The sequence below is a fragment of the Equus przewalskii genome, chromosome 24 (assembly GCF_037783145.1).
Source record: "Equus przewalskii isolate Varuska chromosome 24, EquPr2, whole genome shotgun sequence".
Taxonomy (NCBI): Eukaryota; Metazoa; Chordata; class Mammalia; order Perissodactyla; family Equidae; genus Equus; species Equus przewalskii.
Window position 1 is genome coordinate 21,013,812 of NC_091854.1, and position 911,189 is coordinate 21,925,000.

Here is a 911,189-nt window from a genome sequence, read left to right on the forward strand (position 1 = left end):
GGTTCCAACACTTCTCCAACAGTTTTATATATATTAGCTCCTAAAATCCCCACAACAACCCCATGAGGTAGGTACTATTACTGTCCTCATTTCATAAATGGGTTGTTTCCAGTTTGGGGCTCTTATGAATAAAGTTACTAAGAACATTCTTGCCTTTTTGTAGATGTATGGTTTCATTTTTTCTTGTGTGAATACTTCAGAGTAGAATGGTTGGGTAAAATGTTAATGGTATGGTTAACTTTAAAAGAAATTGTCAAACTATTTTCCACAGTGGTTGTACCATTTTTTATTCCCACCAGCAGTGAATGAGAGTTCTAGTTGCTCCACATCCTTGTCAGCACTTGGTGTGGTCAATCTTTTTAATGTCTCTCACTTCTGTACAGTTTGCAAGAAGTTAGAAATCTTTGCTTTGCACCCAGGATCCTTCCTGTGTGTCCACCATTCCCTCATCTCCTGACCCTACACAGGAACCCTTCACACTAGCCGTAAGAGCTGTCCTTTGAAGTTGCAGTATTTGAGGTCAGTCAGTTGAGTCCTTCGACAAGCCCCTCTGTGTCCCACTCCTTCACATCTTAGCTTGTGTCCATCCACCAGCATCTGCCACTTTCTGACCCTGCAGTGGGACAGAGAGGCCCCTTCTTTCTGCTGCCATAGCTAGGTTAAGAGCACAAGCTTGGACTCACACAGGCCAGAGTTGGCCCAGCCTCTCACACTTAACTCTTGTGTGACAGAACAAGCCACCGATTGCTCTTCTCCGTTTCCTCATCTGTAACGGGCGGATAGTAAAACCTTTCTAACAGAGCGGTTGTGTTGAGAAAATATACTAATGTATGTAGTGTTCGCTACCGTTCTGATTATACAGATGGATCAAACAAAAGATATGTTTTTCATAGGGGACGGCCTGTTTGGTATAAAGAGAGGCACATTCACTCTCAAATATTTATTGGGTTTATAATAAAAATAAATGTTAAGATGCATTGTATGCCTGCTGTCAGGCATTGTGTAATTATAGGCAGTGGCTTATTTAATTGGTAATGACGTCATCTCCAATTTACCAAAAGAGAAACTAAGATTTAGAGATGTGAGGCCATTTGTCCAAGGTCACGTGGCTAGAAAGTGACAGAACCAAGACTTGACCAGATCTGTCTGGCTGCAGAACCTTGCCTCCCAACCTCCACATTCCACACTCCACAGCTTTCTAGATGCCCTTACTCCAGGCCACTCCCTCCGTGAGATGCTGGAGACTCCAAGAGGAGTAAGCACAGTCCTCACTGCAGGAGACAAACCAGTGAGCAGACAATTATAACCTAACGTGCTAAGTGTAAAAGTTGAGTTATAAATGAAAAATGAGAAGGGGCACAGAAGAGGGACATATGGCTATGTGAGAGTGGTTCAGGTACTATTTTTGGCAAAGGGGAAATGCTCAATTGGTTTTAAAGAATCACTAGAAACAGTCCAGGAGAAGGCCATTGTCCTGAAGCAGAGAAAACAGCATAAGCAAAGCCATGGAAACTCTTGGTAGGTTCTGGGAACAGACAAGGAGTTTTTGAGTGAGGCAGAGAGTTGTTAGAACCAGGGTGGTTCTGTACAGCTGTGCAGTGCACACGAATGCACACCTAAGTGGGCATCAGTCATCATAGAGATTGCAGATTTGTATTTTTTTTGGTCAATTTCCTTAAAAATAACCATCAAGCATCTTCCTCTACAGATATCATAATCTGACAACAATTTTCCACTAGATAGAAGTGAAGTGTTGTAAGTAACAGAAGCCTTTTAAGATTTGCGCAATAGTACTGTTTGGGCTAGGAGTAGACTGGTTAGAATTTCTTCCTAGGTGGATGTCTCCAGAGACAGTGAGGATAGATTTATGAGGAGAAAGACTGGAACCAGAGAAAGCTGCTAGGAGACTGTTGTGGAAAGGCAGGTGAGACATAAAGGCTTCAGCCAGAGCCATGTTGGTTGGGATGGATTCAAGAAATTCTTAGGCACGTATTACGTTATAATGACTAAAGTGGATCCAACCCTAACTCTGCAGAAGAGGATTTATAAATACAAAGCAGTGCTTTTCCCATGCAAAATAGTGTGTATAATTCTGGCCACATTTCAAAATGATGTAAAATAATAAAAATGGCTTACATCTTGTCTTAGTTTGGGTTCTCTCGAAAGTGTACCCCGGGATAAGGATCCATGTGCAAGTATTTCGTTGGCAGGTGAAGAAAACCCCACTGGGGCAAGTAGGGAAGTGACACAGAGGGAAAGCAGCCAATAAATGGTGTGTTATCAAACAAGTTACTGCTGGAGGCCCCAAAAGCTTAATCCTGCAGGGGAAATTCTGGCAGCCAGTGCACAACTCCGGCCTCGGTTATTCCACCCGAGGGCAGAAGGAGTCGTGGTATTTGTTTGGTTGAGGGCTGCTCTGGGCTGGGGTGGGGGCTGCTGATTCCCTGGCACAGATGGTCTGCTGCACAGGTGGCAAAGCAGGCGGGCTCTGGAGGCTGGAAACACCCCCGGGGAGACTCGCAGGTGCTGTAGCTGTAAGTCCGCAGTTCGCACTGAAGTGGCAAAGGCAGGGCATACGGGTGGGGCACCCACAGCATCTGCCACACGCGGAAATTGCTGTTTAGAGTTTTCAAAGGATTCAAATTCCTTATGTCATTTGAACCTCCCAATAACCTTGTGAGGCAGAAAAATGTGTGATTTCTGACCGAGGGTGGGCATCTCTTATTCGTGGTCAGTTCCTCCTGCCTCCACAGCTCCTATTCCAAATAGAGACATCTCCTGTCAAGGTCCCTCCCCTTTTCCTCACTAGTGATTTGTGTCCATCTCTGTCTCCTGATTCTAGATTGTGAGCAGCTGAATTTACAAGTTTCGTGTTACTCACCTTTGTCTTCTCAGAGCCTGGCAAACAGCAGGTGCTTCGTAAATGTGACTGAGTGGATGGATGAATGATTGTTGTCATCACTGGTTTCACTTTGTTAAAATTGGGACTGAGAGCGCTGGGCAGCTTACCCAAAGTCACACGACCAGTTAGCAGAGACAGGACTTGCCCTCGGCTCTTCTACCTTCCTCTCGAGAAATCTCGCAGCCACAACACAGCTCGGCAAAGGTGGACATAGCAAATCTTCGTTGGAGATTCATAAACTCCACAGACCTCTGAAGTTTGGGGTATTTGAGGGCAGGCTTACAACTATGAAGGAAGGCCAGGGAACTTCAGTAGAGGGAGATTGGCACGTTAGGAATTGATTTTTGTTTTATTATTTATAATATTACAAAGTAAAATGGGGAATGATAAATAGGGGCCCACATTGTGACTCCATAAAGGAAAACTTAATTTTCCTCCAAATATGAGCAATAAAGGATCCTCCCTGCAGAACCCAATGGAACAGTCTGGAAGCTGAGTGAAGATGTGCACAAAGCTCCCTGTGCTCCCGGCTAACCCAGGAAGTCACGGATGACAGCGACATGGAGGAAGGCGGGCCTTGTGATTCTGTCAGTGCAGCAGACAACATAAAGGGCAGCAGCTGCAAGAGGGGAAGCCAGTTAGAGAGTTTCCAAAATGCATTTAAAAGTGCATCTGGAGCGTCCTTGCGCTATTGCTGCTAATGTAAAAGGCATGATTGATTTGTACGCATGCTTCTCTTCCCACGCTAATTTATATCATTCTTGCGTCTTCTTCCTTTCGTTTGGAAGTGTTGCATATGCTGTTTAAAATAGCTGATTTTATTTAAACAGCATTGAAATGTGAAACTTTTAAAAAGTCAACAGTTAAAAAAATAAAAGTCAACGTGAACATTGCCTCCTCATTAAAAAACCTGAATTTGTGACTTTCAAATTTTTTTTTATCTGTGGAACCTACACTTCACCTCTGCGTCAAGTTAAGGGTATAGGCTGTCCTGTTGACTACATCTGTGTTTGGGTCCCAACTCTACTTCTTAGAGACCATGACCGTGAACCAGTTACGAAACCTCTCTAAGCCCCAGTTGTCACATGCCTCCACGGACCATGGTAATACCGCCCCACTCAGAGGGGCCATTTCAAGGATTAAATGAGATAATGATGAGCATATCTAATATATACGTAGCATTTTCTAAGTACTTAAACCTCATGACAACCCTGTCAGTCATGTACTCTTACTATGTCCCTTTTACAGATGAGGAAACTGAGGCATAGATAGGCAAAGTATCCTGCCCAAGACCACAGAGTTACCAAGTGGTGGCATCAATATTGGAATCCGCACACATAATGACTTCAAAAAGCTCCCCAAACTCTGGCAATTATTATTCTTGCTAAAATAAAATCTTACCTAGAAGCTCGCTTTATGACTTAAAATTGGAGCTGTTCTGGTTCATGTAGAAGTGGGAAGTCCAGATTTTTTCGTCCTGCCTGAGACAGCCAAGGAGGCACTTCTGTGGAAAAACGAGCATGACTTGGAAACCACTGGCCTTCCTAATGCTGGCAGAGAAAAACAAACATTAATAAAAAATGAGAACAAGCCGATGGATCCCTACACATGTTCTGCTTGTAGTACCTTATATGTCTTACTGGATACTTCAGAAGAAACTACCTCTCCTGTCATTCCTCCAATAAAAGCTGCATTTCCTAAGATGACAGACAAGACGAGAGCCATGACAACAGGTTTTGGGGCCTGTTTTTATGAGATTCAAACATGAGTATGTCAATGGCACACCCAGATGATTTTGCACTAAAATTTGTACTTAAGTAACAACTTAAATTGTTTGAAAAATGTTTATTCATTTGTGCATTCATTCACTCAGCAAATATTGATAGAATACAAATTATGTATCAGACATGGTTCTGGTATTTAGGGATTGCTGGTCGGGCTCAAGATACTGAAGCAGAAACCCAGCTACATACACTTACACCTCCTCCCCCAAAATCATCTCACTTGACCCCAGCAGGTGTCCCTGCCTGCCCATCCCCTCTGGTGTGCAGTCCTGATGACCCTTCTCTGTACACCCTCTCAATCCAGACACTGGCGTCCTTTCCCACATAGCCTTCTATGGTCTAAGCGCTTGTAGCTTCTCTTCCCCTCGAGGCATGGGTTATTTCACTCTCTATTTTCAGAACCTCCCTTCCACTTCCTTTCAAGCAGAGCTAACTTCTCATGTGAATTTATTTCCCTTTTCAAGTCAGATAGAAGGCAGGGATCTCCTCCTTCATGATGTCTCTGAAGGCACAGGGCTGCCATAGCGCAGAACCTGCAAGATTATCATGAAGCTTAACCTTTGTAGCTCTTTCAAAACGTGGCACAGGCTCTGGCACATAGGAAGCCCCCAGCTACACGTGATTTTCCCTCCTCTTTAAAATACGGTAGCCAAAATGATATACTGTGAGATCGCTTACAATTTATGCATTGTTATATATCAAGGGCTTAAATATATGGAGGTCATTTCTTCCTTTTGTAAGTTATCATCAAATAGAATTTATGAACCCTCAGATTCATGGGGTTGGGATGAATGCTATAAAATTGGGGCAATAAAGCTCCATTCCACACTTTTGCTCAGAACTTTTTTCACGCACATTTTTGTAGCCTATAATGATACTTGGCAGTCGTAAACACTTCTTTTCAACTCGGACATTGGCTACTATGGTTGGCATTGTTTCATGCTTACGTTAACTAGTCTTATGTACCAATGAGTTGAGTTTTAATTTTCCCTATATAAATTCTGTGCCTGGATTTATATATGTCATAAGTGGAAAGGCTAACTGAAAAGTGATGAGATTGAAATCTAAGTGACTTGACATGCAGAGGCTACTAGGACTAATTAATTAATTAATTGCTTCACCTATTAAACAATGATCGAGAGCCTATGCTGTGACATGCAGTGTGCAAGATGCAGATAACGCAAAGATGAAGAGGTTTCTCAGGAATCTCACAGTCTTGCAGCAGAGACAGTCCTATGAAGCATTGCAGTGTGGTGTCTAGAAAGTGCAATAATAGCAGCACGTCTATGGTATGGTGGTAGCAAGAAAGCAGGAGCAATCAACTCACCATGTTTTAAAATATGGGCTTTATTATTATTTCGGTATGATGAGGAGATCGGGAGATGATTGCCATTGAAAGACAGTTTATCATACTCAGAGATCTCAAGAGGAGAGGGCATGCCATACCACAGGGGGAAGCACCAGTGTTGGTCTGGAGCAGGGAGAGGAGGGGACGTCAGCAAGAGCCTTTCTTGTGGTTTAGCAAGTCAGAGTAAGCAAGTTTAGGATAGGCTAGTTGAATGATTTCAGTGGGTTCTGGGGCATAGGGGCTGTCCCCTGACCTTGGGGTGATTAGGGCAGGTGGATGACAGCTGATAAAGAAGACAGTTGAAAGTATGGGTTCTGGATTACTTAGTTTGCATGTGAAAGACATACTCCTAGGCTAGTTGTTTGTTATCTCTAGGAATTAGCCGATCCTTGGAGTGGTGGACCCTTCAGAGTCGGCAAGGCCCCGGATATCAGACATCAAAATATATAAAATAGAAAACATGATTAACACAACCATGAATTACATCCTGGGCAGCCAGGAGAACAGGCCTGAACCAAGAGAAGAGCCTTCTGGGCAGAAGGTTCAGTTTCTGTGTATGCCCAGGGAAATGGAAGAACATGTTTGTATTTCAATATGTTTGGAGTCTGGAGTGAGGAAGCAACATGAGCAGTAGGGCTGGGCAGGATGGCATAGGCAGGAGCCAGTTCAGGAAATAAATTAGCCTGGCTAAGGAATTGGACTTTATTTGAAAGGTAGTGAGGAATAACTGAAGGGTTTTAGATAGGAGGGTGACAGTGATTTCAGTTTACTTCTGTTTGGTGAAAATTTATGCTCCTAAATCTATGTTACTTAAAAATTAATGAGGTTTCACATTTCATCTTTGCAAGATAAACAACATGATATGTTTAGTACTTTCAATGGTTATGTAAAAAATGTTTACTCTTTCTCTCTTATGGATTATAAATCCTTGGTATTCTCTTTCCAGCACCCTCCAGGCAGGTAGGTAGTGTACCAGAGAGTACAGAGTGATAAGGCAGTAGCTGGAGGACCAGTGTCCTGGTTATTCCATTAGTTGAGTCACCGAACTTCTCCAAAGAGAGGCCCAGTGGTTAAGATCATCCACTGGAGCCAGACAGTGTGATTCCTGTCTCCGCCATTTACTGTGTGGCCTTGGGCAAGTTATTTAAGTTCTGTCTCAGTTTCCTCATATGTAAAATGGGAATAATAAGAATGCCTCTACCATAGGGTTGATAAGAGGATTTGGATTTAGTTGCTCCACCCATCATGCCCCTGCCAGCACCAGCTCTGTGCAAACCACTGCCTTATGCAGTATTATGATGGTCTATGCAGTGTTGGACCAAAGAAGGTACATCATAGCAGAATAAAGGACAGTGGGATGATGCTTATGGAAATTGTTGGTACTATCATATTCCTCAACCTTCCTCCACTTGAGCTATGCTTCTCAAGTGGAGGAATGGAATATTGAAGACTATTGCTCTTGGTTGAAGCCAATGTCTTGTAAAGTTAGTGTGATATCCTATAGGTTGCCATAAATTTGAAATCAGTACATGGCCTGTTTTCCTCCTCCTCCTCTCATGACCAAGATACAGACATCTGGGAACCAATAGCTAGAGGGGAGTGGTGCCTTGCATGATTACATCTACTGCCTCCTAGTAACATTTGTGCTTCCTGTTGTTATGACTCTAGGTTCTACTCCTACTAGGAGATACAGTAATTATTCCTGTGAATTGGAAGCTGCAAATGCTGCCTTGCCCTTTGAAGTTCTTCATGCCACTAGGCACCCACTCAAAAAGAGGTTGTAGTTCAGCTGAGCTGGTTGACTCTGAGTAGGAAGGCAAAATAGGGTTGCTGCTACCCAGTGAGAGTAGGGAGAAGTAAAGATGGAAAAAATAGATGTTGAATGGAATCTTAATGGAAGACTGTCACAACTCCACAGAGGCAAGTCTGCCAAAAGCTCAAATCCCTCAAGAATAAAAGTCTACATCAATGAACTGGACAAAGAACCCCAACAAATGAGTTGAAGGTTCAAAGCAAAAGAACACAGCATGTGTAGCCTTGAGCTGTATTTCTTTCCTTGCTATTCTGTAAAGATGATAGACAGATATGTGGATTAATGGATACATGCATGTGTACATGTATACATACATATTTATGTACATACACAGTAAAACCTCACCATAACGTGAAAATTGGAGCCGAAAACTTAAGAAAAAAAGTTTGTGCCATTATGAGGTTAGTAACAAACAATATTTAGAGTTGGTCTTTCAGTTACTCTGTAAAAGAAAAGGAAATGCCTTCAATTATTAGTTATGCAGGAAATAGACCAACTGTTACAAACAGAATATGTCCTATGCACAGACCTAGGACAGTTTCTAACAATTACAAGGCAGTCACTCTCTAATTTAACCTTTCTCCTAGCCCCTCTCAAGAAGATGAGAGTTTTAGCCCAGCCCAATTTTGCAATAGGAGCTGAGTGGAGGACAAGAGTCGATCAAATCACATTATATTACGTTGGCATAGTCTTCCTGTTGTGGGGGAGAGTGTGAGTACCTTCTTGGTTTGATACGATTTCATTATTTTACCTGATATATGTGTTCCTTGAATTAAGTCTTGAAAATTATAGAAATAAATTTTCTAGTTTCTTTGCTGCCCAGAATCCATTCTCCTTGGTTTTCTTTTAGGAAATTACCTCTCTTCCATTTGGGTCATTTAGATGGCATTCTCAGTCAAGAGGCCCTGCCCTTCTTAACCCATGAGAGAGTTCATGACCGGGCACACATGACCGGGCAGACAATTGGGCTTTCCCTCCAAGGACTTGAGAACTTGAGCAGAATGATACAAAGATGGAAAAAAATCTGGTTGAAGTGGATTCATATCCATGGTGGCAGCGCTCACGGTGGACTTCTTCCACCAGAATCTCTGGAGCTGTTCTGGTTCTTGCCCCTTCTGAGCCTGGTTCTTCTGATAGTCCTTCCATCTTTGAACCATTGTATATCTTTCCAACAAATTCATTTTGTCTTGTGTTAATCAGAGACTTGTAAGTTAATAACCCTGTCAAATAGAAAAGCTTTTAAAGCAGTTAGGAAGGGAAAAGACAGTTACTCTTGACATAGGGAAGATATGAGCAACATGATGATGGTTTCAAAGAGCATGATGAGTCTGGATAACCTCAAGTAGCTCAGAACAAAGTGTCAGTACAAAATTATTCTTGAAGGGGTTTTTATCCTTGCCTGGTGATTCCCACTATGTGGGCTATGGAGCTCTAGGGTATTTTACAGTCTCAGAAACAAAGTCTGTAAGAATCCATATGTAACCAAACCTTATCTGTAGATTGAATGAAAATCCATGGAACTACTATCGTGTGATATTCTGTGAAAAAATTTAAAATATGAGAGGCCTTACCATTGGAATGGTAGGGAACAACTGGTCTAAGCCAGCTGTCCTCAACTGTAGAGTGATTAACACTCCTGTCTATCATGGTGCAATTAGATACTAATATTAGTCGAAGTGTCAAGGTTTATAGGTGCATTGCTCCTTTTATAAATTAGAGCAGATTCAAGGCTGTCTTTCTATAAATCCATCTCGTCTACTTGCATTCTGGTTTGTTTTCTTGAATGGGAGAGAATGGAGTGGAATTCTAACGGCTGCTTCAAGATCTGTACACAAATCATTGTCTGTTCTGTCTCAGTCACAGAGCATGTGAGCCACTGGTACTGATGAGACATTGATGATTACAGAGGTGATGGATTGTTTTGGTGTTTGTGAGTTGTGGTTCCATCGTTACTTCCTTTTTATCTTTCATTTTACCCATGCGTATATTTGTTATTTATTTTGGAAAAATTCAAACACACAAAAGTTAACAGAATAGTACAACAAATTTCTGTATTCCCTTCACCCAGATTTCCCAATTGTTAACATTTTACTGCATTTACTCTATCTCCTCTCATCTCTCTTGTATGTATATAACAACCATTCATGTCTGTGGTATGCACAGAATGCACAGAAACTTGCAAAGAATGCATGCCTGAGTCTGGTCATGAGGAAACAGGGTGGACCCAGACTGTGCATTTAATTGTGCTCTTTAGTCTTCTTCAATGTGGAGGAGTTCTTCAAGCTTTCTCGGTCTTTCACATCCATGACAGTTTTAAACAATGCAGCATTTCATTCTGTAGAACAGTATTGAACAATGCATGAACCACGTGTATATTTTGAAATTTTCTAGGAGCCTTGTTAGAAAAAAATGAAAGGAAACAGGTGAAATTAATAGTAATAATATATTTACCTAATCCATTGTGTTCAAAATGTGATCATTTAAAAATGTAATCAGTATACAATTATATATTTGCATTCTTTTTTTCATGCAAAGTCTTTAAAATCCAGTGCATATACAGTGCATCTTGATTAGGACTGGTCACATTTCAAGTGTTTAGTAGCCGTGTATGGCCAGGTGGCTCTCACACTGGACGGTGCAGTGTTAGCACATCCCTTAGTCTGGGTCCATTTAGTGTTTCCCCATGACCAGCGAGGGCAGGCATTCTTTGTATGAATGAAGTTGTGCTCTTCGTAGTTCATCACATGAGAAGGCGTACACGGTTGACCTGACTCACCACTGTTGATGTTAATTGTGGTCACTTGGTCACCATGCTGTCTGTCTCCCAGGTTTCTCTACTGCACAGTTACCCTTTTTTCCTTTTGTAATTGATAAGCATTTGTCCTGTTCCTCCTCAAACTATCACCCATCAGCCTTTACTTCCAAGACAACTTCTGCCTAAATCAACTTCTGCCTAAATCAACTTCTACCAGGTGGTATTTTCTATTTCTATCATTCCTTATACACTTATTAATTGGCTTTCTATTGTAAGGAACAACTTTTCCTTCGTTCTTACTCATTCATTCATATCTGTGTGGACTCATGAATTTTTAGTTTATTCGATAGTAGACTTTAGTCTGTTACTATCAGTGTTTGTTTTCTTGCTTATAATGTCCCAGATGTGAGCCATGGAAGCCTCTACAAGCTGGCTCCTCTGTCCCTTGATGTATCTTTGTCATTCTTTGAGCGTTCCTTAAATTTTGGTTGAATAAGATATTCTGGGTTTGTCTCATATTTTCCCTGTCTCACCATTGGAATCAGTTATTGCCCCAAGAAGCCCTGGTTCATTCTACTCTAGGATAGTATTTAGAGAACAAGATTTCCATGTGTGATGTATTTATTTTCCCTGGGTCAGTGGACAGAGCTAAGATATATATAGATGCGTACGCATACATATATTTATATACACATACACCAATGTTTATTTATATATCTATTGAAAAAACCATGAGTTCACACTGATGCCTCAATTCTAATTCAACACTTTAGAGTTCTTTATAGTCTTTTTTATATTTTCAATCTGTTCTCTGACAGTGAGACACCTGGACCCCATTATTTTGAGGATATTGATTTATTTGTTCAGTCCCACTGCATGTCCCCAATCTTGAGATCATGCTGCCTGTCTCTTTGGTCCTCAGGCCCATTGCAGCTTCCTTGGCTTGCTCCTGCCTTCTTGGTCCCACAGCCACCTCCTCCTCACCACTGCCACCTCGGACCCCCAGCCTGTAGCTACCTCCTTGGCCCTGCTGCCTTTCAGCCCTGCTCCTTCCTTAGCCCCATTCATGCCTCTGTCTCCAAGACAAAGGGAAGGGCACGGAGGAGAGGGAAAAGCAAGAAGGAATCCTTCTTTCTATATATTAAGAAGTCAAGCATAGACTGAGAGTTTTGGGAGCATGACAGATTAGATATTTTGAAAAGCTCTTCCACTGACAAATGCCTAGTTGATGGATTAATTAAAATTAAAAGCCAGAAAGCTTTAAATACATTACTAAATGTGAAAGAAAGGGAGACAAATTTTCAAAGGCCAGTAATCCTCAACAACAACAGAAGAAATAAAGTAAAAAATTATAGTAATTAGGAGCTGAAACCAGAGTGGTAAGTGGGCACAGAAAGCTGGGCTGTCCTGGGTGGGGGAATGGAGAGAAATGCAGTTCCCTATAAGGTAGAACTTTGAGAACTGATGCCACATACAGGAATGAGGAACAAAAGGCCTGAGGCCTATGCACTGAGGGCAGCTGAAAGGGGCAATCCCACATGTGTTTGGGACACTATAGGGAGACACGCCCTCATTTAAAAGGCAGACTGGAAATTGACAGTGAAACTGGCCAATCTCTGACAAGTAGAAAAATAAAAGTATCTTCTGAGGATTTGCTACCATAGGCCTCCCCACGTGCCCAGGCAAATATCAAGCCAAGAGATTAAATTAAACTAGTTCTGGCATATGAAGCTTTTGCAAATCTTCCTTGAAGAAGACCTTCTTAAACCTAAGCTACTTAAATTTCCCAAGATTAAGTTCAGGAAATATGAGCTCATGATTAAAAACAAACAAACACACAAACTTCGCAAACATATGAGAAAAGAAGCCACCATGTTTGAAAATCAGCAGAAACAACCAACCAAAGATTTGGATTCAAGAAACTAGAGATTTGGATTTTACAAAACAGAATATAACATACCCATGTGTGAAATATCAAAGAAATGAAAAATAAAGCAAAGAACAAGAGTCTATAAAAAACAGAAACATTTAGGGAAAAAAATATAATTATTGAAATTATGAACAAATCAGAGGCATCCAGAACTCTGATGTACCACTGGTAAGAGGGTAGATTTGTACACATATTTGGGAAAACCAGTTGGGTCTGTTAAAAGCAACTATACAGCAAACCCTGTGATCTGGCAGCTCCCCTCTTAAGTACACAGCCAGCAGGTGGTGCGTCTGTGCACCAAAAACATGTCCTGGAATGTTTATGGCAGCACTGTTTGTAATAGCTCCTGACTGGAAACTCCCCACATGGCCACCAACAACGCAGTATAATGATAAATAAATTATGGTATATTCATACAGTGGAGAACTATATAGTAATGAGAACAAACTACAGCTGCACACACCAATATATACGAATCCCACAGACATCATATTGTGTGAAAGAAGTCACACACAAAGAGAATATACTTATGATTCCTTTAGATGAAGTTCAAAACCAGATAAAACTAATTTATGCCATAGAAGTCAAGGTAATAATTACCTTTGGGGGCTAGTGACTGAAAGTGAGCAGGAAGGGATCTGAGGAGTTGATCATGTTCCATGTTTTTGATCTGGGTGCAGGTTACACAAAAGTGTTCTGTTTATGAAACTTAACATGTTGCACATTTAGGATATGTAAGTGCACTCTTCTGAATGTATATTATACTTTAATAAAAAGTTTAAATATAAAAAATAATTCTAGGGCCAGCCCAGTGAGGTAGTGGTTAAGTTCGCACACTCTGCTTCAGTTGACCAGGGTTTGCAGGTTCGGATCCCAGGCTCAGACCTAGCACCGCTTGTCAAGAGACCCTGTGGTGGAATCCCACATAAAATAAAGGAAGATTGACACAGATGTTAACTTAGTGGCAATCTTCCTCAAGCAAAAAGAGGAAGATTACCAACGGATGTTAGCTCAGGGCCAGTCTTCATCATACACACACAAAAATAGTAATTCTAGCTTCAGAGATAGTGAGTACTACATCACAATTTATTTATTCATTTAAAAAATATATTTATGCACCTGTTCTTTTAGTTACTGAGAATACAGTGGTAAACAAGAAAGATCTTGCCCTTAGAGAGCTTATATTCTCCTAGTGGAGAGAGAAAATAAATTAAAAATCCGATAAATACATTATAAAATCTCAGGGAATGATAAATACAGTGAAGAAGAAATTAAGAAAATGCAATGAAGAGCGTAAAGGAATAGATAACGTTGACTGGGGGCCCTCAGGGAAGTCCTCCCTACGGAGATGGGAACAGAGCAGAAGATGGAAGAAGTGGCAGCAAACCATGTGAAGATTTGGGAAGGTGCAAAGGCCCTGAAGTAGGAAGAACCTTAGGGTTCTGGTGGAAAAAGTCAAAACTCCCCTTAACAATAAAGATGGTCAGTATTTAGCTATCTTTTTTTTCTCTTGAAATGAGATGTTTAGCCGGTTATATGTACATATGGTTTCTGACAAATATTTGTAATAGTCTTTGCTTTGCATCTCTACAAAATGTGGGGAGTGGGGTTTGGTCAACAATAGGTGGGTTCTTGCATCTAAATGATCTTTGTCCTGTATGTTGCAGTGGGACGCCATTGAGAGCAATTTTCTTGGCCATGAGAAGTCACTGAAGGGAATTAAGTAAAGGGATGACATGAGGAAATTTGTATTCTGGAAGGATTGTTCCAGCCACAATATGGAGGATCCAGAGGAAATAAAACACAGCCGGAGAATGTGTGACATAGGGAGAGCACAAGAGGGAGCCATTTTAGAATTGATAGCACAGAGCAAAAACAGCAACCTAAAGTAGTCTAAGTAGTAAAAGCACACTGTGACTGGCTTATTTCAGATCCTCATGGCATGTGTGATGCCTCTGGAAGGGTTAAGTGTTAGAGGTGTCTTTCCCTCGGGCTATGAGCTACTGCTAATGAGAGATTGTGCTGAAGGCACTAGTTTCCCAACTTAGTTTTCATTTAGTTGAGTGTGTTTTTACTTAAAGTGTACGGAGGGCTTGTTTTCTATTTTTTTGTTTCTAACTTGTATTTGAATCACCTTTGGGATCCAAACCAATTTAGTAATTCATTTCCAAATTCTTATAAATATTGAATAAAATGCTGGTTGACACCTTTTTGATTGCATCCTCTGCATCAAGCAAGAAAATATGTTGCTGAATTATTTAGATAATCCACTAAGAAAACAGACCAGTCTTAATGAACATTGCTTCTCTTCTTTATTCTAAATCAACCTGGGTCCAGGGAAGAAAGACTTCCCTCCTGTTTCCTATTCTCATGGTGTCTTCCCCCAGGAGGCTCAGGCAGAGAGGAAAGAAAGATTAGTCTTGGCTTCCCCACCACCTCCACCACCAGTGGCTTTTAATCTGCAGTGATGTGGTGAGAGAAAAGTGTCTGTTACTCTTCAATGTGAGTGATATTGATTTCTCTCCACTGAGTAAGTCCAGTTGGCCAGGCATACAAGAGATTTTCTTTCCTATGTGGACATGAGCTCTGGACCTCACCCTGGACCTGCCATGGACACTCACAGGTGCTGTTGTAGGCCCTCTGCATATATAAAGAGAAAGCGCTCTTTTGTGCCACCAGGTTAATTAAGAAGCACTTGTTGAGGGCCTACACATGTATTGGTTGGGCTTTTTAAGGAACCGATTCGTCCATATTACCTTTGATAATTGGATTTATCACAAGAATGCACAGGACAGTGGGTTATCATATTTTCAGTCTGTGAAAGAGACAGCTACCTGCCTCCCAGTGTCTTTCTCTCTTTTCTGTTGTTATAGAGCCCCCACTCAATCCTACCAAATTTTAGTGGGGCAGATAGCTAGAGCCAACTCAGCCAAAGGCAACATTTCCAGCTCTTCTGGCAACTAGCTATGACCCTATGACCAAGTTCTCCCAAAAGAGGACAAATAGAAGGGAAATATGCAACTTCCATGCCACTCTCCTTAAAGGAATTTACTTGCATTCTGTGTGCTCCCTTGTTGCTTCCTCACAGGCTGAAAATGGACATTGTGATGCTAAGATAGTTTTGATGATATGATCAGGACCACTCCCTAGCAGATGGCAGAACCCCTAAAGTTCAGAAGGCAGGGAGTTTGACATGTATGATTTCCTGCAAAGTTGATTTAAGTAGAGATCTCCACTCTAGAACATGACACAATATGTTCAACAATATGAAGGGTATTAGCACACGCAAATCATTGCCAGACTTCCAAAGAATAGTTTTGCAGTACGTTGAAGAGCATCAGTAATCTCCTTCTGAAGATTCCACTCACCCTGACTTTCCCGCTTCTTCCTTTCAGAGGGTGAGACAGGGCCAAAGCACTCAGCCAGGGCTGTCCTAACACACAGCGGGACAAGGTGGAGATGATGAAAGAGTCCATTGCTCAAAAGATACATATCTGTTGTGAATGTCTGAAACTGTTCACTAGAAATTCATCCCCTTGGTTTAAGGGAATGTTTTCTGATCCAAAATGAAACTATCTCTGGAATGTCAAGAACTGTGGGGAGTCTGAAATTTTGTTCACTCACAAGCTAACAAGTTAGCCTGACACAATTTCATATACGCTGGCAGGAGACATGAGACTCCTGGGTCAGAGACAAAAGACTTTATTATTGATGGCTTAGCAGGCTGCATGAGATTCATGTTCACATTAGTTCCCTTTGCCCCTAATCCCACAGGGGACCTAGGTGATGCTGTGCACACAGTGAGTTAGCATCACAGCTGAGGAAACCCTTATTTTTGAAAGGGTGATGCTAGTAAACCTGCCCAACATTGGGGTAATGTCTAGAAGGAGACATTATCTTTATTCTCCTGGGTCAGGAAACAAATGTGCTTTCTGTCCTGGAGAGAGATTATTTCTATCTTCAAGGCTGTCTGTTATACAAACATCCTTGAGAAGATAGTCTAGAACAAAAGCTGATAGAAGACATGCAGAAACACCATGGAAAATTTTCAATTAACGTGTGAGCAAAAGAGTATTAAGCCCTTGAAACTTTACACAGATGACCAAGTGTATCTAAGGACACTCTCTAAGGCTGGGCATCTGAAATGATTCTCCAACAAAAGAAAGGCAAGCACAATACATAGCTTCCAGGGTCTCAGTGGCCTGTTACAAGGAATGACACATCTGGATAAAATACTAAACTGGAGACCCTGGAGTAAGAATAAAGATGTCTCCTTCACATATAGTCATGATAGCTTAAGGATTGGGTTACATTCTGAAAGATACATCATTAGGTGATTTCATAATTGTGTAAACATCATGGGGTATACTTACACAAACCTAGATGTTATAGCCTACTACTCACCTAGGCTATATGATACTAATCTTATGGGACTACCTTCCATTATTGACCAAAGCATCATTATGTGGTGCATGACTGTACTGAACTTAGTTCGCTTAGCTACCTCTGCCTGGAGCACTATTCCCTTCCCCTCTGCAAGGATAGTTCCTTCACTTTTTCCTTTAAGACTGCTGAGGCATCTCCTCTTCTGAAAACCTGCCCTGAGCCCTTGCCTCCAACTCAGATAGGGGTTATACATCTGTGTTGCCACAGCATCCCATGCTTACTTCCCTCTGCAATAGCATTTGCCACACTATATCACAGCTTTATGCATATTGATAAGTTTCCCTTAATCAATCGTAACCTTCCTGCGGGCAAAACCTGCATATCTCTTAAACTCTCTGATTTGCAATGAAAGTTTGAAGAACTGAACTGAATCGGGGAGAATGTCAGTACCTAGATTTGACCTTGCATCTCTACCTGTCTTTAAATTCAACGTAAATTGTAAATTCAAACTAGATCATAGTTTCCTGCAGGCCTTTGAATTCTTTGATATTTCCCTAAGAGCGGCACTTCATAATAGGAGGAAAACAAATTAGATTCGATCCTCTCTTTTGGTAACTGTAGAGACTAAATGGACAAGAAATCAGTCAAGGTTAGGTTAGATGTCAAACCAGGCTGGACAATTGTTCTGGATTCCAAGAAGTCAACTATACAACTCAATCTTGGAAGCAGTAGTACTCAGAATGACTTTACAGTTGTGTGTTAGTCAGGGTACAAACTAAGCTGCTAGAACGGACAGATTCTAAAACATACTAGCTCGTGTACCAGTCCAGAGTTAGAGGGGAGACGGATGAGTGTGAGTAGTCAGTTTTCTCTAGAGACCAGAATTCCTTTTTAGTGGTTGTGTCACTTACGGTTGATTTTTCATCTTATCTCTTACTGTTTGGGATCTGGGAGCAGTCAGGTTTTCTCGTCTTGCAAGACCCCACATTTTTAGGCTCTCTGTTCACCTCATCTCTGCTTGAAATTGCCCAAGTTTTTCCTGAGGTATTATTTGTCTTGTAATATTGCCAAATGTGGCCAATAATAACAAACATAAAATTGAGTTTCTGTTCCTAGCTCTCCCTCTAAAGATGCCTGCTCAGTAGACATGTGATCTGCCTCCCTTGTTACCTCAGGAGATGGTTTTACCAAATGTGTTACATGGCCCTCCATCTCTCCATCTCTAGATAGCAGTCTTCTCAACACCTCACTGCTAGACCAATGCCATATATTATAGTTTTTGATTTGTTTTTGTTTTGTTATTTGATGACAGCTCACTTCTTCTGTTCTCTCTGTATGTATGAGTCAGGGAAAGGGAGTGTGGTAGAATGTATTATTGTTCCCAATTATTTGCTATCCCTTTCTGTGAAGGGATTATGGTTCCCTGCCCTGTTTTAGTAAGACTTGGCCATGTGACTTGCTTTGAGCAATGAAATGAGGACAGAAGTGTTGTGTGCCACTTCTGAACAGGAAGCTTTAAAGTCTTCATGTGGTTCCACCACCTTTCTTGCCTCTGCCATGAAAACAACAGCACTTCAGATAGGGGCTGCTTCTTCACCTTGAGTTCCTGGAAGGAAGACACATAAGGCAGAGACACAGCCAATCCACAACTACATCTAATGAGGGGACATCTAATGGTGTTCTAAGGCACTGACATTTTGTAGTTGTTCATTTTCACGGCTTAATTTAGTGAGAGCTAACTGATACAGCTAGACTATACTGCAGTAATAAATAAATCCTCAAATCTTAGAGGCTTAACATAAAAGAGTTTGATGCTCTCAGTTAGGGTGGGGTGGGAGTAGCTCCGTTTTCTTTGGGATGCAGCCTCCTTTTAGGCATCGCTAAGTAAACTGTCATGAACAACCATGGCTTTGAACTTATCTGAACAATTTCTCTTTGTATCACATATAACCAAATCCACTGAGATGGAACTTCATAAAGATCTGAAATATTATTTTTATTTTCTTGTACTTCAAATCCTCTTAGCTTGTTTATATAGTTTGATTCTTGCCATTTTGAGATTTTTTTTTTGATCTTGGATATACCATGCTTTAATCATTAAAAAGGATTAATTTGGTTGCTCTAAAATGAATTCCATTCTATTTCCAAAATTCAGTATTCTTTTGAACTTATTCCAGAAGCTGCAAAGGAGTATTGGTCTCATGACGTAGACAGCTTCTTGGGCCTCTGCGATCTCGTGTGAGGGGGAAGGTTGAGACTCAGTATTCTACCTTCTTGCTCTCAATCTCAAACCTCACACAGAATTTCTAAATGTGCCGAAGTGACCTGCTTATTTCTCTCTTATCGAAAGATGGTGATTAAAATTAGCTCAGTGCTGAAGCTCTAAAAGCCTTTGAACAGATTTCAGCTGCTCAGTCTATCTATGATTAGGATATGTTCATTTAGGTGTTCCAACTCTTTTAAAAACTCGTCAGTAAATTTCCAAGCCTCTTGTCTAACACAACTGACCGATTGCCTATCCGGCTCCCAGCCCTCCAGGAATCTAAAATCATTTCTCTGACATTCTCATTGACTAATTGGACTTTGATTGGTGTCAGCTGCTGCCAACTGTGATAAAACTGTTTTCAGTAAGCCTCGACATTCTGAAGGTGACATTAGGTCACTTCCTCACACTTATAAATAGGAAAGTTTTAGAATTGAGAGGGGAGTTGATGCTATGGATAATATTTCACTTAACAAACCTAAATTAAGAACTGATTTTGTGCCAGGTACTGTTAAAAACTTGCTCTCTCTTCCAAATTCCCACTGAAAAGAGCAAATTAATGTAATTGGAAATTGGAAAAGACGGTGAGTCCAGACCGAGGGAAGTGCTGTCCGGCTTTGGATCGCCTGGTGGGAGGAAGAGCCCCTGTGTGAGTAAAGAAGAAGAGATGCAGTGGAAGTCCACACAGCCTCTCACTTATCCAGCAGGGGTATGTGATGTGACAGAACAGTGCCACCAGGTCACTACTAGCATCCCCCCTATAGATGCAGAGAAGGATGCCCTCATAGTATGCTCACTGAGTGTGTAATTGGCTTAGATGATAAGTTAAGTTGTGCAGCCTCCTAATGAAGGCAGTTGTGCCAGATAGAGAAGGGAAGTAAGAGCCCCAGATAATTTCTATCTGCCACGACACATGTGGAAAAGACCCACTGGCACGGGAATGAGGTTCCCTGAAGGGACAGGCCTGGGGCTGTAGCTTTCTGCAGTTTCCCCAGGGGGCAGCCAGACTTCTAATCTTGCAAAGTAAAACTACAATAAATCTAAATCTTGTCCTTTCTATTTGTGTAGAGCCCATATTCCCTGAGGTGGAACCTGCCTGAACTCTTCTGCTGGGCAAATATATCTGTCCCTCTGCAGAATGGGCAAATGGAGAAAACTCACTGGATATATGAGAAGAAGCAGCAGCTCAAAAGACGGAGGGCACACCGATGAACCAGGGCAAATGTCCTTTAAGTGACGGGAAGAAGGAAAACTCTCAGATAATCTCTTACTTGTGTTTTAATAAGAGTCCATTGCATCTGTGACACAAAAGCAGGCATCTTGAGAAAGTAAGAGTGTGGAAGTCAAAAATATTTCCCAGAGATGAAGAACATCAACTCTGAACTCATGCAATGAAGGAAGCAGAGAGTGAATTGAATGCAGGAGAAAACGGAATTAATGAATGAGAAGTGAGCTTAATAAATTGTCCTAAGAAACCAAGGGAAAGGATAAAAGAATGGAAACAATGAGAGAAAAGAGACATGGGACGTGACCTAGGTGAGCTGATATGACAGAACCGAAATACCTTTAGGAGAGGATATAATAGATGGAGGGAAGTAACAATTGAAGAAATAGTAAAAGAAAACAATTTTTAAGTGGAGGAAAAACTTGAACCTTAGAGCTGAAATACTTAAAGTAATACTTTAGGGCAAAGTTTTTTTAATTCAATGATTTCTCAGTGCAACAAAATAGATTCATTATAAGGGAAAATAATCTAGTTGTCATCAGAATTCTTTTTAAAATGAACAAGGGCAGAAAACAATGGGGCATGATCAGCACAATTTTGAGGGTCAAAATATTGTGTTCACAGAATCCTAGCCTTAGCCACATTAGCCTTCATGTGGGAGGATGGGGGAAAACAATCTCCACTGCACAAGGCTTCAGCAAGCACACTGTTAGTGTACCTTTCCTGAAAAAATTATTGAAGAAGTGCTCCAGTGAACCAAGAAATTAATCATAATAAAAAATTTAGAAATCAGGAAGATTTATAAAAGAAAATGTAGTGAAAGATGGAACCAGTGAAATAGCATTAAATTTAGATTACTATTGCTAATGTAGTTATGAAACTTACTGCAAATGTCAAAAATGAAGAGAAAGAGAAGATACCTAATGTCAAAATGTATTAAAAAGATTGGGATCTAAAATCCTAGGTCATTTCAATAAAAACTGAATGGTAAGGGGGGTGGGGTGAGATTTCAAATTTTACAGGAAGGAGTACGCTGTTTCGTGCTTGATGTTGATAGAAATACATGTCTTCATATGAGTCTTTATAAAGTTTTAAAGATGAACCCCAATGTGGCATGTTAAAACCCTTTTGTTTTTAGCAGTTGAAATCCTCCTCTCTCCCATCCACACACCCACACAGCCAAATATAAAGAAGGTAACAGTGTAGTCTGCTCTGGTTGAGACAGAGCAGCAGACCCAGAGCTCTAACCCTTGGGATTGCCCTTCACATACATGAGGGCTCTGAGGCCGTGTAACAAAATCCTGCAGCTCATAGAACAAAACTGAAAAACCATGATACTAGTAGATAAAAATAAATAAAACTTCCATTTCAGTTAATCACAAGTTTTGCCAAGTGCTATGAATGGGGTTACAAGTGAACCATGACACCATGATCTTCTCTGACTGTGGGGTGGCTGAGCAGGCCTGGGGCTGCTGGGGTCCCATAGCCTTTGACCTGGAGCTGCCTCATCCAGGGCTCCTTGAAGCATGGACGGTCTCATCATGTGCCCCTCGGGCCCCACAGGCTGGCAATGTGTCTTCCCTCCTTTGCACTCTGCTCCACCACACTGTGCAGAGCGCAGGCAAGGAGTACTTCCACCACCTGGATATCTCTTTCAGCAGCTGGAGTTAACAAGATGTTGTTGGAGGAATACTGCACTGGCCCCAGGTGAGGTTGGTCCGATGTGGGGGCTTCCAGGTGGGTACAGCTCCCCATTTTTCCATACTTCTGAAACTTCTGTTCGTTGGTGGCACAGTGCCTCTTTAGTGACAACTTAGCTAACTTCAGGATGGCCTCTCTAAGAACATACGCTCATTCTGAAAATTAGAGCATTACCATTATTTTGAAATACTTAATATGAAAAATTTCAAAGGATTCAAAATCTATTAACATTATCACAAGAAGTTTCAATATTACTTTAATAGATAAAAGAAAAGAAAGAGCTTAGTTTCTTTAAATATAATTTAAACATGTACATTTTTGCGTAATTGTAAAAATGCTTTAAATTTTTTATCATCAACCTGTGCAAACAAAGTTTCTCATTGATGGTGTCTGCAAAGAATTTTAAAATATCATCATGAAAAATTCTTCACTAGGAACTTTGTGTAGTTACTTCAAGCATAAAATTTGATATAAATAGAGTATGGAAGCAAGCTCATTTTTATTAATCGTCTTGAGAATGTTTTATTGGGAAGATTTATACAAATTCAATATTTAACGTGTTCTTCAATTTTACTTTTTTACGATTTTATGTTTTAATCATAATTTTATTATATAAAGAAAATATATTTTGCACCAAGCCCTATGGAGAGTCCTCATATTTTCTCCAGTTTACTGCTCGTGCAACAAAGTATTATTTTCCATGTGTGTGTGCCATAATGTAAAAGAGGTGGCGAAGCACTGTCTTAGGGAAACAAATATGCAGAGAAGGTTTATTAATAACAAAAATAAAGGAGACTAAAAGAAGTCCACTTGAACCTTGGCCAACATGTATTAAGTGAAGGGGGAAAATTATGAAAAACTATGTGTGGTTTATTTTCACTTTTGCAAAGTAAAAATATTAAAAATACTACTAGTGGTTATCTGTGGCTCACCGTGATTCCTGTTCCCTTCTGGTTCTTGTTCCTTTTCAACCTGAACATGCAGGTACAATGGAAGCAGCCATATTGATACTCCACTGAACATGAGCATGGCCCTGTCCGTGGCTGATTGGATCAGGATGGGTTCTTTAAGGAATGCTATTCCCTTCCCAGGACCTTTGGGATTGTGACCAAGAATGTCCAGTCTCAGTCTGGCTGCTCACTTGAATAGAGGAGATTCAAACCAGGAGATGTTGGTACTTGCCATTTTCTGCCACAGGGTGAAGGAACAGAGTGAAGAGTGAAGAGAACAGATGTTTCCAATGCCCTGCCATGTTCGTCTATTTCCAACACTTGGCTGCATTCCTTCTTGTGAGTTCGGGGAGACATCCTATTATCTTTACTGCAAATTCCCCCTTTTGCATTAATTTCTTGAATTAGGTTTGCTTTGGTCCCATTTAATGAATACATTATCTATATATTAATTCATAGGGAAAGATGAAAGACAGGAACATCCACATTAAAATATTAGAAGCTTAACTCTGGATGGTAGACATGGATGAATTTTATTTTTCACTTAGCAAAACTTTTCCAAGAAGCATGTATTGCTCTTATGAAAAGAAAAAAAAATTAAAGAACATTTTTATCTAGGGGATAAGAAGTTGAGTAATTATGTTTAAGTCTAATTTTTACGTTTAAGCTCCTACTTTTGATCCTTATTATACCTGACATAAAAAGGAAGACTTGTCAAATAATTCTGAAAAGACTGGTCTTTATTATTATGACTATAATACCAAAATAAAAATCTAGCTATATATTCTCTAAATACATATAAAAGTAATTATATTTTCAATTTGCTTGCTAAGGGAGGAACTTACAAACTTTTTATTGGTATATAAGTTGTACTCCATTTAGAAAAATATTTTATAAAGAGAAGGATATTTGCCCTCAATTTTTTTTAAAGGCAAAGTGAACCACAGAAAAATTAACATATTCCCAATCCTGACCCTCATAGTGGTCTTCCACTCCCTGCAATGTCTGTAACATCAACTAAGTGAGAAGTTTGACCAATGTTATATCCTAGGCGGATGGCGGAAGATAAAGAAACATATTTGATTTTGGGAGCTGCCCACTGGCTAGTGGATTAATAGGAAAATGTGTTTTTAATGAAGCACAGAAGAAAAAAAGACTCAAAGTCTCTAATCTCAGACTGCTTTCAAAATATCGTGAAAATCTGAGCCACGGAAACCTTAGTTTTAACGTTAAGATTCTAAGGGGGCGGGAGTGAGAACTTCTTTCTGAATTGTCTCTTTCTGAGGGAGAATAAAACACTCAACACATTAATAATTTGGCAAAGTTAGCCATCTGACTCAAAAAGCTGAAATGCTGAAATAATTCATCCTGAAAACTGTGTGCTTTTGTGTTTAGCACAGATGGGTTCACCTGTGTGAATTTCTGTTCTTATTTAACGTTGTCGTCTTTAAGATGAGAAATGGGAGGCTGACATTTCCTGATACATTTTCATTGGCAAGTCTTGAGCAAAAATAATCACTAGCATGATTTGTCTGATGACAATACAATGGGGTAAAATAAATGATGACGGCCCTTGGCACCTGTACTTTGGGTGAGAAAGGAAGAGTTTGCCCTAGCAGAGAGGAGAAATATTTGATTAAAATAAAAAGCTGTTGGATGAGACAATGTTCAAATGTATGGATAACTCTGTTTTCTTCTTCAATACTTAACCCTAAAGGTTGCTTAGATCTTGTTCTTGAGTCTGACACAGACCTCAGCCCATCCCCAAATGTAGAACCCAGTGGCTTTGAATTTCAGTGTCAGTGCTTTCTGAGCCCAACCAAAGGTCATTTAGGGCTGACACTAATTCATTTCTCAGATTGCCTCATCAGGGGGAATCCAGACTTTGGATTCAGGTGACCTGATCTGAATCCCAGTTCATAGCAGCGAGACTTTTGAAAGGTAATCTAATCTCACTGAAAATTGTTTTTTCCTTCGTAGACGGGGTTAATAATACTCACCTCCCAAGTGCTTAGGGAGATTGTGTGATGAAAGTACCTGCCGCATTCCCTGACATAACACACACTCTCACAAAATATTTCCGCCCTTTATCTATATTACATCTAGAGATTTCATTTCAGCTCTAACCTTGTCTGCCTTGAAAACCTTCCACTACACAGCCTCCTTATCTTTTATGAATATGCTTTGTTCATTGCACCTGTATTCACATTTGTTCAGGATCACTTAGATATTTGCTATTTGAAGATTTTCTAGAATATTCTTCCAGGGACTCCTTCCTTTGTCCAAAGACTGAGATGCCATTCGTTGTAAGAATCCGGGGACTATCAAGTTAACAACTTGGAAATATGATTCACATCTGAGACTTAAACTATGAAACTCTCATGAAGTGGGGATTGGTTGTCCTTGTCTCATGTGGTTGTTGTGAGAACTGAATGAGATCATGTATAAAGCCCTTATCATGATGCCTAAACGTGGCTATGTGATGATGTGGATCGTGTGGGATAGGCCTGAGTGTGCCAGCCAGAACCATAACTTATAAGCAGTAATTATGTTGCAATTCTTTTCCAATTAGAGATTAGAGTATAGCTCTAGGATGGAGATTGCAAATAGGGGTTGACTCCTTCGCCCACGTGCTCTCTGGTATTCTGGGTTGAGAAGGATCCTGAAGCCGAATCTGAGCTAGGTGGGAAAAAGTGCCATGACTGATGGGAGGTTTCGGCTGTGGGAGCAGAGTAAGTGATGGATGACAGTTATTTAGCATTCTCCTTCCAGGTCAGTTTTTCTCCTTGTTTTTTGACTGCCACCTGCTTAGGTGGAGCAAAAGATTCCTTGATTCATCTATCTTACCCATTCCCACTTTCTAATGTAAAAAAATATACTCTATGGTAATAAAAAAATTGGAGGAGAATAAAAAAATGAATACTATACTCAAACTCTTTCCTGTTAGTTCTTGAAAAATTATAGGCCCTCCAAAAAGCCATTACCAGTTTTAGAGTTATTAACCCATAAAAACTTGGAGTAAAAATAATGAAGCTAAATTAATAGTAATTAAAAAGAAGCATAGCACCTGTTGAAAACCCTGGTCAATCAAGACACCACTAATAATATTCTAACAACAAGCTTCATTCACCTAAACAAGGGGAATACTAAGTATGCGTATGTCCACACAGGAGAAGGTTTCCAGTGTTGCCAAGCCTTGACAAGTGGTCAGATTTAATAGAATCCTAAATTAGAGGCTCTATAAATTCTGGTTAGACACTAATTTTAGTTGAATGTGACAAAGATTACTAATGGCCCCCAGTATCCCTGAATGGATACTGCGCATGATAATTGCATGTATTCGTAGGGTGTGTGGAGATTAAGTGAGATGCTGAATGGAACACAGAGGATATTGGCTGGCACATAGCACAAGCACAGAAAATGTTAGTATTGGTCCATGAAATCCTAGGAGTTCTAGTGAGATGCTGCTCACTCCTTAAATTCTTTTCTATCTTTTATGTGAGCCCCACTACACCATTTGAATGTACTTCCTTTCATTTAAGGCCTTGATTCATGTTTGAAGAAAAGCATATTGCCTTGGGAAGACTGACATTTTATTTCTTTATATGTTTAGCATATTTATAAGTGCCTGTATTATGTTATTATAAGTGACTCTGTGGGAAAGGGGGTCACTAAGATGAATGTCGTGGTCCCTGACTCCAAGGAACTGTCAGTCTCTCTGGGACATGTGTGGCTGCCTGGATTAATCTGATGACTTCTGTGATCTGGCCCAACCCACCTTTCCAAATAAATTTCCTATCACAGCTTGTTATACTGTGTCCACAGTGAATCATCGTGTTTCCTAAGCAATCCTTATAATTTCCGAACTCTGTGTCTTGTCACATTCTGTTTCTTCTAACTTTGATGCCCATCATCGCTTTTAGAAGAAATAGGTCAACTGTAGCCTCACCTGTGAAATCTTCCTTTATTATCACAGTTTGAAAGTGAGACTTCCTTCTTTGAATAGAATATTTTTGGTGAATGAATTGATGTATGGATGAGTAAATAATTTTGTATCTTACTCTAGTCCTAGGATGTGGGTAAAAGCATGTCTTAGTCATGCTGGTGAGTCTGCAGAAGAAGAAGGCAAGAGATTCTGAGGCGGACGTCAGAGGTTTGGCACTAAATGCATAGACACAGCAAGCTGTACTATGTACTGTGATATTCAAGGACACCAACTCTGGCATCAAATCCCAGTTCTACTACTCTGTCTTATGGCCTCAAGCAAGTTACTCAGTTTTCTCACCTGTAAAATGGAGCTAACAATAGCACCTACGTCACAGGGGCGTGAAGATTATTAATGAGATAATAATTATTAAGCTCTTGACATGATAAGAACTTGGCACATGGTAGGAATTCGATAAACATTAATCATTATCATTTGCTATTTTGTGAGCTTCTCATTGTCTATGTACCTATAAGACTAGACTCAATGCTGGTCTTGACTCTACCTCTTTTTTTTCTTTTTTTTAAAGATTGGCCCTGAGCTAACATCTGTTGCCAATTTTTTTTTCCTTCTTCTTCTTCACCCCAAAGCCCCCCCAGTATGTAGTTGTATATTCTAGTTGTAGGTCCTTCTAGTCTGCTATGTGGGATGCCGCCTCAGCATGGCTTGATGAGCGGTGCTAGGTCTGCACCCAGGATCTGAAGCAGCAAAACCCTGGGCCCCAAAAGTGGAGCGCATGAACTTAACCACTCGGCCATGGGGATGGCCCTGACTCTGGCTCTTCAGATCCATTTTCTTGACAGATAAACATTTTAATTTCTTATGTAAATATAAAACTGGAGACCATCAGGAGACTATCTGGAGCATCAGGAAATGTGGTTTGTGGAACTTATCTGTTTCAGATAAGCCAGTTCTTCAGTTGGAATAGTCCCTACTCTATTCTCTTTCAACTTCACATCTACTGCATTTGATGATCATCTCCTCTTATTAGCTGGCAATAGTTGAAACCAATTAAAGCGCAATTAATAAATGACACCTCCGGTGTAGAATGATGTTGGCTTGTGCCAGAGGTGTTCAGAGGCAAGCTACCCAGCAGGCCTGTCAGGTTGTCAGAATAAGCTGGAAATCCATTTAAAGGTTCTTTGCAAACAGCTGAAATGCTGTCCTCTGAGTGTCACCAATAAAGCACAAAAAGCATGCCAAAGAGCATCTTGATGTGGCGCTGTCTACAGCAAGTTTCCCTGATCCAGGACAAATACATCATTTGTGTGATATTTTATGTGTGTATATGTGTGTTAAGTAATGCACGCCATCCACTGTGACAGGAAATTGGGATGATATAATTTGGAAAGAAAAGTACAGATGAGAAGATTAGAGCCTTACCTGCAACACTGCAAAGGATGTAACACAGCATTTGAGGTCAATCAGAGTTTCTTTCAAATCATTTTTCATGAGATCTTTAAGCTACACTTCATTTGCGGTCTCACAGTTTCCACTCGGACTGGTAGGTTGGACGGTGGTTGGGTAAATCCCTCACAAAACAGAACTGAGAAACATTTGAACCAGGGATGAGACATGACGGGAAGCAACATCACGGGGGAGAGGAGCTAGAGAAAGAAATGGCATTTAGGAAAGTAGGACAGCCACAGTGGTTATCTACCCCAGGTTTTTCAGGAGAGTTCCAGTTTATACCTGCGTTCAGGCATCTTATCTATTTAGTGCCCCTTTTCACTCTCATGTTCTCTGTTTATGCAGTAAATTATGTATCCACCGGAGTTAAAACTGAAATGCTCAATTTCACTCTCATAAGCCAGGAGAAAGTAGCGTGGGCCAAAATCTGCTACTGGCTGCTGAAGTTCCAATTTGTCTAATAGGGATTTAGAAGGAAAAGCAAGAGGCTGCATGCTGAAAAGCCTGAGCACATTCACTTGGTTACTTCGGTAATAAAGATGACACATCTGGGGCTGGCAAGATAATCAAGTGTGTTAGTAGCGGATGCAAATTTGGTCCCCTGGGGAATTGATAATCCGTTCACCTGGGATCTCCTTCTGTTCACCTTGTGGCAGAGATGTTGCCTCATTTTTCAAGGTTGTTGAAGTGAGAGAACATAGACAAATGTTATGGCTGCTTATGAAACCAAGATTTCATTGAAGGAGGTGGGCTGGAGGGAGGTATGGTCAAAGGGATGATTCTAGTCCGAGGGCTGGAACTTGTTGCCTTGGAAACAGTCTCTCTCTCCTCCGAAAGCAGAGCCCACCTGGGCACTCATCTCCTTGGGTCCCTGCATGTCTACGCATGAGGGGCCCACTGCCACCTGGGAGAGCAGAATTTAGCTGTGTCTCCCTTTGGCAGCACATATAATAAGAACGGAAGGATATTAGCATGACTCTCATGCAAGCAGGTTATTGATCTATTCCAATTTTTTGAAGCCAAGTGTTATGACTTTTATTCATTATTGTACTGGAGGCTCTAGCCATTGGAGTAAGGCAAGAAAAAGAAATAAAAGTTGTCCTGATTGGAAAGAAAGAAACAAAATTGATTTTTCAGAGATGACATGAAAATTGTCTGAATAGAAAACCTGATTTATGTACATGTGCATACACACACATTAGGAGAGTTTAACAAGATCGCTAGATGTAAGATCATTTTTTAAAAGCTAATTACATAGCCATCCAATAGCTAACAATATTTATAAAGTATTAATTTAAGTAAAATACACTTTAAAATAGAAATAAAAATATGATACCGAGGAATAAATTTAACAAAAGATGTCTGTTTTTTATGTAGAAAAGCAGACAATTTAACTGAAAGACATTAAAGAAGACCTAGAGAAATGGAGACATGACATCTTCCTAGACAAGCTGGTCAGGTCTTCCATAGTTGCTTTGTTAAAATGTCAATTGAATTCTTGATGAAACTTGATAGATGGCATCTAAAGTGTATGCGAAAGAGGAAAAGGCAAACAAACAGCTAAGGACAGCTTGAAAAAAGAAAACTGTGGGGGAAGTTGACCTACCAGCCATAAAAATTTCTTGTAAAGCTTCATGTTAGCACAACTCATGGGTTCATAAAGAGATCACCTAAACAGAATAGAGCCGGAAACAGACTCACCCATATATAGAAGCCTGGCATATTCAGAGCTCGCATTGCAGTCCAAGGGGGAACACGGGACTATGCAATCAGTGGGGTTGGGACGATTGGCTATCTCTGTGGAAACAAACAAAATTGGATCTCTGTCTCATATTCTAAACAAGTCTAGCTCAAATGAATTAAAAGTTTAAAAATGAGAAGAAATCTATAAAGCTCCTAAATGAGAATATAGGGTAAAATTTTACCTCAAGTAGGGACATATTTTTAAACAATTCTCACAAAATATACACCATAAATGAAAAGCAATAAATGTGGTCATGTTAACATAAAAATTTTACGTTTATCAGACGACAAAAAGAAAATCTGAAAGAAAAATGGTCAAAAATGAAAAAGACATTTCACAGAACAAGAACCCCTAATAATAGTAAGTACATGATGAATACACTCAACCTAATTGGTAACCAGGGAAATTCAAATTAAAACTACAATGAATTAGTGTCTTACACCCGTCAGACTGGCAAAGTTGGACAACACTAGTCTCAATGAGAATGTGAGACACTTAGACCTTGAAGCGTAAATTGGTACAACCACTTTGAAAATTATTTGCCATTATTTTTTAAACTTGCAGAAAATGTATCATTACTTAGTAATTTTATTCTTAGGCCTATCCTGTGGAGACATTCTCATGTACAGAATGTATAAAAATATTCACACTGTGTTTACACAAACGTCCATCCAAATATCTATAGAGAGGAGAATGGGTCACTGATTTGCATGCTAGACAGTTGTGAAGATGATTGAATGCAACTGCTTGCTTCAGCATGGATGAGAATCAAAAACATAATGTGGAGTGAAGAAAGAAAACCACAAAAGAATACCCAGATTACGATTCCACTTAATAAAGTTCAAATGTCCAAAAATGAGTAGCATATATTTCTAGGTTATATGCATATATAATAAAACTATTTTTAAAAGCCGTAATCTTTGGTGGGGAGGGAGAGAAATAAGAAAAACTAATGGGGAAGGATATGAGGGCCTTTGCCAGAATTAGTAATTTTCTATTTCTTAAACTGGCTGTGGGCGCATGAATATTCACTTAATCATTCTTTGTTCCTTAGCTATTCACCAGACATACTTTTTTGAATGTATGAAATATTTCTTGAAAAATAAATTTTTAAAAAGCTTCCAGCTGGCCGCAAATGCCCATCAACTGATGCAGGCAGTCCAATTATTTCCTTATTTACAGCTGGATTTATACTTTTAACTTTGGCTCATCCCTGAACAAATTTACCGAACATGGTCTGGTGATTAGATTAGCAGCCCTCCATAACATTGTAGCCAATCCCAACCTCAGCATATGCATAACACAACTTTAATGACCCAGAACAACATATTTAGTCCTCGAGTATAGGCAGATTCCCCATTAGCAATTGCAGTGGAAATCCCCCAGTATGTAATTTCTATTAGTGTCTTTATTATGAAGTTCCATCGCTGCCTGCTGGGGGCTATCCCAGGAACCAGATTTGATGATCCCAACAAATGTTACTTCCTCAGTGAAGCCTTTCCTAATGCCTGAAGGCAGGATTTGTTACTCCCTTCTGCTCATCCAAATAGCATTTCCTTGCTTGCAAAATGGAGAGTACCGACTTATACCTTATAGGTTGCCACAAGGAATAAACAAGATGATGCATTTAGATCTCACAGCAAGCACTCAGCAAATATTAGCTATGCTTATGTTTGTGTTTCTATTTGTATTTCTATTTATAATCTTCTTATGACTTTATTGGAATGCATGGCACAATGTGACATGCACCAGCTAATTATGTATAGCTTTGTGTCCCTCCATCGTTTATAAACCCATTGAGAGTGGGAAGTGCATGTCTTCTCATCTATGTGTCCCTGGTGCCTAGCATTGTTTCTGGTGTGTAGTAGGCAAGCAATACCTATTTCTTGAATTTAGTTATAATTGTTTCTGTGGTTTCAAATTCTTCTTTTAAAAATTTAGGACTTCCAGACCTATTTCAGGCTCTAGTCTCCTGAAAGCCTCTGAAATTTGTGTCCCAACTCTGTGCCTAGGGGATGTCAGTTGTATTTGCATTTGTCCCTCGCTGGCTGTAATTAGTGCTTTGGCAGGACTGTGGCAGGGCTCCTATAAACACTTCCTAAGAGAATGAGAAGTGTCCACTGTTGGTTGGGCAGTTTGCTATTATGGGAAAAAATTTCTTAAAAACACTGTTCATTACCACCTGGCTTGGTCAGAAACTGTAGGACCCAAATATGAATAAAACCCTCTTTTCCTAAGTCAAATTGGTCTCTTGAAAAGATCTATTTTAGAAAGAAGGCAAAGAACTCAGCATTATTCGTCATGAAGCTGTAATAGTTTTCTTAGGTGAATATAATTTTCTGCTGAATATAATCCAATGAACATTTAGAGCTGGGTCCTGATTCACTGGCTGTAGACTTTGCTATCCCATATGGAGCAATCTGAGAAGTGATAGTGACATGACACACGGTGAGGTGAGAGACAGAGAATACAGATATTTAAGACACACAGCTAGTCCGTTCCTCCAAAGACCTTAGATTCTAATCTTGATCTGTGACTAATTCTAGTTGTATAGTCATACACTAAAAGTGTTTAAGAACTTCTCTGTTTGAGAGGCAAAATAGTGTGATGTCAAGTGTAATGTATATCACTGTGAAATTTTATTGGGAATTTTGTTTAATTAGTAAGCATATAAACATATTTGGTCAGAGGGTTTATAAAGATATAATTATGTGGTTACACGTACTTGGAAATAATTTGTGTTATATTAATAGAAATAGAATATACTAAATTAGTGGATTTAGGGGAATAGATTTTTAGATAACAAGCTATTTTAAGGCACTATCAAGACTGAGAGGAGTCTGTGAGGAGCTACATTTTTGTGACCATAGCAATGGTGAGAGCTAAGGACAGCAGTCTCACAAAGTGGGTCAGAAATCTTGGATAAGAACGAAGTTGGCAAGCATTCCTCTTGGTGGTCCAGGTACTGACTCCCTCTTCGTCTCAAGATACTAGGATGAGCAAAACTCCATGCAAAAGAAGTAAGAGGTCATCAAGGAAGAGCAGAAAGAATCTTGTCCCGCAGCCCTTGGAGTAGGGGTTGGAGTAAAGCAATGGTTGGAGTAGATGAAAAAGTGTGAGATCAAGTGAGCAAGGGTTTTCATGATAAATAAAAGATGTGCAAGCTTTCGCTCTCAAGAGCCTGGGATGCTCAGCTTTTACCAGTCATTTCGTCCTTTGGAGTGGCCATGATGTGGGTCAATAAACCAAGGTTCAGAAACCAGTGCTACCTCCCTTGTCCTGTCACATTAGTTGCAGGGAAGGAAACCATAGATGCAGCAGATAGGGGAGCCCACATAGTAGAAAGAGTGTGACTTTGGAGTCAGGAAACCCTTTCTTTAAGTCCAGCCTTTGCCACTCACAGGACCTGAGAGCTTCTGTAAGCAACTTAGTATTTCTGAGGCTGTTTCCTATTTTTCATAAAATGGGATGGAAGCAGTTCTTCTTAAGTGTACTTTTATTGGTTTTTGTTTTGAATGTTAGTTAAGGATTAGAGATTACATCTATCGAGCTCTCGGTACATTTGCAGGTGCTTCAAATTCTCCTTTACTGCTGAACATTGATTGACGGTAGCTCCACTCAGGCCTGTGCTGGAATCTGGGAAAGATGAATGAGACACCGTTTTGTTTCTTTTGTTTTTCTTCAAAGAACTTACCATCTGGTAGAGAAGACAGGTAGACAAGTGTGGAAACCATTTTAAAAGAAGGAGTAGAAGAAACTGCTAGATGCCTTCTAGCATCTATTTGTTCTTCTTTGTTACAAATAAGAACCTCAAATTTTTGTTGGGATCATTGCCGTTCAGCTAAAGTACTATCTTACAAACTCCATCTTACAGGTAGGTGTATCTTTGCAATGAAGTTACAGCCCATGGGAGATAAGCAGAAGTTATGTGTGCAACATCTGGGATGTTTCCTGAAGGAAAGGGATATTCCTTTATTGTCTCATTTTCTTTCTGTGCTGTCTGGAGTGTGGTAGCTGGAGCTTGAGCAGCCATCCTGACATGCGGTGGAGGTCACGCAGGGAGAGAACAGTGCAGCACTCAAGCAGATCTGTCACTGAGTCTAGATCCCCGGTGATCAGGAGCCCAGCCTCCAGCTTTGTTTGGGCTTCTCATCTTCAAGTTTCCTCTACATGAGAGAAGAATAAACACATCTTTTGTTTAGGCCACTGCTCTTTTGAGTTTTCTGCAACTTGCAGCCTAACTTAATTGAATTAGTGCAATGTGATACATTGAGGGACACTAAGGAGGGACTGATGACTTTTTTTATGTGGGGACCAGGAAGGGCTTCTCATAGGAGGTGATGGTTAAGCAGGTTGGGAGGATGAGCAGGGGGCTGCCACCTGGTATGAGGCCCAGATGATAGGAGTTTGATACTGTGTCTATTTGTAGATATTGTTGGCATTACCTAGACAAGCTTATTAGAAGGAGGGTTTGAGAGCTCTTATATAAATTTATCTGCCATTTCCAAAATAAGAGAGGGCTGGAGAGTTTCACTGCGAGGCTGAAACAGCTAGATGGGTATTTTTTAATTTACTCATGTGCGTGGGTGTGCGTGTGTTATGTTGCATCGGAAATGCTAACAGTTGTTTTTTCCTCATAGTTCCTTTTGTTTCTTCACCTTTTCCCATGTTTTAACAAACTAAACTAGTCTGTGTTCACTGGCTCAGAAGAAGAAAGTGGCTACGTAGAGCAGAGAAAAGGGAATTATTTTCTTCATTTTTGAGTTTCAAAGCACAGACTCTGAGAAGAGTGTCAGGCTGTCCAATGAAGACTGGAAAAAAATTCTGTCACTAGAGATAGGAAATAGTCAGACAAGAAGCACCAAAGAGTCCCTAAGAAAGAAATTCTGTGTTCCTTGCTCTCTGAGACCAGCCCCAGGCCAGGAGGTGAGGCTACTGGAAAACCCAGATGGGTTTGCGGGATCTGAAAGGAGAGGGTCTCTTAGCCCCTTCCTAGGTAGAGTCCTGGGTAAGTGACAAGGCTCCAGAAGAGAAATGAGTGTGTTGTGTCTGGACAGAAGGGACTTTAGATCCTCAGAATTCTCCTGAATTCCAGTAGGGCATGGGAGCTGCAAAATGATTCCTGTGTGTCCAGGAGTGGCCCAGAAGTAGCAGAGAGAGAGCGAGACACTAAACCCAAAGAAGTTTAAGGGAGTAGGAGGAATGATTCAGAGGCTACTAGAGGGCATAAAATCTCTGGTGTAAGCATGGAAAGATGACTGTGAGGATGCGGTGCCAACCCCCCAACATCTTGACGCTGTGTAAGGCCCTAGACGTTAGGTGTGGTGGATGACCCCTCCATAGAAAAATGGAGCTGAGTCCCACACAGCTAATCTGGTGAAGGGCAGCTCAATTCAGTTATAGAAAAATAAAGAAAATGATTGTTCTTGCAGACCTGAGTGTGAGGCTAGGGATTAGGATCGCTGCGTATTCATTCATTCAACCATAATTAACTGAATGCCTACGAAGTGGCTGGCACTGCTCTAGGCATGTGGGATACTGCAGCTAACAAAACCAGTGGAATTCCTGCCCTGGTGTAGCTTACATACTAGTTAGGGAGACAGGCGATATATAGAAAACACACAAATGTTGTTATGTTATTCAGTTAGGTAGTCATGAGGATTAGATAGAAAAATAAAGCAGGATCAAGAATAACTTACCTGTACTAGAAGGTGAATATTCATACATCAATGAGGAGTCTGAATAGAACTCCTTCTCTTATTACCAATCATGTTGTGTGGTGTATTGATCTTGTGTAACTGATGAGAGCACACAATCATTGGTCACTCTCAAGGTGGGGGATGCCAACATGATGATGAACTAGGAAAACTGTCTATCACACTTTCCAAAGATCAGGCCCAGGTTGAAGCCGAGTACCAGATTTTGGCTAAAGCCCGGGGCAGAAGCTGAACGTTCGCGCAAGCCTCATATATTGTCTCTTTTAACCCTTTCACCCACCTCACTGGGTAAATATCTGTACTCAGTGTTATAGATGAAAGCACTGACCCTTAGAGAGGTTAGTTAACTGGGCCAAGGTTACACCACAATTCAAGTCCGTTACTATGAATTCAAGGCCCTCAATCGGCACTAAACTGGGTAAAACACTTCAGTAGTTTCCATGGGCTGCACCCATGGACTCTTTCTAGCTTTGCCACCAATTTAGGGGTTTCAAACAGAAGGACAGGCCTGAGAAAGCCTCTGTACCCTAGAGGACTCTCTCTCGGCCCGGTAAGTCTCAGAAAGTCATAGCACTGCCATTCAGGAGGGAGGGTGGAGTGGCAGAGGAGGGGCAGAAATGGTTTACACTGAGGCTCAGAAGTCTAGATTCTTCTACAGAAAACCTCCGTGGATTAGATTAATCTCTAATCAATCTGCAGCCCTTGGCAGAGACATATGTTCCTAAACCAGAGGATTAGGAAATTTGAAGGGAATGTGGGGGTCATCTAGTCTCATCCTCCCCTGACCTATGAGTTTTCTCAATAGGATGTCTGACTTGGAGACAACTCACCTCTTTTTTCTTCCCGTCTCTTGTTGTAACAGAGAAGTTCTAACCTAACTGAGCAAAATGCCTGAGTTCAAAAACGTCTTTCTGTTCTAGAGGTGAGCAAAGGTACTGACCAGAGACCAGCCCTGAGCTGTCTGAAAGGGACATCTAAGGACAAAACTCAAGGGTCTCTGCCCAAATTCCAGTACACTCACTGAGAACAGCAGAAGAAAATCAGAGCTGATTGTATCATAGTGGGGCCCATGGATCTCAATTTCACGGCCTTCCTTAATATAGATATCAATGATTTGGCAGAGTTATTGGCCAATTGACTCACAGAATAAGCATTAATAAAAGAATTCAACCTGAACAATGTGCTGCTTTATGGCTAGTACACGTAGGCTCACCTGTATGAATTTACTGTGCTTATTTAATATCCTCTTTAAGATGAAAAATGATGCCAGCTCAGTGTTAATAGCATCTTTTGACACTGAGAAAGTGTTCCTGTGGATTGAATGGCAGTCGCTCCTTCCTCAGATAGAGATTGAAGACTTTACCTTGAATGACTTGCACTGGTGATGGCATCCCGTGCAAACACCAGCCACGGAGCACACGCTGATGGAACAGTGCGTTACTGCAGGTGCCTTGACTCTGCGGGCTCACTGGTCAAGGATGTCCTCTTTCAGAGAGCCTTTGTCAGTTGCCATAAAGCTAGTATAAAGGAAACTGCGAACTCACTCATATTTCAATTTATAGGTTAGCTCTTGAGATATCCTTCATCGGATGTCATATTTTGCTTTTTCATTATTCTCTATCTTACTACTCTTTGAGTCTTAAAATCCTATCATCAGGAAAAATGATAGATTTATGGAGACACTTTGGGTATGAAATTATTCGAAGTTCCCTTAGAGATCCTGAAAGTGATGGAAAAAACGCTATGGAAATACTTCAGGAAATACGGAGAGTACAATTCATTGATCTTTTCTGGGGCTCAGGTTCCCTGCCTATAAACATAGCGGGAGTCTGAAAGTAACTTCTAGCCCTAATAGCTCAAAAGTCTATTATTTCTCCCTTGCTTTTAGGAACGGATTCTTATAAAAGTCTTCCTATTCGGGCACACAGGACTTTATTTCTCATTATTTTCTGTACAAGATAGTGTAAATTGAGTAAGGTGTTAGGCAGAAAATAACATTGGATTAGGACTCAGGAAACCAGTTTTGGTCAATGAAAGCTGCATGGCCTTGAGTAAATCCCTTAACTTCTCTAAATTTTGGTTCATTCATTTATAAAATGAAAGAGCTGGATTAAACTCTATGATTTCTTTTTTAGTCCTAAAAATTTAAGTCTCGTAGACCATTGGGGTTTTGTAATATGCAATAGGTTATAAAAACAAATGATAATATATAATTGTTATTTTTACTTCTTTCTAATAAGATCAAATTTCTTTAAATAGAGAGAGCTAGCCTGTTGGGGTCTTATGTTATGGAGTTGGGGTGGAACACTGGAGAAACCAAAGCTTTTTGCACCAGTGTCCATGGACCCCTGAGAGGCCGTGAATGTATTTTCAGAGATCTGCAAGTTCCTAAGTCTGAGAAACATTGGTGTGGAGATACTAAACTGACAGTACCTAGAATTAGAAGTGGGTGGGTGGTAGGAGGGCGTATTGGCCAGGGTCTTGGCAGCAAATAGAAGGACATTTAAATTGGGTCATTTGAGGAAGAGTTTACTAAACAGAGTCCAAAGGTAGACAGGGTTCAGGCAAACCATAAAGGGAAGTGCAGTGTCCAGACACCATTAACACCCCTAAGTTAGCAAAAGGGGAGAAAGGAGGGATCCCCAGAAGAGAAACAGAGAAGAAACTGTGACCTTCAGCTGAGACACACAGCCAGCCCACAGGAGGGGCTGGGAGAATACCCCAACTTCACCCTCCCTCCCACTTTCATTCTCCTGCGAGTCTCCACATTCACTGAACTCAGCAGGGCGTGGGAGGCCACTGATGTAGCCAGACAGATCTGCCTCTGGGGGACAGAGAACACTATGGCAAGGCGGGGAGATGGATCTGTGGAAGGAAAATGAAGACAACCAACACAGCAGGTAGAGAAAAGAGATGGTCAAGTCCTTTTAAAAGAATGACTTAAATGTTGAGCACCATCTATACTGAAGGCAGGCTTTACTTAATGTGACTCTATTTCATCAAGTCCTGTAAATTAACATGCTTCTGTGTTTCCTCTCTCCTTACGGACACATGAGAGGCTCAACAAAGAGGTGTTGATTTGATTAGATGGATGCTTAATAATGCTCTAAATTTGGAGGTAAAATCTAGAGGAACACGATAATTTCTCAAAATTCACTTTCCCCTACAAATTGAGAGAAAGAGAAATAAAAATATTCTGGATTTGGGGTTAAGAGGAAATGAAATAAACAGAAAGGATGTCAGGATTTTATTTTAATAATTAACTATTATTAAGGATGCCATTTTGTTTTACAATGCCATTTCGAGGTTACTGTCTGAATCTGGTCTTTCAAACAAGCCTTTGAGCTCTTTTTTTACTCCACTTTATAGATGAAGAGAATGAGGCCCGAGGAGGTTGAGCAATTTGCCCAAGGTCACAGTGCTAGTAAATAGCGCTGATTCCAATGATGATTCCATCACACTGCTCATGACTTTAAAAAGACATAATGCAAGATTCCCTAGGATGCGGGGGAGGGGACGTTAGACTACCAATTTATTCATCTCCTACCTTTTCTTTTTGTAAGTGGAAAATATGACAATTTTATTTGCAACCTAATGGACGATTTTTTTGAGCGAATGGAATTTAAATGATATCATCAATCACCTAGCCAGATGATGTATGGCTTCAGGAAACATAATTAAAAGAGTTAAAGCAGTTAAGCATATATTTTATTTCTCTTTTGCATTTTTAACAGAACCAGAATACAGTACATTCACCAACACCTGTTTGTTATTTGCAAAATACTATATTTAACTTGGTCTTTTCTTTAATTAAGCGAGATTTCATGTCAAATTCAGATTCTGCAGATGGACTGTTTAGAAATAAAACGTCAAATTTCTGTTCACACATCTAATTTCTTTTTGACCTCAGAGAATTCCCCAAATCTAATGAAACTGCTAGGTAGAAGAACCAGGGGGGTCTGGCTCTTCTCAGGCCGTTTTCTTCCTCTTTATGTATTTTTATGGTATCTATCTTGCAATTACTAGACGGTAGTCTCAGGGATACCCATCTGTCATGCCTAATTAGGAAGGATAAATGGGTCTTCAGCAAATATTTCATTAAAAGTGAGATTTCCAAGTAATAGAAAAATATTGCACCCAAGCTATAAAGGTAAGTACCTTACAAAAATATCAAGGAGAAATAGGGGAAATGAATAATATACTATATTATCCCAAGTTTAATTAGATTCATAGAATGTTAATATGAGAAGAGAGCCCACAGGGAAAGTGGCTGGGAGGCAGAGAACTAAACATCCATTTAAATAAATATGCTTCATTTAATACTCACAACATCACTAGAAAGTTGGGATAATTATTGTCATTTTATGTACAAGGAAATGGGGCTCAGAGAAGCTTTGTAATTTGCCCAATATCACACAGCTAGGAAATGGCAAAGCCAGGATTCAAACCTGGGTTTATTTGGATCCATTGCCCAAACTCATACCAATGAGTCAGTTACATTAATAAGACCAGAACCAGATTTTCTGACTCGTGGTCCAGTGCTCTTCCAACTTACTGTGATGCCTCCAACCTCGGATGGACCTGGACCCTGAGAATGAAGCCTGAGGCTCTGACTGTTTTTTTTTTCCCCTCCTAGTAATTGTCCCATATCCTCATAACATCACAGATAAGAACATTTATTTATGTTTAATGTCACCCATTGAACATGTATCAAGGAGGAAGAGCTAAAGAGATATCCACATCTAGTCTCTCTTCTTTATTATAATTAACTTGTTTCTTATAATACTCACAGTTTATCAAGGACTGCAGTGGTTTAGTAAATACTGTATAAAGTCATGTATCTGAATGGGTATCATTGGATTTGGGAGCTGGAAGAGTCATTGGAGATGATGAAATCTTTCCTCCTATATTACCATATGGAAATTAAGTCCCAGAGAACTTCAAGGACTGATCAAAAGTCATCCATTTACATCAAGTTCTGTAATGGCAGGCCCTCCAGAACCAGTTCAACTGATCCCGTCTTATCAACAAAGTAATTAAGAAATTGTCTTTCAGAAAATTTGCAAAGTCACATAGCCAGAGCATGCGCAGAAGAGGAAATCTTGATTTGAAATGACCGAGGAACCAAAGATTCTCCTCCCCATGGAGCCAAAGGACTGGAACGTGACCAGAACTTAAAAGTCGGACTCTTATCAGAAGCCAGGGGTCGGTCATTCAGGAAGGTCCAGAGTTAACATTCCTTCCCCGCCTCTTCATAAATCTTTAGAATCTTACCATGAATGCTGAAGCGCATCAATCAAAATTTGTCCCACCAGCGTTCCCGAGTGCCGTCTGTTCTTGCTAACCTGTTAAATTTTGCCCCAAATCCTGAATTGGGGAGACAGATCTGAGGGCACAAGCTCTCTGTCTTCCTGCATATTGTTGCAGAACAAAGCTGAATTCTTTCCCCCAAAGCTGATGCCATAAGTAATTGGCTTGTTTATGCCCACTGGGTGGGAGAATCCTATTTTGTGCAGTAACAGTTCTAGAACCTAGGTCTTCTGATCTCCAGGAAAATGTGTTGCCCCTCACATCAGTTTGTTCCAGAAACAACAGCAACAAAAGGATATAAAAAATAACCTCAAGGCATGGTCTGCTGAAGCAACAAACCTCAAGGAAAATAGAAAAGAGTCCTATTGGGGCCGGCCCTGTGGCCGAGTGGTTAAGTTCGCACGATCCACTTTGGTGGCCCAGGGTTTCGCCGGCTTGGATCCTGGGTGCGGACATAGCTCATCAGGCCGTGCTAAGGTGGTGTCCCACATAGCACAACCAGAGGCACTCACAACTAGAATATACAACTATGTACTGGGAGGCTTTGGGGAGAAGAAGCAGCAAAAATAAAAAAGGATGGGAAGTGCTCCCACCTTAAAAAAAAAAAAAGAGTCCTATCTAGGTAAAAAGAACAAATGACATTCAGGAAGGAAAAATCAGAGTGGCCTCAAAGTTTGCAGATACTGAAACAATACATTTAGTGGTCTGAAAAGAGAGAATAAAAGGTAACCCAAGAATTTTTATTAAGCCAAGTTGTTTATTAATAGAAATAAGAGAAATATATTTTCAAACATTTGAGCCATAATTGATAAAGAAGTCAAGCCAACCATGAGAATCAATTGAAGAGCCCTGGCATTAGCAGAAGAGACTAATAAACTACGAGAATCAAGGTTGCAGACCAAAATGTAAATATTGTTATACTTGACAAAGGAAAGGTAATAATACAATTGATAAAACCCAAAATGGGTGGTGGGGTGAGGTTGGAGAGGAACGAGGAAAAGTGTGTGTGAACAAACGTCTTCAACTTTCATATTGGAGACTCATTGTTAAATGAAGTGGGAACACGTGCATTTTATATAGTTCCAGAAGCAACACCAGACGAGCTAAAAGCAGATCAGAAATGAAAATTTACAAAACAAAATAAACCCCAAATACAGACCATCTAGCCAAAGATTGAAAAGGCATGAAAATGTGCATGATTTTCTGATCTCATTTATGTAAAAAATCAATGCATATAAAAATGTTTATACACCTTCACCCACCCACCCACACCACCCACTCATAATGATGACGTTTGGATTGAAATGGGAAGGAAAGGGGAAAACTATAACTTTTTACCGTTAGTATTTTTTTCTACAGTACGTAAGTATTCACTTGATAACATATAAACCTGATCAAATACTTTCACCATTAAACAAATAAATGAAAGATGAACCCCTAGTAGAGATTACCTTAAAATTTTAGCAACGATTCAGACCAAAAAAATACTGGGAGATGTGATTTATTACCTACCATACAACTGACTATTAAAATGCTGTCACCTCAATGTCCCAGACAACTGAGTTGTATGTTAGAATACAAGTCAGGCTACTGCTGCTGCTGCCATCATAGGCTTGAAGTCACTAGCACTTTCCTACACCCAGATTGGGTCAACACAGTTCTATTAAATTGTGTGAGAACCCAAATTTCATATTCAATCCAGTTGTTTTGGCCCATTTACATAGGAAATTATTTTGATAAAAATTAGAATTTTTATTATCTGATAAATAGCGCAAGCAGAACTTTCTGTTCTTTCTCTCTTCAGGTAAGCAGAGTGAGTTAGGAAGAGAATTTGTCAAAAAGCAGGTAGTTAATTCCCCACATTTTAGGAAGGATGCTATTATGCATAACACCTAATCTCATCAAGAACGCTTTTTAGCCCCCTTCCAGTTTCATCTTTGGTGTATGACCTTGCAGCTAGCACTACATATATTTTAACAAAATTTATATTTCCATTTTTCTGAATATATGAAAAGAAATTCTTTTTACAATATGAACCACATTTTCAACTTTACTGGCGTGTTGCAGTTGAGCACCCATGAAAACATTAAGCCTGAAGTACTGAAGGACAACAAGTAACTTATTTTTTGTGCGTGAAAAAAGTCTAATTCTCTATGAAATGCTATTTTTCTCCAAGACAATTTACTGAGAGTAGAAGTTTAGTAACCACTCCTTGATAATGATATTGTTGTGTTATTATGATTTTATAAATTATTAATATACAATCTGGTTGTCCATAATGCAGAGAAAGTTGTGTGCTTTGGTATGTCTTTGAGTTAGGGGGTGTGTGTGTGTATGTTTGCAGTCACAATAACTTGGGACTGACAAAACATACTAAAGATGATCCTCGCACGCTCACCGTTTTACGTCCCCCTCAGGCTATCACATTGTGTGAGAACTCAAACTTCATATTCAATCCAGTTGTGTTGGCTCATCTACATAGGAAATTATCTTGATAAAAATTAGAGCCTGCATTAGAGCCAAGAAGGCAAGAATTCACATGAAGGTACAGAGCTGAGAGATAGTTTTGTTGTCAAATCAGCTCCCCCGGGGTTCAATCATTTATTCAACAAGTATTTATTAAGAATCTAATATGTGTCAGGCAGAACTAGGCACTGAGGATACGGCAGAGAAAAAAGTTATGATTTCAATGTCTTAGGGAATGTTTGCAGATTGGTTTCCCCAGGGAGCAGACTCTGAACTGGAGATTTATTGGGTTGTGTTTTGGATTCAATGTGTGGGGAAGGGAAGGGCAGGAAGAAGGAATGGACAGAGGGAGAGCGGGCTGTACATAATTTCAGTAGGTCGTAATCATTTTATTCTCACTGCCCAAATCCCTTTTCTCTGGAACTCCTTGTTCCTGAGATTCCTATCTTTCTCCTTTCAGGGCCTTGGCTAACCAGCCAAGCCATTGCTGTTATCCATGAGTCCACTTATACTCCTACCTTGAGCCACTTCTCTTTCAATACCAATTGGATGAGCCAGAAAAATGCCCAAAGCTCTTGCCCATTGGGAGGATTTCCACTCATTACTGATTATCAAGGACTGACAACCTCGAGTAAGGTTGTGTTGCTACCACTGTTCATTTTCAGCTTTCATTCCCATACTAAACTGACCTACCTATGAACCAAGCTTGGAGGTCTTTTCCTCATCCGTTAGTGGGTCATGAGGGATCTCCCAGGGGCCCTACCTGTTGAAGTGCAGGTGAGAGAGAAGTGCTGGTGCAGAAACAGTGGTGGATGACATGTGGATCTGTCCTACCTCCCCTGGTAGCTTGTTCGTGCACTCCAGAATTGCTCATACTGAATCTTGGCTGTACCACTTCCAATTTAAGATGGATTGCTGCTGGGCCCATCCACTTTTATGACTAGGTGAATCTGACAGAACTCAGGTCATGATGGACAGTTCTGGCTGCACGGGCATTTGATGTCCCGTGGTCTGTCTCTTCCCCAAAGCTCTAGGGCCAGACTGCAAATATGTATTACTGTCTGTTCAAGTGACTACAACTGTTTCTGATCCTCTTTTCTGATAGGGATGGAAAAGAATTCATTTGCCAGATCAATAGCTGAGTAGCATGAATTTGAGGTTGTGTTAATCCGCTCTAGCACAGATAATACATCTAACGTAGCAGCTGCAACTCGGGCTCTTACTTTCTGAGTTTGCGATAGCATACCACCATCCTCCAGGATCCATCTGTTTCTTTATAGGGGCCAAACTTATGAATTAAATGCCATTATGATGGGAATCACCATCCCTACCTCCTTTAGATGTAATAGTAGCACTAATTTCTGCCATTCTCTTTGAAATAGTAGCACTAATTTTTGACATTACTTTTGATTTCCTATCTTAGCTTAGAGTGTGATGCAATTTCAAAGACTCCCACTTGGACTTCCTCACTATGAGAGCTCTTGCCCCACAGGCCAAGCGCTCTCTGTGTCACAACCACTAGGTATGTTCAGACTAATTATACTTTGGGGACTTGGGAAATGAATACTGTATGGGTCCATGGACTCAGTGGACCCACTGTGACCTGAACTTGGTCAAGGGCTACATTTACTGCCTGGCTCTTCTACATCCTCATACTAATGGGGGACCATGATGTAACCTCCTGGTGTCAATGACAATTCAAACTCAGTGTCTAAGAGTCCTCTCAATGTTGACTAATCTTCCTTCTTCAGTGTACAGCTACTCAAGTAATTGGCTACAGGCTCTTTTGGGGGAATAATTATTAAGTACACTTGCGTGGTGTTAGGCCCTTCTTCCCAGGGCCTGCCATCTCTTTCAGTCGATGAATGCTGGGTCTGAAACCTGGCTCAGGCCTGGAAACTGGGCAAAGAATTGTGACCTTGCATTGGGATGACTGCCCTCTTCCTTGATTCTCATCTTTGCAAAGTATCACTTCATCTATCCTTGATATCTTTTGACTATATATATTGAATAGTACCCTTGTTGGCTGACCATTTATCCTCCACTCCCCGACCCAGGGATGCCACATATGATTAACCATCTACATAATCCTCTGTACTTCAGGCCCTTTGCCTGTACTTCTGACTCTGTCACTCACCATAATTGCCTTCTGACATGTGGCCTTTAATATTTCACGGTCTTATCACCCACCTGCTATTTGTGAGTTCAATACTATAAGAGAATCTCCAACTCTCAGCTCTATCTTGCAGAGGAGAGCCACCACTGAACTTTTTAGTGATACTGGCACCCATCTCACCAGGTCCTTCTTTATTACTTTGGGAATTGGCGTATCATTTGGGCCCTCCCATGGAACATAGTTCTCTAATTGGTTTTTCAGCCTTGTATAGTATATCCACTTTATCATGGCTCCCTTCTCTGAGTCTTTTATTCTTTTTTTTATTATGATTTACCATCTGTCATAGTTATTCTAGCTCATTTTGTGTGGGTCATTATTTTTACCACGCTTCTAGGTGTTATCTTAGTAGCATGTTCACATTATCTTCCAAAGTCCTTGTCAGGATGTTAAATCTTATATCCTGGGAAAGTGCTCCCTAATTGACATACTTTTCCTTACCAAACATTATGTTCAAATCCCTGATCAAGCATCCTCAGAATCCAGTCCCATGTGCATTATCCCAGCCCCTGCCATCTTAGCTAGTAACTCTTTTGGAGAATACCCCTTTCCTCTTTATCAAGTCCAGCATGTCCCTAGCTGGGTTATGTCTTGACTTTTCCCTAGTTGTTTGTCTAGTGAGCAGGAGAGGATGTGGGGACACAGCTGGAGGGGAACACAGTTTTGTCTTGTCACGGAGAGGCCCCTCCATTATCCTCTCACAAAGGATGGGTGCTAGTTCTTAGTAGACTGGGCTGCCTCTGCAGACTCAGTGTTCAGGGGAATCGGTATTCAATATTTTCAGGAGCATCAACCCAGATGTTCCTATCCCATGTATCAGGGTCACATTCTATTGGGTTTTTTTTTTAGTTTTATTGAGGTCATAATAGTTTATAACATTGTGAAATTTCAATTGTACATTATTATTTGTCACTCACCATATAAACATGTCCCTTTACCCCTTGTGACCACCTCCCAACCCCTTTCCACTCTGGTCACCACTAAACTGTTTTCTTTGTCCATATGTTTGTTTATCTTCCACGTATGAGTGAAATCACATGGGGTTTGTCTTTCTCTGTCGAGCTCATTTCACTTAACATAATACCATCAAAGTCCGTCTTTGTTGTTGCGAATGGAATAATTTTGTCTTTTTTATGGTTGAGTAGTATTCCATTGTACATATACCATAACTTTTTATCCGATCATCAGTTGATGAGCACTTGGGTTGCTTCTACTTCTTGGCTATAGTGAATAGTGCTTCAATGAACATAGGGGTGCATAAGTCTCTTCGAATTGTTGAGTATTTGGATAAATACTCAGTAGTGGGATAGCTGGGTCATATGGTATTTCTATTTTTAGTTTTTTGAGGAATCTCCATACTGTTTTCCATAGTGGCTGCACTGTTTGCATTATCACCAGCAGTGTATGAGGGCTCCCTTTTCTCCACATTCTCTCCAACATTTGTTATTTTTTGTCCTCATGATTATAGCCATTCTAATGGGTGTAAGGTGACAGCTTAGTATAGTTTTGATTTGCATTTTCCTGATGATTAGAGATATTGAACATCTTTTCATGTGCATATTGACCAACTGTATATATTCTTTGGAAAAATGTCTATTCATATTCTCTTCTCAGTTTTTTATTGGGATATTTTGTTGTTGTTGTTGTTGACTTGCGTGGGTTCTTTATATATTTTGGAGATTAACCCCTTGTGAGATATGTGATTTGCAAATACTTTCTCCCAGTTGGTGGGTTATATTTTCATTTTGTTCCTGGTTTCCTGGTTTCTTTTGCCTTGTAGAAGCTCTTTAGTCTGATCAAGTCCCACTTGTTTATTTTTTCTTTTGTTTCCCTTGTCCAAGTAGACATGGTATTTGAAAAAATCCTTCTAAGACCGATATCAGAGAGCATATTGCCTATATTTCCTTCTGAGAGTTTTATGGTTTCGCATCTTACCTTCAAGTCTTTAATCCATTTTGAGTTAATTTTTGTGTACGGCAAAAGATAATGGTCTACTTTCATTCCTTTGCATGTGGCTGTCCAGTTTCCCCAACATCATTTATTGAAGAGACTTTCCTTTCTCCATTTTATGTTCTTAGCTCCTTTGTTGAAGATTAGCTCTCTGTAGATGTGTGGTTCTATTTTTGGGCTTTCAATTCAATTCCACTGATCTGTGTGTCTATTTTGTACCAGTACCATGCCTTTTTGATTATTATTGCTTTGTAGTATATTTTGAAGTCAGTGATTTTGATGCCTCTAGCTTTGCTCTTTTTTCTCAGGATTGCTTTAGCTATTCAGGGTCTTTTGTTGCCCCATATGAATTTTAAGATTCTTTGTTCTATTTCCATTAAGAATGTCATTGGGATTCTGATTGGGATTGCATTGAATCTGTAGATTGCTTTGGGTAGCATGGACATTTTAACTATATTTATTCTTCCGATACATGTGCATGGAATATCTTTCCATTTCTTTATGTCATCATCAGTCTCTTTCAATAATATCTTATAGTTTTTATTGTATAGGCCTTTCACCTCCTTGGTTAAATTTATCCCTAGATATTTTATTCTTTTTGATGTGATTATAAATGGGATTGTATTCTTGAGTTCTCTTTCTATTAGTTCATTACTAGAGTGTAGAGATACAACTGATTTTTGTAAGTTAATTTTGTACCCTGCAACTTTGCTGTAGTTTTTGATTATTTCTAATAGTTTTGCAATGAATTCTTTGGGATTTTCTATATATAAAATCATGTCATCTGCAAACAGTGAGAGTTTCACTTCTTCATTATCTATTTGGATTTCTTTTATTTCTTTTTCTTGCCTAATTGCTCTGGCCAAAACCTCCAGTACTATGTTGAATAAGAGTGGTAAGAGTCAGCATCCTTGTCTTGTTCCTGTTCTAGAGGTAAAGCTTTCAGTTTTTCCCCAGTGAGTATGAGGTTGGCTGTGAATTTTTCATATATACCCTTTATTATGTTGAGATACTTTCCTTCTGTACCCATTTTATTGAGAATTTTTATCATAAATAGAAGTTGGATCTTGTCAAATGCTTTCTCAATATCTGTTGAGATGATCATGTGGTTTTTATTCCTCATTTTGTTAATGTGGTGTATGACATTGATTGATTTGCTGATGTTGAACCATCCCTGTGTCCCTGGTATAAATCCCACTTGATCATGGTGCATGATTTTTTTAATGTACTGCTGTATTTGATTTGCCAATATTTTGTTGAGAATTTTTGCATCTGTGTTCATCAGCGATATTGGCCTGTAATTTCCTTCTTTGTGTTGTCCTTGTCTGGCTTTGAGATCAGGGTGATGCTGGCCTCATAAAGTATGTTAGGAAATTTTCCATCTTCTTCAATTTTTTGGAATAGTTTTAGAAGGATAGATGTTAAATCTTCTTTGAATATTTAGTGGAATTCTTCAGAGAAGCCATCTGGTCTTGGACTTTTACTTTGGGGGAGTTTTTTGATTACGATTCAATGTCTTTTCTGTGATTGGTCTATTCAGATTCTCTATTTCTTCTTGATTCAATTTTGGGAGGTTGTATGAGTCTAAGGATTTATCCATTTCTTCTAGATTGTCCAATTTGTTGGCATATAGTTTTTCATAGTATTCTTTTATAATTCTTTATATTTCTGTGTATCCGTTGTAACTTCTCCTCTTTCACTTCTAATTTTACTTATTTGAGCCTTCTCTCTTTTTTTCTTGGTGAGGCTGTCTAAAGGTTTGTCAATTTTGTTAATCTTCTCAAAGAACCAACTCTTTGTTTCATTGATCCTTTCTACTGTTTTTTGTTGTTGTTGTTTCAATTTCATTTATTTCTGCTCTAATTTTTATAATTTCTGCTGACTTTGAGCTTTGTTTTTTCTTCTTTTTCTAATTCTGTTAGGTGTAGTTTAAGATCGCTTTTTTGAGATTTTTCTTGTTTGTTAAAGTTGGGCCTGTATTGCTATGAATTTCCCTCTTAGGACTGCTTTTGCTGCATTCCATATGAGTTGGTATGATGTATTTTCATTTTCATTTGTCTCTAGATATTTTTGATTTATCCTTTAATTTCTTAATGATCCATTGGTTATTCAATAGCATGTCATTTATTCTCCACATATTTGTGACTTCCCCAGCTTATTTCTTGTAGCTGGTCTCTAGTTTCGTAGCATTATGATTGGAAAACACACTTGATGTGATTTCAATCTTCTTAAATTTATTGAGGCTTGGCTTGTTTCCTGACATATGGTCTCTCCTTGAGAATGTTCTATGCATACTTGAGAAGAATGTATATTTTGCTGTCTTTGGATAGAGTTGTTCTATATATATCTATTAAGTCCATCTGGTCTAGATTTTCATTTAAATCCACTATTTCCTTGTTGATTTTCTGTCTCAATGATCTATCCTTTGATATAAGTGGGGTGTTAAGGCCCCCAGTATTATTGTGTTGTTGTTAATATCTCCTTTTAGGTTTGTTTTATAGTTGCTTTTTGTACTTCAGTGCTCCTGTGTTGGGTGCATCTATTTATAAGTGTTATGTCTTCTTGGTAGAGTGCCCCTTTTATCATTATCTACTGCCCCTTTGTCTCTCATTGTCTTTATCTTGAAGTCTACTTTGTCTGATATAAGTATTGCAACATCTGCTTTCTTTTGTTTGCCATTAGCTTAGAGTATTGTCTTCCATCCCTTCACTTTAGGCTGTGTTTGTCTTTAGAGCTGAGATGTGTTTCCTGGAGGCAGTGTATTGTTGGGTCTTGTTTTTTAATCCATCCCACCACTCTGTGTCTTTTCATTGGAGTATTCAGTCTCTTTACATTTAGAGTGATTATTGATATATGAGGGCTTAATGCTGCCATTTTATCACTCATTTTCTGATTATCCTGTAATTCCCTTGTTTCTTGTCTCATGTATTTCAGACTACCAATTCAGTTTGGTAGTTCTCTATGATGGTTTTCTCAGTTTTTTCTTTATTTATCATTTGTGTCTCTGTTCTGATTGTTTAGTGGTTACCTTCAGGTTTGTATAAAAAATCTTGTAGATGAGATGTTCTATTTTCTGATAGCCTCTTATTTCCTTAGTCTAAGCTGATTCCATCCATTTCCTCTTCCCCTTCTAAGTTGTTGTTGTGACAACTTATCTCATCTTGTGTTGTGAGTTTGTGTTTAAAATGATGAGATTATATTTATTTTTGATGTTTTTCTTCCCCTTATCTTTAATGCTATAATTAAGTGTTTGCTAACCTGTTCTGACAGAGAGCTGCAATTTTCTGATTTTGTCTGCCTATTTATCTCCTTGCTCAATGCTTTGTAAACCCTTTCTTTTTTTTTTTCAGGTATGAGGGCTTCTTGTTCATATCTTGTAGCAGGGTATCTTATGGTGATGAACTCCTCAGCTTTTGTTTATCTGGGAAAGTTTTTATTTCCCCATCTTATCTGAAGGATATTTTCACTGAATAGAGTATTCTTGGCTGAAAGTTTTTGTCTTCCAGAATTTTGAATATATAATTTCACTCTCTCCTAGCCTGTAAGTTTTTGTTTTTTTAAATATTCCCCTGCCCTGGCACTCCTCTTTTTTTTAATGTATACTTTTTGGTGAGGAAGATTGGCCATGGGATAACATCTGTCGACAACCTTCCTCTTTCCCCACCCCCCCCAAAGCCCCAGCACATAGTTGTATATCCTAGTTGCAAGTCATTTTAGCTCTTCTATATGTGATGCCACCACAGCATGGCTTAATGAGCAGTGCATAGGTCTGCCCAGGATCTGAACCAGCTAACCCTGGGCTGCCACAGCACAACACATGAACTTAACCTATCAGCCACGGGACTGGCCTGCACCTGTAACGTTTCTGATGAGAAATTCACTGAAAGCCTGATAGTGGTTCCTTTGTAAGTTATTTTCTTCTGCCTTGCTTCCCTTAACATTCTTTCTTTGTTATTGACTTTTGCCAGTTTACTACTATATGCCTTGGAGAACGTCTTTTTACGCTGATATAATTAGGAGTTATATTACCTTCTTTTACTTGTATTTCCAGCTCCTTGCCCAGATTTGGGAAGTTCTCAGCTATTATTCCTTTGAACAAGCTTTCTGCTCCATTCTCCCACACTTCTCCCTCTGGAATACCTATAATCCTTATGCTGCATTTCTTAATTGAGTCAGATATTTCTCAGAGAATTTCTTCATTTTTATTTCGTCTTAGTTCTCTCTCTTCCTCCTTCTGAAGCATTTCTATATTTCTGTCCTCTAGACTGCTAATTCTGTCCTCCATAATATCAGCTCTGTTATTCAGAGACTCCAGGTTTTTTTTAATCCCATCTATTGTATTTTTCATCTCCAACATTTCTGATTGGTTTTTCTTTATAGTTTCAATCTCTTTTGTGAAGAATTTCCTCTATTCATTAATTTTGTTCCTGAACTTTGTTCATTGAACTGTCTATCTGTATTTTCTTGCAACTCAATGAGGTCATTTTTGTGATAACTATTTTGAATTCTCTGTCATTTAGATTGTACATTTCTGTGCCTTCAGTGTTGATTTATGGGTGCTTGTCATTTTCCTTCAGTCTAGAATATTAATATATTTCTTCACACTATGTGATGGCATGTCTTCACATAGAGACAGTATCTCATTGCAGATTCCACCTTCTGCCACTGTGGGGGGTTAGGAGCTTCATATTCTGGATCTGCTGCAATTTTTCACAGCTGTGCCTGTCCTTTGGAATCTATGCTGATTGGGCCCATCTGCAATTGCCTGCTTCCTCACAGTTGCTGCTTTTCTAATATATGTGCAGTCACTCTGGCTGATTGGCTGAACTGGAGCACTGGGCAGCAGGAGGAGCACTTTCTTTCATGTGTGCCATCCCATCTCACTCTGCCCTCACTATCTGCTCTTCCTAGGGTGCTGGTTTGATGATGACACCCCAGCAAGAGCTTAGCCATCTCTGTGTGGGGCTTTTCCATGGGCTGTGAGGGAATTTGGAGAGTTAAGGTATTCCCATGGAGAGCCATCCCTCCCTTCTCTTTTTTCAGAGTCTTGCCCAGTCCCACAACCTGGGTTTGCTACCATTGGAAGAGGGAGAGGTGATCCCCTTACCTCTTTCCACTTCCTCCTGGGGAGCCCAGTACCTTCACCTTCAGAAGTATGGCTGTGTGGGTCTCTCAGACATCTTTTGTGTTGTGTGAATGTCCTCTGTTTATGAATGTCCTTTTCATTGTATCTTAGTGGGGAGATTCTAAGGGAAGATCTCACTCTGCCGTGATGCTGACGTCACTCCGGCTCACATTCTTTATCAACCAGGCTCCTGAGTTTGGCATAGCAGACCTTCTTTTGTTTGGAATTTGACTTTATTTGGAACTCTGCTACCCTTTCAATGAAGTCCTGGGTTTGGTCCTTTGCTTTCTCTGCCCTCCCACTGCAGAAGGTGAGAGCATCTTTACATGCTTTTAAAGAAGTGTCCTGGTTTTCACACTTAGCTTTTATTTGATATGTAAGCACTCCTAACTTCTTTTTCTTTTTCCAGAGGTCAATGGGCTTAGCAATAGCCACCCAATCTCATTGTACTTATAAGTACTATTTTCCATATATCTCAAAATATGACCAGCAAATGTGTTCTCTTCTACCGGTGTACCTTCTCAATTTACCAATGGTGAAACTTTTCAACATTGCACTGTGTGTCAGAGACTTTCTGTGCTCTACTTGCCACCAGCGAGTGGGTTCTCATTGCCAGCAAGCAGCAAGTAAGTCAGCTCCAAAATCCCACCCCAGCACCTGATTTCTCCACTCACTCCTAGTACCAACTGTTTCAGGTTTGGCTCTTGGGAAGCAGACTCTGAGATGGAGATTAATATGCACAATGTTTATTGGAGAGAGTTTTCAACTGTAGGAAGATGCCCAACTGGACAGAGAAAGAAGTTGAAGTGGGATACAGTCTCAGTGGATGTTGAGCTGACCCTAATGGGAGTTCCAAATCTGGAATAAACCTTCAGAGTTGTCCTGACTTGAGGTGAAGGGGCTGCACCTTCATATCAGTCGTGGGATACTTGCTGTTCCAGAAAGGGTCTGTGACGTGGGGCAAGGTGACTTTCTGCAGCCAAGCCTGTCCTTGTTGAAGCTGAAAGCTAAGAGCTTTCTGTGGGCAGCACTCTCCACTAGGGGGAGAAGTTCCTTTCTTCCTGAAGAGGAATCTGGATGGTGGTGCAACAGTTTCAAACTACAGTCTTAATAACGACAATCACCATTTCCCAGGGCTTTGTCTGTGCCAAGCATTGTGCTATGTGCATTATTGACATTATTTCATCTAATTTTCTTGAGTCCTATGGGATAAATACCATGGTTTTTTCCATTTTAAAATGAGAAAACTGAGGCTTGTAGAGGGTAAGCACCTTTTCTGAGGTGGTGGCTGGTGAGCAAAGGAGCTGGAATTTGAACTTAATCACTTGCGTTGAGGCACCTACATCTGGCCATCCTCATAATCTGAGTTAAAGGCATCCATGCATCAAAACACAGCCCAGCTGAATGGACTGGTGGCAGGTTGTTTGTTGCTATTCTATCCTCTTGGCTGGATATTCTCCATTCTTACTCCAGCATGCCGTTTGTCTATACTACACTTTTGTGCAAATTAGAGAAAGGTACTGTTCCCCACCTTTGGTGAGTGTCACAATTCCTTGGGCACATCGCTTTCCCAGCTAATAGCACCTTTTGGTGTAGAATAAAACATCATTTTCTTCAGGGACCTCAGATCTACTCCAGGGCACAAAGCTTGGCAAGCCAGACTCAGGCTGGATTTTTAGCCCCAACTTGTCCCCTTGGATCAATACCAGCGTTCATGGCATTTTGCCATACAAATGGTTTCAAGTGCTGCTCTCAAATACAGTTGGCTCCTAAATCCCCATTTTCAGCCTTCATCAGTGCCCTGAGCTTTGTGTGTGTTTAATCCATGAGCCACTAGATATCCTCATTTGTAATTCCTCCAAAAACTTAAAATTGACACTTAAAACTTGAAAACTTTGAAAGCATAATTCCTCATCTTCCTCCTCCATCCATACAAAAATCTGTTTTTTCTTCTATATTTTCTAACTTTGTCATTGGCACCGCCATCTCTCAGTTCCCCAGGTTTGAAACAAGAACTCAGTTAACATTTATTATGCACCTAGGATGTGTCTGACCCTGTGCTGATGAACAAGACAAGCAAGGTCTTTCTCCTCATTGAGTTTATGACCTGCTGAGAGAGACAGACAAAACCTAGTAAGCAGATATGTAAAATAAGCCCTGATTGAGATTGCCATTATGAAAAATATTAGCAGGGTGATGTGAAAGACATTAACTGGGGAAGGGTTTTATTTACTTTATTTATTGCTAAGGAAGATTCACCCTGAGCTAAAATCTATGCCAATCTTCCTCTATTTTTTAGTATGTGGGCCACTAGCACAGCAGGCTGCTAACAGAGTGGTATAGGTCTGCACCAGGGAAGAGAAGCCAGGCCGTTGAAGCGGAGTGTGCTGAACTTAACCACTAGGCCACCAAGGCTGGCCCATGGTTTTATTTTTAATAAGATGGTCAAGGAATGCTTCACTCTTGTATCCTGCACAACCCAGGTCTATGGCTTGTGTTTCCTAACCAGTTCATAAACCAGCCTCCTTTCTTCTGGTTCCCCTGTATGTTCTTGCATTTAGGACATCATGTTTCCTTGCCATAATTCCATGCATCCCAGCCACTGCTATGCCACTGTCATGGTCTTTTTCCATTCCAGCCTCCATATAAAGTCACAGATTTGACTACGTCATTGCCTTCCTTAAAATATGACCATTTCTTCTCTTCTTCTTGAGTATAAAACTCAAGTTTCCAGGCATGGAATACTAGACATTCCTACCTTGGATCCTGCCAGTGTCTCTAGACTCTCTCCCATAATTCCCTGTGGACATCCTGCCTTCTAGCCATATTGAATCACTTACAGTTCCCTTACCATGCACTCATCTGCCTCTGTTCCATGTATAGCTGTTTTTCTTGGAACACCTCACCACCTCCCCCAGAGCATATCAGCATGCTTGGTGTTTTAAGGATTGTGATTGACTCACTTCCTCCAAATCTTTCTTTGAGAATTGTCAGCTGTACCCTCATGATGGCACATTTCTGTGTCACACTTACTATCCTCCAGAAAATGTGGCTTGCTGGTTTTATTTATTTAATTTTCTCTTGCTCACATGTCAGTTTAAAACACTCTTGGTCAGGTTACTGAGTCTTCTTCCAAACATATTCTTCCCAGTTTTTGTAATATGTATTTCGTCTCTTGCCAGAAGTTACATCCAACATACCTATACACCTAACACCCTACGTAGTGCTATATGACTTGATATGCTCCTCTCTCTTCCAGAGACAGAAATTTTTATTGGGAAAAGGGATTAAAATGTCATGTAGACCCCAATGTCCTTCTCTTTCCTAATTTTAAACTCTCCAGGGATAAAATCCAGGTTTCTTTTGATTGTTTCATTGGCTTTGGGGCTCTTCTCATTACATCCAGTACTTATTAACTTATTCAAATATCATGTATTGAACACTTTAGTGGTTCTGAGCACACCTATGAAGTCAAACATATGTTGGTCCAATCCTATTCCACCACTTACCAACTCTTGGGCAAGTCATTTAAACTCTCTGAGTGCCAACGTCTTTATCTGGAAAGTGGGAATGAAGCCATTTTCATGTTACAATAATAATAATAATAATATTTATTCATTTACTGAGTACCTACTTTGTGCCAACATATGCTAACCTCATTACACATCTTGTTGCTAATTTTCAGTTATCCTGCAAGTGGATCTTACTAGCCTCTGTTTTATAGATGAGGAGGCTGAGGCTCCCAGATTAGAGGGCTTTTCCAGGATTACTCAGCTGAAAAGTGGTGGTCTAGGTCGATGTCCGTGTTACTACAAATCATGAACTCTTGCTGGTCCTTTGGCTGCTGAAAGAGAATTTATCTCACGACTTCATACGTCTCCCTTCTTTGGTGTTAGTAGGGATTCTGCTTCCAAATTTTCACTCCATAAACAGTCTCTTATACTTATTATAGCTCTAGTCATTTTATTTTCCCCTTATTTCAACTTTATTAAATTTGTTGAACTTGCCAATAGTTCAGGTGATTTTTTTGATAGCTTTTTTGTTTTATCTGACTAAATACGTACCTACTTACTGAAAAAAAAAGACAAAAAAGAATAGGGATGGGAATAAAGAACCCTCCAATTCCTACCTCCCAGGTCATTATTAGTGTTTGATTTTTATTTCTTTCTCCACATTTGTAATATTTTTTATCGCTCAACTCCTGGATAATTTATTCTATCTTATCTAAGAACCCATCATCCTAGCAATATAAAGCAATATAGAAGGCGGTCTGTAAGTCTTCTCATCTTAATTTGATCAGTTTGCATTTTTAACGCCCATAATTGGTGACCACATAAATAGGAAGTCAAACAAAATTCTTACCTTGAAAGCAAATGCCATAATTCCCTGAGGCCATTGGAGTCTTTGGAACACACAACTCCTCCTAAAAATGGCTGTCTTATTGGAGCCCTGGTTATATAAAGATCACTGGTTATAGATAAAAATTTTAACCTTGCTTGTTAGTCATCTCAATCTTCATGATCTCTTGACAATCTTCTAAAATATTGGTAGTAACTTACATGGATTAGAGCCAGCTGAATTGCCAAACTCTATTGATTTCAGGAAAAACAGCTACTCGTAGACCTTACTTTGACAAAGCTATATGCATCTTTAATATACAAGGGACTCACATAAATCTTTAAGAAAATGAACACTGCTCAATAGAAAAATGAGTATATAAACACATTTTATAAAAGAAGAAATATAAACAACAATAAAATATTCTAGTCAGCTCCCATTAGTAATCAAATAAATATAAATTTTAAAAAGACTATTATTAGTTATTAGAATATTAAAGATTTTAAAAATTGCTAAAAGTTAAAGCTGATGAGTATATGGTGAAATGAACTCATGCTGGCAGTGGAAAGCAATTTGGAAATATGTATTGAAAACTTTATTCTTCATATTCTTTGATGCAAAATCTCCCTTCCAAGCCAGCCCTGATGGCCTAGTGGTTAAAGTTCAAGTCTCTCGCTGCTTTGGCAGCCCAGGTTCGCTTCCTGGTCATGGAACCACACCGCCTTTCTGTCGGCCTGTCTGTCGGTAGCCGTGCTGTGGGAGCAGCTCACATAGAAGAACTAGAAGGACTTATGACTAGGATATACAACCATGCACCGGGGCTTTGAGAAGGAAAAACAGAAAACAAAGAGGAAGATTCCTAACAGATGTTAGCTCGGGACAAATCTTTTCCTACAAAGAAAAAAAAATCTCCCTTCCAGAATCTGGTGTAAGGAAATACCGATGTAATTTAGACAGACAAAAATACAAACAAAAACGTTTATTATAGTCTCATATAATAAAAAGAAAAAAGGGAGAATAGCTTCAAATGGGGCTCTGGTTAAGTAAAATATGTATATTTTTATAATGAAATACTATTTTGGCTATTAAAATTACGTTTATGAAGAATTTTTAATGACACAGAAAGATGATAATACTACAATATTTTATTAAAAAGAATACAAAATTGCATATTTAGATGCTAGCTGCATGAAAATATTCATATAAAATACTGGAAGTAAATATATCTGATTAAAAGTTAACAGAGGTTATTTCCGTAGATTATTTCTAGGTGGCACGGTTATTGGCTGATTTTTAACTGATGTCTTCCAACTTCTTACATTATGCTTTCTTTCAAATCCTCAGTAGTAAAATAATAAACATTTTTTGTAAAGCAGTATACCAGAGCATTATTCATAGTATTTATAACCACTTACAAGTTATTTTGGTCATATTGAACTTCTCGGAAAAATTGTCCTGATTTTGTTTCCTTCCTGTCCTTGTCTGAGATGAGGGACTGGAGTAGCAGGTCATCAATGAGCCATGACATTTACAGTCCTCAGAGTTCCTGCTCCTCCTGCTTTTGAAAGATCCCCAAATCCCAGTCTGCTCTTATTATTGCCCTCAGGACTGGGGTCGTCTTGCGATCCTAAGGAACTGTGCACTTTCCCTCCTGCTACTCTGCTAAGCAGGAAGAGTAGACTCTGTTTTCACCTGGAGGCTACCAACTCTTAGCTACAAATCAAAGTAATTGGCTGGAGTTGGTCAAAAATACAGAGAGGGCACATTCCTCAGAGATAAGAAAATGATGAGTTGGTCCCGTCTGTACTCATCTTCCTACCCTTTTGTTCTTGGTCTCTAACATTACATCCTTGATGACTTATGGGTTTCTGAAATGAGGAGAGTTGAATGAAGTCTGAGTTTTATCTGGCTCAAATCAGAACACTAGATTATAGAAATATTCAAGAGACATTAATAATCAAGATGAATTGTGCTTTTGAGTGGTTGCTATCAAGACAGCTAAGAAAATACTCAATTCCTGAGACTGTCAACTAAACCAAAATACAAGGACACAGACAGCGTGGTGCTGCGCACTCAGGGTGTGCTGGATATTTCCCATCATTTGCTATTTTATATTGATGGTGGGCAGCAATACTGCCCTTGTTCATTCCATAGCCGAGAAGATAATGATAAAAATACCCAACACTCAGTGATATTTTTTACAAAGTGCGCTCACATACACTGTCTCATTTAAGAGAGGAAGTCAGTATGGTAAAATGGAAGGAATTCTGGCTTTGGATTCAGACAGACCTGGACTTAAGTTCCACCTCTGCCATTTACTGCTTGTGAGATCTGTCTGCAAATTTGCAAATAATGCTTACTTTGCAGTTTTGATATGAAAATTATCAAGTACCAGGTTTGCTCATTTTTTTAATTCATTATTCAAAAGGCACTGTTTGTTCAACCTCAGTAATCAAAGAAATATGAATTAAAACAATATGCAGTATATAGGGAACCAAATTAGACATTATTCCTCTTTACATAGAACTTATAGTCTAGTGGGTTTAGATAACCATTAATCAAATAATAACAAATAAATTAAAAATTGCCACTGCAATAAATGCTATAAAGGATAGTTTCCTGATCCTACTCAAGTAAAAGCTTGTGCTTAAGCTGGGGTCTGAAGGATGTGCATGAGTTTCCCAGGGAAAGATGGGAAAGAGGAGCATTCTAGAAGAGGAACTAGGATGTGAAATGGCTGGGAAGTGTGGCAAGTAAGTGGCACAGACAGAGAACAAGGGACAGGGTGACAGGTGTGACTGGAAAGGTGAGTGAGGGCCACACTGTGATGGACTTTTGAATCACTGAGTTTGATTTTATCCCCAAAGCAATGGGACACCATAGGGGAACATGATCATATTTCATGTTGAAAATCATAAAAACTAGATGAGAGAGGGCCCAGAGAAGCTGTAGTTAGATCAGTTAAGAGACTAACATAGCAGTTCAGGAGAGAGACCATGGTAGCTTTGACTGGGTTGGTGATGATGGGAAATACAGAGAAGTGGATGAAATCCAGAGATGTTTAGGAGACAGAATACAACTTCGTTACGGAATGAATGTGTATACCAACAGGAATATCTACAAAGCCTACTCGGTTTCTGGATTCATAAATCAAAGTCATAAAAACAAGATTGACCGGCAAACATCAGGAGTTCCTTATCTGGACAAGTGGAGTCTGAGGTATCTTTAAGAGAACCAAAAGGAGAATTATATAGGCAGTTGGCACACGATCAGCTTTTAACAAAATGACATGTATTATTCATCATATTATGTAAAGATTTTGTACTCACAACATTACAAGAAACTGCCTATACACTGTCCTATGGACCAATACTTCCCGTACTGGTCAGGGTTCCTATTGTAGACAACTGACTCCACTCTAGCTCCTTGTAGCAGGGCAGTATTTATTAAAGAAAACAGGTTAACAAAAAATAAAATCTATAATAGACCCAGAGGACTAGCTTTGGATACTATATAATGATGAACAACACAGACAAGGGCAACATGACTCAGGACAAATATTCACCCCAAACCCTAGACTGTTTGGCACCTATTAAGCTTAAGGACAGGACCCCAGAACTCTGGCATCATCAGGAGAACAGACATCTCTGTCTATTGCCACCAGAAAAGCTGATATCGCCATGAGCATTGATTTGCCACCACACCTTGCTCACTTCTGCATCCAAACTTGGGGAGACTTCGTGTGATGGGTGTGAAGTAGATAATATGCCAACAGCTAGCTGCAAAAGAATATTGAAATCTAGTTCAGGAGAGGAGGTTAGGAGATGGCTGGATGGGTTTTGAGTGAGCCAACTTATAGTATCTGCCAGGCTTCCTTTTCGGCCCTTTTACCTTCAAGCACATCTCTCTTCCCAGCATCAGACTTCCAAACAATAGCCTGCTTCTGCCTGGATAGCACAGCAGTGGCTCACACAAGCAACCCACGCTCACCCTACCTCCAAGAGATGAAAAGGGTGGACAGAGGCAGAGGCAGCTTTTTGACTATCAAATATCTATTTTTCTCCTCTTCCTTTCTAAGCCTGATTTTGTCTGAGCTAACGGACCCAGTTTTTAAAAAATCACCATTTCTCAGGCTCTCTTGCAGATAAGGTGGGCCATGTGACACAGTTCTGAGCAGTGAAATGTGAATAAAATTGTGGGGTGGAAACTGGGGAATCTTTTAAAAAGGTGGGGACAGATACTGACCTGTTCCAATTTGTCTTAGAGCTTCCTTTTCCTTCCTGCCTGAAATGTAGAGGGGCTGGCAGATGCTTTGTGGCCATCTTGTGACCACCCCATGAGAAAAAGGCCCAGATAATCACAGCAGCCTCAGTCAAGACTATAAAAGCCTCTACCCCAGGTTGGGGTGCTCTTCCAGGCTTCCTCTTACGTAAGAGGAGAGTCTGCTCCTACTTCCGTAAGCCATTGTCCTCTGCAGTTTTCTATTACAAGCAACCAAATCCACATTTCTAACCAATAGAGCTTCCATTTGGGCTCTCATATCCCTTCTTGTCCCTTCAAATCCATTTTCTACACCATAGACAAATGATCCTTTAAAATGAACTTGATTATAGAATTTTCTTATCCAAAACCATTTCCCGTACTTGGAGAAACAATCTTTACATGATTTGGCCTCTGCCAACTCTCCAACTCCATCTTGAGAGACTTACCCTCTCTTTCACCAGGCTCTGGACACGCCAACTTTCCCGTCAAAGGCATTCTCAAATGCCTCCCCTTGGCAGAAGTGATCTCCCTCTGTCCTTGCCTCCTATGCATCCATTAGGTCTCAGCTTTAAATATTCTTTCCCCAACAGGCCTACTCTGACCTCACGATTTAACGTAAGCCTCCCCTGTTAATTTCTCTTGCTATTTCATGTTATTTTTCTTCCATAGCTCTTATATCAAATTGTATTTACATACAAGTTTATTTCTTTACTATGTTTCCCTCATTAAATCATAAACTCCATGAGGGCAAGGCCTTTATCTGCATTGTTCATACACTGAGCCCAGATCCTTGCACACAGTAAATGTTTAATAAATATTGGTTGAATGTTAAATGAATTAATCTATCAGACTCTGCCGTAGTGGACATGTTTGAGCAATCAAATCACAGAGTCAAATAGACTATGGGATTTTATTTAATAAAGGACCTTAGTTATCAACAGCCAAACACAAAGCTGGACATCAGAGAAATTAAATGAGTTTTGCAAGGGTCAAGCACTCCCTTGCCCCAAATGCTAAAAAGTTCTAGAATTAGCTAACTCACTTGTTGAGTAACTTTTATTCATTCAGTCATTTGACAAACATTTCTTGGGTGTTTATTATGTGCCAGGCTGTATGCTAGGAGGGAGGTGTTAGAGATGAAAACCACGTCCTGCCCTGGAAGAGTACATACATAATTCGATGTGGAGACAAGTGTCTCTGCAGAAGTAAGTGCAACATCCTCTGGGACCACAAAGTTGGGGCATCTAACCCATCCGAGGAGCCTAAGAGAAGCCTTCAACGAAATGATGACCTGTGCGTGAAGTCTTGAAAATAAACTGGAGTCCTACAGGCTGATGGACACGGAGGGGGACATTTCATCTGGAAGGAACAGCACATACAAAGACATGGACATTGAAACAGAAAGGCAAGAGCAAAGTGGGGGATTCATGAGAGACACCATCGACTCCTGACATTCGGTCAATATGGTAGGGAACTCTCTAGATCTGGCCTGCCAGGCCTCTCCTTATTGTAGAACGTACTGTGCTGTGTTGTGAGTTCTCATTTACTTCTCTGTCTCCCACACTAGACAGCACATAGAGCTATGTGATGAATACGCACTAAATGGATATTTTAGTTTGGGCAAAGACTGGATCGTGGAAGGCATGAGCAGGGGAGTGACGTCACTGAAATTTTATTTTTGACAGATTACCATTGTCTTGGGAATTGGGTGCGTGGGCAGGGGGAGGGCTGATTGAGAGGGGCGAAAAATGAAGGCAGCGCAAGTGCTAGAAGGGTACTGAAGTAGAGAAACTGTTTTGCAGATCCACTTTATACTTAAAGTAAAATCCTTTCTGGTAAACACCTTAAAAGATAATTAGCATTGAAAAAAAAACCTTGAAGTGGGTAACTATGAGCCAGCTGTATCCCATACATCGTGTATAATGTCAACCCAAAGCCTCATAAGGACTTCTTTAATGTGATATTAGAGTATAATAAACAATCTTGCCCTCTCCTATGGTTTGCCTTTGATTCCTAGGCCATCTCCCTCTTTCTCTCCTCTTCATCAGCAAACTTCTCGAAAAAAAGTCATCTGTTTTCTAAACTCAGCCCATTCTCAAACAATGGCCAATTGTGCTTTCCCTGCTTTTCTAAAACTTCTCACATTGCCTGAATGGTTCATTATGTTGATAGCTCTTGGGCTTCTAATACATTTTTTCTCTTCCTGCCTCCATCTTCATCCTGGCTCGACAATTGACTTGCTATAGTGAACTGCCTCTTAAATGCTAAAATTTTCTTCCTTTCTCTTACCAGTCAACATAGAACAATGTGATTGTCATTCACGTCCTAACCAGTACATTTGACTTTCAAATCAATATTCCCTAGCTTCTACTTCTTTCAAATGAGTGTATCATAGATCCCTCAAACTCAATATATCCAAATGTGAATGCGTTTTCTCCCTCCTCCCCATAAAGCCTTTTCTCCCCCCATATTCTTTGTCTTAGCTAATGAAATCATCATATACTCAATTAGCCAATGTGTATACCTCAGAGTAATTCCTGATTCCTCTTTTCCTGTCTCACACACTCCCCAAAATCCAATTAACTACCAAGTCTGATTCATTCTTTTTGTAAAATAACTTTTAGACTGTGGTGTAATGAGTAGAATTGTCCAAAAGTGACGCTGGAAGCTCACCCTCACTGTTTGAACAATGAGCAGCTGGATAGAGATTCTTCTCCCTGAGGGAGGGGCTGCACCCAAGCTCCGCTTCCCATGGGTCAAGAGGTTTCCTCCTTCCAGCAAGGTTAACCACATCATCTCATGGGCCAGAGCTTTCTAGGTTCTGAAGTACTCCTGTTCAATTCCCACACTCCTGGTACCTCAAATTCCATCTTTTGCTAGGCAGCCTATGTATTCCTCCAGTGGCAAGGCTGTTTTCTCAAGCTTGTTCTATAAGAAGAGCCATTGCTGAGTGGGGGGGCATCTTTCCACTGGAACGTAGACCCAAAATGCATGTCCAGCAGAGCTTAGGCCCAGCATGGCCCTCTGTGGAATAATGTTAGGGTCCAGAGATCCTCACTTTTTCTTGACTTCTTGATCCAACTTACAAGTTATCTTCTCCCCCAATAAATCCTATTCCTAAACCCTTGCCATATGCCCTTGTAAAATATGTCCCAAACCATCTGCGTATCAAGAGGTAAGCCACAAGGCACTTACCTCAACTGGAATGTCACGGTTCCTCTCTATCCTAAAGCAATACCTTTTGCTAAAATCCTTGTTACCTCTCAACTAGATTACTACCTGCTAACTGAACTGCTCAATCTTGCCCGTATTCATTTCACCCTTCACACACTGTCTGAGGGTGAATTTAAAATGAAAATCTGATTACCTACTCTCCCTTTTAAATCTTCAGTAGCAACATAGGGCTGATAATTGTGTTTTTCTTTTAAAGGGAAAAAATTCTTTTTGACTTCTAGCATTGACTTAAATTATTTATTATAATATTAACAAAATCTATAGACGCATAAGATTACATATAACAACTCTTTTTTATCATAGAAAATATAGAAATCTAAATCCAAAAATAAATATACAATTAAAGATAAACAAATCTGTAAAACCAATAAAATTCTAATTAACAACATTAATTTAATGTGAAAGATTAATAGCAGAAACATAAAGCTAAATCTTTCTATATTTCTATGTTCTATCTTTAATTTTTTTCTATACCTTAAATTTAAAAATACTAAGGAGGGCAATACTGTTTACTTAAGAACGCTGCACATAACAATATTAAGTAACCACAGTTTTGTTTGCTATTTTAGGATACTCAGACCACCTACTTATTCTAATTCTGCCTGTGGTATAATCATCAAATGCCAACTTTAATGAGCTGTCCCTTGGTCTCTATGAACCTATATTGGTAACTTGAAGATAAGGTTACCATTATGACACATTTAAACCTGCACTAAATGATTACCTAATCCAATTATTACTGGACTTGTGAATGGAAAAATAATATTTGCAGATATTTTTGTTTCTTGTAGTTGTTGAAAAAATATTCACGGCTGCAACACAAAGCCAGTGGAAAGATGTCAGTAAAAATGAGAAGTGACTTAGGGATGGAATGGTGGCGTAGTGGTTAAATTTGTGCACTCTGCTTCAGCGGCCCAGGGTTTGTTGCTATGGATCCTGCACATGGATCTACACACCACTCAACAAGCTGTGCTGTGGTGGTGTCCCACATATAAAGTAAAGGAAGATTGGCACAGATGTTAGCTCAACGGCAATGTTCCTCAAACAAAAAGAGGAAGATTGGCAACAGATGTTAGCTCAGGGCATTCTCCTCACCCAGAAAAACCCCACTAAAAACAGGAAGTGACTCATTCAGATCGTTCTGAAATGACTCGACCATAAATTGAATTTTCTATTGTTTTTTCCATTTTGTCCAAAATTTGGAAGAAAGCCTATTCAAACTAAAACAAAATCTCCTTTGCACAGTGCCCTATGATGCTATTTGGCCTTTATTTGACATAAACTAAGCACTGACAATAAATCTGTCTCTGATCATTTGTTATAAATCAGAATCACTTAAAGGGGACATCATTCCTTTGTGCAATGTTTTCATGATCTCACGTCAGAGTCTTAATTTATTGCCTAACTTAAGAAACAAAACTCATTTTCTAGGAAATGTGTTTTATTTCAATTATCAATGAGAAAGAAATATTTTTTCATGATAACTGGTAAAATAATTCAACATGAATACAACAAATTCAGTGTAGGAAAATTGTCATTCTTCCCAGGATATGTCGATGTAACCTCATACAATTGAATACACTAACACATTAAAAGTGCAAAACTGTCACTTTAGGTCAGCATTGCAAACTGGTGGTGCTGTGTTTTGTTTGGACTGCACAGAGTTCTTTCTTTAAAAGTCAGACTTGAATACTTCTTTAAGTGAGGCAAGCAATCTCTAATAGACCATGGGCCCTACCACTCTGGACTGGTTTATAGCCAGTGTGATCATTTATTTGCAAAATGGAATCTACTGAGTATTCAACTTCCACATTGGATCCAAGGTGACAATGTAATCATGGGCAAACAAATATGGCAGTAATCAAATGATCCAGAATATATCTGTATTCATTTTAGGACTTTTGTGTGTTTGCTTTTGTTTTATTTCGTTTACATTCTCATCAAAATGAAAAAAAAAAAGCTTTTCTGGGAGAACTTTCGCATCCCAAGAGTGCGCCCTCGCTTCCTCCACCCCAAGAGACCATCGCCTCCAGTTTGAGAAACACTGGCATATAGGATAAAACCAAATTCCTTAACTGAGTGTTTATGCTATTTTAGCACCAGCTTAATTGTTCAGCAGATCTTCCCTCCTCTGCTATCATATACTCTATATTCCAGCCACGTCAATCACTTCTCTTTCCTTAACCATTCCTTGAATGATAATGTCTTGGTGCCTACACACATTTTCTTCCTTCTGCCTGGAATGCCCATTCCACCTTATTAGCTGACCAATTCCCATTCATCCCTCAAGACTGTTTGTGACCCAGTTGAAGTGTCCTCTCCTTGGAGAAGGCTTTTCATGCTCTCCATGATCAAGTGAGTTGCTTCCTGTTCTCTGCTCTCCATAGCACTATTTTTAAAAACCTGTCATTGTAGCACCGATCCTTTGATATCCTAGTGAGCTCTTTGTGAGTCACTCATTAAGTCATTTACTCCATTTCCTTCCATAAGAGATGGGAGCTGCGTCATCACCATTCTTCTGAGGACTGGAGATATAAGAGGATTTTTCCAGTACAAATACAGATAAGAATAAATGAAGTGAAAGAAGAGTAAATGTCAAACAATGAAGAAGACTGGGATGAAGAGATCCAAGACTCTTCCAAACACAAAGAAAGAGTATACAATTTGGAGTTACAAACTTTCAGTTGAATTCCCCATTTCTGGAAAATTATCTACCATTGTCTTTTCAAATATTGCTCCCATTCCATGCTGTCTCTCCTCCCCTTCTTAGAATCTGATGCATCAAACAGTCTCACAATATCTTCTATGTATTTCACCTTTTCTCTTCTATATTCTGCATTTTGTTTCTTTGTGTTACATTCTGTACAATATCTTCCGACCTGTCTTTCAGTTCACCAATTCTCTCTTTTGCTGGGTTTAATGTGGTTTAAATATAACAGCTCAGTTTTTAATTTGTTATTGTCATTTAAGTTTTAGAAGTTCTGTTTAGTTCTTCTTCAAATCTGCTATGTAATTTTTTATAGTTTCTTATTACTTGTAGATATTTTACAGCATGGTTTTTTATTTCTTTAAACATGGTAAGTAAAATGTCTTATTTTATTGTCTATGTCTGATAATTCAAGAATATCAACTTTTTGTAAGCAGTGAAGATACTCTTGTTTACTCATGTTTCCTTACTGTTCTGTACTTGGAATTATATTTTTAAAAATTGGAGGCCTAAGATAAAGATACTTTTCTCTTAAGAGGATTTTTGTTGGCCTCTGCCAGGTGCTTGAGGAAATGCTAGTCTTGGACAACAGTACTCAAAGTTGAAGCTTCAAGTTGCCATGAACTTGGGCTGCAAGTCCAGAAAGATTTGGTTTACTTCTGGTTCACTTTTGAGACTATAGCCCTTTGGGGTCCATCTTAATATGGAGGGGTTGTTAGACTCCTGAGATGGGGCAGGTCCTGGGGTTTTATTTTCTGCCCTCTTCTTTCAAGGCCATCGGAACCACAACTTAGTTTTCCAGCTGTTTCTTCCAATTAGGCAAGTGTGCTCAGGGCAAAAGCAGCTTTGGGTGCTGGGCTTACTTCTCTGGATCCTCAGGATCCCCTAGACTGTGGCCAGTCATTCCTGGGGTCTTGTTAGTTCTTACACACTTTTAAGAAGATGCTTTTTATATTTATTCCCCACTCTTTGTTGTCTTGAGTGAGAGAGTTAATTCAAATTACTTAAATTGCCATCATTAGGAGAAACTTCTGGATAGTGGCCTCACTACACAACTTCTCTGAGCTCTAAGTTTGATCATCTCCAGCACCTAGAGCAGGGCAAGACACATGGTTGGTGCTGAACAAACGTTTGCTGTTGGAAGAATCTATAGAACAAGGGCAGCAACGTCTAACTTAAAGAACTGTATTAAGGAAAAAATGAGACAAGACATGTAAAAATACAAATTCAAGGTATTGTTGGTTGCATCCAGAGAGGTTTAGTGACTTTTCCAAGGTCCCAAAGCCGAGTGTGGGAAGAGCCAGAAGTGGAAACCAGAATTTCTGATTCGCACTCCAGGGTTCTATGAGAAATGATGCTTCGATGAATAATTGTGTTATAGTCTTAGGCGGATCTTCCTGAGAGTGATGGAGCTCATTGCCAATGGCCTCCTGTCAGGACAAAACTGTTTCAGTGCCACATGACTGCTTCTCAGGATCTCTCTGGTTGCACATAAATTGACCGTCTCAATTCACAGTCTGGTGATACTGCATTGCATGCACGCTCCGGTTAAGGAACAAACCAAATAAATGGAATATGCATAGCACTGTGAAAAAAGGAAAAAGAGGACAAGAATTTGGGAGAAAGGCAGTTTTTCTCTCGCTATTGTCTCTCCCTTTAAATTGAGCCTAGATCTGTGTTGAATCTGGCTGAGGCTACATAGTGGAATGCGAAAACAGGTTTGTTGTTGTAGCTTGAAACTTTAATCTATTCATCTTGTGCTTCGCTCATTAAGCATGGCTTAGCTGACATCCGCTCAGTTCAACCTCCCTCACAAAGTCTTTACTGAGGGCCTGCAATGCTTATTGTGCTAGGGGGTCTGAGGTCAGGAACATTAGTAAGACACACACAACCTTCTTTCAAAGATACTGTAATGGGTGTAGACAGACACAGGAACACAATTATTATGTCCCAAAGCACTTCACTATTGGTGTCTCCAAAGAATTATTTCTTTGGGATCAGAGTGTGGGGGTATTTCTGCAGGTGAGTTTTTCCAACAGTTTTGGTCATAGATTATGCATTATATCTTCAATCCACTGAAAGTTAACACCAGAGTAAACTCTGATCTCTGTATTAGCCTTCAATTGAACTCAAATGGTGCTGACTACAGACATACTTGCTATTTCTAAGAGCACATGTGTTTCCTTCAGCTGCGTGTCCTTCAGTTGAGAGTCCGTTCTATTTCCCCAGACCTGAATTTCTCCAACTGCCAGGAGGAGTGTTCCTAGTTCAAAATTCAGCCTTACAGAGAAGCTGGAGACTATGCAAATCTTCTGAAAAATCTGTTTCTTGCCAAATTATTCATTCACTTTTACAAATTCAAAAACTGGGATAAGTTTCAGGGAAAAAAAAAAAGAGGAAGAAATCTGATCAGATAAGCTTCCATGCTTCCTAGCTTTTGGGCACTAATTCCCTCTGAACTGATCCAGCTTTCACCATCTAATATTTCTGGATAAAGAATAGACAGTTTCTTGATTTACCGGTCAGGTAATGATGGGGAACGTGTATGCGTGTGTGTGTGTGTGTGTGTGTGTGTGTGTGGATTGTGAGGGTTATGGGAAAGACTGGGAATAAAACCTATCTTGAACAAAAATAATGCATATCCAAAGTGGATCTGGCATTTGACACTGAGCAGGATGAATTTTCTGCACAGTATTTGATATAAGTGTAAAAGGGAGGGAGGGGAATGGTGCTGTGTCAGCACGTGGATTGCAAATACAATAAAGATGGTATCTGAAACTCAGACAGGGAGACAGGAAACAGTTTAAAACACTCTGTGTAGGAAAAGAAAAGGCAGGGATAGTTGTTTCAGTGGACAAAAAGGAATGTGAACCAGAAAAGGAAGGAAGGGAGGGGGAAGGGGGAGGGAGGATTGGAAGGAAGGAGACAGAGAGAAAGGGGAGGGGAAAAGAGAGAAAGCACAGAGGGCCATTCTAGAAAGCCTTGGTCCATTCCTTAAAATGCTGTGAAACTGAAGACTGTGTCTTTTGAGAACCTTCCTCTTAAAGGCTTTTCTTTTGTCATACCCTTCATTTACTCAGTCACCAGGTCCCTTCTAGGATCCTGACTTTTCCTGTGAAGAAAGAAAGTTTTAACTTAGACCAGTTGAAGTGGTAAAATGAATTTTATAGAGAACATGGTAAAATACCGCGTTAATAGTAGAAATGTGGGATCCGGGGAGAGACATTTTGGGGAAGGAGAGTCTTCCTGGGAAACTTCAGATGCATCTCCCAGGTAACCACGAGCATCTCGCACCCAGGGCAGTTCTGAGAACAACAGAAACAACCCGAGGTCTGAAAGAGGTGGAGAGAAATACTGAGAGAAGCTGTGAGAAGTAGGTATAAGTAACAGAATATTCACTCATGGAGGTATATTTTCAGAAAGTCAGGAGGCTGGTCTCCAGCTGGCCTGGTAATGATCAGAGCAGACAAGACAGGAAATAAGTATCTGTTACCCCCGAGGTGCCATGTGTCTTGCCATCTGTTTTTAAATGGTTTGTCTCAGTTCTAACAATAGCCATATGAGGTAGCTCCTACTGCACCCGTTTTACAGGTGAGAAAATGAAGGCCCTGAAAGATTTAGAAATTTGCTTAAAGTAAAACTGATATCTAATTGCCATGAGTATTAATAAAGACGGTTATCAATTTTTGAGAGCTTATCATGTGCTAGGCACTGGGTTAAGCACTTTGCAAATATTATCCACTTTAATCTTTGTAATGACCTTTTGAAACAGGTATTAATTCCCCCAAATTACAGGAGAAGAAAATAACACGCAACTGGTAAGTGACAAAGATTGAATTTGACCCAGTTGTGTCTGACTCCAGACCTCACATGTGCGTGGTTTTCATCACGGACCCCACACTGCGATCCTCGTTGAGTGCTCCTGCTGAGTGCTCCTGCTGTGGGCATGCTCCCCTGGCAGTTGCTAATTTCCAGACCCCACTCTTTACAGTGACTCTTCTGTCGCCCTTAATTCTCTATGTGATGCTCCTACACCCTGACCTTGATCCCCCCTTTCCCAAGAAAGAAAGAAAAAGACGTGATCTGCAGTACACACTGTTCTGTACTCAACCAAATCTTTAAAACAACTCTGCAAAGTAGCCATTTTTATCACTACTTTACAGGTGAGGAAACTGAGGCTTGGGTGTTCAGCTGACTTGCCGAAGGTCGCTCAGCTAGAAAGTGATGGAGTTGGAATTTAGAATTAAATCTGTCTAACTCTGAGGCCTGTGTCCTTCCACTTCCCTGTGGGCCCCTCGAACATGTTCTGGAGAGTAATCCTGTGCTCACAGTGGGGCAGCGGATTAGAATTCTAACAAAGTGCTTTCTAATCATTTTACTGTCAGAGGCCTCCACTTTACTTAGTACCAAACTCCAATTTTTCTGGTGTGAAAGGAGGCCTTTGCAAAATAGAAAAAGTGCTTTTATTCCAGAGAGAGCCCTAGGAATAAAAAAAAAGGGATCTGCAAAGAAAAGCAGTAGGGGAGATAGCTAATACCACTAGTTTCGTTCTCACGAGGGAAAAAGAGACATTTGAGAAAAGATCTATTGCGTGAACTTGCAAACAAGAAGTAGGGTCAGAAGTGCTGTGGTGGAAGGACTGTGGAGGTAGTAGCCACTAGAATAATAGCCTTGATTGCAAGCCAGTGGTAATTAGGGTTGTGGGCCCGAAATGAGGAAAGAAGATGGAGTTCCTGCCATCAGTTCCCACATGACAGTTTTTTTATAATATGAAAAAATTATTTAATTTTCCTTCCATGTTGTCCTTTTGAATCCTCATGCTAATAAAATCAGTTACAGCGGAAATATCAGCAGCAAGAAATAGAAAACACTAATAGCAAGCATTTTTTCAAATGCCCACAAGAAGCAGCTAGGAAATCAACATCTAATTGCCAGGCATGTTTTATAGCTTTTCTCTTTGCCGTAGACCAGAGCTTATCTTTCTTACGGAGAATTTACAAGTTTCCTGATGCATCTGCTGAAGATAGCCAGGATCCAGCACAAGAAAGAGGCCTGCTGCATGCGTGCCTGGATCAATAAGAAGAAATAGGAAAGCAAGAGGAGCTTGAGCCAGTGGCGAGGTGGAGTAAGGCACTCAGGAGAAAAGAACGGGAGAGGGTCACTTCCCCTTGGTTACCCTCACTGTACCCTGCACTTCCAGTTCTTAATAGTCACTAACATTATTTGTTTAATATCTGTCTCCCCTGATAAACTAAAAAGCTCTGTGAGGTGGGGACTGTATCACTCAATCTCTGTGTAAGGCGTAGAAGGGTGGTGAAGAATTGGGCCCTGGAGCTGGCATTATTGCGTTCACATCCTCCCTTCAATACCCGTTAGCTTTGGAGCCTTGGGAAGGTTCAGTTTCCTGAGCCACGTAGAAGGGGAGAGAGTCCTCCCTCCCTCCCAGGGCTGTTTGAAAAACGACTTGATTTCATGTTTGTTACAACAGTGACTGGTACTGATACAAAGTAGATCAACTTTTGCTGCCATAATTATTCTTCACAGCTGCATCCCCAGCACCTAGCTAGGATAGTGCTCACACAGAGTAGCTTTTTTTAAAAAAAGGGTGAATGGATAAATAAGTGAATCAAATTTTATTTCTTTTTCCTTTTGGAAAGAAATATTTTCCTTAAGTGAATAAGAAGTCCAAATTTTCTAAACTACATTCATTTTGTTCCAAATGCTAAAATGAAATCAGGATAAATGCCCAAAGTGGCACATTGATTTTTTGTTGATGTAGCCACACTCCTGATGGTCTCAATAATATATATAACTTCTGGAGGAAGACGGGCATGGATGTTAGCTCAGGGCCAGTCTTCCTCAGCAAAAAGAGGAGGATTGGCAGTAGTTAGCTCAGGGCTAATCTTCCTTAAAGAAAAAAATATATATACATAACTTCTGTTTCATGATGGTTTACAAGGCAGTTGTGTCTGTGAAAGGCAATTCACATCCACCCTCGAATATGTTTTGGTTCTTTAGCTTTACCTCCAAATGGAATCAATGCAGACCCACTGGGAATTCTATAGAACAAAGAGCTTCTCTGTTTAGAACTTCCTTTGAAGCCAGTTTATTATTCTTATCGTGAATTTTAATATCTTTATCCATTTTCTCTTTCCCTCTTTCCTTAAAGTTACATTCCAAAAGGGTATGAAGGCTCTGAAGGATATAGCTGACCAAGGGGTGAATAATTCTTCCCTGATGGTAGTTAGTGCTGCAGATGGCTGAGCTGAGACTGGTGTTTACTCAGGGAAGTGGCATCATTTTATGGTTGGTATAATTGGAGATGAGGCTGAGAAATTTGGAATAATCTAGTATTTCTCTGTTCTTTCAGGATGGGCTCAAACACTTCCAAACGGCCTTAATAATCTTCGTTGAGCGGCTTTCTATTCAATGGACATTCTTTTAAAACTTTCTCTTCTCCTGCATTGAGACATCCTGAAGAGATGAAACAGAGTTATCTAGAGGAGCTGCCTGATGTTCATAATCTCTCTGAATCCAGACAACATAAACATTCTTGGTTATCTGCAGCACCAATGTCACCTCCATTGTGTGTGTCCCAGAACTGTGACTTCTTGCCCTTTTGGAAGGATGCTGTCAAAAAGCTTACAACAGGAAAAAATTTTGAAGAGTAAGCCTAATAATGAAAAATCAGGAATGGCATCCAAGATGAGGGTCCAGGCACAACCTCAAGTCAATCATGTGAGAGAATGGGGTTCATTTCAATATTTCAATGATTACTAATTTAGTATTTGGCTTCCTTTATTATTTATCTTAAATAATCGAAGTTAAACTTTAAATGTGTCCTTTTTAAATTTTTTTAAATTAAACTTTTTATTTTGAAATAATTGTAGACTCACATACAGTTGTAAGAAATAATATAGAGAGACCCTGTGTATCCTTTACCCAGTTTCCCCCAGTGAGCATCTCCTAAAACTCTAATACAATGTCATAACCAGGATGTTGGTATTGATGGATACAAGACATGGATCCATCACAAGGATCTTACCCTTCCTTGTCATAGCCACACCTACTTCCTCCTTTCTCCTTCATCTCTAACCCCTGGCAATCCCCAATCTTTTCACCATTTCTATAATTTCCTTATTTCAAGAACAGTGTGTAACTAGAGTCATACAGTAGATCCTTTATTTTTATCTTTAGGAGAAAGACTGTTGTGGCTGATGATGGGAATAAAAATTAAAATTTAAGATTTTTGCCTGGTGCTACTACTAACGGGTGCTGTGATCTCAGGAAAGTCACCTGACCTCATCCAGAAAATGAGAGAGTTAGATCTGGGGATCCAAAGGTCCCTTCCAATTCAAAATTGTTATGAATTCATGATTCAAAGGCTGTCGCATCTGAACTGCAACAAGAGGAGGGCAGAGCCATGGCTATGGGGATGAGAGCTGAGGTTCCAGGCTTCTCTCAGAGACAGTTTCCAGCAATGTTCTCATCTTTCCTAGCAGAGGGTCACTGCTGGATGCTCTCCTGCCGTGTAAAATCTCCCTTCATTTGCAGTTAGAGGAAGCAGTAGATTATTAGGGGATTTTTCTCCCTGCTCTTTCGTTAAGTAGGGTTATAGCAGCTCTGAAACTCACCTAAATAGGAAAAGCGTAACACCTTTATTTGAAACTCCATTTCCTCTTATTCTCCCTGTTTCCCACTGAAAGGACACTGGGGTGAGCCACCATAGAGGGGCATCTCCTTGCAATTAGGAGTCCACAGGCCAAGCAGACCCCAGGGCTGAAGCCGATGGGAGGGTAGGCTGTTTGACACTATTGCTTTGAATGCAAGTTGTGGTGGGATCAGGGCCGGTTTTGTAGTCCGACCTGTGCAGTTGTACAGGGCTCATGCCCCGAAGTCTGCTGTCACTGTCTTGAGATTCTTAATAATTTTATCTTTGAACTTATATTTTATAAGTACAGTCCAATAGGATGGTGGAGAAGTGTGTGAGCAGAGGAGGCATAGGCAATATGCGTGTTCGCCACTGTTTTTGCCACCTCATCTACATATGCCCTTTCCAGTGCCTCACGAGCATAGAATTCTGGTGATACACACTGTGTGGGAGCTCAGTGAGACTCAAATCCAGCATAAGGTAACCGTGGTACATCTACCACTGAGTAAACAGGGGTAGTGACAGCCCTGAGAGGCTGTGCTTTCCATTCTAACCAGAACGTGCTTTGACTGCAGAAAGAAGGCAATGATTTCTAAGAAACAGGAACGACCAAGGAATGTTATCATATCCTTTCTCACCTGTGTTGCTTCCCTGAAACTCATGCTGAAAATGACGTAAAGGGAAGGTTCCTATAATTCCTATTCCTTCTGGTCCTTTCTTACTCATCAGTCAGTTGAGGGTGGAATGTGCATGTACCAAGAAGAGAAATAAAAGGAGTTGGGTTAGTTTTGTGCAGTGTTCCCAGTGTTCTGGTAAGAACGAAATCTATGAGCTATGAAATATGATTTATGTAATTTTGGTAATTCTGCATATCAATTCAATGCTCTAATATTTGCATTTAAAATAGACATTGTACAATATAAACAGCAAAATTCATGATAATTTTTAATTAAATTTTTTTACTTAGAACAACATTAGATAAAAAAGAAATTCATGGCAAGTCTAGAGACAGACCACAGAGGAAAGGAAAAGCTTTATATCTTGGTACCTTTAATGACACTTTCCTCCTTTTTTGTATAAGGGGCCCCACATTTTTATTTTGCGCTGGGCCCGCAAATGAAGTAGCCAGCCCTGAAGGGTGGTGGTGGGGAGATGCTGAGCACACGTAAATGAGGAGAAGCCTCGTCCCTGCCCTGGTTGAATTTTTGGTTTAAAGAAAGCGAAATTAACTCAGCTACCCTAAAAACATTTTTGTCTTGTTCCCCTTTGTTTTGTTTGGGAAGGGTGTAGGGTACTGATGGAACTGAAGGAACAGCTGAGAAAACAAATTCAGAAAAAGCAGAAATCAGGAGATTTCCAGGAATCCAGGTACAGGAACCAAAGGACAGTCTTACGGGTATCGCGGCTGGAGTGAATCTGTTCCAACTGGTTGTCCATGCTGGTGAGCTCCAGTCAGCAATCTCAGCCTGGAGGGGAGCTGCGTTGGCCCACCTTGGCTTGTCATGTGGCTAGAAGAGGGCAGATCTCCTTCACTGCTAGTACTCCAGGATTGCACACAATGGGGAAGTAGTCATTCCTCAGATAGAAATTGGGGTGCTGTGCCACAGGAAGGGAGAATGCAAGCTGAGTTGCAAAATCACCAAATGCCCATTGCACGTGAGAGAGACATTCTGAAAAGCCTACCGAATGTCTGTGCCCCCAAAGTATTTGACTGAGTTTTTGTGCACACTGAAGCCTTGACTTCGAAGCCTTGAACTCCTTGACTGGAGTTTATAATCTAGGAGGACTAGGATGACAGCTAAAGGATTATTAAAGATTATGGGATGATAATGAATATGCATTTTTCAACACATCAACATTTGCAAATATACACACAAAGGACACACTGTTGGATCCGGATCCTGATGTCCCCATCCTTTCCTCTGAGTAGCTGATGGAAAGCTATAACCAGTGTCTGCCTTATTCATTTTTCAAACATCACCGTATTAGGCTCCATCTCTCTGGTATGGGTAACTCTTCTTTCAGATTCTGTGGGTCCTTTTCTATATTCCACATAGTGGTTGAAAGAATGGGTTCTTGAAACCCAGCTGTCTGGATTCAAAGTTGACTCCACCACTCATAGCTGTGTAAGCTTGGGCATATTACATAACCTTCCTGTTCCCTTCCGTAAAATGAAAATAATCCCCATCCCAACTGGGGTAGGTGCTTAATTAATGCTAAGCTCTTACTACCACCACCACTACTACTACCACCATATCTGAGTCTGCTTTGTGATGTCACCTTTTTTGGTCACACTCACTAAGTTCTAAGGAATTCTAGCCCCTCCTCCCTTCTCTCCATTGTCTAGATTTACAGTGCTGTTCATGAGAATCATCTGCAGTGATGGAAATGTTTTATATTTGTGCTGTCCAAAGAGTAGCCGCTAGTCACAAGTGGCTCTTGATCTCTTGAAATGTGGCTATTGTGACTGAGGACTTGAATTTTTAATTTTATTTCATCTAAATTAATTGAAATTCAAGTTTAAATAACCACATGTGGCTAGTGACTACATAGTGGGCAGTGCAAGTCTAGAGAAAGGAACTTTGATTGGATAAAGGACACCATAGAGTCCTCTAGTCACACACAGGGGGATTTCTCTGATAGGAAAATAACTGAGTTGGAGGAGAGAAGAGAGTTAAAGTTCTCTTTTCTTCTGTCTTTTCCTCTCTTTTGTTCTTCTTCCTTCCATCTCATATAGAATTGATGTTAAGGGACCCTTGGGTTATGAACCTCATCATCATTTGAGGAGTCAAAGGTGGGTCTCAAGGTGAAAATGGGAGCAAGTAGAACTCTCAGCCTCTGGCTTTGACCTTAGTCGGAAAAGTTAAAGTTTCCTTGCAGGTCTCACACATACCAACTCAGTTCACCAGTGTCGGAGACCTGAAAGAAAACGAGTAAAAGCCTAGCTAGTGACAAGGAATTTGCATGTTTCTAAGTTCTCTCTTGGGCCTCTCTATCCATTAGAAGCTTAGTTGGGGGCCAAGATTCTGGTACTTCAGATCTTGGCATGAAACTTTTGAGGGCTATCAACCTTTAAAACAACCTATTTATGGCTTGGATCTTGGTTCGCTTTAAGTACAATCTTTAGGAATAATGTTGCTAAGTTTTCTTTATCCATAAGACTTTGCAAAATGCTGGCCACCTGATTTTCATCAAGATAGTACATGAAAATAATATCAAGAAGTATATATTTTTGTCCTCAGCATTTCCTTGAAGATGAGTGACATATTCCTTAGACCGTTGGAGGCATCCACACTACCTTGAAAAGAATGAGAATTGTTGCATCATAAATGAAAGAGGAAAAGGAGTCAAGTTGAGAGTTTTTAAAATTTCCTCAATAGGCTATTGGAATCCACAGCAGAAATAAGTATTGAAAGGTGGAACTTTTGAGCGAGAAGAGATTAAGAAAGGAGAAGCTTTGAGAGTCACAAGGACAGTCTTTAAGCATGCAGAACCTGAAGATTAGGCCAGAATATCATCCTGGAAAGGGAAGCAAAAAGATCCAGATGATCTTGCTCCTGGGGGCTTGAAATGAGGATCACTGAGACTTGGAGGGAAGTAGAAAGTGGAATGGACTGTGGGCATAGAGAAGGAGCCGGGGGAGGCCCCCCACCTAAGGGAAACAAAGTGAGGGGAAAGGAGTCAGCAACAAAGATCGCTGACTCCCAGTGCAGTGGGATCTCATGGAAGCCAGACCCATCCTGCAGACCATCCTCCAGCATTCTGGAAGGTACTTCCCCTCATCTGTGCTAGGAATACACATTAACCCTTCATGTTGTCCCTGATGTCTGGTTGGGCCCTTTTAGGAATGGCTTCTAGCACACCTGTCCTTGGTGGGTTGTCCAACAGAACAAGTGAGGCTTTGCTGAATCCCATCTGAACTCTTCCAAGTGGACAATCCTCCATTTTTCAACACTTCTGGCACACTCACAAGCCCCCTTAATCAAATGATGAAGATCTTTGATTCTTTAGGCATGTCAGCAGTGCAGAAGGGAACATGGGTGGGCTGCATAGTGAAGCAACCCCTCCCAGTTATGTAGGGAATGCTTCACTGTCTTACTCTGCTTGGAGCTAAAGTTCGGTCTCTTTACAATCTGGATTCTTTAGGTCCTCTTTCTGGGTTTTGTCTTCCCGGTTATACTACAGTATAGAAGATATCATTTTGAACTTTACTGATAGCAAGGTAGCTTTGTGATTTTCTCCCTTTGGGGCAAAAGCATGGGCTCCATGTAGTAGTATTAAACATTCAACTCTGGTTCCAGTGTTTAACAGGGTATTCCCAAGCTCCAGTACCAATACTGATAATCTTGACGGCATGTTCAATTCAATTCAATTCAATACACCAAGCAAGTATTGAGCACCACCTCTAATCCAGACACCGTGGTACTTACTGGTGACATAAAGTTGAATAAGAAATGGTTATTGGTGCTCATAGTCTGGATACAGCTTAGTTCTGTGTAACTTCTTAGAGATGATGCTATTCATCTAGTATATACCTGTTGCCAGTGTCGGGCAACTGGTAAACACCGAGACATTCCAATAAATGAGCTTTGCGTTTTTTTCTATCGTGGCTGCAAACTATTACTGACTCATTCAGTGACTAATGTGTCCCTTAAAAAGGTAAAAGAAGGTATTCGGTGATTCCGCCTACTCCAGCCTGTCTGTTTGCTATTTCTTACCTTTGTTACTCAAACTTCTCAGCCCTAAAATTCTTTCCCACTCCATTACTCCCTCACTGTTCCACATCCCTGGCTCCAAGACTGGCTCCTGTTTGCTCTCAAACTGAATTCTTGTTTGCTTGGTTGTTTCCATTTAGCTCTTGAGGACAGCTGCTTGAGGGTGGCTGAGTGGGTAGCTGGAAGGTGTCCAGCTCCATGTGGCTTGTGATAATTTAGAAGGTTTTGTGACTTTCATTTGTTTCCCATTCTGGATTGAAAAATTTGGAAATTTGACTGCTGAGTGGGATAGAAAGGTAGCAGGTGGGTGAGGCTGAAAGAATGGGACCATGTGCATCATTCCTGCCACCTGTTAGGCTGAGAAATTTATTCCTTTCTCTTTTGTGCTTTGTCCCCACCATCCGCCAAATTATGTTAGGTCTCTTTGGTTACAAGTAACAGGAGCTAACTTGACCTCACTTAAGTAAAATACACATTTATTTTAAGGCTATGGGGCTCTTTCACAGAACCCAAGAACAGATGGACCTCAGGAAGGATCTGGAATGAGCACCTGGAAAGTCTTTGGCTTGCTCCCTTTTTCATTCCTTATTTCTGCTTCTTATGATTTACTGTCTGTCGATCTATCTGTCTGTCTCTCCATTTCTTTACAGACCCTCTTTCTAGGTTTCTCATCCAACAAGTGGAATGTGGCCACCCCACAGTTCCATTCACCTGCAGAGATGGACTAATACTTCTCAGTTCCAGTTCTGCCTTTAAATCTGATTGGTAAGTTTTGGTCTGGTGCTTATCCTTGATCCAATAAATCATGATAAGTGGGGTGGAGACACATAGTATAAAGTTGATGGAAAGATCTTGTGAACCAAGAGACAATTCCCAAATAAGTCTAGACAACTGGGAATATGGGCAGACTTGCTGTGTACCCATCTCTCTAGAGACATGCTTTATCATACACTTTTTTCCTTCTAGATCCTTCCAGTTCATTATTTATATACTTTTGCCATAAGAAAGATGTGATCACTGTAATTTTTCAAGGCTGTACCTCTGCATCCAGGTCAGATTCATATCGTGGCAGGCACTGTAATTCCAGTGGCTATGCACCTCTACATATTAACACCTTGGTCTCTAACTTCTCAAATAGTGGGTTTGTCATTAAGATGCTGAGACCTGAGTGTCTCTCTCTGCCCAAATAACAGCTGAGCATCCAATGACATCAGTAAAGGAGCAACAGCTTTTCAGATTTCTTGGGTCCTCAGTTCTCCTCCTACTCACCAAGAAAGAGCATGGTGATATGTGGAAGGTCAGAGTCCTTGAGTTAAAGCCTAGACTCTGCTGATCACCCACACAACAGTGTGATCGTTACCTCAGTTTCCTCATCATAGTATAATAATGTCCACCTCATTATCCAATTCAGGGGTTTATTAGGTGCCTACTGTGTCAAGCATTGTGCCAGGCTTGTGAGACAGAGGCTCTGCCCTCATATATTTTACAGTGTAATTTGAAGACCTTCATTAAGGAGAAAAAACATATTTTAATTATCATGAAATATATATTTTATAATTATCATAAAATATTTGGGACCTAGAAGGAACTATAAAGAATTATATAGTGAACACTTGTGTATTCATGATCAACTTAAGAAATAAAATATTCCCGTGGCAGTTGAAGTGCCTGTGAACTCCTTCCTGAATACCTATCCTTCCTTTTCCTCTGAAGTAACCACTTTCCTTAATTTAGCAGTTATCATTATCATGCACTTCTTTATATATTTACATTATGGGTTGAATTGTATCCCCCCAAATATGTTTAAGTCCTAAGCCACAGAGCCCGTGAATGTGACCTTGCTTGGAAGTAGGGTCTTTGCACACTATCAAGTTAAAAAGAGGTCGTTAGAGTGAGCCCTGATCTAATATAACCGTGTCTTTATGAAAAGGGGAAATTTGGACACAGAAACCGACAAGTACACAGGGTTAACATGTGAAGATGAAGGCAGAGATCAGGATGATGCATCCACAAGTGGAACGATAAAGATTGCCTACAAACCACCAGAAGCTATGAGTGAGGCTTGGAACAGATTCTTTCTCCCAGCCCTTAGAAGGAACTAACCCTGCCTACCCTTTGAGCTCAGATTTGTAGCTTCTAGACTGTGACACAAATTTTTGTTGTTTGTGCCGTCCAGTTTGTGAAATTTGTTACAGCAGCAAGAGCAGACTAATACAACTTACTATATCATATAGGTTCCCTAAAGAAGTAATAATTTGGTTTAGACATTTGTGACCTTTATATAAACTATATCATGCTGCAGATAGTCTTCTATGATTGACTTTTTCTCTCAGAATATGTTTATGAGATTCTTCCATTGGTACATGTAGCTTTAATGTCTCCATTTTTACTGTTGCATGGTAGTCCATTTTATGAATATACTTAAGTCGATACAATTTAATTACCCATTTTCCTGATGATGTACCTTACAAATAATACTGCTGTGTACATTCTCATCAGTATCTCCTTGTGCACTTATGAAATAGTATCTCTGGGGTTTATATCTAGGAGCTGAATTTCCATGTTATTACCTTTTGTGCAAATTTTCACTCCTACCAGTGGTGTTAAAAAGTTCTTGTTGCTGTACAATGTCACTAATACACGATATCGTCTGACTTACAGGTTGTTTTCAATCTGGTCAATGTGCCTGGAGCAGATATTTGGGGATGCATAAGAGAGATTCAAACTAACTTGAGTGGTGTGGTAGAGAAGGCTCCCTTCAGGAAGTACCATCTCAACTGAGCCTTGAGGCATAAATGGGCATCAGCCAGGTGAAGGGAGAACGGGAAGGGTGGTGGGGGTAAAGGGAGCAGAAAGTATAAATATGAGAATAAATACAGCACAGTTGAGCAGGAGGACAAGACTGCACATCCACGAATGCTAATATAGCCCTTTGATGATGATTCAGGTCGACTCTCTTCCTGGAGGAATGGCAATGAACAAAACATCTTTTTAAGCTCAGTTAATGACTCCAAGGCTAGGCCATATGCCTTGAAGATTGAATGAAGAAATATTGTTTTCTCAATATGGATTTATATCAGAGTTCAAAAACTAGGACCAGTGGGCTGACTTAAAGCCTCAAAAGTATTTTGTTTGAATGTCACAGTAATTGTTATATTTCATGACTTTAGTCTTTGTTGTGATGGTTAATTTTACACGTCAATTTGACTGGCCACGGGGAGTCCAGATTAGACATTATTTCTGGGTGTATCTGTGAGGGCGTCTCTGGATGAGACTAGTATTTTAACTGGTGGACTCAGTAAAGTAGGTTACACTCCCCAGTGTGGGTGAGCATCATCCAATCCATTGAGGGCCTGAATAGAACAAAAGGCTGAGGGAGGACGAATTCTCTCCTTTTTGCTTCCTGCCTGCCTGCTTGAGTTTAGACATCTCATCTCATCTTCCCCAGCCCTTAGATTAAGATTTAAACTATCAGTAACCCTGGTGCTCAGGCCTTTCGACTTGGACTAAATTACACCACCGACTTCCCTCTGTCTCCAGCTTGCAGACGGCAGATCATGGAACTTCTCAACATGAGCCAATTCCTCATAACAAATTTACAAATATAGGTAAATGTGTATATATATATATATACACACACACACACACATATATGGAAATATATATACATACATAAATTTATATATACATGTATATACACACATATAAGAAAATATATACACATATCCTACTGGTTCTGTTTCTCTGGAGAACACTGATTAATACAGTAGTGAACAACATTAAATGAATTCAGTCCTCAACATTCTCTACTGTCTTGTACCTAGACCACTTACCTGATTTCTTATCTCCCTGACCTCTGAAGTTATTTAAGTTTGAGACTCCTAGTTAAGACTATACTGGTGTGCATAGGGACAAATAACCTACCTTTGGGATAAACTGCCTAATTAACAGAGGCTCTAGTCAAAGTCACTGGTAGGACTGCAATTCCAGTGATGGGCTACAGGGAAGAAAACTCAGTTGGAGGATCCAGGATCACCCTTGCCCTGGGACTGGACCCGTATTCTATTCTCACCTGGCAAGTTAAGAAGCTGGGAAGGCTAACAGCATCACTCTCCATCTGGCTTACATAAATGGCTGCTTCTCAAGACTGCAGAAATCTCATTTGGAATATGGTGTTTGTGTGTGGGGGGAGGATCTGGGAGTGAGAAGGGTGGGGTTTTCCTGGAGAAGATGGAGATTTCTACTGAGAGATTTTAGAAATAAGGCCTTAGGCGGAAGAGCTTGCTATCATGTTGGAAAGGAGGCCTGGTAAGTAGCAGGGAACTATCCATGAGGGCTCCCTTCATTCTGAGGTTCAAGAAAGTCCAATTAGGTAGAACCTGCTGTTCTTTTCTAGGCTTGTAACTCCTTTCTGAAACTGCACTAGCCTTCCATTAAGTTTTCAATGTCTGATGCATCGGCAGATGCATTTGGGGAGACTGAGAGGTCAGAGAGCAGGGAAAGAGGGTGCTAATTCATCTTCTCTTAGACTCTAGCAGGAAGGGGCATCAGGCCCATTCACTGTGCTACAGCTCAGACTTACAATATCTTTGGGAGTTCAGAAGACAGGAGCATGGGGAATCTTGAAGGGCAGAAAAGGAATAGTACATAGTAGAAGAACAGATCTGAAAGGACACTAAACCCACATGCTATGGGTTAGTCTTACCTTGTTTCTCAACCTGGTTGCAAATTAGAACCACCTGGGAGCTTAAATGATCCCAGTATCACACAGCAGCCCAGAACTATTATAAATCAGAATCTCTGGGAAGGGAGGGTCCAGTCATCAGTGTTTTAAAAAAACTTCTTAGGTGATACCAATGTTCAGCCAAGATTGAGAACATTGGGTTAGAGGGTGCTGCCTTCTGAAAGGCATTGGGGGTGGGAGGGTGGGGGGGGAGGGTGGGGGGGCATGGCACAGCTGTCTTACATTTAGTCTCAATGACAAAATAAAGTGTATTTGAATAGAATTTCACCATCTCAGGGCTTCTATGTTGGTGTTAGAGTGATTTATTAGTGGAAACAACAGCAAAATGGGTGGCATTGGGATGGGAAAGAGAGAAATGTTTTTAGAAATAAAATGGTTTGATATTTTTATCTTTTCTTGTGAAAACTTTCAAAATATTGCAAACTTTGCCAAAACAAGGTTGGATTCACCGTATTTTATCTCTTGTAGCAATTCTAATTCCTGGCATCAAAACGCCCTTCTGCACCACCCCCTGGTTCATAGATCCCACAGAGGTTGCATATTCCATCTCCGAAATTCATTCTGCCTTGAACTTCCAACATGTTTCTGCTCTGAGGACATTCAGGAGGAAATGCTTAGAAAAAGCCCTGCAGGGCGCCTGTCCTAACGATGCAGTTTTAAAGAACACCCCAGACCACTTGTGGGGAAGCACTAACCTCCCTCCTGTGTTCTGTTTTCTCTCCTGATCGCCACGCTTTCTGCAGTCCTCTGGTTTGGTTTCCAAGGCAGAATTTATGATAGGTTCCTGCCTGAGGAACAATTGCATTTTATCCAACAGTCTTGTTGGGTTTCAATTTCTCACCAGGAGAACCAAGTAATATTTTCCCACAGTTTTTCCCAATATGTTCATCTTTATTTTGTTCCATGTTCTCCCTTAAGATGGCACAGAGAAGGGAGGGAGGCGAACTTGTGAGCCCTTGGCAAGCAGGTCGCAAGTGCAGATCTTTTTCCTCCTTTTTCTAAAGTAGGAAGCAGAAACTTGAGCTGTGTTTGTGTGTGTATGAACATGTGCGTGTGTGTGTGTGTGTGTGTGTGTGTGTACTTGAGTCCTGTGGGCTGTGGGAATAGGGAAGAAAATGGATCTTCTCCTCTGGCTTCAAATAGTGGCCAAAAGGGAGCTCAGGTTTATCTCATAGACACTGCTTGCTTGAGTTTCATGACACTCACGTCGCATTGGCATATCAATCTCTGATCTTCTGTTCAGCTAATCATTTCACCTGGCAAGCAGTTGTTTCACGTGGATAAGGGCCTATGTCTGGGATTTAGAGGCTATAATTGAAAGCCCTGGAAGTTTGCTTTCAAAGCCTCATTTTTAACCAGAGGATGCCAATTGCCTTTCATTACTAGATTGCATCGCCTTTTATGTGAACTCAGTTGAGTGGGTTTTCAAAACCAACCTCATGTTCTTCCCCCATCTGTTCTCAAATGTTTTATTCAATATTTGTTTCTCATCAAAATTTGGGTATCACTTCCCACATCTTCACATACCTGAGGCTAGTTTGCTTTTCAATTAAATGCCCCTGCTTGGCCATCCTTCTCCTCTGCACTACAATTGTTCATGTCTCCCCTTTCCATATCAGGCCTAAAACAGACTCCACAGGTGTTGTCAAATTTAGCATATTTTTCTTTCAGCTCTGGATGAAGACAGTGGCTCTGTGGTGTCTGATATGAGTCTATGGGCTAAATCGATAATGAGCCTGTCGAGACAAATAGACCAGCAATTGTTCTAGCCAGGCCAAAGGAGGCCAGCAAAATGCCACTTGCAGACTCAGTGGCGAACCAGCTGGGAGAGCAGAGGCAGTGCCGGATTAACGAAATCACATGGGCTTAGCTTGCACCAGGAACTAAAGCAGCTTTGGGAAAGGCATATGGCAAAAAATAAGCCAAAGTTAATCGCAAAGTCAGGCGTCCAACAAAGCAGCATCTGCTTGGAAGGGGAAGCGCATCAGCCCCTGCACAGTGGCTTCTCTCCTGCTCCAGTCAAGCAGGGGGTCTATGAGGAGTGGGATTAGCAGGCAACAAACCACAGCGTTGCTGCTGCCAGGGTGGCGGTGGCGCTCTAGCCCACATGGGCCTGGGGCCTGAGGCCCACCAAGCACTTGCCCAAGGCAGCCAGCTGTGGATCTGGTTATCGGCAGCAGCTGAGAGCAGCTCGGTGCTGGTTCCCCCCTCTCTTTTTCTTTCCTACTCATAAAACAGCCACCACCGTGCTCTATTGTTTCCTACCAATTCTTCCTGCACTGCCGGTTATCAGCAATAGTCTGTGCGCTCAAGTGCATGACCTCACTTAAAGAGCTTTGGCAGAATGTCAGCGTCAGGTTTTTCTCTCTGCCTTTAATAATGGCATCCCTTTTGGTTACTTGATTCTGAATCTGTCATAATTGCCACAAAGAGCTTCTATGTCCAGGACCTTGTAACACATTCTCCTCCCAAAGAGACAGGAAGAGGCCAGAGAGGTACAGACCGTCATAGGCTGGCTGCCTTGCCTAGAATTGTTTTCCTGTTTGTTACAGATGATGACCATGGTTTTAGCCTTGGGCAGTTCTCCTGCTTGAAATCCGCTTGCATTTTCTGAAGGGTAGTCCATGGAATATTATGGGATGTAAATGAATGTCACTTAAGGAAATAGCTGTCCCAGTCACCTAAATCTGAGAAACACTGGGTTTTACAAAGTTTTCCTGTTCTACGAAGTTTCTGTATTGTAGAGAGGCTCAACATTTTGGAGATGCTGATATGCCTTGTGGATGTAGACAGTAGATAGGGTTGGCAAAATTTCCCAATATTTTTAGCTTCAGAACCATTTTTTGGAAGAGTATTTGTTATGAGCTGAATTGTTTCATTCCCAATTTATATATTGACGTTCTCTCTTCCTGAGGGCTGCTGTAACAAAAATACCATAGACTGGGCAGCTTAAACAAGATTTATTTCTCACAATTTTTGAGTCTGGGAAGTCCAAGCTCAAGGTGTGGGCAGATTCAGTGTCTAGTGAGGGCCCATTTCCTACTTTATAGATGGTCATCTTCTCACTATGTCCTCAAATGGTGGAAGGGGCAAGGGAGCTCTCTGGGGTCTTTTATAAGGGCGCTACTCCCATTCATGAGGGCTCCACCCTCATGACTTAATCACCTTCCAAAGCCCCCACCTCCAAATACCAGCGCATTGGGGAAGAGGTTTCAACACACGAATTATGGGGGGGGACACAAACATTCAGTCTATAGCCAGCCCTCATTTGCGGTACCTCAGAATGTGAGCTTACCTGGAAATAGGGTCATTGCAGTTGCAATCAGTTTAAGATGAGATCATACTGGAGTAGGCTGGGCGCCCAATTCAATATGACTGGTGTCCTCATAAAAGGGGAAGATTGGGACTCAGAGACAGACACGTACAGAGGGAGAATGCCATGTGGATATTGGAGTTATGCTGCCACAAGCCAAGGAACTACCAGAAGCTAGGAGAGAGGCCTAGGAAAAATTCTTCCCTTATTGCCTTCAGAGGGAGTATGGCCCCAACGACACCTCAATGTTGGACTTCCAGTTTCCAGAACCGTGAGAGAATAGTATCAGTTGTTTAAACCGCTCCATTTGTGGTACTTTATTATGGCAGCCCCAGGAAACTAATATAGTGTTCAGGAGAATACTGTTCTGAAGAACTTATTTTGAAAAATGCTGCTTAACAGGCTTACCAGAATAGCAATTATAGCCATCTAAGAGCATATTTGCAGAAGTTTAAGATTTTAAGAAGTTTAAGCCTCAATTTAAGATATTCTATAGATTTGTGTGTAGAGTTAATTCTGACTGCATTGATGTTATTTCATATTTAAAAGAAAAATCTTGGTCAACCAAAGGAGATATCTTGTAAAGCAAATGGATGCTTTGTCCTCTTACATCCCCCAAATCCTCAGATTATAAAACCAGGTTCATTACTTAAGCTGATGGTCATCTTTCTGCCTTGCCCGAAGAACTGCCTTTAATTAGACGGGTGGTCAAAGCGTCCCCGGAGGTACACTAGCTTTCTTTATCATGTTCCCTTATCCCGCTGGCTGGAATGAAAATGGAACGTGCTACAGTGGCTGTCCGTGAGCTGCTGATGCAGCTCTTTTGTTGAAGGGATTTCTAACGTTGCCTAGTGAAACCCAAATTTGGGGGTTTCGTGGACCAGTAACTTTTAAGAATTAATTTGGGGACTGACATAGGTTTGTAAATTTTTTATTTTGTCAAGTAAAGATATTCAAACAACAACAAATGATAAAATGAAAAAGAATCAACGACCACAATGTGCCAGTGATGTCATTTAAACTTATTATTTTGCCAAGTAAGAATATTTAAATATACCCAAAAAAATACCCAAAGCAAAACCATCTATAACAAACATGTACTACTGATACTGCTTATAAAAGGAAAGGATATTTCTCAAACCCCAAAAAGGTAAGAAAAATAAAATGTCGTAATGATACCAGGGGGTTATGAGTTTTGAGTGCTATGTGCCAGGCATATTCTAAATGCTCCATATGCGTGAGCTCAATTAATCCTCACAAAAAATTGTAAGGTTGAACCTACTACCTTCCTTTTATAAGATGGGAAACTGAGGCACTGGGTTTAAAGTTGCCTTGGGTTATGTGCTGGAAGGTGGTGAGGCTGGGAGCTGAATCCAGAAGTCTGGCTGTAGGGTGTGATGTCGTGATCTTAAACATCATCAGATCTTGCATCTCTAACAAGGTCCTTTCCAAAAAAGAAGCCTCAGCAAATTGAGTGTGTGGGGATATTTTTATTCTGTTTTATCCCGTGTTGCTGCAGACCTGTGATAACGTCATCACAGAGCAGTCTGGGCTGGCATTTGAGAAGCCCTAGACAGCTGCTTGAGGCTGTGCGCCAGCGAGGGACCCAGAGCGGAAATGGACTGTGCTGCTTGTGGAGGGAATTCCTAAGGTAGAGTGGGGAAAGGGCTCATTTTCCTTTAATCAGTCATCTGCGTTTCGCGGTAGGGTTTGAGCAACCTTATCAAAGGTAAGTACGAATCCATCATTTCAGCTGACATTTTGAAAATACTGCAGGGTGGCAGAAAGTTAATGTATCAAAAGTCATTAAAGGTTTAAAACAACCAAACCAAAACTAATATACTTTAAACTTCACTTCAAAGTCTGGGCTGTGAGTCAATGCTGAGCTTGTGGGGGAAGGGGCAGTTTGTGCATGCGTGTGTGTGTGATAGGATTTGGATTCTACAGCCAAGAAGCTTGTGAAAACACACCACATAAGCCACTCAAAAGGGAATAACATCAAGTACTTAGCCTTCTGTTTCTGGAAATGACCACACAGGTATAGCTTTTCCAAGTGAAAAGCTTCTCAGGGTAGCATGATTTACCGAAAGTAGCACGTATAAACATGGTTCAAATTCCAGCTTTCATTCTTTGCTGTGTGATCTTGGAAAAGTCGCTTAGCCCTCCTGAGTCTATTTCATTTGTAAAATGGGAAGAATAAATCTATCATATAGTTTTTGAATGAGGATTAGGCTAATTCCTGTCCATTGGTTAACATTATTACTGACCAAAGAGAATCTTATTTTTAAACAAATATTTATACAGTGTTCATATTGCCAAACCCTGTTCTAAGTTATTCTACAAGTAGTCATAATAACCCCATGAGGGTAGGCATAATTATGATTTCCATTTTACAGTTGGGAAAAATGAGACATAAAGAGGTTAAGTAGCTTGCTCAAGGTCACCCTGCATGGTCTGGCCCAAGGCCAACCCTCTTGCCTCATTTTCTCTTACACCCCCCCACTCACCACCCTGCAGCTACACTGGCCTGCCTCCTGTTCTGCAGTGTCAGAAGGAGGGCTCCAAACCCAGGCATTCTGGTGCCGGAGACAATGCTCCTCGTCACTATTCTGTAATGTCCTGATAACTGACATTGAAATACTTTCAATTTTAAGTACTTATTTGTCAACTATACTTGAAAGATGTGCTTTACCAGAATCAGAAACAAAGGAATCGTTGCCTATGAACAGCATGTATATAGAATTAGCAGCGGCTGTGCACTGCTAAGTGCGTAGAGATTGTACAGTGTGGATTTTCTTCACCACCACTTTCTTCACACTAGGGGTTCGCACTAGTGTGGGGGCATCAGCTTCCCGGATGGCTCCTGTTCCTCTCTTGTCTCTTCCCACTTACCCTCTGAGTTTCTTCCGGCCTGACTGCCCTCTCCCAGGCCCCCAAGCTTCTGCCCTGGCCCTCACTGGGTGCAGGGCCTCTCAAACTCTTGCATGGGCCTCCTGCCTTTAATGACATCAGTGTGAGCTGCCACCCCAGCTGCTTCCCTTGTTCCGGGCAGCTTCCTCTCTGGACTCCTTTCCCTACCCTGCTCAGGCTCCCACTGGTACCCAGTCCTCTCACAATCCTCACAGGCTTTGCTTTCTTATTCTCAAGAGAAGTAGAGACCAGTGCACACAAGCTCCTGAGTCGGCCTTGTCCCCACCACATCTGCCTGTGCACGGCAGTGTGCAAACGGGTCCTTCCTTCTCTCCAAAGCTTCACTGTACTTGTGCGTCTGATCTCATTCTTTAGTCTGCAGGGCCTTTCTTTGTCCATGATTCTTCCTCTTTCTCTCCTGCGTCTTCCTTTTTGTCAAGTTTTCCCCGTCTCAAAACAAATCCTGTCTCAACTCTGCAATGCCATCAGGCTCCTGCCCGTTCTCCCTTCCTTCGTTGCACATCTTTAAAGAGAGTTTGTACATGCTGGCTGTCTCTCCCTTCTCTTGTGCAATCCACTTCTCAACTCCTGCAGTCTATTTGGCTTCTTTCCACAACACTTGACCGAATTGCTCTCACGGTGGTCATCAATGGTCTGTTAATTGTTGAATCCAATAGCATCTTCTCAGTCATTGCACTTGACCTCTCAGGGAGACCCTGCGTGGTCTGGCCCAAGGCCAACTCTCTTGCCTCATTTTCTGTTACACCCCCTTGCTCATCACACCGAAGCTACACTGGCCTGCCTATTGTTCTGCAGACAGCGAGCAGTGCTATTTCATTGCCTTTGCATGTGCCGGTGCCTTTGCTTCTAGAACACTATTCTCCCAGATATTTGCATGGCTCTCTCCTTATCTTCATTCAGATCCCTGTGTAGCTGTCACTTCTTAAAGAAGCCCTCCCTGTTACCTAAAATAGCACCCTTCCCTCATCACTTTTAATCCCCTTGCCAGTTTTAGATTTTTTCAAAGTGTGTATCACTACCTACCTGCTCCTTATTCATCTCCCCCAGAATACAGTTCCATGACGGCAGGGACTAGTCCTTTTTTTTTTGCAAGTTTATTTTTAGCACCTATGGTAGTGCCTGGCACATAGCAGATGTTCTATCAATGTTGGGTTGAACGAACAAATTTGAATGTCCCTCATCTCTTGGCTTCTGTGATGCCATGCTTTCTGGTTCTCCTATTGCCTCCCTGACCATGACTTCTCTCACTCTCACTTGATCTTCTTCACCCACCTCAGACACTAGAGTTTTGTCCTTGGCCCCTTTTCTTCCCTGCTATATATCCTGCTCTTGGGTGATGTCATCCATTTTGGTGACTTTATCCCTTATTTCCATGGTGATGTCTCCCAGGCCTGTATCTCCTGGAACTTTCTACCAAGAGGCAGATCCATATTTCCAAGAGCCCATTGTACACCTCCACCCAGAGGTACCTCACACCTAACATGGTCAAATAGAGGGATCATTATCCTCCCTCTAGATTTCTTTGTTCCATGTCTCAACTGATGGTACTGCTACCTACTCTGTTGCCTAAGCTTAAACCCTTCCTACTTTTCTCTTCCATTTCCAAGTTCTGGTGTGCCTACTTTAGAGGAAGTCCATTTCTTTTGCCATGCTTGAGGCCAGGCCCTCATCATCTCTTGCCTGGATTATTCCAACCGTGTGCTGTATGGTCTCCCTACATCCAGCCTCTCCTATCTCCAAGCCAATATATCTACGTGAACTGCTGCCAGAATTCTTTTTCTGAAAGAATTTGATCACTACTTTCCTCCTTGAAGAATCTCGATGGATACCCATTGCCTTGGGATTAAAATCCAAACTTCCTAGTATGACCCACAGGTCCTCATGACTGGTTCTAAGGAACTTCGAATCAATTCTGAGAGAACAAAGGATTTAATGTGAGCTGTAGCATGGGAGCACCTTTCCTTCTGGGCAAGAAGAAGAAAACCCAGGTGGACGTATGTCTCATACCACAGCCAAGCTCAGGTCGGGCAGGAACAGCCAAAGGCTTCTCAGTATGAGATGGGAGTTGGGTAGGAGAGTTAACCTAGGGAGCAAATCCAACACTGTGCCAACTGGCAAAATATCCTACGCTTCAAAGATATGGAACTTTTCCTCAGGAAGATTAATGAATATCTTTTTGAAGTGTGCTTACTTTACAGGTAATAATGATAATATTTACCATTTACTGTATACTAGCATCACTCTAAACACTTTATATGTATTAATTCATTTAATCATTAAACAAGCTTAGGTAGATACTATGATTCTCCCCATTTCACAGATGAAGAAACTGAGGCACAGAAAGGTTGAGTCACTGAAGGTCTTATGGACAGAAGTGGAACTGGGACTCAAACTCAGGTAAGTGACCTCAGTATTAGTAATGAAGTCAGGGGAACTGCAGATCTCCTTGAGAAGGAGATCAAATTGGAATTGGGGGAACCGTGCTCCTTCCTTCTTTCTCTGGGGACCTCAATGACTGGGCTGATAAGTATGCCATGAATGACTGAGGCAGGAACACATAGGAGGAAGTTTTATGGGGAGGAGCTTAGATTTTGTGAACAATAGTTTGGGTGATTGAACAGAGATATGAAGAAGTGCTATGGAGAAGAAAGGATGGGAGAGAGAGAAAGAGAATGAGAATTAGAGACGAATGAGAGTCTTTTGTGGCCTTCTTCCTGTTAGGCACTGAAAATCTAGAAAATTCTTGTTTGATGCAAGTATATAACTCAATTGATTAGAATATGGCCTTTAATTTCTCCTTTGCTGGCTCTGCTATCCCTCCAACAGGCCACAAGCTACTGCATCTTTAGGAGCATTTGGTCAGGTGAAGTAGATGGACAGAGTAGCCCAAAAGAAGGACTGATTAATCCCCTCTTGTGCTTTTTGGTGGAGAAGGGACTGAAGGTACTGGTATTTTGAAGGAATTAAACTTGGATCCTGGAGACACCAATGATCAGGGCAGCAGTTCAGATGATCCAGAGCTCCTGGGCAATAGTACTCAACTTATTATTGCCCCAGGTTGGCGTTCCAGGACAAAGCAAGGGCTGCCACAACCAGATGCACATGCTTCAACCACATCGAAAGACTCATTGCTGACTCATCAACCAGGACCTCCCCAGTATCTGGGAGATGTGTCTGTCAATGTGCTGCTCTGTCTCAAATAACCTTCTTTCTCCTCCCTTTTCCTCCACTCTTGTCACTTCCTTCAGTTCCTTCCCCTTTCAATGGAGGTCTTAAAGATCTCGAAGATGTGAGGTATATTTCTATTATCATATAAAGCACACTAAATTATGATTTTCTCACTACACTAAGCTCCTTTAAGAGCACACTTTGAATTCTCTTCTTGGTACTCCCATCAAGAAGCACAGAGCACATGGTAGGTGCTTAATAAATGTTTGATGAATATATAAATGAATGAATACCTGTAAAACATTTCACGGTGCTGCAGCTGTTGCTGCTGTCACTCCTTATGCATCTCAGTGGATTTTTTTTTTTTTTTTTTTTTGCATTGGCGCTCTGATCCCACTAAGTAAACAATCCCCTTTCCTCTTGGGAGATTCCAAGGCGTGTCATTTGTTATATGGCAATCCTTATGACATGTGAATAACCCTTTATCCATTGTGCTTTCTGTTTTTTAGTTAAAAAAAGAAAACTGCTGCGTCTTACAATCCTCCTCTGATAGAAAATTACACCAAAAAGACTAATTCTTGATAATGATTATGGACAATTTCACAGAAGGATTTATTTTACGCTGGCTACTTTGCCGGACACTGTCAACATATGTTCTCATTTAATTCTTAGAGTAATCCCCACTTGAAAAAGCATCATTTTCCATTTTAAAATGAAGCTACTGAGGCTTAGAGAAGTTGAATGACTTGCCGAGACCATCTTACTAATAGATGGAGAAGTCAGAATTCAAAACCAGATTCATCTGAATCCAAAACTCTGTGCAGAAGGCCCTCTGACTGCTGTGTGGAGGATGGATCTGAGGGCAACAGGTCCAGAGCTGGAGAGGCGCTTGCCATATGAGCACATGGCTGTGATTCCTGTGGGAGGTGGCTAGGACTTTAGCTGGAGTGACAGTGATAAGAACAGAGAGAAGCAGAGAGATTGAAAACATATTTAGGACACAAAATTTGAGAAATGTGATTGATTAGATGTAGGAGATTAGGTGGGGGAAGACTTGCTGGTGATGTTCTGGTTCCTGGTTGGTTGCCTGGGCATATGGAGACATCATTCACTGAGTAGGAAATGTTAGCAAGGGAACAGGGATTGGTAAGAAGATAATGTAATTCATTTGAGGGGTGTTGAGTGTTGTGTATTTGGGGGTTCCAAGCAGACTTCTTGAAGACTTTCATATATATGAGTCTGAAATTCAGAGGGAATGCCTTGCATCTTTTATATAGTTGTTTGTGTTCTGTGATCATTTGATTTAAAGCTCTTTTTAGTTACCAAAAGTTTTCCACTTAATAGTCAGCGGAAGTCAAGAGAGTGCCTATTAGTGAATTAGTGCCTCTTAGGGAAACCTGTTCCATATTATCGTGTTAAATGCTTGGGAAAGGTTTTCCCCTTTATTGCATATTTCCATTGCCTGAGATCATTCTACATCCTTAAATTTGTTGTGTTGAATTTTTCTCGTTGTCAGGAAACAAATAGCTGATTGTGTCAGCTCTATTTCTATGTCTCAAACTTCTTTTGGTTGTCAGATGAGCTAGCCACCTCTGTGAGTTATCGCCAAGTGTCTCTTTGAAAATACATTAGAATCATATGTACTTTTTCTTCCATACCATTTTAAAAGAATTTACTATTTTTAAAAGAATGACTATTTTTCCCTTTAGTTAAGCATTTGGCCCTTCAATATAGCCTTGCTTATAATCCCTGGCACAAATGAAAATACCATAATTAAATAAATCCTGGGAGTCTGAGCTCAGACTATCTCACCAAGGAGACTGCCAAATGCTCTGAGATAACAGGGAATACAGGATGCCAGCAAGTGATAAAAAGCATTATCTCATTGAACAAAGGAAAGAGTACATGCAAGGCAAAATGGGCTGACTACAGATCTCTTCCCCTTAAACTGGGTGTCCACTACAGCTTGCTCGATATTGTAGACTGTTGCAATAAATTTTGGCCTCCCAGCATCTGAATACCCTTTATATGTTTGTGAACCACTTTCCACCCTCAAATTATAAACAGCTAGATCCTACTCAAGAAACTGAAAACATCATGATCTTCTCCTAGACCCTTGAATTTATGGTGTAGGAACAGGATCCAGACCCCGGGAATGAGAGCTAGTCAACCAGACATGCAGCTCGATGCTTGTGACTTGGAGAGGCAGACACTGTGTGGACTCCACTCTGCTGAGAGGGGCAGCAGCAACAACCAGTTTTCAGAGACTGCAGAATGTGGTCTGGGGCCAGAACGCAGTGCCCACTATCCGTGGGTTGGTAGGACATGTCACGGAAGCTGTGTCCAGCTCTTGTGGCAGTGGTATCTTCATCAGACCAGTTCTATGGTATGTGATTTTGGATATTGCTTTTGTCTGCAAATCCTCCACTCCTGGCCCTCCTAGAGATTTTGTAAGCTACCCAATGCCCTTTTATTAAATCCATTTTATGCTCACATTAGCCAGGCCTGTTGTCTATTGCCTGCAGCTGATTGACGCATCCCATTCTCATGTAATATATTAAATTTTAAGGATTCCCAACACTGTTTTCCTATGGCTTAGCTCTCTTGGAATGTCTTTAGAATGAATTTCGCTTTGCCTTGTATTATAGTTATAAATATACTTTTTAAACCAGATTTTTGGGAAGCAGAGACTATATCTTAATCATCTTTGTATCCTTCTGCTAATGACCATCTCAAATGCCTTGCACAGACTAAAAATTATTTGTAAAATTGACTCGAGCAGGTTGTAAATACACCAGACCTTTATAGCTGCAAGGAAACAACACGGGCTAAGTCCACCTCTTAGAGTGGCCTGGGGAACTCTGAAAAACACCAGAGAGAATAGTCGAAGGGTATCCTTGCCTGGTCATGACTTAGGCAGTGAGTTGCTCCCTATAAGTCTGCCTGTTAATAGGTTCAGGCCATTGATCAGTAATAGCCAGAGTGATGGCGGTAATCCCTTCTCTAAGAATCTCCCATCAGAGTCTGTATTGAGCTAATAAGAGTCTGCATCTCAAAGCCTCATGGGTCTTCTTGTGAGTTGCTGTAGTGGACCCAATGCAATCCCTCTTTTCAGCAGGGAGGAGAGAAGCTTCTTTCCCTATTAAAAAAAAAAGTAGTCCCTATAATCAGCAGCACGTGTTCTAGATTATAGCCTTTATTTCTCAGGATCTTGCTTTACTTTTATGGGTATGAAAGAAAACCCTATGTGAAGTTGAATCTGTTTATTATATACACATGACTACCAGCCTAATTTTTTCATAAGGTTATTAGACACACACATAATATGGTCCCTGCAGTCACATTTCACTGCTATTTGGCATGACTCTAGCGTGCAAACCTTTACTAAGATGTGCTAATCAAACCTGAAATTGACCATCGATGTAGCTCATTTTAGCATGAAGATGAATTGAACTTCTTTCCCTTTTGCCCTATATCTGTGAAGCTAATTACAGGCATACCTCAGAGATATTGCAAGTTCGATTCCAGACCACTGTAATAAAGCGAATATTGCAATAAAGTGAGTCATGAATTTTTTGGTTTCCCAGTGCATATAAAAGTTATGTTTATGCTATATTGTAGTCTATTAAGTGTGCAATAACATTATGTCTAAAAAAACAATGTACATACTTTAATTAAAAAATACTTTATTGCTAAAAATTGCTAACCATCATCTGAGCCTTCAGCAAATCATAATCTTTTTGCTAGTGGAGGACCTTGCCTCAATGTTGATGGCTGCTGACTCATCAGGGTGGTGGCTGCTGAAGGTTGGAGTGGCTGTAGAAATGTCTTAAAATAAGACAACAATGGAATTTGCCACATCGATTGACTCTTCCTTTCACGAATGATATGCCTGTAGCATGCAATGCTGTTTGATAGCATTTTATCCATGGTAGAACTTCTTTTGAAATTGGAGTCAATCTTCTCACACCATGCCTCTGCTTTATCAACTAAGTTTATGTCATATTCTGAATCCTTTGTTGTTATTTTAACAGTCTTCGCAGCATCTTCACCAGGATTAGATTCCATCTCAAGAGACCAATTTCTCTGACCACCCATAAGAAACAACTCTTCATCCATTATAGTTTTCTCATGAGACCGCAGCAATTCAGCTGCATCTTCAGGCTCACTTCTAATTGTGGTTCTCTTTCTATTTCCACCACATCTGCAGTTCCTTCCACCACTGGAACCCGTCAAAGCCATCCATGAGGGTTGGAATCAACTTCTTCCAAGCTCCTGTTCATGTTAATATTTTGACCTTTTCCTGTGAATCGTAAATGTTCTTACTGGCATCTAGAACTGTGAATCCTTTCCGGAAAGTTTTTGATTTACATTGCTCAGATCCATGAGAGGAATCACTATCTATTGCAGCTATAGCTTTACAAAATGTATTTCTTAAATAGTAATACTTGGAAGTCAAAGTTACTCCTTGGTTCATGGGCTACAGAATGCATGTTGTCCTGGCAGGCATAAAAGCTGTACTAATGTTGTTGTTTATCTCCATTGGAGCTCTTGGGTAACTAGGTGCATTGCCAATGAGCAGTAATACTTTGAAAGGAGTTGTTTCCTTCTGAGCAGTAGGTCTCAACAGTGGATTTAAAATATTCAGTCAACCATGTTTTAAAAAGATATGCTATCATTCAGGTCTGTGGTTCCATTAACAGAGCACAGGCAGAGTAGCTTTAGCAGAATTCTTAAGGGCCCTGGGATTTTTGGAACGGTAAATGAGCGCTGGTTTCAACTTAAAGTCACCAGCTGCATTCACCCCTAACAAGGGAGTCAGCCTGTCATTTGAAGGCTTGAAGCCAGGCATTGGCTTCTCCTCTCCAGCTATGAAGGTCCTAGATGGCATCTTCTTTCAAAATGAGGTTGTTTAGCCTACATTGAAAATCTGTTATTTAGCGTAGCCGCCTTCATTAATTACCTTAGCTAGGTCTTCTGGGTAACTTGCTGCAGCTTCTGCATCAGCACTTGCTGCTTCCCTTTGTACTTTTATGTTATGGAGACGGCTTCTTTCCTTAAACCTCATGAACCAACCTCTGCTAGCTTCCAACTATTCTTCTGCAGCTTCCTCACCTCTCTCAGCCTTCAAAGAACTGAAGACAGTGAGGGCCTGGGTCTAGATTCAGCTTTGACTTAAGGGAATGTTGTGGCTGGTTTGATCTTCTGTCCAGACCGCTGAAACTTTCTCCATATCAGCAATAAGGCTGTTTCATGTTCTAGGCCTCTGTGTCTTCACTAGAGTGGCACTTTTAATTTCCCTCAAGAACTTTTCCTTTGCGTTCACAACTTGGCTAACTGTTTGGCACGTTAGGCCTAGCTTTCAGCCCATCTCGGTTTTCAACATGCCTCCTCACTAAGGTCGCTCATTTCTAGCTTTTGATTCAAAGAGAGACACTTGCGACTCTTCCTTTCACTTGAACACTTAGAGGCCATTGTAGGGTTATTAACTGGCTTAATTTCAATATTGTTGTTTATCAGAGAATAGGGAGAGGAGGAGAGGTAGGGGGAAAGGCTGGGCACTGGAGCAGTCAGAACAAATAACATTTATCCATTTAAATTTGCTGTCTTACAGGGGCACAGTTCGTGGTGCCCCAAAACAATTGCAATAGTAACATTAAAGATCACTGATCACAGGTCACCATAACAAATATAATAATAATGAAAAAGTCTGAAATATTGTGCAAGTTACCAAAATATGACACAGAGACCCGAAGTAAGCAAATGCTATTGGAAAAATGGCGCTGATAGACTTGCAGAGTTGCCACAAACATTCAATTGTAAAAAATGCAATGACTGCAAGGCACAAGAAAGTGAAGCACAATAAAATGAGGTATGCCAGTCTCGTTATCATCACATATTTGCTTTGCAGTTTCAGTTCTGGTCTTGATCCCTTTCCTATATTGTGGTCTTAAAGAAGCATGTGAATTCCATTCGTACCCCTCCTCTTACCTGTATGTTATGACATAATGCCAAAAGGCGTTATATAATATACTTGCCCTATACTCTAAAGAGAATGTCATTTCTTTTGGTTGAGAGAGGTCTTTCAAAGGATTACCAGAGTAGAGTATCTTATAAGCCACACATTCACATTTATCCTAAAAAACTATAAAAACAGGGGCCGGCGGTTAAGTTTGCACATTCCGCTTCAGCAGCCTGGGGTTCGCCAGTTTGGATCCTGGGTGCAGACATGACACCACTTGTCAAGCCATGTTGTGGCAGGTGTCCCACATATGAAAAAGTGGAGAAAGATGGGCATGGATGTTAGCTCAGGGCAAGTCTTCCTCAGCAAAAAGAGGAGGATTGGCAGCAGATGTTAGCTCAGGGCTAATCTTCTTCAACAAACAAACAAACAAAAAAACTATAAAAACTATTCTAGTTGCTCTCTCTCTCTCATAGCCTAATTGTTAAGTTTGAATTTGCCTTTATCTAGCTAGGGTCTTAAGTATGGGGCTTAAGAGTATAGCATAGCGTAGTAATTAAAAGTAAAGCCTCTGATATCAGGCCCCAGGGGATCAAATCCTAGCTCTTCCATTTAATAGTTTTGTACTATTAAAATAACCATAGCTTGACTCCTCATATTAAGAATGTGATAACCTGCCTCAGTGTTGTTGTAAGGGATAAGTTATTTTTTTTAAGGTGCACATCATTACATTTCAATTTCTGTGTAGATTACATCATGTTCACCACCCAGCGACTGATTACCATCTGTCGCCATACACACGTGCCCTTTTATGTGAAGAGAGTTAGAGTATGGTTCTAATGAGACTTCAACAAATGTAAGCTATTATTGTCAAATTTCCTTTTATTTATCTAATTTGGAACTGCAAAGACAAGGCCATTCCTTAGTGCTTCTAAAACTACAACCTTTGGAATTCGAAAGGAGCCAAAAATGGAATCATGACGTTTTAGACATTTTAAACTTGGAAGAGGACTTCGCTATTAGATGCTCTCATTTTATGCCTGAGAAGGAAACCCTGTTGCCCAAGGTCTCAGAATACTTAGGGGTTTCAAACCCAATAAGGCCCATATTTTGAGTAGCAGTAGGACTATCTGGAAGACAGTTGGCTCTTCTCTGACTGTAAGATTCTATTAATTTAGAGGACACACCCAAGTACAAAAATTTAGTCTACAAGGAAGCAGTATGTAGAAATAGACAAAAGTAGACTATTTTTAATAATTCTTACAAAGTAAAATTCTTAGCTAAGAGAATAAATTAAATGTTCGTATAACTGAATTTCGTAGGTAACTAACACTTTACTTTCTTAGATCTCACTGGACAGAATGAACATCTTATTCTATTCTCTTGCCAACTCACACGTTATCAGTGAATTCTCCTAACAGCTTTTTGGGGGACTTAGGGGAGTTTTTTTCTAACGTAATTCTCTACAACATTAACATTTAACAGTAAGGTCGTGATGTGATGAATGCACAAGGCCTTTTAGAAATCTACAAAGTACTTTTTCTTTACTTCAGACTCCTTGTAAAACAGTGATGTCTCATGGGGCTTCTTGAGGATTAAGAAATGTGCATTAGGTACAATGACTGGGATAGAGACTACTCAAAAAGTGTCTTTCCCACCCCTCTGCCCTATACACACACATATTCCCCTTTCCCAGTGGGCCACTTGCCGTTGGTGCAGAAGCATATGAGCATCCATAATGTCAAGGGACTTCATTGTCCCCAAATTTCTTAAAGCCAATTATCAACTGGAAATAAATATTTCTTTTAAAAAATATACATTCATTTTTTAACTAACACTTCAATCTGAAGAGTTTATTAATCTTATCATTCAGGTCTCAGGTCAAATGTCATCCCCTAAGAGAGGCCTTCCCGTTTTTACTGTCTCACTCTCTCAGGCTAGAAGGTAAATTCCAGAAGGGTGTACAGTATCTTGTTTAATATTGTATCTCTGTGTATTAGAACTCTGCCTGGCACACAAGTCTCTCAGTAAAACCACATTTGTTTGATTGAATGAATAAATGAAGGCCTTGATAAGTAAGTTTGATTTTATTCTGAGTACACCATAAGGGCAATCGAAGAATTTTGTGCAGCAGGATAACATGACCAGATTTACAGTTTAGAAAGACACTCTGGCAGCATTGTGTTCTTACCATTAGCAACCAGAAAATCAACTTTGCTTTTGGACTGAAATTGAGAATACTAGCAAATGTCATTTGAGGCAAAGAAAGCTATGAGACTTGAAGAAATCAGTGACTAGAAGAAGAAGAAAAAGAAAAAGAAAGAAACTTGAAAAGAAAATGTTTGTGGAAACCAAATGCCTAGGAAAATTAACTCCAGGCATCTGAACAGGTACCTCTCAGAGAGATAGAGTGACTCAGAGAGGCAGCGAAGCTTAAATAGACTAAAAGGATTCCCCAGCAGGAGCTCTGGGTTATGAAATGTTCGACCTCTAGAGAGTAAGTTGAGCCCTTCCAATGGTATTTTCAGAGTTGCTCTACTGTCTTCTCACCTACAGCTTTCATGATATGTTGTGCTGATACATGGACTCAATGGTCCAGGACTCTGCCTGTATCTCAGGAACTCTGTTTAGCCCTCCTGGGTCATACAGAAGCACCAAGCAAGCTGCTGGTGGGACTGAGTGTGGGGCTGCTGACGATCTGAGGTGACTTTCTGTGTCTTTCAATGTAATAGTGGTGGCTGTGGACCACAGCAAAGAGAAACAGGGCCTCTTAGAATGCTGGATCCAATTCGAGAATCCTGGGTGGTGAAAAGAAGAGGTCACATAATTAACTCTGACTTGATGGAAGGAGAATGGTGTCATGAATCACACAAACAGTAGATAATTTTAAAATTACGTATAAAACTGGGCTTTGGAATGGACTGAAGGACTTTTTTGGCAGAGGATTTATGTCTTATTTGCTTTGCTTAAGCTAATAGTAAAATGCGTTTGCATTCCATCTGCATTTGAAAGATGTTTGGCAGCAGGTGGTTTGGATGGAAGGAGAGTGGGAGAAAAGGAAGGAAAAGCATAGGAGGAGAGAAACAGCCTGGAAGCATGCTGGCTGGCTAGGAAGTCAGGCTGGGCAAGTGAAAACTTGCCAACTGGACCCACATGGTGCAAAACCTTTGAGTGCACAATGAAGAATGAACTATCTAATTGACTGATATAATTAAAAGCACCAGGCCTGATAAAATCAACATGCAATAAATGTTTGTTGAATGAATAAAAAGAATTTTTCTCTGATTTTGAAGAAATAGCATTTCATTGGAAATATGCAAAAGTTTTATTCAATGCTGTTTAATTTTTATTAGGTGGCGTCTTGGTAAGAAGGCACAGAAATGCTCTTCCTTTTTCTTCATCAGCCTGACCCCGGAATAATAGTATCAAAAGTTTTTAGGCCTTGGGTATCAAAGCAGCTGTTGCAACCAGAGCCTATATGTCAGCTTGAACTGTGGTACCAATGCTATTTTTGAGAAGCAATGTGTGATTGGCTTTTTTTTTTTTTTTTTAAAGATTGGCATCTGAGCTAACAACTGTTACCAATCCTTTTTTTTTATTCTTCTCCCCAGAACCCCCCAGTATATAGTTGTACATTCTAGTTGTGAGCACCTCTGGTTGTGTCGATTGGCTTTTGGGTTTATGTTTTTAAAAGACTGGAGGATTCATTACTTTAATCTGGGGGCTGCTTTTGACACCTGTCAATACAACATGTGCACACTTGGTCACTACTGATGAAACTAGAAACCTGATGTGCTATGCTACTTCTTAGGGTCAGAGCAACTCTCAGCTGGCCCTATCAGAGGAGGGTGCTATGGCCAACCCCCAGGAGAGCCTGAGGCAGCAGGACACTCGGCCAGGCCAATCTGCTGCTCTCGTACCAGTTGGGACCCACCAAAGATGCGATTCAGTTCTCAGAGTATCTGTGGCTATCAGAACAATGCCCACCAGCAGGTCACTCCACATGCTGCCTGGAGTGGTAAGAAACTTGAAGCCTTAATTTCTTCATTGGCAAGGATCCTCCATTCTCTTTTCCCCTGGATCTCAGCAGAAACAAGACATTAAAGTTTGCTGGTGTTTATATCCAGCTGGTGTGTATCTGTAACTCCATCTAAATAGACTAATCTCGAAGAGAATCTACTTTACATCCCCATCATCAGACTACCTAGGCATCTGTTCTAAGATACGACATCTCCAATATCTCACATATGCTATATGTAAGTGTACAGGCTCTGTGTGTCATGGCAGTAGAGCACGACACAAACAGGTGGAGACATGCAGGGAATAATTCTGACCAGACACCACCCGCGCCCCCCAGGGATGTCCAGGCAATTCCTAAAATTGTCATCTGGCAGCCACATCAACGGGCATTTTAAAGAACTCAATTTAGAACACCTATTGTCATAGATTATTCTTATTCACTGCTTCCAAATTGCTAACATAGTACAAAAAGAAAACCAAAACCCAGGCTGCTCTGTGACATTTGTCAATGTTCTTTTATGGCAAAGAATGCTGGCTGGTGTCTCTCATTGCTAATAAAACAAGGGCTGTGTATATATTGGTAATTCCATTTGGTTGCATATAACACAAGTTTGACCTCAGTGGTTTAACAGAAAAGGGTTTATTTTTCTTAACGTACTGAATTTTGGAGGTAGATATTCTAGTGCTGTAGGGTGGTTCCATGATGGCTTCAAGGACCCAGGCTTCACCTGCCACTGCTTTGACATCTACTGCTTAACTTTCTTTCTTATGCTCACAAGACAGCTTTTTCTCCTCTAGACATCACATCCAATTTGAGGAAGAGACAGGGGTGGGATAAGAGAGGGTAGATAAAAGGCAAAAGAGATAATGCTAGATGAGTCTGTCCCTTTTTATCAGGAAAGCAATAATTTTTCTAAAATCTTAACTAAGTAGATTGCTACTTCCACATCTTTGGTTAAAAGAAGACCCAACAACCACTCTTAACAGCAAAGGATGTTGGGAAACTTGAGTATTTTTTTGCTGTTTCAAACAAATTCAGGGTTCTTTTGGTAAGAAATATGGGGCATATTTTATCAATAAGGACATTGGTTAGACAACTTGTGTTTACCTCAAGCTATAACATGTGGGATACAATTTTTTTCTAAATCCATTAAAATATTTTGGTACTCCAAATGATTCATCAGAGAAGTTATTCTGGGCTTGTAATATAAGAAGCAAACAGATAACCAGATTCTGACAATCTTTTGCTGGAGCAGTGATGGTGTGCAAGTGAGACTTGGATCTCAAGGGCCTTGTTTATTTTTCTCCCCTACTGGACTGTCAGCTGTGGGGAGTGGCAGGGAAGGCAGAAGGGAGCACAGGGTGTATATTTTTCTCCTTCACTGTCTTTCTCCCCCAAGCATCTAATGCATCATATATATTAAGTGCTTCAAAGAGCTTGTTTACTGATGAGTGGATGTGTGAGTAAGAGTCAGTAGGTCCAGGATTTGGCACCGTCACTGATCAGCTATAAGATGTTGAGTATGTGGGGCCAGCTCCGTGCCCGAGTGGTTAAGTTCGCGCTCTTGGCTGCGGCGGCCCAGGGTTCGGATCCTGGGCGCGGACATGGCACCGCTCATCAGGCCATGTTGAGGCAGCATCCCACATCCCACAACTAGAAGGAACTGCAACTAAGATATACAACTATGTACAGGGGGGATTTGGGGAGATAAAGCAGGAAAAAAAAATTGGCAACAGTTGTTAGCCCAGGTGCCAATCCTTAAAAATAAGGAAGATTGGCAACAGTTGTTAGCCCAGGTGCCAATCTTTAAAAAAAAACAAAAAAGATGTTGAGTATGTGACTTGACCATTCCGTGTCTGCTTTTTCTCATCTCTGATGTGGTGACATTACATGTGCAAAAGTGCCTCATGGGGCTGTAGAGAAGGTCAAATGAGATAACACATGATGGACATTTCTTAAGCGGTGTGGGTATTCATAATTCAGAGTGCTTTCTGTTCCAGTGTCCCTCTTGCCTAGCGCTCCTAATCACCCTGCTCCACCTGTCCTGTGAGAGAGTGAGAACAACCACCACTGTGCCCACTTTTGATAGATTAAGAAATTTGGGCTAGGATGGCTTACCACTGGTCTAAGCTCAAATAAATTATGAGTGGTGAAGCTTGATGTTTAGGTTTGGAAAAAACCAGTATGCAATAAGCTTTCCTTATTTATAACCTACTTTTTCCCAAAAAGGATTTAAGGAGGTAGAGGATTGTTATCTCTTTAATCTGGTTACTCTGAGAAACACATACATTCAAGAGATTACAGATAGCATAATAAATAAGGTACCATTTAGCCTCCTGAAGAAAAGATTGAAAGCCCTCATGAAGGGTTTTCAAGAATATAAGGGACCCAAGGATATGGAACAAAAGGAGTTGAAGCTTGACAAAATTAGGATATTATTAAATAGTGAGGGTTTAAAACTCTAAAATGTGGGGCTGGCCCCGTGGCGAGTGGTTAAGTTCGCATGCTCCGCTGCAGGCGGCCCAGTGTTTCGTTAGTTCGAATCCTGGGCGCGGACATGGCACTGCTCATCAGACCACGCTGAGGCAGCGTCCCACATGCCACAACTAGAAGAACCCACAACGAAGAATACACAACTATGTACCGGGGGGCTTTGGGGAGAAAAAGGAAAAAATAAAATCTTTAAAAAAAAAAAACAAAAAAAACAAAAAAAAAAACTCTAAAATGTGTTAATAAGGTTACCTTCTCCAGGGGTATTTAAAAATAAGATTCTCATCTTGGGAGGTGGTTTAAGTGCCGTACACTAAGAACAGACCATGTGGTCGGCCTCCTTCAGTGTGCCTTTGAGTCCTATAATCTCTAAACTCTTAGAATTCATTATCACTTCTGCTTATTTACTTCAAAATAACAACTGACACTTCGCAATTTACAAAGTGCTTTCACACATAGCCTCTCATTTAATTCTCACAACAACCTTCTCATATATTATGCACATTTTCCAGAAGAAGTCAGTCACAAAACTGAAATTTGAACCAAGTTCTTAACCTAAATTTGATGCTCTTTTTTGAACATCTCATCTACCTCCCACTTCCACGTGGTCATGCTGTGGCAGGAGAACTGGTGAATTCACTGGCTTTTGCCCCAAACCAGCTGCTTCTCCTACAGTCCTGATCTTGGTTGATGGAACCGCTGTCTACCCAGTTATCTGAGTCTGAGACCTAGGACTCAAACTAGACTATTTACTCTTTTTCTCTCCCAATTCTGCTCAATCAAATCCTGTCGATTTTAGTTCCTAAAAATATCTCAAAAATTTGTCTTCTCTCCACCCCAGCATGACCTTTTTAAACGCATCACCACCATTTATCTGATTATGAAAGCAGTTTTCTTCCTAGATTTTCTCCTTTCAGCATCGCTTCACTAACTTCAACCTGGGACCAGGGCGAAGAACTTTAAGTAGGAGAGTAGAATGGGGAGACCCCCATGGAAATCCCTGGCCTAAAGCCCTTCAAAAGCTCCCTCTCTCTACTGTGGTGCTTCCTAGATTTCAGCCATGTTCACAGTCCTTTCAGATTGTTGCCGTATGTCTTCTCCCACTGAAAGTGATCTATGGTGTGCTGTTGGAAAGAGTACCTTGACATGCAGAATATTCGGTTTAGAAGAATCCATATGATGAACCCATATCACGCGCTCTTTCCAACCTCCCAGAGTTGTGAGAGAAATTTCAGCTCTTCAAGTTCTGAAACACTCACTCAAGAACACTGGGCCTGAGGACACTGGGTCCAGGCAGGATAGAGCACCAGAGCAATAATTATTTTAGTCCATTCAAGGCAGTAATATCTGTGAAATCGTGAGTTTGATATGCTAGCTGTTTTTTCCCAGTATACATTAATATATATAAATAACCATTAAAATTTTTAAAAAGCTTCTGTATTACCTAAAATCATCTCCTTAGTCCAGTGATAAACCTAATATAAGTTTGGAAACTTCTCAGTATGAAATAAATGACTCTTTATGATTTGGCCTCTATTACACTCTAGCCTTATGCATAGGGTGATTGTAGGGTGGCCACACAATTTATCATCCAAAGAAGGAGACTTTGGAGTGTGAAGTGATAGACACACTTAACTTAGTTGGAACAAAAGGCATAAAACTACAGCATCTCAGGAAAATCTGGGCATATGGTTACCCTATTTACCTGCTTATTCTCTAATTTCCACATTATGCACTTGAGCAATACTCAAGTATTTTCAGGGTTTTGTACCCACCATATGATTTCAATCCTCTGAGTTTTTGTCTCAATCTGTTCTTTTAGCCTGAAAATGGCTTCTCATTTTTCTTCTCTCTTTGTTTATCCATGTATAATTGACATACAATGTCCTATTAGCTTTAGGTGTACATCATACTGATTCGATGTTTATATACGGTAAGAAATGATGACCGTGACAGGTCTAGTTACCATCTGTCACCATACAAAGTTATTACAACATTATTGACTATATTCCCTATGCTGTTCCTCTTACTTTTCTTCTGATACCTAACTCTTGATGCCACATCTTCTGTGTACTTGAAAAAGTAGGTTATTAAGTCCCTAATGCCATCTCCTCCAGCCCCATGAACAGCCTGGTTCGTTAATCATTGTGCAATAATTAATTAATTGGTTAACCAAAGAGTGATTGCATGCCCATTAGATGACCAATGCTTGTCTGTGCTTCCGTTATGTGTTAGATGTGGTCATATGTACCACGGATAAAATGATGATAAAGTGTCTTGTTTGGGGGCTCGAGTGAGTCAGACAAAGCTTAAATTACATCAGCTCCGTAACTGTAACAGTCAGGTCCCTGACAAAGCTGTGCCCAGAAGCTGAGGGAGCATAGGGGAGTGGTAACTAATCCCTCATGGGAGTGGTGATGGCATGTCAATGAAGGCTTCTGTTCTGTTTCATGAAGGTTTTCTTCAGTAAGGGTTACTTGACATGGATGATCTGATCATGCAATGATGAATTTCACAGGGAAAGAGCAAGGGCCTTTTTTATTGGGTTCTTTGACCTCATTTTTCTTTTTTTTTTTTTAAAGATTTCAGTTTTTTCCTTTTTCTCCCCAAAGCCCCCCAGTACATAGTTGTATATTCTTCGTTGTGGGTCCTTCTAGTTGTGGCATGTGGGATGCTGCCTCAGAGTGGTTTGATGAGCAGTGCCATGTCCACGCCCAGGATTCAAACCAACGAAACACTGGGCTGCCTGCAGCGGAGTGCGCGAACTTAACCACTCGGCCACGGGGCCAGCCCCCATTTTTCTTTTTTTTTGTGAGAAAGATTGGACCTGAGCTAACATCTCTTGCCAATCTTTCTCTTTTTGCTTGAGGAGGATTGTTGCTGAGCTAACGTCTGTGCCAATCTTCTTCTATTTTATGTGGGATGCTGCCACAGCGTGGCTTGAAGACTGATGCTAGGTCTGCACCCGGGATGTGGAGCACGCGAACTTAACCACTACACCACTGGGCTGGCCTCATGTTTTAATGAAGCTGTGAGAGTGTTACAATTCTGTGCACACCTTTAGGGATTCAGCCCTGTCTCTCTTCAACACTGCACCCTTCTACTCCCCAATCCTCAATGCCGGGAATAGAGATAATTGAGTAGAGCAGGCTGGGAGGTAATTTAATTGATTTCTGCCGTGCTAGAAAAAAACACAAGTAGGAACCAATGGAGTGGAAGAAATCTGAGCTTAAGAGGCAACAAGAGGGAGAGAGAGAGAGACAGAGATAAGTTGTGATGACACCAAGGTTTCAGCCTGATGACCTGATGATGGTTAAGAGTATTAAGAGTTAGGGAATCATAGAAGAAGGAGGAGGAAGCTACAATGGAGCTTTATCCTATTTTCTATAGGATATAATTTTTAACAAGAGCTAATCTTTCTAACTGTAAATGACAATTGCCTTCTGTCCAATGTTTTCACATTTTCTTCAGGTTCCAAACAAAATGAATATGGCTAAACATGTCCTAGTACTACCTAAACGTACTTGGTACAGAGTAATTTTAAACAATGATTAGAAAGACAGTGCAATTCCAGTCCGTGTGCAGCTCCAGTCGAGCTCTGTCAATTGTTAGTTCATGATTTCCAACAACTCATTAGTGTTTTTTAATGTCTCTATAGACACATGTTTAAAAAACGACAGACATTAAAACTGTGGTGGCTGCTAACCAGTATTTGGCATGCTATCCTTGACCGGCTAGGTGGGATGTGCATCCTTAAAATGTTCTTTTAACAATCCCAGTGTTGGTTACTTAAAATAAACCTTGTCACAGTTGCATACAGTGCAAAGATCATGTCTAACAAAAGTGTTTCAGTTTGGAATAATTAGTAAAATGTCTGAACTGTGGGCCCTTTCAAAACAATTATAAACATCATTATGCTTACTCTGTATTGTGTCAGAAATTATGCCAACCAACGTGTTGCTGGACAGCTGTCCCGATCTAACACAGTAAGGAAAAATTATTTATAGCTATTAAGTTGAAGTATCAGCATAAGCATTATAAGCATTTAGATGATCACAAAGTTTGCATGGAAATGGGTGCTTCCAAAGTGTTTGAAAGCTTTGTTAAATCTTGCTTATACATTTTATTGTTCCGGCAGAACACCAGTTTTATCTCCATTAGTACAAAATTAAATCGCAGGGCATTTTCAATTTAATTTTATTGATTTCATTGTCAACAAATACTTCCTGAGGATCCACTTTATACCTAGGACTCTCCTAGGTCTAAGAGATGCAGCATGAACTATAAATCCCAAGTTCCTAACCTCTCGGAGCTTTCATTTATTTTGGTGTGTGGGGCTGGTGAGATAGAAGATTTATTGTAATAACACATTTTTATATCACTAAGTACTACAAACACACTAAACAGGGAGTTGGAATAGGGAGAGCCCAGGGGAATGGGAGCTACTTCAGTTAGAGTATTAGGGAAGATAAATCTGAGTTTATGTTACTAGATCTAAGATCTTAACGATCACAGGAAGACAGTCAAACTCATATGTGGGAGGAATGGGATGCCAGACAGAGAGGAGAAAATGTGCAAAGACCTTGAGACGTGATAGGAAATGATGCGGTCAAGGAGCAGAAAGAAGGCCTGCGTGGCTAGAATATAGAGGGAGGAGGAGATGAGGTCAGCAGGAGATTAAGCCTTCCCTGATGTCTTTACAATGGAAAGACAGTGGCGGGCGATGTGATTGAATGTAAACATTGAGCTAAGTCTGGCTGTGGTGTGGAGCATGGAATTTAGGAGACATAAAGGAAACAGAAAAACAATCAGGAGATGATGCCTTAGTCTAACCCAGAGCTAACGGAAGCTTTAGAAGCTGGAGATGGTGAGAAGCGCGTAGGTTGGGATGTACGGTGACAATCAGGCCCACAGTTCCTGCTGCAGGACTAAATGAAGGATATGTTGAAAAGAGAAAAATTAAAGATGGCAATTTTGGAGTTTTAGTTTGAACAACTTCCTGGATGTTGGTGCCATTTACTGAGTTGGGGAACACCGGGTAAAGAGCAGGTTTGGGGGATAAAATCAAGAGCTTAGTTTTAGATGTATTAAGTTTGGGTAGCTTTTTAGACCTCCAAATAGAGATGTCCCATAGGTAGTCATACATGTATGTCTGTAGCTCATGGCAGGGTCAGGATTGGAGACGTAGATTTGGAAATCACAAGAATAGTGAAGGTGGGGGGTCAGTAGGTTGATCATTCCTGTAGGGTCAGAAGAGAGTTGGACTGGGAGGACCAGAGTAGGAGAGCTGGAAGGGTGGAAGGAGTATTCAGAGAGTGGGATGAATTGAGAGGTTGCATTTGTTATTGGTGAAAATGGTGCCTAAATTAGGACCATGGGCTGGAGGTGCTAAAGTAGAGGGCAGAGTATAGAATGTCAGGGAATAGTGGTTGGTCCTCCCTGGGAATGTGGAAGTCACCTAGAATGAATGCAGGAACAGAGGTGGAGAGGAAGTCAGAGGCTTGGATGCTATAGCTGCCATGATTGAGGAGTAGGGCCCTTGATGTTGGTGTAGATGGCTGCAACCAGGAAGGAGGGTGGTACCAAATTTTGGTGACTTGCACTCTAAAGGTTCTGGGATAAAGGAGGATAATCAGTTTGAGAGCAGCAAGGTGGAGCAAGCAGGACATATCCTCCCCCTATTCCTGAGATATGAGTGGAGGGGAGACAGGAGGTGGGGAAACCGCCTTTGGGAGAGGTGCCAGGAAAGCAATATTCTCAAGGGGAATCCTACTTCCAGTTAGAGTATCGCAGTCCTCTGGGGGACTTGTTAAAACACAGACTTCTAGGCCCTGTCCCTAGAGTTTCTGATTCTGTAGGACTGGGATACCTGAAAATCTGCATTCCTGACACATTCCCAGGTGATGCTGATGCTGCTGGTCTACAGACCACAGTCTGAGAACCACTGAGTTAAAGCCAGAGAGTGAGGTCAAGTTTCCGAGAAGAGGTTAAGGGATGGGGAGATTGCTGATAAAGACTCAACACCAGAGGGTAACATGGAAACCAGAGAGGTGAGCCGTCCTGGGATTAGTCTTTGTTTTCTATAGAAGGAGAGTAATCAGTGTATCTTCCTGGTTTGAGTCACCAGCCAACTCCTCACTTCTATCCCTTAAGGTGGTGTGTAGACCTAGAGGTCAAGGGCTCCTCAGGGGCAGCTCAGCATCCAGGGCAGCTCAGCATCCGGGGCAGCTCAACATCCGGGGCAGCTCAACATCCGGGGCAGCTCTGCGAGAGCAGAGGCAGTGAAGGGGCATCTTACCAGGAGTAGGAGAAAATGTGACCTCCAGACCACTGCCCTCTCCCCTGCAAGGAGGGACTGACTTAGTAGGAGGACAAAGCTGGTTGACGAGTGCCAGGCAGTTGAGGTCGTGCGGCTCCGGGTATTGGCTCAGCTAGAGCTTTGAGCCATTTAAAACCTAGTTAGCTCAAAAGACATCAAGCACCTCTTTTGCATAATTAACAGTGGCAGGCACTCTGTGGCAGGGCAGGCTTTGCCACTAGGACCTCAAAATCCTGGAGGTGCAGGGAGGAGAGGAGCCTGTTCAATCAGGACTCTTTCTGTTGCCAATCACTGGGGTGAATGTTTTCAGGTACAACTGGATCTAGGTGCTCGAACCTTGTCATTTGGAATCTCTCTCTTTCAAAGATCTCAGCTGTGTTGGCTTCATTTCCAGAAAGGCTCTCTGTTTCTGGTGGCAATTAGCCACCCCACACTTGCATCTTACTGTTCAGAAAAGCCAGTGGAAAGAAACTTTCTCTTTCCCAATAGTCCCTCATAAACTGGGGTGACATACCAATCCTTGCGCTGATCACCGTGGCCCGTGGGACAGAGCTCTGGTTTGACCTGTCTTATGTCATATGCTCATCTCCAGAAAAGGAGGTGATGCATGGGGTTCTCCATCAGTTCCATCTGAGCCATGTGCACTGGAAGTGGAGGAAATTGGTTTCCTGAAGGAAAATTAAGATATGTTATGATAAAAAAGATACTAATAACAATGTTTATTGAGTACTTACTCTTCACAAGGCATGGTGTTGAGTGTTTTACATGCATTAGCTCATTTAATTTTCACAAAGCCTGAGGAGAACAGTACTGTTATTATTATCAGGGTACTGAGGCATTGAGAGGTTAAGTCATCCCCTAGGTTTAAATGGCTTGTGAGTGGCAGGGCAGGACCTGGAGTGGATACTGGACAAGAAGCAAGGACACAGCGCAGTGTGAGGACAGGGGACTGGAAGGGAGGTTCTGACCGAGGAGCCCAGGGAGAGCCACCTGGAGGCAGATGGAAGGAACGGGGCCCACAAGTGAGGCAGGACAGTGGCAGGTGCCCATGAGGGGAGGCACATTCTCAGTGCAGGGGCGGGCAGCATAAACAGTGACACATCATGCCGGAAAGCAAGGCTTTCCAGAGAGCAAAGACAGTGTCGAAAACGAAGTGCAATCCAACTCAGAAAACTTCAAATAAGTGACGATGGACTTAATGAGGCTTTACTGCCCTAGGCTGTTGCTGTCATGATCACTTACTCCGTCTGCAAACATCTTAAAGCTGAGGTGGCACAAACGTTAAAGGAGAGGGAATTTGGGTCACGTGGCTTATTGGTACCTCACTGACATGTTTGTGCAAATAATCATACATTTCCCATCTGCTTTCCTATTTCACTTCATGAATCTGGATCGTTTGTTTGCAGATCCAGCCCCCTTTCCCATAGGAAGAGCTGTGCATAATTATACTGAACTTGAGTGGGAAACATGTGATTATGAATCCAACTTCAGCCGTGAGAATGTTCATTTTGTTATCACACACAACGCTTTGAAGTAAGGTGATGGGAATGAGGAATTGCCAGGAAAATTTCAGCAATTGTGAAACTCCTGGAACCAAGCACTCTTTCCTTTGCTCGCGTCCAGATGGAAACCCTTGGTGAAAGAGTCTCCAGGAGCACATCATAATGGGTGAGATCAGGCCAACCCGATGGATTTCTACTGCCCTTGAGAGGATGCCTTCCTCTCCTCTGCGTAGGTTTCCCCTTCCTTATTTGCCTTCAATTGATCATAACAGCTGCAATAAAACCCGCTTCACCTTAATAAAAATGAATCAGAGAGGCTGATTCTCTATATTCCAACCTCTCTTGCCCGAGTGCTGATTATTGATCTGAAAACACGCTATGCTTTAGCCTGGCCACGTTTCGCTTTATTTTCTCCCTTCGAGTTCCAGCCACAGCCACCATTGCCTGCAATGGAATTGCCCTAGCAGAACGGTATCATAGTGACAGGTCAGAAAATCTACCTTGGGTCAACAATTTGTCATAAGGAAAATTGCAGAGGCCCAAGTGTGTTCACTGAACAGTCGGCAGCTCATGCTTTTCACCCCGCTCTAGCGGATGCGTCGGGCTTGCTGACTCTCATCGATAAATTCAATTTCTTCAGAATAGCCGATAATTACGGAATCGAACAATTGATTTTGTGTAACCACATAGCCAAAGCTGATGTGGCTGCCACTGCTGCAGAAATGACAGTGGTTGCCGCTGAATGGCAGGCACCTCTAAAGAACTGGTTATGGAAGGCAAAACTCAAAAGCTTCTCCTTCTTCTTTCCAGATGAGCCGTGTTGCCAGGTCCTCATTGTGAAGTGAGAAGTAGATATCTTGGAAGTGATAGCAAGATAATTCCAGGGCGGCGGCTGCCTTTACTTTCATTTCAGGATTTCCATCCTCTTCAAACCACGAAGTTTATAGGTTGATGAGGTCATTTTGCCAAGGGCAAGAACCTCAGAGCTGTTCCGAGATGGGAACATCAAGCTGTGTGTTCGGCCTCTCATTTTATTGTGAACAATAAACCTTGTAATATTCCGTTCCATTTGACGGAGGGTTATTGAGTGTCCCCAGGTCTCAAGCTCTCTGCGAGGGGCTGCAGGCCGGTGTGATTTGTATGCACCTTGTTTCCGTTTGCGTTTGAAAGTGCCACGGGGATGTTTCCTGGGGCAGGCATTTCACTGTCAGCCAGATTTCTGCTCAACTCCACGGCTGTCGTGGTGTGTTATTGTGTCACCTACGCTGTCACACAAACCACAGACGTAGGGGAGCAACTTAAATGGTTGAAATTGCAGGTGCCATAACCTGCAAGCAGGGCAGATGTGAGTGGCTCTGCAGAGGTGGGCTGGCCTGCACTTTCCACTGCTGGGCAGGCTCAGTGAAAATATCACGGAGTGAGATCTGGCCTGGTAATCCCATGCAAATGCATGATAATTGAAGAACATTTAGAAATTGTAGATATTATACAAAAGAAAAAGAAAGATGAAAACTGTTCATATCACCTAGGATAATCACTGTTAAGATCATTGCTACTTTATATTTACTCTGTACACACACACTCACACTTACAAAAATGCAGGTGTATTATTTTGTAGACTATTTTTCTCCCAATATAAAGATACTGTCAAGGTGCCCAGTGGTGTATCGGTTAGGTTCGCGTGCTCCACTTGGGCGGCCTGGGTTGGCGGGTTCAGATCCTGGGTGTGGACATGCCCACTGCCCATCAAGCCATGCTGTGGCAGGCATCCCACATATAGAGTAGAGGAAGATGGGCATGGATGTTAGCTCAGGGCCAATCTTCCACAGCAAAAAGAGGGGGATTGGTGGTAGATGTTAGCTTAGGGCTAATCTTCCTAAAAAAAAAATACTGTGAATGTATGTTCATTTATTCCAAGTTTTTTCATTAAGTACCTATTATGTGCCAGGCACTGTTCTGGGCATGGAGATTTGTGAGCAAGTGAGACAAATTCCAGATTTCATGGAGGACTCTTTACAGTGGGAGTGTAAAGAGAACAGAAAATAAATAAATGAGAAAATATGATGAAAACATCACAGGCTGTTGTTATGGATGGAGGTTGGGGCTGGTTTTGTTTGGATGGGCAGAGGGGGCTGCCTTTAGAAAATGGCATTAACCAGTGAATGGAATGACGAAAGGAACGGGCCATGGGATGATTGCAGAGATACTAGCTAGTGCAAGGGCTTACAGAGGGACCAGCTTGGCAGGCTGCAGGAACAAGGAGAAGGCCCTCATAGCTCAAGCAGATGAAGGAGGGAAAGATGAGTAAGAGATGGGGATAGGAAGGGAGGCAGGGACCGCCAGCTCTTTTCTACGTAGTTTTTCTATGTGCGATCGAAGCCATTGGAGGGTATTAAAGAGAGGAGTAACGTGAACTGATTTGTATTGAAACAAGCAAATGAAGAAAGAACCTCTAGCTGCTGTGTGAGAATGGATTGGAGGGGAGGAGTGTAACTAGGGATGCGACTAAGGAGGTCATTAAAGTGGGGCCAGAGAAAGATGAAAATGACTTGAACCCAGGAGTTCAAGCCATTACCCTAGAAAAAGTTTATTCCTATCATCTAGGGGTATTAACTTATTCTGAAGGTAGCTAAGGGATGTCAGAATCTAGCAATAGGCCCTTGGGAGGAAAAAACCCATGAGAATCTTAGGATATTTAATCGGGGACAAGAAAACTCTTTATTCTTGAGTGGCACTTGCAGGGTAACATCAGAAGAAGAGAGGGAGAGATGAAATGTGAGCAGAAAACAAGGGAGAAAAAAAGGAAAGTGCCAAGGGGAGAAATTAGAGAAACAGATACCAAGTGGTTGGAGTGGGGATGCCATTAAATATTTTCAATCATTGGCACCTGTGCCAAAAGTCATCTCCCTCCTCCAGCCTTGTGTTATTAGTAAAATTAGCTAATTGTGAGGAATTTGCAAAGAAGGATGGAGTCCAGTGGGTTATTCACAGCTATAAGCACTCAATTATCTGAACTGTGGTGGAGTCTTATTAAAATATGAAAATAAGCAGCACAGGGTCTTGGGCAGGAGCAGGTATGCAGAGTAACAAGATGTCATCTCAAAATCACTTTCCTGATAATTACACATAAAGGGCTTGGTCTAGGCTCTCTTTCACGCAGTTAACTCCCGATGGGAGCCAATTACAAGTAGAGAACCCGACATTCATGCTGTCTCATGGCTTCTTTCCACACTCTTTCTTCTAATCACTTCCTTTATCTGTTCTCGTAAGTTGTTGGCTAGTATCCCTCTCCACAGTGGATGCACGAGAAAGAGAGAGAGAAAGAATATGAGAGTGAGAGATCTACAATTTAAGTGACTACCTCTTCACTCAAACAAATGTCTTCCAGGCGGGGACTGTGTGGAAATCTTGTTTTGGCTGAAATATCTGGGCAGTAATTGGGAAAGCCTCACATTCACAGAATAATTGCTTAATGTAAGGAAGAACAGGAGTTGTGGAAAGACCAGCCCTTTGGTGCCAGATAGATAATGATTTGAATCCTGGGTCTGACAGCTGTTGTGTGACCTTGTCAATTTATGTGACCTCTCATGGGACCTTGATTTTGTCGCCTGCAAAATGGAGGCGGGATTACCTATCTTGCGGGGCATTGTGAAGAATATATATGATCATTGTGAAAATTGCCTCACACCCAAAAGTCACTTTCTGCCTTCACGGCTTTATATCAGTTGGGCTATACCCCACTCTAGCGTTCCTTCCTTGAAGCCTCTTTCCATGTGGACACATCTACATATGTAGACACCAAAACTCTTCCTTGCCTCTCTCTTAGTTGTCACCTGGCCTTCTGTCCACTAGTCCTGCTGCCACTCTTTGGTGGATGAAGCTTTGTGATTTCAAGCAGTTAGCTCATTGGGCGACTGTTTGGATCTGTCAACTTGTCTATGGACCACGTAGTATGTAAATAATGACACCTCTTAAGATATTTTTAATCTTTCATCTTGATGTATGGTATTATGCTTCACATTTGTCCTTTGAGAAAGGAGAAGGAAACTAATAGCGTCTTCATGTGACAGGGTAATTACACACCAAGAGCTACATTAGCACCAAGATTTTTGCTGAGATGTCTTACTAAAGGACAGACTTGTTGAAAATCCCAGCCCTCTTCCTGATGGTGCTAAGAGACGGTAGATGCACTTTTTTGTTGTTGTTTTGCTGACAATCATTTGTCCTGAGCTAACATCTGTGCCAGTCTTCCTCTATTTTTTTTGTTTTTTGTATGTGGGTCACCACCACAGCATAGCCTCTGACGAGCCATGTAAGCACATGCCTGGGATCTGAACCCACGCTGCTGAAGCAGAGCATGCCAAACTTAACCACTAGGCCATGGGACCAGCCCTAGATGCACTTTTATTTAGACTTAAATGCTGGATCATCAGGGAAAGCTGTTGCTGACCCGGCCCGTTTCTGAAGTGCCTAGAAGTAGAGTCAGGAGGAAATGCCTCGTTCTCAACACAAGGCTCAGCAATGGCGGTTTGATTGGCATTTGGAGATGAATTCATGCACCATGTGCCCAGAAAGTCACACAGCTAGAGGAGGAGATTCGATTCACGGTCTTGGTTCTATTTCCTTGTTTCTTCTTGGTGTAATCTGATCTTCAGTGAAAAGATTCTTAGCCTGCTCCACAGTAGCTGAGAAGTAGGTTGGCTGTAAAACACTCCACAAGAAGGACCCATCCAGGTCAATTGGATGAAGCAGTGGAGTGTAATAACAGCTAACATTTATTCAGCAGTACTATGTGTCAAGCACTTTACTTGCATGAATCCTCTCAATGAACCTGTGAGGTAGGCACTCTTAGTTTCCCCATTTCATAGATGAGAAACCGACGTATCAAATGGTTGAGTAATTTCTCCAGGTTTACATGGAGGCTGACTTGAAATTGAACCTAGCAGCCTACCTCCAAACTCTGTGCCTTTAGCCACAGGGCTATGTTGCCTGGTGTAGACTCAGACAGTAGAAGCCCAATAGACTCAGAGTCTGGAGATCTGGGCCTGAGGGCTGCCATGGGCTTGCTGTGTGCCCACAGGGAAATCCCTTACATTCTGTGACGTTTAGTTCTAAGGATGATAATACTGCTTTCCCAATCTCAGAGGACAAATAACTCTACAATTTATTAAGAATATACTAGGTTCCAGGCGTCTTACATACATTTTAAATATTCCTTTAAAGGTAGGAACTTCCTGAAAGGTAGGAATGATTATCTCCGGTTTGCGGCTAACGTTTCTAAATAACACGCCCAAGACCTGTTAGCCCAAAGCTCTCTGGATGCAGTCTGCACTCTTTCTAGGGTATGTAAATTTAAAGTTCAAACCTGAATACAAGACCTTGAAACTGACTGGGTCACGCTAGTCTGCATACACTCACTGTCCCTCTTGACCAGCCTGCCTGCTGCTCCGTGTCCGTCTCACCGTGCCTGGCCCTTCACCTTGCCTCTTCTCTTGTACCATTTAGTGGTTGCTCACTACATGCCAGAAACTAGGCAATGTGCCTTCCCTCCCTTTAATTCTCAAAATAACTCTATAAAGTAGGATTTTAGTGCTATTTTCTAGGTTGTTCTCCTGCGAATACAGAAAGGAAGGAACAACGTGAACAAGAAGTAGCATTTTATCGAACAGTTACTGTGCTCAGCAGTGTCCTGAGAATTTTATGTAGACGCTACCAGTCTTCCCTTTGTATAGACGAGAAACCGGAGGTCCAGGGAGATTCATACTAAGCCCGAGTCAGGCAGTCTGACTCCAGATCCGATAGTCTTAGTTAGCCACATGTCATCCTCACGGTGCCTCTTTGAGGTAGATAATTTAATTCTTGGTTACCAGTGAGGCAACTGAAGCTCAGAGACACTAAGCTGACTTAGGACACATACCTATCATGTGTCAGAGGTGTCGTTCGAACCTGGGTTCCCTGGCTTGTAAAGGCCATAATTTTTGTATTGCACCACGTTGCTTCACTTACTTGTCTTTCAGTCACTGAGGCCAGCGTTGTTTCCAGAATTTCAGTTTGAAAACCACTCTGTGACGCTTGGAGCCCCATTTCAATAAATCCTCAGAGTGTGACCCTAAGAGCCAGATGGCATTCCTTGGCCTTAGCACCATAATCAGCTCTATAACTCTCTATAACTTTGGAGGCAAAGGAAACTGCAAGATAAAGTAGCCCAGTGAGAATCAGACTGAAATTGAGCAGTAAGAGGCAGGACCCCTATTCCATTAGTACAAATGGTCCCCAAGACCTGTGTTATGCCTTAAATGAGGCATGGTCACCAATGACTGTGTGAGAGAGACTCTGACACATCCGTGAACAGATGAGCTCTTCCTGCTGCCAAGGAGACTTACCTCATCCTACGATGTCTCAAACAAAATACCTTTCTGAATTGATTATCTACCCCAAAACTTAGGGGCTTAAAACTACTATTTTATTTGGCTCACAGTTCTATTGGTCATTTTGGCAGTCTCAGTTAGGTGGTCTTCTGATCTGCATGGGACTTGCCTATTTTTAATTGGCCCCTTAAAATGTCTGCAGCCTCACCCAGGAGGGCTGGCACCCCTGGGGCCCTTCTCCACGGAGAAGTCTCTCATCCTCCAAATGGCTAGCCAAGCTTGTTCACATGGAGGTGGAAGGGTCCCCGGCATGAGAGCATAAGGTAGAAGGTCACCGGAGGCCTAGGCTGGAAACTTGCACAATGGCATTTCTGATATATTTTGATCATGAAAACAGGTTATAAAGTGAACTAGTGCTCACAGGGCAAGGAAGGAGATTCCACTTCTTGGTAGGAGAAGCTTCAACGACCACATGGCCATGTTTGCAATCTATCATACTTTCCATATTTGCTTCCTTCCATGTAGAAATTGGTTTTTTCTGCTCATCAGTTACCACAAATCTGGTCCATTTTAGGGATATGTTCCTGAGCTAACATCCTCTGCCAATCTTCCTCTTTTTGTATGTGAGCTGCCTCCATGGCATGGCCACTGACAGACAAGTGGTGTAGGTCTGTGCTGGGGAACTGAACTGGGGCCATCAAAGCTGAGCACACCAGACTTAACCACTGGGCCACTGGGGCTGGCTCTCAGGGACTCATTCTTACTTGAAGCCTTCCCAGTTACACAGACCATTTCTATTCCCTTTTGGCTATGGTAAATAATTTAAATCATAATGATATATTATCTTTTATAGTTCCTTAAATTGAATTATTTTGTTTGAAGTGAATATTGCTGCTCCTGCCTCCAGCTTTCTTCTCGCTGCCATTTACCTTATAGAGCTTTGTCCTTCCCTTTATTTTCAATGTTTCTGCATCATTTTATTTGAAGTATGTCTCTTGTAAATAGCACACACTGGGATTTGAGTTTCTTACCCAGTCTTAGAATCTTTTACTGGGAAATCTGATGCATTGGATTTATTATCTGTTCCTAGATTGTTTTTCTCTGTTCCCTTTGCTTTTTTCTCAGGAGTTTTGAAGTCATGTATCTCCTCTCTTTCGCTCTACGAATTAACTTTATGTTTTCTTACATACATTTAATCTCTATACACCTCCCTAGTCTAAACAAGACATTAGACGTGCTTTTACAACTCGTCTAGCTTCTCCCATGCCTTATTGAAATAGCTTGAGATTTTAGTTTTAGATAGATATTCATCCCCATTAGCCCTATATTCTCCTTAGAAGCCAATTCTTTAAATTTATCTTAATTTTCACCATACATTTATATGCAACATTAAGGAAAATTGATAAATGTAGACAAAAAAATTTTGCATATGGTACACTACTCAAAGTTAAAATTCCTATGGTTGGGAAATTTGCTATTTTAATATATTTTTCTTTGCATGTTTTGTCATTAATTTTATCAAGATATAGTTCACAAATAATAAAATTCACCAATTTTAAGTACAGTGCAATGAGCTTTGACAAATATAAATAGTTGTGTAACCACAACCAAAATCAATCTATAGAACATTTCCATCATGCCTGAAAGTTCCTTAGAAATGCTTTGCAGTCAGTCCTCTCCATCCAACCTCCACCTCCATATGGCACCTCTATGAGAAACCAAACTACCAAAAATGCATGGGCCTAATTCTGGACTTTATTCTGTTCCAATACCACACTACCTTGCTTAATCAGATAATATATATCCTCCAACTTTGTGTCTGGCCCCTGAAGTCTCTGTTCCATTAGCTTAGCAGTCAAACAATGATTGGATAGAGATTTCCTTAAACTCTTGGAACCAAGAAAGATTCCAGCCTTTGCTGAGGGACTCTATGTTTGTATGTTGGCACACCTTCAACACTTAGCCAGGCAGTTTACAACTCTGCCCTAGCCTTCACGTCCTGCTCTCACAGAGCCTCAAGGTCACCAGGAGATGAGCTCTCAGGGGCTTCTCAGGTCTTTCCTCAGCACACACAAATCCCTGAGCATGCACAGGGACTTCAAATTCCCATGAAAATGTTAGAGCTTTTCAATGCACTTACAGACAGCTCATTTCCTAGCCTTTCCTCTCAAGCTTTTTGGTTATTCTATTGTTTGCCCCAACTGTACCTTAGACGGCAGCAACTGAAACATTAGCCTGTAAATGTTTTCAACAAATGTACCCTGAGAAGCAGCTTTAGCACTGGACCAGGTGATAAAGAAAACACTTTGAGCCTGTCTTCCAAAGAGTCACCAGATAAATCAGAATAAGTAATTACAAGTCTTTGCAAATGAGGTCCCTCTGCTCCCTCTGGGATGGGGAATGAAGGCTGTTCCTTTCATGGCTACTGCTGAGCTGAGAAGCAGGGGCTGGGACTGGGGTAAGTTAAAATGTCACAAAGTTCTCTATTCTTACTGAGAATCAGCTATTTTTCTTGAATAAGTGCTCTTCAGATTACTACAAGCCTTCAGTTAATTTCCAGACTTCTGAAAAAGTTGATTCTGAAACTTTTTGCCAGTTTGTTCCTTGCTTTTATGGAGGGATGGAATTTGGATTTCCTGATGCCGCCATTTTTGCTGATGTCACTCCTCCAATTGATTTTTCTTTGGCTAGCGAGTTGTATGTTCCTGACTCTTTATAGGCCTCCTAATTTTTTATTAGAGCTTAGACATTGTGAATTTTATAATGTTGGGTGCAGGATTTTGCTGTATTCCTTTAAATATTATTGGGCTTTGTTCTGGGATGTAGTTAAATTACTTGGGATAAGTTTGATTCTTTCAAGGCTTACTTTTAAGCTTTGTGAAGGCGGGTCCAGAGCAGTCTTTAATCAGGGGCTATCTTGGCTCTCCTCCTGAGGTAACACCCTCCTGAGAACTCTTCCCAATGCCCTCTGTGTTAGGTGGGGTTTCCACTCTGGCTGGTTTGAACACAGACTCTCCCCAGCCCGGTGGGATCTCCAGGGAGTATTGCATCTACTCCCTTCCAGGGTTTCCTGTCTATATTTGGGAAATGCTTTCACACGCACATGCAGATTAGACAAAGACTTGAGTACCTTTCTGCAGATCCCTAGAATTGTATCTTTGAGCAGCTCCCTCGTCTCTGGTATTCTGCCCCATAAATTCTTGCCATTTGACATCTCTGAGTTATGAAATATTTCTCCTCAACTCAGCAAAACTGCTGCGATATTTGGCTTCTCCCTCCCTCCACGGAGGCCTGGAAATTCACCCCAAGCAGCAAACTGGGAAAATGGCAGGACTCAACTTGTTCTTTTTCTAATTTCAGGCAGCACTATCCTGTACTGCCTGTGACTGAAAACCAATGTTTCATATATTTTGGCAGGTTTTCCAGTTGTTTAAAGTAGGATTGTAATGCAGTCCCTGATCAAGGACAGAAGCAGAAGCATTCTAACACCTTAATTAATATAGATATAAACAGCTCTTTGTCGTTCTGGCCCTCTGGTCACCATTTTTTCTCACATCCCATGCTTTTCTTCTGCTTGGATTCATTTTTATTTTGCAGAAGTCTATTCTGGCAGAAGAGGTTCTTGGGTGGTATGTTTTCTGAACCTACCCGTGTATAAAACTACCTCCCTTCATTTCTTGGCTTGGCAAACAAATCTATGTTCAAAGTAGGTATAGCTTAAAGGCATTGCTCTATTGTTTTCCAGAATCGAAAGTTTCATATAAGATTTCTGATACCAACTTGTTGATAGTTTTTTTTTATTTCTTTAGAAGCATTTAGAATTTTATGTTTTTCCTGGCATTCAGCAATGCATGTGTGTCATGAAACAAAACTCAATTGCTTTGATGGGCGGAAGATACAAGAAGATGTTTAAAAAACCTGGCATTATAGAAAAAAACTATCAAAAACAGCTTTTCTCCCACAGATCTTTATGAGCCCCTAGTGATGCTTAGGCTCTCTCTGATGCCTCAGGCCTGCGTTCTTCCCCAGAATTCCTGTCTGCATCCTCGCTACTTTGAACTTCCTCATCCAGTCTGCCAATGGCACTTGCCTACTTTTGTAGGATTTTGTGTCCTGTGAACCAGGCCTGTGTTACTTGTTTAGTTAACAGTCATTTCTGGTATACATAGAAACATAGTCTGAAAGTTTTATTCTCCTTATAAAAAATTAAGCTCAGAAACTTATCTGCTATAATTTACAGGTTTTTACAGTTCAGTCTACAAATATTCTGAAATGAGATATATCAACTTTGCAGCTGGGTCTAAAAGAAAAATGTTTGAGGTAGAAACCCAAGTTCCAACTGAGGATGACATACACTTACGGGTAAATGTTATAGCCTATGAAAATTAATTCGAGGTTTAAATAGGCACAAAAGAATGATATTAGAGGTGATAATGTGTTAAGGAAGGCATTGCAATGCCCATTTTCATTTTGTGAATTGTTCTCAAATTATGTAACGTCATTAAAACTGAAGCCAGCCTATGGAAGGCCACAGCTGTTGATAAAAAGCAGTTGAAACACCTTTGCTTTTGTGTTTGTGTGTTTAACCTAGTATGTCGGCTGTTATACAGCATAAGAAATGGCTATCCCCTTCCAAAACATTCAGCAGAAAAGAGGAAAAAAAGACAGGCTATGATGTGAGGTAGATACTTTTCATAAGAATATGGTTTCTGAAATGCAAGTTTCAATATCATTCTGCTGTAGTGTATTCTGACAGACAGTTGACAGACACAGGGAAGGTGAGAAGAGGTAAGTTACCTTTTCCTGGGATTTCACATTTCACATTTGGATACTTTGATCAACATTTACTGGTGTTCCTCTCTATGGCTGCAGCATAAACTATTTTCAATGCCAAATATGTGTCGTTATGGCTGAAATAGTTTATTAGGGGTTTTGTTTCCTAGGGGGCTCTCGAGAAGTTGCAGAGTTTACCTGTATATTCTGGAGGGGGAGAAAAATGCAAAAAGAGGTTGGAAGAATAAAATAGAAGAAAATACGAGAGAATACACATTTAGGAGTTAACCTTAGAAAACGGTAAAATTACCTCCAAATTTCTGGTGTCAGTTTTGGTGTCTTCTCTATGCTCCCCCAAGCAGGTATGTGGACCCCCTGAAGAGTGTTTCTAGTGGGCCCGGGAATAGCGGATCAGAATACTGATGGATGGGGCTTCTACTGGATCAAAGAAGCTTAGACCTGGGCTTACGCAATGCATCATTGTTTGGGACTCTAACTTTCTTGTGCTTTGAAATGAGGATAGAAGAAAGCGACAATGGTAGGATATTAGTTTCCAGCAGCTCTTGCCCATATTGAAAGACTGGTAGAAAAAGAGAGCTCTTTTGAAAAGAAATGTTTTTTAAATTAAAAAAAAAGGATGGAATAGAAACAGAATATGCTGGAGGTGATGCAGAGAAAAAGTGAAGGTCCCAGATTTAGACAGAGCATACTGTGCAATGTAGAAAGCCCACTTGGGAGTGAAGATATTAAAAATATCTTCAAGAAACCACAGAGATATATTTGGACAAGGCAGGAATCCTGCACAACATGGATTCCTTATAACGAATGCCTGGTTAGAGCCGGTGTGAATTCCTGCCACCGCCTGTGGTAGAAATGAAGTGCCTGCATGGTCTGAGTTGTGCCAAATGAAAACTGTGGTGGCAATCAATCTAGTTGACGAAGAAACTTTGGACAAGCCAGATTCAGAGAAGTTTTGATTTTTCAAAAAGGAAGAAAAGCAAAGAGTCAAGAATTTCTATCTTGGGAGAAAGAATTTAGGATAGCAGAAATGATTAATCCCACAAATGTCGGCTGGTTACATTCAAATTGGCACTTTGGTACATTGCTGGTGACAATTGTAAACTAGTGTGATTCTCTTGAAAGCAATATGGCAACACGAAGCAAGAACTGTAGAGACAGTCATAGTCCTTAACCCAGGAATCTCACCCTGGGGAATGTGTCCTAAGGAAGCAATTCCACAGAATCAAAACATCTATATGCAAGAAAATGTTCATTGTAACAGCTTTATAATAACAACTATAACAACAAAAATGTCTCTGAGAAACGATATACATATAACATAATTGCGAAATGGTTCAGTAAATTATGGAACATTAAGTCTATAGAATATTATTCAGCCATGAAAATTATAATTATGAAGATCATGAATAACGAGGAAAAATGTTTACACTATAGTGTTAAGAGAAAAAAGTGGAATTAAAACACCTTGTACATGATGATTGCATCTGTTTAAAAATGTGCATGTGAGTGGAAAGAAAATGTGCAAAACAATACAGCTACATTAGTTTGGTGGACTTATGGATGATTTATTTTCTTTTTTGAAATTGTGTTTAATAAATGATAAGTATATTTAAATAAAATGCAGTGAAAATAGAACTGGTCAAGGGGGATAAAAATAGTAAATAATGGAGTAAAACTGGCAAAGAGGATATAAAAGGCAAGCTATCTGACAGTTATGGAAATTCTGTTGCTTTGGTTTGGCAGACAAAAATCACAGTAAGTATAAAAGGTGTGAATTACATTTTATAATAAAAATGGTCATACATGTGATGTGAGTCCAATGGAGCTGTTGTAAGCCTTGGTGTTGTACACAGTTTTCTTTCCATGATCATCAGTCACAGAAATGGAGGGTAAGCAGCATTGACTGAACTGCCAGCTTATTAGAAACAGATTTGCTGACTGCCAATTCCCCATTGCCAGTTACTACCACCACTGCCCATTCCCACCAAAATGTGTTTAATATATACAAGTGAATATGTTATATGTATGTTTCCTTGTGTCTGTATGTGTGTCTGTGTTTGCTTCTAATTTTTAAAAATTATGGACTATTTTTTATACACACGAAAAATGTATGGAACTTCTAAGTGCCACTTACTCAGTAATTGTGAAGTGAACCCTTGTCTAACCACCATCTAGACTGGGACCTGGAATGTTGCTAGCGGCTTAGGGACTCCTGGTCATGACCCCTTCTCTCACCCACCAGTGGTAGCCACGACAGAAAGCACTACCTTGATTTTTGGGGATAAACATTCTCTGGTTTTGCTTGCTTTTTCTCATGCATCCTAGGTGCACAGAATTATATTAGTCTTAATTCTTGGTTCATGGCACACTGTTATGATTGGTCTATGCATAAACTACCATTTTCATTCCATTTCATAATAATATGATGAAACATACGAAATCATCACCTAATGCAAGAACTAGGACATTGCCACTAATTACAGCAGCTTCCTACTTGCTCCTCAACTATCCCATTCCACTGCCTCCTTCCCAGAGGTACCCAGCATCCCGTATTATCCCTCTCTTGCTCTTTGTGAAATAGTTTTTACATCTGCATTTGTATCTTCAGACAATACGTATTTAATTTGGTCTGGTTTTGAATTTACACAGAGGGAATTATACAACATGTATTCTTCAGTGACTTGATTCTTTCACTAAAATTATCTTCATAAGATTCATCTCTGTTGATGTGTCTATCTCTAGTTTATTTTCACTTCTAAATAGCATTTGATAGTATGAATATACCACAATTTATGTATTCACTTAATGTTGATAGGCATTTGTGTTTCCCATTTTTAAAATTATGAAGAGTAGTGCTATGAACAATTTTGAAGACATCTCTGCATGCACACAAAGAAGAGATTCTCTAGGTTATATTCTGAATGTACATTTCACAGGGTGCTGAAATCAATACTCAACCAAAATTGAAGCCAAACATAAGTGCCATCCTAATAGAATCAATTCTATTATACAAGAATGAAACCTGAAATTTTGCATAAAATTATAATTATCATAATTTAAATATTAAAATTTTTGGTGATAAAATTTTAAACATTTGAAATGGCACGCTAATTTCTCAGTGCTGTCGATCACTATCAGTTTTGTTAGCAACACTACGGTCACCCTATTGCATTTTTGCATTAGGCACTTTGAATTAGGGTTAGGTGACAAATAAGGTACCATTTCTCCCATTCTGCCACTATAGGGCTCTCTGATGGGAAAGTTGGCACCAATTATTATTATGCATTTTTTTCTTTCTAGTGGTAGTGGGCTATTGTAAAGACTTAGCTTCACTTCTACTGAAGAACTTAAAAATTTGATCTATGGTGATGATGGGATTTTACTGAAGCAAGCTAAAAGCTTTGGATATTGCTTGAAGAAGATCATGTCTGACTACTTTCTGAAGTAGATTTAAGGCTTATTTCCTCACATATGTATTTTTTATTTTTAACATTTTTACCTTTAATACTTCCTATACCCATCAAATTGAGAAAAAACATTTTAATTGGATTTAGAAATGAGGCAACACAGTAATGTGACTAGCTTTCAGGATGAAAACAAAATGAGTCATGGAAATTTCCATCTGCATCTCAACTTTCACTGCATGTACAATAATTTCAAATTCTTCTTTTGAGTAGAATGATGGGAGAATTTATTTCAGCAGGTGTCAGGTAAGAAATACTTACATTTTCAAGGCACATGAGTTTGATTTGTTCTTCAGCAGTTTACGCAAATAAATTATTTTGTTGTGTGTGAGACCATTCTGCTTTATTGATATTGTTCACTGCAATATATGGTATTCAAGCTTTTGTTGTTTCTTTTGTTAACATGTAGTAGCTACTTTTCTGACTATTCAAGAACATCTTGCGTAAGTACAATACAAGGGTGTTCCAAAATCTTTTGTGCGTCATGTTGGTTGACTTTGGTTGGAGAAGAATGATGTAAGTGGTTCAACATATTCTGTTTATGACCAGCATTTTCGTAGCATTAATGTTGCAGATTAAACACACCACTGGAAGGTGTGAACAAAATGTCACATGTGCATGATTTCTAAACACTCACAGTCCTTGCCATATGGCTTCATCATTAATGACAAATACATCACACCTGTATTCATTGATTTTTCCCGAAGTTAAGCAACATGATTAATGGAATTCATGCAATGGACATGTGTAGACTTTGGATCCGACAACTATAGGAAATACTTTCAATTCAAACACATGCAAAATTTGAATATTTTCTGGTTCATAAAACAAATCTCAACAAGTATCTAAGGATTTGAATCACATATACATATCCTCTGACCACAATTTAATTAACATAGAAATCAATAATTTAAATAATATATATTTGGAAATTTAGAAATATACATTTGTAAAGTAAAAAAAAGTGCATCAAAAAAGAAATCACTTTGGAAACTGGAAAACATTTTGAACTGAACATTTCATTTGAATAGTGAAAATGCTGCATAGCAAATAGTGTGGAATTCAACAAAAGCTGAAGGAAAATGTATAGCCTTCTAGCATAAAAATGCTGACGTTTGAAAAGTAGGAAAACCAAAAAAAAATCAATAAAATAATTATGCAAGTTAGAATTAGAAAACAAGAGTGAAATAAACTCAAAGAAAAATAAAAGAAATAAAAATAAATATGAGTGACAATTAGTGAATACAATTAAAATTTATAATATAGAGAATTTAAAAAGACAAACTGTTCTTTGAAAAGACTAATTGAAAAAACTGTGGGTGAGAGTGAAGAAGCAAAAAAAAAAAAAAGACAAACTATGCGAAGAATGTAAATATGTAGCAGCTGCAGATGTAAAAAAGATAAAAAATTACTAATTTATAGGCAGTTTCACAGAAATAAATTAGAAAATATAGATGAAATAGGTTATATTCTATTAAAATATGACACAATATAAAAATGTAAATATAATAGATTGTGTTTTATGATAGGTTGTATTCACCTTTCCAATTCAAGAAGAAGCAGGAAAACTGATAGAGCTATAAACATTAAAGAAATTGAATTAGTAGTCAAAATTCTTTCTGCATTGCAAACTCAAGGACCAGATAGCTTCACTGGCAAGTTTCATCAAGCATTCAAGGAAAAGATACTCCAGTCCTAAACAAACAATTCAAGAGGTATGAAAAAGAAGGAATGCCCCCAAACTTGCTTTATGAGACTAGCTTAATCTTGATACTAAGAATTGAAAAGGATCATTCAAGAAAGGAAAAAAACAACAATATATAAGACAGATAATAATACATTATGGCCACTTTGGGTTTAATCCAAGAATCTAAGATTGATTTAGTGTTAGAAAAATTAACAAATGTAATTTATCTCATCATAAGATAAGATGAAAAAACTCACAATTATCTCCATAGATGCAGAAAAATTATTTGACAAGAATGAACGTCTATTTATGATTAAAACGCTAAGCAAACTAGGGAAGTTTCTTAACCCATGAAAGTGTTTACAACAATTTTGTTAAGCCTCATGTTTAAAGGGAAATGTTGAAGTTTTTGCATTTGAAATCAGTAAAAGCCAGGCTTGCATCTTCCCTTCCTTTAGCATTTGTTGGAGTTGCTATCCAGGACAATAAGACAAGAAAAAGAAATAAAAATATTATAAAGAAACTCAGCTGTCATTTTTTTAACTATGATAATGAGTATTATTAGAATTTATATTATTTTACACCATCTATAATTTTTTATCGGTTATTAAGACTCATCATTATTTTCAACTAAGAAAGAAAAAAATGATGCCAATTAAATTCTGACACTTCATTACCTATAGTCCTGCATACTGCACAAGTTAGTCTTTATTTGTACAGAGGTACTTGTCATTTTCTCCAGTCTTCCCAGAGTTTAGAGAAGTTCTGCCTTCAGTTTTATTGTTTGATGTACAATAATTATTTTGCACTTATTGCAGTAACAACCTACCGCACGACTTCATCTACTTGTGGACATTTTCCTTTCTTTTCTTTCTGGATAGCACTTGGTTATTTTTTTGCAAGTAAATATGGTATTTTGATTATTCCTCCCATAATGAATATTTACTACATTAAAATCTAGGTTATGCTCTGTTGCTCTGTTTCTGTGCCTTTTTGTGTACTTGATAACTTTTCTTTCCAAGGCTTAATAATAATGTAATTGTTTTAAAGAGATTTTAATTGACAGCTACATTTAGCACATGTGATGCTAACTACATGCACAATTCAATTGAAATGGTGACCAAGTTCACTCATTCAAGGCGATGATGCCTACTATCTAGAAAATAGTGATTATAAATTAAATTATAAGATTCATTGCACTCAGAGATGTTAACGTGTATTTAAAGATACACTTTAGAATTGCTTAAATATAAGACAATTTAACAGATGTGCAGGATACAAGATGAATATAGAAAGAGTGCATTTCTTTACCAGCAATAGAGAGAATACCCAGTTAGTTGGGTTGGAGTTGCTGGGTTTTTGCCCTATTTATGGCAATATACAGTGGAGGAAAGTACACTATAGGAAATTTTACCCAACCTCCCTGCTCCTCTTCCATTCTAGGTGCTTTCCCGTCCCCTTCCCACCCCAACATGCACACTGGGAGCCAACTACCTTCTGTTTCCCCAGGTTTTTTTTGCATTGCTTTTGCAATGTTTTGGCACCATGAATCTTTGTATGGCTTCTGGACCTCTCCAGGATTGGACTTGGAGAACGGAATCATATCTGGGTACGTTTTCCATCTAATAGAAAGATACAGTTTAGATTCTTCTAAACCTCTTTGAATCTCTCATATTTAACATATGCATATTTTTTTTCTTTTAAGAAACAAGAATGTGAGAGAGATTTAAGTCATTCAACGTTTCTATAGAGCAGGGAAAAAAATCACCATATGATTCCTTTCTCTGTTTTGCCATTCATCATCTTCATACATCTATATCCAAATAAGTACTTTTTACCAAACCTTGTAATTTAGAACCGTTAATTTAAATAAACGAGCACAGTGTTTGTTATTGGAGCTAACTCTCAAAGATCTGATAAAAGCTTTTGAGTGTACTAAGTAATTAGAGTGATGGATCTTACATGTATTTTCTTTAGTTGTGTCAATTCTTTGTGACATCTCAAGTCTAAAGAGAATTTGTGGAGAAAAGACACCCTTTTTTTTAAAATACTTTATACTCAATCCTTTCAGAACGCTTCCAAGAGTTGATCAGTCAATTTTAACTTGCACTAAATAAACCCTAATGATAAACACTTTATGATTAGCAAATCTTTTATGATTTCTATTTTTGGTAGCTGGCAATTTTCTAAAATATAGCGCCACCAAAAGATTACCTGCCTAATGTGACAGGTAAGAAACCTGTTTTCAGACATGTGAATGCTCATCTTTTCACTCTCTCTCCAATTACTCCTGCAGCCATTGTAGTCACTCTCCCTGGATGATTCCTCTGATTTCATCAGGTAATGTGCCTCTTTTCGTTAATCACACAATATGACTTTCTTATCTGCCCTACCTATGCTGTGCTTTTTTTTTTTTTCCATCTTCACCATTGTGTTGTGAGTAAAGGAGCAAAATAAGATACATTTACTTATTGCATTGGAAGAAAATGATTGTCAAAATAATACCATCTTACTCCATATATCTCTTTCCCAAGTGACACAGCTGACTCCTTTATTTACAACAACAAATGTTCACTTTTGGGAATGTTGCAAAGCCAATATAGTCAGGAAAGAGAAGAAGAAGTGTCATTCAGTTTTCATCATCAACAATCAAGTTATAGTTAAAGTCTTACTACAAAATTTGTATTACCAATATATGAAAGATGGGAACACCTGGACAATTTAATAGAGTTTTGGGGATGGATACAATTGTGTTAATATGTTGACTATTTTTTTCTTTTTACAAAAATTATTGGGACTAATAAACTATAAACCACTCTCACATTACTTTTACGTTTGTTTCCTTTAGTCTATTTTGTGAGCAGGCTTATTGTGGAGGAGAAGAATTCTGTCCTGGGTGTCTATTTTGTCCTGTAACCTTTGGCAAGTTGTTTTCCTGATCTGTATACCTAGAAAGGTGGCAGAATTCTCTAGAGTTATCTAACATTTACCGCTTCCTGAATACATCTAAGTTCTTCATTATTTATAACAGTACTTTATAATAATGTCGAGCAGAAGCTAAGAGTGTGGGCTCTGGACTCAGTAATTAGCTACATTTTTGTGCAAGTTACTTTCTCTCTCTCAGTCTCAGTTTCCTCATCTGTAAAGTGGCAGTAAGAAATGTACTTACCCCATAGAGGTTAAATGAGAAAATGTATATATTCCTATAATACAGAGACAGGATGAAAGTAAACACTCAATAAATGTTAGCTTTAATTGTTACTAACATCAGGAAAAATGAGCAGAGGGAGTGGATGTGTTGTTAATAGTGGTCATGGTATAAGGGAAAGAACTTGATCTGTACCACATTTGATATCACAAACCATGTTGTTGAAAAGGCTTCCTTTGTTCTTAATAAAAAACAAAAATTTACTCTAATTTGTAGAAGATCCTCAAAAGAACATAGAGCTGAAAAGACTTGGACAAAATTACAATGCTAACCCATTGGCTGTAAAAATTATTTCCTTCTTCTGAAGAGAAGGAAATAAAAGCTAATGCAATGAATGGAAGTGAAATAAAATAACCTTGAAAATGATGACTAACTGATGAATAGATGATTAGAAAACTCTTTAAAAATGAAAAGTGACCTAAATCAAAGCTTCTGGTTAATATTTGAGTAGTTAAGAAATAGTAGATGTCTTATAAAAGAATTTTCAGCCTTATAATGAAACCCTAAAGCAAACAAACAAAGCCAAACAAGTCAGGAGATGCTCCATTGTATACGGTGGGTAAGTTAAAATCTCTTAACCATTTCCCCATCTATCTTCATCAATGTAACTTCCCACAGTAACACAATCCAGTGCATCAGACAGAATAGGTGAGCCCAGACGCGAGGAGGATGTGACATATCCAGAAATGTCAAGCAATAAGGGGAAGACATTCACTTTATTACCAGGAGCATTGCAGACTGGGGGTTAACAATCCCATAACCTCTGACTGATGTATCTTTCATCTGATGAAAAAGCTCCACAAATTTAACATGATAAAAGATAAATCAGAGCTCTTGAAAAAACCATTAAGTCTTAAGTGTTAATTTCCTTAGTGAAATCTTCGCTCCATCACCTTGTTGTATATGAATCATGGTATTAAAGTCAGAAAGAAGTGCTCAGAGACATTGAGGGCTCAGCTTTATGTCTCCCAGCCTAGGTCAAGTCCTTAAACTTCTAGTAAGATCTACCAATATGTAAGAGCCTATTTAGAAGGTCTAAAAAAAGGAAGGGAAGGTCGTGGGGGCGATATCTGAACAAATAAAAAATGAAGACATATTTCACAGGGATCTCATTGACTTTTAGAAATACTTTGAACAACAGCCATGGCCACTGGGGTGCTGTAATGACATGCCCCATTATAAAATGTAACACTAAGTAAACGTAGGAGTGGAAATTTAACAATTGAACATTTAATGGCTGCAATTATGGCAAAAGAATAATGAACCTATTAGACAGGAGAGCTGGCAATTACTCTACAGCTTATTGGAATACAGCTGTGAAAAAGTAATACAGCAGCATGCTTAAGAATGGTTATTAAAAGAGGATAATGCATTCTGTTTACACTGACAGAGCAATTTTTCTTTTGAAATGAAATGGGCCTTTTTGGCTATCAGACATATGAACTCAGATATGATGAATCCTCGTCTTTAAAGGTAATGCATTTTCAGATATGCCTCTCTGCTGTAAATGATGCCTCCACTAAGATCGTAAGGGCGAGATATTTTTGGTGGAAGAAATGGAAGAAGACGTCAAAATGGACTTATAAACACTAAATAAATCACCTGGAGAAAAGTGGGCTAAATTTTAAATGATCCAAATCGCTGCGACAAATGAAACAGCTACAAGTTTAAAGATAAGGGTTGTCAGGAGAAGGTGTTCAGAACAATTACATATGTGATCTATGAAATCATCATTTTGGTGTCCAGGAGTGACTGATGTGTCCCATTAAATTTCCAAACGTATACTCTTCTAAGTACAACTTCTATGGGCCTCTCCACTTTCAGATCTACCCTTCCCAATGTAGTTCTCAGCCAAACTCCAGGCTGGCTGAAAACAACACTCTAGACAAAGGATCAGGCACTGAGGCGTAGAAGTGTCAGGGAAGTGTCCTACCTAAGTGCCTTTGACAGAACGCAGAGGGGGCTCAGCCCCTCAAGACCTCGACACCTGCCTGGAGACTGGTTTTGGAGGGGAAGACGCATTCTTGTAACAAGGCATCATTTCTGGCCATTTTCAAGGTAGATTGGAGGTACACAAAATAGAAGTCTCAACTTCACAGAATGCTGGAAATTCAGAGATCCTTGGGGGAAGTCCTCTGGTCTATTGCTCTGCCTGCTGGCAGGACCATATTTAAGCCATCTAAAACAGATGGAGACAATCTTCCATTTTGTTTCTCATTGAGGAAGATTCAGTGTTTATGATGAGAACAATTGTGTACCTCCCTCTCTGGTGAAAGTCTGCTTGAAACTCAAGCTTGGATCTCTTTTCCTATTCCCCTCTTAGAATTTCATAAGACAAGATTAAAGCATGGTGACCAGAACTTGAACCTCAACGTCCCTAGGGAACTGTGGTGTACAGATGCCTCACCCACTCTAGTATGCCTTTTGTAACAACCGGTCACACATCCGGAGCTTCAAGTCAGCTGTGCTCAGTACGCCTTAGATAATAAGCTTATGCACAAAGGGCTGTTTGTAATGGTGTATTCTGTCTGGTCTAGGACCATTTTGATGTCTGACACATGTAAAAAGAACAAAGTAAATTATCTTTTGATCAAGAAGGAAGTTGCTTAATGCAGAGAATGAATGTGAAGCTATAAAACAACAAAATATTTTTATAGTTTTAGGGTCACAGACCTGTTTTGAGGATCTAATAGAATCTGCTGGCAAAATGCACATACATACTAGTTTTGCATGAAATTTCAGAGCTAGAAATCTAGTAGGAAGTTTGCAACTTATCCACATCGAGACTTATGTATAAGAAGGGAGGAGTATCAACTCTGCAGCCCTTTATCCAGATAAATCTTATGCAACCATCAGTTATCAATCATTTGATTTAATGAGGCCAATGATAGTGGTGAAATTAAATCCATGTAATTTTAAAAAATGATTATAGCTAACTGGTTTTCTAGGCTTCATACCAAGTCAGATTCTAACAGGTTTGGATTTCACCCTCTCTTTCTTCCTATATTTATACTAGTGGAGGATCAATGGAGAATAAATGTCATCCAGTGGGTGGACAAAGAAAGAGGATTTTCAATGACCAGGTCGTGAGTAATGAAAGTTGACTGTTAGTCTCAAGATAGGGAAGAGATGAAATATTACAGGATGGTTTTGTCCATTTTTTCTACGAACTGTGGCTTTACCTCTGAACCAAACTTCTCCCCATCCAAGTTCAAGATGATGGGAAGGAGTGAGAACCCCTTCCTTCAGGGGGGCCAATCAAAATGGGCTGAAAAGGCCAGTCCCTTTGTGGAGTTGCCACGGTGGACTCCAGTGTCTCGCCTGCCTGGCTCTAAACTCAGTAGCCGCCCTCCTGCCCACACACCTTGGCCCTTTGTGCAGTTTTCTCCTTGGACACTGGATCTGGCCTCAAAATCAAAATAATGCTTATCTGTCTGCTTTCTTAACTTGGTTTACTCTCAGGTTTTGTTCCCTAAAAACAGTTGTTGGGGTTTCCTCAAGTTAACTCCTCTTTTTGGTTTGCAGCTCCCCAACTAGTTTCCACCTCCCAGACTCTGCAACTCCGAGAGAGGGCCTGAGAGTGGTCCTGATCTTGTGCTTGCTGAACCCACTACGCTCTGCCACCTCTGGGTACAGGCAACGGAAGAAGGGGAAAGAGAGCGGTTATTAAGCTGGAGCAGGTGGAGGGGAGGCAGGGGAGGGTACTTGGTTGGCATGTGCACAAGAGTGTTCAACTTTAAACTTCTGGCTTCTCTCATCTGATCACATAGACAAGGCAGAAAGAAGTTACAAACACAGGTTGGAAAGATGGCATCTTTATTACAATTTTAGGCTTGTGCACCATTTCAGATCACAGGGCCTATTGTGCAGAGAAATAATTCTTTAAAAATATCATAATTATCTTATAAATAGTGCAATTACATTTCTTTATATGTGTATTAAAATTGTCAGTTTATTAAATGAAAACATTTAGCATATGTATCCTCATTTGCCATTTTTTTATTTTCATATACTCAGAGCCTCAAAAACAAATTAAAAGAAGAGGAAATATCCCAGACCCCTATCTGTTTCTGAGAAGCCCTGGGAAAAGAAAGGAGAAGGGAAGGAGGGGACAAGAAAAATGGGAAAAGAGAAAACAAAGGATGGAACTTCCAGTTTAGGTGCAGAGGAGATTTAGTCGATCTTCCCTCATAATCCCCCTGCCATTCCCTCCAACTCTCCCCACAAAAATGGAAACACTCCTTTCCTTCTTGCTCTCTGTTGCCTGATTGTGTACTGATGAATATAAGCAAATTAAAATACACAGAGGACATGGTGTGGCTTCCGTGAGAATATCCTAAAGAGTTTTATTAGATGCTAAAGTACAAAGTGCCAAAATTCCCTGATTCTGTGACTTTGTGCAGTAGAGTCTCCATAAACGTTTCTCATACTGAATTCGAGTGAGTAAGTTTTGAGACTGGTGCATTTTTAAGTTCCTCTGCAAATGTCTGTAGCAAATCAATCAATAGCTACAGGTATCCCCACGGATCAATTGGGTAGTGAATTGGCGTCCATTCACTCATGACTTAGCTGGTCAACCCTGTGCACTATATGCACAAAAGAAATGTTTGACTATTTAAAAGACCTGAATTTCTAGCCCAAGCTCCGTCTTGAACTAGCTGCGTGATCTTGAGTAACTCATTTTACCCTTCTGAGCTGTTTCCCTCTCTAAAAATAAAGGCATTGAATTATGACAGTTTGAGAGACGTTTTCCACATCTAAATATAGATGATTCTGCGATTTTAATTATTGTTCAGTATGATGCTGTTTATGCTATATGACACAAAAACTCAATCCTGTTTATTTTGTTGTTTGAGTTCACTGTATCAACATTTCTAAAGGAAATTAATATTTCTATCCATGCATACAACTCTGGAGCCCTTGTTTTTCTGAATACATCAGCAGCTTATTTTCACTTGGCCCGTCAATGCAGAGGCAACAGGAACTTGGTCTGAGGCACAATTGAAGAGGTAAGGCTTGTGATGATTAAGGAACTTATACAGATTTCTTAACAGAACCTGGTCCTTTCCTAGATTGCCGTGATGAGATTTTTGCAAGTCTGCCGCCAGCCTTAGCCTACCTCTGGAGATTATGATTACATGTTTAGACACATTTTATCATATCACTGTGGGAGCTGGTTGAAAGCACCAACCAACTGTGCTTTCTTGCTCCAGAATTTTCAACCATGCAGTAATGGCACAAGCTATTTTCTTTAGGAAGCACATTTTGCTGATTAGAAAATACAGAAATAAAGCTAAAGTCTGCCAAACAAGGAGCTCAGAAAGGTAATTAAAAAGAAAGAGGAAATTATGCTGCAACAAGGTATCTTTATGAAGGTATACTCTCCGCAGCTAATATCTAGGCAAATATTTTGGATTTTGAATTGGCTCATAAATGCAGCTATGAGCAGAATGATAGTACAATAATTGTCAGAGAATACAAATATTGTTTAAAGAATAAATGTAGCTCTTTCTTAACAAGTAGAGAAGCTTAGGTGATTATTGACAGAAAAATTTAAAAAACAGTGAGAGAAAATTTTCAGAAGAAACCCTTCCATCCTGTGCCACTCTAGGTAAACTGTGTGTTACAGAAAAGAGAAGCAGAGAAGCTTGCTTTGTTAGTACGCAGCATCATCTTTTCACTATTTTCTTTGCTAGCATTCAGTGTTCATGGTGAAGACAGTGGCTGTGTTTCGTCTTTAGCAGATTTGGGGAAAAGAACATATTTGTTTTACAAATACAGTATAAAAATTCCTGCACTAGGAGTAGCTCAAATCTAACAAATTGATGCAAAGTCTTTATTTTTTTCTCATTTACTCTCCCTGTAGCATATCGCCGCATATATCACTACTGGTTTATTAATAATATTTAATGATAATTATGTTAGCGACTTTAATGAAGTATTTTAATTCTCTTTCCCAATTAAATCAATTCCCTTGTGCTAAAAAGAAATCATTAATAACTCCATATTGACTCACAAAATTTCCCAGGTATTTTAAGGCTGAATTTTCAGGTTTCCACAGTGAGGTGGTAAATAAATAAGGCCTTTGCATGGAACAGATCAAACCCTTTCATTTCAGCTTCTACATATGGCATTTTTGTGATCAGTCACAGGGAAAGGAAGAGCAAGCTTCTGAGAAGGGGCTGAGGATTTGCACTTTCATTTGCCAATTTCAGCAAGAGTCATCTTCAGTAATATACAAGTGAGATTGAGATTGTACTTTTTTCTTAGTTTCTTTTCAAATATTTTAATAAATCCTGTTTCTCTTTTACTGTTTTCCTTTGTTTTAATATATAGCACAGTCTATTGTATTTATAAAGATACTGCTCATTAAATAAAGGCCTAAGTCTCGTTGGGTTAATCAATCAATGTTTCCTTCTTACTCATGGCACAGTCCAATGTGGGTCATGCGGCAATCCTGCATGGCTCTCCTCCAAGCCATGACTTGGAGACCAGGCTATTTCCATCTTGCAACTCAGGAATCTCAGAATCCTTTGCTTCCAGCCTCTTGGCTGGAAGAGAGAAAGAGTGTGTATGTAGAAGGCACATCCACTCTTATCTGCCTCCCATTAGAAAGGATGAAGACTTCCTTTAATTTTCCACCAGCAGGAGTTAGTCACATGACCCCATCTAGCCACATGAGGGGAGAGAAATACAATGAAGCATATGGATACTTTATGAGTACCAGCACTCTCAGCCATATCTTAAGAAAAATTATAATTATTTCTATTGGGAAGAAGGAAAAGCAAAATTCAAGGTGTAGCTAAACAAAGCAAACAAATTACACTTTCTTCCAAGAGTGTGGAGGGCCTTGTGGATTAATCAGTTCTAGACATTCATAATGTCAATAATTCTGACATTAGTAATGCTGGGTATTTTCACTTTGGAAAGCACTTTTACAATACAGCATCCTCAGAATCTTTTATAGTTTTCTGACATAAAATAGTTGCTCAATAAATAGTTATTGAACCTAAGAATGCATGGCAATTCAATTCAATCCTTGTCTGCCATCACTGGCTGGCTGATGAGACCACTGGTAATGATGTAACTTTGGTCACAGACTCCTTTGCCACCGTCTATAAAGATCATTGAGAAGTAAATGAGCACAGTCTCCTCGTTCCTCCTTTGGCTCTGCCCAGCCAGCTGGAGTGTGTGGAACTGCTCCGAATCTGTTCTCTAGGGAGAAGAAAAAGACATACAATTGTAGCCTCATTCTCCCTCCTTTTATTTTTTCTTAAATAGTTTTCCTGGTATTGATTAGAGTGAACTGTTAATGGCTGTTACAGATAAACCCCAACAACTTTGAAGTATCTTGTCACTGAAGGTTAGTCCTTACTCATGGCATCCAGTGCAGGTGCTCTGGGTCAGGCAGGCTCTTTTGCAAGTTATGCTACAGCAACCAAGACTCCTTCCATCTTGAGGCTCTGCTGCCTTCCACTTGTGCCTCCCAGGTTACCCTGCAGGGTCATCTCCATTCAAGTCAGCTGGAGGGGGAATGTGCCGTAGAAGCTCTTAATTGGAAAGTTTTATAATAGGTTTTTTTTTATAAGCCTAGAAGTTATGTACTCATTTCCACCTATATGGCACTGGTTGAAATTCAGTCCAATGACCATATCCAGCTGCAATGGAAATTGGGAAATGTTTTTGAGCTATCCTTCTAGAAGGTGAAAAACAGACTGCCTCTGTCACAATAGTCAACACAGATTAAATAGACATGGTATTCATAAACTAGATGTGAATTCCCAGAAAATATAAGATACTTATATTAACGTGACTTGAAAATTTTACCCACACTGTACACAAATACATATTTTATCTATTAGCTGTTCACTCTTTCATAAGCTGCCACCCAATTTAGTGATACAACACCATAGAAGCCTTCTTATATGATATTATCATTATCAGTATTTGGTTGGTTACTTGAAAAAGCTTAGTAGGCAGGAAATCACAAAAAATAGATTCATAAATACATTAAGAATTTTAACTTAAAACATACAAATATACATTGTTTTGCCTAGCTTTTACTACAAATGCAGATTTTCATTTGTGTATGGATGTATTGATTAAAGTTCATCTTATTTTTCTTGTGTAAAACTATATCCGTTATTTGTTTCCGACAATTTTCAGTTTCGATTTTCTCAAAAAGGAGCAATTTTCCAACTTCCTCTATCTCTTACAGGTGTCTCTCCCCCACCTAATTTGGTAGTCATCTTTAAAATGATTTGTCTTTACCAAGATTTTCCAAGACACTCATTTTTTTTATTTTATGGCGAAATGCGTCAAAAAATCAAAATATATATTTACAATTTAAAAATATGCCTACTGTTACCAGACCAAACGTGGGTCCCTTCTTGGAAGTTAAATCAAACTGCACCAGAAGTAGTTGTTTCACAAAGTAGATTTTTTATTTACAGCATGCATCAAAGAAAGATGGGGACCATAGGGAATAATTTTACAAAGCTATGGCTGCCCAAACATGGGGAGGTGGGTATCTATGTGGGGTAATAGATGAATTTTCAAAGGGGAAGTTTCATCATCTCATGAGGGGTGGGCATAAGCTTGCATACACTTGGTTTACATACACCACATGACCTAAAAATGGCTGCTTTGCCCCTCCCAGAAGAGGGGGATTTGGGATGTTAATGAGGACATGTTACTTTAGTACAACTCTTGGCCTGTCTGTGCAGGTGCCAGTCTTGTGGTTGTGGTCTGGGCTGACCTGGTCCAGTTCAGCACTGCTGGGTCCATGGCCATTGTCACTTACAGCTTCTTCCTGGAATATAGCTGAAAACCACATAAGCTCAAGGCTCTGAGGTGTTAGATAAAGGAACACCTGCACCTTGCAAGAAGGCAAGAGAATTAGGTCAAACATAAAAGTTAACTTTCTAAGCAGGGCAAGAGAAGCTGGTTAGGGTTCATGTCTGGTGACACTAGCGCTCAGCTTTAGACATGGAATATTGCTTGTATTCTAGAAGCCCTGCTGTGTGCCCCTTCCCAACACACTACTCACTCTTCTCTTCCTTCGGGGGAAGCTCTATCTTGAATTTTACGTTAACCATTTCCTTAGTTTCTTATATTATTTTCCTAGGTGTGTATATACTCCTAAAAATATGTGTTGTTTTATTTTGCTCTTTTTTGCACTTTATATATATGTAATCATACAGAATATCAATGATTTTTCATTCAAAACCATATTTTTGAAAACCATCCATGTTAATGTATGCTTCTGTTGTTCACTCATTTTTTTAAATTGAGGTATGTTTGATATATAACATTATGTACGTTTAAGGTGTATAACTTGCTGATTTGATACATTTATATTGCAATGTGATGGCCATTGTAGCATTAGCTAACACCTCTGTCACGTCACCTAATTAGGATTTCTTCTAGTGTTGGGAACAATTAAGATTTAGCCTCTTAGTCAGTTTGATGTTTATGATACAGTTTTGTGGTCTATGATCACTGCACTGTGTATTAGGTCTCCATGACATTTATCCACTAGTTGCAAGTATGTACTCTTAAATAACATCTTTCCCATTCCCCCATCCCCAGGTGCTGGTAACCACCATTTTACTCTCTGCTTTTATGAGCTCAGTTTTTTTCCACATGTGAGAGATTGTGGTACTTGTCTTTCTCTGTCTGACTTATCTCACTCACCATATTATTCACTCATTTTAACTGCTGTATATAATTCCACATTTTGAGTGTGTCACAATTTATCCTTTCTAATGTTGCTGGAGAGTGTGTTGTTTCTAGATTTTGCTCCTATGAACATTCTTTACATGTCTTCTCACATGTATATACAAAATTTCCATTGGCTATGTCTAGGAATGAAAATACGGGTCATAGGTAATGCACATGTCCAAATTCACTATGAAATGCCAGTTTTCCAAAAAGCCTGTACCAATTTGCAATCCCGCCGGCTGTATATGAGAGTTCTCATTGTTCCACACCATCATCAGCACTTGATATTTTCCTACTGTTTATTTAGTACACTCATCCCTTGTTGGATAAATGCGGTAAGCATCTTTTTACCAGAATTTGGATTCTCGTGCCTCTCTTTGTTCTGTCTTTTAGTGAACAAGAGTTTAAAAAACTTACACGTAATAAACGTATTGTGTTTTAATTTACAAATTGAGTTTTTATGTCTTGTTTAAGAAATCTTTACTATTCCTGGGTCACAAGGAATGCTCCTATACTCTGTTACAAAAATTCTTTAATTTTCCTTTCACATGTAAGTATTTAAACTCTCTGGAATTGATTTTTGTGTCTGGCTTGAGGTAAGGGTCCAATTTCATTTTTTGCTCAGTGAAGAACCAATTGTCCCAGTGCCTTTTATTAAATAATCTGTCATTGTCCCACTAATGTGCAATACCAATTTTATCATATATCATGTTTCCATATTAAATGGGTTTGTTTCTAGAACTTTGCTGTTCTATTGGGTTATCTACCCCTGAGACAATACAAGCTGATAATTGCTATAGTTTTACGAATTTTTTCTTAATATCTTCAGGGGAACTTTCCCTAATTTCCCTTTGTGGAAAACAAGCAACTTTATGCTATTGAGTTCTCTTATCCACTATCATGGTACAGTTCTTGTCTCTTGATGTCTATTATTTACATATTTATTTACATACTTTAATACCTTTCAGAAAGAGTTTATAATTTTATCCTTGAAAGTCTTTTAGATGTTTTCTTACATTTACCATTGGACAGTATATATATTTCTTGATATTATAAGTGTATATTTAGTGTTATATTTTCTAATTAATTTTTGCTGATGTGAAGAAATGATAAACATATTACTTTAATGACCTAGTAGGATCTTTTGGGTTGTTTATCTACACAAAATCATAATTGTCAAATAATGATAATTTTGTTTCTTGCTTTGTTAAAATTCATCAAATGCTTTTCCGGTAGTGTTGAGATGATTGTATCATTTTTTCTTTCTTATCTGTCAACGTAGTGAATTACATTTATTGAGTTTTCAATGTTAAGCCAATCTTGAATTTCTAGGATAAAAGCAACTTAGTCATGAAAATATGATCTAACCATGTCTGAATTTGCTTGGCTATTAATTTGGCACTTCTATATTTGTGTTCATAAGAAACATTGGACTGTAACTTTTTCCTTTTGTACTATCACTGTCAGATTTTGGTATTCAGTTGAGTCAGCCTTAAAAAAAAGGGAATTCACTTTTTTTCCCTCTCCTCTGGGAATTGTATGTATAAGATTAAAATGATTTGTCTCTTGAATATTTGATAGAAATGCCAATAAAACCAGCAAAAAACAAATTAAATTCTGGTTTGGTTTCACAGGGTTACGTGACAAATCAGTTCTCTTATTTATTTTTAAGTCAGCTTTGGTAGGTTATAGTTGCCTAGGAATTTGCTACCTCATCTCAGTTTTCAGATGAAGTTGATCGTAATATTCTCATTTTATTTCTTAATCGTCACTCTATGTATAGTTACACCACCTGTTGTCTTTTTAAAATTATTCACTTGTGACTTTTTTCTCTGATCATTCTTCCCATAGTTTTGCCTATTTTGAAGAAACTTATCCTTCTTAAAGGATTTTGAATATTTGATTTGTTCACTCTTGATAGTAGCTTTCCCTCCCTTTATTTCATTGATTTCTACTCTTATCCCTAGTATTTCCTTCCTTCTGCCATTTTAAGGTTTACTTGATGTCCTGTTTAAGGTTTACTTGGTGTCAACGAACTAAATAGGTTGAATACTTCATTAATTTTCACACACAGAATGAAAATAAAAAAGAAGAGCAAAAGTCTGAGGATTGAGCCATGGGGCACTTCAGTGTTCATAGGCTAGGCAGGTGTGGAGGAACAGACAAAAATGATGGAAAAGAAGGGGCTGGCCCCGTGGCTGAGTGGTTAAGTCTGTGCGCTCCACTGCAGGCGGCCCAGTGTTTCGTTGGTTCGAATCCTGGGCACGGACATGGCACTGCTCATCAAACCACGCTGAGGCAGCGTCCCACATGCTGCAAATAGAAGGACCCACAACGAAGAATATACAACTATGTACTGGGGGGCTTTGGGGAGAAAAAGGAAAAAATAAAATTAAAAAAAAAATGATGGAAAAGAAGAAAGAACCTAGTGAAAAGGGAAATAAACCCAGAGAGAGTAATCTCCTGAAAGCCAAGGGAAGAAAGGTTTTCAAGGAGCAGGGACTGATTAACTGTGTCAAATGTCGCTGAATAGCCAAGTAAGACAGAGACTAAGAATTGAATGAACCCAAAGACTCTCAAAACTGTATATCTTGATTGCTGGGAGCAGAAGTCTATGCATGGGTGGTAGCATTCATACAGCTTTGATGTACTAGCTGCTCAAAGTCAAGGCAGTGGGGTCCTGTCTTTGCCATCAAGGAGCCAAGGGGAAGGGAGTCTGATAAGAACGTTCAAGCTCTCTTCTCGCTAACCTTGCTGCCCATCCACTTTCACTCTGATGAGGCTGCCCCCACTGTCAGGTAGGCTCCTGCAGGTGTCTGTAAAAAGAGTGGGGCAAGAGTCCTTGTGTCCTCAGAGTTCTGGTCCAGAATCCAAAGCCCTCCCTCAGCCTCCCAGGATGGAGCTCGCAGCACCAAGCTCTCATTGCCAACTCCTCCCCTTCCCCTGCTGGACTCCTGCCCACACTTCTTGTGGAAGGAAGGAACGGGGCTTTTTTCTTTGCCTACATTGTATTCTTTTACTCCTTTTCCACTCTCAATAGTAAAAAGAGGTATTTTCCTCTACACTGGTGGAGAAGCACATGGTGAACGCTGAGCTAAAGAAGTTTGGAAAGTGTTTAATGTTTGACAATGAGTGATCCATCATGTTTGGCCTGTAAGAAAGGTGAATTCCCCACCTGACTCTTCCCTCCCACACATGCGCACACACGCAAACTGGCTGTTGACTCTGGCTTGGAGGAAGATGGCTACAATAGATAGGCCTTTAGGGAGAGTAAAGCATAACAGTCGAATGAAGGAGCCATCTTATTGGAAGCTTTGGGAACATCAGCACAAAAAGTCCTCAGTTCTAACTGTCACAACTGTCCCTCGAAGGTTAGAGGACTCAAGATAACTGAACCAGAGCAAAGTGGAATCGGGGGAAGAACCGCCCTTAGAACTGGGTAAGCGGGACCTCTGCCCTGCATCCTGCACTTTAGGGGACCCAACTCTGGCCCTTCTCTGTCCGTGCCCCTCCTTCTGGGGGCAAAGGAACAAGCTCACTGGGAATGTACATCTCCTCCCACCCCAACTTCTAGGCCACATTCTGGGTACCCATGATCTCAAAGTCCATTACTAAGGCTTATGCAGAATTCTTCCCTGAATCTGTCCTCCCAAGAGGGGACCTTACTTCAGATAAACACTCCCCTATGCCCTGAGTGTGGCCATTGGGGGGGTGACTGTAGCAGTGGCGGGTATGATGGAGCTTGGCAAGTAGACAGAAGTGTCCAGATGTGTTTCAACACCCCACAGTGGGATGGAATTAGAGGTGGGAAGAGTGGGCAGTGTTTTGCTCTGGGTCCTTTAGATGTTAGGGATGGAGTGCAGGGGGTGGAAGGACTCTCTTAAGGCTGGTGTGTGTATAAAATAATGTCGCAAAATGATGCATGTGTATGTAAAATAAAAGTCATAACAAATAAGCGCAATAGGTGTTTTTTTTGGTAAGGCACAGCATCTTGCTGCACCCCTTCCCAACACAGGGCCCCAGCAGGACCCTGTCTGCCTTATCCACAGGGTGGTCTTGCTCATCAGGCTGGCTTCCTCATTCCGCTGCAATTTCCCTCCAAATGTAAAGCCACTTCCCTCCCTAGGCTGTGTGCCTTCCCACCTCCCTGTGTTTCTTTTCTCCTGTTGCTAAGCTGAAGTGTGCCATCTCACCAGCTCTTTTCTTCTCTGCAGATAGTAAAACCCTACTTGTCTTTCCAGGTCTAACACAAAGCCCAACCATGGGGATTTCTGATCATCGGTTTCTCTTTCAGTCTCTCCCAGTAGCATTTGAGCCCCTGAGGTCAGGGAGCATACCTGATTCATCTTTGTTTCTCCAGGCCTCCTCCGGGATCCTGCACACACAGGCATTCACTGAATGTGTTTAGGATAAATGAATAAATTCTCTCTGATTCTTATAGCATATGTATCTAGCATGATGGGTTCAGTCTTGGATGACATATTGAAAATATCAGCAGGAGGGCTGCTTCTCCTCTGTAGAGTCTGTCTTACCAACTGATTTAAAATTCTAAAAAGGAGACTGTAGTTATCTTTCTATGAATCTTTCAGAGTAACTAGCATGGTTGTGAGATCACAGTTGGTTCCTGATAATATCTTGTTAAGTTGCTCAGAGAAGAAAGGATGGGAAGGAAATGATTCAGGATGAAAATGGACACGGGTACTTCTAAAACGATGGTAAAGGATGTCCTGTGTCAGCAGAGGTATTTTGGTAAGGGGGAAGGCAGGGAAAAATTGAAGATTAGAAATTATCTCAAGATCTTGCAGTAAGAATTCTAGTTCTATTTTTTCTTCCCTATCACCGTCCTTATTTTTAGGATTCAAAGTGATCTTTGAGGTGATCTCCACTGTCACTACACCCTTCCCTCTTAGTACAGGCTGTCACACTGCTTGACAGTTGCATATTTCCATCTAGTTTATACAACTTGCAAATATCTTCCTAAATATCATTCTGTCTTGAAAAAATAATGCGAGCAGTTTTGACTCTGTATCATCCCCTAGGCCAATAATAGAGCTTTAAAACCCTCCTCCTAATTCACATTGGTCTTTGGAATAATTTTTCTGAACATTAGCACAGCAGTGAATTAATTTCATTATGGCTTTAATTAAATTTTTTTGAAAAAACCATAATCACAGATAATATGTTTGAGATGGCTGAAGAGTCTCTATCAAGCCAAAAGCTCCACTACGATTAGGCAATATATCAGGACAACACCTTTTCTCACCATTCAAGTCAAATAAAAATGAAGAATAGAGAATGAGGCGGCTGCTGAGACAAGAAAATCCCCTGCACTCATGGCCCTTTCACAACAGTGGGGAGGGCCAGGGCTGAGCTTGAGGAAGCCGGAAACAGATGGCGTGCAAAGCAGAGCTGGTAGGGAGTGAGTGATTGGATGGGCATGCATTTTTTAGTCAGAAAGAACTGGGTGCAAATTCCACTTACCAAGACCTCGGGCAGCTTAACCTCTCTGAGCCTCAATTTCTTTACGTTTTATTAAACGATAAGTGAAACCAAGACTAATGGGCAATATTTGGGGTAGCAGTAGATCTCAATTGGTTGCAGTAAATAGGCTCAGTCTTGAAAGAAATTTAATAAGGAAACAAAGTTACACTCCTATGATTAAAACAAAGTTAAAATATCACCAAACACACAAATGAAGTAATAATTACATATGCACCAAGAATGGGACCAACAGAACTTGTAAAAGGAAAAAGTATGTCGGCTTTTAACTGTCACACACAAAAACTTTACAGAGATATGGCATATGAATTAAATCTTGGAGAACAAATTTGAAACCCCAGGAGAAGATTTTGGCCATAGACAGAGTAAAAATTCTTATTACTCCAGAGGGCTCAATGGGTAGAAATATTAGAGAGGAAGACTGGGTCACTGGAAGACACATCTAACCACCAGAAAGGACAAGAATAAAGTAGGCTGTTTGGGGGGCCAGTGACTCGCCATACCGGAAGTAATCACAGAAAAGCTGCACTGGAGGCAGTATAGCATGATGGGTAAGCACACCTTCTGGAGACAGATTGCCTGGGTTGAAATCCTGGCCCCGCCTCTTACAAGCTGTGCGTTTTGTGCCTCATTGTAAAATGGAGATGCCTACTCAGTGTAAAAACAATACTTACCCTTGGGGCTGGCCCCGTGGCCGAGTGGTTAAGTTCGCGCGCTCCGCTGCAGGCGGTCCAGTGTTTCGTTGGTTCGAATCCTGGGCGCGGACATGGCACTGCTCGTCAGACCACGCTGAGGCAGCGTCCCACATGCCACAACTAGAAGAACCCACAACGAAGAATACACAACTATGTACCGGGGGGCTTTGGGGAGAAAAAGGGAAAAAAAAATAAAATCTTTAAAAAAAAAAAAAACAAAAAAAAAAAAAAAAAAACAATACTTACCTCATATGGATATTGTGAGGATTAAATAATTAGCAAATGTAAAGCACATTACTGCTAGGTAAGTTTCAGATATTATTAGTGGTAGTATTTCCTGGGAGGGTTGTTGCAGAAGGAGTTCGTGCTTTGGAGGAGTTTGGTTGGACAATCAATAAGGCATCAGGGTCCTCTGAGATCCCACGATCCTATGTTTCTTTATTCCCTGTCTTTAATGGATGAAAATTGCCAATCATCTGAGCACTGGCTGAGGAATTTTTGAATAACAAAACAACAAAAAGCCACATATCTCTTTTTAAAAAAAAGTTTGACCATCGTTTTTTAAATAGTAATGAATAGCATATTTTAATAGTTTAAATTTAAATAATTTAATATTTAATAAGTATTATTTATTTAATATTTAATATTAATATTTAAATAATTTAATACTTAATAAATATTAATTAAGTAATATTTAATATTTTAAATGGTAATAAACAGCATAATCATTTTATAACTCCCAAAAGAAAACACCTCCCCCTAAACCAGCACTTGGGCACCTGGGAGCATCAGGGATAGAGGTGGAAAGGGGAGGGAGTGGGAATCAAAATCAAATTCCTTTCAGAAGAGACCAGTTGATAATTATGACTTTATGGAGTGTTGCATACAAAAATGAAGGATGGCTGCTTTTGCCATGGGGAATACATCCCTTTGCCGTCAATATTGAGCTTTGTCAGGGGTCAGGATGGCAGCCTCAATGGGCGTCCTCACCTTGAGCTAATGCAATAATCCCCAATATATTGCAAACAGCTTCCTCACTGCTCTTACTACCTTAGTCTTCCCTGTCGCTGATTCGTTTGTGTACTGCTGGTGAGCGTTCCTTCTAAAATGCTAATTCACCCGTGCCTACCACCTCTCAAGGGCTTCCCACACGTCTTCAGTTTGACACTATACTCTTAGTCTAATGACTCATCATCACGGCTCCACCCAGAGGTACTGGATCAGAGTCTGCAGCCGGACCCAGAGGTTAAGAAACTCAACCGGACTGTCCACCCACATTTGGTCTGGCTGCCACCACAGAGCAGTCTGTTTTCATTACAATTTAAACGGAGTGATGCTTGGCCCCAGCCCTCACGTCCACCTCCCCATCAACAGCAGCAGCAGCGGCAACAACGCTTAACAAAGCTCTGATGGAGGCAAATAGCCCGAGACGACTTAACCCTCTTCTCCGGCACTGTCTTCAGCTGAACCAGAGATATGATTCACGGCAGCAAACCTGAAATTGGAACTCTTGACAGATTAATTCCATAACAAAAATCAATCATGGCACTTGTTGCCGGCATACATAATATTTTGAGTTTCCTGTTTAGCACCACCGAGAAGCAGACCTCCTTGACCTTGACTACACTAAGCGAATGCACCGACACACGAATGTAATCAGCCGATCACTGCGTGCACCATCACCCCCGGTCTGCTTAACGCGGAGCAGCACTGAGCTCTCGTTTCTTGTGGCGCCTCCTAACCTAACCAAATTGCCATCCTTACTCCTAGCAAGAATGTTTCTTCCACAAAAACAGTAGCTGTAGCAACATCCTGAGAAGGTCTTGTTTTTCGACTGGTCACCCCAGGCGATGAATCAGCTGATTTGCCCGCTAGCTTTTCCCTGAGCAAATATCTGCTAGCCCAGAAAAAAAAAAGCTCACACTGGAAATCCCAGTTTGACCGCAGATTAAACATCCTCCGGTTCAGAAAACACCCTGCTCACTCCGCGGACCAAAGAGGCTGAACAGAAGGGGAAACAGGCACAGGCGGGGGCTGAGCCCAGCCCTGGGGAAGGAACCAGCAAACTGCGGAGGCTGGAGCCCTGGCGTGATGAGGTGGATGCAGTGGAAAGAAGAAAAGTAACTTTGTACGATTAAAGTTGGGGGACTAGATTACTCCTGGTAATGTGTCTTACATTTGAGGCAGAAGAACCCTCTGGAAAAGGGCTAGTAACTTTTCTACCTGAATTGCTCAACGTAGTATAGCCCAAGATGGGTGCAGACTTCTGCTGTCGGTGCCCTTTGAGAGAGGAAGCTTCTAAGTAGCCTGGAAGGAACTTCACTGGTCCCAGAAACCAGGACAGCTCTTGCTGATCTGCCTCCGTTGATTATTTACAGATAAAACAAGTGATATTTGGGCTGCTCAGGAAGAATAGCTAATGTGACCACCCTCCCCAGTGAGCAATGCCTGTAGAGAAGCCTCGTGTCTCATGTCCCATCAGAAGTGCCCCTGCCTGAATACTTCAATTAGACAGTGAGGGCTAGGGGACACATCTGGGCTTAGATACCTGCGTGCCAAATGGAGATGTCTCTTTTTCAAAGCTCTTAATTTACCATTTTATAAAATGATCCTGTGGCAAAAGGAAAGAGCTAATTAAGCATTTCATTATCTGACTGATATAACAAAGCACAGAGTGACAGTGAAAAAAACATCAGCATTGGGAAACATCTGTCCCATTCTAACACTGAGCATTGCACAGCCTAGGACAGCCTCTGCAGACAGAGGTTTTTAAAAATTGAAATAGAAGAATCTTCAAATAGCATGCAATAGAAATACCTCTGGGGAATAAACTTCAGGTAAAGTTTGCTCTTCAAACCTGTACATAGAGTTTACTGTTCTTAGAAATGATAGCGCACCCTCTGTACATAGGACTTCATGTTCAAGCTGGCAGTGATTTAATGAATACAAGGAAATTAAACTGGAGTTTACTGTGTATTGTCTGTCTCATGCTCGAGGGTTTCTAAAGTGTCTGACGAACAAGCAATGAAAATGCTGAGAGGTCAGGGACGGTGGGCAGTGGTAGGCGTCTGCTCTTATCTCAGTAGCTTGCAGATTGCCTGAAATATCTCCATGGTTGCTGGAGGAATGTTGACTGCTGATGTGCTAGCTGTCCCTGCAGTCGTTTGAACAGGCAATGAGATCTGGGATTCTCTCTAGTTAGTGGAATTTAAGAGAGAAGCCATTCGCAGACTCTTCCGTCTATAGTTATAACCAGTATGCACGTCGGGCCATGCGTGTGTCCTGGGCATGTGATGCCCAAATACAGACCACTCGAAAGCACATAAGCAAATAAAGCACTCAGCTCAATTATTTTTATTATAAAATTAATAGATGACTGGCGTCGAAATACAGAAAACACAGATAAGCAAAAAGAAGAAATAAAGCAATTTACGATCTCAGCCTGGCGAGAGTGAACTGGCACAATGCTTGGTACATAGTAGGCACTTCAGTAATATTTGTTAAATACCTATTTCTTTCCAGTCTTTTTAAATGCAAATACGTACGTTGTTTACATAAAAATCGGATCACATTGTACCTGCTTTTGTGAAACCTGATCGTAAAAATTTTAGTACTAGATCATAAATAGCTTTCCAATCAGTAGATAGTCTACCCGTTCACATGACTGCTTGCTCTTACATTTGGGTACACATCTGAGTAAAACTTGGACATTCAATAATATTCTCATTCTTTCATCCATTCAATAAACGTTTTTTGAACACTTCCTATGTGCAAGACCCTATTCTAGACACTTGGACTTCATCAAGGGCGAGACAAAATTCCGCCTTAAATTGTGTTGAGGGGGACAGACAACCAATGAGGCTGTTCTAATAACTGAATCTTTGAAGATGAGAAGCACTGTGCCAGAGAATAAAGCTGGAGAAAGGGATGGAGACTATCAGGGAGGAGTAGACATTTTAAAAGATGAAATGACACATTGTCTTGAAGGAGGAGAAGAATTTAGTCACCTAGATATTTTGGGAAAAGTGTTTCTGGCAGAAGAAACAGCCAGTGCAACAGCCCTAAGGTGGGAATACAACTGGCATGTTCAAGGACCAGCCAGGCGGCTGGAGCAGGTACAGCAGAAGCAGAGTAGTAAGACATGGTTTGCAGAAGCAAAGAGGGAAGATGAAGAGTTTGGGCTTTTTCTCATGGGAGGCCCTGGAGTGTTTTACCAGAGGAGTGACGCAGTCTGACTTCTATTTTCACAGGTCTGCCTGAGTGCTGTGTTAAGAATAGAATGTCGGGGCAAAGGTGCGAGAGGAGAATAGTTAGGAGGCTCCTGCGGTGAAGCATGCAACAGTGATAATGGCCGCCCGCAGGGCAAGATAGTGAAGGTGCTAAGAAGCTCAAGTCTAGGTGGATTTTGAAGGTAGTGTCAACAGTATGTGCTGATGGACGCGGGGTAGGGTGCAGGGGAAGAGAAGTGTGAAAAGTAACTCAAGGTGTTGGTGCTAAGTAACTGGAAGGGGTGAGCTGCCTGGTGCTAAGATGGGAAGACTGTGGGTGGAGCAGATTTCAGCAGGCAGAGCTCAGGATTCAGCTCGGGGCATGCTAAGTTGGAGGTGTCTCTTAAATATCCAATTGGAGATGCTGAAGATGCAGTTGGGTTTAAGAGCTTGGAATTCAGGGAGAGTGTGGGAAATATGAGTCTGGGCTGGAGATATAATTTTGGAAGTCACAGACATAAAGATAGCCTTAAAGTCGAGGGACTGGATGAAATCACTTATGTATAAGAGTGAAAACATAAAAGAATCAAAAGTGCTGAGGCATTCCAACATTACCATATCTGCTAGGAGAAGATGAGGGACTAGTGACAGAGATTGACAGGAGCAGCCAGTGAAGGGAAGAAAACCACCTGTGTGGGTCCTAGAAGCCAGGTAAAGAACGTGTGTTAAGGAGGAAGGCGTGATTAACTGTGTCAGCTGCTGCTAATCAGATCACTGCTACTAGTCAAGATAGTGCCTTCTGGAAGCACATCTGGGAGATGTGCTCTTGCAAACCTGCAGCTCAGCAAGTGTGGCGTGGACTTACTCCCCACCCATCCCCTTTTCCAAGAGACTTGGGCAGGCCCAACCTGCGGAACTGTACATGGCAACCCTCACTACTGATGGGTAAGATAAAGACCAAGAACGGATCACTGAATATAGCAACATGGATGCCATGAATGACTTTGACAGGAGGAGTAATGAGTAAGGGAGGAATGGTGGTCACAAAAACATGAATGTTAAGGGTTTAAGAGAGCATGAGAACAGAGGAATTGGAGACAGGAATCTTCTCTTTGGGGAAGATTTGCTGCAAAGAGGAGCAGAGAAGTGAGACAGTAGCTAGTGGGGGCCATGGGGTCAAGCAAAATGGAAGAAATAGGAGTATATTTGTGTGCTAACGGGAGCGATGCACAGCATCATGCTTTCCAACCTTGACCACTCAGGGGCTTTCTTGTTGTCTTTTTACATTCACTCTTGCATCCTACAGTCTTTCCTCTAAATATCCCAAGTGTGATCCTCTTAAATCATAAACCAAATAGCATCATGTCCCCTTCTCATCACACCTAAAATAAAATCCCAAGTGCTTACCATGACCTGTACCATCCTGCCTGGCTAACTCTCCTCCCTCATTCCTTCCACTCATCCCCTCAAGGATGCAGCCCCAGCCCCACTGGCCGCCTTGTTCTTCCTCCAACACGCCACCCATTCTCCCTGCTCAGGGCTTTGCACTTGCTGTTCCTTCTACCTGGAACTCTCTTCCCCATATTTTTGCATGCCTTGCTTCCACACTTCACTCCGGTCTCTACCCAAACGTCACTTCCTCAGTTCTTGCCTGACCAGCTTATGATCTCCCTGTCGCTCTCAATCTCTTTACTGTGCTCTTTTTTTTTTTTTAATAGCACCAACTACTACGTGACTTTATGTAATTCCTTACTACTCTCTGTCTCCCGTCTAAAATGCAAGTTCTGTGAAAATAGGGAATTTGTCTCATTTTATTTAAGTTTAACCCCAGCCGGTACAATAATGTCTGGCACACAGCAGGAACTCAGTAAGTATATTTTAAATAAATGAACAATTGAAAGTAAGCAATTAATGCTATGAACGTTTTCATGATTTATAACAGATGGGCAATTAAGGGTCATGGATTTGAGTTCTGTTGGCCTTTACAGATGAGGCAAGAGGAGCTCCAGTGTGTGCGTTTGTTTGCAGCATACGCATGTGCCCTAAAGATATTCTATCCCAAGGCAAAGGACTTTGTGTTCAACCTAATCACATTGTTTAGGATTTTAACTTAAGGGAAAAATTTGGTAGAAAATAAAATCAGAAATGTTGTCTATTATAGTAGAAAGGACACTGGACACTGAATCAGAAGGCCTGGATTCAAGTCTCTGTTACTTGCCAGTGCTGTGTGACTTTCTGTAAGTCACTATGTGCCTCTGTACCTTGGTCTCTCATTTTAAATTTGTGAGAAATAATACCTCATGTGCTTCTGTTACCTCATTGCTTGAGGGCCAAATGAGATATTTGGGATAGTGCTAAACAAATGCGCATAAATATTTTCTCTAGATAAAAAGAGTGTTTGAAGCTAATTCACGAGGGTGGGGGAGAGAGCACAGAGAGTTCTGCGGCAGCGTATGCACCATCTGGCTCTTTAAATTGTGCCCCTCAGGAAGAAAAATGAGATTGCTGTCGAGACTGCAGTAAAGAATCATTTCAAAAGTGATATTTTCCAAGTCTAATAAGTCTGTGATCAAACAATCAGGTTCTGGGGTAAAGGCCACTACTTTCCACCAACTGACCTGGAAGCATGTACCATATATTTAATGTCAAGAGTGTGCAGGCATAAGCAGTTTCTGCCTGTGAAGAATGGAAAATAAAATCGGGTAGTGTAAGAGACTAGACACCCTGTCTAGCTGGGAACTGAAAGAGAAACGTGCCTCCAAAAACCTCCACGATGCGCCCCCTGGCAAATGCCAGCGCATCCCTGGAGTACCCAGGGGTGGTGTTTTCAAGGCAGCATTTGTGTGTGTTTTTGCAAGAGGAGAGGAGTTCCTGAAAGATGTGCAAGCCAGGAACGGCGGGGGAGTGGGAACAGCTCGGGGCTCTCTTTTATTTGATTTCTCCATCCTGGCAGCATTTTCTTTCTGCTCTTACCTGCTCCAGGCCCCTCTTCTACCACCCCCTTCCTCTGCTTACTCATGATCCTGCCCCCACTACCTCAGTCTATGCATGTCCCACTAGGATCACCCTGAATCAGTGTCAGTCTATTCGCAGTGGCCCAGATAACTAAAACAGCCTCTCAGGTTCCCAGTTCCAAATATTTATAAAGAAATCTCATTGGCTCAGCTCACCTAAACGTTTTGAGCCTGGCCATGTAAATTGTGGGTCACTGGTCTCTTTATGTTGGAATGCCCTTAAGAGAGTTGCCCACCTCTGGGCTACAGCTGTGGCCAGAGTGAGGTCAAGTGGTCCAGAGCATGGCCCATGCCTCACAGGCCCAATGACAGAGACTGTGGGCTTGGGCAGACTCCTTGAGAAGGGGTTGGGTGGCACAGGCATTTTAAATGACACCTTGTTTGGAGGAGGGCATGTTATGTGTGTGAGCCGTCCCCGTATCTCTTTTAGAATCATTGTTTGCTCAAAAAGTGGAAGGCTGTTACTCGAAGAGCCTGGTTCAGTAGCTTGCCAGATCTCCCACTGGAGACCTTTATTCTCTTTTCATCTTGTCTATCACTTAAAATATTTTATGTCGACCTTTTATTAATTTTTAATTAATAACAAACTGGTCTCTGATGTGCCAAAAAGGGGCCTAGACACTAAGTCCATTTGAGCTGTAACAGCTGTTTCACTATACATACTTTTAGTATAGTGGGCGCGGCTGCCTATGTGTAAACTCCCATGGTGTGGTACAACCTGGGATCCTACTGAGATGCCCCCTCCTTTGACGCCTACCCACCTGACCCTGCTTCACTTCTCCAGGAGGTTCTTCCTGGTTCCCAGCAGTGAGAACTGGACATCAGGCCCTGACAGGTTCCCAGGAACATCCTTTTGGCTGCATAAACCCAAAAAGCGTTCAATACAAATGAGAAAGTGCTTTAATCTTTTCACCTGTCAAATTGAAAATAGAGGCTTTTTTGGTCAGATGGAAGAGATCAGGGCTCTCTGTTCCAACCGTCAATGTCCCTGATACCATCTTTCTGGAAATCTGACTCTTTGTGTCATTGGCTTAGAATTTTGGATTGAAAAATGCCCTTCCTCTTGGCATTTAGCTATCGGCGCTGCCTAAGGGTGCAGCTGGTCCAGGAGTTAGACAATTACATGGTCTCCTGAGAGGTTTTCTCAGAACAAGAGTGGGGCTTGGAACTCTTCTATCAGCTTCACCCCAGGATGTGAAATACAGTGAAGCCCTCATGCCCTACCCCCCATTACAGCCAGAGGATCCAGTCTTTGGGGGCTGTCTTGAAGTGGGGGCTCCTATGGCTTTTTTTGTCATGTCCAGTGACCAGCCAGTTGCCACTTATTAAAAAGAAGAATGAGGAGCTCTGGCTGTGCTCAATTAATGGGGCTGATTGTGTAAGGTTGCTGTGACTCCCATTCATTCCTCAATTTCTGAACTGTCACAAAGTTCAGAAGTCACACAGATAGACTTCTGGTGGGCTGATAGCATTTTCATGTTAGAGAGAGTCATCAGAGTGAGATGGAGTTTGATGCCACACCCAGGCAGTCTGACTACCACAAAGGGAATCTTAGAGAGCCTGAAGCTAGAGTCTCCAAGGCAGAGTCTGACCAGGAAGTCCAAATGAAGACAATAATTATGAGGATGATAACATGAGTCAGCCCCATAGATACTGGGGACGTTAAGTGATCTGGCTAGGGTCACATATGTGGTAAATGGCCCCAGTACTGGAGAGACAGGTTTCCATGACCCTTAAGGATAAATACGCTGATGTTCGAGAATTTCACATATGCATAGATTAGTTCACTCTCAGTTTCTCCAGCCCAGTTGCCTTTCTGACTAACTTTTAAAAGGAAGAATATTGACCTGGACTCTAGATATGTAGGGGCTAAAAGTATCCCACCCCACTTTCCATCTTGAATCACTTTATGTTTGTCAACAGTGCATATTGGGGGGTTTGGAAGAGAGAGACAATAGCAAGAATTGCCCCAGAAGGCTGACCTGTGCCGGTAAAGTAAATCTTTTCAGAAGAGGGACACTGGCAAAAGAACACACATGTCTTGTAGGAAGCGTGGCATTGGGGGTTCTGAGACTGGGTTGCCACGTACAGTTGGGCAGTTTGGCACTGCAAAATGAGCCTGCCCTAAATGAGACTTGGAAGTATTAAATAACGTGCCCAGGTCATAGGGCTAGTAAGTGACAAAGCTCCTAGCACAGTGCCTGGAAAATAGTGGGCCATCAGTAAATAGTTACCCAGTAATGAAAGACCCAATCCAAATCCGACTTTCCATTCCAAAGGCAGTGTAGTTTCCATTTGGATGGTCTGCTCCCATCTTAAACATCTTTCATAACTTAGCACTGAGAGAAAAGTTGTTCTTAATTTTACATTGTTATCTCTGAAACAGAAACATCATGTTTTGATATTGAATAATGACATGAGGGCATTGCTAGGAGGAAGATGGGAGGAGCCTAGTCATTCTGACCATCCTTCTTGTCATGGGTAAACAGCAGGCCACAGTTGGCCTTCCTTTGTGTTTGGCAACAGACTACTATGCGAGTCTAAAATTAGTTTCAATAAATACTGAAGAAAAGAATCCCACTTGAGATGATTATGTGGCCGTGAATATGATATGCAGACCGAGGTGACAGTCTCCTCTGCTGTGAAGAGCAGCGTGATCAGATGGGGATACACAATGACTCAGACCTGAGTGGGACCATCAGGGAAGCTAATTCAGGACTGCCTCATGTTTGAAAGAAAATGATCACTGTGGAATATCACTGTAATGCGACCTGCCACAAGTTAGAATTCAGCATAAAGCTAATAACCTGTCCAAGGATGTTTTCTTAATCAAGTAGCATAAGATAACTTGTCCTCTAGTAAAGCAGACCCATAGAATGGTGGAGACAGCCCTGGATGAGGACTCCACTTAGTATTTCACAGGGGAAAAAGAACCTTATTAAAGGTCTGTCTTGGATTTAAAAATCTGAGAAGTTTTCTCTCTCCTTCTCTCTCCCCATCCCACTCCTCTCCCTCTTGTCCCTCTTGTTCTCTTTCTTGAGCTCACTGGATCAGTGATGTTTGTAAACTCCACCAAATCTCTCACCCACTATAGCTGTTCGGTAAAGCTTTCTCTAATGCAACTCTTGGTGCAAGAAATGGAGCCATGGTGCTTAGTTTAAACATTCTAAAATAACTTCTCCCCCTGGATTGGTCCAGAAGCAATCTCTCTTGTCATCATCCTATTAATCAACAGAGTAAATTTTAATTATTTTTTCTCATGAGTGCAAGCAAATGCTTTGCTGCCTGCTTGTCTTCTGGGCTGCCTATGGATGTTGGGAATTGAGGTAGGGAAAACTGGTGGAGAGAATATGGAGGGGCAGGGGCAGAGGGTGCCAGAGAAATGGCTGGGATCTATGTTTCTGTGTCCCGGGGCCAGAACTGACTCATTAAACCATGTAGATATGCAAGAGGCCATTGTACCTCTGAAGTGACCTGTTTGTCCTTGAGGGTGAGGGCAGGGCTCACTCCTGTCCCTCTTCTGTCTCATTCCATCTTCCTTTTATTATGGTATCACATACCCAACAGTAGAACAGTAGCAGCACATGGATGGGGGCCGGGAGCAAGTGATGCACCATTCATAGCAGCCTCATACACGTGAAGGAACTCATCACAGAGAGCCAGTGTTCTGGCCAGGACTAGAATTAGGAGATTTGCAACTTCTTGGGCCTTAGCATCCCTCTTCTTCAAAATGGAAAATTGGTCTAAAATGCTAAAGGAACTCCAAGGTCTTACTAGCTCTGCAAAAACTTGTTGAGCCTAAAGGATGATTTTAATAATTCTGTTCACCTAATGCCCATCACAAGCACATTACCTCTTATTTTCCCTTGGATGTGTTTGTTGTCTTAAGGGCCTCCCTAAGTTTTAGCACCTTAAAATGGAATAAGGGTTTTCACATATCACATTTGAATGGTGTCTCTGTCATACAAAATCACTCATTTCTCTCAGAGGAATACTATGCAAAAGAATTCCTTCATTAGTTTAGGTTGTGGTTGTATGGGGTGGGTTGTGAAGAAGGTGAAAGGTGATAGAGGATGAGAAGGGTTATAAAAAATTCTTAATTGGAGCAGAAAACAATGTTTCTGGGAAGAGACTTATTTCAAAAGATTGTCACTGTTTTTAACAGTTTAGTAAATTTTCTAAAATGCGGACTCCAAAATGATGACTCAATAGCCATGCTCAAGCAGTCTTTTGTAAATGAACTTGGGAGCTAGGTGAAAACTAGACTCCCCTGGGAACCGGGCAGAAGTACCCTTATTAACCCGGCAGCTTGAGGGCAATGCGTTTTCAACCATGTCCCACATTAATAGGTCATGTGGAAAAAATGTCATCCTAGTTAGAGACAGTTATATAGTTTAAAGAACAAATCCTGAAGCTCAGAGATCACCCATGGGGCATAAGGTCAGTGGATAGAATACCAATCTAGAGAACCTTACAAATCTGGAGAAAATTACCTTCAGCTGCATGAAAAGCATGATGAATTTCAAGAAATATCATTGTTATTTTTAGAATTCGATGACTAACACCCTACTTAACCTTGAGATGCTGACATTACAGGAGCCACGGTGTGGTCCAGCATTGGCAAATAGAATGATAAAGCTGCTTTGTCAGAGATAGATTTCTGTGAGGGCTATTATGTCACTCTGATATTAAAATTAGAAAAGAAAAATACATGTAGGCGGGTAAGCAAACCAAGCCTTGTATTTTGATCTGAGAGAGATTGAAAGACATTTTATAAGGCAAAGAATTACTCTCAGTTCCTTTTGTTTGAATGAATTCTCCTCCTCCTACACTTTCAAAGGCTATTTTGGGTGTTGATTATAAGTTTAAGAAAACTTTTTAGTGACATGGTTTTTACTTGATAAGACTGACGTCTGCAATCATCTTTTTTCCCTTTGGATTTTGCTTCTGAGGTGTTTGTATGGCCTTTCAGCTTAGGTTTTATGAACTTTTACAATAAAATCTGTCCTGGAACCACAAGAAGACCTGCCACCTCCAGCTGGGAGTGAGTGGGTCTCTGGTCTTGCTCAGGATGGTAGTACCAGCTTAGAGCTCGCATTTGGAGTCAGTACCAGGAGAGCTCTCACGTAGTATAGAGACCATCAAGGAAGGTATTATAGTTGGAAATTACTTAGTTGAGGCTGCAGTGACTTGGAATTTTAGGCTGTTAATATCTCTAGGTGCTTATTCCTCCTCTTCCTCTCTCTTCCATGAATGAGCAACACAAGAACCGGCAATGCATCTGCTGCCCACATGGAATTAATTTCCTGTTAATTTCCCAGGTCCTTTGAAGACACCTCTTCTCTCCCTTTCTAGCTCTTCCCAAGTCCTCAATTTCAAACTGTGGAAATCAGAGAGACGATTTGAGGTGTTCAGGGTCATTTCCAAGGATAGGAAAAGTGACTATCCAGCAGGATAAAGGAGACCAAAAGATAAAGAGTATAGACCCAGGAGACAGTGGAAAAAACCAAAATTAAACAGAGGCTGGCTTGAGGCAAGAGGAAGCAGGACATTTAGTCATGAAAATGGAAAGAAATCTGTAACAGAATTTTTATATTAGGGATAGTTTCCGGATGTGAAGTCCATGTGTTTGGTAAACACTGCATTACATCATCATTACTCCCCAGAGCTGTCACCGGAAACCTTTAGGGAATGAAACACTGCTTTTACATAATTGTCATTTACTTAATCTTTTGTGGTTTTGGTGGTAGTAAAATATATATAATATAGAATTTGACATTTTAATCATTCTTATGGTGCAATTCAATTCCGTGGCATTAATTACACACACAGTGTTGTACAACTATAGCCATGTCTATTTCCAAAAACATTTCATCACTCTAAGCAGAAGCTCTGTCATCATTAAGCAATAACTCATCATTCTCCCTCCCTTCCACCCCCATCCCTGGTAACCTCTAATCTACTTTCTGCCTCTATGAATTTGCGTATTCTAGATATTTCATGTAAGTGAAATTATGTAACATCTATCCTTTTGTGTCTGGCTTATTTCACTGACCATAATGTTTTTAAGGTTCACTCATATGGTAGCATGTCCCAGAAGTTAATTATTTTTTATGGCTGAATAATATTCCATTGTATGTATATACTATATTTTGTTCATCCATTCATCTGTGATGAGCACTTGGGCTGTTTCCACCTCTTGGCTGTTGTGAATAATGCACAATTACCTAGTCTTTTAAAACTTACAATCACCATTTGCTGAAAAGTAGTTCTTCCCTGAAGGTTAATTCTTTAGGGGACAGTTTTAAAATATCTTTGCTAGGGAAAAGAATTCCCAGATCCACCTTGGATGCTTAGTATGGTGAGAACCACATTCTTGCCTTGAATAGCAAGTCAGCAAAATCACTCCCCACCTTATCCTAGTTCCATCATCATGAACTAAGGGATATCACAGCAATATCACTGTCCAAGGAACCCAAATGAAGCTGAATGGTAAACAATGCCCAGAATCATGTCCAAAAATAGAAGAGAAGGGAGATTCTAAGAGAAGAGCCAGTGGCTGAGTTAGTAGCTGAGAGTTAACTGGGTGACCTATGTGGTTTCAGAGCCAAAGGTAATGAGCCAATCAGAGATTCCTACAGGAGACAGACCAGTCTACGTAAAGCAGGAAGGAATTTAAGATGGAGAATTGATTGCTTTCAAAACAGTCAGAAGGACTGATGGAGTGGGTACCGGGTGGGCACTAGAAGGCTCTCAAAACCATTCTTCGCTGACCCCTAGGAGAGCTACCATCTGAAACCATCACTGGAGCTAAGAATTCAAGAATGTGCTCTTGTATCTGTGATCCAGGGTTCTGGAACCTGGAATCATTGCAGTTGAAGTTGCTTCTGCCTTGGTTGCCTCCATGGCAACTGTCTTGCAACACCTAGAAAGTTGGAAAATGGACTCTGGATAATATCTGCAGAAATGCCTCACACTCTACAGCCTTGCTTGCCAGCAGAAGCAGCAAAAATGGGCAGGAAAACATTCTATCTTACTTTCACCTAAGTTCAGTTTGCTCTCATCTTGTGAGCATTTGCTTTGTAACATAGTAGAACAAACTTAGATAACATTGCACTTTTCCCCCCAAATTCGTCTCATGGGCACCAAAGACAATTTAGGCTGAACCAAAGTCATGCATCCCCTGACATGATTTTCTTTCTTTTTCAGGTAGGATCAAAATAGAGATAGATTGTCTAGGGTTATTCGCTGGAATTTGAAGTTGGTTAGGAAAGGAAGTTGAAAATTCGGAAGGAGATCTCATTATTTTGTAAATTTTTTAAATTACAATTTTACAGATGGTGATCAAAAATAGCATTTCCATAGTAGTGAGTTTCAGATGAGTGCCTGGGTTTGTGCTAACAGAGAGAGCTCCAGACTTGGAGAGTGGTTTCTCCTGGGGAAAAGGGTGGAGTTACCACTATAGAGGACCCTGACAGGTCAATCAGAGCACTGCAAGCTCTGGAATGACTCTGGAAGTTTCTGAGGAAGAGGTTCTAATTTGGGAGCTCTGAACACAGAGCCACTTCCTAAAAGGATGAAATTTGTCCCATTTTCCTCAAGTGTCAAAAGGTCTTGGAAGTATCCATTCTACCCAACTTTCTCAAAGGATGTTGAAAAGACCAGGTGAAGTAAGAGCTTTAAGAGTACTTTGTAAAAAACTATCAAAAGCTATCCATATGGAAGGTATTGTTATTGTCCTTCTTTTGAGCTCAATAAAGTGCCTTATACTGCAGAATACTCTATGTAGGTAGATGTTCAAGAAATTGCAGTTGAGTTAATTACCCATATTCATTGTTCTATGTGTCAAGACGTTATGCCAGGGCTCGGGAGACAGAGGAGGTAGTTCCTGTCCTTGAAGAACTCCTAATCCACAAGGCTCATAAGCAGTATGTCTACTAGATACATAAACAGATCAATTCAATGCCGAGTGGAAAGAGCAGTAACTCTTTCCTGGGTACTCTGGGTACTGTGGAAGCGTGGAAGCAAGTGCCTAATTTGGCCTACGGGACCTAAGAAAGGCTTGCTAGAGGAGGGGAGATGGAGAGAATTCTTATTTCAGTAAGGTCTGTTCAGAGAGAAATAAAAATGTTTATAGGTCACATTAAAAACTGCTTTAAAATAGGCAATGTGTGCGTTGCACCAAAACAAGTTTTGGTGATTCTACCTGTCACTGAAAGATTTCTCATTTTGAATACAATTTTAGAAACTGCATCTAACATGTTTCACAGTATCTAGTTGTAGCTAGCATCTTTGCAGAAATTTTATAGAAGTCGAGATCTCGTAGTGGGGTAATGAGACTGAGAGATTAGGAGAGTGTGAAGAATTCGCATCCAGATTCAGCCACAGAACAAGGATGGCAAAGGCAGCCTCCAGAGGGGATTCCTGGGCGTAAAGAAAGCAGGTGGAGGGGAGCTGGCTCGGGTAAGGACAGGTGGAAGTGCCCTGGAAAGTTTGTGAGTCTCAGCAAGAAATGGAAGGGGGATAGATGCAAGATTCCATGTGAATCATGAACTTTTCTTCTCTATTGCCTATTTATAAAACAGTCTCACTGCAACACTTCCGGGAAGGGAGAGGTTGGTTGTGTGTGTATGTGTGTGTGTGTGGGCCCGTGTGCATGCATGGGTGTGTGGTGGAAAAGCTACTTCCTGGGCTTCCTTCCTTGGGGACCTCTGCTAGAGTTTCACTGATTGGTGAGTTTGGAGAAGGAGCTGGGCAGGTATGACTTAGCACTTCCTCTCTCTTCGGGAGCTGGCTGCTCACAGGAAGTGGTACACAATGTGCTCTGCTGCTCTGTGTCGGTAGTTGTGCAGGGCCCTGATGGAGGGGGAAGAGCCTCTGGTGTTCAGTGCAGCCCACGATTCTTTGACTTTCATCTTTGAACTTCAGTCTCTCCTAGGGAATTTCATAAGGGAAGATGGCTTAAGTTCAAATATGTTGCAGTCTTTTCTTTTAGGTTGTCATGTAATCTTTAAGAGACTTTAGATTGTCATGTAATCTCACTGCAGAACCACTAATGAGCTAAATCAGACACTGTGGCTGGACATGACTTAAGTTGGGGAACCAAATGCAGAATGAATTTTCAGCCTTGAGTATAGAATGACTTTGTCCTGTCTTGTCCTATTCTGACAGGTTTCAGAGTCTTCTAGGGGCAAAATCCAAACTGCCCAGTAGTGGTTCGTAAAGGACGATTTCTTCCCTCAAGGGAATAGCCACACCCCTGATCGACTCTTAGTTTAGGAATAACTGACGAGAAACTCATTTCCCCAGCTTCAGGTTTCCATATGAAGAAACCTCAAATAATTGGTGCCTTTGGAGACATCGAGTTCACAATGTTCAGTTCCTCCCTCTCCCTGGGGTCTTTGGAGGCGGTTGGTTGTTGGCAGGAAGTATAAATTATGTTCTGCTTTCTCCTCCCTCCCAGGAGAAGCCTATGGTTGTTCAGCGTTTCCAATGATTGTGGGTGGGTAAGTCCGCTTAAACCCGGGCAAATTATTACCAGGCCCACTTGGCCAGTAGACCTGAGTCACCAGTCTCCAATATCAGCTTTCATCAATAAGCTGTCTGACTTTTGGGTCTCTCTCTTTATTGGTTCTAAACTTGGCTCTCTTTATTGATTTTGAACTTGGGTGGGGAAGGGAGAGGAGTGTTAAGGATTAACCCTCTCAAACCCTTACACGTGAGAGTTGGGAAGCTTTTCTTGACTCCTTTAGCCCATGCTGTATCAGCGGTGTACAAATGCCACATCTGAATGGCTGACTTTGTCAAGGATGCAGCCCTCCCCTGGGAGTCATCTCCCCAGCCCAAACTGGTGATGTCACTCACTTGGGAAGAGCTTTTGTAGTGCATTTGCTTTTCAAATGGATTATTAGTCAGACAACTTTTGACATGATATTCACATAAATTCCAGGGTTTCACATAACTTAATTTCACCATAGTGTCCCATGTAAAGAAGCACAATCCAGAAACAAAAAAATCACTAACAAATACTGTGGTTTCAATTTGCTTCTCCTGAAGGACAGTGAAAGGGATCCAATTCAAAACACAGAAGTACTTACTCAAAAACCCTGTTTGTTCCTCTCCAATTTTTTTCCCACTCCGTTGCTTCCTGAGCCTTGTGCTCAAAACTTTGCTAGAATCTCCTCACCATTATCCTAATTGCTTTTGTGTTTTCTCCCTCCTACCCCTATTCTTATTTCTTTACATAAAAATTGACCTAGTTTTTTTCTTTACTCTACCTGCTTACGGGATTCTTCAGAATAAGTGAGACCTCAGTGTCACTATGAATTTTTTTATATCCAAGGGTGGTTTTTGAGCATAGAAAGAAATTGGTTTTATTTATAGTTACCTAGGTTTTAAACTAATATTTGTTTATTAAAATCAGTCATAATTTGAAAATCTGGCTTTATTTCAGCTTAAATTTAACTGGAAAATCTCGTTATTCTGTTTACTAATTTAGTAATTTTGGCATAAAATGAAAACAGCTTGTTAATGCCAATGAACTCAAGTTCACAGACTAAATTCCCTGTGACTGTTGCCAACTGGACCACTCCATCCTTCATTTCCTGTTCTTCAAAATCCAATCCTAAATGAGCCCTTGAAGTCATTTCTTTGCCCACTGGCCTGATGTTCAGCTTTGTCAGTAGTGGGCATGGAGAGACACTGCCACAGGAAGGGGCTTTTCTTCCCAGTTCTGGTGGGTTCCTTTTGAAAGGCCCCTGTGACATGTGCAGCTTCTCCAAGTGTTCATCTACTGTGGCATGAGTGGCTTCTCCAAAGTCTGAAGCTTTCAGTGTAGATGAAAGGACCTTTTCCACCCCCAGGTCCTGCAGTGTGGAGGTGTCGCCAGCACCCGCTGCCTGCAGTATGCAGCAGTCAGCAGGAGCGACAGCCAGCACCTTCCCCCAGAACCCCCTCTGGAGGTTTCATAGCAGCATGCCTCTGACAAGATGCTTCCATAACCAGCTTTCCCTGGCATCTTAGAGAGTGGATTTCTGGAAAGTTCCAGAGGGTCGATTTCCAGAAAGTTCCACCACTAGAGCACCATAGTGACTTCTCTGCCATCCAGTGAGCCTTCTCCAGCAAGGTCTGGGTCTCAACCCTGGGTAGGCCTCTTCCTGTGTGCTCTGTCTCACCCTAAGGGTACAACTGCTTCTTATATTTGCAATTCTTATATTCTTTATGGTTCTCTTTACTTCTTACAAACAGTAGGAATTATTACTCCAATTCCCTGTTATAGGTAATAACTTTTTATAGTAAACTGTCCCTGCAATAATTGCTATATCACTTCTATTTCTGTCTCTTTTCTTTTTTCTTTTTTTTTGAGGAAGATTAGCCCTGAGCCAACATCTGCCGCCAATCCTCCTCTTTTTGCCGAGGAAGACTGGCCCCTAGCCAACATCTGCATCCATCTTCCTCTACTTTATATGTGGGATGCCTACCACAGCATGGCTTGGCAAGCCATGCCATGTCCGCACTTGGGATCCGAACTGGAGGACCCCGGGCCACCAAAGCGGAACGTGCAAGCTTGACTGCTGCACCACCGGGCCAGCCCCCCTTCTGTCTCTTGATTAGACCCTGACTGATACATATCCTTTAAATAAGCAGTCTCTTTTACAGATCTAATTTATTAAATATGCTTAGACTTTTAAACTTCACATATGTACTTAATACATCTAATTTTCTCTTGAAGCATTTAAAATGCCTGAAAGGGAAATCTTAAAGTCCTAACAAGGAAAATCTTTCCAAATACTAAAGCATTCTTTATGAATCTAATAGTTAATCTCATAAAATACAAAATTTCAAATTCACGTGAGCTTTCCAACTTGTTTACACACAGTCAAATTCTTGCAGTTTTCAATATAAATGATAAGTCAATTACTGATTTAAATTTAGCATCAGAAGGCTAATATTTCAGATTCCATATGTCAAGGTATCTTAAGCACTATGGTCACTTTAAATAAAGAATATAAATTAGCTTGAACTTAGCACCACAGTGTTTATACTATAGATTCGAGTTGCTTATTCATTTCTGTACTTATTTCCACATATTTCCAGGGTTGAAAAGACACTTACCCAACTATGGGACAGTTTTATCTCTGGTTAGCTAAGGTTATTGGATCAGTAATTCATATTCATGTTACACTCACCATCTCAGAGTAATTCATACCCATGTTACACTCACCATCTCAGAGTAATTCATACCCATGTTACACTCACCATCTCAGAGTAATTCATACTCATGTTACACTCACCATCTCGTAGGCTATGGTGATAGTATTACTTATCGGTCAAGATTTTGAGACTACGGGGGAGATATGGAGATTCCATTCATCCAAGTCATTATTTCTGAAGCATATATGGATATGTGTACTCCTTTTTAAAAACTAGTCCCTATGTCAACAGGAGACCCAAAGGTCACATCTTTCCTAATTCTTTCATGTGATCTGAGTAATTAGGAATCAATCCTATATTTTCACTTAGATTTCAGTTAACTTCTTTCAATTCTTAATTGAGTTCTGAAGTTCTTTAGCAACTACTCACAATGCTGAAATCATTTGAAAGCCATTTGGTTAGATTGTGCATTTCCACTAATATTTTTGTATAGTTCTTGGGGCCTCAACTCTAAAAAGTACTGTTAATGACGCCTTGAAGCTAGCACAGAAAGCTAGAATCCTTCCATTTGAGAAATAGGTAGTGGGTGTGAGGGGGGCAGAGTGTGTGAAAGTGCTTCCTGCCACTTCCATTACACCTGTGTTTTTGAAGTCAGACTGTGGGACACAGTGGGTAGGTGGACAGGCCACATGATGACTGAGGGTTTAAATTTGGTCATTATTGCCTTTTGTGCTATATAATCTGTTTACGTTTTACCCTAAGGGCAAGACTGCTTCTTCTATGTGCTATTCCTATATGCTTTATCGTCCTCCTTACTTGGTTTCCTAAGTCACACTAGTCTTGGGGATAATTAAGAGCTTCTGTATTTGGCTTGGAGCCCCTCAAGTATGTTACCAAGACTCAAAACCTGGCCTCATCCCTTTCCCATAAGCCCAGAGGAACTTACACATCTTTGCTTTTTTAAACTACCATTTACTGAGCACTCTATTTTCCAGGCTCTGTGATAGGTACATTATATAAATTGTCTAGTGGATTCTCACCATGAGATAGGTATTTTTCACATTTTGATAGATGAAGAAACACACTCTCTCTCTCTCTCTCTCTCTCTCTCTCTCTCTCTCTACACACACACACACACACACACACGCGCGCACACACAGAATGCCTGCATTGTGCCAGGCACTCTGTTGGGTGCTAGGGATAGAATGGTGAGCCAACAGTAGCCCCTGCCCTCTTGGAGTTTACAGTCGACCGTGTGGAGGAGAGGAGTAAAATATCACTTAGATGTGGATAGAATCCCACACGGTAATCAATATAGAACCCGACCAAGGACTGGGGGCAGGGCAAGGAAGGCTTCCCTGAGGAAATGACATTGTAACTCAACTCCAGTGTGTTTGATGCAAAGCCCTTCAAAGCCCCAATTAGTTGAAAACCGCTGAAAGCATGTAAATTTTAGGTTCCAATAGACCTGCATGCAAATCCCAGCTCTTATTTTTTACTACCTGTGTTAATCTATCTAAGCTTCAGTTTCCCCATTTGTAAAGTGGCGATGGTGATGATGATGACCTCGCAAGGTAAGCATTACATGAGATTATATACGTCAGCATTTAGCACAGTGTCTGGCATCTAGATTTTAGTTTCTTTTCTGTTCCTCTCACCTTTGTCCAATTTTGTCCTTTATCTTTATTGGGCAGTGTTAACTCTGATGCCCAAGAGCCTTGGCTATTGGTTTCACAGTCCCCTTCATTTTGGAAAGAGCATGGAACCTTCATACAAATAGGAATCCTAGAGGCATGTTCTCACGCCCAAACTCCCTAAAGTGGATATGCAGATTAGGTGCCCACCTCACAAACAAAAGATCCATTCTTTATGAGACAAAAACCCCACACAATGAGTCAAAAATTAAAAAATAGACAAACAGAAAAGCTTATCTTTCACAGCATCCTTCCCAGTTAGGCAGCTTTCCTCAGCCTGATTCCCTGGGGGTTTACCTTTCTTAGGGGAATTAGAGACCTGTGCTCTTTGCCATTGGTTGTGCAGCTCCCTCTGCTTGCAGTGCAGGTGGAGGCAACCTTGCTGAGCCTGCCAGCCCAGGACGCAATTACTGCCAACTGCAGTGGGATATTTTGTGTGAGAGAATGCCCTGTTACAGAACGCACAGAGGGAAGCAAAATGCTGATTATTTAATTTGCATTGTTTTTCCATGAATCCAAAGAAACTCCCTTCTGCCAGGAGCAGGGAGGCAAAATGATTAAGACAGAACAGCCCGAACAGAATAGAATAAACCTAGTTGCTTAAAAGAAAAGGGAGAGGAGGAGCTCATAGAAGCAGAGGCAGTCATAAAAAACAATGTTATTTAAATAATACTATATCTCTCCTGCCTTATCATTCTGATTACATTCAACTAATCTACAAAATTGAAAGGTAATGAGCAGTATTTCCTTAAAGCACATTAAATAATAGTGTCAAAATGCAAATTTATTCATTAAGTATAGATGAGTGTGTTAAATATTCATGAATTGTTGCTCACAGTATGTAATTAATCCCATGGTCTTTGTGTCCAAAACACTGAGAAGATAAAGGCTTGCACCATCACTGTTATAAAATGATATTATTACCCAAAATACCCCACAGGGCAAAGGTCAGGCACCTAGTGGACCCCAAACTGGAATTTCATTTTATCAATACATTATATTGTGTTTTAATAGGAACATGACTATCAGATGAGACAAGATTTATTTTGCCAACTCCTGCTGTCTGATAATCTAGGTGGGAAATAAATATTTCAGGCTTGAAGAAGTTCTTGCTTAGCCTGAATATACTAAATCTGAGATTCTCTTTTGTTTTTGATCTTTTGATGATTTATAAAATATTTTATAAAAGTCCCCTTCTTAAGCAGAAAATATAATGTTCTTACTTCCTTCTCTACTTTTTTTCTTTAGAATAATTTTTTCACTTGAGGTAGAGCGCCTTGGTTTTAGAATCTCTTGAAAATACAGCCCATCTTCTCTCTATGGCGCCACTTATCTAGGGCCACATGGAGTTTGAAAATCATTTCTCTCCCTAAGTGGCTAATATATCTTTGTAGGGTCTGGAAACTTAAAGCCATGCATTCATCCTGTTCCTTATTTACTTTTTAGGTTACTTGTATCATTGTTTATTTTGATTCACAAGTGCTATTGTTGATTCCTGGGGAAACTGACAGGTGCAAAGTAGCAAATGAAAAAACATTCAGATTTTGACCTAAAGTCGAAGAAGCTGTAAGCTTTATTCCTCTTTGTATATCTAAGTTTATTAATAAACTTTGTGGTGTTTGGAAGTTTTAAATCCAGGAATAAGATTTTTCCAATTCTGTGACTTATAGAGAATGAACTAGATACACATGATGCCTTTTATGTAAAATTATATGAATGTACCTTTATGTCTGTGTGTACATTGGATTCTTGATCTCAATTCTTCACTCTCCAAATATTATAACTTTACGATCCTACCTTTTGCCATGTGATTTTTGCAATACATCTCCCGAGAGTGGCCAGAGTGTATTTCTCCGCTCCATTGATATGGGACTTAGCCACATAACTTGTTTTGTCCAAGCAAATGTTGGCAGAAGTGAAGGTGAACCAGCTCAAAGCCAAGGCTTTAAGAGGCACCGTGCACTTGCCCTCATTCTCTTATCCTTCTGTCATTCACCATGAGAAGAACATGCCCCAGGGAGCTGCTAATACAAGAAGCGTGAAAGGCAGCACAGCCAGCCCTGATCCTAGCCAAGCCCAGCCTAGATCAGCTGAACCCCAGGCAAACCCTAGCCTACCTGCAGACTTGTGAGGGTAAACACAAATGTTACAATAGGCCACTGGGGTTTGGAGTGTGTGTGTTTGTTGTGGTAAATATACACAACATAAAATTTACTGTTTTAACCATTTTAAATGTACAACACTGTGTCATTAAGTATGTTCACATTGTTGAGCAGTCATCACCACCCATGCATCTTTAGAACTTTTTCATCTTCCCCAACTGGAACTCTGTATCCACTGAACACTTACTACCCATTTCCTCCTCATGCCAGCCCTTGGAAACCACCATTCTACTTCCTCTGTCTATGAATTTGACTACTCTGAGAACCTTGGATAGGAAGAATCATACATTACTTGCCCCCTTTGGCTGGCTTATTTCACTTAGCCTAATATCTTCAAAGTTCATCAGTCTTGTAACATTTGTCAAAATTTGCTTCCTTTTTAAGGCTGCATAATAATCCATTGTACGTATATACCCCATTTTGTTTACCCATTTGTCTCTTAATGCATACTTGGATTGCTTCCGTCCTTTGGCTGTTGTGAATAAAGCTGCTATGAACACGGTATATAAATCTCTATTCAAGTCTTTCTTCCTTCTTTTACTTCTTTTGGGTATATGCACAGAAGCGGAATTGCTGGATCATATGGTAATAACATGTTTAATTTTTTTGAGGAATCTCCAGACTGTTTTCCACAGCTGCTGGACTATTTTACCTTCCCACTAGCAATGTGCAAGGCTTCCAATTTCACCACATCCTCACTAAAACTTGTTATTTTCAGGGTTTTTTTTTTTTGCAATAGCTGTCTTACTGGATGTGAAGCAGTATCTCACCTTGGTTTTGATTTACATTTCCATATTGCATTTCTCTGATGACTAATGATGTTGAGCATCTTCTCATGTGCTTATTGGCCATTCGTATGTATGTCTTCTTTGGAGAAATGTCTATCCAAGTCTCTTTTTAATGCAGCAGTTGCTGATTAATACAATATATATTAGCACGAGAACAATATGCATAAAAAAGGTATAGTGGTTGTTACTTGTAGAAACTCCAGTAAGTTTTATTTTCTCTTTTATACTTTTTTGTACTATTTGAATATCTTTAAAGTAATTATGAATCACTTGTTTTTGTTTCTTCTAGATTTATTATAGTTTAACTCTTACATTCAGGACTGTGATTCATAAAAAATAGAAAGAGAAATCACAGAGTAGGAAAAAACACTTGCAGACCATACATCCAACAAAGGACCTGTATCTAGAACATATAAAAGACTCCCACAGCTTAGTCATAAGTGTACAAACAAGAATTAATAAATGGGCCAAATATTTGAGTAGACTTTTCATCAAATAAAATATATAAATGTTAATAAGAACACAAAAAGATGATCAACATCGTTCATTATCAGGGAAGTACAAATCAAAATCCACAATGAGATATCACCACACACCCAACAGAATGGCCATAATCAACAATACCGACAATATCAAGTGGCAGAGAAGATGAGAAAAAATCAGACCCCTCATTCATTTCTGGTTGGAATACAAAAAGAGGCAGCTACCTGCAGAACATTTAGCAGTTCCCCAAATAGTTAAACACAAACTCACCATATTCCCCAACAATTCCACTCCTAGAAGTTTACCCAAGAGAAATGAAATCATACGTTCACACATCAAGCTGTATGTGACCTATCATAGCACCAAAACTCATCAATAGCCCTAAACTGGAAAAAATCCAAATGTCCATCAACTGATCATGGGAATAAAATGTGGTTCATCCATGCAAAGCAATGCTACTTTATAATAGATAGAAGCAAAACATTGTCGCATAATAAAGCATGAGTGAATCCCAAAAATATATGCTAAGCAAAAGAAGCCAGATGCAAAAGACTACATATCACATGACAATTTATATGAAACATCCAGAAAAGGCAAATGTGTAGAGGCAGAACATAGATCAGAAGTTGACCGGAGTGAGAGCAGGAGTTGACATCCAACTGACACTGGAGAAACTTGTTAGGCTGCTGGGAATGTTCTAAAACTGGATTGTGGCGATGCACAACTTGTTAATTTACTAGGACTCACTGAACTCCACATTTAAAATTGGTGAATTTTATAGTGTGTAAATTATATCTAAAGAAAGCTATCAAAAATAACTAGCAAAAGGTAGAGCTTGTTGAGGTACAGCAAAACAAGTTTGGTGATACGTTGATAATTGCTGAAGTTTGGTGATGCGTAATGCAGGTTCATTTCATGATTTCTTTTACCTTTGTGTGTATTTGAAATTTCTCATTAAAAAACCTTCTTAAAAGTTTTTCATTTATTGTGTAGGATGAAAGAAAAACTACAGAAAACAAGGCTGGTTTGCTCTCAGGTAAAGGACAATTTCATAGGAAGGTTGAGACAGATACAAAAATGGCTCTAGTATAAATGTAGAGAAGCCCTAGAAATGTGTTTGAAAACAGAAGGATGGAAGAGAAAAGGTTTCACAGTGGACAAGATGTTTGAGTTGCATCTTGATGAGAGGATGGCTTTGATGTCAGCCTGGGATTGATGTGAAAATAGGAGTGTGAGAAGTTTGAGGATGCAAAGACGGCAGAGTAAATCTTAACTGGATAGTGTGATGTTTAGGGATACTGGGAGAGATTATTTCATACACTCATTATGTATTTCTTTCTTTTTCTTTTTCCCCCAGATTTATTGAGGTATAATCAACAAGTAAAAATTGTATATATTTAAGGTGTACCATGTGATTATTTGATATGCTTATACATTGTGAAATGACAACCACAATCAAGTAATGAGCACATCCATTACCTCACATAGTTACCTTTTTTTGGTGATGAGAACACTTAAGATCTACTTTTTTGGCAAATTTCATTCATTCACTATGTATTTCTTTTTTCCCCGAGCTTTATTGAGTTATAGTTGACAAAAAGTTTATATATTTAAGGTGTACAACGTGATGTTTTGATAAATGTATACATTTTAAAATGATTATCACAATCATTAGTTAAACCACAATCGTTACCACATTAATCATTAATTACACATTTCCATCAACTCACATAGTTATCCTTTGTGTATGTGTTGTGAGAATACTTAAGGTCGACTCTCTTGGCAAATTGCAAGTATACAATACAGTATTATTAACTATAGTTACCATGCTGTACATTAGGTCTCCAGAATGTATTCAAGCTAAAACTGAAAGTTTGTACCTTTTGACCATCTCCCTGTTTCCCCCACCCCTGTCTCTTGACAACCATTCTTCTACTCTCTGTTTCCATGAGTTTGAACTTTTCAGATTTTACCTGTAAGTCAGATCATGCAGCATTGGTCTTTTTGTGTCTGGTTTATTTCACCAGTAATGTCCTCTAGGTTCATCCATGTTGTTGCAAATGGTAGACATCAAGGCTAAATAATATTCCTTTGTATATATGCTCCACATTCTCCTTATCCATTTACCTGTCAATGGACACTTACGTTGTCTCCATATCCTGGCTATTGTGTTCAATGCTTCGGTGGACAAGGGAATGCAGATATCTCTTCGGGATAGTGATTCTGTTTCCTCTAGATACACACCCAAAGCAGGATTTCTACTTGAATAGCTCCATTTTTAATTATTTGAAGAAACTTCATGCTATCTCTCATAATGGCTGTACCAATTTACATTCCTACCACCAGTGCATAAGATTTTCCCCTTTTTCACATCCTTACCAACATCTGTCATCTTTTCACTTTTTGAAAATAGCCATTCCAACAGGTATAGGGTGATGTCTCACTGTGGCTCCGATTTGTACCCCCTGACAATCAGTGATGCCAAGCACCCCTTCATATACCTGTTGGCCATATGTGGGTCTTCTTTGGAAAAATGTCTATTAGGGTCATTTGCCCATTTTTTAATTGGATTATTTGGGTTTTTTTCCTATTGAGTTGTATGAGTTCCCTACACATACTGGATACTAACCCCCCATCCGATATATGGTTCGCAAATACCACCCCCGCCCCCAACACACACACATACATTCTATAGATTGCCTCTTCATTTTGTCACCTGTTTCCTTTGCTGTGCAGAAACTTTTTAGTTTGGTGTAGTCCCACTTGTTTATTTTACTTTTGTTGCCTGTGCTTTTGGTGTCATATAAAAAAAAAATCATTGTTAGGACCAATGTCATGAAGCTTTTCACATGTGTTTCCTTGTAGGAGTTTTATGGTTTCAGGTCTTATGTTTAAGTCTTTAATCGATTTTGAGTTGATTTTTGTGTATGATGTGAGATAAGTCTCCAATTTCACTTTTTTCAATGTGCCTATCTGGTTTTCTAAACACCATTTATTGGAGAGACTTTTTCCCACTGTGTATTCTTGGCGCCTTTGTCAAAGATTAATTGACTGTATATATGCGTCATTTTTATAATCAAATAATACATTTATATTAATTAATTTAATTAATTAATTATTTAGACCAGAGGTGGTAAACAGGTGGTTCCAAGTCTGTTATTTGAGATCAGAGTCATCTTTTGAATGGCCCACATAGAAAGTTTAAAATTAAAGAAATTTCACAAACAATTTAAATATAAGGAAATTTCATAGATTTCTGGCTTCTCTTGGGAAACCTTACGAAGAAGCCCAAGTAACACTGGGCCTACCTTCCATTATGTCAGTATTAGCTCAGGGCTGAATACTGGCTGCTGACCATTTTCCCTCCCACCCACATCACTTATCATGGTAGCTCCATTTGAATTTGTGACTCCTGGGCAAAACAGAGATGTGTAGGAACTTGGGACATTTAACTTATCAAGTCCCCACATTCCAAGTGTGGCAACGTGGAGTATTGGAAAGTGTCTAAGATTTGAATAGAACCCTGTGGTCAAATCATGATTCTATCTTGGTCTCTTGGTGACCTTGATTACATATCTCAACTCACCAAAGTCTCTGCTCTCTCTCTCTTTTTTTTTTTGAGGAAGATTAACCCTGAGCTAACATCTGCCTCCAATCCTCCTCTTTTTGCTGAGGAAGATTGTCACTGAGCTAATGTCCATGCCCATCTTCCTCTACTTTATATGTGGGACGCCTGACACAGCATGACTTGACAAGCGGTGTGAAGGTCCACGCCCAGGATGTGAACCAGCGAACTCTGGGCCGCCAAAGCGGAATGCGGGAACTTAACCACTGTGCTGCTGGGCTGGCCCCTCTGCTCTCTTATTTATAAAGTGGAGTTTCCCATATTACAGGGTTATTGTGAGGATTACATGAGGTAATATATGAAAATGCCTGGATGAGCACCTGGCAAAAAGAAGCCCCTACATACATGAGTTGCCTTCTCCTTCCTCCGTCCCAGACTCTGTGTTTAACAAGGACAACAGCAGCAGCAGCGATGATAACTTGCATCTTTTGAGTGCTTGTTACATGCTACATACTATGTTAAATACTTTACAATCACTATCTCTGGACTCCTTATTTCCAGTAGAGCCTGGGGCACTCTTCCTTTGGATATCCTTGTGGCTATGTCCGGGCCTCCTTCAGATTTTTTGATTAAAAGTCATCTTGTCAATGAGACCTATGCTGTGTCCCCTTTAATTTATTTTTTTCTCTCTGTATTTCACTTTGGACAGCTTCTATTGCTATGTCTTCAAGTTCACTAGTTTTTTCTTCTTCAATTATCTGCTGTTAATTTAATCCAGTGCTTTTAAATCCCACATATTGTGGTTTTCATGTCTAGAAATTTGGTATGAATCTTTTATATATCTTTCACATCTTAACTTTTTTGAACATATGGAAAACAGTTAAAATAATTGTTTTAATATCTTTGCTAATTCTAAATCTGTAAATTCGGAGTTTGTTTTAATTGATTGATTTTTTTTCTGATTTTTCTTTATATTTTCCTGCTTCTTTGCATTCCTACGAATTTTTGTTGAATGCTAGATATTGTCGATTTTACTTTGTTGGGTAATGGATGTCTTTGTATTTCTATGAATATTCTTGAACTTTATTTCAGGACACAGTTAAGTTATTAGGGTTTAGTTTAATCCTTTTAGGTCTTGCTCTTAAAGTTTGTTAGGTGGGATCAGAACGGTATTAAAGCTAGGGCTAATTATTCCCTACTACTCAATCAAGAACTTTCTGGGTACTATACTCAGTGCCCTATAAATGGTGAAATTTTCCAGTTTTACTAACAAGAATGGACACTATTCATAGCTCTGTGTGAACTCTGGCAATTGTTTCCCTAATTCTTTTAGGTGGTTAATTCCCTCGTCTCAATGTGTGTGCATCATCTGAAGACTCTAGGGGGACCCTCTGTGAATCTCTGAATGCATTCTCTCTTTGTGCATCTTTCTCCTGTCTGGTACTGTGTGCTGCCAGCGCTGGTGGCCTTGGTCTCTCTAGAATCTCAGTTTTCTCTTCTCTGAGCAGGGTGCCCATTAGACTTTGCTTGGGTTCCCCCTGAGACATGGCCTGGAAACTCTTTCACGTAGTAAGCTGGAGCGATCATAAGGTTCACCTCATTTGTTTCCCATTTCTTGGAGATTGCTGTTCTTTGTTGCCTGGTGTTCAGTATCTCGAAAACAAAGCTTTTCTGTATTTAATTTACTTTTTGGTTTGTTTAAGCCAAAAGGGTAAATCCAGCCTTTCCCTGTTATGGCCAGAAGAGGAACTCTTTAATTTTTTTCTTTAAATATTAAAAAAGTACATTCTTATGTATCTATCACAAGATAACTATATGCAAAAAAAAAAAGACAAAAGAAAGTAAACCATTATCTTACACTATACACAAAAATTAACTCAAAGTGGATTAAAGACTCAAATGTAAGACCTGAAACCATGAAATTCCTAGAATAAAACATAGGCAGCATGCTCTTTGACATCAGTCTTTACAATATTTTTCTGAATATTATGTCTCCTCAGGCAAAGGAAACAAAAGAAAAAATAAACAAATGGGACTACAGCAAGCTAAAAAGTTTCTGCACAGCAAAGGAAACCATCCACAAAATGAAAAGACAACCTAACAACTGGGAGAAGATATTTGCAAACCATACATCTGATAGGAGGTTAATATCCAAAATATATAAAGAACTCATACAACTCAACAACAACAAAAAACCAAACAACCAAATTAAAAAATGGGCAGAGGATCTGAACAGATATTTCTCTAAAGAAAATATATGGATGGCCAACAGGCACATGAAAAGATATTCAACACCACTAATTATTAGGGGAATGCAAATCAAAACTACAATGAAATATCACTTCATGCCCATCAGAATGGTTATCACTAAAAAAAAAAAAAACAAGGAATAACAAGTGTTGGAGAGGATGTGGAGAAAAGGGAACCGTCATACACTGCTCATGGGAAAGCAAACTGGTGCAGCCACTATGAAAACAGTATGGAGAGTCCTCAGAAAATTAAGAATAGAACTACCATATGATCCAGCTATTCCATTTCTGGGTATTTATCCAAAGAACATGAAAACAGGGGGCCAGCCTGGTGGTGCAGTGGTTAAGTTCACACATTCTGCTTCGGTGGCCTGGGGTTCACCAGTTTGGATCCCAGGTGCAGACCTATGCACTGCTTATCAAGCCATGCTGTGGCAGGTGTCCCACATATGAAATAGAGGAAGATGGGCATGTTAGCTCAAGGCCAATCTTCCTTAGCAAAAAAAAAAAGAAGAGGATTGGTGGCAGATGTTAGTTCAGGGATAATCTTCATCAAAAAAAAAGGAATGTGAGGGGCTGGCCCCGTGGCCGAGTGGTTAAGTTCGCGTGCTGCGTTGCAGGCGGCCCAGTGTTTCGTTGGTTCGAATCCTGGGCGTGGATATGGCACCGCTCATCAAACCACGCTGAGGCAGCATCCCACATGCCACAACTAGAAGGACCCACAACAAAGAATATACAACTATGTACTGGGGGGCTTTGGGGAGAAAAAAGGAAAAAATAAAAATCTAAAAAAAAAAAAAAGGAATGTGAAAACACTAATTCAAAAAGATATATGCACCCCTATGTTCATTGTAGCATTATTCACAGTAGCCAAGGTTTGGAAACAACCTAAGTGCCCATCAATGGATGAATGGATAAAGAAGATGTGGTATATATATATGCAATGGAATAGTTCTCAACCATAATAAAAGATGAAATCTTGCTATTTGTAACAACACGGATGTGTTGTGTAACAACACAACTTGAGGGCACTATGCTAAGCAAAATAAATCAGACAGTGAAAGCCAAATACGCTATGATTTCACTCATATGTGGAAGACAAAACAGAAAACAACACAGAAACAGATAGACACAGAGAACAGATTGCTGTTTACCAGAAGGGAAGAGGGGAGTGGGAATGGTGAAGGGGGTAAAAGGGCATGTGTGTGTGGTGATGGATGGTAATTAGACTTTGGGTGGTGAACATGATGTAGTCTACACAGAAATTGAAATATAATGATGTACACATGAAATTTACATAATGTTATTAACCAATGTTACCTCACTAAAAAATTAATTTAAAAAGTTCTTATGTATGTATCACAAGAAAGTTCAGAGGGTTTAAATTTATTTCTGTCACTTATTAATGAGGGAAAGCCACTTTTGGTACATGTGCTGGCCAATATGGTTTGATTGTTTTATGATAAATTTAAGAATTTGGAACCAGAAACCACATGAAAACATGGAACTAATCATCCTCTCTGTAAATAGCACACCATCGGCAACAAAAAGTAAGATAAAGAATGTTTTTTTTCCCTTGTGAGTGTCTGGAGGTGGAGGGAGCCGGAAAACATCTGGACATAATTGGAATTGCTAGAAAGCAGGACCAGAGACAGGCAAGTTGAATTTCAGGGCATCTTTTATCATTGTCACTCAAATTATTAATGAGACAGAAGAATACATTGTGTAAAGCGTTAGAATAAGATGGTGTCATTGTGAAGGGCATCTCTTTGAGGTGTCATGTAGACGGAAATGAATAGTGATGGCATTGATTCTTCCCTCTGGAGTCGTGAGACCATAGATGCCCAGAGTGATAAACAAAACGCTTCACTAAGCAAGGAGAGCTGCATCTGTGTGGTCCTCGGTGGGGAAGCTGAGCTTGGGTTGTTCAATAGAACATCGTATGGGCTATGAACTGGACTGGCGCCTGTGGCACCTGGAACTTCCTCAGATAGTTGGGTGTGGAGATGAGGGTGAGGAAGCAGGTGGGAAGGGACATCTGTCTGCCTAATTATCACTGGGTGACTCAAGGACATTTCTAGTATTTTTAAAATGATCCCAGATTATTTGCTTATCTTCAACATGATACCTATGCCCACAAGTTTGTGTCTTAAATTCTGCTTTCATAATGCAAATTGAAGTGGATATTGTCAACTGTCACCAAAATGAAGGCTTTGGTCTGAACAACTCAGTTTGGTTGTATCTCTTAGATCTAATTGGCCAGGTAATTCTTTTGGTTTCTTCATATCATATGTAAATAATTCTCATATGGGAGAGTGGAGGGTAATAACAGTATTAGCAGATAACACTTATTTGACTCGCTATAGGCCAAGTTCTTTATATGCATCAACTCATTTAATCGAGTCAATAGCTACGGAAATTAGGTATTTTAGCATTCGTAGACGAAGCTTAGAGAGATTATGTAACTTGCCCAAAGTTATACACTTTATGAAGTGGTGAATTTGAAAGCCTCAGATTCCTCCTCTGACAATGTGGGTGTTTATTGGATTCCCTTGAGTTGTCGTTAGTGCTAAATGAGATAAAGTGTGAAAAGTTCTTAGCAACCTGCCTAGCACAAGCAAGCACCCGACACATGAGAGATAGGCACCAGCTTCATTATCGGCAGTGTTTTGCTCCAGGCCAGACATGAAGTAAGTTGGAGCCAGGATGTGAAAGCCATGTCTTCTGATTCCAGAGCCTAAGATTTTAACCACAGCTCTCCTGCCTGTAATTTAAAAAGTACTAGAATCTATTTCATAACAGGCTTTGATGTGGTTAGAGGCATGGCTTCAATGGCTGGCAGGAAGATCTGACAACAGGAAAGTTTAAAAGAAAAAAGCAAGATAGAATCATAGAAGAGGGGATCCATGGTTTCTAGAGGAGCCGGCTTTTTCATGAAAGGCTCACCAGAAGTTTTCCTGCCTACTCAAAACCTGAGGTAGGGGCCTGGCCCTGTGGTCGAGTGGTTAAAGTTCCATGCACTCCACTTCGGCCGCCTGGGTTCGTGGGTTCAAATCCCAGGTGGGGACCTACTCCATTGGCCAGCCACGCTGTAGAGGTGTCCCACATACAAAAAAATAGAGGAAGATTGGCACAAATGTTAGCTCAGGGCTAATCTTCCTCAAGCAAAAAAAAGAGGAGGATTGGCAATGGATGTTAGCTCAGGGTGAGTCTTCATCAGAAAAAAAGAAAAGGGAAAAAAAACCTGAGGCAAGATGGTGTGCTAAGAACAGACCAGTAGATGACTTACTTGCCAACCAAAGAGGAATGCACTGGATGACATCAGAAATTCTTATGTATATCAGTCAAATTGGAAACGTGAAATGATCTGCTGCAGCAGTAGTCTGCCATAACCACTAACTGGTTAGCTCAATGAGTAGCTAATATGACCAGCAAGACTAAGAAGAGAGAGGTACCCAGCAAGGTCATAGACCTTATGATCATGTGGCTAGGCAAGGGTGAGGTTCCTCAAAGCTTCCTGGTGGGTTCAAGGAGCACAGGACAAAAAAAAAATGGAGAATAAAAGAAAAACAATCCTGAAAAAATAAAGCATCAAGCCTAGAGATCAGTTTGGTGGGGGGAGGGGGATGCAGCAGTGGTAACAAGAGCAGTAATGGGTGTAGCTGTTGTCCTCTAACTCTGGTCCTTTAATCAGAGCCAGCTAGCCCGAGTGCATGCAAAAGTTGATAATGGAGGACGCTGCTACTTGAGGAATTACCTGAGCATCCTCTCCCATTTACCTGACCACCTGTTACTCCCTGCTACTGGATCCTGTATTCTGCAGTTTTCCTTGGCTTCTCCATCTCTTCCCCAGTCTCTTTTCACTTTGCTTACCTATTTAGCATTATTCTCAGCCGAATGCAATTCCCATCCTCTTTGCTGCTTCACCCATCTCTCACTTATTGCAAGTGTCCTTGTGGTCACACAGCGGTAAGAATTCGCAGACCCAGGCAAGGCCAAGCCTCTAAAGCAGAAGCACCAACAAGTGAAGGGATCAGAAGCCCTCGGGATGCCCTGGAGCCCAAGTTGTGGAGGACTGGGCTGTTGAAACAAGTTTGCACTAAAGTTCTAGCTTGATTCTCCTCTGTCCTTCCCTCTCGACCTTATTCTCCCTGATGAGTTGTAAAGAGCTTAGGCTTTGCAGTCAGCCAGACCTAGAACAAAATCCTGCTTTGTTGCTTGTTCGCAATATGACCTCGGGCAACTTACTTACCTTCTCTGAACCTCACTTTTTTCATTTGTAAAGGGAAAATAATGATAGCACTTACCTCACAGAACTGATGTGAGGATTAAGACAGAGAGCTCTGAAGTCTTCGCTCTTGAGAGAAGAGACACTCTTTAATTCTTGCTCCTTTTAATTTTACCTATTAATGTTCCCTCCCTTCCTGCCACCCCATCACCTGTCTTTCCCATCCCTTGCTTCTGTCAACTCTCTTCTTCCTCCTGATCTTCCTTTCTACATGTTCAAATGCTATAAAAAAATTCCTTGTGTTCTTCTTAAAAAAATGTGTTTTATTGTTAAATAAATAGACATATAAAAAAGAGCAAGAAACATGAGTGTACAGTTTAATAAACTATGCCTGCTTTGGTGCCATAGCCATGAGAGTGAAGCTGTGTCTCTACTGCCACAGGTTCTGGCAGCAATGGAAGCACCCAGAAGGTAGATCCATCAACCAAGTCAAGAGAATTGCAGGAGAGAGGGAACCTTTGAAGAGTTCCAGTAAGAGAGTCAGCCGGTTAACATCCTCCAAGCCTTCACATCCCCCACCCAAATAAGAACAGCTTTATTTCCTTGCCCTTCTTCCCTTCACATACCCAAACCCAAGACTCCAGTGGGGAGCCAAACAGCAGAGCCAATGGGAGAGGAGGCTAACAGGAGAACAGAGAGTATAAGGGTCTAGCCTGAAGCCAGGAAGAGGTGGGGGAGGGGAGAAGACTTGGTCGCTAAATCATATTCAGAATATTCACTGTTACATGGGACAAAATATTTTCATTTCTGAATTTAGGCTCGTTTTTAATGACTTAAGTGGCCAGGTGATGGTATATTACTTGAAAGTGACCAGAAAATCTGAGTCTTTACCCTGGGGCAAAGGAAAATAACCTCTACTCAAAGTTTAAGGGGACTATAGGAGGCACAAAGTTGTGTGTTACTTATAATCTTAAATTGCTTGTTCAACATATTGGTTACTTCTATGTCACCAGGAATGGTGGTGACAGACACGATGGAAGAAAATCAAGGAGCCTCAATGCTCTGTAAATTGCGAGGAGCTACCTAAAGCCAAAGGATGACAAAAATGCAGAGACACAGTTGGGAATAGTCAGATGGTTTGAACTTTATAAAAGAAGGAATTTTCCCTAAGTGGCTCCTCACTGTGGTCTTAGGATTGCGTATGTTTCTATCCTTCTACTTTCTTTGGATTTATTTTGATCTTCATTTTCTACCTTCTTGAGATGGAGGCTTAGTTCATAGCTTTTTAGCCTTCTTTCCTAATCTGTACATTTAAATAATACATTTCCCCCTGTGGATATCTTTAGCTGGATCGCATAAGTCTTAAGAAGTCATATCATCATTATGATTTAGTTCAAAATATTTTCTAATTTGCTTTGAAACTTTCCTCTTTGACCCATGGGTTATTTGGAAGGATATATATTGTTTAATTTCCAAATACTTGGTAATTCTCTAGCTATCTTTTTTATTTATGGCATTATTCCACTCTGACAAGATAATCCTTGGTACAGTTTCAATACTTTGAAATGTTTAGAGACTTACATCATGGTTTATTATATGCTCAATTTTGGAAAATCATCCATGTGTGCTTAAAAAGAATGTGTATTCTGTTATTTTTGGGTACATTATTCTACATATTTTATGATAATTTTGTTATTTATATGAATCAAAAGTTCTAGATTTTTGCTGAGTTTTTAATTGCTTTTTCTTTCAGTTACTGAACATAGTTTATTTAAATCTCCCAGTATGGTTGTGGATTTGTCCACTTCTCATTCTATTTGTCAATTTTTGCTGTGCATATTTTGAGGCTCTGTTGCTAGATGGATACAAATTTGAAATTAGGTGAATATAAACTGTATCTGTCTGGTGGACTGACCATTTTATTGTGATGTGTTCTCCTGTGTCTCTAGTGATGCTTTTTACATTCAAGTCTACTTTGAGGTTGGTCCAGATACATCAACTTTCTTTGATTGGTGTTTGTACTGTATGCCTGTTTTTGTCTTTTTATGTCCAACTATTCTGTGTACTTATATTTAAGTTGTATCTTTCATATACAGCATATTTTTCCTATGTTATTATTTATCAATTAGTTCATTCAATTTATTTACTGATATATTGAATTTTAAACCTACTATCTTACTATTCAGACTGAATTTGTCCTATTTGTTCTATATTCCTTCACCTGTACTTTATTGCCCTCTTTTGGATTAAGTATTCTTGTCATATTTTCTATTTCTATTAGCTTGTTAGTTATATAATCTTTTATTTTTGTGGTTACCTCAAGATTGTGATTCATCTTTGACTTATTAAAGTTGAATATAAATTTGTACTTTTATCATTTCCTGGACAATATGAGATATTTAGATTTTTTTTTTGAGGAAGATTTGCCCTGAGCTAACATCTGTTGCCAATCTTCCTCTTTTTTTGCTTGAGGAAGATTGTCCCTGAGCTAACGTCTGTGCTAATATTGCTCTATTTTTTTTTTTTTTTTGAGGAAGATTAGCCCTGAGCTAACTGCTGCCAGTCCTCCTCTTTTCGCTGAGGAAGACTGGCCCTGAGCTAACATCTGTGCCCATCTTCCTCTACTTTATATGTGGGACGCCTGCCACAGCATGGCTTGCCAAGGTGTGCCATGTCCGCACCTGGGATCTGAACCAGTGAACCCTGGGCTGCCAAAGTGGAACGTGTGCACTTAACTGCTATGCCACCAAGCCAGCCCCCTCTATTTTTTGCATGTAGGACTCTGCCACAGCATGGCTTGATGAGCTGTGTGTAGGTCAGCACCCAGGATCTGAACAACCCTGAGCTGCTGCAACAGAGTGTGTAAACTTAACCACTATGCCACTGGGCTGGCCCTAGAAAAATTTAACTCTATTTATCCTTTCCATGCTTATTAGTTATTGTGTCATATATTTCTATTTAACAAATATTTCATATTCCATAAATAGATCATTATTATTGTTTTATGACATCAATATTAATTTACTTACATATTTATCCTTTCTATTGTTCTTCATTACTTCCTATGTTTCTGTGTTTCTATTTGAGATAAGTTTCTATCTTCTGTCTTAAATCCTTTCATATTTATTTCAGCCCAGGTTTACTGATAACAAATTCATTTGTGTGAAAATGTCTTTGTTTTTACTTCATTACTGGTTATAAAATTTAAGGTTAACAATTTTGAAGACAGCATTAAATTATCTTCTAGGTTCATTATGTCTATTGAGAAGCCATCTGTCAGCATTAGTTTTGCTTTTTTGAAATTAATGTGCCTTTTCTTCCTCTGGCTGCTTTGAAGATTTTTCTCTTTGTTTTTTTTCCCAGTTATATTATGATGTGATTAAACACTTGATGTGTTGCTTTCTTTGTTTTCATCCTTCTTGGGGTTCAAAGTACTTCTTGAATCTGTGACTTGATGTCTTTTTTGTTTTGGAAAATTTCTTGGCCATTTATCTTCAAATATTCTCTTCCCCTTCGGGGACTTAAATTACACGTATGTTAATCTTTTTCTTGTGGCTCAACGTGTATATTTACTGCTGACCTATCTTCCAATTCACTAGTCCTCTCTTCAGCTATGTCTAGTCGGATATTGAAGCCATCTATTAAGTCTTTTTGAAGTTTTCTGTTGTAGAATTTCTATTTGATATTTTAGTTATCTGTTGAAGTGTTCACCTTGCCATATTTTTCCTTGAATATATTAGACACAGTTATTTTGTTTTATAGATCATAACTCTAATATTTTACTTCCCATGGGTTCATTTTCATTGTTTGCTATATCCCTTATGGATCTCTTCTGCTGGTTTGTCTAATAGATTTTTATTTTTTAAAAAATTTGGATTTTGCATTAGAAAAAATATAGAAATAATTTGACTCTGGGTCACATTATTTTTCTTCAGAGAGGGTTTATTTTTTTCTGGCAGGAGAGGGCAAATCACTTTAATTCAATCTGAGGTTGAGATTAGAATCTGGTTTCATATGGGCTGGTCTATTTCTTGTCAGCCTTTCTTCTAGGGAGTAATCCTTCAGGGGTCTCAACTGAAAGCCTTAGATGTTTACCATAGCCCTCTTTTTGGTGGACCTTGAAGTTGAATTTTTTACTCCCAAGCTCCATTAGGCTGATAAAAAATTTGCTTAGCTTCTCAGCCTTTCAGAGGCTGCCTATAAATCAGCAAATGCTTTGAAGGGAAAAGCAGAGCTAAATGTCATTCTTATCTCTTTGTACTTCCCTACTCTAAGGATCTTGGTTCCTCATATCCTTGCTTCCTTGATGGTTTCCTGAGGTTTTCCAAAAGGTTTTTTTGATTCATATTTTACCCAGCTTTTCTTTTTGTTCTTGCCAGTAAAATTTAGTCTAGTACAAGTTAGCATGCTATCATTGGAATCAGAACCTCTTATCATGCTTTTCAAATTGTAATTTTCAAGGTACATATTTATCTCTGCTGCTAGGTGGTAAACTCCTAGAACACAGATTTATTTACTTCTCTCCCTACATGTAATATATACTCGTATTTACTGACTGACTGAATTAATGAATTTTTAATTGGGAGTATCCCAACTTAAAAAAATGTTAAACTTCTTTTCAGCAAGAGTTCAAATTTCCCATAAAAATGCTATTGAAGAGTGATTGTGATAAATGAATATAGACTTAGAAAAGTGAACCAGCTAAACTACATCAAAGTTTTAAAATAACGTCAAAAAAGTCAGACACAGAAATTCTGAAAAACTTTAGCTCTCCAGGATTTACTCATTCTACACAAAATAGGTGTTCTGCTAGTGACACTTTGATCCAACGTCCTCTTGTTGTTAGAGTTCAGAAGCCTTAGGCCTCAAAGTGCTACCCCGATTTTGATCCAAAACCATAAGCAGGTTTTGAACCGTTGCAGAAAAGAGGTCTAATTTCTAGAGTCCAGCAGCAGCTATGGCACAAGAGGAACCATAAATGCATAAAACAAAGGCCCAGGGAGGGGCAAACAACTGATAAATATGTTGCTGAAAATGTCTGTCCACTTCCTTCTTCCCTTTCTTCAATTACTTGCCATAATAATATTTACGTCTTCTTTCATAGTCTTTTGAATTACAGTTTCTGTTATTGTTATTAATTTAAGAAATATTTTTAGTGTTTACCACGGGCTAAATACCATGCAAGTGCTAGGGCTGGGTGGATGCAGACAAGGATATGAAAAGTATTAAATAGAACCTTTGTCCCCCAAATGGAGTAGCCAGATGTGTGCGTGTGTATGTGTGTGTGTGTGGTGATATATATGATGAAGAGAGTAGACAGACTAGACAGGATGAAACCAGAGCCAGCTTCCAAATTCCAGACTGAAACCTTATAGTGGAAAATATATGTTTATTGAATGAACAAATGGATTTCAAGAAGATTGTTGAAGTGTAGTTCTGACTTTCACAGAAAGTGCTTAGGTCTGAAGCACTTGTAACTTAAGACACAGGAAGATGATAAGTTAGGTTCACAGGATTTGGCAAAGCTTACTTCAAAATAAAAGCACCTCTGAATTTTTGCCTATTTTTGTCAACGTAAAAAGAGATTCTAGGGGCTGGTGCCGTGGCACAGTGGTTAAGTCCAGTGTGCTCTGCTTTGGCAGCCCAGGTGCACAAGTTTGGATCCCTGGGCAGCCATGCTGTGGTGGCGTCCCACATACAAAATAGAGGAAGATTGTCACAGATGTTATCTCAGGGAGAATCGTCCTTAAGGAAGAAAAAAAAAAGAGAGAGAGAGAGATTCTAAGATTCCAACAGATAGGAGTGTTTGGGAACTCAGAGTCCCTAAAACAGGATTTTCATCAATCAGAATCCTGGTAAACCTGAGCCAGGAGAGAGTCTGAGTGCTTTAAATTGAGTGGTTTGAAGCCAGTTGAGTGGATTATTTGGTGTGGCGGATCCACAGACACAATGCCTGATTTATCCAAGATGGGCTCAACCAAATCCTTCATTTTACCAGAGAAGAATGATATGGCAAACACTTCTCTTTCAACTCATTAGTGAAATATTTCTAACAACATTTAAAGTGAGGAGTACAATATTTTGATAATTGAGGTAATATTTCATATAATTAATATTTCTTTGTCCGGTAGTTGTTTGTTGAGTACATACATGTTACCAAGTTCTTGGGGAATCATGAAGGAAAAATACTGACTATATTATTTTGAATAGTTTTGAATGTCACTAATAGAAAACCCCCAAATAATAGGCCATACTGGGCTAGTATGTTGTCTATTTCCAAGTAATTTCCACCATCCATATTTTCGCAGTCCAAGTTGGCACTCACAATCCCAAGAAAAAGTAGAAGGGACAAAGGATGAGCTTCAGCTGTCCAGTTTTGAAAAACTTAATTATTATTATTTTGGTTCACATTCAAAAAGTTCACTTTTTGTGTACAGTTTTGAGTTTTAATTCAGATGTAGATTTGGGTAACCACCACCATAAATAGGATACAGAACAATTCTATCAGTCCCCAAAATTCTTTCATGCTGCTCATTTGCAGCCAACGCCCCCAACAAACCCAACCTCTGGCAATCTCTGATCTGTTCTGCATCCCCATGGTTTTGCCTTTTAAAACTTATCAGATAAATGGAGTCAAACAATATGTAACTTTTTGTGCTGGCTTCTTTCACGTAGTATAATGCATTTGAGATTCATCCATATTGTGTAAATGATAGTTTATTTCTTTTTGTTGTAGAGTAATATTTCATTGTAAGGATGTACCACAATTAATCTTTTCACTTACTGAAAGACATTTTGGCCGTTTCCAGTTTGGGGTGATTATAAATAATGTCAATGTAAATATTCATGTACAGGTTTTTGTTCAGAACATAAGTTTTTTTTTTGTTTAAATGTATAGGAGTGAGATATGCTGGGTCATAGGGTAAGTGTATGCTTAACATTATAAGAAACTGCTCAACTGTTTCCAGTGTAGCTGTACTATTTTGCATTCTTTTCTACAACACATGAGCATTTAAGCTGCTACACATCCTCACCAGCATTTAATATTGTGATCTCTTGCCGTTTTTTGTTGCTTTGCTTTTGTTTTTTCATTTACTGGATTTTTTAAGCCATTCTAACAGGTATGTAGGTGGTGGTATTTCAATGTGGTTTTAATTTTCGTTTCCCTAGTGACTAATGATGTTGACCATCATCTCAAATGCTTATTTTAATCCATATATTTTTGTTGGAGAAATGTCTGATGGTTAATTTTATATGTGAACTTGGCTAGGCCACAGTACCCAGATGTTTGGTCCAACAGATTTACTGTGAAGATATTTTTTAGATAAGATTAACATTTAAATCAGTGCATTTTGAGTAAAGCAGATTACCCTCTATAATGTAGGTGGGCCTCATCCAATCAGTTGAAGGCCTTAAGAAAAACACTGACCTCCCCTGGAACTCTGACTAATACACCATCCAACTCTTTTGCTTACTTTTACATTGAGTTTTTGGTTTCTCATTATTAAGTTTTGAGAAGTCTTTATATATTCTTGTTATGGACCAAATGTTTGTGCCCAAATTTTGTATTTTGAAGCCCTAAATCAATGTGATGGTACTAGGAGGTGGGGTTTTTGGGAGGTAATTAGGTTTAGATGATATTATGGAGGTGGGGTTCTCATGATGGGATTAATGCCCTTATGAGAAGAAACCAGAGAACCCTGCCATTTTCTCTCTCTCAGTCTGTCTGTCTGTCTGTCTCTCTTTCTCTTCCTCCACTAGGTGAGGACACTGTCAGAGATAGTCATCTGCAAGCCAGGAAGAGAGTTCTCACCAGAAACTGAACTGACGAGCACCTTGATCTTTGACTTCCCATCCTTCAGAATTGAGAAATAAATGTCTGTTGGTTAAGCCACACAGTCTATGGTATTTTATTGCAGCAGCCTAAGCTGAGACATTCCTGGGTAAAAATCTTTTGTTAGTATGTGATATGCAAATATTTGTCCCAAACTGTGGCTCATTTTTGGTTCCCTTAAGAGTGTTTTTCTCATAAGAAAAGTTTTCAATTGTTATGAAGTCCAATTTTTCAATTTTTTCTTTTGTGGGTTGTGCGTTTGGTGTTATGTATGAGAGCTCTTTGCTCAAACCAAGGTCATGAAGATTTTCTCATAAGAGTTTTGTAGGTTTAAGTCTATGACACATTTTGAATTAACTTTTGTTTTGTTTGAAGAATAGATCTAAGCTCTTTGTTTTCTTATGCATAAGAATGTCTGATTGTTCCACACTTTGTTGAGACGACTCTTCTTTTTTTATCACATTGCCTTCGCACCTTTGACAAATCTTAGTTGAAGAATTTTATATGTTTATTTCTAGACTCTCAATTCTCTTTCACTGATCTGTTTCTATCCTTTCACCACACTGTTTTGATTATTGTAGCTCTATAGTAAGTCTTAAAATTGGGTAAAGTGAGGCTTCCAACTTTGTTCTCTTTTAAAAGCATTTTGATTGTTTTAGTTCCCTTGCCTTTCCATAAAATGTTAGACTCTATAAATTTATTTCCATAAAATGTCTGTATCTATAAAAAATAGTCCTGCTAGGATTTTTATTTATGTTTCTTTAAATATATAAACGTTTTTGAAAGTGTAGTTTGGAACAAAGGGCAACCAGTGCCTTTGTGGCAAGACATACAGGAATGTGAGAGACACCTGAGGAATTGTGTCTTCAAAACTCATACTTAAGTATTTCTCTCTTATTTTTGTAGATATCATAAATTTGTAAATGTTTCTTTCTTCAGCTTCTAATTGTTCATTATCAATATATATAAATACAACTGGTTCTTGTATATTGATCTCCTTTTCTACAACATTTCTAAGATTCCTAATTAATTCTAAAAATTTCTTTGTAGATTTGTTGGGATTGTCTATGTAAACAACTCTGTCATCTAGGAATATGGAGAGTTTTATTTTTCTATTCCCATCTTTTACTTTTTATTTCCTTTTCTTGCCTTATCACATTGACTAGGACTTCCAGTACAATGATGAATAGCAATGGTGAAAGCAGCTATCCTTGCTTTGTTACTAAACATAGGAGAAAAGCATTCAGTCTTTCACCATTCAATGTGATGTTAGGTTGTAGGTTTTTGTAGATGCTCTTTTTATTTTATTTTATTTTATCGTTATTTATTTTTTTTTGTGTGGAAGATCAGCCCTAACATCTACTGCCAATCCTCATCTTTTTGGTGAGGAAGATTGGCCCTGAGCTAACATCTGTGCCCATCTTCCTCTCTTTCATATGTAGGACACCTGCCACAGCATGGCTTGATAAGTGGTGCATAGGTCCACACCTGGGATCTGAACCAGTGAAACCCGGGCCACCAAAGCAGTGTGCATTCTCTTAACCACTGCACCACCTGGCCAGCCCCTAGATGCTCTTTTTATACACAGATTGAAAGGATCCTTTTCTCCATCTCCTTCCTTTCCGTGATTTCTGTCACATACTGTGACTTCCAGGGGCACCCTTTTCTGGTGCTCTTTCTATAAATTGAGGCCTTTAGCCTCCCTGGATTGTCCTATACTTTCCCCAACTGGGTTCACATTGAAGTGGAGAATTCAAAGAAAAGAGCTTTCAGTGCCACTCCTGCTACTGCCACCACTGCTATCGGGATGCAGCCTCGTTATTGTTCCATCCTGCCGGAGCTTGCCTTTCTGGACCTCTGGTTGGAGAGAGAGAGAAAAATTTTTTTTGGAAGTTTTTCTATCCATGCGTGATGCACTTTTCTAGGATTTAGGATACCTAGAGTGTAATCCAGGAGATATGAGAGGAAAAAAACAAACAAGCAGAGAATTCACTGGTATACAGAATATGTTACATGTCACGTGAGATCTTCTTCAAATTTGTGTTTCCATCCCCAGTCTGCCTGCTATTATTTACTTTTCAGAGTTCTCAGATAGTTCCTTCATATTTTTTGACTAGAGATTTTAGCCATAATCCATGGGAAATATGGTAGATTGTGCGCACTCCTTCCTAAATGGAACCAGAAAACTGCCGATTATCTCTTAAGAAAGTTCCAACCTCAAGCTTACAGAAAACTCATGCTTACATCTCATAGATCGGAACTTAATAATATGACCATGCCCACCTGCAAAGGTGCATGACCATATGTCCAGCCAAAAAGTAGAGGCCCTGTCACTGTGGAAGAATGGAAAAATAGATATTAGGGAATGGCTGGCAGTTTCTGCAGCACTATCCTTACCTACAAAAATCTTAAAAGGTCTAATTGGGGAGAAGGGCATGTAAAACATGTTACATTATTATGTTGTAAGTGCTATGAGAGAGATTTGTCCTTATGAGCATTGTTTCCACACTGGAAACTTTGAAATCAAGGGCTCTCCAATGGTAATCATGTAGATCCCAAAACCCTTGTAATATTTTTAAAAACTTCACAAAAGTCATATGCGTAACTTCGATTAGTTTTCAAAAGTTAATGAAACATTACATTTCTTTCCTTTGGGTTAGAATTCTGTCAACTCAATTAGTAATTCTAGTTTTTTTCACCCTGACCAGAAGTTGAGAATAGATGTAAAATTTCTAAGTTATTAAAAATGTAAAACAAATTACTTTTCACTTAATAAGTGCAGTACAGTAGACAGTATCTTTCAAAACATGGAGTCTCCATGTTGTTGGTGGATTTTTATTAGTCTAGATTCTTTGATATAAAATAACAAAATAGCAAAAATCGAATTGTTTTTAGACAAACAAAAGAAAAAAGGAGCATTTATTGGCTTATGTAATTGGGAAGAATGTACTGCAATAGTCATCTTTCACAAGTTTTTTGAGGGTTCAAAAGTATCACTAGCTAGCTTTTTGTTTCTTCACTTCTATGCATCATGCGCATTTTTCTCACTGAAAGGAAGAGAGCTATTGGCTAGGTAAGCTGCTAGCATACCCTCATAGCAACATCACTGGGATCAGCCAGTTCCTTTCGCTGAGAATCCATACAGCAACCATAGGAAAGGGACCTGGTTGTCCTTGCTTGGGATAGATACCCACTCAAAACTAATCACCATGGTCAAGATGACTGGTACAATATCCTGGATTATAGGATCCATTTTGGATTATAGACCCACCCTCATAATCATGATTTGTTATTGGATGAAGAGAGAGGGAAAAGAAAAGGATGTGTTGGAAAAAGAAAAATAACAGCCACCCAGTATTAATAAGGAGTGGAATAAGAGTGCGTATATATATTATACCTGAGGCTGTTTTCTTATCTTTTCTTTTGGTTGGGTGTCTTATTTTTTATTCACTTCCATGCCTATATCATCCACCAAGTTTTTCCTTTGAGAAAGATCATGATCAAGAAGTTCCTGAAATTACTTATAGAATATTCTTAACTTTCTTCTTTCTGTCAAGAGTTCTGAATTGTCACTTTGTGTCCCCAAGTCAGGAATATTTTCTATCATTAGAGCCAGAAAGGAAATCTCAACTTCTTTTTAGCCATAGGTGGTGTAGATCTGAAAGCTCTTTATTTTATTTTCCCTCTATCCCTTTGCCACATTCCAGCTGTGATAGAGATAACCTAGCACCAGGCTTGAGTGTTAGTTTGAAATATTATGGTTTCCTACTACTTTAAAAAATGTCCCAAACTATTTTTACTTAAACTTTCACCTGTCACTTACTAAATATTTATTAAATGAATAACCTGATAAACATTGCTCATTCAAATACCAAATATTAAAGATATTTTTCTCTTTTTTTTGAGATCTTGGAATTTCTCTTCTATACATTTAACATCTATGATGTATGTTTCACCCTAATTTAGAATGTGATTTCAGCTTTTCCTTGTTTTTCTAGCCTGTGGCTCATGCATTCTTGGAAACAGTATTCCTGACATCACATCAATTTTAAAAACTTGGATGCATTTCTCGCTGTTTCTGTCCTCTTCCCATCGTCTCAGAACCTGTCCAGTGCCAGTGTGTCTGGGATTCTCAGTTCCCAATGTGTTTGTTCCTGATTGGGAAGCCAAATCACAAACATCATGTGCATTGAAACAGGTTTTACTCCCTTGATTCTCGATAATGACTGAATTAATACTCCTTCATTCATACCTACTCATTTCGCTATGCATCCTTTTACCACAATGACCTTCAATCTAAATATGTAATATTCTTTTCTCCATTCATTTGTACATTTGTAAACAAGACAAAGTCTTAAAGGTTTTTCCCCTCTTTGATCTTGGTTTTCCTTACAAAGGCGACTCCATGGGCTTATTCCTAGCTGGATTCATTCTCTCAAGCAATATGCCTTAATTATTACAACTTTGTGTATTTGGTTCAGTTTGGTCTATAATCAATTTTGACATAGGAAAATGTGGAAATTTTGGTAATTAACATTGAGATGGGAAACTGAGGCATCTCCCCTTTTTTAGTGACTACTTAGAATTCACATGTCTTCCCTCAGATTTATGTGTTACTTTTATGTGGAGGGTTTTTACCTATTCTGGGTAGAGATGGAGAGGTAGGTAGCCTATAGGTAGCCCACAAATGATCCTGCCTATTGGTATTCATGGCCTTTTCTTTGAAGAACATGCTTCTAACCCATAGTACGCCTCAACGTTGAGGGGTTGTTGTGTCTGTGATTAGATTACAAGAGATTATAACTTTTATGTTGCTACCCAACTCTGTCCTATGGTAACTTCAATGAAGCAAGCTGCCACGTTGTGAACTGCCCTGTGGAGAGACTCACATGGCAAGGAACTAAAAGCAACCTCCAGCTGACAGCCGTCGAGGAACTGAATCTAGCCAACAACCACATGAGCTTGGAAGTGGATCCTTCTCCAGGTGAGCTTTCAGTTGAGATGTCTATCCTGGTCAATGCCTTGGTTGCAGCTTTGTAAGAGACCCTAAACAAAAGGACCTAGATAAGCCATGCCTGCATTCCTGACCCATAGAAATGGCAATGTAATAAGTATTTTTTGTTTTAAGCAACAAAGTTTGCGGTAATTTGTTACACAGCAATAGATAACTGATAGAGATGATCTTTGAGCTTTTATGATATTCTGTACATGTTTCTATCATGGTACTTATCACAACTTATTCTCTATTATACAGAGGACTCCCACACTTGTATGTTTTCGCTAGACCTCTCTCATGAGTTTCATATGTAAAACTTCATTTCAATGTTCTATACACACCTCAAACTTACCATATCTAAAACTAATTCATCTCCAATTGCTTCTTCTACTATCTTGCTTATCATATATAGTAGTATCAACATCTGCCTAATTGTTCAAGCTGCAAACTTGTGAATTATCCTTGATTTCTTTCCCCTCTTTATGATCCTTTTAAACAGCAATCAGATATACTCCTTTGTTTAAAACCTTCCTGCACTTTCCATGCATTGCTCTTAAAGTAGAGTTAAAATTCGTTATGACAGCCTGTAAGACTTGAGTGATCTGACCTCTGATTAAATTGCTTGTCTATCACTAACCACCACCTTCTACCTCTCACCTTTGTGGTTTTCCGCCAATCAGCCATAAAACTTCTTTTAGGTTCTTGAACCTGTTATGCTTTCTCTCTTCGTCGTGCCTTTCTGCATGATACTGTTCCTTGTCCAGACTCATTGTCTTCACACCCTGTGTTCAATTTCCTTCCACTCATCTTCTTAATCTTACCTTAAATATACTTTCACCAGGAAGCCTGTCTTGATAATCCCCTTGCCCAACCTCTTGCCTGTGTTAGAATCTCTTCTGTCATCACCCCCAAAGCACCTGCATTTTTTCTGTCTTAGCACTTATCCCATTGTTTGTGAATGCCTATTAACTTGTCTGTATCTTTCATTACACTGTAAATTCCATAAAGGCAGGACCTATGTTAAATTTTTTCACCGAGTTCCTTATGCCTAGTAGAGTGTTCCATTTTAATTTATATTTCCTGTTCACTGTGATGTTGAGCATCTTTTCATGTGCTTATTGGCCATTCGTATATCTTCCCCTGTGAAGAATATGTTCAAATTGTTTGCCCATTTTAAATTGAAATGTTTGTCCTTTTATTACTGAGTTTTAAGAGTTCTTTATATATTCAGGATACGAGTCCTTTGTCAGCTATATGCATTGCAAATATTTTCTCTTGTTTGTGGGTTGTATTTTTGTTTTCTTAATGGTGTCTTTCAAAAAGAAATTTTTAATTTGATGGAATTCCATTTATTAATATTTTTCTTCTATGATTTTTTCACTTTGTATTCTAGGAAATCATTGTCTAACCCAAAATCATGAAGATTTTGTATTTTATTTTCCTCTAGAATTTTTATTGTTTTATCTTGTACACTTAGATCAATCAGCTATTTCAGGTTAATTTTTCTGTAAGGTGTTAGATAAGAGTTGAGATTCTTTTTTTTTTTTTTTTAATTTAGCTATGCAGTTGTTTCAGCACCATATGTTGAAAAGACTATTCTTTTTCCATTGAATTACTTTGGCCTCTCTGTGAAATCAATTGACCAAATATATGTGATCTTTTTCTGAACTCAATGACCATAGCTCATGAGATCACCTGGGTAGCCCTTCCAGTTGAATATATAATGGAGAGGAAGAATCATTAGGAAAGAGTATGAGATTTCAGCAGAGAAGATCATTAATTTATGATCTAACAACTAGCTCTCTCCTCTCCCTTTACCCTTATTCTCCACCCAGGGTAACTCACTTACCACACAGGAAAGTAATTTTTCCTGGAATAGGTCACTTCCAGGAAGACAGAAGTAGGTTATTTAGGTCATGAAAGCCATTTAATCACATAAAAGAGTGTGAATCCTTTATTAGATTTTCTTAAGTTGTAGACCACAGGTGGAAGTCAAGACAGGTGCATATTATGATTTCTGCTTTCCCAGTCTATTTCTTAGACCTGCTTACATCTCCAATTAGATGCATATAGCTATCATCACATTAGAAAATTTTCATTCAAGCTCAGTAGATAAGTATAGATGAAACTGTCATAAGAAAAGCATAATCAGGGTAATTCACATTCATGGTAACTCCAAAAGCTGGGAGTGAATGCATATCAAGAATAATAACACAAGACTAATTGATCTGCATAGATAAAAGGGATAAAATGGATCCATATTTACACCTTCATTGGCTCTACATTCTATGCTATTTGAATTCACAGCTTACTTTGAAATATCTTTGAAAGGTGCTGTTTGTTCAATAAATACATTTAAAAATAGTACCAGAGCCTTGACTGAACCCTGGGGTCCCCTAGCAGATTCCAGAGAAGACAGAAGAGTTAGCATTTCACTATACCATAGACATTTTCATTTTGTTTTTCAAAAATAACCCCTACACTTTCAAATAAACATTTCTCTTCTTCTACAAGATACTGCTGTCAGGAAATCTCATCTTGCGTTAGATGAAAGCATCTTTATGTGTTGGTGGCTGTCTCCTATATTAACCATTTCTGTAAGGCATTGCTCATAGAAGTTCAAGATGCACTTCCTGAGATCCAGCATGTGCTGTGTCATCCTGAGAGTTTGAATCACCCTGTAGATATATGCGAACATTACTTGCATCTATAATGTAATGACAATTTTTATATCTGAATCATTTCTTTATACTTCTTATACTTCTGTATATGAAATTTTTATTTGCATCATTCTTGTGGCCATTACCTTATTGTGTGCCATTTTATAGTTGTTTGGAATTTTGATTTATTTTTCTAACTCTTTAGTAAACTCCATAAAGATAAATACTGCAGCTCACCCTTCTCTGTATTCTCCAAAGCCCTAATGAAGTACCATGAATTTGGTTGTATTCAATGCATGTTTGTTGAAATGATATTTTTGTATAGATATTAATAAAGACCAGGACTAATTCCATAGTTATATACTAATCATATTATCAAGCTTTCACTCTAGTTACATTGCCAAGAACACAATTAAGCTCATGCCCTATCCAATTCTCAGTAATGAGAAGACAGGTTTGACAGTGTTGGATGATTAAAACGCTTAGTGTTCAATTAGCCTTCTTGGATTAAGTCTAGTAAAGGAAAAGGCAGATAATTTAAAGTTGTATTATGAAGAATATTATTTTACAAAAACCTTAAGAGGGCGATTTAGAAAGGGCATTGATTGCTCAAAACTTAAAATATCCAAGGCATCATTTTGAAACTACAAGGACCAGATAAAAAGATTATAAATATACTGAGAGTGCTACACACCAGAAAACTGAAAAATGCAGCAATACTCGATGTGAAGAATTAATTTAATCCAGCAGAAATGGGAAAAGGTGGACAATATAAATGACTCCTAAATCTACATGACATCCATTATCATAAATTATCAACATGAGGAATGTTATGATACTAAATGTAATTTTCTTGAGTCATTACATTTCAAATACATAGCACAATAGCAAGTATACAAAAATAAGATGTACGAAATGCGAACAAATTTCTCCTACTGGGAAGCAAAGGAATTAGAGCACTTTGTGAAGCATCATGAGAATGAAGTCAGTGATAAGCAGTTGTAGAGCTGGGGGCGGGTGGTGGCGGTGTGTGTGCGTAACTACCAGCAATTGAACGTACTCCCAGAATTCGAGAACCAACTCTAAACACGACTTTGGTGAAATTTGCCATCATCAGAAATAACTTGTTTTAAGAGATGGCTTCTGAATATACTGCTGCTAAGGCAAGGCGCTCCCAAAACTCAACCATTTTAGGCATATTTTTTCAGAGTTTCAGTGCCAAATCTTGCTTTCCCATGTGGACTTGCGTCTTATTTCACAGAACATGTGATTTGCAGGGAACTTTGGGGGACCATTGAGTCCAACTTTTTATCTAATCACGTGAAACACTGACCAAGTGAGTGGCCTGCTTCGTCTGCAAATATTGCACACAAATGCACTCATTATAAAATCCACACTCTACTTTTGGACTCTTCCGAATGTCCTGAGATAAAATCTGAAATTTCATTCATTGGCTCTGGTTCTGTCCAATGGAGTCACAGAGCTTAAAACTAACTTCACATTTGCATTAATGCCTTTTAAATGCTTGAATTCGGTTCTCCTTAAAAGATCCTATAAAGCTGGCTGATGTTTTCAATCCTTGGTGCAAGGAGACTTCCAGTCCCTCATCATCTTGGTCATTCCTAACCTATTCCCTCTTTTTTGAATGAATTCTCATTTGTCTGTATCTTTAAAGTGTTGTTGCAATAGAAAAATGGAAAAAAATATCAGAAGAACTAATTCATGAAAGAAGAAATATAAATTGCCAATAAATATGCAATATTAAACAAAAATGTTTAATTTCCATAGTAATCAATTAACTGCTAATTAAAGCAAGATAACCCTTTTGCACACATAAAATTGGCAAAGATTGGGAAAAAATAACACCAATTTTTGGCAAGAGTGTAGGGAAGCAGGCACCACCATACAATAAAAGAAAAAAAATCTGACAAGTGTTCTAAAATTCATGGACAAACGTTTATTACATAGAGAAAAGTGACAATAGAGGAATGGTTAAACAGATTATGGCATAGTGTAGCTACTGAAAACATTTTAGGATGATAGTGACATTGGGAAAATGTTTGCAATTTCTTATTAAGGAGGAAAAGCAGGCTATATAAAAGCAAATTTCATGTATATAAATATGTATAATTTTAACAGTATCTACAGAAAAGTACTGAATGAATACTGAGCAGTGTGATAATGGGTATCACGCCTTTCTATCTTTTCAATGTTTCTGACAATGAAAATATGCTACTTGTCAAATCAGAAATGGATAAAAACAACCTTTAACAACACTTCCAGAAGTGTTCTTGTTAATTCCAACCTTGATACTTGTTCTTAGATGCCTCATCTATGCATTTTAGGTCACAGTGACCCTTTAAATTGCTACTTTTCACACTAGAGTGTTCTAAAACCTCCCAATATTTTTCCTGAGTACTGCCGTGAAGCCATGCTCCTCTTTTTTGAATCTAAGTGCCCGGCTTTGCATTTGTTCCCGTCAAATTTCATTTACTTTCATTGAACCCATATGTTGTGCTGTTGAATGTTTTGGGGTTTTTTTTTCTTCTTCTTCTTCTATTGTTCCATATTGAAGAGCCACCCACAGCTCTGCATGATCTACAGATGCATTTGCATGACATTAATGTCCTGATCCAACATTAATGCCCTCTTATCCATCAAAGATTGCAGAGTATGCCCTTTTTTTCTAGAGATGAAACCCATTATAATCTGCACCAACAAAAGATGTGTTGGACAAGCTATTTTAATTTGTAGTAAAACTGTCACTGAAGATGGAAGCCCATTCTACGTAAATTTCATTGTCCGTGTTATACTTTGTGGGAAATTTAGGCATTTGGAGGAAAATTATTTTGGAAGATTTTGTAGATATTTTAGTGATTTCATAAGCATGGAAAATATGTATTTGAAAGGTTTTACCAATGACAGATGCAAGAACTCTTAACAATGCTTGGTGTAAGATGCTGCTCGTGTATGCTGTACACTTGTGTTATTCAAGAATTTTAGCCATCGGCTTAGGGATAGTAAGAACCTCAATTTATCCCTGTAAAGCACCTTAAGATATTATCATCACCAGTTATAACTGTTAGAAAGAAATTCAAACCTATGTCATTTACCAGCCAGGTGCTATAGTTTCTTGTCCTTAAAAGGAATTTCACATTGATTACGAAGAAGGTAAACATTGGTAGATTCTCTTCTCTAATTGTTTTGTTGTTAGAGTCTCAACTAATCTCTCTCAATGGACAAACTAAGAAAATTTATACGCTAACATGAAAAGCATTTTTCCCAAGACAGCAAATAGTTTCCTATTAGGTGAGAAAGAAGTATAGGATATGAAATACTGTTAGCATTAAGGGAATTTCTGTATATTTTAAAGCAAATAATGTCAAGGAGTGGAAAGTACTGGGAAAGAAAGAGAAATGTTGGGAGCTGAAGAGAAAGAAAGACTACTCTTTCTAGACATCATTCTGCCTTGGATATTGAGTATATTGAATCTCTCTCCTCTGCCACTGCCGCCCTATTTTTTTTCCCCTTTAATGACAAATCCTCTCTCGTTTTGTTCACATCTCCTCACGTGTCTTGTTATAAAAGTAAACCAAACTGAAATATACAGTAGCCCTTTGCCACTTAGTAAGCTTTATTCTAAGGCATGGTGCCTATAAATAAAACAATGTGATGCCAGAAACAAAAAAGAAAAAAAAACACCTCACCAAATGCACAACTGTGCATTTACAGTCTCTTCTATAAATGATGAAGATTACAGGTTTTTAAAGTGAATGAGAGAGTACAGCAAAAATTGTGTGAACTCAGAAAAATGAGTGAAGCATATAGAAATGGGTATTTGCTCAGGAGCAATGACAACAAAGTTAAACACAAGGAAATTAGTACTTTGTAGGTTCTGTAAGAAGCAACCATGAAATGCCCTGGTTCTGGTCCCGTTGGAGTTTCTTAGAAGAAACTGTTCACTATGTAGGCAAATATATGAATTTAGCAGTTGGCTATTTATTCTTCAAGATGTTCTTCACTTTTATGAAAGTGAGCTTTTATATTTCTGCAGTCTCCAAGGCATGAACAAAAGGAGACATATCTTTGGAGAAAGAAGAACTTTTTACTCCATAAACAAATTGTGCCTGTGCTGACAAGGAAAAAAAAGTAGAGAACTTAAAAAAAAAAAACAAATTGAGGTTTTCTGCAATGTGATGATGCCCAAGGACAGTTCTGATCCGATGCCATAGCAATTTACATGGAATTTTACTCTAGTGGTTTCTCTAAGGTTCAGCAAAAACAAGAGAAAGAACAATATGCTATTTCTAAGACACGGGAACCATTTTCAGAGCCTAGTGAATGTAGTTTGAAAATTCTCCTCTTCTAACTATCATATGAGTGGCCTGTAAAGAAAAAAAAAACCTTTCACTCTTGCATGGTGATTGAGTCTCATGGGGCATTTGGAGATCTGATTTACCTTCCAGAAGAGTATGTGGGCTCAAAGATCATTTGCAGCGCAGAGATGAGTGTGAAACCAAAGGGTAACATTTCTCCAACCAGTGCAGGTGGATTAGTTCACTAACCCAGGCAGCTGAATTGGTTTGAGGATGAGGACACTTAGGCTCTCAGGATAATTCAGTAACCGGTCCTGACAGTTACAGGAGGCTAACTTCATACTCAACAGCTCTTAGGTGGACCGTGGCTTCATCATCTTTAATAATAAAAGAAGTAAGAAAATGACTTTTACATTCCTTAACTAGTCCTAGAATTTCATGATAGTGCAACATGACCCAGTATTAGCAGCAAATGGAGATAATAGAGACTATCAACAGTTACTGGGATATTCCTTCCATTTTATGAATATTATACACTTCACTGAGGGGGTTTCTCTGATCAGGAGTAGAATCAACACTAATTGGAACCCTTGGTTTCCAGGAATCAACTCTTCTGGTAAATCATTTATGCATCTTTCCAGCTACTGTTCTGTGCTTAAAAAAAAAATGTAGTGGAAAAGTATGAAAGAAGGAGACATGAGATAAGAATTTAAGTTTCAGTAAGGCCATTAGTCTGTTTTATAGTCACGGGCGAGTCACTTCACCTCTATAGTCTATTTCCTCAACTCCAAGATGCAAGAGTTGGAGTGGCTGGTCTCTAAAGCCCCTTGCAGCTCTAAAAGTCCAGACGACTTACAAAGGCGAGCGGTGGCTCCTTCAGTCACTGGATCTATGTACACTATTAAAATGATGAGGTCTTGCCTTTTAAAATCTCAGTTAAGGGAAAAGCATTTTTTCCCTCACAGCCCTGGGGCTGTAAATCATATTGTTGTGTTAAAGACACGCAAATAACTGACACTGGACAACATAGTTAGTTTGCATTTGACATGCCACATTGAACACTAGATGGGTATGTAGTAAACAAAAAAAGAATTAAGCCATCTGATTATATTTTCTTGTGTATTAAAATTAAACTGAGCTTATAATTAATATCCAGTTAACACCGCCAGGTGAAGTACTTTAGTGTTGTCTTTTTTCTAAGGAAATAATGAGTGATTCTCTTCTGATGGCTTTATACTTCTGGAAAGGTCAGCAAGTCTCCAATTCAGACTCTTGCTCCCACATCAGCGGATTCATTCCAAATCCTCAAAGAGCAATCTCCTTATATAATTTTCTTTTTTCAGAATGGTCACACTTCTGTAGCCATATAATAAAAATCATGCAAATCTGAGTTTGCTTACGCTAAAGACAGTCTTATTTCAATCGGGTGCCCGATGTTCATTCATTCAGTGTGAATGAAGCTTGATGCGATGTTTTTCAATGTGACTTGAGCTGAGCTGCAGTCGGCAGAGCCTACGATACAGATTGCTGTGCTTACAGGTCTGATTTGCTACAACTGTGGCGTCTAATTGTGTTCTCAGTTCTAGATTTAGCAGCTTCTCTAGCTTTATTATTCTGGCCATTGAGTATGATTTTACGTACTAGTAGCAATCAGTACACTTAATTTGGATTTTTGCTTTTTTTAAATCAAGATTCAAAATGTAACCCAACAAATTTCAGATGAAGTCTAAAATAGATTTTCTGTGAGTCATACACATTAGTGAAAAATATAGAATTGCATGTATGTCTTTCTACACACACACACAAATTGACTCTTTGTTCATATATACAAACAACCCCTCAAGTTGGTTTTTCTTGACAGGTTTGATAGCAACATAAAATCATGTATTCTAAAGGTTTCTTATTTGCGTTACCATCATAACAATATAAATCATTGTGGTTTCTCACTAGGTTAACTTAGAAGGGATTTAAACATTCATTTTAAAACTCTTTTGAAATTTTCCTGCTTTTTTTCTAGGATTCTGTAGAATTAAAAATAATATGCACTCTGTTATTCTTAGCTTGCTTGTTTTAATACAGATTTTAGCAAATTGTGGCCATTGTCCATAGTCCATCTGCTTAGAGCCTTGGATGGTACTGAAATATTTTAATTTTTACAGACGTTAATTAACTTCTGGGATACATACACATCAATGATGAGTGAGTTCACTTAAATTTCCTGATGTTTAAGTGCTGGATGACATCTCTTTCAGTTGACTAGAACCTGTGGAACTGACCAGACGTTTGCATGACAAAGTACTCTCCTTGAATTGCTTTTTTGCCATGTTCTTCTCTGTCAATAAATCTTAGATGGAAAATTTCTCCTCAACATGGGAAAAATTAGACTGTGTATTTCCACTAGAATTAGGAAGCTTAAGGTAAAGAAGAATAGGAAATGGAAGCCGAGAAAATTAAGACTATAGACAAAAATAAATCATGAGATTCTATCAAAATGCTGATTACACTGGAAATTATTATCCAGTTAGGTCTCCAAACTGAGAACAGTGTTTTTTGTTTCCAACTTTTAGAAAAAAAGAGACAAGATACAACAATAAAAAAATAGACAGTTGCGGGGGCCAGCCCTGCGGTGTAATGGTTAAGTCTGGTGAGCTCTGCATCTGTAGCCTGGGTTCACAGGTTTGGATCCTGGGCGTGGACCTACACCACTCATCGAGCCATGTTGTGGCAACAACCCACATACGAAATAGAGGAAGATTGGCATAGATGTTAGCCCAGGGCTAATCTTCCTCAAGCAAAAAAGAGGAAGATTGGCAGTGGATGTTGGCTCAGGGTGAATCTTCCTCATCAAAAAAAAAAAAAGAGTTGGCATTCAGTTAAGGAAAAAAAGGGAAGGAAGAGGAGGGGAGGAGAGAGGAGACAGGAGGCCACCTTCTCTCCTCCAAAGGAAACACTACCTGTTCTACACACACCTGCTGCCCTAGAGTGAGGGATACAGGGCATTGGAAAGTCTCTTTCATCAGAGAAAGCTAGAGTGAGGCAGGAGGGCAAGGAAGTTTTCAAAAGTTTCTCATTAGTAAGGGCTAAGACAAATCGAGTTGGTCCTTCATTACCAGAAAACTAAATAAATTAAATTATGCGATATCCTGCAGCCTTCTGATAACTAATGGCTCCTTTTTGTTTAAAAGCAGAAATTCTCTATCACAACAGGGGAGAAAAACAGTCTGTATTACAATAGTAACATTTGTATCTGTTTATTTTTCTTTGAGTGGGCATTTCTATCCATCGTTAGCTAGAAAAAACTAACATACATAGAACTGAAAATCACATAAGGAAACAAAAAAAGAATAACAACATTAACAATTCCAACAATGGAAGTGGTGCTTGCTAATTTTTATGGATCTGAGTCCTGGGTATCAAAATGGCAGAAGAGCAGGAAAGAGACTTGCCCAAATGTCCCATTTTAATGATAATTCATCACAGGAATTAGCACTGGGAAGGACTTGCAAAATGCTCCTGAAGTGGAATGCATCATCACTTCCAGCTTCCAAAACATTTTTTAAATTAATCCTGGCTTTTGTCTTTTGGATTATTTGCAAGAATGTTTTTGGTCTTTCAGCTCTTTTCTCGGCAAATCGACCTTCGAATATTTAATGAGCAACGAGTATATGGAGAACAGAGTCATCTCAAGATGGGAACAGGAAACTGTATTTCTTTGCTTTCATTCCCTCCTGTTGCCTCTGCTTCCTCATCTTTTCCTCACCGAAATAGAGTCATTAAAAGAAAAAAATCAAAAGTACCTATGTTCACAGAGGTCCTAGTCTATGGCCAAGACCATCCTTGTGATACTTTTTGCATAATCCTGATATGGTATATTGTATTTGGTACTGAAATCAATTAGCTACTACTCTACATAAATGCTATTCTATACAAATATTAGCAAGGGGAGCAATCTGGAATATATCAGAGGAATTAACAAATTACAGATTATCTGCCAAGGAGATGTCAGAATGCATAGGCAATAGCCCAGTGGGGTGGTCATGGGCATTGCATGGGACAGCATATGTGACAAGGCTCTGAATGACAAAGCACTTTGGACATTAAGGTCATTATTATTGTTGTTATTATGGTACAACAACTGATACACTGTAGGGAAAATAAACCCTAAGAAGGCAAAAGTTCTGGTCAGATTTAATACAAGGAAGCATTTCTTCTCCATGTCTAACAGTTGGCACTTAGAAATGGTAATGTAATGTAAGGAGAGACATCTTGGGCCTATAAAATAGAAATTGGAATATACAAATATATATTATGAAGTATGGTAGGATACAAATTGATGTAAAAATATGCTTTGTTTTCCCTGTTTTGTGATTTTAAAAGCATACAGTTTTGTTTTGTTGGATGTTGAAGCAGAGTTAGTAAATCCTTTTGGTTATGTTTTAAGAATGTTTTCACAGTATATGTTATTACAGTGTTGATATCTTACATGTTAAATAGCTTCTGAAATACTTAGGACTCAACCAAAAATAACTAAACATTAATATAGATCATTCTAGTAACATGTTTAGTTATATTGTTTGGGGTAGTAAGAATGGAGTGGTGAGAGTGGAAATTCATCAAGATTTGCTAGTTGGCCCATTTTGAATTAAGTGTTTGAGATAGTCAACTAATCTTGATGGGTATGATGTCCATGACATCATCATTGTTAATTAGGAAATGGCCTGAGGCTTTAGCTGTAGGAGGTACTGTAGGAAGACAGTATGTCAGGAAGAGATTCTCCCCTGCCCTCAGACTAACTAGTAACTGCAGTAATATGCTTGTACCCAGAGAGCATTTCTTGGGTCAGTGTTCGACGATCAACCATTCTTCAAGATGGTGGAGCTGCTCAGGTTCAAGAGACTATAGAGTCAAAAACTGCCTCATGAGGCCAAATCCCATGGCTTTTGGAAGTTACTTACTTTTCAAGAATTCTGGGCAGCTATCTTGAAGGATAATCTTCCCATTTCTTAGGTCACTGCTGTCATGTTACTGGCCTTCATTTCAATTCCAGTTAAATTATAAAGTGCAGTATGTAATGTTGAACCTTCAGAAAGAACACAATGAGCACAACCACCCTCCACGGAATCCCAAGTTCAAATGACAGGCAGAGTCACCATTCATATCTGAGGATGTACAGAAACTTGAACATCATTGTTGTTGTCTTTATCATCACCGTCGTCATCATTCGCATCACTGTTGCAGCATCATGATTACATCAAGTGGTATGGCAAGATCAGAAAAACCAACATCAGGACACTGTCCAGTTCGGGTGTGTAAATATTATCCTGTGTTTCTTGGCCCATTTAGCAAACACTTTCTTTTCAGTGATAAACCTATGCCCCCCGTATGGGGCATGTTCATGAAGAAAATATTCATCACACTCATCTCTTCCTTGTTCATAGTAATGATAGGGGACTTTTCTATACCCTTCTGTCCTAGAAAAAAAAAAGAAAAGAGAAAGATTGAGATGAAGAATGAAGCATTCATTTACAAGAATCCATTATGTGCCCAGTAAATGCATTTACTTGCAAACCCATGCATGATTCTTGTCCATGAACTCAGTTAAAAGCTATTATGTATAAAAGCTTTTAAGAAGATGTACCAGGTCCTTAGTGCTTTAATAAATCAAATAAAATTTATATATCACACCAGTTACATTCAAACTTATAGCTATCCTCTGAAGGAGGAAATGGTATATAATGGAAGCAAACTTTGGATAACCTGATGCGCCTGCAGAACACAAAGAAGCTTGGTGATTTTTCAGAGTAAGATATTTGGTTCATCTGTGCTCCATTATGCTTATAGTTCTGGTAGAAATATTTGATCATAAAGATTGTGGCTTAGTTACCATTTTGACAATGTGATTACAGCAGTCTCTGACTTATATTGTGCCAATTGTTGGTAGGAAAATATATTACATTACCTTGATGAAGCATGAGGGTTTGTTTTATTAAATAATTAGAAATATCCCACCAGCAAGGATATACTGTGGATAAACACACCCCTTTTAAATAAGGATCTGGCAGATTACTCACTTATTAGTGAAATACAATTTCCAGGAATTCTTGTTAAGCTGTCAGCTTCTCTGAGGCTTCAGGACATTTGTCCTTCATAATCAAATATAACCATTGAGTAGAAGCCATCTATCAAGCCATTAGAACTGGAGCGATGACAAACTTGCTTTGCAAATTAAATAACCGCTAAGCTTGTTCTGTATTTCCAAGCCACACGTCCCTGATACGCCACTGATTAAGGGAAAAATGCTCCTTCTGACATTTCACATTAAACTGTGGTAAATATTTTTCTTTTTATCACCCCTAAAAGTCACAACTTGATGCACTGACAATAAAATGTCATGTCAGCAAAGAACACTGGGAAATAATTGTTGCTTTCTCTCTTTCTCAGATTTATGGTATTAAAATCAATTGTGATATTTTGACAAGGTATCAGAATTGGAGACGCATAAAAATAATTTCTTGCGATCTCACCTGCAGTAGGTGTCATTTATCATCCCGTAGACGTGAATGCTGTAACAGGCATCCATGGCCAGAATGAAGGTGAACCATCCTGTGCTGAGATAAGAGCCAGACTGGACTCTGGGGGGAAGGGGGTGGGGGTGGACAAAAACAAACAACAACAACAAACAAAACAGAAAACATGCAGAGAGCAACAATAAAGTGTGGTGAGAAACGAGCGACCTTTTATCAAAAACATAGCACTTGTTATCAGGAAAAAGCATTAAGAAACTTGACAGTCTCTCAAAGTACACACTTATTTTGAATTATCTCTGAATAATTTATAGGCATGCTCTCACTCTTACTACCTTAAGCCTAGAAGCTATGTTGCATGGAAGAGAAGCCATATGGCAAATAACTGAAGTCAAATAATCCTGCTCCCTTTGGGCGAAAAATAATTTATTTAATTTTCCATAAGACACAAGCTACTGCTGTATATCAGAAGACAGGTTTTCTAAAAGTTGCTTGGAGCCTTGATGGGAACTGAATGAGAATGGTGCTATCTTGTTTTTCTGGACATATCACTCTCTCTAAGGCCTGTTGGGTTTCTAAGTTCAAATTGGATGTAGTGTAGGTGAATGACTTGGTCTATGAAAGCATCTGGAAAGCTTCCCTTCACTGCTTTCCAGGCGTTGTGAGACAAGACTTTTCCTTTGTAAGACCCATGTTACCAACCTCATCAACCTGTTTTTATTGAACACCTACTATGTGTCAATTGCTGTAGATGCTGGGGATACAGCAGTTATCAAAACCACCGAAGCTTCAGTCTTCATGGAGGCCAGAGGATTGAATTTGGAGGTGGATCTGTTATAAATGTTGGCCAGGGAAGGCCTCTTTGATAATGGTAGCAAAGATCTGAAAAAAAATGGGAGGGGGTGGGAAGAAGCCATGTGGACATTCGTGGGAAAGACCGTCTCATGTGTGCAGTCTTTCGACCCCCGTCTTGGCCACGTTAAGAATGGACCTTGGGCCTGAAAAACTTCCTTAACAAGAGCTAAGGAGCCCTCACAGCCTGTTCCAGGCTTGTTGCCTGGGTGGGAACATCCTTCCCTTTTTCAGACTCAATGTGTGCTCCTTTGCTTTGCTTAATGATATATGTATCATATGGCACCTGGCTAGCCCCACTACTCTATCTGTCCCCTGCAAAGACAGGTTGAGGTCTTTTGTTCTGTGTCACAAGAGGGTTGCATGCAGGCCAGTGGCTCTGAATCAGCTGCCAAGAAGGACCCAATGGCCATTGGGGACCAACACGCACTATTGGAGCTGATCTTTCTCTGTCGCTTCTCTGTGTGGGTAAAGTATTGTTCCATCCACTGCTTGACTGTGTTGTGTTTTCCTTGGCAATTCTGATAGTAAGACACAGTGGGCAGCAGGAAGAGGAAATAATAATGGAAAAAGCACAGTATGGAAGTGTGCTTGGTATGTTTAAGGAAAGGATGGGAAGCGTAGTAACTGAAGGGGGAGAGTGGCTGCTCTAGTCAGATGCAGTGCTCATTGGAGGGGTCTGCCAAGTTCCAAATGGCTCAAGGAAATGTTTGATGAAAAGCTGCATCTCCATGCTTGTCTTTAGCCAAGGGGACTCAATCCATCCAAAACAGATGACTGCTTGTCTCTTTAAAACTCTCCCATGGGAGCATTTGGGTCACCCCAGATTGTTTGGCAATTGTGTAGTACCACTTCTAAAAAAACCTAAATTTCCGACTTTGCATCTAGACTTCTTGGCATACTGAAGCACAGGCAGCTCTTCTCCTACAAACTGACACTTAGTCACTGATAACCACTCTCTGGGTATAGCCCTCCAGCCAGTAGCTGCTCCCTACTGATGCCCAATATTGTTGATGCAGTCTCCAGTACCAAGCCATCAGTCTGCTATAATTAGGACTATGAATCCTTTGATTCTTCCTTTTTTTTTTTAAGCAGGCTCTGCTTAGTATCAAATTACTTACAGCAGACAAGCATTTCAGGAGCAACATAAACTCACAGTGGGGATTGATAACTAGATATTTTAATCTTTATTTTCATTCACTTTGGGTGATTTGCAAGGAGAACCAAACCCGTCTTATGTATATCCATCCCCTCTGCTTACTTCTCACTGAATCTGAAATGCCACAATGAAAGAAGACTTCCTTTGTATCTCCTGGTGTGTCTCCTAAGTGGAAAATATTCCAGAAACACGATCACATTGAGTTACACGCACTTTCCTGTGTGATAGAACTAATAGCAGACGCGTGGGTTAGGAATGGGTGCCAAATGGATAGGAAGATGTACCACAGGGACATGAAATACACTAATGAGCAACTTTGCTGATTGCACAACTTCACTTGCAGTCAATCCTGTTCTGGGGTCTGAGCAGGAGCAGCCACGATGGGAACTGCTGACAGCACCATCGGATTAGAAAGTCCTTATATGAAAATTGGGGGAGATCAGAAAAGGCAAGAGTCTTGACTAAAAGCTATGAACCCAGAAATTTTTTCTATATGCTGGATTCTTCTGGTTATTATTCCTACTGAATTGTATACCCCTTTTTCTTTGCCTTCTCATTACACTTTTTCTACATTTTTTTCCTCTCTATCCTTTTTCATTACTAGTCAGACCCCAAACCAGTAGAGATCACTAAAAATTTGTCTACACTTGATGAGAAAAAACAGGTCTCACATTCACCCATTTATTCACTTTTTCGTTTATTTGGATCCTATTATGTGTCACTGACTATGTGAGAAGCTGATGATGAATATTTTCTTAAAGAGCACACGGTCTAGTGGGGGAGGCACGCATGTTAAAACCATTAATCCAATATTACAGGGCAATAAAGCACAAGCTCTTGTGTTTTGGAGTCAGTATCCAAGTGCCGTGCAGAATTGACAGGATACCTGACTTCACATTCCAGCTCTGCCACTACTCGAATATGAGCCTTTGGACAACTTATTTGGCCTCTTTGGGTCATCTTAGCTTCCTTGGCTCTAAAATGAGATGGTTGAACTAACTTAAATCTAAAGTTTCTTCCAATTTTATTTTTATTTATTTTTTTTAAAGATTGCACCTGAGCTAACAACTGTTGCCAATCTTTTTTTTTTCTCCTTTTTCTGCTTTATCTCCCCAAACTCCCTCATACATAGTTGTATATCTTAGTTACAGGTCCTTCTAGTTGTCGGATGTGGGACACTGCCTCAACGTGGCCTGACGAGCTGTGCTGTGTCCACACCCAGGATCCAAACCCTGGGCCACCGCAGCGAAGCGTGCGAACTTAACCACCCGGCCATGGAGCAGGCCCCTCTTCCAATTTTAAAATCAAATGATTCTTTGTTCATCACCCTGAATAGTCAATCTGTTTTAACCTTTAGCCATTCAACAATAGCACGCTCCATGCACGTTGGATATGTACTTAACAAACATACTAATCAGTCAGATCACATTTAATGCCCAATTGTGTGCTGGGCATGCCACTAAATGTCTGGGGTGAATGTAAAGAGGGCGCACAGTTTTTACCCTGCAATCATAGTGGCTATAGTCACTAAACTTTTGTGGGGAGGAGCTCCATGTCTTCCTCCTTCACACTGCTGCTCATGGAAGGTGCTAGAATGGCTGTCCAAGACCGAGGACTCAACTGGACCATAGTATTGAGTGAGAGAAAAAAATAAATCTAAATTAGGGAAAATTGTTTTTCTTCCTATGTGTTTTTCTAGGGGTGAGTCCATCCACAGGGTTGCTAACTGTCAAGGACCAAGGTAATATTATAGCTCCAGGATAAAGGAGGGGGATTGTTGGTATGACATATGGACCCCTTCTCTGCAGAACAAGCTCCCCCGGCTCATCTGGTCCAACCTAGATAGTCATTTCTGAGAGTTCAGCGGCAACAGAACCCTCCGAGGATAAATAGAAGACAATTGTCAAAGTGGCTCCTTTGCATATCTATCTTCTCTTTACCACAGGAAGATAGGGTCAGGAATTTCAGGGTTTGGCATCTGGTCAAAGATCTTTCCATCTCACCACAAAACAAGGAAATTTTACCACCTTTCTTATACTTGATTATGTTTAAGCCCAGCCTGATTTGTTCTGTTTCTGGATAGACAGATCATAACAACCAGCTCAAAAGCTCTTCGAGCAAGTTGTGCTGCATTTGATTCAGATTGGGGAGGCTCAAACTGCCCAAGTGCCCTGTCTACAAACAGCACTTAGTTAGACAGCTGCATTTTCTTTCCCTGGTGTCTCTGATATTCTTGGGATGTGAAATCGCGTGAGGTTTCCTACCCACAGGACACACTGGGGCTGGCAAAGTGGTTTCTTCTGAAAACACTCAGAGCCAATGTCCATACAATGATGCTTGAGGTGGAATAATGGCAAATGCTAGATTAATCCAAGAATTCTTCCAAATAAATGCCCTTGTGACCTGGGTCCCTAAGGGAACTCACTGGCCTGGATGGTGCTGGCTCTGGGAATTCTTGTAGCCGCACTATTTCCAAACTCTCCTGCTGTGAGAACATACTAGAAATGAGGAAATATAAATTACATCCAAGTAAACTTTCTGAGGTTCAATAAAAACAAGAACAGAAAGAGTGGAGCTGACATACATGAAACTGTTTATGCTTTTTTTCAGCTTGGAGAGACCTAGAGATAACTATTAGATGCCTTAAAAAATTCTAAAAGGGTCTTCTCTGGGGCCAAATATTGTCTTGTAATTTGTCACTCATGCATGCGGCACTAACTATGTACCAGCTGGCTATCGGCCATGGCACTTCTTATACCTTCCACATTTGGGGATCGATAAAAACAATTACTGTCATCTACAAATAAACAATCAAGATTCCCATAGGGGTGATAAGAGAATTTAAGGCCCTAGTTCAGTACAATAGGAAATCTTAAATTAATGCGGCAGAATAATGAGCCATGCAGGGGAAAATAAAGGCAGGAATGTTAAAAGGAAGCTATCAATCAGTTGTTTCCACTGGCCAAGCTTTGCATCCCACTGCTCCTTGGTAATCAAGATATTTACCACTGGAAACTACTTAAATTTGCTTGTTCATCTCTTGGAAAAATGATGCTGTCAACACCTTGATGTAGCACATGCTTGAAGGCATATCATTTAAAATATGAGCTTTCATGTAGTTTATTACTGATAAAATATAAGCTACCTTGCCTCTTGATGTTTACCTCTGTTCCTTGATGTCTAAAGGCCATCACACGCCCACAGAGATTTGTTGTCTGTCAAGCTATCCTTATTTTTACCAATCTCAATATTTTTTGGCCGTCAGCATCCTTCATTTGCCTGTACCCCTGCTTCTGAGCATATTATGAAGCATTTTTCTCCTATTACCTGGCAAGCTGGAACTTTCTAGTGAGTGACATTTCCCTTTTGGATAATTTTAGGGGAAGAACTGAAGAAACTGAAATGGTTACTCTTCAGAAAAAAAGTGGATTACATTGAATTTACTATCTAATCACAGGATGCTCTGCTAATTATTGAACATCATTAGCTTAATTGCTTGGGTTCTGAACTCAAGAAGCTTATACTTTGATGAGGAAAATAATCGCACTTTCTCTATATTAGGGCTTCTCAGTCTTGGCACTATTGACATTTTAGATGAGATAATTCTTTGTTGTGGGGAGCTGTCCTATGCAGTAAGTTCTCTTTCACATTTCACCAGTTTCCCTTCTGTTCCAAGTTCACCCATGCCCTAAGAGAGCAGTAGATTTCTCAATTCCCTAATGCCTATTCTTGGCTCTACTCTTACATCCTCTGCCCTGAGGATGTCACTGACCCTAAAAATCCAGGTTCTCCTTATCTATAGTTCCCACCTGCTCACTATCCCACTGACTTTCCTCATCCAGCCAAGCATCTCCCTTCTTTCTCCTTCACAAGTCTATCTGAAACCATTCAGGTTTGGCCAATACGGAACCATTATCTCACCTTTTAATAAAGCCCTAGGAATTAGCCAATGTATTTGGCCTTCACCCAAAGGGCAAGTCCTGGCCTGCAATGGAGAAAGGTGCAATGGGAAAGGAAAAAAAGTGTCAAGTGGGAACGAGGACGAGGAGTCCAGTAGCCTCAGTGTCTGTGGCTGCCTCCTCTTCATAGAAGGGCTTCTTTTGGGGCCTTTGGCTCAAATATCGCAGCCTAAATTCTACTGTTTCTTACTCATTTCTTTCATGAACTGAAGAAAACAAGGCCTGGGGCACTCCAAACTAACATTTCAAAAGCGTAATAATCATTTATCAAAGCCCGAAGGAGATCAAGACCCTCCGAACAATGGAGGTTTATTGGAGAGCAAAGTATTGGCAGCAGTTTCTGAAACCTGCTATACTCAAGAGTAAAAAGGGAGTTTAAAAAAAGAGTTAATCAATACTTTATGTCTTGTTTTAACACTATTGGACCTCAGTTCTCTCATCAATATACTACACTGGCAGCATAAATAAAAATAGCAAAGTAAGTTTCCATATACCTTCCTAGGGAGAAGGAATACCTGAGAGAATACAGATTATTCAATTAAAAACATTCTTTCCCCCATTTTTTTTAAAAGTACATGGATAATGAAAGAATGCATTTAAACAAAGAGACTGGGCAAGAAAAACAGCTGATGATTATCAGTAGCAGCTTGGGATTCCATCTAATATTGTGAACCAGTCTAATGGAAGCAGAGCTCAAAGTGTGGAACCAATTTCCGCTGTCCCCAAGTCATATATTTTTGTATATCATTCGATAGTCAGGAGCTATGGAAATACTCTGGAGTTTGCCCATTATATTAACACTGTACATTTGTATGATCTGTCCATGGGACATGCCCCGCAAAGATTTAGGAAGCAACAACTTCCTGCAAATCAGGCAATAGACCTCTCAATCTTGGCTTGAATCATTTGCAAATGGACATAAACTTTTCAAATGGATAAAAACATCATACTGCGGTTGGTGACTCTTAAGAGAATGCACCAAATAAACAGAATCCAGGCCTGGAAAATGATGAAAAATGTGCCACGCATGAATGGAGACAGTAGTGAATCTTAGAGGAAGGCTATACCACCATCCTGATCAGCTAACGTCAAATGCCTGCACTAATCAGTAGGCACTTGGACTGTGAACATAACAAATAGTTTTCCTGCCATGCAATCAACAGGACTCTTCAACTAGTGATGAATGTAATGAAATTGTACAAAAGGAACATAATAAGAAATGTCTGTGTTCTTTTCAAAATGTACATTTAAAAGTAAAATGGTACAGCTCCCAAAGGTATGATTTATGGCTTCTGTAGAAATAGAAGATACCACTCACAAAAATTACTTTGTTCATTCATCTCAGAAATTAAAAGGTTATTTTGCTCCTACCCTTGGGCTTTACAGCCCCTTCAGTTGGAAATGTTGGTTTCTGGGATATCGTTCACTTTCTTAAATGAACAATGAGAACCTCAGGGATGGCAGGGATGGATGGTGGGGATCTCTCTGTCCACTTCATTAAGGCAGGACTGCTTCCTTAACCACTTGGTATTGACTGACTTGCATCCCCTCCAAATTCATATGTTTGAGCCCTAACCCCCAACATGATGTTGTTCAGAGATGGGGCCTTTGGGAGGTAAGTAGCTTTACATGAGATCGTGAGGGTGGGGCCCTCACGATGGGATTAATGCCTTTATAAGAAGAGGAAGAGACACCAGAGTTCTGTCTCTTTCCACCACATGAGGACACAGCGAGAAGGCTACAAGCCAGGAAGACAGTTCTCACCAGAAACTGACCATACTAGTACCCTGATCTTGGAGTTTCAGCTTCTAGAACTGCGAGAAACTAAATATGTGTTGTTGAGCCACCCAGTCTATGGTATTTTGTTATGGCAGCCTGAGCAGACTAAGGCAGTTGGTGTCTCTCAAGGCCCTCCCCCAATAAACTTAAACTCCCCACTGTATTTTCCAGGACATCTCATCATGAATTCTTTCATTTAGTCATGTGAGTCCATTTATTGCTCCTTAGACACATCTCATACGTGCCATTCTCCATCTTTCTACTATTTTTACTTGTGTTTACTTTCCTTCTTCTTGAAATGCTGTCCCCCATGTCCTTTCTAGTTTCTAATCTTATCTACCAAGCTTTAATTCTGCTTACTCTTATCCATTCAAGAAAGATTTGTGGAGTACCCTGTAGATGTGGGGCACTGCACTAGCCATTGGAAATACCAAGTTGTCCCTGATGTCAATTCAGGGTCAAGTAGGGGAGACAGATACAATGACTGTTTTCAGAAACAGGGCTATCAGGGAGGTAATTCCCCTGCAAGTGCTAAGGGAATATGGAGGGTCAGCAATAGACACAGCTGCGGGAACTGGGGAAGGTAATTCCTTTGCAAAGAGGAGATAAGAGCTGAGCTGTGGATTGAGGCTAAATAAGAACACCAGGCAGAAAAAGGAGAAGGAAGAGAGCCTTTCAAGCAGAGGGAACGGCCTGTGCAGTCGTACTGATGTATGGGAATAATGGGAATACAGAATAGTTCTGATCTGTCCCGTAACCTGGAATGGACCTCAGAGCATCCTCAGTGTTTATTTCCATAATAGATTACTGCTTAGAGACAGGAGGCACAAGTAACACTGATTTATTTTTCTTCCTTACATTGTGTTTTGAAATATTAGGGATATCTTGATGTTCTTTATAGCTAGTTCTTCCAGATGATGGACATTTATGGATCTGGAGAAAAGTATCTAGGTGAAAATTGACAGAGTTATGTTTTTTCTTCCTCATTAAATTCCTCATTAATTCAGAATTGAGAACAAATGCAAACAATATATGACTAAGAATACAAACAATTTTGAAATATGTGATGATAATGGATGTACCTGGTACACCCCAGTTCATCTGTGTTATAAACTCACTTACAAGTCACGAGCAAACTCATCTAATCTGCACTTACCACCAAGCAGGCAGCCTCAGTACACACCTGGAGGCTCTTGACCTGTTCCATTTAAAAGGGAAACAGTCTTTACATAAACATTTTATTTACCGAGTTTTTGCGATTAATGAAAATGAAAGTAGATACCATTGCTGCTTTAAGGATGTGAACCCTTTGAAGCATCTTTGAGATCTGGAAACGCTGAACTAAATGACCTCGAAAATAATGTTTCCTCTGTCTAGTGAAGCTTCTGGGAGAAGGGCTGATGCTATGTACGCTAACACCCAATCACTCTAACAGCCTAAGTGACTCTGCTGCCTTCTCTGGACCTCTAGTTTTCCTAAATGGCCCATAATGTTGAGGACATGAGGTTTTATGAACAGCCTATGTGGGTTCCAGTTCCAGACTATTTAAGCTACCCTACAGGCCCTTATCTCAACCTTCCTGTGTTAGATTGTATTGTTCATTACCTCCTGGACATGGCTTGCTCATGGGTACAGTAACTTTCCTGTCTCATTGACTTTGGGCTTGGCCAAATGACTTGCTTTGACCAATGGAACATAAGTAGTAGTGAACATTGTGACCGCTCACAGTAGAGATTTTAAGAAGCATCACATGGTTCCCATTTCTTTTTTTTTTTTTTTGAGGAAGATTAGTCCTGAGCTAACTACTGCCAGTCCTCCTCTTTTTTGCTGAGGAAGCCTGGCCCTGAGCTAACATCATGCCCATCTTCCTCTACTTTATACGTGGGATGCCTACCACACCATGGCTTGCCAAGCGGTGCCATGTCTGCACCCGGGATCTGAACCGGCAAACCCCAGGCCGCTAAGAAGCAGAACGTGGAAACTTAACCGCTGTGCCACTGGGCCGGCCCCAGGAAGCATCACATGGTTCCCATTTTTACACTTCTTCCCTCCACCATGAGAACAATGCATCCCAGGTAGGGGGTACTCCTTCAGCTTGGGTCCTGGGATGAGGAAACCCATGTAGCAGACAGCCCAAAACTGGAGCCAAGTTCAGCTAACCCTAGCAGAGCTACAGCTGATCACAGATTTGTGAGTCGGAAATAAATGTTCTTGTGTGTCATTGAGGTTCAGGGTTATTTGTTATGCAACAAAAAGCTGACTAAATCAATTTTTTTGGTTAATAACAATAACTGCTATTATTTACGGAGAATTTATATGTACTAGACATTGTGCCAAGAGCTGTGTATTAATATCCCCATTATACAAATGAAGGTTCAGGGAGGTATAAAGTACTTGCCCAAGGACAGTCTGACACCTGAGAACTAAGGATCTTAACTTAGTTTTTTCTGGGTCATCATCCTTCTTAGTATTGCCCAAGGTGCCATGTCTGATAAAGCAGCCACCAAGGCCTTCAATACTTATTCGGGTTCTACTGTTAACCCTCTAGGAAATCTGAAACATGTCACTTCTCTTTGTGCCACTTTTTTTTTTTTGATGGCAGAATAAGAGGACTGGCGTAGGTAGGCTTAGGATCTTTCATCACTAAATTCTGTAATTGCACTTATAGAAACATAGTCCATGTCAGAGAGATTATAAATGTACAGCTGTATTTTTAGCACAGAATTACTCTCAGAACTTTCAAGATCTGTGTTTACAACTTCAGGATCTAAAACACTTCTTAGAATTTCAGCCATGGTCATGTTCAAACAATAGCTTTATGCCACTGATGCGGATATATGTGTCAACTTTAAAAGAACAAAGGGGTAAGTCCTGAAATAAAGATCAGGCTCCTGGATCTACTTCATTCCCCAGGCATGGCTTCCTTCCAGCCCTTAGGTTCTATAACCTTTTAATAAATTCTCTTCTTTGGTTTGTGTCAGGTGGTCAAGGAGTCTGTTCTTTGCAACCAAAGATTTGAAGTTGGATTGGTTGACCTCTCAGATCCTTTCTAACACAATGAGTCCATTAAATACTCTAGATATAATTAAAGACTTTGCCTCTAACTAATCCTTGACTCTTATTGACAATCGCTGCTTGATCTGACCTTAGTTTTATATTTAGGCTTAAAAATGTTGTTTCTTTCTAACTTACCCTTCAACTTATCTTGAAATCATGCCCTTCCTAAATTGACGTGGGTTTCAGTATTCTGAATGCTAATCACCTTCTCTACCTAAGGCATAGGTGGCTGTTCCGCTCCCTGCTAACCCGATAGAGGTAATTAAAGGAAGGTTTTGGCTTTCTCTTCTAGTTCTTTTATCAGCCATTCCCTCCGTATACACTTTCCTTAAGAATGAAGGGAAAAGACCCGAAAAGATTGTAATCAGGTCGGAGTATATCTAAGTAGATAAAATATCTGTCTTCCCCCCACTTTACCTCTTTAGGAAAGAAATGAAATGACTCACTTTCCCTTAGCTTTTTAACTTAACCTGAGCTTGCACTAAACCAAGCTTTTCCTACCGAATCAGACTCAAACTTGCTTCTGACAAAAATGCTTTCTGAGCCCCTATTTCTCTTTCAAAATAAAAATTTACATTTAAAAATAACTTTTACACAACTAAAACTTTTAACAAAGGTTAAAGCAGAGATTTGAGGTGGGTCCACCCCAGTGAGGGAGACTGCCCATCCAAACTTGTTGCTAAGGTCTCCAGTACCACTGGGACAATCATCATTAAACCAGCCTCAGCTGGTGCCTGGGCATCCAGCTACACCTAAAAGTGAAACTGAAAAAACAGAAAGCAGCTCTGACCTTCTTCTGGTTAAGAAAGACTAATTTTGCTGCCACTTCCTTCCTATCTGAAGATATTATCGCTTTTCTGACCAAGTTACATGGTTCAATAAGTCCTGAAATAAATTATTTCAAGGGGAATATTTATTTTTAGTAGGAAAAGCTAAGCTGTATCCCCATTTCCCCCATCTATTAAAACTGTATTTATATGGCTCACTAAAGAAGGATAATTCAATTAGAAAAGGGCAGAAACAACGGACATATAGGGCTTTAGGCACGGAGAATTTTATTCTCTAACTTAGAGAAGGAGGTTTTACTTGTCATTTTTCTGATAGGTTGACATTCATGACTATCTTAGACACAAGACCTTTACCAATTAATGAGCTATCGTCAGTGTATCAAAGCAGGCACTAGCTCACTACCAGCAAACTCCTAAAAGGGGAGTCTGTCTGCTTCAGCAGAACACCTGAAGTCAAATGGCTTGGTGATGGAATCGTCCATGAAACAGTCAGAGCTAATGGAGTCTCACCTATTAAACCAGCTATTTGCCCACTAAGGTAGAATGCTAGCCCAATTTAATTTTGCCCAAGAATTTCAGTCCTAAAAAATCCCATTTTTCTCTCTGTTCTTGAGATGGAATGAGTTTGAAAGGAGAAAATTCTTCCTTTGAAGTCTATCCAGGTTTTCCAATTGAGCTAGATTCCTTGCTTAGTGAAGTGAAGAATTCTTTTCATGGAAGTGATGTCTCTCCCATAGTGTTGCTACGCAGCTCGGCTGACAATCTGTAGGGAAAGGATTGGGATTTTGCTTAGAGTAAATCTGTACCTGGGAAGAAGTCCTTCTGTGTACATTCTCCCAGTTCCAGAACTTCTCCAGTACCAGAACCTGCAGAAACTTGTAGAACCAGGGCATCCCCTCCCTTTTCATAATAATTTATTCTGCCCACATCAGGAAAAAAAATCAGGAATATCCAAAAATGTAAAGAAGAGAGATGAATTTTGGCACTTTTGTTTAAGAACCATCTCTCCAATCAGAGAAAAGATCACCACAATAATTCCCTTCTCCAATCAGAAGAGATAACTTTCATGTGTCTCTGGAATTCTTCAAGCCAGGAATTTTGTTGATCCAGAGTAGCCAAAATGCTATAAAGAGGGAACTAGAACAGAGAGCTAAAGCAATATGTCCCAGAAAATGCCAGGAAGAAATACAGAGTAGAACATAGAAAACGTCGCTTATTTGAGAGCATCTGATTGAAATGTGAGAACGCTATCTCCACAGATTTTCCTACATTGCAACAGTCACAGAATGTCAGAAATCTCTACACTCAGCTATAAAAATGAGAAGGACTCAGGAAAACAGTTGAGGACATCTTCCACCTGGCATATTTGCTTTCGCCAGTTGGTGATAACACTTTATGCTTATGTTTCTGACTAAAGCGGCTGCAAAGAAGTGACCAGAAGCTAACTGAACTCTGAAAGCTGTTGGATAGCAGCAGTAGATGGATAGAATTACTCCTATTTTTGGAGCCCACTTACTGGATTCCCTCTGTTTCTCTTCCCTTCCCATTACCTCTGCTTAGTCTTAAGGGTCTACAATCACGCCAAGAGGATGAAGAGAACTACTTATTTGCTTTCTGTAGAGGGGAAACATGAAGCACAAAACTTTGTGAGAGCCTCACCCCGAAATAAGAAATTGGGCTGAAGGTAGCTGTCTTCCTTCCTCGTGAACTAGACAAAGGGAAATGGTGAGCGATGCTGACCATTGGGTTCTCACCAGTTCCCTTCTCATCATCAATGCGCTTCACCAATCCTTGTGCTCCTAGAGCTGAATATTCCAGACACCTCCACTATTTTGTCACTCCAGAAAAACCCTTTACTGTCATCAGGGACCAAAATTTCTTAAAGGTTGTGAGTCCACAATCCAATTCCTTCTCTTGGGGAAATTCTTTCTCCTTATTTTAACCATCAATGCCACAGTACCTGACTCCACTCTCTACCCGTTGGAGCCTTGGCCTCCACTTCCCAGTTGTAGCCCTGATTCCATGCTCCTGAGAGGCACTGTTTCCAGTCCTTTCCACCCTTTCCCAAGCTCCATTTCCCACTACTGCTACTGACAATGGGTTCTGATTTTATTGTCCTGGGGATATAGTCTGAGTATTGGTACTTATTAAAAAGGAAAAACAAAAAAAGCCATCCTAGGTGATTACAGTGTGGTGTGTGCGGCCAGGGTTGAAAATCACCACTATAAACGGTAGTTAGGTTGGAGGATTCTATTAGAAGTTGAGTTCCACTTTATCATGAATTAAATTAGCTTTCGAGGATTGGCTTGAGAATCTCACCACTATTTTAAAATTTGTTTCTTTAGGAAAATGTGTCCCAATTTATAAATAGCTGACTTGCAAACTGACTGGAAACTTGCCATTGGAGGGATGCTGGTCGGCAAAGATGTCCCATCATAAATAACTATGTCTGGCACATAGTAGGCACTCAATTTGTCCAACTTAGTTGAATAATTTTTGGAATGTAAGCTGTTCCTAAGTAGGAAATTGCCAACATTTTTCCCCCAGGAATTTTAAACAGTTTGCCAATGTTTTCTCATGGTGGTGTAACAGGGAGACTTACTCAGATGTCTAAGGATAGATAGCACATGTCAGGGATACAAGCCAAATCACCACTCAAAATTTGGTAAGCCTCATATGCACCCCTTGTAGCCATTTACCTCCAGTATCAGGTTTTTTCCTTCCAGTTTTATTGAGATATTAATGACATATACGTAAGTTTAAGGTGCATAATATGATGAATAGATACATACTATTCATACTGCAAAAATAAGACCACAATAAGGTTAGTTAACATCTCCATCCCTTCACATTATTACAATTTGTGTGTGTGTGTGTGTGAATGTGTGTGTGGTGACAATATTTAAGATCTACTCCCTTAACAGTTTTCAAGTACATAATACAGTATTGTTAATTACAGTCACCATGCTGTGCGTTAGATCCCCAGATCTTATTTATCTTACAGCTGAGACAGAATCAGGTTTTAAATTCTTTTTTTAAGTCTGTTGACCCATAGCTCAGCCAGAATTCCAATTTCATCTATCAAGATTGAAATGTGCTCTGTACTTTTTATAAATAACAAATCACAGCAGAGGGCTGGCCACATGTGGTGTGCCAATGAAAAGAGAATAACCTAAGATGGGGCTCCAAAAGGTGGGAAGATATGTTTTTGTAATTTATTGTATCCACGGTAGATATATCAACATCAAGCGGCATATTCACTGTTAAATCCCTGAAATCACGAGGTAAAATAAGAATTTAACTAAATTAATTTCAGTTTCTTGAATTTTCACTGCAAAACAAACTCTCAGAAAATTAAGAGTGTCGTTCGTACCTTCCTGAAGTTGTAAAGCACATCCTTAAGGGAATCTAGTGTCAATTAATGTCTGAGGCCATTCTACAGACACAGGCAAGACTCCTTCCTCCCAGCTTTTGGCTGCCATCATGCACGTCTTTTACTGCTGTGGGCTCCAGTTTCACAATCAACAAAGTCCAGAAAGTGACATTTGCATACTGGCCTCTCGTAGGAAAGCTTCTTGGGTCTACTTGTCAGCACAAAATTCTTTCAACTATGTTCAGCCTTAGAAGTGCCATTTTATTTTTTGGAAGACCATTTTCAAGTTTTTAAATGGCTGGCCTCGCCACTTCTTTGAGCAACCCTGACTATAAAATCATTTCCCATTCACATTGGGCTGGGCCTGTGGCAGTCTTCCACGACTAGCACACTGTTAATAGGACTAATGTATTTGGGATGGTGCCTGTGTCTTGACTTATTGAGAAGGCTTTTGAAAATCCAAGCTTGCAAACTGCAAGCCCAAGCTGCTGATTTGCACATTGTAAGAGAAGAAAAACTAAGTGCTCACACTGTGGTGCTATGAATACTGTCTCCTTCTGCTCGTGGTTCAGGAATTAATGGTGATATTAATGCAGCCAAGGGACACATCAGATGGTAGATGGCTACAGCTCCTGAATTACTTTGTTCAATTAATTTTTTTTTTTGCATGATGGTACCATCATTCTCCAGGATATGTGTGTCAGCTTTGACTTTGCCCTCTTCCTAACCCTTGATGCCCCATTAGTTACTAAGTCCTGTTCGTTCTTTGCTCATGTTGTCTCTCACATCTGTTTGTTTCTTTGCATCCCACTACTACTTTAAAACCCTAGGAAACAAGACGGCTTCAGTGACAACCTCAGATTAGTACATCCAACCATTGTGGTACATCTATGAAGTCTATGCTCATCTTCAACAAAGGGGAATAAGGTAGTGGCTGAGCTGATGGCCCCAGTGGCAGGAACCCAGTCCCAGGGAGCCATAATCAACACCTAAGATATCTCTTCACAATCTTGGCATTTTCTTTAAAATCACAAGAATAAGAAGTGAGGAAGGGAGTAAAATTTTAAAAGAAGGAAATCACTCAAACATTGCTGTGGAGAAAGATATGTTTTCCTATCTCCCTACCCTGTAATTTTCTCTAGTCACAGGTGACTTTAACGTGGAAACAGCCTCGGTGTATTTCCCGGGGAGGTGTTGGAACTGAAAAAGTGCAAGCTGGTTAGACACAAAATCAATATTCTTTGATTCAGTCTCAGCTCTTCACCATGGCACTTTCCCCCATCATCTCTTTCAAGAAGGCAATGCAACAGGAAAATCAGATTTTTCTCTAATCAAGTGTAAGGAATGATTTTTAGCTTTGTGATAATCAGAGAGTTCAAAGGACTCAGTGTTGGTTAAAATATTACAGCCATTCAAATCCTGATTTCGTATTGCAACATACCACCCAAATCTTCTTTTGATTATTATTTTTTCCCTTTGTCCACCACTACAGAAGTAGCAGTACGTAATCAGCGTGTTCAGCACAGGTTCAGCACTGTTAGGTGAAAGGGCTTTCGATGGATGAATGGGTGAATTAGTTTCTCCCAACTGTTCATCTAGACAAATGTGCTTTTTTTCGAAAAGAGGGGTGGGGCATGTAGGGGAGGGAACTACTTTTCTATTGATAGCCATTATTTTCCTCTAACGTACATGTTTCTTTTTTTGGCATTCCTCACATTACAGAGGATAACCCGGGGATTTGTAATCTTAGCAGTTTCTTTTTGTCTTTAAAGAAATACATCCAGGATTTGGTTAAAGAATTGTATCATGTGCAATTTGTGTTTTAGACAAAGGTACATTATTTTTATTTTTAGATTACCAACCATATAAAGATACAAACAGACAAAACTGGTAACTTATTAGCTTATTTAGAAAAAATCATTTTGAATGTTGAATTCCCTTTAATATGTTGAAATATCTGAGACTATTACTATTCTTTGAGAGTAGTGGGAGAAAGGGAGCTGAAATTTCAGTTTCAGTGCTAAGAAATATACCAACTAATGAAGAATAAAAAACATATATTTAGCTTTAGCTAACCTAAGGAGTTATTTTATATCTATTTTAAAAGACCTGGAAAAAAGGATTCATTTATGCCTCACATTTTAGAATCACACGGGTTGCATGAAAACAGGGAAGACAACACATGTGCACATATATCACAAACACCATGCAGTTATTCAACAAACACCGAGCACAGGAAGGTGCTTGCTGTGAGCCTGGCCCTGTGCAGCTAAGGTATTTTGCCTTTTAATGTTGAGTAATCCCTGTATCAGAAAGGAAAACATATAAACATCTTTGTGTGTTTTTATGCTCAAGCCCTTAGAAGATCAATGAAGTGTTTTGTCTATAATAATATGGCATCTCTCAATAAAGGGTTCTGTGGCTTGGGGAGGAATTGTTCTCAAAAGTGGCCTTAACACCCCACTTCTCCCCCTACAGACCATAAATGTCCAACATAGTCCCAACAATGCTTCAAAGAAAGTGTTTTACAAACCGGATTGATACTGTCAGACCTTCTTCTTGGGATTCTAGACCCCACAATTCACCAGCTCATTTTCCTCCCTCCCTCCAGGCCTTCATTCCTGTCACCTCACTTTGTTCCCAGCATCCGGAACAAAACACTCACTGAGAAGTTTGACTCTCCTGTCTGGGATTCTATCACTTCCTGCCGCCCTGACCTGACTTTGATGCGCCCCTGTTCTGTGGAGAACTGGAGTGACAAGAGCAAGGAGGTATTGCTTCTGAGCAGAGTGGGCTGTCCGAACTGTCCCCTCTCTGGAGCAAAGGGCAATCATGTTTACTCACAGTGAGGAAACATGGAGATGCCTGAAACCTCCTCAGTAAAGAAAATAGAGCTAACAGGGGGATCCCATTACCAGCTCAGTGACAACCAGTTAGCACTGCATTTGGGTTTATCTTTCTTTTGGCTATTTTATAGAAAATAGTTCAAATTAAGAAATAAAATCCTATGATAATTCCCATGCTGAATAAATTGTTCCAGAGCCCAGAAAAATATGGAACATTCCCCAATTCATACTACCCATCTAGCATCACACTTATATGGAAACCCAGGAAAGAGCCAGAAGAGGGGAGGGATGAAAAATGACAGGACAAGTCTGTTTATAATTATATACTCAAAAATCCTCGATTAAAACCCAACCAACTGATCTTAGCATTAAAATAAATAGCCATACTCTATGGCCAAGCAGGTTCTATTGCAGGAGTGCAAAGATGATTTAATATAAGGAAAACTATTAACATAGCACTTCTCAAGTGTGTTAGACTGGACCCTAAGTCAGCAAGATACAAACAGGTATTATACAAGAGAAGGAGGAACCGGTAATGGCTGGAAACGGTGGGCTTAACAAAGTTAATTGAATTTCTTTTTTTTTTTTCAGTTTTATTGAGATGTAATTGACATACAGCACTATATATGTTTAATGTATACAGCATGATGACTTGGTTTACATATATTGTGAAATGATTACCATGATAAGTTTAGTTAACATCCATCATCTCATATAGACACAAAAAAAGTAAAAGTGGTTTTTTCTTGTGACAAGAAGTTTTAGGATGTACTGTCTCAGCAACTTTCAAGTATACCACACAGCAGTATGGTATGTGGAGATATATATATATATATATATTTTTTTTTTTTAACTGAATTTCTTGACTGCCGGATTTCTCAGCATCTTTCATATGATAATGAGCGAATGAATCTCTGAGAAGAGAATATGCTGTGCCGCATTTCCCCAAGTTATTTGACCAGATGACAATCTCCTCCCCTCCCTCAATTTTTTTTTTTATGGACCAGACTGTGGAGAAAGTGTTCTTGGGAAAACATTTTTGGTGGATCTTACATTAACTTAATTCATTGTTATCAGTCATTTAAGGAAACACCGTACCATTTATTCAACAGATGCCAGAAAGAATTTGACAAAATTCAATATGCAATCCCAGGAAAATCATTTTAGTCTATGACTAAAAGGATATCTCCTTGACATAATAAGGAATACCTCTCTTAAATTAAGGGCCCGCATTATAAGTAACAGCAAAATGCTAGAAGGTATGTGTCATTCAAATCAGGAACAAGAAAAATGTGTATGCTGTTATCTTCTTTTCTTTGAGGAAATTTTAGTAAATGGAACAAGACATGAAATGTTAAAGATGAGAAGAAACCGAGATCTTATACCTACATGAAATAATTGTTTAAAAATTGCAGAAGGAAGCTAAAAACTATTTGGTTGTTTTTTTGTTTTTTTGTTTTTTGTTTTTTGAGGATGATTAGCCCTGAGCTAACATCCGTGCCCATCTTCCTCTACTTTATATGTGGGACACCTACCACAGCATGGCTTGCCAAGTGGTGCCATGTCCCCACCGGGAATCCGAACTGGCGAACCCAGGGCCATCAAAGTGGAACGTGGGTGCTTAACCGCTATGCCACCGGGCCAGCCTCACTAAAACCTATTTGAATAAGAGAGTTTGATAAAATGACTAAATACAAAATATATATTTTTAAACTAATAGTTTGTTTTCCCTTATAATCAGAACTGGTAGGTAGAAAATACAGTGTACTGAAATAATCTTAAAGTTCATAATAACGCAAAAAATACTAAAGAATAATCTTAACAAAAATTTATGGGACTTTCAGGACAGGACTACCAATTTCACTGACTGGGAGACTGAAGGCTGCAGATAGGCCCATTCTTCCCAAATGAATAAGTCTGAATGCAATTCTCATCAAAATTCCACTGGTGCAAAAATAATCACAAAGGTAAAACACATTGATGAAGTGGCCTTTAAAAACATCGGTAACATACGGAATGCAAAAGGTTAATGCGTAATGTAAAAATTGCTCTTTAAAAATGATTGAAAAAAGGCAAACACTGAAGAAAATGGGCCCAGGTGCATGCACTCACGCATTTCCAGCTCAGGGACTGCGGCCCTCTCTCTGACAAATGCTCCTTCCTCATGAGCTCCCTCCAGCTCCCCTGCATCAACGTCAAATGCCCCTCCATTCACCCTAGTCCTCTCACCCAGCTCCATTTTTCTCCACAGCACTCATCACCACCTGACATAGTGGAAATTTGTTTATTTATTGTCTTTCTCCTCCCATTCACCTGTAAATTCCATGAGCGTCATTTATTTGGTTAATCTCTGTTTTCCCAAGATCTAGAGTAATACTTGTTATATAGTAGGGGCTCAATAAATATTTATTGATTGAATGAATAAATACCATTTAATCTCCTCTAATTACTCAAGAATTTCCTAAATTCATTGGGCACTTAGACTCCTTCATTTTACACCTGGCTGTCTTTTTCATACATATCAGCATGTTCATGCCTTAGGTTCGTGTGCTTAGGGCCACCTCATTGGCTTACGATGGACTTGCTATTTTGTAATGAAATCGTACTTTCGATGAAGCAGGGCACTAAAGCTTTGGGTAAAAACCACATTTTAATCGGAAGCTGTCACAAGCCTATGAAAATTCCCATTTGTGTTGACTGATTGGCTCATCTCAGTGTATCAGAAGATTCTCATAAAAAAAGTAATTTAAGAGGAACTGTCACCTAGAGCAGGCTGGCTGCCAAGGGTAATTAGACAAACGCTAAGCTTGGTTGGGGTATTCATGGGACCATATAAGGTATAGGGCTCCTGAGTCAGAATCAGAGCTGTAGGTCATGGCTGTGCAGCTTGTCCTCTATACAAGGGCACAGGGCCAGGAGGGAGCCTCGGGGCACATGGGGTCTGACTCCAGTCTTTGTTCAGCTTGCCGAGACTTATATCTTGATTCTGGCTGCATCAGCCCAGAGAAAGGGATGGCTTTCAGTAATCTCTCACCGAGAGGGAGCATGTTTTTCTATTGTAACAAAGGCTAGGGATATGATAGCACTGGGCCTGATCGTAACGGAGACCTTCCTTAGAAAATTAACCACTAGTTCAGAAGGCAGAGGAAAAGGGAAATCATCGCAGATTCCACAGCTAGGACATTTTTTGCCAGTGTAGGGAAAAAGAAAGGTCCTGGGAAGACCCACAACTAATTAGAAGTTAGGAGAGCAAAATGCCTCATTTTAATAAATCTCAGTAAGTTTACTAAATTCTTTTTTCAAACAAAGAGACCAAAGTGAAAACAATCCTGGAAACATGACCTTAAAGAAAGACTCTGAATAAGTTGACACCCAAAATTAAGTTCAGCAAGATTGATAATAAGAAATGTTTAAGTACAGAAGTCCCATCTATCCTTGTATTCGTGAATTCATACGTTTAGTGAGATTCTTCCAAGTGCTAACAGGTTACGGGAAATACAAAGAGGACAGAGTTTAGGTGAGGAGACAGTACAATGTGTCAGGTGCTACAGTGGAGGTCCAAACAGATTGTTGGTAGTTCAGAAAACGAGACGACTGTCTTTTATCAGGAATGTTGGAGAAGGTGTTCTATAGAAGATGATATCTCTGGGTATTAAAATAGGAATAGAAGTTTGCTTGTTGGATAGACAGGGACAGAGCGTTCTTGACAGAAGGATCAGTATGTGATAAAAGGAGAAACTAAAATGTGACACATTCAGGGGATGATGAGGAGCTTCATATCATTATACCATAGAGTATATTTGATGGAGTGGCAGAAAATGGGGCCATGGAGGCGGATTTTGAAGTGTCAAACTTTGCTAAGTTTGTGTTTGGATGATATCTTTTAAGGTATGGAGAGCTAGCAGATGTTTTTTAGGAAATAATATGATTAGATTAAATAATATGATTAGGTTTTTATGATAATAAGCCTATGTGGATTGTGAACTGCATTTGGGAAATATTGGTGATAGAATGACAAAATAGGAGGCCCAGTTAAGACATAATGAAGAGGGAGACTAAGATGTGACAGAGGATCAGAGAGAAAAGAGACCAGAGCTAAGGAACATGCCCACAGAATAGTAAAATGGGTGCAAGAACATGCAGCCAAGAGTCAAACTGAAGTTATTTCCAATTTGGAAACTAGGTGGGATGATGATACTGTCATGGAAATGGAGACTCCAGAGGCCAAGTTACTTTACGGCATAAGACAATAGAGTCTGATTTGGATGTGTGAAATTTGAGATATCCCTGGGACCTCAGCTTGGGAAGTTCCAAGATGAATCTAGAATATGAGTTTGGACAAGTCATGTGTGGATAGAGATATCTTGAAATAATCAGATTACCAATTGCAGGAAAGGGAAAGAGATCAAGGAGAGAAGAGGAACAAGAATGGGTCTTTAAGGAACTCCAACATTTGATGTGTCGGCCGAAGGCAAGGGGTCAAAGAAAGAGATGGAGAAGACACTGTCAGAGATGTCATTTAGTGCATGATTCTTTGACACTCTGCTAGAGATTATATTTATATTCTCTCTCCTTCTCTCATAGAGAATATTTAAATTATGCATACTGTTCTTTTCATTAATTTTTAATAGAATAAAACTAATCTAGCAGCCAGATTAGATGCTTAATTATGAATTTCTAAGAGAGGGTAATATATCCAGTATTTCTGGAACACATCTGGTTACAGAGCCCATACCATCTGATGTTTCATAGAATATATTCTGGACAATATTACACTACATACTTTCGGTAATCTTGTGTTATGTAGGGAAGTTAAATTGACACATTCATTAGACTAAAGTACTTCTTATCTATTAAAAATGAAACACTGAATTGATCTGCTCTCATAATTCAAATATTCAACCATTCTTTGAAAGAATTGTAACTTTGCAAGGCCCAGCCAACTCTTTACGTAGCTCAGAGTGAGAGTCACAAAGATTTAAACATTTGAACCAAGAGTGTATGTTCATAGACTAACATCAAGTTTTCTTCTACATGCTTGAATTATCATTTCCCGTTTAATTTTTTCCCAAATTTACACTTATTATTAAAAAATATTTCATACATATGAAGGACTAGAGGTGACGTGTTCATAGGTCCATAGAATAATAAGCCACCAAGTTAAAGAAATAGAGCGTTATAAATTCAGACTCTTGTCTTCAATTCCCTGTCTTCCTAGAAGGAGTAATAGTTATTTTAGTTTTTGGATTTATTACTCTATTTTTTCTTCAGTATAGTTTTACCATGCATGTATGTATCCACGAACAAGATATTATTTGGTTTTGTTTTTCAACTTTATATAAATGGCGTCATTTTGTATATATTCTTCTGTGACTCGTCTTTTTCATTTACTATTTTGTTTGTGAGAGTCATCTCTGTTAATGCTTGTGGCTGTAATTCATCTTTTTACTGCCACAGTAAAATCCGTTTATGCATACATAACAATTTATTTATCCATTCTTTTGTCAATGGATATTTGAAATGTTTCCAGTTTTCTTGTTCCTCTTGCAAACATTACCACTATGAACATTTACACTTGTACTAGTGTTTCTCGAGGGAAAAAAATCTAGGAGTAGAATTGTTAGGTAGAACGGTAAGCAAATATTCGACGACAGGATAATTCCACATTGTTTTCCAAGGGGCTGGGACCAATTTACACTCCTATCAATATAAGCACGTAAAAGCTCCTGCTGCTCTTTGTCCCCAGTGATACTATGTGTTTTCAGATCTTAAAATTTTTGCCAATCTGGTGCATGTAAAATGATTTTTAATTTTGGTTTGAATTGGCATTGCTCTGACTACTAATGAGGTTGAGAATATTTTCACATGTTTATCAGCTATTCACTTTTCTTCTTCTGTGAAATGCCTTTTCAGGTTATTGCTTATTTTTTTTCCAATAGGTTGTCTTTTTCTTACTGATTTTTTAGGAATCCTTTATGCTACTTCCATCCATATGTGTTATAATCATCTTCTCCCACTGTGGCCTATCTTTTTACTTCTCTTCTTTGAAAATTTTGACTTAAAATTAATCAGTTAGTTAAACTGACGAAATTTTAAAAAATAAAAATAAATACCTTAATTTATTAATAAAATTAATAAGAGTAATCAAAAGTATCAATCATTTCCTTTACAGTTTGTTCTTTGGGGGCTGTTTTTAAGATATCTATCCCTAGTGGGATATAAAATTTAAGATTCTTTAAAGAGCACATTTCTTTTGCTTGCCTTACAAATTAAAATCACAAATCTATTGTTATATTAACTTAACATTATTATACCAGCAACTTACAAGCAAAATGATTTAGGACGTCTCAGGTATACTTTTGTGCCTTTCCTCCTGCCATCTCCTTCTTGCTGCCCACTCACACATAACCTCCTCCTACGTGAGCGCATTCTCATACACACATGCACACACACACACACACACAAATGCGTACATCTGCATATCCCTCTTTTTCTCTCCCCATACTCATCTCCAGTTCTGCCTCCCCACTGAAGGGGGTGAACTGGCAACATCAGATTTTCACTTCAACTTGTTCCTATGTGCTTGCAAGATGCAATCCTTAACCAAGCTGTCTGTAGTTAGGGCTCTCTTTCATTCTTCTCCAATCCTTTCTCTTTTTTTCTTTCCTTTTTTAATCAGAAGACATTGACTTTTATTTATTTATGTTAAGTCTGTCTGTTGCATTTAATGTTCATTAATGAAAATGGCTGAATAGATCCATCCCAATGGATACTCCCTATCTCATACAGCTCAATCACTTCAGCCCAGCCTCACCACAACTCCCACACCGAAATGGTGCTTTATTTTGTAAATTTTGACCCATTATTACTCCCATGTTATGGTTTCTTCAGCACTCAAGAGAACATTTGATAGCTTTTTTTCTCTTTCTAGAAGCTCTGTGAACATCCTCCCTCTCTCATATGATGGCCTCACCTCTTACTTTGCAAAGCAGTTAGAGACTATTTAAAAGTCTCTGGAATTTCTTCCTCACTGTCTTCCCACCTCCTCTGAACTTTTCTGCATTTGTTATCTGTTTTCATCCATTTGGGTAGACAACACATGTCTCTCACCCCATCCAGGACTCAGTGTTTGGGTCTTGCCCCTGCCAACTTCTAGACTTTTCTCTTACTGCTTCAAAATCGGTCCTTTCCTGACGTTTTCTCCTCGGTATGTGATAGTCCTCTACCTCTCTCTCAACTAGTCGCTTTCAGCACTGCCTGTATTAATTGCTTTATTTCCACTCCATTTCTTCCCCATTCAAGGGCAAATTGGCTTCTCTTGTTCAGTCTCTAGGTCATGGACTCCAAACAGTTTTTCTTAGGAGATCTAGGTTTGAATCCTGGCTTGGCCACTGACTGATTGCTCCAGGCTTGGGAAGAAAGACAAAGAATCTCTCCCAGCCACAGCATCCTTGTACATGGGAATAATTATCCCTACCTTGTTAGGTTGTTGTGAGGATTAAATAAAACACAGCATTTAAAATTGAGCTTCATGCCAGCACGTGATAGGGGAGCTCTATGTGTAAATTCTCTCTTTTTTTTTTTATTATCTTTTAAGTTAATTGCTTCTTCTTTAATCTCCTCTTTCAACTTTAAAGAATAAATTCTTATTGCTTCTTGAGCTAATGATTGAAATATTTTTATCCCATAATTATCTCTTTTAACCAAGACCCAATGTCCTAATTCCCTTATTTATTAAAAATAACTATATATTTCCCTCAAATTACCTTACTCGGTTCATTTTATTCTTGTTACCTATCTAGTGAACACTAAAAAATAAGAAGCAAAAAGAACTGAAATTAGTGAACTTTAATGTGCTGTTTTCCTGAAAGAGAAGACTCTCTAGGTGACATCTTGGACTCAATACATTTCATTCATTTTGAAGATGACTAGTTCTAGGAAATTTTTCAGTGAAATGGGATTTGGAAAAATACATTAGATAAATGGCTTCTTAAGTTGTATTCTAATCTAATTATTAAAGCCAATCCACATTCATAAGTTGAAAGTTGGCAACAAAAATGTTGCTTTGATGCATTTATTATATGACAACCTTGACAAGTTTTAAAACGTCCCAGATGGATATCTTCAAGACTCATCACAGTGCAGTCTCAGCACCGTGAAATAGCCACAGAGGTGGAACAGATTTGCATACTAGAGGAGCCAGAGACTGGACTGCACTCAGATCCAGGACATTTTTGGAGGGGAAGCGGGCACAGAAAAATGAGTAGGGACCTTTTCTTATTTATTCTTGTACCTCTAACTCCCAGCAAAATGTATGTACTCAGAGTGGGTACCCAGAGAAGGTTGGACTCAATAAGGTGGGTAGGGTTGAAATATGACTCTTCATTCAAGACAAGTGAAGGTGATCTTATTTCTAGATTACTGTACCTTAAAAAATAACCTTTGCTCTCAAATAGATTTTCAATTCCTACCTATTTCTCTCTTCCCGCTAGATCAGTTGCAAAGAATAAACACATCACATAGGATATCAAACTTTATTTTTTGAAAATTATGTATTAATGATTATAACCTCATTGATACGCATCACTCATAATAAAACATGATCGAGAATGGAAGTATTTTTCCATATTTTCTAAGCAACATGCTTCCCATTTCTCACATACACACATATACACACCATGGGCTAAAAAATGGAGGGGGTAATGAAGCAACCAAGATCCGTTCCATCATAATTTCTTGGGTATTTCAGGTAATCTGTGCTTCTGGATTGAATTATACTTGGCTTTTCTTGTGTAGACATAGCACTAAGCTCATTTTCACCATGAAATGTTTACAATAGTTCCTTTACAATAAGTTCCTACTCTAAAACTCATCTTACCTAAACATTTCCGTTCTTCTATACATATGAGAATGATAAAAGATGATTTATTTTAATATGAACAGCTGATGAAAAATCAATGAGAAGTATTAATGGTATTTTTTCTATAACTCGTGGAAATCAACAAACCTAAAAATACCTGTAAGAAAAAAAGTAATGCAATGAAGCTACAACCATGAATAAAACAGAAGCAAATAATACTAACAAAGGTAGGTTAATTTTGAAAAATAAGTATTTCAATACTTATAAGTTTCATCAAGTATTTTTACTTTCCATGAAAAACACAGAAATACAGTGAGAATTAGTTAGATTTCACATAGGCAATGATTTATTTTTTATGGACGTAAAGTAAGAAAGATACGGTAGACGTCCTAATTATTGAAGAAACGTCCTAATCAGTGCTCACTTAAGCATTTAGTAAAAAGAATCCTTCCAGTTTGGTCTAAAAGAGGCTTCCCATTTATTTTTAATTTTGTGAAGTGTTTCTGGCAGGAACGAGCACTGAGCTTCCGTGCTTGTCTAGAAGGCACACCTGAATCATGAGTATAGAAGAGATCAGTAGATGGATTAGTGGAGGTTTGAAAAGGCATTTTACTTTTTCCCATCATTGAATACAGTAGAGTAGATACAAAAAGTTTTTTGATCCAGAAAGACTGAAATAGGATTAGAATTCATATTTGTTCCCCAAGGCCTCACCATCAGTTTAAATTCTGAATCTGTAAGCAACATTTTGCAAAACATTTCTACTCGTCAGCTCGACTCCAGTCATTCCTTTGGTACCCTGGGGAAGCTCATCCTTCTGAAAGCCCTGGATGCTGTGGGGTGGGCAGAAGCGCATGAATGCATGTGATCCCTGCCCTCCTGGAGTCTGATTGGCACCCTGCTCATGAAGAATCTGCCATCTTGGTTGAGAAGGCATCTGTTACGTGCAGTTAAACTGAGCCTATATAACTGAAATCAGGGCCCAGGGGAGAGGAGGTTGCCAGAGAGTGAAGAGCATGAGTGAAGGCATTATTTTAGGAATGCCTCAGCAGAAAGAGCACAGACCCCAGGGCTCCAATCCCAGCTCTGATACTTATTAACAGTGTGAAATTTGAGCCCATCACTCAATCTCTTTGAGTCTCAGTTCCCTCATTAGCAAAGTGACAGTACAAAGACAGAAACCCTCTACTCACGAATAGTTTAGGTTTTCAACAGCTGTTCAGAAGTGCATTCAGTTGTTAAGTCCAAAGTAACCAATTTTTGAATTTCTTTCAAAATGACAGTCTAAGCTGGTCTTTCAAAGTCTAAAATCAGGAATATTTTATCTCCTTCTTATTGGTACATATTATTATGGGGGTGCCTTTCTTCAAAATAGAGTCCCTTTGCTCTTTGAAAATCTGAAGAGAAAGGTAAACAATCTCCCGCACAGCCTCCCACCACACATGGTGCCCACAGAGGTCAGGGGGAGCACTGGCAGCTCCAGTATCTGCACGCAGCCCCTGGCCCCCTTCTTCACCCGGTGCAGAGCCAAACAGTCTGTGAACCTATGGAACTATCCTCTGCACAGGGGAGCAGTTTTATGAGCAGCTATTTCCCCATGCTTCTCAAACCACGCTGGCCCACTCCTGAGTTAATGTAGGGTGGGTCTGAATCTCAGGTCACAAAATCAGATGTATAAAACATGTAACTTTCTTAATTTGTATTTTGAGCTTCCATTCGGCTTGATAGGGCAAAAGTGAAGTCCAGTGGTGTGTGTGTATGTGTGCCTGGTCTGTATGAGGGAGAACCTTCTGTTACTAGGTGGCTATAGCTTCCCACTAGAAAGTGACAGACGCTCACCACCGTCATCACCAGGACCCGGCACACAGTAAGAAAGCAACTTATAGTTATTGAATAAACAAACAGAAAATGACTTGAAATTAACGATTGCTCAAATTCGAATACCTAGGCTCTCTGCTGCTTTGTTAGAATTTCTCCCCACTCCCCAAAAGCTCTGAGCAGTAGGAGTGCCTTCGGCAGGCCTCCTATACTATCAAATGGGAAAACCAATGAGTAGAAAACTATCCTGCGTCTCTTTGCTTTATGCTTTCAGACTCAGACTAAACTATAGATTTTGTTTCCTTTGGTTAATTTCCTCAGAATTCTTTTAGGCTGGTAAATCTCTTTGAAAACACAGCAGTAGTTAGCAAGAAAGAAAAAAAAAAACTTTAAAACCATCTCTTAAAATGAACTCAAGGATAATTATAAGCTCACAAGTATAAACATGTTCAGTCAAAATTGAATTCAGGTCTAAAGAGACTGACAAGAGCATCCCATGTATCTGTGTGTGCAGCCCCAGATTGCGACCAGCCAGGTGAACAATCCATTGATAGCAACAGTCATAACAAACGCTCTGGCATGTGAAATATGAGGAGGAGTCCTGGGCTGATGTTATTTCGTTTCGTTGTGACTTTAATGGAACTAATGATTCACTTCTTAGCAATCCCTATTTTACTACATGTTGCTTTATTTTCCAAAATGAGGTGCTAGGCTAAATTATTTAAATAAAAATTGGTGGCTGCCATATATGAGAAGCTTCGATAACAATACAAGTCAGATTTGTCTATATTGAATTTCTTGGAATCTGAAGTCAGAGTTTGCCCAAAAAGAAGTTTTTCACTTAATACGAAACAATACTTTATGTCTTTTTTCCCAGAGTTGTGACCACCCTCCCTTCCTAGGACACTTATTGAACAACTATTGTGCGCCAGGAATTGTGTTAAAAGCTGAGGCCAGCTCCCATAAGCAGGGTGTATGATCTCTATCTCAGAGACTAATTGTCTAACTGCAGAGACAGGCATTGAACAAATAACTATAAGTTCATGTGATAAGTAAAATAAAAGAGGCATGCATAAGTTATTAAGGAGGTAGTAATTAATTCTGTTTGAGTGGCAAAGAAGAAACAAAAGCTAAAGCAGGGGGTCCTTGAAGAGTTTTCCAGGAGTCCTCTAGATCTCATGTTAACAAACAAGGCCCGCATTTCACGTATCTATGTGAATTAAAAAGATAAACTCTGAAGTTTCCAATGCAGGGGTTCTCAGCCTTTGTTGTGCAAGAGTCGCCTCGAGAGTTGTAAAAAATGGGGATGGGGAGAATACACAGATCGATTAATTCAGAATCCTTGGAGTGAGCCTCAGTCATTGGTACCTTAAAAAAATTTCCCCAGGTGATTCGAACTCTGTCAGCAGGCCTGAGAACAACTTTTCCATAGTCATCAACTACAGGACACCCTCTTTGACCAAAGCCAAGGGCACCATTATTTTGGGAAGAGGGTCAGAGATGGAGCAGAACTATATATATATAGATATTATATATATATATATCTATATATATCCTTGAAGAGAAAATACAAGGAAAACATAAAGGTTTAAAATCCAGAACTTTGCTTTTGTAAGCCTAACTGCAGTCAATGTAAAAATCAAATCCAAAGTGGCCTGGTATATATAAATGGCATTTATTGATAGTTACTGGGCGCTGAGAACTACAAATCATATGTGACCTGAAGACTCATATGCTAAACACTTTGGGGTTACAAGTATTTGAAATGACTCCTGTCTCAGTGAAACTATCCTGAGTGGTTTCTGAAAATTTTAAGTATGAAATGGATTAAGTATAATATATATCACCCATTAAAAGTCTCCCCCTTTTTGAAAAATGGAAATAATGTGAATAAAATCTGCATCTTAGTTAATAATAATGTTATGCATAGATTTGGTCCATTAATCATGACAAATTAAAAATATTAATGCAAGCTGCTAATAATAGGGAAAACTGGGTGTGGGGTACGTGGAAACTCCCTCTGTGTTACAATCTTGGTAATATATTCCAAATCTAAAACTGTTCATAATTTTAATCTTCTTTTTCAAAAGTCCCTCCTTGTTTTTCAAAGTGATATACATCATTGAATGCCAACTTTCTCCTTCTGCATGAGGATTTGTTCTTCAGTTAAATTTCTATCTCTCTTCCCCTATAACCTAGTAAAATAGAATATCAACTCTGTTACTAAGCCAACCTTGTTTATGATAAAAATGACACCTGGTTGATAAATTGCATCCAAGCTGAGACAATTATAAACAACTGAAAGGAAGCCATAGCTAAAGCTAAAGGCTTACTCAAGTGGGGACTCCTAATGCATGGCCCTGTGAGGTCTTGGAAGCTATGCCTGTGAAGTTGTTATAGGAGATATCGGCTCCTGTGAGACATGAAGCTTCTCACCCAAGGTAGCTCTCACATCTGCCTGGCATGAGGCTCATCTCCTTACACTTGAGCTGTCACCTGGATGCCAAGAGAATAGCTTCTGGACAGCTATATGGATTCTGCAAAGTGTTCCTCAGTGAGGAAAGTCTGATGCTGCCTTGCTGGCAGGCTGTGATTCCTGTTCTAGAGTTTTCTGAGTAACCAAACTGCCAAGTGTGGCCTATGGGAGACCTGTGAGTCTGTTAGAGGAACACCACCTGACAGATATTGACTACCTGTGTCACGACCTCCTCAGAGAAGCTGTAGACAGATGAGAAATGGCATATTATACTTTCTTTCATACATCCAGACATATTTTCACACATCTATTAGAACGGTCACATAAATCAATTTAAGGATCAGTGGTAGTGCAGGTACTTGTTCAGGCTAATGATGTGGAAGTAGAGTGAATTCAAAGATGATCAAAGAAAAGAGATAAAGAGCCCAAAGGATCACCTTTATCTACGTATCATTATCTATCTATCTATCTATCTATCTATCTATCTATCCATCCATCCTTCTACCCATTTATCTATTTATCTATCATTATTCAGGTTTTCCTTTACGATAGGACAATATCAGGATACAGTTAAGAATAATTTAGTATGGAGTATAATTTGGTAAGACAGGTCCTCTGAAAAGCTACAAGTAACAAGAGGGCATTAGAGATCTTTTGTATCTTTGAAGGTCCTAAAAGTCAAGAAAGCTATTGAGGTAAGGGACAAACATGTTTATTTCTAAGAGGAGGGAATAACCTTAAAAAAATTAAGAAAATGTGGTTTTTCCCTCTTATTTTCTGTTTATCCATGAATAATAATTGCAAGTGGAAATCGTGGGGTATCATATTTATAATACTGACTGATGAGACTGCTAGCTCTCTAATTAAAAACAAAATTAGTTCTGGATGTGTAGAAATAGCTCCATTTTTTAATAGCTTCAATTTTATGTTAGTATTTTTTTCATTCTCTACATCTGACTGAAAAAATATATATATTTCCAAGAGCCACAACTAAAATCACATGGCCATATAGCTGGATTTCAGCAGCCACTGAAAGTTATCCCCCACCCCCTGTTCGGAGGCGTATCCAAAGCCAATCCAGGAGCTCCTTGAGGACGAACTGCAGAAGGGGCTGCATGAGGGGCCCCTCCACTCTGGGCTCTTTCTCATGCTAATCATGATGGGCTCTGTGTGAATCTGGGCAATTCTCAGATATTTCCACAGGTGAATGGGTGGCTTATTCTAAATTAGTAAATCTACTGCCATTGCCATCGCTGCACCTATGACCTACCACATCAGCATGCTTATTACTTATTATGCTTATTACGCTGTACTGAAACCATTTGTCTACAGGACTGTGTTTCCCACGAGACTCCAGGGTGAGTGCCTTGAGAGCAGACTGGGTCCCATTTATCTTTGATTCCCCAAGAAGCATCACAACTAGTAGGCGTTCGATGATTAATTGTTGGAATGAAAATAAACTTCTGGGGAAGTAGAGCAAACAGTCTTAGAGCAAGAGTCCTGGGAGGTGATTCTAAAACTCTGGACAGGATTTGGAACATTCTTTACCAAAGAAAGAAAACATGAAAGCAGTTTAGAAAGATGGTTGATAAAATATCTTTTTATTCTGCCAAATTCAGTTTCTTCGAAGTGTGCCCTGTTCAAGGCCATCAGAGCCTTCTGGGTCTCTTTGCTATCTTAGATGGATGTTTATTTCCAAATGTTCACCAGGCCAAGATTTTGCTATCTAATGTGGGCACTCAGAACTCTAGGTGGGTGCTAATAACCTTGTTGCTAATAACGATACCAAATTAAAAATTAACAATGCAATCACATAAAATTCCAGCGATAGCATCACACTTAGCTCTGCAAAACAACACAGTTCTTTACAGAATCTTCTTTTGCTTTTATACTGCACTTTGTCTGATAAGAACTTACCAACAAAGACATCATACCAATTACAATTTGTTATACAAAGGGCAGGAAAACTGATAAATGATTCATTGATTATTTTCTTTCAGAAATAATTCTTCCATTCTTGTCCTTAAGTTACATTTGGATAATAAATGGAGGCTTTAAGTGCTTTCCCAAGGAGGTATTTAGAAGAAATCATGTTGACAGTTTTAATTCTTAGTAACTTAGCAACTGTGAGTGAATAACCATTAAAAAAAAGGAGGACAAAACACAAAAAATATTTTGTATTCTTGGTGTGTGGAAATGAATGGTTCTTTTAAAAGTAGATCTGTTCTATCAAATGTTCTTTTGCTTCTCTGTAAAATTCTTCAATCCCCACCATTCTAGATTACGTAAGGTGCAACTTCCTCTCCTCTGTATCCCCAGATGGGTGTGCTAGTGGGTAAGATGTCACTTCCTTGAAAAGGTCAACACATGATAACTAATTTGCCCAAAGACAATGGCTGGGCAATAACAGAAATTTGGGTAGGGGGGATGTGAGCCAGTTCATGAGACCTTCAGTGAGTAGGAAGGAGTCACAAGAGGTCTGAGATGAGGAAGAGTGGAGGGTGATAGGGCAAGAGTCTCAGGGGGCCCCAAGGTTCTCTTTGATGCCTTCTCTTCCTTAAGGGAGTGAATGAGTGAGGAAGTTTTTGATCTTCGAATATGTACAAGAGACCCAGAGCTCTCTCCCTGTGTGTATACTGTGCTCCTCATCCATAACATGTGCCAAACTGATCTTTGTATGTTTTCTCAACCCTTTTCCCATTTGTGTATCCCCATCTCAATTAGCAGTGTCAGCAGTTACATAAGCCAGAAACATTTCTTCATCATCCCCGTCTCTTTGTTCTTCTTTAACTCTACATGTTATTGCTGGATTTTACTCCATAATGTTTCTCAAATTCATTCCCTCCATCTTCCTTCAGTTAGCACCTCCTCATCTTTGTTCTGGACAACTATAATCCCATCTTGACTGGTTTCTCTGCCTTCTGTCTTTTCTCCACTTACCTATCTCCTAATCTGCTGCCATAATGATTTTTCTGTCATGCACATCTGATTATATCATTCCCCTTGTTTAAAATACTTCAAGTGCTTGTCATCATCTAAACCAGAGAATAAAATCTAGTGTTTTTCACCTCACATTAAAAAACAAAAATGTTTACATTTTTGGCCTCATATCTGTAAGTTGACTCTCTAGTTGCATGGTATATTTGAGCCTGTTAGAATAACTTGCAGAACTCCTTACTGCACCATTTGTAAATTAAACAGAAATTTATCTTTTGGATAATAGATGCCAGGCACCTTTCTAGGTCCTGGGGATATAGATGTAGCATCTTTGCACATGCTCTTTTGGAACACTCAGCCGAGGTTTCCTTTAAAATTCTGCTCACATATCCCCTCCTCCGTGGCTCTTCAGTGACTCTCCTAGGCAGAGGCAGCCAGGCCATTTTCTGTGCCAGCAGAATTCACTGACCACACACAGAGCTCTGCTATGGCATGTCACAAATACATGCTTTGGTGTCTCTTGTCCTCCCTAAACTCTAGGATTGAAGTCCTTGAAGACAGAGGCTGTGTCTCAGTCATCTTTGTATCCAGTGGTGAGGGTAGAGCCTGGCATGGAGTAGATGCCTGGCCAATGGATGAGTGACAATATGTGCCCATCATGTCTGTCCAGGAGAAATTTATTTCATGCACATTGGCCCTGTAATCTACAGAATATAGGCACATCACCAGAGGACCCTATATACACCTACTATCAAAGTAGTTCCCCAAATTTCTGGATCAAAATAAAACTCGTTTTGCTAAAAAATATAAACAAACGTAACTGGAAGGAAGGTTAACATGCTTATCTCAGGGTGGTGGGCTTCCAGAGGGAACCTGGGCACATGTCCTTCTCACTGCCTGAAATGTCCACCCCACCCCTTACTCACACACACACTCCCCGCCTAGTTAACGCTTACCAGTCCTTCATGTCTCAATTCATTTGTGTTTCTCCAGAAAACCTTCCCTGACCCTCCCTTTTCCTTAGATTAAGTGAAGTCCCCCTGTCATGTATTCTTTTAGCATCAAATATCTATGTTTTGTGAAGCCTTTAACCACCTTTACTTATATTTATTTGTATAATTATTTGATTCATTTCTATTTCCCCTTCCAAACCATAAGTTCAACAAGGACAGGCTCCATGTCTGTTATATAGATGATGCTCAAAACATATTTGTTGAATAATAAACAAATTAATGATCTAATTTAATCCTCACAATAATTATCCAAGGTAAACACTGTTATTATCTGCATCCTCCAGAGAAGATGGACACTAAATACAACTAAATAACCTGCCCAAGGTCCCACAGTCAAGGAGGAAACCCTGGGACAGTTACTGGATTTCTGCATCTGGCTTCCTGTATCACAGAGAACTAATCTAAATCTCTTTCATAACTTTAAATAAATGAGCTCAGCTTTATTATTCACTGTTGAATGCCTAAGAAAATTATTAATTTTAAACATGACTTTAAAAAAATATGAGTGGATCCATAGAGGGTTTGTCTTTTTTGATCTCGTAGCTCTGATTGGAAATAAATCAGTATTAAGAGCGTTGCTGAAATCTCCACCGTGAAGATCCGTGTGGGTGCCTGGAGTCTGACAATAGAAAAGGTAAGCTTATTTTCTCCTCTAATACACGGTTCTTGAATAATTCCCATTGTGAGTTTGAAATAATTAAAAAAGTAATCTTATCTTTGCAATTTAGTGAAACATACCTGACAGCTGGGTATTGAAGAATTTATTGTTGCATTATTTCATAGCCTTCCTAAAATCCTAATCCTATTTCTCTTACAGAATGGGTATCGTCTTTCCTATTAAAAGGCACTGAGAAGTAATGGCAGATGAAATGTGGTCACACAGAGCAGTTGCTCAGAACCTCAGTAAAGCGTGGGTCTTGATCACACAGAGTTCTGCAGATCCCAGTAAATGGGGAGTAGAAACAGGCACATCTTCAATACAGATGTATCACATGGGTACAACTCAGCCACACTGAACACAGTGTCCAAGGCCACTTGCTGATCCTGCTTTTAGTTGCTATTGGATTCAGCCGGAGATGACTAAGGTGCATTCCCAGTGTGCGGGGTATTTAACGGAATACAAAATGGATTACAAGAATAGAACTGGAAGCCACTTTCTACTCCTCAGGGAGAAAGTAAGGACCTTCACCACCCCCACCTTTCCAAGTCTGATGTGAACACAAAGCTATATGCATGAAAGGATGTTGTTAATCAAGGAAGAACTGGTTCTAACTCATTAAGTATCTGAATGCCCAGTTTATCTGATGTTAGTGGGATCTTGCTAGTTTTCAAAGCTAATTTAAGCTGGCCTTAAAAACTAGCCAGTTTTTCTATTCCCCTTGTTCTAGATGGGTTTGCTGTACATTACTCAAGCAGTCACACAGTTAGTACTAGACTCTGAGTCGTCAGCTCCCCCACCTGACATGTTGCATCATATTAATGCTGGATGTCAGACGTGAATTATTTTAATGGCCCGTTTTATAAACTCCTGTCTGAATTCCTCCAAGAATTAACAGTTTTATTCTCTAACCACTTAATAAAATCTCTTTCCAGGTTGTCTCATTCAGAAGGTAACAGCGGAAAGCAGGGCAAGGCACATTTGTCCTGTGGACCAGGCAAATTCCTTTACACCAGGGCAATGGGCAGGGCTTCTGGTGGGCAGAGATGACTACATGTCAGGAAGCACGGGGTGAAGGGAAGATTCAGTTCAGAGTTATTTTTCTCACCCGGAAAAGCGCAAAATTATTGCAAACTACTTTAAAAGTGTTTGATTGTCATGTGAAATAGTTTAGCCATAATGAAAAATGCCAGAATAACAGAGAGATATTTGCAAATGGCATGAAATATTAGCCATATTACAGAGCAAAGTAGTGCTTTGCTGTGATGGAATGTGTTGGTACATTATTCATGCATTTTTGTTTTTATTCAGAGCTGTGTAGACACACATCTGCTTAAAGACATTAACTTTCCCATTCTGATTGAGTCATTGGGCAGAAGTAGGTTCATGTCATCATGGGTAGTGTATCAGTCAGAGTCTAGAAAAGAAACTGAAACCACACTAAATATTTCAAAGAAAGAAAATTTAACACTGGAACTGGTTACACTGATGATGGAAGATCTGAAAAGCCAATCAGGGGAAGATGAGGCATCCTGAAGATGGGCAACAGCAGGGAGCCACCAGTCCTAGGAAGTGGTATTTCCAGAAACCAGTACACTCAGGCTGGAACAAGTACCACTGTGAGTCTGCCTAGTAGAAGCTGGGGCCATGGAAGGAAGGGATGTCCAGTGGGAGTGGAGCCAGAGGAGACACAGCTTCTGCTGGAAACACCCCCTAAGGGCAGTGGGAGAAACGCCTTGACTTATCCCTCCTCCCTTCCTCCAGTCTTCTGCCAGTACCCTCTGAGGCCAAAATGACCCCGGAAGCTGCTTGTCAAGGGAACCTGAAAAATGGCATTTCCTTTGATTGACAGTAGAACAGCGGAAGGGAGGGAGATGCACCTAAGGACAAACAGGCAATGGCCAACCAGCACTTGTGTGCTGCCCTCCAGCATGCCATCCATGGCAAATAGCAAGCACCTTCCTTCTCTGCTGTAAGCTTTGCAACTTCATTGCTTCGTTTCCTTATATTTCGCAGTGACTTTTATTGACCTATTCCTTGTGTCCTGTGTTACACACCTATGCTGGAGTTTGCCCTGGTAGAAAAATAGAGATCTGGAGGGGATGTGTAAAGGGAGGGCACCAATGGGGAAGGCGTTGAAAACTTTATTTGGATATGACTTTGTTTAAAAAAAATCTGTGTGCAGTGCTGTATTATTATTTTTTTAAAGTATGTTTCTTTTGACAGACTACTTTTAAAAAAAAGTATTCATGAGTAAGGAGCACTTACTGGGTCCATCATTCATTTTTAGGATAGGTTTAGGGGCACACAGAGTAAGAAGAGAAATGGGCTCTAGGCTGAGATCTGCTTTAGCAAGGAGCAGAGTGGCTATGGGTAACCAAGGGAAAATGGGCAGAGTATGCTCCATCATTGCTGCTTCCTACCTCCATCCCCTTTAGGCTTGCCAGGGGCACCTAGCACCCTCCTCCTGTTCCTCGAGGCCTGAGTAGACCCTCACCTCTTGTGGGCATGCTTGCAGGGAGCTCATGCTATCACGAGCAGCAGTGGGACCTGTCTGTACCTTTTGGTGCCATGAGCCTGCCTCTCACCAATCCCAGGCTCCAGGCTTCGTCATCCACATGCCATCCATTTCTCTTGTCCCATTAGGACTCATTAGACCTGAGTCTCACTGCCTGAGGGCCAGGCTCTCTTTATAACCTCCATTCATCAAGAGCCCGTTATTTGTTCAGAATTGGACAAGACACTTTGCCTGGATTATTTCATTTAATCTTCATGGCAACCCCCAGTTTACAGGTGAAGAGTCAGATTTAGAGACTAATAATTTGCCCATCGTCACCCAACCAGTAAGTCATAGAAGTGAGATTTGAACTGGCTTCTGTGTTCAAGCATATACTCCGTTACAGCCCAGGGCCTATACAGAGCAGCAGGACTGCAGGCTGCTCCTCATGTATACCAGGCTGTCAGCATCTAAAGAACTTTGCCCTTTAACCAGGTATGTCAGAGCCACAGTCACACACTCAGAAGATGAAGAGAGCTGGATGGACAGTAACGCCTTCACGGGGACGCTGTACATGCTCACAGTGTACTGACCAGGACTCAAACAATATACTCTCCCAGCCCCTGGACTCTAGCTAGCCTTCCATCTCACAGAGAGGATCGGTGTCAGGTAATCAAACCCATTTCTTTCCTTGTCTCTTCTCATTTAGGGGGCTGTATCTACTTCCTACAACTTATTTTGTACCATTTATCAAGACTAATATAAAATCATTCTAATAATAATCTGCCTGAACTGGCCTTCCTATCTGGTGCCTGCTGGAGCATAACAGAAATCTTTTCATTTCAGTTTTAAAGGATTGCTTCATCCAACCAACTGACTGCAAACTGACACACAGTCTAACCTAAAGGTTATGGATCAGCAGGTAAAAGCAGAAATTCTATTAGCTTTCAGACCTGGGGTTTATGCCATTCATTTTAAATGAAACCAAAAATACAGAAATGGGAAAAGTACCATGGGTAGATCCGTTTTTAAAAGCATCCACTTACCTATAACATAAGTGCCAAGAAGGCAGTAGTTTCTGTATTATTATATAGATACTTTTTATTCCTGTTCATTGACTTTGACAAAAACAGTAAATAGTATACAGGGAACAGACACATTTTGAAGAAATGTTAAAATGTTGATTAATGTAACATTAAGAAATGTAAAGTTGGATGGGTAAAGAAAGAGAAAAATTAAAATACCTTTGGTTCTTAATGAAACTGCACCAGGCTTATATAAATCTAAATTCCTTACCTTCACCTAGGCCTAAAATAATGGGCTAACTTGACAGAGCTTTGCAAATCCTAGCAATGAACATTATCATTTATTACCAGAATGAGTGATAATATGAGTAGCAGGGAGATATCGCATATTGGGAAGTGTCCAGAGAGTTTAGCAAGACAATATTTCTTTTTCACAATACAAAGATAAAACAGTCGTAAAACTGAGAGTTCATTTCATTCACTTGGAAGAGAAGGGCAGGCGGCTGTTCTGGTTCAACAGATTGCAACCCTCTCCTAGAGGAGCATAAGGGAGAAAGAACAAACACAAGAGGTAATATTCACTCCACAGTGCAAGAAGGTACATGGATTTAAAGTCCATCACAGTAATTAAATTTCAGTGTTGACATAGTGCATTTCAACATTCAGAGTTCTAAATATAGCTTATACAGAGCCTGCGGGCAAAATGCAATGCGCATGAATATTTATCTGTGTAGCGAAGATTCTTCCGCCACATTCTCAGAAGGGTTGAGATTAGGACAGAGCAGGACAGAGTCCACAGAATGTGAGGATAATCATTTCAAATAGTTGAAACGATCTCGTGGCCTTATCCGAGGCAGCGTTTTGCTAAACATTTTTGATTGCAGGATTGCAGAACCCCTTATACAAATGAAATCTAACTAGAAGCCAAATATTTGAAATAGATTGAAGTGGAGTAGATCGTTGATCTGTGAGGGGGCAGGGTGTTCCAGACCCTTGACTGCTCAATGCCACAGTAGGCTCTAAGACGCACAACCTAAAGCTACTATTTAAACCCATATATAAATAAAATTAGAATTCATTTGGTATTTGATTGATTTTAAGGTACTGACAGATGGTAGAAAACTGTGTATTTCAAAGGAAGTTCTTATGGAATTGGTTGATTATGATAGGGAAGAAGCAATAAGATTAGAAGAAGTATATGTCATTCACCTTCTGCCACTCTTCAGTAAGATATCATCTTTTTTCACATTATTCCCTTCAACATGGGGCTGGTCCTGGCGTGAGCTGTGCATCCACTCTATGTATGCCTCTATTGCCAGTCTGTCTAGCTCTGCCCTCAGAGATGGTGTCTGCATTTGGACTCTCCCTTTGCTGGAAGTGGCTGGGACTACAAGGTGCTGTTCTTCCTGTTATGCCTACCATGTTTCTCCAGCATGAGCTCAGATTTCCTCAAGCATAGTCATTGGTTTATCAGACAGGTTAGGTTAAGCATGCTGTGGTAACAAATAATCCCAAGTCCTCAGTGACTTATAATAACCTATTTCTGGCTAGTATTATGTGACCACAATGGGTTGGCTAGATGTCTTCTTCACTCTGGGACCCAGGCTAATGGATCCCTCATATTTGGGACATTGCTGGCCCTAAGACAGAGAAAGGCCATGTGGCAGTATATTCCATAAGGATTCTGAAAACTTTCCGTTGGAAGTGGAGCACATCACTTCTTCTCGCATGCCATTGGCCAGAAGAAGTCAACTGGCCAAGTTTGATATCAAAGAAGGGAGGATGTATCACCTTTCCATAAGGAAGAGCCCACAGAGAGGAGTGGCAATATTTTAAACAACCTACTACAACTAACTAATTGTTAAGGCTCTCCTCTTTCTTTGCCATTGAGAAAACTCAACAATCTCAGCTTTTTTCTTTTGTCACATAGTTTCAATGGAGGATACTATTGTTTCTCTAGAATTGCCATGACCCATGCCAATTTCCATTGAGAACCACAAGTAGGGTTTCCTACTTTCGTATGGTCCTCTTTTAGAGCTTGTTTTTCCTTTTAGGATTGCCCACTAAATAATTTCATGCTTCAGGCTGCTGCTGGCTTTTAACATACTTGGAAAGCAGAGATACCTAACAAGTCCTGAACAAAATGATTTCTCTGCCTCAGTGCTGCTGACTCTCCCAGGAAGACGTTTCTATGGGATCCTATAATTATCAAATCATAGCTTTAAAAGCATACTTTCAGTACACATTAAGAGTGGCAGACATGATTTGCATCAAGACGAATGGCTTTGCATCACAGATGCTTATTAGTTGGTTCATGGATTGACTGACCCATAACATATTAATTCATTCATTTGTTCAGCATATACTGTGCACAAAGAAAGCACTGTGCCAAATTAAGTCCTATTCTCATGGAGTTTACAAATACAACCTAACCTGGGAGGGATAGCTGACATCACAAATGACATATTCAATATCTGATATCATCCCAACTGCTACATGATCCCAGCTCTACCATTTACTGACTAGACGACCTCCCTAGCTTCCATAATCCTCTTCATACTAAGATGGGGAGATTATAAGTATCTGCCTCATAAGTTTGTTGTAAATATTTCCTGAGATAATGAAAAGCACTAATTGTGCCTGGAGCAGAGCAAGTGCCCAATAAACATCAGTGCTGGGCCTCATCACAACGATGACCAGATTAAGTGTAAAAGGGGTAAGGAAGAGAATGTGGCTTTGCAGAATTTCATCTGAAAAAGATTTGGAGGTCTTCATTGAAGATGCTTACTACTGGTCAACAGTGTAATGTAGCTGTTTAAAAAGCTAAATCCAATTCAAGTAGTAGATGAAAAATGTCATATTGTAGCAAAATTAATTATACTTCAGTCTTTCCTGATCAAAACTCACCTAGAATATAGAAACGTGCTTTCTGATGTGAGGCACGTATTTCTGAAAATGGAGTACCAACTGTATGTGCACCACACAGGGTTCTGAGAACACAGTCCCTGTAAAGATGAGTTCCTGGCATTATACGCCGTCAGGCACTCTTCCATTTTTGTTAAATCACTAGAAGTCACAATGTGCTGTAGCTTTCGTTTCTTCTAGGAATTTTCAGACAACTGTTAGTCAATCCTACAGGGATGTTTTGCAACGTCCTTCCGAATGTCAAAAGGACTTACACCAATCCCTAATTTCCTGCTGATCTTTACCGTCTGTTACTTTGACCTTTTCATCAAAGGTTCCTCAAGCTGCTGGAAATCCTGCGTGTTAACACCCAGTGTGATACGCGTCCTGTGTTTCTTTGCCTCAGTCTCAGCACTACCACTTGCATACATCTTATCTGCCATTATGGTTTAAAGCAGTTCACCAGAACTCAAAAATCCATGGCAAAAAGAGAGGCCCCTGAGGGGTGTACAACACATATTGCTGAGCGCTTTCAACTCAGTATGGTGCAGTGGAGTATTCACTGGCTGAAAATATTTGCCATATGGGGCACTAATGTTCCCTGCCTGAAAGCATATAGAGCAGTCTACCACACCAGATCGCACTGGTTGGAGGATGCTGGCCATTCTGAGAAGCTGAAAAATTAGCTGTTAATGGTATATTCTGATGAGTTGTTCTACAAATGCAGATATTTTCCTTTGGGGAAATGATTTCATATAAAAATAGTATTGTAAGGACCCAGCCAGCAAGGGGCAGTAAATGGAATGTGTTCCAATTTAGCAGGACTGTAAGAGCGACAAGGATAAGCTATTGTTTGCTTAGAGGATAACCAGGTGATGAGGTATATAGGAAGCTTGGTTAGAGCAACCAGGAGCGTGAGCCTCCAAAAGAAAGCACAGTTCCCTTGGACGTGGCTTTCAAGCAAAATGGGAAGCCGCTTGCTCTGTCCTGTTCCAGAGGGCACAATGAGGATCAAAAACTGGAAATTATAAGAAAGCACATTTTTGTCCAGCTTGAGAAAAGAGTTCCTAATATTTAATACTGTCCCCAAAAGGAATAGTTTGTATTCTGTGATAATGAGCTCCATGTCACTAGAGGTAGTAAACTTGGATGACCGTTTGTTAGAGACACTGTATATGGGACTCATTAACTGGGTAGTGTGGTGGTTTATAAACTATGGCCACAAATTGACAAGCTGACATTCCTTCCATAGAGAGGTTGGGTCTATGTCCCCTCTCCTTGAATCTGAGTGGGCTTGTCATCGCTTTAACTAACTAACGATGGTACAAGTGACATCATGTGACTTCCAAAGCTATGACCAGACAATGTCTGCCTTGTTTTCTTAGAAAGCTCACTTTTGAGAGGCTCTCTCTCAGAACCCAGCTGCTATGCTGTGAGAAGTCCACATCACGTGGAAAGACCACAAGTGGCAAGAAAAAATCCAATTAAATTTAAATTTCCATTATTATCTATTTTGTCAATTGAAAAATCAGAAATAAATTAAGTTCTACCAAAATTTAATATTCTGCTTGACAATGGCATCATCATTCATCCATGTGTCAGAGAGTCAACATATTAAACATTCTCTTTCAGCATATTGTGACACACTCTGATTTGGGCAATCTAGTGAAATTAGTTTATACATTTATCATATTATTTAGGTTTTTTTTTTTCCTGCTTTTTCTCCCCAAATCCCCACAGTACATAGTTGTGTATTTCCGTGTGGCATGTGGGACACCGCCTCAGCATGGCCTGATGGACGAGCAGTGCGATGTCCGCGCCTAGGATCTGAACTGGCGAAACCCTGGGCCGCTGAAGCAGAACATGCCAACCGAACCACTCGGCCATGGGGCCGGCCCCTACGTTTTTTAGTTGTGACTTATTAATTAGCCCTCTTAAAATGAACAAGGGGATTAAAGGGACTCCTGCAAAGAAACCACAGATTGACAAAAAATGCTAACAATGCAAAACATACCCACAACAAGAGACTGGCGAAGCTGACATTTCCCCCATCTAGGTCCAGCTTCTCTAGCTAGCCATAGTGCCAGGATAAAAACTGTGACCATCTGATCAGAACTAACTAAACAATGTAGAAATTATCCAGGAGATTATGTGAAACAGATTTACATCCCCTCTATTATTGCCCCTCACCCTGAGTTGTGCCTTGATATATTTATGATAATAGCACATATACTCATATTTGTAAATAATAGAAATAGAGGGTTGAAACCATGAAATTGCCAATGATCAATTATTTTTACCCACAAAGTATCAATTTCATGTGGTTCAACCTAATTTATCAAAATTAAATACTCAAAAATTACTTACCTTTAGAGTGAGTGCAATAAAAAATTGTATGTAGGGGCTGGCCCCATAGGGTAGTGGCTAAGTTTGTGAGTTGAATTTTGGCAGCCCGGGGTTCACGTTAGGATCCCAGGTGCAGACCTGCACACTGCTCATCAAGCCATGTTGTGGCAGCATCCTACATACAAAATGGAGGAAGATTGGCACAGATTTTAGCTCAGCAAAAATCTTCCTCAAGCAAAAAGAGGAAGATTGGCAACAGATGTTAGCTCAGGGCCAACTGATGCTTCCTCACCAAAAAAATGAAAAATAAATTGTATGTAGACTACCGGTTTATGGAATAAGACGTGGTAAGCATGGATTTACTAAGTGCACAAGAAACTGTTTACCATCGTTCTCTGATTGTATAAATCTCCTGGGTATACGTGAGCACTGACCCATGACATGTTACAAAATTGTTGCTTTCCTTGTCTGAGGGATAAATAATTTTATTGTAACACATGGACCCTTTTCAATTAGAGTGGTTCTTAGCACCCAGATACGTTATGAAGAACTGACTTGAATGACAATGATTATTCTCTGCCTGACTCCATTCAGCAGTGATCTAGCTAGAAAATCAACATTCCTTAGGAAGAAACAAGGCTTTAAAAAGAATGATCTTTATGGGAGCTGGTGGTTATAGAGAATTTTAGTGCCAATAAAAAGAAGATGAGGATTACTTGTTCCTTTGAGGCTGTGAGGTAATTAAAAAACAATATTTAGTGGCTTTTAGAACACCTATTTCCATGAAATCTCGGCACTAAACAATTCAGGGAAATCAGAATAGATAAATCACCTAAACAGATCAGAAGAAATAGATAGAACAACCGTAATTCTGTGCTACCTCCACCCCCTTCAGATTCACTAAATTACTTCAACCTCTTGGCACAAAATCCCGTAACGCTCCAAAGCATGTGTCTTGCTTTGGTGCTTGTCAAAATTAGTGTCTGGAAGACAGCATGGGGAATACTTTTCCATACAAGGGACGGTTCCCTTTTGAAGACTTCCTCCCAAATGGCTCAGGAAATCTACTCTCATTCTGCTCATGCCATATTGACTCTCTCCTATCAGCTAATATTTTGCGCTCAGTTTCACAGCACAATATCTAAAACTGGATTTATTCCTGAAAGTAAAAGGAGACCATGGGTTTGTTTCTTCATTTGTTCTTTCAGTCATTGATTCATTCAACAAGTTTCCAGTGGCTACCACGTGCTGGGCAGTGATGAAGGGGACACAGAAGAGTGGGACAATTTGCAGTCTGGGGTTAAGAGACCACGAAAAAATTAGAATTCCAAATACTGGGTGATTTTGTTTCCCTAAGATTACGTGAAAATGTGAGAAAAATAAGACGAGTTGTTGAAAACTAATGTGTTCTGGCATTTTGTGTATTTCAGTAATTTGCATTTAAAACTAGCTCCTTGAGAAGCTATCCCAAAGTTAAAATCATGGGACAGATCACCTGGAATGGGAAAGAGACAGAAATGGTGGGCTGAGTAAAAGGGAGAGGGAGCAGCCCATTTCCAAATTCTCTGGGATACAGTATCGTGAACGGAGTTAACAGGGGACACGAACTTAGCAAAAGAATTTAGCCAGTTTCGAGAGACTCCTACTGGCTAAAGATGGCATGACTTGAGCATCACTAAGGATAATAACTACAATGGATTGAAATACTTCAATAAATTTTAAATTCATATGTTCTTCATGATCTTAAAAAAATTAGTAGGTACTAATGAAGAATGCGAGGAAGCTAAGTCATTATTCTGAAAACTATTAATAAAAGAATCAAGAATTTACTCTACCTTTTCTATATTAACTGTACTACTGGTAACCTAAGAGTAGATAAGAGGAATTTTTTAATAGAAATATTACATCTAATAAATGAAGAATGCATGAGAAATAAGGATAACATCATGTCATAATCTAATGAATTAATGGATTTAGGTACGGAACACCAATGACTAACATCTCCAAAAGAGACAACTAGATATTAGGTACTTTCTATTAAGTAGACAATATCAGATACGTAGATGTCTAATCAAAAAATCAAATCTGAATATGATCAAATTTCTAGATCCAACTGCGAACCATAGGGAATAAGAGGACCAAAGAAGATATTAAACTACACTATGAGGATGCAATTAGCAAAAGCTAGAGTATGAGAAGCTATAGGACAAACAGCCAAGAACCTTCAACAAATGAGCTGCAAGAAAAAAAAAGAGGAGCAGAGAGCCTACATATTTTTAAAAGTCTTAAAGATATATCAATCATTTGCAATATATGGGCTTTATTTGGCTGTGATTTTTTAAAAAATATTATAAAGTATAAATATTTATGATGCTTATGAGATAATTGGAGATGTAAACACTAGATACTTGATGATATGGAGAAGTATGGTTAATTTTTTTGTGTGATATTGGTATTCTGGTCATATATAAAAACTGAGTTTTTATCTTTTAAAAGCACACTGAAATATTTAGAAATGAAATAATATAAATATTATGATCTTAGATTTGCCTTAAAATAATCCAGAGGGTGGGGTTGGGGAGATGAGGCTGACGGTGGAGACAGGGCAGGGCAGACCACTGAATTAATGTTTATTGGGCTGCTGATGGATATGTAAGCATCATTATGCTATTCTGTTTATATTTGCATGTGTCGGGAATTCTCCACAATAAAAAGCCAAAAGAAAAAAAATTAGCGAACATATAAACTCACATACCCAAAAGACCAGCAAAAACTGACTAATTTAAGCTCTTTCAGATTTTCCAGTCAAGTTACCATACACCTACTGGTCTAGTTTTCTCAGAGCCAAAGCCATATTCACACGGAAGCATACGAATATATGTAAACACGATAGAAAATAGGAACTCTCTTTCAGTGCCTTTATATAGAATATATGTATGCCCACATGCACATGAATGTGTGCATGCATAGATATACACCCAGATGCATCTTTTTGATACTCTGCTTGACACTAGTTTTAGCTTTGTTAGAGAAGGCTGAGATCAAGCTGAAAACAAATAAACCAATATTTCAATTAGAAGTAAAACACATTTCAGATTATGTACCAGAAAAACGACCTTGGTGGCATGAGTAGATAGTGCATATAAAGTATGTCCATGAGAATGAGGCTGCAGATGCTGTGCCTCAAAGATTAAGGGAATTTTACACTATCAAATGTCTGTGTCTAGGTCGATTTCAGCCTGGAGAAAATGCACTAGATCTAGGAATTCACACTTCAGAGCAGCTCCAGGTTTCCAGGGGCTAATCTTTAAAACTGAATACACATAGAATCTTCTCGAATCCAACAAATCAAACAATAAAAAGATGGTTCACCTCCTTTTTGTATCAAAGGTCAAAGTGTCCATCTTAATACTACACGATGAAATGCTAGTACAGTGACATTAAAACAAAACAACACAAGCAAACAAAAAACTCCAAACTCTTGAAAAGTAACAAAGTCCAGATTATGATATAAGGGCCTCTTGTGTCCGATTGCTTACCACAACTAGCTGTTTACACAATGTAGAAACCCTTAAGGGCCCCTGCATTATTAGAGCAAATTAACACATTTCAAGAAAGTAGTGGATTATTGCAGATAAAGTGTTCTACCAACAGGGGTTTTATGGTTGGCAAATGTGATTATATATCCATTAGCATCCGCAAGGCAAACAAATGCATTCACAGTACCTCCAGGAAACACCTCGATGTGGATATTCTAATTTCCACCATTTCAAAAGGACAAAAGGATTTTTATTCAGGCGTAGCCAGATAATTTTAAAAAACTGAGTAGCAAACTAGGGCAAATTATTTCTGTAACTTAAACAATTATCAACTCCCCATCTGCTGTCTAAGGATAAATGGCAAAAAGAAGCATCTGTCATTTTTTTGAAATGTGGCAAATGTTGACCATCTACTTAATTACTCGACTGTGCTCACCCACTAAACATATTGAAATTTTATAGAAGAGAAACTTGGGAAAAGTGGTAAATACTCTCTTTTTCCATCTGAATGGAATAAGATCATAAAAAATGAGAAAGCTTCCCTCCCAGAACCGCTTGTTTATAAATCCAATTCTGTGGGCTCTGTCATTGCACTGAGGCACACTTGCAGTGTCCATTAGCACTAACAGGAGCAATTAGAGGAGAGCGCCTTGTTGCCTTGTGGGTGTCCATGCTAGGTATTCCCCCACTTTACTACAGCTTTGTTTCTGACAAATACTGGTGTGCTTGTAATGAACTTTAAGCAACAGCTGGAGGAAGACATGCCCAGTTTTCAAGGTCTGTGGGAAATGAATGTTTTTATGACATGATTTATAAATGATATTATATCTATGAAATTTTAATGCTTTAATTTTGGCCCACATGGCATGAATTAGTGAGCCAAGATACTATCAGGCCCCGTTTCCACAAGAGCAATTTCCACTAAAAGATTCAGAGGCCATAGCTCCTTCTAAAGGTTACCTTTCCAGCAGAAGGATGCAGTGGCGATGGAAACCTCACATGGCCTTTTCTGCAAAACAATTCCCTGGAGGAATCAAAAAACCACTCCATTCTATAGTCTTGCAATCAAAATCAGAGTAATGGCAAGATGAACATGTTTTGCTTGGATAACATTCAAAGAAGGCAAATTAGACAAACCAAAACAGATGAGAAAAGAGAAAAAAATCTAAAAGTATTTTCCTGCACAATTTCCTCTCCTTTTGTTTTTGTTGCCATCATATCTGAATAATTATGCAGCAAGTCAAAAAAAGGAAAAGAAGAAGTTCACATAAAGCCACGATCTTAATTTTTGAACCACAGAAATACAAATTTGTTTTTCTTTCCTTCTTTTTTCCTTTCTTTTTGCGGGGCGGGCGATGGTGGTGGTGGCTGCTGTTCAGTCAATCAACACTGCACGCACATGCCTGTACCAGCCATCAAGGGACTGGAGAAGCAATGTCAGAGCTGGTTTTGGTCTCACAGTCTAGGGAGGGAGGGGGGCAGTAACCATTACAGGGCAATCTGTAGAAGTGGATGATTACATTGTCTTCTGTCACAGAATCTACATAGTTCAGGGAGAAGGGAAATAAATCAAGGACATCTGTGGTGATCAGGAAAGGGTTCCATGAAGGAGATGAAGAGTTAAGGCTTGAACGGGGCATGGAAGACGATAGAATTTTGATAGCCACATGGGAGGCGGTACTCTAGGCAAGAGACCCTACTAGATGAGTCATGGAGCTTCCAGCCTCCAGATAATGCGTGTGTCTGGTAGTTTCCGAAGCATGTACATTATAGATGTGGATGACAGAGACAGACAGAGAGACAGAGAGAGAGAGAGAGACTGACGGGAATTAGTCGCACACACAAATCTACTCCTTCTGCTATGAGAACCCTCTCACAGTTCCTTGTGACTACTGCGGAAACGGTTAATCAGCCTTCCCAGAACTCATCCTTCTGCTATTTCTTCTAACATGTCATCTGTACATTCCAGAGTTATTATACAACTTTTATGAACCTAAGTCTACAAGACAGGCTCTAAGGTGTGACTGATGTCTCTTTCATACGCCAGAGAAATTTGCACACCCTGTGTCTCAGGGGAATAATATTTCAGCTCTTCTTGGGGTGTTATTACCTGTTTGTGTCTGGCTTCCACGGCACTGGACTGCCAAGATTCCTGATCTAACTGCAGCAAGGGAAAAGCTATCATCAATTATGGATTTGGAACAAACAATTAACTTTGCAGGAAGTAATTCAAATGAAAGCCAAATTTCTTCTTGGATATTTTGCGACATCAAAACTTTGGTTTATCAGGAGATGCAAAAGGACTTCATTTTCCATAGAGTCCATGGGTTCCATTAAGCTCTGTCCCTTGGCTTTTCTCTGTGTTGCTGTAAGAATAAAAGCACCATCAAGAAGGGAAACATCCATTGCCAAATAGCTAATAATCCTGTTCTCCACTGCATCTGACTGTCTCCAGGGGAGAAGCACAGAAATTCTTTGATCAGAGTTGCCTAAGGTTTCCCTGGCTGGCCCTGACTATACTGGCCACCTGTTCCCTGTTTAGAGAAACCATCCTTCCCCCTCCAACCTTCTGTTCCTTGTCTCAAACTAACGATGATATATGGGGTGCTCTGTTCCTCCTAATTATGAAAATTGCTTTCCATTGGTTCCAAGATTTTTATTTGATATCTTCTCAGAATCTTGGCTAGCCTCTGTGCCTTGGAGTCCTTAAGTAAAATTAGATCTTAGAGCCCCCATATGGAGTCTGACACACAGCTTTTAACCAGGAGCTCTTATTTAAAAAAGGAAAGCTGATGCTTCAAAGAAAAGATGCCAGTTCTTTACCGTGTAGTGCACCACACTACCAAGGCCAGGCTTCCATGTTTCAAGAAAAATTCCAGACCCTGGTACGTGAACTCCATCATTGGTGAACACGTCATTGCTCACTTCCTCTTCCCTGTAGATTTCCATCAGTATGCTGCTCTTTCACGATTCCTTACCCACGTTTGTGGGGGCACTACCATCCTCTTAACTCCCCAAGTCAGAGACCTGAGAGTTATTCTTGATGCCTTCACCAGTCCCACATTTAGTTACCATCAAACTTCTCTCCTCAATATCTTCTAATCCAGTCTACCCCAATCCACCCACATTCTACTACTTTATTTTAGGCTCTTACGATTGCTCACTGGGATTATAACAAATAGGCAGCAATTCATTCTTAGTCCCACCTGCCTTCCTTGCTCCAGCCTTACTATCATTTGTGTCTACACACTGTGGTCTGAATGATTGCTCTGAAGTGCAAATCTGCTATTATTATCCCTTGCTTCAAACCCTTCAGTGGCTCTCCACTACCGTGAGTTGATGCACGAGCCCTTTGCCAATGACGCCTGAATGTCCTTACCCTTATTCTTCTAAGTAACTGATTTGTCCTTGGGAACACATCTCATAGATGTCTTTCATGTCCTTCTGCGTTTCTCTAAAATAACCTGTCTGTTTACTAGTCTGCCTCCATAAACTCCTTTTGGGGATGAGAGGATGCTCTGTCTGATTGGTCTATGAATCCTCAGCACAAATGATAGTGTCTGACAGAGCCTATGTTCTTAATATATGTTTGGTGAATAAATCAATGATGCAATTAATAAATAAAGTCTTTCCTCCTTCTGATTTGGCCACTAGGGGCATAAGAGGATATGTCACTAGTTTTCATGTGCAGCTAGAAATCACAAGATGGAGAGCAAGCTCAATTGTTTTATTTTTACAATGAAACTGCTAGTGTCTTTGTGATGGATGTTGGAAAGAAATCTAAGATTGATTATCTTTTTTTTTTTTCTGCTGAGGATGATTGGCCCTGAGTTAACATCTGTGCCAATCTTCCTCCAGTTTTTAGTATGTGGGCTGCCAGCACAGCATGACCTCTAACAGATGGATGTAGGTCCACGCCTGGGAATCGAACCTAGGCCACCAAAGTGGAGTGTGCTGAACTTAACCACTAGGCCACTGGGCATGGCCCAAAAATGATTATCTTTTTGTTAGTAATTATAATGGATTTCCATTTATTCTGCACATAAAGATAAAATTTTGTTATGGCTCAAACCAAGACATTTCATCACTGGCTTCTCCATGACAGCATGTTCTTCAAGTGAGAGTTTCTTCTCAACTGTAAAAATAAGTGTTTGGGCTGCTTCGAATTGTAATTCCATATTCACACTTTCTATTAAAGTAACAACTCAGCTATTCAGATACCTTTGACCAAAGAAGAGTCCAGATAGAATTTAGAAGATCAACTTCTTTGCCTTAGCATGTGGTTTGAGGAAGGCCACACATGCCATGGATCAGTGAAGCAAGAAGCTGCCACCTTTCCTACTCGCTAAGTCAAATAAAATCAGAACTTCTGACAGAGGAGTGACAGATGTCAAAACCAGATCCCGCATCTCTACTTCTTCCATCCACCACTGATGCTTCTTTCATCTACTCTGTTATCTTCTTCATCGATTTTATGGAAGAGAATTTAGAACCTCAGACACTTTCAGGGCTCTTCTTGGCTGGTTGACCTTTGAAGCTTGGGAAAGAAATATGTTCATGCCTCAAGTCCACTGCCTGAGACAGTTTCTGAGACTTGCACATTATTTTCAAAAGAAGAGACTACACACTCATGGATTTCAGCTTCATATAAGGAAGATCCTTCTTAAAACTGGAGCTACTGGCTGGTGGAATGGGCTGCCTCAGGAAGTAGAGAGCTTCCTGTGCCTGGAGATTTCAAAAAGAGGGAGATAATTACTGTTTAATTTGCTGGGGAGAGGACTCAGCCATGGGGAACAGGGGTGTAGAGTAGGCAGCAATAGAGAGGGCAGACCATATAAAATTCAAGTCTCTGAGATTCTATCAGCCTAATAGATTTGACTCAAATGGTGGTAAATTCTATCTATGTGCAGAGTTAGTTAATTGTCAAAGGCTGTAAAACGTCGTCTAGAAATAAGACTGATATGACTATCTCGTTTTTATGTAACCCTCTATTTTAGACACACAGATTAGATAAAAATTCATGATCATGAATTTGACACATCATCACTCAAAACTATGCCAGATACCAGGTCCTGTAAGTGCTTATTTAGAATAGTTTGGCTACAAATTATTTATCAGATTTTAAGTTTTGCACTGGGTGTTTCTACCCTTTCCCTTCCACTTTCCATGGATTATAAGCTCTACAAAGGCGTTTTTGCATTATTCACTGCAGTATTTTTAGTATATGGAACAGTACTTGATTCACAGTGGGTGTTCAGTTAATATTTATTGAATGATGAAGATTTTCTTACAAGATTGGACAAAAAACATAAAGGTATCTGTCTGGAAAATATTTTCCCTGGATCCTTCTTAACAGTATTTATATCTGGATAGGCAAATTATGAGTGTAGCTTTTTTCTTTATGCTTTTTCATTTTTAATAATTTGTCCAAAATGAGCTTTTATTACCAATATGATAGAAAAATAAAAGGAGAGGGAAAGGGAAGAAGATGCCACCTTAGTCATATTGTCACATGAATATGGGCAATCTCTATAAACACGGAATCAAGAGGATGGTTTTCCGTTTTCTCTGTGTAGATGAAGGACAAACAATGTGACCTAAGTCACATAGTCACACAAAGATCTGGGCAGAGAACAAGCTGAACCCTTAGGATCCCTGGATCAGGGCAGGGTCCAACCTTGAGTTGCCCTCTACTGCGCAATTCACATGCAGAGCCATGCTTCCTTGGAAATAAGAACAGTGCCTCCTGGTGTTTAAAATATATATGATGGATGCTGCTGCATGCCAATCAACGACAGGAATTGTAATGCTGAAGGAGGAGGCAAGGGGCACAATGACCTGTCAGAGGGCTCATATTGCCTTCGATGTTTCAACAAGTAACTGGATGCTTGCAAGAGGACCTAAAAGGCAGTTTCACTCACAGGGACTGGTAATCACTTTTAAAAAGTGCCTGTAGGAATAATCAGGTGTCTTGCATGCTCCCTGGATGAGACCCGGCCAAGTGACTTTTGAGGTTGTTTAGCATTGCCTGCAGCCAGAAGTACAGCTGAAGCCTATTTCCTCACAGTTCCCCCGGCAACATGCTTCTAATCTAGCTACATCGATCACTGAGAAAAGATTATCCACTTCTACAAAACATAGTTAACTTTCTGGGCTGTGGTCTAAGATCAGCAAAGCTTTTCTTAACTGATAAGACAAGCAATTTCATTTTCTTCTCTAACCAGTTTAAGGTAATAAGTCACTACCTAGAATTGTTCCAAATGGTATCTTCTTGTCTCTTTGCCAAGCTGTGAAACTAACAATACTTTTGACAAGCTGAAAAATTCCTTAGCTGCCTGCTGTCTCTGCAACAAATTTCCTTCATCAACTAATTCACTAATTTGGGACTTCTTGAGAACTCAGCTAATTTGTAAGAACAGGTGGCTCATTCCATAAGTGTTCAATAAAGATTCACACATGATTACACATACAGCCTTGCCTTAAAAACAAATGAAGAAATGTGTGTATTTATGGAGAAGCTAAAGAGACAGACAGATTCTTCAGCAGCTAACGGTGTGCATCTGGTGATCTGGTAAAATTATTTCAAAAACTGGTGGAGGAAGGGAGTGGAGGCAGATGACATAAGGATATAAAGTCCTCGTCACACAGATAATTAATTATTCTTGAGAAACTACCAAAAAGTGATGGATATGAAAGCAAATAAGCAAAAAACTACTAATCACAGCATCACTCTCATTTTTTCTCTATTCTTACGTTTACCTGGATTTGAGTTCATTGATTCATGCAGCAATTTTTGAGCACTTAATATCGCTTAGTACGTATGTTTCAGGCACTGCTCCAGTCACTTCAAAGTCAACTACCTTCTTTTTTTATAAAAAGAGGAAAAAGTGTGTTGTATGGCTAAGAAAATATCATTATCTTTTTAAAAACATGAATTAGATGCTGAGATATTACTGGAATAGGTAAGAAAAAAAATAATTCAGGTAAAAAGTTGTAAGCCAGTCAATCCACCAGTTGCTTGGGCATAAAAATATCAAAAAAAGAAAGAAAGAAAGAAAAGAATGACTATAACAATTCTGGCTAATGTTTTGTTGAATTTAAGGATTATTTTCCCATTGGGAAGAAAAAACTTGCATTAAAAAAAAAAAACCCTGACACATGAGAACAATAGAAGCTACAAAGTAATGTTATTATTCTGTATTTTGATTAAAAGGGTAACAATTTCTGCTAAGAGAGTAACTACAAGAGAACATAGGAACTTTTCCCTCTTTTTTCTTAGTAAGAGAATTAAGAAAACCCATTGGATGTTGCATACATTATTACCTTATAAATCATCAGAACCAAATAGTATAAAGCCCAGTGAGTGCCACAATGGTTTTGAATTAACACATGCATAACAGGGTGAAAATGAATTCAGTCACTCTTTACGTATGGCAAACAAAGAGCACCAACTCACTTAGGCACAATGGACCTTTCTTTCCTATGAACAGTTCTTGCTCTCCTTTTTTATTCTTTTATCCAGAAAAAGAAATGTTTGCATTTATAAGATAGTAAATATTTCAAGTGCTCTGAAGGTTTAAAATAGAGGTTAATGGAGGTGAAGAATTCAACACAGTTCCCTGACAAAACGTGGTTTTCTAAAAGAAAGAGGATCCAGTTCTACAACCTGTGATAAATCATGGCTGTGAAAATCCTTCAACTGCTACAAGAATTACTGGCCTTTATAAATGTGTAAGTTAACTCTTTTAAAAGTAGATGGATACAGAAGTAACTCACATTTTTTGGTCCAAGAGATCAAAAGGGGCTCAGTCATTTATTCACTTTCATTAATTTTTCCACTTATTCTAAAACCATTTACTGAACATCTGACAAGAGCTAGGTATCATGATAAATTCAAGGCACATGAAGGCAAACAGAATGTTACCATTAATGACTACAGCAAAGTTTCGTAAGTGCTAAGAGAAGCGTATGTGAATTGGAGAGGGGAGTCTAAACCAGATTTCCCAGGAGAGGTAGTGATAGATCTAAGGTTTGAAGAATAAGTAGGAGATAGCTCTAAGAAGAAGGGAATTGGGATATAGGAAGTTACCCCTGGGCAAAGTGAAGGCACAGAGTGGTAAAAACAAACATAATGTATTTGTGAAAATAAAAGTAGTTTGGTACAGCTGTAGAGGTGAGAAGGAGACAAGTAGGTAGGAGATAAGTCCAGGATGAGTTCAAGAAAATTCTCATCTGCTAACCAGAGTCTAGAAATAGTGGAGACACAACAAGAAAAAAGAATGAGAAAGATTGAAGATAGCTTAAGGGACTCTTGGGACACTAGAAGCAGACCAGTAAACATACTATGGGAGTATATATAACGTGTATATTATTCAGGAAAAGAGAGAGAAAAAGGGGCAGAGAGCTTATTCAAAGGAATAATGCCTGAAAGCTTCCCAAATTTGGGGAAGGAACCAGACATCCAGATCCAGGAACCTCAAAGGATTCCCAAAAAATGAATCTAAAGAAATCCACATCAACACACATTATAATCAAATTGTCAAAAGTCAAAGACAAAGAGAGAATTTTGAAGGCAGCAAGAGAAAAGCAACCTGTCATATACAAGGGAAACGGCATGAGACTACAAGCAGATTTTTCGTCAGACACCTTGCATGTTAGAAGTGTGTAGGATAAGCTATTCAAAGTGCTGAAAGGAAAAAACTGCTGACCAAGAACACCATAACTGGCAAAACTGTCCTTCAAAAATAAAGGAAAGATAGACTTTCCCAGACAAATAAAAGCTGAGGGAGTTCATCACTACTAGACCTGCCTTAGAAGAATTTTGCTAGAGAGACCTCTTCAAGTTGAAACAAAGGACATTAAACAGCAGCATGATAGCATAAGAAAGTATGAAACTCATTGGCAAAGGTAAATATATAGACAAATACAGAATTCTGTATTACTGTAATGATTGTGGGTAAATTAGTTTTCATTCTAGTATAAAAGTTAAAGACAAATATTAAAAATAACTATAAAATTATGTTAATAGATGCACAATATAAATAGATATAAAATATGATATTGATAACATATAATGTGGAGAGGGGAGAGGTAACAGTGCAGAGTTTTTGTATGCAAGTGAAGTCAAGTTGTTATTAGCTTAAAACAGTCTGTTACAACTATGAGATATTTTATGTAAGCCCCATGGTAACCACAAAGAAAATACCTATAGAAGTTACACAATAGAAATAGTGGATGTGATGGTTAATTTATGTGTCAACTTGACTGATCTAAGGGATACCCAGAGAGCTGGTTAAATATTATTTTGGGGTGTGTCTGTGAGGGTCTTTCTGGGAAAGATTAGCATTTGAATTCATGGACTGAGTAAGGCAGATGGTTCTCCTCAATGTGAGTGAGCATTATCCAATCCATTGAGGGCTTGAATAAAACAGGAAGGGGGAGAAGGGTCGAAAGCACTCTCTGCTTGAGTGGTTGAGCTGGAGCATTGATCTTCTCCTGCACTCAGCACTCCTGGTTCTTAGGCCTTCAGACTCAGATTGGAATCTACACCATTTACTAGCCAGCTATCAGGCCTTCAGACTACACCACCAGCTTTCCTGGGTCTTCAGCTTGCAGATGGCAGATGTGGGGCTTCTCAGACTCCAGAATTGTGTGAGTCGATCCCTTATGAGAAATCTCCTTATATATATATTTTATTTTTTTACTTTTTTTCTATTAGTTCTGTTTCTCTGGAGAAGACTGACTAATACAGTGGGGAATCATTGAGAGATTTTAATCAGGGGTGTGATGTGATTGGATTTGCATTTTAGAGGAGGCCATACCAGAAGTAGAGATACTATGTCAGAGGTTATTATAAAAACTCAGTGGAGAGATGATAAAGAAAAGGCAGTAGGAATGGAAAGAAGTGTACAGATATAAGGTAGAATAGATAAGATTTGATATAAAATTGAATGTGGAACGTAAGGAAGAAGAATCTTAGATAACTGAGATTCTGGCTTCAGGTCTGGATAGAAGCCTTGTCCATCACCAAGGATGTCCATCCTCCTTGCCTATCCTTAGGAAAAGAAGACAAAGAGCAGTTTTGGAAGAAAAGAGAATATGTTCACTTTTGGACAGTTTGAGTTTTAGTTGCCTACGAGGGTATTGAAGTAGAGACATCTAGTAGATAACTGATATCTGGGTCTGGATCTCAGCAGACATAGGCTGAGAATATGAATATATAAGTGGTACCTGAAGCCATGGGCATGGATGTTGTCACCTAAGGATTAGATGTAGAATGAAATGGAGAGAACCAAGAAAAAAGTCATGGGCAGAATGATATTTCTAGATTAAGAAGAAGAAGATCCAGGGAAGGAGATGAAAAGAGAATAACCAGAATGGTGTCCCCCAAGGAAAGACAAGACAGCATTTTGATAAAGGGAAATGTTTCAAACGCCCCAGAAAGATTAATAAAAACAAAGAAAATGTCCATGTACTTTGGCAACATAGGATGTCATTGGTAAGTTTATTGGCATGGGTGAAAAAACAACTGTATCAGAGAAGGAAATGAGAATTTAGGGAGAAAGACATTGGAAGTAAACACCTCTTTTAAGTTGGTTAATATGAAGTATGGAAGAGTTTTATCATAGTAAACAGAGGAGGATATGGCATTGGAAAATAAAAAATAAGGAAAAAATAGATGGAATTAAGCAACTTCATAGGCTCATGGAGAAAAAAATCAACAGTACAGAGAAATAATTGAAGCTATGGAAGGAAGGAAAGAAGGAAGGAAGGAGGCAAGAAAGAAGGAAGGGAGAGAAAGAAGGAAGTAGGGAGGGAAGGAGAGAGGATGGTAAGACCAAGGCTTCTTAGTCTGAGGGCAGAAGAGCCAAAGCACAGGTGAAGAATTGTCTGTTATACATCAATTTTGAATCTTATTTCATAAAGCTTTCTATTTTATAAAGATATTTTTATAAAGACATTTCATAAAAGCTTAAATTTCATATTGATTTAAAATTGACATTATTAGCCAACCAACACGAGTGCGCACTGTTCAGAAATGGCTGAATTAACTATTTAAATTAGATCCATTACTTCCATAGTTCAGAGCATGGCCCAGCCCTTCTTTCGCTCTGCTGCTCCGTTCCAGAAAAGGGAGTGGGTTCGCATCTAGTCTGAGAGAGAAAACGATCAGTGATTCAGACCTCCTAGACGTGGGCGAGACACCAAGTCACTTGATTCTTGAAGAGAAAAGCAGATATTAGAACTGATTTCCTTAATTTTATGAAAATCAAATCCAAGAACACAGAAGTTTCACGGCTAAAAAAAAAATCTCTGATGCTAATAGCACAAGTGATAAAATATGGGTCTAATCAAAATGAGTCAGTATTGAACACAGAGCCCTGCAGCACCCAATTACTCAGAGCTGCTTCTGGTGAGAAATATGGTATTGGGGGCATAACATAACCTGCAGCCATAAATAATACACAGGCTGAGAAGAAGCAGAAAGAAACTCCCTAAATGCTGTCCTGTATGATCTTAATTGTAGTCCTATTAGGAGAGTCATTATTTGGAGGTGTTTTTTTCAAGCAATCAGGTTTTGACACTCAGACTGCACTTCTCCCAAAGTCGACTTGCTAATAAAGTTGCATATGCAACCCATATTAACATGATTTTACCTTGAACGTGTCATTTTGATTTGTTGAGGAGTGTCGTTTTGATTTGCCTGGGCTAATTTTGCAGCAGAACAAACACAGAATTTTCTTTCATTGTCTCAGCTCGCACGAGGTTAATCCGGCAGCCGCTGTGCTGGGTTAAATAAGCGACTAGCCATACTCCTATTAATTTGTTTTGGCCAGGCTGAAATCCATTTTCAGACTGGAATACTGCCTCCTCCTTGTGTATACTGAACTCGTTTTGTACCAATACAAGAAAATACGTCTTGGATGGAAAATGTAACTTGAAAATAGAGAAACTGGTTATTTTTTTATCATATTGTTTTTGTTGCCTTCTCTTCAAACAAGAGTATGTTTGGGCCACAGAGACAGTAGTACGTGCCCGTTCACTCATCTCCCTAGAGAATGGTTCATCAACTGCTGAAAAAGCAGTTATTTTATTCTGCAAAACGCATATCAGATCCTTTGACAAGCGGCACTCATTAAGGTCCATTGTGTACGCTTGGGATGCTTCCACAGACAAGCTATCCCCTGGGGAAGTTTAACCCATTTATTCTTCTCAATTTCCCTCTAGGTTTCTAGCTTCAACAAGAACAAAATAAATTAAATTAACAAAATCCATTTTGAAAATGAATCTTTTGTAGTGGGTTCCAGGAAGCGTTTAGTGCAGGAATGAAGACTGCTAGCCTTTCCACTCACACCCAAGATGACTTTGCTTTGATACGTGAATGAAGACACTCTTGGCAAACCTGGGATTTGAGGCAAGGGCTCATTAATGCACCTGCACACTAAGTGATGTACAGCATGTCAACGTTTTCACTGTGCCTTTCTATCGCCTTCTCTTTATAGTGTAGAAGCTCAGACTGCTATTGTTTGGTTGGGTAGAAACTGCCAGTGTAGGTGGGGCGTGGTTGTGTGTGTCGAAGTAGTTGTTAATCCATGCATCGGTTCAATATAGTTGGGCTCCTGTAGAGATTCAAAATTACAATGTGACTGCCCAGGGTCTGTAGACCACTCTCATGCTGGGATAGAGACGGTCTGCAAAGAGAGTGCCAGGAAGAAAGTACACACTTGATAAGGAAGTGGGCTTGGGCACACACTTTCCATAACATTTCAGTGGATGGACTTTGGTGTGTTAAATCAATGTGAAATACTTAACATAGAAATCAGTTCCATTACTGGAGAAAATGCGCAGGTGTCCTGGAATGAGTATCAGACTACAGTTGGAAGGGCAGGGTTCGAATCAAGCCTCTACCATGTACTTGTTGTCTGATCTTGGGCAAGTCATTGAACGTCTCGGAGCTTTACAAGTAGAGTGTGGTAACACCTGCTTCACAGGGTGTCTTACAGGACGGAATGTGGTAGTAGATAAGCAACCTCCGAATGCCCATGAGGAGTTAGCCGGGCATTCTGCCAGGCACTGGGGACACAAAATATTATGACATGATTCCTGTCTTGAGTTTAGAGTGTTTTCTTCCTTTCTTTAATTTCTAAGCCTCTTCTCCCATTGCCGTAAGACCTCAAGCAGCAATAATCTTATTTTTATTATACAGATGCAACAACCAAGGCACAGAGGTATATAATTATCTGCTTAGGTCAAATAAAACAGATACGCAGTAAAGATCCTATGGTCCTGATACCCAGCTGACAATTCCAAGCTTAGGGAGGCAGGTCCTCTCTCATCACAGCCCACAAACTGATTACAAATTTACATACTCACCCTAGATGGACTGAAGAATTGTCAAGGTGAATAACTGAAGTGCATCCAGAAGACACACAGTAGGTCTTGGGACCACAGTATAAGGATCCACAAGAGCTTTCTATTTCCCGTAAGTATAGGGCTTATGATTTTGATTTGGGCTGTTTACAAGCTATCTTTGAAATACCAAAGGAATTAAAGCGGCAGTGTTATTAAGCACCTTCATATTTGGATATTATTGCATCTGGTGGAGTGGCTGCCTAGTGGTGCAGCTTTAAAATGTTTTATTGTGTAAAAGGAAAGAAAAAAGTGGCAGTTTATAACATTGTTTGGTTAGTTTTAGTACATCATTGGAAATAGTCTTTCATTTTGCTCGAGTTTTTCTAGTAAAATGTCATAAGTAAATAACAATTGGTACTCCCCCCTGTTTCTTTGATTATTGTTCTCTTGTTGGTACCTTACTTCGCCAGTCATATCAAAAGTAAGGGCATGATTGCTCCCATGAATGTGCGTAATTACAGCGTCTACACCAGCTTGCACAGTATATTAAACCTGGAATTGAAATTTCAATCAGATGTGTTATGGTACTGTGAAACATCAAAACCAAGAATAAAAGGGTCTCATAGCTTTAGAAAACATGTTTAATTTGATCCAGGCATCCCCTGAAAACAAAGAAAAAAATATCTCTTTTGCTTTCCACATATATAATAGGGAAATATTAATATCTTTTCCCTCTCTCTCTCTCTCTCTCCCCACTCCTTCCTTCTCACCCTGGTCCCCTCCCTCCCTCCTTCACTCCTTTCTTTTCTTCTTTTCTTCCATTCAACAACTGTTCATTGAGAGTCAGGTGACCAACTGTCTGGGATTTCCTGGGACAGAGTGGGTTCCAAGGATGTGAAATTTTCACTGTTACAATTGAAAATTTCCAAGCAAACTGGGATGAGTCAGTCACTGTAATTCACAGGCTACTTTGTGCCAGGACCTATTCCAGGTGCTGGACATTCAGCAATAAATAAAGCAGATCCCATCTCATGCAGTATACTTCCCAATGAAGAGAGGCAGAAATACTTCTGACGGCGCACATGAGAGCTAAGAAAAAGGAAAGAACAAGAGAGAGTGAAGGGTAAGGCCAGGAGAAGATTCTTACGTATTCAGGAGGGCCCAACCAAACCTTTCTGGTGAGGTGACACTCTAGCAGGTGTAAAGGAAATGAGGGAATGAGAGGCACTGTATCCCAGGGAAGAGAGCCCAGTAACCGGAAAGGCCCTGGGGCAGGAGTGTGTGGAATGGTCAGAGGAACAGCAAGGAGGCCAGTGTGGAATGAGAGAGGCTGGAGGAAGGAGATAGGGACCTGTTGGGACTTTGTAAAGAACTTGAGCTTGTACTCAGCTCTGATGAGAAGACACTAGGGGGTTACTTACCTTTATAAGAGAGATTCGGGTTTCTGTGTAGAAAATAAACTATACGGAAAGAACTTAGAAGCAGGAAGACTAGTTAGGAAGTCCTTGCCATAGTCTCTCTATTATTGGGATGTTCTGAGGATAAATTCTCTCTACCTTCTAGTTGTTACGCCAGGGCCCTTTGAAAGCTACTGCACGTATCAAGCCGTGTCTGAGGAATGTATATTTCATGTCACTGTTTTGGAGTAGCATCTGGGAGACACTTGCTGCTTGGAATTTGGCTGGGCTGCAAGGATCTAGACGGCACCTGCCATTCACTGTTACCTAATATCTACCATCCAAAGAAGTCACCTTTCCTTTAAAAATAAAATCTTCGTTAACCAAATATAAATACGTACTTGCCTGACTAGTTTCTAAGTGATATCAGAATACCAAACTGTCACTTAGAACAACTGAAATCAAATAAAAATACAACAGTATTCCAAATAGAAACTCTTTCAAAAGAAAATCTGAACAAAAGGATTCTTTCTAGTCTTATGATAGAGATAATAGTTTTGAATTATATGAATGTGCTTTCTTCTCCTGCATCCCTGTGTGCACACCCTCTTATTGTCCAGAGGCATCCATTTGCCCCAGGGAGGATCAGGACTATTGGGGCAGGATTCAAAGGTAAGGGGAGAGTTGATATGCAGCTTTAGATATCCAGGTCTTGGGCCCAGGCAGCAAGACAATAGTTTTGAACAACTGGTTCTGCTGAAAATGAAAAGGATTTTCTCAAATCTGTTAGCTTCAATTAACACATCAAGAACCATGCCTGAAGCACAAATTGGGCATATTTGTGCTTTTTCTATGATGTAGAGAGGAGAGGTCAGCCCCATGGCTGAGCGGTTAAGTTCCCATGCTCCACTTTGGCAGCCCGGGGTTTGCCAGTTTGGATCCTGGACGTGGACCTAGCACCACTCATCAAGCCATGCTGTGGCAGGATCCCACAGAGGAACCAGGATGACTTACAACTAGGATACACAACTATGTACTGGAACTTGGGGAGAAAAAAATAAAAGAGGAATATTGGCAACAGATAGCTCAAGGCCAATCTTCCTTACCAAAAAAAAATAAAATAGAGAGGACCCCCCCCCCTCTTTCTGCCACTTCAGCTGAGCTGTGAGGCTTCTTGTTCCGGGAAGTGGGATATGACTTAGAGGAAGCCTGCTCAAGAGAGGAAGAGAAAATGGAAGGGCCTCCTCTTTCTCTGAGAAATTCCTCTGTGAGAAGACGCAGGGAGAAAGTGGGGGGAATTGACAGAAAGACACGTGTCCTCATATCTCCTGGGGGAGGGGGCGGGTGTGCTCTGGGAGGTGACTGCAGAGGTGGCCCTGCCAAAGTGAAATGGTCTGTGTTTAGCTCTCCAGAATCTTCCTCAACTCATGCGTGGTGCAGAAGGTATCCAGAGCTTCCTCCTGTACTCAGGAAGACAGCAGAAAGAGGACAGCATGTCTGATAAGCTTTAAAGGGGGTGTGCCCTCAGCTGGAGTCATTTTGTTCCCAGCATGGCAAGTCCCCGTGAGAACCCAGGGAAAAGCATAGACCTGGTCATTGAGATCAGAGGGGCCCTGTTCCTCTGGAGACCAGGATCGAGGGACTCCCTCTACCTCCATATACCTAGACACCAGTTTTGGGAACAGATTGGGAGAGCAGAAGAATTCTGAAAGGACCAAGAATTTTCCTGGAAAGGAGTCTTTTAAATGGAAAGAAAAGGCAGAAGCAAGACTGTCGAGTTGAAATTTTTCTACTACCCAGGAGGAAGACGAAAGCTCACGAAGATTAGGTCAGTTTCAGAAAAGTAAAGATGCCACATTCACGTTGCATATTTGAGCTGGTGCATCACCTTTTGGTCTCACCAGTTTGGTATCACTGGTGGGTCCACCACTAGTTTGGCATTTAATCCAACTCTGGCCTTGCTGTGAAGATCGATGACCTTTGCTGGAATATTATTTTGAATTAAGTACTCTGCAGGCAGAGTCCAGGTGGTATGGGGCCTGAAGCCTGTGTGATTGGTGAAAGTGACGGTCTTTAAGAAAAAATAAAATTACAAATATAACTTAGGTCTGAAAGTAAATATTTAGAATGAAAAATCACAACAAATTATCAGAGACTTGGATATTCAGTTTGTTTCCTCCTGTGATCTCTCTACCACCCACAGGGGCCCAGGCAAGTGAGGGGCCCAGATGCTCAAGCTTCATTAGCTTCACGTTACATCTCTGGTTCTCAGTTCATCCCAATGGGGTATCCTGTTTTTCTATAAGAACCGATGCCGCAAGATTTAGTCTGTGGTCTAAATAGAGGCAAACTAGCAGGACAGAAGGGGACAGCCTACTTCCTTAGTATGATTGTGCTCGCTGGAGAAAGGGGAACACAGTCAAGTTCATCCTTGCTGGAGAAAGGGGAATGTGGTCAAGTTCATCATATACTCACTCCCACCCCTCCTGTCTACTTCTCCTCCCTGGACTTGTGATGCTTAGTGGATCCTTCTTGTGGATAGTGGGAGAAATTATTACTACTCTCTATTCCTGCAGAAGGAATTAGGAACATTTACTGTTAGCCTAAGTATCTTTGGAGGGGCAGAAGGGAGAGAGAAACTTGCTGAGCTCTCTCACAGGCGCTGTGCTAAGAACCCATCTATGGGCTCTATTTTCCTATGGAGAAAAACTTTTTGCTTCATATTTTTTCATGATAAAATCAAACAAAAACATACATTGAACAGTTAAACAGTACAGTTTTCTCCACTCGGTAAATTAAATAAGACAGTGTATGCGAAGTGCTCTGTAACTGCATGGTGCTAAATAAATGTAAAATATTTTTATTATTGTTATTATTGCGATTATTTCTCCTGCTTTGGGGCATGAAAGTTAAATTGGTTACTCAGTATGCCTAACTTCATCATGAGGGTGCTGCTGAGACTCTGAAATCCTAAGTATTTTTTTCTTTTGGGGAATCCTGGAGAAAATTCTATGGGAGAAAACAGCAACATTTTAAAGAAAGTACTGGAAGCCATCAGCATGACTGCTGAGATACCTCCTGATTCTCCAGACAAAAGAGATGTCAGGCACCTGCCTCTCCAAGTCCATCCCTTTGTCAGCACATGGAAAGTGATGCAGATTGTAAAAGAGATGGACCAACAAAGATGTAATTTCATCTCTGGCTCCAGGCCTACCTTCCTTTCCTCCTTTCCACAGGTCTTCTGCTCCCCTGGTTAGTGAGAGACTTGCCAAACGAGATTGAAAACTGATTGATTTCCCGTTTTGATACAGTTACATTGCTGGTTGTATTTTTCTTTAGCGGTGTGAGTTAAATATTTAATGGAATCTTAAGAGAAAAATTCTGTCTGTGTAATGTAAACATAGTGTTAGGTTGCCTGAAAGGGTCACATCTTGATTAAGCTGAATGTCAGGAGTATCGATAGGGCCTTCTCAGTATTCCAGAGACATGCCGCCAGTAAAAGCCCACATGGCATCGGCCCACTGAGTCTTTTATGCACAGCACAAATGTATTGACGGTGAGAGAGCCGGTCCAGCACCACATGAGGCTTTGACCCCCTCATCTGCACGACTGATTAACAGTTTAGGTTCCCAAAAGTAGAATTCTAATTTGAGAATTCATCTCTCTGACCTTTCTTGTACAAATATTTGTACGTTCTATAATCCACAACAGATCCTGATCGTTTACTAAACAAACAAAGTTTTCCAAAGTTATCATAGCAACATATTTATTTTTACAAGGCAGAATTAAAGACAATGGGCAAATGTTGCAGTCCAGAGAATCTTGTCCCTAAACAATAAAATTAATTAAAGTGGTTCTCCAGCTAGGCCAGCTAGAGGATAGGAGGTGATGGACAGAGGCCTCAGGTCTGGATGTTTTAAAATAAAGTGATGGTCACCACCCATCAGGGATAATTGGAAAGTCTGCCCAGTTACCTCCTCATAATCCTGCATTGTTCCCGCTGTACCATCCCCATCACCACTGCATTAGTCCAAGCCCTGCTCATCCTTCCTTGGACCATATCAACAGTTTTTGTTTGCTTGTTTCCTTATCTACAGTTTCAGTCTCTAACATCCACATTGACACTTAATCTTCCACTTTTTTAAAGAGCTTTGTTATTATATAACTCACATATATTATTCACTCATTTAAAATATACAGTTCAGTCGTTTCTTAGTATATTTACTGAGTTGCGTATCAGTACCACAATCTAATTTTAGGACATTTTTATCAGCCCCCAAAGAAACCCTGCACCCACTAGCAGTCACTCCTCATTCCTGCCCCAGTTCCCTGCCCCAGTCCCAGGAAACAACTAACCACTCTACTTTCTGTCTCTATAGATTTGCCTATTCTGGACATTTCATGTAAGTGGATTTATACAATATGTGGCCTTTTGTGACTGACTTCTTTCACTTAGCATAATGTTTTCAAGGTTCATCCAAGTTATAGCATTTATCAGTACTTTCTATTACTGAATAATATTCTATTGCATGTTTATGCCATATATTTTTCTATCCATTCATCATGTGATGGGCATCTGGATGGTTTTCACTTTTTGGCTATTATGAATAATGCTGCTTTGAACATTCATGTACAAGTTTTTGTGTGAACATATGTTTTCATTTCTCTTAGAGTGCAATTACTAGATCATATGCAATTGTGTGTTTAACATTTTGAGGAACTATCAGACTTCCAGAGCAGGTGTACCATTTTACATCCGCAGCAGGAGTGTATGAGACTTCCGGTTTCTCAATCTTCGTCAACACTTACTATCATCTTTATGATTATAGTCATCCTAGTGGTTATGAAGGGGTATCTCATCGTGGTTTTGATTTGCATTACTCTGATGTCTAATGATGTTGAACATCTTTTCATGTTCATATTGGCCATTTGCATATCTTCTTTGGTGAAATGTCTATTTAAATCCTTCATCCATTTTTTAACTGGGTTATTTGTCTTTTTGTTATTGAGTTGTAATAATTCTTTGTATGTTCTAGGTACAAGTCCATTATCAGATATACAATTTTAAAATATTTTCACCCATTTTTTTGTGGGTTGTCTTTTCTTTCTTGACAGTATCCTTTCAAGCATAAAAGCTATAAATTTTGATGTAGTCCAGTTTATCTATTTTTTTGATGTTGTAGCATAACCTTCTGGTGTCAAATGTAAGAAACCTTTGCCTAATTCAAGATCGTGAAAATGTACTCCCATGTTTTCTTCTAGGAGTTTTATATCCTATATTTAAGTCTATGATCCCTTTTGTTAATTTTTGTGTATTGTGTGAGGTACGGTCCAGCTTCATTCTTTTCTTTATGGATATGCAGTTGAACTAAGACCATTTGTTGAAAGGGTGATCTTTCTTACATATAAATCTAAGGGTTTTGTTTCACTTCACACTCAAAATTCTTTATTAGTTCATATTACATGTGGTGGTGCTTTCTACACTTGGACTTCATGAACCAGTAAGGCAAAATAAACCATTCTGGGAGACTTATGTAGGGTTGCAAACTTTTTACTGTTATTCAGGAGAGGAAAAGGTAAAATAAGTAGTGCTTATACTTTCTCTACTTGATTTAACAAGAACATATTTTATATAGATGCACACACCAGGAAAGAAAATAACTCAGAAGTCAAGCATTTTAAGTGAATTCAGCTTTATTAAAAGCTCAGTGGATTGCCCTTCTTTTTTCATGATCTTGTGTACTGGGGGAATATTTGTCACAGGATGTCATTTGGCAAACACCATGGCTCCTCCTACCTAACAAGCGTCATCTTTTGTCATGTTCCTCCTGCACACCTTTATGCTTCAGCCATACTGAACAACATGACTTATTTTCTTACCTTTGCTTCAGGCTGGAACACCCTCACGCCCAGTCCCATTCTCCGAATGGAAGAAACATACGCGTAAACTCTGATACAATTTGAAGGTTATAATGGTGATACAAAGGCCACAGCAGGTAAGAATTAGTTTGCAGCCTATCTGACTTACATTTCTTGGGAAGGGAGTTAGAATGATTAATGAAATAACCTAAGTTAAATCTTAACTTCACTACTTATTAACCATAGACAAAACTTAACCTTTCTTAGACTCACTTATATCACCCATAGTTGGAGATACTAGTATCTGTCCCATAAGGTTACTGTGGGGGTCAAATGATTAAAAAATATTGGTCCCCCAGTGCAGAAGGTAGATGTGTAGCAGTTGATCAGTAAATGTTATTTGCCTCCCTCTCAGTCCTATATCAGTGGTTTGCAACTCTGACTACCTGTTAGAATCACCTGGGGAGTTAGAAAAAGTACATGTCCTGTTGGCAAGCTAAACCTAAAATTCATTTGGAAATTCAAGAGATCCAGAATAGTTGAAATACTCTTGAAAAAAGGAAAAAAAAAATTTGAAAGACTAGTACTTTTTTGTTTCAAAATTTACTCCATACATCTAGATCAACTGATTTTTGACAAGAATGTCAAGATGACTCAATGGAAGAAAATAGCTTTTTCCACAAGTAGTGCTGGGACAATTGGATATCTGCAAGGTAAAGAATGAGGTTGAACCTCTTCCTCACAGCATCACAGAAATTAACCAAAACTGGATCACAGACCTAAGTGCATAAATATTCCTTACCCTGCCTTAGGCAAAACCTTATTAGATACAACACCAAAAGCACAAATGACAAAAGAAATAATAGGCAAATTGGACTTCATCAAAATTAAAAACTTTTGTCCTTGAAAGGATACTGTCAAGAAAGTGAAAAGATAACCCACAGAAAATGGGAGAAAATATTTGCAAATTATATCCGATAAGGGACTTATCTCTAGACTGTGTGAAGAATTATTACAACTCAACAATAAAAAGACAAATTGCCGATTGGAAAAGGAGCAAACGATTTGAAGAGACGTTCCTCGAAAGAAGATATGGGAGTGGCCAATATGCACATGAAAAGATGTTCAGCATCATTAAGCATCGGAGACATGCAAATCAAAACCACAATGAGACACCATTTTGTAAGAACTAGGATGACTGTCATCAGAAAGTTAGATAATAACAAGTGTTGACGAAGATAGAGAAACCAGAACTCCCGTATACTCCTGCTGGGGAAGAAAAATGGTGCCGCTGCTCTGGAAGTCCGACAGTTCCTCAAAATGTTAAACATACAATTGCATACGATCTAGTAATCTCCCCCTAAGAGAAATGAAAACATATGTTCACACAAAAACTTGTACATCAATGTTCAAAGCAGCATTATTCATAATAGCCAAAATGTGGAAACAACCCAAATGTCCATTAGTGAATTAATGAATAAATAATATCTATCTATCTATCTATCCATATCATGGAATATTTTTCAATCATAAAAAATAATGAAGTGCTGATACGACAGCACAGGTAAACCTTGCAAACATTATGCTGAGTGAAAGAATGCAGTCACAAGAGGTCACGTGTTATACGGTTCCCTTTATATGAAATATTTAGAATAGGCAAATCCATACAGACAGAAACTAGATGAGTGGTCTCCCAGGGCTGAGGGGGTAGGAATATTGAGGAGTGACTGTTAATGGCATAGTTTCTTTTTGGGGTGATAAAAATGTTCTAAAATTGATTGTGGTGATGGTTGCACAACTCTGAATATACTAAAAAACACTGAATTGTACACTTTAAATGGGTGAATTATGTGGTATGTGAATTATATATCTCAATTAAGCTGTTTAAAAAAAGCAATGGAGGCCGGCCCCATAGCTGAGTGGTTAAGTTCACACACTCCGCTTCGGTGGCCCAGGGTTTTGTCAGTTTGGATCCTGGGTGTGGACACAGCACTGCTCATCAGGCCATGCTGAGGCAGCGTCCCACATAACACAACTAGAAGGACCCACAACTAGAATATACAACTACATACTGGGGGGCTTTGGGGAGAAGAAGAAAAAATAATTAGATTGGCAACAGTTGTTAGCTCAGGTGCCAATCTTTAAAAAAAGAAAAAAGAGAGAAAAGAAACAAGCAGGCAAGCCAAAATAAAAGGGATTTTTAAAATAAAATAAAACAAAATAAAAAATAAAAAAACTATGCCCTAGTCCCAGAGTTTCTGATTCAGCTGTTCTGGCACCAGGCGCTTCAGAAAAAACCCCAGCAGATCCCTGGTAATTCCAATGTGCTCTTCATCAACTTCTTCCTTCAATTTTCCTTACCCACGTACTTCAGACAAATTTATTCAATCTGCCACTCCTGCTCCCTCCTTTACATCTGCCACCTCCTCACTCTTTCTCCAATTGATCAACATCCTCACTCTACCTTATCCCCAAATCAGAACATGCCCCAGCTCCTCTGAACTAATCAGTATGTCTCACCTTCTTTGGATTTGGTTCCAATGTCATCTCCAGGAGACATTTAATGACCAAACCCACGTTACTTTGATGAGTTGGCACTTGCTGTGTTCTCCACATGAATTTGTTCATCTAAACTCATTAGAATCCCCAGTTTAGGTTTGCAGGCAGGAAGAAACCTTTAAGAGATGTACTTGCCCCCCACCACCTCATCATTTTACAGCTGATACAAATGAGGTCCAGAGAAACTAGAATTCAATTCCAAGTATTTGCCTACTTTGCATTTGTTGGCATTTTGTTTTTTAATCATTTCAAGTAATTCCTCATGTATTTGTTTTATCTGCCTGATTAGATTATAATCTTCTTGAAGATAGATAGTAACTTTATCCCATGTGAATTTCCCGTGCCTGTTAACAATAAAATATATGCTTATCCTAATGAACTGACATTTCTAGCATGTTCCTGAATTCTCAATTCTCTTATTTTATTATTCAAGGAAGGTTTTCCTTTTAAGGGCATTAGGCTATTTTATAAAAGGAAATAATCAACTAGTCTGTTTCCATTTCACAGAAGAGAAAGGATTTAACCCGCCTAAGGAGACATTTAGGTAACCCTGGGCCAATTACTCAACTTTCTGAACCTCAGTTTCTAACTGTAAAATGACAGAATATCTATCATGTACATTTTTCATGAGAGTACTAAATAAGTTAATGTTGATTTAATGTGTAAGGAGTGTTTGCATGTAGCATCTTCTCAGGAAATATTAGTTACTGTTATCATAGTCATTATGATTATTGGAAATATTTCTGGCCTGGAATTCGTTGCTAGCATCCTAAAGATTTTTACACAGTAGAATGTATTTTTGCTTCAGAGCACCGAAGCCGCCCTTCATTGGCCTGTTTCAGTTAATGCAGTTTCTCAGATAGCTAATTTTTATCCAATAAATATAAATCCTTAGAAAACTGTGCAACAAATGTTCAGAATACTAATTTCCATTTGCTCCTGCATCGAGCCACATGTCTAAAGGAACCGGCTTTATTAATCAAATGAACTTCTGTCTCCAGCGTTCAGAGAAGGAAGAGCCTGTGTCCCAGAGCACACTGCTTTCATCAAGCAACAACGTGCCCCAAGCCGAGTGTCCTCATTAGTTAAGTTCTACCATCAATTTTCATGTTGAAGTTTTGTTTTGAGGCTGAGTGAAGCTGGCTTAATTGGCTCCCCTCACCCCCACCAGCAGAAGTTTTGGGGGAAGATGTATATCTTGAAATCTAATTACATATCTTAACTGTAACCTGAGAAGCTTAAAATTCACAGATGTACTTTATCTGTCAAATATGGAGACAGTTGGCAAACACAGGCCATAAAGGTGGAGATTTAGTACCAACTGCATGAATTGTGGCTGCTTTACTATGTTTATTACTTCACAGTTAATCACGGAGCTAACTCCCAGGAGTTTGGTATCTTTCTCCCTATGTTCTTCATGATGAGGAGGGAAGGAGAAAAGAATATTCTCTTTGTAACACATTTCCAATTGGAATACGGTGTTTGGTTCACAAAGCCTTGAATGAAACACTAACATTAAACATTTTAATCAATTCCTGAAATCTTTTTTAAAGCCAACAGACCAGGATATCACATTACTGTTCCTATTTGTATACAGTTCCTTTGGTACAGTAACTTCTCAGTAATTGTATGAATATGTGCACGCAATTAGGACAGATATTCAGAAACAGGATTGCTCAGCAAGCATTAAAAGCATATTTCTACACTGACTTGGCATTTTACCACCAAGAGCAATTACAGTGAAATAATTTTGTAATATGGAAGCTCTAATTATTGAGCAGAACATAGTTTCTTTGCTGAATATCAGAACTACAAAAGGTTTTACATGTATATAAGTCTCAAAAAAGATGCAATTACCAAAGATGAATAGAAACAGAGAAAAAAACAAAAGTGGTTCTAAGCGAATAAGAGCAGATGCTTTCTCCATCACCAGCCATCATCAGTGCTACCCAGGACAGCTTCTAGGAAACAAGCCTCCCAGTTCACAAGCAGTACCCAGTTGCCTGGAGCCATTAAGGGTCTGTTTCCTAAATAATTCTAGATACAAGTGTCACCAGGTTTTTAGATAAAAGGCCAGCATGATTCACCTAATCAGAAAATAACCTAATTATGGCACTGACCCAAGTTACCCTAGAAATCCTTGGCTGATAGGAAATTCTTCTATCCTTTTATTTCATGGTCTAAAATAAGCAGAACTAACATTTCACATTCCTCATCTCCCACTGTTCATATCTTTTGCTACTATTATACAAGTTTTACATGTTTCATTTTTAAAAGTGCAGAAATGCCAAAAATGAAAAACATAAATAAATTATGCACTAAACATACAAAGATCTAAAAAGAAACTTATGTGAAGTCAAATTAAAATGGTAATTGCTTAAAACCTTACAGTTTCTAGTCCTTTAAAAAAAGAGCTAGGTGTTTTTTTGAAACACTCTTGATAACCAATGTATCTTATCTTAGGAATGAAAAGATGTTTCAACATTAGAAAATCTATTACTGCATTACACAATATTACAAACTAAAGAATAAACAATCCATGGTAAACTCAATAGACGTTAAAATAGCACATAGTGAAATTTCACATTCATTTAAGTTTAACTCTTAGTAAATTAGAAATAAAAAGAGAATTTCCTAAACTTGATAATTATGTCTATCAAAAATCTATAGCAAGGATCAAACTTAACAATGAAACTTAACAACATTACCATTAGGATTAGAATAAGACAAAGATGCTTGCCATCACTACTCCTCTTTAATGCTGTTAGGAGGTCTTAGTCAAAACACTAAGAAAAATAAAATGAGGTACATACTGAAAAGATAGAAACAAACTTGTGTTTTTGTGTAAATGAACTGTTTGTTTACATAAATAATCCATGAGAATCTATAGATTATTAGAATTAGCAATTGTTCAGCAAGGTGGCTAGATACAGGATCAACATAAAAATAATAGTAGGATTTCCACACACAAATAACTAATTCAAAAACAATATATAAAAGTACCTGATTTACAATAGCAACAAACTAAGATGTAGCTAAGAATACATCTAACAAATGTGTTGATCTTTGCAGAATAAATTACAAAGTTACTTTCCGATTGACATATAAGAACTGAATAGACAAAGAGGTCTACCAAGTTTATGAATAAGAAGACTCAAATTAATCCACGTATCAATGCAGTCACATTTAAATTTTCAACAGGCATTTTCCAAGAGACATTATAGCCAATCTTGAAATTCATTTGAAAGAGCAAAAGGTCAACAAGGGTTAAGACCATTTTGAAGAACAAAAAGGTAGAGGTGGTCTGACCTGTTGGACATCACAATTAGTAACAATACTGATATTACAACTAAAAATAATAGCAGCTGACTTTTGAGTATTTGTATGCCAGGCAAACCTTTTCATTCATTATGAGTTTGGTACGACTATTATCACCATTTTACAGATAAGAAAGAAACTGGGGCACAAAGAGATTAAGGGTCTTTCTCAAGGTGCCATGACTAGGCAACAGCAGACTTAGGATTCAAACCCAAGCAGTGTGGCTCCAGAGCCCCTGCCTAACCTATGCAATAAGGTCCCTACAGCTATGGTGATACCCCCAAGGTATCATGTTGACACAGATGGGAAAACAAACCACTAAAACAGAACATAGAACCCAGAAAATAACTCATGCATAGATGGAAACTTGTCATCAATCAATGACCAAAAAATGGAGCATTCAATAATGCTGCTGAGATTACTAGTTATCCATGTGGAAAAATAAAATAAAACTAGATCCCTTTATACTACATAAAAGTAATTCCAGCTAAACTAATTGTGAAAAGCAAAACCTTGAAAGTTTTTGTAAGAAAATATGGGAGAATGTCTTCAATATTTTGGAGGTAGAGAAGAATTTCTTATATAAGACATAAAAAGTCCAAACCACAAAGTCGTAAGTTGATAAATTTTACTGTATTAAAATTTAGTACTCCTATTCACAAAGCAACATTATAAACACAATGAATAGTCAAGCAACAGTCTGGGAAAGACATTTGCAATGTGTGTTAACAAGAAAAGATTGCTATCCTGAATATATAAAGAACTTTACAAATCAATAAGAAAACAACAACTCCCTGTTCCCCTAAAAAAGGCAATGGATCTGAATAAGCAATTTTCATAGAAGAATATCCGATTGGCCAACACACCTATTGAAAGACCCTTACCTTCCCCATTGTCAGGGAAATACAAAATAAAACCATGTGATACCACTTCATACCAATAGATTGACAGAAATCAGAGCATTATACGAAGTGTTGAGTTCAGAAAGAGTTCCTTTCATTCACCGATTGTGGGAGTTTCAACTGGCGCAACGTTTTATAGAATACTTTGGCAAAATCAAAGAGAATTGAAGAAACATACCCCCTTCACCCTGTAACTTTATTTCTAGACTAAGAAGCCCTCACCCGTGTGACAAAGAAATATGCAGAATAATGTTCATTGTCGGTAGCATTATTTGTAATAAGAAAAGACTATAAACAATCAATTGAAATGTTTCCCAAGAGAAAAATGAATAGCTAAATTGTTGTATTCTCATACAATGAAATGCTACACAGCTACATGTAAAAATATGGTTAAACATCAATAACAAGATAGATTAAAAAGGTTAGAGAATAATACTTTTAGTATTTATATAACTTGTATAATGTTTATACAAAATACAATATTTATATACAGCTTGAAACATGCACAATAATACCCTATAGTTTTATATTACTTAAGGGTATGTATATAGGGAGTCATAGTATAAAAACACCTAGTAAGCTGGTAAACCCCAATTCAGGGCAGCGGTTGCCTCCGGGGACAGACAGGCAGGAGCAGGAGCTTGGAAACAGGGAAAAGGACACAGGGACTTCAGCTGTATTTGAGATGTTTTGTTTTTACAATACAACAATAACATCAACAGCCCTTAAAGGCCTATGGCAAAATCCACAAATTTGATAGCGCTGGATGGTCGTTATTTGAATATTCATTATTTTGGTTCATTTATACCTCTCTTTCTATTTGAAATATTTTTTAATAAATAAAAACGAGGAAGCTATGTGTAAATCAAATTTTGATAACCAGAATCCTGTTTTCCCAGGAGGTTGTGATCACATGATAATTTCAGCGTTGCTTCTCTTCTCTTTTCTTCTAGCAGCCAACCAGCCCATGAATTAAGCAATATTTATGAAGTGCCTGCCATTCGTCAGGCGCAAAGCTAGGTTCTGACAATACAGTGGTGAGAAAGCCAACAATGGAGTATTTATATATTCTAGTGGGGTTACAAATGTGCATCTACAAACCATGATAAATGCCATGAAGAGAAGAAGTAGGGAGCTATGACAGAGTAACTAGGTGGAGGGAGGACATACCACGGCAGACACCGAGGCTTGGCTGCCTGAAACTTATTCACATCCCCCTTCTCCCCGCCTTCCTCTGCCGTAGAGGTTGGGAAGCTAATCAAGATTTTCCAGACTCCTTTGCATGTGGCACAGTTCTAACCAATTAGATATAGTTAGGAGTCTCTGGGGATGGTGGTCCTTCCTGAGTAAACAAGCGAAGCCTCTCTGGAAGAAAGCCTTTCTGCCCTCTTAATTCCACCCATGTTATTCGGCTTGAAGCACAGATGTGATGCCGAGGGTGGAGCAGGCATCTCGAGATGATGAAGATGGAAGCCGTATGCTGTCGGGGGTGGAGCAGAGGGATAGGCTCCTGTGTGCTTGATGACATGGCTGAGCTGTGGTACCAGCCCTGGGCTGTTGACTCTGAATTTCTTTTTAGTAGGTTATTAATATCTCCTGGCTTGAACTGCTATTAATAAGATTTCCTCTTATTTGCAACCAAAATCATTCCAAACAGATACCTTCTAGAAGAGGTGACTTTCACTTTGATAAAAAAAGCAACGAGAAGCAGTTAGCCATGCAGAAAGCAGGAGTGAGGTGGGGAGCTGAAGGGGAAACCAGACCAGCAGTAGAGGGGGCAGCAGGTGCTGGAGAGTTGGCGTGTTTGAGGGACTCAGTGAAGCCCACTGAGGCTGGAACTTGGCAATGGGGATAGGACTGGTTTGCAACTGGCTGGGAAGCTAAATATGTGACTCTCTTTCTCAGGCTCTGGGTTAAGATCAGGGTACTTACTGCTCTGTAAACAAAGATAGAGTCAGTAGCACCCAGGGTAGCTGCTATTTTTAGACTCCTTCCTATAAAACAAAGAATTAACCCCTAATCCATCTACTTGGATATTTGCATGTTCATCTTTTAAAAGGGAAGTCCACCAAGTCCCCTTCTAGTCCAGAGGTACAGCTCTCTCTGCCCCTCCTCCACCGCCTAGGAAGGGAAAAAAATCAGCATTCACCAGTCCCCTGGACACGAAGTAAATTCCGATGGTAATGTAACCAGAGCCTAGCCAACCGTGTCTTAGGCCTTCCCTGTGCTACAAAGGTTTCTATTTTGTTCTGTATTTATCCGAATGGGAAGAGACAACATCATTGTTAAAGAGTCTGACTTGAACAACACAACAAAAATCTAGTTCCTCTAATCCTGTTCTCACTGAGCAGAAGGAAAGGGTTGGCTGATTTTCTAATGTGCTTCCTATTGGTCTATTTCCTGGATCCCGTGCTCTTGGCAAATGAAGGTTACTTTATAAGATAGTATTTACGGAGCACCTGGGCAGGCAGAGTGCCAGTTCAGGCAAGAAGCCCATGGCTTGGAAGAAAACGTCCCTTTTCATCTGGATAGTCTTAATCTGATGAGTATTCTGCAAATTTCCACTGGCTATTTTAGAATAGACTTGGATATTTATTATTAGTTTCTGGGCCTCTCCCTCCTCTTCCTCTTAGCTTTCTGCAGCTGAACTATAGCCATCTAATCCTTTTAATCTTTCATCCACGTTCTTTCCTCGGGCTCCTGAATTCATTCACTCCTGTTGCTATTCTCTGCACTTCTTCCAAATTGCCTGAGCTTCCTAGTAATGAGGTGGTGGGAACACAACGTGTGATGCCAGGTGCTGCTCAGCTAGAAGTGCCCACAGAGGAACTGTTATTCCGTGCCCTTCTGTGCAGGCAGCCTCAACCTGGACTTGCCTTCCATCCTGCCAGACTGCCTGGCTGGCCTGAATTTAATTTGCAGACCACTGTGCCCCCTGGGCCTACTTTGGCATCACTGCGCTCTGGCGTCTGCTTCCCAGAGAACAGCTCTGTGTTTGGATTCTCTTCCCCCCGGTGTATTCACTGCCTTGCTTCTTTCAAATGCCCACAAAGTTATTATTCCCAACCTACATACCTTAAGTCTCAAAGGTTGTTTGCATTTTATTTCTGTTGCCTGAGCTGTTCACAATACTTTCCAAATTGGAATCATTAGTGAATTCCAGAAACAAGCAGCTTCTTCCTCTTTTCCATCCAGGTCATGAATAAGGATGCTTAAATAAGAGTCAGACCCACAATTACAGCAACAGCGTATTAGGCGGCACATCTTCTTAACCCTCCTTCGCTGGTAATCCCTCCACCAGCAGCGGCACTCAGAACCCTCTTAGTTTACAGGAGTTTTTCAGCCAATTTAAAACTCACATACTCAACCTTCCAAATATTTATTCAGAATTTTGCTAGGTACTATGAGAGATTCCAAATTACGTAGGACACAGCCATTGTCCTTCAAAAGGCTTCTATCACTGTAGAGGGTAAAGGTCTTAAATATTTAATAAGCATCTTAAATGTGCCAAGCCCTGGTCAGTGCTGAGGTTTCAAACAGGAAAAGTATAGAGTCCCAGTGAGTTTCCACAGTAGCAGATAATGGCATATAATTAGAATACAATTAATTAAACACTATACAGTATAATTGCAATACAATAACCTTATTGTAAAAACAATAATGAAATGTACCCCTTGGATATAAGTCTTTCAGCCTCAGTTTCTTCATCTGTAAAATGGCATCAACCTTCTAAGTGGTAGTTAAGGTTTACATAAGATGAGGTATGGACAACACTTAGGGCAGTGTATGACACGAAGTCCCAAGAATGTTAGTATTAATAATAATAGCTGCAAGTATAATAATAAAATGGTTGTTAGTAGTATAGTAGCACTATTATCTCCCACATTCAATCTGATTGATGAAGGCTATCCGGAACACTGTGATAGGATAATTCAGAAACTTTTACTAGGTTCACTATAAAAGAATACTGTGATGGATGCCAATACTGTGATGGGCCAGAAGAGGAGACGGCTACGCAAGTGTTTACTGACCCTGCTGCACACAAGTAACTAGACCACAATTTGCGATGTAGTCCTCTGACTTAGGAGTGCCACAAAGTCCATAGGATGTAACTGACTTTTCTTCTCAGGACGGGGGGGAACTGATGTCATATTGTAGGTTCTTGTGTCACTCTGTGGCTTGCAGTCCTGTACTGCTTTGATTCAGAAACCCCAGATGCGTTTTCAAGATTGGAGAGTCTAAGAGATCAGGGGAAGCTGGGTGTGGATAAGACTTTCTGCTACCAAAACGAGGTCATCCCTGCCTAAGGCAATTGCAGACACTCCAGAGCAGTGGTTTGCACCTGCTGCTCCGTGACAAAGTTCTTACTGATCTGCAGCAGAACGAGGATGATAAGTACAATGGAGAGAGGAATTCCTGCAACAAAATATCCCTAATTTAAAGGACTGATACTGTGTTCTTTCTATTTTGTGGTTGTTAAAATGTCATCCCTTTCACAGAAAGATGCTCTAAAGATGTCTTATCCTGTATCTGGCCTCAAAATGTTCTAAGTTCCAAGGTGCTTGTTCCTGTGAGAAGTCATCTGATCTCACAGCTTTAAATACTAACAATACGCCAATAACTCCTAAATGTACATCTAGCAGCAAAACACTCCTCTGAGCTTCTAACTCATATATCTGTCTGCTTCGGATGTCTCACAGCCACCTTAAATTTAACAAGCCCAAAAAGGGACCCTTGACTCTCCCTGCCTCAATTTGTTCCTCTTTTGGTCTTTCGATCTCAGTAAATGGCATATTAACTGGCAAGCTGTGCAAGCCAGGAATATAGGCATCATCCTTGATACCTCTCTCTTTCTCCTCCATCTCCCTTGTTGATCAATGAGTCTCAGCAATTCTAGTTCCAGAATATTCTTCAGATCCAACTATTCACTGTCACCATGGCCATCACACTAGTCATATATATGCCACTGAAATTCTGTTCCAAATGCTCTCACTCCTTCTACTCCAGTCCATTCCCCAATAGCATCCAGAGGAATCTTCTAAAAACATAAATTCGGCTTAAAATTCTTCAGTGACTTTCCATTACCCTTAGCATAAAGTTCAAAATCCTTACCATGGCCTACAAGGCCCTGTATGGTATGAGACTTAAGTCCAAGCATCAATTTTAGAGAGGAAGAGTTCCCTGACCCTCTCTGTCCATATGAAATGTATTACATGCTCTCAGAGAACCATATTTATTTCCTTCATAGCACCTATCTCCATGTGAATTTTATATACATTACGGTAATTGATTAATAACTGTCTCCCCCAACAGACTATACGATACGATACTTGAAGATATAGATTGTGTCCAGCTTTGTGTCCCACTGCATTCCCAGGGCATACTTTAGTAGCTGCAGGTAGATGTGCTCAATAAATCTTCACAAATTAATAAATGAAAAGAAAAGAATTTAAATGTCTTTACTCGGTAAAATAAAAAGGCAACCATCTTTCGAAAGACTCCAATTAAGAATTTTTTTTCCTGGTCTCTGAAATCCAAAGGTCTGAGTATTACTGCTGTGCAGTTGAAGACAATACACCAGCTTGGGCCTCTGGATATTACAATGGCCTTGGAAAACTCACAGGAGGTGCTAGTGGGGACCAGCTAATGTTGGACTGGTTCTCTGCTCTTTGGGATGGAGCAGTTTCTTTGCTCGAATTCTAGTTCTGGAGCTCTGGAGCTCTGGAACTCTGGGCATGGGCTCTAGAACTCTTAAGTAAATGCCAAAAGAGAAAAAAAGGAAAGGAACACAGTAACCATCTCAAGTTTAACCTTTGCATTTTAGAAGAATCTTTTGGTATATTTTATCTGATGTGCTGATAAAGTTTAAAGATAGAAACAGTTTTTTATGGTAAAACCTTGCCCATACACCAATCGGCTACACAATATCCCAATTCGTAATATGTGGACTACAAATTAGAAAAGCAAGATTCTAAGCCAGCCAATCAGATTTACGTTCCCAGCAGCAGCTTGTGTTATAGCACTTGGATTGTCCTAGCCAATAATTTATTGAGATCCAGATGCTCCCCGTCCTCCCTGAGTGAGTGGTTGTCAGGTATGCCCGTCCAAAAACAAGGCAGTTGGTACTTAACTATCGGTTCCCACCCTCGTCAAATGATCTCCAAAGAACATGAAATTGCTTGTCATCTTCGTCAAAATTACATACGAATGGAATATTTGCTATCTGTATAGTAATTAAAAACTCAATTAAAAGAAATTCTGAAATCATTATCAACTTTTTCAGGCATGAGTTTTTCTACTGAAAAGCAAGCTGTTTATAGCTTAGGCTTTTATCAGCATTCAGAAGATGGCTGAATTCCAAAATAGGCCCATGGAAAGGATCAGATCTGGACCAAGATGGAAGGATCCTAAAAGAGGACAACAGCAAGGTGCAGACAGTCACATTCTCTGTTAGGTATCAGTTCCTCTCATGCAAGCATGAGTGTGTGTAACTGCAATTCTCTAATTAGAATGTGTCATTTCATTAACATCGAGGACCACTGTCCCTAATGAATCTCTTCAAAATGAACAAACAAGAGGTAGCTTATCATTATGGCCCTCATTTATACTGTGCCTATCTACCAGATGAATGTTATTGGAAAAAATTAATTGCATTACAGTGGGTGCCACTGAAGTAAGCACATTTGGTTCTTAGGAAACAGTTACCCGAAGTGGCCGATCATATTAATCGACTGTACAGAGCAGGCGTCCGTCATGAGAACAAAGCAAGGATGTGTGCATGTCTGAAAAGAAAACTCCTGATTTTATAGCCATATAGCTGAGGCTGGATGAGAAAGCAGTCCCGGCCTCTGCCTGGAGCTAGTTAAACCAGGCAGTAACTTAAATCAGAGCATAAATTGTTAATACTAATAATTCTGTAGCAGCCTCCTTTTATTGAGAACTTACGTACTAGCAATGAGGCTAAGCCCTTTCAATTCATGACCACCCCTAATCCTCACAACAACCCCGTGAGATATGTCTGAGAGTTTGTAAGTGGTAATCAGGGAGCAAATCAATTTGACTCTAAAACCAGCACCCCAACCATAAACTTTACACTCTCAAACCCAACTCAATAGAGATGAGAGCCTGTGGGGTATTTTTATTATTAGCCCAGGCAACCTGTCAGCCTGGACATGGCCAGTATACCTGGGGTTAAGGCCTCTAGACAGAATACTGAGCCCAAGGAGCTCCTTTGGGCATTTTTGTGTTCTGTTCATTTGGAGATGTTTGGACATAACAGAAAGCACTATTTTTTAGGAGAAAATGGCTTAGCTTTTGCTTCTGTGATTGTAACACTATCCAGCAAACAATGGTAAAGACTGTCAAAAAAAAGAAGCACTGATTCAAATTTTCCTAACTTTCTGTTAAGATGGAGGGGTGACCAGGACTCCTAATCTATCGAGGTGACCTGTACCAGAATACGCCGTATCAGCAGCAGAAGCACTGTCCTTTACAGAGCTGCCTGTGGCCTTCTTCACTCAGGTATGACAATGGGGACATCTCAGAAAATCTGCACTGTCCTAATTGTTATTCCAGCCATGTGATTTTCATACCGTGTGCTTCACTTTCTGCAAAAGTACAGACTTAGGTGTGACTAGAGCAGAGTGTGCATATTGGTGGAGTGTGGGAAGGAAGGTTGAATGGAGGGCTGGGGTCTAATAAGGCAAGGCCCCAGAAAACCAGAGTGTCCAGCTAAAGGGCAAATGCTCCTGGGAAGGTTGACCCAGTTAGCTGGATATTGAATATTTATAGCTTTGAATGAAATAGTTTATAATACACTTGATACAGACAATTAATGGATATTTTAAGGGGAAGACAGTGTATGTTGGGGAGAATACAGCACTCCTGGAGAAAAGCTTGTGCATGGAGGTGGGAAAGGAGCAGCATAAGAACCAAGGATACTGAGGGAGATGCTTTAATGGCCGGTGGGAGAGCTGAAAATGATGGTGAGGGGCTTCTGAAGATGATCTCACTTGCTAAGTCACTGTGTTTGGTCCTTAGGGGAATGAGTACATATTAATTGCTCTTGTCCTGAAGCCATGAACCATGGTCTACCTCTCCTTCTCCACTCCCCCATTCCTCTCCCTCCTTCCATCCATCCTTCCAGTGTCAGAGGTTCAAGAGTTTAAGTCCTTCCTGCTTAAGGCCAACCTTTCCTATGGATCCCATCCTCTCCACTTCTCCCACTTCTTTGGGAATATGCTACATCAATTTTTTTTTCTGTTTTATCATACTTTTCTACTTTTTCCCACTACTGGTACCTGCTCTTCAGCCTCCAACCTTACTTAAACTTCTCCATTCTTAAAATGACCTGCCCCTGACCCTGCGTTTCCTCCAGCTGCCATCGTATTCTTTGCGTTTCTCCCATCCAAAATCCTCCACCAAGAAGGACTCTGCCCTCACTCTCCCCACACTCACTCCTCAGCTGACCGCAGTTGAGTTTCTGCTGCCACCCCACAGTGAGACTGCTCTGATGAAGTTACCTAGAGTCCTGGCTTTCTAAATTTAAGGAGCTCTTTTTAAGTCCTCATACCGGATTTCACGGCATCGGTTTCACTTTGGATCCCACTGCTTATCCGAACCTCTATTCCTCTGGCCTCTGCGACATTACACTATATTGTGTCCCCTCATACCATTTTTTACTGTTCCCTCGAGGCGTCTTTCTTAACTTTCTCTTCTTTGGCCCACCCTCTGAAAGCTGGCCTTCCTGAGCTTCTGTCATTGACTCCCTTCTCTGAGGGTTTTAACTACCACGCTTATGACTGACAAATCTGAATTTCCTACCCAGACCTGTTGTTCGTAATCCAGGGCCATATATCCAATTGCCTCCTGGACACCTTCACTCGAATGTCTAAGGAAACCTTGAAATAAACATGGCAAAAAAATGAATATATGTCTTAACCCCTCTACCTGATCCTCTTTCAGTATTCTGTATATATATTGTACTACAAGTCACCTAATCAGTCAGACTATAAGCTTGTGGGTCATCCTCATCACTTCTCATAAAACTAAGCACCACACATTGCCTTTCTTCCCTATTTTTCAGATTTACCTTCCTTGTTCCATCCAACTCTCCCTGCCTGAATTCCCACTCTCACTATCTTTCACGTGGACTATGGCAACACCCTGCTCACTGTTCGCGACCCTCAAATCCATCTTCCATACTCCCCTAGAGTGACCCTGTTCTTCCTTGGCTTCATTGGGTTTCCATCACCAACGGGATAAAATCAGAACCTTTAACATAGTATATAGGCCTTCTGTAACCTGACCTCTCAAGACTCATCATTTGCTATTCTCTGCTTGACATTTTAGGCTCTAGGCAGATTGATCCCTTTACTGACTCAGAATACATCGTGTTATTTTTCATCTCAAGGCTATATTCATGCCATCCTCTCCTCCTAGGCTCCCTTCCTCTCCTCTCTCTACCTTCAGCTACTCTAAAACATAGTCAGGGATCCCAGGCTATGCTCCCCTGCACCTGGCATATCTCTGTCATTGAGATACCTCAATACATGAACATCCTCTGTTGTCCCCACATAATTATAAATCCTTAGGGGCAAAGATCAGTATTATTATTTTTCTGAATCCTCAGTCCCGTCTAAAGCCGTTCCTGGGACAAAGTAGGCACTGTTCTGATTTTTATTGAATGCAATAATAGAAACAAAATACTTGAATAGGACTTTAGATTTTTCAGATTACCTTCTCACATGTTATCTCCTTTAATTTTCATGGCAATTCTTCCCAGCTATTCAAAATGCATATTTTATTTCAGTTTATCCCACGTGGAAGTTAATAACAGCTTTATCTGAGAACTACCTGAGAAACACAACACAGACACTTTTAGAACATAGCCCACCTTTATTTCACTATGAAACTGTGGTACACCCCCAAATTAGCTTCATGAGTCAAAAAACAAAGAACAAAAAAAAAGGTTTTTTTTTTAAATCCCCATTCAGCATGTAACTCTTATAATTTACTCCATTGATTCTCAGTTCTAGAATAAATGATTCACATTTTCCTATACTATTGTTAGTAACTGAACATTTTACTTACCTATTTCTATAACCTTTTGAGTAGAAGTTTTAATCCTTCTTTGGTCCAAAATTTCTAGTCCATATGGAGTTCCCAGTCTCATTTTGTATTTTTACCTGATTTTTAAAAAGCTTTTAGATGGCAGGTGAATGCACAAATTGGATTTTGTATGTAAAACCATTAAACTGAAATGCTGTTTGATTAGGGCCTCTTTTGCCCAGTAGAATGAAATAGTTATCAAATGCTGTTTTCGCTTGTGAAGCAAAGATAGTTGTTATAAAATCTACAGCCTGTTACCAATACCATTTAATGTTTTTTCTTTAAGACAAATAGCTTAACCTCTTGACCTAGAGAAAAAGTAGCCTTATAGCAGCAAACAAGTTCATGCTTTAAATTCACTTCAGAATTTTAATAATTTTTTGTCTAATATTTGAATTTACTTCCCTAAAAATAAGAGAAACCAAATTAGATTATGTAGTTACTATTTCCCTAAGAAAGGGAAAAATATCATCCACATAAGATACTAATAAATTCATAGTTCTATGCTGTTTCCATTTCTAAGTGACTGCCCTACAGAAGAACCAGCAGTTTTTTGATAGATAGCAAGTATAGGATTCAGGATTCTTGTCCCCACATCTTTATTGGCAATGTGATCCTGACGGACAATATTCCTTTGCTTCACTTTACAAAAGCCATGAAAAGTAGAACCTGCCCATTACCAGAAGGCTACAGTTTGGACCTAAAAGAAATCCGGCTATTGTCTGATGATTATTGTCCTATAAAAGAAAACTATTAATTTCAGCCATGATACCAGAATTCCTCAGGCTTTGTTTGTACACAAGCATGAAGACAAGACCTCCAAATGCCAGAAAAGAGATTATCACAAAGGCTAGTAGATTTTCTTAAATGTATAAAAATAATAGTAAACACTTACATAGCACTTAGGTGCCAGACATGCTTCTAAGGACTTTACAGGTGGTAACTCATTTTGTCCTCCAATCATTCTGGGAACCTAAGATCAGAACCCATAGATCATGATCGCACCTCTACCCAATGCTACCTCCCACATGATCTATTGCCTTGGGGATGATTACTCTGTATTCCATGGAGATAATTTCATATTGAAGACTATCTTACTTCACGTTGAAAAATTGCTAATAAAGTCACAAAGTCTTAGCAAGTTAGAGGGACAAGGATCTGAGAAATTATTCAGTTTTAACCAAGACCTAAGGAAGCTACCTGAAGTGCCAGGTGTCACATATCTAGATGGCAGATTAGAAACAAGAATGTAGTATCCTGTCCTCTGTATAACTAACTTTCCATATTCCTTTTCTTATGTGGAAGCTGAGACATCCATATACTTAAAACATATTTCTTGATAACCTACACCATGCCAGCCATCATTTTAGACACTGGAGATGTGGTTAGGGACAGAGAAAATACCTACCTTCATGGAGTCATGCTATTCAATTCACTAAATAATCAAGGATTTATTGAGCACTGATTATGCACCGAGCTCCAAAGGAGGTTTGCAGAGGTGGTGATGGGTGGAGTGGGGGGAGGGAAGAGTACAAGAGATGGTCCCTGATCACCAAAGAGTTACATAAAAGACTAAGAAAAATATGAAAGATTCATAGGAAAATACAAAACAGCATACAGTTAAGAGCCCAGTTGTATAGTAGATGAATCCCAAGGGATTTCAGAGAAGGGGCGATCCAGAAAGAGAGAGGGATCTGGGTGTGTACATCATGGAGAAAGCAGAGAGCTAGTGATGGCTGCCTACCATGGAATGTGCAGCAGCCAGGTTTAGAAACATGGATGGACTTTAAAGGTATAGAGCTGAGTGAGTAAAGTCAGACGCAGATTAAATTCACCATAAGTCACTTATGTAAATCAAAATAAATGCACAACATATAATGATATAGTTATAACAATAAAAGTAATAATTAACAATAATAATTAATTGGCAAAGATGTATGCAGTGAAAAAAGAGGCACATAAAACATAATGGAATGCCTGCCTATGCAGAGACGGGAAAGAGAATAGGCATAAATGTAAAAAAAATACATTAATGAATTGAATAATTAAAAAATAGGATCAAGGTCTCACAAGCCAATGATGAAAATGTTTTATGACATGATTACGTCAATTCTCTGCCATCGAGTCCAAGGAAAAAACTCAAAGAGGCCTGGGATAGGACACAGTGGAGCTTTGTAGGATGTATAGACCATATTCTGGCTGAGAAAGGAATGGAAAAGGTGATCTGAGTGAGGAGACAGCACCTGAGGGAAGAGACCATTATGCCTGAAGGGGAAGCTGCATGTGGAGGGAGTGGAGGAAATATGGGCAGATATACGACTTAGGTCTCTTAGGGGAAGCCTCAGAAGGCAGGCGAGGCCTCAGAGCTGATGTGGTAGAAAACCTGGACTGAAGGGGGTTTCCTGAGCGGGTAGGTGATTCAGAGAAAGAAGAGACTAAGGAAGGGGAGCCTGCCTATGTCTTCAGGAAGAAGACCCAGATGGTGAAGCATCTAGGAATTCAAGTTATGGACATTCAAATGTGTAAAGATGAGGACCTGAATCAGTGATGTCCATGGGAAAGAAAGGGAGATGAGGAAGGGACACACGTACACTGTGAGAAGACCATGAAATGCGATGAGAGGGGTTAGCTTGATTCTTTGTAGAGGACATTTTTGCAAATTTGCGTCAGAGTAGCCATGTTTCTTGAAAACAGTTAAGTGGGTCACTTGCTTAGCTTTCCTTAGTGGTAGATTAATTAGCCAGCTGTAACTCCCGGATCTCTATTTTTAAATAACGACTTGCATAAATCTCCGAAGACAAGAACTCACCACTAGTATACAGCATATTCTGGCAGCTGCAAGTTATTATGCCCAGTGGAAATTAAATATCTTTTAGGGAAATCATGCAAGATCTCGTGACAAATATGAAATTAACCCCTGCCACCTCTATGCCCAACTCATTTCTTCGCCTGCCTGCCATTGTAATAAGCAGAGTCTCTGGGGTCTTGAAATGACAGTAGAATTGGCAATATTTTAAAAAGGCATTATTCGTCTATGAGCATTAGTAGAACACAGAGTCTTTGTTCCTGGTTGAGGTAGAAGCTCTGGAAATTAAACATCAGTAAACACACACAATAGGCCCCTCCTAAAAAAACTATTAACCTGTGGTCAGACGGAGCTACTTATAACTCCAGGGATGTAAACAAACAAACAAACGAGCCGTTTTATTTATCATGTTAGGCATTTTATTTCCTTTGCTTAACACCCTCAATCTCTCACTTCTCTTCCCTTCTGACCAAACGCATTCTCATTCTGGTTCTTTATTATTTCTTTCTTTATTTACAAGCTCCAGGTTTCAGATAACATACGACTTTTCACTTACCCTTTTCACTGCCTACTTTTTTGTTTGGGTTCATGCAGTTTGTAGGAGATATGAAACCTTGGGTTCTCAGTCAGAGTGAAATCAGAACAAAAAGAAAGAATTGTAAGAGCTGGCTGTAGGTAACTCCAACAAAGCCGCATGAGGAAGGGTCCTGAGGCCTGGAGCAGCACCGGGTATTCAGGTGCCACGGATAAATGTGTGTTTATAAAATGACGGTCAATACACCGGACATAATTACCAAGCAAAGGACTTGATTTGTTTGACAATTTTCAATAAAAGGGAGAAGCAAGGGATGATTTGGGCAGGAAACCTGCCCCTGGGTGGGTGAAAATGGAATCCTCGAGTTTCCCAAGTTATTGTAAAGACTCCATAACAAATCCCTGATTTCCCACTTGAGAACCAACAATCCAGAATCCAGGAGAGGAAAAAGTAGTAATGCTTCCATATAGACAGTACAGTTTCAGGTCAGATGTGAAGCAGAGAAAATCAGTAAAGACCTGAAAAGAGAAACAGAGGTGATGGTCGTCACAGCCCCTCTCCTTGGAGGGGCCCATCACTCAAGCCCATCCCTGCAGAGTTGGAGTCCGCTGCTCCCTTATCAGTCTCTGCTTTGAGCCCTAGGCCTTCCTGTAACTTTTCCTATGCTCCAGGGTGTCTCTGACCCTCATAGGGAAGGCTGCAAGCTCCAGTGTTGCCAGGCAGAACTCTTTTCCTCTTTCATCTGAGTCCAGACATGGCTGCAAGCCTAGGCTTTCACCTTGACCCTTTCACCTCCTATGTCAAGAAGTTAACACGGTTCCTGCCTCCAGCTAATGGCTTCCAACATTGCAGAATGGGAGTCTGTCTTATCAATTATATGAACTTCAGTCTTCGGCATAAAGGTCATTATTGTGTTATGCACCTGGAATCACATTGTAATGAGGCAAATCACATTCTCTTACAGTCAATGAGGGGGAAAAAAAGCACACAAATGGAAATTACTCCTAAAATGACCTTGCTGGATTTCTACATCTGGCTAGCAGAGCCTGTTTCTATACATCAAGAAGCTGACATGGCAGCTTTGTCATACAAGCAGGCAGCCCAATCTCATGTTAGCAAACACGCTATTATGGAACATATGGCATAAGACCATTAATAGTGTGCATAGTTGATGAATTCCCAGTGTAGTACCCGTGACGTTTACTGATTCACTGCCACCCTGCCCCAGGCTGCTTCCAAACATGTCAGAAAAATAAAATGTTATCCGTATTTGCATTCAGAAGTGATTCCATATTTACACATGCTAATAAAAACAAAACTTGCTTTTTAAGGAAGGGGCAAGCTCCATAATCAATTTTCTGAGAGGCTCAAGTATTTGACATGTTCTACGTACATTGCATTCACTGGAATAGCAACTTGAAAAACACTGGTAGGCTGGCTCTGTGGCTTCTCATCTTTAGCTGGCCGACAGCAGAGGAGAGCCGGGGGTGCCTGCGCATCGCTCACTTCCTCTGCCTAAACAACTTGCCTTGGATTGTTTCTCTGTGACTGAACAAACATTTGATGAACCAGTGAATGAATTAGCTATGTGGATAGCCACGACCTGATGGTGCCCTACAACCTCTCTGCTCCTTTCATCAATAAGCATCTCCCTCTCCAGCTTCCTCAGCCCTGCTCTCATTACTGGAATACAGCATTTGGGGTCATTAAATAGGGCATGATGTCTGGCTCTGAAAATCACTGGTAACGTGATTTTCATGAACAAATCACTTAACCTCTATGAGCCTCAATTATCTTATCCATAAAAATGGGTGAGAGGCCGGCCCCATGGCCAAGTGGTTAAGTTCGCGCGCTTGGCTTTGGCTGCCCCGGGTTTCGCTGGTTCGGATCCTAGGCGCTGCCGTGGCACTGCTCGTCAGGCCATGTTGAGGCAGTGTCCCACATAGCTCAACCACAAGGACCTACAGCTAGAATATACAACTATGTACTGGGGGACTTTGAGGAGGAGAAGGAGGAAGAGGGGGAGGGGGAGGAGGAGGAGAAGAAGAAGAAAAGAAAAAGAAGATTGGCAACAGATGTTAGCTCAGGTGCCAATCTTTAAAAAAAAAAAGGTGAATTATAGCATTTGTCTTGTAAGGATTCTTTAAGGTGCAAGAGACAGAAATCCAATCAAACTATTTCAAGAGAAAAACAAAGAATAAGTTTATTGGCTCACATGGCTGGGAGGACAATTGGGCTATGTGACCAACTCACAGGATGGGGACCCGGGACTCAAATGCTAGGATCAAGACTCAAAGCCACCAGAACTTACTCTCTCCTCCATCTCTCAGCTCAGCTCAGCTCAGCTCGGCTTTACTCTCTCCTGTTACAGCCATACCTTCTTCACTCGGAACGAACTTGGTTACTTTTAACCCTAATTTCACATTCTCCTAGCATCGTGAACCTAGAGGAAAAGCTGTTTATTCTTCACTTACAAATCATATCCTTCTTTAGCATTCCAGGGGAGGCCTGAGACTGGCGCTGCTGGCTCACATGTTTATCTTAGGATGAGAAGTCTATGATGGACCAAGCAGGGATCGTGCCCACCTCTGTACCTAGGGTGAAAGGCAGGGGCTGGAGTGAGTTACCAGAAGAAGGCGGATCAAAATATTGTTGAGCAAATAAGGCAAGAATAAAAGCTGCCTGTCTCCTAACCTGTCTCACCAGGTTACTGTGAGGATCCGGGCACACACAGGTGTGCAGAACAATCTGAACAGCCATAGGTTAATATCATATGTAAATGGGCTTTGTAAACTGCCAAATGTCATACATGAGTCCTCGCAGAATAACTACCAATTCCATTTATTATTTCTCTCTCTGAGGGTGGAACCTGCTTAGGCCAGTATTAATGACAGCTGCAATGATAACAGTTAACATTTAAGAAGCTATTATTTCATGTCAGGAATTGCTTTTCTGAGCACCTTATATGTATGAACTATGAAATAGGCACTAATATTGTCCCCAGTTTTTACCTAAATAAACTATGCAAAGAGAGGTAAAGCAACCTGCCTAAAGTAACTCACCTAGCAGTGGAGTGAGAGTTTTGCCTTAGGGAGTCTGAGCCAGAGGTCACACTACCAATGAGCAGCCCTCAATATTTCTTGTATAGAAATATGGAGTATGGTTGAAAAGCAGCTAATATTTGACATGGGACTGTGTGGCTTTTCCTTGAGGCACTGAAAACGCCACGAGATTGGTAATTGTGTCTGTCTCACTCACAGTTGCATAAATATGCCACTCATAAGGTCTACATGTCTCGTATGAGAAGAGTAGAGATAATTAGGATTGGGCTAGGCTTTTATTTGAGTGCCTGAATATCATTCAAATAATATAGTGCTTTTGAAAATGAATATGCACATCCATTTTTCTGAAATTCAGAAAAGATGCATGATATTCAGGTGCCTAATAACTTGGCTGCTAGTTAATCAGGCTTGACACTTATATAGCACTTTACCTTTTCAAATCATTTTAGAATATGTTAGTTCATTAATCCCTACAACATCCCTGTGAGACAAGGAAGGTTCCTGAACTGCCCCTGATCTCCCCACCATCTGGTAGCTAAACAGTTGGTGGACTAGGGAAGAAAGAAAAGAATTGGACAAACCAAGCAAGGAATACACGCAACCAAGAATGACAGAGACATGGGCAGTGAATGTGAAAGGAACATCCTCTGAATTTGCAGAGGTTTGCCCTTGACACATAGGCTTAAACATGCCATATATACAATAATAATTACTCATCTCTGATTGGTTAAAATGTAAGAAAACAGCAACCAATCTGCATCTTCAACTTCAAATGCCTGTACACCAATCACTTGACCTTATCAATAGTCATTTCCATTGACTAAGACTTGCTTCTAATTGTCAATTTTCATAATATTTTATATGCATATTCCAAGTCCTGTTTACTGCCCCAAGTTCTGCTTTTCTCAAAAAGTATCTGCCTGATGTTAACATCTGGCATGGTTTGGCCATGTTCATTATAGATTCCTTCATGTTCTCTTGTATTTGATTAAAAGTTGCTTCCAGGGTACGATGTGATGCTGAGCTGATCCCACTAGTCACATGAACAAAGATGTTCTTGGCCATTGTTTTCACTCATACGCTGAGACTACCCCTTCTTCTCCTCAGGCATGAATGCTGATCACCACAGACAACCCAAAAAAGTGGAGAGAGAAAGGTACATGAGCAAGGTAATAGGGCTAAAACACCATCCTAGGATGCTTTGGAGCTACAAACAACATTTTCAAGATTAGTGAATGGCATCCCCATTAATAGAGTGGCCTAAAAATCAGACTGAATCCAGGTCAGCATATAGTACATATTTCTGGCTAGTAAAAACTCATCTTACTTCTAGCATCAGCTCATCCTTCTTTCTCAAGGTACCAAGGACTAAAGGGAAGGCAGTACAGGAAAATAGTTATGAGAACAAATTCTAGGACTAGGGAGACCTGAGTTCAAATTGATTGAAGTAATTACTAACTATGCGATCTTAGGCAAGTTGATCAATTTCTCTGAATATCAGTTTCCCAAAGTAATACCAGAACCTACCTCACAGAATTGTTACAGGGTCAAATAAGATAATTCACTCAGAAGCTTAGCACTGTGCCAGGGATATAGTGAATGCTCAGAAATAAATATCACTAACTGTCTTCAGGTTTCTTTGATATTGTCACATTCAATTTTAAGATATGATATTGAGGTTTCTTTAAAAAGATAAACCCAGGAATTTTAGATAATGATTGCCTGTGAAAGAGGAAAATGTTGTGGTCTGTATGAACTCATAATGATCTTTATCCACCCAGGCTAGGAACAGAAATGCTCTAAATCACCCAAAAGGTCAGGTACTTGCCAGCAGTTAGCAGACTAATATGCAGTGTTGACCCTGGGCAAAGTCAGGGAATAGACGATCTCTCTTTGGTGAGCCTGTTTTTCTGCTTGCACCCTCTTCCCTCTTCCTGAGATATTCTCCTCACTCTATTTTATTTGGGGCATTTGAGGCCCTTCCAGATTCCTTGGAAGTCCCAACAGGTAAATGACTGCTTTACCTACTCATGAGTACAACTCTGGCAGCTTAAGACTCTCAAGGAACTGATAGTAGCTTTTGTCCGTTTCCTATAACCACATTATTAACCTGGAAGATTTTTCAGCTCCTTTCCCTCCCTTCAAACAGCTACAGAGATAATCCATGATAAAGGGACTTGACAGTGCCTCTGCTTACCCTTTAGCATGGGACATGGCAAGGATGTTGGGGGTTGGGGGCAAGTGTTACCAAGTTCAGGGTTTAATTTGTGCTGCTACGGGAAAATGCGAGCAGACCTTTTTAGAATCAATCCACTAGGGGAAAATATCGAAGGAAGCATTCAAGCCACGGTGCTCAAGCAGAATGAACACTTATTTCACAGACACAATTACAACTGCCAGTGGAGAAAATTCTACCAAAACTATTTAATCTCTGAAATGGGCAATATGCTTGTCAGCCTCTTGGGCATTTCAACTTTGGTGCAATGGTTCATAGCAAATCTTCCCATGACTAAAACCCATCAGATTTATCAAGTGTCTCCATTCTCCCACAATAAAAGTCTTTTAAGTCTGTGAGGATGAGGCAAGCTTTGTGTGTACAATATATGCTCCTCTCTGTCACCAATGCAAAACCTGGGGATATGCTGGAGAAAGCAGCCTTGAAGAATGAGGATATTCATCTTGCTAGTGTTTCAGATGCTATTTCTCAGCTAATCTCCCCTACAAATCAAGAAGTCCAATTCAATTCAAGTCTAGTTCAAGCTTGTCTTTCAGAGTATCTAGTAATTCCTCAACAACATGGACTGTGTACTTGCTTTGTGCTTCGCTTTCCACCCATCCTCCTCTCAGCCCCATGAGTTCATTATGGCTGTGGAAAGTATTAAGATTAAGACTAGAATTAGGAGTCAGAGAATTTGCTAGAACTAGCCATTTTTTTCCCTATCATGTCTATTAATGACTGCAACATCATAAACAATAAAGTTTAATTAGGAACTAAAGTGTCTACAGCAATTAAATATGAAGGAAGCATTCAAAAACGCAGCAGGAAGGATCATATTTTTAAAGCATTTAAATTGCAAATTATGTTATTGACAGAACTTTTAAAAGAAATTTTGTGTTTGGGGAGAAAAAAGAAAGACGTCTAAAGTGAAGTGTTGACACCATGGCATTTACAGACAAATAAATATTTAGGATGGATCAATTGGCAACCATGAGCATGTGCTCCAGGAAACATATAGAACTAATGGGAGCTGTCCTTAATTTCCACCTCGCTGAGTCAATGAGAAAAAACATCAACTTAAAGGATTCCAGAGTAATGACATGACTCATTAGTGTTAAGGCCACTTCAAATTAAAGAACTCATATTCAGTTACTGAGAGAAGAAAATCATTAATGAGTTTCATGCATGAATATTTGGGAAGGGCTGTAGCTCCTTCTCTAGGCATAAAGCTACCTGAAGTTGTAACCATGGACTTTAGGTTTCTGAGACCAGATTCTAAAAAATTTTGCCCCTGTTTGATTCTATAGGTCACTGCTTGATAAACAGTGCTGGGAATGGAAGCTGTGTGCCCACTAATCCAGTGAGAAGAGCTCAGAGTGTTGTAAACTATAGGGACAGGGTAAACGCTGGAGAGAAAGGAAAGTTCTATTATCACAGAAAGACACGCAAAGGAAACGGGAAGGCGAGGCTTCATTCCTCTAAGTCTGTGCTCTTCCAAAATACAATGGTAGCAACTTCAGAACACAACGTAAAGATGAAGACATGTCGGCTGTCTCTGCCTGAATGCTTTGAAGTACTGCACAGCTGCTGAATTTGTCATTGTTTTGGCATTTGCTGTTGAGCTTGGAGCTTGACAGTCTGCTTTAATCTTTAACTCCATCACATATTAGGCCCGGTCCAGAGAGGTGTCCATTTGAAGCCTCCAGTAATAAAAATTTTGTGTTTGAAGGAACAGTGTTGAATGAGTTGTCTTGTTCCTTGTAACAAGTAACATGAATAATAGTGTTATGGAAAATGAAATATCAAGTGTAAAGTCAAAGGAGAAGTCCAGAATGCAAAGACTACAAGGGGTTGGGAAGTTTGTAGACAGTGATGCTGTCTCCTGTACCAGCTATGAGAAAGACCTTAGATTAAAATTCTCTCTACAAGGTTGCCACACTCTCAAAACAACTGGGCATTTGTTAATCGCCTCATTGGATGACCTATACCCATAAGTCATTTCTAAGTAAGGAACAAAGGAGCAGAGGCTGATCTTTTTGGAATTCCTTTCTAATGGCCAGGAATTCTGGCGATTTTATTTTCTAGTACAATTACGTTTCCTTCTACTCTGTGTCTGAATTGCAAAGGAACAGAAGCATGGCATTCCTAGTTGAAGTTCTTCAAGTTGACAGTCTGGTAGTCTGATCTATTTTTATTTACTTTTAAATTTAAATTCAAAGCCAGTATTCATAAGTACCTTCACAATAATATGGCAGGCTTATGGGAAAGGCTCCCTGGATCCTCTGTTTATCTAAAGTTTGGCCTCCTCATTATGATCAATTAGTATTTCAGAGAGTTAATTTTTTTCTAAGATTGGAATAAATGTCACTTTCCAGAAAGTCATTTATATTGCTATTCATTTTCTTTTCAGTGCCTTGTTTATGACTAAAAAATGCACTGATGACTTCATAATGAGAGTATATTATGTAGAAATGGAAATATAATCTTTGAAAAGTAAGACTTTTTATGTGTTAGGTGACATTTCTCCTCAATTTCTTTTTCATGTGATTTTTTTTTCTTTTCTAAAGGGAAATATAAGTGTTAGGAGAGAACTGAAATATACATCAGGATTTTTTGATATATTTCTTGAACTACTATAAAATCTAAAGGGACTAGATGATTAAAGTCCTTCATTTTTAAAGAATTCTCTTTGAGAAATCCCAACTAAAGAAAAATTGTTTTTATTATTGTTTGTTTTGTTAAAGGGCATAGAATACGCCAGGTTTCATAAGAAACAAAATATTTATCTCTATTTCTCTAACGTTATACATAATATTTTGGATGTTTAAAAGCAATACTATTCATAATGTGAAAGATACCAATAAAGCCATTGACCATGAACATTTTAAGGTCATCTATTCATTTATTTCATAATTTATTCAATAAGTAAATGATGAGCATCTACTATATGTGATTACAGATGCTAAGTACTATGGCAAGCATGAACATGAATAACATAGTTTTTACCTTTAAGAAATTTATAATATAGTAGCAGAGAGAGACACTATCAGATACCCATGTACAGCAGAAGTTTCAAAATGCTATGGAATTTCTAGTTCAAGATAGCTCACTGAAGGTGCTGTTTTCCCTCACAAATGACTACTAACATGAACTTATAAGAAACCATTATGAAAGCCATAGTAAGACTGGAAAACTGGGCATCCTAACAGCAGAGCACCACACTGATAGGAATCTGGGAAGACATAAAGAAGATAAGAATAGATTGACAGACTTTTCTGTTCCATGGTTAAAGCAGGTTAAAATACTTTTTGGTAGACCAATTCACCTGCTGAGAAGAAGTTTTTTAAAAAAGCAAAACAAACACAAAGATCCTCTGTTTAAAGGTATACACAGCTGCAGAAATAATGAGGACTAGAGAGGCTAAAATCACGGGAAGGGGAGACTCTTGGAAAGGTGCAATAATGATCTCCAGCTGCACTTTCCCTGGAAGCTTGTGCTGATTCTTGCGTGGGCAGGCTGGGAAACCCGGCTTTCAGCAGGCAGAGGGCCACTGTTGAGGGGAGAGAAATCAGCAGATATTTTGGCACGTAGATGAGAGGGAGTCATAAAATTGGATACTTGAGCCTCAACACAGAACTGATTCCTCCCTCAAAACATGTGCCAAATTTTAAAGGTGTACAAGATAGGAGGCTAAAAAGCTAAGTGACAACCTCTGAGAAGTCAAGTGGGAAATTCTGTAGTCTCCTGGTATTGACAACACAGACCTGCTAGGGCAAATGGACCTAGTGAATATAGCAGGCCCTTAACTGCCAGCACTGGAGGTCTCTGGACTAGAGACAGGGAAAACCAGAGATAGACAGAGTTTTAGTTTAATAAAAACTTCAATTCAGCCTAAAATTGGCTCATTCCTGAATGATTTAAGATAGCCTCTCACTCTACCTACTTAACAGAGGAAAAGATAATCCTTTTATGATGCAAGGTCACAATATCTGGAGTCTCTTCAATATTTAGACTCAATGTTCTTTATTTATTAAAATCATTCTAGGCATGGCAACAGACAGGGCCTTGTGTCTGAAAACCAGGTGGGAAAAACAGGCAACAGAAACAGATTCATAGGTGATACAGATATTAGTGTGATAAGATAAGGACTATAAACTAACTCATTAATATGAACAACAAAAGAAAAGTGATAGAGAAAAAAAGATAAAATATCAGAGAATCTTACCAGGTAATAAGAATCTGAATCAGTCATTTTTACATGATATTTATATATATGTATATATGTGTATGAATTATATCTAAACATTACATTCTACACATGCCATATATATGTAAAGTACATGTATACACATACACATACATATAGACATAGATATTCATATATATCTGATTTATTACAGAGATTTGTCCTTGCGCAACTGCGACAGCTGGTTAACAATTCACTGTAGAGTGAATGTCTCTGTGTCTTATACTGGAGCTTCATGTCTAGGGGGTAAGCATTTGAGAAAGGAAGATGGATATAAAACTCAGGACAGTGAGAAAAAACTGGAATCTAACAGAAGGAGCTGGAACACATGAGGATGGACTAAAAACCCCATGCCAGTCTCTCGCTGCCCCTAACTTTGATGGCAATTGTCAGGCACAAGAAGTTCTTACCCTTCATTGCACAGTTGAACACACACTTGGCTGAGGATTCAGAGAAGCTGAAAGAGGAGCAGTAGCTGAAGCCCTGGCTGCTGCGCAACACCAATAAGTGAACCAACAGATCAGTGACAACCTGCACGAGCTGCAACAGCATCTGAGGTCACTGCATGGCCTTCCAAGTGCAAATCAATGACTACTGCTTCAATTCTACCTTCCAGATCAAACACATAATGTCTTTTGTGGCCCACTTGAACTCAAAACATGAAAGGAAGAGATTTCTTGGAAACATAGTTCAGCCTAGGCTATTGGACATAATAAAAAGCCATTAAAGAATCTATATAAAGAATTGGATGGGGGTTCCCGACACAAAAGGTGTCCTATCTTAAAATAAGAACTAAATTAATGCATATAACACCAAACTGGACAGAGCTGAGGAAAAAAACAGTGAACTCAAAGACACTCCATGAGAAAAGATCCAAATGGAAGCACAGAGAAATAAAAGAACGGGTAAGGGGCAAGAATAGAGCAAAAGAGAAGTAGTACAACATATATGTAGTTGATATATCAGAGAGAGAAGAGAGAATTGAAAAGAAACAATATTTGAAGAGATAATGGCAATTTTCCGAACTGAAGAAAAACATCAATTCACAGATTCAAAATGCTCAGTAAATTACAAGCAGAACAGATACTATTAAAAATCATTAAAGCGGGGCTGGCCCCATGGCCGAGTGGTTAAGTTCGGGCACTCCGCTGCAGGTGGCCCAGTGTTTCGTTGGTTCGAATCCTGGGCGCAGACATGGCACTGCTCATCAAACCACGCTGAGGCAGCGTCCCACATGCCACAACTAAAAGGACCCACAACAAAGAATATACAACTATGTACCAGGGGGCTTTGGGGAGAAAAAGGAAAAAAATAAAAAAATCTTAAAAAAAAAAATCATTAAAGCACATCATTTAAAAAACTGATTTTAAAAAAGAGATAAATAAAATAAATCTTAAAAGTAGCCAGAGCGAAAAAAAATGACTATCATCAAAGGAATACCAATGAGAAGATTTCTGACTTCTCAGTAGAAATGATATGAGCCAGAAGAGGTCATGATGTCTTTTATTTTCAGAAAAGTGATGAAAATAACAGTCAACCTAGCACTCTACACCCAGTGAAAGTGTACCTCAAAAATAAAGGGGAAATGGGGGCTGGCCTGGTGGTGACATGGTTAACTTCGTACACTCTGCTTCGGTAGCCCAAGTTCACCGGTTCAGATCCTGGGCATAGACCCACGCAGTGCCTATTAAGCCATGTTGTTGTAGGTGTTACACATATAAAGTAGAGGAAGATGGGCACAGATGTTAGCTCAGGGCCAATCTTCCTCAGCAAAAAGAGGAGGACTGGTGGTGGATATTAGCTCAGGGCTAATCTTCCTCAAAATGAATAAATAAATAAATAATAAAGGGGAAATGAAAACATTAACAGAAAAACAAAAATTAAGGTAATTCATTGTCAGTAGGATTGCACTAAAGGAAATATTAAAGGAAGTGTTCAGGCAAAAGGAGTATGATCACAGAGGAAAATACAGAAATGGAGGAAGAAATTAGGTGTAAGACAAAGGTAAACGTGTGGGCAAATATAACTGAGTATAGACGGCACAAAACAACAATGACTATGTCTGGAGAATTTAAAATATTGTAGAATTAAGATGCTTGACAACAATAATACAAAAGGGATAAATGAAATTAAAGTTTTCTAGGGTTCTATCACTATTATGGAAAAGGTAAAAATAATCACTTGTATTAGGCTGCAATAAGTCATGGATGAATATTTTGATCTCTTAACCATTCAAAAAATTGTTTAAAAATGTAAAATTGATAAGATAATAGATAGAAAAAATTGGACAACAAAAGTCACATGATTAATCCAAAAGAAGGCAAAAAAATCAAAAGGTATAAAAAACCTATTAGATGGGCCAAACAGTAAACAATTAATAAAAAGGTGGATGTAATATATAAATACATTAACTATAAATGGACAAAGTAGTTCAAGTAAAAGGTTAATATTTTCAGGCTAGATTTTAAAAAATTCTGTGTGCTTACAACAGTAAGGAGGTACCATGTAAATACTAACTAAAGAGAACTGGTATAGCTATACTGACCTCAGCTAAAATAACCATAACACAAAAAGCATTACTAGAGATAAATTAGGTCATATAATAATAAGGTACCAGTCCACCAGGAAGATACAACAATTATAAGTCTAAATGCATCCAATATATTTTTTAAAAAAAGAACTTAGCAATTCTCTGGAATCTATAAGCCAGACATAAAAAAGAGACTCAAAAGTAAGTGAAATTTTTCAGAAGAACCCCAACTAACTACAAGATCAGAAGTAGTAATGAAGACCGGAAGTAGTAGACTGTGGGTGGCTGGTCAGGTAATTTTTATCGTGGGGTGTGTGTGTGTGTGTGTGTATGTGTGTCTGTGTGTGTGTGTGTGTCTACTATTCCAGTTGGCTCTTAGAGCAACCAACTCTTACGTTTGCTTCTAGGACTGAGCGCCAAGGACAGCTTCATAGAGGGGGAATTCTGAGAAGCGCCTCCAAGATGAAGGCTCTGAACTATCTTTAAAGAGGGGCCCATCTAGAATGCATCTCTCTTCCCTTGCCTCGTCTCTGGAATCAAGGCTCCTATTATTAGATCCTGTATTTGCTGCTAGGTCAATAGGTATTCTCAGTTGTGCTGAGTAAATAAGATGTCGCTACCAATACTTTTCAATCAAGATCCTCAGATACAAATATGAGCAAACACGCATGAATCACTAAACATCTGAGAGAAGCTCCATCACGAAAAAAGATTCACTGACTCCACAGAGGAAGCAACCACTAAGGAAACAGAAGCTAACAAAGCACGCAAGAAAAGAAGTATGTATATGTGTATATACACACACATCTTTTTAAAATCTCATACATATTTTAAAAATATATTATCCATGATAAAAGTAACTGGCTGCTATGAAAAATAAATGAGTTAGAGTTCTTGGAAATTAAAAAACAGAATTACCATAAACTTAATAAATCAGCAGAATAGTTGAAAATTGAATAATGAACAAGAAGATCAACATGAGGGTTTCTTCTACAAAACAGCACAAATGACAGAGCTGAAGAGTTGGAAAGAAGTGATGACTCATGGAGAACGAAAGCTCATACTGAGAATTAATAATGATTAATGAAACAACTAGATACTCTGTATGATTGTGGAGCTGCGCTAATACAATAGTCACAAGCTACATGTGGCTATTTAAATTTACATTTAAATTATTTAAAATGTAATAAAATTAAAAATCCGGTTCATCAACTTACTACCCATATTTCAAACCACGTGGTATCAAACCACATGTGATAGGTGGCTACAATTTTGGACAGTGCAGTGAGTAACGATTGCATTCAAAGGAACAAGAACTGACTGATGTCATTCTCTTCATCAGAAAATTTGGATGCACAGGTTGTAGAAGAAAGTCTTCAAAGTTCTGAGGGAACATGACTTTCAACCTAGAAGGTTATGTTTAAATTAGCCTGCAAATGCGAACACTAAGTTGACATTTCTAGATAGGAGTTCTCAGGATATATTGTCTCATCGCTTCTTTTTGAAGGGAATACTTGAGGATATGCTCCAGCAAAAACAAAAGAATCTGAAAAAGGATGACGATGCAAGATATAAGAAAAGATGGTTAATAATTTAACCAGAAAGCACATCAATATATCTAAAAACAGTTGGTAGTAAGACTGTGACACTTAAGGCAATTTCCAAGGATAATTCCAAAGAAAGCTTTCTTAAAAATAAAAAAACTGAATAATTAATTGCTGATCTTTTCAACAAAACAAAGGAAGGGGCAGGAAGCTGGAAGGAAATTGAAAAAGGATTAAGGGTCTAATTAAGGAGGGATAGTTTTGAAAAGTATTTAACGTCAACACAGAATTGGAAATTGTAAGTTTCCATAGTGTATTTAAACATAGATTTTGTGAGAAAAATGGAATGCATAATTACCAAAGGAAGAATGAAGAAAAACCCAATAAAACCAACTAAATACAGAAAAGGAGGAAAAATAAACCATCAGAATATAAGACTAAATATTTCAGTTATCATAATAAATGAGAATCAATTAAAATCTTATTTAAAATAGGAGCCACAGAGGCCACACAAAATAGTTTCAGCTGTGCTTTTTACTACAGTCAAACCTATATTAAAATGGCACAGAATGGTTGAACATAAAGTTCCGCTAATAAATCAAGACTGGCCCCAGCAATAGTAAATATGCTTGAATTTAAGATGAAAAGAATTAAAAATGATTATGTACTTAACAAATAACATCAAAAACACAAGGTAAACTTGTTAGAATTATATAAGGAGAAATAAACAAATTTACAACGATATTTGTACACTGCAATTAGATCTCTCTCAAAAAGAGACTATTTCATTTTCTGTGATATGAAACAGTCAGAAATAAATAGGAATGCACATTAGTTGATATTCAAAATTAGTATGTATTTTTAAATATACAAAGCTAGAACTTCATACTAATAAACGAAAATGACTTATTTTTAATACCCATAGGACATTTATAAAAACTGACTACACAAGGTCACAAAAAAACTCATACATCTTGAAAAGTAGAAATTACAGCCTCCATTTTCCGGCTAGAGTAAAAAAACAAGCACCTCCTTCCTGCAAAACAAAACAAAATGAAAAAAGAATAACCAGAAAACTCTCCAATTATAAATGTAAAAAAACTCTTACTTTTAATAAATTTTGACTTTAAGAGGAAATCAAAATTAAAATCAAAATATGTTTAGAAGTGAATAGCAGTGAATACCTATCAAAATGGGCTAACTCAAAGATAAAATTCAGTGAAAAAAATGTACCCTAAATGTAGAATAAATAAAATCTACAAAAAATTGACAAGTCTAATGAAAAATTATATGTTAGGTAAATGTGAAAAATAACTTTTTTATATGCCAAAAGTAAAACATTAAGAGCATACTTAAAAAGTCATATTCGCTAAAACAACAATACTATTAAACGCATGGATATAAACCTACCCAAAACATGTAAGGCCTGTATGAAAAAGAGATGATGTTTTACGATAAGACATAAAAGGAGCCTTAAATAAATGAAGCAATAAATCATATTTTGGGGCAGGAAGAGTCCTTCTAAAAGTGTTGATTCTCCCAATACAAATCTACATAGTAAGTAAAATTTCAATTAAAATCCCATGGTTATTAATCAATTTAAACAGATAACATTTATATCTGTTGTAACATTTATAACAAGAAAATGTCCAAGAATCTTAAACAAACTTTGAAATTAAACCATAATTAATTAGGATCTGTCTCAGTAGATAGCAAATTTAAAAACAAAATGATAAAAGGATTTAGAAAAAAAGACTGATTTGATTGTATATATTTTTTAAACTTCTATATTGAAAAAGCTATGATAAGCAAATTAAAAAGATAACTAGGAGGAAATGCCTATAGCATGCTTAATATACAATAGCTTAATGTTAGTTTCATACAGAGTTCTTTCAGAAGAATTATACAGACAGATGAGCCAATAGAAATCAGAATAAAGGACCATTCACAAGTAGAGAAGTACATGTGGCTGAGAAACACATGCAATGTTCGCCAATCTCACTAGTATAGGAGAATGAAAATTAAAATAAGAAGACTATATTTTGCCCATTAAATTGAGAATGTAAAAAAAGATTGATAGTATTTTTGAAAATGTGGTAAAAAGAGCAAGTTCAGACACCATCCAGGGACAGCTGTTTTTGAAGCAATCTGTCAGTGAGTGACTATCAAAATATAGAACGCACGTAACCCCTGACCTAGCCAACCTCCCTTCTAGAAATCTCTCCTATCAAAAGTCTCACATTTATACAAAAGTCACATATACTCAGTAATCGCAAAAAAAGTAGAGAGGATTTTTCAATTGCCAGTTATAGGAACCCAACTCAAATAGTTTAAGCAAAAAGTAAACACAAATGGAAAACCATATATCTATTCAAAGCAAACAATAAGAGAAAGAAGAAAGTATATATATGTATATCTATCCATACGCATATGTGTATATTTATATGTAAATGTATGTACGTGTATCTATATGTAGATATTTCCAAGACATATGGTTAGATAACATTTACAAAATGACTCAAGCAGCAGAACAATGCTGAGCAAAATTCCATGTAATAAGAAACAGCAGCAGAAAGAATCAACACCACATAGGTGCGAGGTGTGTGCATGTGGGTGTCTATGAAGAGAAAAAGACCTAGACTCTTACTAGAAGTTACCTGCAGAGAGCAGCGTGGGTTTGAAGGAGAAATGGAGGCAGTCTTTTACATTTTTAAATTCTCTTTTCCATATTACTAAACGCCTCCCCTACAAAAATCATCATATTCAAGTAGGAGGTTATCCATTTAAAAACAATCCGTTAAAGAAGAAATGATGTTATGGTAGCACAGAGGAGGAAGAGACTAATGCCAGGAAATAATTCCGAATTTGGAGCCTAAGATACGGTCTCTGCCCTTTAGGACATTAAGGGAGATAAATATTTCTCAGATGGCCGTGACACACAGTGTGGAGGTCTGTAAGAGAAGCAAAAACAAATTGTAGGAGAAATCAGGAGAGAGCTATTACTTCAAATATGTTATCTAATAATTCATTTTCTTCTACCACTTAATGTTGAGAGGAAAATGTCATTCATTTGAAATCATTTATTCATATCCCTAAACTGAACGGCATATTGATTTTGATATTCATTTTCACTACATCAAGAGGCCTTTGATGTGAAGTCCTTTCGATTTTTAAGTGTTCTCGAATCACCCTCAATTGTACTGCCGCCCTCTGAACGTCGAAAAGGCACAGTCACACTAAAGAGACATGCTTTCCTGCTCAGTTGAGTTGAACTTAAAGAACATTCAGTGAAGCGCGGTTATGTGCCGAGTACTGTGCAAGGCTGGAGAGGGGAAGATGTCTTTGCTCTGCAGAATCTTCAAATCGATTGGGGAGAACAGAGGCACAAACGCTGGAGCTGTGCTCAGGGTATTGTGGGAGGAAAGGGGAGGGACACCGTGTAGAGGTGGGGATGGAGGGGACTGACCAAGGAATTCTGAGGAGGAGCTGGCATTCAGGATGACACTTGAACAATAGCAGGGTTTACCTGGAGAAGGAGGTGTGGAGGGCAAGTCCACAGCGTGAAACAACACAGCTGCCTGCATGGAGACGGAACCCACTCTTTCTGGATTGTAAATGGCAAGAGTGCATGAGGAAAGAGGGTGGAGGTGAGGGCAAAGCGGGGGACCAAGGTCAGACTCTGGAGGGCTTGGAGTGCAGAGTGAAAGAATTTAAGTTTTATTTGGGCAGGAGTCGAAGGGTTTTAAGTCGCAGAGTTAGATTTACTTTATAAGTGGATCATGCTGGTGTAGGATAAGCGAGGCGGGCAGAGACACCTGTTGGGAAACATTGGTAAAGATCCTGCTGTCTTGAACTAGAGCCATAACAGCAGGTAGGAGAAGTGGAGAGATGTTCGAGAAACTCTATCAAGAAAGGAAATTTACCCTACTTGAGTTGCAAGGATTAAATGAGTTCATATACACAAAGGTCTTGGACCAGCGTGTGGCATATAGTAAACACTATATAACCGTCTAGTATTACTCTTCTTGGATCCACTATGTTGTCTCTGCTCCTTTATACTTTCTGCTCCTACTTCTTGGACCATTGTTCCTCTAGTGTCCCTGTCTCTGGTCCCACCCCTCAGTCTGTTGCGCCTATCACAACACATTGGGATGTTATATGTGCTCTCTCTTTGGCTGCAGGCTGCTAGATGGCAGGGTCTGTCTCGTTTGTATTGCCCCTCTCAGCACCCAACATACTACCTTGCACAAGGATCTCGAGATATTTTTGGTGAAGGGTAGGAACCAAAGCCTGCAATATCTTACACATAACGTTTTTAGCTCAAAATCATGCTTCCAAATGCAAATAAATTAAATTCAGTATAAACACCCATTCTAAAGTTTCTGTCCAGAGCTCCTAGCATGCTGTGAGTTAAATCACGTCCTACATATTTATGCTGTGAACTCTTATTCTAACATGGAAAATCTATGCCATCCAAGCCTTTGGTTTCATTGTCAGCAGATGACACTTCAGGATGGCCCACCATGTTTTAACTGTGCCCTGGAGAGTTGGGGTCAGCCCTCAGAAAACACACATACTCTCCCCCACTTTCAGGCTGATATTCAAAGGGCCGAGAGACTCCCTTCCTCCTAGTGGTAGGTACAATAATGGCCCCATAAAGATGTCCCCGTCCTAATCCCTGAAAACTTACCTGGCAAAGGAGACTTTGCAATTGTGATTAAATTAAGGATCTTGAGATGGAGAGATTATCCTGGATTATTCAGGCCCAATGTAATCACAAGTGTTCTTATAAGAGAAAAAGGGAGATAGGACTGTCAGAAAAGGAGATGTGACAATGGAAGCAGAGATCAGAGTGGTACGGGGCCAGGAGCCAAGGATTGTGGACAGCCTTGCATTCCTTGATGGAAAAGGCAAGGAAAAGATTCTCCCTTAGAGCTTCTAGAGTGTCACTAAGCATGGCTCCTCATTCTTTTTATGATTCTCACCAAGATCCTCCTGTAGGATCAGCCCAAACAACCCCAATATTGTAAATTCCCATCCATTCTTAACGTGTCAGTCGATTTGACCCAAGCCAGTTCTCTGAATTCCAGCCAATATTTTTGGAAGCATTCTTTGAATGCACATTGGATAGCAACTACACTCATCGCCCCCCATCCCTTTTCCTTTATCTTCCATTTTGTGTTCCCGTGTTCATTTGCCTGGTTGTTTTTTCTTAGACTGCACTGAGTGATAAAAGATGCTTCTTTAGACCACCAGCATTCAAATAATTTCACACTATATCAACAACTGAAGAATAACTCTGTTGGTCTTTCCAGAATAAATAACCTCATTCTTATTTCTTCATGAGCTTAAAAATGACAAGCTGTTCGATTCTTAGATTCTTATATTGGGAACTTTTCAGACCTAGAAAATTCTGTCCTACTCAGTAAAGTATTTATTCGAAATATATATTGTCCTTACTAAGTTGACGCTCTATGCTCACCACCTGGTTTATCCTGGCAATTTCAGTATATTTTTATATGACACAAAAAGCACTTTCTTACTTGTTCCTAAATGATATATGTGCTCAGTGTCTCAGACATCGTTACCAATTTTCAACTTTTCATTAACGTATAAGTGACACTGTTCCAGAATCTGTAAAATTTTAGAGCATAAAATGGGCAGAATGAAAGGAGGCCATGGGGTATGTGCTACCAGATGTGCACCTAGAAATCTGGGCTCCAGCTCAGCCCTTCCTTGGTGTCTGCTGTGAGGACCTCCTGCCTCTCTCATGACCCTTTCTAGAGCCTCTTCTAGAGGCCTTTATAAGCAACATGTGTTCTCCTAGGAGACTTCTGGATGTCCTGTGTCAGCAATACAGGAGCCCCAGTGACAAACTTCAAACATGATCCAGCCTTCCCCAGTCTTCCTGCAGAGACTTGGGGTTGTTTTGTCCACAGACATTAGAGTGCTGACACTTTTCTGCCATTACATCTCCATTGTGCTAGGCCAAATCTCTCTAAGGCAAGTTTACTAGTCAAGATGAAGTGGAAGGAGTCAATAAACACATGAAAAGATGCTCAAGGTCATTAACCAAAGGAAAGTCCAAACCAAAACCACAGTGACATACTACTTCACACCCACTAGGATGGCTATAGTCAAAAGGACAGATAATAACAAGTATTGGTGAGGATGCAGAAAAATAGGAATCCTCATACACTGCAAGCTGGAAGTAAAATGATGTCACTGCTTTGAAAAACAGTCAAGCACTTCCTCAAAGTCTACCTATAGAGTTACCATACGAGCCAGCAATTCCAGTCCTTGTACATACACAAGAGAAATGAAAACTCATGTCCACCCAAAAAGTTATATATGAATGTTCAGAGCAGCATCATTCATTACAGCCAAAAAGGAGAAATAACCCAAATATTTATTGGCTGATGAATGGATAAATAAAATGTGGTATATCCATGGTATATTATTCAGCCATAAAAAGAACTTAAGTACTTTTTACAGGCTACAACATGGATGAACCTTGAAAACATTAGGCTAAGTAAAATAAGTTAGTCACAAAGGACCACATATTGTACTATTCCATTTATATAGAATATTCCAAATAGACAAATCCATGGAGATAGAAAGTGGATGAGTGGTTTCCTAGGGCTTGTGGGGGTTGGGGAGTTGAGGGGTGACTGCTAAGGGGTGTGGGATTTTATTTTGGGGTGATGAAAATGTGCTAAAATTGATTATGGTGATAATTGTTTAACTCCAAATATACCAAAAGCCATTGAATTGTACACTTTAAATAAGAAAATTATATGGCATGTAAATTATATCTTAATAAAGCTATTTTTTAATAAAATAAATGAAATGAATGAATCTTTCCCACCAAGTTATTTCCTGAGCTGTGCCACCAGTAGCCTAACCCATATGACCTCCTCCAGCCACCTCTCCCTCCAGCTCCACCTCGTCTTTACTTAGGACTGACAGGATCAAAACCAGCAGCCACTCCTGAGAGACACAGCCCCGGACTGGCTAGAATTTTCTGTTTTGTTTTGTTTGTGAAATAATGAACAGCAAAGGCATTTGCTTAATCCTGCTTGCTTCTCCTAAAAACTCCTCCCAGGGCCCAACGGCATGTCATTTTTCATTTTCTCCAAAGGGCCGTTCACCTTAAATATTTATGTCTGGTCTCTTCCATGCATGCTCCAAGGCTCTGCTCTAGTGCATCAACATTCATACATACATACTTCTGCTGAGTTCCGGTAGTTTCTCCAGGGCCTGCCGTTCACAGAGAGGTGACAGCTGATTGCCTTTATGACATGATCTGAATGTTGTCGCCTGATCCAAGCCTCCTTAGCCAAACTTTCTGCAGCCTCCTCTTTTCACAGCTAATTTACCTGCCTTGGACCTGAAACCTCCGTTATTAGTCCATCCTTCGGAATAAGACACCGATGTCCTCCTTGAACTATAAATGCACCTTGGAAAGGAAAGCATATTGATATACTCCCACATATGTCCCCCAATACAATAGCTGCTCAATAATATTCTTAAAGAATGGGTTGGGAAGGTCTGGGCATGGGGCACAATCTAGGGAGGGCTTTGCGGTATTGACAGCCTCAGCACTGGGAAGACGCACAGAGCCAGGGAAAGGCTCCAGGCAACGGAATTCTGTTTATGTGGGTCACTGAAAGAGAGAAAGGGACCATTAAAGGAAAGATGAGGTTTTAGTGCAAGAGATCTCTCACTTAATTCACAATTTTGCCTGCGATGGACCCAGGCTCCTTCCTTCCCAGATGCAAGCCTTCTTTCTTTATTCCATCTTAATGCAGTATCACTTTACTACTATTGAATTTCTGGCATATTTCAGTGGTAGTAGAAGTAGTTGCTCTCTCCCCTTGGATAAGCAACAGCTCGTAAAGATTTACAAGAGCCCCAAGATTCAACACGGTGCAGGGTACTGCCTAATGCAAGCAGAAAACCATCCTGATCTCTTGGGCTCCATTTCCAAGGGCCTCAGCAACCCTCTGGAGTTTATTAGCATATGATGTATCAAATGAAACCCGTGTTTCATATACAGCACATTATTAAATAATGATTATGTCTCAAGGTAGGAGCTGACCATATGTCACTTTTTTCTCTGCTGTTAAATAAGGAGATTGCCCTCAGCAGCTATTGACAAGTACAAATGGCCAAACGAACACTGTGCCTGGCACTGAAAGTAAGTGGTGCCTGTTTCTCCCATGCACATGCTGCTCCACATGTCTATTTTAGAATTATTTCTGATTGTTAAGATTAGCAAAGGTGAAAGATTCATGATAGTGCAGCCTAAGGCCCTCTATTCCGAGCTCTATTTGCAGTGCGTTTAACATACAGTGCTGCATTTCAAGCAAAGTGCAGCCAGAGAGACTACCTCTGCTTCTCCAGGGAGGTAGAGGTGATTCTACCTGTAAACTGGTGGAAGTTCTTGCCTCTTTGGAAATAAAATTCTCAAGTTAGGCTGACTGAGTGTTGCCAATTTGGGCCCCAGTCTGGGTTTTACCTGGATCTATTTATAAAGTGGAGAACGATCACTCCCTGTGGTGTCAATAAATGATGATGCAGGACAAGCTCTAGGTTGATTGTATGTCTAAATGTTATCTGAAATATTACTGAGTTTTTCAATAATAGTTTTGGCTGCCCATTTCTTGCTTAATTATGCTAATTAGCACATCGCTACTGAAAATAATAATGCTTATACTAGGTACCAGAAAATATTTAGCCGCATTACCTGATAGAGAGTTGTTTCCTGTTTGGCAGGACTATGATATAAAAATACCCACCTTCTCATTGGCCATGTTGAGTTTCGTATATGAAATTACAAGGTAGGAGAGAAGGACTAGAAGCTTCTGAGTTCTCTATCATTGAACAAGGGCACACCTGAAGTACGCCAGAAGAAGATGACAGTGGGTGTGATCCTATTAAAATGCTTCCATACATCAGAACATCTTTCTACAGTCTAATTCTTTTTAAAATATCAATAATAATAGATAGTACTACTTAATAGTTAGAGAAGCTCAAGTTACAAATAACATAACTCTAGAAATGGTAAAATCTCACTGTAATATGATCTCTTATGCCTCTGGACCACAAGTTATGTTAGGTTCTTTCAAATCTAAGACTCCATACAGTGCAGGTCCAAAATACCACAGTGGTACCCTCTAACACAAGCATCTAAAGGTTCTTTAAACACCCATTGTTGGGTTTCCTAAGCTACCTGTATGTTTGATCTGCATTTACCTTTCTGTATACTTTTAAAAACAGGTTCCTTTCTTGTAGTATGAATGCATAATTCTTTACACTAAATATTGAAGCCATGTTGAATAATCATTCATTTATTCCCCTAAACATTTATTCAATATTGTAGTGGGTTGAATTGTGGCCCTCCAAAAATATATCCACCTGGAGTCTCAAAATGTGACCTTATATGGAGTAAGGGCCTTTGCAGATGTAATTAAGGCACCATTGGATGGCTTTTCCTTTGGCAAATCCTTCTTGCTGATAGTGTTTGGTGAACAGTTATTGTTTCCGCCCCACTTCTTTGAGTTCTTTTGCTGGCTTCATTTATTTTAGTGTATAGAGCTTAAAGCATACTTAACTTTCAGGTTCTGTTTCACGTTACCTGGTCAAGAACTATCATTTATATCTACACTGGGATACGGATTCAAATATTTTAGCTGAAAATGTATGTTTTTTCACATATCATATAATATTCCTACATTCTGTCATGTATTTTAGAAGTATTACAATACCGTTCACTCTGTTTTTCATATGGTAACTTCTATTTTCTTGTATCATGGTGGAAATAACACTAGTTCATGATAAAACAGACCTAGGTTTGGAGATACTGTTGTCTTACGCAAGTTATCTAATCACTACTAGCCTCTGTTTCTTATGTACAATGGTGTTATGGCTTGAACTGTGAACTCCTAAAATTCGTATGTTGAAGTTCTAACCTCCATTACTTCAGAACGTGACCTTATTTTGAGACAGGGTCTTTATAGGGGTAATCAAGTTACAATGAGGTCATTAGGAGCCCCTCACAATCCTCAGAAGGAGCCAACCCTGTCATCACCTTGATTTTGGACTTGTGGCCTCCAGAACTGTGAGGCAATAAATTTCTGTTGTTTAAGCCTCCCACTTTGTGGAAATTTGTTATGGCAGCCCTAGAAAACTAATACAAATGGCAATAATAATACTTACCTTAGAATATTACGTGAGGGGATTAAATAAGGGGGCAGACATTGCTGGTCACTTTCCCAAAGCCCACCACCTTTTCTTCCCTGCTAACAGAGCTCTGATTTTTCTTTAAGTATCAGGAGGGGAATCCCTTGATCTCAAAAATGCGGATGCAGTCCCTGGAGTAGGGTGAGCATGTGACACAGCTATGGCTAACGAGATGTGAGGGGAAACTGCTGGGGGTTCTAAACAAGATATTGCTCCCTATAAGAGAGTCACAGGTGGAGAGACACTGCCTTTTGTCACCCTTTGTCTCAGGCTTGGACGTGCCTTGTGGGAGGATGTAATGGTTGATGCTGTCACAGCTGTCTCAGAGGTGGGAACATTGGGGAGGCCAAAAGCATCACAGAGACACTGAACTAATCAGGATCTCTGATTTCACTGACTGACTGAATCAGTTCCAGTGACTGCCTATATCCAGACTGCTTGTTACATGAGAAAAGGAAACTTCTACTGCTTATGCAGTCTTAGCCAGGGATTCTCGTACTGAACTGAACCCACGAGGCCCCTATTTCACAGTGTGCACTCATTAAATACTGGTTCCCTCTCCCTTTTGTTCTCATGTCGAAGCTTCTGTAGCTTTGTGCCACTTTCTTCCTTTTGAGGCTTACTCAGACAGGCTGCCTTGATATCCTGCTTCTCTACCTTTGGTTTCACTAATTTGGGAAAACGACATTTAGCTTATTCATAAGTATGTTTTATTCTTTTCTTTTCTCTCCCTGACCTCATAAAATTTGCTTCCTTCAGTCAATTTTCCCCAAACTGACCTCCTCTCCTGCTGTTTCAGCTCAACAAAATGACTTAATCTTCTCTGGTGTTTGTTTTTGTGTGCCTTGGAGTATAATCTCCTGGGATAATGACCTTGCCTTTTAAATCATGTGTCCTATAAAGCCTCACGTATGCGTTCGGGGATTTGCGGATTATAGATGGAACACGACCAGGGCTTTGGTGAGTGCCTGCGTAGAGAATGGATGGGAAAGAGGCAAGAGTCATTGAGCAGGTTCTGGCCTTTTCCACCAGGAGGTCAGTGGTTTAATTTGGCTCAAGGTAACAGCAAGCAAAACTCCAAATGAGAAACGTCTTGTAGGAGGAGGCAGAGGGGAGAGAGGAAAAAGATAAGAGTGCATTTCAAATGAATTTCCATTTAATATGTTACTGCTGATACTGGAACAAAGGTAAAAGAGAAAAATATGTATCTTCCTCCTCCTCCTGGAGTCCTTCCCTCACCCCGTTAGGAGTAAACAGCATGTATTATTCCAGAAAAGGTTTATGATTACATAAAATTATAGATAAGTTTAATGATACAGCCTTTTTATTTTGTACAAATGAGTTCACTGTAAATATGATTCTGCAAACTCTTCTTTTACTTCAAAATATGTCTTGGATATTTTTCCACATCTACGTACATTCCACAAATGCCTGAGTAAAAAGTGAAGTTACTTTCCAAAAATTATCCTTCAGAAAAGGATAATTATCTTTGGGTCCTTGCAAAGTTTTTCTTCATTACTTAATTTTGAACAAAAGATTATTGTTTGGGAAAGACGCATCAGCCTGAAACAACCTCAATTGACAGTAGTTTTGGATGCTTATTGAGGTTATCTGTTGGAATTGATTAAAAGGGGGCAAAGAAATTTATCAAAGATTAGTCTTTACTCGTGGGGGTAAGATCTCAAAATTTCAAGCTTGAGATTGCATAAACAAGCCTTTCAAAGATCATTTAATAAGCAAGACAATAAGTAGCTATGTTGTGAAATCCTACATATACCACTATAGAATGACTGGTAATAAAACCATTTTCCTAAAGTTGTATGAATGGGTACTTGTAGTTTATGATAAAATTTCCAGTGGAAGCACTGTATGTGGGCCAATAAATGCTGCATCTCAAGAAACAGATGGAAATAGTCAAATGTACACTGAAAAATATGTGTTAGATGACTTGGAACGGAGCTCCAGTTTGTTAAACTGGTGTTAAAGATGCCTGTGAAATATCTGAATAATACTGAACCAAGAAATGCAAAAAGTGGAAATATTTCCAAAGTAATATGTTATATGATATGTGATCTTAAATGTGAATATGTAACTAGATTAATAAATATAAGTAGACATTTGATAACTTTATTGATAATTCTAAAGACATGTACATTTAAGTTGGCCAAAGTCTTTTTAAAAAATCTTCACATTGGAGAATATGAGATTGCTTTATATTCTAGGTGACTTTCTACAAGAGAGTAATGGAAGATCTACATCATTCTTAAGGGCTGCCTAGTATTCCATAATAGAGACGGACCATGGATTATTTTGCCAGGTGTCTATTGATGACCATTTATATTCTATGTTCTGTAATTACAAACAAGGTTGCAATGAATTTCCGCAGATGTATCTTTATGCACTATTGCAAGTATGTCTGTGGAATAAATTCCTCCGAGAGTAATTTCTGGGTCAATTTATATCATAGTTGAATAGAATTTTCTATTCCTTCTTTATTTTCTCTCTTGCTCACCAAGAGGGAGTTCTATCACTGTAGTGCATTTAAGTTACTCTATAAGTGGTGGTCAAAATCGGCAAGGGAAATGTTTATTTACCTTATGTACTTTCACTCTGAAATCCTTAGAGTCCCTTCCCCCCAACGAAAGCCCAGGACACGACAGGATGTGTGAGGACCTAATAGAACTGAGAAACTGGTAGCTACACATCTTGGGGATTATTCAAAAGAGAAAAACACCAGCTGGGTAGAGAGAGACTCATGGAAAGAAGAGGTGAGAGAGAGCATAGAAAAGGAGATTAGAGCAGAGGCTCCCCAATTTTCATCTGAGCTGAACTCTGTAGTCTGATAAGACCCAATGGGAAGAGCAAACACATCCTCTAGGCTCCGTGTCTACTTTATTTCTGGTCATGGGACTCTGCTTTCACACTCTACCAGATATTATGAGCATTTACTAAGAGGTGGTAATAAATATTGCCAAATTGCCTGCCAAAAGAGCTATTTTAAAATATACTTCTACCAAGAGCTTTCCCCCACATTCTTACCAATGTTTCCTATCATCAAACTCTATAATTATTGCTAATTACTGAAAAATGATACCTCAGTGGTATTTCTTTAGTGACACATAAGTTTAAGCACTTTTCATGGTCATTGACCAATTGTGTCTTTTGCTTTGCCCATTTTGTTTTCGCTCATTTCTATTTTTCTTATTGATAGGTAAAGACCTTATTATATATGAAGGAAATTAACTGTTCATCTGTCAAATGGGACAAATTATTCCTCTATTTACTTTTTTATGTTGTTTAATTAGTTGACATTGCTCTAAAGGAGTGTTATATTGTTATGTGATCAAATTTACCAATTACTTGTCTTACATCGTCTGTTGTGAAGTGTTGTTATATTTTAAGGCTGGCTGGTTGATGTATCAGAACACGGAAAAGTAGCCAGAGTCTCATTCTAGCCACTTACCAGCGAAGTGACCTTGGACAACTTTAATAAGTTTCTTCCTCTACAAAGAGGAGACTCTATCTTCTTAGTGTTCTCTGTTTTGCTCTGCTGTCTCGAGAATTGAATGAGGTAAAGTTTATCAAAGGTCCTTGACCCCACACAGTCTACATGAATGGCAAAGTAGTTTAAATCTGCAAATGGAGGATAAATGTGAAGAACTTTTAAAAGTTAAATTTCCCTAAAATAAACCTGTGAACTAGGAAAAAGTAAAGCAATTTGTGGGATCAACTAAATAGACTTCAAATAAGGCTAAGGGAGGTTTTGTAAAAACCTCTTTCTCCTATTGGTCAAAACTCCCCGTAAACCATCCCAGACACTAAGCTATCACGTCATCTTAATGACGCTCACATTTAGAGAGTTCCTCCAGTGGCTTGTCAGTAGTGAAGACTGGTGGTTAGAAAAAAGCCTAACCACTCAATCTTCTCTCCAAGGGGTTCTAACAAACTGAGAACAGAAAGAATGAGCCAACTGGTGATCGCAATAGAGCATCTGCTTTATTGATGATAAAAGGCGTTGGGGAATGTGGAAGGACCTCCTATCACCTTTTGTCAGGACCACATGCCTCTGACCCGGCCACTGGGTACAAGCAGAAATGCAGAGACTCGGGGGGCAGAGACAGAAATAGGTCCGTTGTGGCCTGTTTACTGCGTGTAGTCACAGGGGCAAGGCCCTTGGAGTGGGACAAACTGGTGTACAGGGCATGAGAGAGCTCAGTCATAGGGGCCTTGGGTGGGTTTGTGTTGTGGTCTTGCCCTTGATCCACAGGGTCAAAGACATTCAGGCTCTCCACATTGTTCCCTTTCAGATGAAGCCCTCCTTTGTGGAGAGTGAGGACACTGAGAGAGAGGAAGAAGTGTCCTTCTCTTCAATACCACCCACATAGAGGTGCTGAGTGGAACTCCCTTATCTTCTCCTGGAAACAGGAAGAAGGAGAGAGAGGGGGTCAGTATTTATCTCCTAAGATTATGGGCTTTGATGCAGACAGTCTTAGTTTTAAATCTGCCAACATTAGCTGGTCCCCGTTAGGCAAGTTACCTAAACTATTTGAGCTCTAGCTGCCTCTTCCCTAAAATGGAACATGAATACTTATGGGCGGGGCTAGGTGGGAGAATTAGAGACCACATGTGTGAGGCACTTAGCAGAGTAAGTGGAGAAGACCATGAACTCAATAAACGTTGGTTTTCTTTCAGTATCCCCCTAAATCTTTTCTAAGGGCCAGACTTAGTTTTGCTCCTGCTCCTCAGTGAAGGTGAACAAGCACAGATCAACTTTTCATCCTTTGTTTGGCTTCATGTTTTTCTTTTTGGTGAGGAAGATTGGCCCTGAGCTAACATCTGTGGCATTATCCTCTATTTTGTATGTGGGATGCTACCACAGCATGGCTTGATGAGCAGTGTGTGGGTCTGCACCCGGGATCTGAACCAGTGAACCCCAGGCTGCCGAGGCAGGGAGTGCAAACCCAACCACTACACCACCAGGCTGGCTCCCTAGCTTCGTGTTTTTAAGCTAAATAACACTATTTCCTTTATCCTCTTTCACCTGGGCCCAATTTCCCAGTGGTGGACATTACTGTGGCCCTCTTCAGAACCCTCCACTAGTCCTTTTCATTTCTCTTAATTTGAGAAGCAACAGACTGGGCAATGGGCTCCACTACTCAAGACCAAGAAGCTCCAACAGGTGCAGGCGCACCAGGCTTTCTCCCTCTGGGACCCCCGAAGCTGCCCACAGCTACACCACACTCCCAGACAGGAACCGGAGAGTCTCTTCCTTTGAATTTATGTGGTGTCAGTGACTCTTCATCTCCCGCCGCTCCAGATATTGTAGCTCCTCCTTCCTCAGAGAATGCTGAATTAGGATTATTAATACTCGTGACCAGGTGTCCTGAAGAAAGCAAGCCATCTGGTACCTTTGGCTAGGCTTCAAATTATGATTTTTAAAAGCGAATCCCCCCAAATAACTTAAAAGTAAAATAACTAATACCAAACTTTTCGCTTTCTTCACCCTTCTGAAGAAAGCAGATGGCAGAACAGCCCCAGCCTTGAAGAAAGCTCCTACCCAAGGCCACGGAGCAGTCAGCCTGAGAGGGCAGCGACTTCAGGATGCAGACATATGGAGAGGTCATTTGTTTCTCATTTACCCAACAGATAAGAATATGGAAATAGTCTCAGTCCATTTGCTTGATGGGCCTCCTAAGCCAGTAATAAACAAATCAATACAATTAGTTTTGGCTCATCATCATTAAGGAACCTGCACTGCTGGGACACGATTTAATTATATCTCTTGTTCCACAGGAAAGGAAACCTCTCGAGATGGGTGGCTTCTCTTGGGGCTGTAGCAAAGCGGTAGTGGGTGAGGAGGCTCAGAGGCAGTGTCTGTTCGACTCCCTGGGAACCGTGTGCATGGGTAAGGCACAGCAGCCGGCCGTCCAGGATTACTCTAAGCACTCCTGCTACAAGTTCTTGGGAATTCGTTTGAGCAAATCTGCATTCTGTACAGAGCTCAGAAATATAACAATGCTAACAAATTGAAACAATGAATAAAGATTAAAATGAGGATGTCTAATCCAGAACTGAGATCAAACCCAAAGCCAGAATGCCTGGTGTGGGTCTTCCGCGCCCTTCTGTGATTGTGACGGAGTTACAGAACTGCCTTCTGCCTCAGCTTTCCACCTAAGGCACTTTGTGACTAACAAGCTGCTAATACTCCGTAAATGAGAGCTATGGACTCAGTGTTGTTTGTACAAAGCACTCTTTAGTCTACAATTGGTGCTCAGTGGACTTACAGCTTTGAATAGCACCTGTCTACATCTCAGGTGGATTGTTTCATGTGGATGGAGGAGCCATTTCAAATCTTCTTCATTTCCTTCCCTCACCTCCAAGTGGAACTCATCCCTAAACCAAATCTAAAGAGATGATTGACCAGTTGGGATAATTGCAATTTTGCCTTGGAAGTGATCTTTGAAAAATCAGTACAGCCAACATCCTAAATTTCAAATTAGGAAACCAAGGCCCAGAGTAAACTGATTTGCTCAGGTTACCCAGCTTGATGAGGACAACTTGGAACTTGAATCTAAAATTCAGTTGGAGGGTTCCTTCTGCTATACCAGCCTAACAAGTCCATATTTCTAAAGTTTTCAGTTAAGAGAGACCCCAATGTAATTATTATTTCAACTTGTAGCTCTTTCCCACTGAGTTCCACAGAGATCATCAATGGAGAAAACTGATTTCTCTAAGGTCATGAGCTCCTGATTTATAGGAACTAGTAATCAACTAAATATATATTTTTGGAGTTGACTTTATCTCTCTTTCCTTCGCAAAGTACGGCGAGATACATATTGATTTAAAAATCTATGTTTACATATACGGAAGGGTTCTACAACTGGATATTACGGCTTGGAAGTGAGTTACCTAGGAGAGCCTCCTGACCTTTATCAGACTGTGACATAAGTGAGAAATAATTTTTTATTAAGCCAGAAAAATATAGGACTGATTGTTATAGTATTTAGCATGACTTACTCTGATCAATACATGAGACTTTTCACACCATTGTTTGAGATTACAAAGGCAGCCGTAGCATACCTTCCAATGAGAACAAAAGATGAAATTCTCTCCTTAAGGATCTGACTAATTCATATGCAACAATATTATAAATATACTGTTATTTTCAGTAATCTTCTCTAATAATAGTAAAATTAACTCTATTATTCTATTTTTAATAATAGTAAAAAGCTCTGTTAAGTAAGTACCTGGTACACACACAGTACACATTCTGTGATGGTAAGTTTTATGTATCAACTTGATTGGGCCATGGGGTGTCCAGATATTTGGTCAAACATTATTCTAGGTATATTGTGAGGGTGTTTCTGGATAAGATTAGTATTTGAATTGGTAGTCTGAGTAAATCCAGTTGCCCTCCCTAATGTGGGTGGGCCCCATCCAATCAGTTGAAGGCATGAATAGAAAAAAATGGCTGACCCTCCCATGAGTAAGAGGGAATTACCTCCTGTCTGACTGCATTGAGCTTGGACGTTGGTTTTTTCCTGCCTTCAGTCTAAATACCAGCTCTTCTTGAGTCTCAAGACTGCAGGCCTTTGGACTGGAACCACACCATCTGGTGTCCTGTGTCTCCAGTTTGCTGAATGCAGATACAAGGACTTGTCAGCATCCATAATCATGTGAACCAACTCCTTACAGTAAATCTCTCTCTCTCTCTGTGTATATATATATATTAGTTCTGTTTCTCTGAAGAATTCTGACTAATACACACTCAATGAAAGTTTGTAAATGAACAAACTAATTAGAAAACTTAACTCAAGTGGCTTAAATGACCTGATAAGACCAAAATTTCCTTCAAGGAAGAACAGCAACTTTACCTCAAAGTAGGATTCCCCCAGTACAATGTCAGAAATGCGATTACTAGATATTTAAGGTGATACGGATTCTAGAAAGCATAGGATGTGGTCAAGATATCAAGATATCATTTAGCCCTCAAAATGGATAAGATATGTACTAGGAAAATGGCACCAGGAATGTGCTCAGAAATCCTGCTACCAAGATTGAGTCAAGTTTCTGATAAGACATCGACATATTTTCATGGGTATTCCACTATTTGAAAAACTTCATAGAGTTGCAGAGATTTACAGAGATATGGACATAGCAGGATCTTATTCAGGGCCTGGGCAGAGATGATAACGAAGCTCTGATGGGAAAGGGGAACAGATCTGGAGGCCTGGGATATCTACATGAACCTGCTCGTGTCCTCTGAGGAAATGGCCCTGCACGTATACAACATTTTCAGAGGGTGGAGAGTCCTGATAAGTTTGTGGATATCAGTTTGAAAAATTTCGGAATGATTGAATATGATTGAATTCAGCACCTCTTCTTTAATACACACGCTGAATGACAAAGTGGGCCAAATAAATAAATCAAAACATGTTAAACATGGTTTAAGATCAGATTACTGTACAATAAAAAGATAGAAATTATACCCAATGTTTGCACTGTCTTTTACTCCAAAGAGCTGAAAATACACCTATATCTGTTACCTCATTTAAAAGCAGAGAGACAGGCATTGACTTTGCACAGCCCAGGAAGGCTCACATTTGAGAAGAAAATTTCAAAATAACAGGGCACATTGAGAAATAGTTAATCAAAATCAGGAATCAGCACTTTTGAGATCTCAATGCAAAATCAAGAGCAAAGGGTAAGCTTGAGCAGAAAGACCAAAGACAAAAAGGTTATAGCTGTAGTTTTTGTGTCTTTCTTTCATACTAAGATCACATTTCTACCTCTGGTACCCTCTAAATTCCCTTGCCTTACAAGTCCCACTCCAAAGCTTATTATTCAGTGTTATCCCCTCCTCAGTGTCTCTAGGCTTGTTGTGCCTCTAGGCTATGTCTTTTGGACTTTGCCATCTCCACACGGCAGTGTCTACCTCTCCAGCCACTTATAGTAGCATAAGTAGTTTTATAATAGATATTCTTCACTCTCAAAGACCACATTCAATTTTGAAAGTTTGCTGAATGATATAAGCAATTGAAAAAAAGAATCTAAAATTGAACTCGATAGGGAGTAAAATGATATATAGAAGTAGGTCTAATGGTACTTTAAAAACAAGTCAATAAAAGTAAGAAGGTGTTAACTCCCTGTTGCATATCCCCCCATGCATCCCCTTGCAGGCCCAGCCCCCAGGATGAAGTAAGAGTGTAGGGTTAGAAATGACTTAGACTGCCCCAGTCCCAGGGCACGAGGAGATGACCTCTCCTTTCAGCTAGTTGGTAGAACAGGTGATAAAACGTGGCTTATGAATGACATCACTGACATTACCCTGCAACAGAACTGCAGTACCTCAAACATGTCAAACCCATGTGCTTCCTTGTCATATATTTACTTAATCCCCCAATTGAATCCATCCAGATTTCTGCTCAGTACTTCCCTCAGGGTGGCTTATCCTGTAGGCTGGGGAGTCCTATATCACGACCTACTTCTGTGCCCAAGTTAGGTTTTCACATCTACTTCTTTGTATTACGATGATGTTACAACATGGCAGGAGTGGTTTGGTTTCCCAAGACATTTTGAATGGCGTGGGTGGGGTTCATTGCTGGTGATACGTTACTCTTAGTCAGTTTTCTTTCAAGCATGGGAAAACCACGTTCAGCTTTTATTATCACATAATCAGATATTTAGATTTCAATAATAGGCGATATTTTTTCTTTTTAATTTTAACGATGCTCATATTTTTAGGTTTGTATTTTTGTTTCTTTTCCATGTAAGCTTATTTTTCTATCTGAAGCCTACTTATTCTAAAGCATCATTACATCTACTATGTTATTTTATTTTATTTACCATTAATTATGTGTTTTATTTATTTGGTGTAAAGACCTCAATAATTCTGTAGGCCTATAGAAAACCAATAAGATTATCTGTTCATTAACTCACTGGGCCTCCAGTCCATTCTTAGAGGGCAATGTGTTAACTCATCTGCAGGGAAAGAGCAAAGGTCACAGAGTGAGGAAACCTAACTAGCCACAGTTCAAGTTACTTAATTTGTCCGAAGCTTAGCTTACTCATGTAGAGTAGGAATAATAATACACACTGCAAATACCATGGGATAGCTGTGTACATCAAACTGTATTCATACCAGGACATTAAATTGGAAGTTTTGGCTGAACACTCAGCTCTCATAGATACAGATACCAATGTGATTTATGAGACAGACCAGCCTACAGGATTTGAAAAGGAGACAACTAAAACCAATACATGGTCTTAAGCAAGTTGGCCTCACAGAATATAAGAGATTTTGAGAGAGGAAAGAGTTTGAGAGAGAATTTCTTTGGCAAGAGCTATGTTGTGTGGTCCCTTTCTCAAAGGGGTGCTTGACCCTTCACATCTAATCAAGTGAAAGAGACTTTTACAGGACCACATGGAAACTTGGTATCTGTCCCCTGAAGCTGGAGGTCTGTGGTGAACTGGCATCTAACTTCCAGTGGCAACAATGGCCCTGAGAAGTGTCTCCCAGACTTTCCTGGGACAAAAGTTGTGTGTGTGTGCCTTAGATTAAACATAGACCATGAAAACAAGGGAATCAGAATGAGGTTGTGTTAGCTACACTCTGTTCCATAGGGGCTTTGAGATGGGAAAACTCATGAAACAGAAGCTGGGAGTGGGCCCTCCCACCCTCCATTCCTCACGGCTATGGGAGGAGTAGAAACCAGTCAGAGGAAAATGCATCATCACCTATATCAAGAGAACTGTGTGGTGAAATGTTCTCAGCATTGAGGGTGGGAGGGGGGATTCCAAAGAACCCATGGAACTGTTCCATGAGAGAAAGAGTTTTAACATAGGCCAGGCCCAGAGGGCATGAGGCCAGTTTACAGCAGAACTGGCCATGTAAGAGCTTGCCTCTCCTCCTTACCTCTTGCTCCAACTCTAAATGGTCTATAAATAGCAGCTAGCTAGTGTAGAGAGGAGGAAGAAAGGAAAAAAACCCAAATGCATTACTATTGCACATTTCCAAATGCACGCATTCCAGTGTGGACCCTCTGGGAGGACAGACAGTAGCCGTAATTTTGAATGAAGTTGGGAGGTTTCACAATTACATGGGACTGGACATTTAAAGTACCAAATTCTGACGTATTTTGTTACTTAAAGTGACCAGAATATTTTTATTACCTCAGAGGTATCAGAGAAGCCATGGGAATACCCAAGGTGAGTTTTCATCCAGGAGCAGAGGAAAAACTGAGTATATCTTAAAGACAGGTGACAAAATAACTTTATCATTACATTCCACAAGTTGTTTGTGTTAAATGTACTTGAGATACACACACAGACACACAATACAAACACAGATACTATATAATATTATGCTAAAAACTGAAGCGTCTATAGAGGCCACAATATAAAACAGGGAGGAATTTCCAAGGCCAACCCATCATATGCAGATTTTCAAAAAAAAGTCCCTGAATCCTGGAATTTAATCCCCACTTTGAGAATCGAAGAAGATCTAGAGTATGGTACAAGGGAGAATCATATGAAGGAATTCCACCAGAAAGTGCTTGCTTTGCGATTGAATCGCCACCTCCCACTTCTATCCCAAGCACAGTGAGGGGTCTGCAAAAAGACTACTGGGAGATCTGCGGACTGTTTCCGGGTCAGGAGATAGAGAAGACTAATGCCTAACTAACCCCTGACTAACCAGCCCACCCTCCCAGAGTCAGGGCAGGGATGTGAATGTTTCCCACGGAGTAGATGTGAACCGTATAGGAGAGAGAGCAGGAGTAGGATTTTCTAACATCACCCCTAAGGACTCTGCCTAGAAGCCTCACACTTAGGATATGTACCCTCCAGCTCCCAAGGGCTGAGAGAAGAGCCTCCAGAGACCATCTAGATGAGAACAGAGATACATGCTTAGGATAAGTGTCCTCAGAAGAAGAGGCCAGTGGGGAATCTCTGGAAGGTTCATGAAAGCTTGCTCAACCAGCTGATCAGCTTGAACCATCTGCCAGGCTCAGAGGTCTAACAGCTAGGTAAGAACTAGTGAGGCTAAAGTACCATTTCTTTAACTTTCCTCCCATCTCTGTGCATCCCTGAGTTGAGAGGATCTGAAACACAAGCTGTAAAGTGAGGAAAGAAGGGAGCAAAGGAGAGAGTAGAGAAAGAGCCTAAGCCATGATCCCCTGCCTGACTGCAGGGCTTCCCTAGGAGAGGGGAGAAGACAATGTTAACTCAGGTTCAGAGTTCTGATTATTTCATGGAAATTACAGTTACTGAATTGAGACTGTATTTGTGACTTCAAGGCATTTTAGGACTGTTTTACCCATGAGTGAGCAGAGGAATTACGGAGCTTACTAGAATTTTCATCCAGGAGCAGAGAAAGGGAATCCCTCGCTAAAAAAATTTAAAGGGATGGTAAAAGACAAAAGTTGCATTTGACTGTATAATGGCCAACAGTAATGTACCACACTGCTGGAACAGCCCTGGCACATAGTTGGTACTCAACAAATATTTAATGAATAAATGAATAACATGCTAGTTTCATATACATATATATACACACACACACAAACACACACACACAAACACACCTACTTGCAACTCTGGAAACTAAAGTTTCCTATAGAAATACTTCTAAATAAGACATTGTTATAATAATTATTAATGGTAGTAGTATCCAATTACCTGCAATCTTGATAAGCAAGGTTCGCAATGGGAAGCATTCATCCATTCATTCACTAATTTAGATAACAAATGTTGACTAAACAACTACTTTATTCCAGGCATCATGATGGCCACTGGAGATAGCACAATGATGTAGCTCCTGTCTTCACAGATCTTACTCTTCAAAGGGGGAAGACAGATAAGCAAATAAACAATTGCTTCTAGAAAGTCTGAAATTTTGACTGGGAAGCAAGAGAATAGAGAAGAAAGATGATCACAAAAAAGTCCATGCATGGGCTTTGCCTGTGCTTGCTGACTTCTAGACAGCCAGCAGCCAGCATAAAGGAGAGCATGGGCTTGGGGAATAGTAGTACCAGCAAGAATTTGAAAGGGCAGAGGCTTCCAAACAGGCATTTTGCTCTCTTCACAAATTCATGCAGCACTGGTTCTGGAACCAGAAGCCAGGTTGTGTTACAGAATCATGGACAACTGGTGAATGCTAGAATGGAGGATTCGTGTGAGGGGGTGGGCAAAGGGCCAGAATACCCTGTAAATTGTCTTACATTGTCTTGCTTGCATCCATGCAGTCATTCATTCAACAAATATTTATTAACTGTTGGCTCTGAGCCAGCCCATATTGGCTCTGGGATGTGGGCTCTGGAAAACTGTCCATTGGAAGCCCACCCTGGTCTTCCTGTTCCTTAGTTACCCATTCCTGCCAAGGCTTCTTGGTCTACTCCTCTCTTGGATAGACAGTAGCATAGTTGAGCAGTTAAGAACAGTGGCTTGGAATGGACCCTATCTGGTTCTTGTCTAGGTAACTTAGCTCAAGTCATTCAATTTCTCTGAACCTCAGTTTCCTCATGGGTAAAAATGCTATAGTAAAATTATTTCCTTGGAGGGTTGTTGGGTAGATTAACTGAAACAATGCATGTGAAGGAATTGGCACAGTTCCTTGCACGTAGGAAGCCCTGGATAAAGTTAGTTATTTATCATTATTGTTCTCTTCTTTTCTTTTCTGCCCTGCTCCCTGGGAAATGGGGCACTTTATTCAACTCAGCAAATGATGTAGTGTTTAAAATATTCCTACTTTGTGAAGTCACTTAATATTGGTATGTAGAGTATCTCCTTTTTTCTCCTCTTAATCAGTGTTATTGTTAACATTTCAGAAGCAACACAGTGATTAAGACTCCAGAAGGAGTCAAATCTCAGGGGCTCATAACCTTTGAGAAAATGAAAGAGCTCTTGGGCTAAAATTCCGAATGCTGGCTCTTACTGCAAAGGTGAGTTTTGTGTGTGTGTGTGTGTGAAGAAAATTTGATAAAATTCTCTCTGACAAATTTCTGAGTCATTGGAGCATGAAAAAAGGTGTTTCTCATCACTTGAAAGAAATTCTGGGTGCCTTTTTCAGTACATGAATATCTCAATAAGCAGCTTGATTTTAAAATGTCAAACTTGCCACAGAACTTGGTTCTTGGGTAGGACAAATGCCTTTGATTTGTTTGAAGAAATTTGATTTTGAAATAGCCAAGTGATTAGTTGTCGAGACTGAGGCTTTGAAGTCACAGAGTATGGATTTCTATTATAGGCCCTTGCAGAGCCCCAGATATTTGCATGTAAAATATTTCTAGAACTTTTGCATATGCTTAGATATTAAAATAAGCATGCTTAACGCATTTATAATGCATTGTCGCATACACAATGCACTTTAAAATGCTACCCAATGAGGAAATATCATCTTGTTGTTTAACCTTAATCAAATAGAAGACTGAACACACAGGGCTGATGAACCATGATTGCTGAAGTCCTAAATGCACAGTTGTATTTAATTCTGTAGATTGTGCATTTGGGATACTGTTAAGTAACAGCTCTTATGAGATCTCCATTTGAAAGAGACTCAGGAATGTGGAGCTGAACCAAAGAGAGTCAAGAATCATTCAGGCATAAAAATAGAAGGCTAAAAAGGACCTTGAAAGGTTATAACATCCAATTCCTACCTCACGTTACAGACTTGTGGGATGTTACGCGGGGAGAGACCTGGGGTAGATCACCTACTCTAAACCATTCATTTTACAAAATCAGGAAATTGGGGTCCAAATTAGAGTTTGTTAAAATGTTATTTATGCTTTTCTTTTAGATTTTCAGAAGAGAAAATTCTACAACTTCCTCTAGCAACATATTCTCGTGCTTAATCATCAGGAAATTGTAACTACTTTAATTTCCTCCATTTAGGCCTATTTTCTTGATGTGTGTGGATTTAAAAACAGTATACCATACGTCTCTGTGACTAATGCTAGAACACGACACTATGACAAAATGTTAGAAATTGGAAGTAATTAATCCACAGATGAGAAAACTCACAGGGGACCTAACGAGAGTTTTTCAATCGATTCACAGTTACGGTACGATGCTGCAGGATCAGAAGGTTAAGAGCAAGGGTTTGGAGTAGATGGTCTGAATTTTAGCTCTGTCCCTTCTAAACTGGCTAAATTACTCATCTTCTCGAAGTCTTTATTTCTTTATGGATAATAGCAATGGATACTAATAGAGTAAAGCTAGAAGAAAGGACTCAGAACATTGTCTAACCCATTTAAACATTCAGTATACGGCATTTTGACAGTGGTTGATATTATTGCTATATACCATATTTGCAGGGTAATAAAAAAAGAAGAGTGGTTACCAGTTATCATCACCTCTATCATCTCTAACGAATGTTGTTTTAAGCTATATACAAACATAAGAATTTATTGCTATGAACAGAGTTTGAAGGACTAATATTTGCAGGGGTGAAGGGACTTCTAAAGCTGATTACTGAAGGATCTTTTTCTTCTTTCTTCCTCAGAATCATTAAGTATGACAGCATCTAGAGGTACTATGTATCCCTCGCAGAGGAGTGGACTCTGTGACATTTTGGTATCTTTCAAATCCATGATATTCTGACTTGTGTCTATCTAACATCTTTGAATTCCATCCTATAGTCTTAGTTTTATGCAGCATTAATTCATGTCTACACTTAAAGGAAAATGAAGAGCAGATATAGAAAGCTACATGTGCAAGGTTTGCGTCCAATCTCAAGATCCAGTTATAAGAAATAGCTATTATTTTAATCTTTTCTTTTTTTCAGAAATGCAGAAAATAAGTCCTGCTTGTTATCACTGGAGATTCTAATTTATCTGGGTAAAATGAGTTCTAAATCATTATTGATAGTGGTAACTCTTATGCAAATCTATTTCAGATCAGTAGTTGAATGTTAATTTGTACCATAATGAAAAGCAAATCCTGTAAGTTCTCAGTCTCACTATTTAATACAAATTGATGTCACAACATGAACGGTATAGAAAAAAAATACCTTTCTCTATTATTTCCATTTGTTAGTTTCACACATTTAACTACAATTGTGGGAACTGTCAATTTTGTTGCTTTTATTAACCAACAGCAAGACAACTTCACTACTTTCAGGTCAGTATGTGTTAGAGAAGGTCATCAAGAAGACGTGGCCATGACCACCAGTTGACCCACGGGCTGAACCTGGGTAATTGGAGGCTCTTCACCCGCTCCTGTCCTTGGAATGTGTGTTCCTCTTGCCTTTCTGCTCCCAGAAGCTGCCACAGGAATACAGCCTTGAGATAGTAATGTAGAGATGGGTCTATCTGGACTGGGAAAGTGACTGACCCCAGTTAAAGCCGCTATATAAACTTTTAAGATTCTGAAGGGCAAATGTGGAGATCTACATCTCATGGCCACCCAAGGCAAGCGTCATAAGTAAGGTCCCTTTCTTATGGAACCTGCCACCTCCCAATCTGCAGGGGTCTGCCCTTTTCTTCAGTCTCTCCCTGCCCTCTGCATATGGTGGCTGATTTCAGATTACACCTGGGAAGCTCCTGAGGCTGCAAAACAACAGTATGTTATACAAAAAAACGTGAATTTCGGGGCCAGCCTCGTGGGGTAGTGGTTAAGTTCTCGTGCTCTGCTTTGGAGGCCCAGGGTTGACGAGTTTGGATCCTGGGTGCAGACCTACACATCACTCATCAAGCCATGCTGTGTTGGCATCCCACGTGAAAAATAGAGGAGGATTGGCACAGATGTTAGCTCAGCGACAATCTTCCTTAAGCAAAAAGAGGAAGATTAGTAACAGATGTTAGCTCAGTGTCAACCTTCCTCACCAAAAAGAAAGTGAACTTTTTACAGGTAGATGGACAAGTAAAGGGATAAATTTGGATAATAAGGGATTGACACACACATTCAGGGGAGTCCTTACAGGCCAAGAAGAAACCAGTGATGAGTAGCAGAATCCTGTTTGACTGTATGAGGCTTCGAGAGGTTTGGAGAAAAGGGAAGAATGTTGACTTTGTCTGTATCTATGTTCCAATGATCCCTGCCTCCTAGAAAAAAATTACTTCCTGGAGTGAACTCTTCCAGTGATGTGAAGATATATGTGGAGTGGACAGTATTTCCGTTCTGCTATATGTCTCCAGAATACCACTTTAAGTATGTTGATACTGTGCTAGGGAGGTATTACGAATTAATGAACTAGAGTAAGGGCTACAGCCACAAATCTGACCACGGGAGAAGAAGGTCAATCAGAGAAAAAAATTTAAAGCCACATGACTGGAAAACATAATGGTACTAGGAATATCCTGATTTTAGAATAGGAAAACATGTCATTTTCTCTTGTGAGTAGTAAAAGCCCATTCTCCAAACAGCATGTAGAGATACTGGGCCTGTATGGCAAGCAATCTGAATTCCCTAAGGAATTGAAATCTCCCTAGAAATTACCTACAGTAGATCAATCAAAACAGAAAAGCCTGGATACAGCAAACATAGGACAAGCATTGGCTCAGGCTGGGAGTCACAGAAATTCCTTAGAAAATAAAGAAGTAGAAAATAGAAAAGGATGATTGCGAAAGCACAGGACAGGAGGTCTACCATCCAGTAAAGGAACTTCCCTGCCCCAAATGAAATAACCTTTGATACCATGACACAATAAAGATGGCATCTGTGAAGTAAGTACGATAGCCCCAGGCCTGACTCGGCCAGCAGAGACTTAAAGATCACGATGTAGGCTGAAGGGAAATTAGTCCAAGACCAGGCAAACAGAATAAAATCAGACGAGCTTAGGAGATGAAACACACAGGACTGCACATATTCTCGAGACCTAGATGGGGGTAGGAATGAGAGATCATCATCCACATAAGATGCAGGTCCTGTGGGCAAAAGAGGCTTATAGTTCCCTTTTCACCACTCCTCCCTACCTCCCCTTCCAAAGAGGACCGTGCTATGGATTAGTCTAGTTCCAAGACATTTTCCTTGGTCACAGGCCTACAGGTTTCACCATACTGAAAAATAGTGATCAAGGACAGAGCCCATGGAAGAGTGATACCTTTGGAACAAGGTATGGAGTAAAATGATCAGAGACCTCATCTCTCGTGTTCACCGCTTTGTCTCCAGTACTTAGAAGAGTGCCTGACACATGATAGCTCCTCAGTCTGTGTTGGGTGGATGAATGAGTGAATGAGGCAGTGAGTGGAGGCTGGAGGGTGCTTTCCTGCTTCGTGTGACTCTTACCCTGAGAATGCCTGGAATGAAGGCCCCAGAAGGCTGGGAGAGGCAGACCAAGCCAGCTGTGTCCTGGTCTGGGACAAACGTGCTCAGGATCTCTTGGTCTTGAAGTGCTTTTTTTCCCTGACAAATGTGCTTTTCCTGAGCCAGCCATCCCTTCCTACTAGATGGGTGAGGTGTCAAAGACCAGGCTTCAGTGTAGGCTTAGGGTAGAAGGAACAAAGGAAGCTGCCTGACCTAATTTGTTCCAGGCCCCACTTTATACTAAGACCAACCTACCCAAAAGGAGTTCTCCTGTCCAGCCAGGCTCACAGAGGACTGCACGAGGGCATGGGGCCAGGACCTCAGCCAAGGTGCACCTGGCCCTGACCTTGTGTTCTCAGGGCAGCACGGGACCACTTGAGGGCAGGATTGGAAAATCTAGATTATGGGTCATGATTCCATGTCTGTGTATGTCTCTTTAAACATAAAATATACAATTCACCAAAAACTTGCTGGATTAAAACATAAGAATGTGGTCTGCTCTCGGCATGTCCAGGGATAAATATTTTGGGGTACTTTGTATGTTTTAAAGTTATTTCTCCTTTTTCTCTTTGTTGTTGATGAGAAATTGAGGGAAAGACAGGACAACAGAGCAAAGAGGGAACAAAGACACTACAGGTGTCTCCAGGGAAGCATTTTGAGACACAAGTCAGAGAGAAAAGACGATCCTAGATCATGGCTTCCAGGAGAATATTTCTCTCCTGGGCCCGCAGAGAGACAGAAGCCAAGGCAGGAGCAGAGGCTGAAGGAGACACTAACTGTAGACGAGAAATCCCCTCCCAATGGATGATTGGAAAATGTCCTAAAAACTGCTTGTTGTGAAGGGATATTCAAACTACTCGTACACAACACAAATGGATCTGAGGGCAGCCAAGGGTCTAGGGTTGACTAGCTGTTCATTTTCAAACAGGGGAACACAATTTTCAGTTTAGGGTTTTAATGGCAGCTTGTGCCTCATACCATAGAGTCCCGCACCCAAATTCTTCCTCCTCTGACAAGAAAGAAATTTGTGCAAAGCACAAGGATATTGTTCAGAGTTGAATGGTCCTCAGTCCTCAAAATCATACCTAAGGTCACGCATCTCAACAAAAATGATCCTATCTCATCAAGGAAAGTGATCATTGGTCTCATTTAAGCCCACATATGTCTGAATCAGAATCAGAATCACTTAAATGTGATTTATGTAGTACATTTTCTCACTTCCTTTTTTCAATACTTATTGGCATAAGTTCCCCAGTAATAAACAATACAAATTTACACTAGAACAGAGGTCTGCAAACTACTGCATGTGGGTCACATTCAACCAGTGGTCTGTTTTTGTATGAGCTAAGGATGTTTTTTACATTTGTAAAGGGTTGTAAAAAATAAAGAGGAATATGCACTAGAGATCACATGTGACCTGCAAGGTGAAAATATTTGCTATCTGATCCTTCACAGAAAAAGCTATCTAAATCCTGCAATGGAAGATTGTTTATTTTCTTCCATCTAAAATTATGAACAATGAAGTTAGGAGAAACCATGATGTCAGTTTGGTTTGCTTTAAGATTTACAAAGATTCTGTGAAACAACAGAATTTGTCCCCCAAAGAGGGAAATCTTAAGGACACTTATAAATTACAAAATGACCTGTTATTATATAATATTTGTTATATTTAAATTACTGATATATTTATAACATTTGTTACATTTAAATCGTTGACTAAAAATGCACTTAGACCTCATTGCCTTATCTTGCAAATGCTCCTGAAAAATCATCTCGTTGATAGGTCAAATATATAAAAGCCCTAAATTTCCACTAATTCCAATGACTATAGGTACCACTTACAGTGTTCTTACCAGAGTAAATGCTTCACACACAATATCTCATTGACTCTTCAAAACCACCCCATGAGGTAGACAGCATCTTCCCCATTTTGTCCCAAGGGATTAATAGCATGTCCATGGCCTCATGGTTGGTAAGTGATGCGACAAGGATTTGAACTCAGCTCTAGCTGACTGCAGAGCCCGAACATGCAAACTTTACACTAAACTGTAGGATCCCTTGAAGAGAGACAGGATATTTTATTTTTCACTCTTTTTACAAATATTGCACAACCTGCAAGCGGGAAGCTGCAGCATTGCCTGCTGGGTGAAACCTGCCCATGTCAGCATTCTCAGCTTCCTCTCTACACACACACACACACACACACACGGACACAGCCATCCTGCCCAGAACACAAAAGTACCTTTTCTGAAGGATTAAGAATCCATAAAAGGAAAGCATCTCTTGTCCTTTCATTGTGACTTAAAAAGCTGAGGTTAGGGGTTCTTATTTTCATTTGGGCCTATTTAAAGGGAGAACCTTTGAAAAATGATAATTTTAGTTGAGTATGTGTATTGTGTTCCTTATTTTTGCCTAAGTAGTGCAGCCCTTCAAGAGGGGTAACTAAAATAAGGTGCAATCCCTCAGGATACCACGGTGCCTTTGCTCTCATACGTCTTCTCCCTCTCCTTTCTTTCTCCTTCTGCCTTCCCTTGATGACTCCACTTTTGCCGCTAAATACAAAAGAAAGGAGTTAGAAAATACCTTTTAGGCTGGAACAAAAGGGAAGGGGAGCTGGTTGCATCTTTTCGTGTGAACCCTCTAACAGCTCCAGCTCTGACTCGACCCTCAGCTCCAGGCCTGTGTCTCTAGCTGCTAAGGGAGTTATTTTTACGCGGAAGTTGTGCTGACACATCAAAAAATAACAACAGCAAACTGGACTTACCTTCACTAGAATCCATTTCTTTATCTAGCCGTATTGCTGTCCACAACAAGATTATTTCCCAGACATAGAGTTTCACAATAATCTCTTATCTCCCTTTCACCTTTGCCCCTATCTCATCACCAGGCCACAATGACCCTAGCCGCCTATGGTTCTCCTACATTTTCATTACTTCTCTTCCCATACTAGCTGGCTCTTCACCTGACACCTGGATTATGTCCAAGTTCTTCTAATTTGTTTCCCTGCCTTGAGACCCTTCCCCTTCACATCCTGTTGCAGCATAATAAAGCTCTCAAAACTCAGAGACTTAAAGTGACAACTACTGTTTATCTGCTTGCGGTTCTGCAATGTGGGTAGGGCTCAGTGGCAATGGCTTGTCTCCACTCCACATGCATCGGCTGGAGCAGCTTGACTTGGGGCTGCAGGAATCAAGCTGGCATTACCGATACATCTGGTGACTCTGCTGGGCTGGCTGAACCAGCTGGGGCTGCCTGGGGCTATTTCATCTGTGCTCTTTCATCCCCCTGGGCCTCTGTCTACCTGGCCTCTCTCTCTAGCAGGCCAGGGAAGTTTGATTCTTTCATATAGTAGTTCAGGGTTCCAGGAGAGCAAAAATGGAAACTGCAATGGCTCTTAGGGCCTAGGCACAGAAGTCACACTGTGTCACTTTTGCCTTATCCTGGTCAAAGCAATTCACAAGCGTAGCTCAGATTCAGCGGGAGGGGATAGACTCTACATCTTGACGGGAAAAGCGACAAAATAACATTGCAAAAGGGCATGCAGGATGGGAAGGATTTTTATGTGACCATCACGAAATAAAATTCATAGTCTAGTACTTATGTTTCTACACGAAATGGATTCCACTCTACTCAAAAATAGAATGGTCAGCCCTGTGAAAAGTGAATTTTCCATCTATAAATATATTCAAGGACAGATTGGGTGGTATAGGGATAGGATCTAAGCCAACTCTAAAAGTCTACCTTTCCAATAGCATTGCAAATCTGTAGGAAAGAGAAAGATGATTCAATAAATCAAGAAAAATATGAATATAATCAACCATTTATTTGTGGTGAAAAATCATTTTATATTCTAACTGCACACTATAGACCACAAAAGTTTTCAAATGGTTCACCTTAGACTTGTCATCTCTTGGAACGGTTTCTACCCATGGAAGCAAACACCCATATCTCACTTTGTGAGCACAATTTCTTATATCAGAGTTCTCACTTCTTTTGTCAGACTATACATTCCGGCTAGTGTCATCTTGTCTCCAGAAGTTACTGCTGTGTAACCACTTCATTTATCAGTCCTACTCCATTCCTCACTCCTGCCACCTCTTTTCTCCCACTAGATGAGCTTGTTTCTATTTCACAAAGACAACCAGCTGTTAGTCCTGAATGCCTTCAACTTTCTGCTCCCCACACACAAAGCTATGCGTCCTTACATTTTCCCCTCTTTATTATCCCCACCCTAGCTCCAGGCTTTGAAAACAAGAAGCCCCTCCTATCCAAGGTTCACCCATCCATCCACCTCTTCTCTGAGTTCCATTCTCCCTCCCCTTCTCAGTAAAATTACACCATCAGTTCATCCCTCTTTTTCCTATATCTTCAATTTGTCATCCCCTGAGAATCACTCATTTTCCTCCATCATACAAAATATTCATCTTTAACCTATCTGGAATAAACTTCCTAATCCCAGCCCCGACTCTGACTGTGAGCTCCTTTTTTCTCCAGCTTTCATAGCCAAGCTTCAACAGTAGTCTCAACTTGCTGTCTTCACATACTCATCAAAACCACAGCCAACATCTACTGAGGACTTGTAAGGATACTGGTATTATTCTATTCATTTTAACCATTTGAACTCATTTACTCCTAACAAGCTTGAGACAGTTCTAGTTTTACTCTCATTTTGTAGAAGATGAGAGCGAGGCAGAGAGAGAGAGAAAGATTTAGTGACCTTTCCACAGTCAACATCTTGCAAATGGCAGTGTTTGAGTTTGAACTTGGGTGGTCCAGCTCCAGAGCCTGTGCACTCACTTGCCAGACTTTATGACTCAACCCTTCACTCTATTCAGTCCACCACAGCCTGGCTTCTGGCTTCATCACATCTCTGAAACTGCTCTCACAAAGGTCACTAAGGCCAGGCTAGTCGCCAATTTCAATTGACACCTATTGGCACTCATCTAAGGTGGCTGACAGATTATTCATGAAGAGGAATGAGAAGGGAAACTGAAAAGAAAGAAAGGAGGCAGAGACTTCCCGTCTCTTGTTCAGGTGGGAAGGCATAGTGTGGAAAACTTTGCCCTTGTCCAGCACGGCTGAGCACAAGAAAATGAATCTTTTCCGCCACCCATATATGCCTTCTGTATTTTAGACCAAATTTCTACATGGAAACATGTTAAATGTTAGCCAATTCAAATCGCAAACTCACAAATAAGGGCAAGTGCTCAATTATACTTGCAAGTGACCCCACAAGTCGAGTGCTTACCTCGTTAAAGACCAATTTTACTAGGGCCATTGAACACTCTTACTCACTAACACCTGCACAGAACATGGGCCTGCAAAGCCCTTTGGCTATTAGAAGTATTTTATAAAACTTAGTCTTTTAACAATGGGTCAATAGCACTGGCACGTGAAATTATTGAAAAATCCCCATTGTTAAAAAAAAATGACTTTAATCCTATTTAAGTTAGAAAACAGAACTTATACATCCTTAAAAAAGCTATTTAGAAAAATACAATGACAACAAAAGTTTCAAAATTGGTGCCAGAAGATGAAAGGATGTAAAAGAAAGGGCCAATAGTTCATTCTCAGATATTTGAATGTTTTTCATTTTTATCTCATTTAGATAATCCACAAATTTTTATTGAATGCCTGGCACATGCCTGTTGCAATACTATGTGTGGAGAGAGATTTAAGAGGAAACAGGGGCCTACTCTCTTTGGCTTTAAATGTTACTGCTCAATATATGTGCAAACTGGAAGAACATTTGTTCATTCATGAGGCATATGCCGATTGCCCATGATGTCACTGCCTTTAAGGGTCCCACTTTCAAGGAGCTTATAGATTATTGGGGAAGAAAAACAAGAACACCACGAACAATAATACAAAGTAGAAAAAACATTTTTTAAACACTTAAAACAACAATAAGGGCTGGCCCCATGGCCAAGTGGTTAAGTTCCCACTCTCTGCTTTGGCGGCCCAGGGTTTTGCTGGTTTGGATCCTAGGCGCAGACACGGCACTGCTCATCACGCCATCTGAGGCAGTGTCCCACATAGCACAACCAGAAGGACTTGCAGCTATAATATACAACTATGTACTGGGGGGTTTTGGGAGAAGAAGAGGAAAAAAAAGATTGGCAACAGATGTTAGCTCACATGCCAATAAAAAAAAACAATAAGCATGCAGTAGCATTCGATAAACATTTGCTAAATAAACAGTAAGTGCTATAACACAGGTTAACATTAAGTGTTGCAGACATTAGAAGGAGGAAATCAGTGGGTGTTGTATGAAGACAGTATCTGAACTGGACCTGAAAGACATTCAGACTACCATTGACAGCATGGAGAAGGACATCCCAGGGCAAAGCCTTGGAGGCAGGAAAACACAAAAGATATGTGACCAGTTGCTTTTGCCAGAATTGGGAGTTAAATAGGAACAGAGGTCAACCAAGGAGTTAGTATTTTGGTCAATAGGTGACAAGGAACCAGCAACATTATTGAGGAGAGATAGGACAGGATTAGACAGTCACATCTAATGATGTGTTTTGACTTAGGAAGGTGAATCAGCAATGGGGTATTAACATAGATTGGAGGGGTGAGATTCTGAGAGGGAGGGAGACCAAGTTGTGTTTGTCTTTGTATCAACAATCTGCACAAGGCCTGGCCATCAGTAAGCACAGTGGACATCTGTTATCTGCTTTCAGCATCTGGCCCCTGCTTCTGGTAAAAGCACCTGAGGAAAATCACCCCTGCCCAGTACTCAGCCCAGTGTGCGTGGAGCTGATCCTTGCTCCAGTAGAGAACAGACCACCCAGGCAGGACCTTAGGCTCAGCCATGGGTTTTTGGGATGGAAATGTGATCCAGTTTGGATTAAAGAGATCAGGCCTTGAGTTTTTGTCTCCACTCTTGGGGAAGAAAAGCCCTTGATTTTTTTTTTCACCTATTGGATTTGGGGAAGCATGAGGGAAAAAATCTGTTTGAAAATAGACAACACAGTAAAAAGTATATTTAATGTTTATGATACAATAACTTCCTTATTTTTTTAAGCCATTTTCAGCTGGAATTTTCTTCTAACTTGCAAATGAGAAGGATCCTGCGTGATACAATAAGAGCTTTATTTGATGAATAAACATGAGAATGAGTGATTGGTTTTTAAGCAGAAATAGAATAGATCTAGTGAGAGAAGAGACCAGTCTTTGGTTAGCCAATCTACCATGTCATTTCCCATCTCCAGATGCCAACAGTCAATTTGTCTCACTTGGAATCTCTTTCACCCACAAGCTCTGATTTGTTTCCACCCAACAAGATTACAATCTACATTTCTATGGAGTCAGTCACAGAGAGACATGGTACTAGGCACACAGTATCAATGCAATAAATCTTTTGATGGATTTCTCGCAGAACCTAAGCTTCAGAGAGAAAATAAGCCATGAAGGAGCCTGTTTCAAAAACAAGTATAATATCACTGTAAGTAAAAAGTCATTAATACTAGAAATGCCACTCAGCTGGCCCTAATAACCTCCACTGGGCAAATGCTGGAGAAGCAAAGAGGGCCATTTTCATGTGTGCTCACCTGAAGAAACGGCTCCATTAATACAAAACAGAAAAAGATCAAATATTTTTCATCAGAACATTTCAAACTTTTTTCATTCTAGGAGCTTATTACAAAGTGGTCACAACCGCTCAGTATTCCCAGGGTTGTGTTACATTGCCAAGGCTTTGGCTGCTCTGAAATAAAGTAACCGCTCTCCTCTGCCTTACCTATCATTAAATTGGTGGGCTTTATACATCATTCATAAGGCTCCTGGTGTTATTTATTGTGAATTTCTCTGGCTCAAGTCACATTTGATCAACATACTGAGAAACAAGTGTTCCAGCCACTAAACAAAACTTTTATAAGAAGAGAAATGATTTGAAACATGTTCTGGATTCTGCTTACCTTAATACAGTTAACTGGATTAGCTGCCAGGGATATGTCTCCTTGAGAATTATTTGATAAATTTGTGACTCTTTTCCCCAGGGTTCTGAATTGAATTCATTCAATATTTACTGAGCGCCTACACTATGCAAGACACTGTGCTAAATCCTGGGGCAATCTGATGTTTTATACTATTAGATATCACCCCTCAAGTCCATAAGAAAGTAACAAAAATATAAATGATGAAGACATGAAGGGGGAAATGGGAGGAGGTGTGTTGTGTTAGGGTGGCAATAAATAGTCAAAGAAAAAGAAGTTTTTCAACAGAAATGTTTTATTAGAGAAAAAAAATATTTTTGACTAACCCCCAGACTAAATCATTGCAACACACAACCAGAAAAATTTAAAAGAAACAGATGCAATAATTGTCTCCTGCATTAATAACATTCTTTTACTACCTAGTTAATAATATTGTAATAATCAATAGATTACCCTTTTGTGAGGTTTCCCCTTTTACACTATGAAGGTAGAAAAAGCAAGTGCTTCCCCATCAGCAGATACAGTGGGCAAAGAAAGACTATTATTTTTCCCTTGTGTGATGTCAGAGTATCTCTCTTCCTCCCTCCCTCCCTCTCTTTCTCCTTCCTTCCTTCTTTTCTCTATTTGATAAATATTTACCGAAAACCACTAAAAAGTTAAGGAGAAATTTCCACAGTTTTGCTATTGTCAAATTATTTTGATTAGCAATCCCTTCTAATAATTAACCACACTGGCCTATCACACTCTGAACTGGAATTCCATAGTCCCTCAACCTAATTTGGGATGGTAGTAGTCTAGATCCTCAAGTATTACAATCAAAGACAAAATCTTTTGGTAAAAAATGGGTAAAGGAGAGGAATAGAATCATCTAAAACACCCATTTATCACCACTTTTAGAGGGATGAGTGAAGGTAGTCACCTTGAGAGTTTACGTCATTTCATGAAGTGTAGGGCTGATATATTCAATGATGAGAAGCTGACAAATTTGGGGCCAGATATCCTCCAATATATTCACAAACAAAAATTACAACATTGTCCCTTTGCAGTGTGTTCTATTTAGTAAGATTCAAGCCTAAAGGGTTTTTTTTTTTTGTCTCTTACTGTATGAATCCAGAAAGCTAACATCAGCAATGTGCACCACATACCTATTTAAATCACAGGCATTAAAGTATTAGAGGTAAAGGCTTTATCTAGTTGCTAACCAATACTTCAGAGGGGGTCTTTGCTGCCTACCACTTACATTTTTTCAATATTTTATGAACCCAAGACCTTTCACAAATGGGCAAACTGAGCTAAACACATCCTCACTCACTCTGCCTGCTACTGTAGAACTGAAAGTAATAAGGGAAAGAAGGCAAGAAGGAAGGGAGGGAGGGATAGGGGGACAGAGAGAGGGAGGAAGAATTGATTGATTCTGGTATATATAACACCATAATTTTGGCAAAAAGAATTTCAGGTGATGTCAGCATCATGGCCAAGCGAGTTGTTCCTTTTGTCTCTCTCCTCCAAGTTACAACTAAACAGACATTCATTAACCAACAGGGGATCCCCTACACAACACAATAGGATGCCCGAGAGATCCATGCAGCTATACCTCTGAAGGTGGGTGGACTGGATCCCCAGGAAGCAGTGGAACTAGGTGAGTAGGCCTCTCTCCCTCCCCAGAAGCAGCAATCCAGGTTGTGGATCTTCACACAGAGGGAGCATGACTGCAAGTGGGAGTGGGGGCAGCCTGGCCTGCATACAAACACTTTTGGAGTGATAGCCCACAGGAGGACCTACCTACTGAGGTGGGCCCGCCCATGCAAACACTCCCCACTGAGTGGCAGGGGGCTCAGCCTCTTTGAAGGCACCCCATCCACCAAATGCAACAGCTCAGCCAGACCCATCCATGAGCACAGCAGGCCCACCTGTGTGAGCACAACATGCTGAGTGGCTGTGGTCAGCCCACACAAACACAGACTGGCCTGCCTGGCACAACTATTAGCAGATTGGGCAGAATCAGAAAACATAGCTTCTGCACCCCCCAGCCCCAGTGGTGGCAGGTGGAATATGCCACCCGATACTACCACAGATGTGCCAACAGAGGATCAATTCATCAAACGCCATAAAGAACTTCAGTAACACTGCAGAACAGAAGGAAAATGACAAGTCTTCAGAAATCAATCCTAAAGCTACAGAATACGATACTCTAAATGACAGAGAATTCAAAATAGTGGTCATAAAGAAATTCAATGAGTTACAAGAAAACACAGAAAGACAATTCAATGAACTCAGGAATAAAATTAATGAACAGAAGGAATACTTCACCAAAGAGACTGAAGCCCTTACAAAAAACTATACAGAAATTCTGGATATGAAGAAAACAACTAATGAGATAAAAAATAATGTAGAAGCCAGAAAAAATAGGGTAGACCTTATGGAGGACAGAATTAGTGAATTAGAAGATAGAAATATAGAAATGCTTCAGGTGGAAGAGAAGAGAGAACGAAGATTTTTTTAAAAATGAAGAAATTCTGAGAAATTAATCTGACTCAAATAAGAAGAGTAACAACGATAATAGGTATTCCAGAGGGAGAAGCGAAGGAGAAAGGAGCAGAGCGCTTGTTCAAAGAAAGAATAGCTGAGAACTTCCCAAACCTGGGGAAGGAACTGGGCTTACAAGCACATGAAGCCAATAGAACTCCTAATTACATCAATGCGAAAAGACCTTCTCCCAGGCATATAACATTACAACTGTCAAAAGTCAATGACAAAGAAAATTTCAGACAAAAAGAGAAGGAAACAGAATGCCAGCGCGAGCTTGCATATACATAAATACTGATATTTAGCATTTCGATGCAAGCTACTCCCTAGTGGAGTTACATTAAAAGCAAATGACCTTTGCTGAACACTGCTGTAGACTTTTAGCCAATTGATATAATCAAAATTTCATTTTATTTTATTTCATTTTATTTTAATTTATATGTTACCTCTTTCTAAAATTATTTCAGGGATCAGTTCAATCACGACATGTTTAAGAGCCTGTATTAAATTCAAGGAACACTTTTTACAATCAATTTTCCCTAATTAAAAGGGAGAAAAAAATTGGAGAACAGGGACATGAATAGAGAATTAATTGCCTGCTAGCACACTATTTAGATGACCACTAACAACAAGTTTATCTATTTTAAATTTCTTTTTCTCTTATGAGTGACAGTCCATAGTTTTATATCTCACTTTTTTCTCCATAACTTTACTGCAGACATTTACTCAGATTAATATATATCTTTCTACTTTTCTTTCAATGCCCATTTAATAGTCCACTGTATGACTACAGTGTGCTTTATTTTACCAATCTCCTATTGTTGGGTATTTAGGTTATTTCCACTGGGCCTTTTTCTACAGATGTTTGTAGGGCTGAGTAAAGCCTGGCAGGGAGATTTTCATATTCTCTTTCTGTTCTTTAATTCTGTGGGATACAGCCCTTCTCACAAAGGCTGTTTACCCACCTCCTACAAGAACTTTTCAGTTCATGGCCACAAGCTACACTGTTGTGCAGCATGTTAAAGAAAATGACTTCTGTCTAAATTATTTGATGAGATCATCTTACTCCAGGCACCAACATTAAAAACCCCAAAAAAGCACAAGAATGAGAGGTTTCATTATTACGGAAAGATGTCTACCTTTTTTGTTTAACTATTTGATTTCTTTTTTGAGTAACTTTGATCATTTAAGTGTCAATTTTCCAAATCCTTGACACTTTCAGGCCTCAAAGGTTTACATTTGAACAATCACAATATTCCTAGCAAAGTTCCAACAACAGAAAACTTCCCACTGATATTAATCTTCATAGTCAAGTAGTTTTTAGATCCTAATTATTGTTAAACAACATTGTAAAACTAATTATTGCCAAACAACATTGTAAAACTAAAATGAAATGTTAAAGCTAAATCTGAATACATTTTACCAAATTCCATTTCTTCATACACACACAATAATTTTATATACTTTTAATCAGAATTGTTTCTTGGAGCCCTAGATCACAAAATTTTACATTACCAATTAGTCTTCCTGTATATAAACCCACATAGATTTTTTACAATTGACTAAAAGTGTCTCAGTTGTTGAGTACTTGGGCTGATTTTCACTGTTCACTAATATAAAAAATTCTGCAATGAACATCTTAGCTTTTTTTATTCTTCTAAATGATTTCCTTAGGCTAAATTCCCAGAAGTGTAAATATAGTATCAAAGAATACGGACACTTTTGTGTGTTGCCAAAATGCTTTTCAAAGCAATTACATGCTACCAATAGGATAGGAATCCAGCCGTTTCACCAATGTTGTACCAACAGTGACTATTACACTTTGAAAATGATTTCTAATTTGACAGTCGTCAAATGGAAACTGCCCATGGTTTTTAATCTATGTGTTTCTGTGGGTCACTCTCTCAAGAACTCTAGGGAGCTATGAGCAAAATTCTCCTGGGCATTGTGCATGAAGCGGTAGTCAGAAGAAGCAGGTTCATAAGTAAAATGGGTCACTCCAGAGTAATTTCAGTTCATTGAGACATCTCTCCTCTTCTAAATAAAAGATGATCTAGGGAGTTGATACAAGTTTGTATCTCCTTATATCTGAGACTGTGTCATCATCACAATGATTTAATCCAACTATTTGAAACTGAAGGTCAGTTTTTCTAGAGACTAACAATATTCAACCTAGATTTATTTGATATGAGGGCTATTACAAACCCTGACAGGGAGAAACGTTTATAACGACACAATTTATTTTTATATGAGCATCTTTTATACCATGAGTCATAAAACATTTTACAGTGATACATAAGCTAATGGTCCTTGCAGAATGCTGATTTTTCAATGTTTATTTAACTGGTGATGAAATATTAGTTGTTTCATTTTCTGGCAGGTAACAGCCAACTTTCCAGCAACTATGTTAAAGAAAATAATCCCAAGTGTTTAAAAGAGACGCTAGACCCAGAACATCACGATTTACCCTCTCCCAGCGCCTCACACAGCACCAAGGAGATGCAGCACTGCGGTGAAAGGAAGGAGAGGAAAAGAATTAGGGAAAAAACAACAACCACCCTCACCAACAGGGAAAATCTGTCAACCAAGTGATAGATTTCCCTAGAAGAAGTGAACAACACTCTCCTGTCTTTTCCCAGTAAATGTGCAACTCCTCAGTTGCTCCCGGTGAATGGCTGCTGTGATATTTAAATGATAAAGTAAGACGATCTGAAGTTCACCATATCAAATACAGTAAGGACTCCCCAAGGAACAAGAAAGAAGAATCAATGTCTGTACTTTTGGATGCTTTAGACCTGGGGTATTATTTTCATAAATTAAATTTATAACTGGCTGGCTTGCTTTCTTTTGCTTTTTCATTGAAGTCAAAACATCGTAACTCCCCATTGAGAGGATACTGACAGTTTTCAGATAGACTTCTTGGCTTTCTCTTTTCTTCTCGTCCCAGTCCCTCAGCTTAGTGAGAAACTCTGGGAAATGCTTCCAAGGAAATAAAGCGTAGGTAAGGTTCTTCTAAAACCACATAGAAGTGACTCAGCCTGTCAAAGGTCAAGCCTTTTATTCTAAAGGACACAAGTTCAAAATCTAGAATCAGGAGAAAGTCTCACTAGGTTGTAGGGCAAATGACTCGATATCTAAAATGCAGAAAATTCAAGGTTTGATTGTTATTCACTCAAGGGTTCTTCAAGTCCTTTGCTAACATACAGCTCATTCATTCTTCCTCTTTCTCCTCAAATTCCATGCTCTCTACTCTTTTATGGTTGGAAGGGAGGCAAAAGGGTCCCAATCAGACATTTGTTTTTCCAATTTATAGAATGCTTGATTTTAAAATAATGTTTGAAGCTTTGATAAGATCAGACAATCGCAAATGTGATTTTTGGCAAAGTTGATGTCAAGAACAAAGAGACTTTTGGGAGATGAAATAGTGAAAAGAATGCTTCTCAGTTAGATGGGGCTGAGTTCAAATCTCAGCTTTGAAACTAGCTGTGTAAACCTGGACAAGTCACTTATCCTCTTTAACTCCCAGCTTCTCTGTCTATAAAATGGAATGAAGAGCTACTTCATACAGTAATTCCAATGATTAAATACGATGATAATTTAAGGATTCTAGTATGATGCCTGTCCAGTGCAATGCCTGGCATACAGCAGGCAATGAATAAATGGCCACTTATTCTGCTATTGCTGTTGCCAGGGGTTTAAATTATTACCTCATCCTTTTTCATTCTTCCCTGGGAACAGATGACAACACTCAACTAGAATTCACACAGCAGGGGCTGGTGGCAAATTTGTTAGCAAGGTGGGTGAGTTCTCTTCCTCTTCCTCCCAGGACACTTACCGCAAAGCTTAGTGAACCGAGTAATTAACAATGAAGGCTATGACGGCTTCACGGGTCATGATCAACATCACCCACAATGACAAATATTTATTGAGCTTTTCAAGGATCAGTTGGATAGAGATAAAACATATTTGTAGGAACCAGAGGTTGTGGTTTAAAAAAAGACCTTTCCATATTGATTAATAAGATGGCTTCCTGGAAATATACATAAAATAAATAAGTCTTTTGAAATTGTTTCAACAATGTATGACAGAAAATGAACTAAGGCATGATTCAGAAAAACTGGAAGGTCTTAAGGAAAAAGTTTAGACTTGAAGTGGTGCTCAGTCAAGGTACACAGTGCTGAAGGGGTGATTTAGAAAGGTATGGGCAGGGTGTAGAGAAACCGTGGTGGATAATGCTGTCCCCTAGGCCTGGTAACAGTGTGGGGTGGGAGGAACAGGAGGAAAGGGAGTGGTCGCTGGAACACAGAGGCAGAAACAATGTGTAGAGAGCTCCCGAAAGGAACTGTGCCTTTCAGCAGAGCAATGGAGCCAGACTGGGATGACCTTGCAGTGAGGGAGCTGGGAGAATAAACACTCCAACCTCACTCTCCTCCCTCCCTCTAAACTCCTGCTAGTGCTCCTAAACCTAACCAGAGGCCAGAGAGCAAGGGGCCATTGGCTGCAATCCATGTGGGTCAACCTCCCAGGGTGGAGAACAAGGTGAATGGCATAGAGTGGGCCTGGAAGGGCAAATGTAGGATCTTCAGTCTATTCATAGATCCAGGCAAGATTAAGCCAAGTCCTAAGGTGGGGAAGCTCCTAGACCAAGGACCCTTCAAAGCATCTTGCTTACATCTTGCTTACTTTTGTAACCCTGGTGTCCAACAATTGCCTAGCTCAGAGTAAGCACTCAACAAATATTTGTTTTAGAAAGGGCAGTATTGCTTGGGTATTCACTTTAGTGTTGGATTTTTTAAGAAGAACATTTTCAATTTGCTACTAAACCAATCGAAAGCTTGTCTCTGCAGAGTCCCAGAGAAATATGAAAATAGACAAAGTGACAAAAGTTGGCATGTGAAGTCAAAACTGTCTTATCTCCAATGAGCTGTGCAAGACAGCTCTGCACATGAATGCATTCCACAAAAAGTTTGGCTTCCTCACAGCAAGTTAAAGTTTAAATCCTATATTAATGCTATTGACTGACATAAATGGAGCCCCCACAATTTACCTAAAGCCGTAGTGCTTTTAGGTTAATGTTCGGAGGAGCAAATTTAAAGAAGAGCACAAAACGAAATAATTCTGTGAATTTCAAAGTTAAGCCTCCACTATTAAATTTTTTAAAACTTTCTATGATTTTTCCTATTAAAATTCTCTGAAGTATTTTTAGTTTTGATCAGAAGATGTTAAAAGAATTGCACTGCGATTAAACTTCCTAAACCTTAGCCAAAATTTCTACAAAACTTGACTAAATATAAAACATTAGGAACTGTTCAAGCAGGACAAGAGACATCTGGCCACAAGTCACACATTAGGATGTCATTGAGGTCAGTGTATTTCAAACAGTAAGCAATATACTTCACATAGTAACCTAGCACATACTCAGATATCCACTGGGTCACAATGTAAAATGTTTTTCTTAAGGTAGACAGTGGTCAAACATTTTGAAATATGCTGCCCTAAATGTCAGTGTGGCATTTGCTCTGCTTAAAACATGCCTTAATGTATGATATTTAAACAGTCTATTGATACGTACATATCCTCTATTTATCCATCTAAGACAAATACTATCTTTCTATGTGCCTTGCATGCTGATAAGTTGTATTCTTTTCTAGTCTATTTCTTTTTCAAAAAATGCTGACTGCCACCCACTAAATTAATTTCAAGACCCACTAATGGGAAGAGACCTGCAGTTTTAAAAGGCTTGATTTGGCTTGATTTATATATAAGTGCCAACTGCAGACAATAAGAAAGCCCAAGGGAGCCGAAAAAAGAAACAATGAGGACTGAAGAAACTAAAGAGAAAAACAACAGAGTAATTTATCCAGGGACCTATGGAGATAGCTGGGTCCAATTTATATGAAGAGTTGGGAGAGAGAGCAGGAAACTGCCTATTAATTCACTCACGCTCACACATTTGTGTTTTTCCATTAATTCAACCACTCATTCTACAAACTTTGAGTTCCTGCTCCGTGTTATGTCCTGAAGATAGAGGGATAAAAGACAGAGCACTTACGCTCTCCAGAAGTTCACCATCTGGGAAGATGGAGGCAAGTATGGAGATAGTTGCTATATGGATGACAACAGGTGCTCTAGGTGTACATGGTGCTGAGGAAGCAGGAGGCCGGGCAGCCAGCCTGACTGGGAGAGTCAGGTGCACTGCCCAGAGGAGGCCATGCTAAAGACATGGTGAGTACCTCCAAGAACCGCCCAGTTTGCCTTTTCAGGGCTACAGTCAAGGTGACCTGGGTCTGAATCCTTATTCTGCCTTTGACTACCTGTCTGACCTTGAACAACCTTCTGAGCCTCTCCTTCTTTAAATTGAAATCCATTGAAATCCATTTTCCATCTATAAAATGGAAGAGTAATAACACCCACTTTGTAGGGTTGTGGTAAGGATTGAGCAGGATGATGTACAACCAGGAGTCCAACACATGCTCACTGCTGTTATCACTATCACTGTCAACATCAAGGTCATCTTTCTTTCCCCCTGAAAGCTGGTGGCAAGAGGTCCCTTGAAAAATGGTGAAAAATAAGATTAGAATGATTAGGCTTTCTGAGGCTGGGTCTCCCTGAACTTGTAACAAGCACGACAGATGTCCACACGGAGACAGAGACCAGGGCCTGAGGTCTTCAGAGAAGAAGGAAGTGGAACAAAGACTCCAGCAGGAAGCACTGTGGCTCCAGAGTGTCTCTTCCTGAAATTTTAATACTGTTATCTGAAGTGTTTAATTGTGTCATTTTAAATATTTTGATGCTTTTGAGTCTTAAGGGCACAGGGTATAATTACTTAGAGATGAAATATAAAATAAGGAGTGAAGAGCTATCAAACTCCAAAGTCTGCCATGGGCAACCACCAGGGGAGAAACTACTTAAATATAAAACACAGCTTATTAAAGTTGGACTGAGATTCAAATGATAACTGATCGCTGATTACTATGTGTTTTGCATAGCTAGAGGATTCTATGGAAGGCACGAACTACCAGCAAGTACGGAGTATCATAAAGAACAATTGTATAGGTGAGAAGAAAATAGCAGAGCCACATTAGATAGCACAATGACCAATCTTGACTGCCAAGGTTCACTTTCCACTTCCAGCGTTCCCAAGTTGGATCTTTTTGCACTATGAACTTACTTCAATAAATAAGACATTCAAACAAAATGATTACAAACATTATTCCTACTTGCCTGACTCAAAGCCCACAGAAGCCTAACCTGACCCCCGTAAAATCTGCTAGAATTCCTTCTCTTACCCATTCATCCAAAATGCTTAAACAAAATCAGAAATTCTGTTTCCCACCTAGTCATTGGATCTGAAACTGAATTCATCCACATTATCAGGCTAAATGTTTCCATTGAGAATGATTTCAGTGATGTGAAGAAGAAAATAAATGCTCTTTAAAAGACTCTATCTCTATTCATTAAATGAAATAAAGATAATAGGATGCTGGTTTGGGTTATAATCTTGCTACTTCTTAGAGCAATTGCTAATGCAAATGAAGAATGATGACGTCGGGCCCATTTAGCAATTGTCTTTGAGGGCAATGCCAACTCCTGGAAGCCCAGAGATGAAACTTCAGATGCAATAGTGAGACTTGGTTCTGCAGTGTCTCCTTCATTTGCTAGAATCAAAGGTTGCCTTGTTTCTTGATAGAGGGAGCCAGAGGACCAATGAGCAAAGGGAAAGAAATGAGAAAGAGACTTCTCAGTGAATAGTGGGCAAAGAACTTAGCAAAATTTATCCTTGAGACTTTTCCAAGTCATGCGATTTCTAACAAAATGACCTACCAGAAGTTTCCTTTTTGTCTCAAGTAGTTTGCTTAAAACATCATGGCACAAAGACAAACAACCCAATTAAGAAATGGGCAAAATATTTGACATGTCGTCAAAGAAGATATACAAATGGCCGAAAAGTACATGAAAAGATATTCAATCTCATTAGTCATTATGGAAATGCAAACCAAAACCATAGTGAGATGCCACCTCACATAGATGAGGATGGCTATTAAAGAGAAAAAAGAAAAATAACAACTGTTAGCAAGGATATAGAGAAACTGGAACCCTCATACACTGCTAGTAGAAATGTAAAATGATGCAGTCACTGTAGAAAACAGTTTGGAAATTATTCAGTAAGTTAAATACAGAATCATCATATGACCCAGCAATTCCACTTACAGGTATATACTCAAAAGAACTGAGAGCTGGTGTTCAGACAAAGACTCGCACAAGAATGTTCATAGCAGCACTATTCACGATAGCCAAAAGGTGGAAACAACTCAAATGTCCATCGACGGATGAATGGATAAACAAAACGTGGTATATCTACACAATGGAACGTTATTCAGCCTTAAAAGGAATGAAGTAATGAAACATGCTAAAATATGGATAAACCTTGAACACATACATGCTAAGTGAAAGAAGACAGACACAAAAGGCCACATATTGTATGATTCTTCTTATATGAAATATCCAGAGTAAAGCAAATTCATAAAGACAGAAAGACGATTAGCGAGTGATTGCCAGGGGCTGGGGAAGGGCGAAGAGGGAGCAACAGCTTACCAGGTATGGCTTTCCCTTTTGGGTGATGAAAATGGTCTGAAAGAAGATAGTAGTGATAACTGGACATTGTATTGGATACTTACTTAGGATGGCTAGGAGTAAGGAACTGAAGGAGATTAAAGAAGGGAGAAAATTATGGGAACAATCCCATGGCACTGCCAATATTAAAACACCTTATAGAAGTAGCCAGTTTTTCTATTTTAAAATAATCAATATGGACTACTATTTCTTGTAGTGGATGCTCAGAAAATAAAATGGACTTTGTATTCAACAAAGTTCACATTTTGTTGTCTGTATTTTTTTAAATGAGCATAGCCTACAATTTCTTCTCCCAATGTCGCCACTTTTCTCCCCTGCAACATGGAAACACTGCTCATTTTCTTCGCCACTCCCCTGGCAATTTTAATTGTTTTGTATAGCAACAGGGAGCAAGCATATTTACATACTCGTAATAAGCTACTCCCCCCAGCAGCCCAATCAAGTCTGTTCTATCCCCATATTTCTCCATTAGACAGTGATGCCTTATTATGTAAGGACACAATTTTAATTTGTCAGTCCATCTTGAATCTAAGGTTAAAAACAAGGAGATGAAAGGAACCAAATTTCTCAAAACTGATGGCTTAGAGGTTGTTTCTGTACAGCCTAAACAGAGGTTTGTGCACACTCAGGGATATTACAGATATGCTAGGAGGTATATAAATCCCAGAAATAATACAGTACATCTTCCTGAATTGTCAGTTCACTCTGTGATAAGGGATCTAAGAACATTACTTTTATATTAAAACAGATACATTATGGAGCAAGATGCAAGATGCGCATGTATTTTCAAGATTATACAAGACTTAAAAGAAATTTCTCACCAGCTTCCAGACTCAGAAGGGGCAAGTTCATTCTCTTCTGCCTCTAGGAATCTGTAAAAGCACTTTGTGAACTGCAGGAGACCATAGAAAATCTGCAGCAATGTCGCACTGGGCATGCTGGCGGAAAAGTGTGAGGGTCCCATTTGACGCCACACAGAGAAGTCACAATTTTGTTGCAGAATTGTATTGTTCTTTAAAGTTAGTTCACAGGGGGTTTTTACAAATATAATTCATTCAATCCTCATGATGCCCCTGTGAGGTTGGCATTTTATACAGAAGTGTAAGGAAGTTCTGAATATTTAAGCAGTTTTCATGTGTAGGGATAGTAACAGTCTGTCTAAGAACCCAAGCTACCCTAAAAGGCAAAGCAAAATGCTGGGCTCAAAGAGGGATGGGGTACTGGTTCACAGTCAGTGTTAGAGAACCGTCATGCAACCATGTTCCTCCCCAGAGAGGAGGCCGAGAGTTCTCTTCTGGAGTAATTGAAATAAAGAGAGCAGTGGGCACAATGAAAAGTGGGGCTGAAACCCCCAAATCTGAATGGTGAGATCCTCAGTCTCCTAGCAACCAAGGTTATGTCCCCAGGTGATTGGGGTGTTTCTTGGAGAAATCAAGTGTCTCCTTAGAGTAACACTTACATACACTAGAGTACGAATCCTCCAAAAAAGCTGGCTCAGCAAAACCAAGCTACAGTGAACACAAAACCTCCATTCAACACACACTTTATGTCAGCCTTTATTCTTTGCTTTATTCTTAAATATAAATCAGCAGCAGAAGATTGCCATAAATTGAGGAAAGTTTCCAAAATGTACGTAAAAAATCAAAACAAACAGAAAAAAATGGTAAAAAGTAAGATGCATACATGATATGTGCAGGAAACAGAAGCAAATATAATGACATGATGTAAATAAGAAAAGATACAGCATCCATAAAATAAGAATGGTTGTTATGATAATAACAATGGGTTAATGATATAACAGGAATGTTATATAAATAAGAACAATGGGTAAAGACACAATCTGAAAATGCAATAGAACTCTTCAAAATGAAAAATTTAATAGCTGAATATTAAAAACCTAATAATTGGAACACACATTTAAGGAAATCTCCAGAAAGCAAAATAAAATAATAAAGCGATGAAAGTTGGAAAGAAAATAAACCAACAGAACAAATTTATAACTAATATAAAATTAGCAGAACTTCCAGAAAGAGAACTGAAAAAAATATATAGGAGGAAATATCAAAGAAATAATTCAAGAGAATATCCCAGAGCGTAAGAACAAATTGGAGTCTCCATACTCAAACTACTCTCTGAAGCCTAGCACAATTCACCCAAAAAAATTCACTTAAGCATAGCACATTGAAATATCATAACTCCAGTGATGAAGAAAAATTCTTAAAGTTTCTAATGAGAAAAATCAAGTCAGGCGCAAAGGAGCAAAAATCAAAGTAGTATCAGACCTCCCAACTAGAAAATAATGGAAAAATTCCTAGGGAAAGGATTTCCCAGCTAGATTCTATGTTTAACCAAACTATCAGTCCAGTATGTAGGGGCCGGCCCCATGGCTGAGTGGTTAAGTTTGTGTACTCTGCTTCGGCAGCTGGGAGTTTGGCAGTTTGGATCTTGGGTCCAGACCTACACACCGCTCATCAGGCAATGCTGTGGCAGCATCCCACGTAGAAGAACTAGAATGACCTGCAATTAGGATATACAACTATGTGCTGGGGTTTTTGGGAGAACAAAAACAAAGAGGAAGATTAGCAACAGATGTTAGCTCAGGGCCAATCTTCCTCACACACAAAAAAGGGGGTCTATGACCTGTCCTTAAAAAAATATCCAGTATGAGGGTAGAATAAAGACTCTTTTAGACAAAAATGCAAAAATTTATCTCTCTTATCCACTCTTTCTTAGGAAGCTTCTAGAAGATGTAATCCAGCAAAATGAGGGTATTAACTAAGAAGAGAAAGACAAGGATCCAGGAACCAAAAGTCCAACACAGATGTGATGCAGGGATCCTGTAATGACAGCTACACAAGAGGCCTAGAGGACAACCTGTCCGTGTGGCAATATATCTGAATATCAGGAGGAAAAAATTGACGTGCACATGGCAGTGTCGATGGACTGTTTAAAAAATTGTGCAAGTAAGAATACAAGGCAACTAATATCACTCAAAAAAAGTTTTTCAAGAAAAGAAACATAACCATAGCATATTTCTTGGCTTTGTAATGAATAATATTTATACAATTTTAAACGCTGAACTTTTGCATCGACTAAAATTATAAAGCTATACTGGAAGAATGGATAAAGATCATGTGTAGGGACATGAGAGAGGTAATTCTCAACTGCCATCACAGGAATTTCACAGAAAATGTCTAAAATTGAGACATCAGAGAAGTAGATGCATGTTGTTTAGAAACACGGATATATAAATAGCATCATCTAAAGAGGTGAGAAGTGATTGCCACTAGAGGTAAGAATGGGGGGGTGTGGGCTGGATAGGTCACTATTTTTAAACAGATTTTTAAGTACATGCATTCATTATTTTCATTAAAAAATTAATTTAAAAAAGAGCCCCATGTTGTCCAATAATAGAGAATTAAAGTAATTTTGGTATAACCAATACAATAAGATGCCACACAGTCATCAAACCCCAGATCACAAAATATCTGTATCCAAAAGAAAGAATGTTCTCGATGTATTCTTGGGGGGAAAATAAAAGCAGGTTACAACAGTGTTTATTGGATGATTTCATTTTTGTAACCACACAAACACACATACCCCACATGGTGTTTGTATATACTGTGTATACAAAAAAAAAGTGGTCCCTACGCTCAAACAACTTCCAGTCCAGTATGGAGGCACGTATAAGCTGATAGGCTTGATCTGATGTGTTTGTCAATAAGATGAGGGCTTCTCAAACGTGAGCATGCATCAGGATTACCCACATGGCTTGTGAACAAAGATTGCAGGGCCTCAGGCCAGAGGTTCTGATCGACAGGTCTGGGGCGAGGTCCAAGAATATACATTTCTAACATGTTCCCAGGAGATGCTCATGCTGCTGGTCTGGATGACACTTAACACCACCGAGATTATTTTATGCAGGGTTCTCTGACATGCTTGGCCCAGCACAGGCATTAGAGAAGGCTTCTTGGAGGAGATGCTCCCAAGCCACATCCTGAATGGTTCTCAGTAGTCTCTGAAGTTCTCACCAAGGTGGAAAACCATTTCAACTGCTGACAAGGCTTAATGGAAATTTTGGATTTACCAGTGATAAGGTTGCACATACTAACTACAAACATCGCTTTTCCTTGCTTTGGACTAGAATGCTCTAGTCAGTACTGGTGATTTCAGACAAATCAGCGGTTCTGCTTGGCATTTTTATATGCCTTTGATTGACAAAATGGAGAAATAAAAAAATCATTGCTTAAGAATTGTAGTTTGATGGCAAATCTTCTGAGCTAGGGATGACTGGTCGGGGGAGAGGGACACAAGTAAGCTTGGGGTCCTTGATAACGAGAGGAAGGGAGTCCTGATTCAGGCTAACAAGCAGAGGACTGGCCAACTGGTTGAGAGAGAGGCAGGACCACTCTCTGTGTGACTCTGCCCACCGCTAGATACTGTCCCCTGTTCATTTCTTCAGAGCAGAGGGAGCAGTGGAAGTGGAGAAGGATGAACATTAGTGACTGTCTATCAGAGCTCAGACCCCATCTTATGCACTTGCTAGTCCCTGCAAGGGTAAGGACATCCCCAGGTGTTTAGGACGGTAAGGACTCATCAGGAAAACTAATCTCTGCTCACACATTGGCCAGCTAGTTTCTCCTCATTATTTTTTTCACATTTTATTTTTTTTTTCCTAAGGACAAAAATAAAGGAGACATATGATATAAAATTGAGCCAGTATAAAAGACCTCACACAGAATGTCATTTACTGAGCACTGACTGGGTTGAAGTCACTATGGTGAGCATTACCAAGGATAGAGAGATGACCCAGTTGTCTTCAGGTAACGTGAGCACTACCCTTGAACAAGCAGGTCATTAGTGGGAATACCCACCACCTATACTCAAAGTGAGGAAGTAGACGCTGAACAATGAAATATCATTGATTTAGGGACTCACAACCTGGGTTCTCATGGCCACTCTGTCACTCACTAGCTGTGTGACCTTGGGCAAGCCTCCTTTTCCTTATTTGTAATCAGGAGACCAAAGGATCCCCTCTCCTTACTTCATAGGGTGGATGTAGAAATCCAAGGACATCAAAATCAAGAAAATAGTTTGGAAAATAAAGGTCCTATACAAACGTATGGTAACAGTATTGCCATTTTTATCTGCCAGGGATTTTCAAAATTATCATTTTCCAGGTTAGAGCATACGGGGCTCTTCAGGAGCTGGTTCCTGAAGACTTCTCCAGTTTCACGACAGTGTTTCATGAACTTGCCTGTTGTTAACTGGACTGTGTGCCCAGCACGATGCATGGCCCAGAACTGGTACTGAGTAAAAAATCTTAAATAAATGGGTGAACAAATGTTGCAGAAGCTGTCTGGGAGGATTGGGGGACACATTTAGAGCATACAGGGAGTTTTCTTTCCTCCAGTCTCAGAAAAATGGATAAATTGAGAAAAAATCTTCTAATATCCCTTTATCTAACTCAAAGGGTCTTTAATCTGATCCGTATTTAGAGAGATGAATGCTAAGATGGGCTGCCATGCTAGTAGCTGTCAGCTGACTCACTGGGAAAGGAAAATCTCTGGGTGTGGATACAATGAAGTCTGTAGGTGGCCAAGTCTATCATAAAGTAAAAGTCAACTCTCCTTCTCTAGACAGGTGCCAACTTCTTTGTTCCAATTCTGTAAGAAGTAGGAAGTCAATTCCAATTACCCAAAATACTGGTCTGAACTACTCTAGTGAAAATATGTGTTGAGAAATAATTAGGAATGCTATTTTACATACTTCTGCAGTTGTTAAGATGCCAAATTACACCCATTATGGAGCCTCCTAGAGAGCAAGAGTAAATAGTACTTACCTAAAATCTAACTCTCTTGTCATCTTTCCTGGGTGGGAGCCTGACCTCTTTGCAATCCATAAGGCAAGATCAGAAGTCTATTTTCCCTCATAATATCTTCATTTTCAAATCATTTTGTTTCAAAATTCATAAGATAATTTTTGTAGCGCATCAGGCTATGCTTTAAAAATTTGACAAGGCCAAGAAAGCTGAACCACAGTCCCCCTCACACTTGAGACCAAGCTGTTGAAAATAGAAAGTAAGACCCTTTTTGGTGTAGGCATTCTTGGTGGAGGTCAGGTAGGGAAGGGGAAAGATGCCTAGGAATTACTGAGGGGAATGAGTTCCCTGCCCTGGTCAGAATTTCTAAGAAGTCCTGCCTTGTAGTCTGCAACAGAATCTTGCAGACAAGAGGCAGAGCCCTCCGAGTTCTGAGCTGGTGAACTGATAGAGTCGTCATTCTTTAAGGCCATGCTGTATCACACTGCCTTAGCCTGTCCTGGGAGTTGTTTGAATTAACAATGACAGGTCTGCCTTTGGCTTTGGTTTGGCCAAGACACTTGGATCTTATAATTAAAAAGTATAGCAGTAAATGTGCTGGAATAAAACCAAATTGGTGCTTTCAAGACTTCAGAAATGGAGATTTCAAAAAAGAGAAATCTTGAGTAATCGTAATTGTGAGACTATAGATGTCAGAGGAAGTTACAGAAAGCCAGTAATTTCCAGAGAAAAAAGAAAAGATCTTAAACACAGTAGGAGGCCATTTTGATCTTCCTCATCAGTCCCATGTGTGAAAAAATTAGAGTTGAATTCCTTAGGAGTCTGGTAAAAGAGGAATAGCCAAGTTGTTTCTACTCAAATTTTTGAGACTCAAATTTTTGAGACTCAAATCCTATTAAAGAAATACATATTTGGATGGGCAGTCACATTCTGTTGGTGAAAGTCAAACGAGAGGCCCTGAAAGGAGCATTGTCAAGATACCCGCTAAGTCAGGCCCCCTGCTGGGTGGTATGAGAAAAATGCCAGGGCCAGGCAGAGCACAGGTCAGGGAGTTCTCATCAGGTAACAGATCTCTTACAGGGAACAGATGGAAAAACCAGTGTGTTCTTGGTTGACTGAGCAAAAAGAAGAACCTAATACCTTTTCCCCTAGTCCATACCATGGCTCACTAAAGCCTGAGCTGAGTTATATCACAAAATGGACAGATTGCCTCTTGAACATGTATGGAGTAAAACCAATCTCATCAACCCCGAACTATGTCATGCTAATGAAAGCAAACGGTGATGTGGATATTCCAAAAGAGAGCAAAGTCAGAAAATCACTTATTTTTGATTATTGAGTATAGTGTTTTACGGGGGAGGTATACTTGATAGTTTGCCTTGTGTTTTGCTTGTGGAAATGTGAAAATTGGTGTGTAGCTTCTAAGTACACATCAACTGGTAGAGGAGACAATTGGGGTAGGAGGAATGAATCGGCTTGGAATGGAGTATTTCTATAGATAAATTCCAGGTGGCCAGATTTAGAGCTAACCAATCATTAGACCATAAAGGGGAATCGGCATCAACTCATTATGGAAGGGAAACTACAACTGAGATTACTTCACCTCTCCCACAACGCACAATTAAAGGTCCTAGTCTGACTCTGAGGTTCTTCCTACTCAGTCACACGACTTGTACCATGCACCTGCATATGAGTACTGCAGCAGCAAAAAGGGGGTGACAGAAGGCTCTAATGAATTCATAAGTGAGACACCATCAAAGGATTGTTTAGAGAAATGAAAACACTTTGGAGATTGAGATGGCCATCAAGGGAAGCTTACCCTTCCAACATGTGCCCTCAGTGACCTTGGCCAAAAAAAGAACCATATTTGATGAAGAATAATGGCATTTGTCTCAATGCAAAATTTTTTAGCTTTTCACATCGTTTTTCTTGCTAATATTTTTTGGGTGCTCTCAGCACAGGACGGCTAAGTGTGTGGGCTCTGGAATCAAATCTGGGTTCGAATCCTGCCTCGAGCACATTTTCCCCCGTATAGTTCCTTCTCCTGCTAGCTCAGACAAGTAACATAATCTTTCTGAAGCTAACTTTCTTACTTGCAAAATAAAGACAATAATTGTACCTGCCTCATAGGGTTATTGAGATCAAATGAGATAATGTGTGTAATACATGGCTCAGGGCCTGGCATGCAGTAAGGATTCAACAGATGACATTTAGTATCATTAAAACAATAATTACAGATACACATATCTTTGTTCAATCTTTTGGGTTGAGCAAATCCACATTCTCTCATATTCTTTAAGGTTTGGCGTCCACGTTTCTTCTACTCAGTAGCTCCTGAAAAAAAGTACATCTTTTACCTTATTTTCTCTATCTAGTTACTGCCAGACAGGGACTCTCATGATAAAAAACAAGTTTAAAATTTCCATTTACTTTAAATAGTGAGTCATAAAATTAATCAATCATAGTATATGAGGCTATAATGTTCCTTGGTGGTTTGAAGGTAAAAATCTAAAACAGAATTTGATGAAGAACAGTAAGATTTTATCAAATACAACTCTATTTTCTAGAAGAGGAAAAAGATACACCTGTAGTGGGTATATTGGCCTTGGTATAGCCTCTGCTTTCATTTCCTGGTCCTGTTGCCTCCCCATGGGCAACAAGTCCCCGTCCTGACCCCATCATCTCAAACTTGAGATGTTGTAGTAACCAGTTACTAACTTTATCGGGCTCTTTGGCTACACCCCTTTTATAAAATATGAGGTTTTTTTGCCACAAAACTCACTTTTTGAAACTATAACTATCAGCGTGAGAAATTCTTCATCTGGCCTACAATGCTCTTTCTGATCTGGTGTTAACTGTGCTTCCAGGACATGTCCTCAATATTTTCCATTAAAAGAAAGTTCTACCAACACTTAACTCGTCCAGCACACTTCATAGCTTCATGCCTCTGTGTTTGTACTCAGACTGTCACATCTACCTGGGAAGTCCTTTCTCATCTTTCCTTCTAAAAAGTCCAGAATATCCTTTGTGAAACCAATCACATTTATATTCTACTGAGCACATTCTAGGTGTCAGGGATTGTTCTAAACATACAATATACAAACTAATTCGCTCTCCACTAAATCCTATGAGGTGGTATATTATCATTTCTATTTACAGAAGAGAAAATTGATGCACATAGAGATGAAGTAAAGGGTCCAAGGTCGCACTGCTGGTAAGTAGAAGCTACTTCTGATCAGTCAGAAGGAATTTTGTCCTCTTTTCTAGTATAGAGTCTTGTTTGTACCAGCATTTCAGTGCTTGTCACAGTCTGACGTGTTTTAGGCTCCTTTTCTCATTTACCTTTGGTTTCTCAGTGTCCAGCATGGTACTTTACGTTTCATTGGCACTTAACTAATGGTTACTAACTGCCTGAATCCAAATAAGAAAAAGGCAGCTCCGCTCTCGACAGATTTCCCTATCATTGTGTATGCTATTCAGTTGCAAAAATGGGTTAGTGGCAACTGAATAGAAATGAAAGTGGGTAGATGAGAGGACATAAAGAGCTTCAGAAATGGTGTACTTTTGTAAAAATACAGGCTTCAACCTACAGCAATAACCAAAAGCCTTCCACTCTTCTAATTCCTGAAGAGTTACTGAAGCGTCTGAGGAGAAATTGAAAACATAAAACAGAGCTTTCAAAGCCCCAAATCTTTTTAAACCAACTTTATTTTTCTTTCCTACAGTTAGGTTTTATTTTAAGTTATTCATATTAGGAAGAGTTAAGAGTTCCTTGAAGCATCTTAGTGTGGTTTTGAGAGTAACTCTTTTGCTACAACTCTTTACTGCACCATTTCTCCAGGACTCACTTCTCCCCTTGGCTGTCACAGGAAAACCAATGATCTGTGACGTTTCATACCCTCACCTGGACATCCTTATCTTGACCAACAGTTTAGGCAAGGAGTTACTATGGAAGAATTACTATGTTGCTTTGGAAAACCTTCAGACATTTCCAAAGACAACAATTCAGTATCCACTTCGGCCTTCAAGAACGGCATGTGGCAATGAGCAATTGGGTCCTCATTTCAAAGAAGAAAAAGTAAACTGTGGGACATTTAGCTCATCATACCATCGCTTTTCCGATTACCCAGTTAACATTTATTGAGCACAGTGTTGCAGATACATAAAGAATAAAACTGCCTCTTGCTCTCAAGAAAGCATACATTCTAGCAAATCAGGAGACATTTACTTAAATAGCAATGCCAGTCTATAATCTGGCTGGTACTCGAGTAACATGAGAGCCCAGAGGAAAGGAGGAACCACTCTGCCTACACTTGGGCATAGCAGGGAGAGTTGTGGAGGAGGTACCATTTCTGAGCTTCAAGGAAGCCCCAGATGTGGCCCGGTGGAGAGGTATGGAGAGGCAAGGTGGGAACCAGAATTATGGGTGGAATAAAAAGCATTCATGAGCATAAAGGCAAGAAGAGAAGCTTAAAATATTGTTTTGTTGGAGCATGGAGTGCTTAATGATGTAAAAGGAGGCAAGAGAGAGGAAGAGAGAAAATGGTAACAAGATTCTGTCCAACTTCATATAAGGAAGGCAGAGGCCATAGTTGCAAATCTCATACAAGAATGTTAAGAAGGAGCAAGGTAGTGGTTATAGGAATTAAATGCAATTAAATAATTTATTAGAAAGTTAGAATATGTTGTTTGATAGCATCTCATATCAGATGTTAGGATTATTTAAGGAAAATTGTAACGCCTTCCTAAATGGACCACAAGTCATCAGTATTTGGATAATTAGTATCAAGGTTTGGTTCAAAAATTTGGAAGATAAGTTATCTTAGACAAAGATAAGTTTAAATTAAGTCTTTGTCATACTTAGAATAGTCAGGTTTTTATATTTTGACATTTATTTTTTAAATAAAAGTTTATTGAGAACCTAATACTAACCAAGTAAATTCTTAGAATTGATTTTAAGAAATTGAGAGAATACAAAAAAGAAAAAAGTTCCAAGAGAAACAAAATAATCAATCTTGTTATTAATGTAAAATTATATGTATTTTTTATGTAATAAGTAATTCAGCAAGTTAAAACAAAAAGACTTCACTGGACACTAAGAGTAAATCAATGATATATTTCCCAGAGAACAGATTCAACTTGGAAAGCAGGAAACACATCTGATTGTGAGGACAATCAGACGAGAGAGAACATTACTGAACAGGGTTGCTGAGAGGCAGTGATATGACACCTGACAGAGCCACTCCGCTGGAGAATCCTGTGCTTCAGAGGAAGGGCTGTGAACCAGCCTCTCGAGAGACCTGAGGGGGCTGGAGCTGAGAAGCCAACCTCCCAGGATATGGTCCTCTCTTCTTTAGAAGGAGCTTTGCTTTCTCATTTGGTCTTAATTTTATAAAATATGTTTCCTCTGAGGATGTGAAGACTTAAGGAAAAAGTTAAACACAGAAATCAAGAGGAAGCTTTTGCTCATTTTGTGGAATTGCACTTTCTATTGGTGTGGGTGCACAGGGTCACACAGGATTATGAGTAAAAACGAGTTTTAAGAACCCTGTGTTGACAATAGTAAGAGTAGGTTGCCCAAGTGCAGAGTGAAGCCCACGCATGCTGAAACTCTCGTCAGAGCCAGAGTTCACTTCCCATCATGCCGCCTGAACTGGGGACTGGAGATAAAATTCCGAGAATATGCAATGGTTCCATCTCTAAAAATGGTGATGCCATAATCAATAGTTGTTGCTGTTTTTAAGATGGGGAAAATTTTTTAAATTAAAAAAATGCTCAAAAATGTTAAATATCATCTTAGACAAAAATAAATTTGGATTGTATATAATGTCTTTATGTGTCAGTTCCCCTATGTGTATGTGTGGAGGGGAATAATATTTTTCCTCATGAAGTTATTCTAAGGATTCAATGAAATAATGTAAGAAAGACAGTAGTCACAGTACAAAGCCAAGGATTCATTAAATGATTTTTTTTAAAAAAAGTCCCCTCACATTTATATACCCACTGTGGTTTTGATTAAGGGTTTATGTCCAATATTTAATGTATTAAATCATGGCTGATGCACCACAAACAGGTAAAACAGAAATGTGGACCCTGATTTCTTAATGTTACATAGTCCCTGTTAAATGAAAACTTGTGACTCAGGATACCTCAATATAACACTAGTTAATTCGTTCTAAAAGAAAGCAACATCCCTTTAGCTCACAAGCTGTAGCCTCAGCGACCAGCAGTTTCCCAAATGTGATATTCTGGTGGGCTTCCAGGTCCTTCAGGAATTACTGTCATGCTCAATCAACTGTCCTTTAATCGAGCTTAGCACTCAGTCTTATTTGATTATTAGCAGTCTGAGCTTAAGTGAGTTTAGAAAATTGTGTATTGACACAGAGAAAATTTGTCCTTTTTGCAGGCAAATGCTTTAATGCAAAAGGGATTGGATTACAAATTTCATTTGAAGGAGTTTTAAAAATGAAGAATGTGATTTAGGTTTTTGACTCCATATTGAGGAATTTTAGAAAAGGGCAAAGCACTGTGCAATAGGTCTGCTGCCAATTGGTATTCTCTATGATTCACAGATATTTAATCATCAATGGAAAATAATCTACCAACACAACTCTGAACACATGAAAACGAATATTATTTTGAAGTTAGACTGAAATACTGACCTGAATCCTACAGGAACTACTTTCTGAGAAAGGAAAAAACATTAATTTTAGGGTATTTATAGTTAAGTCTTTTTAGCCTTGGCTAAATAACATTATTCAAGGAGAGTATTTCCGGGGCCTCAGGATAAAGCACTTCCCATTTTTAGATTTATTCAATTATTTACCTAGCACTCAGGACAATCTTTACCTGTGATCTATCACTCAAACATGAGAACGTCAAACCTCTAAAATTTCCTTTAACTTTTGCTCTAGCAACTGAATAAGAACGTTCCTTACTTCTGAAAGAGGAAACATCAGATTTTCCTCACCATGTGACACATGCACGTGTTTCATAAATTTGTCTTCCATAATATGTATATATTTATTTAATCACTTGTTTTCTCCATATGCAAGTTAATAATAACAGTTATAATACCCTTCATTCTATATATATTCTCAAAATGCTTTCAGATTCATAATCTTACTTGATATTATCAATCAACTTTTTGATATATATTTTTTAATGTCCCTAACCTATATACTTTTTAAATATTGAATACACGAATTATCTCAACTTTATAGATAAAGAAAAGGAGATATTGAGAAACTAAGTGACTAAGAGTACTAAATATCAATTACCAAAATATAAAATGGCAATAAAAAGTCATCTTTCAGTGACAGCTCATATGATGCAGTTGTACATGTATACCAGCCAGTTACAGTGAATTTAATACAAAGACAATTTTGTTCACGTGACAATAAAAAAATGGTTTAACAAAACATTAGCTTCTCTTTCTACTGTATCCTGTAAATAGCTACCTCTTCTAAAATACTTTTTTATAATCTTGCTTTGCATTTATTTGTTAACATGTCTGCATCCCTTACTAGAAAAAGCACTTTCTACGTTACTCATTGTTGCAAGTTTTTTAGCACGTAGTAGATGTTCAATAAATGTTTCTTGCCAAAATAAATGAAATGCTGATTTGTCATATGATGTGAGTTGATTCCTTAGGATAGAAGCTTGCATGTGGTTAACAGCCTGATAGACACAAGTGCTTCAAACATGACAGTTTCTAGTCATGAGATACCGTGCCTATGTTCACATGCATACAATGAATGGCAATAATGTTCTGAACATGCAAAAATGGGCTGCTCTCTGGCCAACATTTATTACCTCTGTCTCTGATCCCTGCCACCTTAGTTTCTGGGTACCCCGCCATGGTTTGCTTTTTGAGGTTGTTATCTGTGAGGAGTGAGCAAGTAGCAACACTTGTCACGTGATTTAAATAAGCATGCAGTAATCAATAAAAGCAATCAATAAGAATGGTAAAATAAATGAATGAATATATAGATAAAATTTAAAAATTTTAAAAACCTCTGTAATCGCCAGGTGATGTTATCACAATGAATAAGCCTCATCACGTCTCACCCCTAGCTGCTGTCATGAGCAGCTTGCAAAAATAATTGTCACATTGGTCTAAGGGCGCTGGATTTCATAAGGCAGCCAGTGTTCTTTCTCTGCATTTCGTCTGTTTAGGAACAACTGGCAGCAAGAGCCTGCCCTTGGGATTCAAAAGAAGTGACCCACGATTTGCAGTTCTGTAGGTGCCTGCTAACCATCAGATCACTTCCACAATCCCCATGGACTGCTGTCCATCTCCAGTTCAGCCAGCCATTGTAGTCACACTTGGTGGTGCAGACAGACAAGGAAAAGGAGGTTTGATGGAGAGTCAGAAGCAAGACCCCAAGCCAGGCACTCATTAAGATAGTCAAGCTTCCCAAATGGAAATAGTTTCATTGCTTGTTCTTTCTAACTATAAATATTTGTACATAGGTACCATGAAACAACTTCAGAAAATATAGAATACTATAACAAAGAAAGTAGAAGTCATGCATAATTCCACCACCCACGCTGTTAACTATTCTTCTGGACCTTAAGCCGTATTGCATACCCACATTACAAAATGCTACAGTTAGGGAAACCTGGAATAAGAGGGAGGATAAAATCTCTTTCCTTTTCTCTAGTAGAGTTAAAAAAAAAATAAGAAAAAATGAAAGCAAAACAAGAACAAAACCTAAGAAGGACACTCATTACTGGAAATCTAGAAGATACATAGGATAGAGAAAGCTTTCAAACGAAGGAAGAAAGGAAGTAATCAAATCAGTCTGTCTCAAAAAACCATGGCACCGAAAAGCATAAGGAGCATAGGTGGGAGCTCTGAGGAAGAACAAAGAGATACAGAGGGAACAGAGTGGGCAGGTACCAGGAAGAGAGAGGAGAGCAAATGGGGAGCACAACAGGCAGAGATAGCAGGGATGGCAAAAGGGTGTCACCACAAGGAGAAAAGCAAGATAAGGATGAAGATGCACCGCCACCAATATTTCACTCTCGGAGACCACCTGTGTAAGCTGGTGAACTGCTCGATTTCTTTGCTTTATTCTTGTTAAATAATAAAAAAATTTTAGATGATACAGATGAAAGAAAAAGACTTGCAGTTATATTCAATACCCCTAACTCAAAAAAGGTAAATCACTAAGCATTATAGAAGAGAAAAAAATCAATGAAGGCAACTTAGCTACATATTTCAGCCAGAAGTTTTTCAGTGTATAAAATATGGCATTTTAAAAGGAAGTCAGCTTCTTAGCCTATTCCCATGTCCTATTTCATGGGCAGCTTTTTCCACACAGAGGAGAACTGAGGTTACAAGAGATTTCTGGAAAAAATGGATTTGATAGACAATTGTATATGTCTATCATTGTATATGTGTGTGTGAGAGAGAGAAAGGAGAGAATTTATGACGTATCTGCCTCATGAAATGAAGAGCCACAAAAAGTCAACTAGGTTTGTCTTGAATGTTATTTTTCTTTTACCAAAATGCAATTTTCATTTTATTTGGCTCTATCTAGCTTCTGATTTAAAAAAATGTAAAAATCATCAAATTCTAGTGTTGGAGCTCTTCACCCACTTTAGTGCAAAGGAAAGAAAGCCTTAAAGACTGTGGGAAATGACTTACCCAAGCTTACCTAGTTAGTGACAACGTTGAGGCAAGCATATTCAGTGTTCACTGCTTTTGTGTCTGGGGTTTGCTAAGTAGCATTAGCTACAGATAACTCAGAACCTATTCTTCCAGGGGTAAGGTAAGTTAAGGGCCCTTATAAGATGGGAGACTGAGACAGCTAGCTGCCCTCAGCAGAAGAGCGGGATGTCAGGGCTGTGGTGCAGATACCTGCATGTCTGTCATCTCCATAAACCTTCAGCTAAGAGGATACTTCCCCAAAGAGAAGGTCTTCAAACTCAGGGTAAGGGGGATTGTGCTTAATTCTGCCAAGTTTTATAAGACTCCTATAAGAAGGAGGCTCAGAAAATATGACTTTTAAGTAATAAATCAGCTCCAGGCAGATTCCAGTAGTTGCAAGAAGGCTTTTGAGTATTTTCTCCAAGTGCTTACAAAATTGACATCCTCATCAACAAATATTTGTTGAGGATCTGATATAGACCGAATGCTCTGCACAGAGATGGAAGACAGCCTTGAGGGGCTTCCGATCTTGCCAATCTCGTTGGCCAGCCAGAACCGTACATAAAGGATAAGAAACAGCCAAAGAAGCCTGTACAAAGTGCAAGAAACAGGGCAGGAAAAATAAGTGCCTGAAGAATTTATAGGAGGGGGAGATAAACAGAGCTGTTAGAGACAGCTGCATGAAAGAGTTGACTCTTGAGCTGTGCCTGAACAGATTCACATGACAAGAATACAAAGGAAAGGGCATTTTAGCTGGAGAAAGAGGGCCAACAAAGATAGAACGCTGCGTGCATCAGGGGCTGATGAGCCAACTCATCTGGTTGGGCTGGAGAATATTTGTAAGGACTAGTTGGTGAGAAACTTGGAAAGAAGGTAGGGCAGAATTCTCAGGACAACAATGCCAGATGAAAGATGCTACAGAAATGAAGAGCCATCAACAATTTGTGGATAGGTGAATGAAATGCAAAAGTTATTTAGGACAATTAATCTAGTAGAAGTATAAAATGTGGATTGAAGGGCAAAAGACGAAGAACAGAGAGAATAGACGGAGAAAATTTTAATGGTCTACACATGAGACAATGAGAACCTTGAAATAGAAATAAAGCACATAATCATATATTCAATCTTACGAAGCAAGAGATGGTGGACTGGGTGACGCAATCAGAGTGTGGTTTGGAAAGATGAGCCAAGTTTCAGACAGATTAAGTTTCACATAGAAAATACCTAATAGCTAACCTAATTTAAGAGACTAGTGTTTAGAAGTGATATCAGAGATGAAGATAACGTGTAACAGTGATGGTTGACACTATGGGAGTGAATGAGTCCTCTTGGGGAGGGAATGCTTCATTTATGCATAACATATGAGGAGAACAGAAGAAAAATAAAGACCAGTGACATAGCTTTTTGGAAGTACAGTAGCAACTGACCAAGTCTGCCAACTTCTACCTGGACTTCCTTGAACAGTCTCTGCTTCCTGATGACCCAAGACTGATGACAGTGGCCAAGGGTCTGGAAGGAATCCCATAGTCCATCATTCTGAAAGTGAAACCTAAGCAATTAGAAACCCTGGTGACTTGGTCAATGCCTTCCAGAGCTCAAATGTCTCAAAACTCCATAGTGGAGAACATGCTGATTACATATTAAGGGCCCCTATGTTGTTTTCAAGATGATACATGTAATGACTTCTTTTTAAAGGAATGAAACATAAAAGTCTGAATGATTACCTAAATCACTAAAATATCAGTGGAGGAAAAGTTAGCTTGGAATTGTTCTCTTGCTATTATAATATGGATGTAAAATAATTCATAATAATAGCTAATATTTACTAATGCTTACCATGTGCCAGGTCCTAGCTATAAAATTTATAAATATTACTTAGTTTAATTCTAACAAAAGTACAGAAGGCAGATATTATTTCAACCTTACTTTACGCACGGGAAAACTGAAGCACAGAGAGCGAACACTTGGCCTAAGTCACACAGACAGGATGTGGGGGACAGTCCTGTGCTATAATCTATGCCAAAGAATCAACACCTACTCCCACCCATCATTATAACCCAAATCTGGGCAAACCTACTCTAACTTGAAAATAGAGTACAGCAAGCCTATAGTTATAGACAAAACACAGATGAGTCAAAACACACACACACACACTTGAGCAGGGGAACGGCTAATAGGTATTTTAACTCTATCAATGGCACAATCCAAGAAACCTTTTTATAAAGCTGCCCTTGGTAAGAACACACACTTCAAGTTCATTTAACAAAAAGGCATTAAGTTACAGTTTCTGATAGGACTGATGGTTACATTTCAGAACTCACAATAGAGATGGACCTCTATTTCACTAATGCCTCCACATACACTGTTTTGAGCAAAATATAGTCTGTTTACAAGAAGTGCAGAAACGTTGTTAAACTTAATTAGATGTAATTGTCACACTTTCATTAGCTATTAACATTATGTAAAGATAAACTAATGCATAATGAGTTCTTTCATTGTCACATAACTGTAATTTTAATGATTACATTATGACCATTATAATACAGTACATATTTTCAATTTTCCCATTAGTGGGCAATTATTTATAAGGTTTTCTATTGCAATCTGTCCATAGAGACCATGTTATTAATGTCTTCATTTTCCTATAACGATGACCACAGTGTTGAAATCAATATGATGGCCACAGGGAGAATTGCAAAGTAACATGGAAAGAACAACAAAACGACAACCATTGAGTCAGCTCATTCAACACGTGCCTGAGGAAATTTCAAGATGGAGAAAAATCACATTAACAGTCTTCTCAGAAGTTCTAGTTTTTAAGGTTTCCTCAAGAATATTTTCCCTCATTTTTTTTGTGGCCTTAAGTCTCCAACTCTTTCCTAAGACAATTTCCATGGTATGAAATATTCAATAGCCTAACCTTTGAAAAATGTCTTAAACAGTTTTCACCATCCAGAGAACTAAATTAACATCACACAAAGCCATTTCTGGGAAATTTTTTGAATTGTTCAATCTCAAGGTTGGATGTCAAGAAGTAATAATGCTGATGAACCACATGATTCATTCCTAAAGATGATGAAGAGTGAGGGACATTTATTGGAACAAAGGTAAAGGACGATGTGACTGGACAGTGGTTATGGGTCCTATGCACTAATAACAATAACAACAATAACAGTAATAGCTAATAGACATTTTGCTTTTAACCACCACCTCTGAGAACTCCCAGATCCCCTCATTATTCTTTTTGTGACGACTGAGACTATTTCGTGGACTTGGAAAGATGTCCAGGAGTTTGCAAAGAGATTTACAAATGTAGCCTGCTAGACATCTGGCTTGGCTGGTTGTTACTTGTTCTGGAGGCCTCATATGGAGGCATCACAAACCCTTCAGGGCTTCCCCGTAGCTCGTGAAACCACATGTGTCTCCCCCAATGACACTGGGGCTGTCCCAATTATCTTTGAATCCCTGGCACCTTGCACTCTACAAGGTTTGTGGAAGAAATTAATGAACTAGTTATATTTAAAGCCAAAATAGCAGAGTACCTCATAGCTTATATTATCTAACTTGATGGTAAAACTAAACAGATGTTAACATGGCCCAGTGTACCTCCCTGAGTAAAGCTGCTTGTCAAAAAGTGTTCAATAAATGCATATTCATATGGTTTGGTGATAAGATTTGAATGTTTTATTTTTCAATTCAAATGGAGGAGAGTCAAGAATCCTGGCATATAATAGGTCACTGGTTCTTAAACACCAGTATGTGTAAGACACACCTGGGGAAGTAATTAAAATGCAGAGCCCCAGGTCTTATTCCCAGACATGATGAATCCACAGGCCCGAGAGGCTATGTTTCTATCAAGTCCTTCCAGAAGATTCTGAAACAGGTGGTCCATGGAGTACATTTGAGAAGCACTGCAGCTAGTGCTCAGTTCAATGGTGGGGAAGCCACATGGACCAGTAAACACAGCTTTGGTCTAAGATTAAGAAGACCCTGTGATTGAAGGGTCCCTACAATAAGAGGTGTGGCCTTGAGAAAGTCACTAAATCTCCCTGGCCTTAGGTTTCCTCACTCACAACATGTGTGTGTTGGGCTCATTTTGGAGTTTCCTTACTGAGATCTCTGTACAAGGGGATCATGAAGTTGACAATAGTGATTCTTGAGCTATGCATAAAATTTTAAAAAGTCAAATAGGAATCATTTATTTATCCAATACAAAGTCTCATCGACACAGCCACTTTTTTGGTTTTCGGCTGGAACTATATCACTTCTTGTTATCAGAATTTCTGATGGAAGATATATTCATCTCAGATTTATAAAGACAGAGAAATGAATACTACTTAATAAATGTGTTTTTTTTGTAGATCACATCTTTCAAAGCATAAAGCCTGTGGGGTTAAAATTGCACAAAAGAATATTGGTATGAAAAATGTTGGGATGCAGTGGGGTAGAGATTTCTAAGTTCTGGTCCAACCCTAAGAGTTCTTGACCAGTGTTGCTTCTTAAATTAAGGAAGCAACAATTCCAAAGAGACTCATAACATCCACTCAACAGCTAGGTAGTGAGCATCACCTATGTGCCAGGTGCTATTCGAGGGGGCAGAGATACAGCACTGGGTAAAACACAGTCCTGCTCTCATGGTGCTTACAGTCTAGGGGAGGGGAAGACCAACAAGAGCAAGTGACATAAAGGACAATAGATTTTGGTAAGCAGATGGGGGGCAGATGAAGGATGTTGTCAAAGAAGTGCTGTTAATAAGGTGACATTTGAATCAAGACCTAAAGGAAATGAGGGAGAAAAATCATATAAGTCCCTGGGAGGACTCCAGACATATTGAGTTATAGAATACATACTTTTCAAAATAGGATGATTCATCTTCTATATTATCACAAGCCTTACTTAAGCTAACGTATTTATGAGCTCATGTTCTGGGCAGACTCCAGGCTAATAAAAAAGCACATGGTCATGATTTCTTAACTGGGTTATGGAGAGCACAGGTGAAATCTCTAGCCCACTGATTATCTGACATGAAGTAAAGCCTGGACTTTGGCACAAAACTTATTTTGGCTGCTTTAAGAATGCATCTGTTTGCTGCACATCCTTGTGGTCAACATATTTTTAGTTCACTCTGGGATCTGTTCTCTGTTGGCAGGGCTTCTCGACTACTTTCATTTCCTACCTACTGACAGCCTGATGAGCATGATTTATAAATATTAAAAATAGGGAGGTGAGACTGGATGCAAAGAACCTGCCAACACATGCCAGAACCTCTGATGAGTTCCCAATAAAACCAGAGAATATATTCCAAATATCAGTGGAATCCTCACATCTAGGACAATGTCTGACACCTAGTCAGCATCCAGGGAAAATGTGCTCAAAGAACGAATGAAATGTTTGTAAAATCCTTGAATAACACCACACTTCTGTGCTGCCTATCTCAAACCAAAATAAACACTCTGCCTAAATAGAATAGCTTGACGTGAGTGTATGTGGGTGAGGGCATGTGGGTGTATGTTAGTAAACAGGATGTTTTCTATCCTTTACGAGAAAGCATGGCAGCTGCTCACTAAGTTCCTAATCGAGGAAGCTGCTAGTTTTACATCCTTGAAAGCCCCTATTTGCATAGACCCTATATAGAAGGCAGACGCTAGAAATGGAAACAGTATATGATCACCAAATATCACTTATGCTAGAAGGTTCTGCCTGTGGTTTGTGATTGTTGGAAATGTGGATGTGCTGACAACAAAATTAACTTCTCCAAAGAACTGAGAATTGCCTACTCTCATCATTCCTCTCACTATAATTTACATGACTTGACGAAATTAGACTGTTATTTTCATCGGGGTGATCTGCAAAATCATAAAATGATGTGTATTTTGGGAATGCCTAATTAACTCTCGTTAGTTCCACTGAGGTTTCAGCTACTAATATAAGCATTGCAAATCTCATGGAGGTGTTCACATCTAGTTTAGTAACCACAAAGATACTCAAAGGACTTGGAAGAAAAATCTCTTTAGAAATCAGGCTATAATGTAGATTCAAATCAAATGGTGAGCCTATGGGATAAAACCAGATAGACACTGATTTGCCAAAACTTTCCTTGCAGCAAATAGCAAGAAATAATTTTACAGTAGAAGGCAATATTAATAACCAAAACAACAGAATTATAGACTTATACACACAAAGTCCATCCCTATTCTCAGTTTTTATCACAAACATTAACTCATATTGATCAAGCTGTTCATCACAAAAGTTTGCTTTAACATAGAGTCAGCATCTGAAGTGAGAGCCATGTTTCCTAGACAATTGCCAGCACCTTGTGTCATACTTGTAAATAATGGGCTACTCCTATTGAGCACCATCTGCTTGATATAGAAAAGTGTTCATCTTAATTAGGAAATTCTTCTTATTATTTAATATTTATTGAACACCCACAATGTGCTTGGCAGCAAAAACACCAGAAACATGCTCTCTGCCCACCAAGAATCCACCTGCTAAGGAAAATATGATGAACCAGTTGGGAAGTCATTTCTGTTTTTAACGTATTTTATGTAATTCTTTCCAGGTGACAGAGTTGCCAATGGTTCTGTCTTTGGAAGACAATTCTCTCCTAATTAAGGTGGAGTGGTGAGCTGTCAGATGGGTTATGAGTGAAGTAAAGAGATAAAGAGGAGATAAAGGGCAAATTAATTATGATTGCTGTGAAGAATAAGTGAAATTTGCTCCACTGATGGAAAAAAAATTAATGCACTCCTAAATATACGCAACTGTATTTGTTATGGACTGACAGATTAGGACTGCATAACATATTAGAAATATAGAATGTGTCGTGGAAAAGTCACCTTGAAAAAGCAACCATTCTTTGTTTTGCATTTATCTTCAGAGTTTTGCCCCTCCAAAATGATATAACTATGCTGTAGGATACTCATTTCATCACAAGGATATTAACATCTTAGCTGATAAAGATTTAATGGTCAAATATCTACTATCAACTAGAAGAATTAAGACAGATTGACAACCTCCCCTAGAAGACTCCATCTATGACCTCTTCTCTTTTTCCCACACTCCAATCAACAAAAGATGAAGAAAATTGGACATGTTTAATATTCTGACCGTGTAGAGAAGCATTCTTGGGGAGAAAAAACAACCTATCATCACATCAAGAAACTGTTACATATATGCCTGTAATAGAGCCTTTGCATGAGTTATCATCACTAACTTTAATTACCCTTTTAGTGAAAATTATAAATTAAAAAATTGCTTTTGCTCCAATAACTGAATATCTCAAATATGGGGTTTTTGTTTTTTTTTTTTTTCAGATCTTGAATTCTAACTAATTCTCCACATGGGAAAAGTTTCCCCATCCACTTGTCAGTATCTCACAGGCTTCAGGTTTTGTTTTCTTTAGTTCTTTTACACTTTTCATTGAGTCATATGCTTTCCCCATTCCGCTTTCCTATAAGGAAAGAATACAACGAATGAAAAAGAACATGATGACTTTGGTTATAATGCTACTAGTTTCTGTCTTCAAGTTTTATTGTTTTTTACAAGTCAGCAATACCAATTGCCCCAATTATCCAATTGGAACATGGTGAGTCAGAAAATGGAATATTATCCAATATCTTAATTTTATGGATATGCTTCCCAGATAACCACCTCACCCAGATAATTCAGGCAAAAGAGCAATTACATATTAGTGGAGGTAATGCTGTGATGATGGCAATTGTCAAACAGTGCCAATATGAACTTTAAATGAATATAATTTGAAAGAAACACATGACAGAGGGATAATGACTAGCTCATATATTGTCAGGGTAATAAATACCTAATGAGCAAAATTGTAAAGCAAATAGTAGGTTGAACATATACTCCAATGTTGATTCTTGACTCAAAGTCAGAGAACAGAATGCTTTGTCTCTGTGTCTAGAATGATAAAGCATCACTTCCTCATAAGCTAATGAGCAGCACCATCTGGCACGATTACAGAGGAGCAAGATCTTAAGAAAGCGAGGAACAAAATGACAGAGCGGCAGTGGGATTTTCACAGAAGGTTAAAAAATTCTCACCATTAAAAATAACTTTACATGTTCACATAACACTACACCAATAGTATAAAGATTATAGAACCAAATGTTTTCAAAATAACTGAATATGATTCCTGATACCTTAGAATCTTTTTCTACCACAGTGGTTCTCCAAGTGTGATCCCAGGACCACCAACAACAGCACTTGTTAGACATATATACTCTGAGGCCTCGCCCAGAACCACCAACTTAGAAACTCTTGAGGTGGGCCCAGCAATCTGAGTTTTAACCAGCCCTCCAGGTGATTCTGATGTAGGCTCATGTTTGGGAACCACCACTCTACCAAACCAAGTAAGAATCAGTGATTTTTTTTTTCTGTTTCTGCTGAATACCAAAGAAACTAGCTAATTTGGCCAATTCTGTTTAAACAACTGGTCCATGTACTGAAGAATAAAAATCAGTCAGCCCAGTTCCTTGAGTGACATGGTGACCTCTTTGACTAAGAGATCTGCCATCCTAGTATCCCTTTAAAGAACAATAGCAGGACAAATTGCCTTAAACGCCTAGCTTAATTGTAGAGCTTCTGAATATATGCATTTTCTTCCTTTTAAACTTCTTTGGTAGCCCCCCTCAGACAAGTTTTGCAAGTTTGCCTGAATCCTTTATTTATTTAATTGTTTTTCATCTCTCGGTCATTCGTTCAGCAAATAGTAAGTATCTACTATATGCCATGGTCTACTCTAGGTGCTCAGGATATATCAGTGAAGAAAACAGACAAGGATCCCTGCCCTCAGGGAACTTATATCCTAGTGGGAGAGAGAGACAAAAACGATAAATGATAAATGAGTACATTATATAGAATGTTAGAAAGGAAACAGTGCTATGGGAAAAAAGGAAAAGCAGAACAAAGTAAGGAGCACTGGGAATGCTGGTTATGGGAAGTGGGGATTTCAGTTTTCAGTAGTATCATGGTAGACTCATTGAGTGGTGACAAATGAGCAAGGGCTTGAAGGAGATGGTGGAACTGATCACGTAGTAGATGCGGAGGAAGGGTGATCCAGCAGAGAGCTAAAGTAAAGACATGAAACAGGAGGGTGCCTAGTGTGTCTGAGACACAACCTGGCAGTCTGTGTGGCTGGAACAGAGTGAGCACGGGGGAAGTTTAAGAAATAAAGGTCAGAGAGGAAACAGGGGGCCAGATCCCCTTGGAAGTCATTGTAAGTCATTGTAACAACTTGTGCTTTTACTCAAGGGAAATAGGGGACCATCCCAGGATTTTGAGTAAAAGACTGACATCATTTGAATTATGTCCAAATATTTTCATTAATTTTCCTCTGAGTCTATGTACAAATTCATCAACACTTATGCAGTGGGTTGGAAAACAGTGTTACCAATTTTTTTCCTTTATGTTCATCATGAAGTTATTTAAAAGTATTTTCATTAGACAATTCACTTTCTTTGTTATCAAAGAAGAAAATGTTTTCTAGGGGACAATTAGAACGTACAGCTGGGTAGTGATCAGTTCTCCTTGCCTCAGGTCTTTCATTTTCTGCCTTCTGTGGTGGTGGTTGTATTTGCTTCCTAAGACCCAGGAGTATAATCTTGGGTTTGGGTGCTAGGGTTGTTTTCTCACAGACAAATGACAGCTAACAGAATTGTGAGCGAAGTCCTGGGAACCTACTTTGCCACTGAAGTGAAACTAAAATGGAAACCTGTATTTGAGGAATGGCTCTGTCAGTGACTTATTAAAAACCCAGTACCCAGTCACAAAATCCCGAGAGAAGGTAATAGATTTGCCAACCTTTGGGTAAGACACAGCAAGGGGTGGTCTCTCTGAGTAGAAGTGTGGAAACTTTTCTATCAAAATCCAATCCTAGAACTTGCCTCACTTGGCATTACTGTGACCCCTATACACTGAAGAAAAGTGTTTTGAAGTTAACAAGTATTTCAGTGAGTGGCAAGGGACTTCTAAACTTAAAAAAACCCTATCAGGTATTATATCTTTCATTCATTTACTCATTCATTTACTCACTCATTCATCAAATGTTTACTGAATACCTGTCAGAGTCAAACATTATATTAAGTGCAGGAAAACAAATAGATAAGAGCTGGCATTCCCTCAACGAGTTTAGGGACCACCTGGAGAGATTAGGCATAAATGGCAATAATGCATGGTAGAGAGTGATGATTTCTCTTAAAAAAAAGTCCAAACGCTATGGATTTTCAGAGGAAGAAATATGACTTATAATTAGAGATACTACAAAAGGCTTCTTGGAAGAGGCAACATTTGATTTAGTCATAAAAGATGCATTTGTGTGCACGGTGATGGACGAAGTGCAATTTAGGCAGAGGGAGCAATCTCCGCAAAGGTGTAGAGGCAGGACTATGTGAGTAGTCACCCACCTGAGAGGTAAAGAAGGCCTAAACCAGAGCGGCAGTAGTGGTAATGATAGAAGAAAGAAAGCGAGTTATTACTGAGGTTCTGGACCTGAAGTATCTGTGGGCCACTCAGCTGAAAGAAGTAGAGTGTAAACAACACATTTATTTGGTATTTTGCTGGCAAACCACCACTATGTTAAGTCTGAGAATAAAATGGAGATGGGCACAGACCTTAAGAAATGTATTGTCCAATGAGAGAAATGGACAAATAAACACAATAATGTCAGATAAGTCCGTCCATAGTTGGATTCTTGAGGACTTCTGGGCCCTTTGATTAATTGGCCAGAAACAGGGCATAGTCACAAAATTGGGATCCAACCACAAGCAAATTACCAAGGCAATTTGGGAAATAACTATTCTTCACTTATGTATTTCTCTGGTTCAAGGAACAATGAAACATTGTCTTGTCCTTTCTTTCAAACAATCTAAAATACCACACTTCAAAGTGTCATCTGCAGATTAACAGCATTCTCCTAGCCTGGGAGCTTGTTCAGAATGCAAATTCTCAGGCTCTACCCTAAATCACCTGAATTAGCAGGTGACTGTATGCACATTAAAGCTTGAAAAGTACTGTGGGATGGAGAGAGAGAGAAAGAGAGGAAAGAAAGAAAGAGAGAGAGAAAGCGAGAAAGCAAGCAAGAGAGAGAGAGAGAGCGAGAGCGAGAAAGAAAGAAAGACAGAAAGAAAGAAAGAAAGAAGGAAAGAAAGAAGGAAGGAAACAAGGAAAGAAAGAAAGAGAAAGAAAGAATGAAGAAAGAAAACTATTATACTGAGCTGGAGAACCCACTCTTTAGTAAGAAAAAAACCTGAGGAGAGAAGTCCATTTAGAAGGTCAATAATATCACATCTAATAAGAAATCTCTTATTTTTGTTTTCAGAGGAGCAACAATTGAATTCAATAAACATTTGTAGAGTTCCTATAACATCTCAAACATTGTGAAGGTTATTTTGAAATGGTTGCCCCTGGCTCACATTTCTTAAGGAAAAGTATATAAATATTCTTAATTTTCTTAATTTTGACATAAACTTGAAGAGTGACAGAGGCAGTAAAAAAGAAAAATCAAAAGAGAGGAGAAATCCAAATTATAGAAGGAGAGAAACAAATCGACTGAAGAGATAAATCCATGACTTCAAATCAACAAACAAATAGAAAAAGAAAAGAGGTTTAAAGCCTTTATAAAACTTAAAATTGTGGATATGTTCTAATGAGGTCTCTAATTTAGGCCTATTCATCTCTGAGTTTCACATCCTTTGTCACATCCAAAAGCCTTTGCGTTGAAGGAATGTTCAGCGTAAGCGTCTATTGGGACTTTCCATGCAGTATAATCTGGCTGTGTATCTAGCCATTCTGCCAAGTCATAGCTCAGGCCCAAAAGAACACTATTTCCCTAAGCAGACTGGTTGCAAATCCTGATTTCTACAACTAGTGATCTGCACAGCCTCCCTTTTTAAAATATAGTCATTGAATCCTAGATGCTTCTCTTGTTTTAATCCTAAACTAAATTGTCTTGTCAAATATATCCTAGTTTCACCCAGTGTGTGTGCGTGTGCATGTGTAGGTTTTTAAACACATGACAGGCTGGAACTGATATCTTGATAAATGGCAAAGGTCCCTGCTGTCCTCCCATTATTAAAATAGATTCTTCCCTCTTTTTTATTGAGTTTTTAATTTCTAACACATGTACTATAGAGGGGGCCTAATGGAGGTCACTGGATGCCATCATCAATATGGGAAAAAGGAAGTCCCCTGTTTCCCAATGCTTGTTAGCCTGAAAACAGCCCTTGCAATGCCTTATTATGCTTTTTGTCTCAGGAGTCCTCTGAGTCTGCCCATGACTGCTGTGTGAACTCATTGTTCCTGCCAAACACATCAGCTGGGGTGGGAACACTAATTCATTTTAACAGAGGTGTGTCAACGTTGCTCCTGAAAAAGTGCTGAGATGCTGTATTTGCAAAGACCATCTTCAAAAATAAAAAAAAGGAAAGTACTGTTTTTAATACTGTCTTGTCTTTCAATCCAAGAATTTTTCTTCTTTGCCTATTTTCTCTTGATCCAGGTTTTCTGGGGGTTAGTACCTATTTATCCAGGGTTAGAAATTACTAGACATCTTTAGAGTCAGCGTAGAGCAATAGCAGTTCTTTGGGTGAACGAGTCATGTTTCTGTGCCTCCTGGCTGACTCGCCCACTAGTACAGTTTTGGTTTTTTTTTAATTTTTTTTTTTGCCCCGCCTCCTTGCTGCACTGCTTGCCTGCCTTGTGCCCCAACAGAAGGGACTCTGAGAGTTCCCAAATTCTCAGGGGAAAGGCTTGAAACTTCTTTTCACTCTAGAAACTACTAAAGGTTTGCAAACCTAAGGGATGTTAGCCAATTTAAACCCCAAAGTCCATACGCAGTGGCACAAGAAACATTCGACATGGCCAAGCTGAAATAGCAAAACCGGGGCTGCACTTAAAACCCACACCAGATGACAAAACTGTCTCCAACAGAAGGCAATGAGAAACAACACATCGCTGATTTCTTTTTCTCTCCTTAAGACTGAGTGGGAATAGACGGAGATTGCTGGCAAAGACGAGCCATGCAGCCATCTTGATATTTATGGATCAGTTTGCCATTATGACAGTTTTTTCTGAAAGTGACTTTTGTGTATCCTGTTTCCTAAATGATCCTTCAAAGAACTCCCTCCCTTCTCATTCTCTGCACCTCGGGCAGTAACGTCTTGAAACATTGATCTATTTGCTGCTTGCTTTCATTAATTTCATCCATCCCTGAAGGCGGAGCCACATTGGTGCCAGCTAATTAAGACCTATTTAGGGCAGCTCAGGGCCCTTTATCAGCCTTAAATTAGCTTTGTGCTTTTAATGGGGACTATAGGTTTCTCAATTATTGCTTAATTAAATAATGTGCCTACATTTGCCAAGGTATGTCTAAAGTGGGATGCAAGCTGCAACTGCCCACCTGCCCACAGGTAGGCAGAATATCTCACGCTAGCTCTCTGCTGCTTCTCCAGGGGAGTGAACATTTGTTTTGCATCTGTACATGGCCAGGCACATAATCACATTCTTTCAATGTTGAGTGTGGCACCATGTGCCACCATCAGCCCTACAGCACCTCTAGAGTATTTCAGCCTTAAGATGTATTAATGCAAATATGTAAATGTCAGCAGGCTAATATTATTTATGCATACCAATCATTCAAAGGGGAAAAAGAGATCCATTTTGGTCCAGATTATTTTGAATGTAAGACCTTTAATCCCAAAGGATTCTGGTTAGTTGAAGGTGGTTGTCTCCCAGAAAAATATTTGGTAAGTGAAAATATAAAGGTGACCACTGCCCAGTAGATCCAGAATTCCAGAGCAAACTGGGCCCCGGAAGATGGAGAGAGAAAGGGCAAGCAGTCTTCTCTTCCTCTTCTCTCAGACTTTCCCACAAGATCTCTCTTTCTAATTGACAAGCCTAATAATTTTAGTCAGTAACTGATAAGAAAGCAAACTAAATTTCACTTCATTTGAAAAAGTATCCCAATACGCTTATGAGTTGGCCTAAACTCATTCTAAGAAATTTAACAGTATTACATGTTTCCTTTACTACTTCATGTTTCCTCAATGAGGAATTCCTTAAAACAAAAGTAAAAACGACTGGAAAAATGAAAAATGCCTACCTTAACTGGGGAAGGAGCTTATATTTTTTAAAAAGGATTTTGCCAATTTCAAGAAGCAAGCTGAAAGATAAATTTTTTCTTTGAGGAGATCCATTGAATCATTTTCCTATCATGAACCACTTTAACTACTAAGGATTTTTTTTTTTAATTCTGTAAACTATGCATCACAACAGTGACAAAATCTCTCCATTGAAATCTTGATGGCAAAAATGAGCACTTGCTAAAAATTTCTAATCAGTACAGCCAACCAGCCCAAAGAGGTTTACGACAAACGTCAAATTAAATGGATATCCCTTTTTCCTTACACCCTCACACCTGCAGTGTCAGCTACCACTTAACTTACTCCAATTTGCTTAGGAGAAAAATAAAATTTTGTTAGGATATAACGAGCACACACTTTGTGAGCGCGGATCCCCACGAGTGCTTGCCATTAAAAGGTCTTCTTTGTTGCAAAATAATCTCGAAATGTTTACAGTATTCATATTGCTTGCTGTGCTGTTACTCTAAGATTGTCGTGTGCATGTTGTGGAATAAAGCAAGTAAATAATTACATTGGTGTCACTAGGACGTGTGATTGTCAACATGGTAGAAAAAAGAAACGGATGTAAGATAGATGAGGTAAAATAAAAACCTGATAGCCTTGAATTTGAATTAGAAGTCTCAGTCTGAACTCATAATAATTTTATCTTTAAACAACACATTCAGCATATATTGTTTATATACTAACTCTGTCCAGTGAAAAAAACCAAGAAACAAAGACCAACCCAGAAGCAATGAGCGCCTATAGCGCCGAGATTATGCTCTCTTAAATACTAAAAGGACCAATGTTTTTGGAGAAATGTCTGAATCTAGGTTTGCATTAGGGCATCGACAAGAAGAGCTTGAAACATCCTTCATACCAGGAAGCAAAGAAGCTATCCAAGACTACTAAAGACATGTCAAAAGGACTCAAAAGCCAATTAATTAGAAGAGGTTGCCACAGCCCAAAAAAGGACAATTTGAGCATAACGATATAATTTTAACGAATTGAAATACTTTAAACATGTTTAAGTACATAAATTAATACATAAATATTGATAATAATAAACTTACTGGTCACTTTGGAAGGATGCTAGGGAACCAATGCATTAGAACTGAGAGATAAAGGATGTGTGCTATCTTCTATCTCATGGTAACCAAAAGGTCAATGAGGGCAACTTTCTCTTTACAAATTATATGAGCTAATAAATGAAAAAGAAATGATGAAATATTATTATTTTGCAACCTTTAATGAATTATTGGATCTAGACAATGATCATTAATGAGTGTTAGGTTAGCATAAAAAGAGAGAAAACTAGACAGTATTCCTCCAATAAAAGTACCACCTAATGGTCTTGGCAAAAAAAAAGTTGGACCTGAATCCGCTAAAGCCTCAATAGGGAAATAACAATGCAGAAGAAATACCACGGGGCTGCAATCAGCAATATCTGGATTGTGGAAAGCTCTATAGGACAAACCACTAGGTTTTTTCAATAAGGGAGATGGGGAGAAGAAAAGCTATAGGTTGAGAGAAATATAGGAGACATATCAATCAGTTTCAAGGTATAGACCTTATGCTAATCCTGATTTGAACAATGTATGGACCTTATGTTAATCCGATTCAAATTAACTCTTAAAAATATTAATGAGACCTTATTGGAGAAATCTGAAAACTCACTTTATAATGTCATTAAGGAAGTATTGCTGACTTTTCTGTAGGACAATGACATTGTGTTTATCTTTAAGAGTCTTTCTTTTAGAGATATATGCTGAAATATTTATGAATGAAATGATATGATGTCTGGGATTTACTTCAAATTATCTTTGGGGAAGGAGAAATGTTAGGGGTATAGATGAAAAAGAGACTGGCCATGAGTTAATAATTATTCCATCTGAGCAGTGGGTATATAGAGGTTCATGACACAATTAGTCTCTCTACTTCGTAAGTTTGACATTTTCCTTCATAAAAAGTTAAAAAATATTCTTGTTTGAACTTTGGCTATGAATACCAGGTCACTATGGGAAATCCTTAGATAATAAAATCCACACAGCTAAAGTTAGGATATAGATTTAAATCGCAGTGGAGACAGCAGTCTTTGAGCCCATTTTGGTCAACCTTTTGTCATCCATGCCATATTTTACCAAAACCATCTGTCCTGCTCATTTCTGAAACACTAGCATAATTGTCTTCTTTGGTTGCAGTACTCAGTGAAGCGACTGGACAGGAATAGACTCAGTGAAGAAAACAGCAAGAAAACATCATAAAATCATTTTAACTTTCTTTCTACTTTTATTTTGGTAACTCTACCAATTGAATGATGCTTGCAAATTAATTTAAGAGGTGAGCTTTTTCCCACTAGACAAACAGCTTCCTCATCACAGCCAGTAAGAAAATGAATCTCCCAAAGCTATTGTCTCTCAGTTCTTGTTGTACAATCACACATCTGTGACAGCCCTGCCTTACTGAATCCTCATACTGTTCATATCAAAAGCCAACATGGTATGAACGCGTAGGAACACAGGCATGCTAAGCTCTTCTCTGATACCCCAAAATGATTCCAGGGCTTATAGTTATGACTAAGGGACACCGCAAGGGCTAACTATGACTAATGCAAAACCAAATATATCTAATTAATTGCATTGCTCTGGGCTAATGAGACCAGAAATTTCCAAAGCCCCTTGAGAACGGTCATATTTATATAGAATGATGCTATATGTAAGAGTATTTCTTCAAAGCATGTACCTACTCCTTTTATCTCTACTGCCTGTCTCTTTGCACTGCTTAAGCTACACTAATTCAAATCTAACCATTAGGATTCCTCTTGCTAATTCTAACAGTGGAAAGGGCCAGTATTCTGCCTATTTTTGTCTTTCATTTCATTAGAAGCTGTGCATTTTTGGTGCTCAGAGTTAGAAAATGCTAAATTCAACCCACATTTTCAATAGGAGAGTTGGTCCAAATAAGATTTATAATGATTATCAGCATTCAAATTACACCCAGAGATATCAGAAACTCCCCCCAAACAAATACATACCCCCAAGTAGGTAAAAGTTTAGATTTGACAATAGTGAATACTAAAAAAGATACATTTTGAGGAAATCAGAAAGTTAATATTAGAATTATAGCCAACACTCAATTTAACCATGGCTATTACACATGTAAGCAAAATTTACAGATAACTCAAAACTTTAACAACGGTTTCAATATATTGCTTAGCAATTCTTTATTAGAACTAGATACGCGAATTAAGATTGAGTGACGCATAATTCCACTTCTCCATATACTGGCTATCGTTTTAAAGAGGAAGAAAAAACGGTGGGTCATAGAGTTATGTGAGAGATGAGGGGGATGAAGAGGGAGCAGAGAGAGGAAGCATGAGAAGAATAAGAAAGGAGCCCCCAAGAAAAGGAAGTGGGAAGGGTAGGTTATAGAATGCTGCAGAAAAAAACAAATGTAATGAAAAAATGTAAACTGTTTTTTGGATGATTGAATGAATGCTATGTATACCTCCTTCCACTCCAAGAATCTGCTGTTAATGATTTTAGGTAATGCATAATTTCAATATGATATTCTGCTTAACATGTTGGATTCCAAGTTATAGTGCTCACTACCATAGGGTCTATTTGCATGCAAGGAGCTATGAAAGCTTATTAGAAAATCAATAGCCTGTTGTGTTTGTGGTCTCAGGTAAATTTTTGCCACAACTTCCAAAGGAGTTTAGGTCTTAAAGTTCCTTAACATTTCTGTTTGGAAACAAAAACAAGTAGACTTCCGCTTTCAGCTAAAATCCAGTTTAATCAATAGCAAATTGAGCTGAATAAGAACAAATCTAAAGATATCTTGGGGAAGCATCCAGTGTTTTCTGAACCTCAAGCCAATCAAAATGGAGAGAACAGAAGCTAGTGTAAGTGGAATAAATGGGGCTTAGCTGCTGGCTCATCAAGTAATCATACCAGTCAAAAACATATAACAACCAGTTTGAAACTTAGCTCTGTTCATTTGAGGGGTGGCAAAAGGCCTCAGCAAAGATTCAGCATAAAGGACAACAAGGCTGCTTCTTAGAGGACTCACCTGTCTTTCCCAGTTTCCTTCTTAAAAACTCCATCACAGTGACTCATGCGCTTCTCTGTGGTCACGTAAATTTGGGCATTCGGATAGATGTCAACAGTCTTTTTCAACATGTTGTAAACGATGCCATTGCCATCTTTCCTCATATTGCGGAAAGGGCCCCAAATGACATAAATAGTAGTGTTTGCCTCCTTGAAGAAATAATCAGGGTTTTTTAGCAAAAGCGGAACGCTGGTGTGGGACACAACTCGAATCGTTGTCATGCGGCCAACATCTTCTTCATAACCCTTGGTGGGAGCATTGTTCATTCTCCAAATGCAGGAGCATTGGTCTATTTCATTCCCCACCTTCTGGCCAACCATCTGACCTGAGTTTGACACTATGGCACAGAGGTCACAGTCCAGTTGCAAAGGCTGGAAAACAGAAAGAGAGACAAGGCAAGGAGGAGAAATACGTAAATTAATAAGTTCTACCTATCCAAACAAGTTGCTCTGGGAAAACAAAAACTTCAGCTATTATGTGTCATTGCTGAGTGTGGGAATATCTGTGAAACATATATACCAATCCTACAGTAGCTGCCATAGGTTATCAAGCCAAGAGAACGTGTCCATTAAAAAGTGACTACAGATTGATAAGAAATCGTTTTACCTTTTATCCCCTGTTTTGGTTGAAAATTAAATGGAAAAACAGTCATTTGTTTTGCACTCTAAATAATGATTTTTCATTCAAAACCATAATTTCAAATGAAATAAGGAAATAGAGAAAGATTTGATCTCTTTAATAAGGATGGTGGCTAAAAAAGAAGAGCAAAAGGAACATATCCAGGTATCAATTCTGTATGTTACTTACATGTATGAATAGCTATGTACCAGTGGAAAAAAATATGAAGAATTCAACAAATGATGAGGTCGGTTCTGAAAAAGATTTTCAAAACCCAGAACTACTTAAGACAAGTCTCAGGCTAGAAAAATATTACAGAAACCTTTAAAAATTCCCTTGTGTCATCATGTTAACTGGCCTTTGTGTTTATGTTTATTCTAGAAGGATAAGGAAAGGCTTCCTTCAAGAACTCAGAGAAGGGAAGTATAGAGATGGTCTCTAGTGCTGGTCTAACTACCAGCCTCCCTGTTTTAATCAATGAGGTAACAGAAACTCACGGAGGTTAAGATCAGCCTTCAGGACTTGCAGACAACAGATTCAAGTTGCAGTGGTAAATTCAAATCTAGATCTTCTAATTCTAAACCCACTGCTCTTTCTAGTATTCCCTGCAGTCTTTCCTCCCAAGCAAACCAAATATATTTCTTTGCCCTTTCCCTCCTTCATGAGGAAAAGTCACTATCTTTCAAAACAGCGATAAAGGAGCAATGTTCTCTGTTGATATAAATATTTCTCATCTCCCTTCTATAGATTCCACATTTTGTGGAATTTGATCCTGTATTTTTACTGTGCTTATTGGTCAGTGGTCCTTCTCACACTGGATACTGTCTTTATTTTATTAGTTGTGTTGTACTTTGATTTATTGTTTAATTATGTCTGTCCACTAGACAGTAAGCTCTGGAAGAGAAGAATCAATGTCTTCTTCATTTTAACTCCACTCTCCAGAAGTCCCTGGAATACTATAGGAGCTCAATAAATTGTGGTTAAGTTAGAAAATGAAAGCAACTTAATTAAAATAATTTATTAGGAGCCTAAACACTGAACTTAATATTAAGAAAGAATTGGGCTTTTCCAATTCATCTAGAATTGTTGATTTAGATGACAAAGAGAAAAGCAATCCAGAAGAAACTTATCAACACATCAACAGGTTCAATCTTGGTAGGTAAATTGAGAGGCAGGATAATTACCACACAATCATAACAGACAATCTTTCCTCTCCATGGCCGGGACCCAAAGTAGTTTTTGAGCAACTACTAGGCATGTTCTCAGGGTTGGAGATTCAGCTGTGAAAATTTTAAACAAAAATTCCTGCCCTCATGGAACTTACATTCAACAAGGTGAGAAAGGCAATAAATAAATCAGCATAGGATATAGTATGTTAGATGGAGATAAGTGCTAAATGGGGAAAATTAAGGCAAGGAAAGGGGTTAGGATGTGTGTGTGTGTGCACGTGTGTGTACATATGTGTATGTGTGTGCACATGTGTGTGTGCACGTGTATGTGTGTGTATGTGTTTTGGTGGAGTGATCAGAAAAGGCCTCAGAAAAAAATGATATCTGAGGAAAGACCTGAGTAAAGTAAGAGGGCTGGCTACGGGCACTTGGGGAAAAAGCATTCCTGCATAGTAAAAGCAACAGCCACTGCAAATGCTCCAAGGTAGGAGGGGAACAACAGGGAGAGCAATGTGGCCTGGCAGACACTGAGGAGAGCAAGTAGGGACTAGGGCCAGAAAGATGACAAGGGAGACACCATGTGGGCCTTTTACTTTGGAGTTATTGGAGGGCTCTGAGCAGGGGCATGACTGACTTGAGTTATATTTTAACAGCTTTGGCTGCTGTGTAGAAAACTGACACAAGGAGGAAAGAGTAGATACTGGGAGAATAGGCTACTGCCACAATCCCAGCAAGAGAGGAGGTGGACTTGGACTAGGTATGGTAGCTGAGGAGGAGGCAACAAGCTGGTCACACACTGGATATATTCTGAGGGTAGAGCCTACTGGGTTGACCAGCAGATAGAATATAGGATCTGAGAGAAAGAGAGAAGTCGAGGATAATTTTAGACGTTTAGCCTAAGCAACTGAAAGACTGGAGCTGCCTTGAACTGAGAAGAAGGCTTCAGGAGGGGCAGGATCAGGGGAGGAAGATAGGAGATCATTCCCAGACCTGTTAGACTTGAGATGCCTTGGACACAGACTTCTGCAGCAAATATTATAACAAAACTCCTCAAACTGCTTTAAAAAACTTTTTTTCTGATTACTAAAGTATTACGGATTCATTGTGGGAAACTTGAAAAATAAAAAAAGAATAGATAAAAGAATAAAAACTCTATATTTTCATTGCTCAACAACTATTACAATATTTTGTTGCATTTTCCTCCCACTAAATATAATACTTTAGACAAGTTGAGAAATATCATTTATACAATTTGGCAACCTAGATTTTTCATTTAATTTCACATTATTAAACTTTTCCATGTCAGTAGATATTCCTCAGAGATATTTTTGATGCCTCCACAATATTCCATTGTATGGATATACCATAGTGTACCTATTTGCCTACTGCTGAGAATTTACTTATTATCTGACTTTTTTTGGATAATGAAAAATTACTTTGATGAACATTCTTGTGCTTCCCACTGTATTTGGCATACTAACAGTTATTACATTAATTTAACTTTACTTCTTTGATTTAGTTTTTATTGTGCACCTGTAAAATACGCTAGACGGACAACGATGTCTACGGATTTGAGGTGTCAAAATTAAGCATTTCAGAAAAACTTGATTTGTAGAGCCCACAAAGGTCGTTTATGAAGTGTCTTAAAACTCTGCTAGGGAAGGACTGTCCATCACTCCTGCTACAATAAGATTTCTGAACAGCAGGTGGTCAAGGCACCAGGTTAGAATAGGTCCACTCAAGGTGGCTGAGTATATTAGCGCACCTGGAAATGGGGTTCTATATGTTGGTGCCATAAGTGAAGACTTCACCAATGACCAAACGGAGGCTCAAAGGGATGCCTCTTGGGATCAGGCATTGGTCTAAGACCCTACCTCATGCCTCTAGGAGCCTAGTCTTCTGGAGCGATAAGGAAGAAGATAATATCCTTTCTGCCAGGTGATTTGCAGCAGGCCTGACATCCATTACACTTAGCTGAGTCTTCCAAACTCACTTAGAGTCATGCAAATCAATGCCTGATTTAAAGTGTGTCATATGGCACACTCCAACTTATCACCAAGATGCATATGGTGCGGGGGGGTTACATTCCATTTACTGTTCCAAGAAGTCGCTTCACTGTATAATACAAGCATTTTGGGTATATGGCCTCCACAAATTTTTTAAAAATCAAAAAGAAAAAGGAAAGATATAAAGAAAAAGCCTTGGATGTGTTCTAATCTACAAAATGCAGCAATTTGCATTGGATTTCCCCATCATTAGAGTGAATTGGGTAGTTCTGCTGTAACAAGGCTTAATTTAACTAGTAAGAATCAGCATACTGGTTCCACTTGACAATTGTAACCTCTGAAAGTGATCAGTTAAAACATCACAATCTGTTTCATGACTACATGTGGGGATGCTGCAGCTGTGCAGGCTATGAGGTCAGCAGCTGACTAATAACTTGAGGGCAAACACTGGGAACAACAGCCTCTTGTTTATGTAACAAATAAATCATTGGACAGAGTGCTACAAATGCAATGACTTCGGGGGTGGGTGATGATCTTTAAAGTGCCCCTTTCTTTTATACTGTTCACTTGGCCATATTGTCACCGTGGCCAGGGTTGTAGGAGACTTCCGCATATCTATACTGCTTGGTCACTGTCCTGCCTAGCTGTCTGACTTCCTGAATGAGGAGCTAGGAGACGTAGCTGCACATGGTGACAGCTCTATTACCACTTGGCTGCAGGAACCATCTTTACAGTATGATTGGAGCGCAGGGCTAGATGAATGGAACATTCCTCATCATAATCAGAAGCTTCAGGTAACCCGAAGAGCTTGCTAAGGCCCAAGGGACTCATTTATTCATTTGAAGGCACCTTCGAACTACAATGAGCTGTGATAAAAAGGAAGAAGTACCTAGGCTCGAATGGATGGTTTGACCCAAGAGCTGCTCTTATCTGGTTATCTCAGTTCCTTTTATTAGCTTTATCGCTGCATCTTGTGATCTCAACTTTGTTTGCTAAAATGTACTGCTGTTTCCTGAACTTGTTTATATTACTTGATTTGGGGCTCTTGCTTGAAAATTTATTCCATATGTCTCTACTCACTCAGTTCTGCCTCAGTAAGCAGTTTGTAGATGGAGGCCTTGGGTTTTCCAAGAACTTTGGAAAGATTTATCCGGCTCTACTTCATCAAGCCCTATCTTAATTTTGAATTTTCCTTTTAAGTTGACTTGTCCCTATTTTTCGTTTCTTTTCACCAAAACAAACTTGACCCCTCCATCTTTTTCCTCATAAACTGAAAACATCATCTAGCCAAATGCTGTGGTTGGGCTCAGGCTGTGTCTGTAACGAGATCACCACAAATATTCAGCCAGCCCTGTCTGGGTGACTGCGTCCCTGTGAAAAGAAAGCCCACAAGTGTCAAACAGGTCCTTTTATTTGAAGTCTAAAATATTGATTTTTTTTTTCTGGTAACATCACTAAATTTGATTTGGGTCTTTTCTTCCCTCTGCAAAAGTATACTAACACTATACCTCTATAACTGGTTATAAACACTCAGCTTGGGGAAAGTTAAGAACTGGGTGACCTCTATTACACAACCAAGTAATTTTTACTTAGTACCTATTCTGTGCAAGGTACTGTAAAGGGTAAAAGAATTTTAGAATTCCAATCAGTGTGAGATTTAACCTCAGTACACAGCTCTGAGCCATGTGGGGGAAATCAACTAGCATCAATTCATATACTATTTTAAAGGCCTAAGGGATGGCCTTGAAATATATGTCTTTTCTCTGTTTAAATGAATCTTGAAATTTGCCTCCTTATATGAAAAAAGGACTTTATTTCTGTCTGGGGCACAGTGAAAGGATAAGAGAGGGAGTAAGGAAATAAACAGAGTGATAGAGATATGTAGGTACAGTGTAATACGTTTATTGATATGCACATGATTGAACACCTATCACGGGCCAGTCATCCTGTCCAGCACTTTATTACAAGATTCCACTCAATTCTCATAATAAATTCTTCAGAAGTTAGTTACTTTTTATTTCCCATTATAGAGTTGAGGAAATTGAGATGAACATGATGTCCAGTGGATACTAGATACCGTTCAGGTTTAAAAGAGGAGCGTATGTTATCTTTCATGATATGCACTCAAGAAGCTACTGAGAAGCGCGAGATACTAAAGAAATATTTATTATTAATTTGCACTATTCCTAATACACATATACGCAAACACCTCAAATCTCACCCAGTATTATGTTAAAATTATTTACAGTATTAAATTATAAATTATGCCAGCGCCCAAGAGTTTCACCACAATAGGACAAAATTTCTCAGTGGATGAAAGTCTCCTCAGGAATGCTAGCATTTGCATGTAAGTGGAATTAATCTCTCCTTTCTGGCAATGGTATTAGCAGGGTGTAAGAAATTACATGCAAATTGTTTTCTTAATATTTTTAGTTGGAAATATGGCTGAAATTTCAGTCTAAGATAAACTAATCATGACCCATTTATTAGCTTTAAAGTGGTCCTCCACATCTTCTTACTCAATTTGCTTTCCAAATTTTTTTTCACAACAGCAGTGAGTTGTGTTTCTTTCTGAAGCATTAAATGACTACAGTTTATGTCTGAAAAAAACAAAAAGGTCATGGCAGATGCTGTTTTGATAAGCTGGTCTCCGTGGCTGGAGGGAACACCTCCGCCCACTTGAAAGTCTCCTGGAGATGAATTCACTTTAGAAACAAACCCACAAGGGCTGCTTTCAAGTCCTTGAGAATCGAAGTTGCTCTAGACTGCCCAGCCTTTCTCTAACTCACGAATCACTCTCCCCTTTGTATTTGTGAAGATTCCAGGACCCCGGCTGACTGGGATACTACACTCACACTATCCTCATTTCATAGTCATGCTGATTTTTATTTTGTTATAAGCATGAGTATTTGGCACAAAAATGAATCTTGTTTGCAAAAATGCTGAAGAATGTAAGCACCAGGGAATCCAGAAGGTCCTATACTCTCATACTATGGGGATGGGTAGAAGGAAAATGTGGCTATTCTTGCTGTTTTTAATCAGCTTTATTTTCTTGTGTTTAAATATTATTTATGTAGACTCTTAGAACCAATTTACCATGACACATCCAATTAATCCTCGCCTGGTTAAAAAAAAAAAAGGAAAAAAGACCAAAACTCACAGTTCATTCATTCTGATCGCCAAGTTTCACCTTTTGTTGAGTCGCAGTCACTTTTCTCTTCAATTAGTACACACAGGGTTAAAGAACTCTTCTGTTTCTCTGCTCTAAATTTACACACACATACACACGTGTGTGCGCATGCGCATGTGTGCACACGCACGGTTACCGGCATCCTGCTCATAAGACAGCTCACTCTTCTAGCCCCTTTTTCCATCCTGCTCCTTACCAACCACCCTAGAAAATTCTCCTTCTCTCTTCTTTGGGTAAGAATCTGACAAATTGCCCTATCTTTTTTGAATGATATATTGGGACAACTGCCAAGTACTTTACATTTTAATCAGTAAGAAGAATGAAATATTTAACCTTTTTTCTCAGTGAATAAGCTTATAGACAATAGAATAATTAAAATACGTGAATTAAAACTTGCAAAACAGTGTGATTTCTCCAGCAAAGAGAAATGGCCATGTACGAAAGGTCACCTGTCAACTAGTTCTAGTTATTAAATCTCTGCATTTATCACTAAGGTGGCTGCACAGAAAAGGAAGGTCAAGACATTAAATTATGAAACAGTCAGGATTAGAAAAGGTCACCAAAAACTCAAGTAAAATTTAACCAAACCTGCTAATTCTACACCCTAGAAGCAAGCAGAAACAGATGGGGATGAAACTGGATAGCACTAAGCCATCTCCACACTTTACCCCCACACTGAAAATGAATTTCTATTTGATGTCTTGAAGTGTAAAATGAAACTTGCTCATCTCAAATAAAAACAGGAACTTCAATAAATATTTCAGAATGGAAATCATGTTTGAATGGAACCAGCTTAAATTATTTAAAACATTGTTTTACACAACTCTAATGGCTGCTTTCATTTCAACCATAAGAATGCAATTTCAAATATTGGAGATGGGGCGCTCCTGGCACCTTAAATGCTTTACAGGACAATTAGCAACTCACCACTCACTAATTTACTACTTTAATGTTGAAACAAATGAGATCTTTGCTTTTCATCATCCAATTTGAATGAATTTGAACAAAGCAGGTTGAATAAGGCTCCGGAGACCCACTCTTCAGTTTGCTGTCACTATTCCTCTGCTCTTCCGGAACATCTTTAGAGTTTTAGTTTTAGAGGCTTCTACATGTATAATGACGCCATTGGGGAATAGGTTTCGCCTTTATTCTCCTTGATGTTCTTTTGAGGTCTTTCAAGTGAAAGGTACAAAAGAGGCATTAACAATCTGGCATTGTTTTTATTGCTTGACAAAGAAAAAAATGTATTTTAATTTTTCCCGTGTTTCAGGAATGATTAAGCAAGCTGTTTTCATCTACATTGAGTCACTTTCAGCAGACCTCTAACTGTGAGCAAAGAATTGTGAAGATTGTTCTAGAGAGAAATCAACACAGTTCAACCAAGCCAGCCTGTAAATGTACTTCTTTGCCCCTCCACAAACCAGCATCTTTCAGTTAATGCAGCTTTCAAAAGCAGTGTGTATCAATCACACGTCATGAGTAACAGCACATAAAAAGGCAGATTTGATAACCCACAGTTCGGCTCTGACTCTCTGTGGATTTGGGATATGGCATTTACCTGGATTCCTACCTGGTGGCATTACATCCAAGCATAAAACTTAATATGGGGGTGCATAAAAATGTTAATGTCAAGAAATAATTCTAAAACAGGCAACATAAAGCTATGTTTCTCAGTTGCCATAGATGACGTGTTCTCTTTATTTGCAGGTTTCTTGAGGGAAATGGATCTGTTTAATCACGTAGGCATGCCAAAGAAAAGCAGCTTGCTTTCTCTGAACTGCAAGGCAAAAGATGGGTCTTCTCAAACCAAGAAAGATTTCTCTCCTATGGATGGGGATAACAAATGTCATTCATATTTCACTATCACTATTAAGTCATAACAAAATTTGACTAATTTTCTGGCCAACTTACCTCCAGATTATTGTCCTCCCCTTTTAGGGAAGTGAGATCAGGACCCAGTGCTAACATACCATCCAGGTATGTCACACAAAGAAAGTAAGAGGGAAAAGTGATTCATGCTAAGCTAGTAGTATCTTAACATGTCGCTCAACTAGGGACATAGTTCTCCACTAGCTACACATCAAAATGACCAGGAGAGCTTTTAAAAAATTATAATGGCTGGACTCCACTCCCTGATCCTAGTCAAGAATCAGACAACTCTTGAAGATGGTGCTTGCACATGAGTATAATTTTTTAAGTTCCACACATGATTCCAATGGGCATCTAGGTTTGAGAAACATTGTCCTAGAGAAATTACCCGTAACAAAAGAGGAAATCATAAGGCCTAATCAAAGGAATGAAAAACCAAATGGTAAATTTGGACCCTGGGGCCCTAAGTGGGGAATATAGGGTAGCAAATCCTTCCAATTACTCCTCAAATATGACTAGATTGGTGAGCAACACCTACACGTGAAATCAGGCCTAGAAGTCAGAGGTCATGAAGAGCAAATGGAGATGATGTCAGACGTTTGCATGTTGTACCAAGTACGAGAACTTTTATTTCCCACAAAGTTACTGTTAATTATATAGCATTAGAGGTCTTCTTTATGTTCTGGCTAGAATTTGCTTTGGAAGCAAGGAAAATCATGTTACCTTATAAATTCTCTTGATTGTCATGTGGAATTTCTACCAGCAAGTAAATCTAGTGGTAAATTGAACATTCATTGACATTCATTCAATACAGGAGTTTTTTTTAAAGATTTTATTTTTTCCTTTTTCTCCCCAAAGCCCCCCGGTACCTAGTTGTATATTCTTAGTTGTGGGTCCCTTTAGTTGTGGCATGTGATGCCACCTCAGCAGGGCTTGATGAGCGGTACCATGTCTGCGCCCAGGACTCAAACCGACAAAACACTGGGCTGCCACGGCGGAGCGCGCAAACCTAACCACTTGGCCATGGGGCTGGCCCCAGGTATTTTTTTTTAATCTTATTTTATTTTTAGGCTGGAGAATGCTTTAGTGGGTTTGTAGTTTAAGAGGAAGGGATTGGTGGAGATGGAGTGATTTCAAACATAAGAGAAGCTCCCACAAATAGAATGAGAACCCAGGGAAGAGAGGAGTCAATAATTTAAGAGTATAGTTGGGTAGGTAGCCTTTGAAAAGACAGAAACACTTCTTCCTCTGAGACAGGAAAAAAAATTAAGAATGAAAGGAGAAACAGATGACGTTACAAGAGAGGACTATAATCAGAATTCACTCCAGATTCCTTTATATTTCTGTAAAGCGAGTAAGGGTTAATGATTGAGAGATGGGTTACTTAGAAGTAAGGTTAACAGAGAGGAAAGAACTTTTGAGAAAGAGAATATTTTGAGCAAGAATCAAAAGGATTTCCAATTGTACAACAGCTGGAGTTTAAAAATTATAGATTTTTGATAAAGCTACTCCAAGGTGATGCATTCTTTCTAGTACTGTTCAGGAGCACAGAGGCAGAACTGAAGAAAGACTCTAGCTAGCTTTGATGGAGGGGTGAAGATGGTGCCAAGTGCTATACTGAAAGTTGGAAGTTGAGAAATAATTATGGGCACTAGTAACATGGATCCCAAGCTGAAAGCAGAAAGAAATGGTGGCAAAATGACCAAATGGAAGAGATAAGGAAGCATGAATGTCTTAGTGGGGTTGTGTCCATTCACTGGAGACAGGGAGAGGTATGTTTGTATTGTATGTCCTGAGACTACGGTTATTTTCGGAATAAGGAGAAAACTGTGGCTTATGTAGACTTTGAAATAAGGGTCTATGATTCCAACTGGGGCAGGCTTCAGGAAAGAAGCTGTAGTATAAGTCATTCCTTCAGGTTTGGAAATGCAAAACCAAAGTACAGAGGATATTCAAATTCATTATTATTAAGATGTACCAGCATGAAGAATATCTGCTTCAGTATGAGAACTTACAAAATTCAGACCGACCTTTCCACAGCAGATAACTAAAAGAGATGGAAAATATATAAAAACCATCTCTATAAGACCATCCAAGACCCAACAAAATAGTGAGAAGTTACTAGCCTGGAGAAGTCTGCAACTCAGAGAGGTACACCAACACTAAGGGGCTGCTTTTGCCATGAAGGCATTTGTGGTTCTCGAAGAAGTAGGTGAGTTTCTCTTCTAGTAAATTCCTGGGCCTAGGAAGACAGAAATCAGAATCCAGAGCCCAGAAAAGGTAAATCAACATCTACTTTGGACTAGGACTCCTAACTTATATTCTAAGAATAAGTTTGAAATAAACCAGTCTTGAAAAATCTGTCATCCTCTTTCATGTCAACTGGTTGGTTCTGAAAACCTCAATTTTAGGAACTGGTATTATCTAGTCCTGAACTTGTAATGACCTTAGACACCTGGAAAAAGTAAAGAGAAATCTTCCCTGGATGAAGATAATATCATCCTAGGCCTCCAATCACTGCTATAAATAAATTTTCAAGTACAATGCCCAACATGCAATCTAAAAACCCAGCCACATGAGAGACAAAACATCATTAAAGAAAACCAACAGAAACAGTCCCAGAGGAACTCTACATATGGAATTACAGAGCACAGACTAAAACAGCTATGTTCACCATGCTCGGGGAGATAAAAGCCAAGAGGAAATGCTGGCGGGGAAATGAAAACTATAAAAAGTGACGGAGTATATGTGAAAAAGAACCACTTAGAATTTCTTGAACTAATAAATATAATACATGAAGAACCCAATGAATGTATTTAACAGCAAATTAGACAAAGCTAATGAGAATTAGTGAACTAGAAGATAGAAGCAACGGTTCATAATGAAACATGAGATTTTAAAAAAATATAGGATGAGACACAAAGAATACAGTAAGAAAGCCTAATATAAATTTGTTTCAAAAGCCAGAGGAGAGGAGAGAGAGTGGACAGAGGACAATGGCCGAGAGTTTTCCAGAATTCATGAGAACCCACAAATTCAAAAGCCTCAGCTGATGATTTGCAGGCAAAATGAAAAAAAAAATACATCCATATCTAAATGTATCATAGTGAAGCTTTGTAAAAACAAACAGGAAATTATGGAATTAAAATTATCGTAAAATAGCATATAATTTTGGAGGGAGTAAGTGGAGTTAATATATTTTAAGGTCTTTGCGTTGTGATGGGAAGAGAGTAAATGTGCCAAATAACACTATACTTTTATAAGTTTAGGATGCCTGCTGTTACTTCCAGGACAACAGGCCTCAAAATTCTGGTCTCAGGTCCCACTTGCACTCTTAAAAATTATTAAGGACTCCAGAGATCTTTTGTTAATGCGAGCTGAATATATATCAATATTTACCCTATTAGAAATTAAAAATGAAAAAATTTTAAAATATCCATTTATTCATTTAAAAATAATAATATGCCCTTTTCATGTTAAAATGACCTTTTTTTAATGAAAAGTAACTATATTTTCTACATAAATAGTGAAAAAAGTTGCATTATTTATATGACATTTTTGAAAATTTTTTTAATTGAAGACAGCTGGATTCTCATATCTGTTTCTGTTTCAATCCCTTCCAACATGTTGTTTTAGTTGAAGCAGATGAAGAAAATACAGCTTCACATAGCTATGCAGCAGGAAAAAAAGATACTTGGATATTTTTCTTTGAATCTATATCAAAATCTGACAAGTGGCAATTTCTTAAAGTTTATCTGCAATAAGGAATCTGAAACCATATTAATAAAAGTACATTAGAATCCATCTGTCCACCTTGCACTTTGCGTGTATCTTTAACTCACGCATGATATTGTAATACTACATATCAGTCATTGGAAAAATATTAGTCCAATGAGTCAAGCAGATATTCAAAATGTTGAAATTTTCCATTATACCATATATTTTAAACACATTCATTGATTTTACCACTGATCACAGCAAAAAAACTGTAAGTTTCAGGAAACCAGAAAGCTCATGGTGACACATAAGTTTTTCAAAATGCTAATTTCTACTTGCAAGCTCCGTTTTTGTCATTAGTAAAATAGGCTGCCTGTTATTTTCTTGAAGTGACAGCATACTTCACTCATTTTCAAGAAAATGTCCACCAAATACCTAAATCTGAATATTTATAGTTTGTCTGTTGGCTGCTATTTTAAGTAAAAATGATGTTCGATGAAACTTGCAATTCATATGAAATTTTTCAAAATAAAAAAGTAGGGGAAAAAATCAACGTAATTTGCAACATTAATAGTAAAATTAATTGATCATCTCAAAAGTAAAATCAGGTGATCATCTCAGTAGATGCAGAAAAAAATTTTGATAAAAAGACAACATCAACTAATGGTTAAGGTCAAAGTTAAGGGAAAGTAGAAAGGAGCTTCCTTAATCTAATAAAATGTTTCTACAGAGCAAAAATTCTATAGCAAACATTGTACTTCATACTTAGTGGTAAAATGTTGGAAGCTGTTTCTTTGAAATTGGGAATAAAACAGTGATTTCCAGTATCACCCTATACAACATTGTACTGAGGTCTTAGCTAGTGCTGCAAGGCAGGAATAAAAATGAAAGATTTAAGGACTGGAAAAGGAGAAACAAAAATATAATTACTCACAGATGACATTATGGTATAAAATAATCCACATGTAATTTGTCATAATTTTGATTAGAGTTAGTAGGATTGCTGGATACAAATCAGAATGCAAATGGATTGCATTTCAATACATCAGCAACAATGGAAATTTAAGAAAGCATATCACTTATAACTGCATCAAAATATAAAATACCTAAGAATAAATCCAATAAAAGATGTGCAAGACTTCTGTGGAGAAAATAACAAAACGGTATTGATAAACATTTAAAAGGCTCTACATAAAAGGAGAGATATAGCAGGTATATGGAATAGAAAACTTAACGAGGTAATGGTGTAAATTCTCCTCAGATTGATCAATAGATTCAAGATACTCTCAATCAAAATCCCAAAATGTCACAGGATTTCTTTTGTGGAACTTTATAAGCTGATTCTAACATTTATACGACAACGCAAAGGGCCAAGAAAGCGAAACCACCATAATGAGGAGCAAAATGGTACTGGCACAAGGACAGAAAGACAGACCCACGGAACACAGTGAAGAGCCCAGATAATTTATGAGGAAAGTGCAGAGCAGAGGAGTGGAGTAAAAAAATCAGGCTTTTAAAAAAGTGGGGCTAGAAGAACCGGATAATCTCATGGAAAAAAGTAAATCTAGACCCTTACATATATACAAAAATCAGTTCCAGGTGAATTGTAAAGCAGTATCTGAAAGACACAACAGCAAATCTTTACAAAGAAAACTTTCGCAATATCAGAGCAGGAAAAAATTTTCTTAAACAAGATGCAAAAGTACTAACAATAAAGGATAAGATTGATAAAATAAACTATACTAAATTTAAGAATGGCTGTCCTTCAAAAGACTACATTAAGAGAGTGAAATGGCAGGCCACGGAAATAGATGTGTCTCCCTCTTTGTGGGGGAGTGTGTGTGTGCGTGTGTGTATCCTAGAAAGAGTTATTACACAAAATATATAACAAATCCTTACAAATCAATAATAAAAGACAGCAGACAGCCAAAGCAATAGAAAGATGGGTAAAAGATTCAGTCATTACATAAAAGAAGAAATTCAAATGATAAATAAGCATCAGAAAATGTGCTTATCATTAGTAATCAGAAAAAAGCAAAGTAAAACAATGAGATATTATTGCATATCTATCAAGTTGCCTGAAACTAAAATGTTTGACAATACCAAGTGTTAAAAAGAATATATAGGGGCCGGCCAGTGGCATAATGATTGAATTCATGCGCTCTGCTTCGGCAGCCTGAGGTTTGCAGGTTCAGATCCCAGGTGTGGACCTAGCACCACTCGACAAGCCATGCTTTGGCAGCGTCCCACATAAAGCAGAGGAAGATTAGCACAGACGTTAGCTCAGCAACAATTTTCCTCAAGCAAAAAGAGGAAGATTGGCAACAGATGTTAGCTCAGGGCCAATCTTCCTCACATACACAAAAAAAGAATGTATAGTAACTGGAAGTCTCGTGCAATAACTGGTAAGAGTGTGAACTTTACATGAACACTTTTGAAACTGTGGCAATATGTGTATCCTAAGACCCAGGAATTCTATTCTCTGCTATATACCATATAAAAATGCATTCTTTTATGTACCAGGATTCATGTACAAAAATATTCAAAGCATCATTGTTTATAACACCCTCAAATTGCAAATGACACAAATTTTCATCAGCACACTTAGGCAAGGGAATACTATCCAGCCTTGAAAACATAAACAACACGAGTGAATCTTAAAAACGTTATGTTGAGCAAAAGCCAGATACAAAGGTACATATAGTAGAAGATTCTATTTATATAAAACTCTTAGTAAGCTAAGAGTAGGACGTTTTTTAACATGATAAGGAATATCATCCTGAAATCAAAATCAACATCAGTCAACAGTGTCCTACCAGAGAAGCATTGACATATTGTATCATAAGATGGTAGTCAAGTGTCCTTCAAAAACAGTGTTATGTGGACAAATATGTTGGGAAATGTCACATACATTCTCCATCTCTCAGAGACTATCAACGCATATTAAATACTAAAGGGTATGAAAAGTCACTCACTAAAGAAATCTATCCCATCTTGCTTAATTCAGAGTTTCCTAAAATTATTTGGAAACCTCACCCTCTTTTTTTTTTTGTAGGAGACCAATTAACATCTTATGGGATAATGGTTTGGAACATAGTTTGGAAACTCTGCACTAGATATAGTCTTGTTAGGGCTGGGAACAAGACATGAGTGCATGCTGATTCCATAATTATTTCACATTGTTCTGGAAGTTCTACTCAACGTAATATCTGAAGCCCAGAGGCAGGGTGGGAGTAGGTATTAATAGTGAAGCAGAGGAGGAAAAAATCATCATTATTTGCGGATGATGTGACAGTACTCCTTGCAAACACAACAAACCAGAGAAAAATTATTAGAACTAACAGGAAGATTAAAAACTGGCAGCCAGCTACAGCACAGATATACAAAATTACCAACAGTATGTCAGCAAAAAAAAGAACTATGATAGAAAGAAATCTAAAGTACAATAGCAACCAAAGTGCAAAATACCTGGGGGAAAAACTGAGTAAGAAATTTGTGAATACTCTTAAGAAAACAGAGTGCCTTATATAACAATGAACCGCAACAGAGTTTCAGTCCAGATATTGAAATATAAGCAGTTTTTAAGAGAAAAAAAATATTTAAATTTCTACATCCAGACTAGATATTGGCTGAATTTTATATCAGGTCCAAGACCTTATAATCTGCTATTGGACAAGTTAACCCCTTTGAGTTATAGGAATCCGATATTAAGATTTAAACAGTATTTATACTTGCTTTGCAGCCTCTCTTTCCTTTATTGCTATGGTAATTATAGTTTGAAATCCCTTTCTTGTTTGAATAATTATTTTTAAACTATTTTAAATCTTCTTCTAGATATCATGGGTTATTGACCCAGTAAATGAAATTACTGAGCCCGCAGTATTTTAAAGCTTTAATGAAGTGGCTTTCTAAAATGTTCAGTCCCTGTGACCATGTAAAGCATAGCAATTAGCTAAAACTGAAAATTACCACCCTTCCAGTACCCGAGATTGCAGAAACTAGACCAACTAAAGACTCCACTCAGGCTTCAGAAGATCAAAAGATAACAATAAACAAATAATTATTCACAGGATGAATGAACCAAAATGCTTTATTGAAAACTATGGTGCATACTGGCCACAGTTTAAAGAGCAGATTTCGGAGTTCCTTAGTATCTTCTCCAAAATCTATGTAATGGAACTTTAGAACTCTCCATGGGATCATTTCGATAAAGAGCAATTTGGGCATCTCTCAAGCCCTGAATATAGTAGCAACTTTACTTGTCTTAAAGCTGAAAAAAAAGTAAGGCCCTTAAGTTAAACCAGATCAATAGCCACAAAATGTTAAAGCATAGCCAATCCAAAACGTAAACAAACTTTTATTTTTGTTTCATTTACAAAATAGGTTTACTGACAGGCCATAAAGAGAACGGGTTTCCTCCTTTCCTGAAAAGAAAAAAATCTGAACCTTTCAAGAATCCTGGCTATGTGCTGCCCTGAGACACAGATTTCCAGTTTCCCTGCCTCACGCCTGGTCTCAGATCTGTAGTGTATATCGGAAACACAGGGCCTACTTAACAGGCTAATGAATCATGTATGAATTAATTATTGACTGGCCTGACCATATACATAAATAAATAACCTTTTGGTACCACAGAATTCATATGGGGGGTGGAGCAGAGAGGGGGAGCTGTGGAAAGCCAAACAATTTTTCTAGTTCTAATTTTTATGAAAATATTTCTCGTGTGTATGTGTGTGTGTATGTGTGTGTAACTGCTGTAAACAAACAAGTACTAATTTTAGGCAAAGTATAGGTAACACTTCAAAAAATGGGACTCATTCCAGGGGCCGACCCAGTGGTGCAGTGGTTAAGTTTGCACATTCTGCTTCAGCAGCCCTGGGTTTGTCGATTCCGATCCCAGGTACAGACCTACACATGGCTTGTCAAGCTGTGCTGTGGCAGGCATCCCACATATAAAGTAGAGGAAGATGGGCACGGTTGTTAGGTCAGGGCCAGTCTTCCTCAGCAAAAAAGAGGAGGATTGGCAGCAGATGTTAGCTCAGGGCTAATCTTCCTCAAACAAAACAAAACAAACAAATAAATCTGTGACTACAACTAGGATATACAACTACATGATGGGGCTTTGGGGAGAGAGAAAATTTAAAAAAAATGGGGACTCACCGCAAATAAATGTTTATTTTTTGGTTAGAGGGAACAGGAAGTTTATCATACCTGGTCATATCATTTCTGTACCTTTTTGGTTCGAAAAGCGTATATGTGCCCATTAGCCATATTTTGCAATATGGACTAAACAATGAAGACATATTTTAAAATAAAAGCTATTAATACCAGGACTTTGAAAGTTTAAAAATAAATATAAAGTATAAAGTATAAAAACAAATAATTGTTTAGGGTCATTTCAATACCACTGACTTTTAACATTTCATCATTTCCACATCCATCTCACCTGAAAGAACTTAAGGTCTTTTAAGAAAATAATAATAGAACCAGTTTCTAGCACTAGAGTAAAACATAAATAAGCATTGGTTTTTGTCATCAGACTTGCATTCAAGTCCCTCTCTGCCTTTCTAGCTGTGTGCTTTTGCATAGATTTCTTAACTCTCTGTTTCTTAACTTTTGCAACTCATTTATTAGTTACTCATGAGCAACCTCTGTATGTGTCCCATGGCAGCCTGAGTATAATTCAACACTACTGCTCATTCCCACAGAAGAAAGGCCACCCCACAGAGTAGCGGTGGGTACTGTCAACTTAGCTGAAAATGGCTTGGGGAGCTGGAAGGGGGCCCTCCCCTCCCAGATCTTCATTTCTTCCAAGCGACACACGTTAGACTGTATTTCTCTCCATTTCTCTACAAAGCAGTGTATTTCTCCTGGTTCTTAGAGGAACCAGGAGAACTCATAACTATCACTCACTCAGCCCCCTACAGACCAGGGTCCATCTTCCCTTCTTAGGGGTTGGTAGAGGTGTATCAATAACAAATCGCATGTTAATAAGCAAAAGCACACACACACATTTTACGAGGAGAAATAAGGTTTTTTTTATTTTCTGCATCGCAGCATGTGAGGATTCCCTTCAGGACCTGTAAAATTATTTTGTTTTGGCTTTAGCTCTTTGTTATTTTTCTTAGAAGATGTTAGAAATAAAGTTAAATATGTTTCAGAAGCATCATACACGTGTTACTTTCATTTTTTTCTCCACACAAGCCTGCTTGGTGGAAAAACACTACTTAGAACACATCAGGAGGTACAATGTCAGATGCAGTGTAGGGCTACACTGAGCGAAGGCTTCCGTGTGGGTCAGATCATGAATGCAGAGTATGAATTGTGGAAAAAATCACTCCTCCATCTCATGAAGACAGTAATTTCTCAGATCTAAGTTCTCCTACTGCCCCACGGAGGAAATCTACGTGATAATCGTGATCCTTTCTTAAGGCCGCTCTGCAAGCTTCAAAACACGACCAAGGCCAGACAAATCCACTGCTGGTTATCTGTCTCCTCTGAGTGACAGTAAGACAGCTCCGAATCAAACACAGCATTGGACTCTGTTTTTCAGAAAGAAAAGGATGTAAGATTACACTAAAAATTTTAAAAGAAAATTAATTTCAAAATAGATTTCCTGGTTGTGTGTTAGGAAGACTATACTCAAAAAATAAAGGGCTTTTGTAGTCCTTTTTGGAAAACTAGTAAGGTTTTATGCAGAGGATGGATAAGCACAGATGGCAGTAAAGTGTATAATGTATGCAAAGGGGAATGGTTCCAGGCTGATATTTTTTCGCTGGAAAAGTTTCTAATACTTCCACATTAATAAAGGGCCATTATCTAGAAATTGAAGCTGCTAGGTCCAAACACCATAGGACATGTAGTTATGCTATGAATGTGTTCTTGCAATTATCCAGCTGCAAGTTAAATGCAGTGTAGCCTATGTCTTCCCAAGCTGAGTTTTGACTTTTATTTCTAGCCAATTGACCTGTGCTCTGATTTTTGACTGCAATATTAGGTGGATCAACAAAAATACCCTGGATGAATGAGACGACATTGCCACCAAACCCTGAGTCCCAACTCTCAAGCTGGAAGTCTAACCTCTAATTTACTCTAGTCCCAGGCTGATTAGACCCATTATTTAATGAAGTCTCTGTTGGTTGTCTGTCTATCAAGTTATTTGCATTCATGGAAAGAAAGTGATAAGCCAAATGCTAATTATCCATTTTTCTAAAATAAAAGGTCCATGCTAAGAATAACAATGAGTTATTAAAATAGCACTTTTCATCTGACATAATACATCTTAACAAGCTCTTTAAATCCAGGGGTTTTCATTGCTGGACATCTTATCTAATAAAAAGGAAGATGTTTACGTTCTATCTGTTCAGACTTTGCTAGCACTGGGCAACAGCTTTGGAATTTGAATGCTGTTGGGAATAATGAGATAAGATGGCGAAATCCAGTCTTTAAAAACAGATTATTTTTAAAAAACCTACACTTGATGTATTGATTTATATCATCGTTGGTCCAATTACCTGGGTCTAAAATAGTGGTTCTCAACTGGGAGTGATTTTGTCCCCTGGGGGACATTTGGAAATATCTGGAGATATTTCTGGTTGTTACGGTTGGAGGGGTACTACTGACATTTAGTGGGTAGGAGCCAAGGATGCTGCTAAAGATCCTTCAGTGAACTGCAAGGCCCCCCACAACAAAGATGTATCCAGCCTGAATTGTCAGTAGTGCTGAAGCTGAGAAGCTCAGGTCCAAAAGAACTCAAGGAATTCTAGTAAATAATTAGGCAGTAGGTCCAATGAAATTAGGCTACCTAAGTGCTATGAATTTAATCTTTTCTGTGTTTCAAGTTTTATTGATTTTTCACAACAGTTTATCTTCTTAGAATAATACTAGGTGTACTAAATGTAGGTGAGGCCCTAATTTCATAAGACCCCACATTTGCACCTCAGTCTTGTGCGAGATTAAGTAAAACTTATCCCTCTGATGAAAACTGGATGGAGAAAAATATGTACTGGTGGAAAAATAGGAATGAATAAAAAGAGAAATCTAGAGTAAATACGAAGAGATAGGGATGGTTGGATGAAAGTGAGTAAAGTCAATTCCAGTGTTATGGGTCAAAAAAATACAGACATACATAGTCATGTGCTGCATAATGATGTTTCAGTCAATGAATGACTGTTTATGATGAAGGTCCCATAAGATGAGTACCATACAGCCTAGATGTGTAGTAGGTTATAGCATGTAGGTTCATGTAAGTACACTCTGGTGTTCGCACAACGACAAAATCACCTAACCATGCAATTCTCAGAATGTATCTCCATTGTTAAGCCACACTTGACTATATATATGTGTTCCTAATAGCTTTGCAACTTGTTTCTCAACAATGTGCAATCCTGCAAAAAGTCTTGTTAGCTAATGAATTTATCTTCTACTAATCTTATCAGCATTACCTGCCCACATAACCTACCTTCACTCATATACAATCACCCAACTGGGATAATCTCCATCCACTGTTAGATGCTCACAGCACACACTCACACTTGAGGCCTTTCACAAACAGGGGCCACCTTAGCTCAAGAGCCAAAATGACAGTCACCATCATAGCAACATACTGATCACTTAAAAAAAGTTAATAGACATTTTGACAATTGGGAGTAAAGTGATTTGGGGAGCATAAATAATGCACCATTTTGTTTTCTGTATGAAATCGTGGTATTAAATTTCCAACATAAAGTCCTAAGTCATTTTTAACCACAAAACAACTTACAGGTTCAACCTCTTTTAGTCTTCCTAGACGAAAAGTCAAGAGAAAACAGTTTATTTTCTAGACAGGTTTCTGTTTCCTTGGCGCATGAACTTCTGGCACTAGGGAGCTGTGAGGAACACAGTGGTTTGGGGTTGGCAAGCTCAGAGCATTTCAGTTCCCAGCAGCCAGGCTCCTCTGAGGCCTGCCAAAGCCACAAAGCAACACTTAGTCTTCAGAGCCAAAAGCCCTTGGGAGGGAACCATCAGCCGTGCAAAAACCCAATATATGCTCCACTAGCTAAAACGTTGATTACCAGTAGCAGAATCTTTAATAAATCTTAGCTAAGTTTCGGAACTTCAAGGATACTAGTGTTATACAAGTCTAGTAGTCAATGAAGTATCAATAACCTAAGCGCCAGAGAGCAGCAGACAACTCTATTAGTTAACACCAGAGTCCCTATCATTGACTCAGATTTAATTCAATAAATGCTTTTCCAAAGTTAAAAAAAAAAAAATCCTTGGAGGTTAATAATAGATGCAGATTAAAGATAATAATAGATACAGAAAGAATCATGAACATGTTTTTATATGGAACAACTTATCTAAAATTCGTATATACCCAATGAAGAAATATTTGTTAGAATATGAGTTGGCTCCACTAAACAAAACGAAACACAGAAATAAAAACAGCATGCAACCAACATAAATAATAAATGCTTTCTATAAATAAGTGAGCACAGGGAAATCTGTCAAAACCCATTAGAACAAGAGTCATACACAAGTGAGCTTGTGTGTAAAGGCTGGGTTAAAGGTCAGTATGATACAAAGACAGGAAGTGGGAGCAGATCGTCGATGGGGAAAAAGCAGATATCCAGCTGCTTTAAATTGTTGGCTATTGTGAAAGGTAAGTTACATACGTTCTTAACAAATGGTACCAAAAAGCTAGGCTGAGTGTATAAACAGTATTCTGTAAAAGCAGAAGATGAAGTCTTCTAGAAGACAAATGCATTGGGATGGTTGGCACTTAATCTTATTTTTTGTTGTATTCTCAAAATTTGATCATTTTTTCATTTCCTCTTTAACAGATAACTTGTGCTCAACACAAAAATCTTCCAGAAGAAAGAAATTAAAATATGTTTAATATGAGCCATAATTTCTTAATAGAAAACTTTTTGTAAGAGGATGAATTAAAGTGATCTCAAAGGTTAAATGTAATGAAGTATGTCTAAGATATACAGTTACCAATTGAAAACATATTTGTGGAATTAGCATCCAAAATAAACAAAGAGATCTTAAGCTCTGGAACCCGCATCTTATACTCTTGCAAGGCACATAGGTCCATAAAATAACTGAATCAAAACATAAACCTCACAGAGCAAGACCCTGCCCTCTGGCGTTCCTTGGTAGAAGAAACCTTAAGGAGACTGCTTCCTTACTTCTGCCAACCCCAAACCAACACGGTTCCCAGTGCATGTAGAACAAACTACAAGCCCTTCATGTGGCTTAAGGTACCCTAGACGCTGGCCCTCTCAGTCATAGTCCGCCTGCAAACAATTTCTCTAAGTTCTTGACCATGCCATGTTCTTGCCTCAGTCTCCAGACTGGGAACATTCTGTTCCTTTTTTCCTGGAATATGTTACCCTCCACAATCCCTCCCATTTTTGCAGGTACCTTCTCATCAAGCTAGACCCTGAGTAAATGTCAGCTTCTCTAAGAAGTCTTTTCGTCACCACCCACTCAAGCTCAAGGTAAATCCTCCCCATTAGGCCCATTCATAACACACAGTGTTGCACCCTCAGAGATAGTTATCATAATTATAATTGTGTACTTCTTAACCCATTTACCCATTCATTGTCAGTCTCTCCCACTAGACCCTAAGTTTGTTGGAGGAAGAGAACATTCTGTCTGCCACTGTATCAACAACAACAGCAAGTTGCCTGGCCCAAAGCAGGTGTTAAATATTTTTGAATGCGTAAAAGCAGATTCAGATGCACTGTAAATATCACACTGGTTAAGACTTATCTGTGATGTTTACTGATAGCGTGGTTTTAGCACCATTACCCAACATCAATGTTAAATAGGGTCCAACTTTATTTGCACAGCATCTTACATTTTTCAGAGCATAAATGTGAATTCTGAGGAATCTCCAAGAATGTGGAGACCTCTGGTACCATTATGACATACAGTTTACCAACTTCCTATTGAACTAGGAAACAGTATAAAATATACTCAGCATGGTCAGTGCCTAAACCACGCAAATCAATGTCTGTGCGTACATGACCACATGTCAAAGCACACCTGTGAGCGGATTCCTAGTCAGGGGCCCTGCTGGACAGACTGTCCTGATATAGACCTGTGAGGATTTAGGCCCTGAGTTCTTTCTTCTCCTGAACTTTTGAAAAATTGCTTTCTTAACCTATCTTTTACTTTAACATCCAAGAGGTCTAATAGGAAATTTCAGATAAAGTACCATATTGAGTTAGAGAGATTGAATCTAAAATAGACTTGAATTTGCAGTAAAAAGGTTATGATAGCTGGGGAAGCCAGGATCACAGGATCTTTCTTGTTTAAGCGGGCCAGTCCAAACAGGTACAACGGAAAAATGGAAAAGGGTTTGAAAAAAGGAAAATAAAGGATAAACATACAGTAGGATTATTTATCTACATACAAGATTGTAGAACCATTTTTACCCTCCACATTTAATTAAGAAAAGGGCAGATTTTAAGTATTATTGCAAAAGGGTATAAGGTGTAGTTTTCAACTGCAATCCTAATGATTATTGAATAATTTCATGGTAAGTTTTATAAAAGCAAAGAATTTGTTTTGTTCCCTGTATAACTCCAGCTTCGAAAATAGTGTCTGACATCTATAGGCAGTCAGTAAATATTTGTTGAATGCATAATAACAATAATAGCAAGTTCTATTAACACTTTGTCAAATATTGTGCTAAACAGCACACAGATAATATACCAATTAACCATCACATCAAACTTAGGAGGAAGATTTATCATTACCATTTTATAAATGAGTTAGCAAAATCCAAACAATTTCTCCAGGAGCAGAGAGCAAAGCCAGCATTCCCGTCCAGGACTAGTTGACTTCAAAGCCTGATTCCCTGACCTCCACACTACAGAGGCTCCCCGGACACGCAGAATTGTATGGAGGAGAAATGCGACCACATTGAAAAGGATATGCAGGAAAAAATCAGAACGTAAGATGAAGCACAGCGAGAACTGGAGAACAGGGTCTATTTCCGTGCAGTCAGTTCACTGAAGCTGCAAGTACAATGCCATAGGATGTGATGGAGGTGGCTAAAGGCAGTCCAGGGGTGACAAAGAGAGTGGGGGGAAAATAGATAGCAAATAAATAAAGAGCTGATTCCTTTGCATGGTAACAACTATACCTCTAGCCGCAACATTGCCAGTGCTGTCAGGAGAACCTTACAGAAATGAGGCTGACCCTGTTTTTCAAAAGAGCAATAATGAAAAAATAAAGTCCTGTGGTGCTTCTCCTCTATCGGCCCTGTTTATAAATTCATAGCACAGCATGGAGGTTATTAAAATCCCATATGTGAGAACCACACACAGCACAAGGAGATATGAATTGGTGTTCCATGGAGATAATGCTATCTAATGGGCAAAACAAGTAGTAGGGTTTCATTTTCACTCTGAGTACATTTGAAAAGGGCTCAGCATGTCTACTGCGCGTGGATAGCTGACAGTCCGAAGACAGTTTCTCCTTTCCCTTCCTCTGGATTAATAAGTGGGATATAAAGAACAGGCATGTTATCTGCCCAAGTCTGGATATTCCCATGACATTTTTCTTTGCTTGCAACTATTTGAAATAGAGTGGATTAAAAGCTTCTCCACTTGCCGTGGCACAGAAGGGAAGCAGAGCAAACTTCCCCTGCCCCCTACATAGTATCAGTGGCCCAGGAGACCAATAAGAAGTCAGGACTTCCGGTCCAGAGTCCACTGGAGACTCACCCCAAGGCCCAGTGCAGGCTGGCTTACACTTCGTTGTGGTTGGGTTGGTTTGTTCACCGGGCTTTTTTTCTTTTTTGGTCAGAAAAGACTTCTGAATGTCCTATTAGGGAAAATCAAATATGAGTAATAGTAGCAAATGCTGTTCTATGTGATCTGTCAATGAGATTAGAAAGCAGCATCTCAGGTCAAAAAGCCAATTTTAAGAATATCCTATGACCTTAATCAGCAGAAAACCTTGTATTTGAAATTTCCTCAGTAACTTAGTGCTTGAATTTAATTAGGACAAAATAATAGCTATTTTTAATTCATTTACTCCAGAATCCAACCTTCAAAAGAAGGTAAATTTGTGGTCATACACCTGGACCAGTGGGCAGCCTAGTGGCATAGTGATTAAGTCTGCACGCTCTGCTTTAGTGGCCTGGGTTCATGGATTCAGATCCAGCGCACAGACCTACACACCATTTGTCAAACCATGCCCTGGTGGCATCCCACACACACAAAAAAATAATAGAGGAAGACTGGCACAGATGTTAGATCAGTGACAATCTTCCTCAAGAAAAAGAGGAAAGTTGGCAACAAATGTTAGCTCAGGGCCAATCTTCCTCACCAAAAAAACAAACAAAAGAAACACTTGGACTAGGGTATGGGCAGAAAACACTACTCTAAGAGCCAAGTTTAAAAATACAGCTAGAACACAAAATAATTCTACAACTTTCCAAGCAACCAAAACCCAAAAGCTTCTGAACAAAATCTAAACCAAAGGTCTGAAATGTATGGAAAGAGGGATAACAAAGGTAGGAAATTAACTAAAATGTGAGGGCTTTCTGAGTTGAACATCATTCATTCATTCAGCAAATATGTAATGAGCATCTGCACTGTCTCATGCTCTGGGGGATTCCACAGGGAAGACAGACAAAGTCCCTGTCCTTGTGAAGCTTATATTTAGTGCTGAGAGGGAAAGCAGAAGAGCATCACCCACAGTCCTGGAGTCACATTGGTTAAAGAAAATTAAACGGCTTGGCTGTTGAGCGAAATTTCCCTCAAGGAAACCTTGACTGCCAATGAAAAACTCATCACTGGGTTGGTGGTTTGAACTGAGGAACAACAACCTTGTGAGCCATGGGTCAGATGATCATCTCCAGCCTGGGTGGGGAGAGGACCAGAAAAGCCTAGCTAAGAGCGAGAAGAATGCAGCAAGATGAAAGGCCATTCTGGGGAGAAATGGAGGCTGGAGAGAGCTCCAGTGTGGGAGAGTGAAAATGTTGGGTCCAGAAGGCAAGAATATCCTTACATGTAACTTTGATATCAAACCTCCTAGGTCTCTTAGGAATCTCTACTGACCTATGTTAATCATCTACCTGCCACATCTGAAAAGACAAGATGTTCTTGTGCATCCCCTTCAGGAGAATTTAGGGTAATACCCCTCTTTCAGGAATCCTCTGCATAGTCTTGATGAATACTCTCTCTCTGGTTATCCGGAGGTAAGAACATAGAAAGCAGGAAGGAATAAAAACCTCAAGGCGGGCACTGAGGAGGCCTGGGTTCTAGGTTCATCTCTAACACCCCTAGTTACAAGATTTTGGGCAAATCACTTTCTCTCTCTCTGTTATTATCTCATATGTCAATTGCAGAGAATAGCACCTACTCTGTCCAAACTCAGGGTTGTCAGGAGAATAAAAACAAAATGGATTTTAAGAAATAAGGAAGAGATACATTTGGAAAGCTTACAGCTAGTTTTCACAATTCACTTTGGCCTGATTTGAGCTTCTTGGCTGAGAGAAATAAAAAAATAACATCCACAATAATGGTAATCGCTACAATTTATTGAATGCTTAATGCTTGTACCAGGCACATATCTCATTCAATCCTTACAGGAACTCTGTGGGGTTCCTATGATTATTGCCCACATATTACAAATGAGGAAGCTGAGGCCCTGAGAAGTTAAATGCTTTGTGAAAATTCACAAATCTGGTAAATCAAACTCAAACCCGTCTGACCCCAAAGCCTAAAGTTAAACCACTAAGCTGTTCTGGTTCTTACTCATCTCTCAAGATTCACTTCAGTTCACATCAGTATAATTCAATTCAATTCAATCCACAAACATTTTTTAAAAATATGTAGGCTTTCAGAATTCAGATAGCTTACACATTTGCAGAAGATGATATACACATACCCTTGCTAGAAGTTCCCAATTTAGCCATGAATGAAGAATGCAGGGGAAGCCAGGTGACTGTACAGGGAAGGAACTCGTGTCACAGGTCTTGGCACTCACCATTTGGTTCCCCAGCACAGCACTAAGTTGCTCTAGACACTCTCCAGGGTTGGAGGGTCCTGCCAGAGTTGGGAAAAAAATTCTTCCCATCTTATTCTTAATTCTTACACTAATTTTTGCAGCTCTTTTTAAGCTTCTGGTTCATGAGCCAAACTTGTCATCAGTGTAAGCTCATCCTCATCCATGGAGAGAAAACAGAGTCAGTTCCCAAAATACCTTTGCCTCCAGCTTTCTGGAAATCCCATCTTCCTGATTGCTCAGGATACTTCTAGGTATTAGAGGCGTTTAAAACAAATACAAAAAATGATCCAATTCTCTAAGGTAATTATAGTAATAATCACAAACATTTATAGAGTGCTTACATTTATGCCAGACACTGTTTTAAGTAATTATTCATTTAATTCTCAAAGCAGCACTATGACATACATACAGTCACGCGCCGCATGACGACATTTGGTCAACGACTCATGGCATATGCAAGGGTGGTCCCATAAAATTGGTAAAATACAGCCTAGGTGTGTAGTAGGCTATACCATCTAGGTTTGTATAAGTACACTGTATGATGCTCACACAACAAAATTGCCTAGCGACGCCTTTCTCAGAACGTATCCGCATCATTAAGTAACACGTGACTGGATTGCTGTTACCTGGGTTTTACACTGCAGAAACTAAGACACAAAGAGTTTAAGTGATTTGTTCAGATTTGTTCAGATGTTAAGCAGGGATTTAAATGCAGTAGTCTGTCTCGAGGGCCGTCTTTAGCTACATCATGCTGCCCCTAACGGGGAGAAAAAAGATCTGAGACAATATCATTAGCTGGTATATTTATTTCCATAATAACTAATAGAAGAGAATGCTAATGGAGTTTAAAGCAAGTTTACTAGGCGGAGGAGGATTCATGAATACAGAACTGGAACCCAAGAAAAGTCCCTGTTTGTAATGTTTGCCCACCTTTTTCATCCAGAAGGCACTTATGAATTTTTTTCTCTTGAGGTTTTTTTTTTTAAAGATTTTATTTTTCCTTTTTTCTCCCCAAAGCCCCCCAGTACATAATTGTATATTCTTCGTTGTGGGTCCTAGTTGTGGCATGTGGGACGCTGCCTCAGCGTGGTTTGACGAGCAGCGCCATGTCCGCGCCCAGGATTCGAACCAACGAAACACTGGGCCGCCTGCAGCGGAGCGCGCAAACTTAACCACTCGGCCACGGGGCCAGCCCCTCTCTTGAGGTTTTTTTTAAAAAACACATTTTTAATAAGGTACAACATGTATACAGTAAGAAAACAAAATGCTATTCTGACTTGTGTCATTATAGTTTAATTTTACCTGTTTTGGAGTTTATAAATGGAATTGCATGGTATGCATTCTTGGTGTCTGGCTTTTTTTTCTCATCATCACATCTGCGAGACTCATCTATGTTGTTGCATACGACAGTGGTTCATTCATTATTTCATTATATGAATATCTGACGTACATTTTTCCATTTCACTGTTGCTAGACAAAAGGTTATTTTCAATTTCATGAATATTATTGTAAATTTCCTTTCCTGCAAAAGGTACCCATTTGTGTTACATGTCCAGGAATGGAATTACCAAGTCATAGGAGATGTATATTCTCATTATCTTTTTGTTATTGATTTATAGCCTAATTCCACTGTGATCAGAGGAAATACTACATGTGATTTCATTCTATTGAATGCTTTAAAGACTTACTTTATTGACTAGTATGTAATCAATTTTATTAAATGTTTCGTGTTTACTTGAAAAGAATGTGTATTCTGCAGCTTTTGGGTGCAGAGTTCCATATATGTCATTTAGGTCAAGTTTTTTAACTGTTGTTCAAATCTACTATATTCTTACTCAATTTTTTTTCCTAATGCTAACAATTAAAGAGAGAGAGATCTATTAAAATCTTCAACTGTGATTGTCAGATTGTCTACTTCTTAGTTTTGTCAGTTTTTGTTTTAAATATCTGTGTTATTAAGTACCTACCTTTTCAGATTATTGGCTATTCCTGTCAAATTGCCCATTTTATTACTATGACATGGCCTCTTTCATTTTTAGTGTGACTTCTTGCCTTAAAATCTTAATGTCTAAGATCGGTATAGCTACACCATTTCCCTTTTGATTAGTATGTGTGTATTTTTCCATTCTTTTATTTTAAACCTTCCTGTATCTTGATATTTCAGTGTGTCTATTCAAGTAATATAAAATTATTTTTGTATAGTTGAGCGATACATCTTTTAATGGGAATATTTAGACCATTTATATTTAATATAACTATGGATCTATCTGGATTTAAATCTACCACATTCTTCCTAGTTTCCTATTTCCATTTGCTTCTGTTCCTATATTTTTTCTTGTCTTTTTAAAAATCAAGTTTTAAAAATTTTTTCCATTTCTTCTCTATTAGTTTCTTACATCTACATTCTTGTATTATTCTTTTTAGTTGTTACCCTAGGAATTACATTATTCATACTTGACTTATCAGAGTATAATATAATTTAGTATTTTCACCAATTTCCAAACATTGCAAGGACCTTACAACACTTTAACACTTTTCTCTGCTCCAGCAGTTTTGGCTATTATTGTCACATGTATTAATTTCACTAGACATTACTTTTCTTTTTCACAATGTTCATCCACATTTGCCTTCATATTAACCTTTTCTCTTGCTCTGTGTTCTTTCTTCCATTTCTGTACTTCTCTATAGGATCATTTTCTCTTGCCCAAATAGCTTCATTTAATATTTTAGTGTGAGAGGGGCTGGCTGGTGGCATAGTGGTTAAGTTTGTGCATTCCACTTCGGCAGCCTGGGTTGCGCAGGCTCAGATTCCGGACACAGACCTACTCACCGTTCTTTGGGCCACGCTGTGGCAGGGTCCTACATATAAAGTAGACAAAGATTGGCACAGATGTTAGCTAGGGGCTAAATCTTTCTCAACTAAAAAAAAATTAGTGTGTGTCTGCTATCAACAAATTCTTTGTTTTTGTTTGTCTGCAAATATTTTCATTTCCTCCTTACTTGGAAGGATATTTTCACTTACTATAGAACTAGGTGGGCAGCCTAGTTACTATTTTCTTTCAGCACTTTGAAGACACCATTTCACTGAGTTCTGGATTCTAATATTTCTGTTGATAAGGCAGCTTCAGTCTTACTATTGTTCCTTTGAAGGTTTTTTTGGGAGGCAGCCTTCTAGGTTTTTTTTCTTTGTCTTAGGTTTCAGTAGCTTCATTCTGACATGCCTAAGTATGGCTTTATTTGTATATGACGCTTAGGGTTCATGGAGCTTCATGAAGTTGTATCTTGCGGTCTTTATCAGTTTTGAAAAATTCTTGGCCAAAACAATTTGAAATGTTACTTCCATCACATTTCTTTCTCTCTCTAACTTCTGGGACTCCAAGTATATATGTGCTATACCAATGTTTTTCCAAGTATTTGTGATGAATGTTTTTTCCTTTTATTTATAAACCCCTAGAGACTAATACTGTCATAAAATACATTAAAGATTTTGTGACAATGTCAATTGCTATGAATATTTATAAATACTCTATCTTTACTTATTCATCATGTCAAGGACCCAGTACTAAACATGGTCTCAGGATCAGACTTTGAGAAGCCGTATGTCAGATTTCTTCTCTGGCTCTCATATGTCTGTTATGTTCTTTATCTTTCAGCCTTTTCTTCTCCGTGTTTCAATTTGTTACGTTTTACTAACATCTTCAGCTTTACTAATCTTCTCTTTACTATGTGTGATGTGCTATTAAATCCTTCTCTTGCTTTCTTATTTTATGTTTTTCAATTCTTGGATTTCCATTTGATCCTCACCTGTAGATTTCAGTTGTGAAATAATCAATTTGTATGTCTATTTTCTCAAACATATTAATCATAGCTATTTTAAAATCTTTCTGATAATCTCAATATATCAAGAACTTGTAGTCTATTTCAATTTTATCTTGAAATTCAGTTATTTGCTCCTGTTTCCTGAGATGCCTGGTAATTTTCTATTGACTACTGGACACTTTAAGTAAAACAATTATTTATGTTATCTTCCTCCAGAGACAATTTCACTTTCTTCTGGAAGACAGAGCATAGACACACTATCTTGATCCAGTAGAGAATGGTCTATTTCCAGTTTCCTTTCTGTTAGAGTCCAGCTCTTCTGAGTCTCAGCTGAGAGTCTGCCATGCTTACCAGGGCCCTTCCTCCTCGGGGGGCTCTGAACTACAATTTCTGTCTCTTTAGTTCTATGGGAATGCTTAAGTTCCTGCTTAGACTTTTGGCCTCAACTGCTGCAATCTTCTTGGCTTCTCAGTGTCTCACTCTGCCTGTGCACAGTGTGGAAGTCCACAAATTCCTCAGAGGAAGTTGAGAGAAGTATGCTGGCTCGGAGAGCTCTGATTCCCTTTTCTCTGGGATGTTGGTCCTTCATATCATGGCTGTCTTAGTATTCCTGAACATGAATTTCTGTCCCCCAATTCCTTGAAACGCCTGTAAGATCTAGGCCACTACTTTCTATTTGGCCTTTATGCCCCTTTGATGTATTGCAAATGCATCCACAGAAAAAAGCCACAGAGAGGGTCTTGATCCCTTCAGTGCATTTCTTTTTTTCAGTTGTGTTGACCTATGAAATTCTGGCCCCTTTAGGTACACTCTGATGCCTTCAAGCAGTAATTAATCCAGCTTCTTAAGGCAAGAGTTACTCTAATATGAGCTACCCCATCATGTCTACAAGCAGTGTGTTCTTGTGAGGATTAGATAATGTAGAAAAATAGCTAAAAGTAGTCAATAATAGTAAATATTCACTAATATTATTCTTCCTACATACTAGCTAATGTTTAGTTCAGGGGCACCTTTTATTGTAATGTTCCTGGGAATCCTTACTCCCAACTCCCAGCTCCCAGCTCTATTTATTCCAACACTTGCCCCTGGCATTGCAAGTGCACAGAGATTGCCTTTGTGTTTCATGGTCTTACGTGCCAGATTTTCCTGGTGTCTAATAATCTTTTGTCACTAGACTAACAGTCCTGTAAAGGAGTGGTTGGGTTTTTTTTTTAACAGCCTAACCTATTTTCAAACAAAATCTTATAGATCCCTAATAAATGGATCCATGGCTGCCTATTTGGCTCCCTCTCATCTCAATCCTCCCTGTGATTGATATAGATAGATAGATAGATAGGTAGGTAGGTAGATAGATAGATAACAGGTAAATGAGAGAGAGAGAGAGAAACACTGCTGAGTTATATAGTCTTGGACCCCAAAAGCTCTGGGGAACCCAGTTTAAAAACTACTACCATAGGGATAATTTCTGGGCACTGCAGCTCTTAGAACAAAATTATCCTTAAACATTAATTCCATAATTTAGAAAACAGTGCTCAGGATTTTAGCCCCTTCTAGTACCACTATAGAAAGCCTTAGCATGGCTCAACCAAAATTTCTGGTGATTTTTGTTATCACTCCACCTCTTTAGTGCTCACCAGAATCCAAGTTATCATTCTATTTCCTCCATACTGCGCTGAATAGACATCATGCCTTGAGTGCCAAGCCTGTTTATCATCCAGAATAGACAAGCATCAGATGACACAGCAGAGTTTTCTCACACAATCAAAGAGAACTCTGACTGAGGATGGTCTAAATGTCAATCTCAGACTCTTCATTGCTAGAAGAAAACTACACAGAAGCATGTAGCATGAAAGCACTAGAAAGGAAAAAGGAAAGAAAAAAGATGAACATCCAAACACGTTATATAGAAAGGTAAATCTCCTAGGTCCCATGTGGTATTTCTTGGACACAATGTCACATTCAAAGAAATAGAGTTGAACAAATACGCTAATTTAAGAACAATTTTTTTTTTTTTTTGAGGAAGATTAGCCCTGAGCTAACTACTGCCAATCCTCCTCTTTTTGCTGAGGAAGCCTGGCCCTGAGCTAACATCTGTGCCCATCTTCCTCTACTTTATACTTGGGATGCCTACCACAGCATGGCATGCTAAGTGGTGCCATGTCCGCACCCGGGATCTGAACCGGCGAATCCCGGGCTGCCAAGAAGTGGAAGGTGTGAACTTAACCGCTGTAGCACTAGGCCAACCCTAAGAAAATTCTAATGTTTACTTTGGTCTCTCAAAAATAAATGGATAGATGATTGATAGATAGATAGATAGATAGATAGATATCTAATTCATAATCCAACCTTCCTCCCCCTTTTAAATAAAACTTTAAATTGTAACGTGCATCTTAAAATATGTAGAAATCATAAGTGCACAGCTTAATGGATTATTTCAAATTGTTCAGGGGTATGCTATCACCACCAAAAGTCGTGAAATAGAAGGTTATGATGAGCTCAGAAACCCCCTCATGCCCTTTCCCAACACTACCCTCTCTCTGTGCCCAAAGGGCAACACTATCCCAAACATAGATTAGCTTGGTCTGCTTTTGGATTTTATATAAATGAAATCATACAGTATGTAGCTTTTAACACCTGATTTCTTTTATTATCCTTGTGAGACTCGCACACATTTTATTTTTTTTAGTGCTTATGAATAAAGTTGCCATAAACACTTATGTGCATGATGCTCAGTGCTCATATATACTCACTTTGTTTGAATATATACCTAGAAGTAGAATTGCTAGGTTATAGGATATGCCTATGTTCAATTTTAATAGATAGTGATAAACAGTTTACCACAGGGGTTGTATTAATTATACTCACACCAGCAGTGTAGAAGAGTTCCAATTCCTGCATCTCCTTGCCAACACTTTGGTTTGTCAGTCATTTTTGGTTTGGCCATTCTGGTAATATTTTTTTGTGGATTTAATTTGCATTACCCTGAATAGTAATGAGGCTGACTATCCTTTCACTTATTTGTTGTCCATTTCACCATCCTCTTTTGTGAGGTGCCTGTTCAAGTTTCTTGTCCATTTTAAGAACAATTCTTGAAAGCCTCCTTCGTCCCTTCTCCTCTTCTCTTGGGAGCCTCTCCCTCACTCCCAGCCCAAGTGGCTAATCTGAGACACTCCTTGCCCCCTCATCTCCTTCCACTTATTTTTCTTAACATAGATGGACGTTGCCTAGTGCCATATTTTTCTCCTTATCTCTTGGCTTCTTCTACTACTCAGATTCCCCCCAACAAAGGAGAGCCAGAGATGCAGGCGGCAGGAATCCTCCCCATTCCTCCCTGCTGCTACTTTCTACCATCTTTCTGTTTCTGCATCACCCAAAGCCTGGGAAACTTCTCTTTAGAAGTTTCTTGTAAGTTCTGTGAGTTTTTATTTTTTTTTAATTCCCTTTCATGACTCTACCACTCTTCTATGTCATGTTGGGCACCTGGCACAGACTGACTTCTGCAGATGGGCAAGGAAAGAAAGGACACGTACAGGAGACCACTCTAAGGTCTCAGATGTCAAATTTGACCATTTGCCAGGAGAAGCCTGTTTTTCTGGGAGATGAGCCACACATTACAAAGAGAATGAGGTGCCTACCAGCTTTCCTAATCTTCCTCCAGGGCAGGCTCATTTCTTAGTAACCTCAAACCAAAAGCCGTTATCAGATTCTCAGTCTTTCTTCACCATGAAAAACCACTTGGCCACAGTTTGACAGGCACAGATGGTACCACCAGCTGCAAGTTCTTCAGTTCTTGTTGACTCTAAACTGCCCTTAGTCTTAATCTCTTTGCAGTTTGCTCAGTTGGATGGGAGATGGAGCCAAACTTCTAATCTGGGAATAAAATTCACAGTGGGAGATTTAGCAGGGTCTGGTGAAGGGTGAGATGGGGTTAAGGATATTGGCAAGATGCTTGGGAACAAAGCCCTGGAAAGGAAATGTATAGATGGTCAAAATGAATTAGAAATTATTTAAACAATGAATCAGGACCCACAAAGGGAAGAGGCACAAGGAGAGGATAATATTCTTAGGTCTGATAATAATTTTTCTGCTGGTTTGAAAATGGAACCGGGTCTTTATACCATGAAAGTTATGCAGCAAGTAAAGAATGAGGGAAATAAAAGGAAAGACCATTTCAGGGAAGTGCTGTCTGCATGGTTAGAATAGACTTAAATGACCATTCTTATTGTGTGAAGTGCCATCAACAGTGTGGGACGATCTTTCATACTACAGAAAACACTAAAAAAGCAACTCTAACAGTCATCTGCAAATATTCTGGGTCCTGTATAAAATAAATAAGCATCACACATTCCCTGCAAGAGAGTCTATCCAAAGATCTGTCAACCAGGCTGCACGGAAAGCTGGAAAAGACTGATCATGTATCTTATTGCTAGGGACAATGCTATCAGGTCTGACATCTTCCTCTCATCCTCCCAAGGTAAGAACCTATGAATCCATATCCAACCTCTTTTTGCTCTTTGTTTTTCATATCCAACTACTACCAATTACCAAGACGATCAGTCTAAGGGTAGGGAAGTGAGCCAAGAGGCCTGGAGTAAGCCCTTTTCATGTCAAACATGGTTATACGGTAAAATCTGGTCTTAATGGGAAAAAGTGGAAAGATGGTGCCATCCATTCAGTCAGAGGAGTGAGCAGTAGCAAAAGGCTTGTCTGGGGGCACTATCTTCTTGTCCTAAGGAATGGCAATATGCCACTGTGCACCTGCAACTCCTGGACCGAGGTGGGCACTCAGGGGACAGTTCAGTTACATAATAGCAATGATTTCTTTGAGTTTTTGCCATGTCCTGGACATGATACTAAGAGATTTCCATACATTTTATTAGCAAATCCTCACAACAATTCTTTCAGATTGGTTCTATTATTAACCTTCTCTTTTATCTGGGACTTAGAGAGCTTAAAGAATGAAATGATGTCCCCCAGTGGTGAGTGGCATGTCTATAAAAACCCTTGGGATACTCAACAATGTGGCTTTCTCTACTCCATGCTTCAGATGTCCTAGAAAAGACCCCAATTTTTAATTTCTCAGCATGGCCTGGACACATTTAATTTAGTACTTTCTTCCTATTCAAGATTTCTTTGAGCTATTTCTTCTGAAGTACTCTGATCTTCACTTTTCTTCCTGAATATAGTCTGACTGCACTCAGGTGAGTTTTCATCTGTTTCATTTCTTTTGGATGAATATGAATAGGGGAAGTCTATTTTGCTTTGCTAGTTTTACCATTTTTCAAAAAAAAAATCTTGTAATAATAAAATGTAACCCAAAATTTAAAAAAGGAATATAATACTGGTAGAGTTTGCTAGTATGTATGTATGTTTATTGTAATACCCAGAGCAACCACTAAGAATACTATACAAAGTGATATACTCAAAACACTATAAATAAATAAATATGGAATCCTAAAAACGTTCATGTGACCCACAGGAAGATAAGAAAAAGAAATAGAGGAATGAGAAACTGGGGAAACAAACAGAAAAAAAATAATAAAATGGCAGACTTAAGCCATAGCATAGCAATAACTACCTTACATGTAAATGGTCTAAAAACACCAATTAAAAGTCAGAGACTTTTGCAGTGATAAAAACTATAATATGCTGTCTATAAGAAGAGATACATGCAGCAACTTGGATGAATCTCGAGGGAATTATGCTGAGTCTAAAAAGCCTATCTCAAAAGGTTACACACGATATGATTCCATTTATACAACATTCTTGAAATGATAAAATTATAGATATAGAAAACAGATTAGTGGTTGCCAGGAGCAAGGAAAGGGAGAAAAGGAAGGAGGTGGCTCTGGCTATGAAAGGGGAGCACAAGAGATCCTAGGGATGGAAGTGTTCTGTATCTTGGCTGTGGTATTGGTTGTGCAAACCTACATGTGATAAAATTGCATAGAAGTAAACACACACACACAAGTGCATGTAAAAACTAGTGAAATATGAATAAGCTCAGTGGATTGTATTAATGTCAACTTTCCGGTTGTGATATTAAACTATATTTCTGCAAGATGTTACCATTGGAGAAAACTGGGTGAAGGATATACAGGATCTCTCTGTATTATTTCTTACAACTGATGTGAATTTACAGTTATCTCAAAATTAAACGTTTTTGAAAAATGAAGGAGGAAATATGCACTGAGAAGGAAATCTCCCCTCTACTTCTGCCCCTCAATCCCCCCATTCTCTTCCCCAGGAGTAACCACTGTGGCTATTTTCTTACATATCCTTCCAGAGATAATTTGCAGTTTCTCCACATATAAATATGTATGAATGCACACACACATATAGATTTATAGTTTTTACACAAATTTTAACTCCACACACACTTTTCTCTCCACATTGCTTTACCAATTTATCTTTGAGCTTTTAGTAGCAATAGAATTTCTTGTTTTAATGGCTGCCAGTATTCCAGGATTCGCCAGTTCTCCTGGCGAGCAGGCACTCGGACATGGACATCACACGGTCCCTCTCCCTTTTCCCTTCACGTACTACCTCCCCGCATCTCTGTGGAATTTGCAATCTCTCAAACAGACACTTTAAACAGAGTAGCAGGTATAAATTAACAAATTTTGCTATGAAAACCAAGTAAGGGAAAATGAAAAGCTGGCCACTTCCTAATGCCTTTTGCAGAAAACCACAACAGAAGGTATTTTTTGATTATTTTGTTTTTATAAACAAATCACAGCTCAGCTCTTGCACTGGGACATTAGCTCACTTCTGCCAACGAGTCAACAAAGTGCTGACTGAATTGAATATGCATGTGTGTGTGTCTGTGCATGTGTGTATCAATATTAGCGTAAAATTAAAGTACAGTAGGTGAATGACAAGCCATGACAGATCCACAATTGTTTTAAAATTGTTCCCACGTCATTTTTAGATGTATATCTCCAGTGTCTACTGAGTGCTTGATACATATTTGTTGAGCAAATTTGAATGAATAAATGAGAATTCCTGTTCGTGTCAATGGATTTTCTTACAACATCTTTGTCTACATGTCAGATGTCTATTTCATTAGTGTTGCATGTGCCTGTGATTATGAAAGTTTAATAAAAGCTAGGTGATGAAGCTTTTCTTTGGCTTTCCTTCTTCAGGTAAATATTCTGTAGCCCTTGCAATATTCCATTATGTGCAAGCTCTGCCTTATCCCTAACCATTATGACTCTGCACAGCAGGACTGTTTGAGCGTTTGATCTATTCCACCAGGTGAAGCAAACAAATTAGACAGAGCCCCACAGCTGCTTGATATAGGATGTCCTCATGTTTTTGCTCCCGTTTTTAATACACCCAAGCATCACATTTATTTTTTCAACAGCTGCTGCACATTGAGTAGACTTCTTAATTAGCTAATGTTTGGAAAGCCCTTTGAAGATAAAAAGCCCTATATAAGTGCTAAGTGTTATTATTACCTTGACAAAAGACTTCTTTTTTTACCTCGGCTCACTGCAGAATGTGTGAGCTTTCCTTCTCTCTAACCAGCAGTAGTCAAACCATAGGCTACATAAATCACAGGAGAAAGAGCTAAGAAATTCAGCTGTGGGCCCCTGCACACAGGCAGTTGGGCCCCCTGGAATGTTCCTTCAGGTCTTAACGTAATCTTCACCAGGCACCAGAAGAAAAGAATGCTGGGAATGGGAAGTGGTGAGGAAACACCTAGGATGCTTTTGGGGGAATGAAAACATTTACAAGACCCTCTTTCTTGAAAGGGCTTTTTGAATGTCAAATCTAAATTTGTTTGTCTTCACTTGATTTTGGAAAACAAAGCAAACATTTAGCTATCACATATTGCATCATTGCAAATAGATACCCATGGTCTAGAGAGGAAAAATGACTTGCCTGAAACAAATAAATGCATGAGTTGCCTTCTCCCCTTCCTCATTACAGAGAGGCAAGATACTAAAGAAAATCCACTAAAATAAATGGCAAATGGTAAAGAAAGCCCCCACAGTTCAATGCTCACACTGTACCCCCGTCTCCCCACACTCACCTTTGCTTATCAAAAGCATGACTTTGAAGGGTGAATAAGATGGAGCTTCTGTCCTTGAGAATCTTCCATTTTACTTTTAATAAAACAATAGTAATAACTTCCATTGCCACCTATTTACCAGGCCCCATGCTATGTGCCTTACATATGTTTCTTATTTATTTCCCACGACAACCCTGAAAGGTAGTTATTATTACAATCTCCATCTTGCAGGTGAGCAAATGGGCTCAGTGAGTCTGAGTGACACGCCCCAGGCTCTCAAGCAGGTAGTGGAGTCATTATTTGAACCCAGGTTTGCCTGACCACAAACCTGAGCTCTTTCAACAAATGATAGCACTCCAAAGTCACAGTCATTAGAGCCTCAAGAGTGGTACGAAGTAAGTGTAGTGTCATTCCTGTTACAATTTTTCCGTATGGAAAGGTCGAGGAGGCAAGCAGCATGCCCGGCTGGTCTCATCAGGGAAGTCATTGGGAAAATGACTTTGCTGGCTTTTGTGAGGAAGTGGCTTTGCTACATCCATCAAAGTGTGAGAACTCACACTCTCAGATCACCACCTCCTGGATTAGGATTTGATGTTCTTCCCATTTCAGAATTTATTCAAGAGATAGGAGGTGAAAATAATGGGAGAAGACGAACTGAAAAAACAAACACCCATGCCATGGAAATTAGCTCTGGCCTTTGGTGATAATTTAAGTAAATTATGATTATTATTTTGAAAACAAGTGAATTATGTTACATTAGTTTTTCCTATTGACATTGAAGTTTCAGATCTGAGCTCCTGGAAAGATAGGACAATGGTGGCAGTAGGGGGAAGGAACTTAGAGGAAAAGGAATTGGGAATGGATGAAATAATAAATTCTACCAAGATCCAAAATTGGAAATTTTTCCATTAAAATCCCCAAAGTTTTAGGCAAGTTCTATCGAGCAGCTTTAGTACCGTCTGCCCATGCAGAGCTCTTAATCAGTCTGCTTCTCCTATCACTTGAAAGCTGCTATCTCTTCTTCCTGGTGCCAAAGTACAGTTATGGAACAAGGACACACTCGACAGGCTCACATGCGAAGACAAAAACTTTTTTGGTGTCCTCCCTAAATGATACTAGGAGCAGAAAATACTATCTGTTATTACACAGCTCTAGGGCTGAAACACTTGTAAAGGTAGAAATCCATACTCCAGATCAACCTCGAAGAAATCTCTTGGAACTGGGGACAATTCATAGCTCCCTACTGCAAAGCTTCTAGAAGCAGAGAGACTGAGCTGCTCAGTGGTGCAAGCTTGTTTGTGGCTAATATATTAGATAAATTATTCAAGAACGACATCCTTGTGAGCCCTGTAATTACTGCCAAGTAAGTGAGCTTGTTGACCTACAAAATGTGGATCAAAGACTAAATCTGCATTTCACACAAGATTCATTCCAGGCTCTAGAAACTGCGTTGGCCAAGCTGCTGACTTAAAATCCAAAACATGAAGCACAAAATATTGTCACTCAGAAGTTATAATGCAAGGAAGATGGAAAGGTTCCAACACCAGAGAAGGAGAATCTTAGACTCACCACTGCCAACAAATGACATCAAAATCCTTCACAGTTTGACCCAATCACCCTTTCCAAATAGACCTTCTGTTATTATCTTTCAGGTCTCCAAGCTTCCTCTAACCAGAACCACTTGCTGCTCCATCTCCTTTCTGTCCTGTGTTTCTCACCTCCACTTGTTAATTCCTACTATCACTTTTCTTTCTAGAATGCCTTTCCACCCCAATTCCCCATTTCCAAATCCTTCCCCTTGTTCAATGTCTATCTCGTATGTCACTTCCCCAGGGAAGCCTTTGTCTCAGGGACAAGTACAGCACTTCTGCTTCATTTCTCATATGGAAACAACCACTTTTCCCTGTATAGTGTGGCCGTTTAAAGGATATATTTTGGTAATGGCTTTATTAGCCTGGAATCTCTTCCAGAGTGAGATCCATATGTTTCAGATTAAATTCTTTTTGGCTCTCAGTCCAGCACTTTGAAAAGTAGTGGACATTAAGTAAATATTTATCTAATAACAATTTACTTAACATTCCTTACATTTATTATCACTTATTCCCAGATACTGTTCTAAGTACTGGGAATATGCTATGAATAAAGTGAACTAGCATTTCTGACCTAATAGAATTCACATTCTAAAGTATTGGACAGACAATAAACAAAATAAGTAAGTCGTGTAGAATAGTAGGAGACTGTAAGTGCAAATAGGAAAAACAAAGCAGAGAAGGAAGATAAAATGGGTGGTGGAAATTTTAGATTGGATGGATGGATGGGTGGATGGGTGGTTGGGTGGATGGATGGATGGGTGGATGGTTGGATAGGTGGCTGCTGAGTGGGTGGATGGGTGGGTGGATGACTGAATGGATGGATGGATGCCAAGATGAATGGATTCATTATATTGTAACAAAATCTGGCTTTATCAGTGGGAAAATAAACTTCCCCAAAACACTTTCTATTCTCTATATAAATCAGTTTCTGGGACCAAAAAAGTGATGGTTCATTTCATCCACTATACTTTTGGAAAAATAGAGGAGAGAAAATCTGATTTCTCAATTTATTGCTATATTGACTTTAAAGGCCCTGAACAAGTCACTTTGGGTGACCTTGTGAAAGATATTTTAATGCCTATGAGTTTATGAAAAAACAGTTTCTTTGGGTCAGAAAGAGCAGGCTTTAGTCTGGGAATCTCCTATAAAAGAAATGATCTTGTGAAATGAGAACTAACCACTGAAGATGGAAATTATAGGCAAAAGTTTAGAAGGAAAAAGGAAGATTTTTACATTGAAAAGCAGACAAGTTACCTGTTTAATGCTAATTTAATCAAGCCTGGAATGAAGACGGTTTTCACAAAGCAATTAGGATCTGATATCTTCAGACCCACACTGGTCAGTTCCTGAGTCACAAGTGAGTTCATTAAGCTTATTATTACTAATTTACTGATTGTTATTTGCAAAATAGAATGGTGAGAAGCATTTCATGGTGTCATCACTCTAGAGAAGGAGTACCTAGTCTAACAGGGTGGCCACATTTCTCGTGCTTGGTTTCTGCTTCATTGTCACCAGGAAGAACAGGAACAGGCATTATATTCTCACATTATTTCACAAATTGATTTCAATTCTAGGAAAAACATCTTTTTGTGGCTAAAACTACTTCAGAGTCAGTGAAAAACACTTAGTGAATAGGCACATCTTTTCAGTGTTCCAAGCTAGCTCTTTGAAAAGAGAAAGCAGCATAGCCATTCAAGGGCATTTGCATTTTCCTCATGATGTTCAAGGCTCACAATACCCGGATTTGGAATTTTCCACCTATTGTAGAGATAGTATTGCCTAATATCTAACGTGGTCTCTGAACATTTCTACTCCAGTCTCAGCCTCTACTGTAAGTCACGCACACTTATCTGTTTCCTGTCTCTCCTTCATTCCTATTTTCTGAGATTCTAAGAGAGAGGCAGATAGAATGGAGGCTGTATGTACTATGGGGAGCTGGGGGAGAGAGGAGGTCAATGATGACCGCGTCAGTGAAATGGTTTAATGCACTGACTCAGGATCAGATTGTCTAAGTTCAACTCCTAGCTCCACAAATTACTAACTGTGTGACTTTGGGCAATGTAGTTAATTTCTCTGTGCCACAGTTTTTTCTTTGGTAATATAAAGATACTGCAGTAGATTGCCACGGCAGTTAATTAAGTTACAACGGTAAACAGCTCACAGATAGTAAATGCCTGGTGCATAGTGAGCCCCATGTAAGTATTTATTGTTAGCTGTTCTTCCTGCAAGTGGAAGAGGAAAAAAAAAAAAGAGATTCTTCTGTGGCCAAGGTCTCCGCTTGCTCTGGCTAGGATTCAAGGTGATGTCTGGGCATGTTGACAAATTAGGGGGCAGGCCCCTTGAAGTGTGTGCCTCTAAGAGATAGAAGAGCTTTCTGGGAAGTTATTCTTCCCAAGGGCTGAACCCCACAATTTGGACCCGGTAAGAAAGCCTTGGTCTTGGTAGAGAGAAGAGTTATTCTATTTACATCTGATCTGGCTCCAAGCTAGTCTTATAAGTCAAATAGAGTTATTTGGTTCTGGGGAGATAATAAGCTATACTGAAAAGGAAAGAGATATTTTACTAAAAATTCTGTCAAACACTGGAGACCAGACAGCATGGTGCTGGGACTCTCTCTAAAAAGAGTGTAAGACACTGACGGGGACAGAGAGGCGCTGTCCTCCACGTCAGCAGAGCAGCAGCTGGCAGGAGGGCAGGAGAGGGGCACACGCCGTTTAGTGGTCACAGACTGCCCAAAGGGCACTTAGCTAAAGTAGGGCTGAAACTATTGATTTCCAAGCACTGACAGTGTGACTGAAATCACCTTGACATGCATCCCGTTCAGAGAGCTCTCTATAGCAGAAGCAGAGGCCCTTTCCCTTGGGGTTTTACAGTAACAACAAAACCTTCACTGAACTTTTGCCACATTCAAAATTTAGTACCTGCTTCTGCCTGGAAACTTCTCCCCTACTCTCCTATAATCCTACCATCCTTTGCTCTTAGTTACATTTATTTCCTTTGCCCACAAGGATTCAGATAAATATCCTCACTTCCTGTTCCCATAGTGCACTGTGCTTACCACAGAGTATGGTTTCTTTCCTGCCTTCTGCCCCATTCCTAGAAGATCCTTGAGGGCAAAGCTATGTCCTTTTCACCATATAGGTCAGTGCCTGAAACATTTGTAGGTCCTTAATGTATATTTACTTAAAGGATAAATGAAAAGAGAAAGCAATAATGATTGAATTCATACTATGAAATGAGAATTTTATGTATAGTTTACTCTTTAGTTAACAAGCATAATTACATAAATAATGACCCATACGTTTCTGGTATCAACCCCCATGTCCTTCTAGGGAATTAGCCAGGTGTCACTCAGAGAATGTTCTTTCTGGCGTAGTTTATATCTTCTCCTGCCTTTCTTTGTCTCGATTTTGCAGTCCTACTGTTTCTCTGCCTCGGAGTCCTGCACTGTCACTTCCTAACACTGAGCTGCTAGAACGGTCACTTCCTTATGGCAGAATTTTTAATACTTACTATAAAGACTTCTCAGTCTCTCTTATACAATAGAGATTTCATTAACTGTATTTCTAGGGAGCTTTATTTATTCCAATTTTCCCTGAAAAGTGCTACCTTCCAAATCTTATGCTTAGCAGCATTGCTATTTCTACGCAATCATTTTCTGTTTTCAGCACTTAGATTTTCTGCCAGACCAGAAAGATCTGAGGCAGTTTTTACCCAGAAGAAAAGGTGATCTCTTGATTGATTTTAAGTTATGACATCAGTGGCACCTTAATGCTTTCTGGGTGGGAACATTCTTTTTAATCGTTTTATATCCACAATCAGAGAGAAGAACACAAACCACATACGGAAGGACCTAGAACTTCTCAGTGAAGTAAGATGTTCAAAATGGGAGAAAGATCATGGTCCATGGCAATCATTTTGCAACCTGTATCCTTATATTTATTCTTATTCTTATCATTTGCTTCTTTTGGTAAGTAGATAATCCATGAGGAAAAAACCTACAATTTTTTCAACAAATTCAAATTTGTTGATGTTTCAACAAATTCAGAAATCAACTAGAACTGACTACACATTTTTTGCACTTAAGATCAACTTTCAAATGTCTAACAATATAAATAGGAGATACTTCATTTTAGAAGCTAAATTAAAAGTCATGGAAAAAGAATTTGGAGGGGTCAATCAGGTTAGGTTTTAAAAAGAAGATCATGGACTTGAACTCACAGATTTCTTGCCTGTTTTCTTGAAAGCAAAAAAAGGTGCATTGGACAAAATTAAGCTGATTTAAAATTGAATTTTCATGCACAGATTGATTTATAAAGAAAACATGGCATAAAGGTAAGGAACTCTGAAATGGATTATGAGTCATCTTAGAGAACAAGAATTCTAGAAGTTAATTTTGAAAATAGGGAAACCATCCAATGTGAACAGAGAAATGGGAGGGACTCAGTCTGAAGTAACAAAGCAATAGGTTTTTCTGATGCTGGCAATTCTGTAATTTCACACCTAACACATATATTTTTCCAGGGATTGTGGATAATACAAGGACTTGAGGGTGAGAGTAAAGAAGAGAGAGAAAGTGGAAGATTGTATTTATAGATGCATATATCCACGCAGTTGACACAAGAACGATAACCACGAATTAAACTAATGAACCTAATCTTCAGAAAATTCAGACAGTGTAAATGGCTCTGTTAGTTTATCAATTTTCAGAACATGGAAAAAGACTATGCTTGTCTTTATTTTGAAGGAATTCTAGGCCACTTTTACATATATACTCAAAGCTCTTGTGAATTCTCTTTTGAAAAGATCTTAATTATGTGGATGACATTGATTTTTCACTGGCACAAACCTCTAAGCCACAGACTCTTAGGTCCCAGAATTATTTCAGATATCACAGAAAATTCCATTCACTCTAGTGCCGAGACAAAAATAATAGCTTTATCTTCAGCAAGTATGGAAAGGAATTTAACTTTTGAAGAGTTTTTAAAGGGAGAAGTTTGTCTTAATAATTCTGTACAAAGTCTCCTTGATCCATCAGGAGGTCAAGAGTTATTCATCGCCATAGTCTATTCACCTATGTGCCAAAATATCCAATATCTGTCTTAGATTTTTAAATGGGCCTCGTACTCACTGAGTTTCACAATGTATTTCTACCCAGAGAAATATTTGGTACCGTTATTGTCAGAAAATAAAAATCTAGAAAAAGAAGGCTTAAGTGACAAAGATTTTTGAGAATTTTTCAAGTGTATTAAAATATTCTTCCTTCATTTTTACAGAGGGAAAATTAATCTAAATTGATCTAAGAACTTTATATTTTCAAACATTTAGTTTAAAAATAGCACAGTAGCCAAGAGGTAGAAGGAATCCAAATGTCCATCAACAGATTAACGGATAAACAAAATGTGGTCTCTATATACACTGGAATATTATTCCACCTTAAAAAGGAAGGAAATCCTGTCACATGCGACACATGGATGAATGTGGAAGACACTATGTTAAGTGAAATAAGCGATTCACAAAAAGCAAATATTGTATGATTCTACTTATATGAGATATATAAAGTCAAATTTGAAGAAACAGAAAGTTGAATGGTGGTTACCAGGGGCTGAGGGAGGGGAGAATGGAGAGTTGTGGTTTAATTGGTGTAGAGTTTCCATTTTGCAAGACAAAAAATTTCTGGAGATCTGTTGCACAATAATGTGAATATACTTAACAATACTGAACTGTACACTTAAAAGCGGTTAAAATTGTAAATTTTATGTTACATATTTTTTAACACAATTAAAAAAAATAACCTAAGGTATGTTTCTGACTCATTTACATTTAGTCCATCACTCATTTGCAGAGAAATAAGAGGGCCATGAAACCCTTGCCATCAGTTTTAATTAGCCTCTAGCTCTTCTTTCTTAGACACAAAATCTCCTATTTTGACAGGATTAAATGAATAGGAGTAGATGAAAGGAAAGGTTTAAATTTTCCCTGAAATTGAGACACTGACTCCCAGAAGGCCAATGAAGTTCTAAACTAGAAATGTACACTTGACAATCACTATTAATAACTAAGATATAGCATCAGGCAAATTCCCCAACCTACTTATTATGTATGAACACAAGCAATTATGCCTTTGCACAACACACATACCATATACTGCAGTGCATGGAATCAAATTAATGCAAAATATAATCCAGCATGGATAATTGATAACCGGGATATTGATTAGCTACCAGAATTATTTCCTCTCAACACTTCATATTTTCATTATTAAGCAAGGAAATAGACAGGTATATTTATTACTTAAACTATTGAAAGAAATAGCTGGGGTAGATTATATTTGAAATAGGAGCTCAAATGTGTTCATTCTCAAGACAGCAGCTGTCACTAAGTTATACAGCTTAGTGTTGGGCTACAGGAACTGGCAAAATGAACAAAACATAGTCTTTGCTCTTAGGGATCTTATCGCAAAACAGGGAAGATGGCCAGGCCTCTCTATAATTAGAATGTAAAGAGAACAATATGACAGCTATAAACAAAGAGCTATAGGAATGCAAAAGAGAGAGAGAAAAATAGACTGAAGTCGTAGAATTATAGTTATTTCGACTCAGCTTAAAGACATCAGAGAAAAAAAATCTACCTCCCAAGAGCATCCATTCCATTTTGGGGCGTTCTGGTTCATTAAAAGTTCTTACTTAGGTAGAATTAAAGTATATCTCCCTTTAGCGTACAATTATTTGGAGGAGTAACACACTGTCTCTCCTCTTTCATCTACATGGTAACTCTTATTAAGTATTAGTAATTAGTTCATTCATTTATTTAAACATTCATCAAAGTGCCTGTGGAAAATCCAAGTGGCGTTGACTTAGTATTTGGATATGAGAATCTGGAAGACGGGAGAAAGAGAGGTGTCAGCTAAAAACATATATTTGGGAGTCATCCACTAAGTCATTCGTGATTTCTCAATCCTTTCTTCTCTTTCAACAATCCAAGTCTAATCGTTCATCCATCCTCGTTGATTTACTTTCAAATTAGCTCTCTAATCTTTCCCACAGTCACTATCACCTCTTATTTTGATGGCCCCAAATTGTCTCCCCATATCCAGTTTCACATACTTCCAAACCATTCTCCACATGCAGTCAGATTTGTCCTTATTCTATGAGTTTGCTATGTCTGCTGTAACAAAGTCCCACAAATTGAGTGGCTTAAACAACACAAACTTATTGTCTTACAGTTCTGGAGGCTAGAAGTCTGAGACCAAGGTATTGATTTCAAGATGAGATCAAGCCATGCTCCCTCTGAAGGCCCTAGAAAAGAATCTGCTCCAGGCCTCTCTCCTAATTTCTGATAGTTCCTTGGTTTGTGACAGCATAGCTCCAATCTTCACAAGGTATTCTCCCTGTATACATGTCTATCCCTTCACTTGGCATTTTTAAAAATAAGGACACTAGTCATATTGGAGTAGTGGCTCATCGTACTCCAACATGACATCATCTTAACTAATTACATCTGTAATGACCCTATTTCCAAATAAAGTCACATTCTGCAGTACTAGGGTTAGGATTTCAATATATGAACTGGGGTGGGGGGCACAATTCAACCCATATCACCTATAAAATGTAAATATGATCCCGTCATTTCCCCTTCAAACAATTTAATGGCTCCCCACTGCCTCCAAGGTAAAGTCCAAAATGTCTTCACATGGTTTCCTAAATTCTTCATAATCTGGCTCATAGGTTCTCTCTTGTTTTATCTCTTACAACTCTCCTTCTCCCCATACCCCTCCCAGATATCATCAACAACAAATGTAAAATTATAATAGCAAGATGTGTTTTCATAACATGGTGCCATAAGAGTCTAAGGGTGGATTTGCCCTAATCAGGGAGATCAGATGCTTTCTCAAAGAACTGATGATTTATCTGAGAAGTGAAATATCTGAAGGGTAGGTAGGTGAAGAAGGGAGAGAAGAGGATCCCAGAAAGAAGAAACAGTTTCTTCTCCATGCTTAAAAGATGGAGTGAAGGAAGGGGAGGAGAGCAAGTTGTGAGATGAGGCTAGAGAGGCAGGAGGGCCAGCCCTGTGGGCCATATCCATGAGGAAGACACATGTTACCATTGACAGTCTTACCCAGGGAAATATGGTCATAAAATCTGCACTTCAAAAACACCACCCTGGTAACTGTAGAGAACTGTGGAGAACAGAATGGAAGAGGCAAATGTGGATATGAGAAGCCCAGTTAGAGGCTATTGGAGCAGTCCAGGCAAGACATGATGGTGTCCTCTTGCTTGGAAACAGTCTATCTCTATATGGGTTCTAGATATAGTAGAAGATAAAAACTGAGACCTTGCAAATGGATTGGATATGAGGAATAAGGAAGAAGGGGACATCAGGGATGACTTCTAGAATTCGGGTTTGGGCACATGGAAGGCCTATAGTGCCATTCATTAAAATTGGAAAGAGTGGAAAAGGTTAATGAGTCGTGCTTTTACGTGTTGGGCCTGAAGAGTCTTTGAGGTATCTTGAAGGAAATGCGTGAGCACTTGGGGGTTTAGCGGCTTTGCCTGAGGTGGATATATAATTTCATTAATCTCCACCACGTAGGTTGTAATTGAAGCCACAAGCATCAATAAGTCAGAACTGAGAAGAAGAGTAGCTAAGACTGAGCTTGGATTCCAACATTTAAATACTAGACAGGAGAACAGAAACCAGTAAAGGAGACAAAAAGATCATTTCATGTCACGGACAATGAAGGGAAAAAAATGTTTCAAAAAAAAGAAGTGGTAAACACTGATGAATATTGCCAGAGATTCAGTTAAGAAAAAGACAAGGAGTGCAGACCCCGTGGCCCAGCGGTTAAGTTCGCGCGCTCTGCTTCGGCGGCCCGGGGTTTCACTGGTTTGGATCCTGGGCGCAGACACGGCACCGCTCGTCAGGCCATGCTGAGGTGGTGTCTCACATAGCACAGCCAGAGGCGCTCACAACTACAGTATACAACTATGTACTAGGGGGCTGAGGGGAGAAGAAGGGAAAATAAATAAATAAAATCTTTTTTTAAAGAAAAAGACAAGAAAAATGAGGAAGAAAAAGAGGAAGAAGGGAAAGGAAGAGAAGGGGGAGAGAAGGAGGAGGGAGTGGAAGAAGAAGGAAAAGACGAAGAATGAAAAACCTTGCTTATCATTACTTTTCTCCTGCCCAAGCTAAACATCCGATGCCTCTTACCTATTTTAGGCATTTCATGACATTTTCCCATTTCCAAGTCCTTTGTCTGGAGGCATTCCAGCAAGACAATATTTTCCTTGAACACGACACTGAACACTTTTGTTAATTATTACCTTTTCCCTGCTGGTCACTTGCTGGGCATGGGGAAGAAGAAATGATCAGTCAGAGTAGAAGCTTATCTCAAAGAGCTTTAAGTCTAACAGAAATGTGGAGGCACACTCACATATAAGTAAATATAGTGCAAAGTGCCAAGAAAGAGTTTGTTATTAACATTCAAAAGAGAAGGTAATTATTTTCATTAAGTTTTTATAGAAAAGGAAACATTTGAGTTGAGTCCAGTAGGGTGGATAGAATTTAGACACTGAAGAGATGGTAAGGAAAGATCTTCCAGCTAGAAAAAACAAATAAAGGCAGCAAGGAAGGAAACCAGAAGACTGGTGCTGTGAGTGTGAAGGGGAAGCATGATTAGGGAAAGAGGTTGGAAAACCATTTGGTGGAGGGCTGTGAGTATTAGGCTGAAGATTTTAGACTTTTTCCTATTGACAGGAAGGGTTTGCTAAATATTGTTCATGATTCTCATTTGTGTTTCACTCTGGTCCCCAGACGTGCCATCTTGTCTCCCTTGAGTTACCTATTGTGGATACATGTCTTTAGACCGAGCTTAGGACTTTCTCTCAAGCACAATTCTTTCCTTCCTTCCTTCCTTCTTTCCTTATTTAGTTATTGTCAGTACAATGCCTATATTTAGATCTCAGTATGGTTTCACTGAAAGTACTGACCTGAGGAGAGTAGCTTGATGGCTATTGTAACAGCTCTTATTCAATTATACTCAGGCATAGATTATCACTATGGTTTAGCATTAGGACTAGGAGATTCAAGAAACAGTGATAGAATTCGAATGCCTTTTGCTCTATTTTTTTGTTCATGATACTCCTTTAAGTTTCAATGAACGTTCGTCATCATCTCCCTCACCTACTTTGTATCTATACCTTCCTTATCCACTCTAGCTCTCCCTATGTCTTTCATTGTTTTACTTATCTTCACAGCACTTAACAACATCCAACATACTATATTTTACTTCCTTGTGTTATTTTTTGTCTCTCTTCCCTGTTCGCCACTAGAAAGTAAGCTCCACTAGGCAAAATGTCTTTATTGTTCACTGTTATGAGCTTAGAACAGGATTCAACACATGGAAGGCACTCAGTGTTATTGAATGCATCCCTTAACTTGTTTTGGTGTTTATATCTGGAGCTTATCAAAAGCATTCTAAACAGATAGCCTTGCTTCTTAGAAGACAACAGGCAGCATCAAGGGTCCAGTAAAAAAAAGGCGATGAAAAGCGGACTCAAGAAATATGCAGGAGGTAGAATCCAAATGATTTGACAATTCAATAAATGTTTGGAAAATGAGAGACAAGGAACTCAAAGATGATTCAGGTTTTCAGATTGAGTGAGTAGGAAAAGTAGGAGCTACTGGCAAGAACAGAAACAGGAATACTAGCAAAGGAACAGGTTTGAAAATTAATGTTCTAGAAACTGATTAACAATATAAGTATCAGTGCCTGTAAAATATCACCTTGCTCCATAATATACTATTTTTAAAAAGCAGAGAAACGTGATAAATCCTTGCATTCCAAACAACCTTCTTTAAGCCAATGATATACACATACAAGATGACACCATATGGAAAGGCAAGACAGAAAGAGGCAGAACAAAGAAATTCTGACTTTGATGGATTAAACCCTTGACTTGATAAATGGTTCATGCAGATCAGTAACGGGAAGTCCCACGTGCCAACACAAAGAGCCAAAAATAATCTTGTAGTTTAAGGAGTGAATGAATGATACGGCACTCTGAGTTTGGAAAAGCCTCAGCTGCGATCATGAAATATGTATCAAAAGAGTTGGTTCTCTGGTGATACGTCAAGTTTCCTCTCTGCCTGTGGGGGAAGCTATTTTTTCTGATACAGAGTGGGCCAAATTCAGATTACAGATTCTACGTTTTATAATTCATCTAGCCTAAATTGCTGCAAACCAAGCGAAATCCAGAATACACTTTTTCTGGGTGGGTGGGGAAGGTGGCAGTCTACAAAAGGAAAGGAGCTGGCAGACTGATCCTCTTTATCACAAAGGGAATCACAATGCATACCTCAAAGTGGAGGAGAAAAAGATCATATATCAGAAAAAGGACTGAAAGGAAATACATTTAAATGGAAACGTTCTTTGGAACATGCACAATTTCTACTTTATTTCTTTACAATGAATATATATTATTCTACAATTAGAAAAAAATAAATAAAAGGTTTCTTTAGAAGAATCATCACTGATCCAAAGCTGCTAGGCGATAAGCTCATGGGTCATTTTAAAGAAATTCTGACAGCATGGTATCTCTGAGAGAGAAAATTAATTCTGGGGGGGGATTTTTTATATCAATCCAAATCTCTTTGAATTTAAGCAAAAAAGAATCCACCTGATTGTTCTGGAAACAACCAACACATGTGCCATACTAATCACCCTGATGAGACACTAAATATATTCAATTCAATTCAATTCACAGGTACGTCTTCAATTCTGTTTTAGTCAATAAAGTCAGCCTCTGCATCCAAAAATTATTTCAAATAGTTTAGTATTTGTTACCCCTTAAATTTTCTCTTCTTATCTCCATAAGAGTTTACCCAAACAGTTTTGTTTTGCTTTGCTTTGTTTTGAAGGACCAGAATAAAAAAGAAAAACGGCAGAATGCAAGGGATAAATAATCAACTTGACAGCTAAATATAGATAAATGTAAATTGTCAATACTGGCTACACTCTCCAAACCAACATTCACAGAAGTTCTGGAGAAATAAGGGCAAAGCAGAATTCCCATACACCCGTCCACACAGGGTCACATCTCACCAAATTCCATAAAATCGCACATACCCAAGCCTGAGTTGATTTTAAAAACCAACCAACCAATCAATCAACAAAAACTTCTAAATACAGCACACCCTCAGCATTTAATGATTTAAGATGCATCATTTGGATCTACGAGAATTAAGCCAAAAGTCCACTATATCAAATATACACACAAAGACCTATTGTGAGACAGGTGCTATTCTAGCTATTGAGGATGAGTTGTTAACAGAGCAACAGGTCCCTTCTTTCACGCAGTTGACAAGGCAGAAGTGGGAGGCCAACAGAAAGAACAAGCCATACTCAAATCTAAGATAAGCTCTAAGACCACTGTACAGGACAGGCAGCAGCCAGGCAGGGAGGCAGGGTGGTCGTGGCCTCAGGGCTCTGTCCTGGGGCTGGTGGCCAAGCAGGGCCTGGTACTCATTAGTACTCACTGGGGCAGCCACTGTGAGTCTGTGGCAACAGCAGCAGCAGGAGCAGGACGGCCACCAGATGGACCACAGTTTCAGCAGTGCTTCTGCAGCCATAGCCCCTATCAAGGTGGGAGATGCCATCTTGGCGTTGGTGCTATTTGAAGGGAGCCTGGGAACAAGGTGAACCTGGCAGACCTGTACAAGGGCAAGAGGGATCTCTCTACCCTGGGATGTCCCAAGACCATGTGCTGGGTTTGTGGACCAGGCTGGGATGTGAAGGCCAAGGGGGTTCTAAGTCCGTGTCTGAGTGTCAGTGTCTTTGTGACTGGTGAGCGGGAACAAGCCCACAATATGGAAGGCAAAGTTCAGCTCCTGCCTAACACCCTTGGGTCCTTGGGAAGGAGACAGATTTATTACTAGATGACTCATTGTAACTACTCTTTGGAGATGAATGACTCAAGAGTTTCTCCATGGTGGTAGACAATGGCGTGGTGAAGGGCCCGAATGAGGAGCCTAATGATGCAGGCCTCACATGCAGCCTGGCCCCCAACATCATATCTCAGATCTGAGGCCACACCCAGATGTCCTCCTAATCTTTACTGTCTTACCTGCTCAGCCCTGACTAGGGAGGCCCAGCCCCAAATCAGATGGGACCACCCAATTGGAACCTTGGCCAAATTTCTGCAATAAGGACTCCAGTTCAAAACAATGAAACTGGATAGGGCAACTTAATAGTCACCGGAGCACAGGGGCCAATGTGAGTTATCGTCCCAGAAGGGAAGGCCTCTCTGAGGAAGCGACAAGAGAACTGAGACTTTTCAGACAAGAATGGCCAGACATATGAAGACCATGGCCTGAAGAGTGTCCAGGTAGAGGAAACAGCAAGCAACCCCATGGCAGAACCACGTGTGGCATGCTCTGGGAATAGAAGGAGGCAAGTGTGGCTGGGGGAGAGATGTAAGCAGGGTTCCTTATCAGCCATGATAAGGAGCTTGGCATTTATTCTGTTTGCAGTGAAAGGCCAATAGAGATTTTAAGGAGAGGAGCCAAGTAATCTGATTCATATTTTTAAAAGATCTCTTTGGAAGCTTTGGAGAATGGATGATGGAGCTGGTGGCTGGGAGATGAGAGTGGAAGCAGGAGACCAGTCCAGGTGAATGTTGATGGCGTCTTGGTTTGGAGAGTAACAGGGAAAATCAAGAGAAGTAGACAAGTTTGGAGATATAACCGGCTGGCATGCCGATAGATGGTATGTGGAGGAAGGCAGGCAGGTAAATCTCTAGGATGCTTTTTAGGTTTTTGGCTTGAGAAACTGAGTAGATGGCAGTGCCACTTACTGAAATGGGGAAGAATGGAGAAGAACAGGTGTGAAGAGAAAACTCTACTTTGAACATGTGCCTAATGAGGTAACTATTAGACAGCCACGTGGGAGTGTCAAGCAGGCAATGGGATATACAAGTTAGGAACTCATGGTAGGTGTCAGGGGGAAGGGATAAAGTTATACAAGAGAATTGCAAGCAATAGAATTGGATAAGATCACCAGGGAATAAAACATAGACAGAGAAGAAAAGAGGACCCAGGCTTAAGCTTTTTAGTACTCCAGCAATTGGAAATCAGCCAGAGGTGAAAAAGCTAACAAAGTCTGAAAACAGCCAACAAGGTAGAGGGAAAAACAGGAGACGGGCACAGCTCTGAGCTCATCACTGTCAGTTCACTGACTCCTACAGGGCCAGTAGCATTCATGCTGTTAGAAGAAAGAAGAAATCAACCAGGTCAGACAGTGAAGCGAAGTCAGCCATGGAGACTGACTGGACAACTGTGTAGACAGCACTGATGTCACGAGTGATGTCCACAAGAGCATTCAGTGTTAAAAAAATAGCTTATTGGTTAAACAGAAACTACAATTACTTTTGAATTATATTAAGTCAAAAAAGGAAATAAAATAATCAACGGCAATATTCAAATAGCATGACAACAGTATTTCTCAACCATATTTTCATTATCATCCCTCTAAGGAGCCTGTTTAGATAATTTTTTCCTAATTATATTCTCACCCCCATGAAATTTAATACCACAGATAGACTGTATATTATCTATGTACTGTGGCCCTTTGGATGGCCACAAATCATTATAGTGTCAAAGAACTTCTGCTCCACTCGAACCTCGCAGAATCAATTGTCACCCCCCCATGGACGCAACATCATTCTGGTTGAGAATGCACACATTATAATTATAACCTGCTGTTAAAGTTGTATTTGGGAAATTGTAGAATGACCGTAAAACTTATCATACAACTGACATATTTTTGAAGAGGAAAAAGGGTGTTATTGATAATTCTATGGGGGCAGTAGGCACACAGGAAAATGTCCTAGGCAAATGGGATGTCCCCATTTATCATGAACTATGGAAAAAAAAGTATAAAGATAAAATTGGGGGCTGGCACCTTGGCCGAGTGGTTAAGTTCGCGTGCTTCGCTGCAGGCAGCCCAGTGTTTCGTTGGTTCGAATCCTGGGCAGGGACATGGCACTGCTCATCAAACCATGCTGAGGCAGCGTCCCACATGCCACAACCAGAAGGACCCACAACGAAGAATATACAACTATGTACCAGGGGGCTTTGGGGAGAGAAAGGAAAAAAATAAAATCTTAAAAAAAAAAAGTATAAAGATAAAATTGGTAATAAATCAATTATAAAATGGACAAATAAATATAAGAGCTGGTTTGTTAGGAAAACGAACAAAATAGGTAAACATGGAAACCTAAGAAAGACAGAAAAAAAAGAGAAAACACAAAGCAAATTAGAATTTATCAAAATAATATAAAAGCATAGATATAATGGATTTAAAATGTATCATAGAACATTATATGCACTTTATACTAAGAAACTTGAATATCTAGATAAAAAGGGAATTTTCTGGGAATGTATGAATTTTTTAAATGGACTCAAGAAGGACTTAAAAACAGTAGAGGTAATCATGAAAGAAATTGAAAATGTTATCAATGAAATATTTCCAAAGAGAAATTTAAGACAGACATTTCTTTGGGAAAAAATTCTTTGAAATCTTCAAAAAAAACCTAATGATATGCTACATAATCTGTTCCCAAGCTGAACAAAAAGAAAGTTAGCCAATTTATTTTATAAAACTAGCATAAATCTAATGCCAAAGCTTGACAGTTAATACACAGAAGGAAAACTATAGCCCGATCTCACATGTGAATACAGACATGCCCACCCAAAAGAAATTCTAGCAAATTAATCTATCATCACGAGCTGATTAGCATTCATGATCCAGGGCAAGCTCTGTTTTACTTCTCAACACTAAGTTACACTCTGAACTTTCATATTTAGTTTAACACTCTTCTTAGTCACATGAGCAAGGAGTTAGAGAAGAATGTGATGCTGCAAATCCTTAGAACTATAAAAGTGAAAAATGTGTCAGAAAATTGAGATGTGGTGTTTAAAATAGTATGATCATATATCAGAATAATAATGCTGGGGAAAGCTCCAGCAACCTAGTGTTTGCCTCACAACTGTCAGCCCCTATATTAGTGTAAGTACTAAAAGACTTTATGACAATCATATTTCATGTTTTCGATGAGATAAAACAATACTTTTAATCCATTACCATAATTTTAATCCATGTCACAGAGTTGGTATAATAGAAAGCTTATCTAAGAAGCTGGAAAACGTGTTTATTTTCCACCTGTCTTGGTTTAAAAACCTAAGACATGATTCACACATTTACCCATCTTATTGATGATTCTTTTATTAGACTATTAATTGCACTTGAGCCAAAGAAATCTGATTCAAACTAATGCTTTTAAAATGTGTCACTCAGGGGCTGGCCCCGTGGCCGAGTGGTTAAGTTCGCGCTCTCCGCTGCAGGCGGCCCAGTGTTTCCTCAGTTCGAATCCTGGGCGCGGACATGGCACTGCTCATCAGACCACGCTGAGGCAGCGTCCCACATGCCACAACTAGAAGAACCCACAACGAAGAATACACAACTATGTACCGGGGGGCTTTTGGGAGAAAAAGGAAAAAATAAAAAAAAAAAATCTTAAAAAAAAAAAATAAAAAAAAATATAAAATGTGTCACTCAAAGGACATTTTCATGTTTTTTCTTAATCTTATTAACTCTCAGTAGTCACACCTTAAAAAATTGAAGCTCAAATATCCCTTTTGAATTCAGTACTTGGCAAATTTTGTGAGAGAGATGGAAGAATTCAACACATTCATCTATTTTAAACTTGTTCAAATTTCTGGACTTTGAAATGGACTAGTTTTTTTCCTTCAAATTTTTATTTTGAAAAAATTTAAACCAACAAAAAAGTTACATGAATAAAGAAATGAACATGCATATCTTCTGCTCCTCGAATGACCAGTTGTTGACATCTTATCACACATAATTTATCTCTTTAGCCATCTGTCATCCATCTCTATATATTTCTACATATACATATTTTTGCTAAACTATTAGAAAATACATTGCAGACCTCATGACCTTCCAGCATATTTCTTTTAAGTATAGTGATGGTCCCTTATATAACCACAATATATTTACCAAATTGAGGAATTTTAATAGTGAAACAATGCTATCTAATACATAGCCCATTTTCAAATTTTGCTAATCAACATTATAATATAAATCCTGTTTATTGGTTTTCAACTTTTATAATTAAGCTATATGCAAAACTTGGAAACTTTAAATATGGCTATAGAACAGAACAGAACATTAGCTGCCTTGACAATGCCAAAGGGGAGAGAAGAGTTGGGAGCTAGCATGCTCATCTTGGTGGAGAGACGAGAGAGGCTGTCTAAAGAGGATGGAACAAAAAATAGAAGTTTAAGGTTAGTATTTAAAATTAAAAAAGAGAACTAACCATGAGCAAAATACTAACATAACCATCGAGCTTTCCTTTCCCTTGGGAAGGGAAGGAAAAAAGGTAGGAGGAAAAGATGAGCTCAGGCCTCCTTCTTTACAGAGGGGCGTCCATAAATAACGTCTAAGGTTGATAAATCAAGGAAACATAAGACAAGGCAGGATGGTTCTATCTCAAAATATTAACCTAGATGCTCTTTGTGCATTTCCCTCCAGATCTTTTGTCTCATGTGTACTCCAAGAGGTAGTCTTCTCCTTCCACACGTACTCCTGGTCCACACTACAGGGCAAAACAAAGATTCAAAGAGCCAGGCTAAGAGGTTGGCAGGGCTTTTCTTCTTGGAGAGGCCGAATAAGACTGGACGTGGAGACTAGTGTGAGAGAAGGAAGGGGCCACACAGTGAAAGGACCGGGAAGACATCCTGGAAGGACAGAAAGGGAACCAGCTGGCACAGAGGTCTGGAAAGCAATGCAGAAGGGACTGGGAAGATGAGCTGTCCTCCCCACCCCGTGCCAATTAGTCCCCCTGGACAGTAGCTCAGGTGTTCAGTAATCACAGATGCTTATAAGACCCTCACCTGAAAAAGGGTAAGAGGAACACGTGCCCTGGACCAGGCTGAATCTAGACTGACCCTGCAGGGAACTTACCACAAGAGCACAGTGGAGGATGCATCACTGCTGGCACCTGGATTACCTAAGGCTATAGAGGAGCTATTGAAAGAACTGAATTTTTTTAAAAATTAAGGCTCTGGAGAATAAGACTGGAAAAGAACAGAAGCAGCATGGGATCTGCTGCTTTTTATTCCAACTCTCCTGCACTATAGGTTCTCTACTATGTACCTTCATTACTTTTGTAAAAATTTTCAAGAGAAGATTAAGAGCCTGGCCCCATGGCCCAGTGGTTAAAGTTCCACGCCCTCCATTTCGGTGGCCCAGGTTCATGGGTTCAGATCCCCAGCCATGGACCTACTCCACTCACCAGCCATGTTGTGGCAGCATCACACATACGAAATAGAGGAAGACTGGCACAGATGTTAGTTCAGGGCTAATCTTCCTCAAGCAAAAAAATAAGAGGAGGATTGGCAATGGATGTCAGCCAAAGGTGAATCTTCCCCAGCCAAAAAAAAAAAAGAGAGAGAGAAGATTAAAACTAATGGCTTTTGTTACTGAATACCTACTATGAGCCATGTACTGTGTTAAGTACTTTAAATACATTTTCTTACTAATTCTTAAAAACAATTAAGTATTGCATATGTAAAGTTAGGGGCTCAACATTGATCGAATGAATGGATGACTAAATGAATGCATAGTCCATGTCTACAGTTGTGCTTGCATAAATGAACAAATGCTGCATGAAAAGTTTCACAGAATTTCAGGACTGCAATCTTGTCCACCAACTGCCTCATCACATATATCACCATTCTGCCTGGATTACACAAAATTGGAATCAGCTTTTTCAGTTTTGTTTTTGGGGAAAGAAAAAAAAGGGAAAATCTATCATACAATAATAATTTCAGTTTCTGTAGCCTCACTCTGTCTTGGAAGTTCTCAGCCTCCAGTGGTTTGGAGGAGAGCAGGCTCTTCCTGGCTCGGAAAACCATAAATTAGGGTGAATAAATGGAGACTTGGCATGGCACTTCTGAAAGATTGCCAACCTCTGCTCAGCTGCCTTTTCCACATCAACTCTCATGTGCAAAGGAAATCAGAAGGTGCAAGCTGCTGGGAAAGATGCTTCCATGTTCTGAAATGTACACAAGTCACAGGTGGTCTCTCACACTAAATTAGACTTTCAGGGTAAATCAATAGGGTCAGAAAGTGTACCAGATAATAAAACCACTGACTAGACCGTCAGTGCTAAATAATAAGTTATCTCTGTCTGTAACAGAGTGTAGAAAGTTAGAAAATAAATAACAGATGCCATTTTTCAAATGCATTCAGCATGGGCTATTCTAATTTGTAGGGCTCTCTAAGAATAAAACATCATTCATGGTAAACATTTGTTTTCGGAGCTTCTAGTTGATAGGCTTCTAAGAAAAACAGGAAGAAAGTTATCTTATTTTGCAAGTTCTGCCACAGTTTGCAGAGATAATATTAAAATTAAACCTTGTCGGTAGATCTGTAAAGTTCCTTTTTCTTTATTAAGTTCCTAAGATGAAAATCAAGCACAAGTCATAATAACTAATATTTGTTAAACACCATGTACCAGATACCATACTAGGCACTTTACATACATTACTTCATTTACTCCTAAGAATACCTTCTGAGATAAGATGTACTTATAAGGCCCCATTTTGTTGGTATGGTTAAGCAACTTGTCCAAGATCACTGTATTCATCTGGATTTTCCAGAGAAACAGAACCAATAAAATGGATGGATAGATAGGTAGATGATAGACAGATAGATAGATAGGCAGATAGATAGATAGATAGATAGACAGACAGACAGATAGATCCAGCTGGGTAGATCTGGTGGTATAGTTCCAGTCTGAGTCTGCTGGCCTAAGAACCAAGAGAGCTGATGGTATAAGTTCCAGTTTGAGTCCATGTCCAAAAGCAGGAGAAGACCAATGTTCCAGCTTGAAGACAGTCATGCAGAGAGAAAGAATTCTTTATTACTCAGCCTTTTATTCTATTTAGTCCTTCAACAGATTGGATGAGGCCCACCAACATCAGGGAGGGCAATCTGCTTTACTCAGTCTACTGATTCAAATGTTTCATCTATAAACATCCTACAGCCTACACTCTACCCAGAAATAACGTTTAACCAAGTATCTTGGCATCCTATGGTCCAGTCAAGCTGACACGTAAGATTCACCATCATAATCACAGAGCTAAGAAGTGCCAGGGCAAAGGCTTGAATCCAGGCAGACTCCTTCCAGAGCCCCGGTTTCTAACCACTATGATAGACCTTTCTCAGGAGGTAAAAGTTCAGCAAACCCTATTATAAGTAGTCAAGTTCATCAGGGGTAGCAGCATAGGAATTAGATTGTTGTTGGGGTTCACCAGGATCTAAGTAGCTTAGATACCACCAATTCCTGGCTAGGCAACCATATCATATTATAGTATCATTCTGTTCTATTCTATTCTATTCTGTTCTATTCTATTCTATTCTATTGTAATATATATGACAAAGTTAAAAATATAATTATTCTCACACAAAAGACATAAGGAGTATGTGCCAAAGATATATTAAAATCATTAATAAGGAATCAGCAAGACAATAAAGCTGATTGAAAAGAGAACACAAGAAACTGACAGGTAGGCAGGTAGGCAGGTAGATGGATGGAGGGGTGGATGCGAAAAAGATTGCCAGGATAACATTTCTAAGACATAGATCCAAAACCGCCTAATGGTCTAGCGAGCAATGAAATCCAAACATCTGGGGTTATCTTCTCTACCGTGAGAAATCATTTGCTTCTCTATTGAACAGTAGTGATTTGCATCTTACCAGTTCTCTATACAGTAACATCAACTTTATAAAGTCTGGACTGTAGTCAATGGTAAATAATAAGCCAAACTAAATTATATTGTCCAACAGAGTCAGGAAACTCTTTGGAGGGCATGTTAGGTAACGCTTTGGTATGACAGAGAAAGAATACGCAGTCCCCTTTTTACCTCATTGCCAAATTTTAGATGCTCTTTCTTAAATAATAATAATGTATGAACAGATAACATTTTAACCAAAACTCTCTCTGCATATAGGTAGAAAGAAAACTCCATAATGACTATGATAATAGTAATTCCTTGAGTGCTTATTGAACTCTTACAATGAGCCAGGTACTATGCTAACCTACCTTTGGGACAGGTGTGCCGAGTGTAGGAAGCCCCTGAGGAACCACCGAGCACGGTGATTCAGAGCATTGGCCTTGGACCCTGGCAGATCTCCATCTGAAGCCTGACTTTTCACCTCCTATCTATGACCTTGGGAAATTTACCTACCTGATGCAAGCTTAATTTCTCTTTTCTGTACAATGGGGAATGAAAAGCAGTATCCACCTTCTAGGGCTATTGTGAGGACGTAATATTCATGAATCTACTCTGAGTCAAGAAGAAAGCTGACGGGGCAGGCCCCATGGCCTAGTGGTTAAGTTCTCTCACTCCACTTAGGCAGCCCAGGGTTTCACTGGTTTGGATTCTGGGCATGGACTGAGCACTGCTCATCAAGCCATGCTGAGGCGGTGTCCCACATAGCACAACCAGAAGGACGTACAACTAGAATATACAACTATATACTGGGGAGCTTTGTGGAAAAGAAGAAAAATAAATTAAAAAAAAAAAAAAAGGCTGGGAACAGATGTTAGCTCAGGTGCCAATGTTTAAAAAAAAAAATGAAGAAGAAGAAGAAAGATTACATAGTCCCTGAACTCATAGTCTAGAGTCAAAAGAAAAACAGTTGACACAAAATAATACTATCTGCCAGGTGACGGTAAGCAGTATAGAGAAAATGAAAGCAAGGTGAGGGGGAGGGTAGCAGGAGGAAGTGATGACAGCGGGGAGTTGATATCTTGTAGGAGGTTGTCAGGGGGATCTTGTGCTTAGGAAGTTAAAAAAGTGCCTCAAAGGAAGCAAGAGAGAAAGTCAGGAGGACAACTGGGAGAAAACTGTTCTAGGCAAAATATGAACTAGGGATAAGGCCCTGGGGCAGGACAATTAATTTGATCAGGAATAGCAAGGACGTCAATGTGGATGGGATGGAGGAAGCAAGGCAGAGGGTGGGAGGAAATACTTTTGAAGATGGGGCTGGGAAGTGGATACTACTGAGAAGTGGGGTGGGGCAAGGATCCCATAAGGATACTGGTTTTTACTTTGAGTAAGATGGGACATGATTGAAGAGTTTTGAGCATCATAACGACAGGATTTGCCTTCAACTGAAAGGAGCACACAGAAGAGATAACGTATGTAAAAGTCTTAGCATTACACTTAATAAATGTTACTGTGTTATTATTTTTATCATTAGAAATAGTATTCCAAGGTAGAGATGCTACCCTGCTAGGATTTTCATGGACCTTGCTGTTAACGTCTTCTCTGTGGGTGTAAGTTATGCCAATACCTACCAGGCTTGTTTGCCCACTGCCCCTACTCTCCTTTCCTGTCATCCACTCTCTTGTCTCCTTTCCCCTCGCTCTCCCCTTTCCTCTCTACACTCTGTCCCCTCTCTATGTTCCTGTCCTCTAGCCTGACCTTCTCCCATCTTCTGTACTATTTCATTCTCCTGCTTTTACTCTGAGGAAAAGAGATTCAAAAAGACTTTTCTTGAGGTTAGTCAGCAAGCATGAAAATGGGATGGGTGAAGAGGCCAGCAGTGGCAGTGTCTCATCATCACCCTTGGAGAGGGAAGCTAAGCCCGGGAGGGTGACAGGGCCAGCTTGCCCTGCCCACTGTTACCCACACAGGGGAAGGAGGGCTAGCCTGCTGCCAGCACAGCGGCAGTGGGCTAGGGGTTCAGCGGAATTGGTTGTGATTAATCGGCTGTTCCCATTTAAACCAGAGCCAAGGAGCCTGAGAGGATGACAGACAGGTAGGACTGGATGGGGCGTGATGAAGGCCAGAGCCAGGTGTAGTGTGTGACTGAGGAAGGCACTGAAAAAGACTAGAGGGACCCCAGCAAGGGAATGGAGAAACACTAGAGTTTGCCTCCTCCTACTTCACAATGTTTATAGCTCTCACCTGCACTGAGTATGTGAGAAACAGAGTGACGGAAACCACAAGAGAACAATACTCCCTCAGCCCTCGTACACCAGCATGGAATTCATTTTTTATGTACATTTTCTCATTTAAATCTCACAACAATTTTGTAAAGTAGGGCATATTATTCCAGATTTGGCAGTTTTCAAAATTCTTGATCTTTCTTCTATGCTATACTCCTCTCCAGGGTTAGAAAGAAATTAGCTAAGTGTGGTGGAAGTGGTATTCACTGAGTACCTAGTTACTCTTGCAGGCATTGGAGACACAGTTGTCTGAATAAAATGGACAAAATGCAGGTCCTTATGGAGCTCACACTTCAGTAGTGGAGACAACAATAAACCAGATCAGTAAGTAAATTAGGAAGTGTGTCAGATACTAGTAATAGCTAGGGCAAAAAAAATCATGCTGGAAAAGAGAATATGAAACGCAGAAGACAGCAGTGGCTGGCAAGGGGGAACCAGGGAAAGTCTCCTTAGAAGCATAAGGTGACAGACTCCTCTTAGACCACATGACTCTGTAAATCAAAATCCCCTTTTGTCAACATAGGCTTTCCCGTCTTCCCAGAGTAGCTAGAGTGAATATTGTGTCCGTTCCTGCCCTCTAACAGTATCCCTGGCTTCTTCTCATTGTTCAGGTCTCAGATGACATCTCAGGAAGGCCAGCCTTGGCTACTCAAAGCTGGTTTCCTCATCCCGTACCTGCCAGTCATAACTCTAGTATAATATCATGTCTGTTTCTTTCACAATGCTTTCGACAATTCGTAATTTAATTGCATATTATAGGCACGTTTTTCTCCCCCATCATTTATATTAGGAGTTCCAGGAGGCCCTGGATAAGGTCTGGTCCCACACCTGCCCCACGTCCAATGCTTAGCTCAGTGCCTGACATCTAGGAGGCACCACAATTCTTTGATGAATAAATGAATGAATATGCCAGTTGAAGCAATTCTCATAGGTTGCCTTAATTCCTCTGTAAAAATCTGCCTTACAATCACTTTTCACTAGTCCATTTATATTCTGTAATGCAAGGGAATCCTGCTATTCCATGGCATTAACACACTATCAAGTTTTTAAGAAAATAAAAGGCAAATAATCTCAAAGCCCTTCAAAGCCAGAAGGACATGTTTGGTCCTCACTGCTCCTCTGGACTCTGTAGGGTTCTGCTTTCGATGTTGAGGAAAAGAAACGAGAAGGAAGATAGGAATTTGTTCTGACCTTGAGGACAGGGGAAGCTGCCCAAATACCAGCACTTGACAGGCCACGGTTCCTCAGAGTTTCTCTAGCTGTTCACCCTGGCTGCATGCCTGGTTTCTGTCTGGTTTGGACCACTTTCCCAAGCTTTCGAGGATACAGATTCAGCTCCCATGGAACTCAGAGCACACACTGATCTCACTTTCTTTCTATTTTCATTTTTCCCTCCAGACGGCAGAACAAACTGATCAAAGCACAGGTTTTACAAAAGAAGTTCTTTCTCTGAAAGAGTGGCAGGGCTGAAGATGTCCATTTTACTTTTGTTGCTAAGTGTCTAAAAAGGAAAGCTTCCCCACTCAGATGATAAAGCATACACATTCATCTTTCAGTTCTGAAGATATTTCATTTCTCTATCAAGAAGCAGAGAAAGACAGCTTAGAGAAACTCATTTAGGAAAAAAAATCTAACAGGATAATCAAATTAATGACTAAAATGCCTTTTGGCTACAAGGGGATTATTCAGCATAAGGAAGGATGAAATACATGCACGTCGTCTGTGACCTTGCCTTGGTCATTACGAGATCAGACATACAAAATGCATTGAAAAAGCTCCTTAAACCTAAGATGTTAATGGGTAGGCACACAAGCCAGTTCTGGACTCTCAGAGATTCTGGGAGCCTCACACCCTGAGTCTCCTCCAATCTTCGCCCCCAGCTGCTGAGGGAAATCTTACTCCCAAACACAAAGCCATGTGCAGCATTTCAGCGTTTTAATTTTCTCAGCTTGTTATAAAAACTAGACCATTTTGCCACTGGCAGAAAAAAGAAGTGTGTGGATTATATTACAAATATTTCAAGTTCATCCTTTGGCGGAACTTGATTCTTCCAGGGGGATTAGTTGCTGCCGAGGCTGGGCTGTCAGAGGCTGTCTTAAGTCCTTCTCCCTGGTCCTGGCCAGGCAGGGACCAAGGCCTTTAAATTCCTCAATGATTCCTCTCCCGGGATGGCTATGCCCCTTCGTGAGAGACAAGTTGACTGCTCTAGGCCCAGACTGGCTTGTGGGGAGCACTCTCCTGCACTACAAACGTATAAGAAGTGAGATTGGCCATAGTGACAATGATCTCCAATCCATCCTACTCTGTCCTTGTCACCCCCCAAAGGCTTCCCAATCTGAAGGGCACATATAGTATCACCATCAGCTCCATGTTGGGAAAATACTCCTATTTCTGGGCCTCTGTGCACAATTTCCAGGGCTTTGGGCCAACAGCTGTTCCCTCTTCACTTCTGTACAGACAGAAAAAATGAAGGTCACCCTCTGGGTCACTTGGCAGCCCCACAAATGCACTCTGAGGGATGACAGTAATGACAAAAACTAATATTTGCAAAGTGCTTTGCAGTTACCAAGGGGTTTCATGTATGTTGCCCAGAATTCTCACAATAGCATGGCGAGGTAATTATTGTCCTTATCTGCATTGGCCCCTCCCTGTACTTTGAATCCCTGAAGTGAGCTCCCAGTTCAGGGCATATTTTCTTGCTGTTTCCTCAGCCAACAGCACTCTTCTTTCAGATATCTGCATGGCACTCTCCCTCACTTCCTCGAGGGTTCTACTGAATGTCACCTTATCACAGAATCCTTCCTTGAACGCCCCCTAAGGCACGTCCTGGACTCCAGCTCCCTTACTTGCATCAATTTTCCTTCACAGCACTTATCACCTATATATCACATACTTACATAGTTACATAGTTACATACTTACATAGTTACATATTTTTTTGTTGTTTCTTGGTCTCTTGTCACTAGATTAGAGCAATCTTGTTCACTGCTTCATCCCAGGTGCTTAGAATAGTGCCTGACACATAATAGGCAGTCAATAAGCAATTGTTGAATGAATGAAAGAATGAATGAATGATTGAGGCTCATTCTCCAGTGGATCGAGCTCTATGTGAGTGGGACATCAAGAGAGAAAATGTTTGACTCACTGTATTAGTTTCCTATTGCTGCCATAACAAATTATCACAAACTCAGTGGCTGAAAACAACACCAACACCAATTCATTGTCTTGCAGTTACAGAAGTCAGAAGTCCAAAATGGGCCCCTGGGCTAAAAACAAAGTATCGGCAGGGCTGCGTTCCTTCTGGAGGATCTAGGGGAGAATGGTTTTCTTGCTTTTTCCAGATTCCATAAGTGGCCCACATTCCCTGTCTCACGGTCTCTTCTTCCAGATTCACGCCATCTTCAAAATCAGCAGCAGTAATAAGCTAACATACTCACAAGTTCTGGGAGTTAGGACAGGGACATGTTTGGGGCCATTATTCTGCCTTCCACACTCCAGGTCACTCAGTTAGTAAATAGCAGAACTGAGACTATAGTTCAGGCTAGGACTTCCAAACCAACGGCTGACTCATCAGAAAGAAGGAAAAGGAAAACTGAGCATGATTCTGATAACAGCATCACTCCAATAGCAGATAGGCGGCAGTGGCCTGGGAACCATTCCAGCCTCTTCAGTGTCTGCTCATCTTGATTCCATTCTAGGTGGATATCCTGGCAGATAATCCTAGATGACTGTCGTGACCATAGACTTAATCTCTTCATCTGTTGACAAACAAGATATGGACTTGGAGCCAATTCTTTGAGTCAGAATCACAGGCAGGAATGCTCTAGAGTAGAGTTTCTCAACCTCAGCACTATTGAACTTTAGGCCAGATAATTCTTTTTCGGGGGTGAGAGTGAGGGCTGTGCTGTGCATTGTAGGATATTTAGCATCAGCATCATCCCTAGGCTCCAACCACACCACCTCCCTCCCAGTTATGACAACTAAGATGTCTGGCAGATATTCATAAATGTCCCATGGAGTAGGGGAGGGGATGCGAAATCCACCCAGTTAAGAACCACTGCCCTAGAGGAAACAGACCTGACTGCCACAGGCTCGGAGGGGGGAGGGGCAGGGAAGTCAAGGCTCCAGATGCATCAAGTGTCCAGGACTCTGGAATTATAGGTGTCTTTGTCTTTATCTACATTAGACCCATCACTTACAAAACAGGATTCTGGCTGAAATACATTTGGCTGCACCGAGCATAAAGTGTTTCCCCATACCGCTGGCAAAACATAATTAACCAAATGACAATGGCTTTCACATACACATTGATTCCTGTAATTTCAAGTCTCTGTTACTAGATAACTCAACAGCAGAATTATATTTATCAGCAAAAGCCTTCTCTCCTGGTAGATTTTTTGTTAAATATATTAATCCTAGAAAAGTAATACTTTCCCTCAGCTTTGCAAATCAGTCCACCTGTACAAACGCTAATAGCCACCACATCATTTCCAGTGTGCTGCTTCTCCATTAGCTGTGCAGCTCCCCCATGCAGGACAGCTGTGAGCTCTTCTGATCATAGGTGCACCGTAGTCAGAGGCTGGTCCACGGAGGTCCACGTGGCTCAAGGGCTGCAGGAGAAAGCCTTGCAGTGCTTGTGCAACTCCAGCACCTTGTCTGGACATGCACCACTCCACACAGCCCCCTGAAAATGTCACTCCAGGCCAGAAACAACAAGAGGGTGACTATCACCCCGTCCCCAGTACTGGAGGTAGATCCCCATTCGATGTGACCAAGTTATGCTATGAAAGTACATAGGAAGTATCACAAAGCCAAAGTGTCTCAAAGCCCCTAAGATTCTCTCCAGGCTCATGAGTGCTGTTTATGTCAGGGCTTCTCAAGCACACAAACAAACCGCTGGAAATCTTGTTACAATGCAGATTTGGATTCAGTAGTCTGGGCTGGGCCCTGGGATTCCACATTTCTAACTAGTACCCAAGTGATGGTGGCCTACAGACCACCCTCTAGGTATTAAATCCTAGACAACCTGCCTTTAAACCCCTCACCCCTGAGACAGCTCAAAAAGGCCTCATTCCAAGCAGAGAGTATCCCCAAGCAGAAGCCACTGGTACACTAGTTCCACCTCACACACAAAGAGAAGTTTGTTTGCTGCCTCAGTTACTCTGGATTCCAAACCCAGTGGGAGAGATAATTTCCCGACTTATTTCTCTACCAGTGTAATTGCACGGTAGCTCCTGCCATTTGTTAGCATGCACATCTGGCAGCTCTCTTGCCTCCGGGCCAGCAGGCTCTAGACTCTAGAGTCCTGCAGAGCCTGGGAAAGCATCCAGTTGCTGACACAGCAGCCAGAGGGTGCTTGGGGACTGCAGGAATGACAGTATTCTGTGACCAAGGGGGTTCAGCCTGGCTTGTGCTTAAGCAACAGGAGGGAACAGGAGTCAGGAGATCAGAGGCTGGCCTCCGCATGGGACCATCATCCCTCCAGCTGCAGGGAGATTTGAATAACTGGGGCTGAGAGGCAAATGCAGAGGTCCTCTTTGGCCTGTGAAGTGAGCCTGCCAGTCTCCACTCTGGCAGCACATTAACTCTTCTGCAGGAAGCCCTGGCTACTTGCTAATGCAGCTGCTGTTCACGAACACACTGCAGACCAGACCAAATGGGGAGGAAGCACAACTAAGAAATCTCTTTGGTATTGGCGGGGTGGGGTGGATTTCTGCTTAGATTCAGGAGATGCGGTTCCCAAACCAGCTCTCTATCTTGCCTGCATCACCCAATCAGCCTCGCTCTTTGACCTTGACCAAGTCACTTACCTTTCCCCTGCCTCACATTTTTCTCATCAGACAAATGGGAATGAAAGGAGCCTCTCTTCCCAGAGGTGCTGGGCAGTGCAGTGTCATGAATCGGGCCTTGAGCCAGGGTGAGATGATGTCATAACAGCCCTCGCCACTCACAGCTGCCTTATTTTGGGCAAATGACGTAAACTTGTAGTGACTTAGTTTCCTCATCTATATAACGGGATTAATACCACAATGATTATCCCACAAATTTCTAATGGAGAACAAATTACAATGTGACTGTGGTACAAACTGCCCAGTGGATGGAGATTCCATCATTGATGCCCAATGGGATTCAAGAGCCTTGTTTATACCCCAAAGATTCACTCCTGTTTGGAACTGGAGATCTCTGAACTGTCTTGGGATTCATCTATACTGTAAATTTAAGGGCATTCTATGACAATCATTAGGGAAAAACAAGAAATATTCTGTGCCTTGCTATACTAAGAAATACAATACTAAGAAACATGTTTTAGATCAAAATTCTGTTATTCCAACAAATAATTGAAATGACGCCAAAAAATTTAAGATAACTGAGCTCTGCCTGGCTTCCCTCATGCAAAGGCAATCCACCCCGTGTTCTTCTGGGTAAGCTAATGGCACTCTGAGGAAATCCACAGTGAGAAATCGCAGCTTCCTCCCTGCCTTCTCAGCCTGCCCTAGCATTTTAATCCTAGGCAGGCAGGCTTTGAGAGTGTGCCCCTGCCCTCCAGACTTGCTTATTACCCTTCCCCGAAATAGGAGTCCTGATTAAAATCCATGCAGCCCGTTCAGCTGTGGCACTGCTGGCTGAGCCCAAACTGGAAAAATTGAAAATATCAAGTAAGAAGAGAAAAACAATTTTACATGGCTTTTTTGGATCAATAAAATTAATAATGTTTATCAGAAATAAGTTATCCTTCTTTGAGCATGCTTAGAGATATGTGGTCAGTCAATCTAGCCTGGGGGAATACAGCTTTTATTATAAAAGATATTCATTCATTTAACAAACATTCCTTGAGTGTCTATTACGCTATGCCTTGTATGGTAATTGGAAAACATAAATTGGAAAAGGAGGTATTAAAAGTCTCAATTAATTATTTGCTTGGTCTTTATTGAGGTAGACATCAGGCAGTTCTATTCCCAAAGATCTTTTAAAGCAAGTAGGTACAGACATTTTATCAAATAGTGAAAAATGTCGAGTGTTCTGAACCAAACTAACAAAGTCAGTGGAGGATTGAATGGTATCAACCCAAGCATTTTGAAAGAGTTGGAGTAATATTATGAATATGTGTAACTCCTGGGCGTGCATTAGAACCACCCGTGAAGCTTTCTAAAAGAACCTGTGATATTTGTGACCCAGCCTAACCTCTAAAAAGCCTAGCATCTCAAAGCCTGGTCCAGGACCAGAAGCATCAGCATTACTTACCTGGGAACACATTACAAATGCAAACTCTTGAAGCCGATCTCAGAGCTACTAGGTTCGAAACCCTGGGCTGGGGCCCAGCAAATGGAGTTTTACCTAATCCTTCAGGTGAATCTCATGCATGTTAAAATTGAAAATCACTTCTCTAAGTTATACTTTCCTGGGATTCAGGTGTGCTTGTAAAAGAAGTCAACTTGTCATTGGATTATTGCATACTATTGTGGCTCCCACAAAAGGAAGATATAAGTGGAGAAGTCCCAGGGGAGGATAATTAACATAATCATGGAGATAGAATCACATCCCTATGCATTCAGACTAAAGAGATACATAACATAACAAGTTTAGAAAATCATAAGTGGTATAGATTAGATAAGTGTGGATTTGGTTGGCCAATGCCAGAACACTATAAAGCAATAACAACAAAGAGAAGCTTGAAAGAAGAAATCTTTAGAATAAGTAAAAGCAAGGACTGCCTTGTCCAGTGAGTAAGAAATGCATGTAATTCTACCATGTGAAATCATCTCTGAAGGTAAGAGACAGTATCTTGTTAAATTTATTCATCAAGAGTCAGTAATGCCTAATGGGTACAGGTTCAGATTTTAGATCAGATTTCTTGGACTCTTCTAGCCCATAGCTCCATGATCTTGAGCAAATTAATTAACCTCTCTGTGCCTCAGTATTCTAATCTATAAAATGGAAATAGTACCTACGCTATAGCATTGTTGTAAATAACAAATGTGTTCATATACGTAAAATGCCAGTAAGCACTTGATAAATGTTAACTGCCATAATCATCATCATATCTTCTTTTTGTCTCCCACTGCATCTGATCCATCATTTAAGTATTTGTTGACTTAAATTGAAAGATATTTATAAAAGTCTTAGGAATTTTAATATATAGAGAGAGACAGGGAATGAAAAGAAAGATGGGTAAACAAGGACAGCTAGATTCATTGGGGAGTGAGGCAGAAAGATAATTGTTCTCATTGACTTTGATTAATAAAAAATTTTCAATGAAGGTTAAGATAAATTGATGGATATCAAAACCATAATTGGCAATTATGAGAACTTAATGATATTCGAACTGAATTATAGAGATAAATATAGAATCTTAAGATTAGAAAGGATCTTGGCAAGCACCTATTCCAAACCAATAGAAGTATATACAGGTTTCTCCCACTATCTAAAAGTTAATTTTTATGCCACTTTGTTTTTATGAGAGACCTGTATTAGTACCTGTTTTTGCTAACCAAAAGAAATCCCAAAAGGACTTTCACTTTTACAAAAAAGGGCTAAAAGAGCCTTCAGCGTTTGTTTTGCAACAAGCCGTTAAAGAGGCCAAGCAGTCGAGCATACTGTCATATTTCGAGTCTTCCACATCAGCCACATCAGCCACATCAGCCACAGCAGATGAGGAACGTCGACATTCGTCGACATGGAGGCAGGCATAGAAGAAGGGGTAGACGTTAGTGACCTGCCTGCCCTGATGGATTCAGACAATGATGACGTGTGAATCCACGACCCTCTTCCTCTCTCTCCTACACCCCAACCTCCGACGACTCAGCCTCACACACCATCACCACCACCACCACCACCTCTCAGCCTTCCACTGTGCTGTCTTCCCAATTCTGGTTAGTGACACTACACTGTACAGACATTATTTCTACTTTATATAGGCTGTGTATTTATCGTGTCATTCCTGCTTTTACTATATGTTAGTGTTATTTTAGGTTTATGTGTTATTTGGTATGATCTGTTAGGTTATTTTTTGGGTCTGGGAGCGCTCAAAAAATTTTCCCCTATAAATTCATGGTAACTGCATTTTGCTTTATGACATTTCAGCTTACAAAAGGTTTCATAGGAACGCTCTCCTTTCAGATAGTGGAGGGCACCTGTATATGACTGCATCCTTGTGAGTCTGGGTACAAATACCTCCAGTCACTGAGACCTCATTATTTGACAAGATAGCACATTCCAATTTTGAACAGTTTTAATACCCAGAAAATTATTACTTCTGTTGAGCTCAAATCTGCCTTTATACCTTCCAGTCACTGGTCCTCCTCCCTGTGATTTTTATGAAATGCAAATTTTGCTGAGCATTCCCACCCCTTGAACACACTGTAACTGATGAGAGCCACATCTCTGGACAAAAGTGAGCTCAGTTTCTCTGTTAGAGTTGAAATAAATACTACACTGAAATTCACATGTGAAAATATTTTTGAATTTCCCCCTCAGTTGAGGCACCACTACTGGCAGGAAGGAAATGAATGAAAGGAACATGAGGTGCAAAGAGGTCCTACCTTTGAGGAGCTTACGGTTATATAGAGGGAGTCAGCTCTGCACACAGGTAATGGCAGCAAATGGTTATAAATGCTCTGGTAGAAATAGGTAGAGGCTATACTAGGAACACAAGCACACCAAGAGGAAGAAGGTAATCAGAAAGGCCTGGGGCCAGCCCCATGGCCAAGTGGTTAAGTTCGTGTGCTTCGCTTTGGCAGCCCAGGGTTTTGCTGATTTGGATCCTGGGTGCAGACCTAGCACCGTTCTTCAAGCCATGCCTAGGCAGCTTTCCACAAAGCACAACCAGAAGGACCTACAACTAGAATATACAACTATGTACTCGGGAGCTTGGGGAGAAGAAGAAAAAAAAAAAGAAGAAGATTGGCAACAGATGTTAGCTCAGATGTAATCTACAAAAAAAACAAAAGGCCTGGAAGGTGAAGCAGTTCACTAGGTAAAAGAGGGGAGGGGCATGCATTTGAAAATCCAGAAAAGTAAGAAACATAATGTGTATTTTGGAATTCAAAGTGATTAAGAATGGCCAAAGCACTGAGCACCATGGGGAAGGGATGCAATGAGAAATGAGCCAAGAGAGGTGGGCAGCTGTTAGAGTCTGTAGACCAAATGGTCTTAAGGACTATACATGGATTGATTCACAACACAGGCTCTCACCTTGTAACTACCTTATCAACTGCCTAAAGGAAAGCCATGAGCCCTGAAACACTCAGAACAGCCTATGCACGGTGAAATCCTGACTCATCACGGCCTTATTCTGTCCAAGGAAGTGGGATTAACTCTGTTCTATAGAAGGCAACTTGGAGCTCAGAGAAGTTAAGAACCTGATCTCAATCTGAACACTATGGGGACCAACACTGGAAAATCAATCTCAAGATTTGCCAACCCCCAACTTTTCTAAATGTCTCTGTGTCCCTTTCATGAATTAGAAAAGGAGAAAAAGGAAATGACTGGATAAAGAAAGTACACCCCATCTCACGGCTTCAGTGGAGAGGAATTGATAGGATGCAGACTCCAGTTGTTGGCAGATTACTGATGAAGCCCTCAGAAGGGCAATCTAGCAGGTTCAGCTCCCACAAGATGACTGAATCAAATGCCATGTTTTCCCTTGGGGGATTTCCAATGTCATTAACCCGGGTAAGCTCCATTAAAAACACTGAGTTGGTGGAAGATACCCTGCCCACACTGATACACTGCCAAGAATTAACTCTGGATAAGGAAAACTGTGAGTACAAGGAAATTTGTAACACTAATGACTTTAACAAATCTGAGCTGATTAACAGGATGCCATCAACTGAAACCCTTGTGTTCCGATCAATCTTCCAGGAAACCTCATGAAAGCACACTTGAGGGAGAAAAATCCGTGAGCTATTCTAGGCAGGTTTCTCCATAAAAAGAGAGGAATAATTGGGAAAAACACAATACACTGACAAGCAGGGTGATTACTAGCTAGTAATTCTTAAGTTACCACTCTTTTTGGTAAATAAATGTCTGCATTTACATTTATTGCCCATAAAAGGAGTCTCGACACTTTCAAACAACAGCCCACCTAAGATACATACTCATCAGAGTAAACTCACCAGGGTTATTAACCAGGGTAAACTCTATTAAAAACCCTAACCAAGTGGAGGTGTGTGTGGCCGGGTTGGGGGTGGGGGGTGACGCAAATATGGTGATGGGATATTTTCATGGTAGGACCATTAGTAGAATGAGAACTTCCAAGCCACTGGTGAAACAAGTGATTGATCAAATGAGAACTTGATGGCAAACTATCCAGTATTTAAATAGATAAGTTGCAGAACACTTAGGAAATGATGCGAATGAAGTAGCGTTTGAGCAGGAAAGAGAGAGCAAAGGTTCTATCAATCGTTACTTAGAGCGTTGAAGGATTAAGGAAGTATTTGGATGCCTGCACATCCACTGAGCAACTGCAAACAGGAACGCATCTGGATGTAGCCCTGTGGGCATTTGTTTGCCTGATTGATTTTCCATTAAAATGGAAAAGCTGTAGAAAACATCTACACCTTTCTCAGTCCTTTTTCACTACTCATTAACAAGCAATCTTTCTTTATGACATCAAACTACATGTGTTCATCTCCCCACACTGGTCGGGTGAAACCACTGCAAATCTGAGTGACTAAACATTCAATGAGCATCTTAACACGGTCTTACTCAAAAAGAATGGCCAATAGTCTCATATTATCATCATAGCTATGATAGATTACCGGCCATTGTATTCAGTATCCATTTTTACCTTCTTCTGTGCTCTTCTTCCAACCTGCAGAGCAAAGGCCAGAAAACTAACAACTGCATTTCCCAGACTTCCTTGCCACTAGGGTCCTGGATGCCATTTAGATTCTGCCAAAGGAATGCTCTCCTGCAAGATTTGAAATGCAGGTGGAGATGGGGCTCGATCTTCCTGTAGCAATGGTGGCTGAAGAGGGGCCTTGGTCATTGTGAGTTTTTGCAACGTTTTCACTGACTAGATGCCAGATTTGCGCTGTGGAAAGACTGTGACACTCTCAGGAGCTTCCTGCAGTTATCTGACCTTGAGTAAATTGCTTAACTTCTCTGTCCCTTGGATTACTCATTTGTAAATAGTGGGATGATAACAGTACCCATTGAATAGAGTTGCTTTGAAGACTAAGAGAGTGTCTGGAAAGGAGGTGTTAGGTGTTACTTCTGCTGCACATAAACCACTTAGAAGAATGTCTGGCAGTAAGAGGTAGCCAAGATGATGATGATGATGATTCGAGACAAACAGGATAGAGCTGGCAAAGGAAGAGATTTGATGGCAGAAGACAAAGGATAGCTGTGTGGCATTTAGCAAATTACTCCACGCCTGGGCTTCATTTGTTTAATCTTCTCAATTGAAAGTGGAGGATATAATCAAGTTCACAATTTATTTATTAATTGGGATAATATGTCTATAAACTTTATAAAGCATAATGATGAACAATGTTCATCATTATTAGTTACCATAAAAAGCGCTGAGAGGGTTCATGGGAGGGGGCTGTGACTTCTGAGGAGAATCAGTGGAAGCACCATGGAGGACATGGCCTTTGGACTGGACTTTGCGGAATAGGTAGATTTCTACATGTAGAGAGAAGCTTGCCAGTTTGAACTAAGGCATGGAGGTGAAAAATTGAAGAGCCAATATTGAATACATCCTTGTTCTTCTAATATATTTTTCTAGCAGTTATACCACATAAGCTTTGAGAAAGAGTTGAGAGAAGGAATCCTAAGTGGAACCTCCTAATTGGCTTTCTGCATACTTAACATCACTTACAGAGAAGACGACTTATGGGGCCAGGATGCATGGAAAAGAGAAAGCTCATGGGCATGATTATGTAGCCTCAGAATTTAAGATCCATTCTTCTGCATTCAAAGCAAAAAAGAAAAAAGAAGCTTCCTGCTAGCAGAAAATGTCAAGGTGGCTCAGATGGTGAATATTATTGTTGCCATGTTTCCTGTGTTTTTGTCAGCGTAAGAATTTTTAACACAGCCATACCACTCACTGAAGAGATAAATGACCTCATGTGAGGTGACTCCAGTCTCAACCTGTAAGTGGGGATAATAACAACAGTCTGAGAAAGGGTTATGCAAAGGAAAGGAAAATTATAATGACCATGCTTATTTCAAGAGGCGAATCAGCAAACTGACCACAGAGCCATGCGTTAAACAAATAAATAAGTTCTGAAGATGATGAGGGCAATTGGAGTCAGCTCATATTCATGTGACTTCCACAAATATCAAAGACAAATCTGCCTCTTTGAAGTGGATGTTCAAAAAAGAAACACCAGGGTATTTGGCTTGTAGCTCAACACCTGAAACTCTGCCTCATTTTCATCCTCAGTGGATTTCTGACAAACGATGTCAATTTCCCCCTAATTTAAAATCAAGAGAATACATTACCATATTTCACTAGTTCTTTAATTTGGGAAAGTCAACATTTTTACTCAGAGGCGGTCCTGAGCACATCCTGTCTGCAAGCTCACGTTATTTCAAGAAGACAGGGTTAAAAAGCTCAGCGCAGCCAGGGATGAAACACAGTTATCAACCATTCTGCTTCTGAAACACAGCTTAAGTAACTCATAAAACAGCACTGTTTCTTTTGAAAAATGTAAGGAGAGAAATATGAGGTCAATTCATCAGCAAGATAGCAGGAATGGTATTATTGTGGTTGTTAGCCCTACCAGTACAATAGAGCAAAAAATCAGGAGGGGAACTTCGCTTTGTCCTCAGTCCAGATGTGGACTGCAACAAGATAATTGACCTATAGCAGCTCATACCAGAAAGTAAAAATCACAACTCTTATACTTGTCATCCATGAATTTCCCCAACTCAACAAAAGCAATCAAGACTAAACCACATATAAGAGATATAGGCAGTTGAACACCGAGCAAAGGAATCAGGGCCAGGATGGTGGAGAATAATGTGTCAGTGCACTGGATGATCTTTTTCTGCCCTTGATCATATAACTAAAACCTGGAGCTGTAGAGTCCAGATTCAAGATTCAGCCCTGCCAATTTGAGCAAGTGTGACTTGGAGTGAATTGTATAACCTGTCCTAGCTTCAATGCCCTCATCCACAATATGAGAGAATAATTTTACATAACTCATAGAGTATATGTGAGAAATGTTCAAATTTAATGATTCATTAAAAGAATTGTACACTGTTATGGTTAATTTTATGTGTCATCTTGGCTGGGCTATGATGCCCAGGTATTTGGTCAAATATTATTCTGGATGTGTCTGTGAAGTTGTTTTCTGGATGTAATTAACATTTAAATTGGACTTTGAGTAAAGCAGATTACCCTCCATAATGTGTGTGGGCCTTATCCAATCAGTTGAAGGGCTAACAGAACAAAGACTAACCTCTCTGAGCAAAAGGAAATTCTGTCAGCAGACTGCCTTTGGACTCAGATGACAACTCTTCCTTAAGTCTCAAGTATGCTGGCCTACCCCATCATATTTGGACTCACCAGGCCTCCACAATCACATATGCCAATTCCTTAAAATAAATCTCTCTCCGTATATACATACATCCTGTTGGTTCTGTTTCTCTAGAGAACCCTGACTAATAAATTCACCACAAGAAAAAGAAATTAATTGGTAAAAGTGGTTCAAAACAAGAAAGTACTGTCTTGATAAGTTTCCAGAGAAAAATCATACAGTCATTTCAATAGATGCCCCAAAAAGCATTTGATAAAATTCAACACATATAGACACGATTTTAGAAAAATAATTTTAAAAGCAATTGGATTCTTCTTTAACACAGTAAAGAAAACTAAGTTGGTTCAATTTTATACAGAGTGACTAGGAACCCTCTTTGTAAAAATCTCTTTAGAAGCTCTTGTTTACAATTGTTCTATAAGCTCTAGAAGCAATAGACATTGAAAAGAAGTGAGAAAAAGATCAATTAAAGACACTGAGATTGCACACTGAACAATCCAAAGGAAACTTCGAAAACTTAACTAGACCTCATAAAAGAGTTTAGCATAGCAAACACACACAAATATGTAAAAATTAATAGCATTTCTGCATATCCAAAATAAACAGCTATAAATATAATTTTAAAAGCTTAAATTCAAGACAGGAAAAATAAAATATATCCATGAATAAATTTGCCAAACATTTATTGAGCTCCTAATAGATGCTAAATGAATTTTGCTTAAAATGTATGTACATGCTCTTTTTCAGCAAATTATATAAAAATTATTCATACAGATAATATATTCTTAACAGAAAGAGCAATTGTTATAAAAGTGTCTGTTTTCACCAAGTTAACATATAATGCAATTTCAATAAATAGTTCACTAGTGTTGGTAGATGAAATTATTTTTGGCAGATATTACCCTCTCCACACTCACCCCCTAGGAGGAGCACACTTCCTACTCCATTGATGGTGGACTTGGCCATGTAACTTGCCTTGGCCTCATGGTGGGTGAAGGGTACTTTCCTGCCCCTTCATTTTGGGTGTGGCTCTCTGACTTGCTTTTGGTCAATGGGATGTTAGAAGATGTAAAGCCAGCAGAAGCTTGCAATGTGCTTTCAAAGTTGGGCTTAATCTCTTATGCTTTTGCCTTCACCATGAGAAGAATATGCCCCCGGTGGCCCAATGGTCATCAGCGGAGAAAGACACAAGAAACAGACACGGACTCAATCTGCAGCTTTGGAGCTAAGCCCAGCTGGCCCCACGGGATGGGCTGTACCCCAGCTGACCCAAAGAAGAGTGAACAAGAAGAAATGATTGTCATTTAAACCATCGTGTTTTGGGGACATTTGTTACACAGCACTGTTATGCAAATAGTTGTCTGATACAACAAAGACTTTCCATTTTGTTCAACAAAATGATATAGAGGTGAATTTACAAATATTCTGAAATTAAAAGGTGAGCAAAGAGGAAGCAAATCTAATCCCACAAGTAATAATAATTTAAAAAATATTATTTACAAAACATGTAAATGTTAACCAATGAACCAAAATAATGAGCACAAAAATAGAGCTAATCAAAAATGCATATATATTTATATATGAAATGGGCTCCCCAAAACAAAGGTAAAGAAAGGATTATAGAATAACGTGATGATAAATGGTTAGCAATGTAAAAAACATACACCAACTTTTATATATACCTCAATTACAACTTCATAAATATATTTGCATACAGAGAAAAACTAAATAGAAAACGAATGCATAACAGGATATTCAAATGAAACTACTTATGGCTCAAGGGTTTTGGGAGAAACAGCAAAGAGCAGAAAAATATAACATAGGTGCACAGTGCTTCCACATACTAAAACTAGGGCCAAAGTTACTTATTCAGGACATTTTGAAATTATCAAAATGCTTCAGTTGGCATTTGCCCATTTCTAGCATATGTAAGAAATGTGGAAGAGGCATTTTTTGAGGAGGAAAGTAGAGCACCTCCTTATCCCCAAGTACAGTGAGATGTACTTACTCTGTGGAAGTGTTAGCTATTATTATAAGAGGTGGTATATGTGGTGGTTAAGAGTAGAGACTCTGGAGCCAGGGTTCAAATCTCAGTAACTCCACATAGAGACGACGTAACCTTGGGCGAGTTACTTAATCTTTCCGTGCCTCTGTTTCCTCATCCGCAAAATGGAATGATGGTAATACCTACTTATTAGAACTGTTATGAGGTTTAAATAAATTAGTATGTGTAAAGCATTTACAACAGTGTCTGGCACACAGTAAATACTATGTATGTTGGCTTATTATCATTATTATGATTATTACTATGTTATTGTTACCATCTTCTGGGAACACGCTGAAAACATTGTCCTGTAAGCTTTGGGAAGGATAATGAAACACAGCTAAGTGTCCTCAATCCAATAAATATTATTGAACCTTATTAGAAAGAGTATTGGCAAAATACAATACCATATGGAACCACCAAAAAGTTATTTACTTTGTACCTTTCCTTCCTAAGAATTCCACAAATAACTTACACTGGCAAAAAGTGGGTTACATTACAATAGAAGAAACTGCTGAAGTGCATGAGCACAGCTAAGAGGAATTGAAAAGCTCACGCTGACTTTCACATGTGTTCTTGGGAGAATCTCTGAAGGACCTGTTTTACATAAGCTTTTTAAGGACAAGGCAGGAATTATTTCCAGAATACTAACTTTTTTTCCCAAAAGTATTTATTGTATTCAGTATAGAAAATTAAAACAATGATGTATTCACAATGCATTTGTCTCACACATCCTTTCCCTATGCGGCTGCACTATGATATATATTTCAAATATTTTCAACCACCTCCTTCTGTGGTCTTCCCCATTGCAGTTAATGGTACTTCCAACCTTCTAGATACACAGGTCAAAAACCTAAAGCCATTTTTTAATATAAACTTTTTATCTTAGAACAGTTATAGATTACAGAAAACTTGAGAAGACAACACAGAGAATTCCCATAGACCCCACATCCAGTTTCCCCAAAATCTTATATTAGTTACCAAATATTAGTTATATTGTTACCAAAATCTTATATTAGTATAACACATGTGGTATAATTAATAAACCAATATTAGTAAGTTCTTATTAACTAAAGTCCATGCTTTGTTGAGATTTCCTTAGTTTTTACCTAATAGCCTTTTTCTCTTCCAAAATCTCACGTAGGACACCATCTAGCAGTTAGTAGTCACGTCTCCTTAGGATCCCTTGGCTGTGGCAGTTTCTCAGAACTTCCTTGTCTTGGGTGACCTTGACAGTTTTGAGGAGTACTGGTCAGGTATTTAACAGACTGTCCCTCAATCTGGGTTTGTCTGGTGTTTTCCTCATGATTAGACAGGGGTTATGGATTTGGGGGAAGAAGACCACAGAGGCAAAGTGCCATTGTCATCACATACCGAGGGTACATCCTGCCAACATGATTTGTCACTGTTGATGTTGACCTTGATCGCCTGGCTGAGGTAGCATTTATCAGGTGTCTCTACTGTAAAATTACTATTTTTCCCCTTTTCATATTGTGCTTTTGGGAAGGAAGTCACTATAAGCAACCCACACTTAAGGAGTGAGAGAATACTCACTTTTATTTTTCCTCCCCAAAGCCCCAGTACATGGTTGTATATTCTAGTTGTACATCTTTCTAGTTCTTCTATGTGAGCCTCTGCCACAGCATGGCTACAGACAGACCAGTGGTGTGGTTCTGTGCAGGAAATCCAGGCCACCGAAGTGTAGCACGCCAAACTTTAACCACTAGGCCTTCAGGGCTGGGTCAAGAGCACTCACTTTTGTTTTGTTTTGTTTTTTGAGGAAGATTAGCCCTGAGCTAACAGCTGCCACCAATCCTCCTCTCTTTGCTGAGAAGAACTGGCCCTGAGCTCACATCTGTGCCCATCTTCCTCTACTTTATATGTGGGACGCCTGCCACAGCATGGCCTGCCAAGTGGTACATAGGTCCACACCTGGGATCAAGCTGGTGAACCCCGGGCTGCCAAAGAAGAACTGTGAACTTAAGCACTGCGCCACTGGGCCGGCCCCAAGAGTACTCACTTTTACCAGTACTCCAAACAATATATTTATCTAGCTATTTTAAATTCTATTTTTTGATGATGGAAACAGTTCTGGATTGTTTTACAGACAAATACTGCTTAAAAGACAAAGTACTTAATTCTAGTATGTTTTTTTGTGTGTGTGGTAATAAATGCAATACATGCTCATTGTTGGAAAACATGTTTAAGAAAAAGGTCACCTATAATTTACCACCCAGACATAGACCACTACACTTACTATTTTGAGGTGTTGTCTCCAAACCTTCTTGCTATGTCTACATTAGAGAATTGAAATAATCCTCTACACATACTACTCTATCTGACTTATTACCATTTAACATATGAAAACTGGTCTGTACTTTTAGGCAACAAGTGTTTTCTTCTTTACAATTCCAGAGCCTAGCATAGTGCCCAGCACACAGTGGATTCAGCAGGTGTGAGCCAGTGATGACCCTTCATAGACCATGTAATGGAATTTGCTGACCAAGGCAATCCCAGTCTCTCCCTTTGCCCTTGCAGGACAGCTAAAGTCACTAGCATAGAATCACCAATTTGAGGCCTTCAAAAATTAGTTACATCAGTAAAATGGTATGTAGTCTGTAAGGACTAAAAGAGATGTTGGCATGTGAAGTTCTTAAGCACACAGGTCCACAATCCCTTACCCTAATCCTTTGGAGCAGGCACATTTTGGAATTCAGAGTTCTTCCATTGAGGAGGACAACAAGCAAGTGTACAGTATATTACATATTATGAAACATCACAACGGGATATAGGGAAACACACTGTAATCAAATAGTAATATTTTTATAGCAAAACCTGAGTAATCACAATAAATAGAGTGCTTCCTCGTGTTTTATCATTTTTAATGGTGCATTTAAGAACGCCTCATGTCTGGGTTGTGGGAACACCCTCCAGAGAGATTCAGTCCCCTTAGCCCGTTTGTCACTAGCTGGGGATCAAATTTTTGGTTGATTTCTCAGCTTGCAGGGTTCCTAGAAAACGCAAGCAGTAAAACTCAAACTGTAAGACCAGCAGGGTATAGGTCTAGCACTCTGAATGTCCAGGTTTTTGTTATCCAAAGGCCAAAGCTATAAATAAGCTTCTTTATCTGTGACAGTTTTCCTGGGTTCTTTCCTAGCCTACCCTTTCTCCAGGGCAGAGCTGGTGAAGGCCCAGCTTTAGGTAAGCATTTCCATGCGTGGCAGGGTTGTGGTGGGGCTTACTCTCTGCCTTCGCTGGACCCAGGCCTCACCTTCTATCTTGTAGGGGGGATATTACCCATCCTCAGTTATTGGTCCTGATAAACCCCCAGGAAATCACACCGTCAGCTTTCATGCTTACCTCTCTTTCCATTCCTTCTCAGTTTCTTGTGCCTGAAGATTTCCCTTCTTTCTGGCAAGGCCAGCTGGGCATCAAATAAAATACCCTATTTTATCCAGCAGGTCCTCGTGTTACAGCAGGAGAACTGTCAGGTTATCTTACACCACCATCTTGCCAGACCAGAACTCTTAATTTCATTTTCATTTTAAATTGACAATCTATTTATTAAATACTTAATTTCTATTAGCCAGATTACTCAAGTAACCAGACATACCGTTTCCCGAGGCTTGTGGAATAACATTTGATATAAGAGCTATACAGTTACTTTTGAAATAAAAATTCTTTAATGAATATTTTTCTTTTGTAAGTAAGCCTTTCAGGCTTCCTCTGGAAACTGAGAAATCACAATTTGATGCCATCTACTTGGTGACAAATTATCTCCCAGACATTGAATACAATTGTTTAATTGAAATTACATGAATGTTCACTATGTTTAATGGCAATGGAGTAAGTCTGTTCTGCTGAAACATCAATGCCCTCCAGGTGCTGTTGTCCCAGGATACTTGCAACCAAGTCTATCTCATCCTCTTACTTGGTAAACCCCAATTTTAGTTTTTCCTTAAAGTGGGGTTCGCTGCCGATCCCCAGCACATTGTCTGGAACTAAGCAAGCACTTGCAAATAACTGGTGATTGACTGATATGCACAGTTAATCCTAACTGCCACTTGATGAATGGTTTTTGTGCCAGTCACTCTGTCAGGCTCTTAGCTGGAACTTGAGAGAAGCTGAACAAAACTCTTACCATTAGGGCTCTTCTTCGGTCATCTTTTTTAATTTTCAAGGTGCTCTTTGTGAGATGCTCTGTTTTGTTTTTCTTTGCTTGTCACAAATGAGGTAATTTGATATTTGAATTTCTAACAAGCCCCTTTCACGTCTTAACTGGCAGTTGGCAAATGGGCATTTTTTTACCTAAGTTTCTATAATGAATAAAATTCCCTTATATCTTCCTGGGGAACCAATTACTCCATTGAAAACTAGGATAATTATGAATCTTTCATCAATAACAGATGTGATTTGTAAAGTGAAAATCAATCTCTTTTGACTGATGATGCTTCATAGCAATAAAGAAGATTTCATCTGAATAATTACAAAAAACTATATGATTTATCAGTTGAGTAAGACTAGAAACTGAGTAAGTAATCAGTCTTGTCTAGTCATTTTATGGCTTTATAACCTTGGGAAATTGTGACCCTCATTTTCCTCCCTCAAAAGGACATGCATCTCTGTGGACACCTGAGCCAACTGATGGACTGTCAGATGTGTCTTCTTATGCTCGGCCTCACAGGTTTGAAGTATGGCTTTGGAAGATAGCTCCTCTCATCCCCCAGGTAGCACGTTGTTTAAAGATGAGTTTCAGAAGATTTGGCTTTTGTAAAATAACTACAATGTATCATGTATGTATCAGCTAGGGCTCTTTTTTTTGTTTGTTTGAGGAAGATTAGCCCTGAGCTAACATCTGCAACCAATCCTCCTCTTTTTGCTGAGGAAGACTGGCCCTGAGCTAACATGTGTGCCCATCTTCCTCTACTTTATACTTGGGATGCCTGCCACAGCATGGCTTGACCAGCAGTGCATAGGTCCACACCCGGGATCGGAACTGACAAACCCCGGGCCACCAAAGCAGAACATGTGAACTTAACTGCTACATCACCGGGCCAGCCCCAGCCAGGACTCTTTTGGTTGCAAGTGACCAAAACAAAGTTCAAACCAGCAGACATGAAAAAGAGGGATTTATTGGCTTATATACCCAAACCACGGGAGAGGGTAGACCAGCTTCAGGACCGGGTGGTCTCAGCACTAGAGTACTGTCCAGGCCCTCAAGTGAGCTCTGCAACTGGCTTCTGCTTCTCTCAGTATCTTGTTCTCATCCTCTCCAGGGAACACAGCCACTGACACCCAGAGAATCACATTGCAACAGCGCTACTACCAAAGAAAAGAAGGTCTTTCCCCATGCAGAAAAACAATAAAATCTGGGAAGAGTTCAGAATGGCTCATCTTGGGCCATGTGTCCACCTCTTGGCCAGTCACTTAATTGGCTAATTACTAGCCTGAATTTTCTGCTCATCCCTGTGGTCAGAAGAGAAATGGTTATTTCTGTAATAAAGGGGTAGTGGAGAGTAGGACAAGCACAAGAAGCACTATATACACCTAACTGGCTAATTATAAACATTAACCATTTTATATGTAATATAGTATATGTATATATAGTGTATATATATTTAAGAAATTTCTCTATTTAAGAAAGTATAAACTGTTCTGTGAGCATGTATGTGTATATCACAGGCATGTATGTACATATGTATTTTCTGTATATTTGTATATATTGGTTCATGAATATGGATGGAGGTATATATATGAATTACTGTTTTGCAAGTCTGAGTGTGATTTTTTCCTTTCCAGGGATCCCATTCACATTCATAGGTCATAATTACCCAATGGATGCATTTTCTATCTTCTACACCCTAGAGTAAGTCACATTCCAGGTGAATTGGCCTACTTACTACCCCCAACTGGCTGATTTCTTCCTCTGGAAAGTCCAAGAATCATGCAGGCCGATGGCAGTGCCTCAAGGGCACCTTGGGCATGGGGTGCCATGTCCGTGTCAGGGGTACACAGAGGGGAAGCACTATTAGAAGTGACCCCGTAGGTCGTTTTTGGGGCAGTAAGACCAAGGCCAGAGCACTCCAAGACTGGGTAACTTAAACAAAATGAGGAGCTGAGTAGATGAGAACTAACGCTGCTGGAACCAGAGAGAAGGAAGACACGGAGGAGCGGACTATGAGGCCATGGTGATCACAGTGCAGACTTAAGGAGTTGACTGTGACTTCCAGTGTAGTGCCCTTGGCCCACAAGGAGTGGCTGGAGCTGAAGGAAAATGGACAGTGTATCCTCTGAAGTCTTGGTTTTGCTCTTTCCCCTAACTCTACTTTCCCTTCTCTCTCTATCCCATCCAATCCTTCTCCTATGTACTCTCTCCTCTCCCACACAAGCTTTCCAGAGTTATTCCAACCCACAGGGATGTCTGTCCCTGTCATTTGGCTCTCGAGCAGGCATTGCCTTGAGATACAGCCAGGGTTTGGGAGCTGAGAAACATAATCTCTTCTCCACTCCATAAATATATGCCCTCATACTTAGGAAAAAGATAAATTATCTTAAAAATGATGACTCCAATATGCGCATGCCAAATAAGTAATCTTTATTATACGTTAATTTAGTTCTTTCCTTTTCTATAACAATTCAATAGTTGAAATTTCTTTTGCTTTACGATTACACAAATGTGACTATTCAGATTTTAATTAACAATTAAATTGATCAGTTTCAAACTTTTGGAACATATATTTGCATATAATTGCTCTCAATATACTCATGTAAAATCCAAAGGCTATATTCCCAAATATAGAAAACCTATTCATGTCAGCTTTAGTTACATGTGAACATTTATTTGAATGTGTGGAGTGAACGCTTTTATTGCCAAGAAAGTCAGTTCTGCTCCTTAATTGTTGCTATAACTACTATTCGGGAAATTTCTATTGCAACATCAATATGTTATGCACATCTTTAAATAGGCTAGTGTGGCCTGTCTGTCACAGCAACTGATCCTAAGTATTCTTATTTAGTATACTTGAGGCATTAAAACATTCTCATTTTTTAGAGAGGCATATTTCGGCCTCATTAAATTGTTAAGCAAATCAATATGCAGTCCTACAATTTGATTGCTATGTTCTAGAAATCCTGTGTTTAGCACATTTTTAGGCACCATTTAAAAGGGTTCTCTTCCTCAAATACCAGAAATCCTCTGCAGCTCTAGCATGTTAGGATTCTCTTATCAGATCCGAGGGGGACATCTGTCACCCCCACTGACCCCCAGGAGGATCTGGCTGTGGCATCCTATTGATCACCAGAGCTTGATTCTCTTATCTAGTAGTTAATGCAAATCAGTTACAGGCTGCTTGCTCTGAGCAATGTCTTCACACCAGGTCACCCAACAAAAAAGACAACACAATGACTGCTCCCATGGTCTGGAAACCACAAGCAGAATCTAGCCTGGAATTCGTTTCCTTCTCTTTCCTCAAAATCTGCCATGATCTCAACAGAGAGAAACAATGATTACCTTGAACCAACCACTATGGTCCCTTAGTCTTTTATACCTTCCCTAGCTCTACAATCAATCAATTTAAAATGAATCATTGATTTGGTTTAAGGAGAAAGCAGAGCTCACAGGATATTGCCAAGTATAGACATGTCTTTTTCTTCAAAACATATATGGGTGTCACATGCTTTTTTACTATGTCCAAGGTCAAAAGATAATAGAGTAACTCTGCCATAACGCTATAGGTGGGGTGCCCCAAATTCAATCCTATTAAAATGAAAAAGTGCATTATTAACACAGTAATGACATGAGAAGGCAAGTCTGAGCAGCTACTGGGTCAGGAATTAAAGGGGAGCAGGATGCAGGGAGAGAATAGGGCCCGTTGCAAAATCTAAATCACTCCTGGTCCAAGCTTTGGTTGGGCGCTAACTCCTGGTTGTTGTCAGCTCAAACATAAATATTGATGAGGAATTCTGGTTCTGTGGCCAGCAGAGACTTCAGAATTTCATCCAGTTAGTGGGTGCTCATTTTGCTTCCCTGCTTCGTAAGACTTCCCTTCCCCTAAAGATAAGAACTGTAGTGTGAACTGGTTAAGAAAGGGAAGCAGACAGGACAAAGGACAGCCAGTCACCACTGTGAGTATACACTAAGTCTTCAACCTAATTCTGCTTCCTCTACCCCCACCTTGTCTTAGACAGTAGAGGAGAGACATTCTTTCTTGCAAACACTTCCACTCATAAAATCTTTGCCTAGTGGCAGCAATGTCTGGTCCAGCTGAAGCGTCGGGAAATAAAACCGTTGTCAGCAGTGATCACGTTTGCAGACACTCTAGGTCTGGAATTCTTTGCTGGCATGTCTACATGTTTAAAAAGTTCTTGGAAGTCTGGTGGTTTCGAGAAAGTATGTTGTTTCTTCTGAGAAACTGAGAAAACCTCAAGGACCAAGATCTTAAAATAAATATATCAGCTTGGTGACCACTTAACTCAGCTTGGCCATGGCTATTGTCCTCAGCTCGGCCATGGCTATTGTCCTTTCTTCGGATTAGAATAGAGTGAATAGGGACATAGGAGCACGTGGCTACCTTTAAAGCAAGGTTTGAGAGTCATCATTGAAGCTATTTGCCCCAGAACATCAAATCTACCACCTATCATTTTAGCTACATTACTTTGGCTCTTGAAGACTTTTTCTTCCTGAGTCTTATCTAACGCAACTGTCTCTGGAAAGGATTGCACCCGAAGCCATCATTTGGTGATGACCAATGCACAGAGCATTTGGGATAAGAATGGAGCCCCAAAATGGTGGGTAGGGAGGACTTTAAGAAGGAAAGAGGAAATCAATGAAGAAGGAGGTAGAGAGCCATCAAATTTTGCTTTCCTCCCAATTTAGCCTAGAACTGAGTTTGGAGGAAAACCTGTCATTCTCTTTGGGTGTTATGATGTTGTTTTTCAACTTCCATGCAAAATTTTTGCTCATCATCTGCACTCACATTACCACATGGGGCCTCTCTATCATGCCTAAACTAGGGAAATAAGTTACCTGTATATCTGCTAGTCTTTGCATAAAATTGCCTATTTTAAATATTTCTACTTTGTTTCAGATAGCTTAATGCCCCATGGCTTCTTTTTGGTTATTTCTTGCTGCTAAATTAGGAGAAATGTTTGGTGTGATTCCTGGTCAATAAATATCCTACCTGGGCTGAGAATATATTTTTAATTTTTTATTATGAAATAGACACACAGAAAAGTACACACAACATGAAAGTGTACTTAATAAATATTTAAAATGTGAACACCCATGTAACTTCCAACTGGATCAAGAGACAGGATATTACTGATATTCCAGAAACACACACTGATCACAAACCACACATTTCTCTCAGAAGTAACAACTCTTCTCACTTATATGATGGTAATTTTCTTGCCTTTTTTTTTTCCTTTTTAGTTTTACCTCCTATATATGTCCCTAAGTGACATCATTTAGTTTTGCCTCTCCTTGTGACCTATAAATGGAATCACACTGTGCATATTCTTTTATTCTTGCATCTTTTGCTCAAAATTATGTTTGTGTAAGGTTCATCCATGTGGTCACATATAGCTGCAGTTTCTTCATTATCATTGCTGTATGGTATTCCAGTGTATGCAGTACCATTTTAATCCATTCTCCTACTGATAGACATTTGGGTTGCTTCCAGGTGCTAGCTGCTGTGAACAAGGCTGCCATATATGCTGTCCATGCCTCCCAGTGCATGTGCTCATGACTGACTCTACTGAATATACTGATGGCTGGAAATGCTGGGGATTAGGGTATGCACATCTTCAACTTCACTCGGTAACAGGAAGCTGCTTTTTCCTAAGTGATTGTTCTAATTTATATACCCCGTACTAGTGCATAAGAGTTCCTGTTGGCCCACATCCTCTCCAACACTGGTACTCTTAGATTCTTAATTTTTTGCTACTTTGGTATTTAGTGTGTGATGATACCTCTTTGTGCTTTTTTTTCTTCTCATTGTGGTTTCAATTTGCAAAACCCTGATATCTAACGAGATCGGGAACTCCTTCATATGTTTAATGCCCTGAGTCCATATTCTTTAAAATTTAAATCAGTCTGGTACTCTGGACTTTAGGATTTTGGTATTATTCATACTAAGCACTTTATCTCATAGCTGATAATTATACAGGAAGCAAAAGAAACTCATTCATTGAACATCAGTTTGGAACTGGGCACCTCATGCACTTTGTCCTATTTAATCCTTGTAATATCTTTGCTAGTTGATGTTGTTGTCCTTATTTTTTAAGTGTCAGAACTGGCACCAAGCCATGCCCCTGTGCCTCGAAAGCCTAAAAATTCTTTACGGCGATCATGCTTCCCCCAAGAAATATCCTCTGCAGGAGCAAGATCATGACCAACATCCCTCTGTAGAGTCATTGTAGTAAAAACTCTCCCAAAAGAACTTCCAAGGTGGCCTGGTTAATATGACTAATTAGATAACTGCATCTTTAGATCAGTTTTTCCCTTAACACTCCTAAATCCATCCATTAATATTTAAACCAGTGAAAGGGTCTTTGATATTTGGTGGGATTTCCCTCATGAGAGTAAGTGGTGAGACACTTCAGCCACATGTTTATTTTTTCTGCCTGTGATAGGCACTTGTGAAATGATTAACACAGTCCAGTGGAGTTACAGAATACTCAATGACAGCCAGAAATAAAAGTAACAAGAGACAAGAGTAAGACAAACTAATCTCTAAGAGATATATTTTTATATAGATAATCAACTTATTAGGACATGCAACAACTTCAAACAACGGACAGTTTAAAAAAATTAATTTAAAACCAATTAAAGGATAAACATCAAGCAAGGCTTCTAAGAATTTATATGTTATTAATGCTGCCTTTTTCTTTTTACTATAAAGGTCTAATAAAAAGCCTGTAAATCCTGCAGATACAGAAATAATTTTCAAAGAATCAAATTAACTAGAAGCAATGACTCAGGTATGATATTATCTACAAAAGGGGATGAACTGAGCCTGCTTTCGACGTCCCTCCCTTGATGCTAAGAATAACTCTCAGAACAGGAGTAGCATTCTGTGCGTGACTCTCCTCTCTAGCGTCTTTACAAAATGACCTTTCAATGGGATCTCATCCAAAACTCTTCCCAGTGATGTAGACACACTGGTGACCTGTACCTTTGTTACCAACAACTTCAAACAGGACATTGCATCTATGAATATTAACCTCACGTTCATCCCACTCCATTGAAATGAATAGTGACAACAATTTTAGTAACCACTTCTCTACGCTTCACACATTTTGTGAGGTTCATTTTTTTTTTACTTCCCTCCCTGATACAAATCCTGGCTTGCAAAAGTGCTAGCACAGTGTTCACTTTCTAGCTGTTGATATTCCTCCATCCTCTCCCGTACCACCAATTGGCTACAAAGATTTAGAGGTTCAGTGATTATAGGATTTAAATTATTTTAACCCCTTTAAATTTGGAAACTCTTTAAATCCCATTATCTCTGCAGCCACTGAGAATTTTAAAATCAGCTTGGCCTTTTCTAGCTCCAGGTCTAGGGATTACAGAGTTTTAAAGAGTATAAATGCTTTTCTGCAGCTCTACAAAGAGCTGTCCCCAACCAGTTGACCTCCAGAAATTAAAGCCAGCCAGTTCTCCAGCTGGTAACTGCTGATCAGAGATTCTAAATGTAAAGATATGTATGTTACGCCACAAACCACCAGGAAAACAGGTAATTGCTTCCTCAACTCCACATGAAGCCAGTGAATCAGAAGATTTGATGTAGGAGGGGCAGCAGACTTTAGACACGTGTCAGTAAATGTCTAAGAATGAGAAAACAGAAAATGTCAGGGACCCAAAGAGGCTCCCTGGGGTAGAAAGAGTAATTCAATGATTGGAAGCCATCTCGATCCTAAAGAAAAGCTGTTACCATGGATACCCTCAAATCCTAGGTAACCCTCTGAGGTCTTACCTCTTGCGTCCTCACATTTATGTATCCATAGTGAGTTCGAAGGGGCCTCCTGTATGTGTAGGCGAATGGTATCCACTTTGTACCAGGTTGTCCAAAGCAGTTTAGTAGCAATGGGAAATTCACTTCATTTACAAGGCGCACGACCAGCAGGAAGAGGAACGCTGCTATGAAGCTCACTGCAATCACAGACTTTCTCTACAAAACATCAAAAAAAAGAATGAATGACTTTCAACGAAAAGCAGCCACAAAGGGAGGTTCCTTTATTCCTCTCTCTCTTTCTTTCAAAGGGATCAAAGGACTCTGTCTTTAGTATATTTCACTTGGAGACAGAAAATAATCATTTGGTGACCAAGTTGCCTTAGTGTGCTCGGCTTCCAAGAACAAGAAGAGCCTTCTTGGATTATCTTTCCACCCCATCCCTAGCCTTCCCTATACCTCCCTATCTTCCTTGAAAACTCATATTCAGTTTTCAAAATACAAATCAGACATTCTCACTATAGGAAGCCCTTCCTAACTGCTCAATTTCCTCCCCACCATCATCCCTTCACCCCCAACCTATCTACCCTAATAGAGGTAAGAAGTCCCACCAATCCCATACCTTGAGGGCCCTTTTATTGTTGTACACTGATGTTGGTATAATTATTTATGTGACTTTTCCTCCATGTAATTGTGAGTCCTAGAGAACTGGGATGTACTATGTCCTTCTGATCTCTGTATCCCAGGTCCTTCATGCAGTACCTTACATACTGTAGGCACCCACCAAACCCTTGAGGCACTTGAGTGAATAAATGGATGTTTTGCATTCTTGTAGACAAAGTCTCATCATTAATCATTATTCTGTTTCTTTATCTAGCACCTTCTACAGGCAGGAACCATTGCTTAAGCTATAGGATATACAAAAGTAAGCTTCAAAAAGCTAACGACAAGAGTAGGGGAAAAATCCACGCCAAGCAGAATAAGAACATCTCCCTAAATACGTTGTCATGGAACAAGAGCAGGAGCAACTGCCTCCGACTGGGGTCAGGGAAGCAGACATGTATTTGAGATTGAGCTTGATGAAATGCTTGAGTTTTAATTGATAGAGATGTAGGAGCAGAGCTTTCTAGGTAGAGAGAACAGGACAAAGAGGCAAGAAAACATGGGATATTTATAGCCACATAGCACTTTGTCTTACTGGGGCACAGAGAAGGAGAAAAAGCTGGAAACACAAATGATAACTTTGTGTTGAACTGCCTCAGATACCAAGCCAAGAAGTCTACTCAATTTGCTAGGTGATGGAAGACCAAAGGAGATTTTTGTTGGTTTGTTTATTTTATTTTTAAAAGGTGACTGTTACAATCAAACATCAGTGTTTAAGATGCTTTAGATTGGGGGACAGCCCAGCGGGATAATGGTTAAATTCACGTGTCCAGCTTCAGCGGTCCAGGGTTTGCAGCTTTAGATCCCAGGCATGGACCTATGAACCACTCATCAAGCCAGGCTAAGGCAGCATCCCACATACAAAATAGAGGAAGATTGGCACAGATGTTAGCTGAGTAACAATCTTCCTCAAGCAAAAGGAGGAAGATTGGCAACAGATGTTAGCTCAGGGCCAATCTTCCTCACCAAAAAAAAAAAAAAAAAAGGATGCTTTGGATCAAGGAGAAACTGAAGATAGGCAGCAAGTAGTAAGGAGGCTACTCAAAATTGGCTAGGACAGAGGTAATGAGGGGTGGAAACTAGAGCAGTGGCAGGGAGCACAAAAAGGTGGAAAAACACATGAGAACTCAACTGAGGTGAAGGAAGAGAAATTGACTACTGATTGAACTGAAGTAGCAGATGGAAAATTCAGAGAAGCCTGAGATTCTGAGTCGAGGTAACTACAGTAATACTGGTCATATCAGAAGAAAACAGAGTCGTCGGAGCAGAAGCTGATTTAAGAGAAGGAGAAGATAAAGCCCTTGGCTTTCTTAGTCTTAGATTTCAGAGACTGGTGGGTCATCTGGGTGGAGCCGTCAGGTGGAAGCTCAAGTCTCCAGCAAGGAGAAAGAGCAGAGCTGAGGGCATGTGTCAAAAACAGCTCTGTCTTGAAGTCTAGGGTGAAGACACAATGAAACATCCCTCCGTGAAGGTGAGCTGGGCCCTGCTTCTTCTTCAAACTTAGAAAAGCCAAAGGGCTTGCTGGGAATGACTGAATGTTTGCTGCTGTTGTGTTTTTAGCTTACCACTTCCTGGTGGACTCAGCTTCTTTTTTGCTCTTTACAGAACATACCAAAAGCCCAAACACCCCAAAGCCATCCCGTATCCTCCCTGGACCCACAGTCACAGTCTCCGTAAGAGCAGTAGAACTAGCCCACAGAAGTCAGAGACACCCAAAGGCAGTCCTCGCTCACGTTCAGCTCCTGTAATTTGTAAAAGCCCCATCCCTCTGTCTAGCCAACCTAATTTTCCAATCACTTGAAAGTCCCTTGAGTTCTGCCTCCTCAAAAACCCTTATCTCACCACCAGCTACCACAGCCTTACCTCATTTAACCTTCTAATCATGAAAAACTGCTTTAATCTGCTCCTCGGTGGAATCATTATGTCCACAACATTGCAATGTGTCAAGGTAACAGCTTAAACGCGGTGATGGATCTTACAAGTTTAAAGGGACATAGACCAGAACAGATGGCTAAATAAAAGCAAAGAGGCCAGTCACCCATTAAGTAAACAGGTAAGAACATGTTTTATCGCCATCCGGTAGCTTGTTGCAAAACAGCAGCTTGCTTTGAAGGAGACCCAGATGGGACTTGTGCCTTTGTATATCCCCGAGCTCAGCATGGCTCTCTGCTTCTCTTGGTTGCCGCATTGCATTGCATGGCTGGGGGGTTGGGGACAAAGGCATGGAGGGCCTTTCTGAATTCCTGATTGTGCGTAGCAACACATACATAATGTATACATGAGAGGAAAATAAATCAACCATTTTGAGAGAAACTTCAAAATGCAATGAAATCACAAGCCTGCTCCCTAGCAATCCATGTCTGCCTCTCATGTTCCATCAAAGCGAACCGAGTAATGAGCTGAGAGAGGAGGAGAGGAGCAAACGGAGAGAGGGAGCCAATGCCTCTCCCTGGTGCTCCATCCGAATCAGATGCTGCAGTGGGTAGGGTGTTCCGTCCACGGCTCAGGCTGCCAGCCCAGTTTCTGTTGCACTCCCCAGACCTGATTCTTTGCCTTTCTTCATGCTTCCATATTCTTGTTTAACACGAAAGCATTCTCACAGTGCTGGTATAAAACCACCCTGAAATTTTACCAGAAAAGGTGTAACTTGAAACGTTCTGTGCTCCAGGTGGCAAGGACAACAGGACTCAATGTGCATGTGCATTCTTCTAGTACAGGAGTCCCCACTTATCCGCAACGTTGCATTCTCTGGTGTCAGTTACCCACGGTCAACCACGGTCTGAAAATACTAAATGGAAAACTCCAGAAATAAAAAATTCATAAGTTTCAAATTGTACGTTCTCAGTAGCATGATGAAATCTCATGCCATCCCTCTCCCTCCCCCCAGGGACGTGAATCATCTCTTTGTCCAGCGGATCCACATGTATGCACTATCTGCCTATTAGTCATTTAGTAGCCACCACAGTCAGTCAGTAGCCATCTCAGTCATCAGATCGACTGTTGTGATATCTTGTGCTTGTGTTAAAGCCACCCTTATTTTGGCACCCAAAGTGCCATTAATCTCTTACTGTGCCTAATTTATACGTTATCATAGGTATGTCTTGGAAAATATCCCCCCCAAATATGGGGGACTACCATAGTCACTCCTGCCAGATCACGACCTTGAGCATCAGCAATTACAATGAAAACAATGGATAGGCTTTTTGAAATCTACACACATCAGATTGCCCTGAGAACGTGCGTGTGTCTTGGTGGTAGGGATGTGGGAGTAGGGAAGTAGCAAAATACTGGCATGCGTGACATAAATGAACGTATTCACTTCTTCAAGTCACAATCTCTCACTGAGTCCACACTCTGTACAGACTTGGTGAAGTGCTGAAAACCAGAAATTTTACGGAAAAGACAGACCATGCTTCCAAAAAGTCACAATTTAGTGCACCTAGCAAGTAAACAGAAAATATAGTACCACCGGCCAAGTGATAGCAAGTGAGGTAATGGAGGTATGCGCAGGGCACTGTGGCAGCCCCGGGAGAGTGAGGGAGGGATGCGGTGGGACACTTCAGGGAATGCTTGTTTGAGGAGGTAGTATTCAAATGGAATTCTGAAGAATGAGGAGTTGAACAAGTGGAGAAGGGAAGGGCATTCCAGGCAGAGGGAACAACATAGACTAATGTATAGAAGTTTGAAAGGCATTAATTTGGTCAGAAACCTTCAAGTCATTTGGTAAGAAGAGTACAGAGACTGTATGTGGTGGGAGATGATGCTAGGGACATCGACAGGTTTCAAATCCCAGAACAAAAAATAGTAAACCAAATATATTCAGTCAGATGTAATTATCTGTCCCATCTACCTTACATTAGGATAATGAAAGGATAAATGCACAAAAGTGCTATGTTTTATAATTTCAAAATATTCTTCATTTTCCAATCAAGTGAAAATGTATCAATCACTTCATTTTATTTGAAATTGCCAGTTAACACACCACAATGCCTGATTTCCAGTAGTTTCGCTTAAGTTTATTCCATCAGTGGCTTCTTGTGGTAACGGTTTTGAGTCCATCAACACCCCACAAACTAGAAGACTCCACCTGTTTACGCGTGTTCTATGTCTAACAATTTGTTAATGGAAGTGATCACTGCTGCCTTTATTGAAGTAATCAGAACGTCCTCTATGTCTGATGACCAACAGTTAGAGAAGAGAAACAACAGTGGGTGCTTGTCAAGTTTACAATCTATAAGGTTCAGCTTGACAAACTTTCATACTGCAAAAAACAGGCATAAATTTAATCTCATTCCTCTAAGATCAGAAGCATGAACATTAAATGATATAATGGGTGGGAAATGTAGAGCACAGTTTCAGGCACATAGTCAACACTCAAAAATGGAAGATGTTATTATTACGATATAACTACTAGTTATCAGGGCCTTCTTGGACATTAGCCAGTTGCTAGGCATTGGCCAGCCCATGTGAATGCATGACAAGATCTTAGAGAAATCTTTTTCTCAAATATTCCAAGCAGCTGCATACCCCTGAACTATTCAGTGCAACTTATCCATACAAGCTCTGAGAGAATGTCACTGTGCCCAAATAGATCTGAAGAATTGCTTTAGGGAAAGCTTTTTCCTTCTTTGTTCTTCATTTTGGGCAAGTCTGAAGGGGCCTCTAACAGCTGAGACATTTAGAATTTAATCCCCTCTGTGCTGCAAAAATATGCATCAAAAATGTGGCATTCCAGTTGCTCGCTCTTTAGAGTTGGAATATCATTTATCAGACTTATCGCACAAATACCTATTTCAAAATAAAACCCACAGAGAACTCATGATTTAGGGAGAAAGCAATCGCAGACTTGGACCTAGCAAATTTGCAAGCTATATTAACATTTGTATGTTTTTATTCTTTCTACCACAGAATTAGTCTTTAACCACAAAGTCTTTACATTTTGATTTAGTCAGTTGCTAGATTTTTTGTTTCTTCCTCATAAATGATAAACAACAGCATAAAAGTGCATTATTTAATTTAAATAGTATTATTCAATGACTGAAGTAGTCACATAGGATGGCAAAATGGTTTACATTTTTGTCATATGCTGTCACTTATCCAATAATAAATGAAATACAGGGTCAATTGTATTATTTATATCAGTACTCAGTCACCTCACACATTGATGAGTCCCTACCCATTGCCTATTTGTGACCTTATCAAATACAAATTCTGCTCCTATATAAGAAGTTGTGTTATCAATGTAATTCTACCTTGTGTCATTGGCCAAGCTCCAAATCTGCTTCTCCCAGAATGCAGTAAAGCTTCCTCCCATTTGCACAAGGATGAATTAGCAAAGCTCAGAGTATATAGATAAAATCTTCATTTGTTTTATTTTATCTGTTGAATCAACAAGCTGGATCCTGCTTATTAAACTATAGTGAACTCTACGGGAAAATCTCACTCATTCATTATGGAGGTAAGAAAAGGAGGGTAATAAAAAGTTGGGCAGTTCTAGATGAGTGCAGTCCATACACGACCTTCTCAAGGGCAGGCTTTACACAGCCTAGCTGACGATAGAATCATTGAGGTCATCAGGTAGAGAGTCGTGAATGTCAAGCCAAGGTCGACACGGGAGAACGAGCAGCATTTCAGAATCTAGGAGGCTTGTGAAGAAAATGCAATAAAGTAAAAAATAATACCTATTTTGAGAGTAGTCTTTGAAGAGGGCAGAGGGAGTGGAGCTAGAGAGGCAGGAAGAGATCTGATTATGGAAGGTCTTGTATATCATGGCAAAGAGTCTGGACTTACACTGTAGAATCCAAACAAGAGGTGCAAGCATGAGATAGAGAGGATCAGAGTTGATTTTGGAAAGCTCACTCTGCAGGTGGTGTGGTCAATGGATGGGAATGCGGGAAAGATCCTTTCGGGAAAGACAAGGACAAGAGCAATGGAGGACCACTTCATCAAATACCACTAATGAACATAAATTCTCACTATGAAAACTGCAAGTATTACTTTCAGAGACTGACTTTTCTTCTCCCAGTAGGGGCCCTGGGAATAAGGTCCAGATACAGTGTATATGTATGAATAATCACCATAGTCTAATAGAAGATAATATCTAATTAGTGTTATCAGTAGGAGAAATACTTCTGTAATCCCCATTTTCCAGACAAAGAAATAGAGATATAGAGAGGTTGAGTGACTTGCTCAAGGTCACAAAGCAAGGAAATGGTAAAGACAGATACTGAACTCAGATATCTTGACTCCACAGCCTATGTTCTAGTGTATGAATTAACTAAGTGGTTAATTGTTACTCAAACCAATGGTAATACTCGTATAGGACTGGCTCAGAAGTTTTAAAAACTGGTACTAGCCCTAAGTAGATTTTGTAATACACTTTGTCAATAAACAAAATACTTAATTCATATGGAAAATTAAGAGGCTGATCTGAAGTATGGTAATTATATTTACTTCATAATCAGTAATTTGTGGGCAAATTTAATTCTGGCTTTATTCCCAGTTTTAAAAAGACAACTACAGGGTCCCATTGGTTAGCACTAAGGGAAAAGAAAGCAATTATTCTTCCACTTCTGCTAGAGAATATTAGGTGTCCCTTGTCAATCAAGAGTATGGAGTCTTATTGCAGGCAGTTTGTGGAACCAGCATAAAACAGGTCTGTCTGCCTTTCTCAGCTTCACAGTTCCATCATTTTTCTAATCAATAAAATGCAGTGAAACAGCAAAATATTGATGATATCATTTAAAAAATTAAGTATAATTTAAATTTAAAGCAAACAATTTACAAGTATAAATATGGAGACCTACTTTAAAAATCTGGAGCCCACATCAACATGTCATCATCAGACACATGTGTAGCCTAATAAGAATTACAAATCCAATAAACAAAAACCAAGGCCATAGAGTCCTCCTGGGTACCATTGTCATAAATTATTCTGGGCAAAAACTAGTCCTGGGGGAGAATTATAGGTAGTAAAAATTTCTTCAGGGATTTTTTTCCCAAAAGAGACTTCCCATAGCTACAAACACTATAGAGAATTTTAGGTTAACACAAGCACTATGAATTTGTCAGATAACATGATGAAAGGTCACAATGGACTTTCTAACACTTATTTTAAAACCATGAGGAAAAATGTCAATTAGTTTTTAATATGCCCACACATTTTTCTTATTTTATTTGAGGAGGGGATTTCAGTTTTCTGCCCTGATTTGATTTTCAAACTGCTACCATATCAAAGGAAAACAATCATGGCTACAGCCACTGAGTTTGTGCCATTTTGTAAAATTATGTACAACCAGTTTTATCTCATTTGGTCTCTTCATCTTTATCATATTGCTTCAGCACATGTCCTTTCACATAGCAAAAAGGAAATCAAAGTTCTTTAGAAACACACCATAGAGCTGAAGATTAATTTGGAGCGTGTAGAATGACGGGTCCAGAAAGCAAAGTCTCTGGTGTCACTGTACAGACAGACACAGAGAAACTTAATCCAGAGGGCTGGTTCTCATGATGAGAACATCAGAGACCGGGGACCATTGTCCTCTCCCTGTGCCCCTATTCTCTGGTGGGAAGAGAGGTGCTAACTAACCAGGGGCAATGAAGGTAATTAGGGCATCAGCCGCTTTCGTTTTATTCTCAGCCACCTTACAGCCTTCACTGGCCTTATTTGGTTTCTCAAACATCTGCTTGGCATCTTTCACTTTTAAAGAGATGCATTTGTCTCTTAGAATCCAATTCTTAGTTTTGAGGTGTTCAGGACACAGAAGTGGAGCAAGGATAAATTCTGGTGGTCCTAGTGTCATTAGGGAGGGGGTCTTGCCCAGGGACATCATGATAATGATGAGAATGACAATGATGATGACCCCAACTGGGACCTCTTATTTTTCAGTGAATCTAGGTAATGTTACACTGAACAGCATGTTCCTTTCTAAGCACATTCAGACCTATCATCTCACATGATACTCCCTATGACCAGTAAAGAAAGAACGGAAGTTTGGATGCTTGAAAGTCTCACCTCCCATCTCTCCCTTCAGGTTGGACTTCTCACCATTCTCCAAAGCCCCCTGGCTGCCCAGTTCCTGTGACGTTGTCCAGGCTGCTCCTCACTGGCGCCCTGCTGTTTTCTACCATCCCTATCTCTACAAGTTCAAATGCAACTCAGCTGAAATGGTGTTTTCTCCCTAAAGCCATCTGTTCCTCCTCGCTTAGGTCCATGGCTGGGGTGGGGTGGGGTGGGGTGGGTGGAGAAGGAAGATAGAGGAAAGAAGTAAGGAGGAGGGCGGAGGGAAGGAAAGATTCCCCTATAACTTTGGCTTTAAAACTTTCTTGAGGACATGAACAAAGTCTGGGAAATCTCTCTCATACGGGCAGCACCAAGCACAGTGTGTGGAATTTAGAAGATATTCAGTAAATATTTGTAGAAGAAGTGAAACAATAAAGGAGACAAAGAAAGAAGGATGGAGGAATTAAAATTTATTCTTTTCTAAATATAAGTGGTAAATTACCCGAAAAATTTCAGATTAGGATGATTAGAGAAAATATGTTTTTCTCTAAGGGGAAAAGCCCACAAATTATTCTTTTCTTTTTTTCCTATAAATTCACCTCACTTGGAGATTTCTGTGTAGATTCAATGTGGGTGTAGTGGGAGGTGGGGCAAGAGGATTAGGATAGGGAATATAATGTGAAGTGAGAAAAAGTGGAGCATCTGTTGAACTGGACTTTTCGCTGAGAATTGCTTTGAAGTTCCTGATAGAACTTGCAGATCTGAATGGTAGTAAAACAGATTACAGCAACATCCTTTATGTGGCATAGAATGAAAAGACTTATAGAATTCATATTTTTTAGAAAACCAACTCTTGTCTGAGGATAACACTTAAAGCTAGAATCTCAGGTCAGGGAATGAGAAGTGGGTAACAAAAGGATATCCTGTCCTTTTAATAAGGACAATGGCCCATTTTCTGAGGTGAGGGACTCGCAACAGTTTGCTGTGTGCTCAGCAAGTAATGTGTCCAGTACTTTAACAGGGATGAAAACAGATTCCCAGGGCTGGCCTGGTGGCATAGTGGTTAAGTTTGCACACTTTGCTTCAAAGGCCCAGGGTTCACAGGTTTGGATCCTGGGCATGAACCTACACACCGCTCATCAAGCCATATTGTGGCAGCAGCCCACATACAAAATAGAGGAGATTGGCACAGATGCTATCTTGGGGCTAATCTTCCCCACAAAAAAAAAAAAAAAGATTCCCGCCAGCAGACTATCTGTAGGCTCAGGGTGGTCCCGTTACACTAAATGAGACAATATGTGTAACCTCGGGCAAATTGCTTAACTTCTTTGTGCCTCTGTTTCCTTACCTGAAATTGGAGGAACAACAGTATGGACCTAATATGATCATTGAAGGTTTGGGTGAGTTACTACATGTAAAGAACCCTTAACGCACCACCTGGCAGAGAGAAAGTGCCCAGGACATGTTAGCTTTTACTGTTACAGTATTTCACCAGATCTAAGATACCATCAATGCTAGTCTCACCCTTACTCTAAATACGATAAGAAAGAAAAACAAGATGGGGAATCTAATAATAGACCTCTGAACAAAGCTAAGACACCAAAATGTGATTGCCTTAAAGTTAGAATATTCCAGAAATAAAGCTGCCATTCAGAAAGGCACAGCACGAAGAGAGAAAGGAAAAATAACTTCGTCTGAGAATTTGGACCACAAGCAGGTACTCATGCAGGTTTTTGATACAAGTTCACATGACCAGTGTGATTCAAGAAAAAACTCAGTAAATAATTCATTTCAAAGTGGTCTCAGGTTGGTAGTGTCCCCAGGTAACCATCTGAAACAACACAAATCCTATCTGGAAGAAGTCACCTTTGTTGCAGGCTGACAGCGACTGCACGGTGGTATCGAGTCAAAGTCACATCTCACTCTCAGATAGGTGAAAAAACAGGAAAACAGTTTAAAATCAATGAACGATGGTGGTATTGTCATCACAGTCGTCATCATCATTATCCTAGGGAACAAAGAGAATCCTGAATGGGGCCTGGACTGTTTTAAACACCTATCCCTCACCCTATACCCTAAAAGAGGCATAATCACGGGTCCATAAAGAAAGGATGGCAAAGAATCCTGGAGTTGCCCAGGACTTTGGAATTCACCAATGTGAAAATCCTTGGGATTTTTTTCTTCTAGTCAAGTTCATAGGAGTAAAAAACAAAACAAAACAAAATGAAAACCACCATCTCTTTTTGAACATGGTTAACTTCACACACACATGCATATTGCACCCTATCACCATGCACAGATATCAACTGTGGCCCCTCCCAGCATCTCTCTAAGGAATAGACACCATCCTCTTGTAGGTCAAAGTTGAACGTTGGCAGAGGAATGCATACATATTACAGTCTTTTGCTGAGCACAAGTAGAGTTTTGCCAGAGTACAGGTCTCATGGTGATAATAAATAGTATTACGCCAAGAACACTCGAATTTCTAAGTAAGACAATTTTCCTATCAATTCTGGATTTAATATTGCATTGACAGTAATTTGAATCGCTTGTGCAACATAAAGCATATTAGTTTATTACTTATAGTCTCCTGTGCTAGAATAGTAAAGGCAGAGAGAGCTCCACTGTGAAGCAGAAGCCCAGAAGTTCATGCACAAAGGCTGCTGTCACAGGTCTTTGATATATTTTTTTCTCATAACCAGATCAGTCAATGCCACATTTCCAACAGCCTACTACCCACCTCTATTGGGATGTCCCAGAGGCAAATCAAATTCAGTATCCAAATCTAAACCAACGACATCCTCCCTCCCCAATCCTCTCTTCCTCACCTACACTGTCCCTCTGAGTAGCTACCACTAAAGGTTCTTTGGAGCGCCAATAATTAAAACCTCAGCTCTACTTAGTAGCTATATGACCTTGGACAGCTTAATTTTATTTGTCCCTGTTGTTCATCGATAAAATCATATAGAGTTATCGTGAAAATTAAATAACGAGATAATACAGAACGGACGTAGCTTAGTGCCCAGCACATAGCAGGCAACAATGATCATTAATTTCCTTCTTTTCTCCACATACCAGGTCCCCTAAACAAACTATTCTTCTTTCATGGAATGTCTTCTTCTTTCCTTTCTCTGTCAAGAAAACTGCTACTTATTCTTCAAGCTGAAATCCAAATGTCCTTTCCTCTGTGAAATGGTCCTGACCCTTCAAGAAGATTTTAGAGCACTTTGTTCTGAAGCATACCACACATCAGGTGGTAATTATTTGATTACCAATCAACCTTCATCATTCAACCAAATTCAGCAAACACACGGCATACCATGCCATCACATTCTCCCCAGACAGACATTGTTAATCAACCACAGAACCATTTCCCCTTGAGTCAGGAGCACCTTCAGAATCCTTTCAATGCAATACTCCAAGCAGTAGTGGTAGTACTCAAAGATGCAACCTGGTATATCTACCTCTCTAGCACAATATAGGTAGCAGCTTAAGGCCAGAGGCTATGCCTTGATAAATCTATAATCCGTGTAATCACAGGTAAGACTGTTATCCTCTCTAGGTCTCAATTTCCATCTGTACGATGGAAAGCTTTTAGGATCCAAGGTTCTCAAATCTAATGACGAGCCAAGGACCTTGCTTGGCCAGAGCTGGTGTCACTAGAAGGAAAGTTTGCAGCACAGCTCTGTACGTGGCTCCCACTCTGTGTCCAGGCCCATTTCTTATCACAGAGTTAGGCATGCCTTCAGACACTCACAGATTGAACCTAGTGTCTGTGTAATTGAAATAGAAATGGGGAGAGAATTTGTGATCTTTCAACCTGGTAGATAGCAGCTGCCACTTACCAAAGCCTCCCTGATTGCAGCTATTTTGCACCTGCTGAGAAAAACTTTGCAGCAAAAAAGCTTATTTCCTTTTTAACCCATGTCTGAAAGGAAGCTTCCAGAGGATCAGGTTCAGTCTCCCATATGTGTACGGACAATGGGTTAACACACCTGGTCAAACCCCTTGCACCAAGCCCTGGCACTCACGATAGGAAGTTTAAATGTCCACTGAGTTAGTTTGTTGAAAACCTGAAACCAAAGCAGAGAGTCTGAAAATTTTCATTTCTATGCATATTTCTTAAAATAAGAAAAAAAGTCTGTTTTGTATATTATATGTGACTGCATAAAGATGAAGATTTCTCTGGAGATTATTTGTTGGTTCTATAAACCAAATATTCAGATTTATTCAGTACGCTTTATCATAAAAATATACGCAAAGGTAGTGCCAGGCGAAGAATTACCAATAAATAGTTGTGAGGAAACAAAGGCCGTTTTCCCAAATTTAGAAACAGATTCAGTTGATGGGAGGTAAGCTTGTGCTAGATCTTTATATTTTAACTAAAATCTCAGCTCTGGTGCCCAAGACCCAACCAAGATAGGTATTCCTTTGCAGAAGTAGGTCCCAATGAGTGAACTTTCACAACCCCGAAAGGGCTTCCCCCACGGCCCACAGAATCCCCCCCTGCATATCTCTGTTCACTCTTGCAATGACTGCATTAACTTCTCTCCTTGCTAGACGTAAGCTCTTGAAAAGCAGAAGTTCCTCCGTCTTGTTTATCAATACTTCCCCATTGGCAAAAGCAGCCAAGCCAGAAGCCTCACGTACACAAACCTGGAAAACACCTGAGTATTCTGGGGAGAGTTTTGGGGCCCTGAGCAGGCAGTGCACCAGTCATCTCTAACAAAGGCAAGGCCACCTTCACACCGTTGTTTATTCTCGAGCACCTACCTGCCAATTCCTAAGATGATGCTTAGGAAACACACAATTCCTGTTCCCTTAAAAACAATCCTTGCCAAATTTGTTCGGTAATTTCCCAAAGCACAAAATTGGCTTAGCATATTTTGACATTTTCCTGCATTTTGTTATTTTCAGGCGATATTTTGCAAATCGGGCTTTGCTCCTGATTTTAACAAAGCCTTTTCTTCCTGAGCAAAATAGATGAGCAGTTCAGCAAGACAGGGCAGCTTTTATCTGCAAAAAAATCTGCCTTTCAGCAGAGCAGACAATACGAGCAAAACAGAGGCAAGCACATGCAATATTTTCTGTATGTGAATTGTGATGCTTCTCTCCTGTGGGATGTGCAAGTGGCAAGATAGTTTATTCCCATGTGGCACTGATAGCAGGTCCTGAATACTTCTGAATATATCACTTTTATTGCCTTTTATATTGAATTACTGTGAAAGAAAAAATACTTTTGTGAGAATTCAAAATCCAAATACCTTAGGAGCTTTTAGAATCCACCTCCAGGACATAAAGAAAAGCTTAAGAAAACAAATAATTCTGTTCTGCTAAGAGATAGCAGATACTATTCCCACTGAGAGAGGGCTCCTTCACAGAAAGGGAGACGTTATCAAATATTTATGCTGACTTTCAAGGAAGAACGGTACGTGTTCTATTTGGGGATCAGGCACCCTGAACCCTGTCGCTGCTGGTTTAGAACTCGCCATGTAATGGACACAATTTGCCTCGGGATGCTTTGACCTGTAACATTTCAGCACTGCAAGCTCCTTCTGGGATTTGGTTTAAGATGCTTCCTAATGGTCTATTTCACTAGAAATCTCAGCTCTCCCTTGTCCATCAGTCATAAAGATTCTTGTTCAATACATATCATTTCTTGGTTTTTCAGATAAATTTTTAGTGGATTTCCTCTGCTTTCCATGCAATCAAGAACTCCACGAACCAAGATAAGTTGTTTCGACCACTTTAATTCCAGGCTTGTCATTTTCTATTTAGGTGAGAGGAAGTTGTCTGTACCGTAAGATAAAGTCCAAGAGGCTTAGCGTGATACAAAAGCCCTTTACGATCTGTCCTCTGATGTCCAGCCTCTCTCTCAGCCTCTCCAAGCGCATACTTCATATGTTAGCTCTAGTAAGCATCTCGTGTTTCTTGGAAGGCTCCATGCTTTTTGATGGCTTCATACACTGGCAAATTCCTTCTATCTGAAATTTCAGTTAAAGAAAAGAAAACTGACAAGAGAAAAACAAAAAGAAATCTGTCTTCAGACTCTGAAAAACTTCACGTCCTCTCAGATACTCACCCTAGCCTTTCTGCTGTCTCCTCAGGAAATTAGTTCCTAGATTCTTGGGGAGGTCATAGCCAGAGAGTAGGTTGATAGAGAGAGAGATGCAAAACAAATATAAAACAAAGTTGTACTGGCTCATTCATGTTATAATTGTAGTACCATTAATTGAGCACCTACTATGCGTGTGGAATGGTGCTTGAACCTTCATATATGTTTCCTCTAATATTTACAACTGCAATGCACATAAATACTCTTATCCCCATTTTATAGTTGGTCATAGGTGATAACTGATTTGCCCAGGATAATAGCTAAGTATTGATATCAAGATGCAAACCAGACTGCCTAAAAATCTAGTGATCTTTCCACTATACATAGAGGATATTTTATCTCATGGCCCTGTATTTATTTAGTTATATGTCTGTCTATTCCAATAAATGATAATGCCTTGAAGGAAAGGACCACATCTTGGATCCCCCAGTCCTAGAAACTTTCTTTGGTACATACGTGCTCAAAAACTTTTAGTGAATCAATAAATTAAATGAGTACAATACTTTGCCTCTGCGCTTTTCAGGTGAAAAAGATAGTTATCGCAAGTGGAAATCAACATGCTTGCATATTTCTTGATGTTTTGTTTGAATCATTTTCAAGAGGGAATATAGTCAAAACAAAAGATGACTTGGAGATAGACCATATTCTAATCTCAGCTCCACAATGGACAAATCAGTTCCTATCTACAGATTTCTAGAATGTAAAATGGAGATTATAAGAGCCCCTTCCTCACATATTAATGAAGCTTAATTCTGATAAAACCTATAAAATGCCCTTCCTTCATAAACACCAAAGTCCCATACAAATGTTGAAGGAGTTGATAGTCAACTGCAGAGGATGATTTTCCTCAAAGACCATTTATTTTAAAATTTTACTTTTTGAGCAAGAAAGATGAGGACTGAAGATATTTGACATTTTCTGCAAATCAACACACATTTATTGAGCGCCTATACCATGCTTATACAGGGTCTGAGTTCAGTCTGTTCTCTTAAAACAAGAAAGTTGATGGCGGCGGAAGATACGAAGGAGAAAAATTGGTACGTATTCACTATAAAATAATTAATGTCCTTCTTTCACATTAGGGTTGAAATTCTACAAGGGCAGGAGCTGCATCTGTTTTTGTTGTCCCTACATCATCCTAGCATAATGTCTGGTATACAGGTGGTGCTCAACAAACATTTGCTGAATACACATTCATGGGTTATTGTTTAGTAATATACTATTATGGACATTTGCGTTTCTAAGATAAGGCAGAATCTGGAAATAGAGGGTAAAAAGGAAGGAGAGAAGTGAATTTATATATATGAAAAGCAACATGAATTTTCAGATTGAAAACTGACAATAAGAGGGGACAAGAAGAAGAATAAAAGAAAATAAGTCCAGGAAAGTAGGAGCGAGCAGGACCTCAGTCGGGAGACCAAAGAGACTCCCTTAGAAAGAAAAGAAAACACCTGAACATGTACCATCTAGTGATGTTACAGTGCTCAGAGATTGTCTTGCATGAAAATGTATTTTCTCCCTCCCACCTAACACACACACAGACACACACACACACACTTTTCCCAGGAAATTGGCTTTGATCTCCAAGTTTTATTCTCTTTCCTCTAATTCCTCCTCTCTGGAACCTACCCTACAGAGCTAACAACGGACGCTAAAGAAATCTGGGCTCCCTCCTAGACGAGCAAACTTTACCTCTCTAATCTGGGAACCTCTCATCTGGAAAATGAGGACAGTAATCTACTACTTCTCATAGTAACAGTGAGGACTGAAAAAAGTAATATACCTTTTGTGTCTGGCACACTGAGTGCTCAGTAACTGTCTATCCCATTCCATACTCCTTATCCTCTGTCTATCCATCCTCCATCATGAGAGAAACAATTTCTAACTACTGAGACTTAGTTCAGCAGAGGTGGGAACACACACAGACACACACAAACACTCACAGACTCAAAGACCTCACCTTTTACCAAATGCAATACTGCCGAAGTCCAACATCTCCAAAGGATAATACACTTGGCAGAACATTCTGAGAGTTTTTAACTACAAAGGCCCATGCTAGTAGCACCTTAAAATACAACCTTTGGGTCTCTTTAGTTTGAAAAATCTTCAAGAAGCTCTTTGATATCAAAGAACATACCTACTTTCGGGAGCTTTAAACTATAATTGCTCAGGCTCCCTGGTGGGGAAAAAAAATAAAGTCTCATAAAGAAAAAGAAAAAGAAAACATCTCAATAAAGGCTTCCAGAGGAAAAAATCTCCGGCTGGTTTGCAAACAACCAGTTTGACAGCGCTCTCCCTCTTCGTAGCACGGAGTGGGGAAGCTGCTGGGAAGAACCAGCTTAGAACAGGAGGAACAAGGAGACGGTCACAGTGCTCCACGACCTGACCAGTTTTTGACAAGTTGTACATTTTCCCCTCCTCATCACAAATTATGGAAATTTGACTTATTTTGCCTTCTAACAGGTGAACCAAACGTGTAAAATAAATAGAATCTTCCTAGGATCTTCCACTTTCTTAGAATAATAGACAAGTGCATTAACTTCACATAAATTATATGCCTAAGTACACCAACCAACAACATGCTACCATAGACCCATCTCTGCTTCCCTGAAGTGGATTGAAACTTGACCTTCAAAGCCCTTGAAATGGAAAAAAAATCTTCCTCTTCTCTGGCATTTCTGAGTGTCTTTTCTGCTTGACTGCCTTTTACCACCTGGAAATAACAGTGAAAGCACTGTAGACGAAACCTGCTCTAAACACTGACAAATAACAGGAAAGGCAGACAGGTTTATTCCGGGCAGGTTAAAGCTAATCTAATCAAATCTAATTCTCTCTCTTTCTGTGAGCCTACCTCTCTGTTCCATGTATTTTTTGATTAGAGGTGCAATATGATAGTCCTCTGCTGGACTGCAGTTAAACAACACCCAGGTTTACATTCTCCCTACACACAACTCCGAGGAAAGAACAGATTTTAAAGGTTTCTTTTAAAAAAAAACACGGTCTCACACTAAAGTTAAGTTCTAAGAAGATCTACGGGAAACTTTTTCTCCATGTTTTTTGACTCCAAAAATGTATGGATTGGCTCTATTTTAAGTGATAATTGAATATACCTAAGAGAAAAGTGTTCTTTGGTCCTGGGTTTCGGAGATTTAAGAAAAAGAGCTCTTTGGAAATACTGACTAATGGCAGTAGAGACATTACATGTATTTCAATACTGAATAATGGGAACAATGAGACTGGTGGCTGAAGAATAGTGAAGAATTCAGTCAGCAAGGTACAAAGAGCTATTTTCTTTCCATTGAACAAATCTACAGTCCCTTGTCAAAAATAGAGCTCCCTTAGTGAGTATAAAGTGAGGCGAAATGCCCCCTAAACGGTTGCGCATAAATGGCCAGTTTGCCTTTATGTGAAAAGTTTTCATTGACTGCTAATCATCCCATTTCTCCTACTCTTTAATTATGATATAAACGCATGTCCACATATACACACACATTCATGTCCCTCCCTCACACAAACACACACTCATACCCCTCCCTCACACATACACACTCACACCCCTCCCTCACACACACACTCATGCCCCCCCACACACTCACATCCCTCCTCACACACACTTACCCCTCCACACACACACACTCACACCCCTCCCTCACACATACAAACACTCATGCCCCTCCTTCACACACACACACCCCTCCCTCAAACACACACTCATGCCCCTCCCTCACACACACACTCACGTCCCTCCTCACACACATACACTCACGCCCCTCACTCACACACACGCACTCACATCCCTCCTCACAACACTCACACCCCTCCCTCACACACACACACTCATGCCCCTCCCTCACACATACACACACTCATGCCCTTCCCTCCCTCACACACCCACACTCACACTTCTCTCTCATACACATACACTCACACACTTATACCCCTCCCTCACACACATATGCACACGCTGACTTCTACTTATAATATACCAGTTGTTAGGCAACACTACTGTATCGTGTTTTAAAGTTTTATATTTAGAAATAGAAAGAATTTTACTGATGGTCTTAGAAGAAGAGGAAAGACCACCACTTTGCTTTATTTTCAAATTAACATTAGTATATGACCTTCACAGAAAAGACTAGGAAACCTTCCACAATGTGTTGGGATTTCGACAAGACATTTAATGTTTCTTATATTGCATTTGAGAATGATATGAAGATGGACTGCTGCAGAAAAAAGTTCAGCAGTTTCTTACAAAACTAAGCATACTCTTACCATATGATCCAGCAATCATGCTCCTTGGTATTTACCCAAAGGAGCTGAGAACTTACACCCACACAAAACCTGCATGTGGATGTTTATAGCAGCTTATTTATAATTGCTAAAACCTGGAAGCAACCAACATGCCCTTCAGTAGGTGAGTGGATAAATAAACTGTTGTACATTCAGACAATGGAATATCCAGCACGAAAAAGAAATGAGCTATCAAGCCATGAAAAGACAGGAAGGAACCTTAAATACATATTACTAAGTGAAAGAAGCCAATCTGAAAAGGCTACATACTGTATGAGTCCAGCTGTATGACATTCTGGAAAAGGCAAAACAATAAAGACAGTAAAAAGATCAGTGGTTGCCAGGAGTTAGGCGGAAGGGAGCAATGAATGGGTCAGGAACAGAGGATTTTCAGGGCAGTGAAACTACTCCGTGTGTGACTATAATGGTGGCTACATGTCATTATAAATTTGTCCAAACCCATAGAATGTACAACACCAAGACTGAAGCCTAATGTAAACTATGGACTCTGTGTGATAATGATGTGTCAAGATAGGTTCGTCAGTTGTAACAAATGTACCATTCTGGTGAGGGATGTCGATAGTGGGGGAGGTTATGCATGTATGGGCCCAGAGAGTACATCTCTGTACCTTCAGCTCAATTTTGCTGTGAACCTAAAACCGCTCTACAAAAAAAAATGTCTATTAAAAAGAAAGCAAAGAGTGGCAGCTGTGATCAAGAGGAAAGACACCTGCCCTGGGTATCATTTGGCCTTGGTTCTAGTCTGGGTGTTTCCACTAACCAGCCATGTGGCCATGGGCTCTTTTGGATTCAGTTTCTTTATATGTAAAATCAGTACAGAGGATGAATAGATTTAATATTTTCTAAAGTTACGTCTAGCAACATGTGGAAATTCGTGTAGGCCTATGATCTCAGAAGAGGGCTCAATGATGGATCAGTGCCACCCTAGGGATAAAAAAGGATCCTAACGGCATCTACCACAGTATCCATAGTTTTCTTTTACCAACTTTGTTGATCGAATCTGCAAAGATATAATACTGTGGCAGCAACATCATTGACAAAATCAGCTTTTGAAAAACTCTCAAGAAGGTAGAAAGATGGGTAAAAATCATTATGATTAGATTTTACAATGATAAACAGAATAGGTCACAAATTCAGTTTTTTTAAAAAAGCCTCTGGGGCTGGCCTGGTGGCACAGGGGTTGAGTTCGCACGTTCTGCTTCAGCGGCCTAGGGTTCGCTGGTTCGGATCCTGGGTGCGGACATAGCACCGCTTTGCAAGCTGTGCTGTGGTGGGCGTCCCACATGTAAAGTAGAGGAAGATGGGCACGGATATTGGCTCAGGGCCAGTCTTCCTCAGCAAAAAAAGAGGAGGATTGGCAGCAGATGTTAGCTCAGGGCTGATCCTCCTCCTCAAAAAAAAAAAAAAGCCTTTGCCCCAATCAAAGATGGGTGGGAAGGTTTCCTTGACATCACTTGAAGGAAAAAAGAGCTGAGGTTTTCATTGACCAGGAAGTTCAAAATGATTGACACAGCTGCTAAAGAAAATAATTAATTGAGGGAAATAGGGATTAATCTGGAGCAGAGAAAACTTGAGGAGTGATTAAGTATCAAAATAGTTGCATGGAAGAAGGAGTTGGCATATTCTCTTTTGAGCAGAAGATAGGACTAGATCCACCAAGGCACAAGTTCAAGGAGGTGGATTTTGACTTCATATAAATAATAACTTTTGTTTCCCATATCAGAAAATTTTTCTAGGGTATTTAATACGTCCCAGGTATAATCAAGAGGTAGGACTATAGAGACAGGCAAAGACTTATGCTCGAGCGGCTCATGTCCAGTAATAAACAGGCTGCTTTGAGAAGAAGTGAACACTCCAAAGGAAGAAGTAGTCACGCAAAGGCTGGCTGACGATTTTCAGAAGGATGGATGATTTGTTAAGTTAAACTTCTTTTTTTAAATGTCCGTCAACAGGTGTGAATGGATAAAGAAGATGGGATATATATACACACACAATGGAATATTATTCAGTCATGAAAAAGAAGGAAATCCTGCCATTTGGGACAACATGGATGAGACTAGAGGACATTATGCTAAGTTACATAAGCCAGACAGAGGAAGACAAGTACTGATCTCACTTATACGTGGAATCTAAAAAGAGAAAAAAGAAAAATCAGACTCAGAAACAGAGAGTAGAATGGTGGTTACCAGGGCCTGGGGGTGGGCGAAATGGAGAGACGCTCATCAAATGGTACAGCCTTCAGTTATAAGATGAATAAAGTCTGAGGAGCTAATATACTCCATGGGGACTATAGTTAATAATATTATGTGTACACTTGAAATTTGCTAAAGGAGTAGATCTTAAGCATTCTCACCACACACAGAAAAAAATGGTAGCTATGTGAGGTGACGGATGTGTTAATTAACCTGATTGTAGTAATAATTTCACAATGTATATGCATATCAAACCATCACGTTGTACACTTTAAATATATACAATTTTATTTGTCAATTATACCTCAATAAAGTTGAAGGGGAAAAAAACCTCTTCTCAACTCTAATTGCAGGCTACTGGTTCAAGGGTGACAAGCCATTTCCTAAAAAATGAGCCGATCTGACTTAATGGTACCTATATACCAAGTGCCAGGACTTGAGTCACAGGAGAACTTAAATAAAAAAGGAGGACTCATGGTTACCAAGTCACTCACTCTGTCAACAAACATTTCGTAAGGGTCTCCTCATACCTGCTCTGTGCAGGTCTGCCTTTGTAATGTCAAAAGCTTACTGATTTTTCACGAGCATTCCTCAGCAGCCAGGTCTATCAGTGCAGAATCTCCCACTATACCGAAGCCACCATTTCTAACAAAATAATTTTAAATTGGGATCAAGAATGCTTTAATTCCCCCTGAGGTGGGGCACTAACAACCGCCCATTTTCAATGTTGCTGTCAGGATATTAAGTTCCCGAGAAGGTTCTCTATTCAGTACTGGTTCGAGGGATGTTTTATGACAAGCTGCAACGAATACAAATCCCAAGAATTATCTTGGAGGCTTTTCAAAATAGTACTGTAAGATTTCCTCTGTGAGACTGCTAAGTCTTGTGGCTATAAATCTCCCCCAATAACACTGCTTATTCAATTTAAGGCCGTAAGCCCAGAGAGATTAATGAGATGCGTTGTCCACTAGTCAAGAGAAGAACACAAGATCTATCCTATCTTATTTCATCTTCTGGTTTAATCATTATGAGTGTTATATAATGTGACATTCACACATTATTGAAGACGTTCAAGGAACAAATTGCATATCACTAATCAGCAGATCATTTTTCATTTTCATTTCTTGCAGACTCTAAAATTAATGATGCCCTCCCTTTTCTATTAAATCTTTTTTTTGAAGTTATATTAAATAAGAAATTTAACATGGGAACAATAAGTATTTCTTTTTTGTATTTTTCTTCTTTTGCAATTTCAATGCTTTTCCCCATGCTAACGAACCCCAGCAATGTTAGAAAAAAGGCTTAAGGAATGGCAACTGATTTTCTTCTGGTTCATTACATCTCTGACAAGCAACTTGCTCCTTCAGGATCCAAAATATTCTTTTCCCACTTGATTCTTTCATGTCTGTTATTCCTCTTTAAGTTGGTGGTTGCAACACATTTGGATGCTATTTCCAATCTGCTAATTGGGTCAGGGGAGTATCCGGATGGACAGGGGCAGCAAGGCCATGATGAACTCACCGGGCTCCATGCTCTCTGCCAGGATTGGCTCCAGCAGCATCCTCTCTGACAGGGCTGCAGAGGTGCCCCCTCGGCTGGGGCAGCTGATGGAGGTGGGCACTCTGCAGCAGGCACTGCAGCCACAGTCAGCTGGGGAATACAGGCTGGTCCAACCATCCTGATCTGCAGCCCCTCCATGATTTTAACGAAGGGGATTTTAATGAAGTAAGAAATTCTTTCAATATGTCATTGTAAAATATTGAAGAAGCCTCATCAAAAAGAAACACAGGAGTCTCTGAAATTTAAGCTTTTAGTAAGCCCCAGAAACCCTTTTTATTTTAAAGCATGACAGTCAATTAGAACATCCATCTCTTTCTTTCCCGCTCAAAACAAGCCAGTCTCCCAAGGTTATCATTCTCCGTCCTCCGTAGCTCCGTCTTCCTTAATTATTTAAGCATTACTTCATCCTGGCATTTCTGAGTCAGAGATTTCAAATTTTAGCCATGGATGGATAAACTGTTTCTGCTTTGGCACAACAGTTTGGTAAATAAGTCAGGCTGGGCATTCTGTACAATCTCCTCCACCTCCATTTTATTCGCACACAGCGGTCCACCTCCCAAAGGCCGCCTTCCTATGAGGAACACACAGGAGCTGATCTATCACCGAAGGTCAGAAAAGATGCAGCAATGTTTGGGGCAGCCTCTAGGATGCTGCTATTAGGAAACAGGTTGCCAACTGCACATATTGCGGTCTTAGGAGAATGTGAGGTAGCCACTCAATGGGAGGGGAAGAAAACTCATCAAATTTGAATTTGGAACAAAACGACCTAGGTTCTGGTCCTGGACCTGCTACTCACTGCCTGTGTCACCCCTCTGAGCCTCAGTTTTCTTTGCTGTCAGATAATAACATCTGCTTCAAAGAGCAGCTATAGAAATACACCCACATACCCAAAGAAGCAGCATTCTTAGCTGTGGGCAAAGGAAAATTGGAAATAACGTAAATATCTACCAGAAAGTGAAGTGGCTAAAAAAACAATGGGATATTCATTCCATGGGCATGTAGCAGTTTAAAAGAATGAGACAGAGCTGTATGATTTATAATGGAATGATCTCTAAGACACATCATGAGTTAAAAAAGCAAAACAAGGGGCTGGCCCCATGGCCGAGTGGTTAAGTTCACGCGTTTCGCTGCAGGCGGCCCAGTGTTTCGTTGGTTCGAATTCTGGACACAGTCATGGCACTGCTCATGAAACCACGCTGAGGCAGCGTCCCACATGCCACAACTAGAAGGACCCACAATGAAGAATATACAACTATGTACCGGGGGGCTTTGGGGAGAAAAAGGAAAAAAATAAAATGTTTAAAAAAAAAAAGCAAAACAAAAAACCCTAGTAGTAGAAATTATGTATAGCATGCTATCAGCATAAAAAAATACAAAGTAATATTGTGCTTTTTTATAGGTTTATCTGTGTGTAAATGAATAGAAAAAAGTATTGGATATACAGACACTATTAATGATGGTTAACCCCGTGGAAGGGAGCAGGCAACTGGAACCAGAAGTGCTGCTCAGAGGGAATTTTTACTCTTATCTGTAATATGTTACTTTTCTTGTAAAAAAAATGTATTTCTTGTGAGCTTTTACTATTAACTGTGTCCAGGCCAAACCTCACAGGTCCAGGCCATTTTCCCCACGGACAAGGAGGGCAAAGCAACTCATTCGTTCCTCAGCTCTGCTCTCCGACCACCACCAGCTTAGAGAAAGGACCCAGCCGAAGGCGGGGCTTCCTTCCATTGGTACCTCAGTGTGCAAGGACCAAAAAGTGGATGTGGTGGACCCAAGCCTGGGCCTCAACAGGCCTTCAGGAAATGCCTTTTGATTAAACGCCCTGTTGATTACTAGGCTCAAAGTACATCGAAACTTCTTTTTGGATTCTTTCTACCAAGGCTTCATCGGGTCTAATTTAATGGAGTTGATTTAAGCCAGTGTTTCCCAACCACTTTTTTTGCACACACACTCCCCTAAAAGGGCAATTTCTTTTCCTAATCACCCCATTCATGAATTTTGCCTTCCTGGGGTGCTATCACCCCTGTTGAGAATGCATGATTTAAGCAAATCGTTCTCTACAATGTACCAGGTACTGCTTAAAGTATTGTACCTGAATTAACATATTTAATCATCAAAAACAGATGAGAAATCAGAGACACAGAGAAGCTAAGTATTGACAAGAGTTTGCACAGTAATAAGTGTCAGAGCTGGGATCTGAAACCAGACAGTCTGACTTCCATCTGTGCTCACGCTGCCTCTCAGAGAAAATGCGCCCAAAAACACTCGAGGGAAATCTCTTGCCTCACAGAGAGATCAATGGAATTTATCCCGAATGAAACTGTCACCTTTCCCTCGTGTTTGCAGCAAACGGAGGTGGAGATTAGAGGTAACACACCAGAGTGTAAGGAACACAAGGTGCTGTAAACACAGGTTTTAGGAACACAAGTGGGAGGAAAAACACACCTGTTTTTGCTGGAGTTCATGGCACTTAAAAACACAGCTTCTTGGACAAGATGAGAACATACGTAGCACGAGACATTGCTTTGGCAGGTGAAGACTGGTTCCACACGCCACACACAAAAATCAGAGTTTTGAAGCCCACACCTTCATACACCAACAAGCAAAGAACAGCATGTTCATTTTCCTGCTCCCTGCAGGGGAGCCTGAGCCTGTAGTTATCTTCCCAACCTCATCGCCCAGGGCTCCCCGAACAGTGCTCTCCTCCCTGGCTTGGGCCACTGCCTGTCTCTCACATTCCCAGAGGCTTGCTCACACAGCTCTGCACATGGAATGTCCTTCTCTCCATGTCACCCAAGTCCACCCTGCTTTTGAGGGTCTGCCTCAAATCCAATGTCCTGCCATCCTCAGATAAGCCCACATCCTACCCCCTCCTTGGAGACCCCCTGCCCACCCAGTCAGATCTGATTTCTCCCTCATCTGAGCTTCTGTCGCCTTTACTGAGTGCACTGCTCATCTGCAGCTCTTGATGGTTCCCTGCTGGACCTCTGTTCCCTGGTGGGGAGGACTGACTAGGACTTACACTTCTAGGTACTTTCCCCAAAGCCCAACAAATAGTGACAGCATGTTTAGAGGATGAGTGTCTGACATGGTTTGCTATTTAGAATGTGCTGATTAAAACATCTATATGGGTGAGGGGAGAGGAATTGTTTCCGTCACTCTGAAAGCAGAAATTGGACCACAGGACTTGAAAAAACATTATCATTAGGCACCAGCCTGGTGACATAGTGGTTAAATTTGTGTGCTCTGCTTCAGTGGCCTGGGGTTCTCAGGTTCAGATCCTGGGCACGGACCTAAACGCTGCTCATCAAGCCATGCTGTGGAGGTGTCTCACATACACAATAGAGGAAGATTGGCACAAATATGAGCTCAGGGACAATCTTCTTCAAGCAAAAAGAGGAAGACTGGCAACAGATGTTAGCTCAGGGCCCATCTCTCTCACCAAAAAAGAAAAAGAAAAAGAAAAATTATCATTGGATATGAGATTGGAGAGGATAAAATAATCAACATTTCAGCTCCAGGCTTCCACAGTGATTTTGCACCTTCCTTTTCCCCAAAGCTTCTAGACATGGCTTAGGCCCACAGGCTAAAAAGGTAGCAGATAAAAATCCTGGTAAGCAGAGGAGCCTGCCCCCTCAGTCGAACTGTGAATCAATATCTCCCCAACAGAGAGTGGGAGATGTCATTTCCCGTGCTGCCCCTATGGGGGGCAGGGGAGTGTAGGCAATATGGGCACTGCTCCCAAGGTAGGCTGTTTGCTAACCCCAGCTCCACTGCTCACGAGCTGTGTGGCCTTGGACAAGTCACTTAACAACTCTATGCCTCAATTTCTTCATCTGTAAAATAAGGTTAATAACATATTCCCACCTCAAAGGTTGTGGTAACAATTAAATGTGGCACACTTGTTAGAGTGTTGTTCCCTAAACTATTGTTTACAAAAGTGAAACAATCACTTTTTTATTACATTGATGCGAAATAACCAACAACCATTCCATAGATAAGAGAAATACGGTGAGTTTTACTTGAGCCAGAGTGAGGATTATAACCCGGGCAAGCCTTAGAAAGCATTCTGGAGAACCAAGGGTTTCAACACAGTCTTATATCTTTCTAGAACAGAGAACATACATTAAACACACCCAGGATACATTTTCATGAAAGTTTCAAAGAGGTATTCAGTTGCAAATTAGCAGGTCAACGTGACCCTGATGTCAGGAAAGGGACTAATCCAGACCTTACCAATAGGGTGTTGCCAATAGGGCCAGGAGGGGAAGTATGTGTTCTCGTTTAAGGGAGTGCATTCTTTACTTTAATGTTTAAAGTTGATGTACAATGTACGTTTGTATGGGGTTTTTTAAGATTTTATTTTTCCTTTTTCTCCCCAAAGCCCCCCAATACATAGTTGTGTATTTTTAGTTATGGGTCCCTCTGGTTGTGCTATGTGGGACGCCACCTCAGCACAGCCTGATGAGTGGTGCCATGTCCGCGCCCAGGATCTGAACCAGCAAAACCCTGGGCCGCTGCAGCAGAGCACGAGAACTTAACCACTCAGCCACTGGGCCAGCCTATAATGTATGTTTGATAGGCAGTAAGTCAGGCTTTTTAGTTCAAGCCGAGACAGTTTTAAACCTGAATAATTATCCCATATACCTCAATATGTGAAAATCTCTTGTCAATTACATTATAAAAAGTAGAGATAATCAGGAAAGAAGAAACGAGCATATGTTCTTTAAATCTGTATAATGTGGAAAAAGAACAAACACCCAATGACCAACTTTGAACAAAGCTTCAACTCCTCGGGCCTCTGTGCACGTTTCTCACATGACAGTCACCAAGCAGGCTGGCTTTTCTACTGCCTGCAATTTGGGCTAGAGATGACCGAGTCGCTCTTTAATTAACCTGCTGCTACCAGGTGATCCTAAATAAACTATTCATCCTCTAAACAGATGAGCTTCTCACTCCTACTAAAATGAACCCAAAGCCATTGCTGTTAGCTTAGGGGTGGAGAGAGGCTTCCGTTTAACGTGACCACATAGCTCCATTTCTGATGGGATTTATACACCATCCAAAACTCTGCTAGTGTCAACCAAAGGCAGGAAAATAACCTACAACAGACAGAAGGCAAACTTATAAATAACTTCAACTGCCGTTATTCTCTTAACTGAGCAAATTGTCTCCATAATGATGCTGGATGCGGCTATGACTGAAGGTACAAATAGACTCATGCTTTGATCGTTTGTGCAAAGTAAGAAATTACTTCACCGAAAGCACTTTCCACAACCAAGGACGCGTGAGCAGTTTCTCCTCAAGGCGCACACTATTTTCCAAAGTTCCCACTGCCTCTTGCTTCCTCTCTGGCCCTGAAAGCAGGGAAGGCTGAGCTTGTTCTGGTTTAATAACTTCTCTCTCTTTTTTTTTTTTTTCTTATTGATTTCTTCCTGCAATCATCTCTAGCAACATTAGAAGACCAGAATTCAGAGCAGGTTGAAGTAGATACACTTTTTAGTGTAAATTATTTCACTTCACTGGGGTTTCTTGTAGGGCATTTTAAATGGTGTGTATCTTGCTGGGTCTTTTATAAACCATCTCCAAGCCTATTTTCCAGAGACAATGCAAGTGAAAAGGAGCCGTGTGACTTTCAATTAAGTGACAAGGTCTTCAGGTTCCAATTGTCCCCCTTTCCTAGTACATTCACAATCAAGGCAGCAGTCCCAGGGCTCCGGCCACAGCACTTCCTGCCCCCACCCAATCTTGATTTTGCAATTCCCAGATGCTTTGGTTGAGTGGTCGTGAGGTCAGAGGAAGACAGGCTGCTGCATCTCATTCCACCCACAAGAGGTGGTGTGCAGCCCAAGTTTAAGGCCAGGGACCAACACAAACCTCCCTCTTGGGACTCCCATGGACCCAGGAGCATGGGAAAAAAGGGGGAGGCCTGGCCCCCTCTTCCCTCTCACTTGATTTTCCGTGGCTGGGGATAAGGGAGTGGTTGGAGAAGGCTGCGACTCTTCAGACACATTGCTCTAGGGAGGCTGAAAAAATCAGACTAAGCTGATGGCCCCTGCCTTCTAGCAGAAGGCTCCCTGCGATATCTTGTGTCGGGCGGTCTAGTTCAGTGTGTCCATCCTGGCTCTCCATCTATCTCACTCTCCCTGTCTCTCTGTATCACTCAGGCTGTGTGTGTGTGTGTTTGTGCATCTGCCTGTCTCTCCCACTGGGTTTGTGACCTTCATCTCTTTCTCTCTCTGTGTTTCACTCTGAGCATATCTTCCTGTCTCTTTCTCTCTGTTCTGTCTCTGGCTCTCTGCTTATTGGTCCATGCCTCTCTCGTGGTTGTTCAGTCAGTCAGGCTGCATTAGGACTTTCGTGGGCTCAATATACTTTGCCCTCATGGGCTCCATCATAAAAAAATATTATAACATATTTTGTGACTGCATTGGTATAGAGGCAAATATAATCAGGATGGATCCATTATTGTATATTCATTGTTATTATTATATTCATTTTTTTCTACTGATTAAAAGAAATTAAAACATTTTTGTAGACTCCTAAAGTTATGGTAGGCCTGAGGTACTGTGCCTTGCTGTAAGTCTCTCTCTCTCCTTCTCTCTCCACTCACACAATTGTGCACACACACACACACACACACACATACCCTACACCCTTCCAACCAGGGGACTGGCTCTGTCTTCCCAGCCTAGAAAAGCCCAGGTTGGATCATCTAGTCTACTTCTATTCTAAGCTTTGGGGCTAATGTTCTCTTGTTTCTGCACATTCTTTTACTTCTCACGGGTGAGGGTGGTAACACTTGTGCTGATGCTGGAATGTTAAGATCTAAGCTTCTGGTGAGAGCTCTGGGACAGAAGTAAGCTCAGCATGTACTCTTGCCTGCTTCAGTTCTAGGGTAGACACAAGGCGTTCTCCACGTGGCCAGGTCTAGTCCACCAGACATCCGCCTTGGAGATGCAGCTGATGCCCGGGGGTGAGTCCTTGGGGCAGGACTCACATGTCATTTCCTTGCCTTGTTTCCTGCCTCTTTTACCAGGAGAGCTAGCTGGGGGAAGGCAGCAGGATGGGTGGCCATCCACGTCCTCATCCACAAACACGTACTGGCACCCCACAGTGACCGGACTCACGTCTGCCATCATTTCTCTGAGGACGTCTTGGCATCTCACTCATAATAAAGCTTCATCTGTCTGCTCAGGGGGCTAGCAGGACAATGCCACTGGTGTGGGTCAGGAGCAACTGGATTTGATCACCTCAGCCTGTGAAGACTGAGAAACCTTACATGAGAACCCTTAATAATCATTTGCCTCCAAACCTAACCATCATCCACACTCTCTCCACAGGAGAGAGTTTTCGGGTTTGATATTTGGTTCTTTAACTTGTTTCTATAATAGTCCTAATTAAAAAGTCCCCCCCAAATCCCTAAGCTTTTTGCTATCTCCCTGGGAAATAGAATAAAATGAAATTGATTTTCTTCTTTATCAGCAAAGCTTACAAATTGAAGGCACAAATCCCAGGAAGTCAGCACATTAAATTTATCTTAATGCTACTAATTGGGGAAAAAAATGAGCTTTTTTGCTTGTTAAAGTTTTGAAAAACAACTAACTCCCACTTGCTTCAATCATACTTTCCTATCTATTTCTACCGCCCCCAGTAGAATAGAAAATATGTCCAAAGTGCTCTTTTAAAAAGATTTCTCACTTTGGGAAGGATTATTTGACCATTTTTGGCCCCAAACCCTTCCTTTTTGCCAGTTTTGGCTTACAATAATATCTCCTTCCTATCTGCTTTCCTTTGCTGATAGATTTCCCTCTCTGATCTGTTGGTATTACACATTTACCTTCTAATTTCCTTCCGGTGTCAGAGACCTGTCAACAATTCACCTTATATAAGACTAGAGGAAAAACTTAAAATTATAAATCTAATAATGGTAATACTCTAAAGCATAAATTTCTGTCCTTTCAATATCCTATGCATATCTAACTCAGTGCTCTGACATTTCCATTGGTTTGAACCAATCTTGAAATTCTCACCTTCCAACAAGCAAGGACACAGAAAGGATGAATGACAAAGAGATCAGGATCCTAATCACATATTCATGAAGGTTCCCTTTTGCATGGTCACATGAAGTCTATAAGTTAGGTTCAACGTGTGAAATTTCCAAACAATTTGAATCCCAACATCTGAAGAAAAGACATCACCTATTTACTTATTAGCAAGCTCTGATCATGCTCATTAAGAGAGGTTCCCCTTAGGGGGTTACAAACAAAAGAAATGCAATGAAAACACCAAGGCTAGTGCCTGTATTTCTATTTCCCTCCTCCTCCCCACCCAAGCATCACTGAAGAAACATGGGGAACATAGGAAGAATGGCTCTTTTGCACAGGAGAAGAATGTGACCACATAAAGTCATGTCAACAAGGGTTGCGTTAACATTTCAAACCCAAACTTAAGGCAGGAGATCAAAAGAGGTAGGACGTGGAGAAGCACAGTTGTACCAACCAGGCCAGACTTTCTTTTTCTTCTTGACTTCTAGGAGATCCGGGTCCTGATCCCTCACGCCTTCCCCTAAGCTGATGGGATAAAGGACACTGAATGGCCTCCTGTCCCTGCTCAGGCCTATGGAACACTTCAGTGAGCTCTACTGCAGACTGCCTGAATGTGTTTGAGTTTGTTTACATACAAAAGCTCTATTATAGGGGCCGGCCCCATGGCCAAGTGGGTAGGTTCTCGTGCTCCAGTTCGGCAGGCCAGGGTTTCGCCTGTTTGGATCCTGGGCGCGGGGACATGGCACCGCTCGTAAGGCCACACTGAGGCAGCATCCCACATAGCACAACCAGAGGCACTCACAACTAGAATATACAACTACGTACTGGGGGTGCTTTCAGGAGAAGAAGAAAAAGAAAAGAAGATTGGCAACAGATGTTAGCTCAGGTGCCAATTTTTTTTTTTTAAAAAAGGCTCTATTATAGTATATATAAATCAATAGAAAAATAAAAATTATTAATTCAGCTAGTAAAGTAGCACAACGAAACTCAACGTTGAGTTAGAAAAAGAAAATGGTGTTTCCTCTTTTCAAGGAAAAGACAAATTTCCAGTATTATGTAACATCAGCAAATAATATCATAGAAAAAAACAACGCTAGCGGCTAGCTCAGGGGTCTTACCACAGTGTGCTAGGAGCTCTGGGTAGTGTGGAGCTCAGGGGTCACTGCGGGGCAAGAGGGAAACCCCTGGAGGGAAGTGCCCCGTCTACAGCTTCTCACAGTGGGTCCTCCATAAGATACCGTGGCAAGAATGATTCCAGTGCTTTAGAAAAATAGTTCAAAAAATGGAGATAATTCCTCTGACTTAAGAAAAATCATAATAAAGCTTTTCCCCGAGAAATGGGCATTTGCGCCATTTAAAAAGACTTTTTCCAGATGTTATAGCAGCACTGTTGATAAAGCTAAAACTGGAAATGACCTAAATATCCAATAATCAAGTATCAGCGTATACTGAGTATAGAGTTTTAGGCAATATTAAAAATGATAATGTAGTTTTAAACATTTTGGCCTGGAAAAATGTTCACAATGATCTTGGAGGGTTTAGAACAGGTACAAAAGATTAAGCATGGCATAATCTTATTTTATAATGTCTATATGTTTATCATGTATGAAATTATATATATATATAAAATATAAATACACATATGAATATGTATATATGTCCACAAGCTCTTGCCCCCTCCTCCTCTCCCTCTGCCCTGAAATCCATAATGAAAGCTTAATACAACCAGCCTCTCAAGGCAGGACAAAAGAAAGGAAGAAACTGAACAGAGAAAGCCAGAGCTCCTTCAGGAGGCAGGAGGAGAGAAACATACGTAATATAATTTTTGTCTCCTCACCCAAGGCGATTATATATTGTTTCTAATCACTTCAGGTGACTTGAGGGCATGGATTTTGGAATCAAAAAGACTTAAATGCGTCCTACCTTTTCCATTTCCATTTTCCATGTGTCCTGCTTTCTCCATTACACTTTTCTTACCTTTCTCATTACTGTCTGAAGGTATTTCTGCTTCTCTGTTGTCATCGATTAAGCCAATCTGGGTAGAAATGTCCACCACAGCTCCTGGCACCTGGTATGTCCTCAATATATGGTCCCTTACTCTCTTTCCTTACTGTCAATTGTGCCTAAAAACGTGTTAATGGTCTTAAGTAATAAAGAATCTAGGCCACACGACTTAACATTTTCCTTGAAAACTCCTTAACAGGCAGTATAATTGAGAAGCAAAGTGAGGTTTGAGGGCTTCCCAAGGACCAAACATTTGGAAATGAGAACAAGATGCTGAATAAACCCAAACCACAGCCAGTTTGTAGTCATTATTCTCTGGACCGGGCTCCAGAGTGCTGGGGAAACACTCGGGCACTGACTGTGGGCCAGGTTTCACTTCCAGCACTTTCCACAGTGCTCTTGGCCCCGCTTGAATTCCCATCTGTGTGTCTCTGTGCCCTGTGCGCGCAGTGTGCAGATGAGGGGCGTGGAGACACTGAGGCAGCAGCTGGCACCAACCCCGCAGGCTGCAGGCAGCTGCCCCCGCCAGTCTCATGGCTGAAAAGCGGCCGGGTTGCAGGCTGAGGCCTCCCTCAGCCTGGAACCGAATGAGAATGTGTTTTACAGCCTTCATTCTCCCCTTTACTACATTAACACAGAAAATAAACTCATAATTAAGTGTGCTTTTGTTTCATGCTGTTTTTCCTAAGGCCTCTATGAGAGAAAATTTGCAGACTCAAGAGAAAAATCCATATTGATTTCTAGGCAATGTCTTAGGGTAATAATATTTTCAATTAAAAGGAAAAAAGCTCGCATTAAGGTGTCTTCACACAAATATCAGTTAGTGGCTCTGCCAGTTACGATCCATGTGGCTTTGGGCAAGCTATTAAAGCTGTCTGTGCGTTAGCTTCCCTAACTGTAAAATGGGGTAATAATAGTAATTACTCAAAGGGTTATTAGGACATTAAAGCATCAAAAATGCTTAGAATAGTGCATGGCACTAAGTGAGCACTAGGTAAGTGTTTGATTGATAAATACATACACACATACGTATCATTGGGCCCAAGGAACAGACTTAAGTAAGGAGAAAGCAGGCAATATTCAGTGAGCCTCTACTCTGTGTTAAGTAATTTCACATATTATCTCTTCTGTCTTTATGACTAACTCATAAACAGGTGTCATCGATCCCATTTTACAAGAAGAAAACAAAGGCTCAAATAGAATAAAGTGACTTGTCCAAATTTACAGTGCTAGCAAGTGACTGAGCTGGAATTTGAACAGAGGTCAATCTGAGGCCAAATCTTTGTACCACATCATGCACTTAATATTAATAATGGTGATAACAGCTATGCCTAATTTCACTCTCAATTCCATACTCATTATTTCACTTAATTCTTACAAGAGCCCTTTGTGATAGTACACAGGAGCAGCCCCTGCCTGCCTGTGGTGCGTCCAACTCAATCTTCCATCTCTGGGGGCAGCAAGCAGAGGCTTGCCAATAGAAGTTCATGGTCCTCGCCCCTGACTGAAACAGTTACAAAGTTGGCTCCCAAAATGGCATGCTAGGTATTCATTTACCAAAACTAACAAATGCTGAAAGAACCATACAAGAAATATAATCCATCAACCAGGACAGAAAAGGATGCAGTAGTTCCAAGATGACAAGAGGACATTTGAGAGCAGCAGTCTCCAGCATTTCTTTACTCCATTAGTAATATATTTTTAAGAACATATCCCCAATTTACTCACATAAAAAGTAGACATATACAACTGATGAAATAAGACAAACATAAACAAGCGTTCTAAAATTTTTTCCAACTTTCTACTTTGGCATCACTGACTCAGAATATAACAAATGGTAGGGTGGAAGAAGGAAGAGATAGAAGAGAGGAAAAAAGGAGAAATGGAGGCAAGAGGAGGAGTGAAGGGGGAGGAAAGGAATAGAAAAGAGAATGACAGATGAAAGAAAGAGCAGGGGGCAGAAGAGAAGGGGTAAAGGGAGAGGCAAGAAAGAGAGGAGAGGAGACAGAAAAAAATGTCTATTGAGCACCCACTTTCTCACAAAGCCTTTATGGTAGGAAAACATTCAGAACTCCTCCAGTTGAATAACCTATATGTCTACCCAGTTTCTGAAATTGCCTCTGTGAAGAAGATCTCTATTAAGTTTTGGAAACTTTCTTCCTGTTTCACTTTTGGATCCCAAGGAGCCCCAGGTGAGGCTCCCAAGGTCAGCGTGCCTGGTGCAGGAGTCACAGCTGTGCTCCGGCTGTAAAAAGCAGGGAGACCACCGGAGGCGATGGCCTCCATGGACTCCACTGCTGCCTCAGACAGCCACTGGCAGACATTACTCCACAGCTGAACCCAGCAGTCAAAAGTGTTGCACTCACTTGGTTACGGCCACTACCTGCTCTGACAAGCCGTCAAGAACACCAGTCATGTCTTCCCCTCTAAAGGCTCCTCCCTTCTGTTTCTTGTATAACAACCCCCGTCCCTGAAGCTCTGGAGGCCTGTTGGATAGTGTGAGTTGATTGATAACAATGGTGTCTTCTAGCAGAAGATTCCACACGGAAACACAGATGGAGAGATGACTTGTGGTAATTTTGTGACCAAAGAAGACGGGGCTCAGGCATCCAGGCCGTATTCAGCAGAGAATCTTTGCCAGTTGAATTCACAGAGGAGACTTTTCACAGCCATAAGCTTTTACTTGAGTTGTTATCAGAGTTTTCCATCACTGACTGTTTAAGAAAATATGAAAGGCTCCACACAGACTCCTGCCTTACAATTGCAGTTCCCCAGCCAAGTACGTGCACTGAAATGCAGTCTGGGGCAGTGCGCTGGTGATGTCTGCTATCTGCTTCCTCAGGTGTGCAAAAACTCCTCCCTCGGGCCCAGTTGGCCTCCTTAGCCAGCAACGGTGACAAGAGGAGTAGGATAAAGTGTTATCAAAACTCTGCTGACTTTGAGGGGGTGGAGTGTCACATAATTGGGCTATAGAATGGATTATCCATTCTGGTCTTTGTACTCACTGCTTAGAAAATTCCAAATGTTCTTATTGCCTGAGAGAAAGCACAGTGCGAAGAATGAAACCACTGGAGTAAAACCCACCTAATTTTAAATCCTGCCTTTGCCGTAAATATATTAGCTGTGTGACTTCTAGCAAGTTACTTGGCTTCTCAAAACCTTGGTTTCCTTGCCATTAAAGTAAGAGAACCCTTACCTTGAACAATGAGTTTAATAAGATCAGGGAGGTGTGGCAGCCAAATTTACTAAAAATTCCTTTTAAATTGTATTGTTCTTCCTTTATTTTTTCATTCCTTCTGCTTTCCAGCAGGTAGGCAAATTCTATCATTCTTCGTGTTGGGGATGGACGAGTCAAAAAGGTGATTAGATATCAAAGGCTCTTCTTGTCTTACGTAAACACTATAGCCCGCAGAAAAAAGAACGCCCAGCAATCGTTAGAAAACGTGATGTTGAAAGATACCATTTCAAACAGCAACTGAAGACACAAAGACCTAAATTAGTAGAGATCTGGATATATAAAGCTATAGATAAAAAAACCTCAATATTATAAAATTATAAAGATGACAATTCTCCCCTAAATCTATACATTTAATGTAATACAATAAAAATATTGGAAATTTCCAAGCCAATTATAAAATTTCTGCAGAAGAGCAAAAGGCCAAGAATGGCCAAGACCTTCCTGACGAACAAAGCACAGGGGTGGGGAGGGGGGAAGAGACTTGCCCAAAGCTGAGGAGCACTAGAAAGGGCCTCTGATAGACTTGGTAAGACTTTCCTTCCAAACTGGGTGGTAGCTCCACGAGTTTGCATCATATGATTCTTCACACGTGTTGCATGTTACATAGTATATTCTTTCATACATACAAAATATTTTTAAGTAATTTAATGGATTTGTGGGATCCAGTGAAGACCAATAAGATGTTAAGAGAGGTATGATGGGAGTTATTATGAAAGAAGAATTCTTCACATTCTGTGAAGCTACCCAAATCCAGCTGTCACTCTCCTTCTGGAAGATGTAGTATGCAAAAATAAAACCTGGAATCACTTTAGCCATTTTCCCCCCACAAAGGAATAGGTCTTAGGATAACGTCATACCACAGTCAACACAATATAGAAAAAGGATGAAACTGGTACCTTGATGACACTGTTAAACTGCTGAATCAAACCAATCCTGAAGCTTGATTCACCTGTGGACCACTCAGATATATAAGTCAGTAAATCTTCTGTCGTTTAAAATACATACATAGTGGACAGGGTAATTTTCTTAAATACTAAAAATAAATCAACTAAGAAGAAAACAAAACAAGAGAACTTAATGCTAGATATACTCAAGAAGAGGGAGGAAAAAGACTTCCAGGGTAAAGAGAGAAAGAGACATGAGGGGAAAAAAGATACACATCCCCATCTCCAGCAGTGAAGACTCGAGTATTGTCCAGGAAAGACCTCAGGATGGTTCCTCAGCGCTGTCTGCGACAAGACGCAACTGGTCAAGAGCGGACAAATGAGCAATGACCAGAACTTTGGCACAGTGCTAACAGGTGGGGATAGAGCCCCAAGAAAGGGCAGGGTTACATTTGCTGCCACCTGTCAGGGATGGGGGCTTTAAAATTAGAATTTAATATTTCAAAAAATAAAATGTGTTATTTCTTGCATATCTGAGTTGGTGGACCAAGATCCAAATCTGCTACATTGGCAAGGCCCCAAAATAGAATTTCCCAAGTAAGCTTCAGAAAACACTACTCTCGGTGAAGACAGGTTTCATGTGCATCTAGGTTTAGGAAAGGTTGTATGCTACAACCTACTCTTATTGATTCACACGCACCTTAGAATATTAAAGATCTGCAATGAATGCTTCCCTGAATGCATTTGAGCAACAAATCTTTCTAGAGGAACATCTATCACAAGCCGAGAAACTAGAATTGCACTAAACATTTCGGAAAACACCATCTCCATATATTACAGGAAGTCACTTCAGTCTACAGGATGCCATGTCATGATCCCCTCACTCAGTATTACAAAGCAGGACTACAGGCTCCACTGTGGTTTCGGAGAGTGACATTTTTCCATCTCCTAGTGAAGCAACGGCCTTCCGCCAGGCTTGAATTCACCACAAGATGAAGTTCAACATTCCCCAACTGTTGGTGAAAGTCTCTCCCAGTAACGTAAATCACACGAGTTTGTCAAGAAAACAGTAAGAGAGCACCCTGGCAAAGCACCCCGTCTCCACCTCCATCGCCTTCACATGCCTATGTTTGCATTTACTGTCTCCTTCAGAGATTAGAAATCAGACAGAGAGGACTGGAGCTAGCATTTTTTAAAAAATATCAGAATAATATTAGAATTTAATAAGTTCTGACTATAGAACTGCTGACATTCTTTTATTGATTGAAGAAGTCTGGGCCGCAGAAATAGCTTTAACTCGTGTTCCACTCAAGGTTATGAATTGCTTACTTGTGGATTCCTGATGTGGAATGATGAGTAAGGGGAGAAGAGGCTCATCAGAGATACAGTTGAGCAAAGTGGAATGCTCGAAGTACTGGAGGATGGGAGAGACTGGGCTGACAAGTCCATGAAAGGCTATCCCATCCTTGCCCCGGGCCACTGTGCTGTTAAAAGATTTACAAAGACAGATTTCACAGCTGGGTCCTCCAACCTCACTGCACAGTAGGTGTGTTTTTAACAGGAGTAAATTAGAATCTTTATAAACACTTTAAAAATTTAATAGTTAGTTGGAATAGGTTCAAATTCTAGTATTAAGTTGGAGAATTAAGAAAAAACTTGCTTATGTATACGCACACATACACACCCACAAGTGCACACATATGTAATCTATGCATAGTTTAAAGAAGTGTTTCATTATTGACAGATGACAACGAAGTAAAATTCTCTTTATGAATATGTCTTACAAAAATTAAAAAGGAAAATACTAAAATATTAACTACGTCTGACCTTGGATGTTAGGATTACGGCTGGTCTTTTCTTCCTTTTAGTTTTACGTAGGCTCCAAAGTTTCTGTAACAAATGGCACTCTCACTCCTGAGCCAAATAACCTGCTCCCACTGAATGACGCAGTGGGATGCCAACGGCTTTGGAAATGGCCAGAGGTTTTTCACCATAGACCTTCACAGTGTATAAAGCACAGGAGTGACAGGAGGACTGTGTGCGTGGGAGGTAAACTTCCAGGAACGTCATTCCAGCAGATGAACACAGCTGAATGTACTCATATATCTTAAGCATATGTTTAGATTGTTTCCAATTGTTCCCTATGGTAAATAAGGCCGTGATGTAAATCTTTGCTCAAAGTTTAGATTTTTCTTTTTTAGGATAAATTTCCAAAAGTAAGGTTAACGAATCGATGAGTATTAATATCTTAGGCTGTCAATGCATGCTGCATATTGCTTTCCAGATTGATGGATCAGGAAATATTTACACCAGGAATGTACAAAAAGGTCTATCTTAACATGCTAGATCTCAGTATTAAAAATTTTACTTAACTTTTACCAATTTGACAAACAGAAATGGTGCCTCAGGAGTTTCAGTTTCATCTTCTTTAATTACCAGGAAGGTTATGCATTTTCCTGCAAGTTTATTTGCGACTTGTAGTTCCTCTTTTCTGAATTGTGAGTTCTTCCTCTCAGTTTCATTATCTATTCATGTTTGGAGTTTTTTCCTTCAAATTATATATAACCTTTTTACATTTAAGTTATTAACTTTTTGTCAAATATGTGTTGTGAATATTTTTCTAGTTCTCTTCTAATTTTTTATGTGATAAATGTTATCTGGTTTTTTTCCTATTTTTCTTTGCTTTGAAACCTTCAAAATCCTTCTCTATTCAGAAATCAATATTCACCAAATTTCCTTAGAGTTTTTTAAGATTTTTTTCATTTAAATTCTTATCGATGGAGATGTCTATTTCTATCATGATATGAAATGAAACTACAACTTGATGTTTCCCCAAATATCTAATTTTCTCAACATTCTTTTACTGGCAATACCTTCTTTATTATATATATTAAATATATTCTTTATCCTATATAGAAGGATGTATGTCTTTTATAATAGAAAAAATGCTAAAATTTTTTTACGTTTATAAATGAAATGAGCATTTTGTCACTGGAAGGACTATAAGTGAATTTCTGAGCACTTTAACTGGCCATTCCTTCCCCCACACTTACCCTCTTATCTATTATGTAAATACTGATCTATCCATCAAGTTGCCCAAAGTATAGCCTTCTGATCCCATTTTACACCGGTCCTCCCTGTTATCCTTCCCCTCCCTGCAGTGCCCACCAGTCCACAGTGCTGGCATGCACTCAAAGAGCGATACTGAGGTGGAAAAGCTACTCACGGTTCTAGTACAGATGTTATGAAAGAACAAAGGACTACAGACAGACAAAGCAGCCCGAGGATCCAATGCCAATTCTGGCCCTAATGACCTTGGACAAGTCAATGAACCTCCTAGGACCTTGGACATCTCATCTGTAAAATGAAGGAGTTTAACCATTACAGGATGCAGTTTGGAAGTTTACAGGCCAATTGTGCAGACGCATTTAGTCTGGCTTACATGGTGTTTTAATTTTTTTTTTTTAATATAATAAGTAGGGTAAAGCATTCTGTTTTGAAAAGCCCCTATTATCATACAGGTAGTTTCACTCAAGTTCCCTACCTGGCCTCAGAAGAGGTCTAAACGATCCCTAAAGTCCCTCCCAACTTTATAAATTTATCTGATCCATCAGAAATCCACATCATGTATCTTCAAAATACACTGGCATCTGACTGCTTCTAACCACCTCCACTGCTACCAGCCTGCTCCAAGCCACAGGCATCTCTTCCCAGCATTATTGCCACGGCCTCCTCGGGGTCTCCATGCTTCCACCTGAGCTCTTCTCTGGCCTTTTCCCAGTAGAAGCAGTCAGAGTAGTCTTTTTAAAGCATAAGTCATCACTCAAATGTCACCTGATCAGGGACACCTACTCTGACCACCCTGTTTTAAATAGCAATCCCTTTTCCCGTACTCTTTATCCCCTTACTCGGCTCTATTTTCCACACAAGACTGTCCCCTTCTCACATACTGTGTAATGTGCTTCTATGCCGTGGGGTTTGTTTCTGTCTGTTTCAACCCACTAGAGTGTAAGACCACTGAGGCCAGGCATGGGCATCTGTCTTATTTAGTGACTGCTACAGACCAGTGCCTGGAATAGAGCCTAGCACAGAGGCGGTGCTCAACAAATAATTGTGAATAATTATGAATTTGTGAATAATTTCTCTCTCTCTCCCAGAATAAGTTCTTCTGGTTCCAACAAGTAACATCAGTTAAGAGTCGTTTCAAATGGAGACAGGATCCTCTCTCCTAACCTCTCCCATTACAGCAAACCCCCTTACACCCACTCCACAGCTTGCAAAACTCTCAGCAAGGAAGTCACTTGCCAAATCAACGAGAGTGGGGAGACTTTTCTGTGATAAGCAGGCCAGTCATTTGTTAAAGGTGACCCACACAGAGGTGAGTTCGAACAGGAGGGAGACTTCTTTTCCATAGCCATCAAGCAAGGAATCAATATTAGGATCAATTTATAAAACAAACAAGGCAGCCAGTGCCCAAAAAGCAGCTTGGCAATGCTCATATGAAATAGGTGTCGACGAAAATAATCCATAACCAATCTATAAATGAAAATTTGGGTGAGTTTATTCTGAGCTTAAATCTTAGGATTATAACCCGGGAGAGTCTTTCCACAAAGGAACAGAGCACTCCAAAGAAGTGGGGGTACACAGGGTGGTTATATACCCTTAAAGAGGGTGTTTCACATATGATTGAAATGTCCCTCCCACAATAGTCACAAGATTGCCCTGTCAGCACAGCGCTTTATGGACACAGCAGGTAGTGGGTCTGCTATCTCGGTGGGCATAGCAGGAGGCAAGTCTATTGTCTCAAGCTGGGCAGTCACAGGTGAGCGCAGCAATCAGTTTCTAGCCTAAGGAAAGATGCTTTATCCTTAAGGAGACGCCAACGTTGGGAGGGGAAGGGAAGTTGCACCTTTATCTCAAGGGCCTTTTGCTCTTGCCATAGGGAATCTCTAAAGCAGGTATACAATGCACGCTCAACAGCCTCGGTCAGGCCCTTTTGGAAAGACAAGGTCAGGCCGAATTAGGTTTATACCAAATGGCTTCCTCATATACTCCAATATATCCTATTGCTTGCCATTTTTATTTGTCATTGGTCAAAGTTACACAGTGTCATCCACGTTCTTTGAGCCCATCATCCCTTGGGGCCACCTCCAGGTATGTCTGCTGAATTCAAACACACTGCCAATAAAATCTTTTGTTTCTCAAGAGTAATACATTCTCTTTCCAAGACTTGAAAAGGTCAAACCCCCAAATCCTGAGCTGCTTGCAACGACTTTCAGATAAATCTCTTTCAAGTATGGACTGAATGAGGACATGCTCCCCTCGCAAAGGCGACCACTTGCATTGAGAGGGACATGGAAGTCCTGGTCATCCCCCCTTCCCTCCCTCTCCCTGCCTTTCCTCAGCTGAGGGCGTGGCTCAAGTCTGGTCAGGGGATTTTCAATTTCACAGACCAACGCGATCTAGAAATGAAGAAATAAGGAGAGACGGGAGGACCCATTCTAAGGTTGCCAAGTTTTTACTGTGTCAAGCAAATGCCATCTTTCTAAAAAGACCTCCTCAGCAGGCTATTTTGAGGCACTCACAGGAAATAATAGGCACATAATCTCAAAACAAGTTTACTAATTTCAACTGTATGAAACGTTTGTTCTTTTCTCACAGTATGAGCTGTAGGTCAGGAAAACTTTCTCAGGATCCAGCATTTGGGGAACACTGATGTCAATGCCTCTGAATCCTTTATCTGGAATGATGAAACCCTGGAGTGATTCTGACCTTGTGGAGGATGGCTATGACCCTAACTTGATGCTTTTACATAAGAGTGAAAGAGAGGGACTCGGCCTCGCTGGGTTTCAGGCACACGTACACTTGGGGTCCCCTCTAAGTCACAGCGCTCTAGAGCAGTCAGAGTCTGGGAGAGAAGACAGGGCTCATCAGCAAGGTCCTGGATTTTGGAGGATGTATTCATATTGGACATGACACAGGCCAGAGTCTTTACAGAACTCAGTGTGGGGACCTGGAAATGGCCACCCCAAGATATGTCTCTTTGGCTTGAGGATTATTTGAGGCTGGTTTCTTTGCAGACAGGAAAGCAACTGAAAAGTAGAATTTACTTACCCTTTGTAAGAGACATTTACATTGTAAAGGAACTCTCCATCTGTAAAGATATCTCTAGAAACTCTTAATCAATACCAAAGGCAAGGACTTAAATCTGCATTTGTTTATTGTGCTTGTCTGGTAACCTCCTGTAACTGACTTCCCTCCCTCTCCCAACATTGGCATTTCCTTCAGGATTAAGCATCTTTCCTTAGGCTAGGACCTGATTGCTGCGCTCACCTGTGACCACCCAGCTCAAGACAACAGACTTGCCTCCTACTGTGTCCATCAAACGCTGTGCAGACAGGGCAATCTTGTGACTATTGTGGGAGGGACACTTCAATCATATATGAAACACCCTCTTTGTGGGTATATAACCACTCTGTGCACCCCACTTCTTCGGTGCCCTTTCTTCCTTCGGGAAGAAAGGCCCCAGGCCATGGTCCTCATAAAGCTTTGTTTAATTTTCTCTTGCTATTCTGTCTCATGTGAATTTAATTCGTTCTCCAGCCAGATGAACATTTAGGTAGAGGAAAAGTCTTCCTCCCCTACATCAGTAACCAGCTTTCCCTTTTTCCATTCCTTTCAGAATCTTCCAAAAGCTTTTGCTGATCAGCAAACAGCAGTCGGCAAGTAACCAAATACATGTGGCCTTATACTAAGAGGGCCACGGTAGGATAGTCAATCCCATTATAACTGGGCAGTCACCAAAGAAAACTTTAAAGCAGACGGCACACACCAGTGGTGCACAAGCTGAATATGGCAGCCAAATATTTTTTGAGGGGCTGGAGAGGCACCAAAGAGTATATATAATATTACATACATTTATATACATACATACACACACACACACACATTAGATGCTTACTTTAAAAACTGAGGCATTTACTTAAGACTCTGGATTTCTGACTTCTCTTGAAAAATCTAAAAATTTGAAAACAATGGGCCCTCATTCCAGTGTGGCCACAGTGCCTAGAGCTGTGTCCTCCTCCCTGGGCTGAGTCATGCCATCACCAGCCTGGGGTTGCAAGCATCTGTGTTGATGACCCCTGGTTTAGCGTATGGAAGGTTATTGACACTCCATGTAATCCCTAAAAGGATTGAAAGAGGCTTAGAAGTGATAGACAATGAGGAGAAAGAGGAGACAGAAGAAACAATGTGATGAAGTCAGGAATAGGGTCATGACCCACAGCGTCTGCCACACAATTCTATTCACTTAGCAGAAGATAGGCTGCAAATTTGGTTCCCAGCTTCTTCACAGCTGACCACGGCTTAGAGTCTGAGCCCAAAACAAAGTCAAATTTTCTTCCTTCAGTGAAATACAATCTTACTAAAGTAATAACAGGAAATCCCATGAAGCAATTAAACATGGGACAGCAAACAAGGCGACAAAATGTGTGGCGTTGGTGCCACAGTGATCTGGGTGGTCCCTGGTGGGCGAGAGGGCTGACAAAGGAGCCCTCAGTTGGGCCTCAGATGACAGGAACATCACCATTCGATAGAGCACACCAGGCTGTATAAAGGAAAGCACAATCGCATCAAAACAACAAGTGAAAAGGGTGTCCAACTCATTCAGCTACTAGGTATTGCCCTTAATTTCCAGCAGCTCTACTTTTCTTCCTGAAGTATTTTATTTGGGTTGCTGTCAAACCATGGGAAACACGAAGCTAGTTAAAAATGAAATGCCTCTTAGAGTTTAGTGCATAAGTACCTCAGGTTTGAGAATCTGAGACCCAATTCCTTTCTCTCTCTTCAAATCACGATCACACGTGCACGGCTTTACCGACTTGTTTGGTGTGGGGGCTGAAGGAAAGGCCAACTACCACCAGGCCGGGCCCTGAAAGGAAAGGGTCCCCCATTCAGAGTGGCAGTCACTGACCTCCAGGCTCCGGCACCCCAGCCCAATGTATTGCTTTTACTTTTTCTCTCTCTCTCTCTTAAATCTGCATCAAGCATCCCTGAGACAAATGCTGGCAACTACTCGACAATCCCACCTCTACTTCTGCATGTCGCTGATGTAGAGTTTTGTGTGGCCTGAGTGAAATTAATGGCAAATCCATTTGGCAAAGCAAAACAAATCCTGAATTAACAAACAGCACCACTACCACTGCTCGGTTTTTTAGTGGAGAAAGATATATTCGTGCATTTTCCTCAGTTCAATATCTTTTCTGTATCAAAATGAGGAACAAAGAGCTCACCACATCAATAATGGAATTTCAAGCAGCTGTGGGGATAAGACTACAATTTTCTTCCCCACGAAAATGGAGATCTGTGAGTTCTACAGGGAATGGACTCTTTCCAGACGAATCAATTAAAAAATTATAAAGCATTTTGGTCGCTGAGTCAGATGGACATGAGAACATTGCGTACTTCCTCCCTTCCTCTCTATACTGGGGAAAACAGAAAATTGAAATCTTTTTTCATGAGATATTGATTACATCCTCATATCAAAGCAGCCACAGTCATTACAGAGTCTGCAAGTATGTCTGTAAGAAACCCTATCTGGGGAGGATTTACAGAATATTGGCTGCTTTCGATTCACAAAGAGCTGATTTTAAACCTAGGGTCTCAGTAGCCATGAATTCATTTCATTTGCACATCACACATAGTCAGAGCAAAGCCATTCCTTGGGCTTCTGACCGTTAGCAATTTTACAGAGGTGATAATTAAGATAATACTGTACTTTCTTCAGAAAATACGTATTTTTTTTTCAAATCTGAGAATTATGAAGGTCAGATTCCTATTCAGCTCAGTCCTGACATATTTTCTTTCAGAATCTTTATCTCCTTTTCAGCTGGGCCCTGAAGAAAAACTGGTAAAAGAACAGTCATGGGAACGCAGGTGCTCTTCTCTAGCACAGAGAAGGAAAGAGGGAAGCAGAGGGGACAATACAGCGAGGAATGCAGCTCTGCCCCATCCGACTTTGGACAGTCGCAGGACACAGCTTGGGCGGGATGATGGGAAGGGAGGGGACAGATCTTGCTTACTTAAGATCTTGCTAGGGAGACCTAGCAAGATCTTAAGTAAAACAGACTAGTGACCAAGTCCACGAGGTCAGTAGGAGCCGGAAGAAGGAGGCAGACAGTTCTGGAGTTCCATCAAGTAAGGGGTCAGGATCAAGAGGTAGGGCCTTGAGGAGCCATACTGGAGAAGGTAACTCGGACTAAGGGACCAGAGTCAAAGAGGTCAGGATGTAGGACAGAGGTCTCAACCAGGCAGTATCTGCTGCTGCCCCACAATAGTTCTGGGCTGGAAGGAGAATTGGAACTCCCTAGAGAGACATGGGACTCAGAGCCAAGGTTGGGAAGCTGGTTGGAGTAGAGGGGCATTGCTGGCATTACCAGCTCCCGGCCCAGTTCTTTCACCATTCACCATGCTGTCCCTCAAGGAGACCAGAGCCTGGCCCTGGATGGGACACAATCCAAAGAAAATGCTTCCCTGGGCCATATGTGACTAGTCCTAAAGAGCAACTGTGCCTGAGATTGTGGACAGCCACAGAACCTAACCTACAGCTGGAGAGACAAAGGAGATGAGAGGTCAGATGGTTCTCACCATTTTGGATCGTTTCTGCCCCAAGTGGGACAAAGGGAGAGCAGCTAGTGGCTAGTATACCCACAGGGAGCGTAGTCACAGGAAGTTCAAAGGGGTGCCTAGAATCAAGACGGAGCAGAGAAGCGAGAACTGGAGATGGTACCTCCTGAGCCAGTTGTTAGACAGGCTCTAAGAGCAACTGCTGCTCTTTTATCCCTGGAGACCTAGTCTCATCCTCTAGGCTTTAGAGGGCCTTGCCTTTGTAGGCAGCAGGCCACATCTGTTGCCTCAAGAGCCTGTGCTCCACGTGTGCTGAGAAGTACAAGCAAATCTAGTCTAAGCCAGGAATGCAGGGTCTAGTCCCAACAAAACAGAGGCTTTAGGCTCTACTTCCTCCAAGACAACTTTCTTCGAGACCCAACATCTTTCTGGAGAAAGGGCAGGAGTCCTGGCAGTAGGGATTTGAAAGGATCTACAGACTTACCTGATAGAGCCATCTTGATACTGAGGAAGAGCTCTCCTGGGAAATAGAGCCCCAGGTCCCAGGAAACGAAAGTGCTCATCTCTGTCTCCGCGCCTGCCCTCTCTGTCATTTTGTTCTGCATAGCTAGGAGAGGGTTTCCCGGAGAGAAGATGCCCGATAACACAGATGAATGAATGAATGGATTCCACAACATCTAATTTTCTACCACTGGCTATTTGCAGTTGGTGAAGTGACCCCTGAAAGTTGCAATTTCTTTCTCTGAAAAATTGGAGAATTTGACCATAACCCATAAAAGCTTGAAGAACTCGAAATACGGCCCATTTGCTTAGAACCTCAAGCGTGGTTTTTCTAACTATGATCCTCAGACAATCTACCTGTGAAACCGCAGATTCCTAGGCCCTAACCAGACCTACTGCCCCAAAATCGTTGGAGGGGGATGGCAGTGAGCACAAGAATCCGAAGCTTTCACAAACACTTACACATACCATAATATGAGAAACACTGAGACTTCCATTTATGGAAAAATACTTCATTCTAGGCCCCAAGTTTGAGACTTCATCCACACTTTCATTTAATCCTCATAATTACCCTATGAGGCGACTATTATCCTCCTCATTTTATGATCAAGGAAACTGACTGGACCGAGGTCACACAGCCAATAAGTGGCTGAGCTAGGATGGAACCCAGGTCTGCCTAACTCCAAAATCCTTGCTCTTACACACTGGAATGAGTTCAATGAGCACCAGCCACAGAACCCATAATAAATAGAATGATCTTTGTCTCATTTTCTCTTACTTTAATTCTGATGAAAGGATATGCTTGTGGTGAAGAACTGAGAGGAAACACAGTTGCATTTGTGGGCACTTATGTTTTCACAGGCTATCAACGTGGGGAGCTGCAGGGACAGGAAAACACAGGGAGGAAGGAAAACAGCAACAGGGATGAGTCTGAGCCCTGAATGTTTGTGCATTGAAGTGAAATGTTACAAGTGAAATTCCTCGCCTTGATTTAAAATGGTTAGCAATGCTGGGTTATTATCCTGTAACATGCTTAGAACATGACATTGTAACAATATCACCACCCCACATAAGCATCATGACCTGCCTACTGGTGACCTTGATGGCCAGTGCAGCCACAATGGTCTCTAAAACTTGAATTGTGCCCAAAAAACATCTGTCACTGAAAGCTGTCATGTCAATTTTGAATTGTGCTTTAATCACACTAGCCAAAATGGCTTTTTTTCCTTCAAAGCAGTAGTCAAAGTTAAATGCTGTATCAGCATTTCTGGAGCAAAATGGCACTGAGTTTTATCTTTTGGATGCTGTAAACGGTCTCTTGATGTTCCTGAAAGAGCTAACTGGCTTCATATAATGAGGACTAGGTAATTTATTTTTTGTAATCCAGACGGATAAAGACAACCCCTTTAAAGCACCACTATGTTATCAAGGAAAACACATCTCTAGGTAATATAACCTAGTAGAAAAAGCACTGGAGTTACAGCCAAGAGGGTGGTTTCATCATGGGGTATGGTTTCATCAATAATCAGTTCGACGTTTCTAGGGCCAAAAAAGACTTCTCTATCTTGTTTCAATCACCTGTCACAATATCTACCGCTATTATTTCAGAGGGGTTCAATGAGGATCTATTAGTTCAATAAATAAGAAACGGCTTGGAGCACATGAGTTGTTATTCTAACATGATGTATAAGGATCACATCTGAACAAGACCAGGTCTAGGTTTGGATCCTAGGTGCTCCTGGCACCCTCCCCCAGCTCCTCATGAGCTACGCCACTGCAAACTATTCCACATACTGTCTCAAAGGACAGATTTAAGTAAGTGATTCCTGAAAAGTACTTTGAGCAACTCACAGAAAGAGACATTTGAAGCACAAATTATTATTTTTATAGAAGATATTACAAGAGTAGGGCAGCAGTTACTACAATTACCATTCAGTGAAGAATCTATTTAAGTGCATATGGCAGACGTGCTTGGTGAACCAAAGTATTTTCATGTGTCTTAAAGCTTTAAACTAATAACACCTATCTAGTTACTGAAGATAATTTGATGGCTATAATATCTATAGATAGATAGGTTCATTATAACAAATGAATTCAGTGCGGTATGAAGAAAAATTGAAGCTACTACTATTATGCTGATGTGGCTGCCTGGAGCTAACCCCAACTCCCTCCTGACACATTCTCTGCCTGTTCTAATAGAATTCCAGACCATTCTTAAGTAAGTTTCCTCATGTGTAAAATGAGGGAGACAGAGGCAATCTCTGTGGTTCCTTCTAGCTCCAGGAGTACGCAATGGTTTCCGTACGTTGCACAAAATAACAATGGTATTTCACTGGTATGACACTGCAAGATGTCACTGAGGCACAAAGCAAATCAACAGATAAAAGATAGAACAAGAGTACTTCCCGGGCCCACGAGAAGGGTGACCCTGACTTTGGTTTAATGAGAGACGCTAACATCTCAGCAGAAAGAATATGTCAACTGCCGAGGAGGAACATTAGAGAACCGAGATGCTCAGAGCGGGGAAATGTGTTTACTCAGCAGTGTCCTAAAGAATGAGACACTGGAGCTGAGAAACGAAACCAATTCCATTACCAGAAAGGTAACTGCTATTATGAGGCCTGAGTACTGTGTCACTTTCCCAGAGTTTCAGTATTACACGCCTAAGTGATCTCCTTTCCTTACTGATTCCATGCTCATGGAGCTACCTTCTGATTAACAACTCAGTTTCCCAGTAAGCTCAGTAAGAGAATGGGGGTTGGGGACAGAAGAGGTGACAAGAGGGCACAGAGAGCCCTTGATAGGGGGATTTGAGATTTGTGACAAGAGATTTTCATATTGAGGTACATGGGGTAACTATTTGGGTTCAAAACTGTTCCAGCTTATGGCCTATCAAACATACACTGTACACCTGCGTTAACCATTAAAGCAAAGGATGCACTCGCAAGACAAGAATGCATACTTCCGGGGCTGGCCCCGTGGCCGAATGGTTAAGTTCGCGCACTCCGCTGCAGGCGGCCCAGTGTTTCGTTAGTTCGAATCCTGGGCGCAGACATGGCACTGCTCATCGGACCACGCTGAGGCGGCGTCCCACATGCCACAACTAGAAGAACCCACAATGAAGAATACACAACTATGTCCCGGGGGGCTTTGGGGAGAAAAAGGAAAAAATAAAATCTTTAAAAAAAAAAAAAAAGAATGCATACTTCCCCTCCTATGCCCTACTGGTAACACTCTTGGTCCTCCCCCATATCAGTCCCTTTCCTGACATCAGGGTCATGTTGACCTGCTAATTTACAGCTAAATACCTCTTCGAAACTTTGAAAATGTATCCTAGGTGTGTTTAACATATGTTCTTTGTTCTAAAAAGATATAAGACTGTACTGAAAACCATGCTTCTCTAGAACACTAAGGCCTTCCTAGGTTATAATCCTCTCTGACTCAAGTAAAACTCACCTCATTTCTCTTATCTATAGAATAGCTATTGGTTATTTCGCATCGACATTTGTTACCTGTATAAAAAGGATATCGCCTAAGTTAATTCTGATTTATAGATCGGTTATGACAACAGCAGCATATAATGTTTATCGAACACTTGCTATGCACCAAGCACTGTGCTAACGGCTTTACACACACAAATCCATTTAATCAACAAAGAATCTTACAAGGAAGTTCCCACGCTAATATGAGGAAACTGAAGCTGAGAGAGATTAAGTAACTTACCCAAGGTTACGCAGTTAAGAGTGCAGAGCACTCGGGCCATAACCTCTGTATAGTTCTTCCAATTTAGTTTTCACAAGGCAGAGACTGAAGGCAGAGACTGAACTGCGTGATCTAAAGAAAACCATTTTCTAAACTCACAGGATTGAAGATCAGATCTGGAACATGGCGACTCAGCTAACATGCTGCTCCTGAGAGCCTTTGCCTGAGGCCATAGATGCGGCCTTCAGATCACCACACAACCCGGGACCCAGTGAGTGTCAGGTAGAAGGAAGTGCTTCCTCCTCTAGGACAGGACACAAAGGCAACATCACTCCAAGAGGCTGGGGAATACCTCCTGTGAATGTTCCCTAAAATTTTGAAAAGGAAGTAGGAAATGTTCAGGAGCACCCCTTTCTAATATCGAGGGACAGATGACATCTTGAAGGATGAGGAAGCCTGCTCCCCACTCCCCACAACCCACCCCTGGAAGAAGGTCTAATTACTGCCTGTTGTAAGTCCCATAACAACGTTTTTCACATCTGCCGATGTGTTTCTATTTCCACTGCCATCTCCCTCACCCCAGATCTCCTCACCTCCTGCCTCCTGACTGCAACGGCCTGGAGCTGCCTTCCTCGGTTCAGCCTTCACCACCTCTACCTCATTCTATACAACGTGGCCAGACCAGTCTCTTGAATGTTGTTTTTGTCACACCCCAACTTAGTTAATCTAAATTGATAACAAGTTGATTGCTTAGATGATCCAAATATCAACATCAAAGAAGAGGCATTAAAACTGACAAACCAACACTCTTCTCTTACAGCCCTTTGTATATCGCTCTTTTACTCCCATGAGTATTATATAAAGGTTCCCATATATTTAGAAATCTAAATTTCCATAAAAACTGAACCCAATAATACATAGTTACAGCAGCATGGCATGGAATTAGCATGGTGCTCTGGTGTCAGGCAGAGCTAGGTTAGAGTCTTGGTCCCACCAACCTGGGCAAATCTGGGCAAAACATCACAATGAGTCTGTTTCCCCAGGTATGAGGATAATGAGGGTATATTCCTTACCGGATTTCTGTGATGATGAGGGGGTGATTGGTAAGGGGTGCTGAGCACATTTTTTTGGCACATGGTAAGTGCTCAATAAATGCTAGCTGTCATCATGTCATCATTATTACAGTAATATGGGTTAGTGGTTAAGAGCTCAGACACTGGAGTCATAAACACATGGTTTGGGTAAATGAAAATTGTGAGGCAAGGGCTTCTATAAATTTTACCCTGTCTCTTTCCCATGTGAAAAACATTCCTCTGTAAAACTATTTTTTAAACCACTGGAGGTTCTCCGTCCCAGACATTCTTGAAATGTGGTTCAGCAATTGGCAGAATAAAGATATAGGAAAGAACAGGCAAATATTGCTCAGAACAGTAGTTAAGTTTTCAAACATCTTTAATCAACAAATATTTCTTGAGTCTTTATTATTATTAGACCCAAAGATGAATGACATAGTCCTGCGCTCAGAGAACTCATGTCCTAGTTCCCGTTAGAGGTCATTTTTGCTGGGACCCGGCGACGTGGTTGCTCCTGTTGTGTAGCACCTGCTCCTTGCCTGGCCCTATGCTAGGCCCTTTGTACACAGTATTCCATTGGTCCTCCGGGCTATTTCTTGAGAGCAGCACTACTTCATTTTTCTTATGAAGAAACAGAGAGAGGTTGGATGGCTTGTCCAAGGTCACACAGCAGGTGGGTGATAAGGCAGGACTTGGACCAAGGTCTGGCTGACTCCACCACACAGGTGCTCACCACTGGGCTTGTGTCTCCTGATTGTCCAGACATCACCAATACTCAATTTTCATCACATAGCAACTGAGATGCAGACAACAGAAGCTTGCATATAAAAAATTTACCTAATTGGCAAAAATGTGGAATAACGTGAATGCCTATCAATAAAAGAATGATTGAATAAATTGTGGCATATCCAATCCAATAAAAAATGATTGAATAAGTTATGGTGTATCTAAACCGTATTATGCAGCCATGAAAAGACAGACACGTGTATTAACCTGAATGGATGTTCATGGCATATTGTTAAGTGAAAAAAAAAAAAAGAAATCCTTTAAAAAAAAAAGATTGTTAAATGAAAAAATGAGCCCAAGGGGAATAAGAGAGAGATGGACACATTAAATTTAATCTGTCTGTACCTAATTTTCTTTAGGCCTGCCCTGATTTATCTGCAAACTAAGATACTCTTCAGTAGAAACTGTACCTCGTGAAACATCGGTGAAGGAGTATAGGAAAGCAGTGAAGTGCACAAGCTTTGCAGTCAGATCCAGGTTCATACCCCATCTCTGTGACTTACTACCTATGACCCGCTACTTATCTCTAAACCTCAGTTTCCTCGACTACAAAGTGATGATAATAAGACCCCACCTCATAGGGAGGATGTCCCAATTGAATGAGATGATGTGAGCAATGTGCCGAGCACAGTCCCTGACACATAGCAAGCCCTCAGTAAGTCGTGGCTATTACTTTAACTACTATCTAATTGCTTTAGAAATCAGCCTTTGCTAAAAACAGAAATCCTTCTGCAGATTGACATTTAAAGGGCCACCTCACAAAGAATACGCGAAGGGTTCCAGGAAGGTACATGTGAGAGCGTGGGCCGATGAATAAACATTTGATATTCTGTTCCAACGTCTTCCCATTTCAACATTTTCTGATGAGGCAGCCACATGGTCCTCTCTAGCTGCTCAGCTTCCCTCCTACATTTTCAAACCAGGACCATTTCAAAGGTGAAGCATGGTCCCCAAGCCTTCCTGCTTGCCATGGTCACAGGCCACCCACAGGTCTTCAGGTTCTAAGGCCCTGAGGTAATTAGCTTGATGAACACAGCCTACTTATTGCATCCTTCAGTTGGAAAAAGAGAAAAAAGCAAAATGGGAGCAAGAGACTGAGAAAGGAGGTCAGACAGCCCAGTTTCTACTCACTCTCTGGAGTGCCATCATAGGCTCCAGAGCAACTATATGAATGAAGAAGAAAATTTTAAATTTTGGAAAGAGATTCCCAGATTTTTGGACAGCCTCAGCTGCTCTGTAAACCAGAGTAAATAAATACAAGCTTACCAAGTGTGAAAATGCTGGGGCTGGCCCCATAGGGTAGTGGTTAAGTTTGGCACGCTCTGCTTCAGTGGCATGGGTTTTTGGGTTTGGATCCCAGGTGCAGACCTACACCACTTGTCAGCCATGCTGTGGTGGTGACCCAAATACAAACTAGAGGAAGACTGGTATGTATGTTAGCTCAGGGGGAATCTTCCTCAGCAAAAAAAAAAAGAGTGAAAATGCTACCACCCAAATTTAATTAAATTCAGCTTAACAGTGTGTTTACTCAGCACTAGTATTTATGTACTAATAGACAGAGGAATTATCATCAATACTATATAGGTCAGGGCACCCATTTTGCTTATAATTTCCCCACTGCAATCTGTGGAGTGCTGGTTGCTTTTAACCTATTTAAAAGGAGCCATTAGTACTAAATTATGGACTTATCCAAGAGAGAAGGGCTTAATTTTTTTTAGAGAAGGATGATGGTGGTGATGGTGGTGACCATAATGGCTAAGATTTCTTGAGCACTGGCTAGGTACCAGGCCCTATGCTGAGGGCTTTACCCAACAATGCATGTGATAGATATCATCACCTGAAACAGACTAGAAGACGTTAAGTAGCCATTCCCAGGCAGTGATGAGCCAGGATTTAGACTCAGGCAGTCTCTCCTCCGAGCCCACGCTCTTACCCTTACATTATCTTCCATTTACGTCTGTAAAGTCCTTAGTCCTTACTGCATCCAGAATTTGATTTCCTCTGCCATTAGAAGGTTCCATTGCTGCAGCTGCTTCTGATTTTTTTGTAAGTAAATGGTAACCTAGAGCATTTCATTCTAACTTATTTAATTTTTTCATCTCCTAAAAGAAATCATGGTCATTTCAGCTGAGTGTCATAATTCCATATTCTTTCAGAACACGCAGACATCTTTTATTTTCCTGAATGAGGTTTTGTTTATAGCATACAAGATAGGAAAACAGGACTGAAAAGGCAGGGAGAATATAAATTTTCTCATAGAAACAAGACATTCCCACCACATTTGAAAGAGTTTAGAGTTCTTTAATGCCTTCCCTTCACTAGAAAATTTCGGAGGAAGTAAATTTCAAGGGTCCCAAGTTTGTCCAAAACAACTCGTTGGTTCTTTTAGGAGTGCGGTGTAAACTGGTGATCTCTTTTTCTTCAATCACATTATGCATCCTGCAGTGGGGAGAGTCTGAACACTTCATTTGGGTTCACTGTATTTTCTTATTGCCAGATCTTTATTTCCTGCTAGACTACAAGCCCCTTGTGGGCTGAAGCCACATCTCAAATGCCATGCACACCCAGCCCTCCCACAGGACCTTCTATATGACAGGCAGTCAAAAGAAGTTTAATTAAGTCAGAGATCATTTGTTTCTTAAGCAAGCTCCAAACCTCTGAGAAGTCCATCCTCTAGACTGCATAACTACCTCCAATATTCCTTCATCCCAGGGGAGCCTTCAAGCGACAATAAAATCGATTTCCTTCCCCAGCAGCCTAAAGCCCTGATGGCTCTGGAATTATCCTCTGGATATAAACCCATCCACGCTAAAGGTGCCCATTTCTTTAAAGAGCTCAGGAAGTAAGGGCCTGAAGAAGCAATCTTTGAGGAGAATATTTGGCATCCAATTTAAAGATTATGCAATTTTGTAAAGAGGTACACTGTACTTTATAAACTGAATCGTGTCATACCTAGAAAGTGCTTACTAAATATTTACTGAATAAATGTCTTCTTCCCAAAAAAAATTAAACTTAACACCTCATCTTATTTTACAATTGAATTTCACTATAAAAGTTGGAGATGGGTTTATGATGAAGAACCGTTTAGATTACATGCGAATCATTTTAATTAAGGGCCACTTCTAGTTTGAGAACGTACCAGTTATGCTAGACAATTTAAACATGAAAAAGCCACTGCAATATGCTCATTGCCTTTAGCGGGGACACAAAAGCTTAAAGGTCACAGCAGTTTTCCTGTGCATGAAGGGGGCCTGAACACCAGTGTCTGAGTCAGATGGAGGCCAAATGGGCAGGGCTGCCAGCCAGAGCAGCTCCGCGTTCATCTGCTTTATCGAGAAGGACTCTCTATAAGGTTCCATTTAATGAAAGGAAAAGCACCCAGAGTGCAAAGCTACTGGACAGAAAATAAAATAACATCATTAGGCTCCTATCACACTCTTTCTTTCCAGTATCATTCAGCAGAATAACCTATCATTCTTTCTCAGCTTATATGGACTGTGACTCCAGGCCCATTTTAGAAGCTACTGGCTTTCATTAGTGTAGAGTGGGTGTAGGCCAAAAACCCAGGGACAGGGCGGGAGCAGAGACTCAGTGAAAGAGTAAATGGGCAGAGACTTACCGGAACACACATGGCAGGACGAGGAGCTGTATTGCGGAAGAGCACAGCTAAAGACACTTGAAAGTTTTTTTAACTAAATCGGGTACTATCAGAAGGGTCCATGGGGTTAGTTGACAAGCTAGCTGCCTGGACTCCATCCCACATTTACTAAATCAGAATCTCCAGGAGTGGGGAGGGACCAGGACAACTATATATTTAACAGATCCCTTCACCTCATTCTGATGAACACACAAGCTTCAGAACCACTATTATAAGCCACATCAGTGTCCTGGTGTGAATTCTTGGCAATGTAATTCCTATAAAAAGAATTTCTTTAAATTAAGAAATATCAAGACATTTTGATTGGCGATAATAAAACCATATTCATGTAGTATAGGTATTAAAATACCTTCCAATATCCAAGAAAATGAACTGTCATTTTTAAAAATTTGAGGTTTAAACCATATGCTCAGAAACCTTCTTTAGAAACACGACATTATGAGGCAATGCCTGCCTGTAATAGTTCTATACTTGCAACAGATAAGAAAATTCCCTGTCTTGCTCATAATAGCTGGCTGCTTTTGACAACTGTCAAATTTTCTCATTGCTAAGATTTGGAGATTCATCAAAACCAATTGCCAGCCAGACATCTGGTTTTGTAAATTTCTTTAGAAATAGAATCAGTAGCCCTGAATATGGACAAGATATTCAAAGTATTGTGAATGCCTCAGATTACTTTGATTTTAACTTTTGTGACTGGGGTATTTTTCCCACTCCTGCGAAATCACTATTCAGTGTGTCCTGTTTATAACTTAACAGCACTTGTTTTCTCATCTCCTGGCGATTAAAAAAAAAAATCCCAAGTAATTTTATGCTCTCAGAACTTTATGATGTACTCCAAACCATTTCATTGGCGATATCTGCTGCCATCCTCTGAACTCATAATAAATACCAGAAGAGGAGATATTTTTAAACCTTACTCAAAAAAAAATCTAACCTCCCCATATGTTATCCTCCAAATTTTAATTTTTTAAATTGGCTTATATTTTATTTTTGGTTGATACAATTTAAACTCCTGGAAGCAGCAGGATTCCACTTATGAAACTACTTTAACATACACCTACCCTGTTGGAAAGCAGCTTGTTCTCGAACTTTCCTTTTTCTCCATCACTACGCTTTGCAGCCATAATGGAGGTCTCTTGCTGCCTCTGAGTCTCATTGTCTTTATGTTATGATCAATGAATATTTCAAACAGCTAGCCTTCTCTTACACGAAGATTGTCTTTAAAAATTACCACAATTTTAAAAAGTGAATGGATTTTCAATCTATTCAACAATGGCTGTTCCAAAGAAATAGAACTGGAAAGAAGGAGGGAAGAACATTACTTTCTTCTCTTCTTTTTTAAATTACAAAGGTAATTTAACATTTGTTATAACAAGTAAAATGTACACAAAGTAGAAATATATTTTTAAACTATTTGAAAGTGCCTTAATTTTTACTTTTAAAATATTAGATAGTTTCAATTTGCTAAGTTTTATATAATACCAAATTTTTTCCAGACTAGTTAAATAAGTTAGACTTGAGACCCCTTTTTAGCTTTTCTTAATTGTATTTGTGTGCGTGTTTACCACTGAGAGGGGTTTTTTTTTTAACTCTCCAATTCTATTTTTGCCCTGTATCATTATACTTTGTTTTTTCTTTTTTATAGAAGTTCTCATAGAAATAAATGTATTTGATTTCTATTTTATTTTCCTTATATCATTATTTTCCTGACTTTTATATATTGCCTTTTGCTTTTTTTAAATTATCGTGGTAGGAAGACTCAACATAAGATCTATCCGCTCAACAATGTTTTAAGGGTACAATACGGTATCGTTAACCATAGACACAATGTCATACAGCTGATCTCTTGAACATCCTGCATAACAGAAACATTACACCGGTTGAATAGCAGCTATGCATTTCCCCCTCCCCACTACTATCTTTTGCTTTTGTCCTTTTCTTTCCACCTTTTTAGTTTCCAATTATTGTTCTGGTATCGATAGCCTATCCTGCCATACAAGAGAAAAAAGATCAAGTCTTTAGCATAAACACACACAGCTTCCTAGTAGGAACCAGTCTTTCAACCAGGGGTTGCAAACTCAAACTCTTTCAGGGAGCAGGGGGCAACAGAGCAGTGAAACGGGCAGAGTATAGACATTAAGGAGCAATGGGGACTGTGGCAAACTGCACTGGAAAGCCACTTAATTGCAGTTGAATTTAAATTTGTACCAACCAAATAGAATACATACAGAGACCGAATTCAGCTTTACAAGGCCAGTTTGCAACCTCTGCAAGATTTCATTCCCAATCTCATTTTATCCCTCTCCAGACAGGAAGTTCAATTGACTCTTTTTTATTTGCACCAATGGAAAAGGACCATAGCATAGATAAAACAAAAAAGAAGATAATCCCAAATCTGCAAAGAGATGGCCTTGGTATGCACTGCTTTTCCTACAAAACCTATCATTTAACTAAAATTTGTTCAAGCTAACATTGTATTAAAAATAGTGTGTACTCCTCCCAAGCACAAACAATGCGTGGGTCTAAGGGTGGAGGAGGGTGATGAAATTGACACGGGGATATAGGCACCATCATAGTGCAAAAACAGCATAATGTAAAATTCAGGATGGTTTTAAGGCTAGAAATTCACAGGCAGATTGTGGCCAAAACTAGACTCCCAATGTCTATGGGTCATCACTGAATTTAGCCTTTGCAGATGGTTGAATCTGGTAAAATAAAAGCCAATTATAGTCTCTCCCCTACCATTTTACCATTGTCAGGAGGGAATAATTTCTCACAAAAACAGCCTTTGAAGTTTCATCCAATGTAAACTCTGCCCATTGCTAACCAAAAATGGAAACAAAACAAGAGGAGGAGAATTGTCATTTTCTCCTATCACAAAAGAGAGACTTCTAACAAACTGAACAGGGGAGAAAAATAAAAAATTCGGCATGAGGCAGCTTTGCCATCCTGATGAAGGCTGAGTCCCTAATTCCACAGCAGTTTCCTTAATGGCAGCTAAGCACACCAATATCAAGCTTAACACTCGCTTTCTTCTTAGAGCATCAGAGTACTATTCTCCTCTGATCCACTTATGCCTACAGATAGTAACTGCCCTAAGAACAGAGGAAAATCACATTCTAGACAGAGTATCTTTAGTATCTCTATAGCATTTTATGGTTTCAAGATTTCCTATGATCGTTTGCATGATTCCTTCCATCTGCAAAAGCAGAGAAATAAAGCCATTTGTCAAGGTCACAGGGAAAATTAACAGAATGAGAATCCAAACTTACAGCCCCTTCCAGACCATTACTTCATTCACAGAGGGCTTCTACCTCATTTACCACTATTTCCCTCTTAACTGCTGATTGGACATTGAGGGGCTCTGAGAATCCTTTGAAGCAGCCCAAGATCTGTGCTGCACACACCATCATTCCACAGAACCCCACTGGAAGATGCGAGTCAGTGCACAGGGAACTGATTGTACCCCAACAACCCATGCCATCTGCCAGAATCCTGGAAACTAAGACAGACAGAGTGCTCTGCAAAGAGCGGGCCTCTTGTGCTAATAGAGTAAACGGCGCCTGGTTTGCCTGCCTTACAGTGTTTTCAGCCAAGTTTATAGCTGTATGTCAGCATGGTGATCCACGTTAATGTAATTCCATCAATAATTTTCCATGGAGGGTATGCTCCAATGAAGCCCATCTGAAATAAGAAACAGTAAAAGATTCTGTAATTTGACCAACTTTGACATAAATTCTAGCAGCGTCACGCAAATACTAAGAAGTCTGACGCTTGACAACATTTTCAAGATCTACTGTGTTGACACAATCAATCTCCTTCTGCCACGCTCTCAAAAAAGCTTTGATTCTGTGTCATTCAGTTCATGCGAAGCTTTAATAGGACAAGGTTTCACATTTTAAATGAGCTCCTCCATCTTCGTGCAAGCCAAAAGATATCATTAACAGTATTTTCAGTTCAGGGCTTCAGGAAACTCAGCAAACACTCATTTCTACTTTGTTCTTGAGAAAAGGAATAGGGCATGTTCTTTGTTACCAATTTACTGAAGAAAGAATGATGCAGAAGGAAGTTTAAGTTAGAAATACCTCTCAATGTAGGAACTCAAGGCTCCTGGGGTATTTTTAAGACAAAATTACACTTTTCTCTATATTTCCTTCAGATTTCTATCTTGGGGTACGTGTGTGTGTGTGTACGTGTGTGTGTGTGTCTATATTTTTGTTCCATATGAAAATACTGACTGATAATATTTCAGTACACTGAGACAGAGCACTTCCAATACCATAAAGCAGGCAGCACAATACAGAAGTGGTAAAATTCTATTTTATATCCTCACTTTCTCTGCTTCCTCCCACTAGCATTCCACCATCAAAAAGAGAATCCGATCGATCAGCTCATGACAGTAGACAGTGATTTAATTTCTGACACATGGCAATAAGGTAGACTTCATCAGCGATCTTTGATCCATGAGAGATTGCCTTATGATCCCCCACTCTACAAACCTCATTTAAATTGAATGCTATCACAGAAAAGCTTACCAATTAAATCAAGATGTCTTAATATTACAGAAAAGAGATTCTTAAATGCAATAACAGCATTTCTCAGCTGTGTTTACAGCCTTGGACATTGCTATTTAAATACCCCCAGGGATACAAATTCCAGGAAGAATTTTACTTTGCACAGTTTCAGTTCATTGGCTTTAACTGCACATCTCTCTCAACACCAATGGCATTCAGGAATGAGAGCCTGATTCCTGGTTCAAGAAATTAAGAAACGGGACCATGCTCAAGGGAACTGGGTCAGATTATTAGAAACATCACCTATATTTTTTCCAGACTAGTTAAATAATACATACAAACCCTTTCAAACATACACATGAAAATAGCTCCCATTTGACAACCACATTCAAGGACTTGGCTAAGCACAGCACACATATTCTCCTAGTGATTGCTACAAAACCCTCCAGCGGGGTGTTTGTTTCATATCACAGTGGTAAACACTGTGGTTCAGAGAAGTTAAGCAGATGACCTCGAGTGAGACCTATAAGCCTGGATTCAAATCCCTTCTGACACTAAAGCCAGTGTCCATGTAACTACCATACTACAGTGCCACCCATCCCATGAGCCTTCTCTACAGGACTATGTGCAGCAGTCACAGAAGCTGCTGCACCACGTACAGGACCAGATGAGCCACTCTAACCTTGGCCCCTGGCTCTCCATGGTCAATTTAGCATCACTAAATTCCTCCCATTTGGTTTTTCTGGGTTTTGTTGCCCCCACATGATAACTCTCCCCACCATCAAAAAAAATAACAAATGAAAAGCACTTAAACCACACTGCAGACCAATTTGAAATTTGGACACATTTGCCTTCAGGTAGTGAGGAGAGTAGTTTTAATCATATTTGGGTCAATAAATTCATTCATCAGGACCTTTATCTAGTATTTTTTCTGAGTGAGGCACTATCTAGGTGCCTAGGCAACAGAGTCCTCCTTATCTAGGAGCCGACAGGTTTACAAGTGGAGTTTTGAGGTAGAGATTGAGAGAGGAAGAAAGGAGAGCAAGGGATTGAAGAATGCATTGAAGGAAGCAAGAGTGACGGACTGGAGCCAGAGAGAAACTTGTGAACAATTCTAGAAGTATGAGAAGAACCACGACAGAAGTCTAGGCAAGATTATGGGTCTCAAGACAGATTTTCCAGAGTTCGTTATGGGTCCAGAAACCTAAAGGGTAAGAGTTCCCTAAGCAGGGAAGAAAGAGACAGGACACTCCAGGCAGAGGAAAGAGAGTGGACAAAGGCATGGACATATAGAAGACCACAGCATGATCAGAGAACATAGAGGAATTCAGAGCTATGAGAGAGAAGGCTAGAAAGGGAGGTTGAGGCAAGAATTTAACAGGACTACATTAGCTGTACAGAGTTCAGACTATTCTCCAGGCAGTGAAGAGTCACTGCAGATGTGTCAACAAAGGACTGGCAGGAAGACGTTCATGGTTTTCAAAAATAATTTTGGCAGAAATACAGACAAAGGATTAGAGGAGAAATTGGGTATGGAGAAGCTTTCTATTGTAATATTCAGGAAGGAGATCATTGAAATCTGAAGTAAAACAGTGGGGTTGGAAAGGAAGGAACATAAATAGACTAGGACTGGTGACGTGGGGATGAAAATAGGAGAATTTGGTAATTATGGTAGGTGGTTTCGTCAAGACCAAAGGAGTGGAACAGATTGGTAAGCATAGAAGAGGTGAGAAAGAAGGGAGAAAAGAAGTTCAATGTTAGATGTGTGAAACTCATGCTGCCAAGATGTCTATGTAAAGATTTGTCATAGGCAGGTTGAAATTCAGGGTGGAGCTCAGAAGAAAAGTCAAGGCAGTAAACGCAGATTTGAAATTTCATTAAATTTCGCAACTAGTTGATTATTGGTGACTTCCATTGTTCTCTGAGAGACCAATTTCTGCAGGGAGGTTGAGTAAAGCCAGAAAACGCGAAGTCCAGGAGTGGATGGAGAGTATCTTACATTATAAGCATATTATTTCCAGCTATTTCATATGTGTACTTGCTATTCCTTTCAAGGAATAGAAACTCCTTAGGGCAGGCACCATGGCAGACCTCCCTTGTATGCCTCACAGCCACGTTGCAGGTGCTAATAAACAGTTGCGGAATTGAAGAACTGTGGTTGGATGAGAGCAGTTAGATAAGAAAAGCTTTTTCCAGACAGCCCTTGGAAGTGTACTTGGAAGCCCCCGAGATTGCAGACAACAGCTCTTTTTCTTTCACCTCTGCAAATGAAATTCAGGTTTTCTCCTGGCTGATGGCCTCTGCTTATTTTCCATGGATTAACGCTTCCAAGTGAGCAGGAATTGACTTGCCAAGTAGTCTAATTCACTTGGCTGGTGTGTCTCACTTAAAAAGCCATTAACGAGTCAGACTAAAGAGGTGAGGAATGTCCAATTAAGGCACTTGCTGCAGTGTCCAAATGCCTAGCAGCTGTGCCCTCCTCACACCACTGGCCTACGATGAAAATAAGATTTCAACAATTCTTTAATAACAAAGCCAAAACTTTGTCTGGAAGCCACTGAGGCCTGACAAGGGTGGGGTAGAAATTATAAACCATCCTCTCCTGGATATCTGTTTTTAAGCCTTGAAAGAAACTTCTATGAATTAAGCTATGATTCCTTAAATGTGACACTCAAAGCACAAATGACAAAAGAAAAAATAAATTGGACTTCATCAAAATTAAAAATTTTGAGCTTTAGATGATACCATCAAGGAAGTGAGAAGACAATCCACAGAATGGGAGAAAATACTTGCATACCGTATATCTGATAAGGGACTTGTATACAGAATATATAAAGCACTCTTATGGCTCAACAACAAAAAGACAAACAACTCAGTTTTTAAAATGGGCAAAGGATTTGAAAAGGTCTTTCTCCAAAGAAGATATACAAATGGTTAATAAATGAAAAGGTACTCAACCTTATTAATCACCAAAGAAATGCAAATCAAAACCATGAGATAGCACTTATAGCACTGAGACGGCTAAAATCAAAAAGATGGGTAATAACAAATGTTGGCAAGGATGTGGTGAAATTGTGTTGCTCACATGTTTCTGGTAGGATGGTAGAATGACGTAGCCACTTTTGAAAATAGTTTGGTGGTTAAATGTATAGTCACCATATGATCAACACTTCCACTCCTAGGTATATATGCAAAAACCTGTACGCAAATGTCCATGGCAACATTACTCAGAGTAGCCAAAAAAGTGAATGGAAGTGAGGAATGGATAAACAAAAGGTGGTAAATTCATAGAATGGAACATATTTGGCAATAAAAAGAATGAAGTATTGACACAAGCCACAACAGGGATGAACCTCAAAAATATGCTAAGTGAAGGATCTTTTTGGACACCATGTCTTCTCAGACAAGGGAAACAATAGAAAGAATAAACAAATAGGGCTTCATCAGACTAAAGAGCTTCCTCAAGGCAAGGGAAAACAGGATTGAAACAAAAAAACAACCCACCAATTGGGAAAAAATATTTGCAAGTCATATATCTTACAAAGGGTTAATCTCCATAATATATAAAGAACTCACACAACTCAACAACAAAAAATCAAACAACCCAATCAAAAAATGGGCAGGGGACATGAACAGACATTTCTCCAAAGAAGATATATGGATGGCCAATAGGCACATGAAAAGATGCTCATCATAACTGATCATCAGGGAAATGCAAATCAAAACTACATTAAGATATCACCTTACATCCCTGAGAATGGCAAAAATAACCAAAACAAAAAGCAGCAAATGTTGGAGAGGTTGTGGAGAAAAAGGAACCCTCATACACTGCTGGTGGGAATGCAAACTGGTACAGCCACTATGGAAAACAGTATGGAGATTTCTCAAAAAATTAAAAATAGAAATACCATATGACCCAACCATCCCACTACTGGGTATCTATCCAAAGAACTTGAAATCAGCAATTCCAAAAGTCCCATGCACCCCTATGTTCATTGCAGCATTATTTACAATAGCCAAGATGTGGAAGCAACCTAAGTGCCCATCAACTGATGACTGGATAAAGAAGATATGGTATATACACACAATGGAATACTACTCAGCCATAAAAAAAGGATAAATCATCCTATTCACAACAACATGGATGGACCTTGAGGGTATTATGTTAAGTGAAATAAGCCAGATAGAGAAAGACAATCTCTGTATGACTCCACTCATATGTGGAAGTTAAACATGTAGACAAGGACAACAGATTAGTGGTTACCAGGGGAGAGGAGGGCTGGGGGGTCAGCACAAAGGGTGAGGTGGTGCACCTACAACATGACTGACAAACAATAATGTACAACTGAAATTTCACAAGGTTGTAAACTATCATAATCTCAATAAAAAGTTAAAAACAAATGCTAAGTGAAAGAAGCCAGTCACAAAAGGCCACATATTGTATGATTCCATTTACCAGAAATGCCCAGAATAGGCAACTCAGTAGAGACTAAAGTAGATTAGTAGTTTCCCAGGGCTGGCAGAGAGGGAACAGGAAGTGACTGCTAATAAGTACTTGTTTTGGGGGCGCTGAAGAAACGAAGAAACTAGGTAGTAGAAATGGTTCCTTAACTCTGAGTATACTGAAAACCACTGAATTGTATACTTCAAAAGGGTGAATTTTATGGTAAGTGAATTATATCTCAATAAAACTATTACTAAAAAAGGAAAGAAAAAAACTTGTGAACACATACATCTCTCAGGGTCACCCCCTCAAGTAAGAACATAAACAGTTTCCATCCAGGAAGTCAGAAGTGAAATTTATTAGTGTTGGATCTTAGTGACTCCCGCTCACTAAGCTGCCATGGGTGGGAGAGTTTGTCAGTCTTCCTAATGTGTCATCCTCTTTCCATCTTTGTCTTTGTGAACAAACAAAGGAGAAGGAGGGAAGAGCGAAGGGGGAAAGCAGAGCACAGGGAGAAAGAGGGAGAAAGGACAGAAGGAAAGAGGGGAGGCAAATGCGGGGGAGGAGAGATGAGAGGAGAGGACCAGAGAAGAGAGGAAACCAGCCTTTGGTTCCAGGAGAGCAGCACTGGAAAACACACGCTTCATATAGGTAGTCCCAATTATGGATCTTCAACCAAAAACAAAGAAAAATAAAATATTTCTGGGTTTAGGATAATAGCCATTGAATTCCATTCCCCTCCTTTAAAAATTAAGGGGCAGGGGCTTGATTAAAGAAAAGCATTAGCTAAGCAAAGAGCTTCAAATGGGGATTGCCAGACTTGAAACCCATTTCCCTAATTCCAAGGAAGCTAATTGCTCTTTGTTCCTTAGCTTCGATCCAGAGAGAGGTTAGCTGTTAGAACTGCATGCCGAGGGAGACAGTGACATTAAAAAGGCTATAAAGGAGAACAAAAACAGTCTCAGCTTTGATATTCAAACACATTTTCCAAGGGTTTTTAAAAGAGGAAAGAAAGAATGTTTTCTTTAATGAGAAAGTTCAAAGCCAGGAGCCGGCGATTGTGGAAGCCTCTTTTGAATGAAAGGAAAAGGTGGGAGGATAACAACAGCTATCATTTGCTGGACAGTTGTGTACACCAGGCACTGTACACGTAAGATCTTTAATCCCCATAAAAGCCCTGCAAGATAAGAGCCATCATCTCCGTTTAAAGAAAAGAAACCTTGCTTCCCAATTCCCACCACCCAGGTCCTGTATTTAAAGGTATTAGAGAATTTCAGCTTATACTAAATAGAACTACTTTCACGTTTAGAGCAGCTCTGTCCAATAGGAATGTAATGTGAGCCATATAGGTAATCTTAAATTTTCTAGTAGACACATTAAAAAATGAAAAAAAGCAAAGGGAATTTTTTCAATAATACATTCCATTCAACTCAATATGTCCAAAATATTATGATTTCAACATGTAATCAACATGAAAATTTTTAAGCCACTTGATGCTCTGTTTTTTAAAAATTTTTTACCAAGCTTGGGAAGTCCAATCTGTATTTTACTCTTGCAGAACATCTCAATTCAGACTAGCCATTTTTCAAGTATTCAATAGCAACACATGGCTAGGAGCTACCTTTTTGGTCAGTGAAGCTCTATAGGACTCTACAAATTTAACATTATGACATGCATTATCTTAATTAACATTCACAATAACGCTCAGACATATTTTGTAAGTAAATAATCTGAGACCCAAGAAGTTAAGTGGTCCAACAAAGTCTCATAAACTAGCATCACTTTTTTTCAATAAGAAGGAGAAGGGTTGAATAAATAAATAAAAAATCACGTAGCTCTTTGGTGCAAACCAAGTCTGAACCCAGTTATGCTTTTAGGTTTGGTGCTCTTTCAAAAGCGCTTTACAATTTGAGGTTTTCCAGCTATCTCAGTTAAACTTGGATGTAAAAGGAGGGGGAAAAAAATGAGTATTTAGGTAGGCTAAACTGCCAGAACAAAAACTCAAAATTAAATGACTCAAGGACAATAGTTTATTTGCAAATGTTCCCGTTCAGTGTGTATGTGTGCATGTGCATGCGTGTGTGTGCGTGTGCAGGCATGTGTTAGTGGTGGTGGTGGAGGGTTTATTCTGTTCAACAGTTATTCAGGGACTCAAGCTGAGGGCAACTCACCTGACAGGCTTGCAAGGTCTGGACAGCCCATCCCAGCTGTCTTGAAAGGAAAGACTAGCACAGAGGAGGACTTGTGGAAAGTTGATGGCCAAGCCTAGAAGTGGCACACATCACTTCCACTCACATTCCATTGGTGAACACTCAGGTCGTGGTCGCACTTAACTATAAAGAAGTCTGGGAAATAGATGGAAGGTGGTCAAACTAAAGAAGGACAGGAGAATGGATCTGGGTAGCCAGCCAGTATTAGCGTTCAACATGGCCAACTAGATACAGTTCTGCCAGGAACTGAGATAGAATGACAACAGCGAGTAAAACAAGCCAGCAACTGTGTATAGGCCTGAAAGAGGAAGAGGGGAAGCATTTTTAAGCACCTTTTATGTAAACACTGTGCTAAGTATTTTACGTAAGTTCTCCCAATTAATCTCCACAAAAATCCAATGAGATGGGTATCATTGTCTCAATTTTCCAAAGAAAAAACTAACACTAGTCGAGGTTAAATAAGTTGCCCAAGAACAAACAGATAATAATTGTCAGACAGAGCGCTCTCACAATCTAAAGCTCTTTGCAGTATCACACACCAATAACAAAGCACTAACAGTGAAAAAACATAGCTACCACTTATAGGATGCCTGGACTACAAGGCATTATGCAATGTATCATACATATGTTATCTTATTTAATCTGCCTAGCAAATCTAAAGACAAGAATTTACTTCCCAATTTATATTTAGGGAAACTAAGACCCAGAGAGATTAAATAACTTTTCCAAAGTCATGAAGCTAAGCTAGTAATAGTTCCTAGATTTGAACTGTCAGGAAGGGGAAAATTCTTTCCTTGGCTTCTCGGTTCTTTTGGCTGGCAGAAAAATTAAAATGACATAAGACAGACTAACAGGAGAAAATCAAATTTAATTCCGTATGTACAGGATACCCATATAAATATAAGAGATTTCAAAGACAGGCCAAATGAGGTATATATGTCAGTCTAGACTAAGGAGAAGGGGGCAAGAGTCTGGGATTTCAAAGGGAAAGAAGGCAATTCACAGGAAGAATGAAAAGAGTAAATGTTTGATAAGCAAATGTTTGCTGGGCCATCCAGAAACAATGGGACACAGAGAGGACTTTGATCAAATAGGCCTTGCTGGGTTCCTCCCTGTCTACCACACCTAATTCATGTTATACTGTAGCTATCTATAGTGATATCTCCTTCTTCAAACAAGTCCTCTATCCAAACTCTTTTAGGCAGTTCAGGGGAAGGTCAAAGGTTCTTCCTGAGTCTTTTGGGCCTTGACTGTTTCCAGTTTGAAATAATCTGCATGCCAGGGTGGCGCATATTGGTGTGACTCATTCTGAACCCCTCCAGAACCCTCCTCTGACTCCAAAGTGTATATACTCTTCCCCAAAATTAATTTATCAATGGCTACCTTAATAGGGAAAGAGAGAAATGAGGCAGAGGATAAAACCTTGTGCCTCAGAGGTGGAAATAAAGATTAGGTAGGTAAAAAGGGAAGAAAATCCAGAAGGAAAAGATTAACGTGCTAGTAGAGGAATCTTCTATTAGCACAGGGTCTTCTTTGCATTTCCTCTCAGCCCTGCGTCAGATTTGATAGCAAAGTTCTGTTTGGAAGTTGATGTTTCCTTCTGGAAGAATTCAAGTCTCCTGTCTCCACATCCTTCCCTCCTCCCCCATGGAAGAAGAGCATTGCTATTGACAGGTCAAATTCAAGGATGCTGAGTTGGGCCACATATTTGGAAACTGGGAAATTAGAAGGGAGAGCATCATTCGGCAAACTGCTCCTTCTTCTATGTATTCTCTCCATGTGACCAGAGTGATAATAATGCTGGACCATTACCTTCGGATTCTTCCTTCTATGGGGCCAACCTGAGAGCCCCAGGAGACAGCTGGTGGCCCAGGCAAGTTCTGCCAACACCCTTGGGGCTGGGTCTCCTTGCTCTCGTGCTTATTTCTTGCTAATGGCCCTTACATTTTCTTAAACAGTAAAAATTCAAAATATTGGAGCAGGCTGAGTGGGAAGGTAAGGCTGGTTATATACAGTGCCGCAGATTGAGAAAGGTTTTAAATTCTTTGATATAAAGCCTGGACCAAAATATCCCTAGACATGTCAGTATGTGTACAATCCAGCACGTGTACACCTGCTATTTCTTGCCTTTGGAAAACATTCTATCTCTCACTGATTTCAATTCTTCCACCTGAAAAAATTCTACCCATCCTTTACAGTTGAAGTCCAATGTCATCACTTTAATGAAAGGCTTTCCTCCCTCCTCTGCATAGTTGGTTCCTTCCCCCTCTGAGCTCTCAAGAGGTCTTTGTTTATTGTCTACAGAGGCAATGGCCTTGCATTACAATTAGCTATGGCTTATAATTCATCTCCTCAGCTAAATTGTTGAGCTCCTGGCTACAGAATGCCATTGCATGTCCATGCCGAGCACTGGGACTGGCAGGGGACAGACCTTCATCAAATGTCTGTGGATGAACTGAGAAATGCAGCTTCAAAATGCTCTGAGATGGCCTGTTTGGTGTTTGGTATTTCAAGAGGTTCAGCTTCTCGTGACTGAAGATTGACTCATGCTGTGGGCATCCTCTTGTGCATTTTTCATTCACCATAATGGCCTCTTCTTATCATGCATTTTATTGATCTGTCTGAGCACTGAAATTTATTATTTATTAGATTTCTGTAATAGCTTTGCTCTAAAGAGCACAGTGTGATATGCAGAGAACTCCAAGGAAACAACAATGAAGATCAGAACAAGGAAAGCAGAGGGTGGAAAATGGAGGAAATGTAGAAGCCACAGACTAGGAAGGAATGGCAAGGGAAAGCCATTGACCTCAGAAGAGTGGCAGCCAGGTCAGGCTCCTGGGATCCCCTTGCCAGTCCTGGTCTCAGCCCAGCCCCTGTCCATATCTATGTTTGTTTGACAGTCTGGCAGGAAAAATAGTACAGGAAAGCACTTTGAAAGGTTAAAAGCATCCTTCAAATGCAAAGTAATATTATTCCATTATCATTAATCAACATCAACATAATTCATTCAAGAACAGGAAGTGTTTCATATTCAGGCAAGTGAGGAGGAAAGTCTTGAGTATCTACCTTCCCCTACTAGACTATAAGCTCTTCTAAAGCCAGGACCATACCATGTTCATTTTTGCACACGGTACCCAACCCAGCATTCCCATCTCCAGGAAAATATTCATTTTGTCAGAAGTCCTGGTGGGTGATTGGATGTTAAATGCCCTCTAAATAACTTCCTTCCAATTTATTCTGACTTCTCGTGGGAAATGTCCCTAAGAGAAGAAAATTGGTTTTCTTTCCTCCATTTACATTGATTACCTGATAAATTCTGAGCCTATGGCACCCATTTAACTTCTACCATATTTCTGGAATATCAGGAGTGGGTTGATATAGATAAGTGTTTATTGCAAATCTTTCAGCTTTGTTGACTGGCCCCTTCAATGAGCCTAAAGGCACAGTGGAAATGGGTCCCAGCCTCCCTCCACTGGCACTGAAAATAAGATTCTCCTCAGAATAAGAATGCCTGAAGTGATTCACTGACTGGGCACCCCTCCTCAGATGCCATCAGTTTGACTCTTCCTCACCGTGCTTCAGCCGCACTGTGCTCAACCCAGTAAATTCCAAGCCTGGCAGGTGGCCCATCCCTCAGCACACTCCTAAAGCCAACCGCGAGCTCTCTGAAGGCAGGAGACAGGTTTTATTAGTCTGGGGATTCCTAACACGGTATCAAGGACTCTGTTCACTGAATGTTAACTAAATGAGAAACCTGCTAGTATTTTAAAGAAATTATTGACAAGATCAAAATGACTAGTTTATGTCTGTTTAATTAACAGTTTTTATGCAACAGCTGAGCTTCCTATCTAAAAAATTATGGCAGAACCTTGATTATGCAAACAACACATTATATGGGCAATTGCATTTACATGCAAAAACAAGTAAGGAGTTATAAATTTTTGAAATATTCTTCCATTATTCGAAGTGTTGCACAATCAGGTTGAGATTACAGTCTTGTTTACAACAATACACAAGTCGTGCGGCTTCAGCCACATCAAAATCATTTCACCTCTCCAAGCCTCAGTTTGCCCATTTGTAAACTGGGGATACTAGAGATAAAGAACGGATTTTGAAGGTTTCTGTGAGGATTAGAAGAAAGTATAGCAATACAGTCCCTGACACATAGTAGGTCCTCACGTAGTAAAGATAATTATTTATTTATTTATATTATTATTCTTTAAGATAGACATCTTACCAATAATAATTAGAGCAAACCCTTACGCAGCACTTTACCCTCATTTAACCCACATAGTACCCTATGCAGTGGTGTTATGGGTTGAATTGTGTCCCCTCCAAAATTCATATGTTAAAATTCTAAACCTCAGAGAATGTGACCTTATTTGGAAATAGGGTCACTGCAGATGTATTAGTTAAATTAAGATGAACTCATATTGGAGTGGGAGAGGCTTTAAATCCAATATGATTGGTGCCCTTATAAAAAGGGGAAATTTGGATACAGACATGCACAAAGGGATAACAGCATGTGAAGATGAAGGCAGAGATCAAGAAGGCCAAAGATTGCCAGCAAGCCACCAAAAGCCTTCAGAAGGAAACGCCCTACTAGCAGCTTGATCTAGGGCTTGATCTAGCCTCCAGCGCTGGGACATAACAAATTTCTGTTGTCTAAGCCACTTAGTTTGTGGTATTTTTTACAGCAGCCCCAGCAAACTAATACAGGTGAGTATTCTTATGATCTCCATTTTAAAGATAGGGGAACTGAGGCACAAGAATTTATCTATTACACCAAGTGGGAGACGCCTATTTACTACTATTCTAGGAAAATAACCCTGGCTTTCCGAGGCATCCAAGGCAGGTGAGTTCTAGTGCTTGTTTACACGTGTGAGTCTGGGTGCTGAAAATGTGGGGCTAACCATTTTTCTGTTTTGAACAATGGCTCTGAACAGTTCTTGCTTTTCTCTTGAGAGCCAGAGACTGTCAGCTGACAGACTGACTCTTCACCAGCCCCTGCAGAGATACCCAAGGGTCAGGCCCTGCTACCCTGGGGTTAACCACTAGCATCTCTGCAGAAACTGAAGCCCCCCTTTCTTGGTTCTGACTAGAGGTGGGCTGTATTTGGGGGGCGAGGGTTTAGCATCTGATTATCTAAGTAGGGCCTTCCAGGGTGTTCTTGGGAAGGAAGCTTTTAAATGTAAATGTGATTGATTTGCTATTATTGCTTATATTCCTCATCTTCCATGGGCCCTCTGGGAAGAAGAAAAACATATCTACTCATTCTTGATAAATTGATCCTAGAAACCCTGGTTAAAAAACCGAGACTGTCTATTCAATTCTTTCAAAGCAACAACAAAGTGTTTCTCATGGCTGCCTCTGTTTACTATGAAAGGGTTTTGAAGACTGAATGTTCTTGGAATTGCTACACAGACAAACTCAGGTGTCGAGCCAGTTTATAGAATAACAGCAGGAGATGCTAGTCAAGAGGATCAGCTGAAGATACGAAGCACACAGGCTTCGGTGAGAGACAGGCTTCTGCCTTCCTGCTGATCTGAGTGGGTCTGCAAAGCACAGGGCTCCAAAATGCTTCCTGCTGGCCTGGGAGAGACCCTGAAATCCCACTGGGAGAGAGTCAGTCCTTTGGGTAATTCCTCAGCATGGCGTTAAAATGCAAATATCTATTCCTCCAAGTTGAAATTTCTCCGGAAGTACACCTCAGCTAACAGTGAAGACCAGGAGGTGGGGTCTCAGATCCTCAGGGGGAAACAGAGCAGTTGAGGAGGATACAGAGGAATTTGGGAGGAAAAGGAGCAGAAAAGGCCCTGGAGAGAGATGGAAGGTCAGAGAGCTGTCTCCCGCCCTGGGAACAAGCCGCCAGGAGGCAGAGTGGGGTAGTGAAGGAGGGCACGGGCTCAGGCACCACCAGTCCTGGGTTTGTCACTCTCCCTCCCAAGCCTTTTATGTTCTCGCGCAAATTATTTAACCTCTCAACCTACATTTTCTCATCTATTTAATAAAAATAATAATACCAGAGGGTAGTACTTCTTAGACATTTTTTAAATTATAGTCCCCATAAGGAGCTTTTTTGTTTTTATTTATTTTTTTTGGTACCTGAGCTAACATCTGTTGCCAATCTTCTTTTGTTCATCTTCTTCTTCTCCCCAAAGCTCCTCAGTACATAGTTGTATATTCTAGTTGTGGGTCCTTCTAGTTGTGGCATGTGGCACGCCACCTCAGCATGGCTTGATGAGCAGTGCCATGTCTGTGCCCGGGATCCGAACGCGCGAAACCCTGGTCTGCCAAAGCAGAGCACGCGAGCTTAACCACTAGGACACGGGGGTGGCCCCATAAGGAGCTTTTTTAGATATATTTTTTCTAATTGCTCCCCCATTAAATTTTAATGCCACAGATATGCTGTATATCTGCTTATATGTTGTATGTATAACTGTGCTTTACATTTGAACAAAGTAAGATTATTTGTTCCCAAGAATCCTTTTTGCCCTTGGCAGAGATACTGCCCTGCTGGGAATGAATGCTTGCGTCCCCCAGAAATTCATACACTGAGTCTCGACTATGATGATATTTGGAGGTAGGGCCTTTGGGAGCCTCATGCTGGGATTAGCGTCTTTACAGGAAGACGAAGAGAGCTAGCCTTTTTGTTCTGGGCTCTCTGCCATGTGAGGATACACAGAAGAGAGTGCTTACCACACACCAGATCCCGGACTTCCTAGCCTCTGAAACTGTGAGAAATAAATGTTTATTGTTCAAACCACCCAGTCTACGGTAATTTGTTACGGCAGCCCAAGCTGACCAAGCCACACCCCACCGATAACACATACCATACAGGGTGGTGGTTATGGAGTAAATGATACACTGTAGATGAAGTTCTTAGCACAATGCTTGGCAGTAGGGGTGACACTCAAAATATTTAACAATAGACTCCACACTGGCACCAACCCATCAAGCATGGGCACTGTCCATTTAGAACAGATAAGTGCTCTAAACAACTGGTCATCCATAGTAGTCCATAGCCCTTGTAGACTAAATTACAGGTCACCCATTATACACCCACATCTCGCCTTGACCTCATGGATGGTTGATGCCCTTCCCAACTCCTCACTTGGGGCTTGCTTGTGTACTTGCTTTGGCCAATGGATATTAGATTACTCTCAACTAAAACTCTGAAGTCTGTTTATAATGTTGCAGCTAATCCACATCTTATGCATCCTATACCTATGCAGGTGAATTTTTAGAACGGAAAGTCAGTCTTTATTTGTAACTCTCTTAATTTTTATCATATTAGATACCACCAAATCTAACTAAGTGGATTCTTCCAGTGCTAACATTGTATGAATTAGTAGTAGTAGTCGTGGTTTTAGTTATAATAGTTCCAATGTTTATATTATTAGTGTTGTAAAGGAATTCGGGAGGAAGTGAAAGAAGGAAGGAAGCAGGAGGGATGGGTGTAGTGTAGCATCAGCAAACAGGGATTGAGCATTGACTATAAAGAAAGCACTGTAACAACCCTACGAGGCAGGCACTTCTCAGGTGCAGGTGTCTCAGAGGCTTGGTGAGGTTAAGTACAGGCTCCAAAATCCATGGTTCCTGAGTGGTAAAACCAGGAATTGCTCTGGCTCAAAGCCCAGGCCTGTGAGCTCCTATAACAGACAGATTCTCCCAGTGTCACGCTGACAGGCCACTCATCTGGGTCTATCTCTGCTTGGCTAGTTCCTGTAAACCTCTCAGGTCTTGCATTATCACTCAAGTCAAGAATTCATCATTGCTCAATCACAGGTCTTATCTAGTTGCTTCTTCCAAGGCACACGTCACTCCGATGGAAGAGGGACAACAGTCACCCAGCACTGGGTAGCAGGGACCTGTTGGTGTAGTATTTATTCACAGTTCAACTGTAGACCTACTATCGTGAGGAAGAGGGATGTGAGTAGGACACATGGAGGGCCTAAGAGAAAGGAGCTCCTCTGGTCAGACGAACTACACAAAGGAACCCCCTCTGGGAGGGTCAGCTGGAAAAAGGGCCCTTTCTCCCAGATGGCCAGGGCAAACGCTTGGTCGCACCTGAGGATGAGTGGAATGTAGGCTGGGATTCAGAGTCCACTCATGCCCTCTCAGGCAAGGGCCTTGGTTCAGATCCAACTTGCCCAACTGCACCCCGCCATGGAGTGGGGTGAATGGACCTCCCTGTAGATCACACAGTACCACTCTCACCACCACTAGTTTAAGCCTACTGATAATACAGAAATATCCTCAGAGGCCACCTGCTATGGTCTGAATGTTTGTTTCCCATCAAAACTCATATGTTGAAATCCTAATGCCCAATGTGACAGTATTAGAAGCTGGGGGCTTTGGCGGTAATTAGGTCTTGGGAGCACAGCCCTCATGAATGGGATATTGCCTTTATAAAAGAGGCTCCAGAGAGATCCCTTGCCCCTTCCACCACATGAGGACACAGCAAGAAAGCACGGACTATGAACCAGGAGAATGGCGTCACCAGAACATGAACATGCTAGCACCTTGATCTTGGACTTGCCAGCCTCCAGAACTGTGAGAAATAAATTTTTGTTGTTTATCAGCCACTCAGTCTGTAGTATTTTGTTATAACAGCCTAATGGACTAAGACATCACCATATGATGGATAAACATTATCAACTTTGGGAAAGCACACCTCCTTGAACTACATTAGTCATAGATAGTCATCTTTCCAATGTTGCTGGTTACTGACGCTTCTCTCTGTTCAGTGTAGACCACTATAGATAAAAGAATTCTGAGCATGCTTTCTTGTAAAGTACTACACTGTACTGTGCTAAAGAGCAGAATTCTGGTACCAGACTTCCCAGATCAAAGCCTGGCCCTGTTCTGTACAAATCATATGACCTTGGATAAGTTAGTTTCTCCCTTAAAAAAGGGAAATAGTAATAGTACCTACCTCTGAGTGTTGTTGTCAAGATTCAATTAGTGGTTTCAACTATCTATCATTACTTAACAACCCATCCAATTATTAATGGCTTAAAACAACAACCATTTTAGAAATGGAATTACCATATAAGCCAGCAATACCACTTCTGGAGTATACCCAAAAGAATTGAAAGCAAGGTCTTGAACTGATATTTATACACCCATGTTCATAGCAGCATTATTCACAATAGCCAAAAGGTAGAAGAACCCCAATGTCTAACAGATGAATGGACAAACAGAAAATGGCATGTACACACAATGGAATATTATTCAGCCTTAAAAAGGAAAGAAATTCTAACTCATGCTACAACATGGATGAACCTTGGGGGACATTATGATGAGTGAAATAAGCCAGTCACAAAAGCACAAATGCTGCATGATTTCACTTATCTGAGGTATCTAGAGTAGTTAAACTCATAGAAACGGAAGTTAGAATGTAGTTGCCAGGGGCTGGTGGGAAAGGGAAACGGGGAGTTGTGGTTCAATTGCACAGAGCTTCAGTATTGCAAGATGAGAAAGTTCGGCAGATTGGTTGTATAGCACTATGAATACACTTAACATTACTGAAATGGACACTTAAAAATGGTTAAGATGGCCAATTTATGTTATGTGTATTTTGCCACAGTTAAAAATAAAAAAATAATGAAAATTAAAATCATTAAAAACCATTTTCTTGATTCACAATTCTGTGGAAGACCAATTTGGGCTGGGCCTTGCCTGCAGTCTGGTGACTCAACTGGACCTGGGTTGTTCAAGATGGCCTCTGTGATGGTTAATTTTATGTGTCAATTTGACTGGGCCAGGGGATGTCCAGACATTCGGTAACCATTATTCTGGGTGTGTCTGTGAGGGCGTTTCTGGATGAGATTAACATGTAAATAAGTAGACTGAGTAAAGCAGCTTGCCCTCCCCAATGTGGGTGGGCCTCATCCAACTCATCAAAGGCCTAAGTAGAACAAAAAGGCTGAGTAAGAGATAATTCACTCTCTCTGACTGTATTTGAGCTGGGACATGGGTCTTCTCCTGCCTTTGGACTCAGACTGGAACTCCACCATCAGCTCTCCTGGGTCTCCAGCTTGCCAACTGCAGATCCTGGGATTTTTTAGTCTCCATAACTGAGCAAGTCAATTCCTTATAATAAATATCTTTATAAGTCTAGATCTAGATATATCCTATTGGTTCTGTTTCTCTGGAGAATGCAGAATAATACAGCCTCACTCACGTATCAAGGGGTTGGTGCTAGCTCTTGGGTGAACCTCCCACTCTACATGGTCTTTTATCCTAGCCCTGTGTTCTAAGTGGGTGAGAGAAGAAGTAGTGCGGCCTCTTGAGGCCCTGGCTTGCAAGTTGCAAAACATCACTTCCACCATAGTCACTCTATCAAAGAAAGTCACAAAGTTATCCTAGATTCAAAGAGAAGGAAAATAGATGCCCTTCATGGAGTAGGGAGGGGTAGACATCAAATTTACATTGCAAACGTGCATGCAAAAGCAATGAAGGGATTATTCAATGATCTTCACAAAGAAACTATCACTCATGGTAATTGGAGTAAAGCACTAAAGACAGTGCCTGGCATACAGCAAGCACTCGATAAAGGGCAGTCATTGTTTTGTTGTTGTTGTTACAATTCTTTGAATTCCAGAAATGATTGCCAAGTGACAAACTGGAGTTGATTTTGATATCTTTCCAATATATTCCTCCTGATCAAAGAGATAAGGAAAAGCCATCAGTTACTAACAGGCATCTCTATCTCATAGTCTCTATATATCTAAATATATAAGATATATATTATATATCTATATTAAATATAGATATATGGGACTTTCTATATCTAAAGTCTTTGAAAAAAAAAAGGCAAACCAAAAACTAAAATACGATGTTTAATAATGCCAATTTCACACTTTTTCTACAAACTGATATAATTCAGTGGCTTACCTAATCATAATTGCATAAAATGAAATTATTTCAAAAAATTACTTGGACTCTAGTATATTGCCAAAGGATCCCAAAAGCTCAGCTAATAAAATAAAAGAAAATTTGAAAATAATGTTGATCTTTCACCATGAACAATGTTTAAGTATTTTTGCATCCTTCCTTTATTTCATTTTATTAAAGCTCCGTAATTGCAATGTTTGAAGATAGTAATAACAGAGCGAACACAGGTAATGAACTCGATGCAGAAGAAACCAAACACAATAGGAGGATATGGTTTCAAACTGTTCTTAGGCAATTGTTCCAACTTCTCATCTTAACTCTCATATGTACTCCTTAAGGTTTGAGGAGAGGTCACTGTTGAAATGTCATTGAATTTTCATTAGAAAAAGAAAAAGGAATAATGTGGCTTTTGTTTCTCAGTCCTGTTGTACTGGGTCCTATTATCGTTACAAACAAGAGTATGAGGAAGTGGAGCTTCTAAGCCACCTCATCCATAAGCAAGTACTAGCCCTTTGGTGACCTACTAAGCTAAGATCTTCTCTTTCCAAATCTTTTGAGGATAATATTTGAAAAGGTTTTCCTTTATACTTTAACACTAAAAGAAAAAAGCCACTGGCCCTTGATCTCTGTCACAAAGAGGCCCTCTGCTCTGCCCTACTCGGTGCCGGGAGAACGGGGTGCACCATTGGACTGTAATATCTAATGCATGCATTGACATTTAATAATGTGTTTTACTGCTCTGCCCTTTCCACACATGGAATGGCAACTGGAGGCCATGGTGCATCTCTCTCAGGCCAGCCCCAACCCCCTCCAGAGCCAGGAAATGCTAATGCCCTCGAAGGAGCAACAGTCACATGGAATCACCCACCTCCAGAAATTAAAAAGTGCTCCTGGAGAGTATCATTCCCTGCCCAACTAGGCCCTGGGGAGATAAGCAAAGACCAACCACACAAGAACAAGCACAGGCTAGCTCTTCAGAGCTTACTGTAGCAAAGGAGTCAGCCACCATCACTCGTGCTTTGGTAGAGACTCAAAGACAGGCAGAAGAAGGGAAAGCTTCACAGCGGGAAAAAGAGAAGGTGTCAGGTGTGCCCTCATTGGAGGCTGTTGGCATGGGGAAGCTGGAGGTGAGCTAACTAGAAATGGGACATCCTATGTGACTGGTTAGGGGAGATTATCTTGTTGGTCCTAAGATGGAAGAATAAGGGAGGTTGTCAGTCATTAATCACGTCCTGCCATTTGGGGCCAATTGCTATAGAAGTTATTGTTCAGCTTCCTGGATTGTTACCAGATATAAGCCTGACTTCCAAAAGTCTAACTTATAGCAGGTAGGCTGCCTGGGCTGTTACAGTAGCTAAGGCCAGGTTGCCGCAGGTCATGAGTCAAAGTTCTCTTTTTATATATGGTCAGGCACACTGTCCATCTGTATATTCAGTTTCTCTGCCCTAAATGAAACCAGGGCAGGCGCAGCGAGCACTAGCTGGGTGAGTCTAGTTTGAATCTGATAAAACCTGTCTGAAGGCAGCTCCCTTTCCCAAGCTGCCTTATTCTTCGTTCAGATGTCTATCAACATGTATCATCCAAGAATGATCATCAACGCCCAGGGCTCGTTCCCTGACTGGTGTGAGCATCTCCAGGCAGAAACTACTGTTTATGTTGCTTCATCTCAAACTGACAAACTAATATACAGCAAACAATTTGAATCTAAACTTACTCTCAGCTAAAATAAAAAGGGTTACACATTTTACGTTTCCTTAAGAGAAAGCACCTCTCATTTACAGAGATAACATTTTTCCTCTGAGTAAATCAAGTGGGACGTCTGAGGAATGGATAAGTAAAAAATAATTTGCAAGACTGACACAACAGTTCCTTCAGAGCTCCGAGACCCACTTCCTACAGGGTTTTAAAATGTGCTGCTAAGGTTTGACCGAGAGCACAGAGCAGACAAGGAAATGCGGTGAATTAAGTGGGACATCAAGTAGAGCAGAAACGCATTTGAAAGAGGGCTTCATATGCATTCGCTCCAAACTGACCTGTCGTGCTAGGGTTACCAGACCACCTATGAATTAACCTGGTTAAGACAGGTATTTAAGGAAAAGAATTGGATTCGTGCCATAAACCTCTCAGGTTAATGCAAGACAGAGAAGAGCAAGAATTAAGAGGAATTGTGTGAGAGAGCGCTCCACTGGAGTCGGAAGCTTGATCTTACAGGAGTCATGATTTGATTCACAGTATTACTGAAACCACAAGGCTTTGCTTAAAATTTGGCATTCTTGAACTACAATGTTCTTAAAAATTTCTAAGTGGTAGGCAAACCTCAATGTGACGGTCTATTTCCAACGTTTCAATTGGAAAATCCATCCTTGTCTAGAGCAAATGTAGTTTGCTACAATAGGCATCTTTCTGCCTTGACACCCTAACTTTAATTCTCTTGGGCCTGAAGCATAATCCTAGCTGATTGGTGTTTACCTCCAGATACACACTTTGTTAACAAAGTAATGAAGTTAAATGTTCCACAAATGAGTACTTGCAGGTTTTAGATTTTCTTTGCCCCTGAACGTAGATTCTAGAAACCACATCCCTTACGAAGCAGCTCAGCACAATATTTTCCAAGGTTTCCACATAGTCACAGATGCAAATCTCTTGTAGCACCTTGGATAAATACCGTATGGTCACATGAGAGTAAATAATACTAGAAACACCCTAGCTACTTAGTAGATGCTGATGATTATTGTAATTGAACTTTTAAAAAGTGTAACAAGAAAGTTTTGGAATTTTCTTCCATAGAGATTGTTAAAATATAGATCAGAAACTCACCCAGTCAATATCAGGGTGACAAACTAAATTGCTACTTAAAGTTTATTCCAGTAAATGGGATTTAAATATTGATATGTGCATTGTGCATGACACGATGACACATTTGCATTTACTTAGAATAAAAATTCTAAATATCTTCTACAATTGCAATTGATTTCTCAAATATTTACTAAGTGCTGGCTCTGTGCTAGGTACCAAGTTGGTGATGAAGATACAAAGATGGGTAAATACAGTCCCTGCCCTCAGCACTTCACTATCTAGTGAGAAATTAAGCGGACAAAGGAGCAAACAACTAGTTTTAACACTAGGTGATAAACAGCACAAAAGAGATTGATCTTGAAGTTCTCAGGCATCCCAAATGAAAAGGCAATTAATTCTTCCAGGAGGGAACTGGGAAGGCTGACATTCAGCCCCGGCACTGCTACCATACTGGATGTTTACACCCAGCATCCGTTTTGATTGATCAAGACCATAGCACTCCTGAATGTGGAGGAAGGACGCAATGGAAAGAAGGGCATTCCATGTACAGAATTAAAAGAAAATAGGGATACACTTCTTGAATTTACCTGTCAGCTTGCACCACCAACTGACATTTTCAGCTGCATCTGGTTTTGACTTCCACTGTAAACTCAAATCACTTTTGGGAAAACAAAAACAAAAAACACCTGTATTTTAAGTGATGAAGAAATATTTTTCTTTTTTAATCAGAAAAGTTGGTTAAACCCAACCCAGGAACTGGAATTATTTCCAGTTGTTGGGATTCAGTAAAATTCCACTTGTCAATAACAAGATGCTTAATAACTATATTTGCAATTATTTTTCATTGAATGCAACCCCCTAGAATAAAAGAGAAGTCATTCTAACTAGACCAAGGGAAACCACGTAGGCTCCCTTGAGGGTAAACAGGCCCCTGCACTAGGACATCTGCCCTGGGTTGGCACTAAGTACTGAGCCAAACATGGATCACAGATGCACTTTAGGCAACAAAACAAAGTGAACTCTTTTTCAGAAGAAACACACAGTATTAAGCCAAATTTCAATATTTCTCACCCTCCACTATCTGCCAGACAACAAGAAAACCCAGAGCGTGGTGTTTTATACCCACAGTCTGGGTGCAATTGATTTACTTTCATTGAAATCATTCATCTATCTGCGCTGAAAACATAAATGTCAAAGCAGCCATAATATATCTGCACCAAGAAAGTCATCGGCTATGCTTCCACACCACATAGAGAGAGAGGATTGTGTTAACCTGCAGGAGGATTAAATACAAACATAACGTTGAAAGAAAACACTTGGGAGCATTTGGGGTGACTAGTGTGTGGGTGGGTGGAGTGGGGTAGAATGAGGCAGCAAGTAAGTAATAACTGCGGTCCTCAGACGAGTAGAGGAAGAGAAAGTGGCTTAAAATAAAATGGCTCTTTGCAAACCTTAAATCTTTGGTTGCCATACAAGACCCATTGCCCTCTCATCCCAATTTGTCATCATTTTCTTTCATTGTGCAGTTCATAGATGCATGCAACTTATTAAACTATTTACTTCACTTTTCCACAAGCTATTATCTAAGTAATATTATTTCCTTACAAAATAAGAGAGCATTAACTAGGCTCTCTAAATTCAGTGAAGCATATGGCAGGGTAGAAACTGCCTCCAGAATAACTAGTGACATAGGCAATGCTACCTTTGGTGGCCTTAAATGCTATTGGTATGTATGGGGGGGGCTTCTTTCCCTTCTTTAATGGGTCTGTTCCCCCCTCCATGTCTGTACCAGCTCTTTCTTGCCTCCTTCAGCGGCTAATCTCAGGAAAGGAACTGCTGATGGACTCTCTCAGACTAATACACACATCACTTAAAACGCATAATGCATTCTTCACAGGGGACCAAGCCTTAAGCTAAAGTAACAAGTTTCTAATTATGAGATTTCTGGTATCCACATACAGGAATGGGGCCTGGGGAGGGGTTGTTCTTTGGATAGAAGGCATACAATTCAAATATCAAATTAAATCTCATTTTGGCAAACTAAGAGGCTCTTTAAAGTCTTCAGGCATTACGGATTTTGATTGTATTGAATAGATCTTGAAATAAGGAAGGCTTTGCCTCACAGATTAGCAGGTAGGTGCTCTGCTTCTCAGTAGACAAAAAGCAAAAGAGGGCTTCAGAAGAGTATCCTGAGTATCACTGTGTCACATGTGCCTGATGCACAAATCAGGAAACAGCCACCTGCTTAGGCAGCTCTGGTCCTGTACTGCCAGATGGACTTCCACACAGTCTGAAATAAGCCTGGGTCCTCTGCTGTCATCAGACACCCACAATATCAACTAAATCTCCAGTGGATCACAACTCCAGGCCAGACCTCTCTTTTCATAAGAGACTCACATACCTTCCAGAGTCACTGGGTGAGAAAACAGTGTATTTTAATATGAGACAAAGGCTATCTTGTCGGGCAGAACTTTTTATCAGGCTGATTTAGGGGAAATCTTTCTATCAGCCTAGGCCCTTTGTCGTTTTGAAGATTTACAGAGAATCTTATAAGTACCGAAATCAATCTCCAGCACCAGAAATCTTTTGTTTCATAAAACTTAGAGGAATTCGTTATAACCTGTTTGTGTTCAACAGAGAATCAATGTACTATTATTTAATAGAAGAGACTGAGATACCTCACCCGGAGGACAGGCAACTTGATGTCCAGATTATGTAAACCATTCACCTGGAGGAAGGCAATGTCGATCCCAGCACTATGGCTCTGTAAGTCTTTCTTTACTCCATCTAAGGAAAGAATGTGCCTTCTATCCCTTTGCCTATTTGTTCAACAAATATTTAATGAGCACTTACTTTGAGTCAGTGCCATGATCTAGGCTGGCAACACATAGTTGACCAGAATACACTTCTTGTCCTCAGACTTAGTAGGGAAATGAGATGAATGTTCTAAAGGAAGCCAAAAGATGAAAAAGCAACATTTTGTTGCTGAAAAAGGGAATAAATCTCTACAGAGAAGGTAGCCTTGGAGTAAAATCTTGAAGGTAAAATAGAAGTTCACCACGCAAAGCCAGGGATGAGGAAAGGGCATTACGAGCAGAATGATCATCGGGTTCAAAGGCAGGGAGGTATGGAAGAGCAGAGTGGTCAAGAAATGTTGGTCAGTGTGAGGGGAGCATTATATGATGGCTGGAGGTTGCATGTAAAGCTGGACAGGTGTGTTTCTAGAATGGATCAAGGATGGCTTTGAGATTTTGACAAAAATTCTGGATCCTCTACACACAAAATTTTGCACACAAATTCAGAGAGTTCACCAATTTTCTGACTGTAATTTGTGGACCCAGGTTTAAGAATTCCTAGAGCTAGAGAGGTTTCAGCCAGAATTTTTAGATATTCAATTTCTTTTGAAAGAAATCACCCTGGCATCAATAAGCAAGACAGACTGGAAAGGTGAATTAGGAGACTCAGGATGACAGAAAGCTGTTCCAATATTCCAGAAAAGACCATTGCACAGGTTCTTAACTGTATTGACCAACTGCAAGATAGTAACATGGCTTTAGATCAGCCCTGGCCTGGCCTGGCTGCTTCCAAAAGCACATTTCAAATGTCTAATTTTTCAACACTTAGAGAGAGAGCTTTCACTGAAGCCCAAAATGGAAAAAAACACATGGATGAAGAGAAAATTTAAGAATCCTTCTCTTCAAGAGGGTGGCCACCCAGCAACAGAACAATCATTCCCCTATTCATCATCCACATGACAGAGCCAAAAACAAGTTCTTTCAACACAAACCTCAAGCCAAGAGCTGGATAATAAAATTTTGAATGGAGTCTGAAACAGCAGAGATCTTCCTTGAGTCAAAGTATTTTTATTTTAATAATGTTTACACCAATAATCTCTACAAGAGTTAGATTGATAAATCTATCATTCATTATAAGGAACAAACAGAAACAAAGCCTATCCCAAAGTTTACATTCAGGTCTGATGAGAAATGCATATTATACTTTCTTCCTCTCTTGTTTTGAGTTGCTAAGCACGTGAAATAAAAGGAAAGAAGGAGAGCAGGCAAAAACAGGGTAAGAGATCTTGTTGCTGAATCACTTAAGCAAGTGACTATGACCTGAAATGATGGATGGAAGATGATCTGAATGACATACAACAAAACATATTTTCAGGGAGCGGTAGCGGAGGGAAGCTATGAAGCCCAGGAAGAGGCTAGACCTGGTGAGAACCACAGTTGGTCCCACAGTATTTTAAGGTCTCTAATTTCAAATGGCTGCCCTCAGTACAGCCAAATCCATGTCACGGTGGTAGCACATGACCATAACAGCTTCATTATAGGTTATTAGATAGTTGGCCCCAGGACACATGGTTGGAACTAGAACTCAGATCCTTTGGACTTTTCCCAAGTCCAGGGCTCTCTGTACCATAAAGCAAGAATTCATGATGCAGTATGACTTTGTAGTTGTAAGGTTTCTTGGGAAATTAATTAAATTATGTTCTATGACTGTGATCCACAAGCCTTTAAAATTTCTTTTCATTGGGGGTTCCAAAACCAAAAGAGATTCTTCCATCTATATTCTTCTATATTCCTCTTCTACCCCACACCTATCACTTCTATCTTCCCACTAGAAGCAATCTTGGAACTTTCGATTTACAAAGGGCTCCTGCCTCATGCCCAGGAGGATCCCTAGCTCTGGCTGCACCAATCAGTCCAAAGCCAGCCTGGCCATTGGGTGGGAATAAACTGCTCAACAGCCTCGTGCCTCAACTAAGGGCAGGAGACTGCCCATGTGACAAGTGCTACCTATGAACATAGACTATGCACCTGTCAAGGCTGGGATGGTTTTCACCAGGAAGCATTTGCAGTATTTCTGAAAGTGCAAATGTCACAATCAGGAATCTGAAGTTCTTGCTCTTGTAAATATCTCTGAGAAGACCCCAATAACACCATGGCCTGCTCCCAGCTTCAGGCATCTGCATCAGCTATTTCCATGGTCCAAACCTCAGAATCTACCCCAACAGCTTCACCAAATTAACTCTCACTGTTCCTCCAGGACCTGGCTTAAATCCTGCTCCTTCCAGGGGGAAGTCCTTGCCCCATCCCAAGTCAGAATTAGGTCATCCTACGATGTGCTCTCCCAGTGCTTTCCCCTAAATTATAAAGACCTGATTACTTGTTTATATCCAGCAGTAGGTTATAAGGTCTGTGAAGGCCTGAGTAGTCCCATTACCTGGCACATAGTAGGCATTCAAATATTTACTATATGGAATGAATGACTCAATTGATCACATGTGCAGACATAAGATACCTTAAAAATGAACTAAACTGCTAGCACACTTTTACTCTGTATAAAATGCATATTTTTAAAGAACAACTGTAAACAATGAGTATTTACTTTTATGATAAGGATGCCCGCAATACTAATTTTTTCTGTCTCTAATGTGTCTCCTAAAAAATACAAAATTAGGATAGACAGTTCTTCAAGAAATTATCTATAATCACACTATTCAGTTGCAAGGCAAAAACGAGAAGTTTTACCCTCTCCTCATTTGTTCTGACAAATTTACCAGATTATTAAGTGAGATGTGATGAAATTCAGACCACAGAACTCTCAAAAAATTGAGAAAATTATGAGCAAAGAGAAATTAATTCAGAAAAAATTTCTACTCTAGCACAGTTTGCCATTATGGCAATATGCTTACAAATAAGAACAATAAGCCTCCACTTCATTCACTGACAGGTACTTTCTCCAGAACAACCACTATGAGTCACAAGAATGACTCACGGTTGGGACACACAGCAACTTGGGAATCCAGAGCAAGATCCAGAACCACTCTCACCTCTAGAAATCCAACTCTTCAATCTCAACTTGCTTAACACAAGAATTATAATTGAGTTAGAGGAGGCCAAGTCTATGTGTCAAATGGGTCATTTTCTACCATGGAATTTTATTCAGTTACAGACAGAAAATTGCACGTTATCATATAATGTCACTTCATATGTCATTATGACACATTCACCACATCCAATCCCACAGCTGGCTTATGCCACTTACAACACGCACTTAGCAACTTACGGTCAAAGCCCAACCTCCCTTTCACTATTCAAGGTCTCTTGAAGTCTTCAAGGAAAACCCCCACATAGTGCTTCCAGAGAGAGCTTATTTCTGTGCATAGGGGAAAGCTGAACTAGAAGACCCAGTTGGCCCCCAGCACCCGCTTAGATGCAGAGACAGCCTAGGAGAAAGCACTAGGCAGAGGTCTCGCATGTATGAGCCCAGAGATTTGCATCTGGGCCCACTCTCCATTTGCCACAGGATCACACAGTTCTTCGAAAACATTTCATGAATTCCCAATACTTCAGGCTTCACTGGGTTTTCAAGGATGATGAAAAGAACAAAGTGCCAAATTTATGTGGGGGGCGAGGGAGTAGCTAAGAAGGCAGAAGAAAGGAAGCCAATTGTTCAATCTTAACAACAAACAGACAGCTGAAGGCAGAGCAGGATTAGCCACACACCGTGTGAGCATTTGTCAGTCATGATGTGCCAGGAACCAAACTGCACATGCGAAATAGTCCATCTCACTGAATCAGCCCAAGTAACTTCCAGGGCGGGAATTAACATATCCGTTTTACAAAGGAAGAACCAAGTCTCAGAAAGGTCAAATCACAAAGCTGGTGTCTCAGTTCCTCTGCTTACTTACTACGTGACCTGGGGCAACATGCTACATAAAATCTCAAGGCACAGGTTCCTTAGCCATGAAATGGGAACAATAATATTATCTACACCATAGCATTGTCGTAAGGATTAAATTAAAAATGCATGCAAATCCCTTTGTGTCTGATATGGTAAGTGACTAACAAATACAAGGAGCAGAAGTAATTGTTATCTATACTCAAAATAATAACAACAATTATTATGGTAGTAGTGATAACAAATACAACAACATTACTATGAAGTGGCAGAACTAAGATTCAAACACACATCCTTCTGATTCTAAATCCTTTGGTCTTAATGCTTATATCTGCAATACACTACTTAGCTAATTCATGAATGGATGGATTGAGGAGGAGGAGGGATGGAGGGAGAAAGGAGTCACGGAGGGAAGAGGGAAGGGAAGAGAGGGAGAAGGCAGGGGAAGAATAAGTAGATAAATATTTGGTAAATACTAATACTATGTATATATATTATATGCAATTTTTCTGCCAAAAATGGTGGACAGCTTTTCTTTCCCGCAAAGAGACAATATGCACACGCTGCATTAGTTCTATCGGTTGGGTATTTCATAGGATATATTGTTTTCCTCACCACAGTACCTCTAGCCCCAAGCACAGAATCTGACATGCAGAGAGTACTCAATAAATAGTTGTTGGTGGAGTTTGCCCTCAAAGGAGATTTTGATGAGAATAGAGGTACAGCTATTCAAGCCTCCGAGGACTCTGAACGGGACAGGAGGTGCCTCCTTCTGGAAAGGCTGCAGGTCCGCCGCGCCTAAGACGGCCTCCTGGGCCAGGTCGGGCAGGCAGAGCAACATCTAGCCTCAACCTGAGGAGGTCTCTTCAAATTTACATTTGCGAAGTGAGGAGTTCAAGTTACAAAGGAGCTGAGAAGCAGTCATCCTTGGTTGGAGTGAGGACGCACCATTTATACTAAAAATAAAAAACTCAGAAGTTCTGGGATGTAGGAATAATGATTTTGCTGGATATAGGACAATAATTTAGAGTGTCTCATCATGATAGAGATGAAATATTTGACTCACAAAGCTTTTTCAACCTCCTTCTGGACTATGATTAAAAGGAAAATCTACTTCTAAAAATGAAAAGGATCTAGGATCAAAATTTAATTTTTCTTCTCCTTGAGAAAAACACACAAGAACACAAGACAAAGGAATTGAGCATTTCTTAAAATTTTCTGTCAATAAAGGAAAGTTATTCAAGAAGCAGAGAGAGGTTTAAGCTTTTCCACAGGGAGTTAAAGGGTACTGTTATGATTTCAAAACTTATATGTTAAAAGACCTTTGAATTGATAGATTTAATCGTGTATGAAATTAAAATGAGGTGTTATCTTAAAAGGCTGAATTTATTTGAGTACAATTCAAGCATTTTAATATATGCCCAAGGCTGACTGTTTATCAGAGTTGGCATTTTTAAAATAACAAGGGATAATGCTAATACTTCTTCCTAACAAGATTTGTAATTTATGTAGCAGGAACAACTTCATGTGCCGGTGATTTGTCCTCCTGCAACTGTAATTGATGACAATGCACTAATTTTTACACATCACAGAAATTAAACCTAGCTTTCCTGTGCATTATTGACCTTTACTGTACCCAAAGTAGCTCCAAAGAAACAAATTGCACTGCACTAAAGCTTCCTATTTCCTCTCCACATTGGCTTCCAGTCAATGGTTGCCCGAAACTGCTAATCAGTGAATAAAGTTTTGTCTTTAGAAGATGCTGTTCACATTTGATGTAGGGAAGAAAAGAAAAACAGCTTAAAAGTGGTCATTCTACCCATATATTATTAAATTTGTCCTTCATAGATGCAAAGTAGATGTGGTCTCCTTCACAGGAAGTTTACTGAGGTCAGGGAATCCAAGACACAATTGGTGTGAGTCCATAGAACCAGATGATCCTGGAGATTTATTCAACAACAAATATTTCTTGGGCACCTCTGAGAGCCCAGCACTATTCTAGCACAGGGGTTGCACTGGTGCACACTTGAGACAAAAGTCCTGGACCATGTGAGGCTCACAGTCTCTTAGAGGAAGATATGCAAATACATACGTGTGTGCGTGTGCATGTGTGATTTCAGATGGTGATAGGGAAAAAGAAAAAAAAAAAGAAAGAGGGAGAAAGAGACAAAGCAGAAGTTGTAATTTGAGCAAAAACCTCAGAGAGGTGAAAGTAAAGTGTGCAAGTATCTGGAGGAAAAGGGTTTCCTCCCCTTGCAGAAGGAACAGCAACTGCAAAGACTCTGCGATGGAGAATGTGCTTGAGGGTCTCCAAGGAGACCAGTATGCCTGAGGCAGGGGAGGAAAGTGAGAGAGTAGGAGATGAGGTCAGGGATGAAAGAAAACTTGCTGGTAGTTGAACCCACCACCTAGCCTCTTTAAATCCCTTTGGGTTCACAATAAAAATCTGTGAGGTCTCTATAAACCTTCAGAGCCTGGCAATCCCACAGTCTCCAGAAAGCACTATTGTCAGCAAGCACTTCTCCATATCCATCTCCTGAAGCTTCCTCTCAGTGGGTCCCTTTCTGCCCTCTGGAGTGCCAGAGAGAGAAATCGAATCCAGCTTCCTAAGACAGCCCAAGCAAGCAGCATCCAAGACCGTCACCAACTCATACTGTTCTCCAAGACAAGTGTCTATTTCCTTCAACCTTCCCTTCAGAATACTGCAATTGACAGTCTTCTCACTGCCCTGACACTCTTCCCTGAAAACCCTCCAAGCTTTGAGTGGGGAATTCAGAACTTCATGCAGAAAGGAACATTTATAGCTGTAAATATGGAGTGAACAGAACTAGGTAGGACCTCCCTCAGCCTAGACCAGTGGTTCTCAAACTTGGCTGCACATGAGGATCATTTGGGGACGAGAGAAGGAGAGTTAAAAATCCCAATGCCTAAGCTGCATTCCACACCAATTAAATCAGATTCCATAGTGGCCCAGTCATCAGCATTTTTAACTTCCCAGGATTTCTAATGTGCAACTCTGGATGCCTTATTCCTATTGCTTAAACTAACTTCTGGCAGACACATCACATGGTATGTGACACTAGTTTTTTTAAGTCCCCAGGTTTGTCTGCACACTGAGCTTAAGCCACATGTCTTCTGTCCACTATAGTTGCAATTTTTCCTTGAAGCAAGTATAAATCATCATATTTCTTCTTATTAACTTTAAAGAATTAGATTTAGTCAATCATTTTAGTCTACTGAGTTCCCTCTGAATTCTGCTTCTTACTCCAACTTAGGTCATCCACAAATTCAATCAACATCTCCTTATTGATGTCAGAGATATAAACATTAGCTAGGTCAGAATGAAGGCTCATCCCATAAAATTCTACTAGAGACCCCTTCCAGGCTATGTTCATGCTAGCCTTCTATACCACGATATCTACTGTTCATGACAACCCTGCAATACAGATATTATTATGTTGAATTTGAAGGTGAAGAAACAGTGATTCAGAGAAGTGAAGTGACTGGCTGGGATCACACAGGTTAAGAGACAGGGCCAAGAATTGAAGATAGGTCTATGTCTGATTTCAGGCCTCACACTCTCTTCATTATCTGCTTCTCATGATTATTTAACTAGCAACTCACTCAACTGTCTTATTCCCCAGTACCCACTGGTTCAAAGTTATCAAGAGAACTTTTCTCTTTTATCTTGATAAAACTTAAACTAACTACATCGATCTTATTTCTCTAATACTCATTCAACAGACATTTATTGAACACCTTTGTTGAAGGCACTGAAAATATTGAGAACTCAGCAATGAAGAAAATACATCAAAAATTCCTTCTTTCATGAAGCTTAGATTGTTATAGCAGCCACAGAAGGAAATGAAATGAACATATCATAACTTAGTGAACCCTTCATGACTCCTAATTATCACAACTTGCTGTATGAGTACTCAGAAATCATCCTTTTGTGATGTATTCTAGAACCTTTCCCAGAATTTATATTGCAACAATTTTAAGAACATCTCATGTGCTTTAAAAAAAAAAAAAAAAAAGCATGGTACTGTTAAAAAGAAAAAAAAATCAACTGAATAAATTTTAAGATCTTGTTGGCTTTATTCAACAATTCATAAATCAGGCAGCATCCAATCTAGTAGATAAAAAGGAGCTCTGAAGAGCTATACAAGGCAAGAGATTTTTATAGGCAGAAGGGAGCAGGAATAAGGAATTTGTACTAGGCCAAAAAAAGTGGATTGGTTATTGAAAGGTTACTTTCCTTATAGAGGATGGTAGGGGTTCATCAGGCAGATTACCTAACTAATGCTAATCAGATTTAAGATTCCATTTCTGGGAAAGCCGAAACTATAATCGTCTTAGTTTGGTGACGTGCAGCTTAGCATAAGCAACTCCATTTTATGCCTGTTGTCTTGTTTTTAACAGTGCTTTTAAATATATGAGAAGTGAGAAAATCTGAAAATTCGGTTGCATCATGAGAAGCTATTTCTCTAGACCGGTGTTATCTAACAGAACTTTCAGCAATGATAGAAATGTTCTATATCTGTGCTGTCCAATATGGTAGTCACCAGACCCTTGTGGCTCTTGCACACTTAAAAGGTGGCGAATGTGAATGAGGAAATAAATTGTTCATTTTATTTAATTTTAATTAATTAAAAGTCACATATGACTAGTGGCTGCCATGTTGGGCCACACAGTTCCAGAGGAATCTAGGTTATGAAATGACTACCTCTCATGGGAGAGAGAAAAAAACTACAAACTCACACTTTATGTCCTTTCATCACTGCTTTTTCTTGGGTATCTCTCAATTACATTTAATTGTTTTCTCCCAAAATAATCCTGAGAGGCAAGCAGTCCATTAAGACATTCATAAAAAGTAGGCACTCACTTAAGACCTAAAACAAATTAGGTAGTGGTCATACATTGAACTACTGTGCTTTGTCTCTGCAAACACATCTCTTTCGTGTGATTTTTACAGTTAGGAACATGTGCCTGAATTGTTGCCTGCCATCCCTTCATCAGCTGGTGGTGGCCACCAGAGGTCGATGAGTTCATCTGCTCGGTCATGCCTAGGGAAGGCAGATTCCTAAACTGATTTCTGAGGCAGAATAAACACCTGCCACTATTCACCTCCCTAAAAGACTGTGGGTTTATTTGTTGCTTTAATGTGCATGTGACATCACAAGGTCTCTGACAAATGCTCAGCTGGCCTGTGATTTTACTAGGAATAAGTAGCGAAAAAGGAGTATGTTCTTAATAAGGCAGAAACTGACTAAGGTACATTTGGTTGCAGCATTCATTGCTTTCAGGTCAGATATTTCTCAGCATAATAATACTGAGAAACAAAACCAAAGTGAAACTTTATTGTAATTAACACAAGCTACTGAAACATCCCCCAAATCATATTTTAGTATCTTAAAAAACAATCAAGAGTTATTTCTTGTTCAAATCACATCACTGTCTCATGTGGGCTGATGAGGAGCTCCATTCCACGTAGTGTTTCAGGGACTCAGCATGCTTCCATTTTGTGGCTCCACCACTCCACTGCATAATCTGTAACTAATCATTGGATAACAGAAGAGAAAAAACATGGAGGATCATGCAGGAGAATTTTAGGAGCCAGGTTCTGAAGTGCCATATGTCATTCCCACCAAACCCCATTGGCCAGAATTGAACCTGATGGCACTACCCAGCAAGGGGGAGTGAGATACGCAGTTCCAGCTGTGTGCCCAGGAGGAAAAGGAACAGGGGTTCAGTGAACGCACAGCACTGTCTTTGCCACTATCGCTAATTTGGATTATTTGGAAAATAGTCCAGCCTGAATTAATGAAGTCATTCATTTACTCATTCAGTTATTCATTTCAAGCATGTGCAGTAGATTTAACTATTTACAAATTTTTCCAGCACAGAATGGGCTAGACTTTACTGTATGAGTTTTCTTTCTCCCTTCCTGTGTCTTAAACCCACCAGTGGCACCCACGTCTACAATCTAGCTTAGCAAGTAACTAATCAAATAGTGCAAACAGAAAATTCATGACCAAGAAAGTGGCCCTTATTTCACCAGACTGATGAGCTTCCTTATAACAACCCTCCAACATTTCATGATTAATCCCCAAAGAATGTGCATTTTTTATCAGGCACCTGCATTTCAAAGTGGTCTGAAAAAATATCCTCTTTTCATGGAAATCACTTTCACCCTCAGAAAAAAATCCAATTGTTGAATTTCTTCAATATTACATGGTAGACATAAAAATAAGTCTCAATGCTCCCTAAATATCTGGAGGTTCAGGTTGAATAATCAAATCCTCCTCCTCGTTATCATCGTTACCAAAATTGCCCATTAATATAAAATTTAAAGAGGGTGCTTTTTTCCCCAGGAAACTAAGGCCTCAAACTCCTCTTCATGATCCAGCACCCACCCACGAATTTAAACTCTAAACCATCAGGAAGTATTTTTCAAATGATCAAAAAAGAGAAGCTGCCAAAATAAGGCTCTTGATTAAAAATCAACATGATTACTGCAAATAGAGGCTGGGGGCCTAGCCTGTCAAGCCCTTCGAGAATGCTGCTTCTGGGACAAATACGGTCCAGAAAACACCAATTTAATTTCAGCAAAATGAGATTGTCTGGAAGCATTTCACTACATTTAACATAGGGGAGCAGTTTCTGAAAATGAGGCTTAGATTTTTGGATATAACAATTAGGATGCTGTCTAAGGAACAAGACCCAAAGTGTAATTATTGCTAAACAGAATGTTTTGCTGAGGGTGGAAGTGAAGCCTTTAACAGGGCTGCATGAGCCCAGATGGACAGAAAAGGTATGGCTGAAATGTTGTTTTAATATCTACTAGATGTGTTTGAACAAGAAAGTCTGGCAAGTGTGGGTTGTTATGGAGTAAACTGTGTCCTCTCAAAATTCACATGGTGAGGTCCCAACCCCAATGTGACCATATTTGGAAATGGAGCCTTTAATTAAGGTTACAGGAGGTCATAAGGGCAAAGCCCTAATCTACTAGGACTGGTGTCCTTATAAGAGAAGGAAGAGACACCAGGACTGCACACTCACAGAGCAAAGGCCATGTGAGGACACAGGGAAAAGGCAGCCATCGGCAAGCCAAGGACAGAGTCCTCACCAGAAACCAGCCTTGCTGGCGCCTTGATCTCAGACTTCCAGCCTCTAGAACTGTGAGAAATAACTTCCGTTGTTTTAGCCACCCAGTCTGTGTTATTCCCTTATGGCAGCCCTGGTGGACCCACACAAGGATGACTACAGGAAGCCTCTGCCCACATTACTACAGATGCCCAGGTGACAGATAACAAATTCAGTTCAATACAGATAAGGTCCAAGTCACAAATCTCAGAACAAAGGGCAACATCAGGAAATGTTTGCTAAATGTAAGTGTACTATCTCTTCAGCACACCAGTCAGAGAAAGGGCATTTATGGTTCACGTGAGGAAAAAACCGAAAAACCTAGGGTACCTGCAGCTCTCAGACACAAATATAGCCTGGCCAAGAAAGCTGCCAAGCCACTACATTGTTGAAGTTTAGAAAATGCAGTCCTGATTGCGAGCGGGGCTGCTCTGGGCATTGACTAAACCAGATGGAGAATGGAGGCTGGCTTGTCAGAGCCCCTGGGGACAAGGTTATCTTAATAGCGCTGCTTGAATATAACCTGGGGGCAGCAATTCTCTAGGGAGAGTGGGACTCAGTAGGCAAGGATGTCCCAGGGGCTACACAGGCTGAAATCAGATCGGTAGCTCTGACTGCAAGTCTGCTCCTAAGTAAAGAATAACTGATGAATATAACAAATCATTTCAGGCATGGAAAATGCTAACAAATGCCAAGTGATTCTTGAACAACTTTTAAACAATTTTAACAATTTATTTTGGCCTCTAATGACTTTATTCATCTTGGGGAACTTCAAGATTCCAGGTGAGGAAGCAGATCTTAGCTCCCCACAAGAAACATCACCATTTCTTCTGCTACCTTCTCCCCTAAAGATGCCTAGCTAAGTTAAGGCAGGCCAGCTGCTAGCCCACATGACACCTGTGTGAATACTAGGAAAAGGTTCCTCCCTGGGGATGCAGCCCTGCAACAGGCGCAAGGCTTGGCAAGGGAAGCACAGGCTGGCCATCAGCCCCCCGCACTTGGCCCCTTGGCCCAGCACGCTTGAGCAGGATGCAATTGGCACAATCGTATGAGATGCTCTGATGTAAAAGACAGAGTTTGTGAAGCCTGATGAGCCACTGTGCTCACGACAGTAAGAAGTCCATGCTTTTATCACAGCACAAGTTCAATGGCTGCAAGAAGCACTCCAAGTGCAATGGACCGGAGGTGGAAGCAGCCATTATAATGGGCACGACATCACAAACCTACTCTCAAGACAATGCACTGTAGCAATTTACCAAGTGAATGCTAGAGTATCAGCCCGGAAAAATTTGAGAAGTCTTTGAAAATAGCAGAATCAAATAATAAAACTCCCGAGAAAGCACCAGCACGTAAGCAAAACGAGCCACTAAACACAAAAGCTTTGAGAAGTACAAAAGATAAAGTCGTCTCTAAAGATGAAGCACAGAAGCCTTCTGGAGACCAATGAAACTCGAAACCGAGCCGAGAAGAATTAAGGAAAACACCAGAGAGAGAGAAAGAGAGAAACACCATAAAATCCTTCTCAGCACTAATTGTCTCCAGAGAAATGTGGGGGGGAAGATGCCTATAGAATACAGGTAAATCCACTGGAAGAAAGTATTTAATGTGAAAAACATTCATGATGTATATTACTCCAAGTACAATGTGGCTGGAAAACGGCAGAGGCAGGCGTTAAAAAAAAGGTAAAGCAACAACTACTTTGGAGACCCCATCATCATAACGGAAAGAGAATCCTGCTGCATAGAACAGAGGCACTCAGACCCCAGCCAAGGATGAGTCAGAGACAAGTGGACTCACCCACCCTTCCTTTCCTGACTCACATAAGATGGACTCGTACTTGGGCCCACTCTCAGCCTTTTTAGGTTTGCCTCAGTGGCTTGACATTAAAATGTCCCCTGAACACCACCCTCAGAAGCTGGACTGAAAGCCCTTGGATTCCATCTAGAGAGGCAATTCCACTCTAAGAGCCAGACTCTGGAAGGTCTGGAAGGTTCCAATAAGTGGTGACCTACTAGAATCTAATCTTTTCATAGATGAATCCTTCAACCAAATGTCTTGTTGGTAATCATGATCTTTTGCTGCATGTGACATAATAGTGGCTAAATCTGTATGATACCTGCTATGGTCTGAATGTTTGTCTCCCCACAAAATTCATATGTTGAAATCCTAACCCCCAGAGATGACAATATGAGAAGGCTGAGTCTTTGGGAGGAGCTTAAGTTATGAGGGTGGAGCCCTCATGAATGGGAATAGTGCTCATATAAAAGAGGCTCCAGAGAGAGCCCTTCCCTTCTGTGACATGAGGATACAGTGAGAAGTCTGTGACCCTGAAGAGCACCTTCATCCAACCATACTGGCAGCCTGATCTGGGACTTCCAGCCTTCAGAACTGTAAGAAATAAATTTCTGTTGTATATAAGCTACCCAGTCTGTGATATTTTGTTACAGCAGCCCAAACGGACTAAGACAACATCTCATCATTTGCAAAGCACTTTCATTTAGAAATCATTGTCTTAATGAGCATCTGGACAGCCTGCATGTTGCAGCACCATCCCAAAAGCTGCCCACATCTTTGGGGCCTAGAGATGCTCCCTGAGGCTTCTTTCTTTGGGAATTCTTAAGAAATGTCAAAAGAATGAAAAATAAACAACATATTGCTTCCTCAAGAGAAGCTAGCTCTGCTCCACGATATATTGTCAAATGCTGCTAATTTAGGGGAATGAAAAGTACTAAATCTGTCACATAAAGAAAGACATGTAAACCTGTGCAAGGTGAATGGAGTTGTTCTGCTGGAAGTAACCATTTAAGTATGAGTTTAGTGGCCCAGCAGAAATATCTCTACCGTTACGATTGTTGCTAATAACCATCACCACTTATTGAGTGCCTTCTAAATGCCAGCATTTTGCTAACTGTGAGCATTAGTGCTACTCCTTACACATCTCTGAAAGGTACCAATGTATTTAGTTTTGCTCACAAATATTAAGTCATCTAACTAAAGTACCTACATCTGGAAAGTGGCAGGGTCAGGATTCAAATCCAGAAATAACTTCTTTGCCCAAACTCCTTCTACCACCCCGCTGCCTCCCACAGCCTAGAGGAGAATTAAAAGCTACTAGCCCTCAGCTGCCTCAGACTGACAACAGACGAGGCGTGATTATAGTCCTCCTGAAAGGTGGGTTTATTTCTGTGCTGCTCCCCTCACTTCAAAGGATTCCTTCACCGTGGGTGCATGGACTGCACCACGTAAGACCTCACAGGATTATTTTATGGTCTCATTTTTCTGTTTCTTGAAATATGAATTTCTAGGGTCCAAAGACCATGTCTTACATTTTGTTACATCTTTCTCAGTAGCTAGCACCAAGTCACAACACAAAAGGAGCTCAAGAAATATTATTTGAATGAATGAATGACGTTCTAAAGAGAGAAGCAATGTAAGAACCGAATTGGGAGAACATAATGGCACTGGCTGGGGTGAGAAACATAAAGGCAACTTCATTCAATTCCAAGATGGAAAATAATCCTGACATTCGCTGTTTGGGGATCCATGGTCTAATCTCCTTTAATGTCCCTAGTGCTTAATCTGTCAGTCACCACACACAGATTTAGTACTTACTGCCAGGTATTCATTCTCAATTCTTTGAAGCATAAAATTGGCAGCATGGGATAATATAGCTGTGGAAATGCTTTTGGTTTCTTTGGGAGAAAAGAATATATGCACTTTCATTATTTCTCAATCCTGTTGTAGATTTCCTTCCTCCCTGACAACATAAAAGTAGCCGCACAATTCCCATTCATAAATGCACACTAACTTTCCCTCAGAGGATGCCAAATGGGACTGAACAAGATGCCCTTTTGAAAGGGGGCTCAGGCGTTCAGCTGGCACATCACTGGGATCGCTCCCTTCCCTTGTCCTCGCTGTCATATCTACCCGTCTTTTGGCTCTGAGGTCAGTCTTCTGTAGGGCATGATGAGTCAGGGACTGACCTGTACTTTGGAGAACACTGAGCAGGGAGGGAGGTAGACGGGGAAGTGTAGTGCCCTGCCCACCATTAGGAAGGCAAAAGAGGAGAAGACCGTGGACCACTGAGTGTACAACAGGCCCTTACTTCTAAAGCAGACATTCTCCACAGTGTTGACATGGCAGAACATTTGGCAGACATGGAGCTCTTCACTCAGGTAGAATACCACTGGAATACTGACATAATACACTTAAAATCATTGCATAAGTGCTTTGGGCCAATCAGATCCAAGCTGGCCACTCCTTCCCTCAGCACACATTTAATGAGTGCTAATTCTGTGTCAAGGATTGTGCTAGAGGATTAGGAATATAAAGACAAGGAAGAGATCTTGCTTGCCCTCAAGGGCCCCACAGGCCAGGAAACAAATGATGAAGGGAGTAACAGCAGTCGTGGGAAGTTGGAAAATTGCTAACATTTACTGAGAGCTCACCATGTGCCCAGCATTATCCTAACTGCATTCACATATCTCAATTCATCTAAGTCTGCATAAGAACCTTATGAGGTAAGGTACTAATATTATGTAAGGTTCCAAGGCTATTGCTACTCTGACGGAGTGCTATGGGAATCCAAAGAAATCTCCCTTACTATCTCTCACTCAGTTTTCTTAAGAGACTACCAATAGCAGTTACCAAAGGGCTAAGACAAGATTATGGGAGTACAACTTAAATTGAGAAAGTTTTATCAAGTAAATCCCCCCGCACCCCATAGAAAAAGACTGCTATTGCCTGATTTTAGCATTAAGACACACATCCTGCGATGCGGAATATTCTGAGTACTGAACATTTGGGAAACACTGCTCCTAGATACCCAGGCCAACAACCCCTCCCACACACACCCCTCATCCCACATCCACAGTGGAATAAAATAGACTCCTTCCACCATCACAGCCCTCCCGGAGCATCCAGGTCCACGCTACTCCTCTCTGCAAACAGACATGAGGGTGTTTAAAGACCAGATTAAAAGGGCAGTTCTCAATTCCAATTCTTCCACTTTAGAATTTAGAGTAATTCTAGCAGGTAAGAGGACCAAGTTTTAGTCTATAATGCAGAATAAATGGTGAAAATATATGATAGAGAAAAAGTATTTCCAAGAATTCCTACACTTAAGAACACGGTTTCCATCTAAACCAACATGCTAAAGTCAAATCATTTTTATTTATCATTAAATATTTACTACTTATATTTTCTTATCACTCTTTGTCTTTTATTCATAACTTATTTATTTATTCATTTTTTGCTGGGAAAGATTCGCCTTTAGCTAACATCTGTTGCCAATCTTCCTTTCTTTCTTTTTTATTCCTCCCCAAAGCCCCAGTACATAGTTGTAAGTCCTTCTAGTTCTTCTATGTGAGCTGCCACCACAGCATGGCTACTGACAGATGAGTGGTGTGATTCTATGACTGGGAACCAAACCCAGGCTGCTGAAGCTAAGTGCACCAAACCTTAATCACTAGGCCATTGAGGCTGGCTCTCATTTTTTGGCATTCAAATGTGGACTTTCTTGTACTTTTCCTTGACAGTTTCACACATAAAATACCTTTTCCCCTCATTTGCCTGTAATCCTCTGGAGGGCAAAGTCTGTAACATCGGTTCTAAATCCCAATGTGCATCAGAATCACCTGGGGAGCCTGTAAAACTGACGGACCCCAGCCCAAAGCCCAAAGGTTTTATTTAATTGACATTGAGTAGTTTTTAAAGCTCTCTAGAGCTTTGGTCTAGTTCTCACATGAGGCTGCTCATTGGAATCACCTGGTGAACTTTACAAACCAGTGATGCATAGGTCCTTCTGCAGAGACTCTGATTTAATTGATCTGAGTGCTGTCTTCATTGATCTGTGTCCATCACTGATCTGAATGTATCCTTCATTGATCTGAGTGCCTTCTTCATTGATCTGAGAGCCACCTCCATTGATCTGAGAGCTGCTTTCATTGATCTGAGGGTGTCCTTCATTGATCTGAGTGCCGCTTCCATTGATCTGAGTGCCGCTTCCATTGATCTGAGTGCAGCCTCCATTGATCTGAGTGTGTCCTTCATTTATCTCAGTGTATCATTCATTTATCTGAGTAGTGCCTCCATTGCTCTGTGTGAAGCTTTTATTGATATGTGTGAAGCTTTATTGATCTGAGTGAAATTTTCATTGATCTGAGTGCCACCTGGGTCTCAAGATTTTTCTAACGTGCTCCGGGTGACTCTATTTTGAAGCTATGATTGAGAATGACCTTATATTTCTTTGGCATCTACCCTGAGACCTAGCCCAGTACTTGCACATGGTGGACTGTCTTTAAGTTTTTCAATATATAATAACAATTTCATTTAAAATATTCTAAACTCTGATTCTACGACTTCCCACAAATTAATCAGAATCAATAAAGTTTAATTAAATGTTGAAAGTTACCATACTTGGATCCCTATAAAGCTGCAGACCTGATTATCTCAGGAAGTATTTCCTTCCTTGACAGGCAATTTCTTCACAATTAAGATGAACCAAAGAACATTCAGATCTCCATATTTAACACCAACAGCCCAAAGGCCACATCAATATACACCTAATAAATCAGTACTCAAAAATGCAATGCTCTAAGCCACATACAAATGACTTGCCTGTGTTTTTTAAGACTCTAGGCAGATTTTTCACTGAAAAAAAATTGATCTCAACATCTAAGACTGACTGGTTTCAACAGCATAAAATAGGCCATCTCTGCAGACACTTCACACTTCCCTCCTGTCATTTCATAGTCTAAGTATCACCTCTACTTCCCTTTCCAACAACTCACCATACACAATCATCAGTTCCTGCTACAGGATTTCATGAGAGCCCTGACAGGAAGCGGCTGAGGAGAAGGACTTGGGGTAGAGGCAGGTGTGCTCTTCACTCTCACTTGACACTCAGCTTTATAAAAGCAAAGCTTTGGACTTAACCCATATCTGTATCCACTCCAAGACCTTGCAGAGGCCTTACACAAAGAAGGTTCACAATAGGCACCTGTGTTGAACTTCTGTAAAGCTTTGGAGCTAACTGTATATGTATGTATATACGTAAACACACACAAACACACACCCACACACACACGATCGACCACACCTCCTTAAAGGACCCCCTTAGAAGCATCAGTGCTTTTCCCCAGCTCTCTGGGTAAAGGACATTGCCTTTGAGTTAAACTCAAAGTCAAAGGTGTGCGCCTGGCTTTGTCTCCCTGTGTGTCATCCTTCTATTGTAGCCAGAAAATTCCCCTGATTTGCCCTCTGTGTCCCTCAGGGTTATTTCTAACATCTAGTCACTTTACCCAGAAGTACTGAGTGAGTTAATTACTTTTGCTTTAATGAGGATTCCATTATTTTACCAAGTCAATGCTCCCAGAGCTTTGGGATAGTTAAATTTTACAAATGCATTTGCCAATATATTTTGCGCATGCTGAATGCTGTGTACATGGGGGTTATTAGTAATTATAAACTGGAAATTGCCACTCTGCATCCAAGGACAGATTCTTGCCCTTTAGCATGCCTTCCTGTTAGAATCTCAAACGATCCTATCCAAGGTACTTCTTGGCCTCCTCTCTACTGTGGCTTCTGATTTCCTCTCCTTTGTCTATCTTTTCACTCTTATTCTTTTAATTGAGGAGCTCCACAGAAATATAGTTTATTCTTTGTTGTCTTCCCTTTTTTGGACAGCTATTTTTCTCCCTACCACCTACAGCCAGGCTTCCTAAATAGAGAAACCATTACTCTTCTCCACACATAAGAGAACTACAAACAATGGTCAACAGTGCCAACTGGCCATACGAACACCTATAAATTCAGTTTCTGTCTCAATGAGGATTTCTCTTTTGCTCTCAGGTCCTCAGTCTCAACACAAGGATCTAATAATCTGGGTCTTTTTTTCATGTTGCACACTCTCACATTTTCAAAGGCCACTCTGGCTGGGGTAGAATAGGAGAAGCCTAAAAATTCAAGCATGGATGACATTTTTATGACACATTCCATGGCCCTGCTAAGTTCCGGGTCTCAAAATTAACATTGAGCACTTGACTGTGCGCCGGTACTGAGTATTTTACGTGTATTATTATCTCATCATCTTAACAACCTGGCGTATTCTTAACCCTATTTTAAAAGGTGCCATCCATTTTCACCTGGACTACTGACATCATCTCCTTTCTTGTCTCCCCATGTTCATGTTCTCAATAGTGCAGTCAAAGGATAAAGTGGTTTGTCTGAAAACACTAAATAGATCACATCACTGCCTCCCACATCACTCTCTTTCCTTCCCCCGTTTCTCTCCTTAGAAACATTAATACTTTCCTATTGCCCTTAGAGTGAAGGACAAAATCCTTAACATGACTGTGCACTGGCCCCTACAAACCCCCCAGCTTCATCTCATAACCCCCATCGCCTGAGTGCTCAGTACTGCAGGTAAACTGCCCGCAGCATGCTCCGTGCCCCCTCCTCAGAGCCTCTGTCTGAAAACCACCTCTCGGTCTCATTCCTCCTCCACCCAGTTATTCCCAACGATTCTTTCAGCTTAAGAGTCACGTGTTCAGGGAAGCCTTGCCTGTCCTCCCAAAGTTCCCATGCTCTTTTGTAGCACTAAGACCGTATCCTCTACAGCCCTTAGCATGACTGGAATTTGGCAACTTTGATTCAAGCCTGCAAGATTTAGCCTGGTGGCCTTCAAAGTATGGTTCTGGGACCAGTAATGTCAGCATCATCTGGGGACCTGCTAGAAATGCAAATTCTGGGCCCCCACCTCAGCACTACTAAATCAGAAACCTGAGGGTGGGTGCAGTTATCTGTGTTCACAAGCTCTGCAGGCAATTCTGATGCATGCTAAAATTTTAGAAGCAATGCAGACTGTAAGCTCCAAGAGGAAGTTTGTGGATCATCACACTATTGCACCATATTTGATGAACGAATGAACAAATGAATGGGGATGAAAAACTTAAGACTCTAAAAGATTAAATAACTTATTCAAAACCGAAGATCCAGCAAGTAACAGAATCAAGAAGTATGGTTCTTTATCACCATATTTGCAACCTTTTTTCTTCTTATTTCCATGGAATACCAAGGAAAAACTAAGAAATATTGTTTACTTGTATTTACACTGAATAAGACCTGGACAAGCTTCTCAAATTTCTCTTCCCCTGACACATTTTTCTATACCCCCTCACTTATATGGATGCTGATAAAAAGATGTTACTAATGAACACACAGAAAGGGTACCTAAGAGTTTCTAAGAAACTTACTTTGGGATTCTAAAGGCCATAAGCAGGATGAGATGAAGTGAAACAGAAAGTCACTGTAACAGGGTAAATGAATATAACTGACATTTAGAAAATAACAATGTACTACATAAAAACTAATATGAGGCTAATAAATAACTTGGAAATTATCAAGTTAGATACACACAACTTTCACTTATCTCTAAAATTTATATGACAGATATAAAATTCCCCAATTTATTATTGTTAGAAGTCAATTATCAGTTTCCTTGTACCTGTGCACACACACAGACACACATACATACACTCAGGCTTTTCTAACAACCTAATTAGTAGGTAATCTTACTTAGGTAAGCACAACTATTGATCTTTCATCTCTCATTGTAATGATTTCAGATCACAAATCAGTAACTTTAAAATTTTATTTTTATAGTAATAAAAAATGCGTATAAAGTTAAACTCAATACAAATTTCATCACTTTTAAAAATTTTAAGGTAAATAAGTGAAAGTTTCCTCCCTAGCTCTGTCAACTCCATTTCCCCAGAAGAATCACTTTTAACCCTTTGGGGGCTATCTCTCACGATGTCTTTCTAAACATATGGAGACATGTCTCTATCTCTACACACAAATGCATGTGTCTACATACAAATATATGTTTATATACAGACATATAAACCCACATTTATTCACAGTTTTTGAATAATAAAAAAGGAACACACTAGCTATGTTGGGATACACTTTGTTTTTGCATTACTATGCTATGGACAGAGGAACTCTGTGAGGATATTTATTATTGATAGTGTTCAAATGTCAAAGATGCAAGAGCCCTCTTCTTTTCTATCATTAAAAACATTGCATCTAATTAGAGACCCAGTTCAGCTGGGACCTCAAAGCACTTATTTCAAGGGACAAAGATGAATAAGACCAGAAAATGAGAAACAAAGTCTCTTAGGAGAAGGCTTGGAAGCAATGTTTCATCCCAAGAGTGCTTCGGGTCACCCCACCGTGCTGTCTCCTAACCACCACTGAGAGACTGCACTCTCTACTCCTAGTCCACACGTCAAACTCCAAAAATCTTAGATTCCTAGCTCTGGAACCAACCATCACTTCCACACACACATACCCTTCCTTTGTTTTAAGAATCTGGTTTCAAACTTACGTGTGTTGTTACATTTCCTATAATAATTGTTGTATTTTTCAGAAAATATCAATAACATTTAAACCAAAGACTAGTTCAACTTAAAGCCATCAAATAATATTCAACTCATAAAAGAGCTTGTCATAAGGATATAAACAAAGTATGATAACTACAATCCAATCAGAAAACAGAAATCTAGGCAATGTAGCCCTATTCATTGCTTCCATGTGCAGGAAACCATGAGCTGATTTAAGCACAGACAGTGATTTATTAGAAGGACACAGGAGTGTCTCGCAGATTTCTTTATTAGAAGAATACAAGGGTCTGCAAGAGACCCCAGAGGCATGGAGGAGCTGAGTCTTGGGAACTTACTGGAACTGAGGACTGAGATGCTCCAGGGAAGATTGGGAGTCCTTCCTCTCTGTTGCTTGTCTCTGCTTCTCTCCCCTGATTCTTCTCTGTCTGCAGACCAGCTTTCTCAGTTTCCCTGTTTACATGAAAATGGCCACACCCAAAAGACACACTGGGGATCTGGTAGAAGCAATTACAAAGTCCCAGATGCAGGGGCTTGTTAGCATTGCTTAGTATAGAAGCCCAACCCTGGTGCAATCAGTCACTGCTGAAACGTTGTATACATATACATATTGTATACATATACAGTTGTATACATACACACATGTACACACATGTATGTATACAAACACATATGTATATAATTATACACATACAAAAATGGCTTCCCCCATAGTCACCATATGGATAGTCGGGTAGAGGAATTACCAGGAAAGGCAACACTGCTAAGTTCAGGAGATAATCCACTACAAATTTAGTGCAAATTTTATTTTGTCCAGCCACAGTTTTCTATTTGAATACACAAACAAGCTCTCATTTAATCAAGAGTTTTAACTCTCCCAGTTGGGATGGCTGTAAATCTTAACTTCCCAATTCCTTCAGGACAAATGGCACACATAAATTAGAAAAATGAAGATTGCCAGACCAGAAAATGTAAAGCTTCTAAGGGTTTTAATTCAAATATGAACTACTAAGTGCATTCCATATTATGTGGAAAAAGTTATGAAGCATCTTATTTTAATTAATTGAGCACTGAAACTGTTGCTGAAATGTTTAAGCATGAAATCCAAGAACACTGCACAGAATTTCCTTCAAGTCAAATTAGAATATGGCCACAGGACCCAATTCTGAAAGAGTCATGATAAATCATAGCCATTTAGAATGCACTGGATCTTACTCTCATGTAAATAATACATTAGCACCTTCAAAGGTCAGGTACCTGGAGCACATACCACTCAGGAAAAAATCATACAATATTGTACAACACTATCTTGGTGACTTGATTATATGACATCATAGCCCTTCGGTGACAGCTACCAATTTCTTAATTAAAGTTATTACTTTTTCATCAAAAATAGCTTTTACAAAACAGAAATACAGTTCTACTATTCATCAACTCAAAAGGAATTTTTTTTTAAGAAAGTGGCAAGTGATCTCTCGCTGGGGAGATTTGTCTCCATTACGAAGCCCGCTACATAATTCAGCAGTCTGGGCCAGCATCAATCCTGCAGAGGCACAGCATCTGTCTTCAACTCTAGCCTTTATGATTCAGAACTTCTACTTGGGTTATATTAGGAGTAAATGTGGCAATCTCCACAACCAGGCACACCCCTCTGCCTCGTGGCGGTTCCAATAACTGCAGAATGACCCTAATGAACATCTGGGACCACATGAAACTTAAATCCACTGAAGGAAAGATAGGACTTTGAGCCATGGACACAAAGTTTGCTCCTTCACAGAGCTAAGCTCTTCTAAACTTCCCTGACACGGCCACATCCTGGCTTCCTTCTCCACACTCCCCCTTCATCAGCCCCTCACTCTTGCCAGGACCTGCCCTTAATTCCCTGCTCTTCACACTCAGTGCATTCTCCCTCAGCCTCACACAGAGTTTCAACTTCCATCTAGTTACTAATTGGCTCAGATCTGTCTCCTAAGTTCTAGAAGCAGAACTCCACCTACAGATGAAAATCTGCACCTGGTTCTCTCACAAGGCACCTCGAATTCAACATATCTAAAATCTAAGCCACTCTCTCCTGATCCTCGCAAATAAATCTGTTCCTCCTCCTGTGCTCCCTTCATCAGTCAATAGCACCACTATGTTCTTCAGGGCCCAAGCCAGAGAGGTTGAGTGAGTCCTCTCTTTCCCTCACTGTTCATGTATAATTGGTCACCAAAGCCTGTTACTTCTATCACCTAACTATATCTCCAGTCTATACACTTCTCTCCATGCCTACAGCCACGACCTTAGATCAGATGCTGGTATTTTCCACCTAGATTGCTGCAACAACATCCTAGTGTTTCCAAGCCTCCAGTCTTGCCAACTCCTAATCATTCCCCACGCTGCTACCATAGTGATTGTCCAAAGGTGTAAACCTGTTCATGTCACTCACCTGAATAAAACTTTACAACTGCCCTCCACTGCTCTTAATGTAAAGACAAAACTCGGTAACAGTCGTTCCAATCAGGGCCAATTTTACCTCCCGCCCACCAAGGGACATTTGGCAACATCTGGAGACATTTTTGGTTGTCACAACTTGGGGGTTGCCACTGGCCTCTAGGACAGAGACCAGAGATGCTGGTAAACATCCTAAAATGCACAGGACAGCCCCCATCCCCACCCCAACAAAGAATGATCTGGCCCACAATGTCAATAGTGCTCAGATTGAGAAACCCAAAAGGCATAGAAGACTCTGCCTAAACTTTCTACCTTCTTGTGATTTCCTACCTTCTACATCCCCCACCCCCAACCTAACCTCCACGAGCCAAATTAAACTTCTTCTCAAAGATATGTGTTCTTACTCTCCTGTAGGTCTTCCTACACACTCTTCATTCAGCCTAGAATACTGTGCATAGTGTTCAGCCTGCTTGCTTCATCCAGCTACTTCAAAGTCACCCTTAAGGTTTCAGCTCCGATGTCACTTACCCTGGGAAAACTTCCCTGCCCCCAGGAATTACGTGTCCCCTCTGCCCAATCAGCTCCCTGTCCTTCCACTTTATAATAATTACATGATAATAGTACTATCACATTCCTGTTCTACACATGAGGAAACACATGGACAGCAGCATTCTGTCCCAACAAATTACAGAAACTTCTGATTTTCCCTGAGGGGGAATTACCCTAGAATCTGAGCTTCTGAGCTTTAGGGCCCTGCTACAACCTTTCTCCCTCTTACCAACCTCATTTAAGGATTGCCCTGTCCCCCACCCCACACTCATCTCAGAGTCGCTAATCCTGGAAGTTTATACTCAAACCAAGTGCATGCCTGTTCCTGGCCTCCCTACCGGAACTCAACCCGTGATATAATTCCTCCGGTCCACCAGTTCTCAAATTGAGGTCCACAGATCTTGGGGGAGACAAGGGAATCCCTGGGACCCCTTTAGGGGACTACAAGGGCAAAACCATTTTTGTCATAATACTAAGGTGTATTTGCCTTTTTCACTTTGTTGACATTGGCCCCAAAGATAGAAAACCCATGGCAGGTAAAAGGGCTAGCGCCTGAGCATGAATTCAGGCAGTGACACCAAACTGTGCTAGCAGTCACTGTGTTCCTCAAGGCTATGCATTCACCATAAAATAAACAGTGGTTTCAATTATGAGATTTCTTAATGGAGCAGAAAGAATTATTAATTTTGTTAAGCCTTGAGTACCATCCTTTTAATATTCTGCACGATGAAATGGGAAAAATGCACATGGCACTTCTACATACGTAGAGTGGTTGTCTACATATGTCTACAGGGTTGTCACAAGGAAAAGCATTTGTGCAGCTGTTTGAGTTGTGAGCTCAACCAGCCGCTTTTTTCATTAAACAGACTTTTTAGTTGAAGAGAAAACTAACAAAGTATGATTAGTTTGCACAGTAAGGCTTGGTTATTTGGCAGACATTTTCTTGAAAATGAATGAAGTGATCCTATCACTTCAAGAAAACAGCTAACAGTATTTAATGCCAAAGACAAAAATCTAGTTTTCAAATGAAAATTAGGATTTCATAAAACATGTACCTGCCCCCAGGAGTTTGACAGCTTCCCAGTACTTAGAGACTTTTCTGATGAGATATTTGAGTGGTGATGCTAAGGAATGTAATTTTTAGCTATTGTGTAATGAAATGTGTCAATATTTGAAAGATCTGCATTAACTCATTGAACTAATATTTTCAAATGACCAACACAAGATGTTCTAAAATCATGCATGGGTAGAAATCCGTTCAAAGTGCAAGCTAGACCAATGGATTTTAACGTAACAGAGTATGAAAAGTTCATTGATTCGGTTTTGGATTTCACACTGCAACTCATCTTTAAGAAACTACCATTTGGAGTTTTGCTGTAGTAACAAAGCGGTATGTCCACAATGATCTGAAAAGGCTGTTCAAATACTCCTCCTTTTTCCAACTACATATCTGTGTAAGGCTGAATTTTCTTCAACCAACACAACATATTGCAACAGATTGAATGCAGAAGCAGATATGAGAATCCAGCTGTCTTCTAGGAAGGCAGACAGAGAGATTTGCAAAAAAATTTTTAATGCTACCATTTTCACTAATGTTTTGTATTTTGGAAAATATAATTATTTCTCATAAATGTATGCTATTTGCTCTAACATGTAATGAGTTTATTATTATTACTTTTAAATGAATTAATATTTTTAAATCTTCCCAGTTTTAATTTCTAATACTATAAATATCAATAGACACAACTCACATAAACAAAAGTTTTTCGAGATGCTCAATACTTTTTAAGAGTATAAACGGGGAACTGGCCCCGTGGCCAAGTGGTTAAGTTCACACGCTCTGCTTTGGCAGACCAGGGTTTCACCAGTTTGGATCCTGGGCGCAGACATGGCACTGCTCATCAGGCCATGCTGAGGTGGCGTCCCACGTAGCACAACCAGAAGGACCTACAACTAGAATATACAACTACATACTGGGGGGCTTTGGGGAGAAGAATAAAAACAAAAAGATTGGCAACAGATGTTAGCTCAGGTGCCAATCTCTAAAAAAAAAAAAAAGAGTATAAAGGGGCCCTAAGACACAAGGTTGGAGAGGCACTGAGCTATAAAACCATCTTCCTTGCATCTAGTTCTTTAAGATCCTACTCAGTAACTCAGATTACTTCTCGTCCAAAAGTCTTCCCTGGTTTACACCCAAACAACTCTAATCACTTTTTTATTCTGTAGTCCCTCACTGTACATGTAACATGGTTCAGATCTTTATCCTGCTATAAGCCAGTTTGAGTACACAGGACCTGTGACCGTGACCCAGCTAGTTCACTTATTAGTGTGACCTTGGGAAAGCTCCTTTCTCTGAGCCTCAGTATCCTCAATTGCAAAACAGAGAATCATAGTGCCTACTTCATCAGGGCTGTTGGGGGGATATATGCGTCCCCCTAAAATTCATATGTTGAAGCCCTAAGCCCCAGTGTGGCTGTGTTTGGAGTAAGGAAGTAATTAAAATTAAATGTAGTCATGAAGGTGGGGCCCTCATCCAACAGGATTAGGGTCCTTCTTAGAAGAAGAGACACCAAAAAGCTGCTTATGTCTCTCTCTGCCAAGTGAGGATACAGCAAGAAGGCAGCTGTCTGCAAGCCAGAAGGAGGGTCCTAACTAGAGACCACATCAGCCAGACCTTCTCTTGGACTTCCAGCCTCCAGAACGGGAGAAAATAAATTTCTGCTGTTTAAGCCACTCAACCTATGGTACATTGTTACGGCAGCCTGAGCAGACTCAGACGAAAGGTTAATGAGATGGGATGTGTAAATCACTCAGCACAGTCTTAGTATATAATAAGCACAATAAATATTCCCTGCTATTATTATTATTCAGCAAATATTTATTTAGTATCTACTACAGTTACTAAGGTTCCTGCCATCATGGAGTTTATAGTCTGGGGAAGATGGGAGGGGAATCAAAAAATATACAACTACAGCTGTGTTAAATGTTGCGGAGGAAGGCAAGGAAGTTAAGAGAATACAGAAAAGGGAGCCCTAGTGTATACTGGAAGGGAAGTAGACACCAAAGAAGGCATCTTTGAGAAAGCGACATTTATCACCAAAGGATGAAGAGAAATCTTCCAAATTAGACTCCTAAAGAGAAGAGACCATGTCCTTCCTTTGTGAACTTTGTGCTGAGTGGAAGAATCTGCTACTTTCATTATTAGACTTTTTTTTCTATCTAATTTAAGCTACACTCAGAAGCTCAAAGGCTTGTTTCTAGTTTTTTATGTGACACTCCTAAACTTAATGTTTATTCTGGCTTTTATATGAATATCCTAAGCTTAGTGTTTGTTGAGAATTACTAAGAGAAGTAGAATTACCTTCTGGGGAAATTGACAAATGACTTTTACAGGCAAAAAAAGCAAGAGATAACAGGATCAATAAACAAAAGCCCCCAGTTTCCCAATTTGCCCAACTAATGCTACAATCAGGAAGAATTTAATGCATAAGGTCAGACTCTTCAGAAAAGTAAAGACCAGTAGGTGAGAATGAGGACACACGGGAGTCTATGAAAGCGGATTCCAGTCTCACTGTTAGGTGATTTTTCCTGATCAAAGAGCAAAAGCAACGAAAAGCTTTGAAAAATGATCCGCGGTGCTGGAAGTATGTAGCTGCGAATATTCCAGTTAAGGCAGTATATTTTAATCACCTGGACTCAGAAACAAAACATTTTCTTACCAAAACCCAGGACCCAGCGATAAGGAGATAACAGAAGGATGAAAAGCAGCTAGGTCTTCCCATTGGCAGAGACACCGGAAGGGACCTCTGAGGCTGTGTGTTGAGATGATAAAATATTAATGTGGGTCTCTCTTTAACTTTCCTTTCAGCATTCCCACAGATGTTCTGTGAGAGCAGAACTCTTGAAAGATTCTTTTTCCAAGTCAAGTTGAGTGCAGGCTCTTGATAAACTGTGCAACGTCAATAGTTTAGTGAAAGGAACCTCGACCTGGGTGCCACAAGGTGTGGTACAAATGTTAGTTCCTGACTATGGGCCAGATTTTTCACGTATCTGTGCCCAAGATTCTCCATCTTTCACATGAGGATAACGGCCTTTGAAGAAAAATAGTTCATAGGTAAAAGTGCTCTGACGTTTTAGAAATAACAAAGTATTAACACAGTCAATGCAACCCCAATTTTAGAGCAGCATCATATTAGTTTCTTTAATTATATGATGTTTAGCACTAGAATTTAATATAGATAGATCTAGGGGAACTCTTCCATTATTGAGATCTAGAAGATGTTTGAAATTGTCCAAGACAGTGGCCAAGGCAAGCAATTACTCAGGTCTTCTTAGTCTCCCCTCATTAGTGTGTTTCTCCAAGGGCCCCTGCACTGTCCTTAAGTCCTATGAACAGCCCTGCTCCTTTACTTTCAGAAAATGACCTCACCTCCATCGTCAGTGAGAGCGAGCCACCAATTTAGACTATCCTCAATTTTCCAACTTCCCTCCTGAACCCTTCCTCAACGTTCAAGCGAGTTCGCACATACCCCCACCATTTCCTCCCTCCCTCCCATCTCTAAAGAAAAAGCATCGTTCACCCAGTTCAGCCTAATCTCCCACCTGTGCCTGCATCTCAACCCCTCTACCACCCCAGGGACCTCAGCTACTCCTTCTCTCCTTTCTCTTCAACCTCTTAGTCCCAAAGGTCTCTTCCTCTGTAAGTATTACATGCTCAAGGCTTGTCCAAATTAAGAAAAGAAAAAAAAAAAAAAACCATGAACCCATGCTCCACCTCTAGCTAGGATTTTTCTCTACATCCAGTCCACTTTCTGCATGGTCAAGATTTTCGAAAGAGTAGTCCACAATAGTGTTTCTCAAACTTTAATGTGTAAACAGATCAACAGAGGAGCAAAGTAAAATGCAGATTCTGATTCAGTAAGACTGGGGCAGGGCCAGACATTACAAATTTCTAGCAAGTTCCCAGGTGACACTGATGCTGCTGGTCTGCAGGCCACACTTTGAGAAGTAAGTTTCTATGTCTAATTGCATTTCTGTTATTTCTGCTACCAGAACCAACATCAATTTTTAAATGGGCTTCTGGGGATGGGAAACTGCCTGATTTCATTCACGTATGTCCTTTCAGTAAGAGCACCTTTCTTCTGGGCACCTCGAATAAATATAGCGCATCCTTATTTACTCTTTTTCTATATCCGTAAGAACAATGCCAAACAGCATATCAGTCCCAGAGTTTGGACTGGATGGCTAACAAGCCCTATCTCGTGAAGACCTCTGTGTGTAAACAAACACGCTGAACAGCAAATAAAGTTTTTAACAAATGATGGAACAGATTATTTTACAAATCTGATCAACAAGCCCTTGTGGGCCACAGGCAAGAAGCATTTCTGTGGATTTTAGCTGAAATTTGTAAGAAATTACAGAAGTAATTTTATTTGAGTTTGTTTGCGGGGCTTTTTATGCTGTTTTGTTTGCTTGGCTTGCCTTCTTTTATTTTTCAAAATAATGTATGCTAAAATCCTTCCAACAGCTGAGCATATGTCCCAAAGCCTGCAAAGAAGGAACTAGCAACCATTTCAAAGCAGTGAGAAGTCACTCAGCTGAAAGCTTGGTGTCCTGGGTACTCTTCTAACAATTCTGCATTGCTCTGCGAACATCTTTTCTTCCCATCTCTGAGGCTGACTCTCATCCTCCTCTGCCCTTTAAGCTATTAGTGTAGACAGCAGATAATGCAGTCCTTGAGTCCTATCACTATCATAGAACACTCCTGGACAAACAACCATAAATTACTACATTGTGAAATGTTGTGTCATACACTATATTACTTTTGTTGCAGTAATTACAAATTAGACACAATGAGTTGTCTTAAAATGAAGATTGTTAAGCTCTACCCCAAAAGAAAGAAGGTTCTCGTAAGGAAAGGAGCATCAGATGAACTTTCCTTTATCTTCCACAACTGAGCTCAAAATTCACATTCCATTGTGAGCCAAGGACTAGAAACTCATGCCTCCAGCCAGGCTCAGGGTCAGGTTCTCACAATGTCAGTCCCTGTTTGATAGCCTTCAAGGGTCCCTTCAAGCCTTGACATGATACCCAAACTCCTCAGCATGGACCATAAGACCCTTCGCAAGCTCAGCTGGACCTGGGCCCCATAGGTCGCTGCTGCTGTTTCACTCTCCACTTGCACTGCTTGCGCCTCCCCCAAGAGCCTTTCCTTCCCCACCTCCACGTGGGGGGGCAGGGGGGGAGGACGAATCTAACTGCAAATTAAGCTATCATTCCCATTTGAAAGTAAGGAATTTCAAACTGTAGACTATTTTTTGTTGTTGTTAGATTCACATTTTGCAGGCTTCTGATCTCTGATTAGTCATTCTATTCACTGCTCATCATAAGGAGTATTTGTCTCAGATTTAAAAAGTCAAGTTCACCAATCACAATGACCAAAGTGATCTTGAGTCCATTATTTTTCACTCCACTGTCTGTTGGACTGTTGGCTTCAGCCTAGATCAAAGAGGGAACACCAAGAAGCCAAGGGTGACTGCATAGAGAAATGGAAATAAAAGAGGTAGGAAGGTCCTACCTGCCCATGGCTGGTCTCTGGGTCTCTGGAAGCTGTGGACTTACTCCAGGGGTGATGGTGATACACACAGGCAAAGGATACAAGTCACTTTACTACTGGCCCCATCCACTCTTCTGGAGAGATTGGCTCCGGACCTGCTGCCGACCAGAAGCCAGTGTCTTGTAAGACCCCAGGCCATCTGAGTGCTTAAAAGACTGGGTCAATGAACGATCAGTTTCCCACAGACGAAAATCCCTTAGCAGACCTCACAATTCTAATCCTACATAAGCTAATTCCTTCTTACTCCCAAATGCACAGTAATAACCACTTTTGCCCTTACTTACAAAGTACATGCAGATTATTTCTGAATCTACTGCTATCTACTCATAAGCTGTTAATTACTACTCATTTCCGAAAACAAATCAGATCCTGAGTTCCACATTCTCCACGAGCCAAGCGTCAGACTGATTTTAAGGAGAAAAAAAAAACCCCTAAGGTATATAGGTCTCTATGCCCAAAGTTCAGAGGATGCAGGGAGCTCGAGGCAACCCCTGGGATGGATCCAGTGACTGGAAGTCAACTACTGCAGACCTGCAGACACTGCCAGGAGTGGATCTCTGTACACACACAGTTGCTCACTGCTGTTTTCTCTGAGGGGAGATGTGTGTGTGTGTGTGCATGTAGGTGCATGCATGTGTGTGTAGGGTGGGGAAACTGACAAGTTCCCCAATCCTTCCAGCAGGATTACCAAGCAGTCCAGAGGACATACTTTGTTGCCTTTTGTAGTAAACATGGCTGCCCAAATTCAGTGGTTTATACAATGTCCAAGGTTATTTTTAGTCTCCAGTAGCACAATTTACAGAAAAGTAATGCTTAGATCCAGTAAATAATTTATCTGGAGGTTGAAAATTTATTGAATCCATCCCGTTGGTTAACTGCAATGCACATACACACTGAGAGTAAACTATACGTATATATCATAGCCTAACCTTTACTTTATTCCCAGGCCTCACAATGGAATATCAAGTAAGCAATTACAGAACTACAGGATGTCAAACAACCGGGGTATTTTGGCTAAAGAAGCTGGGACTCTGAAGTGTGATACATTCATCTACTGTGTGTCATATTGAAGCCAGTAATTTGTTTCAGTGCCATTTAGAATTCAAGGCTACTCTGCAGAAAAGCATCCAAAACATTAGGAAGACGATCAGAAGGAAAACTGTAATTTCTTAGGAACTTGTGTCGGAACTAAAACTTTAACAATAGCAGGAGGTTAAAATGGCACAATTTGAGTTTTTAAAAAAAAAACGCAGGCTTGAAGAAGTGGGAGGGATGGAAGGAAGGGATAGATATGCAGTTTCCTTGGAAACTAAATGTGATATTATTGCAGCAATAAGCCTCAGGAACCATTGTTTAGAGGGTGAAAATACTGCTCATCTGCTTAAAACTGGACAAGCGTAATTTAGAACCTAAATAATTGTGATCTCTACGAGAATCCTCGGGGAACTCTAAAGACTGCTGTAGAGTGGAAGTGCCATGTACAAGCTCATAAATCTACAGAGGAACACTCGACGGCCCTCTACCCACCCCCCAGGAGGTTGCAGAAAGCAGACGACCGCAGCAATGAGTTACAGGTACAATTTCCAGGGCATTGATATAAACAGGCGCCAGCAGGCAATGCTCTCTCCAGCCTTCCTGGGTCCTTGCTCACGGCCTTGAGAGTACACCACAATCCTAGACAAGCAGGTTCACAGGGAGACGGAGCATCATTCCTCGCCACTCCACCACTCCCTCGCTCTCTGAGCTTGGACACCCCACTAAGCTCACTGGGCCTCATCGGAAAAACAGAGAAAAGACCACTTTCTTCTCAGGGTTACTATATGAATTAAATGAAAGAGGAAAAGCCCCAGAACAATGCCTCACACATGGTAGGGGGCTCATACAAGTTAATGATCTTTCTCTTCCCAATGGTCAATGGTTTATTTTGACCTGTGTGCTTCTTTCCACTATGGACATTCCCATATGAACAAAGAAGTAGTTTTTGTATGAGAATCCGTGGCAGGAGGTCTTCATAGAGAAACTCATAGGGTGTGGCATCTGGTCAAGTCAGAGCTGGGCCACATAGGCCCTCTCTGTCATTCTGACACTTAACAATCAATCCTGTTGATGACACAAAGACAGCTGGGGGCAGAGGATTATGCATGGGTGAGGCTCTGAGTTGAATCTAGAATGTCTGAAGGAGAACTGAGGATAAGAACATCCCTCCATGAGGACAGGGACCAGGCCTGGTCTGTCCACCTTTATGTCCCTATGCCAACGCAGCACCTGGAACACAGTAGGTGCTCCATAAAGCATTGGTAGATTGGATGCTAAGGGCAGCAGGACATGCCAGGAGCCTGTGGGCAAGGCCATCGGGGATTAGGAGCCAGGTGTAGGGTTCAGAATGAGAGCACCAATTAAGACCATGGACAAGGCAAAAAGTGTTTCCTTCCATGACATGCATTTAACAAACATTTATTGAGCGCCTACCATGTCCCAGGCACTGGTGTAAGTGCTTCAGAACAAAACAGACAAATAAAGAAAAGGCCTCCTCTCCTGAGCTGACATTCAGTTATGCTACAGTAAAATGGTTTCTCTGTCTGTCTCCTCCCCTCATCTGTGCGCTTCTCCAGGCAAGGCCTGTGTCTTGTCATCTCTGATTCCTCAGAGCTGGCTACAGTGTCTGTGGGCACACAGGAAGGACACAGTGTTTTTGTGACTGAACTCAAAGTCAGGCATCGAGAGAAACAGAAACACAGAACAACACTGACAGGGTTAGGAAGGAGAACAGGCCTAGATTTGAGTCTCAGCTCTACCACTAACTAGACTGGCGACCGCAGGCAAGTCACTTTATCCCTCTGATCCTGTTTCCTCATCTGTGAAGTGCAGATAATGGTAGTATATAGCTCACAAGGGTGTGGTGAGAGTTAAAAGACATGCTGCCTTTAAAGCAATTTGTACAGAGGAGGGCACTTGGTGGCCAGGAAGTGGTACCCGCTGCTCTCAGACCATGATCGTGATCATTATCGTCATTATTCCTCATTAAGGTCAGGAGCACGGCAGTGCTCAGCTGGAGAGTGTGAGCAGAAAATTGGAGCAAATCCTCACCTGCAAAACTTCTAACTCAAAATAAGACAGTTTGAGACATAAGAATTGTCCCCCACTGATAACCACGTCTAAAGGAGACCCCACCTGGCCAGCACAATCCATTTTGTGAGACAAAACATCTTCTGATCAGCCACAAAAACCTCTAGGGGGTAAGCCCTCATTTCCAGCCCAATTCCAAATGGCATCAGTTCCCACTGATGGTCCTCATTAGTTGGTTTGCTCCCAGTGACCATTCTCAAAGGGTCACACTCATCTTTGTACTTCTAGTTTTAGTCCTGGGCAAACTTGGGAGAGCTGGAACCCTCTGGGCTGGCCGGACATTTCCTAACTCATTTCTCAGAGCAATACTTCGGTGGAGATGCTTTTGGCTCTCATAAGGAATGATCATAAAACACAGTTAATGACTGGAAATGAGCTAAAGGAAGAAAATTATGGAAGAAGGTATAAATAGTTAATTAAAGTGGGCTACTTGGATGGGCTGAGAGTAGAGAGGGAGATGAGAAACGGCAAGGAGAAACAAGAAACTAAACACACAAACCTGTAGGTATAATTTTATATGGATGCACACATAGGACCAAATACTGATGTATATGTATGGCAATGAATTGAGTTTCAATAACATACATAACATGTTCAATAACATATATACATACATATAGTCAGTACTTGTCTCCACCCTCCCAAAACATATATATAACATAGTTAATTATGCATATATCTGAAATACATATGCACATATAGTTATTACTTGTCTCTACTCACCTCAAAAAAAGCTATTTCTGAAATGTGGTATAGAAACCTTCCACAGCAACAAAAAAGACAGACATTAAGGCTCCAGTCTTGTATGCTGACCATTTTTTTAAGTAAATAATAATGTAATAATATATCAATGAACAAACAAACTGGAGAAATAAGCTTAAATTGTACAAAATGTCCTCCAGACAAGTCTAAAACAGTAGAGATAAGCCAGCGTACATAAGTCTCCTAAATTCTCGTTATATTACCACAAGGTTGACAGTAACTACTTCATTGTCATTCCTTTCTATTCTTCTCCATAGCCATATATTGAACAGAGCCCCACACAGACAGCATTAGGGCTGCATTACACATGGCAGCATCTGCACACTCTAGAATAGTCCTCATGTCTAGCCTTAGACACCATTACCATAAATACAGACTCCATTTCTCAAACGACAATTTTGCTTATAGGAAAATAAGTGGCAAGTCAAAATTCAAATGACTGAAGTTGTTTTAGGTAATTCATAGGTTGTAAAAACTAATGAGAAGTAAAAAAAATTATGAGGGTATTACAACTCTCCCATTAAAATGAAAATCTATGTTCTAACTTTATGCTCTTCAAATACCATACCAGACTGAAGCATTGAGCAATATATTAAGGGTTCTGTTCCTCAAAAATTACTTTGTTTATGAGGAGTGATAACGTTACCTACTAATTTTCAGAAATACTTGACTAGTTACCCTTTTAAACCAGAATCATCTCCAATTCTTCATGACCATCAAAGTTTATTTTTAGTTAGCAATTCATTTGAGTGACTAAAATGAAAATAATTGCCAAAAAGGCCAGAGGTCACTATATGTACACACACATACACACTTCAAGTGCAACAAGGTAAACTGAAAGCAGATAGATAATCATAGCTCTAAAAAGAAAAACCCTATGACGTCATCATTATGAACAGTTTTATGGATAGCACTAAAAGACTTAGCACATGTATGAGAAGTGATCATGCAACAAGACTCAATCAGCCAGATACCAGTTTCATGCTGCAGAAAATGCTGTCTAGACTCATTTGCAAAAATGGCACCGTTGTTACTATTATTCTCTCTTAAGAGTGGCTGCCCAGTACAGAGAGGGCATTGTCATTTGGGGGCCGACTGGACAAACGATTGTCAATAATCAGATGCCCTGACTGATCTCTTAAATAACCGTGGAGCAATTCTAAGGAACACGAATAATGCAAGTGATAAGCATAGCTCACTGAAGGAAAAATGCTTATTCCATTTCAGTCCTCAAACCCAGGGCACAGAGAAAACAAACAGGCAGAGTGAGTTCGATACTGGATCTCAAATTCCTATCAGTAGGGTTTGCTGGTAACACAAGGTGAGACTCAGCCACATCATGAGAGAGACTCAGCCACCCTTGCAGGTATGAGAAACAAGCTTTCTCATTCGAATTTCTGAGTGTTCGTGTTCTGTCATAGCATTAAAATAATCATGCAAATCTGCCTCCAGCTGGTCTCTGATTTGCATTCATTTTTTTCTGTTTGAAATGATTTCTACGTACTTGTACTAAATTCTAAATTCCAATCTTAACATTCAGTCTTGGAAGAACAGACATTTACAATATTTGAACTAAATCTACAATATTAATAGCTAGCAATTATTAACATTATAAGTACGTGGATGACACCAAACCTGGTTAACAAGCAAACGATCTGCCTGCATGCTGTTCACAGAATTGAGCACTAACCATATTTTTTTTGGCTAATGTAAAAAGTAGCCAGCTACCATGGATCTTACCTCCTTAACACACGATGATAAAGCACATAAAATATTACATGTTGATTAAATATAAGAAGACAAGGAATGAATCTTCACAAACCTTATGTAATTGAAAAAAATAGAGCACTCTCCATTCTGTAGTTGTATTTAATTTTAATGATTTGCTTAAGAACAGTGGGAAAATTTACACTGTGAAAGTCCTTACTTATGCAAAGATCATTCAAGTAAAAACCCAGGAGCCATCAGCAGGTAGCACATACTCTTCAAGGAGAAGCAGAGTAGAAGCAACCAAAATTTTCCTTCTAGTAAAGTCTGACAAGATTAGAGTCAGTTCCTGGATTCCACTTCCAATAAATCCAACCCAGGCCTGAATAAATTCAGTCTGACATCAAACTTCAATTAACGCTAACTAACAACAGCAACAGTAATAATGGTACTATATTTTTAGCACAAACTTCATCTAACACCTTTGTGGGGAAACTTAAGCATCAGTTCTATTCTGCAAAAGAAATCCATGAAATAGAAGTTATCTTCATTTTTAAAATGAGGAAACTTGGACTCTGAGAAGTAACATGATGAATGTCGCCCAAGTAATACGTGATAACTCGAACTGAAAATGCAGATCTACTAATAATACACTCACTCAACAAATAGCTTTCTGAACACCTACTACGTGCTGAATACGGTTCCCCAGCTAGACACCTGGGATCTTCAGTGAACAAGACATAGGCCCGGCTCTCACAGAGCCTGTATTAAGGTGTTTATTACCACTGGACAAATAATAAATAAACAAAATAAACAGAATTACAGGTTATGAAACATGCTATGAAGAAAAATAAATAAGGGTATGGGAAAAATGGAATGTGAAATGAATGGAAGGGTTTCATTCTTATATAAGCTGGTCCAGAACTGATTGTCTAATAAGGCAAAAATTTGTAGACTTGAAGGAAAGTGAAGAAATCATACAAATATCTCATTTAAAAAAAATGCTTCAGGCAGAGGAAACAAGGCAGTGGCCCAGAGTTAGGAGCAAGCTTGGCCAAATGAGAATCAGCAAGGAAGAAGTTAGAGCCGGAGCAGAGGGATCAAGGGGCAACTAAGTCAGAGATGAGGTGAGAGAGATCAAGGTTGGGGAAACCATGTCATGAGGGCCTTGTAGGACACTATGAAGTCTTTGGCTTTGACTTTGAAAGAGAAGAGTTCTCAGCAAAGAAGGGAGGGACCTGTTGCATTTCTATACACTAATAATGAACTATCAGAAAGAGAAATTAAGAAAACAATCCAATTTACAATTGCATCAAAAAGAATAAAATACTTAAGAATAAATTTAACCAAAGAGGCGAAAGACCTATACACTGAAAACTATGAGACATTAACAAAAGAAATTGAAGAAGACACAATAAATGGAAAGATACACCATGCTCATAAATTGGAAGATTTAATATTGTTAAAATGTCCATCCTACTCAAAGCAATCTACAGATTCAGTGCAATCCCTATTAAAATTCCAATGTCATTTTTCACAGAAATAGAACCAACAATCCTAAAATTTGTATGGAATGACAAAAGACCCTGAATAGCCAAAGCAACCCTGAGAAAGAAGAACAAAGGTGGAGTCATCATGCTCCCTGATTTCAAACTATATTACAAAGCTATAATAATTAAAACAGTATGGTATTGGCATAAAAACAGACAGGTCAAAGGAACAGAATAGAGAGCAAAGAAATAAACCCACACACATATGGTCAGTTAACTTATGACAAAGGAGCCAAGAATATACAATGGGGAAAGGACAGTCTCTTCAATAAATGGTGCTGGAAAGACTGGTCACGTGCAGAAGAATGAAACTGGACTACTATCTTACACCAAACACAAAAATTAACTCAAAGTGGATTAAAGAGTTGAATGTAAGATCTGAAACCATAAATCTCCTAGAAGAAAAGATAGGTCGTAAGCTCCTTGACATTGGTCTTGGCATTGATTTTTTGGATCTGACACCAGAAGCAGAGGCAAAAAAGCAAAAATCAGCAAGTGGGACTATATCAAATAAAAAGCTTCTGCATAGCAAAGGAAACTATCAGCGAAATGAAAAGGCAACATACTGAATGACAGACAATATTTGCAAATCATATATCTGATAAAGGCCTACTATCCAAAATATATAAAGAACCCATACAACTCAATAGCCAAAAAAAATCTGATTAAAAAATGGGCAGAGGATCAGAGTAAATATTTTTCCAAAAAAGACATACAGATGGTCAAGAGGTACAAGAACAGATGCTCATCATGATTAATCATCAGGGAAATGCAAATCAAAACCACAATGAGATATCACTTCACATCTGTTAGAATGGCTATTATCAAAAAGACAAGAAATAACAAGTGTTGGTGAGGATGTGGAGAAAAGGGAAAACTGTGCACTGTTGCTGGGAATGTAAATTGGTGCAGCCACTATGGAAAACAGTATGGAAGTTCCTCAAAAAACTAAAAGTAAAACTACCATATGATGCAGCAATTTTACTTCTGAGAATTTACCTGAAAAAATGAAAACAATAATTGAAAAAGATATATGCACCCCATATTCATTGCAGCATTATTTACAATACCGAAGACATTGAAACAGCTTAAGTGTTCATTGATGGATGAATGGATAAGAAAACATAGAATATATATATACAGTGGATTATCACTCAGCCATAAAAAAGAATGAAATCTTGCCATTTGCTTTACGACAACATGGATGGACCTTGAGGGCATATGCTAAGTGAAATAAGTCAGAGAAAGATAAATATTGTATGATCTCACTCATACGTAGAATTAAAAAAAAAAAACAAACACAATTGAGCTCTGAGTTCATAGATATATCAAGCAGACTGGTGGTTGCCAGAGGTGAGGGAGTAGGGGGTGGGCAAAGTGTATGAAAGGGGTCAAAATGTACAAACTTCCAGTTATAAAATAAACAAGTCATGGAGATGTAATGTACAGCACAGTGACTATAGTTAATAATACTTTATTGCATATTTGAAAGTTGCTAAGACAGTAAATCCTAAAAGTTTTCATCACAAGAAAAAAAATTGTAACTATGTGAAGTGAAGAATGTTAGCTGGACTTATTATGGTGATTATTTTGCAATATATACAAATATCAAATCATTACGTTATATATCTGAAACTAATATAATATTATCGGTCAGTTATACCTCAATTAAAAAAGAAGAAGAAGAGAAGGACCTGAGTTACATTTTAAAGGATCACCATGATTGCTGTGCTGGGAGAAAACGCACGGAACAAGGGCAGATGCCATGAGACCAGTTAGGAGACTGTAGCAACAATCCAGGCAACAGGTGATGGCGGCTTGGACCAGACGTTAACAATAGAGGTGGTGAGAATAGACGGCTTCTAAATCGATGGATCCATTTGAAAGGATTCAATATTTAAATACAGGGTGTGAAAGACAGAAAGCAGTGAAGAATAACTCCAAGGATTCTAACCTTAGCAAATGGAAGCACAGGGGGCCATTTACTGAGAAAAAGCCTACAGAAAATCAACTAGACATTAAGGTCCATGCTCTCTCAAAATCATCACAAAGCTCCTTCACAAAGTACACTATGTATCAAAATTAGTTTGGAATTCACTTTAGACCCACCATGAGTGTCCAGTCCTGTCCACCAGGCTGAGACACCTCCACATGGAGAGGGGAGGTTCTGGTACCACAGAGAAGAAGAACAAGGGCTGAAGGGCGAGCCCACGGAGCTAAGGCAGAAAATGGACAACAGAACCAGGAGAGATGGCTGAAGGAGCAAAACCTGCACAGGAAAAGTGGATACACAGGGAGGAAATGGCCAAGAGAAGCTGAAGGGGGCTGTCGCAGACAGGGCATAGGGAAATGACGGCCACACGAGTCTAATGGGTGAGGGTTAAATCTGCATTGCCCAGGAGGATCTTCCCTCACGTGGCCCTTGGAACTTAAGAAAGGTCTCCTGCCTCCAATTCAGTCAGCACAGTCCTGCTTTGAACTGATTTACAGGTGCCTCTTCTTCAGATATTTGAATGAAAGCTCCCAAAGCTCATTCTCCTTCTTTCTCTCTGTCAATTTCCGTCTGTCCTCGCTCTCTACCTGCTCTCTCATTTTAATTAAAACTATTGACCTTGACCAGTATTTTTCAAACTTAGTTGTGTACTAGGGAGTCTTTTAGAAATACAGATTCCCATTCATTTCAGCATTTCTCACAATAGCCAAGACATGGAAGCAACCCTAAATGGATGAATGGGTAAAGAAGATGTGGTATCTATGTACAACGGAATGCTTCTCAGCCATAAAAAAAGATGAAATCTTGCCATTTGAAACAATATGGATGGACCTTGAGGGTATTATGCTAAGTGAAATAAATCAGATGGAGAAACAATTACTGTATGATTTCACTCATATGTGGAAGATAAACAAACAAACAAATACATAGATATGGAGAACAGATGGGTGATTACCTGAGGGGAAGGGGGTGAGAGGAGGGTGAAAGGGGTAAAGAGGTATGTGTATAGTGATGGATGGCAACTAGACTTTTGGTGGTGAACACTATGCAGTCTATACAGAAGTCAAAATATAAATGATGTACACCGGAAATTTATATAATGTTATAACCTATGTGACCTCAATAAAAAATTTTTTAATCAAAAATAAATACTTCAAAAATTACATTTGAAAAATACAGATTCCTAGGCCCACAACAGATATAGTGAATTAGACTCAGTATATCTAATATCTAATCCCCATGGTTTCTCAATAAACATCAAGGACAATTACGACTTGGAACTTGAACATGGTCTTGTTTCTTCTCTCTCCATACTATCAGGGCCCCTGAGATGGTCCAACATCTGCTGAGTTTCTCCAATTTTCTTTCGAGGAATCAAAGGTAGAATATGCTCCTGAAAAATTACTCATGCCCTTGGGTCTAGGGACCTCATGACATCCAAGTCCAAAGTCCAACACAAGACCTTTCTTTCTAAAATGCCTTTCCCCAGTGGGGAGGCCAGATATTTCCTGCTTCTTCACACTCTTTATTCTCCTGTGTAGTGACTTCTGATTCTTTAATTAATGTTTAATCTTCCTGCGTTTGTGCCTTGAGGCAGAGCCTGTGAAGGGCACAGAGTTCAAAATCATGGCCTTATCACATTCCACAGGTGTAACATTAAATAATCAGGACAATCAAAACCAAAAACCGAAACCCTACTCAAATTGCCAGAACGTTGGGTCCAGTTTGCGCAGGCCTTCTCTGCCGAATCTGTAATTTTCTTTTTATTCTCCTACTGTTACACTGGTAGATGACTGTTCCTGCTCCCTCCTTCCCGGGGAGGGCCTGTATTCTGTGAGAAAATTGCTCCATCACTCAAGAGTGATGAAATCAGTGGAGCAACACTGGGGGAGAAATGATTACTGAAGGCCCGTGAGGGGAAGCCCACAGAGCCTGTATTAACCATCGCTCCCTCAGTCCACAGCGAGCTGAAAGAAAAAGGAAGGGCGACTGGCAGCTGCTACGGTATCTTAGGGAATCATCTGACAGCTTATTTATTAAGTGCATTTTAATATTAATTCTCCTTTGCATCATAGCTGACCTTCAAAAAAATTTACTGAGTCTCAAGAACACAAAGCACAATGGCCGAGGGTAGGCAGGGATGGGAAGGAAGCTGTAACTCAACTGCCTTCCACTGCGCGGTTACAGACAATATGGGTTTTGATGAAATACTATGTCAGGTAGCTGATCTTTGAATATAGAGCCTAAAACACAGAGAAATTAGAACCAAATTATTTTGGGATCCAAATTATTTTTCTCTCTGCACATTTAGCAGAAGAATGCAAATCACAGAAGAGCACAACAACGTAAAGAAATGTTATGCTCCTTCTCAAACATGTCCTGGGTCCAAAATACATTCTGCCCTCTCCAGTCCTACAAAATGAGAACTAGATGCAGAATAGTGACCCTCCAACACCCAGGACACACACAATACATTCATCCCCTATGTTTACTAAGGCAAAACATGGATCAAAAAGCTCTCCAAAAGAGGCTTCCATGTAACTCTTTTTTTTTTTTTAAAGATTTTATTTTTTCCTTTTTCTCCCCAAAGACCCTCCGGTACATAGTTGTATATTCTTCGTTGTGGGTCCTTCTAGTTGTGGCATGTGGGACACCGCCTCAGCGTGGTTTGATGAGCAGGGCCATGTCCGCACCCAGGATTCGAACCAATGAAACACTGAGCCTCCTGCAGCGGAGCGCGCGAACTTAACCACCCGGCCACGGGGCCAGCCCCCATTAACTCTTTTTTAAAAATTCTGGTAAAATACACATAACATGAAATTTACCACCTTGACCATTTTTAAGTGTACAGTTCAGTGATACTAAATACATTCACATTGTTGTACAAACATCACCACGTCCATCTCCAAAACTCTTTTCATCTTGCAAAACTGAATCTCTGTCCCCATTAAACAATAACTCCTCATACCCCCATATTTAACTCAATCAGAAAATTCTTCCAATCAGAACCCCCTTTCTTTAAATATTTTGATCAAGGTTTCATACTTACAGAGGGTAAAATTATTATCTTTTTGTATGATTTAACTCATATTTAAGCCCATTTTATACATTATGCTCAGGAAAGAACTGAGATTTTGTTCCAGAAAGTCATTTTTAATCCTCAAGTATCTACGTGTCAATGCTGATGGATGTTATGGATTGAACATTCGTGTTCTCCAAAAATTCATGCATTGAAATCTAATCAAACTCGCAATGTGATGATGGAGCCCTCAAGAATTGGATTAGAGCTCTCATAAGAAAAGGCCAAAGAGCTCTCCCTCTTTCCTCCATGAGGATATGAAGAGTTGGCAGTGTGTAAATTGGAAGAGAATCCTCTCCAGAACCTGTCCACACCGGCACCCTGATCTTGGACTTCCAGCCTCCAGAACTATGAGAAATAAATTTCTATTGTTTATAAGCCACCCAGGTCATGGTGCTTAATTACAGCCGCCCAGACTAAAACAAGGGTGACGAATCAACACAGATAGCTAATTTGAGTTGGAAGTCGCAGACATCTTTGTTTATTGACTCTCTCTGAATCAGTTTATATCATTTATTAGGATTAGAGCTGTTGTCACAAGGATCTGGGAGATGACTACTCATAAAACCACATTTTAATCCCTTTAAAGCACTAGGAAAAATGACTACCTAGGACTTCATCAAAAAGACAGTGCTTGCCACCTCCCAGAAGTGAGCATCCTTTAAGTCAAACAGACTTTTCGCTGTGACACTGAGCAGGTGCGGTACTGAGACCGGCTGGGTGGTGGGCGTTAGTCGTCATCTAGCAGCAACTTTGCAAGAGGGCGCGAGCGCTCTCAGGAGCATTTGCAGCCCCAGCACAAGATGAAGCTCCGTGTTAGTCTTTCTTGGTTCTGAGTCATTAGTTTCAGGGCGGGAAGGCATTAGAAAACCTTTCAAGCCACAAACCACATATCTTAGGTAGATGGCTAATTAGAATTCACCCTAAACTGTGATAGAATTAACAGACATTAAATAATCATTATTTATAATTGGGGAATCAAGTTACCCAAGAGAAAAAAGGCAAAGCTCAGATTGCCTTGGTTAATGTTTAAATTGGAAAAATAAAAGGATAAGTAGTTCCCCAAATGACCGATAACTTATGTTCCCAAAGTTACTAACTTAGAGAGTATTTTTTCTGGGGAAGCAATAGTAAAATTGTGATTGGGATCATCATTCTTTTTTTTTTTTAAGTAATTTTCCCTCTACCTTTCTTTTCTTTTTCCTAAAGATTGGCACCTGAGCTAACATCTCTTGCCAATCTTCTTCTTTTCTTCTTCTTCTTCTCCCCAAAGCCCCCCAATACATAGTTGTATATTCTAGTTGTAGGTCCCTCTGATTGTGCTACGTGGGACGCTGCCTCAGCATGGCCTGATGAGCAGTGCTAGGTCCGTGCCAGGATCCAAACTTGCAAAACCCTGGGCCGCCAAAGCAGAGGGCGCCAACTTAACCACTCGGCCATGGGTGTGGGGCCAGCTCCCAGATCTTCATTCTTAAAAGAGCACAGAAAAATGATTTCATTCACATGTAGCCAAAGTACAGGACCAACAGTCTGTCCTGAGCTCTGGAACAGTAGCCAAGGGATAATGCCGCTTAGAGGGGAAAAAGAAATGCTCTTCCTTATTTTCATGGTAAAGCATGGATATATGGGAAGACTTTTAAAGAAAACAAAAGTCTTTGATTTCTTTGCTTCCCCCTTTCTGTGGCAATTTCTCATCTTCTGGTGCTTCTCTTACAAGGCCCATGATACTCTCAAACTATCTCTATTTCACTTCTCTCCCATCTGGGTCCCCATCCAGGCCAGGCCAGAATCCCTCTGGGCAGCGGACCCCAAGGGATTCAAAGAAAATGGATCAAACCAAGAAATGGATGCAAGAAGACTGTATGTTGTCTATTTGGCTCTAAAGTAATAGCTTTGCAATATTTACCCTCAAAAAGGCAAAGACATGCAAATAAAACATGAAAATATATTCTCATTAGATGGGCTAAAAATATTGAGAAACCCTCCCGCCCCCTCCAATAGCAATGCTGTCTCTCCCACCCAGGTTCTGAGCTGATTGAGACATAAGGTGAAAGAATTGGTAGAGGGAGAACGAAAATGTCACTCATTCTAGGTTGGAGCATGTGGTTCCATGGGCTCCCTGGTACTGTGCCCAGAATGACCTCGGCAGTCGCAGGTATACCAGTAGGTGAAGGTGTGGAGGAGCAAAGGAGACCTGCTGCTCTGTGGGCAGCTCACTCCAAGTACGGAAGGGAGGAGGAAGGAGCTGCACCACGGGGAGGCTGACAGATCAGGTAAGTCACTCTCTGGGCCAGGAGGGGAACTCAGTAGGGCCCCACCCAGCTAAAGGAAACTTCTGGACTCAGGCATAGAGTAGGCTTTTAATAGACGGTAGCTAATAAAGAAAAACATGGCAGCTTTACAGACATAGGAGTGATCCCAAAGTTTGAAAATATTCTGTTTTTATTATGTATCCCTTAAGTATACTATTAAAGGCATTTTTGGTTATCTAGGATTCCTACGCATTGGTTCCAGTTAGATATTCTTAGCTCAGCCAGCAGTCACTTGGCTTGTTACTCAATTCTCAAATTTGATACACTTCTAAAAAATTAATATATCAGCAGTTTTTACATACAATATTCAAATTGCCTATTTACATCAAGCCCATAAAAATAGGGTGTGGCGCAAACAGGAATTGCTATCATAATCTAGTGATTGAAAGATTAGGGGTAAATAAGTAAATTAGGAAGGAGAAAGGAAGAGGTTACTCAATGCCAAGGCGGATTTTGTGGAATCAGAATGAAAAAAATGTATTTGATTGAAAAATGTGAGCATCTATCTCCAAGCCTTTTTTTTTTTTTCAAATGCAGATAGTAGTAATAAACTGCACTGCTGGAGAGAGGGAACAAAATGTTTGAAAAAGAAATTATTTCAAAGGTCTCTCTTAAGCCTTGGATTCTGTAAGGCCTGGTGCACTCCTGGCCCATTTACCTCTTCACTCACCGGGGTTTGGCACAGGAGACACATCTGGGGTGCTGAGAAGAAGCCGTGAGTGTGGTCTGCCCGGTACAGGGGTTAGCTTTGTTTCTGTTGCAGACAAGCTAGTTTAGTTTACAAATGGAGTTTAGATACACTCAGAACTGTGAATAAGTAGTGGGCGGGGGGTCTGGGGAAGGCAGACACAAACCACAGTAGCTCATTTCCTTTTATTGATCTGAGCACAAAGCATTGCAGTTGCATCAGAGGAATGAAAATCCTTGGTTCACAGCAGAATGGTCTGGTGCAATCTGGAAAGATGTTGTCATGGTCTCTCAGGAGTAAATAATATGAATTTTTAAACATTCCCTAGGAATAATTTACATGATTTCAAGTGTTCTAAAGCATCAGGATACAGTATTTCTTACAGTAGAGGGAGCAGCCAAATATTTGGGGAAAGTACAAAGATGGAACTCTACATTGGTAGGCATGTATTTTCAAGGAATAAGTATTTCTTTTGCTTGTTCTCAACCCGACATTTATTCACTGAGGTTAATGTGCATGTGTGTTTTGGGGAGAGTGCTATCCCAAATAATAATACTATATAGAAACAGGCTAGGGTCTCCCACTTACACACTGGCCATACTTGCAACTTCTACCTCCCACCTCCTCTTGGCATTTCTCTAGTGGAGCTATTGATGTTATTGTTGTTTTCAGTGTTCTGCATTAAATTTAACAAATAACTTTGCCTAAGTAATTATAGAATGTTCTAATTAATTTTATGCTTAGTACAGACATCCTAAAAATCACAGATAAGCACAAAGGAAAAAAAACCAGAGCTAATCGCTGTTTATATTTTTGTGAATGTCTTTCTAATATTTTGTTTTTATACAATATACATATATAATAAAATTATATATAATTTATATATATGTTTTATATACATAAAATATAAAATTATATATGGTATATAAAGTATATATATGTTTTCTGGTCTGCCCTTTTCTTTTACATAGCAATAGATCATGAAGATTTTTTTCCCTATCAATAATATGTTCCTATGACGTATTCGTAATAGTATCTGTGCGTTCCATTGTATGGAAGTCTCATTATTTACTTAATCTGCTCTTGCTGGACATTCAGGTTTCTGATTTTTCTCTATTGTAAAAAGTGACATCGTGACCATTTTTACACATTCATCTTTATGCATATCTTTGATTTCCTCCTTTGTATAGTTCTTAGTGGTGTTTTTGCTGGATCAATGTTATGCTTTTTTTAAAAAACTTTGGACATCTATAACCAAGGTGCCCTCCAGAGAGGCTGAAACCACTTTACACTGCCTTGGAGCTTTTTGGAAGTGCTTATTTTTCCATACCGTCTCACACTGGATAATCTCATTCTTGTTCAAAGACCCCAACAACTGGAGCATTCTGCCATGAACCTTAACAACGTTAAAATTGGTGAAATACATTTGGACGGATTAAGGCTCAGGGTAGGTGAAACATAACGATTTTTAACTTTGGCAACTTGCAAGGCTTGTACTGGGTCATAAGACTGGTTTTATATTCTGGAGTCACCTTTTGACTGTGTGAGAGCAACAAGTAAATACTAGATGAATTGTATACATTATCTCGAATTTTCACAAAAATCCTAAAAGGTAAAAATTACTGTATTTCATCAAATCTTAAAATACCACTGAATTTAAGACATACTATTATTTTATATACCACCAAGAAAGAAAAAAACACTGCCAACTGAACTATAACTTGTCATTCACTGTAAGACACATCCAAGTTTTAGAGACATTAAAATGTGAAGGAAAACAAATGTCTTGGAGTCTTATAGTTAGTCATTTTTTATTCAAAGAAACTGAGGCTCAAAAAGAGAGACTTGTCCAAGATCACACACACAGAAATGTCAAAGTCAGGGTTCAACTCATCCATTTTACAGGTGCAGCGACTATAGAAAAAAGTAGGCAGGTTCCTCAAAAAATGAAAACTAGAAACAGCATAGGATCAAGCAATACCACTACTGAGTATTTATTCAAAAAAAATGAACTTCATAAAAAATGAAACCTCAAAGAGACATCTGCATCCTCATGTTCACTCCAGCATGATTCACGATAGCCAAGATATGGAAACAACCTAAGTGTCCATCAACAAATGAATGGATAAAGAATATGGAGAAAAATACACACAAGAATATTATTCAACCATAAAAAGGAAGGAAGTCCTGCCATTTGTGATAATATGGGCGGACCTCAGGACATTACGGTAAGTTAAATAAGTCAGACAGAGGAAGACAAATACTGTATGATCTCATTTATATGCGAAATCTAAAAAAAAACCAAATGAACTCATAGATACAGAGAGCAGATTGGTGGTTGCTAGAGGCAGTGGGGGAAGGGGGAGCAAAATAAGTGAAGATAATCAAAAGATACAAACCTTCAGTTATAAGATAACTAAGTCTGGGATGTAATGTACAGCATGGTGACTACTGTTAACAATACTGCGTTGTATATTTGACAGCTGCTAATAGAGTGAATCTTAAAAGTTCTCATCACAAGAAAAAAAATTTGTAACTAAGTTGTTGGTGTTGGATGTTAACTAAACTTATTGTGGTAATTATTTCTAGGTATATACATATATCAAATCAATATGTTGTACACCTAAAGCTAATATGTTATGTGTCAATTATATCTCAATTTAAAAAAATCCATTTGGATCCAAAATGCACACCCTCCCAACTGTAGCATGCGGCCCAGGGTACACTATAATTTTTTAGGTGGATGATTTATTTCCAAGCATCCAGCATCGCATATCTGTTGATCACTGCAGATTCAGCCTTGTGCTCAGCCCTTGGGAGAACGAGATACTACGAAATCAGGGCTCCTCCCTCAACGATGTTTCAATTGATTTGATGACTCAAAGAGAAAGATACATAAACTTTAAGAACACTTTTTTTAAAGCATAAAACTGAGTGCTGAAATATGCAGCACAGACTAAGATGCTATAGGTTTTTAGAACAGAGTGGAGTCAGTTCTGAGGTGGTCAAAGAAAGCTTGATGAAAAAGGGGAAAAGCGAGATGCAAGGAAGGCACCCTAGGTGTGTTAGGATTCTGTAGCCAGAGAGGGAATCTGGAATAATAAACTGAGCACCTACGAGGCTCATGCTGGACTTCGCTCACCTGTTCAGAACATGTCACATGCTCTCCTGCCTGCGCTAAACACATGCTATTCCCCTGCCTGGACCAGGCTTTCCCCAGCTCCAGACCTGATTACCTTCTCTTTGTCTTTCACATTGACCTTCAATATCACATCCTCTGTGAAGTCTTAAGTGATCCCCAGACCTGGCTGGATCCCCCTGCTAAATGCTCCCACAACACTTAATCTTCTCTTAAATACTTTGCACCCCTGTAATTATTTACTTCAAAGTTTATAACTGTTTACAGTTATACAGCCATTAGACCTGGGCATTACACCATGGCAGGGACTGTCCAGTCTGTTTCCCACCCTACCTCTAGGACCAGCACATCACAGGAACTCCAGAAGTTGACTTCTGGTTATCGTGACAGCGTTCACAAGCCTCATCTCATTTAGTCCTCACTACAACATTGTAAGGTAGGTACCATCATTTCCCCCAACCACCACGTGAAAACACTGAGGCTGGAAGAGGTCAATTAACTTACCCATGTCCCATAACAGAGAAGACAAACTCCAGCCGGACATGCCTGACACCAAAGCCATGTTGTGAACCATCAGGCCATCCCCACCTCCTGCTCGTAAGTGACAGCATGGAGGCAGGAATCAAAGGGCATTTCATGGTACAGAGAGACTGACCTGGCTGCTGGGGACAATGCACATGCAGCAGATTCACATCAAACATTTATTGAGGACCTGCCATCTGCCAGGCAGTGGGCTGGGTGCCTTTGACATGGGTTATCTTCTTTATTCTCACAATCACCCCAGGGTTTGGATTTATTACCTCTACTGCACAATGGAGAAATAGAGATTCTAAGTAACACGCCCACACACGCTGCTGGTGAGCAGCAAGGCCAATGTGGTACGCTCTAAGTTTAGACAACAATGTACCCACAAGGGATTTTAGAGGATTTGGGAGCAACAATTTTTGAAAACATTTTTTTCCTGGCCCTGTTCCCCAAGTTAAGTGCTGACTGTCTTTAGTCAATTGACATTGGCAACTATCAATTTCCAGCAACTATTTCTGACCAAGTCTGATCTTCACTTAAGGGGTTTTGATGAAAACTTGATAACATTTAACTGAAACACTAACGGGCACCGCTAAAATTAAATAGCATTTAGAAAAGGCAAACCAATAGAAATGCACAGACTCAGCATTAGGCATTATGCTAAACTGGCATCTATACAGACTGGGTCCAAAGCAAGGGGTGGCCTTTCAAGGCAAATTATGTGGCTCATTGCTGGGGCAAGCCAGAGTTGGAAGAACCAAATTACGGATCTGCTCCTCAGTAAAATTGAATTTGACACCTCTTTCCTCAGGAGACTGGGAATTATCTTCCCAACATGCACTTTAGAACATCAATGTCAGCCCATCTGCTATGCGAATTTAGGTCTCAGTACAGTATACAAAGCATCTTTCTGCTGTGGCCATTAGCAGAGAGGAAAACCTCCAAAGGTCCCATTGTTAAATGAAGACCCACAGCATCTGTGCTGTCCTCTAGGGAACCTGTCATTTGTGCTGCAGCTCTTGGTGAAGGGTAGAGGCAAGGGGGCCGGGAAGCAGAGTGATAGAGTGTCAGAAGACCTAGAAGCTGGTGCTCACTAGCTTTGTGACCTTGGTCAGATTGAAACATCCCACGGGCGCAAAGAATTTGAAGGTCTGTTAGTTCACTTTACCGATGTTTGAATCCCTTTAATAACATCACTGCTAAGCATAGATTCCGTTTACGCTTTGCACACTAGTGATGGAGAGATCATTCCTTGCCTTCCGTCTCCAGTGCTCTAAAACTTCTGAGACCCTCGGAGAGGGACTCGTGACACAAGTGTTGAAAGTTGGAGAGAACCTGAGGTCTGAAAGGCAACTGGCTCTTAACAATACCAGAGAGCAGGAAGAGGTCACCACCTCATCCCATGGAAAGAGCCATCAATTATTAATTGAGGTTAAGTGGTCACATAAGGTTCCAAAAAACAAAAAGTAAAAGAGGAGTCCTTGATGTAAGTGGTTTGCCTGTAGAGTGAAAAGAAATCTCTTAAAATATCGAAACCATGTTTTCTGCATACAAGGTTTTACCATAAAGAAAAAAGATATTTAAAGTGTATAGTCTACATTTAACAAAGAAAATAAATTGATTATATTGGCAATGCTGCTCTTACTGTGGTTGTGGACTGATGAAGGCCCACAGATTGTTAGCAGACTCCAAGGAGATAAGAGATTGCACTAGAACACGAATCAGCTTTATCACTAAACACACTGTCGCTTCAGTTGACTCTGTGTGTGTGTGTGTGTGTGCGTATGTGTGTGTGTGTGTGCACACCAAGACTTTCTCAATGAAGGAAGCAGTGAGCTGATTTACATTCTGGTGCAAGCCCCTTCTCTTGGCCCAACAGTAATAAGTCGTTCACAGACCAGCTACTTTGTGGAGCACTGTTGGAGAGTAAGTACAACTCCCCAAAACCACCAAGAGCAGGCATGTCCACTGTCTTATTCAGAAACTGATACTCTGTCTCACCTGGACTATGGAGAGACTTCTAGCAGCTCCCCCTGGCTTTAAACTACTCTGACACGCCCAAGCCAGCTTCCACACTGCTGCTGCAGGAATTTTTCTGAAACATCTCTAGACACCCCCTCCCCTGCTTAAAATCACCTGACAGCTCCCCAGTGCCTCCTGCACTAGCTTCAACCTCTTGAGTTTAATCCCCAACCCTCCTCCACCACCCCTCAACCCCTGGGATTACTAGTCACTCCCTGAACGCGTTACATACTTCCATCCCTCTGTGCTTTAACTCACATTGTTTCCTCCACGAGAAATACTCTTTCCCTTCTATCCACCAATAAACCTTATTCATCCTTCAATAGCCAGTACAGAGAATACCTCCTCTGAAAGTCTCAACAACTATCCCAGAAAGAACTACATATTCAGACTCTCTTTGGAAGTCAGTTTAGTGCCATAATTAACAGGGCAGGCTCTGGAACTCGACTCACAACTCCTATCTGTATAACCTTGAGGAAGTTAGTTAACCTCTCTATGCCTCAGCTTGCCCATCTGTAAAATGGGAACAGTAACAGTACTTCCCTCACAGGGTGGATGTGAAGATTAAACTAGCTAATCCAGGGAAGGCTTTTAACACAGTGCCTGGCATCTAGGAATTATTCCATATATTATTGTGTTCACAAAATACTTGTTTTCATCTCTCTGATATGATATTATATTATACTAATTATTTTCATGTCTGTTTTCTCCAACATATTTTAAGCTTTTAAAAGGTAGACTTTTAGTGCGTCTCATTTATCTTCTCATCTCTGAATCTAGCACAGTGTCTGGCACAAGGAAGGAAATAAAATGTTTGTTCAATAAAGGCAGAAGGATAGAGATGGGTGAAGCCAGAAACAGCCTATCCATGGCTCAGAAGGCAGTTCAGAAAAGGACTCCAGGCCTAAAAACCACAAACTACCTCATCAAAACTATAGAAAGAGCCACCACCTTTGGTTCAGACTCTTCTGTTTTCCATCCCCTGGAAAGTGTCTGTGCTTTCCCACGTCCACTCTTGTTCCCGGAAAGCGGGAAAGGAAACTGCCTCCCTGTCCAGCATCACCCATCCCTGCTTGAACCCCACAGGAGCCTGACACGGTGCGGAGGACCCCACACTTGCAGCAAAGGGCCTTGGGAGGGTCCCCGGCTCAGCCACTGGCCAGCTTCGTGATCTTGGGCAAACTCCGAACCATCACCACGTCCTCATCCATAAACTGTGGATACCATTTCCACCCGGTTGTTAAGGAGAATAAGCAAGTAACACCGGAGTGTGTAGTTTGTATAATAAAGAACTAGGTAAATATCAAGAGCTATTATTAGATAACAGTAAAAGCTACTAATTACCAGGTACCTACTCACTGACAGGCACTGAGCTAAGTGCTTTGTGTGTTATCTTATTTGATCCTTATAAGCAATGTGCTAGCTACTATTATCCTTGCATTAATGAAGCTTCCTGTAAGCAAGAGGGGCTCATTCAGCCTGGATTAAGTTTAAGAAAAGAAGAAGAAGGAGTGGGGAATGTTTTTGTGCTGTTGTTTTTTTTTAAGAAACTGGGTTTTCTCAAAGAACTAATTCATCCCCAAGCATCCAGCCCAGGCTGGGCAGGGCGCAGGGGCCACCGCAGAGACTGCAGCAGCAGACAGAGATGAACCTGCTCTCCAGCCTGCAGACAGAAAGGTGCCTCAGTGCCAAGGCTCCTTGTCTCTGGGCTTCAAATTCCTGGGCTAGAGAAGTCACCTGGCCTGACTCAACCAGCTGCTACGGCCAGGGCGCAGCCCCACACTGCACAGACACCCACCACTGCTGAGAAAGAGGACTGTTTAGTAAGCCAGCAAGACACCATTAAGGGAGTGCACTATGTTCCCATTTTACAGGTGAAGACTCTGACCTTAGAACTCATACGTCCCCAAGGTCTTGTGGTTTGTAATTAGTGGAGCCAGGTCTCCACCCAAGTTTGTGGTCTTAAAGCGAGAACTCTGAAACTCCCCACCACACTGCCTAGTTCCCGAGAAAACGGGTCCAGGAAATTGCCTCATAAATATTTCCACTAAGTCGTCAAAAATAAACAAGGATTCCTTCTTGGTTACCTTCAGAGGCCGGCTGCTGAGTGGTTGTAAGCCAGCCTCTGCAGCCACACTGCTAAAATTTGAATCCCGCCTCCTCCAATTATTAGCTACGTGACTTTGAACAGGTTGCTTAACTTCTTTGAGCCTCTTTGCCGGTTACTGTGAGGATTAAGTGAGTTCATTCACATAAAAGACTTAAAACTATGTCTGGAGCAAAAGACCAGCATAAATAGCAGACACGATACTGAAGAGCAGAAAAATTGGAGGAATCACACTAACTTATTTCAAAACTTACAATAAAGCTACAGTAATCAAAACAGCCCGGGATTGACGAAAGAATAGACACAGAGATCAATGGAACAGAATAGGGAGCCCCGAAACTGATCCACACAAATAGAGTCAAGTGACCTTTGACAAAGGAGCAAAGACAATTCAATAGAGAAAGAATAGTCTTTTCAACAAATGGCGCTGGAACAACTGGACATCCATACACACACAAAAAGAAACTAAACACAGACCTTACATCTCTCACAAAAATGAACTCAAAATGGATCACAGACCTAAATGTAAAATGCTATCAAATGCTGTAAAATGCTATAAAAAAGAAAACCAAAACTTTTAGAAGAGAACAAAGGAGAAAATCTAGGTTACTTTGGGTTTGGAGATGAGCTTTTAGAGACAACACCAAAAGCATGATCGAAGTTGGACGTTATTAAAATTAAAAACTTCTGCTCTGCAAAAGACGCTGTTAAAAGAAAGAAAAGATAAGCCCCAGAATTTTGCAGATACTTGCAAACACACATCTGACAAAGGACTTATATCCAAAGAACTCATTAAACTCAACAATAAGGCAGCCCAATTAAAAACGGACAAACGATCTGAGCAGAGGTCCACCAAAGAAGACATATAGATGGCAAACGAGCAAATGAAAAAAGGTTTAACATTATTTGTCATTAGGGAATTGCAAAAATAAAACAACTAAGAGATACCACAGCATACTTCTTAGAATAATTAAAATCCAAAACAAAATTGACAATGCCAATTCCTGGAAAGGCAAAAAGAGCAACAGGAACTCATTCTTTGCTGGTAGGAATGCAAAATGGTACAGCCAATTTGGAAGACAGTTTGGAAATTTCTTACAAATCTAAATATAGTTTAGCATATAATCCAGCAATCACACTCCTAGGTATTTACCCAACTGATTTCGAAACTATGTCCACACAAAAATCTGCATGCAAATGTTATAGCAGTTTTATTCATAATCACTAAAACTTGGAAGCAACCAAGATGTCCTTAAATAGGTGAAGGATAAACAAACTGGAGTATGTCCAGATGATGGAACATTATTCAGTAACAAAAGGAAATGAGCTATCAAGCCATGAAAAGACTTGAATACATCTTAAACACACATTGCTAAGTGAAAGAAGCCAATCTGAAAAGGCTATGTACTAAATTATTACAATGACATGACATTCTGGAAAAGGCAAAACTATAGAGACAGTTATAAAAAAATCAGTGGTTGCCAGAGACTGGGGAAGGAGTAAACAAGTGAACAGGTGAAGCTCAGAGAATTGTTAGGGCGACGCAGCCATTCTCTACGACACTGTAATGGTGGATATGTGACACTATGCATTTGCCAAACCCACTGAAATTTAAAGCATAAAGAGTGAACCTTAATATATGTAAACTTAAAAAAAATCATTTAGAAGGTCAGGGGAATCCCAGGATGAAATGCAGAATGCGACAAAACAATCTAACTGTATTACAAATGTACGAAGCAACCTCACCAAAGGGAGTGAAGGAAAATAGGTGCCACCTCAGTAACTGGAGAGGAGGAGTCTGCAAAACTAAAGGCAAAAGAAGTCGTACATAAACGCTGTACTCTAGTGGATGAAGCTACTTTCCACGGGGGTGTGGGTTAACAATTTTAATACTGCTATCCATGTACACCGGAACTGAACAATTAGGTAAATATATGGCAGATGGTGGGAGCCCAGTTTATCGCTGTTCAAGTAGGAGATTACAGACAAGCAAGGGAGGAGGCTAGAACAGTCCGTGTGGTAATGTATCCGAGTTGGACGCCTTACTACGATCTCATGTTTAGCTTAATACAGATACACATAGCTACATACAGAGATAGTTATAGATTAATATACACATGTACATTTCTCTGCTCTGTCAGCTGAGAGGGCCCTTAAGCAACAGCGACCCTGTAGCAACAGGCACATCTAGGGCCCAGATCTTGCTTTCAATACCATCCTCCAATAAAAAGAGCCAGGGCTCCTTGGAGAAATGACGACTCCAGGACTACAGCAGGAGAGGTATGAGATGAGCCTGGAGTATCTTGTAATGCCAAAAAATAAAGTAGTCAAAACAACAACAGCAAAAACTCACAATGATGGTGGCATGTCAGGGGACACACGAGCCAACGGAAAGAGCTCCCCGGAGGCCAAAGCTGGAACAATTTTAGCAACTGAATAAAGTAATATTTTATTATAACATAAAGTATAAAATAAACCTCCATGAATCCATACTGATATAAATAAATAATTGAATAAATAAAAAAATACATGGGTGAGAAGAGACAAATTTCCTGTGCAGAAAATTGCAAAGAATTTGTATAGAAACTGTGCCCTCAAGGGAGTGGAGCATAACTCTGTACTCCTGAGTGTGGGCTGCACATAGCAACTCTCCTCCAAGAGGATAGCATGAATACAAGGGGTACTAACTTCACAGGGAAGAAACCTGCCAAAGCCACTTCAGCTAGGTGAGAAAGGGCAACATCAAGCATGATAAGTCATGTTGACATACGTGCCCTTGATATGACATGATGAGAATGGCACTTGCTCTCTGTGGTCTTCCTCTCAAAAATTCCATAACCTCGTCTAATCCTGAGAAAACCTCAGACGAATTCCAATAGAGGGACCTTCTACAAAACACCTGACCAGTACTCCTCAAAACTGTCAAGGTCATAAAAAAACAAGGAAAGTCTGAGGAACTGCCACCGCCGGAGGACCTTAAGGAGACGATTACTAATGGAATGTGGTATCCTGGATGGCACCCTGGACCAGAAAAAGGACATTAGGTCAAAACGACAAGAAATCTGAACAAAGTATGGACTTTAGGTAGTAATAATGTATCAATATTGGTTCACTACTTGTATCAAATGTGCCATACTAACGTAAGATCTTAATAATAGGGAAAAGTGGGTATAGGGTATATGGGAACTCTTTGCACTTTCTTCACAGTTTTTCTGTAAATCTTAAAATGTTCTAAAACACAAAGTTTAATAAAGTTCATTAAAACAAACAAACAAAAATAAACTCCACCTGGAACATAGAGATGCTATCTAATTATTAGCTAATAATGATGGTGGTAGTAGGCTTCATGGATCCAGGGGAAAAAAATATTTGTTAAGTGAGTCATTTATGTTCTTCCTGGGCAAATTTAGATTCATATGCCCAGAAAATCATCTGTCACTGTGCTGGTCACCAAGCAACAACCACTCCCAAACCCTGTACCCAACAGAACTGCACTACCAGTAGCGTAGGGACTAACGCTGGCGACTTTCTAGGGGGGAAGTGCCCCCCATTCCCACTAATAAAGGGCAGTCACCTCACACATCCTCGAGGCTGTCAAAAAAAAGAATGGTGGAAATGTCAAGATTTCAATAAAGAGACGCTTTGTGATCAGAAGGAATTTCTGACCAAGGGTCAAGGAATTGACCCCACACAGTGGCTTCCAGATGACCTAGAAACCCCAGAAGTCATAATGGTGGTTTTGTTAAACAGTAGCACAGTCTGATGTATTGAGTGAGTGAAAAATGGCTGTATTTCCCTTCCTTGAGGTCTTAAATCCTCTCTAAGTGGAAAATCTCCTGTCAGGCTGACCCACACCAACCACGGGCACTAGTCAGCCCTTCTCAAAAGAAACAGGATCAACACAGAGGATCGAGTCCTCATTTCCACCTTAGCGCTGCAGCTACATTTAAACCAAGCACATGGGCAAAGGAGAAGAGCAGACTGGATGTACAGCACTTCAAAGGAGGAGGATGCTCTTGTAAGTGTAAAAAAGCCCCAGGTTACAATTAATGAAACACAAATAAGCAGGGACTGTGCTTAATTTACAACAGGAGTTTCCAGACACTAATCTTCCCCACGCCTGGCTGGGCTGGAGAGTGTCGTTATGTTCATAACACACCTTGAAAGTGGAAGCTGAGACACAAAGTAGCATCTTAAATGCAGTGGCTTCTGGGGACTTCAACTAAGAAACCACCAGGGTTAGTCCTGGGTACCATTGCTTTAAGAGTGACGAGAGTGCCCTCTGGTGGGTGACAGAGGGCCCTGCACGCAGGGTATAAACCGGCGCCCAGCACCTCGTTGAGCAGCTCAGGCAGGTTCAGGTCCTGTAGTCGGGTCCTGCTCTCTGTTTTCTCCTTTTCATAATCTTGGCGGAGTTCCAAGAGAATTGTCCACCCACTAGTACAAGAAAATTCCTGGGGGAAATGAAGAGACCCATTTTCCGGTGGATTGGGCCAGGTTAATCTTCCCTCCTCTCCCCATCGGTCTGCAGGGGTTTAGAGTTCATCCTTGACCCTGAAAACACCACCGCGACCGCAGAGAACAGAGCCGACATCTCTTTGCCACTAACAAAGGCCAAGCCAACTCGTCAGCCAGTAGGAGAGGTGGTAAAGGACACACCCACATGGAAAAAGCTGCCCATTTCCAAAGGGCCCCCCTTCGGACAAACACTGACAAGGAGAAGATTTCTTGATTTTAACAGACCTTTCTCTGAAACCCAGCAGCCCAGGGCATCATCCCAGACAGAGGAAAATGAGAAGTGAGGGGTCTCAGTGTCAGTGGCCTGATATAGAATGTGGCTGTCCCCGTCTAGATCACCTCATTAGAAGGCAAAATAAGTCGCTCAAAGAAAGCCATGTTTATTGTTTTAAACAAAATATAGTTTTTGTTTAAAAGTTAGCCACACAGGACAAGCTATAGCAACAACAAAACACAGAAAAGCCCGACTTGAGGGAGTCAGAAGTGGACACCCTAGCCTGGACTCATTCTATGCTTACTGAAGTGAATGAGGAATATGCCTGATTGAAATGCCCTCCCCAAACAGGTTTGTTAGCTGGATGCCACCATTTGGTCTAATTTGCACCCAAGGGCAGGGGAGGCCCTGAGCTGGGAGCAGCTCTAGGGGGTGGTGCATCTCCCCGGGGGCTCCCACGTGCTCTCTAGCCAGCCCAGAGGTGTACAGGGGCCCTGGGGAAGCAGCAATGGGCGCATGGCTTATTGAGGTTATTCTGGCAGCAAAAAGGGAAGCGTAAGTGAGGAGAACATTACCAGAGTCCTACAAGAACAGGCAACTTCCTGACATGCAAATAGGCAATGGGCGCAAGAAGAAAGATCCGCCATAGAATTCCCAGAAATGCAAGTTAAAGCTATGATGTTACCTCATTTTCCACCTATCAGACTGGCAGAATGAAAAAGAATGACGAGACATCCGTTACTGAAGATAATCTACAGGAGAGACACCAGAAACCACTACACAGGGGAGTCTGAAAATGCTCTCCCAGCTCTGGAGACCAGACGCATCTAACAGCTCAAAAAAAATGTGCCGACCTCAAGACCCAGCAGTCCCTTCCAGGGATTCTAAAGGAAAACCTGGACAACCTTTTCCAATACGAAGATCCCTTTCTCAAAAGTTTATGAAGGACCACATACAGGACTTAAACTTTTGGTCTCAGATAAATAAGAAAAGGGAGACATAATTCAACAGCCAAAATGCATCCAAGAATTAGGGAAAGTGTTGACGGCAACTCCAGACCTTTTCTCCACTTTCCCAGTGGCCGTGGTCTTTGGCTGATCCCATGATTGGAAACCTCTGCCCAAAGCTCAGAATAATTTGTCATGTTTCCAGCTAGTATCACGAGTTCAGAGTCATACACAGTCATTTTTATTTCCATTTTAAACGTTTCCGGTCTGCTGGGGTCTTTTGTTTCTGCCAGAGGCCACGGTCAGCATCCTCAGTGTGTGTCCTCCTTGGCACAGGCTGGTTGAAGCCTCAGGCTCAGGCTCGGGAAATATATAGATGCTTCACTCTCAGTATTCCCAAAGGCTTGTGGGCATTTCAGAAGCTAAGAGCCCCTCCTCACTGAGCACAAGGCTTTATAAACATCCCTGACGCTTTCGTTCAGAGGAGCTCCACAAACTGTGACGTACAGAGTCACATTCCTCATCGCACTTGGTGCGACATGTGTAGAAGCTGTTTTTCTGTGATAAATATTTCCTCCGCATCTTAAATAACCGGACAGTAATGAGCCATTGTTAAGGCAATGGCTGTTGGGCCCTTCCAGAACAGATCAGCCACATCCTTGGAAAAGCAAAAAGCTAGAAGCCCAAGTAAACACTTAAGACATGACAACGACAAAAAGACATGAATAATAATTGCCTTCAAAAATATGATCTTCCTGGGAAACTTTATTTACACAGTCAGCCATTTTTTGCTCTTTCTCTGGCTCTCAAAGAGGATTTCATCCCTTTCACAATTTTTCACTCAGAAAAGACTAACGAATCCACAGTGGGAAGGGAAATGTTGTTCATTAATGAGGTGGAGAATGCCTCATAAATCATTACAAATGTAAGTTTCTGCCGTGAGTAGCCAAGCGGGAAGAGCACGAGAGCGGGAGTCAGGGAACCTGGGTTCTTGTGACCTCGAACCTCAAGAACAGGCTCTGCCATCTCAGGGCTCAGTTGCCTTTCTGAGTTTGGGATTCATTCTCTGTAAAGAAATGTCTAAGCTCCTGTCTACGATCCTTCGGAAGGTGAACACGGGATAGCAGATGTGGCAGGGCTACCAGCCTTCCACCACATTCCCTCAGCCTTTATTCTTTCACCGCCCATGGGCCTGACCTCCAACCCAGTCCCTGCATCCCTGCCCGAGGCTCTCCGGCCAGCAGATCCTTCACCATGGCTCAGGCGGGAAAACTCCAAGGTGCCTGTGCTACGCTATGTTCCAGACTTTCCGGGGGGATTGAGCTCCGGTTGTCCACAAGGATGGTTAGCTGCATAACACACCCTTTGTGGACGTCCTGCCTCCTCTGTCTCACTCCTCCCTTCTCACCGGTGTTTCCTGGGATCACCTCCCACATAAATACATGCCCTGGAATCCTCGTCCCAGGTGCTGCTTCTGTGAGAACCCAGACTAGGACGGGAGTTATATGCCTTTCTATCAGAGTCTAAATCTTTGCAAGTGGCCTGTCCTCATATGGTCGATCCTTCCTTGTGATGTAGGAAGTAGGCAGTTTTCTCCAGGGCTGACTGAGTGCAAACTTCTGAACATGACACAGCTTGGCTTTCCTATCTCCCCTCTGTCACCTCGAGGCAGTTCTGAGGGCTCCTCTTGAATCCCAGCATCCTCACAAAGGACTCCCCAACAAAGGCAGAGAGCAGTGATCTAAATGCATCTCCCCTCCATGTCAGAACTTAGGGCCGCTATCCCACCTCCTCACTTCCCTGCTTCCTCTCTGATGGGGACTACCTGTGTGTTACTGCACACTTAGAAAGGGGCTCAGATGCCAGAAATGTCAGGTCGCAAAGCAGGCCGAGTGGGAGCTGTGGCTGAAGATTCGAGGCCTAGCCATTCCTCTTCAGAGTCCAAGAGGTTGAAACGTCAGGGTTACAGCCTGGAATATAACAATGCTCCCAAAGGCCCAGCTCCACCGAGACGTGGACAAGCCCTGGCTTGGCAGATACAGGCTCAACTGCAGCCAAGAAATGCTGCAGCAGCCACCTCTGGGTCCCAGCCTGCTGCACACACAGGCCACATGAGACCATCACTGGAGAAACCTTTGCACCCAGTCTGAGGTGCTGTCATCGTCCTGATAAAACAGAAGTGGGAACGGAGCAGTGCGTGTCCAGTTTACCCATCTCTGTACTCTGCGCCTGCCAGGGCTTCCCAGCACCCCACCGCTGGACCCTGCTCAAGCGGCACTGCCTTCCACAGCAGGTTGCAAGAAACTGGTACTTTGCACAGAAAATCTTAGATCACACACAGAAAGACGTGATGAAGGGAGAATATGCTAGAACTTGCAGGAAATTCCAGGACAGGAGATGTGAATGATAAAAAGGAAAAGGCAATTAGAAGAGAACAGAGTCTGCCTCAACTGAGACATGACAAAACCTCCCCACGTGGATTTCACGTCATCCAAAAAGAGGTAGCGGGATTCGTCACTTCTGCCTTTACTGCCACCTTCAAAGAGGGGAGTAGGCAGGAACAAACGAGAAAAGGTGAGAGAGGGAAGTCGAGGTCAACTTGAAAGATTTGTGCCTTCCACACCAGGGCACTCAACTAAGTCCAGGCCACCAGGTGACTGGCGAAGAGGCCCTTGCAGGACCTTGAAGAGTCTCTTAGATTGGGACTGAAAATGGGATCTTCAGTGCTAGAAGACCTTAGAGTCACCCAGCCCAGTCTCCTCGCCCTGTGGAGGAGGAAGCTCATTCCAGACACGTGCAGGCTTCTCCTGCGTCACAGTGAAGCCCCCTTCCCCTAAGCGGGACTCTTTCTAGCACCCCTGCATGAGAGCAGAAAGCAGGCATCTTCAGGCTCTAGGGAGGGCCCTGAATTTCAGAATCTCATCGGATCATCCAGGAAATGTCACCCAGCATGCAAAACAACTCCTGAGGACCCTCCTTTGCTTACAGGTCTGCTCAGAGACTAACAGGAAAGGCCAGACCCCCAGGGAATACACCCCTTTCCACTGCACTAGAGAGGAAGCTTGATTACGAGCCTTTTCCGTTAAATGTCTGGACAGGGCAGACAGAGGCCAGCCACGACCTGCTCCTCACGGCACTTCACTGACTGGCTTGTGAAGGCAAAATCCTGCGTGTTTGTCTTTGAAACAAAAATGACTTGACGAAAATGATTCAGGGCCTAGGACCCCAGAAAAGCAAAAAGCATCATCTACAATATCGTGGCCATTTAGAGAGTGATTGCCAGGCACCACAGGCTGTGCTCCAAGTTTATGTGAATAACCTGATCGGATTCTTGCTACAACATAGGGAGGCAGGCACGGCTATCCCGGTTTCACAGATGAAGAAGCTGAGGCTTAGAAAAGGAAACTGGCTATGGTTACACAACTAGCAAAAGGGAGAATCCGGGGATGAAAGTCTGCCTGGTTCCAAGACTTTGCCATCCTACCTCCCAAATAAACACATCTTTTTATACATTTTGTTAATCCCCGCCTTGGAACAGAACAAATTTAAAGTGGTGATTTATGAATAAATGGAAAAGCTGTATTAGAAAGGGCCTGGGGGATTAGAGAGGGTTTATGAGACAGAGGACAAGTTCTGGCTTGGCTGCCACTAGGCCCCTGGGGACAGGAGACATGCTACGGAAGAGAAAGAATGACACACTTTCCTGCGGCTCAGTGGAAAGCCAGCGTCAGCAGCCTTAAAACACACACAGGCCGAGGGCTGCCCGAGAACATGTACTTTGCAAAAGAGAGCAATGCAATTTCCCCGCGTCTCTTTAAACACTGTGGGCGAGTCTGAATCCTCTCTGAGGGAAGGGAGGGGAGCAAACAACAAGGAGAAAGAAAGAAAGATGTTGTGGAAGAAATTTAAACAGATTTGCCCTAAAGTGAGAAACCTGTTTGCCCAAAAGGGAGAAAAAGAATGAAATGTGAAAATGAAACCCCAAAAAGAAGAGAACTCCTCGTGCCCCTTACAACCCTCCCATCTCTCAATTCTTAGACCCTTCTCACCGACCGTGATAAGCCATTGAGAGTTTTGCAACCCAAGCTTTGTTACATACCAAAGAAATGCCTTTTAGGGAAAAGGAAACTTCAGGGAAATAAAAATTCCCCTTACCAGCCTCTTGAGGATATGACGCATGCATCTGAAGGGCTCAAGTGAGGACGCAGATGCACGGGGAGCCCTGTGCAGCCCACTCTGTGCAGTCCCAGATACCTACAGGGCTTACCTTCCTGGAAGCACACCGTGGGGTTTGTTCCACCCATTTATAAATGTAGTGAGCATATTCCACAGTGACGTGAGAGGCCAACATGGACACTCATGGTCCTTTCTCGGCTTGAAAGTAACTTTACTACAAGGCGGAATGTACTCACGAAGACAGGTATAGACAACAAGATTCCAAAGAGAGGGACCCTTCTGAGGAGGGATGGGCTGTGATTAGAAAAGACTTTCTAGAAGAAATGGTACTTAGAGAGTTAGACTCTGAAGGGTGTAGAGAGATGACAGATCAAGACTAAGGGCTGAGAAAGAGTGAACAGATGCGAGGAAAGAGCACAGAATCGACTCCGAGCACAGGCGGGAGATGAAACAGAATGCTCAGTCAGTCATTCAACCGATCCGTGAACATTCACTGAGCTACTTGCTAGACAGTGTTGTGGGTGCTTGGGAGACAGCACAAACAAACAAACACCCCAGTCTCACGGAGCGGACGTTCTAGTTGAGGGAAGACAGACAGTAAACAAATAAGGAAGTAAATGGTACTGGATCTCAGGAGATGTAGGACTGTAAAGAAAATCCAAGTGCGGAGGAGACCGAATGCTGGGGAAGGGGGAGGTGCGGGGGCTGCTCAGTTGGTCCAAGAGCACAGACGGCCTGGGACATAGGTTAAGGCATTTGAACTTGATTTCACAGCCACTGAAAAGGTAAAGGAGCTTTTCTGACACAACGCCTGTAAAAGGCTTGGTAGTAAAAATGAGTGATCAGTAGGAGTCAGCTATGGGTGGTGGTGGTCCATTCGCGATGAGTTTGAGAATACTCAATTTGCACAGCACATGGGCTCGTTAGACACAGCACAGGATGGAGAGAGGCATGCAGAAGAGACACCAAGGAAGAGATGGGAAAGTGCATTTCGCTGAACACGGGTCTTGCTAGACACTTTCCAAGAAGTTCTCCCGGGAAAGAAACATGGGAATGAGGCACGCAGTGACCCTGCCCCGCCCGGCAGCATCTGAAAGCTTCTGAGCTGTCCTGTGGTGAACCCAACAATAAAACTGTGTGTGATTCTATCTAAATGAGCATTCTGCACTCTTTCCTGACCAATTAACTTTTTTAGGGGTTGAGAAGAGGCAGAATACCTATTAAAACCTGGCAGGACAAACTTTGTGAAACCCCGCTCAAGAGGGAAAGTAATAAAACCCCGTGAAGTGGAAGGAGAGGATGGATTTGCCAAGGAGGGAGAAGCAGCTGAGTGATGGGCCATGGCAGCCACTTGACTGGAGGCGGACAGGAGTGGAGGGAGAAGGGGGCAGGGGAGGAGACATCAAAGTCAGAGAGGACAGGAGGCGCCGAGATGCCACTGACACAGAATCCTCAAGACGATCTCAATCAAAAGTTGAGACACCTCTGGGAAGGTGCAGTAAATCCCAACTCACTTGTGAAAACCACCCATCTGACAGGCATGAAAACAAGGCGTTAGGAAAGGGATAATCTTCCTTATAAAAAGGGAGAAGCTACCGCTTTCGGCAGCAGCATCCTCGAGCACCCCTGCCATCACTCCTGAAGCAACAGAGGAGGACCGCCAATTTTGAAGAAGAAAAGGAGAGAGTGTTGTGCAGAATTAAGCCTGTTTAATCAGGCTGGTAACGTAAAGAACATCTTCAATCATTGATCTTCAAAAGCACGTCTTGTCTACTCATGCAGACATGTATAATTCAATCATCTCGTTTCCTCAACTGCTTTGCAGGTTGTCTGTATTTATTAAATTATCACAATGTTTCAAAAAGCAAAGAGCTAAAAAGCTGTTTATGTTTATTTGCCAAGTTGTCTTAGAGGACCCAAATTACCAATGTCACCTGCTAATCACAAAGCAAATTTTTAAATTAATCACTTGTAAGTCCACATAAAAGAAAAAAAACTAGACTAATACATAAATTTCTTTTCTGATCCCTCTATTCAGAAAAAGCAGAAGATGACTTATAATACAATTTAAATTCATATTTATCTAATTTTTCAACACATAGAGAATTTACTCTCTAGCTCATAAATGCCATCAATTCTGTGATGCCATTACAACAGCACTGATGCAGATATATCTATTTAAACAGCCATGTTGTCCTGAATCAGAATTGATTTTCAAATCAGTAATTATTACCGTAGTTTAAAAAGAACAATACACCTGAATAGTATTTTGACCCCGAGGTATTCAACAGACGTGCTTCTCAAACAGTAACGTGGGGAGCTTGTCAGGCTGCAGACTCAGACTGAGTAGGTCTGAGGTGGGTCCTGGGATTCCACATTTCTAACAAGCTCCCCAGTGATGCCCGTGCTACTGGTACATACCCCATTCTTTGAGTAGCAAAGCAACAGACCATCTTCCAAGGCTGAGGCTTAAGGGGAGGCAGCATGGTTTGATAAATTAAGCTGGGTCAAAGCGACTGAGTTGTTTTTTCAGTTTGCCTGGTGATTCCTGCTGGATCTTCTGGAAAAGCATTGCCACCCCTTCTGTCTGGGAAGACTTGGAAATTTGGGTTCTAAAATCATAGTGCAAAATGTGGAAGAACAAATGCAAAGGGGAAACACGAAATTGTAATAATAGTGTAGTGTCGGCGCAAGGCTCTTTACTTTGAGCTGTTAAGAACAATAAAGAGAGAGATTCTTATGTTAGACTGGGTTAAAATTCAGGATTTGGATTTTTAGAAATACCCAGCTGATTCTTAGAACTGCATAAGTTCTAAACAAGCTACTGAAAGATGAGCATTCTTCTCATTTTGCAATAAAGGAATTGGAAACTCAGAAGATGCCCAAGTCCATCCAACTCATAAAAGAACTAAGAATTGAAACCCAGGAGGTCCTCTGACACCGAGAAAGGAGCTCTTTCCTCTAAATTACACAACTTGCCAAGAGATCCTGACACTATTGCTGGTAACCAATGTTTGAGAAAATCACTGACGTCAAATTTTCAAGAAGTAAAGATACCAGGAACTATAGACTAGTTGCTTAACAAAACTGGGGGCGGGGAGGGAAAGAGGAGTGTTGCACTTATTAAAGGAAGTGGTGAGCATTCGGAGCAGCACAGGCTCACTATCTGGATGGAATGAAGGCTCCACCAGGACAGAAGGATCTGCCCTGGCTATTTTCTTCACTGCTGAGTGCAAGCTCCTGGAGCAGTGCCTAGACCACAATAGGTACTTAATAACTCTTTGTTGAACAATTGAACAAATGAAGGAACCAGAAGCAGGCCAACACACTCTAACATTTATTGAGCTCCTAGGGGCCAAGTATTATGGATGTAAAAATAAGTAAGATATAGTTCCTGACAACAGGTGGTTAACATCTGTCCTCTGAATACTTTAGAAAGAAAGTTATGGTTTCTTGCTTACGTGACGTTTGACGTTCTTGCTCGTCCTTCCTCCAGCCCTTTCCTTGGCCTCTGAACAGACATTAGTGACCTTTCTCTTTCCATCAGGGCCAAGCAGCACAGCTCCCACCCTCTCATTCTGTGCCCAGGAGCCTCCTGTTGTCCCAGAGCCCATGTTTATTAATAGAGTATCAAGGTGAAGTGAGAAAAACACGGGCTCTGGAGTTTTAAAAACCTGGTTCATTTAGGGAGCCCTTCCACGTGCGGGCCACTGCACATTATTGGCATCAATCATTTAGTCCTCACAGCAGCTGGGTGAGGTGGCATTATACCATTTCAGGGATGAGGAGACTGAGGCCCAGAAAGGCGGTGACTTGCCCAAGGTCAGCCATCTAGGAAGAGGCCGAGAGGACCTAAACCCTGGGCAGTCTGGCTGTGGGGCCCATTCTCCTAACCGTGGCTTCAAGCCACCTCTCAAAGTGAAGGCCTTGATGACCACACTGGCAGATTCCCAGTCTCCATCTCAAGCCCATATTTGGTGCCTTAGACTGTGTGGCAATGATCCCACCTGCCTGGAGAGGAAAGAGAATCTTTATTTCTTTTCAAACAAAGGCTCGATGCTGCTATTAGATAACAATTTTTCTCCCATAAAGTTCTTATCTCAACATGGGAGTGATCTGAAGAGTAATGTATTGAATTGTTTGAAAAATGTTTATGGATTCTCCGACATGAGGAGGCAAGAAAAACAGGCCATATAGTGTGCAGTATTATATTGCAACAGAACCACTCGATTTACTTTCCCTTCCAATTTTAAGTCCTCTTTCTGGATATAAACTTTTTTTTGGAGGAGGGTGAGGAAGATTGTCCTTGAGCTAACATCTGTGCCAATCTTCCTCTACTTTGTATGTGGGATGCCACCACAGCATGGCATGATGAGTGGTGTGTAGGTCCTTGCCCGGGATACAGACCTGCAAACCCCGGGCCATGGGAGTGGAGCGCACAAACTTACCTTCTAGACCACCAGCCAGCCCCTGGATATAAACCTTTATCAGAGGGGACTACTTGAAGAAAAACGGGTGCTGTAAACCTATCGCACACCATGACCTGAGCACCTCCATTTCAAACATGCATACGGACAGATGGACAGCCACACACATACAGACACACACACACACACACTCGTACACCACATAACTTGCTCAGGAGTCTGGATTGGGTCCTGAGTGAGCACCTTTGTGATCCCCTAACAAGACTTTGACAAATGAGTTTGCTAAGGGGCCTGTCAAACAGCTGGAGAGTAACTGCATGTTCTATAAGCACTGGAAACATTCTCTTCTTTTTTTTTCTTGTGAGGAAGATTAGCCCCTAACTAATATGTGTTGCCAGTCTTCCTCTTTTTTTCCTTGAGGAAGATTAGCCCTGAGCTAACATCTGTGCCAGTCTTCCTCTACTTTGTATGCGGGATGTCTCCACAGCACGGCTGATGAGTGGAGTACGTCCATGCCCAGGAACTGAACCTGCAAACCTGGGCCGCCAAAGTGGAGCACACAGAACTTTAACCACTCAGCCATGGGGCGGCCCCAACATTCTCCTCTCTTTCAGGACAGTAGACAACTTAGTGGCAGGATTACTTTTTAAATAAATCCAAAGTTAGTTTTAAACCCTTTCCTGCCAAGATCCATGTCATTAAATGCACACACAGGTTCCTTCCCACCAGCCAGAAAGCCCATCATAAGGGTAAACAGGATAAGTTCACTTTTCCTAAAAACTGGATTAAAAAAAAAAACCCACTATATCACTAGCTTAGGCATCTAACTTCCTTGTGATAAGAAAATAACCCCTCCTTTACCCTCCCTCTGCTCTGGCTGCAGGCCAACAATTTCAAACAGAGCAAAGCCAACGAAATCAAGGACCCGCTGCCCCAGCTCCAGTCCTCCTTGTGAACTGACCGCTGCGACTCGTGGCAGCGTGGTCCTCAGCAGATGCAAAATTTACAAGAAAACGACTCAGGTCTTCAAGACAGTGAAGAGCGGCCTCTCGCAGCAGGTTCTGCCCATGGTGCCACCTCTGCGCATTGCACCAGGATAAACAAAGCCTGTGTCTCTGGAAGACATCTTGGAGCAGAGCCAACTACCCTTTCTAGATACCCAGCTACGTTTACATTGTCATGTGAAAGAGAAGCAAACTCTGTTTGTCTTAAGCCACCACGTTTTTAAATCTCGTCGTTCCAATAGCTTAGCCTCCTCCTTAACCAATTCACTCATCCTGGATGCCTGTCCCAACAAAGAGGGAATTTCTCTGCCCTTCCCAACATCCCCTCCCATCTCCATTCTTTGCCTGCTGGGGTACCTGCCTACTGCTGGGGGTCCTCTTCCTGAGTAACAGTATTCATTCTCTGAGGCTCGGTGCTCCCCTGCCCTCCCCTCTAAGGAATCCTTCACCAACAGACCCCTTTCTCAGAGGTCCTGTTGCCCTTTTGATCTGAAAGCCTGGCACTTGATCAGGTACTGCGTGGAAAGCCCTCTAATTGTTTCCCAGGTGTATTCCTTCATCCCTTCGTGGGAGGGCAAGGCAAAAACCTGAGACGCTGCAAGACAGGAAGGAATATATCCTTAAGTTATGGTGGTCGTGAAGAGACTGAGGCACATGCGAAAACACCTCGCATAACGAAGATACTCAATTTGGCTTGTTCTTTTCATTTCCAGACAGGAGGGGCTGGACATGTTATTTATTTCCCCCAAAACTTGAAATATAACAGGGATTTTAATAAATGCTTTAAATCACAAAAATCCCCAAGTGTTTTTTTAGGCTTTTTTGCCACAAGCCAACATAATACTGACCATCCACGTAAAAGGCAAGCTTTAGTGTTTCACACTTTAAAAAAAAAAAAAAAAAAAAAACGCATGCTATCTTTTGTTGGATCTTGACTCCTCTCCTCTGACCTGGATTCTCTAGGAGTTCAAGGGACTTGAGCACGAGCCTCCCAGGGTCCATAGGGGACTAGGAGGTGTGATTTGCTTCGGGGGTTGGCTGGAAGGAATATTGGACACTCTCAGTCCAGCGTGCCAGTAGCCATGGCCACCCCTCAGCCCGTCCCGAGGTAGATGGACATCCAAGTTCACTTCTCCCCTGGGCCACAGACAAGAGGAACTCTCTCTAATCCAGGAAGAGGACAGCTCTTAGAACTTGTTTCCACTGCAGAAATCCTCTATGCAGGGTGTCTCAACCCAGCATTATAAAATCAACCATGCGGCCAATAAAAAATGTGCTTTGGGTCTGCCACAAAGGAGACTGGCAGCTCCCTGGTGCCAGCTCAGTAGATGGAGCTGCCTGGGACATCCCAGCCTGGGGCACTGAAACCAGGTCTCCAGGCTACAACAAAACATCCTCCACCCATCTGTTTCATGCAGAGTAACTCAAGTCATTAATTATTTCAAGAAATATTTACTGAGTATCTACTAAAAGCAAGTCACCAGTATACAATGAGAAACAAGACACAGCCTCGAGGTTTTTATATTTCTGTAAGACGCAGAAATAAACAGGTAATTTCAGTATAATCTGATAAACACTATGCTAAAGGAAGAGTAAGGAGTGGCTAGAAATGAGGACAGAAAGGTAAGCAGGGGATCATCTGATTACCAGGGACCTGGATGGGCCTAAGCTCCATCAGAGTCCAGGTAGATGTTGGAGTCACCCATTTTTTTGCTCCTTAGCTGGCAAAAGAAAGGTCATCCTTCCTTCAGGGGCAGCAGAAAGCGAAAGGGGCATGAATCGCCCACCTTGTAAATGCCAAGTAGGCAGAATGCAAAACTTCTCTCTGCTCAAGACATCTTGATATCTGCTTCCACAGAGCATCAGCTGAACCCCTTTCACAATCAAAATCAATAAGAGGCGAGACAAGAGACAGGCAGGGGAAGCAGCGCTTCCGCAGTCAGAAAACCAAAATTACACCAATTATATTGTTCAAGAGCCTAGATTTCATGGTGAGAGGCCCGGTATGCATAAACCAATGATTGACAGATACATCTAACCTGAGCAGTGAGCAAAACACAGAGAGGTAAAGAGGTTCTGTAGTTTTGAGGTGGGGTGTTCATGAAGACAGGTGAGGATTCAGATCTTATTCACAGGCTGTTACCATTCTGTTCTGCTTTCTACATCCTCTGTCTCTGGGAAAGAGACATGCACGGCATTTCAGAGCTCAGATCTTAGAGATCATCTAGGCAGCCCCTCATTTTACAGGTGAAAAAATCTGAGGTTCAGAAAAGCTAAGTGCCTTGTCGTGCCGGTTGGTGACAAAACTAGAATTAGAACTCGGGCCCTGAACTCAGTCGAGCACTTTCCCACTGATGCACCTTGAACCCAGAAACCTGGCCCCAGACAGGCACTTATTTGGGAAGGATTATGATCTGCTTAGAGACCTTGTTCCTTTAATACTCCTCTCTCTCTGAGAAGCTTTGTCACCAGGACATAGCTATCAGGACACAAGCTACAGCCGTTTAAAAGCTCTCAACCTGGCTTCCTAGAGGGACGAAGCCAAGGAGCAGCTCTGCAAATAGAAAAAGAAGGTATGTCACCATGTGAGTGTTTCCTCCAGGAAATAGTTATGTATGTGTGGGAGTGTGTGTGTACGTGTTTTTACGTGTATATGTATCTGTGTAAATGTGACAGTGCTGTATACGTACATACGTGTGTCTGCGTTGTGAATGTGTGTCTGTGTATGTGAAGGTCTTGTTTGTGGATTTGTGTGTATATGTCTTTGTCCGTTCAGGCTGCTATAACAGAATACCACAGTCTGGGGGGCTTATAAACAACAGAATTTGTTTTTCACAATCCTGGAGGCTGGGAGTCTAAGATCTAGGCACCAGCTGATTCAGCATCTGGTGGGAGCGGCTCCCTGGTTCGCAGACGAGCCATCTTCTTGCTGGGTCCTCACATGGTGGAAGGTACGAGGGAGCTCTCTGGAGTCATTTACAAGGGCACTAATCCCATTCAGGAGGGCTCCACCCTCAGGAATTAATCACCTTCCAAACGTTCCACCTCCAAGTGCCATCACGTTGGGTGTTGGGATTTAACATACAAATTTTGGGGGGGAACACAAACATTCAGTCAGTAGCAATATGTGTATATACGTTTATGTGTGTTTGTGTGTGTCTGATTGTGTATAGATACAGGTGTATATATTTTTTTAACTCTACCTTATATTCATGGGGGAAATAAGGAAGAAAATGCAAATAAGAATCTTATTATAGAATAAGATTTAATAAGAAACAAACTGCTTTTGGCTGCCATTACAGAGCTATGCATCTGTCTCACTAGAGAACTCCTGGGGGTTCACTTGCCTGGCAGTCCTTTTTAGTGTCTGGTAGATGGAAAAAGTCACTCTCCTGAAGTTCTAAAGAGCAAATGGAAGCCTGAAGAAACGTGTATAAGAAGCTATGGTTAGGATGGCTTTTATTAAAAAGACAAAAGATAACAAATGTTGGTGACGAGGTGAAGAGGGAACATTTGTATGCTGTTGGCGAGAATGCAAATTGGTACAGCCATATGGAAAATTGTATGGTAGTTCCCCCCAAAATTAAAAATTGAACTACCATCAGATCCTGCAATCCCACTCCTGGGTATATATCTGAAGGAAGTGAAAGCAGTATCTCAAAGAGATACCTGTACCCTCATGCTCACTGCAGCTTATTCCCACCAGCCAAGATATGTAAACAACCTAAGTATCGTCAACAGAGGACAAAGAAGATGTGTTCTATACACAATGGGATACTATTCAGCCATGAGAAGGAAGGAAATCCTGCCATTTGCAACACAGGGATGGACCTCAAGGGCATTATGCTAAGTGAGATAAGCCAGACACGGAAAGACGAACACTGTAGAATATCACTTATAATATGTGAAATCTAAAAAAACTGAACTTGTTAAAACAGAGAGTAGAATGGTGGTTACCAGAGCCTGGGGGGGGGGGGGGGGTGAGATTAGGGAGATGTTGTTGAAGGGTACAAACTTGCAACCAGCAGACAGATAAGTTCTGGAGATCTAATGCACAACATAGTGCTTAGAGTCAACAATACTGTATTATAAACTTCAAAGTTGGTAACAAACTAGATCTCAATTGCTCTCAACACAAAAAAGAGATAATTATGGGACATGATAAAGGTGTTAGCTAACACTACTATAGTAATCATATTGCAATATATGTTTAATTTCTTATTTTTTTATTTTTATTTTTTTTGGTAAGGAAGATTGGTCCTGAGCTAACACTTGTTGCCAGTCTTCCTATTTTGGCTTGAGGAAGATTGTCACTGAGCTAACATCTGTGCCAATCTTCTTCTATTTTGTATGTAGGATGCCACCACAGCATGGCTTGATGAGCGGTACGTTGGTCCGCACCCAGGATCAGAACCCCCAAACCCTGGGGCTGCTGAAGCAGAGCGTGTGAACTTAACCACTATGCCACTGGGCCGGCCCTCATATTGCAATATATAAATGTACCAAACTAACACACTGTACTCCTCAAACGTATACGGTGCTATAGGTCAATTATGTCAGTTTTTTAAAACTTCATTGAACTGTAAAAAGAAGAAAGCAATGTCATACCAAGTTGACAAATACACAGGAAGTCTCACTCCTCTCCATTTTACAGAGAAATCACACAAACACTTGTTGGGATGAGCAGAGACACTCTATTTGAAAGGCTGCTTGGATCTGCATATAATGGCCAATTTGAGAAGGTGCTCATGAAGAGGTCAGAGCTGTTGGGATGCGGGCACCAGACCCCAGCGTCCAGCTCTGGCCCTGGGCTCACGCTGCCTTCTTCAAACATTGGTCTTGAGTCATGCATCTGTTTGAACTGCCTGACTGGCCCCGCCATGATCAGGCCAGCAATCTCAATATTGTCCTTGGGGAGCACCTCACTCTATGTCCTCAGGAAGAAACAAGCAGGAGGACACATCACTCCAGGACACTCGGCTCTGTCACCCCACTAAAGGACTAAGGCGTTGTCCCCTCCACCAGCCCTTCTGAAAATGATGTTACCTTTTCTCATATTTAAGAAAAGGTGCCATCTTTTCAATCCGCATTTTGTGACATCCTGAGTCTGTAGTCCTCTTCACTAGACTGTAAGATCTGCGACAGCAAGAATCATGCATTTTTTTCTCCATGACTCCAGGACCTGTCAACGGAGCATGGTATATTTTTAAGTGAATGGAAATACCACCTAATGTATGTCTGAATGTCATAGAGACTGAAGTTTCACCACAAAACAATAAAGATTTGTTCTTAAGGTGATGCAATGGCATTTGGAGCACAAAACAATAAAGATTTGTTCTTAAGGTGATGCAATGGCATTTGGAGCACAAAACAATAAAGTTTGTTCTTAAGGTGATGCAATGGCATTTAGAGCAAGGCTCCTAAGTCACTTGAGCCAAGCCAGTGGCTTAACAAGGAATGCCTGGGTCAAGGACATGGGGAAGGCCTTCTCAAGGCACCAGTGAATGCAGAGCCACAAGCAGCTGAAAGCAGGAAAAGCACATTCAAATAGACATTTCCTGCTGAACCAGACAAGCATCTTGGCTTTGGGTAAGGAACTGAATCCCTTAGAAGGATTCCCAGCCTAGAGAATCACTGTCTTGAGACCGTGGTGACCCACAATTTCCCTTGCGGAGACAAGGCCTCAACTTAACAAGGAAGGAAGCCAGTAACGCCTTCTGCTCAAATACTGAAGACTATACATAAAGGATTATTAAATCGAAATCTTCTGAACTGATGGAGGTTTGAGGAGGGTGATTCTGTTCTACTAGAAGTTTCTACTTTGAATAAAATGTCCAGAGCTTTCATGGCATTTGTTTGGGTCCTATCTCTACCCAGGTCATGTTTCCTTTTTGTTTTTTTTTTTAAAGATTGGCACCTGAGCTAACAACTGTTGCCAATCTCTTTTTTTTTCCCTGCTCTATCTCTGCAAATCCTCCTGGTACATAGTTGTATACCTTAGTTGCAGGTCCTTCCAGTTGTGGCATGTGGGATGCCGCCTCAACGTGGCCTGACGAGCGGTGCCATGTCCGCACCCGGGATCCGAACCTGCAAAACCCTGGACCGCCACAGGGGAGTGCGTGAACTTAACCACTCGGCCACGGGGCCGGCCCCAGGTCATGCTTTCTTGACCATCATCACCTGGATCACCTGCCTCCTAGAAACGTGTTTCTACCAACACACCTTGAATGTGGAGCATGCTTATTTAGAACAAGTTAAAGAAAGTCTTCCCATCTGCAGGCAATTGGCCATTGGATCCCAAGAATTAACCCAAACAACAGTTCTATACAGCAGCTAACAGTTGGGGGTGCCAAAAAAAGGGGTCAAGAATCTCTGCAAACACTCAGGCTTCCCAGACAGACATAAGAGCAAGGACCTACTCTGGAGAGTTCTCTGCCACTGGCAGCCACTTAGCCTCACAGTTACTCCTCTCTGCATAAACAGGCAGCATTGCAGTGCAGGAGGCGCAGCAGAGGACTGAAAACAGTACGGGCTCTGAGCCGACAAACCTCACTTTCCATCCCTCCTCTCTCTCTCCTCGGCCGTATAATCTTTAGCAAGTTACTGAACCAATCTGAGTTTTGGCTTTCTAATCAAAACAGTAAGCTAAAAATATCAGCTTCATAAGCTATTATAGAGATTGAACGAGATGCTGCTTTTCAAGTACCTAGTGCTGATTCTGAGGGAGGATAAATGATGGCTAGGATCATTACTAGGATTTGTATGAGAACTGCCATTTCTGAGGCCCACAGACTAGGTAGACTTTGGGGAAAAAAAATCTCACCAAAGGGTTATCGACAAAGAGTGCAATTCCGAATCATCCTGACCAAAGGAATGAAAAGAAAGAAATAACTTCCCCAAAATTTCAGGCCTTTTCTAAGCAACAATAAGGTTCCTGGAATTGGCACGCACAAAAGATGGTGCATAATTTTGGGGTCAGATGCCTCCCCAGCTCTGATGCTTAATCAACTGTGAAGGCTATTTATTACAAAGCATCTTCTGGCGCTTGCTCATCTAAAAGCAGTATTTTATACACACTCACTCACTCACTCACACACACACACACACACACACATACACTTTGGTGACAGTCTCCTTGGGGATTTTTTTTTCTCCTATATAAACCAAGTAGGATGGAATTAGCTTAGGGATCTCTACACAGAATCACAGAAGACACCACTTAATGAGATTAAAATTGAGTTTGTCAAAGACGACTAGATGATATATTATAGACTGCAAATTTAGCACTAATTTCAAAACCCTCGCACATTAGCAAGTCCTAAAATGCGTTTATTTGTAAGCTGTACATCAAGGAACAAAGAGTCTATTGACAACAAAGCTATTTTGGAGAAAGTTTTCCTCCTGACAGAAATAAATGCGTTTAAAACAGCTATTGACCAGGCTCCTGCCATTTAGTAAACCCTCTGAATTTGGTTTCTGGAAGTGCATTTATAAATGGCCTGTAGCTGTCTCTTTTTATCAGCTATTTACAATGAAGGATATAAACTTCTAAAATAAAGCACCTGTGTTAAAAACTCTGCCATGAGCCTGTTAGTGATAGGCAGGGCTGCTTCCCAGGCCTGGATAGAGGTTTCTGGAAGACCACACACGAGCAGACACAAAAGGCCTGAGCTCGTCAGGCCCCCATCCTGAGCAGAAAAGCTTGGGGTGCGTGCTCGAATCCCAGATTCAGGGGCACAACTCGGACACACCTGAGCCTTTCAAGAGCACTGCTGTGGGGCGCCTTTGCCACAACACAGCTAGGGACACATGTGACCCCTGGAATCGATCATGTGTGCCTGAGATCAGAGCAGAGCCCCATGGTGGAAACCTGTGCTGGGCGGGAGAGCAATCGCCTTCCCACCTTCTGTCTGTGTGTTGGGCTGGGCCTGCAGACAGAGCTCCCTGGAAGGAGGAATTCTGTCTTGGGTGGCAGGCAGGCCTCCCACCCACGGGTGCCCTCGCTTGATGATCAGTTCACAACACGGTACAATTAGACAGGATATTTGATAGCCATTAAAATGCACAGTCAAAAGAACATAGGTTTGTGACACCAGCCCCAAGTCAGACGAATTTTGACTCTGGCCTTTATTAGCTTTATTAGATCGGATAAAATTTCTCAGCCTTCATTTCCTCAACTGAAAAACAGGGGCAATAACGCCACCTGCCCAGTGTGCTGCAGTAAACGAGCTAATTTATACAAAAACACCCAATTTACTTCTGTCCTATCAGTAGATACTCAATATTTAGTTCATTTTTAAACAAGTTATGTGACAACATGGAAAATACTTATATATTAAGTTTAAAAAGCAAAACATTAACACAAACATGGCCTTGTGCAATTGAGGGAACAAATATACAAAACCACGTAGCCAGAAAGGCACTGGAACCTTAGCCATTCCGCCTTTGCGTGGAGGGGCTATGAGTTTTTTCTCCTTTTCTAAATTTTCTTTTAAGAAGAAAATACTACTTCTATAATGGCAAAATTTTACGGTTTCAGTAAAAGGCAGTTATAAAACCTGAACGTTCTTGAAAGAGACGGTTTGTCTGAAGATGGTTGGTTTTTGGGCCACGGATACAGATGAGAGCCATTCTCGGGGCAGCTGGTGAAGCATTATGACAGCAGGAGTGCAGCTGCTCCTCCTCTTGGTCAGGGGACACAGACAGGAGTCCACGGAGCATCCCAGAGAAGGTTAAACAGAAGTCACTGTTGCTGGTTGCACCCACTAATAAAAACGAAGCCGAGCAGCTAGCAGCTAGTGGGCTTCTCCAGATACAGGAGACAGAACGTGCCCTGTCTGGGTATCCTCCTGACAGCCTCCTTGGAATGGGGCCCTTCTCAACAACTGGAAGCCACTCGAGAAGCCATGGCTCAGGCACTGCCTTTGGGAATGTGGGAGGCTGCTAGCCCCACGGAATTGCAGGTGTCCCCAACCCCAACGCACGCTGATTGGAGCCTGTGGCAGCAGGAAACCACAATGGGAAGCCAGCCTCTTGGATTCTGGACACACCAGCTGCCCAAAGCCACTGCCCAATAAGACACCCTTTAACGACAGCTTCTTGCTGTTGTTGGGCTCTGGTGGAGAAGGAACGTCTCACCACCAAGGCACTTTTTATGAGACTCTGAGGCCTGAGGTGACCAGCCCTACCTGGGTTCTGGCCAATCCCACTAATAAAATCAGATAAGCTCAGCAAAGTTCCATCATCAAATGGAAATGATACATCCAAGATCAAGCCAGGTGGGACCCGAAGAGATCAGTAGACTCCATGAGCAGGTGGCCACCCTGCCAGAGGGAAGAGGGCATCCCATAGAGGATGGCCTGGTCCTGCCCCTAGCCACCTGGGGCCACCTTTGGAAGAGGTTCCAGCTGAAGGCCTCGTTTACCAATGGTTCTACACAATTGAAGCTGATGGAGTCCACTCGGCTGCCACGGCTGTCCACCACATGGAGGGCCACCTCTTAATGAAACTGGAGGAAGACACTCCACGTCCTGGAGGCAGGACAATATCCTTGCCCCACTAAAGCCATTTAGACACTCAAGGGGAAAAAAGAGAGAGGACAGTTCCCCCTCCGCTCCCCCACAGCAAAAGGGAAACATAGCTCTGCAACCCATGTTGGGGAATCCTGAGCTTGGAGGGGGTGGAGGACCAAGAAGTCGTCTGATTAGGCTCCACCTGAGGAATCCTGGTCTCAGTACACCCAACCACTGTTTTCCCCTTTTCCCTCTGGAATGTTCTGCCCAGGAATGGTTTGTGGTCTGTGCAGCAGTAGGTACCCCCAACACTCTAATTTGGAAGTCATGCTGCCCCAGGGTGCTTAGCTCCTCTGGGACCCCCAGAGAAGGGGGAGGGGGTCATAAAACGCCACAATACCAGAATCTCCTGGTAGCATCAGGAACTCCCAACTCCCCTACACAGGTGGGTATGTTACAGGACATGGAAAGTTCGTACAGGATGTCACCTCATTGCCTGGATTGAATGAAAGGGCCAAAAGGACTGAGTCAAAGAGCAAGGGATGGGTTCCTGCAGAGGTGGTGGTCCTGGGTTAAGACAGACAGCTGGGTGGTCATCCCTGGACACTCCACACTTCAAGGGACAGGACAGGAACATCTCCCACCTCAGGAGGTCTGGGGGAGGGGGAGAGGGGGACACTGACCTCTCTCCCTGCCAAGACCCGCGGTGAAGCCAGGATTAATAACACCCTCATCAAGATCAGTACCACTGCAGCAAAGGGAGCTGAGCTGGAACAGCGCTGGATCTGCCACCCAAGACTCAGATCCCTTTTGCCTTGGCCTCCATTTTGGCAGCCTGGCTGATACATAATGACACAGGACTTCCTCAGGCTATCAGTGGATCCACCCACCCAGTGACCCCACTGATACAAGTTCGGGTGCAGGATCGCTCCAGTGTCCTCTGCTTTAACGTCACCTACAACATGATTAGAAAGGATCCCCCCATGGGATCAGGTGTTGCCGACTCATACTGGCACTTTGGGAGGAGGCAAATGTGTAATCTTTCTCTTTAAGCCACAGCTGGCAAGAACTGGCACAGACAAGGTATAACTGGATTAGTCAGCGATAGAACAAGCGCATCCTGGTGGGGTCACGTGCTCCCCTGGGATATGTGTTTGTGGACCTCATTGGGCAAGGGAATGCCTTTCCCTTGGAGAAGAGTTTTGCTGTCTCAGGGTCCTAGGACCACTGTCCATGTGGATAACTGTATGGAGGGTTGGAGGGTCCCCACTCTGCTGGCTCATCAGAGGGTGGCAGGTGACACCTTTCCCAAGGGGAAGACTGACAACTGGTTCCATTCAACTGTCCAAATTTTAATACAAGGATAGCATATAGGCCCTAGAAAAGATGCTCTCTTTAACCATGCAGAAATGGCTAACTCCACCATCCAGCCCATTCAGGACCAACAGGACTCACTGAAGTCACTAGCCAAGGTGGTGATGGATGAGTGCATGTCCCTTGATTACCTGCTGGCAGAACAGGGCAGAATCTGTGTCATAGCCAACACCTCTTGCTGTGTGGACATAACAATTCAGGAAAGGTCAAGACCCAGCTGGAGAAAATCCACACTCAAGTGGGATGGTGATTGTCTGTAAACCCTCAGTACCCATTTGACTCATTCTTTGACCTTTTTAGCTAGCGAAACCCCAACATCTGGGGCTCCTGGCTGACAGCCACACTCCAGAGAGGCCTGATCATCCTTCCTGAAAGGTCCTGTCCGTGGCCCTGACCACAAGCTGTCTCAATAGGGCAGGGAGGCTCTGTGAGGCTGGAGTCACTCATGGACCACACAGGACATCCTCCGCCTCCATATTCGGGGTAGCCTTTGGGCTTATCAGGTGGGACATGCTTTGTTGGTTTGTTTGTTTTTCCTGGCATCCCAATGAAGGCTGGGGGTGAACTGTTGGGGAAACAGCCATCACATGACCTGCTGCCTCTCCCCAGGATTACCAATGTGTGTCCTGGGCCTGGAACATTCCCTCATATAGAGGCCAGGTGCCGAGCTGCCACTTGGCCCCAGATTCTTCTTCCTTATTAGGAGAAATCACTCCCTGTTCTGGGTAGGCAGTGAATTACCTTGTATTGCTTAAGCGTGTGTGTCATATGGCACCTTGCCAGCCCCAATAGCTTATCTGCCCCTCGCCTTCTCTTTGGGGAGGAAACGGGTTCTTTGCCTGCAGAGGGGTACGAGCAGTCCATCCACTTGTGTCAACTATCAGGAGGGACCCACTGTCTTTGGGAGACGGGAACACACTACAGTCGATGATCTTGCTGTGTCTCTTCTTTCTGTGAGTAAAGCGCTGTTCCACCCAGCACTTCGTGTATGGAGTCCTCCTTGGGGACTGGAGCCCACAGGTGATACAGTGGGCTGAGGTCTGTGGCTCCTACTTCTGGCATTTGGCATTGCTATGACCTTTGTCGTCCTCCAGGGAATTCTCACCTGGGACTGGCGGCTGGATCTTCCTGCTTGACACATAACATAACGTCAGGTTACAACAATTGCTATATGGAAGCACGAAGCAGGCTAAGGCAAAAGAGAGATGTGAGAAGAATGCAGAAGATGAAGTTGAGTCATGTAGAGCTTAAAGGTGAGATAAAGACTTTGATGGGTTCTAGTGTGATGAGTACAGTTGAAGGGTGTGCAAAGGGTCACCTACCTTGCATGGACAGCCTCCAGGCACACATGCCGTGGCTCCTAGCACCAACAGGAGGCTGCCTCCCGGAATGGGCAGTCAGCCCTTTCAGCATCGTGCCATCTCAGACAACAGATGCCACTGACACATTACCAGGTGCCCTTGTAGAATCTTTATTCCAACCTTTTGATGCTACTGAAAATAATACTAATATCTTCCGCAGCATTATGGTGAGGAATAAATGAGATAATCCACATAAAATATTAAAAATAGTGCATGCCATAAGCACATAATAAATGTTTATGATTTCATCACACAGTAAAATATAAGAATAGAAAAGCCCATTTAACACATTAAGTTTATTGTAAATAAAGACAGAACTTTGACTTTATTTCCATTTCAGATTTGCAATAAAGTCTACACTTGGTGTAACATAGTTCTTGCTATCCTCCCTTTAGTTACTGTCTTGGTCAGTTCAGGCTGCTATAACAAAAATACTGTACACTGGGTGGTTTAAATAAACATTTATTTCTCACAGTTCTGGAGGTTGGGAAGTCCAAGATCAAGGCGCTGCAGATCCACTGTCTGGCTTGTAGATAGCCCCCTTCTCGATGTATCCTCACATGGCCAAGAGAGAAAGACAGAGAGACACAGAGAGAAAAAGAGACAGAGACAGACAGACAAAGAGAGAGAGACAGACAGACAGACAGAGGGAGAGAGAAAAAGAAAGAGAGAGACAGAGAGAGAGACAGAGGGGAAGCAAGATCTCTGATGTCTCTCCTTACAAGGTCACTAATCCCACCCTACGGGTTCCACCTTCAAGATCTAATGACTTTCCAAAAGCACCATCTCCACATATCATCACATTGGATATTAGGGTTTCCACATATGAATTTGGGGGGAGGAAGCATGAACATGTAGTCCATAATGGTTACCATGTACCCCTTCACCACCATCTGTTATAAGAGAGGAGGAAATTCATATTTTTCAGCCAAAGCAGACACAGCACCACTCTGCTGTCAATAACATCTTACTAATGGCCTGGGGCCCCCATGGTAGATTTTCCTGTTGATTAAAAGCCCAAGCCCCAGGGCCAGTCAGTCCTCCCCATGCTTTTGGGCTCCTGTGACACCAGCTTCCTCATTTACACAGCCACTCAAATCTTTGAGGACATGCATTTCACATAATCCATTGCAATGAGCACATAAAACTCTTAAAGATGATTCCAGAAATCTATTTCCTACCTCAAACTTCCCTTTTAAAAACATCACTGCGGAACTGAGAAATTTTGAATTTTGTTGTAATCATTTTCTCGTGTGCCTTGTAACTGGGTCTGGGAAGTAAAGGATCTAGTTTACTGAAGGCGTGAAGGTCACGTGCCTCCTGGACTCAAGAAGGCAGAGATAAGACATCTACCAAAGATCCTGGCTGGAGCTGTTTAGAACTACCATTTGAATTTCCACTATAGGTAGCTAATACGTACACTCTTGTTTAATTCTTAACATGGCAAGGTAGATATTATTATCTCCGTTTTACAGACAAGTTAATGGAAATACAGAGCAGTGACATCATTTGACATCATTTGCTCAGAGTAAAGGTAGAGCCGGGTCTCAAATTTATGCTTCTGACTCCAAGGTTCACACTCCTTCTTCTGTTGGATGCTGCTTCCCGGAGCAAGTCAGAGAACAGTATCCTTCACATGAGTAAGGAGATGCTCACTTGATTCAGAAAAAAATAATGTACTTCATCATGAAATGTATTCACTTATGTCTGCAAGAGGCACTCATTCTTCACCAAGGGAAAAAAAAGAAAGAAAGACAGACAGACTTTACCCTTAAGGGCATCACTTACCAAGTTTCATGGTTAGTAATTAATTCCATTTGAAACAGGGGCCTAAGGTTAATGAGTGAGTGAGACAAAGAGGGAAAGAAATGTAGAGAAGAGGCATTAAAAGGCACTAAAGAGATGGAAGGGCATGGAGAGAAAGAATATTAAGAAAATAGAAGACTTTTTGTGTTCCATTTCTCTTGAAATATTAGAAGTAACTTCCTTATCTGCAAGACTCTGGAGACAGACCTCTGAAAACATCTTTCAAGGCAAAGGAATGAGGCCCTGTACTATTTGGGGGGTTTCTATATTAACCTAAGTCTTACAAGTCCAATAAGATTTCCAGACAGAATCCCAGGGGACCTCACTGTCTCCAACCCCAGCAGGAAGATTTACACTAACTGAATACGGCTTTTCAACAGGGCCCGCTCACTTGGCTCCATCTATCTCAATAGGATTGTAACATAGCAACTGGAGTAAAAGGAGGAGCCCAGGGTCGTGGGTGTCAGTAAATACTTTAGCATGGACACAGTGGCATATCCTGACTGGTATTTACAAATGTATCAGGATGAAGTCGATCTTGGTGTTAAAGAGAAAGCAGAGAAACTAAAATGTATCATCCCCAGGTGCACAAAAGCTGAAAAGATGCCAGAAGCAGTCAACAACAAAGATTTTGAACCCCGCTACAAAAGAGTCTGCTGTCTACTGATGGGAAACACATGCCTTGTTGTACAGAGAAACCCACTTCTGAACTCCCACGTGTATTCTAGGTACTAAAGTAAGACAACAAAGGATGCTTTATGGCTCTTTCCAGATGGACCACAGGGTCTTGCACTGCGAGTTGAAAGGGGTTCAATGTGAATCTGAGTCCCAAATGACCATTCACATTCTAATCACAAGCTGTCAGTGTTTCATCATCCTGCTGTATCGTACGTAAACATTTCCAAGTCCTCAGACCCTACCTAAGTCAGGAAGACCTTGGTGGGATACAGTGCAGACACAGTGAAAACACAGCCAAAACCACAATGAGACACCTGTGTCATCCAGCAGAGGGGGAGGCCCAGGGAAGGAAGTAGGATTGAACTAGACACTGAATGGTTATATAACTTAGCACACCTTCTACATCACACCTTCAAGGAGACATGAAATACACCATCTAGTGAGAAACAAAGCCCATTTGGTATGTTTTACGTTGTCAGTGTCACTATCTCCATCTCACATTTGGCCATTGTTCCTTGCAATTGTCTGGAAGTTAAATACATCTTTCTAGGGGTTCTAAGTAAACGCGACACAGCCAGAAAAGAGCAGGGCTTCCAGAAGGATCCTGTCTCACGTACATTTCAACTATAAAGTGTTCCAAATTTGCTAAGAGCAGGTCAGGTAAATGAAAACCCCAGATACACACACAATTCTTTTGAATCGTTAAATTCAAACTCTTTCCCTCAGCAGATCTTTCACCAGTATGTGCCAGTTTGGCCATACTGGTTGTGAGTAATTGGGCCACCAGGACCCTCCCTGTGACCCAGCAGCTAAACAATGAATAGCTAGGGAAGCAGAGCCAGGTCCAGGGAGATGGCCGGCCAGCACTCTTCTGAGTGGCTCGGTTCCTGCCCCATCCACAGGCATGAGTTCCTGTCTAGTGTTATAACCACCTCTAAGAGCTGAACTAGTTGTTGATTTACTTCACAAAGATTACCTGAGTTCTTGTATGAGTTACACATTGTGCAGCTGTGCGGAAACAAGAAGGACAGAGTCCCTGATCTGGATTCCCAGACTGAAGGGCACAGAGAAACAATTAAACCGACAATTTTGGCCCGGTATCATGGTCAGAACAGTGAAGAGAAGCCTGGAGCACTATGGGAACACTTAAGCTAAACTGAGACAGAGTCAGCCAAGGCAAAGCAAGGGAGGGTGGTCCTGTGAGGCACAGAGTACAGTTTGGCTGGTGAGTAGGGAGCGGGAACTGGTGGGGAGAAGAGCAAGAGATGAAGCTGGAAGGGCCAGCAGAAGCCAGAGAACTTGGCTCCTTGTAGGCCACATAAAGAAACATGGACTTGATCCTGGGAGCAGGGACTTTGTGTTCCACAGAGTTCACATTGGCTGGTCTCTGTACTGAAGACAATGGCCTAGAGGAGAGCAAGACCAGAGGCAACGAGGAAGGAAGTGGGGCAACTGAGGCAGACACAGATGGGAAGATGACAGTGTCCTGAGCTAGGGCAGAAGCAGAGAGTATGGAAAGAGAGAACAGATGCAAAAGGATTTAGAAACAGAAATGACAGAGCCCAGGTATTGACTAGATGTGGGGGATGCAAGAGAGAAGCATCAAGGACATTATCGCCTAGGTACCTGACCTGGAGAAGTGGATGGACGTCAGCACCACTCCCTAAGATTTGAAGACAGAACAGAACAGAAACAAACACAGGAGGAGGAAGAGTTCAGAGTCCCACTGAGGACATGCGAAGCTTTGAGCTACCTGCAGGGCAACCCAGTGCAGCTGAGTTAATAATGTCAGGAGAGGGGTAGGGGCAGAAGACACAAACTTGTATGTCATCAGTCTAAAGATGGTAAATGAAGCCATAAGCACGGATGGGATCACCCAAGGAGAGTGTAAAGCGAGAAGGGGAGGGAAGAAGGCTGAGGTCAGAACTGTGAGATCCCTCACATTAAGGGCTGGCCGGCCAAAGGCACCTTCTGAGGGGTCCCAGAGAAAGTCCAGACGATGGTGAAGATGAGGCAAAGCACCAGCCAGCAGCCACCTGGCGATCAATGGTCTCAGTGCCTAAAACCTGAATGGGATCTGATTAGTGGGTCCAGGACCACAAAGGCAGGGGGAGAGAAGAGAAGAGAGAGGAAATCCCCAGGGGAAAAATTAAACTCACTTGACCTTTAGCTCTAAGAACAGGTTACAGCAGACAGAAAACTGGATGGCTACTTCCTGGTCAAACAGGTGGAGAGGGGCTGTCCTAGAGAAACGTAATGCGAGCCATGAATGTAAGCCACATTCGTAATGTTAAATCTTCTAGTAGTTACATTAAAAAAGTAAAAATAAACAGATGAAATTCATTTTAATATCATACTTTAACCTAACATATCAAAATATTATCATTCACTAAGTAATCAATATAAAACATTAATAAGATATTTACGGTCTTTTTGTTGATAGTAAGTCTTTGAAATCCCGTGTGTGTCTTACTCTTACAGCATATCATATTTGGACTAGCCATGTTTCAAGTGTTCAACAGCCATAGGCAGCTAGGGGCTACTATATTGGAGAATGCCTGTTTATGGTTCATACACAAACACTTTACCTTTCCCCAAATTTTATTTAAACAAAGAAAAACCCTGAAGAAGTTTATGGCCAACAGGAGCTCTCTGAAAGGCCTAGGTAGCAATCAAGATATTAAAAACAGATCAAGGAAAAGGGGAACAATTAAGGAGCCTTTTGAACAATGTCACAAAAGGGAAAGAAGTTGGGGACAGGCTGACCTCGTGCTCATTGCTCAACAGTACAGCAAGTGACAGCTGCTGTGATATGAAGATCAGAGCTGGCTCCCTGTTAGGAATAAGTCAATACAGCTTTTTAATACACAGTAGGTAGAGTGCCACATGTCACCTTCCAGGGGCATGCTACATTATGCAAGGTCAGGTGCAAGAGGATTGCAATTTACCAGTGAAGACAGGCCCCCTCCTTGGCCCAGTCAATGCCATCTAAAAAGATTTCTATCTGGAACTTCTCAAAACCTTTTAGTCATCTCTTCACATCACCTTGAAATGTGCGTGTGATTTCCTAATGATGGGGACACTGACAGGACTCAGCTCCCCGGCTCTCTACCTCCATCTCATCATCAGGGAGCCGGGCTCCCCAAGGAGGAAGGGCAGACAGGAGATAAATCGAAGTGCCCAGCTCAGGATTTCCTGGCACTCAGTAATCACAGTCAGGAGCATAGCTCAATTTTGCTGCCCTCACTTCTCCAGCTTTTGAGACCTCACAGCTGCGCCTAAAACCAAAAGTGTTCTTTTTCTCTTTGGATAACTCCAAAAGTTGTTAGTTAGAAACTCTCACCCCTGAGAGAGAAAAAGGGTGAAATGTTGACACCTAAACCTAGGAAATGGGAACAGACTCCTACTACCCTCCAGCCTTGTCCCCCACATGTCCTTACCTTCCTCACCTCCTAGTTTATACTTTGGTAATACCACGCAGCTGGTGTATCTCTCTCGCTCTCTCTCTCTCTCTCTCTCTCACACGCACACACACATATACACACCCCTAAGAGGAGAGGCAGAATAGTAGTTGTGTAGTCAGTGGACTAGACTTTGAAGACAAATCCAAATCTCACTGCCAACATTTGCTGGTTGTGTGACCTTGGGCAAATGACTTGACCTCTTTGAGTGAGTTTCCTTATCTGAAAAATGAGGGGAATAACCATGCCAACCTCAGAGAGACAGGTGAGGATTAAAATGAGTTGATGTAATGAACTAAGTGTATTAGAAATTAAAGATTAAAATGGGTCTGGAACATGCTAAGAGGTATATAAGCGATGCCCATCATCTATTACACAGCTATTGGGTGTTCCAAAAGTGGTAGCTATGATTATTATTATTAAAACCCCTACTCCTTCCTTCAAAGCTTACCTCAGCTCTTACCTCATTCTGCTGGCTTTTCGTGTCAGTGCCATTCTACCAACCCTCTACATGCCACACACAAAAGCACACACACACTCACTCAGATTCAATGCCCTTCCTGGGCAGTCGGTGGCTCCCACCCTTCTCATTCTTAACTCAGTGGTACTATATAGTAACTATCTGTTTATCTGTTTGTCACTTTCCCTACAGCACTGCTTCTTTTTTTTTTTTTAAGATTTTATTTTTTCCTTTTTCTCCCCAAAGCCCCCCGGTACATAGTTGTATATTCTTCATTGTGGGTCCTTCTAGTTGTGGCATGTGGGACACTGCCTCAGCATGGTTTGATGAGCAGCGCCATGTCCGTGTCCAGGATTCGAACCAACGAAACACTGGGCCGCTTGCAGCAGAGCGCACGAACTTAACCACTCGGCCACGGGGCCAGCCCCTAGTACAGCACTGCTTCTTAAATATTCGTATAAAGATAAATCAACTGGGGATCTTGTTAAAATGCAGCTTTTGATTCAGGAGATCCAGGATGGGGCCTGAGCTTCTGCATTTCTAACGAATTTCCAGCTGATGAAGATACTGCTCGTCCGTGCACCACGCTCTAACGAGACCTGCTGTGGTCCACAGGCTCCTCCAGAGCAAAGGTTGGAGCTGTTTGCTCTCAGTGTCTCCTGCCCTCATCTCAGTCCTTGGCTCATGGCGGTTGCTCAACAAATTCTGGCTGAACTGACTGGAGATGATGCCACCTGTTCCTGGAGCTCAGGCACCTCTTTTGTGGCTCACCCACACATTCTGGATGTTTGGGGCACTTTGGAGTCAAGTGACTATTCTCAAGCATATTCACCCCACACTAAACTCACCCGAAAAGCTGCACTGTGCTAAGTCGGTGAGCAAGTCCAAGGGGTGAAAACACTATATGCAAGGTCGCCGTCTCTCATGGGAGGGTAACCAAACGTGTGCACATATTCAGAGCCAGAGAAAGGGGCTCTCAAGGAGTCACTGGGCTCACCCTGAGCAATTCTCAGTGAACAGCTCAGTACTTCCCACAGTGCGGAGTGGGCAGGCCTTCATCGACTCGGGAGAGAGCCAGCCATTCACCTGTCCACCGAGCCATGTCCTAGCACACACAGGGACGCAGGCAACTTGCGCTGACTGATATTTGGGAGGGTGTCAGGAAAACAAAGACTTTGTTGATGTTACAAAATCATACTGTTCTTTAACTATCTCTGGAGAGGAAGCACGGGGGAGAGGAGAGCACACCCTATCCAGAACCAGAAGTCCTGGATGTAAAGCCCAGCTTTCGTTTATATATTTACTGAGCTCTTACTGTGCACAAGGCATGGTACCAGGTTCTAACAAAATGCGAAGTTCTCTGCCCTCATGGCACCACCCCCTCACGCAGGAAGGCAGATGATACACTTACAAGCAATATATACATATACATGCAATATACTGAAAGCATGCTAAGCACCCAGATGGTAAAATACAGCAGGACGAGAGGACAGGGAGTGTCAGGGTGGGCAGGGGGAGAGGGAAGGCAGCTTTGAGGAGGGAAACTTTGAGCAGAGACATGAAAGAAGGAAGGCATGCAGGTGCCTGAAGGAAGAATGTTCCAGGCACGTTTCAGAAACAGCAAGAGGGGCAGTGTGGCTGGAGCAGAGTGGCTGAGGCAGGAGAGGAGAGGAGGTCAGAAACGCAAGGCCAAGAAGGCTGGACAGTAGGGCCTGGAACCCATGGAAAGAGATTTAGATCTTTTTTTCTGAGTAAGGTATAAACCCCCTGGTGGGCTCGTGTGCAGGGGAGCGGTGTGATCTGACCCACATTCTTAAAGGCCTCTGGCTGCTGTGTGAAGAACAGACAGTGGGGAGGCAAGGGTAGATGCAGGGAGACCAGATGAGAGGTTTCACCATCAGTGGTCCAGCAGGGAGAGGATGCTGGCAGAGATCCCACCAGGACTTGCTAATGGACTGGATGAAAGAATACAGGGTGAGGCCTTGGTGTGGCCCCAGTACTTGGTGTGGTAAGCAGAAAAACAGCCCCCAAAGATATCCACACCCTAATCTCCAAAACCTGTGAATATATAATCTTCCATGGCAAAAGGGACTTGTAGATGCAATTAAATTAAGGATCTTGAGATGGAGAGATTATCCTGGATTATCTGGGTAGGCCAATGTAATCTCGAAGATCCTTCCAAGAGAAAGATGGAGGCAGGAGTGTCAGAGTCAGAGAAGGAGATGTGACGACATAAGCAGAGGTCAGAGCGATGCAGGGCCCGGAGCCATGGAATACAAGCAGCCTCTACAAGCTGGAAAAGGCACGGAAATGGAAGGAATGCAGCCCTGCCAAGCCATGTTAGACTTCCGAGCCCCAGAACTGTGAAATATAAATGTGTCCTTTAAGTTGGTGGCAATCTGTTACAGCACCAACGGGACACTAATACACCTGAGTTCACTGTGATGCATTTATTGAGACAGAGAGCACTGGAGAGGGAGCAGGAAACTGGAGCTCTGTTGGATGATGCTGCATGTGAGGTGACCTTTATCCATCTGAGTGGAGGCACCAAGTAGGTAGACGATAACAGAGCCTGCAGCTCAGAGGAAGACTGGAACTTCATTCGACCTTGAGCAAGTCCCTTAGTTTCTCTGAGTTTCAGTGTCTTCTGTAAAATAGCAGTTAAATCTTCTTTATCTACCTCGAGGATCAAACGAGACATTTTATCCAAGTGCTCAAAGTGTGCCACTAATCTAAGGCACTTATTATTCCTATAAATCAGCCTTTACCCAAAAGGCAATGGGGGTCATTTTGTTGGAGACTTTTAAAAGTCTTTTGTCTCCACAAAGCTCTTCATATTCCATCAAGCTCCAGCGCACACAGAGAGCGGCCCTTGGGGCAATAGATGGCCACAGTTCTCAAGGAAACACAAGATCACCCTGGGCATCCTCGATTAACAGATCTGTGAGGAAAATTCCACCCTCAACACTCTCCCCACTAGCCACTCTCCCAGAGTCCAGCCACGCGGACTGTGATAACTCGTATCCAACAGCCAAGGGATGGGGATGGGCATTCTATTTCCTGCTAAATGATTAATGAGTTTGCAAGGGCCTTCGAGTCACAGAAGTCCAAGCTCCCACCAAATGCAGGATCCATTCGTTCATTCATTGCATGACCATTCGCTGAGCACTGGCTGAGGCCAGGCCCTGTGCTAGGATCGCTAGGTGGAGTGGAACACAGACAGGCTGGTGCTCAAGGAAGCTATTCCTCCTACAACCTCCAGCCGCCCATGAGGGAGGCATTCACTCTTCACGAGGCTCTGGAGTCCTACGGACTCATCACTTTGAGGGTGCCCTTGGACCCATTCCCAAGCCTATTTGAACCTCAGTTCGATCATCTATAAAATAGGGATTATAATCCCTGGAAAGCATTTAGCATATTATTTGGTACTCACTAAGGGCTCAATAACTGGCTGCCTTAATTGTTACAGTTATATCGTTCAAGGATAAATTTTTTTTAATACATAGCCTAAAATATGTCTCCCTGAACTATCCAGTGTGACGGAGTAAGTAAGTAATAGCCCTCCTGCTCCAGACAAGCTTAAAATATCGGAAGGCAGATTTTATCACTCCTCTTCATCTCTCTTCCAGGGCAAATACACCCAATCCCTTTACCATCCCTCACAGAACCCACCTCCCAGAACTCCTTTCACACTTGGTGCTTGTTCTTCTGTGTGTTGTTTGGCCGCAGCCCTCTTCAAATATGGCTCTCAGCGGAACACAGCGGTCTGACCAATGTCAAGTAGAAGGAACTGTTATAGAGTAAATATGTAGCATTAAAGGACTTACTCACTGCTTCAATTACTCACGAGCAATCCCAAACATCGGCGACATGTTCTAGTGTGAAATTTCACTGATGCACAAATCTGGACCTTCCACATGATGCAGCTAGTGCTTGGAGAGCTACTGAGGTTCCAGGGGCCCTGCATCTTTCCAGCAATAAAACTTGGAGATTTTCCCCTTGTCCTTAGGTGCAATACTGCCTGTGACATGATTACAAACTCAGGTTCCTTGTGAAAACTTGCCTTCGATAAGGAGAAGATACTTCAGCAAAATTGTATTCACATAAAAGACTCTGGGGGCCGGCTCCGTGGCCGAGTGGTTAAGTTCGCGCGCTCGGCTGTGGTGGCCCAGGGTTCAGATCCTGGGTGCGGACATGGCACCACTCCTCAGGCCACATTGAGGCGGCGTCCCACATCCCACAACTAGAAGGACCTGCAACTAATATATGCAACTGTGTACTGGAGGGTTTGGGAAGATAAAGCAGGGGAAAAAAAACACAAAGCTTGGCAACAGTTGTTAGCTCAGGTGCCAATCTTAGAGAAAAAAAAAAAAAAAGACTCTGCCCAGGAAACATATGATCCCTAACAGAAACATGATTTGGGACAAACAAGGATCCATATAAATATTTCCATATTCACAAGTTTGAGGTTGGCGATGGCCTCTAACTGTATCTTTCACAAATGTCATATAGCCTCTGTATACATATCAATAGAGAATAAGGATGCTCTAGGTCTCCTGCACATGAAATGGGCAGTGTAGGGGGAACAGAACTGAATTAAGAGACAGGTTCCTGAGTTCCGGACGCAGCTCTGCCAGACACCGCCCGACCTTGGGAAATTGCCACGCTTCTGGGTCTTAATTTCCCTGCATACAAAATGAGAGGTTGCATTAAGTCAGGGATTCTTAACCTGCTGACCAGGGACAGGCAGGTGAGGGGAGATGCTCATCCACTGAAGTTTTAAGGATGTGGATATGCACATTTTTAGAGTAAAAGAACCATGGCATTTATCAAATTCTAGGTATTTTGGTAACTACCTTATATAACAATATCCATAATAACTGCTAATACTTAAAAACTTACTATGTGCTTCATAAATATTATTTTACTGAATCATAATATTCCTATGAAGTAGGTATTATTATCACACCATTTTATTGATACAAGATTTAGAAAGATCAGGTAACTTGCTTGAAGTCACCCAGCATGGAAACAGCAGAGGCAAGATTGCCACACAGGTCTGTACCCATAAAGCCGCTCGTATCCACTATCCTACACTGCCTCCCCATCAGCTCAGTAACTAGGTAACCAGACTAGTTAGTTATCACACCACAGTGTGGAATTGTTTTTAATTTGCCCATTTTCAGGCTATCACTTTCTCAAATCTCAGCAGCAGTTGGGAGAGACTGTTCATTCAAATTAGGAGGCCCAGAGGCCAGACCCGTGTGAGTGACCCTGCCACTAACAAAGCTGCTCGTTCCAAGAGCGCATACTGCAGCAAAGACAAAACTAGAAAAAGGCAGTTGGTCACACTTAGAAATAAGCCACATTTTTTAATTTATGCTAATACTATTGCTGTTTGCATCACCTTCAAAAAGAAGTAAGATCTGAGTGAACTGTAAAGACTCAGATGAAAGAAAACGCTACGGGTAAAATTCCATTTCTTATTAAGTTTTTACACTCAAATGCATAAATTATCTTGTCAAAGTGTTTCTGCTTAGGCAGCAAAGTTTCCTTGGATCACCTTTCCATTCTTGGGAAATGTTAGATGAACTTAACTTCTCCTGTTCCTTCGTACCCTCAAACTAAACTAGAGGATAATTGACTTTCCATGAATGAACATGCTTGGAGGCTTGTAAGTACAATCAGAAGACAGGCCTAAAGCAGAACAGTAACACAAGTCTATGAATAACTGCACGCTCAGAAAAAATATTTTTACTTTAGTAACAGAAATTTACTCTGGCTAGTTTAAACAAAAAGTGGGGAGAGGAGACTTTTTAGAGGAATGCTATAATGGAATCCATGGCTAAAACACATGCTGGAAAGGTCTAGAACCAGGGCCCGCAGTGGGAGGAGGACTCAGGAATCCCTTCTTCCTCTCTGACTTCACCTTAAGTTCTTTCTGTGGGTTTGCTTCCTTCCTCCGTGTCTGCGCCTGAGGCCACGTGACAGAACATGTCGGAGGTTCTTCACTTTGCAGGTCCTCTGTTCCAGCCACCAGGAGAGACACTAACTTCTCTTTCTCAATTCTAATACCCCAAGAAATCAAATAGGAAAAATCCCTGGATCAGTCAGCTGTGGTTGTGACACAGAGTAGCCTAACACAACATGGCTGCTTCCATGATAACCATAGAGATAGAGTAACGGAGAAGAAACTTCCAGAATGGGGAGGGGGCTAACAGAGGGGTAGTCACGCTACAGGCAAATACAATAACATGTTCCCTACACATCCTTCCTGAGGTAGACACTTAAGTGATCAGAAAGCTCCTAGCTCATAAAGAGCCCAAGGTCCTCAAAACGTGGCCCAAACGCTCTCATGACCTAGCCCTGTTCTATCCTCCCCTCCCCAGGGCACACTCAACCCTCCTGCACTGAGTTTTAGTCATTGCTTTTTCTTTCTGTCTCTACAGTGACAGAAGCTCCTCCCCACCTTGGCAGTCTCCCACACTCTCCCTTGTCCCTCCCATCTAGCTACCTCCGGCTCAGCCTATCTTCTACTTGACTTCCTCATGACCCCCAGACTAGACCAGAGCACCGATCATGACTGCAATGAAAGGGCTGTGTAGCTTTTTAGTTGATTTTTTTCTTGCTTCTCATACTCTGAACTGAATGAGGGCAGAGCCTCTCTCCTGTTTGATTCTCGTTCTGTAGTGCTCGGTACGGTGCCCTGCAATAGTAAATACTCAAAAAATATTTAATGCATATTTTCAAGTGACAAAATGAGCAAGTGAACCAGGCCAGATCCTAAACTTTCAAATTTCATGGTCTCCAAAAGGTAGGAGTGGTCTAGAATAAAATAAAGTATTTCTCACACCTCATTTTCCGACTCAGAACACTTATATAGACAGGAACCAATTGGCAGGTGACGGCTGGCAAGGCCAACTCCAAAGGCATAAGGGACGCTTTGGTACACCAAGGCAACCCTGAAAACAAAGTCAAACCGCAGTCCACCAGGAAGCACAATTCCTGCCCTCGAAGGAGCCAAGTACATGTTCCCATCCTCAATGCTTTTTTAAAAAAATGGGCTATTAGCCAATCATCTGAAAACCAGAAATCCCCAAACATCAAGTTTCTTTTCAAGCAAAAATCAAAAGATACATTACCAACTGATCACTGCTTAAGACCCACAGCCCCTGTTAAATGTAAATGACTCCTTCTGTGGTTTTCATAGTAAGTATGGCTTTAGAACACAATTGGCATGGAGTAAATTTAAATTCTTTCCCTTCTAACCGATATTGAAAAAGAATTACAGCTACCCCAAATCAGTCATGAATCTTTGGGCGCAAGGGGTAGGTCCCCAGTTTACTTACAGACATACTGAAATATACTGACACACAGAAAATATATGGAAACCAAGCCTAAGCTCCAAGGGCCAAGTTTCCACCATGAAGTGCCTGGAAATATATCCTGAAACATTATACACCTAACAAGTGATCCTATAGCAGAAGCCTCATTTATTTTTTTCCTTGAAAAAACAAAACCCAATTCCAAAGGGTAGAGAACAAATAATGAACTGTGTCACTATTTTCAGGGAAGACAAAGCTGCCACGTCAATTACCTGCTATTGTGGGGATGGACGCTTCTCCATCTCAGCACACTTTGGTCTGTCTTTAGGATACCTCCTCTACTAATCAAGTCTTAGATTAAAGAAAGGAAAACTACCATTTACATACACTCCTCAATCTGTCCCTTTCTACGCTAGTTCTTCCCACGTACGTCTTTTCCTCAGCTGCATAAATACTGTCTCGTAAAAGTAATAGAGAGTCTTTAATTACCCACCCTCTGTTTTAGTAAGATTTATATTTTCTAATGAGGAAAAAAAATATGTTCATTGCAGAAGCTGTGAAACTAGAAAAAATCAGAAAGGAGAAAATAAGCGCCTCTTACTCCATCACTCAGAGGTTTAGTCCACTGCTCTGGGCCTGGTGCAGGGCAGATGGTCCCTGTTCCAGGAAGGGAATAGATAACCAACCACAAAAGTAACGAATTTCACTTTGATAAATGCTACTAAGAAAAAGTGCAGGATAGGAGGCTATGAAAACTATAATGAAATCCCTTACTCTAGTTAATATTTTGGTGCCCATGCTTCCTACATTTTTTCAGAGCAATTGTTAAATATACACACATTTTATCCACCTGGGATCAGATAATGCACACTGCTTGAGGAGAGAAATTTCATTTGTCATTTCCAAAGCCAACGTCCACAGACACAGGAGTCGTCTGTCTTAGAATTTCCCTCAGAAATCCCAGGAAATAACAGTGGCAAGACAGCCATCATTGAGTTACAAATGGCCACAGATGAAACCAAGGAATTATGTTTTCTAGATCTCTCTGAAGCAGTCAAAAGCAGGCCATTGTTGAGAGCTAGATGAGGTCATCACATCTTCACAAAGATACAATCAAACATATGTGAGAACACATTCCAGATTCTTCTTTCTACCAGGGTCTTACAAATTTGTCAGAACTGCTCACCCACCTTTACTTTGTCACAGAGTTCTAGGTTTGCAGATAAGATCCCACAACAATGTCATTTGGGAACTGCTCCACCTGAACTGCCCTTTAAGACCTAGATAAATCTTAAAGATGGGCTGGGGACCCACTCAACTCCATGCTCGATAGAAACACAAATCTCTCACTAAGATTTCTGCAAATCTCTGGGTGAGGCTATGTTCTTATGGTCCAACTCTGCCCATAGGATTTTATTTCCATACCTGCTCTCTCTGTTTCACTCCACGCTAATCTAGACACAAAATCTCAATAGCTTCCTCAGTTTCCACAAAATAAACCACTCAAAAACCATTTGAGAGTAAAGATAGAGTTACTAAAGATTAGCATGTCACAGAAGCTAGATAGCACAGCACACAGCAAACTGAATTAAAAGTTCACATTGGACATTACAGTTCCTAATATCTCTAGGGTTTGCTTATCGGCCTTTTAGAACACACAGCATCCAGTCTTTCACCATCTTTAGATTCTCTCTCTCTTCCCTCTCTTGTCTCTACTCCTCTATTTTCTTCTCCACCTCTGCCCAGGGCTGAACAAAATACAAATTCCTTTCACTTTCTCATATTCAAAAGATTAACCATCTCTTTTGGTGGCTTGGGCTCCCACACACTAATGTTTTCAGTGTTTCACCATCTACTCCAAAGGACTTATCGTGATATTTTCCCAAACAAAGGCAGTTTCCTCTCTAAGGGAAAGTTTGATACCAGCTTCTACGATTATAACATTTTCCCCTTTTTATATTGGGCTTATAGGGACCAAAGATCATGATGCAGCGGCCTTGTTACTCCAAGACCACCCACTGGTGGGCACCTGCAATCTGTCTACACAGCCTGTTCCTTCAAGACTCAGCTTTACCTCCTTGGACTCTCAGGTCTAGAGGGGCCCTTAGAAATCGTCTAATGCAACTTTTTCACTGTACAACAGCACGGTGAGCTGATTTTCCCAAATCCAGAGCACAAACAGTGGCAAGCCTGCATTTTCCCAGGTTCCTATCTCTCCAGGACACTGTTGTTTATAAGGCTTACTCACACACACTTCTGGGCTCACAGTGATAGGATTAATCCAGGCAATTCGAAAACGAAAGTTTCAAGTTTATTGTTGAAATACATTTAGGTACTGGCTTCTACCTCCTTTATAAAGGAGGCAAAGTCTTCTAATTCACAATAAGTGATATCATTCAAATTCCCCTGGGAGTATCGATATCCAGGTTTACATTCACATTAAGGTGTGTAAGGTGTAGGTAACTGAGATCAGATTCTTTCCTGAGAGCAAGATTCCAGGGGAGGAGAGGATGTGGAGAATATGAGAGGGCTAAAGGAATGAAAAGGAATTATAACTCTACCTTTGGGAAGAAGAAGGTAGAGAAAAAGCAACTGAGCATGGCCAGCCCTGTTGCTTTCCATCCAGATATCCACAAACAAATTACACTTCAATGATAATTCTCAGCTCACCCTGATGTTTTCATAGTCTGTCTTAGAATTTTAAAAATGAATGTGTAATTTAGTATACTTTCACATGGCCATCTTTTTCCAGTGGAAATTTACCTTAATAATTTTTTAGTGGAGGAAACCCCAGAAGTAAGAGCAATGTGATCCCCTTCTAAACCTATGTTTGAAAGAACACACTCCCAGTCTTATTCCCAGCTAGGATTTGCCTCCCAGTCAGCTCCTACACGTCGGGGGAAATTTCCCAGCTCAGTTTTCAGGGAGGAATGACTTCACCCAAAGTGTGTCTCAATTCCTGGGCTCTGCGTGGTGCCCCGGCAGGCAGGCACTGCCAGGAGAAAGCCATGCAGATGCAGCCTCAGCATCTCCCTGCTCAGCCTGAGACGGGCCTGCCAGGCCAGAGAGGAATCTGGGTTCTCCAAAATGCTGCAGCAAGACAGTCAGGCATGGAGCAGGACATGCTGCCCAGTGAACAGGAACCACTGAAGACCTTAGGAAGGTGAAGACAGGACTTGGCTTATTCTTTGAGTGGAACATTCCAGAGAGACTTATAGAAAGCTCTAGACATTGAGTTCCTTTGACCAATTATGTCACAGCTCTTAAAAATAAATGACAAATGCCCAGCCCTTGGGTTTCATGCCTTCCCATCTCAGCTTCATTTACAGGAGGCTTTGGTTTTCTGCACAGAAACACAATGCCACTCTAGTTCTAGAATTCTCCTGTTACTCCTAATGGGGAGGGAGCAGTGAGAGTGTAACCAGATGGAAAGTCAGCAAAAAATTCTATTCACTCTTTTGTATTCAGCCAACTTCTCTTTACACTGACGGAAGTCATACATATAAGTCACCAACGTAAACCATAACAGCAATGAGGCCTAGGTACCGCTGTTCTCTTCCCATATTCAAGACTCCAAGCTATGCGTGATTCCTCCCAGGAGCGCAAAGGCTGCACCAGACCTGTCAGAGAAACTATAAACCATCTAATTAAATCATATGAAAAGAGAGTCAATGAAACCCCTCACAGTGTGGCAGCTTTCTGATTAGCTGTCACACTGCTGTGGACTAAGAAACCCCAAAGGAAAATGCTCCTTTTATTAGATACCAAATTTTTCATTTTCTTCAGACATTCAACACACACACATGTCTACAGACTTGAGAACTCATTGTGTTGATACTTCTTTTTCAAAATGACATAGTTTTGCAAATACCTAACCCGCTATGCCTAATCATTTTCTTTTCTTTTTTTTTGTTTTTCGAGGAAGATCAGCCCTGAGCTAACTACTACCAATCCTCCTCTTTTTGCTGAGGAACACTGGCTCTGAGCTAACATCCATGCCCATCTTCCTCTACTTTATACGTGGGATGCCTACCACAGCATGGTGTTTGCCAAGCGGTGCCATGTCCTCATCCAGGATCCAAACCAGCAAACCCTGGGCCGCCTGAGAAGCCAAACATGCGAACTTAACCACTGCACCACTGGGCCGGCCCCCTAACCATTTTCCTTTCCTCCCTCCTAGGATCTTTATTTCATTGAAAAGATTTAAATTCCCCATAATATATTTCAGAGACTCTCTGTACCAAGGCTCAGAAGGCTGGATGGATGGAGACGCACCTCTGCTAAGGACACCTTTCTGACCATGAGCAATTCTGCACAGTTACCTTGTTTCGTCATTAACAGTCTTGTAAGGTTTCAGTGATGAGCAAAGAGAACTTGGCTAAACATTGTTCCATCCATAAATTGGGTTGAATTTCCATCTCTATTCATAATGGAGAGGGCCTTCATTTGGAGGTGAGAACATCTTAAACAAGAAACATGGTGCCTCATGAAGCGGTTCCTTGCTATGAGCCCTCAAAGGGCCTCAAGGGGTCCAAAAGTCTCCTCAAATTGCAAGCAAAACTATGCTATGTATTCTGTGGATCTTTATGAAAAAAGAGTCTGTAGCTTTCCATAAAATTAGGAAGCTTGAGGTGCACAGGCAGTCACTGTTTACTGAAGAAGTGAATAAATGAACTCAGGGAGAATAGCTTCAGACCACTGCCAGTCCTGACTTTCCCTGATCAAGTTCTCCTTTGGAAGCACTTTAAAGAAGACGATGGAAAGAAAATTGGAGATACTGGGCCATTACCACACGTCTAAGAGTAGCGTCAGATTATGTCACTGTCTTGTCCCCCAACTCTTACCAAATATTACTTTACTCTTCATAATTCTCAACTCAGAGAGCCAAACAGATAACTGAAATCGTAGCTCTTTTTCACACTTTTGAAAATCACTTTAAGCATACGGGATCTGTAGCCCAGATGCCATGAGATGGAAACGTCTCCAGACGGAATGCCAGAATGTGAGCTCCAAGGCATAAGGGAGCAAATGGACAAAGACAGAACACTGGGGTGCAGAAGGAAGGACAAGGGGAGAAAAGAATCTAGACCTGACATAGAAGCTTCCGATCTTCTCCACATTGTATCTTCCTGTGACTCTACGCACACGAGCTGCCTACTCTGATCCACTCACAGGGCAAGATTTAAACATGGGGGGCGGTGCTGGGGAGTGGGACAAGAGGAAAAAGGGGCTCAGCCACAAAAAGGTGCATACTGACTAATACGGAAGGAACTGGGGGCAGGAGCAAACGGGAGGAAGCCTCTGCATACCAAGAATAATGAGAAAAAAGGATAATACCACATACACGAACATTTAAACAGCAAGGAGATAATCCAGAGAGAGCAGAGTAGTGGGCAAAAACACTCGCTAGTAGAATCACTCTGGGCTTGAGTGCTGGCTGTGCCTCCTGACTGTGACCTGGCAAGTTACTGAACCCCTCAGACCCTCCGTTTCCTCTCAGTGAAATGAGGATAAAAATAAGATGGATATCATTGTATTATTGATTATTGGGAGACAAAATGAGAAAGCATTTAAAGAATAATGTATTTGGTGAATACTTAATTATCAACAGATGCTTGGCTCTCCTCAGCCATTGTACTCATGGGATGAGTCAGAGAAGAAGCTAGTCAGGAAGAGGGGCCGAGTCCACTTGGACTTGACGAAGGGCCTGCACTACAGCTGCAACCAACAACGAAAGCTCCCTCCCTGACCAACTAAATCTGCCCAGTTGGTGAAGACGCGGACAGAGGCCCGGGTTGCTCTCCATAAACTCATGACTGGGGCGTATGTGACGACTATCCTTTGGGCTCATGGGAAGGGAAAAACAGAAGTTAATTTCCCAGGAAGACAGCAAAGAATTGTCTTTAGGCTCTTTAGAGTGTACAAATCTTGGGCAAAGGGAAATGGATGTGTGTGTGCCCATTTCCAAGTGAAGGTTGCCTCGCACCCATTTCCCACGACAAGGGCAGTGAGCCTGGGGGAGGGGAGACCGGGCTCAGGAAGCGCTCCCACTTTATTTATTGATCACTTCAGCACACTGATTTCAGTCATTATTCTTGTCCCTGGCTTTTGTTGTTTTTGTTAATAAGTCTACTCTCTCCCGTCCAAAAATTAACATTCCTCCTATTTGAATGATGGATTTTTCTGTTTGCTTAATTCAAAAAGAAAACAAAAAGTATTTTGCTGCTGTTGCTCCACCTCGCCCCACCTAGTGACGTGACTATGTCGGCTCATGAGGAAGCTGGCTGCATCATCCAATTCTCGCACAGGGCCCCGCAGGCCATCCACAGAATCACACGAGGACACACTCATCCAAAGCACGAGGCACACAACTGAGGTCAAAGCACAGATCGAGACTCACTCAGAGAGCTCAATGTCCGAGAAGCACAGGGCAGCAGGGAAATGGCAGAGTTTCCAAGGAAGACTGGCGCTGAGCTAACATCCATGCCCATCTTCTTCTACTTTATATGTGGGATACCTGTCACAGAATGGCTTAACAAGTGGGGCGTAGGTCCGCACCCAGGATCCAAACAGGTGAACCCCGTGTCACTGAAGCAGAACTTGCGAACTTAACCACTGCTCCACCAGGCTGGCCCTCACAGAAGACTTCTAATATAACACATCTGAAATTATGCCTTGCCATCTCAAGAGACTGCAGGGCCCTCAAGAACGTGGACAATGTTGCTTTCTCCCAGGTAGTTTTGCCTTAATAATTAAACTTTACTTATTGCAATTAATGATGGGGAGTTCAATCTCTGTTACTGAAAAAACCAAACTATAGAAAATGTCTACAATGCAATTATGTCAGTTATGATAAATCCAAGTGCATAAAGCAGGAAACCCAACTTAAACTGGCTTAGAGAACAAAAAAAATTTATTAGTTCATGTAAGAAAAAGTCCTGCAGTTGGACAGACTTCAGAGATGGTTTGATCAGTGCTCCAGCTCAGTCTCTCTGTAATTCTTTCACCTCTGCCCTCTTCCTTATGTCTGCTTCATTCTTAGGCTGGCTTTGCTCATGGGAGCAAAATGCATGCAACGGCTCCAGGCCTTATATGGGCAGCCCAGACCATTCCAAGCAAGAGAAATTTTCTCTTCCTCCAGCCATCAAACAAAAGTCCTGGGCTTCACACTCATTTGACCAATTTAGGTCACATGCCCAGCACTGAACTCATCAACAAAGACAGGGAAAACACTATGAACTAACTAAGTAAGCCCTGGGTGAGGTCTGCCACCACTCCTCAAGGACGATGGTATTTGGAAGATGAGTTCATGACAGTCAGGGTCCATCTCTTCCAAACAAAGTGGCTGCTGTTGAATGAGGTATAAGATGATTCCCAAAAGAATTATCTAGGTGCTGCGACGAAAAGAGAAGCTGAATGCTAGTCAAGTAACCAACAAATGTCAACCACAGCAACTCTATTACTTTGATGATCGGCAATTATAAACACATTAAAATAATTTGCATTTAATTTCGTATGTAGAGAGGTGGTAAAATGCTTGGGAAAAGTTTATTTATTTAAATAGATCCAACATTCCCTTTGTTCATATGAATCTTTTGCTTAACCATTGCCACCTTCGAAATTAGCACCAGTGTAGACTTCGACCAAACTCTCCATCAGCCTGGTCACAAATCCCAAACTAGCAAGAGCCAGCTGCGTTAGCAACATCTTCCTGATTGCATTCTCCCCGCTCATTTTTTACTTTCATCAGCCATGTTTTCCTTCCAGTGAACTCCCCAGCATCACTGTGAATTCAAGATGCCCTGGAGGGAGGCAACACAGCGGAACGATTAATATCACAAGCAACGGGAAGACCCGGCTTAGTATTAGCTGTCTCTTATCAGCTTGGAAATCCCAGACAAATTACTGAAGTTCTAAATTTCCTCACCTGTAAGTGAGGACAATAACAGCATCTTGCTCATAAAGTGAAAATTAAATACAGTACACATAAAGCACTTAGTACACATCCCAGAACACAGCAAATCTTCAACCCAGATTAGCTCTTTTAGCTCTTTTATTAATAAGAATTTAAATTAAAGTTAATGTTAGGGCTCTGAGACAGTTTTTAATCTGACAAATAAGTTGATTAATTAAAAGAAAAAATTCCCACTTGCAACCATCATCATAACAACATATGACTGAACATCATAACAATAAGAACACATGATTTATTGACCACTTCCTATGTTCCAGGCACTTGGATAGGTGTTTTATATAGATGAATTCTAAAGGACAAGTGTTATTGTTGTTATTTGACAGAAGAGGCAAGTAAAGCTCAAAGAGATTAAGAAACTTGTCTAATGCCACAGAGCTGGTGAGCAGCAGAGCAAATACCTGAACACAGGCCACTCTGACCCCAAGGCTCATACTCTTTCCAAGTTGCCTGACAATTCTATTTTCTCCACCAAGTGAAGGATTGTCTCATAAAAGAAAGCTAATATTCCCAGTTTAAAAAAAGAAGAGAGGAAGAAAATTGTTCAAGGCAATATTTGTACAATAATTTTAGGAAATGTAATAGCCAGATGATAATGGCACTAGCAATCCAGGATGTATTTTATGGGGCTATTAATATATGCCTCAAGTGGTCAAAGGCTTCGCCACTCACTTGAGGCAAGCAGTAACGGCCCATAAAACTTGTCTTGTCGTGTCTTAATGCCATATTATATCATCACACTTGTAATGAAAAGCTCTTAAAGCTCAGTGTTATCAGAAGAGAAGAAGGAGTGGCGATTAAACAAGCTACCGAGTGAGGAGGAAGTGTGGAAAAGTGGAAAGTGCCCTGAGTTAGGACCTGGGCCTCCCTGCTGTACCCCTGTGTGCACATCTCAACTCTCAAGCCCTCGGCATCTCCCTCTGTAAGCTAAGGCTCCTGAGGACAAGCTAAGACTCCTTCCAGCTCCCACAGTCCATGGTTCTAAAGAGAATTTCATTCATTTCATCGGCAACAACTCACAGAACCCAAATTAGACACCAAGAACACCCTGTGCCAGGAGCTGAGGACTCAGCACTCAAAAAGGCAGAAGTTCTGTCTCTGATGCTGGATTTCAGAGGTGAATGATGCTGGGAGCTGAAATACTGCCCCACTTTGTAACTTTCTCTTCTTACATGTCACTAAAATGTGCAAGCAAATGTAACAAAACCTCGATAATGGTTGAATCTGGGTGATGGTGCTGGGAGGGGTGGTTGTTTGCACTATTCTCTCTACTTTTCTGATGTTTGAAATTTTTCATCATAAAAATTTAAGATGGAGAGATGAGAAAAGCTTCAGGGAGACTTCTGCTTCTAATAACAACCTAGTAGGTATGCCAGATAAGCCTTCCCATCAAAGACAAGCAGGAAAGATAGATAAAACGTTTATTAAACGCTAAAAACATCCAAAAGCCAACAAGATTGTATGTGTAGGGGGTGGGAGGGAGGGGGCACGGGAGGAAGAATCACGTGAGGATGAAGGGAAGGAAGTCCAGATGGCATCTTGGACCTGTTTCCCCTCTGCGGATGCTTTGAGGAGCCAGGCGATAGAGATTTTGTGTTCTGCCGAGACTGGGGGGAACAGACCTGCGCAAACCATTTGTTTTGGGTTGGGGTTTCCAAAGAGCTGCACCTTAGCAGGAAGGGAGAACAGAAAGGCGCTTGCAGGGGACTATGGCTTATCTTCAAACCCTGAAACTTCAATCTCTGAAACTGAAATACAGGGTTTCTAGAGCGCTAATGTTCCAGGAACATGCAGAAGCAAATGCAAATCTCTTCTAAAGTTGGATAACGTTGACTTCAAATTATATTTGTAAACAACTGTGCAAATATAATGTCTCAGACACAATAAAAAATGACAAGCACACAGGGGACGGCCCTGTGGCCTAGTGGTTAAGTTCAGCGTGCTCCACTTCAGCATCCCAGGTTTGGTTCCCAGGCACAGACATACACCACTCATCAGTGGCCATGCTGAGGTGGCGACCCACATCCAACATAGAGGAAGATTGGCACAGATGTCAGCTCAGGGTGAATCTTCCTCAGCAAAAATAAAATAAAATAAAATAAGCACATAAGGAGATAAGATATAAGTAAAAACCAGCAGAAACAGCAGAAATAGAAATAGACCCACAGGGCTCCAGATTTGGAATCATCTGAAACAGACTTTTTTGTTAAAAGTTTTACTCCATGTAGGAAGATAAAATTACAAAGTGGAGAATTTCAACAGAGAATGGTGTGGCGGGCTGAATGGTGACCCCCAAAAAGACACGTTCATGTCTTAATCCCTGGGACATGTGAATACTAAGTTATGTGGCAAAGGAGTGACTATTATCTTATTTGGTAAAAGATCTGGCTACATGACAGTTCCTTTTGATAGGAGGGGCTTCTCCTGGATTATCCAGGCGAACCCTAAATTTAATCACCTGTATCCTTATAAGAGAGTAGCAGAGCAAGTTTTAAGACAGACGCACAAAGAAGAAGGCAATGTGAAGATGGAGCAGAGAGAAATGTGGTCACAAGACAAATAATACCAAAAGCCACCAGGAGCTGGAAGAGGCAAGGAATGGATTGTTCCCTCAAGCCTCCAGAGGCGGGGTAGCCTTCTGACACCTTGATTTCAGACTTACACACTCCAGAACCACGAGAGGATAAATTTCTGTTGTTTTATATCATCCAGTTTTTAGTAATTTAGGAAATGAATACAAATGGGAGACTCAAAAAAAGAAAGAACCAAATGGAAAGTTTAGACCTAAAAAAAAATTAACTAAAACTTTATTCATTCCTTAATTAATAACTTAATGAATGAATTTAACTTTAGAAGAATAGACACAGCTGAACTAGGAATTAGAAGGCAGAAGAAAACAATGAGAGTGAAGCACTCAGAGACAGACCAAGACACATTACAGGATGTGGTGAGAAGGTGTAATGCATAAGTAATTGTAGCTCAAGAAGGAGAGGAGAGGGGATGGTGCGAAGCAATAGAGCTGAGAACTTTCCAAAACTGAAGAATGATGTCTGACCTTAGAAGGAGCTAAAACAAAATTAACAACAAGAAAACTTCATCTAGGCACGTTATAAAACTGCTGGAAACTACAAAGAAAAAAACTTAAAATCGATCAAAGGGGGAAAAAAGGAACAAGAATTAGACTTTCCTCTAACTTATCAACAGAAACAAGGGAAGCCAGGAGCAAGAAAATATCTTTAAAGCGTTGAAAGAACAAAATTGACAGCCTAGAATTCTATGCCTAGAGAAAATATCCTAAGAATGATGGTGAAATAAAGACATTTCAGACAAACAAAAACTGAAAGAATTTGTCACCAGCAGACCCACAATAAAGGAAATACTAAAGGATATTTGTTCTTCAGCCAAAAAGAAAGTGATCCCAGATGAAAATCAATGACACAAGAATAAACAAAGAACAAAGAACAGAACGAATATATAAGTAAATCAGAATAAATAATGACTATGTAAAACAATACTAATATCTTGGGCATTTGAAATGTATAGAAGTAAAATACACAACAACAATGACATATAAGTCAAGAAAGACATAAATGACATTAAAGTGCTCTAAGCCTAAATCAAGAATGCATACTAAAATCTCTAATTTAACCATCAAAATAATAGCAAAAGAATGTAAAACTTCCAAGCTAATAGAGAGAAAAAGTGAAATGATAAACAAACTCAATTCAAAAAAAGAAAGGAAAAGAGAAAAATTAGGAACACGGAACAAGCAGAACTAAAAGAAGCACTTAATTTGATAGTAAACTTCAAGCCAACTAAGTGTGGAAGGACATTTCAAAGTAAATGAACTAAATGCTCCAATTAAAAGATGAAAGTTGTCAAACCCAACAATACGCTGTATACAAGAGATACATCTAAAACATAAGGATATAGAAATGTGGGAACTAAAAGGATTAAGAAAAAAATACATACTAAGCAAGTACTAACCAAAAGAAAGCTGGTGTGGCTTTGTTAACGCCAGACAAAGTAGATCTTAAGGCAAAAAACTCTTATTAGGTGTACAGCAGGTCACTGTGTAATTCAAAATGTTCAACTCACCAGGAAGATACAAGCACTCCCAATTTCTATGCATGTAATAACAGTTCCAAAATAAATAAAGGCAAAATTGAGAGAATTACAAGACGAAAAAGACATCTACAATCATAGTATGGAATTTGAACATACTTCTCTCAGAAACCTATAGAATAATAAGACAAAAGAAATAAGTAATGATCTGGAAAATATGAAGAATATAAAAAGCAAACTTGACAAAATAAACCAATAGAATATTGCATCCAACAACTACAGAATACACATTATTTTCAAGCACACAGAAAACATGTCCAAAAATGGGCCATATGCTATGAAACCAAACAAATCTCAACACATTTTAAACTACTGAAATCAGAATATATTCTCTGTTTACAATGCAATGAAGCTAAAAATTAATAACAAAATGACAGACAGAAAATCTCTAGCAGAAATTAGAAAACAGTCAACTGAATGATAATAAAACGATTTCATATAAAATTGTGGGATGCAACAAAAACAATATTTAAGGGAAATTTACTATTTAAATACAATATTACAATAGGACTAAAGCTGAGTATCAGTAAACTAAGCACCCCATTTCAAGAAATCATTTTGAAAAATCAACAGAAAACAATAATAAAAATAAATTTAAACCAAAAAAGTAGAAGAAAGGAAGTGGACAGAGATAGGGGCAGAAATGAGTGAAGAAAAAACAAATACACAACACAAAGGATCGACCCAGGGAAATGTTGAAAAGATTAACAAAACTGATAGACCCTTAGAATGATCGGAAAAAGCAATGTTAGAAATAAAAATGGGAACATCTCTACAGACCATACAGATATTAAATACATGAGGACATTATAAAATAAATTTATGCCCATCAACTTGAAAATGTAGACGAAAAGGGGCAAAGTTCTAGAAAAATACATCTCACCAAAACTGACACAAAAAGAAATTTTAAAAAATCTGCAAATCTGGATAGTTTTAAACTATTAAAAAAATCGTAATGCATAATTTGAAACTTTACCACAAAAAAACCACCAGATCCTGATGGCTTCACAAGGGAATGCTACCAGAAATATAAAGAAGAAACAATCTGTTCGTACCCAAACACCTTCAGAGAACAGAAAAAGAGGAAACATTTCCTAACTTTAAGCACAACCTTGATAACTGAAACCTGACTTGGCCTTCCCGAGAAGAAAACTTCAGGGCTTCCTCACTCATGAACATACAGTTTTGTAAAAAGCCTAAGCAAAATCTTAATAAACCAAATATAGCAATACATAAAAAGATTAATTCCTCTTGACCCAATAGGGCTTATTCTAGAAACACATGGTTGTTTAACACTTTTTTAAAATGGTATTCCCCATGTTATTAACAGAATTAAGGAGAAATGTCAATAATGATTTTAACTTATGCAAGAGTAGCTTAGGTAAAATTTAATAGCCATTGAAGATTAAAAACTCAAAATAGAAATAGAAATAAAATTCCTTAAAAATATTTCTTTAAAAAAAAAGGCTACTGCAAATCCAACACATATTGATGAAATGTTGAAAACTTTCTTTTTTAAATCAACATCTATATTAAAGGTTCTAGCCAGTATGGTCAGGTAAGAAAAAGATATAAAAATAAAATCATTAGAAAAGAAGAAATAGAAGTGTCATTTTTAACAGATAATATGATTGTGGATGTAGAAGTCCAAAAATATCAACAGAAAAATGAAATAAATGAATGAGTTTAGCAAGATTGCTGAATAAAAAGATCAATAAACATGAACTGCATTTTTGCATACCAGCTATAAATAAAATAAAAATTTAAAAAGTAACTTTTATAACATCAAAAATACTCAAGATACTTAGAAATAATTGCCTAAAAATAACTCTCCAAAAGATGTGAAAGATCTCTAGGTAGAAAACAATAGAATATTATTGAGAGAGTTTAAAGGCAATAACAGTTGGAGCTATATGTCATATCCATAGGTTGGAAGGATTCAATTTGTAAAAATGCTAGTTCTTCTCAAACAAATCTACAGAGTTAATGGAGTCTTAAAAAACAAACAAACACAAAATGGGCATAGAAGGAAACTACCTCAACATAATAAAGGCCATATACGACAAACCCATAGCCAACATCATACTCAATGGGCAAAAACTGAACGCCATCCCCCTGAGAACAGGAACGAGACAAGGATGCCCTCTATCACCACTCTTATTTAACATAGTACTGGAGGTCCTGGCCAGAGCAATCAGGCAAGAAAAAGGAATAAAAGGAATCCAAATAGGGAGGGAAGAAGTGAAACTCTCGATGTTTGCAGACGACATGATCTTATATATAGAAAACCCCAAAGAATCCATTGGAAAACTGTTAGAAGTAATCAACAACTACAGCAAAGTTGCAGGGTATAAAATCAATTTGCATAAATCAGTAGCATTTCTATACTCCAGTAATGAACCAACAGAAAAAGAACTCAAGAATACAATACCATTCACAATCGCAACAAAAAGAATAAAATACCTTGGGGTAAATTTAACTAAGGAAGTGAAGGACCTATATAATGAAAATTACAAGGCCTTTCTGAGAGAAGTGGATGACGACATAAGGAGATGGAAAGACATTCCATGTACATAGATTGGAAGAATAAACATAGTTAAAATGTCCATTCTACCTAAAGCAATCTACAGATTCAATGCCATCCCAATCAGAATCCCAATGACATTCTTTACAGAATTAGAACAAAGAATCCTAAAATTCATATGGGGCAACAAAAGACCCCGAATTTCTAAAGCAATCCTGAGAAAAAAGAACAAAACGGGACTTCACAATCCCTGACTTCAAAACATTCTACAAAGCTACAGTAATCAAAACAGCATGGTACTGGTACAAAAACAGGTGCACAGATCAATGGAATAGAATTGAAAGCCCAGAAATAAAACCACACATCTATGGACAGCTTATCTTTGACAAAGGAGCTGAGGGCATACAATGGAGAAAAGAAAGTCTTTTCAACAAATGGTGCTGGGAAAACTGGAAAGCCACATGTAAAAGAATGAAAATTGACCATTCTTTTTCACCATTCACCAAAATAAACTCAAAATGGATCAAAGACCTAAAGGTGAGACCTGAAACCATAAGGCTTCTGGAAGAAAACGTAGGCAGTACACTCTTTGACATCAGTATTAAAAGGATCTTTTCGGACACCATGCCTTCTCAGAGAAGGGAAACAATAGAAAGAATAAACAAATGGGACTTCATCAGATTAAAGAGCTTCTTCAAGGCAAATGAAAACAGGATTGAAACAAAAAAACAACCCACTAACTGGGAAAAAATATTTGCAAGTCATATATCTGACAAAGGCTTAATATCCTTAATATATAAAGAACTCTCGCAACTCAACCACAAAACATCAAACAACCCAATCAAAAAATGGGCTGGAGACATGAACAGACATTTCTCCAAAGAAGATATACTGATGGCCAATAGGCACATGAAAAGATGCTCATCATCGCTGATCATCAGGGAAATGCAAATCAAAACTACACTAAGATATCACCTTACACCCGTTAGAATGACAAAAATATCTAAAACTAATAGCAGCAAATGTTGGAGAAGTTGCGGAGAAAAAGGAACCCTCATACACTGCTGGTGGGACTGCAAACTGGTGCAGCCACTATGGAAAACAGTATGGAGATTCCTCAAAAAACTAAACATAGAACTACCATACGATCCAGCCATCCCACTACTGGATATTTATCCAAAGAGCCTGAAGTCAGCAATCCCAAAAGTCCTGTGCACCCCAATGTTTATTGCAGCACTGTTTACAATAGCCAAGACGTGGAAGCAACCTAAGTGCCCATCAACAGACGAATGGATAAAGAAGATGTGGTACATATATACAATGGAATACTACTCAGCTGCAAAACAGAACAAAATCATTCCATTTGCAATAACATGGATGGACCTTGAGAGAATTATGTTAAGTGAAATAAGCCAGCGAGAGAAAGATAATCTGTGTATGACTCCACTCATATGAGGAATTTAAAACTATGGACCAAGAACAGTTTAGTGGATACCAGGGGAAAGGTGAGGTGGGGGGTGGGCACAAAGGGTGAAGTGGTGCACCTACAACATGACTGACAAACATTAATGTACAATTGAAATTTCACAAGATTGTAACCTATCAATAACTCAATAAAAAATAACAATAAAAAAACAAACAAACAAAAACTTCACTAAAGCATAATTTGCATACAATCAAATACACATATTTTTAGGATATGGTTTGATGACCTCTGCAATCATCACCCCAACCAGTGCCCATAGGTTCCTGTGCAGGTCACCCCCTACAATCTCCTCCGCCCTCTACTGCAGTCAACACGGATTTGATTTTTTGTCATTCTAGAGTAGTTGTGGTTGTTATAAAACTTGTTATAAATGGAATCACACAGCACGTATTCTTTTGTGTCTGGCTTCTTTTGTTCAACATAACGTTTTTGAGATTCATCCAAGTTGTTGGAGTATCAGTAGTTCATTTCTTTTCATTGCTTAGTAGTTTCACATTATATAAACATATTGATTCTTTCCAGTTTGAAGCAATTATAAATAAATTGCTATAAATATTCACATACAACTCTTTCTTTTTGTGGACAGATGATTTCATTTCTCTTGGATAAATACGTAGGAGCGAAGTTTCTGGGGATTCAATGCAGTCTTAAAAACCACAAATAAAATTTCACAGTTTTTATGGAATTTGATAAGCTAATCCTACAATTTAAAAGGAAATATAAGGGCTAGAATAGTCCTAAAGAAGAACAATAAGGTGGAAGGGCTGGCCATGTCAGAAATAAAAATTTATTGTAAAACTTATTATAAAAACACTACAGTTTGGTGTTGGTATAAAAATAGTCAAACAGATCAATGGATATTAACAAAAGGGCCAGAATTAGAACCAAATATTTATGAACACTTGGTATATGTCAAAGGTGCCTCTGCTGACCAAGAGTGGAAGGACAGTCCTTTTAATGAACAGTGCCAGGAAAACTGGATATCATAACAGGGGGAAAACTGATACTTTATTTCACATCATACAGAAAAATAAATCCTAAATCGTTTTTAGATCTAAATTTGAAAGGCAAATAATATACTTCCTATAAGTTAAATTACTAAAACATTTTCAAAAAATCAGGGTGATGAAAGGCTTCTCAAGGAAAGATTTTAAAAGTCATTCATTATAAAATAAAAGAGTAACAAACTGAGCTGTATTAAAATTGCTTTGTTCATCAAAAGACACTAGTAAAAGAATAAAAAAGCAAGCCAAACAGTGGCAGAAGATATCTGCAACACATATTATTGGAAAATACATAATCTATTAATGTGTAGATTATATATAAAGAATTCCCACCAAGGAAAAAGACAAGTAACCTAATTTTTAAAAATACGAAAAAGACTAGGACAGACAGTTCACACAAGAGGACACTGAAATAGCCAACAAACAGCTGAAAAGATGTTCCACCTCATTCTCAATGAGGGAAATGCAAATTAAAACCACAAAGAGATACCACTGAACACCTACCCAAATGGCAAGAAATGAACAGTCTGACAATACCAACTGTCATCAAGGATATGGAGCCCCAGGAACTCCAGGACACTTTTCATGGGAGAGCAATTTGAAATAATCATTTTGGAAAACAGTTTGGTATTATCTACTGCCAGGAATAATTGTGAACAACTTTGAACAGGGAAGGAAAAAAGAGTACTGAGCGGCTAGTCTAGTGCACGCTTCTGCATTATCCTATCTTTCATTGTCTTTTAATTATTCTCCAAGTTGTAGAAAACTGATAATAATACAAATGCTTCTTGTCTATAGAAATGCAAATGAATTGCATCTGGTGGAAGGCAATGGGTCACCGCCTTGTGGACGGACTCGTTCTACATCTACTTGTAAACTCCCTTCAGCATCTCTTACTGCCTATATACGTGTGGTTCTTTCAATTCTCCTTTGAACCAATTGTAACATGGTATTGCTTCCCTCGTTAATTAATGAGCTAAACAAAATCTTTGACACATGTTCATTTTATATTTGTAGGAGAATAGTGATTTCACTTTTTTAAAAAATTATCCATTAGTGCCTCTCTGGCTGAAGATCCATCTATCCTGTGCCCCAGCAATTCCCCTCCTAGGTACACAGCCAACAGAAATGCGTGCGTCTGTGCCCCAAGAGACATGTGCAAGAATGTTCATAACATTGTTATTTACAATAGCTAAAAACTAGAAACACCCCAAAGATCCATCATTAGTCGAGTGCATACATTGTGGTAGAGTCAGATAATAAAATACAGCAAGTCAAATGAATGAATGACAGCTAGCTACACACCGTAACTGGGATGAACTTCAGAAGCATAATGTTGGGAAAAAAGAAGCCAAACATGTAACGATACTTTATGATTCTATGTGCAGTCCAAAACAGATACAAAACTAAACCATAGCATTTAGAAATATATGCTTAGGCGGCAAAACTTACTGTAATAATTTTGCTTTTCTTTATAAAGTCAGGACAGTGATCTCCTTGTGGGGAGTGAGAGAAGGTAACAACCAGGTGGGAGAGGAGCATTCCTGGGACACCTGCACGGTTCTGTCCTCACCTCGGCATCATCGGTAACAATCGTAACATATTCCCTTTATGATAAATCATTGGGCCATTTAATTGTTCTGTGTACTCTTCTCAATGGCATTATCTTTCAAAGTAAAGAAAACATTAAAAAAAATTCATGGAGTGAAGGACCCAATAGCCAATTAAAGACAAAAGCTATAGTATTCACTGTATTGTCCGACAAGCAAGTTTTCCACATTAATATTCCAAGTCATTAAAGAAATGGCCTTCAGAGACTATTTTCTAATCCTCCAAAGCAGTAAAATAAATGCAATAAGCTGCTGAAAAGACAGGAAGCCGAACAGCCCGGCGCCAGTACTGTTTCTTTCTTAAGATGCTTGCCAGGTTCACAAACTGAGTATTTTCAGCCAAAAGTTAAAGTTGAAGCTTTATCCTGCTTCTCTGAAAACAGAAAATTAGCTGCCATTCAAAAGAAATTAACACCTGCACCTGCCTCATTTCAGGAGAAAATTGTTTCTTTCTGTCTCCCCCATAACTTGATACACTTCCACAAGCATCAGGCAGCGCGGTGACAGCCCCTTTGTCATCAGCATAGGTAAAGGTTGCCTAGGCAACCAAGCCCTCCACCAGCAGTGCCAGCTCCTCCAGTCTCTGTCTGGGCTGAGTTCACTAGGCAGAGCTGGCACCATCCCCACACGTGAGGGCATGAAATGTTAGAAAATTCAACAGAAAACCCTGGGCAGTTCCTGCTTTGATTCATTTGTCAGTGTTAGAAGGGCATGTCTGAAGGCGCTATGGCAAAGGCTGTGCCACAATCACAAGACATCCAATTTCACTGAGCCTGGAGGGGAGAAAAAGATTGGAGATGGAGGGAGGGAAGGGGGGAGGATTGAGAGAAGAGGAAGGAAAGTGTATAAACACCTCTTACGCTGTCTGCCCCACTCTTCTAACACTCAACACGGGAATGCTAACTCCTTTCTTCTCAGAATGAAAATAATAATAGTTACCACTTTTTTGAACCCTTGTCATGTGCCAAGCACTTTACATCAAATATGTCATTAAATCTCCTTCACAATAGTCCTTACAAGTAGGCAGATTTGTCTTCATCTTCCAGGAGGAAACTGAAGTTCAGAGAAGTCAAGCGCTGTGTCCAAGATCACCCGCAGTGAGAAGTCTGACCACTGCCCGGAGGAAACTGTCATCCTCCCATGCCGGCAATGAACTACCCAGTCTTCCTAAAAGGCAACTAATTAACCAGTCTGCCTAGAACTACCCAGCTTTGAAATGACATACAAAGTTGCCATGAATGATACAAAAAAACAAAAGTAGAGTACAAGTAGTAAATAAAATTTCTTACCCTAGAGACAATTTAAACAATAAACATTATTTATACAAAGTACATAGTCTTACTTCATATTGTTCCTGACAACAAACAGTGGAGGAGACATGATTACCACGTCCAGTCGGGAGACAAGAAAACAAAGGTTCAGAAAGGTGTGCTGCCTGCCCCAAATCCCAGGGCTGCAAATGGCAGAGTGGGGACCCCACTGACTCCAGAGTCCCCAGGCATCTCAGGTACTAATAACGACCACTGAGTGTGCACATCACGTCCCTTTAACAGGTATCCACGTGACCAGGGACCACATGGATACTTGTAACTTATGGGGAAGCCCTCAATAAATGGTAGCTATCATCATCATCCCTAATACCTTGGGATATAAATTCACACTCCTTAACCTAGCATACAAAGTTCATGAGGATTTGGTCCCCACCCACCTCCCCAACGTCATCTCCGACACGTCAGCCAGGGTCAAATGCTTGCAGCTCACCCTGACCAAGACCTCCCTCACCTCCACGCTTTCATGCATCCCGTGCACCGTTCCCTCCGTCTGGGACGCTTTTTCGAACTTCTCCATCTGGGTAACTCCCCTGAGGTTCCTAGACTCCTCTTCACTTTGTCAGCTGCTTTCTTGGAGCCCCTGTGGCTGATGCCCGCCTCGGTCAGAGCCCAGGTGCCCTGTGGCAACTACACTCAGATCTGCGTCCTTACTCCTTCCACCTCCGAGCTCTGCCGTCTTGCTGGCCTCTGCCTCTTCACGAAAGTTCTCTGGAAAACCGAGCGATGTACCTCTGGCAGTCTCAGGCTCTAGCCACAGGCCATGGAGGGATGATTTTCGCCAACATGATGGAAATCCTCTTCTATCTTTCTATATTTCCCTTTATAGCAATCCATGAACGGCTGAAAAAGCAGCTTCTTGTAAAACAGTCCATGAAACTGTAGGTGGTAATTAAGTGTCGCCAGTCTGCAGAGCACCGCATGCAGAGAAGCAGTGCTGAGGGACCATCCCTTCACATGCAGTGGGGCTTTCTTTTTCTTTTTTTTCCGGTGAAGTTGTACAAAACAAATGTGTTACAGCATTTCCACCTTATTCTTGTTGATCTTTAGGCTACGATTTTTCACCACGGTAAGGAGGTGCAATTCTTGCCGTACCTTCAAATCTTCCCCACTGCTCTCCTACAAACCTAGTCAGGAAACTGTATGTATCAGACACAGCCCAACAAGCAAAGCTCAGATCCAAAGAATTCAACAAAGATGAGTCAAACCGCCTGTCTCTAACGACAGGCCCAAGGGAAAAGAAGGTGGAGTCCCTTGCTTTAAGAACATGGGGCACTGGAAGCTGGAGCGCGTCCATGAAGGAGTGCAAGCTTGAGGCTGGCTGGCTGGGTTTGAACCCTGCTCTGCCGCTCACCCCTGAGTGACCTTGGACAACTCACCTAGGCAGGACCAGCTATATAACTCGCAGGACCCTGTGCAAAATAAAAACATGAGGACCTTTGTTCAAAATCATGAAGAACTTTTAGACAGCAATTGTAGAACATTCATTCAAGCGGGGGGCCCTTCTAAGCGTGGGGTCTTGTGATCACACAGGTCGCATGCCAAGAAGCCATCCCTTCACCTTGCATCTCTGCTTCTCAGTTTCCTCCTCTGTAAAATGGACACAAGAACAGCACTCATCTCACAGGGTTGTTGTGAGGATCAGATTAGAAACCCCCACAAAAAACGATTATAAGAGCACCTGGTACATAACAAAAAAGGTTGGCTTTCGCTATTATGATCGTTTTGAAAGTCAAGGGATGAAACAGAATAACTAAAGCATTCATATTCAATTACAAACTATTATTTTACAAGGGATTAGCCACAAGGTCCTTTAAATAGCAAACTTCCTTACTTAATTCTGATTGAGTTTACAGAAGACTGATGCCTGTACTACTTACTTAAAAAGAAAAAAAAAAGTATCAGGCAAAACAAAGTACATCTCTAACCGGAGAGACAAGCCCAAGACAGAAAGATAGGCTTCAGACAAGATGGCCCAAGAGACGTTTTCATTTCAGGTCTACAGGAAAGGAGATCTCTTTCTCTGTTCCTACCTGTGTGTCTACAATCTGGCCTGCCTGTAGGACAGCTGATGTCAAGGGCAGGGCTGGAGTTAAGAATGTGGGTCTTGGAGTCAGTCAGAACTGATTTACACTCCTGGCCCTAGATCCACTAATTCTTTCACTTAACTTCTCTAAACCCTTAATTTCTAAGCACTTAACTTCTCTAAACTCGCACTTCCCCATTAACATACAAACTCACAGGGGGCTCACGAAACAGAGTCCCAGAGGTGTTGAAGCTTAACTGACATACACACATCTGGCGCGGGGCTTGAGGGTGTGCGCTTAGCACTGCTCATGAAACGGCCGCCTCAAGGGCAATAATATGGAACTGCCCCCAAGTCAGGACTGGGACACAGTACACATTTAACAGGCGATGGGTCAGAAGCGCCTCACTCCCCCCAAACCACAGTTTAAGATTACAAATATTAACTGTTCATCCACATCAGAAAGACCCTGAACTGTGCCATCAATGATCTAAGGGCTCAAATGATTACTTCTAAATTCAGGACTGCTCTGGCTAAATGAAAATTCCAACACCTATATTAATAGCTTTATCTGCCAAGAATATTTTACTTTTATTAGCACTTTCCAAAAAATTGATAAATTTGCTTATATCCAAATTTTACAGATTTTACAGATGCCACATTCTCATTAAAGTGTGGTCACACAACTGTGGGCTGGAGCCATAGGAGACCCCAGGCCAGCTCCCTGATCTCAAGGAACACGTGCCTTAGCTGTGACTGACTGCACCACACCCCGGGAGAGAAATGGCACTGCCATGTTTTAACTTACAGGCTTCTGGTAGAGATTATCCTGTGCAGTCATAATCAGAATAAATAACTTCCAAATACAAAGACAATAACCAGAGCCAATGCAAGGACTCCAAACACTCTAAAAAGTCAATAAGACAACAGGATATTCTACTGCCCAGACCAATGGCTCCACCACATAAATGTCTGGTGCTTAAAATGTCTCAAAGTGTTCCATTACTCAAAATGTTCCAAAGGTGTTCTTTGGACAAGGTCAAGTCCAAACTGCTTTGGCTAATCTCCCACCAGCCCCCTTAGTCCAGTCTAATCTCCAGCCATACAGAACTACCCACCGTTCCCCTACAAATGTCCTGTTTCAGGTCCAGGGACTGAAAAGATCTTTGAGTAGCTAGAACAGAGAGAGGAAGGTTGAGTGCCTTAGAGGAGACTGGAGAGGGAGGTGAGAGCAGGTCACGCAGGCCCGTGGAGTCAGGATAAAAGTCAGGATAAAAGGATTGTAATTTATTCCAAATGAAACAGAAGCCATTGACCAGTTAAGCAAGGGAATGAGATCATCTTGTATGCATTTTTCTTGAGATATAATTAACAAATAACATTATATTAGTTTCAGGCATACAACATAAGGATTTGATATATGTATATATTACAAAATGATCATCACAATAAGTCTAGTTAACATTCGTCACCACATATAGTTACAATTTTCTTTCTTGTGATGGGAACTTTTAAGATCTACTTTCTTAACAACTTTCAAATATACAGTATAGTACTAATCACTGCAGTCACCATGCTAGACATTACATACCCAAGAACTTATTTATTTTATAACTGAAAGTTTGTACATTTCGACCCCCTTCACTAATTTCACCCATCCTTCCCGCTGCCCCTCCACCTCTGGCAACCACCAATCTGTTCTCTGTATCTGTAAGTTCAGTTTTTGGTTTATTTTATTTTATTTTATTTAGATTCCACATGTAAGGCATTTGTCTTTCTCTATCTGACTTATTTCACTTAGCATAATGCCCTCAAGGTCCATCCATGTTGTTGCAAATGGCTAGCAGGATTTCCTTCATTTTCGTGGCTGAATAATCTCCATCATATATATATATATATATATATATCACATTTTCTTTACCCATTCATCCATCAATAGACACTTAGGTTGTTTCTGTGTTTGTCGCTATTATGAATAATGCTGCAAAGAACACGGGGGTGCAGATATCTTTTCAATATCATGTTTTCATTTCCTTTGGATAAATACCCAGAAGTGGGAGTGCTGGACCATATGATAGATCTAGTTTTAACTTTTTGAGGAACCTCCATACTGTTTTCCATAGTGGCTGCACCAATTTACTTTCCCACCAACAGTGCACAAGAGTTCCCTTTTCTCCACATCCTCCCCAACATTTGCTATTTCTTGTCTTTTTGATAACAGCCATTAGGAGAGGTGTGAGGTTGGAATCCCATTGGGGCTTTGATTTGCATTTCTCCGATGATTAGTGATGTCGAGCACATTTTCAGGTACCTGTTGGCCATGTGTATGTCTTCTTTGAAAAAAATGCCTATTCAGATCCTCTGCCCATTTTTTAATCCAATGGTTTGGTTTTTTGCTATTGAGTTGTATGAGTTCTTTACATATTTTATATATTAACCCCTTATCAGAGATACGATTTGCAAACATTTCCTCCCAGAATATGACCAGTTAGGCAAGGGAATGAGATAATCTTATATATACATTTTTTAAAGTACCTTCTGGCTGCTGTGTCAAGAGCTGAGTCCAGAATGGTGAGTGAAGAGGAGACTGGGGTAGAGAGACCAGGAGGTGGATACGGCACAGCCATCCCAACTAGTCAGCCTGAAAAAGCTCATGCTCATCCATCGAGATTCCGTTCAAGCATCTGCTCATCAGGGAAACGAATCCCACTAGGTATGACGTCAGCTAAACAGGTTAGGGAAAATGCCCTAAGCGTAAACTACCTTCAAAGTTCTTCAAATCAAAAAAAATGTTCTTAGAATTCCTTGATTTTTTTATATTCAGTCTAACTCAGATCAAAATTATTTCCATAAGCTTCTTCAAAGTGTAGTTATGATTATAGTTCATCTCCATAGTCCTATATGATTCTCTCCTCCTCAGAGGTAGGATTAAAAGGGTTAAAAGCAGGGCATTTTGAGTTAGACAGAGCTGAATTTAGGTCCCTGGCTCCACTACTTACCTGAGAGAATTACTTAACTTCCCTTAGCCTGTTTCTCAGTCTGTAAAATGGGAATACATTCACCTCAAACAAATTCTTTGAAGTTTTACCCACTTAATGTAAGATGTTGGCTCAGTGCCTGCCACATAGTAGATGCTCAATAAATAATAGCTGCTGTAAGGACACTACTATTGTCCTTCCAAGGCAGGGTTCAAAGACAGTCATTATATAATGACCCATGGGGCAGAACTACCTAGCATCCTCCTCAAGAGCAATACTACCAACTGAATATAAAAGTCAGCTCTACCAAACAGAGCCTAAAGTCTGCAATGTGTCACCTACATGACCCAAATTTAAGACTCCTTTCATTAAATGGAAAGTTGAACAACCTGAACAACTAATAACTTATTTGTATAAAATGTTTAGTTTCATTTTATTGTTGGCTCATCCCCATTTGGTAGTTTTAAAAAAACCAAGCTCTGCCATAAACAAGCACACTACGTCTTTGGCACATTTTAATTTCCAGGGTTCTGTTTGAAATTCTGCCTATGCAATCATTGTAGCAAAATCATAATTGGGACAACTAATTTCCAGACACAAAGGACAATGACCAGAGTCAATCCAAGGAGTCTGAGTGCTCTCAGAGATAGTAGGACAATAGAACATTGTTTTCCCTGACTCAATACCTCCACTGCATTTAATGATCTGTTTAAAACCATCAGCGTTTTCCCATTTCCAGAGCACAAAGTCTGCACTCCTTGGCAGGACTTACACCATTCTTCACGATCTGACCCCAACCATACGTCTCCACCAGCTCCCAAAACCAGCTCGGCGACAGCCGTCCACAACTTTTCACTCTTCCCCAAAATGACCTCTTCCTTTATTCCAGTACATCTTTGCACGTGCTATTCTTTTGGCTTGAAATTAATTCATTCAATTATTCATTTGTTTGTTGACTGCACCATGCTAGATGCCAGATACAGAGTAATAATCATGATCCCTGCTCGTTCAGTCTTTTGACTGACAGGCAAACAAACAAATATGCATATATTCATATATTCAGAAGTGCTAGGCACACAAGAAACAGGGAAGCACAATAGGGAATATCAGGAAGAGATATATTTCTTTGGCATAATCAGCAGAGGCCTGTCTGAGGCAGTAAACTTTAATTTGGGACATGACAAGTGGGAAGAAATAGGCTCAAAAAGAAGGTGGGGGCAAGGTATGGCTGAGAGGGGAACAGCATCTCAAAGGCTCTGAAGCCGGAAGGAACCTGGCGTGGTCAAGAAGGGGATGGAATGAAAATGAGCAGTCGACCAAGGTGCAGATGATTTCTCAGGAATAAGCAGCAGCAAGATCAAGAGCATTGTGAGCCACGGAAGGAGGCTAGATTTTGTCCCAAGTGAAATGGAAACCTACCAAAACGTTTAGACAGAGAACTGCCAGAATCTGATTTCCTTTGTAAAGGTCACTCTGGCTGCCCTGTGGAGTTATGGAGGGGACTGGCGATGAAGACGAGGGCAGTCAAGAGGGGAACTGCCCGCAGCCTCACCCAGTCAGAAGAGTGGGCTCACACTCAAGTACAAAGGCCGTCTCCACAAGGAAACTAATTCTTCAAAGGTATTTAAAAAAAAAAAAAAAACCCTCATAGAAGTTTTCTTAATCCAGTTTACCTCAAGTCAAAAACCAAGCAATCTTTTTTATTTTAATAAGCTCCTTTGAAGTAAGTTGAACTCACATTGGAATGGATTTCAAAAGTCCTAAGTGATTCTCTGCACTAGGAGGTAAACCACCAAAGGGGCAAAACAAAACAGAGTTTGTGGGCACACGCATGTTTGTTACATACACAGACGCCAGAGCCAAAATGCGTGAGTTCAAATCTCACCACTGCCAAAAATAGTTTGGTGACCTTGACCACTCTGTGCCTCAGTTTCTGTATCTGGAAAATAGGGATTAAATGAGTTAATAAATGTAAAGTGCTGAGAATAGTGCCTGGGACTGACTGCATACAGTAAATGTTAGCTAATAACAGTAATCATTATAAAAATAATATGGTCCCACAAATTTTCTACTCGCTAGCCACGGGACCTTGGGCAAAGAACTTGAGCTTTCTCGAAGCCTCAGGGTCTCCTCACAGGTAAAACAGATATGATAATAGGATTTTTCTAACAGGACTGTTGAATATTAAAGGCAATCATGTGTATGCCTTAAATACAGTACGTACCATAAAGTTAGTGCCAGAAAATGTTTCATGATGTTATTCTACCATTACAGTTATTATTATTGTGGGCAAGTCACAAATAGGTTCATCCATGTGTGACTATAGGAATATATCCTATTACATGTATTTCACTTCGACCAAACTCCTGGGTTCAAAGCCTCCTTGCTGACCTGCGCAGCCTGGGGGACATCACAGAGCCTCGCTAAGCCGCCATTTCCTCATCTGTATGGGAACCTATAATCACACCTACCTTATGAGCTGGTAAGGATTAAATGAGATAAATGCAAAAATAAAAAGCCCCAACACAGGGTCTGTAAGCACTCAGCAAACATAAGCTATTGCTACTATTAATATTATCTTTCATACAGACCCTAATTTCCCTTAGAAGGGCTTAAATCTTCACCCTCCCTCTTATCTCCATTCCCTCTGCCCTCCTGTCCCCACAGAACCTGGATTTTCTCTGGGTGCTTGATAATAAACTTCCCCTTCACAGTCTCTATTTGCTGAATGAAGATCAGAGGGAAAAAGGGTCAAACACAGACCCCCTAACCCATCAAATGTAGAGAACATATGGTGAATTTCAGCGGTTCTGACACAGAACCTAGAGTGGCATAGGACTTGCATGTCACTTCTTTAAATAAGGTTTTGATCTCAAGGGTCAAAGGTGGGTAGGAGGGAAACAAGCCTTCCTTTACCCACAAGTCAGCAATCACAGGCAGGAACCTGCCAGGGTTAAACCGCACGGTGGAATTCAACACGCACCAAACCAGCCAAGGAACAATTAACGAAGTGACACAAACCAGGGCAGGAGAGAGAGATTCTCTGACTCCCGACTGGGGGAATGAGGGAAAATAAACAAGGTGGCAGCAGGAGGTGCAGTGGCTCAGGTACTCGCTGCTCCTGGGGAAGGAATTTTCTCCTAGAAACATGGGGAAAGGAAGGACAACAAGTCGAGAAAGTCAGCAATTAAAGAGCAAACACGAGTAGTAGGAAAGTCAGCCTCCAGGGAGTGGCAAAGGTGTGGTGTGCGGGGTGACATCCACCGGCTGTCATGAATGCCACACCAATGATTTTATACCAGGCACAGAAATGCGTCCCATTTCCCAGAGAATTCCTAGTGGGAAGGCTTACATCCTGGGACTCTGCATGAGGGCTTTATCTACCTGGTATAGAGTTCTAGAAGGCTTCCCTTCCAGAGAGCTGACATTATGGTTCCCTAGACACACTAGCTACTGATTCCCCATAACACCTGTATTGGGGAGGGGCCCAGAGGCCAGACATGAAAGGGGGAAATCAGCAAAATGGGCTGCATAACAAATAAGGGCACAAAAACAGAGAGCCAAGAGAAAGCAAAAGGGAAATCTTTAGAGATTTATTTTCTTCTTTATGCCAATATGAGCCTATAAGAAGAGATTAAATCAGTGGTTTCCAATGCCTTTTGTTACTTATTAAAATCCCAAACAAGGCTATGAATCATCAACATGAAAAAAAAAAGGCTATCATCTTTCACCAGTCTTCGCTCTCCCCGTTCCTAATCCTTAAATAATGACTTTTTAAATATGAGACTAACTAAGCCAATAATTAAGATATCGAACTCTAGCACTAACGCATTAACTTTCCTGACCAAAGCCAGTACAATTTGACTGCAGAAGCTGTTTCCTGCACCCCCATGTCTCCTTGCTAGAAAGCAGAGAAACAGGGGGCAGCAAAGTGAAAAAGGTTTGACACCCAATCAGCAGGAACCAAATTCCTGGTTTATAAATCATCATAAACTGTTTTTAAATTGATCTGAAAGAAACTGAGTTTCCAGAAACACAGGAAGGATGCCACCGGCACGGGTTCATTTCAGCCCCAGCCCCTTGCTGCTGGGCACAGAGACCCATGCAATTCCATATTCATGGTGGCCTGAGCTGCATGGCATGTAGAGTCTTGGGGTTTAATGAGAACAACGGGGGCAGAAATCAAATGATTACAATGCCTAAAAAGCTGATTAGAAGTCAACTGACTTAAATTTCTCAATGGACTTACATTTCTAGTAAGTTTCTGTCGGGGCATGCATGGGTTTGAAGACTTTCTTGACTCAACAACCATTTGCTGAGCAGGATGTAGAATGGCAGGGCTACACAGAGTGTGGTCCACAGATGGCCATCATCAGCATCACCTGGGGGCTTGTTAGAAACGCAGATTCTTGGGCTCCACCCCAGACCTACAGAATCATAAACTCTGGGGGTGGGGCTTAGCAACCTCTGATGTAGCAAGTCCGTCAGGGGGTCCTGGTGCAGTTCAAATTGGGAAGCACTGTAGTCAGCATATCTGCTAAAAGCAACAGACTTAGGGATCAGGCTTTGGAGTGGTTTTGGGGAGTGACTTATCCTCTCGAAGCTTCAGTCTCCTCTTCCACACAGAGTCCTTGGCTCCACACTCTGTCCATATCCCTGACATTCACGGTGTGAGGCCTCAGGGCTAGTGTTGGCCACATGTGAGAGAACTCGCACCACCCCTGACCAGGCTCTTACAGTCTACTGAAAGAACTTAACAGTCCAGCACAGGGGCTGGCACGCTTTCTCTGTGAAGAGAGAGTTAGTAAATATTTAAGGCTTTGCAGACCATACAGTTCACATGTCATCTTCTCAACTCTCCTGCTGTAGCATGAAAGCAGATATAGGCACTGGGAAATGAATAAGCATGGCTGTGTTCCAATAAAACTTTATTTACAGACACTGATATTTGAATTTCATACATTTTCAGTCGTCAGGAAATCTTATTCCTCTTTTGAGTTTTTTTCAACCATTTAAAAATGCCAAAGCCGTTCTTACTCATGGGCTATACATATACACAGGTGATGACGGGGCAGGGGGTGCAATTCGGCCCAAGGGCTGTCGTTTGTGAACCCTGGTCTATTGCTCTTGCATTAGCAAAGTTGTTAAGTTATATGAGGCAGAGTTTCCTCCTCTGTCAGATGAAAGTAATAACGCCCATCCTGAAATCTTATCTCACAACATCTGACAGGCTGTCTGCTGGAGAGAAGGACTCAGCAAACACCACCTACGGTCATTGTTATAAGGAAATGTTCATCTTATGAGAAAATGCTAACACTCTATGATCCAGGAAGATTAAGTGGAGCAGGAAGTGTAGGCAAAACAGAGCTTCAGGTTCACAAACTCATTTGCTCTAAGCGCCATTGGACATCCATCTATTAGGATATTGCTGAATTTATGGAGGCACAACAAGCAGTGAAAAAAGCAGAAAACTGTACAAAGGAACCCCAACCACCTTATTCTCTTGACTTAAAAGAAGACATGTGGCTTGTTCTGGATGTCTAAATTGCTGCCATATGGCCCTCCTGGAGCAAAGGAATGACTCAAACAAAAGTGTGTAAAGTCTGTCTCTGACCTCAAAGCCTCAGGGAGTTCCCGCCACCACACTGAGACCAAAGCAGCACTCCCTCGGGAGAACCCACAGCTGCTCAACACCTGGGGGTCAGACAGGCTCAGGATATGGGAAAACCTAGGACTCCATTTTCAGATGAAATATCAAGGGCTCGTCAAAGGCTCCAGTGTGTCCCCGGGTTGGGTGCTCCTTCCGTGCTCATCATTTCCTTTTGTTTGGTTGCCAAGAGTCTGACCAACAGGGGTGTCCTCTCCTCTGACCATCCCCCCCATCCCCCTCGCAAGGAGGCAATCCTTCCCCCACCCCCTACACTGCTCTCCTTGCCTCCAAGTTTAGCGGTCCCTTCCGATGGTGAGGATGACTACCTGGATGGACATGCCGTCCAATACAGTAGCCACTACTCACATTTGGATGTTAAGCACTTGAGAAATGGCTGGTGTGACTGAGAAACCACATTTTTCACTTTGTTTTATTTTATTTAATTAACATTTGAAAACTGATACTCGATTCAACTCTTGGAAAACTTAAGCATCTTTGGAGCAACTTGAATGTGTGAATCTACTTTTTTTGACTGTAAATTTTATAAAATCTAAATACAGATCAAGTATTTCTGATGAAAATTTAGCATCTGAATGGAAATATGCTGTAACGGCAAAATATACACTGAATTTTGAAGGCTTATGCAAAAAGAATATAAATATCTCATTAATAATTTTTATATTGATTACATGTTGAAATGAAAATGTTTTGGAGTGAGTTAAATAAAATATGGTATTAAAGTAAATTCTGCCTGCTCCTTTTTGCTTTTTTTAAAATATGGCTCTTAGAAAATGTGAAATTGCAAAAGTGGCCCACATTGTATTTCTACTGGACAGCACTGCTGCAGAGCGTTAAATAAAGGTTTTATTGTCATGACTGATACTCATCACAAAGCTTGAATCAGATGCAGTGTCAGGCGGTCCAGCTCTGAACTCTGCCCCCCACAGTCCCCTTACTGCCCACAACTCAGAGAACAGCCCTTGGCTCCTGGCTACCATTTTCCCTGATTGATAAGGCAAACCCTTCATAAATAGAGACCTTCACTTCTCTTTCTTTCGAGTCCAGCACATCGTTGGGGCCAAGAACCTAAACAACGATCCCAGGAAGGGCAGCCCTGCTCTCCGCAGGTGTGTCCCACTTGTCCCAAGGAGGGGAATCGTCCCAAGACAGACATTTGCTCAGTCCAGTCCTTAAAACCTAAGATGAGCTCCATGTGCACATTTTAATCCCACATGATGACTCCCTTTTACTGCAGGACATGCACATTTTATTTCTAATTCTCCTGCGATCACAATCTTAGAGCACGAGGCAAACAGAGTTTTCAAACCAACCAAAGGAGCTTTTCTTTTGTGTCTGGTAAACCCACAGCTAATAAATTCACTAGGAAACAAAATAGCCTTTGAAATTAGAGAGAAGTCCCTTCCAGAAGAGGATTGTATGTGCAAGAGATTTCAAATCTCAGTCAATACTAAGATATGATTGAATGAATGTGGGTGCGTACTTCTCTTTCTATATTTATATCTACTCTGTATATACAGAGACACACACATTGTTTTTACACACACACTAGCATGACTCAAGCACAAGGCCCTCTCTTTTCCTGGCCCCTGAGTGGTCTCTGTAGGAGTTAACTTTCCCCACTCTCCAAGTACCAGATGTTGTGAGCCCCCACCCCTCCACACCACACAGGAAATGAGAGCGAGGCCTGGAGAAACGGGGTGTGGGGCAAAGGGTCCCTCTGAGAACATCAGCTACCCTGGGGCTGCTGTTTATTGAAGTCTCTGGATCCCTAGGCCAAGCTCTGACTTAGCGACTTTAAATCAGTTTAAAATCAGAAGCAGAGCCCACTCTGCATCCGTGAGCTGAGGAAGAGAGAGAACAATGGTAAAAGCACAGATAATCCTTCACCTCACTTGAGCCCTTTCCTGTAACTACCTTCCTGCAGACAAACCTTGACGGAGCAGCTAAGGAGGGGAATGAACCCCTTTGGGGGTTTGCTCCTCTCCCTTTCCCGGCGCTGGCGGAGGTGCTAATTGGCAGTAAAATGCGTAAAAGGTGTACAGCAGAATGGCTGGGGATGGACAGGGCCTGGATAATCCAAACACCGAATAACAGGCTGTTAATAACGGGGAGCCAGCCGCAGCTTTCTGTAATGGGATCCTGGTAGCACTTGTAAATCTACTCTCTCCAAATAGAAAAATGCCTTCCTCCACTTTTCCCTGAAACCGGGAAACAGAAAAGAACTCATCCAACTCCCAGCCCTCAGCAGAGTGTGTGTTAAATCCTTGCAAACAGAGAGAAAGTTCCCTCCTGGGGAGGAGATTTCATGACTTTCATAACGTTCCCCATCTACTGGAAAGCTTCGTCCTCAAATTTAAGCCCTTCTTTCTCTCACCAGTTCCCAAGACAGGTTTCCTTGACTCAAGCTGTTATCTAATTATTAATAATGCTAATAATAGTTTTACCACATGTGTACAGTGCATTCTGCTCTGCAAAGTGCACTCATAAGCATCCTCTCTTTTGGACTCCAACGGCACCCAGGGGGATCCAGGTTGGGGAGCCTGAAGCTTATACAATTTGTGAGTCTCTTTAAGAAAATGAATATAAAATTATAAATACAAAAATGCCAGGATCTCTTCCCAGAGCCTGGGAGGGGCCCTGAAGCTTGGCCTAATGGTAAATCCAACTTTGTAGCATCCTTCTCCTTTACCCACCCCCAGAGGGACATGTGGGTTTCTCTAGCGAGGGGGCAGGGAGACATGTGACTTGCCCAGGGTCAAAGGGCTATTCAGTGTTAGAGGAAGAATTAGAAACTTCTTTATCTCCCCAGTCTCTGTGGCCCCTCTATATCCTCTAGTTCCTCTGTCACAAAGGAAACTCTGAGGAAGGAAGAAATAAAAATAAAGCAGGTCAAAGTGATCCCCGCCAGGCGGGTGTTAGGAAGCTGTATAGACTGAGTATTGCCTGGTTAGAAGATGGTGAAATAAATTCAAAACCCCTATAAACATTCACTTAATTGGCACCGAAGGTAAAAGACACATTACATAAGCACGCAGAGCCAGGGTGAACTCCACCTTCACCACCCACTAACCACAGGACCTGGGACAAGTTACTTAGCTTCTCTGAACCTCAGTATGTTCACCTGTAATACAAGTGTACATGAGATGATGTATATAAAACACTTAGCACAGAACCCAGCCTGAGCACTCGAGGTGTTCAACAGACAGCAACTATTACTGTTGTGTTATCAATTCATCCAAAGAGTACTGCTTTCACATAAACCACTCATTCCCCGAAGTGTGCAAATGGAAGCTGCAAAAGCTTCTGCTCAGGCACCCTAAGACTGAAAATTACACCAGGCAGCTACTGAGATTTCAGCAGTTCAGGGCAGCAGAAAGAAATGTCATAGCAGATTTTTAGACAAAGTGCCTTGTCTGCTCTCCTTGCTGGGGTTATCTTAGAGTTTCAGATTTATAACCTGTGTACCTGTGAAGTCTCTGTGGCTCTCCAGTCTCAGCGAAGCCATATTATTTTCAAATGCTTTCAGACCTCATAGTTTGAGAACCACAAATTGTGGTTGTGGATGTCAGTTTTTTGTTTGGTTTTTTGCTTTTGCTTTGTTGTTCCCATTAACCTGGGGAACCAAACTGATCATAATAAAAGATAAGCCACACCCATGCTTTCCTTCTTTCCTCCTTCCGTCTTCTTCTCCCTTCCCCCTCCCTCCTGATTTAAAATTGGCTCCAGATTTTATATGAGAAGCGGTAACAGATCCACAAGAAACAAACCGAGAAGAAACTTAAGGAGCAAACTGATCAACTCTAATGCTTGCTATATATTAGAGTGAAAAATTTAGGCTTTATCCATGAAGAATTCAGCTGTGTATAGAGAAGGACAGGTTAGGCCCATGTCTATAACTGGCATCTCTAAAAAATAAAAATAACATCATTTACACATTTAACAAACATTTAGGGGACACTTTACTAGGCTAGTTCTTATGGATACCAAGTTGAATAAGATAAGGCCTTTTCTGTCCCCGAGACTCAACTAGGTAACTACCAACACCCCCATACCTCCAGGTAGACCTTTCAAAATACTTTGCATACTTTGAATTACTAGTTTAATTACTTACCTTCCAAGTGAGTCTGTAATCTTACTTAAAGCAAGAACAATATTCATTTACAGATGCTTAGTGAACACCAGCTGATTGACCCACGGAAGGCCTCTGCTCTTTATGAGTTCATAGTCAAACAAAGAGTCGGGCATGTAAAGAGCTAATTGACAGGACAGGATAACACCTGCTACCACAGTGACAAGCACTACGACCATGGGAGCACAGAGGAAGCTGCTGAAGCAGGGCAAGGCTTGACCAGAGCTGTGATACTGTGCTAGGAGTTGAAAGATAAGGAGAACTTTTGTCAGTGGAGGAAAAGTGATAGCAGAGGGAATTTCCTGCAGAGAAAACACATGTACAATAACAATTCATAGCTAATAATTATCAAGGACTTACTGTATGGCAGGTTCTGTTCTATTAGTTCTAGAAACTACTTCATGTATTCCTCATAGCCTTAAGCAGGAGGCACTATTGTTGCTCCCATTTCACAGATGGGGAGACTACAGCTTAGAGATCTCAAGACTGGCACAGGTTGGTCTGACATCAGAGCCCAGGCGCTCAATCCCTACGCTACACCACAAAGGCACAGAGCTGTGAAAGGAGGTGCTATGTCTACAGACTTCGGTAAGTTCAGATAAGTGTCTGCACCACAGCTAAGGGAGTAGGAGGTGGTGAGACCAGACATGTGGGCAGGGGCCAGATTCTGAAGGAACTCGAATGCCAAGCTAAACAGTTGGGTTTATCCCACAGGGGTTGGGGAGCCAAGACAAGCATTTAAGCCTACAAATGGCTTGATCAGCACTGCACTTCAGCACAATACTCTGAGAGCGAGGTGGAAGATGGGCAAGATTGCAAGGAGCCGGAAGGAAAGGAGGCTATTTCAAAATACAGACCAAATACTAGGCTCTGGAAAGGCGAAGGGAGTTAGGATAGAGAGTCATGGGCAGATCTGAGAGATTTTCTTGAGATAGAATTGATGCAATATGGTGAAGGATTAGGTGTAGGGCAGAGGGAAGAAGAACAAATGAGAAGACACCAAGTTCATAACTTGATATCAACCTTCATCCAAGTTCCCGTCAATCAAGATAAATGTTCTACAACGAGAGGTGACTGGTGGAGAAGATGACAATAGCTTTGTCATGCACCTATTGTGATACTGTCTAATTACTTCACATTCATAAGTCTCATCAACCTGGCAAAACCATAACCTTCTCCAAGGCAGAAACGACTCACAAGTGTCTTGTGTCTCCATGTCCACTCAGGGTCCACTTCAGGGCTGGATGCAAAAAAACCTGAACACAACTCACCAAATATTTGTTAAGTATCGAAGGTGTACAAGATACTGTGCTTAAAAAGTACTGGCCGACCAAAGGCACAAGTCATAAAAGAAAATATGAAAAGGTTTATTACATAAAATTTTAAGGTAGCTATAGTTTGCAAAAGAAGAAAAACAAATGGCTAATATAAATTTAAAAGCTTACTTCACTAGTAATCAAATAAATATACATTAAATATCTTTCTTGTCTATCAAATTTTAAAGACTTTTAAAACACCCCATGGAAAGAGACTGATCCTGACTTGATTGTTCACAATGGCACAGCTACCAGGAGAGCATCGCAAGAAATGAGCCTACTAAGACTTGAGGTTGTTTTTACTGCAGTATATCTAGCCTGTCCTCTCTAATGTGTAGATAGTCTCATTTAACCCCCAGAATAATCCATTGAGGAATGCGTGGTCACCCCCATTTCAGAAACCGGGGCAGTGAAATCAAGAAACTTACCTGTGGTTATACAATTAGTAGGTGGTGGAGCCATAATTAAAACCCACATATTTCTAGCTTCAAAGCCCATGCCATGTGGAGTATGTATTCCACAATTAGATGATTATTGAGGTAATCATCATTCTCTTATGAGAGCCAGCTCTATGCATGAGCACCAGCCCTCACCATGCACAATACCTTGAGGGGATAGCTCTGTATGCCCCCAAAGACCACCCTTCACTGCTATGGCATGGGCTTCTCCTCCTAGCTAGTGAGAGATTCCCTCTATTAAGGTCCATAGTGTAGGAAATAATGATGCTTTAATCAACCTCTCTGCATCTCAGTTTTTTCATATGTAAAAATGGATAATAAAATCTACCTCAAAAATCCGTTAAGAACATTAGTTTTTGCTCACAGAATAAAGGTGACACTACCTCAAAAGTTATCTTTCTAAAACAGAAGCTCCATCGCAGAAAATCCTATTCGGTCTCCAAAACCCAGCTCCAACATCATAAGTAGAAGCCTGCCTTGATTACCTGATGAGTGGGTTCCTTCTCTCTCCCTCTGCACCTTATGCACATTATGTCTTCCACAGACCTCTGCTCTTCTTCACATTGTACATAAACATTCATTGACTTTGCTATCCCCCTTACTATACTGTAAGCCACTGGAGAAGGGAGTCAATAGTTTACATATCTTGTGATGCCAAAACCAAGTCCAGGGCTGGCACAGGGTGGACAATGTTTCCTTTAAAAAACAAAAAGGCCATCATTTTACCCTCCCAAAACCCTGCCAGACAATTATTATAATTTTATGCATTCTATACCTAGGGCAAATTGAGTTTCAAGTTGCAGTAACTATCTAAAATCATACACCGGAGATCAAGCTTGCTCCGAATCCAGGTCTCTGGACTCTCCACTCCACCAGGTATGGCCTTTCAAAGACAAGGGGTAGAGGCCCACCGCAGGCCATCTAGGCCATCAATGCACAAAGGTACTCTGTTTCTCAAAGGTGGGAAGGACTCTGAACGGTATTTGGACATCTGAAAAAGTCACCCCCTGGGGAAGTACAGGGAACAGCATTAAAGTATAAGGAAGGTTGGCAGATCTGGGTCTAAATACAGGTTCTCTGTCCTTAACCCTGTAGCCTTGGGCAAATCTCTCAAACTCAGAAAACTCAGCTTCCTTATCTGTAAAATGGGGTTTTAAACAATGATGCTCACCTGGCAGGGTTTGTTCTAAGAATAAAAGCTATAATATATGAAACAGGCTGAAGATACAATAAGGATTAATTAAACTGTAGTTATTATTATATGTCAGAAAAAAATGGCGCGTATTAAATGCCAACACCACGAAGTATTTTTCATACTCTATGTTCTTTCATCCTCACAGCAAGCCTGGGGAGTAGGTGCTATTATTCTGATCTTATATTGAGGAACCTGAGACTCAGAAACATTTAAGTCACTTGTCCAAGGTCAGGCAGGTAGCAGTTGGTGGAGCCTGCATTCAGACCAAGGTCTTTCTGAGTGCAAAGCCTTTGCTCTCTGCAGTTTACCTGCCTGCATCCCAAATTAGTTCCAGTGGAAGAAAAATAGGGAGCACGCAGATATGCCCTAAATGTCTGAGGTCAGTGTGAGGTGCTGGAAAGGAAAGGTTGACCAGACTCATGTGTAGCTTGGGATGTGTATTAAGAATGCTTGGAACACGTGCAAGGTGAGGCAGGCAAGAAACCAAATGGGAAGAAGACAGCCAACAATAAATGTCATGCTCCTCAACTTTCCTTTCAGCTAATAATACAATAAATAGTAGAGATGACTCTTCATATTTCAGTTCTTGTGCTCAGACTATCCAAGGGAAAAATTCCATAGTGTACCCACCTTATCTTGCTACCGTTTGTTAGGTCTCAGAAAATAGCCGGAAATCAGAGGAAGTTCAGGAAAGTCACAGGAAATACCTCATCTCCTTTACTCTAAGAAATGGAAACAAACTCTACCAGGTTAGGCTCTTATTTGCATCATTCACACCAAGACATGTTGGAAGAGGATTCAGGTAACTAGTACAGCAGTAGATGGCTTCAAATCACCCTACAGAGAAACAAACACTATTTCACAATAACACAACAAAAAAAATTGTTTTCTGGTGTTTTCCTCTGTCACACACAGCTCCCCCACGCTTGGAACAAATAGGCCTTTGCATTCTCCAGTCAAGGCCCCGGAAACCTTCATGCTGTGGATATTTTTGATCGAAGCAGTCAGGAGTCAGGTTAGACGCGGGTAGAAACAGTAGTGCAGAAAAACGAAAAAATAAACAAACAAAAACCTCTTCCCCTGGGATGAAAAGTTCTCAAGTGAGGCACTCACACCAAGTCCTGGTGCCACAAGACTGTGAACCCAGAAAGATACTCAGTCCAGGCTAAGAACCCAGACTTGGAGAAAGAAAACTCAACAAAGAAGGGGTGGCCGAGCAGACTCTGATAGGGAGTAAAATCATTATGTCTTTTCAAATTTCTGAGCAAAAAGAGGGTCCAAGATTCTCTACTAATAAATACATTCTCCTGTGAACTTTTCCAAAGTAGAGCTAATAGCACCTAGAGCTAGCAGATCTCATAGAAAACTCATTCCTGAGGGACTACCTGTAAACTCAGAAGTTTCTCTCTTCACATGGCCAAATGTTCGGTAGACCCCCGCTCTGCTCACTCTCACCCCCATTCAAAGTGCTATCCCGCTCATCACCAATAACCCATGCCCAGCCACTCCTCCTCTCTCTGTGGCCCCCGAAAGGCCTCAGGCAACGGAGCCGCAGGACCCGCGGGAGCACCCCTCCCCTCCTCGCCATCCCCTTTATTCGGCACACAGCCCTGCTCTCCCCTGGAGCCAACAGTCTGCAGCTCCTTCGATGCAGGCGCGATCAAGCAGGAATGGTGGGAAGAGAAGCTATGCCAGCTGCATGTTTCAGAATCTCCCTCCATATGCATTTGCCAAAGGAACAAAAAGAAAATCAACGCCAGGAAAAGACAACTGAGATGAGGATGCGGTGGGACCGCGGCTGACTCCGTGCCTTTTAGCAGCAAGGGGCTGGCCAACCACGCGTCCGAGCCACAGATCCGAGTCGTTACCTTCAGGATGCAGGCCATGGCGCTTCGCCGGCCCTCCTGCCACCGAGCAGCGGGCGCGCCTGGGTCAGGGGCAGTCCCGGCGACAGGCTGGAGGCTGGTACCGCGGCAGGACAGCTCCAGCCCACATTCCCGCAGATCCAAATAAGGGGACCGCGGTGTGAGCTGCGCGGGCACAGGCCCCGCCCCCCGCGCCGCGGCCCCGCCCCCGGCCCCGGCCACTGGCTGGCGGCCCGCGAGGCCCCGCCCCCGGGTCACGTGCCGTCCCGGCGGCCTCCCTTCGGTGCTCGCTACTTTTTCTTTTTTCCTTTTTTTCTTTGAATGTTCTGTCGTTCAACGTATACAAAGTCTGGTCAGCAGCAGGCAGCGACCTGGGTCCCGCTAGGGAGAGAAAGCGGCCTTTTCTTCTCCTTGATTCGGTCTCCTCTAGCAGATCAGAGAACTTGCAGACATTTCACACTTTTAAAAAAGTTAAATGGGTTTGGAATCACCCCTCCATAGGCTTGGGCACATCAAAGGATTCTTCAAAAGTAGCAAACGAAATTCTCTCTGGGCTGTTTAATGATAGAGCCTTCGCTCTGCTTAAAAACTCTGTGATGGGCTTATCTAAAATTAATAATTTGCTTTTAATAAGAAAGCATAATTACTTATCGACGAAAGATGCCATGAACCTTACACTGTGTGTAATATGTTTTGTGTATGTACACATGCACACACATATATATACGTATATATAGGTATAGGTAATATATATAATTCATTGCTCTTTCCTCTTTAAGCTTGTGTGTTTATGAAAAACGTGTATATGCGTAAATATACAGTAAACAATATGTGTATATATGAAAATACAGTATCTTCTCATATTCATGATTGTATATGTACATAAATTGTGCGTGTGTGCCCATGCACAGGACTTTACTCATCCCTCTACAAGTTTAGAATTTGAATGAACTTTGGTGCAACTTGGATAACAAGGTTAGACTAAACCTTCCAGTTAGACTTGGAAATGTAGAGAGGCCGTTTTTCACCATCCATCCGAAACTGATGCTAAAACAAAGGGTGATACAGCGGCTCTCCCTAAGGAGGCAGGTGGTGTGGGAGAAAATCCATTTGGGGTCCTCTCCACCCCAACTCAGCAGGCCCTTTTTAAGTGAAAATCAACAAGGAAGGCCCAGTGCCCAAGGAAGAACTAGCTAAGAGAAGCAGAGTTATTTCTATAAGGAAAGTAACATCACACACATAGTGGAAGAAGGGAGAGAGCATTTTGTGTATATATACAGATTTCTGCCACTTGGTCTGGCAGAGAAATTTTAAAACCAGGCCCGAAATATTTACCCAAAAGAGGTTTCACTTGCTACAAGCCCTGTCTAGTTTGCCTACATGGAATCAGAAAAAGCACTGTGGGCTGCTGGTGGCTGTGATGTCATGAGATTGGCTCCAAACCACAAGGCAGAAACCAGACTTTCAAGGGATTTGGTGTTGTCTTTATGGGAACATTCAGAATCCCGAGAGAGCAGGAAGAACCCCAAGAAAAGTGTTGCGGAGGCTGAGACTGGACGAACTGCCTGCTCCCAAGAGAGGTTCCTCTTTCGGTCTCCCTGAGGGACACACCCTGCCTCCCTCTCCTTCCTCCAGCCTCTGCTTTGAGATCTGCTATATTTTCAGTAAGAAGTCCTTGACCAGGACTGTATATTTTAAACCACTGCTTTAGCTCATAGTCTTGGCGAGCCAGGAAAACTCAATATTTCATCCACTTATTAATTCAACAAACCTTTCCTGAGCTACTACTAGAAGAATAAATCTTTTCTGAGCTACCACTAACTGGAGGAAAAAACCTTTATTGAGGTACTACAGGACCTGTAGGGGACGAGTGGGAAAGATAAGAGATAGGTGATAATATAACGTGGTAAGGTCCTTAACCAAAGTGAGAGCAAAGCTCTAAGGAGAAAGGTACTGGGCTTCACAAAGTGGCAGGTGGGAGGGCAAGGGTGGACAGCGCACATCATTCTCTCTCCAGAAAGTCTGCGGGTCTGATAGACAACACAGCAGACACTAGTGAGCAACCTGGATGAGGACTTCCTTGTGGGGTGACCTTGGTCAAGGTTCTTAACCTCTCTTTAATCTTAGCTTATAGAATAGTATCTATCCTCGTGAGAATTAAATGAGATAATGTTCATCAATGCACTCACCTCAATTCCTGGCTCTATGAACACTCTCAAAATGGTAGCTCTTTATCTAAAGGAAAAAAAGCCTTTTGAATAAAGGTAGCTTGAGGCAGAGGATGAAGAGGATGATTGCCATTCATCTTGGATGTCTCAGAAAGATAAACACTGGTGAGGCAAATATTTTGCATCTTGTGACTTGGGCATGCCATAGCGAGGGCTTTACCAGCTCGATCTGTCTTGAGCATAGCCTTGTCAATTAAATTCTCTCCCATCCATGTCTACACTTCCCAAAATGTTATTTTTTTTATTAGCATCCACAAGTTATGCCTAAATACAGATAGGAATAGATGCATATTTATAATAACCTAAATACAAGCAATAGATTCTAGAATAAATCTGGACCAGAAGTTTTACAAAACAATGTTAACAATCACTGCTTCAGATGGATAGCAGTTGGATGGAAATAAAAACAGGTTCTGAACCTATTAGGGAATGGAGTTGCAGCCAGATTTGTGGGAGGGTAGGATAAAGGGTATGGCCAGGATTTTTTTTGTTTTAAAACTGGCCAAACTACAGGAATAGCTTAGTCTAGCCCATAGATGTAGCATAAGTTTCCAAGTCTCAAGTTATATGACTTCAAGCCAAAAGCCTGTTTCCAAAAATAATAATGACAAAATGGAGGCACCTTGCAATTAAATGCAATATCCCATTTGATCCTTGCAACATCTCTATGGATATTGTCATCCCCAGTTGGTAAGTGGGAGAACAAGGATTTGAACCCAGGTAGTTTGACTTCTGGGTCTGCCATCTTACCTACAACATTCAGTTGCCCAGTATGTTGGGAGCCCTACCATTTGGCACCATTCAGATTTAGTCTGTTCTCTTAGGTTTGGTAGTCAGAAAACCTAGGGCAAATATATATCCTCCCCAGGATATGTACTAGGATACAAAACCTAGGGCAAGTATATAAGTATGTGGAAGATAGATACACCCCCTCTATCTAAATGTAGAGGATAAGTACACTCACCATGTATCTATCAACCTTCAGCCACTGGATCCTACTTTACCAAAGACATTGCACATCCCATCCAGTCTTCACATACAACCAAGCTGTTACCACCTTCTACCGTGACAATCATCTCCCACCAAAGACAATCACTGCCATATCTAGCGCTTGCTTCCCTTCAATGCAAGATCCTTGGGTACCGGCCCTGTCACAACATCAGCCTCCCTGGGGTCCTCATGGCTCCAATTGGTCCATCTTTTCTCTCCATGTCTTAAGGCTGAGACCTCATGAGTTACGACAAGTCATAGGCTAAAATATCCTATTTAAGTTCAGTTTTGTTTCATTGTAAACAGTCCCATTACCAAGTAATTCTCAGAGTTACAACATATCGTTTCCTGATAGAAATAGAATTAAAATGCAGACTCCCATAACTTTTCCAATTTCATCTTGTGCACATATTAATTTAATCTATTTATATTCAACACAGAATCATTTATTAAGGTTTTAATTGAATCTCAACTTTTCCCATCCAAAGATTTTAAATGAATTCCAGATACCATAAAATTCTCCTTGTCATCTACTCCACAAATTATGCTTCCATGGGAGACTGTGACTGGAAGATCCATTATACAATGGGAATGGGAATGCCATTTTTTTACATTCTGAGCCAAAATAGGAAACGATTTTTTTTCTATAAACCATTACACTGTTGCAATTTTGACCCAGGAACCTTTTCATATCCTAAAGAACATGTCTATCTGTCGTTGTCCACGTGTGTGTCTGTATCTATGTCTGTGTTCAAGTATGTCTGTGGCTGTGACCTTTTAGGTGGATATTTATGAGAATATATTGCATGTGGGTTAAGCTAAATTTCCCTCCATTTCGGATAGTAGATTATTCCAAATGTCATCCGTTTTGCATTCCCAAGACTTGAGCTTACTGCCTTGTCAAAGCTTTACACACTTCTAACGCAGAATTCATCATTATCCCTGACTATACTGATACTTATCTGGGATGGACGCCAAAACAAGTTATGCATGATTTAAAATTGCATTTTTAAAATATTATATAGTTTCTCATTCTCCCTTAATGTTTTCCCTTAGCTTCATCTCAGCTGTACCCTTCCTATTGGAAGTTCTCATCTTTTCTCAAAAGACGTTTTTTTCAAATGAACCAAAAAAGAAAAAAATTAGATATCTGTTTTTAATTAAAAGAGAAAAAATCTGAAACTAATGTTCTTTACCTAATTTTCATTACCTAGAAGAATGTAAGATTTAACCAGATTTGATTTTCTTAAAGAATTCTCCCTCTAAGATTTTTTTAAAACATAATCAATTTAAAGTAAAAATGGCTGGAAGCACTGGCATGTAGTTTGAATTTGGTTTGTATTGGATTTCTCCAAGGCTATTGAAGGCTCCGTTATTAATTGAGTCTGATATTTCTTAACCACATTCCCCAGAGTTTGTTTACTTTTTATTGTGAGGTTCTTCCCATGCGTGTTTCTCTACTCTTCTTAGATTTCATCTCTTACTGAGGCTTGGTGACATGCTGCCTTAAAATATTAGAGTGGAAATTCGGTATTTGAAATGCATCCACGGGGGATCTAATGGGAACATCCACGGGGGGGGGGGGTGGGGGGAGGTTGAACAGTTGGCCTCCTTCTGCAGTTTGCTGTGCCTGAACCATTTTTTCTCTAATGAGCTGGCCCTCACAAACCCTCTGCAGAGAGCTAGGATTTTTCGCTAATTCTTTGTGTCAATACAAACCCTCACTTTTGTATCTATGTCTGAGCTGTTGTAGGAAGGGTAGGAGAAGAACAATGTTATGCAATCCAGAGAAGAAAGGTCCAAGGAGAAGTCATCTAAATGCACTCTCAGAGAAGCCTCCAGACACAAGGTATTGTTTTGTGTCCATTGACATCAAAATCTGTGAGAGCTGCTCATGGCACACCTGTGTGAGGTTAGGATGGACAACCTGAGAGAGTCCAGGGCTGTATCCCATCCAGAAAAGCCGTTCCTACTTTTCAAGAGCAACAAGTATAAAGCAACAGTGGGCTTAGGAATCCAAAAAGTTTTGTTCATTTGTTGATTTAACACACATTTCCAAGCCCAGGCGATGTGTTTAGGAAGCAGAGACGGTTTGGCTTCTTCCTATATTCAAAACCTTCGATGGTTCCTCTTTATCGCCAGAGCTTGGTATATTTATAGGCCGGCCAACATTCCTTTCCACCATTATTGCCTGTTATTCTCTGACACTAGGAGTCGACAAATTTGTCAGTAAAGGTCTATATAGTAAATATTTTAGACTGTGTGGGCCATTCAGTCTCTACTGCAAACTACTGACCTCTGCCACTACAGCACAAAGGCAGCCATAGACGTAAACAAATGGAGAGTGGCTGTGCGCCAACAGAACCTTATTTATGGACACTGAAATTTCAATTTCATATAATTTTCAATGTTATGAAATATTATTCTTCTCTGGTTGTTTTTTTCTCCAACATTTCATCTAAAAATGTACAATCTCGTCTTGGTTCCGCAGATGCACAAACACAGCCTGCAGGGTAGATTTGGCCCAACAGTGGTTTGCCATCCCCTGTCCTGACCTTTGCACTTTTCATTCAGCCAGATTTTGCCATCCTTTAAGCCCAGATCACATCCCATTTGGCCTGGATGTCTTTTCTCAGACCACTCCAGTCTATTGTAGTTTCCTCTACTTGAATTCCATCGATTACCGGAAAATTTGCAAAATTCTTTGGCAATTAATCTCATCCTATCTCGTGGCATTTCTTCTAGCATTAACTTTTATTACCTACATCCCTATTTTGCCCTATTTTTGGTCTTACTTCCTAAATAAATCACAAGCTTCCTGGCTTATTTTTTCTTTTGCATCCTTCACCTCCCTCTGCCCCAAGCAAGGAAATGCAGCAACTCTGAAGGGGAAATTAAAAATGCCAGATGAGAAGGTGTTAGCAACCCCAAATTTATAAAATTGAAAATCAGATTGTCTTACCCTTTTGGACACTACTCAAGGATTGTGAGAAGAGAATTTTGGATGTATTATTAATCCCCCCATCACACCTGATATTCTCAGGTCATCTCAGATCTCTCTGTAAGGTGTGTGTCAGATCATCTTAGTCCTTTTCATTTTTCAATCAGCTGAGTGATTACTTGATTGAGACGGATGGTGGAGTCCATATTTAGTGACAAGAGTGGCCTGTAATTACCCCTGTGGGTGTTCTCAGTTGATTGAGAAATCACTGATGCTTTTCTTCTAAGTGGAAGCTGCCTTATTTCCATCAGGATTTAAAAAAAAACATCACTGTGCAGAATATTTTTAAATCTGTCTTAGTGCTTTGTTTAGCTGATATTTATTCTCATTAAAAATGACTCACTGACTAATGATTTTTTGATTTTTTTGTCAAATCATTCGACTTTATCTTTATTTTCATTAAAATGAGAGGAATAGGCTCTTATAAATAAATCTGTTTTGTCTAGTACATGAAGAGATCTGGATTTTCAAAGGTATCAAATATTTAAATAACTGAGTTTGTAGTTTTTACTGACACCTTTGTAATTAAGAAAAAGTAAGAAGTCACATACTAAGTAACAGCATATTCCAAATGAGATTAGTCTTCCCTCCGAGTGGTGAATTCAGCAGTATTTAGGACAAGCACTGCATGATTTGAACACTAGAAAAATGAAATGTCATTCCCTTCACCTTTCATCAGCTTACATTTTAAAGGAGTTACTCACAGCTTTCTGCATTTTTGAATTGCAATAAAAATTTGCCATTTAAAAATAGGTGAAAAATAGTAAACCTCCTCTCTCCCGATAAACCAGCCTCTCTGTGTTTTCAACAAAATTATGTCTGTTAGCACAGCCATTGGATGAACCCAAAATCAAAAAACAAATAAGACTACATTTGTCTAAACATACAAAATTGTTTAGTATATATGTCCTGCTCTTTTCTTTGACCTGTTTTTCTTTTTTCACTATTTCTGGTCTTCCCATCACCCCATGTTACCTCTTCCTTCCTATACCCTTTTTCCCCTGGGAAAGCTCAGCTTAAATTTAACAAGAAAATTAAAGACCAAGGCAGATATTTTACCTTGAGAAAGTAATATTTTGGCTCAAATATTTGTCTGAATAAAATGCAGACACTCAAAACAACTGATAAAATTTGTGAAGGGCCTGAAATTTTACCCTACATGCAAACTAAGAAATTATCTGCACATTTTTATGGCTGTTGGCTAAGCCTTAAGACGCTGGGGCCAGAGATACAGGACTATTTATTATTTACAGTCATGGGACTATTTATCACCCACAGGCAGAATATCAGCATTTGCACCCATTCCTCAAGCCCCAGTTCCCACCACATAACTTGAAGAAAACCACATCCCTGCACCCACTGCGGGTTGTGTTTAGTAGACGAACTCTGAGCTTAAACTGTTATAATGAGCAATAAGCATGCTGGCCTTTTGCTCCTGAGGGAAACTCTTTCTTTCTTCCAAGACTGGTAGCTCTACAAACATCCTTGAAAAGATAATCCAGAACAAGGCATTCTCTACCTCCATTTGCAAGATATACAGAAAGTTAAGAGGCCAAATGAGAATTGTCTCCTACAAAGAATTCCATTCTCTGGACGTGCCGTTAGGAATTCTGACTGATGTGGTACTCTGTACCTATTTTCAACAAATTTAGGTAACTGGAAAAGCATATGAGGCATTCGGTAGTGTTTGTTGAATGAATGTGAACTGCCTCAAACAATTTTTTGGAAAGCGGAGTTTGTAAAAATAATATCGATAATAAATAATTGTAAAATATACACAGGTTCAAAATATTTATTTCTCCTCCAGCCGCAGACCATATTCCATCAAGATGCTCTATGCTTTAAATTAAATATTTACCCATTGACTTCAAAAATGTTTTTTATTTAATTTTCTTTCTGTTTTCTTCTGCTACACATATACACACACACGTATGCACGCGTGCATGCACGCACACTTCTGATCTTTCTCTTGGCCAGTGATTACATAAAATATTACTAAAGCTTTAGCTAAGTAGAGAATGGTGATGAATTACTGATGAGTAACCAATGCTCTGTTAAACATTCAAGGTGCTCATATAACAAACAGGTTTTTTTTTCCTTCTAAATTACACTTCTTTTTTTTTCCTTCTTATTTTCAAGCAACCCAAATATTCACATGCCAAACCCTAGAAGGAATTAGAGAACATAAGTGTAGGGGGCCCTTTGTTTGCACAATTGCTCCATCTATTTTTGAATGATATGAAGCTGTCACACAGACCTGGCTGCTGCACAAATGTTAATGACGTCTGAGGTGGGCATCTGAATTAACCCTGTTTTCAAGCAAGACAGTGCTAACTTAATCCATCTCGGAAAGGAGAGGACCCATCGTATTTGAAAAGGAAATTTTACAACATTCTTTGGGAACCCTCAGCTCCAGTACTTCTAATCTTTCCCAAATCCTCCTTTATGAGAAACCCGACATTCTCCTTGCAACAAATTAAAGCTCTTCCCTCACACAGAACTCTGACCTCCCAGTCTCTTTCTGGTCCCGCATTCCTCTTAGACTCTCCACACTCCCGCTCCAGCATCCACGTGTGTCTGCTTGTTCAGTGCACTGGGGCCTGAAATGTGTGTCTGGCATGGAGCCTGTGGTGAGAGACATAAAATAAACACTTTCCACTTCCCCTCAATGGTAAACTTCCTCCTCTTCTCAGGCGTCTCTTGTCTGCAACCGGGAGATGGGAGTGACATCACTAAACATGTAATGTGCGGCGTGCTGTGGGGTCAGCCGAAGGGTAATTTTTAGGAAGCATGCGTATTCATGAGGCAAATCAGTGTTGGCGTTGAGCAGGGACACTTAGCAAAATGATGCATTTGGGATGGCATTTCTGCAGGGTAGCGACCCTGACGCCTCGTGCACCAGCCCAGCCATGCTAACAGTCAGCACACAAGTGACTCCTTCATGGATTAGGAATAGCAAAATAATGAGATTTAACCAAGAGTTTATCTTGAATGAAAGCAAAGACATGCTGTCAAGTTAAATACTTCTGGAGTCCTGCAAAGCCTTCTTTCAGCTCTGCACCTCAGGGTGGACATGCTCAGTTATCATTCACGTTCAGGATGTTTTAAGGCTAAAACCCACGCTGACCCTAGAAATAAGCAATGCTCCTTCTCCTAATCCAAAATGTGCATGTGTTAGGTGGGAGAAGGTGGCAGTTAAGAACAGAATGTGGAAGAATAAAAACACAAATACAAAACGATATCTCTCTAAAACCATCACCCAGCCTGAGCATGAGATAAGACTTATGGACAATCTACTAAATGACTTTAACTCTACGCGGTTTTTATCCCACTCCTCACCCCCACTTTTCCTTCCACCTCTGCATTTTTTTCACATGGTATTCCTCCACTTGGGTGGTCTTCCCTTTCCTCTTCAGCAGTCAAAATTTAATTTATCTTTAAATGCCTAATTCAAAGGCTACAATCTATATGTTGACCATCCTAACAGGACATATTTGTTCAAAAAATTCATGGAGCCCTGAAGAAGACAGGCACAGCTCCCGGCCTTACAGCTCTGGCAGCATCAATTCCTCCTCCAAACTCCAGTGGCCTTCGCTCTAACCCTGATTCACTTGGCAGTTAGGACATTCTTCTATGTATGGTGAGTTTTGTTGATGGATCTCTTTGATAGGCCTGTTTAGAGATTTTGCCATCCTTAGAGACCCTGAGAAGGATGTCAGACCACAGAGCAGATCTCCAGACACATCAAAATTTAATTACGGCAATGGTGGAATAGGGCCAAATAAATAAACTGTGCTTTCAATAAAATGATCTAAGAGTCATATAGAAAACTCTTTTGCTTCAGTTCTTGTGGTTAAAAAATGTTTCTGAATGTGCTTGTCTGCTTTATAAGAGCAGTATTGCAAAATAACGAATATTTCTTTAAAGGCTGATATTTCCCAGGGTCATTCTTAGCAAAAATAGTTTTCACTAAGCAGAACTATAGATGGACATAGGCTGGGAAGTTGGGCTTAATAAATACTGATCCAAAACCATGCTCAGGAACTCAAAAAATTCCTTTCATTGGTTACTATCTTAGCATTGCTTCTTTTTCATCAAAGTGCAAGGGGAAAAATTCAATTATCTGAAGTTTCCAGCTAGTTGAGTTCCCATGTAAATTATTCCCATAGTCCTTAGTCTATTGGGTTACAGCTGGGCAAATCAACTGTGGAGCGATGCTCTCTGATCATCTGCCTGTGGTGTGGCGGGTTATCTCTCACGATATTTAATCAGTAACCGCAAATTACCCGTATTTTGAACAAATGAGTATTTAACAATTTAATAAAGGACTCTGTCAACATGAGCTTTAACAACATAATCCAACCAAATGAAACATCAAACAAACACAATTATAATTACATGATGTCCTGGTTAGGTCTCTCATTGTTTCCTGGGTACGTGGCTTGTGTGCGAGTAAGTCACAGGTCCTTGTGGGAAGGGGCTGCGTCTGCTCTTTCTTTGATTCCTTGGAAAGGCCTAGTATGATGCAAGATGTGTAATCAAGCCCTGACTGAAAAATGTTAAGGTGTCCCCTCCCTTAATATCTAATTCATCATAGAAACCCTACTAACATGCAAACTAACTATAAGGAAGTCCAACAAAGCACATGCTTGTTTTTCTTATGGAAATTACCTTGATGTTTTAAATATGTATATACGTACGTATATTATATATAACATATATAAGAAGAAGAAATATAAATACATACATACATATGCATACACACACACAAACACACACACACACATATATACACACATACATTATCAACTTCTTGCTCACCTCAAATTGTTTCTTTTTTGGTGCCCCTATTTTGCCAGTGCTTTTAGATATGTACAGTTTGCCTATTGGATAATCAAGCATTGCATATAATAAAACCACATTGGGAAAAATAAACACAAGAAAAGACTTTGCACGGAGACCTGGGCAGAATTCAACAGCTGGTTCTGACCCCTAGGTAACTTGTCTTAAAGGAAGTATTCCATTAAGCTATCAATCTACTATTGAATGGCCACACCAGACCATTTGTCCTAGAAAATAGAATTTCTTGGATGATGTGGTTTTCCTAAGATACTTGGAAACAACACGCCCTCTTAATATTCTTGCCCGAGTCAATGAAATTTGAAGAAGTTGAAAAGTTTTCACAATCCATATCATTTTACTGTTGCGTGAATGCACTTAGAATTAAAGATGCCTAAGAAAGAAAAAAAAAGCAACTCAGAATCCATTGTCATAAAATTTACTTCTCCTGTCAGAAGAGAACAGCTTCGACTCCAGTTTCATATCCAAAGTATCCACGTGTGTTATGGTTCCCCTCAAGCCGATACAATTCGTTTACCAGCAAATTTCAAAGTTGGAGTGAACTTTTTACAGCACTCTCCTTGCGACTCCTGGTTTTCAAAGCTGGTGTCACTATTTGTTATGTTTTTTAAAGCAAATGTCTCCTATTCAAATTCTTATGCATCCTCTAAACTGTGTTTCTCATCATGGTTGTGTGCAAATACACTGAGTTTAAAAACAAATATGATTTTGAAAGACGCTGTGTTGCTCTAACAAAGGGAACATTGTCCATCTTCCCTGACAGCCTCTCTCTAATTAAAGAGGCCATGAGGCTCTGCAGAATGCGGGCTCCTTAAACATGCCCAGCACCCTCTGTCTTCACAGCACACACAGTGGAGACAACAATTTGTAGCTTACAATTTCTCCTTCCTAGAAGAAAATTTAATAACGTCCCAGAAGGGAAAAGGAAACAAAATTTCCTGATGGAGCATACATTTCTTCTTTTAAAATACCAGTGGCTGGGAGATTTGGTTAGAAAACGGGCTCCCTTTACCAGCAACTCTGAGCTGTCAGTGTGTAGTCAGCCTGGTTTTTTGTTGTTTTTTTTAACAGCGGCTTTTCACTTATTTTATCCATACTCATAAAGCATCTTTGACATTCTGTTTTCCCAAATCTGGCTCTGCAAAAACACAAAAGCTGAGAGATCGTTTCATGACTAGAAATGGCAATGTCAACTTCCTCACTTTCTAAGTGTCATCTTAAGACAGACATTTTGCGCAAACAACCAAAGATGTGCTGGTCCACACCAACCCTTGTCTGTTTGCAGCCATAATGTTCCACATGCTCACAAAGGGAAATTTTTCTCTATTTTTCTAAGCTTACTCTCAGTCTTTGCCTAGTGAAGCTCATGTCTACAGCGCCTCACATGGGCACACATATCTATACACCTTTACAAAAAGAATGTAATAATATCTAACATAACAGCATGCTGCTTCTAATTTCTTTCCATTTCTTTATGAGAACTGTTTATTCAGTTAGAGATAAATCATTACGTATTATAAATTAGGGCAAAAGTAACAGCAATAGAAATAGTCTATATTCATGCTTTAAAGCTTCCAAAATAGTCCATTCCTATCCTTTCATTTGACCTTCACAACAAGCCAGTGGATCAAACAGCTGGTAAATGTTAAGGAGAGATACAAAGTCCAACTCCCATGCTCTAAACCAGAGATTCACAAAATTTTTCTGTAAAGGGCCAGATAGTAAATATTTTAGGCTTTGTGAGCCATATGGCCTCTGTCGCAACTAATCAACTCTGCCATTATAGTGCAAAAGGAACCACAGGAAATATATCAATGAAGGAATATGACTGTGTTCCAATAAAACTTTATTTGCAAAAATAGGCAATGAGGTGCTAGCCCCGTGGCTGAGTGGTTAAAGTTCTGCACTCTGCTTTGCTGGCCTGGGTTCGTAGGTTCAGATCCCAGGCACAGACATACTCTACTCATCAGCCATGCTGTAGAGGCATCCCATATACAAAATAGAGGAGAACTGGCATGGATGTTAACTCAAAGCTAATCTTCCTCAAGCAAAAAAAAAAGAAAATAGGCATTGGGCTGGATGTCTGGCAAGCTGTAATTTGCTAGCTTCTGCTCTATACCACTATGCTTTAAAGTCTTGAGAAGGTAAAAGTCACAAGACACTTACAGGCTAAAAATATTGGTCTTCAAGGGAAAGAGAGATTACAGTTGAGCTATCAAAAAAGGCTTTATGGCAGAAGAAGACTTTAGCAGGGCCAGAAATATTGGTTAGATCTAAATATGGGCACCAGAGGCTTGGGTGATTCATACGAAGAGGACAATGTGAGCAAAACCCTGCTGACTGAGTGTGGAGTGGGGTATGTACAGGAGGAGGAAGTAGTTCAGTGTGACTGAGACACACATATGTGAAGAGGACCAGTGAGATAGCAAAGGCAGAATTTTCCTTAGATAAAAGTATCTTAAACTAAAAGGTAAAATCTCATTTCACAAAAAAATTGGAAACCATTACATGTTGTGAATAGAGGGGTAGCAGGAGAGAGGAAATACTTATTCATTCTTCCTCATGATGATCAGAGAAATTTGCATCAGAGGACCTAAGAACTGAGCTGGGTCCTAATGAGTGAGGATACATTTCCAGTCGTAGTGAACTGATCTGACACAAAAGGACCCCAATGAAAGATGAACTTGTACCCACTAGACTAGGGAAGTGATAAGACAGCCTGCCATCTCCCTGCACCATGAGTGGAAAAAAGTCAACTGTAGGAATCAGAATCTGTGTGGTGTATTCAAATTATTTGCTAGCGATCTGTTAGTCAGGGATTCAGGTTGAGCTTGACCAGATGGTTCTTCTGCTCCACTTAGGCTGGAGTCATTTGTTCGCCTGCATTCAGCTCATGGGTCAACTGGGCTGAGTGAGGCTGAAGGTCCAAGAAATCTCCACTCACGTGTTTGATTGCTGTGGTGCTTCTCCACTTGGCCTCTCCCTCCATAAGTAGATCGTGTGGGCTTCTTCACATCACGGTGGTGGCAAGGTAGTCAGGCTTCTAACGTGACGATTGGCCTCTAAAAGGGAGAATTCCAAGTAGTGAAGGTGAAAGTTGGGACTTTCTTAAGGCCCAGTCACGGAAGTTACACGGTTTCACTTCTACCACATTCTACTAGTCAAAGCTGGTCATGGGGCAGCTCAGCTGAGGGGAAGGGGAAATAAACTCCACCTCTTGATGGCAGAATGGCAAGAACACATGGTAGAAGAGCTTGTGGGAGGGGAGCTGTTGCTGTGTTCTTCTCTGGAAACACAATCTACCATAGAAGTTTAACACAAAAATAGGCCGGGACCTACGAAACCTCTAGGGAGCTCGCAGAGGGAAACTCAAAACCACCACCATGACCCAGGCCTGCGAGAATCACATGGAAAACAAACGCTGCTAAAAGTGAACTTGTGATCAAAAATGACAAACCACATAGGGAAACAGGATGTAGACACACCAGAGAGTGGAATTAGCACAGCGTGACCTGGGATAAAGGAAGAAAACGAAGGAGACAGAAATAAATACACTTAAAATGTGCAAAGAGCTAAAGGCAGAAGCAGAAGACATAAGGCAAGAACTGGACAGTATAAACGGCAAGCATGTTTGAAAAGTATTAAATTGAAATTTTAACAGTGAAAAATACATTCATTGAAATAAAAATCTTCAACAGGTGAAAAACAAATTAATGAAATGGAAGATAGACCTAAGGAAATTATTCTAGCATAAGTGTAGCACAAAGAGCTATAAGTATTGAAAATGTGAAATATGAAAGGGCTATTAGGAAACTAGAAAGTTAGAATAAGAAAGTCTAACATATATCTAATAGGAATTCCAGGAGGAAAGATTGGAGAGGATGAAGAACCCATATCCAAAGAGATCACGGCTGAGAAGTTTCCTGAATTGAAGAAAGAAGTAAGTTGTCAGATTTATGGATCACTGCAAATCTCAAGCAGGAAAAATAAAAACAAGTCCACAAGAATGCACTTCTTAGTGAAAATGCACAATATCCATAACAAAAAGTAATCTTCAAAGCTACTGGAGGAGGAAAGCAAGACCCATTAGCAATTGGACTGAGTTCTCCTCAGCAAAGAAAGGTAAATAATAGAATAATATACTTATGGGCTGGCCCCATGGCCAAGTGGCTAAGTTTGCGCACTCTGCTTTGGTGGCCCAGGGTTTGGCTGGTTCAGATCCTGGGCGCAGACATAGTGCCACATGTCAGGCCACACTGAGGCGGCGTCCCACACACCACAACTAGAAGGACCCACAAGTAAAACATACAACTATGTACTATGGGGAGGGCTTGGGGATAAAAAGCAGAAAAAAAAAAAAAAAGAAGGATATACTTAAAGCATGAGGGAAAAGAACCATCACCCAAAAATTTGTGTGGTACTGTACTATCATTCATGATGAGGGCAAAATAGCTCTTGCTATGAAAAACAGAAATCATTGAGTCAGATTGTTTTTTGTTACTCACCTTTTTTCAACATATTTTATGTACAATCAAGTGCATCCGTTTTAAGAGTACAGTCATGCACCGCATAACAATGTTTCAGTCAACGACAGACCGCATACACAATGGTGGTCCCATAAGATTAACACCATATAGCCTAGGTATGTAGGAGGCAATACCACCTAGGTTTGTGTAAGTATACTCTGTGACATTTGCACAATGGCCAAATCACCTAACAACACATTACTTAAACTATATCCTCATCATTAAGTGACACATGGTTGTATAGTGTGATGAATTTTAACAAATATTGCCTTGTAACCACTACCACAAGCAAGGTACAGAGCATTTCTCTCATCTTGAAAGGTTTCCTTGTGCCCCTTCCCAGCTAATTCTTCCACCCCACTCTTGCCCCCTAGCAACCACTAATCTGCTTTCTGTCATTATAAACTAGACTCATTTTCTTCTAGAGTTTTTTTAATGGAATTATACTGCATGTAATTGTTGTGTCTGGTTTCTTTCACTCAACTTAATGCATTTGAGATTCATCCATGTCATGTCTATCATGAGTTCATTCCTTTTTATTGCTGAGTAATATTCCATTGTACAGAATAGGAAACTGATGCTTCCACATTAATTTCAGGCAAAAGAAAATTTAAGTCAGAAAGTACTATTAAGGTTAAAGAAGGACTTTACATAATGATAAAAAGCAAATTACACCAAGATAGTAAAATAAATATGAATTTCAATGATCCTAACAAAATAACCACAAAGCATTAAAGTAAAAACTGACAAAATTATGAGGAGCAATTTAAAAATCTACCATCACAATATAATCTTTAAAAGACACTTGTCCCAGCAATAGATAGACCAAACAGTCAAAAGTGAGTAAGGATACAGAAGATAGAGAAGAGGGGTGTTGAAACTCACAATGAGCTGGTCAGCGGAAGCTTCCCTGAGAGAGTCATCTGTTAGTCCAAGGGCCTCACGCTTACACGGCAAAGGATCATCACATAGCTCCACCGGAAATGGGTTAAAACGCTCTTAGCTGTTTTGTAGGACATTGGTGACCAGGCTTCTGGGGAAGATTTAAAAACAGAAGTAGGATGCCTTTTTCTTCTCCATGAAATAAAGACCAAAATAACAACAGTCATAAATAACATTAACTGAGCACTCAACATGAATTAGGCAATATGCTAAACACTGTGCGTGCATTATGCCTTTTGCTTCTTGCACCAACTTTTGAGTTCAGGGAAGAGGAAACTGAAACTCAAAGAGGGGGCTAGTGAGTAGCAACATAAGGACTTGAACTTGTGTCTAACTCTAGAATCAACACTTAACACTACCAGACCATATTGTGTCAGCCTAAAACCGAGAGTTCAAACTCCCACCACTAACTGCCACTTCTTCTGACAGCAGCGCACATTCCTGACCCGCATCCCTACTAAACCAAAGACCAGTTCATTCTTATTCAAACTGTGGAGCAAAGACTCAGCTGGACTATTTCTCACGTAAAACATTCCATCTGCAGAGAAGCAAGACAGGCTTATTTTTTTTAAACAGTCCGCCTGGGGCTGGCCGTGGGTTGGAAGTGAGAGGCAGCAGGGTGCCAGGGTCGTGGCTGACAATGAAACGCTGGAGATCAGTGCTGGGGAATGACATGCAGACACAGCACATCAAAGCAGCAAGGAGCAGCCTGAAAACAGCCCCAGCTCCCCGCTGCCGGAGGTGGGGTGCTGTAGTGGTCCTTGCTTAACCACTATCTGATTGCCCATAACCATAAAAGTCAGTGCATTGCACTGCATTTGCATGGATCTTTGCTTCCTGTGACCTCAACTCTTACCTCACCTCCAGATCATCTTGCAATAAATAAATAAATATTTTAATGCAAGACACACACAAGGGCTCATGGATTTTAGAAAGCTGTAAAAACTTGAACCTGAATGAATCCCACATGTTTGTGTTACCTCATCTAAACTTAGGTTTATGAAATCAGCACTTTCCATAGTCTGAATTATGTCTTACACAAAAGAATAGAAAGAAATAACTCATTGGTATTCTGCAGAGAACTTGTTTTCTGCAGAAAGACTATGAGGAGATAGAGCATTGAGGGGAACTAAATAAAAAACCTTGGAAGATAAACATTACCTTAGCTGTTGCCAAACCCTGCGTAGGTTGGCCACCTAGAATGAGGTCTGGCATGTGGTTGGTGCTAAATAAATGTCTGGTGACAACAGTGAATAATTATAATACTTTAGAGGGCTTGGAGCAAAACTACTGTTGAATTAAGTGAAATGAGTGCTATACTGTGTTTACATGAGCTAAAAAAAGGAACAGATGAGCAGTTGTTAAGTGAATTTAATCAAACTGGATCACCAACTGCCTAGGTTCAAATCCCCATTCTTCTGTGTGACCTTGGGCATATTACTTAACTTCTCTGTGGCTCAGTCTCCTTTGTGAAATAGGGGCTATAGAGTTATCTCCTTCTAGAGTTTCTGTGAGGATTACATTGAATTATATGTGTAGGCATGTGGCAGAGTGCCCAGCATGCAGTGGGCATTTGGTGAACGTTAGCTGTTGTCTTTATTGTTATTTCTTTAGGTCACTTCCTCTACTGTTTTACCTTTGTGAACAAAATGTAATCATGACAACTTCAAAGAGACTTTTTAACTAGAGGGTTCTAAACACTTAAACCCAAAACTCCACAACAAAGCTGACTTTCTTTCCATGGTTAATGTGATGGTGAGTGTGGCCGTGTTATATAAACAGTGAACCTTTATTCTTTCTTCTCTTCACAAGACACTTGCCCTTAATGGAAACAGAAAACTGACCTCCTAATTAACATTTTCAGAAATATGGCCCTATGATGCACCAATTTTAGTCAAAATAGATAAGTGTATAAGAAATGCTCTCATAGGCTGTGAACTAAAAACAGCTGTGGCTTCAGTATTAGAAGGACCAGAAAGTAGGTTTTTATGAAGGAAGAACGTGTCTGCCTGTTCTCAGTCACTGTAGCTCAGGGCATTGGCACAGTGCCTGGCATACACGGAGTTCCTGGTAAGAGAACATGGATGAGAGTGCCTAGTTGATTCTTCTCGGTGATACCATGTTGCCCTTTTGACTTCATCCTCCAAAGATCAGGTGGTGTCGTGAAAAGAACCTAAGTCAGTCAGACATCTATTCAAATCCCCAACCTCTTACTAGACTGTGATTTTCAGCAAGAGAATCTTTCTAAACTAAGCCACAGTTTTCCATTTGTAAATGGGGCAGACTTTGTAGGATTGCTGTAAGAATTGGAGATAACAAACGTAAAAATTTCCTGGACCTAACAGCACTCAATAAATGGTACTCATTCTTACATAGATTTCCCAAAGGTTTTATCATCCATGAATTCATCTAAGCTTTAGTTGATTCTATTTAAATCAGCCAATACTTCCTCTTCCTCACATTTTTCCATCCCTGTGTGTGAATGCAGAATAGCGTAGCATAATGAGCTTACATTATGGAAACTGACAGATCTGGGTTCAGAGCCATCTCTGACACATAGGAAGAGGTCTTACTCCAAGGGAGGCAAAGACAGAAGAAAGAACCTGACATCATTTATTAGCTCAGTGACCTTAGGCAAGCAAGGACTCAAGGTCTCTCAGCCTCAATTTTTTAAGTGGGAAAAGAATAATAATAACCCTAGGGTTGTTAGGAAGATTAAATAAGGGCTGAGTTAGGGCTTTGTTTTATCTGATCACCTCCCACAGATAATCAAGTGTAGTGAGCCTCTAGAAGGTAACCAATAATGGGGGATGAAAAATGATTGAATGAATAAATGAAGGAGAAGGAAAGAGAACAGAAAGAGGGAAGGAAAAAGGGAGAAATGAGAGAAGGAGGGAAGAAGGAAGGAAGGAAGAAAGAAGGGGGGAAAGAGAAGGAAGGGAGGAAGGCAGGTGGGAGGAAGAGAGGAGGGGATGGAGGGAACAATGTACCCCACACTTATTCCAGGACATAAGTACCTTACAGGGAACTTTTGCTTTTAAGACAAAGGGCAGTGAAATCTTGAGGGCAAATCCTGAAGGAAGCCATTTGTAAAACTTAGCCCTTCCTATAAGCCTGTCATCTCACCCCTTCCAGACCTCATTAAGCACCTAGAATACCTTGGAAAAGTACCAAAAACCAAATCATGAAAAATGGGAGAAAAAGTTCCCAAGGTAAAAGCATTGTTTTTTATCTTCCCAAGCATCTGTTCCTTCATGCTGAAATATTTCATGGAAACATATTTCATGTACTTCAAATAATTAACTGAAACAAATATTAAACAAATAACAGAGTAGAAAATAACAAACCTCTTCTGACTTCTCTGCCATTGTTCTAAGCCTTCAATAAGATAGAAACATGCTCATACTCCAATTGCCAACAAAATTAAGAATGCATTACCAGTTTTATTAGAAAGAATTATTTGGAAGGAAATACTCTTTGAGTTTCTTTTTTTAACCATAGAAGAGCAAAACACACAGTTAGCATTGTTTGTTCTTTAATAAAAAGAGCAAAAAGAAGCTATTGAAATCAATTAAACCTTTTTTTATATGAAGGAAACATCCCAAATGCAGGGAAAATAGTCTATTTTGAGCAGTCATAGTTTTCATTTTTCCTTAAATGTATCAGACATAGATTTCACAGCTCATAATTAATTCCCAGTGCCCACATCACCATTAATTTTTAATCAAAGCAGAGCTGCTGTGAGCGCTACTGCTATTTCACCAAGGTTAGTGGGGGGTTGTTTCCAGGCTCAGAAACCTTATTTGTTCTGCACAACAGAGGCTGATTTCTAAAAGGATGGCCAGATGCACCCTGTGATCCCAGCTAATTACCTACAGGTGATGGGGACCAAACTCTGTGTTTTGACTCAAAAAAAAAAATCCAGTTTCACAGATAATTACACATTTACACAGGCTAGGGATTTGGAGTTTTATATTCTTGGCAGTGTTAGACTGAAGAGGTATATCGTGTTGAAAAGTATTTCCTCTATATGTATGAAGGGAATTCTCCGCAATCAATTTACCAAGCTTATGCTCATAAATGGATGTTTACAGGAGCTCCCCAGAAAGCACAGTAACATGGCGCCAGGGAGCAAACGTGATACAAGTTCACAGAACTTTTCTGACGTGAAATCACCAGACGAGGAAATGATTTCAATGTGGGTTTGGGAAGGCCCCAGGCAAGCTATTCTCCAATTCAACATCAAACAACGCAAGGCAAAACCGAAGGAGTACTCCCTTTCAAACCAAGTAGGTATTCAAAGTAAAAACAAGTACTATCAACTTAACAGAAACCCCACTGCAAGGAAATTCATTTTCCTTAGGTTTAATATCTTTGCATAAAAGACATACAACTTGGTCATTTAGATTTAGATAACTATGTATAAGTAAAATTCAAAACAATTTCTTTGTGGAAAACAATGTCGTGCTTATAAAAATCTAATATCTAATAAGAAGAGATTAAGTCTGTCTGACTCAACCAAATATAAATAAAAGCCAAACTGTTTTAACATATTTTATGAGATTTATATACATATACACACCTACATATCTTAAAGATATATGTTCTTTAAAATATTTGTAAAATATATAAAGCTATACATATATATACTTTATCTTAAATATATACTGAAATAAACATTTTAAACAGCTTAAAATATTTTTAAACATCTTGGCTTCTATACACACAACAGATTTTTCTAAGATAAAAGTTTTAGTGGCACTCGTGAAAATTTCAATTTTTTATTTTTTATTCTCTGTATTTTCTAAATTCTTAAGATGAAGATGTATTCTTATAATTTAAATTTTTTTTTTAGTATTTCCAGCCTGAAAAGTTTTAAGCTTATTAACCCCCTCATACGCCAAATTTGAGATGTGTTGTAAACTGAAGGAAGCCGGTTCCCAATAAGCTACAGAAGTAAAATTAGTTTCATCATGTAACTATCCCTTCCACTATCAATCCCTCCGTAATGTAGCAGCAAATATTCAGTAAATGACTTTAAGTGCTTATATACAATGGACACACCTTTCCAAGGACTCCAGGAGCAGATCTAGCTGAGCAACTCCGGCCCAATAAAAACATCACAGATGAGATTTAATGTGGACCACTCTATGGAATTGCATGGTTCTAAATTGAGTGTAGAATTCAATACAACTTCAATATAACTGCAACTTCAAATAACATTGATTGCAAAGCTGTGTAAGTCCAGGTTTAATTAAATGAAATGCCCAGTCCTGACCTACCACTTTCAACTGACCCTCCAAGACCATTAGCTCCCTCCCTCCAACACCAGTAGCCCCCCACCATTTCCGATAGCTGGGTCACTCAATGCATGGGTATGTAAGCCATTAGAGAGTTCCCTGCTCTCCCCTGTTTGTGTCCTTCCCTTCATTCAGTAAGAGGCATTTGAAATGCCGCAAGGAGAATTAGTATTGTTAAAGCAGGAACACGATGGAAAGAGAGGCATAACTTTTCAATTTATCTGTATCCTTTATCTGACTGCCCTTTTTCTTAAGAAATGCCCCATCAGTGACTCTCTGTTCTTTGCTATTAAAATTGCTGAACTATAAGATGGGATAAAACCATGGGCTGAGTACTAGCTGTATGCCAAAGGACTCGGCAAGGGGTTAGGGTTTCTGAATATCATTAGCAGCAATAATAACAAACACTTGTTGAGTACTTTACTAAATGCCAGGCAGAGTGTTACTTCTTTTAAGGCACAGCAACCCTGTGAAGATGGCACAATTATTATCTCCATTTTACAGATGCCATTTGAAAGTGGTCTGGGGAGAAAACATTGTTGGATTGCTCAACATCCATCCTCACTGTCCTCTTTCTAATAGTTCTCCATTGTATTCAGCCTGCACTTCAGGAAAAGCTCCTGATGCATCTAAAGATAAGCCCATCCCCCTGACACAGTAATTGGTTCCAGGCCTATGACAATAAGCACATGGCATTTCTTCAAACATGATTGCTTCAGGAATAGGAATATGATACAATTTGGGCCAATGAGACACAACAGGAAGTTGACTTGGGGTTCCTGAAAAATATTCTCCTAATAAAAGACAGCCCTTGTACGAGATGCCCACTCTGTCTTTGATCATGGTGATTTGCAGACACACAGCTTGGAACTACAAGAAGTTTCTGACATGGTATCAGGATGATTTTTAGCAGCAAATAAGTTACCTAATTAAGACTGGCTTACAAATTAGGAAAATTTGCTGTTTCATGAACAGAAGCCTAAAGATAGGTAGGTAGGGAGCTTTGAGGTAATTTTGTGGCTAAGCAATGTCCTGAAAAGAACCACATTTTTTCTACCTTTCTTCTCCATGCTTAGCATGCTGACTTGATATTTGTCCCCTTGTGATGGCTGCCATGGTTCTGGGTTTCACAGGGAGATTCCCTATTTCTCATTGGCCATGGTTGCATCACATGCCCATGACTAAACCAATCTCTGGCAAGAAGAATAGAATTACCATGTTTAGTTTGACTAATTAATATTTCCCTTGAGGCTGTGGAGGATCAAATTTCCCTGATTATATAGAAAGATAAGTGCTTGACAAAATCTGAGCTTTCCCAGAAAAGAAAAAAGGCTGGTGTTGCGGAAGACAATGTGCATGCATAGTCACCAAGGGGGACACCAGTCTGGTGACAAAACAGACAGAGGAAAGCACATGGACTTCAAGAGAGAGGGAAATGTGGAGAACAAAGAGACAGAGTCACTGGACTAAGCCAACCCTGAAGGCCATCCTACCTTGAATGTCTAGTTACATCAGTACATTTCCTTATTGTTTAAGCTTGTCAGAGTCAGTTACGTCAATACATTTCCTTATTTTTCAAGTTTGTCAGTGTCAGATATCCCATTACTGCAGCCCAAAGTGCCCCAACTAGTGCAGCAGGGGAGGCAGAGTTCAAACCTAGGTCTCTCTGAACCACATCTGACTACTGACTCTATAGCTGAGATCTCAACCCCTATGCCCACTATGTCCCCAGAACCTACAGGAGAAAGGAGATAGTGGCCGCCTGACTTGACCCACTTAATTTCCAGTACCCTACCCAATTCTCCCCTTCAAGCTACAGCAAGGAATGAAGGCCAGCAGTCAGCTGAGGGTACGAACTTCAGACGCTTGTCCTTTAGGTCTGGATCTTGCTCCAGTCTCCTTCATTGGCTCTTTCTCTTTGCCATCTCACTCTTCCCATGTTTCCTCATGTTTCCTGGTATCATCTGTACCCAAGTCAGGCTTTAGTTTTGGGAAGTCTAAAATAAAATAATCAAGTAGTGATAAGAAAATCAAGAAAAATACAGCAGAGGGATTTGGTGGAAAGGAAGACACCAAACCATTTTGTCATGTCACTGGGGAAAATTTGAGAAGGTCTTGATGTTAGTAGGCTATGGTGAGAAAAAATAAAAGTGATGCGATCATATTTTATTCAATCCATTCAGCCAATATATACTGAACACTTGTCCCATAGCAGACACTTTACTAAGCTCTGGGAATACAACAATGAGCAAAACTGACAGTCTTGGCCTTTTTGGAGCTTGAGATCCTGTCTGGGAGCAGACATTGATAAAATAATCACACAAATACATATAAATATAACCGGCATGAAGGAGAGGTATATGGGGTGCAGTTTAAAAGAGAAGTTACTGCAAGATGCAGTGGGATGTGGGCTGAAAGCAGCAGAAGACAAACATGATTTTAATCACCTTGCAAGGGGAAGAATCTCCAAGTAGTGTAACCAGCCTGCTGGAGTACGATCTAGTGCGTCACACTCGTCCCTGCTTTGTACATTAGATATGCATTAAAAGAAAACTACTAACTTATAATAAACCAGCTAGATAATCTGAGTAGATTCACATGTTGATCTAGCTCTCTTATGTAAGTACTAAAAGCCTCCACTCCTATATAGTTAGAAAACATTACAATGACTGGGGAATCTGAAATCTTCTAGATTGAAAGTGGGACTCTCATCCTCACATGGCTGGGGAAATTGTCAGCAATCTCATTGGGGAGAAAACTGAGATTTTCACTTTGTTTTGTTTTTAATGTATTACAAAATTTCAGACAAAAAAGCTATAAAAATAATAGAGTGAAGACTTGTATACTCATTATTCAACTTCGGAAATAAAACATTTCCAATATAATTTAAAGTTTAAAGTACCTCTCCCTCTAGTCACATTTCATTTCCCAATACCCAGAGGTAACAATTATCCTAAATATGATGATTATCATCACCATGAGTTTTTTTATATTTACTGTGTAAATGTATGTATCCCTAAATACTACTCTCATTTGCTATCATTCTATCCTTTATATTAATACAATCATATTGTATATATTCTACTGCAACTTGCTTTTTCTGTTCATTCTTATATATGTGTGATCCATTTATGTGAATGTATATAGATCCAGTCTGTTACTTTTTGCTGCTATATAATATTCCAATATTTTCATTCATTCTTCTGATGATGAAAATTTAACACATTTTGATTTGAATGCTTATATCCACAGCATAGTATGTTTCTCCTCTGAAAACAACTGAATTTTAACTTTATTTCTTCAAATTTGTTTCAAAAACATTCTATGGGTTTTTGCATGATGTCACACAGAATGAGCACTCAATTGGTGTGTCAGAGGTCTAGCACTGAACTCTCTATGCTTCATATGTTGCATGTATGTGGATATTTGGTCTGAGTATCACGGGAAAGTGAATCTGGGGAGAACATCTCTAAAATGATTTTCTCTTACCAACCTTAAATATTTTTTTCTTTGCTACCACTGAAGTTATAATAGCATGCAAGCGTGATTACCGTGTGGACTCAGGAGAGAAAATGTTAGAAGCCTTTGTTCCTATGAGGATATAAAGACATGTCAGAAAAGGCTATCATTATTTGAATTCATGATGCATCTTTCTTCTAAAACTATTTTGAAACTATATAATTGAATTTATCCTGAAAGCACCCCTGAGAAATGGAGGTGCTCTTAGCCCTATTTAATAAGTGACACCGAAGTTTGTTGAATCACCCCAGATTACACGGACTGGCTTTCATTCTTCTTCAAAAGGACATATACTCAACTGAGCTGTCTCATCATTGATAGACTAGTTAAAGCCCACATTATTTTAAGTTCCAGCACTAGAAAAGCTATTTCAGCAACTGAGTCAACAAAGGCTCCACACCCCCTGGGACAGTTTTATCAGTTATGGTCCATTTGGCTGGTAGTAAAAGGAACCCAATGGTCTAACAATAGGAAAATTTATTATCTCAGAAAGGAAGAAGTCTAAAGGTAGTTAGTTGATTCAGTGGCTTATTATTGTCATCAAAGATGCAGGTTCTTTCCAACTCTGCTGTGCTTTTTTCAGTATCAGCATTATCCTCAGGCTGATAGCAAAATGGCTGCAGCCATTCCAGGCATCACGTCCAGATACAACAACACTCAGAGGAATAGAAAAATATATCTTCTCATAATTCTCCCTCTCAGAAATATTCCTCAGAACCCCTCTCCCACTCTCAACCAGCAGATTTTGCCTTTAGTTTCATTGGCCAGAACTGAGTCACATGTCCATCACTGAACCAAATATTAGCAAAAGAAGTGAGACTGATATTTTGGCCAATCAGGCCCACACCTAGAGCTGGGTTTGGGTCAGCTTCTCCTGAAATACATGACTACAAGGAGGAGGAGGAGATACCCCAACAAAATCAAGGTTCTGATAGAAAGGGAGAAGAGGAAAAGATCCAGGCTAGGCAACCATCAGTGTCCATTAGAGTCAGTTCTCTCAAACCCCTGTCTATACACTAAGGATGGAATTCAAATACCAAGGAAGTGAATTCCAGCTCTGCTTTAGCCCCATGAAAGATTTTTATAAATTCCAGATCCAACCCTGAAAAAACCACTATACCTCAAGCCCCTAAATCTTATTGACTTCTGATTCACAGCTGCCACAGTCTGAATGTTTGTGTCTCTCCAAAATTCATATGTTGAAAACCTAATGCCCAATGTGATTCACAGCTGCCACAGTCTGAATGTTTGTGTCTCTCCAAAATTCATATGTTGAAAACCTAATGCCCAATGTAATGATGCTGGGAAGTGGGGCCTTTGTGAAGTAATTGGTGCCCTTATAAAAGTAGCTGAAGAGAGTTCCCTATCCTCTTCCACCACGCGAGGACACAGAGAGAGGGCACCATCTATGAACCAGAAAGCAAGCCCTCACTGACACCGAATCTGTTGGCACCTTGATCTTGGACTCCCCAGCCTCAAGAGCTGTGAGAAGTAAATTTCTGTTTGTAAGCCACCCGGTCTCTCATATTTTGTTATAACAGCCCAAACAGCTAAGACAATAGCTTTAGTTAACAGCAAAAGTAGTCATCAGTATTTGGTTATTGATGGTGCAAAACAAAGATGCATCTGGGCCTGGATATTAGAGTTGATTAACACTAAGAATGAGAGTTTAATGTCCACTGTAGCTACAACCCGATTTAGGGACTTAAGTATATTAAATCTGATGTTAAATGGCAGACTAATACTCAACATTTTCTTGAGGAACTTTCTAATGTTCAATGTAAATTTTAAAGTATATGGCATTAAGTTAAATTACCGGAAACACTTTCCTTCATTCTCTTCCCTCTTATCCCCCAAGTATGAGCTGCTTAGTTTCCAGACCACCCTGGAAAAATAAGTCGGACTTCAAGTAGGTATTTTAGATTAACTTGAACGTTAGCTATGTTTTTTGAGTGACAGCTGTAGTATTTGCCAAATGCTATAGATAGAACACATTCAAACACTCTCTAGGGAATTCCCTGATCCAACAGTTTGCATATATGCTTTTTTTCAAATTCACATGTTCTAAAAAATAAGTGGATTTTAAAATGCTGCCAATATACCTGAAGGTGCCAGTCAAATTTAGATAAAAATTTAAAAGATTGCCTCAATTTGAGGAAGGCAACTATCAAAAATAAGAAAGCACCCAGAAAAAAATCTAATGATGAGGTTCTTGGCAGTTACCCTGCAAAATCTTCTCAGTTGCTTCTGGTGTTAGATTTAGATGTCTGTTAACTAAACTACAAGTCAGGTCTTTAAATTATAAGAGGCCTCCAAAACTTCAGAAGTTTTCCAATAAAAGGGAACTTCTGATGTCCATGTGAGTTTTCCATCAATTTCTTCTAAGCCTGTGAGGAGCTTCTGTGAGCCTCAGCTAGAGGCAATGTGCTATGACACCTGTTGCCAGGTTTCATGAATTCTTTGAAGTTTATTTGAAAGTACACATGGTGTCCTCACACTGCATTAGCTCAGCTCAAAGATAGTTCAGCTTTCACCCGTAAACAACTTAAATATGTATTTCTTTCAAATAAAAGTTTACTCTCAAGAATTCAAAAGTGTTTTTGATGTATATAGGTAGAAATATCTTTGGACTTCAAGAAATGAAGCCTGTAGATTTCATCAATGTCCATGAAAGTCGAGTCAGTCCTGGTGGTCTAGTGGTTAAGATTCAGCACTCTCACCTCTGCAGCCCAGGTTTGTTTCCCGGTGAGGGAACCACATCATCCACCTGTCGGTTGTCATACTACAGAGGATGCGTGTTGCTGTGATGCTGAAAGCTATGCCACCAGGATTTCAAATACCAGCAGGGTCACCCCAAAGTGGACAGGTTTCAGCGGAGCTTCCAGGCTAGGACAGGCTAGGAAGAGGGACGTGGCCACCCACTTCCAAAAAATTGGCCGTGAAAACCCTGTGAATAGCAGTGGAGCATTGTCTGATACAGCACTAGAAGGTGAGAGGATGGCACCAAAAGACCCGGCAGCGTTCTGCTCTACTGTCCACAGGGTTGCTAAGAGTCGGGATCCACTTCGTATCATTAACAACAAACATGAAAATTGACTGTTTGAAAGCCGTCAATTTGCCTTCTTCTGGAACATTTGCAAAAGCGATGCCTGGCTGGAGAAAGCCAAGTGAAGTACTAGATTATGCTCTAGCAGGTTAAGGAAGAATGCCAATAACCCCAAAGCCTGGAATATGATCTTAAGCTATTTTACTGGTTAACACCCAGGATGTGTTTTGCACTCAACCATTTTTCTGCATTTTTCTCCCACCACACACCTTTCCAAAACTCAATTCTGTGCCTTCAGCAGCAGACAGTGGTAAGAGAAAAGTACATCACAGAGTCTTCATAACAGTCACCAATGGAAGAGGAAGGCTGGCATGCAAAGCGCTTACTGAGATGAGAGAGGAATCAGGAGGCAAGAGGGAGGCTGCCTGGAATCTGGAACCTCTTGCCTCTCTCCCGTTTCCTCAGCTGCCATCCATTCTCTCATCTTCTATTATCTTTTTTTCCCTCCTTTTTTTCTCCTCTTCCTTCCCGTTCTCCAGTCTCTGAAACACAGAAAAATACCTTTAAAATAAATGTCATGCAGTTAAAAGAAAAGATAATAAATATATCTATTAAAGTGCTTGCAGTCTGTTCTCCCTTCCACGCCCCCACGCACATCCCCCCATGTGCTAAGGGAAAGCCCTTCTTCGAAGAGCAGCTGGTTGTCTCTCCCCATCTCCACCCCCACCACCTCCTGGGGAGCACAGAGTTGCCTATGGGTCACTAGATTTCACATGTAGAGATCAAAGCACTTGTTAGAAAGAACTGAAAAAAAGGGCAGGATTAAAGAAGACCTTGAAAAGGAGGAGGAGGCCATGGAAGACAAGTGGCCCCATCTGGCTGGGCTTGGCAGTCAATGCCAGGTTGAGAGCTGAGTGCAAGGGGCGTGGAGGGGTTTGGGAGTATGGGAGATTACGAGCTCTGTGGGCACCGGAACCCTGTCTACTCTAGAAGCACGCCCAGCACACAGGAGACATTTAACAGGTATTATTGAATTAATTAATTAAGAACAAGAGGAATGAAGAAACCATTTTAAGTATAGCCAGAGTTACAACTTAGATCTCCATGCATATTTTCTAAGAGTCTCCAATAAAGATTTGAATTGCTTTTAAATACTTTTGTTTGAAGGGTGGGAGTTCTTTCTGTGAGACTCCAGGCCCTGGCTTTTATTCCGGTTATGCACACCCCTTGTCATCCACAATGTCGTGAGGCTGAGAAGCTGCAGAGCTCGGGTTAGGATTAGGTTTGCGACTGCTGTGGACGAGCATCTCAATAACAGGATACATTTGCTTTTCATGTGTAAAGATATCTCCCCAAGAAAACCACAGAATTCTTACCACGTTAACGTATTATCTGAGAAGGGTAATAGTGCCAAATGCTTTATTTTGCAAGTGAAGCAGTGGGATGAAGGTAAAAATGGGTGAAATGCATTTATACTTTCAAGAATAGTAGTTGAACATCTGCTGGGTGCTAGGCATCGTGCTGGGTGCGATGTAGGATACGGAAATATAGCTAGGGCAAAGGAAAATCAGAAATTATGATTTAAATTAGGGGCATGGTAAGTGCATTTCTATCCTTATGAAGATATAAGTCAACAACTATATGAGGAGGTCCCTTTATAAAATTAGGGACGGGCTGGCTGGAGTTTTCTACTTAGTAATCTCACTGAAGTCTCTCAGTATGGGCGTGGTGCGACCCTCCTTCTAGGAATGTCAACTCCGCTGTTTTTGGAAATTTCTCTTTCCCTGATTCCACACATGTGAAGGTTCTGATGAGGGCTGCATGTGATAGAACCCCACTCTTCTGGCCACAGTTCATGAGTCCCAAGATGAGCATGTGACCCAGACCAGGCAGAGACGCTGCCCGAGGCTTTGTTTCCCACTAAGTGAAAGAAATTAATAAAAAATAAATTTGGGGGGGCATTTTTTAACACATCCATTACCTCACATATTTACTTTCTTCTTTTGTTGAGAACATTGTTCTACCCTTTTAGCAAATTTCAGTTACACAAATACAGTGTTGTCAACTATAGTTGACATGTTAGCCTTAAGATCCTCAGAACTTATTCATCTTATAAGTTAGAGTTTGTACCCTTTTACCAGCCTCACTCTACTCCCCTCACTCCCCCGCCCTTAGCAACCACTTTTCTACTCTATGAGTTTGCCCATTTTTTTTTAGATTCCATATAAGTACTACCATGCAGTATTTGTCTTTCTCCTTCTGGCTTATTTCACTTAGCATAATGCCCTCCAGGTTCATCCATGTTGTTGCAAATGACAAGACTTTCTTCTTTATTATGAATGAATAACATTCCATTGTCTACATATACCACATTTTCTTGATCCATTCATCCACTGATGGACATTTAGGTTATTTCCATGTCTTGGCTATTGTGAATAATGCTGCAATGAACACAGGAGTGCAAGTATCTCTTCAAAATAAAGGTTTCATTTCCTTTGGATGTGTACCCAGAAGTAGGAGTCCTGGGTCATGTGATAGTTCTGTTTTTAATTTCTTGAGGAACCTCCATACTGTTTTCCATAGTGGTTGTACCAATTTACATTCTAACCAATAGTGTACAAGGGCTCCCTTTTCTCCACGTCCTCGCCAACATTTGTTATCTAGTGTGAAAGAGAAAAGGCAAGAGATAGACAGGAAGAGAGGCATGGCTGAGCAAGAGTCCCTGGCTCCAGCGTGCCTGTGCTCAGACACACCACTTTCTCAGGCAGACAACTGAACCAATAGATTCCCAGTTTTAACTAAACTAGCTTGAGCGGGGATTTCATCACTAGCAATCAAAATATTTCTAACTAATATACTTAATTAATTTAAAGTGGTTTGTATAAATATGCAAGGGACTTAGTTAAACCAAGGAATTATTTTATGAGTTTTATCAAAATAGGCTTTGGGAACCAAAGACCGGTTAAAACCTCAAGTTTACCACCCACTAGGTTAGTAACCTAGGATTACTGTCCTTGCACTGTGGTTTCAACACCGCATGTATAAAGCAATAACGATATATACTTCCCAAGGTCGTCCTGAGGAGCAAATGAAATAGTGTACATTAAACACTGTAAGCGTAGTCCACTCCATGAAAGGTGGTCCTTGCTACAGACCCACTGTGACAAAACAGATTTGAAGAAACAAGAATTATAGACATGCTGCTGCTCTCCTGGAAGAATGCAGCCTGGAGCAATTAAAGGAGTATTGGGGCATTCCTCAGTCAGAAGGGGAGAGAATTATGTCTGTGTCAAGTGAGCTCATGGAAATTATTCAGAGCAAACCCAGCAGAATTATTTTGTCACAAGACACTACAGATAAAAGACCTGAAAGAGCACACAGAATACGTCCTAATGGAGTTCATGAAAAATCACTTGGTGACATGAGAAAGTGAAAGAAATTACACTTCTAGAAGTCATTAACCCTTCCCTGATAATTCCTGGGTTTCTCCAGCGGCCTCAGCATATAAATGGGACATCTTGATTAGACTCTTTGTAGATTATTAATGTCTATGCATAGTCAATAATCAGAGAAGTTGCACCATTAGATTACTGGGGAGCTTTAAAAATAATCTTAACTATTGATTTATGCAAAGGGCTCTGGCAAACTGTCTCAGATGAAGAATCTGGGGCTCATGCTGCCTGTGTAATTCTCGGTCGCATGTGAATTCAACGTCACACTCTTCAGACTGATGATCCACTTTTCAAAATTTGGTAAGTGGTTCAGGCTTTGCAGTAGTTACAGAGGCAGCACCACAATGTGTGACCAAAATGTCAAAGATCATCGGGGACATCTCAAATTATTGCCAACTGAAAACTATAAGACTGATGATAAACAAAACTTTAAAAACGCCAACTTTTAACCCCCAGAAGTCAAATACTCCACAGAAGTTGGAAAATGAGCAAGTAGACCTTTCTCCCCAACACTCATTCCCCCTCACTCCTGCCACGTGAAACAAAAAAAGACACCTTCAAACATTGGAAAGTGTCTCCAACCACAATGCAGCTGTCATCTTCTATGCGACGCCCTCCCTGAGGCTCCACCCCTGCTCTCACCTCCCAGGCAGAGGAAATCATTTCCTGCGTGGGGCTCTACAGCACGTTGTTCAACACATACTAGCATGGTCCTTACCATATTGTATCACAGCTGCTGAAATAAGTGTTTGTTTCCCACTCATGACTCCAGGTGAAGCCCTGAGCCTTATTCATTCTTGTTCCTTGAATCCTAGAACTCAGGCTCAATGAACATTTGCTGAATACTGGATTTTCTTCTTCCCGGAATGACACCTAGCCCTGCTGAGAAGTTGAGTATTGATCCCCGAGTATTTTAAAAGAGCTCCACCTTCCTGAGGACCTTCAGAGAAGTATTCTTTGTCCTTATGCATGTCACTATTGAAGATACCCAATAAGAAGCCAGTGAAGTTTTTTTTTCTAAGATTGGCACCTGAGCTAACATCTGTTGCCAATCTTCTTTTCTTCTTCTTCTTCTCCCCAAAGACCCCCAGTACATAGTTATATATTCTAGTTGTAGGTCCTTCCGGCTCTGCTATGTGGGACACCACCTCAGCATGGCTTGATGAGTGGAGCTAGGTCCGAGCCAAGGATCTGAATCTGTGAAACCCTGGGCCGCCGAATCAGAGTGCACAAGCTTAACCACTGGCCATGGGGCGGGCCCCAAAGCCAGAGAAGTTTTTAAGGTCATTGAGCCCCTCCAAGCTGCACAGAAGCCAAATCATTTAACTTAAAAAACTAGTGAGCCGGTTGAGGTGACAGCCATGGAAGATGGTCCAAGGTGGGGAAAAGATGGCTTTGCAGAGGGAAAGTAGAATGTAGCTCTCAAGGCTGCTGGTTACGGAGGTGGGGTGGGGTTGCAGGCTACTTCAAATCTGGATCATTGCACTAGGACAGTCATCTGATTCAACTCAGCGTAGGGAATGGGATTTGTTTACACAGATCCTAGAGCATTAAGAAATTTTTGCAAAACTGAAATTTTCAGATTGGTCTTGAAGGTTCCACATATTTCATTATCCTGCAGCATTGAGAATCGCATCAGATAAAGGTTTGAGGACAGGTTTTCTTTTAAGGCCACAGCAGGATAAAACGTACTGTAAGCTACTTTTGAAGAAAAGAATTAACAAAAGAAAGATATTTGCTTTCTATTCAGAAGGACTATTTAGCAAACACAAAAGCTGTGATAAAATCAGGATTTCAAGAACAGTGATTCCTGGAGAACCACCAGAATGATCTGAGCCTCACTCCATACCTTTGGAATCATAATCCCAAAAGTGGGATTCTGAAGCAGGTGGGGCCTGGGGTTTGAAATCACTGTTCTGGAATAATACTGTACTGCTTTCTTGTTTGGAAAATGTACTGAAAGAAAAACGGAAAGCTTACGAAAGAAGCTTGAAAAGCTGACCTCTGTATGTTTTAGGGAACAGTTCTCTAATTTTGGCATCATTTGGGGCCCTAATAATGCATAGTCCCAGGACCAGCCCCTCCTCAAAAATCTGCATTACAACAAACCTCTCAAGTGATTCTGGTCCTAGACTCCCATTTTAAAAACATTTCTTATAGACTCATTTTAGTAAGACGGATGTGGGTCTTGTTAAGCAAAACGCTTTGTATTGTAAGAAGACAATGAGAGTTGAAGCAATAATATTGAACATATATAATACGGTTTCCTGTGCTATCTGTTGATTTATTGCTGATGACAAGAAATGGGTCATTATAGTCAATCAATTATCTGTCAGCTATTAGCTTTGTGTTCCAGAGTTGAGCAAGTCATGGTCTAAGGGCATCTTTTGGCCCATGAGCTAATTTCTGGATGAAGGATTAGAGAGTCATGCCACGATAGCAAAATTCTTGTGGATAATAAGCAGTGCCGTTTTCCCACTGACACTCTTCTTCTATTCAACAGAGTAGGTAATTTAATTTGTATGGAGATATATTCTTTCCAAGGGACTTAAATATGTTTCAAATGTCCATTTTTAAAGTGGCCCATAAATATTTAATACATCCTAAATTGGTCTTCATGCCAAAAGTTTGCTCACATCTGGTGAATCTGTGCTGATCACTGGACACCAAGGGGTTAATGAAGCACAACGACCGAGTCTTACAATACTGCAAGGCACTGGGAGGAGTTCTGCACATATATCCTCTCATTTGCTCCTCGTACCAACCCTATGAGGTAGACACTAATAATATTACTAGTACTAGTAATAGATACTAACAATATTCCTATTTTATATATAAGGAAAATGAGACTTAGAGAATCAAGAAACTTGAATACAGTCATTTGGCCAGTAAGTGCTGGAATCAAGATTTGAACTCAGGTCTGTCAGACTCCAGACTCACATGTCTCAAGAACTAAAGGCACATCCAGGCCCAGCTGTTTCTCCAAAATGGACTATGAATGGGGAAATAGTCACATTTGATTGTATAAAGTTTAAACTAAGGCGCAGGAAAGTTGCTGCTCCCTTTCTGGATGGGGAGAGAGTGTTAGAAAGCAATTGGCTTCCATCTTGTTGTAATCTGATCGTGAGGATGCTCAGCAGGCCGCAGGTCAGAAGGGCTCTCAAGTCTAGCCTTCAGCCCGAGGGCTGCCATTGTGAGCCTCTTCATAGAGCATCGTGTGCTTGTCTAATGGAAAAGCTCACACCTAAGTACAGAAGGGCCTTGTTTAATTTTTAATGTATTGCTTCAAGTAGTTTTCTGTAATAACTATTAGGAAAAGATATCAAACCATCTGGGAGTCATATGGAACTTTCGCTGGTTGAGAAGAAGTGGACATTTGTGAAACTCTCAGAGGCAAGCAATGGGAGGCCCTTAACTCTAAGCTATCAGGCCAACCAATGCCATCTCCTGGCAGAGCCAGTAAATTTTAGACTGTGAAATCACAGAGGACGATTGTCAGTTGTGAATACAAAATGCTAACTGGAAAGTACTTCTCTGGCAACCCCAGCTCCCAGAACATGGTCAGAAACTAGAAAACAAAGACAAAAGACTTCCGAAAAGGCGAAAGAGAGATCAAAGCCCGTGTGTTTTGCTCATACAAAATAGCTCTGCTCTTGCTTAAATCTCACTGATTCGTATTTAGTAAACAACTTTAGCAAAGTTGGTAATCAGCAATAAGTGGAGCAGATGCTTGTGGTCAGCACATTAATAGACCCAATAGCCGCTGATAGCCTGGCAGAGGGAAATTGCTTTTTAATCTATTTTTTAAAATGAAAAAATTGAAAGTCCCTACAGGGTGACAGTCAAAGAGGGCGAGGGCTCTGAGTCCCGTCAGCCTCGTGGTCACAAGGAGGGCACCGCACTGCAGCCCGCTGGTTTCCATTGTCTTGCTATTGGCCATTTAAGTCAGGAGGCTACAAGAAAATCGTTCAATGGTATTTCACTTACTGTTGTAAAGGCAGGCAAGGATAGAAGCATTTGAGAAAGAGGCACGGGTAGGATGGAGACTTTTCATTTTCTCTTTTAGTCTTTGAAAGATATTGTATGAGTCTGCTTGGGCTGCCCACAGAACACTACAGGCTGGGGGGCTTCAACAAGAGAAATTTATTTTCTCATCGTTCTGGGGGCTGGAGTCCAAGATCAAGGTGCCGGCAGAATTGGCTCCTGGTGAGACCTCTCTTTCTGGCTGGCAGATGGCTGCCTTCTAGCTGTGTCCTCACATGGCCTTCCCTCTGTGCATGCGCACTCCTGGTGTCCCTTCCTCTTCTTATAAAGACAGCGGTCCTATTGGGTTAGGGCCCCACTCTTACTACCTCATTTAACCTTAATTATCTCCTTAAAAGCCCTGTCTACAGTCACAGTGGGAGTTAGGGCTTCAACATATGGATTTTAGGGGCAACACAATTCAGTCCATAACACATGTGAATAAAACTCTTATTCAAAAATTAAATACATTTAAAAGTAAAAAAAGCAACTATGACCCTGCCACCCTCCCCTTCCCAATCAGTCGAGTGGCTGCTGTGTGCTAGGAATATGATAAGGCTCCGGAAGAAGATGAACCACAATAGAGGGAACACACAATAGAGTAGAAAAGAACAACCAAATGTTTCAATACGTACTTGAATTTCCTGGAAAAGGAACATTTTCTAACGACGTTTCTAAGATGCTGCTGTACACCGTCTATCAAATCCTCTCCTTTCCTTCCGTCCTCGCTCTCTTTTTCTCTTCTCTCTCTTTTCCCCTCTCAATTCTTCCTCTCCTCTTATTTCTTGCTTATATTTTCAGTGACAGTTTTGTGAAATCATTCATTAGATGGTTCCTAATTAGAGTCTCGCATTCAAGAAGGAGCCTGGAAACTACTGAAAGTTTCAATTCAGTCTTGCTCATTAAAGAGAATTCAGAATTCAGTGGAAATGCTGCATTTACCTCCCTCTCTTGCTTAGGGTGGAGGGTAGCAGGGATTCTGGTTCCCACTTGAGACTTGCTTTCCCTCCTTTTCCCTTTCTCTGATTTCTAGCTGCCTAACTCTTCAGCCCTCTGTCTTACCCATACAAATGTATCCGGGAAGGTATGATTCTAGAAAAAGACTGGAGAAATGCCACTCTAGTTTGACACTTTGTCGTGAAGACAATTCCAAGAAATCAAGGCAAGTGGTGACAACTGAAGCCAGCAGCTGCAAAGTGCCGTGTTCCTGACTACAAAATGCCTCGCTCGCCGTTGTAATGAGATTCTCATTCATCGGCAGTTGAGGGCAGTTGCTGAACAGGCCTAGACATTTCAAGGAAATACTTAAGAGGAATATTTTTCATCTTTGATTTGTGAGTTAAGGTTCCTGTTTTAAATTTGTTTTGCCAGACTTCTGAAGCACACAAGGGAGGGCGTAATCTCTGTTCTGCTACAATAAACCTGCCTGCGCATGAGACAACCCGGGATGGGTTATAAATATCCTATAATTTGCTGAAAGTACTGAAGCACAGCTTTATATCAGATTTTTCTTATTCTTCTTCTTCAAACCTCCTGGCAGTTCTCTTATCAAGATTCGACAGCAGTAGGCCCATAGCTCAGTTGCCTATTTATGCTTTAGTACAAAACTGAGAAAACATTTCATTGCTATAGATAACTTTCTAAAAGTTAGATCCCTTTTTAGTGTGGAAAGTTCAAGCTTTGCCTGCTTAAAATTGTCTGTTAAGCAGTCACTGTGGAAATTACATTTACTGGGGAGGGAAGACAAGACTGAAATGGAGAGCAGATGCCATCCAAATGGTCTTTGAAGTAAATTTTATAATTGAGGCACTGAAATTAATGGCCATAAAATTGACATGAGCAAGCCCCGGCCGATGACCAGCTGTAGGGCCAGCACACCTCCATACTGACCCGCTCCATCTTTCCTATTCTAATAACAGCTCTCACAAGTACAGACTTTCAATCCTGTCAAAATGTCCTGTGCTGACAGGAAGCTCACTGGGATGAAAATTGCCACAAATTGACACCCTATTCCCAATATGCACTCTGGCATCATCGTGTTCCTAATCTGTTTAAATTTCTAAAGGTCTGGCTGAAAGATAGGCATGCTTTTTAAAAGATCCCAATCAACACAATATTCTTGAGAGCTTAACTTTAGTGGCATGAAAAATTTTGTGGTTTGAAGGCTATTTCAACCAGAGATGCTTATCTTGCAGAATTCCCATGGTTCTAAAATATACACTGTGCGGGATGCCTAGAGTTCACTGCAGCGGGGGCAGCTGTCCATGTCAACGCCGAAATGCTTATTTTGCTACTTCACTATTCCAAGGATAGCGTGTGCCTCATCTTAATAGATGGCATCGGAGGTGGGTGGCATCTTAGAACCGCAGAGCCAAGAGGTCATCTATGTAGTGATTTTAAATCACAGCTTTTCAGCTGGTTCCAGGCTAGATGCAGAGCTTGTTAAAATCACACTGTCACAGGTCCTGCCCTGGGAGACCCTGAGGTGGGCCTTAGGAATTTGGAGCTTTTAAGGCTCTTTAGGTGATTAGAGTGTACGGTCAGGATTGGGAACCACGGCTGTAAATCCAATCCCTCATCCAATAGAGACAATTCTGTTCTATCATCATTTATTTTTTCAAATGACACCCTAAAAGTTCCTGAGCTTATGGGTTTGAGACCACTGAAAACATACACATTGATAAATAGGACATTAACAAAAGCCATAACAATAGAAAAACACTAGCATGGTTTTAAAAATGTTAAATCCTCAAAAAGTAGGTATAGTCAATATAAGACTTAACCTTAGAAGAAAAGATGAAGTTAGTTCAACGGAAAAAATTACAAAGATTGGGAAGAACTACACAACAAGTACTGTAAGTGGGAATGACATGGTCAAAAGGAGCCGAGGAGAAGGTGAGGTGTGTCCATGCTGGATGCTGCACTGCGCCCCCCGTGGCTTGCTGTGTTCAACAGGGTGAGGGCATTTTGCCACCCTTGCTTAATGGTGCAAAACATCACAGGGCTAATGAGAGCTGTAAGTGATCCAGCACAACGTCGATATCATACTGATAGCATTCCGCCGGTGGCCACTGAAGTCACGTCTAGAAACACGTGTCATGGCAGAACAGACAATCTTCTGAACAACATTTCTACCAAGTGTTTATTTTGCTTCTACTTAAACGCTTGTGCCTGAGGTAGCTTACTCCATTTTTGGAGAGCTCTAATAATTAAAAGCTCTTCTGTATGTTGAGCCAAACTTTGTCTTTCTGTAGTGCCCACCCATTTATCCAAGTCCAATTGTGCTACCACAGGACAGAGAACTTTTCAGGTATTTGGAAATGTGATCTTAATTGCTCTCCATCTTCTCTTTACCAGGTTAAGCATGCCCCAGTTTTTCACATGCTCCTCAAATGGTATTGCTTAGCGTTCTCTGACCACTTAGCCTACCTCCCTTTAAGATGCCCAGGGTTTTCACATCCAGACTTGATCATAATACTCCAGATTTGGCTGATCAATGTAGACATGATTGAGATGATTAGCTCCCTGGAGCTAGACACTGTATTCCTATGGATGCAGAGCAAGTAGAATAGGCTTTGAGCAGTCAAATCACATCACTGGCTTGTATTGTACTTGCAGTCTCCCACACCCTTACCTAGAGAGTATATCTTAACCCTCAGGGCACACCCTTGCCCTTGGCCACAGGACCCTTACACAAGGCCTCTGTGGCTACCTGGTCATGGGCTGAGGGAGTTCTCTCTGGCCTCACTTTTCCAGGTCCCTCCTCACACCTCCCTAGGCAGCAGCTATCTGTGATTCTGGACTATCCCTTGAAAATTGTATCACTCGTATCACACGCCATTTTAGACAAGTTATCTGATTTTGGAGAGACATGCCCTTGGAAATATCTACATCTTCCTCACATCCAGGAGGGGTCATGCCCCTGAACTGAACCCAGGCCTCCCCCTTACATCCTGCTAGACCCTGGGTTCCCATTCTGTCCACAAAAGGAACAGAGATAACCCCAAGGCCCTAAGCGTGTGTTTAGCATGAACTTCTGTTAAATCATGTCTCCCTAGGCACATTTGTGGAGGTGGTTTTTGGTACATAAATGTTGATTAATACATTTATCCTTATACAACTTTACGCTGTTAGATTCGTCTATCATGCTGTAGTCCCTATGGTCCTGGACTATTATCCAATACATTTGTTGCGTTCCCAGATCTATATCCCCTGCCAATATGACTGGTGTGGCAGCAGTAGCCTTTTCCAAGGCATTAAGAAAACTGTTCAAAAGCAAAGATCAATGAGAAATCCTTGTAGGTATGACCCTAGAAACCTCTCCATATGACAGTGGATTCATTAAATCACACATTTTTTGTATTGTGCTTCAATAACATATGTATATATATATTATGTAGCTGACTCAAAAAATAAACTTACAATTAAATAAATCATACTATAAACAAAGGTCCTGGAAAAACAAGGAGAGCCTGAGAAACTGTCACAGACTAAGACTAAGGAAACGTGACAATTAAACACAACATGGGCTCCTGGGCAGGAAAAGGACGTTGGTGGAAAACCTGGTGAAATCCAAATAAAGTCTGTATGTTATCTAATAGGATTATACCAACGTTCATTTCTTCATTTTGATCAATGTCCATTGTTATATAACATATTAACGTTAGGGGAAGCTGGGTGAAGGGTGTATGGAAACTTTCTGTACTATCTTGCAACTCTTCTGTAAATCTAAAATTGTTTCAAAATAAAAAATTTTTAAAGTTTAAATTAAAAGTTTTTTGAAAAACCAATAAAGACTCAAAACTTGTCACTTCCTAATTTTACTATATTTTACTCCTATCTATGGTCTTGTGGTTATTTACTTCTATGGCATCTATATGCATACATTGGTTATTTTCCTCCAAACAGCTAGTTGTTAAACACCAGCACACCACACTCAAAGACCTTCCTTACTAATTAGTACAATGGCAATAGTCTGCTCATGCCCTTGACTATGGTAACCGTTTTCTTATCAACTGATTACTATGGGAGAATCTCATCGTCTGCATTACTTGTAAAATATGGCGCCGTGGCGTGATGACGGAGCTTTGGATCTTCTTGTCTGCATTGTCTGTATGTCTGCATTTTCTCTGAAGCAATCAGGGTCTTCTGAAACCTGTAATTTGAGGAGCATTTTAAATACTAAAATCAGAAGAATCACTTTCTTCTAATAGTCTGAACTAAAAATGGATTCCCCTATTGTGCAAAAACATTACACCATTAACTGGTCTCCCTGGAAACAATCACTCAAGACCATACTACCTGATCACTTTCTGCCCTGTATGCTCTGGGCTACAATCCTACCCACCTAATCGTCACATGGTCAAGACCAAATTTCCCATCTTGACCACAGAGTTGCGGCGACCTACCATGCAAATGCTGTTCTGAAATCAGATACATTACAGTATCAGTCTACAGTAGTCTCTTACTAACTAGCCTAATTACCCCTTTAAAAGAATTAGGCTGATCCAATGCAATTTTTTCTTGATAAACTCCATACTCATATATCACCTTCTTCTAAAAAGTATGTGAGGTGACTCCCCTGTATATTAGTTTGATTGCAAACTGTCTGAAATCCAGACAAATGTAAGAGAACTGCAGGAAATTGCCCCCTAATTGCCAGACTCCTACACTACACTCAGGAAAATACAATCACAAGGCTTGCTTCAGAATTGCTTCTATTTACCTTCATTTTAATCGAAAGCAAGTAATTAAGAAATTTTCTCTCCGGAAGACTTCTAATAAGCAAATTTCCATTATCCTTAACCACATAGTGTGAGCTGACTTTTCTTTTCTTAACGAATCCTGTAATGTGGACATAGACATGCATTGATCCAGCCATGGCTGAGCAGAGCTGAGCCCCATGAAGACAAGAATCAAGGGCCCTCCTCCCTCACTACACAGATTAATAAGTGCAGGATATAGACTTTATAGTCCAAAAGTCAAAAAGGACAAGAAAATCCGTATCTCTCTCTAGCCCAAGGGACAATATATTATTTACGTTTTTAATGTAACCATGTTCTACTGACCCAGCTGAAAATGTGGCAAATTGCACAATGACTTGAACAGCGGATTTTACAAATGGTAACAGATACTATTTATTGTGCCAAACATTCTAATATGCACTTTAAATAAACTATCTCATCTAAAATAATGAGGATTATTATCCCTTTTTCATGGATGAGGAAATTGAGATTAGGGGTGTAAACTCGTCCTAGATGATTGGGGTGGTAAGTGGTCAAGCTGGGATTTGAACCCAGAACTCTTGGTGCCAAAGTCTTCATTCCATCCCTATGCCTCTCTCTTCGGATCTAGATTTATCTGAACTGCTGAACAGCAAAAATGACAAACTCACTTTTCTACAGTGAGAGCCAAATGAAGTAGTTCCCACATGCTATTAGTAAAATCTTTCTAGAACACACCTCAATACACGTAAATGTAGAGATTCATAAATTATGTACCTATGGTGCTGCAATAGCATAATGTGTACATTATAAAATCTACAAAAGTAGGAAAATTGTAAAATTCTATAAAAATTTAAATATATTCTAATATTTTCTTCTCCCAACTCAGTGGGTCATCTTTTACACCCCTGAAATCTATGCACCCCACTCTGACATAGAGGTTACCCTTTCCCAAATTTAATTAATTATATACTATCTTGGTAAATTCTTATGCATAACTTGCACTAGTATTTTTACATGTGGACTTATTATTCCTAATATAATTAATATTAGGCAACACTGGCTACTTTTCAACTTTAGGTGACATAAAAGGAGCATGACTCTTGGAGAGGATCAAGGGGTCAGAGTCAAGCCTAAATCTAGTCCTATCCCAAGGCTGAAACATGACCTGTCCCTTCACAACAGCCTCCACGGCCACATTCCACCATCTGTGCAAGAGTGGGAGCAGCATCACTAACCAACGGAGTGCTGAAGATTAAAAAACGTTATAAATCATAGAGCTCCTGGCGGCAATCAAAGTGCTTTACTAATATTTCCCAACTCAGATCCATCCTCTGTTTTGTGGACTGACAGTAGATTTTTACTAAATGACTGAAACGTGGAGAGTTCAGGCAAAACCTTTTGCAAGTGAAAGTTTCGTTTTTCATGATAACCATTTATACTGTTGCTAGGATGCTCTATGTTTAGTTAGAACATAATGCAGATTGTACTTTCCCACCTTAAATTCCCAGCACATGGAAGGAGAGTTTTCCAGAAGAATAAGCCCACTATTAGTGGCATAATTCACCATGGAATAAGGGTCCAGTTGGGGCAACTATACCTCAGAGTGAGCCCTGGATGAATGGCTGCCCTTATGGTGGTCCAGTTAAATATTCTTTCTCATCATTTGAATTCAGTGGTTGCAAACTGTGTTCAGTGGAGTTCAATAATGGTGCCTGCCATGGGGTGCAGGTTGAGAGGAAGAAACGCAGGAGACCAGCAGGGGGCGTCCTGGGCCCCCTTCTCTAGCCAGAGCAGTTCTGTTCTGATCTGTTTTATATACCCGGGATGCTTAAAGGATTCCATTTAAACAAAAGGATCTGTTAAAAAAATTAACCAAAGCCATAACACATTTGCAAAATTTTAATTTTATCTCTGTAAGTAAAATATATAAGCTTCCTACTGTTCATTTTTAAAACTTGGGGCAAGAATGTGAGGCAAAAATCAGATTTGATAAAACTCCAAGGGCAAAGAATAATGTAAAAAATTCAGCAAATTAATAATTTTATAACTTCCACATATGCTCCAAGTTGAGATACAGGGTACTTGGATCACCCAAAGTTGGAATTTCAGACTTAATCCCCGCTGAGGATGACCTCAATGACAGAGTCACTCAGCCTGGCACACTTCTGAGTCTTTATTCAGACGTAGCTAGAGGATTGATAAGGTATGTGCTGAGGTTTTGAACTCTGAATCACTGATTATCAATCTTTGTGGGTGCTTCGGGAGCAAAATCAAGATAGACGAAACTTCTAGTGTGTGGGTGGGGATGGGGGCATTATAGGAATTAAAACACACTGATAGAGCCAGTGTCCCTGCTTTGAAGGATTTTTCTGCAAAATACGTTGGTAGAGAAGTGTCATTTTCAGTGGAGTGTAACATTTGAGCCTGTCAGTGCTGACAGTCTGCTCAACGCCGGCCTTGTTAGCTGATTGCTATAGGCAAGACGATGAACAGCGTCCCAGGTGGTCGTAACAAACCTGTGACTACAAGCGCAGACAGAATGCCACAAACTTGGGGAAACAGAAATTGCTTTGTCTCAGTCTCTCAAATCATTCTAGTGCCTATGCTCCAGACGGAACGCCTTACTTACTTGGTCAACCTTGCCCCAGCCAATCCTACGGTTAAATAATCCACAATAGGAAACATCCCCTCCAGACAGACAAATCTATTCCCAGCACATCCTCACTCCCAAACCATTGTCCTTGTTCAAATTCACTCCTGAAATGCCTCCCTGCTTCTATCCAAATCATCTTCATTCTTCAAGAACTGAATCAAATGTTCCCTGCTCTTTAACCAGCTCTGCATAATTTCTCTATTCTCCAAATACATTCTTTTATTCAATAACCATTTACTGAGCACCTACTATGTGTCAAGCACAGTTGTAGTTGCTGTGGACACAATGGAGAGCAAGACACACAAGTCCCCGCCCTTACTGAGCTTAAAATTCTAGTGGGGAAGACCAAGGTGACTCAAAAAATACATATACACATATATACACACACAGAGATACATGCACACACACAGATGCACACACACATATATATTTATATGTACACTTAAATATTGTGACTTCAGGAAATAGTGCTATGAGGAAATAGAAAGCAAGATAAGGGAGTCTCTAATATCCACTGTCTGTGCCACTCACTTTTGATATAACACCTTGTATTCTGATTTAACTTTCAATCTGTGACTGTTTTGTGAAAGTCTTAAGGGAGAGATGTACTTACTGCCTTTGCAGCCTCCACAATGTCTACTTCAGATCTTGCAACAGATGTTCAATAAATATTCGGTGAATTCCTTGATTAAATGAAATCCATTTGCCAGCATCACAGAGAGATTTTGACTTGATGCTGACTAATGGGCTGGCTTAGGCCCCACAAAAAGACGACGAGCTTTGGGAATGGTTTGCAGCTGTCATAATGACAGATGCTAATTTAAGTCACAGATATTTTGTTCTGAAATATGCATAGGTTCCATCTATGCAGTAGTTATTGTAACTATACTGCAATGGTTCTTAAGATGTAATGCGCATATTTTCCCCATTTTCTGGAATAGTCTGTATCTACATCTTTTCAAAATAAGGTTTGTAACTACTTAATTACATTGATAACTTTTATTTATATTTAAGAATTTTCATATAAGTAAATCCACAAATCACGGGGAAAAAAATAACACTGAGTGACACAGCATCTGGAGGTGCTCCTTGTCTGTAATGCCTTCAGTTTCCTTACATAACCAAAATCTGAAATGCTTGTTCTTTACACCATTCTTTGCTCTATGAATAAGTTATGTTTTATAGTAAGTCAATCTGTTAAATATTTTTGAGTGTCCACAGCCACAAGACTGTCCTGGGTGAAGGATGTAGAAATGCAGGCAATGATGAAATTCTGACTTGCCCTGGGGTGTAGTGACCAGCCAGATACTTATTGTACTAATTTTCTTATCAGTCGCTTTCATTCCTTTCTATCTCATTATAATTCAGAAAGCAGAGCACCTTAGCAGGATGACCTTCATCTTGTGGTTGTGGTAAACAGAATGTGTATTCTGGAGTCACACAACTGGGGATTCAAATCTTAATTCTGCCACTCACTTGCAGGTGACCTTGGTGAAGGTGCCCATCTCTCTGACTCTGTTTCCTCATTGTAAAATGGACATGATAATAACCACCTCTTACAGCTGTGGTGAGGATTGAGCGAGATAAGATGCATGTTAAATGCCTTGTGCATAAGAGGCTGTCAATATATTGCCACAATTTTTATCATTATTTCTCACTTGTAATCACCTTGTGCTAAGCAGTGAAATAGAAATACAAATAAGACACCTTTCAAGACTTCAAGAAACTCCTAGTCTAGGTAGGGAGACAGAAACATATAAGTGGATAATGCCAGCGAGTGAATGAACAAAAAGTAATGAATGCAGTGACGGAGAGATGCCAGGGTGGTGCGAGAGTGTGGAGGAACAGTATTTAACTTGCGAGGTGGTATGAAGGCTTCCTAATGCATATCACATAGGAGACCTTAAAGGATAAATGGAAGTTCAGCAATGGAGATAATGGAAGAGTAATCCAGGTCCAGGGAACAGCATCAGTAAAAGTATGGAAGCAACACATAACAGTACGTGCGGGGAGCTACAAGCCATTTATGTTGCTGTCCACAACGTCCAAGGCAGAGAGTGATGATCATGGAGAGGTGAGGCCGGGGAGATAAGCAGGAAACAGCTTATGGTGGTATGTCAAGGTAAGGATCTTGAACTTCACCCCGTAGAAAATTGATAAAAAATGCAACTAGAGATTTACATAAACAATTGACACAGTTATATCTGAATAAAATATATCACACTGGTGGCTATGTAGAAAAGGGATTGGATGAAGATGTCAGGAAGTGGAGAGACACTTAAATCAGATCCTGAATGAGGGCATGGCTGTAGGGATGGATTCAAGAATCCAGAGGTAATGAGCTAGGGCTTGATGGAGGGAGGAAGGAGCCAAGGAGAACTCACAGGTTTCTACCTAAGTGACTGAAATGGAATAAGTTTAGAAGATTCAAGGAAATTGTAAGGCCCCAATGGGGGTTGACTCATCTATCCTCTAGGGTCCTGAGATACCCCACCATTATGGCAGGGGTTGGCTTGGAGAGTGAGAGTGACAGCTAGAGACTTTTGCGAATCAGTCAGAATGACATCCAGGCTCCATGAGCAACAGTCTCTGGTACACTGCAGTACATCATGGTGGTGTCAGCCTCTCAAAAGTATGAGTTTTACACAATGGTAGATGCATGCTCATGTGAAGTGACAATGGGGTGCCTGGGAAACACTAACACACCTGTGGTTTGCACAATGTGTGAGAATAGTAGCCCCACTGAAAGGGCTGGAGGGACAGTCTTGTACTCGGGGGAGAGTCAGGCAGCCGAGACCTATAGGAACACAGCACCGTGTGGAGAGTTTAAGGATTAGGGGGTTTGTGAGGAGTGGCACAGGATTTTCCCTCACCCTGGACCTATCAATTCCCATTCCACATTCAGTGGTGCCAATATTAAGTGCTCTCTAATTTATTATCCCTTCGCCTCTCAAGAGAGCAGCTATTAACTATTCTGACTTCCGCAGCCACGTGCTCCTCTTCACCGATGCAGTGATCAATGCCCATAATATATCTTTTTCCTGAGAAGTTTCAAGCACCTCAGAACTCATCACGGTGGATGAGCAGCTTAAACTGTTTGCTGCTTGGAGCCTCGATGTGGTCAAGATAGTGAGCGTCAAGGGTCTGCAGTCATGATTGATTCTCCTGATGGGGCCAGGTGCAATGGCGCCGGACCCTCAGGGATGCATCTTACTGCTATTTAACAGTCGCCTGAAGAAGGGGTTACTCAGTGCATCTGACCTCAGTTTGACCTGGTCAAACAAGACCAGCCTGGCTCAGTTTTTCTAAGGATTTCCATTACTTTGCAGTGTTGCAAACAGACTCATTAAAAGTTCTGAATTTGTGACTTTAAAATCCATTCTCACTGAGGATGTATATGAATGCTCTGATTTAGCTAATAAAATATTTAGAGGGAGAGATACCTGTAGATGCCATCAAGAGTTTATGTAATTGGATGGAGGAGTTCTTCTACCTTAGAATATATGTAAATTCGAAGCCAATACTATATATCTGTAAAAACACTGAGTTCTTTTTATCCTCTTAGGGCTGGAAATGCTGCCCTTTTTTGGTCTTCTAACAAGACCAACACTAACAAACGTGTACTGGAACGTGTTACTGGAATATGGAGGTTACGGAACGCATGAGTGGTACGGGAGCGAAAAGCCGGTGCCGGCTATTTATTAAGTCCTACCTTCAACTAGACTGGGGAAGTGAATGTGTTCACAGCGACACTTTTAAGAAAACTCTTTGCAGATAGAACATAAAAAGACAGAGACAAATCTGACGTTTTGACTGCTCTTCTGACCCCCGTCTTGGTTGTTTCAGGAAAATAAAGAATTACCTATAGGTACAAAACTAAGAGACATCTTAATATGTATTCAGGCACCTGTGAACTCCCCAGTTGGTGAAATTATTTTGACAAAGAGTGGCCTCACCAACCTTGTAAGAGTGTCAATGGAAAGTGCACCAGCATGGACAGCAGGCTGTGTATGGTATGGCCATGCAAATTGCAGGAGCAAAGAGATTGCTTGCTTTGTAGGAAGGCTGGGTTGGCACAGAATACACTTTCCATGGGTATATTTTCTGGCTGCTGTTTCGAATCAATTTTAGGGCAAAACTGGGTGCAGCTGGAGGTAGGAAATGGAGAACATTTGTATCAAGGACACAGTCACTTCTCGGTAGAAAATAAGAGAGACAACACACAGTTTATTTAAACAGAATGACTCAACTTGGGTTCTATGAACAAGGATTTGACAGAACCTGTGCTAAGCACATTTGCAAACAGAGGACTAAACTGCTTGCCTTTTGCTTTTGTCTTTTAGAGTTGAGATTTTGCTTTTCAAATGCTCAAGGCACCCCCTGTGTCTGAATGCGTTTGTGAATGCTCATAACCAATTGAGGATATGTTGACATTTAATTTCAATAACATTTGCAAGATTAGTTTTGGCTTTTCCACTGTTGTGTGCATTGCAAAGAGCTTTATATCTTCCCACAATAATCATGCTTATGTCTACAGGCTACAGATTCAGCATGAACTTCGGCAACCTACAAACCCTACAGACTTGAGAAGTCCCATTCAGAACTAAGCGTCCATGGCCTTTCAATTGGGGCATAGAAAAGTGACAGGTATCCAGTGATCCCACCTTGGCCAACCAAACATGGCTGGGTTGGAAATGTTATATAATTGTGGTAGTTATGGAATGAAGCATCAGTTTTCTCTCCCTCTCTAGAGACAAATTTATTTATTGATGTTGAAGGCCTACCTTTTTAAAATACAAAGGGTCGATCGGCCTTTATCATATTTAAATTTAATTAAACTCAACAACATTTATTAGCTATATCCTGCCTGCTGAGCAAAGTACAAGGTACAAAGTACACACTAATGAGTTGGACTAAAATAGTACACCAAGATGACGACTCATGGGACACTATAGTGCGTGAGAAAGAAACACTGCACATGGTATTAAAAATAGAATGCCAAATAAGATTTTAGTTCTAAAAATTTGTTTTTTGATGTGTGTGTAAGGAAAATACTAAATACAATTTAACAGCTGTTTGCCTGATTATGCAGTGATCCATCTTGAAGAAACAGTGTCCTGTGCCCAAGATCATCAGGGAATTTTGGAAGAGATCCCTTGCTGCCAGTGGCAGGATGTCCATGTTGATCAGAGGCAGCATTCACCATCAGAAACACTGAACTGTCTCTGCTAAACTAGCTTTTGGCTGGTCTCTGTATGCCAGTGGTCTTCAAATTTTCTCGCTCGTGTGTCCCCAAAAATAAGTACGAAAAACTAGAAACCCTTTTACATAGTCTTAGACCATTGTATAAATGTTTCAATATTAGTCTAAATAGTTGTTAAGATATAATTTCCAGCATATTGTAAATGTTCACATTTATAAATATCAAGTGTTTCATTATGTTTTTAAATAAATACTAAGTAATACAGTGTTTGATACCCACCATCATCTATTTAAAAGATACACCAACATACCCTTTGACGGCTGAACACTTTTTCTTTCTGTGAAGTTTTTCCAGTCTACTTTCCTCACGTAATTTTATCCTGATGTAATATTGTATTATGCTTGAAAATATTTTATTGATCACCCTATTTCTCTGCTCCAAATATATTTCTAAACTGAAAGTTATAAGAGAAAAATTATTTTTTTGTAAACATGATGCTCTAAGTGTTAAATTATTTTTCTGTATTGTGTTATTCTTAAAATTATTAGTTGTATATGGTAGATTAAAGCAATATAACTGCATTTCCAATTTTGAAAAGTAATTATTGGACAAAATAAGTGGAATGTTTTTGGGAATATATCTTAATGCAATAGATTTTTTCTCAATTAATTCACATAAGCTTGGATGAATATTATTTAATGCTGAAATGAAACAAGACTCTACATCAGTTCAATTCTATTTATCTTTTAATGCATTTAAGTGCTGAGAAATCATTCAATGGAAATGAACAGACTTCTGTTATAACAGTGTTACACAACTGTGAGTGTGAGGAAGATTGTTGCTGAGCTAACATCTATGCCAATCTTCCTGTATTTTATGCAGGATGCCTGCCACAGTGTGGCTTGCCGAACAGCGCTAGGTCAATGCCTGGGATCCAAATCTGTGAACCCTAGGCTGCTGAAGCAGAGGGTGCAAACTCAACCATTACACCACTGGGCCAGCCTTAGTGTTACTCAATTTCTGATCTCTCGAGTTAGATGACAAAAATCACACAGTGATCTATCATCAGAAATTATTTTTCATGATCTCTCATCTGACAATTCAAAGGGCTCCTCTTTAATTTTGTTGATAACAGGGAATTGGAAACAGTCTGACTTGCCAAAGGGCATGTTATGGAGGCTTTAGAGTGATTCATTCTTTAGTTTCTGGGCACTCTAGCTAATCATAAAAGCTTCACAGAGACTTATCAAGTGACCGTGAGTTATTAATTAAACTCAGTATAGTCTTTCTCTTAGAGGCCACCTGTTTATGAATTTAAAATTAGGTGAAACTGGAATTTGTACATTTTAGGCTTTTTTCCCATTGCCTGTGAACAAAGACCCTATCTCTTGTCAAACGTTCATTTATTAAAACATATCAAAGCAACTTTAACAGAGTATGGCAAATAGATAAAAACACTTGATATTCATTTATAGGGATATATTACCATTTTCATTTCATAGTTGAAGATTATCAAGTTTATGTTTATAATTATGAATCTGACAGAGCTAGAATCAATTCATCAATATATATATTTTGTTTTTTGAGGAAGATTAGCCCTGAGCTAACTGCTGCCAATCCTCCTCTTTTTGCTGAGGAAGACTGGCCCCAAACTAACATCCGCGCCCATGTTTCTCTACTTTATATGTGGGACGCCTACCACAGCATGGCTTGCCAAGTGGTGCCATGTCCGCACCCGGGATCCGAACCAGTGAACCCCGGGCGGAGGAAGCAGAATGTGCGCACTTAATCGCTGTGCCGCTGGGCCGACCCCCCACATCAATATTTGAGCATGCCACATTGATTCTATTTAAGTGAAGCTGATTTTCTAAAGTCCAGTGCATTACATGCTAGATTGTGTGGGGGATCAGAATGGGCCACCCCACAATGTGTCTCTTTGGCTTGATTATTTTTAAGGGCAAGAGACTCTGAAATAAACTTTGACCTTCCCCCTAACTGCCTAAAAGAATTTAAGATAAAAGTCCTGTCCCCTGGATAGGCCATCACCATAGATAACTCTGAGTATCGGTAGACGATGAGGGTCCTTGCTAAGCACATTCTCATCAAAGTTCTGTCTACCAAATGTTTGCTTTTCCATCTCCATGTGAATTGCCTTCCTCCCCTTTGAAGTTCCAAACCACTACCCCAACATCCTCCTTTGTCTTTAGCTGAAGATGGTATTTAAGGTGGCAGGCTTTGGCCATTCTGGTGAGTTGTGAGTTTTCTGGGGTTTCTCCCATGTACACATGTTATTAAATTTGGCTTTATTTCCTCCTGTTATTCCATCTCATGCCAACTTAATTCTAAGACCAGTCAGAAGGACCTAGAATTGTCTTTCTCCCCTACAATTGCATTTGAGGAACATTTTGTTCTATACTTAGAAATAAATATCAAGAAGTAGTAAGGTCTTGGCTTAAAAGTGAATATGGGTGTAGTAATGATTGTTGTTAAGCACATTCTTTACAATAGGAGTCACACATATTCTGGTTAAATTAATCTATATTGTATAAGGAGACATTAGAAATAAAATAAATTTGCAGAAAAGAGGTTGAAGGATGACAGTAGAAGCCTTGCTCCCAAGTCAAAAAAAAAAATGGATTTAAAATATCCAATTACTTTTTGGTAAAAAGTCACGAAATTATTTCTCCTACAGTTCTAAAGAAACATTTAAGAAACATTTGTTTCATTTTCACAAAAATGCAATGTTGATCTGTTGAAAGTAAATGTGGACATTTATACTTTCCCCTCTTTGAAATCACGCAAAATATTCAACCAAGTAAAAGCATTCACTTGCTCTTTTTTCATTATTGAAAATGTTGAATATGCCAAGCTGATGTGTTTCATAATCAATTAATATTTCCCAGCATCCTTGTTACAAATCTTAACTATCTTAAGATAAATTGGTATGGTTATGTGTATGTCAGGGTCCAGTCAAGAAAACAAAAACCACAGGAGGCATTTTAACATAAAATTTACTACAGGCAATTGATTTCCCAGATGGTGGGAGGCTGAATGGGCAAAAGGGGTCACCAAGGTTACTCTAAAATACTAGAGTAGGAGCAGCTGCTATCTAGGGAAGAGGTTGGAATTATCAGAGCCCAGAAGTTGAGTGAAAGAGTCCCACAGAGCTGGGGCTCAGACCTCTGAGAAGGAGCCCGACCCAGCTGCTGCTAATGTTCTGAGAACATGCCCAGAGGCTGGTTCTGAGAGCACCAGAGGAGACTGGAGACCAGAACCAGCTGCTGCTGTCAGACGCAGGCCACTGAAGGGGTGATACTGAGAGGAACAAGAGAAGAGAAAGTCCCTTCTTCCATCCTTGCAGTCTCCCTCTGTTCTCCCTATTGGCAGACCCTTACAGGAAGCCAGCAGCAAAGGAGAAAGTTTACAGAGTTCAACCCAGCCCCACTGAGGAGTATACAGAAGCAGAGATTTGCAGCTGAGAGGTAAGGCCGTCATAATCGGTTCAGCATAAGGCTGAGTGAACCTTGAGCTTGTCACCTAGATGATGGTGGCTGCCTCGCCCACTAGAAGGTGGGCACCCGTTTGCCTTTTCCTCACTCTTGCATCCCAATGCCTGGAACAATGTCTAGCACATAGTAGGCACACAGTAAATATTTGTTGAGACAATAAACGAATGAATGCAATTCAGACTTGGATCTCTCTGATTGCAAAGCCCATGATATTAATTGTTTTTACTATCGCTGCAACAGCATCTGCCTTTGAGGGGGAATGAACCAAAGAGAATCTCTTTCTACTGTGGGGGATTGGAATTGGCCACCCCAAGATATGTCTCTTTGGCTTGAGGATTATTTTGGGCTGGTTACTTTTAAAAACTGCAGACATGAGAGAAATTCTGATAAGTAGAAATTATCCTTTGTAAGAGACATTTACATTTGTAAAGGAAATCTCCATCTGTAAAGGTATCTCCCTCTCTGTACCAGGAAGAAGGGGGGATGACCTTATCTCTAGAAAGTCTTATGAATGCAGAAGGCAAGGACTTAAATCTGCATTAGAACCTTACTCTTGTTTACTGTGCTTTTCTGGTAATCTCCCATAACTGACTCCCTCCACCCCCAACATCTTCCTTTGTCTTTAGCTGAGGATGGTATTTAAGGTGAGAGCTTCCACCATTTTGGTGAGTTGTTCAGTTTGCCTGAGTCTCTCCCATGTATACATGTTATAAAGCTTTGTTTAATTTTCTCCTGTTATTCTGTCTCATTCAATTTAATTTGTTCTCTGGCCAGAAGGACCTAGGGTGGGTAGAGGAAATGTCTTCCTCCCCTACACTACTTTACAGGTTTGCCTGTAAGTGGCCTTGGCAGCCTATTTTATTAGTGTCTTCAATACCACTAGAGAGAATTGGAAAGAACTGATATAACATCAGCGGTGACTAATGACTTCCAATTTGCCTCTTTCCACAATATAAAACAGAATTTTACCTGATGACCAAGTTGACATAAAATCTTCACACACAGAAACAGTCCAGGTTTTCTTCTGTGCTAAACTGGAACTATAAACAAATAGAAGTGATAACTGTTATAAGAATCTCAAGAATGTTTCAGACATGCTTTTTTCCAAAAGACAGCAATCTACATATATCATTCTCTATTAAAACCTATAAAAACGTAAATGACCTCAGTGCCAGATAAGTTGTTGTAAATGAGTTAGAACAACATATGGCCATGGGTTCACACCTTGCTCTTGAGAATGCGTCACTCTGTACGCTCTCTGTCTGCCCTGAGCCACACACCACAGCACAATAGGCAGTCTCTGCTCTTCAAAGCCTGGAGACATCAGTGCCACTCTCATTTGCATTTCTAAAAAAAGAAAGAAGAAGAGGAAGCTTTTCAATTAAAAAAAAAAACCTAATTTCACACGACCCTAGACAATCCATTGGGATACACCCATTCCGGCTGCAAGAAGGTAGGCATTTAGACTTTTTTCCACCACCCTAATGGGCTTAAATAGCCTTTCTCAATGGTGTCAGACACATGGCAAAATACCAAGCCCCGTGCCTGCAAGAGGAGTAAGCAGGTCGCTATGACCTTGGGCCACCTTTCACCCAACACAGAGACTTCAAGTTATGTTACTTTCAGAGGCAGCTGGGTTTCTGTCCTATGAGGCTGAGTGAAACTGAGTAGAACTTCTTTGGAAACTTGTGCCTGGCCTTAAAACCTGTTCTGGTGTCTCTCATATCACCTTGAAGTTCAAGGCCGCGTGATGATGTTGTAGATTTCTGTGGCTCCTTTCAGCAAAAGTTAAGTATTAGTCAGTTTTGGTTTTGAGTGTCATTTACTCATTCATTGTATTTTCTGGAAGGAAAAGCTGGTTTTTCTTGATGCCTGGATTGGAGGTAGATGGAGTTTCTCCCTCCTCCCTCACTCGTGGGTCTGTCTGATTGCATTCCCTGTCTGATTCAGGTGAACGGGGCACTGGGTTATTTTACATTCAGTCACATACTTATAGTGGATTTTATGACAGGTGTGGTATTAAAGCCAGAGTTTCACTTGGAGAGATGAACTGTGGGCATCTGAGTTAGAAAAGCTTAGGCAGAGGTTATTTATGTGCCCAAGGAGTAATGTTAGAACAATATGTGGCTTTAGACATGGGAGTGTCTCCTCCTCCTTGTCTCCTGGAGCCACGGAGCCAGGCAATTTTTATCATTAGCCTCCCACTCCCACATATACCTGTTCTGTTTTGTCACTTCTTTCTTCTCTCTGGTCTATGACTCTTTCTTCTTCTTTTTTTTTTCTTGCTTTGTTCTGCTCTGTATGAGCTTTGTTGATTTGCACTTAACCCTATTAATGTTATCAGGATTTAAAAGGTTGTGGATCCCCAGGTCAAGGCAATCTTTAAATCGTGGTCTGGTTTTCTACATACCTCCAAGGCTGGTAATCATAAGTGATAAAGGAATTCTACCATAGAATCTTACCCATGGGATTGATGCTAATATCTCTTTTACACAGAGCTGTAAAGTGACTATCAAGGTGGCTTTCCTTTAGATTAGCAGTTCTCAAAGTGCAGTCTAAGGAACCCTGGGGATCATTGAAATGCTTTCAGGGAGTCTGTGAGGTCAGGATTTTTTAAAAAATACTACTAAGATGTTATTGGTCTTTTTTAGTGTCATTCTCTTACAAGAGTACAGTGGAGTTTTCCAGAGGCTGCAGGATGAGTGATATCACAACAGACTGAACACAGAAGGAGATATGGGAATCCAGCTGTCTTACATTAAAGAAATTTGCAAAATGTAGAGCAATGCCATTATTCTCACTAATGTTTTTTATCGTGGAAAATACAGTTAGTTTTCACAAAAAATAAGTTATTTCTGTTAACATGTAATGGGTTTATTAGGTTTAAGTTTATTATTATTGTTTTTAAATGAAGTAATAGATAAGCATTTTAAAATATTTATCAATAGAGCTAATCCACATAAACAAACAAACAAAAAAGCTCTTTGGGGTCCTCAATAATTTTTAGAAGTATAAAGAGTTTGGGGACCAAAAAGTTTGAGAACCACTGTGTCAGATTACAGCCTGAGAAGACAAGTATGTGTCTTCATTTTAGAGTAACTTCCGTAAAGGACAGACTTTGTGGGAGTTTTAATAGGTCAAAATAAATCCTGAAAGTTTGAACTCCAAATTATATTGGGAATCTACCACCCTCATCGCCTGGACTCTAGGCTCATCATCTAGTAGACTCTAGCCTACTTCTACTGGAGATATTTTCTCCAAATGCGTGTCATTGCATGCACTTGTACCCCACTACAATTCCTTTTTGATATTGCAACCAGGATGACTCTTTAAAAATGAACATCTGATCATGTCTCCCACTGGCCCAACCTTTCATTGACTTCCCATCACATCAAGAATAAACCTATGAACAACCTAAAAGATCTCATATGATCTGGTCCTGTCAGTCTCAGTCTTCTCTCCAAACACTCCTTGCTAGTCACATCACCCGTCTTGCACTTCCTGGGATAAGCCTGGTTTGTTCTTGTCTCAGGGCCTTTGCCCATGCTGTTCACTCTGCTTGGCATGTCCCTCCTTCAGATGTCTGCATGGCTTCATTTACCCCTTTGTCACCTCCTCCGAGTTCTCGTAAAATAGTGCCCCATTCCCATGCCACCCCATCTGCTTTATCCCTTTATCCCTTTTTATTTCCTTGTTAGCAGTTCACAACCTGACATTATATTATATATCCTTTGTGTATTGTCAGTCTCTCCCACTAGAGAGAACCTCTACGAGGGCAGAGACTTTGACTGTCCTACTTATCACAGTGTATCCAGTGCCTAGAACAGTGCATGGTACTGAGTAGACACTCAATAAATATTTCTTGGTTAAGTGAGATCTAAATGTCCCATATCTTTGTAGCTATGTATTAACTCAACATATGCTGTGTTCTTAGCTATATACCAGGTAACAGGATATGGGGATGAATAAAACACAGCCCCAAACCTAGAATGGCATCAGTCTTAGAAGAGAGGTACAGGTAAGGTGTATGAGAGAGAAATGCAAAGAAGAAAAGGATTAACTACTACTGGGGATTCAACGAAAGCTTCATGATGGAAGGAATAGATGCAAGTGTCCAGCAGGGCTGATTTCAACTTCATCTCATTTGGGTTTTGCAAAATAATCTTTTCACTTTGTCATAGTTCTAGCTGCAACCATTCAAGGCTTTTGTCTTAAAACAACCAGTAGACCCTCTGGTTTACTCCTGCCACCAAGAGTCAGTTTTTGAATAGGCAACAGAAGCAAAGTGAGGGAGCTAATTTTTCCCCAAAAAAAAAAAAAAGGAAAAGAAGAAGAAGAAAAAAGCACACAATGAGCAGTGACTACTCTGGCCCCTTGCTGTTGAGGAGGTTTCTAGGCGTTTGGTCCCAGACACTTAGCCCAGCTGGTTTTTACCTTGGAAACAAAAAAAAAATGACTAAATTTCAAATGCTCTGATCTGGTGTCAAGAAGACCCACAAAATCCAATCAAGATTTTATAAGAATCTTATAAAAAGCATCAGATTATTGTACTGTGAAAATTCCCAGGAGCACAAAAAGAAACAAAATTAAATATGTCAATGCACATTGCCCACCTCCACAGTGTTGCTAGAATGAGAAGCAAGAATTTAAAAGATTAACAAAGAGAGGGACCTAGAGTCAGAAGAGAGAGAAAAAGGGAGAAGGAGAGAGAGAGAGGGATGGAGGGAAGGAGGGAGGGAGAGAGATAACGAAGGGTATTGTCTCTACTGAGACTTCTTAGTGTTCGAAAAGAATAGAAGTTTTTGCAATAAATAGTCTTAAAAATCACATAAATCCATGTCACTCTTAGATGTTAGATGACTTTTTGCTATCATTTATCTCGGGACAAAGGTGAGGTGGGTCTAGTGCATCAACGGTGTTCCATAATGGTGAGTTTCAGTGACTCTCCCTTTGCCCAGTTTGTACAGATTTTCCAGACTGCATCCAAATCTGCCCACGCCAGGCACAACCTTGATCTTTATTTCCAAGCCCTGTTGAATAGGACATTTGAAAACTAGTAATATCTCATCACACCTCATACATTACTATCTCCATCATCAATTCTATCCCTGCAGTAGGGTCTGGTCCTGGACTACAAAATCCCACCTCATTGGAAATTAATTATAACCAAACATTCTTGTGAGCAAACACTAGATCATATTTAAACACTAGGTGACTCATCCATGGGTACTACTGTTCTCTCCGAAATCTCACATATTGCAATTCAAAAATTTTGCACACCAAGTGGCCATCCTTTGATTGTTGGCTTAGTCAGGGAGATCCATCATTTCTCTTCATCCCTGCCCAAAGCACTGGTTTATCCAGGGACCTCAGTGATGACACCAAGGACCCAGGTTCCTGTTCCATGTTTCCACTCTCCTGTCCACAGACTTGACTTCTTCCTACAGCTGGTTCCCTTCTGGATGTAGGATGGTTGGTGGTAGCAATCACTATCCCATGCTGTTCTGCTCATGTTCAGCAGGAGAGAGCGTCATTTCCAGAAGTTGCCTGAAGTGTAATAATATTCTTTCCCAGAAGGCTCTGGAAAATTCTTTATTGAGTCTTATTGCCCTGAATTGGCTTCACACCTAGTTATCTGGAACCCACAACTCTGGAAAGGAGGATGGGCTCTCCCTGACCAGGGGTCAGCTCCCAACCCTCATGGCTGGTGTACAAAGGAGAGTAAAATTGGAGTGACAACCACTGTGTCCACAGCAGACTAGGGAGTGTGTTGTCTTACAACAGTTCAAGGCCACATAGGAATTTCTTTTATAGTTCTGGATATCTAACTGTAATTCTCTCTAGCTCTGCAAAGCATAACTTGTGATTGGTGATAACTCATACTGCAGATCTGTAAACCCTCCTCCCCTCCCCCCACAGCTTATTTAATTGTTTTATTTGTAGCTGTTTGTCTGGATTCATTTGTCTCTATCTAAACTCCCTTTACTTGCCATAACTAAGTGAGAAGATATTCTCCTGTTCTTGTCTCAGAAAAGAGAAGTCATATCTTCATTCAACCTTAAGTCTACATGGAAGAAGGCATTAATTAATGCTCTGAAGTTGTCCAGCTCCTGGAGGGACCCTGACAGGTGTGAATGTTGATTCCTCACCCTTCCGGCTGACGAATCTTCATCAACCATGGAGCATCTGGAGGGTCATGAAATTACTCCAGGGGGTTAATGCACTTTGTTGCTTTGATGCTGAAACTGCTGTCATTTTTTTTCTATCACATCATTAAAAAATGGCAATTCACACTTCATGTTATCCTGTTTGTATAGATGAGCATTTCAATGGATAATTTGCCACATGGATCTATTTGGTTCATCCAAATACTTTAAAGCCCCTAAAGATGCTGAGGGAGAGTTGGACCCAAAAGCATGTCCTGGGAGACCTGAGATGGCGTAAGCATCCTAAGAGAAATCCTCTGGCAAGATTCAGACCTCCTTTAGGAGGCCGCTCCTCCAGGCACATTCGGGAATTGCCTGCATGCACACAGATCCTTCCAACAGATATAAACAAACAAATATGGCATGATTCTCAGTGGGCTTCAAGTCAAAGAGGAGACATTCTCCATGTTGCTGGAATGTTCCACTTAGGCCTTTGCTGCTGTCTTCCTTTGGTGAAGGATGATCAATTCTTTCTGATCCAAATCAACAATCCTCACCCTCACATGGATAGGGAATTGTATATAAGCTGTTCTCCTGCTGTCCTTTTTCTCATGCTAGGGACAACTAGTTTAAAACTCAATAAAAATTCTCTCTTATCTTGCACATTATCAGCATCCTCTTTTACTCAGAAAAAGGGAGAAAATGTTTACTTATACCCCCCAGCCATGGCTTCATCATGAAAAAAAGCTCTTCTTTATAGACATTTTATTCTTATAGGTCTTCAAAATACAGATTTTAGAGGATTGCTTTTTGGACATTCTTTGATCCAAAAATTTGTTCAAGACACTGCAAACATCTCATGTGACTGAGTACCAGACCATGTTATTAAATATCAAAGGAATTGGCGATGTGAACATCTCGGCGAGATCTCACGTACAGCAGCTGGAAAGTACAGGATCTTGAGTGAGCCCTGATGCAGCCCTGGGGAAGATCCTAAATGATGGCTTTGTACTACACAAAGCCACAAACCAAAAGAAGTTAGGAAACATTTGCTTGTCATCCAGATCTCCTTTAAAGTTTAACGGGCCGAATTCCATCAAATGCAGCTGCTTGCCTATTTCAAGTTCAAGGCTCATTAATAAAAACAGAAAAAAGAAGTCCTTCTTAGGACCTAATCAGGAGCTGTGGAGAATTTTTTTTTTTACGTCAATGCCACTATTCAAGATCATGGCAGTCAGTCAGGATTTCTGTTTGCTGGCAAATTAGTTAAAAATGAGGTAACCAAAGTTTCTGCACCATCAGCTGAAGTTACCACTTGCAAAACTTAGCCAAAAGGAGGATTAAAAGACATATGCACAAGAGCTAGGGACATTTTCCAAGAAGAGACAGTAAATTCCAAAGACAGGAGCATCACTCAGTATCATCGCACAGCATCAGTTTTATCTATCGATGACAGATGTCCAAGTTGGCTTGAAATTGGAAAAGCCAATAGCTTTCCAAACTTATTTAGAAAATAGACAAAAAATTGCATACATCTTGTTACTAAGCACAACCTACCTTATACCCTTATCTATCAAACTGAAATATCCCTCAATTTTAAACATTTTGAGAGTGGAAATTTGCCTCTGAGTTTGCCATTGGGGCCAACTCACCATTTTCTCACTCACTTAACTTCAAAAGAGAGAACCTCATCGTGGCCCCATTGCATCTGCATCTCTGGCCTGAACAGAGACCTATTCTGAAGCTCAGGAAGGCTCTAGGCCCTGGTGATTTGGACAAAGAGAAAAAAATTACAATGACTTATTGCCAAAACCTGCCTTCACCCCTAGTTTGGTTAAAAAGGCCTCGCTTACAGAGTCTCTGTGGAACATCTACTGGCAGTTCTGTGATGAACACAAAAGTCGAAGATGTCCACCTGGATTGCTAACTCATATTCTGAAAACAGGAGAGGAGAAAAGGGACCTGCTTACAACTAGAAGTCTAAGAGAAGTCTGGGGATTCAGTCACATTCTTCCTCTGTAACCCAGGGTACTTTGTACCTTCTGTAGAGAAGCCGCTGGGCAGTTGACACACTGGTTAGACTCCACACAGAGTCCAGAGCTGACTGTAAAGCCCAGCTCCTCCACACAGTAGCCACAGGAGCTAGAGAAATTACTTACCCTTTCTATGCCTCAGTTTCCTCACCTGTGAAATAGGAATACTACTACTACCAACCTCAGAGGGCTGTTGTGAGGATTAAATTAACTTCTATACGTAAAGTGCTTAGGATAATGCTTAGCAGTTAAAATCAAAATATGTAATAATATTATAATACATTCAACAATTCATATATATGAAATATGTATTTCAACAATATATGATGAAAGCTGAATAAAATTAAATAAATTTTACAGTAAATAGTATATAACATATATAATAAAAAGCTAAATAGAATTATCCTATTCTCTGAAATCACTTGAAAAATAAAGGTACACTTCAAGTCGTAGAATGTACACACGGATTATAAAGGAACCCCAACGTAGAAAACACACAAAACTTCACAAAAAGTCTGATGCAGAGCTTATAGCCGGTAGCAGTAAGGTTACAAAGCCATGTGAGTAAGAGGAGATTTTTTAATGATCCAGATGCATCCAATGAAAGATGAGCTGATCCTTTTTTTTCAATCCCATATAGTATTGAGCAGAGTCATTAAATAATTTTATTAACCTCACAGTTTAATGTAATAGGTATTCAATAAACATTAATCATTGTGAATAATTATGATAGTGAGAGCTCCCTCACAAACAAACTAATAAAACTTCCCTACTAACAGCTAACATTTGATAAGGTCTTTACAAAGCACTTCCCATATATTATTTTGATACAGCCTCACAGCAACCCTATGGGGAGAAGATTGTTTTTCTTTTTGTCTTTTTTTTTTTTTTTTGAGGGAGGATAGCTCTGAACTAACATCCGCTGCCAATCCTCCTCTTTTTGCTAAGGAAGACTGGCCCTGAGCTAACACCCATGCCCATCTTCCTCTACTTTGTATGTGGGACTCCTGCCACAGCATGGCTTGCCAAGCAGTGCCATGTCCACACCCAGAATCCGAACTGGCGAACCCCGGGCTGCCAAAGTGGAACATGTGAACTTAACCGCTATGCCACTGGGCTGGCTCCTGAGAATATTGTTTTTCTTCTTCTTAGATGGGAAAACTGACTCAGGATGGTTGAATGACTTGCTGGAGGTTACATAGCTTGTAAGTAGGAGAGATGACTCTCAAACTCAAGTTCATGTTTTCTACACTCTAGAGAAGGACCAAGGCACGTTCCCCACTGACTACAGTCAGACAGTCATAATTGTTGAATGAATGTTGGTGATGCTGATGTGGATGCCAGCAGGTGGAGCTGGAGCTGCCCCTTAAGATACCTACCCAACACTTCTTTTCTTTCTTTCCTGCCTCTGTGTTTCTTCAAAGTTACCGTTGCAGCTGTCTCACTATCAGAACAAAGCAATGCTCAGAGGGAATAAACCTGGGGGGGCTAAGTCATTCTTTCTTACAGTTCTTTCTGGTCTCTCTAACTTTGTCTTGTGTGAGTCTATGGTTATTAAAAGCAACAGCAAGCAGTATGATAACATAGTTTATTTACCAAATTTAACTCAAAATTACTTTGGACTACTTTAAAAAAGTAAATTCACTTTCAATGAACGAAAATTTGCTACAAATCAGGGTTATTCAATATAGAAGGGAATTCTCAAAAAGGAGTTCCAGAAAATTTTGATCAAAGGTACATTATTAATACAAGAGCCAGGTTCTGCTTCTGTCTGGTGTGTGAAGAACTAGAAGGAGCATCACTCCCACCCTAACAGTGAGAGGTGAAGCGGCAGGGTAACATAGTTGCCTAAATTCCAAGTAGAGACAAGCCCCTCCAAGGAGAGCGGGACACAGACTGGCCTCCCTGTAGCAGAGCATGGGAGAAAGAGGCACTGGCCACCATGCAACTGGGTAAGCAGAAATCAAGTTGTTAAAGGCCAAGCATGGGCTGATGTGACAGGAAAGGGCTCCCAGGAGCGCCAGAAACAAGAGGAGTTTGCACTTCCGGCAGGCTCATCATTCTGAACCACAAGGAAGAGTGGGGGCAGATGAGACGCTGGACAGACTTGGCTTCGGCAGTGCAGGTATGCAAAAGGGGATCAGCCCTCTCTGAAGGCAAAAACCTTAAGCCAGGTCCCAAGTCCCTTCCCAGGTCCTTTCTGCCACAAGAGCAAAAGCTTTAAGCCAATGGGGGAGGAAGCAAACTCTGTTGCCCTCCAGGTCACATGTAAATTACCTATTGCTGCTGGAGAAGAGTTAGGAGAAAAAAAGCCCTCTGCTCCTGGAAAGAAGCAGGAAAAGTCCCAAGCACATGATCCCACAACTACACCATGGGGTTTCCTACCACTGGGGAGAGACAGGGACTCTTTTCCACCCAAGATGCACCAGGAACACAAGATGGCTTGGCTGCCAAGAAGAGAGGGGGCAGAAACATTGAGAAAGCCCCACCCCAGAGGCCCAGGCACGGAGGGCATAGCTGGAGCCGAGCACAGACAAGACAAGAGAACAGTGGAAACAGGGAAGCCAGTTGGAACGTTACTGCAGTAATCCAGGGAAAAGAAATGATGGTGGCTTGAGGCAAGATTGTAGTGATGGCAGTGGTAAGAAATTGGCAGATTTAGATCGATTCTGAAGGTACAGCTACTATTTCTTGATGGCTTGGATGTAGGGTAGGAGTAAGGTGTCACAAATCTTTGTCTTTGCCCCAGACAATCCCAGTTTAAAGCCTGTTGTCCAGGAGTAATTGGTAATAGCACTTCCTTTCACTCTGAAAGTATCCTGATTTACACAATAAACTATATGGACTCCCTAAGTTTAAAAGACAGAGAGGGGTCAAGGACACCTCCGTGTATTTGGACTGAGGAACTGAAAGGATGAAGTTCCCCTGAGACTGGGAAGTCTTCAGGTGGTACAGGTTTGGGAAGGATGGTCAGGAGCTCAGTTTTGGAGATGCTGAATTGAAGATGTCCATGAGACATCCAAGTGGAGATATTAAGTAGGCAATTTGCTGTTCAAATCTGTAGTTTGGGAGAACATAATGTAGGCTGGAGACATAAATTTAGGAGTCCTCAGTATATAGATTGTACTTAAAGCAATTAGACTGAATGAGATTACCATGGGAGTGAATGTACATAGAGAAGAAAATAGGATCGTGGGCTGAGCCCTGGAATACTCCAACTCAGCAAGGAGACTGAGAAGTCTCAACCACTAAGATATGGAAAAAACTGGGAGAATGTCATGCCCTGAAAATCAAGTGAAGAGAGTTAAAGTCCATTTTTTTAATACCACATACTTCTAATTTTACAGTAGGTCATATTGACCTTCCTCCAAATTAAGCTGTTAGTTAGCTTTAAAAAATTTACAAGTATCTGGAAGAAGTGTTCACTTATTATGCAAGTTCCGAGATGCGCTGAGAGATAACATGATATGTGTACCAGGTGAAGAGACTTGGGACTTAGTTCAAACTCTAATGTTAACTTGCTCTGTACCTTTAAGTCAGTTGTAGTCCAGTTGTGTTTCAATTCCCTCATTTGCTAAATTTTTTAGTCCTTCATGCACTCAGCAAGCATTTATTGAGTGCCTACTATGTGCAATGCCCAAGTGGGATCAATTCTACATCACCTAATTATTCAGATAGATGTGATAGTGTATGTGCTTTGGGAAGTGCACGGTGCAAATCTGCTACATGTTACATACAATTTTGCTGACTATTCTTTTCCAAAGACTCTTCAAATCTAAGATATGCTATGATCACATCCCTTAGATACCTTTGATGCAGTGCTATCCAGAAGTAGAAGAATGACCCAGGACCTTCTCTCAACAAGCACTCATTCGTTCTCACGTGTTGAGTGTCCAGTGGGTGCCAAGCCCTGCCCTACTCTGGCAATACAAAGATGAATAAGATACAAACCCTGCCCTCAAGAGGCTCATAAACTGATAGAAAGATAGTCAAGTGAACAAATGTATACAAAGCAATGGGCTCTTCCTAAAACTTTTCTCAGTCATCACTCCTGACTAAGCAATGGTCAGATCTAGTTAAGAAACCACAGATAGTAAAGCTTCTTTATTCTTACTGACAAATTTAAAATATTTTAATAAATTGCATACTTGAGAGGGAAACTGTTCACTTTCCATCGATTTAGAATGGTTAAAGAAATCAAAATGCTTTAAAACCCTCCTGGAAACAAGTTGATTTCCTGACAACAACTATTATCTTCAACGTCTCTTGACTAAAGGGTGAATCACCACGTCCAGGCAAAATAATGCAGAAGAAAGTTGGAAATAAAGTGACAACAAAATTAAAGTATTAAAGCTCCAAAGATTGACATCCTGACAGCTATTTCCAAGGGCATTCACCCCTCTAAAATAGAGCCAAAAATACTTTAGAATCTCTTAGGGATTATCTGAAATTCTGCAGACCAGCTCTTTCGGTAGCTTGACCCTCCTGGGTAACAAATCAAATATTTTGCTGATTCACAGTAAGATTCCATCAGAATTGACAACCTCAACGATGAGAAAGGAAATGAATGAAAGTGCCCTGAAGGGGAAGAAATTGCATCTTTTCATTGTCTTACTCATAAGCAATTACTTTGTTATTGAGAAAGCAAAATCACATGAAAATTGGAAAGAGACAAACGTGTGCCTTTCTAAGGACAACGATGGCAAGAGGGGATGAAGAAATTTTGGGGGAATGAATTAAAGTGAAAAGTCCAAAATGTAAAGGAAAAATGACTTCAAAAAGTATTCAGCTAAATTTATAACCACAACATTTTTATAATCACCAAAAGGCTTACTATGAGAGTTTTCCTTTAAAGACAATGGCCCTCACTATCTTATAAAAGAAAGAGATGGTTATTTCTGCAGAACGCTAAACAATCTTAGTTTTCAACAACCACAGAGGGTTTAGTTATGTTTATGATGGTGGCCTTTAAGGCAAACTACTTGACTGCCTTATTTAAATAAAGATCTATTTAGAAAAAAGTTCTTCTGAGTCTACACTTACCATTCCACTCTTACCATTACAGTTTGTTAAACTGGTGGCTGCTTGGTGTTCACCCAGTTTCTCTCATCTATCAGATTGGGGGTGTTGATTTAATACGAATTTAAGAAGAAAAATTGCATATTTCCTTTGAAAAATCCAATACATGTCATATTCAAACAATGAAACTCAAAATTGATTTATAAGGCCAACCTATATAATTTTCAAATGTGTGGACAGGCCTCAAGGAATGAGATTGCTTTCGCCTGATAAGCATAGTGCAGATGAGGTCTCCATTAAGAACATTTTTCACCCTTTAGAAAATTTTAAATGACAGTCTAATAATAGTTAACTTTCAAACATAAAACCTTAGCGCTGCCACTAGCCAAATAAAATGTACAGTTAATGTGTCACAGGAAATGCTAACCCTTTTCACATCCAATGTCCCTTTTATCCAAACAATAACAAAAAAATTACAAAAGTAGGCAATCTTTATCTCCCACATCTAGCAGTATTGCTGTAATAGGCAATGTGATGAAAATGTTTGAGGACCAAAGAAATTGCTAAACCTTACTGGAAGTGCTTCTGCCATGGCTCAGGACCCTGTGAGGTCTTCCAGGCAAAATCCACTCATGCCAGTGCACATGGCCAATATGACAGGGAAGAGAATGGAATTTCAGAGATGCCAGGGTGCTCATCTGCCATGTCGCCCCCACTAGCCTCTCATGATACCAAGGATTCCTCCCCACAATGGGCCTGTTCAAAGTAAAACATGAAACTTGGCAGGAATAAATCAAGAGGTTATTAACCCTAGCTAGTTTGTGACTAGGTGTTAGTAGCCGTCTCTTTGGAAAGAAAAGGATATATACACCTCATAGGGTTGTTGTGAGTTTAAGAGAATCAATATGTGAAAAATATTTAGAAGAGTATCTGAAGATTCTATATAACCAATCAACTATGTACATAAATATACATTACAATAATAGTTATGACTATTGAATAGAAAGCTACTCCATGGTCCATAGAATGTGAATAAGGAAGAAACTCAAAGCACTGTGAAGCTCTCTGCCCCTAGCCAGACTAGGGGGAAGGTTTAAATGTGTTATAATTTGTGGAGAGTTTATAAAAGAATAAATTATACTTTATAACATTCTAAGTTGGCAATAATGACCACGATGATACTCCTAGCCCTCTCTCTCCTACGGCTGTTAACATTTACAGACGTCACCTGAAGCTCTTGTGTGCCAGTTTTAGTATAAATACCTTAGAATAGTATTTCTTTACATTATTTGAGGGGGTTGTTTCAAGAGGCAACCCCAGTGTATCTATACTCGCCCGTATCCATTCCAGGGGACCGTTGCCATACACACCATGTGGAAGGACACATCATGCAAAACATGTAGAAGTAGAAAATCAAAGCCACCCAAGACTTTCCCAGGTTAAAAAATGACAGACCTGGGGCCGGCCCGGTGGTGTAGTGGTTAAGTTCACATGCTCCACTTCAGTGGACCAGGGTTTGTAGGTTCGGATCCCAGGTGCCACTCATCAGGCCACACTGTGGCAGGCATCCCACATAAAATAGAGGAAGATTGGCACTGATGTTAGCTCAGCAACAATCTTCCTCAAGCAAAATGAGGAAGATTGACACAGAAGTTAGCTCAGAGCCAGTCTTTCTCACCAAAAAGGAAATTTAAAAAGTGACAGACCGGTAACTGGAGAAAAAAAGGCATTTCAACTCTCTTCATTTTAAAATAATTCAAATATTTTGAATGCATTAGTGTATGGAATCTTCTATCTAGTGAGCCAAAGCTGAATCTTCTGGATAACTTTAAAATATGTAAAAAAAATTATTCAATGAGTAATCAGTTCCAGACAACTCTATACCCAGCACATTTTTAATACAAGTCAAAAACAACAAAACGCTCAGCATTACTTCCTATCAGAAAAACTTTTGGGTGGCTCTATAACATGAAATCTGCATCTGGTGAGGTTTTTGTACCCTAATATGAAGGCATTTAACACAAAAGAAAAGACCAATGCATAAAAGATTTCATGGCTTCATTTAGCACAAATATTATTTTAACATGGGTCTTCAAATTGAAGGTGATCTTTTGCCAACTTGGCAGAGTAGACAGCAAAGACTTCAGCCAGGTTGCATCTTTTTTTTTTAATTGAGGTATAATTGACACATTACATTAGTTTCAGGCATAAAACATAATGATTCAACATTTGTATATATTGTGAAATGATCACTCCAATAAGTCTAGTTAACATCTGTCATCACACAGTTAACACATTTCTTTTCTTTTCTTTTTTTTTTTTTTGCTGAGGAAGATTTGCCCTGAGCTAAGATCTGTTGCCAGTCTTCCTCTTTTCGCTTGAGGAAGATTGTCACTGAGCTAACATCTGTGCCAATCTTCTTCTATTTTATGTGGGACGCTGACACAGCATGTCTTGACAAGCAGTTCTAGGTCCACGCCCAGGATCCGAAGCTGTGAACCTTGGGCCACCTAAGCAGAGTACACAAACTTAACCGTCACACGACTGGGCTGGCCCCACAAATTATTTTTTCTTGTGGTGAGAACTTTAAGATCTGCTTTCTTAGCAACTTTCAAATATACAGTACAGTATTATTAACTGTAGTCATCAAACTGTACATTGCCTCCCCAGGACTTATCTATTTTATAACTGAAAGTTTGTATCTTTTGACCACTTTTGCCCATTTCGCCCACCCCCACCTCTGCCAACCACCAATCTGTTCTCTGTACCTATGGGTTCATTTTTTCTTTTTTCTTTTCTTCTTTTTAGGTTCCACATATAAGTGAGATCATAAGGTGCTTGTCTTTCTCTGTCTGACTTATTTCACTTAGCATAATACGCTTAAGGTCCATCCATGTTGTTGCAAATGGAAAGATTTCCTTCTTTTCAGCCAGGTTGCATCTTGATTACACTGTCATGTTGAAAATCCAAGAAAAGCCAAAGATTTGACAGCCCTCAAAATATTCCATCTGGTCATGTTCCCCAAAACATTAGAAGATTAGCTGACACTACCTGTCGACTGGAACCCTCTTTAGTTTGAAGACTGCCATATACCCTGACTTTTCACCTTTTTTCAAGGCCCATTTCATCTATTAACTCAAGCCTTTGTAGCAAAGGCCTTGCTTACTAATTCATTAGAAGAAGAAGAAGAAAGTAACACCTGAGACAAACATCCTTAATGGCATAAATAATGAAATGTCATTTTGAAAGTTGCCTGAGAAAGTTGTATATTTTAATATAACTATACTGATATTTCTTATAGATGTGGCCCGCCCCCAAACCAGAAATTTCAGAGACCAATAAGAATGTTAACATTATAGCTAAAGCCACAACAAACCAAGTTCACAGACCATAAGAGTCTGACAATTAATAAAAGTGAACTTACAGAGGTCCCTGAATGTACAATTCCCCTTGTTCTAAGCAGAGACATAGTTTTGAAAGAAACTAAAACAAAGAATTACTGAAAGAAATTAAATCACACTGGTCAATATATAAGGTCCAATTACATAAATAGGGATGTAAACTGTTACATTCCTAGTTACATAAATGGGATAAATGGGGAGTGGAGTGGGCCTCCCATTTTCTTTTGTGCAAATTTAAATCCAATTCCTAACTCCTAAGCATATGCAGCCTACACTGGGCTAGTGTGCATTGTTTCATCTACTCTCTCTCTGTCTTTGTGTCTCTCATTGTCTGTGTGTGTGTCTCCTTCCCTCCTCTCCCACTCTCAATCTCTTTCTCTCTTTTCAAAAATATGGTCTGAATTAGTCAGAACTAACTTGTCTAGTGATTCCTGGGCAGTCTGTATGAGACGCAGTTTTCAGGAAGGAAATCAGCTATAAATTTGAGTTTGGAGAAGGGGGGATTTTAAATAACCATGACCATTAATTCTGAGGTAGATGATTCTTCAAGTGGAAAACCACCCAGGAACTCCCCCTTATCAAGTTAAGTTTGTTTCCCCAATTCACCCGCCCTCTTACATACAGCCCTTCTTCCAACTAAAACAAGGACTTGGTTGCTTGCTAAGTCATAGTCTGGTAGTATATGAGTATACGAAGTGTGAAGATAAAAATCAGAATGAACGTTTTATCAAAAACAGTCTTGTGTACGCTCAGGAATGTTTGTTCCCAGTCACACTGGGTGGTGGTGCAATTGTGCCTCTGCTACAGATATTTGTGAAACTCCTTCGTAATTCTCTTTTGTGATTGCAGCATATCAATATCGCTAGTTTGAAGTGAATCTTCAAACTTGAAGGGTGTGTTTTATTTTTGAAATTTGTTCAAAGTCATTTAGAGCTAAATTTAGTGATTGAAATTGGGTAAATATTATTTGAGGTCAAAAGAAAATATAAAGTTCTAGCCAAGATATGTTATTCATCCTCTACTCCTTTCAGTGTCTAATATTCTGCCCAGCACATGCTCAAGAAATGCTAGTCAGAATGGATAATAAGTTTCATCATATGGGTCATAAACTCGTTCTGAAGACCACTCTGAGAGCTTCAGAATAACCACAGAGGCTCTCTAGGTGTCCACTTTGAGTGAAATAGCACTAATTTTAGAGTGTTTTTAAAAATCTCTTACTTTGTAGCCTCATTCCTAATACGTATCCATTGATTGGGTCTGGCCATTGGCAAGAAGTTGATTTATCCAACCTAACTTCTGTTCAGATATCCTGACACTCCTGTTAATGACTGAAACAAACAGACTGATCTCTGATTTCCATTTTGGTGTAGAGCAAAGGTAGGCAAACTTTTTCTGAAAAGGACTAGATGGTCAATATTTAGTCTTCGTGGGCCAAGTAGTAAATTGAGGATATTATGTATTATTGATGAAATTCAAAATACAATAATTGAGTACAATTTTTTATAATACAAATCTACTAATGACAAGGATGAAAATCTTTTTTGGAGGGCAATATTTCTCTTAATTGGGGTCATAGTTAATGCTTCCTACCATAAATTGATTGCAAATGTTCATTTGTAACAACTGTCCTTAGCTTTGGGGCTGTACGAAAACAGGTGTTGGGCTGGATGTGGCCCAAGGACTATGGTTTGCCAATCCTTGGTCTAGTGGCCGCAGTGAGTCACCATTAAGTACAAGGGTTGATTTAGCTCTCCAAGGAGACATGGAAGGAACCTGCTATGGTCTGAATATCTGTGTCCCTCCAAAAATCATATGTCGAAATCCTAATCCCCAAAGGTGATGGTATTTAAGTAGGTGGGGCCTTGGGGAGGTGATTAGGTCATGAGAGTGAAGCCCTCAATAATGGAATTAGTGTCCTTATAGATGAGACCCCACGGAGCTCCCTAGCCCCTTCGGCCATATGAGGATACAAAGAGAAGTCTGTGGCCTGGAAGAGGGGCCTCATCCGACCATGCTGGCACCCTAATCTGGGACTTTCAGCCTCCAGAACTGTGATTAGTAAGTTTCTGTTGTTTATAAGCTACCCAGTCTGTGGCATTTTGTTAGAGCGGCCTGAAGGGACTAAGACAAACCAGTCTGCATTTAATCTTATTAAGAACCAGAACCATTTTCCTGGCAGCCCAGTACCCTTGGCTGTTTCTGAGCCCATCTCCTCAGTGTCCTAGGGTGGAGAGGGACCGAGGGGGAGGTTAACATCTAGGAAGCAACTGGTTCTGAATACGGTCTTTAGATTTACTATATTTCATCGGTTCAAAGACATCAAGTTCTTTCACACTTTAATATCTCTGAAGTCAGGTTGGGCCTTACAATCAATGATTTAATTTAATTGGCAAAGTTTTTTTCTTTCTTAGTGCAAATAAAACAATGGGGAGACTTATAATGGATCTTAGCTTCTAGGAAATATGGTAATACTTCTCATTCAAACCTGCAGTTCAGCTCCCTCTCGCGTCTCTTCACCCCTGTCTGAGTAACTGCCTTCCTTATTACAGCTTATGTCCTGCTTCCTTCTGTTGCCACAGAAATGGTCTCTTTTGGAAATCTTGTTCCCAGTGAAGGCCTTGGATGAACATCAAGAAGCTGTCAATTTTGGGTTACTTGGTAGCTAAGTGTGATATGGCTTTGTTTAGGGGTGGACTTTCCCGTAAAATTAGAGTTTACTTAAAAAAAAAATTAAATCCTTTTTTCCAAATGACAGGAGGAAGAGAATTCTTGAAGGTTAGCGCATCCAGTTTACAATCTCTCCCTTCTGGATTAGCTTCCCCGGAGGGAGGGGGGAGGCAGCCTGCCTCTCAAATTGGCACAGAGCCTGGTTCCCTTGACAACTGCCTCTCCAAATCTGACACCAGGCGCCACCTGGTGTCCGCATCAAGCAGGCACAACAAATAGGCATCCCATTGAAGTTGGAACGTAATGAATAGAACCAGGAAGTCAGGCTCTGGCCAGGTGAGGGGTGACAACATCTGTATCTGCTTTACCACACACAATATGAAGACCATATATGAGGGAGCACAATGTAACAGAACTAATTTTTTTAAAAAACAAAAACAGTTACTGTGAAAGGGCATCAGAATAGAAGTTAGATGTCCTTGGTATTTATTCCAGTTTTGCCACTAATCAGCAGATTGTCATGTGGCAGGCACTTTAGTAGGTATTGAGCCTAGCATTGTGCAAATGCTCTACATAGATTATTTCATTCAAACCTCACACTAACCTATGAGGTAGACATTTAAGATTTCATTGGGAAACTAAACTCAAGGAGGATAAATAGCTTGCCCAAGGTCACACAGCTGATAAGTGGAGGAGCTGAAATACAAATTTTCACTTGGTATTGTGCCTGCTACACAGTGGGCACTTAATTAATATTTGTTTAATGAAGAAAACCCATATCTGCAGGATGCCAGTGTCACCACTCATAATCACTACACATACTGCCATTGCTTCCATGCTCTAAAACAAGTTAGCCCACGGCTGGGATGTCTGCCTCTCCTTTCTAGCACTGGTGTAATATTCTGGGAAGCAGCATCTGAGGCAGAACTCAGGGGGTTTAACACCGTGGAAGACCCAATCCTCTTAGTCAAGGGACATGAAGGCAGAACGCAAGAGAACAGGGAGCAGGACAAACCTCATCATTGGTCCGACCAAGGACTAAAATCCTCGTTATTGGTACTGAAAGTGTTTGTTCATAGGCAAGGCTACCCTGAAGTTCTTAGAAAAGTTTGCTACCAATCTGCTTTTTGTGATCTCCTGGCCTCACTGAAAATCAAATGATTTTCCGGTAAAAGACAGGGTTCCCAGAGTTATTCCCACCACTCTGTGGCTGTCTGAACTCTCCAACTTTGTGCAAATGCCAAGAATTGCATCACATCGCTGCACAACAGCCTCACCATTCCTGCAGCCCTCCCAGCCATCCATCTCCCCAGCCCCACTCACAGATGGGGCTCGAGCCAGAGATGAATCACAAACACAAGGAAAGAAAAATGTATAAACATATGGAGGAAATAAAACTCTCCTAGAAGGTGGCAGAATTTATTTTCACTCTCCAGGAGCTGTCCTCCAGACTTGAGAACGTCCACCTTCTTGAAAAAGCATCTGGAGGTCAAGAATTACTTTCATCTGGCAAACTCATGAACTGTGATTCCAATATTACATATCTATTTTCTTACCTAAGACTTTTGAGAGCACTAGAGGAAGAGCACTTTCTCTCATCTTTAGGGGAACCCATAAAGAAAATAATAATAATAATTTGAATCCCAGGAAAGCTTTGGAGTAAATGAGATCACGTCTATGAAAATTATCTGTAACCTGGAAAATACTGAGAGTGTGTCAGAGGAAAAAAGGAGAAAACCCTAAATATAGTATTAGCAAATCTTATTGAACCATGTATGTGTGTATGTAAAAAGGTAAATAGATATATATAGGTAGATAGACCATCATGATCCATTAATTACTCAAGAAGTTGAAGGACGGTGTAACAATAGAAAATCTCTTAGCATAATTTGCCATGTTATCAATTAAAATGAGAAAAAACAAATGACTATTTCAATAAATGAAGAAAAGAAAATCTGATAGAATTCTATAATCCATTCATTATCTTAAAAAAATTCTTAGCAAACTAGGAATAGAAGAAAAATTTCTTAACATGATAAAGAATATATATCAAAATCTAGAGCAAACATTATACTCACTATCATTAGAAGCATTCATTTAAAATCAGAAACTAGACAAAAACACTACTACCATTTCTATTCAACATTTCACTAGAGGTCTAAGCCAGTACAGCAAGACAAGAAAGAGAAATAAAAGAATTGTAAAGTAAGAAATAAAATACATTATTTTCAGACAATGTGGTCTACAGCTAAATTATTTAAAATTAGCAAATCATTACTAATTTATAATAAATTTTCCTGCAAATTTTCAGAAAATAACATCAATATATAAAATATATATAATACAAAATATATAAAAGTTTGCAGGTTATAAGATCAATATATATATCACTTGCATTTCTAAACACCATCAACAAAAAATGTATTTTTAAAATATGTCATTTGTAATACAAGCAAAAATATATATTTATATATACAAATATTATATATTTATATATATTATACATGATTATATCACATGTATATCATATGTACACCATATCTTATATATCTCACATCATATATATATATATATTTATTTATATATGTCATATATATGAAAATGAGAAATAAATCCAAACCAAAGATGCAGAGACCTTTATGGAGAAAGGTTTTAAAAATACTAAAAGATATCACAGATACCCCAAATAAATGGAGAGAGACCCAATCTTCATGGATAAGAAGATTCAATATTATAAAGCTGTCAATTTTCCTAAAATTAATTAATCCAATGTTATTTCAACTAAGAATCCAGAAGTCTTCGTGGATTTGACAACCTGATTGTAAAATGTACATGGGAGAACAAAGACCAAAAATGACTGAAAATTTTGAAGAAGAAATACGAGATTGAGGGATTTGTCCTACTTAACATCAATATTTATTATCCATCTGTGGGAATTAAGACAGCAGGATACTGGCCAGAGATAAAGACCAACGGAACAAAAGAGAAACCCTGAGACTGACCCACACATACACAGAAACTAATATAGGACATACATAGTATCATAGGTCATTAGGTAAAGGATAAACCATTAAATAAATCATGCTAAAACAAGTGATTTTTCTACGTGGAGAAAAATGAAAGTATACCTCTACCTCACACTGTAAACAAAAATGAATTCTTGATGATTAAAAACTTGAATTTGAAAACTAAACTTTTAAAAAAGTTAGAATATATTGACCATGGATATTTGTGATTCTCACACAAAACACAAAAATCACAAACCATGAAGGAAAATATTAATGAACTCAAAAGTACTAAAATTTGCATTTGCAGTTAATTACATACCATAAAATTGCAAAGACAGACTAGGCAATGTATTTGCAATGCATACAACTACACAAGTGTGGTGCCCATAAAACCATACTAGTAAAAGACTCATGCAAATTGATAAGGAAAAAGACAAACAATCCAAATGAAAAATGAGCAAATGATATGAACAGCAGTTCTTAGAAAAGGAAACCCAATGGCCAATTACACTATGGAAAGCAGCTTATGTATGAACAGATATGGAGCAACTGGAGTGCGAATCCACTGTGGGTGGATCTGTAAGTCAGCAGGGCCCCTTGGAGAGCCACTGCTGTTTCTAGTGAACTTGAAGGTGGACTCGTGCTTCACCCGGCAATTTCACCCCAGGTGTAGACCTAGTAAATTGAAGAAACACATAGCCTACACTCAGCAATCCTCCCCTTAGTTATGTATACATACCCCAAAGAAACTCTTACACATGTGCACCAGGATGCATGTATCCACAGGTTCATAGCAGCACTGTTTTTAACAGCCCAAACTTGAAAACCACTCAAATTTCAAGAGGAATATAGGTAAACTTTACCTTCCTGCAGCACTATGAACAAACCTCCCAAACATAATTGTGAAGAATTAGTCTTACCCAAGGAGATGCCTGGCCTTTGCCCTTAGCTAGTGGGAGTTGATGTCTAGGCCCTTGGACTATCATGCCTGTGAGGCCACTTGGCCACCAGACAATCTGTTTGACTCATGGTGGGGGTTTGGGCCACTAAGTATCCACTTTACCTCTGGAGAGGCTGCAGACTAGAGGTCAGCCACATGGTCAGTCAACCACGGAGGCCCAATAAGAGTTCTGGACACCAAGCTTCAGTGAGCTTTCCAGGTTGGCAATCCTCCCTGTACACTGTCACACTCGGTTGCTGGGAAAGTAACACAGTCCAAGACTCTCCAGGGAGAACACGACTGGAGGCTCTACGTGTGGTAGTTTCCTGGACTCTGCTGTACGCATTTCTTCCCTTGGCTGATTTTAGTTTGTATCCTTACCCTATAATTAGCCATAAAGGTGAGTATAACAGCTTGAATGAGCTCAGTGAATCTTTCAATGAATCATCAAATGCGAGGGTAGTTTGGCCCTCTGAACTTACAACTGGCGTCATAATTGAGGCTGGTCTTGCGGACTGTACCCCCCTCCCCAATTTTGCAATGATTTTCAGGGAAAGAAGGAAGCTACATACATGCATACATTCAGTATAATACCATTTATAAAAAGTCCCCAAACAGGCAAAACAATGAAGACCCTGCATCTCTTAGTTCAGGTTGTGCACTGCACAATTTCAAGGAGCACTTTCCCTTTGGCCTTTGTAACAGAGCCTCCCAGGACTCATGCTAGCTGCTCAAGTGGACAAGGAAGTATGATAACCAACATTTTTAGTAACAGTATAAAGCTTGCATGAAAATGATAATCCCAAAGTCTAGGACACCAGTTACCTCTTTGGTGGGGAAAGAAATCAAGAAGGCATACACACGGGACTTCAGCTACAGCTGTAATATTTTATTTCTTAGGCTGGGTGATGGGTGCACGGGTGTTCTTTATATTATTCTCTATGCATTTTCATATGCATGAAATATTTCACTTTTTAAGACCCTGTATTTCAGGGACAAAAGGAAGAAAATAACCCAGAGAGGGAAAAACAGGTCAGAGATAGACCTATAAGGGGAAAACGAGCAGAACACAACATCAGTAAAGTCCAAAGGGGAATTTTAAATAGGACACAATGTTCGCAGCGCTGCAAGAAGCTGAGGATGATAAGAACTGATTTGTGGATTTTGCAATTAGATCATTTTGACCTTTCAAAGAGCAGTCTCAACAGAGCAGTGAGGGTGAAATCAGATTGCTTGAGGTGGAGGAGAGAGTAGGAAGTGATGAAGTGGAAACAAGAGTGTTGATGCCACTCTCTGGAAGTCCAGCGGTGAAAGAAAGGAGGTGGAACAGGAACTGCAGCTGCAGAGGGTCGTGGTTAAAGCTGAGGGTCTGCTGTAGACTGCTTCGTCCCCATGGGAGGCTGGTTGAAACCCAGCCTCCGACGTGATGGTATCAGGGGTGATTAGGTCATGAGGATGGAACCCTCATGAAGGGAATTAGTGTCCTTATAGAAGAGACTCCAGAGCGCTTCCTTATCCCCTTTCACAAAACAAAAGGAGGTCATCTAGGAACCAGGAAGTGGTCTCACCAGACACCAAACGTGCCAGTGCCATGATCTTGGACTTCCCAGCCTCTAGAACTGTGAGAAATAAGTATCTGTCATTTATAAGCCACCCAGTCTATGGTATTCTTTTATAGCAGCCTGAATGGACTAAGATGGTCTTTTTTGTTTTGTTTTATTCTCAAGGAAGGAGATTTGTAAGGTGATAGTAGAAAAGGACAAATTAAAGATTGGAAAGAAAAAATATAATTTCACTGTCATTCTTTGGGAATATTTACTCTCTTTCCTCATGTACATTCTAGAAGACTAGGTATAGTGGTTGCAAGTGATTTAAAGTGTTCTTATGAAGGTTTTAAGTTACAAAAAACATCACTTGTAAGTTTGGAAATGAGTGCACTTTTCTATCTGACACATGATATGAAGGATGGTTGGTTTCCATGCAAACATTTTTAACTCGTACAGAGTAAGCAATAAGCTAAAATCTGTGAATCTACCTTACTCCCCGCAAATATTCTGACCAGTTGACAAAATAGTCATAAGATAAAATTAGGGATAAAAAGACTTTAAAATCTTTACCTGGAATGATGGTGCTTGAGTAAAAACAGGGATAAAGGGTTAGGGACAACACGATTGACATTTTTGTTGAAAATCTTCTGAAGGGGCCTCAAGTCACTTTTTTGTTCAAGGCCAGGACTGAGGCAAGAACTGGGTATGTCAGGGCTCCCTCCAAGTTTATGTTTGTACCCACTGGTTTCATGGAGGCTGAGCACCTTCTGAGGAAAAGCACCTGACCTCTGTCCACAGCTGTGGCAAGCACTGGGCACGCAGGGGCGCTGGGGCTGAGGCACTGAGGGGAAGCGCAAAGTCCCCCGGAGGGGACTGCTCCTTTGGGAAGGAGTCTGGCATGGCATGTAACGAAACAAAAGGGGGGGAGGGTCTGGATGCAGGATGGTCCCTGGCAGGTCCACTACGCGGGTGGGGAGATTGTTGGTACGTGAGCTGTTTCATGAAACCCTGTAACGCTCCTGGATCCAAGTGACTCAGTTCTCTGAGGCCCCAACACACACACACACACACTCACACTCTCTCATATACACACCCATACGCTCACACTCACAACAATCACATCATAGAGGACAGGAGCTGCCTCCCTCTCACCACACTTAAGACTCGGCATAACTGGGGCCAGGATGAAAGACTTGCATTTACCCTCCACGTCAGCGCTGGCACAGCTCCCTGAAAGTGGCTGGCAACGGTACTGCAGTAACCTGGAAGTGGCTTGGCCAGCAAGGCTTGCAGCAAGTAGCTGCCGAGGCTGGTGGTGGTCCTGGCCCTAGTAAGAGTTGGGGACTCCCCTATATACTAGGGGGAAAGGATGAGTGGGTGGGGCAGGACTTTGCACAGTGGAGGCGAGGCATGGAACTGACAAGATTTGGTAATTAATATTAATACAAGCTCATTTTTACACAGGCAGCTAAGGCTTGGGTTCATTTGAGCTACACATCTACACTTGGAGCAATTACAGCTTCCTTTCTCTTGAATCCTGTGAATCAGGAGCTATTCTTACTAACTCTCATTAAGGTCATTTTTCGCTCACAAATGGAAGGAACACCGTGAGCTGCTATTGCTCAGAAGGCCACAAAATTTCTTCAAAGTAAAAATTCTTTCTCATTCTGTAGAGATTCTTGCTTTCTATGTGAATTTCACAGTCCTGCCCAGTCTTTCTCAAGTTATTTTTGTCTAGCTTTTGTTGATTCTGGTACAAACACCAATGTTGGCTTAGCTGGAGAGCGTCATCCCTCCGGCGCCCAAGCCCTGGCCTCTCACTGACCTCTTGGCTCCGCCCCCCAGCAGGGCACTGTGGCTGGTGACCCAGGCTTCTGGTCCCCACCTACCTGAGAATGATGAGCCTAAATGGCTCAAAACATCACTCAACTAATTGTGTAGCCTTAGCCTGATCCTCTAAATATCCAGCCACAGGCCTCCAAAATCCAGGCCGGGCGGAGAAACCACAGGAAAGAGGGAGTTCCCTATCCCCAAACAGGGGTGAGGGGAGAGCTAAGCTGCCCTCAGGCTGAGGCGAGGACTCCAGCATCTGCTCTCCAACTCCTGGGAAACTTACAGGGCTGCCTTTTCCCTCAAAGGAATAAAAACGGGGAGAGGGAGCCACAGGATGGCAGGGAAGCAAACCAAAACTAGCCGGTCTGTCAGCCAAACGCACAGGAAGCAAAGACAGGAGAAATGGAAGAAGAGGGTTTTCCCTCCGCAGCAGTGAAAAGAGTAGAAAGAGTGAATGCTGGCAGAAGCAGGAAGCAGGGAGGGAAGTGAGGGGAGAGTGAAAGGGAAAGAGGGCAGAGAGCAAGGAGGGGAGAGAGCCCAGTCAGTGTGACCATCTTTATACAAGGGACATCCAGAAATCTAATATAAAAGAAAAGACTATCCATAACAACTTTATCAAAGAATCAACATGGCGGACCCACTTCTTCCATACATATCTACTATAGCAGTCTCTGCGGCAACTGCAGACTTGTGTAGAAAGCAGGACTATCCAGCATCATGCATTTCACAGGTTCCCATCTAACACACGATGTAAAACTTCCATGCTCATGGAAGGCACAGAGTTGTACAGAAGAAAATGTAGGGCAGCAAGTGACCTATGGAGTCTGATGACACCACAGGTTTTCTATTGAAAACCCAGGATCCCACCAGCAGCTGGTCTAGAATGGTTACCTGATAACATATATTACCTGATTTTAAACTTAAATTGTCCTCGTGCTTCCATATTTAAATAAATAATATACTGCTTTGGTCATTAAAAGTTAGCAAATGAATATTCTGGATTGGGATGGAACAGAATACTATCTGGATCAAATACGTTTCTTTTCAATCAAATGATTTTTGTTTTTCAGCTGTATGATTCCCTCCTGGAGTCAGAAGCCAAATCCATGTCCTCTTAGAAACCATGGGCAGAGTCTGCCACACAAGGGAAACAGGCCTGATGTTGGGGAACACCTGGCCACCAGGGGCAAGCAGATGCCTTTCCATTTCTACTCTGTCTTGTTCTAGGTTCCTAGAACCTGTCCTTTGACTCATCTGCTGAACTCTCTGACCCTTCTTTTTCAGCAGCCGCCTCTTACGATCCCATTTCCAACTCCAGTCTTCACTGCTGACCTTCATTGGAGGGTTCCCTACCTCACCTTTTCCACAGCCATTTTCCTTCAGCAGCTGCTGCTTGGCTGTCTTCTTCCCTGGTGTACACAACACCTATAGGCTCCCCTGACGATGGCTGTGCTCTAGACGAGCTGATCAATAAAAGGCGTACCAGTAAATTATAGAACCTGTGTTGTCCCCAACACGAATTTTGAACATTTTCCTTCATGCTCTTTAGGAATCCCAAGAGGTCCCCTGAAATTATACAAATCAAGTGTCTTATGCCTATAGAGCCCAGTAGGTAACATAAATGGCTGAAGCAAATGGGTAGGGAGGCACCAGGACATGGTGGGGACAGAGGCACACTAGAGAGCACAAGCCCCATCTCAGGAAGGTACAGCCAAAACTCAGCTTGAACCCATTGTTGCCATGTGGTAACAAACTAGAGCCCAGTCATTCCAGATCCTTTGACTTTTTCAGAAATCTCCTAATTTTTTTTATGCTGACAACAAATTTAACATTAAAAACATATATACTGTATGAACTAACAGCATGAAGGACAAAAGAAACACATCGGTGACCCAAATTTGTGACGTGATTTGCTGGTTAATAATAGAAGTGTCAATAGGTCATTGATTTGTGAATCTGTGATGGACGGGAGCAGTCAGATAATGACTGCGGGCCACATCACGACTCTCCAGCTTCCATCACATTATGATGAGCAGCACAGAGAAATGAATCCTAGATGGAAGCTATACAGTATTATTTGCCTCTCTCCTCCTGGTTAGGCAGAAAAGAAAAGAGAAGAAAAATCAACGATGTATTTTAGGGGTACCTCAATCAGGCTATGTAACCATGACCTGAATTCTGGTTCCAAAGTAACAGGCAGCCCCAGAGAAACTAAACTTGTGTCTCTGGACCAGGAAGGTTTTGTGGGTGTCAAAACCTTTTGGGGGAGGGAGGATTCGAAGTGAAGACTCTATGAACTAAAGCCTAGCCTTTGATTTTCTAGCGATTAAGAGACTCAAAGAGTGAGACTTAACACAAATGTGACAGGATGAATTATGCTTTCCTTTTTATATGGACCAGGGACCATGTGCCTTTCCCAAATGATTCCTATCAGCTTTGACCCCAACAAAATCTCCCTTATGACCTTAATTCACCACTTCCCAACCAGTGTGCTTAGGCTCAGATAATATGAATAAGCTTGCTGGAACTCTAATCCTCTGAGCCCCAGACTGTTGGGTGGGCATATGGCAGCTGGAGACCCTGAGCCTGTCACCTCTGACCACAAGCAGCCTAACCTGTTTATCCTAATGTAATATAAAAACACTATTTTTGATATGCTACAATGAAGAAAGGATTAGAAAGCACAGCTAAGGCATCCGTCCGCAGGGTTCTTTAAGGATGGGTTTGCCTTGGATGTGGCCTTCACCTCTGTCGTGGATGTACTGCTCAAATCTCCTCCTCAAGAACTGAAGTACGTGTTTCTCTACCTGTTGGGAGTGTTGGCAGCTGATGGCTCTCAGCTGAGTCCCTCAACCGGGCTGCCCTCTGCTGAGGAGAACCACATGGCTCAACATCGCTGCCCTCCTCAAGGACAGCTTGCAAGCAACGACTATTCAATGATGGGGGATGGGATTGAAGTCCTGGCTCCCTCTCCCCAGTTCCAGTTCAGTTTGAAGGGCCACCCAAGCTCCAGAACTCCTGTAAGTTCAAATGAGGCTTCTGTTTTAATGCATTGCAGTTTAATTTCCCTTTCTGTGCAATCCTGCCTTCTTCTCTTGCTGTAGGCGCTGGTCCCAGGAGCACACCCAACAAGCCCTGCATGCAAATCTCCATCTCAGAGTCGGCCCCCCAGAACTGACTTGCAACAACCTCTAATCAATCTCTCTTTCCCATGAAAGTCACCCCCTCTGGAAACATGTAGAAACATAACTGAGCATAGCCTTGCTATGTCAGATGAATCTCATTTCAACGTCCATTTCCCACATAGGTTACTAAGGTCTTAATCCTTCAAGTCCTTTCTCTCAAGTAGGTCATGAGGTCTGTCTGTTTTCACTGTACTGGACTTTTTCAGTGAGGTTTAGAAAATAAGTTTTACACAGTGAGGACTAGAAGAAAATCCAGATGAAGTAAAGTAACACTTCCCATTCCAACACCCTCCCTCCATCTCTAGCCAACCACAAGCACCAGATGTTGTTGTCCAGGGGTAGACTCAGGATTGGGTCATCCATGCTAGCATCCTTACTGAGATAATAATTACAATAATAATAACCATTACTAACATCAATCATATGCTTGCCATGTTATAAGCGCCACATTAAAAGGTTTTTTTAAATATATTTTCTTTAAGTTTTCCAACAAACCCAATGCAGAAAGTTTATCAGTAGCTTTTTCTATAGACCAATAAAGAGAGGAGAGTCAGATTGCCTGAGGCCACATCATTCTGGAGCTAGGACTACATGCAGGATCTTTCTCCCTTCAAAGCCTAACCATACTCCTCTGCACCAACCCTCCCTATCCTCTATTCTTCCCACCTCCCCAGTTCATAGTTCACTTCAGAGGGAAAGCTCCATGAGGGCAAGGATTTTTGTTCTCCACTGGGTCTCAGTGCCCCCAATAGTGGCTGGCATGTGGCAGATATGCAATTAGTTTTTTGTTTGCTTGTCTGAATGAACGAATGAGTGAGATCCAGTGACACCATGCTGCCAGAGTAGACTCGGCCATCAAAGAATGCTGAGGAATATGTCTGAGCTCATTTGTTTGAGCAAGCAGCTGCTGCTAGCCCATACAGTGTGTGCAAACTAGAAAAGCAGCCCCTTTCTCAAGACACTTAGATCCACCTATCAGAAAACTATCCTACTATACAGACTTGTCAGAACAAGACACTTTACTGCCACCTGCCCCCCAAATAATAACTGCACAGATCTATGATGTCTATGACGTGGATAATGTCCTCTTCAATGTGGTGCTTTGTGCACCAGACAACCTGCAAAGCCACATGTGGCCACCCTGCCTACGACTGGCTGGGCCTAGTTTATGCTTTTGTCTCACTAGGAACTGGCGTCAGATTTGTCTTATTTTCTGACAGTGGGACTCTAACCCACATTTGTTTTTAATTCCTCTCTCAGCTACCTTTTGTCAACTTTGAGAAAATGGCCAAAGTCTCAGAAAATTTGCTGGATGATATCTCAGTATTTCCCGGGCTCCCCACTCTGGAAGGTTCATGCTTTCGGAGAGCTCTCTTATCATCCTTTGATGGAGAGCTACTTTCAAGAGCTGTATAATTTCCTGACATTCTTCTTTGCTTGTTGAAGACAGATTCTCTTGAGAGAGCACAGTATCTTAAGTACTTTAAAAACACTGTGAATGCCATCGCCTCCCTTTGGAATCAGGCTTTCTTTCTCATCAGTAATCTTCCCCTCTGACCTGCTTTTTACAGCCTGTTTTACTCCTTTTGTCCCAGACAGATGAAACAACTGGTCTGGAAAAGGTCAAATTCAGCATGCCAAAATAGAATATATTTCTACATTTCCAAAGAAAAGAAAGGCAAATTGAAACTAACATTAAGCAATCTTTCTCTGAGGTTCTTGAGGAAGAGGCACTAGAAATGTGAAGTCGTGAATAGTCTTGATCAGGGATACCCAGATGCCAATATATAAACTGAGTGAGCATTTTATTTTCTACACAGTTCTTTGCAAACAAAGGCCAGGATAAACAACAAAACAAAAGGAACCTAACAGGCCACCCTGCTGTTATAAGATGTAATAAAACCAAGGCAAACCTGACAGGAACCAAAAATCTAGCTGGCCTCATTCCCAAGATACTGAAGTGAACATGATTGGGGTGTATAAATAGGTCACGGTAACAAATACCAACTTTACTTTGATGATCAGTTTAGCCTATTCACCATGGCACCTAAACTAAATCCTCACACCCCAGGCAAACCTAGGTTGTTCCCACACTTGAGAACCCATTGCATCTTATTTGTTCTTCTTTTGGAGTATTTAATATGTTGTATAGAATTTTCAGCTCACTCATCCATCTTTTCCCATTGGATTGGGGTTCCTTGAGGCAAGAACCATGTCTTACACATTTTTATATTCCCAGTGATGAGTATAATGCCTAGCACATCATGGGTGTCCACAATGCTTTGTGGGAGTCAATTGGATGTTGCTATGGACTGAATGTTTATGTCCAAGCAAAATCAATATGTTGAAGCCTTAATCCTCGGTGTGATGGTATTTGGAGGTGGGGGCCTTTGGGAGGTAATCAGGTTTGGACAAGGTCATGAGAACAGAGACCCCATGATGGGATTGGTGTCCTTATAAGGGAATGAAAAAATTAGAGCTCTCTTTCTCTACCACATGAGGATATAGCAAGAAGGCAGCCATCTGCAAAGCAGGAAGAGGGCCCTGCCCAGAACCCAACCATGCTGGCACTCTGATTTCAGACTTCCAGCCTCCAGAACTGTGAAAAATAAATGTTTGTTGTTTAAACCACCCTGTCTGGGTATTTAGCCTGAGCTAAGACAGATGTTTTTCCATTGGCTCAGAAGAATTAGACATCGTTCTTTATTATGAAATCTTGCTTCTGTTCAGTAAAGGAAGAGGTGTCATTAGTGGCATCCGGAAGGCTCAAAGGACAATGTCTGTAACAAAGTGCTTTCCCCCCCACAGTGTTATTAGTACATTGATTTCCTTTCATTTCTTCTGAATTTGCTGAAATCTATGCATTTCTCAGAAATCTTTGCATATTGTCCTATTGTGTATAATGACTCAAGCAATGAAATACAGGTGCCTGGAGGGAATCTGTGACCCTCTCAATACTTGGCATGAAGCAAATGAATAGAATTTCCCTAACTACAATACCAGGAAGATGTTTAATGGTGCTGCACAGCAAGTGCCATGTGCTATACAAATGGGGGCTCTCAGAAAGAGACCCTGCCCACCAAAGAACTTCTAAAATCCTTCTCTGGCATTCCACCACATTCAAGGATAATCCAGCAGAGGGATTACAGTGCCCACTGCAGAGAATAACTATTCTGTGAAAAGAATGCGGTTTCCAGAACATTCTAGTACAGAACATTGTGGTCAATATGGTAGCAAGCATCACAGGTAACATTTGAGAGCACTTACTACATGCCAGGCACTTTACTAGGGACTTGATAAGCATTCCTCCTTGCAGTTACCCAGTGAAGAAAGCACTCTTAGAATCCCCATTTTATAGAGAAGGAAATTGAGATTCATTAAACAGGTTAGTAATTTACCTAAGGACTCATGGAAAGTAAGAGGAAAGTCAGCCTTGAACCTTAGTTTGTCTGCTGGAACTCTGTACTTTGAGCAAGTGCATAGCAGAAGTTAAGTGTGATAAACAATACCAAAGCTCACCAGTGTATTTGGGTTCTCCTCTCCTTCTGAACATGTGGGTGGATTACATGACCCCACCCACTTAAGTTAGTCTTGATCTACTTTGGCCAAGGAAACAACATAATATACTTCATGGCAGAAGCACCTAAGATCCAGAGTACAATTCCCCACTTCTCCTGCCACAGGAAAGCCTGAAGCCCATGTTGAGATGGCAGCATCATCTAATGCCCACTTCACATATGGGACCAAGGATGATGATAAAAAAGGAGGATCTCCTAGGGGGCCAAGCCAAAGGCTGTGGAAATTGATGGACTGGGAGACTCTCTTAGGGATCAGAATGGAGCTCAATTAGGAATACTCTCCACCTCCAAGCTAGGAAACCATCATATGCCAGTGATTTTTCAAATTTGCTCCAGACCAGTAACTGCTATGTGTCTCCCACTCTTCCTTACAGAATGTGAACATTTGTTGAAGTTATCCTGTCCCTGCTCCATTGGGAGGGCAAATGGGGAGGGGCAGATGACTTGGCTTTTTAGTTCACAATGTTTCGTGGAAATTTGGGGTTCTCTCTTTTGTAGGATGTTATTGTCTGAATATTTGTGTGCCCCCAAAGTTCATATGTTAAAATCCTAGCTCCCAAAGTGATGGTATTAGGAGGTGGGGCCTTTGGGAGATGATTAGGTCATGAAGACAGAACCCTCATGAATGCGATTAGTGCCCTTATAAAAGAGGCCTAAGAAAGCTCCCTTTCTTACTTTGTAAGGACACAGCAAAAGGATGCCATCTATGAACCAGGAAATGGGCTCTCACCAGACACCAAATCTGCCTGCATCTTGATTTTGGACTTTCCAACCACCAGAACTATGAGAAATAAATTTTTGTTGTTTATATGCTACTCAGTCTCTAATATTTTATTACAGCAGCCTGAACAGACTAAGACATGGGGTAGGGAACATATTCTGCATGTAGGGAAAAAAAGTGAACTTAATATTTGGTTACCAAATTATCGTAGGCATTACAGGTACTCCTCAGTATTTCTCTTCTCCTCTTCTTCTGGGAATACCAGAGGATTGTCCTTCCCTGTCTGTTAAAGTTAGGCATAGCCAATGGCTTGCTTTGGCCAATGGAATATGAGCAAAAATGATGTGTCACTTCTGGGCAGATGCATTTAAGATCCAGGGCCTGATCATCTATGCTTACTTCCCCTGTCACAGCAAACCCTGAAACCTAGTGGTGAGATGGCAATGTTGTGAGATGGTAAAGCTTCCATCAGCCTAGGCTTCTGGATGACCACTGATGAACACTGTCCCCTGCCAACACAAATTAGACGTGTAGTGTTAGAAAAAAGAACCTTTGCTGTTTTAAATACAGAGAGTTTGAGTGTTGTTTGTTACCACAGCATAACCTAGCCTATCCTGATAGTACCCTAAAACTTACGAAAGCCCTGAAATTAGAAACTAATACCCCAGCTCAGACTGGACAGCATGAGAGAAGAGCAGTGGGAGAAACCTAGAAGAGAGCCTAAAATGAATCTGAACTCTTCCTTTAGCCAAATTAAACAGCATCTGCTCCTTAGTGAGGAAGAGATGAAATAGACCCAATGGAGTTCGTTGTAAATGCACATGTATAGTAAAAGATACACAGTTTGCAGAGTCACTCATTTGCAAAAACCAAAAAACCCCCAAAACTTTATTCATCTTCCAAAAGAACTGAATTAAAGATCCCTCTAGGGACCTGCAGAGAGGACAACCAGGTAAGGAACGTGTGGAATAGCAGTATTTCCCAGAAGGTGGTTTGTGAACACGTTACATCAGAATCGCCAGAATCCTTGTCAAAAATCCAAATTCTTAGGCCCTACCACTGAAACTCACTGCTTTAGCAAATTCTGTTTTAAGGAGCCTTATTTCCGTCTGGGTATGCTACATAATATGCTTTCACTTTTCCTAAAGTTATGTAACTCCTAATGCAGTAATCCCATAATCCCTTAAGTCAATAAATGTTTAAGACCAGTAACAATTCCTTAGGAGTTAATGCCCAAGCTAATACTAAAAAGTGAATTATAATCATCTGGCCTCTGAGCAGACATTCTTGGTGGACTTGGAATAAGGAAAAACCCATAAATACCATTGAAATCAGTATTTGACATATCCTTGGTATTATTGTCAAGAATGTTAAGCACCAACCATGTTCTTAATTTTAACCATTATTCTTGGTGTTAGGTATACAAAGATGACGGTCTCATCTCTCAAGGAATTCCTCAGGCACATAAACAAACCAATAGAGTCAACTGTCATTATCTGCCCTTGTTAAGCTCTATAAAGTCACCACAAATGCTGAATTAGTGAATACTGAGCCATTACCCCTGGGAAATACAGGGTTAGGTTCCTGTCACAATATTGTCACAATATTTTTGTCATCTGATAAATACATAACCTTGTTTTATGTGTGCTTCTGTTTAAAGACAACTTATTTAATATATTGCTGATTAATTAACATTGAACTCACGGCCAGCAGTGCTGTAGCAGAGCCCAGATAACACATGCGTTTTCTCCATAAGGCACATCGCAGCCTTCTTGCACTTAGGAACACCACACAGCACTTCAGAACTATGCTTGGTGGGTGCATTTTAAACAGCAAAATAATCAACAAAAAGCACAAAAATGTGAAAAATGTGCATGAAACAGACCACAGAAAGGACACCTGTTCACAGTATGAGAGCTGAAACAAGGAGGCATAGCATCACCTATTTGACCTAAGCTGGGAACATGCACAATGAGTGGCTCAAACTTTTTGCTTCTGTGGGTGTGTCCGAGTGCCCACGAAAGTGCCCACAAGTATTGATTTGGGGGTTACAGATACATTTTAGTTACCAAGGAAATTCACAAATACGGAATTGTGACTAATGAGGATCGACTGTATAAACATCCATAACGTGCAAGTGCTGCAGTGGAAGCACAGACAAGGTACAATGGAAACTCAGAGGATGGAAAGAAGATTTTGGTGGGTGAGAATAGAGAGAGGCAGAACAGCCATCAGAGAGGAAGTCATGCTTAAGCAAAGACGTGGAAAGGGAACAGGAATTTGACTGATAGGTAAAAAAGAAGAGAGTATGCCAGGAAGAGGGAAACGTGTGTGGAAAGAACATGAGGCTGAACAGACTGGCCGGCGACCATCCTGAAAGGCCTTGTGTGCCATGCTAAGGAGGTGAGATTTTTTCCTCTGTAAATAACAAAGTGATATCCTGGTGAATTGAGTAGACCCTCTCAATGCGCATTTCCCTTCTATTTGCCATATTGCTACCCCACTGCCAAGTACAAGGAGAGTGTAAATGATTATCCTCAGAATAGTGATTGTTTGTCCTATCCCTTTTATAATTTCTCCTACTTTAATTTCATTTCCTAAGCATGGCCTGCCTGCATGCTTCACATTATGATTTATTCACTGAGTAATTTCACATTTAGGAGACAGTGTTTTGATTAGATGAGAATCCAAGACATGGAACATGACATGAATCAATATCTGTCTAATCCTCGGATAACTACAATTCAATCAAATAAAACCAGGCAGAGTGGCTATGATGTCTCTCGCACATCAGCAGCATGCTTTTGACTAAGCAGGGGAAAATACTATCAAGGAGTGAGTTTCTGTGTATCTGGAGAAGGCGAACCAATTCAAAGACTGGACAAATTAACCAGCCTGCCAACTGAGTGGATCCACATTACCGGGGGCCCTGTGGTTGTTGGTGTTGTTTTAAGTGCCTGGAGTCCTTTCATTGCTTTGCTAGCCTTAGACAGTGCTCAGGTTGGCCTGCCCTTCATTCATCAAATGGAATTGCCAGTTACCCAGGCGACCAGATGTGATCACCAGGCAGCAGTCCAGGGCACTATCATCCACCATCTCCTTTATTACTATAATCCCTTAATTGTCCTTCCTTATTCTAGTGTCTCTTTCCCATCCATTCTCCACACTCCTGCTAGAGTGACCTTTTTAAAGTGGTAAAGCTTTCCAGTTGGAAATCTTCAAAGACTCCTTAATATGGTTTCAAGGCCCAGCTCTCTCAGGTTTCCCTTAACTCTCTCATGACTCTCATCCTCACGCTCAATGTTTGAGCTAGTAGCTAAATAGGTCACTATTTAACATTTGGCTTCCAAACTATGATTTGTCCTGCCTCAGGACATTTGCACATGCTGCTCCCTCAGCCCAGAACATTATTCCTCACCATAAATTCCTACTTATTTATTATGTCTCACCTTAGACATCACCTCTTCCGGAAAGCTTTCCCTGACCACCCCATCACTCCTCCTGCCCTACTGGGGCTCCCATCATTCTCTGTATTCTTCCCTAACAATGCACAGATCATCCTGTATTATTCCTTCCCATTTACTTGGCTATCTTTCCCCTTTAGACTGTGTGCTTCACCAGAGCAGAGACTGTGTTCTATTCTCCCTTGTATTTCAAGAGCCAACATAATGCCAACACTGTGTTCATAAATGTCTCTTGAATGTTTGAGTAAATGAATGTGACTGAATCAACATGGTTTCTTCCTCTGAGGAGACAGGAAGCAGGATTGAGAATCTGAAAAAATGGGCTCGAGTTCCACTTCCACCAGTTCCTGGTGTGTGATCCTGGGCAAGTCAGTTATTCTTTCTGACACCCATTTCTTATCCGCAAAATAGGGAAGACAATAATACCTTTCCACAGAATTGTTGTGATGGTTGATTAAAACATGCATAAATAGGCACTCTAAACTGTGATTTATTAAATACATGTTAGTTACTACATATATAGAAAATATACAATTTTATTGTTCAGAAGGTTAATTTTTTTAACCACTGATTTCATTTAAAAAGAGAGTTTAATTTGCTGCTGTGGGTGCAATTTCATCCTATAAATGAAAATCACTGTACTGTGTCTAGATTAGGATATTAGGACTCTCATGAAATGCAGCAGGAAATTGGAAATGTTCTAAAAAAAATAAAAGGCTAAATAGAGGGAGGCTCTTGCAATTCGAAGCTTCCAGCATTCACTGAAAAAGACTAAGAAATACACTACGCAAAAATAAAAACAAAAACTTCTATACAGTATAAAATAACAGAAATATGGCCCACGATAACTTTATTTGCTGACACTAAAACAATAATTTATAGCTAACCCATTTTCTGTGTGTTCAAGTGGAAAACTGGACATTGCAGATAATCTTGGGACATGCAGACGATGGATATTCTACTCTTCAGCTCATTCAACCACACAGAACTCTCATCTTGCTTCTCCATGGGCCCTGAGCAGAAAGCTTCATGGGCAATAGCTCAGCCTCACTCAATGACCAGGAGTTAATGGACAGTCACGCTCATCTGAAAACTGACACGGAGTATTTCTCACTATTGGCTCTCAGACTATTTCCAAATCTATGTCTTTTTCAATTTCTAGATCAGTAATTATTTTTAAAGATTGGGGAAGTGGCTGGTTTATTAGCATATCACCTACCAGTGAAACCCAATATGGAACAACCTAGTTGTTCAAATAAAACAGGGACCTATTCAAAACAATTCCTGCCCCCAGACCTCGAACGTAAATAAAAGTCACGTCAGCAGGTGGATTTTCCTGTTGCTGTTTTTACTAAATTGCAAAGATAAAGGCTGACAGTCTAGAAAGTATTTCCCCAATTGTTTCCTCTGAGCTCTGATAATGAGGTGGCAGGCCCTCGGCTCCCCCGTCTTTGTGATGTTTACCTCTGCATATCCATGCTGCATCGTCTCTCCTTGTCTATTTGGCCCTGTGCTCTCAGAGGAGAAACCGTCCTTCTTCCTCAAAGCACCTCTCTGCTACTCTGTTTCTCTATATACTAGGCAGGAAAAAGATAGTCAATAAACTCATTGATTAATTGACCTAATCCCACGCTAATACTTCCCTGTGTAGCATCTTCAGTAACTACATCGACCCCTTATTTGATACCCTGAAACATGCCCAAGCTTTCCCTACCTCAAAACAAACCAAAAAGCACCAGTCAGCCAATTCATTTCAACAAATACTTACTTAGTGCTTAGATATGGCAGAAGAACCATGAAGGCACCATGGAGAGGACAAAAGAAATAAGAAAGTCTCTTCCCCAAAGGACCTTCTGGCCTGGCCCAGGAGGGGAGACTCATACATGGTGAGATGCTGGCTTCAAGAACCCAGCTCTTCTGCAGACCTGTGTGAACTGCTTGCCCCTCCAAACCTGTTTCTTCATCTATAAAACAGGAGTGACAATGGTGCAAACCTCAGGGGATGATTGTAGGCTGATCGCATTAATGAACGTGAAGTACTTACAACAGTGTGGCTCAGAGTAAGTGTCAGACAAGTGTTTTAAAAAATAACAAATTGAATACATATAATATGGTAAAAAATCTCTTATCCCTACCATTACCGAATGATTTGCTGAATTAAATAGATGTTCTATGATCCTTATGTAAAACATACTAAACGTGGTGGAGAGACACTGAAGGATTTTTAAGCAGGAATCTGACATGATATAATTTGTATTAAAAATAAAAATAAAAGCTAACAAGCTGAGTAATAAGTATCTTACTGTTTCTTCAGAAAACATAAATAAAATCTTCCTATCATCTACCCACCTATCTATCTGTCTATCTATCTGTCTGTCTATCTATCTGTCTATCTATCTGTCTGTCTATCTATCTATCTATCTGTCTGTCTATCTATCTGTCTATCTATCTGTCTATCTATCTGTCTGTCTATCTATCTGTCTGTCTATCTATCTGTCTATCTATCTGTCTATCTGTCTATCTATCTATCTATCTATCTATCTATCTATCTATCTATCTATCACCTGTGTTTGTATAGGACTGTGCATACTAGCAGATGGGTGAGGAAGAAGACAAGTCAGGCTGTCAATAGACTACTCAGGGGGGTGGGTAAGAAGAGAGATGACTAGATTTGTTTTTATCCATGTCTGTATAATATTGTTTCATTTGATAAAACACAATTACTGTTTTAATTTGAAAAATATCAAAAGAAAAAAATGGTTTTGAAAAGATGAGTCTACAATGTGGAGAACAGATCACCAGGTGGTGAGGGTGGAAACTGAGAGGTCAGATAGCTTTTGGCGACAAAGCAAGAGTTCATGGTGGCCTGGACAAGGGTTGGAAGCAATGGCAATGGAGAAGAGTGGACAGGTTTGGGTATATTTTGGAGCTAGAGATAATGTATTGAATGTCGGGGGTGGGGGAATAGTGAATGCAAGAATGGAATAAAAAATGACTCAAGGGGCTGGCCCAGTGGCGTAGTGGTTAAGTTCATACACTCTGCTTTGGCAGCCAGGGGTTCACAGGTTTGGAAGCCAGGCGCGGACCTACACACTGCTCATCAAGCCATGTTGTGGTGGCGTCCCATATACAAAATAGAGGAAGCCTAGCACAGATATTAGCTAAGGGACAATCTTCCTCACCAAAAAAAGAAGAATCAAAGGTTTTTGGTTTGAGCATTTGGGCAAGTGATGGTATCATTTCATGAAAGGTGAGACTGGGGAAGGAACAGGTTTGGGGAGAGGTGCCAATAAATGCAAATGCTCTGTTTTGTAAATATTAGGTTCAAAAGGCCTTTTGACATCCACATGGAGATGGCTTTCCCTCCGGACTGTATTATTTGGGAAGTGAATAGAAGGTAAACTCCCCTATATAAACATCAGCATTAAAAAGGAACAACCCTGCCTCACCTAAGATACTGCTTTCCTACTGACCGAGTTGCTCTGGCCCAAGGGAACAGAGCACAGAAGTAGCTAGTTTTCTATCCCAAGATCTGTTCTCTCCTTCTCCCTATGTAATAGAACCTTTGATTTTTAATTGGGCACACGGCCAAGGGAATAAAGACTACATTTCTCATCGTCCTTTGCAGCTAGATGCGGCAAAATTGCAGCGAGCTCACACCAGAGAGCTATAAAAACAGTGCTGTCTGGCAATTTCAGAAAAAAACACATTAAACTATTGGTGGCGTGTGCTTTTTGGCACCTTCTTCCTGTATCCCTTTCTCTATCCTGCTACTGGAGATGGATGTGAGTACTGGAGCTTCAACAGCCACCTTGGACTATGAGGCTGAGGTCTACACCATAGGGATTACAGAGAAGAGAGTTGGAAGAAGCCAGGGTCCCTCATGACTTGAAGAAATCAGCATACTAACCTCAGAAAACCTTCTTCTTGACTTCTTTTATGAAAGGACAAATTAAAATTCTATCATGTTTATGCCACTATTATCTTAACTGTTTTGTCATATACTGTCATCAAATCTACTTCTGTCTGACAAAGTGCAGAAAGAAGGTACTATTATTTACAGGATTTGATACCCTCAGACTTCCTTATGCTTCTTTTCCTGACCCTCATAGTAGCAACTTTTCTATTCATAATTGAAATTGGCTATAATTTTCTTCTTTTACTATTTTTTTCAGGTTTAAGTACTAAAACTACACTGGACTTACAAAATGAATTGGGTTTACAAAATAAATTTGGGCACTTTCTATGTTCTTCTATGTCTGGAACAGTTTAAAAACACTGGAATAATCTGTTCCTTAAAATTTAGGTGAAATTCAGCTGAGAAACTTTGTGATTCTTCTGTCCTTTTTAAACAGTTGATCTTTAGTCATATTTCCAGTATCTGCTATAGGCACTGGTCTATTCAACTTTTCCACTTCCTCTTATGCCAACTTTGATCATTTGTATTTGACTAGGAAAACATCTATTTTCTCCAGGTTTTCAAATTTATTGACAAAAGTTGCACATAGTATTCTCTATCGTATCTGTGGTCTCTTTTGTATCTCCAGGGAGGCCTCCTTCCTTATTTCTAAAAACTGTTCTCCCTTCCTCGTCTTCCCTCATATTGAAGTCTCTGTTCCAGTTCCTTGGCTTCATTGTGTCCTTTCTCATGCATTTCTTCAGGTGGGGTGTAGCCTCTCCTCTCTCCGGACCTGTGAATCAGATGTCAGCTCTGCATTAAATCCTTAGGTTTTAGTCCTTTTCTCTAACTCATTTTACTGCTTCAAATACTGCTGGAGTTCAAAGCCAGTCTGATTCTTTTGCCTTTGTAACCACCTTTTTCCTTCTGCCTGGAGTTGTGAGGTTTTTCTTTATCCTGGAATTCAGGAATTTTACTAGGATTTGCCTAGAGAAGTCATTTCTCCTCAGTCTTTCCTGGAACATGGAATACACTTTCAATCTGTAGGCAGGCCTTTCTTCAGCTCGCTCATCCCTCTGCTTCTTTTTCTTTAGTTGGAGTTCCTATAATTCCTATGTTTAGTTCTTCATAGATCTTTCCTCCATGTCTGCTCTCTGTTGCATCATGATTTCCACCTCTTGAAAGTTTGCTCTGCGTCTTGATAAATTTCATCTTTCAGATCAGTACACAGTTCCTGACTGCAACAATGCTTTTTCTTCATATACTGAACATTTTCATTTATAAATCATGTTTTTAGTTCCAGACAGTCTGTTTTGTTCTCTCCTTGTGTATCCTAAAGTGCTCTTTTCATTGTTTTATTCAAGGTATCCTTTATCTTCCCCAGCAGCTACATTTCAATAGAAGTCCTTTCCAAGAGTCATGCTCAGTCTTCCTCTCTCTATCTGGGCCCCTGCCTTGTTATTTTCCTTGGCCTGTTTATCGGGGCTCAGATGGGGCTGGGGCCCCTTACATGGCCAAAGCCCTGAAAATGGAAGAAGACACACAGGTCTCTGCCCTTTGGGGCGGGCGCTATAGCAGCAGGCAGGCTGTCAGGCCCCATCTGTCATCTCTTCACCCAGCTTCCTCCCATTTGCTCATTTTCTGGAATAGAGGGGACTCAGCCCACCTGTTTGGCTGCTGCTCAACTCCTCGGGGTCCAGGGAAACTGTGTGCTCTGAGCAACTTTCCCCTGAGACGGACCCAGAGCAAACATGTTCCTGCACCAGCAGCCTCACACTCACCCTCAGCACCTTCTTCTGGGAGCCCCAGTGGCTACTTGCCTCAGAAATGGACAGATTGGAGTGGAAACAGAGAGGAATAAGGTCATATTGAAGCCACCATCTTCCCACAATTCCCTCTGTGTGTGTAGGTGAGTGAGTGTTTTTTGTTTTGTGTTTGTGTGTGTGTATGGCAAAATGGGTGAGTGTGTTTTAACTAACATTTATGGTGTGCTTACTAGATATACTGGGTTGAATAGCGTTCTCCCGAAAATCACGTCCACCTGTGAATGTGACTTATTTGGAAATAGGGTCTTTGCAGGTATAATTAGTTATATTAAGATAAGGTCATACTAAATTAAGGTGGGTTCTAAATTCAATGACCTTTGTCTTTCTAAGAGGGCCATGTGAAGTCACAGACAGACACATAAGGAGAACAACGTGTAATGACAGAGACAGAGATTGAAGTGATGTGTCTACAAACCAAGGAACACCAAGGATTGCCAGCAACCACCAGATGCTAAGAGGTAAGGATTGTCTCTTCCCTAGAGCCTTCAGAGGGAGCACGGTTCTCCTGACACCTTAATTTCTGACTTCTAGCCTCCAAAACTGTCAGAAAACAAATCATTGTAGTTTTAAGCCACCCAGCTTGTAGCAATTTGTTAGAGCAGCCCTGGGAAACTAACATGCTAGGTTTCAGATGCAGCATGAGGAACTTTCACTTTATTATCTCATTTAATTCTCACGTCAGTCCTATGAGGTAATGCTCTTATTACTATTCCCATTGTATAGACTAGCAGGCCAAGGCATGAAGAGTTTTAGCCTCTATCCCATGGTCAAACCACTAGTAAGTGATGGAGCCTGGACTCAAACCTAAGCAGGCTGGTTCTTAATCACTGTTCTCCATATCTCCCAGTGCCTCAGGAATTTAAACACCCTTCACATGGTTGCTGCTGTAGGCAGACACACTGAAATACAGCTTGATGGTGTGGTTGTGAGGACTTGGCTCACTAGCAAGAAAGGATCTTCAGTGAGCACCTTTCCACACCAGGGTGAAGAAGCCGGGATGCGTATGATCAGAAGTGACCCAGTAGCTCCTTCATCACTGAGTGTGAGACACTGAGAGGAAGAGCAACCAGCATCTAATGGTGCTCATGGTCTGATTACTGTCCTTTGCAGGAAAAACGCTCCTTCTGACATATGTTTTCACTGGTTCTACTACACTAAATTGTTTTCTTTTGTAACTGTGATGCAGTGATTACTTGACAAAGTTAGAGAAACTAAATTGTGTGGCACAAATCCAGACTGATGCAGTTTCTAAGGTGACAACAATGCACCCTCGCAGAAGGGTATCCCTCCTTTCTGCCCCCATAACACCCTGTGTCTGTGGCTGCCATTGTATCCTCTGCACTGCATTACAGTTTTCTGTTTATCTGTCTGTGTCCCTGTGTCCCTAAGGAAGGTAAGCTCCTTAGGGGTCAAGATGATGTTTCACTCATGAATCTACAACCAGCCCATGCGCAAATGGCTATGGTTGTATGTTATCTCGTATTCTTTCACAGTTCCTTCTTTGGAAGATGGTTCATTTCCTCAGTTAAACCATACATCTCGAGTGAAGAAGAATTTTGATTAAGCTGGGCTCATCTGAAGTAAGGACAGCCTGAGAGGGAAGCAGAAGGCATTCTGAGTGGACACCACAGCATTGATACACTGTACGAGACTAGACGAAGACAGCATGAGTATGAATCAGGTAAGAGTGACTAGCACTGGGATCAGTGTGACCGGAATTAGCGCCTGTGTTAGAAGATGAGGAAACAGCAAGGCTGCCCTTAATGTCTAAGAAAGCAGAGAGAACCTATTTTCCACATGTTGTGATTTCAGCAATTTCAGCAAGGGCCTTCTGATTGTAGCAAATGCCTCCTCAATCCCATTGATGCCTAAAATGAAAGCTTTTTAAATTATAAAGCTTCTTAAATTACAAAGGGGATTGGCAAAAAGAGCACAATAATTCTTTTAAGTCATTGTATCTTAATGGCTATGAATTTACACATCCTTTGCTTAGAACACAAAATATAGAGATGAAAGAACATTAGGATTTGGGATGGAAAATGGGAGACTCAATGGCAGAAGAAGAATAAAAAAATATGTATACTAATTTCACCATTTTTCCTCGAGTCTTGCCCTAGAAATGAGGCTGGGGGTATATGGGATGAAGTCTTTAAAACCATTTATTTCCTAGAAAGCTGTACTTTATTTACATATTGGAAAATTTGCTTTATTAATTCATTAGAGCTCCCTTTACCAATATTCTCCTACACCCTAGGAAAAGGAGGCAAATACCCCAGAGCAAGAGTCATTGAAAGTGAACAAGTATTTTATTTCTATCACAAAGAGTAAGGACGCATACTTAAGTGATTTCTACTTTTTCTCAACTGCTTTTGATCTTACATTAGATTTGCTAGGAGGCTTTAAAAAAAAAAAAAGGCACTTCAAGGACAAACAAGTTCCAATCTAATTATTATTTCTTTTGACAATACTTATTAAAAACTGGAAAGACAGAGATGCTGTCAATTTCTCATCTTGGTTGACCTTGCCATTTTCTAATGACATCAGCAGGAACAAGGTATATGTCTGCCAAAGGTAATATTATTTTTGCAAGAGCACATGTTGGAGAAATTAACTATCTAGTGATTTACAGTTTTTTATCTTCATATCACAAAACCAAGGAAAAGAATAGAGAATAATATTCACCAAATATATTTTCATTTAAAGTCCATTCTGGCATTCTCACTATTAAGTATTCTAAAAAGACAAAGGTTTTTGTTAACAAACTAATAATAATCCTTTTAATAATAAGACCGGGACGACTAGTAATACAAACAGTGTTCACTATAATAAGTCTATGTGCCAAGCACAGTGACACATTCTTTTATATTCATTTTTTAAAAATTTAATTCTCACGAAAAGCCCAAGTCTGTCTAAATTCCAAACCTTGTCCTCTATTTTAAACACTGTGCTTTTGTTAGTCAGAGCTGGGTTGGAGCAGAGTCTCTGCTATTTACTGGTTGTGTATGACAAGGGAGTTTCATCACTTCTCTGTTTTTCCTCATCTAAAAAGCAGGAGAAGTCATAGAACTTTCTCCATAGGTGTGATGGTTAGTTTTACGTGTCAACTTGACTGGGCCACAGGGTGCCCAGATATTTGGTCAAACATTATTCTGGGTGTGTCTGGGAGGGTGTTTCTGGATAAAATTAACATTTGAATTGGTAGCCTGTGTAAAGCAGATTGCTCTAAATAATGTGGGTGGGTCTCACCCCAACCAGTTGAAGACCTGAACAGAACAAAAAAGCTGACCCTCCTCTAAGAGAGAATTCCTCCTGCCTGGCTGCCTCTGAACTGGGATATTGGCTTTTTTCCTGCCTTCAGACTCCAATTGAAACATTGGTTCTCCAGCTGACTCACCCTGCTGATCTTAATGCTTGTCAGCCTCCTTAATCAAGTGAGCCAATTCCTTATAATCTCTCTCAATAGATAGACAGATAAATAGATAGATAGGTAGATAGATAGATAGATAGATAGATAGACAGACAGATAGAGATATGGACATAGACACAGGCACAGACATAGATATAGATACAGATATAAATATAAGATACATATATATATATCTTATTGGTTACATTTCTCTGGAGAACCTTGACTAATACAAAAGGAGTAAGGTTAAATGAGGCAATGAAATAAAGTATCTACTGAGTGCAGTGCCTAGTAGCACAACTATAGTAGCACAAACTATTATGCAACTGCCTCTCTCATAATAGTCATAACACATGAAGTGTTTTAGCCTTTTTATTAAGTGAAAATATCCCAGGGTTGTTCTCTTGGACTCAAAACACAGAACAAATACAATAGTATTGAACATCCTTGCTTATCATTCATTTCATGTGCCTTTGTTGGTTGTATTATTTGTTTTAAAGAAACTACAGATTGGATGATTTTAAGATCTATCTTGGGTTAGTTATTAAATCAATGCTATCAAAGTTAGCTTATTACAGTGTCAGGAATTTAGAAGCCAACTAACTGTTTTTTCTTGACTTTTCTCATGTATAGACATTTTAGGTCTTTCATCTTTTAAAGCTGTATTTTTCTGAAAGAAAGAGAGCCTCTGAGAAAAATAGCAGTTCAATAAATAAGCTATTCAATCAATACAGTGATACTAACCTATATCATAAGAGTGACAGGAGAATTACTGTCTATAAAATATTCTTGTGAAAGGTTTGCAATCAGGGCATACAGAGAGAACGTGATGTACGTTGTTTTAAATGACCTATTCCTCAAATGAATCTTCCAAGTAAAAATAGAAGAGTAGATATAGGATTCCTCACAAGAGCAATGTACAAATTGGATATGGTAAATTCCCTTCCGAGCCTCAATCTAGTTCACTATTCATTCCACACTTACTTTGTGCCAGGCACTGTGCTTGGTCCTAGACATATAAAGGGGAGTGAGACACACTCTCTGCCCTCAAATCACAGTCCAGGTTACATTCAATGTAAAGAGTTTAATGAGGATATGAGGAAGAATTGGTCAGCTCAGCCTGGGAGATAAGGAGAGAGTAGAGAACAATATGGTCACGATGATGGAGAGAAAAGGAGACGAAGAAGGATGAGGGGTCTTAGGGAGAGGACAAGCACATTCAAAAGACAGCAAAGCATGGAAAGAGCAGGATGTGTGGGCAGCAGACGGAGCCTTCTCAGGACTCAGGGGATGGGGGGGAGGAGCACAGACGCGGTAGACGGTGCTCAGGCTGTGGAGGGTCTTCAGTGTTACACACAGGAATTTATTTAGGTCACATAAATCATTTGTATTAATCCAGCACAATGGTATAAAGTACTTTGGTAGCGCCTCATTGCTAAGAACAAAAGACGCTTCTGTCTCCTTTCAAGTTCACTAGCCTATTAGTGCTAGACTCTGCACCACATAATTTGCTACATTGTGGTCTTCTAGCAGAATCGACTTGATAACAGTCCTTTATTGTTTGAATAAAAAGAACTAGAAATGGAGAAAGAAAAAAAGAGAATTGAGGAAGGAATACAGTTTGATATTTGGTCTTTTCTCCATTTTGCCGTTTCCCTGATGGTGGAGGGGAGTGTGAGAAAGGTGAAGATGTCCCCCTTGCCTCCCTCTCACACCCTGGAGAAAGCTGGAAGTCCCAGGAGAACCACCAGTCAGGGCTTGAGGATCACTCTAGGATGTGGGGCAAGGGCCTGTTTCTTGCCTGGAGTTGCTGAGAGCTGGCTGATTTTAGAGCTGAGGCAAAGCACGCAGGGTATTCTGTGGCCACAAGAAGAAACACGTTATCATGCTCCTTGGTGCTAAGGATTTTGCAGGAGTTTGGAGAGATGTCAGGCTGCCTGCAGCAGCTGCCCACCAAGCCAGAAAACACACACCTGAGAGGGCATATGGTATACTCTCCTGAAGGGGGGCTGAAGGGAGATGGGAGCATCCTCCTCTGGGGCTTCCGCTGGCCTGGAGCTGGGTGAGGGGAGCAGGGATGAGAGGGCACATCACCCTTCTAAGACCAATGGAATGATGGGGAGCCTACTTCCTGCTGTAGCCAAGTGGAGATATGATCTCCAGACATGAGCAATTCTATACGTCAACAGAGTCTGATGGAGAAGCAAAATTAGCCAAGAGAAAGGGGCTCACCTCCTTATCTTCAAGGTGTGGACAGCTGCCCAAGGGGACTGCTCTCTCTCCCTACCCCACCCACATTTATGCCCTGAGGGGCACAAGCACATGGGACAGGAAGGAAAAAGATGGAGGGAGAGGAGGCCACATCATTTGGTGTCTTTCTCTGACCCTACTCAGAAGGCAGGGATAGAAAATTTACCTGAGATGAGACTAAGATCTTAACAGCAAGCTTAGACTCCCAATCACTGTGCTGGGACTGAGATATAATTAACTGAGAAGTCTGTTCTCTTTCCCTTTTCTTCTCCCACCTAGTAACCTGGGTTTCTGAATTGCAACCAGGAGTCATGATTAACATGAAAAGAGGTACTTGGAAGTGGGTGTTGCAAATGACAGACCCTAAGGTGTGGGATTGGCTCAGTCAACGAGAGCTGTGGGCAGGGAGGCCTCAGCTTGGCTCCAGCTGGGAAGTTGGCATTCCTGTAATACAATAGGAAAGCTACTTACTAAACCTGCTGGTTAAACTGTCACCTATTGTATCTTAGGGTCTCAAACATGCCACTTGAGGTTTGTCTTGACCATTGCTAGTGGCTAGTGGGGATTTGGGGCTGGAGCTTCTTCTGTGGGTCAGGGCAGATGCCCCTCAAAACAGGCCCTGTGCAACAGAATAATAAGCAACTGATTAGGACAAGAAATTTTTTCTTTTCTCCCCAAAGCCCCAGTACATAGTTGTATATTCTAGATGTAAGTCCTTCTAGTTCTATGTGAGCTGCCACCACGGTATGGCTACTGACAGACGAGTGGTGTGGTTCTGTGCCTGGGAACCGAACCTGGGACACAGAAGTGGAGCACACTGCATTTAACCACTAGGCCATCAAGGCTGGCTCAGGAGAAGGGATTTTTAAAATTTAACATGGTGGCAATACATTTGGATCATTTTTGTATTGTGTAACTGTGTTTGGGACTATGCCTTTACATGGTGCTCATTTTAGTCACCCTGTGTCACTAGGTAATGCAGTTGAGCTGCTTTGAGATGGTAAGACTGAATGAACGATTTCACTGAGGAATGAAATCTCAGCCTAGTGCATATGGTGGCCACAAGATAAACTTCATCTCCAGACTTAATCCATCTCAGAAACTTCTAGGGGCAACTTTGAGAGACATTCATAAAGGAACTTGGGCCTAGACTGCCCTATTATTAGCTCTCAATTGTTACAGTCACAGAAATGGCTAAAGGAGTCCTGCAAAAGGAACAAATGGGACTTAGCTAGTGTGCTGGTAATCCCTCCCAGGCGAGAGCCACAATCACACTGCAGGTTGACCATTACTAGGGCTGTTAAGTCCACTAGATTAATAGGATAAAACCCCCAAAATGGGGAAGTGCTAATCCTACACCCCCAAGTTGCTGCGCTTTGAAGGGGGAGATGTCTGCTGCTGTGATCTGGTCAACTTTAAGGGCATTATACTGACCACTGTACTACTGGGCAGAGTCACTTTGCTAATTAAACAGCACAGGATGCATATGTTGGGCCACTCCTCTTCTCTTCTCTTTCACAGGCCTGGTGTGATAAGAATGCTATAGGGGCCCTAAAAAGCTTTCATCATCTCTTTCTCTTTTTCCAGATTTTTTTCTCTAACAGAAGCAGGCCTGGAACTACTACCTTGTTGAGAAAAACTGGAGACAAGCAACCCTAGGCATTAAGGGAGATCTGCTTGTCTGTCTGCTCTCTCTGCTCTCCTCTCTCTTCTATCATAGGTGCCTCTGCCGCTTCACTCCCACTGGAGTGTGAGTTTTGGAAAGCATCATTCCTGAGAGCCTTTTGGCCTGCTTTTGTATTATGTCATTTGGGCCCGTCTGGCTTCAGTTAAAAATATTTCCACAAACCTGGGGTTATTTATGGAGGTTTGAGGTCAAACTCCAGCTTTGCCTTGCTTCTTTGTTTGTTTGTGTGTGTGTGTATGTGTGTGTGTCTGTGTGTGTGTGTGTGTGTGTGTGTGTGTGTATACATTCTCTTGGGGATCTTTTTGGAGGAGTTACTGGTCAAGAGCAGGATTAAGCTTGTGGTGGTTTTAAAGAATGCTGTAAATTCTTGGACACTCCTCCCTTCAAAAGATGGAGACTAATTCCCCTCTCTTTGATTGTGCATTGGACATAGTGACTTGCTTCTAATGAATAGAATATGCCAGAAGTGATGGTTTGTGACTTCTGATACAGAGTCATAAAATGCATGTCACTGCCACCTTGCTTTCATGGATTGCCCATTCTGGAGGAGGTCAGACATCAGGTCATGAGGCCACTCAAGCAGCCTGTGGACAGGCTCACATGGGAAGGAACTGAAGCCTCCCACCAGCAACCAGCATCAACTTGCCAGCCCTGTGAGGGAACTGCCTTGTAAAGAGACTCTCCAGCCCCAGTCAAGCCTTCACACGAATGTGGCTCTGGCCAACATCTTGACTGCAGCCTCATGAGAGACCCTGAGCCAGAACTGCCTAGCTAAGCCACTCCTGAATTCCTAACCCACAGAAATTGTGATGATAATAAATGTTTAATATTGTTTAAGCTACTACATATTGGGCAATTTGTTACACAGCAATAGATAACTAATGGTGATTTTAGTACTTGAAATGATATGATATGATGCTCTAAGATAAACCTAAAATGTGGGAGAGGTTTTGGAACCAAGAAGCAAGAGGAAGCTGACAAGACTTTGAGGAAAGTGTTGATGGCCTTCGAGGAGCCTACTGGTGAAGCCTTACAGGAAAGTAAGAAAAATGTTATTGGAAATTAGAGAAGAGAAACCCGTGTTACATAGTGGCAGAAAGATTAGCGACACTGTTACCTGCAGTTACATGGCAAGGAGAAAATGTACTAATGAAGTGGATTATCTAGCTAAGGTGATTTCCAAGAAAAGTGTTGATGGTGCCACCTGGTTTTTTTTGAACTGATTATAATCAAATGTGAGAGAAGAGAGATAAGCTAAAGAAAAGACTATTAAACATAAAGGATCCAGGATTTGCTGGTTTTCAAAATTCCCAACCTCTCCAGATGGCCAACCATGCTAAAATTAAGAAGTGGTCTTATATAGAGAGCAAACCCAGGGCACTATCAGAAAAATTTGTAAAAATGAAGCTGAGGAAGTACCTGTAAAACCCTTTGATTAGATTTCAGAAAAATGTATAGAGGTGCCCCAGAGAACTTTCAGTTGAGAAATAAAGCTTCTAAGAAGCTTAGAGTCTCTTCTCTCAGCAGTCTCATCAGAAGCCCAAATAGAGAAGGGCATATCTCAAAAATATTCATGGGTGTGGCTTTTGTCTAATGGCAAGAACCCTCAATAAGAGTCATAGGAAACCCACAAGTTTTAAAGAGAATTTCATGGCAGAAATACCATGAGCTTGGAATGAAAGGAACAGTGTGGTACAAAATGAAAAAAGATGTTTGGGTTCCCAAACTTCTACAGGCAGGAAGCAGGCTTATAAGACTACTCAACAACAAGCATTGCCTACCCTTCATAAAAGGGGAAGGATGACTCAGAAGGTGAAGCCAAGAGATCTGGGTGCAAGGCCAAAAGGTATGGAGGATTATTCCTAGGCTTTGATTCCCAGTCAAGAAACTACCAACTAGTGCTCTGCTATATCATGGAATTTCTATGGACCTGAGGCTCTTGTAAGCCTCCTGTTTTTACCCTTTTTGAATAGTAGTATCTATAGCACTTATCCAATGTCTGTCCTACCATTGTGCGTTGAGTATTTGTGGGGCAAATGACTCGTCTCTTTTGTTAATAGGTCTTCAGGTCAACAGAAACCGTATTTGAGCAAGTGTGCTTAAGGAAGACTAGAGGAGCCTCATCCACACCTGAATCTAATATAGATGCCATGATCCTAGACTTTAAGCTGATGCTGTAAAGGATAAGACTTTGTGTGGAGAATCTTGGGAATGACTGAGCATATGTTGCAAATGTGAAGAATGTAAATAATTTTTGGCTAGAGGGCAAGCTATGATGCAAATTCTAGAATACTCCTCTCTTCAAAATGTAAAACCTAACTCCCCTCCCTTTCTATGTGGGCTGGGCTTAGTGACCCACTTCTCATCAACAGAATATGGCAAAAGAGATAAAGTATGACTTCTACTACATACCGGGGTAATTTGTTACACAGCAATAGATAATGAATCCCCTTAATGAATAGAGCACTCCCCAATTAGTGTCCTAATGCTATTCCTAAATACTCTGTAAATAAAAATGAGAATCTGGTATAATTGAAATCACCACATTTTACAATGAATAGTCTCTCCCTTCATTTGGGACAACTCATAAATGATCCATCCTCTGTAAATTCTTCATTTCTTCTCTCTATGCCCACAATTTTAGTGTTGAGATTGTTTCTATATTTGGCACCCAGACTAATATGAAGTCTTCTTGAGAATTTCTAAATGACCATAGTAACTTGCATATAGTAGGTAATTAAAATTGTTTATTACCCTCCAAAATGAAATCCAGAACAGATATTACACATTTTTAAATTTTAAATAAATAACATAAGAATGACTTTTATATAGCAGATATGCCATAAATATTGCTTGCAAAACTGACTGATTGACTAAACATGATTTACAGAAGAAATGTTAAAAAGAATAAAGAATGTAAGAATAGAGAGTTTTGTTCAACTGGGTAAAGCTAGCACTAAAGCCAAGAGCTGGATCAGTGTGAAAAAAAATTAGCAAGATGTTATTGAACATTTCCAAAAAGACACGATACCATAATGTAGGAGTAATGAGGACAACTGACAAAAGGAGCGAAATATATGGCTTGAAAGGAATTCAGAGAAAAATGAATTCTCTTTTTTCTCTTCATTTCCAATCTTATTGCTTAAAAAAAAAGCTCAATCACATCTTTTTTCCTAGTTAAAAAAAAATGTATATTATACGATTTTGAGTTAGAAGATAGAAAATTTTCCATAAAAGAGGTTATTTATCTCCTTAATAAGTTAAAAATATGAATAATAATCCCTTACAGTGGATGGTGCTTTATAAATCACATGGGAGTTTTCACATGTTATCTAATCTATCTTTTGCAACAATCCTATGAAGTAGGCATAGCAGGAGTTTTTTCAATTGCAGATAAGGTAATTAAAGTTCAGAGAGGTTAAAGGATTGGCCTAAAGTCACACATAAGCTAAGTGGCAGAGCCAATACTTAAACCCAGTCTTCTGACTCCAAACCCAGCACTTGCTCACTACATCACAATGAAAAACTGAGTTAAATACATGGGAAAGTCAATTCAGTTTATCAGTGAATGAATGATCTGCAAGCACAGCAGTATTTCCCAGGAAACCAGAGCCATAAAAGCTTCACCTGGAACAAACTGCCCAATTTCAGAAATACAGGCCACATAAAAACCATACCCTACCTGAAACTAGGAAGGAAACCTCAGAGCACTGCTGAACGATAGGCCAGTCTCACAGGGTGTCTTCCTTTGACTTGATGAAGAGGAGTACTTTCAGTCATCATTACTGTACTGACTCATTTTCTCATCTAATAGATGTTGACTATGGGCATAAAAAGAGAAAGTTATTCTTTAACAAGTTTATCCCATGTTTAAAACTTTTTTCAACTTTTTCAATGACTATAACTTTGAATCAGCATAACCCCTATATTGAAAATCTATCACTTTTAGTTAAAAAAAAACCCACATGCACATTGTATTGAAAATTACGCAAGCATATGTCATAAGTTGAATATGTGATCACCAAAAGAATGATTTTAGTGATGTGGGATAAATCATAAAGGGTGATAAACATAAGCCAGGGGGAATCATAAGAGGGATTCCAGAGGAAGGAAATAGGATATTGAAGGCAAAGCGTAGGAATGACAAGATCATAGGTAGAAGATAAACATCAAATGAACTTAGGTGGAGCAGAAAGGGGCTTGTGAGACCGCAAAATAAAATGCGTTTTTTAGACTACTTGGTTAAGGATTTTAGATACTATCAAGCACTTGGAAATACCTGATCCAAAGAGCTAATGAAAATGATTAGAAGACTTATCTGGCAGCTATTGATAGGATGAATGTACATTTAGGAAATCCAAGAGTATAGTAATAAAGTCCTGTAAAGACATTGAAAATCAAAGAAATATGTTTTTATTTTTATTTATTTATTTATTTTTGAGGAAGATTAGCCCTGAGCTAACATCCACCACAAATCCTCCTCTTTTTGCTGTGGAAGATTGGCCCTGAGCTAACATCTGTGCCAATCTTTCTCTATGTTACATGTGGGATGCCTGCCACAGCAGGACTTGATAAGGGGTCTGTAGGTCTGCTCGTGGGATCCGAACTGGTGAACCACGGCAGCTGAAACAGGCACATGAACTTAACTGCTACACCACCAGGCTGGCCCCAAGAAATATAAATTTTAAATAAGAGCTGGAGGGAAGAAATGGAGTGATGTGGTAGCCACCATTTTAATCAAGGATCAAACTTTATAACACTAACAGCAGGACATTCTGACATAGTGTACCTTCTGATATGATGTGAAACATACTCCAGTATTACTTGGGAAGAAATCTTCTCAAAATGCTTATACTGAATCTAAAGAAGTTAGATTATAGAAAATATAAAGACAAAGAAGTTAAATCTCAGTAGGAGCAAACAATTTAGACAAATCCAGAATGTGGGATAGTCTATAATCATCATGGAAACAGCATGAAAGAAGGAGTTGGAGAACTTGTTCCAAAGTCCAAAATGACAAAAATTAAATGCAATGTATGCATTCTATTGGATTCATGTTTTTTAAAAAGCTATAAAAATGTATTTTAGGACTCGGAGAAATTTGCATGCAGACTAGATATCAGATGATTTGGAGAGGAGCTGAAGAAGAACTTAGAAATTACATGGTATCACATATTCACTTTACAGAAGAGGAGACTAAGGCCCAGGGAGTTTACAAGCAACTTGTCCAAAATTATGCAGATAATTCAGCATAGATCAACTTTAAATTCAGATTTTCTCTTTCCTAGTACAATTTTCTTTGCACAAATAGAGACAGATGCTATTTGTATAAATAATGCCTATTGTAGGAGAAAACAAAAGTAACTAACCATATAGGAAATAAGGAAAGCAATGGTGCTTCTTGGATGTCTTTTACAATGGGGTTTATTACTTTTCTGGATGAAGGGCTAACTTGTTCTCCCCTTAGTGAGAAGCATCTCCAGCCCCAATCTTTTTTGCAGTCCTTGTATTGCTCACTGCCTTTTCAATCCTTTAGAATTAAATTAAAAGACTTCTTTTTCCCTACCAGTCCAAGAATTAAGCCACAAAAGAAAGCACGGCAGAAAGCACAAAGGATTCTATCTTGTTCCTCTTAATTTTAAAATTGTATGCTGCCTCCCAGAGAAATACAAGTGTAATGAAATGCTGGAACAAGAACAAAGATGTACAATAACCCACAGCCTACAACTTTTGTGATTTGGGTCCATTATTGTCTCTATCTCCCTCCACAGCTGATATTCAGTTCTTTTCAGTACTGAGAGAAGGATGGTCATTTGCAGATGAATACATTCCCACAATACAATACTTACCCAAACAGAGGTAGGCAAAAAAACCCAAAAAAACCCTACCACAATTAACAAAATTCTCTTTCGTGTTATAAAAGAGCTGACTAGAGCTGTGGCTATGCTTGTTTGTTAGTTACTGGCTGGTATTTTTGTTTACTTGCTTGCTTGTTTTGAAAGAGAGAGAAAGCTTTTGTTCTTCCATTTATTTAGAAAATAATTGTTAGAAATACATACATATGATCAATTCTCATTTATGCACTAAAATGACAAGAATTGACAAAATTCAGTGATATTCCACAACAAAAGAAGTTTTTCATTTCAATACACTTTTTGGCCAAATATTTTATTTTTAAAACAAAATTAGCTTTAAAAAAGTATCCAAACATATTGATTTTAGTTTATGTGCTCTGCTAGATACTCCCTAGTCAATAATATTGGCATTTCTGAAAGGTGACCTAGAGAAACAGAAAAGAGAAAACAAAAAGCCTGAATAACATACAAGTTTTATAACCAACTCTCAGAAGGGTTAGTCATAGATCTGCAAATATTTAAACTTCTCATTTGTCTCAGAAGTCTGTCCTCTGATCTAACCTCTCATGTTATGATTGAGTCCAAGGTATAAAGACTAATTAATATGTCAAGTCAAATCATAGTTGTCCTCAGTTTTATTATTGAGATGAAAAATATCAATTATCAAATAGCCATAGAGGAACACTGGGTGACAGAATTAAAATATAGTAAAGTCTCATTATTCTGGAGAAAGAGGAAGTTTAGGTATAAAGTCGAGACCTAGCTAGACGTAACTGATTTGACGTAATAATGAAAAAGATAGTGATGCTTTATGATCTCCTGGAACCCAAGAAGAATTTTCATAAAGCAAAATGCAGATGGGGTCCTGAGGCACAAGAACTGAATAAGCAAGAACATTATAAAATAATCACACCCAATTCCACTTTTGTGTTCCAACAAAAAATGGTATCCTTGATGATGAGAAGGACATGGAAGCTTTGAAGATGTTAAGGAAGGACTGTCTCTGCATATCTCTGCACTTCCTCTCTCCAGAGTGAAAATCCAAGAAAGGGGAACCATATCTGTTTTACTCATTTTATTCTCAAAGCCTAATTTATTGTCTGAAGAATGGGTGGCACTCAATACATACTGGTCGAACAAAAAAATGAAGAGAAGGGCACATTTAAGAATATTCCTAACATCTAAAGCAAAAGAAAATTGTAGAAAAAAGGGAGACGTGATAAAGACTTTGTTAAGAAACCAGAAATAAATCCACAGAGAAGTAATAATAGAAGAATTTTTTAATTGACGTGATTCTGCAGATCTAACAAAGCTTACCAGGGGGCCAGCCCAGTACTGCAGTGGTTAAGTTTGCATGCTCCACTTCAGCAGCCCAGAGTTTGTGGGCTCGGATCCTGGGGGTGGACCTACACAGCGCTCATCAAGCCACGCTGTGGGGGCTTCCCATGTACAAAATAGAGGAAGATTGGCACAGATGGTTAGCTCAGAAACAATCTTCCTCACCAAAAAAAAAAAAAAAAGTTACCATGTACCAGGTAACTATTGAAAAAAGACCACAGTCTACACATGATTCAATGACATTTTAAACTTCAAAGATAAAGAAAGAAATCCCACAAGCATTTAGAAAACTAAAATAAAAAATTTAAAAAAAAGTGACCTAAAATATTTCCACAAAAGTAATATCAACAGACAACAGTCTTCACCAAATAGCATTCACCAAACTTTGAGAGAAAAAGATTATGTAATATACAACCAAATTGCTGTTTGTGTACAAAGAGAAAGGTATTTTCAGTTATACAAAGATTCAGAACATATACCCCTAAAGTTACCTTCTTGAAGATATTTACTTGAAAGTTTAGTTAAGGGGTTGAGAGGAAGATTAAAATAAAGAAATCAAGATTGAGAGACTATGAAAAGACTACAGAGAACATTGAAAGCATTTGAATATATATTGTCTAAATTGTTGTTGAAAATATGATAGTAAAGCATAAAAAAGTCTAAAGTAATGAAGTAATGATTTAGAGAACAAATGTAAAAATAAAATTGTTGTATAACATTGATAATACATACACACATAATAGAAATAACAATAATGTGAATCTAAAATAGTACGTTATAAAGTAAGGAAGTCGATAGAATATTGCTAATATATTGGCCAATAAGAGAACCTAAAGACATTTCAAAAAGCAAAAACTAAATGAATCATATTCTCAAACAAGTATACAATAAATCCAGAAATAATTCTTTTAGTTCAAAAATTTGAAACACTTAGAAATATTAAAATACCAGGGCTGGCCCTGTGGCATGGTGGTTAGGTCCGGCATGCTCTGCTTTGGCAGCCTGGGTTTGCAGGTTAGGATCCTGGCGCAGACCGACACCATTTGTCAGCCATGCTGTGATAGTGACCCACATATAAAGTTGTGGAAGCTGACACAGATGTCAGCTCAGGGCTAATCTTCCTCGGAAAAAAAAAAAAAAAAAGAAATACTAAAATACCATCACAAAGCAAGGATGGTTCAACCATTAGGAATTTACTCAAATATTTTCCATACTAATAAGTCAAAGAAGAAAAACCATATAGGTGGGGATGGTTCCCCACATTCTTTCTTCCTGTAGCAGACATTCAATTCTTTGCCACAGAAGAGGTCAGCCACGAGGTTGGGTGAAGACCTTACAGAATGGCAGACAACCTCCATGTCTCAGACTTCTTCCTACTTCTTGATTGCCTGTCCTTGAAATTACTAGTTAAGCTTGATACTGGGCAAGATCTCGATTCATGTGAGTCTGACTTGATGACTTAGTCCTTTGTGTTATATTAGATTACAGATTAGGATTTGATGTCAAGATAGCTGCCTATCCATTTGTGTAAAGTGGTGAAAGCTTTGAGGCAAATTACAGATAAATCTTACTAATGAAATTGGAGGAATTCAGAATTTGTAGGAAATAGACTTGGACCTCAGGCGAATGGCTAAATAGATCATCAGGCAGAAAGTAACAAGTAGCCACCAGAACCAGTTTAAGCTTTAATGGATCAATGGCAATATACCTCAGTGAAAATGTTTTTGCAAGCCAATCAGTAGGAACCGCTTGCTTCTGAAAGTCATCTAGTCAGGAACAGACTCATTCTAATAAACCATCTCCGAGTGCCAAGCAATTAACAGTCTCACCCAAGAAACCATGCTTCTACAGATGATGCCAGCTCATTGACACTTCCCAAAGTTCATCAGTCCCTGAACTCCAAGCTTCCCCAAAAACTCTATATGAGATCAGTGGTCTGCTCTATTCAGAGTCCTGTGTCTGACCAGCATAGCTCTCACATCATAAGCAAGAAATTCAGCTTTCTCTTTTCATTCAGGTTTTATTGCTGGCATCCTCATCATTTAACATTACTTGAGGTCCCCTCAAGAACATTTTGAAGACCCTCACTTGGCAGCATTCCAGGGGACCCTTGAACCAACAGGAATACTCACTGGGCCCCTTGTTCCCAAACTGTTTTGCCATCTGCTGTCTGGTGAGTCAACAATGATCTGAGCTCTAATTTCATTAAGCTCTTGTTGTTTAATTTTCTCATTTTAGGATTTGTAACCAGATTTGAATAAAGGAATTAGGACTATGTCTTTGTATAACATAATTAGACCTTTTGCTGTAAAGATATATCATTTGATAAATATTTGTCATTTTCCTGCTGATTTTTCCACTCCTTGATTTTTTCTTTCTTTCTTTCTTTTCTTTTCTTTTGGAGTTTGTTTCTCTATATGTACAGGGGTCTTGTTTCATGTTTTTGTTTTGTCCTAGATTGTCTTGCTACTTGTTAAGTGTATAAGGGAGTGTTTGATAGCAAATGAGTGGAGATATAGGCCTGATAGGTCTCCAGTACAATGCAAGCAGACCCTGACTACTAACGATGGAGGTCCAGAACCAACTAAATAATTTGTGAGCCCAGAGAAAAAGTTTAAAAATTATTAAGAATTTCAAGATAGCAACAGCAGAAAATTAAAGCAAATGCAAGGTCCCTCTAAGCATGGGTCCTTGTGGGACTGCCCAGGTCTCACACCCATGAAGCTAGTCTTGTGGAGGTCCTTTAGATTGGCAATCAATTTGTGAAACAATGATTGGTCAATATTTTCATTGGATTCTCTTCAAAACCTGTCTTGTTCATTTGTGAAAGTAGATCACTTTGTTTAGTCCATATTCTGGGGTCTATGATAGTCAGGTTGTCAACAGTTCAGCCTCTTTCTAGCCTCTTCTTGGTTGGAGAACTTGAGACAACATTCAAAAGTATACAATTGGACTAATCATAATGCCTTCCTTTCTTGTTTGTAATGGATTTGTCTGTATCAGTGGCTCTCAATTGGGATGATTTTGCCCCCCAGGGGACATCCGGCAATGTCTGGATGCATTTTGATTGTCACAACTCGGATACTGTAGGTCAAGGCCAGGGATGCTGCTAAACATTCTACAATGCACAGGATAGTCCCACACAACAAAGAATTATCTGGAGAATCAATAACAGTGGTAAAGCTCTGGACAATCCCTGCTGGTCTTTCCTGCAGCTTTGGCTGAATGAGGACCAAAAAAAGGGACGGAGAATAAATAATTTCCAAGCTTTCAGGAAAAGATTGATTGTTCTGTAGCCATGGAGGCATATAGCCAATCACGGACAACCCCTTGATTTTGGAATTCAGCCACTCAGAAATAGATTCACTCCAATAAATCTGCCTCTGAGTGCCAATCAGTCAACAGCAACCTTATCAAAGTCACCAGACTTCTACAGATGATGTCAATTCATTTACACCTGTGAAAGTCCACCAATCCCTGAACTCTATGATTCAAACAACCCTATATGAGATCAGCAGTCAGCCCTACTCAGACTGTCTGACCAGCAAAGCTCTCTCTAATTATTGTAAGCCATCAATTCAGCTTTGCCTTTTTATTCCACATATTAAATAATGCTCTCACCATCCTTTGACAACATCCATGTCCTCATGGTATGCTCCTTATGACCACTTGAACGACGAAGAAAAAAACCTCGTCTGGTTTATAGATGATTCTGCATAATAATGCTGGCACTAACAAAAGGTAGACTGCTGAATAGTACATGCCCAACTGGGAATGTTCTGGAAGCACAGTGGTGAAGGGAGATCCTTCCAGTGAGCTAAAACTTTGAGTAGTATGTTTATTATCCACTTAATCCAGATTAAGAAATTGCCATACATACAGATCCTCACTGATTCATGGGCAGTGCCTAATTGTTTGGTTTTATTGTCAGGGACTTGGAAAGAATAGGATTGAAGATTAACAATAAGGAAGTCTGGGAAAGAGATAAATGAATGGACCTTTATTTTTTTTATTTTTGTTTTGTGAGGAAGATTAGCCCTGAGCTAACATCTGCTGCCAATACTCCTCTTTTTGCTGAGGAAGACTGGCCGTGAGCTAACATCTGTGCCCATCTTCCTCTATTTTATGTGGGACGCCTGCCACAGCATGGCTTGATAAGCAGTGCATGGGTACACACCTTGGATCTGAACCAGGAAACCGCAGGGCCGTCAAAGTGGAATGTGCAAACAACCTCTGAGCTACCAGGCTTGGCCCCCCTACGTGCTTTTCTTACAATATGACCTTGACACTTTTCCCATCAAACGATGGGTCTATGTCCCCTCCTTTCAAACTTGGGAAGGCTTTGTGACTGCTTTGATGAGCTAAGTGCAACAAAAGTGATACAATTTGACTTCACAAGCTAAATCATAAAAATGACATACACTCTCAACTTGTCCTGTTAGGACAAAGGCCTGTTAGGCCTTTGGAGCCCTCAGCAACCAGGTAAGAGGGCTGAGGCCACTAGGCTGTGAGAAAGCCCAGGCCATAAGGAGAAATTATGCGTAGATTTACCAACCAACAGCCAGCATCAAAGGCTGGACATGTGAGTGAAGACACATCCAGATGACTCCATTCCCCAACCATCAAGACACTCTCAGGCTTTAAGTTTTCCTAGATGAGGCCCCAGACATTGAGGAGCAGAGAAAGGCCATATCTGTTATCTTTATAGCAGTGATCTATCTATCTAAAATAGCTTGTGATCTATCTAAATTCCTGATCCACAGGACCCATCAGTATAATAAAATGTTTTATACCATTAAGTTCAGGGTGGTTTATTATGCAGTAATAGACAATAGAACAACATTTGAAATCTGGAGGTGGAGATTTCCATACAAAAAAATCTAAAACATGCGGCCTTGACTTTGGAACCAGGCAAAAGCTGGATGGCTTTGAGGAGAGTGTTAGTAGGAGACTAAAGGGCTTTGAAGAGGCTTTTAACAAGTGCTCGAAGTAAGGAAGGAAAATAGTAAGGGAAATGCTACTGGAATACGGAGGAAAGGGAAATCTTTTTACGTAGTGTTGGAAAGCGTGGTAGCATAGAAAATAGAAAATGTATGTGAAAAATTTAATGATATAGCTAAGGAGATTTCCAGGCAGAATTTTAAAAGTACCACCTGGTTTCTTCTCTCTGTCTATGATAAAATATGGAAGGAGGGAAATGAGTTAAAGAATAAGCTGATATATGTAAAGGATCTAGGGCTCACTAGGTTCAAAAATAAAACTCCCTCTCACCCCTAGTAAGTTCCAAGCAAAGGTCAAATCCAGAGTAGGGTTGAGAGACCTTTGTTAAGACCTCAGAAAAATCCCAGGCCATATCTCACAGAATCTTTCAACAGAGAAAAGGCTTCTAAAGATCTTAAGGGCTTCCAAAAATCTTACAGGCTTTTCTCATAACAATCTCACAGGACCCCAAAGGAGAAAAGCGGTTATCTCAAAATGATTTGTTTGTGGCTTTTATCTGAAGAAGCAGATTATATATTGATACACAAAAGCCCACAATGTTTTTAAAAGAATTTACCAGCTTTGATCAAAAGAGAAACAGACAGTGAGAAATAAAGAGGTGTTTGAACTACTATGAGCAGATGTAGGCTAAGTTTACTCAGGTGCAAACACAGAAAACTTCTTATGGCAATGGAAGGATGACTCAAAAGGCAGAGAGAATGGGGCCATGACTCCAGGGGCAGAGCCAAGAGTCATGGAAAACAAATTCCAGGAAGAGGGCTGAGATCTATTCAAGGAACCGGGACGTGTGCCTGGCTGGGATTCAGAATAGCTATGGACCAGCGACTGCTGTGTACCTTCTGTTTTCCTCCTTATCTATAAAGAGTTCTCCTATGTCTATCCCACCATCACATGTTAAGCATATAGAGGAGATATAATCGCACTAATTTACAGATCTCCAGAGGGAACAGTACTCAAGGAACCACATCCAAGGAGCCTCATCTACACCCCAAGCAAGATCCATGACTTTGAGCTGATGTTGTAATGAGATAAGATTTGAGGAGATCCTAAGGGAGAGGATGAGCAAATGTTACATGTGAGAGGGATGTGAATTGTGACCAGAAAGTGGCCAAGGATGGATCTATTGTTTATCATGGGTAAAATGACACACAAGTGTGAAATTCATAATTCACATTAAGTTCAATTGGTTCCTTAATATATCAGTTGTGTTGGAATAACTTTACATGTTTAAACGAGGCATTGCATCAGAATTGACTACTTGAAGGAACAATTAGTAGTTTGACAAACAACCTGATCAAAAAATGGGCAGAGGATATGAATGACATTTCTCCAAATAAGATATACAGATGGCCAACAGGCACATGAAACAATGTTCAACATCACTAATTACTAGAGAAGAGCAAATCAAAACTGCAATGGGATATCACCTTACACATGTCAGAATGGCTATAATTACCTAGACAAAAAATAGCAAATGTTGGAGAGGTTGTGGGGAAAAGGGAACCCTCATACACTGCTGGTGGGAATGCAAACTGGTGTAGCCACTGTGGAAAACAGTATGGAAATTTTTCAAAAAATTAAAAATAGGAATACTATATGATCCAGCTATCCCACTACTGGGTATTTATCCAAAGAACTTGAAATCAACAATCCAAAGAAATTTATGCACCCCTATGTTTATTGCAGCATTATTCACAACAGCCAAGATGTGGAAGCAAACCAAGTGCCCTTCTACAGATGAATAGATAAAGAAGATGTGGTATATATATATACAGTAGAATACTACTCAGCCATAAAAAAAAACAAAATCATCCCATTTGCAACAACATGGATGGACCTTGAAGGTATGATGTTAAGCAAGATAAGCCAGACAGAGAAAGACAAATACTGCATGATTTCACTCATATGTGGAAGATAAACACATGGATAAGGAGAAGAGATTAATGGTTACCAGAGGGGAAAGAGACTGGGGAGTGGGTGAAAGGGGTAAAAGGGCATGTATGTATGGTGATGGATAAAATTTAGACTACCAGTAGTGAGCACAATGTGGTCTATACAGAAATTGATAAATAATGTACACTTGAAATTACACAATTTCATAAACTTTTATGATTTCAATAAAATAACTGAAAAAAAGAGAAAGAACAGTTAGTAGTTTGAAGATTGATTGCTTAGCATGAAATTAGAGCAAAGAAAGGATTTATGCATGGGACAGAGTCTGATGAAATCTGATGAAAAGTTCCTCCCCATAGCAGAGAAAGACTCCAGAGAACTTGATGCTCATGTAATTCAGATTCAACTAAACTCTAGAAAAAGTGCACAATTGCTAACATGTTTCTGAAAAGCCTGCTTTTTAATATACTGTGTATATCCTTTTGATAAAGTTTTAAAATATGTATTAAAATCACTGATTAAGCAACAATCAAGTAAAATAATTGTTCTCCAAGGACCTAAGAGATAATATGTAGTATTCATAATACGTTGGTTTGATTAGTTTAAATTTCAAAATAATCAGCCTTATTTTCCTTAATGCTTTGCACCAAGTACAATCCATAGTGACACTTCGTATTTTATGAATTGGTATATAAATAAATAAATAAATGAGATTTACTGATAAAAAAATATATAAATCATGACAATTCACTCTTATCTAAAACTCAAGCCATTCCACTACAACACTCTTTAGTCCTCATTGCCACTCCTCCTTATTAATGAAGATTTTAGAATTTTATTCACATTCTTTATCTGCTCTAACTTTTGCATTCTTCATAACAACATCAACATGGACAACTCATATAATGGCCTAGTCATAAAATTGCTGGCCTTTTCTTTTAAGGTATGCTTTTTGTTGTTGTTGCTGTTTGGTGAGGAAGATTGGCCCTGAGCTAACATCTGTTGCCAATCTTCCTTTTTCAAATTTTCTCTCCCCAAAGCCCCAGTACATAGTTGTATATCCTAGTTGTAAGTTATTCTAGTTCTTCCATGTGGGATGCCACCACAGCATGGTTTGATAAGCAGCGTGTAGGTCCATGCCCAGGATCTGAACCGGCAAAGCAGAGCATGTGAAATTAACCACTCGGCCACAAGCCCAGCTCCAATTGCTGGACTCTGAACTGCAGTCACCTTAACTCTATTTCCAGGCTCTAGTGTGGATCTTGTCTTCAATACAACTTTTCCACCTCAGATATATTAAACTTCTATATTGCACTCTCTGACCACGACTTCCTAACCTGCAGATCTCTCAGACCTTTGCTTCTGCTTCACCTAGTCTTTGGCCACAGAGAAATTCAGTCCCGTTCTCTCCCAGCCCCATCCTTTCCTGACCTTTCTTCCTTCTAACCTGGCCTACACACCAGTGTCAATCATTTCATCAACAGCTCTATTTGTTTATATACTACAATATGATCAAAAAGTCACAATATTGATTTCAAAAACAAGATTAATATGGTTTTGCTTATCTGATACAAAAGAAACACATGTGCATTGGGCAAATATTTCTAAAGCAAAGAAAATGAAAAAGAAAATTAAAATCACCATTAACCACATTAGAAAGAAAATTTTAAGCATTAACCTTTTAAGGTATGTACCTTAGCAATTATTTCTATTCATATATATGCACACACATATTTTTAAAAATATAGATTAGACTATATATAGACTATATATATTGTTTTCTTAAAAGCATGTGGCATGATTTTTTAAAATTCAAATGCTACTCTATAAATAAGATTAATTTTTTTACAAAACTATTATTTTTGAGAATGTCATATTACAAATACCTTTAATACAGAGATTTAGGTTATAACTAGGGTATAATTTATGTAGCAGAGATCTTTATAAACGTTACGGCCAAAACTACTATAATCTCACATTGGTTCATGTCACCCTTTAAAATTCTAATTGTGATTACATTCCTCTCTTGATTAAATATTGCTATATGTAGAGGTCATCTCTTGTTCTAAACATGTTCTGGCAGTTAGAATTTGTCAGAATTTTAAAACAGAAAAGTCTATGTTCTTTTCAGTATTGCCATTTTCTCCAAATGGAACATAATATCACCAGAAATCTCTGTATACTAATTTTCACGGGGACATATTTTCTTTTCATTATCACTACATTCTCATTTTAAAATACACATTACTATTTAAAAAAGAAAAATCTCTGCCCTAATAAAGCCATTTCAAAACCCTCTCTCCCCACCTTATTTAGGTAGGTACAAAAAGCATACAATAAAACTAATTTAGATTAAAGAGAAGAAGGGAGGAATCAAAAAAACCAAGCTACCTTACAAGAGTTGAAAATAAATGGTAGAATATTTTTAGACACTGGTTTTTCTCTTTAAAGTACAAGAGAACACAAGGCCAGTAGTTTTCAAATATTTTTAGGAGCATTTTTTTTTTTTTTTTTAAAGAACTGGGTTTTTTTTTTTTTTTTTTTTTTAAGATTTTATTATTTCCTTTTTCTCCCCAAAGCCCCCCGGTACACAGTTGTATATTATTCGTTGTGGGTTCTTCTAGTTGTGGCATGTGGGACGCCGCCTCAGCGTGGTCTGATGAGCAGTGCCATGTCCGCGCCCAGGATTCGAACCAATGAAACACTGGGCTGCCTGCAGCAGAGCGCGCGAACTTAACTACTCGGCCACGGGGCCAGCCCCTAGGAGCATTTAATTTGCAAAAGGAAATGTTTGTACAATACCAACACATAAAACACATGAAGCGGGCTGCTTCAGCCCACGCCCAAGCGAGCAGTTGAAGCCCTGGCTGGCCTCTGCTTCACCCTGTGGTGACCCTTGAACCACAACTACCAGGGCTCTGGGGAGCAGGTATTGAAGAAAAATGTGTGATTAAACACTTATCAGTGACATAGTATCAGCAACAGATGAGTCTCAGCAACTATTAAAGAATATGAATATATTGTTCTGCTTTTATTTTTTAATGTTCAAATTTTAATATACAGTAGTTCTATTTTTAATTTTTTAAGGAACTTCCATGCTGTTTTCCATAGTGGTCGCACCATTCTACATTCTCACCAACAGTGTATAAGGGTTCAAATTTCTCCACATCCTTGCCAACATTTATCTTTTTTTTTTTAATAATAGCCACCCTAACAGGTATGAGGTAATATCACATTGTGGTTTTAATCCAGAGATCCCACTTCTGGGTATATATCCAAAAGACTTGAAATCAGGATCCTGAACAGATATCTGCACCCCTACATTCACTGCAGCACTATATACAGTATCCAAGATATGGAAACAACCCAAATGTCCATTGACAACAAACAGATAAAGAAAATGTGGTATATGCATATAATGTAATATTATTTTGCCTTAACAAAGAAGGAAATCCTGCCACTTGTGACAACATGGATGAACTCAGAGGACATTATGCTAAGTGAAATAAGCCAGTCACAGAAGGAGAAATATTGCATGATTCCAACTACATGGGAATCCAAAATAGTCAAACTCACAGAAGCAGAGACTAGAATGGTGACTGCCAGGGGTTGGGAGGAGGGAGGATTGGGCAATTGTTTTTCAATGGATATAAAGATTCAGTTATGCAAGATGAGTAAGTCCTAGAAATCTGCTGTACAACATAGTTAGCAGTATGGTATTGTGCACTTTAAGATATAAGACGATGGATGTCATGTTAAAAGTTCTTATCAAAAAACAACATTTTTTGGAGGTGATGGATATGTTTAGTATACCTTGGCTGTGGTGATGGTATCACAGGTGGATGTATATGTCCAATCTCCTCAGGATGTACACATTAAATATGTGAAATTTTTTGCATATCAATTATACCTCAATAAAACCAAAAAAATCAATATAAAGGATTTTTACAATACAATTTTGTTTTCATGTACATGAATATGTGTTACTCCTGTATTTTTAGGAAGAACTTAACTTTTCAAAAAAAGTTTTACAATAGAACCCTGTTTATCAACAAATGAATAGCTCAAAGTTTCTATAAATTTTTATCACTTCCTTTCACTCTCAAATGTTTCCTGACTCGGATAATAAGTTTGCACTTTATGGTTAAGAAATTTGAAGTGTTGACACCTTCAGTTGATCTTTTATACAAGCCAAAACATTATGAATTGAAAAAATAAGAGTGCTGAAGTATCTGATGAGCTCAGAGCAAAAGCAAATTACACTAAACTGTCAATTCTATTTTTTAAAATAAACTGTTGTGTTAGTTCCAGTTTTCTGGGAAGCAGATGCCAATATGACATTAAATGTGGGAGGATTTTATAAGGGAATACTGTGAGAGAAAATGGGAGGGATCTGGAGATGGCTGGGAGAGTTGTCAGATTGCGATGGAAGTCTAACTCCGAGTGAAGGGGAGAAGAAGGAAGTTGCATAGAAGAGACCTAGGCTGTGACTGGAGAGTTGTTGGCATATCTCACGGCCACCTCAAATGTGTAAATATCTCAGTCCAAACATCTCCACAAGCACTATCTTTTTGCCACCATTCAGAGTATTTTTCTACCACAATCGTCAAATCAGCTGCCTATGATTCTTTTCAATGTTTCACCAAATTTAGATGCTGCAAAACTGCCTTCTAAATTTTACTCATTCCTGGCATAATATAAATTCATCCAGTTAAAAGTTCCTACAAGTTGAATTCTACACAGCAGAATTAGAGAATCTGGAAATCAAAGCTCATACAGGGACTTGTCCTTATTTAATTTGTTCAGTACTTCCCTTGCTTGTGAGGATAAAGTTCAACATCTTCTATGGTACATCGTGTGATTTAATAATTGCACTTTTCCAAAAGTTTCAAAAACTGGAGGTTTGGGTTCTCCATTCACTGAATACTTTGATTAAAGATCTCAAACTGATTTTGAATAAATGGAACGAAAATTTGAAGGACCAGTTTCCAAAATAGTCCCATACGATTGTGGTCGCTCAGGTTGATTCACAATAGTTCTTTAAAGGTTCAAACATTTCTAAAGTTTGACTGATGATGGGTAAAGAGAGAAAGTGTATACTTTCTGAAGTATGTTTAATAATTCAACATACACTTCATTGTAAAAACTTTGTAAGTTAATTGCCCTCTGAAAACATGTATGTCTACATTTTGACAACCAAAGCTTCTACTTAGATTGGTAGAATATGAGAGCTCTGTTTGGATGCAATTGCACTTTATGTGTATTTCACAACCAATTCCTAGCATATTTGTATTCCATGAAATAGACAAAAAAGTGAACCATCACTGGAATTAATTTAACTGGTTTTACATTCGAATCATTTGATGACATTAATATAAAACTGGCAACATTTGGCTATTTGTGAAGTTCTGCTAATGAAGCTAACATGTTCACATTCTTTAATAGTTTCTCACTTATCTGTCTCCAACACTATACACTGATAAAATTAACTATCACTTCACTTTTCATATCTACGCATGAAAATAAAAGAAAAAAAATTACTTTGGAAAAATCATGTTTTGATCTAGATGCAAAAATCATGCTTTCTAGGGTAATGTATAAATGCACATTCTGAAAGTGTAGGTGTAAAATCATCAACTTTGGATACAATATTCTTCAAATAACTACTCACTTTTGAAATAGATGATACTGCTTCTTCAGCAGATTTGGGTCTCTTGGTTTTCAAGTGACCAGACATGGCCCCCATGTGGGTTACAATACTGACAAACATTTTGTGCAAAATACAATCTGCTCGTCATCAATTTCTTTGAGAAAAGAAATTCTGTACTTAATTCTTTATTAAATAAAGCATGCACTTTCTTTATATCATTACTGCTGAAAGAGTGCATTGGAAAACACAATCTGTTAATCAAACTATAAAGTAATTTCCTTATACCATAAATGACAGTAGTGAAAAGTGTTTTCAGTATATCCTATGTGCTCTAGAACAGGACTGTTCAGCCTCTATTTTCTGCACATATTTCATGCACACCCAACCAATAATTTCCCATGTTTCTCACTGATTCTGATCCTGGTGGCTTTAACTGATCTTGCATGTTATCCCACAAGCCACATCACAAATGGCTGCAACACCAGGCGCTGTTAGGGGCATCATCACTGAATACTTCTACCACCACCCGTGGTCAGAAAGAGTTACAATAGCTATTCCTGGCCTACAGGTAAAAATATTTAACCATGTGTTGAAATGCTTCATTTTATCAGTGAGCACCATTATGTTGTCTTTGAAAGGGAGGTATTGGTTTGCAGCACCTGGAAGGGTCAAAACCTGGATTCAAGTTATCTCTGGTCATCTTTCAGATTTCACCATGTATCAAAGTGAGAAATCTGTTAACTACACATACATCTCAAACACTACTAGAAAAGACCATGGCAGTAGCTGGAGGTGAAAAGTGGAGATCTACTGTCACTGATCAGGTTGCCCATGAAGCAGAGATGGAGACTGGTACACAGGAAGTTTATATGTTCTTGGCATCAAAACACATGCAAAAGAAGTAGAATTGGGGGGCCACCCCCGTGGCCGACTGGTTAAGTTCATGCACTCTGCTGCGGTAGCCCAGCCTTTCGCCAGTTCGGATCCTGGGCACAGACATGACACTGCTCATCAGGCCAAGCTGAGGCGGCATCCCACATAGCACAACCAGAGGCACTCACAACTAGAATATACAACTGTATACTGGAGAGCTTTGGGGAGAAAAAGGAAAAATAAAATCTTAGGAAAAAAAAAAAAGAAGTAGAATTAGGCAGAGGGAGAATTGAGGAGCAATACAGTCACAAGAAAGGCCCTGGCTGATTCCATGAGGAGCTCTGGAGGTGGGATGGCTCATGATTCTCCAAAATTGGGAGAGGACAGGACTTTCTATCCCTGTATTTATCAGTCACTGGATGTTGTATCTAATGTGGGATCACATTTATCATTCATTGCCAAGGTGGCTCTCTGAGGACAAGTCTTGGAATTAAGTTAACAGATTTTATATTTTAAGCATTTAGAGAGGACTTCGGTTGAGAGCTGTCAGCTGCCAACCACTCCCAGCAGCTACAAAGAAATGGGCGCTTCAGTCTTTGGAGGAATCGGGGCAGCATACCTCAGCATCTACTACTTCTCCAAACACATCTCAGCTTATCTTAATGAAACTATCCATAAAAATTCCTCATTAAAAATGAAAAACCCTGGGGCCGGCCCGGTGGCACAGCAGTTAAGTGCACATGCTCTGCTTCAGCGGCCCGGGGTTCACTGGTTTGGATCCCGGGTGAGGACATGGCATCGCTTGGCAAAAGCCATGCCGTGGTGGGCATCCCCAGCAAAAAGAGGAGGATTGGCAGCAGATGTTAGCTCAGGGCCAATCTTCCTAAAAAAAAAAAAACAAAGAAAAATCTGGAACAATGCTAAACTGGACAGGGGTCCAGCATGGCTGGCACGATTCAGCACTGTCCTCGATAAACTGGCATATATGAGCAAGTCCTACCACTCTCTCCTGGTTCTGCTCTTTTTGGAGAACCTTTGACCACTTTTTGATCTCTATCATCCAGTCTCTCCCTCTCCCTATCTCTTAAATGTTTGTCTTCCCCTAAGGATCCAATCTTTGTCACCTTCTCTTGTTACTTCATGTTCAGGTCAATCTTGTCCATATCCATGCCTTCCTTCATTCAAAAAATGTTTGAGTGGATTTTATGTAACAAATACTGTGCCAATTTCTGGAGATATTTTAAAAAGTAAGATCTCATCTATGTTGCTGCGTAGAGGTAAACACATAACTCTACAGGAATATATAAAAGCTTCATCAGGGAGCACAAAATCCAAATCATATAAAGGAGTTTAGGGTCAGGGAAGACTTTCTGCCTTAAGAGAGCAAGAGAAGAATAGGAATTAGTGGGTGAAGAGCAGGAGGGAAGGTTTTCCAGGAAGAGGGAGCAGCATGGCACAGTCAAGCAGGGGTAAATATTTCAGCACGGATGAGGTTCACAGGGATGAAATAGTGAGAGATGTGTCTAAACAAGGGACATATAAGAGTTTGGGACTTATCTTGAAGGCCAAGGTGAGGCTCAAAAAGATTTTCAGTGGAATGGTATCATCAGATTACATTTTGGAAAATCAAACTGGCAACAGCGTGGAAAATGGTTTGGATTGGACAAGATATAATAATTGAAGAATCCAGGAAGAAAATATGGGGGCCTATTCTAAACCGGTTCAAGCAATGTTGGAGAAAAGAGGACTAATTTGGAAGACACTACAAAGAGACATAGTATATGGGAAAACTGGATATGGGGGTGAAGAAAATGGAAGAGTTATGGATGACTCTAAGGTTTCTCACTAGGATAACTGGCTAGGTGGCAGTGCCACTCGCTAGGAAGCAAAATAATACAGAAGAGTAAAAAGTTCAGGAGTGAGAGCAGGTGAGTACAATTTTGTTGCATCTTAAGTGCTTGTGAGCCATCCAAGAGATGATGTATAACTGGCAGTTGCACATATATGACTGGAGTTCAGAAAAGTGGGCTGGAGAGATACATTCTGGGAGGTCAGTACAATATAGGTGATGGAAGACATGCAAGGAGATAAGACTAACCCAAAAAAGTCTAGAGAGTGAGAAGAGAAAGATAAATTAATCCTAGGGGGACAACAAAATTTATAGAGTGAGTCAAGGAAGAAAAGCCTATCAGAGAGATAAGAAACATCTGGAAAGTGAAATACCATGGAAACCAAGAGACTCACTTTGAAGGGGCTGATTTGAAGAAGATGGGAGTGATCAAAAGAAATCCAATGAGGTATTAAGTTTTATAATAGAAGAATTAAGAAGTGTCCATTGATTTTACAATGAAGGGAGCATTAAAAATCATGACAAGGGCAGTCTCAGTGGTGGTGCAGACACCAGACCGCAGTCAATGAGGAATGAGTTGAAGAGGAGACAGTGTAAGCATGAATATAAGACACACTTCCAGGGATACAGAAAGGAGAAGGGGTAGGAGATTAAAAGAAATGTAGGGTTGAGATAGGTAGGATTTGTTGTTGCTTTTGAGATGAAGGAGACTCGAATATGCTTATGTGCCGATGTTGGGGCCCAGGGCACGCCACTCTAAAATATCCCACACTGGCATATTGATTATTGTGAGTTAAAGTTACTTGTTTTGACTTAAATTTTTGACCCTCACCTCTCTGTTCCCCCTGAAAGCAGGAAATACGTCCTCATGTGAACGGTGCCCTTCCACACCAGGAGACAGAGGCATGCTTATCACCAGAGCCAGGGAATTCAGGGCTGAGAGGCCTGTATAAACAAACTTTGTTACTTTTCCTAATTTACTGCCTCAAGTCTAAAAACTGTTTAAATTCCTAATTACATATCCCAAACCTAAGTTTCTTTGTCCTGTCATTTCTTTACAAATTTATTGTTTCTTTGTGTGAAAAGATATATAAACTGCCTGCTTTGTTCACTTGGAAAGCATCAGGTTTATGATCTCCAATACATACTATTAAATTGTTTTTTCTCCTATTAATCTGATCTTGTATTAATTTTATTAGTCCAGCCATAAGAACTCAAGAGTGGTATAGGGGGAAATTTCCCTCTCTCCAACACTGAGAAACAGCCAGAAAAGAGATAAAGGTTGAAGACACACGAGAGGAAAATAATCCTTGGAATAAGGTCACTAAGAAGAAAGAAGAGGACAAATTTGAGAGGAATATCCTTAAACAGGAAGGTTATGGGGAGGTTAAAAAAACAAAAGGTAAGGATGGGTGCTATTATGGATTGAGATGTGTTCCTAAAAATACATATGTTCGAGTCCTACACCCTTGTTCCTGTGAATGTGGCATTATTTGGAAATAGGGTCTTTACAGATGTAATCAAGTTAAAATGAGGTCATACTGGATTAGGGGGCCCTAATCCAATGACTGATGTTCTTATAAAATGATCCAAATTTGGTCATAGACACACAGACACAGAGGGGAGAAGACTATGTGAACATGGAGATTATTTTAACAAAATACAATATTTTGGTTTGGAAATAAGTTTAGCTACAGAATTTTTATGTTTGATTGAGGCTAGGTAACATGCAATATTTGGTTTTAAGTCTCTGTTCAACCAGTGTTGCTGACCAACAGAATGATTGCTTGAGACCAAATTACCAAGACTCACTAGCTTCACTTCTTTTACTCCCTGTCCTGGAAAACAAGGAGTTGTGGATCATAATGTGATTTAGGCATCATGTTACTGATACCTATTTCTCAGGTACTGACAGTGATTGAAAAATTTGTTCTAGTGAATAGTTTAATCTCCTCTGTAAAATCTTATTGATTTCCATTGTAAATTATTTTGTCCAATGTCTTTCATTCTCTCTACCTAGATGATCAGATGTTCAAAAATAATAAAGTTGAAATTAATAACGTTTTACTCTAGTCTGTCTTCAATATTGTTTAGTCAATTGCTTCATTCTCTTCAAATGATTTGTTATGCAAATGAAAGAATCTGAGAAGTCACAAGTTGGATTCTGACCTCTTAAATTAACTTCATTTAAATAGCTTCAACTACAGGAAAGAGCAGACCTTCTTGCTTTTGGGGCAAAAAGAATCACAATTTGAAATGTCATTTGCCTCAGGCAGGCACATCACACTGAGTTGTATTTAAACATAGCTTAAAGCCAGCTTCACACTGAATTATAATAGAAAGTCACTGAAGTCATCTCTTTTCATCTGTAGTAGAGAAAGGAAAAGAATTTTTGTATGACTTATAGGAACAATGGTTCATATATACATAACAGTCCACTAGGTTTACCATATTATATAATGACAGTTTTTCTCTGAAAAATCTAAAAACATATAAGCTATCCAATAATTTATATAATTTGGTATAATATTGGTATATATATGAATTAATGTGATAAAAATATACATATGAAAAACTAGTTCAGTAGCTATTTCTGCTAGCAGCAATGAAGATTTGTAGTTAATGATTATCTAAGGGATATAAAACAAAAGCTTTGTGAAGTCTAGAAGCATAAATCTGTGAAATCGATTGAAGCCATCTAGACAAAATAGTTTTAAAAAGAGGATCTCTCCTATTTTAGGTAGATCCAGCTAAAGAGCCACAAAACATACCCAGGTTAGGTCAGTAATATTTTCTCAACGCAAATTCTTTATACACATATATTATTTTAAATTATTTGCTAAATATTTGTTAGTCCAAAAAGGAAATCAAGAATACAAATAGAGACAACTTAGAAAATAACAAGAATGCATTAAATTAAAAATTATGATTGCAGCCTAAGTGATACCCAAAGGAAAATGTATAACCTTAAATATTTTCAGTCAACTGAAGAGATAACAAAAGAATAAAAATTAATAATCAGGAAGCTATTTTTAAAAACTGAGGAAAATAGAATAATATTAATAAAAGCAGACATCAAATTATTAGTGAAAGTGGGCCTGGCCCCATGGCCGAGTGGTTAAGTTCACGCGCTCCACTGCAGGCGGCCCAGTGTTTCGTTAGTTCAAATCCTGGGCACGGACATGGCACTGCTCATCAAACCACGCTGAGGCAGCGTCCCACATGCCACAACTAGAAGAACCCACAACGAAGAATACACAACTATGTACTGAGGGGCTTTGGGGAGAAAAAGGAAAAAATAAAATCTTTTAAAAAAAATTAGTGAAAGAAAATAGTAGGACTTTTTTAGGCTCCAGCCATACCGATCTCTTTCAGTTTCCTTTTTCTGCCCTTTTAGGGAATTTTCCTAAAGTTTCCTCAACCTAGAATGATATCTGTCTCTTCTTTTCACCTAAGGAACAGTTAATAGTTCTTTAGAGATCTCAGTTTAAACATTAGCTCTTCAGAGAGGTTTCCTTGACACCCATATGGGTTAACTCCTCATAGATGCATCCATACACCCTAGCCCTTAATACACTTATGATTACTTGTTCACTGCCCATCTCCCTCACCAGATTATAGAGTCCACAAGGGTGGGTACCATATCTGACCATTTCACCACTGAACCTCTAGTGCCCAAAATAGTGATCTTCACATAATGTGGCCTGAAACATCTGTGTTGAATGAGTGCATGAGTGAATGAATGGAAGAAGTAGTCTAGGGGGAAAATACAACTAAATATACAATTTTCCAGAAATTTGAATCCAAAAGTAAAAAAGAACCACAAATACACAAAATTAAAAATGGGAATAGGAAAGAACAGATGCTAAGGAGACTTTATAAGCTGTCAGAGAACACTGTGTAAGCCTATGCAAACATTTTAAAGTCTCAATTAAATCAATAATTTCCTGGAAATATACAAATGATAAAAAAATGACCAAGGAAAAAATAATCCAACAGCCAGGGAAAAATTTTAAAGTTTTTCAAATATAATCTCTATAAAGGTTTCCTGAAATTTACAAAGAACAAATATAAGTTTGTAAAGCCAGCATAATCTAACTTTTTCATTTTTTTATTTTTAATTTTTTTTTTCCTGAGGAAGATTTGCCCTGAGCTAACATCTATTGCCAATATTCCTCTTTTTGTATGTGAGCTGCCATCACAGCGTGGCCACTGACAGACAAGTGGTGTAGGTCCATGCCCAGGAACTGAACCTGGGCCACCAAAGTGGAATGTGCTGAACTTAACCACTAGGCCACCAGGGCTGGCCTGTAATCTAGCTTTATAAACTAGATACAACAACAAGAATTAGTGTTATTTAGTTGAAAAGAAGAGGCAGATGGTACAAAAAATACAGTGATTGATTAGCAAACCACTGTCAATTATCAACATAGCAGTAAAAATATTAAGTGGCATTCTATCAACACAACTATAAGAAAATATTAAAAAAATAATGTTCCCTGACCAAGTAGGATTTATCTCAGAAAGGCAAAAAAGGTAGAAGATTTAAGAAATATAGTAATATAATATCAATAGGCCAAAGGAGAAAAACCATATGATGATATCAATAGACACACAGAAAAGGACATTTGATCAAATCTAGTATATATTCCTAACAAAAATATTTCGTTAAATAGGAATAGCTAAAGTCATACTTAGCAGTAAAACAGAACAAGAGGAGAGGATGGCGTAGAGAGGTCTTACCATCCATGTCATGTCCAACCAACTAGTACTGCCTGCCTAAAGTACTAGTGAAGAAGAATTTTAAGTTCCTTCCAGGCTCAGCAGGAAACAGTGCCATGACCAATCCACATGGGAGTCAAGGAAACCTGTCTGAATAAGTAATGTTTAAACTGAGATTGTGAAAGAATTAGTGTTATTTAGTTGAAAAGAAGAGGCAGATGGATTCCAAGTTGAGGAAACAGCTTATGAAAATACCCTGAGACAGAAGAAAGGAAACTAAAAGAGACTAGAATGCCTGAAGCATAAAAAAGTCCTCCCTGGTGCACCAAGACAATTCCTTTAAAGTCAGTAGGAAGGCAAGGAAGACCACTAGTAACAATTACTTAACACAGACTTGAGATTTCAAGCCAGTACAATAAATAAGGCAGGAAACCAAAATATGATATATAACTATTATACACAGAGTCAAAATTATTTCAGATGATACTGTTCCAACTAAAAGTGGAAGAGAAAAAACTGAAAAAGAGGGTTCAGTAAGATATGTGGTAACAAAATAAGGATGAAAAATTCAAGAGTTTTCCTGTATGCCTGCAATAACCAATTAGAAAACATAATGGAAGAGTCAGTGTCAACATGGTGGCATAGGACTCTGATCTCACCTTCTCCCAGGGACACAACAAATTTACAACTACTCTTGGAACAATTACCCCTGAGAGAGAAATGAAAACTGGATAAAAAGAACCCCAACAACAAGGGACAGTGCTGACTGAGGTGGAAGAGGTAGAAATTCCTTTCTGGAGAGAAAAAGCCACCTTCTAGCCATGGTGCCTCATGGCCAATCAGGAAAAATCTTAAGGTATGAAGCCTTTCCTGGAGGAGCAGGGTACCTGAGTGGGGGAGCGTCACCACAATAAGCATCCTTCAGACTCAGGACAACTGAGACCAGTGTCATAATATCTGGCTTTGCTGGCTATTAACAACAATAGGAATAGCCCCAGGAAAGCTATTGGATTTAAGTGGAAAAAAACCTTGCTCTTAAAGGGCCTATGCATAAATTCACCCATCTTGGAAAGCAACCTAAAATCACCAGAAAGAAAGGTGCACAGTCCTTTGGTGAAAAGAAACTCACTTGATAGGCTCTGGGTGCAACATGGTGAGAGGTGAGACCTCCCCAGACTGGGACCACCTCTCCAGGGACTGAGACATTGGGGGCAACCATTATTGTGACCAATTACAGACATGCTGACACAGACACTGGCAGACACCATTGGAGTTCTTCCTCTGGCCTGTTAGCACAGGAACTGCCCCACCCCCTAGAGCACTGATTTAATCCAGCTCAGCGGGGCAAGTAGACAGCCCTAGGGACTGACCGCACTCAACAGCAAGCCCTCAGACAAACCTTTGGGCCCACAAAGGCAGGGTGCCTATGCAGCACGGCCCACCTCTGCAGCCAGGCCAGTAGGGCTGCCTCTGAAGGGCAGTGCATGCATGAGGGACAGGCCTGCATTGGTGGAGGGTGTGGGGCCTCTGCAGTGGGGCAAATGGGTCTGCTGCAGTAAGTGGTGGGGTGTGCATGGTGCAGGACTGTGTTGACAGGGTGTGTGGCCCTGCAGGCAGTAGGGCTTGTCAGCTGCAGCAGACTTGTGCTTATCAAACAGCCACATAAGGGATCAGCCCCAGCTTCCAAAGCCTGAAATAATTGGGTGCTCCCATGCCTGGGGTCGGCCCCACTCAGTTACACTCCTGAGAGAGCTGATAACAGTCCTGCAGCCCAGAGGCCTACAGCAATTGTAAGCCCCTCATCTTAGCAACCAGCCATGCAAGGGGCCTACTCACTTAACAGAAAAACTGTAACAGGAATGTGCTATAGGACCTTGCAGACATCTGGGCTAGGGCTCCCCATGCCTGATAAAGTGATTGAAGGTCCACAGCAGCCATATCCAGCTGAGTATTACAAGCAGCCAGCCAGGGAGACAGCCTAGCCTCCCTGGGCACCTGCAGCAACAGCAACCCTGCCACAACAGAAGGACACACCTAGCCCAAACAAGGGACACTCCTGGAACATTTGGAACAAGTGACCAGAGGGAAGCACACCTCTTGTCCTCATAAGGCATCTCTTAAATAAGCCCACCTCTCCAAGATCTGGAGACATAGCTGACCCACCTAATACATGGATATAAGCACAGAGAAGGAGGAAAAATGAAGAGACAAAGGAATATGTTCCAAATAGGGAACACGATAAATCCTCAGAGAAAGAACTGAACAAAACAAAGATAAACAATCTACCTGACAAAGAGTAAAAACTAATAGTCATAAGGATGCTCACTGATGTTGGGAGAAGAGTGGATGAACTCAGTGAGAACTTCAATAAGGAATTGGAAAATTAAAAAAAAATAAAGGAACCAATCAGAAATGAAGAATACAATACTGGAAAAAGAGAGACTCGATAGCACAGTAGATGATACAGAAGAACAGATCAGTGAGCTGGATCAAAGAACTAGAGGAAATCACCCAAGCTGAACAGATAATGAATTAAAAAGAATGAGGACAGTCTAAGAGAACTCTGGGACAACATCAAACACACTAACATCCATATTATACGATGTCAGAAGGAGGAGAGAGACAAAGGGGCAGAGAATCTATTTGAAGAAATAATAGCTGAAAACTTTCCTAACTGAAGGAAGGAAACAGACATCCAGGTACAGGAAGCACAGAGAGCACCAAATAAGACAAACCCAAAGAAGCCCACACAAGACACATCATTATTAAAATGTCAGGAGTTAAAGATAAAGAGAGAATCTTAAAAACTGCAAGAGAAAGACAACAAGTTACATACAAAGGAAACCCCATAAGGCTATCAGCTGACTCCTCAGCAGAAATCTTACAGGCTAGAAGAAAGTGGCATCCTATATTTAATGTGCTGAAAGGAAAAAACCTACAGCCAAGAATACTCTACCCAGCAAGGTTATCATTCAGAATGGAAGGAGAGATAAAGAGTTTTCCAGGCAGGCAAAGCTTGAGGTGTTTATCACCAAGAAACCAGCCTTATAAGAAACATAAAAGGGACTTACTTAAGTAGAAAAGAGAAAACCACAAATAGGAATAAGAAAATTATTTTTAAAAATTCAATAAAATCACTGGTAAAGGCAAATATACAGTAAAAGTAGCAGATCAACCACCTATGAAGTTAATATGAAGGTCAAAAGACAAAATACTAAAATTATCTATTTCCATGACAAGAGGGTAACAGATACACACACACCAAAAAAGAAGTTAGGATACGAAATCAAAAATATAAAATGTGGGAGGAGAGGAAAAGAGTAGAGCTTTTAGCAAGAGGCCAAACTTAAGAGACCATCAACTTAGTACAGATTGTTATATATGTCAGTTTTTATATATGACCCTCATGGTAATCACAAACCAGAACTCTATAATAAATACACAAAAAATTAAGATAAATATACACACAGATAATACTAAAGAAAGCCATCAAACCACAAGGGAAGTTAGCAAGAGAAGGAGAAAGGAACAGGGAAGAACTACTAAAACACCCAGAAAAAAAGTAATAAAGTACCAATAAGTACACTGTTATCAATAGCCACTTTAAATGTCAATGGACTAAATGCTCCAATCAAAGGGTATAAGTTGGCCAAATGGATAAAAATTACAAGACCCGTATACATGCTGCATAGAAGAGACACACTTCAGACCTAAAGGCACTCATAAATTGAAAGTGAAGGGATAGAAAAAGATACTCCATGCAAATGGCAATGAAAAGAAAGCTGGGGTAGCAATACCTATATCAGACAAAATAGACTTTAAAAGAAAAACTTTATCAAGAGACAAAGAAGGGGACTACATAATGATAAAGGAAGCAATCCAACAAGAAGATATAATACTTGTAAAAATATTTATACACCCAACATATAAGCACCTAAATATTTAAAGCAATTATTAACAGACATAAAAGGAGAAATAGACAGCAACACAATGATAGTAGGTGACTTTAATACTCCACTTAAACCAATGGATAGATCATCTAAACAGAAGATCAATAAGGGAAGATTGACCTTAAATGACACATTAGACTATTCCATCCCAAAACTACAGAATATACATTCTTTTCGAATACACATGGAACATTCTCCAAGACTGGTCACATATTAGGCCACAAAACAACTCTCAATAAATTTAAAACTAAAATAATACCAAGCATCTTTTCTGACCACAACAGTATGAAACTAAAAATCAACTACAGGAAGAAAATCGGAAAAACCACACACGTGAAGATTAAACAAAATGCTACTGAACAATGATTGGGTCAATGAATAAATCAAAGGAGAAATCAAAAAATGCCTGGAGACAAATGAAAATGAAAATATAACATGCCAAAATTTATGGGATACAGCAAAAGTGGTTCTAAGATGGAAGCTTATAGCAATACCGGCCTACTTCAGCAAACAAGAATAGTCTCAAATAAACAATCCTACAGAGCACCTAAAGGAACCAGAAAAAGAAGAACAAACAAAGCCCAAAATCAGTAGAAGGAAGGAAACAATAAAAGTCACAGTAGAAATAAATGGTATAGAGACTAAAAGAACAACAGAAAAAATCAATCAAATGAAGAGCTGCTCCTTTGGAAAGATAAACATAATTGACAAACATCTAGCTAGATTCATCAAGAAAAAAAGAGAATGCTCAAATAAATAAAATCAGAGATGAAAGGAGAAATTACAACACCTCAGAAATACAAAAGATTATAAGAGAATATTACGAAAAGCTATATCCAACAAATTGGATAACCCAGAAGAAATGGATACATTCTTAAAATCATACAACATTCCAAAACTGAATCAAGAAGAAACAGAGGGGCCAGACCCATGGCCAAGTGGTACAGTTTGTGCACTCTGCTTTGGCAGCCCAGGGTTTCACCAGTTCAGAACCTGGGCATGGACATGGCACCACTCATCAGGTCATGCTGAGGTGGCATCCCTCATGCCACAGTTAGAGGGACCCACAACAGAAAATATACAACTATGTATTGGGGGGCTTTGGGGAGAAAAAGGAAAAATAAAATCTTAAAAAAAAAAGGAATAGAGAATTAAAATACACCACTCACCAGGAAGGAGACCAAAACAATAATCAAAAACTTCCAAAAAAAAAAAAAGTCCAGGACCACACAGCTTCCCTGGTGAATTCTACCAAACATTCAAAGAAGACTTAATATTGATACTTTTCCAACTCTTTGAAAATATTCAGGAGGAAGGGAAGCTTCCAAACTCATGCTACAAAGCCAACATTACCCTGATACCAAAACCAGACAAGGACAACCCAAAAAGAAAATTACGGGGGCAGGCCCCATTGTGGAGTGGTTAAGTTCACATGCTCTGCTTCAGCAACCAGGGGTTTGCTGGTTCAGATCCTGCACACAGGCCTACACACCACTTATCAAGCCATGCTGTGGCAGCACCCCACATAGAACTAGAATGACCTACAACTATGTAATGGGGCTTTGGCAGAGGGGGGTGGGGAAAAGAGGAATATTGGCAACAGATGTTAGCACAGGACCAATGTTCTTCACTGAAAAGCATACTTTAAAAAAAAAAGAACATCATAGGCCAATATCACTGAAGAACATCAATGCAAAAATCCTCAGTTAAATACCGGCAAACTGAATACAATATATTACAGGATGATACACCATGATCAAGTGAGATTTATTCCAGGGGTGCAGGGGTGGTTCAACATCCACAAATCAATCAACATGATACACCACATTAACAAAAGGAGAATAAAAATCACATGATCACCTCAATAGATGAAGAGAAAGCATTTGACAGGAAACAGCATCCATTTATGATAAAAACTCTGAATAAAATGGGATAGATGGAAAGTACCTCAACATAATAAAGGTCATATATAACAAACCCACAGCTAATACCATTCTCAATGGAGAAAAACTGAAAGCTATCCCTCTAAGCACAGGAACCAGACAAGGATGCCCACTTTCACCACTCTTATTTAATATAGTATTGGAAGTCTTACCCGGAGCTTCAGGAAAGAAAAAGAAATAAAAGGGATCCAAATTGGAAAAGAAGAAGTGAACCTGTCACTATTTGCAGATGACATGATTTATATATAGAAAACCCTAAAGAATCTACTAAAAAACTTTTAGAAATGATAAATAAATACAGTTAAGTCACAGGATACAAGATCAACATAAAAAATCAGTTGCATTTCTATACACTAACAATGAAGTAGCAGAAAGAGAAATTAAGAATATAATACCATTCACAATTGTAACAAGTAGACTAAATTACCTAGGAATAAACTTAACCAAAGAGGTGAAAGATCTGTACACTGAAAACTATAAAACATTGTTGAAAGAAATTGAAGAAGACATAAAGGAAAGATATTCTGTGCTCTTGGATTGGAAGAATTAATATAGCTGAAATTTCCACGCTTCCTAAAGCAATCTACAGAGTCAATGCAATCCCTATCAAAGTTCAAAGGTTATTCACAGAAATAGAACAAAGAATCCTAAAGTTTATATGGAACAACAAAAGACCCTGAAAAGCCAAAGGAATTCTGAGAAAAAAGAACAAAGCTGGAGATATCACACTCCCTGATTTCAAAATATACGACAAAGCTATAACAACCAAAGCAGCATGGTACTGGCACAAAAACAGACACAGAGATCAATGGAACAAAATTGAGAGCCCAGAAATAAACCCAGACATCTATGGACAGCTAAATTCTGACAAGGGAGCCAAGAACATATAATGGAGAAAGGAAAGTCTCTATAATCAATGATGTTGGGGAAACTGGAGAGCCACAGGCAAAAGAATGCAAGTAGGCCATTACCTTTCACCATACACAAAAATTAACTCAAAATGGATGAAAGACTTGTATGTAAGACCTGAAACCATGAAACTTCTAGAAGAAAACCTAGGCAGTATGCTCTTCTCATTCGGTCTTAGCAGCATATTTTCAAGTACTACGTCTGACCAGTCAAGGGAAACAGTTGAACAAATAAACAAATAGGACTACATCAAACTAAAAAGCTTCAGCACAGCAAAGGAAACCATCAACAAAATGAAAAGATAACCTAGCAATTGGGAGAAGATATCTGCAAAACATATATCTAATACAGGGTTAATGTTAAAAATAAATAAAGAACTCATACATCTCAACAACAAAAAAACTAACATCCCAATTTAAAAAATTGGCAAAAGATCTGAACAGACATTCTCCAAAGATATACAGATGACCAAAAGACACATGAAAAGATCTTCAACATCCTTAACTATCAGTGAAATGCAAATCAAAACTACAATGAGATATCACCGCACTCCCATCAGAATGGCTATAATTAACAAGTCAGGAAAAAAACAACTGTTGGAGAGGATGTGGAGAGAAGGGAACCCTCACACACTGCTGGTGGGAGTGCAAACTAGTGCAGCCACTATGGAAAACAGTATGGAGATTCCTCAAAAACTTAAGAATAGAACAACCATATGATCCAGCTATTCCACTGCTGGGTATTTATCCAAAGAACATGAAAACATGAATGCGTAAAGATATATGCACCCCTGTGTTCATTTCAGCATTATTCACAATAGTCAAGACTTGGAAGCAATCTAGGTGCCCCTCAAGGGACAAATGGATAAAGAATATGTGGTATATATACACAATAGAATACTACTTAGCCAAAAAAAGGATGAAATCTTGCCACTTGTGACAACTTGGATGGACTTTGAGGACATCATCCTAAGGAAAATAAGTAGGAGGGAGAAAGTCAAATACCACATGATCTCACTCATAAGTAGAAGATAAAAAAACAACAAACAAGTACATAGAGACAGAGATTGGATTTGTGGTTACCAGAGGGGAAGGGAGGAAGTAGGAGGGCGAAAGGAATGATTAGGCACATGTGTTTGGTGATGGATAGTCTTTGAATGGCAAACACGATGTAGTCTACACAGAAATCAAAATATAATGATGCACACATAAAATTTATTTAATATTATAAACCAGTGTTACCACAACAAAAAAGAATTAAAAAAACAAAAGCTTTTATTCAAGGCTAAATAAATAAATAAACAGTTGTCTTGATTGTTGAATACTGATATTTTACAACTTACTGTGTGCTTCTCCATAATATAAATTCATATAAAATGCTAAAAATATAATTTTATAATTCATATAAAATTCACATAAAGACATTTGTACTTTACATTCTTTGTAAATAAATGAACAATTTATTAAAAAAAAGAGAGAATATAATGGAAATATCCCATTCAGAATAAAAACTAAAAATATAAAATTCATAGGGATAAATGTATTATGAAATTATGAAGGTCTTATATGCAGAATACAATGAAATTTTATTGAGTGACCTAAAAAGGAGACTTGAATAAATGAATGGCTATTTCAAGTTTCTAGATGAAATGACTCAATATTAAAACGATGTTTATTCTCCCTACATTAATTCATGTATCAAGTGCAATTCCTATCAAATATAGGAGAACTTGATCACATTATAAAACAATTTTAAAATATTAATCATAGAAACAGGAGAAACTTGAACTACCAATTATTAAAAATGTCACAAAATTAGAAAGCTTTTTTGTGAGATATTGACCAGAAAATACACAAATAGATGAATCTAATGGAATAGGAAGTCCAGAAACATTCATTCATGAGACCCATACATAAAGTACATGATAAAGGCAGTGTCTTATTGATGAAAGGATAACAAAGGTTAATTTGTTGGAAATAAAATTAGATATCTACTTCATGCAAAACCAAAAATTAATTCCAAAAGCATTGAAAATAACTATGTGAAATGAAAACATATCAAATCTAGGAGGCCATATAGATTAATAGTCATATAATCTTGAGACGTGGGGAATGGATTCTCTACGCTTAAAAAAAGAAATGCTACAGAGAACACAGATCAAACTTCAGAACATCTTAACAATTCCAAATATCTCAAAAGATTTTTAAAAATGAAACAACTTTGAAATTTTATAATATACGACTAACAAAAAATATACTTCCTTACAAGTCAGTTTAAAAAATAAAAAGACAAATACCCCAACAAAAAAAGGGAAGGGTATGAGTAGGCAATTCACAAAATAATAAATTCCAATTGTCAATAAACATATGAAAAATACTGTCTTGCTGTAACTCAAATTAATGCCAAAAAAAGAGAAATTTGATAGGGAATATCAAATTGGCGAAGTATTAAAAAAATTTTAATGCCAAGAGTTGGTTCAACGTCTGTGTGACAGGAACCTTCATATGCTGCTAATAGGAATACATATTGGTAAAACCTTTGTGAAGGCTGTGGTAGGCAGAATAACGGCCCTCCAAAATACCCACGTCTCAATCTCCACAACCTGTGAACATGTAACCTTCCATGTCAGAGAGGACTTGGGAGGTGTGATTAAGTTAAGGATCTTGAGATGGGGAGATTATCCTGGATTATCTGTGTGGGCTCAATGTAATCACAAGGATCCTTATAAGGGAAAGATGAAGGTGGTTGAGTCAGAGTCAGAGAAGATAGGATGATGGAGGAAGCAGAGGTCAGAGAGAAAGAAAAAGATTTGAAGATGCTATATCGTTGGCTTTGAAGATGGAAGAAGGGGCCACAAGCCAAAGAATGTGGATGGCTTCTAGAAGCTAGAAAAGGCAAAGAAACAGATTCTCCCCTAAGCCTCCAGTAGGAACGCAGCCCTGCACACACGTTGAATTTAGGACTTTTGACATCCAGAACTATAAGATAATACATTTTCCTTGTTTTAAACCAAGTTTGTTGTAATTTGTTACAGCAGCAATAGGAAACTTATACAAGAGTAATTGGATAACTTTAAAATTATACCCACTCTAGGACAGCAATTCAACTTCTGGGAACTGTTCCTAAAGAAGCTATCAGAGAGAATACAAATAGCTAATTAAAAGTACATTCACTGCAGCATTTTTTTATAGTAGTAAAAAGTTGGAAACTACTTATGTGTCAAAACAAGGGACCTTATTAAATGATCCTATATCCTCAACAAAAAACACAACACAGCAGTCACAAATCAGCTGCTGGAAAAACATCCAGAGAAGTGGGAACATTACCATGATAAGTCCTTTTTTAAGACAGTTTACAAAACTACATTATTTCATGTCAATCTCAGGCTATCAATAGTAATGCTATTGGCTAGGAATGCCTGGAACACTCACCTGGGCCTATACTTTTTGTGGTGAGCCCACAGCCGTTTCCCTGACTGGGACTTGTGCTAGTGGTTCTTATTATGACTGCAAGATGCACCTCAGCAACCACCATCAGGGAACTTTGAAAAGACAAAGTTTATTACTCATAGGTCTTGGAGGGTGTATAGCACGCCCGAGGGCCACACAGGGCCATTGTGGGCAGAGAGAGGCAGAAAGCGCAGAACTGGGGCTCTGTTTTTATTGGGGGCTGAGGGTAAGGTGCCTAGGGTTTCAAGGGTTTAGTCTTTATTGGCAAATTCAAAACATAAGAGCAAGAATTAGGGTGCAGGAAAGGAAAAGAGGGGTCACTCAGTGGTCAGTTATCTAGGTTAACAAGGGCTTTCTAAAAGGGGAACTTCTTGGGTGGAGGCAGCCTGGTTCCTTATCTAGTTCTTTAGCTACTAGATGTGTCATACAGCTGGCAATAAGTTTATTGGAGATTGATGTCTTTGAAATGGATGCCTGGGAAATCAAAAGCTTAAAGTCACGTACTTACATTACAATCAAAAAAGCTTATTGTCAGGCACTTACACTACACGTCAATAGCACAATACCAATTTTTTAAAAGATCTGATTATTTTCAAAACGTTTACGGTTATCTCTGGGTGGCAGAATTACAGGTGATTTTCCGTTACTTTACACTTTGATAGAGACTAATTTCATACTCAACAAGAGTTATAAATGTATAAAATAAATAATTATATACATACCTACTTGCCAAAAAGACCATATGCAATATAATTATATTCATAAATATTAGTATCAGTTATTATACACTGTAAAATAGCCCCAAGGTATTATATAATTGTGTTTTCCTCCACGATAAACAATCCCAGCCTCTCTAATCATTGTAGACTTGTTTATATTAGCTCCACCTGTGTAAGCAGAACCTTCCAGTGACAGTTGGCTGTTCTCCACCTACTACTCCTTAATCTCATTTCCAATTTTAGGAAACATGTAAATCATGAAAGTTAACTGAGAACAGCAAACAACCAAGTTTGTTAAGTCACTAGCCTTAACATTATATATGATAAGTTATCTGGCCTCTGACTATTTTAAAGTACACCAGCTTTATAAGCTGCTCGCCTTTTTCTCCTTTGATACTCAAAGACCTTTTTACTTCATGTTTGTGTTTTGGATATGTCAGACTATCATCAGTTAAATGAGAAATATATATATATATAATATAATTACATATATTTAAAACCTTATCAGAACTTGAAACCAAAAGGAGAATGATGATAAATTAAAGAATGAAAATGTAAACCACACACTTCCTTTGACTTACTGAATTCTAAATCCCTTTCTATAGGATACAACGCTCGAACTGAAGATTCATGTATTGAAATAGAACAGAATGGTAAAACAATAGTTCAAATAGAGGGGTAATGCTTTAAAAGACATTTTAACACTTAAAATCAATTGTATTACTGACACAGAAACATAAAGGCTATAAAAAATGTTCTGAGTCCCAAAGTAATTCTCGGTAACTGTCAATATTTCCAAGTTATTCAGTTTCATTGCAAAAAAGTACTTGGATAATGTTGTCTAAGCTTGTTACAGAAATGTCTTTATTAAATTATTAATAAATATCATACCCTTTTCTTATAGGGGATGAAAGAGAATGGAATAATAGGAGAAATATCCATTAAAAAGTTTGGGATTTTTATAAAACTCTAGCCAAAAACACCGTCCATTACACTTTTAAAAAGTAAATATTATGGCATATGAATTATATCTAAAAAAAATTGCTCATTATACTATTTAGTGTCCATTATCAATAGGAGCCACATGAAAGCGGCTTATAAAAGATCTGGAAACTTTAATTTCTGACAATCTAAGAATGCAGGAATAATGTTAGGATAACTTAGAGAAATACATCAATAATTTGTCCCTTAGATTTTTCTCTTTTAAATAATTAGCTCTCAATTGACTACTGGTTAAATCTTAGATCCCAATAATTCCATGTTTGAATTCTCTAATATGCTGATTCCTTATGGTAAATGCTTGATATAAGACACAGAATGAGGGGGTGATGTCAGAAAGATGGTAGAATAGGAAGCATAAGACTCTCCTTCCCCAACGGAGACATCAAATTAACAATAATACACAGACCAATTCCCTTTATGAGAAATCCAGAAACCAGTTAAGAGCCTCCTGCCCCAAAGGCAAGTGTGAAAGCAGCTGCTTTGAGGTCAATAGGAAAATTCATGGCACTCACTCTCCAGAGCCCCTCCCCCAGCACAGCATGATTTGGAGGAAACTCCCAACTCCCAGATTCTCTTGGTGGAGGGAAAAAATTGGAGCATGTGTCCAACATTCTAGCTTTTCAGGGGACTGCCCAAGGGACTGGTTTCTGTCTGGTCCGACTCAGAGAGCACACTTCCAATCCCAGTTTATGAGGTCAGCATTACCATGATACCAAAGCCAAACAAAGACAAGAAAATAAAACCATAGACCAATATCCCTGATGAATATAGATGCAAAACTCCTCAACAAAATACTAGCAAACTGGATCCAAAGCACATTAAAAGGACTAGACACCATGACCAAGTGGAATTTATCCCTGGGATACAAGGATGGTTCAACATACAAAAATCAATCAATGTTGGGGCTGGCCCTGTGGCCGAGTGGTAAAGTTCAAGTGCTCTGCTTCGGTAGCCCAGGCTTTTGCCAGTTCAGATCCTGGGCGCAGACATGGCACCGCGCATCAGGCCACAATGAGGAAGCATCCCACATAGCACAACCAGAGGCACTCACAACTAGAATATACAGCTATGTACTAGGGGGCTTTGGGGAGAAGAAGAAGAAGCAAAAAAAAAAATGATTGGCAATAGTTGTTAGCTCAGGTGCCAATCTTTAGAAAAAGAAAAATCAATTAATGTAAGTCCCCACATTAACAGAACAAAGGAGAGAAAATCACAGAATCATCTCAAAAGATGAAGAGAAAGTATTTAGAAAGATTCAACACCATTTCATGATTAAAAAAAAAATACTCAATAAACTAGGAATGCAAGGAAATTACCTCCACATAATACAGACTGTATATGACCAGCCCACGGTTAACATCATACTCAGTGGCAAAAAACTAAAAGCATTTCCTCTAAGATCAGGAACAAGGCAAGAATGCTTGCTATCGTCACTACTGTTCAACATAGTACCATAATCCTAGCTAGAACAAATAGGAAAGAAAAAGAAAGAAAAGGCATCAAAATTGGAAAGGAAGAAGTAAAATGATATCTACCTGCAGATGACATAATCTTATATGTAGAAAACGCTAAAGATTCCACACAAAAAAGTCAGAAATAATAAACAAATTCAGTGAAGTTGCAGGATACAAAATCAACACGCAAACTCACTTGCGTTTCTATATATTAACAATGAATAATCCAAAAAGGAAATTAAGAAAACAAATCTATTTATGATAGCATCAAAAAGAATAAATACCATTTATTGAAGAAACTTTTCTTTCTCTACTGTATGTTCTTGGCTCCTTTGTCGAAGATTAGCTGTCCAAGGATGTGTGGTTTTATTTATGAGCTCTCAATTCTGTTCCATTGATAAAAAAGGGAACACTCATACACTGCCGGTGGGAATGCAAACTGGTGCAGCCACTATGGAAAACGGTATAGAGATTTCTCAAGAAATTAAAAATATAAATACCATATGATCCCATATGGTCCCATATAAATACCCAATACTTCTGGGTATTTATCCAAAGAACAAGAAAACACTAATTCAAAAAGATATATACACCCCTATGTTCATTGCAGCATTATTCACAATAGCCAAGACTTGGAAGCAACCCAAGTGCCCATCAATGGGTGAATGGATAAAGAAGATGTGGTATACACATACAATGGAACACCACCCAGCCATAAAAAAAAGACAAAATCGTGCCATTTGCCACAACATGGATGGACCTTGAGGGTATTATGCTAAGCTAAATAAGTCAGTCAGGGAAAGACAAATATTGTATGATTTCACTCATATGTGGAAGATAAACAAAAACATAGATAAGGAATACGGATTGGTGGTTATCAGAGGGGAAAGGGGTGGGGGGAGTGTGAAAGGGATAAAGGGGCATACAGGTATGGTGACATAAAAACTAGACTATTGGTGGTAAATACAATGCATTCTATACAAAAGCTGAAATATAATAACATACACCTGAAATTTACATGATGTTATAAACCAATGTGAGCCCAATAAAATAATTTAAAAAAAGAATGAACTACTTAGGAATAAACTTAAGGAGGTGAAAGACTTCTACGATGAAAACTATACAACACTGCTGAAAGAAACTAAAGATGGCATAAATAAATGAAAAAAATATCTTGTGTTCATGGATTTGGAGGACTTATTTAATATTGTTAAAATGTCCATGGTACCAGAAGCAATCTACAGATTCAATGCAATCACTATCAAAATACCAATGCCATTTTTTTTACAGAAATAGAAAAAATAATCATAAAATTCATATAGAACCACAAAGTACCTTGAACAGCCAAAACAATCTTGAGAAAGAAGAATAAAGCTGGAGGCTTCACATTTTCTGACTTCAAAACATATTACAATGTTACAGTACTCAAAACAGTATGGTACTGGAATAAAGACAGAAATACAGATGAATGGAACAGATAGAGAGCCCAGAAATAAACCCTGCATATATGGTCCAACAATCTTCAACAGAGTGCTAGGACTACACAATGGGGAAGGATAGTTTCTTCAAGAGATGGTGTTGGGAAAACTGGATATCCCCACACACAAACAAAGATTGAACCCTTATCTTATACTACACACAAAAATCATCTCAAAATAGATCAAAGACTTAAATCTAAGACCTGAAACTATAAAACTCCTAGAAAAAAATATAAAGGAACAACTTTGAAACATTATTATTTTAATTTTTTTTTTTTTTTTTTTGCTGAGGAAGATTCGCCCTGAGCTAACATCCAAGCCAACTGTCCTCTATTTTTTAGCATGTGGGCCACCAGCACAGCGTGGCTGCTAATAGAACAGTGTAGGACCACACTGGGAACCAAACCCAGGCCACCAAAGCGGAGCATGCTGAACTTAAGCACTAGCCCACCATGGCTGGCCTTAAAACATTGGTCTTGACAATTATTTCTTGGATTTGACAGTAAAAGCATAGGCAACAAAAGCAAAAACAGATAATTGCAACTACATCAAAATTGAAAGCTTCTGTGCAGGAAAGGAAACAGTCAACAGAGTAAAAAGGCACACTACACAATGAAAATATCTGCGAACCATATATCTGATAAGTTTACATTCAAAATACATATGTTACATTAACACAACAAAATAACAAAAAACCAAATAACCTGATTAAAAAATGGGGCAAAGATGGGACCGGCTTGGTGGCATAGTGGTTAAGTTTGCACGCTCCGCTTCAGCAGCCCAGGGTTCATGGGTTTGGATCCTGGGCATGGACCTACACACAGCTCATTAAGCCATGCTGTGGCTGGCTACCCACACACAGAATAGATGAAGATTGGCACAGATGTTAGCTCAGGGACAATCTTCCTCAAGCAAAAAGAGAAAGATTTGCAACAGATGTTGGCTCAGGGCCAATCTTCCTCATCGCCCCCCGCCCCCCACCAAAAAGAGAGGGAGAAAGGACTTGAACAGACATTTCTCTAAAGAAGGCATAAAAATGGCCAACAGGTATATGAAAAGATGCTCAACATCACTAATTATCAGGAATATGCAAGACAAAACTACGACGGGATATCATCTCACACCTGTTAGGATGGGAATTATCAAAACAACAGAAAACAACAAATGCTAGCAAAGATGTGGAGAGACTGAAACACTTATATGATGTTGGGAATGTAAAATGGTGCAGCCATTATAGAAAACACTATAGAGGTTCCTCAAAAAATTAAAAATAGAACTCTCATGTGATCTAGCAATCCTGGGTATTTATCCAAAAGAACTGAAAACAAGATCTTGAGATATTTACACTCCTATATCCATTGCTGCATTATCCACAATAGCCAAGAGGTAGAAACAACCTAACTGTCTATCAGCAAATTAACAGATAAATATATTGCGGTATATACATACAATGGAATATTATTCAGTCTTAGAAAAGAAGGCTGAATCCTGCAATGTGTGACAACACGGATGAACGTTGAGGACATTGTGCTAAGTGAAATAAGCCAGTCACAGAAGGACAAATACTACATGATTCCACTTAAATGACATGTGAGCTAAAGTAGTCAAATTCATAGAACCAGAAAGTAAGATGGTGGTTGCCAGGGCCTGTGGGAAGGGGGAAGGGGAGTTGATTGTTCGATGGGCATGGAGTTTTAGTCATGCAAGATGAAAAAGTTCTAGACATCTGCTGTACAACAATTGGCATATAATCAACAACACTATATTGTACACTTAAAAGTTTGTTAAGAGAGTAGATTTCATATTAAGTGTTTTTCTTTAAACCACAACTAAAAATAAACAAAAAGACAGAGAAGTGGCAGAGGTAACATTCTGTTGCAGAAGAGGGAAGTTAAGAACCTTATAGTCTCATCGAGTGAAAGGCCACATGATTTCCACACAGAAAAGAGAAGTGTGGATTTTAATGTACTTTTGATGATACCTTCTATTAGATATGTTCCTCTGAAAGAGCCTTATGTAACATGACAGAAGAATGACAGATAAGAGTCTGTTAGCAGTCCTCAGGTCTTCATAATCCCAGAATACCTATCGTGTTAAACTTTTAAGTACAAATTAGAGGGATTAGACATGAGACTTGGTTTTTAAAGGTTAAAAATGTCATATATGTGCTTATATCCTTCTGTAAGTAATCATATTTCTAGTATGCTTAATATATATAAACCATCTGTATGTTTATTTCAAGATTTTCATTGTAATACTAGATATTTTGTGGTGTCTGCCTCCTCCAGCCACAAATGACTAGCCTGAGAGATAGACATAGTCCCAAGGACAACTCACATATAAGTTGGCCAGGGATCTATGATGTAAAATAGCCTAGCTCAAGAATTTGAGTTAAAAATTGACTTTAAAAATTTGAGTGGATGCCACGAAGTAGAGGGTCTGACCAACGGTGGCTCTGTGCAAGCCAAAGTTCTGAGGGAGAATTATGAGTCTAAGTGATTCTGGAACGTTGTCTCAATTCATGAATAGATGAGAAAAATTCAGTTTGCCATGTATTTTAAGATACCCTTTAAAACTCACATGGAGCTATTAAATATACATTTAAAGCATCATATAAAATATATATGTACTTTCATTCTGCCTTTAGAAATACACACTACTCCTACCCATACTTCAAAGTTAGGAAATCTCTCTTCTCTCAATTCTGGTTTTACTTTTTATCTTCCTTTAAATATGTAAATCAATATTCAAGATGAATGGTATTGGGAATGGCAAAGTCTGGCAAAAGGGCTAATATAAACTTTACAGTGTAGATAGAATTTTTACAAAAAATAATTTTATAATAATTATGTAGAAGTAATTCTATGGATCTCCCATCGACCCCTGCTGATGTATTTCTTCCCAATACTCTCAGGGCAGCTTTTACTTCACTTTCTAAAATCACAGGTTCTCCCTCAAAGGCATCTGTCATCCTTTTGTCTCTTCTGTACAGATCTTCAGTGTGCTGTTTTCACCTTAACCTTTATTTTCTCCTGATCAGATAATGTGCTTCCCTGCTGGTCATTCAGCATTCCTAATCTGGGTTTAAATTTCCCTTTGATTTCTTGAATCTTCCGGAAGAAACCTCTTGTTCTCCCTTTGTTGTTGTTTTCTTCTGTGTCTTTGCATTGGCCATTATAATAGTTCTCTTTATCTCTGTGACAGTCACTGAAAAACTGCATTCAGGATTCTAACCTTACTTTTGTCACCTTTTACTTTGGCTTCTTGCCTGTCCTTAACAATTTTTAGTGTTTCATTTGTCATCCATCTCGATTTTTCTTTTCTTTGTACTTCAGGTATTGTCTTTTCGCATTCTTCCTTAGTAGTATTTCCGGTTTCAGTCCATAGTTCTGGTTCTCAGTCAATTAAGTTGTCAATGTAAATCTGTTTTTTACGTGGACTTTAAATTCATCGGAATGCTTTGCCAAGGAGCGCAGTAACTCTAGGACCATTGCTCTAATCTCCCATGCAAGTAAAGTCATGCTCAAAGTGCTGCAACAAAGGCTGTTACCTCATATGGAGCAGAAATGCCTGATGTCCACCCCAGACTTTGAAAAGAAAGAGGCACACGATCTAATTGAAATTATCCACCAATTACTGCAGTGCTCCAAAGAATGTCAGAAGAAGGTTAGTCTATGTTTTGTAGACCAGAGTAAAGCCTTTGACTGCATGGATCATGGAAAGCTGTGGGCTGCTCCGAAAGAACTGGGCGTGCCTCAGCACTTGATTGTCCTGATGCATAACCTGTATGGTGGACAAGAAGCCACTGTCAGCACAGGATATGGAGAGACAGATGGTTTCCTACAGGCAAAGGTGTCAGACGAGGGTGCATTTTATCTCCCTGTTTAATCTGTACGCAGAATTTATCATATGAAAAACTGGGCTAGACTCAGATGAAGGAGGAGAGAAAACTGGTGGAAGAAATATCAACAATCTAAGATATGTAGATGACACCATCTTACTGGCAGAAAGCAGCAGTAACTTGAAACAACTTCCGAAGAAAGTGCCAAAGCAGGACTGCATTTGAACATCAAGAAGACAAAAATCATCACTATAGAAGAACTACACAACTTTAACATAGATAATGAAGACATTCAAATTGTCAAAGACTTTGTTTACCTTGGTTCAGTCATCAGTTTAAAGGGAGACTGCAGCCAAGAAATCAGGAGAAGACTGAGACTCACAAGGGCAGCAATGAAAGAATTAGGAGAGACCACGAAGTGTAAGGAAGTGTCATAAGAGACCATGGCAAGACTATCCACATCCTCATATTCCCAATTATTAGGAATGGGTGCAAAAGCTGAACTATGAAGAAGGATGATGGAAAAAAATTGATTCATTTGAAATATGGTGTTAGAGGAGAGCTCTACGGATACCCTGCACTGCCAGAAAGACGAACAAGTAGGTCCTAGAGCAAATTAAGCCTGAACTATTGCTGGAGGCAAAAATGATAGAACTGAGCCTGTCCCGCTTTGGGCACATCATGAGAAGGCAGGATTCTTTGAAAAAGACATAATGCTGGGAAAAGTAGAAGACAGCAAGAGAAGAGGAAGACCAAATACGAGATGGATCGACTCCATAAAGGAAGCCATAGGCATGAGTCTACAGAAGCTGAGTAGGACTGTTGAGTACAGAACACTGAAGACATCACTCATTCATAGGGTTGCCAGGAGTCAGAGCTGACTTGATAGCACATAACAAGAATTACGTAGAAACTGTACAATTCAGTCCATCAAAAGGACATTCTTATCTACTGACATTTGTTTTACAGTTCACTGAGATTGTACACAAACACATTGCTCACCTAGGACTTTACTGTAGAACTCATCTCTGGTGAAACTGCTTAGCAGGCCCAGCTTGTCCTTGGCACCTCTCAGTTTCCAGTACCATCATGCTACATCCTTTGTACTTCCCGATCCTTAAGCCATTGCTCTAGGATTTTCCTGATATGCTTCCCCTTTAACAAAATGTAGCTGTATTGGGCCCAGCCAGATTACAGGTTTAAGCATCAAATACAAACAAATTTACTTAAAGGATTAATAAGTGGTAATGGTTTCAAGTGTAAGCCTTCCAGATAACAGCTAGGCCTGAAATGCCCTAACCTAAAGGAACAATTGAGTAGGAATTTCAGGCAGCACTTGGAACCTATATAGCTTTTGGCTTACTCACAAGACATAGAGGTCAACATGCAATCTACGTGTAGGTTATTCAGTCTCAAGTACTGAAAAGAATAGTAAGATATTTACTTGAAACTCACAACTTCTCAATCACTAGTATATAATGTATGGAACATTTTTCTTTAAATCAGGACATTTAGGAAAGCTGTTGAACACATTTTCAGTGCAAGTAGATTTCTAATGATTTTATTGACAGCTTTCCATGAACATGAGATGTGTAAGCAACAGTCTGGCACAGATGCTACAGTTATACAAAAGTCTGAAGGCAGTGGAGCACAGAGACAAAGGACATCGACTATGGACTCAGCCTTGGATCAAATCACTGCTACTCACCAGCTGTATGAGCTCTGGCAAGTGTTTTAACAAATCTAAACCTCAGCTTCTTCAACCATAAAATGGAGATAATAGTAGAGAATTATGAGGATTAAATGAGAAAATTCATATTAAGCATTTGTCTAGTACAGTCTAAGTACATAAGAACTCAATATATGCTAGCAATTTATTGCTAATCATAGACTGTCTACTAAATATGTTTTTGATGTTTATCATTAGTAAGCGCTATAATTTAAAAAAAAACTTTTAAAGAACTAATGTAGCACCAATTTTAACTTATGCTCTGCTTATTATATTCAAAATGAAAATGACTTCATTGTTTTTTTCTGATTACAAAAAATATATACTCACTGACATTCAAATCATAAAGAAAATTATAAAGGAAAAATGTATACATGTAGAGATATATATTCTTATTACTTTAATAACACTTCTTTCCAAAAGCAGGATTAATCTACTATCTATGTACTTCTGTTTTTTGAATATAATTGTAGAGCTCTTATTTCATGACTTCTATTCATAAGCTAGCCATAAAAATGGAAAGGTAGCTCTTTCTTTTTAGAGAAGCAGGAGAGGGTAGACGTGAAACCCCTAATACCATCCTGCCTGGGTTCAAACCCCAGTTTTGCCACTTACTAGACATACCATCTTGGGCAAGTCACTTAAGCTCTGCATCTCAGCTTCCTTATCTGTGAAGCAGAGTTGTTTTAAGGATTAAAGGAGTTATGTAAAGTACTTTAGACAGTGCCTGGTACATAGTAAGCAGTACATAGGAGTTTATTATTATATATGGTCATATGACTATACCTATGATATATTGTTATATAAATAAAAAGCAGCTCAAGGAACCAGCTACATACAATATTATCCCATTTGTATAAAGAGAACAAAGTATATATCTATTTATATATATAAACATAAAATATTTGAAAGGCTATCCATAAAGCTTCTGTGATTATCTCACAGAGGAATTTTCACTGGCTCTATAATGTTTCAATTTTTTACAATCTTTATATATAGTATTACTAAGAAATCAATAAAAATAGTTCAATTTAAAAATGTATTTTTTGAGGTGGAGAAAATAAGAGAAAGAAAGTAGAATAAAACAACAAAATTCTTGGTTTCCAAAAAGATGACGGGGGATCTCGTCAAGATGGTGGCATAGGCAGACACTGAACTCACCTCCTCTCACAAACACGACCAGGTTACAACTATTGGAAATATCACCCCAGAGAGAAAACTGAAAACTGGATAAAAAGAACTCCCACAACAAGGGACAGTCCTGACTGAGGCGGAAAAGGCAGAAATTCCTTCTGGAGAGAAAAAAGCCACCTTTGCGAGCCATGGAGCTTCACAACTGGCCGGGCAGGAGCCACCCTAAAGTATGCAGCCCTCCCTGGAAAAGTGGGGACCTTAGTGGGGGCCCTTTAGCAATATAAGCATCCTTCAGACTCAGCACAAGGGAGACAAGTGTCCTACTATCTGGCGTCGCTGGCTATTAACTGCAATGGGGAATGTCCCCAGAAAAACTATCAGAGGAAAGCTGAAAAAACCTGGATCTTAAAGGTTCCACACACAGGTTCACCCATCTCAAAGAGCAACCTAAAGTCACCAAAAAGACAGCTGCACAGTCCTTTGGTGAAAAGAGACTCACCTGGTAGGCTCTGGATGCATCTCGATGAGAGGTGAGACCTCTCCAGAGACTGAGACTTTGGTGGCAGCCATTGTTGTGACCTAGTACAGGCGTGCTGACACAGAGGCTGGCACACACCACTGAAGTTCTTCCCCTGGCCTGATAGCCCAGGGTTCTGCCACACCCACTAGAGCACAGATTTCATCCAGTTCAGCCAGGGCAGGAAGCCCACCCTAGAGACCAGCCCCACCCAGCAGCAAGCCCTCAGACTACTTGTCGGCCTGCATAGACTGGGTGCCTTGATCCTCTACAGGCAGGGGAGTGTGTCCACCTCTGGGGAGAAGGGCCTATGTGAGAACCAGGTGAACTGTGGGGGGCATTGGTGGAGAGGTGGGGGCCTCTGTAGTTGGGCAACTGGGTATGCTCCAGGGGGTCAGGAAGTGTGCACAGACCAGGGATGTGTTGACAGTGTGTGTGGACCTGTGGGGGGTGGGGCTTATCAGCAGAAGACCTGTGCTTCACAATCAGCCACAAAGAAGATTGACCCCACCTTCCAAAGCCTGAAACAACTAGGTGCTCCCATGCATAGGGCCAGCCCCACTCAGCTGCAACCCTAAGACAGTTGACCTGAGCCTAGCAACCAGCTACACTGGGTACATACTCAATTAACAGGAAAACTGCAACAGAAGTGTGCTATTAGATGTTGCAGCCAGAGGTGATAGGGCTCCTGAAGCCCAATTTACAAACAGCCGCCAGGGAGGGAAAGACTAGACTTCCTGGGTACCTGCAGTAAGAGCAACCCTGCCACAGCAGAAAGACACAAGTAGCCCAAACAGGGGTCACTCTTGGATCATTTGGACTGGTAACGAGAGGGAAGCACACTGCTGAGCTTCAAAAGACATCTCTTACATAAGGCCACTTCTCTAAGCTCAGGAGACATAGCTGACTCACCTAATACATAGATATAAGCACAGAGAAAGAGGCATAATGAGGAGGCAAAGGAATACATTCTAAGCAAGAGAACAGGACAAAACCTAAGAAAAAGAACTAAATGAAACAGAAATAAGCAATTTACCTGACAAAGAGTTCAAACAAAAACTTATAGGGATGCTTAATGATATTAGGAGAAGACTGGATGAACAGAGTGAGAACGTCAACAAATAATTGGAAAATATAAAAAAGAACCAATCATAAATGAATAATACAATACTGGAAATGAGAAATTCACTAGAGGGACTCAATAGCAGAGTAGATGATACAGAAGAATGGATCAGTGAGGTGGAAGAAAGACTAGAGGAAAACAAGTAGAACAAATAAAAAAGAATTAGACAGAATGAGAACAGTCTAAGGGAACTCTGGGACAATATCAAGTGCACTAACATTCGTATTATAGGTGTCCCAGAAGGAGAAGAGAAAGACAAAGGGGCAGAGAATTTATTTGAAGAAATAATAGCTGAAAACTTTCCTAACCTAAGGAAGGAAACAGACATCCAAGTACAGGAAACACAGAGAGCACCAAACAAGATGAACACCAAGAGGCCACACCAAGACACATTATAATTAAAATGTCCCAAATTAAAGATAAAGAGACAATCCTAAAAGTGGCAAGAGAAAGGCAACAAGTGACATACAAAGGAAAGTCCATAAGGCTATCGGCGGACTTCTCAGCTGAAACCCTACAGGCTAGAAGACAGTGGTGTGACTTATTTAAAGTGCTGAAAGGAAAAAACCTACAGCCAAGAATACTATATACAGTAAGGTTATCATTCAGAATGGAAGGAGAGATAAAGAGCTTCCCAAACAAGCAAAAATTAAAGGAGTTTATCACCAAGACACTAGTTCTACAAGAAATGCTGAAGTGACTTATTTAAGTGGAAAAGAGAAGACCACAAACAGGGATAAGAAAATTATCAAAAAAAAAAAAAAAAGGCAACAAAATCACTGGTAAAGGCAAAAATACAGTGAAGGTAGCAGATCAACCACCTATGAAGATGATATATAGGTTAAAAGACAAAACTGCTGAAATTACCTATTACAATGATAAGAGGGTAATGGATAGACATGCACAAATCCAGAGATTAGATATGATTTCAAAAACATAAAATGTGGGAGGAGGGGATTAAAAGGGAAGAGCTTTTAGAAAAAGGTCAATCTAAAGAGAATATCAACTCAATATAGATTGCTATACACGTAGAATATTACATAGAAACCTCATGGTAATCACAAACCAGAAACCTATAATAAGCAAACAAATAAATAAGAGGAAAGAAATCAAATATATTAGTAAAGAAAGCCATGAAACCACAAGGGAAGAGAGCAAGAGAAGAAGAAAGGAACAGCAAAGAATTACTAAAACACCCAGAAAAAAAACTAACAGAAAGATGACAACAGTTAATTAGGTTTTCATGCTATCCCAGGAAAAGAGAGTTTGGAGTTTATAAAATTAAATGCAATATTAGTGGAATTGTATTAAAGTATACCCAAAGTCATAATTTCCCCTTACTAAAAAGACATCATTCATGTGATTTAAAGAAAAATACGAAAAAGGAAAAAGAAAACATTTAAGTACCTTTAAAATTGCTAATAAATACACCCAAGGTTTAACAGAAATCTAACAGAAAGGTGGCTACAGCATAAACTACTAAACAATGATAAAAACGATCATATTTCTCCTTTATTTTACTGTGGCAAGGATGCCATATCGAGTTTGAGGTACCTTTAACGCCCATATTGTATATACTTTGCCTAGTTTATAGAAGGAATAATCCCTACAAAATTTAAAACTCTAAAACAAAGTTTCCAAATTTTATTTAATATCGTATGACATCTTTTTTGAGAATTAATACAGTGGCTATTGGTGGGTTACTTAACCTACTAAGCCTTAGTGCCCTCAACTATGAATCAGGGAAACTATCCTATGAGGATTGAATGAGAACATACAGAACATGAGACCAATAGTACTTGAAATTTTTCAATCTCACTATCATCTCTTTGTTTATATGATAGCCTAAAAAGAATAAACAATCTAATTATTAATATCATTTTGTCTAATGTATAGACTGTGCTTTGAGTACTTGATAAACATACATACCAGCTTGAGCTGAATTCCTAGGAATTTAAAAATATTATATCTTAGCTCCCACACATGCCATTATTGTCCAATATATATTCTCAAATGTCACTCATTACATATAATATCCCACATTTCTGACATATGCTGATGACAGATCTCCACCTATTGTGATGTCATCCAGTTCTTTATGGTAATATTTCATATGATACTTTTTCTGGCTACAGTTGAAACGGATCTTCCTGTTTGTGGAGTGAAGCCTACCACATTATCAAAATATGTAGCCAAAGGACTACAGAATGCCTTCCTATGATTTTATTTCTATATTGTTGCCTTAAGGAGCAATGAGAAAGTCTTCTAAATTGTGTCATAAGACTTCTTGTCCAAGAAGCAACATATTCTGCAATCTCATTGATAAAATTGCTAAAAGACCATCCTTGCAGTTTTTGGGTCAGTGGGGATATCACTGCTATGAACCTAAGATTTATAGAACACTGGCAAAAATTCTGAGGTACATGGACTTGGATGGCTTTGACGTACTACTCACAGATTATATTGCATTTGTGGAAAAATCAGGATACCGTTTCGAACTAAATTTTAATCTTGAATTTACTGAAATATGTGTGAATATAATTCTGTACTGGGTTTTCGTCAGAAAAAGTAATCCTGACTTTGTGGAATTGCTTCTCAAGAAGACAAAAGACTATATTCAAGACAGAAGCTGTAACCTGGCACTGATATGGAGGTAAGAATCTCAAATATTTTCACCATAAAAGGAGAAAATTTCTCTTTAGGAGATTATACCATTACTTTTTTGTTAAATGAATATGCATAGTGGCTATATATGAATGAGGAATCCTAATTTGACTGCTCATTTATTTATTCACTCCTTCATTCCTTGATTACTTATTCAATAAATTTTTACCTATATGTACATTATGTACCAATAAATTACTACTGGTTCTGCTCCGTAAAGCTTACATGTTAGTGCTCAAGGTAATACATTAGACAATTTAAATTTTTCTAACTAGACAAAGACATTGTTTTGTGTAACACTGTGATATCTTTTTTGAGAATACTGAGAATGTATATTTATGGTATGTATATAAATTGACTTTCAAAGTATAATTCAGAATATACACACATATTCACTTAGCAATATTAAACATAATAATTCCCTATTTGCATGTTAAATATTGATAAATTTGACTCCAAATTCTTCAGAATCGAGTTAAATACCTGATTCAGCTGAGGCTACAGGGCTAGAATCAAGATGTCAGCAGGGCTGGTTCCTTCCAGAGGCTCTAGGGGGGTTTCTGTTTCCTTGCCTTTGCCAACTTCTGGAGGCCACTTGCATTCCTTGGTGCATGGACTCTTTCTCCACCTTCAAAGCCAGCATTGTAGAGTCATATCTCCTTCACTGTCTCTGCTTCTATCTTTCTCTGATATTTATTATAAGGACTGTAGTAACTACATTGGGCCCACCCTGGATAATCTCCCATCTCAAGATTCTTATCTTAATTATATCTACAAAATCTCTTCTGTCATACTGAGGGACATTATTCAGCCTACCACAATGGTCATGCGACAAACCTATCAAGATGATTACAAGAGACCTACAAAGTCAGTTTAGACTTTGCATATGAGTTTGCATTGCCTAAGGGATATCCAGGTAGAGATGTGCAGTAGGTGGCTAGACAGTGTCATCTTGATGTCTCTCTTTCTCTTACATTCCACATCTCATCAGTCGGGATATCTGCTGGTTCTACTTTCAAACCATATACAGAATTTGACCACTTCCACTGTTAATCACCCTCTACCAAGCTAAGTGATTTCCCTCCTTATGTCCCATAACAAATTGTCAACAAAGGCAAGATCCTGTTTGCTTTTCTACTCAAAATCTCCAGTGGCTCCTCTATTCCATTTAGAGTAAAAGATGAATTTCTTACAGCGATCTACAAGGCTCTACATGATGCAGCGTCCCATTACCTATGTCCTCATTTCCTACTACTCCCCACTCTTTTCACTCTTTCAGCCACACTTACTCCTCCTTCACTATCTCCTGCTTTAGGGTCCTTAAGTATCCAAATGCCTAACTTCTTCTTTATCCAAACATCACCATTCAGTAATGTCCTCTCCTGTTGTCCTGTTTAAAATTGGAAAATGCCCTCATTTTCCAAAAACCCCCTGGCATTTCCATTTTCCTTATCTGCTCTACTTTTTCTTTTTCCTAGAGCAATTATCAAACCTTGTAGCATATTATAAAATTTGCTTATTTGCTACGTTCATTCTGTACTATCAGTTACCCCTCACTACAATATAAGCAAGAAAGTAGACATCTTTGTTTTGTTCACTCAAGTATCCCAAGTACCTAAAACAGTGCTTGGCGTAATAGTATGCTTTCAACAAATGTTTGTTGAATAAATTAATAGACAGAAGTTGAGGTTTCACTTATAGGTAAAATTGCCCGAGAACAATTAGTTAAATGAAAATTAGTCAAAAGGCCACATCTACTTTACTTAGATGTTGATGGAAGAGGAAGAAGAACCAGTGGAAGAGGGTTGAGAAGAAATAGTCAAAGAAGTAGATGCATAACTTGGAGAGAATGGTCCCATTAAGTCAAGGGAAAACCATGGCTTCAAGAAAGTCAACTGTGTTTAAATATCAGAGATAAAATTATTATGGAGAAACAGCTATTGAATCTGGCAGCTAGAAACCAAAGGAGAAATCGTAGAAAAAATTTAGAAATAATTATTATAGCTACAAAACTGAATCATTCTCTGCCTGTCTATATGGAAATATGTCCCATTTCATAAGTGTATATAACAGGTTTTCAGATACAGAGGGTTCAGTTCATTAACCTTACATTTAAAAACTGATTCTTGCTTTGCCTGCCTCACTTCATCCATATAAGTACTGTTCTAATTAACTGTCAGTACAGATTAAGAAAATTTTGGTTTACCGTAACATGCTCTTTAAACATGAGGATTAATCATATGTCATTTGGGTACAGATTAGACTTTTAAATCTCATTTTAAACCAATTTGAGTTTTATTTATATTTTCAACATTTTTTGGTCCAAAATATCTTCTAAAAGTAATGTCAATCTTAGTATCTTAAAATCAACCATATCTCTAAATCTTAACAAGGGCCACTTGAGGTATTTTTTTGTCCTCTAAATCCACTGAATTTCCCATACTTATAAGACTCTTAAGTCGAATATCTTCTTAAGTTTTATCAAGATGAATAAATTAGACTTTTGGAAAATTTAAATGATTGCACTTCACTAAAATCTTGTTAGGCCCAGAAGCTGCAAGTTTAAGTTAAGAAGCTGTAAGTTTAAGGAATATATATAGTCACATGCCACATAATGACATTTTGGTCAACAACGGACTGCATATGGGATGGTGGTCCCATAAGATTAGTACCACGTAGCCTAGGTGTGTAGGAGGCTGTACCATCTAGGTTTTGTAAGTACACTCTATGATGTACGCACAAGGATGAAATTGCCTAATGATGCACTTCTCAGAATGGATCTCCATCATTAAGTGATGCATGACTGCACAGAAATATCTTTTGAGGATAATAGTAAAAAAAAATCAATTAAAAAATATTTGAGGGGCTGGCCCCGTGGCCGAGTGGTTAAGTTCATGGGCTCCGCTTCAGTGGCCCAGGGTTTTGCTGGTTTGCATCCTGGGCGTGGACATGGCACTGCTCATCAGGCCATGCTGAGGCAGTGTCCCACATGCCACAGCTAGAAGCCACAACTAAAATATACCACTATGTACTGGGGGGATTTGGGAAGAAAAAAGCAGGAAAAAAAAAAAAAGATTAGCAACAGTTGTTAGCTCAGGTGCCAATCTTTAAAAAAAAAAGTTAAAAAGGAAAAGATATATTTGAGTATCTACTTATGGGCCAAGTGTTGTTCTAGGCATTTAGGGATATAATAGTGGACTAAACAGACAAAATTACTGCCCTTGTAAAGCTTAAATTTTTATAGTTTGTCTTGCTCATTCATTTATTTTGAAGATGAGAAAATGAAAGATTAGAGACATTAAGCAAGCTGTCTAAAATGATAAGGGCTTAATGGAGGTATGTACAAAGTGCTATGAGGAGTAAGAGGAAAGTCAGATAATCAAAGAATACTTCATAAAAGAAATTAGGAGGGCTGGCTCAGTGGCATAGCAGATTGTGTGCTCTGCTTCTGTGGCCCGGAGTTCACCGGTTTGGATCCCTGGCGCAGACGTACATACTGCTTATCAAGCCATGCTGTGGCAGGCATTCCACATATAAAGTAGAGGAAGATGGGCACAGATGTTAGCTCAGGGCCAATCTTCCTCTGCAAAAAGAGGAGGATTGGCAGCGGATGTTAGCTCAGGGCCAATCTTCCTCAAAAAAAAGAAAGAAAAGAAAAGGGCTTGTTAGGGTCTTATACAATGAGCAAGACTTGCCCCAGAATTGAAAAGGGACGGGAAGAACATATACAAATTGAGGGAACGTGAAAGAGTCTGATGAAGTGATTTGGGAAAATGAACACCAATAAGCAGGATAGGGAATACAGAAGAAGTAGTTTAGGAGTTCAATTTTGGATATGTGTTAGAAGTATTTGTGAAAAAGATAAGACGTCCAGGACAATATTGATCTGGAGATGATTCCAGGAAAGGGTATATACATTTATATGAAGAACTTGAAAGGATACATACAGTACCACTGGCAGGGTTATGACAAAAATCCACTCCTTCATGTCTAAAATACTACTATGCACTACACCACACTATTTTTTTTTATCACAAAATCTTGACATTTCAGAGCTCAATGAAGCTTTGGAGATAAACTAATTGGTCTAGCGATTTTCAAACTGTTATGTTTTAGAGCTCCTGACAAGGGAATCACCACAGGGGAGGTCTCTACAACTCCCAAATACACTTCAAGGAGAGAACGTATGTAATACAAAACATTCATTTGATATAGCTAGTTCAGGTATAACACTCCTCCAATGTTAGTTTCTGTTTGTAAATGAAACATTCTTTCCAATTTTTAATCGGCAAAAACCTAGTAATCCTTCAAGTCTTAGCTCCAGAATAACATACAGGCAATGTTTCGGTTCCTGGGTGCAGAACCACATCACTTGTCTGTCAGTAGCCATGCTGTGGCAGTGGCTCACGTAGAAGAACTAGAAGGACTTACAACTATGATATACAACCATGCACTGGGGCTTTGGGGAAAAAAAAGAAGAAAAAAAGAGGAAGATTGGCAACAGACGTTAGCTCAGACCAAATCTTTCCCTGCAAAAAAAACCCACAAAAAACAAAAACAGCAACTTTCCACACATTGTAAATCTTTTTTTGTTTGTTTTTACAAATGTAAAGGGGTTTAAATGTGTAGTAGGAGTTTCCTTTTCTTTCTTTTTTTTGTGAGGAAAATTGGCTCCAAGCTAACATCTGTTGCCAATCTTCCTCTTTTTGCTTGAGGAAGAGGGCTCCTGAGCTAAAATCTGTGCCAATCTTCCTCTTTTTGTGTTTGGGATGCTGCCACAGCATGGCTTAATGAGTGGCATAGGTCCATGACTGGGATCTGAACCTGTGAACCCCAGGCCACCAAAGCAGAGCATGACGAACTTAACCACTGTGTCACCAGGCAGGCTCAGAGTTTCATTTTTTAACCTTTAGTTTCGTCTAGATTCATAAAGTGGAAAACTCTTTTTAAGATATATTATATATAAAGGTAAAGTTATATTAAAAGTTATTTAAGACATTTAATATTTAAGATTAATATTATTTTCCCATTACTGTTCAGACAAAATGTTTACCACCTTTCTTAATTCTATATTCAATGAGGTTTTGTTTGTTTAATTCACAGAACTTTCACACCAGTATACTGCCCAAGCCCATTAAGTGGCATCACACCTTTACTTTACGTAGCTCAGACGAGGCAATCCAATATCTTAAAAATACTCCTGCAATATGGAATCTTAGAAAGAGAAAAAAACCCTATCAACGTTGTGTTAACAATACTGCTCTACCCTTTAAGAGTGAAAATAATGTTTGATCACACACTGGTAGACATCCAAGAAGATGCCAAAACATGTTTAGCGCTATGTTCCAGAGTGCTTTCTGTCATTTCAGTCATGGAAATAGAGGTAAGCAAAATATTGTTCTTTGGGTTTGGGCTCAAATATTGATCAATTTTAAGATAAAACTGTGAGGCAAGAATGAAGTTAATTTTTAATCTTTGGATTACATCCAGTGAAAACTAGTCATTGAGTACGTGCTTATACATTAAAAATAGGTGAAATCCAAATTATCTTAACATTAGTCCTTTATTTTATAATTTTATGTCTTCTAAATTTGAAAGAATGTTAAAAGTCTATAGTTTACTTTAGTAGTTATTAAGTAGATGTATGTTGTTATTATATTCTAATTACATAGTAACCTGTGTTTATTAGGATTTCTAAGTCTTAAAAACACAATAAATTAAAAATTTAACAGGTTTCTTTTCCAATAGAATATTTTTAAATGAGAGTTACATTTTTCCTCACAAATACAATCACATACCAAGCAAGAAACGATTTTTTTTTTTGATGAAGATTAGCTCTGAGCTAACATCCACCATGAATCCTCCTCTTTTTGCTGAGGAAGACTGACCCTGAGCTAACATCTGTGCCCATCTTCCTCTATTTTATATTTGAGATGCCTGTCACAGAATGGCTTGGTAAGCGGTGCGTGGGTCTGCCTCCAGGATCAGAACCGGCAAACCCCGGGCCACTGAAGCAGAGCACACGAACTTTGCTACACCACCGGCTGGCCCTGCAAGAAACAGATTTTTATTTTCAAAATCGCAAAACAATTTTAAGCATAAAAATATACATAAAGACAAAATATTTGTTCAATTGACAATATCTATCCCTCAGAAACGTGGAGGGCTTCTTCTTGATCCAGTTTCTGGAATAAACTAGGTTTAGAGAAAAAAATCAACCATATGGAGGGCATGTTCACCCTGTCAAAATGAACTGCAAGTTTCAGCATCAAATTGTGTCATGTCGACTACAAGCAAAAAATAAGTGTGCTTAAGGGAAAGAAAGCTACCCCTACAAATTTAAACCAGTCAAATCCCCAAGGAATCTAGCAGTTTCCCTTAAAGTACGACTTCAGAAATAAACTCCTATCAAGATAAAACTCTGCTGCGTTTTTTTTTTTAAACCTCAACAATGCATATCAATCAATCATGCCTGCGCCAACTGTAAGGAAAGCAAATTGGTCAAATTATTTTGGCTACCAATTTGTAAAACAAAAAAATATTAAAAATTTTGCATCTTCAGTAATTTGCTTGTCCTTCTCCAGTGTTAGTCCTGCACAATTTTTATAGGACATTCTCAACCAGTTCCCTGAAAGCTATTCCTGAGGTACAATCATAATAGAAAAGTACTAGTATAGAGTGAGTTGATCAAAATCACCTGCCTGAGTAGCAAAAAATTTACAGGTGGGTTCCAGTCAATTGCAGTTTAATAAGCTAAAGTAAAGTAGCATCAAGCAAGAAGGTGAAGGATGGCATAAAAACCAGCTTAAACAACACTTTAAATGCACCTGCTTTACATTCCACACTTCCCAGTAGTTTCCTCTATTGTAGTTCATAAATTTTATTGTAAATATATATTTAGATATCTTACCTCTAGAACACGGTCCTGTGATCCCAAAGACCATGTCTATTTTGTGTACGCTACTAATTATCCCAAGTACCGAGCTCAAGACTGAGCATATAGTAGATATTCTTTAAATAGCTGTTTACCAAATAATGAAAAATTATATATCATTTAAGTAAAAGTGTCATGTAGTCTACAAGAACATAGGTTCTGCTGGAAAAGTATCTCTGTAATACAGCAATGTCTTTTACTCCTAAGTCAACCTAATAACATGTGGCTTCTAGAGTTAAATCTTTAAAAGGGTATCTTAACTGGGGCCAGCCCGGTGACATAGTGGTTAACTTCACACACTCCACTTCCGCAGCCCAGGGTTCCTAGGTTTGGATCCCAAGTGCAGACCACACACTGCTCATCAAGCCATGCTGTAGCCGTGTCTCACATACAAAAAAATAGAGGAAAATTGGCACAGATGTTAGCTCAGGGACAATCTTTCTCAAAAAAAAAAAAAAAAGAGTATCTTAAATAAAACTTAAAAAGTTATCTTTTCATATAGACAGGCCTCCTGTCAAGTTTTCTCGTGGCTCTGCACTATAAAATTTTACTCTGCAATGGTTAGAATCACCTGGGGGAAGTTTTAGGATTTACGTTGTCTGTGCCCAACCCCAGACCAATTGAATCAGAACTTCTGGAGTGGGACCTCAGCAGCGGTAATTTTTAAAGTTCCCTACATAATTCTAGTGTATAGCCAAGATGACAACAGCACTCTAGAAGGAGAAGCTAAAAAAATCAGTGTTTGATTTGTCTAAAATTAAAAACATACAGATTCATAGTTGTAAGAAATAAAGTTTTGTGTCTTTAGACATATTTAAATTATGGATCATTGTGAGAATAAAATGGGAATAAAAATACTTGCCTCAGGTGAAAATGCTTTGGAAAAAAATATAAGGGTTATATAAATTTAAGATCTATTTTCTGAATTTAAATATAAAGCAAAAATGCTAATTTGGACTAATCTAATGATTAATATTACCAAATTAAAATATTTCCCTTTTCTTCAGACGCAGCTAAGTTTAGGAAGATGTCCAATTATTTCGAATTGGTTGGACTACATTCCATCAACAAGATACAAAGATCCATGTGAACTATTACATCTTTGCAGAATAACCATCAGGGCTCAACTATTGACCAACAATATGCTCCCAAATGGAATATTTTCACTTCTAATTCCTGTTCGTCTACAGAACTATCTGAATTTAGAAAGCTAATATGCGTCTTTTTCCTGAATTCTTTAAGGATGCTCACCATTGGGTAGTTTACAAGTTAATAAACTATTAACTTCATGCAAATTTTACTGCATTGAAATATATTTTCACATGACATCCTAAATGAATCACTTTCAAATCAACATACGGCTCTGCCCACTACCTTTCTAAACAGTAGAACAAATCATACGCGCCTGTTTATATTTTAGATTTACCCTTTTTATCTGTTCTTAATAGCTGTTTTTGTCTGAGAGCATTCTTGTTATTGTGAAAATTTTGGTCATATTAATGTTCTGAACTCTGACCCCTTATTATTAGTACATTCTAAGCTAGGTAAATATTATTTTATATTGTATATCCATATTAACAAATATTTATTGAGTTTGTTTGCAAATAAAATATTGTGCTTGGTAGTAGAGAAAAATCAAGGAAATTAAGATGTGATCCATTCCTTGAGAACAATTTACAATTCCGTAGCAGCCATAGTCACCAAAAATACAAGGTGAAGAATTAGTCAACAAAAGGGTGGGGGTTGGGAATAGGATGTCAGAAATGGATTATATTGGCAATAATTAGCCTTAAATCACAATATGGAGCTTTGGTGTTTGGTATGTCATACCTCTAAATACTAGCCCAGTAGTAAATTTAACTAAGATATAATTGACATATAACATTACATTTGTTTCAGGTGTATAACAATTCTATGTATACATATATACATATATATATATATATATATATATATATAGTGAAATGATCACTACAATAAGTCTATTTAACATCCATCACCATAGACAGGTACAAATTTTTTTTCTTGTAATGAAAACTTTTTTACTCTCTTAGCAACTTTCAAATACAAAATACAGTATTATTAACTGCAGTCACCATGCTGTACATTACATCCCCAGGACTTATTCATTTTACAACTGGAAGTTTGTACCTTTTGTCCTCCTTCACTCATTTTGCCCACCCTCAAATTACATGCATTTTGATACAAAGAAAGAACAATTGTGATGCAAAATTACATCACAATGAAAATATTATCAGTTAAATCTGTATGTTCTTTAGTTACAAAGAAATTTACCTTTCAAAACATAAAATTTATTCTATGACAATTTTTTAGCTCTTTTCTTTTTGAATATCTGGGGTACTAGAGTTTATAAGCATACGGTGAAACTGTTGCAACACAAAAATGATAACTGGGAGACAATTCTCTATGGGTCTCTCATGTTTCTGTCTGTCTTACGAGAAGAGGCACTGACTACCTTATTCCAGAGTATCTTTTTAAGGATGTATGTACAGTGAGCAGCCTTGGAAGACAGCATGTCTCCATCTGAGTAGAGGAAAGCTTTGCTCAATGTCTACCATAATAAAGGTAATGTCCTCCTCTGGGGAAAAGGTCTGGCAGATTTGCTTGAAGCTCATTATAAAAGATTGGAGTTTCCCAAGCTTGGAGCTCCTCAACTGTAACACAAATCCACTGTGTGCACATCCACCTGGACCATTTAGTGTCTTAGAGGAAGTGGGTATGTGGAACCAACATAAACATGAAGCTCATGCTGCATGCTGTGCCATTAGTCATAAAGTTCTTTGTTTCTGACCCAGGAGTCTTTTGTCTTATGATAGCAAACATGAAACTGTGGCAAGCTAAACTACTAGTTTGCAAGTAAGGGAAACATCTCAGACCTTTCCCAGTTCCTGACAATGAGAATCTGTTTCCCAGCTCATCACTGTATTTTAGGATCCATTTTAGTAGATTACAGCAGATAGAAGCCATTTTCACTGTCTCTGTTCAACTGTTTCACAATTGCCATCTGGAGACTATCAAAACTTTGACAATTCATATGAAAAGGGTATTCATTCTGGTCCTATATTAAGATAAACAACTGTGTGATTTAAGTATCTAAAAAAACAGAATGGAAATAGCAAAGTAGTAATATAACTAGATCACTTGCTTTTCTTCCTTCTACTTTCAATCCCATGAGGTACAAACGCATTATAGGATTGAATTATAGAAATGTTTATAAACACTTAATTAAACTACATTTAATTATAATTGAGCATATTTTAGGCTTATGAATAAGTATACAGGAAGTTCATACTACAAGCAATATATTAACATTTTAATATTTTTTTTACAGTAGCACATAAGATAGTTATATGTTTTGGTTGAAAATATGTGTTAATATGAAGAAAGTAAAAAAAAACTACCCTTACTCTAGCTTTTATAAAGAAACACTAGATCACAGATTCAGATGATTTGTCTGGTAAAATATTTCAGCAAATCTTTTTACATCTATTCTCTAATTTCCATCCTTTTCTTCCTTCCACTTCTTACATCTTCAAATAGAAGAGAGCTTAATGAATTTAGTCTAGTCATCACTTTTATTATACATGGCTCATTCCCAAGCTAGAGAGTGGTCAACAAGCAGCATCTAAATTTCTGGAACTTCTTCCTACTGAAATTCTTACTGCTTCCATATTTCTCAAAATGGTTGATGGCATCACTCCCTAGAATCATGTTTAACTCTTCCCTTCTGTATTGGTTTGCTAGGGCTGCCATAAAAAAGTAATACAAGTTGGGTGGCTTAAAACAGTACAAACGTATTGTCTCAGTTCTGGAGCCTAGAAGTCCAAAATTAAGGTGTGAGCAGAGCAATGCTCCCTCTGAAACCTATAGGGGAATCCTCCCTCGCCTCTTTCTTGCTTCTGGTGGTTTTCCAGCAATCTTTGGCATTCCTTGACTTGAAGATGTATCACTCCAAACCTCTGTCTTCACATGGTGTTCTCTCTGTGTGTTCATGTCTTCATATGGCAAGCTTCTTATAAGGACACCAGCCATATTGGATTAGGGGCCCACCCTGCTCCCATATGACCTCATCTTAACTAATTGCATTTGAAATTGTCCTATTTCCAGATAAGGTCACACTCTGAGGTGCAGGGGGTTAGGACTTCACATATCTTTTTGAGGGGGACACAATTCAACCCATAACACCTTCCCTCACTAAAAAATTGGATAAGTCACTAAATCTGGTTAAATCAGTCACTAATCTCCTTAGTATCTTTCAAATCAATGTCTTCTCTCCCCTACCAGCCATTCCACCCTCTCCATTCTCCTCCTCTCCTCACACACACACACACACACATCTGTTGCCTTCTCATTGTTCCTACCTTTTATCATCAACTCTCTACTGCACTACTGAAATAGTCTCTTAAGCTATCTGGTTTCCTTGACTCTGGTTTCAACCACCCATCCCAAACCATTCATGAAACCACCCAGATGATCTTTCCAAAATGAAAATCTAATCACATTATCCCTCCACTACCACCACCACCCTCTAACAACAAACACACCTTAAAACTCTTCAGTGGTCTACAGGAGAAATTGGTACAAAACACCTAGCTTTATCTCTTTACCACTCTCGTATGCACTCTATCCTCCAGCTAAACCAAAGTGCTTACTGTTTCACATCTCTTTGCTTTTACACATGCTGATCCTTCTATATAAAATATTCTTCCCTTCCTGAACACTTGACATATTTTACTATCCTCTAAACTCCCTTGACCCACAAGGAATTGTACATTTTTTTGTGTCACTATCCTTCTTAATATATTCCTCTATTATAGTACTTATCACATGGTGTTCCAACCCTAAAATATGTGTTTTCTTCTTTACTACACCTGAAAGGTATGCCTCAAGGTGACATCTTTTGTACTCCTAGCACCTAGTATGTTGCCTGTTCCATGTTGTCTGTTGTAAATATTACTGAATTTGATTTTTTTGTGTAGTTTTTAAAGAGTGAGATCTATTCTGGGGCCAGCCCCATGGCCTACTGGTTAAGTTCGCATACTCTGCTTTGGTGGCTCAGGGTTTTGCCAGTTTGGATCCTGGGCACAGACATGGCACCACTCATCAAGCCATGCTGAGGCAGCATCCCACATAGCACAACCAGAAGGATCTACAACTAGAATATACAACTATGTACTGGGGACTTTGGGGAGAAGAAGAAAAAAAAAAGAGAGCGAGAAGATTGGCAACAGATGTTAGCTCAGGTGCCAATCTTTAAAAAAAAAAAAAAGGGTGAGACCTATTCTAAAGCTTTTGCTTCAAGGGAAAGATTTAAAAATATGCTACGAGAGAAGTTAAGCTAAAAAAGCAGCTAAAAAATAATTTAGAACAAAAGGAAAAAAAAAATCACTGCTTTATCAGAATAGCTGAAATTTAAAATTTTAAAAATGCATTACTCACTAATACCTACTAGAATGGCTAAAATTTTTTTTAAAAAACTGACAATACCAAGTGCTACAGAACATATGGGACAACTGGAACTCTCATACATGGCTGATGGGAATGCAAAACAGTATAGCCACTCTAGAAAAAGACTGGTAGCTTCTTATGAAGTTACACATACATTTATAATATAATGTAGCCATTTCACTACTTTTTGACCTAGATAAATTAAAACTTAACACTCACACAAAAATCTACACACAAATATTCATAACAGCTTTATTCATAACTGCCAAAAACTGGAAACCCAATGTCCTTGACTGTGTGAATGGATAAATGGTGGTACATATAAACAATGGAAAACTAGTCAACAGCAAAAAGGCACAATAACATGGATAAATTCTAAAATGCACTTTTCTGAGTAAAAGAAACCAGTCTCAAAAGCTTACATGCTATATGATTCCATTTATTGGACATTCTGAAAAAAACAACAGGGGAGGAATACTTAATCATTCCCAGTGATTGCTGGGTTAAAGTTAGGGGTCAGAGGATTTAACTACAAAGGGACAGTACTAAGGGAATCATCTGGGGGTGATGGAACTATTCTGTATCCTGATTGTGGTAGTGGTTCTATGAATCCATAAATGTGCTAAAACTCATAAAACTGTACACCAACAAAGAGTTAATTTTACTGTATGTAAATTTAAAAATAAACAAATACATTACTTCCCTAGGCATGAGGATAAGCTGCCCTTTTCCTCTACTGCCGCATATCTTACCCCTAGATCAAAAAAAGACTACTTTACGTGAGGAGAAAAGAGAAACAGACTAAGAGAATGGCTTTGAGGTGGAAATAAAAGGAGTTTGCTAAAACATTATGGACATTTACCTTAAAAGGCTGGATTATGAGATAATGGTCTATAATTTTAGAGAAAGGCAAAGGCGAAGAGGTAGTGAAGAGAAGAGCAAATAGACCTTAAAATTAAAGAATGGATTGTCTCTCTAGTATTCACCTCTATTATACAGTACCATGACACAATAATTATATCTTCATCTGATTTGCTTTTTTGTATGTTTCTGCTACACATGAAATGATTGAAGAAAAAGTAATTTAATTTTAAGAAGAGATAAACCTATTTTTATTTCAGTATTCCAAATCTAAAATAAAAGGGATTAATCAGTTGGCTGCAGTTTTTGCATCAAAAGCTCTAAATGATAAAAAAAATTTCTTAAAAGTCTGATGGAATCTAATACTGGGGGTTAAATCTAAAAGGAAGTTAATACATTTGAGGAAATGATACTCGGCATATTTAATACTTTGCACCTGTCTCTGCTTGCCCGTTTTTCTTCTACTGCCTGCTCCCCTTCTGCTTTTTATTGCTTCCTCCCTTTTCTTTCCTGCCCTCCCAAACAATATGCCATGCCCTCTTCTCCTAAGTGCCTTCTAGAAATTTGCTGCAAGCCTAAATAATCTAACTGCTTTTGGAAATGACCACATAAAATATAATTCATTTCAAAGGCTGTGAATTAAAACATGGAAAATGGTCAAATTCAAATACTGTGGTACTCTCTTTCTAAAACATGACATAGGGAATATAAGTAGTCTAAAAGAACATTTAATATATATCAAATGTAAATACTAATACTAGTCTACATTTACTTTTCCAAAAAAGGATGTCATTCAAATTATAACTTTTTCCAATATATCTGGCTACTAACATGTATTTAGAATGCTGAGTTTAATAAAGTCAAAAGTATTAATATTAAATTTTGTAAAATAAAATATGCATATATTACCCAAAAAAGGGCCCTAACCAGTCTGTGAATAATTTCTTTTGGCTAAGTTTCTATGAATACTGTGGCTTATTGAATACATACCCTGAGTTCCAGATACTTAGTGCTCCAAGAAAAGAATAACTTTCCTATCTTAGGTCTTTGGTCTGAAATTATATGAATAAGTCATGTACTGTGATGGAATTTTAGAAATAAGGTGTTTGAGAAGACGACAGCTTTTTACAGTTACTGAACAACTGATGGTCTTCCATTTTCTTTTGTCCACTTATGAAACAAGAATGACCTTTGGGTAAACTCTGAAATGGTGGTGTAAGCCACACGTCGACGGAAAAACGGTTCTATAAAATGCTCCCTTGTGAACTAACAACGGAGGCAAACAAATCAATATTACCTTTCTGCTGCCTTGGTTACCACCTCAAAAAGATGGCCAAAAATGAGAACTTGGAAAGGAGAGGTTGGTGAGCAGAAAACTGAATGCCTGGCTCTTTGGAAAACTGAAAGGATCGGTGATGGTGACGCCCCTTTCAGAAGTACTCTGTGCATTACAAAATGTCTAGTTGTTTCTTTTCATGCGTTAGGACTATACTGAATGGCATTAAAAAACTTTAAAATTCCTAATATCATTCTAATGAACTGCAGAAGCATCCTATGTTGGAGTTTGAGGGTACTAATTAAGAAACTGACTCATAGGGTATTATTGCTTCAGAATAGAATATAAAGAAAAACTCACATAAGTTCCCAGGCCTAAAAGGAAAGGTTTTTTTAACTAAAGTATTTACAATAACATTTTAAACCATACCTTTTAAGTATATATAAACTTAAGACGTAATAAAATCAATTTTCATAAATGAGAAATGTGTCACATTAGACTTTTTCCTAACATAAAAATCAGTCCTTTAAATAGATCTCATTTAAGTTATAACAACAAATATTTTCTTACATAGAATATATAGATGATAACTCTGAGGTTAACATAATGTAATTTTCAATTAAAATATAAAATTTAGCAAATTTTATTTTCTTTTGCCTTTGGGAAAAATGAATTCTAGTTTCCTCATATTAAGATATATTATTTCATTAGTACAAGATGTGAATTGTTATTATTGTTCAGTCTCTCCTGAAACTTGTTCACTCTTGGGAAAATCTGCTTCATACTTCTTTTTGAGATTACTTAAATATGTTCGTAAACTGTCTGCATCCAATTGAGAGTTTCGAGCAGTTTGAACAAGCCTAGTAGCTAGATGGTACACAGCTCTCTGTCTTTCCATCTCAGGGGTACTCTTTTGGTTTTGCTGTTATTGAAAAAACATAGATAAAGATTAAAATATGAATACAATGATTTTTATTTTAAATTTTCAGCAATATTCTATCTCCTTTCATAGAAATAAGAATTCAAGGGTTAACCAATCCCTTTGGATAAGTCAGTTCCATCCAACTAGCAAAGAATATACCAGAAGAAATAAATATTATTTTGGAGAATAAAATTTATCATGAGTATTTACTGCTTTATGACAAAACCTTATATTCCTTGAAAATCACTCTTCAATGAAAAAATCTGCAATGTGCTAAATATGTCAAATTTCTCAACACAATACTAAAAAGTAATAGAAAATCCACCAGAGTTATGTGCTAGAAACACTGTCTCATTAAAAAGGTATGGGAAAACAGAACTTCTCATTGCTGTGGGGTATTCATAATTTAAAATGTCACCCAAGAGTACTACTCTACTGTCTCCTACTTTAATTCCCCAACAGATAAACTGGCAGGCAGAATGGTCATCAGTAAACTGCTTGTCTCTCAAGAGAGTTCACATATAGAAATTGCTAAAGCCTAAGAGAGAATACTGTCTGAGAGGTAAAATACATTTGTAAAATAAGCAACATAAATAGCTACTTGAAATTATGCCTCAATTCTTAACAAACTATACTTAGGATATCCAAGAAATAATGTTTAAAACGAGAATCTTCTAATACTTTGGAAAGCTTTTAGATATTCAGTCTCTGAACAGTACTTAAGTGTTGGGAGTATAGCTGGAAAATTTTTTATTCATCTCTGCCTGAGCTAGATAGGAGAATCAGCATTTTCAAACTTAATTGTTTATGGAAAGTCTTAGTGAGTTTTCCTTCACTAAGGGAAATATAATCCCTTCAACTCTTTCTCAACAGCAAGCAATTCCAGATACTTTTCTACTTTCATTATAGAAAAAATGAATATGATTCCATGACGTAGAATAAGATTATCATATATTCACCCAGCTATCTGATATATTGCTTGATCAATTATATCAGTTTATCATTTTAAAAAAAAGCTACTGAATATCTATTATCACCTATATTTTACCAGGCCACATACGTTTTGTATGGAGGAGTTTATTTCTATGGAGGATATAAAAATGTCTACCTAACATGATAATGGAACTCAAGAAGTTGAGTCTTACAGTACAAAAGACATGTTTATAAGTAAGTGATAAAGGTAATTATGAAAAGTCTCATAAGAGAAACATAAAATGCTTAGAGGAAGGAAAGCTCACTTTCAGATCAGGTCAAGAAAAGCTTAAATAGGACAGAGTACTTGGAATGAATCTTGATCGAGGGCATTCCAGATGGAGGAAACAGCTAGAGCAGACACATTAGAAAGCATGGTACACAATCAAGGTTAAAATGATGAAATGACAAGTAATTTCAATGTGGCAAAAATGTAGGTTATTATTAAATTGAGTAACATTATGTAAGGTTGGGGTAGTAAACAAAGGGAGATCATAAAGTAGTTAACAGTGTGTTTAAGAATCATCTGAAGACTGGTTAAAATGTCAATTCCTAAGCCACAGGACACCCTTAAAAATCTGCAATGGTACTCAGTATTCCAGGTGATTCTAATGTAGGTAATCCTAAGATTGCATTTTGAGAAATAATCATAGAAGACTTTTAACACTAAGCGAAGGTGTTCGACTCTTATTTGGTAAGAAACAACTAAAAGTTTCTGAGCAGGGAAACAACATGATAAGAGCTATGTTTTAGGAGATAATCTCATAGAAGTATGTAGGATGGATTGAAAAGAGAACCTACTACAGAGTCCTAATGAGGGGTGATCAAGAAGAAGGATTCATAGACTCTAATGGGTCACTGGGAGATTAGAAAGCGAAGAGATGAGAAGATTTTTCAGAAGATAAATTTAATTTTGGACCTACTGAAGAGTGAAAACATAAATTAGGGTTTCAAGAACCCCTATGGTTTATGGAGAAAAATATATAGATTCAGAGTCAAAAAGAAATGAAAAGTAAAGGTGAGGAGTATAGAGTTCTAAACAAAGAAACGAGGGCAAAATCATAGGAACACTTCTATTTTGTAACTGGGATGATAACAAGCACCGGTGAAGAAAGGAAAGAAGGAGTAATCAAAGAAAGAGGAGAAAACACCTAGGAGAGGACAGTTACAGTAACCAAGAGGGGGAAGAATTATGAAAAGGGAAAGAAGGGTAGTGTCAAATATCAAGAGAGACTAGGGAAGATGAGAAGTGAAGGAAAGGCCATACGCTTTTATGATTAGCTGGTATTTAAGAGTGAAGTTTCAGTAAAGTGACAAGATCCAGTTTGCACATGGGAAATGGAAGAAGCAAGTATAGATTACTTTTGAGAAACTGGCAGTAGAAAGAAGAGAAATAGTTTGAGAAGTAAGGTAAAAAAGAAGGATTTCTTGGGAAAAACCTAAGCATATTCATTAAAAAAGAAAAGCCAGTGAAAAAAACACTAAGGATGCAAAGAGAAGAAAGGAAACTGACGAAGTAATATCTTAATGGAGGATGGAAAGAAAGTAGAAAATTTAACCTTAAATAGATTGAAAGGTAATCTCTTCCTCTGAGATAGGAGGGAAGAGAAAATACAAATTCCAAAGTAGAACTTTGAAGGAGGAAAGGTTCAAGGACTCATCAAGATGACCTCAAGTGTCTCAAAAAGTAAAAGAGGTGAAATTTCTATAGAGAGTGAGGGGATTGAGGGCTCAGGAAGAACAGAAGTGTTTTTGTTTGGTTTTTTTGTGAGGAAGACTGGCTCTGAAGAACTAGGTAATGAGAAGTTCTTCAGAAGAGCACTGCCAAAATCACTGACGAAGGGATTCAAGGGGGGTAATTAGGCAAGTGACGTCATAAAGACAGTCTAGGAGCTCAAAAGCTGAAGAAATGCAATAAAATATGAAGGCAGGTTAAGAAAGAATGAAAGACATAGGACACTGTTACCACTAAAGAACCTTTCATACTGCACCTGGCTTAGTTTACTGAACACACTGGATTCTTAAAACAATATAAAAACTGATGTAAAAAAATAAAAAAAGATTTCCAAATTTTGAGTCAACAGATGTGAATTCAGTATTGGATCTACTGCTTTTTAGCAAATCTCTTAACCTCTGTGAACCTCAGCTGTAAAAATGTAAGTAAAAATAATACCTATGTTATCTTTTAGTAGAAAAATCTAACTGCTTTATGAAGTATGAGGCTTATATATTAGAATAAATAGAAGAGCTTTGAAAACTATAAAAAGATATGAAAATGTACATCGTGATTATCTATTTTTAATGCTTACTTTATATACATTTATTTCCTTATCATAAAGTTAGTGTAGGAATAAGTATTCTAGGAACTAAACTGTTTAACCTTTGTCTTCTATCTTATTAGTTGATTTGCTGGGAAAGGTTATAACAGACCAAACCAAAAAAGTATTGAGAAGTAAAAAGGATCTTCCTTATTTAGGAATTAGGTTTTTATTTCAAATATTTTAATTATTATTAATTATTATATATTTAGATCCAAGGTCATAATAAACATGTACACTAAAAGTATTTTCGGGAATTTGAAAAGCAATTCTTATTGCCAAAACTTTCTTACCAAGATTTGTCTGGTAATTTGAGTTGTGATTTCTTTGGCATCCAAGACAATTGATGGTGGGAGTGATGACACCTCTGCAGCTTTTAACCCTAAAATTACAACAATGGGGCTTCAATATCATTATTGCTGGTATAGTCATGTTTGTCTTAGGCAGTATTCATCTTGTCTTCACAGATTTAAACTTCCCTTCTCAGGCATTTCTGAACTACTTAATGATACCCAAAATTAAGTTTTCCAAAGTTCTGGATGACAATCTACCAATTATTAGATTTAATTACCTGTCCAAGACATATAAGACAAATTAGAATATCAATGACCTCAAGAAACCTCTCAGCAGGAAAACATGATAGGGAAAGGAAAAGAGGTAATTAGAAAATTGAATAATAGTAATAATATTGAAATTCCAACTATATATACAGTTGGTTATAGAAAGTCAAAGGATAAGTGGGTTCTGCAGGGGAAAAGTTTAGTTACAGAGATAATCTGACAGCTAAATATTCATCTATTTAGCAGATCAATGAGGGAGGAATTTCTCAGAAGATATAATGAATTCAAATTCAAATTCATGCAAATTTAAAGTACCAACTAGTATTCTTATGCTTTCAGAGTTTAATTTATTGTATAAATGCCATATAGGCTTTCTACTGTTTATACTGTGCTGACAGTTTATTGTATTTATTGCTTTAGAGGGAATGGAATCAAGACTGACTTTTATTTACGTGACGCTAATTGCTAGGCACTATGCTAGACAGTTTGTATTTGTTAATTCACTTAATCTTCACAAGCCCACATATATGGCTAATTATCCCCATTTAATAGACGAAATTGAGGCTTATAAAGATTAAATATCTGATACAAATTAAGTTATCCATCTGACTTCCCATTTCAAATAGTAAAACAAAGATACTTTTTTTTTCTCTCACAAGGGTCACATACATGGCTAAAATAATTTTTGGAACTTTACATGTATAGGTCAATTGAAAAATATCTGAATCCAAGAGACTTTACACGTCACATAATGATTTAGGTAGAAAATATCTAATCAAGTTTAGGAATAACATATGGTTTCGTAGTACATTCCATTTTAAGACTTTAAATTTAATTATCAAATTCCCTGAAGCTGAAGAAAACAAGCAAGGACCCTGTTACTGAAAGACGGTGTAAGAAATACACAATTTTTAATTCATTATATAATTTGCAAATACAAACTAAATTACACTTTTCTAAGACAGAAATGAACACTTCCAGGGCTTTCATGTGTTCTAAGTCTACGTAAGCCTACACAGTTACTGGTTAATATAAATTTAAAAATAAGCTTAGTATATATAAAATGTGAGTTTGACATAGAAAATATAGTCCTACAGCACATAAGCACTCAAAAGAATGAGAGGGAAAACTGCTTAGATTAACAGCCAAGTAAAGGGGAATACAAAGTTTATCTTATGAGAATGCGTGTGCTTCAGTGTATAGATATAATTTTTATATGCAATACCATAATTTTTTTCTTCTGTGAGTCCCTTAGAAAGTTTGTAAGTATACAAGATTGCTTCTTTGTTTCTTGAGGTGTTCTTTACATGTTGAACTTCAAAATGCATGTTTTCTACATTAGGATACAGGACATCTATATGGCATAGTTCCAGGAAATGTGTAGCAAACAGTGTAAATGCCTAGAATATATAATAATGAATATTAGTACTTTTTAAATAAACTAGATAATTCTATTTTAACGATTTAAACATAAAAGTTTAGTTTAGTTTTCCAAGTAGCTTGGCAAAAATGTAGGAGTGAAACTGATAATTGTGAGCCTAACAAGGTCAATTCATTTTTAAACGTTTTGAGAATTTATATTCAATGAAGGAAACATGGTTATACATACACATGTATGTTACATTATTGGAAAGAGAATAAATCCAAAAATTAAATCCTAAAAAACTCTGAAGATATTGGAAAGATGACGTTTACCAGAAATAAAGCTATTAACTGAGGTAAACATTTATTACAGAAGTAATCCACAAACAAAATCATAATACTTCCCTCAACTTTTGAAAAACTTTACTCTAAAGTAGCTTCCCTCCATATAAGCAGTTTTTTTTTTTTTAAAGATTTTATTTTTTCCTTTTTCTCCCCAAAGCCCCCCAGTACATAGTTGTATATTTCTCGTTGTGGGTTCTTCTAGTTGTGGTATGTGGGACGCTGCCTCAGCGTGGTCTGACGAGCAATGCCATGTCCGCGCCCAGGATTCGAACCAACGAAACACTGGGCCGCCTGCAGCGGAGCGCGCGAACGTAACCACTCGGCCACGGGGCCAGCCCCATATAAGCAGTTTTTGAAAAGTGGAATCAATGTATTAGGTATTTGAAATTGCAAAGATTTTTAGTGTTTACATTTGCACTGTGTTTGGGTTAGGTACTTCTAGGGGAAAAAAATATTGGAAACACTGCATACGTCAATGATTCTCAAACTCTGGTAATCCCCTGGGGAGCTTGTCAAAGATACAAATTCTTGGGGGCTGGCCCGGTCACACAGCGGTTAAGTGTGCACATTCCGTTTCGGCAGCCTGGGGTTCTCTGGTTCAGATCCTGGGTGCAGACATGGCACCGCTTGGCATGCCATGCTGTGGTAGGCGTCCCACATATAAAGTGGAGGAAGATGGGCATGGATGTTAGCTTAGGGCCAGTCTTCCTCAGCAAAAAGAGGAGGATTGGCAGCAGTTAGCTCAGGGCTAATCTTCCTCAAAAAAAAAAAGATACAAATTCTTGGTGCTTATCTCCCCAAATTCTCAATCAGTGGCTTTAATGTGGGGCCCCAGGAAACTGTATTCTCCCTAAGTACTGTAGGTGATTTTGACGCAGGTGGTTCAAGTGACTTATGACCATGACAAATAAAAATGGCAAGCAATAGGATATATTGGAGTATATGAGGAAGCCATTTGGTATAAACCTAATTCGGCCTGACTTTTTATTTTTTCAAAAGGGCCTGACTGTGGCTATTGAGCACGCATTGCATTTCTGCTTAGACATTTCCTATGGCCAGAACAAAGGCCCTTGAGATAAAGGTGCAACTTCCCCCCACATTAGCATTTCCTTAGGGATAAGCATTTTTCCTTAGGCTAGGTACTGATTGCTGCACTCACCTCCCAGCTCACCTGTGACCACCCAGCTGGAGACAACAGACTGCCACCCTGCTGTGTTCACAGAGACAGAAGATCTACCTGCTATTTCCATCAATCGCTGTGCCGACAGAGCAGTCTCGCGACTATTGTAAAAGGGACATTTCAATCCTATGTGAAACATCCTCTTTGAGGGTATATAACCACCCTTATACCCCCACTTCTTTGGAGTGCTCTGTTCCTTTATGGAAAGACTCTCCGGGGTTATAATCCTCAGATTTAAGCTCAGAATAAACTCACCCAAATTTTCATTTATAGATTGGATATGGATTATTTTCGTCAACAACCACTACCACATGCTTTCCTGCCCAGAGTTACTAAAGCAGTTAGAGATTTGAATAATTGGTTATGTTTTAAGACTTTACCAGTGAGAAAGTAAATGGGCAATTAGTGGAAAATTAAAATATTAAGACATTAAAAAATATATTTGACTGGCAAATGGCTATCAATTATGGAAGGGGAGTGACAAGAGAAGGAATAGTTTGCCATATGACAGAAAAATCTCAACTATCTACTCAACAAATCAAAAAGGGGTATAAAACAACCAAATTTACAAAGCCACAAGAAAATATTTAGAAATTCAGTAAACTATAGAGAAGCTTGGGACCATGTTCATAATAACCATAATGCCCTCAAAATTTATATATCAAACCAATCTATTATAGTAATTTTGTAAACTCTATTTCAGGTTAATTCAATTTAACAAATAATTATTCAGGACCTAAATATTGCAAGGATTATGCTAAGCGCTAAAGATACTATAACTATATTTTGACTAAGTTATTTATACTAGAAAAGGACATTGCTATGGACTGAGTGTTTACATCCTCCCCAGATTCAAATGTTGAAATCATAACTCCCAGGGTTCTGGTATTAGGAGGTAGGACCTTTGGGAGGTGATTAAGTTATGACAGTGGAACCCTCCTGAGTGGGATTAGCGCTATCATAAAAGAGACCCCACAGAGCTTCCTTGCCCTCTCTGTGAGGCTATGTCTACAACCTAGAAGAGGGTCCTCACCAGAATTCCACCATATTGGAACCCTGATCTCGGACTTTCGGCCTCCAGAACTGTGAGAAATAAATTTCTGTTGTTTATAAGTTACCCACTATGGTATTGTGTTATAGTAGTCCAAACTGACTAAGATAGATATTCAAAAGTACTACTAAAAGCAATATTCTCAGCTATTACAGAATACCTCAGAATTGGATACTGTATACTTAGGGTTCTCCCAAGAAACAGAACCAATAGGAGAGACATATATCTCCTATTATATATAGAAACAAACATATATAAATGAGATATAGAGAGGTATAGAGAATATATAGAACAGACAGATACATACAAAGAGATTTATTATAAGGAATTTGCTCATGCAGTTATGGAGGCTGACAAATTCCAAGATCTACAGTCAGCAAGCTATAAACCCAGGAGAGCTGATGGTATAGCTCCTGTCTAAACACCAGCAGGCTCAAGACGCTGAAAGAGCTGATGTTTCAGTTCAAGTCCCAAGGCAGGAAAGAAGTGATATACCAGATCAAAGGAAGTCAGGCAGGAGTAATTCCCTCTCACTCCCAGGAGGGTTAGCCTTTTTGTTCTACTGAGGACTTAAACTGGGCCCCACTCGAAGCTAGGAAAGCCAATCTGCTTTACTCATTCTAACAATTCAAATAGTAATTTCATCCAGAAACATCCTCACAGATGTATCAGAATAATGTTTGACCAAATGTCCGGGTACTCTGATGCCCAGTCAAGTTAAGACATCAAATTAACCATCACAAGTTCAACCCTTGTCAACTTGGCACCCATTACACATCTCTTAAAACCATACTTAATCTCCAAATAAAGACAACAACAAGGTCATAATTCTACCTAACATGATACAACCATCCTGGATACAATCAAGAATGTACTAATCTCTTTCCCAGAAGAGGACATAAACTCCTCGAGCGATGTTTACTCTTCTCCTTGATATCCTGTAACTCAAATACTATGATATAAAATTAATAATACTTAAACTATGATATAAAGTCAACACATCTTATGTTACATGATAAGGAAATAAGAGAAGAAAGAAAACAAAGATGTATACATACACAAAACATATTGATAACAAAATAAGGAAAAGATATACACTACTCTTGACAATTACAATCCTCATCTGTAACTGGTCACACGGTCACAGCTGGTATTTATAACTACCTTCTTCCACTAGCCATGTCATATTCCCTTTGCCTTCAGCAAGCATCTCAGTTGGTCGTGGTTCTTTACTTGGTAGAGTGACCCAAACCTTAATTCCTGAAGGGTCTGGGCCATTAGTAATCATGCCTGGATTGGGTTGCTGTAGTTTTCAACTGACCTTAATCTCAAGGCATGGTAATACTAAGAGACACCTTAAGGGATCTCCTGTATTCCAGATACAGTCTTCCTTGCCACCATTGTGGAGTAGTAATCTGATTTCCCCTTGGTAGCCAGGATCAATCACTACAGTCAGCATAGTAATCCCTTCTTTGCTTGTTGATTCAGAGGCATAAGAACCCAAAGTGGCTGGGTAGTAGTCTTAACTTCCAGTTTAATGGAATCATTATTGTGTCTCTTGGTGGATGCATTTCTCCCTTTGGAACTAAGAGCTCTAGGCCAGTAGAGCATAAGGTCATGGGAACAGGAAGCAAAAATTTTGCTAGTTGGTCACTAGAGGTAATAACCAGTGGTAGTGTGCTACCCCCATTTCCACTTCTTGATCCCTAGACCCATGAATCCTGGCTATGAGAGAAACAGTACCATATACTGAACACTAATACAGATTTATGGAGAACTTTGTCCCAGCCCTGCAAGATATTGCCATCTAACTGGCAGTGTAACTGAGTCTTCAAAAGGCCTTGACCATTCTATCAAGCGAGCTGCTTCAGGATGCTGGGAAACATGATAAGACCTGTGAATTCCATGAGCAGGGGCCAAAGCTGCACTTCATTTGCTATGAAGTGAATTGCTCAATCAGAAGCAATTCTGTATGGAATACCACAACGGTGGATAAAGCATTCTGTTAAGTTCATGGTTGGTAGTTTTGGCAGAAGCAATACATTCAGTAAAGGCAAATCTGTACCCAGAGTAAGTGTCTAGTCTAGTAAGAACAAATTGCTGCCCCTTTCATGATGGAAGAGGTCCAGTGTAGTCAACCTGCCACCAGGCAGCTGGTTGATCACCTCAGGGAATGGTGCCATATCAGAGGCTCAGTGTTGGTCTTTGCTGCTGAAAGACTGGGCACTCAGTGGTGGCTGTAGCCAGGTCAGCCATAGAAAGTGAGTGGAAATCTGTTGCTGAGCCCATGTATAACCTCCAACCATGCCACCACGGCCATTTTGTTCATGAGTTCATGGGGTGATGGTAGGGGTGGCTGGGGAGAGACGCCTACTGGCATCCACAGAACATTTCATCCTATCCACTTGATTATTAAAATCTTCCTCTGCTGAGGCCACCATTTGGTAAGTATTCACATGGAATACAAATACCTTCACATTTTTTGCCCACTCAAAGTGATTTATCCACATACCTCTTCCCCAAATTTCCTTATTACCAATTTTCCAATCATGTTCCCTCCAAGTCACAGTCAGACCACTCGCCAGAGCCCAGGAATTGGTATATAATAATCATACATCTGGCCATTTCTCCTTCTAAGCAAAATGAATAACTAGGTACATTGCTTGAAGTTCTGCCCACTCGGACAATTCCCCTCATCACTGTCCTTTGGGGATGTCCCAGAAAGGGGCTGTATTGCCACAGCTGTCCACTTTCAGGTGGTGCCTGAATATCATGCAAAACCATCCAGAAACCAGGCAATCCTTCCCTTCTTCTGTCAACTGATCCTACAGAATTCTCCATGAGGCCACAGGTGCAGGCTGAGAGAGAGTAGTGTAGCAGGAGTGGGGACCATGAGCATTTGGGCCATTTCTTCATGCAACTTACTAGTGCCTTCAGTGCCTGCTTGGACCCAATCATGTATATACCACTTCTGTTTGATGATGGAGTGCTGTCATGCACACCAACTTTATAGTTGGTGGGTCAGATAACACCCAGTTCATGATGTGCAGCTTAAGTCACATGGTAACGGTGGTCTACAGTTAATCATTCAGTCTCTACTAAGGCACAGTAGCACACCAAGAGCTGTTTCTCAAGGGAAGAGTAGTTATCCACAGAGGATAGCAGGGATTTTCTCCAAAATCCTAAAGCCCTGTGCTGCAATTCACCTACAGGCGCCTGCCAAGGGTTCCAAGCAGCATCTCTATCTGCCACTGCCACTTCGAGCACTATCGGATCTGCTTGATCATATGGCCTAGCCAGCAGAGCAGGTTGCATGGCTGAACCTGTTGCAGAGCCTTCTCTTTTTCTGGGCCCCACTCAGCCTAGCAGTTTTCAGGTCACTTGGTAAATGGGCTGGAGTAACCCATCTAAATGAGTAATATGTTGCCTCTAAAATCCAAAAAGACCCACTATGCATTTTGTCTCTTTTTGGTTGTAGGAGGAGCCAGATGTAACAACTTATCCTTCACCTTAGAGAGTATCTCAATACGCCCCACACCACTGGACCCTGAGAAATTTCACTGTGGTAGAAGGCCCCTGTACTTGTGTCAGATTTATTTCTCCCTCTGACACACAGATGTCTTACCAACAAGTCTAGAGCAGTTGCTACTTCTTGCTCACTAGGTGAATCAGCATAATGTTATCAATGTAACGGACCAGTGTGAAGGAAAGTGCTCAAGATCCTTGCAAACTAATTTAAGACATAGAACTACAGAGTTGATATATCCTTGAAGTTGGACAGTGAAGATGTACTGCTGTCCTTGCCAGCTCAAAGCAAACTGCTTCTGGTTGTCTTTATTGACAGGCAGGGAGAAAAAAGCATTGGCTAGATCAATTAGCTGCATACCAGGTACCAGGGATGTGTTAATTTGCTCAAGCAATGAAATCTCATCTGGTACAGCAGCTGCAATTGCAGTCACCACTCAGTTAAGGTTACAAAAATCCACTGTCATTCTCAAAGATTTACCTGTCTCCTATACCAGCCAAATAGGTGAGTTGAATGGGAATGTGGTGGGAATCAGCCTTGATGATTTTTCAAGGCCTTGATGGTGGCACTAATCTCTACAACCCTCCAGGAAGGCAGTATTGCTTCTGGTTTGCTATTTTCCTAGGTAGAAGTAGTTCTAGTGGCTTTGATTTGGTCTTTCCTACTGTAATAGTCCTCACTCCCCAAAGGTCAGGGAATCAACGTGAGGATTCTGCCAGCTTTTGAGTACATCTATCCCAATTATGCATGCTAGAACTGGAGAAACAATCACAGGATGGTTGGGGATCCACTGGGCCCACTGTGAGATGGACCTGAGCTAAAACTCCATTAATCACCTAACCTCCATAAGCCCCTCAGACTGGTGGACCAGAATGATGTTTTGGGTCTCCTGGAGTTAGAATCAGTTCAGAGCCAGCGTCCAGTAGTCCTCAAAAGTTCTGGTTATTTCCTTTTTCCAAATGCACACTTACTCTGGTAAAAGGCTGTAAGTCCCTTTGGAGAAGGGTGGGAGAAAGATTAACACATAAATTTTTGGCAGTGTGCCAGAGCCCTTCCTCAAGGGGACCTACCCTCCCTTTCATTCAAGAGGTTCTAGGTCTGTAAACTGGCTCAAGTCTAGAAATTCACTGAGGGACAGTGACTCTCTGTTTTTGTTTTTGTGGTTTTTTTTTTTTGAGGAAGAGTAACCCTGAGCTAACTACTGCCAATTCTCCTCTTTTTGCTGAGGAATACTGGCCCTGAGCTAACATCCGTGCCCATCTTCCTCTACTTTATACGTGGGATGCCTACCACAGCATGGCTTTTGCCAAGCGGTGCCATATCCGCATCCGGGATCCGAGCCAGTGAACCCCAAACCCCGGACTGCCAAGAAGCAGAACGTGCGAACTTAACTGCTGCGCCACTGGGCCAGCCCATGTCATTCTCTGTTTTTATGATCTAGGCTAGATTTGTGTTCACTTGACCTAGAACTTTTCTGCTTACGCAGATCAAGTAAGAATTTAATAAGTTTCCTATCTATTTCACTTCTAGAAACACCATGATCAATTAGCCAACCCCAAAGTTCTGCCCAAGTGAAGACTATTCTGATTGATGCTTTGACTCTGCTGTCCATTTTGGTAACCATGTCCACCTTGCCTTTGTCGGTTGAGTGCCACTAGCTGACTCGTGCCACCACAAGATCCAGTTACTCCTATTGTATTTAGGTTTCCCAATTGAGTGACTGCAGTTTTCTCTGTAAGTTCTGGCCTACAGAGAAGAGTGATCACAGAGCTCTTCTAGGATGTTGGGGCTCTCTTCACAAATTTATTTCTCCAAGTCATGGTGAAAGGTATGTCTTCTGGACCCCATCAGGGTGGGAGAGTAGTTCTTAAATGACAAATCCATAATAACATTCCAATCTCTTTAATTCTTTGAATCCTTTCTTCTACATTAAACCAAGGCAAGTTCAGCATTTCCAACTTACTCACTGTGGGCTACTTTTTTTTTTTTTTTTTTTTCCTTTTTCTCCCCAAAGCCCCCCGGTACATAGTTGTGTATTCTTCGTTGTGGGTTCTTCTAGTTGTGGCATGTGGGACACTGCCTCAGCGTGGTCTGACGAGCAATGCCATGTCCGCGCCCAGGATTCGAACCAACGAAACACTGGGCCGCCTGCAGCGGAGCGCGCGAACTTAACCACTCGGCCACAGGGCCAGCCCCTGTGGGCTACTTTTTGGTTCAACCAAACATCTGACCTGCAACATTAAATGCAAAATCTCTGCTTAGTGAGTCCACATCAATAAATTTGGCCTGATCCAACTTCATGTTCCTTCCATCATTATCCTATATCCTTAATATCCAGTTCCACATGTTCCCCAGATTTCCAGCTGTATAAATTAGAAAACTCACGTAGTTCTTTTGAAGTATACTGTACCTCCTCATGGGCCACACTTTGTACTTCACCTTTAAAGGCTTCCTGGGACCTGAGTCTAGATATAGGTCTAGAAGCAAAAAAGAGTGGTAGAGATGGATCCTGAGGAGAATCAGCATTGTATTACATGGCAACTGTCTCAGGGCAGGCTATTACAGTTTCTTCAGGCAACACAGAGTTAATTCCTTCAGATGGGATGGGGAAGTCACTCCCACTGAGAGCAGAGAGGCCTCTTCCGCTGGCAAAGAAGGCTCACCAGAATCTAGAGGCTCAATGTCCCCAACTTCATCAGAGTCTTCTCACATATCCCCATTCCAATTTTCAGAACTCCATTCCTTCTCAAATCAGTGCTTTCACTTTAATAATAGAGTTGCTACTATATGGCTGGGAGTTCAACTTGCATTGTAATTCAGCCAGTCACAGGATGAGATTCTGGGTTTAATTTTCAGTAATCTCAGGTCTATGGCTACAAAAGATAAGAGTCTCCTTCAGGGCACACATCAAAGCTTTCAGGTAATTTACGCAGCGATTTGAATTCCAGAACTCATCCTTTTTCCCCACTTTTTGTCCAGTGACATTAGGAGCAACTAGCCCATCTCATTATATTCATTAGGTTGCCAAAAATATTTGAAAACATCATACACATAGTCATCCAGCTCTGTGCTGCTTATAAGTGGATAATTAAGAGTATCCAATGGTGAATGGTGATTTGTGTATTTCCATTGCCAGATCACACTATGGACTACCAGTGCTTTCTTTACTACTGGAAATAGAATCATTAGTATCTTTCAATCTAATTAGATTAGAGAGTCAATTCCAGAAACCCTAGAACAAATTTGACAATTTATCTTTAAAATTCTGTTCCTCTAGAACAACTCTTGATACAAAAGTCTGATTTAGGGTTCTCTAAAGAAAAAGAATTAATAGGATATGTGTATGTGTGTATGGGTGTGTGGGGTGTGTGTGTGTGTGTGTGTGTGTAGAGATTTAATATAAGGAATTGGCTCATGTGGTTATGGAGACTGACGAGTCCCCAAATCTGCAATCAGCAAGCTGGAGACCCAAGACAGCTGATGGTGTAGTTCCAGTCCAAGTCCAAAGGCCCGGGAACCAGGAGAGCCGATGGTGTAGTTCCAGTCCAAATGTTGGCAGCCTCAAGGCCCAGAAAGAGCTGATGTTTCAGTTTGAGTTCAAAGGCAGGAAAGAACTGATGTCCCAGATTGAAGGCAATCAGGCAGGAGGAGTCTCCTCTTACTCCCAGCAGGGTCAGCCTTTTAGTTTTACTCAGGACTTCAACTCGGCCCCACTCAAAACTGACTGGATGGGGCCCACCCACATTAGGGAGAGCAGTCTGCTTTACTCATTCTAACAATTCAAATACCAATCTCATCCAGAAACACCCTCACAGATAGACCCAGAATAATGTTTGACTAGATCTCTGGGTACTCCATAGCACAATCAAGTTGACATGTAAAATTAATCATCATAGACACTAATTAGCTTTTAAGCCTAACAAGTAATACATGCATCTTATTTATATGAGAAACTCTGCTCAACTGACATAGATTCAGAATTACAAAGACTAATGTTATCTATTAACATTACTTTTGATTTATCACATACTTTTCTTTAAGTATAAAATAAGATTTTTCTCATTCTATATAGTAAATCATTATGGACTCTCATTTAAGGTAAAGAACCTCATTTTAGGGATGTCTTAAGGTAATTTAAATATGAAAAATATTTTTATTTAAGTTTTTTCATATCTGTTCCTATACTTTCAGTGATCATCTAAAAAGATATTTTACAAATTAGCTTAATAATAGAGCAAAAATCATAGTTTGTTTTACATAGTTGATTGTGAAAAAACGTTTTCTTTAAAAGAATGAAATCTTAGGCAAGTAAAATAAATAATTCCATAAAGTGATCTCAGATGCCCAGTTCTACTTCATGTTGTGACAGCTCAGTCAATGTCATGACATGTGGAGACAATTATTGAAATGCTTTCATGTTTTGCTATTTAATTTGATCAAATCAAAGCCAAGTGACTAGTTTTGACTTTACGAGTATTTCTTGATTTCCTCCTTTCCTTGTCTACATCATGACTATCATACTAACTGCTCCTGCTTCTATCAGAAATGAAGTAACAAAAATATAAATGCTATGGTATGTTTTTATTACCTAAAATTGTTTAAAGAGATATTTGTAGGTGCCTGTAAAATCCAATCATGATAAATATATAAAGCATACATCAAAAAAAGACTCAAAATTAGTATACTTAAAATAGAGAAGAATACCTTTAAGCTCAGCAGATGTTCACAAACAGCATAACAAATACCAATACCTTCTTCTGTATTAGTACCTCTGCCAAGTTCATCAATTAATATGAGTGATTTGTCATTAGCATTATGTAGAATATAAGCTATCTGAAAAATATAATTTTAATATTATTCATTGTAACCAAACAGCTGTCACTATCATACAGAAAAATGAGGAGAAATCCAGTCTCTTTATTAGTTCATCTGAAATATATTTTTATAGAGAAATCCTGCTGAGCAGAAACTAACACATTGCTTTTCTTTCTAAAAATCTCATGACTAATGATTCCAATAGAACAGCTGATATGTATATAAATAGACATATGCATTTGTGTATGAGATAGAGTAAACAACCATTATCTAAAATATTAATGTTTTAGATACAGTGAAATGAAACAAAGCAATGAATTAAATGTTTAAATAAAGCACAAAGATAGTCATTTTCTTTGCCATAAATGACTAATCAATTGTTGACATAAAATACTCAAGACTATCTCTCAAATTTATTTTAACATCTCCACATCCAGTAAAAATGGAAAGAAAAATTAGGAAAAAGCATCCAAATCCATTGATTCCTGGTTAAACATATAAATTTAAATCCATGCCCAACAAAGACAAGACTTTAATTGACAGAAATGCTCCTTCTCCAGTGAAGATTATTAACTTAACAGAATTCCAGGGGCCGGCCCAGTGACATAGGGGTTTAGTTTGAGCACTCCACCTCGGTGGCCTGGGGTTCACAGGTCCAGATCCCAGGCACAGACCTATGCGCTGCTCATCAAGCCACCCTGTGGTGGTGTCCCATATACAAAATAGAGGAAGATTAGCACAGATGTTAGCTCAGGGCCAATCTTCCCCAGCAAAAACAGGAGGATTGGCAACAGACAATAGCTCAGGGCCAATCTTCCTCACCAAAAAAAAAGAAGAAGAAAATAGAGTTCCGCCCTTATTATGTCATGACACAATAGTAACCTTCAAGGCTATTTTACCTTACTATGGGACTAAGCTTCTTGAGAGCCAGTACCATTTAAAAGTACACCTCAAGCATGTAGTATATTGCTACATTCTCCCATAGATATGCAATACATACTAAATAATTATATAAATGTCATATGCTGTGGGCAAATAATTTTATTCCCACTCCATCTACAGAAAATTAGCAACTGTATAGTGATCCAATAATTCCTACATACTAAAAATAGCCCAAGAGCTATACTAAATTCCTTTAGCCCTTCGAGCCTACTTGATGTTTGCTCAGATCAGAAACAGGTGATGATACATACTTTGATACAGGAAGTGAAAATTCTATAAGAGCACAGAAGAGGATGATTTTTAAAAGTCTTCTAACACAGTGATCTTTTATCTTAAAATCAAGCCTAACAGGAACAATAGATACTATGCAAAATGGTCCTGAACAGGTCATCGTTTTCTGAAAAGTCTTTTATATGTTTCATATAAAAACATGAAAGCATGTTTTTATCATTCAATAACACCAGCTTTTTCTTTAAAACTGCAATTTTCAATAAAACATTCACTCCATTTCCACATATGACAGAAATTAGGAAGCTGTCTTTGACTGCCCTCTGGCTCTTGTAGAGGAATATAAGCACATCTACATGTTTCAGAATAAGAATACTTTTTTACATGATAATTGACTATTGGTGGAAGAATTTAATATGTTTTTAACGTAAGAAAGTTTAGTTTGGGTACCTCTTTCATTTCCTTCATAAATGTTGATGAATTTGTTTCTATATCATCATCAGTGCTGATTCTTGTAAAAATCTGTTCAGCAATTCTAAAGGAAGAATATTCTGCTGGAACATACGATCCTATAAAATATAAAGTCAAAGTAACCTGAAATGCTTTTATAAAATATAAGTACTAACGTTTTTGTACTTTCCATCAACTCAGATTATTTACTAGCCTCTCTAAGGATGATGTGCTAGAAAGATCACTGGATATGGAGTTAGAAGACATGGCCCCAGCTCTATCACTTGCTGTATAACTTTGGACAGCACTTAAACTCTCCCAGTCTCATCTTTCTCATATCTAAAATGGAAACACTTGCTCTACCTATTGTAAAAAGTTATTTGGGAATTCAAATCAGATAGTATATATTCAAATACATTAGAAAGATATGTTATAAACTTGATAAAAACTTTAAATAATATAGTTAGATGACAAAGAACATTCAAAATATGAAAATCTGAAAAAAATGCTTATGAACATAACATCTGAGCTTATGAAGCTCAAGTTGATAAAATCATTATAGAAGATATATTAGGCAATATCTATTAATAGAAATGTACAAAAATACCCACAATCAGAATGAAAGCAAAACATTTAATTAAAAAAAGGTGAATTTTCATCCACAAGATTATTTCTGCCCAAGAAGTTATCAGGCTAACTAATCTAAAATATTCATCTTTTGAAAACAAATCAATCTGATTAATGTACCTACTGCTATACAGAACAGGACATAAAAGGCATTCTAAAATCAAAGAAAATAAAAATCTACAAATAGTTGAATAGGGAAAGTTTCAAGTATACTGAACTCTGTATAGACAAAATGGTGAAATAATGGGAGCAAAGAAACAATTTCAGACTATTCCAGGATTTAAAACAAAGGTAAAGATGAAGAAGAGGATGCACCTCTGAGGAACAAGGACTAGCAGGAAAAGAAAGCAAAAGTCAGGATGACACTAATAAAAATAAAATTAATAATAATAACAATAGTTATTGTAACGATCTCCCCAGTTAAGAACTACTGCACTAGGATCAACCATCTCACCTCTGATTCACATAGTCCTCAGGGAAACCCAGTTTTCAGAGATAAGAGGCAAGTTGTGTCTCTACACCAAGAAATATGTGACACTGTTGGGCCAGTGACAGGCATTTATATGTGTGTGTCTGCAAACGTGTGTATAATATATCCATTGCTGTTGCCAAGGTATTGGTACCCCTTAAATTAAGTAAGGGAAATGTTTCTCTGCCCAATGTCATAGTTTTGGAAAAATCTTACATAGGTTATAAAAGGCAGCAGCTTATCCTACTTATTTCACTTTTTCTCACAATGAAGTTTGGTTTCGAATCTGAGAGAATTATACGATTCAGTTTAGGAATAATTGATACAACATTAATAGTTATAGTAAGAATGTTTCTACTTCTGTTATATCCCACAAATTTTTTACTACAATGCAATGCAAATTGGATGGAACTTAATAAATACCAAATAGTACAAGTTATGGTCTACATACTAGACACTACTACACTTTTTAGGTAAGAAAATCTACTCCAACTGCTTCTTGGGTTAATTAAGCAACTAGATCTAAAATATCAGGCACAAAACATTTTAAATGGGGAGCAGAATTGGTAACTATAAAGTAAAGCTATAACTTACCAATCTGGGCCATAATCTGACAAAGAGCAATCTGTTTTAAGTATGTGGATTTCCCACTCATATTTGGTCCAGTTATGATCAAAAAATTACTCCCTTCTGTAATATAAGTATTGTTGGCAACAGGTTTTTCCACAGATATTTTTTCAAGAATAGGATGCCATCCCTGTTTGATTGCTAAAGTATCAGTAAATTCTGGCCGAACTAAAAAAAATAGAATGGTTTTGAAAAATTAATATATTTATATTTAAAATTCTTGGGGTGTGCACATATTGTGTATACCTTAATGATCTCACGAGGGTCAATTTGGAACAATAACAGTAAGGTATTATTTTATCCCAAATCCTCTAAATTATCATTGACGCACTCTAATCACCATCACAACTTTTATTCACTTGCAGAGAAATCTAGGGTTTAGTTCTCTGTGATTCTCTTGGGCTCCAAAACAGTTCATAACATTTTCAGATATGTATAGATTAGAAAAAATCAAATAGCCATTAATAATACTTTTAAAATAATTAATTACCAGTACTCCAAAATTGCATGCTGACTTAATCCCCACCTTAAGGATTATTTCAAATTTGGCATACTTAGCTTTTCAAATGAGGTATGACTATACAGTAAAACCAAATAAAAAAATAACTTTATGTCCAAAATTTCACAGAAACTTTGTCTAAAAAAAAACTAGAGGATAGAAAAACCAGACACAAAAGATAATGTTAATTTATAGAAATAAAGAATGATCAGGTCTCTATGGATACTTCCTGAGGTGAAGGGAGGAGTAAAAAGGTGGGAGGACCAGCAAAAATTAAAATGCTACATGCCTCTAGATGAAACACATGGGTAACTTGAAAGCATTCATTATAAAATGTTGATTAGAAGAAAAATTTTAAACTATTTTAAAATCATTTTTAACAGCAAAAATTCATTATTTATAGGTTTAGAGTTTCAGGATGGTCCCTCTCAAATTAAATTGGAGCAACATCAAACTTTTAATAGTTGTAACTACTGCTGGAGCTGGCCTGGTGGCATAGTGGTTAAGTTCATGTGCTCCACTTTAGGGGTTGGCATTCGCAGGTTCGGATCCCAGGCATGGACCTACACACTGCTCATCAAGCCATGCTGTGGCAGCATCCCACATACAAAATAGAGGAAGACTGGCATAGATGTCAGTTCAGGGACAATCTTCTTCACCCACGCAAACAAAAAACTAATAAAAAAACAAACTACTATGAAAATAATTGATCCCTAAAATAAGGTTCTGACCCCAAAGGAGATATAAAAGATTGAAAAGCTTTGGTCTATAAAATACCAATTGAAAAAGTTAAAATTTCCATACTAAATATGGAAATATGAAAAAAAATCTTTGTAAGATAGTTATTTCTCATTATAAAAATAAATGAACATAATATTTGGAAACATTACAGCTGATTTTAACTAGAAATTTTAATGTTATTAATCCCACAATTATTCAACCTTAATTATTCACATACTAGTTCTGTAAATTTGCATACTGGAGTATGGTTATTGCTGATAAGTAGGATAAGAAATTTCAAGGGGCTAACTTGAAGTATTCATTTAACATTAGAAAATTACTTAACATTTATAATCAAGGCCTGTGTACAGACTTGGGATATGAAAATAAATGATATAATTCCTGATCTTGGGATGCTCACATCTAAGGAGCTAGTTTAGAAAATGCTCACTTTAGAGGCTCATTTCTCTTGTATCTATTAGTATTAGTATCATACTGCTTCTAATGAGTTTTCACATTTGAACTTTATAAATTTGGATCATTGTCATTTTCACCAAGGAGACAGCTCTGCAGTCTTTCTTATTTGGGGAACCTTTAAACTTTCTTGCAGTTTTTCCTTCTGATTTGTCAATTTCTCAGTACATAATTTTTTTACTTTTAAAAGAAAATTTTAAAGGTAATTTTACTTTCTCTATTTTGAGTCTTAGTCCAGGACCAAAGGCAAGAAACTATATTTCACATAAAAAATGTAAAATATTCATAATTGTTATATAAAATTGCTTGAATGGAATAAAAATTTCAGTATGTAACATATTTATTCCAAAGAAAGCAACTTACCATAGTCAGAAAGAGTGCAGGCATGAGCAAATGACAGTAGCATATCCAGCATCGACACAGTGTCAGATAGTTTATATAAGCAATGAATATGTTCATAAATCTCACTGAGCAGTTTGCACACTATCCTGAAAGTACATGTTTAGTATGACAAGTAATGATTTTTAAAGAGAAACATAGAGTGCAATTGTAAAACAATATTAAATTCAGTGCCTGAGCTAAAATAACACTCAAAGTTGAGTTGTACACTACAGATAAAGTCCATCGTTCTATTGTCTCATTTTAGAGATGAAATTGAAGTTCACACTCAAGGTCACAGCTACTTATTAGCAAATAATCTATCTTCTGGTGTGTTAACACCATGTTTATGAAATGACTGCTTTGATTAAATATTAATAAAATAAATTTTTTTATAAAATATTTGTATATGGGTCAAATCAAGCCTTCACTACACTTCAGCAGATCCCAGCTGCTAATAATTTTGTCTTTTAGCAGATGTTAAGTTCAACACAAAAGCTATTATTATTTTTCCCTCACTCATTCTCTCTCTCTCACAAACACACATATATCCTAACAACATAATTATTTAAGCTTTTATGTCTAGAGTTATCATATTGTGACATAATATAAAAGCTTTTCCTTTACAAGGATAAATATGTTCCCAAAACTTACGGTATCTTCTAATCTTTGTGGTCCATACCCTGAAATTGCTTTGAAAGCCCAACATTTCTCTTTATCATCTCAGCTCACCAACTCTGAGTGTTCTATTTCTTATTTCTAGCTGAACTGCTGCTGTTTCATGAACAGCAAAAGACTGGGCACTATTGTGATGTCGCTATGTAAGTATTAAGGCATGAGAAGTTGAGGTTACATACCATAGAAAAAGAATAAACGGAATGAAGCCCAAGATAAGCCCATGATGTACCAAGTTCTACATCATGGTGGAATGCATACTATAGAAGTATTAGTTATAATGGGGTTTTTTGCAATTAGATTTGCCCTGAATCTTCTGTGAGGTTCACTGATCCCAATCACAATGACAGACTAAAAGTTTTAACTGTTCTTCCAGGAAATGTTCTTTCATTACTAACACTCATAATTTTACATTTTTCTGCAATCAGACAAAAAGTCAATTAATGAAATTTATTATTGTGCCTCAAATTAAACCAATTTAATTCAATATTCAAAAATTTCAAATGTTCTTACATGTAAGTCATGTGATAGATTTCTCTCAAAGACTCTTGGCATCTTTCATTCATTTTAATTAAATCTGCTGATGTAAAGCTATAAGAATTTTTCACTTTAGAAATCTGCTGGGAAATTACAAAACAAATGTCAAGATATGTGTACCCTCCTATGAAGTAAAACACACAAATTTTAAAGAATAGAAATATAGGTATTTAGGTTAATCACTTTAATTTCTGAAATACAGTATCACAAAGTCCTGAATAATGTTAGTGAAAGAGAAAAGGAAGATCACTTCTAAGGTTAAAGCAGAATTTTTTACCCTGGTTCATCTGACATGACTATTTTTACAGGTCTTAAAATGGCCATATAGAAATGTTAAAACACAATATCTTATTACCAAGTAATATGCATGATAAATATCACTAATCCTCACTCCACCTCTGACCCTTGTCTTAACCCTTACCCCATATCTGAACCTCACTCAATCTAACCCCATTACTAAGTCTCCACCCATTTTTTACTTCATCCATCCTTCATTACTTGGTATACAGTATAGGTTTTAAAACTCTGAAAGTTAAATGGCATGTTTTTATCAAAAAGTACCACCTTGGAGCAGAGAAAGCAAAGATTAGGATGGGTTAGACTTTCCCAAACTGGTATATTGTGGAGGAGTTAATATGTACATAGGAAAAAATATTTCCCTGGTCCAACTGTTTGGCAATATTGGATTACAATGGTTAAGCGGATTTTTTTACTTCAGGACTTTTAAACCTTTAATAGGCAAATGTGTATTGAGAAGTACCTAACACAGGAGATGGCGCAGTATTTTCCAAATTTCTTTCATCTTTTAGACTTTATTTTCCTTTTTTACACATACCGAGCTTCCAGAACTGTGGGAAGCACTGTGCTTAATATTTCAAAAAAAAAAAAAAAGCTTCTAAATCACCCAGATTAGTATAGCTGTTAGGTGGGTGGTTAGGAATAGGAGAAGCAATACATATACAGAACATTCAGAAATTTGGCATGTAAAACTCAAGGAGTGCCTGAAGAATGTAAATGTAATTCTGTAAAATCAGAAACAATAATTTCCTAACCAAAACTCTAGAATGAACCTTAATAAACTCTGAAGGAAGCTGATCATCAGGTAGGGCTGTACAATCTGTAGTCATCTGGATGAAAAATCCTCGAGCAGAGCTAAAACTTGTTCTTAAAGGAAGACTATATTTTTCTGCAAGCTGCGATATCATTCCTAGTGACCAGAAATAAGAAAAACAAAAAGAAAACAAAAAAATTTCAATGAGAAAATCATGCTTTCTATTTTAAAAAATCACAAGATTTTTTTCTTGTTATTTTACATATAAATAGGAAGGTCTTGTTACTCTTTTAATCTCCACAGATTTAATTTTTCTCTTTTTTGTTAGTTTTTTGGTGAGCAAGAATGGTCCTGAGCTAACATCTGTTGCCCATCTTCCTCTTTTTGCTTGAGGAAGAGTGTCCCTGAGCTAACATCCAGGCCAATCTTCCTCTACTTTGTACCTGGAATGCCACCACAGCACAGCTTGACGAGCCATGTATACGTCCACACTCAGGATCTGAACCTGCAAACCCCACGCCACCAAAGCAGAGCATACAAGCTTAACCATTACGACACTGGACTGGCCCCTCTAAAGATTTTTAATGTCTAAAATATACGGTTAAGTATTCTTTTAAGAAAAAAAGATTGTAGTAGAAAGGTAGTCATTCTGATAGGTATTTTGAAAATAAAAGAAACTGTAAAAATTAAAATTAAAAAATAAAGCCAAGGGACCAGTGCCATGGCCTAGTGGTTAAGTTTGGCGTGCTCCACTTCAGTGGCCTCAGTTCACAGGTTTGGATCCTGGGCACGGACATACACCATTCGTCAGCCATGCTGTGGCAGTGACCCACATATAAAATAGAGGAAGACAGGCACAGATGTTAGCTCAGGGCTAACCTTCCTCAGCAAAACATAATAATAAAAGTAAAAAATAAATAAATAAATGAAGCCCATACTATTTTATACTCTCTGTATTAGGAATATCAGTTTGTTATTCATTCTACTTTTTTGAAAAGGAAGAAACAGATGATTCTTCGAAAACGAATCATCACAGAAATTATTGTAATCATTAATTCAGAATAAGAAATTCCCTCTACAAAACACATTTTAAAAATAAAATATTCAAAAAAGGAAATATATGACTCATTAGATAAAATTCCTGGAAAATCCAAATCTATCAACCTCAAATTGACCACAGAGTTCTCAATTTATATTTTTTACTTGATGAGCATTAACGCACTAAACAAATCTCAATTAGCACCAACGGCTACATTTTCCTTCATCATGGCCACATACATCTACTCAATTACCAACTCTTACCAATTCTTCCTCCATCTTTTGCATTTCTCTTTTCTCATATACACTGCTATCACCCTAAATAACACTGTTAACTTGTAATAGTTTAAAATGGTCTCCCTGTCTCCATTGTTCCACTCAAATTAATTCAACATATCTTCTTGATCAGTTTCACTACAGACAGCAAAAACATCTCAATGCCTCTTCATTCTCCTTGGGAAAAACCCAAACTCCTGGCCTTCAAAGACTAAATTCTGGATCCCAGTCTACATCTTTGATCTTATCTCTTACAAGTTCTGTAAGGGAAAACCTCTGTTCTATCCTAGCAAATTTTCTCACTCATGCTTTGAGGTTTCTTTGTGCCTTTGTGCTGAGGTTTATACCACTGCCAATGGGTGGAATTCCTTTCTAGGCTATTTTATCTACTAAAAACACTCCCATCCTCTCTGCCTCCACACCCAGTCCCTCCTGACCCCTCCAGCCTGCAACAGTTTTCTTCATATCTTATGTCCATATGAAATTATGTGATATATGTGATTGATATATATCAACATTGATATACATACACATGTGTGTGTCTTTGTGTCTTTATTGTCTGTCTCCCCTACTATAACATAAGCTCCACGAGGACAGGGACTTTGTCTTGATCACTACGTATTTTCAGTACCTAGAACAGTGTCCACATTTACTAGGAGCTCAATATTTGTTAAATGAATTACTGTACTGGCTCAAACGCCACCTCTACTAGACAAAAATGATCCCTCTCCCTCCAGTGAAACTCTTTAGTACTGATAGCCTGCATTTTTCATGTAATTTATACACAATGTTATATGAACATAACTATATTTAAGTTTGGAAAAAAGAACAGACATATTATAACACTCTGAGATCTTTATTTTTTTTTAAGTTTCTTTAAATGATAATATATGTTAACTTTATCTCGTTGTTTTTTCTTTTTGGTGAGGAAGTTTGTCCCTGAGCTAACATCTGTGCCAATCCACCTCTACTTTGTATGTGGGATGCCACCACAACATGGCTTGATGAGCAGTGTGTAGGTCTGCACCCGGGATTGGAACCCACGAACCCCAGGCCACCAAAGTGGAGTGCATGAACTTAACCACTATGCCACCAGGCCAGTCCAACTTTATCTGTTTTGCTAACAAAAAAAATTTAAAATACACATGGCTAGTTATCACCAGCAAAAAAGCACAGAATGTCCTAAAAAAGTTTATTTCTAAAAACCAGAAAATATGTTCAAGTCATTAAATTACCTGCTATGTCATCCACAATCTCTGTATATGTTCTTCTAGCGATGTCAAGAAATTCATTTATGTTAGATCTCACTGCATAGCACTTCTGTGTCCTCATGTTCAAGCATCCTTTCATGTATCTTGCATCATCATTAATTACTGTTTTAATCTTTTCAAGGATAATTCCAAACCTAAAAAAGAAGATTATAGGCAATAAATCAAAGTTATTTTAATTCGTAATTCATCATAGTTATTGATAGGAAATAGCATATTTTCTTGAAATCATTGGTAAAAATTATTTTGAAAATACATAATTAAGCAATGTAAATTTACATAGGTTAGAACTGTGATGATGTCAATCATAAATTATTTTGTCAGCCAGGACTAGTTTCCTAAACCAACATGAGGCCATCAAGAAGAATTTTACAACTGCTAATAAACAGATACCTGAAGTTATACATACTGACTGTGCCTGTGAGTATAAAATATATCCTTGAAGACCTGTTATAAGAATGCTGGCTTCATGCTCATTGACTCAATAAACATTTTCTTATCCCATGTGTCAATCACTGTGTTAGGTGCAAGGATTCAAGGAAGGATTAACACATGGTCCTTGCCCTCAGGTGGGGTAAGGAGACTAAACACAGATGGTGAAACAGTGCAACAAGGACCTCACAATTAGCAGTGATTAGTGCAGTGATCACGAAACCAGAAGTCTGGAAACACCTATTTTTCTATACTTTCGTTTTATTCTGTTCTATATTTTATTTGTAATTAGTCTTTTTTTATTATTAACCTTAATTTGTGGCCTCATACAAGGTGTGAATCTTGAATCAATAAAATAACAGTTCTTAAGTACCACAAGACTTTTTGGCCAAGAACCAAGGTGCCACTGCTAAAAACAAATATTAAAATTAAACTGTATTTAGGTCTTATTCAGTATTCATATATACTATTTTTTGGTTACATTAGGCCCTTCATGATTTAACAAAAGAGAAGAATATATTTTTATATTTGCAAGTCTTTCCATGGAGAATGGCTAAAAAAGAAGTATTAAAATTGCATATGATTTCAATTTTTAATGCTATTTTAATTGTCCATTAACACAAATACTCAATGTGCTGTTACCCTATTTATTGGTATTTATAAGATGAAATGCATAATTATAAGTCTGAAATAGTTTAAAGCTTCTATTAACTAAGGCTCAAGTAATTGTTCTATAGAATACAATTAGAGTGCTTAAAATCAGTTATGCTCAGGAAGAAAGGAATAATCTGATATTTTATTAACAGTTGAGTGACAAAGACCTCTTATCTTCCAAGGAACCGTAGTAAGCTCTTAATAAAGGTGTGTCACAGTTCTTCAGAGCAATCTATTAAAGAATAAAATAAAGATAGTTAAGGATAATAAATTATGACATTATTCAAATATAGCCTTTTACATTTGTTTAATACTTTACAGTTTAGCAAGTGCTTTCTTGCCTCATCTTCTCATTTATATACTCATAAAAAGTATTTTAGGTATTTACGTGAGGACAGATGGTATCTTTCCCATTTTCCCAATAAAGAGCACATGGCTAGTAAGTGGCATCCAGTGCTTTACTATTATGACTTTTATTTTTCTTGTCTCTCAACTAACTGTTAACATTCAACTACTTATTAGAGATAGGTACTTAAATAGCTATCATTGTACATCTAGAGTACTCTACATATCATTCCAAAATTTGGATTAAATATACCTTTAAAAAGTGCTTTGTTATTTATAAATAGAGCAATTTCTCCATTCTTACATGGCAAAAGTAGGGATTTTATTTTGCTTAATGGAAACTATGAGTGGTCACTATTTGAATAAACATAAAAGAGGAGGAGAAAACGTAGTTAACCTGATTTTACCTCCTAGTTTAGTTTGCTATGAGACAATGGCAATAAGAACACTTTTTGCTTATGAATAGAAAAATATTTACATATTGATAAAAACTAGAAAATTCACAAAAACATAAAAACTTTTAAATCACTCATATTTCTACCACCCTTCCAAAGATAAATACTCTAAATATTATGGCATATTTCCTGTCACTTCTTTAAATCAAAGATTTTGTATCATTGTATGCTTTTTCTCCCCTGCTTAATACTATATCATAAGCATTAGAAACTTTTCACAGCAAAAAATAATGCATAATATTCCACTCTGTGGAGGGGGCTGGCCCAGTGGCATAGTGGTTAAGTTTGTACATTCCACTTTGGTGGACCAGGGTTTGAGAGTTGGGATCCCAGGTGCAGACCGACACACTGCTCATCAAGCCATGCTGTGGTAGCACCTCAAATATAAAATAGAGGAATACTGGCATGGATGTTAGCTCAGGGATGATCTTCATCAAGCAAAAAGAGGCAGATTGGCAACAGATATTAGCTCAGGGCCAATCTTCCTTAAAAAAAAAAAAAAATCCACCCTAAGGAAAATAGTCTCTTTCTCTAATTATTGGAGTTCTGTGCTACTTATAATTTCTCACTAATATAAATAAAGCTGCAATGACCATCAATGGGCATAAATTTTGATCAACATTTCTTACTAGTTCTTTCAGACAGATTTCTAGAAGTAGAATGATATAAATTGCAAAACTCTCCTATAAAGTATGTACAATTTGTACTCCTACCAGTTGTCTAAGAGGTTGCCTGTCTCACTGTTCTCTCATTAGCAGTAAGTTGCATCCATTAAGCAAAAAAACTGCTTTTTTAATAGATAAAAACTATGATTTTTAATTTGCATTTCTTTGACTAATGCTGAGGTTGAACATTTTTGTTGGATTTATTAATCACTTTGATTTCTCGTTTTGTGGTCATTTTCCATATTTCCACTGGCATTTCAGTATTTTCTTATGAAATTACACAAGTTTTATGATGTCAGAAATTAATATTTGTCTGTCATTTGTTATAAATTTTTACTTTCTTTGGCTTTTACCTTGCCTTTGACATATCAAAGTTTGATATTTGTGTTTCATCAAATCTATCAATTTAGGGGGAAGGTTTATTATACTTCTTTTATTCTAAAAAAGACAACACTTTTGCCAAATTGCTTTCATTGTATATATTTATTAGAATGAACTCTACAACAAAATTCTTCCACATTTTTCATGTTAAAAAGCAGTTCTTTTGTGTCACTTTAATTTAAAAAATGTTTTGCACAGGAGAGTATTTAAAAATTGAAGAGAAAATCACCCATTTGTAACCATCAGAGTAACAAGTACTTCAAGTGAGACTCATCAAGAAATACTAAAATCAATGGATGAAAGTTTGATGAGAAACAGGATATTTATACACTCTCAAAGTATCCCTCTACAGATTACTTATAACTTTACAGTGAAGAAATTGATCAGCACAACCAGAAGGACCTGCAACTAGAATACAGAACTATGTACTGGGGGACTGTGGGGAGAAGAAGGAAAAAAAAAAAGACTGGCAACAGATGTTAGCACTCGAACAGGGAAATGATATCATATGCCTACTGATGTGCTGTACTGAGAAAGATACAACATTGCTCATAGAGTATTACTGCCAAATACGCATAAACTGAAATTAATCATGAGAAAAAAAATCACACAAATTGAGGAATATCCTCTAAAACAACAGATCCTTACTCTTCGAGATGTCAATATCATGAAAGACAAAGAAAAACTGAGAAACTTTTCAGTTTAAAGGAATATGAAGAAATATAACATTAAACACAATGCGTGGTCCTGGACTAGACCCTGTATCAAGAAAAAATAAATCCATAAAGAACATCATTAAGACAACTGGAAAAATTTGAATATGGACTATACATTATATAATAGTATTATACCATGTTAAATATTCTGAATTTTATAATTATATTGTGGTTATGTAAGAGAACATGCTTATTCTTAGGAGATATATACTTTAGCATTTAGGTACTGCAACTTATTCTCAAACGATTCAGTAAGAGTAATAATAAGGATAATAACGTGTCTGTGTGCTGTGTGTATAAAGAGAAAGAATATGGGAATTCACTCATTCTTGCAACTTTCTCTAAGTCTTGAATTTCTTCAAAATAAAAAGTTAAAAAAAACTGATGCTAGACACGTTTTGGAAGACATACAAACATGTAAATTACCTTTAAAGGATCTACAAGTTCCAAGGTATGTTTTAGGTATATTAAATTTGTTATCTTTGATTCAGCTACATTAACCTATTAAGAAAAAAATACAAATGTGGAAACCATAAATATTTAATACAAGAATGGGTTTTCCTCTTAAAGATTTTATGCTTATCATATTCCGTACATTTTTACATATCAACCTAGCTAGGATGCCAGCCTAATCAATGGTTGGAAATTACTGCCCCATCATAGTAAGACTAATGCATTAGTCTCCTGAAAGTCTGACAATGAAAAGAGTTCACCTCATCGTATCCAAATTTCATTTCTATTTCAGCCCTTTGAGTACAGCTTAACCCACAGTAGTGACAGGAGATACAGTTCAATCCTGAGCAGCACCAAAAAACTAAGATGAATTGCAAAAGGCACAAAGGATATTTGTGGATAGATGCTATTTGAAAAGCTGCAACTGAATATCCCAGATAGTTACAGAATAACACAAATTTCCCTCATTGGTTCCTGTTTGTGCAAGTAAAACAATTTTCATAATTCCAGTGGTACAAATTAATTAGTTTTTCAAAATAAAGCAACATCAACATTCTAAATTTTATAAATAACCCTTTGATAAGTTAAATTGTACTATCTCTAGAGCCGAGCACTGGTACTAAACCTGGGGAAATGAGGATGATCTTTGGATGGAGTAATTTACCAATACTGACAAGGAGTTGTAGCATATTACAATTATGACATTATGTATTCCATATGGCACTGGTTCTTTTTGAAGCCCCCTAATCTATACCCCCATTGTACAATATCTGGACTGTTCTGTCACTATATGGGTCAATTTAGGAAAAACACCAAAATGAATGTTGTTAGCCCTAAAACAAATTATCTCATGCTCTCTTACAATGGATCTCTGAAACTAACTGGAAGATTAAAAATAAGTAAAATTCACCAAACAGAAGACAAGTATCATCGCTATTACCAAAGGAGAACATCTTCCAAAAATGGCCAAGATAATCTTGAAGAAGAACAAGGTGGAAGGACCAATTCTAACAAATACCAACGTATACTAAAGTTAAATTAAGACACTGTGGTATCTGCATAAGGGCAGACAGAGAGACCAATGGAACAGAATAAAGAGTCTAGAAATATACCCAGTCACATATGGACACTTGATTTATGACAAAGACTGACTGCAGAGGAGTGGGAAAAGGACAGTCTTTTCCATAAATGGTGCCAATACGATTATGAATCTATATAAGAAAAAAATGAAACGTGATCCCTTTCTCACACCACATCCAAATATCAATTTCAGGTGGACTGTAGATCTAAATAAGTAAAACAATAAAACATCTAGAATATAACAAAGAAGAATATCATCATTACCTTGGGTATTCTAACCAACTTTTATAAATTTCATAATTGATTATTTGGCATCCATTAATCACAGGGCCAAACGAATGGCCAAAGTTGTTTACATCTCCCCCATGGTCTGGCTTTAGCTGGTGCACAAAGACTATATTACAATCCCTCCAACCACAAACTCCAACATGTGTTTTGCTTCCTACCTAACAGGAGATGTTCCCACCTAACAACTTCCTGCTATTGTAGTAATAAAGGCTTTTGCAATGTTTTCCTTTCATTCCTTCCACCTCCTGACCAACTCTGGTTCTTCCCCATGATCCTTTGTGCTGTGCTCCTTACTCTCAGGAATTGTAAGTAATAAAAATCTTCTTTTAATGGCAGTAACCTCTCCATGTCATCACTCAGTCACTTTCACAAATTAAAATCCCATGGGTACAATCAAGACATTGGGGTAGGTAAAGACTGATTAAGCAGGATACAACAAACACTATAAAGGAAAAACGTAAACTACACTAAACTTAAATTAGGAATTTCTATTCATCAAAAGCCACCACTGACCCAGGAAAGGTTCTCCAAAAGCCAACTTTGAGAAACTAGAATTTGAAGGCAAATAATTTACTTGAAAAGTAATTCCAATAAGCACAGGCAAGGGAGTAGGAAAGTAAGAAGAGAGGTCAAGGACAGTAATACAGGATGCACTGATGATCAGGTTACCACTGCATGGTACTGTGGCTCAGTCCCGCTGGAGACCTCTCAGAGATGGTGTAGAGTAAGCTTTGGAAGCTATTTCCAAAGGTAAGGGAAACGGGGTATTTATTCATCAACTCCTATTCAGTATTGGTTAAGACCTATTGCTAGGGCAACAACTCCTGATTACTCTCTGGTCTCTCCTGTAGCCAGAGAAAGCCCTGAGGTACTGAGTTTCAGCTGCTTGCAGAAAGAAGCCTTCCCTGTACAAAAGCAAATGCTAAGGCGATGTGGGTGGCACACCAACAGAATCTATGCCACAATACTAAGTAAGAAAGCCAACTACACAGAGGAAAAAATTATTTGCAATACACAGAACCAACAAACGGCTTACATGAAAAGAAGCTCTACAAATAAAAAAGAAGATAATCCAATGGAAAAATGGGCAAGAGAGTTGAACAAGACTTTCACAAAAGAAGATATTCAAATGGTCAACATACAGATGAAAAGGTGTTCAATCTCATTAACAGGAAAACGCAAATTAAAATCACAATGAAATACCACTATCTACCAACCACTATGGCTAAAATTTTTAAACTGACTATAACAGGTTTTGGGGAAGAGCAATGGGAATTCTCATATACTGCTGATAGGAGTGTAAATCAGTACAACTG

General features: G+C 39.9%; 3 protein-coding genes, 2 long non-coding RNA genes and 1 pseudogene across 22 annotated transcripts in view; 3 read left to right on the forward strand and 3 right to left on the reverse strand.

Annotated features, from left to right (window-relative positions):
- Positions 1-89,430: 89,430 nt before the first annotated feature.
- LOC139079055 (uncharacterized) lies at positions 89,431-192,167 on the forward strand. 2 transcript variants are annotated; one of them, XR_011532314.1, is made up of 3 exons: positions 89,431-89,553; positions 93,154-93,230; positions 192,039-192,167. It is a non-coding gene; the product is annotated as an uncharacterized lncRNA (long non-coding RNA). The 2 variants fall into 2 exon arrangements; XR_011532313.1 differs by having other exon boundaries at positions 89,467-89,631.
- A 15,151-nt stretch (positions 192,168-207,318) lies between these two features.
- On the reverse strand, positions 207,319-706,084 carry ST6GALNAC3 (ST6 N-acetylgalactosaminide alpha-2,6-sialyltransferase 3). Of its 8 annotated transcripts, none has more exons than XM_070591829.1 (6): positions 705,878-706,084; positions 486,869-487,063; positions 394,206-394,615; positions 330,679-330,813; positions 210,608-210,715; positions 207,319-209,554 (listed from the first exon to the last, which is right to left on the reverse strand). In XM_070591829.1, the coding sequence occupies exons 1-6, from the start codon at positions 705,893-705,895 to the stop codon at positions 209,368-209,370; spliced, it is 1,053 nt and encodes a 350-aa protein (XP_070447930.1). In that variant the 5' UTR covers positions 705,896-706,084; the 3' UTR covers positions 207,319-209,367. The 8 variants fall into 8 exon arrangements, 7 of the variants coding, with proteins under 7 accessions (XP_070447930.1, XP_070447933.1, XP_008515971.1 ...); XM_070591830.1 differs by having other exon boundaries at positions 209,406-209,549; XM_070591832.1 differs by lacking the exon at positions 330,679-330,813 and having other exon boundaries at positions 207,319-209,549.
- Positions 447,855-448,344, forward strand: LOC103549431 (peroxiredoxin-5, mitochondrial pseudogene; annotated as a pseudogene).
- Positions 706,085-713,867: 7,783 nt separating the features above from the next.
- Positions 713,868-861,958, reverse strand: LOC103549425 (uncharacterized). 8 transcript variants are annotated; one of them, XR_011532316.1, is made up of 10 exons: positions 861,820-861,958; positions 813,144-813,282; positions 760,077-760,199; positions 759,822-759,892; positions 746,813-746,916; positions 745,191-745,307; positions 735,663-735,837; positions 734,556-734,828; positions 722,365-722,550; positions 713,868-720,015 (listed from the first exon to the last, which is right to left on the reverse strand). It is a non-coding gene; the product is annotated as an uncharacterized lncRNA (long non-coding RNA). The 8 variants fall into 8 exon arrangements; XR_011532318.1 differs by lacking the exon at positions 745,191-745,307 and having other exon boundaries at positions 734,673-734,828; XR_011532320.1 differs by lacking the exon at positions 745,191-745,307 and having other exon boundaries at positions 722,365-722,553; positions 734,673-734,828.
- A 9-nt stretch (positions 861,959-861,967) lies between these two features.
- On the forward strand, positions 861,968-870,783 carry ASB17 (ankyrin repeat and SOCS box containing 17). The gene is made up of 3 exons (XM_008517750.2): positions 861,968-862,543; positions 867,658-867,937; positions 870,496-870,783. Exons 1-3 carry the CDS (start codon positions 862,143-862,145, stop codon positions 870,700-870,702), a joined length of 888 nt encoding a protein of 295 aa, XP_008515972.1. The 5' UTR covers positions 861,968-862,142; the 3' UTR covers positions 870,703-870,783.
- A 6,941-nt stretch (positions 870,784-877,724) lies between these two features.
- MSH4 (mutS homolog 4) overlaps positions 877,725-911,189 on the reverse strand; it is an 83,055-nt gene continuing 49,590 nt past the window's right edge. For 2 of the 3 annotated variants that reach the window (XM_008517751.2, XM_070591836.1), the window contains exons 9-20: positions 908,479-908,553; positions 905,658-905,722; positions 904,372-904,541; positions 901,842-901,978; positions 900,748-900,851; positions 899,545-899,669; positions 897,456-897,656; positions 895,766-895,884; positions 894,035-894,163; positions 883,092-883,266; positions 881,600-881,688; positions 877,725-878,016 (exon numbers count right to left, since the gene is read on the reverse strand). In XM_008517751.2, the coding sequence (XP_008515973.1) occupies positions 877,825-878,016; positions 881,600-881,688; positions 883,092-883,266; positions 894,035-894,163; positions 895,766-895,884; positions 897,456-897,656; positions 899,545-899,669; positions 900,748-900,851; positions 901,842-901,978; positions 904,372-904,541; positions 905,658-905,722; positions 908,479-908,553 (1,581 nt within the window). In that variant the 3' untranslated portion in view covers positions 877,725-877,824. The remainder of the gene's footprint in view (positions 878,017-881,599; positions 881,689-883,091; positions 883,267-894,034; positions 894,164-895,765; positions 895,885-897,455; positions 897,657-899,544; positions 899,670-900,747; positions 900,852-901,841; positions 901,979-904,371; positions 904,542-905,657; positions 905,723-908,478; positions 908,554-911,189) is intronic. The other variant, XM_070591837.1, reaches the window with a different exon arrangement.

Excerpts from the sequence above, each read along its gene's own strand:
- ST6GALNAC3 (XM_070591829.1), bottom strand. Across the intron at positions 394,616-486,868 it reads TAAATGTGAGGACGCAAGAG|CCTTTGCAACTGGACTGTGA; the intron begins GTAAGACCTCAG and ends TCTGTTTTCCAG. Across the intron at positions 330,814-394,205 it reads AAGGAAACTGGGAAAGACAG|CAAACTGGAGACACAGGACA; the intron begins GTGAGTCCTCTA and ends ATCTGCATTCAG.
- ASB17 (XM_008517750.2), top strand. The coding sequence starts at position 862,143 with ATGAGAAAGTCTTCTAAATTGTGTCATAAGACTTCTTGTCCAAGAAGC. Across the intron at positions 862,544-867,657 it reads AACCTGGCACTGATATGGAG|AACTTTCACACCAGTATACT; the intron begins GTAAGAATCTCA and ends TTTAATTCACAG. Across the intron at positions 867,938-870,495 it reads TTTCAGTCATGGAAATAGAG|ACGCAGCTAAGTTTAGGAAG; the intron begins GTAAGCAAAATA and ends CCTTTTCTTCAG.